The sequence below is a fragment of the Pseudorca crassidens genome, chromosome 1, assembly GCF_039906515.1.
Source record: "Pseudorca crassidens isolate mPseCra1 chromosome 1, mPseCra1.hap1, whole genome shotgun sequence".
Lineage (NCBI taxonomy): Eukaryota > Metazoa > Chordata > Mammalia > Artiodactyla > Delphinidae > Pseudorca > Pseudorca crassidens.
The window spans coordinates 52,862,806-54,016,238 of record NC_090296.1 but is presented as its reverse complement, the minus strand read 5'-3'; the positions used below and the strand labels follow the sequence as shown (position 1 = coordinate 54,016,238).

The 1,153,433-nt window shown below is 35.9% G+C and overlaps 2 protein-coding genes and 2 pseudogenes across 4 annotated transcripts; 1 reads left to right on the top strand and 3 right to left on the bottom strand.

Moving 5' to 3' along the window:
* The first annotated feature begins 28,424 nt into the window (after positions 1 to 28,424).
* On the top strand, positions 28,425 to 29,029 carry LOC137227435 (proteasome subunit beta type-6 pseudogene; annotated as a pseudogene).
* A 105,621-nt stretch (positions 29,030 to 134,650) lies between these two features.
* RPL10L (ribosomal protein L10 like) lies at positions 134,651 to 135,529 on the bottom strand. 2 transcript variants are annotated; one of them, XM_067743188.1, is made up of 2 exons: positions 135,214 to 135,299; positions 134,651 to 135,105 (listed from the first exon to the last, which is right to left on the bottom strand). In XM_067743188.1, exons 1-2 carry the CDS (start codon positions 135,293 to 135,295, stop codon positions 134,651 to 134,653), a joined length of 537 nt encoding a protein of 178 aa, XP_067599289.1. In that variant the 5' UTR covers positions 135,296 to 135,299. The 2 variants fall into 2 exon arrangements, with proteins under 2 accessions (XP_067599289.1, XP_067599195.1); XM_067743094.1 differs by having other exon boundaries at positions 134,651 to 135,529.
* Positions 135,530 to 298,478: 162,949 nt separating this feature from the next.
* MDGA2 (MAM domain containing glycosylphosphatidylinositol anchor 2) lies at positions 298,479 to 1,128,164 on the bottom strand. 2 transcript variants are annotated; one of them, XM_067736879.1, is made up of 18 exons: positions 1,126,638 to 1,128,164; positions 772,150 to 772,289; positions 685,575 to 685,749; positions 609,985 to 610,181; positions 599,059 to 599,191; positions 569,910 to 570,179; positions 532,957 to 533,286; positions 506,510 to 506,656; positions 500,979 to 501,272; positions 415,440 to 415,709; positions 392,687 to 392,835; positions 348,154 to 348,331; positions 344,351 to 344,371; positions 341,007 to 341,162; positions 340,377 to 340,535; positions 318,638 to 318,768; positions 307,254 to 307,359; positions 298,479 to 304,598 (listed from the first exon to the last, which is right to left on the bottom strand). In XM_067736879.1, the coding sequence occupies exons 1-18, from the start codon at positions 1,126,915 to 1,126,917 to the stop codon at positions 304,510 to 304,512; spliced, it is 3,225 nt and encodes a 1,074-aa protein (XP_067592980.1). In that variant the 5' UTR covers positions 1,126,918 to 1,128,164; the 3' UTR covers positions 298,479 to 304,509. The 2 variants fall into 2 exon arrangements, with proteins under 2 accessions (XP_067592980.1, XP_067592990.1); XM_067736889.1 differs by lacking the exon at positions 506,510 to 506,656 and having other exon boundaries at positions 298,480 to 304,598.
* On the bottom strand, positions 517,873 to 521,025 carry LOC137224000 (adenosine 5'-monophosphoramidase HINT1 pseudogene; annotated as a pseudogene).
* Positions 1,128,165 to 1,153,433: the final 25,269 nt, after the last annotated feature.

Here is a 1,153,433-nt window from a genome sequence, read left to right as displayed (position 1 = left end):
TGTCTACAATTTAGTGTTATAAAAAATGCCACAATGGATATATACGAACATTTGCCTAAATAATTAATTTTTTAAGTTGAATTACTGAATCAGAAAGGTATTTTTTAGAAAGAGTATGTGAATTTAATGTCCCACTAAAAGAATGATATCTTCCTAAGTATATAGTATTATTATTTTACATTTTTTATTCAGTAGATAAAAATGACATATTTCTTTGGTTTTCACTTGAATTTCCTTTAGTACAAAAAAAGTGAGCAATTTCATAGGCTTAGTGCAATTTATAATATTTCTTTTTAGTATCAGAGTTTTAAGAGTTTAACCTTTTTCAACAATTGAGGTAAAATTTACATAGAGATATGCACAAAATATTGAGTTTTAATAAATGCACATATTCAAATAAACACGAACACAAGGTATAAAAAATTTCCCTGATGCCAGAAAATTCTCATGTCCCCTTTTCAAAGACCACTATTTTGATTTCTAGCTCAACATATTAGTTTTCCCTGTCCTTGATCTTCATATAAATGAATTCATAATATATCTATTACTTGTGTCTGGCCATTCTAACAAGTGTGAAGTAATATCTCATTGTGGTTTTTTTTTCTTTTTTTTTTTTTTTTTTTTACGGTATGCAGGCCTCTCCCATTGCGGAGCACAGGCTCCGGATGCATAGGCTCAGCGGCCATGGCTCATGGGCCCAGCCACTCCGTGGCATGTGGGATCTTCCCGGACCGGGGCACGAACCCGTGTCCGCTGCATCGGCAGGTGGACTCTCAACCACTGCGCCACCAGGGAAGCCCCTCATTGTAGTTTTGATTTGCATTTCCCTGACGATCAGTGATACTGAGCATCTTTTCATGTACCTATTTGCCATTTATATGTCTTCTTTGAAAAAATGTCTATTCAAATTCTCTGCCCATTTTAAAATTTGTTTTTCTGCTTTTGACTTTTATGAGTTCTTTATATATTTTGGATATTAACCCCTTCTCAGATATATGATTTGCACATATTTTCTCTTATTCCATATGTTGTCTTTTTAAGCCAAAAGTCTTGAAAAAGAAAAGCAAAGCTGGAGGCATCACACTTCCTGATTTCAAACTATATTATAAAGCTAATCCAAGAGTGTGATACTGGCAGAAAAACAGAAACATAGAACAATGGAACAGAATAGCACAGAAATAAAACCACATAGATACAATCAATTAATTTATGACAGTAGGGTCAAGAATATACAATGGAGAAAGGACAGTTTCTTCAATAAATGGTGTTAGGAAAACTGGACAGCCACATGTGCCTATTTAGTATTCCAGACTAATCAATTAAATTTAATATAACAGTCTCACTAGAGAGGGAAATAACATAATCAGAGCTGTAGTTTAGAAAAAGACTCACATTGAGACTGTGCAGAAGATGGACACAAGGGCAGGAGCACAGAGAAGACCAGAAAATGAAGGCGAGGATATTAGACACAAGGTTTTTTAAAAATTGTTATTATATAAAATGCTATAATGAGATTCTGAACTAGAGAAATAGAAATAAGATTAGAAAAGGGATTTCAGAGATATTTGAACAACAGAAGGAATGGGAAATACTGAAAGATAGCAAGGAAAGACTTCTAAAAGTAAAATAAGTCAAAGATGATGTTTCAAATTAGATTGATTGTTCTGATGTTAATGTTTTGACAAACACCAGGAAAACAGGAGATGATAATTTTAAAGTGGGGAGAAGAAAAATGAGATCAAATTTGAACTGAAAGTTGTGTTCATATTGCCTTTGGATGTGGCTGACTGGAAGCATGAAATAGCAGTATATTTTAATTTTGTGCAGCTATTGAAGTAATTTGCCAATCTCCAAAATTATACAATCTCAGTACAGAAATCTCCAAAATAGAAGCAAATTGGACAGCCTAAGAATTTTAAGAATAATGAAATTACATCTCACTGATGTATTCTCTGGTCATTTTCTTATTTGGGAAAAATATTTCTAATCTACTTAGTGCTGACTCCACTATTATTTTTTTCCACTAGCATCTTCTGTTTTCTGTCTTGGCCAGCCCTTTTGCTCACCCCAATTCCCCAGTGCATTCAGTGAATAAGGCTCTCAAGTTAACCTGTCAAATTCAATTAACTGCTGCAAGCTGTCCATGGTGACACTTGCTGTAATTAATTGAGAAAACCAGCATAAAGGCACACTTCAGAGTACTTTGTAATTGACTGTGAAGTCTCATGAGATCTGTTGCTCAATTCCAAGTGTATGGAGTTTTGGGTGGGATTTGGGTTGTGCCATGGAAACCATTTATGAACTTGTAATAGGCTACGTCTAAAATTCTATATACCATAAGATTTGCTCTCAAGAGACATGGTTTGAGAAACCTGATAGTTTTCTGTGTCCATAGGATGTTTTAACTTCTTTCTTTCCTAATTGATCCCAACATATATTTCAGATTTTTCCTTTCTTCTTACTCCCAACTATCTATAAAAGAAAATTATTTCAACCTTCTGTTATGACCAGAAAATTGAACAGTTTTAGTCTAGATGATAATGATATAAAGATTTAATAACAATATATTTTTTAAATACTAAAACCTGTACTGCCAGGGTCCCATGACCCAGGGACAACTTCCCCGGCAGAACACACGGCGCGCCTCAGGCTGGTGCAACATCACGCCGACCTTTGCAGCTGCAGGTTCACCCCTCATCCGTACCCCCCTCCCCCTCCCCCCTACCTGAGTGAGCCAGAACCCCCGAATCAGCTGCTCCTTTAACCCCGTCCTGTCTGAGCAACGAACAGACGCCCTCAGGTGACCTACATGCAGAGGTGGGTCCAAATCCAAAGCAGAACCCCCGGAGCTTAGCGAACAAAGAAGAGACAGGGAAATTTCTCCCAGCAGCCTCAGGAGCAGCAGATTAAATCTCCACAATCAACGTGATGTACCCAACATCTGTGGAATACCTGAATAAACAATGAATCATCCCAAATTGAGGAGGTGGACTTTGAGAGCAACGATATATATATTTTTTTTTTTTTTTTTTGCTTTTTCTCTTTTTGTGAGTGTGTATGTGTATGCTTCTGTGTGTGATTTTGTCTCTATTGCTCTGCTTTTACCATTTGTCCTAGGGTTCTTTCTGTCCTTTTTTTTTTAATTAAAAGACTTTTTTTCATAATACATTTTTAATAACTTTATTTTATTTTCTTTTTTTCTATTTTTTCTCCCTTTTATTCTGAGCTGTGTAGAGGACAGGCTCTTGGTGCTCCAACCAGGCATCAGGGCTGTGCCACTGAGGTGGGAGAGCCAAGTTCAGGACACTGGTACACAAGAGACCTCCCAACTCCACATAATATCAAACGGCGAAAATCTCCCAGAGATCTCCATCTCAATGCCAAAACCCAGTTCCACTCAACGACCAGCAAGCTACAGTGCTGGACACCGTATGCCAAACAACTAGCAAGACAGGAACACAAACCCATCCATTACCACAGAGGCTGCCTAAAATAATAATAAGTCCACAGACACCCCAAAACGCAACACCAGACGTGGACCTGCCCAACAGAAAGACAACATCCAGCCTCATCCACCAGAAGACAGGCACTAGTCCCCTCCAGCAGGAAGCCTACACAACCCACTGAAACAACTTTAGCCACTGGGGACAGACACCAAAAACAACGGGAACCTGCAAAACAGGAAAAAATAACCTGCAGCCTGCGAAGAGGACACCCCAAACAGAGTAAGTTAAGAAAAATTAGAGGACAGAGAAACACACAGCAGATGAAGAGGCAAGGCAAAAACCCACAAGCCTAACAAATGAAGAGGAAATAGGCAGTCTCCCTTAAAAAGAAATCAGAATGATGATTGTAAAGATGACTCAAAATCTTGGAAATAGAATGGAAAAAATACAAGAAACGTTTAACAAGGACCTAGAAGAACTAAAGAGCAAACAAACAGTGATGAACAACACAATAAATGAAATTTAAAATTCTCTAGAAAGGATCAATAGCAGAATAACTGAGGCAGAAGAACGGATAAGTGACCAGAAAAATAAAATAGTGGAAATAAATACTGCAGAGCAGAATACAGAAAAAGCAATGAAAAGAATTGAGGACAGTCTCAGAGACCTCTGGGACAACATTAAATGCACCAACATTCGAATTATAGGGGTCCCAAAAGAAGAAGAGAAAAAGAAAGGGACTGAGAAAATATTTGAAGAGATTACAGTTGAAAACTACCCTAATATGAGGAAGGAAATAGTTAATCAAGTCCAGGAAGCACAGAGAGTCCCATACAGGATAAATCCAAGGAGAAACACGCCATGACACATATTAATCAAACTATCAAAAATTAAATACAAAGAAAACATATTAAGAGCAGTAAGGGAAAAACAACACATAAGGGAATCCACATAAGGTTAGCAGCTGATCTTTCAGCAGAAACTCTGCAAGCCAGAAGGGAGTGGCAGGACATATTTAAAGTGATGAAGGAGAAAAACCTACCACCAAGATTACTCTACCCAGCAAGGATCTCATTCAGATTTGACAGAGAAATTAAGAACTTTACAGACAAGCAAAAGCTATGAGAATTCAGCACCACCAAACCAGCTTTACAACAAATGCTAAAGGAAATTCTCTAGGCAGGAAACACAAGAGAAGGAAAAGACCTACAATAATAAACCCAAAACAATTAAGAAAATGGAAATAGGAATATACATATCGATAATTACCTTAAATGTAAATGGATTAGATGCTCCAACCAAAAGACATAGATTGGCTGAAAAGATACAAAAACAAGACCCGTATATATGCTGTCTGCAAGAGACCCACTTCAGATGTAGGGACACATACAGACTGAAAGGGAGGGGATGGAAAAAGATATTCCATGCACATGGAAATCAAAAGAAAGCTGGAGTAGCAACTCTCATATCAGACAAAATAGACTTTAAACAAAGACTATTACAAGAGACAAAGAAGGACACTACATAATGATCAAGGGATAGATCCAAGAAGAAGATATAACAATTGTAAATATTTATGCACCCAATATAGGAGCACCTCAATACAAAAGGCAAATACTAACAGCCATAAAAGGGGAGATCAACAGTAACACATTCATAGTAGGGGACTTTAACACCCCACTTTCACCAATGGACAGATCATCCAAAATGAAAATGAATAAGGAAACACGAGCTTTAAATGATACATTAAACAAGATGGACTTAATTGATATTTATAGGACATTCCACTCAAAAGCAACAGAATACACATTCTTCTCAAGTGCTTAAGGAACATTCTCCAGGATAGATCATATCTTGGGTCACAAATCAAGCCTCGGTAAATTTAAGAAAATTGAAATTGTATCAAGTATCTTTTCTGACCACAACGCTATGAGACTGGATATCAATTACAGGGAAAAATCTGTAAGAAATACAAACACATGGAGGCTAAACAACACACTACTTAATAACCAAGAGATCACCAAAGAAATAAAAGAGGAAATCAAAAAATACCTAGAAAAAATTACAATGAAAACATGACAACCCAAAACCTATGGGATGCAGCACAAGCAGTTCTAAGAAGGAAGTTTATAGCAATACAATCCTACCTTAAGAAACAAGAAACATCTCAAATAAACAACCTAAACTTATACCTAAAGCAATTAGAGAAAGAAGAACAAAAAAACTCAGATTTACTGGAAGGAAAGAAATCATAAAGATCAGATCAGAAAGAAATGAAGGAAATGATAGCAAAGATCAATAAAACTAAAAGCCAGTTCTCTGAGAAGATAAGCAAAATTGATAAACCATTAGCCAGACTTACCAAGAAAAAAATGAAAAAGGAGAAGTAACGACTGATACTGCAGAAATACAAAGTATCATGAGAGATTACTACAAGCGACTCTATGCCAATAAAATGGACAACCTGGAAGAAATGGACAAATTCTTAGAAATGCACAACCTTCCAAGACTGAACCAGGAAGAAACAGAAAATATGAACAGACCAATCACAAGCACTGAAATTGAAACTGTGATTAAAAATCTTCCAACAAACAAAAGCCCAGGACTAGATGGCTTCACAGGCAAATTCTATCAAACATTTAGAGAAGAGCTAACACCTTTCCTTCTCAAACTTTCCAAAACATAGCAGAGTGAGGAACACTCCCAAACTCATTCTACAAGGCCACCATAACCCTGATACCAAAACCAGAAAAAGATGTCACAAAGAATGAAAACTAGAGGCCGATATCACTGATGACCACAGATGCAAAAATCCTCAACAAAATACTACCAAACAGAATCCAACAGCACATTAAAATGATCATACACCATGATCAAGTGGGGTTTATCCCAGGAATGCAAGGGTTCTTCAATATACACAAATCAATCAACGTGATACACCACAGTAACAAATTGATGGAGAAAAACCATATGATCATCTCAATAGATGCAGAGAAAGCTTTTGACAAAATTCAACACCGATTTATGATAAAAACCCTCCAGTAAGTAGGCATAGAAGGAATTTACTTCAACATAATAAAGGCCATATACAACAAACCCACAGCCAACATCATTCTCAGTGGTGAAAAACTGAAAGCATTTCCTCCAAGATCAGGAACAAGACAAGGTTGTCCACTCTCACCACTATTATTCAACATAGTTTTGGAAGTTTTAGGCACAGCAATCAGAGAAGAAAAAGAAATACAAATCAGAAAAGAAGAAGTAAAACTGGCACTCTTTGCAGATGACATGATACTATACACAGAGAATCCTAAAGATGCTACCAGAAAACTACTAGAGCTAATCAATGAATTTGTTAAATTAGTAGGATACAAAATTAATGCACAGAAATCTCTTTCATTCCTATTCACTAATGATGAAAAATCTGTAAGTGAAATTAAGAAAACACTCCCATTTACCACTGCAACAAAAAGAATAAAATATCCAGGAAAAAACCTACCTAAGGAGACAAAAGACCTATATGCAGAAAATTATAAGACACTGATGAAAGAAATTAAAGATGATACATATAGAGGGAGAGATATACCATGTTCTTGGATTGGAAGAATCAACATTGTGAAAATGACTCTACTACCCAAAGCAATCTATAGATTCAATGCAATCCCTATCAAACTACCACTGGCATTTTTCACAGAGCTAGAACAAAAAATTACACCATTTGTATGGAAACACAAAAGACCCTGAATAGCCAAAGCAATCTTGAGAAAGAAAAACGGAGCTGGAGGAATCAGGCTCCCTGAATTCAGACTATACTACAAAGCTACAGTAATCAAGAAAGTATGGTACTGGCACAGAAACAGTAATAGAGATCAACAGAACAGGATAGAAAGCCCAGAGATAAACCCATGCACATATGGTCACCTTCTCTTTGATAAAGGAGGTAAGAATATACAATGGAGAAAACACAGCCTCTTCAATAAGTGGTGCTAGGAAAACTGGAGAGGTACATGTAAGAGAATGAAATTAGAACACTCCCTAACACCATACACAAAAATAAGGTCAAAATGGATTAAAGACCTAAATGTAAGGCCAGACACCATCAAATTCTTAGAGGAAAACATAGGCAGAACACTCTATGACATAAATCACAGCAATATCCTTTTTGACCCACCTCGTAAAGAAATGGAAATAAAAACAAAAATAAACAAATAGGACCTAATTAAAAGCTTTTGCACAGCAACAGAAACCATATACAAGACGAAAACACAACCCTCAGAATGGGATAAAATATTTGCAAATGAAGCAACCGACAAAGGATTAATCTCCAAAATTTACTAGCAGCTCATGCAGCTCAATATCAAAAAAAAAAAAAAAAAAAAAAAAAACCAGTCCAAAAATGGGCAGAAGAGCTAAAGAGACATTTCTCCAAAGAAGATATACAGATTGCCAACACACACATGAAAGAATGCTCAACATCATTAATCATTAGAGAAATGCAAATCAAAACTACAATGAGGTATCATCTCACACCAGTTAGAATGGCCATCATCAAAAAATCTACAAACAATAAATGCTAGAGAGGGTGTGGAGGAAAGGGAACCCTCTTGCACTATTGGTGGGAATGTAAATTGATACAGCCACTGTGGAGAACAGTATGGAGGTTCCTTAAAAAACTAAAAATAGAACTACCATACAACCTAGCAATCCCACTACTGGGCATATGCCCTGAGAAAACTGTAATTCAAAAAGCGTCATGTACCACAATGTTCATTGCAGCTCTAGTTACACTAGCCAGGTCGTGGAAGCATCCTAAGTGTCCATCAACAGATGAATGGATAAAGAAGATGTGGCACATATATACAATGGAATATTACTCAGCCATAAAATGGAATGAAACTGAGTTATTTGTAGTGAGGTGGATGGACCTAGAGACTGTCATTCAGAGTGAAGTAAGTCAGAAAGAGAAAAACAAATACCATATGCTAACACAAATATATGGAATCTTAAAAAAAAAAAAAAAGTCATGTTGAACCTAGGGGCAAGACGGGAATAAAGATGCAGACCTACTAGAGAATGGACTTGAGGATAAGGGGAGGGAGAAGCATAAGCTGGGACAAAGTGAGAGAGTGGCATAGACATATATACACTACCAAATATAAAATAGATAGCTAGTCGGAAACAGCTGCATAGTACCAGGAGATCAGCTCAGTACTTTGTGACCACGTAGAGGGGTGGGATAGGAAGGGTGGGAGGGAGGGAGGGAGATGCAAGAGGGAAGAGATATGGGGACATATGTATATGTATACCTGTTTCACTTTGTTATAGAGCAGAAACTAACACACCATTTTAAAGCAATTATACTCTAATAAAGATGTTTAAAGAAAATAAAAATAGTAAAACTTGTAAACTACTTTCTTCTGTGCCCACAATATTAGATAATCTTCTGTTTTCATAGTGCTCAGATCCATTAACTCAACCTATCAAAACAGGTTGTATTTGAATATGCAGTAGTAGGCTACAACATCACTAATATAGGATAACATGCTATTTTAAAACTATTCAGCCATCTAGTTTTTGTCCATGTTAATAAAATTCCTTAGCCTTCTTCCCTGGGTGCCAGAATAATTCCAAGGTAACTAAGGCTTAAATTAATCACCACTAGATGGTAGCCTTGTCAGGGATCAGTGATCCATATAGCGATTCCTTGGGTGGTTGTGATAAGAAAATGAGAAAATGCATGTATTATAATTACCACAAATCCAGCACAGAATGAGTGCAGAGTAAATAACAGTCATTATTTTTAATTTTAAATGAATGCTTAATGAACATTTACTGCATATTAGCCATGGCATCAGATGATCTTAAAACTGGTTTAATGGAGAGGACTGGGGTTGGCGGCATGAACACAGCCTGCAGTGGGTTACTGCACCACAGCTGGCCGGGAGGGAGTCCGGGGAAAAGTCTGGACCTGCCGAAGAGGCAAGAGGCTTTTTCTTCCCTCTGTTTCCTGGTGCGCAAGGACAGGGGATTAAGAACGCTGCTTGAAGGAACTCCAGAGACGGGTGCGAGCTGCGGCGAAAAGCACGGACCCCAGAGACAGGCATGAGACGCTAAAGCTGCTGCTGCCCCCACCAAGAAGCCCGTGTGCGAGCACAGGTCACTATCCACACCCCCCTTCCGGGGAGCCTGTGCAGCCCGCCACTGCCAGGGTCCCGAGATCCAGGGACAACTCCCCCAGGAGAACGCACGGCACGCCTCAGGCTGCTGCAACGTCACGCTAGCCTCTGCTGCCGCAGGCTCGCCCCACACTCCTTACCCATCCCTCCCCACGGCCTGAGTGAGCCAGAGCCCCCGAATCAGCGGCTCCTTTAACCGCGTCCTGTCTGAGCGAAGAACAGATGCCCTCCAGCGACCTACACGCAGGGGCGGGGCCAAATCAAAGCTGAGCCCCTGGGAGCTGTGAGAACAAAGAAGAGAAAGGGAAATCTCTCCCAGCAGCCTCAGAAGCAGCGGATTAAAGCTCCACAATCAACTTGATGTACCCTGCATCTGTGGAATACATGAATAGACAATGAATCATCCCAAATTAAGGAGGTGGACTTTGAGAGCAAGATTTATGATTTTTTCCCCTTTTCCTCTTTTTGTGAGTGTGTATGTGTATGCTTCTGTGTGAGATTTTGTCTGTATAGCTTTGCTTCCACCATTTGTCCTAGGGTTCTATCCATCCGGTTTTTTTTTTTTTCTCTTAATAATTATTTTTTATTTTAATAACTTTATTATATTTTATCTTACTTTATTTTACTTTACTTTAACTTCTTTCTTTTTTCCTTCCTTCCCTCCTTCCTTCTTTCCTTCCTCCCTACCTCCCTCCTTTCTTTCTTTCTTTCTTTCTACTTCTACTAATTCTTTCTTTCTACTTTTTCTCCCTTTTATTCTGAGCCATGTGGATGAAAGGCTCTTGGTGCTGCACTCAGGAGTCAGTGCTGTGCCTCTGAGGTGGGAGAGCCAACTTCAGGACACTGGTCCACAAGACACCTCCTGGCTCCACATAATATCAAACGGTGAAAATCTCCCAGAGATCTCCATCTCAACACCAGCACCCAGCTTCACTCAACGACCAGCAAGCTACAGTGCTGGACATCCTATGCCAAACAACTAGCAAGACAAGAACACAACCCCACCCATTATCAGAGAGGCTGCCTAAAATAATAATAAGTCCACAGACACCCCAAAACACACCACCAGACATTGACCTGCGCACCAGAAAGACAAGATCCAGCCTCATCCACCAGAACACAGGTACTAGTCCCCTCCATCAGGAAGCCTACACAACCCACTGAACCAACCTTAGCCACTGGAGACAAACACCAAAAACAACGGGAACTATGAACCTGCAGCCTGCAAAAAGGAGACCCCAAACACAGTAAGATAAGCAAAATGAGAAGACAGAAAAACACACAGCAGATGAAGGAGCAAGATAAAAACCCACCAGACCTAACAAGTGAAGAAGAAATAGGCAGTCTACCTGAAAAAGAATTCAGAATAATGATAGTAAAGATGATCCAAAATCTTGGAAATAGAATAGACAAAAGGCAAGAAACATTTAACAAGGACCTAGAAAGACTAAAGATGAAACAAACAATGATGAACAACACAATAAATGAAATGAAAAATACTCCAGAAGGGATCAATAGCAGAATAACTGAGGCAGAAGAACGGATAAGTGACCTGGAAGATAAAATAGTGGAAATAACTACTGCAGAGCAGAATAAAGAAAAAAGAATGAAAAGAACTGAGGACAGTCTCAGAGACCTCTGGGACAACATTAAACGCACCAACATTCGAATTTTAGGGGTTCCAGAAGAAGAGAAAAAGAAAGGGACTGAGAAAATATTTGAAGAGAGTATAGTTAAAAACTTCCCTAACATGGGAAAGGAAATAGTTAATCAAGTCCAGGAAGCACAGTGAGTCCCATACAAGATAAATTTAAGGAGAAATACACCAAGACACATATTAATCAAACTGTCAAAAATTAAATACAAAGAAAACATATTAAAAGCAGCAAGGGAAAAACAACAAATAACACACAAGGGAATCCCCATAAGGTTAACAGCTGATCTTTCAGCAGAAACTCTGCAAGCCAGAAGGGAGTGGCAGGACATATTTAAAGTGATGAAGGAGAAAAACCTGCAACAAGATTACTCTACCCAGCAATGATCTCATTCAGATTTGATGGAGAAATTAAAACCTTTACAGACAAGCAAAAGCTGAGAGAGTTCAGCACCACCAAACCAGCTCTACAACAACTGCTAAAGGAACTTCTCTAGGCAAGAAACACAAGAGAAGGAAAAGACCTACAATAACAAACCCAAAACAATTAAGAAAATTGGAATAGGAACATACATATCGATAATTACCTTAAATGTAAATGGACTAAATGCTCCCACCAAAAGACACAGATTGGCTGAATGGATACAAAAACAAGACCCATATATTTGCTGTCTACAAGAGACCCACTTCAGACCTAGGGACACATACAGACTGAAAGTAAGGGGATGGAAAAAGATATTTCATGCAAATGGAAACGAAAAGAAAGCTGGAGTAGGCATTCTCATATCAGACAAAATAGAATTTAAAATAAAGACTATTAGAAGAGACAAAGAAGGACACTACATAATGATCAAGGGATCGATCCAAGAAGAAGATATAACAATTGTAAATATTTATGCACCCAACATAGGAGCACCTCAATACAAAAGGCAAATACTAACAGCCATAAAAGGGGAAATCAACAGTAACACATTCATAGTAGGGGACTTTAGCACCCCACTTTCACCAATGGACAGATCATCCAAAATGAAAATAAATAAGGAAACACAAGCTTTAAATGATACATTAAGCAAGATGGACTTAATTGATATTTATAGGACATTCCATCCAAAAACACGATGACCCAAAATCTATGGGATGCAGCAAAAGCAGTTCTAAGAGGGAAGTGTATTGCAATACAATCGTACCTTACAAAACAGGAAACATCTCGAATAAACAACCTAACCTTGCACCTAAAGCAATTAGAGAAAGAAGAACAAAAAAGCCCCAATATAGCAGTAGGAAAGAAATCACAAAAATCCGATAAGAAATAAATGAAAAAGAAATGAAGGAAATGATAGCAAAGATCAATAAAACTAAAAGCTGGTTCTTTGAGAAGATAAACAAAATTGATAAACCATTAGCCAGACTCATCAAGAAAAAAAGGGAGAAGATGAAATCAACAGAACTAGAAATAAAAAAGTAACAACTGACGCTGCAGAAATACAAAAAAAATGAGAGATTACTACAAGTAACTCTATGCCAATAAAATGGACAAGCTGGAAGAAATGGCCAAATTCTTAGAAATGCACAACTGCCAAGACTTAATCAGGAAGAAATAGAAAATATGAACAGACCAATCACAAGCACTGAAATTGAAACTGTGATTAAAAATCTTCCAACAAACAAAAGCCCAGGACCAGATGGCTTCACAGGCGAATTCTGTCAAACATTTAGAGAAGAGCTAACACCTATCCTTCTCAAACTCTTCCAACATATAGCAGAGGGAGGAACACTCCCAAACTCAGTCTATGAGGCCACCATCACCCTGATACCAAAACCAGACAAGGATGTCACAAAGAAAGAAAACTACAGGCCAATATCACTGATGAACACAGATACAAAAATCCTCAACAAAATACTACCAAACAGAATCCAACAGCACATTAAAATGATCATACACCATGATCAAGTGGGGTTTATTCCAGGAATGCAAGGATTCTTCAATATATGCAAATCAGTCAACGTGATACATCATAGTAACAAATTGAAGGATAAAAACCATATGATCATCTCAATAGATGCAGAGAAAGCTTTCGACAAAATTCAAAACTGATTTATGATAAAAACCCTGCAGAAAGTAGGCATAGAAGGAACTTTTCTCAACATAATAAAGGCCATATATGACAAACCAACAGCCAACATCGTCCTCAATGGTGAAAAACTGAAAGCATTTCCAGTGAGATCAGGAACAAGACAAGGTTGCCCACTCTCACCACTCTTATTCAACATAGTTTTGGAAGTTATAGCCACAGCAATCAGAGAAGAAAAGGAACTAAAAGGAATCCAAATCGGAAAAGAAGAAGTAAAAGTGTCACTGTTTGCAGATGACATGATACTATACATAGAGAATCCTAAAGATGCTACCAGAAAACTACTAGAGCTAATCAATGAATCCGGTAAAGTAGCAGGATACAAAATTAATGCACAGAAATCTCTGGCATTCCTGTACACTAATGATGAAAAATCTGAAAGTGAAATCAAGAAAACACCCCCATTTACCATTGCAACAAAAAGAATAAAATATCTAGGAATAAACCTACCTAAGGAGACAAAAGACCTGTATGCAGAAAATAAAACACTGATGAAAGAAATTAAAGATGATACAAATAGATGGAGAGATATACCATGTTCTTGGATTGGAAGCATCAACATTGTGAAAATGACCTACTATCCAAAGCAATCTACAGATTCAATGCAATCCCTATCAAACTACCACTGGCTTTTTTCACAGAACTAGAACAAAAAATTTCACAATTTGTATGGAAACACAAAAGACCCTGAATAGCCAAAGCAATCTTGAGAACGAAAAACAGAGCTGTAGAAATCAGGCTTCCTGACTTCAGACTATACTACAAAGCTACAGTAATCAAGACAGTGTGGTACTGGCACTAAAACAGAAAGATAGATCAATGGAACAGGATAGAAAGCCCAGAGATAAACCCACGCACATATGCTCACCTTATCTTTGATAAAGGAGGCAGGAATGTACAGTGAAGAAAGGACAGCCTCTTCAATAAGTGGTGCTGGGAAAACTGGACAGGTACATGTAAAAGTATGAGATTAGATCACTCCCTAACACCATACAAAATAATAAGCTCAAAATTGATTAAAGATCTAAATGTAAGGCCAGAAACTATCAAACTCTTAGCGGAAAATATAGGCAGGACACTCTATGACATAAATCACAGCAAGATCCTTTTTGACCCACCTCCTAGAGAAATGGAAATAAAAACAGAAATTAACAAATGGAACCTAATGAAACTTCAAAGCTTTTGTGCAGCAAAGGAAACCATAAAGAAGACCAAAAGACAGCCCTCAGAATGGGAGAAAATATTTGCAAATGAAGCAACTGACAAAGGATTAATTCCAAAATGTATAAGCAGCTCATGCAGCTTAATAACAAAAAAACAAACAACCTAATCCAAAAATGGGCAGGAGACCTAAATAGACATTTCTCCAAAGAAGATATACAGACTGCCAACAAACACATGAAAGAATGCTCAACATCAACAATCATTAGAGAAATTCAAATCAAAACTACAATGAGATATCATCTCACACCAGTTAGAATGGCCATCATCAAAGAATCTAGAAACAATAAATGCTGGAGAGGGTGTGGAGATAAGGGAACCCTCTTGCACTGTTGGTAGGAATGTAAATTGATACAGCCACTGTGGAGAACAGTCCCTTAAAAAACTACAAATAGAACTACCATATGACCCAGCAATCCCACTACTGGGCATATACCCTGAGAATACCATAATTCAAAAAGAGAGTCATGTACCAAAATGTTCATTGTGGCTCTATTTACAATAGCCCGCAGATAGAAACAACCTAAGTGTCCATCATCGGATGAATGGGTAAAGAAGATATGGCACGTATATACAATGGAATATTACTCAGCCATAAAAAGAAACGAAATTGAGCTATTTGTAATGAGGTGGATAGACTTAGAGTCTGTCATACAGAGTGAAGTAAGTCAGAAAGAGAGAGACAAATACCGTATGCTAACACATATATATGGAATTTAAGGGGAAAAAAATGTCATGAAGAACCTAGGGGTAAGATAGGAATAAAGACACAGACCTACTAGAGAATGGACTTTAGGATATGGGGAGGGGGAAGGGTAAGCTGTGACAAAGCGAGAGAGAGCCATGGACATATATACACTACCAAACGTAAGGTAGATAGCTAGTGGGAAGCAGCCGCATAGCACAGGGATATCAGCTCGGTGCTTTTTGACCGCCTGGAGGGGTGGGATAGGGAGGGTGGGAGGGAGGGAGACCCAAGAGGGAAAAGATATGGGAACATATGTATATATATAACTGATTCATTTTGTTGTAAAGCAGAAATTAACACATCATTGTAAAGCAATTATACTCCAATAAAGATGTAAAACAAAAAAACTGGTTTAATAATCAACTATTTAAAATTTTTCAATTTTGTATTTTTACTGAACTTTGATTATTTATGTGGTCAATTATATAGCCACACATTTAATGTTATATATTTTAGAAAAATTATTTTAATAATTATTTGGTGTTAGTTATAAGCAGAGACTCTGTTAATGCAATAAATACTCCTTAAGATGTTTAAATGTATTTTTAATTTTTTTTACTTTAACATCTTTCTACCATTTTCTGATTGTCAAAGCTCCACATAAAGCTTTTCTTCAGATTTACTCAGTACATCCATTTCACACTCTCATGGTATCAGTGATCATATTCTCCTATACTGTAATGTTTCATGCAAAGTGAACCAAAAATAAAACAAAGGAAAACAAACAAAAACTCATGGAATACGAACTTTTTTCCACACTCTGCAGAGGATACAAAAATGGATGATACTTTTCTTATACATCAAAATAAGTTTTAAGTATGTCCCTTCCATTTTAATACCCCGACCTTACGAATTCCAAATGTGTAAATGTAGATGTACATCTGTAAAGACATTAAAAATTTATGGCATCCACTAGATATGAAAGATAAGAAATAACAATAGAATGCGAACTATTCTGTTTCTAGTATTTTCACATTAATACTTTATTTTTAAAAATTAAAATTATGTATCTATATTATAAAAATATCAAACACTAAACATTACACACAATAAGAAAATTCTTCATTGCTCATCCCATTGTATACCATAGAGGAAGCCACTCTTTTGTTCTCTCTTTTATTGTTTCCTCTCTTAGTGTATGATCACACACACACAAAAACATATGTCTTTGAAATATTTTGATGTGAATAAATCAAATTCTTTTTAATAGCTTCATAATACATATGTGCCATAATTTATTTTTTCTATTTTCTTAAAATAGATATGTATAATTTTTAATATAGCACATAAATATGTGTATATAAGTGGGTATATTTATGTATACTTCTATATATTTGTGCACATGTTCAAGTATTGATGAAATAGTAACTTTTCAGAAGTGAATTTTGCTAATGCATTTTGCTCAGGTTTTCTGGAAGGTTCTTTTTTTATTTGTTGGTAAGATATATTTATATATTGTTAATATGAATAATTTTTGTAATTGCACATTGCAAATTTTTATGCCAGTTTGCCACTAGGCTTTTTAATTCTGTCATAAGTTCTTTCTTTTTTTTTTTTTTTTACAGTATGTGGGCCTCTCACTGTTGTGGCCTCTCCCGTTGCAGAGCACAGGCTCCGGACGCGCAGGCTCAGCGGCCATGGCTCACGGGCCCAGCCGCTCCGCGGCATGTGGGATCCTCCCAGACCGGGGCACGAACCCGTGTCCCCTGCATTGGCAGGCGGACTCTCAACCACTGCACCACCAGGGAAGCCCCATAAGTTCTTTCTTAAGATGAATAATTTTACGTTATAAAATCTCATATGTATACATACATATAGTGTCTTTTTAGGAAAACTTTCCACATTCCAACATTACAAAATAAAACCATTTGTTTCCTTCTAGCATATTTATGTTCTATTATGTGTACTTCAATTCATCAGAAGCTTGCTGTTATGTAAAGTTTTGAATAGAAGTTTAGCTTTTGTTTTTTTCCAAATACATGATCAAATGTCCAAACTCTCTTTATTATTAAATAGTCCATCTTTCTCCAGCTAAACTTAAAAGCCAAATTTACCTAATAGTAAACTCATTTATATGCCTATGCATGTCTTTCTGACCCAACTTCTCTTCTATTTATTTATGCCTCTAATATTGAACCAATCAATGCTAACTCTTTTTAATAATGTTGTTTAAATTTTTTTTTACGATAGCTATTTAACAGAACAGATTTTTGGATAAAACTGAGAATCAGTTCATCAATTTTCTTAGAATTATTAATCCCTATGATAGTATAATAATTAAAATATTACATATCAGAATCTAATATTTAAATATAAAGCCAATGATCATAGGAAAATGTACAGCCTTAAACACTTAATCATATATATGTACATATTCACATATGTATAGAACAAATTAAATCTTCAAATTAAAAAACTTGGGAAAATTATAAAGAAAATATAATAAATAATAAAGATAAAATCAGAAATTAATGAAGAAAAGAGTAATCAAGTTAGTCAATATTTTTAAAATATACATAAATTAGACAAATGTTCAGCTCAGTTAATAAAAAAGATAAAGCATAAATATACAAAGTGTACAAAATGTATATTTGCTGCAATTTTTTAGTAGAAAAGAAATCTCATATATGCCTGGCTTGCTAAGTTTTTTTAAATCAAGAAGACTTGTTGGATTTTGTAGAATAATTTTTCTGTTTATGAAGTTCATTATACTGATAGATTTATGATGGTGAATTACTTTTTAAAAAAAATAAATTTATTTATTTATATATTTTTGGCTGCATTGGGTTTTCATTGCTGTGCATGGGCCCTCTCCAGCTGTGGCGAGTGGGGACCACTCCTTGCTGCGGTGCACGGGCCTCTCACTGCAGTGGCCTGTCCCGTTGGGGAACACGGGCTCTAGGTGCACAGGCTTCAGCAGTGGTGGCACACAGGCTCAGCAGCTGTGGCCCATGGGCTCCAGAGCGCAGGCTCAGCAGTTGTAGCGCACAAGACTAGCCACTCCACAGCATGTGGGATCTTCGCGGACCAGGGCTCAAACCCGTTTCCGTCGCATTGGCAGGCAGAATCTCAACCACTGCGCCACCAGGGAAGTCCCGTGAATTACTTTTATATTAAAAGGATAAGTACTACTTTATCCTGATATATTATTTTTGGCACTCTACTTGATTTTGTCTGAAAATATTTTATCTGGAGTTTTTAGATTTAAATTTATAAGTTAAAAAAATTACAAATTTTTTGCATACTTTTCCAATTATTGTATAAAAGTTGTACTATTCTTTAAAAACCAGTTGGACATCTTTCCCACTTTATCTTTGAAATATTTTGTGTAAGTTATGAATTAACTGTCCTTGAAGATATGATTAACATGCCAATAAAAAGTCTTTCTGGTGTCCTTTATGAAATTTTTGACTACAAGTTCAGCTTCTTTAATGGTTATATTTCATTTAAGTGTGCTGTATCTTTGTGAGTCAAATTTGGTAATTTAAAATTTCCTGGAAAACTATCAATTACATTTAGCTTTTCTAATTTATTGGCATACAGTTTATTCTAGTTATTGTTTTACATATATTTCCATTTTATCAGTTTTGTTTTCTTTTTCATTCTTAATTTATTTATCTGTGCTTTCCCCTTTTTCATTCCCTGTGACTATTATTGCTAGACATTTGTAATTTATTCTTCAAAAAACAAGCATAAAAATTAATTTCTTTTGTCTTTTTGCATCTGTGTTTTAATATCTGCTTTTATCAACATTATTTGCTTTTTTGAATTTTCTTTTAATCTGCTCTACAGTACTTTAAAAATTTTTGGAGTTGTTTGCTGTTTTCAAAATTCTTTTGTGATATATTTTTTGCAATATATTTACCTATAGTCTTCATGAGTTTGACAAAGTTTTTTCCTAAAAATTACTTTAATTAATTTTAATGTGGTTATACTAGATAGATTTTTATTTATATTTTCCTGACATTGCTTCTTTTCAGACTTCATGGCCTATTTTTATTTATAGGAGTGTCTGTTACAAATATTAATAATTTTGTTAGTATACAGTACAATCAATAAAGTTAGTAAGGTGGAAGATGACTAGTCAAAATTGAGTGATGAACAGGGAAGGGGTAGTATTGTCTTAGTGGAGCAACCTGAGATATTTTTTAGATACTTCATAAAGTTATTGCATAAAAACCATATTTAGAGTTTGATCTTAAAAAATGAAAGACTTCTACAACAAAAAAGAATGTAAAGTCTTAGATGCTCCTGAGACTCCTTACACACTCACAGTTTTCTACGATTCTTTAAATTTTAGAAATCACAGAGTTGAAAGGTATTATGGAATCATAAAAAATTACTGGGCCACTGTCTGACCACTCTCCTAATTTTTATCAAAAGTGTTATATCATAAGGAAGACCACTGTGAAACATATCCAGTGGGAAAACAAAGCCAAGAAGAAAAGTATCACTATTTCCAAGAACAATATAGCTAGAACATGCAATATTCAAACACAAGAAAAAAATTGATTTAACTAAATATCTCATTCATTGCCCAAATGTTTATATACAGTCACTGTAAACACAGGACTAATGTGTTGCTTGATAGCATTCACCAAAGAATTTACGCATATAGCCTAAAGATTAGAGACCAGATATTCTACATTCAGAAAGAAAAAAGAGATGAGTTTTATCTGCAGTAGAAAACATTTATTACATTGTATAAAATATCCTCACTTAGATCATTTTAAGATGTTTAAATGAGTTACAGGGAGAATACATAATAGAAAATTTGAGAAAAATAAAAATTATAGTTTAATATGAAACATCACTGCTTGCATATCTCTTCAGGATAGAATTCAAAATGCTGTGTTTATAGAAACATTCTTTTTTTTTAGTCTTACAAAAGAATTCTAAATACTCAATATAATCCTTTTTCTCAGTATGAATAAAATACAAATATTTTATGAATGAAGGCGCATAAAATTATTTCTCTTTATGCTATTAAAAATCAAGACTCAGGGGCTTCCCTGGTGGCGCAGTGGTTGAGAGTCCACGTGCTGATGCACGGGACACGGGTTCGTGCCCCAGTCCGGGAAGATCCCACATGCTGCAGAGCGTCTGGGTCCGTGAGCCATGGCCACTGAACCTGCGCGTCCGGAGCCTGTGCTCCGCAACGGGAGAGGCCACAACAGTGAGAGGCCCGCGTACCACAAAAAAAAAAAAAAAAAATCAAGACTCTCCCTGTACAATAGTTTTTAGGTGACAAAAGTGGATTTTCTACCTTTGTATTTCTATGATGTATGCATCCATTTCACAGGACTCTTTTTTTATAGAAGCGTTTATTGTGAGGACCGCAGGAGACCAGCACAGTTATTTATAGGGATTTTGAGTATCTATAGTTAAGCTAGTATTAGATGAAATGAACCCATTCTTGAATAAACCACTTTGTTCTTCAGTTAAGGAAAGGAGAATTTAAAGTGAAATCTGTAATATTACAGTTCAAAGATGCTCATAAGTTGTTCTAATTTATGTTTTTGCCATGGTGCTGAACATTATTGTAACCTTATTGTTGAATGTGTTTGCATTACATGCAAGGTCATTCTTGTTAGACAGGTGGATAAGTCATTCTTGCATTGTCATTGTATCAATGTTAGTCATAAGTTTAGTCAGCAATCTGCCATCCACTCTGTCCCAAGCACAATGCTAGGTGTGTGATCATTCCTGCATTCTCTTTCTCTATCTCAAAAATGCATGTGCTTTCCAGTTTTATCATGTTCTATACCTTGTCTTGTTTTGTTGTCAGGTGCTTTGCAAGAAAATTGAAGATTTGGATAGTGTTTGGGCTTCAGATCTGGGAGAGAATCAAAATTATATGTGGAACCTAGAAAAATGGTACAGATGAACTTGTTTGCAGGGCAGAAATAGAGACAGAGGTGTAGAGAACAAACATATGGACACCAAGTGGGGAAAGTGGTGGAGGGGGGTGGTGGTGGGATGAATTGGGAGATTGGGATTGACATGTATACACTAATATGTATAAAATGGATAACTAATAAGAACATGCTGTATAAAAAAATAAATAAAATTCAAAAAAAATTAAATGAGGTTGGGGCTTTGAGTTAAGAAGATTCTGTTTGCTTGATCGAAATCAAGTACTTTCTTTGGCTTTCAATTAATTCCAACAGAAGTAACCTCAAATGTCTCACAGTTGCTTTCCTGTAATCATTCTTTTTTTTTTAATTTAATTAATTAATTTATTTTTGGCTGTGTTGGGTCTTCGTTGCTGCTCGTGGGCTTTCTCTAGTCGCAGTGAGCGGGGGCTACTCTTCCTTGCAGTGCGCAGGCTTTTCATTGCAGTGGCTTCTCTTGTTGCGGAGCACAGGCTCTAGGGGCGCAGGCTCAGTAGTCGTGGAGCACGGGCTTAGTTGCTCCGCGGCATGTGGGATCTTCCTGGACCAGGGCTCGAACCCGTGTCTCCTGCATTGGCAGGCAGATTCTTAACCACTGCGCCACCAGGGAAGCCCTGTAATCATTCTTTTTTTTTTTGCGGTACACGGGCCTCTCACTGTCGTGGCCTCTCCCGTTGTGGAGCACAGGCTCCGGACGCGCAGGCTCAGCGGCCATGGCCCACGGGCCCAGCCACTCCGCGACATGTGGGATCTTCCCGGACCGGGGCACGAACCCATGTCCGCTGCATCGGCAGGCGGACTCTCAACCACTGCGCCACCAGGGAAGCCCCCTGTAATCATTCTTATGTGCTCTTTATTTTTTGTATCAGTAATATTATAATTGGTGGTAAGCTACTGTGATGATTTCCCTAAACATACATCAGATAATACAAAGAATATTAGGAAGTTGACTATTTCTTTGAAGTACAAAATAATTTCATTGAATTATTCACAATAAAGGAGCTAGTCATCAAATATACATCATTCATGGCCAAGCATCGCTCTTAAATAGTAAAGGAGGGAATTAAAATATACTTAATACTTCTGCAAATACTTTTTACATTAAAACGTAAGATAGAAATGAAAATCATTTGTATGGGTATCCTCATTTAACTTCCAAATTAGTGATCAGCCCTTAGCTCTTCAAATAATTTAGGATTGAATTGCAATCGTTACAAAGCCTTTATTTCTTTATATTTTTTACTTGAATTCTACCCTATGAAAGAGTGGTCAGCAGCTTGGATTTTAAAGAAGCCAAAACCATTATGGAAAGAGCAAGCACAGAAGCAAGCACCCTCTTTACTGGGTAAAGAGGGACATTTAGACATGCTGATGTTGGAGAATGTAAACTGAGCAATTTACTGCTTTCAGAAGTTTTCCTTTTATATATGCCTTCACCAGCTTGAAATTTTATATAAAAACAGGATTGTTCTAGACAAGGTTAATTGTGTCTGCATTAAGAAAATAGGAACATTTTTAAATGAGAAGAGATTGACATAAAATACTATAATAAGGATTATAAAATAGAAGGAAAAGCAAGATTTGAAATCAGGTTGACTTACAAAGCAATAACAACGCATACTTATGAAGCTAGAATGATAGCAATTATTTTCAGAGAGAGAATAACCTCTGTTTCTGGAGGTGAAAGTTATTATGTATTTACATATTAGTTTAGTTTGACCTCTAAGAGTCTGTTTTTGTATAGCTGACTTTGTAAATTCACTCAGGTTCATGTATTCTTCATTTACCATATGTTCACAATTATGCTTAAACTTAAGTTAATTGGAACTCCAGGGTCAATACAGGGTCAGATGAAAATCGTGCTAATGAAGATGATTACTTCAGCAGAGCCCAGTTTATAAACTGTTTATTCTTTTCTGAATCAGGAGGTATTATGGCAGAGTTCCAGTCAGCGAAACGAGGGCTTTGTAATAATAAAACATCTTCTTGTATCTTACTATACATTCCAAAGTTTGCCTCTAACGGGGCCAAATTACTTTCTCAGAAGGCAATTTCTACATGCAAGGAGGCAATATGAGTTCAAACTTCAGTCTTTGATCACATTCACCTTGCTTAGAAGAAATCTATTTAAAGGCTATGTTTCCATATGTAGTGGCATAGTAAAATATGTTGACTATTATTTGTAAACCAATCATAATTCATATGATCACATAATCATAGTTAGAAAAGAAAATGAAAGAAGAGCTAAAATAATTTTGTTCAAAAGTCTCAAAGTTTTATTTATTCAAACTCAAATCCTAATATAAGCCCAAACATATGATTATTCATCATGGTAAATTTCACCATGACCACTTCACCTCTATGATTTTTGCTGTACAACATCCAACAGCCATTGAACATAGATGTATGAGAATGTCAGAGTATTTTTGCATTGATTACTTTATCTAACCACTCCATTTTGTAGAGGATGTTTGAATACCAGAAGGACTGATTTTCCTAGTATCACACAAGTAGCTGTGAAAATGTGATTAGAACCTACATCTTTTGATTTCCAGATTAAGATTTATTCCTCTAGATCACACTGCATCTTGCTACTATTTTACTTAGTCTGTTTGTAGATGATTTAACATGTGGATTTTTCTGGAGTAATGCAAATAGGCAATTCTTAAAAAAAAAAAAGAAAAGGAGTTCCCGGTTTGGGGGCTGCTTAAGTCTGTGACAGATAGCTGATAGCATAAAAGGCTTGTATGGGTAACATTGCTCATGATGAAACACTTGGTTGAAAGATCATTTGATTGTGTGTTGTGATTTCAGTTTAGAACTAAAAATGTTGTTTGAAAATAATTCATGATCCACAAAAAATACATAGTGTATAATACACCCAGGATTTATATTTAGTTATATAACTTATGTATAAACACTCACATTCCTAGAAACTTCAAAAGCAAAATTGCAAATAAATGTATAGAATTCCTCTCTGTGCCTGAAAATTTAAAAATATATATTGACCATATATCCAAAAGCTGGCCTGGTAACATTATTCAATTTTCTTTTCAATTAGAAGCACAGCAGCACCAAAAACATAGCAAAGAAAGTACATCCCCACCAAGCCAGCAGATATAACTTTTCCACTAGTTCTGTGATATTTTAGCAATACTTCTCCACATCCAGCTGAATTTTTTTTCCTGTATTTTCATACAGTTGCTATTTGTAGCTAAAATAAGGGCACAAAAGGGCAGATACTACTACTCTATTACCCTATCAAATATGAATTGCCATACTAGTCACATCAGACTAGAAGGAAATGTGAAAATAGAAAGCTGAATATAAATTATCTGGATGAATTTCTAATTTATGAATATATTTCCTTATGACTATACAAAAGGAGAAACTGCAGACAAAAAGCACAATGAAATCTGAAAATTTCCTGGGCTCAGGGATTTAAAAAAAGCTAATATTGATTAAATTGATAGTTTTTCTTATTTGGAAAAGATCAATATATCTGCTATAGTCTGAATATTTATGTCCCCCCTCAGATTCCTATGTTAATCTGATGGTCAGTGTGATGGACTTTGGGAAGTGATTAGGTCATGAGCACAGAGCCCTCATAAATGAGATTAGTGCCCTTATAAAAGAGGCTCCAGAGTGATCCCTAGCCTCTTCCGACTTATTAGGATATAATGAGAAGTCTGCAACTTGGAAGAGAGCCCTCACCTGACCATGCTGGCACCCTAATTTTGGACTTCCAGCCTCTAGAACTGAGAGAAATAAATGTTTGTGGTTTATAAGCCTCCCAGTCTGTGGTATTTTGTTATAGCATTAAATGGATTAAGACAGTCTCTTTAAAGTAGAGATTTCCTGCATGAAAACTGTCCCAATTCTGTTTAGTTAAATGCAGTATTCTTCAGGCCCTAGATGTGGAAAACTATTACTTTTACTACCTATAAAGTCCATTGAGTTCACAGCTCATGGTTTCCCAGGGCTTGTACTACTTCCTTACACAGTACATTTTCAACATCCTCACTCCAAGGTGATCAATCATTGCTTAAAACTTGCGAAGGTAAAAAGGGTGGTTATTATTTTACTATATTCCACTTAGATATCTGTGATTCTTGTAGGATCTATCCATATTCACAGATAGTTTGAAATTCAAAGATATCTGAACAGTGATGCCTAGAGTCAAGTCTTTTTGATAATGATAATTCTTTATAAATTATGTTATTATATATTATGTAATATTATAACATGTATTATAAAATTATATATAAAATTATATCTATTGAACATTTAAAAGTGCAACACTATAAATCAAATGAGATAGAGCAATTGCAGTTGTTAGCAAGGAAAAACACGGTCAAGCACAAATCTATAATTGAAGATGAGCACAATGATTTGAAGCAAATCTATAAAGCATCACATAGTAATATACTGAATCTCTAGGCTAGATATTTATTCTTCCTCTTTTTAATGTCATCTCTCTTTATTCATTTTTCTTTTTATTCTTTCCCATTCACTAGAACAAGTTCCTTATTCTGTTTCTTCAGAATTTCACATTGTGCCTTCAGAATTTCACATTGTGCCTGGTACCTGGTCATAAATCTTTGCTCATGAATAAAAATATCCAGATGAAACTGGATCTAGTGGGCATAAATGAGTAAAGTATAATGAGACACTTCAACGAATGGCCTGGTTATAAGACTATCTCTAATGAATATTTTTGAGAATAACTTTTCTGGATAGCAGCAGTAATAAGTTACAATGAAAAAGTACCCTGTCGATAATCCCCCCATAAAATATAAAATAGTAGGACATTAGGTAGAGCCTGAGTGAGATAAGATTTTATTAATATACAAGCATTGAATCAATGAAGAGACAAATCATACTTGTGAATGGAAGCCCTGAGAGTATAAAGATCTTTGTTCTTCTAATATTTATTTACTTAACTTGATTTCAATAATAATCTCAAAATGTCATTTTTTCTTATTCAAAAGCTAAGGTGCTTCTAAAATTGTTCTTAAATAAGAGAGAGGCAAAAATAGCTACAAATAGTTTGAAACAGAGGAGTAAAAATAAAATTTCCCTACCATATATTAAAACATATTTAACCAATACTGTAGTTAAAAGACAGTTGAACTATAGTATAAGAATAAACAGGAAGATTTAACACAAATAGAAAAAGATAAGCAGAAACAACATTATTATCAGCATTTTGGTGTTAGAGTAAATCATATTTCTAAGAACTTGGAAATTAGCTTACTCTCAAAGAGGTGAATTGTGAAATTAGCACATAACTGTGCATATAAAATCACCATAAAGAAGCCATACAGTTGTGTATATTGTAAAGCATCAGTTGACTAATGACAAAAAAAACAAAAAATAAAGCAGTTTTTTTTTTTTTTTTTTGGCTGTGCCACCGGCTTGTGAGATCTTAGTTCCCCGACCAGGTATTGAACCCAGGCCCCGTCAGTGAAAGTGCTGCCACCGGGCCACCAGGAATTACCAACCCAGCCATTTTCGATTTGTTATTCTGAGCTGTCTGCCTTATTGAAATAAAAGCACTGATCCTGGAGACATGAGTGTGTGGTCATTGTGGCAGTTACACTTTTCGCTGTAAATGAATTCATTGACATCTGGCTTTGTGTATCAGTCTTGTGTAAGTTTGGTTTAGATGTATCACTCCTAGGAGAAAAATCTATTTTTGATGTGTTGACAAATCAGCACTTGGACTACGTCAGGCAGAAAGTCAGACCCTGGAGTACAGTAAATTCATCGTGGAATTGCCTTTCTAATAAAAGCTGTAGGAGGCAGCCTGATGGCTTCCTCTTGATGATCTCTGACTTGAATGCTGGGTGCACATGGTTTTCTTTTGGGCTTTCCCATTTGATATTTAATCAAGTTAGGAAATATCATAATTGGTGAAATTTTGTTTTATTCAATAAAATTACTGAGAAATTAGCAAGAAAGACTCATTTCTCTCGCATTCACAAAACTCAGTTCCAATTGTACAAAAGTACTGTGAAAAAAATGAACAGATTAAAAAGCTAGACAAAAATGTAGGTGAATATTTGCCTTATCTCTGGATAGGAATAACATTCTGTGTATCAAAGTGATAAAATATAGCATAAAAAGCAAGATTAATAGATTTGACCTAAAACATTAAAAATTTTGTGTGAATATAAAAAATTAAAACTGCAAGTTGAAAATAAAATTATTAACTATGGTAATAAATAAAGCAATCAGATAATACCTATAGTCTATGAGGGTACTCTGAAGAAGATGTCAAAGCCCACAAATAATGGAAATGGCATATCTGGAGATAATTCACAAAAGAGGAAATACATATGATTGATAAATTCATGAAAATGTAGTCATTCTGACAGTAAAAGAAATGCAGATTAACACAGAAATGAACAAATTTTTAAACTATCAAATTAGCAATAAACAATATTAATATTTAAAGTTTTAATGAGACAGGTAAACTCTCATACTCCTTGTTGAAAAGTAAAATAATTTAAGCTTTTTGGAAAGCAATTTGTTGATATTTATACAAGTCTACTGATTTATACTGTAAAAGGGAAAGAAAAGTAAATTCCTTGTCCTACAGGGAAGAAAACGTTTCTATCTCAGGCTATCTAGGGTACTCATTCAAGTAGATTCAAATTTTAAAGAGCAATTCTAAATAGGCAAATTGGTACTGCTTATATTTCAGTGGTATTGGGGCCTCTGAAGTTATTTCCAAGCTACTTTCAGAACAGGTTTGAAGACAAATCTTATCTCTTTTTCTTTCTCCCCCCTTCACTCCCCCCCCCCCATAGTGGTGATGGTGAGGAAACAGAGAGATAAGAAACTAGTTCTCTAAGGTGGAACACACACACACACACACACACACACACACACACACACACACACACACTGTAGTTTGGATTCTTTGGTCTGCTGGTCCACTTTTCCTTCCTTCTCTAATGATCAGTTCATTACAGCAGGTGGCACCTTCTCATAGATAAATGTCAGACATGATTTTAAGAAGAGAAATTATTTTTAAATATTTGGAATATTAACATACAGTATTATAATTCTTCCTTGGAGACTTTTTGGAAGTGCTAGAGTTGTGGTGCTTTACGACAGTTGCTTTGTGGCCGTACGGGACGAGAAGATGGCGGACACCTTAGTAGCTGCTCGGGGAGCGCGGCCAGCACCAGCCTAGGGGCCTGAGGCCATTACCCGCAACTGGGAAAACCAGAAAGTCTCAACAGGGACCACTCTCATGGCCGTGCAATTTGATTGGGGCGTGGTTCTAGGAGTCGACTCCAGAACAACCACTGAGTCATACATCGCCAATCGAGTGACTGACAAGCTGACCCCTATTCATGACCGTATTTTTTGCTGCCGCTCAGGCTCAGCAGCTGATAGCCAGGCAGTAGCGCTTGGTTTCCACAGCATTGAGCTGAATGAGCCTCCGCTGGTACACACGTCAGCCAGCCTCTTTAAGGAGATGAGTTACCGATACCCAGAAGACCTGACGGCAGGAATCATCATTACGGGCTGGGACCCCCAAGAAGGGGGGCAGCTCTCGCTTTGGCCATGGAGCGGGACGGCTCCAGCGGAGGGGTGATCCGCCTGGCAGCCATTGTAGAATCAGGGGTAGAGCGGAAGGTACTTTTGGGATACCAGATTCCCAAATTCACCATTGCCACTTTACCACCTCCCTGAATCCTAGGATTCTAAGATACAACAAGAGACACCCCATACTGATGGCAAAATTCAGTAAACAGTTTGTCAGTGAGAAAAAAAAAATGCCTGTGGGGGATGTGAAAGAAGGAAGCAGATTTGACTTCAGTAATTGATGAAGTAATCAGTAGCTTTTGTGCCCCGTGAAACATGTTCATGGTTAAAACAAGCTCTTTCATATCTAGTGTTGTACTTGAGCCTCTCTGTGTGCTCTGTGGTACAGGAAGAACATACATCTGCAGAAGAAACATTCCTGCCAGAATGTGCATTCTTCATTCCTCAAGGATTTCAATGTCTCCCAAAAGATGAAATATTATATTTAAAGGATTAAGATATAATTATTGTATTCTTTTATAAAATAAAAGATTCCTTTTGAATCTAGGTTCTACCACCTAATGAACTGTAAGCTTATGCAAATTAATTTCTCTTGCACATGTTCCTCATCTGTAAAATGATGATAATATTCCATTTGGTTGTAATGACAAGAGATGATGTCCTATGATGTCTAATTTAGATGGTAAATAGATGTTTTATTATTACTGTTATTGTTATTATCATCATTATTACCTGTTTATGAAAGAACAGTGGGAGATTAGAAGATAGAACCCGATGCCTCCCATAAAGTAGCTAATAATCATTGGGGGACCTGATATAGCAAGGAGCATAGACAAGCTGAGGTAACATATAACTATGCATAGACTAAGAAATGAACTAACCAGCCTCAAGTTTCCAAATCATAACATTTTAAATAAAATCATTTCCAACTGTAATATTTCTCTAGAAGGAAGCACTATTTTGTGTTCAAAGGACTATTTGAGTTTGGATTAGACTTTAAGGGTGGATTTTCCTAAAATAGGCAATACATAATATCTTTTAATATGCTTACTGTTTCTAAGTAAATGTCCATAACAGTGAACAATTATAAAACTGCATTAGCCCATTTGGTTATATAGATTTTTTCTGATTATAAAAGCAATATATATTTTTCTTTTTTATTGAACTAGTTGCTTTACAATATTGTATTAGTTTCAGGTGTACAGCATAGTGATTCAGCATTTTTGAAGATTATACTCCATTATAGGTTATTACAAGATAATGGCTATTATTTCCTGTGCTATACAGTGTATCATTGTTGTTTATCTATTTTAAACATAGTTTGTATCTGTTAACCTCATACCCCTAATTTGTCCCTTTCCCCTTCACTCTTCCCTTTGGTAACTACAAGTTTGTTTTCTATGTCTACGAGTCTGTTTCTGTTTTGCATATACATTCATTTCTATTGATCTTTTTAGATTCCATATATGTGATATTATACAGTATTTGTCTTTCTCTGACTTATTTCACTAAGCATAATATTCTCTAGGTCCATCCATGTTGCTTCAAATGGCAGAATTTCAGTCTTTTTAATGGCTAAGTAATATTCTATTGTACATACATATACCACATGTTCTAATCCAATTGCCTTTTGATGGGAACTTGGGCTGCTTCTGTGTCTCAGCTATTGTAAATAAAGCTGCTATGAACATTGGTGTTTTATAGTTTTTTCCAATTAGTGTTTTAGTTTTTTCCAGATATATGCCAGGAGTGGAATTGCCAGATCATAAGCAATATGTATTTCTTGTAAACATTTTTGGAAACACCAAATAATTTCTGTTAAAAAGAATAATAAAGGGAATAAAATGTAATCCAAATTCCATCTTCCAGATATATCATTGTTAATATTTGATATGCTTTCTTCAAATATTTTTCATTAGGCACATACTACAAAAATTTTAATATATAATTACTTTGATAAATATTAGTGTCTACCTTATAATTTTAAAATCTATTGAAATGCACAGAGATATATTGGGTAGGGAGCAATATAAAGATGATGTAAAATATTATACTCATGTATACACCTTGGTAGCCATTAAGATGTAAACATATAATACATAGTTCTAAGGGACAGAAGTGAGTAGTAGAAAATAAATTTATATTGAGTTTGGACAGATGTATCAGGGGTTAATCAACAAAAGAGAATCCACACCAGATAATTTCAAAGATGGGGAGCTAGTTACAAGGTGAAGAAAGACCTGAAAGGGTAAATAGAGGACAGTGATCCAACCCACAAATTAGTCATGGATTAAGCCACTACTTCCCCGGACTGCAAGGAAAATGGGGTAAGCAGAGCCTAGAAATGAACATCACTGGGGAACTAGCTGTAGCAAGGCATGGGCAGCAATGAAAAATATTTTTAAGTTTATTTAATATTTAATTAGTAATTACATCTTTGAGCTCTTACTGTGTGTCAGTTTATTCCAAGAGTTCAACACGTTTTGAATTGTTCCATCCTCGAAATAGCACAAAGATAAAGTTAAATTTATTGTCTCCATTTTAAAGCTAAGAAAATTGAGTTACCAAGAGTTTTTGCTCAAATTTACACAGATCTTAAGTGGCAGAGCTGGGATTCAAATCCAAGCTATCTTGTTTAATGTATTGATTATCTACTTCATTACAATGAAGTTATGGACATTTATCTAACTGCAGTTAATTTAGCATTTGTTTTTGACCAAAACATTTAGTAAACTGTCATCTAGTTGACTGTAGGAGAAACTAGTAAATCACCGTTTTAAAACCTGCATAGATTCACAAAAATAACCTAATATCCTTTAGTTGCTTTATTCTGGACAATTTCTATAAGGCCAAGGGTTACCAGTGCAGAGCCCTCTTCCATGTGGGTGAATGGAAGTGTGCTCAGAGTGAATTTCTGGAATTCTTCCTCACTGAATGCTCCTCATGGTTCATGGAGGAACTGTGACCTGAAGAAGAGGAGTAACTGTGATTGCCAACCACGGATAAATCTTTCCCCTCTGTGGATGGACACAAAGCTGGACCTTGTTTGCCAGCAGATGGTGAGCTAGTAAGTTGGGTAACAAGGGGAAAGACACTTCTCCCCCCGTGAACCTCCAGTATCTCTTCTCTACAATGATGTCATTATACTTGTTCTTAAAATCCTGTCCAGGGCTTCCCTGGTGGCGCTGTGGTTGAAAGTCCGCCTGCCGATGCAGGGGACGTGGGTTCGTGCCCTGGTCTGGGAAGATCCCACATGCCGCGGAGCGGCTGGGCCCGTGAGCCATGGCCGCTGGGCCTGCGCATCCGGAGCCTGTGCTCTGCAACGGGAGAGGCCGCAACAGTGAGAGGTCCGCGTAATGCAAAAAAAAAAAAAAAAAATTCCTGTCCAGTAAGAAAAAATTTGAGCACCTGTTTCTATGAATAGCCTCTGACTGAATCTCTGACTTTCCTAGTCAGAGACTTAAAAGACAATCCCTTTGCACTTTAAGATTATTAAATTCAATAAAATGCTTGCTATGAATTCTGAAAATGTTGTCAGTGTGCTATTCACTTATTTTCAAATTTTTCTCCTGACTCAAATAGAAAATATCACCCTTCTGACTTTTGTCTTTTGCTGTGAGAGGGGGAAAACTAGTAATGGGAATGAAGAAAGAGAGATGAAACATTTTGGGGTGGGGGGGAGAGAGAGAGAGAGAAATTTGTAGCATTACCGAACAAAGGTAAAAGCTAACTATGAGAGAGCAAGGTTGAGATGGATTTCATTTTCCATCCAGATTAGGAATTTCATTTACTCAAAATGTTTTTTGAAGCAATCAGGTATTTAGTCGGGCCAAATAAAGAAAACTCATGTCTTCTTCAAAGAATGAATTAGGTTCTGATTAATGAATAGTAAAGAGCAAGATATTTTATTTTTATACTAAATTTCATGACATTGAAACTCTTGATAGAAAAATCAATCATGTGAAATATCTCCTGTCTTCAGAAATAGAATGATTAAAAGTTCTTCTGAAGAGAAAAACATTAGATTTTTAATAATTGAAAACAATTTTTTAAGACAATTTGTCTTCCTTTACAATTGTTTGCTGAATAAAGGCTTAGAATAAAAATAGCATTGCATATTAAAATTATCTTTCCTGAAAAGAATCTTTTCAGGAAAGGATCAAGGGAAGGGTACAAAAGGGCAGTATATGAGGGATTTGAAAATGGTATATTGACAAATAGCACAGTTGTCTGATAGAGAAAATGTGTAGTCACTGTTTTGTTTTTTACTCTAATTTTTTTGTTGGAAAATATGGAGAGGTAGACATGTCTGAAGTGATTGCAATACAACTTGAAGATAATTTGATAATCTTAAGGAGAAAGCTAAGGCAGTAAAAGTAATAGGCCTGATAAAATGTATAAGAAAAGTTACTGTCCCAGAAAAGGATAGATGACGGAAGATTAAAAAGGTAGGCAGGAAAGCAATTCCAGTGGTTTCAAGATCAATTGTTTTTAAATACATTCATATTTTCAGAAAAGGGAAATGACTTCATAAATCTTTCCGTAACTGTATCTTCTGATGCTTCTGTTAAATAGTAATCAAATTTCGCCATTCCTGCCTAATAGCAATAGAGTGATGCCCAACTACTAAACTGTAACACCAAACTGTAAACTTTAAAATTTCAGAGGATAGGATATTTAATTAAATTACATAATGTCAACATTTAGGAATGATCATTACAAATATTTTGTAAACAGGACCAAATTTTAATTAAAATATCAAATTATGTTTATTATGTTACTTGAATTTGTTGATTTGAAAATATTTTACCCTCTAAAATAATTTTATATCCATAATTAATTATAGAATTAAATTTTATAGTTTCTAAGTTCTAAATGAGATGCAGGTTAGATGTGGCAATATACAAACTTTAGCATTTTAAGAATTTAGTACATCTTCATGAAGTTTTAATTGTGTTGGGCATCTATTCTGGAAGCATTTTCTGTGAAAAACAACATTTTATTTCTCAAAAAACGCTGTTTTAAATATATAGAAAAGACAAGATTACTCAAGTAAAATGATTTTCTTTAAATTCTTGTTGATAGTGGAAATATAAATAATAGTCTTACCCATAAAATGAGCCTAACGATATTTCCTACATCTGTAGAGACTACAAATAAAGTATCTTACATAAAGTACCTGGCATAGTACTTGTTACAGCATAATTTTATGATTGGTTGATGAATATATTGATTAATATTGGTGTGAGGGCTTCCCTGGTGGTGCAGTGGTTGAGAATCTGCCTGCTAATGTAGGGGACACGGGTTCGAGCCCTGGTCTGGAAGGATCCCACATGCCACAGGGCAACTAGGCCCGTGAGCCACAACTACTGAGCCTGCGCGTCTGGAGCCTGTGCTCTGCACCAAGAGAGGCCGCGATAGTGAGAGGCCCGCGCACCGTGATGAAGAGTGGCCCCCACTTCCCACAACTAGAGAAAGCCCTCACACAGAAATGAAGACCGAACACAGCCAAAATAAATTAATTAATTCATAAACTCCTACCCCCCAACATCTCCTTTAAAAAAAAAATATTGGTGTGAGTGTATCTATATCTATCTATCCACACACAGAATTTACTTATATAATGTAAATATACAAATATGTATACATGTACACATATACGTTACTTAAATTTAAACCTGTGAAAGGGCACTGAATATTTGTGTTGCATATATGTTTTCTCTGTAGATTTTCTATGTAGAAAAATATGTAGGTTCTAAATATTAGAGGCTGCACCCAAATATCAGAGGCTGCACCCATTCAACTCTTACTTTCTCTGACCCTAGTGCCTGGCATAGAGTACATGTTCTATCAGTATTTATGGATTAATTTTTTAATGGATGCCATGTTTGAAGAGGCATGCTTCTTTTAGCTATCTCAGTATCCTCCATATACACTTAATGCTAGAGTATCTCATTGTCTTTGCCTCTGTCTTTTCTTTGCCTCCGTCTTTCCTTTGACCCCATCAATATATGTACCATCCATTAAAATCCCACCCATCATCTTTCTGCAGGTGTGACTTCTCTTTCTGAGGTTGTGTTAAGCCTCTTTGTGGCTGTGTCTTCTTTTTCTATAAACATGGCACCTATAAGCTGCCATATTCTTTGTCATTGCTTATTGCATTAGTTCCCCTTTGAATAATTATTTAACCCCTGGCATAATTATCTCTAATTTCTAAATAGAATTTGAAGTTCTTTAAGAGAAAATACCGGGACCTGTATTTCTTTGCCCATTTATTTTAATTCTTCCAATACGTGCTCAATAAATATTTAGTGTCTTGGGAAGTTTCCTAAAAGAAAATTTTTCATCAATAATATCAATTCAGTTTGGTGAAATTTTCACTCATATATTACTTGTGAGAGGTCAGTTTCAAGAATATCCATATTTTAGTTAAGTAAATATGGTTGATAGGTAGGCCTCTCTGAAAACTGCTTCTCTTCATCCAAATATCTCTCAAGAGTCTCTCCATATGTTTCTGTGGAAAAGAATACATAATCCTCGCATTTAACTGTATCCCCCTCTACTCTAAAATTTCTTTGAAAGTAAGAACAGGGGATTTTTTCTTGTTCAGCCAACCCCTCATAGCACTCACTGAATATTTGTTTAATGGACTTTAAATTATATAATTTTGATACTTAGTTTTTAAAATTTTCCTTTATTACATTAAGAACAAGAAATATTTTAAGATCATATGGCATTATTCATGGTGATTATCAAAATAAATAATTATTTTGGATAAACAGACTATTTTGTAACCTCATTATTCCTTATTTCATGTAGTAGAAATCATCTGAATGTATATAATTATTTTTATTTTTAGGGATATATTCTACTCTAAACCCAACTTGCTATGCTTTACTATGATTAATATATGAAAGATGATGAAAATTTTCTCTTAAATAGTAGAAAGGATTTTATGCCAATGTAAAATTTGCACCCACTAAGAGAGGACAAACGGATACCTCGCATGTTGCATCACTTTCTGCCAGCAGAAAGATCAATTTCAACATGTTTATCTAAAGACAGTATCTATGTAACTATTTGAGCATTTTATTGCATATATCTTTAATAAAAGTGAGCAACACTAATGATAAGTAGTACATCTCATAATCTGAATGCAATTTAAGCAAAAATAGAAATCTGTGCTTTTCAAAATCTTTAGCCCCAGTGCTTCAAATTAAATATATGTGTTCATTTGTGAAGGAAAAGAAATGAATTATAGAACATGCGAAATACTAGAAAAATATTAGCAATAATTGGGTATAAAATTAGGTTTAATTGGGAGTTTGTAATATTTTTAAGCTGTCTAGAAATTCTCTTTATAGCTTCCAAATCTGTTGTTCAATGTTAACTCATCTTTCAAGAAAAATTTGAGAATCCATTATTGTTGAAACTGACTATAAAAATTCAGAAAATTCATTATTTCTTTGTCTAGCCTAGAGTTGGGCCTCAGTAAATGTTAGTGGAATAAACAACAGAATAAATGTTTACTATGTAAATAAATTAATGAGAAAATAAAATTAACAAGTGAAAGCAAGTGAAAGGGAGCAGAGTCATTGAAAAGCTATGAGATATAGAGTCAGTATATAACCTCCCCTATGAAGCTGTACTCAATTCTCCTAGAAAACATGAAGAGTTTACTCTTCTTCATATATAGGAACTTACATGCACCCCATTTTAGCATATGTTAGCTTGAATTATAATTGTCTGCATGCCTTTTTTCCTTCGTAAGACTTGGCATATTTTGTGAAAAGAGCCAACACTGTATTCCTGCATGTATCCTTCTTACCTAAAATGGTAGCACATATTTAATAGATGTTAAAAAATTTTATTGAAATAGAGATTGAGAGAGACAGGAGTAAAAGAAATAGGAAGGAAAGATTTGAGAAACTCATAAATGGTAATATTTTCACGTTTGCTGTGAAGTATGAGACAAAGGTTAGAGAATAAAAACAGCTCATATTACATCATAAAAGTATGTCCTATAAGTGTTGCTACTATTTCCTCCACCCTTGTCTGCGTAAATACTGGCTTTGTAAGTAGTTCAATGTGGGAATGCAAGAATAGCTGGCGTGCAGTCAGAATGGCCATCAGCAAAAAATCTAGAAACAATAAATGCTGGAGAGGGTGTGGAGAAAAGGGAACCCTCTTGCACTGTTGGTAGGAATGTAAATTGATACAGCCACTGTGCAGAACAGTATGGAGGTTCCTTAAAAAACTACAAATAGAACTACCATACGACCCAGCAATCCCACTACTGGGCATATACCCTGAGAAAACCATAATTCAAAAAGAGTCATGTACCAGAATGTTCATTGCCACTCTATTTACAATAGCCTGGAGATGGAAACAACCTAAGTGTCCATCATCAGATGAATGGATAAAGAAGATGTGGCACATATATACAATGGAATATTACTCAGCCATAAAAACAAACAAAATTGAGCTATTTGTAATGAGGTGGATAGACCTAGAGTCTGTCATACAGAGTGAAGTAAGTCAGAAAGAAAAAACAAATACCGTATGCTAACACATATATATGGAATTTAAGGGAAAAAAATGTCATGAAGAACCTAGGGGTAAGACAGGAATAAAGACACAGACCTACTATAGAATGGACTTGAGGATATGGGGAGGGGGAAGGGTAAGCTGTGACAAAGTGAGAGAGAGGCATGGACATATGTACACTACCAAACATAAGGTAGATAGCTAGTGGGAAGCAGCTGCATAGCACAGGGAGATCAGCTTGGTGCTTTGTGACCGCCTGGAGGGGTGGGATAGGGAGGGTGGGAGGGAGGGAGACGCAAGAGGGAAGAGATATGGGAACATATGTATATGTATAACTGATTCACTTTGTTATAAAGCAGAAACTAACACACCATTGTAAAGCAATTATACTCCAATAAAGATGTTAAAAACAAAAGAATAGCTGGTGTGGTTTGTGGGCAGAGAAAAATGTTAGGCAATTAATTTGTAGCTTTGACTGGATGAATGATGTACTCTAATCTTGGTAACTGATTACTGCAAAATAATCATTATGCTATGGTGTGCTAAAATATTTTTTTGAAACTAATTGTTGTGAACTTTTTATCTACACCCAATGAGCTTCCTATGAATCATAAAAAGGCTAAGCGGGGGAAATTGTTTAGTTAGCAAATTAATCTATACTGCATAGAATGTAAACTGCTAAAAAGCACAACCTTTCTGCTAAAGATTTTAGGTCACCACATTCCATATTTTGATCTCCATGACATTCAGATAACTGGTTGAAATGTTAAAAATTCAGTCAATGCTGAAGTTGTTTATACCTGTCTTATGCCAAACATCTAGTTTGACATTTTGGACTGAATTGTCTGAATTCATCATTCATCTTGACATCAGGTAGATACACTGATACTGACATACACACACACACACACATACACACACCTACACACATTTAAACAGAGGCAGTTTTTATGCTTTGTAATAGTTTTTACTCATTGTAGGAAAATATAAAACTCCATGTCACTGTGAATATGACTAGTTCATGGCATGAGGTGGTCTCCTTAGGTTGCAGGCAGAAAATAATTTTTTAACTTTCTGTTAATTTCAATTTCTGGACATAGAATGAAATATTAGGTAGATTCCCTGGCTTTTTCATTATTTTTAGAAATTACCAACTCCACTAGTTGCTGTTAGTTGCAGAAACGGCTTCTTTTAGATAATCAAATCCCCATCCACTGCATTAATGAAAATTCCAAATTCACATCTTTTGTGAAATGCCTGCTTGCCTCAGAGTCTGGAGCCTCTCCTGACAAGGGGCACGGCTGCCTCTGTCTGGCTCTGACTTCTCTCCCTCCAACTTGTATTGTTTCTGACCCCTTCAGAGTCAGGGCAGAATAACAGGTGAACAGGTCAAGCTCTTAATTAGCTGGATCAATTGCAATCTGGGATCTGGTTTTGTGTGTTAACAGGTGGACAATTCCTGGCTCTATGTTTCATGGGTGCTCCTGGGATTTCTCAGAGATTATTGTCAGGCGACTAATGTGATCTCTGATGTGGACCTGCCCCCTCTCTGTGTGGCTACTCAGCCCTCTCCTCAGCCCTTCTGGCAGTGCTCCTTTCATCGTGTTCCCTTAGTACCTAGTAGTCTTGTTGGTCATGTCCCTTATAAGGTGACTGAAGACAGACTCACTTAGACAGCGTCCACGTTTGGACCCTGGGGACCATTAGCCTTTGCCTAGTCTTCAGTGGAAGTGCAGCACTCCCTGAGGATAACACTACGCTTTTGTTCCTTACGAGACACGAGAAGCTTCAGCCACATTATCTTGCCTCTTGACTTGCAAAGTGTGTGTCAAATGGCACACACTTTATTTCTCAAATTCTAGGATCGCTCATCTGAGTGGTCCTGTTGAAGTCCCTCTCACTGGACACAATGAGAAGCCATCTCCATGTGCAGAGCACAATAACAAGTCTCTCAAAATATTACCTCTTTCTCCCAGCCTCCTAAACACCAGCCTCTTTCATAAGCCATAGCTGGGTGATAGGCTGGATTTAGCAGAACTGGATTTGGACCACACTCTTTGTGAACCCTGCAAAGGAAGTGCAGCAACTCTTACGGATGCAAGGTATGTAAAAACAATTGAATTTCTCTTTTTAGAATCTGGAGTCTCTTTCAAAATGCTGAACAAAGAGGAAAACTTGCTTTTAATATCCAATTACATAAAGAATAACAAAAAATCACTGCAAATGTTACCTGGTTTTCACTTTCTCCCCATTAATAAACAATAAAATTGAGTTCATACTACAGAGTTATATATCATTAATTGTTACTTAAGAGATCATGATTATCTCCCCATGTTACTAAATATTTATCCAAAATGGAATTGTTTAAAAGTTGAAGAGTATTATTGGATTGGGTGTCTGGAGAAACAGATAACTAGTCTTTCTGTTTTATAGATTTCTGGGCTGTATGGAGCCATGTCTTAACCAGTTAAAGAGGAAACTGAGCCCTCTGGTGACTGAAAGGATCTCTGGATTGGCTCACTTGGAGAGGAAATGAGTGTTTTTTAAGTGTAGATGGATGTGAAGTAATAGAAAAAAAAATGTGTATATGTATTGGTCTCTGTCCCTAATTCCTGGCACAGAGATCCTAAGAACCTTGTAATTTCCTAAGTGATATGAACACTAGGAATATCTCTTATTCTAATATTTGTCCTTGATCCTGTTCCTGACATAGGGATCCTAAAACCCTTTTAAATTCCTAAGTGATAAGAGCACTAGGAACATCTTTGCTGCTAATGAGACAACTCTGGGTGGGCTCGTGGATGGGGGCTGGTCACCAGAAAGACCAAGCAATGATTAGAAGCTTGGAATGTTCAACCCACCACCTGTCCTCCAGAGAGGGGAGAAGGGCTGGAAATAGAGTTAATAATTGATCATGCCTACATGAGGAAGCCTCTGTAAAACCCCAATAATATGGGGTTCAGAGAGCTTCCAGGCTGGCGAACATCCACACTGGGAAAGTCATGCACCCCACCTCCATGGGACTGAAGCTCCTATGCTCAGGACCCTCCCAGACCTTGTACTATGTACCTCTTCATCTGGCTGTTCATCTGTATTCTTTATTAAATCCTTTAATAAACTGGTAAACAAGTGTTTCCTTGAGTTCTGTGAGCAGCTCCAGCAAATTAATCAAACCCAAGAAGGAAGTCATTAGTACCTCCCAGCTATATTAGCCAGTTGGTCAGAAGCCCAGGTGATAATTGGATCTGATGCTATTTCCAGGTAGATAGTGTCAGACTTGAGTTGAATTGTAAGACACCCAACTGGTGTCAGAGGCATGCTTGTTGGTGTGTGGAAAAACCTGGTCACACATTTGGTGACCAGAAGTGAAGTGTTTTGTGTGAGTTGTGAAGGAGACTCAGGAAGAAAGGCAGAGTAGGGAAGTACTGGGGTTTTCTCTATGCAAGTGGAAAACTGGGTAGGTTTTTCCTTTATACTGGGAGAATGAAATGGAAGTGTGGACTGTTTCCCTTTTCTTCTGACAAAAACAAAGTAACATTTTCTAGCCCCTATCTCAGGTAGTATAGCCATGGACTATACCTACCTGAGAAGGGGGCTAGAAAAGGGAGGGCAGGGTGACAGAATGTGAGCAGCCTGTCTTATAAAAACCTCCTGAACAGTGCTATTCTCCATTCCTCCATTCAGAGCCACATTGGAAGCCTTGTGTTGAAGACAGTAGAGCAGCTCTTAGCTCAGGAGTCCATTGCAGATTCCTCTTCCTGTCCCCTATTCTGGCCTTGCCTTACAACTAATTATACTGCTTGTGTGTGAGAAATAAACTTCCACTGTGCTGAGATTAGGGGCATTTCCATCCTATTCCTATTTCTATATGCTGATATTCATGTTATCACTTCGGTCTTAGATGTTAATATTTTATAGTCGAAAATAATCCAACCCTGAATCAACAGACCTCCAAACAAAGAAAACAATACTTTCCCATCAACACTGTTTTGCATTGCTTCTTAGCAACCATTGTTTCCTTCAATTCTTATAAACAAATAGAAGTATATTAGGATATTTTCGCATTTGGGTTACCAGTCACTGCAGTTAAGAGCATATTGTAACAATATGATGCTAAAATAACTGGTCAGGTTAAAAATTTTTAATGTGGGTTTTTTTTTAATCAAAGTAACATAAATAGTGTAAGAGATTTATATGTGTTAAAAACCAAAGATTGTGTAAAATGTAATTTTGGAATAATGATTTTTTTAATTTGGATGAGACACTTAACAATATGTATGTTAGCAAGATTTGAAGATCTCAGACCAATCTCTGATGATTATTTTTGAAAGTAAGTTGGTTTTTAAAACCATAAAATTCACAAAAGAAAGAGAATTTATTTTTTATGTCCAAACTATTAGAAGTTGTATTTGAATCCAAATTTAGTCCAGTAGATTGCTATTCAATTAATTTAACAAATACTTCTCCTGTGAGTGATGGATGATGGATTAACAAAGAGATTCTACACTACCTAGTGACTGACTGCACCAATTAACTTATGTCCCTTGGTAGGGGGTTCATTTTTGACATGCAGAGGTTAAACAAGAAGTGAATTTATTTTTACCAGTAATTCAAAGCTAAATCAAATACCAACAATTGAGGTTTTTTGTTTGTTTGTTTGTTTTTGCAGTACGCGGGCCTCTCACTGTTGTGGCCTCTCCCGTTGTGGAGCACAGGCTCCAGCCACGCAGGCTCAGCGGCCATGGCTCACGGGCCCAGCCGCTCCGCGGCATGTGGGATCCTCCCGGACCGGGACACGAACCCGTGTCCTCTGCATCGGCAGGCGGACTCTCAACCACTGCGACACCAGGGAAGCCCAACAACAATTCAGTTTTTAAAAAATTATTTTTGTCTTACTGATTAAAAAAAACATATCAGGACAAATTTTCCACATAAACCACAAGAATTATCTTCTGGAAGGAGCAAGCAAAACACCTTTTACTATGTAATGCAAGAAAAAAACAGTCTGGGCTTCCCTGGTGGCGCAGTGGTTGAGAGTCTGCCTGCCGATGCAGGGGACACGGGTTCGTGACCCGGTCCGGGAAGATCCCACATACCGCGGAGCGGCTGGGCTCGTGAGCCATGGCCGCTGAGCCTGCGCGTCCGGAGCCTGTGCTCCTCAACGGGAGAGGCCACAACAGTGAGAGGCCCGTGTACCGCAAAAAAAAAAAAAATAAAAAATAAAAAAAATAATAATTAGTTATTATTAAAAAAAAAGAAAAAAAAGTCAGATAAGGGAATTCTCCTTAGAAACTTCGTGATATCTGCCACTCCCACATCGCTTTTTGAAGGATTTCTTAAATATAAAATGCTTTTGTACTTTACACTGTGGCTTTGCCAATGCTCAATGGTCTGGGCAGCCAAGTGCACAATGACAGGTGAACAAAGAGATTCTAAATTACCTAGTGACTGATTGAACTAATTAAATGGGGGCAGGGGTTAAATTTTGACCTTGAGATTTAACAGGAAGTGAATTAATGCAGACTCAAAGAAACATACACAGAAGGGGCAGAAAATCGAAGGTTTGAAACCTCAGAAACCTAGGTAAGCAAAAACCGCAAAGTGGAACAATAGAAGAGAGAGTAGAGGGGCACTGAAAGAAGGAGCAGACATAAATGCAGAAACAGAAGTAATTGAATCACTTGTCTTGGGAACTATAGAGCTCTCGGCATTGGACACCCGCTGGTGAAGTGAGGTATATAATGCAACCTAAATAGAATTATTCAACTTCATTATACATGAAGCTATGCAGCCATTGAGACTTTCTATAGTTCTTTCTTACTCCTCTGAGTGGCTTTAAACCAATCTTCCATTAACTGAAATAACGAGAACATATCTCTTACTGGAAACAGCTGACAATCCTCATGCAAATGGCAAAAATGTTTTTTTGAGTGGTCAGTTTTGATTTCTAAAGGAAGATTTTAATTACATTCTTCAATTCTTGATGATAATAAGTCAGAATATTTTCACTGTTTATTATTATTATTATTACTACTCCATCTTGTGAAAAAATGTATTTTTCTTGCAGATGAGATAAGAGATACAGAGGGGTAGAGTACTTTGCCCAAATCCTCATGACAATTAAGTAGAGAAGAGGGGTGCATGCACGAATATGAGGGCACAGGATTATTTACAAAAATGAGAATATATGCCACAAGTTGTTCTAAACTACTGTTTTTATCAATAATGTTATATGAGTATCCTTCAAGTGAGTACACAGATTTTCTCCTCTATCTTGTTAACTGCTGAAGAGTATTCCATATCATTGAAGCATTAGGATTTATTTAACCATTTTACTGAAGGCATGTTTATTATTTCCAGGTTTTTACTCTTGAAAATGTACTAGGATGTTGAGTGGGACTTTTCTTATTATTTTGATACAAATCTGAAGACAAAGAAGAGCTAAGTAAGTCATACTCTGTAGAAAACTACAAAAATCTGGAACCAGACTCTCTCTTAAGATAATTTAGAACCAGCTCAATCCTTCCTGAGAATGAGTACTAAAAAGAAGAATGAAAGAATCATTGGATTTGTGTGTTGTCAGCTTAAAAAAGATTACTATAGCATCTGGGAGGGACAAAATGCTGGAGTAGAAGGACGCTGAGCTCACCTCCTCTCACAAGCACATCAAAATCACAACTAACTGCTGAATAATCATTGATACAAAAGACTGGAACCTACCATAAAACATATTCTAAGTCCAAAGACACAAAGAAGAAACCACAACAAGATGGGGGGGGCACTTGCAGTATAATCAAATCCCATACCACCCAGGTGGGTGACCCACAGACTGGAGAACAATTATATTGCAGATGCTATCCCACACCAGTGGGAGTTCTGAGCCCCATGTCAGTCTCCCCAGCCTAGGGATCTGGCATCAGGAGGAGGAGCCCCCAGAGTATTTGGCTTTGAAGGCCAGTGGGGCTTGATTGCAGGAGCTCCACAGAACTGGGGGAAACAGAGACTCCACTCTTGGAGGATGCACACAAAGTCTTATGTGCACCAGGACCCAGAGCAAAAGCAGTGACTTCAGAGGAGCCTGGGCCAGACCTACCTGCTGGTCTTGGAGGGTCTCCTCAGGAGACAGGGGGCAGCTGTAGCTCACCCTGGGGATGTGGACACCAGTGGTGGTGGCAGACATATCAGAGTGTCATCTATACTCTGAACTCTCATTGAAGGCATACATCTTGCCTGCACCAAGACCTGGCCCCACCCAACAGCCTGTAGGCTCCAAACAATCAACAGGGTGGGGACACAGCGCCACCCATCAGCAGACAGGCTGCCTAAAGACTTTTTGAGCTCACAGCCACCTCTAGACAGTTCCCTTAAAACACGGTCCTGCCCCCCAGAGGGCCAAGACCCAGTTCCACCCACCAGTGGGTAGGCACTGGCCCCTCCCACCAGGAAGCCTGCACAAGCCTGCAGACCAGCCTCACCCACCAGGGCGCAGACACCAGAAGCAAGAAAACTAGGATCCTGCAGCCTGGGGAACTGAGTCTGTAAACTCAGGTCAGAACCTACCCTGGGAAGAGCTGGCCCCTGGCCCTTGAGTGCAAGAGGGGAGTGCACTGCTGGGACACATAGGACATCCCCTACAGAGGGCCACTTATCCAAGGTTGAGAAATGTAACTAACCTACCACAGATGTAAAAGTACAAATAAAAATTTAAACAAAATGAGGTGGCAAAGGAATATGCTCCAGATGAAGGAGCAAGATAGAACCCCCAAAGAACATCTAAGTGAAGTGGAGATAGGCAATCAACTCAAGAAAGAGTTCAGAGTAATGACTGGAAAGATGATCCAAGAGCTTGGGAAAAGAACAGATGCAGACAGTGAGAAGTTACAAGAAGTTTTTAACAGAGTTAGAAAATATAACAAACCAAACAGAGGTGACGAATACAATAACTGAAATGAAAAATACACTAGAAGGAATCAATAGCAGAATAAATGAGGCAGAAGAATAAATCAGTGAGCTAGAAAACAGAGTAGTGGAAATCACTGCCATAGAACAGAATAAAGAAAAAAGAATGAAATGAGGACAGTTTAAGAGATCTCTGGGACAACATCAAACACACCAACATTCACTTTATAGGGGTCCCAGAAAGAGAAGAGAGAGAGAGAGAGAAAGGGCCTGAGGAAATATTTGAAGAGATAATAGTTGAAAACTTCCCTAATGTTGGAAAGACAGGAAACTGCCACCCAAGTCCAGGAAGTGCAGAGAGTCCCATACAGGATTAACCCAAGGAGGAACATGCTGAGACGCATAGTAATCAAATTGACAAAATTAAAGAGAAAATATTAAAAGCAACAAGGGAAAAGCAACAAATAACATACAAGGGAATACCCATAAGGCTATCAGCAGATTTTTCAGCAGAAACTCTGCAGGCCAGAAGAGAGTGGCACTTGGTATATTTAAAGTCATGAAAGGAAGAAAACCTACAACCAAGATTACTCTACCCAGCAAGGCTCTCATTCACATTTGATGAAGAAATCAAAAGCTTTACAGGTAAGCAAAAGCTAAAAGATACTACTCAGCCATAAAAAAGAATGAAATAATGCCATTTGCAGAAACATGGATGCAACTGGAGATTATCATACTAAGTGAAGTCAGACAGAAAAAAACACCATATGATATCACTTATATGTGGAAACTAAAATGTGACACAAATGAACCTATCTATGAAACAGAAACCGACTCAAGGATATAGAGTACAGACTTAAGTTATGGTTGCCAAGGGGGAGGAAGGGGAGGGGAGGGATTGACTGGGAGTTTGGGGTTAGCAGAGGTAACCTTTTATATACAGAATGGATAAACAACAAGGTCCTACCATACAGCACAGAGAACTATATTCAATATCCTACAATAAAGCATAATGGAAAAGAATATTTAAAAAAAGTATGTATACATATGTATAACTGAATCACTTTGCTGCACAGCAGAAATAAACATAACATTGTAAATCAACTATACTTCAATAAAAAATGATAAAATAAAAAACAATTAAAATGTTAAAAAAAATTTTTAATTAAAAAAAAAGCTAAAAGAATTCAGCACCACCAAACCAGCTTTACAACAAATGCTAAAGGAACTTCTCTAGGCAGAAAAGGCCACAACTAGAAACAAAAAAATTACAAAATGGGAAAGCTCACTGGTAAAGGCAAACAGTAAAGGTAGGAAATCATCCACACACAAATATGATATCAAAACCAGTAATTGTGAGAGGAGAGTACAAATGCAGGATATTTAAAATAAATTTAAAATTAAGAGGTCAACAACTTAAAACAATCACATATATGTATAGACTGCTATACCAAAACCTCATGGTAACCGCAAACCAAAAATCTGTAATAGATATACACACAAAAAGAAAAAGGAATCCAAACACAACGCTAACGACAGTCATCAAATCACAAGAGAACACAAAAGGAAAAAAAAAAGTCCTCCAATATACCTAGCTAAGCACTTGCACTTTAAGCGTGCATGCTTCCTTCTACTCAGATCCTGAACAAGGTATTATGCTAGCTACCCAACCCTCCAACCAATCCGGTCAGAATTCAAAGAACCTGGAGCATCCCTAAGGCCCATAGGCTCACGTAAGAATATGATTCCCTCTATAATAAACATAATAGTAGCTACCAGTTAATTAAGCATCTAGTATTTGAGTCCTTTATTAGACCCTGGACATGCATTTTCATTTGCCAAGGAAGACCATCTAAGGTTAAATTTACTCAAGGTCACAAATCCAGCTTGGATTCTAGAACCCATGTTCATTCTATGGCACTGCTTATGAATACTGTGGCAAGTTTAATGTGGCAATTTCCTCCTTTTGGGGATGTAGCCCTATCCTGAATGTAGGCAGTCTTGACTGAGGCTTTGACACTCTATATATGTCTTATTATCCCCCTCCCTGCAATGGTTGGACCTGACTTGTGGATTCAGTCACTGGCTGGAGTCCTGCTCCTTCAGGGATGGGTTTATGGCAACAAGGCCATTCATTGGTCACTGTCCAGACCAGTACTGCTGGCCCCACCCACCACAGAAGCTCTGGGGTAGAGTTAGTTCACCCAGCCAGTTCTACTTTCAGCATCTTCTCCATAATAAATGTTAATGAAAGATGTTTGGATATCACCTACTGTGGACCAGCATTACATTAAGCACCTAAAATCTATTGTTGAACTTGAGTATACTCATCCACCCTGGGCCCTCAGGCTGCCTGTCATCCGAGGCCACATCAGATCATGGCCAAAAGCATGAAGAAATATTCCCTTGGTATGTTGACACAGTTAAAAAGACCTTGTGCAAAAGATATACCAAGAAATGACAAATGTGAGACGTACATACACAGAGAGGCTCTGTGTTCCTGCAGAATTATGGGTTGTTGGTCATAGTTCAAGTCCTCAGCGGGAACTCACCCAACACATGTTTGTAAAATTACATCAGAGGCGATAGGAAGTTGGAGAAAGTAGTGATGGGTTAGGTTGAGAGTCACAATTAATCTCAGGTGGGAACAATTCATTCTATAGGCACTATACCATACATCAGTTCTTTACAATGTGCATGAAAATCACCTGGGGCTCTTGTTATGCCATGGATTCTAACTCAGTACATCTGAGGTGGGGCCTGAGGCTCTGCACTTCTAACCACCACCCCTAACATAATGAAATCCACTGATCCTCAGACTACACTTTGCATAGCAAGCCCATAGACCTCCTTGACACAGGTTTAAAAGAAAAAAATATAATTGACTTACTTGGACATAAGTCATGCATGTAGGTGGCATTAAAACCTTCCAGCCAAGGTGCATGACCTTACCAGAAAAGTAATTCATAAAGGAAAAAGACCAAGCCAGCACTGAGTCTCTGAGCATGAGGGAGAGGCAGCCTTGGTTTGAGGGGTCTGGAAACACATATAGAAATCAAGAGAGGGAAAGAATGGGCAGCAGTCATAGAAATAGCAATAAGTCGTTCAACTGAATAAATAATCCATGTTTGAAAAGCCGAGAAGAAGGTATCCTGGCTTATTTGAAGTCAGACCTGGGAACAGCAGACCCAGGACACTAGACTCACCGGCACAGAAAAGGCAAATTTCAAAGTCTAAACAACAAGAAATGGAAAGAAATCAGCGCAGGCAAATCAACACCACCAAGGTAAGCATAGGGTCACAAATGTCCAGAAGGCAACCAGGTAGATTCCCAGATGTGGGAAGTGAACTTACGTGCTCATCTCCAGCTTCGAGAAGGAACTGAAGAAGGGAAATCAAAGTGTCCTGGTCCCAGATGTAATAGCACGTCCAACAAGGAATCCAGGAAGGGATGAAGTACGGGAGCTGGAAAACTCAGCAAAGGCTCAGCTCTGCTACCCACGTCAGATCCGCCGTAAAGTTACGTCCTACTGAACCAATGAAAGGTCTGCACTCCTTCCTACCTGGTTGGGCAGAATCAACAAGCGTGAGTTAAGTGGCTCTAGCTGTAAAAATTGGCAAACAGTGTGAGGCGCAAGGCATGATGGTAAAGCTGAGTCTCAAAGTGAGGTCCCAGATCAGCAGTATCAGCATCACCTGGGAACCTGTTAGGAAATGTACATCTTCAGCCCTGCTCCAAACCTACTGATAAGAAACTCTGTGGGTGGCGCCCTGCAGCCTGTGGTCCAGCAAGCCCTCCAGGTGATTCTGATGCAGGCTCACTGCAGCAGAGTCTAGTGAAAGCATGGTGGAGAGAAAAGGCCAGGTGTGGCAAAGGACAGTCATTATAAGTAGGCTTGATAATGGCGCTTTTAAAGAGCTAGTGAAGACTAAAGCTTGTTTACAGGGAGAAGAAAACCCAGTAGAGATAAAATAATAATAAAATATGCTCAGTGATCAACAACAACAGCAACAGAACAAAGTGGATGAATGTAAATAGTAGTAAAAAATACAAGTGAAAGCTTAATAACAGGCATTAACAGTCTGCCTCATAAGCTTTTTCTTTCCCACCCACGTAAATCTGTCTACTGGTAAAGACACCATTAGGAATTTTCAATAACCCATATGTCTCTTTCAAATGTATTTCTCCAGCATGGTAAAGGAGACCACCTTAGGCAGGTAGCTCTTTGGCCAGGGTGGTCATGTAATATAAACATATTTAACAGAGAATCCAGAAAATTTGTTAAAAATCCTGAACCTAAAACATGTCTTCAGAAAGTCACACAGTACAATAAAAACGGAGATAGCAATGTGTTTAAAAAAAAAAGGACTATAACTTTCCCTTCTGTACATACTCCCAAGCTAAATGAGAAAAAGTCTAAGAGAAGATAGATACCTGATGAAGAGGTATCAGATATCTAAAGATACCTGATGAAGAGGTATCAGATATCTAAAGATATCTGATGAAGAGGAATGCAGCATCTAGCTTCCAGCTGTAAATGTTCAGACCCTCGGCCACCAGCAACTCCCCAACCCCTTGTTAACCATGGCAGTGAGAGCAGTTTGCCCTGATTAACTTAGACCTGTCAACAGTGCCTGGATTTAGAGGATGTCAGTGACCATCCAAGAAAAAAAGTAACAGACAAAGAATGGTGATTAAATCCCTAATAAAATAAAAATATTTTGTCCATTTTTCATCTTTCTCAATACCCTGCCCTGCAGAGGGGAGGAGATGCTCTTAAAATCGGATTTGAGACACTGGCATTCAGTGTATGGTATAACCCTTCATTTAGACCAAGCCTCCCACTGATAACAACTATAAACTCTGGAAAAAATACAAAAACAACTACCTGAGTATTCAAATGAGGTTGTTTAGTGGAGTCAAAACTTGGAGAAGTTACAAGAATGGAGCAAGATTCCTATTTTTCTTGTAGTCATCCCCTGCAAGCAGAACATGGAACAGCATGTAAGAGTCAGGTAAAACTCTGCTGGAAACACCACTTACTGTCTGGCTATAGCAGAAGGAAAAGGATGCTGGACAATCATGGCCAGCTGCCAGAAAGTGAGGGGGATTCTCACAGGAGAGAAAGAGAATGAGATGATTCTGTGTATGAACACCATCTCAGTTTTATCCATGACCTGTGCATGTGTGGACTAGCCTCAAAGAACTGCAGCAGGACTTCCCTGGTGGCGCAGTGGTTGAGAGTCCACCTGCAGAGATGGGGGGCGCGGGTTTGTGCCCCGGTCCGGGAGGGTCCCACGTGCCGCGGAGCGTCTGGGCCCGTGGGCCATGGCCAATGAGCCTGTGCGTCCCGAGCCTGTGCTCCGCGACGGGAGGAGCCGCAGCAGTGAGAGGCCCACGTACAGCAAGAAAAAAAAAAAAAAAAAAGAACTGCAGCAAAGGCTTAAATAATACAGTGATGATTTGAGCCACCACCCGAAGAGGTTGAGACCGAGCTAACAGTCTGACTCTAAAGAGAGAAAGTACTAGCTAAAATAAAAGCATCAACATAGAGGCATATAAAAGATCCCAGAGTGAACACAATGTAATAGTCACAATGCCATAATCCAAAATTATCAATATTTTAAAAAAGTAAATTGTGACCGATTCTAGACAGGAAAGAAATGAAAACATACCTCATGACAGAAATTTGAAAACAAGCATTCATAGCCACTTTTTTTTTGTAATAGCAAAAAACTGGAAATAGCTCAAACAATTATCAACAAATGAATGTATACCATAGAATGAAATACTTAAAAATACTAACTATGCCAAGTGTAGGTAAGGATGTAGAGCAACTATAAATCTCATACTACTGATAGGAATGTAAAATGGTACAGCCACCTAGGCAAACAGTTTAAAAGTTACATAAAAATTTAAACGTACGCTTATTCAGTCCAGCCATTCTACTCCCATTTCTACTATCCAGGAGAAATGAAAATATGTTATCTCTACAAATATTTGTAAGCAATTGTTCACAGCCACATCATTTGTAAAAGCTCAAAAAGAAAATAGCCCAAACATGAAACCACAAATAAATGAATTAAAATGTTTTCTATAGACTGAAATATTACTCATCAATTAATAGAAACAAATTACCAACACATGGGACAATGTGGATGAATCACAAAATAGTTATTTTAAATGAAATAAGCCAGGTGAAAAAAAAAGCATATTATATGATTTAATTTACATAAAATTCTAGAAAATGCACATTGATGCATGTGACAGAAAATAAATCAGTAGTTGGCTGGGGACAGGAGTGGTGGGAAGACTGGATTTAAAAGGAGAACAAGGAATGATTTGGGCATGAAGGAAATGTTAAGTATATTGATTGTGGTAATTTCACAAGTGTATTGCATATTCCACAATTTATCAAAGTGTGACTTTTAAGCATATAGTTTATTGTACATAAAATATAGCTCAACAAAGTAACACAAAAATTCAAATTTGAGACCAACTTTAAACTGACATTGAGTTGGAGGCTCTGAACATGTCTTGGTTGTAATGAAAGGAACTGCTACTCAGTTGGGAAAGAAAATTCTGTACAGTGTGGTTGGAAGCAGTAGATAGAGAAAAATAATACTGTATGATGTTTATAGCCCACAAAGTTCAGACTGCTACATGCCATAAATGACTATATAGTGCATTGAAGATCATTACTTATCTTATATATTGATAAATACTGACAAACACTCTGCCCAAACAGTTGAAATAATTTAATAATGCAGTGGAAAATGTATGAGAATGCTCATTTCCCCTTCCATGTCATCACTTGACACTAAATAGTTGTAATCTTTCTAAGGTAGTGAGGTGATCAATAAAAATCTTAAATAAGTTGAAAGGCGGGGGGCCTAAAGGGATGGAGGAATCCAAAATTTGAAAAATAATGAAAGCAAAAAAAATTTTTTTTTTTTTGCGGTACGCGGGCCTCTCACTGTTGTGGCCTCTCCCGTTGTGGAGCACAGGCTCCGGATGCGCAGGCTCAGCGGCCCTGGCTCACGGGCCCAGCCGCTCTGTGGCATGTGGGATCTTCCCGGACCAGGGCACGAACCTGTGTCCCCTGTGTCCGGCAGGCGGACTCTCAACCACTGTGCCACCAGGGAAGCCCCCACCAAAAAAACTTTTTTTAAAGAAAAACCTTTCCAAAGGGGCAATGTAAAAAATGTCAGATGCTGCAAAAAGGTTGAAGTGTCTATTTTATTTAACAATGAAGTAAATTGTTAAAGTTGAAGTGAGAGCAATATCATCTTGTCATGATGAGAGTAGAAAGCCAATCTTCATGGTTGAGGGTTAAATGAAGGAAGAGTGCAGATAGTATGACTAGTTTGTGGGGTTTTTTTAATATTTATTATTTTAAAATTTTATTTTATTTATTTATTTATTTTTGGCTGCACTGGGTTTTTGTTGCTGCGCGCGAGCTTTCTCTAGTTGCAGTGAGCGGGGGTTACTCTTCATTGTGGTGTGCAGACTTCTCATTGCAGTGGTTTCTCTTGTTGTGGAGCACGGGCTCTAGGTGCATGGGCTTCAGTAGTTGTGGCACATGGGCTCAGTAGTTGAGCCTCGCAGGCTCTAGAGCACAGTCTCAGCAGTTGTGGCACATGGAGTTAGTTGCTCCATGGCATGTGGGATCTTCCCGGACCAGGGCTCGAACCCATGTCCCCTGCAGTGGCAGGTGGATTCTTAACCACTGCGCCACCAGGGAAGCCCCTAGTTTGTGTTTTTTTATTTTTTAAGAATTTTTCTGTGAAGAGAGGGCATAGTATAAATGTTACTTTTTGTTTATTTAAGTGTTTTGAAGTTATTCTACTTAGCAAATGAGAGATACTTGAACATTATTGAGAACACCAATAGCAAGATCATTATTATTAGAGGAAATAAGGGAAATTCAATACAGTGAGATTCCAAGTGAATGAGATTTGATATTATTGTTTGTCTAATGTCATGATGGTATCCATCTGCCATTGTAATATGGGAGAAGAAGAAAAGCATGGACGTAGATGTACGAAGTATTTGTAAATCTGGAATTCTGAAGCTCCTAACTAATGAATCTTTTCTCTGAGAATTGTGAGGCCACAGCAGGTGCTGAGAGTGTGTAGAGCTATTGTGGGCTTTGATTTAAGGAAAATGAAGAATGTTTGAAAAAGCCATTGTTGAGAATGGGAGGAAAAAACTATCTGATTTGGGAAGTATGGAAATTCAGCTGGATGTTGCTAGAGGCTTCAATAATCAGATCGGATGTCCCCAGCCCAGATATCTATACAAAGAAATAACCGGAGGGTTTCTTTACTTAGCACGTTTAAGGACAGCATAGGATTTATTTAGTATGTTTGAATCAGCATTAAGCAATACAAAATGTTTAAATGTAATATAATGGCAAATTTACTACATTTATTACTCAGTGTTCATTCATCCCAAAATATTTTCTAATTTTCTATTTTTTATTAATTTCTAACATATTTCTCCTTTCATCCATTGATTATTTCAGAGTGGGCTGTTTAAATTCCATATATTTGTGAATTTCCCAAATTTCCAGCTGATTTGTCTCTGTCTCCCTATTTTTCTAACATTGCTCTGGAGCATAAATTGTTTTACGATCTGACCCCAGATGGCAGTTCTTTGCTATATCATTCCCTGGTAATGGTTCTCTCTTGTAAACTAGCTGGTTACAATTGAGCTTTTTGAGCTCAAGTAGCTACCAGCCTCCTCTTAATAGCTTATCATCTCCATTGTGTGTGAGAGTGCCCTTAGGTTTTAATTTCCCCATGCTCTTCTCTAAATAAAGTCAAATCCTCTGGGGTGAGATTCAGTGCATTCTGTTCCTATGGCATCATTCCCCTTGAGCAAAATTTCTGATTCACTGCCCCGAAGTTAGGGGCAGGACAGTGGCCTGTCTCATGAAGTGACATCCTACATCATGAGCAGGGTGCTGAGTGGGAGCAGTATCCCCTGCCTGGTCTTCCCAGCTTGCCTCTCCTGTGTGGAACCTTCACATTATGAGAAGTTGGGGTGAGGGATATTGAGACCTCATTTTTCTTGGTCTGCGGTGCCTGTGGTAGAGTCTCTGCCTTACGAATGAGCACCGGGTGGGAGAATGGAACCTGAGACATCTTGGCCAAACCCACCTGCAATTGAGCCTCTGAGAAACAGAGCATAGGAAGATGAGAAATTCTGGCAACCAGCTTTTCCTGGTGAGATTCTAGTGTTTGACAGGGACCTGAGGAAAGAAGGAGACTTGTCTTCTTGTCACCTCTCCGAAAATGGAGACTCTATCATGCTGAGCTGGGGAGCAGAGGGAGAAGGTCATGGCTCAAGTCTGATGGACTGGCTGTTTTTACAGAGATTTAGTAGATTTTTGTGATTAAATGTTTTTCATTTGCTCCATTCCTTTGTGACAATTTTCAGAGATTTCTGAATGGTTGTTTCTGTTGTTTTAATTTTTAAGTAATTTTCACCAGTTAATGGTTTCTTCACTGGGAAGAAGATTTGCAAATCTATACTGCTGTCATTCTGAAGTAAACCTTTCTAGAGATATTTGTTTTGAGGGTTAAAACTAGAAAGTACTTTATTTTGTATGATTGGCTTGCCTAAGATAATTAGAATGACATCATCTTTCATTTACATTTCTGCCATGTATGCTTGGAAATATAGTAAATTTAATGTCTAAATATAAAAATATTTCTTGTTCTTATAGTATATTTAATGTGGTTAAATTATCCTTTTATGAGTTAGATTTATTTTCTATTGCTAGTTTGACAATTACTGAAAATCTTTTTTTTTTTAAGGCATGCATCAATTCTAGCTATCTGTGGAAGACTCGTAGGCATGAAAGAAAATATTTTCTGGTATTAATTCCAAAAATATATATGCTTTTTTCTATGATTTAGATTTTCTTTCATGTCTCAGTTTAACAGAACTATTGTGCTAAAGCCTTTCAGAGGCATATCAAAATTATTTTTTATGTATCACATCATTCTAATTCTGAGGAAGGGAAGCTACATTTTTTGGCAGTCAGTTTCCAGAAGAATATAACTCAGTGATTTCTAGGATAAATGTTCATTACTTTATTTCTTTTTCTGTAAAATGGAGAAAATTGTTCAGTGTTGTTTTGAGGATTAAGTTAACACATGCAAAATACATAAGAGGAGTGGCTGGCATATAGTATGCACTCAATAAATGTCACTTTTTGCTGTGATTATTGTTGTTATTGTTACTCTTTGGAACTAAGATAACTTGGCAGTGAAACACAGGTTTTCCAATAAAACATTTTTGTCGGTAGGAATTTTGATTTTAAAACATGAGGAGAACTTCATTTTCTTTTCACTCTAAACATTAGTACGTTTTCTGAGAGAACAGAGATGTAAAATTAACATTGGCTCATATTCATTCCTTCACAAAGAACAGTTTTCGATACCCTTACCCTCTGATTTAAAAGCTCACTTAAATTCAAAGGAACGTAGTTTCTTTTTGAATACCACTTCGTCCATGTTTCTAATCTGTTTTCTATACTGGTCTCTTTGAGATTAAACAATCTTAAATCAAAAGCCTTATTTATTTGAGCTTATAGAATAGGCTGAAATTATTTAAGAATTACAGGCTTCTTTTGTACTTAGCATCTGGAACAAATTTTGAGAAGAAGAACTCATGAGTACAAAGGGACAACACAAACATCAAATATGTTAGTAAATTTTGCTTATACTTAACTTTGATACTGAATTCCCAACAGTTTACCTTATACAGAATATAATATTGGTATTTTTTTGTTTCTAAAGAAATGATATGAGATCAAGATAATTCATTTAAACTGTGAGTATAATCATATTGAAATTATTATTTGCATATCTGACATTAATTGAAATCTTTATTATTCTTTAGGTAGTTTAATGAGATATTGGAAAAGAAATCTTCCACTAAAGTCAAATAAAAATAATAATCCACTTAAATTCTGATTTGTTTTTATTGTGTCACAGTATACTGTAAAGATTCTCCCTGGTCCTAATATTTAAAATCTTTTACTCTTTTCTACTTTTCCTGCCCATTTTCTCATCCAATTCTGAGTTAAGTACAGAAATGTTTGAGTAAAAAAATCACTCCTTCAACCCTGTTCTCACTTTTTATTTTTCATATCTTTTTGTTTCATTTTCTGGGGAATCAAATCAGTTTTCCATTATCCTTTTAAGAAGGTGACATTTAAATTTTTTTTTTCTTGAACATCTAACTCTTTACCAAATCATTTCTGTTCCTTGTAGAATATTGAAGATGCCTGTTCTCAGTGGACTGCAATCTGATCGCTTAAGATTATGGTCTTAAGATACTAGTTTATTTTCAGGGGTAAGTTATTGCATATTTCATTGTACATTTATTATTTTTTTCCAAAAAAGAGAATATATATATTGACCTAAAAGAAATTTTGTCTAAAAGAAAACCTGCCTGTGTCCTAGATTTTAGTATTTCAGAGGAATTACCTTCAAGTTAATTTTTGTAATCCTTTTTAAATAGTAGGCCTCTTCACTAGTTTATGAACTGATTTTTACTGTTCTGGGAGGTACAGAGCTTACAACAAATGTAAATTGGTTATTTCATTAATGTTTTGGGCAGAGAGAGAGAAATTGTCTATGAAGGATACAGTATGTGTAACTCCATTCTGGAATAAGCTATCTATTTCCTCACTCACTAGCACTGGTCTGCAGACCCCATTTTGAGTAGCACTGCTGTCCCTTTAAACCCATGCAATGAAGAAAAAGTTTATATTGGCAATATCTATAGAAGAACAAAATTACTCACTTTCACCAAAGAATGAAGGATGTTTACTTATGGGAAGTTAGAGACATCCAAGTTTCATATGCATGCATTAAATATTGGTCTATTACTTCTTTTCTCAGGCATGTTTTGGCATTCTTAAAATGGTAAAATAGTTTTATTCTATCAGCTATAAATGTTTTGATTATAAACTGTGCTTTTCTTTCAAAGTAAACATGACTTCACGTTTTAGAAATTATATCAGTCAGGGTACTGCTGGGAAATTAGAAATATGCTACCTATTTCAAACAAAGGGGATATGAAACAGGAAATTGGTTACAAAGTGTCTGAAACACACTGGTATAGGGAAAGGGAGATGTGCCAGCAAAATAGAAAGGATTATATATGTTACCCTGAATTCAGAAAGCTGCTAATGTCACAGGACTAGAATCCATGACCCAGCAGGGCTGAAACTGGTAGAGATACCATAGATAGCAGAGCTGGAAACAAGAAGCAAAGTTCAACTACTGATGGGACTCATGGAATTCTCAGTCACAGTGTCTCATCTGTCCTGTAGCAACATCAGCAACTACCAGCGTCTACTGCTACTGTCTGAGCTACAAGCTTCTCCATTCTTCCAGCTTTCAAATTACCTGCCAGGGCCTTACATTGACAGAACATCAGAAAGCAAGCTGAAGGGAGTCTGGGAAATGCAGCTTGCAGACTCCCAGCTGTAACAGTTCAGAGTCAAGTATAAAAGGATGAGTGTAGAACTAGTACAATACATATAACCAGCTCAGTCCACCACTTAGTCTACTTTTATCCATGCATATGCTTCTACACAATTTGAAATCATATAATATATAATCCACGCCTATATTTAACCTTTACATATAATACAAGAATATAAATGTCAATCTCCACCTCACAGGTTACAAACTATTCTTGGTAAAAACAAATATTCTACCTTCCCAAAAGGGAGATAAACTAAGATCCATCATTAATTTTATCCACCTCTTGGTAATCTTATTCCCTCTTACAGTTCTGTCATCAATTCACTGGGGTATTCATTAACATAAATAATAATTATACTGGGTAGTGAAACTTCACCACCACACCAGCTCTTTATAGGAAAGGAAAGGAGAGGAGAAGAGGGGAGGGGAGAGGAAAAATAGTTATATAACAATGAAGAAATCAGATATGCAGATCTATTAAAATCCTTATATCTGTAACTGGTCATAAGACTGCCTCAGTAGTTATACACAATTGTCTTCTTCCACCACTGGTCCTGCATTTATTGATTACTCAGTCTACCATTCTGGACATGGAAGTAAAAGGGTTACCCCAAAGAATCTCCTGAGTTCTCCACATACCTTTGCAATTCAATTTTTCCTGTATAGTGTTTATGAGTCACCCCAGTCAGTATAGTATTCCCAGACTTTGACTGTTAGTTTCAGTGTCAAAAGAATCTCAGATCACCAGATGTCATCTCAACTTACATTTCAGGGGAACCGTTGATTCATCTGCTGGTGGAAGTATTCCTCTCCTAGAAATGAAATATTAAAGCAATAGAGCTCTGTACTGGACAATGGAAATTCTGTAGGATGAAAAGCAAAAATTCTGCAAATGGATTATTATTATTGTAATAGTGAGAGGATTGACTATAAGTTTCCCTGTTGATTCTGGAACATGACATTCTGGCTATTGGAGAAATGACGATAAGTTTCCCTGTTGATTCTTGAATATGATATTCTGGCTATTGGAGAAATTGTTTGACAATTCAAAGCAAATATTGCACCTTCTAAAACTGCATCCCAACTTCACAGGGCCTTGCCTCCTAACTGGCACTTTAACTAAAGCTTCATTAGGTCATTCCATGATTTTATCATGCCAGCTGCTTCTGAGTGATGGGATGCATAGTAAGACCAGTGAATTCAGTGAGTGTGAGTTCCTTGAATGGAAGCAATGTTGTGTGGAATGGTGCTGATAAATAGGGCATTCCTTAACTCCATGGAGAGTGGCCCTAATAGAAGGTTTGTGAGGAGAAAGTGACAAATCCATATGCAAAATACTTTTCTATGAATCCATTCATAATAAAAGTGACAGTGTAACCAAGCAGGTATTGAGTGACTGACTGGTCTGTTCAGGATATAGTGCCATATCAGAGTCTCAGCATTGGCCTTTGATGTTGGCAAGATAGCACTCAGTGATTGTAGAAACAAGATGAATATTGATTAGGGGAAGTAAAGGGCTTTCCTTACACTAATGCATTGAAAAATTCATGGTTGAGAAGTAGCAGCATCCTTGAGAAGCTCTGCTATCCTCTTAGGCAGCAAAAGAAAATGGGAGACGATGCTGCCACTGAAGTTATGGATGCAGGAGTGGCAGAAGCCAAGGTGGGGCGTGGAGGTGGATCTTTACAGGAATAAGCACCAGCTTCTAAGTCAGCTGCCTCAGAAGTGATTCCAGGATGTGGTTCATCATTATCATAATGGTCCCAGTGAAGCATGCCAACCTGTATTCATCATCTCTTGCAATGTGATGCTTGCTAATGCTTCCAACAGGTTTGACAATTTTATTTTTCATCCCCTTAAAATTGGACTGGCATCATGTCTCTTTTTGACAAATATAATGCAGCATATTTGGTCTCGTGTTAGTTCTACATCCTAAGCCTTAAGAAGCCTTTCAACTCTGTTCCAACTTTCCTGGGATACTGAGACCACCATGCTAACCCCATCTAGGATGAGAAACACATGGAGAAGAACCTCAATTCCCTAAATGGCAGCCAGTGTCAACTTCCAGACACGTGAACGAGACAATCTGGATGCTCTAGTTTCGAGTCATCAAATGCTTGCAGCTGCATGAGTGATTCCTGTCAAGACTAATACAGATTGTTATCCCACTAAATCATGACAATAAATAAATCATAGTAATTTTAAATTACTGATTTGAGGGATTGTTTGTTATGTAGCAAAATATAACTGAAGTGCAAGGAAAATCTATTCTCAAGAGAGGCAAGAGTCTGCTTTTGCTGGCAAGAGAGTCATAGGAGGGATTTAGTATTCCAAGATACTCAGTCACCAGAATCCACCCAAATATTTATATTTCTACTTGCAGGGTTCCACTGCTTTCCAGGTAACGCACTAATTTTCACCAAAGACACCTAGCAAGAATGTGTGTTACACAAATGTTTTAATGCTGAAACCTTCAAAATTAACTTTGGTGTTTCATTTTCCAGCTATATTTTAGCCCAATGTCTACATATGATATGAGATTAGAAGCTATTTGGTGTTTCGACTGTGCCTTGAGCTTAACATTAAAGCCCTAAGGTTGATACTACTTTCTGTAAGATTACAATGCAAGTAAAAATGTCCAGCCCACCCCATAGTGTTAAAGCCATTATCGTCCATTTGATTTTCACGTTCAGCAGACACTTGGTCTCCCAAAGCCTTGCATCTGGTGGCAACCAGATATCAGAAACCTACTAACACCTCTAGATTAGGATACAGGAACCTAAACCATCTGTAACACAGCTGGAGCCACTGCCACTGGACGTGCTAGAACTGCTGGAGGACGGCAGCCTTGAGGTCACACTGTACCCCTACTGCTATGGTGAGTCTATACTACAACAGACCAAAAGCAGAATGTGTCTTCCTTTTTCTGACCCTCTCTTCACCCAGAAGTCCTTCCCATTGCTATTAGATAATAAGAAGCCACTTGGCAAGTCTGGAAGTTTTCCAGCCTCAGAAGTGTAGGATCAGAATGTAGAAGTGATCTGAGATAACAAACTACCAGAAGGGAAATATTTTCCACTGAAGAGATTGCTTTGAGTTTCATCAAGATGATTCTTCCTTGGGCTTCCCTGGTGACGCAGTGGTTGAGAGTCTGCCTGCCGATGCACGGGACATGGGTTCGTGCCCCGGTCCGGGAAGATCCCACGTGCCACGGAGTGGCTGGGCCCGTGAGCCATGGCCGCTGAGCCTGCGCGTCCAGAGCCTGTGCTCCGCAACGGGAGAGGCCACAAGAGTGAGAGGCCCATGTACCGCAAAAAAAAAAAAAAAAAGTAAAAACATACAGGTGAAAATTATTTTAATAATATATTTTATTTAATTCAGTATGTCTAAAATACTATCTTTTTAACATGTAATCAATATAAATATGATTAATGGTACCTTTAACAGACCTTTGCCTACCAAGACTTCACAATCCACAGTTTTGGACTAGCCACATTTCAAATGCCCAATAGCTGCTGTAGGTAGTGGCTACCATATTGAAGAGTGCAGATCTAGATAATAGGTTTTTTCTCTAGACTAATGGAGTGATATACTTTCTTACTTTGTTTTCCATTTTCTATCTTCTTATATTATCCTTTATTGCTAATGCCTATAAAGTACTTTTTATTTGTAAAAAAGTTTTTAAGGGCTTCCTTGGTGGCGCAGTGGTTGAGAGTCTGCCTGCCGATGCAGGGGACACGGGTTCATGCCCTGGTCCGGGAAGATCCCACATGCCGCGGAGCAGCTGGGCCTGTGAGCCATGGCCGCTGGGCCTGCGCGTCCGGAGCCTGTGCTCCGCAACGGGAGAGGCCACAGCAGTGAGAGGCCCGCGTACCGCAAAAAAAAAAAAAGAAAAAAAAGTTTTTAACTATAAAAAATACTAGCAAATAAATAGGCTACAAATAATACAAGTACTAAATGTTAAAATTATTATATTGAGAAACATAATAATTAAAAGTACCAAGTTATTAAAACTGTAATAAGGATTTTTAATAAATTAAAAACACGAATTAGAAGTCAAAGCTTTCTAAAACAGTTAAAAATGATGTAGAGCAAGAATTGCAAGATCAAGTATAAGCTTTGAAATCACATACTTGAATCTTAATTTCAACACTTCTAGCTCTGTTACCTTTGAAGAGCTAACTTTTCTTCTTCTCAGATTCCTCATCTGTAATCTGGAAATAAAAGTGCCAGTTTTAACAATGTTGTTATGATGATTGATTGAAATATTGAATGCAAATCATGTAATCATTCTTTACGGAGAATTTCAATTTTTTTGAAAGAATTGAACTTTGAATTAGTAACAGAGAGTAATATATACATGGAAAAACTAAAAACTCATTTTTGCATTCTTGGTAGAGAGATGGACTGGTTAAAATATTATGATATAGAGCTAAATATATGACCCAACATAAAGATTATTGCCACAAACCATCATTTATATATATTTTAATGTATCATATATATATATATAAATGAATGGATATATATAAATATAAAGGATATATATACAAATGAATGCTTATAGCAACAATTTATATATATACATACATATATTTACATATATACACATATGCACACATTTATGTATATATTACACATACACACATGCACACACACACACACACACACACACACCTGTAAATGTATGGCTATCTTATTGGATAGTGCACGTATATACACTCTGATGTGGAATCCTGACTTTGTCCACTTTACTTGCTCTATGCCCTTGGACAAATTTTTTATGTACTTACCAGTTAAAAAAAGAAAAGACAATAGTACCTACTCCACACAGTTGTCATGAAAACTAAATGAATTATGATATTTAAGGAGCTTAGAACAGTGCCTGGCATATGTTAATCATTATATAAGAGTTTGATATTACCAGTGAATAGTTTTTAGCAGGGAAGTGATACATACCATTTTTTTGTTTTTGTTTTTTTGTTTGTTTTGTTTTTTTTGCGGTACACGGGCCTCTCACTGTTGGTGGCCTCTCCCGTTGCGGAGCACAGGCTCCGGGCACGCAGGCTCAGCAGCCATGGCTCACGGGGCTAGCCGCTCCGCGGCATGTGGGATCTTCCCGGACCGGGGCACGAACCCGTGTCCCCTGCATCGGCAGGCGGTCTCTCAACCACTGTGCCACCAGGGAAGCCCTGAGCAAGTGTTTGAGATTTCTGTGGATTGTTAAGTGGAGATGTTTTGAGAGATACGTTTTTAATCCTCTGGCATATCATCGATGATTGAAGTCTTGAGAGTTAATGAAATGACACTGGAAGGGTAAATAAAGAACTTAGAGGAACTAAGAACCCCATAAAATAATAAGATGAACTTATACTGTATAGTTTATAAAACATCTTCATATACTTTATCTCATCGAACTCTTACACTCACCTTGTAAGCACAAGGTTGGATTTCTTGTTGGATTTCTCATTGTTCAAATGAGATAAATGGGACTCAGAGCTTAGGCATCTTGCCAGTAGCAGCTCCAAAATTTCTGCAGAGGAGTGAATTAGGAGAGGAACTCTAGTTAGAAAATGAGAATGGAAGCTGGAGCTAACGGTTATAATGATGAAAATACCAAAGATTGAGAAGTGGTAGAGATCATACAGGATATAATAAGATACCTTCACCACCATCTTCCTTTGCACAGCTACTGGCTATTTATAAATAAGTTATAAACTGAGGGGGTATTTGTTAAAAAAAGTATGATTTCATGAAACAACTTATTTCAATAAGCATTGGCATTCATGCTCCAAGCAATGTATTAAATTTTTCAAGAAGATTAACATAGTGAAGTAATGAATCACTCTGTATAGTTATGAGGAGACAATCTGAAATATATTTTATTATCCAATTATGAACTATGAAGAATGATCACATATTTATACTCATCTTTTAGAAATAAAATGAAGTCCAAACAAAACATTAAAAACTTGTTAAGGGTAGGTTCACCCCCATTTTAAGAAAACCTCAAGACTAAAATCCAACTTACCTCTTATGAAGGAAAATTACAAAAGGGTCACTTTGAATTGTAACATATCACTAACCTTGTCATAAATTTCATGAAGCTCAACTGACAGGAACCATTACAGATTGAAGTTATTTTAGATAAGGTTGCCTGGGAAACAGCCCGTGGCAAACATATATACTAAGGTTTTAGTGGGAGGTACAGTCTAGAGCAGCGAGATCTAGGGGGAAAAGGGAAATCAAGTAGGGAAGGATGGAAAGCAAATACAAGATGGTGTGTTCTCAAGCTGGCCAGAGCTTCACAAAAAATGCAGCTTTTTCCATACAGGTCATATGGAAACCACTGTGCCATAGAACAGTCCATCAGAGAAAGGAAGGAAGAAAAATATATCTGTCAGTTCCTTCTCATCTCCATATTTTACCCCAAGAGGCGTCCATCTTATCCCCCAACTACATTTGCAGTGTGTGTTACCTGGTACTTTTGGGCATCTACTGCAGAAGACAGATTTCATGCCCCATGTTGGGACAATTCATCATAACTCAGAAGTTGTAAGGGAGACCGTTGGCTTCTCTGAGTCCCTTATGGTTAGACTTGCTGCAGATGCCCAGCCATCACTTGAAGTGTGGCTGAGAGCCAGCAGTGATAGGAGCTAAGGCAGTAGGGGCAGTAACCAGCAAGTCTCAGGAAGTTGCCAAGGCCCAGGGAGCTGATGGATTCAGCAAATCTGGAGTAGGTTAACTGGGTCTGATAAATGAAATTAAACAGAAATTAATTTAAATAATTACAGATGTAGCAATTTAACAAATATCTTGCTCACTTGCTATGTGTCACATATGATGTTGGATTCTAGCAAAATCAAAGATTAATAAACCAACTCTTGACCTCAAGACCAGCAATCCCACTACTGGGCATATACCCAGAGTAAACCACAATTCAAAAAGACACATGCACCCCAATGTTCATTGCAGCACTATTTACAATAGCCAGGTCATGGAAGCAACCTAAATGCCCATCAACAGACGAATGGATAAAGAAAATGTGGTACATATATACAATGGAACATTACTCAGCTATAAAAAGGAATTAACTGGGTCATTTGTTGAGACGTGGATGGATCTAGAGACTGTCATACAGAGTGAAGTAAGTCAGAAAGAGAAAAACAAATATCATATATTAATGCATGTATGTGGAACCTAGAAAAATGGTACATATGAACCGGTTTGCAGGGCAGAAATTGAGACACAGATGTAGAGAACAAAGGTATGGACACCAACGAGGGAAAGCCACAGGGTGGTGGTGGTGGTGTGATGAATTGGGCAATTGGGATTGACATTTACACACTGATGTGTGTAAAATGGATGACTAATAAGAACCTGCTGTATAAAAATAAAAAAATAGAGAAAACCTATTTATTAGGTTTATAGACATGTGTGCAATTAAAAAAAAACACTACTGTTACCTTGAAAAAATAAAATTAAATTAAATTTAAAAAACTGACAAGACTAATCTAGTAATTATATTTGAGGAGAGTTAGGTAAAACCAGGGATGTATATAGGCAGAATTTCTCTGGTACAGATAGTGTTCATTCTTAGGTACTGGGTGCACAAATATGTTTGCTTTTTTAAAAATCAGTTTTACAAAATCGTTGAGCTGTACATTTTTCTTTGTGTTTCATACTCCAGGTATTTACTTTAAAAATTATTATATTTGTGTGGTAGTTAGGAATACAGTTTCTGGAATCAAATGTCCCGTTCCACATCATACTTATAAGTTGTGTGATCTTTGGCAAATCATTTATTCTTCTCCTTTTTAGTTCCCCATATTAAATATCACTCACTATTCAGACTTATTGAGAGAAAAAAAATGTACTTTCGTACATGTAAAATACTAAGAACCAGAAAGTACACGAATAAATTTAGATATTGTTATTATAAAATATGCTTATTGTGCAATATGTGCATATTTATATTTTTGATGAATATTATATATATGTGTATATAATCTCCTTGGCAATTTCTCCTTTTTTGTTCATCCTAATAACTTGCAGTCTTATCTTTTAGTACTTTATTTCTCTCACAGTTATGTACATAAAGATATAGTACTAAAATGTAGTTTATGACAGTGCTATGAGGAAGACATTGCAATAGCCCACTTTATTTCCTTTTTCAGGCATAACACTAAATTCTATGTAACAGCCTAAAGGATAATTTGTGTCATTTTTAATTCATGTAACTGGAGGATTAAGCCATATCATCACTGTAAAATCCATCTTTACTACTTGTAAACAATTCACTGGATTGTTATCCTAAGGCAAACCCAAATGCTGTTAGCATATTATATATTATTTATGAGTATTGTGGAAATTGGGTCATTGGCATTAGATTAGAAGAAAATAAAATACCAGTGTCAAGCCTCAGAACAATGAATTGATCCTGGTAGTTGAGGAGCATGGCAGAGCAAAAACAGAGAGTGTGATGATGCATTTTCTCCAGAATCCTGGAGACTACATAATGGGCAGGAATTCAAGTTAATTTTACATAGAGTGGCCATATAATGTTTTTGACTAAACCAAGATTTTCCAGAGTATAAAGTGAGGTGTTATTAATAATTTTGCTGGAACATCCCAGAGTTAGCTAGGATTCCAGTAGGCAAACTGGAAGTAGAGTCATCTTAGTTACAAGGTTTCCTTTGAAGGGAAATTTCGTCATTAAGTGGTGTGTGTGGTGGGAAGGGGTGAGCTGGAGAGTGGATTAGTGGTTGTCTAAACAAAATTGCAAGGTCTAAGCTCTAAAGGGAGTTGAAATCTGAAGGCGCCCCCAGATAAGGCAACACAGATGTTTCCTACAGTTGCTGACTCTCTCAGTTTATACATAGTTGAACTGCAAGTGCCATCTCACTCCATGTAGCCTTTTAATGAGTCCATGAATCTTTTTGCTTTTAAAAAGATAAAATGGAAAGTATAATTGAAGCAACAGGCTCCCATACTCAGGGTTAAGTACATATTGCTATGACATGGAAATATTAAGGTCAGAAATTTTGGTATTGACATACAGTTCTCCTACCCAATTATCTATGACCATAACTCCCAAAGCACCCACTCCTCTCCAAAGAAGCTTTCCCTCACCCCAGGCCCAATGTAGACACTTCTCTGTATCCCAGGGCACCCTTTGCACACTTCTCTCACAACACTTTTCACAAGCTCTCTCAGTTGTTGATTAACTTGTATGTCTCTCTGATTCTTCTTTAAGGCTTTTGATAGTACAGACCATGTCATTTTTACCTCTGTATTCAAACACCCTGTCTACTGCCCAATGGTCAATAGCCACTGAAGCTTTTTAAAATACATGACTAATGTTTGAATAAAACTTTGTATTTTACAAAACACTTTCACACCCATTTATTCTATTCAAGAATTCCTTAAACAGAGTACATGCCTAATGAACATATTCAAGTTGACATTTTTTGTTATCTAGTCATAATAATGCAAAAGCTCTGCTAAGCTTATATTTCAATAAATCTGTACTATGTATTAAAGGGAAATTGTAAATGTTGATTTGTTTACTGGCTATTATTCTATTTTCATTAGTCAGAGGAAGAAGTCATTCAGGCTTCCACATGTCTGGTAGAATGGCCCTCTCAGCAGCAATGATTAATAGATTTCTTCAGCATATTCAAGGAACATTGCAAAGTAACAGTGAAAGAACACCAAAATCTAGGATACTGATTGTTGATCATAATATACATGATGTTTCAGCTTATTCCATAAACATCAAAATTCATTGCTGACCACTGATAAACACGTTTATTCTTGTCTGAGAACTTTACAAGAGTTTCTTTAATTCTATTGTCTTATTTAATGTACTCTTGCCAACATCATCCCAGTGGGAACTGTTGTCTTCATGCTTCCAGTTTTTCCTTTGGAATATTAGTTTCCCTTTGAGCACTCATTTGAAACTAGCCTTTCAAAATTTTAGATTTCTCCCTACACATATTATTCCAATGAACCATTCATGAGGATGATTAGACATACATATTTTAACTCATTTACCCTAGGAATCCTAATTTAGTTATGAAATTTCATTTTCTACTTAATTTCTAGTTTTTTATTTTTACATTACATAGGAAAATCTTAAAAACTATAACAGAGAAGTGATTTATCCATACATAGTTTTAGGATTGTCTTCAATATATGTTGTTTGATGCTCAACTTTTCATTTATAATGTTAATTATATATGCCTCTGTTATAGCCCAGATAAAAACTGATATTTATGATCGATAATAACTGAATACATCTATTTGATTCTGCTTATACTATGACTAAAAGTAGTTGGTGGGTCAGAAACATTAAATTCAATAATTTGTGTGTCAATATAAGAAAATATAGTCAAAGCCAAGTTCTTAAAAATAAAACTTGGAAATTAATACACAATGTCATTTAATTATGGCTTTACTAAATATTGAAGATCACCTTTGAAAAATTGTTCATTGACTTTTACAATATAATTATGAAAATTTAAATGTTATTTTATATGAGCACTGGTTTGCATTCTTTCCTTAATTGTCACAATTTTGTAACATTATACAATATATCTTCACTTTTTCATCTTACTTTTCCAATTAAAAAACTTCTCTTCTGCAGTTGTTCATATATTATCTGGAATACATTTTTATCCACTCCTTGACTTTATGCCAGAACTTTGGTTGATCAGTTGAAGCTGAAGCTATTAAAGAATCCCACAGAGATCAGTGAGTGTGGGTGGCCAGGACATATTGTAGCTTCCCTTTCTGTACTCAAAACTAATGGTTTCTGAATCTTCTAGACATAGTCATCAAGCAGTCTCGTTTTGTGCTTCCTGTTATGGCTCCAGAGCTGTAGGTTTCAGACTAACATGGAGACCTCCTTTGACTCTCCTTCCGTTGAATGGACCATCATATGAACTTCAACATGTTCAATAATATAGCCACTGGATAAAGTAGAAAGTGTTTCCTTGCAGACAAGCTTAGAGTCTAACTATGTATCTAGACCATTGATACCTTTTAATATAAAATATCTAGTGTACTCAAAGTAAATGTTATATATATAAAGCATATTGAAATTATTTCTTCAGTTTGCTTACTATTAGGCTAATTTTACATACAAGAATGAATATATTTTGTTATTTTGTTTTCTAATCAGGCATTTACACAAATATAGTTAAACATGTGGATTTTTCTCTTCAAGCTAGTGAAAACCTAGCAAGATATTTAGAGAAACAAAGCAGTGTAGCAAACATTGACAGAAAATAGACAAGACTAATCAGGCAGCTGTACTAGATATTCTTAAAGCTCACTGAGTTAATCAGTTCCATTTTACAATATCAAGTTGCAAAAGACACACTGGTCCATTGAACTTGCCCTAACTGAAATGATACCCAGGGAGCACTTTAACAGGAATCAGCAAGAGAAACAGCCTTCATCACTGAGCTGCTGAAGTTTCACTCTAAGACCTCTAAGGCAAGGCTTACTTTCACAGAATTAAGATTTTTTTTTAAGTGTGCAGAACTGTGTGAAGAGAATTAGCCTAGGCTCATATGATTCCTATTGATAGCCTTAGATCTAAATGGGATTATTCCAGTTTTAACTTCCTCTAAAAAGGAATTATGTTAATAATTTTTCCTGATATTTCAAGTTATTAGTCATTCAACTTTCTATTTCAGACTTGGGTCACCCAAGTCTGCTGATCTTTGTCATATTTTCTTAATTTTCAGTTATAAGATCTATGTCTTCCATTTTAATTTTTGCTCACAATTAATAAATATTTTTCAATGATGATTATTTTTGATGGGACTTTGTTAGACATTTTTACTTTACATTTAAATATTTCTTTAATATAAAAAACCTGAGGAAGAAAATCTTAAGTGGAAATCTACTGTCCTATGAATGAATCTACTTAGGATGATTGTTTCTTACTAAACTTGTAGAACTAAGCAGAGAATAAGACCAATGACCTATGTCTCTTCACATACATGTGTGGGGCATAAAGAGAAGTAGAAAACAGTTAAGTCGATGGTTAGGTTGATAAGTAAGTAGGTAGTTAGGCAGATATTCTACTAGTTATAGTATCACTTTCTGTAGCAGACTTTTTTTTCTTTTTTTATTGAGGTATAATTGACATACAACATTATATTAGTTTCAGGTGTACAACACAATGATTCGATATTTGTGTATACTGTGAAACGATCACCACAATAAGTCTAGTTAACATCCATCACCAAATATATTTACAGAATGTTTTTTCTGGTGAGGAGAACTTTAAGATTTACTCTGTTAGCAACTTTCAAATATGCAGAATAGCACAGGTATACCTGGGTAATATTGCAGGTTTGATTCCAGACCACCTCAATAAAGCTGATATTGCAATAAAGCGAGTCACACAAGTTTTTTCATTTCCCAGTGCATATAAAATTATGTTTGCATATACTGTAGCCTATTAAGTGGGCAATAGCATTGTGTCTAAAAAATACACACTTTATGTACAAGATACTTTATTGCTAAAAAATGTTAACAATCACCTGAGACTTCAGTGAGTCATAATCTTTGCTGATGGAGGCTTTTGCCTCAACGTTGATGGCTATTACTGATTGTTCCTGAAGTTGGAGTGACGGTGGAAATTTATTAAAATAAGACAGTAACAAAGTTTGCCACATTAATTGACTCTTCCTTTCACAAATAATTTCTTTGTAGCATGCCATGCTGTTTGACAGCATTTTACCCACAAAAGAACATCTTTCAAAAGCTGTAATCAATCTTCTCAAACCCTGCCACTGTTTTATCAACTAAGTTTGTATAATATTCTAAATCCTTTATTGTCATTTCAACAATCTTCACAGCATTTCACCAGGAGTAGATTACATCTCAAGAAACCACTTTCTTTTCTTTTCTATCAGCCGCAATTTCTCATCCATTTAAGTTTTATCATGAGATTGTAGCAATTCAGTCACATCTTCAGGCTCCACTTCTAATTCTATTTCTCTTGCTATTTCCAGCATATCTGCAGTTACTAAATCCACTGAAGCCTTGAACTCCTCAAAGTTACCATGAGGGTTGGAATTAACTCTCTCCAAATTTCCATTAATGTTGATATTTTGACTTGTTCCCATGAATCATGAATGTTCTCAATGACATCTAATAGAGTGACTCCTCTCCAGAAGGTTTTCAATTTACTTTGCCCAGATCCATCAGAGTAATCACTATCTATGGCAACTATAGCCTTACAAAATGTATTTCATAAATAATAAGACTTGAAAGTCAGAATGACTCTTTAATCCATGGGCTGCAGAATGGATATGTTAGCAGGCATCAAAACAACATTAATCTAATACATCTCCGTCAGAGCTCTTGGGTGACCAGGTACATTGCCAATGAGCAGTAATATTTTGAAAAGAATCTTTTTTTTTTTTTTATTCTGAGCAGTAGGTCTCAAGAGTGGGCTTAAAATATTCAGAAAACCTTGTTGAAAACAAATGTGCTGTTATCCAGGATTTGTTGTTCCATTTATATAACACAGAGTAGATGTAGCGTAATTCATAAGGTTCCTAGAATTTGGGGAATGATTAATGAGCATGGACCTCAACTTCAAGTCACCAGCTGCATTAGACAATCAACCTGTTCTTTAAAGCTTTGAAGCCAGGCATTGACTTCTCCTCTTTAACTATATCAGCACTTGCTGCTTCACCTTGCACTTTTATGTTATGGAGGTGGTTTCTTTCCTTAAATCTCATGAGCCAACCTCTGCTAGCTTCAAATTTTTCTTCTGAATCATCACCTCTCTCAGCCTTCCTGGAATTGAAGAGAGTTAGGACCTTGCTCTGGATTAGGTTTTGACTTAAGGTAATGCTGTGGGTGATTTGATCTTCTATCCAGACCACTAAAAGTTTCTCCATATCAGCAATAAGGCAGTTTCACTTTCTGATCATTCTATGTTCACTGGAGTAGCACTTTTGTTTCCTGCAAGAACTTTTCCTTTGCATTCACAGCTTGGCTAACTGTTTGGTGCAAGAGGCTAGCTTTTGGCCTGCCTTAGCTTTCAATATGCCTTCCTCACTATGCGTAATTGTTTCTAGTTTTGATTTAAAGTGAGAGACATGTGACTCTTCTTTTCACATGAACATTTAGAGGCCATTGTAGGCTTATTAATTGGACTAATTTCAATATTGTTGTGCTGTGTCTCAAGGAATAGGACGGCCCAAGGAAAGGGAGAAAGATGAGAGAACCACCGGTTGATAGAGCAGTCAGAACACACAAAACATTTATTGATTAAGTTCTCCATCTTATACAAGCATGGTTTGTGGTGCCCCAAAACAATTACAAAAGTAACATCAAAGTTCACGGATCACAGATCACCATAACAAATATAATAATAATGAACAAGTTTGAAATATTACAAAAATTACCAAAATGTGACACAAAGTGAGCAAACGCTGTTGGAAAAAATGGCACCCATAGACTTGTTTGACACACAGTTGCCACAAATCTTCAATTTGTAAAAAACACGGTATCTGCAAAGTGCAATAAAGTGCAGCACAATAAAATAAGGTATGCCTCTATTATAAACTATAGTTACCATGATGTACATTATATCCCCATGACTTATTTATTTTATGACTGGAGGTTTGTACCTTTTGACATCACTTCACCCCTTATCCCACCCTCCACCCCGCATCTCTGGCAATTCCCAATCTGTTCTCTGTATCTATGAACTTGTTTTTTTCTTTTTCAAGATTACACATACAAGTGATATCATATGATACTTGTCTTCCTCTTTCTGACTTACTTCACTTAGCATATTGCCATCAAGGTCCATCCATTTTGTTGCAAATGGCAAAATTTTGCTCTTTTTTTTTTTTTTTTTTGCAGTACGCAGGCCTCTCACCATTGTGGCCTCTCCCGTTGTGGAGCACAGGCTCCGGACGTGCAGGCTCAGCGGCCATGGCTCACGGTCCCAGCCACTCCGCGGCATGTGGGATCTTCCCGGACCGGGACACGAACCCGTGTCCCCTGCATCGGCAGGCGGACCCTCAGCCACTGCACCACCAGGGAAACCCTTACCTTAATGTTTTAAATAATTAAAAAGTGATTAAAATAATAATAAATATTATAATCTAATTTTTATAGCTCACCAAACTTCCTTGTGATATTGTTTGGATTTTTTTCCCCTTTTAGGAGGAAACTTTGTATTATCGTTTACTATGAATACAAAATAACTATTAAAATAACCCCACAAATCTTATTGTGGAAATATATTTAAGAAGGATTACTACTTTACTATATCCTTCTGTTCAAAAAGAACCCATTTTAACTTCCAAGGAGAGAAAAATAGTTTAAAAAGAGAGGCTCTGTGTATCTTTTCTATACCCTTGCCCCCCCCCACTTATAAAGACCCCAGAGTAAGACACAGCAGTTCAGTGCATTCCCTGTCAAAGCAAGGAATTGCTCAGATTCTCACTCTCATTCCGTTGTAGTGTAATAGTAAAGTGGATTCTAGACTTCCCACCACAATGTCAACATATACTTCTACTAAAGCTTTGTACATCATTTGTTTTGGAGTCAAAGTTCTAATGAAATTGAGAGTTTTTGGTACTCAGCTCTTATTGCCAGTTGCATGAACATGAAGCAAGCAGAACCTAAAAATTCCTAATTCATTTTTCCCTGCCATTAACCACCTCCACCCCTTTTATTTCAAGCTAGTTATTTCCATGTGCAATCATTGTGTTAAACTCAGCTCCATTAGACAAAGTTGTGATGTACATAGACAATGGAGTATTACTCAGCCATGAGAAAGAGGGAAATCCTGCAGTTTGCCACAACTTGAATGAAATTCGGGGGCATTTTGCTAAGTGGAGTAAGTCAGACAGAGAAAGACAAATACTGTATGATTCCACTCATATGTGGGATCTAAAAAGAACAAATTTAGAGAAACAGAGTGATTGCCAGGTGTTGAAAGGTGGGGGAGATGAAGAGAGATTGGACGAAGGGTACACACTTCCAGGAATAAGATTAACAAATTTGGGGATCTATTGTACAATGTGGTCAAAACTAAGCTGGTGATATTGGATTTCCTCAGGTTACACTAAAACTAAAGGGCTGGCGAAAAGTAGGGGACAAACACTCATTCTTTTCAGTGCTAGTTCATTACAGTTTTGTCTTCATTACAATTTTGTCTGTTTTCTCTATGTGTACAAATTTGCTTATAGATTTTTTGATATGTAGCTCCTAGAGCTTTTACCGAAGAAAATTTGCACCAGACAAGTTAAAATGGCAAGGAAGACTTTATTCAACGCTGTTGTAGCAGGAGAGAGAGATTGACCTCAGTTCTGCTGAAACAAAAGGTGTTAAAATTTATTTTTAGGCACTGGGGTGAGCTGGCGGACATTAGGGGGAAGGTTGGTTAAGGCAGTGAGGCCACCTGTGTTTGTTAATTGGTGCTTGTGAGAGTTAGGCCCTTATTCTCCCATAGAAACTGGAAGATAGGAGCATTATCTTAACGGTTAAATTTCAAACCAGTGACTCCCAGGTCCATGAAAAAGACATTCCTGGGTTATAAAACTGGCAGGAGGCTATGAGAAGATTTATTTCTCAAAGGAGCAGAGAAAAAATTTACAATTAAAAGTTTTCTAAAGTAAATGCTCTAAGAAAAGAGAGGTCAGGAGCCTGTAGTCAGGAAGAAGCCTGTCTAATGTTTAGTTAATCTGAGGGCAACATTAAGGCTGTCTATTGGGCACTAAAATATAAAAGTGGTATATTCAGTCTGGAATGGAGGCAATCACCAGCATGTTTTTACATGTAGTCTTGTAATTGTGAAGTCCCTAAATCCATTGGCTGTTTAGGTGACTCATATAAATCTATCAAGTTAAACAGCTTGTATAAATCTCTCATGTAAAATGACTACGGTGATTGGCTTTTAGGACACAAAGGTAAGAAATTTCCTTTGCTTCCACATTTGATCCCTTTAGCTATTTTTTGATACTTCTATTTTTGAGTAAGCTTAATGTTTAATAGTCATATATTTTATATAGTCATCCAAAACTTTGGAAAAATATTGAAATGGGTAAGGCTGAAGTGATAGTGCGTAAGTTATCAATTTAGGCCACAGCTGAGTAACAACTATTTACATAATTATATTAGCATTCAGGCTATAAGTCTCCACTTGTTCATAAGTATTTCATAAATATTTTCCCAAAATCCAGATGTATAATGTTCACACTGTCTCCCAAATCCTAACAAAGAAGGGAATCAGAATGATGTGACTAGTTTCAGAGTGTTTTTCTCCTGTTGTTGATGATTAGTCCAATATTTTCTTAATTTTCTTTATGCATGAAACTTAACCTTTAAAAGTTTCATGTATGTTTTCAGCATATTTTGTGAGCTCCATATGATTTTCTTCATAGTAATGTTTCCTTTATGTTACTCTTTATTTTTATAATTTCATGATTATCCATTTTCCTCTCATCTTTCCAATGAGTTTGTATAGACATTTTTTGGTCAGAATGTAATAATTCTTTTCTAAAAACAATTTTATAAGATAAGGCACTTTTGTTGTTTTATTATCGCAAGATTAAATCCTCCCAAATCCTGGATGCATACATATGTCTCATATTTCTCTTGTATTATAGAGGTGGTCCTAACCCTCAGTAACTTGTAAAATAATTGATTCCTTATATGATGAATTTGCAACATTAATGTCTCTCATGAATACTTTGAAAGAATTATTTAGCTCTTCAGCAATTCTAATGCCCTTGACTTTGTAGGGTACACTTGCCAGTCCTCAGTGGGCCTTTTTCTTTTCTTTTAGAAGAAAGTTATAATATTCTGTTGAGATAATGAACTTAAGTTTTGACTTTTAATAAAAAAAGAAGTAATTTTTTACCATAGGATTAATTTAATGATCACTGTCTCGAGAATTTTTGAAGAAGTTTTTACTTATTAAAAAAAAGATATAACTATTGAGACTGTGTTTGGAGATATTGTTAATGACTGGTTAGATTGATTTTTTAGTTTTAATCTATGAAACGAAATGAAATAAAATTTAAATATTATGCTCCTTTTTCTACAGTTCATGAATCTAAAGCAAGTATGGAATAAATAATTGATCATGCTCTGACCCTTCTTACAAAAATTTAGAAACTTATCAGAAAGAGAAAAATTCAGTGTGAATTTTTATTATTTGTTAATAATAAGAAGAGTTAAAAGGTTCTGTCATTTAACGTATGAGTAATGATCATAATTATGATAAATAACTGATTTATTTTTCATAGTTATTAAAATTCCATTGGTAGTATAGTAATTAATTACATAGCATAATTGGAGAACTTTCAGAACTAAAGGTACATTGAAAATCAAAGATTTAGTCCTTTGTAATTGGGAAAGTCACACAGATTCTTGAGTTATAATAAGGTTATAAGTGTATAGAAAATAATGAGTCCATGTATTTAACATCTGTGCTATGGAATAGTCATTATTAAATTAAAGTTCTAAGATGTGTGGTAAATTATATGCTTGAGGCACAAATTTGGATTTAATTGCTTTGAGCCTAATGTATTGAATCCTTCCTGTCCTTCTCATTGTGAATATGCCTAGGTTACTCGTCAGTATTTGCATCTCAATATGGTTCTGATGCTCTCTGTTGAATATATGATACTCTTGTGACCGTGAAAGAAGAAATCATCTGTATCAGTTTCCTAGGGCTGTCCTAACAAATTGCCACAAACTGGGTAGCTTAAAACAGAAATTTATTCTCTCAACTCCAGAAGATAAGTTTGAAACCGAGGTTTTCTCAGGGCTGGTTCTGTTTGAAGGCTGTAGGTAAGAATATTTTCTTGTATCTTCCTAGCTTCTGGTGATTGCCAACAATCCTTGGCATCCCTTAGCTCTTAGCTGTGTCTCTCCAATCTCTGCCTCCATCTTCACATGGCTGTCTTTCCTCTATGTGTGTCTGAGTCTTTGCATGGACTTGTGATAAGGAAACCTGTCATTGGATATAAGGCCCACCCTAATTCAGTTTGATCTCATCTTAATTTGATTACATCTGCAAAGACCCTATTTCCAAATAAGGTCACATTCATAGGTACTGGAGGGTTAGGACTTCAATATATCTTTTTTGTGGGGGGGTGCATAATTCAACTCACAACAGCATTAAAGTTTGTTCCTATGAAAATTAACCAGCTAAGTAATTCAACTACTGTGATGTGGCTTAAAAAAAAAGTGATGATTCTTAGCCATAAAATGGAGGCTTTGAATAGAGTGTGCAATATGAATCCATCTTTCACCAAAGGAAAGAACAGAATCTTTGTTTTCCAGAGTGCAACAGCTATAATGTCCCCTTTGTGGTCACAGGCCTAAAATTATTTTGCAACCAGACTTTGGTTGCAGTTGTATCACCCTGGTATGTGATGGCAAATATACATTTATATTTATGTGAATTATCTGGCTTGCTTTTCTAGATAATCTCAAATTAATCAGACCATTGTGAAGTTGTCTTGTACTGACTGTCATCCCTTTAAAACTGTCACTCTGGAAATCATTCTTACATTTTATGAATGACAAGTGATTCCAATTATTGCAAAATAGATATGCTAAGAATTGTGCATAATCATTGTCATATTTATTATATATTTTTATACAGCATGCAGCCACTCTCAAATGAAAGATTAGATCAATTACTTTATTGTAATAGTCTTAAGGATCAGGAAGGCTGGATTTTTTAATGTTTTTCTTGATACCTCCTTTGAGATCTAAAAAAGGAATTATGCTGAACAGAAAAACATACTTTGCAAATAAACTACTATTTGATTAATCAGTTTATTGAAAATTCTGTATATAAACTCTGTAACCTCTAGATCAATGTTACTCAAACTGTGTTCCTCAGAACACCTCCATTGGAGTCATTTGGGGTACTTATTAAAAATTCAGATTACCAGACTATATCCCAGCTCTATATAATCAGAATCTAGATGCAATGTCCAAAATTTTTCATTTTAAATAAACTCTTCTGATGTTTTTATGTACCCTTATGTTTTAAAATAACTATTTTAATATAATTTATGCTTGTCTAGGAAGGTGATGTCAAATTTCTAAGTCATTGTTTTTTGGAAGCAGAGGTAATGGAGAAAGCCAGAGCTAATATATCTGGGTTGAAGGAATCTAACCTACCTAGAAACTAGTTCCTCAAAGATAGCCAAACAGTTCAATATAGCACTATTCAACATATACACTGTTCTACAGGCACAGTGGTTTCAGGTATAATTCAGTTCTTACATGTTTCTGTGAGAAGTCTAATCTTCAAAGTCAGACATGGCAGTAGCAGCTTCAATGAAAGATGCTAACATTCTGAGTCAGCCAGGCTTACTCAGGAATGGAATGGAAGATTAATTTATTTACTGTAAGAATCACTTAGTGGTTAGGGAATGTGGGGAGCAGGATCAGATCCTTCTAGATTAAGGATTTTTTCAGAAGTGGGTAGAATCTCAGGACTCTAGGTTCTTTTCTTACTTGGGACTTAGCACACCATATTTGTAAACCATGGCAGAAGTCCTGTTGTTCAAAGTCAAGTGGAAGTCTAGGTCTTAGACATGTAATTCTGTGTTGATTAGAAGCCAGGCATGAGACAGTGAGGTGAAGAAACCTAATGTAGGTCCTGATATTAATCCACTCAGAAATCTTGGCAAGTCTGGTATTTGTGTTCATTGTAGACCAGCCAGATTTTTAAAAAAGAGAGAGAGAAAGATGAAGCAGGGCTTGGCAACATTTTCTAAAATATCTGAAACATGATTCTTTCAAGTAAGTCTTCATTGTGGAACCTAATCCCTTCATCAGAAATTTTAATTAAATTTTGAGCCCACTTGTATGTTTCATAAGATTAAATGAGAACACCCCTGAATTCTTACGGTCCCCACACACAGGTCTATGGAGAAAACCTTTCTTACCTGATGTTCACAGTTTTTCATACATTTTCATTATGACATTTTTCAAGGGCTTTAAATCCAAAGTAAGGGGCTATTTTGACCAGTGATATAGGAAGGAGAACTTATGTGATGTGTTTGGGGAACTCTGAATAGAATAAGTTTGCTAGGTGTATTTGACTATTTGGAGTCTTCTTTGGGTGAAAAGAGGGATGTAGAGAACAAAAGATCTTCAAATTGAAGACCTTGTTTATTTGCCAATTTTACATTATTGTCTATGTTACCTCAAAGAAATCACTTAAACTTTTATTTTCCTCATCTTAATTTCCTTATCTAAATAGGAATAAGTTACCTTACAGCATTATTTTTTTTTCAGAGATGTCTTGCATTTGTTTATTATCTCATACTTTTCAAAGATCATTAACATATCTTATTTAATCTTAAAATATTCTTATGAAGTAATAATACTATCTGAAGTTTAGAGATTAAACAACCAAGATTTAGAGTGCTCTGTGAATAATGAAGTACTAGAGAAATGTTTGGATTCTTTTCAGCCCGTGACAGTGGGGAATAGATGTATACACCTCTCTACAGGAGCACTGCCATTGCCCGTGAGCAGAGTTAATCAAGCAGAAACACGTGGTGGAAAACTGGGCATATTGGACTAGGGTGTAGAACTAGATAGAGATCTGGAAAACATCTGGACTAAAGTAGATTGTACTTTGGTAATTTAATTATAAAATAAAGATTTTGAATTAGCATTAATATGCAAGTGTAAAACACACATCGAATCATATACAACTTTTAAAATATTTGTTACACTTTTTTAAAAGCATCACATGGAGAAAAGGTGATTTTTAATATGGAATCAAAGGTAGTATCTCTGGTCTATATTTTAACCTGGCATAAGGAAAAAAACACAGACACAAAAGTGCAAAATATGGGCATTTTAATTCATAAAATGATAGGACCATCATAGTTTGTAGATTGCATTTGAGGTGAAGAGTCCTGATCATCTGTGCATTTTTGGGAGGCAGGGCATTTCAGAACAAGCTATCTGGGAAAAGAAAGGACAAAAAGAAGTAGGCAGAACATAAGGTGATGGCTGATAAACCATATGGCTCTGATAGTGACTCTACACGTGAATAAATGAATTTCTGCCCACTTGACTTGTGGTCCACATAGGTTGTTTTCATTCAAATGTGCAATCATTCATTCATTCATTTACTCACTTATTCAATTCACCTGTTGAAAGATTACCAAGTATAAGAAATTATGTTAGATGCTGAAGATAAAAGTAAATCAAGCATACCATTTATCTTCAACTTGCTTTAAATTTAGTAGAAAAATAATTTTACAATTTGTATTATTTATTTGTTAATAACGGCTGATATTTGTTGAACATTTACCAGGTTAAAGACTTTACATGAATCATTCAAAAACTCTGGGCTGAAAAATATAAAGTTTTACCTTAATTAATGTCTGCAGTTACTAAGGGCTATAAATGGCAGGAATTCAAAACTAATATTTACTTTTATATAAGTTTATGCATGTAATGAGGAAATCATTATTTCAAATCATAAAATCATAAGTTGAAGTAGAAAAAATGAAAACAGCTGACTTAGAATTGGAAGATTTAAAGATCCTTATTTTAAAGATAGGGAAATAGAAGCTGAGAATTAGCAAATAAGAACTTTGGGTTTAATTACAGTATTTGGGATTAAATGGTGGTTTTTACCTTGAAATTGCTTTATATTACTCTATGATTATTGTCTTTGTACACATTAGGTGGCCAGAGTAATTTTAAAACAAACAAACAAAAAAGCAAATGTTCAAAGCTCTTTTGTTTAAAATCCTTAGGTAGACTTCCGTGGTTCTTAAAAGAATAATCAGCATCTTTAATTGGCCTATACTGCCTGCAAGGCCTTGTCCCCTCTCTAATTACTGGCTTCCTGTGTCTCAGCCACGCTGGCTGCTTCTCATTCTCCCAGAACTGTAATGTTACCTTTGTCCTTAGGGTCTCTGCACATACTGTTCCCTCTGCTTGGATTTCCCCTCAACTTGCCTTGTTATCCTCAATGCCTTCTTCAAATCTCAGCTCAAGCATCATTTCCTCAGATTCCTTCCATGACCCTTTAGACTAGGTGAACTACTTCAGGAGTAATGGCCAATAGCTTTCCAAAATATTCTTTATAATCATATATTTATTTGAGGATTAAACTCTTTACATGTAAATTCTTTCTAATTGCATAGTTATTCAGGGGGTTATTTGGTCTATTTCTCTCCTGTCTTGCCCCAGGTTCCCCCGGAGCAGAACTGAGAGAAAAGCTGTGTACAAGTATTTTAATTGGGAGTGGATCCTAGGGAGTAAGAGTGAGAGACCAAACTGAAGGAAAGAAGGAAGGCAGCCCACTAAAGATTACAGCTGTAAAGATTACACATGCTGAAGGGATCCCCATGGGGTCTCATTCCCTGGGGAGGGAATTTAGGCATGGGAAGTGGAGGCCTGGGCTAGTAGGCCCAAGATGAAGCACGTTCACACCTGTTCAAAGCTGTATCACAGTAATGGTATGTATAAGAGGTGAAGCTGAGGGGATTAGAAGTGAGGTACAGGAGTTATACCCTTCCAGGACATAAGAGCAAGATCTATGACCATCTTCCAGTCATTATGGCTTTTTATATGGGTAAAACAATTGTGAATTATTGGCCTGTTCTGTAAGAGCTGAATTTGACATGGGCAAAATTTCCAAGAGAAACTGATGTTCATATAACCTAATTGTCAGTGGTCTTCTGTCTTGGTACTATTATGTGCAGTCTACAGGTTCTGATTTTTTTCTTTTTTTTAGAAAATACTGAGTTAGTTTTGTAAGAATCAGAAAAAGTATATTGTTTTCCAGATATAGTTTTCAGTTGCTGTGCCTTTCAGAAAACATCATCTGCTTTCTAAGAAATTTCTAGAAGAAAAGTATATTTTATTTATCTTGAATGGAGCAAAATTGAAGTATTCAAAAGGGAGCACTTTCCCAAAAAGGCCTCATCCATATCAGAAAATTCCCTTATTTTTCTTTTTCCCACAAAAAATGGGTGAAAAGGTATGATTTATGGGCTTTTAAAATAATAATCTTGTATACTCCTTATAATTTGCTTTAGAATTAATATCACAAGGTTTTTAATTTTTTTTACTAAATTTTTATTGAATTGATAAAAGTATCTGCTTACATTATAATAGTAAGTGGAAAGTTACCTTAAGTAGAAGCCCTCCTTGCCCTGTATTGAGAAGTCTGAGTGAGCTTTAGTATGTATACCTGGAAAGCAAAGCACTAAGGAAAGTCTTTGTGAGCAGCCAGGGAACTAATTAAATAACAGTTCAAATCAGCTGTAGCCACTGAGAATATTAAACCCAACATAAAAAAAAGTAAAAAGGATATTTTAGCAAAATTAGTCTCCATTAACCAGTATTTGTTGGCATTTTCTTACAAGAACACTGTGAAATATTAGTCAACATCTACTTAGTTGGGTTTGGGATTGATTAAAAACTTCCCTTATTGTTTACTTGGATTCTTATCGTCTGCCTCAATTTTTATTGAGGATAGATTATAAGGATTTCTCTCTCTTTTTAATTTTATCATGGGTGGCACCATTTATGCATCATAAGGTGGCATTTTGCAGTGCTTAACATTTTAAAAAATATCCACAGACCTTATTTCACACACACACACACACACACACACACACACACACACACGTTTTAACCTCAAGAAGAAATTTTTAATGTAATATTTTTGAGTAATATGGTTTTAAAATATACTGGCTCTAATACATGAATTTAAAATAAAATAACTATATCATTTCAGAAAAAGTAGCTCATAGTTAACAAAAACTTACCATTTGAGATGTCTTCATAATACTTTTAACTTAGAACTAAATTATCTGAAGCTTGATAATGGTATTTTGTTTTAAATTTCATCAATAACCAGAGTTCTTATGACCAGACCTGAAAAATGAGACATATTTCTATCTGTGATTTGTGTATGTAGGTATTTATCTGTTTATATAAGAGATGGCCAATACCCCTTGTCTATATGTGCTTAACCTACCAAGACTGGACATTGTGCATACAAGTGTGCATACAACCCAGATAACTTCAGAATAATTCACAAGCACAACAGGACTTGATGCTCACAGACCATTTTAATTTAAAATTGTCTAGAAAATGTTTTTGTAATATATAAGGGATATGTGATATTAATTGATATCATTGGAACTGTGTAGAATTTTAAATTTGGACATGTGTTATCAATCAGGGAAGCAGAAACCACTCAAAGTCTTAAAAAATAGAAGAGTTTTAGTGAAGATAAATGGTGACACTGAAGACGGAAGAACTCAGAGGCCAAACAACTCCAAAATTACAAGCGGTAGGAGCTGCTACCCTTGCCAGTGTTTTAGGGATAAAGAGAGCAGATGGTATTTCTAGAGTTCAGAACTCTGGACCATTTGACAGTTAGGGTCAAAGAAGCGATGCTAGATATGCCGCAGGAAATGGTGGGATACCTTAGTCTCTCCCCTACTCCTTTCCTTCCACTTTCCACTAGAGCCTCCTACCGGTGAAGTTACTCAGAATCCAGAAGGCAGTTCCTTGTGAACAGTGTAGGGTGTTGGTGGAGAACAAATCTGAAAGCAAACGGGTAGTCTATTTAGGCAACATGTACATGAAAATAAAGCTGATGCATATAGCAAAGGCAAAAAATGTAATAAAGATCATAACATTTGGCTCATGTAAATCATATTATGGTATGAATTCTCTAAAGTGTTGTAGAAGCATCATAAGCATGAAAGGGATCAGTGAAGACAAGTTATATTATAAGCTGCTTCTTTTCTCTATAATTGTACTGACATTAGAAAGTAAGCATTACACAATTTCTGGGGTGGACCAAATAATCACAATTAGTCTGTAAAACCATGAAATTTCTCAAATAATGATAAATCATTATTATAACTAATTCTGATATATTCTGAGATGACCTGGCCTTACTTTCTTGAGAGTTGTGATCAAAGTAGGAAGATGTTGCTGTTCTACTAGCCTATCAAACAAACACACTTCAGAGCAATACCCAATTAGTCCAGAAAATATTACTGAGTATCTAATACATGCTTGAAACCATGTTATAATTCAATATAAAGATATGAATAAAAAACAGTTGCTTCCCTTCAGAAGTTCATTATCTAATTGGGGAGATGAATATTAAAAGTAAGTTTCAATATAACAAAATGTTACTGTAATAAAGGTAAGAGATATATAAATACAAAACCTCCCTTCACAAGGTAAAAACTTACTATATACTTCTTTGTTAAGGGCTTTTTCAACACTTACATGCAACTGATAGTAGTTATTAGTACTACCAATTTGATACTTTTGACTCAGTTTACCAGTTAAATTTATTTGCTTGAAGGATATTAAAGACATTTTTCAGTTGTTTGACCAAATCACAAATTCTCTGTGAAATAAAAGAAGATAATTAGTCAATATTAAAAAAAATCTGAATTATTATACTAGCATGAGATCTTTAGAAGTAATAAATAAATAATATATAAGTGAATAAATGCATGCTTGAATGAATGAAAACATCTATCTAAGAAAAGCGGTTTTTTCCTATGTATTAAAATGAGATGAAAGAAATGGAAGAACCATGATAGTGTAAGAGTTGGGATTTGATTTCAGGAAGACGTGGGTGACTAAGTCCACATTCCATTTCCACCTGTAAACCTCCATGCAATCACACACTGTCAGTTTCACTACCTATAAAAAGAAGATAACATTTATAAATTCTGACAATTAATGGAACATCACTCAATTTTTCTCATAGATTCTAAAAGTTTCTGTAGGAATTTAAAGGCTTTTTACTAAACAGTTCAGTTTTAATGATTCTTTCTCAGACTTCCTCAACTGACAATGAACATATACATGATGGCAGTGATCATGACTGCCACGGAGATGATCAGTGGATGTGAGATAAGATCCTAGACTCACTCTTTCTCATTTCTGTACATTATTGCCAGTGTTGCTCACTAACCTGAAAGCATCAGCTGGGATCAAAGAGACAAATTAATTTCCCAGTTTTAATATCTAAGCAATTGTTTAATATTTCATATTTCTTTGGTTGAAAATAAACTTAGTTTATTTTTATTATACATTTTTCCTATTGTCTTAGCTATATTCTTGGAAAAGTGAATATTCTTGTTTAAAATATTGACATATTTGAAGTCTACATCAATAACTTAGAGACACAATTTTAATTTTGATTAAGATTTATAAAATACTTTGAAGTAAAACTACAACTTTTATTTGGGTAAATTCAAGGTTTACAAAAAATTATTTATATTATCCTCTATTAGCTACCTATGTAAAAGCAGCATTTTCACTATGGAATAAATGAAATGACACATCATTCACCTAGTAATTGTAGGGGAATTTTAATGTATACAGAAAGTCCTTTTAAAAAGTCTACACCAGGCTTCCCTGGTGGCGCAGTGGTTGAGAGTCCACCTGCCGATGCAGGGGACGTGGGTTCGTGCCCCGGGCCGCGAAGATCCCACATGTCACGGAGCGGTTGGGCCCATGAGCCAAGGCCGCTGAGCCTGCATGTCCGGAGCCTGTGCTCCACAACGGGAGAGGCCACAACAGTGAGAGGCTCTCGTACCGCAAAAAACAAACAAACAAAAAAACCCGAAAATGTCTACACCATGTGCACCATGCCCATAGACTCATTTTATCTCCTCTATTTATATACATGTAAGAATAGTGCTAATCAACTCTAAAAGATTTTCCAGAAATAATGTAATCTATCATTAAAGATGACTTTTAAGCCAGTTGTAATGATGCTGATTAAGTCTAAAAGAACTTCCAGGAGCAGATCAGGACTTGATTTATCTATAAACTATTGTTTGTGCTATTGTCATTTTTCTTACACTACTTACTCAGTAGTGGGAAATAATTAGCTTTTGACTGAAAACTGTTCTGGCCTCATCTAACAAATCTTAAAAGCAAGAGCCAAAAGAATGAAACTGTTACCAACTAATTGCATCATAGACTAAAGCTCAAGAATATTTATAGGAATATAAAATATCCAGAACCCAACAAGGTAAAACTTTTTATGTCTGACATTCAATCAAAAATTAACAGACATAGAAAAAAGCAGGCACACATGACCTATAAAGAGGAGGCAAAACAATCAACTGAAACTGACCCAGAACAGACATATGTTAAAATTAGCAACCAGGGTATTAAATCAGTTATTCTGTTATCAATATGTTCAAAAAATTAAGTAGAGGCATGGAAGATATAAAAAGACCCAAATTAGACTTCTATAAATGAAAACTGTAATGTCTCAGATAAAAGAAAATACACTAGATGTGATTGACAGTAAATCAGATATTGCAAAGAACTTGAAGGCATAGCAATAGCAACTATCTAAAATGGAAGACAGAGAGAAAAGAAAATCTAAAAAGATACACAGAGCATCAGTGAGCTGTGGAACAACTTCAAGGGGCCTAACATGCTTATATTTGGAGTCCTTTAAGGATAGGAAAGAGATGGAGGAAGAGGGGTATAGAGAAATGTTTGAAGAAATAATGGCTGGCAATTTCCCAAATTTGATAAAAATATATATATATAAACCCACAGATACAAGAAGCTTAACAAACCCCAATTGCAATAAACATGAAGAAAACTACATTAAAGCACTAGTCAAAACCAGAGATAAAGAGTAAATCTTAAAAGCAACTAGGGATTAACAGCATGTTACATCCAGGAACAATAATAAAGAAACAACAAAATTATTGTTACACTATATGGAAGCAAAAACACAAAATCTTTTTTAAGTACTGAAAGGAAAAAATGTCAAGGTAGAATTCTGTACCCAGTACTATGCATTGAGTTGTGCCCCTATCCCCACAAGTTAATCTGTTGAAGCCCTAACCCCCAGTGTGATGGCATTTGGAGATGGGGGCCTTTGGTAGATAATTAGGTTTCAATGAGGTCATGGGGGTGGGGTCCTCATGATGAGATTAGCACCCTTATAAGAAGAAGCACCAGGAATCTCCCCCTCTCTCTCCCTCCCTTCTCTCTCCCTCCCTCCCTCCCTTCTCTCTCTCTCTCTGTCTCTCTCTCTCTCTCGCTCAGCCATATGAAGATATAGCAAAAAGGTAGCAACCCAAGGAGAGAGGCTTCACCAGAAATCAACAATGCTATCCCCTTGGTCTTAGGTTTTCAGTCTCCAGAGCTGTGAGAAAATAAATTTCTGTTGTTAAGCCACCAATCCATGTTATTTTACTATGACAGCACGTGATGACCAAGACAGCCACTGAAAATATGTTTCAAAAATAAATGCAATATAAAGACTTATTTTGATATACGAAAGTAGATAGAACCTATCACCGTCAGATTCCTACTACAAGAAATGTTAAAGGAAATCCTTCAGAGAGATTGAATAAAAAGCAAGACCCGCCTGTATGAGTCTTTGGGAAATGCACTTAAAATATTAAAAAAAAAAAAGATTAAAAGTAAAAGAATAATATATACACTACTATGTATAAAATAGATAACTAATGAGAACCTACTGTATAGCACAGGGAAATCTACTCGATGCTCTCTGATGACCTAAAAGAGAAAGAAATCCAAAAAAGAGGGGATATATGTGTAAGTATGGATGATTTACTTTGGTGTACAGCAGAAACTGACACAGCAGTGTAAAGCAACTATCCTCCAATAAAAAAAGTAAAAGGACAGCAAAGGATATACTGTGCAAATACTAAACAAAATAAAATTGGAGTGGCTATATTAATTTCAAACAAAGTAGTTTTAGGAACAAAAAACCCTAAGATAAATAATGAATTCAATTTCATAATGATAAAGGGATCACTTTAAGAAGATATAATAATCCTAAACAATGATGCACCCCAAAATGCATCAAGCAAGACTTGAGAGATCTGAAAGTAGAACTAGTGAAATCTATACATTTTAGGCAGATTTCGACATTTCTTTTTCAATAACTGACAGAATAGACAGGAAATCATTTAAGTATACCAATTTGATCTAATTGACATTTATAGAAGACTCTGCCCTAAGACAGCAGAACATACATTTCTATAGTGTACATTCCTATGTGCAAATGGGATATTTAGGATATTTACCAAGATAGACAATATTCTGAGACACTAAAAAATATGAAACCTCAACCACAATTACAAAGGGGCACAATGAAATGTGGGGGGATGAGGGATATGTTCATTACCTTGACTGTATGAGGGTATACATATGTCAACATTTATCAGATTGTTTATGTGTGGGTTATTGTCAATTTTTATGTCAATCGTATCTCAATAAATTTGTTTTGCAAAGATGATTTTTAAATCAGTTTTTAATGATGTAAAAAAACTCTCAGGAGTAATGGCAAGACCTAGTTGTTCTACAGTGTTGCGTTACTTGCCATTTTTCTTATACTACTTATAATTTCTTGGACATTTGTTTGCACTATCATCATGCAGGAAGTGTTCTAAAGAATAATTCAAGTTAATTTAGAAAATATATAATAGCATAATTATATGGAATTAAGGTTAACACTGAAACAGAACAATATTGACTTACCATGTTCAAATACCATTCACTGTTTCTCATCCCTTATAACAGATCATATTTTTAACTTCCTTCTCAAGATTGTGATAATAGTTTCTCTCACCAATTTCAACCTTGGTACTTGTCTCTTCCTTCCCTTAGCCACATGTCTTATTTGCAGCCAAGTACTATAGATTCTACAGTGGGACTGTTCATGAGACACATATCCTCCCTTTTTTATTCTTGATGCCATGATCCTGGGAAAATATGCCCATTATTGTAATAGTCTAAGTTGTTTAGATTATTGTAAGAGTCTAAGTTGCCTCCAGGTTACTTTATTACTGAGAGTATTTCACATCATCATCTGTCTTTGTATTGTTAAACTTTACTTCTCCACTGCATCCCAATTTAAGGAAACAGTCTTTAGTCTGACATTCAAAGTCTTCCATAACTCTACCCCCCAACCTATCTTTCAAAACCTCATTCTACTCACATGTGTCTGAGACTCCAGAATAACTGAAGTACTCACAATTTCCTATACATTTTTATATCTGATATTCTCTGCTCATCATTTTTATCCCATATCTCTTTCTGTTGAGATTTTTGTCTCTAATGTGCATTTCATGTTTTCATAATTCCCTCTTCCACTAGTGATATCTCCTTCTTATGAAGGGCCATTAATTTGTCACTAGTGTATTACAGATTATGCTTGCATTATAGTTTATTGCAATTGTTTTATAGCCCTTCTTTTGCATCCTTCAGATCAAGGATTTCTTTCATGTTTATTCCTGTATTCACCAAACTAAATGGCACAGAGCAATGCACAAGAGATAGCTAAAATTATTGTTGAGTTGATTTCAAAGATTGTCATTTGAGTGATTATTAAGCACTGAATGTATGTGTCTCCCTAAAATTCATGTGTTGAGATCCTAGCCCCCAATGTGATGGTATTAGGAGGTGGAGTTCTTTGGGAAGTAATTAGATCATGAGGGAGAACCCTTATGGAGATTAATTCCCTTATCAAAGAGACCCTAGGGAGCTCTCTCACTCTTTCCACCATGTGAGAGTACAGCAAGAAATTAGCAGTTTGCAACATGGAAGAAGGTTCCTACCAGATGTAGACTGGTAGGTAGACTGCTGGTAGACCGATCTCAGGCTTCCAGTCTCCAGAACTGTGAGAAAGAAATTTCTGTTATTTATGAGCCACTCAGTCTATGGTAATTTGTTTTAGCAGCCTGAACTAAGTCAGTGATGAATCAAAAAACGTGCTACCCCAAAATTTTGCTCACATTACCTTTTCTTTAAGTATCTCTTTTATGTAGTAATATCTCATGAATTTTGTAATCAAGCATCTGGCTTAGTGCTCTGGCCCTACACTTACAGGAAGCATAATGTTTCTTAGATAAACTTGACTTCTTTCTACCTCTGTTTACAGATTATGCCTTCAAATAACTCTGCTGAGAAATAGAAGAAAAATAAGATCTTAAGATGTAGTTAGAAGCCAAGGATGCTTGCAATACTGAGTATAGAGATTCTTGGTGTATTTATATGATTATGAGTATCCAAACCACAAAATCTCATTACTTCATGCCAGCACAATATAAAGTTTAAGCATCACACATTTTGAAGAACAGTTTCTGTGTAAATAATAGATCAGTTGATCACAGCATTTTCCAGAGGCAGTGAATCATCAGAGAGAAGTACATAATATATTATTTTTGAAGTTGCTAATATTGTCCATAGAATAACTAAATCCTCCAGAAAAATACCTTCAGCAAACAACTCACTAAATCAATTTGCCATACAAAGAATTGCAGCTGTATACAATATCTATGTTTGGAATCTGTAGAAGAAACCTCTTGCATTAAGTAACATCCACAAAGTCCCAGTTTTACTCTTAGAAGAATTTCCATGTAGAAGAGAGCATTTGATCAAAGAGTTCCTCTCTCTCCATGAGTTTCTCTTTTCCTTTGAAATATCTACCATACAGGTCAAGAACGTTGAATGTTTCTCCTTTAGATTTCTTGTCCATGTGTGAGAACAGATTGTCTTCCCTTAGTATAATTAGCATAATTTAAATTTTAAAAACTGGAAACACTATACTGTTCTTAAGATTAAGAATAAAATAAAAACACTAAAATCCTGAGAAGAAACAACAAAAAGCTATAAAAATGGCCCTTAAACATATGAGGATATTTAAAATTCAATTACAATAAAAGTAATTCAAATGAAAACTATTCTAAGATGTCATTTTTCACATATCAGAAAACTAAAAATTCAAAATCTAGAAAACATACTCTGTTTCTTAAATTGTGGGGAAGCAAGCACTCTTTTACCATTGGACCCCCAGAAAATTCACTGTGATGAAGGACCCTGATTTTTTATTTTTTCTGTGACCATCTAATTTGCCTGTGTTTCACTAAGGCACCTAAAATACTTGTTAGTTGCTTCTCATGAGACTCTATCAAAATAATGTTACCAAGGTAGTGGGCCAGCATAATTTCATATGGAGTGCCAAAACTAGTGATATCACTGTTCTACATATTTTTTTCTAGCCATCATCTAAAAATTATTACCTATTCTAACCCCTTTTTTGCGTATAATTTTGGCCTTTTGAATTCCTTTTTTATTCAATCGCCATCATTAATCTTTCTTGATCCTAGAGTGACGTTTGCCTCATACAGTCACTATTTCCATGATACCTTAGTGTTTTGTTGTGTTTGTTTTATTTGACTTTTCAATTTCTGGTTAGCATCCTCACAGGGTTAATTTTTCTTTATATTAAATTCAAAATATTTGATGTGTTTTTTGACTCCTGTGTAGACACTGAAATAATATAGTCATGAATTATAACACATTAAATTCCTTAAAAAAATCAATCCATAAAGCCAAAGTACTCCTAAGAAAAGGAGGCCTATATATTTCAAAGAAAGTACTTAAAATTACAGGTCTTCTAAAGTAAATGCTCTAAGAGGAGTGGGGTTCAGGGATCAGTCTGTTTTCCTAATTTCAATAAGGAAAATTAAGACTCTTCTTTTTAGTTTTTATTTGTCCTTAAAATAGCTAACAGGTTTTGCTAATAGATTAGATGTAGAAAATGAGAGAAGGGAGACAGGAAAGTTTTAAGCCTGAGCAACTGAAGAAAAGATTTAGTTAGATGGGGAAAACTTCAAGAGAAATAGAGTACAGGAGGGGATGTCAAGATTTGGAGTTTTGGTGTATTATGTTGAAGATAGCTTTTGTACCTCCTAATTGATATGCTCAGCAGGCAGATAGCTATATAAGTTTGGAATTTAAAGGAGAGGTCTGGGTTAGAGGTGTAGTTTTTTTGAGTCTTCACTGTACAGATGGCATTTAAAGCAATGGGACTAGAGCCAATCAAACACTTTATCTGTATTCATTAGAGATCCAAAGAGAAGAGATTCAAAGTCTGAGCCCTGAAACATGACAAAGGAAATGAATGGGGAGGTAAGGAGGAATCAGTAAAGGAGTTTGTGAAGAAGTGGTCACTGAAGTAAAACAAAACCCACATGAAAGTGTGTGTTCTGTATAAGCAGTGAAGGAAATATTTCAGGGAGCAGATTGATCATCTGTGTCAAAGGCTGCTGAAGTCAAGCCAGATGAAGACCAGGAAATACCCACTGGATTTAACAATGGGGAAGACATTGAGACATCCAAAACAACATTTTCTGTGAGTTGTGAGGATGAAAGCCTGGCTGGTATAAGTTTAAGAGCAAAGGGGCAGGAAGGGAATCCTCTATTATGAGCTCCTTCTGGAAAACCAAACGATTAATTCCAACCAGTACTGCTCCCAATTAGACCAACTGAAAGCAGCACTTGACGAAAAGCTTCCAGAATTAGTCAACAGAAAACACACGATCTTCCATCAGGATAATGCGAGACCGCATGTTTCTTTGATGACCGGGCAAAAGCTGTTACAGCCTGGCTGGGAAGTTCTGATTCATCCGCAGTATTCACCAGACATTGCACCTTCGGATTTTGCATTTATTTCGGCCTTTACAAAATTCTCTTAATGCAAAAAATTTCCCTGGAAGGCTGTAAAGGGCACCTGGAACAGTTCTCTGCTCAAAAAGATAAAAAGTTTTGGGAAGATGGAATTATGAAGTTGCCTGAAAAATAGCAGAAGGTAGTGGAACAAAAGGGTGAATACATTGTTCAATAAAGTTCTTGGTGAAAGTGGAAAAAAAAAGAGAAGGGGCAGAAAAGTTTAAGACAGTGAATATAGACCACTCTTTCCAACGGAATTGGTATACATAAGAGCACAGACGTGAAACTGCAGTTGAATAGAAAATAGAATGAAATAGATATTTTTTTAAGATGGAAGAAATTTCAGGATATGTGTATGTTGATGGAAGCAATCCATAAGAAAGAAATTGCTGAACGATGTCCTTGACTATATGAGAGGGTACAAGTAGAGGAGTTGGTCTTCGATAAGGACAACAGTAGTATAGCCATGGTAAAAGAAGGAAAGGACACAGATGCTGGTTATTCAGTAATGATGATGGTGGAAATTTAGAATATCCTCCTCTGATTACCCTATATTCTCACAAAAGTTGGAAGATGATCAGAATGGAGTGGGGGAAGTGTGAGTAGTTTAAAGAGCAGAAGGTGTGGGCTTCCCTGGTGGTGCAGTGGTTGAGAGTCCACCTGCCGATGCAGGGGACACAGGTTCGTGCCCCGGTCCGGGAAGATGCCACATGCTGCGGAGCAGTTAGGCCCGTGAGCCATGGCCACTGAGCCTGCGCGTCTGGAGCCTGTGCTCTACAACGAGAGAGGCCACAACAGTGAGAGGCCCGCGTACCGCAAAAAAAAAAAAAAGTTAGTGAAGAGCAGAAGCTGTGTAGTTGTCTATGAGAATGGAAAAATATTGGACCAGCACAGTAGAGTGTATTTGCTGGGCAGCCTTAAGAACCTCTTTGAGGTTATTGCCCTTGAATTTAAAGTAAAAGCAATAGCCTGGCTATATGTGTGTGTGTGTGTGTGTGTGTAGGTACAAACCAAGGCTTGAGTTTTGCCAAGTAAATGTGGCAAAGTGAGAATAAGACAAGAGACTTAAGAGTATATGTAAGGGAACTATTATAGTAATTGGCCATGGAATTTAAGATGGCTTAGGAGGGTAGTGAAAAGGTGATAAAATCAATGGGTTGTAGTTATTGATGACTGTAACATCAGAGGGTGAAAATTTTAATATAACTATAGACACTTGAGAATGCTTCATTAAGGAACTCAGCAGGATAAACCACATAACTAATATATGTAGTGGGTACATGGAACACCATAGAAGGTCAAGAAATTATTCCATGAACAGTTAACATTTTAATTTTTCTAAATTTCAAGAAAAAAATCACAAAATATACTTACTACAGTTTACCAGTTCATGCTTCAGTGTTTGTAATTGAATAATGCATTCTATGGCCATTAACAGTTAAATCTAATATAATGTATATTATACTGGATAATATATATAACAGTTAATCTAAAACTTATACATGTCAACAGAGACAGTCATAGCAATATTTTATTACAGTATTTAAAATATTCATGTGAATAATTCAGAGAGCTTTTTCATGATAATCTGGTTTATATTTATGTCAATATTATTTTCTGAATCCACAGAGAGCAAAGGCCTTTAAACTTTATAACCAAAGTTACCTTCATGAATTTGTAATTTGCCAAATTTGCTATAGTAACAATCTGTCAGTAAAAAGATTCCCTTCTCTCATATTAAATAAACATAGAAGGAAAAATTCCTCTTTGGAACTAAATTTCTGGCATGCCTAAGAGTGGAATAATAGCATATTGGAAGGCTCCTGTTATTTAGAATACTTGTTTGGGTTTGTAGATCAGAAATGAAAACCATGACTCAAAACAGTAGAGATAAGCTGGTTTAAAATTCTTCATAAATCGTGGTGTACTTCTGTAAACATTAGGGAAACATGTCTCAGGGAAGTGTTGGTATTCTTGCTTAAACAAATGATAAGTCTATGTACTAGAGATTTAATGGGCTTTGACTTTGTCTTGGATATTGACTTTTTTGTTATGAAAGGAAAATAAATCTTTTTCTAAAGATAGTTAAAATTGAAATACTTAAATATGTCATTGTTTTCTGTGGAATAGGATTAATATGTAGACTTGCAAGAGTGTAGTGGAACTATACCAAGAAACTAATCTGATGTCTATAATTTTCAATAACAATAACAGATGAACAACAGTAAAAAAAAAAAAAAAAAACACTTGAAATATGGTGGCAGATTGGCGGGTGATGTCAGAGGGAGATATGGGACAGACTTGCGTTGTTGTCTGGGTGCTGGCCAAATAGAGAATTGAACAGCCTATTGGAAAGGCAGGTTTGGAGTGTCCTTCAAAACCATGAAGGAGGGCTTCCCTGGTGGCGCAGTGGTTGAGAGTCTGCCTGTCAATGCAGGGGACACGGGTTCGTGCCCTGGTCTGGGAAGATCCCACATGCCGCGGAGCGGCTGGGCCCGTGAGCCATGGACGCTGAGCCTGTGCGTCTGGAGCCTGTGCTCCGCAACGGGAGAGGCCACAACAATGAGAGGCCCGCGTACCGCAAAACAAAAACAAAAAACCATGAAGGAGACTACAGACGAACCCACCCAAAGGCTTTGCTCTCAGGAATAGATACTATTGAGTGTAAAGCAGGAAGCTGTCATAACTGTAGTGTTATCACCTGACTGTGTCTTTCAAACATAGATTAAAGTTAAGATTAAAGTTCCCCAATACTTTTTTATTTTATTCAAGTAAAATAAAAAGTATTTGAGTATTCAGATAAGTGTCTAAAATAAAATAATTTGTTGGAAGTTATTTTTGTTAATTGTGTGATGGTAGAGTAATATACTTTCATTTTTCTTTTAACACCTTTATTGGAGTATAATTGCTTTACAATGTTGTGTTAATTTCTGCTATATAACAAAATGAATCAGCTATACATATACTTATATACCAATATCCCCTCCCTCTTGCATCCTCTTGCGTCTCCCTCCCAGCCTCCCTATCCCACCCCTCAAGGTGGTCACAAAGCACCGAGCTGATCTCACTGTGCTATGCGGCTGCTTCCCACTAGCTATCTATTTTACATTTGATAGTGTATATATGTCAGTGCCACTTTCTCACTTCATCCCAGCTTCCCCTTCCCCTCCCCGTGTCCTCAAGTCCATTCTCTACATGTGCATCTTGATTCTTGTCCTGCCCCTCTGTTCTTTTTATGGCTGAGTAATATTCCATTGTATATATGTGCCACATCTTCTTTATCCATTCATCTGTTGATGGACACTTAGGTTGCTTCCATGTCCTGGCTAATGTAAATAGAGCTACAGTGAACATTGTGGTACATGACTCTTTTTGAATAATGGTTTTCTCAAGGTATATGCCCAGTAGTGGGATTGCTGGGCCATATGGTAGTTCTATTTGTAGTTTTTTAAGGAACCTCCATACTGTTCTCCATAGTGGCTGTATCAATTTACATTCCCACCAACGGTGCAAGAGGGTTCCCCTTTCTCCACACCCTCTCCAGCATTTGTTGTTTGTAGATTTTCTGATGAAGACCATTCTGACTGGTGTGAGGTGGTACCTCATTGTAGTTTTGATTTGCATTTCTCTAATGATTAGTGATGTTGAACAGCTTTTCATGTGCTTGTTGGAAATCTGTATATCTTCTTTGGAGAAATGTCTATCTAGAACTTCTGCCCATTTTTGGATTGGGTTGTTTGTTTTTTTGATATTGAGCTGCATGAGCTGCTTGTAAATTTTGGAGATTAATCCTTTGTCAGTTGTTTTGTTTGCAAATATTTTCTCCCATTCTGAGGGCTGTCTTTTCATCCTGTTTATGGTTTCTTTGCTGTGCAAAAGCTTCTAAGTTTCATTAGGTCCCATTTGTTTATTTTTGTTTTTATTTCCATTTCTCTAGGAGGTGGGTCAAAAAAGCATCTTGCTGTGATTTACGTCGTAGAGTGTTCTGCCTATGTTTTCCTCTAAGAGTTTTCTATTATCCAGTCTTACATTTAGGTCTTTAATCCATTTTCAGTTTTTGTGTACGGTGTTAGGTAGTTTTCTAATTTCATTCGTTTACATGTAGATATTCAGTTTTCCCAGCACCACTTATTGAAGAGGCTGTCTTTTCTCCATCGTATATTCTTGCCTCCTTCATCAAAGATAAGGTGACCATATGTGCGTGGTTTTATCGCTAGGCTTTCTATCCTGTTCCATTGATTTATATTTCTGCTTTTGTGCCAGTACCATACTGTCTTGATTACTGTAGCTTTGTAGTGTACTCTGAAATCAGGGAGCCTGATTCCTCCAGCTCCGTTTTTCTTTCTCAATATTGCTTTGGCTATTCGGGGTCTTTTGTGTTTCCATACAAATGGTGAAATTTTTTGTTCTAGTTTTGTGAAAAATGCCATTGGTAGTTTGATAGAGATTGCATTGAATCTGTAGATTGCTTTGGGTAGTAGAGTCATTTTCACAATGTTGATTCTTCCAATCCAAGAACATGGTATATCTCTCCATCTGTTTGTATATCTTTAATTTCTTTCACCAGTGTCTTATAATTTTCTGCATACAGGTCTTTTGTCTCCTTAGGTAGGTTTATTCCTAGGTATTTTATTCTTTTTGTTTCAATGGTAAATGGGAGTGTTTCCTTAATTTCTCTTTCAGATTTTTCATCATTAGTGTATAGGAATGAAAGAGATTTCTGTGCATGAATTTTGTATCCTGCTACTTTACTAAATTCATAGATTAGGTCTAGTAGTTTTCTGGTACAGTCTTTAGGATTCTCTATGTATAGTATCATATCATCTGCAAACAGTGACAGCTATACTTCTTCTTTTCCGACTAGGATTACTTTTATTTGTTTTTCTTTACTGATTGCTGTGGCTAAAACTTCCAAAACTATGTTGAATAATAGTGGTGAGAGGTGGCAACCTTGTCTTGTTCCTGATCTTAGTGGAAATGGTTTCAGTTTTACACCATTGACAACAATGTTGGCTGTGGGTTTGTCATATATGGCCTTTATTATTTTGAGGTAAGTTCCCTCTATGCCTACTTTCTGAAGGGTTTTCATCACAAATGGGTGTTGAATCTTATTGAAAGCTTTTTCTGCATCTATTGAGATTATCATACAGTTTTATTTTCAATTTGTTAATATGGTGTATCGCATTGATTGATTTGCATATATTGAAGAATCCTTGCATTCCTGGGAGAAACCCCACTTGATCATGGTTTATGATCGTTTTAATGTGCTGTTGGATTCTGTTTGCTAGTATTTTGTTGAGGATTTTTGCCTGTATGTTCATCAGTGATATTGGTCTGTAGTTTTCTCTTTTTGTGACACCTTTTCTGGTTTTGGTATCAGGGTAATGGTGGCCTCGTAGAATGAGTTTGGGAGTGTTTCTCCCTCTGCTATATTTTGGAGGAGTTTGGGAAGAACAGGTGTTAGCTCTTCTCTAAATGTTTGATAGAATTCTCCTGTGAAGCCACCTGGTCCTGGGCTTTTGTTTGTTGGAAGATTTTTAATCACAGTTTCAATATCAGTGCTTGTGATTGGTCTGGTTATATTTTCTATTGCTTCCTGGCTCAGTCTTGGAAGGTTGTGCATTTTTATGAAATTGTCCATTTCCTCTCAGTTGTCCATTTTATTGGCATATAGGTGCTTAGAGTAATCTCTTATGGTCTTTATTTTGTGCAGTGTCAGTTGTTACTTCTCTTTTTCATTTCTATTTCTTTTGGTTTGAGTCCTCTCCCTTTTTTTCTTCATGAGTCTGGTCAATGGTTTATCAATTTTGTTTATCTTCTCAAAGAACCAGCTTTCAGTTTTATCGATCTTTGCTATCATTTCCTTCATTTCTTTTTCATTTATTTCTGATCTGATTTTTATGATTTCTTTCCTTCTGCTAACTTTGGGAGGGAGCTGTGAAGGAGGAAGTTTCTGCTGAAAGATCATCTATTAACCTTATGGGGATTCTGTTGTATGTTATTTGTTGTTTTTCCCTTGCTGCTTTTAATACTTTTTCTTTGTATTTAATTTTTGATAGTCTGGTTAATATGTGTCTTGGCTTGTTTCTCCATGGATTTTTCTTGTATGGGACAATCTGTGCTTCCTGGACTTGATTGACTATTTCCTTTCCCATATTAGGGAAGTTTTCAACTATAATCTCTTCAAATATTTTCTCAGTCCCTTTCTTTTTCTCTTCTTCTTCTGGGACCCCTATAATTTGAATGTTGGTGTGTTTAGTTTTGTCCCAGATGTCTCAGACTGTCCTCTATTCTTTTCATTCTTTTTCCTTTTTTCTTCTCTGCAGTAGCTATTTCCACTCTTTTATCTTCCAGGTCACTTCTCCATTCTCCTGCTTCAGTTATTCTGCTATTGATTCTTTCTAGAGAATGTTTAATTTCATTTATTGTACTTTTCATCATTACTTGTTTGCTTTTTAGTTATTCTAGGTCCTTGTTAATCGTTTCTTGTATTTTCTCCATTCTATTTCCAAGATTTTGGATTATCTTTACTATCATTACTCTGAATTCTTTTTCAGGTAGACTGCCCATTTCCTCTTCATTTGTTAGGTCTGGTGGTTTTTTACCTTGTGCCTTCATCTGCTGTGTATTTATCTGTCTTCTCATTTTGCTTAACTTACTGTGTTTGGGGTCTCCTTTCCGCAGGCTACAGGTTCGTAGTTTCTGTTGCTTTTAGTGTCTGCCCCCAGTGGGGAAGGCTGGTTCAGTGGGTTGTGTAGGCTTCCTGGTGGAGGCGACTGGTGCCTGTGTTCTGGTGGATGAGGCTGGATCTTGTCTTTTTGTTGGGCAGGACCACCTCTGGTGGTGTGTTTTGGGGTGTCTGTGAACTTAGTTTGATTTTAGGCAGCCTCTCTGCTAATAGCTGGGTTTATGTTCCTGTCTTGGTAGTTGTTTGGCATGGAGTGTCCAGCACTGGAGCTTGCTGTCCGTTGAGTGGAGCTGGGTCTTAGCGTTGAGACGGAAATCTCTGGGAGATCTCTCACTGATTGATATTACGTGGGGCCAGGAGGTCTCTGGTGGTCCAATGTCCTGAACTCGGCTCTCCCACCTCAGAGGCTCAGCCCTGACACCTGACCAGAACACCAAGACCCTGTCAGCCAAACAGCTCAGAAGAAAAGGGGAAAAAAAAAAGGAAAGGAAGAAAAATAAATAAAATGAAATCAAGTTAGTAAAATAAAAAAATTTAAAAAGTAATTAAAAAAAGGAGAGAGCAACCAAACCAATAAACAAATCCACCAGTGGTAACAAGTGGTAAAAACTAAAGTAAGATAAACATATAAATCAGAAACTTGTAAGTTGCATACAGGAAACTCCGAGTCTACACTTGCTCCCAAATTCCACCACCTTAATCTTGGGATGATTCATTGTCTATTCAGCTATTCCACAGTTGCATGGTACATCAAGTTGATTGTGGAGATTTAATTTGCTGCTTCTGAGGCTGCATGGAGAAATTTCCCTTTATCTTCTTTGTTTGCACAGTTCCTGGGGTTCAGCTTTGGATTTGGCCCCGCCTCTACTTGTAGGTCACCCTCTGGTGTCTGTTCTTCGCCCAGACAGGAGGGGGTTAAAGTAGCAGCTGATTAGGGGGCTCTGGCTCTGGCTGGGGGAGGGGGAGGGGTACGGAATGCGGGGCAAGCCTGCCGTGGCAGAGGCCAATGTAATGTCGCAACAGCCTGAGGCACACTGTGTGATCTCCCGGGGAAGTTGTCCCTGGCTCACAGGACCCTGGCATTGGCAGGCTGCACAGGCTCCTGGGCTGGGTGGTGTGGATAGTGACCCGTGCTTGCACACAGGCTTCTTGGTGGCTGTAGAAGCAACCTTAGCGTCTCATGCCCATCTCTGGTGTCCATGCGGATAGCCGTGGCTCACGCCCATCTCTGAAGCTCATTTAGGCGGTGCTCTGAATCCCCTCTCCTTGCTCACCCCAAAACGATATTCTCTTGCCTCTTAGGCAGTTCCAGACTTTTTCCGGATTCCCTCCTGGTTAGCTGTGGTGCACTATAGCCCCCTTCAGGCTGTGTTCATGCAGCCAACCCCAGTTCTCTCCCTGGGATCTGACCTCTGAAGCCTGAGCCTCAGTTCCCAGCCCCCACCCGTCCCACTGGGTGAGCAGACAAGCCTCTCAGGCTGGTGAGTGCTGGCTGGCCCCAGTCCTCTGTTCAGGAATCTCCGCTTTGCCCTCTGCACCCCTGTTGCTATGCTCTCCTCTGTGGCTCTGAAGCTTCCCCACCCACCCACCCACTCCCTGTCTCTGCCAGTGAAGGGGCTTCCCAGTATGTGGAAACTTTTCCTCCTTCACAGCTCCCTCCCAGAGGTGCAGGTCCTGTCCCTATTCTTTTGTCTCTGTTTTTTCTTTTTTCTTTTGCCCTACCCAGGTACATGGAGAGTTTCTTGCCTTTTGGGAAGGCTGAGGTGTTCTACCAGCGTTCAGTAGCTGTTATGTAAGAGTTGTTCCACATGTTGATGTATTTGTGGGGAGGAAGGTGATCTCTATGTCTTACTCCTCTGCCATCTTGAAGGTCCTCTAGAGTAATATTCTTTTAAAATGTCGTAAGTAGGCTTAAAAAAGTCATTTCTACAAAAATAAAATTAATTTTTTCTCATAAAACAAACATTTATTGTCAGTCCAATATGTATAAGGCAAGATCTGTAAGGCCCAATGATAAAATTCTCAAATCTGGCATATTCATCAAAAATATGCTTTTGTACACACCTATTACCTAAGGAGACTTTCTTAATCATAAAGAAATAAAAGGAATGTGTTAAACATTAGCATAGTGTTTATAGGAATAGGTGTCTATTCCTATGACTTTAGGTGGTGACGGTTCCCAAATTTATATCCACAGGACAGACATTGCCTATGAAACTGAGACAATCTATGTGACATTCCCACTCGAATGTCTAATTAGGATCACAGATTCAATGTTTCCAAAATAAACTGTGGTTTCATTTACCAGAACATGTTATTCTTCCCTGCCTTTATGTTTCAGTGAATGGTCCTAGGTGCTTGTTTCCTCCCTTCCCTCACTTTCTATAACCAACAGATAACCATGACCTCCTCTGACATTCATCTCTAATTCATTCAAATATTTCCCACCCTCCTGCTTCCATATGATCAAAAACATCCATCATCTTTTCTTGGACTATTGGGCATATTTTCACTTTTTCCTCCACCCTTCAACCTTTGAAACCCCATAGGGCAGCCAGACTGACCTTAGTTAAATGTAAATCTAACCCTGTCACTCCTTGCTTAACCCTTCAGTGATCTCCAATTACACATTGAATAAAATCCAACATTTTGCTGTGGCTGCAAGTTTCTGGATTACTTAGTCTCTGCCCATTTATTTCTCTAACTTTAGCTCCTTTTACTCCCCTCTAAAGCACTGATATCCATGCTATTTATTACTAGTGAATTTTCCTTGAATATGTCACCACTTTTACAGCCTCTGAGCCTTTGCATTTGATTCCTCTAAATTCCTGACTCAGCATATATGCCCTATAGTGGCCTTTCTCAGTTATTTGTTATGGAATTTACATCAATATATAATTATCTCCTCCATTTTTTCTTTATCTGTTTATTGTATGTCTCCCTTTTAGATTGCAGGATCCAAGAAGGCAGGAACTTGGCTGTCTTGTTTACTACTACTACCACCAGCAGATGGAAAATAATGTTTTTTATTAGAATAGTACAACATTCCAAATATTCCCATTACTCCTGATTCTCTCTCATTCCCTATTGACTTAACAGAAAATTCATATTTATACCAGCTACATGCTGCTTACAATATTTTTACTGATTGTATTATGTAGGATTTTTTTATTTAACATAACATTTTATATAGTTGTTTCAGTATCAGCTTAGTTCAGTTCCATTTAACCAATGTGTTGCATACCTACCATGTATCAGACTTTGTGTTAGGTCTAGTAACACAGAGATTAATACAATATGGTCCACTGAAATGTTAGTAGTGCTTATATTTTTAGAGGAATCATGAATCATTTTTCTTTTGTTCAACTTTTCTGCATTTATTCTTCATAATTTATGAGGTTTTTTCATTCTAGTTATTTCTTTTTATGATTAAAATATTCATGTGTTTAATGATTATTAAAAATGGTACATGCTTATCACAAAAATTAAAACAATCAGATGTGTATATAAAAGAACATCAAAAGTTCTTCCACGTGTTCTGCATCAACCAGAAATAACATTATTTTGGTTTTATACCTTCAAGTTCAATCATACTATGCCTACTGCTATATAATCAGTATTAAAATCAACAGTATGTCATGGATATCTTTCCATGCCTGTACATGTAGTTATAATATGACCTTAGTAAAAGTTATGTAGTATTCTGTTAGTAATTATTTACTTCATTTACTATTTAATCTATTCACTACTGATAGAATTTTGCAAAAGTAAAAAACAAAAGCAAGTTTGAACACTCATCAAATTATGTTGGATGAATTCATATCTTTAATTATCTCTTTTTAAAAATCTTTTCTTTATGTTTCTCTCTTTATGCAATATGAATCACTTTAAAAAAATATAATTTTAACCTGTGCACATTTGTTGTAATTACATATTTGTTTGGTATTATTTCATATATCATTTCCAATGTTTTGTATTTATTTTGCTTTCTTGCTTCATATTTTCTCCTCTTCTAATTTTTTTCCTGAATTGACAATTTTTTCCTATAACTTTTTCCTATCTCTTTCAGTTTTTCTGTATTGCTCTGGCTTTGAACTATTGTACCAGAGTTTTTCACAATAGCCTGTACTGGATTATTTAAGTTAGTAACATCTTGAGCCACACAAGAATACATAAACTATTAAAATTATCTTCTGCATTCTGTATTGTCTCTCTTTCTCTGGGGACCACAACCTCTATACTAGCTAAGTTTAATTTTTCTCTTTTGAATCTCCATTTTTCTTCATGAGCCTGCTGATTTTTCATTATCTGCTTCTATTTGCAAATGATAATCTATATCAGTAGTTTTCAAAATACACTGTGCTTCATAATCATGTCCTGAGATATTTTTTTCTAAAAATACATATGCCTGGACACAACTGGTATATCTTAAATAAGAATCAGAAAACCCAGAGAGGCCTGTGATCCAGTATATTTTGAGAAAGCTGCTCAGGGCATTATCATGCATACCTCTGACTAAGGAAAACTAGGTCACATTGACTTCCTGATAGCTTCTTTGGACTCTCTCAGCAATTGTATAAATCACTATCTCATTGATTTTCCTTTGTGGGTCTCAAGACTATCTCATCTATCTTCAGGGAGACTTGTTTAGTATTAAAGCTCAATTCTTTCAATGTCTTTTCCTTAAGAAGTGTAACTGGAAATAAAATGCTGCAGCCAGGCTCTCTTGTGGCCAGGTTCTGAGGAATTTCCTAATGTCATTCAGTTTTCTCTCTACTGATTACACCCCCACCTGCTTGCACCTTGTAGCCTCTGCTTTGGTTTCTTAGTGATTGCATTCAGCAAGAGATATAGTTATCAGGGGAAATAGGGCTCTACTAAAAGTGGTCACGTTAGTGGCTTCACTTGTGGGTGTTTTAACAATATGAAATTAGTTAGAGGTTCTATCTCCTCTCATTTTCATACTAACAGTATCAGAATCCTGTAATATCTAATTCCTTTCTTTGTCTTTTGAGTGAATCAGCAAAATCTGAGGATGAGTAGTCCATGAGGTATATTTGCTGAGCTCACCCAATATTCTTCAGTTTGTGCTCTCCCAATTTTCACACAGCTCTCCGCCCAAAACCCTACTCTCAACAACTTCTGCCCTTAGCTTGGGATATACTGGGGAGAAATTATTTACATATTTCTCTGGGAGTCAATCCTTTTCTGCCATGACATCTTTGGTATTTCAGTATTAGTGGTCTTTTCCTTCAACTTGACTCCTTCTGCTTCATATATTACAGAAATTGTACAGAACTTTCTGAAAGCCCTGGTCCTGATTTCAGAAGCAGAACAGAATTTTAAAAGAATTAAAAAAATTTTTTTTCGTCATTTCATGAGACTAGGGGAGCGAAGAGGGTACAAATTGCCATTTTGAATGCCAAAAAAGGAACACGTATTATTTCTATGTCTCAGTTCTAGAATTTTGTATTTGGTTCTGTTGTATAATTTCTATATCTCTGCTATTTCACATGTTGTCATTCTTTGTGAGCATATCTTTCCTTGTTACAAGAACTGCTTTAAAATCCTTATCTGTTAATCCCAACATTTTGCTCCATTGATTGTTTCTCTTCAGAATAGATCATGTTTTCTAGTTCCTTTGTAATTCAAGTAATATTGGATATTATCTTGAACCTTAGTGAGTATTGTGTGCATGTGTTTTCTCTTGTAAGCAGGCAGCTAACTTGGCTGAATTCAGTCTATAAAACTCAGTCTCCCCTGGGGTAGGCAGAAGCTCAAATTCCAGGGTATTTCTTTTAGTCTTAGCTAGGTGTTTGGTATGGTAGGCAGAATAATGGCCTCCCAAAATACCCATGTTTAAATCCTTGGAACCTGTGGATATGACAACTTACATTAAAAAGGAGAAGTTCAAGAGGTGAATTAATTAAGGATCTTGGGATGGGAATCGGTCTGGGGTATCCAGGTGTGCCCAGTCTAATCACCTGCAGCCTTAAAGCAGAGAATCTTTCCCAGCTGAGATCAGAGTCAGAGAGAGATGTGACTATCGAAAAATGGTCAGAGAGATGTGGTATTGCTGACTGTGAAGATGGAGAAAGAGGGCCAAAAGCCAAGGAATGTGCACAGCCTCTAGGAGGTAGAACAGGCAAGAAAGTAGATTCTCCTCCAGAACCTCGCCAACACCTTGATTTTAGCCCAGTGAGACAGACACTTTTCAAACCTGTAACATCTGTGACTGTAAGACAATGTTTGTGCTGTTTTAAACCACTCATCGTGTGGTGATTTGTATAAGAAGGACTTCGAAGCTAATAAATATGGTTAGCCAGATATTGAGGTAGAGTTTATATACAGAATTTGGTGCTCCTCTCTGGCTGTCGCCTTCTGTTTTCTCCCTTACACTCAGTAGATACGTTTTTTTCAAATCCTGTCCTCTGGTTCTTTAAGCCAATAAGACCACAGGTTTTTTCATTGGAGTTTTAGATAATCCATATGGTATAGACTGAGAACTAACCTCAGAATAAAAGTTATAAAACTAGGGTACTCGGTCTTCCCTGGTGGCGCAGTGGTTGAGAGTCCGTCTGCCGATGCAGGGGAGACGGGTTCGTGCCCCGTCCGGGAAGATCCCACATGCCGCGGAGCGGCTGGGCCCGTGAGCCATGGTCGCTGAGCCTGCGCGTCCGGAGCCTGTGCTCCGCAACGGGAGGGGCCACAACAGTGAGAGGCCCGCGTACCGCAAAAATAAAAATAAAAATAAAAAAATAATAAAAATAAAAATAGGGTACTCAATTTCTTTCATACCCTTTATCCAAGAGTAAATTCTTCTCAGTATCTACTTTTTTTGGGTTTTACTTTCTAATGTCTTCAAGTAGTTGCTTTTTAAAATTTATCCAGTGTTTATAGCTGTTATCTAAGGAAGGATTGATCTGTTAGAAGCTTACTAGGCCATACTAGAAGTGAGCCTACCTTGTATTACCCATATAATTGAAAAAAATTAATTGCATATAAAAAAATAACAAATGTATAGTCACTTCTTTTAAAGGGCTTTCATTGTTCACATGGGTATCATTTCATGTTATGTAGAATATAAATAGTTTGCTTAGCCATGTCCTATTATTGGCCATTTGAGTACTTTTTAAAAATTTACAGTGATAAATATCACTTCTAAGAATGTTTCAATAAAACAAGGGACAGAGTAGGAAAATGGGGGATAAATTCCTTGGAGTACACTTCCCAAGTAACACTTTACTGGTGAAATACATGAGTGACTGTATAGTTCACATTACAAATAACAAATTTGCTCTTCTAAAATACTCAGGCAATTTACTATCAACATATAAGTGTATCCATTCTCTCACAACACTGAATTATATATAATTTACTTTTATTATTTTAATTGGTGAGTAATGGTGTCTGTACTTGACCTGTATTGCTTTGAGCTGTCCAGTGTACTCATTGTTCTGGTAATAGTCAGATGTTTTGCAGAATCAATCACCTACTCTAAGTACACGTGGTTTTCCCTAAACATTAAACATTGACCTAAAGACTAAAAGTGACAGCAATTGATTCATCCTGATGGATGCACACTCTGGTAAGATTGTGTTTAATTTGGACATCCAGATCCCCAGAGCAGCATTACACTCTGTCTTTCCTGAGCCTGTGTCAGTAGCTTTTCCTTTGACTATACAAGTATTTCTTTGAATATACAAGTAACAATCCTTTATTTACTTAAATTTGTCAGTAGCTTTCTATTGTTTGAAAGAAAATTACCTAATTTTATAGAGATTTATTTATCTATTTATTTATGATTGCTAATGAGGATAGCAGTTTACTTTATACTTTGAACTTACCATTTTATTTACTCAATTCAACTATTTTGTGCACCTAGTGTGACACAACATTCTGTTAATTCTTTGAGGATGAAGATACCAATATGATATAAATTCTGAGTCAGGAAGCTTACAAAATATTTGTATAATCCGGTATGCAAATATCTAACAATAACCAGTACATTCCAACAGAACATTTCTTTTTCTGATTTTTAAATATAATTTCACAATTACACTAACATATTTGGATACATTTTTTACATTTGGATAATGGCAATTCTCTGTTATGTTTGTAACATATTTTCATTTTCTTGCTTTCCTTTTAACATTTATTTCCATTATGTTTTATTGTATGTCTTTTGTACTAGAATATTATAATGTATAACCATCCTTCTTATGATTTAATAAAATATATGTATCTTCATTTACCTGCTATAAAATTTTTTGATTAAACATAAAAACATTTATTTATTCAATATAGGACATAGGGTATGAGATCTATTCCACATTGTCTTCATTATTATGTTTAATTGTATTAATTAATCTTATTTTCACCTCACAACCCTTATATTCAAAAGTTTTTAATGACTCCTCATTAATTTCTACTTTTGACTTAAGCTCCTCTGCCAAAGGACTCTCAAAACATATCTCCATACACATTTTAGGGTTATCACTTTTTGATTTCTTTGAAAATACCATTGAAATTTTTATAGTGATCACGTTGAATCTATAGATGGTTTTGGGTAGTATGGACATTTTAACAATACCAGTTCTTCTCATCCATGAACATAAGGTATCTTTACATTTGCTTGTGTCTTCTTCCATTTCTTTCATCAGAGTTTGGTAGTTTTTATTGTACAGATTTTTCATTTCTTTGGTTAAATTTATGACTAATTAATTTATTATTTTTGATGCTATTGTATATAGGATCATTTTCTTTATTTCTTTTTCAGATATTTCATTATTAGTGTATAGAAACACAGCTGATTTCTGTATGTTGATTTCATATCCTGCAACTTCACTGAATTCATTGATTAGTTCCAACAGTTTCCTGGTTGAGTCTTTCAGATTTTCTATACATAACATCATATCATCTGCAAATAATGACGATTTTATTTCTTCTTTTCTGACTTGGATGCATTTTATTTCTTTGTCTTGTCTAATTGCTTTAGTTATGTCTTCCAGTATTATGTTAATTAAGAGTTGTGAGAGTGAGCACTCTTGTCTTGTTCCTGATGTTAGAGAAAATGCTTTCAGCTTTTCACTGTTGAGTATAATGTTAGCCGTGGGCTTATGATATACAGCATTCATTATGTTGAGGAATGTTCCCTCTATATTCAGTTTGTTGAGAACTTTTATTGTGAACTGATTTGTATTTTATCAAATGTTCTTTCTGCATCTATTGAGATGATTATATTATTTTTATGATTTATTTATTCTATTAGTTCTATTCATTCATTCTATTAATGTGGTGTATCACACTTATTGATTTGTGTATACTGAACCATCCTTGCATCCCACAGATAAATCCCACTTGGTCACAGTGTATGAATCTTTTAATATGTTCTTGAACTTATTTCAGCTCTAATCTTTGTTATTTCCTTTCTTCTGCTAACTTTGGGCTTAGTTTGTACTTATTTTTCTAGTTCTTTGTGGTATAAGCTTAGGTTGTTTATTTAAGATCTTTCTATTTTCATAATATATGCGTGATAAGGGTACTCTTGTACACCATTGGTAGGAATGTAAGTTGGTTTACCCACTATGAAAACAATGTGGAGGTTCTTTAAAAAATTAAAAAACAATTGCCAGGGCTTCCCTGGTGGCACAGTGGTTGAGAGTCCGCCTGCCGATGCAGGGGACACGGGTTCGTGCCCCGGTCCGGGAAGATCCCACATGCCGCAGAGCGGCTGGGCCCGTGAGCCATGGCTGCTGAGCCTGCACCTCTGGAGCCTATGCTCCGCAGCGGGAGGGACCACAGCAGTGAGAGGCCCGCGTACCGCAAACAAACAAACAAACAAACAAAAAACAATTGCCATACGATCCAGCAATCCCACTTCTGGGTATATATATCCAAAGAAAATGAAACAGAATATTTGAAAGTTATGTGCTTTCTCGTGTTTCCTGCAGCATTATTCACAATATCCAAGATATGGAAAGAACCTAAGTGTCTGTCTAGGGATGAATAGATAAAAATGATGTGGCACATTTATACAATGGAATGTATTCTGCCATGAGAAAGAAGGAAATCCTGCCATTTGCAGCAACATAGGTGGGCCTTGAGGTCATTAGGGTTAGTGAGATAAACTAGAGAGAGAAAGACAAATGTTGTATGATATCACTTACTTATATGTGAAATCTAAAAAAGCTGAACTCGTAAAAACAAAGAGTAGAATGGTGGTTACCAGACCAGGGGAGTGGGGGAATTGGGGCGATGTTAAAGGGCACAAACTTGCAACTGGAAGATGAAAAAGTTCTAGATATTTAATTCACAGCATAATGATTATAATCACTAATACTGTCTTACTTCAGAGTTGCCAAGAGATTAGACCTTAAATGTTCTCACCACAAGAAAGAAATGATAATTAAGTGATGCAATAGAGGTGTTAGCTAAAGCTATAGTGATAATCATACTGCAATATATAAATGTATCAAATCAACATGTTGTACACCTTAAACTTACACAGTGTTACATGTTAATTATATCTCATTAAAAATAAAACAACAACAAAAACCAACGTTTCCCAAGATTATCATTACAACATTTTCTCCTAGTGGTACTATTGCACATATTCTGAACTACGTTAAATTTTACTGATCATTACTCTTTTCTTTTCTAAGGAATTTGAACAAAAGTAGTCTTGAAAGTTCCAGAACTGCTGAAACTTTTTAACCAACATACAGATATTCTTCAAATATTTCTGTGGGTTGCCTTGCAGACTTTGCCATAGTAGATGATCAACAAATGTCAAAGACATTTTTGAAAGACTGAGGAACTGCTCCTTCTTCTTACATTACTTTAAAAAATAGCCCCACCGGGGCTTCCCTGGTGGCGCAGTGGTTGAGAATCTGCCTGCTAATTCAGGGGACACGGGTTCAAGCCCTGGTCTGGGAGAATCCCACATGCCGCGGAGCAACTAGGCCCGTGAGCCACAACTACTGAGCCTGCGCGTCTGGAGCCTGTGCTCCACAACAAGAGAGGCCGCGATAGTAAGAGGCCCAGGCACCGCGATGAAGAGTGGCCCCCGCTTGCTAGAGAAAGCCCTCACACAGAAACGAAGACTCAACACAGCAAAAATAAATAAATTAATATCCTTCTTTAAAAAAAAAAAAATAGCCCCACCATCCCTGGAGTCTGCCCATATTGAGAAAAATGTCATGGAAATGAGCTAATACATGGAATACACAATAGCAATGGAAATATTCCCTCCCTGAGCAGGAGACTGAGGCACTTTTCAAATAAATAAACCCTAATTTATATCAGCATTTCATTGATTCACATCTAGAAGAGCCCAGATTCTCTTTAAAAATGATAAGTATTTATATATAAAGGGGTATCCTAAACAGGAATAGAGAGGTTTACTTCATCTATGTTATACTTAGAACAAGTGTAATCTTCAGTCTGTAAATTCTGCAGAAATAACCTAATTTGATCCCCCCAGAATGGTAGACTATTAGTCAAGACACAGCTTCCCTTTCTCAGGTACATTTCAGTATTGCAAGAAATTGAGGAAGATAATTTTAAACATTCATCAGAAACTCCCAGGTACAAAGTCTGGGGTGTATACAGACTGTAGCAAAGGCATAAGCCACTTCATTTAAACCCTGTTTCTATGCCATGTGTTAGTTGTGGTGTAGGAGCTGGGAGATCGGGTTATTGAATATATCTCCATGTTTTTCTTTCTCTGATCTAGGTTCTGAACAGTGATACGTGAAGTCTGGACATGGGCCAACTTTATTCTCACCAGAGAAGTTGGGAACAAGGGAGATATATAGGAACCTGAGTGAACAATCTCATGGAACAGAGCAGGACCTTGATACAGGGATTCAAATACATCAGAAAACACACAGATAGAGGGATTTACAACCAGCAAACAATCACTCAAGTGAGAGAACAGATTAATCTCATTTTAGAGATATCAACTCTCAAAAGATTTACCACACATACATCTGAGTAAGTTACTGGAAGATATGTAGCATATAATAAGAGTAAATCAAGAGAGAAAAGGATAGAACTTAGGAAATAGTGAATCTTTGCCAGAAATCTAGTGAATAAAAAGTCCCAGAGCCCAGTGTGATATAGAATAATTAAGATGTTCTCGATCACCATTATCATTAGCACATAATGGCAAACACTTATTGTCTACTTACTATATTAAAGACACTGTTTTATATATGTTAACTCATTAAATACACACACATTCCTGTAAAGTGAGTACTGTTGAGGGTAAGGAGCTTGTCCTAAGAAAACAACTAGTAAATTGGGGAGCCAGGCTACCAACCCAGGCAGTCTGATGCCAGAAACCTTACTCTTACCAGCTGTGCTCCAGGGCCCCTACGTCAATATCATCCAGTAGCTGGCATATTATTTAAATTCATCATAAGTCACCTGGGGTAAATAAGTACCCCCAAGTAAAAGAAATAATAAATAAAATTAACTTATCTGAATTAGGATTAAAACTGTATATAATGTAACTCTGATTTGGCTAGTCAGGGAAAAGAATAAATGGTCATTATCTTGAAATAATTTGCTTATCTAACTACACAAACAAATTATCCATGGTGGGCGGGAGGGGGCGGTGCCGGGGAGGGGATTTTTTTTCTCATTGCAGGATCAAGCCTCCTTTGCCATACTTGTTTCTCCAGAATTTAAAGCTTCAATATTATGCAGTTTTCAGGTCCAGTCTGTGGGACTGCATTATAAATTTTTTGAGTTTATTTTTTACTACCCAACCACTAAATTAACTCATTTGTGTGCGTTCAAGAAGACACCTACCTTATGATCTATATAATGATAAATTTATATAATGTCTATAATAAAATATTACCTATAAATGAAACAATTATTTTTTCATAGATTCAGTATAAAGCTATAGCTAATACGACATGTGAGTTTTATATTGTGGTGCTTTATTTTTAAAGTTATTATCATGAAGGAAACAGTTGAGTTTTAATAATTTATTTATAATCTAAATTCTTTAGCAAATAAAGTGGCTTGTGCAAATTCTCAAAATATAAATTAGTACTAAATAAGAATGAGTAGCTAAGGAAATTGGGATAAGGGTAAAAATGAAAGTAGAAAAAAGTTTTAAGTGTAATGCATCACAGAAGTCTTTGTGTAAGAACTCTCTTAATTGTTGATCACAGAAACACAGCTCAAGCTAAGCTGATCATAAATGAAAGTTATTATGAACACTAGAGTATGTCAGAGATTAAAGAAAACCAGCATTATGAGGCATCAGGATAAGGGCAGCTCTGAAATCCTCAGCTAACAGATCATGGGCCAAAAATACTTTAAGGACTACCTTGTCACTCATAGTTGTTTCTTTTATTATTGATATTCTTTTTCTACTGCAATAGTTTTTCTCATATGTTAGCAGAATGGCTTTAGCTGGCCAATGGTCTACATCCTCAAAAATCCACAACCAGAAAGCAAAGGAGATTTCCCTACGAGCTAAATTAAAACAAAATTAGGGAAAGACTCAGATTCAATTTGGGTCATATACCTAATCATAAAGCCATAGCTGTGACTGTGCAGGTAAAATACTCATGTTGGCTACTTTGGGTCAGATGCTTTGGCAATTTCTTTCAGCCATTTCCTATGCCTGTGTCCAATTCCCTTGATTTCATCTGTGATAGCAGTAGACAGTTCCATGCAAGTTTAGACTTATTTTGGAACTATCCCTCCTTGAGTTAAATCCAGATTTTATTTTCTGCTTTCATTCTCAGGACCTTCCATGAAGTCATAGGAGCCATACACATATGCAGCCTCATAAGACAGGAGAGTTAATATCCCAGAGAACAGTCCTCCATCAACAAAGAATGCAAACTGATGAGTAAATGCTCTAGCATTTACTAAGGGAAGGGATTACGAAGGGAAGGGATATTCTGCTTTGTTTATTTCTGTAGCTGGAAGACCTCCAAGGGGGCTTGGCAGGTAGAAGGGTCACAACTTATATTTGTTGAATGAACTAAAGGAGATGGATGAAAGAAGATGACAGTTACAGTTCAGTCTGTATCATTGAATTAGTGAGCTATTAGGGAAGAGATGAGATTCTTCTAAGTGGAATCTGGAACATGAGTGAGTTGGGTAATCAATGGAAAACAATGTGAGCAGAGCAAAGTCCTATCCCCCAGTGGTGTATATTATAAACTTTTATTGTTTCTAGAATAGAGTTATAAATGTGACTAAGTTTTTCAGGGACACAGACACACACAATATACAGTGTTGATGTGAAAAAAAAAATAAGAGCCGTATGAAAAAAGCACAATTAATTTTGGCTTGAAAATGGAGAAAATGTTTTTCTGAGATCAAATAAAAAGAATATTATGTAGTATAATGAAGAACAGCCTCAAAAATATAATTACGGTAAACACAGCAATATTTATTTATTTATGATTTTATGTATATCAAGAATGCAATGTTTCCAAGTGATTTAATTTTTGAAAGTTTTTTGATGAATTTTTAAAAAAACGTGTCCCTTATATTTCATCTGAATTAAAAATTGATCATTGATAGAAAGACTTCAGGGAGAAAACCCAGTGGCTAATGACAATTGAATGTACTGAAGAAACTATTACAACTTTCAAAAATTGTAATTTAAAAATAAATCTTTTATAATATCTTCACATTCCCTACATCAAAATGCTACAATCAACCCATTGGATCATTATGAAAACTGGATTAAAATCCATCCATCTTTTTTATTACAATTCAGCAGTATTTCTCAAATCAAGCAAAATTTAATAAATTTTTGCAGGACTTAATAAAAGAACAGAAGATTTATACATCTAATAAAAAGTTCATTCAATTCCAGTGATTTTATTTAATTTGTCTCCATATGTCTTCTTATCACCTATTAGGTATCACTTTGTTTCTCAAAATACAAAGGATAAAAATCACTCCTAAAATAATTTTTGTAGAAAAAATATACAGATTTCTCAAGTATTCCATATGTCTGTCCTTTTAAAATGTGGTGGGTTCAAGTAGTTGACACAATCAGAAAGCATCAGGCAAAGGTCTTTTTCGCTGCTGAACTTCAGATCAATTTTGTGATTTTAATAGTCTTTTCTTCAAAACTCACAAAGGGTTTTCTCTAAAGGGTTTCAGAGAATGAAGAAATGGTTAAAATTAAACATTTCAAAATGTATTTGAAATTCATTTTTGTAGCTAAACTATGGAATTCAAGCCTTAGTTCTTTTTGTTTTTAGTAGCAAAGAGGCTACTTTACTGATGAACATTTCATAGCATGTCAGATTATGTTGTAATCCTTCTTTTCTTAGGCAGAAATAAGTGTAGTTCTCATTTAAAAGCTCTTTTGAGTATTTATAGCTCATCAATTAAGAAATCCAATTAAAAAAGAATCTGTAGGGCTTCCCTGGTGGCGCAGTGGTTGAGAGTCCGCCTACCGATGCAGGGGACACGGGTTTGTGCCCCGGTCTGGGAGGATCCCTCGTGCCGCGGGGCGGCTGGGCCCGTGAGCCATGGCCACTGAGCCTGCGCGTCCGGAGCCTGTGCTCCGCAACGGGGAAGGCTGCAACAGTGAGAGGCCCGCGTACCGAAAAAAAAAAAAAAAAAAAAAAAAAAAAAAAGAATCTGTAAGTTCAACTATTTGCAGGTATTACTGCAATGTGCCTACTCTGAATATAAGCATCTGGGGATTTGAATAATGGGGATGGCTTTGTTTCATGAAGATAATATTAGATGACAGTGGTAATATGAATTTCTCCCAACAAAGTATGCTCTTCCTTTGAGGACCAGAAGAGAGGTTTTAAAAGTGATAAGGGACACAAAATGAAAAGTCAGTACTTGCATAAGCTTTCTTGAGTCATATGAGTATGTACTCCAGCACTTACTAAGAGCTCACTGCAACAACTACCTCAGCACCATATTGGAAAACCTTTATTCTAGTCCCTTTTCCCATTTAGCTAGTTATGTGACCTTGAGCAAACTATTTGACTTTTGGGAGCCTCACTTTTCTTTCTTATAAAATACCAAGAACTTTCACCAAGAAGATTGTTCACGTTTATTAGTATCATTTGTTTCAAAAGTATAGCTCATGTGATGTTTTCCTACCAGTACTTAATCTCTACAATATATTAAATGTACAGTATTGTTAATATGAATGCTCTCCACATATTCCATGCTCAAATTATCATAGGACAGTTGGAGCTTGTCAAAATATAAATATTTGCAATAAACCCTTGTAACTCATCAATAAAACAATTGGAACATACATACTTTAATAAATTATTGAGTATTTTCATCCTATTTGTTAATATCTACATATTATGATAATACCAACATAGCAAAAGAAAATCTAAGCAAATCTAAATACCAAGATTGCAAAAGAAAATCTAAAATAGTTGGGCCACATGAAACCTTATTTCCTGATAATAATTGAGTTTCCTTTGAATTGAATGTAGCTTATTTGATTTAGATATATTTTTTTCACTTGCTAATAAAAGAATCTTTTGAGGGAATATGTAATTTCTCTAATATTTACAGCTGGCCTTTTCTAAAGACAAGTTTAAGTCAGAGTTTATATATCAATATAAATCATATCATAATATATCATATATTAAATATGTATGTATAAATGAAAAATTGTAATGTTAAAATTATTAAACTACTAGGTGAAAACACAATAGTAGCTACCCTTGAACATTTAATATTCAAAACCCATTATAAGTTTTTACCAAAATTTATAAATCTTACAACAATCCTGACTGTTATTGCTACCCCATTTCACTGATGAGGAAACGGGGGTTCAAAAAGTTTTCTAGCTGAAAGTGTACAGCTGGCAAATATCAAAGACAAAGCCTATTCCATTTCCATTACAAACAATTGGCTATCATAGAATTTTAACGTGCTTTGATTGGAAAGGTCATCTTGTCTAGCTCACCACTCAGAAACATTGTCCAATGTGACTCTCTGTACTGTTTCACCTTGCTCATCTAAAAAACAAAAGTGAAATATTCCACAACATTCACCTTGTTCCTTGTAATGAATTTATGTGTTATAGTTGAGTTGCAGATTAATAACTGGAATGAACCAAAAATGAACAGTTGCTTAACAAGGCTGGGATCTCAGGAGTTCTTGGAGCATGTATTTGTAGCCTATCCTCTCCCATAACTATAAATAAATAAAACCTCTAGGAGAAATATATACCTTATTCTCAGTACTATAATTTCTATGCTTAAGTATTTATCCAAATGTCCTCATAAAGAATGCCACTTTAATTGACCTGAAATCAATGATATTATTAAACTGCTCATCTGACAAATTAACTACTACTAGCATCATTTTCATATTTGCTTCACAAATATACCATATTATTTCTCTTGTTATCTGTGTAGAGATAGAACCTTATTTATAGGTTATCTAAAAAGTCTAGTAATAATTTAATACCAAAGCAAATTATTTAGATGATAGCACTGAATTTAGGGCTTTGATCAATTTTTCAGGGGATTTTTTCAATGACTAAAAGGTTCATCCATTAAAACAAAATCAATGAATGGATAAAGGAGATGTGGCACATATATACAATGGAATATTACTCAACCATAAAAGGAAACAAAATTGAGTTATTCGTAGTGAAGTGGATGGACCTAGACCTCTGTCATACAGAGTGAAGTAAGTCAGAAAGAGAAAAACAAATACCGTGTGCTAACATATATATATAGAATCTAGGGGGAAAAATGGTTCTGAAGAACCTAGGGGCAGGAGAGGAATAAAGATACAGACGTGGAGTATGGACTTGAGGACACAGGGAGGGGGAAGGGTAAGCTGGGACGAAGTGAGAGAGTGACATGGACATATATACACTACCAAATGTAAAATAGATGGCTAGTGGGAAGCAGCCGCATAGCACAGGGAGATCAGCTCAGTGCTTTGTGACCACCTAGAGGGCTGGGATAAGGAGGGTGGGAGGGAGACGCAAGACAGAGGAGATATGGGGATATATGTATATGTATAGCTGATTCATTTTGTTATAAAGCAGAAACTAACACACCATTGTAAAGCAATTATACTCCAATAAAGATGTTAAAAAAATCAAATTCCATATAAATCAGTTTCTTATCTCACATTTCCCTACTTATTATGTTTAATTTCAAAATTACAAGGCAGGAGGAAAATTCTCTAAAATTTTATTAGCACCCAATTGAAAATAATGTACTAGGTAATACCTCATGGCAGTATGCTCAGAAATGTTACATACTCACCCACCATACCCATTGCATCACTTATGTTGGATTACACTTGCATATTTGATAATATGATAACTATTACATATCTGTAATGGTTTTTGTAGTTTCCAGGAGTGATTGATATATGAGGGTACTAAGAGACTTAATATCCCTTCAGAAAATCATGATTTGAACTCACACAGCAATTCACAGTTAGAGGCAAGGAAACCGAAGCTTAGGAAAGATGAACAGTAAGCATTAAGCTAAAGAAAACAAACATTGTGAGATAGTGTGTGGGAGGTGTGTTTAAACATGAGAAATACTTGAGCTTGTTCATATGCCAAAGACAAGTTGGAGTAGAGTTTGAAGACACAGGGAGGAGGAGTGGTAAGAAATTAGACAGACCTGAATATGACTTCTATCCTTACTTATCTAATTTTCCTAAGCATTAGTTTCTTTGTCTCTAAAGTGAGAATATTAACTTCACCATTCAAAATAGGATTCTTTTGAATATTAGTTGAGATATTATATGTAAAGTGTTTAGCACAGTATGTATTCAACAAACTACTAATCCTTTCTATTAATTCCTTTCTTTACTGGCATAGAGGTTAAGAATATAGGCTCTGGATTCAGACTGCCTGGATCAAATTCCTGGTCTTCCATTTAGTAGCTTTATGATCTTTGGGAAAACTACTTAAACTTTCTATGCCTTAATTTCCTCATGTGTAAACAAACTACATCTCTGAGGATTAAATAAATTAAAGCATGTAAATTACTTGAAAGGGTTTGTTATATGTTAACGAATATAATAAAATTTTGTCATCTTTTTCTTCTTCCCTTACTATTACAGTAAGTCCCCTACATATGAACCTTCAAGTTGCGAACTTTCAAAGATGTGAACGTGCATTCGCATGTCCAATCACGTAAGTTAGTTCACGTGTCTGGCATACATTGTCACGTGCGTGCAGCCTCTACAAGTGGTTGTGCTTTTGTGTACTTTACTGTACAGTAATGTATAGAGTACAGTAGTACAGTATCTTTATTTCAAGCCCAGGTTGTCCGGAAGCAAGTGTAAAAGCAGTAGTGATGTAGTTGGTATTGCTACCAGCCCCTGTATGCCAGCTGTTGTACTTTTCAAGGTACTGTACTATAAGATTAAAAATGTTTTCTTTATTTTTTGTGTTTGTTTGTTTTTCATGTATTATTTGTGTGAAACATATTATAAGCCTATTACAGTACAGTACTACCTGTATATAGCTGATTGTGTTAGTCAGGTACCTAGGCTAACTTTGTTGGACTTAGGAACAAATTGGACTTCCGAATGCCCTCTTGGAACATAACTCGTTTGTATGTGGGGGATTTATTTATCTCTGACTGTTCCTCCTACATTATGACATCTTAGTTCTACACTCACTTTCTTTCCTACATGCAATATTGGTATTAGTCAAGGACTCTGTTATTAGCCCTTTCTTTTTCCTCACTCTGAACATTATCACTGAGCAATCCCATCTGTGCTTGAGGCCTCACTTAACACACATAAACACCACTAGTCCACTTTTCTCTCTTTCTGGTCCCACCATAAATGTCAGAGCCTCAGAGATGCCTTTTCATATTTCCCAAATGAAGTGGGCCTCATAATTCTGCCAGAATTTTTACAACTTATAATGATTTTTTAAAATTTGTAGTCCTTTTCTCAAATTATATGGTCACTATCCTGTCTTTATCATTAGCATATAAGCTCTACAGGGTTCCAAGTCTGTTCAAATCACTGGTGTATCACAGTCTTTCAGCATTCCAGGCACACTTCTGACATTCAGTTATGTTTGTTAACTGATCGTTGAACAGAATCTTGAGTTCTATAACTGAATATCTACAACCATTTGCAAATATCAACCTGAATGTACCAGAGACCTAAAAAGCATAAATCCAGAAATCAAGTATTACATACCTTTTTTGATCTTTATATGTACCTACAGACTCATTGCTTGTGCAATTATTTGGGTGCAATAAATTTCTTCTGCAACGTCTCCAAGTAATTCTCTTGAAGGCATAGCCTAAATAATAATTTTAGAGTAAATTCCTCATTGTGCTATTGAATGTGTGATTGCTGCTGGTTATTTTTACTTTATATGTAGCTTGGTGCATTGAAATAATTTCCCTTTGCTTTGCTGTGAATAATTCCTTTATAAACATTAATATATTACTCATAGAAGGCAGGGACAGTATATATTTCGCATATTTTTGAATGTGTACCAAGGAACTATACAAAAGGAGATTCATTTATTTTTGACAAACCTATGACAATAATAAAATTGAAATTTCTGTTTGGAGCAGCGTCATGAGCTCTTGTATCTCCCTGGCTTCTCTGCTAAGATCATGGCTCATTCCCAGGTCATCTGTCTGTAAGGTAAGTCCTCGAGTCATCTATCAATGGAACTGGGGCTTCAACTTCTGAAACATTAGCTATGAGCTGAATGGCTCCCCGTCTTTCTTTACAACCTCGAAATATGCCCGAAATGGAAGTTGAAGAAGAGATTCCATTGTCTCACTTGAAATATCCTTATGCTGTGTCTGCCCTTTGTTGTAGAATTTGCTTTAACATTACTCTTAAGGACATTTATAATTTTACTTAGTCTAACTTTGTAGATTTTATTAAAGACATATCCCTTTCTAAGAGCCCATATGGCTCTTCCAAAGAGAAAATTCATTTTTATTATCATCATTGTCATCTTTGTCAAAAGGTAAAGGAGTTTCCTTCGAATGGTTCCCCGCGCTGCATTCAAAAATATGTAAAATGTATACTTCCCCTGCCATATAAGAGTAATGTGTTATTTTTAATAGAGGAGTTATTCCTAGTACAGCAAGGAATTTCAATACTCCAAGCTACATATGAGGCAAAAATCAGTAATATCAATGATTCATCAGTCACCCAACGGGAAGTTTGTTTCATTAAAATATCTATTATTTATATTGTAATCACAAGAAATTTTCTTCCACCCAAATAATTGAACAAACAAACGTCGAACTGAGGAAAAGTTGTTCAATCATGATGACAGTTACTTTTAGAAACATAAAACAGAAGGAGCATAAAATAAATAAAATCTTCATTTTTTTGGAAGATAAGTTTTTCTCAGAGTCACAAAATTCAAACAACACATTCTCAGCAAAGTGGTGTGACTCTAGAAATTAGACTGTGAGCATCATAGTAGGAAATGACTTTGTATTATTTCCACAGTTTCACAGTTAGTCTTGGATACTTTCACTTAAAAATGTATATATTGATTTGGATGACCATATTTTATTTATTTCTTCATGGTACTCTTTGTACCCAATATTTGTTGTATCACTTCAACGTCTTTTAGTCTGAAACACATTTTAATCTAAGTTAACAAGAAATTCAAGTTAATTCATTTAGTACATATTCTTTCAAATTTTGGAATTAGGAAGAGATAAGCCTTAAAGTTTTCATATTTATGTTGATTGCTTTTAAATTTTCTCACAAAAACCCAGAGCTGTGTTCCTTGACTCAGCCTGGTCTGTCTCAGGACTCTCCTTCCTGCCAAGATCAGCATGTTGTTTGGATGCTAGTAGCTTGCAAAGCTAAGGCATTTGGGATTTACTGGAAAATAAAAATAGATTTGAACTTGTTCATATTCACCTGCTGCTCTCAAGATGAAAACACCCAGGAAAGCAATTTGGAACTGCATAAGACTTTTTTTTAATTTAAGGAAATTATTATATTTAATGAAAGTATGTCAGCTCAGTTTTGCACAAGAGGGGAGAACCACTAAGCTCTAGATGATCATGTCCTGGTAGAAGCCTAAAATCTTTTTTTTCCTATTTTTCACCCACCAATCATGTACAAGCTTAATTAAAAATAAAGCAACAACATGAACAATATGTCATTTTAATTTTTATCTGTCCTGAGACTTTACAAAATATTGGTTGATGGTTCTATCTAGGGAGTACACCCCATTTCTAGTTCTGTGAACACATATCTGCCTCAGAGTGATACGGTATGTGATGTGGGGAGATGAAAATGTATACAGCATGGTTAGAGGGGCACCCCAACACACAATGTGAAAACCAACCACCAGCAGTGTCTAAATCACCGATTATTAGATTTATTCTTAATTGACTTTTATTTTTGATTGACACTGGGAGTTCATGTAAAACATGAACCTTCTATTCAGCAAGTTCTGGGCTCAAGTCCGGGTTCTGCTTCTTCTGCACTGTGTGGCACTAGGCAAGAGACTTCTCTGACATTGGGTGTCTGAATCTGTAAAACGCAGACGATAACACTGGTTCATAGGACTACTGTGAAGATTAGCTGAGATGATTGAGATGAGAAGTATCTGACACATAATAGGTGTAGAATAGATGTTCTTTTCTGTTGCTTTTCTCACCAATGTTTGCAGATTTTTTTAAAAATAATTTATTTTTGGCTGCATTGGGTGTTCATTGCTGCACGCGGGCTTTCTCTAGCTGTGGCGAGCGGGGGCTACTCTTCATTGCGGTGTGCAGGCTTCTCATTGTGGTGGCTTCTCTTGCTGTGGAGCACAGGGTCTAGGCATGTGGGCTTCAGTAGTTGCAGCACGCAGGCTCAGCAGCTGTGGCTCGCAGGCTCTAGAGCACAGGCACAGTAGTTGTGGTGCACGGACTTAGTTGCGCCGTGGCATGTGGGATCCTCCCAGACCAGGGTTCAAACCCGTGTCCCCTGCACCGGCAGGCGGATTCTTAACCACTGCGTCACCAGAGAAGCCCTGCAGATTAAAAAAAAAAAAATTTATTTCTTTAATGTTGTATCTATCTATCTATTTATTTATTTATGGCATTGGGTCTTCATTGCTATGCGTGGGCTTTCTCTAGTTGCGGCGAGCGGGAGCTATTCTTCGTTGCAGTGCACTGGCTTCTCATTGTGGTGGCTTCTCTTGCTGTGGAGCACGGGTTCTAGGCACATGGACTTCAGTAGTTGTGGCGCAAGGGCTCAGTAGTTGTGGCTCACGGGCTCTGGAGTGCAGGCTCAGTAGTTGCGGCGCATGGGCTTAGTTGCTCTGCAGCATGTGGGATCTTCCTGGACCAGGGCTCGAACCCATGCCATGTCCCTTGCATTGGCAGGTGGATTCTTAACCACTGCGCCACCAGGGAAGCCCCCGATGTTTGAATATGCATTCAACAACTACTTTTATTTAGAAAAGGCCCATGATCTCCTCTGTTTTGTATCTTAATAACAATAGTTTTTACCAAACCCAGGAAACTTTAGCAGAAAGATGGGTCTAGGGGGTAGCTATTGAGGCACTGGAGTAGTGGAATTACAACGATTACAACAGAAACCTCATCTACTTGGTGTTTCCCTCTAGGGTTGTTTGTGTCCTCCTTGTGAAACCCCTCTTGCACATGGACTTAGAACAAATGCCTGTCATCCCAAAGACTCCTTCTACGTTTCCACTCTTTCCCCTACATTTAAGATCAAACTACGAGAGTAGCTTTTCCTAGTGAATGAAATGGATAATGGGGAATATATTGTGACATTGTATGTTGTCTAAAAGTTTTATGCTTCATGTTTACAAATTTGTCTTAAATTATTAGTCAATGACACCAAATATTGGGATGGCCAAAAAGATCGTTTGGTTTTAAGTAAAAATAAAAGACACATTCTTCATTTTCACCAAGAACTTATTCATTAACCGAATGAACTTTTTGGCCAAACCAATATTTTTCTGGCTTTATCTTTCCCTGGTACTCTGCCACATATCTGCAGAAGTACGCCTTTGAGAAGAAAGAAAACAAAGCAGGCAAATGAAAAATGTAATTTTTTTTTCACAAGATTGGCTTTAAACCCCATCTGTCTCTCTCTGTCTCTCTGTCCTCCCCTCCCTTCTTCCTTCTCCTTCCCTGCACGCAAATGTCTGTGCCTGTGTGTGTGTTTGTGTCTGTGTGTGCTTGTGTGTGTCTCCATGTAAAAACTGTAACTGACAAAGAGGAGCTGGAAAGTGTTCATGGGGTAAAAACTGACAAGATTCTGCTGCTTACTTTTGAGCAAAGAAACAAATATCGAATGCCTCAAGTATACTTTTGTAATTCTGAATATCATTTTCTACTTTCAGGAGAAAAAACTCTGCAAGTTAAAAACTTTGTCTTCTTTTGTACAAAATTGTAAACATTTAAAAAGCACAATACAGTGCACGGATATCGGGAATGACTCACCCCTTGAGTCTCCTTAATTGGTCTCTCCAAAGAATTCACAATCTCAGTTATGTAAAATGTAGAGGTTAGAAAATATTACCTCTTTACATTTTAACATTTTGATTAGTTTTCCCAGCATTATACTGTCTAAACCAGTGCTCTCAAACAAAACAAAACAACAAGAAAAACTAGCCTCTGAAGACTTTCTTCAAACAAAATCTTTAGAGAAACCAAATACAGAAAAGGCATTAACTGGAGTTTCTCTGATTGAAAAAGGAGAGGGTTTGGTTGAGTTTCACCCCCATGCCCTTGTGCCCGCACCACCTGAAGTCATTTCTGTACACCCAGAAGACCTCCAGGACTTCAAAGCACAGGCCAACATAAAGCAGACTCACTCATAAGTAGGAAGCCTACTTATCTTGATAGTTTTCCACACACAAGAGAGATTTTGTCTTAGTCCTTCTCATATGCCAATGCCAAGACTGGTTTTCAGAGTCTGTGTTCTAACATGGCCAATGATAGCACTCTAGTAAAAGTGTCTTCTGCCTACACTCAGGCTCCACTGGTTTGAAACAGCTCCAGTTCTGGATTTTGTATTCCAGTCATGCATATAACACAGCTGTAACAGAGCTGTTTTTGTTGCTTGGCCTATTGATCTTTGGATCTCTAGTAATCAATATCTATCTGTTGGGAGTTATTCTATTCAAGGCGTTGCCCCCTCTTGTTCTCCCTTTCATGGCTAGATCTTGATGAGATAGATATTTTCCAAACAGTACTATCCTGCTTAACCACAAGAAAGTATTTTGCTCTATGCAGAGGACTGCATAAAAGACATGATATTAAAATATGAGAAAATTCAACCCCAAACCTATTGCAGATGTTTCTTCTCAATCACATACATTCCAAGCAAAAATACATGAGGTCTTTAATTTAAGTATTTCAATTTGCCACATCACTTGGCATGTACAGTTGGGTTGAGAAATGCTCAAAGATTTTTCAGATTTTCTTCTGATCTTTAAGAGAAAATCTCATATCATTTCATAATTTGAAGGGAGTTCCAACACATCTGTGATTTTCTAAGTAAACCTCTATTAAAGTTTAAAATATATTCATCTCCTTTCAAGAAAATTCCTGTACTTACTATCTTACATAAAGTTTATGTAAAGTATACACAAATTATATTAAAATACTATGCAGGGTATTCTCACACAGGAATTTGAAATTACATTATTACTAGGAACCACACAACCATATTTATATACAGGTAATTAAAATATTAAATTGAAACAATCAATGTCTAAGAGTGAGGACTACATCTTTCAGCCATTCAAACTTGGACACGTTGAGTTGATTTCTCTTTCTCTTACTCTTCATGCATACATTCAATTCTCAATCAATTCTGCATTCTTTAAAAGTCAATTCTTTCCTTTTTAAAAATAATATTGTTCCTATTATCTTTTGAACTCTTGTATCAACTTATCATTAATATCCTTCCACATATAATTTATCATCGCCTCTATAGCTAACAATTTTTTAATGCAAAACTATGATCAGTCATACCCTGAGTCAAAGATTTTCTTAGTTTTTTATGGCCAACGGAATAAAATGTGTAACACATAACAGTCTAGTCCCAATCACCTCATCTTATCATATCTGCATAATTATAACTCTTCACTAACATTTACACGCCTAAGCACTGTACTTTATCCACTTAGGTCCTGACAACTTAGGTCCTGGCCATATATCTTTCATTTGGAATGCTCTTCCTTTCATCTCCAACACCAAAATTTAACCCATCCTTTAAGATCTAACTCACATTTAACTTCATGCTTTAAGATTTCCCTCTTTATCTCAGCAAGAAACAACAACAAACTATTCTCTGCACTTTATTTGAAATACAGAATTTGTCAGATTATGTCATGTATTCACTATCTTCATATATGTCTTAATTTGCCATAGTTAGCTATAAATTCCTGAAGCATAGGAAACATGCTTCATTTATGCTTGCATTTTTGCTCAGTACAGTTCCTAATAGGCACCCATGGAATGTTTGTTGAGTTGAATTATTTAATGACACATGAAATGTCCTAAATAACACAGTACCTGTAATAGTTTCTTCTCACCCATGTTAACTTCACTTAAAGGTGAGTTACCTCTCTCATTATACCTTAGAGAATCTTTCTTGGGTCTACTCACTGTTTTCTCCCTGAACTCATTCATTCTATCTAATGAAATCTGCTTCACATCCTTTACTTCAGGTACCCACCCCGAAACCTCTTTGAACTTGTTTGTATTTTCCTTTTATTCCCAAAATTTCCATGGGAGCTTCATCTGTTATTCAAAAAGCTCTCTTTGGTCCTTCTTTGCCATCCCTTTCTCATCCCTTCACACACACACACACACACACACACACACACACACACACACAATAAAACCACACACTACTATAGGACTTGGAAGTTAAGACTAGTCCATTTTATACTTCTGTTATTGTGGTATTGTAAAGCAAAGCCTCTCAGTTTTTCTCCTTCCTACATAGGGAAAAACTTGGTTCTTCCCTACTGCACATTTCTTTATCCTGTGTGTCTTCTTTATCGTCACAGAGAAGAACACTTCACTTCTGACACTTCTAGTCATCAAATGTGTGGAAATTTTCCCCCTTACCAACAAGTAATTCTTGGACACCAGTTGGGTGTGCTACAATTTAACTCAATTCTGATACCCAGAAATAGCATCAGATCCCACGAGTTGAAGGCTCAATCCCATAACACTAAGACTGTCCTTACATCACACTCAGACACACAGACACAGACACAGACACACACACACACACTTCCTTCAAATGCCAGTCGCAAGCCCAAGTTATCATCTGTGTTTTTGACCAGTTGGTTGTAAATCACAGATTCCTTCAACTTTATTCTCAGATTTGATTAACTTGTTAGAGCAGCTCACAGTACTCAAGGGAACACTTACGTTTACCAGTTTTTTAAAGGATATAATTTAGGATACAGATGAACAGCCAGATGAAGAGATACATGGAGCAAAGCCTGGGAGGGTGCTGAGGACAACAATTTCTGTCCCCATGGAGTTGGGGAGGTGTCACTGTCCTAGCATGTGGATGTGTTCAATAATCTGAAAGCCCTCTAAACCCCGTTCTATTGGGATTTTGTGCAGGCTACCTCAAGTGGGCATAATCAGTTATTAATTCCATTTCCAGCCCCACTCCCTTCTTTGGAGGATGGGTGATGGACTGAAAATTCCAAGCTTTAAATCATGGCTTGGTCCTCCTGGCAATCAGCCCCCATCCAGGAGCCATTAAGGAGCTGACCCAAAGTCACCTCATTAGAACAAAACATGCTCCTAGTGCTCTTATCATTTAGAAATTTACAAAGGTTTAAGAACCCTGTGTCAGGGACTGGATCAAAGACCAAATATTAGAAAAAGAGACGCTCCGCTTTTATCAGTTAGGAATGTATAAATGTCCTAGGAGCTCTGTGCCAGGAAAGCCTATTATCTCACAGATACCGACTATCCTATTTTCCTGGCTGGATATTTAACATATAAAACTTAGTGTTCTTAGTAGCTAGTAATAAGATTCAGGAGAAATGTGTACTGATTATTAATTTAACTTAGAAGGAAAGCAAGAAATAAAAATAAATTCCAAGAAAAACAAGCAAGTTTGAGTAGGAGTGTAGTAATCAAAAGAAAGTGTTGTTCCATATTCAATCACCGAGCATTACTCTTTTTTCCGTATTGGAATCTTTATCTATTTTGCTCACGTTTTGCCTCTGTGATCTTTAATATTTCCTTGCTTGGTTACAAGTAGACTTTACTTTTTCTCTTTCTTTTCAGGATGTGAATATTTCTCAAAAAAAAAAGAAAGAAAAAACACACTTAGTCTTGTTCAAGTGAAGGTTTGAGGGATATCAACTCTGCTTAAACTGATGCTTTGCATCCTTCATAGTCTGGTTCTTTCCTAGAAAAAAGAAAAAGAGGGGACTTCCCTAGTGGTGCAGTGGTTAAGACTCTGTGCTCCCAATGCAGGGGGCCTGGGTTCGATCTCTGGCCAGGGAACTAGATCCCACATGCATGCCACAACTAAGGAGCCCACATGCTGCAACTAAGGAGCCCGCCTGCTGCAACTAAGCCCCAGCGCGACTAAATAAAATAAATAAATAAATGTTAAAAAAGAAAAGAAAAGAAAAAGAGGTAGAAGAAACTGTAGGGAGGTTATAAATCAAGTGTACAGCAAAGAAATCAGCAAATTGAAGAACAAATCCCAAGATTATGTACAAAGTGAGTTTCTGAACATTAGATAAAACAATCTTCAAAAGTAATTTTGATAATCTTCACACCAAGAGAAAGGACATTTTGCATTACTTGTTATTTTTATCATTCTTACTTCTACTCCTAGAGTTGACCAGATTAGTAGATGGATATCTTTATTAATGTGTAAGAGGAAATGGCCATATGGTTCCATTGAGCCATGTAAATGACTAGACGACATTTTCAGTAGTAATTATATCCTGACTGAACATTTGTGTCCTAAAGTCAAAAGTACCATCTGAACAAAAGAGGCATAAAAACTGCAGGATAAAATTAGGGTAGTAATTTGTGGAGTCTGAGGTCCGCATGTAAATGAGAAAGCAGAGAAACCAGAAGACATAACTGGTAGGAGACAAGTACAAAGGTCAAGGGGTTGAAGCCAATCATAACTGACCAAGAAACATTCAGAAAAGAGAAGAGATAGAGGTAGAGGTAGAGACAAATACATAGAAAGATCAGTGCTTAATTGAAGCCATGTTCAAAACAGAGGGTAATTAAGGTGGAATGGAGTGAAAAATCAAAGAAGAGACTAAAGCAAAGCCAGGAAGCAATAAATCAAAGCAAAATTTAATTTTATCCTTGAAGTGTGGGGAATAGGAAAAGACAAAAAAGATGGAAGCATAAAGGTGGAGTGGAAAAATGATATCCAGTGGAAGAGGAAAAAAAATACAAATGACAGATTATTTCCACTTGTAGTAAGATGGTAGAGAAAACAAATAAATATAGATTAGTTATGTATCTCACGAAATAAAGTGAGGGATATCATTTCTATTAACCACTTTTTGACATTCAGGAAAATCTGAGAAGGCAAGGTTAAAAGCAACAGATGGTATTAGAATATTAAAGAAACAGAAAGAAAATAAACATAACTCCTGGTTAGCTTTTATTACATGGGAACAAGAGAAATAAAACGAAAACAATTCCACTGAATAAGAGAAAGAGAAAAGTATAATGGAAGAACAAGAAGATGACCAAACTTTGAAACCTCAAGACTAGAAACAGATATTTGGGAAATTGTTGATTTTCAAGAAATATTTGTATAATTTTGTTTTTTTATGAGATATTTAACACATATCACCACAGAGAAGCAAAGCAAAAGCAACAATATCAAGATAGGAAAGGGAATTGTTACCAAAAGAATGGGTAAAGAGGGAAAAGTCCAATGGAATAGTAAATATTTAATACAGAAAACCACCTAAAGAGGAGAATAAAGGACTTAAACAGGTGAAAGAAATAGGCTTAAAAAATGCAACAGGACACAAGTGTATTATGTACTGATTGTGCAGTGCAAAGAAAAAGTATATATAATGTACACATAATTTGGTTACATCTGGTTTACAATGCTCCATCTCAAAAACTCCATGAATGGTAGAAATCTGAAAATGTTCTTCCTTTGGGATATTTTAATGAGGCATAGTAAAGTAAAGAGACTGAGGTTTGCAATCACATCTGATTTGACCCTGCCACACAGATTTGAGCTGAGGGTGGTTGGCACAGCACACATAAATGGAAAGAAAAAAAGAGGATGTGGCAAAGAAAATTAGGTACATGTAAGCTCAGAGAGAAAGACAGAAGATAACACTTCAGTAGTCGGCAATTTTGTATCCCAGCCACTAAGTATTGGCTAGAATCTTCCATTGAAATTCGAACCTGCGTCACTTTCTTCACTGCAAGCAAAGCCATTCATCAGTTCTTTCATGCTGGTTCAATTAAATCCTATAGTGCTCGGAGGCAATGTAGCATCAGCTCTGGTGAAGAATTTCAATTTCCTAAACAGGCCTGTAAATATGCTACTGTGGATAAATTGGCCATCAGGGTGATAGAGAGTAGCAAACGAAAATGTGTGATTACAGCTAGTTCTAGTGTGCTAGAAAGCTGCTGAGCCATTACTGTGAGCAAGACAGTGTTTTTTCCTCCTCTGCTTATCTAGCGGTTTTGCTCTTTCCATATTAACTATCTCTAGGCAAATACTCTTTGTCTGATTGATATTATTGTAATTGACATTATTGTAATCAGTTAGGAGTAAGCTTAACCAGGTCTTCTATAAATAAATTTTAATTCTTTCTTATTATATGGTAACATTTATTGTATTGCAATTCTTATTCTCTTCTCAAGTGTCAAAACATAATGCTTGATTTGTTAAACATTACAAATTTTTAGGCAAATGATTTGCATTTTTGTAAAATTTGCATTTTGTAAAGGCTTTTGTTCCAGAAGAAGTGATTCTTTCTTTTTTCCTCTTTTAGTTGATTGGCATGTGATTAAATTGGATAGAATATGCAACTACTGAATTTGCTAGAGTACTGACTTACTGACAATCTCAAATATACAAGTGTGTTTATGCATATATATCCTCACACACAGAGACAGAGAGAGAGAGGTTTCCAAATCAGAATCTAGCATGAAAACTTATTGTAATTATGTATGAGTTGGTTGCATTGGTGAGGTTAAGTCCAAAATGAAACACAATGTCTAGGCTAGCATTCTTTATGATCTTATGATTGGAGTCTATGCATTTTTATGGCTTTAATTTGTGCAGTCCATTATTACATTTTAATATACCTCTTAAAATGCATGATGATAAATAAAAAAACTTTCTCTAACTTAATCATAACTTTTCATGGTTCATTAAATCTATAATAATATACACCAATATGCTCCTGTAACTTATAAGTTGGAAATAGTAAATTTTTAAATCTTTTACACTGCTTTAAAATAATTACTTTTTAATATTCCATACAAATAATTATTTACATAATTAAAATTATATCTAAATGCTTTGGAAAATATATTAACCAGAAGTAAAAGGTTAAAATAGGGCCAAATTGCACAAGCTGCAATAGTTATTTCACAGAAATTTTATATGTCTTCAGTAGAACAGCAGAATTAACCTACCAGGGAATACTGAGTATGATGGCTATCAAACATTTTCACACTTGTATTCAAATACTTCATCACTGTTGAGCTTACACAGAAAAAATAGATACAATGTATACTTTAAATATGAATTTTTAAAATAACATCAAAAGGTTTTGAGATTCTGCAATTAGAAGTAGATATATTTTAGATTTCACTTCATGGCCAGAGTAATTATATTAATAAGCATAGCTAATACACAGTGAACTCCTTTAAACTTCTAATCATTTAATAATAAATAATGATAATAAGCAACATTCATTTAGGGTATACTATGTACCAGAAACTGTGTTAAATGCATATTCTCATAACTGTCACAATAATCTTCATTTTAATTTTAGACAACTAAGCCTCCGAAAATTTCAATAAATTGCTCAAGGTGAAAGGAAAAGTAGAAAGCAGAGCCAGAATCCAAACAAAAGTCTATGTATTCCAGGGCTTCCCTGGTGGTGCAGTGGTTGAGAGTCCGCCTGCCGATTCAGGGCACACGGGTTCGTGCCCCGGTCCGGGAAGATCCCACATGCTGCGGAGCGGCTGGGCCCGTGAGCCATGGCCGCTGAGCCTGCGCGTCCGGAGCCTGTGCTCCGCAATGGGAGGGGCCACAACAGTGAGAGGCCCGCATACCAAAAAAAATAAAATAAAAAAAGTCTATGTATTCCAAAACATTTTACTTTTTCAATAGCTTCACCAAACTAATTTTCAAAATTTTCCCGATTTTAATGATCATTTCCATATCAGCTAGAGTTTGCTTAGGGTATACTAAGAGTAATATGGAATAAGAAATGTCTTTTGGGAATTAAAATTTGCAGAATAATGAGAAGAGCTGGGAAAATAATTCTGAAGAGGATAGTGGGTGATTAGATAAAAGTCACCAACCAGGGACTGTAAAGAAGTCTACTGGACGCTATTGACTCTCTCCTTGCAATGGGCCTGAAATCCTTACAAATCAGAAAGACAGGCAATTGGGGGAAAAAATATCTAAATGCAAAGTGAAGAGAAATATGGGTAACCTTGATCCCACAGGCAAATGAAGTCCATGAGTACAAACTGAACCCCACAAGGACAATCTGGAATCCAAGTGTGTCAGTGCATCAAACTCCAACAGGGTGACTAAACACAAGTCTGTGCCCTTCAGCACAGCTGCACACATGCTTGGCCTGAGTCTCAAAGAAAATAAAGGGAGAAATCTAGCAGGGGCTATAGGAACTGAATTATGATACTTAAGGAGCTTAGAACAGTGCCTGGCATATGTTAATCACTATATAAGAGTTTGATATTACTAGTGAATAGTTTTTAGCAGGGAAGTGATACATACCATTTTTTTGTTTTTTTTTTTTTGTTTGTTTTGTTTTTTTTTTTGCGGTACGCGGGCCTCTCACTGTTGTGGCCTCTCCCGTTGCGGAGCACAGGCTCCGGACGCGCAGGCTCAGTGGCCATGGCTCACGGGCCCAGCCGCTCCGCGGCATGTGGGATCTTCCTGGACCGGGGCACGAACCCGTGTCCCCTGCATCGGCAGGCTGACTCTCAACCACTACGCCACCAGGGAAGCCCCTGGTGTATATTTTTATAAAAGTTAAGGATTCCAGACTAAATGCGCTTAGAATAATTCCATATTGGGGGGGAGGGTAAGAAATGGTGGATTATGCAATGATGATTGGTGGAATGTGCTTTTCAAAACTAAGCTGATATGGTACATGGTCCATTTTCTAACTGATTCAGTCAGTATTTTCCATAAAACCTGAAGAACTCCATCAGCTAAATCAAAGAGATTTATCTGGCAATATTTGCTTGAATTTAGTTAACTGTAAATGTATTTTTATTTTGAATGAGCAGATAGTTCTGTTTCATTGCAGTAGTGCATGAAATTCTGAATACATATGTTCCCAAATTAAATTTTCCATTTAGAATAGAAATTTAGAAATAATGAAGAGCTCTGCAACATATAATTTAATTATATTTCAGTTCAACTGCCTTATCAATTTTTTAACAACTAGAATGACCAGAAAAAAGGAAAATGCTGAAAAAATGAAATCATGGCTTCAAGGACATGTTAGCAGGACTTTTGTTAAGAAAAACAAGTGAGAGTGTTCTTCTATTAACATTAAAGGAAATAAAATTTATATATAATAGTTTATAATAGAAAACTGTAGGGAAAACTCATAATAAACCTTGATGACAGCTTCCTATTAGCTGTTTAATGTAATAATTTTTAATCTTTCATTTCCTTTTCATCCACCTATCTATATGCATAAACAATCATAGTTACCAATCTCTTAGGGCAAGGACATTCATGGGCTTATGCTTGGCTGCCTCCCTGTATTTAGTGAGTGAGTACAGAGTTCCAAGTTTGAAGGTTAAGATGTTTGAAAAGTTTGAGACCAAAGATAAGGATGAATAACGAAGACGGAAAATATTTTCAAAGCTGCATCACAGTTGTATTAAGACATGACCAAGGAACTGTTTTGTTGTGTTTTGTTTGGCATTTTGATTTTTTTGAAGTTGAGGGTTTTTTTTTGAAAAACGGTTCGGTAAAAAGTAAACAGGATTGGACAGGAGTCAGAAGATCTGGCTCAAGTACACCCTCATTTGCAAATTGCATAGGACTTAATTTCCTAGAAAACTTCAAGAGTTTTAGAGTATCAAGTATAACGTGTCAAAGAAAGTGCTACTGAAATTGAAAAGCCCTTTCTATACATTCATATATTATTTAGTACCTGTTATCCTTCTTGTTTAGATATAATAAATATTATTGCTTAAAACAGCAATTTAGCTTAAAATACACAAGTAGGAGGCATAGTAAGGCCCTGAAAGAAGTATCAAGTCAGATGCAAAATTTTAAGATTGACATAGAAATTTTTTTAAGTAAATGAAAATAATTTTAAAAGCATATGTTTCAATACAGTTTATTTAGTATTCCTTTTGTTCCTTATTTAATATGTTGACTCTGAAAATGAGTAGCTAAAGAAAACTGAGGGCACTGTTTGCAGGATTGAGATTTAGAAGACTAAATAACAAATAACTAAACAACTAAATAACCAGAATTTTAGAATGCAGTAGAGACCCAGAAACTTTAGCTTATGTAATTTCTAAAATAAAACGATGCATAAAAACACCTGTATGATCAACATAACTCTAATGTAGGGCAAACACCTACAACTGCAAACTCTCTCTAGGATTCTTTTAGAGGACAGACAGCAGATTTGGTGTCATTTTCTCTTTTCTGTTGGTTCTACTGGGACTCAGATCAAGAAATATGTACTTGGTTGTCAACCTATGACCTTTCTGTGATGAAGAAAAGATTGGATTGTCGTCTCTTGAGTGTAAGATAATGTAAGGCTTGTCTGGGGAAACCTTTGGCAGTGATCCCCAATTGTCCTAAGGCTGATAATTGGAGGTGACAGGTAATTCTAAAAACAATATGCAGAAATGTATAAGGGAAACATAAGCAACAAGTTTAAGAATAGACTTTTTAGTTTCAAAGAGATTGTAATTGAAATATGACTAATGCCTACCATTATTTTCATCCCAATTGTTTATTTTCTATAAAAAATAAGAATTTTTTCTGTAAATCTCAGATTCTTCTCTATTTTTTATTCAAGGCAATGACAGCTATATAACTTACGACTTCTCTACAAACAAAACTTTTGACATATTTTCCTAGACTCTCTAAGTTAAAAGTGTGGATTAGAATTGCAACAGCTTTCTCTATAAATGGCATACAAATTGTTTCACTCTCACTTGAAATGAAATTATCATTTGTCATTAAAACTCTTTCTGGTAATGTTAACACAAAAAATTATTTCTCTATTAGTCTATATTCTAAAAATTGGATATTTTTAAACTATAAAAAATTAAGAAATAATTCTTTTTTTACCATAAGTAAAATTTATTGGTGAGCAAAAGTCAGACCAGCATGGTCAAAATTGCCAGTGCTGTCAAAAGACCTCACGAGTGCAGAGCTCGCCACTTATCCAGAGGGCCACGGCTGGGGATGTATTTGACTCCACAACCATCCGGGATGAGGCACTTCTTAGCCACTTTGTCTTCAAATTCATCAGCATTAAACTTGGTAAAGCCCCATTTCTTGGAGATATGAATCTTCTGGCGCCCAGGGAACTTGAACTTGGCCCTGCGTAAGGCTTCAATCACATGTTCCTTGTTCTGAAGCTTGGTGCGGATGGACATGATGACTTGACCAACATGGACTCTGGCCACTGTACCCTGGGGTTTTCCAAAGGCACCTCGCATACCTGTCTGGAGTCTGTCAGCCCCAGCACAGGACAACACCTTGTTGATGCGGATAACATGTAATGGATGGAGTCGCACTCGGATGTGAAAGCCATCTTTGCCACAACTTTTCACCATGTACTTGTTGGCACAAATTCGGGCGGCCTCCAGGGATTCAGAAGAGAGCTGCTCATACTCATCAGACACTATGTGTCCACAGAGTGGGAACTCATCCACTTTTGCCTTCTTCCGACCCAGGTCAAAGATACGGATCTTGGCATCAGGGACACCTCGGCAAAAGCGAGACTTTGGATACGGCTTATTCTTGCAATACCGGTAACAACGAGCGGGTCGTCGGCCCATGGCGACACCAGGTATCTCTGAGGCACGCCGAAGAGAAAAGAAGCAGTTGCTTCCACACCTGCGCATGCGCCTCATATACATTGCCCATCTTCCCGCGCAGGAACCATAGAGGACTTGAGGACACTCTTTCACAACGTCCCCACCATAGATGCAGTGACACTCTACGCATGCGTTTGGGGGATTTGGAACATGCGCAGGATGGAAAGGCGGTTGCGTATATTGGCCTGCGGGCATCCAAGTAGAGAATTGGACCTTGCTGCAGCATCGCAGGATCTCGTTTCCTTCCGGCTTTCCCTCTCTGGCATAGAACTTCTGCCCTAAGGTTTGTCTTAACTATAAAAGATGTATTTTCCTAGAATTTGAATGAGTAATGTCTCTCCAGCTAGTCGTACTTTGTGTCTGATTTGTCTAAATAATCCATTTGCCGGAGCTCATATCTCCTGTCAGCATTTGTGGATCAGTTGCTATTTCTCAAAGGGTATGTTGTCATCTTCCATGGGTGAAGTGGTTTCTTGGCTCACTGGTAAGGCTCAGGAAGAAATGAGAGTAGAGGGGAGACGGGGATAGAAGATATCTGTTGTACGTGTTGCTTGATAATTGCTTTAGAAACATGAAACTTTGGTTGTTTTATTTATTCGGCCATATAGAATGATTTTATTGTCAAAATGGCATCCACATAATTGGAATACCAACTGAATTTTTTAACTTTAGGCTATTTGCATTTTCAAATGTTACAGCTTCTGGGAACTGTATAAAAGAGTGACTATTGGGAATTCCCTGGCAGTCTAGTGGTTAGGACTTGTCGCTTTCACTGCGGGGCCTGCCCTCTATCCCTGGTCTGGGAACTAAGATCCCACTAGCCGCGAGGTGGGGAAAAAAAAAAAAAGTAACTATTTATACTTTATTAATCTTTTACACATTACTGAGAATGAGCTTAATAGTTTTTTTCTTCTGATATTAGATTTTGTGAAAATATTATGATCAGGATCAGAGTGTGAGGAAGGAGCGAAATGAAAGAGAGAAAGAGAATTTACAAATAGTATATAATCCCTACTTGGATTTTTCTAGCGTTTTTGATTCCTTGGTGCTGTTTCACAAATCCATGACATAATGGAACAAAATCCTTCCAATGTGAATATATTCTGTTGCTAATGCTTTCTCTTAAACAGGGAAACATAAGTTGTGACAAAATAACTCCTGCTCTTAAAATGAGCGAGGTTTTATAAAATACCCATATTAGAGTAGAATATTAAAACTCCTTGCGTAGTGAACTTTACTACATTATATAGAAGCTTGCTTAATTCCCCTTCCTTCCTTCGTTTCTGCCTTTCTGTTTTCCTCAAATAGTTCCTGTTTACTATATAATCTGTATATGGAGATAAAACAACAAGTAACATTATGCTGCCCTCGCTGAGTTTACAAGTCTAGAGGAGAAGTTATATATTATTCAAATAACATGTCATTGTATTGCAAAGTACAAAATGTGGCAAAAAGGAAAAGCAAGGTGAGGTCTGAAAGCCTGGGATGAAACCCTGATCTAGACTGAGGATTGGACAGGGAAAACTTTATCAGGAAAGAGCTTTCACATAGTGACAGTGGCACATGGGGCCTGGCATATGCAAAGGCCCTGAAGCAGGCAAGAAGATGGACCATTTAAGGAAGGAACCAGAGTAAGGCTAGTGTGCCTATGAGTGGCACAGGGCGTGAGTGGCATAAGGTGAGTCCAGTGGGATTGGGGGCGCTTTTCATATCACAGTGGGCCGTTTTATCAAGTTAGTGGTCCTTCTCTTTTATTTGAACACACTGAAGAGATTTACATAGGTTATATCACTCGATATATACAATATGGTCAGTAGACTGGAAGGGGCCAAAAAATGGATGCAGGGAGGTCAGAAAGGAAGGCTTTGCAACACTGAACAAGAGAAATTAGTGTAACTTGAACATGCTTTTAATATGTTTTACTTTAAAAACATGTTTGTATCTTTTTCTACTACTACATGCCCAGAATATATCATAGTTCTGGGAGAGATGAGTGTGTGAGGTAAAAGGAAGATACCCAATCACAGTTCATGTGCTATCACGCACTCACCACCACCTGTCCAGGCCATGCTTTGTGTTTCCAAAACCCTAGAAATCTCTGACCAGCAGATGTTTTGTTGCTATCTGGACCTCCTTGCATAATCCTCTTTCCTTAATCCAAAAGATGACCTATCACAGTTTGCCTGTGACTGTACCAGTTTTAGCATTGAAGTCCTGCAACCCCCAGAACCCCTCAGTCCCAGACAAAATGAGGGGGTTGATCACCCTACCACACTTAAGCATTGGGCCCCTCACAGTTGTAGGCTAGAGTCAGAGGGTGAGAAGAGAAGGGGAGAGCCAGGCTGGGATTCTCTGTTTATGCTCCTTTCCCTAGTCCTACAAATATTAGAGGGGAGCCTGTGGAAAATGTGTGAGCCCCACCATTCTATTTAAATGTTAAAAGAAAAGCATTCCCCTCAATCAATTCCAAAATTTTGAGTGTTCCCCTATCTCCCAGCTCCTGCCACCCACAATGTGCTTCATGCTAAGCAAACCTTGCAACAAAGTTTAAAACTTGTCTGCTTTGAAGTAACGTGAAATATAGTCAAGAAGATCATACATGGGAAAAAATTTAGATCTTATTTACAAAATGTATTGCTTTGATGATTGCAATAAACGTTTAGCAAAGGGAGACACTAGTGTCATATAAAATAGAGATGGCTTAAGGAATGAGTAGGACATATGAAAGTGAAGGTAAGGAATAAAGTAATAAAGGGGCATGGCAACTACATAAGACTGGTAAGATGTAGGAGAACAAGAACTATGTCTCTTCAGGTCATTGGTTTTGTTTCCTGTTTTTGACCAATTGTGTGACCCATAGCACAATATTTGAATGAGTACACAACACTACTGAGGGGCAATAGTGTGTTGGTAAATGTTTAACAACCTGCTCCTTGGGGAGTGGGGTGGGGGGACCCCCCATTTGTAGTGTTTGTTGACTTCTCTGGTGTAGATACTCCATCATCAATTTCAGCCACTAGTGTGATATTAATGAACATGAAGATGGGGCGAGATGTACACAATCAGCTCTTGTGAGCCAGTGTTAGCTGGCTCTAGCACTTTACCATTTTGCTGTGTATACCCAAGAAAAAATTTAAAAAAAAAATTGACTAAAGCTTATAATCATAACCTAGAATAATACATTTTGGCATGGGTAGGAAGAGATCATTTTTTTGGAGCCCTTAAAAAGCAGTCAGGTGAACATGTTTAGAGTTGATGATTCAGCTTTGACTGTGAAGCACTTTCCTCTGTAGTTTCACACTCTTGTTCCACAACCCGTGTAAGAAGTCTGCACTATTCTGTACTGATTGATTATGTATTCATCAAGGCAGCCTTTAAATACTTAGAATTAGCACGTATAAGAAATACAATCAAATTCCCTGTATCCTCTGCCTTCATGCAAAGCCTGGAAAAGAACAGTTCTGTGTATCAGTTCAATGCAGCACTTTCCTTCCTTCTTTGATATCACATTTCAAACATTTTACGAAGAGCTAAACCTGATTTTGTTCTCAAAGAAAAATATGCACTGGAGTCTAATATATTGACTGATGTGCACCCTGGATGCTCTCTCCTGCTGCTGGGACCACCTGCATTGTTGATCACAGAGTCATTAAGTAGCATTCCGTCACTTGATGCTTGACAATATACTGTGATTCAGAGATCATGTTCCCACTTGGGCTCTCAATGAAGTGTGAAGCCTCCACTAATGATGAACAGTCATTTTCATCTGTGTTTTTTAGTAACTTCACCCTGGGAGCTGTAATCTAAATATTTTTGAGAGGCTAGATGAGCAACTTGACTATATTTTCCTAGAGGTGAGTAGTGAATGTAAAAGAGTGATGGTTATGGCTGGCCTTTTCTTTAAAGTTAGCCAATTTTGTCTATTGTCATGGCTAAGGGGTGGTCCTGCTGCCTGTCTCTCAAGCAGCTGGTTCACAATGGTCCTCTTAACTATTTGACAAATGCACATTTTCCGAATAGAAATATAGCCAGATAATTTTAACTGTTTAGTCCCAGGAGCCTAATGCATTTTATATTTTGACTGATATTTTATACATTTTGATTTTTCTCCTTTTCAGAATCTGTTTTTTATTTTGGATCTAGGAACTGAGTATATATACTTAACCTTTGTGCTTTGGTGGTATAGGATGAGTTCTCCAATGAGTGATTTTTTTTTTACATTGTTCCAGAAAATTGAAAAAAAAATAGGTGAGGATTAAATCAGGAAGAAGTAGTGCCTAAATATGCTCATTAGAATGTGATTGATTTTAGTTTGCTAATTTTTACTTTACTTGTTCATGTTTCATACTTGTACAAAATTTATAAGCCATTAATCAGTTTTATGTGATAAGTAATTAATGTGTAGTTTTATAATTGTAAATAAGTAATGCTATAACAGATATAATTTATAATTATAATAAATAATAAAGATGTTATAGTAAAGCATAATAATAAAAATGCTATACTAAAGATGACTTGAATCAACACAAAGAATCTACTTATATATTTAAAAGTCCTTCTCTTTTAATGCTACCAAAGCAAAACTTGGGTCTGCTTGCCCGTGCACAGTAAAGCCAATCTACTGACACCAGGTTGTGGTGAAGGAAAGTTCAGTGTTTATTGTAAGGCACCATACAAGGAGTCTGGGACTGCTAATGCTCAAAAATCCGAAACTCCCTGATGGGTTTTAGCAAAGCATTTTTAGGGCAAGGTGAGGGAGGGGAGTCCCAGGGCACTGTGACCAGCTTTTACACAGTTCTCTGATTGATTGTTGGTGAGGTAACAGGGTGGTGTCACAAGGGTTAACATTATCAATCCTTAGATTTCAGTAGGCCTAGGGACCTTGTGCTCATGGTCATCAAGTAGTTAATGTCTTTCACTTGGTGGGGGTTTTAGCATCTATAAAACAGCTCAGGAAATGTGCATCAGACACTACTATCTATGTACTTCAGAGAGGAGCTAAAGCAGAGGATATGGGGGAGGGTTCTGTCCTGGGAAGGCCGCACAGGGTCCTGCTCTGTTACATTAAAAGGCCTTAGTTCAGGCTGAAAATTTCAGAAACACTGGTCTGGGGTCAGGATGTTGTGTATGAAGCTTGTCCTCCCACATATTGAGTGCATGTCCTTTAGATCCAAGTCCCTGTTCATTTATTTAAAAGGCAAAATGTTGACAGCAATGTTATTTTTCCCCTGCTGCCCAAGTTGCTTGCCAATAGTATGAAGTTTTGTGTGGTTTACTAGGTTTACAGACATGCATGAAGCAAATATTTAGTTAAGTACTGAGGTTTCATAATCATTTATATCATAACATGAGCCCAGTAGTATTTCAGGTTAAATGAATCTTGTATGTGTGATGGATGACCTCTTCATCCACTGAACAGAACTTTTTCTTTATGAAAGTGAACAAGCATCCTTAGTAATTAGATGTAAGCATTCTCTAATTATAAAATAAGTATTCCAGTTGATAAAGTACTGACTTTGGAAGGCTTTTTAAAAAGCTTTGCCTCACCTGTCAAATATTTTAATCCATTCACATTTTGGGTTTTCCCTATGGCAGCAAACAGTGAGGACTAGATGAGAGATAAGTTACCATGCTGTTTGATACACATGGTAAACCAATACATTATTGAACTGCTTAATCCCTGAGTAAAGAATTTGGCCTTGCCCAAAGCTTTGGGGAGGTAATCGCTAGTGTCTTTTCTTTGCCTAAGGACTTTGGTCATATTCACTAGCCTAACAATATGATTTAGAGTGAGGGCTGACCACACCAGAAAGACCAATAATGTGATGTAGGTATCAGTTGACCTAGAGACTCAACCATATTTGCAATCAGTCAATCAATCATGGCTGCATAATGGAGTCTCAATAAAAACTCTGGGGCTTGGGCAAGTTTTCCCAGTTGGCAAAACTCCATACTTACTGTCACAAATCAGTGCTAGAAGAGTAATGCATCCTGATTCAATAAGGAGAGGAAAATGGAAACTCCACGTTGGGTACTTCTATGGGCCTCTACCCTATGAGCTTCTTCCCTTGGCTGATTTTAGTCTGTCTCCTTCCCAGCAACAAACCATAACCATGAGCATAATTGCCTTCAGTGAGTTCTGTGAATTCTTAGAGTGAACTATCAAATCAGAAGATGATTTGGGAAATTCCCCAAACTTGCAGTTTGTGTCAGAAGTCAGGACAGCCTTGGGGACTGTGAGTTCTAACTTTGTAGTTGGCTCAGGAGCTCTCTTATTTCTGTTCCTCACCCCCACACATCTAATAAACCATGTATAAATGGTGGGGCACTGAAACATAGAGGAGACTGGAAATCTAGTTTATAGTGTCTAGTAGAGTTAAAATATAATAAGCTTAAAAAGTCACGGTTTTTCCTGCTTAAAAATATAATACATATTTATTGAAGAATTAGTATATATGCATGACAAAAATATAAAGACGTAGGCAAGATTTGGGCATGTTTTCTTGCAATAAGTTTATATGTGCCATTTTTATATCCTGATTTTTCTTTTCTTAAGCCTTTTCTGTAAGAATTAATGTTCTTCACATTCTTTTAATAATGGAAAAATACATTTTATCATATGCTTAGTTATAGATCCATATATAGATAGATTTACTTCCTGGTTGTCCATTTCATTGTTCTATTCATATATCCAAGAGCTACCATAGAACTATATAAAAGGCAGCTTCAGCTTACTTACTGATATAACTTGAGGTCAACAAACAGGAGTTAATTAGGCATAGATAAAAGCTTGCTACTTCTGACAAAAATAATCTTTAGAATGAGGCATCTCATCAGTCACTGCTCACAAACAACAAAGCATAGATTAGCCACAAATAATGCTAGTGACCAGCATAAAAAAAAATATGATGCGGGCAACAACATAAATGAAAATGAGCAAAATAAGTCCATGACCGCCTGCCAGTTTTTGGTAAAAGTCTTGATTTCAAAGAAATAAGAACTGTTAATACTTTACTGGACAGTAAGAGGGTTTGTAACATTCTGACTAATCTGGAAGATAGTTGTTTCTTACATCTTTCAGATTGAATAAAATATTTTTAAATTGTTCTAAAGACAATTTAAAGGCATTCAGGAGCAGAGCATATCGTAAAGCTTTATTTTCTAACCATCTTATTTGAAAGCCACCTTATATCCTTTATGGAATGAGGTAGATTATATTTGCATGCATTTTTTTTTAACATCTTTCTTGGAGTATAATTGCTTTACAATGGTGTGTTAGTTTCTGCTGTATAACAAAGTGAATCAGCTATACATATACATATATCTCCATATCTCCTCCCTCTTGCTTCTCCCTCCCACCCTCCCTATCCCACCGCTCTAGGTGGTCACAAAGCACCGAGCTTATCTCCCTGTGCTATGCCACTGCTTCCCAGTAGCTATCTGTTTTACATTTGTTAGTATATATAAGTCCATGCCACTCTCTCACTTCGTCCCAGCTTACCCTTCCCCCTCCCTGTGTCCTCAAGTCCATTCTCCACATCTGCGTCTTTATTCCTGTCCTGCCCCTAGGGTCTTCAGTACCACTTTTTTTATATTCCATATATATATATATATATATATATATATATGTTAGCATAAGGTATTTATTTTTCTCTTTCTGACTTATTACTTCACTCTGTATGACAGTCTCTAGGTCCATCCACCTCACTACAAATAACTCAGTTTCGTTTCCTTTTATGGCTGAGTAATATTCCATTGTATATATGTGCCACATCTTCTTTATCCATTCATTTGTCGATGGACACTTAGGTTGCTTCCACGTCCTGGCTATTGTAAATGGAGCTGCAATGAACAATGTGGTACATGACTATTTTTGAATTATGGTTTTCTCAGGGTGTATGTCCAGTAGTGGGATTGCTGGGTTGTATGGTAGTTCTATTTGTAGTTTTTTAAGGAACCTCCATACTGTTCTCCATAGTGGCTGTATCAATTTCCATTCTCACCAACAGTGCAAGTGGGTTCCCTTTTCTCCGCACCCTCTCCAGCATTTGTTATTTGTAGATTTTTTGATGATGGCCATTCTGAGAGTGTGAGGTGATACCTCATTGTAGTTTTGATTTGCATTTCTCTAATGATTAATGATGTTGAACATTCTTTCATGTGTTTGTTGGCAATCTGTATATCTTCTTTGGAGAAATGTCTGCTTAGGTCTTCTGCCCATTTTTGGACTGGGTTGTTTGTTTTTTTGATACAGAGCTGCATGAGCTGCTTGTATATTGTGGAGATTAATCCTTTGCCAGTTGCTTCATTTGCAGATATTTTCTCCCATTCTGAGGGCTGTCTTTTCATGTTGTTTATGGTTTCCTTTGCTGTGCAAAAGTTTTTACATTTCATTAGGTCCCATTTGTTTATTTTTGTTTTTATTTCCATTTCTCTAAGAGGTAGATCAAAAAGGATCTTGCTGTTTTCCTCTAAGTGTTTTATAGTGTCTGGCCTTACATTTAGGTCTTTAATCCATTTTCAGTTTATTTTTGTGTATGGAGTTAGGGAGTGTTCTAATTTCATTCTTTTACATGTAGCTGTCCAGTTTTCCCAGCACCACTTATTGAAGAGGCTGTCTTTTCTCCATTGTATATTCTTGCCTCCTTTATCAAAAATAAGGTGACCATATGTGTGTGGGTTTATCTCTGGGTTTTCTATCCTGTTCCATTGATTTATATTTCTCTTTTTGTGCCAGTACCATACTATCTTGATTACTGTAGCATTGTAGTGTAGTCTGAAGTCCGGCACCCTGATTCCTCCAGCTCTGTTTTTCTTTCTCAAGATTGCTTTGGCTATTTGGGGTCTTTTGTGTTTCCATACAAATTGTGAAATTTTTTGTTTTAGTTCTGTGAAGCATGCCATTGGTAGTTAGATAGGGATTGTATTGAATCTGTAGATTGCTTTGGGTAATATAGTCATTTTCACAATGTTGATTCTTCCAATCCAAGAACATGGTATATCTCTCCATCTGTTTGTATATCTTTAATTTCTTTCACCAGTGTCTTATACAGGTCTTTTGTCTCCTTAGGTAGGTTTATTCCTGGGTATTTTATTCTTTTTGTTGCAGTGGTGAATGGGAGTGTTTTCTTAATTTCTCTTTCAAGTTTTTCATCATTAGTGTATAGGAATGCAAGAGGTTTCTGTGCATGAATTGTTGTATCCTGCTACCTTACCAAATTCATTGATTAGCTCTACTAGTTTTCTGGTAGCATCTTTAGGATTCTCTATTATAGTATCATGTCATCTGCAAACAGTGACAGCTTTACTTCTTTTCTGATTTGGATTCCTTTTATTTCTTTTTCTTCTCTGATTGCTGTGGGTAAAACTTTCAAAACTGTGTTGAATAATAGTGGTGAGAGGGGACAACCTTGTCTTGTTGAGTTGTTGGTTGTTGAGTGGAGCTGGGTCTTAGCGTTGAGATGGAGATCTCTGGGAGAGCTTTCGCTGTTTGATATTACGTGGAGCCGGGAGGTCTCTGATTGACCAATATCCTGAAATCGGCTTTCCTACCTCAGAGGTACAGGTCTGATACCACACCAGAGCACCAAGACCCTGTCTGCCACACGGCTCAGTTGAAAAGGGAGAAAAGAGAAATAGAGAGAGAGAGTGAGAGAGAGAGAAAGAAAGAAAGAAAGAAAGGAAGGAAGGAAGGAAGGAAGGAAGATAGGAAGGAAGTAAGGAAGGAGAGGAAGGAAGGAAGGATGAAAAAAGAAAATAAAAAGCAATGAAATTATTAAAGTAAAAAATTTTTTAATTAATAAAAATAAAAAAATTTAAAAGTAATTTAAAAAAAGAAAGAAGAGAGCACCCAAACCAAAAAACAAATCCACCAATGATAACAAGCGCTAAAAAGCATACTGAAAAGAAAAAGGACAGACAGAACCCTACAAAAAATGGTAAAAGCTAAGTTATATAGACAAAATCACAGAAAGAAGCATACACATACACACTCACAGAAAAAGAAAAAGGAAAAAATATGTAAATATATATTAAGAAAAAAGGAGGAAGAGAGCAACCAAATCAAGAAACAAATCTACCAATGATAATGAACTCTAAATACTAAGCTAAGATAAACATAAGCCAGGAACAAATTAGATGCAGCAAACAAACCCCAAGTCTATAGTTGCTCCCAAAGTCCACCGCCTCAATTTTGGGATGATTCTTTGTCTATTCAGGTATTCCACAGATGCAGGGTACATCAAGTTGATTCTGGAGATTTAATCTGCTGTTCCTGAGGCTGCTGGGAGAGATTTCCCTTTCTCTTCTTTGTTCGCACAGCTCCAGGGGTCCAGCTTTGGATTGGCCCTGCCTTTGCATGTAGGTCACCTAAGGGCATTTGTTCTTCACTCAAACAGGTTGGGGTTAAAGGAGCAGCTGATTCGGGGGCTCTGGCTCACTCAAGCTGGGGGTAGGGAGCGGTACGGAATTAGGGGAGAGCCTGTGGCAGCAGAGGCCAGCAGGACATTGCACCAGCCTGAGGCGCGCCGTGTATTCTCCCGGGGAAGTTGTCCCTGGATCACGGGACCCTGGCAGTGGCGGGCTGCACAGGCTCCCGGGAGGGGCGGTGTGGATAGTGACCTGTGCTTGCACACAGGTTTCTTGGTGGCTGCAGCAGCAGCCTTAGCGTTTCATGCCCGTCTCTGGGGTCCGCGCTGATAGCTGCGGCTCATGCCCGTCTTTGGAGCTGGTTTAGGTGGTGCTCTAATCCCCTCTCTTCGCGCACCCCGAAACAATGGTCTCTTGCCTCTTAGTCATTTCCACACTTTTCCCCGGACTCCCTCCCGGCTAGCTGTGGCGCACTAGCCCCCTTCAGGCTGTGTTCACGCCGCCAACCCCAGTCCTCTCCCTGGGATCTGACCTCTGAAACCCAAGCCTCAGCTCCCAGCCCCCACCCATCGCGGCGGGTGAGCCGACAAGCCTCTTGGGCTGGTGAGTGCTGGTCGGCACCGATCCTCTGTGGTGGAATCTCTCCGCTTTGCCCTCTGCACCCCTGTTGCTGCTGTCTTCTCCGTGGCTCCGAAGCTTCCCCCTCACTGTCTCTGCCGGTGAAGGGGCTTCCTAGTGTGTGGAAACTTTTCCTCCTGCACAGCTTCCTTCCCGAGGTGCAGGTCCCGTCCCTATTCTTTTGTCTCTGTTTTTTCTTTTTTCTTTTGTTCTACCCAGGTATATGTGGAGTTTCTTGCCTTTTGGGAAGTCTGAGGTCTTCTGCCAATATTTAGTATGTGTTCTATAGGAGTTGTTCCACATGTAGATGTATTTCTGATGTATTTGTGGGGAGGAAGGTGATCTCCGTGTCTTACTCGTCCGCCATCTTGAAGGTCTCCACATGCATTTTAATAATAAAAAACTTATGTTTTAACAAATTCATTTGAATAGGTCATTTTAACATAATTAAATTACCACGTTGTTTCTGGAGAGTTAGTAAGTTTTGAGGATCATTTTGTTGAAATTCACCATCATACCGTAACATAATTTATGTATATAAGAGTAAAGCTAGACTCAGGGATGACATTTCTTTCTTTACTCTATAAAAATATTTTCGCATACATCACTTCCCCAACATAATTATTTTGGAAGGCATAGAAAAACAAGTTAACCTGATTTTCAAAATGAAGAAATGATACTCAGAAACATTAAGTACTCACCAAAAAATAAAATTTGCTAAGTAGGTAGATCTAGAAGAAAACTCAACTCATTTGGGAGCACTTTTTGTGAAATTTTTTCTTCTTTAAAATTTGCCATTGGAGGTCAGCAAAACTGTAGCAGACTATCACTTAGCATCTGAAAGTTAAGCTGGCTTTAGGATGAATTATAAATCAATTGTGGGGCACATCCAGGGTCTGTGGGGTCTGAAACTGATACAATTCTGATCGTCCTCTTTAAGAAAAAGAATGTAAATTACTAATATAAAATTAAAGATAAAGCAGAGATTTAGAATGAGAAAATTAAATTGAAAATTATATATAGCTATTAAACAAAACTTAAAGCACAACATTTTAAAAATAGTATATTTTCATTAATTGCCTGATCCACCTTTAAATCCTTTCTTCCTTATATTTTCTGGCTACGTGCTCTTTGGTCTTTTCTCCATTTGACCATTGTTTTCTAACATTTTTATGAATAATAAAAACTCAATTCATTCTCCTTCAGTAGGATTGTTGACGTTTGTATTGATAACATATAAAAGTTTCTTTCAACCTCATAACTAATATCATTAATGCTATGTACAGCTTTAGAACTGTTGTCAAATTGAGAGAAACCTTTCTCTTTCACATATGAACTGTAATATTTCAAAGAACTTCAGTTTTCTTTGGGTCATGACCACTCTCAAATTTTAATGGACAAACCTGTGAACCAATTTACAGTTGATATATTCCTTGCAATACAGTGTTGGGAAGGCTGGAAACAACTAATCCCATCTCTCCTCCGAAGAGCCGCTTGTGTGCATCTCCTTCCAACTTTGGGCTCAGTGATATCATATTGGTAGGTTTAATTGGCTGTGGTGGGGGTATTTACACTGTTGGCAAAAACTACAAATCAGCCCCTTTGTTTATTTTTTTTTTCCAGAGAGCTAGTTATTAAACAGGTACCAGCACACTATTGTTAATACCTTCTCCCAAGTTATATGTTTCCTTCACTGGGATTAGCACTTCATGTCAGGTCAGTTGGAAATTTAAATCTTTTTCTCATAAGTTCAGACAATTTATTATTCTCCATTGATTGCATTAGGAAACAATCCAAGGGCCTATTTGTAACTTCAATTACAATTTTTTTAAATTAATTAAAGCTATTGATCGGATCTGAAATTTGTTTTGGCAACAGTTTAATTCTTGATTACAGAAATCTTTCTATTGTTATTACTTATCTTTATTACATCTTTTATAGTCCATCAATTTTTACCAATTTTTGTCAGTTATTTAATAAGTAAACTTGAAAGTAATGCAAAATGAGGAGTCTATGGTTTTCACTTGTACCAAGCGAGATGTCCCAAAATGTCTTTCCAAATCGCAGCAAAAATGGTGTATTTTCAGCTGTGTCTGTTGTTTAAATAAATGCCTCTTTGACTATATGTCTTCATATCACAATGCTAGATGAGTCAGCATACAGAGTAATCAGAATACTCTTAGAAGCAATTTCAACACCAGAACCACTAACAACAACTTATCTATATGTTGATGTGACTGCCAACCACATAAATGTACCTATTAAGCCCATACTAAATGCATCCTCTAATAACTTCCTTTTAGCCAGACCCCCAGATTGCAAAAGCCATTCCAATGCTGTTTGACCTCAGGGAAAGTGTGAAGGAAGGGAAGCGGGAGTGCAGATGAGACTGCAATTTTTTTTTCTTTGGTTGTTTCAATGTATTCCTGTTAATGAGAATAGAAATATTAACCAATATTCATTTTAACATCAGGCAAAAGATATGAATGGACATTTCACCAAAGAAGATATATGGGTAGCAAATAAACACATAAAAAATACTCGAAATTATGAGTCATTAGAGAAATTCAAGGTAAAAACGACAATGGGATTCTACTCCTACATTCCTATTAGAATGGCAAACATTAAAAACACTTACCATAGCGGGCTTCCCTGGTGGCGCAGTGGTTGAGAGTCCGCCTGCCGATGCAGGAGACACGGGTTCGTGCCCCGGTCCGGGAAGATCCCACATGCTGCGGAGCAGCTGGGCCCGTGAGCCATGGCTGCTGAGCCTGCGTGTCCGGAGCCTGTGGTCCACAACGGGAGAGGCCACAACAGTGAGAGGCCCGCGTACCGCAAAAAAAAAAAAAAAAAATAGCAGTTGCTGGTGAACACATGGAAGAACTCTTAACTCGTATTCACATGGAACTTTTATTCAGTGCTGGGTGAAACATATAGTAGAGCCACTTTAGAACACAATTTGGCAGTTTGTAAAAATTTTAAGTATTCACCTTCCCTGTGACGAGGCATTGCACTCCTACATATTAACACAAGAGAAATAAAATCATAGACTGAATAGAATTCTAAGTCTGCTTCATGCCTATTGAATTCAGGTGTCTAAAGGCATTTTCATTTTGTACCATCTCTGTCTCCTTGAGTCCAATGTGGTGGTGTTTCTAGTGATATAATTCCTTTAAATATTTTTTAGGGTTCTGTGAAACCTAGGCATAGATAAAGAATTCTACCAAACATTCAAAGAAGACTTATTGTGGACTTCCCTGGTGGTCCAGTGGTTAAGACTCTGCGCTTCCATTGCAGGGGGCACAGGTTTGATCCCTGATCGGGGAACTAAGATACCACGTGCCATGTGGCCAAAAAAATAATAGTGCATTTCCCCAAAGAAGACTTAATGTCAGTTTCTTACACACTATTCCAAAAAGTAGAAGGGGTAGAAATACCAGCTCGTTCTGAGGCCAGTACTAACCTTGATACCAAAATCAGACATAGAAATCACAAGGAATGAAACCTACAGATCAATATTCATTATAAATATAGATGCAAAATCCTCAACAAAACCTTAACAAACTAAATCCAGGAAATATAACAATTATTATATGCTATAACCAAATATATTATTATATGCTATAATCAAATGAGATTTGTCCCAAGAATGCAAAATTGGTTTAATTCAATACAACATATATTAATAAAATATAAAAACCACTTGATGATCCCAATAAACATAGAAAAAACATTTGATGAACTCCAATGCCCTTTCATAACAAAAACATTAAACAAATGAGGAGTCAAAGGGGGACTTCCTCAACCTGAAAAAGGGTGTGTATGAAACTCTGTAGGTAACATCATACCTAACAGAGAAAGAATAAATCATTCCCCCAAAGATTAAGAACAAGACAAAGATGTTTTTCTTTCACACTTCTACTCAACATTGTGGTGGAAATTCTATCCAGAGCAATAGGCAAAAATAAAATAAAACAAAGTCACACATTGGAAAAGAAGAAGGAAAACTATCTTTATTTGCAGATGTTATCTTCTTTATAGAAAATCATCAGGAATTCAAAAGAAGAGAAAATAGTAGAACTAATACATGTATTTAGTAAGTTTGCAAGATACAAGATCAATATATAAAAATTGTTTCTTTACACTAGCATTGAAAACCCCCAAATTAAGAAAAATATTACATTATCATTAAACATTCCATAGCAGTAAAAAGAAAAAAAATAGGAATAAATTTAACAAAAAAAGTTGAAGGCTTGTACACTGAAAATTACAAAACATTTTTGAAAAAATTAAAGATCTAAATAAACAGGAAGACACCCATGTACATGGATTAGAAGACTTAATATTGTTAAGATGGCAGTACTCCCCAAGTTGATCTAAAAAAACAATGCTATTGGGCTTCCCTGGTGGCGCAGTGGTTGAGAGTCCACCTGCCGATGCAGGGGACACGGGTTCGTGCCCCGGTCCGCGAAGATCCCACATGCCGCGGAGCGGCTAGGGCCGTGAGCCATGGCCGCTGAGTCTGCGCGTCCAGAGCCTGTGCTCTGCAACGGGAGAGGCCATAACAGTGAGAGGCCCGCATACTGCAAAAAAAAACAAACAAACAAACAAACAGCAAACAAACAAAAAACTAATGCTATTGCTATCAAAATCCTGGCTGATTTTTTTGCAGAAATTGTTAAGCTTATCCTAAAATTCATATAGAAATGCAAGGGATTCAAACTAGCCATTACAGTCTAGAAAAAGATAAAAGTTGTAGGACTCACATTTCCCAATTTCATAACTTACTGTAAAGCTATAGTAATCAAAATAATGTGGTATAAACATATAGATAAATAGAATATAATTGAGAACCCCCACAAAAGCCCTTATATTTATGGGCTACTGAATTATGACAGAAGTGTCAAGAAAATTTAATGAGGGCATAAACAGTCTTTTCAACAAATGGTTCTAGGACAACATGCAAAAGAATAAAGTTGGACGCCTTCAAACCACATTAAAAAATTAACTCAAAATGGATTATAGACCTAAATGTGAGACCTAAAAATATAAGACACTTAGCAAAGGAGTAAAACATCAGGGTTTTTTAATGTGGTAACAAAAGCGTAAGTGATAAGGAAAAACTGGATACATTGGACTTCATCCATTTTTAAAAGTTTATGCTTCAGGATATCTTCATGAAAGTGAAAAGACAACCTATAGAATGGGAGAAACTATTTTTTAATATATATCGATTCACACTGATTAGCATGTGCTGGCTAATTTTATGTAATATTTAACTATAGTGTGCCCTCAAAAAAATTTTTTAATGACTTAAGCCGAATTGTAGCATAATTGGAATGTGTCAAAATGTACATTGGAACAATTCTAACAATTGCTTTTATGCAGGTTGAAATAATTTATGAGATGTACAGAGTGTCCTCATTGATAACATATTGCAATATGAGCTAGCCTGGATACTTTGCCTCTCCTTTCTGCTTTGATATATTTAATACAAATAAAATACATATATTTAAAAAAAGAAAAAAGCAGTATTTTGAAAAACTCTGTATGATGCATATTGTGTTCAGGCTCAATTCTTCCTAGAAATAAACACTAATAGTAAAATGTGGATAGAATTAAATCTAAGAATAATGTTTTAGAGAAGTATAAAATATTAAGGAAATACACTATTTAGGTTAGTGTGCAGTAATACTCTTAAGCAACTCTTACTAATTTGTTAATGCAGCTCTTACTAACTTTGAAAAAAATCCAACCAAGCATTTCAGGACCTGTTTTGGGGTGTTTTTTTTTGTTTTTTTTTTTTTTTTGGTCTTTGTTTTTAGTTTTTTAGTTTTTTGGGGTTTTTTTGATGTGGACCATTTTTAAATTCTTTATTGAATTTGTTACAATATTGCTTCTGTTTTATGTTTTGGTTTTTCGGCAGTGAGGCGTGTGGGATCTTAGCTCCCCAACCAGGGATCGAACCCTCACCCCCTACATTGGAAGGCGAAGTCCTAACCACTGGACCGCCAGGGAAGTCCCAGGACCTGTTTTGTTTTGTTTTCCACAAAACATCATTATTAGAAGATACAATTCTTGATATTCTAGATGTTGCAGCATTTAGATTTTGTACAAATTCCGTCACTGATGTAATCAACCAACATATTTAATTATTATAAAACAGTTAATTGGTTTCTTCAGATGAACAGCATAAATATTTAGAGTTAAAATCTATATGGGCATAAATATTGTAGGGTAACTTTTCATTCTCATCATTGATCCTATGTTGCAGTCCCAACTTATCTTTACTGTGTGATGGATAGTTTCACCCTCTTAAAAAATAGAAAGAATTTCACTGTCTGGCACACCAAGATTCACACATTCTCTCCTAATTGTAACAGTGGCAGTACCTCACTCAAATTGGTGGCACAGTGAATCAAATTCTTTCTCTTGAATACAGCTGCATGTATCTGGAAGCCCCCAACTTGTTAAATCTCAGTGCTTGGAATGGCATTTCTTTTCTCTATTTCTTAAACAAAGTCTCCAATTTTAATTAAGATTTAAACTAAGGTAAAATGTAGATTGTGAATTGCATGCTTTTTACCTAATTTAGTTAGCCAACAGAATAGTTCTGAAAATTTCTGAAAGAGCAGAAGACCAGTGTTACAAAATTAATACTGTAGATGTGTTCTCACAACAGAAGTATTTTCATAACTTCTGTTTGCAAATACATTTTTTAAATTTCAGTTGACTTTGGATCAAATTAAAATCAGTAAAAGTTTTTTATATAGAATTAAAATGATCCAGTCGGTTAATCAGTAAAGATCTGTTGAGTGCCAAGTGTTCAGTTCTTCTCTACTATGTGCCAGATGTGTGAGAGGACATGATGAGAATAGATGTGGGAAATCTAATTTGGAAGATAAGAAGTGTGCACATGACAGATAACTAAAAACTCAAATCACACCACGATGATTACAATATAGTTGGTACCATGTAGTATGCACAATTAGAGCTATAAAAAATTGGATGGAAGTAATAGTTTCTTAAGATTAGACGATGAAAAGTCTCTTAGAGAAGAGTTTCCTGTCACAAATCCAAATGAGTCCTCCTTTGTTTATTCAAAGAAGACACTTCTGAGTAGTATCTGACAGATAACTTATTTTTAAATCTTCTGTATTTCCAGAGTCTCCTTCCTTTTTTCTTTCCCTACCATTGGCAGTACCCTACAACCTGCTGGAATGAATGAGACCCTCTTTTATGCTAGAAGTGCTTTAGACAAAAGTCTTGATATAATCACCAGTGAGGCACAAAAATTAGATTTGCAGCATCCTGAATACTGAACAATGGTTCAGGCGCACACATGTACTCATTTTTATCCATTTAGTTTTTGGAGCCTTAGGTTGGGGGCATTCAACAAGGCCCAGCTCTGATAGGAAGAAAAGTGGAAGTCAGCTTTTCTTGTAGTTTATTTGCTCTCAGAGAGCAAGTATATGTCTCTTATGACATATATTTTCTATAGTTTCTGGAACTACCTTAGCTAGATAAATACTACTTTCTTTGCTTGACAGGCATGAAGGTCTGCAGCCCATGCTAATATTTTTTCATTTCAGCACATCTCCTCTTGATGGAGGATTGTAAACTTCTTCTACTTGTTGCCCTTGGTCCTGCCCCACATAACTTATGCCTTCAAGAAGTTTGGCATTATGCTCAACTCAGGTCTTTCTGAGGGGGAATAGATTGGATAAATATCACACTAAATTATTATTATTTGTTATTTTGTCACATCAGTGTGTTATTAACAACTCATAGTGATTTTAGTGATCATTATTAATATCTGCTAAATACATCCTGTATACCCTAATCAAGCATAGAAGGAATGATTCGTGTTTTATTTAAGGCTAACAAGGTTCTCTGTGTCATTTAGGCTCATGTCACTCAGATTAGGTGAAAGGGATAAGGGAACAAGGTTGCCTGAACTTAGTGCTGGGCAACTAAGAAATGTATCAGTAAGATGTAAAATCGAATCAGGAGAAAATTCATTTTTAACCTTGTTAGTAGGATAAGTTTTACTGACTGGGGCAATTCAGTTGGGCATTTGGGAAATAGGAGAGGAGCACAAGGCTTGCAACGGGCAAGTGACAAAAGAAAGAAACATATCAGAGTTAAGATGCTGGGTTCTCAAGTAAGTGATAAGGAAGTAGTCAAAATAAGACACAATATAGAGTAAAAGAGACCTTAATCCAGACAAAGGAGGGTGCTATGTAAAAGCAAGAGTAATATTCTGGGCTGAGGAACTTGTTTAAAATCTGTGATATAGTGTGAGTTCAAAATATATTTCATTTTTTAATACTGCTCTTAAAAAGTGTTTTTAATTAATTAGTATATTTTCCATTTAAATTAGGTACAAAAGTAGGCAAGACTAACCCATCAGTTTAGAAGTCAGGGTAACAGTTACCCTTGACAGGGAAAGTTAGTGATTGACAGGCATAAGGGGTACTTCTGGAGGCTGGTAACGTTCTGTTTTCTTGATCTGTGTGTACTTACAGGGCTGTGCTTAGTTGCTATACTTTTATGTGAATATTATATTTCAATAAAAAGGTTTTTTTTTTTCAAATTAAGAAATCAGTAGGTTTAAAAGGAAGGTCACCTCTGTACTGCATCTGCCTTAAGTGAATGGTTTTGTAGGCTGCTCTCAAGCCTGGAGAGATGAGCCAGTGCAGCAGGATGGTTTCTGCCTCTCGGTTCTCGAGCCCCCAACTGTGCTTCATGCACCTGTTCAGCATTAAACACTAATATGGAGAAAGCATCACCATTCTGTGTTGAGGGTGAGGTAGACAAATGAGAAATACAGTAATGACTTTGATGCTTCTCCACTCATAGTACTCAGGTAGGATATCCTTAAATACTAGGTCATTTTTCTCAAAGTAGATCTGGCTAGCAGTGTATATTTGTAACCCCAAATGGACCAGAAGGTGACTGTATTTTGCTTCCAGGTTGTTATCGTTATGGCTGTTGTTTTTAATCATGGACACCCTGAGAGGTCATGTTGGGTCTCAGCAGCTACATTCTGTAACCCAGATCTGAGTTTTGTTAGTGCTCCCTCCTCCCTTTGTCCTCCCTCTGCCCCCCCAACCCCGCCCACCGTGAGCTCTTGACTTTTACATTACAGTGAAGTTGTCATAGACCCTGACTTCCACGTGCTATTATATTGAGAGTAAAGTCTTTATTTTCTGTTGGATTTTTCATTCAGGTCAGATGAGATATGGTGTGATAATTCATTTTATGTATCAACTTGACTGGGGCACAGGGTGCCAAGATATTTGGTCAAACATTATTCTGGGTGTGTCTGTGAGGATGTTTTTGGTTGAGATTAACATTTGAATCAATAGACTGAGTAAAAGCAGGATTGCCCTCCCTAACGTGGGTGACCCTTACCCAATCAGCTGATGGCCTGAATAGAAAAAAAAATAAAAGGCCAAACCTCCTAAGAATAGAAAAAAAGGAGCTCCTCCTCCCTGGTTGTGTGAGCTAGAACACCAGTCTTTCCCTGCCTTCAGAATAGACCTGAAACATTGGCTCTTCTGGTGTCTCAGGACTGCCAGCTTTTAGACTGGAACTTACATCATCAGCTCTTCTGGTTCTCGGGCCTTTGGGCTCAGACTGGAACTACGCCATTAGCCATCCTGGGTCTCCAGCTTGCCAACTTCAGATCTTTGGACTTCTCAGCCTGTGTGTGATAAGTGTGATGTAGAGGGACAAGGTTATGATAGCTAAAAGAAGGCAGAACAAAATCAGAATATTATCCTAGCCAGATTGTGTTAACTAATATTGATTGTTTCTTATGCATAATACGTATTTAGAACACAATTATCTAAGCTGTTTTACAAAGGGAATATAAACAACAATATATTTAATACAGGAAAGATCTCCCACACACAGGTTGACATTTGTGTCAAATTTATGTCTTTTATTTCAAGCCAGTTTAGATAATCATACACAGAATTTTAAGAAAAACATTATTCTCCAGTAGACATGCTAGAGAAGGAGGAGGAATGTGGTATCTCTGGCTAACGGCAGAGGGGTGATAGGTCATCCCCATTAAAGGAAGGTAGAATGACAGGTGGAGTGGCATATTTGAGAAACTTTCCTTTTTAGTTAGAGCCAAGAGCAGGGTCAGGAAAAGGACTCTGCAGGTTATCTAGACCTTACTACTAGGCAGAGTGAGACTTTTTCTTAGTGGTGTTAGTTATCTATTTCTGATAAAGTCAAGTACTTCCACCCTGGAGTGGGCAGTATTTATTCTGTCATTCAGCTGTTGTAGAGTGAGAATGGCTTCAAAGAGTTGTTATTCAGGAGAAAGAGAAGTCTATTAAAAAAATTAACTTACATGCAGAAGCTTCAGATACTGAACTTAGAGAACTAAAATGAAAAAAAAAATTGAAAAGATAGGAGAGGCACCTATTTGAGTTAAGTTATATAATGGAACCCTGACTTTTTAATTTAGGGCTTATTTTGCACAGAAACTGTGTTAGCTGACGGAAATGGATGCATACATATATATATATATGTATATATATATACACACACACATATATATATATATGTGTGTATATATATATATATATATATATATATATATGAAGTGGTATATTACCTTGTTGGATTGTAGAACTTTTAAACTATGTGTTAATTAACTCAGTTGATGCTTTAAGATAACTGCCTGACTACAGTACCTAACCCAGCTACAAAAGCCAGAGAAGAGCCACAAGTAGGAACTAATCTCTCTCTAAGGGCACTTAACCAGGTCTACTTAATTTTAGTGAAAGGGTTAGGGTTAGGGTAAGGGTTAGGGTTACTTAATTTTAGTGATATTAAAGGTCACACCAGTTTAATAGAATTTATGACTTTTTAAATGAATAGTAATCGAGTATTTTGACAGAAAACTTCCTCATTGTCACAGGATATTTTGGATTCTGCAACCCAGATTAATAAAATAGTTCCTAGGGTGTATAGCATAGTTACTAAACATACTTCCAGCTAAATATAGTGTTACAGTGCTTCTTCTTAATTCAGAGGCTTTCTACCTAGACTTGTCAAGAAAACAGATTCTCTTTAAACTAGCTGAATGCTCTTAAAGCTTAGGAGTGTGTTAGAGTTTAAACTTTTTTAAGTGGATAACTATTATTTGGATGCTATTCACAGATATTTCAGTGACCAATGGCCTATTATTACACTTAGAAATTAGAAATGTTTCTGCATCATACCCATGAATAAAATCTGAAAGCAACATTTTGATGAATGACTAGGAAAACACAAACATTCTGCATTGAGTTTTACATTTATAAAAATTTAAAAAGTGTTCTTGTTTAAAAAGCACATGACTGAAAACAACAAATGTATTTTGGGGATCATCGACCTGAGGATGACATGACATCTGTGCTTCAGCAACATGGGAAAGCCTGGGCACTTTGAACTAAAACTTTTGAAGGCATTTCAGGGTTCAGCAAGAGACACCAGCTGGCAAAACCAAACACTAATGTTTTCCTTGGAAAAGTCCATTTAGCGAAAGAATGGCAGTACCTTTTCAAATTATAGTGGAAAACACTGTGCCAGAACTACGGACTTAAGTTCTTTGAATTTTATGGAACTCATCAATGAAGACACCAGAGTTTCTTCAGGGTTTGTACAGAAGGCAAACCTCACATCCTCATAGATAATGTGGTAAAAGAATAAATGGTTGATTGGCTCTTCAACATAATGAATAGTACAGATTTATAAGGGAAAAGCAAGCAAACCTTAGAAAAGTTGATAAAACATAGCAATGGAAAGATGTGTGTAAGCAGGCATTTTAATTGTTCTGTTGGTGGGAGTTTAAAATGGCACACCTTTTAGGATGGATAATCAGGAAATATTAGTCAGTATTTATCATGTGCAAACTCTTACTCCACTATTCTGTTCTACCTTTAAGGGTTTATTCTAAAGAAATAATAAACAAGTTGGTGTATTGGTAAAATAGAAATAAAAATAGAAAATTTAAATGTCCTACAGTAAGAAATAGGAAATAAATAGTATAGTAATATACTGTTATAAAGCTGTTATAGTGAGAAGGGTTAAAGTTATGTTTAAAAGGATAAGATTGCACTGACCCTAAAGCAATTGAATTAGACTGTAAAATAAACAAGAAAGGTAAGAAAACTTTGGATAATTGTATAGGCATAGAATCCCTGGACACTGTCCAACTGATTTCTCCAAGCACCTGAGGGATTGCTCTGGCCTCAGGAATATGCACAGCAAGCCTGAAGTGCCGGGAAGTTCACACCCTTGTGGGCAGCCCACAGCCAATAATGCCTGGGATTTTGTGAATAAATACTCTCAGTTTCTCACTCACTGGGTAGGGCAACTGCATGTCACATTCACTGCAGTTTTCCTGAGGTTCCCAGCAGGATTGAGCCTCTGTCTCCCACAGGGATAACTTATCCATTAATTCCCCCCAGTGGGCTTTCTTCCAGTCTGCATATCCCTTCTCCTCTATGGGTACTCCTGGGTTTACCTCCCAAATAAAACAATTTCTTCTCCAATTTTATTCAGAGTCTGCTTATAGGAGACCCCAACCTAAAGCAATACTTTTGTGTGTATGTGTGTGTGTATGTGTATAAGGCAATAGAAATGGACACCAAAATGTTAACAGTGCTTCTCTGCGCAGTATGGTTAGAAGTGATATTTATACTTGTCTGTGTTATATGATTTATTTTTGAGGATGTGTTATTTGTAGAAGGAAGATTTGTGGACCCAAAAGGCAGTGCACTGGGCCTCCTGGGTACACTGAGTCCTAGGCTGAGGAAAGATACACTTCAGATGGGGAAGAGAGGATGTTTGCAGTTCATATACTGCCTTCTTCCAGAAGCATTGCCCTTTCTATTCTGGAACTTGGCAGGATATAGACTGAAGGTGAATTCCTCAGTGGACCAGCAGTGAGCAACTGGAGCAGGCAAAAAATAAAGGAAATGATGGGGATCTGTTATAAAAGGAAGAGAAACCCAAGCCTCCTGGCTTTCCTATAGCATGTCAGTTTAGTCCACAATGAGAATGATTTATTCATTTCTTTTCTTGCTAGAAGACCCCTTCTGTCATCTTGACTGCTGTTTTTCATAATTGCTTTTAAAAAGAACTAACCCATTTAAAATAACTGAGGTCTATTAAAATAATGTAAAAGAATATGTGTATCAATGTCTTCATACCATGGTGAAGGCATATTCATTAGAGCAGCATAAGGAATGTCAACATTGAATATATATTTTGAAAAGAACACAAATGTTAAAGAATAGAACTACAGATTACTTAGTCCCCATTAATTTTTTTTTATTTTGAAAGACTGATTTATTAACATATTATTTGCTTGTAAAATTCTCTACTTACTCCCTAATAATTAGGAGTAGTTTTTGTTATAAAAATTAGACATCTTGGGCTTCCCTGGTGGCTCAGTGGTTGAGAGTCCGCCTGCCGATGCAGGGCACACAGGTTCGTGCCCCGGTCCGGGAGGATCCCACATGCCGCAGAGCGGCTGGGCCCGTAAGCCATGGCCGCTGAGCCTGCGCGTCCGGAGCCTGTGCCCCGCAACGGGAGAGGCCACAACAGTGAGAGGCCCAAGTGCCACACACACACACACACACACACACACACACACACACACACACACACACAAATTAGACATTTTGCTCAAAATTTGATTTCACTCATTAAATTAATGAACTAAAAGATAAATTAAAAAACATACATTTCAACTGTGTTATTCATTAATGTCATGGATTGGTGATTTTACCTTATTAAGCATTAATATGCTGTTCACTCCATTTAATTCTAAGTTGAACAAAAATTTAGCAGGATTTTTATTTACTAAAATTGTATATAGTTCTACTATTTATTTTATTCTACTCTAAAACTAGGAAATAGCAGGAAAACACAGGTTAGTTGTAAGCCACACTTTCAAATGCATTAAATCTATACTATAAACATACTAGATCAACTAGACAGTTTTTGAACATTTTTGTAGAAAAATATAACTATACATTTTGGTATTTTGATTATGGAACAGAAAAAAAAGATTAACTGCCGAATAAAATTTATCACCTTCGCCACTATGATACTTGCACTATATTCTATTTGGTCAAGTGATATTTAAAGTTGTATCTATAGCACTACTGAATAATTGTATGGGGCAAAATTGTGTTTAAGAAACATAAGTCATAAAATAATGCTTAGGAATTCTCTGTCATGTGTAGATTCATATTATTTGTTGAAAGTCCAAATCGTTATCACAAAGATTTAGTCTAAACTTTAGCATTAAGCACAAACTGATTTTGGAACACTTCCACTTTGTGTATCAAGAAAGTGAAAATATAAAATAGAATCAATGAATTTCCTTGTGCACAATAGAGATTAAGCAGGGTTTATTATTAAGAATAAATTATTATAGTGTAAACATGGGATTTTATGTACTGGTTTATATGTGAAATTTGATCTGGTGTTTCACTAATGGAACTAAAAGGCAAAAAGTCTGAAGCAAATATTTTAAAATATATGCTACAAGACATTTCCTATATAGGGCATTTTTATACAAAGTTTTTTCAAGCTAATATTTGATAAAATTTTAAATATTTTATTTTAGCGGAACTCTCAAAGACAAATGTTCAGAGCAAAGTAAAAAATACACTATTGAATTGACCTACTCAATGTCATTTTTGTCAATAGGTACAAGTTGAAATATTCTTAAAATAAGCATATAGAGCATAAAGGTAAAGCTTAGCTTGGGGAAATATTAACTGCCAATCAAGTCTTTTTATTAAAGTATTCATTGTAGAACAATTTGTAGAATAATGTGGTAAGGTCTACTTTCCGATGTTGTGAATGGAGCTATGCGTTCAATTAAAAGTTAAAATTTCCTATCTGGTACAAAAAAAATCTTCTTTAGTACAAAAATATTCTCAGGACAAAGATAATAAACTGATTTTTTGTGTGTTTTATGAATATCAGTAATATTTTAACAGTCCAGAGCCCTTTCCCTTTTGACATTTCATTATACTTATATGACTGAATTTTAATGTTAAGAGATAAATGATTAAAAATTCAATGAAAGTAGTATATTATTTTAAAACACATTTTTGCCTCATAAATGAACCTCTAATTACTTGCATTTCCATGTCTGACTAAAATGGAACAAATAAAATAACCATCTATTTTATTGTTTGTTATTAATTGTGGTTGTTTTATTTACTTATTATTTGTTGGGTATTTTGCTAAGCACTTAACATACATTAATTCATGCAATCATCAACCATGTTAAAGAGATTAATTTATTGTTCCAATCTAATAGATAAGATTATTGAAGCTAAGTGCTCATCTAAGTTCACGCAGCTTTTAAGTGGCAAACCTGGGATTTCCATAGGTTTAATTCAGAACCTAGGCTTGGATTACTTAGTATAACCATGAAATTCTCCTCTTGCTTCTTTGTAAAGATCATACTACTTTCTCTATTCTTACGTTCAAAACTCTTTACAAGAATTTAATATTTTATAAAAAATTTTGTATTTCTACACTTTTTTCTATATCCTTTGAAAGGCTATCATACAAAAACACCACCCAAAAACTGTCAGTAATGTACATCTTGTACTCATGCTCTCTTCCTCAATTTCTTAGATTAGGAGAGAGTAATTTTAGAATAAGTTTCTATTTTGTATGGGCAGTGATCAGGCCCATCATTGTAGAGTGGTAAAAAACATCTGTCCTGCAATTAGATTGGTGTCACATCCTTGTTCATTTACTGACCATCTGCCATTGGGAGAGTTAATTATCTGCTCTTTGCCTCTGATTCCTTTTTTTTTTTTTATGAATGTATTTATTTTTAGCTGCATTGTGTCTTCGTTGCTGCACACGGGCATTCTCTAGGTGCAGAGAGCGGGGGCTACTCTTTATTGCAGTGCGAGGGCTTCTCATTGTGGTGGCATCTCATTGCGGAGCATGGGCTGTAGGCACACAGGCTCAGTAGTTGTGGCTCACGGGCTCTAGAGCGCAAGCTCAGTAGTTGTGGCACACAGGCTTAGTTGCTCTGTGGCATGTAGGATCTTCCTGGACCAGGGCTCGAACCCATATCCTCTGCATTGGCAGGTGGATTCTTAACCACTGTGCCACCAGTGAAGTCCCTCCTTATTTGTAAAATGCAGTTGTGGTGATGATTAATGTATGTACACTGTTTCAAATGGTAACTAGTAATTTTAGGTATTATAATGAAGGTAGTGATAGGTAATAAAATGTGTAAGGTGCTCATGTCCTTCCTCTATACCATGGGTCCCTATTCCTATTTATTTTTTACTTTATTTCCTCTTCCTTATAAATCTTGGTGACCTTTTTTTGGAAGGATATTTCACTTTTTATTGCATTAAATGTACAAGCTTCCTTGATACAAGGAAAAAAAACTTGGTAACTTGCAGCAAGTTTATATTATTTCTGTTCTTTTGGCCCAGTGCACAAAGTATAAATTCAGTTACTTTCTAATCAATCACTACAAGTATGTGGGTTTGGCTTTGCATACTGGTTGGTTAATAGCTCTAATGGTGTTCCCAGTGGTAGGATGGCTTTTTTAGCGCAAGTTTCAATCTTCACTAATATTCCTGTGCAACATTTTCTTTTATCATTTTGTCATTTTCCTGATGGATTTTCGTACACTGAGGTATTTGTAAAATCTATCAACTGTCAATTTTAGTATTACATTTTCATTACAAAAGGTAAGCTTTCTAAATGTTTCATTTCTAGCTTACAAATGATCACTTCTTTCCCTTTCATGAGAATCATTTCCTTCTCGTTATAAAACGGCTTATAAAAATCCAAATTCATCCTAAATTTCTTCATCTGCAAAGATACACAGTAAGATATATCTCGGGTATTTTCAAGTAACTCTATATTCCTCTATTATTCCAGTGAATTAGTAATAATAAAATCATCTTTTGAGACTTAAAGGAAATGCCTTTAATGTTCCTAGAATCAAACTAAGAGGATACATCTCTAGGAAAATTCTAATTAATCTATTTCTTCCTGTATCGTCGTATTGTAAACATCTAAAATTTCAGAATTAACTTTTTGGGCAATTAATTTAAATAATTAAAGAATAATAGTAATTTTAAAATTCAGATCCATTTTCAGTAAGATATATTTTGGTAGTTTACGATTAAGTATACTCACATAAGTAAACTTATTGTGTGTCCCATTAAATTTAATGTTTCAAAGGAACTTGATTTTTTTCCTCTATCAAGTCTAGTGACATGTTCCTAGAAAAATAAAATTGACTATTGAAGATAAAAGAGCAAGGCAAACATGTTCTGGACCCTGCTCAAAATTATTTTCTGAAGGTTATTATGGAGGACTAATAAGCTAGAGCAGGTAATAAGTAACAGGCAGGAAATTACAGCCCATATATGTAGAAAACACAAAGAATATGGAAATAGCATTTTCATTAAATGTAGATTTATCTAATAATCTAATTTGGCCTTAACATTTTGAGGCTTCCAAAGTCTTTGAAAACCTGATGATAGCTCCCCCCAGAAAAATGTACATCCTAAAGTCTATCCAAGTAAGAACCAAAGGTAAAGAACAATCTTAGTTCTGTCAACACAACAAGTAGTGGTAAAGTTTACCCCCACTATCGTCAGTGGTACATTCCTACTTTTCTTTAGACAAACTGAGATTTTCTTAGATCTGTTACTTTTCTATTTTTTCATGTCCATATTCCAATAACCAACAGCAATCTCCTCTCAGTCCAATTTTCTCATCCCTATCAACTTATTCTAGAGGACCTAAGTCCCTTGATCCCTCCACATTTTCACATTTAGTCCCCTTTTTGAGCAAGCCCCCTTCTGCAGAGCCCAATACTATTAACCACTTAATATTCTCTCTCCACTAACTCTCAGCAAGTCTCTTCTTCTTGATTTCATCATATTTACTTGAAAACAGCTCACTTTAAATCTATCTCAGGATCTGTCCGGATTGCTTCTTCTCCAGGCTGGATAGTGTTGCTAGCAAAAATGTATCTGCAAAATAGGTAGTTTATTGTCACTACAAATTAATGATAGCACCAATTATCCTCTGAAATTCTTTTACTCGCTTTTGATCAATTCACTCTCCTACTCTTGTCACCAGTTCTTTCAAACACAGGCCACTTTCCTTAAGCCTTCTAACCAACTCTTACCCTTATTGATCATTGGCAGGTAACTCTTCTATTTCAAAGAAGAAAGGTCTATCATACTGTAACTACCTAATGATCTAAATTCCAAATTGCCACCAGAATGATCTTTCAAAGAAGGAGAAAAATACAACTGTTTCCATATTCTAAAAGATGGTGGCAGCAAGAAAATGGGGACCACTGTGGTACAATTGCAAGAAATTGAATTCTTCTAACAATTAGAATAAATGATTTAGTAAAAGATATCCAGGTTGAGATATCCAGTAGTAAGTTGGATATTTAGATTCCATAGCCTTTGGTTGTTATCCAGGTTGAAGCTCAACAGAGAAATTTTATTCAATACATGAGTCAGATTACCATAGATTAGAGCTTTAGATCAGAGTTTGATGAGATTGTCAAGAGAGTGGAATATGAAAGATGCTGGAGGACATTCTACTTCTAAGAGATAAAAGGAAGGACGTGGTCCATGAGAGGCTCTGATGGTCAGTATCCTGGTCTAATCCATAGGAAGTGACATTATCAAAGGAAAAAGATTTTGATGGTGTACATTCAACTTACCTTCTGTCCAGTGGGGCAGACTGCAAGATACTCTTAACTCTTGTTTGATCTTTTGTTAGGGTACAGAGTTTGTTTTGACCTAAGTTAAAATTTTAACTGACAGCATAGTGGATATTTGTCATGGTTTTAGTTATCAGGCATCTGAACATCTTCCTTGTTTTGATTAGGTGAATATATAATTTATTATCCAAATTAGGACAATTTTAAGAGAAAAAAATATGAGCTATTGATAATTACACCAGGCCAGGACATAGCTAGTCAAATTGTATTATGCAGTAACTCTAATTTTGAGTGAATTACTATGAAAATAAATAATTTAATGTAAAACAGGTTAGACTGGGACTATTTCTCTTTAAGGTTTTTACATCCTGGAGAAGAACTTAAGATCTCATCTCAGAAATAAAGCTTTAATGAAATCTGCCAACCGTGTCCTTTTTCATGAACTTCCAGGATTCATTTTAGAGTTTTGGCAACTTCTAACAACTCCTGGAAACACAGAGAGTGCATTCTGCCCCTTCATGTTAGGGTTTGAACTCCCACCAGCAAGAAACCTATCTCCTTACTGCAAAACAACAGCAAAACAATAGCAATCACCAAAGAGCTTGTTTAGTTTTTCCAAAGGCCTGGCTACTCTCCTAGAATAATAGTTAATCCATTTATTCCCTCCTTTGCATTCAGTCTCTTCCTCTATCTCTTCAAGTCAGCAATCATGGATAATTTTTTTCCCTACAACAGAAACAAAATAAAACATATATGAAGCCCTCAACTGTCATTGTCTCATTTCTTATAATGAATGCTTTCATCCATTGTGGCAGCCACTCTCGTTGCCCATCCAATAGGCACACCACCTGCTATTATTCTTCCTCACTGGGAAGACATTAATTTCATTTGGGTAATCTTCTGACATGCAGTCAAGGTCTCAGAAGATATGGTTATAGCCCTTACTTACCTTGAGGCCCTGGAGTGAATGATGAATGGTCTAAGCCAATCATAAAAGTCTTATTACTCCAGCTATTGATTGGTTTAAGTACAGATATGTGTCACAATCATAAGCAATGAGATGAGATAGAAATCTTACTTCTTAGAAAGTTTTTCCTTGCTAGACAAAAGACATAGATGAGAAAAGTAAATAAAAAGCCCAGTACAACATCAGATGATGTTGTTTCACATGTGATGCCTGGAATTGTGGAAATCATCATGCATTAGTAAAGTGAGACATCACTGGCATCACTGGCTGAGTATGCAAGAAAGAAAGATGAGAAAGTGCTGGGACACCGTTGAGCCCTGAATTAACTTACCCTGGAATGACCTTTCCTCTGGACTTCATTATGTAAAAACAAAGGGCTATTATTTAACCTACTTTTACTTGGGTCTTCAGTTATGACTGAAAGAAACCTATGTGACACATGCAAATTTCTTATACAGGTAGTTTTGAAAATATATTTGTCTACTTATAATAAATATTACAATGTTGTAAACTTATAGTAAACATTAGAATAAAACAAACCACATCCATTCATCTGATTACTATATGAAATAGGAGTCATCTGTATGTACAGCAAATTATTCAGTTGCTCATTTCCCTTACCAGAAAATCAGATTCTTCTTTGAAAATAATTATAGATCTAGATTTGGTTAATAATTCAAACTATCAAAAATATTGGTCATAGTTGTCTAAGTGTTTACTTTTTCAAGGAAGTTGTGACTACATTGTCAGCTACTTTCCCTGATAATTACTTTCGTTTTCTTTTATACAAAAGTTGCCTTTATTTTTGGCCAAAAGTTTTATCATACACAGAACCAGAGGGCCTCCATCATTATCATTTTCTGTTTATTTATGTCTGGAAGAATCACCTTTTTTTAAAAAATTTTATTTAAGTAAGCATCTATCCCCTAGACAAGGATATTATCTTAGAAACACTCTGAGCAGTGATAGGACATCCTTCTATCTAAACACTGTTCTTATTATACATCTCAGTGCATGCTCTCATTACACATCACAGTTTTCATAAGCAAATGCCAGTGTTACATGCAGCTCAGCTGTCTGGTGAGTCACTTAACCACACAGGAGAGTTATATTCCATTCTCTTGTGAGAACTATCACCAACCCACAGTAACTTAACACTTCACTGAGAGAGTAAACGCTTACGTAGGACTGACAAAACACTACCAAAAAATTTACACTTTGAAATAGTTGAATATTTTACCCTTTGTTTGAACTGGGCATAAACTTCTTGCTGATGTAGCTATTGCTAAGGTTTTGGTGAGGATGTTATTCACTGAAATATAAAGCATTCTTTTTATAGAAAACCATGGGGATAATGTCACTTGGGTTTTGGTATCAGGAATTTTTATGCTTATCTTAAACAGATGATTCACTTTAACCTATAAAAAATTACATGGTTCCTTCTTTGTGTAGTTTGCTAGAAACCTCAGAGGTAATAATATAGCCCAAACCTAGCAAAAGTCATGGACCATGCAATGTATGTGTAATTAATCTCACTCTGTTTCCCATTTTTATTGTTTTTTCTTGTTTTTAACCACACTTCCTTTGCTGAAATTTCCTCACTAATTTATCATGTCTCACACCTCCACCCTACTCTCATATTCAATCTGTCATCAAATTGTGAAGGTTTTTACATTTAAATCTCTCTTAAACTATTTCATTTCCAGTAAATCATCTTAGGACAGGTTCCTAGCATCTCTTTTTAAAGCTGTGAGAGTTATCCATGTTCCCTCTGGGTCCTGTCTAATCCATTCTGCTCACTGCAGGCTAATAATCTTTTCAAAATTAAAATTTAATTGTGTGCTTCTGCACCATAACTTCTGTCAAAGCAAAATGAAACACACAGAAATCTTCAAATTTTTCTAATTGCCCTGTAAAAAAACACCAAATCAGGATTACAAGGCCAAAGGGAAACTATTTCCAGTCTCTCTTCATTACTAGCTAAGATCCTGAAAGAGAAACTTCCAACCTCTTAGAAGATGAGAAGGTGGTTTCTACCCTTCCTTCAATCTCCTTCCCTGCTCTTCACCAAGGACATATTTATCTGGTTGGAGAGATGGGAAAAGAGACTGAGAATACATATTTCATATCTTCTGCACTCTTTCTTCATCCCACAAATAAATGTAAGTCTCCCCTCAAGGGGAATCTGTCGACTGAAAAAAATGAACAACCTAAAAGTTGAGAACTATGTTTTATTCGGCAGACAAAACTGAGGACATAAGCCTGGGACACAGCATCTCAGATAACTCTGAGAGGCTGCTCTGAAGAGGTAAGGGAGGAGCCAGGATATGTAGGAGTTTCTGCAACAAAGAACAGGGAGTCAGACCATCAAAAGATTACTGTCAATTGAAGAAAACCAGATATCTCAAGTTAAGGAATTTAGCACTTTTCTATGTATGGGAAGTTGCAAAAATCAGGGCTTATTGAAATTGTTCCTTTAATATACACCTCAGCTATCTGGGGACAGTAGTATCCTGTGCTTTCTCATCCTGAGTCTCCTCAGGGTGCACCATGGCGGGGGCAGGTGGCTTCAGTGGCTGACTGCTAGATGGTGGGCATCCTGTGTCCATACTGTGTTCCCTCGGGGTGGCTGTCATGTGATGGCTTGATGGCTACAACATCCTTAGTTTACTGAAATGGCAGGCAACATTTTTTTTTCACTGATAAATCCAAAGGTTTTGATAGGCGAGAGTAGTATATTAGTTTCTCAAGGCTGCTGTAACAAAGTACCACAATATGTGTAGCTCAAAACAACAGAAATGTATTGCCTCAAAGTTCTGGAGGTTAGAAGTCTGGAATCAAGGTGTTGGCAAAGCGATGCTCCTGGAGAGGAGAATTTTTCCTTGCTTCTTTCTAACTTCTGTTAATGGTCATTGATCCTTGGAGTTCTGTGGTTTGCAGCTACATCTTTGTCTCTATAGTCACATGATATTATCTCTGTGTCTCTGTTTCTGCATATGGCATTTTCTTCTCTGTGTCTCTGTTTTTTTTTTTTTTTTAATAAGGATTCCAGTCATATTGGATTAGGGCCCACCCTACTCCTGTATGACCTCATTTTAACAAACTCCATCTGCAATAATCCTATTTCCAAATAGATTCATAGTCTGAGGTACCAGGGTTAGGACTTCAGCAGATCTTTTCAGATAGCACAATTTAACTTGTAACAAGTAGAAAGCTGGGTCAAATACAGAGAATACAAGCTGTATTCTCTAATTGCTCATTTAGCAACAAAGTGAAGGTTTAATATACTTGTGTGCACGTTTCTAAATTGTTTTAGCATTTTTGAATAAAGGAGTATGATGAGCATATTGGCAGGAACCTCAAAAGGATCCCAAAAGTTGTGTTTGGTGTTAGCCACTGCAGAAGGGTCCCATAAAATGGTATATCTTTCTCTCTAATCTGCCTGCAGTATTCTTTAATTCCTCAAATGCATTTTGTTTCTCCCTTGCAATCCTTCCCTCAACTCTCTACTCATCTTCTCCAGCAGCACAAGGCCTATATCAGTGATCAGGATACTGTTCCTATCTCTCTTCACCTACTTATTACTTTTTTTTTTTTTTTTTTCCGGTACACGGGCCTCTCACTGTTGTGGCCTCTCCTGTTGCGGGGCACAGGCTCCAGACGCGCAGGCTCAGCGGCCATGGCTCACGGGCCCAGCCGCTCCGTGGCTTGTGGGATATTCCCGGACCGGGGCACAAACCCGTGTCCCCTGCATCGGCAGGCGGACTCTCAACCACTGTGCCACCAGGAAAGCCCCCTCTTCACCTACTTAAATCCTACTCTTTTACAAATCTTCAGCTTAAGTATTTCTTCTGAAATAAAGTCAGTAACCTATGAGTCTGGTCAGATTCCTTTCTTACATACTCTCACACAAAAGTTACCTTGCCTTAAGAACCATTATATCTGTGTGATATTAGACATTAGTTAGAATGATTAACTTTTTTTTTAAACATCTTTATTGGAGTATAATTGCTTTACAATTGTGTGTTAGTTTCTGCTTTATAACAAAGTGAGTCAACTATACATATACATATATCCCTATACCTCCTCCCTCTTGAGTCTCCCTCCCACCCTCCCCATCCCAACCCCTCTAGGTGGTCACAAAGCACTGAGCTGATCTCACTATGAACACTACAGGCTAGAGAGAGAACAAAAGTTAGTTAATCTACCAAATGTAAAATAGATTAACTTTTGTTCTCTCTCTAGCCTGCAGTGTTCATAAGGAATCCATTTGATTCTGTTCACTATATTAGCCCCAATGAACTAGCAAAATACCTAGAATAAGATAGGCCCCAAATAAATATTTGTTGAGTATGTAAATTACTTCTTTTGAAATATTTTAAGTGAATTTTTTAAATCCACCTTAAATGCATTTTGGAATTAGATGGAGAAGAAACAACAAAAGAAAGAGTGAAAGGGTGAGAAAATGAGCAAAAAAAAAGAGAAGAAGAAGATGAAAAGGGAAAGAAGGAAGGGAGGGAGGGAAAGAGGGAGAAAGAAAAGAATAAGGAAAAAAAGGAAAGAGCATTTCCAAGTTGATAGTGAGCCATGGGTCAATTGCTATTTCAAAATAATTTTTTTAAGTTGCTTATGTATGTTGTGTTTTTACACTTTAAATGTTTTTTCATGTGTTTGCTTTTATCGTCTGCATGCAGCTGTGAATTCCAGAATTAACACATAACTCTTGATATTTCTAAAGGTGTCAAATTTGTCCTTGGAAAGTGCTTTCTGAGATTTTTCAGGATGTGGGTATGTGAGTTTTTAAGTGTTCCTAAGCCTCAGTATGTAATTCTGTACATGTAAGAAGAGGACAATTGTTATGGCTGGTATAATTTTAGATATGCTTATTGGATGTGAACATAATATATCAAATTAGAAAGTTACAGAGTTAGATACATGATTCAGTATCCAAGAAGATAAATGTGAGAGTTTTATTGAACAATTTGATTTAAATACGATTCACATTAAAAGTGCATGCATGACAAATAACCACCCAATGCTTTTTGATTATTCAGTATATTTGCAAGTATTATTGTATCCTCCTTGACCACTCTTCAAGCTAAACACCTTGTCATTGTTTGTGATGGAGATGAAGGAAGACTGAGATAATGCATACTCTGTATTTTGCATGTAATTCTATGGAAATATTTTCATTTTATTCTAAATGGAGTTTTATATGTTTATATGATTGTTACTCCTACTTTGGATTTTAAAATATTAGCCAATCATTTTATTCTCCTATACAGATTCTTCAGTGTCTTCCCATTGCATAATCAAATCGAGATTCCCTTCCTAGGGCAGCAAAGAAAGATCTGTATTATCTTGTCTTTTCCTACCTCTTCTGCTCCAACTGGAATCACTTACCCATTTAGTGTGGCTTTTGTTCTGTTCCTCAAACTACCTAGCTCACTTCTGCCACAGGCCCTTGCTATTTCCTTGGATAGTTTCCTCTCCCTGGAAGGTTCTTTCACAGGCTCTTCATATAGCTTCTCTCTCTCCTCAGCTCTTCATCATTCTTAACCTTCACAGAGCAGTCTCCCCTGACTAGTTTTGTTACCAAATGCAAGTTCGTGTGCCTGACCCACGGTGAGGCCAACCAAACTGAAACATCGGAGTTTACAGCAGAGAAAGGTTTATTGCAGGGCCAAGCAGAGGAGAACAGCTGTTGGACAAGAAAGGGAATAACGTTTTTGCTAGAGAGGTTAATCATAAACTCTGCAGAGGAACTTGGCTTTAGGAGGACTTAGGTTCAGTCTGTTTAATACTCTTGGCTCCTAGGTCCCCAATAACATAGACTGCTATTCATTGCTTTCCCAAGACTTAAAACAGTCTGAAATTATCTTGTTTATAGATTTTATGTGTTGATTTTTCACCTTACTGAAGTAGAATATGATCTCTATAAGGGCAAAGCTTTATCTGCTTTGCTCACCATTATAATTCCATGTAGTGATTAAAAATACGCCCACAAAATTGTCACATTGCTTCCAAAAGTGGAGCTAATTCCCTTTTGAGTGTGAACTGGATTTAATAACTTGGTTCTAACAATTTTTTTTAAAGTGGAAATGATTGTGTGTGACGTATTAGGTCAGATCATAAAAGGAACTGAAGCTTCCTGCTTTCTGTCTCTCTGTCTCTGACTGTCTCTCTCATTCTCTCTTTCTGTCTCTCTCATAGCCCACTTTGAGGTAATGAGTTGCCATGTCATGAGACTATTCAGTCTGCCAGTGGAGAGAGGCACCCTCTCTCATTCTCTCTTTCTGTCTCTCTCATAGCCCACTTTGAGGTAATGAGTTGCCATGTCATGAGACTATTCAGTCTGCCTGTGGAGAGAGGCACAGGTGGTGAGGACCTCACATAGGTGAGCCATCTTGGAAATCATTTGTCCAGTCCAAACATGAGGGAGCCTGAGCCAGGATCACTCAGCTAGGCCAGTCCCACTTCCCGACCCCACAGAAACTGTGGAAGATTGAGTGTTTGTTGTTTTAAGGCAACAAGGTTTTGTTTAACATTTATGCAATATATAACTAATATACTCTATAAAATATTTTGTTAACTTGATAAGCTTCATTAACATATTTGAATGAACTGATTATCAAGCATTAATGGAATAAAATATCCAACCATGAAGAATAGTTCTACAGCTAATTGATGTTTCCAACTTGAGTGAAAGATGAGTTTCTGCTCAGCAATTCTCACTTTGCCGTTCATTATTCAACTGCCTCAGCTTCTACCCCTTTTACATTAAGGCAATGAATATGCCTTCTAATTAACAAAAAAGCCGTGTGTGTGTGACACTCTTGGTACTATTTTCTTTCTTATTTAAAATGGATGGTTACCGAATTTTTCAAGCTTGCTTTAGAGAAAGATCTTTCTCTTACAAGTTTACCCTGTGTCTACCCAGGTGACCGCATTTCCCCTCCTTTCTCTAGGGTCTAATATCATTCATTCATTCATCCATTTACACCTAGAAACTGAGTTTCTGCTATACTCAGGCTCTAACTTAGGTGCTTGAGTAATAGAGACAAGTATTACAGTGTGGGGATATACCCAAACACCAGTTACAGCATAGTGTGATAATAGCTGTAATAAGGCCATCAAACAAGTTTTATGATGCAGCTGAAGTCGTGGAGGGTGAGGTAGCAGCACAAGAATGATTTCATAGAGGCAGGCTTTAAAATAGTAGGAGAAAAATGACAGGCAGGTTAGTTGAAGAAAGGCACATCTTGTGCAAAAATACAGAGGCCTGGAGCCAGCCATAGAGGATCTACACTTTGTCATTACAAGATCCTATTTCTTCAATCTAGCAGGCTCTGACTCTCTCCACCTGGCAAATTCCTTTACATCTATCACATCAAATGTTACCTCTTGAGTAAAGGAATCTATGATTCCTCCAGGCAGATCTTGTGCACTTTATTGTTTACTGTTCAAAAAACTTACTTCATTCTCTTGTGACTTATCTGCTAACATGTATGCCTTTTTGACTGGGAGGTAATTCTGAGCAGAGGGCATTTTTTTGCCCACTATAATAGTGCCTATTTCATCCTCTGGCACAGAGCAGGAGATCAATAATTACTTACTGAATGAATGAACATCTACTCACAGGGAACTGTGGAATTGAAGTTCCCAGATTAAGCCTCCAAGAATGAGTCTCTGATACATGAACATAATTGAAAGAAAGTGTCAGGAAGATTTCACGTATTTGGATAATTGTATCCAAAGTTCATTTTGCATACACAGAACTATTAAGAATTTTTAAATAGAGAAATGATATTCAAAATTCAACTCTGTCCAGATACAGAAAATACATGTTTTCTAGATAAAGAAAATAGATGTTATAACCATAATTAAAGTCGATGCAGTTGGCATGAAGTTAGCAAGGAAGTATATTTATTTATTCTATCTTTAAAAATATAGGTGCCATTTGAATTAGTCTTAATGCCTCTCTTGAATAAAAGAAAAATTATAAAACCATTCATCAATATTAACAACTGAATTCTATTTGGCCCTGTTTTAACTGTGTTATCATGCTACTCAAAAATTTTAGAGGCTTTTATGTTCTTCCAAAACATTAGTTAGTGCTTTTGAATGAAGATGTATCATTTTAACCACGAATTTAATGTTTTATGTTTTATCTGAACAGCAAATTACCTGGGAGATCAAGATAGTTTAACCCATTTGATTGTTCTCAGTTATTCAAGGTTCCTCAGTAATGTGGAGAATTTATATTTTGATGGAATTCCCTCTACTTTCAGATCAATTCTGATCTCCTAGGGGTCTATCCAGGGAGGAAATGAAATAACCAAGGACAAAGAGCCACAGGTTGAACAATATATGATCAAAGTTGAAAAAATAAACTTTCAGGACATAGACAACATCTCTTTTTTTAATATCACATTAATTATTTAAATAAAACAGAAAGGAGACCCAGTTCACTCATTTATTTCTAACCTGGATGTTTTGTAGAGACCTCAGTCACAGACGGTACATTTGGATAGCACCAGCCATACATATTCCAATTATGTAATAGGTGCACTTTAGGCCACTTTGCAATCATTTTGTAACTAAAAACATACTCACTGGAATTTAGTCACCCATATAAAATCTAAATAATTATATTTCGTATCTAAAATATGAGTCCCTATCTGTCTTAATTTTTGTCTAACTTATCTATAAAAATTCTCCATAAACCTCACAATTTTTATCTTGAAGCAAAGTCTTGCATCTCAGCCTTTTACTGCTGAGTATTTTTTTCTAAATGTTAATTTACTCACCAAACTAAAAGCAAGTTCCATATCATAATACATTTTCAGTATATTTACTTTAAAGGTACTAGAAAAAAATAATGATTGGGAATTTTAGTAACTTCTCTGGTACTTCAGCAGCAGAGAAACTATTTAACAAAATTTGAATTATGTAGGTTTTTGAAAATAATTTTCTCCTTGAAAATATAAAGACATTTATGCACATCAGAGAGTAATACGTGACTAAAGACAGAAAATTACTTTTGCAAGAAAATTCAACAAGATGGGAGCATGGATTTTTATTAAGAAAATAGTTTTTTACTAAGAAATAGTATATTATATTCTGTATAATAAAACATAATCATCCTCCAAATTTTAAATCTAAAGTGGCAAATTAAATAAAAAAATTGTAATTGAATAGTTAGCCCAAAAAACTCTAATTCAGACAAATTGAGTTTTTAAAGTGGAAATTAAAAGTAGAAAAATGTGTAAGGTTAGTCAGTAAACATAAATTTTGATTAAAAGTCTGAATTAAAATTGCATTTCTCGGACTTCCTTGGTGGCGCAGTGGTTAAGAATCCACCTGCCAGTGCAGGGGACATGGGTTCGAGCCCTGGTCCGGGAAGATCCCACATGCCGTGGAGAAACTAAGCCCGTGGGCCACAACTATTGAGCCTGCGCTTTAGAGCCTGTGAGCCACAACTACTGAGCCTGCGTGCCACAACTACTGAAGCTTGTGCGCCTAGGGCCTGTGCTCTGTAACAAGAGAAGCCACCACGATGAGAAGCCCACGCACCGCGACAGAGTAGCCCCCGCTCACTGCAACTAGAAAAAGCCCGTGTGCAGCAATGAAGACCCAACACAGCCACATAAATAAATAAAATAAATAAATAAATTGATAAAAAAATAAAATTGCATTTCTCCATAGGAACTGTAATGAAACTCGTTGTGAGACAATGATTTTTTTTTGGATTGTTTTATAATGATCAATATAATTGTTCCCTTACAGTAAATGTAATAATAATAAAGTACTGATGACCTAGTGATATTAGAATTTTTGCTTAGAGATATTTTTCAGTTGTTGAATAATATCTTTTGTGATGTATTTTTAATATAGGGATAAAATACAAAGCAATGCAAATTATAATGAGTTTATAAGTATCCATTTATCAGAAATTTCACAGCAAAAATTTCCAAATTAAAAGGATTTCCCCCTTCTTCTGTTGATATTTTAATAAAGTAGAGGTGATGCCATCTGTGTATTGAGGGTACATAGGCATTCAGGAGAGTGATTTCCTAGCTTTTGATTCTATAGGAATTTTGATATATTCTGTACATATTTGGAACTCAATTTTTTAAAGTACCAATCATACACAGGGAATCATAGTAATAATTTATTTTGTACTGGCTTATAACTCAGTAATTTAAACAGAAAAGTAATTAAATTATAATTTTCAATATTCAAATCTATTTATAATATGATGGTCAGATATGCACCTACTCTGAAATTATAACAAGAAAAAATAAGTGCATGTTAAAGTTAAGGGACTTTTGTTAAATATAAAAAAAGGATTTGGGGGGGTTTGTTTGTCTTACAGCATGTCTTATTAAGGATGGGAGTAGATTATCAAATTTTAACAATCACATTTCTAAAGTTAAGTTACTACAGATAGCTACATGGATAAGATATGGTTTATTTAAATATAGATCTATTCTAAAATTAAGGGAGTATAATTCTGCAATGACTCAGGTGATGTTATAAGTGATAGTAATGCTGATATTCATGAAAGAATTTCCATACTATATAAAAACAGTTTAGTTATATTCTGTATAAGTTTTCTCAAATATAAAGTGCATGACTAATCAAAAAAGTTAATCCAAAAATCAGGCTGATACAGAGTTAATTTCAGAACTAGAAAGATGAGAGACCTAGATGTTGGGAGTAGTTTATCAATGATTAGAAAAATTATCCTTCAGTATGATTTAGGATGCTTTCAACTGCAAACAACAGAGATTCATTAAAATCGGCTTAGACACAGGGATTTATTATTTTTCATAACAAGGAATCTGGAAGAAGCTCAGTTAAAGCATTCAGTAGAACAGTGATTTTTGTCAAACCAGGTGATGCCTATCATTTCATCCTACCTGCCACAGTGAATGGACTTTTCCTCTTCAATTGGCCCCTTCATAGACGGCTTCCATAATTCCAAACATCACCTTATCACAATGTCCAGAGTTAGAAAGGAATTGTCTTATATTGAATCCCTTTTAAGTGCAAGGAAAACCTACAAGAAGCTCTCTAACTGTCCTACCTTAATAGCTTGTTGGCCAGAATTATGTGACATAACATAACTAAACCAGTGATTTAACAATGGGAGTGAGACAACCAATGATTTTAAAAATGGACGTGAGATAAGCATGATTAGTGATTAATCAAGGCTCGTTTTCTAAGGCTGAAGAAGAGTTCCTTCCCTGAGCTCATGGCAGAGCAAGGAAGAATGGGCATGGATAAAGTAACTGATAAATTTTAAAGGAATCCTTGAAAGTGCAGGAATCATGGAACAACCATAAGAACAAAAATAATTCAATGTTTGTTTTTTTTTTCCTCCATACATTTCGTTTGAGATTCATAGTAATCCTCTGGGACTAGGAGAAAAAGAAAATATTATGGGCTGTCCACACAGAATAAGTGCTTACATTATAACACTCAATTGTGAACCTCTCTACATGAGCCCAAGTTTTTAAATTTTTTTGTTTCCTTTTCTATTATTCTGATGATGATCATTATTACAATTGTTGAATAATAATTAGTATTGAGGCTGCAAAGAACAAAGAGCTTTATTTGAGGTCCTAGGAATTGCAATTCAGGAAACACAGATTTGGGTAAAACTGAAAGAGTGTTCCAGGGAAGAAAAACAGTCAGGGACTTACTAAGGCAAAAGCAAGAAGGTTGTTAAAGTCGTTTTGCAAGAATAACAATTGACTCTGTTGCAAAAAGGAAATATTTGCCCTTGAGGGAGAGGCTGTCACGATTTATTTAGTGACGAAGGCTCAGATTGCATCTGGACTGAGATGTGCATAAGTCCCACTTCCTTAATGACCTCCAGGCTTCATTTTAGAGAACTCTCTTTTAGCAATACCGACTCCATTGTGATTTTCCTTTCACTCAATCCTAAATGTAGTCAAATAGCAATCAGATGTAATGCTCTGAGTCTTGAAAAAGCACACAAAAAAAGCCTACTTAATTTTGATTTTTTTCTTGATATTTCTAAAGATATATCCTTTATCTCTTTCAGTGGTCCATTGTTTTAAATAAAGTGTAAGTATAATTTTAAAAAGCCTTATTTTAATAGTCTCAATGGAAATCCATTTTATGCTTTAGCTGATTAAACCAGAAAATTAGCTGCATTTTTTGTTTACTGTATTATACCAACGTTATGTTCTCTCAAATTTAAACTCCCATAGAACATGTTTTATTTACTGTTTTATCCCCATCATCAATTTTAGAAGATACTAGTTTACTGAATTAAAGTGAGCTATAAAAACCAGTAATGCACCATTTTCTGGTAGTAGCTATTCCAAAATCCCAATGGAGGTATGTTTGGCCAATTAAACCCCATTTGAGTGAGAGCAAATAGCACATTGTCCAACATCCTTCTAGTTCACACTTAGAAAATCCTCTTAAATGTCTGGGAAAATAGCAGTGATGTGTTTTCAAATATTCTGTATTGACTCAGTGAACAGACTGTGGTAATGTTATCAGTTGCTACCTTGGTTATACCCAATTCGAAAGCCAGTTTTTGGGTCTGTCATGAAGCCTATATTTCATTTGAACATCAGGCTGAAATATACATGCAATAACTTGTTGGGGGGCTGTGTTTTTGGTTTTAAATGCTGCAGAGTGGAAGAGCATATTTGGGTCGATACAGAACCCATAGCTCACTATGGAACAATCACACGTGGCTATACATGATCCAGAAACACAGGAGGTTATTCCCAAGGGAACAGGCAGCCTGGTGGACTGGATGAAAGCCATACAAAGTATGTTTATCCTGAGAAGGGGAACTTCCCAAATCCCCCTATAAATGCCAAATAAAACACCCCAGATGAAGCAGCAGATATGCTTCCTATGCAAGCCAAGTGGGATTGGCTTTATGATGATCGATGACTGGATGTTCACCTGTGAAAATGCCCATTACCCAAGTGTCGGAAGGGAGAAATTTTCCTTTACCCTTCTAGGTTCTTCTGGTTAGTCTAAGAATGAAATTGATGTAAGACAAATCAATAAGAGAAAGTCAAACTAAAGTTTAATAACATGCATACATGGTAGAGACTCAGGAAAACTGAGTAATTCACCAAAATGACTAAAATCTTCACCTTAAATATCATCTTCAGCTGAAGACAAAAGAGGATGTTGAGGGTGGTGTTTGGGACTTGAAAGGAAAGGAAGGCAATTCACACAGTGATGGAAAAGGAAATGTTTGGTAATGGGTTATGAATAGGATCATGAAATTGGGAATGTTTAAGCAGATATGATGTAAAAAAGTTGCATCTCTTCTACCTGATTGTATTTTGGGAATGGACACTGTGTCTGAGTGAGGAACATGTCCCTTACCTAGTACTGTAAAACAGAAGGCATGTAAATCTGCCCTTCAAGCAATATTAATTAGACCTTCTAAATGGGAACCAGTAAGATTGCTTGAGTCTGAACAATGTACAATAGAAGCTGGACTCCTGGTAGAGACAAATACTCTGTGCAATAGCCCTGTGTGGAGCAGAGACAGGCTTATGTTAAGAGCCTGTGAGCACCTCCCAGTGACAACTACTGGTACTTTGAACCAGAGAATTTCCATTTGAGGAGTATTTACTACATTGCTATTGGATATTAATTGAAGCTCCCCCAGTGACTGAAGGGCATAAAGTGATCTTGATGTCAGAATTTCACTCTGCTGCGGATGGCAGTGCTGGAAGAGTTTCATAATAAAATGGAAATGATTTATATAGGATCCTTATGCCTGGAGAATGCAAGGAGAGTACTCACAAGCAGGGAGACTCTTTTCCACTAGGATTGACTTTGGAGCTGCCTGAGGAGCTGCTGGAACTGATGGCCATGTGAACAGTGCCCCGTGAACAGCTCCCGACTGCACATCAATGAGCTGGTTTATGGATGGCTATTCCAAAATGAGTGGACAAGATCCTCTTTGAAAGCCTGCCACTCTGATCAAAGAAGGTAAAAACAGATCAGCAGGGTGTGCTGAACTTCATTCAGTTTTCCTAGCAGTAATGAGAGTTGAACAGGGGTAAAAGCCCCTATGTTTGGGTTTTTACTGACTCATGGGAAGTAGCCAGTAGCCTGGCCATCTACCTGATCAGGCAGAAGGGCAATGGAAACCTGACCTAATAAAGATATTCCCATATGGGGCATGGCCCTGTGGAAATCACTACATAATCTGAGGGGTGCATTAAAGAAGGACATGTAGATACCCATCAGAAGAAATCCCTTCCAGATTTGAAAGGTGACTGGAATTGACAAGAAGATGTCCCCAGGTGCTCCTTTGAGTAAACTGGAAAATTATACATAAACTAATATTTTAATGTAAGTCTTGCTTAGGAGCTTGGATTTAAATTGTACAATGAAACTATAAACAAAGAATAAACAGTTTTATTTAGGAGAAAGGTATAATCAGATTTGTGTTTCAGAAAATCACTCATTCTCAGATGGATCATGGATGGACCAAAAACGGGAAGAACTACAGGAAAATGTATGCTGAGAGAGCAGAAAAGAGACACTAGATAACAGTCTGCAGAGTACTGGGCAACCAAGGTTAGACGAAATATATAGCTGTTATTAAAAGCAAAATCTAGCCCTAAATTTTTATTTCAGTGTATATCTCATGGCTTTCCAGTCAATACTCCATGTTATTTTAACCAATTGGCCTTTCCTATTTGCTTTGCTTACTCTGTTCATTAACCTGAACCGAGCTTCTCCCTCATTTCCATTAGTCCAAATTTTACTCATTCTTCAAGGCCTAGGTCAAAACACCACTCCTCCATGGAGCTTTTATGATTTCCTGAAGTAGAATCACTGCTCCTTTCTCGTCTATCAACTGATTAATTTATCTGTATCAAAAATGAACTTCAAGGAGAGAACAGAAAAAAAAGGTGTTAAATACCTCAGGAAAAGTAGGTGAAATGCCATGGAATTAAAGGAAGGCATAAATTTCTCCTGCCAGATAAGTTCTGGGTCACTGTGGGGACAAGGGGAAAGACAGTAGGAAGCAATAAAGATCATAGGTCTACAATCTTAGGTAGGATCTGAACATACAGCATTGGGAGAAGGCAATTTCTGGCGGCAGAGAGGGCATAAGCAAAGATGCGTGTTTAGAGAATAAAATTAGCTCAGTTGGCTGGAATATAAGTAAAGTAGACAAAGCAAACACTGAAAGGATATGAAAGACCAGGATTACAGGGAACCCTGAATACAGGCTAGGGTAAGGAGATTGGTGTTCAGTTATTGAGCAGTCAAATCTTAGAACTGTTATGTGCCTCAGACATCCTCTTCCCTATTCATATCTAATACCACCTCAGATAACCAGCCTCCCAGATTCCCAAGTCACTGGTTCCCTTGTGTGCCACAGAACCTTAAATTTTGACACACAACCAGGCCTGCCCTTTCCTTTTAGCACCAAGCCTTCCAGAAAGACTACAGTTTTAAATATTGCTGCCAAGCTGCAAACCACGCAGTGGTGGCACAGCCTAAGTCCAGTGCCTCTGAAGCTATTTGTAAAAAGGTTTTGGACATATCAATGTTACATTCAAATGATGGTGTATTGATCAAAGGATTTTTTATTTCCCCATCATGGCATTTCCCCCATCACATACAAATTCTGATAATACCGGATAGTTCCTGCATGTAAAAATGACAAAGTTGGTCAGCTATTTTTATTCTTTCAGTTTGATTTTAGGTTTCTCTTGTGAAAGTTATACCTGAATAAACAGAGAAACAATGGTACTCCTTAAACAAAGGCATAAATTTTAACCTTATTTGCACCTGCCTTCCCAGCCTCAAGATGATTTTCCTTACTGGATGGGTACTTGTATCAATATTATTCTTAATAATAATAATAATATCAAGGACTTATTAAGCACATATGCTGTGCAAAGCTCTCTACATTATCTCACTTAGTCTTCCCAGCAGCAGTTTTCTCATTTGTACATGAGGATATTTATAGATAAATTAATTCCTTAAAGTCACACAGTAGTAAATGAAGGAACTGGTTTTTGAACGTAGGCCCATCTGATACCAAAGCCTGAGCTCCAAACACCGAACTCAGATCGTAGGTTACTGCCTCTCACTAGAACATGTGTCCTCCATTTCTTAAAGCAGATTCTTTTTGATTTCTCATATGATTTTGGAGGAGATGTAGAACAGACATTTAGCTTCTCCAGTAAAAAATGAATAAAATAAAATGCATGCCATTGTTGTCAACATGATGATGTGTTGCCATATCCTTTTCACCTTTTATGTTTGTTTGTTTTCCTGGAAATTATTAAAATATTAGGAATAAAATTGCATGCAGAAAATGACACTTTTCTTCTGGCTGTAAAGGATGCCATAGCTTAGGTTTTATCATTAGCATTTTTGAATAAGCAATTCCATCATATCCAAAGGGAGTTTTTACCTCTTCTAAGGGTACATATCATATGACTGAATCAAACTCTACAGGAAAAAGGAAATAATTTCTATGTTTTAAGTTTTCCTCCTTCTTACTTTAAGCAGTTGTTGTCTTTGGTTGCTTTTATAGGACTCATATAGCAGTTGCATATTAATCTTTCAAGGAATGGTGAAGTCATAAACTCCAAATACTGGAAAATGCACGCCAGTTTGATACTTTCAAAATAATGATTGAAATTATCTCTGTCATTTTACCTTGAGCAATAAAGAAAATATAAAAATTTGTTTTATTTCTTCATTGCCATGTCATTTTAACATTTATCAGATGAAGATTATTCTGCGTTTGTTTAGTTTTCAGAAAACAACTTGTTTTTGTAAAACAATTTAGTTTCTTTAAAGAAGGTAAAATATTTACTTATATGTAAAGATTATGACACAAATGTTGATTTTTCTATTGTAGGTCATTTTTATCATAATACAATTCATTATCTCAGAGGTATCATTTACTGGTACTAACACTTGGGAGAGCATTGATTATTAGAAAAATAAACTGCCTTCTGGAAAGTTATGTTCTTGTGAAGAAAGTGCACAGTGGGCATTTATATAACAGATGCTTTTATTTGTACAGTTTTTTTAAATATGTGCATTGAATTTTAGACTTCCATGTAATTTATGGACTTTTAAATCCATTAAATTCATTTTTCATATGAAAAAAGATGGACTCTTACTAGGTTGTGTTAAGGTCACTCAATTGGCTAATAGCTGAGTAGGAACCAAAAATCCTTATTAGTCTTGCATTTTTCCTGTAATGCTCTGTGCTGTCTAAAAACATTACGGATAAAACTGAAAAATATGTTTTCAAGTGAGTAAATTTTCAAGTAAACAAAAACTTAACTTTGATATTGAGATTCCCAAGGAGGCCAGGTCTAGAACTCTCACCAGCCATTTGTCTTCATTAGTACTTCACTTCTGATTCTAAGGAGCTAAATCATATTGTGCAAGTTTCTCTAGCTAAGTTGTTTCTCATTTTTCTCATCTGTGAATATGTAAGAGGTTGGATAACGTGAACTCCATGGTATCATCTAGTTCTAGAGTAAATCAGTTCTGTGATTAATCAGCCATTCTCTTTATAGTTTGAATTCTCCACTAAATTAAACGTCATATGCCTCACATATCTCTTCCTCTACAATTTTACCATGGCTACCTTAGAGTTAGCCTTTAAAAACTTTTGTATAAATTATCTTCCTGACATTATTCTCCCTATTCCAATCCATATCTTCTGTCTTCATTGTATACCAGCTCTCTTTGATACTGTGAATCAATAAAGTATTTTGAAAGGGGTGAGGATTAAAGTTTTTATAAGATTAACGTTTATATTTTCCTAAAAAGGTTATTAAAAAATTACTATCTATTATCATGGTCTTGTCAATAAATAATAAGGTCAGCAACATAAAGTAGGAAACAACTCGTAAACGAAGGAAGTCTAGTCTTTCACAAGACTTTTTTTTGGTGATTTTTTTTCACATTCCTCTAGAACTGGAAAGCGCCTGGACAACTGCAAATGCGGTCTTATTATTAGTAACAAATAGTGAAAATTAAATCCTACTGCAACAAAGTTTAAGGTTTTAAAAATTTTCTCCTCCTGCTTGCTGTTATGTTCCTTGGAAAGTAGACCATTATTAAGACTTAAAAACATTTTCACCTAGATAGTTTTGGTAGAGTGTTGCTTTTTGAAATAGATTTTGACCTATAATACTTTAAAATGTTGTTAAGAAAAAAATGTGTTAATAAAGCTCTTGAAAATAGTCCTTTCAAGAAAATTATATACCCTATTACATGTGGCATAAAATTACCTGATTTCATCTGGAAAGTGATAAGTGATACTTGAATTAATGTGAAATCCAATTGTAAAGCAAGAGTTGATTCTGGTATCTCTCCTAGTACGTAGAGAGGGTGTGTGTCTATGAATGGCGTCTACTGTGTACAAATTACAGCAATGTTCCAGTACTCTGTGCTTTTCTGATAAGTGAAAACTTTACATGAAATCCTAGTAATAATTTTTCAACTGATCCTGTTCCTTTTCAGTATTGTATTTTTAATTCATCATGAGTTGAGAAGTAAACCTGAATATAGTCATCAGTCTTAGCAAATACATCAGTGGGTTGTCTATGCATTTATCAGGAGCAATAATTATTTAGAAGCAATTATTCCTAAATTTGCATTTATAAAAATGAAGTAACTTAGTAACATTAATGCATGGACATAAGCCAACTGTCAAAACAGCATATATAATTACACTGATACAAGACTACATATGGAAATTATAGTTCACTGTCTAAAAGACCCTTCTTAACAGTGATGGAAATGCTGATATTAAGAAACTAATCCCTTAGATAAGTTCACTGATATCTAGTATATTATTGTAAATAGTAGAACTTGTATGGATTATTAGCTAATTTATACCCATTTCTTCAAATGATAAATGAGTAGCAATACTCTATAGCTATCTGAAGTAAGTATGTTCTACTACCCACAATCCTCATTTTCAATAATGGAAAATCACCTCCATTAAAATTTATTAATTAACTGAAATTAAATTTAAAACATTCAGAACTGAAAAGTCAATATTTTTTAAACGACAGTAGGGAGAATTTTACATTGTTTTTATTTTTTGTTGTTGTTAAGAGAATTTTTTCACATGACTTAAAAATTTTAGCCTTTTTCTCAGAGGAAATTAACGTTTATATGTATTTTCTAATCAGACTTAAATTTGTGACTCTGAAAGATGAAACTCAGGATTCCTATGCCAGAGCCCAGTGTCACCCTATTGATAAGAAAAAAGATTTTGTAAGAACATTATTTTCACACTTAATTATCTTCTGAGACGTGTATCTGGATAAAATCTTATTTTATATTTTATTATAGTATATACCTTAAACATTAAAACTGATTTAATTTGGTTTATTATAACATAAAATATTAAATTTTATAAGAGCCAATTACCAGTTAAAACTGAAATGAGAAAGATAGTTATATGAAGCATTTCTAGCAAATGAACCAACACAAATACTCCTTAAACTTAGGTATAACCATTTAACAAAGTTTCCTGGCCATCATCTCTGTCACGTCTCTGTCTATTTTTATTGGTTGGCTATAGGTCACATTATCTGTTTCTTTTAAAGAGTGTTGAACTTTGTTTTGCAGGTAGTTACTTGTGGATAAGCTTGTTTGGATGGGTCAAAATTGCTTTTACTTTAGGTCTAATTCATGCCTTCTCCTAATGGATGATATACTTGGGTTTTTACAGATTACCCGAAGTATCCAGCGTAACTCTTTTTGGTGAATATCTGAACTGTTCCTAGGCTGTAAGCTCAGACAATTGTTTAATTTATAGCTTCCTGACAATTGTTATTTTCTTGGCCTCGTGGAATTTTCCCCTATTTATGTATGGATTAGTATTTAATGGAAGACTCAAAAGGGGTCTCTTGCAAATTTCTGACGCTTTTTCTCAGTATAGTTCCCTGTCTCATACTCTGCCTTGCAAATTCTGGCTTCCTTTGCCTCCCTAAACTCTGATCTATATCTTCACCTCATCAAGACTTCCAGGCTCTTTGGATCCTCCTTCCCTACCAGAATAAGATATTTCATCTCCCTCCCTATCAGGATAAGATATTTCATCTTGGTAGTATTTCTCTTATGTGTTCCCTTCTCTCATGGATCATAGTTGTACACTGACTGTTGTCCAATATGCAAAACCTGTTTTTTCATGTTTCTTTACTTCTATAATTGTTTGCGGTGAGAGAAAAAGTATAGCCCCCCCCTTGCTCCTTAATAAGTGAAAGCAGGAAACCATTTTTGTAATTGCATATAAGAAATCTAAATTTTTGTCAGGCATATTGGAGATTTGACATCTTTGTTTTGAAAATATGAAATCTTACTCATTTTTTCCTCCACACCTAATACTGTCTGACATCCATACCAGTAAAGGTGTCCTTAATCTTTATTTCAAACACAGGATTATCCTTTCAGATACATGAACTAGTATATGAAATCAGTTGTTTGAATCCCACATTGTGGAACTTATGCGTTGGGGCTTAAGAAATTTTAAGATTTGATTTTACCAAAGTACATGTTGTTCAAAGAAGAAAATCTCTAAGACACTGTTGACTGTTTGAATTTCAATAGAAATGATATTAAAGAGCTTTCAGCATCAATTGGAAATTTTAAGATTTGATTTTACCAAAGTACATGTTGTTCAAAGAAGAAAATCTCTAAGACACTGTTGACTGTTTGAATTTCAATAGAAATGATATTAAAGAGCTTTCAGCATGAATTGGAAATTTTAAGAAATTTTAAGATTTGATTTTACCAAAGTACATGTTGTTCAAAGAAGAAAATCTCTAAGACGCTGTTGACTGTTTGAATTTCAATAGAAATGATATTAAAGAGCTTTCAGCATGAATTGGAACTGGATAACCACACTGTGACATTGCAGAATAAATTGATTTACTGGGTGGCAGGCACACTTTCTATCTGACGTTGGAAAATGTTAGTGTCACTGATGCCAAGGTATTCTTCCTTGCCAAAATTAGCCAACATACCAAATGTTTCATAAAGAAGTGCCTGGATCAATTTAACACAAGTTAAGCCAACAGTACAACAGTGGATACTTTTCTTCTCCTTTACTTTTATAGATTGATATTCATTCAATTACTAGAATAACAGTAATAAATTATTTCAGAGTGAAATTTAAAACAAGGTATGAATATGCTAAATTTTTTCTATTCCATTTGCTGGTTAGGATTTAGAATTGAAATTTTATCACTTAACAGTTTGTCTTTACACTCATAATGGCTGTCTTTTCATTCTACAGACTTAGAAAAGTTGTTTAGACTGAGAGTCCTATGCTCACAACTTATCACAGTGCCCCTTCTTGTCAGACTTTAAATAGCTTAAGTAGTTAAGAAATGCATGTTACATACACACTGTGGTGGCGGAGAATAGCTAATTGTTCATCAATCCAGTTTCTATTTTCTTTTGAACCCACATATGGACAAATAGCCCAGCTTACTTTGCAGTTAGCTGTATCTAGGTGGTCTTTGAACACTGGAATGTGGGAGCAGGTAGTGTATTTCCTGGTTGACTCATGATTACCTCCCTTCTCTCTCCTCCCACCCTTATTTTGCTGGCTCTAGAGAACTTCAAAAATATAAAAGGGGACAGCTTTATAGTAGGAAAGAAGTCTCTGAGTGGAGCACTGCTCACACCCCCTCCTACTGATTAGACTTCATATGATCAAGAAATAAACTTCTGTTGTGTTAAGTCACTGAGATTTTCTAGTTATCTTGTACTACCTTGATTAATACAGATTTATAAATTCAAGCCATAAAGAAACTGCTGTAGGGCTTCCCTGGTGGCACAGTGGTTGAGAATCCGCCTGCCGATGCAGGGGACACGGGTTCGTGCCCTGGTCCGGGAAGATCCCACATGCCGTGGAGCGGCTGGGCCCGTGAGCCATGGCCACTGGGCCTGTGCATCCGGAGCCTGTGCTCCGCAACAGGAGAGGCCACAACAGTGAGAGGCCCGTGTACCGCAAAAAAAAAAAAAAAGAAACTGCTGTAGATTGTAAAGAGGGAGACCCACATTAGGCAGTGCCAGACATTTAGTTGGCTAAACCTAGCATACTGACCCTGTAACTCTAGGGACAGTGGTTGGAAATACTCAAGGAGTATCACGTGTGGCTTTTACTTTCTACTTTTAGCAATACATTTCATGAAAGGGATAAGCTTAGGTAAAAATTGCCTGTTTTCAGAGAACAAAGATATTAGTAAGAGTTGAGAGAACATGGGCCTTGCAGGCTTGGAGAAGCCAGCTGCCACTGGGAACCTAAGTAGTAAAAATATAAGATGAAAAAAGGTTTCAGCCACAATGTTACAGTAAGACTTTTCAACAGAACAAAGAGATTCTGCAACAAAGCAAAGATCAGCTTACGGGTATTACATTTCCCTCAAGTACTACTCCAGATGACCTCAAATTAACTCATTAAGTTGAAAGAGAAGATGTCAAAGTAAGGAATCAAAGAAAGAAAGCAAAGACAATTATGCCAAGGAAAAAGTGGGTGAAAAATACCACAGACTAGGTAGCTTGTAAATGATAAAAATGTATTTCTCATAGTTCAGAAGCCTGGAATTCCAAGATCAGGGTGCCAGCATTTTGTTGGGTGAAGGGCCTTCTGAGTTGCAGAATTCTTGTATTGTAACATGGTGGAAGGGGCTAGGGAGCTCTGTGAGGTCTCTTTTTCCCCCAAATGAACTATTACATTTTATCTTTTTTCTTTTCCATTGTGGTTTATTACAGGATATTGAATATAGTTCCCTGTGCTATGCAATAGTACCTTGTTGTTTATCCATCCTATATATAATAGTTTGCATCTGCTAATCCCAAACTCCCAATCCATCCCTCCCCTGCGTTGCCTTCCCCTTGGCAACCACAAGTCTGTTCTCTATGTCTGTGAGTCTGTTTCTGTTTCATAGTTAAGTTCATTTGTGTCTTATTTTAGATTCCACATATAAGTGATATCATATGGTATTTGTCTTTCTCTTTCTGACTTTGCTTAGGATGATAATCTTTAGGTCCATCCATGTAGCTGCAAATGGCATTACTTCATTCTTTTTATGGCTGAGTAATATCCATTTTGTGTGTGTATATATATACGTACACCGTATCTTCTTTATTGCGGGGTCTCTTTTATAATAGCACTAATCCTATTCATGAGAACTCCACGCTTATGACCTAAGCACCTCCCAAAGGTTCTACCTCCTAGTATCATCACATTGGGCATTAGGACTTCAACATACTAAGTTTAGGGAGACATAATCATTTAGACCATAGTATTCTGCCCTTGGACCCTCAAAATTCATGTACTTCTCACATGCAGAATACATTCATTCCATCCCAACAACCCCAAATGTCTTAATTCATTCCACCACCAACTTAAAAGTCTTAGTCCAAAGTCTCATCTAATCACCTAAATCAAATATGGGTAGATGATTCATCCTGAGGCAAATTGTTCTCCAGCTGTGAATCTGTGAAATCCAACATGTTATGTGCTTCCAAAATACAATGCATAGGATAAACACTGCCATTCCAAAGGGGAGAAATACGAAAGAAGAAAAGGGTAACAGGTCCCAAGCAAGTCCAAAACCTTAAAACCGAGTGGGGTGGGGTATCCCACCTTCCAGACACACTGGGACAGGTATTTGTTAGAGCAGCACTCCCACTTCTCAGTACCAATTATCTATCTTAACCCATTCGGGCTGCTACAACAGAAGTCCACAGAATGGGTAGCTTATAAACAACAGAAATGTATTTCTCATGGCTCTGGAGGCTGGAAGTCTGAGATCAGGGTGAGGGCCCTATTCCAGCTTGCGGACTTCTTATTGTATCTCCACATGGCAGAAGGTGCTAGGGAGTTCTCTGGGGTTTCTTTCACAAGAGCACTAATCTCATCATTAGGACTCTACCCTCATGACTTAAGCACTTTCCAAAGGCTCTACCTCCTAATACCATCACATTGGGTATTAAGATTTCAACATATGGATTAGGGGTAACACAGACATTCGGACCATAGCACACAAACCCAGATAAGACATCTTGGATTGTTTGAAATTCACTATAACTCTCAATCCCCCAAAATCATTTAAATAGGAAACCATCTGTGAATCCTGGGGTACTCTCAGGGAGCTATGTTCCCCAATACTGACTTCTTATATGTCCATGGAAGATAATGGGCCAGGAAGAGCCTCCCGGAGATAGATTTGGAGTATAATCAAGGAACATGCACTAGTCCCAGGGAAGGGGACCTGTCAAATGCCTGCCCAGCAGAATATCAGAATTGATGGGGAACAGTGACTATTTTCCTTTTCCCCTTCATCTTCTTTCCAAGTGCAAGTTTTTATTTCAACTTTCCTATTCCTGTTCCACCATTCCATATCAGGCACTGGGGAGAGGGACAACATATCTTTTAGTTAATCATTAGGCCTTAAAGAAGTACATCCAGATCTCACGACCAGATAGAATAGCATATCTTCCAGGGATAGATCCTGGACTTTTGCTTGATACAGTGACTGGATGGGGCTTGGGATTGTTTTACTTGGGGAAGAAGTGAATTTCGTGTCTGTTTGTATGGGAGGAGAAATGAACAGATAATTGGTGATCCCAAGGGCAGACTGTGATAGAGAACAGCTGGTCATTCAAGTTGTTCACCAAACCTGGCTCCTCTTCCTTCTGGTACAGAGGCATGCTCCTTTTCCTGTCTTCTCTGGGAATTTGATGTCACCATAAACTAAATTATAAACATGGAAAATAGAACTGACATATATCACTGCTCCAACCACTAGGCAAATAGAGAAGACTGTGAGGGTGTGTGAAAGGGCTGACTCACAAGGGGGAAGGAACCTGGGTCCTAGATGACTGTGAAGGACAGCTTTCTTCTACCACCACCCAGACTCCCCCCAGAATCTCCCCCAATACCTCCCCACACACACTCTGATTAGACTTTACGAGAGAACAAATTGAATTTTCATTGTGTTACAACTCTGAGATTTCAGGGTTAACAGATTGCAGCACTTAGTGTTACTTTAATTAATACACATTAGCGTATATACATCCTTATAATCACATGCAAAGCAATATAGGAAATAGGAGCAAATATGGTGATTTAAATGCTTTTGCCTGATATTTGATGCCTCTGATTGCAGAATAAAACTTAACGAAGTAGAGAAGTGAATTTATACACCTAATATTAACATCTACATTTATTGAGTGTTCTATATGCTAGTCACTCATTTATTCAACACTATTAAAATGAGGATTACTATTTGTGCTGTGCTAGGCCCTGTGGTGGAGATATGAACAACATAGACAAAAGCCCTGCTTTTATGAGGTCTATGTTTTATCTAGACATCATACAAGATAAAGTAGTTGTTATTACTCTGTATACTACAAATGATTAAATGATAGCCACGAGGCTAAATAATTTACCCAGACTCACTTACAAAATGGTTAAACCCACATCTCTTTGACTCTGAAGCTCTTGGTAATTTTAGATATCTGAACATTTCAAATTAAATTAAATACTGCTCTTTACTTATCTAAAATTTGCCTTACTTATTATTTGGATGTGATCACATGGTCCATTGTATAGTTCCAGTCTTTAACTTTACTCCACTGTAATATTTGGTACAAATATTTCTCATGTGAACTTGATCCATTTCAGTCACAAAGTATAATTCAGGCCACAGAAATCTTTTAAGAATTGAGAATATGTTTTGACTTACTAATCACCAATACAATTTTATATATTATGGATTATCCAGATAATTTCTTCATTTTCCCTTTCTGCTTAATGTATGATGAAAGTCTAGAACTGATTGCTAAGTTAAAGCACAACGAGGCATAAACATACACATTGATAATCACTGGTAAATTCTTGCCTTTCACTGTTTACATACTACATAATTTGAAATTGATTCTTTGTATTACTATAAAAATCTTTTGTGAATATTGTCTCATAGAGTAAGGAACTGGTTAAATAACATATGGCAAAAAATTCAAACTATAAATTAGAAAATAAAATCTTAATCGATTTTCCATTGTAATTCAAGTATGAATACGAGCAAATTAAAGGAATTTTATAGACTTTGGCTCCATAACAGACTGTTGGCGAATGAAGTTTCCTCTTGCCTTTCAGCTCCTTTCGGAAAGCTGTTAGATTTTGTACCCTTATGTCAGATTTGACAAATGGTGCACTGAATGAAGCACTCAGACTACAAATGAGAAATTATTACTCCAGGAGCAACTTGATGAGTTTTCAGAACATCACACAACACTTTCTGTCTGTCTCTCCAGAGAAAGTAATTAGTGAAAAGCTTGCTGGAATTATAATAATCTGTTATTGTAATTATTTTAAAGATAAAATCTTGGTGATTTTACTTTCAGTTTGATTGCAGTTATTTTTCAATTAACAGATTGGAATGATGAACCCTAGAGTTTCAGTACTACTCTTTATATTTCTTACCACAAATTGAAAATATTCCTGGTAAAATGGTCCTCTAAAAACAGAAAAGAAAATGCCACCTAAGGGGACATTTAAATAATCTTGGTTATTTTAAAAGCTTTGTTTCCAGCTTAATGTTACATAAACAAAATTACATACACAAATAACATGTGTGTATTCTAAAGGTCATCTTAATTTGTATTTTATTAACCCACAGAAGGAATATCTGCTTTCTAAAAATATTATTTTGGAACAATATTCAACTTGGTAGATTTAAGTAAATTATTTATCATCCATTCTGTTTTAGTTTCCTATTGCTATTGTAACAAATTACCACAAATTTAATGCTTAAAACAACACATATTTATAATTTTATAGTTCTGGAGGTCAGAAGTCTGAAATAGGTCACAGGGCTGTGTTTCTTCAGGGGAGAAACCATTTCCTTAGCTTTTCTGGTTTCTAGAGGCTGCCTGCACTTTTTGGCTTGTGGCCCTGAGTAACTCTGGCCTCTGCTTCGATTTTCATACTGCCTTCTCTCTTTTGTCATTATACTGGGCCTGCCCAGATAATCCAAAATAATCTGTTCATTTCAAGATGCTTAACTTACTCGCATCTAAAATGTCCCTTTTGCAAAGGAAGGTAACATTTCATGAGTTCCAAGGATCAGGATGTGAACATCTTTGGGGAATGTTATGCAACCTACCATACCTTTGTTTTCTGACATCTATTAAGCATCAGTTTTTCTAAATGCACTGATGTTTTAGGTGATACAAAGTTGAAAAGGACCTGGATTTTATATTAGGAAGTTTATGGAATAGAAAGGAGAGATAATTCAGACCTTATTAAGCATTATTACAGGTACAGGAGAAATATTATGGAAGTTCAAAAGAATTGCCTTGCACTTGTCATCTCACAACCAGAGTGTTTACACCTTAGTCCTAGGAATCACATTCAGTTATAAAGAGTAGCATATTCAGCTAAAAGAAATTAGAATTCTTATAGAAATAAAAAAAAAATCAAATGAGGCAAAAATGAAAGGAACTAAGAATATTTAATTCATAAAGGGAGCTATGGTAACCATATTTAAACGTTTGAGGAAATGTCATTTGGAAGTTGCAGTAAATTGTTCTCTTTAATTTCAAAGACAATTAGAACCAATACATGTAAATTATAGGAAGTCATACTGTCTTAGTCCATTTAGGCTGCTATAACAAAATACCACAGACTGGGTAGTTTATAAACAACAGAAATCTATTTCTCACAGTGCTGGAGGGTCCAGGTACCAGCATGGTTGGGTGAGGGCCCTCTTCCAGATCACAGACTTCTTGTTGTATCCTCTCATGGTGGAAGGGAGCTCTGTGGGGTTTCTTTGATAAGAACAGTAATCCCATTCAAAAAGGCACATATATACAATGGAATATTACTCAGCCATAAAAAGAAACAAAATTGAGTTATTTGTAGTGAGGTGGATGGACCTAGAGTCTGTCATACAGAGTGAAGTAAGTCAGAAAGAGAAAGACAAATACCGTATGCTAACACATATATATGGAATCTAAGAAAAAAAAAGGTCATGAAGAACCTAGGGGTAAGATGGGAATAAAGACACAGACCTACTAGAGAATGAACTTGAGGATATGGGGAGGGAGAAGGGTAAGCTGTGACAAAGTGAGAGAGTGGCATGGACATATATACACTACCAAACGTAAAATAGATAGCTAGTGGGAAGCAGCCACATAGCACAGGGAGATCAGCTCTGTGCTTTGTGACCACCTAGAGGGGTGGGATAGGGAGGGTGGGAGGGAGGGAGACGCACGAGGGAAGAGATATGGGAACATATGTATATGTATAACTGATTCACTTTGTTATAAAGCAGAAACTAACACACCATTGTAAAGCAATTATACTCCAATAAAGATGTTAAAAAAAAAAGAAAGAAAGAAAGAAAAAGACTCCACCTTCGTGACCTAGACACCTCTCCAAAACTTCACATCCTAATACCATCAAATTGGGCATTAGGATTTCAACATATGACTTTTGGGGGGACACAAACATTCAGATCTCAGCACATACTTTAACTCAAAATAAGAAATTACTTTCTAAAACCATCCAAAAGACAAATGGACTTCTTCAAGAAGAAGGAAATTATTTTGAAAAGAAACAGGATAACTATTTGGTCATATTATCATAAGGAAGCTTTGAACGTCAGAAATTTGTTTGAACTAGATGACCCTGGGTTGTTATTTTGTAAGATCTTCAGCTGTGTGATTTAAAAAAATCTTAGAGGAAGTTAGTTGTGTGATTCATATGGAAGGACAAGTAGGATATAGAAGTCTTTAACTTAGGAGAGGATACATCAAATTGAATGAAAAGCATGAGCCAAAACAGAGCCAGGAAGGTGAGTTTGCTCTATAAATTCTTGTCAGAGCACCCAGCTTGAGGTGAAGGTGCGTGCACTGTAGTGTTCAGGCATGTCCGAGGATGTGTGAAGAATTACTGGGCTAAGTCAGCTAAGCGTCTATTGTTTATTCACCTGAGAGACCAAGAAATCTCCTAGAGAGGGAATAAAAATATGGATTCTCTGAGGTAACTAAGACAATTAGAAAAACAGACATAAATAATTCCTTCAGCTACTCCTCTTAGGTTTGTTTCACAATAATCTAAGGGGCTCTACTGTTCCTATAGAGGTTTGAGGAGGAGAAATTTCCTTTCCCCTTGTTCTACATTTCTGTGTGAGGAACATCAATTAATGACATATTTGGCCTTTCTTTACCTTTCACTTCATCCTGCCTAGGCATTCATAGGATATAGGTGAAGGGGGTGGGGTAGGGGAGTGGAGGAGAATGAATTCTATTAGTGAAGTAGATGAACAGTTAAACAAAGAAAGGAAGCCCAGCCTCTTCTTTCCATCCCCTTCTATTTGTAATCTATCTCCTTTAAAAGTCAGATATTCAGTTCTGTCCTTCACACCAAATGTTTCACAAAGACAGTCCCTATAAGAGGATGCCCATGGTCTACTGGCACTGCTGTTGTCAGGATGAGTAGTTCTTAATTCTGGGGTTCAGTACTAAGAAGCTTCTTGTTTCCATGCGTCTAAAAGCCAGTTTCTTCAGTATCAGCTTTATCAGTAATAAAAATATATTTTGAGCTCCCATACGGCTTCTCAATTGCTTCCACATTTAAGATAGGAAGAAGAGCTATTTATTAGGCCCTTTCAAATACCAGTAGTGATGAGGTTAGAGAAATATTGATTTGTAACTGTTAAATGTAATGCTTTGGGCAACTTGTAAGGTGTTAATAACACTGCTTAGATTATCTTTCTCATTTTGTTCTTATCTGAATCAAAAGGATACAGTTCTTGCTGCCTCCCTCGATGTTTTGGAATTATTGAGACTTTTAAAGTATTTTTAGAGCTTACACATAAAAAATATACACAGAATATTTTACCAAACGTTAATCCAGTAAACAACCCAATGTCTTCAACGGTAGATAAATAGCAGTGGAAAGGAACAAACCATAGTTACATTCAAATAACCTGGATGACTCTCAGAAATGTTACTGAAGCAAGGCACTGAAAATAAACCTAGTATGTTTCAGTTTATAAAAAATATATATACAAAAAGACAAAACTAAACTATATTTTCTAGAGATGTATACAAAGATATTAAAACTACAAAGACAAGCAAGGACATTATAACATTCAGAAAAACAATTCCAGGGGCAAATGAGGACATTGCAACTGAGGAGGGGCACATGGTGGGTATCTGGGGTTCTGGCAATGTTCTATTTCTTGACTTAGGTGGTGGTTACATGAAGGTATGTCTTCTTTCGACACTCTTCTCACAATTCAGACCCGTATATTCTTATTCTCTCCTTCACTTAACTTTTATCCTCCTTAAATTCTACCAGCTTACTATTCAGCTATACCTATTGGAAATTATAATTTTCTCCTTTCTTTTTTGAGGAAGATAAGTTCATATCCACAGCCTCTTCCCCTTTTGCCAACAAACTCCATGTCTTCTTTAGTGATAGAGTACACATTGAGGAGCAGAAACAAAAATGTCTTAACAATTTTAGTTTTATTTTTTTCCCCATCTTTCCCTCCCCCTTTTCCATCCTTTTCTTGCTATCTATCATCCTGTGTGCCTTTCTTTCAACTCTGGTTCATTTATTCCAGGAATTTCCTCCCAGAGTCCTGAGTACCATTTAAAACTAAATCTATATTTTTTAATAATGGAAATAGCTTTTCTTAGGGTTTATGCAGTTTAACTACAAGAAAAAGATAAAATGAATTTATAAGCACATAAGACTAAAATCATATTCTCTGTAACATAAGAAGTAAACAAACCAAAAATCTCAGTACCTAGAAGACAGCTAGGAAAAGCAAAGATGAAAATAAAATCCTACATTTTTTTTTCTTTTTACACAGTTTTAAGAACATGTTAACATGGCATATGCATCTGATTATACTCTTTTGTATTAACATCAATATTAAATGAGTACTTATGGCAAATAGACAAGTTATGCTAGTTTTTATGACTCATCTTCTGGATTTGGATGCCAAGGAGAAAGAAGCTTTAAGAGGTTTTTCTCAATGAGTCTTGACTAGGTGAGTAGGTGAGAAGTCCTAGAGAAGATTGTAGATGTGAGTGAGTGTGTGTGCATGTGTTTGGAAGAGACTGAAAATGAAGGAAGACACAGCCTTCCTTCATTTGCTGACAGTGACCAAATCTCTATATCCAGTCTAGATTTCTCTTCTTAGGTTCATATCTATGTACTCAGTTACTTACTTACTGATTTTCTTCATGTGACTATCTAAGACATTCAAAACCAAAAAATTCAAAATTAAAGTTAGACCTGAAACCTGTTTCTCTTTTATGTTTCCCATCATTTCTCATATGAATGTACAGCAATATTCTCTCTGGTCTGAGTCTCTAATTTTAGTCATTCAATTCATTCCCCATCTTGCCACCAGAATGATCCTCCCTCCACCTTCTTCCTTTCTTCATAGTGAACGTGGAATTTATTACACAGCAGGACTAGCTTCCTGCATACCAGCAAGAATGCTATCTTCAAAGGGTCAGATACAGTGTGGGGTCCTCCCCACATTACCTGTTTATGCAGTTTTGAGAGGCTCCACAGCATCCAGTCTGGGTTCCACACTAAGGAAGAGACCTTCTCCACTGTCACTGATGGCAAGACCAGAGGGTCTCACCAACATCAAGGTCCAATGCACTTCAGCCAGGAGCAGGTCTGACAGATCACATTTGTTTGGTTTTAGAAAATAACTTAGCAACTCGTTTTGTTAACTGTAACCTGCAAGACTTAAGAGTCACCAAACAAACTAGTTCTGGAAATATAAACCAGTAGGTCAATGTCACCATCAAGGAAATACCACACAGAATAGACTTGGGGAGTTCACCCTTGGAGGTACTGGAAAGAACAGGAACCTGAGCAATGAGCTGGTATGTCATTCCTTCACACAACAACCACCTGAGTGTTCTGGCTGACAGTAACAAACATGTCTCCAAATATGGGTCCAAGAAAAACTCCACCATCATATACCACCCAAGTGGTTACATCAGGTTTCACTCCCGATTAGATTTTTATCCCAGATCCTGATGAAATTGGGCAAATCCCCAACCTGGAGAGCGTCCACACATGTTTGTAGACCCTCCATCACAGTGAAGTCACTGACATTGAGGTATCTGGATGTGGAGTCTTAAGCATTTTTCTGTAAGAGCTTGGGAAGATGACTAGCTGAAATGTGCAGAGGAACATTTTTAATCAATATCACTATCTCATAGCAATTAGAGAGAACAGTCATATCAGACAAAACCATCTCAACTGTCAAATCAGAATGTGAAATCTAGACACCCTGGTAATGCTTGAAAGTCTAATTAAATATTGGATTTTCCCTAGAAAAATTCAGCTGGCTCTGTGAAGGGAGAAAAGTTGGCTGCTTTTCCCAGGGATTGGGGAATATGAACCACATATTTAATTATTTAATTTTTCTAAATATTTGACAAGTGACTTACTGCCTTACAAATAAATTTTATCTTTCTTAAAATGTCCAATAAATCCCTAAACATTCTCACTTATGCTTATCACTCCAGGATCATCTACCTCATCCTTCCTACCTCCACCACGCTCTAGCTATACTAACATGTAATTTGTCCAACTCTCCATGATCTCTAGCCTCCAGAATTTTAAAAGTTCCCTCCACCTCCACCTCCTTCATCTGGTCAGTTACTACTCACCCTTAAAATTTCACATGTCATGTCCTCTGAAGAGCTTTTCCTGACTCCTAAATTTAGATTAAATCTATCACTGCATTTGGTATTGTGACATTATGGACAATGTTGAAATTTACATGAACTGTATAATCACAGAATGCAGAGATGGGTGAGAAATCCCCCAGCTCTTTACATTCAGAGAAATGTCTATCTGCAAAGAATACACCCTGCCATATTCTGAGATAAGTCCTACCGCCACCCTTCTTCAATTATTTCCTTGTTTACTTGCCTCTGTTAAAACTTCACACTCTCTTCCTTTTCTTTGTTTCTCATCCATGAACACTCTCCCTACTGCAACAGCCTCAGTAAAGTCATCTTACTTATCTGGTGCATCTTCAATATTAAGTACTTTCTCTATAATATATAGGACTTGATTTTTTACTAGACCAGTATATGAAAAAAGAAACTGTATCTGTCCTTTTCTCTATCTTTTCCTCTGTAGTCTCTCTGGGACCTAGTGCAGTACACATCATCATCATCACTCTTATTTAGTATTCTATGAGCTTTACCTTTATTAACTTATTAAATCTTCACAACCATACCCTGATCTAGATACCAACATAATTCCCACTTTATAGATGGGGAAAATGAGACATGATGGAGGCAGACTGACTCCCACAAGGTCATACAAGTGATAAGTGAAGAGCACCTCTTCAACACTAAGATAACTCGTCTTTCTGAGTTACAATATAGGGTCTTGAATCTTCTCAAGTCTCCACATTAAAAATAACTTTTAAAAGTAGCATCTAGTTAGCAAAACTAAAATTATCTTATATATAAAATAAGATAAAGCAGATAATTAATTATGGGCTATTTTAATTCTACCAAAATCTGTGTCCTTAAGAATTAGAATTCTTGGTATGGAATAAAGGAGGTACAAATATGATGAAGAAGCTAGGTAAAAACCTGTAGCCTTGGATTTGAGTTGGAAATATTAGTATGAATTCACAGGTATTTTATCTTTATACATATATGTTATTCACGCATATATTTCTACACATAACTTAAAGGTCTAGAAACATGACTGGCCCAATATTCCAAGCACCCAGATTGCAGTCTTAAAATATAACTTCCTATAAAAGAAACAAAGGCTTCTTGGGATAATGCTAATATCTGGCCTGGAGCAGGAATTGTATAATAGGGGGTAGGAATTTTACAAGATCTGACAAACAAGATCTCAAGGAAGTTACAGAAGATCACTATGGTTATGTTAATAGGACTCCGAAGCCAACTTGAAGAGGCTCCTAATGGTCAAAGATGGGACAATTTGTAGTTCAGTTGGTATATGAAGTACAATGGATTGATATCTATCAAATATAATTTTCAGTTCATATTGATATTTAAAACCCTCAAATAGGTTAACTTCTGTGGATGACAGAAAACCAATTTACTATCTTAAAAACTGTGTAAATAAAATGAAGGAATCAACCACATTTTAAATCTTTCCTTATAAAATTATTCCAGATAATAAGTGAAAATAATATGAAAGGATTAGAATATCAAAGTCTTACAAGCCCCAGTGAATTAATGGATCTGGGCAGTGAATATTAAAGACTGGTAACATTACAAAAAGAGAGAAGTCAGACATTATGTGTACAATGATAGAAAAGCATAACAGTTTATATTGTTGCAAAAGGGAATGATTATGAGTCTAATGAAGCCTCCAAATCCTGTTGCCAACTTAGGGAAAATACAGAGGACCAACAAACATGCAGAGCTACACCATGAGTATGACATCAGCAAAGCCCAGATTTTGAGAAACTCTATAGGTTAATGTCCTGGGCTCTTTAATAGGTAAAATTAAATGAAAGGGAAAGTTCGTGGGGGCCTACAAAAAGAGATTTAAAGGACATATCAAGTTAAATGGAAAACCATGGGAAAGACTAAACTATAGTGTCTAGAGATACATATTTTTGTGATAGACTATTAAAAAATTCAGAGAAGGGATTGCTGTCGAAGTTCAGAGGGAAACAAGGAGCTGTGTTTGGGACAGGGATCAAGGAGGGAGTTCTGGAGCAGCTGACAACATTCTATTTTATGTTCTCAGTGATGTTTACAAGGATGTTTACCTTATGCTACTTCACAAAGCCATGTGGTTTCTAAGCATGTTTTTTCAATTTGGCTTTATTTTAAAATACACTTTTTAAAAGTATCAAAAATAAGAGCTCCTAATGGTCAAATCAGGAACAAAATAATGGTAGTGTTGAATTATAACCCCAAATATAAAATAAATATCTGTGAGCCCATGCTGACAAAAATCAATGATTGGGCAAATTAATAAGTGAGGGAGACAGGATTATCCATTTTACAGAATTCCAAATAATGTATGTAGATACTATCCCTAATAGAAAGGGTAGCTTAATTCCCCTTTCTTTGATTTTGAGCTGGACTCAATTCTAACCAAAACTTAAGGAAAAGGAAAAGTGGTAACTTTATGTGGAGAAACCTGGCAGACACCACCTTAACCAAGTGACCAAGATTGGCATCATCAGTAATTATGTTTTGTGTTATTTACCCTTTATAGAATGCTTTGATGAGGTCACTTCATCGTTGTGGTATTCATCCCTCAAATTCATAATTTTGGTCTGGTCATTAAAAAATACATTAGACAAACCCACATGGAGGGATAGTCTACAAATCACCTGACCAATAGTATTCAAAATGACAAGTTCATAAAAGACAAAAGAAAAAAAAATGGTAGTGGAAACAGTAAAAATTGGAGTTGCCTAAGGAAACCTATGGCTAAATGCAATGTGGTCTCCTACATTGGATCCTGGAATAAAGGACATTAGTAGGAAAACAGATGAAATCTAAATAAAGACAGAAGTTTAGTTAATAGTATTGTAACAATATTTATTCCTTAGATTTGATAAATATATAATGGTCATGTAAAATAATGTAAGTGAAGCTGGGAGAAGGGTATACAGGACTCTACTATCTTTGTAATTTCTGTAAATTTAAAATTGTTCAAAATAAAATGTTAAATAATGTTTTGATAACCAAAAAAATGAATGAAAAGAGCTTTTGGTTCAAAATAAAAATTCATTAAAAAAATCTTTATCCTTCACTTATGACATCTATTAATTTATTCATTCAACGAAGTTTTAAGATTTTATTATGTACATGTCAAACATATTTCAATTCTTCCTTTTTAATTCCCCCTATGAATTTTTTCACTCAGTTCTTTAAAATCTCCATTTTGTTATTTCTCTCTGTTACTGCTTCTTAATACTTCTTGTATCTATTTCAGCTCAGAAACTTTTCACCACACGTTTAAACTCCTTCAGTAATGTTCTTACTTGTTTAGTCATTAACAAGCTCTCCCCACACACTGATATTATCAAGTCTCAACACTGTTGCTATAATAAATGTTTTGATGAAGTCACTCTCATCCAAATACACACACACACACACATGCACACGCACATGCACACACACGTATATACACAACAAACACAACTGTTTTTAACTCAACCTTTATAGGCTAAATAAAGTATGGGCCCCTCACTGGGGCTTTAAAGACCACAAAATCTGGATCTGAAATACCTTTTAATCTTACGCACTATTATTTAGATTTCCTGGCCTGCACCCAGGGCAGTCCATTCTTCCTATCTTCTGCATATAGCTTATGTTTTTTTAGCAACATTTCACCAACTGCTTAATATTTTTACCTTAAAAATATAAAGTTGCCCACTCTTTTGATACAAAGTTGCATGACTTTAAAAATGTGAACAGTGGAGAAAAGTTTGTAATGTTTGTAAAAGCCTAGAGAAGGAAATAAAATCAAAGCAAGTTAAATACACATATGAATGTATTATATTACTGTTTGAAGTTCCTGAGGTCCCCCAAATATTCATTATTTTGGTAGTTTATTTAATGCTAAAATGTTTTGGGGTCAACAGAGTGGCTTGCAAATAAGTAGTGAGATATATAGTACTTTATAAATTAAAATTATGGAATAACTACCCAATTTGTATATTTCTCGCAATTATGGTGACTTACAGTATTTAATAACACAGCACAATATTACACATTTATTTACAAGATTTCTGTGTGGATATGCAAATTGATGTTTTAAAAAGTCACATTTAAGAGCACTTAATATTTTTTAAATGTCATTTTATAATAGCAAATATATTGATACTAAATTCAGTATAAATCATTATGAGATTAATTAGCTAAAAATATCTATAAAATGATATCAAATTGCTCCTAAAAGTTAAACAAATTTTAGTCCCAATAAGCTATAACAGTGTTCTAAATAACATATGGGGGATTTTAGTATCCCAGAGATGCAGGTTTAATATTTTATTAATGAGTTTGCAGAACACAATTTTATATTCCTAATGTGTATATACTCAAATATAGCTATTTGTTAAACCAGTAGTTTTTTTATAAGTGAAAGAATGCTGAACATACTTAAAAGTATGTTTTGTTTTGTTTTGTTTTATGAAGTTTAGATAAACATTGTAAATATCTTGTACAAGGCATGGCCACAAATGTAAAACTAAATTTTTGCATTGAAAAAAAAATTTTTTTAAGGTACTCGAAAGAAAAGCCATAGTGACCAAAATGATCTTGTTAAAACAGGTCAGCTTGATGCTAGAATGAGTATAACCAAAGTATCATCTAGCAATAACAGAGGCTGACAATGAGATTAAAATTGGAAATATCAAATTTGGCCTCTTGTTTATGATGAATAGTTTTAGAAATTATGTGGAGAATAATTCATCCAAACTCTAGAGAAATTTAGGCAACATCAATTTGATGCCTCAAACAACATCTGCCAATATTTTCACTTTTTCTATTACCACGTGACCAGTTACTGAACATGACAGATTCCTAAAACTGGATGCCTAAGATGAGGCATAGACAATTTCCTACTTCCTGGAATAGTTAATAATATTATTTGTAGTTCACACACATGCACACTGTGTGATACAGCTTACTAAGCATAATAGCTTAGGAAGTAAATGAGAAAAAGGATACCTTGTAGTTCTTTATTTTCTAAAACCATGTATCACACATTCAATTTAAAACCTAGTAGAATATTCCTTACTTCATTTGATATAATCAGACCCTGTACCTGAAAGTCATAAATACTACTAATGCATTGTTAGTATCTGAGATATTACATAATATAAATATTTAATTTATGTATATTCTTGAGTAATACAAGAGAATAACAAATAAGAACTAATATATTTCTAAGTGTAAGATCTCAAAATTATATGAGTGGTTTAAGTTAGTTCATATTAATAAGAGAAATAGAAACAAAGCATTTATAAAAATTTATTTAGATATGAGATGATTGGTTATACAGTTAATTTTTCAGTGGCTTCTATGGCACAAAAAATTAACTGATTTATATTCTTTTGAAATAAATGGTAAGGCACACTGAAAAGGCTATAATCTTACTAAAAGAGACCCGTTGAATATTAAATTCAAACTCTGTGCCAATGTTCCTTGAAGATGAACATCAAACACTTAGAAACATAAATTACATATTATTTATGGTTATAAACAGCATCACTAGTGCCACTTTTCCATCTCTTAAATCATGCTACTTCTGATGATTCTGCTCTCATGATTTAGCATACTCATCTATTTTATGATTTATTCTTTCATGGAGATGTAATGAGAAAAAACTTCTAAAAGATATAGATAGAAGATGGATAGATAGATAGATAGATAGATATTTGATATTTTCTTTATCCATCTATCCTGTGGACACTTAGCTTGTTTCCATACCTTGGCTAATGTGAATAAAGCTGCAGTGAACATGGGGGTGCAGCTATCTCTTAGAGATACTGATTTCATTTCCTTCAAATACATACCCAGTAGTACGATTGTAGCTTCGAACGGTAGTTCTATTTTTAATTTTTTGAAGAAACACCATACTGTTTGCTACACTGTTGGCGGGAGTATAAAATGCCAATTTATCTTGAGTTACATTGTTCATACGTATTCCGGGCTCTCTGTTTCACTGGTTTGCTTCTGCATCAAATCCAGTATTGTTTTTTCTAATGTAGTTCTTCCAATGTGCTCTCATGCAGCATTCTATTCATTCTATCATATTACCTACCCCCACTGCATTGTAACTTTGTATTTTCCTACTCCCTTATAGTCATTTTAGATTTTAAGCTCTATGGGGCTAGGAGCTGTGTCTATAGTGTGTACTCTGCCCATGCTTGAGGCAGATTAGTCATAAAAATGTACTCATCAAACATTGATACCTGAGAGGGAAAGACTCTTTAAGTCTTCCTTTCAAAATTTTATAAGGTATTTTGCATATTTTCCCTCAAATTTCTGAATAATTTGTTAAGCACCCCTCCCAACTCATTGCAATTTTGCCTGGGATGATATTAAATATATGGATTCATTTGAGAAGAATATATGACTTTTGATATTGATTCAATATTGAATTTATGATTTTCCATTTATAAAAGTGGGATGCATTTTTACAAGATTTGTTTTAGGATTCGCACTAAAATTTAGCATTTTTCTTTCTTGTGAAGTATATCATGTGCTACTTATTATTTTATAAATGAAAGAGTTTTTTGTTAAATTTCTCAACTAGTTATTGCTGGTATAATAAATTCTTATTAATTTGAACAGTTTTGTACTTCATTTTCATGGGTTTTACAGGTACATAATTGTATCTTAAGTACATTTTAAGAATTTGGATCATTTTTCTGATCTTGACTACTCTGATTTCTTTTTATTGTGTCACCGATAGGCTAATATTTCCAGAACTATATTAAATACCATCAGTGAGCATTATTTTCTGTTGTCTTAACTTTTACAGAAATGACTCTAAAGTTTTAACATGAAGTTTAAAGTTGACCGTTTGCTTCAGATAACTTTTTTTGTTATGCTAAAACTGTTTTTTATTGTATTCTTAGTTTACAAAGAGATTTTCCTAAATGCTGACAGTTTAAACCGAAGGACTCACTGCTTATTATAGGTATTTGAGGCTACTGTGGAAGTTGACTTAGTCCTTTCAATGAAAATGTCTCTCTATCCTCCTACAGTGAGGAAGGACAAAGTGGAAGGATAGTAGAAGGTCAGTGTTGTGTCTCTTTCTTCAAGGGAAGCAATCAGTGCACTGCCAGAACACTGATGCTCTGGTACATAAAGTTTACAAAGTGGAGTCTATTTTTTTCTCCATTAGAGGAAAACATATATTTGTTAAATCAATCAGTCACTTAATGAATACTTAGTGCCTAGGATGCTTCAAAGACTAGGCAAATGTTAGCTATATACAGATTAGTTATAAAACTAGAGTCACCTCAGAAGCCTGTATTAACCTGCTAGTTTTCTTATTTGTAAAGAAATAATTAAATAACCCTTATTTTCTTAAAGGGACTCATTAAATGTGGCCCTTTAATGACTGTTGTTTGGGCTATAAAGTGTTCTTAAAATAAGTGAATTTCCTGTGGGATGTCCATATTATTACTTATTTATAAAAATTAGAAGACACATAGGATATATGTTCTCACATAGCAACATGTGGCTTTAGTTGCCACAGTCCCCACCACTCCCTATTGTCCTATTCCCATTCTGTTTACCATTCATATCTTTAAAGGCATGTTATGTTGTGAGTTTTATAAGTCCTTATAAAAGTGGATTGTTTACTCAGAATTTTTGAGCCAGGGAGGATGCTACTAGTTATTTGGAGATGATTTTGTCTAGGTAGATAAATACCAATCTTCTTGTACAATGTTTTTAAAACTATAATTACTTTTAAATATACATTCTGAATTCCAGTCTTGTTCCTAATAAATGGTCAGCAAAAACAATTTTTAATATCCCTGGTAAATGACTGCTCAGAGCCAAGTAGAAAATAATTTCTTTCAATTCTACAGAGTTTTGTAGTTAAAAACCATTTTCCTGTACATCTTTCTCTAACTGAACAGACAATGTGTCTGGCCCATTTTTTAATATTTTATAATGCTTGGCATGATGCCTTACACGGAGTAGATATTCAATAAATATTTGTTACGCAGTATATAAAAGAATGACCCATTCCATGGTTTGTAGTAGCAGAAAAAATATTTTGGGGATAGATAGTCAGCTTCAATTATTTCCAAAAGCACTTATCAACATGTGTCACTTTCTCATCATTACCAGAAGAACAAAGTAACTTTTACAAATTGTTGAAAAAAGATTGAATGTACATATATGATTCACTGAAAAATACATATATTTTTCAATTATTGAACTGGGATTTTTCATTGTAAAAATACATTAAGGAAAAAAATACGATGCTAGAAATTGCTTGTAAAAGAGTTATGTAGGCACCTGATACTTAGGACCAGTTGGCCAGTTAAATGTTTTCAAATGTCAGCTTTCAATCACTTGTAAAGCCAATTATATCCAAAATAAAGATACCAACTCCAGGCTGATAGAACTAGATCATTTTATTGAGGGATTAAAAGCTGATTTGAGCAAATACTTCAAGAAAAAGTGAGGGAAGGAATATTTGAATAGAAGTCCCAGAATGAATCATTTTAGCCCTATCTTTAACTTTCCTACTTAAGAATGGATTGCTATATAAATACCTTTGCTTCTTTAAGTTCTTTATTTTACTATGAATATCCCAACTGCTTGAAAGCAAATTCCATGAAAAAATAGACCAGGCAAGTGTTGTTCCTCCCTTTGGCACAGACTAATTTCTGCAAATTCAGTCAGTTATGCTAAGGTTCTCTTCCAGTTGTTCTTAATCTTGGCTGTAAAGTAGAATCACCTGGGGAGATTAATTAAAAAATTACATATCTGGGTCCCATCCATGGAGATTCAGATTTGATTGATCTGAGGTGCATCCTGGGCATTTTCTTTTCCTAACTATTCCTCTTTACTTTAGCCCACAGCAGTTTGAGAACCACTTGTCTAACCGATGATTCATAATATCCCATTAACACCTCAGAATATCTTATCTTCTCTCACTTTCAGGTGAAAAAAAAAGATGTTTTCTTTGCTTCAGATTCCATGGAATAAAATATATAAAAACACAGTTTTACAGAAAGAATGGTCCAGGTAAAGGTTGTTTTAAACCTAATGCAATGTCTGATTCTGTCTATATTTTCTTGACTATTTTTTTCAACCTCTTCTTGAGAGACAGAGGAAGAGAGAGAGAGAGATCTTTGCATCCCGCCATTTCCAAATACCCATGGTTATATATCCTGAATATATCTATAGTCTCCGTTCTCATATATTATTTGAAGCTATAATTTTTTTCCCACTCAAAACAACCACATCAACAAAAGGCAAATGTTCTTTTCTTTCTTGCTCTAAGCATTACACTGCTGAACTTTCAACAGCTTGTGTCACAATTGCCACCATATCTAACCTTGAATATGCTTTTTACAAGCTTCTATTGAATTGAAAAAGCACTTGAATCACTTTGAGACTATTTCTCACTGAGAAACAGGAGTCCCCGAATGATTACAGAGAATAAAAATTCTTCAATATATCAGAGACATTTTATCCTCATAACTAGTATCCCTCATGAGAGCACTGATAGCATGATAGCACCCCCATGACCAATTTTCAGAATTTGAATACGATTGAACACAATGTGAACTATACCTCTGTGTCAAGATAGCAGAGCCCTCTTTTAATTTTGAAACTCACTTTTACCAGGCAGAATGGATTCTGATAATACTATTCAAACCAAAGTGAGACATCGTTCTCTAAGTGAGACCCACAACCAGAAACATAAGCATCATCAGAGAACTTGTTAGAAGCCCAAATTCTCAGGCCCTAACACACACTTACTGAACCAGGATCTCTGGGAGCAGGCCTAGAAATCTGTGTGTTAATAAGCACCCCCAGGTGATTCTGATACATGTTAAAATTTTATTAAGCACTATTCTAAAGGGAAGATGGCCCCCTTATACCTAGAATAAACTAACTTCAACCATATCAGAGTAAGGGAAGAGACAAGCAGATATTCTTTTATACTCTGATACCTTCAGGGAGTTGTGAATTCTAAAAAGGAAACATTTACCCAACATAAAAAATAAATAAATAAATAAGACAGTGATTAAAGGGTCAAATCGCAGGTTGCTACAATTCAAGGGATGTTTAATGGTGTTACATAGAAAATAACATGGCATTCATGCTTGTGTACCATGGGAGGATTCTGTAGAGGTTGGACCCAATGTGGAATTTAATCTTTCTCTCAAAAGGAATTGAGATATAATGCAGCTCCGTCTGAACACACAAGAAGCTGGCCAGGGGCACAAACATGTCTTAGAGAGACAGAGAACAGAACCCCCAAATGCTAGCCTACTACACAACATTTGCAGGAAATAAGTCACTGAGAGAAGCCATTTTCAGAGTGCCTGGGAAGAGAAAGCTACCTCCTGCATGAATTCTGTGAAACTAAAAGCATAATCAAGTGAAGCTCAAGAGATGCAGTCAACAAAGGCCTTGTGTTTATACCCATTCCTCTGCCAAAAGAAAAAAAATCTCTAATGGCTCCTTTTTTGTGTCTGGTTATAGAAAAATCTTATTCTGAAATTTGAGTTTGATAAAAGGACTATTTCCTGCAAACAGGATGGAATGAGATAACATGATTAGTCATGCCTGTCCACTGAAAGGAAGGAACAGAAGACATTGTTCAACGGTGAGTGTAGATCTCCATATGTGGTAGATTACACACGTGCAGTTATTCAAAGGCTTATATGAAGAAGGCTGGTATGGATAGCAGCTGCTTCTACTAGCTGGAGAGATTCAGGGCGGTTTGAGAATACAAAGTTTCCAACCTCATTCATGCCTCCAGAGCATGTTCCCAATCAAACATGTATCATAAGGCCCTGCTCTTTACTTCTAGTTCCCCTACCTTAGCTTAAAATCCTGGGAGAGTTGAGCATTTAATTAGTGCTGCAACTCTGCAGCTCTCACAGTCAAGGCATGGGTGCAATCTTCAGTCATATATGCCCTATTGCAATAGGAGATGGGTACTTCTTTAAAGCTACTTTTCAGTTTTCTGATTTTCCGTTTGTGTTCTGTGTTGGGTATTTAATATCTCTTTCTCCCTCTGTATGTTCTTAGGGCCATCAGAGAAAGATATAATATGTGCAGTCATGTTTGTCACCATAGTGACTAACTGCCATAGCTACTTTATCTCTCAATACTTTTGCCTCTATCTGTATGCCATCTCATGCACCACCAGTGATAATCTGAGTAATAATGAGCTCACAAACAGACCATTACCCATCTGAAAGGAGGCTATCAATGTGCTTCTTAAAGAACCCTCCAAAATCTTCTTCTGTATCAGTCAGGGGCCTGGCAGAAATCCTGTGGACTTGATGCAGTATTAATAAATTTCAAGAACTCACTCTCCTCCTACCGTTCAGTCTTCTGCTGTGCCTCCCAATTGCCAAACCCAAGTGGAAATCAGGTAGTAGAGAGCCAGTTGATGCGGTTCATCAATGCCTCCGAGACACAAAGTGGAGGATAAATCTGGAGAAGAAAGTGGAAGACATCTAGTATACCTACTATCTAAGCACTAAACACAGTATTTGACTTTCAATTTTCTTTCTTGATAAGAAAATCTACCAATATTTCTTATAAAATGTTTAATATGGATGCTGACATCTGCTTTTTTATATTCATCCAAGTGCAGAAAACAATATAGCAAGCCTGAGACTGCTATCCTTAGAAAGGCCTGCTTGTCCGTTTGGCCCTTGCCTGTAGTCCGGAAACTTGGCTGGGAAACATTCTCACAGTGATATAAAACTTTGCTTAATGGTAAGAGTGGTTCATCATGCCTAACCTGTATAACGAGGTTTATGCTGAGGGTCTGCTTTCCTTTGAAAGTGTGGAATTTCAGCGTTTATAGTCAATCATGTGACCAACCCGAATAAAATTCCTGGACTGCTAGGGTCAAAAGAGCTTCCCTTAAAAAAAAAAAAAAAAAGAGCTTCCCTTATAGACCATTTCACATGTGCTGTTACAATTGACTACTGGAGGAATTAAGCTCATCCTGTGTGACTCCACTGGAAAAAGACTCTTATAAGGTTGTGCGTGGTTTCCTCTGGACTTCACCCCATGCACCTTTTCCCTTTGCTGATTTACCTTTGAATGCTTTCACTGTGATAAATCATAGCCATGAGTACCACTCCATGCCAAGTCCTATGAGACTGAACTTGGAGGTGGTCTTGCAGATCCCCAACATAATACCATACACTAGTGTTATAAAATCATAGGTAGAATTTTTACTCATTCATTCAAACATTTTTGACTGCCCTCTGTAACACAGCCATTTGGTGTGTCTAGAAAATAATCTTAAAAATTAAACAATTTTCAAAACCTATAGTTTAGCTGTTATAATGAAGTTAAAAGTTATTTTCAAGTAGACATAAAACTTCCTTGTTTTATTTTGCCATTATCCTACATTGCTGTCCCAAATAATCAAACAACGTAAAACAGAAAATTCAAGTGTTTGAATAAGATGACACTGTCTACCAATAGCATTACTTCTCAGAATGACACAGAGCATGAGATTTGGGGCATAGCATTTATCTTTTATAGAAATTTCTCCAAGTGCTGAAACAAATATTAGGAAACAAGTGTATATGCTTTAGGATCAAAGTAATAACGGTGATCTTTTTGATGCTAAATCTAAACCTACTCAGGCTTATGATTAACAAACTTGAGAGGTAACTTTATGTGTCAATATACATAAGACCTTTGACCAAATGTATACTTACGTTTTAAAAGCTGAACTTGGGCTTCCCTGGTGGCGCAGTGGTTGAGAGTCTGCCTGCCGATGCAGGGGACACGGGTTCGTGCCCCGGCCCGGGAAAATCCCACATGCCACGGAGCAGCTGGGCCCGTGAGCCATGGCCGCTGAGCCTGCGCGTCTGCAGCCTGTGCTCCGCAATGGGAGAGGCCACAACAGTGAGAGGCCTGCATACCACACACACAAAAAAAGTTGAACTCAACTTTTTTTTTCTTATTCATGATTTCCAAATGTTCTACTTAACCTTTTCTTCCTGCACCTTATTTAAAAATCTTTACGGGGGGGGACCTTGAAGATGGCGGAAGAGTAAGACGCGGAGATCACCTTCCTCCCCACAGATACACCAGAAATACATCTACACGTGGAACAACTCCTACAGAACACCTACTGAAGGCTGGCAGAAGACCTCAGACCTCCCAAAAGGCAAGAAACTCCCCACGTACCTGGGTAGGGCAAAAGAAAAAAGAAAAAACAGAGACAAAAGAATAGGGACGGCACCTGCACCAGTGGGAGGGAGCTGTGAAGGAGGAAAAGTTTCCACACACTAGGAAGCCCCTTCGCGGGCGGAGACTGCGGGAGGCGGAGGGGGGAGCTTCGAAGCCGCGGAGGAGTGCACAGCAACGGGTGTGGAGGGCAAGGCGGGGAGATTCCCGCACAGAGGATCGGTGCCGACCGGCACTCACCAGCCCGAGAGGCTTGTCTGCTCACCCACCGGGGCGGGGCTGTGAGCTGAGGCTCTGAGGCTCGGGTTTCGGTTTCGGACGGAGCGCAGGGAGAGGACTGGGGTTGGCGGCTTGAACATAGCCTGAAGGGGTTGGTGCACCACGGCTAGCAGGGAGGGAGTCCGGGGAAAAGTCTGCACCTGCCGAAGAGGCAGGAGACTTTTTCTTCCCTCTTTGTTTCCTGGTGCGTGAGGAGAGGGGTTTAAGAACGCTGCTTAAAGGAACCCCAGAGACGGGCACGAGCCGCGGCTAAAAGCGCGGACCCCAGAGACGGGCGCGAGCCACGGCTAAAAGCGCGGACCCCAGAGACGGGCGGGAGACGCTAAGGCTGCTGCTGCCGCCAACAAGGCGCCTGTGTGCGAGCACAGGTCACTATCCACACCCCTATTCCGCGGAGCCTGTGCAGCCCTCCACTGCCAGGTTCCCGGGATCCAGGGACAGCTTCCCCGGGAGAACGCAAGGCGGACCTCAGGCTGGTGCAAAGTCATGCCGGACTTTGCCGCCGCAGGCCCGCCCCGCACTCCGTTCCCCTCCCTCCCCGCCAGCCTGAGTGCGCCAGAGCCCCCGAATCAGCGGCTCCTTTAACCCCGTCCTGTCTGAGCAAAAAACAGACGCCCTCCAGCGACCTACACGCAGAGGCAGGGCCAAATCCAAAGCTGAGCCCCTGTGAGCTGTGAGAACAAAGAAGAGAAAGGGAAATCTCTCCCAGCAGCCTCAGAAGCAGCGGATTAAAGCTCCACAATCAACTTGATATACCTTGCATCTGTGGAATACATGAATAGACAACCAATCATCCCAAATTAAGGAAGTGGACTTTAGGAGCAAGATCTATGATTTTTTTCCCTATTCCTCTTTTTCTGAGTGTGTATGTGTATGCTTCTGTGTGAGATCTTTTCTGTATAGTCTTGCTTCCACCATTTGTCCTAGGGTTCTATCCGTCCATGGTTTTTTTTTTTTTTAATTTTTTTCTTAATAATCAATTTTAATTTTAATAACGTTATTATACTTTACCTTCGTTCTTTCTTTCTTTCTTTCTTTCCTTCCTTCCTTCCCTCCTTTAGACAACGAATCATCCCAAATTGAGGAGGTGGTCTCTGACAGCAAGATTTATGATTTTTCCCCCCATACCTCTTTTAGTGAGGGTGTATGTGTATGCTTCTGTGTAAGATTTTGTCTGTATAGCTTTGCTTCCAACATTTGTCCTAAGGTTCTATCCGTCCCTTTTTTTTTTTTCTAAATAAGAATTTTTTAATTCAATAACTTTATTATACTTTATTTTATTTTTACTGTATCTTCTTTCCTTCTGTCTTTTTTCCTTCTTTCCCTCCTTCCTTCCTCCCTCCCTCCCTCCCTCCTTTCTTTCCTTCTTGCTTTCTTTCCTTCTTTGCTTCTTTCTTTCTTTCTTCCTTCCTTCCTTCCTTCCTTCCTTCCCTCCTTTCCTTCTTTCTTTCCTCATACTTCTACTAATTCCCTCTACTTTTTCTCCCTTTTATTCTGAGCCGTGTGGATGAAAGGCTCTTGTTGCCCCAGCCAGGAGTCAGGGATCTGCATCTGAGGTAGGAGAGCCAACTTCAGGACACTGGTCAACAAGAGACCTCCCAGCTCCACATAAGATCAAACGGTGAAAATCTCCCAGAGTCCTCCATCTTAACACCAGCACCCAGCTTCACTCAACGACCAGCAAGCCACACTGCTGGACAACCTATGCCAAACAACTAGCAAAACAGGAACACAACCCCACCCATTAGCAGAGAGGCTGCCTAAAATCATAATAAGGCCACGGACACCCCAAAACACACCACCAGACGTGAACCTGCCCACTAGAGAGACAAGATCCAGCCTCATCCACCAGAACACAGGCACTAGTCCCCTCCACCAGGAAGCCTACACAACCCACTGAACCAACCTTAGCCACTGGAGACAGACATCAAAAACAGCGGGAACTACGAACCTGCAGTCTGCAAAAAGGAGACCCCAAACACAGTAAGATAAGCAAAATGAGAAGACAGAAAAACACACAGCAGTTAAAGGAGCAAGATAAAAATGCACCAGACCTACCAAATGAAGAGGAAATAGCCAGTCTACCTGAAAAAGAATTCAGAATAATGATAGTAAGGATGATCCGAAATCTTGGAAAGAGAATGGACAAAATGCAAGAAACAGTTAACAAGGACCTAGAAGAAATAAAGATGAAACAAGCAACGATGAACAACACAATAAATGAAATTAAAAGTACTCTAGATGGGATCAATAGCAGAATAACTGAGGCAGAAGAACGGATAAGTGACCTGGAAGATAAAATAGTGGAAATAACTACTGCAGAGCAGAATAAAGAAAAAAGAATGAAAAGAACTGAGGACAGTCTCAGAGACCTCTGGGACAACATTAAACGCACCAACATTCGAATTATAGGGGTTCCAGAAGAAGAAGAGAAAAAGAATGGGACTGAGAAAATATTTGAAGAGATTGTAGTTGAAAACTTCTCTAATATGGGAAAGGAAATAGTTAATCAAGTCCAGGAAGCACAGAGAGTCCCATACAGGATAAATACAAGGCGAAATATGCCAAGACACATATTAATCAAACTGTCAAAAATTAAATACAAAGAAAGCATGTTAAAAGCAGCAAGGGAAAAACAACAAATAACACATAAGGGAATCCCCATAAGGTTAACAGCTGATATCTCAGCAGAAACCCTACAAGCCAGAAGGGAGGGGCAGGACATACTGAAAGTGATGAAGGAGAAAAACCTGCAGCCAAGACTACTCTACCCAGCAAGGATCTCATTCAGATTTGATGGAGAAATTAAAACCTTTACAGACAAGCAAAAGCTGAGAGAGTTCAGCACCACCAAACCAGCTTTACAACAAATGCTAAAGGATCTTCTCTAGGCAAGAAACACAAGAGAAGGAAAAGACCTATAATAACGAACCCAAAACAATTTAGAAAATGGGAATAGGAACATACATATCGATAATTACCTTAAATGTAAATGGACTAAATGCTCCCACCAAAAGACACAGATTAGCTGAACAGATACAAAAACAAGACCCATATATATGCTGTCTACAAGAGACCCACTTCAGACCTAGAGACACATACAGACTGAAAGTAAGGGGATGGAAACAGATATTCCATGCAAATGGAAAACCAAAAGAAAGCTGGAGTAGCAATTCTCATATCAGACAAAATAGACTTTAAAATAAGGACTATTAAAAGAGACAAAGAAGGACACTACATAATGATCAAGGGATCGATCCAAGAAGAAGATATACCAATTATAAATATTTATGCACCCAACATAGGAGCACCTCAATACATAAGGCAAATACTAGCAGCCATAAAAGGGGAAATCGACAGTAACACATTCATAGTAGGGGACTTTAACACCCCACTTTCACCCATGGACAGATCATCCAAAATGAAAATAAATAAGGAAACACAAGCTTTAAATGATACATTAAACAAGATGGACTTAATTGATATTTATAGGACACTCCATCCAAAAACAACAGAATACACATGTTTCTCAAGTGCTCATGGAACATTCTCCAGGATAGATCATATCTTGGGTCACAAATCAAGCCTTGGTAAATTTAAGAAAATTGAAATTGTATCAAGTATCTTTTCTGACCACAACGCCATGAGACGAGATATCAATTACAGGAAAAGATCTGTAAAAAATACAAACACATGGAGGCTAAACAATACACTACTTAATAATGAAGTGATCACTGAAGAAATCAAAGAGGAAATCAAAAATACCTAGAAACAAATGACAATGGAGACACAACGACCCAAAACCTATGGGATGCAGCAAAAGCAGTTCTAAGGGGGAAGTTTATAGCAATACAAGCCCACCTTAAGAAACAGGAAACATCTCGAATAAACAACCTAACCTTGCACCTCAAGCAATTAGAGAAAGAAGAACAAAAAACCCCCAAAGCTAGCAGAAGGAAAGAAATCATAAAAATCAGATCAGAAATAAATGAAAAAGAAATGAAGGAAACAATAGAAAAGATCAATAAAACTAAAAGCTGGTTCTTTGAGAAGATAAACAAAATAGATAAACCACTAGCCAGACTCTTCAAGAAAAAAAGGGAGAAGACTCAAATCAATAGAATTAGAAATGAAAAAGGAGAAGTAACAACTGCCACTGCAGAAATACAAAAGATCATGAGAGATTACTACAAGCAACTTTATGCCAATAAAATGGACAATTTGGAAGAAATGGACAAATTCTTAGAAATGTACAACCTGCCAAGACTGAGTCAGGAAGAAATAGAAAATATGAACAGACCAATCACAAGCACTGAAATTGAAACTGTGATTAAAAATCTTCCAACAAAGAAAAGCCCAGGACCAGATAGCTTCACAGGCGAATTCTATCAAACATTTAGAGAAGAGCTAACACCTATCCTTCTCAAACTCTTTCAAAATATAGCAGAGGGAGGAACACTCCCAAACTCCTTCTACGAGGCCACCATCACCTTGATACCAAAACCAGACAAGGATGTCATAAAGAAAGAAAACTACAGGCCAATATCACTGATGAACATAGATGCAAAAATCCTCAACAAAATACTACCAAACAGAATCCAACAGCACATTAAAAGGATCATACACCATGATCAAGTGGGGTTTATTCCAGGAATGCAAGGATTCTTCAATATACGCAAATCTATCAATGTGATAAACCATATTAACAAATTGAAGGAGAAAAACCATATGATCATCTCAATAGATGCAGAGAAAGCTTTTGACAAAATTCAACACTCATTTATGATAAAAACCCTGCAGAAAGTAGGCATAGAGGGAACTTTCCTCAACATAATAAAGGCCATATATGACAAGCCCACAGCAAACATCATCCTCAATGGTGAAAAACTGAAAGCATTTCCACTAAGATCAGGAACAAGACAAGGTTGCCCACTCTCACCACTCTTATTCAACATAGTTTTGGAAGTTTTAGCCACAGCGATCAGAGAAGAAAAGGAAATAAAAGGAATCCAAATTGGAAAAGAAGAAGTAAAGCTGTCACTGTTTGCAGATGACATGATACTATACATAGAGAATCCTAAAGATGCTACCAGAAAACTACTAGAGCTAATCAATGAATTTGGTAAAGTTGCAGGATACAAAATTAATGCACAGAAATCTCTGGCATTCCTATATACTAATAATTAAAAATCTGAAAGTGAAATCAAGAAAACACTCCCATTTACCACTGCAAAAAAAAGAATAAAATATCTAGGAATAAACCTACCTAAGGAGACAAAAGACCTGTATGCAGAAAATTATAAGACACTGATGAAAGAAATTAAAGATGATACAAATAGATGGAGAGATATACCATGTTCTTGGATTGGAAGAATCAACATTGTGAAAATGACTCTACTACCCAAAGCAATCTATAGATTCAATGCAATCCCTATCAAACTACCACTGGCATTTTTCACAGAACTAGAACAAAAAATTTTGCAATTTGTATGGAAACACAAAAGACCCCGAATAGCCAAAGCAATCTTGACAACGAAAAGAGGAACTGGAGGAATCAGGCTCCCTGACTTCAGACTATACTACAAAGCTACAGTTATCAAGACGGTATGGTACTGGCACAAAAACAGAAAGATCAATGGAACAGGATAGAAAGCCCAGAGATAAACCCATGCACATATGGACACCTTATCTTTGATAAAGGTGGCAGGAATGTACAGTGGAGAAAGGACGGCCTCTTCAATAAGTGGTGCTGGGAAAACTGGACAGGTACATGTAAAAGTATGATATTAGATCACTCCCTAACACCATACACAAAAATAAGCTCAAAATGGATTAAAGACCTAAATGTAAGGCCAGAAACTATCAAACTCTTAGAGGAAAACATAGGCAGAATACTCTATGACATAAATCACAGCAAGATCCTTTCTGACCCACCTCCTAGAGAAATGAAAACAAAAATAAACAAATGGGACCTAATGAAACTTCAAAGCTTTTGCACAGCAAAGGAAACCATAAACAAGACCAAAAGACAACCCTCAGAATGGGAGAAAATATTTGCAAATGAAGCAACCGACAAAGGATTAATCTCCAAAATTTACAAGCAGCTCATGCAGCTCAATAACAAAAAAACAAACAACCCAATCCAAAAATGGGCAGAAGACCTAAATAGACATTTCTCCAAAGAAGATATACAGACTGCCAACAAACACATGAAAGAATGCTCAACATCATTAATCATTAGAGAAATGCAAATCAAAACTACAATGAGATATCATCTCACACCAGTCAGAATGGCCATCATCAAAAAATCTAGAAACAATAAATGCTGGAGAGGGTGTGGAGAAAAGGGAACACTGTTGCACTGCTGGTGGGAATGTGAATTGGTTCAGCCACTATGGAGAACAGTATGGAGGTTCCTTAAAAAACTACAAATAGAACTACCATATGACCCAGCAATCCCACTACTGGGCATATACCCTGAGAAAACCAAAATTCAAAAAGAGTCATGTACCAAAATGTTCATTGCAGCTCTATTTACAATAGCCCGGAGATGGAAACAACCTAAGTGCCCATCATCGGATGAATGGATAAAGAAGAAGTGGCACATATATACAATGGAATATTACTCAGCCATAAAAAGAAACGAAATTGAGCTATTTGTAATGAGGTGGATAGACCTAGAGTCTGTCATACAGAGTGAAGTAAGTCAGAAAGAGAAAAACAAATACCGTATGCTAACACATATATATGGAATTTAAGAAAAAAAAATGTCATGAAGAACATAGGGGTAAGGCAGGAATAAAGACGCAGACCTCCTAGAGAACGGACTTGAGGTTATGGGGAGGGGGAAGGGTGAGCTGTGACAGGGCGAGAGAGAGTCATGGACATATACACACTAACAAATGTAGTAAGGTAGATAGCTAGTGGGAAGCAGCCGCATGGCACAGGGATATTGGCTCGGTGCTTTGTGACAGCCTGGAGGGGTGGGATAGGGAGGATGGGAGGGAGGGAGACGCAAGAGGGAAGACATATGGGAACATATGTTTATGTATGACTGATTCACTTTGTTATAAAGCAGAAACTAACACACCATTGTAAAGCAATTATACCCTAATAAAGATGTTAAAAAAAAAATCTTTACGCATTAAACACTTTTAAATAACAACTTTAGGTTTGAGGTCTATGCTTTGTTTTAATCTCAGCAACAGCTGTCTAACATAATAGAAATTTGAGAACTCCCAATGCTTTTTAATCAACAACTTCTTGCATATTTTAGAAGTGTATAATTGAGAGTTTTCTACCTCTTGTAACAACAATATGGGCAAAAGGTTTTTAAAGTAGGAGAATAAAAATACAAAAATGAACTAAATTAACTGAGATCTCTTAAAACTAAAAGTAGCCTTACAATTGTTTTTCTGTACTATAAATCTGACCACTAAATAGTTTTATTTATAGAGCAGAGACAGATGTTTAAATACATTAAAAGCTATCTATTTTAACATGGTGTCACATTTGGGGATTGGATATATTTCTTTGAACTGACCAAGAATGTCAGTGGTATATTGTGTTAGATCAGTTGTTGACCTTCAAGAAGATGTGAACTTTATGAAGAAAAAAAGCCCAGGTAGTCATAGTAAAACGTAGTGACTAATGGCCGTTTTCTTTATAAATAGTGATTCTAGAGATGGAAAGAAAAAAATTGGTTTAAAAATATTTGAATCACACACACACACAAAAAACCCAAACACCCAAACTCAGTTTTGGAACCTATATGAGAGAAATGTATATATAATTTTAGAGGTGGAAAATTTTTTCCTCTACCCTTCTGGGTTCTTCTGGGTGATCTAATAATTAAATTGGCATGAGACAGATTAACAGGAGAAAAACACATTTAATTAAGTACATATGGGGGTCCCATAGGATACGAAACACCTAGGCAGTCAGGCAATTGAGACTTACATGTCATTCAGAGCCAAGAAGGGGATAGGGATCTAGTACTGCAAAGGAGAGGAAGATAGAAAGAAAAAATGTTTGGTAAATAAATGATTGCCATGCCATGCAGAGACAATGGAAGACCGAGAGAAATTTGAAACAGGCCTTGCTGAGCTCCCCCACGCCTCCACCTCTGCCCCTCCCCAGTTTACCACATCTAGCCCACACTCTTTGCAGTTCTCTGGTGATAACTCTCTTCCTGGACCAGGTCCTCTATCTAAATCTTTTAGGCAGTTGAGGGGGATGTAAAGGCTCTACCTGAGTCTTTTAGGCCTCGATCATCGTCAGCTCAGAATAGTCTGCATGCCAGTGTGACACATTCTGAGGAGACTTATTCTGAATCCCATCAATATATACATATTTCCACCAATAAGATTACAGAGAGAATCTTTCATCATTTATTCCTTTTATCTTTAAAAATAATACATGTTTGGAAAACAAAAACAATATTTGTGGAAGAAATTACTTTTTCACTGTGGAGTAAGAACAGTGATATTTTAAAATGAAAACATTCGGGGGGAAAAAAGGGATGTTAAGGTTATGGCAGTTGTTCATATACAGTCTACCGTTTTTCAATGCTATCTTTTCTCCTGAAATTTCATTTAAAGCGAAATGGCAGAAACTTGCTTTTTAAAAAAATTCTATTTATTTAGTGTCAGTTAAGAAAAAACAATCTCATATGAGAATAGTAGAGAGTTTTCATGCAGAGGATATCAATAGATATTTCACTTTCCACATGGCGAACAACCCAATGGATTAGGTCTAGCTGTGGCCACAGGACTTTTCTAGCTGGAAGCAGATGGTTAGTTGTAACCAGAACATACATAAAATAGCTGCCCTCTCTAAAACCTCAGCAGTAATCTCATTTTATTTTCAGACTAGTTTTTATAAGTAATGTGTATCTAAAATATAGAGTAACACATATATTATAAAACTAAAAGAAAAATTGCTTCCTTTTTATCTGGGAGAGAAGAGGTCATGTGTTACGCTGTAGCTGTCTTTTGGTGAGAATATCACAACTTAATTTGATGATTTGGCTTATGCATTAAAATATCAAAACAAACCAACAACAACAACATAATTATTCCAACTCAAACATCTGAGGAAGTCTATTGGTAAAATTTATGCTCGAGGCATATTCTTTTGAAATCAGAATGAATATATTCATAAGAAAACAAATGTGAAACTAACTACCTTGGTATAGAAATGGCTATCTGGTTGGTTTTTGGGTAAAAACTGGAATGTATGTAACTAAAGTAGACCAAAAATTTTTTATTATAGTTTACCTAGTGAATCATTTTACTCTTAAAATAGATGCAATCAAATTTTAGATTTATCACAGCTTTTCTTGGATTACTTCTTTCGTAATGTAGAATTCAATGAGTCACTTGCTTAGGTGGAGAGAAAATCAGTACTACAAATACACTTATTTTTTTCCATAGAAATTCCCAATAGAAATTATTCTATGATCCAATACATTTCTTAGTGAAGAAATATATTCTATTAGTGAAATAGAAGTATGTACTCAATATTGCTTAGTCATTTTATACCATAGTACCTAATTACATTGCAACCCGGTTTTAACAGTGTAAATCATTTTCTTTCCTCTTTATATAGCATAATTTTAAGTAATCATGCATTGCAATTCTTAGGTAGACTTCCAACTGGGATTAAAAATATCAAGGTATAGTTTGCCCTCTAAATCTGAAAACTATAAAAATCAACCCATACAGAAGTATACTCAAGATCTGCAGCATTATTATAAGAAACAAACTTGAAATTGATTCTTAATGAGAGTGTTTTGTCACTTCTGTTGAATCTGGGGGTTTCTGAAAACACTGTAACCAATAGAACTGTTGACCACATAAATTAGGTAATTGTTATTTTCACAAAGCAAAGGACTACTAATCTTCATAAGAAAAATCTAGTTAGTTAGAGGTGTTATTATTTCTCCAGCAAAATTCGAGGTAGAAAACACCTTATCCAACTTAGAAAGATTTTTATCCTTTTGGTAAATTTAACCAGAGAGTTTATCAGGCTTCTAATATGATAACCTATCATTAAAACCTTTGTTATAATTCTTCATGATACTCATGCTTGGCAAAAAACTGTGGGTCATAACTTTATCTCCTTTATAAAGACCCATAAGAGTGAAGGAGTAATCTGACAACGTTATTTAAAGTTTTTGTACATTTGACAGTTATACTCACCAGGGTAAACTAACATATTTTTAGAATGAAAATCAGTCTTTCAGGATTTAATTTAGCATGTCTGTTGTCACAAAGCCCAGTTACTTCAAAATGAATTAATAAAATCAATATGAATGTTTAAAGACTAGATATTAGATGTGTAAGGATCGCATGAAAGTACTAAAATCTTGTTATATCATGTCTGAAATACCAAAATGACTTTCTATTTGATAACTTTTGATGCATTCATTCTTTCAGCAACTATAGAGCTATGTTCCACCCGGTAGTCTAGACACTAAAAACACAAAAGCAGACTAGCAGATATGAACACAACCACAGTTAGTGAAGTGTTTGATAATAGGTATTTGTTTTAATTGGGACATAGTTGACATATAACATTATGTAAGTTTACATTGTGTAAGTTTAAGGTGTATAATGTTTTGATTTGATACACTTATATATTGCAAAATGATTACCACCATAGCATTACATAACAGTTCTATCACATCACATAATTATTGTTTCTTTTTTGTGGTGAGAACAATTAAGATCTAGTCTCTTAGCAACTTTGTAGTTTATAATATAGTATTTTTTACTATAATCATTATGCTGTACATTAGATCTCCAGGACTTATTTATCTACTAGATGCGATTTTGTACCCTTGAATTTGTCCCCAATTTTCCCACCCACCAACCCCTGGTAGCCACCATTCTAGTCTCTGTTTCCAGAAGTTTGTTTTTTTAGACTCTACATATAAGTGATATCATACATGTCTTTTTTGTCTCATCTCACTTAGCATAATGCCATCAAGGTCATTTCATGTTGTTGCAAATGGCAGGATTTCTTTCTTTCTCATGGCTGAATAATATTCATATTTATATATCTACCACATCTTTATCCATTCATCTGTTGACAGATACTTAGGTTGTTTCCATATCTTAGCTATTTTGGATAAACATGGGAGTGCAGATATCTCTTTGACATACTTTTTTTTCATTTCCTTTGTACATATACCTAGAAGTGCGATTGCTGGATTATATGGTAGTTCTACTTTTAATTTTTTGAGGAACCTCCATGCTGTTTTCCACAGTGGCTGTACCAATTTATATTTCACCATCAATGAACAGGAGTTCCCTTTTCTACACATCCTTGCCAACACTGGTTATCTCTTGTCTTCTTGATGACAGCCATTTTAACAGGTATGAGGTGATATTATGGTTTTGATTTGCATTCTCTTGATAAGTAATTAATGCATTGAGCATCTCTTCCAGTACCTGTTGGCTATTTCTATGTCTTCTTGGCAAAAATGTCTATTTAGTTCCTCTGCCCATTTTTTAATTGGATTATTTGTATTTTGGTATTGAGTTGTATGAATTCTTTTCTATTTTGGATGTTAACCCTTTATCATATACATGGTTTGCAAATATTTTCTCCCATTCCATAGGTTGTCTTTTCATTTTGTTGATGGTTTCTTTTGCTGTGCAGGAAAGCAAAGCTTTCATTTTATGTAGTCCCACTTGTTGATTTTTGCTTTTGCTGCTTGTGCTCTGTGTCACATCCAAAAAAATTACTGCCAAGACAAATCTTAAGGAGCTTCTTCCTATGTTCACTTCTAAATGTTTTATGATATCAGGTCTTATGTTTAAGTTTTTAATTCATTTCTAGTTAATTTTTGTGAGTAGTGTAAGATAAGGATCCAATTTCATTTTACTACCTGTTGTTATCCAGTTTTCCTAACACCATTTGTTGAAGAGGCTATCCTTTTCCCATTGCGAGTTCTTGACTCCCTTGTCAAAAAAGAATCATAAATAGTATTAACAAAAAACAGTGAAATTAAAAGAAAAAAAGTGATTCATTCTTCCTGAGAGTGAGAAGTTTAGTATATAGGAATCAGAGAAAACTTTTTAGAAAATGTTATATTTTATCTGAGTCTTTAAAGATGAAGAAGGAATTATTGTATAAAATGACACATGTTGCATAATGTTATAATTAAATTTTGGCTAAAGAAAAAATAGGTGGCCAGAAAAGGCCATTAGGTGACTGTAGCTCCATCCAGGGTATGATAAGTCAAAATTAAATGAAAGCTATGGAAGTGAATTCCAGTAAAGTGGGCTGTGAGTCTTACCCTTAACTTCCATGTCTCAAAGAAGAGTGGGTGTTTGTTTGTTTTTTTTGACATCTCTGAAATCAAGAATTATCTTAAAATCAATAGCACATCATACTTTTTTTGCAGCCTGTCTTCATTAGCAGAATGTAAATGACTAGAGAATCTTACAGCTTCTCAGATTCAATGATATATGGTAATGCAGGACTTGTAAAGAGAACAGTTAGGCAGATCTGCCTGGTTGCAACCACCCTACGCCATTCCCTCCACTCCCAGCTACTCAGAGGAGAGTATCAGTTTTCTTTTCACCTCTTTTGAGAGAGGGACTTTATTTATTTATTTGGCCACGTGGCATGTAGGATCTTAGTTCCCTGCTTCCCGACCAGGGATTGGCCCCATACCCCCTGCAGTGGAAGCACTGTGTCTTAACCACTGGACTGCCAGGGAAGTCCTGAGAGAGGGACTTTAAAGAGACCATTGAATAGCCTGCTATGCTTTCTTTGAGCTTAGCAGACTCATAGAACGAAGGTCTGATTCCAACTTAAAGGGAGATAGGCAGACTTTATAGCTGCTTTGAGAACAAACCAAGTGTAGTCTGCATCTCCAGAGTGTTTCCTATGAACACAAATTGTGCCATATGCTAGCACTGGGTCATTTAACAAGTCTCATCAAAGGGGCTGCCGGGGGTGGGCTGGGGGCATGGTGTACTCAGGGAATGACTAGTAATCTAGTGTGCCAGAGTAGAGGCCAAATGAAAGGTGGAAGGAGAAGTTAAATAGGCCGGTTGAACCTAAACTGCAAAAATCCTCAAATTTCACATTTAAGAATTGGGTATGGACTCTTCAGGCATTAGGGAACCAGCCTAGTGAGCAAGAAATAACATGATCTGAACTGTGAAAACAGAGATAGGAGAAATGTGAATTTGAAGGCAGGGAACCAAGCAATAATTATTTTAAAACCATTTGAATATTCAAAGCAAGAAATGATGAGGATCTAGAATACAACTAATGGTATGAGAAGGATCTTATCAACCTATTGGAGGTAGAATCAGATAGGAGTTGGACTTAAGTTCATATATGTTTGGGAATTCTCAGCATACATGGTGTAGTTAAATAAACATAAGTTGATAGGATAAGGAAGAACATGTAGTGTGAGGAAAGGATGTAGGATAGGCTTTGAGAGTTGAGAATAGAAAGAATGGAATAGAATAGAATAGAATAGAGAATATTTATGGTGTTAGAGAAGAAAAGGAATCAAAAGCAACACAAGAGAGAGAAAAATTGGAGGAAATAGTAAGAAAACGAGAGAGAAGGGTTATATTAGTCCTTCTCTTTAGATCCATAATTTGTCTTATTACCCCACCAGTTATTTGTAATTAAGATGACAATAATAATTATAATCACTATACCTTTATGATAACTAGAATTGTACTCAATGAAAATACACACACACACATATATATGTACTGCAAATATGTTATTCATCAATTCTATATAGACAGTCAATTGTATTGACTTTGTATTTAGCATGATATTTCTAGCAGCCTAGGATATGTTAGACTCAGTCTATAGGTAGACTCAGTCTATTTATTTGGCAGTTTCATTCCTAAGGATCTGCACTGGAGGGCTTTTGCTGATTGTTTTCAATCCCTAAAAGTCAGTGTTTTCAATCCCTAAAAGTCAGAAGCAGATATCTTTTGTAAAACGAGACAGTACTTTCCCCCTGCTTTCAGCAATCATCTGTGATTGTCTCTCACTTTTCTCCCATTCCCCTTATTTTGGAAGTACACTCTATCCACCATCCACAGGAGTGAAAAAATAACTTGTTATTCCATTCCTCTGGAGACAGCACAGGGTATTGTCAAAGAATAATCAGAATCTTATCTTGAGATACACCACGCATGTAGACATGAAAACGCATGTGTGTGTACGCATACACACAGAAAAAAAATATTTTCTACGGATATTGACTAATGTTATTTGACAGCAATAATAGCAGTCATTTTCCCTGGCTAAATGAAAGAAAGAATGAGTCTAGAATCCTAGACGACCTTGTATACTTTTGCAGGTTGTGTACTTCACAACTTTAGGGATGAATATTCACATCATAGCCCATGTGAACTGTATCTTCTAGAACTAGGCAGTGCACATCCTAGGGGGCCACATGGACTTGCTAATGTATCCAGGGAAGAAGAACCACAGAGACTGAAAGCAAACTAGATAATCTTGTTTCAACTGGCTCCAACTGTGCTGAAAAGTTGCTCCATCTTCGGACTTCCCAATAATATATATCTTCACATTCCTGTGTCTTATTAGCTTAAGCTAATTTGGGCTAGTGCTACAGCAATGGAAAGAGTTCCAAATCTTTGCTTCATCAGAAAAAAATTCATTCAGAAAATGTATTTACCAAATATTTATTGAATAATTATTATGTGTAAGACTGTGTTCCTCATGCTGGTTATAGAGCAGTAAACAAATATTCAAAACCATTGACCTCACAGAGGTCATTTTAATGGATGTAGTTTTCCCAATGCATCAGAACAAAGAAATAGCAAAAAAGTTTTGGGGATAGCTTCCTAACTGGAGACTAGAAGCTGGGAATTCAAACATTGTCTAGATTGATATTAAACAAATGGAAACATGGTACTGAGTCAAAATATTTTAGATATCAAGAGATAATTTAAAATTATGAAAATAAAATTCTTTGGGAAAAGTTAGGAGATAATCTGTTTTAGACAAGGTTCTACCAGTATGTGCTTTCACTTAAGGTGGGGTTCTTCTTGTCAATCTTAAAATATCCATTTTAAATGGAATGGTTTTGCAAAACTCAGTGACATATATTTTTTGAACTACAATGATATCAAGAATTCTTTCATTTTCCAATTCAAATTTATACCCTTATTTTGCTACAATGCATATTCTTATCATCTTGGTGACACAGAAATATGTGTGTCTATCAGCCATAGGATATGGTTTTAAATAATATTTCAGTGATATCTGAATACCCAAATGTTTAAATTTGAAATAAATAATAAATACTCTAATGAAAAAAGTGTTTTTTTGAGACATGCAGTCCATATGCTTAACACTTGCTGAAATTTTTAACATAGCTGTCACCTTGTCAGAAATATAAAATTGCTTAAGAATGCAGCTCATTGATTATGTATCTTATTGTATAAATGTTTCCACTGTCTCCTGAGAAGTATAACAAAATTTAACTAGTAATAAAAACAGCAATGCATCACCAAGAAAATCTGTGAGTTTTCCTGTTAATTTTCATGTGCTAGTGTGCTGTTAATTTACCATTTCATATCATTTTTTAAACTTCAGATGATTTTATTAAGCAGTAAAAGTACTACTTTTTTCTTTCATTCTTTTTTTTTTTTGGTCAGACACAAAATTTATCATATATATGTGAATATCTAAGAGTCATGCCCATGTCATTAGTATTTTGTTGTAATAATGATTTTAAATACATTATATTATTGTACATGCACTATAGATGAGAATATTTCTAAGTTTCATTCTCTAAGAAACATAGTCAGGTAAGTAGATTTTGTATGAATGAAAGATATCTACCTAGAATTATATAATCATTGAGCTGTAAATTTATACACAGTGCATTTGAGCCACTCATTTTTACAGATGAAGCTACTGTCTTAGCTTGAAATAAACTACTGATAATCTGAACTAAAGCTCAAGTCTCATTCAACCTTAGTAACTTTTATATGACTACAGGTGAGAAATAAATTCTTATCCTAGAAGAAACTGCTATGCATTTGTAGTAGCTGTGGCATTGAAGCGTAGCAGGATGAGGGAAGGAATTCTGGCAAGGGCATAATTCAAATGTGATTGATGACTGCAGAGTTGTTGCCAGTCTTATACTACATCATAATGCTTTTAGGCGAGAAATTTTATCTCTTACCATTGATATATATGAGATATTAACCTATGTTATTTATTCTATGGTCAAGGGTCACTAAGTAATGCTACAAACATTTATCTTATCCTAGAGAAACTGATCAGTTAATCTTGAAGCGTCAACTGGCAGACTTCATTCATTCATTTATTCATTCATTCAGAAACATATCAGGAAACTGGATGCCAGGTATGCAGAAATGACTAAGACATGTCCTTATCTCAAGTAGTTTATTGTCTAGAAGAAAGGATAGATGTAAACAAATAACTGAAAACTAGTACATAGAGTATCATTAAGAAAATTAAGTTGGCACACCTCAAAAGGAGGAGGTCATGTACAAGGCTAGCTGCCAAGGTGACATGCTTTCTTTTATCTTGTCCAGCAGAGGGGGCTGCCAGTAGCAGCAACATTTCTTCGTCCATACTGGTGGAAATGACAGCATTGCTCTTCCTGAAGATAGTGCCTTTGGGAAAAGAAAGACCTTTTCTCCTCACAGAACAAGTGGGAGTCTCTGATCTACTGCTTACTCAGAACTAGGTAATGCATTGTCACCTCAGACAATAGATCTTCAGTATATGAATTGGGGGGGGACACAAACTCAGACCACAGGATTCTGCCCCTGGCCCCCCAAATTCATGTCCTTCTCATGTCATCAACTCAAAAATCTAGGTCAAGGTGGGCAGAGTCAAGATGGTAGACCAGGAGGATGCGGAGTTCGCGTCTCTGCATGACTAGGGCACCTACAAAGTACTGGCGGGGGACCACAGACACCTAAGGGGATGGAAGGAACCCCCAGCAACCGGGTAGGAAGTTCGGGGAATTGAAGGGGGAGGAAAAGTGGAGGCGGGACAGCACCAGAGCCCTGGAGGAGAGGCTGGGGGAGGGGAAGTGTTCCCACGCCCATAGCGGGGAAGGGGGGAATCGTTGGGAGGGCGGAGGACCAGAAGGGAGTGTGGCCAGCATTTCGCCTGCCCATTTGGGCCCCAGGGAGCCTGCTGAAATCCCGGGCTTGATCCTCTGCCCACTGAGGCCCCTTCCAGCTGCATGGGTCCTGAGGGAGTGGGAGGGAGAGGAGGCGGAGCAAAAGTAAAGGCCGGACAGACAGGACAAGTGCCCCTGGGGGGCATCTGGGGGAGGGGAGGAGTTCCCACACCCAGTGGGAGGCCTACCCACGGTTAGGGGTTCAGCAGCAACAGGGGAGATGCTTGGGAGAGTGGAGGAACAGAAGGGAGCATGACCAGCACTTCTCCTGCCCAGTTGGGCACCAGGGAACCTGTTGGGCTCCCGGGCCTAATCCTCCACCCACAGAGGCTCCCTCCGGCCATGCAGAGCCTAAGCCCCACGCATACACCCGCAGCCAGGGCCCTACTTCTACACAGGGCACTCCAAAACAAGACCCCCTCTGAGACCCCCTCCAACCCCACTGGGCATAAACCACACCCACATACCCTCACCCTGGGGCCTTATCTCCAAACTCCAGAACTCTACACTCGGAGGCTCCCCTCAGTCTGTGCTGCCTCTCCCCACCACAGGTCCTAAGCCTAGGCCCTGCCCCATGCTTAAAAGTCACCCAGACCTAGGCCCTGCCTCCGACCCTAAACCCCACCCCAGCCTAAGTTCCACCCCCACCTAACCTCCATCCCACAGAGCTACGACCTTTTCCAGCCTTTTTTTTCTTTTAGGTTGCAGTTCTGTTTTACCTAGTTGTTGTTAATTCATTTATGCTTTTATTTTTTCTAATAAATTTGTTATTATTTTAATTTTATTTTATTCTTTATACTTTGTTATTGTTCTGCTCCTTTTGACTTGTTCCCTTTTTTAAATTCTTTTTTCTGTTGTGTTTCTGTTTTACCTTGTTGTAGTTGTTTCAATTATATTTTTATTTTAACTAATATATTTTTTATCTTTCTACTTGTATTTTATTTTTTATTCTTTGTTATTGTACTGCTCCTTTTTTCTTCTTTTCTTTTGCCACACCATGTGGCTTGTGGAATCTTTGTTCCCAGGCAGGGGGTTGGGCCTGAGCTCCTGTTGTGGGAGTGCCAAGTGCAAACCACTGGACTAACAGAGAACCTCAGACCCCAGGGAATGTTAATTGGAGTGAGGCCTTCTGGAGGTCCTCATCTCAGCACCAAGACCCAGAACTACCAAACTGCCTGCAAACTCCAGTGCTGGACACCTCAGGCCAAACAACCAGTAAGACAGAAATACAGTCCCACCCATCAAAAAAAATGAGATGACAAAAAAGTATGTTACAGAAGAAGGAGCAAGGTAAAAACCTGCAAGACCAAATAAATGAAGAGGAAACAGGCAACCTACCTTAAAAACAATTCAGAGTAATGATAGTAAAGATGATCCAAAATCTCAGAATGGAGGCACTGATAGAGAAAATACAAGAAATGTTTAACAAAGACCTAGAAGACCTAAAGAACAAACAAACAGTGATGAACCACAAATAACTGAAAAGAAAAATACACTAGTAAGAATCAATAGTAGAATAACTGAGGCAGAAGAGTGAATAAGTGAGCTGGAAGATAGAATGATGGAAATAACTGCCGAGGAGCAGAATGAAGAAAAAGAATGAAAAGAATTGAGGACAGTCTCAGAAACCTCTGGGACAACATTAAATGCATCAACATTCTAATTAAAGGGATCCCAGAAAAAGAAGAGAAAGAGAAAAGGTCTGAGAAAATATTTGAAGAGATTATAGTCAAAAACTTCCCTAACATGGGAAAGGAAATAGCCACCCAAGTCCAGGAAGCACAGAGAGTCCCATACAGGATAAACCCTGGGAGAAACACACCAAGATACATATTAATCAAACTAACAAAAATGAAATTCAAAGAAAAATTATAAAAATCAGCAATGGAAAAGCAACAAATAACATACAATGGAATCCCCATAAGGTTATCAGCTGATTTCTCAGCAGAAACTCTGCAAGCCAAAAGGGAGTGGCAGGATATATTTAAACTCATGAAGGGGAAAAACCTACAACCAAGATTACTCTACCCAAAAAGGATCTCATTCAGATTCAATGGAGAAATCAAAACCTTCTCAGACAAGCAAAAGCTAAGAGAATTTAGCACCACAAGACCAGCTTTACAAAAAATGCTAAAGGAACTTCTCTAAGTGGGAAACACAAGAGAAGAAAAAGACCCGCAAAAACAAATCCAAATCAATTAAGAAAATGGTAATAGGAATATGCATATCGATAATCACCTTGAATGTAAGTGAATTAAATGCTCCAACCAAAAGACACAGACTGGCTGAATGGATACAAAAATAAGACCCATATATATGCTGCCTACAAGATACCCATTTCAGACCTAGGGACACATACAGACTGAAAGTGAGGGGATGGAAAATGATATTCTATGCAAATGGAAAACACAAGAAAGCTGGAGTAGCAATACTCATATCAGATAAAATAGACTTTAAAGACTGTTACAAGAGTTAAGGAAGGATACTACATAATGATCAAGGGATCAATCCAAGAAGAAATCATAACAATTGTAAATATTTATGCACCCAACATAGGAGCACCTCAATACATAAGGCAGATGCTAACAGCCATAAAAGGAAAAATAGGCAGTAACACAATAAAAGTGGGGGACTTTAACACTCCACTTACACCAATAGACAGATCATCCAGATAGAAAATAAATAAGGAAACACAAGCTTTAAATGACACAATAGACCAGATAGACTTAATTGATATCTATAGGACTTTCCACCTGAAAGTGGAAGAATACACTTTCTTCTTCAGTGTACACAGAACGTTCTCCAGAATAGGTCACAAATCAAACCTTGGAAAATTTAAGGAAATTGAAATCATATCAAGCATCTTTTCCAACCACAATGCTATGAGATTAGAAATAAATTACAGGAATAAAACTGTAAAAAAGATAAATACATGGAGGCTAAATAGTGCATTGCTAAGTAACCAAGAGATCATTGAAGATACCAAAGAATAAATTTAAAAATACCTAGAAACAAAAGACAATGAAAACACGATGATCCAAAACCTCTGGGACACAGCAAAAGCAGTTCTAAGAGGGAAGTTTATAGCAATTCAAGCTCACATCAAGAAACAAGAAAAATCTCAAACAATCTAACCTTACACCTAAAGCAACTAGAAAAAGAAGAACAAAGAAAACCCAAAGTTAGTAGAAGGAAAGAAATCATAAAGATCAGAGCAGAAATAAATAGAAATAGAATCAAAGAAAACAATAACAAAGATCAATAAAACTAAAAGTTGGTTCTTTGAGAAGATAAACAAAATTGATAAGCCTTTAATCAGACTCATCAAGAAAAAAAGGGAGAGGACTCAAATTAATAAAATTAGAAATAAAAAAGGAGAGATTACAAATGACACCACAGAAATTCAAAGGATCATAAGAGACTACTCCAAGCAACTATATGCCAATAAAATGGACAACCTGGAAGAAATGGACAAATTCATGGAAAGGTACAACTTTCCAAGACTGGAAAAGGAAGAATTAGAAAATATAAACAGACCAATCACAAGTAATGAAATGGAAACTATAATTAAAAATCTTCCAGCAAGTAAAAGTCCAGGATCAGATGGCCTCACAGGCGAATTCTATCAAACATTTAGCAAAGATTTAATACCTACCCTTCTCAAATTCTTCCAAAAGATTACAGAGGAAGGAACACTCCCAAACTCGTTCTACAAGGGCACCATCACACTGATACCAAAACCAGACAAAGATATCACAAGAAAAGAAAATTACAGACCAATATCACTGATGAACATAGACGCAAAAATCCTCAACAAAATACTAGCAAACAGGGCCTTCCCTGTTGGTGCAGTGGTTGAGAGTCTGCCTGCCAATGCAGGGGACACGGGTTCGTGCCCCAGTCCGGAAAGATCCCACATGCCGCGGAGTGGCTGGGCCTGTGAGCCATGACCACTGAGCCTGCATGTCCGGAGCCTGTGCTCTGCAATGGGAGAGGCCACAACAGTGAGAGGCCTGCGTACCACACACACACACACACACAAATACTAGCAAACAGAATCCAACAACACATTGTAAAGATCATACAATGTGATCAGGTGGGATTTATCCCAGAGATGCAAGGATTCTTCAATATACGCAAATCAATGTGATACACCATATTAACAAATTAAAGAATAAAAACAATACGATCATCTCAATAGATGCAGAAAGAGCTTTTGACAAAATTCAACACCATTTATGATAAAAACTCTTCAGAAAGTGGGCATAGAGGGAACCTACCTCAACATAATAAAGGCCATATACAACAAACCCACAGCAAACATCATTCTCAATGGTAAGAAACTGAAAGCATTTCCTGTAAGATCAGGAACAAGACAAGCATGTCCACTCTTGCCACTATTATTCAACATAGTGTTGGAAGTCCTAGCCATGGCAATCAGAGAAGGAAAAGAAATAAAAGGAATAAAATTGGAAAAGAAGACGTAAAAGTGTCACTGTTTGCAGATGACATGATACTATACAGAGAAAATCCTAAAGATGCCACCAGAAAACTACTAAAACTAATCAATGAATTTGGTAAGGTTGCAGATATGAAATTAATGCACAGAAATCTCTTGCATTCCTATACACTAACAACACAAAAACAGGAAGAGAAATTAAGGAAAGACTCCTATTTACCATCACAACAAAAAGAATAAAATACCTAGGAATTAACCTACCTAAGGAGGCAAAAGATCTGTACTCAGAAAACTATAAAACACTGATGAAAGAAATCAGAGATGACACAAACAGATGGAGAAATATACCATGCTCCTTGGAAGAATCAATATTGTGAAAATGACTATACTACCCAAAGCAAACTACAGGTTCAGTGCAACACCTATCAAATTGCCAATGTCATTTTTCACAGAATTAGAACAAAAAATTATACAATTTGTCTGGAAGCACAAAAGACTCCGAATGGCCAAAGCATCTTGAGAAAGAAAAACAGAGCTGGAGGAATCAGGCTCCCCAACTTCAGACTATACTACAAAGCTACAGTAATCAAGACAGTATGATACTGGCACAAAAACAGAAATATAGATCAATGGTACAGGATAGAAAGGCCAGAGGTAAACCCACGTATCTGTGGTCACCTAATCTATGACAAAGGAGGTAAGAATATACAATGGAGACAAGACAGCATCTTCAATAAATGGTCCTGGGAAAACTGGACAACTACATGTAAAAGAATGAAATTAGAACACTACCTAATGCTGTACACAAAAATAAACTCAAAATGGATTAAAGACCTAAATTTAAGACCGGACACTATAAAATTCTTAGAGGAAAACATATGAAAAACACTCTATTACATAAATCACAGCAAGATCTTTTATGACCCACCTCCTAGAGTATTGAAAATAAAAACAAAATAAGAGTATGGGACCTAATTAAACTTAAAAGTTTTGCAAAACAAAGAAAACCATAAACAAGATATAAAAACAACCCACAGAATAGGAGATAATATTTGCAAATGAAGTAATGAACAAAGGATTAATCTCCAAAATATGCAAACAGTTCATGTAGCTCAATATCAAAAACCAAACAACCCAATTAAAAAATGGGCAGAAGGCCTAAATAGACATTTCTCCAAAGAAGATATACAGATTGCCAACAAAAACATGAAAGGATGCTCAACATCACTAAAAAGGAGGCAAGAATATACAATGGGGAAAAGACAGCCTCTTCAATAAGTGGTGCTGGGAAAACTGGACAGCTACATGTAAAAGAATGAAATTAGAACACTCCCTAACACCATACACATAAATAAACTCAAAATGGATTAAATATAAGGCCACACACTATCAAACTCTTAGAAGAAAACATAGGCAGAACACTCTATGACATAAATCACAGCAAGATCCTTTTTGACCCACCTCCTAAAGAAGTGGAAATAAAACCAAAAATAAACAAATGGGACCTAATGAAACTTAAAAGCTTTTGCACAGCAAAGGAAACCATAAACAAGATGAAAAGACAACCCACAGAATGAGAGAAAATATTTGTAAATGAAGCAACTGACAAAGGATTAATCTCCAAATTTACAAGCAGCTCATGCAGCTCAATATCAAAAAAACAAACAACCCAATCCAAAACTGGGCAGAAGACCTAAATAGACATTTCAGCAAGGAAGGCACACAGATGGCCAAGAGGCACATGAAAAGATGATCAACAGCACTAATTATTGGAGAAATTCAAATCAAAACTACAATGAGGTATCACCTCACACTGGTCAGAACAGCCATCATCAGAAACTCTACAAACAATAAATGCTGGAGAGGGTGCAGAGAAAAGGGAACCCTCTTGCACTGTTGGTGGGAATGTAAATTGATGCAGCCACTGTGGAGAACAGTATGGAGGTTCCTTAAAAAACTAAAAATAGGACTACCATATGACCCAGCAATCACACCACAGTGCATATACCCTGAGAAAACCAGAATTCAGAGACACATGTTCCCCAATGTTCATTGCAGCACTATTTACAGTAGCTAGGACATGGAAACAACCAAAATGTCCATCAACAGATGAATGGATAAAGAAGATATGGTACATATATATAATGGAATATTACTCAGTCATAAAAAGAAACAAAATTGAGTTATTTGTAGAGAGGTGGGTGGACTTAGATTCTGTCATACAGAGTGAAGTAAGTCAGAAAGAGAAAAATAAATATCGTTTATTAATGCATATATGTGGAATCTAGAAAAATGGTACAGATGAACCTAATTGCAGGGCAGGAATAGAAAGGCAGATGTAGAGAATGGACATGTGGACAGAGAGGGGGAAAGGGAGAGTAGGATGAATTGGGAGATTAGGTTTGACACAAATATACTACTATGTGTAAAATAGATAGCTAGTGGGAACCTGCTGTATAGCACAGGGAGCTCAGCTCGGTGCTCTGTGATGGCCTAGATGGGTGGGATGGGGCTGGGAGGGAGGTCCAAGAGGGAAGGAATATATGTATACATATAGCTGATTCACTTCACTGTACAGCAGAAACTAACACAACATTGTAAAGCAATTATACTCCAATTAAAAAAAAATCTAGGTTGAATGTCTCATCTAAATATCATCTAAATCAGATACAGATGAGACTCTAGTTGTGAACCTATGAAATAAAACATGTCATGTGCTTCCAAAACATAATGGTGGGACAGGCATAGGATAGATATTTTCATTCCAAAAGGGATAAATAGAAAAGAAAAAAGGAGTAACAGGTCCAAGGTATGTTCAACAACTTATGGGGCAAACAGCACTAAACCCCAAGGGTTGAGAACAGTCTTTATTAGCTGTATGTCCCATCTTCCAGACCCACCCATCTGCATTCACACCTTCTGGACACACTGATGCAAGGGTTGGGCCCCCAAAGCTCTAGGTGCCCCACCTGCATGGCTTTGCTGGGCACAGCCCATGCTTCGTCTTCCCAGCTAGAATTGCATTCTGTTGCATTCAGGTGGGACTACCTGTATGGGTTGCAGGAAAGGCCCCGCTCCCACGGTTCTGCTGGATATTGCCCTGGTGAGAACTCTATGGTGGCCGCCCCTGGAGTGGTCTTCTGCCCAGGTTGCATGCCCATGGCTCCAGGTTGCCCCATCCTTCAAAATCCAGGTGGAGGCAGCTAGGCTGCTGGTGCTTTGCTGGATGCCACAGAAGCTTCACCAGAGCCCACTGGGATGGTCCAGGAGCCCGGCACTGGAATTCGGATTGGAGCCCACAGAGTGAGGTGGCCAGGCTCTGTAGGCCCTTGCACTCTCTGCCTGTGATGGGAAGGGCAGCTCTGAAGGTCTCCAGAATGCCTTTGGGGTCATTTTTCCATTTGCTTGATGAATAGCTCCTAGCTTCTTGTTGAAATGGCTAATCCATACAAATATTCCTATCAGATTTGGCCGCACTCTTCACGTTCTCTCCCAAACAAGCTTTTTCATTTCTTTCAATATGGGTAGTAGGAGAATTTTTCAAAATTTAAAGTTCTGCTTCCTTTTTAATTAATAATTCTGTCTTTATTTCTCTCTTCTCAAATCTTACTATAACATCAGGAGGAAGGAAGGAAGGAGGAAATGGGCTGCCCCTTCAACACTTTGCTTAGATATTTCCTCAGCCAGATATCCAATTTCATTGTTCAGAAGTTCTTTCTACAAAATGCTTGAATGTGAACACAGTGCAGTCAAGCTCTTTGCCACTTTATACCAAGAATCGCCTTTCCTCCCATTTCCAACAATATAATTCCCATTTCTGTCTGAGACTTCATCAGAATGGCCTTTACCCTCCACATTTCTACCAACATTCTGTTCACAACAACTTAGGTATTCTCTAAGATTAAGGCTTTCACTACAGCTCTCCTCTTCTCCTTCTGAGCCTACAACAAAATGCTTTTAATGATCTGTTCACAGCATGTAGGCTGTTTTCTAGCATGCACCGCCAAATTCTTCCAACCTCTACCTATTACCCAGTTCCCAAACTGCTTTCACATTTTTATTTGTTACTGCAGCACCAATTTTCTCTCTTAGTCGATTTGCGCTGCTATACCAAAATACCTCGGACTAGGTGGCGTAAAAACAGAAATTTAGGGCTTCCCTGGTGGCGCAGTGGTTGAGAGTCCGCCTGCCGATGCAGGGGACACAGGTTTGTGCCCCGGTCCGGGAAGATCATATAGGAATGTTAGTATAAGGAAAAGCCAAAAGATGAAAATGGAATCTGATCTTAGTCTCTTTATTATAGTCTGAAAATATAAAACAGTGGTTCTCAAAGTGTGGCCCCAAACCAACATCACACAGGAAGTTGCTAAAAATACAAATTCCTGGGCCACACCCCAGACCCACTATACCAGACTCTGGGGGTCGGTCACAGCAACTGTTTTAACAAGCCCTATGGATGATTCTGATGCTCACTCAAATTTGAGAACCACTGATATAAGACAAAGAAAACTGTGCTGTTTATTAATTGATACAGTACATAAATAGATTATAAATCCATATACAAATTTGTACTCAAACAAGCAACTTGCATGGTGTTAAAGCCTAAAAAAAGAAAATGACTGTTAATCCCAACTCCATTTTTCATTTCAAGGTTTGATCATTTTTTTCCTGAAAAGTAGCTGAAAGAGTGACTATTTTCCGCCTTCCCTGATGATGCAGTGGTTAAGAGTCCGCCTGCCGATGCAGGGTACATGGGTTCGTGCCCCAGTCTGGGAAGATCCCACATGCCGCAGAGCGGCTGGGCCCGTGAGCCATGGCCGCTGAGCCTGCGTGTCCAGAGCCTGTGCTCCGCAACGGGAGAGGCCACAACAGTGAGAGGCCCGCGTACCGCAAAAAAAAACAAAAAAACAAAAAAAAAACACAGAAATTTATTTCTTATAGTCTGGAGGCTGGAAGTCTAAGATCCAGGTGCCAGTATGGTCAGATGACAGCCCTCTTCCCAGCTGCATATTTGTTCGTACCCTCACATGGTAGAAAGGAGGAGCTAGCTCTCTGGGGTCTCTTTTATAAGGGTACAATCCCATTCATTCTGTATGAACTAATGATCTCCCATTGGCCCTACTTCCTAATGCCATCATTAGGTGTTTAGCCTTAAGTTTTCCAAATAATTGTGGGGCACACAAACATTCAGAACAGAGCAGGACTTGTCGTATCTTGCCCTTGAAGAAAATAATACAAGTTTCAAATCAGCCAAAATGGTCACAAATTGATAAAAGCAGATGGTAACATAACCTGGAACATTCTAATATTTTTTAAAAAGTGACCTTACGTAATTCAACCATTCTATATATTATTGTGCATCCACATATACCACCAAAAGGAGGAAAAGAGTGAGTGAAAGCAGAAATGGTACCTGCCCTCACAGGTCATACAACCTGTTCTATGAATGAACCAAAGATGGTCACTGCGTTTTGGCCCTTAATTTGTTTATTTCTTCAAAGCAGGCTGATGCCCATTAGCTCAAAAGTCCACTGACTCCAAATGCATATTTTTACACATTAAAGTAAAACTGTTTCTCTACACACACAACACATCTGGCACCAAATGTGTGTGAGTTTTTTTCATACTAACAACCAATTCTCCAAGTTTCCTGACACCAAATGGGTATCCTACAATTTAATTCTGACAGTAATTACCCAGAGTTAACACCAACCCCACAGGTTAAGGGCTTAGTTGGACAAGCTTGCTCCCACTTCAGATGCAAGTTACAAGTCTCAGGTTGTCATCTGTATTTCTGACCAACCAGTTATGAATTGAGAGTTTCCATATTCCATTCCTCAGGCTCAATAATTTGTTATAACAGCTCACAGAACTCAGGGAAACACATCCCTTTTGTTTACTGGTTTATTGTAGCGGATATTATAAAGAATACAAATTAACAGCTAGGTGAAGAGGTACATAAGGCAAGGTCCAGAAGGGTCTCAATTTCTGTAGCTTCTGTCCCCATGGAGTTTGGGTATGCGCCCTCCTCATATTGTATTTCTGCTGAACATGTGTGTTAGTTTTATAAATGCATTAAAACTTAAAAGTGCCATATTTGCATGGTATGAGAAGTTGTAGTTTAAGAAGTGTCCATGGGGATTGTACACATTTTCTCTTATCACTACAAGTTAACGCCCTATCTGGCATCTACTAAATGATTCTTATTTAGCATAGATCAAATTGAATACAGAATAGAAATTATATTTTCATTCCTTTAGGAAATAAAACCACTTTCAGTTTCAAATGTCACTCTTTTCTAGGATGTCAGCCAAAATCATCAAAAAACACTGTTAGTATTGTATTTATATCCCTTAGGATTTTATTACCATCTATCTAACCAGTGTAGAAAAGACTAATGGATTTTCTGAGATTTATATACAGAGTCAACTACTTTAAGAGCTACAGTACAATTTTAACTATTTTTATGCTACAGTGTCTCTTTTGAATACGTGTCACGTCTCTTGGGGAAAAAAAGACTTCAAATGTAAGTATTCACATAAAATAAGATTATTGATTCATTCAGCAGCCAATGTACTACCTCATAATTGCATTACATGAAAACCATTGTGTTAAATATTTTAACATGTTCATGCTGATCTAAAACTATCAAAATGCACCTTGAAAAAATGACCAATCTGGAATCAATGGCAGGAATTGAAAACTTTGTTATATTTGTAATACTTTTGGAAAGCCCTGATCATTTCAATTGCTACATGAGGATGAAGAGGTTCAATAATTATCTAAATAATCCTACACAATAAAAGTTTGCTCAGGAAAATACAGAAAATTTAGGTGGATTTAAATGTACATGATTTTCCCCTTTAAATTGGAGTTAGGTCCCCCTATTTTGTGTGCAAAGAAACAAAATCATGTCAGATACATATCAGTTATTAATCTGTTAGAAACTCCTGCTTTCAGCATTCCTGCTCTTTGCAAGCCTGTATGGGCCTTTGCAATGAATGAGCTACTTTATCATTCTGATTCCCTACATTTTTAAAAACTGGTAGTAATTATGTTTAAATATAACCACTATCTCAAATATTTTCCTTCATACAACAGAAACAATTCCAGACAGCACCATGTTATTTCAAGTCCCAATGAAAAATTTCCTTCAACTTTGCTATACACCTGGGTTCCAAATCAGTTCTGAAACCAATAGATTAGACTCGGGTACAGATAAGAAAATATAGGGGACAGTGGTGATAACTTACTTACCATTGTGTTATTTCTAGATATTCTTTGGATGACATATTTTTACTAAATAACTTGATGGGTGCTAATTGATAAAAACCATTAAGAATTGGAGATCTACAGGAATAAAGACACAGACCTACTGGAGAACGGACTTGAGGATATGGGGAGGGGGAGGCTGAGCTGTGACAAAGCGAGAGAGAGGCATGGACATATATACACTACCAAACGTAAGGTAGATAGCTAGTGGGAAGCAGCCGCATAGCACAGGGAGATAAGTACGGTGCTTTGTGACCGCCTGAAGGGTTGGGATAGGAAGAGTGGGAGGGAGGAAGATGCAAGAGGGAAGAGATATGGGAACCTATGTATATGTATAACTGATTCACTTTGTTATAAAGCAGAAACTAACACATTATTGTAAAGCAATTATACCCCAATAAAGATGTTAAAAAAAAAAATTGGAGATCTGTCAATGTTATCCACTAATGCATTCATAAATACACAAATAATAAATGAAACAAACATAATTTCTTTTTTAAATAGATCTTTACTGGAGTATAATTGCTTCACAATACTGTGTTAGTTTCTCTTGTACAGCAAAGTGAATCAGCCATATGCATATATATATCCCCATATTCCCTCCCTCTTGAGCTTCCCTCCCACCCTCCCTAGCCCACCTCTCTAGGTCATCGCAAAGCACTGAGCTGATCTCCCTGTGCTATGCTGCTGCTTCCCACTAGCTATTTTACATTCAGTAGTGTATATATGTTGATGCTACTCTCACTTCGCCCCAGCTTCCCCCTCCCCACTCCATGTCTTCAAGTCCATTCTCTATGTCTTTGTCTTTATTCCTATGCTGCCACTAGGTTCATCACTACTTTTTTTAAATTTAGATTTCATATATACGTGCTAGCATATGGTATTTGTTTTTCTCTTTCTGACTTATTTCACTCTGTATGACAGATTCTAGGTCCATCCACTCACTACAAATAACTCAATTTTGTTTCTTTTTATGGCTGAGTAATATTCCATTGTATATATGTGCCACATCTTCTTTATCCATTCACCTGTCGATGGACATTTAGGTCGGTTCCATGTCCTGGCTACTGTAAATAGTGCTGTAATGAACACTGGGGTACATATGTCTTTTTGAATTATGGTTTTCTCAGGGTATATGCTGAGTAGTGGGATTGCTGGGTCATATGGTAGTTATATTTTTAGTTTTTTAAGGAACCTCCATACTGTTCTCCATAGTGGTTGTATCAGTTTACACTCCCACCAACAGTGCAGGAGGGTTCCTTTTCACCACACCCTTTCCAGCATTTGTTGTTTCTAGATTTTTTGATAATGGCCATTCTGACCCGTGTGAGGTGATACCTCATTGTAGTTTTGATTTGCATTTCTCTAATAATTAGTGATGTTGAGCATCTTTTCATGTGCCTCTTGGCCATCTGTATGTCTTCTTTGGTGAAATGTCTTTTTTAATTGAATTTTTGGGTTTTTGATATTGAGCTCCATGAGCTGTTTGTATATTTTGGAGTGGCAGGCTATACTTAAAGTGATGAAAGAGAAAAACCTACAACCAAGATTACTCTACACAGCAAGGATCTCATTCAGATTCAATGGAGAAATCAAAAGCTTTTCAGACAAGCAAAAGGTAAGAGAACTCAGCACCACCAAACCAGCTTTACAACAAATGCTAAAGAAACTTCTCTAGGTGGGAAACACAAGAGAAGAAAAAGACCCACAAAGACAAACCCAAAACAGTTAAGAAAATGGTAATAAGAACATACATATCGATGATCACCTTGAATGTAAATGGATTAAATGCTCCAACCAAAAGACACAGACTGGCCGAATGGATACAAAAACAAAACCCAGATATCTGCTGTCCACAAGAGACCCACTTCAGACCTAGGGACACATACAGACTGGAAGTGAAGGGATGGAAGAAGATATTCCATGCAATTGGAAATCAAAAGAAAGCTGGAGTAGCGATACTCATATCAGGTAAAATAGACTTTAAAATAAAGACTGTTACAAGAAATAAGGAAGGACACTACATAATGATCAAGGGATCAATCCAAGAAGAAAACATAACAATTATAAATATTTATGCACCCAGCATAGGAGGACCTCAGTAGATAAGGCAAATGCTAACAACCATAAAAGGGGAAATTTACAGTAACATAATAATAGTAGGGGACTTTAACACCTCACTTACACTAGTGGACAGATCATCCAAACAGAAAATAAGTAAGGAAACACAAGCTTTAAATGACACAGTAGACCAGATAGATTTAATTGATATTTATAAAACATAATTTCTTAAAACATTTTTTCCTAACATACAAAAATTACTGAAAGAAATATGCTAATATTTTATATATGTGTTACTTATCCAAACTGAATCTACACGTTCACTTCAAAACACTTGGGGGAAAAGAAAGGTCAAGTTATCTGAAGAGTCAGTATCAAGCAACATTAAAACCTATTTATTGGTTTGACCAGTTTTTATACTCAGAGCCAGACTTCCAAATTCTTTAAGAGTTCAAACCAATGAGAAGGTCTTTGAATCACACTGCAATAGCTTTTCAAAACAAAACACAACTAAGTAAATACAGCACCTCATCTTTTTCTCAACTCCCTTAAAAAAAAAATACTTATTCAAACTCCAAAAATATTTCAGTTTCTTTGTATCAAATTCAAACAAGGCTGAAATGCATAAAAAGAAAAATGAAAAAAATGCCACTTAATTCTGCTTTCAGGTGAACCAGTATTACATTATTTGCTAGCGAACTTTTAGGACCTAATCTAAATATTCTAAATTAAGTCCATTGAGATATCTAACTGCAACCTCACAGCCCCAATTTGAGATACTTGGGAGTAGAAATATTAATGGATATTAATCAATGAGATCTGAGTTCTCATAGTAACTTTAAGATTAAAAAGTTGTAAAATATTGTACTTTAATTGTCTTAAGATACTTATGGCCTTGAACCAGGTGATCTTTAAATTCTCCTTCAAATCTAAACTATTGATTCCATAGTAATTCCACAGTAATCCTTATTTCTATAGGGATTACACTGAATCTATAAATCACTTTGGATAATATGGATATTTTAAAATATTTTTTCCAATCTCTGAACACAGAATATCTTTGATTTTTGTGTGTCTTCAATTTCTTTCATCAATATCATATAGTTTTCAGTGTACAGATTTTCCATCTTCTTGGTTAAATTTATTCCTAAGTATTTTATTCTTTTTTTTTTTTTTTTATGGTACGCGGGCCTCTCACTGCTGTGGCCCCTCCCGTTGCGGAGCAACAGGCCCCGGACACACAGGCTCAGCATCCATGGCTCACGGGCCCAGCTGCTCTGCAGCATATGGGATCCTCCCAGACTGGGGCACGAACCCATGTCCTCTGCATCGGCAGGCGGACTCCCAACCACTGCGCCACCAGGGAAGCCCTATTTTATTCTTTTTAATGATATTGTAAATGGGATTGTTCTTTTAATTTCTCTTTCTCATAGTTCATTGTTAGTATATAGAAATGCAACTACATTTTCTACATTGATTTTATATCTTACAACTTTTCTGAATTTGTTGATTAGTTCTAACATTTTTTTGGTGGAGTATTGAGGGTTTTCAATATATAAGATTAGGTCATCTGCAAATAGAGAAAATTTTACTGCCTCCTTTCTGATATGTATGCTTTTTATTTCTTTTTCTTGCCTAATTCTTGCCTAATTTCTTGCTCCTGATCTTAGAAGAAAAGATTCAGCTTTTTGCTTTTAAGTATGATGTTAGCTGTGGGCTTGTCATATATTATCTTTATTATGTTGAGGTACATTCTCTCTATACCTAATTTTCCTAATGAAAGGATGTTGAATTTTGTCAAATGCTTTTTCTGTATTTGCTGAAATGATCATATGATTTTTATATTGATACTTTATTCTGTTAATGTTGTATATCACATTTATTGATTTGCGTATGTTGAACCATTCTTGCTTCTCAACAATAAATCCCACTTGATCATGGTTGTTAGATCCTGTTAATGTATTGAATTCAGTTTGCAAATATTGTGTTGAAATTTGCATCTATTTTCATCAAGCACATTGGTCTATAATTTTCTTTTCTTACAGATGATCATTACTTCATGAATGACACTTTGATTACAATTAGGAAGATAGAAAAGCATTGAGACATTATTCCTTCCCTCTAAGATTTTATAACATGTAGGTAAACCAAAATATGCTATTAGTAAAATATCATTAAAAATTATGTATTCTGATACAATATCACTTTCATAAATAACACAGAGTATTAGCTCAATTAATTCACAAAAAGCACTTGAAAAAATCTCACACCGATTCATGATAAAAATTCTTAGTAAACGAGCCTGCCGCAGGCTCGTCCTGCATTCTGTACCCCTCCCTCCCCCTGGCCTGAGTGAGCCAGAGCCCCCGTATCAGCTGCTACTTTAACCCTGTCTTGTCTGAGCAAAGAACAGTCACCCTCAGGTGACCTACACGCAGAGTCAGGGCCAAATCCAAAGCTGAACCCCAGAAGCTGTACAAACAAAGAAGAGAAAGGAAATTTCTCCCAGCAGCCTCAGGAGCAGCGGATTAAATCTCCACAATCAACTTGATGTACCCTACATCTCTGGAATACCTGAATAGACAACGAATCATCCCAACATTGAGGCAGTGGACTTTGGGAGCAACTGTAGACTTGGGGTTTGCTTTCTGCATCTAATTTGTTTCTGGTTTTATGTTTATCTTAGTTTAGTATTTAGAGTTTAATTGGTAGATTTGTTTATTGATTTGGTTGCTCTCTTTTATTTTTTTTCTCTTTTGTATATATATAGATGTTTTCCTTTTTCTCTTTTTGTGAGTGTGCATGTGTATGCTTCTCTGTGAGACTTTGTCCGTATAGCTTTGCTTTTACCATTTGTCCTAGGGTTGTGTCTGTCCCCTTTTTTTTTGTTAGTATAGTTTTTAGTGCAAATTATCATTGGTGGATATGTTTTATGGTTTGGTTGATCTTTCTTTCTTTCCTTCTTTTTTTATTATTAATTTTTTTATTTTTAATAATTAAAAAAATTATTTTAATAACTTTATTTTTTTTTTCTTTTTTTCTCCCTTTTCTTCTGAGCCATGTGGTTGACATGGTCTTGGTGCTCTGGCCGGGTGTCAGGCTTGTGCCTCTGAGGTGGGAGAGCCAAGCTCAGGACATTGGTCTACAGAGACCTCCTGGCTCCTCATAATGTCAAACGGAAAAAGATCTCTCAGAGAGCTAGATCTCAAGGCTAAGGCACAGCTCCATTCAACAACCACCAAGCTACAGTGCTGGATACCCTAGATCAAACAACTAGAAAGACAGGAAGGCAAACCCACCCATTAGCAGAGAGGCTGCCTAAAATCATAATAAGGTCACAGACACCTAAAAACACACTGGACATGGTCCTGCCCACCAGAAAGACAAGATCCAGCCTCATCCACCAGAACAAAGGAACAAGTCCCCTCCACCAGGAAGCTGACACAACCCACTGCACTAATATTAACCACTGGGAGCAGACACCAGAAACAATGGAAACTACGAACCTGCAACCTGCAAAAAGGGGACCCCCAAACACAGTACGTTAAGCAAAATGAGAAGACAGACAAACACACAGTGGATGAAGGAGCAAGGTAAAAAACCCACCACACCAAACAAGTGAAGAGGAAATAGGTAGTCTACCTGAAAAAGAATTCAGTGTAATGATAGTAAAGGTGTTCCAAAATCTTAGAAATAGAATGAAGAAAATACAAGAAACGTTTAACAAGGACCTAGAAGAACTAAAGAGCAAACAAACAATCATGAACATCAAAATAAATGAAATTAAAAATTCTCTAGAAGGAATCAATAGCAGAATAACTGAGGCAGAAAAATGGATAAGTGACCTGAAAGGTAAAATCATAGAAATAATTACCACAGAGCAGAATAAAGAAAAATGAATGAAAAGAATTGAAGACAGTCTCGGAGATCTCTGGGACCACTTTAAACGCCCCAACATTCGAATTATAGGGGTCCCAGGAGAAGAAGAGAAAAAGAAAGGGACTGAGAAAATATTTGAAGAGATTATAGTTGAAAACTTCCTTAACATGGGAAAGGAAATAGTCAATCAAGTACAGGAAGTACACAGAGTCCCATACAGGATAAATCCAGGGAGAAACACACCAAGACATATTAATCAAAGTATCAAAAATTAAATACAAAGAAAACATATTAAAAGCAGAAAGGGAAAAACAACAAATGACATACAAGGGAATCCCCATAAGGTTAACAGCTGAGAAGGGAAGCCAGAAGGGAGTGGCAGGACTTATTTAAAGTGATGAAAGGGAAAAACCTACAACCAAGATTACTCTACCAAGCAAGGATCTCATTCAGATTGGATGGAGAATTAAAACCTTTACAGACAAGCAAAAGCTAGGAGAATTCAGCACAACCAAGCCAGCTTTACAACAAATTCTAAAGGAACTTATCTAGGCAGGAAACACAAAAGAAGGAAAAGACCTACAATAACAAACTCAAAATAATTAAGAAAATGGTAACAGGAAAATACATATCGATAATTACCTTAAAAGTAAATGGATTAAATGCTCCAACTAAAATACATAGACGGGCTGAATGGATACGGAAAGAAGACCTGTATATAAGCTGTCTACAAGAGACCCACTTCAGACCTAGCTACACATACAGACTGAAAGTGGGGAGAGATGGAAAAAGATATTCCATGCAAATGGAAATCAAAAGAAAGCTGGAGTAGCAATTCTCATATCATACAAAATAGACTTTAAAATAAAGACTATTACAAGAGACAATGAAGGACACTACATAATGATCAAGGGATCTATCCAAGAAGAACATATAACAATTGTAAATATTTACGCACTCAACGTAGGAGCACCTCAATACATAAGGCAAATGCTAACAGCCATAAAAGGGGAAATCGACAGTAACACAATCATAGTAGGGGACGTTATCACCCCACTTTCACTAATGCACAGATCATCCAAAATGAAAATAAATAAGGAAACACGAGCTTTAAATGGTACATTAAACAAGATGGACTTAATTGAAATTTATAAGACACTCCATCCAAAAACAATAGAATACAATTTCTTCTCAAGTGCTCATGGAACATTCTCCAGGATAGAGCATATCTTGGGTCACAAATCAAGCCTTGGTAAGTTTAAGAAAATTGAAATCATATCAAGTATCTTTTTGGACCACAATGCTATGAGACTCGATATCAATTACAAGAAAAAAATCTGTAAAAAATACAAATACATGGATACTAAACAATACACTAAACAATACACTACTTAATAACCAAGAGATCACCGAAGAAATCAAAGAGGAAATCAAAAAATACATAGAAACAAATGACAATGAAACCAGGACGGCCCAAAACCTATGGGATGCAGCAAAAGCAGTTCTATATAGCAATACAATCCTACCTTAAGAAACAAGAAACTTCTCAAACAACCTAACCTGACACTTAAAGCAATTAGAGAACGAAGTATAAAAAAAAACCCTAGAGTTAGGAGAAGGAAAGAAATCATGAAGATCAGATCAGAAATAAATGAAAAACAAATGAAGGAAACAATAGCAAAAGTCAATAAAACTAAAAGCTGGTTCTTTGAGAAGATAAACAAAATTGATAAACCATTCGCCAGACTCATCAAGAAAAAAAGGGAGGAGACTCAATAGAATTAAAAATGAGAAAGGAGAAGTAACAACTGACATTGGAGAAACATAGGGGATCATGAGAGATTACTATAAGCAACTATATGCCAATAAAATGGACAAGCTGGAAGAAATGGACAAATTCTTAGAAAAGCACAACCTTCCAACACTGAACCAGGAAGAAATAGAAAATATTAATAGACCAATCACAAGCACTGAAGTTGAAACTGTGATTAAAAATCTTCCAACAACAATAAAAAAAAAAAAATCTTCCAACAAACAAAAGCCCAGGACCAGATGGCTTCACAGGCGAATTCTATCAAACATTTAGATAAGAGTTAATGCCTATTCTTCTCAAACTCTTCCAAAATATAGCAGAGGGAGGAACACTCCCAAACTCATTCTACAAGGCCATCATCATCCTGATACCAAAACCAGACAAAGATGTCACAAAGAACAAAAACTACAGGCCAATATCACTGATGAACATAGAGGCAAACATCCTCAACAAAATACTAGCCAACAGAATCCAACAGCACATTAAAAGGATCATACACCATGATCAAGTGGGGTTTATCCCAGGAATGCAAGGATTCCTCAATATACGCAAATCAATCAATGTGATACACCATATTAACAAATTGAAGGAGAAAAACCATATGATCATCTCAATAGATGCAGAGAAAGCTTTTGACAAAATTCAACACCGATTTATGATAAAAACCCTCCAGAAAGCAGGCATAGAGGGAACTTACCTCAATATAATAAAGGCCATATATGACAAACCCACAGCCAACACCGTTCTCAGCAGTGAAAACTGAAATCATTTCCTCTAAGATCAGGAACAAGACAAGGTTGTCCTCTCTCACCACCACTATTCAACATAGTTTTGGAAGTTTCAGCCACAGCAATCAGAGAAGAAAAAAAAATAAAAGGAATCCAAATCAGAAAAGAAGAAGTAAAGCTGTCACTGTTTGCAGATGACATGATACTATACATAGAGACTCCTAAAGACTGTTCCAGAAAACTACTAGAGTTAATCAATGAATTTGGTAAAGTAGCAGGATACAAACTTAATGCACAGAACTCTCTTGCATACCTGTACACTAATGATGAAAATTCTGAAAGAGAAATTAAGGAAACACTTCCACTTACCATTGCATCAAAAAGAATAAAATACCTAGGAATGAATCTACTTAAGGAGCAAAAGACCTGTATGCAGAAAGCTATAAGATACTTATGAAAGAAATTAAAGATGACACAAACAGATGGAGAGATATACCATGTTCTTGGATTGGAAGAATCATCATTGTGAAAATGACTATACTACACAAAGCAATGTACTGATTCAGTGCAATCCCTATCAAACTACCAATGGCTTTTTTCTCCAAACTAGAAAAAATTTCACAATTTGTATGGAAACACAAAAGATCCTGAATAGCCAAAGCAATCTTAAGAAAGAAAAATGGAGCTGGAGGAATCAGGCTCCTGGACTTGTACTACAAAGCTACAGCAATCAAGACAGTATGGTACTGGCACAAAAACATAATTATAAATCAATGGAACAGGATAGAAAGCCCAGAGATAAACCCACGCACATATGGTCACCTTATCTTTGATAAAAGAGGCAAGAATATACAATGGAGAAAAGATAGCCTCTTCAATAAGTGGTGCTGGGAAAACTGGACAGCTATATGTAAAAGAATGAAATTAGAACACTCCCTAACACCATACACAAGAATAAACTCAAAATGGATTAAAGACCTAAATGTAAGGCCAGACACTATCAAACTCTTAGAGGAAAACATAGGCAGAACACTCTATGACATAAATCACAGCAAGATCCTTCTTGATCCATCTCCTAGAGAAATGGAAATAAAAACAAAAATAAACAAATGGGAGCTAATGAAACTTAAAAGCTTTTGCACAACAAAGGAAACCATAAAGAAGACCAAAATACAACCCTCAGAATGGGAGAAAATATTTGCAAATGGAGCAACTGACAAAGGATTAATCTCTAAAATATACAAGCAGCTTATGAAGCTCAATATCAAAAAAACAAACAACTCAATCAAAAAATGGTCAGAAGACCTTAATAGATATTTCTCCAAAGAACATATACAGATATCCAACAAACACATGAAAGGATGCTCAATATCACTAATCATTAGAGGAATGCAAGTCAAAACTACAATGAGGTATCATCTCACACCAATCAGAATGGCCATCATCAAAAAATCTACAAACAATAAATGCTGGAGAGGGTGTGGAGAAAAGGGAACCCTCTTTTACTGTTGGTGGGAATGTAAACTGATACAGCCACTATAGAGAACAGTATGGAGGTTCCTTAAAATATCAATAATAGGACTACCATATGACCCAGCAATCCCACTACTGGGCATATACCCTGAGAAAACCGTAATTCAAAAAGAGTCATGTACAACAGTGCTCATTGCAGCTCTATTTACAGTAGCCAGGACATGGAAGCCACCAAAGTGTCCATCAACAGATGAATGGATAAAGAAGATGTGGCACATATATACAATGGAATATTACTCAGCTGTATAAAGTAATGAAATTGAGTTATTTTGTAGTGAGGTGGCTTGACCTCACTATCTATCTATCATTCAGAGTGAAGTAAGTCAGAAACAGAAAATCAAATACCGTATGCTAAAACATATGTATGGAATCTAAAAAAAAAAAAGGTTCTGAAAAACCTAGGGGTAGTACAGGAATAAAGATGCAGACGTAGATAATGGACTGAGGACACAGGGAGGGGGAAGGGTATGCTGGGAGGAGGTGAGAGTGTGGCATGGACATATATACATTACCAATGTAAAATAGATAGCTAGTGTGGAGCAGCCGCATAACACAAGGAGATAAGTTCGGTGCTTTGTGACCACCTAGAGGGGTGAGATAGCAAGGGTGGGAGGGAGACGCAAGAGGGAGGTAATATGGGGATATATGTATAGCTGATTCACTTTGTTAGAAAGCAGAAACTAACACACCAGTGTAAAGCAATTATACTCCAATAAAGATGTTTAAGAAAAAGAATTAAGAAATAATATATATTGTCAAAATAGCAATTCTCCCCCAATTTATCTCTACATTCTTGAAATTCCTATAAAAATTCTAGCAGAAATTAAAAATGGATAATAAGCCCTAAATGCAATAGCTAAAATATAAGATTTCCTGAAGAAAACATAGGAGGAAGTCTCCATTACTTTGGGTTAGGAAAAGAGTTCTTACATACGACAAAAAAAGCACAACCCATAAGAGAGAAAAAATTACAAATTGGACTTCACCAGTTTTCAAATTGCACTTGAAAATTTAAATTGCATTACGAAAATACTTGAGAGAATTTTTTTGCAAATTATGTGAGGACAAACAACCATTAAAATGTAGGCAAATATCAGAAAATATATTCCACCAAAGAAGACGTGTGAATGGCTAATAAGCCTGTATAAAGATACTTAACACTAAGGAAATACAAATTAAAATCTCAATAAGATACCACTATACATCCAGTAAAATTATTATAATCAAAACAGCAGGAATACCAAGTGATGGCAAGAACATGTAGAAACTGGAACTGTCATATGTTGCTGAGGGATGTAAAATGTTACAGCCACTTTAAAATAATTGTCAGATTCTTATGAAGTTAAGCATAAATAGAGCATACAATTCAGCAGTTCCACTCCTGGGAATGTACCTGAGAGAAATAAAAACACATTTCCATACAAAGAGATGTATGTGGATTTCATAGACACATTATTCATAATAGCCAAATGTTCACAACTGGCAAATGGATAAAGAAAATGTGGTATGTCCATAAAATGGAACACTATTCAGCATGGTGTTTCCTTTGTTTCCCACTTCTGGGAACCCTATCATTGGATAGCTGGCCTCCTAGATGGGTCTCTAATTGCCTTTTCTTTTCAATGTTTAATTTTTTGTATTTTTTTTTAAATTTTATTTTGGAAGAAATTTTATTGACTTTCTCTTACCTTTCTATGGTCTGTTTTCTGACTTTTATGCATTTAACTCTCAAAGGCTGATTCCTAGTCTTTGAATGTTTTCTTTTCTCATAGCAGGCATTATTTTATCTCCCTAAAAATACTGATGATAGTATTGAGATTTTTGTCTGCTTCTTTCATTGTTATTTGTCTCTTCTCATTTTCTTTAAGCTGTCTTCTGTATTGGTGCTTTCTTTTAATATCTGTATATTACTTGACTTTCATATTTAGAGTGAGATTCTTAAAAAGATCAAAATAGATGAGTGTGTGTGTGAGAGTGTCTGTGTGTGTGTGTGTGTGTGTGAGAGAGAGAGAGAGAGAGAGAGAGAGAGGATGTCAACATTCAGTATATATTGCCTTTCATTTGCTACAATTATTTGCAGCAAAGTACCTCAACATCTCATGCTGCTGAGTCTCAGCCTCAATTTCTCCTGTAGACGTGGGAGATTGGTGGTTTCCCTCTGCCCAGAGCTGCAGACAAACTGGAAGTTTAACTGTTTCTTATAATGTCTTAAACCATCATCCATTTTTAGGTCCATGCTCACACCCACTTACTTTCACTCCTTATGCAACAATTTCTGAGTCAAAGTTTCTATGGGATGAGGCAGCTGGCTATTCATTGGCTTCTTCTCTGTAAGAGAAGCTGGCTATTCATTGACCCTTCACTGTTCTTTTGCTCTGCTGTGTCAATCGTTATGTCTTCCCGCTGCTTTCCATTTTCCAAAAAATATGTTAAAATCTCTTGTTCTTGTCTACTATTCTGTTCTCTTTGTGGTTGTAGATTAATAACTTTAAAAGAAATTATCCTTTTGCTGTTCCTGTAATGATTTTTAGAAGGAACAGAGATATGCCCGTGGATTTAAATCTATTAAGATAACTGTAACAGAAGACTGCTAGTGAGACCAATGACTAAAATTCAAGGAACATACTCCACAGCTTGTAAGAAGAATTATAATATTAGCATTATCATAAAGACACTAATCTTTCAGTGTTAAATTTGAAAAATACTGCAGCACTTTATTAACTTTAAAAATAAGAAACAAATATCTGGAAATGCAATAAAATGTCCAATGTGATGAACAAGTATCCTGTCCACCAACAGCAATCTCTGTGGTGGTTTTACATGTTCTGTTTGCATCCTTATTTAAAAAAAATAGTGAACCAACATTTGAAAATAATAATATTACAAAGAAATACATTGTTTCTGCTCTCTTGAAATATCAAAAGATCTGGCAAATTCCTGTTAATGGTTAGCTGAGTCTGAGAATTACTTGCCCCTCTTATTTGCTCTTCCATCATAACGCATGTGTTGATACCAGCAAGCTGAAACAGAGCAACCCCAGAGCGTAGGTCAGTGAGGATATAAGGAACAATGTCTTGGCTCACAGGAACATGGTGGAAAATAATGTCCTTGCACTCATGCTTGGATAATAAGAGGGAAAGGGCAAGAAACTTTTAACTGAATATTTAATGAAAATTGACTAAATTATAAACTTCAAATTGCTGAGCTTACTTAAAGTCCAAAATTCAGTTTTCTTTCAATTGGCAGAAATAGGGCCTCATGAGTAAAGGGAGCTCAGTTATAGACAAATTAAGAAAGTTACACCTGCTCTCCTCAGATTTGTATTGTAAACTTTATACTCAATTATATACAATTATATTATACTCATATTTGCTTCACTTATAAAGACTTTTCAAAGTAGCATTGTTTGCTTGCTTTCCTTTTATTTATTTCAGTCTTTATTTTTCAAATTAGTTTGCCCGTATGGGCTCAACTTCATATTCTGAAATCCTGTTTGAAAAAAAGCCAGCTTGGACAATAAGATTTCAGTAAAAATGCTTTTCCCCCATATAACAGTGAATACATTTTAGGACAAAGAGTACTGTGTTAGTGGTTTTGTATCCTAGATCTACTAGGTTACAGATAGATTAGGCAAGTTACTTTAAGTGTGTTGATGCCTCTCTGTCCCCATACATAGATTTTGTAGTGACTATTCCAACTTTTATAAATGTATAGTGATGCACACAGGTTATAATTATGTAAAGTCACTTTAAAATGATAAAGTAACATATAAGATATTATGATACAAATAATTATTGTTATTTTGAAATAATCCCCAAAAGTTTTCAACAAGACTAACTCCTTAAATTCATTCTTTCAAGACTTTGTCATTGAAGATAGTGAGGTTATTTGAAATTAGAATGCAAGATATAACTAGTGCTTATTTTCTTACTATTGAATTAGTCCATAGATATATAGATATAGACATAGACATAGATATTGCTATACATTGTTATATAAATTGGCTTACTCAATATTCCATTCTAGAGTGGAGACCCTGTTAGCTGGATAACTAAAAAATTACATTTCCTCCATGCCCTTTTACAGTTGCGGTCCTAGCCTGAAAATTAGGTGCATCTGTGAGAGATTTTGATATAGAACTGAGTCAGATGGGGGAAAAAAGTAGATTATAGGGCAAATTTCCAAGTGAGGTGGTGATGTTCTGGAACCAGAGGCTATGGCAATGATTTCCTTTTCAGCAATTAGCTTCCCATTCATCAGCTTTTGTAACTTCCTCAATTGTGGCAGAGGCAAAGTGGTTCTTACTGCTGGTAGTGATTCTTGGGGGCTTAGTCTAGAGACTTCTCCAGGTCTTTAAACGATGGTTTAAGCACCTATTTTTCCATACTACATACTTTTTGATAAAACTAGCTAGACTGGATTTGTTGATTTTGTTGACTTGTTAAAAATTCAAAGGTCCTGTTGTATTTTGATATCTTTTTCCCATTGTTTAAGTTTTCAGGAGAGGCCCATGTTATCCCAAATTTCTCTCATAGGAAAATGACTTGAGGCTTTATATCAATGCACAATAGAGTGACATTTTTCATCTCACAAAAAGACAGAAATGAAACATTGGATAGGTTATTTCAGGCCCTCCAAGGAAATTTGACTGTATTTGATGGCTATTCTCTTTTAAATACTATATATGTATTTTTATTTATTTATTTATTTATTTATTTTGCGGTATGCGGGCCTCTCACTGTTGTGGCCTCTCGCGTCGCGGAGCACAGGCTCCGGACACGCAGGCTCAGCGGCCATGGCTCACGGGCCTAGCCGCTTTGCGGCATGTGGGATCCTCCCGGACCGGGGCACGAACCTGCGTCCCCTGCATCGGCAGGCGGACTCCCAACCACTGCGCCACCAGGGAAGCCCTGTTTTAATTTTTTAAAGACTATATGTGTTTTTAAATGCTATATGTGTTTTCCATAGAGCTTTACAACTATTTTTAGATATAGTGAATAAGAATATTAAACATCATCCTTAAAGATCTAGGATTAATACTGAGTAGTATTCTCTGAATATAACTGAGAATTCATGGTCATGATTGCAGGTAGACAAAAAATCTAAATAAAAATTATTTACTTTTAAAAATATAATATTTTGTTGGCAAACAAGAAGCAAGTTATGTAGAAACCATCTCCACTATTAATAAATAAAATCAAAGAGAAAAAGACTAAAGAATGCTCCCCAAAATGTTTGAGTGACATATGAAAATATGAAATTATTTTAAAAATCAGTTTCACATGAAAAGTTTGGGTAACTGAATCTAATAAGAAAAAAAAGAGTTCTATACTCTGATTTTTATATAATAATAAATATTATTTTCTAAATATTACTGATTTTATAAATATTTTATAAATATTACTGATGTTCTATTTTATAAATTGTTCTATTTTATAAATATTACTGATTTGGTTAGTACATGACCCCCATGACCACCACCTCCTGGCATTTACACCCTAGGATAATCCTCTCCTCTTAAGTGTAGGTAGAACTCAAGTCTGACAATTTGCAAGTTACTAAAGACTGCAAATAAACACATGAATAAGGAAACAGATTCTTCTCTAGTCAAGCATCAGATGATACTGTGGCCCAGGCTGACATCTTTGACTTCAATCTTCCAGACAAACCAACTAAACAGGGCCCAGAAATTGTGAACTAACAAATATGTGTTGTTTTAAACCATGACGTTTATGGTTATATTGTTACACATCAACAGATAACTAATCCAGTTATTTTGATATAATTATAATCATACTGTACCCATAGAACTGAACCCTTTTTTGTATTCTGTTAATAATTAGAGAATGAAACATGGCATACAAACCACATAAGTAATGAATAAAAATTGTTTTCATCCTGTAACACTTAACACTATATTGTTGTAAACAACTGCTTCTAACCAATCCAAAATTACATTCAAAAATAATTTGTTAGAAAGTTTATTATACAATAATACTGGTTTCTAAGATGCAGTTTCCTACAGATAATCTCCCGAAGAGAAATTCCATTTGACCAATAATGTTGAATAAGTATATATTAAATATGCATTTACTCCTGAATGACTTTCGTTGTTTGTTTGTTAATGGGATGTATGACACAGAGTCACAATTCTTGTGTGAGTTCATCAAATTTTAACCACATGGTGTTATTTGTTCATATGAAGCCATTAATTAATTCACATTAAAATTATTTTAAAAATTAAACATATAACAAAGAAAAATAATAACAATAAATTCCATGAACAAATCACCTAGCTTCAGCAATTAACTCATGACAGTCTGATTTATTGCATATCCTGATCTATTTCCTCAGACTTCATACCATTGCACCTGTAACTATTTTAATATGTATTTCTAAATTCTAAAAAAATGACATAATTTTAATAACTTTCTCACAGCTGCCAAGGTTAATAATTTCATCAAATATCCTGCTAGTGTTCAAATTTCCAAATATCTCACAAATGTCATCTTATTTACAGTGTGCTCATTTGAATCTTGATCAATATAAAGCACACAGAATCTTTCTTTTATCTATAATTTCCCGCATCTCTTTCTTTTTTTCTTGCAAATTATTTGATAACGAAACCCAGTTTTTGTCCAGGGTCTTTTTCACAGTGTGTATTCTGTTGATTGCATCCCCTGTGGCATTATTCAATAGATTTCCCTGTCTCTATATTTTCTATAAATTGGTGTTTTGGCAAGATTACTTCACAGGCAGTGTTTGTGCTCTTCTATCAAGTAGCACATGATGTCATGTTGAATCAAATTTGTGTTTTTACTTGAATAAAGTGAAAAATGTAATTAATATTCAGTTATTTGAAAGCTTCCTAACTTTGGGGAATGGAGGATGAGTTATTTTCCACATCTTTAATTGTCTAAGAAACCTTGCAAAGGCTACCTTTTCAAAGGAATTGTCATTCCTTTAAGCACAGTGGCATGAGAACAACAAACAGCATGTTGCATTTATGTAAACTAATTTCAATTTGTAGTTTCAAGCAAAATTACAGTCAGTAACTCTCTTTTCAAGTGTACTGAAATTATGTAGTATTTTATTTCAGAATACTCAGTGTATTATAAATGAGCCCATAGAATTTTACAGAGATGCACACATGAGAATAGTGTTTCATTACAACTAGATTTTTAATGCCAATTTTCATTAGCAGAACTCCAAAGGAGTAAAACTTCATGCAAAAATTTGAATGCCTCTTCAAGTTTTATTTTTAATTACCTTTAATAACTAAAACCACAAACACAGAAGGAAAAAAATGCACTATTGTTACAGAGTTTCTAAAATGCTGGACAAATAGTGGAATGTTTTTAATAATATATATTTCCTTTAAAATTACCACTTGAGCTTGCTAAGTAGTTTAATGTATGTAATGGAGCATGATGCATTTGCTAGTAGTACTCCCTATTGCTCAGTTTGAAAAGGGGAATTCATAACAGATTTCTTCGTAGAATGTTACCGTGAACACATTTTAAACGAAAAACAGATTTCCACTGATATTTCTGTAACGGAGTTTCACAGAAAACAAGTTTTCACTGAAACAGGGAAAAAAATACTTGTTCTATAAATTTTGTATCTTAAAATAGATGGGAAAGTTTTGGAGTTTTTATTATAATTACACCATTTTTATAGCATATTATCCATAGTTATATATTTGTTTTGTCCATCTGTAAATCTTAGAGAATTTAAAAGGTATTGCACTGCAGAGTTTGAAAGAAAAAAACAAACTTGATAAGTGTTGTCACATCATACAACGTTTATTAGACAGAAACACATCTGTCTCCCACTTAAACACCAAGAGATAACAAAGACCCAGACAGGTAGATTAACAAACAGAACTGCTACTTGGTAAATGTATCCTATAATGTACTTCCTTCACGTTTTGCTAGAAAATTATTCTTAGTACTTCCCTCACCTTTGCAACTTAAAATTGCAACCCTACCACCGTTCCATCTCCCATCAGAATTCTTTATTCTTCTTATTCTTTTTTTTTTTTTTTTCTGGAGAGCTTATAACCGTATAAGCTACTATATAATTTATTTATTTAACATCTTTAATCTCCATCTTCTCCCACTAAAGTGTCAGCTCCTGTGGACAGGGAATTTTTCCTTTTTTTTTTTTTTTTTTTTTTTTGCGGTACATGGGCCTCTCACTGTTGCGGCCTCTCCCGTTGCGGAGCACAGGCTCCAGACGTGCAGGCTCAGCGGCCATGGCTCACGGGCCTAGCCGCTCCGCGGCATGTGGGATCTTCCCGGACCGGGGCACGAACCCGTGTCCCCTGCATCATCAGGCGGACTCTCAACCACTGTGCTACCAGGGAAGCCCGAAAAGGTACTTTTAATAATTGGAATTTTACATAATTTTCTTTTTGTACTTGAACTTGTATTTCAATTTCATTTCCCCATAGTACTTTACTTAAATATATTTTTATGCCTAAATGTCTTTAACTGTTTATTTTATTACATATCTCTGCCATAAATTTTGAAAAAAATTATTCTTATGACGGTATGGCTCTAGGAGTCACCGATTTTTTTTCTGGATTATTTTAGCATTGCAGTTACATAAATAATGATCCAAATAACATAAGCATATTAAATTGTTTGAAAAATAATTATTAAACATAAAAAAGTACAATGTTACTTGAAATGCATGTTTTAATAAAATGAATTAGACTGTTTTTTTCTCAAATAATTCATTATGTTGACCTAATATTACTTGTTGCTAGTACCATTATTAGAAATTTCTCAAGACTTGTAACTGAGCAAAACAGATTACCAGGTGTAATTTCAGTGGAAATCCACAGATCATCTGATTCTATAGTGGTGGGCAGATTTGCAGAGCTTTCTATTAACTAGGCTATTTTATAACTAACTTGTAGTGTCAAAAGTAAAAATTATAGAAGACATTGCAATCCAAACAATTCCCATTCATAGCAATAAAAAACACTTTTATCTGGTAATGAATGTAAATCTTAAGTCAAATTCTCACATGAACTGTGTTACCGAGGTCCTCATTAATTAGTGAGTTAGAAAAATCCTTGACAGGTCTTCATTTTGTATTTGAGAGTCATGATTTTATGTTTTAAAAATTGTAATTGAGCAAATGAGAAAACATCATCAATTGTATTTATTTTTATAGATGTAAGAACTGAGAAAAACACATTAACAGTAGAAAAAGATTTGTTTTAACAGTTTCTGTTTTTAACTCTTTCAGCGTTGTCAAATATCGCATGTAAACTATTATATCAACCTATTATTATGCTCATAAAATTAATAAATTTCATTTATTATTAAATTATTAATAGTGGTTGATTTGCCAACAATATTGGTTACTCAATATTGCTAAAAGCAAAGATTGAGCAACTACCACACTTGAAAAAAGATCTGTCACCCAATCATTTCGCCACCTCAGAGGTTTCTACACCTGGAGGGAATTTGCCACAGTAAGAATAAGAATAATGTGGGCTATTTCTTCTTTTGCCTTGCCCTTACTTTGTAGACATCTAAATCCAGAAAATGGGACTTATCTAATCTATTTGTAAACTAATTCCCTTTCTCTCATTAAGAAAATCTTCTTACAAATTTAGTTATCAACATGTATCATTTTTTTTTTTTGCAATCTTATGTTCAAGGTATAAGGCCCCTACAAGGACAATTCAAAGATCTACCATTTAACCTTTTTCTTTTGTCTATTTTGTATATTGACTTTTGCTATAGGAAATATACAGTTTACTTTTATGCTTTAGAATTATTTTGAGACAAATAGCATATTTTTAAACATTCATGATTAAACAAAATTCTGCAAATGTTATTGAAACTTGTCCCTAGAATGGCCACAGATAATGTATACATAAAGCATAGTTTTTGTTTTTAGCACTGATTCTGATTTCTAATTTACTCACCCAAAGAAGTATGAGGACAATTAGAGCAAGTACTCAACATGCAGGGTTTTAAATAGAAGCTCTTTTATAGGAACAAAGCTATCCATAACAGGACGTGGTCCTAGTGGTGTTTTGCAGTCAATCTTATAAAAAAAAAAATTGATTTTTAACTCGGACTATTTTGTAAGGAATGGTTTTTATAATATATAGCATTTTTTACTTAATAATTCCATCTTTTATTCAGGATGAATTTAAAAGAGTGACTTTAACAGATGTAGTGTTTTGGGGGAACTGAAAGTTGCTAACACACAGGAGTAGTGAAGTTTCTTTCGTTATGCATGCTTCTATAAGGAAGTGACTTGTGGGGTGACCAAGAATGTCTTAGAATTGCTATAAATGTATATGGGGACCTTTGCAGTAAAACTGCTTATAACTTGAAAAAAAAACATCCATAAGTGCATATATGATTGGAGCACAAAACTGACCCATTTGAAACTGCCCTCATTTCTGATGTCCTGGGCAGAAGAAAGATTGACAATATCTTCCATGTACTTAGTGCTTAATAGATATTTGCTAACTTGAATTGAATTGTATCTAGATGATATCTCAGTATTATTTTCTCATAATAACTTTACTCAAGATAATTAGCCCTTTCTAATTCTAGTTTCAGTTCCTTAGTGTCTATAGACACGTCAGTTATTCCCTGACTGAGCATTCTGTATTGTTTGTTTAGATATTCCTTTAAAGCACTTCAATTGTTCACTATGTATACCTCCTCACTTTGTCTTACATGCTTTCAATGTGTCATATTCTAACTGATTTTCATCACTTTGCTAATGCCTTCCACATTCTGAAAATCGGCTGTTTCATAAATCAAATTTTATGCAGCTTCAGTTCTTGTATTTATTTGTTTCACTGATTATTCTAATTGCTTTACAGCAAAATTTAACATTTAGAAAAAATCATGATTGATATTTTCCTATATTTGCAAGTGAATAAACAAAAGTTCTTTTTTAAAAAAATATTCATGCATTTCCTGTGGGAGTTTTGTTCAACGGCTGAGATTTTTCTGCATTTTTTCTTTAGTTTTTAAAAATATTGTAGGTATTTTCATCAGGGTCCATAAATTTATTTTTCTCACCTTGCTAATGTTAGCTTGCAATTACCTTGCTAATCACTGGAAATTAAATGTAGTAAAACAGTGAGTATCAGTGCTGAGTAATCTACATACATTATTTTATTACAATGTCAAAAGAACTCTATAAAATTGGTATCATGATACCCACCTTTCAGTTGAAACTGAGGATTATATATTTTAATAAATTTCCCAGGCTGGTGTTTTAGCCAATGGAAGACCTTAATTTTAAATCCTGATTCTTTAACTCCATATTTTGTGATCTTCAACCATTCATTCATGCAATTTACATTATCGTTCAATTAATAACTGATGGTATCCATTTTGTTCTGGTACTAATGATGCCTTTTATCAGCTCACCTAAAGGAAGAGTTATCTCATCTAGAGAGCAGACCTGCAGGACAAGTGACATGGCTCTTCAAGTGCTTTCTTTCAGTGCACATTTGTAGAATTATATCTTAACAGGTGTCTTTATTTGAGAAAAAGGCCACAGTTTGTTTGTTCATCTATTTGTTATTTATGTTTTATGACACTTTTATGGGTATTTTAATGAGAAATAGAGAGAAGCAATCACAAGCAGGGGGACTCAGCTAACAACTTGTGGAAGCCCTGGCTTGTGTTCATTGATGTAAACATAATATTTGGACATCAAAGAAACCTTTGTTTTTGTTTTTGTTTTTTTCGGTACGCGGGCCTCTCACTGTTGTGGCCTCTCCCGTTGCGGAGCACAGGCTCCGGATGCGCAGGCCTAGCGGCCATGGCTCACGGGCCCAGCCACTCCGCGGCATGTGGGATCCTCCCGGACCGGTACACAAACCCGTGTCCCCTGCATCGGCAGGCGGACTCTGAACCACTGCGCCACCAGGGAAGCCCCAAAGAAACCTTTAAAGCCAGCATTTTCTCACCCAGATATTAATTTAAGAAATATTTTCTTTTCCTGCCTGTTTCTTGGACTATTTCGTTTCAGGTAAATACATTCTATTACTCTAGATACATGTATACATGTCAAAACATAAGATAAATATACAATATTATTCTGATGTTTCAATGAGAAAGAATCATATACAAACACTTCACAAAGTAAAGAATTTAATAGAAACAATTGCATCAACATGAATAATGCAATTCAATTAAAAAGTAACATGCCACCTTTATAATCATCTTGAATTTTTTTTAAAGAAACTGGATTTAATTTAAACTTGAAAATTTATTCACAGATATTACCATCTCTCTGAATAATAAGTGCTATGAGATTCAAAGCCCTTAGCCCTTAGTTAATGAAATATTATTCCTGTTCTCAAAAGCTCATTCTGTATTTCAAATAATAAGAAAAAAATAACTTCTTGTTCTCAGATCATTTTTAGCAAACTGTTTCTCATTCCCTTCTAACTATGTGTATCAGACATTTTATTTTTCTTCTTTTATCTGTCCTCAGAGATTTTTCACACACACACACAAATCTCTACTTTGTTCCCAACAGGGAACCCTGGGCTTTCTAACTCCTATCCTTCCAGCCGTCAGCCAGGCTGTTTTCCCCACTATCTCTTTTTTCTTCTTGCCTGATACCCACATTCTTAGCTACTTTCCATTTCTTTATACATGCAACTACCTATTTTCAACCCCTCGGGGTTTTTCCTTCATCCCCAAAAGTCTGATAAGAGGGCTTCCCTGGTGGCGCAGTGGTTGGGAGTCCGCCTGCCGATGCGGGGGACGCAGGTTCGTGCCCCGGTCGGGGACGATCCCACGTGCCGCGAAGCAGCTAGGCCCGTGGCCCGTGGCCCATGGCCGCTGGGCCTGCGCGTCCGGAGCCTGTGCTCCGCAGCGGGAGGGGCCACAGCACTGAGAGGCCCGCGAAAAGTCTGATAAGAATACTCAGGTTCTGAGCTTCACCCTCTGCTATTCCAGACCAACTTCATCCTTTGTTGTTGTACCCCTGCTAATGTTTCTTTTCATAAAATGCCACCTCCTGTCTTTTGCCTATCCCATTTTTGTAGATTCAATTAAGCTCTATCTTTTGCATGAAATCGTGCCTGAAAATACAAATGCTGACTATCCTCTGATTTCCAAGCTCCTTATAATTAATGCAAAAGGATAAGTCCTTATATCTTTCTATATTGTTTATGCTGAAATTTCAAAATTTCAGTTGTTCTAACTACAATCTTTGCTCCCACAGAAGTTTTCCATGATGACAGTAGAGTTACATTATGAGAACTCATATTAGAAAAAGTTAAGAGGAAGGTATTTGACCACGCTACTGTTCTCCATCTTGGTTTGGCTCACTCTTCTGGTTTGATTTTGCTACAGAGTAGGTACAGATAAATCACCCTATGAAACTTGCTAGGTCACCAATCAGCCAACATAGCATTCACCTGCAGCCAGCAATTCTGTCAACCATAAACTTGACTAAAAAGAGCAATCACTTTTTCCTGTGAAATATTTTGAGCTTTCCCTTAATAAAATTCACCTTGCTTTTATTTAGAGTTACAACCTTGGAGAAGGATGTCCCCCCTTATGTATATGAGTTGATACAGTATAATTTTCAAAAAGATAAAAGCATGACTCTAAAAATGAATGCATTTCAAATATTTTGTTTCCTTAATTATTGAGGGAACCATATGAATTCAAATTAAAATTTGACATATATATGTCACATATATACCTATATATATGTATTCTCTACTGGACATGATATGTCTGCATTATTATATGCAATAAGCTTTTGCATTGCCGTCACTTTCCTACAACCTAAGTTGTTTTACCCCCCAGAAATGAAATACACTAGTCAAAAATAATGAAAGAATATAATACTGTATGTCAATTACACTTCAATTTTAAAAAGTGAAAGATTCACAGTCTTATTGTCAGATAATCACCAGAAAGGTCTGCAATACAACACCTAACACTCCATTGTCAGAAGACCAGGCCATCGCCTTTGCCCGTTTTCTGACAGAGTAAGTTGAGTCTTCAGCCTTTTAATAGTTTCTGAGCTACTCTTTGATAGTTATTAAGCATGTATCAAGTTCTAGTAGCAACAGGTACTGAAGTTGCAAAGATTTTTTAAAAAGAGAGAGAAGGAGGTAAAGTTCTGGTTCATAAGCAGCTCACAGTCAGATAGAGTAGAATGAGACACAAGGCAGTATGACAAGTAAAAGATAAATGTGTGAGTAAGTAAAAAAAAACTGTTCAACTTTTCATTGGGGGTCTTATTTTAAAATGTTTAAGAAATAGATTCACTGAAGTTAAAAAAAAGAATGAGTCTATTTCAAGAGAAACATCAAGCATCATGTAACAAAAGTAGGGAAGGCAGTACTCAGACAACTGAAATTTCAGAAAACCTGCAAGGAGCAAAAACAAATATGAAATCCATGTTTCAATACACAGCAAGTGACTCTCAGACTTATGATTGCCTTCCTCAAGTCTTCCTGCTTCTAGACTATAAATTCTGTGCCCATTTGAGGTCTCTGGCTTCTGCACCTGTTTTGTACCTTTTACGATCTTTCACTAGAGCATGTTTGTGGGTATCTTAAAGCCTTGGCACCATTTCTTCCTCGGTTTCTTGTGTGTTTCCTGCATCATCCCTTTTCCTTCTTTATTGTTTTTACAAAATTATTATTCTTTAATCTGTGTTTGCTGATCTGTGGGGGAAAAGGTTATGCTTATTCTAGGAATTTGCCCTAATATAAGTAAAATTCTTACATAGGTACTTTTGTTTGTTTTTTAGCTTCAAGAAGAGCAATCAAGCAATTTAAAATATTTTATCTTTTCAGGGCCCAGCATTTTCTCTAGCTTGCTTTCTTCACTTCTTCAAGTCAGAAACAAAACAAAAACAAAAGAAAAGAATAGCTTCAGGTTTTATGTCTTTTGCTCTGTGTAAAATTTATACAAGCCTCTAATATTACCTTTTTCTTCTGTAATATTAATTTACATTATCACAATCACTTGTAGTCATTTTTTCCAGTCTCTTACTCTGTTTTTATTTTCAATATATTTGTTATTAAAACAGGAGATTTAATTTAGAAGAGGATTATAGGAAAGAATGAAGTTTCTTTGCAAGTGCAAAGGCTTAACCTGAACTATCTTTGATGAAAAAACATTAAGGAGATAATTTATTGGTATGCATAAGAGCATTAAGGGAAATACATTGGAGAGCATGACTTCCGATTAAAATGCATTCAGGGATCTCTCTCCAGCTCTTGTTTCTACATTCTCTGTATTCTGGCTCTATTCTCTCTAACTGTATTTCTCAAAATAACTAGCATTTACTTTTCTAACTCTAGGATCATGTACTCACAACTTTATGATCAGTGATAAAAGATCTCTTTTCTCCCAGACACCACTGAACAAAAACCATGGAAATAAGCTTCTTTCTCTGGCTTTAGTTACAAGTTTGTATTCTGGACTACTTTGTTTATTCAAATGATCTTATGAGTTTATTCCTTTATTCTATTAATGTGGTGAATAGAATTAATTGATTTCCAAATGTTAAACCAACATACGTTCCTGGAATAAACCACATTAGGTTAGTTTTCCAGTTATATATTGCATAGCCAACTGTCCTAAACTTAGGGTTGCTGTAATAGCAAAAATTATTTATTTGTATTTGACAGTGCAGGTGGATGTTTTTTGCTCACAGCCTTTCATAGGGTTGCAGTCGAGCTGGAGTCCCCTCAGTCTTCCTCATCAACATGTAATGTGGTTGATGCTAGCTTTAGGGTGTGACTTTACCAGAGGCTGCAAACTGGAATACCTACTGGAAATTTCTGCATGTGGTCTGGGCTTCCCCACTCTAATGACTGGATTCCAAGGACACTAGTCTTGAGAGAACTGGACAGGAGCTGCTTTGCTCTTTATAACCTGGGAGTCTAGAAAAATGGTACAGATGAACCTATTTGCAATGCAGAAATAGAGGCACAGAGGTAGAGAACAGAAGTATGGACACCACGGGGGGAAGAGGGGGTGGGGTGAATTGGGAGATTGGGATTGACATATATCCACTACTATGCATAAAACAGATAACTAATGAGAACCTACTGTATAGCACAGGGAACTCTACGCCGTGCTCTGTGGTGACCTAAATGGGAAGGAAATCCAAAAAAGAGGGGATATGTGTATACATATAGCTAATTCACTTTGATGAACAGCAGAAACTAACACAACATTGTAAAGCAACTCTACCCCAAGGAAAAAAAAAAATCTGGCATGAAGCATCAACTGTACTGCCTGCCTCCTATACATTAAAAGCAAGTAACTAAGTCAGCCCATATTCAAGGGAAAAGTAAGTAGGCTTGTTGTGAGACAGTGAAAATATTTGTGGATATGTTTAAAAACCATCACAGTCATGATTATCCTTTTTATTGAATCTAAAACTAGAGGCAATTTGCTAATATTTTGTTTAGGATTTTTGTATCTGTGGTTGTGAAAAATACTGCTTAGTAATTTTATTTCTTGTAATTTCTTTGTGTGGGGTTGGACAGTGTTCCCTCTTCTTTTATTCTGTGCAAGAGTATGTGTGAGTTTGGTATTATTTCTTGATAATGTTTGGTAAGATTTAGCAATGGAGACTTCTGTGCTTGGGGTTTAGTTTCTGAGAAAGTTTTTAATCATAAAATCCTTTTCTTTTTTCTTTTCGGTACGCTGGCCTCTCACTGTTGTGGCCTCTCCCGTTGCGGAGCACAGGCTCCGGACACACAGGCTCAGCGGCCATGGCTCACGGGCCCAGCCGCTCCGTGGCATGTGGGATCTTCCCGGACCGGGGCACAAACCCATGTCCCCTGCATCGGCAGGCGGACTCTCAACCACTTCGCCACCAGGGGAGCCCCATAAAATCCTTTTTTTAAAACAAAATGCTGTTCAGATTTTTCTACCTTTTGTCTGCTTTGTTATCTTTTTCTTTCTAGATATGTTTACATCTCATATAACTTGTCAAATTTATTGACATAGACTTTCATTGACTTGTTAGTTTTCTAATGTTCATAAAATGTGCAGACGTGTCCTCTCATTTCTGATTTAGTAAGAGTGTTTTCTCTCTTTTTTCCATGATCTGAATTTTTCAATTTTATTTAACTCTTCAAAAATTCAACTTTGTTTCAGTTCTCTAGTTTCTTTTTTCTATTCCTTTGATTTATTCACACATGTATATTATTCTATTCCTTCTACTTATTTTGGGGTGTTTTTTTTCTTCTTTTTCTAGAGTCTTAGGATTTGGTTTATTAGTTATAACTATTTTTTGAAAATATTGTTTTAATAACCACAATATGTATCATTAATATCTCATAACCCCCCTTGAATTAATATAACACTTTAAATATAATGTAAGAACTTTACAGTAATATACTTCCTTTTACCCCCTCTTACACTTTGTGCTATTATTGTAACATTTTTTCTCTGTGTTATAAACTAAATAAGATATTGTTAAGATTTTGCTTTAAACCATCATTTGTAAAAATTATCAAGCAAGAAAAATCCTATTGGCTCTACCTTCAAAATAGAATCTTGAGAGATGGATGTATGGATACCTGTGTGCTTAAGCACATATGATAAAATGTTACTGATAGAATATGGATAGTAAGTATACAGGTGGTTACTGTATAATTCTTTCAATTTTGTCCCACATTTGAAAATTTTTTTAAACAATGTTTTTAAGAAAAGTCTTTTTTATTTAAATTTATTTATTCGTTTATTTTTGGCTTCGTTGGGTCTTTGTTGCTGCGTGTGGGCTTCCTCTACTTGTAGTGAGCGGAGGCTACTCTTTGTTGTGGTGAGCGGGCTTCTCACTGAGGTGGCTTCTCTTGTTGCGGAGCATGGGCTCTAGGCACATGGGCTTCAGTAGTTGTGGCACATCGGCTTAATAGTTGTGGGTCGCGGGCTCTAGAGTGCAGGCTCAGTAGTTGTGGCGCTCGGGCTTAGCTGCTCCGCAGCATGTGGGATCTTCCTGGACCAGGGCTCGAACCCATGTCCCCTGCATTGGCAGGTGGATTCTTAACCACTGCACCACCAGGGAAGCCCAAGAAAAGTCTTTTTAAGTAAACAAATATTGAGAGAATTTACCACAAGTAGATCTACACTATAAGAAAAGTTAAAGGAATTTTCTTGGGTGATGGATTTTGCATGGCCCTAGGATTATGAGTTTTCTGCCTCTCTTCCAGTGGCTTATATTTTGCTTCATGGGAGAGAAGGCTCTGGGAAACCATGTGGAGTCCCTCTTCTGACTCTTGCTTTGCTCCTGGTCTTTCTTAAAAACACCTGGTGATGACCAATGGAAGAGATCTGGACAGTCTATATGAAATACAGTTTCAGGGGACTCACAGTCATCTAAACTGTCTTGCTATCTTCTATTTACTCTTTAAGAATGTTTTAAAATTTTAGCTGGTTTTTTTCTTACCTGCTTTTATGATATCCACTTTTTCTTCTAGTGCTTTGTTCAAAGTAAAACAGTTCCTGTGTTTCATCTCTTCCCAGGGAAACTTGTCACTCTTTGGAATTCAGAATACTTATTGCTGTGTGACCTCATATCTCTAATGAACTTAAAATAGATAACACAATTTTGCATATTGTTCAGCTCTTTTCTCATTGTTAGTGAAGTAATGACATTTTCTTGGGGTTTTCAACATCCTAAACAGAAATGGAATAATCAGCTTCACTACTGATAGATATTTTTGCTGGATACAGAATTTTATGTTGAGAGATCTTTTTGTTTTCTCTTTCAACATCTGACAGATATCTTTTCTTATTTATCTGGATTTTATCATTGCTGATGATTAAAAAAAATTGAGTTTTTGTCCATTTTTATTTATGATGTCTCTTCTTTGGCTGATTTAAAGATTTTTTCCTTTATTTTGATTTTCAACATTTGAGTATTAAGTATCTAGGTGTAATTTTGGGGAGGTTTATCATGTTTGAAGTTTTCTGAGATCCTTGCATTTATGAGTTAAAAGTTTTGTAAAAATTTATATCAGTATATTATTTCTTCAAATATTTTTTCCACCTCAATTTTTATCTTCTTTAATGTTCTTCCCTTCCATTAAAGATCTCTTAGACTCTTTAATATAATCTCTTGTTTCCCTAAGCCTTGGTCCTATACATATTGTCAACTGAAAAAATATTGCACAACCTAAAAGTTGAGAATTATATTTTATCCAGCAGACATTCTGAGGACTTCAAGCTTGGGAGACAACCTCTCAGATAGCTCTAAGGGACTGCTCTGAAGAAGTAAGGGAGGAGCCAGGATATGTAGGAGTTTTTGCAGCAAACATCAGGAAGAACATCAAAAGATTACTGTTAATTAAAGAAAACCAGACATCTCAAGTTAACGAACTTAGCTCTTCTATGTAAGGGAAGATACAAAAATCTGGGCTCATTGAAAACATTCATTTGATATGTACCTCAGCTATCTGGGGCCAGTATTCTGTGTTTTCCCATCCTGAGTCTCCTCAGGGTGCACCTTTGGGGGATGGCTGCAGTGGCTGATGGCTTGATGGCAGGCCTCCTGCTTCCATCCTGAGTTCTCTCATGGCTAACCATTGGGGGTGGGGGGAGGAGCTGTAATGTGATGGTTTGGTGGCTGCAACATCCTTTATTTACTGATATGGCAGGCAACAGTTTTTGTTCTCATTGTATATGAGCAAACAATGAATCATGAAAAAAATAAATTAAACATGAAACCTAAGTAAGTTTAGGATAATTTAACATGACTAAGTAAATATCCACACACAGACTCTCTCTGTTTTAATTATGATATTTTTAACTTATCTTTTCTTCTGCAGTGCCTAATCTGTTTTTAAGCACATTCAATACATTTTTCATTTCATATATAGTATTTTTCATTGAATGATTTTCATTTTCTTCTTTTTTATATTCTTTCATTTTCCATCTTTTTACTTATTATATCCATTGTTTCCTTTATATCACTGACCTCATTTACAGTTGTGGTTTTAAATTCCTTGTCAACTAATTTCAAACTATATTATAACTCTGAATCTATTCTTTTGTTTCTTTTCTTTCTGTTTTCTCTTTTTTTTCTTTTTTGAGGAGGGGTTGGGAGGTTCTCTTGGTTATGGGTCACATTTTCCTGTATCTTCACATTTTCTGTGATTTTTAAATTATATGCTAGACATTGTCAATCCTATGTTGCTTAGGGTGTGGAATTAATTTCTTTCCTTTAAAGGATGCTAACTTTCTTTCTGGAAGGCTGTTAATAAAATGATAATTAGAATGACTGTCTCAAAACTCTGTTTCAGGCTTTCTAGGGACATTCAAGCCATTTTCCAGTGTTATAGTAGCCTTATTTCCAAAGTATAGTTTTAATTTGTAGTTACTTCAAGCTGAATCTTCTTTCAAAAACGCTTTTGTTTTTCTTTCTTTAGCTCTAACTTACTGCTAAGAGAAAAAATATTCCTTCATGGTTTGTTAAGACATGGTTGTCATAGAGTCAGCAGGTTTGGTCTGTGCTGAGTTCCATTTGTCCTATTGTGCATGAATGACAATTTGGATGGAAGGATAGTGAAGAACACTAATGTAGTGCTCACTTTCATCAGCACTTTCTCATGAGCAATACAGAGAGGACCACTTTACAAATCATTATTATTTTTGGAATAGCTCCCAGTATGGAAGAGAATAATTCCATCATTTCATCTTCTGAGAAATCATTGTTTTTTAGGTCATTTTCCTCAATTTTGTATTAAAATTAAATTTTTTACTTTCATAGCATCTAAATTTATGGGCTTCCCTGGTGGTGCAGTGGTTGAGAGTCCGCCTGCCGATGCAGGGGACACGGGTTCGTGCCCCAGTCCAGGAAGATCCCACATGCCGTGGAGCAGCTGGGCCCGTGAGCCATGGCCGCTGAGCCTGCGCATCCGGAGCCTGTGCTCCACAACGGAAGAGGCCACAGCAGTGAGAGGCCCGCGTACCGCAAAAAAAAAAAAAAAAAAAAAAATTATGACTTCAATTTATTCAAACGTGTGAAGTCAGCTAAATAAACCAGTGCTGACAGTTTTAATTCATTTCCACAGCAATCAATATGCTCCGAAAGGAAATAATTTATAAAAACAACTCGGAAAGCAATTCATAGGGATTAGTTAGTACTACATGACTGAAAGATATTTTGAGCTTGTCCTACACAAAGATAAAATCAACTTTGCTACTTGGAATTAATAAAAGAGAAACTAGAGGCTTGATCTTATAAATATAGGGACAGATGCATGTTTTTCTTTCTTTCTTTTTTTTTAAGTGGGGCTGGGCCTTATATTTGATGTGTCTAAAATAAAATATGAAAAAAATGATATTTTTCTTTTAGAATGTATGTTAGCAAATTACTGCTTGATTGAATGTTTTCACTAAAAATTAAAGCTTTGTTTGGTATACTTTACTAAAAATTCCAAATAAAATTATATACATATATCTATATGAGAAGTAAAGAAATATATATCTTATTATGTGACAACAAATTATGTTAATAGGCAAACATATGTTAACCATTTTTTAAATAATTTATTTATTTTTGGCTGTGTTGAGTCTTCGTTGGTGCGCGCAGGCCTTCCCTAGTTGCGGAGAGTGGGGGCTACTCTTTGTTGCAGTGCGCATGCTTATTGTGGTGGCTTCTCTTGTTGCAGAGCACGGGCTCTAGGCTCACGGGCTTCAGTAGTCGTGGCACACTGGCTTAGTTGCTCTGCGGCATGTGGGATCTTCCCGGACCAGGGCTTGAACCCATGTCTCCTGCATTGGCAGGCGGATTCTTAACCACTGCACCACCAGGAAAGCCCATGTTAACCATTTTTATTAGCAATAGGATTTATTTGGCTATTAAGACTGACCCATATATAATTGCTAAAACATTTACAAAATAAAATTTTGAAATTCAAGATACATTCTATGAAATAGTCGTCTGAGGATATCTACTTCTGGCCAACGATGACAGAATTTACCCTTTTTCTTCAAACGAGTGAAACATTGGCAGAATATAGGAAATAATGTTTCGCAAGACATTGGACATCAGGCAACCAAGGACAGTGATTCTTGGGAGATGGGAGTCAAATAAGGTGAACACTAGGGTAACCCTAGCTTACTACCTGTAGAAATATTTCAGGCCAAAGAGCAACTGGTGAGGCCAAGGGAAACATCAACAGACTAAATGAGTTGTCAAGATAGAGCTCTGTGTTCAGGAAGGTAAAGAAAGTAAAGTGCTTAGGGCAGAATAATAGAAAGAAGAGAGCTATTCATGGGATGAGCTCTGGTCATTTGCAGACAGTATCCCTCCAGATTTCAGCTAAGTAATAATTAGCATTTACATGTGAGGGAACTTGAGGCAAGGGAAGGAACTCTTGAAAGAATTAGAGGAACAATCCCCAGTACTCCCACAGGGTGAGTCTAAGTGCCTATTCCCACCAGCCATCATCAGCCCAGGGTGTTGAGTAAAGTGCTCAGAAGTATTTTGTCTCAGGAGTTGTGCAAATTGTCCCCGTAATTCCATTGCTCTGGTCCCATACAATACAGGTTAAAACTTAATCTGCAAGTTTCAAAATGTTTCCAAGTGTCTTAACTAAATCCAGGCAAAGAACAGAGGAAAATTCACAATACCTGGAGTTCAATAAGACATTACTAGGCATGAAAAGAAGCAAGAAAATACTACACATAATTAAGAAAAATATTGATCAAATGTACTGATTCTGAAATGGCAAATGAATAAAATGATGATCAATTGAATAGAAAAAGACACTAGCTTAAAGTCTCTCACTGTATCCCATATATTCAAGAATATAGAGGACGATTGAACATATTAAGTAGAAATATAGAGGAATCAAAAAGACAATTTAATTTCTAGAAATGAAACTACAATGTCTGAGATGAAATTACACTTGATAGGATCAATAGAAGATTAAATATTACAGAAAAAAAGAGTAATGAATTTAAAGGTATAGCGATAGAAGCTATCCAAAATAAAACATACAGAAAAAAAATGATAGGAAAACAAATGAACAAATTATCATTTAGCTAAGGGACAATTTCAAGCGCCAAATATGTATGTAATTGAAGTAATTGAAATTCCCAAAGGAGGAGTGATTTTAAAATATGCCCATAAATTCTTTGCTATTCCTCCTATAAGAGATGTAACCTAATCTCCATCCACTTGAACGTGGGATGGACTTGCTTCTAATGGATAGAATTAAATGGCAACAATGAAATGTCTCTGGAGATCAGTTCACAAAGGTCCTGTAGCTTCCTGTTCAGTCACTCTCTCAGGGAAGTTAACTGCTGCAAGAGAACTGCTGTGGAGAGAAACTAAAGCCTTCTGCCAACAAGAATCAAGAAACTGAGGCCTCCTGTCATCAGTCAGAGGAGTGAGTCATCCTTGAAGCAAATTCTTTAACCCAGCCAAGGTTTCAGGTGACAGCAGCCCTAGCCAGCAAATGACTATAATCACATGAAACATCCTGATTCAAAACAATAAGCATCGTCTGAATTCCTGTCCCACAGAAACTATAATATAATATTTATTGTTTTAAGCTACTTGATTTTAGTAGTAATATGGTATGACTAATACATATTTTGGTACCTGAAAGCGAGGAGCTAGCATAAAATAATCCTATAAGGTAGGAGTGGCTTTAAAACTGGGCAGTGGGAAGAAACTAGGAAAATTTGAGAGTGCTTGGAAAAGCTGGAAAAGCCTAGAAGAAGCTGTTTGTAGACGTACCATTTGAGGAGGCCATGGGTGAAGGCTTAAAGGAAAGAGAAAAATTCTATCGAAAATCAGAGGAAAGTGGATACTTGTAATTTAATGGGAAAGAACAATATGCAAATGGAAAATATACCTAATGATCTAGCTAAGGGTATTTCCAGCCTAAGTGATGCATGCAGCCTGGGTGATACCGTGCTGCTTAGAGTAAAATGTGAGAAGAAAGAGGGAAAATTCTGAAAATTCTGAAAATTCTCAGACTTTCCAAAAGACAATATATATGTATATATATATTTGGTTTTTTCTCATTTGATAAATATATTCCCAGAGAATGTTTTCCATTTTTTACACAGTACTTATATTAAGGCTGGAACATAGTAAATCTTCAATAAACACATTGAATAAAAATTATGATTTGCATTAATAGTAATACAACTATATTTAATGTAATTATATATGATTGACAATAATACAATTATAATAAAATTATTAATTTTTACACCATATTCTGTGGTGTTATGATCTGTTTTTTATCATAACACTTCTGAACCAAATATGTGGACTTCTTCCACACCTACAGCCAACTCTCCAACTCCTAGTCACCAAACTGGGTGTCCTACAATTCAATTCAATTCTGGCACCAACTACAAGAAGTTATTGTCCAGACTCTACAAGTTTAAGGATTCAGTCCCAAAAGACTATCCATAGAATTGAGTTCCAAGGCATATACTCTTTTGTCTAATTTGGCTGCAAGTTCCCACTCACAGTCCCCAACCCTTTTAGATTTGATAATTGGCTAGAATGGCTTCAGAACTCATGGAAACACTTTACTTACTATCACTGGTTTATTATAAAGAGTACAAATGAAGAGGTACATAGAGTGATAACTGGAAGAGTCCCAAACACAGGAGCTTCTGTCTCCATGGAGTTGGGGTGCACTACCCTTCCGGTGTATGGAAGCGTTCACTACCTCTGTAGTGCTCTGAACCCCTTTGGTTAGGGACTTTTTTATGGGGATTGCATTATGTAGGCATGATTGATTAAATCGATGAACACGGGTGATTGCCTCAATCTCTAGCCTTTTCCCCCCCGCCCTGGTGGTTGGGGATGAGACTGAACTTCCAAGCTTTTAATCAAGGCTTGATCTTTCTGATAAACAGGGTCCATCCTGAAACTGTCTAGGAGTTCCCCAGCCAAGAGTCATCTTATTAGCACACCAAAAACACTGTTGTCTTTCAAGAGATTACAGAGGTTTTGTGCCAGGGACAAAGATCAAACATGCATTTTTTATTGTACCTCAGGCATGGATAAAAAAATGTGGTTAAAGTTGTTTATTATATATGATAATTACTAGGAAAGAAGTTTTTATTATATTATAGTGTCATAAATCAGAAAAAGTTTGAATAATTTGCTTGTCTTTACAGATTGAAGTCCTATCAATTTTTGGAGGCAACAAAAAATCCAGTGTTTCCTAAAACAGAGCTGACTCAATTCCTCAAATGTGTGTTGACTATTTTATTCATACATATGGAACAGGTGAACTTCCAAAATTAATCTAAAGTGGTATTTTAAAATACATATGACTTTAGTTTGCTTAGTTTAACTTTTTTTTGCTAGTTTGAGTCTTTTGGAAGAGTTTCTTTTTTTCCATTTTCCAGATAACTAATAATTAATTAGATATTTATTATTAATAATAAAATTACTATTAGTAGTGAGATAATTTACATTTGCATATTGTTGTAAAGTGATAAGTGGTACGGACTGTTGCATACTTTGTTGTGATATTTTAAAGTTGCAAATGCTAGATTGTTAAAATATTCTTACGTGTCCTGTTTTCTCATTGGAAATCTGAAATGTTGAAATGTATCAGATAATTTAAGATTAGATAGTTCTAGCTTGGGAGATGTTAAAGGGACATCAGTTTTCAAGAAAGTTGTCTCATTCTTCAGTCACTGGGGAAAAGATAACAAACAACAAAACAAAACAAAACTTAGGTTCTAACTAGGCATCTGTGAAATTCCATTCTTCTTGTCTGCTATTTCAGAGGATTGAGAAGAAAACAGACAAAAGAAAATGACTTTACAAATGCCTAGTAATGATAGTATTTCTTTCCAAGCAAGGTGTTGAAATGTTAATAGCTTTTAAAAGAAAGGCATATCCAATTGACCCTTGAACATGGGTCTGAACTCTGTGGGTCCACTTATAAGCAGATTTTTTTCAATAAATATACTAGAAAAATTTTTGGAGATTTGTGACAGTTTGAAAAAACTCACAAACAGTGTAGCCTAGGAATATCAAAAAATTAAGAAAAGCCTAAGGATGTCATGAATGCATAAAATATATGTAGATTCTAGTCTATTTTATCATTTCCTACCATAAAATATGCACAAATCTATTATAAAAAGTTAAAATTTATCAAAACTTATGCACACACTTATAGACTGTACATGGCACCATTCACAGCTGTGAGAAATGTAAGCAAATATAGAGATGCTGTATGAAATCATAACTGCATAAAATTAACTGTAATACATACTGTACTACTGTAATAATTTTCAGCCACCTCCTGTTGCTATTGAAGTGAGCTCAAGGTGATACCTGTATCTGCTTAAAACATCATGTGATCATAATCATCTCTGTCTGAGCAGTTGGTCTAAATTGCATATTGCAGTAAAAATGATCTCTCATGGTTCTTGTGTATTGTTCATTGTGTTTAGTGCACACAAACACACATGAATAACACCAGAGGACCCTTACAAAGTGCCACTAGTGATGCTGGAAGTGCTTGCAAGAAGCCAAGTCGTGGCATTACAAGAAGAAGTTGAATTGCTTGATACGTACTGTAGATTGAGGTCTGCATAATATGATTTGAGAAAAAGCAAAGTTGTTATATAACAAATTAAAGCAAAAGGAAGGTGAAGGACCTAAAGCTAGAGAATTTAATGCCAGCAAATGATGGTTTGATAATTTTAGAAAGAGGTTTGGCTTAAAAAATGTCAAGATAACAGGAGAAGCAGCTTCTGCTGACTAAGAGGCAGCAGGTGAGTTCCCAGAGGCCATTAAGAAAATCATTAAGGAGAAAGGATATCTGCCTGAACAGGTTTTTAATGAAGATGAAAGTTCTGGAAGAAAATGCCACAAGGGAAGAGAAGCAAGCACCGGGATTTAAGGCAGGATGGAATACTAACTCTACTCTTTTGTGCAAATGTGGTTGGGTTTGTGATCAGGACTGCCCTTATGTAATATAAAGCTATTAACCCTTGAGACTTGAAAGAAAAAGATAGACACCCGCTGCCAGTCTTTTAGACAACAGAAATGCTTTGTCTGGATTAGTTCCATCAATGCTTTGTCCCTGAAGTCTGGAAGTACCTTGACAGTAAGGGACGGCCTTTTCAAGTTCTTTTGATATTGATGATGCCCCTGGCCACCCAGAACCCCATAAGTTCAATGCCAAAAGCTTTGGAGGGTCTACCTGCACCCAAACACAATGTCTCTAATTCAGCCTCTAGATCAGGGGGTCATGAAGGACCTGTAAGGCCCATTACATGCAGTACTTTATTGAAAGTGTTGTCAACTCTATTGAAGAGAACCCCATTAGAAAGAATATTATGCAAGTCTGGCACCCTTGAAGAAACCATTGTTATAGAAAGCTTCATGAAGCCATCAAGCCCAAAACAATAAATTCCTGCTGGAGAAAACTGTGTTCAGATGTTGTGCATGACTTGATAGGATTTACAACAAATTTAATTCAGGAAATCATGAAAGAGATTGTGAATATTGGCAAAAAAAAAAAAAAAAAGCTTGGGGGATGAAGGGTTTGAAGATATAGATCTTGGAGAAATTCAAGAGCTAATAGACATCACATCAGACGAATGAACAGAAGATGACTTGATGGCGATGAACACTTCCAAACCAGGGCCAGACGATGAGTAGGAAGACATAGATGAAGTAGTGCCAAAAACCGAATTGACTTTCAACAGTCTAGCAGAATAGTTCCCATTATTCAGGAATGCTTTTGACTTCTTTTGCAACGTGGACACTTCTATGATATGGGCACAGAAACTAAAGCAAAAGGTGGGAGGGTTTGTACTCTAGAAATGGTTTTACAAAAATGAAAAAGCAAAACATCAGACAGAAATTACAGTGTATTTCTATAAAGTTACACCAACTGTGCCTGCCTTCTTGCCTTCCACCTCTTCTGCCTCTGCCACCCTTAAAACATCACAGCTATCCCCCCACTTCCTCCTCCTACCCAGCCGACTCAATGTGAAGATGACGAAGGTGAAGACTTTTATGATGATCCACTTCCACTTAATGCATAGTAAATAATCATCATGTTGTACAGTTAATCAGCTTATCTGTTGTGTGTGTCTTGGTGTGAAAAATCTAATAACTACAGTAAGAACTGTATGGTATGAGACGTTTTTGTGTCATCATTATCATTATTACCTAAGCATTCATTGGGTAGAACATCGTATGCAAGACTTGTATAAGTGCATAGCCTATCATTACATAAGCATAAGGTGAGGATATTTAACATAAAATTAATGTGTTGGTTTTCTTACTGCTTTATAACACTGTTAGAAAACATTGAAGAATTACAATACCATACAGTAGGCCTCTCTCAAAATTGAAGAACTGGGGCTTCCCTGGGGCGCAGTGGTTGAGAGTCCGCCTGCCCATGCAAGGGACACGGGTTCGTGACCCGGTCCGGGAAGATTCCACATGCTGCGGAGCGGCTGGGCCCGTGAGCCATGGCCGCTGAGCCTGTGCGTCCGGAGCCTGTGCGTCTGGAGCCTGTGCTCCGCAATGGGAGAGGCCACAGCAGTGAGAGGCCCGTGTACCGCAAAAAAAAATAATAATAATAAACAGACAATGTAAACTTATGGTATTGATACACTGCAGTACTGTAAATGCATTTTCTCTTCCTTGTGATTTTCTTAATAACATTTTCTTTTCTCCAGCTTACCTTAGTGTAAGAATATAGTACATAATAAATATAACATACAAAATATGTGTTAATTATTTATGTTATTGGTAAGGTGGTCAACAGTAGTTACATTTATTACAATTTTTAGTTACATTTTGGGGGAGTCAAAAGTTATACATGGATTTTTGACTGCACAGGCGGTTGGCACCCCTAACCCTTATGTTGTTCAAGGGTCAATTGGGGAGCAGTTTACATTTCCAGTTTTCTATTGTTTAGTACATTCTGTAGTCCTTTCTAAAGAACTTGGTTTGATAACATTATCAAATATAATTTGAGATGGTTCAGAGTAGAAGATAGATTCTACTAGGATATAGTACAGTAGTTAAACATAATTAAAGGGTGTCCCTATCATGTTTAGTGGTCTGGAGGAAACGTCACAGTCACCGCTGTGCAGATAAAAATAGACACACAGAGAACAGTCGAGCCACTGTCATGCACATCTTTGAAGGCCTGCTGCCCAGATGCTTACCAAAGCCTTGGATCCAGAAAGAATTCTAGTCCCCAGCCACATAAAACTCCTCTTACATGGATGTGACATTCAGTGTCTCTCATACCCATGTGTGTCCTTAATAATAGTCTTCATTACCAGAAATATCCTATATGGGTCTTTATTTCCTGTGATCAACTTTATTTAGCAAAAACATAAGGAAGTTTCTTAGACTATGAAATGAAGTATTTATAAAATCTACTTCAAAAGAATTTTGGATCACACTTAATATATGATGAACTTATAAAACTATAACTGAGGAATATTCATGCAAGAGACTTTATTAAGTATATTCATTGATATTCATAAATTATAACCACATTTCAAAATAGATTTGCATAAAATAGCTAGTTGCAAGAATCTGTATCAATAATTCTAAGGATAAACTTATTTTCAGTTAGAAAGGCAAACTCAGTGGAGATTATATGTGGTGTTCTCTTTGAAGCCTGAGTTGAAATACGATATTAAAATAAACCAAGTTAATCCAAATGCTTTTAAATATTCAATGCATATACTATATACTCTTGCATTCTGTGTATCCTTACATAAGTTAACATTAGGTTTATAAGGTCAAATGTATTTTTTGCTTGTTAATTGAATGACCTTGAATGTTTAGCTCTCTATTCATGAGTGGCTTCTTTTTCTTTCTCTGTTTCTTTTGAGGAGCTTCACATTCCACTGTTTATCAATATAGTTCTACCTTGGAATCTTTATTTTTCTAAAAAGCCTGACTTCGTTGACTATAATTTGTCACATCAGACTTAATGAATTTAATATTCTAAAAATATGCCTTTTAAAATCTCTGATTTTTCAAGAAAATGCAATTCCCAAATTGCTTATGTTATATTTTTGTCTTTTTTTGTTTCTCAGCGATCATTTTTAACTCCCCTAATTCTGCTCTTCTTAAATATAAAGATGATCCAAATGGAAATAAAGTGACTGAGCGCATATCTTTGTGGCGTGCATTAGACCTTTCTGGCCACTTGAGTCTATTTAGTAAATTGCTACTCCAGTGCATTAAGTGGAACTCCAATAGCTTAAAATCATTAATGCACTTAATAATTTGGCATTGGTAATTGCCAGTGATGGTGGTACATTTGCTTTCAGATTCTCACAGTAATAATTATGACAAAAGAATTTGTGCCCAAAGTATTACATGGTTAGCTGTTAGAATTATATAGACCCTCTTAAATTTATGATAAACCCCTTTGTCATCCAATACTAAATAAAAGATATTTCACAAGATGTGACCAAAGATTTTGTTTCTTCTCAAAATGCAAAGTTTATTCCTCCCTGCAATAAGAAAAACCACATACATATACTCTAGTATTTCAGTGCTTTACTTTCATTCTCTTCTCATATTTAACCAAATTACCATTTTAAAAACATCCTGTAGTCTCCTCCAGCAATGGCACAGTAAAGAATTTAACAATTTTGGTTGGCAAGGGGCTAATGAGTTATTATTCAATCCACAATGTCCAAGTAGGTATCAAATTTTTTAATAGAAAAACAATAGTTTTTTACCTACACTGAAGGCATAATCACATAATTCTAATTTTCTATGTTGTACTAAATGAGTGCTCTATTATCATAGGCAACCACTGGTGCCAAGTAATTAGTTTCAGTCAATAGACTGGCTTTATGGCTCATTTGAGGCCACCCATTATCTCTCAATACAGTGTGACTCACCTTTGTCAATGTAACAATCCGAGAAAAAGCATCTTTAAGAAACACACTACTGGGCTTCCCTGGTGGCGCAGTGGTTGAGAGTCCGCCTGTCGATGCAGGGGACGCGGGTTCGTGCCCCGGTCTGGGAGGATCCCACATGCCGCGGAGCGGCTGGGCCCGTGAGCCATGGTCGCTGAGCCTGCGCGTCTGGAGCCTGTGCTCCGCAACGGGAGAGGCCACAACAGTGAGAGGCCCGCGTACCGCAAAGAAAAAAAAATCAGTAATACAAAACAGGTGAGAAGAACAAGTTGGTAGAATCTACTGACTGATTAGATTCTAGGAATACAATGAGGCAAAGAGTTGAAATTTATCCAAAATTTTGAATGTTTTACTTGGAGATATAGATTGGAGAAAAGTTTAAATATAAAGGCAAGATATATATATTTAGAAGTCAAATAATCAAAGTTATGACCCTTCTTTCTCACATCCTTGTAACTCTGAGAGAGAGGCAAGATTTAAAAAAAAAAAAAGAAACTGATCAAACTAAATAAATAATATGGTCTAATTTATATTTGAAGATGTCAATAAAATCTTCAAATGATGGCTTTTAAATCACAGTTCACAATCCAAATTTTAATGGAATGCTATTTCTTCTGTATAATAAAAATCAGACTCATGAGAGCAAGGGACTAAGAGAGCTGGAACTTTACACATTTACGAGGACGCAGGTAGAAGCCTTTGTTACCTATCAAATAAATTTGTAAGAATCTGGAATAGCCTTACCTGACTGCTCCAGCTAGGCATCTTTCAGGTATCAACAGAGAAGAGTTATACATTAAGAAATACAAAAGTCTTCAGAAGTTCACCTACGTTCCTAGGATGGACCCTATACATTTAGACCACTGTTTTTCCAGAGTTATTATATGTCATTTACTTTTGTGAACCAGAACTCAGTAAAGTCAAAATCAATAAAAATGATCAGGAAGATGAACTAAGAAGGAGTCTGAGCTGATTGTCAGGTTGTAAGTCTGTGGAAGAGAATGATGGAAAAGTGGAAATAGAGTTATGTGTTGCTGTTCTTTTATTTCTTTACTGCAGTCACACCCTTTGAAGGTAGGAAAGCCTGTCAGTAATGATGAGTCCTTGCTAATGGCTTCTTTTTGTATATGCCCTACCACAAACTAGCACCAAAAATGATATCAAAGAGAAGTAGCAAAAGAAAGTATATATTATACTAATGTCAAGCCAGTTCTAGGACTCAAGGTTCATTTCTAATTTATACAAATGAAAAAATATATAAGACTAATTCAATACATATAGTGCTCTTTTTAATTTGTTAATTTTTTCTATCAAAATATTACATCCTTGGGCTTCCCTGGTGGCGCAGTGGTTGCGAGTCCGCCTGCCGATGCAGGGGACACGGGTTCGTGCCCCAGTCCGGGAAGATCCCACATGCCGCGGAGCGGCTGGGCCCGTGAGCCATGGCCGCTGAGCCTGCGCGTCCGGAGCCTGTGCTCCGCAACGGGAGAGGCCACAACGGTGTGAGGCCTGTGTACGGCAAAAAAAAAAAAAAAAAAAATTACATCCTTAAATCCATTCTCTTAAAGGCATTTGCACAATAATGTAATAAAGGCAGAGATATCTAAAACTGATGAAGTTTCAAATAATCATTTCAAAATTTAAAAATCAAAAGTGAAAAAAATTCAAGTAAAATTACATTTTGAAATAGAGTTTTAACTTAGACAGAGATTCCTGATGATATACCCACACCTATGATTCTTTTTTTTCCTACATCTGAAGAAACTCAACTTTTCAGCCATCCAAGCTGTAATAGGTCACCTAGAATTTTGGAAAGATAGAAGATTTGAAGGTAAGAGACTTGATTTTGTGCTTTTGCTCAACTGATTTGTAGTTACACTATATTAGCTTCTTTAAGCTTTAGATCTTTATCTATGACACTACTACCATCATAGTAGTTAACAAAAACTAGGTGATAAGTATGTGAACACATTGTTCTGAGAAATGTACATGTCTTAATTCATTTAATTCTCATATTAGTCTGTGAGACACATACTATAATTATCCCCATTTTACAGATGGGGGAATTGAGGCATATAAAAGAGTAAATAAATAGAATCAATAGCTAGTAAATAGTGGAGCTAAGACTCATACCCAGGCTATTTGACCTTACTTAACATAACAAATTTATTTTAAATAGTGCATAGTAGTAATACTTAATTCATAGTGTTATCCTGCATATCAAATAAGGTAAAGTATGCAAAATATTCATTGCTTGCAAGATGTTCCTTTAATACATGTTCTTATTTATCAAAAATATTTGTTAAATTACCCTCTGCACAAAAGATTGTCCTGAATGAAGTCTAATTTTAAACATGATTACTATATTTAAAGGTTTATACATATTTGCATACAGATTGTAAAAAGTATCACATACTTAAATATATATTTCATTTCTACCCATATGCCAAATTGTGATATGTGTCCTGCTGAGTATAGGACAGTTTAAGGTCATTAGACACCCAGCTGTAACTTGGTATACAATACGTAGTTAAGGCAAATAATTGAGATATATTTGCAGGTAACCAATGCAGGTTTGTCACGATCCAGACATTCTAAATGTAAGCTAACGATATAAATATTAAATTCAATGTTTAAACTATTTTCATAAGTAAGCAGTAATTTGATTTTTATCTTTCAGATTTTCTTCTTTCTGAATGTATTTGACACATTGGAAGTTTTAGATGGCTTAAATGTAACTCTCAATTTTCTATGGCCAAAAAGCGAGAGTTTATCTAAAAATGGCCATTTTCATCTATCCTCTAAAAAAAAATTTGTGACATGGCAGAAGGAAGATAGGTACAATAATCATGGGTGCACATATGATTTTCAATATCAAGATTTTATATTTGAAATATGAATTTTAATATCAAGATTTTATATTTTCTATTTAATAAAAATACTAGCTTTAATCATTTGAGAGCTTTTTAGTTTCTAATAAGTTCTAGATAATGTGTAGTTCTTGGTTTTCATTATTTTCTGCCTCATCTCCCCATTATGGGTAAAAGAGAAAAGATGAATTTTCAGGTAATTTTTATTGTTTGGTAATTTGATAATGAATGCTTTTTTCTCTTTAGTGCTTTATCATGAATTGTTATCAATTTACTTCCTAAATTATTCTCCAACTTATTAAGGGCAAATAATATCACAACATCATACAATTCCAACACTTCTTTCTCTCATGCTGGTTTTTTTTTTTTCCATAGCACTGTCACTGTTTAACACATAATGCAATTTAATTATTTTATTGTTGTTATGTTCCTTGCTGTTTGTGTTGGCAGTGGTGATGCTTGTATTTCTACTTCCACTAGAATATAAGCTCTATAAGAGTAGGTATTTTTGTTTGTTTACATTGTTGTGTTATTAGTACATGGACCAGTGTCAAGCTCATAGGAATCACTCATTTGTGTTGTTAAGTGAATGGATGGATAGATGGGTAGATGGACAGATGCATGCATGCATCCATCAACTTAAATATGCCTCTCACATTAGTTGTAAATAGAAACATTTTATTACAAGTTAGTAATTGATTAAATAAATGTTAAACAACTTTGACTATAATGTCACTATGAGAGTTGTCACTCACAAAGTTATTGAATCTGACAGCACTTTTTACAGTTTGGGGACAGAATAAAGTTGAAGTAAAATATAGGTTGTCCTCCTAATCCCATGATTTTATTTCTAGGTTACTCTTCCTTTATAGTTACAGCTCAGTTCTGGAAGGTTTGATTGCAATAGCTAATCAGATAGTATCACTTTACTTAAGGATAAGGAAAGTCAGGCTAGTAATAGCTTCTTCAGAAACAGGCATATTTAACCGAAGACTCTTTCAATACAGCTTCTTTCTCAATTGACTGCACAGCATCATAGATTTCATTAAGCTCCTGGTAAGTATATTACTTTTTTCAAAAATAAATTTAAGTTGCAGTTCAGAGCTAACCTCACAAAAAGATAGTTTGCTTATGTTACATCTTCAGAATTTTTAATACATTTGTTTTATAAGTTTTACTAATAAATATGCAAAATATCAGGGCTAAGAGAAGACAGGACTTTTTGAGCAAGTGACCTTCACAGAGCCTCTCAGCATCCTTTCTTTAGATTTGTGATCTGAAGATTCCTTCCTTCCACTTGTGATCACCCCATTTTGGCTACTACAACAGCTTCACATGATAAAGCATGCTGGGTTAATGAGCTAAGTCCTCTGAGACTTTCTAAGAATGATCTGTGGAAATAGAGTGTTACCCTATTTTCAATACGATCCTTATAAGTTTTGTCATGCAAAACAAGAGTGGAATCAACATGAAGAAACACTAGGGTGGGGTATATTTAAAGCATATTTACTGAAGATTGAATAGAGTTTCTGCAAGGCATGCACATAAATCTTTTACTCAAGGTTTATTACTGTCTGTTTTCCACCCAGAAGATTGAGACTAGATTACCTTAAAAATAAAAAAGCAAAAGCCCATTTAAATTGATGATATTAATGAGAATAGGCAGTGTTTTCCATCTTATTCACAATGCATTCCTGGTTCTTAGCACCTTGCCTGGCTCATAATAGCATGTTACATAGATCTGTTAAAATAATGCATACTTGAAGGAATGAATCCAGAAGTGAAAAGGAAGCAGAAGAACAGTTATAAATTCAACGACATTGAGTTATAAAGCTTACACTCTACAATAGGCAATCCACCTGCCTTCCCCTCAACACTATAGACTGAATCAAATCACAATTATAAAGAAAATAAATTCAAAGGTTAAAAAAATTCTTAGACATTTGACAAACCAAATTGTACTATTCAAACTATTTTAAAAGACTGAAATGTTTCCCTTGTCAGCAAACAATTTTTAGAATAGAACTTTCGCTTCTAACTGAAGAGATTACATTTCATATAAAGCACTGATCTTATCCTATCAAGTTTCAAAATCAATACTTTTCTAATCTAAAAGATAGAAAATAAATTCATTTAAAGAAATAGTTGTAGCAATATTAGGAAATCTTTTATAAAGAAGCATGACATTCTTCATAGTCATTATAAATATAAACATTATAAACAATCTCCCCTACCTCATAAAACTTACCTCTATCAATTTCAACACATAATTCACATTGTAGAAATACCTTTTGATATTTATAGCCAGATGGAAGTAGTCATAGTACTTCTCAACAAAATCTTTTTTGGAGAAATTAGAAAAATAAATTTTCTTTCCAGCTAAATCATGCCATTGCTCTGGCAACATCAGTTCACTTGTATGCATTTAAACCTTAGTCACACCAGGCTCTCAGTATGAGTGTGTCAGAAAAAAATCTTTTGTATACTTTTTAGTATCAGAACATTTCATGTTACTGCCATGGCATTTTCAATTCTTCTTTTGAGCTTGCATTCAATGCTAAGGATGAATGAAGATGACTATTGAAGTTTAAACACCATATCTTCCTTGTATAATTTCCAAATGTGACTCTAGGTCCAAATTGCAAAGTGTCACAAAGAATCTGAAACTGGTTTATTCATGTGCAGGCAGCTGTATACAAACAACACTAGAATAATTGAACTGATTGCAGTTATATGAGCCTTATTTTATGCTGATATGCTACAGATAATTTCAAACTAAAATGAACATGATTATAGTTTGATGAGGATGTAAATCTTTCTCCATTTGTCTCCTTTGAGGTACTATATGATATAGGGATTAATGATTTATTATCAAGAGATGAGTATGGCCTCTGAGAGAGTCACTAAAACCCTTCTTCTAAAATCACAAAAAGGTTGAGAAAGATAATTATGTGACTAGAATTTTCAGTCAGATGTTATATATGTATACATGCTGATATACACATATATACACAACCAATTGTGTGTGCATGTATACATAACTGTGAATAACTGATACATTCTAATTATTGGCATTCTCTTTATATTAAAGTTTTTCCAATATTCCTATCATCTTTCAGAATGTCCAGCAGAATATATTCTACATATATTATAAACTTAAATAAAACAGAACTTAAACCATTACATTCCATTTAAATATTAATTCACTTTACTTCTGCAAACAAACCATACTGAGATTAGGAGAGAGTATGTTATGGTGACAAATGTCAAAAGACCCTGATTTTAGTTCTGGCTTTGTTATCAGTCATGCTACCTTAAGTAGATTAGTTATAAAATCCCTGTGCTATGGTTTCCTTGTCTATAGACTGAGCATGCTATTATTTGTTCTATCTCACAGAACGTTTGGGAACATCACATTAATGTTTTGTTAGAAAAATTGAAGACAATTAAATCCTATAAACATAAATAATATTATTAAATTCTGTAATAAAACAAATGATACAGAAGGAACAATAAATTATTATATACATTCTGATGTACAAATTTCAGTCATTTCTTGAATATTTTTTCTCTCTCTCTCTATATATATACATTTTTGTTAGTTTGTTTTCCTACATATTTAGTTTAATTCAACGAATATATATTAATTGAGCACTTAGTATATGCCAATTCGTGAAACTGGCATTGCAGGGAACATAAAATGAATAAAAAATAATTCCTGCTCTTAAGGAGCTTACAGTCTCTATTAAGGAAATAAGACAAGGGCCCAAAAGTTATAATATAAAGCAAAATATCTATTCCATGAAAGAGATGCCAAAAGATGTTATGAATTTCGAGAAGGGTATCAGGTAAAAAAGTAGCATTTGACATGAATGTCCAAGAATGGGTAGGACTTTCCCCTCCCCCCAACTTCCCACTCCCAACTCCCAAGACCATAAGCTAGAAGTCACTTCAGTCAAGTGGAATAGTAAGATAAAACTCAAAGAATTTAGAAAGGGTGAATATGTTCTAGGAAAGGTATGCTTTCTGGAAAAATTTCAGTGTATAGTGATCTGGCAAGATGTATCAGAAACATTGAAGAAAATTTGTGGGTATACACTTAGGCATTTGTACCTTAGTCAGTATATAAAAGGTAGACACTAAGAATTCCTGAGAAGGGGACCAATATGTTGAGACTCCACATTCTTGTAAAGCAGTGGGACTCTATTTAGGAAGACCAATTTGACACAGTTATGATGATGAATTTAGGAACAGGGGACATAAGGGCAATGACGTGAGTTAGGATGCTCTTACACTGTCTGGACAGTCATTTTTGGTGAAAAGCAGAATGGAATTTAAAAAGAGTTAAAGATGACAGAAATGAGGAAGCACTGCTGATTAAATTTAGGATACAAGGGAAATGGAGGCAAAGGTGATTCTACAGGTTTTGAGCATAGTTAAACATAGTTCACTGGAAAATGGTAGCATTTGACCACCAATGGTGGTCAAATTAATGAGACAGAGAATTCAGAAGAAGAATTTGAGAATTCAGGAGAAGAATTTGTTTTTTAGGGATCAAAATGCTTTTAGAGATTACTGATTTGGACTATAGAGAGTAGAATTCAGCATAAATCTTGAATCTATATAAAAGATGCAGGCCTGGAGAGTAAGGTCAATTTGAACATGATCCATTGAAGGGTTTTTCTGGTAGTGGGTGATGTGGGACCAACAAAAACAAATTTAGACCATTGGAAAATATTTACAGTTAAAGATGGAAGAAGGAATATGTGGCATGCAGGCAATAGATAGTATCCAAACCAATCAGGCAAAGCCAGCAAATACTATAACATATACCAATGTTGGTAATTTTAAAAAGTTGGTTATTTCAAAAAAGTGTGATGAACATTTATCAAAAATAATTTATCAAAAAGTAAATAAACAGAATGAATTAAGGGGTAAGTCTTTGGACTTGGCTTCTGGAAGATCAAAGTCACGGTGGGGGGGAAATATAGTCATTCATCATTGCTTTACAAAGTATTTGATATCCTATTCTGAATTTTAAAAAGGTGGTAAGCAAAATAAGCATGTTTCCTCTGGCTTCACAGAGCTCACAGTAAAGTAAGGGAATTCATAATAATACACAAATATTCAATTAAACATTTGAGAAATGTTTTAAGACAAGATAGTGAGAATATATAATAGAAGAAACTGATTTGGTCTAAACGATGAAGAAAGGATTCCCAGAAGAACTCTTGTATAAGCTGAGATGAAGAACAAACTGGGCAAAGGGGAAAGAGGGCTTAGAGTATCTGAAACATAGGAAAAGCAGGAAAAAGGCCCTGAGTATGGAAGCAGCATTGGTGAAACTGAAGAAAATCTGTGTCTTCAGCAACATGAGCAAGCATGAGAATGGTAGGTTAATCACTCATTCCTTCATCTTAATTTGATGAGTGCCAGTGATAGACTGCATAATATGATCGGTACTGGGAAGCACCAGTACCCAGTTTAAGATGAGGTTAGATTGGTGAAAAGAAGCCAGATCATGCAGGTTTTCTTACGCTGCTTTAAGGAATTCAGTTTTTATTTGGCAAAAAATGGGAATCCATTCAAAGGTTTCAAGAAGGAGAGTGAACTTATATTTGTATTATATTTTAAGATGTATATATACCTAAGCTACAAGGTGAAGAATGAGTGAGGGTGCCAGTGTAAGATGCAGAAATCTATGATGAGAGGCTAATGCAGTATCCTAGCGAGAGTTCATAGTAACTTTGTCTGGGGCAGAGACAGCAGAAATGGTGGCAAGAAGACAGATTCAAAATATATTTAGGAGGCAAAATCAAGACATGCTGATGGATTGGATATAGGGATGAAGAATAAGGAGGCATCAAGGATGATTCCCAGGTTTCTGGCTCACATTACAATGACTGTTAGTGCTATACTAGGCATGAGGAATACTGGAGAAGTGGTGGCTATTAATACACCAAGATAAAACAAGGTTTTGAAATTTTTATTCTATTGTGATAATGAAAACCATCAATTTAGCCACACAATCATAGTCCCATTTCTGACCAATAAAAAGTGCTGGTTTGACTGAGACTATCAGCGAGCATCCACAGAGTTCATCTATGCACAGCTAATTAGGATGGGGTTTTTGAATATACAGGACTGGCCTCATTAGCACATGCCCCAAACAACAGAGCTAACCAGGCCAGAAAGGTAAAAAGAAATGCCCTCTTTGTGACGAATATTACTTTCATGTACAGTGTACTATTTTCCAGAACAAATAAATACAGTTGAGAGACTATAACTGAGATCAACAAATAATTAGTGTACAGGAGGGAAGCGATAAAAGTAGAAAAATAGTCTTGAGGAACATGTATATTATATTCTAAAAGAGGAATTTGGCATATTTCTTCTGGCATGCAAACTCTTTATTGTTATTCATAATTAATGCACATTATTGTTTTCATTGACTTACAAACAAGATTTTCACTTTTTTTCAATTAACATTTCCCAATTTAAACTTTGAATTAAGTATGCTGCATTAAGCAGAGCATATTTTGACTCTACAATGTTACCCAATTTCCTCTGCCAGCGTGCAGCAACATTCAATGACATTTTGCCCTCGTAATTATTCTGTTTTCACTATGCCAGCACATCCCTAAGACCTCACTAGGTGGACATGGTGTTTCTCCTTACTGTCTTATGCCTCCATGTAGAATGCCTAAAGCTATATTTTCTAGGCCACCTAAATCTAGAAAAGATCCACTTTTGAACAAGGAAAATAAACCCCAAAATCTTTCCCTACACGGAGCCATTTTCTTCCTTTCCTCTCCCTAGGATTTTTTGTTATGTTTTTTGAGACTATAAAATTAACATACGTTTAATGTCCAAAAAATTAAGAATCCAGGAATGAAATAGAAAATCAAACTTTGCTAAACAAAACCTACCAGACAGGAAGAATGTTACGAGTTTGAGGCATATGTATTTTTATAAATATATCAGACTACACATAATGTTATGTATGTTTTTAACCCAACAATATATAGTAAACATATTTATGTGTTATATGAAGTTCAAGCCCATTTTTAAAAAGAGATGCCTGCTTCTCTCTCCTATAGATAATTGTCTTAGTTTGGTTGTCTCAGCAGCAGTCTTCAAGACAAGGTTTCAGTGCAATATTTTTTCTGGAAGATGATTCAAGGAAATTCTAATAGGGATATGAGGAAGTGATAAAGGGAAGGAAAGGCAACCAAAAAAAAAAATATCTCTTAATCCAAGGACCACCGTGGATAATGAACTTGGTCCCATGGGGAACTCTGGGAGTCTGCAGAATGGGCATTTTGGAGTTATTCTCCCTCAGGGCTAGAAAGCTAGGGCATTATGCATTGCGTGAGGACTGCTGGTGCTGAGTGATGCAAGGGCTGGTTGTGGTGATGTTAATTCCTGGCACTTTTGAACTATAGTGCACGTGTAGGCACTGAAGAAATCTCTCACAAAATTGGCAGTCTTCAGGCTGTACTGCTGTGTGAAAGCTGGAGTCCATATGGGAGTGCACAACCATGCTTTATTTAATCATTCCCTTACTGATGGACATTTATATTGTTTCTAGTTTTCTCACTATTATAAGTGGCCACAATACCTAATACATGATTATTTGCATGGCTGTCTGATTTTCATTACACGGTTTCTATGAGTGAAATTAAGGAAGAATTTGAAAAAAATAAAAGCAGTAATCTTTTGGTATGTTTTGAGATGAAGAGATGCAACTTTCTTCTCTTTATATGGTTGTATTATCATATCATATAACTTTAAATGTAACATTCAAAATTTTGATTTAATATCTAAAATACCTAAATTTGTTAACCTCATTTATTGCTCTGTTTAAACATCTTCCATCATTGCTATGAGAAAATATTATATATTTAAACTAAAATAAATGTAACTAACATTAAAACAGGACTTAAAATTTGTCCAGTTTTCCATCTTGGGATAAAGACACCATTGTTTTTAAAAGAACAACAGAGAGAAAATATTTAGTATCTAGGGCTAGGCAAAGAGTTCTTAGATGACACCACAAGCATAATACAGAAAAGGAAAAAATAAATTAGACCTCATCAAAACTAAAAACTTTTGCTCTGCAAAATACCATGTGAAGAGGATGACAAGACAAGGTATAAATTGGGAGGAACTACTTAAAAACCACATACCCACAAATGACTTACATGTAGAATATAAAAAGAGCTCTCAAAACTCAACAATTAAAATAAAATCTAATTAGAAAAAAGACAAAGGACATAGCTAAACATTTCACAGAAGAGGATATTCAGATGGCAAATGAAACGGTGTTCAACTTCATTAGCTGTTAAGAAAATGCAAAACCTCAATGTGATATCATGACACCCCCATCAGAATATTGAAGTAAAAAATGTGGTGACAACACCAAATTTGGTGAGAATGCATAGAAATCGGATTACTCATACATTACCAGTGGGAATGGAAAATGGTGCACCCACTCTGGAAAACAATTTGGTAGTTTCTTATAAAACTAAACATACAATTACCATACCAGCCAGCAGTTGCACTCCTGAACATTTTTCTTGGGAATGGAAACTTATGTTCACAAAACAATGTGTACATGAATGTTCATAGCAGCTTTATTTGTAATAACTGAACACTGGAAACAACCCAGATGCCCTTCAATGGGTAAATGGTTACACAAACTGGTACATTCATACTATGCAATACTACTCTGCAATATAAAGGCACAAGCTAATGATACATGCCACAACATGGATAATTCTCCAGGGAATTATGCTGAATGCAAAAAGCCAATCCTCCCAATTTATATAGTGTTTGATAGCATTTATATAACATTCTTGAAAGGACAAAATTGTAGAAATGAAGAACAGATTAGTTGTTGCCATGATTATGGGATGGGTTGGAGGAGGGGAGGCAGAAGGGAAGTGGATGTGGTTATAAAATGGCAACACTACAGGGGTTCCTGTGGTGACTGAACTGTGCACCTTGTATGTGGTGGTGAATACATGAACCTACAGATGTGATAAAAATACACAGAACTAGGGACTTCCCTGGTGGCGCAGTGGTTAAGAATCCGCCTGCCAATGCAGGGGACACAGGTTCGAGCCCTGATCCAGGAAGATCCTACATGCCACGGAGCAACTAAACCCATGTGCCACAACTACTGAACCTGAGCTCTAACAGCCCATGAGCCACAACTACTGAGCCCGTGTGCCACAGCTACTGCAGTCCGCGTGCCTACAGCCTGTGCTCCGCAACAAAGAGAAACCACCGCAATGAGAAGCCCGCGCACTGCAACGAAGCGTAGCCCTCGCTCGCCGCAACTAGAGAAAGCCTGCGCACAGCAATGAAGACCCAACACAGCCAAAAAATAAATAAATTAATTTTTAAAAATACACAGAACTAAATACACACACACACACACACACACACATACACATACATGATGTTATCACTCGGGAAACAGGATCTCTCTATATGATCTCTTACAACTACAATGAATCTATAATTATCTCAAAATAAAAGTTTATTTTAAAAATTGAGCAGCATTTCTGTCTAGAACATCAACACATGTAAATATCAATAGTAACTTTTGAAGAATGTCAAACTTGTTCTTATTTACTAACTGTCTACTTTTTCTAACAATTTTTTATATCCTAAAATAAGCATGATTATTCAAAAAACCATTTACATTATAAAGTAATGCCACAGGGCCTATGTCATTTGGAGGGCTAATATACTTCATGCCAGATAAATAAGAACATTCAAATACTATAGAAAATTTTTCCTTGTCTGTCTTCAAGATGTCCATCTTCAAGAAAACAAGGAAAAGGAAATAAGGATTAGCCATGAAAAGAAGTTTTAAAGAATTTATTTTGAAAGATCTTACTTTGTTAAGTCAATATCTAACAAAACAAAACAAAACACTTTTCTCTTTACCAAATACTTGAGATGCATTGCCTCATTTACTCATCATGGCATTGAGGCGAGTACTGTTATTACTATCCCAATTTTGCAGATGAGCAAGATATTATGTGGTGCTTGTTATAGACCAGCAATGTTCTACATGTTTTACACATATTAGCTCATTAATTAGATAACCCCACTCTATAGATAAGGGAACAGAGGGAGATTACATAATGAAGAACCTGGCAGTCTGACTCCAGACCGCTCTATGGTGTCTCCGAGAGCACTAAGGCTCAAGGCTTTTAAAACATCTGCTCAAGGTCACACAGCTACTAGTGGTAAAAATCAGGATTTGAACTTATGTTCTTTCCACTACACCAATCTTTATCAAATTGTGGCTCTTTTAATCACAAATGTCAGAATTATTTAAGTGGCTTGTTAAAAAACCCCTGTCTTCTCCCTCTAGCTCAAAACATCTGGTGCCAAGACTCTGGAATCTGTATTTTCAACAACCATTCTAGAAGCTTTTGATTCGCATTAAAGACAGAGTCCAACTGCATTATAATACACAAAGCAGGTTTCTGTAAGTTTCAAATGAAATATCTAGCACATTAAAAATGATGTCATATTTCATTAATCTTAAGATTCAATTTTTTCAGTTTGACATCTCTGAAATAGGACTGCCTGTTATAACTTATGGTGTCTTACAATCACAGTAAAAATGTGGTTCTTTTTCTTCTTAGTGGTACACAAAATAATGTTGTTTTAGATTTCATATAGTATGGAGGCTCCCTGGATAATAAAAAGCAAAAGACATTGCTTATTAAACACTCTTCTTTTCAGTCCTGGGTCACTGTGAACAGGTGCCCATATACATGCTGTGAGAGGCAAGGTGATGGAAAGAGGACAGGACGACATCCATCATACCTCAATTCACACCCACCACAGGGAAGTCACCAAACATTTTGGGTTAGAACAGATGAAACAATGTGTGTGAAAACACTTGGAAAATGATAAATCATATTAATGACATGTATGTATGAATGTGTGCATATGCATGGGCTCCAAGTAAGATTATTAGAGAGAGTGAAAACAATTTGAAAATGCTCATTTTCAAACTTGGCACATGTGGAAGGTAACAGATGTCATGATTCTCAACTTTCTCTTCTTCCTTCTCTAAGAATAGCATGCATATCAGTAAAAACTGTTCATTAATTCTTACTGTGTTCTAGGAAATTAAGTGTCTTATGTAGTTTATGTCATTTAAGCCTCCTTGCAATCCTATGAAATACTATATATTATTACCGATGATATTATCCCTATTTTACAGGGGAGGAAACCGAGTTGTTAGGGACATTGAATAAGTTAACTAAAACTAAAATTGTATAATGAAAAAGTGGTGCAGAAAGAGTATGAACAGAGGCAGTCTGAAACAGGAACTCGCCTGCTGAAGTACATCTCAGGAAAATTTACAGAGAAGTAACCTACGTACTGTGAGTCCACATAACCAGGAAGGAGAAAGTGGACAGAGAAGCCATGTTGTAACCATAGTCACTGCAAAGGAAAGAAGAGAAAGCAGGAGGAGCATGTGGTGAATATTTGTATATATATTTATTGTAGTTCCTTTTCAAACTTACTTGATCTAAACATTTTATTTTCATTTTTTAGATTATGACCCTCAACAGAATGCATCTAGTTATGTAATTTTCCTTTTCTCTCCTTTCTACTAGTGTGAACAATCTAGTTTGATCAGTTTCATTTTTAAATGCATCATCCACATCTATTCACACTGTCCCCTCTCTGTGACTTCATTGTTTATGTTTCTGTCCTAGAAGCTCTCTCACTCTGTTCTTTGAGCCTTTGCCTCTGTCTGACAGCCTGACATTCCTCTCATTCTATCTCTATTTTATATACTGGATATGTAATCTGGACCTGTCCTCAGGAAAACTGTGAAATGAATGTAGTCTTTGAAATCCTGTACCTCTCGTCTCTGCATGCATCTCCTTCGTGTTCCTTAGCCCCTTCCAGTAGGTCCAGGGTTTACTCAGTCCATTTTGCTAGATATTTGAAGACTGTGAGCTGATAAAATGTTACCCCCAAATATTAGGGACTAATATGTTTTCCTGATGGGAATATTTATAGTTTGAAAGAAGACTAAATGGAGAAAGCAACACCAGGCATGAAGGAATGGACTGCTGAGTGAGGAATCTCACTCCTGGTGTGGGATGTTGATTCAGAATGGATACCCTTCCAGTGCCCTCAGATACTCCTGCACTGTAAAGGCCTTTTGAGCACACATAAAATCCCACTTTTGTATATGATATTGTCAAAAACTAAATGAAAAATAAAAGATGCATGTTTGTTTCATTAAAAAATTATAAGTGTACTACTTATTTTTGTAAATTAATTATTGTCTATTTGCCACATACTAGCACTGTACCATCTTTTATTTTGGGCTCATTAGCCTGCTGAATTGTGTCAATTTTGGAAATTGAGACATATAATTCAAAGCTGAAACAAAATAAAATAATAAAATTATAGTCATCTCTGTTCAACACTGTTACCAATTTTGAAAATAAATTTCTTTCTCATTATTTTGTCCCATGTGTACAAGTCTAGTTTTTGCACCTAAAATATTACCCAGAACTAAATATCTTTTTTTATAATTGTGTTTTATAATTCAAATTATTATACAACCCGTTAAAATATTTGCATATTAAAATATACTTCGTTTCATGTTTAGTGGATGACTGGATCCCAAAACATATACACTACAACAAACTCTACAAAGGAGCTAAGACTGAATTTAGCTCATGTGATCTCCCTAATGTAAAATTAAGCATAATATTCTATAATTAATACATCTTGGTTAAAAGAAGAGATTCTATGTCATATTATTCTCACGTATAAGGATGGCATCTAACACAAAACAGAATGCAGAATTAGCCTCCTTTTCCTTAGTTTAACCATATAATGATTTTGTTTGCAGAAACATTAACAACATTTGCCCTTTTATTAAGAAATACAATCATTTTCTGTTAAACTAAGAAGTGCCAGAAAATTGTGTTGGAAATGCTTAAACTGATGTTTCATTTTCCTCGACTCATTTTTCTCAGCACATAGATGTTTTCTGTCCGTGAAATGTCATTGATTTTATAACTTAAAGGTGATATTACTGCTTATTTCCTACATTCACTGAATAAGTTCCATTCTAAATGCAGGTCTAAATCATGGATTAATTCAGTAATCATTAATTCAATAATCTCTATAGAAACTATGTAAGTTGGAAGCTCTTAAATTTGTGAAAAGACATAGTCCTTGCCATGGAGGAGGTTACAACTTCAGCTGGGAAGCAGATATGCAGACTACTAAATAATAATTTAATGGAATAGAAGTACTATAGGAATCAAATATGGACAAAGTCCTTAATTTGACTATTAAACAAAACAGCTTATGAAGAATAAACAGTACTTTAATATGCACTTAGGGAGCAGTTAGGGAGTTGATTTCTAAAGATGGTTACTAGGTCTGTTAATGTTAATTGCATCTGTATTTCCAAAATTTCATGGATATATTTAGAGATATAATAACAAAGATGAAGAAAAAACTAAGCTAAATAGGCAGTAGGGAAACAATAATAAGCAAGTTTTAGGATTCCATTTATACTTTGGTTCAGTCAAATCGTTGTCAAGCAGTATTATTTATTTCCCTCAGAAGGCCCACATTTAGCCTACAGTGCCGCTGTGAAATATGTGATTAAAACTTTCATCCTGGAAAACAGCAGTACTGTTAATCTGCAGTCAGTTATTCACATACCATACAGAAGCCCACATTACCAAATTGAACCATCATTCTTAAATCACAGTTCATTCAGAAAGATTTTAGTGCCTACTTGTTTAACACAATCTTATAAATGATCCCTCACAAAGGATGTGAAAACCAACACATATCTTTAACGGGCTAATTGTGCTCCACTGCAGTGTTAAGTCTATAAAAGCTTTTTAATAGTGAGAGAAATGATGGCATTTTCATCTTAATTTGAAAATATAATTGCTATTCTAAATATTTTTTTGTTTCTAACTTCAGTGCTTATTGACAGCAGAAATTTCCCCAAAACGCTAACAGAGTATTTAACATTATTTCATTTATTGAAAGAAAATCCAAGGGAAAATAACATACAGCTATCTGCAGAAGGAAAATATCAAAAGGAAAAGTAAGTTAAATCTAAACTTTGAGATCTAAAATGTAACTAATATTCGATATGAATTTAACACAATGTATATTTGATTAAATGTATACATTTAAATATACTGATGTCTCAAGAAATAAAAATGATATCCTGGAAATCCAGGACAACAATTAAAAGCCATACGAAAACAAACTGAAACTAATATGCTAATCCCCATTTCATAAAATTTCCCATAATTTTATTGAAAAATAAGAATACATTTTAGCTCATCTTATGGAAAATTAGTACAATTGAAATTAAATTCAATCAGCTGTAAATATTCCTTTAAGAAAACTATTTCAGTTTCTACCCAGAGTTTAACCCCTGCCCTATTCAAATTTTGAATTCCAATTCCTTAATTCCAATATACTCAGTGTAGGTTCATGGTAATGAAATCACCAATCATAATTTATTAAGCTTTATATTAATAATGTCAATAAAGTAGTCCATATACAAATATATGGAATATTTATCTCTCCCTAACTTTCACTTCTGTTTCCAAACAGACATAAACTTATGATAGATGGATTCTGAACTGGCATATTTCACATTAAAATGTCAAGTTTTTAAGTCTTACTTTTTCTATGTAATAACATATATATTTACTTATAAATATTATGGATACTCAGCAGAGAACTTTTTATACCGGATTTGAAAAGAAGTTCTGATCATTCTGTGGTAGCTTTTCTAAGTAGAAGTAGAAAATGTCAGAGACATTGCTTTTTAAAAATAAGCACTAAGAAAACTAAGTAAGCTAGTTAACCACAAAGGGAACATTGTCGGAAAGGAAATAGCTTGGGATTGAACCCTATGATTTTATTGTTTTCACAGAAAATGCAATAACTCCTCATTGACATCAACTACCCAGTTGCAAGAAGAGTATACCTTCTGCTTTGTTGAGATGCAGACGAAGCAATTAGTAAGAAGTCGTCATCACCCAAGAGGAAAATGAATTCGGAATAAAATTTTTCCAGTTTAAATGTCTGTTGAGAGGCTCTTATCTTTGAAAGGCACATTTAAAAAAAAGTTTTTTGATAAAGAACATGCATTCAATAGAATCCTTTGAAGGCATTCTATCAAACTCAGGTTATGTAGTCTATCAGTATCTCAAATCACTAATCAAAACAAACAAAAATAGATCATGAAAAACACCACAGCCAGTTTCATACAGTCTTAAGGATAGAACTAAATTAATTGTTCTTCAAATTACACATTTTGACAGATACGTTTATTATAAAGTCTTTAAAATAAAAATGCATGTTTGGTGAAAAGTTAGTATAGCTGTCATTCATATTTTGTCATATTTTAAAATATAAAAGTAAAGAATGGCATTATTTTTTACCATTTGTAACATGATGTAACTGACCAGCTGGTTTGTAATTCTCATTATTATAATTATCACAATTCATTGCTATGTCAAAGTTGATGCTGTGATGTAGGTGAAATGAAATACCAGTAGTTTAGCCTATTACATGACATTGTGATGCACCATGCATTTTTCAAATCTCTTAAAGAAAATTTAATGGCAGGCCAAACTTCTAACCAACTAAGTGCTGTGAATCACATAAAACCAGAAAACATTTTAATCCAGGGATACATGGCATACTGTAATTCATAACAGAACTAAAAAATAGGTAGCAGGAAAAAAAGAAAAAGAAAGAAAGCAGGGCTAGGTATGTATATAATGCATGTAAGAGAAGACTCAGATTTTTAAAAAGCACAAAATAAAAGTTATGTTATTTTTAAATAATGTGTATTCAATGGGTATTTAATATAATCCTACAAATACGAAGGGGCTATTATTACTACTGAAAAGTAATAACATTGGGCATGATTTGACACTTCTGGTAACATTGGTGAATTTCAGTACCTAAGATGCCATGTTTTTAGGATGCACTATTATTTTATATATCACTACACAGAAATGCTGCTAATTATAATTAAAATAGCCTGATTGCAGAGATGTTAAAATGTGGAGAAACAATCATCTCTGAACTGATGAAAAAAAGTAATGCTTCTAATTAATTAGGATCAACTACTGGCAGTAGGAGATTACACGATATAATCTTTCTCCCAGGAAATTAAAAGCTCCATTGCCTAATGCCTTCCTACGAAAGAACAACAACAACAAAATATTGCCATCAATTACACTTAAAATATGCTATCAAAAAGGAAAAGGAAGAATACATTGGAGATTTCAACTCATATACAAAAAAGTATTAGGAAATGGAAGGCAGTTGGTAAACATGTAAGCGCTTTAAAGTTGTCATTATTATAACTAATATTAAAGAAGGGAATACTTAATTTACATTTCCCATATGCTGACCGTTAAAAAATTTTTGCATTTTTATCCATTGCCTTTCAATTACAGCAACCAAACATTTGCTCTGGAGTGAAAAACATTGATTCTAAGTTTGTTCGTTTATATAAGTGATCCAGAACCCATTTAAGTTATATATTTTAACTTATTACCATATCAATAAAGTTGATTGCTTTGCAGTTCTTCTGATTTACCCCTTTGTTCTTGGTACTCATCTGCAATTTCTCAAACATTTAATCAAAATTACTTTTTGAAGTACCAGCCGGTTCTCATGAACTTCTGAAGCCTTGTGTATTCTTACTGTGTGAAAGGTTATGGAAAGACTTTAGTATTTTATGAATGTTTAGTAGTAGAACTGAATCTTTTGCTTACAGCAGTTTCTTTGTGCAGGGTTACTTAGGAGAAAAGACTTGATTATTTTCCTGGAAAGGACACATGTATATCCAAATATTCTGAATGTAGATTTTTTTTTTTGTTTTTTGCAAAAGCCTCACTCAAAGATCAGCGAAAGAAGGCGGCAATGAGTTAAGCCTCTCTTTTGATCTAGAACATTTTCATTGATATTATCAGAAATGAGTACGCAGAAAATCAGTTTCAAAATATGATCCGCTAATATGGGATAGTGGAGAGAAGTGGTTAGTTGCCACATAAAATGGAAGTCAAGGTGAAGGGAGATTTAGTAAATATTAAGCTAAGTGCCTTGAATATTTTTACTTTAATCTCTTTGGTTTGATAAAATAGATGGGTGACTATAATTTTGAAATTCTTTCAATATGCCTGATTTGTTCCAGTATGTTATAAAATTCATTTCTTTATTCTGCTTAATTTAAAGAACATGGCTTAGCTCAATTCTACCATTACCTGGATATTCAGACTGGTTCCCTCTTTAACTATGAAAATACACATTAAATTCCAAGTTCATATTTGTTTCATATTTCACTTTCAAAAGTTTGACTTTTTTTTACAACTATTACAAATAAGGGAGAGTGCATCAGAGATTTCCTATCAAAATTTCTTCCTGCAGACATTAAAGTATACGAAACACTGAAGATTTATCCCATGGAGACATAACCAATAAATTGTATAACTAGTCTCATTTTGGTGATAAGTGAACATCGTTCAACAAACACACATACTGCTTTTCATACCTTACCTGGAAAGAGGCTTTATTGAACATAGCTGTAAAATTATCTTTTAAGTTGGATTACTGAATTTGCACAAACATTTCTACAGAATTATTTTTTTAAAAAAATCAAGCTTTGTCATTTTTCCACTACATTTTGTTGTGCTTTTTATATTAATATTTGCAAATGTTATAATTTAATACTTATATCCCAATTACTTGCATAATCAGTTTTTTTTTAATCCTGGGGTGTTGAAAGAACATATAATAATAATAATAATAATATTCTTCTTTAGACAAAAGTCTCTTTAAATGAAGTTAAAAGCTGAGATAATTTAAGGAAAAAGATCTTCAAATTTTCATAACCAACAGGTTTAAGTGAAATTTACAATGCATTGGAAAACTGGCTGGTTAAAGGTATGATTTGTCCTCAGGTAGCTCAAAATCATTTTTACAGGTTTTTGTTTTTTTGTAAAAGTGTTTTTTAATCTTGGTAAAATAATAAAATAATATTTCACAATTTTCACAGAGTCTGACTAAAGGGCAGAGGCATATTACCCTCAGTGTCTAGAATAAAGCCAGATTTTTTCAGGCCCAGTTCCACTGTAGAGTTTGTATGTACTGCAATCACAAACATTTTCTTGTTCCCTCTAAAGCTAGGGCCAATTTCATTTCAAATGGAGGTTAGAGTAAAAAATCACTCCTGTTTTACCACCTTCTACGCTAAGTATTATCTTAACAACCTTTTGCTCTGGTTGACCCATTTAATAACCTGGAAGAAAAAAGTGTTGCTCCCATGTCTGGTCTCAATGGAAGTTATTTTCTAATGGACAATAAGCCGAAAGGCCATGGCTGTCTAGGAGGTCAAACAACAAATATCTTGTCTGCATGGGCTTACGCAGCAGCTTCGGTCCTTTCTTCTTCAGAAGCGGCTTTGTTGTCTTGCCTGTAATTTGCATTTAGGCTCCGTAGTTTGTTTATAAAACAGTTTTACACAAACCACTCTTAGCAGTGCAAACTTCTGAGTTGAAAATTATTCAGGCTTGTTTCATTGAAGGCACTTGGTTTCCATGGCAATTTATAAAAGATGATGGTTTGGTTTCTTCGTTGGAACAGATGACTTAGTTTGGGTGTTCAAGTGGCCGCGAGCAAACTCCGATAAGCCTGTGTAATATGTAAGCCCAGGTTTACCATCCTGGATAGTAGTGCATGCAAAAAGAGACAGCATACAGTTATCTAGCTTAGCCATGGGAGGAAAACAATAATAATAAAGGTGGGATGGGGATAAGGTGGGGAGGAAGAAGAATGTTGTAAATAATTCTGAGTTCAGGTTATTTTCAAGGAATGGTAACAACCAAAGGTAAAAGGGCCTACATTTATTTAATTCTCTATGCAAAACCTTCTCAAAAGGAAAATAAATGCCAGCTCTTCACGTACCCTGTTTACAGTGAGGTTTTTGTTGGCAGGCCATTAGGTTTCCATGGTAACAAGCAAACTATTCATTTGAAACAAAACCAGCCATGACTTTGTGCTTTGACAAGGATTTCTATAGCTTTTTTTTTTTTTTCCGAGTTCAACCAGATGACCAGATGACGCTGTAATCTTTTTAGCCACAAAAGCACCTGAAGGTCTCTTCTCTACTCAGGTCAAGATTTTCTTTTATTTGTAGTGCGGAATAAGTTATATTTCCATGATGTCTTTTTATCCCCAATGCTTAAAAAATTTGTTTTTATTATTTTATTTTGAGTCAGTAGTCAGTGGAGGAATCTTTGGTAGTTTGTTTTTTCAATGTCCATTTACAAAGACTCTTTCTTCATGCCAGTGCCTGGTGAATCTTTTATAGCCTCTGCCAGGGTAAGGTCACCTTCGAGGACTTAAGATAGAGATGAGGACGATAACCGGAAAAAGCCATATATGTACTAAAATTCCAACAGCACCATCAACGGAATCTAAAGACAAGGGAAGTAAATGCCAAGAAATCATTAAAAAGGAGAGTAAGTATTCCATGTAGCTACCAATACAACTTCGGTGAACAAATAAAACAATTTTAGTATATGGAAGATATTTTTGGAAAACACTTGTTTTTTGGTTTGTTTTATTTATCAGCTTCACTTCCAAGACAAGTGAAAAGGAAAATAACTTGAATATATGGTGAGGCATTTGATAAAATTAAAATATTTTCAGATTTTAAATTGATCTGCTATGCTACGAAAACCTGTTCAGAAGATATTTATGTGAGTCTATGGCTGAGCTCAACCTCAGAGTTCTGCTAGCCACATGAAGGCATGCACACATAGAAAATTCTCAAAAATCTAAAAGTTCAGCTTCATTTTTTTTTTCTTTAAGCTTTCAGAAATGTTTAAGCTTAAAGACCACTGAAAGAAAAACTACCCTTTATGAAAACCTGGTAGGGATTGTTATGGGTAGAGAAATTAACTACTGCAAACAGTGGGTTATACATATCAGGATCAGTCTATTATCTATAAATTGGGTAAATAATTTTCTCCTTAGTGTAATTTTTAAAAGTGCTATGAAGTCCATTCTAACTAAAAAATCTCTTTCACCAGTCTGCCTTGAGATTCCTACTGTAGCTGGTATTTCGAGTAAAATTCATGTACAGATGATACCTCTTAGAATGTATAGCTTACCTAGGAGGACTAACCTACCTTAAGTTACAAAATGGCTCTCACCTAGGAGTGAGCTGGGTTTTGAAAATAAGAGACAAACAATCTCAGCTTTTGATAGTGTGGCCATAGTACTACATTTACTACCGGAGAGGGGTTGGAAGCCTGAGCAGTTTAGGAAGAGGCCTTTGGCCTCCAAGCTGGTTTGTACTTAGAATTTAACATTAATTTAATATTCCACAAACACTATTCATCAAAATGAACTTAATAAGTTATAGTTAAAGAGATATAAATGTAGCAGAGTATTTTCTCATACCAAAGAAAATATTTTTGTTCAATTAGAATTGTTTCCTCTGATTTACAGAGGCTAAATAAAAATACCTCCAATAAGTATAGATATATCTTACTTGAAATAGTCACACTTTTTCCTGGATTTAGTAGTTTAAGAGAAGAAAACTGATTATGAAAATGTTCTATTGTATAACAATAAAGTGCCTATGGGTTTTCATAGTCATATTACTGTGGCTACATTTCTGCTTTCTCCTTTTTGGGGAGTAAATTATGTTCTCTTGCTTTCCTCATTTGGAAAGTTTAATTCTATTTATACTAATTTTCAGTGATTTAATTATCAAAATGTAAGATTTCTTTATCAGATGGTAACTATCTTCAGTTAATATAGTGTATGTTACTATCACTGATTCATGTTGTGAAATTCAAAAGAAATCCCTTTTTCCTCTGAGAAGAATGCTTGCTTTTCTGTGCATTTGACAAACCTACTTCATTTGGATATAGCTGCTTGTTTTCTAAAGAAAAATTAGCCAGACACAGGGAGAAACTTTTACTAAAATTGTTACTTGAAATGATAAGTGTAATGACAAGAAGGTGAAAACTATGAGCAAAATGGCTCATTGTTATGTACAATCTTAGTTTTTGTCTCCTAACAATGTTTAAAAATGTCAGTTCGTATGAGCAATCACTGGGTAGTTGTACAAATTTGACTTTCAACATCCAGACTGATATAATTTCTCACTAACTATACTCAATTAACAAAGACCCTGATTTGCTATAGACTTATACAAAGTGGATTTTCATGCTCTTTTTGTAAGTGATAAATAATTGAGTTATTTGTATGTATTTAGTTTGATTGATACCTCTTTAAATGACCACAAAATTAAAGATTCTAGGTGGCCCTATGAAAATCCTTCAACTAAGAGGAATTTTTCATAAGTATAATTTTAGATTTCTCACCTTCACATAAATAATACAATGAGGATTTTAAGAAACAGCCCAACACATAATTCTGATGCTTTTTTGCATTACTTATAATTTTTTATTTATAGCTCTTTTACTGAAAATGGATTTTTGGTGAAAAACATACAATTTGAAGATATCATTATACCATAATATTCAAACCAGAATAAAAAGTGAAACCAAATTACTAAACAAGATTGTGATGCAGGTATAAGGAGATTAATTATAACAGCAAAGAATTAGGCTGCTCCATTACTTAATATATATACTAAGACACTTCACAATATTGAATCTGTTAAAATGGTTGGCAAAAGTTAGACCTACAAAATACATTCATAAACTCGGAGGAATAAAAACAGCCATGGCTATATAAATGTGTGCTGAGTATATAGATTAGCCAAATATTTCAATAAAAGTGAAAAAAACCCTCTGAAATTAATAATATAAATTAAGAATATTTTAAAATCTTAATTAAAAACCAAAGTGTGCTTGCCTTACATAGACCTAAATCAAAATTACTTTTATTTTAGGTCAAATAGCTGAGTTCAAATGCCTACCATCAGATTTAATACTTTGATTTTAAAATATAATTAAAATTTTAGGGTCTCATGCATAGGAAATTTTTAAATAAACTAAAAATAAATTAGTTTTAACAATTAGACCTCATTAGTTTAATTGTCATTACGTTACTTTAACATCACACCAACTGATCCAAGAAGAGACACTTACTCTTAGTCGTTAAGTCTTGTTTTGCACATTCTCCTTCTGCAATTGATACATCATCAATGGCAATGTCACCTTCTATGCCAGGACCTCGAATACCTTCAAAAATGAGCTACAAATATGAATAAAACAAACCTAAATGCAGGGCTTTGATTTGCAGATGAATTTTTATTGAGAAATCGAGGAGACAAACCTAAAATTGACAACAATCCTGGCATCATTTATTATTGATGGTCTTCAGAATTCTTACTTGCAAAAAACATAAACTTTCTCAACAAAACCAATAGGATTTTCCTTGTATAGCATAGTTTTCCATATGACAAGCTCTGTGTCAATTTTAAAACAAAACTAAACTTAATTGAAAAACAGAATAAAAGCAGCTACTATTACAAATCGTATCACTTTTTGTTTTCAGAGGTAAAGAAAAGTTTTTCTCTGAAATATTTCTCTGAAATAGATTCCCTCCAATGTTTTCTAAGCATATCCCATAACACTGGTTTTCTAGAAATATTTTATGGATGAATGAGTTCCGGGTTCACTGCGACAGTATTATGTTTAATGAAGCACAGAGCAAGGGTTTACCATCTCTGTAAAACTGTTTGATCTCTTACAAATACAGTGAATAAATTCATCATATTCCCCATATGCTTTGTTTCTAAACCCTTGAAGATATTTATGGGTTTACTTATGTTGAGTGTTTAGCGGCAGACCTTTGAATTTCCAGTATCTACAACAGTGGTTGGCACTGAGGTAAGACATTAGTGTTGAAAGAATAGATGAATGAAATAAGTCTCCATTTATTACTAAATTCTAGATACAAGGTCAATATAAGGACAATTAGCAAGTTTTTTTTTTTTTTTTTAAAGAAGATGTTGGGGGTAGGAGTTTATTAATTAATTTATTTATTTTTGCTGTGTTGGGTCTTCGTTTCTGTGCGAGGGCTTTCTCTAGTTGTGGCAAGCGGGGGCCACTCTTCATCGCGGTGTGCGTGCCTCTCACTATCGCGGCCTCTCTTGTTGCAGAGCACAGGCTCCAGACGCGCAAGCTCAGTAGTTGTGGCTCACGGGCCTAGTTGCTCCGCGGCATGTGGGATCCTCCCAGACCAGGGCTCGAACCCGTGTCCCCTGCATTATCAGGCAGATTCTCAACCACTGCGCCACCAAGGAAGCCCCAATTAGCAAATTTTTATTTTTATTTCATTTTTATAGAAATAAGAGTCTTCTAAAATTTTGTCTTATCTCACAATTACTCCTTGCTTCCAGTAAAACCTTTTAATTCTTTTGATACTAAAAAATAACCTATGCATGTAGTGATTATATTCCCAGAAAAATTTCTACATACCAAAATGAAATACCTACTTTGTTTTTTCCGAAGAAAAATTAGCCTAATAACTGTTTTCAACATCAAACTAATGTGTGCATTTTAATACAATTTCTAGTCTATTTCATTGCAACAAATTGGAGTAAAAGTCTGTTTTTATCAATGCCAAAATTTTTGTTTTTCAAAGTATCTTAATATGACTCCTTAAAAGCAAATTTGTGATGAATTTAAGAGAACTTACACTACTTTTGTGAAGGCTACCATTGTTCTCTGATATGCTGTCATAATTTTATCAATAGAAATCTCTAAGTAGGAGAGTAGAGGCATTAGTTACCACCTTTTGTATTGAGTCCTTTCCTCCACTTAAATATGGTCTATAAGAATAATTTTCATGATAGGAAAAAATTTGATAAGAGAAAAAGATTTGGGAAGTTTTTATTATTATATTATTATTATATTTAATTTGTGTAGAGAGGGTTTCCTGCTTACCTATGTTGAGATAAGTATGTTAATAAAGAGTGTCCAAAAACATTTCTTTGAAAGGCATCCAATTTGTCTTGTCACTGAAGCCAAAATAAAATGGCAAACCAGAGTTAAAATATTTAGAACTAAATTGGCAGTATATGAATTCTCCATCCTCAGATGGAATCAGGAATGAAGCATTAATTTGGCTGCCTGGAAATGATAACTTGCATTTGACTTAGGGTGGTGTTTTGGAAGGTATCTGGGTAGTGGCTACACAGCCCTCAGAGGACTATTTAAATTGCAAGAGAGAAGATTAAAAAAAAAAAAATGAATGATATAAAAATTCAAGAGCACTGAATTTGGAAAAGAAGTCATTTTAATGGCTGCAGAATAGTCCATGTCATGGATGCAACAAAATTTATTTAACCAGCATGTATTGTTATTGTTAGACATTAAAATTATTTTCAGTTATTCTGAACAAGGCTGAGATGAACAAGGCTGAATTTCATATGATTATTACACACAATTATTATATGGTTCTTTAGGGTCATTATAAATTGCCTCTATCAGCAGTCTATCTGTGAGAAGGCATCGCCTTTTTCCTAACCATGGGTTTTTAAGTATTTGGGTATTATTTTCCTTTTTTTTGACATGTGCTGCTTACCTGGTAGAGAATCAATGTTAAGAGTAAATCAATAGTATTCCCACCCCCTTCTTAGTTTCAGTCATGTGATGCTGAGTCTTCTCCCCTGAAGATAACAACATGAACGGAATGTTATCTTGGAGAAAGTCAGAACTCAAAGATTCATGCTATAAGAGTCTGATTCCACAAAAGCAAATATTTCCCACCATGCCCCCAAGACTAATACTTTACTTAATGAAAGTGGAGGGCTGTCATCACAAATTTTTCTTTTATGCAGTTCTTTTAAAGGACTGAATGGAAGAAAATGTAGATTTCTCCCTCCCAGTCAAGTTTAATTCTGGAGGGAAGCAGGAATAAGAATGTATTAGTCAGAAACATTTGGTATGGTGAAGAGGAAACCTCTTCAAGCACCAAGAGTTTTAATTTTAAGAGGTGGAGTAGAAAGAGAAAGGGAGTAAACACTGCTTGTAGAACAGAATACAGGGTTTGTAATGTGGCCATGGCAAAGATAGAGGATTGCATTCCAGTATGATTTGTGTGCGAAGTGAGACGTTGGTGAAAAGGCTAATACGGGTAGGTTAGAATGTTCTGCACCTGCTCCCACTTGAAATCTAAAGAGATGAAGCTGAAGTCATAGTCCTTGCATTGGGAAGGATGCTGGAGGAACATGCTTGAGAGACATGGATTTTTCCATCTTAGGTATGTAGAGGTGAGTAGACAATAAAATTATCCACAGTTTTTCTTATTTAAGGTACACAATTATTTTCACTTAATAAGTTGCTGTTACCTGGAGATAAGTGTCAATATAAAATAAGGGCATTATTTTAAAAATCAAAATTAAAATGTCTAAATCATCAAAATCATTCCTGAACTTTTCAAAGCTTCTTTCCCTGGAATGATCTTGCTATTGCTCAAAGCATTTCAAAACTTCTGTTACTGACTTTAAAGTATTAAACATTCCTACTTTTCTTATTAATTTTCTTTTTCTTTCCTTCCTTCTGCCTCGCTGTGCAGCTTGATCAAAAACCCAAGGTTGAACCTAGGCTTGTGCTAAAAACAAAAGTCTTGAAGCAGCGAGGTTGTGAAGGATGCTGCCACCCTTCTTTTGTGGTCAGATTGAGAGGGAGTGTTGGGGAGACTTTGGTGGTAAACATCAGAGAGTAGATTGACTGATGGAATTTAATATGTGTGCTGCCTGCCTACTGGCAATATGTTGACCGCAAATGTGTAGTTGGCTGAACAGCAGAAATACAAATCAACAAAAGTTGAATTGTCTTATGTACAGAGGGCTGCCTCTATCTAGAACATTCTTTTATATGAATACTTCATCCCTCAGTGATCCTGATGAAGTGTTACAGTAATAAAAGCTGACTGATTTGTAAATTTATTATTTACACTTATCTGCACAACTATAGATAATACAGTTTGTCTCTGAATAAAGCAATTTGATTACTTTCCAAGCATAGCAGTGTTTTAGTTATTGTGTGGAAATAAATCAGAGAATTAGTAGTAGTTATTACTGGGATGACAAAAATAACTTTTGACAATCAAATTCTTGGCACAGTTATATAATTGGTACTTTTAATATATATTTGAAATCTTGTGATGATAGGGAATCCAATCCAATAGGCTAGAGAAATACCGTAGTCTTCCTCAGGGTCCTATTTGAACATGAAGAAAGAAAAAGGTACTGCGTAGTTGTTGGCTTGTTTCCTTTTAATTTCCACAGAAGCTTTGTTATTGGGAAGATATAGATTGTTTTTTAACTCATTTGACTCTTACAAAGAAATATTTATTGCATTATTCTGTTTATGCTCTGAACTCCAACTAGAATTATTATAACACGATTTTATAGATTCTAATAGACTTATAAACGGCTTTGAGATGAAAACCTAGAGGGATATTTTCTCCTTATATTGTTTTTGACTATGAGATAGATAACAGAAATAAAATGCATAGGTATTAAATTTAAATAATGTACCTTGGCCAAACTTTCAAGTGCTTTTAAAAATAAATCCTTGGTGACAAACATCTTTTTTCTCAAATACAAAGATGAGAAACTATAACAGTCCATTATAATATGAGGTATCTCAACTTGGAAGATGTGATCTGTATGCAATGAAAAAAGTCTGAATTACATTCACTCAGAGAAGAAATGCTCTCTAGTTTAATAGATTAAATATGTCATATTTTAATGAAGTACCATCATGATTCTGACTACTATTACATTACAAGGATAAGACTATGTTCTTTTCCTCTTCAATACTTCTGAAATGCATTTGGCTTAATTGCCTTGAAGACCGAATTAATGTCATCTAGATTCTCAGGGAGAAAATGTTGACGTTTAGGTATCCTAAAGAGTGTTCAAATTGTGCAAAACCTGTTCTTCACACATAATCACACTGATCTTATTTAAAATGGTTTCCCTTAACTAAAACAAGTTTAAAATTGTAACGTTTTCACAGTGTGTGCCTGCAATTCAGCAAATTTAATATGCAAGAAATACTGCATGATCAGAAAAGTAATTCCTGGTGAGTAAAGGCAAGTGGGAGTTTAAAAAATGTATGTGAATTTCTGTATTAGAATTACACTACACAAAATTATTTCATTTCATCAATTGACAGTTTCTTACATTTATTTATAATGCTTTAAAGCATGTAGATATAGACGTCAATATATAGGGAGATACAGATGATGCTGTAAAAGTTTATGTTCAAATATAATTTCTCAGAAAGGGAGGAAGAGCTACATGTAGCACTAATGAGTAAAAGTAAATGGGGAGTCAAAGACTACAACGCACTCCTGATGATGACTCAACATTAATAGTGCCTCTGCAAATGTTTTCTTTCTGACAAGAGACATCGCTTCTGATCATTACTGCTAAGGCAAAGCCAAAGTCTTGGAATGCAGTTTGAAAACTGACAGTGTACATCACTTGGAAAAACTTTAGGATGTGAATAAATTTGAAAATAGCTATTAACATTAATAATTTTACCTTTATTTTATTACTGGTTCAGCAAATAATTAAACTATCCTTTATTTTTATTTTTTCCCTCTTACCTGCAAAGAGCAGAACTATCCTTAACCAGTACAGAAGAGATTTGAAGAGAGGTAACATAATAAACCAGGTGAGTAGCCTAAGCTTTTTCTCTGGAGAAACTATATAAATATTAACACTGAGTTTAACTTCACAAGACTCTGCCAGTCCAACTTGCTGGATAAATGTCAGTTGGTTGTTAAAGCTTCTAATCTGAAATAATAACATGAGATTTTGACTGTTGGCAAAAACAAAAAGAACTAGATCTCATTGTGAATTGCAATTAGAAAATGTTTTCAATAGTTACTTCAGGAGCCATCATCATGTCTATAATTGCTCCGGAATTTGGCTTAGAATGTCAGATATGTATCTATGTGAGCATGTAATGGCTACTAAGGAGGATGATATTTTCTGGATTATTATTATTCATAGAAATATATAAAGGCAGCATGATGTAATGAGAGCATTATAATCTCTTTTCCAATCCATATTTAATGTTAAGGATCTGTGTGATTTAAGATAAATTGTCTCAAAACATACTTTCAAATCTTTAAATGAGGATATAAGAAGATCTCCAGAATTCTTTTCGCCTATACCTAAGAAAATGTAAAGACAGTATTATAATGTCTCTATACTTTTCCCTCACAAAACATTTGGAATGTACTGTGAAAGAAGTAAAGCATTTAAAAGGATAGTTAAATATTTTCCTTGGTGTAGGATATAAAATAAAAGTGACATTCTAAGACTAACACCATATTAATTTTACTTTTTTGGAAATTTTTTCCCTAATCCTTCTGAATCCAGCTAAATATATTTTCCTCACAAGTACCGATCATGCTAAATTAATTCTAGAAAAAGAGCCCCAAAAGAAATTTCAGTAGGAGAAAACTTCTATTTGCCTGAAAAATACTACACAATAATTTGATTTTCAGCTAAGCAAACTAATTGGACGCACTGAGACAAAGAACTTTGCAAGTGGTTGTTTTTTTAAAGTGTTTATGGATCAAACTAATTTGAAGGCATACAACTCCAAACAAAACATAAAATGTGTCAGTGTAACAGAGTCTCAAAATCACTTATATTTCATTTAAAATTCTGAGAGGTAAGAGATAACCTTTCCACTTGAATTAAAGACATCCTAGAATGCCACAAATCTACATTTGAATAACCTTAAAACTTCTCACAACTTAATCTGTACAGTAATATATTCCATACTTTTCTTTGCCATGCTTTTCTGGTAGGCATCATATACCAAAGCAAGATTTTTGAAAAGCTTGATAGTTTATAAATGACTTTTTTGTTTGTTGTTTTTTTTTTTTTTGCGGTACGCGGGCCTCTCACTGTTGTGGCCTCTCCCGTTGCGGAGCACAGGCTCCGGACGCGCAGGCTCAGCGGCCATGGCTCACGGGCCCACCCGCTCCACGGCATGTGGGATCCTCCCGGACCGGGGCACGAACCCGTGTCCCCTGCATCGGCAGGCGGACTCTCAACCACTGCGTCACCAGGGAAGCCCTATAAATGACTTTTGAAGAAAAATATACTTTGTCTGAAAAAAGTTGAAAACAATAAGAAACTTGAAAACAAAATTAAATTTAAAAAATGGGGTAGGATGGTGCAGTTGCATTTCCTTGAACAATCAAGATTTATGAAATGAAAGTCCTTAGCCAATGGACCTAGAACTATCTCAGAGAAATAAGGACCTAGAGATCCAATATAAAAATATGGTTTTATTTATCTTCATTTCCCATTGGTAATTTAAATAGTTTAGAAATTCATTGATTCAAAATCTTCATTTTTGGATTGGCTTCCAGCCAGGATAGAGTAACAGAAACCAGATTTATCTTCCCAACTGAAACAACCAAATAACCGGACAAAGTATATGAAAGAATGGTATTCAGGACACTAGCCATCAGGTAATGAAGAACAGTGAACCCCTGAGTGATAGAAATCAAACAAGGTTTATCTTATGACTGCCCTATACAGAATTTATAGACTATGGTGAAAGCAGAACAAAGGTAGAGCCTGGTAGAAAATCTGGGTTGAGGAGATAGAGCTGAGAGTCCAAGGAATCCAAGGCAGCTAGAGTATGCAGGGTAGAATACAGGCCAAGAAAGAATTGCAGAGAAAGAGACATCTGCAGAGGGTACCCCTCAAGTATTCAGCAAAGTCCTGATCAGGCCTTGAATGTGAGGAAACTGCCTAAGACCTGGGAAAGACCCAGGGGGATGCATTTAATGTAACAGTACCCAGCTAACACAGAACTTGGGAAACCTCGTAATTCATGAGGCATTGGGTAGAGTACTCAGAAGACTTTTGCCTCAGTATTGAGAAATAATCAGCCTGATATCAAACACTGTTCTAGTCTCATGTAACAAATCTTAAAAGCAGGAACAAAAATTATCAAGCTGTTCCCAAGTAACTAAACTACATCACAAATAAGCTCAAGAATAAAGAATCACAAAAATATCCAGCAACTATGAAGGTAAAATTTACAATGTCTGACACCCAGTCAGACTACCAGACATGTAAAGGAGCAGGAAAATAATGACTTGTAAAGATGAGAAAACATCAGTTAATCAAAACCAACCAAGAACTGGCACAGATGATATTGTTAGCAGACAATGACATTAGACAGTTATTATAATTGGATTTAATAGGTTCAAAACATTAACTTAAGACATGAAATGTATTTTTAAAAAAGACTCAAATTGAACTTACAGAGATGGAAAGTATAATGGCTGAGATGAAAAATACACTGAGTAGGACTGAAAGCACATTAGACATTGCAAAGGAAATGATTAGTGAATGTGAAGACAGTAGGTTATTCTATAAATTGTGAATAGTGAAATAATTTTAGATAAGATGGTGGTTTTCCCAATTTCCTTACTACCTTATGCAAATTTCTTAAGAGTGGGCACTCTGTAATGACCAGTCTACTGGACTTGACCTCCTTTCCAATTTGAGAATCACAGTCTTTAAATTCTGCGAGCACCAAACTTTCCTGGATCTCCTTCCTTATAACTCTAAAAAACACTACTTAGGATCAAGCTCCTCTTCCACAGTTCATGTTAATGATTGGTCAGTGTTCTGTGTGGTTCCACTGTCTTTAATCACTGTTCACATGTGTACACTTTCCCTTGGAAATATCAACCACTCCCAGAGTTTTAGGCAGCACATACAGCCTAATGACCTACAAAAATGTTTGTCCCCAAAGCTTCAGAAAAACATATGCCATAACCTTCTGCACACCTTTTTTTTTTTTTTTTTTTTTTGCGGTACGCGGGCCTCTCACCACTGTGGCCTCTCCCGCTGTGGAGCACAGGCCCCGGACGCGCAGGCCCAGCGGCCATGGCTCGCACGCGGGATCCTCCCAGACCGGGGCACAAACCCGCATCCCCTGCACCGGCAGGCGGACCCCCAACCACTGCGCCACCAGGGAGGCCCTACCTTCTGCACATCTTTAAGAGGATATTCCACAGGCATTTTATATTAACATGTCCAAAACAGAAGTAACCATAATCATCCCTGAAGCTTGTCTCTTTTCCTCGTTTTGTTATTTAAGGTAATGGATAAAGTAACAGACATTACTCAAGACACCCCAGTTAGAAGCTTCTTGGTCATTCATGGCTACTTCCCAAATTCCCAACATAAAGATGTTCTGCTAGTTTTTTTTTTTTTTTTTTTTTTTTGCGATACGCGGGCTTCCCACTGTCGTGGCCTCTCCCGTTGCGGAGCACAGGCTCCGGACGCACAGGCCCAGCGGCCATGGCTCACGGGCCCAGCCGCTCCGCGGCACGTGGGATCCTCCCGGACCGGGGCACGAACCCGCGCCCCCCGCATCGGCAGGCGGACTCCCAACCACTGCGCCACCAGGGAAGCCCTCTGCTAGTTTTTATACCTAAGTATATCTTGAAACCATCCTCTTTTCTTCATACCACTTCCCTAGTTTGTCCTTTCAATATCCTTTATGTGGATTTTACGACAGTGTTCTAATTGGTTTGCTGGCCCGATTTTATCTCCTTGAATCATCTTCCATACAACAACCTAAGTGATGCACCATGTCATCCCCTGAGTAAAATCTTTCCATAACTCCCCAGTGTCTATGCTCTTGAGGTTCGTTAACCTCATGTCACATCAGTCTTTGATTTATTTTTGTGTACCAAATTCCAGATAAATGTCTCTCTGTTTCTCTGACAAATCCTGTGATGTATGACCTCCATGTCTTGGTTTACTCTGAACTCTGCTGCAATATTAATATTAGATCTTTTTCTACTTTGCAATCCCTCTCTTCAGGTTTCACCCCATATAACAGGCTTCTCTTGACTCTCCTCCATACTCTTCTCGTTGATTAGGTGTGCTCATAGAAACTTGTGCATATTTCTATTACTGCAATTATTACAGTATGTGATGTATGTGTTTAGATGTGTATTTCCACCAATCTGAGGTAAACAATCACTATGAAATCTTCATGGCTAGCAATGTGCCTGGCACACAGTAGTAGCTCAATAAGTATTTATTGTACTGTTGTCTGTGACAATAAATGATTGTCTTGAAGGTACTCAATAAATATTTACTAAATTGATGTCTATGGCAATAAAGGATTATCCTGAAGGAAACATTAATATAACTAGTCCCTTAAATACTTACTTTACATGTATTTGATTTAATAGTTTTGTGTTGGTAAGGCAGTGACATAGGAAGCAAAAACGTCTAGAAGAACATCATTTTTTTAGAAAGAAAGGTTCTTTGATGCCTATAGAGGTATGTACATTTTAATATTAAGGTTACTTTTATCAGTAATGCTTTGGAGTTCTGTCGTCCCAGTTTAATTTGGTTTAATGATATGTTGCTTTACGTTCAACTTTTTTATTCTCTCTTCTTATTCTTTTTTATTCTCTATTCAACTTATTTTTGTTCATTTTTTACTCAACTATTTTATTCTTCATAGAAACAAAATAATTACTAGGATCTATGAATTGAGTTGCTTTTATGTGTTTGTAGATAATCAGCTAGGATTTACTCCATTATTCTTTACCAGAGTGAAAAACTGAGTGCATTTTTATCATTCTGGTTAGTTTTAGAAGTGTAATTTCTAAATCAGTCATTAGAATTTTATAGATTAAGTTACAAGAAGACAGCATTCCACCAATTGAAAATTGGCATAATTGAAGCTCTCTGAATTTCTATACCCTTACTAAATGCCATGAAATGCAATTAAGAAATCCCCAGTAGAAAAACATACTCAGCCTGAGTATATAAAATACATATATAAAGTTGCTAAAATCACTAAAACTACATTATTTTCTCCACTAAAATAGTTTATGAAAAATTTTTTCTAGCCATGATGACCATTGCTATAATCATTAAAATTTTTATTATATATTTGCAGCTAATTCTCTTAATCCTATCTAAGCCTGTCTTCTTTTCTATATAAAAACAAATAAGAGTAACTTGTTTAAAGTTCTCTAACTTTGATAATCAAAGTAATAAATTACTAAAATGACATTACCTCAAAGAGATTTTGCTAACGTATACAAAATTCCATCAAGTAAAATTCAAACAGATTATTTGAGAATTGATCATCCAGCTTCCTTTATTATAAGAATGTATGTTGTTTGTCTTCAAGGAAAAAAATACACACATATGATTTTATAGAAACAAATTACGTTTTCTCCAGGCAAATCACTTGAATTCGGATAGACAATTATTCAAACATATTACTTGATAGATGTTAATTAATAAGAGAAAAGGACATTTTCTCTTTATAAAACAACTTTTAGAACTAAAGGGAAACTTAATCATGTTATTTTTGTGATGCTCATGTCAGAATTTTTGCATACTCATTCTAATTTTGCTCAAGATCTGCCTTTAACATTATGCTCAAGTGCAAAAATATATCCGCAGACATGATTGTTCTTTTCTTACCTGAAATGAAGTAATTGGATATATATTAACATGTGCCTCATTCCACCGCTGTCCTTTATTCCCACTTGAAGACCACAGTGGATTCTCTATCGTTGTCTGCCCTTTCAAACGTAGATAAACATTTAAAACACCTAAAAATAACAATGAAATTTTATTTTGTATATTTGCTTTGGCTTCATGTTTGTTTCTTCTTGACTGAACACTTGTAAATTATTAAAAATGAAATTTCACAGAACACTCCAGTGTCTCCTCTTCTCTTCCCCTCTCATTTCCAACCTTGTTCTTAGGACGCTTGGCCTATGTGGCAGGTCTCCAGAAATGATCACATCTTAATCCCTAGAACTTGTGAATGTTATCTTATATGGCAAAAGAGACTTAACAGATGTGATTAAATTAAGAATTTTGAGATGGGAAGATTATTCCAAATAACCTGAGTGGGTGCTAAATATTATGGTTATCTCTGGTATATTCCAAGGAGTGGGATTGCTGGGTCATATGGTAGTTCTATTTTTAGATTCTTAAGGAACCTCCATACTGATTTCCATAGTGGCTATATCAAGTTACATTCCCACCAACAGTGCATGAGGGTTCCCTCGGAAGACTGAGGCAAAAGTCTTCTGAGTACTCAACCCTCAGAATGGGAGAAAGTATTTGCAAACGAAGCAACTGACAAAGGATTAATCTCCAAAATTTACAAGCAGCTCATGCAGCTCAATATCAAAAAAACAAACAGCCCAATCCAAAAATGGGCAGAAGATCTCCCATTCTGAGGGTTGTCTTTTCATCTCATTTATGGTTTCCTTTGCTGTGCAAAAGCTTTGAAGTTTCATTAGGTCCCATTTGTTTATTTTTGTTTTTATTTCCATTTCTCTAGGAGGTGAGTCAAAAAGGATCTTGCTGTGATTTATGTCATAGAGCATTCTGCCTATGTTTTCCTCTAAGAGTTTTATAGTGTTTGGCCTTACATTTAGGTCTTTAATCCATTTTGAGTTTATTTTTGTGTATGGTATTAGGGACTGTTCTAATTTCATTCTTTTACATGTAGCTGTCCAGTTTTCCCAGCACCACTTATCGAAGAGGCTGTCTTTTTGTATATTCTTGCCTCCTTTATTAAAAATAAGGTGACCATATGTATGTGGGTTTATCTCTGGGCTTTCTATCCTGTACCATTGATCTATATTTCTGTTTTTGTGCCAATGTCATACTATCTTGATTACTGTAGCTTTGTAGTATAGTATAAGGTCAGGGAGCCTGATTCCTCAAGCTTTATTTTTCTTTCTCAAGACTGCTTTGGCTATTTGGGGTCTTTTGTGTTTCCATACAAATTGTGAAATATTTTGTTCTAGTTCTGTGAAAAATGCCAGTGGTAGTTTGATAGGGATTGCATTGAATCTATAGATTGCTTTGGGTAGTAGAGTCATTTTCACAATATTGATTCTTCCAATCCAAGAACATGGTATATCTCTCCATCTATTTGTATCATCTTTAATTTCTTTCATCAGTATCTTATAGTTTTCTGTGTACAGGTCTTTTATCTCCTCTAGGTAGGTTTATTCCTAGATATTTTATTCGTTTTGTTGCAATGGTAAATGGGACTGTTTCCTTAATTTCTCTTTCTGATCTTTCATTGTTAGTATAGGAATGAAAGAGATTTTTGTGCATTAATTTCATATCCTGCAACCTTACCAAATTCACTGATTAGCTTTAGTAGTTTTCTGGTAGCATCTTTGGGATTCTCTATGTATAGTATCATGTCATCTGCAAACAGTGACAGTTTTACTTCTTCTTTTCCAATTTGGATTCCTTTTATTTCTTTTTCTTCTCTAATTGCCATGCCTAAGACTTCCAAAACTATACTGAATAATAGCGGCGAGAGGTGACACCCTTGTCTTCTTCCTGATCTTAGAGGAAATGCTTTCCGTTTTTCACCATTGAGAACGTTTGCTGTGCATTTGTCATTTATGTTTTTGTTTATGCGAATATTGCACATAAATACTGAAAAGCAGAAAAGACACTATCAAAATCATCATTAAATTGATCAATCAGAGGTAGCCTCCTTAGTATTTTGCTGTATGTTGCTTCAGTTTTTTTTTAAATGTATATCTACATATGTAATATTGTATGGTGTAGTTTATTCTTCAGATTTTTAGAGCAATTTTGTCTAATTCTTTATACATAAGACCACGTGTATTCATATTATACACAAATGTATAAATATGAATATCCAATTTTTAAACAACAAAAAAATCTGCATTCTTCACGTAATAGCTGTCACTTTCTAGCTGGATGACCTTGTCTTGATCTCTTAATCTCTCTGCCTCAATTTCCTCATCAGGTAAGTGATGATGATAATAGTAACTAGCATAAGTTTTTTGGGGAAAATTAAAATGAGTTAATGTATGTAAACCATAAATTATGTCTCAAACATTATCTTCACTATATTTTATTATCTATCAAGATTCAAATAATATTTCTCTATTTCTCTCTCAGTGCAATAGATTACATTAGTACATTTCATGATGTGGAACTATGACTATATTACAGGAATAATTTTACTTGGTATAGGACTATTATTTTCTTATTATGGTTGATTTAATTTGCTAGTATTATATTTAGAAATAATGCATATATATTGTATTTAGAAATAATGCATGTATATATAACTTTATCCTGCTTTGTTTTCTTATCTTTCCACTTTGCAAGATCACTTTTTGCTTCAGAATCTATTATCATCTATCTCTTTCCCCTTCAGTGTAAGACATAAAATCAGTACCTCCTTGGTACTGATTTATTTTCCATAGTGTAGATTCTGTTCTGTTTCTAATGTCATCTTTATCCAGCTGTATTGTTTATGATGTTACATTCTTCTCTGATCTCATCAAGCTCCCCTTTATTTTAGTCTTTTATCCAGTTCCTTCTTTTCTTGGTCCACTGGTTTAACATTCTTAACTTTTTTTGTCTCATAAAGTTCATATTCCAATTTTATTGAAAATCTAAAGCATATACTGTACAAATTTGCCTTCCCCTCAACTGTCAGTAATTCTTCTTCAACAATATGTGCTTTTTTACTGTGTGCATGTTAGCCTCTTTTTATACTGTGGAATCTTTAATCGAGCCTGATTTTCTCTCTCTCTCTCTCTTTTCTTTTCTTTCTCTTTATTCATCTTAAATAGTACTTAGTAATCTTGTGGCATTTTCCCCAAAACTACTAATGGGGCTTCTTTTATATTCACAGGATGGGTGTGGATTTTGTTAGCTCCTCCTCTAAGATCTAAATCTGGAGGCCAGGTGAATGTGAGGTTTCACTACTAGATAAAGATTTAACAATCTGAGAATAGTGGAAAAGTATTTGTACCTTGAGCCTTTTAAGAGTTGAACTTTCTGGGGTTTTGCCTCTGTGCTCAGTGAGCCATTGTGGCAGGGAGTAGCTTTCTGAATCCATCTTTCTATTTTCTATTTTGGACACTCAGAGGGGCTCAGTTTTTCTTGCTTGCTGGTGTTGGTCTCTTGTACTTCAGAAAGGAAATTTTGTGCCAGAAGGAAAAGTCACCACAGCACATATTTCTGTGTGATGTCATTACATTATATTTTAAAACATTAATCCACAGTAGGGAGGGGTCCCAAGGAAATCAAGCTCAAATAAAAATAAATTGTGAAGGCAGGGGGGAAGATGGCGGAAGAGTAAGATGCGCAGATCACCTTCCTCCCCACAGATACATCAGAAATACATCTACACGAGGAACAACTCCTATAGAACACCCACTGAACGCTGGCAGAAGACCTCAGACCTCCCAAAAGGCAAGAAACTCCCCACGTACCTGGGTAGGGCAAAAGAAAAAAGAAAAAACAGACACAAAAGAATAGGGATGGGACCTGCACCAGTGGGAGAGAGCTGTGAAGGAGGAAAGGTTTCCACACACTAGAAGCCCCTTCACGGGCAGAGAGTGCGGGTGGTGGAGGGGGAAGCTTCGGAGCTGCGGAGGAGAGCACAGCAACAGGGGTGCAGAGGGCAAAGCGGAGAGATTCCTGCACAGAGGATCGGTGCCGACCAGCACTCACCAGCCCGAGAGGCTTGTCTGCTCACCCGCTGGGGTAAGGGGGTGCTGGGAGCTGAGGCTCAGGCTTCTGTTGGATCGCAGGGAGAGGACTGGCAGCGTGAACACAGCCTGCAGGGGGTTAGTACACCACGGCTAGCCGGGAGGGAGTCCAGGAAAAGGTCTGGACTTGCCGAAGAGGCAAGAGACTTTTTCTTCCCTCTTTGTTTCCTGGTGTGCGAGGAGAGGGGATTAAGAGCCCTGCTTAAAGGAGCTCCAGAGACGGGCGCGAGGTGCTGCTAAAAGCGCAGACCCCAGAGCAGGGCATGAGACGCTAAGGCTGCTGCTGCCGCCACCAAGAATCCTGTGTGCGAGCACAGGTCACTATCCACATCGCCCCTCCCGGGAGCCCGTGCAGCCCGCCACTGCCAGGGTCCCGGGATACAGGGACAACTTCCCAGGGAGAACGCAAGGCGCGCTTCAGGCTGGTGCAACGCCCTGCTGGCTTCTGCCGCCGCAGGCTTGCCCCGCACTCCATGCCCCTCCCTCCCCCCAGCCTGAGTGAGCCAGAGTCCCTGAAGCAGCTGCTCCTTTAACCCCGTCCTGTCTGAGCGAAGAACAGATGCCCTCCGGCCACCTACACGCAGAGGCGGGGCCAAATCCAAAGCTGAACCCCAGGAGCTGTGCGAACAAAGAAGAGAAAGGGAAATCTCTCCCAGCAGCCTCAGGAGCAGCGGATTAAATCTCCACAATCAACTTGATGTACCCTGCATAGGTGGAATACCTAAATAGACAACGAATCATCCCAAATTGAGGAGGTGGACTTTGAGAGCAAGATATATTATTTTTTCCCCTTTTCCTCTTTTTGTAAGTGTGTATGTGTATGCTTCTGTGTGAGAATTTCTCTGTATAGCTTTGCTTTCACCATTTGTCCTCAGGTTCCGTCTGTCCATTTTTTTTTCTTAATAATTACTTTTTATTTTAATAACTTTATTTTATTTTATCTTACTTTATTTTATCTTCTTCCTTCCTTCCTCCCTCCCTTCCTTCCTTCCTTCCTTCCTCTTTTTTTTCCCTTTTATTCTGAGCCCTGTGTATGAAAGGCTCTTGGTGCTACAGCCAGGAGTCAGTGCTGTGCCTCTGACGTGGGAGAGCCAACTTCAGGACACTGGTCAACAAGAGACCTCCCAGCTCCACATAATAACAAATGGCGAAAATCTCCTAGAGATCTCCATCTGAACACCAACACCCAGCTTCACTCAATGACCTGCAAGCTACAGTGCTGGACACCCTATGGCAAACAACTAGCAAGACAGGAACAAAACCACACCCATTAGCAGAGAGGCTGCCTAAAATCATTATAAGGCCACAGACACCCCAAAACACACCACCAGACGTTGACCTGCCCACCAGAAAGACAAGATCCAACCTCATCCACCAGAACACAGGCACTAGTCCCCTCCACCAGGAAGCCTACACAAGCCGCTGAACCAACTTTAGCCACTGGGAACAGACACCCAAAACAACGGGAACTATGAACCTGCAGCCTGCAAAAAGGAGACCCCAAACACAGTAAGATAAGCAAAATGAGAAGACAGAAAAACACACAGCAGATGAAGGAGCAGAATAAAAACCCACCAGACCTAACAAATGAAGAGGAAATAGGCAGTCTACCTGAAAAAGAATTCAGAAAATGATAGTAAAGATGATCCAAAATCGTGGAAATAGAATAGAGAAAATGCAAGAAACATTTAACAAGGACCTAGAAGAACTAAAGAGGAAACAAGCAATGATGAACAACACAATAAATGAACTTAAAAATATTCTAGAAGGGATCAATAGCAGAATAACTGAGGCAGAAGAACAGATAAGTGACCTGGAAGATAAAATAGTGGAAATAACTACTGCAGAGCAGAATAAAGAAAAAAGAATGAAAAGAACTGAGGACAGTCTCAGAGACCTCTGGGACAACATTAAACATACCAACATTCGAATTATAGGGGTCCCAGAAGAAGAAGAGAAACAGAAAGGCACTGAGAAAATACTTGAAGAGATTATAGTTGAAAATTTCCCTAATATGGGAAAGGAAACACTTAAGCTAGTCCAGGAAGCACAGAGAGTCCCATACAGGATAAATCCAAGGAGAAACATGCCAAGACACATATTAATCAAACTATCAAAAATTAAATACAAAGAAAACATATTAAAAGCAGCAAGGGGAAAACAACAAATAACACACAAGGGAATCCCCATAAGGTTAACAGCTGATCTTTCAGCAGAAACTCTGCAAGCCAGAAGGCAGTGTCAGGACATATTTAAAGTGATGAAGGAGAAAAACCTACAAACAAGATTACTCTACCCAGCAGGGATCTCATTCAGATTTGATGGAGAAATTAAAACCTTTACAAACAAGGAAAAGCTGGGAGTTCAGCACCACCAAACCAGCTTTACAACAAATGCTAAAGGAACTTCTCTAGGCAAGAAACACAAGAGAAGGAAAAGACCTACAATAACAAACCCAAAACAATTAAGAAAATGGGAATAGGAACATACATATCGATAATTACCTTAAATGTAAATGGACTAAATGCTCCCACCAAAAGACACAGATTGGCTGAATGTATACAAAAACAAGACCCATATATATGCTGTTTACAAGAGACCCACTTCAGACCTAGGGACACATACAAACTGAAAGTGAGGGGATGGAAAAAGATATTCCATGCAAATGGAAATCAAAAGAAAGCTGGCATAGCAATTCTCATATCAGACAAAATAGACTTTAAAATAAACACTGTTAGAAGAGACAAAGAAGGACACTACATAATGATCAAGGGATAGATCCAAGAAGAAGATATAACAATTGTAAATATTTATGCACCCAACATAGGAGCACCTCAATACATAAGGCAAATACTAACAGCCATAAAAGGGGAAATCAACAGTAACACATTCATAGTAGGGGACTTTAACACCCCACTTTCACCAATGGACAGATCATCCAAAATGAAAGTAAATAAGGAAACACAAGTTTTAAATGATACATTAAACAAGATGGATTTAATTGATATTTATAGGACATTCCATCCAAAAACAACAGAATACACATATTTCTCAAGTGCTCATGGAACATTCTCCAGGGTAGATCATATCTTGGGTCACAAATCAAGCCTTGGTAAATTTAAGAAAATTGAAATTGTATCAAGTATCATTTCCGACAACAACGCTATGAGACTAGATATCAATTACAGGAAAAGAGCTGTAAAAATACAAACACATGGAGGCTAAACAATACACTACTTAATAACGAAGTGATCACTGAAGAAATCAAAGAGGAAATCAAAAAATACCTAGAAACAAATGACAATGAAAAAACGACAACCCAAAACCTATGGGATACAGCAAAAGCATTCCTAAGAGGGAAGTTTATAGCAATACAATCCTACCTTAAGAAACAGGAAACATCTCGAATAAACAACCTAATCGTGCACCTAAAGCAATTAGAGAAAGAAGAACAAAAACCCCCCAAAGCTAGCAGAAGGAAAGAAACCATAAAGATCAGATCAGAAATAAACGAAAAAGAAATGAAGGAAACGATAGCAAAGATCAATAAAACTAAAAGCTGGTTCTTTGAGAAGATAAACAAAATTGATAAACTATTAGCCAGACTCATCAAGAAAAAAAGGGAGAAGACTCAAATCAATAGAATGAGACATGAAAAAGGAGAAGTAACAACTGACACTGCAGAAATACAAAAGATCATGAGATATTACTACAAGCAACTCTATGCCAATAAAATAGACAACCTGGAAGAAATGGACAAATCCTTAGAAATGCACAACCTGCCAAGACTGAGTCAGGAAGAAATAGAAAATATGAACAGACGAATCACAAGCACTGAAATTGAAACTGTGATTAAAAATCTTCCAACAAACAAAAGCCCAGGACCAGATGGCTTCACAGGCAAATACTATCAAACATTTAGAGAAGAGTTAACACCAATACCTCTAAAACTCTTCCAAAATATAGCAGAGGGAGGAACACTCCCAAACTCATTCTATGAGGCCACCAACACCCTGATACCAAAACCAGACAAAGATACTACAAAAAAAGAAAATTACAGGCCAATATCACTGATGAACATAGATGCAAAAATCCTCAACAAAATACTAGCAAACAAAAACCAACAGCACATTAAAAGCGCCATACACCATGATCAAATGGGGTTTATTCCAGGAATGCAAGGATTCTTCAATATACGCAAATCAATCAACGTGATACACCATATTAACAAATTGAAGGAGAAAAACCATATGATCATCTCAATAGATGCAGAGAAAGCTTACAACAAAATTCACCACCCATTTATGATAAAAACCCTGCAGAAAGTAGGCACAGAGGGAACTTTCCTCAACGTAATAAAGGCCATATATGACAAACACACAGCAACATCATCCTCAATGGTGAAAAACTGAAAGCATTTCCACTAAGATCAGGAACAAGACAAGGTTGCCCACTATCCTCACTGTTATTCAACATAGTTTTGGAAGTTTTAGGCACAGCAATCAGAGAAGAAAAGGAAATAAAAGGAATCGAAATTGGAAAAGAAGAAGTAAAGCTGTCACTGTTTGCAGATGACATGATACTATACATAGAGAATCCTAAAGATGCTACCAGAAAACTACTAGAGCTAATCAATGAATTTGGTAAAGTTGCAGGATACAAAATTAATGCACAGAAATTTCTGGCATTCCTATATACTAATGATGAAAAATCTGAAAGTGAAATCAAGAAAACACTCCCATTTACCACTGCAACAAAAAGAATAAAATATCTAGGCATAAACCTACCTAAGGAGACAAAAGACCTGTATGCAGAAAATTATAAGACACTGATGAAAGAAATTAAAGATGATACAAATAGATGGAGAGATATACCATGTTCTTGGATTGGAAGAATCAACATTGTGAAAATGACTCTACTACCCAAAGCAATCTATAGATTCAATGCAATCCCTATCAAACTACCACTGGCATTTTTCACAGAACTAGAACAAAATATTTCACAATTTGTATGGAAACACAAAAGACCCCAAATAGCCAATGAAATCTTGAGAACAAAAAACGGAGCTGTAGGATCAGGCTCCCTGACTTCAGACTATACTATAAAGCTATAATAATCAAGATAGTATGGTACTGGCACAAAAACAGAAAGACAGATCAATAGAACAGGATAGAAAGCCCAGAGGTAAACCCATGCACATATGGTCACCTTATCTTTGATAAAGGAGGCAGGAATGTACAGTAGAGAAAGGACAGCCTCTTCAATAAGTGGTGCTGGGAAAACTGGACAGGTACACGTAAAAGTATGAGATTAGATCACTCCCTAACATCATACACAAAAAAAAGCTCAAAATGGATTAAAGACCTAAATGTAAGGCCAGAAAGTATCAAACTCTTAGAGGAAAACATAGGCAGAGCACTCTATGACATAAATCACAGCAAGATCCTTTTTGACCCACCTCCTAGAGAAATGGAAATAAAAACAAAAATAAACAAATGGGACCTAATGAAACTTCAAAGCTCTTGCACAGCAAAAGAAACCATAAACAAGACTAAAAGACAACCCTCTGAATGGGAGAAAATATTTTCTAAAGAAGCAACTGACAAAGGATTAATCTCCAAAATTTATAAGCAGCTCATGCAGCTCAATAACAAAAAACCAAACAACCCAATCCAAAAATGGGAAGAAGACCTAAATAGACATTTTTCCAAATAAGATATACAGACTGCCAACAAACACATGAAAGAATGCTCAACATCATTAATCATTAGAGAAATGCAAATCAAAACTACAATGAGATATCACCTCACACCAGTCAGAATGGCCATCATCAAAAAATCTAGAAACAATAAATGCTGGAGAGGGTGTGGAGAAAAGGGAACACTTTTGCACTGCTGGTGGGAATGTGAATTGGTACAGCCATTATGGAGAACAGTATGGAGGTTCCTTAAGAAACTAAAAATAGAACTACCATATGACTCAGCAATCCCACTACTGGGCATATACCCTGAGCAAACCATAATTCACAAAGAGTGATGTACCAAAATATTCATTGGAGCTCTATTTACAATAGCCAGGAGATGGAAGCAACCTAAGTATCCATCATCGGCTGAATGGATAATGAAGATGTGGCACATATATACAATGGAGTATTACTCAGCCATAAAAAGAAACGAAATTGAGTTATTTGTAGCGAGGTGGATGGACCTAGAGTCTCATACAGAGTGAAGTAAGTCAGAAAGAGAAAGACAAATACCATATGCTAACCCATATATATGGAATCTAAGAAAAAAAAAAAGTTATGAACCTAGGGGTAAGACGGGAATAAAGACAGAGATCTACTAGAGAATGGACTTGAGGATATGGGGAGGGGGAAGGGTAAGTGCTAAAGTGAGAGAGTGGCATGGACATATATACACTACAAAACGTAAAATAGATAGCTAGTGGGAAGCAGCCGCATAGTACAGGGAGATCAGCTCGGTGCTTTGTGACCACCTAGAGGGGTGGGACAGGGACGGTGGGAGGGAGGGAGACGCAAGAGGGAAGAGATATGGGAACATATGTATATGTATAACTGATTCACTTTGTTATAAAGCAGAAACTAACACACCATTGTAAAGCAATTATACTCCAATAAAGATGTAAAAAATATAAATAAATAATTAAATTGCATTAAACATTAAATAAAGTGATAGTACTTTTTTGAACCTGTTGTCATTGGATGAATAAAGCATTATGTAGCATATACCTTTCATAAATTATTTGAAGAAATAGCCTGTGTGCGAATTAATTAGGAAAGGACTGCTTGCCTATTCCATGGCCTACCTCTACTATAGCTTCTAGCTGTATCAATGGTAACTGATTGAATTGAGCTGTAATAATTTCTACTGATTTCTATTTAAACTGTATCGCTTTTTCAGAAAGGAAAGTAACAGTTATCTTTTAATTTTTATTTTACTTTATTTTTTGTATTTCTTAAATATATCCCCTTAACTTCTTAACCTAGTAGAAGTCCTTCAATAGCTTGCATGTAAAAAAATGAAGCCTGCTCCCTCTAAGCTACCAATGCAGTTCAAGTTGTTCCATACATTAAAAAATTATCAATGGATACTTAAGTAAATGTGAGGTGCTAATGTAAACAGATGGCAGTGAATGAATTACCATTTTATATGGAAGTCTTATTTCTCTTGGGTAGCATGGCCTGTTATTTTGATTAAAGTGACAGGAATCAATCCTGTCATCAAATCAGTACATGGAAATTTCTTTTAAATGTTAATAAAATGATTATACACTTTTTAGACTTATTCATTTTAATTAGGCTAACAAAGCAGTGTTTACTATATGTCTTTCAGAATTTACTTAAAGTAATAAATGCATACTTTTGAAATAAAACACATATTAATATATATGACTTACCATTACTATATCAATAATGATAGATTACTGTATCTATATTGAATGTATTTTATCTCAGAGAATATGCTTTGCTGTGATCATGTTTACTTTTTCTTAAATAACATTTTCTTTTTACATATATAATTTCAAAGTTGAATTATTACTATTTATATTTATTGAATGTGTACTCTGTGAAAAATATTTTTCTTAGGTCTAAAGAGGCCAGGTCTAAATTATCCCAGATTTTGAATTGGTTTTTGAATAGATTATATAGCTAGATTTTACTTAAAAAGGCAAGTATTACTTTTTTTATAACAAAAAGACACTAGAAATATAACTGAAATAAGTTCTTTCAAATATATTATAATTTAAGTGTCTTATTCTTATGTACATAATATTAATTATATTCCATTTTCCAAATCAATGAATACAAATTATTGATTCACTGGTCTATTTTAGAGCTGATGACAAAAATGCTATTAACAGACAACTGATTTTGGAACATTTTTTAAAGCATGTTTACAGCTTTTAAGGTATAAAAGAGAATTCAGTACCAAAATTTACTTAAACTTATGTCCAGGTCGTCTTGGTCAACAAAATTAGAACTTGCAAAACAGAATAAAGCTATTCAAGAGAAGTTAGATTCAGCAAAGCTGATTCAGCGCATTATTATATATAGTATTACAGTAAGAAAATTCCAAAGTGAATATGATGGATTGTGTTAATACCCTTTAAAAGTAACTTTAAATCCTCAGAGGCAGTGTATTTATGCTTTGGTAAGCACCAGATATCAATAGGTATGAATTTAATCATCCCCAAGGATTTTCAAATGTTATGTAGTGCCATGACACAAGTTTGAAGTTGGTAAGCAAAACTTAACTATCTGTTTCTTCTGGGTTTCCTAATTCTTATCTTTTGGTCACCAGTCTTTAAGAGTTAGGTGCCAGAGTTAGAGATAACTTTGTTCATCTCATGCTTAGGGATTACAGTCAGAAAGGCTAAATGAACTAAATGCCGTATTATCTCATGAGCAGTGACCTAAGGTTTGGGGTTATTCATGGTGTTATTCAATAACACACTTCTTATTTTAATATTATTTCATATAAATTGCAGTATAAAATATAAGTTGCTTAAATATTATTTATAATTACTGTTACCAAGTTCTCTTCTTTCTTTAATTCCTTAGCATAAACTTACTTTTAATTATTTTACTATAAATATGTGTTTTATATGTTTTAGATAAATAATTTAAATATATGTCCTAAAATGTGTATACTTCTTTTTTTAATAGATACTTGAAATTACCAAGTTCATATAAATTAATCTGTAATTTGCTTTACTCCAAAGCCTGGGGAATCACTTGAATATAAATCACATTTTTATTCTAATCATTAATACAGGCTCATTAATTTGAGTTTCAAGATGTGCCAAAATCACCTAGCTCCAGGGAAGAGCTATCTATTGATAGGTAATTGGTAACATCATTTGTATTATACACACAGACAAAATGGGAAATTATAAAATCATTATTTTCTGCTTGAATAGAAACAGCTGCAGCATTCATTGTTATTATTTTTTAAAATATATAATTGCAATGATATCTTAAATAAAAAGTGTCAATTCACTTTCTCCAGTCATTACCATGCCTTCTTGTATCCAGTTGAATCTCTACATTAGTGTCCAATAAATTTACTAAAACATAGCTTTCATCAGGCTTTCTATTTGTCTGATATATGCAGAGACCTTATATAGATCTTGTCATTATTTGTTTCTAAAGCCAAGCAGGACCCTGTGGGGCCCTCCCAGGTACAAATCCTTTCCAAGCCCTCCATTTCTTGTTTATAGGAACAAGGCTTCAGTTTCCTAGACCTTTCAGGACTACCAAAGGGCAAATTCAAACAGTTGCTAACCAGAAAAGTGAAGGAATGCAGAAACAAAGGAGGAACAGTCAAGAAACAATAGTGCAGTGATGGGGCAGGGTCCTGGTTCCTCCTGAAGAAGTATACATAACAACATCTTCGAATTCTTCTGCACGAACTAAGGCCCCCACCTAGGTGGAGGATGGTAACATATGGCTGAGCACAAGATTCCTGGAGCACTGCCCTGTTACCTCAGCACCAACCAATCAGAAGATAGTCTGATACCCTGCATCGCTCACCCCAAAGTTTGCTTATAAAAATGCTTCCCCAAAAACCATCAGGGAGTTTGGGCTTTGTAGCTTGACCTGTGTGTTCTCCTTGCTTGGCTTTTGCAATAAACCTTTCCCTGATACAAACTCTGACACTTGGGTTTGTTTGGCCTCACTGTGCATAGGACACGCTAACTTGCATTCATCAACACTTACCTCTTTTAGAGGATGGTTTACATTTCTTTTCTTCCTTAGAAACTTTATTTTAACTCTGCTGTTCTAGGTGTTCTCTCCTTGTTCACCCATGGCATGGGCCTATCATGCATTTTTGGTGTATATTACTTTTTGGCTTTTATTCAGTAATTTATTACCCTAAATAAATTATAAACTATTTGATGGATAAGAACCTTTTATCTTAATTCTCTTTTATCCTTTATAGTTCCCTAAACACCACTAGGCACATAGCATGTGCAATTCATCCTATTGAACAGAAATGAGTGAATCTAAGACATAAGGGTAAAAGTACTCATCATAATAAACCTACACTTCCAATGAAGTTAGTTTAAAAAGGTTGGTACACTGGATGAGAAACAAAAGCATTTAACTTATTTGCTTACCATTAATTTGATTGATGAAATAATACTGTTTATTAATTACACTGAAAATGAGATGTATATTTGAAACACAAGACTTTCTCAGTCACATTATTAATTTTGTTTAAACATCCTAGCTTCTACTATACCTTGTCTGAGGCAATGTAGGGGATCAGAATTTGCCACCCTAAAATATGTCTCTTTGGCATATTAATTGTTTTAAGCTTGTTATTTTCTGAGAAACAGCAGAAGTGGGAAAGACTCTGAAACCAAGTAGGAGTTGCCCCTTTGTAAGAAACATGTACATTTATAAGGGAAATCTCCATTTGTAAGTGTGTCTCCCTCTTATACCTGGACACATGTATACATGAGGACAACCAGGTCTCTAGAAACTCTTATCAATAGAGAAGACAATGACTTAAATCTGCATCACAATCACCCAGTTACTGCACTTTTCCTGGTAACCTCCCATAGCTGACTCTCCCTACCCTCAACATCCTCTTTTATCTTTAGCTGACGAGGGTAGTCAAGGTGAGGACTTTGGCCATTTTGACGAGTTACTCAGTTTTTCTGGGTCTCTCCCATGTATACACATTACTAAACTTTGTTTGATTTTCTCCTGTTAATTTATCTCATGTCAATTTAATTCTTAGACCACCCAGAACCCAGAAAAGTAGAGGAAAACTTCTTCCTCAACAGGACCATCATCAATGAATAATTAAATAGGAAGAAAATAAATTTAGGGACAGTTGGTGGTTCATAACCAGAGATTTAAAAGGTAAATGTACTACATATTACATATGGTCTTATTAGAGAGTCTGTGACAAGGATCTGTAATAATATTTTGATTATACGTGGTAATAAATCATGGTTGAAGTCTATCTACCACCCCCTTAAAAAATACATCTTAATTTAACAAAGCAGTTTACTGAATGAATGTCTTCTTTCTATTGCATTGTTTTCACACTGATGACATTGGCATTATCAGTATTAACTACAAACAAGACTTCACTGAAAGCATTATATAATTCTTAACAGAAAGAGTGGCTTAATATCAATTATTAACTAACAGCCCACTGTAGGTAGCTATTCTCTAATATTTAAATGTAGAATACTAAATAACTTTATCTATTCTCTCAGCCACCAGGGAATTGTCTTTTACAAGGACCTTAATTCTGAGAAATTATCAAGATGTAAGTATCTCAAAATTACATATTTATTTTGCTGAGATTCTTCTACAGTCAATGCAATTAAGACTCTAAAATAATGGCACCTTAATATTTTTTTTTTCAACTCAAATCGACTCTCACACGGTATTTAACGCCAAGGGGAAAAATATGTGAGTAGATTTTCTGTTTTACAAATATATCTGAGATATAAGCAAAAATGTTGATTTAAAAAAATACTAATCAGAAGAAATATGATCTTTGACTAAAATAAGAATAAAAATCAGACTCCTAAAATCATGCAAAAGATTGTCACCTTTGCTTTCTCTACACCTTGTATAAAAACATTTAAGTCCCCTTTTAAAAATCTTTGAATGTCAGCACTGAGAAAGCTTTAATCCAGCTCTTGCTAAAGGATAACCTGAGATATCTTATTAAGAGAAACTTAATTGAGGTTGATTTCAGATTCATTAAATTTTATTTCTACATTTTGTTAGATCATCATAAGGTAACATGGATCATAATATTTCAGCTGAAAACCCAAATTTTATTCTTTAATGTTATTATGGCCTTTCAGTATATACAATTTTTATTTGTACATGTTTCATGTTTTTTCTAAAAATACTACATGAAGATATTGCTAAGAGTATAGCAATATCTATATAGTATAGCAATATCTATATTGCTTATAGATACTGAGTACTTTTACAAAATACTAAGTACTTTCATAAAGATAAATTTCCCTTTAATTAATTAAGAAATATGTGACACTTTTGTTTTCCTCTACACTTTAGCTGCCAGATAACTTAAATTCAAATTCAAGTTAAGTCAGTGATTAACTTCTATTTTTTTTCCAACCTATCCTATAAGGTCTTGGTGAAACTACCTTCTGGTTTCAATCTAAACTCATACTTTCATTTCCCTCATGTTGTCATTCTTCTAGCACACTCAGAAACTAAAGTATCTATTTTTGGATGATTTTTTAAAAATCTATTGAGCATTTGTTTTTTCAGAGGATCAAATATAAATAAATCATGCTATTGCTCTCAAGGAGCTTACAGTCTAACAGGGGTCAGGGTGACAAACATTATGATAAAGATGTGCACCAGGTGTTAGGAGAACAGAAGGAGCAGGGAGGATGGGGAGGAATTTGAGCAGATGTCTTTGAGTTGGATTTTGAAGGAAGAATATGAGTAACCTAGATGATTAAAGAGGTGAAAAAGTACTACTTCTACCATATGTTTTAAAAAATATTAACAAATATTTATGGATGGTCAAATAAACATTTACATTTGCAGGGTACCATGTGATGAGAAGAATCATTGTTTCTACTCTTCCAAAGTATACAGTTCAAGTAGGACAAAAAACAGAGTCTGTAAAGAAGCCCCAGATACAACATAGATTGATTTGGAGAACTTCAGATATAACTGGAATAAACCACGGAGTTGCCCCAAGGAGATGCCGGAAAAGCATGTATCCTTGAGGTCCTTACGTTACTAGTTTTAGAGAATGATCTTTATACCCAGAAACTAGGGGCCAAAGAGACAGCAAGGAAGGCGGTTAGCAGACTAATTCAGTACAATACACAAGAAGGGATGGAGAGTCGAACTGAGCATTATATCCTAAAATACATTTCAAAACGCTGAGGATTGATGTCCTGATCGCCAACCTCTCCAGCTCTCTCTATATCCCTGATCAGTACCGATTTCCTTTTACCACTTTCCTAAAATGGTTTACTCTTTGAAAATGAAACCTTTGCATTTATTTTAAACAGAAAATAGAAACTGTTAAGAAGACAAATTTCACATCTGTTTGCTGTTCTTGCATCTAAGAATGAATCAAAAGCCACATTCTTAATTGTTTTCATCCCATCTCAGTAGAAGAGACATTAGTATCCTCTTCAAGGCTAATCCCCCACCAGACCTCTAAATTCTCATCTCTTCAAGAAACTTGCTTCCCTCTGATTTGTGTATCTCTAAACTTACCCTTTCTTTTATCTCTTTTTTCTCTTATTTAAGTCCTTTTACAATCCCACATCTCTCTACTTCATCACTTCTTCCTTACCCTCAAGATTCATGACAATAAATGTCATTAATGAACTCCTTTTCCTTGCTTCCCATTTGTTCCACAGTGAAATTAGCTTTCTAGAGGCACAACTGTATTTGAACCATTGTTATCAAGTTCAATGAATGTATTCATAAGTGTCTTTTGTATTTTTATATTTAATTTCCTGGTATGTTATGATGCTTATATTTCAAATTCTCATTTCTAGAAATAAATGAAGTACCTATTTTACTGACTTTTAATAAGCTCTTGTCATATCCAGTGACCTCATATGAGGTTCAATTTCTTTGTAAGAAAATTAGAAATTTAGCTGATTAATCAATCAAAATGCCTCCTAGTGGTCATAGGAGTGCTGAAATAGTCTTATATTATTGTCAATAGCCAGATCATGTACATTGTATTATATCATGTACATATAAATCAACAGTTAAAGGGTGACACATTAGAGCTTTCATTTATTTTTTATTAAGTCAATTTTGATGGAAACTTAACAAGAAATTGTACCACTGTGGCAGATAACCTCTAAGATGCTACCAATGATTTCAACCTCCTAGGATTAACACTCGTGTCATTTCCTCCCCCTGAATGTGAGTCGGAACAATCAATCAGTTATAATAAATAGAATAAGTTATGGGATATCACTCCAGTCATCAAGTTATTAAAAATTCTTGGGCATGTATTTGCTCTCTCTTCATAGATCGCTTGCTCTGGAGGAGGCCTGCTGCCATGAGACAGTCCTATAGAGACATCACATGGCAAAAAACTGAGAAAAGCCTCTGGCCAACAGCCAGCAAGAAATCAGTATCCTTAGTCCAACACCTGTGAGGGAGTGAGACCTGCCAAAAACCTGGTGAGTGCGCTTAGAAGGGTATTGTCCCCAAATGTGGTCTTCAAATTAGACAGCAGTCCTACCTGATAGCTTTTCTGCAACCTCATGAGAGACCTAGAACTACAGACACTCAGATAAGCCATACCCATACTCGTGACCCACAGAAAATATGAGATCATAAATGATTTAAAGTACAAAATGTTTTTAGTTTTAAAGTACAAAATGTGGGAGAAATTTATCATGCAGCAATAGATAAGTAATATATCATATCTGACTTTATTTCAAAGAGGAACCTCTTTTCTAAATAATGAATAACTGATCACCCTTTTTTGTATTATTAAAAAAATTGTGACTCTTCTCAGTGATATATTGTCCGTTAGTCCCAGTTAAAAGAGCAATGATTATTTATGGTTGACCAGGAAGTAATAACTGCAAGTAGGCTATTAGAAATCCAGGACAAATCATTTTTGAATCTGGATTTCCAAAAGAAGGAATAAAACTAAGACTGTAATTTGTAAAAACCAGTGACTATAAATGCATACCAGTTTAACAGATGAATGAGTGTCTTAGAATAATATTTGCAAAGAGGAAGGGTTTTAGATACAGGCAGCAACTCTCTAATGAGGTAGTTCACCTAGCCATCACTAATTAGTCATGTCTGGAACAGATATTCTTGCCTAGATTTTAGTAAGCAGCATGACTGTGCCCTGCTGAGAGGAGACCCAAGTGACAGACCTAATACCTGCAACCTTCAACCATCTGAGGAAGCAGAGAAATGGCACAGGTATCAAAGTGGTAAATATTTGAGAACATGGAAGAAATGGAGAACTGCCTTCTCTTTGAAATAAGCAGAACAAAACTAGCAGAACAAGTAGGCATTCACTGACAATAAAGAGCATAAGAATAACAACTGTGAAGTTAAAAGTATATTGAAATTATCTTGGGATTCAGCATAAATATGCAGAAAGTTTGAGAGGGAGCTCTAAGGTAGGCAGCCTCAAAAATAAGGTAAATACATAGTTTACTCATTAAAGTAATTCAATATATTGATCTTGGAATTATTTATTTAAAAACCATTTTAAATATGCCTGTTCCAAGGTAAATCAGGAGAAAAAAAAGTCCATGAAATATATTCGAAATAGAGAGTAAGTAAAATCATACCTCATCAACTAAAGGGAAGAATTAGAGTTGAGCTAATTCTGTTTGTAATGAGAGTAATCTCATAATAAGTAAGATGGTTTGGCAATTGTGTGGAGATTTATTTCCTTCATAGTTTAGGCCGTAGTGAACCCATGACTATTCTCACAGATATCTAATTGCTTTTCCAGTCCATATTCTGTTTCTCAATAATTTTACCCACACTTATAAGATTTATTTTTCCAAATCATATATCACACTATGCTTGTTGTCTGCACAAAATCCGTAATAATTCCGCCCTGACTACTAAATAGCTAAGCTTTCACAACATTGCAAAGGTCTCCCTGCAGAGTGGCGAAGCAGGCAAACTACGTGTCCAGCTTCCCAGGTTAGTATTTTGGCTTCACTACTTATCAGTTATGATATGATGGGCATGGTAATTAAAATTCTCTATATTTTAGTTTCCTTATCTATAAAAAACAGGATAAAAATTTTAATGAGTGCAAATATTTATTGTGAACATTAAGAGAAATAATCCATCACGTGTTAGGAATCGTGGCCTGGTCCATTATGATTACTTCATAAATATTAGCTATTACTTTATTATTGATAATATTGCTGCTCTTTGAAATTCAAAGTAACCTAAGATTATGCGTGTCTACCATCTGATAGAAGACTTTATATATGTTATCTCATTTAACTTGAACTACATATTTCTGAATTAGGAATTATTATTCCTATTTTACAGATGAGGAGAGCAAGATCTAGACATTTTAAGTGACTTATGTAAATGCTTACAGTGACTGACTGCTACAACCAAATTCCCACCCAGGTTTCCTAACTTCATGTTGAGGGCATTTTTTGCTGCATAAGAGTTTTCCTTTCTGGGCTTGTCACCTACTGCTCCACTGTGAAGAATATGGAGTAATAATGTTGGCTATGAATTTGAACACCAGCATAACCAGTTACTTGTAATTCATACAAACTCACTGAGGTTCAGTTTTCTCGACTGTGAAAGATGGATAATGATGCTCATTTTTATACATTTATTAAAAGGATTACTTCACTTAAATAAGTATAGTAGCTGGTATATATCATGTGCACAATTTTGTTACTTTATATGAAAATATTTACACTTTTATTTTGTTAAATTTATCTTAAGACCATATTATCCTCATATCTTGCATTTTACTTCCTCATTACCAGTGCTTTAATCTTCCCTATGCTTATCTCTGTCTATTGAAAATGTACACTTCTTTCATAGAGAAACGTTTCCCTTTGTCCCAAAGCATTGCCTTATCCTCCAAATAGACAGAGATCCACAATCCCTTGCCAATCTCTGTGGAGCTAGATATGCTTCACCATTCAGAATTTTGTTTTACTTTAGAAAGTTAAAAGAGGGTATGTCTTGTATATTATGTAACATCCCCAGGAAAGAACTGAAACAGAATCCCATAATTAAACATAGTAATATTTTTGCTGTAAATAGTAAATATGTTCACACTCATTTGGATAAATAAAGACTATACATATGTTCATATTAGTTCAGGCCAGATATTCTAACACATGTAGATCAGGTTAGCATGTGTTGGCAGATAATCACGTTTAAAACAATTTTGTGTTCAGTTGTTTTGATTTTAGAATTGCACATAAAGAATTGTAGATCTGCGTGAATTCCTTCCACCCACCGCCCTTACCAGGTTTGTTAGGTTCCTTCTCGAGGTTATGTGGTATTGTCTAGTATGATTGCGTATTTACTCATCTTAGCCTTTGTTATTCTTAAGGTCTCTAAGGGCAGGAAGTATGTCTTCATATTTGTATGTTTTTCAGGATCAAGGATGTTCTTAAATCCTACTAGGTGTGTTAGGCATACTTTATAAACAAGAAACTATCACCAATATTCCAAATGTGTAGATAGTGCTAAAAGCACTTGTCTTCCGAGTATGGCAATGCTTCTTTTCACTGTCATTAATATACACTGAGGCATTATTCAAGCAAATTTCTTTGGAAAGAAACAGAGTAAATTATACTGGTATTAATTTCCAAGAAGATCTCATAAAGAACTTAACCTATTGATGGTCTGCCTGAATTAAGATTCTAGAGGAGGTAGGTAATGCACCCAAATTTCAAATTTTAATATAAATTTGGGAAATTAGGACATGATGGGGGAACATTCTTAGCATCTTATTTTGCAATTTGCTGGTAAGCCGTTTAAAAGTCAATGATGATACTCTTTGACTAAAATTGATTTCATGCTAGGTGTTTGTGAACCTTTTTCTTCTAAGTTACGATTTACTTTTGAATAAACATAGTAATTCTTTCCATCTCACCTATATGTTGTCCATACATGTGATAAAAGAAGCTGAGACAATATGCAGTGTTCGTGGGTCCATAAGGGTTTTTGGGAGCTATGCTGAAAACAGGGCTGAGAAGTCGAGCCTTTTCTCCTTCCAATCTGGGTCTAGATGTCTCAATGTACATATAAAAACCTTAAAAAAGACAAAATAAAATGTTTAAGCAAATTATTATTAGGCAACATGAAATTTAAAATCACTGAGAAGTTTTAGAGTTTTCATACAAAGTAAAGATTGATAGGAGAGTCTGCATCTCATTTATAAAATGTATATATACAAACATAATATAAAGAATAAATAATCTATATAAAGATAAAATTGTTTAAAATGTATAAAAACTTGAGACAAAATTGGAATTTTAGACTTGAATTATCAAAAAAAAATTCCTAAACTCTATATATGTCAGTGAGTTCTGAGTGAAAATTAATGATTACAGACTTTGGAAATATCTGAATTATTTGTATGGTACATAAAAATTTCATGTTTTATTCCAAAATCTTCAAATCTATTGCTAAACATTATCTTGCATTTCATATTAACAGCATTTCTAAAAAGTCCAAGGCTGGAGTATGATTGTTATGAACACAACATTTCATACCCTCATACCTTCTTTGGAGCCACTACGATCAGCGTTAGGTCCAGTGTTTGGAGTATATTTTGTATTTCTTGTTGCAGTACTTTGCTTTGTCCAGTCAAAATTGTCTGTATCATCTTGGGTAAACAAACAAATGTTACCATCTTCAAATCCACAGTGAAATTCTCCTGTTGACAAATTTTAATTAAAATAATTAAGATAAATTAAATGAATACAAATATTGCAATATTCTTATAGGAAAAAATTTAAACATTATACAGCAATAATAATGCAAGATTGCAATAATGGCACCATAGCCAAAATAATGCACGAGATGATGACTAAACTTAAAACTATTTCAATTTTAATGAAAATGAAAAATAATCTTGATATGTAAAGCAGTCTCTTATTTAATAATTTAAACCCAAACCATTTTCCTCTGAAATATCCAGATAATTGAAATTAAAGAATACAATGCCTGCTTGTATTACGGCTGAAGAATTTCCCCAACTTTCATTGTTCAAGTATAGGTACAATCCAAACAAAACTGTCAATTAGAAAAAGATCTTTATTAATTTACCCAACAGCACTTTAAAGCTGTATACCTTGAGGTTACAATTTTTCACTCCATGTCTCGAGATGCTTTCACGTATACCCATTTGCACAAATGGAAGTTTACTTAGGGGAAGATAATGGCAAATTATTTTTAAAAGTAGTTATCTTTCATGCTTTATTTGAATGTAGATTTGCCAGGTGCTTGAAATTCACTAGAAATAAAGTAATGAAGAGAACTTTATGAAGACCCTGTGGAAAGACTGGGATTTCTTGGATGCCAGCCACATGCTGAGTTAAGGCCCAACAAGTTCACTGAGAGCTTTCCTTAAGTGTCCCTGAAATGAGGGTGGTAGTAATATTTCTAGGTATCAAAAGGTTTTCTTACTGGGATGGACCCTGCTTGAAACAGGGGGGTAAATAATGGAGTTTATAATCTCCACCAGATACAAAATTAAAATTATCCTTAACTGAAAAAAAAAACCCACGTAGTTTATATTATTTCATTCAAACTTATAAGAACTCTATGAAAATACAGAAATGCTAACTCATGAGGTTCATGTAGGAGAAAGCTTCGGCTAATTCCAGCTAGTAAATAATGAAGTCAAAACTGAGTACAGATTCCCTGCAATTCATAAAGATATAAACATCTAAATAATAAAAACTCCCATTTTTTTCCCCCTGCAATGGGTTACATTTATCAGATATTCCTGGGAGTGGAGCCCTTGAAGTTGGGATCATGCCTTTGAATTAATCTGTGTGTTTCTACACACTAACAATGAACTATCAGAAAGGGGAATTAAGAAAACGATCTCATTTTCAGTAGCATCAAAAAGAATGAAATACTTAGGAATAAACTTAGCTAAAGAGATGAGAGACTTGTACATTGAAAACTATGAAACATTGATGAAAGAAATTAAAGAAGACAAAAATAAATGGAAAGATGTCTCGTGTTCTTGGATTGGAAGAATTAATATTGTTAAAATTTCTATACTACCCAAAGTGATCTATATATTCAATGCAATCCCTATGACAATGCCAGTGGCGTGTTTTTTTTTTAATAGAAATACAAAATATTCCTAAAATTCTTATTGAGCCACAAAAGACCCCAAATTGCCAACACAATTAGGAGGAGAAGAACAATGCTGGAAACATCACACTTACTGATTTAAAAATATATTGTAAAGCTACAGTAATCAAAAGAGTATAGTAGTTTTATACTATTGGTGGCAATGTAAATTGGTACAGCTGTTATGGAAAACAGTATGAAGGTTCCTAAAAAAACCTAAATACAGAACTACCATATTATCCAGCAATACCTCTTAAGAATATATAACCAAAGGAAATGAAATGAGTACCTCAAAGAGATATGTACATTTACATGTTCACTGCAGTATTATTTGCAATATATGAGAAATAGAAACAACCTAAGTGTCCAATAATGGACTGTATTTACTTTTAATCTTCTCATGACAACTGTTTTTAAACATTTCTACTGGAAGTGCGGTCAGAGTACTTACCTTCAAAAGAATTATAATCAATATAGTAACTAATTAGCAATAGTACCCTGGGTAGAAGCCAGGGAGAACCTGATTTATGCCATTAATTCATCTTGAAACTGTCATGTATTTGTTCTTTTAGCAAATGATCATTGAACACCTGCTAAATATGAGATGCTGTGATAGACACAAAGATAGTGAGATGTAGAGAGAAATTAGAAACAGATTTAGTTCTTAAGTATCTTACAGTCTACTGGAGGATATGAGAAAATCAAAAATAGCTTCCACATAGATGAAGATAAATTGTTATGGAAAATCAAAACGAGGGAATAATTAATGGAGGAAGAAGTATTTGTGCTAAACATTATAAGAAAAATGAACCTCAAAGAGTTGGTAATAATATCCACATTAAAGGGTCATTGTGATGACTAAATGAACTTTTATGCACTGAAACAAGATGTGAACAATAAAGATCTATAAAAATATTCAGTATTAGTATTTTGATATGCAAAAGCGGAGTAAAAGAGGATCTTTGGTAAGAAATACAGCAAGAACAGGGGTTACAGAATTTGGTCTTTGTTATATAATCAGTTAAAGGCCATTGCAGAAAAGAGAATACAGTAAAATGAGAAAAAAGATTTGGACATTTTCTTCACTAAGTATAGGAAATTGAGAATGTTGAATGGATATGTGTAAGAGTATAAAGGTGGCTATTCTCTTTTGTTAGACAAGAACAATATATTGCTAGACACAAAATAGAAGACAAAAAATCAATTCTTAATTTTAAAATGAAATATTATCAAGAGGATGGTGCTCAGATTATCTTCTTCTTCATAGAAGATTGGGATATACAATAATGATCCATGAAAATTCTTGCTTAAACCATTCAAATACTAACTTTCTAAGTAAATATAATATTTCATGAGTGGAATGTAGAAATCAAAGAATGAAAATTAAAGAAACAAATAATAGCAATACAAATAATATGCAATGCCACAAAAGAAACAACAGTTTATTATTTGTAGTTTACACAAATAACATTTGTTAACTGTGTAAACTACAGTTACACAAATAACAAATGTTAAGCATGTTGGGGAAATGGCTCCATATTTAGGAAAAGTCAATTATCAACATTAAATTATTTGTCTTTACACCCATATCTTTTGAAATTTAAAATTTACAATTATGTCAGTTTTACTGTTTCCAAGCCATTCTATTTTAAACCAAATATGAACAGTTGCTAAATAAACTTTGTATGTTTATGCATTTTCTATTTTTCTTAATTGTCAAATACAGTGCCATTTTAAAAGTGAAAATATACTTACTCAAATGAGGATTAACAGGAGCTACAAGAAAAGCAAAAAATAATGTTAGCATGGCTTGAATGTCTTTTATAAATCAAAGTCTAATCAGTGTCTCATAGTGCCTAACCAAAACTTAATGATCTTGCCCACTGTGGCCATGGAGAATTATATCTGCAATCCATTTTGTTCTAGAGGATTGAATAGAATCTACTTTGTAGCTCAGCAGTAACAGCCTCAAAGTACCTAAAAGATCAATGCTAAATAGCTATGGGATTTGTTCATTTTCCAAGGAATGGAGTTGCTGATCTTTTATATCTTAACCAGTGCTAAACAAAACTGAGAAATCAAAACTAAGGCTGACAACCTATAATCTAGATGTTTAACAATGAATGCAATTATCCAACAGAGATTACACTTTAGTTTTTTCTTGCTGTTATCTACTTCTGGTGAAACTAAAGCAATCCTCATATCATGTCATTATGTGTGTCCCAAAACAAATAGCTACTATGATGCTGCTTTAATTACATTTACACACACACACACACACACACACACACACACACACATGCACACAACACACACAGTCTTCAAATGCTAAGCAATGCATTTGTATTTTTGTGTACCAGAATAAATACTTATCTCAAAAAACTAATTGTGTTTGCAATATAAGTGCCAATTGACTTCTACCTGAAGAGGAATGAATACTTTAAATATTACGGAAACAGCAACAAAAATATGTCTAACCTAAGAGACAAAATGGTAGCTGTATATATCGATTAGGCATTTAACACTCTGAGAGAAAATTCCATTCTGGATAAAAGAGAGCATTATTGCAGTCTCCCAAGATTACAATAGACAGTTAATCTAACCTCCAGAAGGTTGTCTACTTTGTTGTTAATTCCTAGTATTTGCCATTAACCACTTTTGTTAAACTTGGACATACTAGTAAAGTATGATAGTCAAAAATACACACACATGCATGAAATAAGTTCATATATAATTGTTAAATTTAGTACACTGAGATCAATTTTAACAAAGTGATTAGTTTCTCAATAAATTACTTTTTACTATTTCTACATTGAGAAGACAGACTATTCCCATTATTTTAGTTGTTCTAATTGTTCATTCCCCATTGTAAATTATGAAATGAATAACACAGAGAACGGACTATACATTTATTAGTTCCAAGGGGAGAAAAAAATTCCCTTTCTTGCAAAGTATCGGTATATTTTAATTTGAAAATTAATTGTTAAAAATTAAAATTATTTCATAATTAGAATAATATGAAGTTACAATTTTTATATATTGTCTTTGAAAGAAGTAAGCATCTTTAAATTATAATTTAGTTCTAAGAAATGTCACAGCTACATGTAACCTGTGACCAGACTGAATTTTGAGACTTCTCCTACAATATTTTAGTCACCAAATTCACTATAAATATCGCAATTAACCTTGTGAAAATTTGCCATTCGAAATTTGAAATATTGCAGTGAGTCTATTTTTCTTTTTTCAAACTAGCATGTCAAATTTCTTATAGACGCCTATATACATTATATGCTTATATACACTAAAGTATACTTTACCCAAGTCCATAGTATATAGAAGTTATTTTTAATTAAAATGTTTAAGATTTTAATAAGCATGCCTAAGATATAAAGATAATTAAAGAAAGTTGGAACTAAACATAATATCTATTTTCCAGATTTATTTTTCATTTCATTTGCTACCTCAGAGTTTTCAATAAGAACTACTGAGTTTATGAAGATTTTTTTCTATATCTCTGTAAGACAAGTTCTAATAATTTCTAAACTTAGCAAATAAGTAAAGATTTCTGTCATGGAGGAGTGAGGCCCAGTTTTAGTCAGAGTTAGTCATTTCATAGTTGTTTAACTCTACAGGACGAACTTTCTGGGTCTTAATATCTTCATCTTTTAAAGGAATGGATAGTAATGCATGGTTTCCAATGCCCCTCCATATTACATAGTTTACAGTTTTACAACTTAGGGGCAGGGAGCATAAATACTAGTTAGGAGGAGATAATTCATATTTTATAAAAACGTATGACACTAAAAATTTAGAAAAATATACTGGGATGTTATCTAGTTGTCTGCTCGATGGAATCATGAAGGTGATTACAGAATAACAATTGCTCTTCTGCAATAATAGTTATATCACTAACAAGAAAATACATTTTTAAAAGAATCATATTCAAGAAAATATACACAGTGATTCTAATGCTTTTACATTCCTTGATCTTGTATGAATATTCCACTATACATTATATATTTCAACTTTTTAATGAAAATTGAATATATAATGCCCAATGTGTACTCTGACTGATGAGAGTGAAGAAAAGTGACTTCACAACTCTAATGAGTTTTTAATAATTTCACTTTATTTTTTTACTTCTGACAGTATTCACTGTACCCTCTTAAGTAGGAAAAAATACTTAATGCTAAACAGAATGGAGAACCCAGCTGCAAAAAACCTTAACAATCAATAATAAAAAGAATAATATTACACTGAAGTAATGAAACACATATGAAATATTTTGCCAGTGACTTATTCAACCTTGAGAAATACATTGATGATTTTAGAGCTAGTCTTTGAATATTATAAATTTCAACCGAAAAGATGTACATAAATTTCAACTGATAAAATATTAATCTGTCAGGTATATGTTAAAAATAATATCATATCTAATCACCATGATTTCTATTTGAACTATTAGAAAGTTTTTGACCAACTTTGTTTCACAGGTTTATACTATTTTCTACTTTTAAGTAGGACATTTAAATAGTAAAGAAACATTAAATGCATATTGTTTATAAATGCAAACTATCACTAACATATACACATTAACATTAGTGATCTAAAAGAAAAAAATGACCAAAAAAAAATCAACTAAGCTGTCATTCAATAGGTGAATGGATAAACGAACTGTGGTACATCTACACAATGGGATATTATTCAACAATAGAAAGAAATGAGCTACCTAGCCACAAAAAGATATGGAAAAACTTTAAATGTGTATTGCTAAGTACAATAAACCAGTTTCTAAAGGTTATATGTTGTATGATTCCAAATACCCAGCGTTCTGGAAAAGGCAAAACTATAGATATAAGATCTGTGGTTGTCAGGGTTGGAGGAGGGATGGAAGGATAAATAGGTGGAGCACAGAGGAATTTTAGAGCAGTGAAAATATTCTGTATGATACTGTAATGGTGGATAAATAACATTACACAGTTGTTAAAATTCATATAAATGTACAACACAAATAATGACCCCAAATGTAAACTACTGACTTTAATAATGTATCAATATTTGTTAATCAGTTGTAAGAAATGTGCCACATTAATGTAGGATGTTAATAATACGGGAAACTGTGACGGGGGATAAGGCATATATGGGAACACCCTGCACTTCCTCCTCAATTTTCTGTAAACTTAAAACTGCTCTAAAAAATGAAAAAAACTTAAAATTCAATCACATTTCCTAATTTCTTAATGATATTAATTTTAAAATCATCAAGAATTTGAAAAAAAAGTATACATACTGCTTCACAACTATGCGATAGAAAATAAAAAGACATTGTGACATTAACAGCTAGGTTCAATGTTAATTAAACATTTTTCTATATCTCTATTTATAACCAAATATTACAATTTATGATGATTAAGTATTGTGGGATTTTTTTTTACTTGGCTAATGACCCAGAAAGTCAATATGTTAAGTTTTATTTTGTGGCTAAATTTGGTAGATAGTTACAACCTTCTAGAGAGTTTAGTATGCAAATAAATACTTTTAAATGAAAAGCTACTTACCACTATATTTGATGACACGAATTGTTGAATCTCCTTCTCCAAATTTGGTGAGAGGAGTCAGTCGGACTTCATAAGCCTCTGGTTTAATTAGCTCAGTCAAGTTATATGTAATTAATTCTCCCTTTTGAATATTCCCATTTATTTTAATCTCCTGTTCCCACCATCGCTGCTGTCCAGCCTGAAATTAAAAGAATTATATAATAATGTTCCTGGTATTTTTAACTGTGTGCTGGTCATGTGGCTAAAAATACTACTGCTGGGGATTCTTTGGGGCCTAGGACAAAGTTATATTCCGTTAGAGATGTACCTTTGTTTCTGATATGCTCCTAGGGGCATCAATAGTATGGTTCACTTTTACTTTGAATATGAAGCCCTTTGGTGTCACAGATTAAAGTGGAGATGATCCCTTGCTTTGGGCAGGCCTTGGGTTTTCAATCCTGTCTGCCTCACCACTGCCAAACTATAAGAAAGTTCAAGTTTGTCTGGGTTGGTTAATAGCTGAGGACAAAAGCAATTTGGGTGGGAAATCCCATTTATTACTTTGATTTTCCATTGTCCCTTAGATTTTTACCTAAGGGATGTGTGTGTGTGTGTGTGTGTGTGTGTGCGCGCGCGCGCCTGCACTATATATATATATATACATACATACATACACACACTATATATGTTAATGTGTATATATATATATATATATATATATACATAGTCATATATTTATATATTTGCTTGTTTTCTGAGGGTGGGTTAATCCTAATTATATAGCTTAGCCTGCCATATTTCTGGAAATGAAAATCTCAAGTATGTGCTATTAGCACAGCATTAGACAAATGACAAATAAAATAATGAAATGGAACAGAAAGCCCATATATAGATTTGTGGGGTTGTTCACATAGAAGACATGAAAATACAAACCACTCAATTGGTTATGTATATTAAAAAAACATAAATGTAATCCCTATCACATATAACGAAAAGAAAAAAAAAGAAAAGGCAGTCTCAGGAGGATCAAATACTTAAATTTAAAAGGCAAAAGTTAAATCATTTAGAAAAAACACACAGAAGAATGTCGTTATGACCTCAGGTAAGGTGTTACTTTCTTAGGATAGAAAAGCACAATTAGTAAAGGAAAAGATTGATAAATTAGCCAATCTTAAATTTGCAATTAATAATAAATTTAAAATTTTAGCATAAAAATTTCTTCTCATCAGTGCTCCTCATTAAACAGGTAAAATAAAGGCAGAGGCTTGAAAAAAGATATTTAGAACAAATACAGTTAATCAGAATATATTAAAAACTCCTATAACTAAATAAGAAAAAGAATTCAATAGCAAAATGAGCCTAATAGGAACAGGTATTTTGTAAATGAGCAAGCCCAAAAAACTAATTAGAGAAAAGTCTCAGCCTCACGGTGAATCAAGGAAGTGAAAATTAAAGCCACAATATTATTTCCCAGATAAAAGCTTATAAAGATAACAACATTAAGGTTTGTTGCAAATATAAAACAATGAGAATCTTTATACCTGTCAAGAACCTGGAGCAGCAGAGGGTGGATGGGTAAGATTTTAGTCTACTTACAAGCTAACAAGTTAGCCTGCAACAGTATCATGGGCACAAGCAGAAGAATCCAGCTACTGAGTCAGAGAAAAGGATTCATGACACAGCAGACAGTACAAGCTTTACTTTCAAACTGGTTCCCTTTGCCTCCCAATTCCCACAGGGTGATGCAGAAGTGTCCAATTGGATTTTGCACATGCCTTCTGTTTGTATCACATCTGTAGGACCCTGAGCTTAAGAGACCTTAGTGTTTTATAACTGACAGTACCCAAGCCTGTCTAACCATTGCCCAAGAAGGAGACATTATATTTATTATACTAGATATTAAATGGGCTTTACCTCTGTTCCAGGGGGAGGTCTCTATATTCTAAGGATGTTTGCTATGCAAATAACCTTGAAAAGATAGGCTGGAGTAAAAAAGACAGTGCCTCTGCACATATGTTATGCAAAAAAGCAAGAGACCTACAGAAAACTGTCTTCTAAAAATATAGTCTTTATGAGTATGTAAATTGGTGTAAGTATAGAGAGCATTTGGCAATAAAAACAATATTACGATGAGAACAGATAAACTCGTGTACACAGGAAACAGGAATATTCATGGCATAGAAAACACAGAAAATGATCTAAACATGAGTAAGAGATAGAATTATCAAATTGTATACTCTTCATAAAATATAATTTAAAATATAGCATAAAAAATGAACCTAAGCCAAAATACATCACCATGGATGGATTTCACAAAATATTGAGCGAAAATTAATTTTAAAGCAGACATATTATAAAATTTAAGTTCAAAATATGCATTTTGATAAGGGATGCATAGATATGTATTAAAGTATAAAGAAATGCAGAAAATAGTAAATGCTATGTTTAACATACTGGTCACATGGATTAGAAGAGCGTCAAGAGGAGAAGATGCAATTGTGAGGAGATAACAAAGGACTTAACTGGTGATTTTTAGTTTTTAGATTGGTAGCAGGTATATAAAAATACTTATATTATTTTTGGCTATGCCTAAAATATTTCTCTTTGTTTTTCAAAGAGAGAATTGAAGAATAAGAGACAGGCAACCGTGAGTTTTCTTAAAACTCGTTCTCCCTTGAATGTTAAGATTGCACTCTTGTATTGATTGCTTCCTCCATCTACATCTGTGGCAACTCATCTGCTTGCTGGGCTGCTTTTCCTTTTCCTGAGTTCTAAGTGTTGATAGTCTCTGGAGTTTTATATTTGGTGTTTTTAATACACTGTGTTAGTGGTTCTCACTTTTAGGCAAGAATGAAAGTCACAGGACAATCTTGTTAAAACCCAAAATTCCAAGTCTTAACCACCAGTATTTCTTCTTCAATGAAGTCTACAGATATAATTTTTCAGTGAGCTTAGAAATACATTTTTTTTTTTAAAAAACCACCTCCTCCTTTACAGGGTAATTTGGAAGCAGGTGACCCAGGGTCTGTATTTGTTGAGGCACAGCTCAACCTTGCTAGTTCCACAGCATTAATACTAGTGGTTTCTTCTATACCTCTACACTGATTACTCCTGCTACATCTATTAGTCCTTACTATGTGCCAGTCAGGCGCCATGTTAACTGTATTATATCTACTATATTTAATCTACCACAACCCTTAGTAGGTAGGAACTAATACTAGCCCTATTATACAAACTGAGGAAACTGAGGAAGAAGCAAGTTACTGTATCTCTCCTAAGGTTGTCTAGAGAGTAGCAGCTGCAAAATTTGGTTACACCCAAAATGACTCTATCTGGCATCATTTCCTCCTTTGCTTCCCCAGAATTAATTGCTCCCTTGTTTTAACCAGTGTCTTTATATATTTAGTTATAATACACTTAAAAGTACTTTTTTGGCACATAGATTATAAATCAGGAACAATTTCTTATTAATTTTTTTACCTATAGTGTCTGATCATTAACTAGGTAAAGATGTGACAAGATTAAATTCCAGCACACAGTGTATATTTAACTGACCCAATGAGTGCAGCAGAAAAATCTAACTTAGTGATAACTGCATACAGTCACTGAATTTACAAACACTAGTGAAAATGGACCTAAAACCTAAATTGACAGAAAGTACTTTACTCATGCATAGCTGATACCAGACACTACAAAGTTTCTATCCGTTTTGGAGACTAAAAATTCTATAAAATAATATAATACAAATGTCAACTCTTTCAATGTCCTTAGATTTTTAAATTATTATATATGAACTAAAGGCAAAGTACTGTTATTTCAGAAGACAAAAGTAGTTTAAACCCACAGGAATATATACATAATAATTTGACATTATACTATTATCTAAAGACATACAAGTTTAATCAAGGTATACTTTTCTGGATGTTAAATATAAGTTTAATACCACTCAATATTTATAGTACATCCCAAGGAGAGACTGGTATTCTGTTGTTATAATGAGATGCTTTACTCAAGTAATTTTAGTTGGCATGTACATTGATGTTGTTACTTATTACAAACTCTGGAGTAGATAACTTCATATGTGTATTAAAAAAGCAATAACTTTGATTCTAAATATTAAATTTAAAGCTATAATGAAAGTATATACTTCAGTAGTTGAGGAATAAGCAATTAAACACTTCATATTATATCTCAGTGAGCTGTGCAAATGTAAAAATGGAAAACTAAATGCAATGTTTGCAAATACACAAAAGAAAATACAATATTAGCCCACTGTTTGGAGGTAATACCACAAAACCCTCAGAGAAAGTGGACCTAAAACATAACTACAGATGATAGTTCCAGAACATACCTGGTAAGCATGGTGATATGAAAACAATGTGCAAAGTATTTCTTATCATCTCTATTTGTAAAAAATTTCCATGTAACTTTTTCTGTTCCTAGGAGATATGTTCCTTTCATATAATTTAGAAGACTATTTTCACTATTTGAAGAAGAAATGAGCCATAATTTTTCTGAATGATAAGATCTGTAACTTGAAACACAGTATCTGGAAATCCTGACTTCTAGAAAGTGAGGCTCAGAACAGTTTTACAGCATGACATGGAGGAGTATTAGAAAGCTATATTCAATAGCAATTGGAGAAAGTATGGATTTTATAAGCACCAATGTGCTTCTCTTAAAAATCGGATATTCTTTATTCTTCTAAAACTGAATTCTACTTACCCCATTTCTGCTGATGAAATACTAATTCTTGCCAATCTAGGTTAAACAGTACGTTTAAGATTTGAACTTGATAAAGTTAACCCAATCACTTTGTGTACTGGGTACCACTTAGGGAAGTACTTAGGTGGGGCAGGGGCAGAGGAAGCCCATTCCCCAGCCTAAGTGCTCCTGGGGATAACTGTTGCTTGGTTTATCCTGTCTCCTACTGATATTCTCTTGGATTTAGTCAACTTCATCGGGTATTTCTTGTCCTGTACTAGCATCTTTTGCATTGTTTTTGGAACTGCCTTGGCCAATGGTCAATATTTCTATTCAATCTGCATCTTTCTCAGGCAAATCACAGGTTCTTTTGGTCTAAAAGCTCCATCTCTGCCCTTTTTTAGAGGTTTGAAGAATCCTGTTTCTCCTGTAACACAGTGAAGCAAGACTTGCCAGGCCCCAGTCCCTGAAAATCAGACTCAATCTATGATATTGTGATACTCAAGGGCCCCCTCAGGCAGGACCCAGAGCTTCAAGGTAAGTTCTGTAGTCTTTCTGATCTACCGGTGGGGAAGTGGGCCATTTCTTTCCTACTCAAGTGGATGGTAGGTACCTTTCTCAAGGAATTTCTAGGACTTACTCTACTGTTCTTCTTTCACTTTTACTAAAATATCCCCTGATACCTGGGGACTCTGTGTATTTGCATTGGAATATCTTTCTATATTTTTATTCTGAAACTCAAAAGCTTTTCTCCCTTAACGACCTCCTGCCCACTTCTATGAACCTTTGTTTGATTTAAAGTCTAGGCTTTCAAGGCTATCGTTTGTCCTTAGGTTTTATAAAGTCTGTTCAAAGCTCATTTGTTATCTTTTTAATTCTGTACCAGTGTGTGTGGGTTTGTATTCATATTCTTGGACCATAAACCTCAGCTTCCTGTGTTGTGATTTTAAATAATGAGAAAGTAGCTGATAAAAGAGAATTACAAGGATAAAAATATGCATTTGTTAATATTTCAAATTCCCAACTGTCCTTTGTAATCAACATTTTAACTTACATAGTATATGAATGTCAATCTGCATTTAGTTTTGAATGTCTTGATTGTCATTCCCTACAGTTTTTCTAATTTATGTTCCTTATCATAATAGTTACCTGATTAAAAAACAAAACAAAAGAATACAACAACCCTCAGGTAAAGACAGCATCGAGTGGGTCCACAGATTCAGTGAATCTCTCAGTCTTTCATGCAGTTTTGATGTTTTCCATCCTTGCCTACCTTGGTGGGCCACTGCTGTCTGGAGGGATGAAAAGTGGATATGCAGGCAGAGTCTCTGGTAAACATCACTGGTATATAAATGAAAGACCTTGCAAATACATTTCAAGGATTTAAAAAGTGAGAACTAAACATTAGGCACATAGAACAGTCTTCAGTGACAACCAAATGAAATATGCTTGCTCAGTGATCACAGAAATGGAAGAAATACAAGAAGTAGAAGAAAATTAAGAGCATAAAACTTCCTAAATATATTGTGTGCGTGGCTTAAAGTTAAAAATGCAGTTCCAGAAAAACGAAGACAAATATTAGAACAGAACTTTGGATGAAACGAGGTCCTTTAGTACCCTAAAAAAATTAATGTTTCTGCAGTAGCTAAACATTTAGTAAAGACTAGCATTTTATATAGTCTTAAGTGTTTAGTTTGTATTTTTTAATGTGACTTAACTTTAAGTTCCCAATGGGATTGTTTAAAATATATTGGAAGAGTTACATGAGAATATTTTAAATAGTTTTATAGTTAATGTTTATTGAGTGACTACTATTGGGTTGACCAAAAAGTGCCTTCAGTTTTTAGTAAAAATAAAAGACACATTTTTCATTTTCACCTAGAACTTTACTGAACTATGCACTCACCCTTTTGTTCCACTACCTTCCTCGATTTTTCAGGCAACTTCATAATTCCATCTTCCTAAAACTTTTTATCTTTTTGAGCAAAGAACTGTTCCAGATGCCTTTTACAGTCTTCCAGGGAATTGAAATTTTTTCCATTAAGAGAATTTTGTAAAGACTGAAATAAATGGAAAGCCGAAGGTGCAATGTCTGGTGAATACAGTGGATGAATCAGAACTTCCCAGCCAAGCTGTAACAGTTTTTGCCTGGCCATCAAAGAAATGTGCGGTTTTGCGTTATCCTGATGGAAGATTATGTGTTTTCTGTTGACTAATTCTGGATACTTTTCGTCAAGTGCTGCTTTCAGTTGGCCTAATTGGGCCAACTGGTTGGAATTAATCATTTGGTTTTCCAGAAGAAGCTCATAATAGAGGTCTCTTCGAATCCCACCATATACTCAGTATCACCTTCTTTGAATGAACACTGGCCTTTGGTGTGGTTGGTGGTGGTTCATTTTGCTTGCCTCACTATCTCTTCCATTCCACATGATTGTACAGTACTCACTTTTCATCGCGATCACAATTTGTTTTAAAAATGGAACGTTTTTATTACATTTAAGTAGAGAATTGCAGGCGGAAATACGGTCAAGAAGGTTTTTTTCGCTTAACTTACGTGGGACCCAAACATCAAAGCAATTAACGTAACCAAGCTGGTGTGAAATGGAGCAGGACCCTATGGTCCTTCCCCACCATGTCCTCTGCCTGCCTTTTTTTTTTTTAACATCTTTATTGGAGTATAATTGCTTTACAGTGTTGTGTTAGTTTCTGCTTTATAACAAAGTGAATCAGTTATACATATACATATGTTCCCATATCTCTTCCCTCTTGCATCTCCCTCCCTCCCACCCTCCCTATCCCACCCATCCAGGTGGTCACAAAGCACCGAGCTGATCTCCCTATGCTATGCGGCTGCTTCCCACTAGCTATCTACCTTACGTTTGGTAGTGTATGTATGTCCATGCCACACTCTCACTTTCTCACAGCTTACCCTTCCCCCTCTCCCTGTCCTCAAGTCCATTCTCTAGTAGGTCTGTGTCTTTATTCCCATCTTGCCCCTAGGTTCTTCATGACCATTTTAAAAAATATATTCCATATATATGTGTTAGCATACAGTATTTGTTTTTCTCTTTCTGACTTACTTCACTCTGTATGACAGACTCTAGGTCCATCCACCTCACTACAAATAACTCAATTTTGTTTCTTTTTATGGCTGAGTAATATTCCATGGTATATATGTGCCACATCTTCTTTATCCATTCAGCTGTCGATGGACACTTAGGTTGCTTCCATGTCCTGGCTATTGTAAATAGAGCTGCAATGAACATTGTGGTACATGACTCTTTTTGAATTATGGTTTTCTCAGGGTATATGCTCAGTAGTGGGATTGCTGGGTCATATGGTAGTTCTATTTTTAGTTTTTTAAGGAACCTCCATACTGTTCTCCATAGTGGCTGTATCAATTTACATTCCCACCAACAGTGCAGGAGGGTTCCCTTTTCTCCACACCCTCTCCAGCATTTGTTTGTAGATTTTTTGATGATGGCCATTCTGACTGGTGTGAGATGATATCTCATTGTAGTTTTGATTTGTATTTCTCTAATGATTAATGACGTTGAGCATTCTTTCATGTGTTTGTTGGCAATCTGTATATCTTCTTTGGAGAAATGTCTATCTAGGTCTTCTGCCCATTTTTGGATTGGGTCGTTTGATTTTTTGATATCAAGCTGCATGAGCTGCTTGTAAATTTTGGAGATTAGTCCTTTGTCAGTTGCTTCATTTGCAAATATTTTCTCCCATTCTGAGGGTTGTATTTTCATCTCTGCCTGCCTTTTGTCTGTGGAAAAACTTTAGCCAAAGAATAAGTTTAATCAGAGAAGTGAGAATATGCAGACAGAAAGGAAAACAGTCAAAGGAGACCAAATAATAATAGTTTAGTCATTAAGCATAATCAAGGACCTTTAGTTCCTCCTCAAGGACTATAGATAATATTCTGAGCCTTATCCTGTGAGCTGTCCTACAGATACTGAAACCCCCACCACGTGGAAGAAGTTAACTACATGATTACCAGACTGTAGCCATGACATAAGCTGCCACAATTCCAAGAATTGGCCTCAAGGAAATGGGAATAAACTGACCCTGGAACTGAAGATTAACTGTACTTAAAACAATCAAGACGATGCTGGTCAGACCACGGATGACCAATTTCAAGATGACTGTCAGAGCTGACTGTGCTGTTTCTGCATGTAGCACCAACCCTCTGTCTATAAAAGCTCTTGCCCACTGACTGTCAGTGGGTGGAGTCAGCCTTTGGACAAGTATCCACCCTCCCCACTGATTGCCAGCATCCAAAATAAAACAAACTTTCCTTTCTACCACCCTGGCCTCTTTATTGGCTCTTGAATGGTGAGCAGCCGGATCCCACTTTTGGTTGCAGGTGCAAATGATTTTCAATGCTTGATTTGGATATTTTGAGTATGTCAGCTATCTCTTGTATGTAGGTATAACAATTGATTGTTCTCAATTAATGTCTTGATTTGATCGTTATCAACTTCAAGTGGTCTTGAAGACAATGCCGTGGAGCATTGTCCAGAGAGAAATCTCCAGCACGAAACTTCGCAAACCATTTTTGACACGTTTGACCAGTCACAGCACCTTCTCCATACACTGCACAAATCTTTTTTTGCGTTTCAGTTGCGTTTTAACCTTTCTTGAAATAATAAGGCATAATATGCTGAAAATGTTGCTTTTATCTTCCATCTTCAATATTAAAATGGCTACACAAAAATTCACCAATTTTTTTTTTTTTTTTGCAGTACGCGGGCCCCTCACTGCTGTGGCCTCTCCCGTTGCGGAGCACAGGCTCCGGACGCGCAGGCTCAGCGGCCATGGCTCACGGGCCCAGCTGCTCCGCGGCATGTGGGATCCTCCTGGACCGGGGCACGAACCCGTGTCCCCTGCATCGGCAGGCGGACCCTCAACCACTGCGCCACCAGGGAAGCCCCTCACCAATTTTTATAAGTCTTTTTTAAAATGCACTCTGATATGACAGCTGTCACAATACAGTCTAACAAAATTGTTAAGAATGAAGTTAAAGACAACTAAGAGCTACTAGAGCCATCTTTTAGAAAAAACTGAAGGACCTTTTTGGCCAATTCAATATATACTAGGATGTTCTAAGTATTTTAGTTATTATTTAATTTAAGCACAAACAATTCAATGTGGTAGAATAGGTGGTATTTCCACCTATTCTATTATAATGTGTACAATTGTTTCCAAAGATAAAAACATCTGATAAAAGTAAAATAATAAAAGTAAAGAGAAAAAGAGTAAATATGGTACCTCAGAAGACATACAGAACAAATTGAGCGTTCAAATGAATCTTGCTAATCTTCTTTTCCTGCCCCTTGCATGAACATTTTAGATCCTTTGTAACATACATGGCATTTGAAAGGTAGCTGCTAACACTTAGCTTACGGAATGCTCCAGGAAACTTTTTTTCTTTTAACTCTGTAGAACACGTTTATCTTGTTATATAAGTATGAGATTAATTTTTTTCCTGTTTTATGAAGTTACTTAATAATAACTTTAATGGTAATTGTAGGCATAATTGTAAACTATATTGAAAAATATAGTTTAAACTCAAAATTTGGTAGAATTTAAAAGATCTAGTATTTAGCAGAGCATAAGGAAATCTTTTGATTTGATACTAAAATGATATTTTGCTCAGTTTATAAAGAATAGTTTATTTTTGTCTAAAGGTTAGAATATAAAATTCTAATAACTACAATTCATCACCCCAAGCACTCTCTGATTATGGACATTTTTGATAACAATTCATTTCATACTATGATTATAATAAAACATTTTAAGATTTAAAAATAAAACAAAATTTGAACATATGAAAAAGCTCCTATCTAAACTTAAACATGTGTTAATGTGTAGTAGAAGTGAATATGGGTGGTTCTAGCTCAGAAAAACTGTCATTTTGGTCATGGTCAGGCTAACATATCTCTCTCTACCTGTGGGGATATGGTCCCATTATGAGAAACATGAATTCTAAAGATACAAATGACAACTCTGTTAAAAATGAAGTATAAGTTTCTTTTAAGGAATATAAAATAACACTCATTTTTAAATATAAAAATGTAGATAGAGTACATTCATATTTCAATACTACATTTAAATTTCTAGGAACAAATTTGACAACTCCAGTGTTCTTTACATAGGAATTAAGAAATTAATCAAAAAGACTGAGCTTACTGAAAGATTCTCTTTAAGTATATATTCTCTTTGAGCATAAATAGTAGTAAATCAGGATCCCTTCAATCCATTGTGACAGCAGGGAACAGGCTGCATAAATGATGACTCCTGTATAGTATGCCTTTTAATTCAACCACCAGACACAAGAAAGGCTGATCCTTGAAAAGTATGTTTGGCTCATCTTCCACAGTTTATGGAACTGCAGTTTGGGATGACAGCTGGTAATACTCAACTAAATTATTTAAGTATTTTTGTCTACTAAGAGAAGTAAAACATAATAGCTACCAACTTTTTGAGGTTGCCAAGCTTTGTACTAAGGATTTTATATACTATTTTTCATTTACTTTTTATAAAACTCCAATGAGGTTAGAATTATTATATTTATTTCCCCAGTCAAGGAACCTGAGACTTAAAGAACTGATAAACTTTTCTAGGTCACATGGTTGATAAGAAGCAAGAGATGATATAGGAACCCAATATTGTCCAATTTCAAGGCTACCCTCTTAATCACTATTATTTCCTATTATTTATATTAAATGTGTTGCCTTCACAAGTTTTTCAAACCTATGTGCACTTTATTCACATCCCCTTAGAAAAGTGATAAAGAATTTTTACACTAGGGAAGGCCTAATTATGTGGAACTGAATTACACAGCAATGGGTGATAGACTAAGCTAATGGATCTATCTTTTGGATGAGGGTCAGTCATACAAAAAGCTTTTGACTCCGTGAGTCCTGACAGTTTAAGAGAATTCAGATTCTGCTTTTGAAGTTTACTCTGGGACTCCAGTGAATGTATGCTCTGGTTGTGTTAAGTTCTGTGCTCATAACTGTTACATAAATCATTAAATGACATGGTATTTTATATTGCCTCAGGAAAGAACTCGCCTGTGTTACTGGTGTATCCCCTCAACCATGTATTTAGTACTCTCATCTGTTAAAACAACAACACTGAAACCATTCAAGAGACCATGTAAAACAGTAAAAATAATCATTCTTTAGCAGGTAGTGATAAATCACTATAGAAGAAAAACTGGTTTCCTATCAATTTTGGAAATAACAGTCTAATTATTTTCTTGCCATGCTTGGATCAGCAGGTGAAAAGACACCTCAGCCTAAAGATTAATTCATTACAGATTTCAACCTTAATAAACTGGAATTAAGCAGTTCAGGCTGCATCATTTTTCATAAGTTAGTTTTTTCAGGATGTTAAACAGATCAGTTTTTAGGGTTTTGATTTTGGCATTTCATCTTGGTATTTCTCTGATATAAAGGGGATCATAATCACATCTTTCCTTTTATGAACAACCCAGTGTACTGCTTTACATCTCTAAGATATTTTACTACAGCTATGTTCTGGATTTATTACTAATAGCTTTGTATTTTTATACTACAAATGCCACCTGACCCCTCCATGTCTCATCAATAACTTCCTCTAATCTTTTTTTTTTTTGTGGTACGCGGGCCTCTCACTGTTGTGGCCTCTCCCGTTGCGGAGCACAGGCTCCGGACGCGCAGGCTCACGGGCCCAGCCGCTCCGCGGCATGTGGGATCTTCCCGGACCGGGGCACGAACCGGTGTCCCCTGCATCGGCAGGTGGACTCTCAACTACTGTGCCACCAGGGAAGCCCTCCTCTAACCTTTTAATTGAACTCTTTACTACTAGTGAATTTTCATTCCTACCCAACTTATATATTGCCACCAAAGTAAGTTAATCTTATTTTCCTGCTCCAATTACCTGAGTGTAATGCTTTTGCAGTATTATTTATAATAATAGCTAACATTACTGAACACTCACTAGGTACTTTGATGAATTATTCAATTAAACTTAGTTGAAATCTACAATATCACCATGAATATTTTCTGTGTTTCATTAGAATATGTTGATACCACTTAAACAGTTATCCATTTGGGCAATCAATTTGACACTCATAGGGAGAAGCCTCAGGTTAATATATTTTCATAAACTTTATATAATAGAAACTAATTATATAACAATTTAAATGTATTGATATACTGATACTATCAATTATTGACAATGATAAAAAGTCTTAATCATCCAACTGCTTTCAAATTATAGGCTTAGAAGAAAAAACAACGCTTACCCAAATGTGTAGAGATTAGAATCTCTTACTGCATTTGGGGAAGAAAATCAACGATATTCTCTTTTCATAATAAACACTGTACAGAAACACTGACTGATACATTTATTCATTTATTGAAAAATCACCTAACTAGATTGGCATTAAAAAACAAAAAAAGGAGAAACCATGCAGAGTAAGCTCTTTTTACATCTGCTAAACTGAAAATGGAAGGGTGAGAGAACAAGATAATGGGAATGTTATATAAAACATATTCAAACACGTTTCAAAGATAATTTCAAGCTCTGTGTACATTTTTTTACAGTCTTAGGAAATTTAGATTTAAGTTTAGATTTAAGTTTCCTGAGACATAAAGCCTTTATTTTTTAGTGAGTTTACGGCCAATAAGATACAATAACTTTTCTTAGTAAATAAATAGAGCACTGCCACTAAAGCTACTGCTTCCTAACTCATTCCCAGTCCCCTTGCTCTTTAGCAAGAAAACCCAATTTTTAGCTGTGCTACATTTCTGAGTCTCCCTTTAAACAAGATGTGGTCATGTGATTTAATTCTGGCCAATGAGAGGTGAGTAGAGTTGCTGCATGGTGATTCTGGGAAGGCTGGGGCAGACAGTCTAATCAGCCAGTAAGGGTTTTTATTCGTTTTTCGTTTTTTAAGGATTTTATTTTTTTAATGCTTTGCCTTTACTTTTGATTCTGGCCTGTGATTAATTTGTGATGGCTCAAGTTCTAGCAGCTATCTTAGATCCTCAGGTAACCTGGGCATGAAAGACATGCCTACCGACAGTGAAAAAGAAAGCTATAACCTTTGGTCTCTGACGATACTATGGAGCACATGTCAACTCTGGATTGCTGATGTCTGAAGTGATTCTATGTGAAAGAGAAATAAATATCTATCTCATTTAAGCCCTTATTATTTTGCTCTTTTCAGTTATATGAAACTATACACAATCTTTTTTTTTTTTTTTTTTTTTTTTTGCGGTACGTGGGCCTCTCACTGCTGTAACCTCTCCCATTGCGGAGCATAGGCTCCGGACGCGCAGGCTCAGCGGCCATGGCTCACGGGCCTAGCCGCTCCGCGGCATGTGGGATCCTCCCGGATTGGGGCATGAACCCGTGTACCCTGCATCGGCAGGCGGACTCTCAACCACTGTGGCACCAGGGAAGCCCCCCACAATCCTAATTATTATAGATACTAATAATTTGTTTCTTTTCCTATATATCTTAAAAAAAACAGACTGTTGAGTTTACTCAATGTAAAATTGTAAAATAAATTTTTCCAGACATTTTTAACAGATCGGATTATGGTTGCATTAATGTTGTCTTCTATCAAAGACTCACTTTGCAAAATTGAAATATAAGATATCAAGGAAAAAATAATAGTATGCTTGTTTCATTTAGCTGTTGCATAACAATGCTGTTTTACAAATAACCAGAAAATCTTAATGGCATAAAACAATAAGCATCTGTTTCTTGCTTGTGCATCTGCAGGTTGGTTCAGTTTTGGCTTATTTAAGCTACACTTGATTCTACTTGTCACTAGTCATGGATCAAATTCAAGTCAATTCTATGTCTCTTATTCTTCTTGGACCACCAAGCTACCATTTGTCTCATTGATGAGGTCAGATGGTCCTTGAGGGTGAGCAGAAATCATGCAAGGCCTCTTAATGCCTAGGCTTACAACTAACATTTGTCTAACATTTCTGTACATACTCCATAATGACAAAAGGAAATCACTTGCCCAAGCTCAATATCTGTGGGTACAGGATACATTCTTTCCATGAAGATCAGAATTGGGGAGAAATAAATTTTAGATGAACAACAATCTAATATTCTATAATGTGGTATTAGAACTTTGAGTGCATCACACATTTCCAACAGCAAAGTTTTCTTATTAAAGGGAAAATTTTAAATATATAAGTTCTTAGAGCTTTAAGCTCCAAGATGTATCATACTGTCATATAATTGCATTTTCATAGTCCTTTTCATATATGACAATTAAAAGCAATATTTTTAGAAGCTAACATTTACCTTATCTAAAAAATGTCATCAACTATAGATGCTTAGCTAGTTATAGCTCTTTTCTATAACACGAAACTAATTCCAGTTTTAGGGAAGATGTAATTACTGAAATCATTCTACAAATTTTCATTAGTAAATACTGAAACAGTTATATATCAACAGGCTTTTGTTTAAAAAAATGATATATGTGAGTCCCTTCCCCCAAAATGGCAAAAAATAAATTGATAATTGAAGCAATCAATGTCTTATTATAGAATAACTAAATGTTTTTCAGAAAACTCATAATGTGATATCTATATATATCCATATGTGAAACCCATATTTAGGTCATTACTCTTTATTAATATATTTACATGTATTATTAAGCATATAATCTAACATCACTCTAATGAAGTATGTCTATGCTTAAATATTATTTTAACTTGATATTATCCTCATACCTATATCCTGTATTCCTGTCATTTTCGAGAAAAATGTCTTAATCATCCAAGTATTCTTAGAATATTGCTTTTGAAAATGATCAGAGAAGCAAGCAACGTTATGCAAAGGTATATACTACAGTCATTTGCATTTTCAATAACAAAAGTCAATTATACCTTATTTTAATGGAAAATGTTGCACAATATCATTGGTTGATTAATTCATTCAAAGCCATATACTGACAGCCTATTACTTAAACAAATTAAACAGAATCTTTGTTCTTCATAGAGCTTAAAAATCTAACCTAGTAACTGCCTCTGAGATACTGTGAGAATTAAAAGACTTAATACATGTAAAACACTCAAAACAATGTGTAACACAAAGCAAGCATTACATAAGTGTTAGCTAATATAACAATAATTACATCTGCTAGTCCTAAGACTAGTATTATTATTTCTGATAGGCAATTAGTATGTAAGTAAAAAGAGTGCAGTTAGAAAGAGATTAACTTAATTATCACTCATATATTATCACTCATATATTATCACTCATATCACTCATATCACTCATATATGATTATCACTCATATATCATATTATCATAAGCTGGGAATTATAACGTGATTAACATGGGGATCTGACCTAGTTTGGGGGATTATAATCATTTTTACCCATTTTCTTTAATTAGAAAATTTAGGACTTCCTTGGTGGTTCAGTGGTTAAGAATCTGCCTGCCAATGCAGGGGACACGGGTTTGAGCCCTGGTCCGGGAAGATGCCACAGAGCGACTAAGCCTGTGTGCCATAACTACTGAGCCTGCGAGCCACAACTACTGAGCCTGCATGCCACAACTACTGAAGCCCAAGTGCCTAGAGCCCATGCTCTGCAACAAAGAGAAGTCACCACAATGAGAAGACCACGCACTGCAATGAAGAGTAGCCCCCGCTCGCCCCAACTAGAAAAAAGCCCGTGCTCAGCAACGAAGGCCCAACGAAGCCAAAAAATAAATTAATTAATTTTTTAAAAAAGGAAAATTTATTGAAATAAATTACAGCTAGATTCTAATTTTAAAGTAAATAAATGAATCCATAAAATTTTTAGAAGTAAACGTTTGTGATTTTGTTTAGATCTTTGAGTGTGCTACGCTTTTCCAAGAAGACTTAAAATTCAGAAACTGTAAGATGGAAAAATTCAATTGTATAAAAATTTTAAAAAATATGCACAATAAAAATAACATAAATGAAGGATAAGTGCATGAAAGAATATTTGCAAACTTTATGACAGAATTCTTAATATATACAGAAGAGCTTGTATAATCAAAAATAAAAATATTAGCAATTAAAAATAAACTGGATAACTATGGAAAACAATTTGAAGGAGGCAAGAATATTCAGCATGAGGCTCTGGTAATTTCTCTGGCAAGAAATTGGATTTGGTGATGGTGGTAGAGATGGATAAATGTGAAAAGATTTGAGGATATTCAAGAAAAAAAACTGGCAGAAATTGGTGATGAACTGGAGAGGAGGAATGAACAGAAGTGTCAAGAATTATTTCCAGTTTATGTCTGGCTTGAACAATGGGATGGATGATAGGACTATTCAGTGTCATGGGGACACTGGAGGAAGACTGGGCTTGAAATAGAATAAGTTAGCAGTTAGACATGTTTACGTTTGAGAGGCAATGAGGCATCCAAGTACAGATTTATCAAGTGGGTAGGTCTAGGGAGGTAGCACTAAAACTTTGAGGACATAATTCATGGACATGGTCTTTGGTACTTGACAAATAATGTAAGTTAATGGCAATCACATATTGTTCAGTGGCTCCTTTAAAGAAAATGAAAGTTTGAAAAGAAAAGTTAAAAGCAAATACTTCAGGAAGGAAATAATATATTAAGGTCAGTCAAGTAATTAAGACAAAGGGTGTCCATCACTTTAATTAGACAGATAACATCAACAAAAATATTGGAAAACAATATAAATTTTAGCACAGATTAAGTGAAGGTAGTATATAATAGTCAGTGAAGTTCTCAATAAAAAGGAAATTAACAGGATTTTTGCTCCTCTCCAGACCTAACCCTGGAGACACCATGAAAGCAACAGGGAGATTAATGAACCTGGGGAGAGGGGTAAATTGCAACCCTAATGGGAAAAGGCCATGTCACAAAGAAGAGACAGGTTGGCACATAATTTTTTTCTCACCCGCCCCACATCATTGTTATGAGTTGATCTTTGCTCAGGCTTTTCCTGCTGAGAAGCCAAAATTTAATCATACCAGATAAAAGGCTGGGAAGTGGATATATTAGTTGTAGGCAGATTAATAACCTGAGTATTTTCTTTCCTCCTCACTCTTCTTTCCTGGAGAAAAGTGGGAGCAAAGAAATTTTTCCTGGAGGAAGTGACTACAAGACACAGCATTTCCAGCACAGGAGAAAAAGAAGTTTCCCTGAGAGGCAAATGAGTGCCTGTACAACTAGAGAATTCTCATTAAACTCTATGGAATATATGAATATCAATTTCTTGCTTTTGATAATATACTCTGTGTGGGATTTTGGCTTGGAAATGGGCTGGAGGAGGGGTTCATGGAACTTCCCTGTACAATTCTTTGTAACCTCTCATGAATCTATAATTATTTCAAAATAAAAGTTTTTAAAAAATTTTAAATGACTTCATAATGAAAAGTCATTTAAAGCACTAAAAGGTATACATAATGGTGAGGAAAAGACATACACACAAACACACTTTAACTTGTTATAGTAAAATTTAAGAATATATAAAAAAGAAAATATTGGAAGCTGGAAAATCAGATTGACAATATGCTTCTCAATAGCATCAGTGCATAAAAAAGACAATGGAGCAATATTTTCAAACTGTAAAGGAAAGAAAATCAAACCTAGTACTAATGTCCAGCTAAATTATCGCATGTATACTCATTCATTTATTCAGCAAATATTTACTGCACTGCAGCTATGTGCCAAACACAATGAATAACACAATGAATTAAACAGACCCAAATATCTTATTCCATGCCTCTATGCCATTGTAGATGTTGTTTCACCAACTTGTGATTGTCTCTAGTTTTCCCAACCAGTTTGGAAAGCCATGCTTACACCTTTCCTTTCCCTACTGTCCTAGGCTCATTGCTAGAGCTTAAAAATGGTGAGCCGAGCAGGTGGCCAAGGCTGGAGCTTTCTCTGGACCATTTTGGCATGGCAATCTTAACTAAAGAACTATGGCTAACCCTGGGAGTAAACCTAAAAAGAGATAACTGTGACTTGTGTTGGGAACTTAATCATTCACCACCATGGACAATGTTGCTTGGGCTTGTGGAGGAGTTTCAGCAGTAACTTCATAAGGCAAATATACAGATGTTACTATGGTCTAAATCCAGAGTCACTGATGAACCTTCTTCTTTCTACTTCCTCTCATTATGGGACACATAAGCACGACTTATTATTTGCTCTCACTTTTCCCTTCCTTGTTTTACAAGAAAGGGTTTTATGTAAACCATATACAAGTGTAGAAATAGTATGTCTTCAGTTAAATAAATATTTCTATTTTTTAAATTAGTTCATTTTTTCAACAGTGTAACCAAGATCTCGATCTTGAAAAAGTTTTAACATTTGAATTGTTCTTACTATTTTTGTACTTCTTATTATCCACATAAATGATAATTAGTAGATTTTTTTAATATACCATCATTAATATACCAAAAAAGATTTAATGAGTGCCTTCTATATGTCAGGCATTTAATCAGACTAAGAGATATACAGTATTCCATTATCTACATACTAGGAATTCATAGTAAAAAAAATTAACAACAATAATGATAATAATCATAATAAAAGAAAAATACCCAGCTTTCTCAAAACTAGCATTTCAGTTGTGGGAAACAACACTAAACAATAATAAAAATTAAATACATAATATGTCAGAGAGTAATAAGTGTGATGAGACAAATCAGGAAGGTTGGATAATGAACAAAGAATCTCACAAAAATTATGGTGAAAAGAAAAATTCCACATTATTAAAATACAATTCCTTAGGCCCTAATCTGGATTTTGCAATATTAGAGTATACTTATGACTCCATATGAACCTTCCCAGACTTGTGGGGCTATGAAGTGCTTTTTTATGGTTATTCTTCTATTTCAACTGGGATTTTATATTGTATTTGTCCTTTTATATCTTTATTTAAAAATGATAGCTATAATGTGGCTTGCGTATTACTAAAATTTTATTATAAAAACACAAGGACACTACCTAACAAGATTCATTAAACAGATTTAGAAGAGAAAAGGCATATAATTGAGTTGAAATGTCTTAAAAGCAAAAGGGTCCAGGATGATTAAGGATGGAATACGTAAGTCTGGTTACTTGGTTTTTATTTCTATTTTCATAACTATTAGCTGTTTATATTTGGGCCCATCAAGAAATCTGAGAGCTGCAGTTTCCTCAGTAGTAATATAAGGTGGTCTTTAAAATCTACTGTAGCACTGAAATTGATGAATATTTGAACATTATGTAATATCCAGTTCTGTAGATGAGATGCACTATTAACACTATATCATAATCCACTATTTTTCCTTTCTACTAATAAATAATAATGAGCTGGCTGATTATTTGCTATAAGTGCTTGAAGATTATTAGACTGTGTGACCAAAAAAACTAACCATCTGAACTATGGAAGCATTTTAATTTTAAAACAATTTTTTTTTTTTTTTGCGGTACGTGGGTCTCTCACTGTTGTGGCCTCTCCCGTTGCGGAGCACAGGCTCTGGACGCGTAGGCTCGGCGGCCATGGCTCACGGGCCCAGCCGCTCTGCCGCATGTGGGATCTTTCCCGGACTGAGGCACGAACCCGTGTCCCCTGCATCGGCAGGTGGACTCTCAACCACTGTGCAACCAGGAAAGCCCTTTAAAACAATTTTGAAGCTATGAAAAAGGTTAAAATGCAGAAACATACAGAGAATATATAAACAATTAACCATGTTGTATTTATTAATAAAATGAGCTCAATATTTTGCTTAGATGTCTTTTAAAAAGAGATAAAATTTTACAGATTAATGGAACCCCACAATCTACCTCTTTCCTGATACATTTCCTTTCCCCTCATCGCAGGGAGGGACTATACATAGGATGTGCTTTTTGATCTTTTCCTAAATATGGTTTCATACTTTTTCAACGAATATTTGAATACATAGAAGTTATGCTGCTTGAAAAAGAAAAAAACTGTCTTCTTCTAAAATACCAACTTTTTTGCTATGTTAAAAATAATTTTTATACAACTGAGTTTTTTTTTTTTTTCTCTAAGCAATTGCACCTAAGTGGGCCTGGCATCGTGTTGATGTAGAATGTGTATAATACAAGAATTACAACAAGAGTTTCTTCCCACTATTTGTCTATCTTTATTGCTTCATACATGGGCATAAATATCCTCATGCTATCATCTAATAATGACTAAGAATCTGCTTTATGTTGAAGGTAGCATTTTAAAGTGGAGAAAACACGCATATTCTGAAGATTTACACTATTATGTATGGCAATACTTCATTTGCTGCGTTCTCTAAGGCACTGAGAATCCACAGATTTAGTTAAATACAGAGATTAATCAGTGCTTCTCTTTTCAGTATAACCTAGTTTCCCATTTTTAATAGATTTCACCAGAAAATAAAATTATGTTTTTTTTTAATGTCAAGAAATATATTCATTTAATGTTAGTGTTAGGGGAGAGTTAGCCTAGTGTAGCATTTATAGATCAAATTGATGGTTCATTATGTGCTTTGACTTTTTACTATCTCAAAACAATAAATTTTATTTTGATGCTTCAAAAGTTTTATTTTCTAATCTTGACCAAAATGTCCAATTCTATAGTTGACTTGGGGGAACTTATATTATGTTTCCAGTCCAAGAAAGTATTTTCCTTCTTTGCTTCCATTATAGAGCCACTGTGTCAGATAGCCAATATAATTTACTTACTTTCCAAGGAGATCTAGTTGAACTTATTGTTAGTCTAATATATGTGCCTGTCACGTTATTTGTACTATATGGCATAATGAAATGCTCTTCCCACTCTACCACTAAAAGTTCCTACTCTATCTTGGGTTGTGGTTTTGCTAATTAAGCATTATTTAATTATTTATTATGATAGCTCGGTTTACAAGGAACAGTTTTTTGAAGTTGAAATGATATTAAATACCTTTGTATATAGCAATTTTTTGACTACTGTTGTTTTGCATTCATCTAATTAGAACTGTCAATCTAGAACACATTATAAAATAATTTTATATTAACTAAAAATAATAAGATTTTAGACGATTTTGAGTCAATTAGAATCACTTTGTAAACAAAGGTGGTTTCAAAATATACAATTGTTAAAAAAAGAAAAACTTATAAAAAGTTTCATAAAAAGAAAAATTTATAAGAGGTTTGAAATTTTCTTTGAAATATTTTGTTACATATCACAGCATTGCTATTATTAACACTGACAATAATAAAATTGATAATTTTAAACATTATAATCCATAAAATAATATACAGACATCCAGAGCATGTCAGTGAGGCAGACTAAGTACTTTTCTGAGCCTAATACAATTCTCAGATGAGCTACCCAAAATAGAATTATTACTTAGTGTTCAAACATATTAAGAATAGTTGAGAAAATTCATACCTGAGCTATTTATTTTTATCAAATCTTTTTTGATGTCTCTAATATGCAAGTTAATATGGTTCAGTGTTCACATTAGCAAGTTTTCTTTTAAAGAATTAGGGGTCCACAAATAATGAATAGCATATATCATTCTTAAAAAATCCATAAACTCATAAGATGAAACTTGACTAAAACCTGCACTCAAGTGAGTTCTCTTTCAATACATCCAACTTCAGGGTCTCAACATCCTTGCTTTTTAGACAATTCACACTTTGTTCTTGGAAGTCTATATCCTAGTCTCTTAAGTGGTACTACCAGGGTAGACTATGTAGGATCACTGCAAGTAAATGTGAATTTCTGCAGCTGCGAGAAGCCATGGAGAAGTCACAGCTCTTAATGGAACATGCGGGGACAACCCTATGCAAAACAGTTAATCAAAAAAATTTCAATCTCCCAGAAGACTCTTCTCTACGCCTAGATGATTATCTTTCATCTCATTTCATTCTCACAAGACCATTATCTATTAAGTTATTCTGCGATAAGTTGCTAACTAGATGAAAAGTCCAGGATTTCATCTTATCTGGAGTACTCACTTCACACAGGAAGACAAATAAAGACAGAAAAGATTTCAGATGTTCAAAGCAATTCCCAGTGGTGCAGTCTCAAGATTGGGAAAGCTATTTTTGAGCATGTGGGACTTCTTGAAATCTCTGTCAAAATACTAAGTAGTAACCTTTGCATGAACACATATAAAACCATGTCTCATTTTCTCACTTGGCAAAAGTACTCATTATCTTTCAAATTCCATTTTACACTTTTATTTATATTCTTTTGAGATTGCATGCAAACTATCTCATATGTAATTACTGATACCAGTTTGCGTCATTATGCATAGTCACACTAAACCACACACAAACTGGAAACAGAAGCAAATGTAAGGAAATCAAAGCAGAGGAGTGCACAATACTTCTGAAACATTAAAATTTATCAAGTTATTATCTGGTTATACAAAATGGTACTAAAATATAGTAAACTACAACTACTTTATTGCCAGTTGTTTTTTTCTAATTTATTTTATCCAAGTATAGTTGATTTACAGTGTTGTGTTAATTCTGCTGTAGAGCAAAGCGATTCAGTTATACATACACACATTATTTTTCATATTCTTTTCCATTATCGTTTATCACAGAATATTCTTTTAATTTTTTTTTAATTTTAAAAATTTTATATTGGAGTATAGTTGATTAACAATGTTGTGTTAATTTCAGGTGTATAGCAAAGCGATTCAGTTATACATATACATGTATCTATTCTTTCTCAAATTCTTTGCCCCTTAGGTTGTTACAGAATATTGAGCAGAGTTCCCTGTGCTACACAGTAGGTCCCTGTTGGTTATCTATTTTAAATATAGCAGCGTGTACATGTCAGCCAGTTGCTTTTAACAGCAATATGACTGATCAGCTAGTGACAGACAAAAATGAAGCACTCATAAGCATGAAGTTTGATTTATTGCTAGAACTCATTGCCCTTTATAACTGTCTGACAATGGGTTAATTTATCCTCTATAATGCAGCTCCACAAAGTGAAGGAATATTTTTTTGGGGGGGGGGGTCACTGTAACGTTCCCACAGTCTAGACTAGTATTTGTTGAATTGATGTATAAGCATTATTGAGTCAGTTACTCAGTAGAAAAATGTATCTTACTTTCAGGATCAGCAAGAAAGGCATTTTGCCCATCCTAACAAAATGTTGTGCCACTACTTACATTTACTGACAGAGAGCTAATAAAAAATCAAGGCCAACACCAAAATTAATTATCAACTGTCTCTCATTGAGCAATCACAATTAAAACAAAGTTTCATTCTTTGCTTGTCTTAATTTCTAGCAAATCAGCTGTGGACTCTGCATTTTCATCTCCCACATAATGAGTGTCCTATCAGTCCTCTCGTCCTAACACTATGAAAACATCTGCTAATCACATTTCTAATTAGCAAAATGCCTTATTCTCTTCTGCTGGCCTTTTTATTATTATAAAAATCAGATTCACACTAAAATTTTTTATTTGGACTTCCAATATTTCTTTCTTTTTTTCTTTAACATCTTTATTGGAGTGTAATTGCTTTACAATGGTGTGTTACTTTCTGCTTTATAACAAAGTGAATCAGATATACATATACATTTATCCCCATACCTCCTCCCTCTTGCATCTCCCTCCCACCTTCCCTATCCCACCCCTCTAGGTGGTCACAAAGCACAGAGCTGATCTCCCTGCGCTATATGGCTGCTTTCCACTAGCTATCTATTTTACATTTGGTAGTATATATAAGTCCATGTCACTCTCTCACTTCATCCCAGCTTACCCTTACCCCTCCCCGTGTCCTCAGGTCCATTGTCTGCATCTGTGTCTTTATTCCTGTCCTGCTCCTAGGTTCTTCAGAACAATGTCTTTTTTTAGATTCCATATATATGTGTTAGCATACGGTATTTGTTTTTCTCTTTCTGACTTACTTCATTCTGTACCAGAGACTCTAGGTCCATCCACCTCACTACAAATAACTCAATTTCATTTCTTTTTATGGCTGAGTAATATTCCATGGTATATATGTGCCACATCTTCTTTATCCATTCAGCTGTCGATGGACACTTAGGTTGCTTCCATGTCCTGGCTATTGTAAATAGAGCTGAAATGAACACTGTGGTACATGACTCTTTTTGAATTATGGTTTTCTCAGGGTATATGCCCAGTAGTGGGATTGCTGGATCGTATGGTAGTTCTGTTTTTAGTTTTTAAGGAACCTCCATACTGTTCTCCATAGTGGCTGTATCAATTTACATTCCCACCAACAGTGCAAGAGGGTTCCCTTTTCTCTACACCCTCTCCAGCATTTATTGCTTGTAGATTTTTTGATGATGGCCATTCTGACTGGTATGAGGTGATACCACATTGTAGTTTTGATTTGCATTTCTCTAATGATTAGTGATGCTGAGCATTCTTTCATGTGTTTGTTGGTTATCTGTATATCTTCTTTGGAAAAATGTCTATTTAGGTTTTCTGCCCATTTTTGGATTGGGTTGTTTGTTTTTTTTGTTATTGAGCTGCATGAGCTGCTTGTAAATTTTGGAGATTAATCCATTGTCAGTTGCTTCATTTGCACATATTTTCTCCCATTCTGAGGGTTGTCTTTTGGTCTTGTTTATGGTTTCCTTTGCTGTGCAAAAGCTTTTAAGTTTCATTAGGTCCCATTTGTTTATTTTTGTTTTTATTTCCATTTCTCTAGGAGATGGGTCAAAAAAGATCTTGCTGTGATTTATGTCAAAGAGTGTTCTTCCTATGTTTTCCTATAAGAGTTTTATAGTGCCTGGCCTTATATTTAAGTCTTTAATCCATTTTGAGTTTATTTTTGTGTATGGTGTTAGGGAGTGTTCTAATTTCATTCTTTTACATGTAGCTGTCCAGTTTCCCCAGCACCACTTATTGAAGAGGTTGTCTTTTCTCCATTCTATATTCTTGCCTCCTTTGTCAAAGATTAGGTGACCATATGTGCCTGGGTTTATCTCTGGGCTTTCTATCCTGTTCCATTGATTTACATTTCTGTTTTTGTGTAAGTACCATACTGCCTGTATTATTGTAGCTTTGTAATATAGTCCGAAGTCCAAAAGCTTGATTCCTCCAGCTCCGTTTTTCTTTCTCAAGATTGCTTTGGCTATTCAGGGTCTTTTGTATTTCCATACAAATTGTGAAATTTTTTGTTCTAGTTCTGTGAAAAATGCCATTGGTACTTTGATAGGGATTGCATTGAATCTGTAGATTGCTTTGAGTAGTATAGTCATTTTCACAGTGTTGATCCTTCCAATCCAAGAACATGGTATATCACTCCATCTGTATCATCTTTAATTTCTTTCATCAGTGTCATAGTTTTCTGCATACAGGTCTTTTGTCTCCTTAAGTAGGTTTATTCCTAGGCATTTTATTCTTTTTGTTGCAATGGTAAATGGGAGTGTTTCCTTAATTTCTCTTTCATATTTTTCATCATTAGTGTATAGGAATGCAAGAGATTTCTGTGCATTAGTTTTGTATCCTGCAACTTTACCAAATTCATTGATTAGCTTTAGTATTTTTCTGGTAGAGTCTTTACAATTCTCTCTGTATAGGATCATGTCATGTGCAAACAGTGACAGCTTTACTTCTTCTTTTCTGATTTGGATTCCTTTTCTTTCTTTTTCTTCTCTGATTGTTGGGGCTAAAACTTCCAAAATATGTTGATTAGTAGTGGTGAGAGTGGGCAACCTTGTCTTGTTCCTGATCTTAGTGGAAATGGTTTCAGTTTTTCACCATTGAGAACGATGGTGGCTGTGGGTTTGCGTATATGGCCTTTATTATGTTGAGGTAAGTTCCCTCTATGCCCACCTTCTGGAGGATTTTTATCATAAATGTGTGTTGAATTTTTTTTTTTTTTTTTTTTTTTTTTTTGTGGTATGTTGGCCTCTCACTGTTGTGGCCTTTCCCGTTGTGGAGCACAGGCTCCGGATGCGCAGGCTCAGTGGCTAAGGGTCATGGGCCCAGCTGCTCCGCGGCATGTGGGATCCTCCCGGACCGGGGCATGAACCCGTGTCCCCTGCATTGGCAGGCGGACTCTCAACCACTGCGCCACCAGGGAAGCCCAGGTGTTGAATTTTGTCAAAAGATTTTTCGGCATCTATTGAGATGATCATACGGTTTTTATCCTTCAGTTTGTTAATATGGTGTATCACATTGATTTATGTATATTGAAGAAACCTTGCAACCCTGGGATAAATCCCACTTGTTCATGGTGTATGATCCTTTTAATGTGCTGTTGGATTCTCTTTGCTAGTATTTTGTTGAGGACTTTTGCATCTATATTCATCAGGGATATTGGCCTGTAGTTTTCTTTCTTTGTGACATCTTTGTCTGGTTTTGGTATCAGGGTGATGATGGCCTTGTAGAATGAGTTTGGGAGTGTTCCTCCCTCTGCTATATTTTGGAAGAGTCTGAGAAGGATCGGTGTTAGCTCTTCTCTAAATGTTTGATAGAATTTGCCTGTGAAGCCATCTGGTTCTGGGCTTTTGTTTTTTGGAATATTTTTAATCACAGTTTCAATTTCAGTGCTTGTGATTGGTCTGTTTATATTTTCTATTTCTTCCTGGGTCAGTCTCGGAAAGTTGTGCTTTTCTAAGAATTTGTCCATTTCTTCCAAGTTGTCCATTTTATTGGCATATAGTTGCTTGTAGTAATCTCTCATGATACTTTGTGTTTCTGCAATGTCAGTTTTTACTTCTCCTTTTTCATTTCTAATTGCATTGATTTGAGTCTTCTCCTTTTCTTGATGAATCTGGCTAATGGTTTACCAATTTTTACCCAATTTTTACCAATTTTATCTTCTCAAAGATAAATCTCAATCTTCTCAAATAAATCTTCATTTTATTGATCTTTGCTGCTGTTTCCTTTCTTTCTTTTTCATTTATTTCTTATCTGGTCTTTATGATTTCTTTCCTTCTGCTAACTTTGGTTTTTTCTTTTTTTCTTTTTTCTCTAATTGCTTTAGCTATAAGGTTAGGTTGTTCATTTGAGATGTTTCATGTTTCTTGAGGTAGGAATGTATTGCTATAAACTTCCCTCTTAGAACTGCTTTTGCTGCATCCTATAGGTTTTGTGTCATCGTGTTTTCATTGTCATTTGTTTCTAGGTATTTTTTGATTTCCTCTTTGATTTCTTCAGTGATATCTTGGTCATTAAGTAGTGTATTGTTTAGCCTCCATGTGTTTGTATTTGTTACAGAATTTTTCCTGTAATTGATATGTAGTCTCAGAGCATTGTGGTTGGAAAGGATACTTGATATTTCAATTTTCTTAAGTTTACCAAAGCTTGATTTGTGACCCAAGATATGATCTATCCTGGAGAATGTTCCATGAGCACTTGAGAAGGAAGTGTATTCTGTTGTTTTTGGATGGAATGTCCTATAAATACCAATTAAGTCCATCTTGTTTAATGTATCATTTAAAGCTTGTGTTTCTTTATTTATGTTCATTTTGGATGATCTCTCCAATGGTGAAAGTGGGGTGTTAAAGTCCCCTACTATGATTGTGTTATTGTTGATTTTCTGTTTTATGGCTGTTAGCATTTGCCTTATGTATTGAGTCCACTATTTCTTGTAATAGAACAACTCTATTTTTCCAATAGACATTTGAATATATAATGCCTGCAAAACTAAATATAAAAAATATACAGTTTACATATGCATTTATTTTCCTCTGATATACATATCTGTTGCTTTTATCCCTATGCTCAATAATTTTCTGGCTCATATTTCTTTTTTTTTAATTAATTAATTAATTAATTAATTATTTTTGGCTGAGTTGGGTCTTTGTTGTGTGTGGGCTTTCTCTAGTTGCAGCAAGCAGGGGCTACTCTTCGTTTTTGTGTACGGGCTTCTAACTGAGGTGGCTCTTCTTGTTGCAGAGCACGGGCTCTAGGTGTGCAGGCTTCAGTAGGTGTGGCACACAGGCTCAGCAATTGTGGCTCGCAGGCTCTAGAGTGCAGGCTCAGTAGTTGTGGTGCATGGGTTTAGTTGCTCCACTGAATGTGGGATCTTCCCAGACCAGGGACTGAACCTGTGTCCCCTGCATTGGAAGATGGATTCTTAACCACTGCACCACCAGGGAAGCCCCTGGCTCATATTTCTTGACTTCATTCATGTTTCTACTCAACATCCACTCCTAAGAAAGGTGTCCCTGACCACACTATTTCATATAGCATCAATTTCATTCTTTACTCCATGATCTTGCTACATTTTATCCCCAAAACATAGTTTTACTATCCAAAATCATAATAGCTGTTTATTTGCAGACAGGATTTCTTCATAAATCAAAAGGAAAGTTTCATAAGGAAAGGAGTTTTTCCTGAGTATATTGTTAGGGATGTTTCTGTCTTCTCATTAGCTCAGAGTGGGAGGCACATCTCTGTCCTCAGCTGTGGTCCCAATTGAAAGGCAACAGGAAGAGCTTCAGACAACATCCTTGATATAATGTCCTACAAACAACCCCCACACATATCATCATACCACTGTTAGCAATAAAACCAGATACTAATAAAGCCACACATATCATCTAACCATTTATTGGTGATAAAACCAAAATGATCCTTGATTTCTATTCCTGGTGCTTATTATAAAATATAAGGTAAAAATTCAGAGTACATAAACCTCATCCAGAATTTCATAAACTAAAGATTACCAAAATATATTCCATTTGCCATGGATAGAGCTGTCTTGGAGGGGGTAATAGCTAAGATTCTAGTTCTTGATTTCTTGGTATCATGTGTGCTGCCTTCGGCAGCTCTTTCCTTCTCAATTTTACCTTTTGTCACCTGTCTCTTAGCATCTTGATACTCTAACCCTGGATCTTTTTTTTTTTTGGTGGCGGAGCTATTTAGGCTCATTTTATACCAATTAAATAACTGTGATTTTTGGAATACCAAATACAAACTAATTATTTAAAGAAGTAAGGAAATACAGTTATGATTAAAGCATTAGGAGTCTCAACCCTTTTGAAAGTAGGACTTCTTGTCCCCACAGTAATGCCTCTTATAACCTCATTATGTTCCTCTTAGTTGTCAATTTGTTCCTATGCAGGTGATCTGTCTTGCAAATTGTCAACGGGTTTTTACACACTGACCAGTCAAAATATGTTCTCTAAATATATAGATTTAAACTGTATTACAACTCAGATTCTCTTATTCCTGAACATAATTAAGGATTATGAATGTAGTCACTGAATTTTTGGGTCATTTACTTTATTTCATTTAGTTTTTAAGAATAACTAAAATGGCAACTGAATGCAGGAGAAGTTTATTATTTTTTTATTTTATTTAATGTACTTGATTATTCAAAATTTTATTCCTTCTTTCCCCCAGACTGAACTATAAGTCCACTTCTTATGAACATGGTTTGATAACTGTCTCAAAATGATGAACATGTGGAAAAAGTAGATAAGCCTCTGTTACTTCTCAAGTTTTCATGAGATTCTCTGAGCACAGAATGAATTTTAAAGATACCAGTTTTCCTTTATCTCTACTTTATGTGCTGCATAGCATTAATCATTTCTGATAATATTCTATTCATTTATTTTATTATTATTTTATCTTATTTTATTTTTATTTTTTGGTCTACTCTCTACCAGAATACAAGGTCCATGAGATCATGGCCTCTTTCTGTCTCGTTTACTTCATATTCCATGTACATATAACAGTATGTAACATTTAATTACAAAATAAGAATTAACATTAAGGCTTTGATGAATTACTTAAAGGAGCATGTGTCAGATTTTAGTGTTCTTTTACATAGATCGTATGTATGCAAGGGCATTTATTTCATTCTTTATTTATTGACTCAGGCACTCAAACCACACAAGCCCCTTTGAGTTCTTTACACTTTCATTGAAATAAATGGCACAACTTCATAAATAAATATTTACTTTTTTTTTTAGTATTTTTATAAGTAAACTTAAGAAGTAGATCTTTCTGAGGTTATATTTTCAGTATAAAATCAAATGGCATTATTAATATATTCAATCAAATACTGCTGGCCAGAAAGGCAGATCTGGGTGGTAATTTGAGCTCTTCATAAATGTTTGGTTCTTTTATTCCTTGCAGTACATAAGGATAACACTTGTTTGCCCTGTTTAACCTGAGATCATGTCATAGGGCTTACTTTGTACAAGGAAATATGAACAGAAGTGACATGTGCTCCTTCCAGGAGGAGGATTTTAAAAGCTGGTGCATGTTTCAACATGGTCCCTTCCAAAAGACAATTGATATTGTAACGATTGTTTTGTATCAATATACAGTAGTACTTAACCTAGTACACCAATATTTGTGGGACACTCGGACACTTAAGGAGAGGATAATACAAAAAATATAGAGGAGACAGTGTAAAGGAAAAAAAATTATATGTTAAGTGAAACTATTCTTACCAAAGATTCTTTTAGAGTTTGTTACATTTAGGACCTTTTATTGCAGCACCTTATAAAAAAATATATGTTCGAATTAGATTCTTAAGAAAAGAAGCTGCTAATTAAATATAAGAAGACTTCCTATGAATTTTTTATTGTGTCATTTTCTTAAGACATGGATCTTTGAGAATAAATTTCAGCTTAGTGTCTTAAGAACATTAAAAACTGTTGCATAGATATATTGATACATTAAAGGTACTTTACATTATAACATGAAGCTTCCTTCACATTTTATGTTTTAAAATTTCATCATTTTAGAAATACAGATAAATGGAACAGGATAGAAAGCCCAGAGATAAACCCACGCACATATGGTCACCTTATGTTTGATAAAGAAGGCAAGAATATACAGTGGAGAAAAGACAGCCTCTTCAATAAGTCGTGCTGGAAAAACTGGACAGGTACATGTAAAAGTATGAGATTACAACATTCCCTAACACCATACACAAAAATAAGCTCAAAATGGATTAAAGACCTAAATGTAAGGCCAGAAACTATCAAACTCTTAGAGGAAAACATAGGCAGAACACTCTATGACATAAATCACAGCAAGATCCTTTTTGACCCACCTCCTAGAGAAATGGAAATAAAAACAAAAATAAACAAATGGGACCTAATGAAACTTAAAAGCTTTTGCACAGCAAAGGAAACCATAAACAAGACCAAAAGACAACCCTCAGAATAGGAGAAAATATTTGCAAATGAAGCAACTGACAAAGGATTAATCTCCAAAATTTACAAGCAGCTCATGCAGCTCAATAACAAAAAAACAAACAACCCAATCCAAAAATGGGCAGAAGACCTAAATAGACATTTCTCCAAAGAAGACATACAGATTGCCAACAAACACATGAAAGAATGCTCAACATCATTAATCATTAGAGAAATGCAAGTCAAAACTACAATGAGATATCATCTCACACCAGTCAGAATGGCCATCATCAAAAAATCTAGAAACAATAAATGCTGGAGAGGGTGTGGAGAAAAGGGAACCCTCCTGCACTGTTGGTGGGAATGTAAATTGATACAGCCACTATGGAGAACAGTATGGAAGTTCCTTAAAAAACTAAAAATAAAACTACGGTATGACCCAGCAATCCCACTACTGGGCATATACCCTGAGAAAACCATAATTCAAAGAGTCATGTACCAAAATGTTCATTTCAGCTCTATTTACAATAGTCAGGACATGGAAGCAACCTAAGTGTCCATCAGCAGATGAATGGGTAAAGAAGATGTGACACATATATACAATGGAATATTACTCAGCCATAAAAAGAAACGAAATTGAGTTATTTGTAGTGAGGTAGATGGACCTAGAGTCTGTCATACAGAGTGAAGTAAGTCAGAAAGAGAAAAACAAATACTGTATGCTAACACATATATATGGAATCTAAGGAAAAAAAAAAAGGTCATGAAGAACCTAGGGGTAAGACGGGAATAAAGACACAGACCTACTAGAGAATGGACTTTAGGATATGGGGAGGGGGAAGGGTAAGCTGTGAGAAAGTGAGAGAGTGGCATGGACATATATACACTCCCAAACGTAAAATACATAGCTAGTGGGAAGCAGCCGCATAGCACAGGGAGATCAGCTCAGTGCTTTGTGACCACCTAGAGGGGTGGGATAGGGAGGGTGGGAGGGAGGGAGACGCAAGAGGGAAGAGATATGGGAACATATGTATATGTATAACTGATTCACTTTGTTATAAAGCAGAAACTAACACAATGTTGTAAAGCAATTATACTCCAATAAAGATGTTTTAAAAAAAAAGGCTGTAACAAGCAATGAACTAAAAAAAAAAAAAATTTCATCATTTTATATTTCTTTGAAAACATTCCATTATATATGTGCCTAATATTCATTTCAGTAACAATTCATTTTTCTCTCAATATAAACAATAACATTCAAGAATATTTTATTAACATAAAAATGAGAAAACCAATATTAACATTTTCGACATAACATCTTGTAAAGCCAACAAGCACTTAAGCAGTGAACAGTTTCTTCATCTCTGCTTTCTTGCTCCCTTTATTCCCCAACCTACACTTATCATCAAATCCTTCTGATTTTGCCACATAAATTTCTCTCCAATTACCAGTGTAGCAGCACTGATTCAGGTCATTATATTTCACTTGAAATAAAACAACAGCTTTTACTCTATGCTGTCCCTTATATTGTACCACGATAGTGATTATTTGACTCCTCTGTTTTGTCTCTTTATGTGTCTTCCCACTTCTCTCAAGGTAAAGTCCAATTTCTTTGGACTAGTTCACATGGCCCTTCATGATCTCAGTCCCTCGCATCTCCACTTTGATCTCTTCCTTCTCTCCTGAACTATGATTCAGGAGAGGTCCAGATATACTGCATTATTTTCAGTTCTCCAAATGTTATCAAGCTGGCTTTGTATCCAGGCACTTGTTAATTTCATCCAAGTCCCTTGATCTGGGTAACTTCTCTTCACCCCTCTGGTATCAGTTTGCTAGTACTTCTTCCATCAGCATTCCTCACTTCCCAAAGTCATCTTAGGTTCCCCTCCAATGTTTTTCCATAATACCTTATATCCACACTTATTATAATACTTATCAAACTATATTGTAGTTTGATATCTGCTTGGTTGCCTATCTCCTTGTTTGTTTTAAACTCTCTGAAGACAAGAACTATCCTCTCACCCTCCCATCCTCACTCCTTTGGCAACTCAAATGCCTGACAGAGCCTTTCATCTTTAATCTGAACTTTGTACATATTTTGTTGATTGCATGAAATAATTCTTCTTTCTTATTAATGACTTATTTATAAATTGACATGAAATATAGAATACAGATTTAAGTATTATTTTAAAATAAAGCCTAATCCCATTTTGTCTCATCTCATTTATTTAAGGCAAAGCAAATCCCTATTCTTGTGTTGGCATTTTTAATTTATAAACTTATTTTATTTGTCTGGAGAGGGAGCAGCAAGAGGTGAGTAGACATTACAGCCCTTCAGGATAGAGCCTTGTGCCGCCTATCCAATCTCATCTCCAAAATAACCCCACCTCTCTTTATATATTCTAATAATTCATAGAATTACATCTAGTTTTATAGCAGTAAAGTATAAAAGTTAAGAAAGGAGCTTTTAGAATTAAACAAAAAAGGTTAATAAGCTAGCTCCCCAGTGACCTCTCTCTGTAGAGCATGGTTATACAGCTTAAATTCTGTAAGATTATTTCTGCATCTAAACAACAGTGATAATACCAATTTTACAGAATTTTTGTTATTTAATATTATACTTGAATATTTTCCTAATTTAATTTTTTTGAAACCAATTATTTTATTTTTTCATTTATCATTAAATTTTTTTAAAGATATTAATATCATATCATAATTGAACAATTTATAAAATTTATAAAATTAAATTTTAAAGTTAAAAGTTTATAGAGATCTAAAATTTTAATTTTAATTTATAAAATTAAAAGTTGAGGAAAAGATATCCAGAAACAGAAAAGCCTTGTATAAAATATATACATGCATTGTTGGTGGAAAAGCAGATATATTCCCAAATATAGAAGAGATTAAAGGAATAAAAATATAATATTCAAATATGTTGACATAAGTTTATAAATATACAAGTGTATAATTTAATTAAATTATGAATGGCAACTGAAGTTAATACAAAAAGAGACAGAAAATTTCAACAGAAAATTACTACAAGAGAAATTAGGAAAAAAGGTAGAGTCTATCAGAAGAAGGAGGAGGAGGAGGAGGGGGAGAAAGAGGAAACAGAAGAAAAATATAAAGGCACATGGCTCAGATGGTATTCAGCTGAATTACACTTGCCAGACTCTAAGCAGGATGACTGAGTTCAAATCCAGCTTAGTCTTTCATTTAATTCTATGATCTTGGATGAGTTACTTAACCCCATGGTTTCTTTAGCCTTAAGATAGAAATAACAATAGTATCTACCTCACTGTGTTGTTTTAAGAGTTAAACATGATGATATATGTTAAGCACCTAGAATAGGGTAAGACTTTATGGTATTGAGATATATATATATACACACACACACACACATCAAGGACAGGTCAGCTATTAAAAATAGCTAACGCCTATGATATTCAAACTATTACCTTCAAATTTCTACTCAACTTCTTGCTTCCATCTTTTCAGAAATGGTTTCTTTAATTTGAAGTACACTAAAGCAACTTAAGCACTTTGTGATATTTCGCATTTCTTGTTTGAACTTTTTAAAACAGAATAGAAACTTGGAAAAGTCAGCAATCTATAATCAAGCTATCATACAGCACTAGTTATTGTATGTAACTTTATTAACATTTTATTGAAATCTGTTATGTTCAACATTTATTATTCAAAGGTATATATTGTTCCAGCTATTTTAGTTAAAATATTTTAACTGCTGAAAAATAGTCAGGTTTTTGGTATAGAAATAGTGTAAAAATAAGTATGACTCCATATTTTAAAACAACTTAAGAAACTTAAAGAAATACAACTGAAAATGATAAAGCTAAACAAATAGTAATTTATATTTAGAAATGAAAAGAAGTAATAGGAAATAGTTATCAATTCAAGACAACTCTGACATTCAGTCTTGAAATCTGAGGGAATGTTCACTGAGGAGTTGTGCTTTAAGGTAGTCATGCTCCTTTGAAAAGCATTGAATTAGCCACCAGAATTACCAAATGCAAGTTTTAGTTTACACATATCACAATTAAGTAACTTTTAATATCTCATTAATAGGTTTCTTATTAAAAAAAAAGCCCTTAGAAATATATACAAATGTAAGCCTAAGGAGCTGTGTATATCTTGCCCAGAAGAACTAAAGAAAATATTTGCAGTTGGGTTATTTCTCAGTCCATGGTATAAATCCTGAAACTCAACAGTGGACTGAGAACAATATTTTAATAATCACTCGTTTTGGAAATGCATCAATCCAGGCATAACTAGAGGATGCACCTCCAGTTGGAACTTAATGGTTACCTATTATAACACATAAATTTCAAATCCATTCATTCCACAAATGGTATTGAGCACCATATGCCAAGCTCTGTTCTTAAATCAGTATTTATAATACTGTTTTTCATATTGAGATCATATAGGAATGTTAGTACAAGGAAAAGCCAAAAGATGAAAATGGAATCTGATCTTAGTCTCTTTATTATAGTCTGAAAATATAAAACAGTGGTTCTCAAAGTGTGGCCCCAAACCAACACCACACAGGAAGTTGTTAAAAATACAAATTCTTGGGCCACACCCCAGACCCACTATACCAGACTCTGGGGGTCGGTCACAGCAACTGTTTTAACAAGCCCTATGGATGATTCTGATGCTCACTCAAATTTGAGAACCACTGATAGAAGACAAAGAAAACTGTGTTGTTTATTAATTGATACAGTACATAAATAGATTATAAATCCATATACAAATTTGTACTCAAACAAGCAACTTGCATGGTGTTAAAGCCTAAAAAAAGAAAATGACTGTTAATCCCAACTCCATTTTTCATTTCAAGCTTTGATCATTTTTTTCCTGAAAAGTAGCTGAAAGAGTGACTATTTTCGGGCTTCCCTGATGATGCAGTGGTTAAGAGTCCGCCTGCCGATGCAGGGGACATGGGTTCGTGCCCCAGTTTGGGAAGATCCCACATGCCGCGGAGCGGCTGGGCCCATGAGCCATGGCCGCTGAGCCTGCGCGTCCGGAGCCTGTGCTCCACAACGGGAGAGGCCACAACAGTGAGAGGCCAGCATACCGCAAAAAAAAACCCCAAAACAAAAAATTTGGGGGACTTCCCTGGTGGTGCAGTGGTTAAGAATCTGCCTGCCAACACAGGGGACACGGGTTCGAGCCCTGGTCTGGGAAGATCCCACATTCCATGGAGCAACTAAGCCTGTGCGCCACAACTACTGAGCCTGCGCTCTAGAGCCCGCGAGCCACAGCTACTGAAGCCTGCGCGCGTAAGGCCTGTGCTCCACATCACGAGAAGCCACTGCAATGAGAAGCCCGTGCACCGCAACGAAGAGTAGACCCCGCTCGCCGCAACTAGAGAAAGCCCACAGCAACGAAGACCCAACGCAGCCAAAAAACAAACAAACAAAATAAGTGACTGTTTGCCATTGAACTCTACACTCCCAGTCATTTAAGACACTGAATATATATATTGGTCTGTTGGGTAGTTTCTTTGACTGGATAAAGTCTTGGAATCCATAATAACCATGTATTTATAGGTTTATAGGTTGTAAAAGAAACAATTTAGACATTTAAAAATTGTTCTTTCATCCAAGGAAATATATCAGTCAGTCTTCTCTTCTTTATAAAATATTGATTCAAGTGGACAGCCAGGATAGGCTTAGGTAAATTTAATTAAATTTGTAATCAGTTGACCTTGGAATAATATTAAACCTATATACAATCTTTTTTTTCTTCCTATTTCCCTCTTAAAAAAGCAACACTGATTTGTCAGTATCTGGTATTTTAAAAATTTAGGGCTTTTTAATCTTTAAAAATTTTGTTTACAAGTACAAAAACCACCACACACACACACACACACACACACACACACTCACATATTCTTCCCTTAGTTTCCATGACATTGGCAGATTTTTCTACCTCTCCTTTCTTTTTCACTGGACCTTCTATCATTACTGTCTTCATACAGTACATTTACATCTACATTTCTGCTAGCTTTGGTTCTCATGTCTAATCCTTCTGACCTATGAATTTACACATTCAAGGGGAAGTGTTCACTCAAATTCTAGTAACATGTTTCTAACTATGGTAACTTTTGCTTGATGTTCCTCTATCAACTCAAATTTAACAAGACCAATTTGAAGACATGAGTATATTTGCAAACTTTGATTCAATATCTTATTTCTGGCAATAATTTAATACTTTTTCACTCCAAAAGTCTCTTTGAGGTTGCTCATTTTCCACTACATTCAGGGTCAATAAAAAGGAAAATTCTAATTAATTTTCCTTAGCAGTATTGCTACACAAAATGAAATCTGTACAAAAGGCCACAGACTCAGAAAAACTCCTCAGAAAGTACTTGGAATTTTCCAAGACAAAATACCCTTATTTCACAAAGCCTTCTATATCAAAGGTCTGTAGGTCATCCAGGTTTTTAAATTTACTGTGCTTATTCCTCCTAGCAGATACATTGTGATGTTAGTATTTATAGGAATAAAGGGAATATGTGCAGTGCCCTTCACTTGGAATATTGAGACAATGTCATTTTTTACCAACTGGCTTATGGCTTATTTCTTTTTTTTTTTTTTTTTGCAATACGCGGGCCTCTCACTGTTGTGGCCTCTCCTGTTGCGGAGCACAGGCTCCGGACGCGCAGGCTCAGCGGCCATGGCTCACGGGCCCAGCCGCTCCGCGGCATGTGGGATCTTCCCGAACCGGGACACGAACCCGTGTCCCCTGCATCGGCAGGCGGACTCTCAACCACTGTGCCACCAGGGAAGCCCCTGGCTTATTTCTTTTCTGGAGCCAAAAAGACCATTTACAAAATGGCTTCTCCACATTTCTCTATATCCCTTACTCTCTTCTTCATCTATATATTTGATAATTTCTTGAGCATTCACTAAAGAAATTGAAGTAAATAGCAAAGAACATAAGGTCACTATACTCTTAAAAACTGTTTCTCAAAATTAAATCAATATTCAAGTTCTGGCCATTTCAAAATTTTCTTAATTCATTTTTTCTTTCTCTCCCCCTTCACTACTCTAATTTAAATATTAAAACTTACTTCAAACATGCCTAACTGTGGCCTTGCCTCTATTGTAATATCATTCAATGTACTATGTATGATATCAGATTAATCTATCTATAGAAGATGTCATTTTACTCATGACTTAAGACTATAAAATGAATTCAGATGATCTGTCAATTCGCCACAGATTTCCCTGGACTTGGCATTAAATGCTCTTTGTCAAATGGTTCCACCAAACACCTCTCTCAATAAAATGTGTCCAATGGCCTTCAGTCAATTACGTACATTATTCTAATGTACATAATTCTAATATTATTGTTATATTCTAATATTATTATATTATCTAATAATATAATTATTATTCATAATAATAGAATATTCTATTCTATTCACTTCTATCTTATTCTACCATTTTCCTTCAGCATCTCTAGACTGTGCCCTAGAAACTAATACTTCATACAAGATGCTAAAGCATAAAAAGCCATCTCTTCAAATTTTTCTGCTTCTTCGATCAATGCATTAAATTAGGTATTAGCTGTATTAATAACCATAGTTACAATGCATATGGTCATCTATGTATACAATAAATTTATAAAATTTTAATTACTATGATCTATTAAAACATTAGCCCTTTAATAAACAATCATAAGCAATGAATTATTTAATAAAATAAAAAGTATGCTTTAAATGGAAGGAGAAATAAACTCTAGCTCAATCATTATAGTAGCACGTATGAAGACCAAAATAAAATTTATAATAAATTCATCCAGTAATCAATTTTACCAAAAAGTATATTTGTGATTAGTGATTTCTTAGTCATTATTAACAATAACTATTTATGAAGATAAACCTATAGAAACTAACAAGTCTCTACTTTGCTTGCTGATCATGTCACTTAACCACTATGTCACAGTACTAACTGCTCCCATTCATGTTACTATGGAATTTTGGACATGCTCCTATTATAGCACTTTTGTTAACAGGACATCGAAGACAATTCTTTTTTAAAATCCTGGTATTCACTAGATGATTAATTTACTAAAAGTTTTGTTGACTGACTGGGTAAGCATGTGGGTATGATAATTCTAAGCATTTTAATATATCAAGATTTAAGAAGACAGGAACACGGTGAATTAAAATATTTTATTCAATAAAATATCCCACTTTCCAAAGATGACAGTCAAAAAGTCACATTCATTGTGCATGTCTTAGGCGGAGTATAAAAAGGAAACTGTATAAAAGTCTAAAATCCTTTATTATCAGAACCTATAGTGTGTATGTTAAATGGAGTCAAATGATGTTTGTGTTGTTTGGTATCTTCAGATAATTTAGAAATAGTTTTGCTTGTTTCTTAATTCCTTAAATACTAAGGAAAGCAGACATTCAAATCACCTTTTTCTCTTTCCTGTTAAGCAACAAATGAAGCAAACAATTGGGAGGCTAGTAGCTGTCTAAGGAGATTAAACAATTGCTTAGCTGAGCCTAAAAAGTACAACTTAAGGACATTAAGATTTTGAGAAAACTTTTTTTCCACACTAATTTTTTAACTTCACATGAAATATTTAAGTTTTTTAAAGCATTGATTCCAGAATTCCAGTGTTTTTATAGATCGACTGCAGCAACTTTTAAGAAAAGTGTATAAGCCAATACTCAAATTCTGAGACAATTTTCCTCATTATATTTAAATAAAGACCCTACAGTTTAACCAAAAGGGTCAGCTAATTTTACCAGAAAGGTGGGGGAATGCTGGGTTCAGTTTACCAACCCCATCCAGCCAGGGATTTAATAATATACTAGTGATTTTATAATCTTACTTAATTTACGAGTAAGTAATAAAGTTTCTAACAGTTTGTGGATTAAAAACAAAGTCTGAGCTTCCCTGGTGGCGCAGTGATTGAGAGTCCGCCTGCCGATGCAGGGGACACGGGTTCGTGCCCCGGTCCGGGAAGATCCCACATGCCGCGGAGTGGCTGGGCCTGTGAGCCATGGCCGCTGAGCCTGCGCGTCCGGTGCCTGTGCTCCGCAACGGGAGAGGCCACAACAGTGAGAGGCCACAACAGTGAGAGGCCCGCGTATCGCAAAAAAACCCCACAAAACACCCCCCCCAAAAAAACACAAAGTGGGACGCTTTACAACTGAATTTGCCATGAGTCTTAAAGGATCAAATTTGCTTCTCAGACTTCATCGAATCAGAAGTGTGTTGTACACTTTAGGTCATGTTTGATATTAAAAGTGGAAGTACTTTTCATTAGATAATCTAGATAATTTATGGATAGAAGAAATTAGATATATAGGCTCAAAATAAAAATACAGGGTAAAATAACGATTTTAAAATCATAGAATATGTAACATAAATGATCATCAGATCAGAATTCAATAGTGATTATTTTAAATGCTGGTGTCTGATTGTGTGTTAAAACAATGTTGATAACCAAATGTACATACCTGAGGAAGAAGTAATCTAAATTTTCTAAGATAATATAACCTTATTTTACTTAATGACTTTGTGTCCTATTATTAAACAGGGGATATTCTTAAAGAATTATATCAATTTCATTGTATCTAAAATGCATCTGCCCTATCATCCTCAGTTTTGGTATGCAAGGGGATCTGCAAAAGAAATGATGTCTATTGAGGCCCTTTTGCATATTAAGATGTTTCATGTAAGGGTTAAGTGTAGAGAATATGGGAGTGGGGAAAAGAGTAGTGTTTATACGTGGTCTTTCTGTTCCTACACCATATCTACGAACATTTCCTTTCCATTCATATTGGCAGAACAGCAGAAGGCCATTACTCTTTATTGAGACACCCACAAAAGATATATTAAAGTTTCTCTTCCATGGCAAGATGTAGTATCTTAGTAAAATTATCAATAAATAGAGTATTACAAAAAAAGCACTCCAGGAAAAAATAATACTTGTTTCTAAATATAAAAGAAAATTCTAGTAAAATAAATAATGCTAAGGCAAGTAAAGAATTAGCTTCAGAAATTGTGTAAGAGAAAGGACTGTTTTCTGGACCATGGTTTATAACACTAGAAATATGTTTTCCTCTAGTGCATAGCATGAATCTCAGAAACTTGGGAAGAATAGTGTTAGCAGCAGACATTGATCTGATCAGGAAGGCTTTAAAATAAGACTCAAAGTGGAAGAGAAAAATGTGAATCAGTAAAATGGATATTATGGAGGACAGCAGGTTTGAAATAAAAATAAGACATAGTGAAAAAAAGTCTAGAAATTATTTTGTGAAAATCATGGCTTGGAATAATACTTAGGCCCAGGTTATACAGTGTACTAAATAAAACTGAAATAAAAATGGTAGATATGTTAAGCTCTTAAGATGCACTTAAAAAAACTGTTACACAACCCAGGCAGATGAGTGCAAGAATTGCCACAAATGTTTGTGCAGAGAGTGCCTTGCACAAGGGAACCTGGGCTGTGGGATAAATGGGGGATGTATTCCACTCCACACTTTGATTGCCTGACAGTTATCATTATCTTCAACTTCCCAAGTAGGAGCCTAGGTTTGGTATGTTCAGAAACCTGTTCAAGGTTATATAGCTAAAAATGATAAGGCTAGATTGGCTAGAATCAGAAGCCAGATGTGTCAGGAATTCATAATTTTCGCAAAACACAGTAAGGGGAAATTTATACACATATATGCATGCATATATAATGTATTGTAAAGTAGCAGAGTAGGGGGAAATTACCTAACTAATTTGTTCACAAGGATGAACACAGACCGGGAAATGTGTGTCACTGCATATCAGGGAGTTATATACTAGTTTTATGATCAGGAAACATAAAGACAGGAATTTAGTGGAGATGTTCATATCAGGAAAGGAAAATCTAAGAAGAGAAACTGTCATTGGAAAATAGCATAGCAATCCTAGCCAAAAAAATTATAGAAGGTAGTGTATTAATAACTAGTACAAGATATGGATGAGAAAGAAGGGCTTTAATTAGGTGGATCCCTCTTAGGAGGAAGTCTAATTCTCCTAAAATCGCTCCAGTTGAGAGGGAGGACAGAGATAGTAATCATTCTGTTAAACTTGACTCATGGAGAAGGTGACTTGCATACATAATGGAGACTTTGTGAACAAAGGTTTAGAAGACTGTTAGCATAAAAGAAAGGAATGATGAGTAGGGTTGGGTAAATTAATTCCGCAGATTAAAACAGGCAGCCCTTCAGCATACAGGAAGCAAAGGGCAGTTACCCAGACACTCCAAAAAAATATAGCTGAGGAAGAAGGTGAGAAACTAAAGATGAAATTCTGACTCTATTGTTGCAAAAAAACCTATAACCAGAAAAAAGGAAAAAACACCTTAATAAAATGACTCAATTTTACAAATAGCAATTTGGTATTAGGTTCTTAGTTTTTTGAAAACATAGGGTAATAAAAGATGAATGTGAATGACCAAATCATGTGGTAAGGACTTGGAAATGAATGTGAGGTGTCTAAAGTCAAGAATGTGCTAAGATGCTCCAAATATAAAAGATCTAAAAATATTAGCTGTGTTGAGAAAAGAAAAAGAAAGGGATAAGCCCATAAACCGAGGGAGACTGCTGCTCTTTCTTTTTTCTATCTTCTCTATCAAGAAAAATTATCATTAAATTAGAATGAGGACAACAAACAATTCTGATATGGATTTGGGATTTACTCAGATTTACTTAGGGACCAAAGTAAATGAGAGTAATAGAGAAAGTTTCCAAATGATCCACTCCTGTCTACCATGTCTGTGAACTGTGAATACTTAGACAAGAAGGATAAGAATGTTCAACTTACAATGTATCTTAATTTTAACGATGTACATAGTCTTTTATTATAACTTTGTTAACAAGATTTAAAAAAACATTGGTTTTATGATAGTAACACTGAGTGGATTGCTGATGGTCGACCAATCTTTCTCCAGGCAAATTCTGTCCTTTCTACTATCCAAACTCAAAATGCTATTGTGTGATTTAGTTAAGGAAGTGGAAAACACATTTTACAAATCTATGATAATACAAAGATGTGAAAGAGAGCTAATAGCTTATGTGGTAATCAAATAAATCTTCAAAAACATTTTGTTATGCTGAAATAGTCACTCCAGATAACCTACTATGTAATAGGAAATAATGTAAAGACCTATATTTAAATTTCAAAAATATCATTTATACCAACGAAGGATAACTGAGTTTAACAGTGGTTCATTTGAAAAAGCTATGATATTTTTACACAATCTATAATCTTCAGTTACCTTAGGAAAACATATTTCATTGTTTCTTCTCATTTTACCAAAACGTTTCTATTCTACAGACACATTAAATTAGCTTTTAAAAATCCTATATATAGTTTGAACCTCTTAGAATAAAAATATGTAGAATTTCTAGCTTAGGAAACAAGACAAAGAATTATGCAGTACAGGTAAGTGTGAGAACATCTTAGTTTCTTTCACAGAAATTATACCACGTAATTTCTATAGCACATGTAATGATGAAGGATTTCAGAAAGCTCACTTTAATATGTCTCCTGTCATAGTGAAAAATGCATAAATTAATTTCAAAGATTTGGAAATAAATAAATAATTTGGAACAGTTCTGGGTAAGGTAATATTATCTTTGATATAGAAAAATATATTCTGGAATTCATGCAAATTGATTAAAACTTTATAGCAACACATCATAGTAACAAGGTCTTCACAGAGGATCACACACACACAAAAGAAGACAATTAAATTCCTCACCTGCCTAATACCCAACCGGTATGCAACGATCCGATCTACTGCATCAGGATTCATTTGAGTCCACTGTAGACTATAGGAGTAAACACGGTGTCTGTTCTGCCACACAGGATTGTAGGTATCGTAATAGAATTCTGGAGCATAGGCCTTTCCTAAAAACAGAAAAAGTCCTTAAATTTAAATGACATGTTACAGTTAAACATACTTACTTATTCTTTATGCCCTTTTATTACTTTCTACTTCGTGTTCCATAAGTAATTCTTGTATTTAAAAAGTCATGTGATTAAAATCTAATCAATTTCTGGAGAATTTGAGAAGAGATGTAAGAAGATTTCCTGGTTGGTTGTATAAGCAGTGTAAGAGGAAGAGAAGAATCAAGGATGACTGCAAGTTTTTTGATCTAAGCAACCAGAAGAATGAAGTTTCCATCAACTGATATGTAAAGTTATGGGAGGATCAAATTTGGGGGGAGAAGATCAGGAAATTATTTTTGAACAATTTGAATGATCTAAATGGAGCCATTAAGTGGGATACACTTGACTAGAATTCAGGAGAGGCCAGGGCTGGAGACATAATCTTGCTAACCACAGGCATATAGATAAGAGTTTAAATTTAAGCCATGAGACTGATGAGATCACCAAGGGAGTGTGTGTAGATAAAGGCTAAGGTCTGACCACTGGGGCAATCCAAGGTTAAGAGATATGGGAGGAGATAACAAACCCCACAAAGGCCTGAGACAGAACAACCAGTGAACAGGAAGAAAATTTAAAATGTGGCATCCTAGAAATCAAAAGAAGTACATCAGTGAGATAGGGGTATGGGATTAAGAGACACAAACTACTATATAAAATAAGCAACAAGGATATACTGTACAGCACAGGGAAATATACCATCATTTTATACTAACTTTAAATGGAATATAATCTATAAAAATATTGAATCATTATGCTGTACACCTGAGGCTAATATAGTATTGTAAATCAACTATACTTCCAGAAAAAATAAATAAATAATAAAAAAGAAGTATGTCAGCAAGTAAATGATCAACTCTGTCAAAAAAAAAATCAGTGAAGATGACAATTTGTGTTTATATTATCCATGTCTTTGGTCACTAAACTGAAATTAACCAAACAAAAACTTAACAACACAAGAACTTTGGTCAATAACGAAAAAGGCTTTTATTTAGATTTTAAGGATATGTGAGGTATACATAGTATATGTAACATACAAAAACCATCTCAGTTTTTGTCTTTTAATTGCCAAATAGAAAAATTCACAGACCATGGGAATTATACGTCCAACTTTTAAAATAATTAATTAATTAATTTATTTATTTTTGGCTGCATTGGGTCTTCATGGTTGTGTGCGGGCTTTCTCTAGTTGAGGTGAGCAGGGGCTACTATTCATGGTGGTGTGGGGGCTTCTCATTGTGGTGGCCTCACTTGTTGCCGATCATAGGCTCTAGATGTGCAGGCTTCAGTAGCTGTGGTGCGTTGGCTCAGCAGTTGTGGCGCACGAGCTTAGTTGCTCCCAAGCATGTGGGATCTTCCTGGACCAGGAAATTGATCCTGTGTCCCCTGCACTGGCAGGCAGATTCTTAACCACTGTGCCACCAGGAAAGTATCCCAACTTTTTGATATTCTGAAATATAGATTTTTTTCACACTATCTACTTTTTACCAATAATACATTTATTTATTAAATCAGTATTTAGTTAGAGCCTATTGAATGCCAAGTAGTGTTCTAGGCAATGAACAAGGAGGTATGGCCTCTGTCTTCCTGGAAATTGCTTACATTTTCTCCAACTTTTCAAATAGCTTTGCAATTTTTACTGGATTATGATTTAATAAGTTGTACATTATTCAACAGATTTTTTTTTTTAAATTAGATTAAATATTAAATGTCCTCCTGGGGTTTTCCTCCTGGGTTCCTGTATGCAGGAATATATCTTACCTGGTTTTTTCTTTTTCTCCATCATTAGTCATCTATCATCTAGGGATTGCAGAAGAGTTGATTCATAAGAATTTATTACATATAAAGTATGAATGTTGAACACTAAGAATGAAAGTGATGGTCTCTATTACCCTGGTGAGGTTCACCAGGAAAAAAAGTCAGATGAACTGAATTTAATTTTTGACAAATTTACTAGTAAAATTAAATACATTGAATTACATATCTGAATTTTAGTAACATTTGGAAAAGTCTCCTATATCAACACTGTGTGCATTAAAAAATGTTCTATGAATATTCATTCAGTTTTATTGAAAATGGATTATCAACTCTATACAAACAATCTTGCATAGAAGGAGGTCTCTGGAAAAGAGTCATCACATTCATTTTATTTCTTCTATATGTTGTATGATATTTTTATTATTAGTAACTAAATGATAGCACAAATTCATGTTCACAACACTTAGCAAAATCTAGATGAGAGGAACACAATATACTGAATGAATGAATAAATATCCAAAACATCACTGACAACCTGTATTTGAGACCAAATTTCCCAAACTGTTATTGAGGAGGTACATTTAGTAGTAGCCTAGATAAAGAGCCAGGGGTTTTGATTAAAAATAAGCATCCAAGGGGTTTCCCTGGTGGCGCAGTGGTTGAGAGTCCGCCTGCCGATGCAGGGGACGCGGGTTCGTGTCCCGGTTCGGGAAGATCCCACATGCCGCGGAGCGGCTGGGCCCATGAGCCATGGCCGCTGAGCCTGCGCGTCTGGAGCCTGTGCTCCGCAACGGGAGAGGCCACAACAGTGAGAGGCCCGCGTACCGCAAAAAAAAAAAAAAAAAAAAAAACATCCAAAACCTATAAATGAAGTAAAGAGCTTTTTAAGTGAGAAATGTCAACTTAGAGTGTTTTCATTAGACATTAGTGTCTAGATTGAATTGAGGAGATAAAGAGTCTCAATGGTTGGTTTTTCATTTTGCTTATTGTTTTTTTTTGAGGGGCACAGGGAGAAGAGGGGCTTGCTTTTGTTTTTTAGCCAAGAGGGAAATACAAGGGGTATTAGATTTAGTTCTAAGTATCACGTTTTTCATAAAATGAATGATACATTCAAAGAGAAATGAGAAGAGAATAAAGTCTATTTAGCATGGAAAAGGAAAAAAAAAATCTCTCAAAAACTGGCAAATGAAGTTTTCTGAGAGTTGAAACTCCATCACAGGCTAAATTTTAACAGATCTATGAAATAAGATGAATGCCAGTGAGTGGGTATTAAAGGATACATATTTTGACTTAGAAATGTTCTAGCAATCCTCTCTGAATACGGATGATTTTCCCTTCACTAGAGGTATTTAGTCAATACCTAACTGCCATTTAGCAGGGTCGATATGGGTGAGTGACTGTCCACAAAATGGCCATTAAGGTAAGGCACAGTCTCAAATCTCTAGGGTGCTATGAAACATTTGCCTACTGTTTCTTGTATTATTTCAATTGTTTTAAGCACATTTATTTATAAATTCCATTTAATGTTTCTATTATCTGTATTCTAATCCTGCTTTTTGTTGACTGCCAGAAGGGTAAACTAGCTGCATGTCATAAATGCAAATTGTCATAATACTAGAACTGATTGTTTATCTAAATAAATACTTTTCAGGTTATTGAAGCAGTTTGACATTGAAGTTAAAAAAAAATTCTCATGACATTGTGAAAACATGAATTTGTTTATCAAAATCTATTTTCAGGGTTGTGAAAAATTAAGCTACAATTTAACCCTCATTTGAATATTCTAAATAGATCCAATTTTACTATAAAATTCTATCTTTATTTTTAATTAGAGATTGTTACGAAGGCTTTTCAATGTATTTCTGAAAATACTTAAGTTTATTTGCATTGACATTCCGCATTACATATGAGTGACATATGTAATATTTTTTCATGAAATATTAGATTGGAAAAGGAAATAGAGATGACCAGTTCCAGTGTCTCATATGACAGATAAATTTTGGGACAGAATAGATATGGTGATGACATATGGATGTTGATATAGTTTTAATTTAGTTGAATAATTGTTACCACCTTAGAATTAAAGATGAGAAAAGCTTTTTTAGCTGGTGCATAAATAATATTGATTAGCAACAAATAATTACTGATAAGAAATGATTTTGTGTAGTTATAGTTAAATATAAATATGCTTGCTACGTCTCAGAGCATACTTTGTACTAAACCTCTTTTGGATAAACTTGATAAAGGAAAAATGCTTTCTGACTTTGTTTGAGAAATCTATCTTAAAAGTAAAAAAAAAGACCCCACAAATTTGTTCTCTGATTTCAGAGCCAATCATATTTAATATTTATACACTTGTTTTGTAAGAAGCACACAGTATACATAGTAATACAAAGGAAATGCCCTTATAATAATCTTAGGCTGTAACAACGAAACATGACATCTGCTGGTTCAACAGGGAAAGAATTCATAATTTTTCTTCTTTTTTATCCTTCAGGCATTTTTTTTGTCCTAGCAAGCACACCAAAAATTTTTTTCATTCTCTTTTATAGTCTACTTTTATTTTTATGCAACATTGTTCGAGTTTAAATCATTTAAAACTAACTGAGCTAGAACTATATTCATTATCTAAATTAGCAGATAATTTTTAGATATGTATGATTATCTACAGATTTTGGATTTTAAAATATTCTTAAAATATATATAGAGAAAAATTTAATTGTTCAAATTTTTAAAAATTTATATAAAAGTATATTTATTCTACTTTGCAAATAGCTTCTCAAAAGTGAGTAAATTGAGTTTTCAAAATATTATTTTTTGCATAAACCTCAAAGTAAAAGATATATTAAGAATATATGACATGTCACTTTCCCAGTCTAAAAATGTTAGATTAAAGTATAACAAAAATCTTTCTTACATGCATTCCTAAGCTTGCAAGCAGAAAAGGAATTGTTTCTTAGGGGTCAAAAAACAAAGAACTGAAAATCAGACACTGAACAGGAGCTTAGGGAGAAAAGGAGTGTTGCTGGTGTTTGTATCCTTGGGAGCTGGAATTTTAAGGCAATAGGAGATGAGGTTAATGGGCCAATTAAGATGAGATGTTAGAAATGAGGTACCACATAACAGCAAGATCAGTAAAAACAGCAATCTCAGTACTGTATAAATGAGTCAGTAAACTTTTCTCTATATTGTGTTTCGCTTGCCTGCATTCTAGTGACTCAGCTTGCCAGTGACTGAAAGTTCCTAAAACTCTAGTTTTATCCTCACACATTTTGACTCCTTAAACTGAAATGCTTTCTTGGTGTAATTTCTACCTGCTTATCAATTCTTACCTTTTGGTACCCAAATCACAACTATCCTTCCTTTAATTACTCTTTCTTCAATGATAGATATTTATACTACCATACTTAACATTTAATTAGGAAAACACATTGTAATACTACACCAATATATAAGTACTCCTGAAAATATTTTCTGTATGATCATTTTTATTTTTCTGATTAGAGGCCCTTTCCCAGATTTAGACATAATGTAATTGGGGCCAATGGAGTGGACTGAACAATGTAAAGCAACTACCACCTTGTTGTTTTAGAATAATATTGATGTTTCAATTTTCACACACATACATTTTTTAAAAAAAATCAGAATTGTGGTATAATAGATAATATCTCTAAATAAAGCTAGTTTTAATTTAATTATAGCCATTAAATAAATTTACTGCTACTGACCAAGAACAACCTTCCCTAGGCATGCCTATGTTTTTAATATTAATCCATCAATATGATATTTAGGGTGATTTTTGCAAAGAGAAAAAAAAATGGGATAATTACTGTAAAATTGATATAGCATTTACATGTTTTTATTTCTGATTGTAGTTTAAAAAATTATTTTGAGAGCTTTGATAATGATATGTTAACATAAATATTGATATGCCAGGGAAGAAAAAGTTAAGAAACTCTGTAATTTGCTCCCTTTCTCCTCAAGGATGCCTAAGGTAATTGTGACTCTACCAGACCACCTTCTAAACCAGGCTTCAGCAAACTTTTTGTGTAAAGGGTCAGATAGTAAGTATTCTAAGGCTTTAAATTGTGATCATAAGATATCTGTCACAACTATTCAACTATGATATTATAGATACTACTAATTCATGTAGTTCAAGATGATATAATTTGAGAGGTAATATAATACAAATTCAAAATTCTTCTACTTATCCAATGAGTTGACATGTTAATAATATTCCAAATTTTATGATTTTCAGAATTGGCCAGGTCTCTCCAATTGTACGTACTCACAGCTGAAAAACTATATCTTTTATAAGTATTCAAACAACCCAAGGAATTAAAAAAAGTGCCCCAAATGAAAAGACTTAGAAGTTCAATATTCTCACATGTAGTAGCTACCTGTTGACAAAGACTTTAATAACTTTTAAGAGAATTTAGTTTATCTCTCACAGACATTTGATTAAAACAACCAATTATAGTTTGCAGATGTATACAAGCAATACTTTAAAAAAATTCTCTAGAGCAAATTGAAATAGATTTACTATATCATTAGTGTATTCACCCCCCAAAATGGTCAACTACTATATCATAGCCTTTTGGTATTCAATGTGTTATTCTCTGATATATCAACATCACTAAACAAAAAAAAATTGTAAATAAAAATATTTAGAGATTTAATGAAGTATTTAAAACATCACAAATTTTAAAACCTTTAAAAGAAAATGTTCACTAAAATGAAGCACTCATTTCTCATACTTAAATTATTCTATATAAGACCCTGTTTAATGACAAATAAAAAATAGGATTCAGAATTATTCATAAAATCCTTATTATTACATCTTGCATCATTTTGATACAGTGGTGGCTGTTAATATGCTGTACTAACTCCATGCACTGCCCAAATTATAATATTTGCCCCCTTTCTATGGTTATGTTAAATTATCTTTTATTTAATAGATTATAAACACTTTGATGGGAGATACCTCATTTTTTATATACTGTCCCCTCAGTTGAGGATATGAAGAAAACCAATTGAACTCAAAAAATATCTCTACTAAAATTTTTCATGTAAATGGTCATTTGCATCTGTATTTTTTGGGGTGGAGTTCCTATTTATATTTTTAAAACTTCAATGAAGCACTATTTCAACACAATTGAGTCACCTCTGACCCCTTTTTGGCATCAGCCTAGAACAAAATATTTATGCAAAGTAGTTGCTGGCTTACGCACCAAATATATATGGTTGTCTTGGGTAATATAAAATAAATGCATGTACTTACCAGATAACATTTTAACTTAAATGAATAACCCTTTTACTCTAAAACCCTGAATGTACTTTGCCAAAAATGATGTTAAATATGAATAATATGAGGTTTTTTTTTTTTCCAAAATAGGCTTAGATTAGGATCTGGTCCCAAAAATTTAAAAGATGATTTGGATTTGATGAAACAATTAGCTTTCACATTAGGCTTGTAAATAGGAAACTGCTAAGGGTTTAGAGAAAGTTTAGAAATAAAAATTATAAATCCATTGATATTTTACTTGGAAATATCTAAGTAAGTGTTGTGTGTATTAAAAACCACATGTTCTAAAGAAAAATAATCTGGAGAGCTCCTCTGGGAATAAAGATGGTTGACTTGAGAGAAAGAAGAAAAGACAGCTCTTAAACTCTGTACTTCAATTATCCCCTTGTACAAAATAGAGTTGGCCCAAGGGCCTTTGCTCACTACTATTCTGTCAAGTATTTGAGACACCTACCAGAATTGTATGTCTAGGATTGCTGTTAAAAGTTATTCTACTATAATTTACCACTACAACCATGGACTCATGAAGCAAGAAAAATCTTGAGAGATGGAAACTGTATCTCAAATTTATATAGGAATTTACAGTTAAAAAGTACTTCCACAAATATTAACTTCTTTTAGTCTTCACAGAAGTTGGAAGGGCAAAAATGCAGAGGGATATTACTTGGCTTGAACTGCAAATCTGGAAAGTTAATGTGAATATCATAATTAATGAAATAATGCAGACTACTATCCTTGTCTGGTCTGCAGATCATCCCTCAAAAAGATCCAAATGAATATTTTGTGAGAAGGAAGAGAGGTTACACCATTTACCTAAATATGCAAAGGAAGTTGGCTTTCAGACTGAGAGCGTCTGACCATCCCTACCTTCCTCAATGTATTTTATTTCAGGAATGTTAGGATAAAATGAAATTATTAGAAATCTCTCTTTTCAGAAATATTGCAGCACATACTCCCAAGGCAGAAGAATACAAAACTATTTTGCTTCATTTTATATTTTAGAAAAACATTTCATTAATACATGGTACAGGTCAATTGTCAGTGGGTGAGGCAAGCACACACCAAACTTTCCTGTCATTGGTGAGGGAAGACAAGGTTGGAGTAGCTATCTGGAGTATCACATTTGGCTATGTCACAATCATGGCTCTAGGCTGATTTTGTGATGCTCTTTTGCTATCCTTTCAAGAGTTATGCCATTTCTTTCATATATCACAACTATGCTTGTTAATGAGCCAACTCTGTAATATGTATGTATGTGCTGGCATGGGAAGCACAAACAATTGAGGTTGCAGAAGAAATTCTATAGATCATTAAATTTCACAAAACAGAAGCAGATTCAGAAAAAGAAAATGATTAGATATACATGGTGTCCAGTTCCTGGGCTAAGCACAAATCTATTTTGTAGCAAGTGCACTGTTTTATAAAAATAGTGAGTACATCCTTGTTCTCTGACCATTTCCCCTCGCCTGTCCTATACATCCCATGCCTAAGAAATGCTGCTAGAAAATCAAATCACTGAAGTAACTAGCAACCATTTATTCATAAACTCAATTGCTAATTCTTATATGGCCCAGAAATGCTATATGCATTCCCCTCAAATATACATGGATACTTATGAGTCAAGATATGGAATAACCAAAATCTCTGCTTATTTACTAGGGCCCACAGTTTTATAAGACTTCAAAACTTTTCCTTTCCTTTTTCTAGGAATCCTCAAAAGACGTCTCACATATAATTCAAAAGCCAGTCATTTTAGGCTTTCCTGCCCTTTCTTTCTTATTCCAGCTTCCATCAAAGAGACAGTCAGAGAAATTCTCCCTTGAGGTTGTGTACAGTGTGGGGAAATTTTATGTAAATCTGAATTATGTAACAGAAACAGTATATGAAAAACATACCAGTGTTCAAATTTGAAATAGAATATGCCCAAACAAGGGAAAAACCCCACAGACAATGCAATATTAGAGTTTCAATTTATTTTTGTTCAATTTGGATTTTTCTTTTCATATAGCATGTATATGTCTATAGATATACAACTTCTCATAAAATTCTCATGAAATGCTTTCCTCTGGGGTCTTCCTCTTCGTAAGCCTGCTTGCAGTGTTTTACCTGTACACAGAAAATATTCTAATTGTGACATTAGGAGAAAGCTTAATCAAGGGAATAAAACAGTTCTTTCTGGCTTAAAGAAGAATTGATGCTTGATCTCTCCTAGACAAAAATAAGATTATTAAAGGCACTTATGTGGTTAATTTTTGTTATTTGCCCGGCACCATGCTAACCACTTGCATACATTGTATTTCTTAATATTCACAATCCCCTGCAGGATGAGAATATTCTTACCATTTTCCTTTTGTGAAAGATGAAAGTGAAGATTAGCGATCTTAAACAAATTGCCCTATAGTAAGCAACTGTGGAGTAACAAAGCTGCATTCTGAATCCACATCGGAAGCCCTTTTTATTCTAACACCCAACGTCTTTGGATAGGGTTGCTCTCTACCGCGCGTGACTGGCTAAAGGGGTGAAAAGGGCTGAAATCCAGGCTCTGTTTCTGTTGCAACCACTTGTGCCCTGGTATGGGAGTTACAACTGCTTGAAGAAAGGGGCACCTTTTTCCTGATTCGCACACAAAGACTGTACAGGCTGGTGGATTTCCTGATTAGATGCTACTCCCAGTAATCTAACAAGGATCCCTACTTCCCTACTCTGCCCATTGTGAGTATGGAAACTTAAACTACAATTTACCCTTGGGACTCAACCAGATTTGCCATATTATATCGTTATCTGAAAGTATTATCAAGTCAGGAATTTATAAAGATAAGGATTGACTAAATCTCTAGAATGAGAACTACATGTACTTGTTAAGCATTTAACTCAGAAATAATGAATATATAATAAGCTGCAAATAATTCAGTCTTTCCTAAAGCTTTACGTTCCCTAAAAACTGAAAAGTTCCAAAGTGTCTAAAAGCCTTGGGTTCCTTTGAAGGACCTCTGGTTGGGGGGTGTGCATGGAGGGGGAATGGCTGGATGAACTGACCCAGCAGCGCTCAGGCCGAGAGGACTGACTGTTCAATGGTGTACTTAGGAAGCACATTAACTTCCTGGCAAGCACCGCTGCCACACATGTGGGTGGTCCACTGCTGAATATGAATGCGTGGAATATCATTGAGGCAGGGAGTAAGAGGTGTTCAAGTGAGTTGGAGAGGAGCCCAGAAGGTATGCTGTTTATCTTCTAGGGACATTTATTTTCTCCAAAACATATAACTTGAATTAATAAAGTGGATTTAGATGTGAATAAAGGAAACCAGTCATTGAAACTGAATAACTGTGACTCTCTAAGAATAACCCAAAGATCTGTGAATATGACTCCTAGAGCAAGAAAAAGATTAAAGCACAAATAACTGTTCTTATAGTATTGCTAAGAAGCACTGGTCTGGATCTGATTGCAAAGCAAGTATCTGCCTGCAGTTAGATGCTGAGGCTACTAGCAACTGTCATTTTGATCAGTGCTTTAGAAATAGACAAAGTTCATTAGAACGATGAAAGAAAGTGATTTCTTAAGTAATGCTTACATAAGTAATGCAAAATTATAAAACTTTGGTTATATCCTCTGGTCTGAAATTCAAAAAGAATTTATAAAAAGAAAACCTCTATCAACTTTCTCAACTTACTGCTATGTCACAAAATATCCCTTGAGAAAAGACAATGTATCAGGTTGTGGGCAATTATCTGTGGAATGTCTCACCTGACCATCTTAAGTCTGGTTTCTGGCATGTCTTTGGAACAAGTTTTGCACTGTTCTCATCCATTAATCATCCCTTCAGGGTGATGGACAAAGGCCAAGTGCTTAAATAGACACTTGGAGGTTTGGGATACAGCTTTGATTCCACTGAACTAAAAAGTCCTTTGATTCTTTCACAGATTGATTTTATTACCACCCAATATCTACTGAAAAAATCCAACTGTACTAAGTGCTAAACAGACTCTTAAGAGTAGAAATACTAAACATATAATATTCACATACATATGTGTGGACTTCTACATTTGGGTTTCTTTGCTTTATTCTTTTCTGATGTCAGAGAATATTATAAAAATTCTTTTCTCTTAGGAGAAACTGTGATTTCGAACCATTTCTTATCCTCTAAAAACTGGATCTAATGCTTGCCCAAAATAATATAAGGAAGCTGTGAGCAATAGTTTTGGAATACTGTGTCCTACCCTGTTATGCTGATATCTCTGTCTTCCCTTTATTCTACCCAGCAGTGATGGTCTTGCTTACAAAATGGTAATTCTCCAAAACCTGATTCATATCCTTCTGATTTCACTTGTATACGTGACCTTTGTTACCAATATATTGGGTCATTCAATATTCTTAATATAACAGTCACTATCTCTTAAAGTAAGAGATACAGCTGGGCAAAGTTGTTATCTTGGGGAGGGGAACTACTGTGAAGATAACCAGTTTACTGTCTCCTCCTAAAGGAAAGTAATTTAGAGGTTAGGGGAGGAAAAAGGAAAAAATGATTCTCGAGGAACAACCAAATGTTTAAAAAATTAACACAATATGGATTAGAAAAAGTATATACATGACAATAGTAAATCGAACAATGCCATTCATATTATGAAACACCTCCTATTCCCAACCCTATCTTATTTGGCAAATATCATCCACTCTTCAATAATACTTGAGGTATAATTTACATACAATAAAATGAACACATTTTAAGTGCAGATTTCACTGAGTCTAGAAAAATATATATTACTATGTAGTCACCAATCAAGATATAGGAGATTTCTATCACTGCAGAAAGTTACCTGCTACTCCTTTGTAATCAATCAACTCCACCTTCAGCCCCAGCCAAAGAATATAATTTCTATTACTAAAGATTAGCTTTGCATGTTCAGGAAATTAATATAAATGGAATCATAAAGTATGCACTTTCTGTGGCTAGTTGTGTTTATTCAATATAATTGTTTTTGAAATCCATCCATTCATGTATTGTATCAGTAGTTCTCTCCACTTCTATGACTGAGTAAAATTCCACTGCATGAGTAGATTAGATCACAAGTTGTTTATTCAGCCACCTGTTGATGAATATTTGGGTTGTTTCTAGTCAGACACTATTACAAATAAAGCTGCCATTAAAGTTTGTGTATAAATCTCTGTATAGACATACACATTTTCATTTCTGTTGAATAATCATCTAGGAGTGGAATTGCTGGATCACTTGGTAAATAAATATTTAAGTTTTTGAGAGACTTACAAGCCATTTTCAAAACAGAAATCCCATTCTACACTCCCAGCAAGAATGTGTGATAATTTCAGTGACTATATATCCTCACCTACATTTGCTGTTGTCAGCCTTTTTAACTTTTGTCATTATAATGTGTGTGTAGTTCTAACTTGTTGTGTTTTAAATTTCATTTCTCTGATAACAAATGATGGCTACCAGTTTTAATACAAATACTGGTCAATTGTATGCTATTTTGTGCAATGTATATTCAAGTCTCTTGCCAATTTTATTTGGACCGTTTGTCTTATTATTGAATTTTAAGGATTATATACTCTGGATACAAACACTTTGTCACAAACATGTATTTCAAATTCTTTTTTCAGCCTGTGGCTTGCTTTCTCCTTTTTCCCTTTTTTTTGTTTCTTTAGACCAATAATTTTTTTAAAAAAAAATTTATTGGAATATAGTTGATTTACAATGTTGTATTAGTTTCAGGTGTACAGCAAAGTGAATCAGTGATACACATACATATATCCACTCTGTTTAAGATTCTTTTCCCACGTAGGTCATTGAAGAGTATTGAGTAGAGTTCCCTGTGCTACACAGTAGTACATATATACAGTAGAATATTACTCAGCCATACAAAAGGACAAAATAATGCTATTTGCAGCAACATGGATGGACCTAGAGATTGTCATACTGAGTGAAGTAAGTCAGACAGAGAAAGACAAATGTCATATGATATTGCTTATATGTGGAAGCTTTTTCCTTTTTTAATGAGGTCTTTTGAGGAGCAGGAAGACTGCAGTTTTAATTATGCTTGTATTATTATTATTTGTATTAGTTTTAAATGACTGGTGATTTTTGGGGTTTACTTTCTATTCCAAATTTGCCTAGATTTTCTCCTGAGTTTTCTCCTAGAATTTTACAGTTTTAATTTTTTATATTTACATCTACAATCAATTTTAAATTAATCTTGTGCGTAATGTGAGGTATTATTTAAGGTTTATTTTTTTAATATGAATATCCAGTTGTTCTAGCACAATTTATTCAGAAGACTATCATTTCTTAATGGATTATGCTGGTGACTTTGGAAAACTCATTTGACCATATGTGTATCATCTCTGTGACCTTAGAGGTCTATTCCTGGATCTTTTATCCTGTTTCAATGAACCATGTGTTTATATTTATACAAAAACCACACTATCTTGATTACTGTGACTTTACAGTAAGACTTGGAACAGGGTAGTGTGAGTCCTCCAACTTTGTTCTTTTTCCCCTTGCACATAGGTCTAGCTATTGTTAAGCCTTAGCTTTCCAAATAAAATCTAGAGTCAGCTCTTCAATTTCTATAGAAACAAAACCAAAAACAACCATGCTGGGTATTTTGTTGGGATTGCAGTGAATCTGTAGATCAATTCGGAGACAATAAGTATGAAACCAATATTAATTCTTCCAAAATATGAACTTGGTATATTTCTCTATTTATTTCGGTTCATATCCCTCAGCAATTTTTTAATATTTTTCAGTGTACGTCTTGTGCATATTTTATTAAATTTATTTACACTTTGATCTGGAAATGGTATTTTTTACCCTTCAGTTTCAAATTTTTGTAGCTATTATACAGAAATATGATTGATTTTACATACTAATTTCATACCCTATGCTATGCTAAATTATCTTAATTCAAGTATATTTTCTCATAGATAATTTAGCATTGTCTTCAAAAACAACGACATAATCTGTGACTAGAAATAACTTTGTTTCTTCCTTTCTGATTTTTATGCATGTTATTTACTTTCCTTGTGTTATTGTAGTGGTAAGGACCTGCAGTACAATATTTGTGACTAATGAGAGTGGGTATTTTTGTTTTGCTCCCAATTTTAGAAGGAAAATGTTTGATCAGCATATTATCTTGGTGAGTATTCCATGTGCACATGTAACAATATGTAGTTTACAACTTTGGGTATGATAATCTACAAATATCAATTAATTTAGTTTGCTTGTAGTATGGTCCAGATTGTCTCAAACATTAGTGATTTTCTGGGTACATATTCTATAAATTATTCATAGATGGATGTTAAAACCTTTAGTGTAATTATGAGTAGATTATTCCTCCTGGCACTTTATTTATGAATTTTGAAGCTCTATTATTAGGTGCACACATATTTATATCTGTATAACCTTTCCTGTAAATTCCTCTTTTACTATTATTAAATGTCCCTCTTTAACTCTTAAAATTTTCTGTCTTGAAGTCTATTTTGTCTAGCAATAATATAGTCATGTCAGCTTTCTTATGTGCTCTTTGCATGTTATGTATTGCTCCATCCTGTCCTTTCAGCTTCTTTGTGTCTTTGTATTTAACATGTGTTTCTTGTAGATAGCAGTGTCTATCTTGTAGATAGCTTGCTTTTTGTTGTTTTTCTAAAATTCCAGTCCAGGGCTTCCCTGGTGGCGCAGTGGTTGAGGGTCTGCCTGCCAATGCAGGGGACACGGGTTCATGCCCCGGTCCAGGAAGAACCCACATGCAGCGGAGCGGCTAGGCCCATGAACCATGGCCGCTGAGCCTGCGCGTCCGGAGCCTGTGCTCCGCAACGGGAGAGGGCCACAACAGCAAGAGGCCCGTGTACCGCAAAAAACAAAACAAAACAAAAATCCAGTCCAGTGATTTCTGACAACTGAAGTGTTAAGTTCATTTACATTTCATGTCATTATTAATAAAATTGGGTTAAAGTCTATCATCTTGCTCATTGTTTTCATTGTCCCTTCAGTGTTTTTGTTGTTGTTGTTCACTTGTTATCTTTTCCTCTGATATTTCGAGTAAATTCAAATGTATTTTAGTTTCTTCAATGCACCACTTTTTTTTTGATATTTATTTAAACATCTTTATTGGAGTATACTTGCTTTACAGTGGTGTGTTAGTTTCTGCTTTATAACAAAGTGAATCAGCTATACAAATATAGATATCCCCAGATCTCTTCCCTCTTGTGTCTTCCTCTCTCCCACCCTCCATATCCCACCCCTCTAGGCGGTCACAAAGCACCGAGCTGATCTCCCTGTGCTATGTGGCTGCTTCCCACTAGCTATCTGTTTTACATTTGGTAGTATATATAAGTCCATGCCACTCTCTCACTTTGTCCCAGCTTACCTTTCCCTCTCCCCATGTCCTCAAGTCCATTCTCCAGTAGGTCTGTGTCATTATTCCCGTCCTGCCCCTAGGTTCTTCATAACCAGTTTTTTTTTTTTTTTTTAGATTCCATATACATGTGTTAGGATACGGTATTTGTTTTTCTCTTTCTGACTTACTTCACTGTGTATGACAGACTCTAGGTCCATCTACCTCACTACAAATAACTCAATTTTGTTTCTTTTTATGGCTGAGTAATATTCCATTGTATATATGTGCCACATCTTCTTTATCCATTCATCTGTCAATGGACACTTAGGTTGTTTCCATGTCCTGGCGATTGTAAATAGTGCTGCCATCATCCAAAAATCCACAAACAATAAATGCTGGAGCGGGTGTGGAGAAGAGGGAACCCTCTTGCACGTTGGTGGGAATGTAAATTGATACAGCCACTATGGAGAACAGTATGGAGGTTCCTTAAAAAACTAAAAATAGAGCTACCATATGACCCAGCAATCCCACTACTGGGCATATACCCTGAGAAAACCATAATTCAAAAAGAGTCATGTACCACAATGTTCACTGCAGCAATGCACCACTTTTTAAAAAAACTTTTTAGAAGTTTCTGTATGGCAAAAACTATGCAACTTTAACTTATTCTATTTAGAGTCAATATTGTATCACTTAATATATCACATTTCACATTTCATGCTTCTCTGAGGTCCCTATTTGCTTCTCAGTTCCTATTTCACAAATGTTATAAATTTAGAAAAATACAACTCAAATTAATCCCATCATTTGTGTTATTGCTGTAACATTTTGGTTCGTGATATGTTATAAACCCTAACTTATAATGTTATTATTTTTGCTTCAAACCAAGGATTGAGAGACTTTTCCTCAAAGGGCTAGATGTAAATATTGCGTTGGCCCAAAAGTTCGTTTGGGTTTTTCAGTAACATCTTATGGAAAAATCTGAATGAACTTTTGGGCCAACCCAATATTTTAGGTTTATGAGCCATATGGTTGCTGTTACAACTACTCACCTCTCCTGTTGTAGCATGAATGGAGCCATAGACAATACATAAGCAAGTGAAGAAAGCTATGTTGCAATTAACCTTTATCTATAAAAACTGTTGGTTGGTGCCCAAGAGGTAATTTGCTGACCATTGTTTGCACAGCTGTTTATTAGGGAAATTATAAAAAAATTTATCTTTACCCACCTATTTACTGGATCTGATCATCTTCATTCCATTTTTTCCCCATGTTTATTGAGGTATAATTGGTATACAAAAAAAGTGAATATAATTAATATAATACAATTTGGTAAATTTAGACATACGTATACCTCCTGTTACTATCACCACAATCTAGGTAATAAATATATCCATCACCTCCAAAAGTTTCCTTGTGTTCATGTGTGGGTGTGTAGGTGTGTATGTTAAGAGCCCAGAAATAAACTCACTCATATATGGTCAACTGATCTTCTTCAAAGGTACCGAGAATATACAACAGAGAAAAGATAGTCTCTTTAAAAAATGATGTTGAAAAAACTAGATATCCACATTTAAGACAATGAAATTCGACACGTGTCTTTTACCATACACAAAATTTAACTCATAATGGGTTAAAGATTTGAATATAAGATCTGAAAACATAAAACTCACAGAAGAAAACATAGGAGAAAAGATTATTTCTTTATGTAGATCCTGGTTTCCACTGAAAACTTTTCCCTTTAATATGAAGAATATGTTTTGGCATATTTTGTAGTACAGTTTTACTGACTACTAATTCTCCAGCTTTCATTTTCCAGAAAAATATATTTGTTTGACCCTATTTTAAAGCACATTTTCACTGGAAATAAAATTATTAACGGACAGTATTTTAAAGATGTTTAAAGATTTAAAGATGTGTCATTGTCTTCTAGCTCACATTGCTTCTAATGAGAAGGTAACTGTCATGCATATCATCACAATATCATTTTTATTCTGGCTGCTTTGAAAACTTTCTGTCTTTGGTTTTCTGCAATTGGATTATGATGTGCCTAGGTGTGGTTTTATTTGTATTTTTTCTTGGTTTGTGTTCCATGATATGATTGGATCTGTGGGTTTGAAAAACTTTTTTTTTCTTTTTTGTCCCATTCTCATTCTTTTCTAGAACGTCTGGAAATTCAATTGCAATTATTTTAGGCCATTTTTCATTATCCTCCAGGTCCTTAGGTCTCTTTTCTTTAGTCTTCAATCTTTTTTCTATCTAGCAGATTGTCTCAGCTCTTTCAATTTGTCTTCAATTTCACTGACCCTTCTACCTTTTCCAATATGTTGTTCATTCCATTTAGGTAATTTTTTCATTCCAGTTATTATACCGTTTTAGTTATAGTTGTTTGCATTTGGTTATTTTTTAAAGGATTTTTTCCCGCTGCTGAAATTTCTTATGCATTTGCTCATAAATACTGCATTTATCTTTAAATCTTTGAACATATTTTCCTTTAATACTTTGAAATTATTATAATAGCTAGGTTGTGCTATATCCAACATCTGGGCCATCTCAGGGTTAGTTTCTAAAAGACCACTGTTACTCTCTCTTTTTTTAAGTTTATTTTTTTAATTTATATTATTTATTTTTGCCTGCATTAGGTAATTTTTGCTGCACATGGGCTTTCTCTAGTTGCAGTGAGCAGGGGCTACTCTTCGTTGCAGTGCATGGGCTTCTCATTTCGGTGGCTTCTCTTGTTGCGGAACATGGGCTCTAGGCTTATGGGCTTCAGTAGTTGTGGCACACGAGCTCAGTAATTGTGGCTCTCGGGCTCTAGAGCGCATGCTCAGTAGTTGCGGCGCATGGGCTTAGCTGCTCTGCAGCACATGGGATCTTCCCAGACCAGGGCTTGAACCCATGTCCCCTGCATTGGCAGGAGGATTCTTAACCACTGCACCATCAGGGAAGTCCCATGACCACTGTTATTCTTGACTAAGGGTAACACTTTCCTATTTTCCTTGCATGTCAGGTAATTTTTATTATTTATTGAGCATTGTTAGTAATTATCACTACATTATTACATTGTAATGTGTAATACATATTGTATAATATATTATAGATAACTGGACTATGCTCTCTTCCTCTAAAGAGTGTCGATGTTTATTCTAGTAGGTAATTCAGCTACCTGCTAATCACTTCAAATTTTTGTATTCTGCCTTTTTACATTTTATCAGGGTGAGATGTATGGAGAACATAGAGACTTGCTCTTACAAATTGGTGGAACTCTACTTCCAAATTCTACCTCTCCATGAATCTTATCGGGGCTTGGTGTTAGCCTTTGTTTGGGAGAATCTAGAATAAGTCTTTATTTTCAAGCAAGGCCCTGACTCCTAAGGCTTAATCATTCTGATATCTCAGCAGGATGTTCGGAATTTTAAGAAGGTATATCCTACTTTGCTAAGTTGAAAATTCTAGCTTTCTCCATCACTGCTTGAACTCTACTGTCACTTTTCTGCTCTGAACCTGATATAGAAGAGTGTGCTAAGCCTCAACAGTTTCACCTTATCTATGCATCCCAATCTTCAGGTAAGGACTAGGATGGAATCAACACAAACTCCTATAAGCCTTCCTCTAATCCGCCCTTTCTGTTCCATCTCTAAAATATTGCATAAATTAGATTCAATATTAAAGTAAATATTTTGGTAAAAGTTTTGCTAAGTGATAGTATTATTTCCTTAATTAATATTTACATTTTTATTTCTACTTTTTTAGGTTCAGCATGGATTCATCTACATTTTATCTAGCTTAATTATCCAAAAATTCCTTTAGAACCACTAATAAAAGAGTTACTGAGGGCTTCCCTGGTGGCGCAGTGGTTGAGAGTCCGCCTGCCAATGCAGGGGACACGGGTTCGTGCCCCGGTCCGGGAAGATCCCACATGCCACGGAGCGGCTGGGCCCGTGAGCCATGGCCGCTGAGCTTGTGCGTCCGGAGCCTGTGCTCCGCAACGGGAGAGGCCACAACAGTGAGAGGCCCGCGTACCGCAAAAAAAAAAAAAAAAAAAAAAAAGAGTTACTGAGGTGTGTCAAAAAGAGCTTCAATTTACAGTCAGAAGATACACATTTTACTTTTGGTTTCCTTAGCCTCTATTAGCTTACCTTTCATACAAGGGTGATACTGCTTCTTTTACACACATAGCAGAATTGTTTGAATGAAAAGAATACAAGTGGAATCACTTCGTACACCATAGAATACATCAAGAGTTCTTAGGACATATAATGCATTTTCTGCTCTATAGTTTTAACATAACTGTAATTCATAATGCTGGCTGAAACACTGGGATCCATTAGTCTACCTGTTATCATCATAAGTAAAATTCTAATAAATGTAACAGAATTTTGGCTCTGAAAAATATTTGACGTTGAAATTTTTTGCCTTTTAGAGTTATCACAGGGAATTTTTTTTTTTTTTTTTTTTTTTTTGCGGTACGCAGGCCTCTCACTGTTGTGGCCTCTCACGTTGCGGAGCACAGGCTCCGGATGCGCAGGCTCAGAGGCCATGGCTCACGGGCCTAGCCACTCCACGGCATGTGGGATCTTCCCAGACTGGGGCACGAACCCGTGTCCCCTGCATCGGCAGGCAGACTCCCAACCACTGTGCCACCAGGGAAGCCCTATCACAGGGAATTTTATTAGATATTTTTCCATTAGTTCATTTGCTCTTACTTCTGATAGTTCTAATGATTTTTCTACAATGTTATGCTGTTCATGTTTAGACATTCATAACAGACAAGTAACCAGCTGAATAGCACAAACGTATGCATTACCAGAGAATAAAATACATTTTCTATCTGGTTACTACATAACTCAATCTGACTTTAGAAAACAAGAATAAAACGTTGTGATTTGGAGTCAAATTTGACTTGGTTGTTATTTCATCCTTTTCATTCTTTAGAACTAAGTAATGTTAGAGTAATCCAACAGCCTGTCTTAAGCATATCACAGTTCTCAGTCATCCTCAATTTCTTTACATTCATTGAGTGATAGCATGTACTCCCTTTCATAAAAATGTCTCACTCTTGCTTAATTTGTTCTCTAGGATCTGTCTAATTTTGGTTATGTGTCTGATCTGCTGGTGCTGAATATGGAGAAAAGAGTAGTTCCAAAATGTCAATCTGAATGTTGTAATATATCAAAAGAAAAGTAGAGGATGGGGCTTCCCTGGTGGCGCAGTGGTTGAGAGTCCGCCTGCCGGTGCAGGGGATGCGGGTTCGTGCCCCGGTCCGGGAGGATCCCACATGCCGCGGAGCGGCTGGGCCAGTGAGCCATGGCCGCTGGGCCTGCGCGTCTGGAGCCTGTTGCTCCGCAACGGGAGAGGCCACGGCAGTGAGAGGCCCGCGTACCGCAAAAAAAAAAAAAAAAAAAAAAAAAAAACCAAAACTTTATTAGATTTTATGTGGAGATCTTGAAACAATGTGGTTGACCTGGAGATCGAAAAATGCACACTGGAAACAAATTAATGCACGGGGATGTTTCCTCTCCCCCTATGGGGCAACCACAACAGGTTTATTCCTTCCTGCAACTACTGAAATCTACTTACTGCACCCCATGGATCTGGAATGGGAGAATGGAGCTAGTGTTTATTCTGGTCTCAGCTTGTCTTCTAGTTCAAAAAATAGGATTTGGATCATATAATAGAGAACAAATGAAAATCTTGCAGAGGCAGCATGGTCTAAACCAGTCAAAGTTAGAAAACAGTGTCACCAGAGAAAATCAGAATGTGTATAAAGCCAAAAAGATTGAAGAAAGGGGTTTAGTTAATTTTATCGAGTATTTTTATTTTGGAGGGTTAATGAAAGAAAGTAAAGTGCTCCATTTGTACCAATATGTGAAAAACAATTGCCTTTGAAGGATTCTTATTGCTTGGGATAATAACATATAAATAAGGAATGAAAGTATATTATGCCATTTAAATTACCCCATAGAGTAATAGAGTACATTCTCTTACCCTTGTAAATATTCCTAGGAAGAAAAATTAAATCACCATGTAAGTAATTGTCCTAGGGATTTTTTATTTCATTTTAATAGTTTATTTTAAGTATCAAAGTAGAAAAACCTTAAGTTCAACTGAATGTTAATAAAAGGGATTGCAAAACCAAGAAGTGGCAAGATCCAGCAGAGAGGATGTCTTCATATTCTTTGGTTAGTCAATTGTATTTTATCCACCTAATATCCCATTTCAGGAAGCAAAAATGTCTCAAGGCAACCCATATTAGAGAGCTCTCTTATGAGTAAGAACTTATTAATAAGAATTTATATTACCAATGAACAAGATTTAATTAATTCTGAAACATTTTAATCATGATTTTTATGATTGCTTTTCAGATAACATACAATGTCCAGTTTCTTCTTTTAGTAGCATAAACACTATAACCGTTTCAACTAATTTTATCTAGAACAAAATAATAATGAAAAGGAGTATATCCTTTTAATGTATGCCTAAACCCTAGCTCAAAAATTACACAGATTTACTTTAGATTACCAAAATAATTTAAATAAACATGTATAATTTAATACAGATTTAATATTTCCTTAAATACATTAAAAGATAATGATACCAAAAATGATAATTCTCTCTAATTCATTATATACCAGATACAACTATATTGATTTCCCTTTGAATATCTGTGGTCCTATGGTAAGCCAGGGACAAAATGAAGATTCACCATACATTAAGAGGTAATAAATAAATAAACAAGAAAAAGAAAGAAATCACTCTCTACTATTAAAACCAGAACAGGTATTGGATTGCAAGGGATTTTAAACTTGCAAAAGAAAACATGTATTAATATTTGCAATTTGATCTAAATAAAGCTAGTTAAGGTTTGTCACTTTATTACTGAAACACTCAACATAACCAACCTCATCACCAACTCTATTTGAATTCACATAAACTTCTAATTTTATAGGCACATTAACTATCTTAACTACTAAAATAGACTTTCCTTGAAAATAAATGAGTAGAAGCTCTAAATATGAACAGTCAAGCTGTTCATGGTATGCTCCATGGATCTGCAAAATGCTTTCATTCTTATACTGACATAAGCCTAAACTCCCAAGATCTAAAAAAAAAAAAAAAAAAAAAAAAATGCAAAATATTCAGCATCTTACCTGTAACAAGAAAGCTGCATCTCCCTGCTCCAGCTTCATTTATGATGCTACAATTATAAACCCCATAGTTTTCGTTGGAAAGACTCTTCACTGGGTACTCTGTGTATTCTTGAGAGTCAAATTGACCCATCCGTAATAATTTGTTTCCCAAGCGCCACTCATAGGTCAGCACCCGTATTGGATAGGCTCTCAGGACCCTGCAGCTCATAGTGACACTGCGGTCTTGTCCTTGCCGGATTTCCAGAAATGCTGGTTCCACAGCAGGAGGATCTGTAGAAAAGAGATATTAAAACAGATAAAATATGTGGTTTGCAATAAGCCAGGGGCTACTCTTACTGTGAGAAGCTATTTTCAAGAATACATCTAGCAACAGGGAAGGAATATTAAGAGGTGGGTGGAGAACATATTTAGACCTGGGAATTTCAGCTTGGGTAGGGAAACGTGATTCCCGAGTGTGGGCAATGAATAAGACTCATTGCTTTAAAAAAGCATTTGCAGGTGAAACTAAGCAGAGTTTATTTTTTCTTTCTAGTTGCTTCCCAGAAAAAAATGTCGTAAGTATGTTTGGTTTATACTGTTAGCAAGCAAATGATGTTCTGGGTATAAAAGCAGAGTATCCACACTAGCATGAAATTCTGAAGCAGACGAAGCCATTGGTTCAAGTCAGTGAATTCTAATTATCCCATATGAGGCTCAGTCCTTGGGCTTCTGGATACCAATTATTTAATAAAATGGGTAACACAAGTATATAAATTTATTTTCTAAATTATTCAGTCAGAAAGAATTTGACTGCAAGTCATAATATTCATGCGTAAACCTTAAACAAACTTTGCAAATTATACCACAGGTGGATATGGATTTCAACCCACTGCAATGGCTCATTTATTTGGCTTAATTGTGAGTTTTTTTCCCCATACAATCAAAACTTGCTACATTAGGTACCTAATCTTTTTGTTTTTGATGGGAAGATTTCCAAAAGGTGTTACACATTTCTCTCATTAGGGTATGCAAAATATAGGTCTTTTCTTAATGATGACTCCCAACTGTCATAATAAATAACAATTATTTCCTGGGCTCTAATGACATGGTTCATGTATGGCACCCTCTTGAGTTGTGCAGTATAAAAGCTGTACAACTCCACCTGGAAGCCCTTCCTTCAGGATGCTAAAAGGTTTTAGGACTACCACACCAAACGTGCCATCTGATATTCTTTACATGTCATTCCATCTACTTTTTATAATATTGCTCTCCTTTCTCATAGCCAACATATTGACTGACCCTTCTTGCTTCTTTCCACAAATATGTTTAAGCTACCGTAAGAATTTTAATTTTATTCATAAATTCAATTTTTGAGCCCTCCTTATATAAGTGCTAAGAATAGAAAAAGAAATGAACAAGAAAAAAATCCTATCAGCATGTAGTTTATGCTCTAACGCAATAGACAGACATTTAAATAGCTAATTTAAAAAACTGAAGTACAAAAAACAATTCTAGGGTAGAAAGTGAAGAAGTGAATAACACTATGAGGATTGACCAGGCAAGGAATGTGATACTTGAATTGTATCTCCCAGGATATATAGGAAATGGTCAGGTGGGTGAATAGTAAGAGAGGACATCCCAGGTAGAGGGGTAAGTAGGTGCAAAGGTAAGGAGGAGACAGGGAGAACAGGGTGTTTAGGGAAGTATAAGTGAATAGCATAACTGATGCATAAAAGGTGCACGAAGGCTTGGGAAGAAATAAAGATGAAAAGAAAAGCAGAGGCTCTATCAAGGATCCTTGAATGTCATGTTATGGAGTTTGAATTTTATCCTGTTGGTACTGAGGGTCTTTAAAAAATTTTTAAATAAAGCCTTTATATGATTAAACCAATCTTTTAGAAGGCATACTGTGGCAGATAGGAGGAGCATGAACCTCAAAGAGAAGAAACTCAAAGAGAAGGCCTGAACTAAGGCAATGTCATGGGACCATAAATGATGCCTTAGACAAGAGGGGGATGAATGATGAAGACAGGGAAGAAAGGAGGGGTAGTTTGGAGTTTGGTGGACATGTTGAATTTGTGCACCCAAGTACTTCTTTATTTCCAAACATATGGTTATGTTTTATTTTTTCTTTGTTCTGATTTTGTGCTTAACTGAATCATATTCAGAGAAAACAATTCATATATATTAAATCAACTGAAATTTGTTAAAACTTGTTTTATCTCCCAGAATATGATCGATTTTTATCCTGTTTGTGCTTTCAAAGGAGTAGTCTGTAGTTTGGGGATGTGATGTGGATCTATTGGGTTAAGTCTGATAACTGTGTTGTCCATATCATTTATATAGTTGTTAGGGTTTTTTTTTTTTTTTTTTGCCCCATTTATTCTACTTGGATTAACGTACAAGAAAGTGTTGAACTCTTCTAAAAGGGTAGTAGCTTTTAAAAATTTTCTTCTTGTAGTCCTGTCTCCTTTTTGCTCTACATAACTTGAGGCAATGCTATTCATTACATACAAATTTAAATCGCCTTTATGTTATTGATGATTTGAAACTTTTATCTTTGTGAGTTATCTCCTTTATCTCTATTAATGTTTTAATATTTAAAACTCTATTTTGTCTCATATTAATATAGTTACCTCGGCTTTCATTTAGTTAATATTTACATGTTATGTCTTTTCCATCCTTTTATACTTTCAGTAACCTTATATTTTACTAGCACCTCTTTTAAACAGCACATTGTTATATTCTATTTTTTCAAAAAAGTCAAACAATCTTTTTCTTCTACCCAGAGTACTTAGCACTTTAATCATTTCAGTTTAATATACTGATATATTTGGGTACAAGTGTTTCCTGTTATTTTATTCTTTCTGTTTGTTTTGTGATCTTTCTTTCCTTGTTTTCTTTGTATTAATGGATTATATCATTATTCTAACCCTTTTCCTGCTACTAGTTGGGAACTTAACTGCTCTGTTTCTATTATTTTATTGATTGTCTTAAAGCATGCAACATGCCTACTTAAGTTATCCCAAAACATCAATTAATACCTTTACCATCCTCTTAGACAAAATAATCTTAGAACACTTTGTTCCTTTTATTCCTGTTCTGACATATGTCATTGAGTCATGAACTTTAATTCCCTCATTTTTAAAAAATTTATTGGACATTATCATACTTTATACTTGCACTATTTTTTAAATTACCCAGATATATGTTAGCTTATTTGCCCTTAATTCCTTCTTTCATCACAGACCTACCAAATCTGTGAACACTTTCCTTTCACCTAAAGTATATCATATTGAATTATATTTAGTACACTTTATGATGTTGATTTTCAAAAAATATACATTTTACCTCATTCTTTTTTTTTTTTTTTAACATCTTCAGTGGAGTATAATTGCTTTACAACGGTGTGTTAGTTTCTGCTTTATAACAAAGTGAATCAGTTACACATATACATATGTCCCCATATCTCTTCCCTCTTGCGTCTCCCTCCCTCCCACCCTCCCTATCCCACCCCTCTAGGTGGGCACAGAGCACCAAACTGATCTCCCTGTGCTATGCGGCTGCTTCCCACTAGCTATCTATTTTACATTTGGTAGTGTATATATGCCCATGACACTAACTTTGTCCCAGCTTACCCTTCCCCCTCCCCGTGTCCTCAAGTCCATTCCCTAGTAGGTCTGTGTGTTACTCCCGTCTTGCCCATAGGTTCTTCATGACTATTTTTTTTTTTTTAGATTCCATATATATGGGTTAGCATACGGTATTTCTTTTTCCCTTTCTGACTGACTTCACCCAGTATGACAGACTCTAGGTCCATCCACCTCACTACAAATAACTCAGCTTCGTTCCTTTTTATGGCTGAGTAATATTCCATTGTATGTATGTGCCACATCTTCTTTATCCATTCATCTGTTGATGGACACTTAGGTTGTTTCCATGTCCTGGCTATTGTAAATAGTGCTGCAATGAACATTGTGGTACATGGCTCTTTTTGAATTATGGTTTTCTCAGGGTATATGCCCAGTAGTGGGATTGCTGGGTTGTATGGTAGTTCTAATTTTAGTTTTTTAAGGAACCTCCATACTGTTCTCCATAGTGGCTGTATCAATTTACATTCCCACCAACAGTGCAAGAGTGTTCCCTTTTCTCCACACCCTCTCCAGCATTTATTGTTTCTAGATTTTTTGATGATGGCCAATCTGACTGGTGTGAGGTGATACCTCATTGTAGTTTGGATTTGCATTTCTCTAATGATTAGTGATGTTGAATATTCTTTCATGTGTTTGTTGGCAATCTGTATGTCTTCTTTGGAGAAATGTCTATTTAGGTCTTCTGCCCATTTTTGGATTGGGTTGTTTGTTTTTTTGTTATTGAGCTGCATGAGCTGCTTGTAAATTTTGGAGATTAATCCTTTGTCAGTTCCTTCATTTGCACATATTTTCTCCCATTCTGAGGGTCCTCTTTTCGTCTTGTTTATGGTTTCCTTTGCTGTGCAGAAGCTTTTGAGTTTAGTTAGGTCCCATTTGTTTATTTTTGTTTTTATTTCCATTTCTCTAGGAGGTGGGTCAAAAAGGATCTTGCTGTGATTTATGTCATAGAGTGTTCTGCCTATGTTTTCCTCTAAGAGTTTTATAGCGTATGGCCTTACATTTAGGTCTTTAATTCATTTTTAGTTTATTCTTGTGTATGGTGTTAGGGAGTGTTCTAATTTCATTCTTTTATATGTAGCTGTGCAGTTTCCCCAGCACCACTTATTGAAGAGGCTGTATTTTCTCCACTGTATATTCTTGCCTCCTTTATCAAAGACAAGGTGACCATATGTGCATGGGTTTCTCTCTGGGCTTTTAACCTCATTCTTAAAAGATATTTTCCTTGTACACAGGATTATAGGTTAGCAGTTATTTTCTTTCAGCACAACAGGATATAATTCCATTGTCTTCAGATGGCCATTATTGCTGTAGAAAAGTAAGCTCAAAGTCTCATACTTTGAAGTGAACATCTTTTTTTCCTCCAGCTACTTTCAGAATTTTTTTGCTCTGATGTTCTACAGCTTCAATATAATGTTTCTAGGTAAAGATTTCTTTTTACTTATAGTTTGGAATTTGCTGGGCTTCTTAAATCTCTTGATTAAACTTTGGTGTCTGTCATCTAGGAAATTTTTGGAAAATTCTCATCATTAGCTCTTCAAATAAACCTGTATTGTTCTCTTTCTGTTCTCAATTGAGAATCCTTTTTATTCTGTTTTCCATGTCTTTTAATCTCTCTTCCAACCATTTCTTGAGGTTTTTGCATGAATAAATTCTCTGAGCTAATTCTTCTTTATCTCTGCTTAATCTGCATTGTGTTATTTACAATAATGTAGTTTTCATTTCTAAATGTGTGTAGTCCTTTGGTATACCTTTTATACCACTGTTTTAATACTTTCCCATTACCTGCAAAGGTAGTAACGCTTGTCTTTAAACAAAGTAATTGTTTTATACCATCTGATATTTCCAATTATAGTATTTTGTTTTTTTTTGGTATGTGGGCCTCTCACTCTTGTGGCCTCTCCCATTGTGGAGCACAGGCTCCAGACGCGCAGGCTCAGCGGCCATGGCTCATGGGCCCAGCTGCTCTGCGGCACGAGGGATCTTCCCGGACCGGGCCACAAACCCGTGTCCCCTGCATTGGCAGGCGGATTCTCAACCACTGTGCCACCAGGGAAGCCCCCAATTATAGTATTGACAGGGCTTTTCTGCTGGTTTTCTCTCAGGGTACCTTGTTCCTGTGTATTCTTGGTTAATTTTAACTCTGTGCTACTCATTGTCCTTTAAAAAATATTTATGAGGATACTTCATGCCTCAGATGATGGCTTCCTCCTCTAGAGATTTGTGTCCATAGGCAACTCTTGGCATCAATGTCTAGGATCACATTAATCCAAGTTCATTGCTTGAGGTTTTATTTTAATCATGTGGGTCACATGAATTTGAGTTCAAAATCCATATATATAAGAGCTGGTTTGTGATTATAACTTCAAGAATGGTTCCTACGTCATCTCCATCCTTCTCACGTCAAAGGCAAGGCTCTTTGCACTCCCTTGAGAGTAGGAATGTGTAGACTGGGTTTACTTCTGCTCTACTCTTACCCTGTGGGTACAGTCCTTTGAGTTCCAACTTCTATTGGTAGACACTTTCCCAGGGAACACCCTAGGTTTGGAGTTCTGCATCCCTTGCCCAGAGATGCCATCAAAAACTGAAGCTCAAATTTGTCCATGTCAGCAAATGCTCCCAAGGGCAAAAGTAGGCTCCCTGTACTATTTTTGTATAAGTTTGGCCTGGAATTTTTAAATAAATATTGTAATGCTTTCATAATATTTTAAGAATATTTTCTAGCATTTTCAGTTGTTTGCATTGAAAGGGTTTTGTGGAATATTTTATCTATTTTATGGCCAGAAATGCATGTCTCTGATTGCCAAGCAGAAATATGGATCTAAAGCTCAGAATGGAAGGCTGACTGCAGGCTATAGTTCTGTTGAGATATCTCAGAGAAAGTATAAACAAAGCCATATAAAATGTCAAATTTGAATTTACTCTTGAATATAATCACTTATGGGGCTGGAGGAAAATAAAAGCTCCTAAAGGAAAATAAACATAAATTAGCAGAGAGATATGTGGATCCAGAAAGTTGTGTTACAAAAATTGAAGGAGTTGTATGCTTCAAAGAACAGGAAGTAATACAATGTGCCAAATGTTAGCAAGGCAGAAGTTAATACTTAAAATATCTACTGTTTTTGACAAGTTTAATATTATTAATGATTATAGTGAAAGCATTTTCTGTGAAGTATTTATAACCTGGGTTACAGATTTTTGGCATATGAAAGATGGTTAAATAGTAGAGATCAGTAATGAAAACTATTTGTTCAACAATATTGTCTGTGATTAGAAAAGATGGTTATTTCTATTGATTCTACCTTCAAAATATATTGGGAGTTTATACATTTCTCTCAGTCTGCACTATCACCACTATTACCTCTCACATGGACTACTACAAATGTCCTGTGATAGCCTTCTAGCAGGCCAACATGCTTCCTCTTTTGACCTTCTCTCAACCTTCTGAGACTGGCCAGACGTCCTTTTACCAGAGAATCAGCCCTTTTATTCTCCTGTTTAGAATATTTTATTGACTCACCCCTGCTTGTTAACCAGGCCTACAAGGTCCTGAAAGTTCTGGCTCTAGTCATATATCTAACTATTCTCATCTTGAACATTATGTTTCAGAAACATAGGTTTTCTTCCAGCTTTTGCATGATAAACCCTTTCCGGACAATGGACCTCTGATTTTGTTTTGTCTTTCCTTTACTTTATCCATGGCTCTGGAACTCTCATCTTTTAGATTTTACCTTCAGAAAGCCCATCCTTGACTACCAGTAAGTGAAGTATCTCTCCTACTATTAATAATATAATGTTAGTTACCATTGTATTTGTCTCCTGTGTAAGTTCCATTATAAAGAAACTTACAACTTCCTAGCCATTGAATCACCCTCTGTATCCATCAAGTACCTAGTATTATAATTAGTGACAAATCATTATTGATTGAATAAATGAATGCTGAAATGAATGAATGAATGATATAAAAGAGCAAAGATGTCCATAGTATCTTCAGTATTCTCCGCATCAAGACCTGGATTCTATGTTCACTTTGTTAAATATGGATGGGCTCTGTGATTACTTTGACCAATAGCATATAGCAGAAATGATGCTGTGCTGATTTCTGGGCCCAGGCCACAGAAGACAGGGAATTTCACTTCCTATTTTTTTAAATACTCACTCTGAGAGTCCTGACCCATGTAATAAGCCCAACTACTTTGCTAAAGAGATGAGGTGAAGGGGCCCTGCGATTACATAAGGGAGAGGGCAGAGTTAAGCCCAGCCTTCCAGCCATCCTCAGGTTTCAGGGGATGCAAAGCTATCTTGGACCTTCCAGACCAGCCCAGCCACCCACAAAGTACCACCAAGTGATCCAGAATACCAGAATCCATATGAAGCAAAAGAATAGCCTCCTCAAGTTATTGATTCACTAGAGATTAGATAACTAGATTTAGTAAGATGTGATATTTTTTGAGCTCCTAGGTAATAGAGCAGTTTTTAACACAGTAACAGATAACTTACACAGATGCTTTTTAGCCTTGAAAATCTAGCAGTTTGATATTCTATGTGAAGACTTAGCAGAGTGAGGCATAAGGACAAGGGGACAGGGTAGTTGAGGAGACACAGTGTAAGCAACAGGCCATGGGATCCAAACTGGCTCTGGAAAGGAATTAGCTCAGAAGGAAACTAACGGAGGAAGATAATCAATGGGTTGGATTACTAGGACAACTAGAAAACTTGAAAAGCAAATACACTGGAAACAACAGAGTCAGGAAGCAAAAACCTTGTAGTCAATAAACAGAATTTTGTCGCAATTTAATACTTCAGTGATAGAGAAATTTAGAGTGATTACAAGATCAGAGATACGGCCATTGAAACAAAATGCTAAAGTGGAGTAGAGATTAATGATACTAGAGTCAAATGAAAATAAATTAAGAGAATATACAATTACATTCAAATTATATTTGCATTTGTCTAGCAAAACAAAGTATTTGCAACTACTTATCTTCCTTCTTATTAATTTCTTTTTAAATGGCAAAGAATATAAATGTAATTAATTATACCTAACAGGGATATATCTTAAAATACATATTTACTTTTTCTATGAATGACTTTCTATGAGAATTCTTTGAATGTATCTCACCTATTACGTTATTTCAAGTAATGGATTTTTTAGACTCTCATTATATATGAATGTGTCATTCACCCAAACCTAGAAGATTTAGCCCTGTAAAGACATCTGACAGTGCTGGGTTAAAACTTTTCAAGCACAGTGTGTTTTCATACATTCAATAGAATCTGAATTGGAAAGCATCCCTAAATGAAGGTAATCGTTACTGCAATTTAAAATACTGCCCAAACTACTTGGATTCCAAGGTGGTTCCTTAACCTCAAAAAAGCAAGAGAATGTAAAACTGAGAATGTTCATTATAGTTCAATCAGGTCTGCCTATGGAAAACTTCTGTGATAATAAGGTTTACTTTAAGCTCACTGGCTATTAATGAGCTCAGCATCTCATTCTTTGGAATATCCAGTGAGGATAACCTGTGCAGTTATGATTAAATGGTGCAGTATGAAGTCTTTGAATATGATGAAAGAAAGCTTCAGGTGTCAAAAGAGTTAAAGTTCACTATTCTGACAGAACCACTTTTTCATGGTGTAAGAGTTAATCAGTATGTTCTATTATGAAATAATCTTAAGAAACTAAAATAAATAAAATATCGTGAGAAAAAAGTCCACTTAGATATGAAATCCTTAAAAGTAGGAGTGCTTAGGAGAATAAATAGGTGCCTGAGTTTTGTTCAATTAAATAAAATGATTCTAAAAATACATCATTACATTTTACTGAATGGATTTACTTACGTTAAAAATCTCTGGTTGAAAAGTTTGTCAAAATATCTCCCTACAAATATACTGGAGGATGATGGCAATAAAAATAATAATTATATTTGTTGATACTGAATATTTACTAAGTGCTAGGTATTGTGTTAAAATCTTCACATAGTTTATCTTTTTTTTTTACATCTTTATTGGAGTATAATTGCTTTACAATGGTGTGTTAGTTTCTGCTTTATAACAAAGTTAATCAGTTATACATATACATATGTTCCCATATCTCTTCCCTCTTGTGTCTCCCTCCCTCCCACCCTCCCTATCCCACCCCTCCAGGCGGTCACAAAGCACTGAGCTTATCTCCTTGTGCTATGCGGCTGCTTCCCACTAGCTATGTACCTTATGTTTGGTAGTGTATATATGTCCATGCCTCTCTCTCGCTTTGTCACAGCTTACCCTTCCCCCTCCCCATATCCTCAAGTCCATTCTCTAGTAGGTCTGTGTCTTTATTCCTGTCTTTATCTTTTTAATAATAAATTAAATAAATAAATAAAAGTTTATCTTTTTATAATAATAAGTCATTTTAAGAAGACACTGAGGCACAAAGCAGTTAAGGAAAGATAAACAGCTAAAAAGTAGCAGAATAAGGATTCAAACAAGGTAATCTGATTCAGAATATACGCTCTTAGCAACAACCTATGCTTCATTCTTTCCAATTACAAATATTACCAATGTTTCATGATTTCACTCTTTTCCTCAGAGGATTTTGAAAATTTTGCCCTATTAAAGTTATCAACTGAAGTAGATGTTGGCCTATTCACACCAGCATTTAGAATTCACAAACTTTCATAAGTCAAAATGGGAAACACGTTTTGTGGAAAGCAAAGAAGTACTGCAACAAAATTGCTATGTTAAAGAAAAATGTTAATGATGGATTTCAAACCAGTCTCAAATTGCAGTTTATATAGCAATGTACTTCATGTAAATGAATTTCTGTATTATCCATGTATTAATATACATGATGAGTGCCTGTAGATTAGCTATCTGGAGGCAAACGTGTAATCTTTTAAAGTTATTAAGGATTTTGATAGGAATTAAGTAAAAAGTGTACAAAATTAATTAAGATTTTAGCATTTTCTGTTCTTGTACCTACTGGTTCCAAGTGTTACAAATGGGAAATGGTTCTAATGTTTAAATTCATATACAAATGTCTAACTTATCTGGAAAGAGTAATGAATGAAAACTCCAGACTATAGAGAAATGTGATTAATGTTTGTTTCTCAATAAGGGGATCAGAGGCAAGTTCATGAGTTCTTTTAACATTGTGTATGAATAAAAATTTGCCTCTATTTCTTAAAAGCAATAGCCAGATTCTAATGACAACCAGGACCGTGAGCAAATCAATACCTCTGATTTTTTAAAAAAAATATATTTGAATAAGTAAAAACCTTCCAAAGCTATCTTAAAGAATATTAATAAAACCCATTTTTAAGTCTTTAAGGGAGTGTGAGACTATAGATGAAAAATTAGTTACAGTTTAAAAGAGGAGAATGCTAACCTGTTTGGAGAATTTCAGGGTAAGAATGATCTTAATTATTGACCCCTTAGAGGGGACTGATAAACATGCACACAATAGGGTCATTTCTTCTCAAGTCAAATGCCTGCCTAATGTGACACTTGTGTATCTGCTCTTTGCTGTGTCTGCTCTTTGCTGTTTTTTTGAGCAGACTTGTGTCTGCTCTTTGCTGTTTTTTTGTTTAAGGAGATCTAGGAAAATTGTGCCCTTAAAAATAAAAAATGTCTAGTACTGAGATGAGAAAGTCGAGGAGTTGGAGTGTTAAGTCAGCAAATTAAATCCTTCATTTGTCCAATAAAAATAGTGAAATTATTACCTTTAGTGTATGACAACCTCTACTCCTCTGTTTCTGTGTGTGTGTGTCTTTCTCTCAGATCTTTTCATGGTCTTATAATTATATCTATCTCAGTGGTAAAGAAACTGAACTTCAAAGAGATGAGTGAGAGTAACCTGTTTATGGTCATCGAGGAACACTAAACATATTTGAACCTAGGCTAATTTATCTTCAAGATGTTAGCCATTTAGATTTGACCATGTGATAGCTTGAAGCATTTTGTTACCATACAGATATACGTTCAAAATATCCCTATTTTATTAGTATCAATCAAGCACATAAATACTCAGAAAATTCTTAGATACTGTTAGGTACATGATGATATATTAAGAGATTAAACAAAAATGAATAAAAAGGCTTCTATTAACATATCATTTACAGTATCAGTGTAAAGAAAACATCTTAACAGATGTGAGTATGCACAATTTAATACAAACAATATATGAATTCTTAGAAGGCAATAATTAATTAATTGCTGTAGTATGATAGGAAATACATATATACATGATCTGTGTTTTTCATTCCTGGAACAGATCTCCTAAAACTCTTGGAACTTTTAGTCCCACCCCCTGACTTTCAGGGAGGAGAGAGAGGCTGGAGGTTGAAAAATGAGTTCAAATGCCAATGCCAGTGATTTAATCAATTTTGCCTATGTAATGAAACCTCCATAAAAACACCTCAGTGATGGGGCTTGGGGAGCTTCCAGGTTGGTGAACACACTGAAGTGCTGGGAGGGTGGTGCACTTGAGGAAGGTATGAAATCTTGACATGGCATCCCTCCACCACCCCATACCTTGCCCTATGCATCTCTTTTATTTAGCTGTTTCTGAGTTGTATCCTTTATAATAAACTGGTAAACTCAAGAAAAAGTGTTTTCCTAAGTTCTATGAGTCATTTTAGCAAATTACCAAACTTGGTAGGGGAGGAACTACCAAGTCATGGGAACCCCCAAATTTATAGTTGGTTTGTTAGAAGTATGCATGGCAACTGGGAGTTGTGACTGATGTCTGAAGTGGAGGTGGTCTCGTGGCACTGAGCTCTTTAACTTGTAGGATCTGCACTGACGCCAGGCAGTTAGTGTCAGAAGTGAATTGAATTTTGGACATCCAGATGATGTCAGAGAATCAGAGAACTGGTGTTGGAAGACACACCACTTACTTGGTGTCAGAACGAACAATATAATTGATAATCAAGTCTTAAAATAAGCCTAATTTATTCAATAGGGAAAGATACGAAAAAGGATGGACTTGGAAAAAGATACTGAGACGTTTGTAGGGTCTGGCTAATGTATCTAGAAGAAACAGGGATTGAAATAGCTAACATTTTTAGGATTAATATACTCTGTATAACTGTGCTAGCACATTTTACATACTTATTACCTCATTCTACAACAACCTTGTAAAGTGTGTATCTCCATTTTACACATAAAGAAACAAAATCTGAGAAGTTACATTCTCAAGCATCCCACACAGCCCAGGTGACAGACTTCAGACCTAAAACAACATGCCTTCAAAGTCCATGTTCCTTCCAGCACAACAGATTGAGGAAGTAGCGCCAAAAGCAAATTGTAAATTAGTCCCTAACATGATGTTAGTCTAACTTAGAAACTGGCAATTTGGGAAATGTAGTTTAAAAATAAAATAGTCTATAGCATTTGTGAATAATTAGCAGGAAAGCAACCCCAAAGATCTGGTGATACACTTTACAAAATTAGTATTCACCTCTCTCCACAAACATTCTGAGATTGTTAATAATTGTTACTTTATATCTCTAATACTATTCTCAACAGGACAAAATTTTGGAGTTACAGTGTAGAATTATTGCTATGTGACTGAAAATATTGGTACATTTGTATTGTTCAAGTTAGGCACATGATGGATAATGTATAGAACCACTGCAATTTCTTCCTCATAACAAAAATGATAGTATTCTCAGTACTCTTAATCTGTTTATAGAAGCTTTGCTTTGTATGATTATTAGATACTATTTATTACTTAGTTATACTGTTCCTAGGTCTAAAAGAAAGTGAAGAATAAAACAACTCTAAATAATTCAAGGTGTTTATAATAAAACAATTGATTTAATTATTTAAATTTTTCTAGGCTATTAATATGAATAAAATTGTTTTAATTAGCACCTCTCCATTATAGGCAGTATCCATAGAGAGAATCTAGATGGAACTTAAAATGTTTTGCTTCTAACTCACTCAACTAGATTCTTGATATATATATAAATAGATCTAGAAACATCATTACTCACTATGATGATAAAGGTATCCTGAAGCAGTACAGAAATATATTTCCATTTTGAGTTTATTTTTATGTATGGTATAAGGTCCCAGTTTCATTGTTTTGCATGGGGCTGTCCAGTTTTCCCAACACCATTATTGAAAAGACTATCCTTTCTCCATTGCATATTCTTGGTGCCCTTATCAAAGATTAGTTGACCATATTAGCTTGGGTTTATTTCTGGACTCTCTATTCTGTTCCACTGGACTACTGAAACTGAGTCCCCTGCCTCTTTTTTGTAGAAAAACTTCAGCCACCTAGGTCTTCCCCAAGTTCCAAAGAGCAAATTCAATCAAAGAAGTCATATTTTAAATCAGAAAAAAAATGGTTTTTAAAAGAAAATACAGAAACAAAGGAAAGCAGTCAAGCAAGACAAAATAATAACAGTTTATCCATAAAACAAAAACATTTAGTTCCTCCTCAAGGGCTATAGATAATATCCTGAGCTGTTTTGAAGATACAAAAACCTCCACCAGGTAAAAAGTTAACTGCATGCTGACCACCAGCAAGTAGACTGCAGACTGGTTGGAGCCAGATAACTGATAACTGAGATTCCTAAAATACCACCCTGTTACCTCACCATCAACCAATTAGAGAATTGTACATGACCTTATCAGGAACCCAGTAACCTTCTCCCTCACACATGTCTTTAAAAACCCTTCCCTAAAAGCTATTGGGGAGTTTGGGTCTTTTGAGCCCTGGCTACCCACTCTCTTTGCTTGGTGCTCTGCAGTAAACACTGTACTTTCCTTCACAACAACCCAGTGTCAGTAGATTGGCTTTGACACATGTCCAGTGAGTAGTCCAGTTTGGTTTGGTAACACTATGTGTCTGTTTTTATGTCAATACCATATCTTTTTGATTACTATAGCTTTGTAATATAGTTTGAAATCAGGAAGCATAATGACCTCAGCTTTGTTCTTCTTTCTCAAGATTACTTTGGCTATTTGGAGTCTTTTTGGTTCCATAAAATTTTAGGACTGTTTTACCTATTTCTGTAAAAAATGCCACTGAAATTTTGATCAGGATTTCATTAAATCTGTAGATTGTTTTGGGCAATACAGATATTTTAACGATATTTGTTCTTCAGATCGATGAGCAAGAAATGTCTTTCTGTTTATTTGTGTCTTCTTTGATTTCTTTCATCAATGTCTCATAGTTTTCAGTATATAGATCTTTCAACTCCTTGGATAAATTTATTCCCAAGTATTTTATTCTTTTTAATGCTATTATAAATTGGATTGTTCTCTTAATTTCTTTTTTTTTTTCTGATAGTTCATCATTAGTGTATAGAAACACAACTATTTTTATATATTGATTTTGTGTCCCACAACTTTACTTGATAGAAGAAAAATCAACTCAAAATGGATTAAAGACTTAAACATAAGATCTGAAACCATAAAACTCTTAGAAGAAAACTTAGGGGGTAAGCTCCTTGACCTGGTTTTGGCAATGCTATTTTTGGATTTGACACAAAAGCAAAGACACCAAAAGCAACAATAAACAAGTGGAATTACATCAAACTAAAAAACTTCTGCACAGCAAAAAAACAATGAATAAAAAACCCCCCAAACAAACAGAAAATACCACCAACAAACTGAAAAGGCAATCCGTGGAATGGGAGAAAATATTCGCAAACCACATATCTGATAAGAGGTTAATATTCAAAACATATGAGCTATATTATTCAGCCATGAGAAAAAAGGGAAATCCTGCCATTTTCAACAACATGGGTGGATCTTGAGGGCATTATGCTAAGGGAAATAAGTCAGAAAGAGAAAGACAAATATTGCATGGAATCACTTATAGATGGAGTATACCTGTATCTATAATTTAAAAGGTCAAACTCATAAAAACAGAGCAGAAAAGTGGTTGCCAGGGCCTGGGGTATAGAGAAAATAAGGAGAAGTTGGTAAAAGCGTACAAACTTTCAGCTATAAGATGAATAAGGTCTGAGGAACTAATATTTAACATCGTGGCTATAGTAGATGATGCTGTACTGTATAATTGAAATTTCCTAAGAAAGAACAACTTAAATGTTTTCACACACACACACACACACACACACACAAAGAAGGCAAATATCTGAAATGTTGGATGTGTTAATTCTCGATGGGGAGAATCTTTTCACAATGTATACATATATCAAATCATCATGTTACACCTTAAATATCATAATTTTATTTGTCAATGATACCCAAATAAAGTTGAAAAAATATATTTCCTATTCTTTGTTCCTGTTCCATCCTCACTGTCTTATTTACATTTTTCTTGTTGTTTAAATGGTTATAATGGTCAACTTTGTGCAAGGTGGTGCAATTAAGTTGTTATATATTATATGCTTGGGAAAAAAGGTTGCTAATAGTTATACAATTTTTTTAAATGTATGAGCAATATGTCTTACTAACAAAAAAATGAGACATTCCAAAAACAAAAAAAACAGTCTCTTGTAGTTATTTAGTTTACATACATGCACATGGGTATGTGTAAGAGATATTTTAGTGGAGTAGTATGACAAAATTGCAAAATATTAAGCTTGTTACACTAATGATCAAGAGTTATGATTATAATCACTGATTTGACTGGAACACCTCTGTTTTGAGCATTCATCACAGCATATCTCTGAAGCTTTCTCCTAAAGATTCATAAATGACAAAAATTTATATCTGTTCATGAGTTTGCAGAGTTTCAGACTTGATCTTTTGTTTAAAAATCTAATGAGGGTGAACAGTATAAATGAATACAATTCATACATAATTAAATCACCCATAGGGTCAGTAGCATCATGATTTCACATTCAGTCATCTGTCTAAAGAATTCGCTAAATCTTTACTAAGTAATGACTTACAGAAACAAACTAAACAACAAAAAAAAATTGAGGAGTTGCATCTTAAGCAGCTCATCTTGTCAAAACCTTATGTTTCTCTTCTAAATTTCCTCAATCTATAAAAACTTCTTTTTCTCTCTTCCATCAATATTTTACACATTAGTTTCTGCTACTCTATTCTCCACATTCTTCTTATTGTGACCAAATGTCCCCAACATATAACATTTTCATTATGTATGGCTTCCCTGGGAAGCAGCATTCTTCACCCTTTCCATTGCTTTGCTCAGGAGCATCAGTGCAACTGCTTCACTGTCCCCAATACTACCTCAAGTTTTAGGTAATAAAATTCTCTTGCTTGTGTGTTCTTTCTTGAACACACAAGAAAAAAATGTTGAGTCAGAAGAGAACACTATATTGGATTGTTTACCTGATTTTTAAATTAAACATACAGCTCTTTTAGTCAAAAAGGCAAATACAAAAAAGAAAATTCTACTGTAATATCACTCTTTAAAAGTGGGCACAAGCCTAACTAGACTACAATAGTGTATCCAAAGAAAGAGTCTTTGTGCTTTTTTCTAATATTAGGCAATGAAACAGGACTGAGTATTTAAAATAGCTATTTCTACTTCAAAATTATTTACATATGTGCCTACATTTGAAATGGTAGATGATTACTTTGAATAGTCTTACTCTTTTATTAAAAAAATTGTAACTATGTGTGGTGATGGATGTTAACTAGACTTATTATGGTGATCATCTCACAATATATACAAATATCTAATCATTATGCTGTATACCTGAAACTAATAAAATGTTATATGTCATTTATATATCAATTAAAAAAATATATAAAATAATGCCAAGGAACTCCTGGCAACATAGATTTTGTAATAATTTCAATGTAAAAGGAATTTTTAATATAAGTAATATAATACCTATTCTTTCTGGGTAACTTTTTATGCTTTAGTTCTTTGTTAATTTTGGGGAAGTGTACATTTAACATGGACATTATAGAAATCTTCAACTAACTAGATCCTTCCTTTGCTTTATGAGAAAAAAGGGCAACACGAAAAGAAAGAAAATGTATTCACAATATTATTATTCAGAAAATATTTTAAGGTCAGTTATCTAGTATTGCACAATTTAATGTATAGTCTAACGTCCAGGTCTGGTTCAAAAACTATTACATGCCTGTGACAAGATGAGGAGGTTGTACCAAAATGTAAACTAATTACATCACAGCACACTATTAAAGTCAGCTGATGATCTGAATGGGAAATTTAGGAGGTTGGTAAGAGCAGTTATGCAATATATTTTTATTGATGAAATCAGCTAAAAAAATCCAGTCCCTTTAAAGCCTCTTAGAGCTTACTTGTGTGTCCATATAACTCAACAAGCTGGTATCAAAGCTAAAATAAAGGCTTAGATGAAAGCTGGAACACTGACTTGTTAGCAACAAAGTCAAACGATATCTGAGATGGAGTCTTTAGTGAAGAAGAAGAAGAACCAGAAGAAACTAAATCTTCAAAACCTCAACCTTTTCTATCCTTTGTATTCATCAATGCAAGGAATATTTCAGAATCATAAGCAGTAAGGATCATTTCAATAAAACTGGCCTTTTACTTAACTGTAAGTCAACCAAGAAGTTCAATTAAGCAAAATAACCTTCTCAGAAAATGAAATTTCAATAGCCTGAATTTGTGCTCATGTTTGAGTTTACAACACAAGTAAATGAAAAACAACATACTAGATTTTACAGTAAATTTTGAATTTGGTCTATAGACTATGATGTCGTGTAATTGTCCTTGAGTGTTGGAAATTGATACATGCTATAAAATTCCAGTTTAAAAATTAGTTCAATTTAAAATAAAACTGAAAATAAATAGAATTGACTCATTAACCTATCACCTTAGAATAGGTTTAGGACTTAAACTGTGGTAATCATCTAGTTCACCCTTTTATATCATGAAAGATGAATCTATAGCACAGAAGAATCTGCATTTAGAAGATGCAGTAGCTTACCAATGATCATAGAACCAATTCTTGAAAATCTGGGACAAGAAATGTTACATTTTATACTGTTTTAAGTTTAGGAAGTGATAACTTAATTGTTTCATGAAAAAGGTTTCCCAAGAAAATTTAGTTTCTGATGGAATTAAAGAGGAATTGAGAGGTCTATAAAAATGTGGTTTTGACATAGAAAATTCAATTTTGAATAAGTTAAAAAAGGATTGTTGAATATTGTGGTTCCAATATGCAAATAAGATATAGGAATAAGAAACATGAATTTATAGGTGTGACTCAGGGATTCCTCTAGCAAATACAATTCCTATTAGAGATGTTTAGAAAAAAAGATGAGACATTGGAAACAGGAATGTGAAGTAAGCAAAAGGCAAAGTAAGAGAACAAGTTTTATGAAAATGTATTTTGGCAAAGATAAAGGTAACAGGAAAATTAAGGTATTCAGTAGAGTAGACATCCTGCATTTTTAAGGAAGGAAAGGTATGTGGCACAGTAAAGAGAGACTAATATTTTCCTTGAGTATGGAAAAAAGAGAATAGGGTCTATTAAGAATACCAATGTACCACCACTGTGGAAATTGAACAAAGATTACATCAAAGTTTTTTTTCACCCACGAATACAGAACAGTCACTTAATTGGCTCCTCTGGAACCAATGGTTCCATTTGGTGTGTCTTTATAATTTGAATCAGAGAGTAAGAAAACCAGCTTAACATTTAGTTAGAGGGCCAGGCAGAAATTTGCTTTATGTATATAATCTGCAATACATGTAAACAAATTTACAAATAATCCTTTGAAAATATAAGCAAGGTTGGTCCCCAAAAGTCTCTACAATGGCAGATGCTGGCAAATAACTTCGCAGTTAGGAAGTAAATACACTTTTCTTACTCATCTGCTCTTTAAGATTATATGCATCATTACTGAAGATAATGTGTAGCTAGTTCGAGATTGATTGTAATTTTAATAAATTTAGGTCTTAGAATATGCACAAACTATTGCTTTATATCTTTCAAACTTCATAATTCCCTTGGAATTTAGGATAGAAGACGAGAGAAATTCAATCCAAATTATGCTACTAAGGACAAGGGGACCAAATTCTCAATTCTGTGTTATATAAGTTATATTTAATAAAGTAGAATATTAGGATTAACATGACCACATGCCATATTTATCATCAAGCTCAAAAAGAGTAAAAATTAACTCTAGAACTTTTATATTAGAAAAGAATGTCAATTTTCAAATTCCATCCTCAGAAATCCTTTTTATGGCTTACTTTTAGTAGTCAGCTTAGAGTCCAAGACCCTCACTTTTTTCTTTAAGGATGATGTAAAGTAGCTTTGAAAACGTTAAATGAAAGTGTTTGAAATGAGAATGAGTTAAATTTTTAATACTTTCTTCCTTTCACATGGATAGACAAATATTAATAATAAAAAACAGAGAGACTGCTCATTTTCTATGTTCAAAGCAAAAAATCATAATTAGAAAATCCATTTATTTTATCTCAGGCCATACTTCTACATCAAAATATGAAATGGTTATTTGATAATAGCCCCAATTAGGTAAAACATGAAACCATGTAGATCTGCCAAAAATATATTTTAAATGTTGCATTTTATATATAGAAGCCTGTTATATATAGCAATGTTTGCTCTAAGTCAAAGGAATATATTTAAGAAAATAGATTCCTACTTTGACAAATGAAACATTAATTCATTCATCTTTTACAAATCGTATATCTAGATACTATGGATCACTGACACAATAGTAAACTTAGTAGGTGTAGAAGTTTTCAGAAGTAAAGAGGGGAACTCAGCAAAAGTATTATCCTTGAAAATCTCACTATGAAATTGTGAAGCCTAATCTTATGTCAATCACAGTAGATGATGTGTTGCTTTAGTCTTGGCAGCAAGCAGCTATAAAAAATGAACTCCGTCACCAAAAATATTACAAAGTAGAAGTTGTATGGTTTTTTAGTTTTTGCTCCTGGCTTATGATTTCCTTCAAAGTATTTTTTTTTTGTATTTAGTGAATGCTTTAGTTATCTTATTTTCTTTAAAAGTTAAAGACTCTTCATGTACTATTTATTTATACATAAGATATTTTCAACAAAAACAACAAATAAAACAAAGCAAGAAAACAAAACCCAAAACCGAAATGATTATAACAGTGGCTGCAAAATTGTATCATCAAATATAGTGATCACATTGTTTTATTTTACTTGTTTGACTTATAACAAAGATAAACAGTCTGATGAAGAGACTGTTAGGAACCACTCATATGGAGAAAATATTTCAATTAACATATTATGCTAATTTAGGTATCAAAAATGGCTTCTCCATTTATCATAATTTAACAAAAACATTTAGCATACATGCTAGTAGTCAAGAAGTACATTAAATACGTTTGTGTAGAAATGAGGGATATAGGTAGTGATTTAGATAGCCACGTGTTATGCTATTTACATTAATTATAGGGCCCTATATTGGAGCTTTCAGGATATACTTCAAAACAGCCAACAACTATGAAAAAAAACCCCACCTATCATTTCACTATGTTTCACTTAGTGGTAATGACAGACGAAGCAAAGTACTTTTTAATCTGCTGTAAATTCTTGTATATCATGTAACTATAAATCTGAAATTGCAGCTTCTGGGAGTCATTGTTGGTAACAGAGGAAGAAATGCTTTCATTACCTCTGCCAAATCATAGTTGCTACATTTGCAAACATTGGGAAAATATTACAGAAGCCCTATTAAAAAGTGCTATATCTTTCCTGAAGAGTGATTCAGAGATGCAAGATGATATTTGTATCTCCATTCACACATTTTAGGATGTATTTTGGAAACTATACATTTATATTAAATACTGAGTTTGCAAAATAGGCCCTTTTCCTAGACTTTCTCTATATAGATGCATTGGCTGAAACACAAACACAGTTGGGTTAGTATTCGGCTTCATAAAAATGTCTATGTTTAAAATTTTGAAGAGTTCTGACCATCCCTGATTTTAAAGTATCTTTATTATCTTTCCTTGGAAAATAGTACACACTTAAGTCAGTAAATAAATATACTGAGATGAGGAATCATGTGAAACACCACGCAAGACATTTTTTCTACCTTTAAGAAACTCTGAGTCTGAACTAGTAGATAAGAAATAAAAATTATAAGTTACATATACTTCATAATACTACCAAATGCAAATCACTTTGTCAAGCACTGTGAGAAATCAATTATATTTCAATAAAAGTTGAAAAAACACAGAGAAGAGTTTTGACTAATTCTCTTCTTCATCCAACAAAATGCGACCTCATAATACCTACTGCGTGCTCAATGAAATTAGTTTGAATATTAATTTATTATTAATGTAGAATTAATAAATCACTAATATTAGTATAAATATGGCTATAAGTATAATACTAACAATATAGATATATTATTCTAATAAGGATACACAAAAATATTTTGCATGGTTCTAATGAACGTCTTAACTTAGATCCTTGACTTCTAAACTTCCAGACATAGCTACTAGCATTTACATCCTGAGCCTTATTTCTTTATTTATCTTACCAAAACAACAAACTATATCCACTACTTAATTTTCCTGGTATTTCAAAAGAGTACCTGACATGCATTTCTGATTCGTCAAACTGTAGTAGGGAAATTAATCAGGAATTGTAGTCTCTAGGGAAGTTAATGATCCTATATCCATTTTTAATGTATAAGTATTTTTTATTTTTAATGAATTTTTATAAATAATTTTATATGGTATCCTTAAGATCCTTTGCTCACCTTTATCTAACTATAATCTTCCAAAAATAACTTTGGCCTGGGTTTTGGATTATCCTACAAGGAAAGGACTCAATGAAGGTTTGTAGATGCAACATAAGATATACCTTCTACTAATTTTTCTCCCTTTTCCACATGCATTCTATTCTTTAAGAATGTTGAGTAAAAGTTTATTTATTATACAAATATGCAAACTATAATCAATAAAATCATAAAATTCCATCATAGAAAATAAATGATTCCTGCTCACACATCTATAATCAGAAGATCAGTGCCACTATGTCCAAATCAGGACAATGATTTCCAGTGGATACTTGTATCCAGTCATCTCCATCACATTTGTCAAGAATATTTACACAGTCCATCCATTCACCAGTTAAAATCTTATATAGCTGATTTACGACACGATGGTTTCTCCTTAACTATTGAACTGGACCTGCTCTGGCAGCCATATCAAAATACTGCAATAGAGAAATGGTTGCAATTGCCTACATGCAAAAGAACTAGAAGTTATTTTCATGTTCTAATTTTCTGTTAACAAAAATCCAACATGTATATACAACTGAAGTTTCTGTTTTGCTCTTTCATCTCCAATATCCAAGTCACCAGGAAAAATTTAGCAATAAACTTAGTAACAGTCATCCTAAATTATAGTTAGTACTGAAATCTCTAAGTAGGCATTTGCTGAATTTCCCTCCCCAATTTTATTTTAAATAGGAATTGTTCTTCAATATTCAGTAGTGTATTTTCTTTCTTTTTTCATTCATTTTCTCCTTTAGGGCCTTCTGAAGGTTATTACAAAGAAATAAGGGAAGAATAAAGTACAAAGAGCTATAGACAAGGAGCCAGAAGTCCCTTCCTGTTACTGAAGCTGATGGTCTAGATGACTGGGACCCAGCCACATACTTTTGATCAGATTCAATGTTCTAGTCTTTATTTTGTGAATTTTAAGTACAGACTCATCTTTGTCGATGAGTTCTCATGAAGACTGAATGAAACAGATGTGAAAGTGGTTAAAAAGAAGTAATAAAAAATAAAAGTATATACATACTCTACAGATGAGCACATATGGGAGATGCATACTCAGAAACATTTTATAGATAGAAACACTCAATGAAAAACTACAGAGATCACTGGTTGGAAGCATTAGAGCCAATATTTAGATATTTTCTGACCTTAGATATTGTTGACATAATAAATGTTCAACAAATGATGACCACTGTTACTGTGCAAAATTAGTATTTACCACATTCTCTTCCTTGTTTAGTAATAGTTATCATTCAATATTAACCCAAAAAGGCTATTACTAGTTTATCTTTAAATTGCAGGGAAACAGAGAAAGACAAATATCATATGGTATCGCTTATATGTGGAATCTAAAAAATAGGGTACAAATGAACTTATCTGCAAAACAGAAACAGGGTTACAGAAGTAGAAAATAAACTTATGGTTATCCATGGGTAAGCAGGAAGGGATAAATTGGAAGATTGGGATTGACATATACACACTACTATATATAAAACAGATAACTAATAAGGACCTACTGCATAGCACAGGGAACTCTACTCCATGCTCCGTAACGGCCTATATGAGAAAATAATCTAAAAAAGAGTGGATATATGTATATTTATAACAGATTCACTTTGCTGTGCATCTGAAACTAACACAACATTGTAAATCAACTATACTCCAATAAAACATTTTAGAAATTTAAAAAATAATAAATAAATTGCAGTGAGCATCTACCTCAGGTCCATGTGTATAGTAGTAGTTCAATAAAAGTTTAATTTTTCCTGTTAATTCAGTTGTATTATTCAAATTTAGCTGTTTTAATAAAGAATAAATTTTTATTTGAAAACTGAAAAAAAGAATAAAAAATGTAACATAATACAGTGGCAGGCAATAATTTATTTATTAACATTATTTTCTACTAATTTATTTGATTTGTTTGAGAAAGCCAGTACAGTTTCTTGAAAACAAGTGTTTCTCCTAGAGAAAACGTTGACAAAAATTGAACTGACCCTAGAGGAGTATGCATTTATATGTAATTATACATGTAAGTATTTAGATGCCACGGGATGCTAAATTGATAAGTCAGTACCTTGCTTTATCCTATTAAAGTTCCTGCTAATGTTTCACTTCTTTGTAATTCTGGTGATTTTAGTATGGTTAGGACAGATAATGTTTTAGAGAAAGGTCAGTTTTCTTGAAGGCACACTTATCCCCTCCCTGATGTTCTGCTACTCAAAATAGCATGCACTGGCAACAACATACTATGCACTTATAAAGAAAATCATACCACAGTGGGAAAATCCACTCTCAATGTCAAGCAGTGAAATATGGCATCTCTTCTACAACTAAGCAAACATTTACTTGAATGTTTTACCCTGGAGCTAACAAAGAGTTGGCCAACAGTGGCCACTGTTGGCCACTGGGGTGGTATCATAGATTGATCATGAAATAACAGAGTCAAGGAACACCTTCATAAATCCTACATTATTTCAATAATCAGGTATTCAAGTGAAAAGGGAGACATTTGACAGAAGAATCACAGATCTCATCAACTTATCCTACAGCATCAACACTGGTGTCATCCACCTTATCAAATCACCATTAGCTATCTGCAACTGAGACATTTTTCCAGGAAAAAAAAGAATTAAGCTTTCTCGGGTTTTACTGATTGCTCCATAAATGTGATTCACCAAAAGGTAACATTCTGAGTAATAACTTTGCCTACTTAAAAGCATCACTGTATTTTATTAGTTTGACAGCCTGAGGAACCCTTCCTGGAATATCAGGTTCCAAGTGAGTATTAGAACACTGCAGTGCTCACAAACCACTGTTTTTACCTTATGGTGCTAGCACTTGGCACAGACACAAGATAACAGATGGCACAGAGATATCAACTGTTTTCCATTCAAGAGTAGTGTCATAGACAGAACTCAATTATGCACAAATGGATACAGAAGCCCTTTGTACAAAAAGTTTTATCAGCTACCTCTACATCTGTGCCTTTATTATTTGTACCAACAAAACCTCTTCAGGGATTCTTTCTGAGGTAAGCTACTCCCTTTAATTATAAAACCCTGGGGTGCTTTGCTCAACACTAATGACCACATAAAATGGAAGAACAATATTGAAGGCTGACAACCTGAGTATCTGCCAACACTGATCCCAGAATATCCCAACCACCTTCCCTGAAAATACTGATGTGAGATTTTCTTTCTGATTCTCATCTACAGGCTGATTAAATTCAGGTTCAACTTTGTGGGATACTATTGAGGAAACAGGCTATTGAGGAAATATCCAAAAGAGAAACTTCCTAAGAAAATTAAAGGTTTAACAGAAATCATCTATCCAAAAGGCACAGCTAACTGTTTACCATGCTTAGTTTTCTTACCAACACACTGGTACATTGTCCCTAAGCATCGGCAGTGAGCTATATTTGATTGCCTAGGACTGACTTAATTATTGAAGTCAGTAGAACTAACTTGTTCTACACTTGTTAGCACAGTCTGTCAAGAGTGTCTGATTTTCTATCAGAAATTACTTAGAAACCTTGGTTAAGAATGCATATTGATTTTCAGGACCATTCTGGGGTAAGAACTTTATGACTCTTAAATGCAACTTCTCCCATTTACCCAAAGTGGCCTTGGTTTGATTTCAAGCTATTACAGTGATGCTTACAACTCTGCCCCAGTCTGTCTGTCATCTATCTATCTATCTACCTACCTATGTATCTACCTATCTATCTACCTACCTATCTACCTATCTATTTATCTAGTCTGTCATCTATCTTTTAGTAATTCATGATAGTAAAACACTAAGATAACTGACAGAATCTGCATTTCCCTCAACTTATTTTAAGAAATTTATTCACAGAAACATTATCTGAACTATAATTCTCAAAATGACAGTTCTCTCAAGTAAATGATTAAAGTACTAATATGATCAAAGTGAATTGTGGATAAAAGCCTGGCTGAGCAAACAGGGCTGAATTTCTCATTGCTAATATGTTAGTCCATGTGATGAGTCACCCTCCTCATTAATACTGAGACAATGTCACAAAATATTTTTGTGATCTGCCCTGCCAAGAGAACTTGACATTAAAATGTCCAAGGAAAAAAATGTCATTATCCACCACTTATTCATAATATCCACAAGACCTATTCTTTCTCAGGAACCATGGAGCAGTTTAAGAGATTCTCTCTTCTATGCAGATGGGCATAAGGCCTATGTTCTGAGTGTTCCAGCGCACAGAAGCAACATGATACTCACCATATTGATAAATTGAGAAGAAACTTACCTTGATGAGTTGAAAACAGAAAATCACCTTAAGGAGCAACACTAGTGTATATAAAAATTTTTGTTTAATTAATCTCCTAAATATGTATAAGATTCACAAAAATACTAGAATACTGCTTTGATAATCAAGGCAAATGAATGCTAGTGACATTTACCAAGTTCCTACTACATGCTAGGCGTTTTAACCTGGATTAAATGAAGTCAAAATATAGTATAGACCATTAGGGCCACAAAAAAGGACTTCTTTACTGATAAATTATTATGTCTTATAAGGTAAGGGAAATATGCATGGAAAAGGATGTTGATATAGAATACTCTGTGTGTGTGTGTGTGTGTGTGTGTGTGTGTGTGTGTGTGTAATAATTTACTGTAGAAGTATGCTACAGTTATTTAGGGTGGAGATTATAGTATGTGATGGTGATAGGAAATATAAATAATAGTGCTGAAATGAATATCATTAACATAATATTATTTTATATATTATTAAAAAGTCATAGAGAGTAGAATACATCATTGAAAAAGAACAAAGTAGAGACCAGAGTAGAGAGAAACTGGAAAGTTTTAATTCTGACGTTATGTGGGAGCTGAGGGTAAGTCATGGAGATGGAGATCGATAAGAGAAGAAGCCTAAGATGAAGGTTTCCACTTTAAAAGTAGAAATCTGACCGAATCTGTTCAATAAACCATTTCATAACATTCCAATCAGCTCTCTGGAAAAGTCTATCCACGAATACATTTCATAGCCCTTCAGAGAAAAGCAAAATATCATCAACACAACATTATAGCCAATAAGAAGATAATTATCAAGAGTTAAAAATACAAAAGTGAAGAGGTTATGATAACCACAAAGACAAATTATATTTGTCCAAAACTAATTTTGAAAGGAAAAATAGAATATTCAAAGTTCTAAAATAGGAATTATAGCATGAATTGGCATCAAAGGGATATAGGCATTCAAAGGATTCAAGCTGAGTATCCCAATACCTCCAATCAATAAGCTCATTCATTTGAACACTCCCATTCTCCTGTCTTTGGCATCACTTACTCTAAACACTGGTTTTCTCTTTCCTCTCCCTTCCTCTGAACATAATCATGAAAACAGAAGGACAGGGAGGAATACGCAGAAGGACCATCTAAAGAGGTCGCTCTCAGTAAGAACTGTGGTCCTAAATGATATTTACTAACTCTCTTCAAGAAAGAGTACATTTCAGATTTTTAGGATATATTCTCACTACTATTATAGTGAAGATAGCTTTTTAAGATGGTACTAGTTAGCAATGCCATATAGGAATACGGGAGAAGGGTTGTCTTTTGTCCTCCTTCCGTAGGGTTGATTATTGTGTCCTCAGATTCACAATGGGAGAATTGTGCTGAGTATTCCATAAATTATAAAGAATAGGAATAAAAAAGTAGGGTCAAATAAAAAAATACAAAGAATAATTGAGGATTTATATATACCTTATGGAGTGTCTAGGAAGGAGGAGTTGATGGAAAAAATCAAGTAAATTAGCATAATTCTGAGTCCACAACTCAGACAGCTTCTGCCACAAAGTCAAATTTGGACATAAACAACTTAATAGAAACTGAGACACCAGGGAAGCAAAGGTTAGATTCTGACTTGTTGGCTGACAGAAAGGCTGCTGATGCTGTGTGTCGTGATAGCAGTGTCTCAGCTCTCAAAAGACCCAGTGTAGCAGTTTGATACCAGGATAAGAATATTATGGACAGGAAGAAGCTGAAGAGTGGCAGAAGCACTCATAGAAAAGTAAATGCTAATAAAGAGAATGAACAGGTACAGCCTTTATATATGCTAGCAAGGATGCCATATGTAAGCTGGAAAGAGGGATGTACAGAGCAGAGCTTTAAGAAAGAAATCTCAGGAAGATCTGATTTACCTGTCTCTTCTCAGTAGAATTTAAATTCATGTTCTATGATTTTGCCAGTGGGAATGAGACGCATTGCAAAACAGATCCCTTTAGAAGAGTGATTTTCAACTGTTTCTCTACCATGACACCTGGATAATGTGTTGTCAGGCACAATACGATCCCATGTATTCTCAGATTAGGGGCAAGGATTGCTAAAACACTAAAATGATATATTCAATTCCTAGAATGCTAGCATTACTTCCACCCTTCATTTTAAAGAAAACATATCCAAGGCATAACCTGAGATTTGCTCTAATTTCTTTTAATTTATATTTAAAAAGCAAGTCACAAATTTTAGTTCCTTATACTAATAGGGAATTACTCATCACATGTACCTATAATTCTCTGCCCAGTTCACTTTTCTTTATATCTGTGCAGTAAATTCTCCAAATTCCAATGTCATTACAAACGTCTGTGTTATGTGTCTTCTGTGTTCTGTTTGCCCTAATTTCACTAGCAGCTCTTAGTGGTCTTTTACATCTGTATGGGTTAGAAATATTTACAGGAAAGTGATGGGGAAATGGAACTTCCCTAAAATACTGGGACAGTGAAATAAAAGCACACATGTAAAGACAATAAAATAGACATGTCTGGAGAAAATTCTTACTGGAAAATGAACTAAAGGTAAATTAAAAACAAGGTGGCAAGCTTATACTTTTTAATCTTGGCAGCTGACAGTACGTGAGTAACCTTTTTCAAAATCGCCTGAATTACATAATATTAGTACTATGAGGGGAGAGACTAAATATAATATCAGCTTAAACAGCCTATTGGCAAGAGCTACACAAAACACATCCAGTTAACTCCTGAGTGACTGTACCAATGGGAGAGCAAAAGATAGAGATAATATAAATAATGGATTGCTTTTTCTTTCAAGATAGGTTCCATTTAGATTGCATTTTATCAGAGACAGAACTACATACAAGCACCTATACATGCTTTATATGATTAGCTATGTAAGACCACACCAGCTGGCAGAGGAGAAAGGTGGCAGGAATCACAAAGAGTGACTCATCACGCGGATTATGAATATTTCATAAAATCACAGAATTCTCAGCATTGGAAGAAACATTAAAAGTCAGAAGTTCAACAGCCCTTTTGTGCCCGAATTCCTGCTACTACTTTCTACCATTCAGTTTATTCATCCTATGAAACTAAAACTACAGCATCAAATTTAATATATATGACAAAATATTTGCCTTGTCATATCTTATGCAGGGCAGACTATTATAAAGGATCAGTCTTTTATATAACATAGGGTAGTTAAGAGCGCTCAGGTTTGAATCCAGACTTTATCACTTGCTAGACATATGACCTTGAAATATGTGAACTAAATCTCTCTTAGGCTTCAGTTTTCACATCTGTAAAATGAGAATGATAATAGTGCTTAACTTACAGGTTTGTTCTGAAGATTAAATAAGATAATATATATGAAGCATTTAATGTAGTTCCTTGCTCCCAGTCTGATAGCTACTGTAAAGGCTCTGTAGTGCACTAGTCCTGTGAGACTAGTTTATTAGAACATAATCTCCATGAGAGTAGGGACTTGTTCAGGTTTGTTTACTATGGTGATTCACATAGTCATCAAACATCTCCTGAATAAATTAAAAGATACAAAGTTTTAAAGTAAAATTAGTTTGGAAAATGCTGCAGGTTCTATTCTTCTCTTGGGAATCCACGATATACTTTAACAAATAAAAGGTGTTGAGAAGTACTATAAACAGGTACAGGTAACAAAACCTGCTGACATTTGTTAAGCAGTTTCCAAAAATGTTAACTACTCCTTTTATTTTTGAGTTTCTGCTAACGTTTAGAGTTGTATGCAATGTACATTGGAAAATGGTGTCTTTGAAATATTGTATTTAAAAAAAAATAAGATCAAAGATTTAAAATAATTTCTAGTAAGGATACTAGATATGGATATGTAATAAAATATAAATTTTATTTGTAAAATATATCAAATTTTACATTGTTATATATAGTAATATGCTTAATAATTTAAGTGCTAGAAAAGGTATAAAAATCAAGCTTCTAGTTATTGACTTCTCTTCATATATGGAATCAATTATGCACATGCATAAGACAGAGCCAGGAAATACAGGAGCAAGCGGTTGTTGATCACTTCCTTAAAGGATTATGGGATAATGGCTGTAAGTGTCAGAGTACACACTGAATTAGGCTTTATGTTCAGTGACTTTTTTCTGGCTACTATCTGGCCCTTCAATATGGAATAAGTAGTGTTAATATATTTAACTTGTCTTATTGGGGTCATATAGCCAGATACTTTTTATTATAATGAATGTACTTCCTGTTCTGTCCTTTAATATTTCTATTTAAAGTTCTGTGGAAATGTCATACACTTAAAAGAAACTTCAGGATACAGAAAAATAAGGAAGACATCCTCTTCTTTAGAAAGGTCATCTCTTGAGGATTATTTAAATCCTTCATGAAATATAAAGAAAATCTTATAGGTTTCAGAAAGAAAAGAAACAGTATCCTCATCTCAGTACTTAGAACACAATTATTTTCTTAAGTATTGAGTTGTCCAGACTATTGATCACACAGAACACTTGTCAAACAGCAATACTAGCCATCACTCAATAATTTACCTTAATAGTTCCTAATGCCTCCTTTCTTTTTTAATTTATGTCCTAAGATTTGAAGCAGGAAAGTTTAGTCATCGATGGCTTTAATACTTAAATTGTTTGGCAATTTTATAACCACTAAATGAAAATACAATACTTTTCATGAAAAAACTAATGATGCCTGTGAGGACATTTCCAAACATATAACTTCTATCAACAGTTAATCAGTTTTTATCCTCTCAGGCTTGAATGTTTCTAAGAGAATATTTATCCACTTAAACTAAAAGGCAGTTATTTCCCCCTATGACTGCAAGAAGAAAGAAATAGTTAATGCAACTCTGTTTCATAATAAATTCCTAAAATTAAAAGTAAACTTTCTAATATCTTTGTTCATTCAAAATCCTGGAACTTTGCTAGATCACGATCCATCATACCATAGAGTTTAGTATAAGACTCTCTTGGATCCCATTCAAAGGTTGAAATACAAAAAGAGCCTTGTTGTATGTTGGCTTTTTGTCATGGACTCAGAAAAACGCATAATTGTGTGATCTCAATAGGAGGAAAATAATTGCTTCAACTCTTATTCCATGGTTTGGTGAGAACAGCTAGTTTTAACTATAATCTTTTTGTCAAAGAGTAGAACTAACAGTTGCTATCAGCAGTTGAGGTATACACCTCGACAACAAAACTACTTCCAGTAACAATGATTAAGAAATTCTTGCACAGTTCAAATCCTTGGTGTGGGCATAAGCAAAGAAAGGAAAGGAGAATAGTTTACTGGTAACTCTAACTTGAAATTTCATATTTGGAAGTAATTCGAGTTAAAATATCTAATGTGAAGCTAAATCCGTACTTTTATTCAAAAGAAATAGATAAATGATAGACAAATTCTACAAAAATTAAGCAATTAGCTTTGAATTTTAAATAATATTTTAAAAATCTTACACTTGTTTTCTTCCTATGAGGGGATAATTGCTTACAATTCCATGTTTGTTATAATTAAGTCCTACAGAACAATTTACTAAAAATTTATATACTACAGTAGCTTGTGACAAAAATTAATGCTCAAATTTATTACACACTACAAATGTTACAGTGTAGTTATTTTCATTTGTACAAGTTTTCACTCTAGAAGAGAATATTCTGGCATATTATTCTTATCATTTACTGATACATTTTTCATAGTAGCTAGACAGACACCTGAGTTTTCCAGCAATCATATACTTATTTGTACTTTGCTAAAAGCTTCTATGTAATAAGCATACCTATGTAAATTGTGCCACTTCTGATGTGTCAGAGGAATTAAATTTTGATCTCAGCTCTAAGAAATGAATTATGAGACAAAAACAGTTTCCAGAATTGTCCCGATGATTCCTGAGCCATGCATGAAGTTGACTAATGACACAGCAATATGCCTTGACTAACCTAATCACTTACATATTTAATAATGACAAGAGAAAATGAGTGATATGAAAATGTTTTCAACCAAATGTCCCAAAATTGTATACCTCTTTCCCCCAAAACTGAATTACTATACCTTCAGCTTTACTTGTCACTTTAGTTATTTAGTGTGGAAATACATATATAATATATGTATCTATCTATACATACACACACACACAATTTCTCATACACTAGGAAAGAGTCACCCCTGATGAAAAAGATGTTAACAGGTTATTAGGAAAAAATAAAAAAATATATTTTCCTGGCAATATGATGATGTGAAGCAGTTTTTAATAAAACAGCAGTTTATTAAGCATATTTTTCAAATTGTATCCCAGTTAACCATAAATTGATATAAATTATTCAAAAAAAACCCCTAAAAACTATTTATTCCCTCTATCAACATTTTATTTCCAGAAGGTTCCTTCACTACCTAGTTAGGTTCTCATCCTAAAATACTTCATACTGAATCATCAATTCCAAATCCTATGCATTTAAATCACTGTTAATAAATAGTATTTATAATGAATTTCACACAATTATCATTTTTTTTCCTATGTTGTTCTTTGATACCAGGGTCCATTTGTCTATCTCTATTTTACTCATTCAAGCTTTTTATCTTTCTGCTTTAAGAAGCTGTGTAGTAAAAGTAAAGAATTTAGCCTTGCCCAAAGAGTGGTCTGACTTTCACTCTCAGTTTCTGGGACATATCTATATCATAACTAACAGAGATGTCTTTGTTCAGGACGGCAGCTGGCCACACCAGACAGTCTTGGGTTTGTCACACCAGAAAGGCCATGTAATTTAGGGTGGGAGCTTTGGATCATGCAGTATTAGGTGACCTGGAGACTGAGTTCAACCACGTGGGCAATCAATCAATCAATCATGCTTGGTACATAAAATCTGTAAACACTGAAGCTTGGATAAATTTCACTGGTTGGCAATACTCCGTGCATACTGTCACGTCAGTGCTGGGAGGGTAACACATACTGGCTTCTTGGGGAAGTCAGAGGAAGCTTCACATTTGGAACCCTCTGTCTTCCTATTTAATCTGTCTCCTTTGCTTGTAATAAACTGTTACTTTGAATACATAAATTTCAATGAATTCTATGAATCCTTCTAGCAAACTATGGAATCTATGGGTGGTTTAGGAGACCACTTGAACTAATCCTTGCAGTCGGTGTCAGAAGTAAGGGCAGTCTGCCGAGAACTGTGTCCTCAAACTTTGCAGTTTGGTTAACTCCCAGGCAGAAGTGTTTAGATGACACCTTAACTAAAAGGCAAACACACACACACACACACACACACACACACACACACACACACACACACACCACTGGAAAACACCACACAGAAACTCAGTCTCAACATAAAAATGAACATCATAACAAACTACAGATCAACAAATATATTTCAGTAACGTACTGTCAGTGCCATGTGTGTTTGATCTCAAGCCTCTTACACTATAAATAGATTTTAATAGCTAATTCAAGTGTTCATGCAAAACAATCTTAAATATAAGAGCAAAACCCTTAAATATAAAGCCTCTATAATGGAAAGTATTAAGGCATCAATTTCATGTCCTGATGCAAAGGAAATAATACATAGCAGGTGTAGAAAATGCAATTAAATGTAACTCCTTATAATCTTTTCATGTTTTTAAAACACAAAGGATAGTTTCTTTAATCAGTTCTCTGAAGACATCATTTTCAGACCTTGCCTCATTACAATATTATTCTTGTAGATGCATCCACATTTGTCAACACCAACATTAAAATGAAGTATTTGTAATTCTTAATTCCAAATTTAGCTCATATAGTGCAGAATAAAACAATATTTCTGAAACCTGATCAGAGTAGAATGATATTTCTCTAATCAGAAAGAGAAAGTATACCATTAAATGGTTATGAATGTCATTTTATGAAAAGTGTGAGACAGCATTAAAACAGATGAATTAAAATTGGAATTTTAAAGTAAAGTAAAACAAAAAAAATTCTATTTACTCTGTTTCCATTGATATTCTCTTGCATTATCATCTACTGCAGTGACTTTGATCAAATCAGTGTCCATTACAACCACTGGTGAGTTTTTGGTTCCCAGATCCTAACCCAAGATATTCTGAATTGGCAGATTGGGTAGGATCCCGAGTTTCTATATTTTAACAAGCTCTATAAATGATTCTCTTGAATATCAAAATTGAAGGACTACTTTACTGATCAACTAAATAAAGTTTCTTGAAGACTGGACCTAGCACATTGCTTTGTACTAAATAAATGTTTATGGAATTTAATTGTATTCTAGGAGTTAAAATTTTCAACATTGTACCATTTAATTAACTATGATTGTTTACATAATTTTTGTGATTTTTGTCAGGTAATATATGTGTTTAAATTATTTCTATGACAATTGCTTTGTTTGACAGTATCTTTTGCTGAATTCATTATCAGAAAAAGCTCTCGCTAGTTGTTCTGAATGCTTTAAAGTTTCTTTTGACAATATTTAAATTAGAGGTTTTTTCAGCAGAAACATCTTTAATATAATTGTATGAGTGTGAAAATTTATTTCTTCAAATATTTTAAAATAATGCAAGGATAACGAAACTGTCATAAAATGGTTTTAATGTAACAATGAGTTTATATTTATTTGATTAATATAAAACTATCCCTTATATTATTCATATGATAGGATAATAAGAATTTGAAATAAGAATTTGAGATTAGAACAAGTTAAAGAGCAATTTTCTTGAATTCTAACACGTTTCTTATAAAAGTAAAGTGTTTAACATGGTTGGAAAAAACTGGAAATGCCATTTCATTTTTTCACATTAAAAGACTGGTCTACAGCCAATATCTATTCACTTTTAAACCAGTGGTCAGTGTCTTAACCATATGCACCATTAGTCATAGGAGTAGGAAAATAGAATATGTGGATAATTTTGTGAAGTATTTAAGTGGTATCCTGAGAGTGAGAGAGAGTAGTATTATTTTTATAGGTTTTAGGAAAAGCTTTTTATTCTCTAAGTTTTGCCATTACTTTCAAAAATCACCAAATTTCTGCTTATAGAAAATTATTTCATTATTGTTTTAAATCTCTGTGGGCTCAACATTATTCAAATTCAAAATGCAAAGGGAATTTAAAATATTTGTTTTGCTCACAAGTATTACTTGTGGAATTCCATAATAATGGGAAGGAATTAGGGTGGAAAAGTTCTACGTGTGACAAGTATCAATATCATAAAAAAATCAATCTTGCTGTGAATACTCCAAATTCAAAGATCTATGAATGCAAATATTTTGTGTATATCTCTTCTTTATCAGGAGAATGATGGTTTTGTTATTTGAAGATTATTAATAATCTATATTAAATATCATCAGAAAAAATAAGAACCAAGAGTGAGAAATTTAGACAAAGAGAAATGAACAGCAAAGAAGGAAAAGGGAGTTGTTTTAAAAGACCTTTTGGGAAATAAAGGGAAATGAAGTGAAGCATCATGAGGCTTAGAAAACAACTTCTCTGTTTCGATGAGAAGTGAGGAAACTAAGCCATTTGTAAGAAGGGTGAAACTCATGAAGCTATCTTGGGAGACCTGGGGTTATATAAACATGTATTGGAGAAAAGTTTACAAATATATTGCTCAACAAGTTTAATAAAGCTGAGTAGGCTAAATAAAGGTTACTTAAACTTTGTTCAATCTTAAAACTGCAAGACCAAGCTCTTCTTCATTTCTGAACCCAATAAGACCATAAGGTGGAAACTATTAACAGCAAGTCATAAAATGAGAAAACCTCATGGAAGATCAGATACTCATTCAAACTTCCTTCAAAAATAGGTATCTTCTGCAAAATAAAAATAATTAAAATAATTTTGCAAAGTTCCCAGAAGAGAGTTTGAAATTTATTTTATCAATTGTGAATAATAAATGGGCACTAATTATACGCTACCCATGACTACTAATTAAATATGTCTGTAATATCATTTATATGATTTTAACTAGTGGATTGATTTTTTATTACTTCTAGGCTTTTAAAACAGAGAAAAGGTTTAATGCCTTCATTCATAACCCTGACCTCCCTTGTCCTATTTTTCCCATGCAATTTTAAGTTTGTTCAACTATAAATTGTTCTACCATGAAAAATTACAGGAATCTAACCCTCCCAGTAGGAAACAGTCTACTGTTTATTAAATTGTCTGTCAGTAAAATAATAAAGTCGAATAGAAATGCAGAATGGATTGTAGAAGATGAAAAATACTATCTCAGGCATAAGCTAATTATCATTACTCTTTTCATTCCCCAACTCAAACTCTTGAAATTTTCGTCAAATTAAAAAAATGGCAACCTGAAATATGATTTAAGTATAAATTGCAGAATCAGAGGGACAAAATCCTATTATTATCTCAGCAAAAATACATATATATATATAGCTGCAAAGCAGTCCAACTATTTTGCACTATAGTGCTAATAAAGGTAATAGCCAATATCTTCAATATAAAAAATTTTTTGATATTTGAAATCATAAGCATTAGTGGAACACCACTACTTACCGGTAGTTATAACAAGTGGTTTGATTTAAAAAAAAAATCGTTAAGGTCAAGTGTTTAAAAGTTTTTTCAGGGCTTCCCTGGTGGCACAGTGGTTGGGGGTCCGCCTGCCAATGCAGGGGATGTGGGTTCGTGCCCCGGTCCGGGAGGATCCCACGTGCCGCGGAGCGGCTGGGCCCGTGAGCCATGGCCGCTCGGCCTGCGCGTCCGCAGCCTATGCTCTGCGACGGGAGAGGCCACAGCAGTGAGAGGCCCGCGTACCGCAAAAAAATAAAATAAAATAAAATAAAATAAAATAAAATAAAAAGGTTTTTCAAAATTATAGATTTGCCATAAATAGCACAAATAGGCGTAAAATTACTTGATTCTAAAGCTGGTGCAACATCTCAAAAAGTATGTTTTTTCAGTATAACTGAAGTCTAAAGAATGTGTTTGTTTGCTTTTACACTTTGTAATCTCTTGATAGACATATTTACAATGAGGTAAACTTGTACTCATAAGAATGACTGAATAACAATAAATCCAACATTAAATATTTAAAATATTGACTATGTAAGAAAGGATAAGGATGTGAAGGAAATAAGAGAAACCATATATTTCCTCTTCTACCAGCTTGGAAACAACAAAAATGGCAATATCTCTCAGTCTCTCTCTCCTTATTCATCTCCTCCTACTTCTGAAATTTTGAATTACCATGACGTACATTTAAATTCATGAAGACACAGCCTCGCAGGGCACAAATACCTAACAAATTAGGACATGCTAGGTCATCTATACTATCTACCTGTACACATTTCTAGGTAGTTGGGTTTCATAAGAATGATACATACTCATCAGATATAATGAATAGGATTTAATTATGGTGACATTTAAAGTGAAACACCTGGGTGGAAACTCTAGCATTGCCCTTTGTTAGCAGCACAAATTTTACAGGTCATTTATTCTTTACAACTTTTAGTTTTACTGCTTAAAAATAACTACAATTATATGTATAAGAATAGAAAATAGGGCTTTCCTGGTGGCGCAGTGGTTGAGAGTCCGCCTGCCGATGCAGGGGACATGGGTTCGTGCCCTGGTCCGGGAAGATCCCACATGCTGCGGAGCAGCTGGGCCTGTGAGCTATGGCCGCTGAGCCTGTGCGTCCAGAGCCTGTGCTCCGCAACGCGAGAGGCCACAACAGTGAGAGGCCCACACAGCGCGCCTCAGGGTGGTGCAATGTCACGCCAGCTACTGCCGCCGCAGGCTCGCCGGACACTCCGTACCCCTCCCTCCTCCCGGCCTGAGTGATCCAGAGCCCCCTAATCAGCTGCTCCTTTAACCCCGTCTTGTATGAGCGAAGAACAGACGCCCTCAGGTGACCTACACGAAGAGGCGGGGCCAAATACAAAGCTGAGCCCCGGGATCTGTGAGAACAAAGAAGAGAAAGGGAAATCTCTTCCAAGCAGCCTCAGAAGCAGCAGCTTAAAGCTCCACAATCAACTTGATGTACCCTGCATCTGTGGAATACATGAATAGACAACGAATCATACCAAATAGAGGAGGTGGACTTTGAGAGCAAGGTTTATGATGTTTTCCCCTTTTCCTCTTTTTGTGAGTGTGTATGTGTATGCTTCTGTGTGAGATTTTGTCTGTATAGCTTTGCTTCCACCGTTTGTCCTAGGGTTCTATCTGTCCGTTTTCTTTTTTGGTTTTATTTCTTTATAATTATTTTGTATTTTAATAACTTTACTTTATCTTACTTTATTTTATCTTTTTCTTTCTTTCATTCCTTCCTTCCCTCCTTCCTTCCTCCCTCCCTCCCTTCTTCCTTCCTTCCTTTCTTTCATTCATTCTACTTTTTCTCCCTTTTATTCTGAGCCGTGTGGATGAAAGGCTCTTGGTGCTGCAGCCAGGAGTCACTGTCATGCCTCTGAGGTGGGAGAGCCAACTTCAGGACACTGGTCCACAAGAGACCTCCCAGCTCCACATAATATCAAACGGTGAAAATCTCCCAGAGATCTCCATCTCAACACCAGCACGCAGCTTCACTCAACGACCAGCAAGCTACAGTGCTGGACACCCTATGCCAAAAAATTAGCAAGACAGGAACACAACCCCACCCATTGGCAGAGAGGCTGCTAAAATCATAATAAGTCCACAGACACCCCAAAACACACCACCAGAAATGGAACTTCCCACCAGAAAGACAAGACCCAGCCTCATCCACCAGAACACAAGCACTAGTCCCATCCAACAGGAAGCCTACACAACCTACTGAGCCAACTTTAGCCACTGGGGACAGACACCAAAAACACTGGGAACTACAAACCTGCAGTCTGCAAAAAGGAGACCCCAAACACAGTAAGATAAGCAAAATGAGAAGACAGAAAAACACAAAGCAGATGAAGGAGCAAGATAAAAACCCACCAGACCTAACAAACGAAGAGGAAATAGCCAGTCTACCTGAAAAAGAATTCAGAATAATGATAGTAAAGATGATCCAAAATCTTGGAAATAGAATAGACAAAATGCAAGAAACATTTAACAAGGACCTAGAAGAACTAAAGAGGAAACAAGCAACGATGAACAACACAATAAATGAAATTAAAAATACTCTGGATAGGATCAATAGCAGAATACCTGAGGCAGAAGAACAGATAAGTGACCTGGAAGATAAAATAGTGGAAATAACTACTGCAGAGCAGAATAAAGAAAAAGAAATGAAAAGAACTGAGGACAGTCTCAGAGACCTCTGGGACAACATTAAACGCACCAACATTTGAATTATAGGGTTTCCAGAAGTAGAAGAGAAAAAGAAATGGACTGAGAAAATATTTGAAGAGATTATAGTTGAAAACTTCCCTAATATGGGAAAGGAAATAGTTAATCAAGTCCAGGAAGCACAGAGAGTCCCATACAGGAAAAATCCAAGGAGAAATATGCCAAGACACATATTAATCAAACTCAAAAATTAAATACAAAGAAAACATATTAAAAGCAGCAAGGGAAAAACAACAAATAACACACAAGGAAATCCCCATAAGGTTAAAAGCTGATCTTTCAGCAGAAACTCTGCAAGCCAGAAGGGAGTGGCAGCACATATTTAAAGTGATGAAGGAGAAAAACCTGCAACCAAGATTACTCTACCCAGCAAGGATCTCATTCAGATTTGATAGAGAAGTTAAAACCTTTACAGAAAAGCAAAAGCTGAGAGAGTTCAGCACCACCAAACCAGCTTTACAACAAATGCGAAAGGAACTTCTCTAGGCAAGAAAAACAAGAGAAGGAAAAGACCTACAATAATGAACCCAAAACAATTAAGAAAATGGGAATAGAAACATACATATCGATAAATACCTTAAATGTAAATGGACTAAATGCTCCCACCAAAATACACAGATTGGCTGAATGGATACAAAAACAAGACCCATATATATGCTGTATACAAGAGACCCACTTCAGACCTAGAGACACATACAGACTGAAAGTAAGGGGATGGAAAAAGATATTCCATGCAAATGGAAACCAAAAGAAAGCTGGAGTAGCAATTCTCATATCAGACAAAATAGACTTTAAAATAAGGACTTTTAAAAGAGACAAAGAAGGACACTACATAATGATCAAGGGATCGATCCAAGAAGAAGATATAACAATTGTAAATAATTATGCACCCAACATAGGAGCACCTCAATACATAAGGCAAATACTAACAGCCATAAAAAGGGAAATTAACAGTAACACATTCATAGTAGGGGACTTTAACACCCCACTTTCACCAATGAACAGATCATCCAAAATGAAAATAAATAAGGAAACACAAGCTTTAAATGATACATTAAACAAGGTGGACTTAATTGATATTTATAGCACATTCCATCCAAAAACAACAGAATACACATTTCTCTCAAGTGCTCATGGAACATTATCCAGGATAGACCATATCTTGGGTCACAAATCAAGCCTTGGTAAATTTAAGAAAATTGAAATTGCATCAAGTATCTTTTCCGACCACAACACCATGAGACGAGATATCAATTACAGGAAAAGATTTGTAAAAAATACAAATACATGGAGGCTAAACAATACACTACTTAATAACGAAGTGATCAGTGCAGAAATCAAAGAGGAAATAAAAAAAATACCTAGAAACAAATGACAATTGAGACATGACGAACCAAAACCTATGGGATGCAGCAAAAGCAGTTCTAAGAGGGAACTTTATAGCAATACGATCCTACCTTAAGAAACAGGATATATCTCGAATAAACAACCTAACCTTGCACCTAAAGCAATTAGAGAAAGAAGAACAAAAAAACCCCAAAGTTAGCAGAGGGAAAGAAACCATAAAAATCAGATCTGAAATAAATGAAAAAGAAATGAAGGAAACCATAGCAAAGATCAATAAAACTAATAGCTGGTTCTTTGAGAAGATAAACAAAATTGATAAACTATTAGCCAGACTCATCAGGAAAAAAAGGGAGAAGACTCAAATCAACAGAATTAGAAATGAAAAAGGAGAAATAACAACTGACACTGCAGAAATACAAAAGATCATGAGATATTACTACAAGCAACTTTATGCCAAAGAAATGGACAACCTGGAGGAAATGGACAAATTCTTAGAAATGCACAACCTGCCAAGACTGAATCAGGAAGAAACAGAAAATATAAACAGACCAATCACAAAACACTGAAATTGAAACTGTGATTAAAAATCTTCCAATAAACAAAAGCCCAGGACCAGATGGCTTCACAGGCGAATTCTATCAAACATTTAGACAAGAGCTAACACCTATCCTTCTGAAACTCTTCCAAAATATAGCAGAGGGAGGAACACTCCCAAACTCATTCTATGAGGCCACCATCACCTTGATACCAAAACCTGACAAGGATGTCACAAAGAAAGAAAACTACAGGGCAATACCACTGATGAACAAAGATGCAAAACTCCTCAACAAAATACTAGCAAACAGAATCCAACAGCACATAAAAAGGATCATACACCATGATCAAGTGGGGTTTATTCCAGGAATGCAAGGATTCCTCAATATATGCAAATCAAGCAACGTGATACACCATAGTAACAAACTGAAGGAGAAAAACCATATGATCATCTCAATAGATGCAGAGAAAGCTTTTGACAAAATTCAACACCCATTCACGATAAAAACCCTGCAGAAAGTAGGCATAGAGGGAACTTTCCTCAACATAAAAAAGGCCATATATGACAAACCCACAGCCAACATCATCCTCAATGATGAAAAACTGAAAGCATTTCCACTAGGATGAGGAACAAGACAAGGTTGCCCACTCTCACCACTCTTATTCAACATAGTTTTGGAAGTTTTAGCCACGGCAATCAGAGAAGAAAAGGAAATAAAAGGAATCCAAATTGGAAAAGAAGAAGTAAAGCTGTCTCTGTTTGCAGATGACATGATACGATACATAGAGAATCCTAAAGATGCTACCAGAAAACTACTATAGCTAATCAATGAATTTGGTAAAGTAGCAGAATACAAAATTAATGCACAGAAATCTCTGGCATTCCTATACACTAATGATGAAAAATCGGAAAGTGAAATTAAGAAAACGCTCCCATTTACCATTGCAACAAAAAAATAAAATATCTAGGAATAAACCTACCTAAGGAGACAAAAGACCTGTATGCAGAAAATTATAAGACACTGATGAAAGAAATTAAAGATGATACAAATAGATGGAGAGATATACCATGTTTTTGGATTGGAAGAAACAACACTGTGAAAATGACTCTACTATCCAAAGCAGTCTACAGATTCAATGCAATCCCTATCAAACTACCAATGGCATTTTACACAGAACTAGAACAAAAAATTTCACAATTTGTATGGAAACACAAAAGACACCGAATAGCTAAAGCCATCTTGAGAAAGAAAAACGGAGCTGGAGGAATCAGGCTTCCTGACTTCAGACTATACTGCAAAGCTACAGTAATCAAGACAGTATGGTACTGGCACAAAACACGAAAGAGAGATCTATGGAACAGGATAGAAAGCCCAGAGATAAACCCACGCACATATGGTCACCTTATCTTTGATAAAGGAGGCAGTAATGTAAAGTGGAGAAAGGACATCCTCTTCAATAAGTGATGCTGGGAAAACTGGACAGGTACATGTAAAAGTATGAGATTAGATCACTCCCTAACACCATACACAAAAATGAGCTCAAAATGGATTAAAGACCTAAATGTAAGGCCAGAAACTATCAAACTCTTAGAGGAAAACATAGGCAGAACACTCTATGACATAAATCACAGCAAGATCCTTTTTGACCCACCTCCTAGAGGAATGGAAATAAAAACAAAAATAAACAAATGGGAGCTAATGAAACTTCAAAGCTTTTGCACAGCAAAGGAAGCCATAAACAAGACCAAAAGTGAACCCTCAGAATGGGAGAAAATACTTGCAAATGAAGCAACTGACAAAGCATTAATCTCCAAAATTTATAAGCAGCTCATGCAGCTCAATAACATAAAATCAAAGAACCCAATCCAAATATGGGCCGAAGACATAAATAGACATTTCTCCAAATAAGATATACAGACTGCCAACAAACACATGAAAGAATGCTCAACATCATTAATCATTAGAGAAATGCAAATCAAAACTACAATGAGATATCATCTCACACCAGTCAGAATGGCCATCATCAGAAAATCTAGAAACAATAAATGCTGGAGAGGGTGTGGAGAAAAGAGAACACTCTTGCACTGCTGGTGGGAATGTGAATTGGTACAGCCACTATGGTGAACAGTATGGAAGTTCCTTAGAAAACTATAAATAGAACTACCATATGACCCAGGAATCCCGCTACTGGGCATATACCCTGAGACAACCATAATTCAAAAATAGTCCTGTACCAAAATGTTCATTGCAGCTCTATTTACAATAGTCCTGAGATGGAAACAACCTAAATGTCCATCATTGGATGAATGGATAAAGAAGATGTGGCACATATATACAATGGAATATTACTCAGCCATAAAAAGAAACGAAACTGAGCTATTTGTAATGAGGTGGATGGACCTAGAGTCTTCATACAGAGTCAAGTAAGTCAGAAAGAGAAAGAGAAATACCATATACTAACACATATATATGGAATCTAAGTAAAAAAAAATGCCATGAAGAACCTAGCGGTAATATGGGAATAAAGACACAGACCTACTAGAGAATGGACTTGAGGATATGGGGAGGGGGAAGGGTAAACTGTGACAAAGCGAGAGAGTGGCATGGACATATATATACTACGAAACGTAAAATAGATAGCTAGTGGGAAGCAGCCGCATAGCACAGGGAGATCAGTACAGTGCTTTGTGACCACCTAGAGGGGTGGGATAGGGAGGGTGGGAGGGAGGGAGACGCAAGAGGGAAGAGATATAGGAACATATGTATATGAATAACTGATTCACTTTGTTATAAAGCAGAAACTAACACACCATTTTAAAGCAATTATACTCTAATAAAGATGTATAAAGAAAAACAAAACTAAAAATAGAACTACCATACGACCCAGCAATCCCACTACTGGGCATATACCCTGAGAAAACCATAATCCAAAAAGAGTCATGTACGAAAATGTTCATTGCAGCTCTATTTACAATAGCCAGGACATGGACACAACCTAAGTGTCCATTATCTGATGAATGGATAAAGAAGATGTGTCACATATATACAATGGAATATTACTCAGCCATAAAAAGAAATGAAATTGAGATATTTGTAGTGAGGTGCATGGACCTAGAGTCTGTCATACAATGTGAAGTAAGTCAGAAAGAGAAAAACAAATACCATATGCTAACACATATATATGGAATCTAAGAAGAAAAAAAAAAAGGTCATGAAGAACCTAGGAATAAGACGGGAATAAAGACAGAGACCTACTAGGGAATGGACTTGAGGGTATGGGGAGGTGGAAGGGTAAGCTGTGACAAAGTGAGAGAGTGGCATGGACATGTATACACTACCAAACGTAAAACAGATGATAGCTAGTGGGAAGCAGCCGCATATCACAGGGAGATCAGCTCGGTGGTTTGTGACCACCTAGGTGGGTGGGATAGGGAGGGTGGAAGGGAGGGAGATGGAAGAGGGAAGAGATATGGGAACATATGTATATGTATAAAGCAGAAACTAAGACACCACTGTAAAGCAATTACACTCCAATAAAGATGTTAAAAAATAATAAGATGCAAGGTCACTACATGAATTATTTGACATCATGCAGTTGGTAGCTGCAGATCAGGGAAGTGAACTGAATTTCTTAGATTCTTAATTTCATGGTTCTTTAACATCCCCAAGAATGCTGCACGTTGGATATCTGACTCTTCATGGATAATCTTCCTTCAAGTATACACAGAGGGAAGAAAATAACAACATTTAAATCCTAAACAATCCTTTTATTATTAAACTAAATATGGTTTGATTCTAAACTAAGCACACTACACTTTATTTCAATGTGACATCTAAAGAAAATAAGTTAGTTTCTCAAAGTAGTTTAAGTGAGAACAAAGTATCATCTTATCAGCCCAGCTGTTCAAGGTGTGGACAGAACATTAAATACTCAGATTTCAAACACTAGCATAGGGGAGGAGACAGTGGATATATACTCTAAACGTCAATGACTCTATATCAGCATAAATTGCTTATTCTGAGCTGTCAAATCCAGAACAAGATGGAAAAAATTTCAAGCCAGTTATGCAACTATAATAGGAGTACAAAATCTCAATCGAACACTTAAAAATGAAAGTAATGTGATATGTAAACATGGACAAAATTCTCAGCTGAGTAAGAAAGCATAATCTCAGGAAGAGTAAAAATTTATATGTGCTCTATGAAATAAGATTGCTTATTAAGAAATTGAATTCTGAAAAATCAGTGTTTTTAGATGAGAAGCTAAACAACAAAACAGGATGAAAAGAGAAACTGTACCTACAGACACAAAATGAGACCCAAAACAACCAGTAAAGAAATTAATAAAATCAGAAACAAGAGGGAACAAAATATATGTGGCTGAAAGTTGAGTTGCTAACATAGTGGAAAGAAATAACTAAGGTACATGTATATAGAAAAAGAAAGAGACTTTACAAATTAGAAAGGAAGTAATAAATAGGGAGGTCAAACACTATCCAATATAAAAATAAAGCATTCCTGAAGTAATAATCTGAACAAATGAAATTGAACATTACCCAAACTAAAAGATTTTTTTTCTTAATGTAAAGCACCCACCATATTCCAAGAAAAAAAAAAGTTATGTAGAATGCTCAATCACCAGTACATGTCCCAGTTAGGTTACTGAACTTCAAGGATAAAGATGTAGTTCTTCAGCAAACCAGGAAGACTGAATACAGCTCCTGAGGGACATGTTGGCGGCAACAGTGCTGGTAAATATATTCCAGACATTTTCACAGTAACAATCAATGGAGTAATATCTATATATGGAGAAATATAGCCAGTCAAAATGTCATTAAACTATAAAAGCAAGAGTAAAAGATTCCCAAATATATATGTTTTAAATTAAGATATATAATACCTGTTATCTCTATATTGTGGGGTGGTGGCAATTGATGAGAAAATTCAGTCAACTTAGGGATCAAAATGAAGACACTGGGAATAGAGAAGCTAAGGAAAAGAGATTGGTGGTGGGCACAGAGTTGATGTGATACAAACATATAAAAATAATGATTATAAATCAGAGTGTAAAATACATAAACTTTCATAATGTAAAAATAATAATGCTGGGCTTCCCTGGTGGCGCAGTGGTTGAGAGTCTGCCTGCCGATGCAGGGGGACATGGGTTTGTGCCCTGGTCCGGGAGGATCCCGCATGCCGTGGAGCGGCTAGGCTCGTGAGCCATGGCGCTGAGCCTGCGTGTCTGGAGCCCGTGCTCCGCAATGGGAGAGGCCACAACAGTGAGAGGCCCGCGTACCGCAAAATAATAATAATAATAATAATGCTTATAAAAATGAAGTTAATGAAAGGAGATTTTAAATTAAGAAGGCTTAAATTCCTGAATATGTCTGAAGTTTTTATATATTGTTAAAAAATACAGGTCTCCAACCTTTTAATTTTTCTTATCATTAATTGCACTAATTAATTTCTTTTCTTTTTTTCTTTTTTTTTTTTGCGGTACGTGGGCCTCTCACTGCTGTGGCCTCTCCTGTTGCAGAGCACAGGCTCTGGATGCGCAGGCTCAGCGGCCGTGGCTCACGGGCCCAGCCGCTCTGCGGCACGTGGGATCTTCCCGGTCCGGGGCACGAACCCGTGTCCCCTGCATCGGCAGGTGGACTCTCAACCACTGCGCCATCAGGGACGCCCAATTTCTTTTTTTTAAAGAGAAATCTTTTATGAGAAAAAAAATCTATTGTGGTCAAGAAAACCAATTCATTAACTTTTATTTTTACATTAAAATTTTTAATTTAATCAAATTTTAATTTAATATATTTGATGTAGCATATTTAATAAGACCTTTTTTGAAATGAATATATGTATTATTTCAGTTAACCTATCTTACCAATTTTTTTGAGGTTTAACTGATAAAATATAAGCTGCACATATTTAAAGTGTATTATTTGATATATGTTAATATATATTGTGACAAACCTGTAAAACCATCACCAGAACCACAACAGAGAACATGTCCATCACCCTATGTTTCTCCACACTGCTTGGTGATTCCTTCCTCCCAATGCTCCTCATCCCCAGGTGATCTGCTCTCTGTCAATATATATTAGTTTGTATTTTCTAGAACTCAGTGTAAATGAAATCAAGCATCATGCATTCTTTTCTCTGTCTGGCTTCTCTCACTAAGGATAATTATTTTGACGTTCAAACATGTTATTGTTAGTCTATAGTTCATTCCTTTTACGGAATACCATAGTGTTTCTCTATTCACCTATTTGTGGACATTTGCCTTGTTTCTAGTTCTGGGCTACAATAACCAAAGGTGCTGCGAATGTGTATATTAGTCTTTGAATAGACTAAACGCTTCATTTCTCATTGGTAAACATCTAGGAGTGGAATGATGGGATCATAATGATATGTGAATTTTAAATGCTTAAAAAATCCACCAAACTGTTAGCCACAGATGTTGTACCCTTTTATATCCCCAATAGCATAGTATGAGAGTTCCGTCTCCTATTTACATTTGCCAGCACTTGGTGTTGTCAGTCATTTTAATAGTAGCCACTGATAACAAGTGTGTAGTGGTATATCATTGTGGTTTTAATTTGTATTTCCCTGGTGAGTAATAATGTTGAGTAAACTTTCATGTGATTATTTGCCACCCATATATCTTCTCTGGTGAAGTGTCTACTCAAATCTTGCTCATATTTTATTAGGTTGTTTTCTCATTGTTGAGTTGAGAATTCTTCACACACCCTGGATTTGCAAATACTTTCTTCCAGTCTGTGGCTTGTCTTTTCATTCTCTTAACAGTGTCTTTTTTTTTTTTTTTTTGCAGTATGCGGGCCTCTCACTGCTGTGGCCTCTCCCCCCCGCGGAGCAAAGGCCCTGGAAGCACAGGCCCAGTGGCCACGGCCCATGGGTCCAGCCGCTCCATGGCACGTGGGATCCCCCCAGACCAGGGCACGAACCCATGTCCCCTGCACCGGCAGGCGGACCCCCAACCACTGCGCCACCAGGGAAGCCCCTTAACAGTGTCTTTTAAAGAAGAGAAGTGTATTTTTTTTAAATATAATGTCCAATTTATCTTTTATTAATGGATTGTGTTTTGGTTGCTGAATCTAATAAATCATAAAAATATAAAACTTGTAGAAGAAAATCTTTGTAACCATTGATTAGGCAAAAATTTCTTAAATATAACACCCAAAACACAACTCATAAAAAAAGAAAGAATAAATAGACATTATCAAAAATTTTTTAAAAATCTGCTGAAAGACATAAAAGAATGACAAGTCAAAGACTGAGACAAAACATTTGCAAGTCATATATTTGATAAAAGATGTGTATCCAGAATATGTAAAGAATTTTCAAAACCCAATAACAAGGGCTTCCCTGGTGGCGCAGTGGTTGAGAGTCAGCCTGTTGAGGCAGGGGACATGGGTTCGTGCCCCGGTCCAGGAATATCCCACATGCCACAGAGCAGCTGGGCCCGTGAGCCAGGGCCGCTGAGCCTGCGCTCCGCAACGGGAGAGGCCACAACAGTGAGAGGCCCGCGTACCGCAAAAACAAAACAAAACAAAACAAAAACCCCAATAATAAGAAAATGACTTAATAAGAACTTCATAAGATTTGAATAAACACTTCACCAAAAAAGATATATGCATAGCAAGCAATCATATGAAATGATACTAAACATTATTACTCATAAGGAAAATAAAAATGCAAATTCATGATAAATTTTGTGTTATTTTTTGTTTGTGGAGCAAAGGATGCATTGAAGTTCATTTCTTAGGTAATGGAAATCCATTTATTATGATACATTTTATTGAAAAAATTATTCTTTCTCCACTAAATTGCCTTTACACATTTGCCAATAATGAGTTGTCCCATATATATGTGGATTTATCTATATTCTTTTCCACTAATCTATTAGTCTATTTTTACATGAATACCTGTCGTTACAATAAGCCTTGAGATCAGGTAGTGTTAAGTCATCCAATTTTGTTCTTCCTTTTCAAAGTTGTTCTGGCTACTATAGTTCCTTCGTATTTCCATATAAACTTTAGAATCAGCTTGTTGTTTACCAAAAATAAATCTAGAATTTCAAATGACCTTACTTGAATCTATAAATCCAATTGGTGACAACTGAAATCTTAGCAATGTTTAATCTCATAATTCATGAACACATTTCTCTTTCCATTTGTTTAGATCTGAATTTCTCTCAGCAATATTTTATACTTTTGCTGTGTAGTTCCTTCTCTTCTTTTGTGAAATTTTCGTCTATATCATACAGTAGCATCACATTTTAAAATGCTATTGTAAATGGGATTCTTTTCTAATTTCATCTTCTGTGTATTTGTTGATCATACATAGAGTTACAATGAATTTTGTATATTGACATTTTATCCTGCAACCTTGCTAAACTCAATTATTCTAGTACAATTAGTAGACTCCGTTAGATTCTTTACATAAACAATCACATCATCTGTGAATAAAGTCGTTAGATTTCTTTCTTTCCAACATAGATGCCATTTACTTCTTTGCCTTGCCTTGTTGTATTAGCTAGAATCACCAGTATGATGATGAACAGACCTGCAAGAAAAGACATCCTTGCCTCTTTCTTAAGAAAGAAATCGCATAGTTTTTTCCAATTAATTATGACATTTTTCCCATTAAGTAGGACATTAACTCAGTTTTATTTTACCAGGATTAGGAAGTTCCCTTCTATTGTTACTTTTTTTTTTTCCAGGAAAAGTTGTTGGATTTCAACAAATACTTTTTCTGCATTTATTGAAAGAAGCGTATGATTTTTCTTCTTTAATTTGTTAAGATGGTAAATATATTGATTGATTTTTGAGTGTGATACTAACTTTGCCTTCTCAGGATAAGCCACACATCATCATAATGTAATATGATTTTTATATATTGCTGGATTCAATTACTAAAATTTGTTTTAGAATTTGTGTTCATGTTCACAAGGGATATCAGCCTGTAGTTTTTATTTTCTTGTACTATTATAGTCTGTTTTTTGTGGGGGTTTTTTGTTTTTACATTTTTTTCCCTCAGTTTTAAATTTTTTTATTGGAGTATAATTGCTTTACAATGTTGTGTAAGTTTCAGCTGTACAATGAAGTGAAACAACTATATGTATACCTATATCCCCTTCCTCTTGGACCTCTCTCCAACCGTCCCCCTATCCCACCCATCTAGGTTGTCACAGAGCACTGAGCTGAGCACCCCAGGTTTCTACTAGCTATCTATTTTACACATGGTAGTGTATTTATGTTAAATCTAATCTCCCAATTCGTCCCACCCTCCTATTCCCCCACTGTGTCCACATGTCTGTTCTCTATGTCTATATCTCTATTCCTGCCCTGCAAATGAGATAGTTGATCTGTACGATTTTTCTAGATTCCACATATGTGCATTAATATATGATATGTTTTTCTCTTTCTGGCTTACTTCACTCTGTATAACAGACTCTAGGTCCATCCACATCTCTACAAATGACCCAATTTTGTTCCTTTTTATGGCTGAGTAATATTCCATTGTATATATGTACCACATCTTCTTTATCCATTCATCAGTTGTTTGACATTTAGGTTGTTTTCATGTCCTGGCTATTCTAAATAGTGTTGCAATGAACACTGGTGTACATGTGTCCTTTTGAATTATGGTTTTCTCAGGGTATATGCGCAGTAGTGGGATTGCTGGGTCATATGGTAGTTCTATTTTTAGCTTTTTAAGGAACCTCCATACTGTTCTCCATAGTGGCTGTATCAATTTACATTCCCACCAACAGTGCAAGAGCGTTCCCTTTTCTCCACACCCTCTCCAGCAAACAAAATCTAACAACATATTAAAAGGATCGTACACCATGATCAAATGGGATTTATCCCAGGAATGCAAGGATTCTTCAATATATGCAAATAAATCAATGTGATACACCATATTAAAAAATTAAGGAATAAAAACCATAAGATCATCTCAATAGATGCAGAAAAAGCTTTTGACAAAATTAAACACTCACTTATGATAAAAACTCTCCAGAAAATGGGTATACAGGGAACCTACCTCAACATAATAAAGGCCATATGTGGCCTTCCTCAATGGTGAAAAACATCACCACAGCAAACATCATTCTCAATGGTGAAAAACTGAAAGCGTTTCCATTAAGATCAGGAAAAAGACAAGGATGTCCACTCTCACCACTCTTATTCAACATAGTTTTGGAAGTCCTAGCCATGGCAATGAGAGAAGAAAAAGAAATAAAAGGAATCCAAATTGAAAAAGAAGATGAAAAACTGTCACTGTTTGCAGATGACATGATACTATACATAGAAAATCCTAAAGATGCTACCAGAAAACTACTAGAGCTCATCAATGAATTCAGTAAGGGTGCAGGATACAAATAAATACACTGAAATCTCTTGCATTCCTATATACTAACAACAAACAATCAGGAAGGGAAATTAAGGAAACAATCTCATTTACCACCACAATAAAAAGAATAAACCTACCTAAGGAGGCAAAAGATTTGTACTCAGTAAACTATAAAAAACTGATGAAAGAAATTAAAGATGACATAAACAGATGGAGAAATATACCATGTTCTTGGACTGGAAGAATCAATATTGTGAAAATGACTACACTACCCAAAGCAATCTACAGATTCAGTGCAATCCCTATCAAACTACCAATGGCATTCTTCACAGAATTAGAACAAGAAATTTCACAATTTTTATGGAAGCACAAAAGACCCTGAATAGCCAAAGCAATCAAAACAGAACTGAAGGAATCAGGCTCCCTGACTTCAAACTATACTACAAAGCTACAGTAATCAAGACAGTATGGTACTGGCACAAAAACAGAAATATAGATCAATGAGACAGGATAGAAAGCCCAGAGATAAACCCATGCACATATGGTCACCTAATTTATGACAAAGGAGGCAAGAACATACAATGGAGAAAACACAGCCTCTTCAGTAAGTGGTGTTGGGAAAACCTGACAGCTACATGTAAAAGAATGAAATTAGAACACTACCTAACATCATACACAAAAATAAACTCAAAATGGATTAAAGACCTAAATGTAAGACCAGACACTATAAAACTCTTAGAGGAAAACAGGAAAAACACTCTTTGACATAACCATAGCAAGATCTTTTTTGACCCACCTCCTAGAGTAATGAAAAGAAAAAGAAAAAGGCAAACGGGACCTAATGAAACTTAAAAGTTTTTGTACAGCAAAGGAAACCATAAACAAGATAAAGACAACCCTCAGAGTGGGAGAAAATATTTGCAAATGAAGCAATGGACAAAGGATTAATCTCAAAAATATATAAACAGCTCATGGAGCTCAATATCAAAAACAAAAAACAACCTAGTTAAAAAATGGGCAGAAGACCTAAATAGACATTTCAAAGAAGACATACAGATAGCTAAGGGCACATGAAAAGGTGCTCAACGTCACTACTTATTAGAGAAATGCAAATCAAAACTACAGTGAGGTATCACCTCACACCGGTCAGAATGTCCGTCATCAAAAACTCTACAAACAGGGGTTCCCTGGTGGCGCAGTGGTTGGGAGTCCACCTGCCGATGCAGGGGGCACGGGTTCATGCCCCGGTCCGGGAGGATCCCGTGTGCCATGGAGTGGCTGGGCCTGTGGGCCGTGGCCGCTGGGCCTGCGCGTCCAGAGCCTGTGCTCTGCGGCAGGTGAGGACACACCGGTGAGAGGCCCGCGTACCACAAAAAAAAAAAAAAAAAAACTACAAACAATAAATATAGTCTGTTTTCTGTATCAGAGTAATACTGGTATTGTACACTGACTTGGAAATAATTCCCTTACTTTTAAGTTTTCTGAAAGAACTTGTGTATAACATGATCTAATTTTTTACTGAGGTTTAGTTGATTTACAATATTATATTAGTTTCAGATGTACAAGTTAGTGATTCAAAATTTTTATAGATTATACTCCATTTAAAGTTCTATAAAATATTGGCTATATTCCCTGTGCTGTACAATGTATCCTTGTAGCTTATTTAATTTATACATAGTAGTTTGTACCTCTTAATTATCTACCCCTATCATGTCCCTCCCCACTTCCCTCTCCCACTGATAACCACTAGTTGGTTCTCTATATCTGTTTCTGTTTTTGTTTTGTTATATTCATTTGTTTGTTTTATATCTTAGATTCCATATATAACTGAAAACATACAGCATTTGTCTTTGTCTTACTTATTTAACCAAGCATAATACCCTCCAGGTCTTTCCATGTTGTTGCAAATGGCAAAATTTTATCCTTTTTATGACTGAGTAGTATTCCATTGTGTATGTGTGTGTGTATATGTGTGTGTATATATACAATATATGTATGTGTGTGTGTATATATATATATGTCTATACACACACACACACACACACACACACAGACATATATACACCACATCTTCTTTATCCATTCATCAGTGGATAGATACAGGTTGCTTTCATATCTTGACAATTGTAAATAATGCTGCTATGAACACTAGGGTGCGTTTATCTTTTCTAATTAGTATTTTTGTTTTCTTTGGATATATATCCACAAGTGGACTTGCTGGACTATATGGTAGTATAGTTCTATTTTTAGTTTTTTGAGAAACCTTCATACTGTTTTCCACAGTGGTTGCACCAATTTAGATTCCCACCAACAGTCTACAAAGGTTCCTTGTTCTCCACATCCTCACCAGTATTTGTTTTTTGTGGTCTTTTTGTTGATAGCCATTCTGACAGATGTGAGGTGAAAGTTCATTGTGGTTTTGATCTGCATATCTCTGATGATTAGAAATACTGAGCAACTTTTCATGTGCCTGTTGGCCATCTGTATGTCTTTTTTGGAAAAATGTCTATTCAGGTCTTCTGCCCATTTTTTAATTGGGTTGTTTAAGTTATATGAGCTGTTTATATATTTTGGATATTATCCCTTATGTGTCTTACAGAAATCTGTTGCATTTCTATATATTAACAACAAATTAACAGAAAGAGAAATTAAAATAATATTTACCATCACATCAAAAATAATAAAACACCTAGGAATAAATCTAACTAAGGAAATAAAAGACCTGTACTAGGAAAACTATTAGACAGTGATGAAAGAAATTGAAAACAACACAAACAAATGGAAAGATACATCATGTTTATGGATTGGAAGAATTAATATTGTTAAAATAATCACAGTACCCAAAGCATCCCACAGATTCAATGCAATCCCTATCAAAATATCAATGGCATTTTTCACAGAACTAGAACAAATATCTCTAAAATTAGTATGGAAACACAAAAGACCCTGAATTGTCAAAGCAATCTTGAGAAAAAAGAACAAAGCTGGAGGTAACATGCTCCCTGACTTAAGAATATACTACAAAGCTAAGTAATCAAAACAGGATGGTACTGGCACAAAAACAGACACATAGATCAATGGAACAGAATAGAGAGCCCAGAAATATACCCACACCTTATGGTCAATTAATCTATGACAAAGGAGGCAAGAATACTCAATGGGGAAAAGACAGTCTCTTCAGTAAGGGGTTCTGGGAAAACTGGAGAGCTACAGGTAAAAGAATGAAATTCTCTAAAACCATATACAAAAATAAACTCAATGTGGATTAGAAACCTAAATATAAGACCAAAAACCATAAAACTCCTAGAAGAGAACATAGGCAGAACACTGTTTGACAAATCTAGCAACATTTTTTTGGACTCATCTCCTAAGGCAAAGGAAACAAAACCAAAAATAAACAAGTGGGACTTAATTAAACTTAAAAGTTTTTGTGGGGCTTCCCTGGTGGCCCAGTGGTTGAGAGTCCGCCTGCCGATGCAGGGGACACGGGTTTGTGCCCTGGTCCAGGAAGATCCCACATGCCGCGAAGCGGCTAGGCCCATGAGCCATGGCGGCTGAGCCTGCGCGTCCGGAGCCTGTGCTCCGCAACGGGAGAGGCCACAACAGTGAGAGGCCCACGTACCGCAAAAAAAAAAAAAGTTTTTGCACAGGAAAAACCACAAAAGAAACCACTGAAAAAACAAAAAGACTACCTACTGAAAGGGAGAAAATATTTGCAAATATGCTCTAATTTTGATTTAAATATTTATGAACATATATTTATCTCTTTTCATCTCTCAATACAAATCAATCTAAAAATATTGATACTAATTGATGGGTATTAGGAATTCAGGTGATTTGTTTCTATTTTTCATATGTTTATGCATTGATTGTGTTTTATAAACGCTATGAGGGACTTAAAAAATCTATAAAATTATATTTTGTAATTAAATAAATGGATATTGTCAGCACTTTACATTGATTACTAGGGAACCATGTTTTTCAACATGTTTTCTGAGAATCACCGAATTATTCTGAGTCCTTTAAAATGGTCATCAGTAAGTATGATTGTTTCTGGGGATTAACAGTAAATTCAAAATTTTCACTTATGTTTACCAAGTTGAAATGTAGATTAGTAACTGTTTTCAAAAAATATTATTTTATTAATAACCATTATATTCCTAAGGGTTGAGCATGCAATGCAAGGACTATTCTGGTCAGTAAACCTCAGGTTTGTTTCAGCTATCAGGAGACAATTCATTCCAAGCCAAGTTATTTTCAAGATTTTTAATAAATTTACAATAACTAAACATGAAATAATCTCCAATCCCCATTTTACAAAAAATAGAATGATAGTGTAAGAATGGTTTATTATAATATTGATATATAAAAGATAATGATATATGTGCTTAAAATATAGAATATCATTAAATACACAGAGTGACCATCACTTCAGTTTGAATATAAAGTGTGAATTTGTGAGTACTCAATCAACTGTTTATCATATGAGAAAATTTAAATAATATTTTCTAAAAACATACTTTTTCCTTTAGAAAAGGAAAAGGAAATATTTTTATTATTCCATTGTCAGGGAAGCTGATGATGTCTAATATTTTGCTCCTTCCCAGAAATGACTTGCTTGGGGTATCACCTAATGATGTCCTGGGAATGGAACTTTTTATTTTCTGTTATTTTTTTTTATTTTATATTTTTGCGGTACGCGGGCCTCTCACTGTTGTGGCCTCTCCCGTTGCGGAGCACAGGCTCCGGACGCGCAGGCTCCGCGGCATGTGGGATCTTCCCGGACCGGGGAAGGAACCCGTGTCCCCTGCATCGGCAGGCGGACTCTCAACCACTGCACCACCAGGGAAGCCCTTTCTGTTATTTTTTTAAGCTAGAAGACTGCCATTTAAAATTTGCCATTTTTTTTCTTTCTTTAAAAAGGGAGATGCAAACTCATCTTTAAGCAGAGTTCCTATGTCTGAAAATAATCACCTGGGTGGCTCCTTTCAGCTATGTAGATGTAAAGGAGGAAAGTATGCATTATTCTGGAAGAATAGCCTAACAGACTGTTATTTGGCCTGGAGCAGGCTGGAGACTTAGATAAGCTTTCTGGGGGGTAATTTAGGCAATGTTCTTTCTCAATGCAACCATTTTTCTTCAGATTTATATAGATACAAGAAGTTTTCAGGAAGGAACATTTTCTATACAAAGTTCAGCATTTTGGATAACTGATAGTTTATTAAAGAAAACAGGTTGAAAGACCAGTGAGGAGTTCCTATAGGATTTTGTATCATATGAAAGTAGAAATTCTGGTCTTATGAGTGAAACTCAACTCCTGAGTCAAGACATTTATAAAGAGGATGGAGTAATGCACAGAGGTGTCTGATGATGCAGAGCAACATATATTCATCAAGCAGAATTATACACATCTAACACAGATGCCTTAGGAAAAAATTCCAGTCAAAATTATTGCTGCCCTATAATTTTTCTGATGAACTGTAATTAATTAATCAAAGGTTGAGATTTTATGTTGTATTTCCTCTATGTTATGATGTATTTACTATAGGATTTGATGAGTCTGGTGAGTGAAGGTGAGAGAAATTAATTTGGAAAGAGCTTACCATATACTTACACATAAACATAAAGGCTATTTTAGTCAACATTAGAATTACATGGTATCCTGTTAGTTGTGAGGGCACTATGGACCACTTACTAGAGATATTTACAGTGAACAACACAGCTACTCTGAGAATTAAGGAACTTTACATAGACTATTCAGAATGTTACCATCTTGACGGCAGAAAGTCTGTTTCTCCTCTATGATTAGAAAATGAAAGAAGACAAGTAGGGAAATGTAACACAGTTTAAAAGCACTGATATTTTTCAATGATCTCTAGATCTTTACTCTTGCTCCCCAATCATGCTGATTGGGTAGAACTTTTACTGATATATATATATATATATATATATACACATAAAAGTACTAGATTGTTTTGTCTATTGTGTAAATCATGCTCACTTTCATGCTGTGGGTTGCTTTCTCTGCTGGAATTAAGTTTAGGTGAAGGAAATTTTTAAAATATTCAATTATATTCATTTCCAGTTATGATTTAGGGAAATAAAATAAGCACAGGGTGAATTTTACCATGATGAAAATTATTTTGGAAAACATCCAATTTCCAAATGTGTTTTATTTGGGACCTTTATTTGTGTCTACAATTCAAATTTCAAGTTTATTTATTATAAAATGGCAAATGTGAAACAAGTACTGGATAATCACACCTTTAAATATTCCATAATGTATATATGTACTGAAGTATCATTCTATATGTACTTTATTAGGGCAGGATGTAAGTTTTGGACATATGTGCATTAGAGGAACAAAAACAATTCAGAGGTCCTCTGGATAAAAATGAAGAAGGATTACGAAAAGAACAAAAACATAAAGCTTAAATAAAAATTTCAAAGCTAAAGGTAGATCAAAAGATTCCTAACAGACAGTGTTGGAGAAATTAGCTAATGTCTAATTGTTATTGTTCTTGTAGTTGGCTCATGCAAGCAGCTAAACAGTGATAACTACCATCTGTATCTGGAATGTGGAAGTAAGTCTTTGAATACAAATATTCCCTGGGCCACCTTGCTAATCAGTCTCCAATTCCTAGGACTGATCTGAGTGTACTATTTCTATCATATCCTTTGAGCTCTACAGTTAAAAAGCATGGTGTATTTTATGTTTCTGCCCAGCACAGACTTAAATATTTAAATATTTTACAGAATCTGGCAGTAATGAAGTGAAAAATAACACTGGACTACAGATCTGGCCCCAGATCTGCCACTAATCCAGTGTATGAGTTAGGTAAGTCACTTAACCTCTTAAGTTACAATGTCATTATCTATAAAATATCTTCTCTGGAAGTAAAGATGAAATAAAATGTTTTAAAGGAGTTTTTAAACATTAAAACATTGCATAATTATAATTGTACAGCATTCTATCAGATCTCACAGTCCCTTCAATAAAGTGTCTCTATTCTTTTTGTAATAATATTCCTGTTATTTAAAAATATCTAAGATCCTTATTAAGAATTCATTCAAATGTTTATTTCTCCCTGAGCACATCTTAGCAGTTTAATCATTAAATGTTATTCAGCAAATGAAGCTAATGTCTATTTCTTTCTATTTTTAACCTAATAACATGGAACTACATGAAAGTATTTCCATTACCCAACACAAAATTAAACTTCCTAGCAAATATCACCAGGTTAACTGTGTTTAATCAGGCAATACAATTTAATGCAATATTTATTTCATAGAACAATAAAATAGTAGAGTATGGCACTCAAATAGTCCTACAAATTAGTTTGCATTACCCACATTAATCAAGTTGACACATAACAATTTTTTTTACTTATGTATAAGAATATTCTTTTTCTGGAATAAGCACGGGGGAATATTGTACTATGGAAATATTCAAATAAAATGATTAGATGTCCTAATGAAGCTGGCTATTTTAATGTACTGTGGTTTTTCTTAAGGTCACTATCTGAGGGAAAAAAATCGTAAATACAGGTGACTTCAATTTGACTACTCTTTAAACGTGTGCCTTATGGATCAGATCACCTGACCCTTTTCTACCTCCTTTGATAATTATGGGATCTTGACATGTTAACTGGCCTCTCTGGCCCTCTGCTTCCCAATCTTTAAAACCTGATCAATATCCACTTTTCTTTAGCACATAGCAAATGTTTTAAGTTCTGTCAGAAATACAAAGTTAAAGAAAAAAAAATCAGACTTACAGTGACTAGGACTTCAGAATTATTTTGCTATGATCAATGTGATATAATGAGTGAGCATTATTTGTACATTAAATTGTGATTCCATCTTTCCTGGTAAGATAGTGCATTTAATTTCCCCTGTTGGTCATACTTACTAAATCCTATTAAGTGTAGGTAAGAATTTTGAACTCAGTTTCTCAGGGAAAGAGGACAGCAGTAGTAAGAGACAGTCAACTCTGCCAGCCACGAGAGGGAGCATACCATGACTCCATCCCCTCACACCTCTCTAGCCAAAGCTGTGCCTTTTTTTGTCTTCAATTTTCACTCTAGCAATACTGACTTCCTCTTGTCACCCATAAACAACATGCTATTTCTAGCCCTCTGAGCCTTTGTTCATGCTGGTTTCTGTGCTCCGTACACTCTTCCCAACCAACTAAGTCCTGATCATCCTTCAAATCCTAGCTTAGACATCACCGTAAGAAAGATTTCTGATTCCCCCTGCTACTAGACAACACTGAATCTCCATTTATTGATGTTCTCCATTGACTATCAAGTCCCTGAAGAATCTTTCCCTTTATGACTAGCACAGAAATGATCCATGGCTATTCTGACTAGTCAGCCACACTGGAAATTCTTAAGGATAGGAATTAGACCTTAATAACCCTTGTACTCTCAGTACTTAGTCCAATTGCTGACATGCAGATGCTCAATATATGCTCTTTGAACTTATCTGAAAAAATAGTTTAGAGATAATCAGAGAAGCTTTTGAGATCTTCTTAAAAAGAAATGTAAATTAGATATAAAAAAATCAAAATTTCCAGGACATTAAAGCTGAATGTATACACTCTGAGGTTGAATATCGAGGCACCTACTTGTTTAAAATAAGGGTAGAATTCACCTTTCTGACATATCTCAATAAATAAATCAATTTTTTAAAAATCTGCATATTATGGAACTGATTACCTCAATTCATACCTTCAAAACCCCGTTTTGCCTCCTACAGTACTTGTAATATTAGCTGGGGATGAGCAGTCAATGATTCTAGTCATTTAATATAAAGACTGCATAGAAATGTCTTCACTTAATTCACTCAGTGCTTAGAATGTCCAACTTCCTTTTGTTAACCAACTAAATATTGTGTTAATTAAGCGTGGTGTCTTGAAATGAACATTACATGTATCTGTGGTCTGCCTTAAGAATGTACATACCACTTCTAGGGGAGTGAAATTTACCACCACAAAATATCTCTTTTTGACATGAGGATTAATACAGGCTGATTATTTTTTTTGGAAAAAGAAGGTTCAGGAAGTTTTTCTTGTTACCTCTCCCTTAACTGTTTAAAAGAATTTAGATAAAAGGCCTGTTCTGGGAATAGAGCTATCAGATGGAAGAGATGTATAGGACAATGTATGGTATGGTGAAAGGGCAGGGAGCTGCCATGCCCCTTCCAGGTGAGCCATTCTCCCAGCACCTCCACAGATTCACCAACATGAAAGTGCTCTGAACCCCATCCTTTTGGGTTTTTGTGGAAGCTTCATTATATGGGTATGATTGATTAAATCATTGACCATTGGTGACTAAACCTCCATCTCCAGCTTCTCTCCCCTCCCCAGAGGTCTGTGGTGGGACTGAAAGTTCTAATACTGTATAACAATTATAACAACCTACATTGTGAGCTCTGAAGAAGAGTAAGGAGTATAAACATGTATATAACTCTTATTTTTGTTAAGGAAAACAAGAAAAAAATAAAACCAAACATAGATAATAACAATTACTAGTTTTAATTATGACAATTCAATCCGGTGAGTAATTACAATTAATTATTTATACAATCCAAAGTATATTATTAATAATACCTAAAATATTATTTTCTCAAATAATCATCATTCTATAACTTCCTTACATCTGTTAGATTTTCAAGGTTTACATAGCACACTAGGCTAGATAATTTCTCTGTTATTCAAAATTTATTCTTTACATTTCACTTTGCATAGTGAACATAGATTTATCAGTTTACATGAAATTAGAAAATAAACATACTGGAGATGTCAGTATATATATTTCAATGACTACCCTGAATATATTTTAAAATTTCCATTGGGAAAAGGAAAAGAGCCTGAAACTCTCATTACTACTCCATTAATTTGGAATCTGCAATGATGCACCTTGGAGCTGGGAAAACTGTCTTACCAAACAAATTCATAGTGAATATAGCTAACATGAGTACTTTTTAATGTAGCTTTATCATTTTTTTTGTAAATATGAACGTATGAATCTAAATTTCTGATATATTTGTTAATGCATCTAGGATAAGTTCAAAATTAATAGGAAATTATTTAAATTTTACATAACTCACAGACAAATGCTTCTAAAACACTTGCTTAAAATATTTTCATATCTCTCATTCTTGGTAGTTTTTATTATTTTCTTCCATATTCTAACCTTTTTTCTATTTTCTTTTTTTACAAAATGTTTCCATGTTGCAAAGTACCAGCATTTTATGTCTTACCACCTTTCTTATTTAGGAAAACGAGATATTATGTACCTATTTATGTCTCTATTTCTCCTGGTTTCCATTTGTGTTTATCTAGTCTGATTCACTTTTATCAAGGTACTTTATCCTTGAAATTGACTTTTCAAGCTTATCAAGGAAAACATTTTCCTGATTTCATGTTCCCTTGCTGCCCATAGAGACAGGTTTTATTTTAGACTGCATTAGGAAAACCTAGTTCCATTAAAAGCCACCACCCAAAGGGTCAAAAAGAATTAATCTAGGCTCATATAAAGAAAAGAAATAAAATTCAAATCTAGTTTTTATTTTTTGCAAAGTTTTTGAGTGATAAATATAAAATACTCCATTAATCAATATTTTAAATCAAGTAGGAAAATATATAATAAGAAGTAAAGTGCATTCTAATTCTATATTATGTCCAGCTGTGAAAGAGATACAAACACGAAAAGAGAGAACTGAAAAGACCAGAGAAAGAAATGTGACAGAGTCTCAGGATTTAACCAAACCCTAAATTGAGAGCTCTAGCATACATGCATTCAACATTTAGGGGGAAAAAAGTGTAAAAGGATTTCAATCTAAAATGGAATCAGAGGATATGAAATGGTGAATCTTGACAAAAGAAGGGACAAGAAAACCCTAACATGATTTCTTAAGAAAATAGTTTTAAAATTCCACATAAAGCTGAAAAATATAATTATTAATTTTTTTTCTTTTATTTTCACTTATTAGAGAGACAAACCCTACTTTCATGTTCTGATATGTGGGAAATACATGTTCTCAAATTTTAAGGGAAAGATTCTACATAAATGGATTAACACTATCATCTTGTGTTCCTTTAAATTTCAATATTTATTGTTCATAATGATTTTTAAGACAAAATGCATGAAGTAGGACGTATATTCTGTCAAGCTGTTAGAGAGGACCCCCAAGCAAAATGTGGACATTTGCTTTGGTATTATCCCTTTTTGTCACTTCGTTGAATTTTCATTTCAATTCTTGTGGTATTTATTACTCTCTGTTCTTTTCCCAGTGTACACTACCTGCTCTATCTTTGATATGTGCTCTGCAGATACAGACTCACACTCACACACACACACACACACATGCACACACATATGCAAACACACCAGTACACACAGAAACATATAGTCACACACCACACAGAGAAGGAAAGTAAAAAATGTACTGCTTTAAAGCCCCAAACGACTATACTCTGTGGAAATGTCTTTTTTTTTTTTTTTCTGGGTAATTGGCTCTCTTTTCTTTTTTAAAGAAGTATCTTTACTAGTCTAAACAGAACAGTCTAAATAGGAGGGCACCACCATGAAAAAAACTAAATTTCTATACATTATAAGTAAGATATATATGAATTATGCCTTTTATTAGTGGCTCACAGGTAGGAAGTAAAGATGTCACCTAGGAGGGAATTAAGGAAACACCAACCAGAGAGCGACTGCTTACAGAGGGAAATGCTGATGATGATTATCTGGGAACTCTGATAATTCATTCTACTCTGTCCCCCAGTCCTGGAAAGCTTCAGTAATCTGTTCTGCCTCTCAACGTTAGATTAATACTGTTTGAGGGAAATTAGGAAGAGGGATTATGTCCAATAAATTAAATTATGTGAGGGGAAAATTATGATTTGCTAAGGGAGGGATGATGGTGAGGGGAATGCTGAGAACACAGGAGGAATTCAGAGTGAGAGATTCACAGAATTAAGAACCCCCAAAATTCTTAGAAATATTAGGGAGGCAGGCTAGGAAACATCTCATAATTAATTGTAGGGCTCAAATCATTTTATAAAGTTTATGTTGAGAGAATAAAAATGAAGTGAGAGAATTGAAATAAAACTTTTATACATTCATGTTTATATCTATCAATATTGGTGAATTCAAATGTAAAAATATATACTGAACATACAGCTGTCAGGACAAAGCATAATTAGCTAAAACCACCCCCTCTTCTGTGCTCATATGGTACCTGTTATATAACTTACATTAAACGTTTTTGTCTGGTTCTACATTACATTATTATCTTAGTTGGCACACAGACTACTTTTCTTTCTTATTTGAAAACTTCCCTTAGTCTAGCACAAAAATTCATAGGTTATCAGTAAATATTTATTGACTGAATTGGATTAAAGCTTCCCCATTTGAATACTGATTAAAGTGAAAACAAGGAAAAGAGAAACAGTTTCATTACCTTGGAAAAGAATGAAGCATTTAGTAATAAACATATATAAGCCAGGGGTCAAAATAATGCCAATGTTTGAGTTTATAATGTAGGAAGAACAGTCATTGTTTTGAGCAAAACACAGGAAAAAGGAAGTATACAAAACAGTCATGGTGAGGCATAAAAGATACACTACAAGTAAATGTTCTTCTGTAATTTGGCTTAATTTTTTTATGTGAGTTTATTGTTTGTTATTGTTATCTTTTAATTTTTGCTTTAACAATGTATAAAGGGATTTGGAACAATGAATATTTTATATGGAGAAATAAAGTCAAATTATTTATTTGGCAAAAGAGATGAAACACTTCCAAAAACTAGCATCTTATCTACACTGAATTTATGTAGCATTACTATTGCTAAAAGGGAGAGAACATACACTTCTATTCCTATTAGTTTTAGTATATTCAGGTGAATACAGAATCTTTATTTGAATTTTATAGACATATTAACCCCAACTTTTCGGGCCCACATTCAACATTAAAGCTGAAAATTCAAGGCACTGATATTTTGATATCAAGTATCAACAAACAGTATGCTTATTCAGATAATCAAATCTATTTTTTTTTCATTTAGGAGAATCTATCTAACAATCACATGAATAAACACATCAGTTTTAAGTAATTCTGTAGATGAACTAATTAAAATATGAAACATTAAATTACTGGAGCCTATAGTTGAGGGTTATAAGATCAAATATGATTCTTAAGAAACACTGGTTTATTTAGTCATCAATGTGAAAACCCAAGAATTATGGCCAAGCTACAAATTGGGACCATGTGTATTCCATAACATGGGATGGCTTGGTGCTCATCTTTAGGAGTATGAAGAAAGGAAAAGATCAAGAATTTTTCATGTAGAATTCTAGAGAAAACCAGTCTGATTATTTAAAACAGAGAGTGGCAAGATATGTTCCATCTTCAAACAAGGAGCAATAGGCTCAAATTATAATCACCTAAAAGTAAATATGTATGTATGTATGTGTGTGTATATACATATGGGGAGGGGAGAGAAGATGACAAGGGGTGGGGGAGGAAAAGACAGACAAACAGACAGACTTTCTGAAGGTAAGACTCTTCCAAAGCTACCTAAGAAAATAATCATGTTTTCCCAAGACTATTGGAGGAAACTTAACATGCCTCTTGTAGTGTTGTCACATGATTTATTACATGCTACTTTGGGTGTAGCCCAAGGTCAAAATGACTATTTCAATTAAAATATTTTTCAAATACAGACAAATACAATGTGTATGCTGAAGAAATTTGTTTTTTCTTTTTCTTAACCCAAATGAAGTCATATATTTAAAATACTGGAAGCAGAACTTCTTGTTAACAGATTGTTCTATTAAAAAAGACTTGGGAACTTCTTAAAAAAAATACACTTGCTAAAGCCAACAGGTAATCTAATTTTAAAATCAGGCACTTGACATAAAATCACTTTTGAGAGAGAAGTACTAATTTTCAAGCTACCATACCTTTTCATTGCTTTGTAAAATTTACCTTCTTTACAGATAAGCGGCAAAGGATATCTACATAGAAACAGACATACACACAAAAATAAAATGATTTAATTTGATTTACCAAGTATTCTGGTGTTATTTTTTTCAAGAAGGAACCAGACAGTAGATCCAAAGTCTGTAAACATAAGTAATTGTAAAATAACACATATTTGTATGCATGATGTTTCGACTAGTATATGCATCCAGTACTGTACCTAGTGACCATTGTTATTATAAAATGAAGTTAATCATAATTTATAAAAAAAAAGGGGAAAGGTTCAGGTAAAATTCACAAGGCAACTTCTTTAATAAACTTTTTAAATTTTAGTTTATCAGACACTGAAATCTTGTAATTATATGTACCAAGAATGCTTTTTAAGTAAGATTTCAAACACACTGTACTCTCTAGATGCAAGAGATGCAAAACGGCCAAGCACATATAATTATAGGTGCCTCTAGTCTCCAAGTTATCTTTTTTTTAAATTTTTTACTCTTGTTTTTCACTTAGAATAGACATCCGAATTATTTTAACCCTGGGTATTTATGTGATGAAATGTTTTAATCCAGGTATCTTTTTAATTCACGTATGTAGTTTCTAGGAGATTCCTGAAATGGTTACTAGAATATGTGTTTTCTGTGATATATGCATTAACTGTAATGGTTTGTTGGTAACAATTTGAAACTTCAAGAATACTACTGTAATGGTTTGTTGGTAACAATTTGAAACTTCAAGAATACTAAGAGATCATCTTACTAAGTTCTTCATTTGCATAAAGAAACTGGTGGTAGAGACTGAGACAATTAAAAGTCACACAATTAAAAATGTCACTGCAAAAAAAAAAAAAAAAAAGTCACTGCTAGAATTAGAACCCAGTGCCAGATTTAGAATCTATGCTACAATTTATAGTCTCCTATTTCTCCCCTATTCCAGAGTGTATATTCATAGTTATGGTAAAAACTATGTGTAGTGTTATATTTTCATTAACAAAACTGTAACTGAAAAACATGGCCAAAGTCAGGAGTACGTATTTCAAATATTCATTAACTAATGCATTTACTGATCTAGGCTCTTTTGGAAGAAGTAATTACGATTCATAAAGGGAAGAGCTTATACTCTAATGAGAAAGAGACAGAAAAAAAGGGAGAGAGATCAGAGACATGCATGTATAGATATGATAGATACAGATAAAATCTATATCTATATCTATATCTTTACCTGTATCAATTAGTAGTTGGAAGGTTGACATTACTAAGAACAGAAAAAGGGTCAGATTTACAGGATAAAAAGATTACACATAGCTGGAGGTTTTGGAGGATACCATTAGAGAAAAGTCATTTGACTGTTGCTTTGAAGGTGGTAAAGAGTGAGCTCATAGAGGTGACTAAGGATATTTATGACAGAGGAAATGAAATTACAAAAAGCACCAAGTTTAAAAGTGCACAGGATAATGAACTGTTCACCTTGACTGGAATATGGTATATGATCTCAGAGAAGGGTGAAGGATCTTGTTCTCCAGTTTAGGAGTCTGAACATTGAATCACAGGTAGTGAGTAGTCATATAGAGTCTGAACAGAGAGAGAACAATCAATGCTTGCATTCATGCCTTTTCATGAATTTGGCTTGGTTATCCAAGCCAAGTAAATCATGTCCCATTGGAGTTAATCCTTGATGAGAGGTAAAAGAGGGCAAGTTTGTTTGTTTGTTTGTTTGTTTGTTTCAGGTGTAGCTGGAAATAATGAGAACCACTAAATAAAGCAAACAGAGAATGGAGCTAATGGTTGAGAAGAAGGCAACATTTAAGCTCCTGAAACCCACTATACTTTCTTGCCCATAAAAGACAAGAATTTTCAGTCACTTTCATCTGACAGTGTTCCTGCTCAGAAAGAAACATTCATCCAACATCAATGTTCTGAGAGGAAAGGGAAGATCAGAGGTGGGGAAAAATAGTAGGAATTTCTTGCAGGAGATAAAAGGGCCTCCCTTTGAAAATGACAGTTCGACTAGAGAGGCAGGAATGAATTCAGAGAATGTTTTGAGAAATAACAGCTAATATTTAGGAAGTACTATCTATGTGTCAAACACTGGGCTAAAGACGTCTCAGGCATCATCTAATTTAATCCTCGGATAAATCTATGATACAATGAAAATAAATCTCCATTATGACAGATATAAAAAACAAACATTGAGAGAAATTATGGTTAAAGCAGCCAAGCTGGAATTTAAACCACATGTCTAATTTCAGAATCCAATATTCTAATTTTTAAATGCATATGAGGAAAAAGGGAAGATAGAATAGTGACTCTAATATTGGTAACAGAGAGGAGAGAGATCCTTTAAGGTGGCACCGGGAATTCAAGAGGAGAAAAATAATTAAGGGGAATAATTATAAAGTTTAATTTCAGTCACATTAGATTTTAGAATTCATCAGGAAACTAAGTGGGAATTTCACAGAAGCTGGCTGAATGTCTCATATAAATGTGGGGAAGATCTGCACAATAGATGTCTTAAGTGATGGCTTAAGTCATTATATTGCCAAGTGAGAAAGTGCAGAGTAAGAGAACAATAGGAACAAAGCCTGATTTGGAGAAAGGAAGGATAAACAGCAATAAAGACACGACTGGAAGGTAAAAACAAAACTAGCACGTACGGCATCATAAAAGACAAAGAAGAAGAATGCATTAACAGTAATGAGTGTTCACTCCATAAACATGCCCTCTTCATGGAGCCAACATTGAGTTAGATAGATATGCATCATATGTATTTATCTCTCTCTACATATTTGCATAATATGCATCTATATCTATTTATACGTGTGATTGATTGATACATTTGTACCTTAGGGTTTGAAGTCAGCACTTAAAGCAAAAACTTCATATACTCAGATTACTTATGTTTTTAACTGAATAAAAAAGTACTATATTTATCATCTTATATTGTACACAAAGCAGTTAGTTTATGTTTAAGAACATATATTTTGAACACTAGGATCACCAGGGAAAATACTGACACTGACAAGCAGAAAGAAACTAAGAACAATTGAAGAAATGTCAGATTACTTCTGCCATTTCATCCATACATTTCAATGCAAATAATTTAAATGCTAAGAAATTGTGTCTCATTTTTCTTAAATATTTTTCAACTTCCTGCTTAATTTTGAACATTTTCTTCCCCTTATTAATTTTGTATGTTTAAATCCCTCTTAAATTTAAGAAAGGTACTCAAGCTACCTAATTTTCTTCTCAAGAAAAACAATAATTTTAATTCACTGAGAAACAATATTAAGAACAAAGTCCATGTATCTTGAAAATGTAATTTTCAAGAACATTATTTGACGTTTTTCTCTTTGGAAATAGTCTGTAATTAAGAAGAAAGTAATTTCCACATTTAAAATAAGTCTAATAAGTGTGAAATCAATGGAGAATTTTTTTCAAATTCACAGTGCATGGTCAGCCTAAGTTTCAAAGTTTCCTTTTGAAGAACTTTTGCTTTTGCCTACTAGAATCTTTAGGGCTTCAAGGAAATACGCATTTGCCAGAAGAAAGGAATTCAAAAGATGATCAAAATGATCCATGAATAAAATACAGCTACTTCCTCCCAAACCCAGATACAAAGCTGTAAGACCAGCAAAGAGAGAACATAAGCACAGCAGTACACAGAAAATGAGTCAAAAAGCAAGTTAAGAGAAAAAAAGTAAGGTATATTAGAAACATACTTGCGTAATATACATAACTGTAATTATTACAACCAAATGGAGAAAAATACTAGAGCGAAAGAATTACTAAGAAAATTTAACATGGCAGATGAAGAGAGTAGATGAATTTGAAAAAATGAAAAAAGAAATTCCCTCCTGCATGAGAATCTGACCTTTTAAAGTTCTAGCTGTGCTCTACGTGAAAAGGGAAGAATGTCAGCTATGATTTTAGGCAACATTTCTGTATTAAATTGATTCTGGATCGAGAGGAATGTTAATATTGGATAGGAAGACATTAACTTCAAGCTTAGTGTAGTTAGTGACTCATGTAGCTTCAGGGACTCTGGAAGTTATACCTATAGGTTTGTTACAAGAGACATAGAGACGTTGGTTCCTGTGGGGAAGAGGATTTTGCCAGAGTTCCAATCCCCAAATTACATAGATCTCGTCTCCTTATATATGAGCCATCATCTAGGCAGGGGTTCCCAACTTGGGATAATTTTGCCCATCAGAAACTCTTAGCAACGCCTGGAGATATTTTTTATTGTCATGACATGAGGGAGGGGCGTGCTACTGGCATCTCAAGATTAGAGGCCAGGGACACCTCCAAAGATCCTAACATTAACAAGATAGCCCCCACACACAACAGAAAATTCCATTTTGGGCAGAATAATTCCCTGTTGGGAGTTCTATGCGTTTGAGACATTTAGCAGTGGTATCCCTCCTTCCCCAATTATGACAATCGAAAATGTTTTCAGAATTTTCAAGTGTCCCCAGAAGTAGGGATGGGAGGACATGCTGGCAAGCTGTGGTTCTTGTCTTATATCTGCAAAATGAATTTGATTCCATATGTGTCTACAGTAACCCCATGAGTTTGAACCAAGAAGACCCTCTGGTAGGTTATATAATAGAGGAGTTCACTACTAGGTTAAAAGTTATTAACATAATATAATATAACCCCAAATAATATAATATATGCAAAAATCTTTGGCTGGTATTAAATATTAAAATATGATATTGCATCAAACAATTGATAATAAATAAAGATAAAATTGCTAACAACAACATGTAAGCTAAAATTCTATATGAACAATGTTTGTAAATGGATTAAACTTTGGTAACTGTGTCTCTCTTGCTGGAGAGACAGGAAGTCATGTCTTCCTTTCACAATATTGACCTTTGATTTCTCACTTCCCGATGATTTTATCATGCACTGACTGACTGCCTTTTTGCCATTCAATTTCTTACATTGTTACCTAACTTCTGAAGTGCTTGTGCTTTTTTTCCTAACCGGAGAGTCATGTCTTTTGCATACCTTATGTTTTCCTCTGCACTAAACATTTCATAGGGGGGTATATTTATAAAATAAATTGATCAAGTCATAAGCACATTCATGGGATTTATTATTGTAAACCTCTGTGTGTGATTTATTTTAATGGTTTATTATTATTACCTTTTTATTTTCATGGGAGAAAAGCAGTGTTTAGACAATTTATAGACAATAAATTCTGTATTGGGGAAGAATACATTTATTTTCGGATGAGAGATAAATTCTTTTATAACTAAGAAAGATTAAAAAGGCACAGGTTTTTGTAGTTACACATATATATTTACAAACGTGTTCATGTTCACCTCTCTTAGAGAATATATTTCCATAAAGTGAGGAAGGGGGAAGGAGAGGAGACCCAGGGAAAGAGGCAATGTAAACCTTCTTCATTCAAAATACGTTTAATCTAATCACATATCTGAAGGCTTTCAAGGGAGAAAATGATCTTTTCAGTATCATGGAAATACTACAATCATCTTAAATTCATTTCTGCACAACAGGGGTGGTCAGAAGTACTTAGCTGACAACCTCAATAAACAAAAACTTGTCTGAGTTAAGTTGTCAATACTTTTAATCATTCTGTTTAAGCTGGCTGGTCCCTATCTCACTTCTTTGCATAGATGCTGAAAATGAAACTATTAATGAAAGGGTTTTTTTCTAAATATTAAACTATGGTTGTGTCTACATTAAGATAGAAGCAGAGATGGAACCAGGGGAAAAATTATGCATGTATTTTCTTTAAAAGATGCATATACTTAACTGATCCTCTTTCCAGGTAATCTGTGATCCATGGTTCAGTAAAGACATCTTGTCTGTGCTCTACATTGAGAAGCTCTTTAGAATGGGAGAGTTTCTATTGTCTTCGACAATTTCCTTAGATTAAATACCCTGCTGTATTCTCTGAAAGACTGAGAAACAGGGAGAAAGGGGATAGCCCAGGAAGGCAGGAGCAGTTCAGCTAAAGTATATTCATCATAAAGACTCTGCAAAATATCATGTTCACTTGGGAAGTTCAAATTTCAAATATTCAAGAGGAACATAAAAATAAAAAGTTTAAACAAATCTGTTTTCAATGCAGCTCCATTATAATTTCTCATTAAATCTGCTGGGAAATGAGGTGAAGTATATTTATATGACATATTGACTTGAAATAAAAATTTTAGAGTTTATTTTATACAGTTTAAATTATACACCATCGTATACAGCTATTGTTTCTTCTTTTTAAAGAAAAGATCTTAACTACCTTGGGGTGGGGAAGGTAGGATGGGAGAAAATAGCACAGATATTAATGTTTTCAAAATATTAACACTGCCTCAAGGTTCAGTTGATTAATGTTTCTAATAACTGCTGCAAACATCAGAAGAACAAATATGACCACTTAATTCAAATAAAGGAACAGTGTGTAATAAATGCTGAATTCTATTTAATAATCATTAATGTTAAAATATGAAAAATGAATGCTTAAAATATTAAGTATTTTCTTAGTAAATGTAAAAGCTTTCCCCAACCTACATTCAGTTGAGAAGATAAAATTTTAAATTTCTTATTAGCAGAGGTTTAGCTTTAAACTTTTCCCAAGTACAGAGGCCCTGGAAATGGATCAGTTAATCAAGAATCTACCAATTTTACAACTGCTATGGTGCTAGAAATGTAAGAGTTTCTTAGGCCCACAAAGTGTTTAAGTTATAGTAGGAATGGATCAACAGTCTTTAGAAAAAGAAAAAAAAAAGAAAATAGTAAACAGTAAAATGGGTATAGGAGCAATAATTTACAAGAAAATGGATTCTTTACATTAAAATATACCAGAAATGATATATTAAAATGATAATCATAATTTCCACTTTGTGCTGCATGGTGAGCAATGTTCTAGTTGCTTTGCAAAATTATTTCAAATAAATGTTAATTGAAAATGGAAAACATTTTTCTTTTCTTGGAAATAGAAAACTAAAGCTCAGAGAAATTAAGATATTGGATAAGGGCCACATATATAGGATTAAATTAACAAACTAATTCTATAAGCAATAGTAAAGAGAGTTTTGATGAAGGCCAACAGTGAATAATAACCAATGATTTTGAAAGAAGTTTATCATCTAATATGTATGTTCAAAATGAAGTTTTGCTTTGAAGTTCTAACTTGTGCAGACTAAATGCCAGTGTCCACAGGGCTATCAAGGAGGGCCCTCTTCTCAGTCACCAAGGGGCTTCCTAAAGAGGGAGGACCGAGGCAAGACTTAAATGGTGAAAAAGAATTGAAGAGTTGGTGGGAACAGGAGAAGGGAGGAATAGGAATCTACTACAGAGGCAACACCAAATTACCATGTCTATGAGGCTAAGAAGAGATGGGCTGAATTAATACAAAAAAAAAAAGGAACACATCTGAATAAGTAGAGCATTCTAGGCTATGCTAGAAGGCATTTTATTGTTCTTTTAAGTTAAAATTCTTATCCATTCACTTATAAATTCCTTTGGATAGCCTTTAACATCTTCCTGTGTGAATATGGCAAACTGCTTCCTTGTTTCCTCTTTAATCAATATTTACCTCTTATATTATTAGCTTATATTAGTCTCTTATATTAGCTTTAGATCAATCTCTAGTCAATAGTTGTAGAGCAATTTTTCTTTTGAAAAAATCCAAAAAGTAGTTATACTTGCTCAACACAGTCATTCTGTATATCTCAACACTACAGAAAATTACTCAGTAATTCATCTAACAATAGTAAGCATATCTGTTACATTACATTCCAATCTATCTTTCATTTTCTTTTTCTTTATAAGGTCCATGGTGTTCTGCTTTGGTTGAATATTCATTTTGACTGAAAGTAATAATCATACACACTTCACTAAATTACTTGAGAAAAACAATAAGCGATAAAGCTCTGATCTCCGGCTCCCTCCTCTTTACAAAATTCGGTCTTGCTTTGGAAATAGGTGAGGAACATGGGGTCTTTCAATAGCTCTGATTATTTTCTTTCATAATTTTTCTTCATTTGGTAAATAGAAATTGCAAGTAAAGGGTGCATGAAATCTCATTTGAAGGCAGCTGAAAGATGGTTACTTAATACATTTTAACAATATGGTCAGATTTTGGTTTTTAGTGGGTATTTTATAACAGAAATATCTTATCTTTACTTGTAGGTACAATAAATGTGTCTATAGATAATAAAGCTTTTAATATAAAACTAACATCCAATACAGTATTTATCTTCTTCACCTGATTTTCAAGGAAATGTAATTTCAAAACACACTCACTTCTCTAAAAGATTTTACTAGTGCTTTGAGATAAAATCATTTAAAGTATAGCTTTTATTAAAAATAAAACGTTACAGTTTATGAAATTAAAATCACAGTATGTAATATGTATACATCTATAACACAAATATAAGAGCAATAATTTCTTTTAGGAAGACAATAGACATATCTTAGTTTCTTCATTTAATATTTGAATATATTCTTCCAATGGCATTTTTACTTAATCAGTATTCAAATGATCAGTACTCTACTGATGAATTTAAAAATAACTTTTACTACTGCTATTTTGTTTAGGAAATTGTTCTAGTTTTGTTCAATAAGCTCTATACATACTATAATTTTTAAATGATATTAATCAATTAACCTATCCAACATTTTTATTTTCAATGATTCTATCCTAATACTGCTTCACATAAATATAAGCAAGAAAGTTAAAAGAACTGTTATACATTTTCAAAAACATGTAAATGAAATGAAATTAAATAGTGGCTGAATATTTAAAGGTCTGTTAAAAACTCTACAATATACATTGCAATTTCATCTAGCATTTAAAAAAATTTAGATGAATTTTAAACCACTATTTTTCAAAATCTTATATTTGCAACTTCCTATTCTGGTCTATATCATTTGTAGTAATTGGCAATCGTAGAAATTAAAAATATTATAAAATAAACCTTTAGCTTTCAAGGAACGAGCAATGTGCACAAAAATTTAATAATTTAAACCATTTCATTATGGTGATTAAGCTACCCTTAATAAGATATAAAATTCTGTAAAATACCTCTAGGCTTCTGTCACTTGTTAAATCTTTATCCACACATTTTAAGAAGAAAATTAATTGGAGATAGTAAATAATTGAAAAAGTTTTAATAAAAGAATTGCTCTATTATTTTAACACATGGGCTAAGAATAAATCTCATTTGAAGATTCAGAACATTAAATTAAATGTACTGTTCAACCTTTTTATGTAATATGAAAGCATTTATACTATTTATATTTAGGTCCTTAAACCTATGCTCATCAAAGGCCTAATACAATTTCTTCTTTGGTCCTTTAATCCTTTTGATTGGTTATTGTTTAATTGGACACAACTAAAACTTAATGAGAAAAAAAATGCCTTAGAGACACATTTGTTTTTGTTTCTTATTTATTATGACCATCTCTGTTTCATTCTTTTATATTTCAAAATTGATTAATTATATATAAATATATATCTGTTTATGTATACATATTATGTGTGCATATATATACATATTTTGTCCTAGAATAGACTGTCCTACAATTTACCAGTGTAATAACCATTTTAAGAAAGGAGACCTTAATAAACTAAAGTGTAGAGTTCAAGTGCTGAAAAGTGTCTTGTAAGGGTTAGAATAACTGACATCTTCTCCCTTCATACACTTGGATGTTTTCAGCTATCAAACTATTATGTGAGAGACCTTCAAGATGGCAGAAGAGTAAGACGTGGAGATCACCTTCCTCCCCACAAATACATCAGAAATACATCTACATGTGGGACAACTCCTACAGAACACCTACTGAACGCTGGCAGAAGACCTCAGACTTTCCAAAAGGCAAGAAACTCCTCACGAATCTGGGTAGGGCAAAAGAAAAAGACAAAAGAATAGGGACGAGACCTGCACCACTGGGAGGGAGCTGTGAAGGAGGAAAAGATTCCACACACTAGAAAGCCCCTTCACTGGTGGAGACAGTGGGTGGTGGGGGGTAAGCTTCAGAGCCACAGAGGACAGTGCAGCAACAGGGGTGCAGAGGGTAAAGCGGAGAGATTCCTGCACAGAAGATCGGTGCCGACCAGCATTTATCAGCCCGAGAGGCTTGTCTGCTCACCCCGGCCAGGACAGGTGGGGGCTGGGAGCTGAGGCTCGGGCTTCGGAGGTCAGATCCCATGGAGAGGACTGGGTTTGGCTGCGTGAACACAGCCTGAAGGGGGCTAATGTGCCACAACTAGCCGGGAGGCAGTCCAGGAAAAGGTCTGGAACTGCCTAAGAGGCAAGAGAACATTGTTTCAGGGTGCGCTAGGACAGGGGATTCAGAGCGCCACCTAAACCAGCTCCAGAGATAGGCAAAAGCCGCGGCTATCAGCGTGGACCCCAGAGACAGGCATGAAACGCTAAGGTTGCTGCTGCCGCCACCAAGAAGCCCGTGTGCAAGCACAGGTCACTATCCACATCTCCCCTCCCGGGAGCCTGTGCAGCCTGCCACTGCCAGGGTACCGTGATCCAGGGACAACTTCCCTGGGAGAACACCCCAGGCCTCAGGCTATTGCAACATCATGCTGGCCTCTGCCACTGCAGGTTCACCCCACATTCCTCAAAGCTCCCTACCCCCCAACCTGAGTGGGCTGGAGCTCCCTAATCAGCTGCTCCTTTAACCCTGTCCTGTCTGGGTGCGGAACAGATGCCCTCAGGCGACCTACACGCAGAGGTGTGGCAAATCCAAAGCTGAACCCCAGGAGCTGTGCAAACAAAGAAGATAATGGAAATCTCTCCCAGCAGCCTCAGGAGCAGCAGATTAAATCTCCACAATCAACTTGATGTACCCTGTATCTATTGAATACCTGAATAGAAAACGAATCATCCCAAAATTGAGGCGTTGGACTCTGGGAGCAACGATATATGTATTTTTTTACTTTTTCTCTTTTTGTGAGCATGTATGTGTATACTTCTGTGTGTGATTTTGTCTGTATAGCTTTGCTTTTACCATTTATCCTAGGGTTCTGTCCATTATTTTTATTTTATTATTATTTTTTTAAGTATAGTTTTTAGCGCTTGTTACCCTTGGTGGATTTGTTTTTTGGTTTGGTTGCTCTCTTCTTCCTTTCTTTCTCTTTCTCACTTTTCTTCAAAGCCATGTGGCTGACAGGGTATTATTGTTGCTTTGGCCAGGTGTCAGGTCTGTGCCTCCGTGGTGGGAGATCTGAGTTCAGGACATTGGTCCACCAGAGACCTCCCAGCTCCACGTAATATCAAAAAGCAAAAGCTCTCAAAGAGATCTCCATCTCAATGCTAAGACCCAGCTCCACTCAATGACCAGCAAGCTACAGTGCTGGACACTCCATGTCAAACAACTAGCAAGACAGAAACACAACCCCACCCATTAGCAGAGAGGCTGCCTAAAATCATAATAAGGTCACAGAAACACCAAAAAACACAACACCGGATGTGGTCCTTCACACCAGAAAGAAAAGATCCAACCTCATCATCCAGAAAACAGGCAACCTCCACCAGTAAGCCTACACAACCCACTGAACCAAGCTTAGCGACTGGGGGCAGACACCAAAAACAATGGGAGCTACGAACCTGCAGCCTGCAAAAAGGAGACCCCAAACACAGTAAGTTAAGCAAAATGAGAAGACAGAGAAACACACGGCAGATGAAGGAGCAAGGTAAAAACACACCAGACCAAACAAAAGAAGAGGAAATAAGCAATCTATCTATCTGAAAAAGAATTCAGACTAATGATAGTAAAGATGATCCAAAATCTTGGAAATAGAATGGAGAATATACAAGAAACATTTAACAGGGATCTAGAAGAACTGAAGAGCAAACAAACAATGATGAACAGCACAATAAATGAAATTAAAACTTTTCTGGAAGAAATCAACAGCAGAAAAACTGAAGCAAAAGAACGGATAAGTGACCTGGAAGATAAAATAGTGGAAATAACTACTGCAGAGCAGAATAAAAAGAATGAAAAGAATTGAGGACAGTCTCAAAGGCATCTGGGGCAATATTAAACACACCAACATTCAAATTATAGGGGCCCCAGAAGAAGAAGAGAAAAAGAAAGGGACTGAGAAAATATTTGAAGAGATTATAGTTGAAAACTTCCCTAATATGGGAAAGGAAACAGTTAATCAAGTCCAGGAAGCACAGAGAGTCCCATACAGGATAAATCCAAGGAAAACATGACAAGACACATATTAATCAAACTATCAAAAATTAAACACAAAGAAAAAATATTAAAAGCAGCAAGGGAAAAATAACAAATAACATACATACGAATCCCCGTAAAGTTAACAGCTGTTCGTTCAGCACAAACTCTGCAAGCCAGAAGGGAGTGGCAGGACATATTTAAAGTGATGAAAGGGAAAAACCTACAACCAAGATTACTCTACCCAGCAAGGATCTCATTCAGATTTGACACAGAAATTAAAACCTTTACAGACAAGCAAAAGCTAAGAGAATTCAGCACCATAAAACCAGCTTTACAACAAATGCTAAAGAAACTTCTCTAGGCAGGAAACACAAGAGAAGGAAAAGACCTACAATAGCAAACCCAAAACAATTAAGAAAATGGTAATAGGAACATACATATTGATAATTACCTTAAATGTGAATGGATTAAATGCTCCAACCAAATACACAGACTGGCTGAATGGATACAAAAACAAGACCTATATATATGCTGTCTGCAAGAGACCCACCTCAGACCTAGGGACACATACAGACTGAAAGTGAGGGGATGGAAAAAGATATTCCATGCAAATGGATATCAAAGGAGAGCTGGAGTAGCAATTCTCATATCAGACAAAACAGACTTTAAAATAAAGACTATTACAAAGAGACAAAGAAGGAAAGTACCTAATGATCAAGGGATCAATCCAAGAAGAAGATATAAGAATTGTAAATATTTATGCACCCACATAGGAGCACCTCAATACATAAGGCAAATGCTAAAAGCCATAAAAGGGGAAATCGACAGTAACACAATCATATTAGGGGATGTTAACACCCCACTTTCACCATGGACAGCTCATCCAAAATGAAAATAAATAAGGAAACACAAGCTTTAAATGATACATTAAACAAGATGGACTTGATTGATATTTATAGGACATTCCATCCAGAAACAACAGAATACATTTTCTTCTCAAGTGCTCATGGTACATTCTCCAAGATAGATCCTATCTTGGGTCACAGATCAAGCTTTGTTAAATTTAAGAAAATTGAAATCATATCAAGTATCTTTTCTGACCACCATGCTATGACATTAGATAACAATTACAAGAAAAAAACTGTAAAAAAGACAAACACATGGAGGCTAAACAATACATTACTTAATAACCAAGAGATCACTGAAGAAATCAAAGAGGAAATCAAAAACTACTTAGAAACAAATGACAATAAAAAAAATGACAACCCAAAACCTATGGGATGCAGCAAAAGCAGTTCTAAGAGGGAAGTTTATAGCAATACAATCCTACCTTAAGAAACAAGAAACATCTCAAATAAACAACCTAACCTTACACCTAAAGCAATTAGAGAAAGAAGAACAAAAAAACCCCAAAGTTAGCAGAAGGAAGGAAATCATGATGATCAGATCAGAAATAAATGAAAAAGAAATGAAGGAAACAATTGCAAAGATCAATAAAACCAAAGGCTGGTCCTTTGATAAGATAAAGAAAATTGATAAACCATTAGCCAGACTCATCAAGAAAAAAAGGGAGAAGACTCAAATCAACAATTAGAAATGAAAAAAGGGAAGTAACAACTGACACTGCAGAAATACAAAGGATCATGAGAGATTACTACAAGCAAGTCTATGCCAATAAAATAGACAACCTGGAAGAAATGGACAAATTCTTAGAAAACCACAACCTTCCAAGACTGAACCAGGAAGAAATAGAAAATATAAACAGATCAATCACAAGCACTGAAATTGAAACTGTGATTAAAAATCTTCCAACAAACAAAAGCCCAGGACCAGATGGCTTCACAGGCGAATTCTGTCAAACATTTAGAGAAGAGCTAAAACCTATCCTTCTCAAACTCTTCCAAAAAATTGCAGAGGAAGGAACACTCCCAATCTCATTCTATGAGACCACCAACACCCTGATACCAAAACCAGACAAAGATACTACAAAAAAAGAAAATTACAGACCAATATCACTGATGAATATAGATGCAAGAATCCTCAACAAAATACTAGCAAACAAAATCCAACAACATATTAAAAGGATCATACACCATGATCAAGTGGGATTTATCCCAGGGATGCAAGGATTCTTCAATATACGCAAATCAATGTGATACACCATATTAACAAATTGAAGAATAAAAACCATATGATCATCTCAATAGATGCAGAAAAAGCTTTTGACAAAATTCAACACCCATTTATGATAAAAACTCTCCAGAAAGTGGGCATAGAGGGAACCTACCTCAACATAATAAAGGCCATACACAGCAAACCCACAGCAAATATCATTCTTAATGGTGAAAAACAGAAAGCACTGCCTCTATGATCAGGAACAAGAAAAGGATGTCCACTGTCACCGCTGTTTTTCAACACAGCTTTGGAAATCCTAGTCATGGCAATCAGAGAAGAAAAAGAAATAAAAGGAATACAAATTAGAAAAGAAGAAGTAAAACTGTCACTGTCTGCAGATGACGTGATACTATACATAGAGAATCCTAAAGATGCCACCAGAAAACTACTAGAGCTAATCAATGAATTTGGTAAAGTTGCAGGACACAAAATTAATGCACAGAAATCTCTTGCATTCCTATACATTAATGATGAAAAAATCTGAAAGAGAAATTAAGGAAACACTCCCATTTACCATAGCAACAAAAAGAATAAAATACCTAGGAATAAACCTTCCTAGGGAGACAAAAGAACTGTATGCAGAAAACTATAAGACACTGATGAAAAAAATTAAAGATGATACAAACAGATGGAGAGATATGATATGTTCTTGGATTGGAAGAATCAACATTGTGAAAATGACTATACTACCCAAACCAATCTACACATTCAATGCAATCCCTATCAAAGTACCAATGGCATTTTTCATAGAAGTAGAACAAAAATTTCACAATTTGTATGGAAACACATAAGGCCCCGAATAGGCAAAGCAATCTTGAGAAAGAAAAACGGAGCTGGAGGAATCAGGCTCCCTGACTTCAGACTATACTACAAAGCTACAGTAATCAAGACAGTATGGTACTGGCACAAAAACAGAAAGATAGATCAATGGAACAGGATAGAAAGCCCAGAGATAAACCCACAGACATATGGTCACCTTATTTTTGATAAAGGAGGCGAGAATATACAATGGAGAAAAGATAGCCTCTTCAATAAGTGGTGCTGGGGAAATTGCACAGCTACATGTAAAGAATGAAATTAGAACACTCCCTAACACCATACACAAAAATAAACTCAAAATGGATTAAAGAGCTAAATATAAGGCCAGATGCTATAAAACTCTTAGAGGAAAACATAGGCAGAACACTCTATGACATAAATCACAGCAAGATCCTTTTTGACCCACCTCCTAGAGTAATGGAAATAAAAACAAAAATAAACAAATGGGACCTAATGAAACTTAAAAGCTTTTGCACAGCAACAAGATGCACATAACAAGATGAAAAGACAACCCTCAGAATGGGAGAAAATATTTGCAAATGAAGCAACTTTGACAAAGGTTTAATCTCCAAAACTTATAAGCAGCTCATGCAACACAATATCAAAAAAAAAAAAAAGTATCCAAAAATGGGCAGAAGACCTACATGTACATTTCTCTAAAGAAGATATACAGATTGCCCACAAACAGGTGAAAGAATGCTCAGCATCACTAATCATTAGAGAAATGCAAATCAAAATACAATGAGATATCATCTCACACCAGTCAGAAGAGCCATCATCAAAAAAATCTAGAAACAATAAATGCTGGAGAGTGTGTGTTGAAAAGGGAACGCTCTTTCACTGTTGGTGGGAATGTAAATTGATACAGCCACTATAGAGAACAGTATGGAGTTTCCTTAAAAAACTAAGAATAGAAAAATCTTGCAACCCAGCAATCCCACTACTGTGCATATACCCTGGGAAAATTATAATTCAAAAAGAGTCGTGTACCACAATGTTCATTGCAGCTCTATTTACAATAGCCAGGACATGGAAGCAACCTAAGTGTCCATCGACAGATGAATGGGTAAAGAAGATGTGGCACATATATACAATGGAATATTACTCAGCCATAAAATGAAACAAAATTGAGTTATATGTAATGAGGTGGATGGACCTAGAGTCTGTCATACAGAGGGAAGTAAGTTAGAAAGAGAAAAACAAATACTGTATACTAACACATATATGTGGAATCTAAAAAAAAAAAAAAAAGGTTCTGAAGAATCTAGGGGCTGGACTGGAATAAAGACGCAGACGTAAAGAATGGACTTGAAGACATGGGGAGGGGGAAGGGTAAGCTGCGACGAAGTGAGAGTGTGGCATGGACTTTATTATATACTACCAAATATAAAATAGATAGCTAGTGGGAAGCAGCCTCATAGTATAGGGAGATCAGCTCAGTGCTTTGCGACCACTTAGAGGGGTGGGATAGGGAGGGTGGGAGGGAGACTCAAGAGGGAGGAGATCTGGGTGTATATGTATATGTATAGCTGACACTTTGTTATAAAGCAGAAACTAACACACCATTTTAAAGTGATTATACTCCAGGAAAGATTTAAAAAAAAAGAAAAACAACTGTTATGCAACAAGTCCTCAGATACTCCTGAAACCTAAATAATAAGAACTAGTTATGCAAGAAGCAAAATGTATGTGTGTGTGTGTATATATATATGCTTATTACATTTGTTATCATAACATATTTACTCAACACATTTTCTGAATAGCTATAATGTAAAATATATTATGCTGGGAATACAAAATATATAAAGCATAGCTTGTTATGCAACGATGTAACTAATTGCTGAGGATGACATAAACACGTGCACATATATATGTATATTTTGTGTGCATGTGTGTATGAAAATAAGTTAATATTTTATATTCTATATGAATCCTCACTTGTAGCATGGCTACCCCAGTTAAGCACAAATACCATATTATTTTCATACTTTTAAGAAGTCACCATAAAAGTTAAAATATTTATGATTTTAAAAATGTATCAGGATTCCTACATGGCTAGTTTTGCAGGAATAAGGCTTAGGTAGGCTTGCAAGCTGGACCTGCTAGCAGGGATTATGTGCCTGGAAAATGAATGCTTGACTCAGAAATATTCTGGAGTTCTTATCAGTTTTTGTACCTGGCAAATGCTCAGACACATAACTAGATTCTTCAGAAGAGTTGGGAATACATGAAATTAAGCTTTTTGAAAGACATGATGGCATCCTTATCTGAAACTGTCAAGACTGATGGCATCCAGCCACCTTTCTGGGTAGGCCAGGGAAGTTGCCTCTGAGACGAAGTGCTGTTAGATTATACCCCCTGCTCTGCAAAGTCACCTTGGGATGCAGATCTTTTTCTCTACATTAAATGAACTCGGCTTTGCCTATGTCTGTTGATGGCTTTCAGTCAATTACATCCTTGTGACACTAGAGACAACTGTGTCTATTTATCTTCATGTGCTATTATAGGATTGAATTTTAAGATCTTGTGCTGAACTTATTATCTATGAAATTTATTAGGAAGAAAAAAAAAGGAAATTTAGGTTGTCAATAGAATCCTGGAAGTTAGTATATTCTATGGAGATAAGAGATCCTGGTTCTTGAACCTTCAATTTAAAATTCCCTAGAGCCAGTGGGTTTCACAGCTTCCCCAGAGAGTGTGAGCAGGGTGAAAACGAATTGCCCTGTGGCTTTAGGAACACTGAAGCTTGGTGCATAACTCTGGAGGAAGCACACAATCCTGTGATTACCAATACGAATGAGGTGCTCCAAACTGTATCAATTTCCTCTGTGGTTACCTGAGTGTGTCTCTTATTTTCTGGAGAATTAAGGAGAGGTTTCGTTAAAAAAAAATTGTTTTTTTCTTTCTGAAACCTGTTTTCACGTGAACCTCCTACCCATGAGCTTATTATCATGAGTATAAAGGCCAGTGAGGAAAAAATGTAATGTTAAACTGTGGAATGGAACTTGCCACCTAAAAGCTGCATTCTTTAGAGATAAAACTAGTAATCAGTTGGAAATCAGCCAAGATATTTGACAAATAGAAGTTTGCATATTTATAGGATAAACAGCAGACTGAAATCTGAGTTTCTAAAGAACAGGGACAGGGAATGGTTAAGCAGCACCCAGAACACTGCTCCTCTCACCACTCATACTCCTCATACATAAGCCCATGTGTTGTTACCTGCCCCAAACATAATCCTTCCATATCTCAATTATCCTTCCAAATTTAAAGTCAGATCATCTAATCTGCCAGCATCCTTAAGTCTTATATAAAAATAGACATTTTGGACTAATTGCTATTTTCCAAGTTACAGAAGAACAACAGAAAGAAAACAACATCATTGTTTATTGAAGTGTATAGTTTCATCTACTTCATTCTTTTTCTTGAAGGCTTTGCCACCATGTAGTTAACAAATAATACATCAACTAAACTGTTCAGCAACACTCCTGGAGTTTGAACAGATTGTGTTTAGTTTGCTTCTTCTCTTTAACAATATCCACACTACCTGCTATCCAAAATACCAGGGCATCATCCTCTAATAACCCAACACCAGTGACATTGTTAAACTTCTTAATATCATGAATTTAGGTATTTTTAATACTAAAAGCAAATACAAAGTGCAGTATGTCTGCATTTTTTTTTGTTAGAACTCTAACAGTGATTTCATTGAAAATAGTTAAAAATCTATCATATTCAGCTCTCACAGTTAAACAATTATCTGTGGAGAAAGTCAAGCAAAACTTTAGCTCCTAATATCTGCCTGAATTATCTATATATTACTAGATAATTATGTAATCTACTCTTACAACTTCAGATTGCACACAGCATTGCAATGATTATGTCTCCACAATTTAAGCAAAGGGATGCCTTGAAATAGGTGGATAATTTGGGCAAAGGGCACGCAATTGCTGAAGCAGAAACATAAACTATGAAAACAAAAGAGTATTATAATCTGAATTAGCAATTACTTCCAATCTCCATTTTGCTTCATTGCACATGGCCAGTATTTAACCATTAGGCTTGTTGATTCTTTGGCATTAACCAATGACATAACACCATCATAATCATCACACACATACTAATACAATTCTTTTCCATTAGTGTGTATTAGTTCAAATAATAGGCAGATTTAGGGAAATTATAGTTTAAATTGGGTAGCAATAATGTAGAAATATTGTTTACTAATCCAACTCCAAAAATCACCTCATTTTCTTCCCTTGTCCCCCCCAATCTCGAAATACATAGAAAAAAATGTACTTACACTGCACGATGAGCTGCACCAAGGCTTCTCTTGGTTTCACATTAAATCCATTGTACTGGCTGGTCTGACATCGGTACATTCCTGACATTTCCCTAGATACATTCACAATCCTCAGTGTTCCATCATAACTCTCCATTTGCATTGACCCATCAGGCATTGCAACTTCTTTATCCGCTCTAGACCAAAGGATGATGGGTTTAGGTTTTCCAGTTACTTGACACTGCAGTTCTATTGTGTCTCCTTCTCTGGTGACCAAAGGTGATTTTTCCTGTGGAACAGTCAGATTGGGTGGAACTTGAAATGGGAAAAAGAAAATTTTTCAAGGTTAGTATGTACCGGTAAAGCATATTCAAACACAGAAAATCATAAGGAAACAACTTCTGCTGGTTGAAGATGTGTGACAATTCAGATGACAAAAATTACAGAGACCTTGGGGATGGGTGGCACTTACCCTCACTTAAAATAATTCTAAATTGTTTTCGTAGAACTTTCTCAAATGAGGTCTTCAAACATTAGCAAAATAAAGCATTACATTGGAACTCGAATGGTCAACATAAGAACAATCTACTCAATGACTTGTCATTATCAGCCATTAACTGGGTCTTTAAGATCTGCATTTCACAGAAGAGTGATCCTACTTGCTGAGGTAAGATTTAGCTTTTCAGTCTTCTGCTTCCTATGCTGTTATCTCTTATCCAAGGATGGTATAAGAAAGGGATAAGAGACATTATAGACTTAGCAGGCACAGTGAATGCAACAGGAAAGAGAAAAAGAAGAACCTCTGATATAAAACCAGAAGTTCTAAATTTGGTTTAGAAACTGTTGCCAAACTGCTAAGGTTTAGGATTCGTTCTCTCCCTCGAGGAAATGAAATGGAACAACTGACTACAATGCCACACTCTGACAATCCAGTGTATTGTTCTTTTTGACTTTTAATATTTTTTGACATTTTAATTTCAAATGACTTCACTTTAAGATTTTGAGATCACTGTACATAGTCTGTCATGATGCTGCCACTATTTCTGTAAAATTAATTTTAAGTGAGTTTTCAAAAATATATTTCAATAATCTAAGAATTTAATTTTCTCAAGTAAAGCTAATTTCTGAAGATATTTATGAGAAAATTAGATTGATTTTAAAGGAACTTACCTTACTGTGCTGGAATATATTTATGTTAGGGTTTGGTGAAAAATGAATAAGAGGCAAGTACTACTCAATGAGTTTTCCTACAAACCGTATCACCTGTTCCACTGGAAGACTTTTACTTCTCATACAAATGTGTATGAATTCAAAAGTATTTATGCAATAGGACATCTATCAAAAAAGCACGGGCTAAACTAGAAGGGCAGAATAAGAATAACCAGAAATATATGAATAATTCTATCATTGTGATAAATGTCATATGCTTCCCCTCTTTGGAGTTAATACAGAATATGGACAAAAAAGGCAAAGGTTTTATTCTCCCTTCTAGCATTACTGTGCTCCAGTGCCCAGGAACAAAAACAAATATAATTAATTTTTAAAGTACTTTTCAACTAATATTGAAATGTTGTTTCTCTTTATTACACATAGAGAAAAATAAATTTAAGTACAAAGTGATATGAGAATTAGTTATCTTGCTATTTAAATATCTTCATGTCTTTTTCATTTAATTCCTTCATTTACTTCTAATTAAAAAAAACAAAGTAAATAATTTTAGCATCTTAGAAATCAGAAAATATGAAACACTAACCACTACCTTCTTGAAGTAGATATATATATATTCTAGGAACTGGCATTAACAAAAAACATGTTTAAAAATGGCTGCATTTTTAAAATCTCCATGATTAGATAATTTACTCTTGTAAATATAAACAACTAAATAATTTAGTTAAATAATTTGTTCTTTTTGAAGTGAACCACCAGGGAATGATGCAATTCTAAATAAGCATCATCTAGTAACAATAGGATTGAAAGAAGCTGCAATATTTATTCACCCTCCATTAGAAAGGACACAGAATAACAGCAATAACCTCAGCATTTAACATTAATTATGCTCCTACTGTGTGCCAGGCATAGTTAGGGATTTTACATTTTCATTAATTCTCATGACAATCCTAGGATCAAATATTTAATATTAAAATTTAACAAATGAGAACACTGAGAATGAGAGGATAAATACTTTGAACAGAACTCAAATTGAGGCCAATTTATAGCAGGTGGCCAATGCAGAGATATGAACCCTGAAGCAGGCTCCAGTAAAGTATGGTGTCTGGAATGAATAACTTGAGTTAGTACTGGACTCTTGCTCATAATTAGTCTGTTCTTATGGACAAACTGGACCAGTTTTACCTGCCCATCTCTTGGTTACTGTTTCAGGGACAATAAAAAAGAGTCAAGGTAGAAATGCGAGGGAGTAAATAACACATATGTTGCAAATTACCTTATCTATCTGTCTTACATCTTATATGTCTATTTTAAATATCTGTATCTACCTGTATGAGAATAATTCCCGTATACAAGTCAAAACTTCTTATAAGATATACCACTCCAAATAAATATCCAAATTATGATACATTTATGTGAAATAAATGAAAAGAAATTATACATTAAAAGATTATTTAATGGAATGTTATTATTTGAAATCGGAAGATTTCATCTCTTCCAAAAACAAACCACATGACCTTGGCCAAGCTTAAGCACTCTGAGTATAAATTTCTTCACTTTTGAAACTAAGAATTTATACTTTACCAGCTCCAAGGTTATTAATGTTCTGACTATAGGAACAGTAAAAAGTTAAAGATAGGAGTGGGGCTAATAATAAGTATCTATTTTCTAACTTAATAAGATGAATATTCAAAGATCTTATTACATTAGGCCAGTCTAACAAAAACAGATCCTTGACTAGCTATATTTTTTTAAGTTTATCATGCTAGATAGTTCAAAAACTCCCTTGTTAATGTATGTTATTCATTTGTTAGATAAACTTTTGTCCCGATGTAATCAAAATTATAGAAATGTAAACCTCAGTTTCAATCTAGGTAAGTTACAAGTTGATTTTTTAATAAATTTGCTCATTTTAAAATAAACACTGAAGCCTAATTAAAATAAAGTTTATTTTCCATCTCTTCCATGAGGCTTTTTAAATCTTGATTTCAGAGTTAACCCTTTCTTTGCAACTTTCTTGGACAAGAAGGTCTTAAAACTTGTCATAGTTTTTATAGACTTCTCTCTCTCTCCACATTAAATTTTCCATTCTCTAGAATGCTCTAAATTATTATCATAATTTTTCTGTCAGGAGATTTTGTTTGTTCTCATGAATATCTCTCTGTTTTGCATGTTTATAATGTGAACTGTAACTTTACCCCAAGGTTCTTCCAGTCGATGATTGCAGCCTACTACTATTTTCCAAAAGTCTTGCAAATCCCCAAACCTAAGCACTATTTATTTCTTGACTTAGTTGTTAGTTAATTATCAGGACACTTGATCTGCTAATTAAAAACAATAGACTTTTCTTTGTTTCACCATCTTCTAACTCACCACTTCCAATCAGCAGCTTTGGTTTCTCTATCAAAAATATCTCTCATAACAGCCTATTTCTTCTTATGGCTACAGGTAGCTTTCTTAGTATAAGTCATCCTTATCTCTTCTTGTGACAGTGTCCTAAGTGGTCTTTCTGCTGCCAGTTTAATTCTTCCAGGCCTCCTGCTTCTGTGTCATAAACTTTATCAACATAAATAAAATCATGTTCCTGTAACTATGAAAAACTTCAATCCTCAATGAGTGTGCTCATCATAATACTGCTTTAATTAAAAAAAATAATAATTGAAAACAGCCTGACAGATTAACTAAAAAAAATCGTGGTACAGTCACATAATAGATTATGATGCAGCCTTTTAAAATGATGATGTAATAGACCCACATTTATTGACAAAGATATTTATATTGTTAAGCAAGAAAAACATGCTAGTGAATAGCTACAACTACTATTAAAAAGTGAGTAAAGCATGTTACTGAGAAGTATGTACAGTATCACATTTTTATATAAAAAAAGACATATGCTAATAACTGATAACAGAGAGTTTCTTAAACGGAGAATATACATGATTCATCTTTATACTTGCAGCATCCCACACTCTATTTTACACATGATAGGAACTCAGTAAAAATGTTTATACCAAATGTACAAATTAAGACAGTGAGGCAGTTGAGCACTGATTTATGGAAGAGAACAAGATTTACATGGGGAAAAATGTAGAGGAAAAGAAAGCCCAGAAGGAACTATACCAAAACACTAACAGTGGTTCTCCCTGAGTGTGGGATTATTGGTAATTTTTTTTTGGTATATTGTTCATTTTTCATTCTTCTATAATATGTGCTATGCATATTAGCATATTATAGTCTTCAAGAAGCCCAGAGAAAATTAAAATGTTAATGCAATCTATTATCCAAAGCTCATTTGATGAAAACTCCACTTTTTAATAACAACAAGTATATCACTCTAGACATGGTATTCTAGAAACATAGTCTTAGAAGTGCTCCTCTAGAATCACTCACTCCTACAACACTCATCACTTACAATTTCACTGACTAGTGTGAACCTCAGTGCCCTTGCAGTTCTTTCCTGTATTTGGCAAGTCAGGCCCTTGTCTTCTAGCACCCCCTACCTGCCCCGTGTGTTGAGATTCAGTTCAAAGTTACCACTTATGTGATGATACTTTGCCTACCCCTAGGCTGAGTTTGTTGCTCACTCTTCTTGACCACATATTATGTTGTATACCCATTTAACCTGTACTCGAAGCTTCACCCTGTATCTTCTTCCATGTCTATATCCCTGACCAGATAGCTCCTTGAAGGCACAGAGTGTCTAACTCTATCTCTAAAGCCTAATGCCCTGCTTTCCTGGATGGCACAGACCAGGAAGTCATGAAATAATTGAGGAAGGAAGAGGGGGAGAGAGGGCAAGAGGGTAAGAAGGGAAAAAGATATAAATCTGTGAATATAAAAGAAATAAATGTAATAGATAAAAATCATGAACATTTTAAAAAAGTAATAAATAACAATGTAAAGTAATAATTCTATATAATTAGTAATCCATACAGCTAGCAGAATCTCCTCTAAAATATATTGTTAGTATAGATTTCAGATGCAATAGATCTTCAAATCTGTGAAGGCGTGTGAGAGATAAGAGAGTAAAAAAAGGATTCGTATAGTTTTCCTTTTCTTTCTCCTTTCATTTAAGATTTGGATAGGTAAGTTGTAAATTTAAAAAACAAACGAACAGAAAACAAACAAAAGAGCCAATTTGAGGACATGACATTTAATTTTGTCATGATGTTTTTATGCTCTTTCTCTAATCAACTAAATTATTTTTTCTTAAAATATTGTCTCACAATGAAAATGTTAAATTAAGTAGAAAAATTTGAAATGTCTGCAACTTGTGAGATTTACTCATAATGCATTTGCTAGAAAAAAGTCCCTCCTAATAAAAACACAAAGATACATTCTTTGACATATAGTCTATACACTGTCCTTGCTTTGATTTTTCTTACCTGAAATGCTACTGTAGGAGATGCTATAATCGGAGAAACTTAAAAAACATGGTATGGCACCAAAACTTCTCATTCCAAACATAAAAAAAAATAGACAAGTAATATGAACAAACTGGTTCTCTGTCAACTTTTCCACTGTATCACAGACTGTAAAATAAAGTAAGTATAGAAAATAAAAATGCTTCCATTTCTTCATTGGGAAGGAAGGTGAGGAAATTTAATCTTCAGTTTTTACTCAGAAAATGGCTGGCTTATTTTTCCTACTCAAAAGAATACAGGGGAAGGTTAGTTCATCTCAACTACATGAGAAAATATCATGCTGTTTGAAACAAACACATAAGAATATGCTTATTATGAACTTACTGGTTTAAATATGTAAATATGCATAGTTCACTTTAATAGTAGATGTTTAAACAAAAGATATACTTCTTTTAATACATTATAATTTTTTATAATAAACTAAGTAATAAGTAGAATTGTCTCCAGAAGGACAACCAGACTCATATTTTCAAGAATCTTAAAATAAGTATGGCACTAATTCAATCATATTTGAATTTAGGGGGAGAAGTAGTTTATAGCACATATGTAGTTCTAGAGTAGAATATATAATCTACATTTAAAGCATAAGTAAATAAGACCAAAAATATTGTTTATGAAAGTGAACCCCAGAAGTCAGAATTCAAGAATTCTCATGCTGACTATGTATATATACACACATGTAAAAAAGTTAAGACTCAAGTAAATAGTGAATTTGTAGACTCAACTAATCCAAATGAACCAAATTTATTGTATTATTTAGCCTTCAAAAACAACAGGTGAGGTAAAAAAATTTATTATAGACTTGATGTGAGTTTCATCCTTGGTGATCTACTGATTGAAACTCCAAGCTTAGCTATATCCTTATTGCACACCACATAGTTTTAAAGGAAAGATACCTCTATCACACTTGAGTGCTTTCTCAGTGTCCGAGTCAGCAGTTCTCAATTGTTTTTTCCAACACATTACAGATTAGCTTTGTAAGCATGAGACTTGTACATGGATATAGTCAGATTTCGAGGTTTTGAAAAATCACAAAATAATTTTACATGGAAGCAAAGAACTGAATAGTTTGCAACTGCAACCACTATCAATGGCACATCAGTAATACCTTCTCATAATGGACTATGGGATAAGTAAGATAAGCCTTTGGTTAAGTGAAATTGTCAGCATCTTGTAACTCCACTCAATTCTCTTCCATTCAATTAAGTATCTTCAATGTAAGTGAGAATAATATCAATACTGTAATCTGTATTTTAAAACCTCCATACACTAATAGTGGAACTATTCTAATTCTCATGCACCTCATAGCTGATTTGATGAGCACACACTAAGATTTGGAATAACTGCCTTAATACATGGAATTTTTAAGAATAAGTGGTCATTGAGAAATATTCATATGATGATATAAGGTAAATCTGAGAATTCCCTTCAACTTAAAAATAATTCTAATCCAAATCCCCAAAATACTTTTTAAACTAATAAGCTTGACCCATTTTCTTAATAATTATATGTCAATTAAAATGTATAGTAAGATGTGCTTGAAAAATATTCAAGGTGACAAAAGAAATCCAACATGCTAAAGACTCCTCATTTACTAATGGATTTGCTCATATTTGCTTTCTTTTAGAGACCATGACGGGTAACAATATTTGATGAAAGACAGAGACACTCTAGAGCTCATTTCTCATGAAAGAAATAAAGGTTGCCAATGGATACTTCCTGTTTTGTAAAAACAGAGACAATACGGTGATTTATATGATATGCAGCACATAGAGTATTTCTGCAATTGTTGTCGTTTTAAAATATGCAGAACTTCCCTGAGCCAAAGGTTAATATAATAATATATTGCATTGCTGCACTTCCTTCTGAATTATCTTCCCCCATATAAATGGATCACTAAAATCTAATTGACAAATGCTTCTTCCTCGTCCTAAAAAAATCTTACCATTTCTGAATTAATCTCTCTTAAAAATCCTATTATTCTACCAATCAAATAGCTTTAGTAGCTCCCCATTTTCTAGAACGTCTAAATCCCATTGTTTATTTTCCATTTTACCTGCCAACCCTTATTAAGCCATAGTGCTTCTGTGAAAAGCTCGCTATTCAATTTTGATAGGTCTCTTGGTCTGTTTAACACTTGGCTCATTTCCTACGCCTTGCCTTCCTTCCTTCACTCCAGGAATGACTTTCCCGTCATAATACCCATCCAATGATTTCCCATTCTTCTAAGACCCAACTGAAACTTCCTGTTCTCTTAAGTCTCCTGATTTCTGTATCTTTTATTCATCCTCCATGTCTCTGAATTATAGTGTATCTGATTTATTCTATCTATGTCACGACAAAATGTCTACTCTTTTACATAAGTAGCCAAAACATTCTGAGGTCAGTGCTAGGCTTTATCTAGTTCCTCAGAAAATAGCTCCCACACCATGTGATATTTTAAAGTATTTCAGAGGTGCTTAATAAATTCATGATTAATTGATGGAGCACCAATCAAGGTTACTAAGCAACCAAAGTAAGAAAACTATTGATGAATAATCACCTCTTGATTATCAAAGGCTTAATTATAAAGTATATAAATTTCAAGATCATTTTCACATATCAACTCTATTTTTAGTTTAAAAAAACACAAAAACCATAGGTTTCCATAAAGTTAGCACATATACTAGATTTTAATTTGGGCATAATAATGAAACAGAGAGGTAAAATATTGGAAGTATTTGGTAGTATTGAGTAATTTGTCCATGCTATGGCTTTCCTCTATCATCAATTTTAAAGAAAGGCTAGTTAGCTCTACAACAGAATGTCCATTTGGACCCATATTCTAAGACTTGTATTACTCACAGTCTTGTGGGTAAATCATGTATGAAATAGGCACTTATTTTTCAACATGCCATCATACCATATGGTAAGCTTACTGTTTTTGTCCATAATATGAATAAGCATAAATACATCTCTTATCATACTCTGTAAATAAAAACTGCCTTTTCTGCACTGACATACACACTTTTTTTTACTGACTCACCTATAATAAATGAGGAGATGCTAATAAAACAGGATTGACAATGTTTTACAAATCTAGCTATAAAGAAGAAAGCATGTATTAAAAACAAACATGAGGTTAAAATAGCACGGTGTTTGCATTTTGAAATTCTTAGGGGACATGTGCATGCACACACACACCCATACATACACACATGCACAACGCTTATTTTTAAAGAGTTATAGAAAATCTTATTACAATGGTATTGTTAGTCATTTGAAACATATGGGGAGATGCAGAATCCTGAAGCGAAGCAACTCTGGAGAGTTTAGTATTAGAAGATGGAGGACATGCAGTGCCATTCAATCAGGAAAACAGGTTTGGCAGGCAACAGTTATGGCTGTTCCAACTTCCCTCTCCCAGCAGGTGTTGCTATGGCACAAGAATAGCCTCCGAGGGATTCAGTGGAACACAAAGTGTAAGATGAAAGAGCGAAAGAGAAAATCATTCTTTGAGTGGCATTCATATTTTCTCTGCTACACAAGCTACAAGGCCAGTTGCAAATAAATACTTGCCGCCTCATAAACAGATAAGTGAAGGGGACCTTAAGCTGGGGTTGCTTAAGGGGTTATGTAGCATTCGCTTAAGTTTAGTTTTCAGGTATCTTGAATTGCTATGATCTTCACATAATTTGGTTTGCTAACTTGAGCTGACAGTAAAATATTTTCTAGAATCATTAATATAAATCTATAGCAACAAGACAATTTTTTACTGACATTTTTGGGAAAAGGTGTGAAAGCATATCTTTTTTCTGAGTTTAACCTCCCTTTCCTGACTTATTGTATGTGTTTCTCACGTACTGCAATACAGAAATGAACGACGGTCACTGACTAATTACGTAAAGTCTCGCAAGTGAAAAACTTGTTTTCTTTGAGACAACTAAATAAGAAAACAGGACCAAGATAATTCTGCTTGCTAGTGACTCGAATTATGTTAACATTTTAGCAAGCTAGGAATCTGAAGTAGACTGAGAAGAACTTGCTTTTTTCTGTAATAAGAAAGGAGATATTATAATAGTCAAAACCTCAAATAAAGTGCTAAGATCTTTAATTACTAAGATATGACCAGGTCATTTGATGAAAAGCTAATCAATCTATAATCATTTCTGGGAAATAGGGGACCAATTCCTCAACTTAACTCTCTACTGTTAATCAAGTTCCATTTCATGTTTGGTATATATTTTTTTCAATAATGCAGAGTAAAGGTGGAAAACTATAGTCAATTGGGTATAAACAATTGATTAAGATTTTAAACTTGAAAAGTTGAATACCACATTCTATACATGTATTATACAAACTGAAGGTAACAAACAGGAAAGAGTCCTATAGCTTAAAAGTTAGCCCAGAGATTCCCAAATTCCTGGAATTCTGATATTCCATTACACATTTGTGTTCTTGCCTACTCACTCTTGAAAATGGTGCCATGATTTATCCAAATATATTTAAATGCGTGTATAAATGCACTATCCCTTAAATTAACATTATGGGAGTAACAAAAGCAGAACTACAGGTATGAAAACTTATGCCCTAGGCTGGAGCTATTACCGATTCATCTTAATACACATTTTTGAGCCCCTCAAATAGGTAAATATGCTTAAGACTGGGGGCAAGAGAGATAAATTAGACCTTTAACTACATTTAATACTTTCAGTATGCATTATGGAAGCTGATAAATAGGGAGAATTCTCAGTAACTGATAACTGCTCACAATCATTTTTAAATCAGAAGGCCTTTTTTAATTGACATGTATAGTCTGGAAGAGTTGTAAGTGTACAAGATTAGAAATTGGACTTGGACACAGGGCCTAACCACTTACTAGCTGTGCAATCTTGGATTGTCTTAATCTGTTTTCTCATCAGCAAATAAGGCTGAGGAAAAGGAGAATTTAAAGATAAAATGGCATAATGCACATTAGAGCATCCTCTGAAGTGTAAAGTATTTCAAGTTGTGTAATATACTTGTAAAGAGCGAGGCTCAGGTCTGGCAGCCTAGATTCAGATCTTAGCTCTACCACCTATTAGCTGCATGACCTCAGGAAAGTTATCTAACCAGTATCTCTCAGTTTAAGTAAAGTGAACATAATATTACCTACTTAAATTTTCTTTTTTTAGAATTAAGCCATATAATACACATAAAATCTTGAACACAAGGTCTCTCATACAGTAAACACTCAATATATGTTAGTTATTATATTTTCTCAATGCCTTTTATTATGGTGATATCAATGACTGTATTTTATTGTTCTGCATATATTTCTATATTGAGGGCAAATATTTTGTTTTATTCATACCTGTGATGTCTCAAGTACTGAACATGGGTACACATAGGGTCAACGAAGTATTTTATAAATTTTATATATATATCATTACCATTGTCAGCTGTCTTGAAAATATGCATTCATTTCAGATGAGGACACTATTTGAAGAAGATAATATTTTGGAGAGGACAGGAGTGAACCTTTTTAATCTGAGTAGTCAGAGGCAACCCCCAAAGCCATCCAAGGAAAGAAGGTGCAGATTTCTGCCATTAGATATAATAATTTGAACTGTGTGTTTGGACTGTATTATAAAATGGCACATAATACAGACATCCTTTGTCAGTTGCTTCATTTGCAAATATTTTCTCCCATTCTGAGGGTTGTCTTTTGGTCTTGTTTATGGTTTCCTTTGCTGTGCAAAAGCTTTGAGGTTTCATTAGGTCCCATTTGCTTATTTTTGTTTTTATTTCCATTTCTCTGGGAGGTGGGTCAAAAAGGATCTTGCTGTGATTTATGTCATAGAGTGTTCTGCCTATGTTTTCCTCTAAGAGTTTGATAGTGTCTGGTCTTCCTTTAGGTCTTTAATTCATTTTGACCTTATTTTTGTGTATGGTATTAGGGAGTGTTGTAATCTCATACTTTTACATGTACCTGTCCAGTTTTCCCAGCACCACTTATTGAAGAGGCTGTCCTTGCAACTGTATTTACAATAGCCAGGAGATGGAAGCAACCTAAGTGTCCATCATCAGATGAATGGATAAAGAAGATGTGGCACATATATACAATGGAATATTACTCAGCCACAAAAAGAAAAGAAATTGAGTTATTTGTAGTGAGGTGGATGGACCTAGAGTCTGTCATACAGAGTGAAGTAAGTCAGAAAGAGAAAGACAAATACCGTATGCTAACACATATATATGGAATCTAAGAAAAAAAAATGTCATGAAGAACCTAGGGGTAAGACGGGAATAAAGACACAGACCTACTGGAGAATGGACTTGAGGATATGGGGAGGGGGAAGGGTAAGCTGTGACAAAGCGAGAGAGTGGCATGGACATATATACACTACAAAACGTAAAATAGATAGCTAGTGGGAAGCAGCCGCATAGCACAGGGAGATCAGCTCGGTGCTTTGTGACCACCTAGAGGGGTGGGATAGGGAGGGTGGGAGGGAGGGAGACGCAAGAGGGAAGAGATATGGGAACATATGTATATGTATAACTGATTCACTTTGTTATAAAGCAGAAACTAACACACCATTGTAAAGCAATTATACTCCAATAAAGATGTTAAAAAAAAAATACAGATATCTTAGCGCCCATTCTGTTCCTATGAAGTAATGAGGTTTGGACATTCCTCCATATATATCTCTCTCTCTTATGAAGAAGACAAAATGTCATTGTTGTACATTTTCACAAAGGTCAGGGTCTTGCCATGAAAACTGGGAACCAATAAGTAAAAAGGAACTATCTGATCATGTTAATTATGTGATTGCTTTCCTGTGGGTGAAGGAATTCTAAATTAAAAGAATAAGCTATAAATTATATATCAAAAGTGCAATGAAAGCACAGCAAAAGAAAGATGCTTTAAAGAAATCCACAATTTATTTTATTTTCTAGAGCAGGGGTCCCCAATCCCTGAGTCGTGGACCGGTATTGGTCCGTGGCCTGTTGGGGAACCGGGCTGCACAGCAGGAGGTGAGCGGTGGGCGGGCCAGCGAAGCTTCATCTGCTGCCCCCCATCGCTCACATTACCACCTGAACCATCTGGCCCCCTCCTCCACACACCATGCCCAGTCTGTGGAGTAACTGTCTTCCACGAAACCTGTCCCTGGTGCCAACAATGTTGGGGACCACTATTCTAGAGCAACTGTTGCTCACAGTGATAAACTCTTCAGTGCCTAATGGCTAGAAAAATCAATTTACTTCTATAATAAAAAGGCCATTTGTCTCCTTGTAGAATCCATCTGACATTGTTTGGCCTTTTATACATGATCACTCTGAACAATGCCTGTGGTTTACAAATTCCCTAATTATATCACTGATTATGTACTACTGAATATGCCTTATCCTGTGGAAATAGACACTATCACCATTTTAATAAACATTTTGACATAAAATGAAGCTGGCTCTTTCATGCTTTGTCAAGAGCAAAGTGAAACAACCAGTGAGCACAATGTTCCATCAACAGATTAGGACCACATGTTCTTTAGAGCAAATGAGGTTTAATTAACAGATCCATTAGCAGAGAACTGGTCAGTTAAAACATAGGAGAAGCGTTTTCTTATAACACATGGACACTTTATTAACAAATATTCTACAAATGCATGATTGTATTTTATGATTCATTCTGCCAGTCTGTAGAAGTATAGAATGCTACAGTAAAAATATGGGCCTAATTTTAAAATCACATAAAAACTCATATAACATCATTGATTGAAATGATATATAACTCATTCTAAGCTAATAAGTGTGTGAATAGAGTTTAGTACCATTTTATTAATATAGTTTTACATTCCATTTTATTCCTAAGCAAGGATATTTCCGTTTAAATGTCAACTAAATACATTTTGTTTACAAGTATTATTTAGATAGTCTTGGTGAAAGGGGATTACTTATGTTTCATTCATACTAAGTGCATTTTGGAGTGCAGACATTTGAACTCCTTGTCATTTTATTATTTCTACTTCGTGTATTTAAATTACCAATATATTTCATACTGTGCATAGAACCTTTTTTTAAAGTGCAATGATATGCTTTTAATTTCACATCTTTTTTAATCTCATCATTATTATGGTAGAACATCCCTAAGATTTGGGAAATTCTGATGTATTTACCTGATTTATTTATGTACTCAGAGGAATCTGGCGTCCTCAGTTCTTCCCTTCCCCTGCAAACTATTGTCTTGTCTCCTTATCTAAAGCTTTCAGTTCTGAGCCTAGGCTGTCTCTTAGGCTGACTTTCACCCAACAGGACCACCCAGGCTCCAATTCCTTAGTCAGAGAGGTAAGAAGGCAGACATGCCATGATTTGGGTTTTCTGAAATGGATTCACTCAACAAAAATATTTACATTTCTCAAAGTTTATCCCTGGAGTCTGAAATCTCATTATGTGTGCTTGTTCCATTGAGAAGCTGTGTGTTTTGTGTAAAGAACCTGGGTTTTGCAGTCAGAATTGACCTATGTTTAACACTTTGAAATGCTTCAGCATATGATAATGCTTTGCTTCTTAAACTGGGTGTGGATATATACGTGTGTAAACTATTTAAGCTTTATGCTTACAATTCATGCATTTTTCTATGTTTTTGTTACGTTGCTATAAAAGTTAACAAAAATACTTCACCATAGACAATGTGATCTGCACTTGCGTGCTGCAAGTTTTAATGTATAGACTAGGGTTACTTTAATATGTAATTCATGCCACTCAGGAGTACACAGCCCTAGATGTGGTTAGGCAGCATTTTAAAGACACAAACTCTGGGTCCACTCTTCTCAGGAAGCTAGAACAAGACAAGTATCATGTTGAGTTGCCCTAGAGAATTTTTAACCTAGCATAACGCTGAAAGTGGTCTCCTTTGTTGAAATGAATATTGCTCAATCTATGCACCTAGGTTAGAACAGGGTAAGGCCATGCCCCATTTTAGTGAGAGGAATATGAGATGAGCAAATGGGACCTGACATCCTAACACTCTCTGAAGCGGTGTTCTCAGAGTAGGGAAGTGTTGTGCCCCACTATCAACCCAACACATAGTCACAGGAACGAACTAGAATATTACCTGAATTCCTTTTAGAATATTTTAATACCTGCCTACAGTGATCTTTTGATGCAAGGCCCTTGTCAAAGGCCATAACCGAATATCAGAATCACCTGCGATAGTAAAGGGACATACCCACTTAATGTAAGATGCTGCAAGCTTATACTGAATTTGGAATCTGAGATTGTAAACTTGAATCAGGTTATGGCTATAGGAAGTGAACAAGTACCTAAGCTTTGGGATCCCATTTTCCTCTCTATAAATGGAAGGCACTAGGTAATCTATAAACGTCCTCAGTATTTAAAAACGATGCCAATAACTGAGACATTTAGAAATCTTTTTAAAATGTTTTACAAAATAGGTATATGGGAACCTGCCCCAATAATCTTTTGTTTTTATTTAAAAATAAATATTCAGAATTCATAAATATCCTCAAATTGTGCCATCAAAATCCTAATTGTAATGATTTTCTAAATTTATTTAATCTCTTTGCTAAGCTCACTGATATCACACAATGAAGGATGAAAAATTAAGACTGTAAAAACTAATGAGGCTCTTTTTATATATTAAAATGAATTCATTTGTAAGCAGATTTTCAGGGGAAAGTCCTTTGCACTAATGGTAGTTCTAACTTCTATTTTGGAGCTATTGTAAGAAATAGCTTTAAGACATTCCAAACTGTAAAATGAAACCTAGTCACTACAAACAAATTATATCACTATAATAACTGTTCTATCTAATGCCAGAAATCTAGGATTCTAGATCTTTTGCTATCACATAGACCAAAACGGTGATCAAACTGTTAGTCTATGGATCTAGTCTCTATGGCTACTTCTGTTTATTTCTCTGTTCTTCAATTGATAATGGTAGCTTGGTAGTATCATCTAAAAATGACATAAAAATTCCAAGTGTTATCATAATCATATCAGTAGTGAATCTAATACCACTCCCCACATCTCTATCTTCTCCTCTAGTCAAGAGACACAGAGTCAGTCCTGGTATTGTAGCTTTAAATAATATACCCTGATTTACATCCATTCTCAACTATGAGTTTGATGGAGACATTTATTCTTCATCAGTTAATGAATATAATTTTCATAATTCTTTCTTTAACTTGTGTAAGTTATTGCTAGTTATTATAATATTAAGTGCAAATTATGGAACTAACTAATTGTGTTCAGTCCTCTGGATTAGAAGAATCTCTATTCAGTCATTTAAAATTCATATAGTTTCCATGTCCCCATTGCTTGCATTTATAAGTGGATGAAGGGTATAGGAAACACAAATTGGGCATTCTTTCCTATTTCTCATTGACCTGCTCTTATCTCAATGTAATCTGGGAATTTCAAAAAGTGTTTAATTTTGCCAAGTGAAGGAAATCCTCAACACATGACACAGTAATTAGACAACAGCTAATTAACCACTGTTAAACTATGGCTTGTAAGGTAAAATCTTGGTTCTGATATTTGGGGAAGAAAGTGCTGGATATTTTAAGATGATAATTTGAGGAAAATCATAAATCCGATGTTATTTTCATAATTAGATAGATTCAGTTTTATGAGAAAATGCAATATAAAAACATGATTAATGTTTATTCAACTACTACAGAAAACAGAGAATTTAATGCAGGCAATCTTTGCATTTATGCTCTCCCCAAAAATAAGCAGTAGAAATATTGATATAATTTATGCTTCTCAAAACAACTTATAACTTCCTGACAAGGCCAACTAAAAATGTTTCCAATATTCTTCTCACTTCTGTAAATGATCTAATTGAAAAGAGAATTAGTGTAATTGTTACTGTCTGTAAATCTCTTTCTCTCATTCTCTCTCTCTTATTTTCTCTCTCCTTCCCACCCACCTTCCCTCCTTCAATTTCCAATCTTTTCACTTGAAGAAATATAAGCGCTCACTTCCACTATCAAATCCCATGCATCAATATTAAAGTACTTGAAACAAATATAATCTTCACATGCTGATAAAAAGGTATTGAAGGCTCTAAAGATGCTGTAAATACAGGAAGTTTTCCACTGGATATTCCCCTCTTTCATTTGGTTTCCACTGACCACTTTTTTTCCATTTTCTTCATGGTTTCTGCTTTTTCCACCATGTCCTTGGACATTTTGTTTGTTTTTGCTTCATACTCTCTTCTTGGATAAGCTCATCCACTTCTAATTAAGGCAACTACCTGTGAAGTCCATGTTCTACTTCTGACCTTTCTCTCAATTATTAAACCCTACTTTTTTGGGGAGAGGGGGACCATACAACAATCTTTTATTATGTATGGGTTTTTTAAATTATTTCTGCAATCTCTCCATACACAGGCAAAAAAATAAAAGTATTGTTTAGCATATTGGAACTTGCAAACTTGATCACTGAATAGAGAAGGGAAAATTATCCCTACAACATGCTTTACCAGGAGGCCAATTCATCTGCCGACCTCCAAGAACATGGAGATGAACACGGTAGACAGACTGTCCCCAATCTGAACCTTCATTCACCACCATTTGATAACCCTTCTTCAGGCCTAGATCAGCAGCACATTTCTTGCCAACAATCATTAAATGTCCAAGAAGACTTTCACCATTATCTTCTGCTGCAGAAATCTGGGATATATGTTTCTTGGGTATCACCAGAAAATGTGTTGGTGCTTGAGGGGAAATGTCATGGAAAGCGAGACACTGGTCATCCACATAAATGATTCTGGCTGGAATTTCCTTGTGAATGATCTTCCTAAAAATCGTGTCATCACCAGGCCAGGAAGTCTGAGCCTTAGCCCAAACCCTACTTTCTAATTGGTCACCAGAAACTTGAGAATGTCTTACCAACCTTTCAAGTACACCTAATCCCAAACCAATCTGTCCTCTCAAACCTTTCCTTAAGTCCCTCATTCAGACTTAACATTCCTCAGAATGTGGCATTACCATATTCTGAACTGAAGTATAACATTTTAGAATCATAGAAGTGTAACATACTTTGGGAGGACTGGAAGAACTCATCTAAGCAAATGGCTTTCAACTACATGTTTTTAATACTGTATGCACATGTATGTGTTTGTGAACTTAAGTCAGAATCCCCTGTCCAAATTTAATCGTAGATAGAAGTTCTATATATAAAAGAGAGATATATTTTGTTCTATGTGAAATGGTAAGGGAAATAAAAAAGGGTAAAATTCTCATCTGGTTACTTCCCTTCCCCGCACAGTTCAGTAGACCCTGAGAATAGTTTTTAAAAATCTCTAGGTGCGATTGGAACACCATTTAGAAATCAGTTACCCAGCTGATCCCTTTATTCTACAGACGGAAAGTTTTGGGGTCCAGCCAGACATAAGGTTGCAATGCTATTAAGTGGTAAATTTGGGCCTGGACCCAAGTCCAGGGCTCTGCACACACTAAGCTGCCTGATGTCAATCACGCACTCTCCCAATTGACTTGAGAGCACTGGTCACTGACTTAACTGCCCCTTAACAGAGGTTGTGAGTGTCCCTCAGCACTTCATCTGATTCCTATCAACCTCTTCAGCTGAATAAATAGTCTGCCCCCCAACCTGACCACCACACACACACTCTAATGGGCAAACTCTTTTTTTCTTATATTCCTTTTTTTCCACTCTATATCCTCAAACTCTTTCTTAAAAGTAACCTAAAGCCGTGGTGGAGAGAAAAGGAACTAAGATGTAAAGAGGTTACCTGACTTCTCAGATGTAGTTTATGAGCGAGTCTCATGCTTCTTCTACCAGCTAAGCCTTCTGTATCTTTCCCTCTCTAACCTGACACATCCATAAAGTAATACATATCTCCATGGCCTTAATTTATTCCTAATAAAAATTTTCTGCCTCCTCTCTCACATTATCACTAACGGACTCACTGAACACCTCCTCACAATGCAAAGGTAGTCTACAATGTTGGGAAAACAGAGGAAAAGTTTTCTTTGCCCAACTGATTGATTGCGAAGCTTCTGAAATGTCTTCTGAAACTCTCTTCTATTTCTCCACGGTCTTTCCTCTGTCTCTTTTTGGAACACTGCAGATTCACCCAATGAATAGGCCCTCCTGACACCAATCTGATTATGCTGCTACCTTGATAAAATTCCGTGGTCGTTCTTGACTGTGTGAAGGAGATCTAATTAATTCATTTCCTCCTAAGATCTAGTGCCAAATAATCCCCATTCTTAATCCAGCTCAGATGCCGCCTGCTCTATGGAACTCTTGCTGAATAGATTCAATAATTTCATCTTGTATGCTTCTATATCACTCTGATAGTTTATAAAGCAAATACTTGACTTTATCTGTTAATAAAAATTTTCAAGTGTATGGGATATAAAATCCATGAACTAGACCCTATACATTTTTATTTCTTCCTATAGTCCCTTTCCTATAGTGGTTGTTTAATAAATATTTTGGGAGGTTGAACGTGCACTACGTTTCATGAGTTAATCCCAGAATTGTGGAAGACAGCTCTACCTAATTTCTCTTTACCATATTGGAACACTTGGCATTATTCCGACTTGAATTGTCAGTTAACCCTTGCCTCTCAAATTTAAATTTTCAACCGCAATCTTCCTCCGCTAAGAACAGATTATTTAAGGCTGAGGGCTTGTGAAATAAAGGTCAGATATACCAAATGGAAGGAAAAAAATACCAGTGACGTAAGCTGTAAATACTGTGTTCATCTCTTGTGGTAGGTTTCCTTTTTTTTTTTTTTTGCGTTACGCGGGCCTCTCACTGCTATGGCCTCTCCCATTGCGGAGCACAGGCTCCGGACGCGCAGGCCCAGCGGCCACGGCCCACGGGCCCAGCCGCTCCGCGGCACGTGTAATCCTCCCGGACCGGGGCACGAACCCGCGTCCCCTGCATCGGCAGGCGGACTCAACCACTGTGCCACCAGGGAAGCCCGGTTTCCTATTTTTATTAAGAAAACCTTAGACGTTTTAGGAAGTCTCTGTAAACTGCTCTCATTTGATTTAACATACCTTTATTTTGTGTAATTTTAGCAATTTCTCTCCAAGGTCATTTAGCATATTCTAATGGAGCATTTGGTAAGCCTTCTGGAGGTATCTTTATTCTGAAAATATTCAAGCATGGATTTTTGACTGTTTGAATGATTGATATCAATAGGACACTAGACTTTAGCTCCAAACAGTCTTCATCAATGCTACCTGAGGCTAAATGATAAAAACAATAATAATACAAACAATAATATCTGATGTGGACAACTGACATTTTCTCAAACTTAATTTAGTGTGAGTATAACCATTTTTAGAAAACTCTGCTACTTTTCGTTCATAATATATATTTTTTGGCCTTTCATTTGTTCTTTTTTTTTTTGAATTTTATTTTTTAATACAGCACGTTCTAATTAGTGATCAATTTTATACACATCAGTGTATACATGTCAATCCCAATCGCCCAATTCATCACACCACCACCCCTCGTCCCCCCGCGGCTTCCCCCCCTTGGTGTCCATACATTTGTTCTCTACATCTGTGTCTCAATTTCTGCCCTGCAAACCGGTTCATCTGTACCATTTTTCTAGGTTCCACATATATGCATTAATACACGATATTTGTTTTTCTTTTTCTGACTTACTTCACTCTGTATGACAGGCTACAGATCCATCCCCCTCTCAACAAATGACCCAATTTCGTTCCTTTTTATGGCTGAGTAATATTCCATTGTATATATGTACCACAACTTCTTTATCCATTCGTCTGTCGATGGGCATTTAGGTTGCTTCCATGACCTGGCTGTTGTAAAGAGTGCTGCAATGAACATTGGAGTGCATGTGTCTTTTTGAATTGTGGTTTTCTCTGGGTATATGCCCAGTAGTGGGACTGCTGGATCATATGGTAATTCTATTTTTATTTTTTAAGGAACCTCCATACTGTTCTCCAAAGTGGCTGTATCAGTTTACATTCCCACCAACAGTGCAAGAGGGCTCCCTTTCCTCCACACCCTCTCCAGCATTTGTTGTTTGCAGATTTTCTGATGAAGACCATTCTAACTGGTGTGAGGTAATACCTCATTGTAGTTTTGATTTACATTTCTCTAATAATTAGCGATGTTGAGCAGCTTTTCATGTGCTTCTTGGCCATCTGTATGTCTTCTTTGGAGAAATGTCTATTTAGGTCTTCTGCCCAGTTTTGGATTGGGTTGTTTTTTTGATATTGAGCTGCATGAGCTGCTTGTAAATTTTGGAGATTAAATCTTTGTCACTTGCTTCATTTGCAAATATCTTCTCCCATCCTGAGGGTTGTCTTTTGGTCTTATTTATGGTTTCCTTTGCTGTGCAAAAGCTTTTAAGTTTCATTAGGTCCCATTTGTTTATTTTTGTTTTTATTTCCATTACTCTATGAGGTGGATTGAAAAAGATCTTGCTGTGATTTATGTCAAAGAGTGTTCTGCCTATGTTTTCCTCTAAGAGTTTTATAGTGTCCGGTCTTACATTTAGGTCTCTAATCCATTTTGAGTTTATTTTTGTGTATGGTGTTAGGGAGTGTTCTAATTTCATTCTTTTACATGTAGCTGTCCAGTTTTCCCAGCACCACTTGTTGAAGAGATTGTCTTTTCCCCAGTGTATACCCTTGTCTCCTTGGTCATAGATTAGTTGACCATAGGTGTGTGGGTTTACCTCTGGGCTTTCTATCTCGTTCCATTGATCTAGGTTTCTGTTTTTGTGCCAGTACCATATTGTGTTGATTACTGCAGCTTTGTAGTATAGTCTGAAGTCAGGGAGTCTGATTCCTGCAGCTCTGTTTTTTTCCCTCAAGACTGCTTTGGCTATTCGGGGTCTTTTGTGTTGCCATACAAATTTTAAGATTTTTTGTTCTAGTTCTGTAAAAAATGCCACGGTAATTTGATAGGGATTGCACTGAATCTGTAGATTGCTTTGGGTAGTATAGTCATTTTCACAATATTGATTTCCAATACAAGAACATGGTATATCTCTCCATCTATTTGTATCATCTTTAATTTCTTTCATCGGTGTCTTATAGTTTTTTGCATACAGGTCTTTTGTCTCCCTAGGAAGGTTTATTCCTAGGTATTTTATTCTTTTTGTTGCCATGGTAAATGGGAGTGTTTCCTTAATTTCTCTTTCAGATTTTTCATCATTAGTGTATAGGAATGCAAGAGATTTCTGTGCATTAATTTTGTATCCTTCTACTTCACCAAATTTACTGATTAGCTCTAGTAGTTTTCTGGTGGCATCTTTAGGATCTCTATGTATAGTATCATGTCATCTGCAAACAGTGACAGTTTTACTTCTTCTTTTCCAATTTGTGCTCCTTTTATTTCTTTTTCTTCTCTGATTGCCGTGGCTAGGACTTCCAAAACTACGTTGAATAACAGCGGTGAGAGTGGACATTCTTGTCTTGTTCCAGATCTTAGAGGAAATGCTTTCCATTTTTCACCATTGAGAATGATGTTTGCTGTGGGTTTGTTGTATATGGCCTTTATTATGTTGAGGTAGGTTCCCTCTATGCCCACTTTCTGGAGAGTTTTTATCATAAATGGGTGTTGAATTTTGTCAAAAGATTTTTCTGAATCTATTGAGATGATCATATGGTTTTTATTCTTCAATTTGTTAATATGGTGTATCACATTGATTGATTTGCATATACTGAAGAATCCTTGCATCCCTGGGATAAATCCCACTTGATCATGGTGTATGATCCTTTTAATATGTTATTGAATTATGTTTGCTAGTATTTTGTTGAAGATTTTTGCATCTATATTCATCAATGATATTGGTCTGTAATTTTCTTTTTTTGTAGTATCTTTGTCTGGTCTTGGTATCAGGGTGATGGTGGCCTCACAGAATGAGTTTTGGAGTGTTCCTTCATCCGCAATTTTTTTTTTTTTTCGGTACGCGGGCCTCTCACTGTTGTGGCCTCTCCCGTTGCAGAGCACAGGCTCCAGATGCACAGGCTCAGCAGCCATGGCTCACGGGCCTAGCCACTCCGCGGCATGTGGGATCTTCCTGGAACAGAACACGAACCCGTGTCCCCTGCATTGGCAGGCAGACTCTCAACCACTGAGCCACCAGGGAAGCCCCCTCCACAATTTTTTGGAAGAGTTTGAGAAAGATGGGTGTTAGCTCTTCTCTAAATGTTTGATAGGATTCGCCAGTGAAGATATCTGGTCCTGGACTTTTGTTTGTTGGAAGATTTTTTTTTTTTTTTTTTTTTTTTTGCGGTACGTGGGCCTCTCACTGCTGCCGCCTCTCCCGCCGCAGAGCACAGGCTCTGGTCGCGCAGGCCCAGCGGCCACGACTCACGGGCCCAGCTGCTCCGCGGCATGCGGGATCTTCCCAGACCGGGGCACGAACCCATGCCCCCCACATCGGCAGGCAGACTCCCAACCACTGTGCCACCAGGGAAGCCCTGTTGGAAGATTTTTAAGCACAGTTCCAATTTCATTACTTGTGATTGGTCTGTTCATATTTTCTATTTCTTCCTGGTTCAGTCTTGGAAGGTTACACCTTTCTCAGAATTTGTCCATGTCTTCCAGGTTGTCCATTTTTGGCATAGAGTTGCTGGTAGTAGTTTATTAGGATGCTTTGTATTTCTGCTGTGTCTGTTGTAACTTCTTTTTTCATTTCTAATTTTATTGATTTGAGTCCTCTCCCTCTTTTTCTTGATGAGACTTGCCAATGGTTTATCAATTTTGTTTATCTTCTCAAAGAACCAGCTTTTAGTTTTATTGATCTCTGCTACTATTTTCTTTGTTTCTATTTCATTTATTTCTGCCCTGATCTTTATGATTTCTTTCCTTCTGCTAACTTTGGGTTTTGTTTGTTCTTGTTTCTCTAGTTCCTTCAGGTGTAAGGTTAGAGTGTTTATTTGAGATTTTTCTTGTTTCTTGAGGTAGGCTTGTATAGCTATAAAGTTCCCTCTTAGAATTGCTTTTGCTGCATCCCATAGGTTTTGGATTGTCATGTTTGCATTGTCATTTGTTTCTAGGTATATTTTGATTTCCTCTTTGATTTCTTCAGTGATCTCTTGGTTATTTAGTAACGTAGTGTTTAGCCTCCATGTGTTTGTGATTTTTATGTTTTTTCCCCTGTATTTCACTTCTAATCTCATAGCGTTGTGTTCAGAAAAGATGCTTGATATGATTTCAATTTCCTTAAATTTATTGAGGCTTGATTTGTGAGCCAAGATGTGATCTATCCTGGAGAATGTTCTGTGCACACTTGAGAAGAAAGTGTAATCTGCTGTTTTTGGATGGAATGTCCTATAAATATCAATGAAATCTATCTGGTCTATTGTGGCATTTAAAGCTTGTGTTTCCCTATTTTCATTTTGGATGATCTGTCCGTTGGTGTAAGTGAGGTGTTAAAGTCCCCCATTATTATTGTGTTACTGTCAATTTCCTCTTTTACAGCTGTTAGCAGTTGCCTTATGTATTGAGGTACTCCTATGTTGCATGCATATATAATTGTTATGTCTTCTTCTTGGATTGATCCCTTGTTCATTATGTAGTGTCCTTCCTTGTCTCTTGTAACATTCTTTATTTTAAAGTCTATTTTATCTGATATGAGTATAGCTACTCCAGCTTTCTTTTGATTTCCATTTACATGGAATATCATTTTCCATCCCCTCACTTTCAGTCTGTATGTGTCCCTAGGTCTGAAATGGATCTCTTGTAGACAGCATATGTATGGGTCTTGTTTTTGTATCCATTCAGCAAGCCTGTGTCTTTTGGTTGGATCATTTAATCCATTCACGTTTAAGGTAATTATCGATATGTATGTTCCTATGACCATTTTCTTATTTGTTTTGGGTTTGTTTTTGTAGGTCCTTTTCTTCTCTTGTGTTTCCCACTTAGAGAAGTTCCTTGAGCGTTTGTTGTAGAGCTGGTTTGGTGGTGCTGAATTCTCTTAGCTTTCGCCTGTTTGTAAAGCTTTTGATTTCTCCATCGAATCTGAATGAGATCCTTGCCGGGTAGAGTAATCTTGGTTGTAAGTTCTTCCTTTTCATCACTTTAAGTATATCATGCCACTCCCTTCTGGCTTGTAGAGTTTCTGCTGAGAAATCAGCTGTTAACCTTATGGGAGTTCCCATGTATGTTATTTGTCATTTTTCCCTTGCTGCTTTCAATGATTTTTCTTTGTCTTTGATTTTTGCCAATTTGATTACTATGTGTCTTGGCATGTTTCTCCTTGGGTTTATCCTGTATGGGACTTGCTGCGCTTCCTGGACTTGGGTGGCTATTTCCTTTCCCATGTCAGGGAAGTTTTTGACTATAATCTCTGCAAATATTTTCTCTGGTCCTTTCTCTCTCTCTTCTCCTTCTGGCACTCCTATAATGAGAATGTTGTTGTGCTTAATGTTGTCCCAGAGGTCTTGTAAGCTGTCTTCATTTCTTTTCATTTTTTTTCTTTATTCTGTTCTGCAGCAGTGAATTCCACCATTCTGTCTTCCAGGTTACTTATCCGTTCTTCTGCCTCAGTTATTCTGCTATTGGTTCCTTCTAGTGTAGTTTTCATTTCAGTTATTGTATTGTTCATCTCTGTTTGTTTGTTCTTTAATTCTTCTAGGTCTTTGTTAAACATTTCTTTCATCTTCTCGATCTTTGACTCCATTCTTTTTCCGAGGTCCTGGATCATCTTCACTATCATTATTCTGAATTATTTTACTGGAAGGTTGCCTATCTGCACTTCATTTCGATTTTTTTCTGGGGTTTTATCTTGTTACTTCATCTGGTACATAGCCCTCTGCCTTTTCATCTGGTCTACCTTTCTGTGAATGTGGTTTTTGTTCCACAGGCTGCAGGAATGTAGTTCTTCTTGCTTCTGCTGTCTGCCCTCCTTCTTTCATTATTTTCAATATATAATCTGAATAAAAACTGTAAAAAAAAATGGTTCTGAAGAACCTAGGGGCAGGACACGAATAAAGACGCTGATGTAGAGAATGGACTTGAGGACATGGCGGGTGGGAAGGATAAGCTGGGATGAAGTGGGAGAGTGTCACGGACATATATACACTACCAAATGTAAAATGGATAGCTAGTGGGAAGCAGCCACATAGCACAGAGAGATCAGCTTGGTGCTTTGTGACCACCTAGAGGGGTGGGATAGGGAAGGTGGGAGGGAGACATAAGAGGGAGGAGTTATGGGGATATATGTATATGTATAGCTGATTTACTTTGTTATAAAGCAGAAACTAACACACCACTGTAATGCAATTATACTCCAATAAAGATGTTAAAAAAAACAACAACTGTATTACTCATTCAAACAGTTTCCAGACAAGCCCCCTAATCACTCCCAAGACTTCCAGATTGTTGTGTTTACATGTCTCCTATATAGAAAACCTGCATTAGCCACAGAACAATGTTAAGGCTAACATAAATGAGCAGAAGAAACAATTCCAAATTATTAAATTTTTATAAACATTTAATATAATGAGTAAAACCTATTTTCTAATAGGCAATGTTAAGCATAAAATATTCTTCTTGGTAAATTCTATATACCTAAATATGAATTTTATAACTACGCCTGCCATGTAGGCTGACATTAATACCATCCTTTACTGAAAAAGTACAAATAAATGGAATTAGGTATCTCTACAAGTATGCTGTAAGCCCAATATTTCCTGAGGAATGTTCTGTATACATGGTCAATAAAAACAATATTATGCAGTTCCTTTTTCTTTGGTAAGTTCATTAAACACAATAGCAATTTAAGGGTCTAAGAGCCACAGTAAAGATATCAGCTAGCCACGTTTAGTTCCAGTTCCAATGCTATATAGGTGAAGAGGCATTTTCAATGCCTAGGAAAAGAAAGTGGGAAAGGCTGTAGAAGAGATAATTCTATTTTTTTTAGTGGGATAAGTTTCCCTAGTGACACGCTGATTAAAACACTATTCTTTCTGGCCCTTATCAGGGACAGTTATAATACCCCTTCCAATAAACACAAGAGTCAACTGAGAGAGAGGAATTTTCAACACCTAAAGAGTAAATTCAATCTGTATGAAATTAGTCCTGCCTAAGGCCAGTGTGAAAGTCAGCCATCCATTCTGAAATAAGGAAACTGTCTCCATATCCAGGAAGACTCTAAAGTTCGGAGTAAATCTCACTGTTTTAAAATTGTGGTTTTTTTCATTGTTTCCTCAGCCATTCAAAATTTAAATATATGTATATAGAAACAGATAAAAAAATAGGTGAAAGAGTTCACAAACAGAATAGAGACAGTAGCAGAAAATCTTATATGCTAGGAATGAGACGAGCAATTGCAAAGTAATCTCAGGAATCCTTGCAGCATAATTCTAGAACATGGGCACCCTAGCAGAGAACAATATGTTTAACAAGGAGCCCAGTAAAATATAGTTGACCCTAAAACCACATGGGTTTGAACTGTGTGGATTTTCAATAAACATGTACTATAGCACTACAAGATCCCAGGCTGGTTGAATATGAGGATGTGGAACCTCGAATATGGAGGGTCTGACTATAATATACTCGGATTTTTCACAGCTCAGGTGTCAGTGCCCCTAATCCCCACACTGTTCAAGGGTCAACTGTATACACATAAATGAGAAATAAGGAATAACTGAGATTTTTGCCTCAATCATTAGAAAATATATTGATGTTTGTACAAACAAATAAGTTATACATGGATTTAACTTAATTTCCTAGTAAGTTCACAGAGTTCAGCTTTGTTATGATTCTATTTCTTAATTACCAGGGTTTCAGAAGTCTAGGTTAGAGGTTAGCACACTATGGCCTATGGGAAGATATGGTCCACCACTTGTTTTTGTAAATAAAGTTTCACTGGAACAAAGCGGTACCCATTCATTTTATTGTCTGTGGCAGCTTTCCTACTATATTAGCAGAGCAGAACAGTTGCAACAGAAACCATATAGCCTGAAAAACTAAAATATTTACTATCAGACTCTTTACAGAAAAAAATTGCTGACCTCTGTTCTCCATCATTAATTTGGATGTGATGGTTGAACCTCACAATTTTGGAGTCAAGAAAGAAAATGAATTTTTCTTTGTCCAGTAACTCAGGAACCAATTACATAACTTTTGACTACATGGAAGCTTCCTCTGAAGTTTCATTGTCAGTTCTTACATGTGTTAGTCTTACTTATGACTTCCTCTTACATAAAACAACCTGTCACCCACTATAGTCATTCTATAAAACTTCAGTTCTGATCAGCAAAATTTCATGAGTTTCTACTCCTCCTTAACTTGAAAAGGGCAAAGAAGCAAATCCAATTAAGAAGACAATCATTTGTCTTTTGCACTCATGCTCATCAACTATTCTTATTAGTTGTGTACCATAGTCCTCTATTATCAAGAACTTTTATTTCACAGGTGTGAATACTTGTACAGACAATTAACTATCATAATTATAGTAACTAGCCAGGTAGTCAGCAGCAAAGATAAAAAAAAAGATAAAATTTCCAACTTCCTGTGCTCACATTGACAAAAACATTCACGAGTCCTACAGAAGTCTGATAAAACTTTAAGTACAGCATCCATTCCACTATACATCGTGCCTTATTTTTAAATCATCTGACAACTAAGTAATTTGACAACTTAGATTGTAAGCTCCCTAAGGGCAAGGCCCACTGTCTGTCACCATGAGACATACAGCTAGATACAGAGCAGTAACACAGTAAAAGAACCTGCAAGGGACATGATTTTAACTTGACAGAACAACAAATACTCACAATAAAACAGTTTGCATGTTTGCAGAACCAGGAGGAAAAAAAATGTTTCTAATGTTGAATTAATGTGAAAAGAAGACATAATCTATTATCACATATATCATAGTTTTTATTATTCAGTCAGATGCATGAGGAAAACTCCAAAATGCATGTAGTCTCTCTCTTCAAAGTTTTTTTTTTAAATCAAATCACTGCCTTTTAAAAATATGAATAATTCTGTAAACCAGGATTTACCTTCCTGAGATATTTTATATTTCAATTTTAAAGTACTCAAAAACGTATCTAGAGATGCAGTTCTGTCATTTAAAGAAACAGTTTTCAAACTTAGGCAGAAGTGCCTTATGGTACCTCATTCTCATCTTAGTAAGTTTCATATATGTCTCTTAAAACACAGTAACAACTAAGATTCAATGTAAGATTTTGTATGAAAAACAAAAGGTTCAGATTTTTTTTTAAGTTTAAAATGTCGTCCTAAAATTGCTTACATTTAACATAATCACAATGCTTAACACATAAGAAAACCACTGACCACTTGGTCAATTCTAAATTCCCTAAAATAGTACTAACTAGCAAAACCCAAAATCTAAAAGGGCCCCACATATTTACTTATGTCTTAACAGTAGCTTCCTTCTTTTTGACTTTGCTGAATTTGTGGGAATTTCCTCTGAATCCTATATGGTTCATAGAATTAATATAGTTTAAGATTTTCCTCCATGCTATAGCTTGTTCAAACTCTATCCCCAGTAATATCTCTATATTTCAGATTAAAGCACTGCTTTAAGTGTAGTCTTCTACTCTGTGGGGATAAAAATAATTTTTATTGATACCAACTGAATCACACAATCTCTGATCTACAGATCTTTATATTGCACTCTGGTATTCAACTCTACTGTAAGCAAAATGAAACATCAAACCCAGTTTCAGCATGAAAATAGAATATGTAATCACATTCATGACTTATCCTTTGGGTTAAACACCATCTTCTGCAGACCCCTCTATCAAAATACAATCCCGTGCACAGGCCAGTCCTGCAAGCATGTCACCTGTGCAGCCATGCTTAGAAGGGTCCCACACTTGGTTTAATGCTCTGATATTGCCATCATGGAATCCTTATCAAGTTCTGAACTAGGGACACATTCTTAAAAATTTTCAAAGTATGCCACAAATTATGGAGCCAGTCCTGCCCCTGAGAGTGATAACATATTAAATAATAGTATAAATTGGTCTATGAATGATTTTCTTAAAGTCTGCAGGGAATTACAAGATCAAGAAGAGAGACACCAAATGTCTACCTTGCAGAGGTAATAATAGGAGGAGGAAAGAAACCTAAAAGGAAAGCTACATGCACAAATTAGCTCATTTTTTTGATTTAATTATAATATATTGAGTATCTTCTAAGTGCCATGTATTGTTCCAGATGCTGATATTACAACAATGAACAATACAGAGAAAGTCCCAGCCTTCATGGAGCTTCCACTCTAGGGAGGAGACAGACCACAACCAGGTCTGTCTGTGGTGGATAGGGAACAAAAAAGGGGAGTGTTTTGGATTTAATATATCTCCTTCATCTCGAGCACTGTCACCTTTGGTAACCAGACAAATAATAATGGTTAAAAAACCTTAATTATTACAACTAAACTTTTATTAATAAGAGGCATTTCTTAAGGATTTTGTGCTTTTCTGATCATCTTCTGGAATTTTCCTTTTAAGATTTTTGGAAATTTCATGAATCAATGCTGGTCATTTACAATACAGTTTCAAACAGGTAACTAACTAGTGTATATAAAAATGAATGTTAGGACTCATTTTATGAATAATTATATAATGCTCCTTTCTCCTCTCCATTCTCTGCTCCCTCTTTTGTCTAAGTTTAATGGTATATGAACTGCACTCCCATCAGACAAGTCTGTTTAGATAGGAGCACTGATTCTTTACATATAAGTTTTTGTCATCGGTTTCAAAAACGAAACAAGCAAACAAAACCAAGCAAACAACGAAACAAACAAAGCAATGGTCATAATTCAGTGTAGACCATCTGGAAAATTGTCTCTCATAAATAAGGAAAAATGATCATGGATTTACAAAATTGTTCTTACTCTTACGGGAAACATCATATATGGGTGTCCCTAGCATGTTGATGGAGGCATTCAATGGACATCTGTTGATTGAATAAATACATAAATGAATGATGACTGACTGAGCATATCAACAGCTTTCCTTAGATATCCTCAAATGAGTCCATCTAGGGATAGCACTAATTTTTAACACAAGTTAGATAAAAAATAGTTATTGTGGTTTTGTTTGTTTGTTACCTAGAAAAGGACATATTTCCAAACACAAGTACCTTTCATCACCCTAGAATGGAATATCCTTTAGAAATAATGCAGAACGGTGAAAAGTAAGCACATTTGGTCAGCCTGAGGTATGGACCATATCCCTTAAGGAGTAAAATCAATCCAGCATGCATTGCAATTTGGAATCATGAAAAGACACAAAATCTCAGGTCAATCTGTTAACATACAAGAGTCAAAATACTGCCTGACTGGAAAGGAGAAGCCAACCATTTAAATTCCCTCAAAGCTCTGTGATGACTTAGATGGGTGGGATGGGGGTGGGAGGAAAGTCCAAGAGGGAGGGGATATATGTATACATAGAGCTGATTCACTTCATTGTACAGCAGAAACTAACACAACATTGTAAAGCAAATATACTCCAATTAAAAATAGCAAACAAACAGAGTATGTCTGCTATCTACATTTGTGCTCTATGTTTTCAACACATGTTATTCGCCCTAGGATTATATAAAAATCCTAAATTAAAATTCAATCTAGTAACAAGCTGGCAAAACAAATAAAGCAACGTTGGAGTTCTCCAGATGCATACTGATTGCAGTTCATAGAATCACAGGGCTTTAAAACATCCTAAGAATTAAGCTAATATGTCCTCCCATACCAAAATTACCCTGTAATTTTCCTTATCCGTAGACATTCATTTAATTGAGAGAAAATTGATAACATATTTTTGGTTTTAACCTTAATAGAAGAAATTTCACTCCAATCTACTTTTATATTTAGCCATTCTCATTGTGAAGAGATTCTATCATAAGGTTCTTGAAAGAGTCACACCTGATTACAATTTTAACATGTTTATCATTGGTTTTTGTTGGTGGAAAATACATTTCTTATATTCCTTATATTTGAATACTCAAATTATCTCTCGGTATTTTCTTCTATGGACTAAATAGCTTCTGCTTGCTTCACAATTCTGAAAATTGTCCTAATTCTTTAGCCATTTGGTGTTTAACATTATTAATTAACATAATTTTAGGCTTTACAGAGAATTACTAGTTAATAATTTAAAAACTGGTACCATTTAACCCAGAAGCCTATACCTATCATAGACAACACTATTAAGTTTATTTGCACTATTTCTGTAAAACCTCATGTAAATCTAAGTCAAATCTAAGTCTAAATCAAAACCTAATGTAATTCTAAATCTAATCAAAATCAAAGTCCCTTAACATATTTATTGGGCATTCGGAATGTTAGGACTTTGGTTTCAGGAAGCTTTTTGAAAATTAGAATGTTCTTAGCTTGGCTGAAGACTATTTTGTTTTACGTAAAAAAAGAAAATTATTCTCAATGTGAACATCTTTTGAATCATAAATATGCTTCTTACCTGTGCTGCTGGATATATTAACATCAATACTGATATCAGATATTCCTCCTCCCTTCAGAGATGCTACACATGTGTATGTCCCAAAATCCGTGAATTTTAAATCAATGATGTCCAAGTTTGTTGTTCCCGGGGAGACATCTGGATCAGTCTGCGTAATAACCATCCGTTCAGAACTTCTTAATGGACGACCATTTTTAAACCAACTAAATGTTAACTCCTCAGAAGGAACAGCTTCTACTTGGCAAGATATTTTCACCTCACGCCCAATCTGGATGTTGTCATCTTTGTGATAAGGATCTGGTGTGATCCAAAATCGTCCTTTTTTTAATGCTAAAACATAAAAATTTCGTAAGTTATTAGTGTTATTTTCATAATGTTAGGGATGCATTCACTCTAGGTAGTCATCTCTGGGCTGAAATAAAGTAAAACAAAATAAAGTAAAATGTACATATGTTTCTTCAGTTTCCAAGTAGTGTGCATATTAATAAACCTCATTTAGGTAATTTAGAAATAATCTAAAGACCTAAGTCACTTAGACACTCTAAAACTGATTTTTATAAATTGGTTAATATTTTCCAATAATATAAAAAATGCTTTAAATCTATATATGATACTTAAACATTGTTGCCATTGAATTTTGAACAAATGATGAAACGTGTTTATATAAAGTCATTAGGTATTAGAGTTAAAAATAATTATATGGATCATTAAGTCCAATTCCTTACCCATGTCATACTTTAATTATGGCACAATTTCCCAAATAACTCAAATATTGCACAAATTTCATATTAAAGAAAATTCTTCTAAGATTGTATCTACATGCTGACCAAAACTAGTTTGGTAAAAATTCAGTCAGTTCATATTCATGAGGTATTTTCAATAGTAGTGAAATAACCTGAATTGAAAGAAATACTTTTTTCAAAAAATTTGCTATGATGGCTCTATTCCACCATTCATAGATGTCTCCAGTAGAAACTGTTTGCTGGCTATTTCATGCAGATGGCCAAAAGAACCTCTTGGCAGATGGCTTGGAAAACATGCTGTGTTTGTATCCTAACAGCAGTGCTTTCTGAGTCTAAGGTCAGTGCTGTTCTCACAACCTGTGTCAGTGATGATAACTACCAGAAACTGCTGGGGGAGCATCTATTGGCTTCTTAAGGGCTCCAGTTCTGAACTCTGAATGATACCATGTACTCAATTTGGAATAGAGTTTGTTCCTTTTTATGGCAGTTATACTCATATACCCATCTTTCTCTTTTCCAACATCCTACTCATGCCCCTCTCCTTTAACATCACCATCCCTATATGATGAAACGTAGCATATGCAGTGAAACATAATTATCATTCACTTTTACAATTAAACCTAGATATATGATGACACTGGCAAAAGTGATGTGAATTTAGAAGACCTGAAGATATTGGAGGCCTTCTAACTGCATTCTGGGTAAAATTTCCTCAATTTAACTTGATTTTCCTCAGTCCAATAAAGGCCAGGAAATACCATGGAAATCTGTAGAACTATTTAAGAATGCACTAGAGATTAATACATTTTTAAATCTTAAAAAAATTATTTTAATTTTCTTTACTTTTCAGTCTCAAATATTTTCATCTGCTTTCTTGTTTGCATCTTAATAAGGAGAGAGAAATGAGTATCAAAAGCAACGTTTATATCATTCTTTTTATTCAAGAAATATTTATAGGGCTCCTGTTCAGGACTAGGCACTAGGCAAGGACCTTATAACATGAGATGAACAAAACAGACATAAACTTGACCCTCATGTATGCCAAATTGTGTACTCATAACTTATAGTCCAGTTTATCTACCCAATGCATATGACACCTATGTCTAAAAAAAGATATGAAATGTTTTATAAGTTTGAAGAATTCTGAATCTCAGAGGAGAATCCTCCAAAATATTGTTTAGAAAATGCACAAAGCTTCAGTCTTAATGAAAATACCGAAAGACAAATATCACATTCTTATATTGTTGTTTGTTACATCTTCCAAATGCAACTTATGAAACTTATTTATTCCCAACCATAACTTTATCAGTATATGACTTTAGGATGAAATCAGGAGAAATTATGGCATTCTATTATGTACAGTCATATATTTATATTTTAATAGGGTGCTGAAATATATGACTTTATATCTAGAAAAGGAAATGTGCTGAAAATGTCCATATCTGGCTACTATATTTAGTATAATATACTGTGCACATATAATTCAAATGCAATTAAATTTCTGTAGCACATAGCAAATTATAAGATCATAGAATGTCCTTTACTTTTTTTTAACAGACCTAAAAAAACAGTATGTCAAGGAACATTTACTTTTGTTAGCATTCATAACATTTAAATGAAAGTTTCCTTTCATTTGGTAAGAATTTTCCTTATCCTGTTTCTATAGAGAAATAATAAAGCTAAAAAAAGTTAAACAGACGATTCATATTTTTCAAAGATAAAAATTTTGTATGTATATGTGTAATAGTTTCGTATGGGGGTACATTTAGGATAAATTCCACTCCTAAGTTATATGTTGGTTGTCATATACAAATATGACAAAAAACTCTGATGTTTCAGTGATTGAAATTTATTGACTAGGCAGCTTTTGTTTTCTAGCTTTGTTCTCTATACAGTGACATATTAAAGTGATACTGATGTTGAGAGAACTGCAAATTCATCAGACAAATTAGATTTAAACTACGAAACAATTCAAAAGCCACTGATAAAAAAACAAGAGATCGATATCTATGTTACATATCATGGACTGTTTTATTCATGAGAAATAACTTTTAAAATCCAAAGTAAAAATATTTTAAATATTATAAATCTAATAATCAATTCAGAAATAAAATTAAATATGATATGTAACTATATTTTTGATAGAAAGCAATATAAGCAAGTGGGCTTTTAAGAACGAACTCATTGCCACAAATATTTGTTGATCTCAGTATCAGACAATTCTATGATTTGGCCAAAGTCAATCATATTAGTCTTTCAAATGACATATTCTGAAAAGGAAAAGAGGGACAAGTCAGTCTAGCAAGTGAGCTAAAGATAGGGAATATCAGAATAAGTAGCATGGATCAATTGGAGAGCCATCTCTTTGAGTTTGTTTTATGTTACTCCATAACAAAATACCTGGTTTTACATACTGAACAGAAATGCTCTAAGGAAAAAAAAAAAAGTGTGTGTGTGTGTAGCCATCTGACAGTTAAATTTATTTAATTTTCTAATTTATTTTGGCTGCTCAGAAAACTAAGAGCATAGCTCTGCTAACTAGGCACAGGTACATTAAGAACTTGAAAGCCAATTCTAGTTTTTCATTTCTATGTGGTCCGATATGGGCAATCTAATTTTTATGGGTCAAGTGCATCATTTATAAAAATAGGAGGTGATTGTATTATGCTCCCTCTGAGACCCACTGTGAGAAATAGCTTATTAACAATAGTGTAGCGGTTTGAAAATATGAAGTGTTTAATATAATCAACGGGGAAGCAGGTTTCTTCGTTTATAATTAAACACTCTTTTCAGTGAACAATTTATCGTACTTCATGCAATGTTAAAATCATTTCCTCCTACCAGTTGATTTCAAATACTTAAAATCAATCTGCGATTACTACCAGAGTATAACAGGGGTCCAACAGGCATAACAAGACTCTTACAGAACTAAAGAAATTCTATGGAAAAAGAGAGGAGAAATCCCTTTCCCCAAATGCCATTTCTTAGCCTGAATATAGAAAATCCTGTAACACCAGCCTGAGATAACATTAGATTTAGCTTAATGTATCTTAAATTGTGATGGATGAACCTCAGAAGGTACTTGTTTAGTCTGGCAATGCATGTAAAGAACTGGCATCAAGCTGAGCCTCTGTTCTGGATAATCAGCTTAGAAACACTGCAATATAACCCATAGCCTCCTTTCATAATATTGTGAGAACTGAATGCAATTGGCTCACGTTCACTTTTGAGAGGTTACTTGCCAGGACATTCTAATTGCACTCACTAAAGTCCCTCTACTTTGAGATTTACAAAGGTGTTCTGCGAATAGAATGAAACTAGTGTATAAATGTAAGGCCACTGCAAAGATCTGGGTAGGGCTTGCTGCGGACCTTTCCCTAGAGAGAAAAGTGGATTTTTGCCTATGAATGACCAAAGTTCTAAGCATAGTTCAATTATTTAAAATTAGATTACTTCTTGAGTTTATCCTTGAGCTAAAGACCACTGGCTTTGGAGAAGTCTAGGCTCATGGCTTCCAGGAATACAATATGCAGATAAAGACAAAGAGGAGGCTGTGAGATTGTGTCTTTCCTATAGCTATAGATTTAAAATGATAAAATGCACTGATTGTTTGTCAGATGTTCCATGAATTATACAACACATAATAGTCTGTATTAAAATAAAATTTGTAGATGGAACAAAAATAACATTAAATTAAATGACATTTTTTAAATGTTTTAAATTTTAATGACAAAGCATCTCTTTGGAGAGAAGAAATATCAGGTGTCAGCTTCTGAAACTCTGTTAAGAATGTATTTCAGAAGGATGATGAGACACAAACTGACCACTGACCACCATTCCAAGTAGATAAATTAGTTAAAAATCTCCAAATATATCACTTCTTACAATCTCGGTAGGATTCTGGTCAACATGAAACACTGGCAAAATGTTGCTAAGAATGAATCTAGAAATAATTAATAGTGTAATCAGACAAATAAAAATTGATTTGCTATTCATGTATTCTCTGTTAAAGACAATAAAAATATCTGAGTGAAAAAAGTATTTGGTAGTCGTACTGGATGCCAACTGAATAAAGAGCTGGAAATATATTACATCAGCAAAGCAACTTGAGATAGTAAATGATAGTATATAGATATAACCTGTCCTATTATAATTAGATGCTTATCTTACTCCTCAAGGGGACTGTGAATACCTGGGAGTGGGCCCATGACTTACTCTCTTTTTTGTCCCTAATCCTGAACCTGGTTCCTTGTTATAGTTGGTATTCAATGGTTTTCTTTAAAATCAATTAAACTTGACAAAGCACTAACTTTACAGATTCTAATTGTTTCCATTCAGTCTGATATGTCTATGTTAACTCTGTTTCTGTTTGGTAGTCTTATGTTCTGAGATGCATGGGGGGGAAACAGGATAGAGAAAAAAGAAAAAAAAATGATGTCTTCAAGGATTTAAGGGTTTTGTTTTGGGAGCAAAATATATTTGATGAACTAACAGTATTAACATTGGGATATATGTGAGGAAGGGAATTCTGTACAGAAAAACTCAGAAGACATCATTCCATCATACCTACTGACTAGCTAGCTTTGTGTCCCAGTTATATAATGTGCCAGGGACATCAGCTATCAAACAAGATATCAGTTACTCATCCCTGCTTTGTAAAGGAGACTGAATTTCATGCAAAAGGGCTTGTTCGCATGCTTTAGAGCTGTTGATAATTATTTCTAAGGAAATATGGAAGAAGGAAGAAAACTGATATCTAAACATAGTTATATTATCTAAAATAGCATTTGCTAAAACCTGTTTCAGAAAAATGTTAATAGGAATCATATTAAAAGAAAGCAGAACAAACAGAGTTTGAGGATTGACTATGTAAGTAAAAGTTCGTTTTTCTGCAGAACTTTTCAGAGCTTTGAACGTGCTCATATGCGCATTGTAACATTCCTAGAGGGGCCAATAATACTTAACAAAAAACTCTTTATTTGTGGAATATCTTTCAGGACTAGTATCTCACAGAATAAAGTAAGAGAATTTATTAGTTGATGAAAATCATTGAAATGACTTTAAAATTAGACTCCATTCTTTTTTTTTTGAAAGTTGTTTTTTTTTTAATCAGCCCTATTCAAGTCACTGAACATTATGCTATTTTTTTAATTAATTAATTTATTTTTATATTTATTTTTGGCTGCGTTGGGTTTCTATGCGAGGGCTTTCTCTAGTTGCCGCAAGCGTGGGCCACTCTTCATCGCAGCCTCTCTTGTCGTGGAGCACAGGCTCCAGACACGCAGGCTCAGTAGTTGTGGCTCACGGGCCCAGTTGCTCCACGGCATGTGACATCTTCCCAGACCAGGGCTCGAACCCGTGTCCCCTGCATTGGCAGGCAGATTCTCAACCACTGTGCCACCAGGGAAGCCCCTAGACTCCATTCTTGATGTTTTAGTCATTTCCATTATGAGCATCACAAAATGATAGACAAGATACAACTCTCTTGTGAAAATAAAATTTATAATTAAAAAAACTAAAGGACGGGGAAATGCCTAATGGCACAATGAATTTATAGAATATACTTCAGAGCCATCTAATAAAGCTATCTGCACTAACAGCAGTGTGGCTCCTTCCTTTCCCAAACAACCAGGATTTCTTAAAACTGAATTAACAGTTTGTTCCTATCTTGGAAATGCACATTTTGAAATATGCAAATAGCATGAAAAAGGAATTAAATGTATTAGCATCTGTATAATTTGCAATTATTGATATAAGCTAGAAAGACTTTAGCTCAGTTGCTTGAGGAAATAATAATAATATTTATTTATATTTTATGTTGTTATAAAAACGTATTTAAAGTATTATTATGGAAAGTATTAAAACTTCTAGAAGATGGATATGAGGAGGAAGTTCTTGTTTTTTCTTATATACTGTTCAGCATTCTTATATTCACTTCCCTTTATCTAACAACACCAATTGCCAACCTATAGTCTGAATAAAAGTTCATTAATAATGCAAGAACCAAAAACTCATTACACCCATTTCCTAAAAGTAGTTTAAAATAGCACCCCTGATAATTTGAATGCAGAATTAAATGCTTAAAGGCAGTTGGGGTTCTGTTTAATTGTGAAGTATCAAGGCTCTATTTATTGTGAATTTACGCAAAGCTAATTACTGCAGTTAATCATTCAAAATGTTCAAGCAAAGTATGGTTGAATTTTTGTCTTTTAATGTCCTTGCTCAATAGAATAACCGCAGGTAAGTATTTTGAGTAGAAATGAAAGGAAGAAAAAATCTTTTAGGGGGGCATAAATTTTGCTTTTTGATGTAAGACCTTCTTTGAGAGGTGAAAAAGAAGTAGACTAAATTCATATTATTACTACCATCATTATTATTTTGCCATTCTTATTTCAGCCCTATCTTAAGTAAGGAGTAAATATATATTAGTATAAATTATCGAAGTGTCCATATAATGTCATAAATAGAAACAAACATTTTCATAGTATGGCTACTATGTTAATGGTATCTGACATAGTATGTCTTAGCACTAGTTACCTGAATAGGAGAATATTAATCAGTAAATTTACGTATCCTATGTCATTAAAAATCAGTAGGTATTTTGAGCTCACCTTTTCTATCAAATTAAATATATCCCTTCACTATGAGAAGAAGAACGAGTCCAGGATGAGTTATATTTTTTATTTGTTTTTAGACTTAGGACTAGAAACAGCTATAACATGAACTGCAGCTTAGAAAAGCCTGTACTAAACATAGTTCTTCTGAAGTCTTTTTGAAAATAGTACATCCTTAATATTTATGGAATTGATCATGTAGTAGTGAAAACTGGATGAAAATAATGAGACTAACAAACTAAAAATCATTCTTTACTTTTTTTGCTTTCCTTATTTTCTGTCTCAAAAGCTGTGGACTTTCTCCTTTCCAAAATGATCCTGCCCATCTGGCAACCTCTCTCCCTGTACCCTGATGACATGCATTCTTTTGGTTATCCACTTTCTTTTGAAGTTTCAATATTTTCTCTTTCATATGCTATTTAATTTCAGAGTAGAAAGTTGTTTAGGTCACATCTAAACTTAGAAGACATTCCTTAACCCTAATAATCCTACAAATTATTTGCAGCATTTTTCTTAAAAAAAATAGTGAAACACCAATTGCCTCCTTGTGTCATTATGCACTCATTCAATTTGACAGTTCACACCTTGGTTTTCACCGGTGCTATTCTGACACTGAAGTCTCAAAGGTTAGCAATAACCTCTTACTCAGTTAACACAAAGATATTTTCCAGTTCTTCTCCATGTTTATATCACGTGTATTTTGCACTTCATATCACTTTCCATTACTGATTCTTTCTTCCTTCTTGAAAATTCTTTCTACAGACTTCTATGACTAGGAAAATGTAATATTTAAGGAAATAAATTAGTTTGACTTTGCACATTTGCATCACAATTGTCATGACACACTTCCTAGTTCCTTACTTCATTTGAATTTCATCATTCAAACAGTAGTTGTAAAGTCAGTCTTTGTTGAGAAAGAAAGGATTTTTATAAATTATTTTGTCATAATTGCAGATCACAGAGTTTTTACTTAACCTTCTACCTTCCAATTTGCTGCGCATGTTTGGGGACATGTGATCATTGTTTGTTTTGTTTCTTGACACACAAAAGATTGCAACATATTCAATTTAAATTAAAATAATTATTTAATCATTTGATTATATTATTTCATTTTTAATATTAAAAAGCAAGGAAAATAACCTAGGTATGTTGAAAAACCAAATGAAAAATATCTGTACTCACTAGGAATTTATAAAAATGATCTTAACTATCTTATCATATTTTGAGAGGAGCTCAAGTGTCAATACCAATGACAAAAACCAGCTAAACATTCCCATCAGTTGTAGATTCAATTGTAGATTCCTTCTCTGCCCCTTTGAGATGTAAATCTTCTACAAGTCAGAACTAGTTTTCTTAAGGACCCAGGAGCCATCCGTCTAAAATGTACTGGCATACCTCAGAGATACTGCAGGTTCAGTTTCACATCACCACAATAAAGCAAATAGTCAAATAAACTGACACAAATTTTTTAGTTTCTCAGTGCATATAAAAGTTATGTTTACACTATACTGTAGTCTATTAAGTGCGCAATTTAGCATTATGTCTAAAAAAAGCAACGTACATACCTTAATTAAAGAATACTTTATTGCTAAAAAATGCTAATCATCATCCCAGCCTTCAGCAAGTCCTAACATTCAGCAAGTCCATGCAATGGTAATGTCACGGATAACCATAACAAATACAACAATAATGAAAAAGTTTGAAATATTATGAGAATTACAAAAATGTGATACAGAGACACAAAGTGAGCAAATGCTGTTGAAAAAATGGCCCCAATAGACTCGTTTAATGCGGCATTGCCGCAAATCTTCAATTTGTAAAAAAAACCACACAATATCTGTGAAGCAAAATAGAGTGAAGTGCAATAAAATGAGGTATGCCTGTAATCATCAGAAGAGATAGTACTTCTAATCCCAGTTTCTATAGGAGGGTAGGAACCTAAGTTTGAAAAGACCACTTAGCAAGCAAAGATGGCTTAATCACATTCACCAACCTCCCCTAATGTCTTCCAGTACTTTTCCATTAGCTCATTCTAGTATTTAAAAATCCTCCGTCTTTTGTTTCAGCAGAGTTACATTTAATCTCTCTCCTCTAGTGCAAGAGTCGTGACTCCTTTTGCAACAGTCTTGAATACAGTCTTCTTTGCTGTTTTATAAAGTGTCTGATATAATTTTTCTTTTACATCATTATGGTCTTTTACATTATAGAATGTGCATTACTGAAACAGATGAAAACTGAATAACTCTAGGAAATTCACTGCTACAAAGTTTCAAATACTAAAGAAAATAACGCTTACGGTCACAACATACACACACATTGTAGTATGTTGTTCAAAGATGAAATGTTGCATGAGTACAAGCGTATTTGAGAGTTAAGGAGGTTAATTTAATCCCTTTATAAAGCTATGTTTCCTCCAATGTGGTAAGCCCTATTTAATCTTTAATGTCCTGCGGGTCTAGAATTTCTGATAATAGGCCACAGGACAAGACTCTGGGTTTGTGGGTTAACCAAAAGATGACAGTACTGCTAAAATGCAGTGTGAAGAGACTGACTCTAAAACTAAATACCTTTAATATGTATATTATAAAGAGAAATGTGTAATATTTCCCTTTTAAAAAGTACACCCTACCCTTGCTCTAGAAGTCTTTAAAGCAGATTTTAGAAATATATGTTATAGTTTTCCTTTTCTCTTTTTAATGAGAAAATCCTGGCAAATAAGCAGATGAGATAAGGTCAAAATGATGGTGGTATAGAAATGTTTTTATATCCTGTAAAATTGGTAGCTGGGCCATAAATTGGCTCTGATCTTTATAGGAATAAAAAAGAGGGAAATACTAATTTCATGTTTCATAGTATCTGTGAGTTCAAAATATCCCAACTCCTAACAAACAAACAACAGACAAAAAATATTCTTGGTCCAGAGATCTGAGTAGAATTTATCTCCTAAACCTGCATAAATGAGACACACAACAAGCAGCATTTTAACCACATCCTTATGATGATCATAACAATGTAATTTACAGAACTAGTTGTCAATCTGTCCCTCAATTACAGGACTGTTAATTACATCAATTTATACTGGAACAAAGGAGTATGGTGCAGGTGCACAGGTGTTCAGGCTCAATTCAAAGATAAATCGAAAGACAGTGTTTCAGTGAGTATTAAGCAATAGCGAATACAGGTTTATAGTCTATGAGAATGACCCAGGGAGGTTATCATTGGTGGTCATGGTGGGAGGGTGGTATTGCAGATATTACATATTGAGGGTTATATGGAAATATCTGCTTTAAGTATTAACTGACATAGATGTAAGATTCACATACTCTTAGAAAGGAGAAAAGCCAAACTAGGATGCAAGTTCTGTAAAGAGATGGATAGTGGGATACCTACGGACAGGAACAAGACAAAGGTCCACATGGTACTGAAATCCAATGAAAATACAACTTTAAGACGTAAAACATGCTGAGTACTTTAAGAAAAAAATGGTTTCACAATATATCTCCCAGATCAAATCAACTGTTTGCATTACTTAGAGAATTGTTGGATATAAGCCAGTTCAGTGTTAGGACACATTTACCCAGAAACAATGACTTCTGTGTTGGAAGAATTGCTCTTAACTCATTCTTCAAGGAAATGATTAGATAGATAATAAGGCTAGTAATATATTAAAGGTAAGCCTACTATTTGAAACTAAAATTATGACATCTGTAGTTTAGAGCATTAGTATTTGAAGTGTGGATCCTAGACCAATAGCAACAGCTGGTCTGTTGGGTGCCCCTCCACAGCAAAACTATACTTCTTGGGGTAGGACCCAGCCATCCATATCTAAAAGGTTCACTGGGTGATTCCGATGTACTCTCAAGTTTGAGGACCACTGTCTTAGAAAACAATTATCCTTGGGTGTTCCCGACAGTCCAGTGGTTAGGACTCGGCACTTTCACTGCCAGGGCCCTGGGTTCAATCTCTGGTCGGAGAACTAAGATACTGCAAGACACGTGGTGCGCCCAAAGAAAACAACTGTCCATCCATCCTCCAGAAATGCAGAGCCAGAAGAGAAGGAGACAGGCCATCAGCTCATCCAGAGGATTACTGAGTTATTAAAGAGCATGCTAAAAGTGGCCACAGCATATCATTTTTCTTTATAAGGCCCTCAAGAAATTGTTTACCCTGATTATAACATGTGAAATATTATTAAGGAACAGCTCCTGCAAGTATCAATAACAACAGGGTCTAAATTGACCTCACACAGCTTAACATGTAACTACGCCCTTTCCACATAGCCAAAGCCTGAGGAAAGGTTCACAAAAGCACTTATTATTTTTAGGTTTCTTCACAAAATGACAAAGATGTTAACAGTGGCCAATATAAAGTACCTTCCTCTTCTTTACCTAAGAAATTGTAACTCTTGAATTGTAACCAAGTATCATGTAGGAATATCTAAAAAATGATTATGTTCATAATTTGTGACTGAGAGATTGATAGCCCACCAACTTTCTTCTGAGAGTCAATGGCTTCAAAGAGAGTCAATGTAGCTAACAGTGAAGAGTAAGTATTCTGAGGTCAGACTGTCTAGGTTTCAAAATGATTTCATCTTTTATTAGCTGTGTGACCTTGTGTAATTTACGCAGTCTCCCAAATCTGTAAAATGGAGATGATAATAAAATTAATCCAGGAAGCTCTGAGTATGCTGATACCGCCACTGAGTAAGCAAATGGTAGATGTCAGCTGCTTTCTATTCAGTGTCACCTGAGCACTCACAACACATCTATTGCTCTGCTTGCTGCCCAAAAAAGTGCAAAGATGAAGAGGCTAGTGGTGGAGAAAAGCATAGAAATAAATAATATTATATACAGAGCAATAAAAGACAAAGATTCATTGTACTAGGTATTATGGAAGGGAACACTTAAAAAAAAAAAGCTAGTTACCATGAAGGAGGCAGGGAAAGCCTGAGAATTAGGGAGGAAAGGGAATACAGGGGATTGAAGATGCTGAGAGGTGATTTCAGAAAGATTTTTACTGTACCAATAATTGGGTCTAGTTCAGCTTTCTCAAACTCTAGCAAATCCCCTCATGATTCCACAAATTGTATTTCTCTGATTTCAACCATTCACATCCATTCTCCTCCAGTCTCTGAGGATACAAGTTTGGTCCTCCTTTCAGGGCTAATGTCTTAAATTGTGCTCCTGATCTCAGCCCCAGCTCTATATGGAATATCGCACACCTTCAATTTTCTGCTCTCTTTTTCTCTTAAATTCTCCCTCACCTGAGGCCCTTCCCTTATATCTATAAACATGATCAGAATCTCCTCATTAATTACAACAAAACAAAGCGACAACTAAATAATGCAGAGAACCTGTCTTCAACTTCTTTATCTCATGGGAGTTACTTCTTATTCACTCTCTTTTGTTTTCTCACTGTCAAAACATTAAGATAGAAACCACTCACCTTTAATCTCTTCCAATTAGATTTGATTCCCACCAGTAGCACAACTTTTAACGGTTGACCGTTTGTTTCTAGCTATCAGACGGACTCTATTTCCACTTCCTTTGTCCTGAACCTGTGCTCCTCTTTTCTCTTCTCTGTCTACACCATCACTTCACAACTTGCTTTTCCACTCACAGTTTCTGTCTCAGCACAGATGCCACCTTAGTAAAACCCTCTGCACCCACCTCACTAAGTTATACTTGCTTATTTCCAAACACCTGCTAGCTTTCTATGTGATGCAGCACTTCAGAGTCCATGGGCCTCAATTAAAACGTCTTTTGTCACCACTTTAAGGAATATCTGTGTGACTCTCCTTTTTAACACTATTTGCTTTCTGTAAATATAGTCTATTAAAAGAAATACATATTTGAGATCATACTATATGGACCAGGCACCTTTATTTGGAGGTCCACATGAAATTTGGGAACAAATCAATGAGAATTTTATGAAGCTGTAACTCTAAAGATCCTCTCAAAATTTATTCTCCTGAATCCACTCCTTTGACCTAGGTGATGGAGCAATACATTAGCCTCATATGTTTTGTTTCATTACAAAATAAAGGATTAATTTGAATTTAGCTGATCTGGAAAATATTTCCTTACCTGAACATCTGGCACAATTCTACTTTCTTTTTTCTTTCCTTTTTTAAAAATAAACATTTTCTTACAGCAAATTTAAAACTCATTCAGTTGGAAACTCAGAGAAAACATTTTTGATTTACAAAAAGGTTTTTCTGATGAAAATATATCGTCTTAGGGCCACAACTTTAAAAGATTAAGCTTTTTAAAAGCATTTACTCTAAAATATATTACATATGTCCCTGCTTTTTTTAGGAGAGGAGTTGAAACATAGTTTTGCATTTTCTTGAAAATTTGAGGGCTACCATCACCAATTTACTTAACTCATAGTTAGACACTAAGTACTACTAATTATGACAGAATTACTTTTTTCTTTACTAAAGGCTACAGACAGGTATGTATTTTTAGTCTGTGTCAGTTTCTTTTTGGTCTCTGTTATCTTCTTTATTGATGACTATCAACTCTTATTTCCACTATCAGCATAGAGTTAGTGCAACAACTTTTATTCCTGTCCTAATTTGTTACTTCATCTCTTTTCCCAAAGATATACATGAGGTTTATCGCATGCAGTTGTGCTCTTTCTTTCCATAGTTACATTTTCTGTTATTTTGGGGTTTTCTTTTGTTGTATCTCAATTCTTAGTTGTGTTCTTTTGAGTTGGTATGGTTGCTGTATATATGTAATTATCACTTTGCACTCTCTACATAGTGGGACTTAACATAATTTAGAGGTTGCTGCTTACTTATTTATACCTTGCCATACTCTAAGAAAGATCTAAGGGACTTACAATATTTATTGTTAATATACTGCATCTTGCAGTAAAAACAACAAGAAACAAGGAAGCAATGATTAAATCAAGTTAGGAAAATGAGACAGAGCCAGAGTGAAGTTGATATGAAAAATAAATACAATAAACCTCTATGTAGTTATTCAATCGCGGCAAGACAGAGATTATATACTAAACATTATAGCAGCCAAAGTGATGAGGAAAACATAGCCAATTATAAAGCTGACAGTATCTTTAGAATAAAAACAAAACAGCTGTACAAGAGAAGTACAACCATTCCTATGCTCCTCAGAAAAAGAGTACAGGATAGAGTAATGAACGATATCTTTGAACAGTTTCTTACGACAAATAGGGAACAAATTTGGAAGGCTATTTCTTTTTAAAAGATTGCTCAGTATAGGCTTAAAACATCAAACCAAGGGGAATTCAGCAAGGAGGATTCTAATACGTGTGGGTTGAGGCAATACTCTATGATATGTCAATTTAGGGACTGATTTTAGAGCACTGAGCCAGTGGGTTCTTAACTAAAAGTAAGCAGCAGAATCACAATGTCTGAGTCACATACCCCAGTGATTCCAAGTAAGCTACGTTAGGGTAGAGTTTGGGGATCTGCATTTGTAGGCTACACCACGGATTCTGATTCATGCATCGAGATGAAAACTACTGACCTAAAGGAGGAGCTGAAAAACAGCCTACCTGAACTCCTCCATGTATTTGATATTCTTAATCAAGATTCTGAAAGACACTGAGCAGCAATAAATTTGTGGTCATAATCCCTGACAAGTAACCACAGGGCAACCAGTCTATACTGACAGTCAACTACAGAGCCAGATGTTTCAACAATCAGCTAAGCCAAGACAGCCTCCCATAAAAACTGTGGAGCTTAAAACTCACTGCTAGGTAGAAGCTTACCCTAAACTAGCTCAGAGTCTTGATGACATAAACTCCTTAGAATAACAACATATAAAATAAAACATCTGTATCAAATGTTTAAAATATAAATCCAATTTAGATGTTAGTACAGCCCAACCTATATAACTCTTTATTCCTTCACAAATTTGAGGGGAAATTATTAAGAGAAAACCTTAGATGACTTCTCTCACATATTTTTCATGATGGAAATAATCTTTTAAAAGTAAATATTTGAAAAAAATTATGTTGACTACTCAGCATGTCAAATATGTGACATTTGCTTTCCTACTTCTTCATAGGTCTATAGCCATTATCATACATTAATCCTTCCTATCATACATTAGTCCTTCCTATCCAGGCTGCATAACATATCAAAATCATTCAGGACATTGTACTATGGGCAGTCACTAATATTTGATCAGCATTTGGCACGCATAAAGAGACCTTTCCGAACTTCAACACAGTAACTTAATCTTGACTTGACATAAATCTTCCTTAATGAAGGACTCTCTATAACTTGTACATTGTTTGGGTGATTTTTTTAGCCATTGAAGGAGGGTACTAATTAGGATAATACGTGACGGAAAAATTGTGTTGATAATGTGTCACTAATAGATTGAGAGATGCACAAACTACTAATTGCTCCAAAGAACTAAGCCACATTTAATTCTCACCTTGATTATAATGTTTCTGTTTGCTAAATAGAGAAATATTTAAGCAATAATGAAATTTCATTACCTCAACCTTTTAGAAAGCAGAGAAGCTCAGCATGGAATTATGTTTTTATTAAGTATACCTTTATTCTGAACATTACTTGAGGTAGAAACTGGCACAAAATAATATTAGAATGCAGGCAAATCAAATATGAAAAATATAGATAATTTATGGTAGCAGTATTTTAAATTTGATAATAAAGCTTAGTGATAAGGACAGCCAAATTATCTGTCCCTTAGTTTTACTATAGAAAATATTTACTGAATTCAAATGTCAGTATTAATGCTGATAATAAGTAGTTTTAGGCAGTGTTGACAAAAAAATGCTACCAATATATTACATTATTTGGGTCAGTTGTGGTTTTTCTCCTAATTTCTATTTGCAACCCACCTGACTGAATAAAATAGAAAGAAGGAGCTATAGGTAGGTGAAGGTTAACACTCTGTATAATTAAATTAAACAGATACTTACTGCATATCAGTTACATAAGTCAGGCATTGGAGGGACCTGTTATGATTCTAAAACAAAGCTGAATGTGCTAGAAACTAAGAGTAGTAAAAATAATTTATATTGCACTTATGTTTAATTCAGTGATTTCTGATTGAAGAGATGTCTGTTCTATTTACATAGTTACCAGTTTATTTGGGACACAGGATCAGATTAATTTCCTTCCACAAAGGCTTTGAATGAGTTTTACTTCAATGAGAAAACAATTTTTGACTATTGGTTTAAAAATAATTTTTCTACAAATCTTGAGAGATATATGGCTTACTTTTATATTATTTATTTTCTCCCAGCCTTACTGAATATATATCTTTACTTCTCGAACCCCAGTTGCTCCCATACTCTGCTGATATCTGGCTTCTGATCCACCTTTCTAGTGTCACAGTACTCCAGTGGCATCATTTTCAAGTTTCAGTCCTTGTCTATCTTAACTCTTTTGGGCATTTTACACCTAGATGCTGTTGACCCTACCTTCATTTGTGAAATTTGCTTTTCTTTTTTTGCCTCTGGAACAGCGTTAAGTCTCTGCTTCTCATTTTACCTTGCAAACAACTCTTTCTCAATTTTTAAAAATCGTTGTATCCCTTAAATGTAAACATTTCCAAAGGTTCATGTCTAGGTCATGTGTACTATATTGCCTTTAATCTATAGATACTGAAAAAGAAGAATAGAACTTACTGAAAAGATGTAAGTATCAAAACTATAAAAATGAAATATTTCTAAGTCAAGTAATATTTTAAATATTATTTAACAAAAACAAGTTTACTTTTGTTAACAAAAGAATATATTACTCATACATTAATGCAATCTCTAAGCTTACGTATCATTAGTGTATTTGGGCTTTTTCTATATGGTCAGGAAAATCAGGCAGGAAATTTGGATGCAAAGTGTTTTTGAAGAAAAGACACTAGAGTTTATTTGGCAAGGGAATATCATAGCAAGCTTATTTTTGGAAATGATATGTTCCTTAAATAAAATGGTTGAATTAGACAAATTGCTATATCGTATTGACTAGTAACTATGAACAGTTCCTAAATTATCACTGGAAAAATACATATCCATTAACATATTATTTTCATTGCACAGTGCCTACAATTAAGACATTTCCAATTAGGGAAGAAAGAACTGTGAATTTATTGCTCAATTTAAATTTTTCATTATTTGCTGATTAAGCCATTTGCCAATTATTGTTTCTGTGCTGATGATCATTATATTGTGAAATTATGCTACTGTTAGAACCTTTACCATGTAAATACATCAAATTGCAAATCCTATCATATTCTACTACATTTTTTGCTCCTCAAAAATGAAGAGGTAACAAAAGCTTCAATTAACTGTAGGAACTTAAAAAGCATCACATTTACGGTGGAAAAATGAACAAACCTAAACTACTTGGTTATTTTCTATTTTACTTGCTCTTGATGTTTGAGTTTTCTGTGTTCTATCATCATTGCTCTTCAAATACAAATTTAGTCTCTATTGCTACAAATATGTTACTGTTAAAAGTATACTGAATCAGATTTCTATTTCTGATTTTACTAGGGTCACTTGCAGCCGACAGTCACTCCAATGGAGAAAAATTAGAAAAGCCAATAAAAATTCTTAAAAGTCCTTTTTGAAAGCATCAAACATCAGTTCAGGCAACCTGAATTTGAGGGGTCAAAATCCCAGAGAAGGGAAAAACAAAAAGGTGAGCTAACATACTGCAGCCACTTTTCTTTCAAGTCATTTGCCTGTAACAGGAGGCTGAAGATCCAAGCCAAAATCTCCAGTGAATAGCCCAGGATACTCAGCTGGAAGTTGTGAACAGCCATGCCCTAGGAGTGGGGCAAATAGGAGACATAGCATTATCAACCCAGCCTTGAATCTGCTCAATCTCTGACTGAACTGAGACAATAAAACTACACTCTCTATGCCTAGAAAAAAATTGAAAAGAAAAGAAAGAAATATTCTGAAGAAACATAACATAATCCTGAGCCAATGTTTAATATAGAATAATATGCATTCAATAAGAAAATAAGGCTTGTCAAGAGACAGGACAAGGTAAAACAGAAGAATAACAACAAATCACAGGTGATCAAGACACTGGAGTTCTCAGATAAAAACACTAGAATAGTTATGATTGAAACATTCAACAAAGTAAGATAAAACACTGGGGAAAGTGAAATGAAAAGATGGCAAGTTTCACCAAATAACTGGAATCCATAAATCAAGCATAAATTTTACAATGGAAAAATACAATAAATGAAATTGAGAATTCAGTAAGAGTGTTTTACTATAGACTAGAAAAAATAAAATACAGCATTGGTGAACTAGAAGATGGGACAATAAGAAATACTGAAGCACAGATGGAGGAGAAAAAGGAGGAAAAGATAGGAAAGAGCATAAAAGACACATGAAACAGTGAAAAGTCTAACATAAGTATAAATGAAATCAATGAAGAAGAGGAAAAAGAAGTGGAACAAAGAAAACAGACTAAAATCCATAGGTTTAAAAATCTCAGAAAAACTCAAATAGGATAAACACAAAGAAAATCCCATCAAAGCACATATTAGGAAAACTATTAAAATATCTAAAATTAAAAAAAAAAAAGACTGTTAGAAAGCAGCCATGGGGTGGGTCTGAGGAACTACATAAAGAGACATACTCAAAAACACTACAGATAAATCAAAATGGAAACTTTTAAAATTTAGTTGTATTTAGTGGGACAAAGAGGGAAAAGTACATCTACTCCATATTCCAGGACATAGAAGTTCCTCATGTTCAAATAATCCACAGGAAGACAGATGAAAGAAAACAGAAAAATAAAAAAACAGAGAACAAACAGAAAACAGAAGATAAGTGGCATACTTAATCTCTAACATTTCAATCACTGCATTCAGTGTAAATGGTATAAAAATACATCAACTAAAACATCAACTAAAACAGAGTGAAATTAAAAAAGAAACCATGACTTAACTATACACTGTCTACAAGAAACTCACTTCAAATATAATGATATAGGTAGATTAAAAGTAAAAAAAAAAAAAAAAAAACCTTATCATGTAAACTTCAATCAAAGGTAAGAAAGAGGAGCTATATTAATATCAGATAAAATAGATTTCACAGCAAAGAAACTGAAAACTGCCAGATTCAGAGAGGGACATTATATATTGACAATGGGTCAAGACACCAAAAAGACATTGCAGTTCTAAATGTGTATACACTAAAAACAAACAAAAAACAAGCAGCAAGATATGTGAAGCAACCACATCTATCTACCTATCTTAAAGGTGATGGGACTGCTTCCATGTTTTGGCTAATATGAAAAAGATGTTATACAGGATTATACAAGGATTTTTACGTATATAATTTAAATTTCTCTTTGAAAAATACCTAGGAAAAGAATTCCTTGGTCATAAGGTAAATTATGTTTAACTTGTGAAAAACTGCTAGACAGTATTCAAGAAGGATTGACTCCTTTATGCTCCCACCGGCAGTTTATGAGTGCTGGGTGCCCCACATCCCCTACAACTTTTGGTGAAGTAAATCATTTTCATGAATCCATTCTAGTGGGGGTCTTGTGGTACTTAATTGTGGTTTTAATTTGCATTTCCCTGATGAACAATGATGTTGAGCATTCTTCTGTGTGCTTATTAGCCATTCATTTATCAGTGTCTGTATAAATCTTTTCCCTATTTTAAAAAATTGGTTTGTTTATTGTTTTATTACTGAGTTGCAAGAGTTACAGATATAATCAGGATATAAGCTATTTATCATATATATATGTGATGAGGGTATTTTCTTCCCATCTCTGGCCTATTTTCTTAATAGTTTCTTTTGATGGACAAAAGTTTTTAATTTTTATAAAATTCAATTTATCCATATTTTATGGCAAGTTTTGTTTTTCATAGATTCATTAAGAATATGTCATCAGAGAATAATTAGAGTTTTATTTCTTCCTTTATAATCCACAGGGTTTTCTTTTTCCTGTCTTATTTCACTGGTGGAAATTGCAGGTGGTATAATGCTGAATAGATGTGGTGAGAAAGGACATCATTCTCTTATTGCCAGTCTTGGGAAGGAAAGCATTCAGTATTTTACTATTATTATCTTAGCTGTAGGTCTTTTGTAGTTGTGTTTTATCAGACTGACTATCCCCTTCTATTTCTAAAAGTGATGCTAAATTTTAACTATTTTTTTCTCTGTATTAATTGAAATATTAATATTATTTTTCTTTTAATCTGGTAATGCAGTGATTACATTAATTGCTATTTGAGTGTTAAACCAACACATTTTTTGGATACAGTCCACTTGATAATTTTATATTATCCTCTTTAAATAATAGTGGAATTGATCTGATAGCATTTGTTAGGATTTTTGTGTCTAAGATTATGAAGGATATTGGTATTAAATTTTCATTTCTTGTAATATATTACCATATTCTTTTACTACTAAGGTTATGGTGACTTTGTAATATGAATTGGAGTTTCTGCTTCTCTTTGATTTTATGAATTTTGCTTGTGTGTGTAGGATTGTCACTGTTTATTCCTATAGGTTTGACAGAGTTCAATAGTGAAGTCATCTGAACATGTCTCTTTTGGAAATTTTGAAATGATGAATTCAATTTCTTTAATGAATATTAAGGTATTCATCTTTAAATTTTTTTCTTATGTTAGTTTTGATGAATTGTGTTTTTCAATAAATGTGTCCATTTTACTTATTAAATATATTTGCATGATGTTGCTCATAAAACCTCTTCACTGTCCTTTTAAGTTTGTAAATTCTGTAGTAATGATAGTTCTTTCATTCCTGATGTTAGTATTTTGTATTTTATCTATTGCTTTTTTTAATCAGTCCTTTTAGGAATTTATCAACTTTGCTAACGTTATCAAAGAACGCATTTTTGGCTTAAGTATCTCTGTTGTTTTTGTATATTTCATTGACCTATGTCTCTTTTATTATTTTCTTTCTCCTGCTTAAGGTCTAATTTCTGTATGTTCCACATGTCCTTGTTCCCCTATTCTTCTTTTCTTGCATTTTTAATCATAATTCCATATGTTACGGCATTTAGCACTCATTAACAGTTCTTAGCTAGTTATGAAAGAAGAGTATCATTAAAATGCCAGCAGTAAGCATTGTATTTAATGGTATAATACTTAAAACTTTCCCTTTGGAATTGGAAAAAGGAGAAGGATACATGATATTCTACATCTATTAAACATGTAATTTGGACATCTTTGACAATAAAACAAATCAAGAAGCAGATATAAAATATGTAAAAAAAAAAGAAGTATATCTTTCATTATTTGAAGCCAACATGATTGTGTACATAGAAAATTCAAAAGACTCTAAGACAAATTATTATAATCAATAAGTGAATTTAGCAAGGTTAAGTAATACAAGGTTGGTATACAAAATCATTTGCATTGCCATACATCAGTACAAAATAAATAGGAAATAAAACTTTAAAAATGATACTATTCACAATGCCAAGAAAAAGAACAACAAAATTCTCAACTACTCAGAATGAATCTAACAAAAGATGTTTAAGATCACTCCTTTGAAAAACACAAACTGTAGTGAAAGAAATTAAAGAAGACAAATAAATGGAGGGATAAAAAATGTCAATAATTGGAAGATTTGCAGATTCAATTCAGTCCAAATAAAAATTTCAGTTTTTTTTTTTTTTTTTTTTATAGGGTAAAGGGGTGAAGTAGAAATTGATAAACTGCTTATAAAATATATATAGAGGGCTTCCCTGGTGGCGCAGTGGTTGAGAGTCCGCCTGCCGATGCAGGGGACACGGGTTCATGCCCCGGTCTGGGAAGATCCCACATGCCGCGGAGCGGCTGGGCCCATGAGCCATGGCCGCTGAGCCTGCGCGTCCGGAGCCTGTGCTCCACAACGGGAGAGGCCACAACAGTGAGAGGCCCGCGTAATGCAAAAAAAAAAAAAATATATATATATATATATATATATATATATATATATATAGAAACACATGGGGCCAAGACTAACCAATGCAATCTTGAAAAAGAAAAGAGCCAGAATCCTTGCATTACCAGATTTAATACAATTTTATAGTAATTAAGACATAGTAATATTAGCATAGGGATAAACAAAGACAAATAGAAAAGAAATGGGTTGAAAAACAGACCCACATGTATTTGATCCTTTGATTTATGACAAAGGTGACAAGGCAGTATAATGAGAAATAATGGTCAATTCTATAGGTATTAATGATTTAACCAGATATTCAAATTAAAAAAAAATACCTTTAGTCCTACCTCAAGCCACATACAAAAGTCAATTCCAAATGAATTCCCATCAGATATTTAGGTAACACAATGAAACTTTAGCAGAAAACATAAGAGTATATTTTTTATTATCTAGGGTTAGGAAAATTTTTCTTAAATAGAAAAAGAAATATTCAATTTCTTAAATAGAATAAAAAATATTTCTTAAATTCCTTAAAAAATTTTTGATAGTTCAGACTGGATCAAAATGGAGGACTTTTATTCATTATAGTACGGCATTAAGATTGTGAGAAGGCAAGCCACAAAGCAGAAGAAAATATTTTTAATAAATATATTCAATAAGTGACATATCAAATATATAAGGAACTCTACGCATAAAGAAGAAAAGATACAACCCAAAAAGGGGGAAACAGGCCAAAGACTTGAAGAGGTGACTGCCAAAACTAATCTAGGATGTTTAAAGTCAGAATAGAGGTCACATTTTAGTGAGGCTGTGAAAGAAGGGCAGAGAGAAGCTTCCTGAGAGCTCTTAATTCTCTGCTTCTCAATCTGGGTGCTGCTGACACAGATGTGTCCACTCTGTAAAAGTTCATTAAGGTATATACTTATAAGGTCTACAATTTCTGTTACACTTTAGTAAGTTAAAATAAAGTCATATCTTACATTATATTTTTTAAGATAGTGCTTTAATATACCCAGATTATATAATCAGCAAGCAGAAGGGTACTGTATGACAATAATGTATGAAAACTAATAATAAATGCACAGGGTCACCAAGTCTAGACTTCATTATTGTGAGAGGAAAAAATGACTGAACCAGAAACTTTGTATCCTAGTGAACATCATTTATTTCTCGGAGCTCTCACACCAAATAAACTTCTAAATTAATAGGCCAACTGCAATCAGTTACATGCCTCCCTTTTTAGGCTTTCCTATTTCTCTCAGAATAAATTAATAGTCAGTATGAAATGAAATGAAATGTGCCATGCTAGAAACAGTCCTTCAAAATAAGTTTCTATAAAGAAAGTCAGCATTTAATCCATAGTGCAAGAAGAAGCTATAATATGACATTTTATGAGCTCTGTAGACCACACACACACACCCACACCCACACCCACACACAGGATAATGAGGAGGAAGTTTAGGAAGACTGATAACAGCAACATAAATATCCATTTTTTCATTCTCCATCATCTTGGTTTCATGTCTTGGACAACCTGACAGGGTATCTTCTAGAGCTACTGGAAACATGGAGATTGAATAGGAACCAAGAGGGCCATACATGACAAAATTGTGTTCATTGACTCCATAGGCTCAGTCGATGACCTGGGGGAGGGAGCACATCTTGGAAGCCTAAAAAAGAGCTCTTACTATTGGAGTAAATATTACATTTCAAAATTAGGAAGCATGAAAAACTTTAATAAACAAAGTGAGCTTTGTTAGCAAAATGAGTACGGGAGGTTCACAGGAATGAGTCTAAGATATTGACTAGGTGAACAATTGAGATTCAGAGAGAGAGATCATTACAACCCAGGAGACAAGAGCTCATAAATATGGACCACAAAAAAGAGGCATTGCTCTAAGTTTCTAATAAGTACTTCCCAAGAAGGGCCAGATGATAGACTTTTCCCAAGATACAGAGAAAGATGCATGTCAGGTTAAGAACTACTGACATTTTAAACTCTAAGAAATATGTCAAGAATGATTATAATCTAACATCAATATTGTATCAAAATGTACAGTGTTTTTTGGAATTGTGTGTGTGTGTGTGCGTGTGTGCGCGTGCATGAGTGTGTAGTTTTATCCATCTTTCAATTTGGCTATAAGGGAAACCTTTACCTAGGCCAGAGTTTCTCAACAGCAGCACTATTTACATTTTGGACCAGGTTATTTTTTGTGTGCAGTCTGTTCAGTGTATCATAGGGTGTTTAGCAGCATCCTTGGCCTCTATCCTTTAGATGCCAGTGACACACCAGCACCCCCAGTCGTGACAGTCAAAAATGTCTCAATACACTGCCAAATGTCCTCTAAAAGGAAACATTGCCCCCAACTGAGGACCACTGACCTAAGCAGATAAATAAAATGCCACCTCTCTCTTCTATCTCTTTTGTTTGCAATGGGTTCCCATCATCTACTCAATGATGGCTGACACTTGAATGTGAATTTTATTATCCCTGTGCATGTTAACTAAATAAGGTTATGTGGGGCATAAATCATAGAAAGAACCATGGAAAGACCAATCCTAATGTTTGCATGACTAAAAAAAAACTTCTCTAATTAGAAAAAAGTAACTGATTTTTTTTAGTAAGTTTAAAAAGTATTTTCCTAATTTTTGGATTTTGGAAATTAATTAGTTTTGGAATGAATTTATGGACTTTCCATGGATAAATTTTCTCTTACCAGTCATTCATACTTGATTGATTTTAACAGGTACATTTTCATTAAGATGGATTTGAATGACTGGGTTGATGATTTCTATGCACACACAATTTTCAGATAAATATATTTGCTGAGACAATAAGGTTAAAAAAAAGAGAAAAAGAGAAAAGATTCTTTGAATGCTAAAATTAAGAAATCATCTTACAGAGTCTAGATGAGGAATAATTTAAGAATTAGGTTGATGGTCTCTAGAAATTTCCTGAAGCATTTAGAAAAAGCACTGATGTTGGAAGAATACTGGACAGAATTCAAAGGGAAACAGAAAACGCAGTAAACAGAAAATTTGGCAGGCTGACTAATTCAATTAAAAATTTTATATAAAATCTTATGCAACTCAAGACTGCAAAATATTAACCTTTAAGCATTATTTCAAAATCACAAAATAAAATGTGTAAATTACTTAGTTTCTGAAAATATTTACTATAAAATATGGAAGTTGAACATAGGTTTTTCTTTTAAAGGCTATCAATAGTTTCTAATATTTCAATAAATAAGAAAACGGAGAAAGTTCAAAAAGCTAGTTAATGCCACCATTCTGGACAGCACAGGAAAGAGACACTTCATTTCTAAATATATAAGGACTCTCATTTTTCAAAGACCATCTCAAATGCCACCTTCTTTGGAATTTTCCTCTATCTCCCTAATCAGAATTAATTGTTTCTTCATCTGACCTTCCAGCACACTGTCTGTGCTTCTATTGTGAAGTTATGACCTTTCTTACGATCTACGGAGGGAGTTGCCCTGATGATTTTCTCCCTGTAAGTGTAAGAACTCCATGGGCTCAGGGATTGTACTCATTCCTTTTCTGTCCCTTACAGCAACTGACACAGATCTAGTGTGGAAGAGAAATTTTCTAAATACCTATTGAAAGTACCATTTACATTTACTTTCCTGGTTTAATATCCTAAGGTAAGTAAACAATAATTTTTTAAAAAAAGAATTTTGTTTGGAAGTTCAGTGTTTTTTAGTAATCATATCTATACTGCCATGTATTTGTACTCATGTATTTGTGTGAGTAAATGTGTAAGCAAAAATACAGAGTGATTAAGTCCAGAAAGGAGCATAGGTCAAGGTACGTTTTGATAGTATAGAATCATAGATGGTTAGAGCAAAAGTATCTTAGAAATTATGCACTCCAATTTCTTCGTGTAGAGTAAAGTAAGCAGGGGCCTCTTTACATACTTGTGATCTGGTAGCTAATTTAAAGGAAGCCAGAACCATATCATAGATCTCTTTCCCTATACCTTACTGCCTACAGACTGTTTAACCCACACAAACTAAGTGTGGTGAGCCAGTAGGCTTGGGAAATAGGTACCTGCCATAACAGGATAAAAAATCTGAATCAGGAGTTTTCAAAGTAGTATCATTGTTTTGGCCCTGTTTTACAACTGTAGGGTATCTAAAAACCAAACAACACCCCCGCCCCCCACCAAAAAACCTATAAAATGCCTTCAAAGAAACTGACAAAAGAAATTTAAAAATAATGTTACTGAATAAGATTCTTCTTTTCTGGATGTTAACAGGTATTGACTTTTAAAGCACTACCACCAAATGGTACATCTCCTTTAGACTAGAGTAAATATGACAGAAATTCCAACTACCAAGCAGGACAACCTAAGTTTTAATAAAATAAAATGTATGACTAAGCTGTATGTATATAGTTATATAAAAGTAATTATAAGATTATACAATATCTAGATAAACTTTTTTACTTGAAATTGTATCTTAAAATTCCTCATATGTTATTTCACTGAACAAAGATGTTAGATTTATCTCATTTGAAAGAGAAAAGTGAGTTATCTATATTCAGATGAGAACTACCGAATTGGTAATTTTTATATTTTGTACAGCCCTAATTTTTTTGTTTGTTTTTTTGGTGGTACACGGGCCTCTCACTGTTTTTGGCCTCTCCCGTTGCGGAGCACAGGCTCCGGATGCGCAGGCTCAGCGGCCATGGCTCACGGGCCTAGCCGTTCCGCGGCATGTGGGATCTTCCCGGACTGGGGCACGAACCCATGTCCCCTGCATCGGCAGGCGGACTCTCAACCACTGCGCCACCAGGGAAGCCCGCTCTGATTAATTTTTAAAAAGATAATAATGAAACAATTTCAGAGCTAAAAAACATAATATACTAAAATTCTCTCTGGTGTTTTGGGGAGATGTAATTACTACAGAATATTAAATTGGGAAAACAGAAATAGAGCACTTAATCTACATGTGTAATTGGGACACCTGCACACAGCAGACAGTTTTGCTCTTGGAGAATGTTAAAGGATTAGTTTTCTACAATTTCAGCTATTATCATTATAGTTTTTACTAATGAAAGGTCATGGAAGAAAACTATTGATGACTGGAAATTTAATTTGATTAATCTAAATGCTTGGGAGGAACTACACCAACCCTGTAGTTGGAAATTCACAAATAATTTACATTTAGAAACTCATTGTAAGCTAAATATGATCAATTCTTCCTGGAAAATTGACAATTAACTCTGACTGACTTTCTGACCAATAGCTTGAAGGTATGTACCTTTCAGCAAAAACGATGAACACACTTTATAGGTCTTGTTTTGTTCCTTGTTTATACTAGTTGTCTTATTTGTGCAGTTATTTTGTATCTTTGTCGTTTGTTATTCAATTGATCTCTTTTTTAAAAAAAGTTTTTTTGATGTGGACCATTGTTAAAGTCTTTATTGAATTTGTTACAATATTACTTCTGTTTTCTGTCTTGGTTTTTTTCTTTTTGGCTGAGAGGCACATGGGATCTTAGCTCCCCAACCAGGGATTGAACCTGCACCCCCTGCATTGGAATCCAAAGTTCCAACCACTGGACCGCCAGGGAAGTCCCTGATCTCTTATGATTAACAGAAATTCTTTAAAATTTTTGTCCAATAATCTGTAAGACTACCAGTAAAAGTAACAGAGTCATGCTCAATCCTTCAAATGTAATATTATTTAGAAAATCATAAACTACAAAGAGTATGTTGGTTAGAACTTGAAATTAAAGTATGCCCACCATTACTGGAGAAAAAAGTACTGATTAGCAAAAATACAGAATTTCCTCCAATCAAAAATGATTGTATACTTGGGAGGGAAATGGTGTAATTGGGAAGGACTGTATAGTGTTGGGGATTTTTCTTTTAATAAACATAAAAATGTATTCAATTTACAACCCAGAAAGAATCCTTAGTAAGTTTTTGGCAAGGCAAGGGTAGAGGAAATAGAAAAGGACATTAGTCAGTTCAATTTGGAGAGGAGGAGGAGTTATACATTTTTAAAAACTTGGCTAAATTTTGAAAGGCACTATGGTAGCTTGATTAAGACAGTGGCCCTGGAACCATAGTGTGTGGGTTTCGAATCCCAGCTTTGCTGCTTAAATAAAGCTTATATTTGGGGGAAGTTACTTAACTTGCTCCCTCTTCAGTTTTACTATTTTTAAAATAGGAACAATAATATTTTTTACCTTATAAATATCTGGGAATGATTAAAAAGTTCATGTATATGGTGTGCCAGGTAGCCCAGTACATGGTAAGTGCTCAAATCAATAATAACTATCACTATTACCTAAACAGAACTGGCATACTCAAAGGTTCGAAATTTTTTTCATAGAATTTTTGAATTACAAGATTTTTTTTGGTAATAAGTCTAAAGATCATTTTGAAATGCTAGCAGTGCTAATATTTGATATATTTCCATTAAATGAGTTCTGAACAAATATGTTTAATATAAAAATTCAGGTTTTTAAAGATCTCAGTCCTTTCATGTGGATATACTAGAGTTAGGCAAATCAACACTTTTCAGAACAGAGGGTTATGATATTCCTGGAGGTTACAGAATATATATTTTTGTACAGTTAGGAAAGTGTAAATTCATGGCTCACTGAATACATATTGACTTCTTCCATAAAGGTTAAATCTATTTCAATATTGACAAGTGATTTTTCTCCATATTAGTATTCTGAGATCATAGCCAACAAAGATATGCTGGAGAAAATCTAGAATTCAAAGAGGAAGTATGTTTAGAACATCACTTTTGCAGAGGCTATGTGTTCAAGATAGGGGCTGATGAAATTAAGGAGGAAAGGGGAAAAAACAGGGGCACAAATGAGCCTTGAGGCAGCATGGGAGTATGATGTGAAGAATATGGCTTGTGGAGTACACTGCGTATTGTGGTGGCTTTAAAACACATCTGCAGATTATCTGACCCTCATCCCTTCAAAAGGTGAAGATACTTGATCTCCTCTTGGAACCAGGCCAATCTTTGGCACTGCTTTGATGAATAGACAATAGCAGTAATGACACTGCATGACTTCAAAGGCTAGAACTCATGCAGCTCTTGGGACCCTGGTTCTGGGAGCCTGTAACAAGTCTGGCTACCTTGAGGCTGCCATGCAGAGAAACCATATAAAGAGGCTATTGAGAATGAATGAGAGAATGAGAAGCAGATAGACAGAGACAGAGAGAGACTAACCTAAGGAGCCCAGCTGTCTGAACTTTTTAGTCCAGGAACCAGAAATTTGATTGGAAAAGCTTTGAAGATGATTCCAGCCCTTCCATCTTCTGAGTGCAATTATATGAGACCCTGGATTTTTTAGCTGAGTCTCTCAACCCCCAGATTTGTGAGTAAAATAAATAAATGCTGGGTTTCCCTGGTGGCGCAGTGGTTGAGAGTCCGCCTGCTGATGCAGAGGACACGGGTTCGTGCCCCAGTCCAGGAAGATCCCACATGCCATGGAGCGGCTGGGCCCGTGAGCCATGGCCGCTGAGCCTGCGCGTCTGGAGCCTGTGCTCTGCAACGGGAGAGGGCACAACAGTGAGAGGCCCGCGTGCTGCAAATAAATAAATAAATAAATAAATAAATGCTATCATGTTAAGCTACTGTTTTGGGGTGGCTTGTTACACAGCAATGAATGATTAGAACAATGTGCCCTTTCACATGAGCTAGTCACATCACACAAATGTTTAATATGATTTAACATGTATATAGAATTTCCATATTTTGCTTGATATCATTTATTATACACAGGGTATCAAAGGATGATAGATGTCCAAAAGAAATATCTAATGTAAGCCAGTAAACTTTTATAAAAAGTGATTCATTCACTCAACATATATTTATTGAGAATCTACTATATGCTGAGTAATTTTTTAAGACTCCAGGGATGTCACTGAGAAACACAACAAACTGATAAATTCTTTGTCACTATATACAGTGTCATGAAAGAGACAGGCAATACATTTTTAAAATGTATAAAATAACTCCAGGTAGTTATGTGATAAGAAGAAACAACAGATCAACAGATCGTTCAAGGGATTAGGGGTTGATTATCTAAGATAGGGTAGTCAGGGAAGATATTTCCCAGAAGACGGTTTTTGAAAATTAACACCCCAGGCTGAAAGAACAGCAAATATTTAAGTCCTGAGTTGTGAAAAAGAACAAGAAGAATAATGTGTCTAAAGCAGAGTGAGTAAAGAAGAAAGTGACATGAGATGACAATGAGAAATGTGAATTCCATTTTAGGTGAGATGGTAAGCCATGGGAGGAATCTGATCAGGGGAATGAGATGATTTCAATCACTCTGGCTCTTGTATGAATGTAACAGAGGTGGCTAGCTGTTGACCAAAATCCATGCTCTCTTATACCTGGCACACAGTGGTGTGATTATGTGCCTAAGGTCTAGCCAACAGAATGTGATTGGAACTAACACACTTCTGGCCCATAAAAAGTCTCCCATGTGTGATCATTCAAGCTCTTTCCCACTTCCAGCTGACAGGGATGGAGGTAATACTCAGAACAACCTTAGCAGCCACAGTTTGAAGACGGCAGAAACATCATCACCCTAGGTGCATAATGACTGCACGGAATAGACTCTCTTACTCCTACACCCGCTCCCGCCCCGCCCCCCGCCCCAACACCAATCATATACAACACCACTGCCAGCATCATCAACTAGGAAACACCCTAACTTTTTCATGAAAAAAAGCTAAAGTAATTTTGTTTTGAGTAATTACATGTATGGGTCTATTTGTTAACTCAGTCAAGTCTACCTTACCTAATACAGTGGCTAAGCAGCCCCTTCTAAAAGAGGGGCTGGACTGGAAAGAAGATTAATGAAAAGACTATTTTAATCAACTAGGGGAAATATACTGATAGTTGACACAAGGGTGGTAACAGTGAACTTGGCAAGATATGGTCAGATTCAGAGTATAGTTTGAAGATAGAACCAAAAGAACTTACTGATGATCACATTTAAGAATATCAGCTAGAAATTTTGAAAATTCTTATACTCCTTCAATACTCTTGTGAAACCAGATAACAGAATAGACTCTTCCTGATTCACTTTTGACTGAGAACAAAATCCACAGAATTCCACAATGAGTGTAAGACAAATCTCCTTCTTATGCAGAATTTTCAAAGAAACTCCATTCTTTGATTCTTGGACTTTATAGAAATTAAGCACATAAAAAGTGGCAGAGACCAAATTTGTTTGGAAGGATATCTTTGGATAAAACTGTGAGATGAAGCTTCTTCCAGGCCCAAGGCAGCAAGAGAGCCTGTCTATTTCATCTCAGTCCCAGTGAGGGGCTTTTCATGGGACCAGCCAAACCTCTAAAATATTTTCCCTGAAATGATGCCTGACATATTTGAGAAGACCAAAACCTGTGTGACAACAGGATAGAGGTGGCTACATTGGAATCTGTGTGCTCTCACAGAATTTATTGGTAAGAGCTTCTGCTTACAGCTGTGAGTCACACACGGAAGGAGAGGTAGTATGGGCTTCTTGTCTTGGGCTCTGTTGAGTTGGCTACCTGGAGGAGACAGAGAAGCTCTCAGCAGAAAGGCGGTAGAGGTAGGGCATGAGATGCTCAGGGAATGTGACACATCAGTGGTCTTGGGAGAATCCATGACTAGAGAGTTCTCCTTGGTGCACACAGATGTGCATCTCTTCTAGGTAGAGGAATCTCTCAACAGTCCATTAATGTGCCAAGGAAGAAAAAAATATGTTTTATATAGAGAAGACCTTCCTACCCCACCCCAAGCCAGGAAGGTCAGAATCTGGCTATCAGGTCAGGGATGGGGTGGTGGAGAGGAGGGTAGAGAATAGACAAACGAACAGGAAGAAGCCAACCACACCAGCCCCTGTCCCCTTTCCCACTGCAAGTCTCCAGCCCAAAGTGGACCCAAGCGGGGCAGGGGAGAAAATTTTACATTAAATCAGGTTTGGAGTTTCATTACTATTTTGGAACGTGTATCCAAAACACTGAACTAAATGCATGATTGTGACCTGAATGCACTGTAGGACTCTATTTCTAATAATGAACAAAAGAGTTATGCAGTTTGCCGACTTTTCTTCTGAAGCAGGGGAAGATTAAGCCACTGAATAAAATTTTAAAAGACCACAGGACACTAAGATAAATGTCTTGGTCATGTTATGAACCATGACTGCTCAAGACAGTGGCTCATTCAATTCATGATGGAAGAGAAATGTGGGCATTTCTAATTACAGTGACTCACAACAACAGAGAACTTTCGGTGGGAAAGTTTGGAAAGCCCTGACCTCAGGCCACCCCACATGTACCTAGGAAATCAACACAGTTTTCTTATCAAATGTATTAAGCAACTGCTTCTCTCCTGACTTGAGAGAAATGTGGCTCAATCACAGCAACTTCTTAAAGGATCATAAGAAAAGGCACTGCTGCTATATTTATGAATGCCTAACAAAATTTTAAAACATATGAGATTCTTCTTCAGTTTTGGAGCTTGTTATCTACATGGAGGATTATCTACATTATTTAAAGTGTTCTCTTTTTTTTTTTTTTTTAAAGTCAAATGACACTTCAGAAGTGTTTCTAGAGTTTTATTCCTGTCTGCATCCTACAATCTTATTTTGTTCATGGATATTCTCAAATGGCAGTGGGAATTCTATGCACAGGATATTGTCATGCTTGTTCAGAAAACCTGGTCTGTGGATCTTGATCTAATTACAGAAAGGAATGGGGGGAAAATGAACCTAGAGCTCTGTTTTTGCTTTATCCATGACACAGTTAATCTAAGACACTGCAGAGGTCTACAAATTCAGAAGACTTGAAAATAATTTCTTTGATATAATAAGAAGAAAACCATTTTTCTTTAACTGAATTTCTTGGCCTTTGTGGCAGAAATCAAATGCCACATATTATTGTAGTAGTTTTTCTCCCCACAGTTTAACCTAGGACCCGTTAACCAAGGCTACTTCTATATTCAGTAAGATTACATGCAAACTCAATTTCATGAATTATGTAAATGCCACTGCTGAGAGGTTCTACTGGTAATATAATATGACTATGCAAATGTACACTTCAGATACATTTAAGGCATAAAAAAATTACAAATTGGAGAAGTACATTTTTAAGGCTCTGTTTATTTTAGGCCATTCATGTCAAAACTGAAAACTGCCTTTTGTAAGAACACAGATGAAAAGTTCTAGATGAAATGGGGAGGAGCAAATCATTTTGGGAGCATCTATTGCTGTGAACTGAGTTAATTCCTTATGGAGGGTACCTAAGCAACACCAACATTTTATGCTAGACATTTTGCCAGTTATACCGGGATTCAATATAGTTTCAGATGATCCTACGATCAAACTAGATTTAGAAAACCATAGTCATCAAAGACTGAGATGAAAACTGATTTAGAAGTTGGGTTGGTTCTGATTGTGAAGTTTTAGGAATAATTTAATCAATGGATTTTTATTTTATTTTCCTTTTTATGTATGCTAATGGGTGATATACAGTTTAAAAGAAAACCTAAGTATAACAAATCTGAAAGACTTCTTTCAATAACATTTGATCTCATAGGAAAACACTGTAGTAGCTCAAGTGGCATGATGTTTTATTTTATAATGATACGTAAAATAATGGTATATCTTGCAATTACTAAATATTGTATGGCTTACAATTTTGTAGCAGATAGTGCAGTATCCACAGAGTCTTTTTTTTTTTTAATTTTTATAAACAACAGCAATTTATTTATCACAATTCTAGAGGCTGGGAAGTCCAAGATCAAGGTGCCAGCAGGTTCAGTGTCTGGTGAAAACCCACTTCCTTGTTCATAGACTTTTTTTTGGCTATAATTTCAAATGGTGAAGGAAAAAGGGAGATTTCTTGGGCTTCTTTTTTTTTTTTTTTAAATCCATGTGGCTTGTGGGATTTTAGTTCCCTGGATTGAACCTGGTTTGGGCCTGTTTTATAAGGATACTAATTCCATTCATGACGGCTCTACCCTCACAACCTAATCACCTCTCAAAGGTCCAACCTCCTAATACTATCACCTTGGGGATTAGGATATAAACATATGAACTTTGCGGCAGGGGACAGGAACATTCAATCTATAGCAAGGTGCTATTGGAATGTGGTGGGTAGAGGCCAGGGATGCATCTAAACATCCTACAAATGCACAGAGCAGTTCCCACAAGAAAGAATTACCATCCTAAAATGTCAGCAGTGCCAAGGTTGAGAAACCCTGGTTCAGATTTATCTGATTGTTTACTTATGATTAGGTTCACGTTTGACATTTTTTTGGTGAAAACCTACATAGGTGATATTGTGGCTTTTTAGAAAATCTCATCAGGAGGCTCTTCCTGTCAAATTGTCCCTTTTGGTGGTCCCTAAGTCTGATCATTTGGTTAGAGTAGAGACTGCTGAATCTCTCAACTGAAATGCTACCTTTCCTGCTTTGTTGTTAGTAAAAACTACAAAGGGGTAGCTTGTAGTTTGGGGAGATACTTGGAGATCTTGTGAATATTTTATTGCCTCCAAATATTTTACCCAATAATTCAGCATCCATTGATAATCCTTGCTAGAACCAACTATTACACCGGGGATTGCAGAATGGTTGTTTTCTTTTATTCTACCATTCCTTCTAGGATTTTTAGCTGGGATCCTTCTGTAAAGAACAGCTTTTCATTTCTATTTTTCTTTTTCATTTTACTATTACTATGGACTAATGAAATTTTAATTTAACATATTATAAACCATTATCATCGTTAACGCATTTCAATGCTCAAATTGCCACTAATTTGGCCAACGGGAGTCACTTTAAGCTGTCTCCTATGTCCTTTTGACATTTCCCTTAGTCTTTGAGCTTTCCAAGATGCTTTATTATTTTTATTTTTACTTTTCATAGTTATTGACCACATTCCCCACACTGTACATCTCGTACCCATGACTCATTTACTTTGCAACTGGAAGTTTGTACTTCTTAGCCTCTCTCACTTATTTCTTTCCTCCCCCACACTTTTTTTAGCCTTCTTAGTCTTCTTTGCTTTCTGGCACAAAATACGTCCCAGGCTCACCTTCTACTTTCCCAGCCCCTGCCCTGGAATCATCTATTTCTCCAAATGTTCCTTTTTTTTTTTTTTCCAAGGGGGCATAGTGTTTAGAACCAAGAACTGGGTGTCAGATATGTTCATTGCTACTAGAGTATCATATCACTAGATCTCTGTCCTTCTATATTTGTATCTTCCTTCTCCCACAGTGAGAACCCTGGTTCTCAATAAAAGCAATATATATTTGTGCATTTGTTCTACCCTATAATATATATCCAAAATGGTTTGTGGATTACTCCCCAATAATGTTTTTATTAGCCCGTGGTTTATCCCTTCCTTTTGTGAAAAAATGAATACAGACAGAAGCACTTCCAGAATGGCATAATAAAGGTCTCTGAAAATCTGGTCCTCCATAAAAGCAACAAAAACACAGGCAAAAATGTCAAAAATCAACTTTTTCAGAATTCTGGAAATTAACCAAAGCCTTGATAAAATTCGAGAAGGATTTATTCAAGAAAAACAGCTAAAACTAGGTAAGAACAGAAAGCTTTCTGGCATTTTAACTTACTCTAATCTCCTCCCCTTCTCCTTAGCTTTGCAGTAGACATGAAATCAGTAGCTATGAAATCCACAGTGTCTTGATTTACACTGTAACATCTTACAATATTTTGACTAGAGTATATTTTTGGCCAAGTAGCATATTTCTGATTGTTTGGGTGGTAACAGATAACTGTGGTCACTAAAACCACCACAGTCTATGTTCACAAAATCACAAGTGTTTATCTCAATATACTCAATTATGTTTTGCTTCCATTATAATCCTTCATTAATGATAAATTTTCATTTGTCTACTGGAAGAGTCCTCTTGGGCATATGGATGTCTATTTTAACTTTAGAGGCCTTGGTGACCATCCTCCATCCCCAGCCCAGGACCACACCAGGTAAAGTGAGACATGAAGATGCATATGCTTTCCTTGCACAGTGACTTCACCTTCTCCGAAATGGAAGGTTAGCATCTCTTCCACAGGCAGCACCAGCACACTAGCTAGGACATCACTGCTGTTGACTTAGTGAACCACCTTTTATATAAATTCCTCAAATAAACTTTACCTTTTACTAACTCTAACTTTTCCATGACCTTAGCTAATCTCAGTCTGTTAAAACTCTACCCAGCCTACAAGACCTGATGCAAATGTCATTAGATATTCCCTAATAACCTCAGCCAGAAACTACTATAATTTTTATGTTTATAGCTTTTATTCATGCTTGCCAAACACTGCATCATATGGCTATAAATTGATATATATATTTTTTCACTATCTGAGAGTAGAATCCTTGAGTACAAGATAATGTTTTATAGATTTCTATGTAATCCCACAATTTAAAGCTCTGCATGTAATAGGGATTCAATAAATGTTTATTAAACATTAAATTGCTGCATTTGTTAAATCCTTAAACTAATACACAATCTATATAACAATGCATAATGCCCTATGCCACATTTGGATTTTAATCATTTTTTTTACTAAGAACATATTATAAAACTATTCCATAGTATCGCTAAAAATATGTTATGAAAACTATTCAATGAAAATATAGAAATTTATGCTGTAACATTCTCTATGCAAACTTACCTCTCACAATGATGTTGGTAGACTTTTTTGCAGGGTTTCCCACATTATTATTGGCAATGCAGCTGTAAGTACCAGCATCTTCTGAGGTGATGGCAGGTATGGTTAAAGTTCCTCCAGTCAAAACAGTCTTTTCAGGCAGAGTCCCAAAGGACCTGACCCAAGTGAGAGAGGGTACAGGCTCTCCTCCTGTCGTAACACATACTAATGTTATGGCCTCTCCAGGATTTACAACTATAGGGTCATCCACCAAGAGTTTAATTGAAGGAGATGCTAAAAGACATAAACAAAAGAACATGCACCTATTTAGATCTACTACAACTAGAGTAACAGTATGCTTTATATTTCCTCAAACAATTAAAATGAAACATTGTTCTCTTGTGTCAAAATCTTACTGTACTAATCAAATTTAAATCATGTAGAATGGTTACTCATTTTAATTACATGTTATAAACCCATGGAATTGTTTTAAGATCTTACACATGGAGAAGGGAATTAAAAAGTTTATGTATTCTTGGATTATTCTTCCAAAATTAGAATGACAAGACAGATTAAAGTTTTAAGACAAAAATCCCTTTCTCTTTTAATGCTGACAATCTCTTTTGTCCCTCCAGGTATAAATATTGCAGCTGTTTAGTCCTTGTATTTTCATGGTGAAGAGTGTCATTTATTTAATTTTTGGATCATTCTGAGGTGAAATGATACATATTTTGTAACCTGAACACAACCAAGTAAGATAAAAGATCACTGCAGGTTTTTACTAAGCAGTGGGCCTGTTTTTTCATCTTGAAAGGAATAACAAAATCATGTAATTTAAAGCAGCCCCCATATTTCCTCTCTAACCTCTCTATTCAGAAAGTTTAGGCAATGAGTTTTCATAACCACTGCTTTAAAACTTAGAAACAAATAAACCACTGTTCAAACACAGTCACCGAACTATGACGGCCACCACTCCAATGTTTGGGTTATAATAATCTCCCCAGTGAAAATAAGTTGTTTGCAACTTTTCAGGTAAAAAAAAAAATTGTAGATAAATATCCATTCAATAAAAAATGCTGTATTACAGACTTTTCATCAAACACTCAAAGTAGAAACTGCACAAAAACTCTGTTCACATACAGAACTTTTTTTTCTGCTTATACCACAGTGCCAGCCTATATAATGCATTCCTAAATAAAAACAGAGGGAATGCATTAGGCCAATGTTTGAGTTCACACATTCAGAAATATTTGATGCAAAAGTTAAAACTGAAATCTATCCATATTGGGAACACAAAGTGTTCAATTGTACTGTGCAATTTTTTTAGATATTAATTTCAGCTTAGAGTTGGAGAGTGCTTTTCTCAGAATAGAAGGTAAACTCCTTGTGTGATTCAATATTGTCTGCCTTGTTTGGATACAATGGAATACTACTCAACCATAAAAAGATGAAAACTTGCCTTTTGGGACATGGATGGACCTTGAGAGTATTATGTAAGTGATGCTAAGTGAGATAAGTCAGAAAGACAAATACCATATGATCTCACTCATACTTGGAATATAAAAAACAAACAAAACCCCAAAATATATGTACAAACCAAATGAAACAAAAACAAACATGTAGATACAGAGAACAGAGTAGTGGTTACCAGAGGGAAAGGAGCAGGGGGAGGGTGAAATGAGTAAAGGGGATCAACTTTATGGTAACTGATGAAAACTAAATTTTTGACGGTGACCATGCTGTAGGGTACAAAGAAGTAGAAATATAATGTTGTACACATGAAACTTATATAATATTATTAGTCAATGTTGCCTCAATAAAAAATAAATTTGAAAAGACACCAGAGGAGAGCAAGAAGACAACTCCATATTATAATTATGGTTCTGTGGAATAGGTATGGAATGCCTGGAGGACCTTTTTAAACATCATTGTTGCATGCTGGCCCTTCTAACGTCATCTTAAGAGACACAGAAGTTTCCAAAGTATCTTAATTGCCCTTGTGAGATGTTGACTTGAAATTATAAATATCTATGATAAACCTGCTGGGGAATTCACAAAATGAAAATAAGAGGCAAAAGGCATTGCAATTTGGTAGAAAAGAAAGCATCTCAAAGAGTTATTTAATATTGTTAAACTGATAAAAAAGAAACTACTAATTAAATATTTTTAAAAGATATTATACTTAATTATTGACATAGCATTATGAAAAAGTAAAAGAAATCTCTATAGCTTAGTGTGAGGTAAATAATATAATCTTACAAAGCTATTTAGTTAAAATACAATTGTAGACAGTCCAACAGTTATATTAGTAAAACTCATTTGTTTTACATCGTGTTTTAGTAAAATTAAAAGTCCCAAGGCCTAAGGGCCATTAATAGTATATGTTTAGATTATGGAAACACACAATGGTGACATTAAGAAATATTTGTCCCTGAAATTGACTTGTATAAGGATGAGTTGTTTTTCTATTAGATAGACAATATAAAGAAAAAGGTTCAAGAGAATTTCAAAGCTCATAAAATAATATATAAATAACAAGAGACCACTGTTTTACCTATAGTGCATTGCAGAAGTGTATTCACAATCTTATTAAAAATTCTCTTTTCCAAATCTAAATTGAAAACAGCGTACTGTCCAACTTAGTTTTATTAAAGATGGCATTATTTCTCTGACAATCCCTGATGTTAAAAATATCCCACAAAGACCCCCAAAATGGGCTAATGCTTTCAAGACTTTAAGAATGCTCATACATATTTTAGTAACAAAATTTTACAGCTTTAAATTCTAAAGAGATAAAGGTGAAATTGTCATTTTGTTCTAGCATCTTACGTTTGATTCTGTAAATATCAGCTTTTTTAAACTATGAGGCTACGTTTAAGAACCACAGGGTCATTGGATTCATCAAGCTTAAGTGTAAATCATGCCATAGAGAAAAAAAATTAAAGTAGGAAAAACATAAAAAAATTTTTTTGTGTACTATTAAAAATATTTTAAGACATTTCATCCTGGGCTAGTTAAGTCCCTTGCTATAAGCTTCCATAGCCCCCTTATTTTCCCTTTCATATCACATCTTATAACATTAGCCAGGCTTCCACTATGGCTCTTCAGACAGAAGCATCATGACTGCGTTCACTGAAATATGGCCTGATAGTTGAATGGTAAGAGCACAAATTCTGGAGAACAATACCTGGGTTCTTGATTCTGCTATTATTTAATAACTGTGTGCACTTGGGCTAGTTCTTCTACTCCTGAGTGCCTCAGTTTTCCACTGTTGAAATGGAGGAAAATAATTACCTGTCTTACAGAGGTGAGACGATTTAACACGTGTTAAGTGCTTACAATAGTACCTAGTACAAAACATGCACAGAAAAAGCATTTTATTTTGTCATTATTTTCATTACCACCCCTATAGCCTCGTCCTGTGCTTGTACAGTTACTGTGCTTAATAAATATTGGTAAGGCAAATCAATAAGTGGGCAAATGAATAAATGAATGACTAGTGTAAAAAATGTAGTCACTAAACGATGTAATTTTTATATTTCACTCTGATGCATTTGACAGAGATATTTTAAAACCATTTTGACTTTTGGAGGTCCTACGCCATATCACAAAAAACATATTTAAATATACCCATACATTTTGAGGACACATAAAAAAATTTATTAATTTTGTTTTATTGATATATTTTAATTTATAAGTTGAAACTATTGTTTTTCAAGATTAATTTTAGTAGTGCCTTTAAAATCTTATAGGCAGGGAAACCTTCAAGATGGCACAAGAGTAAGACGTGGAGATCATCTTCTTCCCCACAAATACATCAGAAATACATCTACATGGGGAACAACTCCTACAGAACACCTACTGAATGCTGGCAAAAGACCTCAGATCTCCCAAAAGGGACGAAGCTCCCCACATACCTGGGTAGGGCAAAAGAAAAAAGAGACAAAAGAAGAGGGATGGGACCTGCACCAGTGGGAGGGAGCTGTGAAGGAGGAAAAGTTTCCACACAGTACGAAGCCCCTCCACTGGCAGAGACGGTGGGTGGTTGGGGGGAAGCTTTGGAGCCACGGAGGAGAGCACAGCAACAGGGGTGCAAAGGGCAAAGTGGAGAGATGCTTGCACAGAGGATCAGTGCCGACCAGCACTCACCAGCCCGAGAGGTTGTCTGCTCATCCCGGCCAGGACAGGTGGGGGCTGGGAGCTGAGGCTCGGGTTCTGGAGGTCAGATCCCAGGGAGAGGACTGGGGCTGGCTGCGTGAACACAGCCTGAACGGGACTAGTGCGCCACAGCTAGCCGGGAGGGAGTTCGGGAAAACATCTGGACCTGCCTAAGAGGCAAGGGACCATTGTTTCCGGGTACGCGAGAAGAGGGGATTCAGAGCACAGCCTAAATGAGGTCCAGAGACGGGCGCGAGCACAGCTATCAGTGCAGACAGCAGAGACAGGCATGAAACGCTAAGGCTGCTGCTGCAGCCACCAAGAAGCCCGTGTGCGAGCACAGGTCACTATCCACACCTCCCCTCCCGGGAGACTGTGCAGCCCGCCACTGCCAGGGTCCCGTGATCCAGGGACAACTTTCCCGGGAGAACACATGGCACACCTCAGGTTGTTGCCACATCACGCCGGCCTGCTGCAGGCTCAACCCGCACTCCGTGCCCCTCCCTCCCCCCGGCCTGAGTGAGCCAGAGCCCCCGAATCAGCTGCTCCTTTAACCCCCTCCTGTCTGGGCGGGAAACAGACGCCCTCAGGAGACCTACGCGCAGAGACGGGTCCAAATCCAAAGCTGAATCCCAGGAGCTGTGCCAACAAAGAAGAGAAAGGGAAATTTCTACCAGCAGCCTCAGGAGCAGGGGATTAAATCTCCACAATCAACTTCATGTACCCTGCATCGGTGGAACACGTGAATAGACAACGAATTATCCCAAATTGAGGCAGTGACATTGGGAGCAACAATATATATATTTTCCTTTGTTTCTTTTTGTGAGTGTGTATGTGTATGCTTCTGTGTGTGATTTTGTCTGTATAGCTTTGCTGTTACCATTTGTCCTAGGGTTCTGACTGACCTTTTTTTTTTTTTAAGTATAGTTTTTAGCGATTGTTATCACTGGTGGATTTGATTTTTGGTTTGGTTGCTCTCTTCTTTCTTTCTTTTTTTAAAATTACTTTTTAGTTTTTAATAATTATTTTTTATTTTAATAACTTTATTTTATTTATTTATTTATTTTTTTGTTTCTGTTTCTTTTTTTCTCCCTTTTATTCTGAGCCGTGTGGATGACAGAGTCTTGGTGCTCTGGCCGGGTGTCAGTCCTGTGCCTCTGAGGTGGGACAGCCGAGTTCAGGACATCGGTCCACCAGAGACCTCCCAGCTCCACATAATATCAAACAGCAAAAATCTCCCAGAGATCTCCATCTCAACACCAGCACCCAGCTTCACTCAACGACCAGCAGGCTACAGTGCTGGACACCGTATGCCAAACAACTAGCAAGACAGGAACACAAACCCACCCATTAGCAGAGAGGCTGCCTAAAATCATAATAAAGTCACAGACACAAGAAAACAAACCATTGGACATGGACCTGCCCACCAGAAAGAAAAGATCCAGCCTCATCCACCAGAACACAGGCGCTAGTCCCCTCCATCAGGAAACCTACACAACGAAATGAACCAACCTTAGCCACTAGGGGCAGACATCAAAAACAACAGGAACTATGAAACCACAGCCTGCAAAAAGAAGACCCAAACACAGTAAGTTAAGCAGAATGAGAAGACAGAGAAGCACACAGCACATGAAGGAGCAAGGTAAAAACCCACCAGACCAAACAACTGAAGGGGAACTAGGCAGTCTACCTGAAAAAGAATTCAGAGTAATGATAGTAAAGATGATCCAAAATTGTGGAAATAGAATGGAGAAAAAACAAGAAACGTTTAACAAGGACCTAGAAGAACTAAAGGGCAAACAAACAATGATGAACAACACAATAAGCTAAATTAAAAATTCTCTAGAAGAAATCAATAGCAGAATACCTGAGGCAGAAGAACGGATAAGTGACCTGGAAGATAAAATAGTGGAAATAACTACTGCAGAGAGAATAAAGAAAAAAGAATGAAAAGAATTGAGGACAGTCTCAGAGACCCCTGGGGTAACATTAAATGCACCAACATTCGAATTATAGGGGTCCCAGAAGAAGAAGAGAAAAAGAAAGGGACTGAGAAAATATTTGAAGAGATTATAGTTGAAAACTTCCCTAATATGGGAAAGGAAATAGTTAATCAAGTCCAGGAAGCGCAGAGAGTCACATACAGGATAAATTCAAGGAGAAACACACCAAGACTCATATTAATCAAACTATCAAAAATTAAATACAAAGAAAAAAATATTAAAAGCAGAAAGGGAAAAACAACAAATAACATATTAGGGATTCCCCATAAGTTTAACAGCTGATCTTTCAGTAGAAACTCTGCAAGCCAGAAGGGAGTGGTAGGACATAATTAAAGTGATGAAGGAGAAAAATCTACAACCAAGATTACTCTACCCAGCAAGGATCTCAGCCAGATTTGATGGAGAAATTAAAACCTTTACAGACAAGCAAAACCTAAGAGAATTCAGCACCACCAAACCAGCTTTACAACAAATGCTAAAGGAACTTCTCTAGGCAGGAAACACAAGAGAAGGAAAACATCTACAATAACAAACCCAAAACAATTAAGAAAATGGGAATAGGAACATACATATCAATAACTACCTTAAACGTAAATGGATTAAATGCTCCAACCAAAAGACACAGACTGGCTGAATGGATCCAAACACAAGACCTGTATATATGCTGTCTACAAGAGACCACTTCAGACCTAGGGACACATACAGACTGAAAGTGAGGGGATGGAAAAAGATATTCCATGCAAATGCAAATCAAAAGAAAGCTGGAGTAGCAATTCTCGTATCAGACAAAATAGACTTTAAAACAAAGACTATTACAGGAGACAAAGAAGGACACTACATAATGATCAAGGGATCAATCCAAGGAGAAGATATAACAATTGTAAGTATTTATGCACCCAACTTAGAGTACCTCAGTACATAAGGCAAATGCTAACAGCCATAAAAGGGGAAATTGACAGGAACACAATCATAGTAGGGGATGGTAACACCCCACTTTCACCATGGAAAGATCATCCAACTGAAAATAAATAAGGAAACACAAGTTTTAAATGATATATTAAACAAGATGGACTTAAGTGATATTTATAGGACAGTCCATCCACAAACAACAGAATACATTTTCTTCTCAAGTGCCCATGGAACATTCTCCAGGATAGATCGTATCTTGGGCCACAAATCAAGCCTTGGTAAATTTAAGAAAATTGAAATCATATCAAGTATCTTTTCTGATCACAATGCTTTGAGACTAGATATCAATTACAGGAAAAAAACCTATAAAAAATACAAACACAGAGGGGCTAAACAATACACTAATTAATAACCAGGAGATCAGGGAAGAAATCAATGAGGAAATCAAAAAATACCTAGAAACAAATGACAATGAAAACATGATAACCCAAAACCTATGGGATGCAGCAAAAGCAGTTCCAAGAGGGAAGTTTATAGCAATACAATCTTACCTCAAGAAACAAGAAACATATCAAATAAACAACCTAACCATACACCTAAAGCAATTAGAAAAAGAAGAACAAAAAACCCCCAAGTTAGCAGAAGGAATGAAATCATAAAGATCAGATCAGAAAGAAATGAAGGAAACAATAGCAAAGATCAATAAAACTAAAAGCTGGTTCTTTGCGAAGATAAACAAAATTGATAATACATTAGCCAGACTCATCAACAAAAAAAAAGGAGGAAGACTCAAATCAATAGAATTAGAAATCAAAAAGGAGAGTTGACAACTGACACTGCAGAAATACAAAGGATCATGAGAGATTACTACAGCAACTGTATGCCAGTAAAATGGACAACTTGGAAGAAATGGACTAATTCTTAGAAAAGCACAAAGTTCCAATACTGAACCAGGAAGAAACAGAAAATACAAACAGACCAATCACAAGCACTGAAATTGAGACTGTGATTAAAAATCTCCCAACAAACAAAAGCCCAGGACCAGATGGCTTCACAGGCAAACTCTATCAAACATTTATAGAATAGCTAACACCTATCCTTCTGAAACTCTTCCAAAATATATCAGAGGGAGGAACACCTCCAAACTCATTCTATGAGACCAGTATCACCCTGTTACCAAAACCAGACAAAGATGTCACAAAGAACGAAAACTACAGGCCAATATCATGATGAACATAGAGGCAAAATCCTCAACAAAATACTAGCAAACAGAATCCAACAGCACATTAAAAGGATTATACATCATGATCAAGTGGGGTTTATTCCAGGAATGCAAAGTTTCTTCAGTATATGCAAATTTATCAATGTGATACAGCATATTAACAAATTGAAGGAGAAAAACCATATAATCATCTCAATAGATGCAGAAAAAGCTTTCAACAAAATTCAACACTGATTTATGACAAAAACCCTCCAGAAAGTAGGCACAGAGGGAACTTACCTCAACACAGTAAAGGCCATATATGACAAACCCACAGCCAACATCATCCTCAATGTGAAAAACTGAAACCATTTCCACTAAGATCAGGAACAAGACAAGGTTGCCCACTCTAACCACTATTATTCAACATTGTTTTGGAAGTTTTAGCCACAGAAATCAGAGAAGAAAGAGAAATAAAAGGAATCCAAACTGGAAGAGAAGAAGTAAAGCTGTCACTGTTTGCACATGACATGATCCTATATATAGAGAATCCCAAAGATGGTACCAGAAAACTACTAGAGCTAATCAGTGAATTTCATAAAGTGGCAGCATACAAAATTAATGCGCAGAAATCTCTTGCATTCCTATACACTAAAGATGAAAAATCTGAAAGAGAAATTAAGGAAACACTCCCATTTACCATTACAACAAAAAGAATAAAATACCTTGGAATAAACCTACCTAAGGAGACAAAAGAGCTGTATGCAGAAAACTATAAGACACTGATGAAAGAAATTAAAGATGATACAAATAGATGGAGAGATATACCATGTTCTTGGATTGGAAGAATCAACATGGTGAAAATGACTATGCTACTCATAGGAATCTACAGATTCAAAGTAATCCCTATCAAAGTATCACGGACATTTTTCACAGAACTAGAACAAAAAATTTCACAATTTGTATGGAAACACAAAAGACCCCGAATAGGCAAAGCAATCTTGAGAACGAAACACGGAGCTGGAGGAATCGGGCTCCCTGACTTCAGACTATACTATAAAACTACAGTAATTAACACAGTATGGTACTGGCACAAAAATAGAAATATAGATCAGTGGAACAGGATAGAATTCCTAGAGATAAACCCACGCACATATCGTCACCTTATTTTTTATAAAGGAGGCAAGAATAAACAATGGAGAAAAGACAATCTCTTCAATAAGTGGTGCTGGGAAAACTGCACAGCTAAATGTAAAAGAATGAAATTAGAACACTCCTGAACTCTATACACAAAAATAAACTCAAAATCGATTAAAGACCTAAATGTAATGCCAGACACTCTAAAACTCTTAGAGGAAAACATGAGCAGAACACTCTATGACATAAATCACAGCAAGATCCTTTTTGACCCACCTCCTAGAGAAATGGAAATAAAAACAAAAATAAACAAATGGGACCCAACTAAACTCAAAAGCTTCTGTACAGCAAAGGAAACCATAAACAAGATGAAAAGACAACCCTCAGAATGGGAGAAAATATGTGCAAATGAAGCAACTGACGAAGGATTAATCTCCAAAATTTACAAGCAGCTAGTGCAGCTCAGTATCAAAAAAACAAACGACCCAATCCAAAAATGGGCAGAAGACCTAAATAAACATTTCTCCAATGAAGATATACAGATTGCCAACAAACACATGAAGGAATGCTAAACATCATTTATCATTAGAGAAATGCAAATCAAAACTACAATGAGGTATCACCTCACACCAGTTAGAATGGCCATCATCAAAAAATCTCCAAACAATAAATGCTGGAGAGGGTGTGGGAAAAGGGAACCCTTTTGCACTGTTGGTGGGAATGTAAATTGATTAAAAACCTAAAAGTAGAACTACCATATGACCCAGCAATCCCACCCTTGGGCATATACCCTGAGAAAACCATAATTCAAAAAGAGTCATGTACCACAATGTTCATTGCAGCTCTATTTATTATAGCCAGGACATGGAAACAACCTAAGTGGCCATCAGTAGATGAATGGGTAAAGAAGATGTGGCACATATATACAATGGGATATTACTCAGCCATAAAAAGAAAGGAAATGGAGTTATTTGTAGTGAGGTGGTTGGACCTAGAGTTTGTCATAGAGAGTGAAGTAAATCAGAAAGAGAAAAGCAAAAACTGTATGCTAACAAATATATATGGTATCTTAAAAAAAAAAAAAAGGTCATGAGGAACCTAGGGGCAGGACAGAACCTACTAGAGAATGGACTTGAGGACACACGGAAGATGAAGTTTAAGCTGGGACAAAGCGAGAGAGTGGCATGGACATCTATACACTACCAAATGTAAAACAGATAGCTAGTGAAAAGCAGCCACATAGCACAGGGAGATCAGCTCGGTGCTTTGTGACCACCTAGAGGGGTGGGATAGGGAGGATGGGAGGGAGGGAGACGCAAGAGGGAAGAGATATGGGGATATATGTATATGTATAGCTGACTCACTTTGTTATAAAGCAGAAACTAACACATCATTGTAAAGCAATTATACTCAAATAAAGGTGTTAAAAAAATAGAGCGAGACAAAAAAAAAAGCTCATAGGCAAAAGTGAAGTGCAAGTGAATGCTAGTTTTTTATAGTGCTCTTAAACTCTCCAACACCACCCTGAGTCCATGCATTATGTTTCTTTTCCTGCACTTATATAGGTAATTAGGAAATTAAGAAAGATTAATCTCATTGCAGTAAATCATGTATGTGGTTGAGTGTTTATTAAATATCTATTGCATGTTTTGGTTCAATTATCCCATCACTACGTAAGAATAAACATGTAAAGCCATCGGGATCATCAGCTTCCTTATAACCATGAGACAAGAGCATTGTTCTAAAACATACTGCAGGATCTAGATAGCCAGTCATTCTTCACAGCAACACATCAGAGACAGATTACTATTTGAAGCTCATTTTAAGTAATAAAGAAATAAAACAGAGAAGTTGAAAAGGGACAAGAGAAACAGTGAGTGGACAGTATGTTAATTTTTATTTGGGATGTTCATCGAACCAAAGTAAAAAGTAGAAAAAGGTGAAATACATAAAGTAAAAAAGTAAATCTATCAAGTGAAGCATCTATAGTATATTTTATTTATTTATTCATTTATTTTTGCGGTACGCGGGCCTCTCACTGTTGTGGCCTCTCCCGTTGGGGAGCACAGGCTCCGGATGTGCAGGCTCAGTGACCATGGCTCACGGGCCCAGCCGCTCCGCGGCATGTGGGATCTTCCCAGACTGGAGCACGAACCCGTGTCCCCTGCATCGGCAGGCGGACTCTCAACCACTGCGCCACCAGGGAAGCCCTACAGTATATTTTAAAAATCATAGATTATTGTAAACATGTTTTATAGTTATTGCCAAAACATGGCTCAAATTACATAAAAATTATTCCAACTAAGTCTGCTTTTAATATGACACATGCACAGACATACACCACCAGCTATAAACATTCTCTGTGTATACAGTGCTCATAAAAAAAGTGCCCATCAGACTATCCGAATGAGAATCTTGCCAGCACTCAATGATGGAAGGCATGCGTCACCACAGCGGTTGTCTTGGAGACTTGGCTCCTTTAAGATTGGTATGTCAACATTCTAGCATGCTTGATGTTCTCTGTGGTGGAAATACGAGAGATAGATAGATAGGTCTATAAATTATTCATCCTGGGAGGGATGTAATGAAGTAGAATGACAGAAAAAGAAAGAGAAAGAAAGGGAAAAGAAGGGAAGGGAAATGAAAGAGAGGAGAGACGAAATAGTCTGTGGTTTTTATTTTCCAAAATCCTAAACCTTCAATAACTACAACACGGAAAGTATATTTTAGGAAATATCTCTGAGGAAGAGAATTCTTCCCATGTTCCCTTCAGTTCCTCCCCTCCTGGCCAACAAAAAGAAAGTTTTCTTGGGCTAAGCAACAGTTACTTCAGTTGGTCTGAGACAGAGAGGACTGGCTTCTTGACTCCCACACCAAATCCTGAACATCTGCATATTCAAGAGCAGAGGGGATGCGTGTGTCCCTTTCTGCTTTGAGGTCACTAAGTATGACTGGCTACACAGACAGGCCATAGTGAGTCTCATGGGAAAGGCTCCATGCCTCAGGGGAACAGCCCCAGCCCCACACAATGGAATGGAAGAAGCAGAGAGATGGGCCAGAACTGAATGTGGCAAGACAATACGAATGAGGGAGATCTTAGATGATACGTGCCTGTCAGAAGATCCAGATCTCATGCCCCACACCTTGGTATAATATAGCACCCCCTAGAATTTAAATAAAATCTGGTGGAAATGGGAACTCCACATTGACTGAGATACAATTTCTGAAATTATAGCAGAATAGGTAGTTGAAATAAAAATGAAGTTGAATTATAGAATAATAAAGATATATTTCTTTCAAACCTGAGTTTGTAGACTGGGATTCATGACCATTAATTTTAGAGTCAGTTCCTCGTGAGGTCTTCTGGGTGTGTAATACAAAGATTTAGTTTGGGGTTAATTAAGAATACATTCTGTAGGAAGAAAATACTATTGTATTGGTGGGTTTGTTTTGGCTACTACCTAACATAACAGCTAGCTGAAGATAAATATGGTTTAAAAAAATTGAAAAAAATGTAGTGCTAATCATCTTTATATTTTTAGAGATTTGGCTCTCCATGGATCTGGGCCTTTTAATTTTTAAAAAGGAACTTAGTTTTTCACCCCTGACGCTTCGATTAAATTGATATGAAATAGTTAGCTATGGTAAAAGCTGCCCGTTGCCTTGAGTTAGAGATAATCTGAGACATATGATTATTTGATTGGAAGGAACTTGAATACTGAGTCACAGAGAAAAATCACAAGGAAGAAAGAACATGAAAAAACAAACAAAACCCCGCCCCAAACCAATAAAGCAACAATAAAAAAAACCCCACCAGAATGAACTCCAATAAAAAATCCTCAGCTAGGATGGTATTTGTCTTATTCTGAATCCTCCCAAAAGCAGGTCCTAATATAAGAAAATAGTTCATTTGGGTGGAGATCGCAGGAAGAATACTGAAGGAGAAGGGAAGAGACAAAGAAAGGGAGAAAACCCAGTAATGGAGCACTAAGGAGCGGTTGTCACTGTGAGAAACCTGACTCCCTGCTGCTGGGGACCCTTTGGAAAACTAGATAGAACACATCTCAGGACTCTCCCTCTGAAAAGTGAGGAGGCTGGCTGGGGTATTTACCTACCAACTCCTGTCCTTCATTAGTTAAGGATCATTCTATGGGTCTTAACTTACCAGCCTTCTGCATTGGCTGAACACATTGTTGAGTCCAGCGAAAGTTTTCAAACAGAAGGATAGTGAATCGAATCTGTCAAAAGAAACTACAATAACCTCCAGAACAGGCTAAGAGGAGAAAACAGGGCACTCACAGTGTCTGCTAGGACACCCTTTCCATGTAAATTCAATGATCAGTAGTTGGCCACATGGAGATAAGGTGAAAAGGCTAAAGAAAGAATAAGGAAGAAATCAGTGGTGAGTAGGGGCACCTTTACCCATCAGGATATAAACACAAAATAAAATAAGTAAGAGCACACCATGAATAAAAGGAAGAGGAAGTAAAAATATATACAATTAACTTTCTGCTTCTTTTCCATGGCCATACATTTTTTAAACTAAAATATACACGATAGACAAACCAAGTCCAGCTTCTATATGGAGCAACATGCTATGTTTACAGATTCAAAGAATAGAAAAAAGTTTCTCTTGCAAAAAGAAGTCATTTCACTAAGATATAAGAATCACTGTATTTTCATGCATTTCATTGGAATTCATTTTCAACAGATGTTTCATTGAAATACAGGTAGCAATGGACATTTCACATGATAAAAATGAGAGAATATATTAGAAGTTGATTTGAAAATTCAAAATAATCCACGCATATAGTTGAAGTTATTATTCAAATATTATCATTATTGACAAATGGATTCTCATGAAGCCCAGGAATGATATAATATTAGGAAATTCTATTTAAAACAATGTTCCTGGATATGGCAATATTTGAAATAGTATTCATAAATAGTCTCTAATGCAAGAGAGAGCCTTTGCTATAGATACTGAAGCTAACAAGCATTTTTCATTTTTTTAATGTTCAAAGGACAGATAGTTCTGCAAATGATTGAGGAGGCAGAGCAAATATTTTCCTTCATGGAAAATTACATAAAAGTTTTCTAGAAGAGACCTACTGCTTAATGCCATGAGTTCCAAAAATGGCTTCCCTAGATGGGTTTTGTTTGATTGGCACAATATTATTTATTGTTTGTTGTTGTTATCATTATTAGGAATAAATGTCTTTAGGTATTGTTTGGTCTCCCCAGTATAACACATTTCAACATATTCATTTAATAAGTATATATTGAGCACCTACTATGTATCAAGGCCTGTGATAGGCACTTGGGATATAATGGTGAACAAAACAGCCCAAGAATTCCTGCACTCAGAATCCTACATCCTAATAGGATGAGAACCAGCCTTCTCCCCATGACTCCCATTGTCTTGGGTGACTTCACATATTTACATCACCTCCCTGGTCTCTGAAGTCATGTGCATTTATGATCCCTGACCAGAATATTTATGCCATCACAGCATAATGAGTAAAGAAATCTGGGGACTTCCCTGGTGGCCCAGTAGCTAAGATTCCATGCTCCCAGTGCAGGGGGCCCAGGTTTGATCCCCGGTCACACCCAGTGCAGCCAAATAAATAAATAAATATTAAAAAAAAATTTGCCAAAAGATATTCTTCAATGAAATCAGAATTTACAAATTATAATTAGTGTTATTTACATTTGAATCTAGTCATTAAACAAGATAAACAGAAAAACTAGAACTGTAACTTGTGTTCCAAGGTGAGCAAAAGATAAAGTCAAAAGCTTATTTCAGTCGATAAGTTATGCCAATAGTTGGGGTACTAGTACTTAATGGCCTAAAAACTCTTCATAAATATTGTTAAAACATGATGAAGAAGAACTTTATTACCACTTACATCTCCCTCCCCTGGCCAACAATCCCTTAATGTTCCTTCCAACAGGTGAAATCATGGCAAAGCAAGGTCTCATTCAAGTTCACCAGAAACTGAGCATTATCTGCAGCTGCAGCAGAATACCAGAGGGTCATCACTCATGGAGAGAAAATCCAAGCTAAGTACTTCCAACCAAGAAACTTGCTGTCCGTGGAATTTTCCTGTTCTTCATGGAAGATACCAGGTTTTTAGGAATAGTGCCAGTTTGCAAAGATGTCCTCCTCACAAAATCAACAAGGCATGAACTTGCTATTCCTGCTGCCTGGGATTCTCTTCCAGTGCTTATTCACCTGGTAAACCACTTTACCACGGTCAAGTGTCAATATCAGTTTTTTACCAAATTCTTAGTTTTTGTACAAGGCAATTGAATTCCTTCCTCTTTTGTATAAGCATAGTGGCTTATTATAGCTTCACACACACACCCCTCCCCACATACCTTAGCCACCATTAGAACATTTACCTTCGCCTTTCACTGTGCGATATTTAAGAATTGAATTATCTGTGAAAAGGGTGGTGTTTTTCATATTCGTACCAACAGCACGCATAAAAGGATTTGGCAAAGAATTATGTGCTTAATAAAGTCTTATTGAATAAAAGAATGTTGAATTTAAAGACTAGAGAACAGAAACTCCACATAAGACCTATTTGTCATAAACTTAACCAAAAAAAAAAAAAAACATAAAAACTCAGGATTTCATGAACCATTCATTGAAAAATACTAGCTATGAAGACCTTTCTGTTCTCTCACTGTTCAACCCATCTAAACTTAATCATGCTTTATATCACTAACAAGGTGATAGCAAAGAATTTCTCTTTCAAAATTTAGTGCACCACTCACATAAAATAATTACAGCATATTATTTACACTTCTTTGTACTTAATTCTTTGCTCAGTTATAGCACATACATTACTATCAGTAAACCATTTGATTAAACCAAATTATGTCCCCGAAACCAAAACTAAAGGCATATGGCCTTTGTCATAAGAGGACCAGTATGTGGGTAATTCAATATAGAATTAAAAAGATCAGTTAAGATTTAAGGCTCTTCTGTAAGAGTGACACAGCAGTAGGAGAACAGATAAAGACATCACCTCCAAGACCATCTGGTGTTGATCTCCCAGCTATACTTCTTGAGGCCTCACTAGAGTAGCAAAGAAAACAAAACAATAATTCTGCTCTGGCCATCAGAGCTGCTGAAATGGAGGCAGCTGGTATTTCTAAAACCAGTATTTGTAACATAGAGGGATGGTGCAAAAAGGTACTCTCTTATTAGTTACTCTCTTACTCTTGTCTTATTGGTCTGATAAAAACTAGGTGTTTTTCTTTTTTTCTTTTTATTACCCATCCTGGTGACACTGTATTATAATGTTATATTTTGAAACTTTTTATGATTCTACAATTTCATTTTATAGTAATATTGCTAAGGTGGTTCATAGCTAATCTTAAAGAGTAATGTTGAACAGATTTAACTCTGCTGGGCCTCTGTTTGCCTCTCCAAGGGAATTCCATTAGTTTCCAAAGGACTGCTCAGGCCAAATGTCTACCTTGATTAGGAAAACACCTTGGCATATAGTCTCCTAATCTTGTCACGTATCTATACTCAGGTTACTCAAATATCTAAATTGGTTCCAAGATACAGCAAAGATTAGAAATCAGATCAGGAGCTTAATTAGCCAGGTCATTGATAGCAACAAAATAAACTGACAGCAAACAAAGGAATAACCTATGTTTTATTTAAAGAAAAACTGTTAATTCAACATATATTTATTAAGTGCCAACTGTGTGTCAGACTCTGTTCTAGGCATTGGAGACAATAGAACAAAACAGACAAAAATCCTGCCCTCGAGGTGTTTGTAATTAGATGGAGACAACTATAGCCCTTAATATGTTCCAGGCACACTTCAGAAAGCTTTTCATATATTTCTCATGTAATTTTATGAGATAGCTACTATTATTACCAATCTGAGAAACAGTTTAGATAACTTTTACTTATTACCAATCTGACAGACTTTAGATAACTTTCCCAAGGTCACGTACATAGTGAATGGTGGAGCTGAGATTCTAATCTAGGCAGTCTGACTTGAGATGGATTTAAAACATTGTAGATAAACTCCAGAGTGAAATAAAGTTGATAATTTTCAAATAAACATGATTTGCTAGTCAGGCTTCGAGAAATCTCTACCACTTAGAATAGAAGGCAAAAAGGACTTGTGAACCCCCTAAGGCATAATTTAAAAGCCTAAATTCTGAAGTGACTGTGGAAAAGGCTCTTAGGCTATTGCTCACAGTGTTTTCACTCCTAACTCATACAAAACTATAATGGGCTCAGTTACTTAAGTTCTCAGACTTCACAAGGTAAGGAGGAAAAATTTAAACAAGGAAAGACTTCCTGAGACAGAACAATGGAGAACAACAGTGGCAGCTGACAATATGCCACTAAGAAAAGAGTAAGAAAAACAAGTGTATTATTACATGGAACAGTAAGCATGGTCATAAACTATTAACCAAGTCTTCATTTATTGACATTTCAACTGCCAACCCCAAAATATCAGATTAGGCAGATACAATTTTAAAAAGCAAGAAAAGAAGTAATATATCCATATATTTAGGTATTTATCATGGGATGGGGGGAAAAGAGAGAGAGACTTTTGCTGGTGCTTCTAAAGTTTGCTATAAAATACTACTTTGCAAAGGACAAAAGTAGTCATATTTTGCTAAATACAATACTGGACCAAAGGTCAAATTAAAGAAATCAAAGCATACAAATCATACATACATTCATACTTAACACATTTAAGCATTATAATGGTTATTTACATTGGACTCTACAAGTAGTTTCATAAAATTAAGAATATCATACCTTGATTGCTGAACTGGGTCACAACCCAGACAAGTGCGGTGTCATGAGTACCTCAGCCCTTGCCAAGTATCTGTTACCAAACTCCTAACTGGGATTTCTGCACTAGCCTCCAACTGACATGTGCATCTGAAAACACTGGAATGGGGAGTCTAATTCTAGGAGTTGAGGGGTGCCTCAACAAATTAAGGCCTGCCCTGGGAAATCCGAGAAATGTGTAGACTTTGTTTTATAAAGGGCTAAATATGTTTTCAGGAGGTGTTCTCCTTTCAAGTACAGATATATTAACTATTATTTACTTTTAGGCTTACATCGATATTCCTTCCCCATGGCTAATGAAATGAAAAAGAAAGAAAAAGAGAGGCAGAATCAGAGCATAATTTGTGAAAAATAAATATGCCAAAGCAGAGGGATTTGATTCCAAGTTTTGTGTGTGGTTAGGAGCCAATATATTGGACTAAATTACAAAACAATAAAATTGTGGTTTGCACCGGAGAAAACGACAGTTTTAAACTATAGACCTTGTAGTAGGTTTCAATACAGTATCAGGTTGACATACTGTAAATACTAACTGCTGTTTAAGAATGTTATTACAGATCTAATTCTAACACAAGTCAATTCAAGCCTAACTATTAAACTAGCTACATTTCTTATCTTGGGATTTCAGACATTCAGAGTACATTTAAATGTACTGTTGCCATATTCTAGGACAATGCTGCTATATGATAAGGGAGGTGTTTCTTTTTTGAGTAAGATAATACTGTAGTGTAACATATGTGAAGGAACTAAAAAGCTGCACAAAATGGAATGTTGCTTAAGGAAAGATTAAAAGTCAATAAAACCTTTTTAATACTATTTTAATATGAAAGATAAAACCCTGACTGAATCACCTCCAAATTCAATTCCTCTCTACACATGAGAAACTGCATGCACAAAAAATGTCCTGCCAATATTTTATTTCACAAAGCTACTGAAAATATAACTTTCCTACTCTAGTTCTGATGTTTTCCATATAGATTTTGTTAAACCCACATTTCCCATTCTACATGATTAATATGAACTGATGAAATATCTTTACAGAGGAAACAAATACCATTTGTTTGAAATGTCAAATTATTTTTTGTTTTTCTTCAAGTTTTTAATATTGGTATGTATTGAATTGCCTATTTAACTCTCCGGTGACTTAAGAGTTAAATCCATATTACATATTCTTTGACTGTAGATCTGTATACATATAGTAATGCTTTTCTAAACCTGTATTCATATTTAACATTTTACTTAAACACACAAAACAATGTTTAGTATGCAAACCATTGCATATTCACTGAATTTTCAGGGTCTTTGAAATGTAGTATCATATTTTTGTATAGTCCATAGTGTCCTAAGTCTATATGGACATCACATCTGATTGATTTTTGCTTATGGCTCCAAAATGAGAAAGACATAAACATTACAATTTTTTCAGATTGAGCTAATTTTAAAGCTGAAAGACAAAATGTAATGAGGCAGGACTTTAGTTATTAAGTATTCATGATCAAAACCAAGAGAATTAGAAAGATATGGTAAGAATAGAAGGAGTTTTGCTTCTTTTCCCCTATTTTGTTCCTCCCAGGCAATTGTCTTAGTGGATTCAATCCCAGGAAATTTATAAGAACCCATATTATACGGCTTGTTTTTCCAATAGCTTTGTTCATTTATTTCCTGTTGTGTCTTTTTCTCTCTTCACTTTGAAAATATATATTTTAATTTGCACTCAATACATAATAATCATTTTGAAGAAATTTCTTATCTACTGTTACCTGTTAAGTCAAACTATATGAAATTGCCAATATTTTACCATTTTAGAACTATAAACTCTTTTCAGTAAAACAAAGCAAACTGGCGTTGCCAGATGCTGCTAGAGGCAGAACACCACGTGGTAATGTTTTATACTTGACTGACTAAAAATTCTGCCTCTTGCTTGGCTGTGCACAGGGTTGCAGTGCCAAATCCAAGTGAAACTTAAAGAGTAGCTTCGTACAACTGTCACATCTATTTATGCCAAAAATTTTATACCTGGTTTCTTGATAATTTCCATTTTTGTCAAAGCAGGGAAATAGGTACCATTAATAGAACAAAAGGACAAGGTTGCCATCAATAAATTTCTATTACACAGTATGTCTATCAGAAATCAATACTGTTGACTTTACAGCACATTCACTGGATGGTATGTGATTGAAGGATGTAGTCAATAAAATGCTCAAGTAGTACAATATAGCAACTAAAGCAGAGTGACTAAAAGGAGCTGACAGAAAGAAATGCTGTTCAAAACATAAACTAAAAAAAAAAAAAAAACTAAAACGTATTACTAAACAATTGGGCAAATCTATTTTCTATAGCAACAGAACAGTAGCAAGTAAATCAAGAAGAATATGCTGTTATCAGAAAAAAAATGTCTCAGAACAGATGTTGCAGAAAATGAAAATTGAGGGAAAAGCCAAAATCTTTGTGATGCTTTGGAAATAACTGCCACAACAGCAAACCAAAAGTACATGCTGCATCTGGACTTATAGTCAAAAGGTTGATGTTAATGCATTTCTGATACTCTGCCTGTCCATTATGATCCAGTCTACCTCTCACCGCTCTCCTTTTAGTCCCTGTAATAATACATGAGATACTCTACTCCCACTATATGGACTACTACAAGGACTTTCTTAATATATATATATATATTTTTTTTTCCGGTACGCGGGCCTCTCACTGTTGCGGCCTCTCCCATTGCGGAGCACAGGCTCCGGACGCGCAGGCTCAGCGGCCATGGCTCACGGGCCCAGCCGCTCTGTGGCATGTGGGATCTTCCCGGACCGGGGCATGAACTCGTGTCCTCTGCATCGGCAGGCGGACTCTCAACCACTGCGCCACTAGGGAAGCCCATGGACTTTCTTAATTTTTAAATTTAATTCGAAGCCATCATGAACCAATGTGGATCTTTTAAATTATGTCTAGTTGTGACTCAAATAACTCTATGAATCTATATTAACAGTGACCACAGGGCTAATCTTAGCCACAACACAGGATGTTAAATCCTATGAGTAGTGTGGCTAAGGTCAGAGGACTCCCTGAAAGCACAAATATTTTAGCATGAAGTTTTAACAATAATACGTGCATTTCATCATATTAGAATGTCAGAGATAAAAGCAGATATTTATGGCTCACCCCTCCCCCCAAAAAAACTGTCTGCATTTTTCCTGTTCTTTAAACTAGAAAATGTATTCTATAAGTGTTCTCTGATGAGATAATAATCAATTTCTATTTTCCTAAAAATTATTTTAAATGTACATTTACCTGGTACTGTTTAGTATACTTGATTTAAAGAAAGGGTAAGAACATAAATTGTATCTATTTCTTCATTATGGAAGTAAGTATATTACAAAAAGGCTTTATAAAAATCTTGCAGACCTAATGTAAACATCTACTCATTACTAATGTACACACTAGTAATATGATCATTTACATTTAATGACACAATATTTGATATTCACTTATTTCTGTAACCATTGAAACAAATTGGAATTTAACTGTGATTTAATATTTCTGCTGAAAAGTACAGAGTAGTATATTGTATCACTGATACTTTCAATAAATAAAAAAGGACAATCAAAGGGTTAAATGAGATTTTGGAAATCCTCATTAGTTTCTTCACAAAGGTAATTTTTTTTTAATCTAACAATCACAATACCATAAAACTAAGAGCCCAACATTTGCCAAGCAATTTAAATACAATCTCATTTAATCTTCACAGTATGTGTAATGAGGTAAGGTTCTGTGGGGAAATTTGTACTCTTAAATGTCTTACAGCTGGAGGCAGTACAGTGGCCAGTGATGAATCTTCTCTTGAATGAGATGAAAGCCTCCCTGACAGTGACTTTTTGTAAAAGAAATATTGAGAGCCCAAGATGTGCAAAGATTTCTTCAAATGGGTACATCAGGTCCAGAGGTTTTTGTTTGCTAAATCTTTTTCTTGAATAGATAGTAATGTAAGGCTTACGTATAAAAGGACAACAGCACAATGAGGTATTAATCTTGTCAAATTCTGCAAGCCTGAAACTTGCTTGCATGAATCCTGGGGCTCAAGAGTAGTTGTGTACATAGAGGCTGCATCTACTTCTTTGCAGCCATCTCATTTAATCTAAGTTTTTGTTGTTGTTAATGTTAACTTGGTAAATAAAAATGAAATCTGAGAGTAAATATTCTCTTTCTATCAATCGGTGGCCCACCTAGAGCCCATCATCAACATGAATTAGCAAAAAAAGCAGGTTCAAAGAGTTGAAAGACTTGGTCACACCACTGGGGAGAGTCAGGATCTACACCCTGGTTTTTCTTACAAATGCTTCTTTATGTAGAGCTGCTTAAGCCTGCGCATGTACCAGCATTAACAACTGACATTAAGACTATTCTATATGAGGGTAGGCTGCATGGTGGATTAGATCATTAAGTGATCAATTATACTGGATTGCCTGAGATTACAGGATGTGAGACTTTCACTGAGTCCAGGACACACTGGGATGGTTGGGAACCCTAAACACCATCCCTTGATATAATCTATTCTAGGAGTTTGGGTAAGTAAATTATGGGATTAGCTACATGCACTTATGGATGTTATTGTATCTTCATCATGAGACCCAGTAATGTATAAAATCAAATTTGTCAGTGAATGATCATAAAGATATTCTAAACTACAAGTTCTAAGTGCAAGCTCAAAAAGCATACAAGAAGTCTAAAATGCATTTCTAGTAACTGAATTGTCTATAATAACAGAATTCTCAGCAGCTTCACTAGAACAATAGAACCTTATCAAGTACTAAGCCAAGGTCTACAAATCTGCGATCAGAAGCAGTTTAAAATTAAAACTTAAGTGTTCTAAGGTGTATAAAAATTCTATTGCTTTATTTTAACATATTCTCACTCAACTCACTGAAAGGAATATCACATGATTTGAACTTCTTTATTCTTACGAATAACTTTTAAATTGTCTAATTATAATTATAGCCTAATAGTGTTTGAAGAATAACTACGTAAAGCTGGGAAAATCTGATCAATAAATTATTCTAGATGTTTGCTAAAACATCGACTATTTGACATGCTCCAAAGTATTTGGTTAAGTTGTGAGACAGCATTTCAATAATTTACACCCTTTTTAATAAATATGATAGCACTGCCTTTCATTTGTTTAACAGATTTTTTAATCTTCTTTGCTTAGCTATCTGCTGTATCTGGGTTATGATGTCTTCTGGGCAAGTTAATAGTTTATGAGGGATATTTTATATAAGAGCTCATAGCCTAAGAATAAACTTGGATATAGTGAACCTGAAAAATTCATTGCTAGGACAATGAAATGCACAGGCCTAGAGAGATCCCAGAAACATGCATACTTCCTGTTACTATGGTAATAGAATTTTGAAAAATCTGGGCTAACTTGTTTCTCTGAAAATAGTATCAGGAAGACCAAAGCTGAAGCCCCATAATAACCATTGCTTCTGTCACCAGATTCACTGTGTATTCATCACCTATATTTTCACATTTATGAAACTACATTAGTGAGGATAGAGCATATATACGTTCAATTACTGTAGGAAATGACAGAGCACTCAGATGAAGAATCTATTACATATCAACAAAATTGCAAATTTCTTTAATTTTCCTTATGTACCCTTATTAATTTCACAGAATAATATTTTATATTTATGTAAACATTTCTGCCAATCATAGTTTAAACAGACATATGCCAGAATATGTATTCATTTCTATATATTTTGCTGGAAAATATTAATATTTAATTTACCCACTGATGAAAATAATTAAAAAATGATGGAGAACTCATTTTAAGATTAGTCATCAATGGTTGAAGCTATACACCATATCCTAGCAAAAGTCTAAGGTTCTTGTCATCATTTCTCCATGATTACTGATGATACCAATTTTATTCTTTCTTTCCATTATCAAGGTTAACAACCCAGTGATGACTACTATTTATTGTATTTGTTATGTGTTGGAATCTCTTTTAAAAGTTTTCCATTTAATAGCATTTACAGCCTATAAAACCAAATAATATGGATCTCTGTGCTAAGCCTATTTTGGGGAGGGGAAAAGTAAGTTTAGAGAAGCTAAATTACATCTCCAATTTGAGAAAAACAAAATTTGAACCTTAGGTTTTTGAATGTCAAAATTCTTGCAAGAGAGTTATAGGAAACATCTCATTCTCTAATGATATGGCCTATCAACAATATTCTAATACTATTTTTTGTATTCTGTTGGTATCTGTAGTTATAAATACTATTGTTTAGAAAATCTGCATTACCTACGATAAAAAAAATCTACTAAGGCATTCATATTCCCAATATTTTAGTACATGAAAAGATAAAACATTTTTTCTGCTTCTTTTCCCTTTTCTTCCTCCTGTTTCTTCTGTTTCACATACTAACTTCTCCATCATAAAAAGGAAAATCAGAAAAAAAAATGTGCAGACTCACTGACACATCATTTGTATCCATATTTTGATACTTTGTCCAGTCTTTCAAAATTTTATTATACTATTACAAAAGTGATCTTTGTCCCTCACTAAAGTTTCATTTTACCTTCTTCCTTTACAATTTATTCCTTCCTATTTCCCCAAAGCTAAGAATACAGGACCACACATACTCTCAGTAGAGTTCCCTCTTTAGGTTGAGATTCTACTGAAGAGTAGACTCTTCTCTTTAAATGGCTGATTCATTTTCTTCCTTTGATGTAACATATATTATGAACTTATATCTGAAATTTTAAAAGAAAAGGAATCCTAAATGCAGAGGCCATTTTTAGTCATTTTAAAGTGCTATGAACTGAATTGTGGCCCCCCTCAAATTTGTATGTTGAAGCCCTAACCTTCAATGTGACTGTATTTGAAGACAGGGCCTTTAGGGTGGTTAAGTAAATTTAAGTGAGGTGATAAGGGTGGAACTTTAATCTGCTAGGGCTGGTGTCCTTGTTAGAGTCAGAAGAAACATCAGAGCTCATTACTCTCTCTGTCCAAGAACCACAGAGGAAAGGCCACAATCAGAAGGTGACAGCTACAGGCCAGGAAAGGGAGGCCTCATCAAAAATCAACCCTGACTGCACCTTAATCATGAACTTCTATCTTCCAGACTGTGAGAAAATACATTTCTGTTGTTTAAGCCACTCAGTCTGTGGTATTGTTATGGCAGCCAAGCAGACTAATACAGGAAGTCATTGTATTTATACTAAGTATCTCTCACAAACATAGTCTTTCGTTAAAGCTATGATTGTTGGTGAAAAAATTACACCTAGAGTCTAATAAATGGTGCTACTGTTTGTCTAGATGCTGTGGAGCTTGCCTAAAGGAAAGAAGTTCAAATATCCACATGGCTAAGAAAGATGTGTGAAGTTAGTACTCAGGTATAATGACAGCAAAGTTTCTACCGCTGTTTCCATTTGCCCTTAAATTGGCTATCTATGACAATGGACATACTATTTTACAAGAGGAGGTGTTTATGTCCATACTATTCTTATTACAGAGAATTATTTCTATGAAATTCCTATAACTGAAACATTATTTTATTTTTCATAACACATATAATTTAAATACCTCTAAACATAGAAGAGAACTACCATGAATAGATCACAGCATACAAAAAGTTTTATATTGAGTCTCACAGCAATTGCTGAACATTTACATTAACAACTTCCCTATAGGTTATATAAAATAATAAGAACAGATAATAGTTGTCTAACAAAGGGAACAGAGATGTTTCCTAACCTCTATCTTTTTCCGCGGTAAAATTTATTGAGACAGATTGGAGGGGAAAAAAGAGAGAAAGAAAGAAAGAAAGGAGAGCAGGAGGAGAAGAAGGAAGAGAGTATCAAGTATCAAAGTATCAAAATATGGAAGAGCAGGAGGAAAAGAAGTGTAGGTTTTCGTATTTCTATAGCCAGTAATACTTTTCAATGACTTGGTTCCTAGATGTAATGCACATTTATGGAAAGCATCCTAACTGGATAATTTTATAAATGCTAAATTTCAGCAGACTGAATCAAAGGACCTATATAATTAAATAAAATTAGCCCCACCTGCCCTATTTCTTTATCGAATTCATCATAACCTCTCAAGCAGGTACAAAGTTTGTATTTCATCCTAATGTAAATAACATACTTAATTCTTATTTGCCTTTGAAATCATGAGTCATCAACATATAACTGCTTGAAATATATTAAAATAAATTAATTTTTTAAATCATAATTTGTAGGTACCCTCATGTTAGAAATACACATAATCTGAGAAATTTCAAATAGTTTACAGTTACCATAATTATAATTTAAAATATACCTTTATTTTTAAATTTTCTAAATTTACTAATTTTAATAGGTTTATTTTAATAATCTATGAAAAATACAACTATATTAAGAATTTACCAATTAAGAGCAATTATTCATTTTCTTCCAAATGGGAGTAGAAAAACAATCAAAACAACTTTTAGACCCTGCTACAAAATTATGCCAATTGGTCAGGGGGTGTGCATGACAATAAATAAAAATAATATTTTATGTTTTATAAAATTCTGTGAATTGTTCTTGATAAGGTCTAAGATCATTAGATTAGTATGATAAATAATGACATTCATGTAACAAGATTTTTCATAGCATGGCAAGTAATCAACAGGGGCCAACAAATGATTGGACACTCCATGACAGATATACAGTTATAAGCTCTACTATAATGTCAATTAAGAGTAAGAAAGTTAAGAAAACATATTATTGGTAAATCTATAGATGACACTAACTTTTAAAATGACACCTAGACATTGTTTTTTTAAGCAGTTCTAGGAAATTGATTTTTATTAACAAAAATTCCTATTCACAAAATATAATGGGGTCATGGAAAACATGATTGATAACAAAGACATTTGTTTTCCAAAGCAATTATTTACACTTGTTTAAACATGCATTGTATGTCTGCTTTAACCACTAAAGAAAAGAATGAATTAAAAAATCAAAATGGAGTAACTGTGGTTCAGGCATGCAGCCAGCTGCAACCTTATGGTCTCAAGGTCTTCCCTTATAACTGTGCAACCATTTCAGACCCCAGCCAATACTTGCTTAACAAGCACCCTTACTTCTTGCCTGCTCCAATTCTAATTCTTGACAAACAACTTACGTAATTTTGCCTTTATAAGCATCCCCCATTTTGCAGCCTGGTGGAACACAATTCAGGTGCTTCCTGAATCTGTGTCTCCCGGGCTATAGTCCACATTTTGGTTCAGATAAAACTCTTTTATAGTCCTATTATAGATTGTTTATGGATTATCTCCATTGACACACTGCAATGCCTTTATCCATCCCATAGGACCTACTTCCATTTAATTTTTAATTTTTCTCTCTGAATCATGTGTAGTCTAAAAATACATTAAAGAAACTAAGAAAAACAAAATCAGTTATAATAATTCACAAAATAGTTCATGCCAAGAAGAATAATGTAATCACACCAAGTTCTTATATTAATATCTGATTTTTGTTTCTCAATATCCTATTTGTTCTTTTAAGTGAAATGAAATTATTAACTTTTATAAGTCTTAGGGCCAACAAGATTTTATAATTCTGTTTTTTCCTGCAACACAGTTTTCATCAAGTCCTTCTCATCTTTCTTGATAAAGTTTCTTTTTGTCTGCCACATTCTTCTTTTAATTTCCTCTAATGACTTTTATCCAGTGCTTAATAGAGGATTTCTCTAGTTTAAGGCAATTTACATCTTAGCCAATAGCCCTATGCCTATCATTGCTGACCCATAATAGGAACACAATGAGTTTCTGATGAATAAATGCATGAATAAATGAATGAATAAATAAAAGAATGACCTTTCAAAATTTGAACAACTCAGTGGAACACATGTTGATGAATCAACGTATGAGCACACAAGTTTTCATCTTTGCAGAAAGTCCTAGGTTTAATCTTTCCACCAAATGAGCTGGATGGGGTTGCTAACTACTAGCTCATTATCAGAAGAATGAATAAAGTATGTTCTACATGCTTTATATACATCAACTCATTAATTCCTTCCTATAAGTTTATGAGTTTATGAGGAAACTGAGGCAAAGAAGAGTGAAGTGACTTGCTCAACAAGATCCAAGAGCTAATAAGTGACAGAACTGGGACCCAAGCCAAGGAACACCAAAGCCCACACTTCTCAAGGTTTTTGTTAATGGGAAAAATACCTTTAAAACTCTATATTTTAATATAATGATTTAAGAGTAAAAATTCATATTAATTGCCAATGAAAATTTCTCAAAACCTGTTCAAATTCTAAGTTTTAATTGTTTCTTTATATACAACCTTACAAAAGATAGTTCATTCACATGCTCTCTTTGCTCTTTCATTTAGACATTTCTTCTTAATATGTTTGCAATTTATCTGAGGTCTATATTACTAAACACAGGCTAATATAAGTTGCAGTCTTGCTAATGTTTTGACATTTTCTACAAAAATACTTTGTAGAAAAGCACCTACCTGAAATTACCAATTAGCTTTCTTGACATGAAACAGAGTTAAAAAAAAAAGGTTCTTTTACTCAGTTTTGGAATCACAAAACACTTTTAGCAATTTAGAGCACAAATTTTCGTATGAAAAATCTAATACTTCTCAGCAATTTCTTTGAACAGAATATAGGCTGGCTTGTGACATTTATGAATACATTATTTAAGGAACTATAATTTTGCTTGCTGTATAAACAAACATATTACATGGGAGCATATTGCAATTAAATTTTATACTGTCCACTTAAAAGTTTTTTAGATACTACAGAATTTTCTGGAAAGAAAACATGCCTTGTTCCTTACATATATTATAGAAATCATTTGGTGTATAAAAAAGTTAAAGAGACTTTTTAAACATTTGTTGTGGATAACAGACATAAAACATTCAGAGGTAGTTACGTACCTGTTTTATTGGAAAGTCTAAATGACACCATCTTATCAGGAATATTACATACATTCCTCACTGAAGCAATGCAGCTATAATTAGCATAGTCCTGAGGTCGAAGATTCTTTAGTTTTAATATCTTTGTTTCACCCTGAAAATGTAGAAAAAGTCATTAGAAAAAGTCAATGGTAACCAAAATTAATAAATGGATGAATCATGGCATTGTATTTAAAATTATATTATCAAAATATGGCAGATTGTCATTTTTTAAGGAAAATGCCCTAAATTAAAACAAAAAACGACCAAAAAAAACTATTGCATTTAAAAATCAAACTGTAATGTGCTTGGAGATAAAAACTGACTACAATGAAAATTCATAGTTTTTTTTTTTTTTTTTGCAAACTAACTTCCTAAGGGGGGAAATCTATTTCTGGTGGTAGTTATGCAAATTATTATGCAAAGATCAGAACAGTGTACTTAATAATGGAGTTTATTCAACAAACACTGTAACCTATGCAGACTTCAACATGAAATGTTATGGAAAAAAAGGATTCTGAAGAGTCAATAAATGAAACACTGTTGGTAAAACAAAGCTAATGAGGTCAATCTAATGATAGATAATTAAATGTATATACATAAATATTTTGTGTATATGGAGCAATGACATGATAAATCTTAAACTGTATTTAAAAAGTATTCATGAGTGTTTCTATATTATTATTATTCGTGTTACTTTATGTTCAGGAATTCAAGGTTTAAGTCTCCTGGGTAAATCTGCAAAATTGAAGATAGACTCAAATCAGGCAAGTGGTCAAAAATGTCTTACACACTCTTGATGAGCCAAAAAAGACCATGCAAAAACACTGCAATTGTTCAAAAGATAAAAAGAACAAACAACAACAATAAGAAGAGGAAAAAACCTGCCCAATTCAAATAAGGTCTCCTGGAATTTCTTTACCATCTAAAGTTGTTAATGCACCTCTCAAAATAGTTCCTTTCACAAGTAACTTAATTATGGAGATGGTAAAAAGTCTCCCACTGACATCATATTTGGTAGAGCCATTTTTAAAGTGTTAATTTTTTCCAGATAACATCTGTACAGAACCATGTGTTTCTTTTATTTTACTTAAGTAACATCATTCAAGTCCTAAAAATTGCAATACTTTGATACGCTATTCAGAAGAATCAGAATATTTAGTGATTTAATACATAAAGACATTGCCTGTTCAGTTGCAGAAAAAAAAGCTTGCCACACATATGCAGGCACACAGAGTTTTCCAAATGTCAAATGAGTCTCTCCTTCAGTGTGTATGGGTATTTGGCCATAATTCCTTTCATTCATTGTCAAAATTCAGTCTTAAAACAGTCACACCTTTAGCATTTTCCCCAGTGGGATAAATAATAATCTTCTATCTTTTAATTTTTCTTTAGGAAAGACATTGCCTTTTTTATGTATAAACAGATGCAAATACACCCCACAGGAATATACACAGAGTCAGAGTGTATGGTTCTAGAATTTATATTGGGTTGGCCAAAAAGTTCGTTCGAGTTTTTCCATAACATCTTATGGAAAAATCTGAATGAACTTTTTGGCCAACCCCAAATTTTAAAACATGCTCTCCAAGTATTACAGAGTTCTCATTTATATTAACTATATACAATGCATATAAAAGTGTGCTTAGTTACAAAGCATAGTTGAAAGAATGTTATACTAGAACCTGTTGACTCAGATAATTTTTTGAATGAGATAATACATCTTACTCCTCCTACCTCTGTGACTCCTCCTACCTCTGTGACTGTTGTTGCTTAGATTTCTTCACTTTTCTTTCTCCTCTCAACACTTAATTAACTGTTGGTATTCTCTGGAATTCTATTTGTTCTACAGTTAATCACACTTTATAAAATTCCCTTAAATGATTTTACCCTTGCTGATGAATTTATACTACAAGCCTGATGAATTTATTTCTGGCCCCCCTCAAGACTTTATCCCTATTCCAAAATTCTCCCTCAAGTTTTAGATGTATATGCCAATTTTTTACCTCAATATGTCCATTCTAATGTCTCATAGGTACCTAAAACTCAACATATGCAAAAATGGACTTCAAGTCTATTCCTCTAAATCTATGCTTTCTTCTTTAGTAACAGGAATATTTGTTGGTTGACAGGATATACTTAAAATTGGTCTTCCCACCCATAATATTCTATAAGAAGTAATGAAGTTATAATATATAATCATAATGACTTTTAAAAATAAAAGGTACAAAAATATAAAATCTATAAAAATTAGACTTCATTTTTCCCACTATGCATTCTGTCCTTTGTGTATGATGCTATATTTCTTGTATCATTCTTATTACTTTGTAATTTCTCTGCCCTTTCTATAGTACTTGCCACATTAATAATCAATTGGAAACTGATGCTTTCTCTGTAATTTTTCTACAATTAAATATTTTTACTTGTACTACTAGAATACACCGTCAACTCTCTTGCTTCTCCCTATTCTTTGTAAAAAAAATAAAAATTGTATCACAGAAAGTCAATCCTTTCAAATTCTTTCAAATGTTATGCCACACTTCCTGTCTATCAAATTTTACGAGATAGTCGGTTTCTTGACTTAAATTAACTACAACCATAGAGGAGGTGCTCGAAAGTTCTGTTTCTTGATCTTCATGCTACGAAGCGAAATCTGATCTCTGTGAAAAAACGCATCATGCTATACACTTATGTTTCAGGTACTTTTCTATATATGTGAATGAAAAAATGTTTAGACAAAATTAACTATAGCCTTACTCTAAGTACTTCCCAAATGCTAGGAACACAGTGAAAAATACATTGAACTTTACATATTTGAAACAATAAATATCTAAACAAAGACGGAGAATGATTTTTACAAGTATTAAATGCTGTCAAGTAAATCAAACAAGGTATGTGATAGAGACATGGAGATGTGGTGAGCTATTCTGGATAGGACATTCTGAGAGGTATCTCTAAGGCTTTTGAACTGAAACTTGAATGACTAGAAGGATGTTTGAAATATGAGTTATCACAATAGTACGATAAAGGTAGTAGGAACCAAAACTGAGGAGACCTAACACAGTAGTAAGGTTGCCCTGTTGGAGGGTTAGATAGAAAATCAGTGTGGCTGGAATGTAGAGAAATGAAGACAATTGACTGACATTAAATTTCAGAGCCTGGAAGAGGCCAGACTAGATGGGCTGTGAGAGTAGGTTTTAATTTATTCTAATACTACTTATCTTGTGTTGAATGCCACTTGTCTACCTGATTATTATTTTTTTTCAAAACCTGCCCTCTCCTGTTGGAAAATATCTTAAACATGATTTCCACCCACCATAGCTGTCTACCCATTAAACAACAAATGCCCCTACAGTTATTTTGAATATTTTCATACAGCCATTATTTCAAGAAAGAGTTTTCAAACTAAAAGCTCTTACCCTTGAGACAGTCTCTAAATGTATTTTTCCTACATTCTTTCTATTTTCTGAGTTAATATGTTTTGTCTATACCAGTTGTATCTGTTTATATGTTTATATATGTTTTTTGTCATTTACATTATATATTTATATTAATACTGCCTTTTCCATTATATAAGATAAGGCCACTTTAAATTCCATTCCTACCATTTGTGCTGTGCTTTGCATGCTATCAACTCAGTCAAGATTGCTGACAAGAAAAGAATAGAGCCAACTCACTGTCCTGCACATAATGTTTTCAGTAAACCTTTTTGAGCCACATTGACTCTAACAGTAGTAATAACAATTTAAAAAATCTTTATATTAGGGTAAGCTGAAAGACAGATTTAAGAAGCTGAGCTAGGGCCACCCACAGAAGAAATGAACAGTCAATTATTAGCAAGAGCATGTAAATGGAAAGTAAGCCCCAAGGGACTGATAAAACAATCAAGTATATTTGAACCAACAGCAATGAAGCTATGGCCATTAAAATACAGAGATCATTTTTGTAGTAGATGCATTCTGGAAATATTTTATATACCTAAGTTCTTATGATTAGGAATGCTGCTAGTGTTTATGTTATCCAAAGGTAAAGACTACAAATTGGGCAGTAATTGAGATTTTAAGGCTTAAACAGCCTTACTTTTTTTGTGTTGTTTTTTTTACATCTTTATTGGAGTATAATTGCTTTACAATGGTGTGTTAGTTTCTGCTTTATAACAAAGTGAATCAGTTATACATATACATATGTTCCCATATCTCTTCCCTCTTGCGTCTCCCTCCCTCCCACCCTCCCTATCCCACCCCTCCAGGCAGTCACAGAGCACCGAGCTGATCTCCCTGTGCTATGTGGCTGCTTCCCACTAGCTATCTACCTTACGTTTGGTAGTGTATATATGTCCATGCCTCTCTCTCGCTTTGTCACAGCTTACCCTTCCCCCTTCCCATATCCTCAAGTCCATTCTCTAGTAGGTCTGTGTCTTTATTCCTGTCTTACCCCTAGGTTCTTCATGACATTTTTTTTTCTTAAATTCCATAAATATGTGTTAGCATACGGTATTTGTCTTTCTCTTTCTGACTTACTTCACTCTGTATGACAGACTCTAGGTCCATCCACCTCATTACAAATAGCTCAATTTCGTTTCTTTTTATGGCTGAGTAATATTCCATTGTATATATGTGCCACATCTTTATTCATTCATCCGATGATGGACACTTAGGTTGTTTCCATCTCCGGGCTATTGTAAATAGAGCTGCAATGAACATTTTGGTACATGACTCTTTTTGAATTATGGTTTTCTCAGGGTATATGCCCAGTAGTGGGATTGCTGGGTCATATGGTAGTTCTATGTGTAGTTTTTTAAGGAACCTCCATACTGTTCTCCATAGTGGCTTAAACAGCCTTACTTTTGAGATGATTCCCACTCTTTAAAAGACCAAAAAATATAGTCCAATAAATATAACGGTTTGTGCACAGCATATCCTAGTTAATTCTTATGCAGATCAGAGCAGCAAAGTAGACACATGAGAAGGACAGACAAAATGGAGGAATAACTTTTACTGTGAATTCTAGGTCCACAATTGCCCAAAGTTCAGCTCTCATTTGACTGGAGAATCGTTTTGGGTGAACTAAGATGATTTACATCTTGCAGTCAGGAAACAAGTTACCAAGGTGTCTGAACTTACGAGACAGTCATCTAGGTTAATATGTAAGATTACTACTCTGTGTAGTATGTCAAAGAGGGAGAGGGGCTAATACAGACAAAATCTGTAAAAGGAAGGTAGAAAATAACAGGCAGAGTTAAGGAAGAATTTGAACCCCACTCAATTAATTCACCACATTCAGGAAATGAGGAAAGCGTTCAGGCTGACTCTCTTCCTCTCAATAAACAACTCCCAAAGCTCAGAGTATTTTTAAAAAATATATCATAATGTATACATAACAAAATAGAGAATATATAATACATGTGTGTGCATATATATATGCTATCAAATGGCATGTACATATACATATGAGTATATTTATAATGATTTAGACTTTACTACTTATAACTGTTTTATTGCATAGGATTAATTTATTTTGTTGAACATATAAATTTAATATTCTGTGATACTGGAAGTCTTTTTTCATGTGAATTTCCATGATTTGTAAAAAGGAATTTTCAGTTGATTATTGTCTAATTGTATAATTAGTCTAATTAGCCTAATTATAACTAATTACATAATTGATGTAAATATGTTCAGTTTTATAATTAGATGGTGTAATTACAATATACAAGATGATGTCATGAACATCTTTATAAAAGTTCTTGAGAAATAGCAAGAGTACATATAGTTTGTAAAATTTAAGTACACATTTCTTTAACATTCACAAAATTATTTGAAAATCCTGTATTTAAATTTTTAAAACTACTTTTTAAATAAAATCAATAAAGGGAAGGCATTCTATTCATTAGTCAGTGGCCCTTACCAATGGTGACATTGTCTAGTGAAATAATGCCCATAGCCTGAAGCAGTATTTCTATTTTACTTAGAAAAGGAATTGAAACTTTCTTTTAATATTTACTTTCAGATATCGGTAAAAAGAAAAAAAAAACAAACATTCCAATTTACACTCATTTTTTGTAGCTCTAATGACTAATTTATAATAAACTTCTAAATAAATAACAGTATACGCTAGCTGACATCTTCCATATTAAATGAGTGGAAGTATGAAAAGGATAGTTATTCCTCTTAGACATATATGCTTTTTAATTCATATCAGCCTCAGGAACACATACCAATTTCATTCTGGAAACATGATCTATAAAAAGGCATAATCAAGATTTTGTATTTCTACAGGATGGTGAAATAAATATTCACTTCAAATTGATATAGATATTAACTTAGTATGAATATGCATGTGGGGTAGATATATCTCATTATCTTTGAAATTCTGTTTTATTTAAAACAAGACATTGTTATTGATTAGCAAAACATAATATCTTTAAAAGAAATTTAATTTTCTAATATTAAAAATAAGCAGATTTATGATCTGTCATTTGAATCCTTCAATGATATAGTCCCAGTATGCCTTCCCAGATTTACAGTCCACTGTTCCCTACATATACCAATTATCATTCCAGCCATCCAGAGACATGGCCAGTCCCTGAAGATTTTGTCTTCCTTCTGTATGTTACACATGCTATTGCTTTCCATCCTGAATGTTCTCTCCATAGAGCTATTGTGTGCCACTATTTTGACAATAATTTTAACTTTGTATCATAATCACTATTTATTTTGACTTCTACCCATGTTTATCAAAGTTAGAGGAGGAGCCTTACCTAGCAGCCTCTATATCTCTAATAGAGAGTTGCCCATATCTTGCACAAAACAGATCTCAGCCATTTTAACTGGACCTTATTTACACTATGAAGCCACAGAGGCGACAGATCTATGAAAATAAATTAAAATATTATTGAAGTACTCCAATACAAACAAAGCTAAAATGGAAAGCTTTTTCTTCATAAAGTACACATGACAATTGATGGGAAACTAGTCCAAGAAATCAATAACACCTAAGAATACATATACATACACACTAACCTGATAAGCAAAAGGAAAAGTAAACACCATTCCTATCTCATTATAAATGGCAAAGCCATTACGAAGGCAAAACAAAACAAAACAAAATCTATCTTGGGGAGCATTTCAAGGATACAAAACAAAGTTAATTTTAAATCTAAAGCAAATATGGTATGCAGATTTAAGGCAAGAAACAGTGCCAGTGGTATAGAAGGATATTTCTGAATGATAACTTACCAGGAAGATAATACACTCAAGATAATCCACTAGGAAGATATAAAAATCCTAATTCTGTATGTGCTAATAATATACCTTCAAAATATATAAAGCAAAAATTTATAAAAATAAAGAAGAAAGGGACAAATCCACAGCCATAGTCATAGACATTAACTAACTCCTCTCAATAGCTTTAAGGACAGCAGACACAAAAATCAGGAAATACATAGAATATCTGAACAACAAAATTAACAAATGTGACCTATCTGAAACCCAACAATTTTGGAATGCACACTTTGTGGGTGCACATGGATCATTCATGGAGGTACATCACAGGCAAGTACACCATGCAAGTCTCAATTTCTAAAGACTGAAATTGTTGAGAGTATGCTTTCTGACCCAGTGAAATTAGACTAGAAATCAATTAAAAATTATAACAAGAAAATCATCAACAGTTTGGAAATTAAATACTTTAAAATTGATTTAACTATAATATCATTCTCATTCACATTTCACTAAGCTTTCTTTAGTGGGTAAAGAGGAATGGAGTTACAGAGAGTGATTCAGGAGTTACTAATAATTTTAACTATTCCTTAGTTACAAATCCAGACATCTCCATGGGAATATTGGCTCAATATATTTATTGAGAATCTTCCATGTGTCAGGCACCATTTGAGCTGTTGAAAAGACAAAGTCACTATAATCATTGAGTTTATGTCCAAATACACAAATAAGATAATTTGATAATTTCAGTGCTGTAGGGAAAAACAAAACAAATAACAACAACAAAAAACTGGGTATTAGAAAAGAGTAACTGTGGAAGGGAAAAGATGTTACCTCAGATAGATCTGTCAGGGAAAGCCTTTCTCAGGTGATGAGTGCTTGGTGTTAAGTAGATCCCTGCCATATTATCTGGTAAATAACATTCTACTTGGAGGAATCGAGAACATTCATACCCTAGACATGTCTAGGGCAGGTGTGACCAGAACAGTGAATAAGGTACAGAAGGTAAGAGAGAACAAGACAGAGCAAGGTCAAACATGGCCTTGTAGGTCACGAAACGTATATTGGATCTATTGTAAACATTGGGAAGCCACTGGAGAGATTAAAGCAGGAAAAATATTTACATTTTAAAATGATCACTCAGATGATTAGAGGTTTCTGTAATAAAACATGACAGCCAGTTAGGAACCTATTGCTATATTCCATGGAGAGATAATAGAAGTCATGTGATATGGTTGGACTTGTGTATATCAGGCCCATGTTCAGTATGTCAACACACGTGGTATGAAGAAAAACCACTGACAACATTTTGTCTGTGAGAAATCCAACATTCTCTGTGGTTATAAGAACTAAAATTTCCATGTGCTGCTGTTTGAGAGTTTTATCAATCCAGCCTACAAAATATGTTTAATGTTAACAAATTAAGTACATATATAACATAAAAGTTTTAAAGTATTGTTTCTACATAATTTTTAGGACAGATATAAATATATAACCATTAGGGAGTGTGGGATTGACATGTACACACTGCTATATTTAAACTGGACAAGCAACAAGGACCTACTGTATGAGAACTCTGCTCAATCTTATGTAACAACCTAAATGGGAAAAGATTTTGAAAAAGAATAGATACATGTATATGTATAAATGAATCATTTTCTTGCACACCTGAAACTATCACAACATTGTTAATCAACTATACTCCAGTATAAAATAAAAAGTTAAAAATAAATAAATAAATATAGAAAACAAAAAACACAAAAAAACCCCCCAAATACATAGCCATTTCAGAAGGAAAGATAAACAACATAATCAAGTAACCAAAGGCAGGAAAGACATTTTTAAATAGGAGCTATAACTACATGTTATTGGCAATTATCAGCTACAGCAGGTGAATCCAGAGCACAGAATTTCAAAAAAAGTTTGTTTCTTAAATACTTTTTAGGAGAATTAATTCAGAGGGTACAAGCAGCAGAGTTTCGAGTATAGCAAAAGAAAAAGTGTGTGTTATGCAGCATAGTATAAGCTAATATTCATAACAAAGGAAGTATCAGTATTGAAATGTTCAAATTAAAAAGTTGTTTTTCTCACAAAAGAATGGGGGAAGCAAAAGAAGGAAGAGAAAATAAAAGTTATCTTTAAAAGGTAGAATCAATAGCTACTAGTTTAGAGTTCTTGTAAGACAGATTTTTTAAGAGTTGCTAACACAGAAACGGCAACAAATTCAAAATGAATGAAAAATTTGACTGTGCTTATTTAATAACTTTAAAACAAATTCTTAATTATTTGGAAGTATAGAAGTTTTTCCCCAATTTGGACAAGGGCCATGTGCTCATTTCTAAGTGATAAGACCCTTCAGCAGGTAAGAAACTGCCTACAGTGATTATGTACCTAGTGAATATGTGTCTAGAACTGCCTTGGTATGGTAAACATCATGTGAAACAGTAAATTATGTTTTCTAAATTTTAACAATGTCTATATTTTAAAAGAAATTGACAATAGAAGAATCAAATAAATGATAGGTGATCATTTATTTGGATTTCTAAACGTTAGAGACATCCAAGCAACTAAGTACTGTTGACAAATTTTTTAAGTTATTTTGCTAAATTAAAAAAAATGGATTTCAGTAAAAATTAAAGAATGAATTGCCATATTTATTTAATGCCGTATTTAATGACAAAATATGGGATGCTGGGAAATTTACAAACTCAGGATAATCTTATATTATTAGAGAGTTGAGATGTGAAACTTTTAATAATCTTTAACATTCTGAAGTAGAATATTTACAACATTTTAAATTTGGTTATATACTTCCCTAGTTATGGATATATGATGTTCCAAACTTTAACAATGTAGTCAAATTCCTGTTTACCTTATTACCCATATAATTTTTAAAAAAAAATTCATGGTCACAATTATTTTGAAAATTTTTCCAAGTACATTTTTTTATTTAAAACTTTTTCTTTGTTAGTTAGGTTTGTGTTCCTTTCTGGTCATCAAAAAATCTTTATAATAACAGTATTTAAATATTCCTACAACTTCAATGTCCTCCTCAAGAATTATTAATTCATTAACTATACTTCAATAAAATTTAAAAAATACATTACAGAAGAATGTTCCATATTACATTCACTCTATATAAAATTAATTCAAATTTTCTTTTTATTAAATACGTTTTTAATGACTCAGATATTTTAGCTTTTACATAATTACGGTTCTATACTTAAATTAAGTCAAAACTGAACAAGGAAAATAGACAGACTTTTCCCCTAAAACCAAAACCAAATAAATTTCAAGTAGATTTCTTCATTCTTTTAAAATGTATTTACCATTGCAAATGGGGAAATCAAAATCTCTTCTTTAAGAAATATTTCCCACAAAAAAACAAAGCAGGCAGCAAATGTATAATTACGTACTTTAGAGTGAAACCTAGGCAAACCTATAGACAAAGAAATATGTTAGGATACATTAAATTGTTTTCAAGAGTTAACATTATCAATTTAACTACCACATGAAAAATAAACAAATTGTTCTTCATTATTTGAGTCCTCTGATCTTTCAAGCACATGTTATTTTTTCAAAGGTCAGACTGGGAGAAATTATCTTTTCAAATTGATATAGTATTGCATGCTGCCTGAATTAGAAAGGTATCCAGCAGAGTGGGGTGGAAATACTGTACCTCAATTCCTACCTGGGTAAAGAAGGGTTCATAAATCTCAACTCCTTTATCAGATCCTTGTAGTAACACCTCCTGGCCACGTCTCCAGCTGTACCGAACAGGTGGATTGGAATTGGCAACACACCGGAGGAACACTGTTCTCTCATAGTAAAACTGTTCTTTAGCTTCACCTATACTTTGATGAACAGTTACTACTGGATCATCCAAATCTATAAAACATAAAAACAGTGTTATGAGTTACATGGGTTTTAAAGTACTATACATATAAAACCTAACCAAAGATGAATTTTCCTAATTGAATGTATTATTTTATTTTTATTTATATATTTTTTTTGCGGTATGCGGGCCTCTCACTGTTGTGGCCTCTCCCGTTGCGGAGCACAGGCTCCAGACGCGCAGGCTCAGCAGCCATGGCTCACGGGCCCAGCCGCTCCGCGGCATGTGGGATCTTCCCGGACTGGGGCACGAACCCGTGTCCCCTGCATCGGCAGGTGAACTCTCAACCACTGCGCCACCAGGGAACCCCCTGAATGTATTATTTTTAACTAGACTCTTTTTCATTGAGTTTATTGAACTCATTTGCAGAGAAATTTCCAGTGATAGAAGGTAAAGCCAAATAATAGTTACTTCTTAAGATCTCTATTTGCTGAAATAGTACAAATGACTACATATTTCCAACACATCATCAACAGCCACATAAAACAGAGGTCCATGAGAGAGATCAGAAAACTTAAGAGGTTAGCCAAAACGAAGAACCAGTCATAGAAAAAAAAATCAAGTAGCTCAACTAGCTCTTAACTTTAACATACTTCTTTTTCCAATTATTTATAACATGTATTTTTAAAATAACTTATGTTTACAAATTATTATAATCTTTGTAGTAAGAAAATATGATCTTGTACTGGGTTAAATTTTTCTTTCATCTCATACTTTATATCCCAGATCATATTTGCTAGTCAAAAATGTGCTAACAGAAGGTACTATTAAAAGGCATTAATATTTCTATTACTGAATATTGGAACTAAATTTTTGCCATTTTACATACATTCTAAAGAAGGGATATTTACTACAGGGTTTAACAAACATTTTCTGGAAAGAAACAATTCATGAATATCTTGGGCTTTGTGGTTCACACAGTCTTTGTCTCAACTACTCAACTCTACCATTGTAGTGTGAAAGCATCCAAAGACAATAGGTAAATGAATGAAGGATGAGGGTTGCTGAGTTCCAATTAAACTTTATTTACAAATGCAGGTGCCCCAGCCAGATTTGGCTCATGGGCCATACATTGTCTGCCATAGATTGCCAACCCCTATATACCATATCCCAGGTTCTTCTCTTAAGAGAAAAAGAAATTAAGGAGCGTATTTGCTTTAAAACAACTGTTTTGTGTATTTGAAACTTTCTAAAAGAGTAAATCTTAAAAGTTCTTATTACAAGAAAAACAAATTTGTAGGTTTGTATGGTGACTGATGGCAACTAGAGTTATTATGGCGATCATTTTGCAATGTATACAAGTATTGAATCATTATGTTGTATACCTAAAACTAATATACTGTTATATGTCAATTATACCTCAATAAAAAAATAAATACAAATAAATATTTTATAAAGATGTGTTAAAATAATAAAAAGGCAACTAAATTAGTGAAGTAATAGCTTCCCTAAGGAATCAAAGTAAAGAACAGAATCCCAAATTTCCCCAGTTTTAAAAAAGCTTTTTTCCAATGTGAATTGCTTGACAGTCCTACTTAGATGTCTAGCTTTGCAACATTCTGAGTTTTCTTTTTTTCCCCCAACATTAGAATCTTTTCACAGCTATCTCAATGGCCTCTAATTTTAGTAGTGACAATTTACAGAACAACTGCTGCTTTTTTGGTAAAGTTGTAGGAATTTTCAGTTTAAATTCATTCTATTAGCTGTGCAGGGATATATGCCTGGTTTTAATAAGTTGGAGTACTTAGGGATACCAGCATTATTACCATGAAATGTTTAAAGGTCTTTAAAATCCATCAAATAGTCTCTTATTTGATGATTAGGCTTTTACATATAAATCAAATCCTACAGGAGATTGATCAGCTGAACTCCATCTTAGTGGCTTGAAAAAAAGGTACTGTGAGTCAGTTGTAAACAACTTATTTTCTCTTGTTCAAAACATATTTTCTTTTAGTCACAGTTTCCTTTTTAGAAATATGAGCTGTGTTATATTGTAAAAACAAAATTCTCAAGCTGGAAACTTTCAGAAGAAAACAGATTTGGATGGGAAACATTGTAACAATGGTGACATTCTTTGGGTTCCAAATAGTTATTAATATGATATTTTTCAAACCCATTTATTGATGTATCCCTAGCTCTTTTCATGTTAGGTGGTGGTGTTGATAGGCGCAGTCAGGAATAGACCAAACCCAAACAATCCTTTATACAAGCTCTTCCCTGACTTAGGTGAGTTTCGGGTCACTGGCCTTCTGAGGATCTAATCCTGTGACAATGGCTTACTGAACATTGTATTGGCAGAATTATCTGTTAGACTCACCCATGTTTTGGAATTTCCATTTCATAAAACTCCCAAATGATTTTTTTTCACACTTAAAAACAAATATGCCATTAGTGGTTACCTTTCTGTACAGCATAAAATATTTCTGCCTTTTTATTACTGTTTTAAAAGATTAAAAACACATTTAAAAGTGAAACAAAAAAACAAGCCAAAAACAAGACTTCTTTTAGACAAGTCAAATAATGGCATGGCTAAAAAATATATTTTAAGTGAGATTATATGTTTGTGTGTGTATGTACACATACATATATACATACATGATATACAGTTTAAGTGATATATAGAAATATATCATTTAAAAGATATGTTTAATATATACTCTATATATTACTGAATATATGCCTTAGGTCAGGTTTCTCGGAAAAGAGGCTGTAAGACAGATGTGTGCAGGAAGTGTACTGGAAAGTACCTTCAAGACTCGTGGGGGAGTGAAGGAAATAGATTTGTTAAGGAGGACAGCTGAACTACAGTGCAATTGCAACTGAGGTCTCTAACTCTAGAGAAGTTTTGGAGTCCTGAGGTCCCCTCAAAACTGTACTGCCTTAAGACAAGGAAGCTAAGCCTTTATACTACAACCCTCTCTCCCATCAACCAGTCCTGGCAAGTGTGCTGCTCCCCACCAGGAGCCTTGACCTTGGGAGGGGCAGCTCTCTTTGGCATATGGCAATTTCTAGAGAAGGAATTAGCTGATAGCCATCAGCTGCTAAAAGTTTCAATGGCTGGAGGAATAAGTGCTTCAGCCCTGAGGAAGGGATCTGGGGGTGTGTATTACAGCATCCACTCAGATCCACCTGTGAGGTATGAAAATTCACTCTAACTCAGAAAAGTTATTCCAGGATTTTGGGTAATCACCTTTCCTAGGAAATCTTTCAAAAGAAACTGTGGTGGGATGATAGTTATCATGTCCTTCTACTATTACCATTCTAGATTGCTCTCATCCTGGGCTAGTACATCTTTTGGTATAAGTAGTTTACCTAGTGAGGCTACCAGATCTTTGTCACTGAGGATTTTGAGCCCCTGGTAACCGCGCTCTTCTCAAGCTATTACTGATGCATTTGTCTGTTTACCACCAAAACTGAACAACAGAATAGCAAGAAATGACTCAGTGGATCAACTGGGTATAGAATATATTCTTGCTGCCTCACTATGTAACAACAATCCTACCTTAAAGCTGACTATATGGGCCAGTTACTCCTGCTAGGATGGTGACTCCTCTTTTCTGCTATTTTCTGACACAGGAAGCCTAAGGTAACAGAGTAGCAACCATGTCTTGAAGATTAATGGGACTCTTGCTGTGTCACTTAATAAAAGGTTTTCCCTTTCTGAGAACTAGAACTTCTAAACTGGCAGAGAGACCTGAGTTGTGGGGAGGGAAACACAGATTCCCCAAGTGGATCACTGAATGTGATGGTAGTAAGTAGGGTCTCTACTTGATTCTTGAACCTATGTATTCTCCAAAAAAAAGAAAAGAAAAGAAAAAAAGAAGAAAGAAAAAGGAAAAGAAAGAAGGAAAGAAAAGAACAAAAGCATCATATAATAATGGTCATTGATTTAGGATGTATCCTGCATCACAGAAGATGGCACTCCCTCCTTACTGGATATTATCTCTCCAAGACTCAGCTGCCTCCTCCAAAGGCCATTCTATCACTCTAGTAAGTTAATTTTTTTAGGTGGTATAGAATATGATATGACTAGAGATTACCATGGCAATGCTCCTACTGCTATATCTTCACTGCTATAAAATGTGCTCTGGTCCCATGAATGATTAGGTAGGATCATGTATTAAGAATAAAACACTCTAAAAGCCTTTGGATAGGGCTGATGCTAGCTGAGGTCAGCAGAAAAGTCCATATTCAGAATACATGTCAAATTTAATCAAAATGATGCACTGTCACTTTCAGGGTAAAAAAGTTCTAATATGATTAACTTGCTACCAAGGGACTGGTTGGTATTCTTGAAGGATAATGCTTTATAAAGAGGCAACTGTTGGTGTCTGTTGCTGCCAGGTTAGATATTCAGTAGTGGCAGTACACAGACCAACCTTCATGAATATAACCCATATTTCAAACTTATGCATAGCCTCTATCCCTACCATTATAGCTATTCTTTTCACGAGCCTGTTATCCCAGCTATGGGTGGTCAGTGACAGAAGTTGGTTGATATCAACTGTCTGCATTACTCTGTCTATTTTGTGTTTTGTGCTGCTTCTGTGGTAGATACTTATTGGTGCTCATTAACATGCAATACAAATATTATCACACTTCATGCCACGCCCATAGGTCCATCCAAATACTTGAACAGATCTCCCCTTTCCACACAAAGTAGTTGGCCAGGTACACCACCCAAGTCGAAGTTCTGTTCACTGGGAAGATTTTCCCCTTATTCCTGTCTATCAAGAACATCACAGAGTGGGGTTTTAGTGAAGCAGCAGTCCAATTTTGGCCTTGCATACATGTACTGGGCTGACTCATTATTAAAGCAGCTTAGCCTTTTTTCTCCACCATTAGCTCAAAAGAGACCCTCTATGTGGCCAGGTATGAACTCAGATAGAGACACTGGTAAAACACTGATAGATGCCGTGGGGGTCTGGGCACTTGCTTGTACATTTTACTTAGGTGCTTTGGCCCTGGTCATGCCTCATCTTAGATGTACCACTTCCATCTTATGATGGACTCCTGATAGGTCTGCCCTATTTTATGACAGAGTGTTCGTAGATATGACAAAACCCAATGCATGATTGGCACTTCAGGTCACACGGTCTGAAAATTACCAGGTTCAACAATTTAACAAGGAGTCCTGACTTTTTATTATATGACCATATTCAGCCTCCTGATCATCCATCTGACTTCTTTTTTTTTAATTAATTAATTTTTATTGTAGTTGCTTTACAATGTTGTGTTAGTTTCTACTGTACAGCAAAGTGAATCAGCTGTACATATACATATATCCCCTCTTTTTTTGGATTTCCTTCCCATTTAGGTCACCACAGAGCATTGAGTAGAGTTCCCTAAGCTATACAGTAGGTTCTCATTAGTTATCTATTTTATACATAGTATCAATAGTGTATATATGTCAGTCCCAATCTCCCAGTTCATCCCACCCCACTCCCTTTCGCCCCTTCATGTCCATACGTTTGTTCTCTATATCTGTGTCTCTATTTCTGCTTTGCAAATAAGATCATCTATGCCATGATTTCTTTAATTGTGTATATGGGGCAATACACCTGTTGACTGTCCTTTTATTTTGCCTCAAGGGATGCTGTGTTCTATTAACCATCTCCATAGCTCTCTGTGAGTCTAGAGCACTGGATACATTTGAACTAGCTGCTCATTAAGAGAGCTGTGTCCATCTTGCTTGTGACAACTACATACTGCCACCTAGCCTCTATTACTTTGAGATCCTACCATCCCATCGTTATCAGGAAGACCAATTCTGCAATAGCATCTCCTGCTATGAACATCTGCCTACAGAGAACAGTCACCTCTGAGAATCAACAATGCCTGTATCTCAGTCGTCAGCACATTCCTATTGCTTTAATAAATGTGGTGTCTTCTAAGCCTTTACACAGAATATACTGAGTTGCTGACTTTTGTGGCTCTAACTGGTAAATTCACTCTAGCATGCTTACATATCTGAGACTTTTGATCCCTTTTTCTACTATCTGCACAGCAGTTGTGGCATGTATACTTCTTTTTATGGGGACCACTGCTTTCCTCAAGCTTCTGAGAACCATCCTAACAGCAGCAACTATGTCCTGCTATCCTGGCCAGGGTCTGGATCGTACATCATGGGAGAATGCTCCCATATCAATAAACTCTTATTCTTTTTTTTTTTTTTTGGTACGCGGGCCTCTCACTGCCGTGGCCTCTCCCGTTGCAAAGCACAGGCTCTGGACGCGCAGGCCCAGCGGCCATGGCTGACGGGCCTAGCCGCTCCGCAGCATGTGGGATCTTCCCGGACCGGGGCACGAACCCGTGTCCCTTGCATCGGCAGGCGGACTCTCAACCACTGCGCCACCAGGGAAGCCCCTAAACTCTTATTCTTTATCTCCATTTGATCTTATTCTCCATCTCCAATCTTACTCAATCTTACTGTCAATCCCACTTGGTCCAGCAGCCTCAGGATCCTACTCCCTACATACTCTCCTGACTCCTACCCATAAGTATTGGCTAGGGTCTGCAGCTCATTTGAAGCATAGCATAGGATATTTCCTCCCTTAGAGACAAAGCATTTCTACGGTCAAATCATGTCATCTATTGACCCTATATACTAATCTGGTGGCAAGGAATGGAGGTGAGGGTATATCTTAAAAGGAGTATGTACTACCACAAAAGGAAGAAGATTCTGCATCATATTTAAGAAAGATAGAAGTGATAGCCCCTAATTGGAAGAAATGGTCCACTTCTGTAGGCCCAGAAGGTTTAGGAATATATAGGTTTTCAAGGTTTTTAAGATCACAAACCCAGATATACCCCACCTCCCCAAGTCAGGGTTCTACTTGTTCCTAGCTGGGGTTCAGATCTTGGCTTGGCTGGTACGCTGGGACTGAGGAGTCAAGAGTCTCTGGAACTCTGCTATACTTTTAAATAAATTCTAAGCCTTATTATCAGCTTTTATAACCTCTGGCTAAAGAAGATAAGACTTTCTTTATATTCTGCTACAGAGGCTTTCTTATCCTCACACATCACCTTAAACTCATGATTAATCACACTCAGTCTTTTCTTCTTTCTCTACACTGTATAAATAGCACTCAGCAGAAACTGATTCCATTGTTCTTATAATTATTACTTTCCACTGAATTCCTCAAAAGCCTGAGATATTGAATTCACAGAGTGTTACCTTCCATTGGTACCTATCCTTGTTCACCATCTGTGAAGGTTTTAACAATTTTACCACTATAGCATTCAAGGACTATCCATAGTCCACCTACCACCAGCAATGGGGTCCTCATTGTCAGCCAGTTAGTGCACTGATGGGTGTGATCTAACATTCTATTTTAGACTCTACTTCCTCAGACCATCTAGAATGTTTCCTTGAAAATATGATTCTCTCATGAAGAGATGCATTCAGGAAATTTACTGGGGAGTGCTCGCAGGATCAATTCTTGTGATGGTGTGCAGACAAAAAAAAAAAAGAAAAAAGGAGGCAGGATTAGGTAGTGAGGGGAATTAAACTGTAATGCATCACTACAAAGTCTCCATGTGATCCAGAAGGAGATCTAGAGTGGAGATCGTCTTTCAGAGTTGTCCTACGAAAGACAATGATCAGTCACTAGATTAGGCCTGGTGAGGAGGAGGCTTGAACTTGGGTTAGGCGGCTCCTTCCAGCTGAAGGTAATTTCATGAGAGGGATTCACTTGAGAGTCAACATCTTCCAAAACTCCCAGGATATAGACAGAATACTTGCTATGCTGTTCCATCTGAGGGCTTTGAAGTTCATTTCTAATTTTCTTCAGTCTTTATTTACAGTTCAGGGACCATAAGATAATTTCCTATATTTATTCAATCATCAATTTTCACACTAAGTGGCTTAGATACTATTACAAAACAACACTGGGATATTTTATGTTATTGCTGACATTTTATCTGCATTTATTTCTTCTTTTAAAATAAATTTCTTTCAGTTTTACAGGCTAAGTATGTAAAATTCAAACACCTAGAGATGATATTCATTGGCAAATGCAAAATGTTATTTGAAACAAAGACTGATTTTTATAATTTAATGGAGGCCAAAACTCCTATTTATACGATAATGTAAATCATTGAATATATTATTTGATACCTGAATATCTGCTTTATATATTTTTAAATAACAAAACTAAAATGATTTTCTATAAAATATACCCCTATGTGGATAAGATCTATACCTTAGGCTTGTTGTATTCCTAGAACCTGACATAAAGGGCAAAAGTAGTCAATAATGATCTAATAAATTAATATAAAGGAAGATTAATCTGTAACTAATATGTTCAATGGCAATTTTCAACAAGGCTATCTATACATACTACAATAATAAGATTAAGGAAAATTCATTTTTTCCCCATAAATGCAATAGCTACCTACCCCTTTCTAACTGAAATAATTTTCTGTGAACTTTTTCTTTGGCTGATTAAATATGCCATAAACTGACAAATTAAAGTCATTTATATATATAAAATGATGTAAGCGATCTTTCTTAACCCTAGAAACTTACATGAACTGAACTGGATAACTGATTAGATATAGGGCTGAGGAAAAGGTGGGAGTTTAGGAAGGACCTGGTTTGGCAGTCAGGTAGACAATGCACTAACTGAAATAGGAAATGTAGAGTGAGATCTATACCTGGCCATGGGCGTGGGTGAAGGAAAATGTGAAAGGGAAAGGAGTTGTTTTTATTTGGACCATGCTCAATGTCAAGCACCTGTTGCTCTCTTAATTACAATATTTATAAGCTGGAGCCAGAATGAGAAGTCTGGGCTACAGATGTGGATCAGGAGACATGAGTGTTCTCTGAGGGAATGAAACCACTCAAGAGGAGGGCAGAATGAAAAGAGGAAAGGACCAAGGAGAGAGCCCTGGTCAACATCAAGTGGAGGCAAAAAAGAAGGGAAATACCTGAAAAAGACTGAGGGAAAAGTGATGAGAGAAGTGGAGACAAAACAAATTAGTGGGAAACAAAATGAATTTTAAAAGTAATTCCACGCCTTTGGAGGGGTTGGAGAGCAGAATAAATGGTGAAAAGAAATCAAGGTAAAAACAGAACTGGAAAAGGACTTTACATTTGGCAAGAAATATGTTACTGGTGAGCTTCATCAGAGCTGTGCCAGTGGAGTCATGGAACAAGTAGTCATTTTTCTGCACCTTAAGAGGTAAAAGATGAAAACACAGAATAATGAATGGATATAATCCTTTCAAGAGACTTACTTCTGACAAGAAAGAGTTAGGGAAGTAGCTGGAGGACAACATGTGATCATAGGGGTCTTGCTTTGTTTTCACTGTTTTCTTTTCCTCTAACTTGAGAGATACATATTTAAATCCAAATAGGGAAGACCAAGGAGTTTATAAGGAAAAAAAAATAAAATAATAGGGAGCTCTAGGAGAATAGCAGATGCTTGAACTAGCCAATTTTTTTAACATCTTTATGGAAGTACAATTGCTTTACAATGGTGTGTTAATTTCTGCTTTATAACAAAGTGAATCAGCTATATATATACATATATCCCCATATCTGCTCCCTCTTGCATCTGCCTCCCACCCTCCACATCCCACCCCTCTAGGTGGTCACAAAGCAACGAGATGATATCCCTATGCTATGTGGCTGCTTCCCACTGGCTATCTATTTTACACTTGGTAGTATATATGTCCATGCCACTCTCTCACTTTGTCCCAGCTTACCCTTCCCCCTCCCCGTGTCCTCAAGTCCATTCTCTACATCTGCGTCTTTATTCCTGTCCTGCCCCTAGGTTCTTCATAATTTTTTTTTTTTTTTTTTAGATTCCACATATACGACTTCGCATACAGTATTTGTTTTTCTCTTTCTGACTTACTTCACTCTGTATGACAGACTCTAGGTCCATCCACCTCACTACAAATAACTCAATTTTGTTTCTTTTTATGGCTGAGTAATATTCCATTGTATATATGTGCCACATCTTGTTTATCCATTCACCTGTCGATGGACACCTAGGTTGCTTCCATTTCCTGGCTATTGTAGAGAGAGCTGCAATGTACATTGTGGTAAATGAATGACTTTTTTGAATTATGGTTTTCTCAGGGTATACACCCAGTAGTGAGATTACTGGGTTGTATGGTAGTTCTAATTTTAGGGTTTTTTTTTTCTTTTTTTTTTTGCACTATGCGGGCCTCTCACTGTTGTGGCCTCTCCCATTGTGGAGCACAAGCTCTGGATGCGCAGACTCAGTGGCCATGGCTCACAGGCCTAGCCACTCTGTGGCGTGAGGGATCTTCCCAAACCGGGTCACGAACCCGTGTCCCCTGCATCGGCAGGCGGACTCAACCACAGCGCCACCAGGGAAGCCATATTTTTAGTTTTGTAAGGAAGCTCCATTCTGTTCTCCATAGTGGCTGTATCAATATACATTCCCACCAACAGTGCAAGAGGGTTCACTTTTCTCCACACCCTCTCCAGCATTTACTGTTTGGAGATTTTTTGATGATGGCCATTCTGACTGGTGTGAGGTGATACCTCATTGTAGTTTTGATTTGCATTTCTCTAATGATTAGTGATGTTGAGCATTCTTTAATGTATTTGTTGGCTGTCTGTATATCTTGTTGGAAAAATGTCTATTTAGGTCTTCTGTCCATTTTTGGACTGAGTCATTTGTTTTTCTGATATTGAGCTGCATGAGCTTCTTGTAAATTTTGGAGATTAATCCTTCGTCAGTTGCTTCATTTGCACATATTTTCTCCCATTTTGAGGGTTGTCTTCTCATCTTGTTTATGGTTTCCTTTGCTGTACAAAAGTTTTTAAGTTTCATTAGGTCCCATTTGTTTATTTTTGTTTTTATTTCCATTTCTCTAGGAGGTGGGTCAAAAAGGATCTTACTGTGATTTATGTCATAGAATGTTCTGCCTATGTTTTCTTCTAAGACTTTTATAGTGTCTGGTCTTACATTTAGGTCTTTATTCTATTTTGAGTTTATTTTTGTGTATGGTGTTAGGGAGTGTTCTAATTTCATTCTCCTACATGTAGCTGTGCAGTTTTCCCAGCACCACTTATTGAAGAGGCTGCCTTTTCTCCATTGTATATTCTTGCCTCCTTTATCAATGAGAAGGTGACTATATTTGTGTAGGTTTATCTCTGGGCTTTCTATCCTGTTCCATTGATATATATTTCTGTTTTTGTGCCAGTACCATACTGTCTTCCTTACTGTAGCTTTGTAGCAGAGTCTGAAGTCAGGGAGCGTAATTCATCCAGCTCTGCTTTTCTTTCTCAAGATTGCTTTCGCTATTCGGGGTCTTTTGAGTTTCCATACAAATTGTGAAATTGTTTGTTCTAGTTCTGTGAAAAATGCCATTAGTAGTCTGATAGGGATTGCACTGAATCTGTAGATTGCTTTGGGTAATATAGTCATTTTTCACAATGTTGATTCTTCCAATCCAAGAACATGGTATATCTCTCCATCTGTTGGTATCATCTTTAATTTCTTTCATCAGTGTCTTATAATCTTCTGTATACAGGTCTTTTGTCTCCTTAGGTAGGTTTATTCCTAGATATTTTATTCTTTTTATTGCAATGGTAAATGGGAGTGTTTCATTAATTTCTCTTTCCAATTGTTCGTCATTAGTGTATAGGAATGCAAGAGATTTCTGTGCATTAATTTTGTATCCTGCTACTTCACCAAATTCATTGATTAGCTCTAGTACTTTTCTGGTAGTGTCTTTAGAATTCTCTATATATAGTATCATGTCATCTGCAAACAGTCACAGCTTTACTTCTTCTATTCCGATTTGGATTCCTTTTATTCCTTTTTCTTCTCTGATTGCTGTGGCTAAAACTTCCAAAACAATGTTGAATAACAGTGGGGATAGTGGGCAACCTTGTCTTATTCCTTATTGTAGTGGAAATGGTTTCAGTTTTTCACCATTAAGGACGATGTTGGCTGTGGGTTTGTCATATACGGCCTTTATTATGTTGAGGAAAGTTCTCTCTCTGCCTACTTTCTGGAGGTTTTCTATCATAAAGCAGTGTTGGATTTTGTCAAAATCTTTTTCTGCATCTATTGAGATGATCATATGCTTTTTAACCTTCAGTTTTTTAATATGGTGTATCACATAGATTTATTTTCCTGTATTGAAGAATCCTTGCATTCCTGAGATAAACCCCACTTGATCATGGTGTATGATCATTTTAATGTGCTGTTGGATTCTGTTTGCTAGTATTTTGTTGAGGATTTTTGCATCTAAGTTCATCAGTGATATTGGCCTGTAGTTTTCTTTCTTTGTGACATCTTTGTCTGGTTTTGGTATCAGGGTGATGGTGGCCTCGTAGAATGAGTTTGGGAGTGTTCCACCCTCTGCTATATTTCGGAAGAGTTTGAGAAGGACAGTTGTTAGCTCTTCTCTAAATGTTTGATAGAATTCACCTGTGAAGCCATCTGTTCCTGGGCTTTTGTTTGTTGGAAGATTTTTAATCACAGTCTCAATTTCAGTGCTTGTGATTGGTCTGTTTATATTTTCTATTTCTTCCTTGTTCAGTCTGGGAAGGTTGTGGTTTTCTAAGAATGTGTCAATTTCTTCCAGGTTGTCCATTTTATTTGATTATAGTTACTTGTAGTAATCTCTCATGATCCTTTGTATTTCTGCAGTGTCAGTTGTTACTTCTCCTTTTTCATTTCTAATTCTATTGATTTGATTCTTCTCCCTTTTTTTCTTGATGAGTCAGGCTAATGGTTTATCAATTTTATTTATCTTCTCAAGGAACAGCTTTTAGTTTTATTCATCTTTGCTCCCATTTCCTTCATTTCTTTTTCGTTTATTTCTGATCTGATCTTCATGATTTCTTTCCTTCTGCTAAATTTAGGGGTTTTTTTATTCTTCGTTCTCTAATTGCTTTAGGTGTCAGGTTAGGTTGTTTGAGATGTTTCTTGTTTCTTGAGGTAGGATTGTATTGCTATAAACTTCCCTCTTAGAACTGCTTTTGCTGCATCCCATAGGCTTTGGGTTGTCATTTTTTCATTGTCATTTGTTTCTAGGTATTTTTTGATTTCCCTTTGATTTCTTCAGTGATCTCGTGGTTATTAAGTAGTGTATTGTTTAGTCTCCACATATTTGTATTTTTTACAGATATTTTTCTTGTAATTGATACCTACTCTCATAGTGTTGTGGTCGGAAAAGATACTTGATATGATTTCAATTTCTTAAGTTTACCAGGGCTGATTTGTGACCCAAGATATGATCTACCCTGGAGAATGTTCCATGAACACTTGAGAAGAAAGTGTATTCTGTTGTTTTTGGATGGAATGTCCTATAAATATCGAATAAGTGCATATTGTTTAATGTATCATTTAAAGCTTCTGTTTCCTTATTTATTTTCATTTTGGATGATCTATGCATTAGTGAAAGTGGGGTGTTAAAGTCTCCTACTATGATTGTGTTACTGTCAATTTCCCCTTTTATGGCTGTTAGCATCTGCCTTATGTATTGAAGTGCTCCTATGTTGGGTGCATAAATACATACAATTGTTATATCTTCTTCTTGCATTGATCCCTTGATCATTATGTAGTGTCCTTCTTTGTGTCTTGTAATAGTCTTTATTTTAAAGTCTCTTTTGTCTGATATGAGAATTGCTACTCCAGCTTTCTTTTGATTTCTATTTGCATGGAATATCTTTTTCCATCCCCTCACTTTTAGTCTGTATGTGTCCCTAGGTCTGAAGTGGGTCTCTTGTATACAGCATATATATGAGTCTTGTTTTTGTACCCATAGAGCCAGTCTATGTCTTTGGTTGGAGCATTTAATCCATTTACATTTAAGGTAGTTATTGATATGTATGTTCTTATTACCATTTTTTAAATTGTGTTGGGTTTGTTATTGTAGGTCTTTTCCTTCTCTTTTGTTTCCTGGCTAGAAAAGTGCATTTAGCATTTGTTGTAAAGATGGTTTGGTGGTGCTGAATTCTCTTAGATTTTGCTTGTCTGTAAAGGTTTTAACTTCTCCGTCGAATGTCAATGAGATCCTTGCTGGGTAGAGCAATCTTGGTTGTAGGTTTTTCCTTTTCATCACTTTAAATATGTGTTGCCACTCTATTCTGTCTTGCAAAGTTTCAGCTGTTTACCTTACGGGAATTCCCTCGTACGTTATTTGTTGTTTTTCCCTTGCTGCTTTTAATATTTTTCTTTGTATTTAATTTTTGATAGTTTGATTAATATGTGTCTTGGTGTGTTTCTACTTGGATTTATCCTGTATAGGACTCTCTGCAGTTCTTGGATTTGACTATTTCCTTTCCCATATTAGGGAAGTTTTCAACTATAATCTCTTCAAATGTTTTCTCAGTCCCTTTCTTTTTCTCTTCTTCTTCTAGGAGCCCTATAATTCGAATGTTGGTGCATTTAATGTTTTCCCAAGATCTCTGAGACTGTCCTCAATTCTTTTCATTCTTTTTTCTTTATTCCGCTCTGTGTTAGTTATTTCCACTATTTCATCTTCTAGGTCACTTATCTGTACTTCTGCCCCTGTTATTTTGCTATTGATTCCTTCTAGAGAATGTATAATTTCATTTATTTTGTTGTTTATCAGTTTGTTTGCTCTTTAGTTCTTCTAGGTGCTTGTTAAACGTTTCTTGTATTTTCTCCATTCTATTTCCCAAGATTTTGGATTCTCTTTACTATCATTACTGTGAATTCATTTTTCAGCTAGACTGCCTATTTCCTCTTCATTTGTTTGGTCTGGTTGGTTTTTACCTTGCTACTTCATGTGCTGTGTATTTCTCTGTCTTCTCATTTTGCTTAACTTACTGTGTTTGGGTCTCCTTTTTTGCAGGCTGCAGGTTCATAGTTCCCATTGTTTCTGGTGTCTCCCCCAGTGGCTAATGTTGGTTCAGTGGTTGTACAGGCTTCCTGCTGGAGGGGACTAGTGCCTGTGTTCTGGTGGATAAGCCTGGATCTTCTCTTTCTGGTGGGCAGGACCACCTCCAGTGGTGTGTTTTGGGGTGTCTGTGACCTATTTTAAGTAGTCTCTCTGCTATTTGGTGGGTTTGTGTTCCTGTCTTGCCAGTTGTTTGGCCTAGGGTGTCCAGCTCTGTAGCTTGCTGGTCGTTGAGTGGAGCTGCGTCTTAGCATTGAGATGGAGATCTCTGGGAGAGATTTCGCCATTTGATATTATGTGGAGCTGGGAGGTCTCTGTTGGACCAATGTCCTGAACCCACCTCTCCCACCTCAGAGGCACAGGCCTGATACCTGGCTGGATTACCAAGACTCTTTTGGGAAGTTTGAGGTCTTCTGCCAGTGTTTCAGTAGGTGTTCTGTAGGAGCTGTTCCACATGTAGATGTATTTCTGATGTATCTGTGGGAAGGAAGGCGATCTCCACATCTCACTCCTCTGCCATCTTGAAGCTCCTCCTGAACTAGCTACTTTAATAAATAATCATTTTAATGGTATAATTATGGTATGAATTTTTACAACTCAACATTATTTAAGATTTCCTTTATCAGTAGTATGGCCCTATTTTAGGGGTTTTCTTCCAAGCTTCCAGTCTTTTAGGCTAGAAAACTTTGAATTATTTTAGTCCTTCCCTATCTTTTTATCTAGGCAAGACAGTTCACCTTAAAAAAAAAAAAAATCCAACATCAGTTCTTATACATTAGATACCTGTTTGAGTAAAGGTTCACTAAGTCATGGAAGCAGTTGTTTAGTCTACTCTGCACTTAAACTGGGATACTCTAGTGACATGAAGAGCTAACTCATCTCCCAGCATGCACTGGCACAATTAATCTATGTGCTTATGGTTAATCAGTTATTAACTTCAGCTGAAGTCGTGGGTGTAGTTACAAGTTAACGAATCAATTAGTCTCAAAAATAACCACAGCAGAAGCATGTTTTCCACAGGGGTTATTCCACCATTTGGTCCAATGTTTCTTTCTTTAATCTTTGAATTAAACCAAATGAATCTAAAAACCCAGATGGCAAAGACACACTAAATACTATACTGGATGTAGTCTTTCCCTCTGGGAAGTTCCAGAAATCTTAAAAATCCTATGCAAAAGAAATCCAAATGTGTTTTCTTAAGGAAAATAACCACTCTATATACTTGGAGGCACTAAATTAGCAAAGTATACTACTTTTTCATTTTATGGGTAAAAATTTATGTTACTATTTTAACTATGGGATGGATTACATAACAATAGATAATGCTGAGTAACTAACTTGAATAAAATTAAGTTGCCTTGAAGTTATACAAGAGAAACTAATTAAATCATTGTTAGACATATCAGTAACCAAGAATAAGGTACTTTATTGTAAACAAAGCTTCTGTGTCAATGATGTGTAGTACTTTCTGCAGATACCAATACAAAAGCACTGTTCTTTTAGATAAATCAATGAGAAATTTTGTGCAAGTTTGAAAACAAGAAATGTTTCATGTATTTTCCTGCATAGTGATTTTTAAACAATGACTAATTTTATTTGATAACCCACAAAAGAAAACAGACACAGTGAGTACTTACAGCCAAATTCTTAACATGGGACATTTATAAGAGTGAAGCTATGTGTAAGATTTAGACTCATTCTTATTTGAAATTTTGTCCTTACTCATGTACTTACACTGGGTAGAATACACCGTATCTTTGATAATTAAGAAAATGTAACCCCATGTTTTAAATGGTGCCAAATTAAACTTAAAAGCTTTTGAACAGCAAAGGAAGTTATTGACAAGACAAAAAGATAACCTGCTAAATGGGAGAAAATATGTGCAAATGCTATGTCCAATATGGGGTTAATATCCAAAATATATTAACAGCTCACATAACAATATCAAAAACCAAACAACCCTATTAAAAAATTGGCAGAAGACCTGAATAGACATTTTTCCAAAGAAGGCATACAGATGGCCAATAGGCACATGAAAAGTTGCTCAACATCGCTAATTATCAGGGGAAATGCAAATCAAAACCACAATGAGATATCACCTCACACATGTCAGAATGGCTATCATCTAAAAGACCACAAACAAATGTTGATGAGGATATGGAGAAAAGGGAGTCCTTATACACTGTAGGTGAGAATGTAAATTGGTACAGCAATTGTGGAAAACAGTATGGAAGTTCCTCAAAAAACTAAAATTAGAGCTACCATGTTATCCAGCAATTCCACTCCTGGGTTTATATCCAAAGAAAAGGAAAGCATTAATTTGGAAAGATACATACGCCCCACTGTATAGCAGCATTATTTACAACAGCCAAGATATGGAAGCAACTTAAGTGTTCATCAACAGAGGAATGTAATGAAGTACACTTATCTTTTTTGTATAGCTTTGGTTGGTAATGTATGGTAAAGTATGCCTCATTTTCTCCTCGATTGCACATGAAGTCTTTACTCCATCAAGGAATGAATTTTGAATATCATGCAATTTAGAGGTCTAGCTTTATTTTCTTTCTGATGTAGGTACGGTATCAGCAGCACCATTTAATATTTTATTACCTCACAATGAACTGAACATCAGCTTTATCATATATTAAATTCCCATGTGTAACAGGATCTATGACTTTGTCTGTTCCTGTGCAAAATCATACTAGCATGATACAGTAGTTTTTATCTTCTGAATTCTATTAAGACAACTTTATTCTGTCCCAGCCCCTCACTGCTATTCTATTTCACCTTTCTAGGTTATTCCTAGGCTTCTGTCTTCTAATTAATGTCTATATTATTTTATTTCACTCAAATTTAAAAATTATATAAACACAAAACTCTGGGAATAATTTGGATTTTCATTAAATTCATTTATTAATTTGGAATATTTTATGTCTTATGTTAGCTGTACTCACTCAAAAACATGGTATGTCTTCTCAGTAATTCAGAACATATATTACGTTCTTAGATATGAAGTAACAATTTCTTCATTTAGGTTCTATGTCAGTTTTGAAAAATTTTTCTAAATATTTCATAATTTTTGAAATAATGAGTGAAATATTTTTATTGCCATTATTCATTACTAAAATAGGACTATTAATTTTTGTATATTTAACTCATATTCGATTACTTTCATAGTCTTTCAAACATCCAAGAACTTTTTGTTAGTCTTTTGTGTTTTTATACATAAATATGTATTTTATATTGATGTTATATATATATATTTAAAATATATATATAAAATTGTTCTTATAATTTATCAGTAAAATTTAATTTTAAAAAAATTTACATCAATAATTTTATTTTCCTTTCTTAGAACATTTGCTAGAAACCTAAGGCAATATAAAAACTAATAGTGCAAACAAGCATTCATATCTGGATCCTCATCTTACCTGAAATTATTTTAGTTTTCTCTTTTTGTCATTTAGGATTTCTAAATTGAATATTCTTGATTTAAGTACTTTTTCTTTCCTACTTCTAATTTATTTACAGATTTAAAATTAAGATGGCTGCAAAATTGTATTAAATGCTTTTTAAACACCTATTGGTGATGGGTGTATACATTTTCATATAGTGGGAAATCTATTGTATTCCTTGAGTAGGGTTTTTTTGGTAATATTTATTGCACGTTTATTCTATTGGTTAATTAATTTGCTAAATTTTACTTAAATTTTTTGTATTCGTTGCCATAAAAATTCATGTATAATTCTCCCTTGTGTTCATCATTCTTACATCTGTAGTGAATATCGAATTTAATTTCATGAACATAAGAAAATACCTCTACTTAATAAATATGGCTTTGTGTTCTAAGCATGCTTTTCAACAAGGTGTATTATCTATGCTAACAAAATCATTATTCCTAATATAAGCCTAATGTCTACAGAAAACAAAATTACAATGTATAGCATTATGTAACTCTTTTCTTTTTCTCCATTATTTAGTTACTTTAAGAATTGAGTTTGAAAATATACATTTCAATAATGAATTAAAATTTTAATTATAATTTAGTGAACTATGTAGTAAAAGCTTCATAAAAGTACCTTCTATATGACCATACACATTGCATAAATTAACAAAATAGAGGGCAGATAGCATTCTTGTTCCCAGAGATATATATTTATAAGCAGTATCAATGAAGAAATTTCTCAATTTACCCATTGTAGATAAAGGGGGCAATGTATCCAAGTCAAAATTGTGTACTTTTTGGTAAAAAAATTATTTTCAAGTAATAATGAACACCGATGAGATATTATGAACTATTCCCTTAAACATGTTTTTTGTTCCTTAACAGCTATCTAGCAAAATAATAGGAAAACAGGGGAAAGTACAGGGAAGGATGTTAAAAACAAACAACAACCCATAATCCAGATGAAAATTTAATTTGGGTGTATGTCTCTCAGTCCCCAAACCAGATTGAATATCATTTTAAATATATTTCTTCCTTATATCATGTGTATTATGACATTATATATTTTTCATAAACATTCACTGTATCCCTCCTACTCTCATTTTCCATACAGTAGTCTACGTACTGAGTTTTCAATAGGAGAGAGAGAGAAAGAAAGAAAGACAGAGAGAGGGAGGGAGGGAGGGAGGGAAAGAAAGAAAGAAAGAAAAGAAAGGAAGGAAGGAAGGAAGAAAGAAAGAAAGAAAGAAAAAAGAAAGAAGTAAAGAAAGGAAGGAAGGAAGGAATAGGGAGAGAGAGAGGGAGGGAGGGAGAGAGGGAGGGAGGAAAGAAGAAAGGAAGGAAGGGAGAGAAAGAGAGAGAGAGAGAGAGAAAGGAGGAAGGGAGAGAGGGAGGAAAGGAAAGGAAGTCCAAAGCACTAAATAATTACTTAAATAAATAATTTGTAAAAATCACTGAATTATAAATTATGATAAGGGCTAGGAGGAAGGTATAGGATGCTATGAGAACATGTAAAAGGGGAATACATAAGTCTGTAGCATCAGGGGAGGATTTGGTAAGAGCTGGTTGAGAAGAATTTCAGGCAAAGGGTGGATTATTCAGAGCCCCTGGAATGGGCAGCTTTGTGAATTCCAGGAACTGAAACAAAAGTGGCATGGCTGAAGCAAAGGCAGAGAAATGGAAGGAAACCTGGGGTGAAGCTTGAGAGGTAGGCAGGGCTCAGTGGAACCAGGTCATATAGTATATTAGGCAGTGGAAGCTTTTGAAGAGTTTTAAGAAAGGTGTTACAGAAGCAAATTTGACTTATAAAAGTTGGGAGATGCGTGATGTATTTTATACTACTATGTATAAAATAGGTAACTAATGAGAACCTACCGTATAGCACAGGGAACTCTACTCAATGCTCTGTGGTGACCTAAATGGGAAGGAAATCCAAAAAAGCGGGGATATATGTATACGTATGGCTGATTCACTGTGCTGTACAGCAGAAATTAACACAACATTGTAAAGCAACTATACTCCAATAAAAATTAAAAAAAAAAAATTTGCTCAAGCTGCAGTGCCAAGAAGATACTGAAAAGCAAGCGACAACCATGAATATGAGGAGACCAGTTCATATGACTGTTACAAGTGTCCAAGAGACTAGAGTGGTGCTAATAGAAATGGACTAGTTGTTTTCAAATGGTTATATAATAACCCACAGTATTATTGTAAACACAATGAAATTGTAAAATAAGTCACAAATTTTGCGGAAGCAATTACATTGAGTTCACCATGCACAAAGAACATTCTGAAGTTAATTTCATAATATAAATCATCAAATCAAGAGACAGTTGTTTTAACTATATGGTCTAATACAGTTTGACTTTATTCGTTGTGGTGATCAATATAAAAGAAAGGCTCTACAAATGACAAATATGTAAATCCTGACAGTCAAGAGGGCTGAGATGAGGCTAACTAGAAGAGTACACAATTTGAAGGAGTCAAAGAATGTCTTGGAAACTGGACTTCTTATATTACGGTTCTCATATTTGGGATCTGTAAAGATTTGGGGAAAAAATAGGTAAATGTCTGGCTCTCATCAAGTACGAGGACTAACATTTGAACTCCATCCCTATATTTTGAGTATTACCCACCTCCCACCAAAAAAGATGAAGATGATAAATACTTTCTTTCCCAGCCTCCTTTTGTAGCCAGAGTGTGGGCACATGACACAAGCTCATCCAACTGGATGCATCCACCATAAACTTTGAATAAGGAGCTATTGACAGAATGGAAGAATCCATTCCAGTGGCATGTGGTGGAGGCAGCAGCAATAATATTGAGTTTTCTGGGAAGCAGGGAGAACTGTGCTAGTGACAGCAGCCAGCATTTAATACATGCCACAGCAGGGCACTTTGGGAAATTCAGGGTACTGTGCCTGCAGAAGTGGTAGCCCTGACCTCACTGGTTTGTGGAGGGATTGGGTGTGTGCTCCCCCATGCTGTTTAGCCTCATTTATCCCTGATTGTTTTCTAAACTTCATTCTGAAGCCTGAAATCCAGTCTACAAAATTTAAGTTCATTCATTCAGTTAGTTTAAATCTGCCAGAGTTGAAGTCTCCTGCTTGTATGCAATGGTTTATTGAATTAGCAGTAAGTACTAATAAATATTAGCATTAGTGGCAGAAGGAATAAATTAACTTTATTCCTTCTGTCACTTGTCATTGGATAGGCTATTTCTTTTCCTGCTATTGGTTAAATTTGGGGCATATTTCACAGCTTTCCCAGTTCCCTGTAGTCAGTCACAGGCACAGTCCCCTTTTTGTAATTAAAATGTCCAGTTCAATAATTCAAAAAAAAAAAAAACACTTGTAAACCTTCTAATTTAGACTTTCTCCATTGCCTCCAGCTGTATACTAATGTAAGCTTGATATCCTGAAAGTCTGAGGGGAACAAATGGAGAGTGAGGGGGCTTTACTTAGTGTCTTTTTCTCCCTTTGCCTATTTTTGTTCTTTGACTCTTCGTTCCTACTCTCACTAGCCGTAGGGGTTAGGCCCTTCAGGACTGTAGAGATGATGACTGAGGAAGGAGAGGTAGGAACTATGGAGCCCTGTCTTTTGTAGATGAAAAAGTCTGCAGATCTTAAGGTAGAACTCTTGAAATCCCTCTCACTTGGCTGGAGGAAGTATTACCATCTTAATCCACCTGACAGTGTTCAATGAAGCACTCTCAACAAAGAATTCCTTGTCTTCTAGCCCCAGGCCCCAATCTAAATTGTTTATAAAACTGAAGCGGTGTGTCTCCAATGGCAGCATAGATGGTCTAGCAGCTCGCTCTGCAAGAGGTATTTGGCAACTTCTAAATTGATCTCAGCCTTCCAGTCTCTACCAAAACTGATATACAAAGAGACTCAAGGCAAAGTATTCTGCTACTCTTGCAACTATGAGCCCTGACACAAAGAGCTTTTTTGCCTTCTGATAAGCCTTTTTCCTAAACCTAATCCCTTATTTATTGATAGGTAAGATAAAGACACACTTTTGTCCTACTTCCTACTTTATTTCATACCTAAGAGTAGCACTGGTGGCTAATTATTAAGACAGTTCAATTTTTGTAGGTCAATATATACTTTCTGAAGTTTTGATTTCTTCAGTTTTATAAGTAGCCCCGTTCACTACTTTAATCTTTAATTCATCCTTAGAAACTTTTAAAAAAGATATAATAGCTAATACATATATACTATTTCATCAGTCCAAAAATATGTATTTCTATATAATTATTTTTTCTACCTTCTCAAAAGAAATGCAAGATGTATCTTCCTGCTTTTAACAACATTGGTTATCTCATCCATAATACATGCTTCAGCATCTTTCTGGTATTTGGCAAGGTATTTTTCATAGCACATTGTGTAAGAATGGGTCTTTAGAATAGAATAAAGATACCTCAAAATGAGACACAACCTTAGGTCTAGACTACAAGGCCTGAAGGAACAAAACTGGAAACCGATGATTATTAAAATAAAAAATTAAAATTAAAAAAAAGCAAAAATGTGTATCAGCTCAACAAAAACCTCACCTGAGATAAAGAGTGTTTTACATACGACTCCAGTGCTGGCCTGATGGTACAAAGAAAATAACTGACTTTGCACCTCCTACTGATTACCAAATGCTCCTCATTCTAATTTAAAAACTAATCAACAGGGACTCCACACACGCAGACAAGACAATTTGTGTCAGCTAGAATATACCAGGCAGTCTAGCCCAGTATGCAGAACACAGGATTCTGCTTTCAGCTGCCATCTCCTAATGGTCTGGATTTAGCTCTCTGAAAATTGGAGGAAATTAGCAGTATTGCCAATGTAGACTCTGACTAGTCACCACTGGCATGCTCCACTTGTGAGAATCCACCCACCCTTATTACTGAAGTTGATACCTATTTAAAAAGTAACTACATGAAACTAATTCTAATTAAAGTTGAATAGGAATGAATTTAACTTTCTGGTTACAAGGAGAACTGGGTAATCTCCAAGATCTCTGCTCTAGTCTTTACTCATATTGCAATCTAAGGCAATTTACTTAATCTCTCTCTGCTCCCATGTCTTCTCTTTATATAGGCTCTGCCAAGGGAAGCACCTCTGAGCCAGCTGATGGTGAAAAGCAAAAAGGACTTTCTGATTGAGTAGAGAGGGAAGAGAGCACTGGAGATTAACCAAGAGGAGAAAATCAGCACTGGTGAGCATTCTCCTCACAAGACAAAGTAGCAAAGGCCAAAGGAGCAGAAAGGAGGCAAGAGTAGCAGAACTGATTTACAATGCCTCACACCATTCCCTTCTTTTATCTGTGAAAATATAAGAAAAGGAAGTCAGGGACTAGTGTTCTGCTGTTGAGAATGATAAAAGAATCTCAGATTTGTGACCACAAGGAATCAAATAATTGATTTTGGTCAGATTTATTGTTTCTGCAGAACTAGAGGCTGTCAATCAAAATGATCGATAAATTAGTAAATTGGGCTGGGATCTCTCCATACTAAATATTAATTGAAACTATACAAAAAAGTATTTTTAAAGTAACATATTACATAGTTCAGAATATAATGCTACTAAACAGCATGAACTGAGTTCTATAAAAGGAGAAAAGTTTAATAAATGTATGTGAATTTTATAGTCTGATATTAAGCTATCAACCAAGTTCAATTTTAAGGAACTGCCTCAAACTCTAACTAATTCACCTTAAGTTATATTTATACATTAAATCTAAGAAGGTGGAATTTCACAGCAAAGTAATAAAATGCTAATAAAGCTAATGGAAGAAATTCTGCCTTCAAGACACTAATTCAATGAAAGTTACATGTACCTCAGCACAGTTCCCCTTTGATTGAGAACTGATTCACCTGGAGTATATAATTTGTTAAACCTTAGCAACATTTAGACCTGACTGATGTTTATGGATATAAGTTCTATGAGACTTAAACACTAGTCTTTTATTGTCTCATTAGTTATAAAACTAATTGGTCTAATTTTGGCTCATTCAAAGTCACATTAAAGGAAGATTAATTAATTCATGTTATGTGTTTATTTACTCAGTCTTTCCTGGGCATTAAAATTCCCCTTCCAGGGAATTCCCTGGTGGTCCAGTGGTTAGGACTCAGTTCGCTCAATGCCGAGGGTCTGGGTTAAAAAAAAGAAAAACATTCCCCTTCCAAATGGGCAGAGTAGGGTGATAAAAAACAACTCAAATGCTACTTTATTTGCATATTTCAAAACAGGCATGCTGAGCATATTGACATTCAAGCTAATGTGTTCAACAATATGACCAAGAATAACATATGACAACTAGTTTCTTTTCAGAATATTTTCTTCCATTGTTTGCTCTTAAAATGCCCACAGATATTTATATAGCTACAATCAAAATGTATCTACAGTTTTTAAAATTTATTCTGCTGCCTTCAACTACCTATAAATACAAATAAAAAGATTCAAATTTATTGGTAACCAACAATTTTTGCTAAGACTTTCCAAATAATAAGCTATTACTTAAATATATGAACAAAAAGTTTGTTACTAAGATATAAACCTATGGATCTAATTAGAAAAAACAGCAAACATAATTTTTAAAAATACTGACATATTTTATATTTACTGATAAAACATAATGTCTTTCTACTTGACAGTTATGATAAAATGGTATTAATTATAATAGTCAAGGTTTTCTATAGTTTATTAAAACCAAAAATTTCCATAGTTTTGCCCTTCAACTTTAAGTAGATTCTCTCTTGATTATACAACTTATGAATGATGATTTTTCAGAAAATATTAATCATTATAATGCAAATACATTAAATAAGTCATCCAGAAATTGAAAAATTAAATGTATTGTTACAGAACCTCCCTCCACCCTTTTCCACATTCACACTGCTCCAGTCAGGCCAAAGCAGTACAGTGTATTATTAAATAAATATCAAATGGTAGATAAATAGAATAATAGTTCTATTATCCTGACTTAATTTATGTATATCAGCAACCACCAGAACCAATCCTAGCACTTACACATAAACACAAAGGGCTTCTGAAGGAACAAAAAGATGTCCACGCCCTTTACTGATAGGGCCCAGCACTTTTCTTTGGCCTCCAATCCAAGCTTTTAGATACAATAATAAATTGCTTCCGGGTTTAATTACTAAATTCTCAGTTAACCAAAAGTAAAATAGAAGAAAAATGACAGCAACAGCAATAAGAAATGGTATTTGAAAAGGCTGACAGTTTTCTTTACTTTAATAATACTATGGCCCAAAGCTTAATGAATGTCATGAATCCTTTTAATTTCATATACTAGGGAAAAAATGAAAATAATAAAATATATCAAATAACATAATATTATTTTCATTGAAATAACTGAGGAATTCCTTATGTTTAACTGGAAGAAAACTTAAGCATTTCTCTTATGTTCTTGGCCTGAGGCAAAGGTCAGATTACATGCAAAATGGTACTACTTTTCTAGAATTTTCCTCTATTGTTTCTAATTGACAAATGATACTAAGCAAAGTAGGTGATTTCTTACTGGTCAAAGGGAGATAATTTCATCACTGACAATATCCATTTTAGACAGGTGCTGTAATCATTTCAGAATCTATGTCAAATTTTATGTCAATTTATGATATATATGCATATGTTTTTAAAACATTCTTTACTAATTTTCCATTTGTGAATTGTTTAAGGACAAAGGTTAATAGAAATGCTTAGCAGATTAACTATAACTACACATACTAAAATTTCATCATAACCAATTCTGCTCTATGTCTAACAGTGTAAAAAAAAGATTCTGCTTTGAATGCATCCCAGAGATACATGACTTATAAAACACACGTTGAGGGGAGTAGGTGTTGAAGACTCTGTAATCCAAAAACATAGTCCAGAATAGCTCCATTTTCCTTAACAGAAACTTTTAAAAAGGCATTAAATACTATTAAAATTCATTACAAAACCACTATGGCATTTCAAAGTAACTGCCATATTGTCATTTTATGCTTCAACAAAGAAAAGGCACATGTGGCAAGTCTTTGAATTCCAGGCCTTCTTTAGAGCTATTATTTCCTTTCATAAGTAAAGAGCATTCAAAAGCATCTCTGCTTGGTCAAAAGCCACCAGGCTGACTTCGACTTTTTTTCACTGCACATAGTGGATATTTAAACCTGGTACTATGCTAGTAAACCTCTGACTATTCTTTTATTTGTTTCTAACTTTGGTATCTTAGAGATACTTAAAATATCTTCTTCCTAGTCTATTCTTTAAGAAAATTTTACAAAATGCATTGGTCAGTGAATTCATTTACTCTATAAAATTGTTCCATGTCTACCATTTGTGTACCAGGCGTTAAGCTAGTACAGAAGTATAAAAATAACTAAGAAAATTTATACCTGGGAAGATCTCTCAACTCAGTGAGGCAGAAAATACAGAAAAATAAACATACTCATGTGGAAGGTATATGGGAATGATTGGAGACAGCTATATTATAGATATGTGATTAAACAACCTAGCCAAATTTATATAGGGATCCAGGCAGAAATAGCAAAACATTCTGCCAGAAGAGGGAATATAGAGAAGGACACTTGAGCTGAGGTTGAAAAAGTGAATAGAGGCTAACCTTCTCCTGGAAAAGGAATGAGCAAGCACTTGGAGGTATAAGATAGCATGGTATACTCCAGAAACTGCAAGTTGTTAGAGCAGTACATATGAGTATTCTTTTAAGCAATGAAGGTCTTCAGACACTTTTGGTAGATGATGAAAACAAGTCTATATATTAGAATGTTAAGTTGCTTGATAAGCAATTTTAATTGAGAATCTACTGTGGCTTTTTGCTAGGTCATAGAGAAATAATTGTGACCATAGAACAGTGACTGTCCTCGTGAAGATGAATATTAAACGAATAATTATAAGTAAGCAATGATTACAAGTATACAATGTTATGTGGAGGAACCAAATCAACAAGACTCATAAAATTTAAATGTCTAATTTTAAAAATCAATATTTTCATTTATGGTTTCATTTTTTGGCTTATATAGTCACTTAAAACTTTTATTATTCCGAACAAATTATTGGACCATCTCCATACTATTCAGACTCCTAAACCATGTTTATAATACAGATCCACATCAATTCAAGTCCATTTACATATCATTAAAGGCTTGGAGTTTTCTTTATAAAATCAGACATTTTTTATTATATATTCTAATAGACTATTGTTTATATACAGAATTTTTAATATAAAAAGCAAATAAAGCACAGCACTGTAGGTTCTATGGGAACACAAAGGGAGGGGAAGCATTTTAAATTTACAGTTATGAAAAATATTTAATTGTTAAACATCAATATTTTAAACTCATAAATTCTTCCTATCAAAATATTCTAGTAGCTACACACAAATTCAAGGTAATGAATTATTCGATTTTTATTCTATCTTAACCAGAAGAGCATCTTTTTTAATAATTTAATTTGGATATTTCCTAAATTTGGCAATATCTTCTTACTGACTACCTTGGGAATAAGAGACACACCTTAATCAGTTAAATTAATGTTTTACTATATTCTAATGAATTAGTCCTCTGTTTTTATCCATAATGTGACTGTATTACTCTGTTCTTCATTATTTTAATTTATTTATTTTGCTTTCTATTTAATCATAAATGTATTAAGATAATCTTGACTGGTGAGCTTAATAAGATAACTGTAGCTTACTGCTTATCATTTTTTTTTCTTTTTTCTTTTTTTTTTTTTTGCAGTACACGGGCTTCTCACTGTTGTGGCCTCTCCCGTTGCGGAGCACAGGTTCTGGACGCGCAGGCTCAGCGGCCATGGCTCACAAGCCTAGCCGCTCCACAGCATGTGGGATCTTCCCAGACCGGGGCACGAACCCATGTCCCCTGCACTGGCAGGCGGACTCTCAACCACTGCACCACTAGGAAAGCCCTGCTTATCATTTTAGATTAATAAGTAGCAGTCCATTTTAGTTGAGACAATTTAAATTTTCTGTTTTCAATGATTTAATTTTCTTTCCTATTTAATAAGTGAATATCATTTGCCTTTTCTTCCTTTTTCTCTTCCTTTTCTCTCTTATTTTCTATTTTTATACTTTGCTTTGCAAATGACATTACATCCATCATCATATATCATTAAATAGTGTGGATGAAATAAAATCAGGACTAATTCCAGACCCACTTTTTCTATTAATTAAGTGTGACATTGTAAAAGGCATTTAGCCTGTCTCAATTTTAATTTCATCATATTTATACTAAGAAGTTGAAAGTAACTGATTTTTCAGTTCCCTAATATAAACCTCTAATTGTCTACATTTATTTTTTGTTGAACCAATCAGCCACTTTTTCATTCAACATTAATTCAAAACTTAATAATTCAACATCTTATTCTATGCCAGGAATTGTACCTAGTACATTTTGGGGCCAGGGTGGGGGGCACTCCCCATAATATTTTGATTCTTGTTTAACTGTGACATGAGGATAGTATTGCAGATTATTTTCTCTGTTCAAATAGAGCGCTCTTAAAGGATATTTTCTTATGATTAATTTTTTTTGATTGAGGCAGTTTTCATCACATAACTTATCAGAATTTTTACCTCATTTTGATACTGTAATTATTATGGACTAAATTTAGTTTGCCAGAAAACATGTATGTTGAAGTCCTAATTCTCCAATGTGACTATATTTGGAGACAGGACCTTTAAGGAGTTAACTAAGGTTAAATGAAGTCATAAGAGTGGGGCCCTAATCCAAATGGACTGGTGTCCTTATAAAAAGAGGAAGAGACATCATGAGTGCGTGTGTAGAGGAGAGGCTGTGTTGAGAACAAAGTGAGAAGGCAACCATCTGCAAGCCAAGAAGAGAAGCCTCACCAGAAACCAACAACTTGGTTTAGAATTCCAGCCTCCAGAACTGTGAGATAACAAATTTCTGTTCTTGGAGAGCTGGGAGGAGGCGGCACATAGTGGGGCACTCCGGACAACTGTAGTGAATGAAGTTTCTACTCTCATAAAGCTTACTTTCTAGTGCAGAAAGATGGACAATGAATAATATTTTATACACACACACAATGAAAAAAAGTAAAACAAATTAATGAGCACAGAAAGTGACTGGCAGATTAGTTCGAGATGGTGGAGTAAAACGATGTGCACTCACTCTCTCTTGCTAGAGCACCAGAATCACAACTAACTGCTGAACAATCATCAACAGGAAGACACTGGAACTCACCAAAAACTTTGTCCAAAGACAAAGGAGAAGCTGCAATGAGATGGTAGGAGGGGCGCAATCACAAAAAAACAAATTCCATAATGCCTGGGGGGGGGTGACTCACAAACTGGAGAACACTTATACCACAGAAGTCCACGCACTGGAGTGAAGGTTCTGGGCCCCACATCAGGCTTTCCAACTTGGGGGTCCGGCAATGAGAGGAGGAATTCCTAGAGAATCAGACGTTGAAGGATAGCGGGATTTGATTGCAGGACATTGACAGGACTGGGGAAAATAGAGACTCCACTCTTGGAGGGCACAAAGTAGCATGCGCATCGGGACCCAGAGCAAGGAGCAGTGACCCCATAGGAGATTGAACCAGACCTACCTGCTAGTGTTGGAAGGTCTCCTGCAGAGGTGGGGGGTGGTTATGGCTCACCGTGGGGACAATGACACTGGCAGCACAAGTTCTGGGAAGTACTCCTTGGTGTGAACCCTCTTAGAGTATACCATAAGCCCCACCAAACAGCCAGGTAGGCTCCAGTGCTGGGTCACCTCAGGCCAAACCAACCAACAGGGAGGTAACCCAGACCCACCCATCAGCAGACAAACAGATTAAAGTTTAACTGAGCTCTGCCCACCAGAGCAACACCCAGCTCTAGCCACCACCAGTCCCTCCCATAAGGAAGCTTGCACAAGCCTCTTAAATAGCCTCATCCACCAGAGGACAGACAGCAGAAGCAAGAAGAACTACAATTCTGCAGCTTGTGGAAGGAAAACCACATTCACAGAAAGATAGACAAGATAAAAAGGCAGAGGATTTTGTCCCAGAAGAAGGATAAAGATAAAACCCCAGAAAAACAACTAAATGAAGTGGAGATAGGCAACCTTGCAGAAAAAGAATTCAGAATAATGATAGTGAAGATGATCCAGGACCTCAGAAAAAGAATCGAGAAGATGCAAAAAATGTTTAACAAACACCTAGAAGAATTAAAGAACAAACAAACAGAGGTGAACAATACAATAACTGCAACGAAAAATACACTAGAAGGAATCAACAGCAGAATAACTGAGGCAAAAGAACAGGTATGTGACCATGAAGAGAGAATGGTGGAATTCATTGCCACAGAACAGAATAAAGAAAAAAGAATGAAAAGAAATGAAGACAGACTAAGAGACCTCTGGGACAACATTAAACACAACAACATTCGCATTACAGGGGTCCCAGAAGGAGAAGAGAGAGAGAAAGGACCCAAGAAAATATCTGAAGAGATTATAGTCGAAAATTTCCCTAACATGGGAAAGGAAATAGCCACCTAAGTCCAGGAAGTGCAGAGAGTCCCAGGCAGGATAAACCCAAGGATAAACACACTGAGACATACAGTAATAAAATAGACAAAAATGAAAGAAAAAGAAAAATTATGGAAAGCAACAAGGGAAAAATGACAAATAACATACAAGGGAACTCCCAAAGGGTTAACAGCTGATTTCTCAGCAGAAACTCTACAAGCCAGAAGGCAGTGGCACGTTATATTTAAAGTGATGAAAGGGAGGAAACTACAACCAAGATTACTCTACCCAGCAAGGATCTCATTCAGATTTCACAGAGAAATCAAAAGCTTTACAGTCAAGCAAGAGCTAAGAGAATTCAGCATCACCAAACCAGTTCTGCAACAAATGTTAAAGGAAATTCTCTAAGTGGGAAACACAACAGAAGAAAAGGACCTACAAAAAAAAACCAATAACAATTAAGCAAATGGTAATAGGAACATACATATTGATAATTACCTTAAACGTGAATGGATTAAATGCTCCAACAAAAAGACACAGAATCGCGGAATGGATACAAAAACAAGACCCAAATATAGGCTGTCAACAAGAGACCCACTTCAGACCTAGGGACACACACACACTGAAAATGAGGGGATGGAAATATATATTCCATTCAAATGGAAATCAAAAGAAAGCTGGAGTAGCAATTCTCATATTAGATAAAATAGACCTTAAAATAAAGAATGCTACAAGAGACAAGGAAGGACACTACATAATGATCAAGGGATCAATCCAAGAAGAAAATATAACGATTATAAACATATATGCCCAACATAGGAGCGATTATAAATATATACTATTTTTAATATATATTTATATATACTATATATATACAATATATAATATATATATTATATATAATATATAATTATATATACACATATATAACTATATACATATATAATTATATACATATAAAATCATATATATAATTATACATATATACAATCATATATATAATAATATATATTTATATATACATATATACGTATATAATTACATATATATAAATTATATAAATATATATATTATATACATATATATAATTGTATATATTATATAACTATATATAATTATATATGTATATATTATACATATTTTATATATATATTATATATGTGTATATATATAATATATATATAACGATTATAAATATATATACCCAACATAGGAGCACCTAAATACATAAGGCAAGTGCTAACATCTATTAAAGAGGAAATTGACAGTAATACAATTAGAGTGGGGGATTTTATTGCCTCTCTTACACCAATGGACAGATCATCCAGACAGAAAATTAATAAGGAAACATAAGCTTTAAATGACACAATAGATGAGATATATTTAATTGATATTTACAGGACATTCCAACCTAAAAGAGCAGATTACACTTTCTTCTCAAGTGCACATGGAACATTCTCCAGGACAGATCACATCTTGGATCTCAAATCAAGGCTCAGTAAAGTTAAGGAAACTGAAACCATATCAAGCATCTTTTCTGACCACAACGTTGTGAGATTAGAAATCAATTACAGGGAAAAAACATAAAAAACAAAAACACTTGGAGGCTAATCAATACATTACTAAATAACCAACATATCACTGAAGAAATCAAAGAGGAAATCAAAAAATACCTAGAGAGAAATTACAATGAAAACACGATGATCCAAAACCTATGGGATGCAGCATAAGCAGTTCTAAAAGGGAAGTTTATAGCAATACAAGCCTATCGCAAATAAACAATCTACCCTTACATCTAAAGGAACCAGAGAAAGAAGAAGAAGAAAAACCAAAGTTAGTAGAAGGAAAGAAATCATAAAGATCAGAGCAGATATAAATGAAATAGAAACAAAGAAAACAATAGCAAAGATCAATAAAACTAAAATCTGGTTCTTTAAGAAGATAAACAAAATTGATAAACCTCTAGCCAGACTCATCAAGAAAAAGGAGAGGACTCAAGGCAATAAAAGTAGAAATGAAAAAGGAGAAGTTACAAGAGACACCGCAGAAATACAAAGCATCCTAAGAGACTACTACAAGCAACTCTATGCCAAAAATGGACAACCTGGAAGAAATGGACAAATTCTTAGAAAGGTATAAACTTCAAAGACTGAACCAGGAAGAAATAGAAAATATGAACAGACCAATCACAAGTAATGAAATTGAAACTGCGATTAAAAACCTTCCAACAAACAAAAGTCCAACACCAGATGGCTTCACAGGTGAATTCAAACATTTACAGAAGAGCTAACGCCCATCCTTCTCAAGCTCTTCCAAAAAATTGGAGAGGAAGGAACACTCACAAATTTGGTGGCCTCAAATTCTATGAGGCCACCCTCACCCTGATACCAAAACCAGACAAAGATACTACAAAAAAGAAAATTACAGGCCAATATCACTGATGAATAGAGATGCAAAAAATCTTCAACAAAATACTAGCAAACAGAATCCAAGAACACATTAAAAGGATCATACACCATGATCACGTGGGATTCATTTCAGGGATGCAAGGATTCTTCAATATATGCAAATCAATCAATGTGATACACCATACTAACAAATTGAAGGATAAAAACCACATGATCATCTCAACAGATGCAGAAAAAGCTTTTGACAAAATTCAACACCGTTTATGATAAAAACTCTCCAGAAAGTGGGCATAGAGGGAACCTACCTCAACATAATAAAGGCTATATATGACAAACCCACAGAAAACATCATTCTCAGTGGTGAAAACTGAAATTATTTCCTCTAAGATCAGGAACAAGACAAGGGTGTCCACTCTCGCCACTCTTATTCAACATAGTTTTGGAAATCCTAGCCATGGCTATCAAAGAAGTAAAAGAAATAAAAGGAATCCAAATTGGAAAAGAAGAAGTAAAACTGTCAGTGTTTGCAGATGACATGATACTATACATAAAGAATCCTAAAGATGTCACCAGAAAACTACTAGAGCTAAGCAATGAATCCGGTAAAGCTGCAGGATACAAAATTAATGCCCGGCAATCTCTTGTATTCCTATACACTAACAATGAAAGATCAGAAAGAGAAATTAAGGAAACAATCCCATTCACCACTGCAACAAAAAGAATAAAATACCTAGGAATAAAGCTACCTAAAAAGGTCAAAGACCTGTACTCAGAAAACTATAAGACACTGAGGAAAGAAATCAAAGATGACACAGATGGAGAGATATACCATGTTCTTGGATTAGAAGAATCAATATTGTGAAAATGACTATATTAACCAAAGCAATCTACAGGTTCAGTGCAATCCCTATCAAATTATCAGAGGCATTTTTCACAGAACTAGAACAAAAAAATCTTAAAATTTGTATGGAGACACAAAAGACCCCAAATAGCCGAAGCAATGTTGAGAAAGAAAAACGGAGTTGGAGGAATCAGGCTTCCTGACTTCAGACTGTGTAACAAAGCCAGAGTAATCAAGAAAGTATGGTACTGGCACAAAGACAGAAATATAGATCAATGGAACAGGATAGAAAGCACAGAGATAAACCCAGGCACTTATGGTCACCTTATTTTTGATCAAGGAGGCAAGAATATACAATGGAGAGAAGATAGCCTCTTCCATAAGTGGTGCTGGGAAAACTGGACAGCTACATGTAAAAGAATGAAATTAGAACACACCCAAACACTATACACAAAAATAAAGTCAAAATGGATTAAACACCTAAATGTAAGGCCAGACACTATAAAACCCTTAGAGGAAAAAACATAGGCAGAACACTCTATGATATAAATCACAGCAAGATTCTTTTTGACCTACCTCCTAGAGAAATGGAAATAAAAACAAAAGTAAACAAATGGGACCTAATGAAACTTCAAAGCTTTTGCACAGCAAAGGAAACCATAAACAAGATGAAAAGACAACTCTCAGAATGGGAGAAAATATTTGCAAATGAAGGAACTGACAAAGGATTAATCTCCAAAATATACAAGCAGCTCATGCAGCTCAATATCAAAAAACAAACAACCTAATCCAAAAATGGGCAGAAGATCTAAATAGACATTTCTCCAAAGAAAACATACAGATGGACAAGAAGCACATGAAAACGTGCTCAACGTCAGTAATTATTATAGAAATGCAAATCAAAACTACACTGAGGTATCACCTCACACCAGTTAGAATGGGTATCTTCAGAAAATCTACAAAGAACAATGATGGAGAGGGTGTGGAGAAAAAGGAACCCTCTTGCACTGTTGGTGGGAATGGAAATTGATACAGCCACTATGGAGAAGAGTATGGAGTGTCCTTAAAAAAGTAAAAATAGAATTACTATATAACCCAGCAATGCCACTGCTGGGCATATACCCAGAGAAAACCATAATTCAAAAAGACACATGCACCCCAATGTTCACTGCAGCTCTATTTACAATAGCCAGGTCATGAAAGCAACCTAAATGCCCATTGACAGATGAATGGATAAAGAAGATGTGGTACATATAGACCATGGAATATTACTCAGCCATAAAAAGGAACAGAATTGGGTCATTTGTAGAGACGTGGATGGATCTAGAGACTGTCATACAGAGTGAAGTAAGTCAGAAAGAGAAAAACAAACATCGTATATTAATGCATATATGTGGAACTTAGAAAAATGGTACAGATGAACTGGTTTGCAGTGCAGAAAAAGAGACACAGATGTAGAGAACAAACGTATGGACACCAAGGGGGGAAAGTGGCAGGGTGGGTGGTGTTGGTGGGATGAATTGGGAGATTGGGATTGACATATATACACTAATATGTATAAAATAGATAACTAATAAGAATCTGCTGTATAAAAAATAAATAAAATTCAAAAATTCAAAAAAAATTTTTTCTGTTGTTTAAGCCACCCAGTCTGTGGTATTGTGCTATGGCCGCCCAAGTATGACTTAATTTTAATCTAAATGTTGATAATGTCTAATTCTTTATCTTCAGCTGACATATCTCCTGAACTAAAATCCAGTTTAGCAAAACACTTGCTAGACATATACTTTTTGTTGTTCTCTAAACATTTGTTATCTATACATGTGTAAAATTGGACTCATCATCTTCCCTTTACATCCTTTTGTGTTTATCCTTCCAGGGAATAGAGTCATCATATACCTAATTTACCCTGGTCAAGATATCTTCATCAACCTTGATTCAACTGCTGAATTTAATAAATCTCTAAGCCAGTAAGGTCCATCCCCAAAGTACATCTTAAATTCTATCATGTCAATCTCTACTGCATCTACCACAGTTTAGGCACACACCATCTCTAGCTTACATTATGAGTATTTCTCCCTCCAGTTTCCCTCCTCCTGCTCCTACATCCATTCTTCACAGTATAGTGAAAGAGAGCTTTCTATATTCCAAACTAGACACCTACTTCAATAACTACCAAATGCCACAAAATAATGTTCATAGGTTTTGGTGAGGATTATAAAGTGGGTCATAATTTGCCCTAGATGACCTCTTTCTGCTACCCTAACTCTTGCTACTCAATTTTTAGATGTGCTTAAGTTATGCTGAAATAACTACAGAGTCTTAACTGGGCAACAATGATTACAACAAAGATAATAATAATAATAGAGCATATTTATCAATCACTTACTTTGGGCTAATAACTACACAAAACACATATACACATAAACATATCAAACCTCCGAAACCTAATTTTGATATAAATAACATTATCATTGAAATTCACCAGAATTTTAGAAATTAAATGACCTCTACAAAATACCTCAGCATCAGAATTCAAATCCAAGTCTTCCAGAAACCAAAACGTATGAGGCTATGCTGACTCCCATGCATTCTTTTGCCTCTGTGCCTTATATGGTTCCCTCTACCTGGAAATCTCCATCCTCCCCTTTTATAAAAAATTTCTTTTTTTTACATCTTTATTGGAGTCTAATTGCTTTACAGTGTTGTGTTAGTTTCTGCTGTACAACAATGCAAATCAGCTATATGTATACATATATCCCCATATCCCCTCCCTCTTGAGCCTCCCTCCCACCCTCTCTATCCCACCCCTCTAGATGGTCACAAAGCATTGAGCTGATCTCCCTGTACTATGCAGCAGCTTCCCACTAGCCATCCATTTTACATTTGGTAGTGTATATATGTCAACACTACTCTTGCACTTTGTCCCAACTTCTCTTTCCCCACCTGTGTCCTGAAGTCTGTTTTCTATGTCTGCGTCTTTATTCCCGCCCTCCCACTAGGTTCATCAGTATCATTTTCTTAGATTCCATATATATGCATTAGCATATGGTATTTGTTTTTCTCCTTCTGACTTACTTCACTCTGTATGACAGACCCTAGGTCCATCCACCTCATTACAAATAACTGAATTTTGTTCCTTTTTTATGGCTGAGTAATATTCCGTTGTCTGGATGTGTCACATCTTTATCCATTCATCTGTTGATAGACATTTAGGGTGCTTCCATGTCCTGGCTATTGTCAACAGTGCTTCAATGAACACTGTGGTACATGTATATTTTTCAATTATGGTTTTCTCAGGGTATCCATCCCCTTTTTGGATCTCTAGTTCTTATTTAAGGTGTCAGATATCAATTCTATGAACACACCTACTATGTAATGACCCTTCTCCTCAAATAATGGCTTAAATCTCCCTATTTGATTTAGGGCAAAGACACTATATTTCTCATACATTCATTATATATAAATTAATTTTAAATGATATGCATATACATACATGTGCATGTATATATGTGTGTGTATCTAAATAAATAGATGGTCTATGTATATACTTATTTTGAATGTGAAACAGAAACATTTATTCGTAGGTATTAAAATTGCTTACTGTTGAAGTTTCACCCACATTTAACATTGTTTATTTTGTTGATTTAAATTCTCTACTTCAATATTCCTTAATTAAAATGTATTAGCGGTCAATATTTCCTTGAAAGCTAGTCAAGCAGTCTTTATTCATGCATAATTGCTTTGCAGATAATAGTAGGGAAAAAATCAAACCGCTGCAAATTAGACCTCTATTGAGATATTTTAGAACATTTTTTGTCCATGTAGTTAATGAGAAATCAACCCATATAATGACAAATTTTACAAATTGATACTGGTACAAGTTTGGATTACTTTATTAAATAGCCATGTGGTCCAGATGCAGCTCTCTATTCAGTCTCTCTCTCAGTTTCTCTATCATTTCCTCTTTTCCTCCTTCCAAAGTTGCTGCAATATTTTCAAACAGATAAAACTAGCAAAATTTGCATTTTCTAAGGAAGTTTAGCTAATTAATATCAATTTGAGCATTGTAGAATAAATGTCATTCTATCCTCCCCCTCCTTTGAAAATACCATTAATTAGATAATACTCGAGGTAAAAAACATGTTTTATGAAAACTAGAATACATTATTCATTGTTTAATTCTCAGCACTAACAACACTATATATGTAGTTTTAAAAACTACATCCTGTACAGTTTAAATTGTGAGCTGTAGCATAAAGAAGACTGAGCTGCAGAGTTAAAGACACCTAAAACACATGCATTATGAAAGGAACAGAGATATCGATTAATGTTTAACTTAGAAGGTTGAAAATGCATACCAAAAGTTAGGTTTATCTATTAAAATATAAAAATAGAATGTGCAATTTTAAAATACATTAAAAGAATAAGTAAAACTTGAACAGTCAAATAAAATGTATAAAGGAAATAAAATAAAGCAAAAAACCCTATAAAATGAAATTAATGAATAACATCCTAGAAATATGCCAAATATGTTAATAATACTAATGTAAGTTGATAACAAAAGACAAGAATTTGCTTTTAAAAAATCTAATGATATGCTCTTTACAGTAAGACATACCTAAACACAATGTTAACATAATGTTATAAAATATTTTAATAATAAAGAGTGTATGGGAAAAGACAAATACTAACCAGAATAATATTATGGCAGCATTACTAATATGAATAAAGTAAGGAAAAATCATTGATAGTGATAAAGTGTGCTATTATTTTATAATTATGAATAATTTTTCAGCGAAACAATAAAGATTTATATGCTAGATAGTGTTCTTAAACATTTTACATGTATTATCCTAATCCACAAAACACCCTCTCTCAGGTGTGAAGAAAGGGAATCCTCCTACACCATTAGTGGGAATGTAAATTGGTACAGCCACTATGGAGAACAGTATGGAAGTTCCTTAAAAAACTAAAAATAGAGTTACCATATATGATCCAGCAATCCCACTCTTGGGCATATAACCAAAAAAGATGAAAACTCTAATTTGAAAAGATACATGCATCCAAATGTGCATAGCAGTACTATTTATAATAGCCAAGATATGGAAGCAACCTAAGTGTCCCTTAACAGATGAACAGATAAAGAAGATGTGAGATAGATATATATATATATATATAGATATATATATATATATATATATAATGGAATATTACTTAGCCATAAAAATGAATGAAATAATGCCATTTGCAGCAACATAGATGGACCTAGAGATTATCATACTAAGTGATGTCAGACAGAGAAAGACAAATATCATATGATATCACTTATATGTGGAATCTAAAAAAATGATACAAATGAATTTATTTACAAAACAGAAATGGACTCATAGAAAACAAACTTATGGTTACCAAAGGGGAAGGGGTGGGGGATAAATTGGGAAGTTGGGATTAACAGATACATGCTACTATATATAAAACAGATAAACAAGGAACCTACTGTAGAACAAGGAACTACCGTATAGCACAAGGAACTATGTTCAATATCTTGTAATAATCTATAATGGAAAAGAATCTGAAAAAGAATATATATATGTATATATATGTGTGTGTGTATATATGTACATATATACACACATATATATATATATGACTGAATCACTTTGCTGTATACCTGAAACACTGGAAATCAACTCTAGTTCAATTTAAAAAATCTCTCTCTCTCTCTCTCTATATATATATTAAAAACCCACAGCTAACATCATACGCAATGGTCAAAAACTGAAGCTTTTCCTCTAAGATCAGGAACAAGGCAAGGATGCATTCTCTCAAAACTTTTATTCAGCATAGTACTGGAAGTCCCAGGCAGAGCAATTAGGCAAGGAAAAGAAATAAAAGATATACAATTCAGAAAGAAAGTAAAACTGTTCCTCTTTACAGATTACATGATCATAATATATAGAAAACTCTAAAGACTTATTGAAAAAACTTTTAGAACCAATAACAGAATTCAATGAAGCTACAGGAAACAAAATCAACATACAAAAATCAGTTGCATTTCTATACACTAAAAACAAGCTATCTGAAAAGGAAATTAAGAAAACATTCTCATTCACAGTAGTACCAAGAAGAATAAAATACTTAGAAATAAACTAAGTAGATGAAAGACTGTACACTGAAAACTACAAAATATTACTGGAAGAAATTTTAAAAGACACAAAAATATGGAAAAATATCCAATGTTCACAGATTGGAATAATTAATATTGTTAAATATCTATACAACCCCAAATGATATACACATTCAATACAACTCCTATCAATATCTCAATGGCACTTTTTTACAGAAACAGAAAAATAATTCTAAAATTAATATGGAATCATAAAAGACTATGAATAGCCAAAACAATCTTTAGAAAGAAAAACAAAGCTGGCAGCAACACATTCCTGATTTCAAAAATATATTTCAAAGCTATAGTAATTAAAACAGTATTTTACTGCCATAAAGGCAGACAAATAGATGGATGAAACAAAATAGAGGGACCAGAAATCAATCCATGAACACACAATCAATTGATCAACAAGGGTACCAAGAATACACAACAAGGAAGGGATAGTCTCTTAAACAAATGGTGCTGAGAAAACTGTATAGCCACATGCAAATAAATGAAATTGGATCCTGAACTTAAACCATACAGAAAAATCAATTAAAAATGGATCAAAGCCTTCAAGATAAAACCTGAAACTATAAAGATCCTGGAAGAAAACATGGGGGAAATGCTTCTGGATATTGGTCTTGGCAATTATTCCATTGATATGACTCAAAAGCACAGGCAACAAAAGGAAAAATAAATGAGTGTGACTATAACAAACTAAAAATCTGCACTACAGGAAACAAAGAACAAAGTGAAAAAGCAACCTATGAAATGGGAGAAAATATTTGCAAACTACATATTAGATAAGGAGTGAATTTCCAACATATGTAAGGAACTCATACAACTCAATAGCAAAGATACTAAACTCTATTAAAAAATGAACTAACAAGTTGAATAGACTTTTGTCCAAAGAAGACATAAAAATGGCCAACAGCTGTAAGCAACTCATACAACTCAATAGCAAAGAAACTAAACTCTATTAAGAAATGGACTAACAAGTTGAATAGACTTTTGTCCAAAGAATACATACAAATAGCCAACAGGTATATGACAAGATGCTCAATAAAACTAATCATCAGGGAAATGCAAATCACAATGAGGTATTGCCTCACACATGTTAGGATGGTTATTATCAAACAACAAAGGAAAACAGTATTCCTGAGGATATAGAGAAATGGAAACCCTTGTAAACTATCGGTGGAAATACCAAATAGTGCAACCACTATGGGAAACAGTATGAAGACTCCTCAAAATATTAAATATAGAACTATCATATGATCCAGCAATCCAACTTCTGGATATTTATCTAAAAGAATTGGAATCAGTATATCAAAGAGATATCAGTCCTCCAAAGTCACTGCAGCCTTATTCACAGCAGCCAACATTATGGATACAAATTTTTACAATTCTGAGTAAAGTTGAAGATGCACTCTCAGACCAAGTAATTCCACTTCTTGATATATACACTGAAAAAATATTACAGATGTGCACACAGAGACATTTACACATATATTCAATTAGTTCCTAGCAGAAACTTAGAGAAAAGTTTTAGTATCACTATCCACTCAGAATATTGTACTATAGTTTAACAAGTGAGCTAAATCTTCATGTATTAACTTAGATAACTCCAAAATAATTCATGTGGAATAAAAAATTAAGTTGCAAAAGAATGCATATCATTTCACAATATTTCTGTAACTACTAAACACAAAAAAATACTACATATGATTTATGCATACAAAAACATGTAACAAATGCAAACAGTCAAAACTTGGATAAGAATGACAAATTTTTGTTTCATATCCTATGCAGTGCTGTGAGTCCAATGCAATACATTTTGATGAAACTCTTTAGTAATTATAGTTAATTAGAAAGTTAATTCTAATATTACTAGATATTATAGATATATAGATAACCAATATGGGTAGAGCATAGAGTATTACAGAAATATAATTATTTTCATTAAAAGTAATATATTAACCATTTTCAAATAATTGGAAAATCACACAATCTGTATATCTAACTATAATAAAAGCTAACATTTATATAATGCTTATAGATTACTTTCTGTTCTACAAGCTTTATAAATACTAACCCACTTAATACTAACAGAAATCCTATAGGGTTATGAGGATTACAACTAAGGTAACAGTCCTGGAGCATTTAGGAAACTTCTCATGATTGCATAACTTTTAAGTGACTGAGATGATTTTCAAATCCAGACATGGATTTGAATAGTATGGTCTAACTCATGCTATTAACCAAATACTCTACTGAATCTCGATGTGCCTTAAACACAAGGTGACTTTTGATTGTTATTGAGACCAACAGTCACTCAATCCTTCTCAAATTACTTAGAATTTGTAAATCAACAGATGGAGCTCAATTTTCTCTAAAGAAATATATTTACTGGATCTCTTTGATTCTTCTGGGATGATCATGTATCGTTGATTACATCATTACCACCTTCTTTTGTTAATTTGTTCTCTTGTTTTTCTCAGAGTTTATAATCATTTGTTTTATCTCATTCTGGATGTGGCTCTGTTTCTATGATGAGACAAGGCCAATATTCCCACTTATTTCTGCTGCCAGTAATGAAGAGTTAGAAAGATCCTATTTACGCATGTTATTATTTTCAATGTAAATAGTTAGCCACAGCTGCTGCAATTTTCCCAACTATTAGAGAGAAAAATGAGGTGAGGAGATGAGGGCACAAATACATCATCTATCAACTGTCGAAGCATTCAGAATAATATATGAAAAAAGACCAAGAAAGAATGATTTGTTTCCAGGGCAACCAACTTCAAACCGAATGTACCCATATAGATCCTATCAACACCTAACATATACAATGAGCATAACCATAAGACAGGTTTGAAATTAGTCATTTAAAGTTTACACTTGCCTGGGATTTTCAGAAATATTCTGTTTGATTACCTCACATAACCAGTTGGTGACCTGAAGAACAACAGAGTATTAGATAACATAATGCCTTTAGTTATTTAATAAAAAAGTTCTTTATATACATTTTAAACAAGTAACTAAGAATAACATTAAATCACTTAAAAATTAGTTGAGTGAAAATATGTATTTAAGATATTCTATATTTGACTAAAGTCTTGTGAGATGAATTCATGTTAATATGTGATTCCAGTTTATTCATTTTCACTGTGTATAATATTTAGTTTTATAAATATACCACAGTTTTCACCCCCATTCTACTGTTAATGAATATGTAGTCTCCCTTTTTTTTTCCTTGTTCTGCTGTTATGATTAATGCTGTTTCCAGCAACCTTTAACATATATTCTTGGGAGCATATGAATAGATAAAATAAGGGGAGCATTTATATGAGGATTTTAAACAAGTGAAACAATAATATATTGTTAAATAATGCATATATATTATAAAATTATAAAAATGTATATTGAAAAGAACACTGAAGGCAGGCCAGCAATTATCCTTAAGAAAGCAGGGGTACATAGGGGATTTTAGCTACATTGGCCTTGCTGTTACTAAAGTAGGATGTAGATACGTAGTTGTTTGTTCTATTATCTCTACATTTTTTATGTTCCCAAATACTCTATCAAATTACAAAAAGTTAATCCCTTTAGGTGAAAATATAAAGGTAAAATATATTTCCCATTTAAGATTTTGTAAAAATGACTAAGTAAACTGTCATTTTTTTCACTAAAGCCTCTGGTTACTAGTTACCATTTGTGGTAAGCAGCTCCTAAAATGAACCCCGAAGACCCCTCTTTTTGGTATGTATGACCTGTGTAAGCTTCTCCCTTTGAGTGTGGGTCACTTCTAATAAACAGAATATAGCAAAGGTAACAGGATTTTACCTCAAAGATTAAATTACAAGGACAGCGGTTTTCTTCTTGGGTGTCCACTCCTGCTCTTTTTCTTGCTTGGTCTATGGGAAACTGGTTATCATGTTGTGAGCTGCCATGTGGCAAGGGACTTTTATCTCTGGGGAAAAGCTGGTGGGGACATGAAGCCTGCCAACTATCATATGATTTCAGCTTGAAAGTGAATCTTTCCCCAGTCAAACCTTGAGATGGCTACAGTCCTCCTGGCTGACAACCTGATTACAGCCTTGTGACAGATTCTGAGCCCAAAGACCTACCTAAGCCATGATCAAATTCCTGACATACATAAGCTGTGAGATAATAAATGTTTGTTACTTTAAGCCACTAAGTTTGGAGTAATTTATTATGCAATAATAAATAAACACTCTATTCTTAGGAAAGGAAAATAAACTGGACCATGGGAATGTAAAAATATTTCTAGCAGTAAAGTTAAAAAGAATAAAAATGAAGTATTCTTGATATATTCTAAAAGATAATTAGATTAATTTCTAGCATGACAGAGCAAGGAGAGCAACAAATCCTCTCCCAAAGAAGGCAACAAACATTCCAACACTCTGGAAATTGACTTAGGACATACAACCTACTGAGAAACATTTACTCACAAAATTACTGAACTTCAGGTAAGAATAGCACAAATCTGAGGTACCTATGCTTGTGGCTACTCCTCTACCCCAACCAGGCTCTGTCTTCATCGTAGTCTAAGCAAGCCTTAGAAATGAGAAGTTCTGCTGCTGCTGCCGCCAAAGACAGCTCACTTGACTGAGATGTTTTCACTTATAGGCAAGTGAACAGGAGAGCCGACAGCTCTGATATCCTGAGTTTGTAACCCTATCCTCCTGTGGCATGCATATTTTCTGTTTGTCTCTGTCTCTGTCTCTCTCTCTGTCTCTCTCACACACACACATTCACAAATACACACTAAAGCTTAGCAATAAGTGATTGTCAGTTGCTGCTACTGTCACTCCCCAAGGTGCAAGAGCAGTTTGAAGCCATCTTGTTGCTCCTTTGTGAAAAATGTTCTTGCCAGAGTGACTTGACAAGAAAGTATGGGAATTATTGCCTCAGAGCCATGGAATATAGTTGACTCAACTACCTCTTTTTAAGACTCACCAAAATCACTAGATATAGGTAAAAAACATTATTCCTGGCAACCACAGCTGCTGATGAGTCAGCTGTCATTTCTATTCTTCCTAGTATAACATGGAGATAGTCTGAACTCATCCACTTTTCCTCTTCCCCATCACCTCTTAAACAAAAATGTCATCATTGATTTGCAAGTGTAATGATGACTGAAAACACGCCTGTGCCATTAGGCAAACAAGCATCATTTAATTTTAAGCCCAAATTTGTTTCCTAAATCATAAAAATAGCTACTGAATTTCAGTTTATATTTAAACCCTGATTCTGAAAGGCACAGCTCAGATACATTGTTTTCAAAGACGACGGATTTAAACCTTCAATCACCAAGTCAGATAGGAGATGGATTTAATAGGTTTGAAATCATATTTGGTGCTCTTTCTCATTGATATGGTGATAATTAACACCTAAAAAGCACCTCAGTGTAGCAATAAAAAGAAATAACGAGGTTGTGCTCTAACACCCTAGTAAAATGTCACTCTTTCGATTACTTCTCCAGAGTTTCACTTGTCTAGCAAGTCCAACTCTTTCTCTCATTTATCTGTAGCTTTCACTATACGGTAGTGGCAACATCTTACAGAACTGCTCAGGCTTCTGGCTTTACTAAACAAACAGGCCACGATAAATTCAAATCAGTTTGACCTGCCATAACATCCAAAATGAGGCTAGAGTTGATCCCGAGCAAACTGAAATGCACAGCATCTTTTTTCTGTTTCCATGTAGCGCCTGGAAATGGCTACTTTGCTGATCTAGGAGTTGGAACCTAATGACCCTTTGCAATGCTGCTGTGGTAAAATAGCATGAATGTGTAACAAGTCTCACTGACTGCAATATACACAGCTTCCCAGGACAGCAAGCAAGGTCAAAATCAATTATGTGGGTGGGAAGTCCTGCCTGTCCTCTGGGCTGAAATATTAGGCAGTCAAGACATGTACTATATTAACACATCTGCTTTCAAGGCGGATGTCCTTTGGAATTTTTCTCATAATCTCTGGTGGAAATATATAAACATCAGCAAATTCAATAAACTGCTTCACAGATCAACTTGAATGTAAGGTCAAAGTTCTCAGACATGACACAATCCTTAAAATATTATCTTTGGTTGTGAAAGAAAAATAAATGCATCTCTACAAGACTGCCATATCTGTATGACATTATGTAACATTTAGTCTCATAATGTTCAGAAGATCATGATGGCATATAAACCATGGAGTATTTTTCTTTGCTTTTCCCCCTTAAACAAATGAAATTTATCAACAGAAATCTTTCCAGTGGTGGAAAAAAATGGCTCAGTACAGAACTATCTAAATCAATTTTCTCTTCACATCCACAGTAGAATACAGCTTATGACTTGCTGGAGTAATATAGCAGAAAATCCAATGTAGGAGACTTCTATGTACACTGGAGTTTTCAATCTTACTACACTACCTTGTTTGAAACAATATAGTTAGGGGTGAGTTAGTGTAGTTTTTTCCCCAGTTTTTCAGGAGGCACTCATTCAGGTAACTGTTTCAAAATGCATCAGGTTGAGATCTGCCCTACAATCTGTGATATTAGATTTAGGGAAGGTGGATAGTTTTTCAGCTGAAATGTTAAAAAATGATTTTCAAAAGTTAAAAAAATATTCCTAGTATGAATTTAGCTAGTGTCACATATATATTTATATATACACATGCATTTTATATTTCATATATATTATATATACATTATATATGTGTATGTATTTATATATATACACACACACATATCTATCTGTGTGTGTGTTTATATTTCCCAAGGACTAGAAATCTATTTATATTAAGCCTTCAGAAATTAGAAAATAATATGAAAACCCAAGAAACCTGCCCTAATATTCTTCCTTTTATGAAAATATTTAAAAGCATCCTTTACAGACCTCCCCTTAAATAAACTAGTACCACTTATTTCATTTCAAGAATGAAATAAAACCATTGATTTGTGATCCCTAAAAAGAACCGAGAAAATGCTAGAAACTTTACCATCAATTCTTAATTATGGTATCCATTATTAGAAAAGGCTATCTTATGGCCATTTTATCTTTTCAAAAGTTTGGATTCTCACATCTATAGTTAACATCTTCATTTGATTAAGGTGTCAATTAACTGCTTCAATTGCATCCAAAACTCTTTACTAGAAAATGACTCTATGTGCATGAAAACACGAGGTTACCAAACTAAGAATAATACTGCTTTCCAAATTTTCCCACTAATGATTTGTTGGTAATTGTCTACTTGTTTTTGCCTCTGCTGCTCAATCTTTGTAATTAATGAACACACCATGGTTAAATGGTAAATCTAATGCACTGCAGCCAGAAAATACTTAATAATGTCACATACCCATTTTAGCTTTCCTTCTCAAAGCCAAAACACAGTAAAATGGACCCACCTGTGGAGAACACAGTGAGTGTGTAGGAGGCAGAGAAACACAGATGTTAATCAAAGGAGCAGAGTGCCACAGTTTATGTAAATGAAAAGCCATCTCAGATAATGAGTAACTGCCTGTATCTTACTGAGCATATTGGAGAAAGCAACCACCTTAGCTGTGCAATAAATGAGGTCTCTTCATTTAAAATCTGAACTGTGCAAGAAGGCAGACATTGAGAACTTTTTGCAATTAGTAGTTAATAATAATGGGAGGCAGTGACTAATCCAGTGCATAGTGTGAGATAGACTAAGAGAAAATTGTGCCTGTCTTTCTTTGAGTGCATTCTTGGTGGCTCCTGCCCTGAAAATGGCATTGTAGTATCTTGTCACTTGTTATTTTTTTAAAAATCACTTTTTTATTCAGGTACCATTGACATATAACATTATAATAGTTTCAGATATACAACATTATTCATTACTTGTGTACACTGTGAAATGATCACCACAGTAAGTCTATTTACCATCTGTCACCATACGAAATTACAATTTTTTTCTTGTGATTAGAACTTTTAAGATTTCTTAGCAACTTTTAAAAATGCAATACAATATTTTTAAATTAATTTTTATTGGAGTATAGTTGCTTTACAATGTTGTGTTAGTTTCTACTGTACAGCAAAATGAATCAGCTAAACATATACATATATCCCCTCTTTTTTGGATTTCCTTCCCATTTAGGTCACCACAGTGCATTAAGTAGAGTTCCCTGCGCTATACAGTATATTCTCATTAGTCATCTTTTTTCTTTTTTTTTTTTTGTGGTACGCGGGCCTCTCACTGTCGCGGACTCTCCCATTGCAGAGCACAGGCTCCGGACACGCAGGCTCAGCGGCCATGGCTCATGGGCCCAGCCACTCCGCAGCATGTGGGATCCTCCTGGACCAGGGCACGAACCCGTGTCCCCTGCATCGGCAGGTGGACTCTCAACCACTGTGCCACCAAGGAAGCCCCCTTGCTGCTTTTAATCATTTTTCTTTGTATTTAATTTTTGTTAGTTTGATTAATATGTGTCTCTGTATGTTTCTCCTTGGCTTTAGCCTGCATGGGACTCTCTGTGCTTCCTGCACTTGATTGACTATTTCCTTTACCATGTTAGGGAAGTTTTCAACTATAATCTTTTCAAATATTTTCTCAGGCCCTTTCTCTTTCTCTTCTTCTTCTAGGACCCCTATAATTCAAATGTTGGTGTGTTTAATATTGTCCCAGAGGTCTATCTGACTGTCCTCATTTATTTTCATTCTTTTTTCTTTATTCTGGTCCTCGGCAGTTATTTCCACCATTCTGTCTTCCAGCTCACTTATCTGTTGTTTTGCCTCAGTTATTCTGCTATCGATTCTGTCTAGTGTATTTTTTATTTCAGTTATTGTGTTGTTCATCACTGATTGTTCATTCTTTAGTTCTTCTAGGTCCTTGTTAAACACTTCTTGTATCTTCTCGATCTGTGCCTCCATTCTATTTCCAAGATCTTGGATCATCTTTACTATCATTACTCTGAATTCTTTTTCAGGTAGATTGACTATTTCCTCTTCATTTATTTTGTCTTGTGGGATTTTACCTCATTCCTTCATCTGCAACATATTTCTCTGGTCTCTCATTCTGTCTAACCCACTGCGTTTATGGTCTCCTTTTCACAGGCTGCAGGGTCGTAGTCCCTCTTGATTCTGTTGTCTGCTTCCTGGTGAGTAAGGTTGGTCTAGGGTCTTGTGTAGGTTTCCTGGTGTGAGGGACTGGTGCATGTTTGCTGGTGGGTGGAGCTGAGTCTTTTCCCTCTGAATGGCAGGGATGCATCAGGTGGTGTGTTTTGGGGTGTCTGTGAGCTTAGTATGACTTTAGGCAGCCTGTCTGCTGATGGGTTGGACTGTGTTCCTCTCTTTTTCTGGTTGTTTGGCGTGAGGTGTCCAGCACTGGAGCCTGCAGGCAGTTTTGTGGGGCCAGGTCCTGGTGTTGATATGCTATGCATACCTCCATGAGCACACACACCAATTAATATTCCCTGGGACTGGGAAGTCTCTGGAGATCCAGCATCATGGACTTGGTGCTCCCACTTCAGAAGCCCTGGCCTGACCTATGGCCATGGAACCATGAGCCCACAAGCCACACAGTGTGTCCAGAGAAAAAAGAAAGAAAAGAAAGGAAAAGAAATAAAGAAAGAAAACAAACAAAACCCAAGACAAATAGCAAAAACAACAACAAACAGCAGCAACAACAACACAATACATAGAAGAAGAGAAAAAAAACAAGAGAACAAAGAATTAAAAAATGAGAACAGTCAATAAGGAATAAACTAACAAAAAACAAAAATAAAAAGCAAATGAACAAAAAAAGTGAAGAAAATATAAAATATACACATAAAAGCAATCAAAAAAAGAAAAAACAAAAACAAGAAAAACCCACAAAATAACAAAAACTAAACATAGAAATATAAAAATATATATATTTTTTAAAATTTTTAAATTAAAATTAAAAATAGAAGATAAAAAATAGTAAAAGCAACAACACCAACAACTGAACAAAATGAAAGAAACAAAAAAATAATGATGGTAATAAGAATATTTTCCTGGGGCCTCCACTGTCAGTGTCCTTGCTCATCTAATGAGTGGAGCCAATCTCTGCCTCCCCAGGAAGCCTTCCAATACCTCTAAGTAGATCTCTGGACCTGCTGTGGGCACTGTGGGCCCAGCTCAGACTCTGACCTATCCTGACTCCCCTGTGTACTTGCCCCCAAAGTCCACTGCTGTGAAGGGTAGACCAGTCTCAATTGTGGGAATACTCATTGTCTATTCAGGTATTCCACAGATGCAGGATTTACCAAACTGATTTTGGGGATTTAATGTGAGGCTTGTGTAGCTGCATGGAAAGATTTCCATTCTTCTTCCCTATCTGCACCACCCCTGGGGCTCAGCGTTGGCTCTGACCTCATCTCTTCGTGTGCACCACCCTCAGGCATTTGTTCCTTGCCCAGGCAAGAGGGAGAGAAAGCAGTGGCTGCTTGGGGCACACTTACTCAGGCTGGGGAGGGGTATGGTGGCCACAAATGGGGGTGTGTGCAAGTTGCCTGCAGTGGTGGGGACCTGCAGGCAGTCGCAACAGACTGGCACGCTTGCTCTGGTGGAAGTCCCTCCAACTGCCCGCAGAGGGAGGAACTGGCGTGTGGGGGCGGTGGTAGCCCTGCCCCCACGTGCCTCTCAACAATGGCACCTTGCTTTCCAGGGAGACCACACTTCCTCTAGGGCATTCCTGGCCATGCATCCCCTCAATCCTGCCCCCTTTGCTGTATCCAGGCAGCCAACAGTGCTCCTCTCCCTGGATATGTTCTCCCATCCCCACGCGTTAGCACTCAGCCCCAGCCAGCATCAGCGGACTCTCATCCCAGGCAGGGCCACCCAGGGTTGATTCCCAAGTAGGCTTTGGGATGGGTAGCGCTCAGACCTCTGGAGCCCACGAGGGCTGAGGAGACCCTGGCCCGAAGGGCAGGTGGGTCCACTCCAATGGGAGCCTCTCCCAGTGCCCGTGGAGGTTGAAGAAGCCGATGGGTGGGAAAGGGGTTTAATGGTGGCTCCGCCCCTTGCATACCACTCAACAATGATGCCTTGCTTCTATGGTGTCCCAGGCTTTTTCCACAGACTTTCCCGGTTGTGGAGCTCCTTACTCCTGTCCCTTCAGGCTGTATTTTCACAGCCAACAGCTGTCCCCTCCCTGGGTCCGTGCTCCAAACCCCACTTTCTGGCACACAGCCCCCCTTTGCAACAGATGACTCAGGACCTAGGCTGGAATGTGCAGAGCTGCGGTGTAGACCATGCGTGCAGTTTTTACTTTGTCTTGCCTTCCACAGACCATCCGCTGCATTTTCCTTTGATCACAAGAAGGTCCTTTTCTGTCCCAGCCTGATTTCCCCACTGTGAGGGAGTTTTTCTGAGTGCAGGGACTTTCCTCACCTTCAGCTTCCCGCTAGGGTTGCTGGCCCCTTTTTTGATTCCTGTGTTCTTTTTTTATTCTTTCTTTCATCCTACCCAGTTGTGAGGGGATTTTTCTTGTCCTTTTAGGTGTTGAAAGTCTTCTGCTAATGTTCAGCAGGTGCTCTATGAGAACTGTTCCATTTGTAGATGTATTCTTGATGTACTCGTGAGGAGCGACAAATTCCACGTCCTCCTAGTCTGCCATCTTGACTCCTCTCCCACAATACAATATTATTGACTGTAGTCACCATGTTGTACATTATATCCCCACGACTTATTTATTTTACAAGTGGAACTTTGTACCTCTTTACCCCCTTCAGCCTAAAATTACTTTAAACATACTATAAAAATAGAAGACAATAGTAAAAAGATGAACTTCTAAATAGTAGACTTCCATTAATTTAGTCTTAGAGTATATTTATCATTTGGTCATTTTAATTAGACTTAGATGCAATAGTTTGCTCATTAACCACTAACAAAAAGAGCAGAATATATTTTTTTAACCCATATCATATTCGTATTTGCATTATACTATACTGTATCCTGGACAACAAAATTATATTTTGTTAATAGAGTTGAAAGAATTGAAAGAATCTCTACACATAACAATGTTTTTAAATATTTGACGTGAAATGATAATTTAATAGAATAACAACAGATTCAGAAGATCCAGGCTCAAGTTTATTCAGGAGAATGTAGATCATTAATATTCTGTTTTTTTGCTGAATAACCAATAATTTTACAAAATGTGTTCAAAGTAGCTTTACTTTCTATGTATTATTGCATCATCAGTTTAATCATCAAAAATTTAACCATCAGCTGGTTCTTGATATGAAATTTCAGTTAATTTGTCCGTTTTGATGTATTTTTACCCTTTTATAGTATTCAGACACAGAAGTTCTTGTTCCTTTTAAAAATACTTATCTTGAGATCATTCCTTTGTCTAAGAGGGATTATTAAAGAATTCTTGTTCAACTAGGTCAACTGGCCCCTTGGCCTTCTCCAGGAAGCACAGTTTCAAAATAACACTTGGGTCTGATGAAGTAAAGCAATCAGCTCATAAGAAACCAGAAAACCACAACAAAACTATATTATTGAACTGAAGATTCAGATAAAGGGATAGCACACGGGTAAAGATGGTTTAAGTTACCCTAGTATTGCAATCAGGTAATTAGATGAATCAATCAATCTCTCTCCTTCTCCCCCCGCCTTTCAAAACAGCTTTGCAAAGGTTATTACCACTGTTCCTTTTCTAGCATCAGAAAACCTGACTTTAAAGACAATTTATTACCTTCCCATAGCCATTTACTATTAAAATAGAGACAGGACCAAATGCATTGCTCATGTTTCCTTTATATCGTATCACTTTCTTATTTATTTTATGTATTCTGGAATGATTGTGACATGAATGTGTTTGATATAAGACACAAACTCTCATATTTTCTCTCCTGTGCATTAAAGTACAATCCCTGTATTTTAGCACAAACCTTAGTATAATGGTTAAATAAAGGTAGTACATATTATATTTAAAACCAGTGGGGTGGGGCTTCCCTGGTGGTGCAGTGGTTGAGAGTCCACCTGCCGATGCAGGGGACACGGGTTCGTGCCCCGGTCCAGGAATATCCCACATGCCGCAGAGCGGTGGGGCCCGTGAGCCATGGCCGCTCAGCCTGCGAGTTCGGAGCCTGTGCTCCGCAACGGGACAGGCCACAGCAGTGAGAGGCCTGCGTACCGCAAAAAAAAAAACAAAAAAAAAACAACCAACCAAACAAAAAAAACCCAGTGGGGTGAAAATTGTCATTCTTTCAACTTCAAATTGTATTCTTTCCATGTACACATTACTTATATTTTGAGATTAGATGACTGTATTTAATTCTTCAAATTTCCATCCATGTTGGCAATAGTTTTTACATTTATTGAACCACCACAAAAAGCATCCTCTTTTCAACAAAATTGTGGCTTAACAGTCCAAGGATAATAATACTGCAATTTAACCAGGGAACAGAGGAAACATTCTTATGTCCCCTAGAAGCACTTATAATCCTTACATTAATTTAAAATTTCAGTCTCTGAAAACACCTATTATCAAAATGTGAAGACATTAAGGACCAGAATTTGTACTATATCTCACTGTGGGGTGTGTTTAATGAACTGGTTTTATTGGGCCACGTGAAAATGATTAATACAGACATATCTACAAAGTTTTCCAAAGTTCTTGGATAGAACCTTAAAATATTATTGTAACAATGATTCAAAGTTTGCTTCAGTCCATAACCAACAGTTGGAAGTTAGGAAGACAGCTAAGGAACTTATAAGTAAATTGTATATTCTCTTCAATTTGTGGATATCTAAAATGCCAGAGACCTATAGCAAATAGCTATAGACAGTCATCCAGAAACTATGCCTAGTACAGGAATATAATGAATTAAAAACTGCATTTAAAATAAAGTTAAAATCTACACAAATAGAAAAATCAGGGAGGGTCGGGGAGGGAGGGATTGGGAGTTTGGGAGTAGCAGATGTAAACTGTTATATATACAATGGTTAAACAACAAGGTTCTACTGTGTAGCACAGGGAACTATATATATGCAGCTTCTCTTTTCCTATTCATATTGCATCATCTGCTAACCTATCCATTCCATCAACTTCTTAAGGAACTCTTTTATACCTAGTTTACAACCTCTTCCTCCACCATGTTTCCTGCCATCAAACTCAGTGATTTCAATATCCACATCAGTGCTGCATGAGTCCTCACTAACTCTAAATTCCTTATCTACTCTCTACCAAAAGGATGGTAACTTTCATTCCACCGTAGCCACCCTCTAACAAGATTATTACCTGGACTTTGAGATATACAAAAAGGCAGTCTATCCCTGCAATTGTAAACCCAGATTGTTCCTTTTCCTACATGGGGCCCCTATTCTTTCCCTCTGTCTTGCCTGGTGTACCTACAGGCCAAACTAACTGAGCCTTTCATGATGTTTCACAAGCCACCCTCCTCGAAATAAATGGCATTTCCATGCCTCACAAATGCTCCAAATATGTAGAATTTTCTTCAGACCTCTAACGCAGCCTCTGCCCACATTCTCATCAAATGACTTACCTTTTATTTTAGTAGACCAAAACTTCATCTTCCCAGCCACTACCAGCCTACTTTATCTGTATCTTTTTCTATTTCCTTCTTGCCTGCCTTGTTATTACAAAGCAAGAAAGTTAGACTTTCTTCAAGTTACCTATCTGAGTTTTTTATTCTATTCCCTCCAGAATCTCACTCCCATCAAATACCCCTGCTGTCTTATATCATTTATCTTTCTTTACACTCAATTTCATTATCTATGAAATGAAAAGTGTGTATATTTAATGAATTGACACGTGATGAACTTGACAGAGTGTATATTCATACTAAATGCTATGAAATGTTATCTTTGTTATTATTGAGTAGTAATAGTATTAACAGTGATATAACAATTTTATATGCTTAATTCTCTTGTACCTATGCATAAACAAATAAAATCAATATGATACATCCCACTGCCTCTTCTTTTTTTGGGGGGGGTGGTGTGGTTTTCTGCGGTACGCAGGCCTCTCACTGTTGTGGCCTCTCCCGTTGCGGAGCACAGGCTCCGAACTCGCAGGCTGAGCGGCCATGGCTCACGGGCCCCGCTGCTCTGTGGCATGTGGGATCTTCCCGGACCGGGGCACAAACCTGTGTCCCCTGCATCAGCAGGCGGACTCTCAACCACTGCGCCACCAGGGAAGCCCTCTTCTTTTCATTCCTACAATTTTTCTTCTAGATATCCCTTAATGAGTTCTTACCATGTCAGTCACCATACTAAACCATTATAGTTGTATGAATTAAATGGCAAAATCCTTAAAATGAGCTCAGCACTTTGCCAAGCAAATAGTAGGCACTTGATTAATGTTAGTAAATGCAGTTGTAATAATTAGGTAATAACAGCTATATGGACTAGATATCATTATTGCCCTTTAATAAGGGGTTAAGCAATTTGTCCAAGGTCATAAAGCTAGTAATGGTGGAGATGGTCTCTTGTGATTAGATTAACTCACTGAACGATTCCTACCCTTGGAAGTGGTCCACTAATTTACTGAAGTGCCTCTTTAGAAGCATCAATTCATATTAAGTTTAAAATGGAGACAGTGATGACCACCCTTCTTGAAACTACTCTGTAGTCTTCTATACTGCTAGCATGTCACTTGTTAATCGCAACTAAGAGATGACCTTCCTGAGCTTTGACTTTGTGTCAGCCATGGATCTAGGAACTTTAAATGTCCTACATCATTTTCTCCTTACAACAACCATATATATCTGGTATAATAATAATGAGCAGAATTAGTAGCATGATGTTCAGAGAGTGAAAGTATATGGATTATATGGTTACACAAATTACAGAATTGACAATGGTAGATCCAGGATTGGAACCCAGCAGCTTTGTTCAATGTCTGTACTCATAAGAATGACACTCTACTGGGCTTCCCTGGTGGCACAGTGGTTGAGAGTCTGCCTGCCAATGCAGGGGACACGGGTTCGTGACCCGGTCCGGGAGGATCCCACATGCCGCAGAGCGGCTGGGCCTGTGAGCCATGGCTGAGTCTGCGCGTCTGGAGCCCGTGCTCCGCAATGGGAGAGGCCACAACAGTGAGAGGCCCGCATACCGCAAAAAAAAAAAAAAAAAAAAGAATGACACTCTACTGACCGTGGTGCCCAGATTAGTGGCACATAATTGATTCTCAGTGCATTGTTGAACAAATGCTTGCTACAAAATTATTATAACAATAATCAACTAAATACAATGTTAAGAGAAATCTTAACTCTTTTCTTTCTAGTTCTGGTGCTTAAAACACTTGAAAAGAGTTATCAATTGTCATGTTTGACTTGAAGGTAAAGGTTTGCCTTTATGGCCTTAACATATACCTATACATATTAATAAAAAGTATAAGCAAGTAGAGTCAATCATAGATATTGCCTAGGCACTGTGCAGTTACAGAGTTCTAGGTACTCTTTATGTAACTCTAATGAGGTGGAGGAATTTTATAATCTACTATCTCACACTAATTCCCCCAAGGAGATCATCCTTTTGAAAATACAATTATAAGTGTTCAAGATGAAAGTGAAACTGGAAGGACTGGAGGGACAGCCTATTACGCTTCAGAAGAAGGCTATATTGTTTTTCATGAGGGAGGAGTTGGTGGCAGATGGGGGTAAGATTATTGTACTGTTCTTGAAAGAAAGAGAAAGGCACCAGGAGAAAGGCACCAGGAAGACATAGAGCATCTGAACACACCAAGAGAACACAAGAAGATCAATAATTCCACCAGGTCCAGGTAAAGTTGTTTGTATTGCTGGGATGCAAATCTGCCTCCATCATAGCTTGCAAGTTTTAATAAAGTTTACTGTGTTCATTGGAGGCTTGGTGGTTGTGGAGTTTTGTGTGAAATCAAATGGACCATGCTTCCTGTTTGGGCAAAATAGGACTGCATGGTGACAGAGACAGAGAAGGAGAAGCCCAGAAGGCAGAAAGCTCTACAAACTAGGGCAATTTTCAAAAACCTTTAGGGAGAGCTTTGGATTTTGACAGAGTGTGAAAAGGGCATAACTTTGAGGCAGATACCTACTTTTGAAACCGGAGATTGACTAAGGATCTGTAATTTTTTCAAAGGTTCACAAGAGATCAAGATATATAACCCGAGATAAGAAGCACAAAGTGGTTTCAGGGCTGTGAGAAAGAAAGAAGCATCTCCAACAACACTTCCTGAGGACACGGTCTAGTTGCAAGGAAGCAGATGAATACACGTGGGGGCATTTTGGCAAGGTTAGAAGGATGGTGAGTTCTGAGAGGTGTCAACAGGAAAAATTAGAGTTGGCACAGTATAATATTTGGAAAAGAAAAGTATGAAGATATACTAAAAAAAACCCCACAATTAGAAATGAACTCATACCTAGTGAACATTTTGAAAAGGCTATACAATCTTTACTGAAAGGCTTACTAATTAATAACTTTTTATGCATATTGAATGGATTCATTCCACTTCATTTTTTTCTATCAAGTGTAGTGAAAATGACCAATTATAGTGATTCATTCCTGTTTTAGCACAACATTGCATGTTTACCTTGCAAGAAGAGACTATATGAAAGACAGAACTGAATGGTTATAAACTTACTATGGTGAGTGAGAAAATTCAGTAGCAACAATCCATTAAAAATGACCTTATAAAATTATTAAATTATGTGGAGGATATGTGTTCTGTGCCTACATGTGCTTCAAATAAAATAAAACAAATTCAGTGGGAAAGGAAATCACGAAATACAAAAGAAAAAATAAATCTTCTAATGTACTAATTGACAAACCATATAATAATCTGTTACCTCATTTCAGGCAGATTTTCCATTCTCTTCCAAACTAGAGCACAGAGACTATATTTTCAGTTCTTCAAAAAAATACACTCTCTCATTCTTTTTTAAGTTCCTATTAGTTGTAACACCTTCTCCACACTTAGTATTGTTTTATAAAGAGTAGAAACTCAAAAATGTGTGCTCACTAAATAAATTAGCTTATTGATAATAGTTTAAAACAGCTCAAGCTCACAGCGTTTTGCTGAGTTGGTGAAAAATAACATGATAAAGAGGAAAACTTACCAGAGTTTCTTTATTACCGATATTATTTCATTCTAAGACAATTTCACCATGATACCAATCACATAGTGAAAAGATTTACTTTCTAATTCCTGCCACCAACATGCTGTGAAGACTCGAACAAGCTATTTAAATTGAGTGACCCAAGTCACAGGTGTAGGAAATGAGGCTTTTCTTGCTTTCTCTCTTCATCCTTCATACTTCTACCAGCAATTCTTTTTTCACATTACAAACTATACACATGGCCTTGCTCAGCAATTCATATATGGCTCCTCACTCCCCACAAGATGATAAACGAACTATTTAAGTTTACATTCCAGGCCACTGCCTAAATATTCAGAAAATATTTGGCCTGTAATCTTTACCCAAATCATTCTCTCCCACCAATGTAATACAGTCAAGCTCTCCTAAGAATGCCATACATAATTTCATATCCACCCTTGGCCAGTCCCATTCTCCCAATCAGAAATATTCTCCCTTCTCCATCTCAACTGATCTAAGTCTTATCTTTCTTTGTAACTTTCTTTCAAGCCTTTCCTTTAATCATGCCAATATTTAGTGACTATTTCTTTCCCTGACTTCTGTAATGCATCTTTGTGTTTATGAGCTTACATCTATTCATACTTTCAAAAGAGGCTGTAACTTATTAGTGGGCAGATAGTATGCTTTATACATTTTAATATCCCCAAGGCTAATGGGTACCTAAAAAAATGTTTACTGAAGTATCATTATAATTATTCAGAACTGTTCTTAGGAAAAAAAAAGTAAATTTTTGTTTATTGGAGCTTTAATCTCTTCCATGCCCCAGCACACACTCAAAATCTTCATTCTAGATATGTTGTTTAATTTGAAGCATCTTTTCTATAAAAAATTCAGAATGAAGGAATTTAAAATTTTCGTGGCGATTAAAGATATTTTAGTCCAATCTGTTCATTTAGAAAGAAAAAAAACCATGAAACCCAGGAAAGTTGTCTCTTTATTGAATTCATAATTTACCAAGTCTCATGGCCAGCATTAAGAAAACATGGAACCATGATTTCTCAATCTTAGCTCAGCATTTCAGCTACTACAGCAAGTATCTTAACTATCTCTTCTGGATCATATTCTCTCTGACGATATGAACTGTGTTGACTTTGTAAAACACCAACACAGAGTCATACAGAATCTGCCACACAGACATCATTTAAGAATTGTTTGTTGAATGAATACTGAATGGGCCACTATATATAATACCACATGAAGTAGGATTTCACTCTCACAAAGCACACTATTCAAAGGCATTTTTTTCCAGATGTCACCCTCTCATTGGAAACGTTGTTTCATACTCACAGAGAAAATAAAGGAAAGAAACTGAGTTTTCCAACTACAGCATACTGTCTTCTCTCAGTGAATTGCCATTAAAATCACAAGCCATTTGCTATCTGTTCCCGATGGACATACGAACGGACACATGCCATCATTTCTTTGCCTGGATCTTGACTCAGGAAATTTATCAGAACCCAATTTTTAAGCAGTAGAAAACCATAAAGAGTTTAAATATTATTACTATTATTTGGCAATGTTATTTATGGCAGAAAATGGGGAATCACAGAATTTAAGTTATATAGGCTATTTCTAAGAATTTGGAGGTCATAAAAGAGGGGCCACATGTCTAAAGACAGATAAACATTCAGATACACATTCTGAAAGAGATCAGGTCAAGTAGTTTGATTTTACTTCTAGGTGCATCTCCGAAATTAATCTATCCCTCCACAAACACCCGTTTCTTATACCCTACTGCAAGTTCAGCATTGAGCTGGTCATTTGGACAGGAGTATACTAAATAATGACATAAGGTGATCCTTGCTCTCTAGGAGTTTGCAAGGCCTTTAGAAAAACAAAATATAGGCATGAATCATTATATAATACCTGTCAACATACAAAATAACTATTGATACAGATTGACCTTGTGCCTTATGTACAATTAAACAAATTCTTCCACACAATTCTAAAGAACAGAAGCTCTCAAAAAGGAAAGATTTTCCATAACCCATTTGAAAACAAAATCTGACATGGCCTGAGCTCTTTTGATGACAAAAATTGCCTTCAAATGATTTGAGGTTATTTAATAAAGTTCATTTCTCCCACTTTATGTTTGATATAACTCAGGGTATAGAGAGGGCTGGAGAATATTAATATTCTTCATCATGGAGTCACTGGTGATGTTATAAAAAATACTGTATGTTCACCATAACCTTTCTAAAAATCTTAAAAACTGAATCTTAAAATGGCCTGGAGGATTCACAAAGCATATTGTACATGTAACATAAAGAGGCAGGTAATTCCATGAAATATTTGAGGTATAAAGTTAAAAAAACAAAGTTATAATTCCCAGGAGAAGAGATGAAGAAAGAATTCAAGAAGTCAGCAAGGAAGCTTGAAGGGTAGGCAAGGTTGGGAAATTGGTCAAAACAGAGGAGATGAGGATGCAGAAGACACAACAGGAACACTGTGTGTAGACAGCAGTAAGCCCAGGCCCTTCAGCAGCAGGAGAGGGCCAAGGTCAGCTAGAATACAGAGAGCAAGAGAAAGAGGAGAGGCGAGGTGAGGAGGACATCGGTTTGGGAGGATGAAGGATTACACGTCAAATGTAGGGAAAAAAAAAAAGCACAAGGAATTTGGAGTTTTATTAGTAAAAAAGTACAGAATGAATGTAGAATTTTTAGTGACAAGTATTATGATGAGCCCTGAATTAAGAGAAATGGATCTGGCAATGATATGCAGATAAATTCAAGAGGAGTACTACAGTTGTAGGAGAGGTCTGCAGGAAGCAGGTGTGGGGTTCCGCTGAGGGACTGGAATAAAACAGTTGGAGGTGGGATTACAAAACGGCATCTGTTACCCTTTCTCTAATTTAGCTCATTCTGAACATTGGAAAAGATTTCTAAAAGCCTTTCTTTATGTGTTCACTCCACATTTTGAATATAACTCTTAGGGCTGGACACTTGAAAATGGCTGAAATTGACTTCATTCACAGCCATCTGGATGTGTTGAATACATATATGCCTCATAGTTACCTCATAAAAAAACATGAATTTTTATATTCTAAGCCTAGTGTCAAACCCAAGTGACCATGAATTAAAAACAAAAACCAAACAAAACAAACAAAACTGCTGCACTCTAGCAGAGTTTAAATGCTTTCATTTCATTTTCAATTTAAGAGCTTGAAAGTAGGCGTACTTTTCAGATACTTTAATATGTGGTTTCAGCCATACCAGTATGGGACAGATGCTAAAAACTGTTAATTTCTCCCTGTATCAAGAGAAGAGAGCTAAGTTTTTCAAAATATGAAGTATCAAAACAAGGTCACATGTCATATCCTTGGCCAGGCTGACAAGAACCATTTTCTTTAATTGTCAAAGGAAAAAAAATTTTTTTTAAATCTTGCCTTAATTTAAATTTGGAGGTAGAAGTCATTTTAATTTTAAAGAGCTTCTTATCTTGTATAAATCTAATTGCTTTTTTTACCCTCTATAAGTATCTTTCCACCTTGTCTTATAAAGCTGGCCAAGAATTAATATTCCAAATTATTTCATCTGACTCATGGTATAGACAGAGCTGCAGAGCAAAGCTTACTAGGTTTTCTTGGGACTGTTATAAATTTGAGACTGTAATACATTCTGAATAAATTCAGAGAAAGTATTAGTCACATAATAGCCTCAACTGTAATACTTTACTACTCAAACTTTTACTTTAACCTCTCAGTGAGACTCAGAATTTGCTAGATTTAAAAACATGTGAAATAAATCTAATTAAACATCCTCATACATGTTTTTCAGATTCAAATCATTTTATTTGCTACTTTATTTGTACAAATTATATTGCTTCTAACTTTTTAAAATGAAATATGTATGCAATATAGATTTGATAGTAGTAGACTTTATCTCAGGGAGAAAATTAGACTCAGAGGGTCCATGAACTGGAAATCAGAACACTGAATACCAATCTTGAGTCTGGTTGACTCAGCAGGAACATCTGCCTGTCATTTAACTTTAGGCTAAGGAATCTCACATAGCCAATGGTCTGTTTTCTAAAGGTCCTTTTACTTGGTTTAATCAATGAATTTACCATTTTAAAATGACAGATAAAACTTTTAAATGATTTTTTAGATACGAGAAAGAACCTTTACTGAATTTAGACACAAACATTTTGTTTCAACTTGTTGGTAAAAATAAACATAAAAATATCAACATAGCTGCCCATTAGAATAGTCACCAACTTTTGTAAAAAACATTGCTCCTTTTCAGTAAATAAGTTTGTTCAAGAATTGATAGTTTTTACCTAACAACCTAGCAATTAAGTGCACGTTGATGTAATAATTATACCTATTTTCTTGAATTCTTTAATATACCTAGTGGAAAGACTTTCTAATTGATGTCATATTTCATATCACTTTTCCCTTAGTACTTTTAATACACATATACATTTTACTCACCAGTTTATTTTTCAAACACGTTCCCTTCCATGTCTATTTTTCAAATCTCCAACTAATTATAAACTTCTGTAGGGTAAAGGCCTTGTGTTTTTGTTTTATCTCTCACCATATCTTCTAGTTAGAATGTTTTACACATAGTGGGTCCTCAAATAACATTGCAAACTGACTGACTATAACTGGAAGTAGCCTTTGGGGACCTCCAGTCCAGAAGGCTCTGAATGCTTGGGATTTTCACAATCAGGTTGAATGAGCACAAGGACCTAAAGGCAGTAGGAACAGGTGCAGAGCAACTGAGAGAAAGCTGTTAGTAGCTACTCTGGTTCTGTGACTGTGGAATCAGGAAAGGATTCCAGTCTGTGCTCTGTGAATAGCTCTTAGGAGGGTGTGTTTGATCAGTAATGAATGAGAAACAATCAGCTTGAGAAAGACAGGGCTAAACTGGTTTCAAAGAAACTCTTCCATTACGTTCTCTGAATAAGAAGCAGTGAACAGGTATGAAACAGGCAATGTTTATGGGGAATTAAGAAGTGCTAAGTCTTCTATAGACCCAGCGATATGCTTCAGAATCTGTTCCACTAAATTTGACAACTGTAAATGAAACTCACCAATAGAAGAGAATAAAAGAGTATTCAAGATTTCTTCTTCTCTAGAGATGAAATAAAAAAATTATACCTTGAAATTGATGCTGGACAAAATCCTGAACTTATTATTAAAAAAGATACCGGGTAATTACATGAAAATTATATTGCAAATTAGATGAGTCAAAATACGTGCTAATCAATATTTTAACACTATGTACAAAATAACTTTTGATAAAGGTTATGAAAATACAAATGAGTCAGATGTGTAGCTGGCTCCTGAAGCTAAAATCAAACTGTTAATATTCTAGAATAATTTATCATCATACTTCCCTTTATCAACATGTGTCTTTTTGAGTTCCCCCAGAAGCAGTCTCTATGATGAAGACTCAAATGCAAAATGGGCATTTGAAAAGTGTTCCCAGAAACACCCATAAGGTATTGGGAAAGTGTGTGTGGGGGAAAAAAAAAAAAAATATATATATATATATATATATATATATATATATAAATGATGCATTATTAAACTGGTGACAATTGTGAAGAATTAGAATTTAATTTTCCCAAGGAACTCTGGGAAACAGTGAAACAGTCTCTCTGAGTCATCCCATCCAAGGACCATGGTAGCTGAGGTATTTGTACACCAACTCCCACTAATAATTTTTTCAAAGATATGGGGGTGAGCATTAATTTCTCAAAACTTCTACCTGCTGAGAATATGGGCAGAGTAGACTCTGGAAACCAAAAAAATCTCCAGGAAAAGAATTTTCAGGTACATGCATTTGGACATCACTCCAGTGTACCCAGAAATAAAGAATGAGAAGAAGGTATCAGAGGTCACCAATACATTTTCTATTGCAATAGTTGATCAGGGAAATTCTGTATTTTTGGTACACCATGACTGAGAGAAATCTTTTTTTTTTTTAACATTCTCCACTTTTACACATGCAGGAACTCTTTATAAATATTATCTCTGTGATTAATCATAGGAGGTTAGAATAAAAATGATAATCAGATTTCAGTTTTGCTATAGGAACCATCCTTCACAGATGAATATTCTTTTCCTGTTAAAAAATCTATACTAATATTTAGGTTTAGAAACTAAATCTTGTTCGTCTAAAACATACTGCAGGTCAAAATGTAAAACTGGATTAACCCAATTTATTAAACTGGTCTGCTTAAGTAAATAGCAACTACTTCATACTTCAGTTGTTGCAACTTTAGACAAAAATTGGATTCTTTTCTGATGAATAGAATTTGACACATTATAAAAACTAAAAATAAGTCATAGAATGAAGTTGACATATTGGCATTATATTCTTCCATTGAGACACAGTCCTACCCTTGTTTCATGAAAGAATGGGAAAAATGACAAACTAGAAAATGGTTCAGCTGCAGAAGATATTAACGTAGAGTTCCAAGGGAGAGAAGTCTTAGACCAGGAGTATTTCCTACACTGTGGGCAGGGATTGTAAAATTGGAGTCTGAGAAATTAGTAATTTTCCTACTTTATCCATTTAGTACACATAATCAATAAATGGATTTCTTTTCTTTCATGTGGTTGTTTTTGCTAAAGTGTATTTACTTCTGACCCTTAAAATGTGCTAAAAAGAACAAAATGACCAATACTTTTTTGAAGACTCTCTATAATTTCATAAATACACTGTAGAAATGGAGAATAGATGGAAGTAGTAATCAAGAAAATAGTGATTAGAATAAGTATAACAGATATCCCTAAAACCTCAGTGGCTTAAAAAACAACAAAAAATCTTCCTTTCATGAAAATTGCAATGCAATTTCTCCTACTCTTATAGGTCTCCTGGGTAGCTTTCCTCTACATGGTGACTCTGGGGAATTCACTGAAGGTCCAGTAGTTAGGAGTCCACGCTTCCACTGCAGGGGGCATGGGTTCGATCCCTGGTCAGGGAACTAAGATCTCACATGCTCCATGGCATGGCCAAAAATAAATAAATAAATGATGATTTTTGTTATTCACAATCTTTCCATTGTGTGGCTCCAAAAAACAATGGGTCGTCAGACACTTTACAGGAGCCTCTGTATGGAGAGACAGATATATCAAGACACTCTGTACAGAACTGTGTGAGATGTTTCAGACACTCAACCTGAGTATGGCACATGTCACTTCCTCTCACATTCCACTTGCCAAACTTGTCTCATGACCCCACTAGACAAACAGACTGGGAAATAGAGTTCATCTGTGTATTAAGGAAATTAACACTGGTTTGGTAAACATCTGGAAAGTGTCTATCACAGGTCATAACTGATAGCCTAAAACTGGAGGTGTGTTTAGTACAGCATATTAAAGTGGGTTGATCTTGGTCTTGCCCCTAGGATATATTTTAGCAATGAATTTGATGAAATTTAGGAAACAAATAATATTTTAAACAAAATAGAAAAATATAAAATGAATAAATAGGAAATATAATTCTACAATAAAAATATTTTAAAATCTTAAAATACTTACGCACAGATAAAAATAAAACAAAATTAAACAGGAATAAATATAAGATTCTGCCTTCAGGTTATAATATAATCAACTGTACAAAAAATGTTAACAGAATGTAAATTTTCAAATGTCTAGGTGAAAAACATTCTTACCACAAGCCAATTCAAATCAACACAGTAAAAATATTATTGCTTTAATTTTTAAAGAATCAAAAATAAATAATTTTATTAGCAAGAATACAAATTTCTTGATTATAAGGATAATACTTCCAGTTTAGACTGTGTGGATCACCTGATATCTATACTAAATTTTTTTGGGGAAATACTGACAAACTTAAGCAGTTTGTCAAACTCTCCCTAATGGAGAGTCCCTTAGAAGGTAAAATGTTTGGAAACTGTCTCATACAAACAACAATAAATTACATAAGAGTAATGAATCAGTAAAAAAAGGTTCAGGGTGTCAGATTGCCTTTGTTCATATATACAAAATGGTCACGTGAAAGAAAGAGTAGACATATGTTTGCATACTTAAAGTCCTAGGAAAGGCAACATAATTTTAAAAACTCTACAAATGTTGCACAAAATATTGAACAAGAACTTAAAGAATAGTAAAGAACTTGTAAGCTGAAAATATATTACAGAAGCTAAGTACACTTTAAGACTCTGAGGAGAAGAAATTAGATGGGTTTAAAAGGAATGTAATATACATCTTTATCTGCCTATTCATGTCTAAGATTACAGGAACTTAAGCATTCTTAACATGATGCTAACATGGTCTTTGACCTGGTGGGAGTCTCTATACACTCACTGTAGTTTTCACTAAAGGGTTTTTTTGTGTGTTACTAAGTTCTTTTATTAGTAATGCTAACACTATTCGGGAATTAGATTGGTCATGTGTCCCGTGAGTAAATAACTCTGATAAGCAAGCATTCTTCATCTGCAGATACACAAAATTGCAAAATTCTGTCTTGAAATTTATTAACAGGATAATTACCATGACAGCAACCCATTTTTAATAAACATTGTAATTACCATATCAAGCATCATTAAGACCTTCCAACCCAAGGGAGGAGGGGTGGTGGTGAGAAAATTATGTTTCATGAGATTGATTTAATGCAGTAGTCTTGCTACCAGAATTTCCATTAGTCGTTGTAGACATTTTTCCTAAACTTTGTTGTCCAGAAGTCATGTTGATGGGTCTAATAAAAATAAACTCAAACAACTCACTGCCAATATTTTTTAACTGTGACGTTTATAATTCTAACACAGGTAAATTGCATCTGAAGAATAAATTGATAACATGTCATCCTAATCTCCCATTAATTTCTCAGGTGAAGATGTAATAAAAAATCTAACAGACAAGGACAAAAAATTTCACCGCTTGTTCTGGATATAATGAAATGCAACAATCTACCTAAGTGAAATTAAAGTGGGGAGTATGTTTCAGAAATAAGAAGGCTTACAAAATGTTTAATGGATATTGGAAAAGATTTGTCTCATGTGTGAACAGTGTCTGCACAGATGAAAACTTATTAAGCTAACATCTCTGAATCTAATTTCTTTTTGAATTAAGAATAAGTTTTAATCAAACCCTAACCTTTAAAGTTGTATGACCTCTATTACCCTGTGAGCAATACAGTCATGGCTGAGAATAAGTGAAAGAATTATGGAAACACATTCTCAAAAAATTGTTTATACGCCCTCAAGAATCTCAAGGTAACAAATATATTTTAGTACGAGGACTTCAAAATTCTATGAACCTACTTTTTTTTTTTTACATATTGTAGAATATACTCTCTTCCTCCAAAGACAGATATTGGAGTTCCTTATGAGTGGCCATTGTTTCGTAGGTCAAATGAAGCAGTATTAGTATTAGGAGAATGCTGATTCTCATCAGTAATTCTGAAGTCCTAAAATTATAATTTCTTCATTTTATATTTCACATAAATAGCAGATAATCATTCATATGGTCTGAAAACATTAGCAGTAAAATCTCAACACAATATGACAGCCCACTTTTCAAATTAAGCTTTCATTCTTCCTCTAAACCCACCATTTGAGTCACTATTCCCCAAACACAGTTCACTTAATCTCTCTTCTGTGTCTTCAAACTACTCACTCATTATGGAATACATTTGGCTTTCCCTTCTGTTTATTTAAACCTACTGTGTAAGAACTCTGAAGAGTCAGGTATTTTCCCTATTTACTAGCTAACAAGTTAGCTTGCCACAGCTTCATGGAAGCTCACAGAAGACATGAGCCTCCTGGGTCAGAAGCAAAGGACTTTATCACCCAAATCTCAGATGAGCCTCATGTCGTCATAGGTTCTCCTCCTTCAATTTCCATAGGAGCAATGTGGGAGCAGTCCAGGTGAATGCTGTACATAGTTTGCGACACAGCTAAGGAATCTGGAGTTTAAGAAACTTCTGATCTTAAAAGGTCCTACTAGCAAACCTACCTAATCTTTGTCCCTGAGGGAGACATTACCTTTATTATCCTGGTCAGGAAGCAAATCTTTCTTCTGCTCTGGAGGCAGATACTGACTCTAATTATCTAAGGCTGTTTGCTATACAAACATCCTGGAAAAAGAGAGTTCAGGACAAAAAACTACCAAAAGTTTTCAGATGCATGTCAAATCTCATCCTTCAAACTACAATGTCAATCCTACTTCTTTAATGATAAGAGGCCACAGTACCATCTCACTCTTCCATTTTCTGTGCCATCTGACACATCATTCATATTGTGTGGCATCATTTATGTTATTTACTTTCTTGCTTAACATTTGTGTCCCATTTAAATAAATTATATATTTCATGTTGTCTCTTTAAGTAGTTCAAACTCAATGAAGGTACAAATTATGTAATAAATTCCTTTTTAGCCTCACAAAATTTAATGCAACTATATTTTGAATAGCCTCTCAAATATTTGTGGCATGAAAAAGGGTAAAAATTTACTTTGTAAATGTCTCATCTAAACCACCAGTAAACAAATGGTAGTGAAAGAGTTTTATTCTATCTGTTGGGGGGAAAATTAGTTAGAGTGTGGCAACAATGTTCCCTATGCTATTGTCTGTCCTTTTCTTTTAAGATACTTTTTCAGTCAACTTTATTTGGTGATTTGGTGTCAAATATCAAAGAACATCAATTCTTATGGAGAATTAAAGAAAAGTGTAAATATAATTAGAATTGACAACAATCTTCTGATAAAATCTGGAATGGGATTAGTTTTCACTTCTAGGAGCTTAATAACAAGGACCTCCAAGGCAAAATCTTCAAATCTATATTTTATGAATTAAAAATTATCAAATTATAGATGCACATAGTTTAGAAAGCCAATGATTATACAAAACACAACCTCAAGTATTTCTAATACCCAGAGGCAACCTTTCAAATTCATCTCTTAACCATTCTTGGTTTTGCTTTCATATTTCTAAATGTTTAACTGCTCTTTATAGATTTTTTTTTCCATTTTCACGTTGTCTTACTGATTTCTTCCTGTTGAAGAGAAGCCTTTAGTTCTCTTGTACTAACTCTCCGCCTTCCCCATATTCCTTATATTTATATACTTATGGTTAAGTCAACCACTATTGTTATCATTATCCAAGTATCTCTTCAGAGTTGAACCTTGTAATATATTCCAATTAATTTCATTTCATACAACTCTTTCTTTGTGTTCTGTTATTAACACTCACATTTTGTTTCCTCAATCATGTATACACCCATCATTACCATATTATTAAGCTTTCCATGAGAAGTGTAAAATCCTTCTCTAAACCATCAGATAGCCCACTAGTTGCATCTCTCTCCTGAAGGCATCCTTCATGAAGCCTCTTCTCCCAGACTCAGTCTGTCTTGGTTGCTCTTGACTTCCGAGGCACAGCTATCATCATGGTATTTTGCTTGGTATCATCTTGGGATTCCCTTCTATATTCTCCTATATACAATCTCCTATTTTTTAAATCAGTTTTGGTGGAACATATATAAAAGTAGTGTCCTGAGAAAGGGAACGTGGCAGAAATAATTTGGAAATCTTATAGGTCTAAAAATGTCTTCTTTCTTCTTCAATACCTGAAAAAAATATGTCTGGTTATGTAGAAAAATTCTAGTTTGAAAATAGTTTTCCTTCAGAATTTCAAAAGCTTTACTCAATTGTCTTCTAGCTTTCCAATTTCTATTATGCCATTTTGATTCCTAATTCTTTGTATGTGATCATTTTGGAAAAAATGAAAATCTCACTGGAAACATTTAAGATCTTCATTTTTATCCTAGTGTTTGAATTGCATGTGGATGTGTTTTGGTGTGGATCTTGCTTACTCTATGTGCTAGACACCTAGTGGGTGCTTTTTAATTAGAAACGTATGTCTAAATATGATAGAAATTTTTATTAATTTTTTTGAAAATAATTTCTTCATCTCTATTTCTCTTTTTGGAATTCTATTCAAATGTTAGATTAGCTGGACCATTTCTCTAATCTTCTTATCTTCTCCTTCTTCTTCCATCCCTTTGATTATTAAATTTTGTTTTATTCTCTGTAAGATTTCATCAACTTTATCTCCATCCCTTTTATTGATTTTTATGTTAACATTTTTAATATTCTAAGAGTTCACTGATGTTCTCTGAAAATTCCTTGTTTCTCTTTTCCTATTCTTGTTATGTGAATGCAACATTTCCCTTTTTTTCTGAGAATACTAATTAAAAATATCAATAATTGTGTTTTATTTTGTAGTTGGGCTCCCTGAAGTATCCTTGTTTCCTGAATTCTTTTCCCCATTTATTTTTCTTGGTTTCTTTTATTTTTTAGAAGATTGTCTCAAACGTTTGGTTATCTGGTATACTCACATCTAAGACTCAGTTATAAAAGAGCTTATTGGTAGCTCTGTTGATCAACAGTAGGCTTCACTGTGAGTGTATTAGTGAGGTTGTTTTGACAAGGACCCTTTTGTCAGGATCTATAGCCTTTTCTCCAGAGATCATCAATTTTCCTAGATAGGAATTCTCCAATATTCCACCAGAAAGGAATTCTCACAACCAAGTGTCAAAAGGGATTGTGATGAGTATGTAAACTTTCACTTAATAACCCTGATTTAAGACTATGTTGCCTTTTGTTTTCAATGATTCCATGTTTCTTAGTTCAAAGTTTCTCAGGCTCAACATCTCACAAAAATAGATTTCTAGCCTTCTGCAGGGATTTGACTAGGAAGTTGGTGGGAGAAAGGAGGTAGCTGGGCACTGAATTGTGTGAAATGTGAAAGGAGATCTGAGTATTTAACTCTTCTTATATAGACCTTCAACCACTTCTTCTGTTTTTAGACTGAATTATACTCTAAGAGCTAAATGGTGTCTCCAATTCCTGAGTTATTAAGAATTCTATAACATTTCAGTATGCCTAGTTCTGTCCTCCTACATACTGACAGCTTTGATTCAATTTTTCTTTAGGATGCTGAGCAGTGGCCATTCCCTGATCTGATTCTTTTCCTTCAAAATTGTTTTCCTGTCATCTCCTCTCCCATTCCCTCTATCACTGTTGATATGTGTTTTGCTGTTGTTACTGTTGTTTTATTCCTTTATTATTGTTTTAGCATAGTTTTAGGGAGAAGATGTGAAGAATGAATATGTTTGAAAACAGCAGGTTTAAGTAGAACTAATCCTACATGTTTTTCTTAAACATATAGCTGTTAGTTTTCAGACCCTCAGAAGCTATTTCCCAGAAAAAGAAGAATTGTAATTGATGAGCTTTTGATCAGAAATATTTGTATAAACGACTAGGTCAGATTTTACAAAAAAATAAATTATGTGGTTATGAAATCTGCTTGTTTATAAATATACTTTTAAAGGAATTATACTTCATTTTGGAATGCTTTTAGAATTCTTAGGAAACAAAATGATAGGTCATGATAAACTGAAAAACATAGCTATACCTTCTCAAAATTGTAACACAGAGAAAACCAAAAAAATACATTTGGGTAGTTGCTTTATAAAACCTACATGGCCCAATTATTCTACTATAATAAATTTTAGAAAATTATGTGGGAAGAAATTGTTAATTTAAATTAATAAATCTTCCCAAATTGATCAAAATATTAATATAGTGTCACAAATATTTCAAAATATCTATCTAATAAAATCACCTCATTTTATATCAATCAGCATTGCAGCAGGTTCCTCTTCTGAAAATAAATATCCTTATCAAAATAATGAGGAGTTAGCACTAAATTTTATTTTAGGTAGGTATTAGCTCTAAAGTCTAGAAACTTATGATCAGAACATGGGGTTTAATGAGCGATACACATTTTTACTATTATGAAATCTCTCCAGGATGGCTATAAACTTCATATTTTATGGAAGATTTTAAAAAGACAACCTATAACAAGGGATTCAAGGATAAATTCTAATATCATTTATTAGAATTTTTGTTAAATCTAAGCCATAGTTTGCCTCAGCTTGTTGTTGCAAATATAATCCTTACCTGCAGATTATTTTGTATTCTATGCCTATACTCTGCTCCAAGTTCTACCAATGTTGACAAATTAGTTTAGAAAAAGAAATAGTAATCTACAGTATAGTTGATGATTCTAAAACCATGACTTCAAGCATAAAAAAAATAATAATAATTAATCCTATTGTTTTAGCATTTCAAAAAGTAGTTACGGCAACAGCACCTGAAATAAAGTTGCTCACTTGTTTATGGTTTATAAAAATGAATTTCTATTCAATCGACCAGTCCAACATCAAATCAAAATCCAAGTAGCAGATGAATCTTAAGACTATAATCCAATTCTAGATGTCAAGGTTGCCAAGTTTAAACTCAGCACTGATATGCTAGTCATGTTGCTACTGACAATGATAGGACAGGTTTTAAAGTATAAATATTCATGTAGAGAAAACATACTTGAGCCTATAAACTGTGTTGCTTAAAAACTGTGTTTTTCAATCAAGGTTATATTTGGACAACATGGATTCCCAAAAAGGCCTAATTGTCTCAATTGTAAAGTATTCTTATCAGTCAAAACATGTTTGAAAACTTACTATGTGAAGGAATTTATTTATTTAAAATTTCAAAATAGGCATAACTACTTAAAACGCATGTCTAGATCCCCATAAGAAAGATCTTCTCTGGGACTTCCCTGGTGGTCCAGTGGTTAAGACTCCACACTTCAACTTCAGGGGGCGTGGGTTCTATCTCTGGTCAGGGAACTAAGATGCCACATGCTGCACAGCCATGGCCAAAAAAAAAAAAATCTTCTCTGGAGCTGAAGGTAAGGTATTCCCAGGAAAATTTATATTATTGAGATGTCACATTTGTTTATACAGTCCATAATTGAATACATGTTATTCTCTCAAATAATATAATTTTAGACAGCTTTCTAATAAATCCTTGTCACCAGAAACTTACTGAAAGTAGTACTTCACTATGGTATGCATCACCATGACATTTAACTTAAACTACATAGAACAAGATGTTTGTCAAGTTTGGGTTGTGTGGGAAAAATCCCAAAGGAGGCGTAGAAGAAGGGAATAGAGCTAGTGCCTTCAAGCATGGCTGCTTGGAAGGTAACACAGGCCTTAAAAGACTAACAGGGCTTGGGAAAACTGGAGGGAGTCGTGCTGTCAGTTCCACCCAAGTGTGCAATGTGAACTAAGATCCTGAGGCACAACTGAGTCTGGACAGCAAGGGATATGAACAAACAGAAAAGAGTGGGTATAATGCAGAATAGTACTGAAAAGGCTTTGCAGTAAGAAGAGAAGCCTCTTTTTAAAAGTCTTTAAAAATGTCATTTCCCTCTTGTATTAGATTTTTAACACAGCAATACCATTTTATTGTTTTTATCAAACTTATTGGAGTGGCAATGCAAGTCACAATCTCTTATTCAAAGCCTTAGGGGAATGTTTTTCAGAATATTTCAGATTTTAGGAAGATAATAAAGTACATATACCATGTATAATATAACACAGCCAGCAGGCTCTGTGGCAACACTGTGTAATCAAATACATTATTTCCAGAGCAAAACATATGATTATTCAGACAAAGTAGGGTAAATAAAGACCAGAAAAAGTCTTTTCTATTTTTGTATTCAAGTCATTTCAGGTTAGATGTTGCCACCAATAAAATTAAACAAAACACACCCATTCAATCTGCAGAATGTTTTAGATTTTAGAATTGTGTCTAAGGTATTGAAGTTGTGTATTTTAAAACTTCATGACCAAAACTATAATAAAAAACACAGATGCGTACTTTAAAAAGTTATATTATAGAAGTGTTTAATTCATTTAAATTAAACTTAGTGTCATTTAAAATTATATGTGAAAAACACTAAACATAGTATTTTTTTAAAGTATATGTTACTATAAATATTTGATCAGGGGAGGGGTGTCCAGAGGCTATACTGTTGGGAAGCATAGGGGTAAGGCTAACCTGAAGGCCTGTAAGGACAGGGAGAGAGCAGCACATAGGCTACAGACGCCCTAGTTATGCCAGGGGATGCCTAAGGGACTAGGAAATGCTAGAAAGATTGGATATGGGCTTCTTCTCTCTCATCCTTTACAGGAATGGTGCAAGCACCTGAATGTGGAAGATGAATCATAAATGCAGCCTTGTCACCCACTTCTCAGTCACCTGAATAATTACATGAGATACAGAACAGGATCTGATAAATCACATATAATTCCCATCACTTTCCCAACTATGCAACACTTACCCTGATTGAAAGAAAAGAAAAAAGGAAAGAATGAAAGATGGGTAGAAAAACAGGAACTCCTCACTTGTTACTTATGTCTGAATCACTAAAAAAATCCTTTTATTCTAACACTAGAGAGTTAACCAAAAAAATGCAAGTTCTTGTAAAACGACAATGGAACGATAGAAACCTATGCAAAAGACCAAACTGAATGTAGGTCCTTAATTTGTCTTAGTGGGGAAGAAAGTAAGGAGACCAAGAGGACTTTAAGTATATTTGCTAACAGCAAAAAGTAGAAAACTGAGACCAAGAACAAAAATAAATCAACAAACAATTCCAGGTGGCACAGCATTGCCCTACGTACTGATTACTTTCAACAGAATTGGATCAAAAACAGACTCTACACTGAGATTTTGGTCTTTCACAAGTCAATTCAAATAGCTTTGCTCATGATGTGCATTTTAAAAAATAAGAATAACAGAAATTACATATAGGTAAAGTTAACAAAACCAATTACAGTATGTACAGCATGATTTTTTAATACAAATATAAATATGCATTTACATATTTATATATAAGAAGTATATACATTCAACACTAACAGTCATTGGCTGGATTTTCAGTGATATTTATTGTCTTATTAATCTGGTTCTTAAATGTTCTATAATGAATATGTATCATTTAATTATAAAAACTATGAAAATTTCTAATGGAGATTCTTTCTTCTGGAAATATGTTAAATGAGCTATCACAACCATATACACTTGTCATTCTCAACTAAATAGAACTCTGTTTTTTTGAACAAACCCTAGTTTTTCTCAATAGATGTAACAATAATAATAAAAAAAAAAAAAGACCTTAAGTTGTAAGACAGAAGAAACCTGTAGTAGACTTAATTATAGATTTCTGGGAAATTTACTTACAGTACACATCCACTCTGATTGACTTTATCGCTGGGGACCCCAGGCCATTCTCTGCTTTACAGTAATACCGGCCTCCTTGGTGTCGCTGAATATTTGTAATCCTCAAAGTCTCGTTGAAGACACTTGAGTCTTGGAATCTGTCAGAAGCACTTCCTGCTGTTTTGGTCCACCTGATCTGAGCAAGCATCAACAAAGATTGTTACTTTAGGTTGGTTTTCGCACTGAAAAATTAAATAGTAATTATTCATTTGAAGAGTTGGCTTTCAGAACTGCTACAGTGCCATTTTTGGCAAGTTATTGGAAATTAAGAAGAAAAGTTTATACACGTAATTCAACTATAAAAGTTTAAAATGCAATGTCATCATTGTATAGTGTGTATAATTCTAATTCAGTTGCATAGAGTGCATCCAAGTTTAACCAGTGTGAAAGGCAATATAAATATAATACAAAGGAAGTTAAATATAAGTAGTACACTGAAAATATGGATTAGTTTCTTTTTGCTGAGACTCTAAAATTCTCACTCATATTTTCGAAACCCTGTAAGGCACTTTTTATTTACTTAGTAAAGGTACTACAGGTAGGTTCTCACTTTCTTTCTGGACATGCTTCAGTATTTTAGTCAAAATTTTCTATTTGATTTGGATAATTTAAGCATATTACCATAATAGCTTATTGAAATTATGTGTAATTTTATACACCTGGTTGTTAAAAATGGTTTTATTTTTTTATGTTTTTGCTTTAATAAGCCCACAAATGACTTGTCTGTTTTGATAATTAGAATTCACTTTACATCAATAATTATTTTCAAAAAATGTGTAAACTTTTCCAAAGAGAACATTTCTATTAAACTGCCAAGCACTTTGAATATCTAAAACATTCCATTATAAACAATACCATTCTTTTAAACACAGCTGTGCACAACAGTTTTAGATTTTACCAGAAATAAAGACTGGCATTCAACTCAAATTTTGTGTATTTTAGCTTATAAAACATGGATAAAAGTCACATGATAGTACTGTAAAGTGATATAAAACAGGATGTAAAAATGATTCAGTTTATTTCTCTCCTTGTCCCTGATGTATAACATATATTTTATTATTACTATGTTTAGGTTGAAAAACTGCTGATAGAAATCCTCTGGTCAAACACAAATGAAGAAACATAGAAAAATGCAACTAAGGAGTGGGCCATCAAAATTTAAATCGTTGGGCTTCCCTGGTGTTGCAATGGTTGAGAGTCCGCCTGCCGATGCAGGGGACACGGGTTCGTGCCCCCATCTGGGAAGACCCCACACCCCACATTAAATCCTTTAATACTGCCATTATTTATGCTATTTTCTTACAATGTTAATTAAAATTTATGATCTAATTACATTAAGTATCTTTAAAAAGTTCTCCAAATCATTACAATATCAGTATAAATATATTCATGCTTGCCCTTAATTGTGAATGAAACGAAAATGTTACCTAGAGATTAATAAAAACTGAGTAATTCATAAAAATAAATTTCAAATGTTTATCCAACACTTTGTGCAGAAAATATACACAAAAATAAATGGAATGGGCTTCCCTGGTGGCGCAGTGGTTGAGAATCTGCCTGCCAATGCAGGGGACACGGGTTAAAGCCCTGGTTTGGGAAGATTCCACATGCCGTGGAGGAACTAGGCCCATGAGCCACAACTACTGAGCCTGCACCTCTGGAGCCTGTGCTCCACAACAAGAGAGGCCACGATAGTGAGAGGCCCGCGCACCGCGATGAAGTGTGGCCCCCCACTTGCCACAACTAGAGAAAGCCCTCGCACAGAAACGAAGACCCAACACGGCCAAAAATAAATAAATGGAATGATTCCTGATTTCAAGCAGTTTATAAGCTGACTATTAATATGCTCATAAAAAGATGAAGGGTAACATGGGCACTGGTTTGATAAGTACTATTTCCATGGGGAAATCTAGGATTCTATTTTAACTTAAATTTTAAATTTTATAGGTAACCAAATAAAGAAAATTGAAATAAATAAGCAAATTACATAATTTTGTCCTTGTATAGAGATATGTTCTCTCTAAAGTAATAGATATTTCTAAGATATAACCTAAGATATAATAAATACCAATTACCAATTAAAATATGAAGTTTTCTTTGAGTATCACAATATGGTACCAAAATTGATTTTTAAAAATAAATATTTCAGAACATAAAAAGTTCAGGATAAAAAGAGTTATGGAAATGGCCTAGCAGTTTCAGATATTAAAAATATAATATTACGGCTTCCCTGGTGGCGCAGTGGTTGGGGGTCCGCCTGCCGATGTGGGGGACGCGGGTTCGTGCCCTGGTCCGGGAGGATCCCACGTGCCACGGAGCAGCTGGGCCCGTGAGCCATGGCCGCTGGGCCTGCACGTCCGGAGCCTGTGCTCCGCAGTGGGAGGGGCCACTGCGGTGGGAGGCCCGCGTACCGCAAAAAAAATAAAAAATTAAAAAAAATAATATTAATACAATAATTTAGTTATAGAATACTGTTACAGTATTGGGAATTGTCCAGGAATTGGAGGTGGGGGGAAAGAACAAGAGTGAGTGTGTGTGTGTGTGTGTGAGAAAGAGAAAAGTAAGTTTGAGAGAAGAAATTATGATATAGACTAGCAGTTATCAAACTTTTTGGTCTTAGAACACCTTTACACTATTAAAAATTATTAAGGACCCCAAATAGCTTTTGTTTATTGGAATTATATCTTTTCATAATCATTGTAGTACAAATTAAAACTGAGACAATGTTAAATTATGTATTAACTCATTTTAAATCATATTAATAAACTGAAGACATTAACATAAGGAACATTTTTAATCACAAAATTATATTTTTCAAAACAAAAATAATTGAGTAAAATGAATGGAATTGCTTTATAGCTTTGCAAATCTCTTTAATATCTGCTTTAGTGGAAAAGAGCTGTCTCGATAATTATATCACCTTCTGCATGCAATCTGTGGCAACATATTGCTTTGTTTGAAATATGTGAAGAAAATCTTGCCTCACACTGATATCTGGTAATAAAGGCAGGAGTGTTTCAATAGCCTTTTCAAATAACTGTGGATAGCCTTCCTTAATACTAAACTAAAACCCCACAAGTGTTAGTTTCCCAACATTTGATGGCAAAGTAGAAGCAAAAACCATATAAATGCCCTTTTGGCACTCTGTGAGACTAAAATCCATTGGTCTATCTTGCACTTTTAATGGATTGTTTACTCATACATGATTTTGTAGCATCATACATTAGTCATCTGGAAAATATGAATTCACTGAGTTATGCAGATCTTCCAGATGTTGTCATATTTCATTATATAATACAAGTCACATATATTAATATCATCAAACAGAAGAGTCTTTAAGTGCTGGGAAGCAGCGATACTTATGCTGGTAGATTTTCCAAACTTCTAATTTTTCTCTTGAAAAGGTAAAATTTATCATTAGTAATAAATATAACTAAGGTATCTTATTTGGGATGGCAAATTCACTTCAATCATTTTTGAGAAAATATTTGCCAAATACCCAAGTCTGAATAACCATTATTTGTATAACAATCATCCTTTTAAGTAAAAACATTATTCTATGAAAATAAGTGATGGAGACCTTCAAGAGGGTGAACAAGTAAGACGTGGAGATCACCTTCCACCCCACAAATACAACAGAAATACATCTACATATGGAACAGCCGCTACAGAACAGCTACTGAATGCTGGCAGAAGACCTCAGACTTCCCAAAAGGCAAGAAACTCCCCATGTACCTGGGTAGGGCAAAAGAAAAAAGAATAAACAGAGACAAAAGAATAGGGACGGGACCTGCACCACTGGGAAGGAGCTGTGAAGGAGGAAAGGTTTCCACACACTAGGAAGCCCCTTCACTGGCGGAGACAGGGGGTGGCGGAGGGGGTAAGCTTTGGAGCCACAGAGGAGAGCAGCAACAGGGGTGCGGAGGGCAAAGCAGAGAGATTACCGCACAGAGGATCAGTGCCGACTGGCACTCACCAGCCCAAGAGGCTTTCTGCTCACCTGCTGGGACAGGTTGGGCCTGGGAGCTGAGGTTCGGGCTTCAGAGGTCAGATCCCAGGGAGAGGACTGGGATTGGCTGTGTGAACACAGCCTGCAGGGGGCTAGCTAGTGCGCTACAGCTATTTGGGAGGGAGTCCGGGAAAAACTCTGGAACTGCCTGAGGCAAGAGACCATTGTTTCTGCATGTGCGAGAAGAGGTGATTTCTGCTCCGTGTACCAACAGAAGGCAGAGCACTGCCTAAGCGAGCTCCAGAGACAGGCACAAGCTGCAGCAGTCAGCTTGGACCCCAGAGTTGGGCATGAAACACTAACAGTGCCACTGCTGCCACCAAGAATCCTGTGTACAAGCACAGGTCACTACCCACACCCCCTCAGGAGCCTGTTCAGCACGCCACTGCCAGGGTCCTGAGATCTAGAGACAACTTCCTTGGGAGAACACACAGCGTGCCTCAGGCTGCTACAATGTCATGCTGGCCTCTGCCACTACAGGCTCACCCTGCATTCCAATTATGACTACCATACCCCTCACTATCCCTGGCCTGAGTTAGCAAGGGAGCCCTAACTGGTCGCTGTTTTAATCCCCTCCTGTCTGGGCAGGGAAGAGATGCCTGAGGGCAGCCTACATGCAGAGGCAGGGCCAAAACCAAAGCGGAACCCCAGGAGCTGTGCAAACAAAGAAGAGAAAGGGAAATTTCTCCATGCAAACTCAGGGGCAGTGGATTAAATCCCCACAATCAACTTGATGAACCCTGCATCTGTGGAATACCTGAATAGACAACGAATATTCCCAAAATTGAGGCAGTGGACTTTGTGAGCAACTGTAGACTTGGGGTTCGCTTTCCACACCTGATTTGTTTCTGCTTTTCACATTTAGCTTAGTTTAGTTTTTAGTGCTTGTTATGATTGGTGGATTTCCTTATTGGTTTCATTGCTCTCTCTTTTTTTTTTTACTTTTTATTTTATTTTTTATTTTTTTAATTAAAATTTTTTTTTCCTTTTTTCTCTTTTTGTGAGTGTGTATGTGTATGTTTCTTTGTATGATTTTGACTGTTTAGGTTTACTTTTACTATTTGTCCTAAGGTTCTGACTGTTCATTTACTTGTTTGTTTTTGTTATTTGTTCATTTTCCATTTATGAGTGTGTGTATGTTTCTTTGTGTGATTTTCCCTGTTTATTTTTACTTTTACAATTTGTCCTACGGCTCTGACTGTTCATTATTTTGTTTTTTTTTTTCCTTTTTTTTCTTCCTTTTCTTCCAAGCCATGAGGCTGGCAGGGTCTTGATGCTCTGGCCAGGTGTCAGGCCTGAGCCTCTGAGGTGGGAGAGCCAAGTCCAGGTCACTGGACCACAAGAGATTTCCTGGCCCCACGTAATATCAATCAGCAAGAGCTCTCCCAGAGATCTCCGTATCAACACTAAGAATTAATTCCACCTAATGGCCAGCAAACTCCAGTGATGGACACCCCATGCCAAACAACTAGCAAGACAGGAACACAACCCCCGCCCCCCCGCATTAGCAGAGAGGCTGCCTAATCTCATACTAAGTTCACAGACACACCAAAATACACCACCGGACGTGGCCCTGCCCACCGGAAGGACAAGATCCAGCCCCACCCACGAAAACACAGGTACCAGTCTCCTCCATCAAGAAGGCTACAAAAGCCACTGAACTAACCTCACCCACTGAGGGCAGAGACCAAAAACAATGGGAACTACAAAACTGCAGGCTGAGAAAAGGAGACCCCAAGCACAGTAAGTTAAACAAAATGAGAAGACAGAGAAATATGCAGCAGATGAAGGAGAAAGGTAAAAACCCACCACACCAAACAAATGAAGAGGAAATAGGCAGTCTACCTGAAAAAGAATTCAGAGTAATGATGGTAAAGATGATCCAAAATCTTGGAAATAGAATGGAGAAAATATAAGAAAGGTTTAACAAGGACCTAGAAGAATTAAACAGCAAACAAACAATGAAGAACACCACAATAAATGAAATTAAAAATTCTCTAGAAGGAATCAATAGCAGAATAACTGAGGTAGAAGAATGGATTACTGATCTGGAAGATAAAGAGTGGAAATAACTAACACAGAGCGGAATAAAGAAAAAAGAATGAAAAGAATTGAGGACAGTCTGAGAGCTCTGGGACAACATTAAACATACCAACGTTTGAATTATAGGGGTCCCAGAAAAACAACAGAAAAAGAAAGGGTCTGAGGAAATACTGAAGAGATTATAGTTGAAAACTTCCCTAACATGGGAAAGGAAATAGTCAATCAAGTCCAAGAGGCACAGAGAGCCCCATACAGGATAAACCCAAAGAGAAACATGTCAAGACACATAATAATCAAACTAGCAAAAATTAAATACAAACAAAAAATATTAAAAGCAGCAAGGGAAAAGCAACAAATAACATACAAGGGAATCCCCATAAGGTTAACAGCTGATCTGTCAGGAGAAACACTGCAAGCCAGAAGAGAGTGGCAGGACATATTTAAAGTGATGAAAGTGAAAAACCTACAATCGAGATTACTCTGGCCAGCAAGGATCTATTCAGATTTGATAGAGAAATAAAAAGACTTACAAGCAAAAGCTAAGAGAATTCAGCACCACCAAACCAGATTTACAATAAATGCTAAAGGAAATTCTCTAGGCAGCAACCACAAAAGAAGAAAAAGACCTAAAAAACAAACCCAAACAATTAAGAAAATGGTAATAGGAACATATTTATTGATAATTACCTTAAATGTAAATGGATTAAATGCTCCAATCAAAAGACACAGACTAGTTGAATGGATACAAAAATGACCTATATATATGCTGTCTACAAGAGACCCACTTCAGACTTAGGGACGCATACAGACTGAAAGTAAGGGGATGGAAAAAAATATTCCACGCAAATGGAAATCAAAAGAAAGCAGGAGTAGCAATACTCATGTCAGACAAAATAGACTTTAAAATAAAGACTGTTACAAGAGACAAAGAAGGACAGTACATAATGATCAAGGGATCAATCCAAGAAGAAAATATAACAATTATAAATATTTATGCATCCAACATAGGAGCACCTCAATACCCAAGGCAAATTCTAACAACCATAAAAGGGAAAATCGAGTAACACAATAATAGTAGGGGACTTTAACACCCCAATTTCACCACTGGACAGATCATCCAAAATGAAAATAAATAAAGAAACACAAACTTTGAATGACACATTACTCCGGATGGACTTAATTGATATTTATAGGATGCCCCATCCAAAAACAACAGAATACACTTTCTTCTCAAGTGCTCATGGAGTATTTTCCAGGATATATCATACCTTGGGTCACTAATCAAACCTCGGTAAATCTAAGAAAATTGAAGTCGCATCACGTATCTTTTCTGACCACAACGCTATGAGACTTGATATCAATTAAAGGAAAAAAAGCTGTATAAAATACAAAAACATGGAGGCTAAACAATACGTTACTAAAGAACCAAGAGCTCAATGAAGAAATCAAAGAGGAAATCAAAAAATACCTAGAAACAAAGGACAATGAAAACACAACAATCCAAAATATGGGAGTCAGCAAAAGCAGTTCTAAAAGGGAAATTTATACCAATGCAAGGCTACCTCAAGAAACAATAAAAACCTCAAATAAACAACCTAATCTTACACATAAAGCAATTAGACAAAGAAGAACAAAAAAACCCATAGCGAGCAGAAGGAAAGAAATCATAAAGATGAGGTCAGAAATAAACGAAAAAAAATATGAAGAAAACAATAGCAAACAATAATAAAAGTAAAAGCTGGTTCTTTGATAAGACAAAAAAAATTGATAAACCATTTGTCAGACTCATCAAGAAAAAAAGGGAGAAGACTCAAATCAATAGAATTAGAAGTAACAACTGACATTGAAGAAATACAAAGGATCATGAGAGATTACAATAAGCAACTATATGCCAGTAAAATGGACAACCTGGAGGAAATGGACAAATTCTTAGAAAAGTACAACCTTCCAAGACCCAGCCAGAAAGCAATAGAAAATATGAACAGAACAATCACAAGCACTGAAATTGAAACTGTGATTAAAAATCTTCCAACACAAAAAAGCCCAGGGCCAGATGGCTTCACAGGTGAAATCTATTACACACTTAGAGAAGTGCTAACACCTATCCTTCTCAAACACTTCTAAAATATAGCAGAGGGAGGAAAACTCCCAAACTCATTCTATGAGGCCACTACCACCCTGATACTAAAACCAGACAAAGATGTCACAAAAAAAAGATAACTACAGGACATATCACTGATCAACACAAATACAAAAATCCTAAACAAAATACTAGCAAACAGAATCCAACAGCACATTAAAAGGATCATACATACACCATGATCAAGTGGGTTTTTTCCCACGAATGCAAGGATTCTTCAATATATGCAAATCCATCAATGTGATACACCATATTAACAAACTGAAGGATAAAAGCCATATGATAATCTCAACAGATGCAGAAAAATCTTTCTACAAAATTAAGCACCCATTTATGATAAAAACTCTCCAGAAAGTAGGCATAGAGGGAACCTACCTCAACATAATAAAGGCCATATATGACAAACCCACAGCCAACATCTTTCTCAACGGTGGAAAACTGAAACCATTTCTTCTAAGATCAGGAACATCACACGGTTGCCCATTCTCAACACAATTATTCAACATAGTTTTGGACGTTTCAGCCACGGAAATCAGAGAAGAAAAAGAAATAAAAGGAATCCAAATTGGAAAAGAAGAAGTTAAACTGTCACTGTTTGCAGATGACATGATACAATAGAGATGCTACCAGAAAACTACTAGAGCTAATCAATGAATTTGGTAAAGTAGCAGGATACAAAATTAATGCACAGAAATCTCTTGCATTCCTAAACACTAACAGTGAAATATCTGAAAAAGAAATTAAGGAAAAATTTTCATTTACCAATGAAACTAAAAGAATAAATTACATAGGACTAAACCTACCAAAGGAGACAAAAGACCTGTATGCAGAAAACTATAAGACACTGCTGAAAGAAATTAAAGATGATATAAACACACAGAGAGATATACCATGTTCTTGGATTGGAAGAATCAACATTGTGAAAATGATTATACTATGCAAAGTAATCTACAGATTCAGTGCAAGCCCTATCAAACTACCAATGGCATTTTTCACAGAACTAGAACAAAAATTTTCACAATTTGTATGGAAACACAGAAGACCTTGAATACCCAGAGCAATCTTGAGAAAGAAAAACAGAGCTGGAGGAATCAGGCTCCCTGACTTCAGAGTATACTACAAAACTACAGTAATCAAGGCAGAATGGTACTGGCACTAAAACAGAAATATAGGACAATGGTACAGGATACAAAGGCCAGAAATAAACCCATGCACATATGGTCACCTTATCTTTGATAAAGGAGGCAAGAATATACAATGGAGAGAAGACAGCCTCTTCAATAAGTGGTACTGGGAAAACTGGACAGCTATGTGTAAAAGAATGAAAGTAGAACAGTTTCTAACACCATACACAAAAATAAACTCATAATGGATTATAAACCTAAATGTAAGATTGGACACTATAAAACTCTTAAAGGAACACATAGGCACAACACTCTATGACATAAATCACAGCAAGATCCTTTTTGAGCCCCTACGAGAAATGGAAATAAAAACAAAAATAAACAAATGGGACCAAATGGAACTTAAAAGCTTTTGCAAAGCAAAGGAAACCATAAATAAGATGAAAAGACAACCCTCAGAATGGGAGAAAATATTTGCAAATGAAGCAACTGACAAAGGATTAATCTCCAAAATTTACAAGCAGCTCATGCAGCTCAATATCAAAAAAACAAACTACCCAAACCAAAAATGGACAGAAGACCTAAAGAGACATTTCTCCAAAGATATACAGATTGCCAACAAACGCAAGAAAGGATGTTCACCATCACTAAACATAGAGAAATGCAAATCAAAACTACAGTGAGGTATCACCTCACACCAGTCAAAATGGCCATTATTAAAAACTCTCCAAACAATAAATGCTGGAGAGGGTGTGGAGAAAAGGGAACCTTCTTGCACTGCTGGTGGGAATGTAAATTGATACAGCCACTATGGAGAAGAGTATGGAGGTTCCTCAAAACTACAAACAGAACTACCATATGACCCAGCAATCCCACTACTGGGCATATACCCTGAGAAAACCATAATTCAAAAAGAGTCATGTACCACAATGTTCACTGCAGCTCTATTTACAATAGCCAGGACATAGAATCAACCTAAGTGTCCATCGACAGATGAATGTATAAAGAAGATGTGGCATATATATACAATGGAATATTACTGAGCCATAAAAAGAAACGCAATTGAGTTATTTGTAGTGAAGTGGATGGACCTAGAGTCTGTCATACAGAGCTAAGTCAGAAAGAGAAAAACAAATACCGTATGCTAACACATATATATGGAACCTGAAAAGAAAAATGGTTCTGATGAACCTAGGAGCAGGACAGGAATAAAGACCCAGACCTAGAGAATGGACTTGAGGCCACAGGGAGGGGGGAAGGGTAAGCTGGGACAAAGTGCAAGAGTGGCATGGACTTATATACACCACCAAATGTAAAACAGATTGCTAATGGGAACAGCCGAATAGCACAGGGAGATCAGCTTGGTGTTTTCTGACCACCTAGAGGAGTGGGATAGGGAGGATTGGAGGGAGACACAGGAGGGAGGAGATATGGGGATATATGTATACGTATAGCTGATTCACTTTATTACAGAGCAGAAACTAGCACACCATTGTAAAGCAATTATACTCTAAAATGGTGTTAAAAAAAAAAAATTGGAACAAGACCTAAATAGACATTTCTCCAAAGAAGACATAGAGATGGCCAAGAGGCCTATGAAAAGATGGTCAACATCACTAATTATTATAGATATGCAAATCAAAACCGCAGTTTGGTATCACTTCACACCAGTCAGAATGGCCATCATCAAAAAATCTATAAATAATAAATGCCTGAGAGGGTGTGGAGAAAAGGGAACCCTCTTGCAGTGTTGGTGGGAGTGTAAATTGATACAGCCACTATGAAGAGCAGTATGGAGGTTCCTTAAGAATCTAAAAGTAGAACTACCATATGATCCAGCAATCCCACTAATGGGCATATTCCTTGAGAAAACCATAATTCAAAAAGAGACATGTACCACCATATTCACTGCAGCACTATTTACAATAGCCAGGACATGGAAGCTACCTACGTCTCCATTGACAGATGAATGGATAAAGAAGATGTGGCACATATATACAATGGAATATTACTGAGCCATAAAAAGAAACGAAATTGAGTTATTTGTAGTGAGGTGGATGGACCTAGTGTCTGTCACACAGAGTGAAGTAAGTCAGAAACAGAAAAACAAATACCATATACTAACACATATATATGGAATCTAAAGAAAAAAAAACTGGTTCTGATGAACCTAGGGGCAGGACAGGAATAAAGACAGAGACCTAGAGAATGGACTTGAGGACATGGGAGGGGGAAGGGTAAGCTGGGATGAAGTGAGAGAGTAGCACTGACATATATACACTACCAAATGTAAAACAGATAGCTAGTGGGAAGCAGCTTCATAGCACAGGGAGATAAGCTCTATGCTTTGTGACCACCTAGAGGGGTGGGACAGGGAGGGTGGGAGGGAGGCTCAAGACAGAAGGGATATGGGGATATATGTATACATATAACTGATTTACTTTGTTATACAGCAGCAACTAACACAACATTGTAAAGCAATTATACTCCAATAAAGATGTTATAAAAAAAAGTGGCTAATACACCACAAAACTCAACCATACAAGTCCTTTACCTTGAGACAACCACTGTTCTTTCATAAGCATCAGAAATGTTTTATAGGAATTTTCCATTTTGTCACTTAAAATATTAAAAATAGACTAATTTTCAAGATGTTAAAAATTAGTATTGATTTTTACTGATTTATCAAAAATGTTCTCAGTGACATCGATTTTTTTTTTTTTTTTTTTTTTTTTTGCTGTGAGTACATGGAAGTGAATTAGTGAAGAATACAAAGACTGCTGATACAATCTGATGCCTCAGCTTTGTTCTGCGCTATGGTACCTCCTATTTTATTTTCCACTGCGTTACACCATCTCAATAAATGCAGCACAGTGAGAAACCACATTTTTCTTCATAAATTCCCTGTAAAGACCACAGGGTCCCCATAGAGATCTACGCACCACACAAGAGAATACTGTTAAGAGTACAAAAACATATATATATATATATTAGTATATATATATGTGTGTATATAAATATATATAGTGTATATATAAATATATATAGTGTATATATATAAATATATATAGTGTATATATATAAATATATATATATACACACTACATATATATATATATATATAAAATTTAGGATTTCATCCAGGAGGTATTTTAAATGAATGAAAAAGGGAAAGGAAAATTGTGCAGTAAGTGGTGTTGGGGCAACTGACTATATATCCATAATGAAAAAAAAAAGCTGCCTTTTTTTAAAATTTTCTTTTATTTATTTTTTTATACAGCAGGTTCTTATTAGTTATCCTTTTTATACACATCAGTGTATACATGTCAATCGCAATCTCCCATCACACCCCCACCCCCACTCCCCACTGCTTTCCCCCCTTGGTGTCCATACGTTTGTTCTCTACATCTGTGTCTCAATTTCTGCCATGCAAACCGGTTCATATGTACCATTTTTCTAGGTTCCACATATATGCGTTAATATGCGATATATGTTTTTCTCTTTCTGACTTCACTGTGCATGACAGTCTCTAGATTCATCTACGTCTCTATAAATGACCCAATTTCGTTCCTTTTTATGGCTGAGTAATATTCCATTGTATATATGTACCACATCTTCTTTATCCATTCATCTGTCAATGGGCATTTAGTTTTCTTCCATGACCTGGCTATTGTAAATAGTGCTGCAATAAACACTGGGGTGCATGTGTCTTTTTGAATTATGGTTTTCTCTGGGTATATGCCCAGCAGTGGGACTGCTGGGTCATATGGTAATTCTATTTTTAGTTTTTTAAGGAACCTCCATACTGTTCTCCATAGTGGCTGTATTATCTAGTTAATATAACTAACATCTGCACAAGAATGCAGAAGAATGTATGTATAATAGTACAACACTGGAAACAATACAATGTCAAATGATAGGGAAATGGCGATAAACTGATTGACTCTAAAGTTGAATTGAATGCAGTCACTGAAAGAATTAAAATACAAAGTGTATTATTCAGTTAAAAAAAAGAAACCGAAGAGAATATTCTCATCTGTGTAAAAAGAGTATATGTTTGTGTTCATGTGTGTATTCTTATATGTTAATATGTTTATACATGGAATACACACGAAATTTAACATTGATTAATTCTATGAGTGGGACTGGCAAAAGAATAGTGAAAACATTCTTTTTAAAAACTTCTTATTTAGGGCTTCCCTGGCGGTGCAGCGGTTTGGAGTCCACCTGCCGATGCAGGGGACACGGGTTCGTGCCCCAGTCCGGGAGGATCCCACATGCTGCGAAGCGGCTGAGCCCGTGAGCCATGGCCGCTGAGCCTGCGCGTCTGGAGCCTGTGCTCCACAACGGGAGAGGCCACAGTGGTGAGGGGCCTGCGGACTGCAAAAAAAAAAAAAACCCAAAAACTTCTTATTTAAAATTCTTATTTACAGTTTATTTTACTATGAGCAAATATTGTATTTATTATAAATAAACTTAAAAGAAAAAATACAATTCAGTAGTGAAACATTAAGAAATAGAAGAACTAGAATAGAAAGAAGCAAAAATAATCACTTATGGAAAGGGTTTTTGCCCTCTACTTTTAAAAAATAAATACTAAAAAAAAAGAAAAACAAAGATAAGCTGAAATATCAAGACTACTTTGGCCATTGAGGTATAAAAATAAATTTAAAAAATGAAATAAAATTTAAAAATAAATAATAAATACTGAAAGGAAATATTCCTGAGCTTTGGAAAGACGTAAGTTTACTCACTGAGGGAGCTTATCAAATTATATGTCTAATTGATGAGAAAAGAAACCCCAGACATACTCTGATAGAAGTTGTGACCTCAAAGTCTACAAAGAAAACTGTATTAGGCTTCCAGGCAGAAGGAACAAACTGTTACAACGTGTCAGAACCTGCTCATTCCCTGATGTTGACTCTCTCCTTCTTCCACAGCAACTGAATCCCACATTATTCATCAGGCACAAGCCTGCCCAAAACAGGCTATCCATTCAGCTATGTTCTTGCAAGTGTGTTTCAAGTAGAAATGTCCTTATAGGGAAGCAGCACTCCGTATTTCAGTCATTTCAGCACATTTCTTCTGGCTCTTGTCTTGGACCATGAGCTGATATGGAGTGAAAGTCAAGCACAGAGAAGCAATAAAACAGAAGAATCTAAATCTCTGACACTGAGTTGTACCTCCCTAACCTGAACTGTTTATAGCTTCTGGGCTTCTTTACGGGAGAAAAATAAAATTCTATCTTATGTCATACTTTTGCAAGGGGTATTCTATGACTAACAGCCAAATTTAACTCTAATTGATAAGCCTGGGGTGGTATGGAAGGACAGCTTGTCTTCAGGATGCTCATCTCCAACCCTGAAAGTTTGAAAACAGTAGAACAGCATCTGCATTTACTGAAAAAGGTGGGAGGAGGGCCTATATCCCAATACCCAACAGCCAAGATCTGATTCATCTTAGTGTGAAAAAATATATAAAGTGATACGTAAAACTTCAGTAACCTCAGGGTTCAAGTAACATAACCCTACCTGACAAAAATACTTGAGATAGGGGACTTCCCTGGTGGTGCAGTGGATAAGACCGCATGCTCCCAATGCAGGGGGCCTGGGTTCAATCCTTGGTCAGGGAAGTAGATCCCACATGCACGCTATAACTAAGAGTTCACATGCCACAACTAAGGAGCCAAAACTAAGGAGCTGGCAAGCCGCAACTAAGGAGCCCTGGAGCCTCAACTAAGGAGCCCGCCTGCCACAACTAAGGAGCCCACGTGCTACAACTAAGGAGCCCGCCTGCTGCAACTAAGACCCCATGCAACCAAATAAATAAATAAATATAAAAAAAAAATACTTGAGATAATACTCCAACTACCCAACAAATAAACTAGATCTAAGGCCTTGGATTTGGAGAAGATACAGAAAACCAGGTGGTGGTGAGCAGTGAATATTAATATACTTGCATTTAAGGGTAAGTATGGTTCCCCTGGGTAAAACAGAATTTAATCACTAAATAAAGTTATTAAAACTTAAAGGACATAGAATAAGGCAATTTGTAATATCATTGCAAAACCTAGGAGTTTGGAGGAGGGGTAGGACACAAAGAGGAGGTAAAACTCTTAATGGCTCAGTAAAGGAAAGGGAAGGAAAGAAGTAAGTTATCTAAAATCTTCAACTTTGGCACCTTGGAAGGGTGAAGAGTATGTCTCTATGGGAGAAACAATAGGTATTTTATTTATCAATAACAATAGTATAAAAGTCCGCTTAAAATAACAGAAAAATGGGAGGGAAAATGAGATAAAGGGTAAAGAGTGGAAAGAATAGAAATTTGATAAAATTAGCAAAAATAGAGCAAAGGGAAAAGAGAAATATATAATTTTAAATAAATAAAATTATACGGAGTAAGATGGAAACAGTTGTATCAGTCATAGACTAAATGGGAATAGATTGAATTTGCCCATTTCAAGAGTCTGTTAGACTGGATTTAAAAGTAACAACAAGTTTACATGCTGTTTACCAAATATATATACATATATATAGTTATATAATAATATAACTTACATAGTTATAAAGATATAGAATTTATGTTATAGAATTTATATATTATATAGTATATGGGTACAGTAACCACATTTAAAAGTAACAAGTTTATATGCTGTTTATCAAATATATATAACTTATTACATATTATATATATACACACACATATATATAGTACATCATGTATATTAAAACAAGGTGTCAATAAGATTGTAAGCTAAGATTGGAAAAGAGGCATGGACAGAGTGATAACAGGAATATGTAAATGATCAGAAGTGAAAATACAATACAATTAAATTATTCAGAAGAAATTTACCATTTACAACACCAAGAGGGAAAGAAGGTCATTAATTTATGTAATGTTAAAAGTTACAACTGATAGCAAAAGTATATTGTTATGAATTGGTATACAGTAAAGTACAGAGCAGCTAAAATTATAAAACAAAAAAAATTAGGAACAGAATTTGAGAAACATGCAGCAGTTGCAGTGGGAAATTCCAATACATCTCTGAGAACTAGGCAGTTTTAGACAGTTTTTTTCTATTAAGTTAAAAAGTAAGACAAGGAGGAATCAAAAAATATAACTAATTTCTATGACTAACAAAAATAAAGAAAATCTTCCATCCACAGAATACTGGATATTTTTATGTCCATTTAAACATTTACGAAAATGATCATGTAGTTAGAAGCAAAAAACAACAACCACCACCCTTAAACCCTCAATTAACTAAAAAAGCAAAGATAGTACAGGCTATCTCTGGCCTTTAATTCAATATATAGTTATAAATAAATAATCAAAAGATGAAAAATACATTGTTCAAAAAGAAAATTAAGAGGACAATTTGCTAACTATCTAAAAGTCAATGAATAGAAAACCATTTCATATATAATCTATGCATACAGTGAAAGGAGTATAAAGAGGAAAATATAAACCCTAAGCATCAATACCTTCTATATTAAGGAATGAATACCTTCTATATTAAGGAATGAATGAATAAATAAATAAATAAAGCACTTATTTAATTCATTTTAATTAAATGTAGGTTGCTGGTCTCTACCCTAAACTATAATCATACAAGTAGAACCAATTCATCTTCATTTTTAATTTTTTCTGGAGACTACCCTGGGCTAGCCTGGCATATGTATGAAGAATGTCATAGGGAAACAATAAAATAGACAAGAAGTACCATAGGAAGACTTTATGGATAATTCAACTCTGGAACCTAGCAATTAGTTCAGTAGACAATTTACATGTATCTATTGAATGAAAATATAGGTCTTGAGTTGAAACTTGAGGTGTTGGCAGATATAATGGTGAGGATTAGACTCAGCTGTAAGATAGACATATTAACAGTGATTTATAGCATATAAAAGTTAGATTCTCTCATGTCAAAAAAAAAAAAAAAATCTGGAGTAAGGCAGACCAGTGCGAATTTAATGGCACTGCTCAGGGACTCAGGCTCTTTGGAGGTGCCTTCCCTACCATGTGCTGCTTGAGCTCCAGGTCCAAAATAGCAGCTACAAATCTAGTTTTCCCATCCCATTCCTAGCAGAAGGAAAGAAGAAAAGACAAAAAGTGCCCACTAGTTATGTTTTACAGAAGGCTCTAGGATACTGCCTTGGGACATTGGTTCACCTCATATAGTTACAGTCCCACCCCTAGCTACAAGAAAGGCTGGGAAATCTACTCTTTACCATAAACAGCTCCTCCCTCCCAGGAAAAAGAGAAGAGGGGATATTTAGGACAACTGCTAGTCCCACAGTGGGAATAAAATATATCGAATATTCAGATATGCTGCATTATTAAATATGATTGTGTTTAAATCCTGTTACAATATTAAACAACAATTTCCATAAAAAATAACATGAACAAAAAAAGAAAGATACTAGACTTTAGGAGATACTTTTTTTTATTGTAACTATATAATCTAAAAAAACAACTTTGGAGATACTCCTAGGTTGCAGATCATAACACTTAGCTTAGAGTGACCCAACTCCCAACAGAAAATTTTCTACTTTGCTTTTTACAAATAATGATATTTCGGAAACATCATTGCTTTTATGTAGTCAAATAAAATCAGTGTTGACTGAGATAACTTAAGAAAATGTTAAAAACCTCAAGTGCAAACCACAGATGGACCTAGCTGAATCCAAAACAGTATGTTGCATAGATGTTACAAACTCAATAAGTATAAGCCCTTGACAATGCTCAGACTTCTAGGTTCTCCCCTTTAATTAATGTCTAGTTAATGAGGATTTGTGAATTAAAGATACTTTCTATCACTTGCCAAGGAGTTAGGCTTTATATACTCAGGTCAATCTGTGGAGACAAATCTGAGCTTTGTCCCAGCCTTGTTCATATTCTAAAAGAAGATCCCTTATCTGTAAAAGCCAGAGAAAAAGAAAGATAAACATCATCTGATCTGCTATAATTATTGGGGTGATTTGCCACCAGAGCCTTTGGGAGCTAAACAAAGCCAGTCACAGCTCTTGTCGCCTTTGGAGTGACAGCCTGAAAAGGCATAAAGGCATGATAATGAGTAAACAGTGCTCTTTACAGTTTTGAAAATAAAGGTTATCCTCTTATCCTGCACTAATATCAGGGAAAATTACAGAGAAAATATGTTTTCTTTGAGTTACTTAATACAAAAAATAGAATTGAGTGGCACAGGACTTCAGATCACACAGGTTCCAATTTTTAATAAACTGTGTCAGTCTACCATAAATTACAGCAAAATGTCACACTTGCTTCTAAATATAGTTTTATTAAAAAAATTGTCTGACAAAGCAACAAATTTTTAACCTGAAACTTCTATACTCTATGCATGAAACATATTTTTCTAGTATGCCCCCAATATTGGAGACCGCTACTACTACTATTACTAATATGACTACTACTACTACTAATATAATTTACAGCTTTAAAAGATTTCTACAAGTTAGAGTTACTATCTGTTAATATGTCCACAGTGTGATAAGGAAGAATTTCTTAGAGTATGCAGTGCAAATAAGAAGCTCAGGGAAGCAATAAAGAAAAGAGAGTCTGAACATCAACCAGGGGTCTTCTCACCAGCCAGAAAACAGAACGGTGAAGGAGAGGGAATCATCATGGTAATTGCATTGGAAACAAAGGGAAAATCGTGAGGTGAGGACCTGGGTATTTCTGAACATGACATATGCCTTAAAGCAGAGAAGACTTTAGGTTTTCTCATCTTTGTTTTGGCTGTGGCTTTTTTCTTTTCTTTTCTTTTCTTTTTTTTTTTTTTTTGCGGAGCACAGGATCCGGACGCGCAGGCTCAGCGGCCATGGCTCACGGGCCCAGCCGCTCCGCGGCATGTGGGATCTTCCCGGACCGGGGCACGAACCCGTGTGCCCTGCGTCGGCAGGCGGACTCTCAACCACTGTGCCACCAGGGAAGCCCTGTGGCTTTTCTTTTGAACTTAAACTTTGAAGACTTTATTCATCTCTTATGAGAATAAGCAGTGAAAGAATCTAAATAAATTTTGTGCTTATCTTTAAGAACGTCAGGCTTCCTACATGTATATGGAGAACTACAATAGGGCCTGCTAGCATTATTTCAAACCAAAGGTGACAGCAGAGGGTACATCTTGGTGCAAATGCTTATAAATACAAAATGTTGGGGGTTACTGTAGGTTGCCTTGTTGAAGGGTTTTCTTTTGTAGCATAACCAAGATATTTATTAATCAAGGACTCCAAACAACCAGTAACAGGATTTTACTTCTTTAAAAGTTCACAAAAAGCTTTTTTATTTTATTGGCTGATTTTAATCCCAAGACAGGCTTGAAAGGTAGGAATTTTTTTCTCCCCATTTTACAGCTCCAGTTCTTCCATGACCATGTGACTCTGCCTTTGTACACTGGGCTCCTTCTGACCTGAAAGTTCTCCTTTTTTCCTTCACTTATTACCTAGTTAACTCCCTCTGATCCTCCAGAAGTATACGAGAAAGGCTTCCCTCTCTCATAAAGCTCTATCTCACCCCGTCCTCTTTGTTGCCACAGCACCTTGCAATTCCCTCTGCGAGAGTACTCATCACATGCTATATAAATTAGCTATTTATTCCACCTGATTCTCTCAGAGTCCCTTTGTGCTTCTCATGTGTACCTCTCTAGGATGCCCTCTTTCTCTTGGAAAAAGGTCTCGGGGCTGTGGAGCCACTTTGCTCTCAGAGGCAGAGTCTGGGAAATGCTTGAAAGTTTCCTCTCTACCCAGCAGCTTTTTAGTGGATATGAAAGCCCAGCTCCCTTGCCACCCTTAGCACGGATTCTGAAGCATAATTTATACGCCAGAGCTCCTTTGCAGAATAATGTGGAGGCTAATCTCCTAAAATCACTCTTGCCTGGCTTCTTCCGTTTCCTGTTCTGCTTTCTTACTCCATTAGCTGTTTCTCCTAAGAGCATTTCCCTGACAAATGACTTAGATTTGAATTCTCAAGTTCTGCTTCTAAAGAACCAGACCTAAGACATAACTTTTTTGCCTTTTAATAAACTATAAGTCACTACAGCAAGGACTGTTCTTGATCTTGGTGTCTCCAGTCCAAAGCACTGAGCCTAGGATACAGTAGCAATTAACAAAATCACTGTTGCTTGAATGGATTCCTAGCAGTATAATTCTGATGACAATGAAACATAAATTACAGAAAAATCCACTCTACAAGGCACCCACAGTATAATGAGTTTCAGTTAACTGAGGTGTTGATCTTTTAATAAATTATTTCCTCAAATGAAAGCTGAGTCTACTCATCTGCTTTCATTCTGGAATGTACACAGAGGGATTTTTATTTAAATTCTATAATTTTTTATAAATTTATATTAATATATCTAAATATTTTCCCATTCATTTTTTTAAGCATAGGATTATACTTTGAATATGGATGGCTGAAGTTAGAGGAAAGTATCAAATGATACTTCTCTACTGTCACATTTTAAATTGTTATTGAATTAGCAATTAGAAGTATTACACAGGACAAGAATAAAATTTGATAAATGGAAAAGTAAATTTATAAAGATAAATTCATTCAAGAGAGCTAGTAATATTGGAGAAAAATAATATAAAAATAAAAACAGAAGGATACGTGATGTGAGTTATCAATTAGTTTATCAGAAAACCAACCAAGTTTTAGAATATAGGCTGCTAAATGAATCAACATTGCAATACAGCTGGTATAAAAATATCAAACACTGTGCTAAATATATTCAAATTTGACTGATATGTAAAGATTTGACTTCATTTTTTATCATAACTGAAATGTTTAAGGATTATAACATTCCATATAGGCTAAAGAAAAATAGGAAAAAATGTAAAAGATGTTCTCCAAGTTTTCCACAAGGTGACTGGAAAGAGATTTGTTTAGCTGCTTCCTCACTGTCCAGTCCTTCCTGGTCTTCGGTGGTTCCTACTCATCTCCCTGACCCCTGAATGACTGAGTGCCTTAAAGTTTGGTCCTTTCTATCTACACTCATTTCCTTGGTCATCCCCTCAAGTACTTTAAATACCATTTACATGATGATAACTCCTAATTTAGTATTTGTAGTTAAGGCCTCTCCCCTAGCCCCAGTCTTCTGGTACCACCATCTACCCTCCATCTCCAATGTAACACATCCAAAATTGATTAAGATATGAACTCTTGATCTCCCCTCCAAACCAGCTCTCACCATCTTTTCCATTTCCATTTCCAACTTCACCCTTTCACTCATTCAGACCCAAAACTTTGCAGTCACTTTGGTGAAAAGGGAAGGCCAATAAAATACAAAATCATATTATTAACATTAGTGCCCAAAAATACCACATCTGTGCTAGACCTTAAAATGTGTTTTATAACTTGAGAAGTAGTAACACAGTCATCTACTGAATTTTCGTGTTTTTGGGGGGTGGTCCCCTAGACCACATCTAGGTTTGATGACTCACAGAAGACTTACAGGACTCATGATAATAGTCATACTCATGACTATGATATATTACAGTGAAAGGATACAAAGCAAGATTAACAAAAGGGAAAGATGTTTGAAGGAAAACAGGAACAAGCTTCCAAGAATCCCCTCCCCATTTTGTCACAAAGGAGGCACTTAATTCCCCCAGCATTAAATTATGAAAACACTTATGAAATGTTGTATCAGGGAAGCTTACTAGAGATTCCACTTTTACTGGGGTCTGGTCACATAGGCACCACCTGCCTTGGATATACCAAAATTCATTCTGCAAAAGTAAAGCAAGTGTTCCATGTCAATCATATGGTATGCAGAAACAATTTAGGCAAAATAAACCAATCTATTCAGAGGGAGTGGAGTGACCCTTCCTGAAATCCAAATTTCCAGATGCCAATCAAGCAGGCCTTTCTAAGCATGGTATTCTCAGACCTGCTAGGTTTACTCTTTCTGCACATACGTATACCTTGTAGCAGAAGTGTTGTGTGGGCCCTCTGAAGAAGCTCCTTAAAAGAGAAGGGCATGGGGGCTTCCCTGGTGGCGCAGTGGTTGAGAGTCCGCCTGCCAATGCAGGGGACATGGGTTCGTGCCCCAGTCCGGGAAGATCCCACATGCTACGGAGCAGCTGGGCCCGTGAGCCATGGCCACTGAGCCTGCCTGTCCGGAGCCTGTGCTCCGCAACAGGAGAGGTCACAACAGAGAGAGGCCCATGTACCGCAAAAAAAAAAAAAAAAAAAAAAGAGAGAGAGAAGGGCATGGACCCATTTATTTTTTTCCCTTTTCTTCCTTGCCGCCTGAAATTCAACTGTGATAGCTGGGGCTCCAGGACTCATCTTATATTGTGGGTCAACTCCAAGGCAGAAGTCATGTGCTAAGATTGGATCCCTCATGACACTGTGAAGGGATCATACTACTTCAATATTTTTGACATCTAGATTTATTTTCTAGACAGAATCGATATTTGTCTTGTTTAAGCTACTATTATTTCTGCATTTGGTAATTAGCAGCCAAACACAACTTGTGAAAAAATTAAATAAAAATAAGAAATACATTTTTAACATTTGCAGACCCTACAAACAAAAGATCTGCTCTGTTTTTCCAAATGTAAAATGATCAAAATAATACCCTTGAAGAAGCAACTAGAAGTACTCAAAGAAATAAAGTGTATGCATTGGAAATGGTATATTTAAAGCATCTAAAAGAGCTGAGTGCCAGCTCATGAGGGAAAGAATAAACCATTGGTTAAAAAATAAATAAATCATTAAACTGAGCTTTTACAACTTAATCATTGGTATGTCATTTTTGTGAAAGGGGAAGGTTCTGTAATGGCATACGATCTATTCCAAACACATTTTTTTTGACAACTTGAGAATAAATACAGGAGGGTAGTCAAATTTCACTATAGTGTTTCTTCCAGAACTTTAATAAAAGTTTTCCCTGATTTAAATTTAGCACTTTTATACTTAACAATCAATATTTATTTAACCACAAATTTTAACAATTAAGGATATTTAAGTGTTGCTACTGAACAGTGAGCTTTCCATCTTCTTCCCTATGGGTTTCTTTTTTTTAAAAAATAAACTTATTTATTTATTTTATTATTTATTTTTGCCTCCATTGGGTCTTTGTTGCTCTGCGCGGGCTTTCCCTAGTTGCGGCAAGCAGGAGCTACTCTTCTTTGCAGTGCACGAGCTTCTCATTGCAGTGGCTTCTCTTGTTGCGGAGCATGGGCTCTAGGCAAGGGGCTTCAGTAGTTGTGGCACGAGGGCTCAGTAGTTGTGGCTCGCAGGCTCTAGAGAGCAGGCTCAGTAGTTGTGGCGTACGGGCTTAGCTGCTCTGAGGCATGTGGGATCTTCCCACATCAGGGCTCGAACCCGTGTCCCCTGCATTGGCAGGCGGATCCCTAACCACTGTGACACCAGGGAAGTCCCCTATGGATTTCTTATGGGACTTTTTTCACCATCATTCTTAATTTTGTTGAAAGCAAAGCAGTAATTTCTTTAATGATTTTTATAATAGAATATAATCTAAATTAACAGCATTTCAGACACTGCAGAGTATTAGAAATGTAATAAAAAATAACTTGCTCTGCTTCACTCACTCCAAGATAGCATTCTACTAAAGCCGTATTTAAATTTATTCATAAGATAACCAAATGAACTTTTGCCATTTGAGATACTGAAAAAAACACCAGCACACTTACAGAAAAATGAGAATGTCTTTTGGTATGTAGGCTTGATAGAGATGTTTGTAATTATGGTATTCTAATCTTCTCCTAATAAATAAATTTAGCCAGATTGTGCCAAATAAATAATAAAGTACAATTCTATTCCATGTTTTCTAATAATTCATCTGAAATACCAAAAGAAAGTTATATTAAATTGGCCTAAGAAAATATCTGAGAGTAAATTATCTGTCCCTCTGTACTTTTCTGGGCACCTGAAACTAGACAGAGAAATTAACATCTCCAATTCCTATGGGTACATTTTCAATCTATGGAAAAATCTTTATCACATACTTTTCCCCTAAATATTTGATCAACTTTTAGAAAAACAAGAATAAGAACAATAAGACATTTTATGGGCACCTTGCAACACTCAGAGGTGCAAATGATCTTTACTCACAGCTGTTTACTTGGAAGTTAAACTCGACGCAACACCCAGGTGACTGAAAGCTATCGCAAGAAGACATACAAAACTAAACAGGCATCAAAAATAATATAAATGAAAGAGGACCATTTTAAATGTTCATGCAAATGGCCCAATTTCAGGAGTTACAAATCAGAGAGTATTAATGGTATGTTCATCTCGAACATATTTGAAACACTTCAGCCCACTAGATTAGTGTTGTGGTAAAATATTGCAAGAATTTATATTTAACTTGTTTCAGTTTTGGATAAAGCTTAGAAAGGGAAGATATGGGAACTAATATTGTGTTAGATTCTATATTATGCACTTTTGCATAATAGTCTTCATACAAATCCTACAAGTAAATGTTATTATTCTTAATTTGCAGATGACTAAATTGAGATTCAGAAAGGTTAACTAACTTTTTCAAGACCATACAATCCCATACAATGACCATACAATCAGTAACTAGTGGTTCCAGGATTTTAACAAGCATCTGTATGACTCTGAATTTCTACTAAAAAAAAAAAATCAATAATTTATTAAAGGTTTACTCTGGTAAATGCTTTATTATGATGTCATTTAATCCTCACAATCATATCAATTAGGTACTATAGCCCCATTTTACATATGAGAAACTGATGCTGAAGACAGCAAAATGAATTGTCCAAGGTCCTACAATGAGTAGATGGGGAAGCTAGGATGGTTCCACTCTATCTGAAATCAGTCTGGTTTTAGTCTTGCTCTGGTTTTCCTAACAGGAAACTCATTCTAGTGGCTTTAATGCAAGTAGATCAAAGAACCTTTCTCTAAGAACAGATGAAAATGGATGGCACCTTACCTCTTAGTAAAGAGAGAACACATCATTCACCTTTACTGACCCACTCTAACATTTCTTGCACATATTTATATTTCTACCAGACTGTTTTTTTCCAATTGAAATGGAAATGAAGAGTAAAGCACAAAATTATGCTGTGATTCTCGGGACTGAATATTCCTGGGACAGGAAAGAAATAAGAAAAGGAACTTGAATCTGTATGTTGGGCAACAAAAAAGAGAGAAAAATGAGGAATTTTAAAGTTAAAAGAGAAAGGTCTATAGAAAAGCCTGTCCTAAGACAGAGTGGTTTCCACAAACAACAGGAAATTGATAGAATATAATCTTCAACATGTTGGTAACTTCAAGAATTAAGGATTTAATAGCAAGTTAGAGATTTTGACTTTTGTCCAAAGATAGTGAAGACCAAATTGTTTATGGGGATAGGTGAATGAGAAATAATCCAATATAATTCTTCCCTAGGACCACAAGATACAGCTCACTGGTTGCTTACCATCTCTTCCAACTTTTGACTAGGATGCCTTCTTATAATTCAGAAGCCAGAAAGCTGAAAACTACATTTACCAGACTCCTTTACACTAAGGTTGCAGACAGAATTTCAGATTTATCAATGACAATTCAGAAATAAATTAAGTGGGAAGAGAGGTATTTTGTGAGGAATCAATCATAACTAAGGTACATTTTTTTTTTTTTTTCATCTACTGGCTAGGAGAGTTACTTTGTGATTCTAATAGAGAAAACAGTTCGATGGTAGGCAAATGTTGGGGTCTTATTCTAAAGTCATTCCTGTAGAACCAGCCTTAGGGCCTCTTGCAGCCCTTAAAATTCGTTTTTGTAAGGAATTAATTACCTCAATTAATCCATTTATGCTTAAACTAGCTAGAATAGATTCTCTTATCTTCAGCTGAACCTTGACTGATACACCCTTTTTCTCCTCACTCTCACCTGCCCTCAATCAGGTTCACCTTCAAAGCCAGGCCTAGCAGAGTCATGTCAGCACTACTGTGTCACCTCAGGGGCCTCCATCCTCCAAAAGCATGCTCATCTCCTTGGAATTACCTATGTTAGTATTTTCTGGAGACTACAATATTTATTCCACAAATATAAATGAGCACCATGAAATCCAACTGCCCAGTGGGATTACTATATTGACAGAAACTCTTGGCTGCCTAAGTATTATCAACATGCAAGTTTAAATGATGTTTTTCAATCTTATAATTTTAATGAGAGGAAAAGGAATGATGGAGAACAGGTCAGCACTGGTAACTAAAGAGAGAAGTGGCACCTTCAACAGAGTGTGAACAATCAGGAGTCATATTCTGCTAAACAGAAACATTATTAGGAGCTGCATGAAATATGCACAAGCTACTCTGCATGATTCATAAAGACTTTAGTGTGCCTTCAACTGAAGGTAAGCACTGTTATAAAAGAGCTACATCATCAGTATTTAGAATATCAATGTATTTACATTTCAATAAATTATTTTATGAAGTTTTAAAATAAATGCTTGCTGTTTGATAGTAAATTATGTTACAAGTTCATTTATCCATGTAAAGTTAACACCAATATCCACACAAAAAGTCATGAATATTTAGTTTCATCCTGACCTATGTGAAGATTTATTTCACAATATTTAGAATCAACTGCATATGAAAAACTAAACTATATTTCAGGTAAAAAAATAAATGAAATACTTATTACAAAATGGATATATCACAATGTATGTCAAAGATACAATTATTACAGTAAGTTTGTTCGCCCCCTCCCAACTTAGTTTTCAAGCCAGAAAATGTAAGGAAATATATTTAATTTGTATCAGTGTATTGTCATTAATTTTAAAGAAAAAAGTGAGACTTCGCAGTTTTAGTTCTCAATTTGTTAAGTTTATCTCACAGTTTCAATACTCTTCATGTGATATGAGTTCATCTGAGGTGTAGGATATGAGGTGGGGCATTAAAGCAAGGATGGCAGACAGAGAAAACAAAGGAGGGCCTGTTGGCCACATGGTACAAACAGTGAGAGGCTGCTCTAGAAAATCTTATACGAACCACAGGAAAAGTACATTTTTTTAAAGCACATTAAAAGAGCCATATAATGTTCCTTATCTAAAAGTCAGACTACTGACTTATCAGAATACATGACTTTCAGTTGAGACACACATTAAGAAACTTCTGAGAACATTTCACTCTCACCCCTAGAGTTGAAGGGAATTTAAACCTTTTTAAAATCATGAAGTAGGGCCCCTACCAATGGATTTCACCAACAGCCCCATACTTTGAAGTCAGGTCCTTTAGGAAAATAAGTGAAACAGATGTAACTAGTTCAGCTTATTGCCCCCTGAGCTAATAAAGAGTAACCCCTAAAATGTTTTTTATCTACCTGGTTGGTTCATAATAAAACCAGTATACACAGCACTATAAAATATCTTATATAAATATCTTGGTTTCTTTTTACTAACTTTATTGCATACATTTAGATACCCAAACCAAAATCACATAGCAAGTGACAGAGATACAATAACTCACCTCTCATAATTCTGGCTAATGCCCCAATAATATATATGTGTATAAATACTTATATATGATATAAGTATATATTCAATTTATAAATGTTTATATTTTATATAAATTCACATTTACATTTATGTTATATATAGGCAATTATACGATTACAATCATAAGTCATCTAGTATAACAGTGAAAAGATACAGAATAACATGAGGTGTAGATACCATTTCTCAACTATTAATTAAGGTTTGGACACATTAGTTTTATCATCAGCGGTTTTCATATACGTATTCCTTAAGTAAAGAAAATTATAAGTATCTAAGATCTCATTATTCCAAATGTACATCTACCAATGCTACTTCTATTCCTGATACCAAGAAGCCCCAAGATTTCAAATATATTCAAATAGTCAATACTTTTTAGCAATGGCACATGTTGAGCATACAAAACCAAAAGTAGATAAATGTATGTTGAACTTATCAGATGACAGGAGACAACATACATCCTAAGATGCTATCATAACACTTCCTGGAAAGGATATTTGCCTCCTCTAATGAATTTATACATTCACTACTTCAGGTAAGATGCAATCTTGTTATGTCTCACTGTAAAATTAATACAGTTCACATAAAACTTCCAACAAACAGAAAATGCTAGAGTCCATTGAAAGATATTTTCAATAAATATGTATTTTTATTTTACACTGACTTTTTTTGATGAAAGTACTTATTTCATTTTTGTCACTTCAGTAAATTACTGTATATTTACATAGTTAACATAATTGTCTATAATTAAGAAATTAGTGTTCACATGTATAATCATTTGAACATGTAATTATGATATCTAATTATACAATTACAGGATATACTGAAATGATCAAAATCTTCATTATCTTATTGGTTTTAAAAGAGTGAATGATATTTATTAAGTACCTGAAAGAGAAAAGTTTCAAGCATCACTTAACGATACTGTCTTTCAAATTGCTTACTTTCCAAAGTTAACTATTTTTAGATATTAGAGGGAAATAAAGAGAAGACAGTGGCATAAATCTTACGTATCCATATCAGGCCACAGAATATTTTTTTGCATTATTACATAATGCATGTGCCATTATTACATGTGCCAAAATGCCTAACAGTGACATCTCACCATTCCTTGATTCACTCATTCAATGTATTCATTTATGATGCATTTATTACTTGGAAGTTTTGACCAGGGATAAATTTTTTTTTAATTCCTGGAATGATCACAGAAAAAGAGGTTTTATGTCTTCTGAAAGATGAGTTTTTGTTTTGTTTTGTTTCAGAACTAATAATAGAAAGAATAATATGAACAACTGATAGTAACTCAGTGTAGGCAGAAGAGGATTTTATAAACCTTTCTATTTTCCACAATCTTTGCTAAATGAATAGAATAATAATAGCATCTAACTTAATCCAGATCTTTTAAAAAGAGCAGGGCCCAAAGCAAGAATTAGAGTGCTGACAGTTTCTTTGGGAAATGCAAGTCTAGGGATATGAAGAAGGAAAAAAAGTGAGAGGTGTGACTGAGGCAAAGAAAGAGGTAGGGCAATGCAAAGGATATGTTGCTCCTGATGTGCCTGTTTCTGCATGCAGGATTATTCAGAAGATTTTCAAATGGGAAACATACTTTCATTGCAGTTCTATGAGGGATGAAAGAGAATTTATCAGTCTTATCTCCCCCTGTCTCCTGCTTCCTATTTGTCTAGTTTCATGCCAAGAAATGACTCTCCCACATGGTCCCAGTGGCTACTCAAGAAGCTAGATCTGAACACCCAGAAATGGTCCTGGGAATCAAGGACTTTACCAATGCCAAAGCCTGGGTTCAAGAGTCAAGAAAAAAGAGAGTGAATCAACGTCAGAGAAAATGGGGTTACAGGAGAAGACTCCACTGTGGGAAGACAACAATTTTATTACAAGGTAAGCGTTCCAAAGAACAAAGCTGAAGGATACAATTAACTTTAGTAGGAAATGTTTAGGAGCAGATAGTGGTTGAGGAAAGTCATAAATGGATAATACTGATGGAAGTAGATTGAGTCACATACTATTTCTGGGATGAAGGAATGTTAAGTAGGCAAGATGTTCTTTCCCACAGGTTTATAAAAACACAATGAATACTAACTTGGATAATGATGTTTTCCCAAATGCTTCCCTAGATGCTGGGTAAGGATTGATGATGCAATGATTATTGGCGCCTTACAGGACACGATCAATGATGGTTAAATAAATGAATAACCTCTTCAATGCCTTCAGGGAGGAGAAAAAGTTTATGGTGACTTTTTCTACATTAGCAAAGTGTTAAAATGCCCAATAATCAACTTGTTTGAAATATTTAAAACAAGATCACAGGCAATATCAACTTTAAGAAAAAAAAAAAATTCAAGAAGCTTTTTCCTTTTTTCCTGAGCCAGACCATAAAATATAAAGGAGAGTCCCCATGAAAATTCACTCTTTAACTTTGCTTGCAAAATAAGCCAGGTTGTTAGAAAAACTTACAAGGTACCAACTTAATATTTCTCTTTGACCCACTTCTTAGAAATTTGTTATCGAGTTACCTCTTAATATAACTTACTAGTGCAAACACCCTGAATATGCAGTACATACAATATTCAGGTTCCTATAAAAATAGCTATTGAGTAGGGCAAGTAGGGCAAGTTTTCCTTTTCCTACAACCTAAATCTAATTTAGACAGACTTATTATTAATTCAGAATGCCAGAGAATCTGGTGCATAAAAAGGAGAGCTTTGCAAAAAAAAAGAAAAAAAAGTCACTTATTTCTTGAGCCTGAAAGTAAGGTTGTGCTACCTAAAACACCTTAGTTCCCTGATAAAAATTAAAATCAAATTAAGCAAAATGAATACTAATTTATGACATAATCAACGGACTTGCAACACTTACTACCTACATTTTACACCCAGGTCTCCCAGATCTTTGCCTTAAACTCCAAACTCACATGAAACGATGTAGTAGAAATGACTCTGGATGAAGAGTAGGGTTTGCACACATGATTTTATAGGTAAAAATGATGTTTGTCCTTGTTCATTAAAATTTGGGATGAAATGGAAACAAGAATCCAGATAATCTTTCTGGAATGAGTCACAGATTATCACTCTGTAGCACAAAAATATTAGAAACAAAAGGTTCATTATGCAAATATTTCTGTTGATAAAGGCTGCAGGTGTCCTTGAAGTTTACTGTTAAAAAATTAGTATATCAAAACTCCTTATCAGTGTATATGGCACCCACCATTCTCCCAGTTCCTCAGATCCAAAATTCTTGAATCATCCTTGACTACTTTCCTTCTCTCACCCTCATATAAAAATCCATCAACAAAAGCTTCACCCAAAATATATCTGATCTACTCTTTTTCACCACCTCCAAACATTAACCCCCTTGCCAATGTCACCATCATCTCTCCCTGAACAAAGCACCAGCTTCCTCTCTCAAACCTTCTAATTTATTCCCCAAGTTGTAGCCAAAGCCATCCTGTTAAAACACAAGTCACATTGTATCATCTTTTACTTAAACCCTCCTTTGGCTTCTCCTTTTAAGTAGGATAGAATCCAACTCCTTTTCATCAGGCCCTCTATCCTTCTTCATCTCTATGAATTATCCCTCAGTCAGTGGCCTCCAGCCATACTGACCTCCCTCCTAATACACCAATATTCTTCCTGCTTCAGGGCCTGTGACTTTGTTGTCCTCCTTTCTCTTAACTTCACTTGAGGCTCTGCTTAAATGTCATTTCACCATTGTAGCTTTCCCTGAGCATCCTATATAAAATAGTGGTTTCTGTTATTCTCAATCACCTTTTCTAGTTTAGTTTTCTTCAGGACACTTAATATCAGAAATCAGAATATATGCTTATTTGTTTATGACCTGTTTACCCCTAAAAATATAAGTTCCATGAGGGCTGGGATTTGGGGGGTCTGTATCCCACCACCAAAAGAGTGCCTCACACTTTGTAGGTGCTTATTGCTCACTTCCTAACATATGGCATCCAGCTGCCTTCTTTACAACTCCTTGGGTAGTCATTAGAAAATATTAAGGACCTCATTAACACCCCATGTAATTCTGAGGGAAAACTGAACTCTACTTAAGAGACTCAATTTCTTATACGCTCACAAAACACAGGTTACCCATTCAGCAATAATAAAAACATCAACATTATTAATTAAAATGTTTGTGCTTTAAGTTAACTATAGACCTCTCCAAATAAATGTGAAAACACTGTGTTCCCAGAAGGACATTTTATTCACAGAATTTTTATGAAAAGACTTTAAAGCTCAGCAGTTTTAGGAAGAAAAAAAGTGAAAACTCAGTAACAGAAAAGGAAATATATTTCAGAAACTTCTCTACACCTAACGATGTAAAAACAAAATAAACCTTAACAAAAACAAAAACCCTGATTTTTTTAGTAAAATATGGCTAATCCAGAGGACTCCAAATAATACAGAGGAATACAGAGGAATATTTTTCAATTAATGGAAAGTAAAATTGAGCTAAGAGGTAGAAAACCCAAAATAGGAAAGAATTTTTAAATTGATGTAAGTAATCTGTGCTCAGCTCTTCAATTATCTGTTTATTCTTCACTGAAGATTCCCATAATCAGCATTTATACAGCAGGGTTGGACTATTCCTGGAATACTATCAAAGAATTATCTTCCACAAATTTGAGTGCTATTGACTATTGCCATCACTTGAAGTTTTATTGAAGGTCTAATATGAGATTTACACTGACCTGGGGAAACAAAGCATATTCTGTGTGATCCTGAAGACCACAATCTATGAGGAAAACCAAATTTATAAGAAAATTGCTGTAAGTGCTCAATTAAGTTACAGACAAATTCTGCCATATAGCATTATTTTCATGGACTAGTATCACTGAGTTGAGGAAAAGTATCATTATTTTAATCATAAATACTTCAGTATAAGCTTCTACCTTAACATGTCTAACGTAAATTACTATACATTATATAAAATGATTTATAAACTTTCTTACAGATAAGCAAATCAGTCTCCTCAAAAAGATGTTTTTACATAGAAAAAGGCAAACAATATGCTTTGATCAATTTAATATGAAACATAAAAGGCTTCTCCCATATAAAAAAGATTCGAGGGGCTTCCCTGGTGGCGCAGTGGTTGGGGGTCCGCCTGCCGATGCAGGGGACACGGGTTCGTGCCCCGGTCCGGGAGGATCCCGCATGCCACGGAGCGGTTGGGCCCGTGAGCCATGGCCGCTGAGCCCGCGCGTCCGGATCCTGTGCTCCGCAACGGGAGAGGCCACAACAGTGAGAGGCCCGCGTACCGCAAAAAAAAAAAAAAAAAAAAAAGAAAAAGATTTGAGACATTCAATTTTAATTGAGGAGGATTTTTGTTAATTTTTAACATTTCAAGGGAACATGTACCAAAAGGAGCTGTAAGTCAAATGGTTATTTTATTATTATCTTTGCAATAAAATAATAATGTATCTTCCTTAGAAACAATGTCTTCAATGCTTGACAAATGAGATCACTATAAATTCAATTACCTGTTTAAAAAGTCACTATTTTAATTAACATTTTATTAGGGGTTTTTTTGTCCTCTGTTTACACATTTGCTATGGCATTCTCACTTTTTGAAACAATAAACTTTATATCAAAATTTTATATCACCTTTTCTATGGCATATGTATATGTTTTACTGAAGTATAGCGGCAATCTTTCTCTCTAAACATTTCACTCCTTGAAACATCTTGGGTACATTCAGTTATTCTAACCTCGTCACTCAAGTATCTGATAAAACAAGGTGATTTTATCAAAAATAATGAGGATAGACACTCTTCTTGGTAAGAAACATTTTTCAAGAGGAATAATATTGTGCTGGCAATGTTCTGTTTCTTGAATTGGGTTGTAGGAGTGATTTCAGTTTTACATATATATATATATATATATAATAACCATTATAATAATAAAGGGTAACTAGATAATTAGAAGGATTTAAGAAGTACAGTGCATCATCAATGTCAAGGAAGGGACCATCAAATGTGCCTGTCTCTATGGATATCCCACACGTGAGAAGGTACAAATTGAAAATGAAAAGGACCACAGTGTGGTAGTAGAGAGAAAAAAAAAATTATTTATAAAGAAATTATGGAAATAATGGACAGAAGTGAATTAATGATTATTGCTATAGAGGTAGCAGATGTTTCAGAATATACACAACTGAGAGGTTTTAGATAAAAATACATTACCCAGAAAGGAAGGTGTGGAGGGGGAACAGCAATCTACATTGCTGCTGCTCTCCCAATCTAACAGTTAGCGAGCACTTAGCCTATCCTCTTGAAAGCACCTCTAGGGAGGGTGGTCTCAGTTAATTATTCATACTTACTGCAATTACTTTAATCAGATGCTTTTTTCATAACATTCAGCTAATTCAGCTGAATTTAGGAAATGTTATACATATAGAGAGTATGAAAGGGCTATGTGTGTATGATTTTGGAAAATGGGTTATGTGGAAGAAGCCTGGCATAGATATATTTGCTGAAATTATTGGGTTTTCAAATTCTACTCACCTAACTCTTATGATTAGATGCCCAAACCAGGAGATGGGGATTCAGATTCACTTGATGCTTCAAGGTTGAGCATTTAAAAAGCTACTTTAATGCTTCCCTAAAACAGGTGTAACTCAACTTGTAGGAATCTTACCATAACTTGAGGGAGGAATAATGTATTAAGTAATTATAACAAAAGTCAAGTGTTTGCTTTAAAGCTGGACTTACAACAGGCAAAATGTTGAAACCACTAGTAGTCTCACTTAGGTTCCTATCTCTTTTTGATACACATCCACACACCCTCATATTGCCTCAGTCTGTCTTCACAGGGACACTCCCACCCAGCTCCAGAAACATCTTCTCCATTAAAATGTCAATTCCTTTCGGAGTCAAACGGAAAAAAAAAGTTTCTTTTTTTAAAGTATTAATACTGATAAACGATGTAGAAGGTCTTAGTTGTTTGTCTTAGCAAGGGGGTTTCCTTTAATTAAACATCATCCTTGAACCAAACCCCTGTGAATTACTTGTGGCCTAAAATATTTGTATGAATTCCTATGGGGAAAGAGTATAACGGATTCCCGTAACTCCTGCATTCTCCAATCTTTTTATCTGATTAATTGTCCTGCTTTCCAGAATATTTCATTGTATCATAAAACTCTAGTATATTACATTCTAAAATTTTTCCATTGGGGTAAAAATAATGCTTAATATCCAAATGAACAAAGTGATGTTTACCTACCAAGAATTTTTTTAGGCAAGGGAACAGTAAAACGTTGCTTATCTAGCATGCTAGATTGAGATCCCTTTTATACCCCAAAATTGCTTTGTGATCTTGGTGTAAAAACTAATAAACAGAAATTAAAAGAGGCAGGAGGCCAGAAAAGAGAGCTCTCACTCCCTAGGAAGTTAGTCCAGCTCAACAGGAAGAAGAAGGACTTCCCCTTCTTGCCTGGAGAGAGCTCAGCCAATGAGAGGCTGTTACAACTCAGCCAATGAAAAGTCACTATACTTCAAACTCTCAATTCCTCCAATGGACTCTTTATTTACTATAGCCCTCCCAACTTCCTTTTCCCCACAGTAAAGGAGTTTTCCTCTCCTTTTTGCACGTGGCTCACCATGATTGCAGACCCTGGATTGCAATTCTTTGCTGATCCCAAATAAACCCATTTTTGCTGGAGAAATAACTGGCAGTCACATTCCTCTCCAGTATATTAGAAACAATTATACTCAACTCATAGGTCCATTGTGAAGAAAAAATGAGATAGGTTATGAAAAATGAGGACAGAGAATGTTTTTATTCACTTTAGTATCTTTACTGCTTCCCTGGCAGTAAACCCAGTAAAACCTACTCCAATGTTTTACTCCAGTAACCTATAACAATTGCTAATATGTCATTTAGAATAATTTTTAATTTAAACTATACCCCCTCTACCACATACACTTGCAATTTTCTATTTTTCAATAATTACATAATTATTGAATAGCTTGATGAAATATTGCCTTGCATAGAGGATATTAAATCCTTGTGGAGCCAAACACTCCAACCATTTCAAGTGGTAACTGGAAGCCATGTCCCAGTGGCATCAGAACATGCATATGTTTTGCCTCTGTCTCTTGTTACACTGTTATTTTTACTCAGTTTCAATTTACTGGTCTATAGAAAATTAGATGACCAAGCAGTTCTTTCTACTTTTATAATTTTATAATTCTACTCATTCCTGTCCTGCTGACTTTCCCTTGATGGCATTTACCACACTTTGATAGTTGCTTCTATCTGAATTTCCCCTAACATCCTGCCTTTGAGGGCAAAAATTTAGCTCTCTCTTTAATTATTTTATCCTCATCAGCTAGCAGAATGCCTGACACATAGCAGGCTTTTAAAAACTACCCGTGGAATTACAGTGAATTAATTTAATGAATGAGCAAATGCCTAACGTATTGAAGTAGAAAAGATAATACAAGCTTAATTTTAATGTGATATATCTTCTATTTGCCCTAAAGCAATGTACTTTCAGTAGAAGTCATGCACCCTACAGAATTAAATAAGACTCTTTGTATGCAATTTTATACTCTTGCAATTTTTTTATTTGTATATCAATCTTTTCTGCTACACTTTCTTAGCTCTTTGAAGGCCTCTCCCTGGCCTCCAGTGTCTACATATTTTTTTGTCACATATATTCTGATACTCAATAAATGTTCATTAAAGGAATAATATTTACACCTTTATAAATATAATTGTCTTAATTCCTTAAAATCATCTTCCTTCTATCCTTTCAATGTGATTCTTGCACCTATGTCAACACTGCTTTTCAAAGCTTCTGTAAAATAGAGTCAAGCCTTCATGGAAAACGTGTTGTCTAGTTTGTAGCACACAGACCAGGGGGCATTTTTCAGTGGCACAACATCTTGATTAAAGGGACAGAAGATGCTATCTAGTGAAAAGGCAATTGAAATGTGGGGTTTGTGTCTGTATATTTTTATATACACTACCCAAAATAGTCTCTGGTTCCCTTAGTCTCTTGTAAGAAATATTGTATAATGATAAAAACAGAATAAGCATGGTTTCCTCATCACTGAGGTAAGGATAGGGAACGGAGAAAAAAATGACTGCAAGATATGGATAGGTATTTTGCAGCTAACTTTTACATGGAGATTTGCGGTTGGCAGTCTCAAATTTAAAGATATGCTGACAGGTAAACTACTCCCACACTGGTGCCAGGTCGTCTCCTACTCATTATAAAACGATATTTGAATTTCTCACCCGCACTTCCTAAAGAAATTAGTTCTGGGACAAACAGTGGTAAAGGAGATAATACAGAATTCTTATAACTTTTCTTGTGACATTTCTTCAAATTCCTGAATAAAACAGCAGAAAACAAAGGCCCTTTTTTTCACAAGTAAAAGGGATTTTTGAAGGATTTTCTTCCTATTATTTTGTTCTTAAAATCTAGTTATGAGGAATCTGCAAGTATTATAAAGGTGTAGAAAATCATCTGATTTCCCCCTATCATTTTACTTAACAAAATTCTATATATAATTTAGCAGCAAATGATTTTAAGAAATTCGTCTTTAAAATACAAATGCTACCCAAAACCCTGTGAACTCATTTCCTGCTCACCAGAGGGGATAATTTTCAACTCTTCTAGCATATTTTATGGTATTTACTTCCACATATCTAAAAAACATATTTATATTGTTTCTTCTCTCTTTCTGATTAGAGCACTCTGTATTGGCTTTCCATTGTAGAAAATGGGGATTTAGTTCTCCTTCATTGCCCACCTCACCTACCCCCACCACAAAGACACACAGATGCACAGACACACAACACACTTCTTATCCCCCTATATTCCCAAATATAGTTATACCATTAGTTTTATTTATTTATTTATTTAAAATATCTTTATTGGAGTATAACTGCTTTACAATGGTGTGTTAGTTTCAGCTGTATAACAAAGTGAATCAGCTATACATATACATATATCCCCATATCTCTTCCCTCTTGCATCTCCCTCCCACCCTTTCTATCCCACTCCTCTAGGTGGTCACAAAGCACCGAGCTGATCTCCCTGTGCTATGTGGCTGCTTCCCACTAGCTATCTATTTTACATTTGTTAGTGTATATATGTCCATGCCACTCTCTCACTTCGCCCCAGCTTACCCTTCCCCCTCCCCATGTCCTCAAGTCCATTCTCTACATCTGCGTCTTTATTCCTGTCCTGCCCCTAGGTTCTTCAGAACCACTTTTTTTTTTTTTCTTAATGTTAGCATACGGTGTTTGTTTTTCTCTTTCTGACTTGCTTCACTCTGTATGATAGAGTCTACTATTAGTTTTAGTTTAATCATTCCTCAATGTATATAGTACCATGACTGTATGAATGTTATTCACTGCTGAACCACAGAGGATACTATGTAATTTTTCCTTTCTTACACCACTTTTGGTTTTCCTTGAAGTAAATAATTGTCTCATCCCTTTTTAATACAGTTATTATTAATTCACTCTCAACTCTCAATGAAGTGCTTATCTATCTCAGTATATACAAATACATTAACTATTTCATTCACTTTCTCTTTTAAAGAAGTCCCTGCCAAGAGCTTCTACCTTTCCAGTTTGGATAGGTTGCCATCTCAATTTCTCCAGCAGCTCTAATCTATTCAAATGATGGACCTCCTGGAATAATTCTCTCTCTCTTTTTTTTTTTTTGTCTCATAATTTCAACTTCATTGTGTTTTACTTTCTGATATTTCTTAATTTCCAAACCTCTTATTGAGATTTCCCTCACAACTCTCTGATCTTTAATTTCCAATAGCTCATTTATGTTTGATAACTATTTTAAATAACAAGCTATTCTTGTTTCATGGATGTAATAATATGTTGTATCACTCTAAGATTACTAATAAATAATTCTGAAGATACTCTCACTCCCTGGTTAGCATGTTTCTTTCCATATGGTTTTCCTTTTTTTTTTTTTTTTAACCTCTATCTTTTGTCTCATGTGTCTTCCATAAATACATAGTGGTCCATAGCTCTCTGCTCACATTAAGAGTAGAATATTAAAAAGTTGATTGGAAATTCCATGCCCATGGGTGGGTTTTGTTAACTGTTGTCTTCTTAATATGATGATCTTCTGGGCCATTTGCTTGGGGACCTGTGATATCAGTCGGTATTTTCAGGATTCTCTGACCACCCACGTCAGATTACCTGTACAAGTAGCTTCCATTTGCATACCTGCAGGATGTACACCATGCTTCCAGAGTCCTGGGTGTGAGGTGACAGGAAGCTAGGGCCTGGGCATCTCAACTTTATCACTCAATGCTCATTTGCTCACCCTGTTATAATTTAGTGCCCCTCTCATTTCCCCAAGCAGAGATCCTCTCACTTGCCCTTTCCAGTATATAAAACCTTCATCTTTTGTCAGCATGTGAGAGGAAGGACCATTCAACCATGCAGAGTCGAGGAGAGAGGATCAGGGTTTAACTGCTTTTCAAACAGATTTTCAGCCAATTCCCCCAATTTTTCAGTCTTGCCATCTCCTCCACTTCTACAGGTACCTGATACTACAAGTTTATAAGGCTTTGATGTTGGAAAGGAAGGATTCTGTGATGTAAATTACATTTTTTCTCTGTTTTAACAATGCTGGCTTAGGATTCAGCTTTATTTTCCCTTTTCTGCTGACCAGCTGCTGTTTTTATTCCAAGGATTTTTTGCTAAAATCTCCTTCTCCATTCTAATTGTCATTTTTACAACTTTAAAACAAAACAGTCCTAAAGCATGTGTTCAATCCATTATTTTTAACTAGGTTTTAAAAGATTATGTTACTCTATATTTACTTTTGCCACTGCTCTGTGTGCAATATTTCAGGTGATTACACAGGTTTACACTTTGTCCACTATAAAGAACTCAAGGTTTTACTAATAGCAAGAGCTATTTTCTCTTTGTGGGGGGTGAGGGAGAAGTCACTCTAAACAACAACAACAAAAGAACCAAATACTAAATATGACACATTGTACAGAATTGCAAACTGCATATTGTAAGAAGGAATCTGAAAAACTGCAGTTCTCCCAAAAAGTACAATCTATCCATAATATAGAAGGAGAAGGGTGGAATAAATGATTTCAAAGTTCCTTCCTAACTCTAAACAACTATGAAAGCAGAGAAAATTTTATATATATCCTGACATGGAAAAATGTCCAAAATATATTTTAAGTGAAAAAAGCAAGTTGTAAAACTTTAGGTACAGAGTGGTCATATTTTTTGTAAATATATAAAATTTTAAATTTATTCTTATTTCCAATATAAAAGAAAATACTTCTATAAAACATTAAAATAGTTCATTACCTAGTTAAAAGTTTATCAAATATTTTAACATCCTGTCCTTATTTGCAACCATTTGCTTAAAGAGAATAATAATAGCAATCATTTATATTGCCTAACTCCAAGAGTGTTTTTTAAAGAGCTTTATAAACATTAACTCATTTAATACTCATAAAAACACTACGAAGTAGCTGCCATTATTACTCCTGTTTTGCAGATGATAAAACTGAGGTAAGGAGAGATCAAGTGCCTTGCTCAAGGTCATACAGAGCTAGTGATCAGTGGAGTGGGGCTTAAACCCGGGGCACTTCGGTTCACAGGCCAGGTCTATCCAGGCCCACCTACTACACTGCGCTGCTCCATGCTCTTACCTCCACAGCCCATTCAAAACCCTAACGTGATGATCATGCTCACTGGCAATACCATTTTATATTTACCTTGTGCCCATTTACTTTACAAATATACAATGAGCACCAATTATGTGCAAAGCACTGCTTGATAATCTCTGCTTCCAGTTATTGATGAGTCCAGTTTTTCAGTCCACTCCTCTTAACAGCTAGCCCCAAATTTATCAGTCCTCCTCAAGGTCCTGATCCAGTCATTTCACACCTATTTCTAACACCATCATCATTAGCAGAAAAATAGAGGAATTCAAAGGCCACTCAGAAATATAGAGACAACCTATCTCAACACATTCCAGGAGGCCACCATTTCCCATAATTCCTTCATGCAACTCAAGATGCTCACATGTTAGAACAGAAACAGTACATATACCTACATATCAGGAACTGCTGACAGGTATGGAAAGTTGAGCTAGATAACTCCTAAATAATTGTAGAATGAGTCACTTACTCAATATCTGTGGCCCTAGAAAGAACAACACTTTCTCCAGGAATGAGGTCTAATAATATGGTTAGCAAAATGCACAAACAGGACATCTCCCTTTTCTTTTATTTTTTAAATTTCAAGGTGTAGCAGGGTTTCTAAGAGAAACAAAAAGAAAGTCAACAGGAAATAATCAGAAACTCGTGAATTCTGGGGGTAGATGATAAAGAAAAAAAACACTTGAATATACCAAAAAAAAAAGCCAAAGGATCCCTGATAGTGTAATACTTGGCAGAGGGCAGGGCCTCAGTCCTGGGTTTGGAGCCAGGACTTCTATCCGATGCCAGACAGCAATACTAGCAGAGGTTACTGCTACTTTGTGGGATCCTTAGTTAACGGATACACAGTACGGATGTTTTGTTGATGCATTTCCTATTAACTAAAAGTACTTTGTATTTCTCATGTTGAGACTGTTCTTCAGGCTATATCTTAACTGGTTTGTTGGTGCCAGGACCATCTTGGTCACAAAGAAAACGAAAGCCTTGTAGGACAAGAGGCTCTCAGTCCCTATACCTTAGACCTGAAGGACAAGGGTAGCTTTTAATCAAAGGAGCCAGATGTAGAGCTCCTCAGGAAGGGAGGGGGGACAGAATTAAACACGTGTATATTCCATAGTGCCTAGTATAGTGTCATATTGATAGAGTCAATATAATTTGTTAAATACAAGAAAGTATAAATAAGTACATGAAAGAATAAATATGTACTATGAAAAGAGTAGGAGAGAAGATACTGATGAATCCTTCTTAAAAAACATGAGAAACATAAGATGGATAATAGCAATAATGAAACGTAATATAAAGAGCATACCCCTTTCCATATCTTACGTAATTTTCACAGAAGTGATAGAGGAAATTTCATGTTAAAAAAAGCTTAGGAAGATAATGAGAGAAGATAATTTGCTCCATGAATGTGCAGAAAAGCATAGCTAGACAGTAGCCACAAGAAAGTGATTCAGACGATAGTATTCAGAGCCAAAAGGAAAATTATATTCAAAAATATATATGACAAATTCCTAATGTCTTGTTAAAGTTATACAGTTTTATAGAAATAAAATGAGCCTTAAAATTGGCAGATGGTTGGCATCAGGCAAACTATAGTGTTTGGTTTTGTTATTTTTGTTGTGCTTTCCTTTTTGGAAAAATATATAATTCCTGAGCCTCAGAATAATTATAAATCTTATTAGTGGCTCTAAAACAAAATAGTTTGTATAAGAGCAACACAGTATTAGGCTTGTCAAAGTAAATAATTTCAATTAACGCTAGTAAAACCATTTCAACACTGCTATGAGAACTTAGGAAAAAATTAGTGTATTTGATGTTAATACCATTGTCTAAAACGCAGAAGTTAAATTTATGTTTCAATTCATCTTTTCTACCAAAATCCTTATGGTCAATCTACCTTCTTCAGAATTTGTTGTTAAGATAAGACAGAGATTAATCATAGGCTACCTTTTTTTTTAAGAGAAACAGATTTAGATACTCCTATAAAAAGTAGGACAGAAATGAGCTCAAGAGCTGAAAAAGCTTTTAAAAGTCTGTTCTTTGTATCTTCCTTTATGTAACAAATCTTATTCCTGAAAAATTGATAACGAGAGAACATAATGGGAAGCCTTGCACCTGTAACCTGGTACTTCTATGGCAAGGAAATGGACCTTCACACTGTAGAAGAAGCTCTCAGAGAACACCCACAGTGTATTACGGTCATATCCAGAGGAACTAAGGAATGCTTTAAAAAGTCTTCAGGAAGCAGTTTTAGAGACACAGGGCTATGAAGGAAAATTCTGGGGTAGAAGGGAAATGTCTCCATTACAGTTTTATCTGTTGTATCACAATGCTTTACGTTAGATTAAACACTGAGTCAATGTATTCCTACCCTTAGACCGTGGCAAAGAATACAACACTAACATGGATCTTTTCATGGGAATGCTTAATTGCTGAAGCCAGAACAATTCTCTGGACTTTTAGGGAGCAGAATACTCAAAGTCTGCAACAGGTGATGTGGGGCAGGCCATGCTGAATTCTGGGAGCAGGATTGCCATTGGTGAATTCTAGATAGCACTGTATTTTTAAGTTTTGTTACTTATTTGTCTTCTTATCTATCATTTATTAAATTAATACACCCTTCACACCATATATGTATATTGCACAAAATAGAATTTAAGATATTGTGGTAATTGTAAAACACAGCCATAAATTCCTTGGTCCTCCTCCCATTGAAAGTTGGGATCTACGTCCTTATCATTTGAACGTGGACAGACTTGTGATTGCTTTGAATAATAGCAAAAGGGCAAAAGTGATGACATGTGACTTCAAGGCGAGGTCATAAAAGGCCATCAGCTCCTACCTTATCTTCTGAAACACCATTCTTGGAGCCCAAGCCACCCTGTAGGATGTACAACTCCCCTGTGGCCATCACACTGTGAGTCCATATGTAGGGACTGTGGTTTTCCTTACCAGCTGTGCTCAGTCTTTCAGCCATTTCTGACAATGCAACACACATATCAGTGAAGCCTTACTGAATCATCTCGAACAGCCTAACTGCTAACTAAATGCCACCAAGTAACTTTGGTCAAAAATCACACATATACACACGCCAAAAAAAACCCTAAAAAAACCAGAAGAATCATTCACCTGAGCCCTAACAAAATTCCTGACTCACAAAAAAATAAGTTATAATAAAATGATTATGTTAAGCTACTAATTTTGAGGTTGTTTGTTGTATGATAAATAATAGGAACACACAAAAGATACATTAAATGTAGACACATAAAATATTATAGGATAGGACTTCCTTGGTGGTGCAGCGGTTAAGAATTCACCTGCCAATGCAGGGGACACGTTTCGAGCCCTGGTCCGGGAAGATTCCACATGCTGCGGAGCAACTAAGCCCGTGCACCACAACTACTGAGCCTGTGCTCTAGAGCCCACGAGCCACAACTACTGAGCCTGTGAGCCACAGCTACTGAAACTTGCACGCCTACAGCCCTTGCTCCGCAACAAGAGAAGCCACCACAATGAGAAGCCCATGCACTGCAACAAAGAGTAGCCCCCGTTCACCACAACTAGAGAAAGGCTGAGCGCAGCAACGAAGACCCAATGCAGCCAAAAATAAATAAATAAATTTATAAAAATATATATTATAGGATAAAATAACATAACTTAGAAGTAAGACAGGAAAAACGAATGGTCCAGAATATGTCCTACTGAATGCTTTCAGGTCCTCTGTTATGCCGAGCTTGCTCTCTGTACTCTATGCTGTCCCATGAGCTCTTTATTCTGCCTGAAACCACTATGCCACCAAGATCCTTTTGGTAAAATCATTCTTATAATCCTCATCCTTTATGTCTCAGTTTGAATACTGTCTCTCAAGAGTGCCTTTCCTAAACTAAGTTTCCTTACTCTCTTTTGTAGAGAAAACTTTTCAATATTATTAATGGCTGTCAAGATCGCAGAAGGGGCTGTGATTGTTACCCTACTTGTAAACTAACAAGCTTTAGTAGCCTGCCACAGGTAAAAGAATGCTGGCAGAAGACAAGAGCCTCCTGGGTTAGAAACGACTATTCCTGGGTGAGAGACAAAGTAATTTCTTTTACAATATTGCTATTACAGCATTAGCAGTCACCAGAGTGCCAGCACTGGCCCCAGTTCCCTGAGTCTCTATTCAAATAGGGCCCAGGTGAACCCTGCATGTGTGTCACAGGAAGGGAAACTTGAGCTTAGGGAACCCAGATTTTTTATTCTGGATAGTAAGCATGCCTTCCTGTTATTCCAGATGGAGACACTATTTCCGTCTTTCAGAAGAGTTCATATATTTGTATAGTTAACTATAAATATATATATTTATACACCTGGAAAGTTTCCCCTCAGTCTCTTGCCTCATATACCCACTGAGATTATCACATACTTTGCTCTTTCTCATCATTTTGACCTCAGCTAGATATTGCTATCCCTGAAAGCCTTCTTTGACCAGCCCTTCTAGAGCAGTACTGCTGTCCCCTACTCAGTCTCTCTCTATCTCATTGGCCCTGCTTTTTTACTCCACCACACTGGCCACCAATAGAAGTTATGCCATTGTTTGTATTTGTTCATTATTCATTGTCTCCTCCACTAAGATATAAGCTTCTGTCTTGTTCACTTTTGCATTCCCAAAGGTTAGAACACTCCCATCACATATGTAGGTACTCAATAATATTTATTACATGAGTGAAAGGAATATAGGACTTTGCCAACTCTGACTCACTAGCCCTGAAACGCATATGCCATATCTTGGGCATCGTTCTACTGAAGATGAATAAACTATCACATGAGTCTTACATTGCTATTTTCCGTCAGAAAATTTAGTATGGTTACTACAAGTAAACATCACTTGTTCATTGTTGCACACCAAGACAGAAAGCACACCAAGATGTCTAGGTTCCTCATGAACCTCTAAGACTTCCACAATTGCGCAGAAATCAGTTTGAAGATGTTTGGAAGGAAAACAATATCACTCAAGACAAAAGGACATCTACTTATTAAGGAAAAAAAAAAAAAAAAACTTCAGGCTAAAAACTACAATCAGCATAAAGAAAAAACTACATGGGTTTACTTTTAGCTCTCTTCATTTGTTAGTAGAGGTGCTTGACCAAGCACCTTAACCTCTCTTTGAGTTAGTTCCACCTAAAAAATAGGGAAAATAACAGTACCTGACTCCTAGAGCAGAGTGGTTTCCTTTGTTGCTGTTGTTGTTGTTATTATTATTATTTTATTCCATGTTGGTTGAGAGTGAGGGGGCTACTGGAAATAAGAGAAACACCTATAGCCCCCCATCCAGAGCCACGCCTTAGCCCTGTCTCCGTTCCCTTCCTTAGGTATTCACCACCATGACTCACATGACCTCATTCTTAATCTAAATAAGTAAGACGGGAAGACGGTGGCATTTTTTACACACTAAGAGGCCCTTTTACATGTAAAGAGGAGAGGGAACATACTTTGATGAAAAGGAGAGACAAAGTTTAGAAAATCTAGATTTTTAAATATACGAATCTCGTGAAGCATAGAAACGTTGTGAAAAATAAGCTATTCTTATAATAAACAACAAATAAATTGTCAAGCTTATTCAGGCAGGCCACTTTCAGAACAGAATAGGGTTGTGATACATTTAACAATGGAAGGCATCTATGTTTCCACATAAATTACAACGATAATACACATACACGGATCCCATCTCAAAAAATAACAAGAAAAATATTTAATCACAATTTGTACATTTCTATTAATATGGGTTAGCTAGTTATCATTCATAATCTAGTGGGCTAGTGATAGCACTAAAGATTTAAAATTATTTATGGAAGAAATATGTAGAATTAAGAAAATTTATTCTGTTAACATATTGTGTTTTTCCTGCAAATTGAGACATAACACTATTATTCCATTTTGGTGATAAAACATGAGTGTTAACAGGAGCACTGTTTGGAAGTCACAACCTGAATTCAAAGCTCAATACATATGGAAATGCTAAACATATCTGCATGTTAAAATATAGACAGAGATAGCAAAAAGGTGAGGAGAAGGACAAGGTGAGAGTGATGTCTCAAAGGAAGAAAATAACATTTATGTGTGACACGTTACATACTTTAAGTTTGCAAGAAAGCCAAAAAAAAAAAAAACTTTTCTAACAGTAATATCTTATGAAAAACAGAAATGCCTGAAATAGGAAAAATCTAACATATGGTCAATATCTCAGTCAATACTTCTTTGGCAGCTTTCTTTACTTTTTGAAATTGAGAAAATAACTTGCTATTCAAGCTCAGCCAACTGCTAGTAATGTTCGTGAAAATTAAAGTCTCTCCCATTTACAAACAATTAATGGATGGAAAACTCACTTTGGCAATGGTAGGGCTCTGCTGTCCAATGAATATGATGTCTGAGTATCTCGAGGTGGTTTGATTGTGGTGCGTCTTGTTCCCCATTTAGCTCGCTCTTTCTTTTTCTTTTTCCTTTCTTTCTTTTTTTTTTTTTTTTTTTTAGGCTGGGTTGAAATTGCTGGGTGATATAGGAAATGCTCGATGCTTTTATTCTTAATTCACTCACACAGTCAGCAACATGTGTTAGACATGTGTTACGGGTCATTCATTACCAAGCTATGGAGATGCAAGGGAGACTAGGACCTGGATTCTGCCTTCATGGAGCATACATTCTCTCAGGAAAGACAAACAGGTGCAGAGGCAATTAATATTATTATTATACAATGGTGCAACTGCTAATAGAGATTGGGAGGAATTAGCAAAGGGGTAAGGTGAAAGAAAAGTGAGAGTAATGTCTCAATAAAAGAAGAAAACAACTGTTTTTTTCTATGGCTTTTTTTAAACCATCTCGACCATTTTTAATTGTACAGTTCAGTAGTGTTAAGCATATTCACATTGCTGTACAAGAGATTTCCAGAACTTTTCCCCTTGCAAAATTGAAACTCCATACCCATTAAGCAGCTTCTAAAAATCTTTCAGCCACTTTCCCTCAGTTCCAATCAGGAGTTTATCAGCAGCTGACACTTACCAAAAGCACAATAATTAGTGAGCTTGTCTCTGTTTTCTCTCTCCTTCTGTCTCACCACCTGACTCCCCTGCTACCTTTCTCTGGCTCCCCTTACCATCTAATTTCAGCACGTTTCTCTACTAGAACAGTTCATCTATTTGCTCCCTTCTTTCCAACCAAACCACACACTCAAGTGCTCACCTTACATATCTTAAAAAAGATATGCCAAACAAAAGGTCATTTCTCTGGAAAAAAATATTCTAGAACTTCATTAGTGGATGAAATGATTTTACTTATTTGTGATTTTAAATAGAATATTTTCTTTTCCTCACTAATAATTAGTGTGATCTTACCTCAGGGATCTTGTGCTTGCTGTTTCCTCTTCTGGAAATGTTTGCTTCACTCCTGTACTTCCCTTCAGATATTTGCTCAGATATCAGCTTCTCATTGAGGCTTTCTCAAACAATTTACTGAAACTCGAAATTGTCCCTGACTACCTCCTTCCAGCTCTCCTCATATGCTACTCATATTTTAGTTATATATTTGTCCACTGCCTGTGTCCCCTTATTAGAATATCCATGAGGACAGGGATTTGTGTCATTTCATTCACTGCTGGTTTGTCTGGTGCCTAGAACTGTGTCTGGCACATATGTTGCTCACTAAAATTTTTGAAATGGTTGAACCCTAAAGATATTACCAATTATCTAAACTAACTGCATAATTAATCAAACATATAGTGCTTCAAGGGCTCTACCAAGATAGAGCCACTTAGCCTGAGAAGAAGGGAAGGACATGGGAACCTGGGAACCAGAACAAGAACCTTACGTCTTAGAACAATGCTTCCCAAAAAGTGTTAGGTAGAATTGTGGCTTTCACACATTTTTTTGGCCCACATTCCTCCTAAAAGACCTTTGAAAAACCAGGTACTCCTCACATATTTTTAGGTTAATGTTTAAAATTATTCTCATTGGGGCTTCCCTGGTGGCGCGGTGGTTGAGAGTCCGCCTGCACATGCAGGGGATGCGGGTTCAAGCCCCGGTCCGGGAAGATCCCACATGCCACGGAGCAGCTAAGCCCGTGAGTCATGACCGCTGAGCCTGCGCATCCGGAGCCTGTGCTCTGCAACGGGGGAGGCCACAACAGTGAGAGGCCCGCGTACCGGAAAAAAAAAAAAAATTATTCTCATATTTTTAATTAGTTGCACAGATGCATTGTAGCTACTGAGATTTGAAAATAAAATGATTACATCAGTCTTTTAAATGGATCCATAGGTTATACAACAATTTCATACTCCATATCATCTGTTGAAAAAATATGAAAACATGGTCTTTTTTAATAGTCAGAAATTTTATAGCATTTCTTTTTCTCCCTGAATCACTTTTCATTCCACTTTTTCTACACAGAATTTTACCTTGAGGATATACATTTATGTACTTGAAAGTCACTTACTGATCAATTTTTTATATTATCTGTGGGGGAAATGTAAGTATATTTTTTGAGGCTGAGATTGAAGTTCTTCTTTGAGTCATCACTAAAATTCTATCAGTACATAATTGACCTAAACAATATAAACACGTTACTTTTTTGAAAAATATTCATTGGAAATGCATCTCTTAATCAGATGGGTGGGTCTATTTTTTCCCCAATTAATTCATATATATTGGATGATCACCATTTATTGCTAGAATGAGGCTATGCATCATTCTTATTTCTCCTTTTCATTTTCCTAAAACTGAGAAACTTGTTCATATAAATAAGAAGATGAGAATTTTGATTCTTTGGAATTCTTCCAAGCTTTGGGAAGAATATCATTAGTTCTTTGCTACATCATCGAAAATTACTTCCAGTAACTTGTCAGCCGATAACTCCATTAGGTCCATCTTCAGTTTTCTTGAAACCACCGTAGTTGCAGAAGAATCTCTTACCCAAACATAGTTACTCACTTTTTCAACGCCAAGACTTATTTCTATTTGTTTGGTGCCCTGAAGGTTTTTTTCACCCTCCAGAGGTAATGTACCAATAATAAGATCAAGCTTGTGAACTATATATATTTTTTATTTGTAGAAAGGGATAAGAGAGATTATCATGGGTGGGGAAAAGGAATTTAAATCCCACCAACTTTTTATTAAGCACATCAATTTTGGGAAAGTGAACACATGGAGGTTGAAAATATTAAGGTAATCCCCTTAACACTCTCCCTCTACCCACTGACCCTTGTTTGAAAGTTGTTGCTTAAATTTTTAAAAAAATAAGTCCCCATAAATGAGGGTCTTAACACATTTACAAGGTAAACCTGTTTCAGAAATGCTGCCTTTGTTTTTCCCCTTTGAAGAGATTCACAATATTCATTGTTCTCTGGGGAGGAAACCTGTTTTGCTTATTTAACTCATACTTTCTAAATCATATTTGAAGACAGAACCTTTTTCCCTTGTAACAATCATTATTTGGCAACCCACAAAACTAATATTCCATTGGTACATGTTTAACACTAAAACCAGATGCTGCCACTGAGAGGCATGGAGAGATTATCTAACTATCTTTCTTTTTTTTTTTGCGGTGCACTGGCCTCTCACCGTTGTGGCCTCTCCCGTTGTGGAGCATAGGCTCCGGACGTGCAGGCTCAGCAGCCATGGCTCACGGGCCCAGGCGCTCCGTGGCATGTGGGATCTTCCCGGACCGGGACACGAACTCGTGTGCCCTGCATCGGCAGGCGGACTCTCAACCACTGCGCCAACGGGAAGCCCCTCTTTCTTTCTTTTAATAGAAAACTGGCTTTAGAAAATAAGGGCTTGATGTCACAGGAAAGTGAATTCTGATAACAAAGGAATCTGAGAGCGTAGAGAGGGATCCAGGAGCTGAGCAGGATACTGCATATTCAAAACAGAAAAGGGACTAGTTCAAGAAATATGGGGGAAGGGAGAGGACACAGTGTCACCACCAAATTATTATATAAGAGATTGACAAGACTGTTCAACATCTAGGATACTTCATACATATTCAACAGATAAGCTGCTGCTGCTAATAGACTTCTTTCTTCTGGAAGCTGGGGGTGGGAGCCTAGAAAGAAAATAACTTTCCATCTCCAGAGATCAAGGGAGAAAATTCATTCAGCTTTAAATTGGTGCTATGTGGAAAAATGGAGATTTAAGGGGGAAAAAGGATAAAAAGGATAGCATGTCCAAAATATAATGCTATGTGGAAAACTGAACTACCTGGAGAGAAAGATTAAAAACTCCAGGTGAGAGTTCTTTAAATTAGTGTTACATGAATTAATATCTGACATAAGGAAGAATTTATATATACATATATGAGAGAGAGAGAGAGATTTATTCTGTTTTCTCTTGGAGACTGTCTAGAACTATAATTAAAATTTTTGCATGCTCAATGCAGTGCACATATTTTGGAAAAGAGTGACAAAAGAGAAATGAAAGGGGACAGTCAGGCTTTAAGCAAGAGGTGAAATCTTTGCTGAGCCCCTAGAGAGGAGAAACAGAAGTCACCCAAGACAGACAACAGAAAGAATGTATCTAGGAGTCTTCTCTTAGAGAGCTTCCTTGAATGCACCTTCTCTCATTTCAGTCCTCAGAATGTAATTTTAAAAACAGTTTAGAAGCATTAGAGGAATCATTGCAAAGATAAATAAAAGAGAAAAGCAGCACAGAAGATACCCACAGTGAATAAACACAATTTTTAAAAGTAAAACTTTGTCCATATAACCCCTGTAATATTTAGATGGGCATCCTTCTTGGGTTCTCTGAACATACATTTAATGGAATTGGACTGAGTCTGAACAAATCATAACCTTGGGCTAAAAACAGATGCCACTGAATCAACTCCTCAATCAACCTAAATTCTCAAGGTCCCTTTTTATACAAAGTCCATTGTCAGCCCTAGAGTTCCTAAAGAATGCAAATACCAGCAATGATTTAAATGTGAAATCCAAGAGAGAAACTTATATTTAGCTTTAATATCAGTTACTATGACAACCAATGGGCTATTTAAAGTTATTAGCATTCTAGCCCACTGAGTTAATAATACAGATAAAAATGGTATAAAGTTGAGAAAAAGCAAATTACTTCAATGTCATATCACATAGCAATGACAGTGAAAGCCATGTAGGCTTAAGAGAGGGTTCAGAGGGTTCGGAGAAACATAGTTTAAAAGACAAATCAATCAGTAACTGTTAGAATTTGTAGCACATTATCGATGCCTGCTCCCTATCATGTTCTTCAAGATTTTTAAAATTCCAAGTTCAGGATTTAAACAAGACAAAAAAGTTAAATTGGAATGGAGAAATTCCAATTTAGCCAAAATCTTTTACAACTACATGGCCTTGATCTTACTGTTCCCTGTTTCATCTCAAGTACATGGTGAAGAGTAGAATGTAAAGTTAGCTCTGAGATATCCAGACAGTTTTAAGAGAGAAAAAGGTGATGCAATAAAGAAGAAAGGATCAAGTTTCATGAACTTCCCTTTGAAAGATTCATCGCTAAAAACAGCAAAGAGCAATATATCATACGATGTTAAAACAGATGGCCTAAGTCACAGTGCTATATCACAGAAGTACGGGTACTAGAACTAAAATAGCCAAAGTAATACTTTTATTTACAAGATGCTAAGTACAGCAGCAAAAATACCTTGAGGAAGAATCTCACTGTGAAAAAAGGTTTTTCCTCCTTACACTTGATGATATTTTCTGAATTACTCTTGGTCTGTTGCATATGTTTAAGCATCTGGGTGCTTGCCATGCTCAGATGAAAGAAACTAACCTCTCTCCTTGAATGAGGTGCCCTTGTCTTACAAGCCTACCTGTGTGATATAGACAAATGAGAGTAAACTAAACAGGCAACCTAGGAGGAATGTGCTACACTGCACACTCTTGCAGGGAACTTTTTGTGACAAGCAGAGTGAAAAATTCTCTGCTCTTTGAATTAGTTATTAAGAAAAGAATACTCATTAACTCATGACAGTAAATTTTGCTGGAGTGACCTTGAGATTATTAAAGGTGGTGCCAGGAAATGACTTCAAAAATGTGACCATACATGGTAGTGGGTATAAACAGTTACCCACAGACACTTCAACTACAAAAGCACGCAACAAGCAGTATGGTATAGTCAAAGACATGTGAAAGTCTCTCCCAAATCAGAAAGAACAGGATGAGATTTATAGATGGATTCACTTGCATGGCCCTATCAATAAATATTGTTCATTAATGTATGTAGATTCATTCATCTATTAATTATACTGAGAAATTACCTTGGGGAAGTGGCATGATGTAATGGGTAAGAGAATAGACTCTGGCGCCAGACAATCTGGTGTGAATCTCAGGTCCTTTATTCTGGACAAATATGTGATTAATCTGGGCTTCACCTGTATTTTTCTCACAAGGCTATTTTAAACATCAAATGAGCTAATGCATTTAAAGCTCTTAGAACAGTAAGCAACACACAATCTGCACTATATACTGTTTAATATTCTCATTATATATTATGTACAATATAAAATATATATAAAATAGAAAATAATGAAAATATGCACAAATAAAAATGATATTTTCCTTCCTTGCCCCATGAATTTGCTTGCATAACCCCACCTAGCCCATCAATCTGAAAGACAGAAGTTTTGAATAAAGTGGAGTCAAAAGACAAAGATAGGGACTTTTCTGGCGGTCCAGTGGTTAAGACTCCACGCTTCTAACGCAGGGGTTGTGGGTTCCATCTCTGGTTGGGGAACTAAGATCCCACATGCTGTGCAGCACGGCCAAAAATAAAAAAATAAAGTGTGGCTCCTGAAGGCCCAGCACACACACACAAAGAAAGACAAAGATGTGGAAGTTTTGAATAAAGCAGAGTCAAAAGACAAAGATGGCAGTCCCTGTTCAAGTACTGACCAGGAAAAATAAGACACAAAGGTTTTAATATTTGCCCTGACAGGACTTGGGATCTTGGACTTCACCTCATGGAGACAAACAGAACAGATTTTTGAAACCTAATGTTATTTTATGTTGAACCATAAGCCTAACCCTCTTGATTAAAATTTGGCTTTCCTTACAGCTTTCTAACAAGAAAAGAATATTCTAGTCAAAGAATGAAACCCTTACCAGTTGAATTTCTCCAAATGAATGCATAAATAAATAAATAATCATTCTGCTTGTAAACTTAAAATCATTGTGGGTTTTGTCATCGTGAGTCAGCCTCCCATGTTCACTGAAAAGTTTGAGCTGTAGGGCCTACCACGCTGTGGGGCAGACCTTGGATAAAGGCATAGTTAAGCATAGTTGCCAGGATAATTCCTCCCTGTATGGCCTTTGCCTGCCTGCCAGCCTGGCTGCATCTTCCTAGTGACATCCCAGCTACTCAGATACTAAGGCTTTAAATTTCTCTAAGTTGAATCATAGAGAACTGGCACTAGATTTTTTAATCTATAGAACCTAGATTTATTTAGGTATGTGGATTGAAATTACAAGCTGTTTTTGTTTTTGTTTTCCCTACAGTTTTATGATCTCATCGAGGTAACTGCTAGAAAAAAAGTACTCAGGCACAGTTAAACAGTGGTATAAAGCAATATTTTTCAAGCCTCTCTCCCCAAATAATTGATTTCTATTTTCTTGCTAAGAAGTCATCATTCGTATTAGAAAGATATCTGATCTACTACTGGTTTTTAGTATTTCAGTGAGGTCCTCATTAAAAAACTTCTATAGGATGGAATAACTGATGATGCTCTTTATTTTGGAATTATCATGTGGTTATCTTTACAGACAAAGGAGCTAGAAAGCTCCAACAGATTCACAGTACCCATTAAACTCTCTTAGGTCAACTCTCAGACTTCATGTCATTGTAAGTGATCACATCTGCAGAGCAAAAACATTCACATTTGCTTTACAGTTGTCTGAAGGTGATTGCCTTGGCAAATATTATCACAAGCCAATGTTCTGAGTCATTCCTTACAACAATGAATTCATTCACTTTATTCTAATTTTTATGATTTCTCATGTCCAAAATGTGTGTGTTTGTTTTTTTTTTCTCTTTCCTAAAGAAAATAACAATTCAACCCTGAGTTCAAAAACCCTGACAAGCACTAACTTGTGACAAAGCCAGCCCGTCTCTGTGGAGTAGCGTGAGTTCTCAAAGCCATATTCCATTTTGTAACAGATTTATCTAAAGTGATGATACTCAAACCACTCTCTATTTCACAAAATTTACTATATTATTACTATTCCTTGAACCCATGAAGAAAAGCAAGAAGCAAGCTCTGTAAGTCAAAATGTCCCTGGGGAATAATTTAATAACTTGAGTTGTTTTCAAGGAGCAGAGAGGTCCTATTTCTGAATATCTCTCTTAAATTCATACCTCTGGGCTTCATTTCTATCGTACTCACTAAAAACTCATATGTCTTGCTGGAAATTTCTTCACCAGTTTTTCTGCTCTCAAATCTTTGGCAAATTAATGTCTTTACAGATAACACCATTAAAAGGTAGTGAACAAAAACCAATGAAATAGCCATTGCTAAAATTCATACTTCTTTCCTCCAAGTAGGCAAAAAAAAAAAAAAAAAAAGAAAAATTGGGGTAAACTACAGCTTTCAACGTTTTTAAAGCATGTTTTTGAACACAGTAAAAATTTGCCTTCTGTGGCAATGCTGAAAGAGAGTACCTTTAAAAATAATACGTCCAATACATTCTCAGCCTTACCAACAATACAGGGCTTAACTAAACTAAGTTTTCTATATTCCAAGTTTTACTGGCTATGGAAGCTCCAAAGAACTTTTAAAAATTTCTTAGTGATTAGTGCTTTTCCTTGTCCTGCCCGTAGTCAATATCTTTCAAGCTAGCTTTAAAAATACTTTAGACCTTCCCTTTAAATTTTTATAATTTTTTTCTTTCTAAAATTGCTGCAAGAGTTTGATCCCTAATGCACACCTTTGTTCAGTGGGGTGCTAGTAAATGTTTAATAACCAACTCACCGAACAAAAACAAACAAAATTACAATACAAAAAGTATCAATACAAAAAGTATTGATTTGTAACATGTGCCAATTACTGTGGCATAAATACTTCCAATGGGGCTGATTTCAAATTACCAGTATAGTGACATTGACTGTAGAGTTAAGAGATGCACAATACAGCATTATATAACACTTCAAACATTTAGATACAAAAGACATAAACAACTTCAAGATCATCAATAATAAGATGCAGTAAAATAATTAGAAAGTGATTAGTTTTGATGATTTACTACCTTTAGTTTTAATGTAATTTATTTAATGGTAAGATCATATCATTTAATTTTTAATAATCTCCATGTTTAATGATTATTTTTCACAAATCTTTAAGAGCTGGTTCCAGCACACCACTGCCTGCGTTATAACAGTTGATCAAGATTTAAATTTATATGTATCTTCATGATAGCAAAATCCATATTCTATTTAAATACATTCCACATTTTTTTTTTTAAATCGGTTGCTAACTTCTCTACTCATGGTAGTTGGAGTATACTACTATCTTCTTTGCTTTTAAGTTCATGGAGGAAAGACTAAACGTAGTGGCATAAACTTGACATTGCTGTGGAAGGCACTGTTTCATCTTGTTTTATAAATTACATTCTTTTTAAACTTGCTGATTTATGATGTGACAATTTTTTTAACTGGCTGGGCAAATCTCTGAAAACTAGAGAGATCACAAGTCTACTGCGAGGACCAGTGACATTAGTATAATTTTTTCTCACCTCAGAGGTCTTCATGTTAATACTGACCAAACTAATGAGACCAAATTCTTTTTTTTTTTTTTTTTGCGGTACGCGGGCCTCTCACTGCTGTGGCCTCTCCTGTTGCGGAGCACAGGCTCCGGACGCGCAAGCTCAGCGGCCATGGCTCACGGGACCAGCTGCTCCGCGGCACGCGGGATCCTCCCGGACCGGGGTACAAACCCGCATCCCCTGCATTGGCAGGCAGACCCTCAACCACTGTGCCACCAAGGAAGCCCCCAAATTCTTGATAACACAGAAGTGCAGTGTTTCGAGCATCTTCCAGGATTTTCAAAAGAAAAAATCACAAATTGCAATGCCTTCTGCACAAGTTATACAGAAATCATAATCTCCACCCTCCAAAGATCTTTACTAATATTTTTACAACTAATGCTATTAATGGCAAACACTATTGCCAGACACTGGTCTAAGCTGTTACATTTATTACCTCATTTAATCCTTATAATCACATGCAGGAGGTACCTCTGCTATCCCCATTTTATAAGTGAGCAAACAGATAAGGTTTAACTAGACTAAGTAATTAGCCCCAATAATACTAGGGATAAAGCTGGAACATAAACCCAATTCTGGCTAACTCCCAAGACCTTTCTTTACTATGTTTACTAAACCTATGATAACTAGTTCACTTGTACACCATGCACCCAGTGTTCAAACTAGAAACTCTAGACTTTTTTAATGTTGTGTTATCCTTCACCCTTTACACTTACTCAATGACTAAATACTATTGGTTATACTTCTAAAATAGGTCCAAAATTCGTTTATCTCCACTGCCACTACCCCAGTACAGGTCACCATCATCTCTGGCCTGGATATCTATATGAATCTTCTACTTATTCTCCTTTCCTTCCATTTTACCACTACACTCTGCATCCCCATGCTCCATCATTTCTTAGTGTGTAGCTACAATAGTCTCTAAAACTAAAGTCTGGTTGTATCAATATCGTGATTAAAATATTTCAGTGAGGGCTGAAGTTAAGCACAAAGTCCTTAAAAGGACTTCCCGAAGCTCTTTGCAATTTGCTCCCTGTAATCTCTTCAGGCTCTGGCATTGCAGCTTCCCCTTTTAGAGTGACTGACTTCTGATTCTCTGAAAGTGCCAAGCTCTCACCAACTGGCTTTTGAACAAGTGCTTTCTTCTGTCTGAAGTGCTAATCTTTTGTTCCTACCCTTCTCCAATGCTCCTGGTTGGCTCTGGTTATGTAACTCTCTTAAAAGTCACCTTCTCTGGAAAACTTTTTAGACTCTCAAAGTCTAGGTGAGATATCCTGCCTTCCTGCTATCCACAACTTCTCCATTTAAAGCACTTACCTCACCGCACTGTACTGTAATTGTCCTGTTAATTCTGTGAGCTCAGGAACTATGTCTGTCTTATTTATCTCTGTATGCCCAACCCTGAAAATGGTGGCTTAAACAGTAAAGGCGATCAATAAATATTTGTTGAATGAATTGATGAGTTTATTCTGAGGATTAAAAGGGAATAACGATATAAAGTACTTGGTCACATTGTCCTTTGCAAGAACCTAAATATGCAACTATAAATGTAAATGGAGGGAAAATGACTCCTCCACTTTCAGCCCCAAAGGTGATCCTTTTTGATGAATACTTATCTTTTAATTATAATAATAGCAACATGAATATATATATATATATATATATATTTTTTTTTTTTTTTTAACAAATTACTTCCCAAACCTAGCATTTTTTTTTTTTTTTTTTTGGCGGTATGCAGGCCTCTCACTCTTGCGGCCTCTCCCGTTGCGGAGCACAGGCTCCGGATGTGCAGGCTCAGCAGCCATGGCTCACGGGCCTAGCCGCTCCGTGGCATGTGGGATCTTCCCGGACCAGGGCATGAACCCGTGTCCCCTGCATCGGCAGGAGGACTCTCAACCACTGCGCCACCAGGGAAGCCCCACAACATGAATATATTTTAAGTGAGAAAATATACCTTAAAATTAAGATCACAAAGGGAACTTAATTCTTTGAAAAGGAAATTAAATGATTTACATTCACTTGGTTGAATATTTTCATCTCAGTCCATCATTTCTAATATTACATAAAAATAATTTGATTCACCCATTTGATTTTGTCCATATGAAAATTTAACTGTGATTTTTGTCACTGATTGTTTTTTGTATTCATTGTGCCTACTGATTCCAAATATCTCAGGTTAAATTTGGCAATCAGAAATTTTGTCAGGATAATTTTATTTTCCACTATTTTCTACAGATAATGTTTTTAAGTTATGCATATCTAAACAATATTAGTGTTTTATAGATTATATGCAAAACATGCACACACAATTTTGAAAATCACATAGAAAACAATCTTCCCTCAGTTATGCTTTCTTTTACAAAGTTTATGCTTTTTACAGTTTTTTTTTTCTTGTAGTTGATTTCTAATCTTGTAGCGTTGTGGCTGGAAAAGATGCTTGATATGATTTCAATTTTCTTAAATTTACTGAGGCTCACTTTGTGGCCCAGAATGTGATCAATCCTGGAAAATGTTCCATGTACACCTGAGAAGAATGTGTATTCTGCTGCTTTTGGATGGAATGCTTTATAAATATCAATTTAGTCCATCTGATCTAATGTGTCATTTAAGTCCTGTGTTCTCTTATTGATTTTCTGCCTGGATGATTTGTCCATTGATTAAAGTGGGGTGTTAAAGTCCCCCACTATTATTGTGTTACTGTCGGTTTCCCCTTTTATGGCTGTTAGTATTTGCCTTATACATTGAGGTGCTCCTATGTTGGGTGCATATGTTTACAATTGTTATATCTTCTTCTTGGATTGATCTCTTGATCATTATATAGTGTCCTTCTTTGTCTCCTGTAACAGTCTATTTTTAAGTCTATTTTGTCTGATATGAGTATTGCTACTCCAGCTTTCTTTTGATTTCCATTTGCATGGAATACCTTTTTCTATCCCTTCACTTTCATTCTGTATGTATCCCTAGAGCTGAAGTGGATCTCTTGTAGACAGCATATATACACGTCTTATTTTTGTATCCATTCAGCCAGTCTATGTCTTTTGGTTGGAGCACTTAATCCATTTATGTTTAATTATTGATATGTATGGTCTTATTGCCAGTTTTTAAATTGTTTTGGATTTATTTTTGTAGGTCATTTTTCTTCCCTTCCTCTTTTGTGCTCTTCTCTTGTGGTTTGATTACTAACTTTAATGTTGTGCTTGGATTCCTTTTTTCTTTTTTGTGTATGCATCTATTGTAGATTTTCAGTTTGAGGTTACCATGAGGTTTTGATACAGCAGTCTATATATACACAAGATTGTTTTAAATTGCTGGTCTTTTAATTTCAGAAGCATGTCCAATATCCTGCTTTTGTGCTCTCTTCTCACAATTACTGGTTTTGATATCATATTTGTGTGCAGATGATTTCCTACCTTTAATGTATGTTTGCCTTTACTGGTGAGCTTTTCAATTCATAATTTTCTTGTTTCTAGTTGTGGCCATTTCTTTTCCTCCTAGAGAAATTCCTTTAGCATTTGTTGCAAAGCTGGTCTGGTGGTGGTGAATTCTCTTAGCTTTTGCTTGTCTTTAAAGCTTTTGATTTCTCTGTTGAATCTGAATGACAGTCTTGCTGGGTAGAGTATTCTTTTCCCTTTTATGACATGAAATACATCGTGTTACTCCCTTGTGGCCTGCAGAGTTTCTGCTGAGAAATCAGCTGATAACCTTATGGGAGTTCCCTTGTATGTTATTTGTTGCTTTTCCCCTGTTGCTTTTAACATCTTTTGTCTTTAATTTTTGTCAGTTTGATTACTATGTGTTTCAGCATGTTCCTCCTTGGGTTTATCCTGCCTGGTACTCTCTGCACTTCCTGGACTTGTGTGACTGTTTCCGTTCGCATGTTAGAGAAGTTTTCAGCTATTATCTCTTCAAATATTTTCTCAGGTCCTTTCTCTCTTCTTCTGGGACCCCTATAATGCAAATGTTGGTGTGTTTAATGTTGTCCAGAGGTCTCTTAGACTGTCTTCATTTCTTTTCATATTTTTTCCTTTATTCTTTTCCACAGCAGTGATTTCCACCATTCTGTTTTCCAGCTCACTTATCCGTTCTTCTGCCTCAGTTATCCTGCTATTGATTCCTTCCAGTGTATTTTTCATTTCAATTATTGTATTGTTCATCTCTGTTTGTTCTTTAGTTCTTCTAGGTCTTTGTTAAACATTTCTCGACCTGTGCCTCCATTCTTTTTCCAAGATTTTGGATCATCTTTACTATCACTACTCTGAATTCTTTGTCAGGTAGATTGCCTATGTTCACTTCACTTGGTTGTTCTTCTGGGGTTTTATCTTGTCCCTTCATCTGGGATATATTCCTCTGCTCTCATTTTGACTAACTTTCTGTGATTGCAGTTTCTGTTCTGCAGGCTGAAGGGTTGTAGTTCTTCTTGCTTCTGCTGTCTGCCCTCTGATGGATGAGGCTGTCTACGAGGCTTATGCAGGCTTCCCAGTGGGAGGAAGGAAGCTGCCCACTGGTAGGTGGAGCTGGTCTTATCTCTCTGGTGGGCAGGGCCTTGTCAGGGGTTGTGTTTATTGGGCAGCTGTGTACAGAGGAAGACTTTAAGCAGCCTATCTACTGATGGGTGGGGCTGTGTTCCCACCCTGTTGGTTGTTTGGCCGAGGCGTCCCTGCAGGCTGTTGTGTGGGGCCAGGTTTTGGTGGGAAAATGGCGGCCTGCAAGAGAGCTCATGCCAATGAGTACTCTCCTTTCAATTTTCCTTAAACATTATTGTTTAAGGAAAAACATTATTGTTTTTGTGCTTAAGTACTTCCTATAGTATGACCAAGGCTTCCCTTATTCATGTGTCCTCAAAAACATTTTATTTTCTCTTTATATATAGGAAGGGAATTTTCATCACAGAAGGAATTTTAGAAAATTTAGTAAAAAAGAACAATACTACAAGAATATCTGGAATATCTCAGATATTTAAGTAAGGCACGACTGCAGAAGTAGAATTCAGAGACATTTCATCCTTAAACATGGGAATGAATGAGAAGGCAAGATGGCAAATGCTTCCAGATCTTCCATCTCTTAAAACATGAACTATTTTTTGTCAAAAGTCTAGACACAATCCTGATCTCTTTGGTGTCAAAACATTAAACGGTTATTTATTCCTTAGAAACAGGGATGCAATTCGGGTTACACAGTTATCTCCACCCTGTGATGATCTGAGAATACTACCATAACTCTACTTCAAACCATACCCAAAACATTCTCAGCACTCATGAAACATGAACTTTAGGAGTAAATGAGCTATGGCAGGGTTGGCAGGAATCAGTGTTTAGGGATAAAAACTGCATAGGCAAAGGCAATAATAGCAAAATCTTATTTAAATTAGTAAGTTCTAATTTAAAAAAATGTTAACACTGTTGTGATTACAGGTTTCCCCTGCTTTCCCTGCTTTTTTTTTTTCTTTTTTTTTCATAAAATCCATTTCGCTTTTATGAAAGACCTACATTGGTAAGGTAACTATTTTCTTTGTAAAAGTGAAAATCCTCTTTGGATTTCTTTCAATTAATGTAAAACAGGTATGAATATAAGTCTTTCATAAAAGCAAAATGGCATAAGGTGAACTTTCAGAGAGCAAGGGGGTACCTGTATATGGTTTTCACAGAGGACTTTGAAGCAAGGCTCACCCCTGTGAGCAAAAACCTCTTCCTCAATACCTGAGGAGGAGAGAAGTCCTTATAGATCAAGGAAACATCCAATGGGAGGAAAACTTCATGCAATTAAGTAGATGGAATTGGCTGAATGATATATTTAAGGAAAATATGCTCTAACCTTTAAGATCACTGCCTGGTACTGTATAATTGTATTTCATGGGCCCTTGCACAAACATTTTCTTCAGCTAGGCTATTTCATATATTTGTTTTTGTAAGAGAGAAGCTATAGGCCATTTTAAATGATCCGTTATCATCATTAACTGTATTCATTCACACCACTCTTTCAAGCATCAACAGAGAAAGTTAACTTCCCAGAGACCAGTTTCCCTATAGAAAAAAATGAAAAGAGTAGACCAGATGGTTTTTACACAATGATTATATAATTTAATTTCTAAATTAGAGGACTCTGTACCTTAATTGAGACAGTTTTGGGGATCATAAAATAAGAAGCAGTAGAAATAGCTTTTTCTAAGCAGCAAGTAGCTTTTGTTATGAAAATTCCTGAGACATTATAAATAATCAGTTTTTGAAAGAAATCAGATAGTTGCACAATACAGAATATAAATGTTTTATTGATATATGCTTCATTAAAATATCAGTTACATATGTGAGGGACTTTAGAATTAAGAATGAAATGCTCTGGGCTCTTGCTCAGAGCACACTGCTTTTTCATATTTTAACATAAAATTCTCAAATTTGTGGCTCTTTGTGAGTACCCAGATGAGAAAAATTCAGTACAAGTAAGCAAGTGATATGGTCTTATCTGTATAGGCACTTTTGAGGGGCGGTTTTCACCTATAAGCCTAGATTCTTTCAACACACAACAAAAAGACTGATGAAATGAAGTCTGGAAAAACACCAATATGTTTTCCCCTTGCAACCTATTACAACAGCCAGCGTTTCCCTGTACCTGTGATTATTACATTACGACTTGATTACTAACTATTACTGCCACAGTTGGAAAAGGGAAAGCACAGCATGGAGCCATTTCCATTAAAGGAATATGAAATTCCATAACAAGCTCTGAGGCTGCATGGCTGCTGTGGGTTGAACTCAGAAGTGCATAAGTATCTACTTAAGATGCTGCTTGAAGAAGCACCCTAACTTACATCATTATTTCATTTAGTTTGAACTGTACAATGGATTATTCCATTAAACAATATTAGACACTTAAACACTATATCGAGGTTATTTGTTCTCTAAAAAAAGGCAATGTAATTTTCCTTCTACTCTTTTCAAAGTACCAGAATTTTCTATCCCATGTGTATGCAATCTGGATTTTGCCTAATAGAACAGACTAAGTGGTTACATAAACTAGAGAACTCCAGTCATGTTGAAGTGGTATAACTAAGAAGAGAAGCATTCATATTCATGTTGGTAATATGGGCATATGTCATTTAGGAAATCAGAGAGAAAAGGGTTTCAGCTGCTGTAATTTAACAGGCCTAGAAAATGCAAAATAGTCAAATATATTTAGAGAATATAAATTAATGTTAATGGGGAAAAGGAATCATAGTGTTTTACATCTATTCTTGGTTTATGCGTCACTCAAAAGACATGGTGGCCTGGAATGAGACGTGGAATATGATGAAGTCTTTCACAGTGTTTTTAGGACAAAATCTAGGGGTGGAAAAACACTAAACTATTTAAATAGTTCATACAGGGATGATCATCACTTCAAGACAACTACAAATTATTATATATTTATTTTTGCTTGGGACAGACTGCACGTATATGTGTATGTGAATGTGTGTGTCTCTGTGTGTGTGTGAATATATACCGAATGTAATAGAAATAGCTGGAAGTATATATTACTTAATTTGATTTGCAAAACCATAAAGATTTGTTTATTCATGTGATTTCTTCTAGCATAATCTTATGGAGAAAATCTGTATTTGGCAGGATTAAAGCTGTCTCTAGAAGCTTCCTGGAGGTACAGAGAAATTTACTCTTTCTCTTCTGTCTCACTTGGCTGTTTTCTTTCCTGTGTGGGATTCCTCACTTTAGGCATGAAGGAACATCCTCTGACAGTAGCCAGTGCAAGTTTTGGGATCCTCACTATGAGGGAGAGGAACCTAAAATGGCTCCAAACCTCAGTATCTGCACCACTTACTCTCTCCTTCCCCCAAAGCCTTGACCACTCCCCTTTCAATCATCACTCCACTAATAATTAGCAATAACTTTACCTCTGAATGCCTGCTTTCATTTTATTTTTAACCTTTAAGCACACTTAAAATCACTAATATAATTCTGCCCTCCTCCTACCAATGTTAAAAAGAAAGTACCTACAAAAGTGCAGGAAATTATGTGAGCAAGTTTGCTGGCTTGCTATCCAAAGGCGTGTGTAGTTTTTTTTGTTTTTTTTAAAGATGGAAATACAGATGAAATTTAAAAGTCTAAACTGTGATTCTAGGCCCTTTTGCAAAGGATCACTCTATAGAACAGGATGAGAAATGAGTATAAGTGGAACCCGGGAAAATACAGAGACTGATTGAAAAAGACCCTGGAAGCCTAGAAAGAGGTATCAAAGAGTAGCAGGAATGATAACATCAGAGTTCCCATCCCAAGTCCTGTGGCTGGCTGTGCACCTCTTGATTTTGAATAAATCACTTAAGCTGATGAGACTATTACTCTCTTTATATACAGCAACACCAATAATGTTAGAAAATAATTCTTAAAAAGTTATTAAAATTAGAAATAACTTTTAATAATTAATAAAATTATGCTTATAAGTGATTTCCCCAAAGCAAATATTAGCTCCTTATTTCCCCTGGATTTCTAAAATAATTTTCCTTCTCCATTAAGGGTGATCAACTCATACAAAAACTGTTTAATCTAACAATATACGGAAAATCATTGTTTGTTAATTTAAGTGTTGATATTTCTCTATTTTGTGCACCCCAGTTTTTATAAGCTAGATAGTCATGAGTAACAATGCTTTGTTTTCCCCTTTTAAACTACTATTCCGTTAAAGCACACCCAAACTAAAGCCTTGAGAAATCAAACAAGAATGCTCAGCACTTTTCTTCAGTAGGTATAAATAAGAAATACAGTAAATGTTAAAAAGAAATTTAAGGAAGGGAGAAAAAAGGGAAAGGAAACAGCTAATTAAAAGGTCAATCATTAATATTCATTGAACACTAATTACAAGCCAGACATTCTGCTAAGTGCTTTACATGGACGCTATCATTTAGGTACCACAAAACCCCATGAGGAAGGCAGCACAATTATCCTTATTGCTTAGATGAGGAAACTGAAATGAAAGTTAAAGGTCTATTTGAAGATTTCACTGTGGGTGAACAGCAGAGCTGAGACAGATACCCAGGTATGTGATCCAGAAGAAAAAAGAGAGAGATTGAGATCGAGATGAAGATAAGGAGTGGATGGATACTGTTCACTCTTCACTCACTCCCAAAGTCACATTCAGGTTATAAGCAATCCCCATGCCAACTGTTACTCCACTCTTTTCTCTGTTCTCCAATTAGTGCTTTTAATGAAGAAAAAAAAGGAATAAAACAATTTTACTATAAAATTAACCCTGAATTTTCTGTCTTTTCAAGTGAACTATTTGCAAAAATTGGCAATTTAAATATTTCTAGTAACAAATTACATGCAATCCATTTCATAGCTGCATTCATCACCCCAGGGTATTATCACTGAGTTAACCTATTAATGCCTTTTTATAAAAGACAGCCTATATAAAACAATATGCATATGAGGTAGCTTCCAGTGTTTGCTAATCAGTTAGCAAAATGCCATTAACTTAGCTTACTTCAAGGTAATTGGTTACTAAAAAAAATGTAATTCCCCAGGTGCAGGAAGATGCATAGACCTACTTTCCACCTAACTAAGGCAGTGTTTTTTGCTCTAAGGAGCCTTAAGCAACCTTTGGAGGTAGCCCAGAAGACTACTGTGGCTAGAATATGGGTCTCTTGACCCTCGTTTTAAATTCCCAATGAGCAGACGAACTTTGTTCTTATATGATTTATATACTGGATTTTGAGTGAGATTTTGGTTGGGAAAAAGAGTTCATTTCACAAAATCTTGAAAATCACTGAGGTAAGGGACTTTCTACTTTCTTCAAGAATAACTTTTAATGTAAAACCAATTTATAATAGTTACATAAAGCTGTCTTCAAAAATCATATCTAATTATATTTGTGTTATTAATGAAATTAAGATGACAATGAAATCTTTTAGTAAAACCATAAAATAATATTTGAGTAACAAGGTTTTTGGTGGTTCAATCCATCTTTCACTCAAGTATACTGAGGCAAGGAGAAGTCAGAGCAAATTAACAATGTTTGTGCTGCTTTTAAAAAGATAAAATAATCATAAGGTTTTTTAAATTGATAAAGTCAATATTATGAAAAAAAGTAAAATGAGTCTGATCTGTCTTTCATAAAGTCATGACATTAATGGCCCAGTACATTCTGTCACTTTTTGCATGCAAATTTTGATTATCTGCTCTTGAAACTTGTCTTTATCATCTCCAGTTTCAAAGCAAAACCTGTCCTCCATTAAAAAAAGAGTACAGGGAGATCAGCTCCGTGTTTTGTGACCACCTAGAGGGGTGGGATAGGGAGGGTGGGAGGGAGATACAAGAGGGAGGAGATATAGGGATATATGTATACGTATAGCTGATTCACTTTGTTATACAGCAGAAGCTAACACACCACTGTAAAGCAATTATACTCCAATAAAGGTGTTAAAAAAAAAAAAGTATTGCACATGGCATTTTCTAACATTTAGGGAAGGATTACTTACTGTCCATAAGCATTTCAACATTGGTTTCAATATTATAAAATTTCTAAACAGGCTCAAAAGGTTGTATGAATGTAAGCGATAATATAGTTAAGTTTGTTTGGTTTCTTCCTATACACCTATGCTAGACTCTGGCAAAATAGTAATAGTAATAGTGATGAGGGGGAGAAAGAGGAAGGTGGGAGAAGGAGCGGGAGGAGAGGGAGGAGAAGAAGGAGAAGGAGAATTATTTTCTTTATCTCTGATCTTGAGGAACTTTTAGTTTAGTGGTAAAGACATCCACATGAAGAATTTTAATGCAATTATGTCTGATTATAAAAATATATACACCAACAACACAAAGAAAGGGAAATGAGTTCCAACTGAAGTTTCAGGAAAATTTTTCTAGAAGCCACATTTAAACTCAGGGCTTTAAAAAAAAAAGTTTTATTGAGATATTATTGAGGCATAATTCACATACCATACTATCCATTCATTTAAAGTTTACAATTCAACGATTAATATATTTGCATGGTTGTACAACCATCACCAATATCAAATTTTAGATCATTTTGCTCCCCTCTAAAAGAAACTCGGTAGCTATTAGCTGTCACTCATCATCTCCCTCCACCACCTCTACTCTCACTCCCACAAGCCCTAAGCACCCACTTATCTACATGACGTCTCTATGGATTTGCCTATTCTGGACTTTCCATGTAAATAGAAGTATATACTATGTGACCTTTTGTGACTGACTTTTTTACTTAGTATAGTGTTTTCAAAGTTCATCCTGTTGTAGCATGTGCTATTATTTCATTTATTTTTATTGCTGAATAACTTTCCATTGTATGAATGTGCTATATTCTATTAATTCATTCATCAATTAATGGATATTTGGGTTGTTTCCACTTTGAGTCTATTATAAGTAATGCTTTAAGAACATTTGTGTGTACAAGTTTTCTGTGAAATTTTTTCTTTTTTTATAAATTTATTTTTATTATTTATTTTTGGTTGCATTGGGTCTTTGTTGCTGCACGGGCTTTCTCTAGTTGCGGCGAGCGGGGGCTACTCTTCATTGGGGTGCACAGGCTTCTCATTGCAGTGGCTTCTCTTGGTGCGGAGCATGGGCTCTAGGTGCACAGGCTTCAGCAGTTGTGGCACATGGGCTTTAGTGGCATGTGGGATCCTCCCGGACCAGGGATCGAACGTGTGTCTACTGCACTGGCAGGCGGATTCTTAACCACTGCACCACCAGGGAAGTCCCTGTGAACTGGTTTTTATTTCTCAAGTATATACCTAAGAGTGAAATTGCTGGCTCATATGGTAATTCTATGTTGAATTTTTTGAAAAATTGCCAAACCATTTTCCAAGGTGGCTACGCCATTTTACATTCCCACCAGCAATGTAAGAGGGTTCCAATTTTTCCACATCCTCACCAACACTCATTATTATCCTTCTTTTTGTTTATAGCCAATTTAGTGGTTATAATGTGTTATATTGCTGAGGTTTTGATTTGCATTTCCTTAATGACTAAAGATTTGAGCATCTATATCATGTACTTATTGGCCATTTGTATATCTTCTTTGGCGAAATGTCTATTCAGATTCTTTGCCCATCTTTTAATTGTTTTTTTCATCTTTTTATAATTGAGTCATAAGAGTTACTTATATACTCTGTATACAAGTTCCTTATCAGATATATTATTTGCAAATAGTTTCTCCCTTTCTGTGGGTTGTCACTTCACTTTCTTGGTCTTATTTGCAGCGCATATGTTTCTAATTTTGATGTAGTCTAATTTATCCGTTTTATTGTTGTTGTTGCTATTGCTTGTGCTTTTGGTGTCGTATCTAAGAAAACATCTGAGCTTAGGCCTTGAATGAAGAGTAAGAAAGAACCAAATTAAGAGCGAGAAAAACAAATACCATATGCTAACACATATATATGGAATCTAAAAAAAAAAAAAATGGTTCTGAAGAACGTAGGGGCAGAACAGGAATAAAGATGCAGATGTAGACTGCATGGACTTGAGGACACGGGGAGGGGGAAGGGTAAGCTGGGACGAAGTGAGAGAGTGGCATGAACATATATACACTACCAGATGTAAAATAGATAGCTAGTGGGAAGCAGCCACATAGCACAGGGAGATCAGCTCGGTGCTTTGTGACCACCTAGAGGGGTAGGATAGGGAGGGTGGGAGGGAGATGCAAGAGGGAGGAGATATGGGGATATATGTATATGTATAGCTGATTCACTTTGTTATACAGCAAAAACTAACACACCATTGTAAAGCAATTATACTCCAATAAAGATGTTTAAAATAAATAAATAAATAAATAGCCTCATGTGACTAGTGGCACAGGAAAAAAAAAAAAAAGAACAGCGGAAGCTCATTCTAGGCAAAGGTAATAGAACAAGCAATGGCATGGAAGCATGATGCAGTGTGAAATCCTCCTCTGTTTGTTTAGAACAGGGGAGATTCCCACAGAGCCATACCTAGTAACTTTGGCACACCATCATACCAGTTTTATAATGTACAATGTAGTTCTCAAAAGGGTATTAGTAACGCTATTCTAGGTTAAGCTCAGTTAAAGGAGTGTATGTTCTAAAAGAAGGTCCACATAATGCAAACATTTAAAAAATATCTATATTCTTTTAACTAATTAAATATTTGTATCCTTTAATTTGAAGGCCCTGAGGAAAAGTTCAGTTTACATATCCTAGTTATTATTCTGGATTCTAAACTATATCTAGGAGATTGTCAAGTATACCTTAAGATTTTTTTCAAATATTACAATTCTATGAAAAGGTGGTAGAAAAGAAAAAAAATTTTGTTCTTCCTCTAAACCCAATAGCGATTTATTTTTACTGCTCTTACAGATTTGATTAACTCCTCTGTGTCTTAACCTATGATTAGAGTCTAAGCTTCTTGATATTCCTGACCATGTCTAGCTTTTATTTATTGTATCTAACCAATATATATTTATCAGGTCTAGGTCACTGTGTATAGGGTAGAAGGTCCAACTGAAAGCTACGAGGGCTAGGAAAACTCTGAGTTATAACTTACACTGCAGACCTTCCCTTCAGGATCAGGCTGAAGCCACCCTCTAAGGGCCTTTGCCAGATATCACATCATCTTGTGGCATCCTTCTGTTCTGCCCTGCTTCTCCCACTCCTTTACCAGTCTCCCCTATGAACAATTCCTTAACAAATCACTTATACACCAATCCTCATCTCAGGAACTGCTTCCAGGAAACTTGATCTAAGATACTATGACAGAAGATAAACAATGAAAAGGTATGCAGTGAGGATAAATAATTAACAAGATGGATTTATATTTTTCAAGGAAGCCAGACTTAAATACATTTAGACCATTATCACCTTGCTTTGACTAGCACTGCACTAGTAGGTGCTTCATAAATATGTGTTGGGTGAACAATTATGAATAATTAATTTAACCAACAAGTATAGAACACATATACCCATTAACTAACTCCTATGCATTTGATTGGGCAATATTGACCAGAGGCAGATTTCAGAGAAGAAATCTATTTAATTGCAGATAATGGGCTTAATATTAATTAGTGGAAATTGAATATATCAACTAAGGAAAAGTATATGTCACTTGGACCTAATTTGCCAGAACTATGAAATGTGTCTGTGTAATTATTAGTAATAAAAAGGACTAGAGAATAATTATTTATAAATCCAATACCCTTTTCTTAAAAGAATATTTTCAGACATTTATCTATCTAGTTACCAAAATAAAAATGCAAGTTAATTCTCATGTATAATTTATTAAATATTATATAATCCATTTTATGATGGATGTAAGAGGAAGTTATTATATTTAAGGTTAAAATTTTTATGAATGTTTTTACTAAGATTTAAAATAACATTTTTACAACAGGACCTAAAGATATCTTTACTCCCATTTTTATTACAGTTTTATTCACAATAGCCAAGACATGGAAAAACCTAAGTGTCTTGTCAATGGATGAATAGATATAGAAGATGTGGCATATATGTGAAATGGAATATTATTCATCCATGAGAAAGAAGGAAATCCTGCTATTTGCTATATCATGGATGAACCTTGAGGGCAATACACTAAGTGAGATAAGCCAGAAAGAAAAAGACAAAAACTGTATGATATCACTAATATGTGGAATCTCAAAAGCCTGAACTGATAGAAACAGAGAGAATGGCAGTTACCAGAAACTGGGGGTGGCAGAACTGCGGAGATGTTAAAGTGTACAAATACGGAACTAGATGATGAATAAGTTCTGGAGATGTAATGCAAAGCTTAGTGATTATAGTCAACAATACTGTATTATATACTTCAAAGTTGCTAAGAGACTAAATCTTGAGTATTCTCACCACAAAAAAGAAATGAGAATTATGTGACATAATAAAGGTGCTAGCTAACACTATAAATGTAATCATATTGCAATATATAAACTGGTCAAATCAACATGCTATAGATCTTAAACTGACACAATGTTATATATCAATTATATCACAATTAAACGATTTTTCTAGGTATTTAGATATTTGGCTTTTCTGCTTTAAAACGTTTTCCAGGCTAAAACTCTCACTGTCCAGCTCTGAGTTACAGGACTCTGCAGACTTAATTATTTGTCATCTATGTGCTAGAGCCAATCCAATGTTAATTTTGTTTGTTTGTTTTGGCCTCAGCAGGCAGCATGTGGGATCTTAGTTCCCAGTCCAGGGATCAAACCCGTGCCGCTTGCATTGGAAGAAGCATGGAGTCTTAACCACTGGACCACCAGGGAAATCCCAATCCAATGTTACTTTTGATGTTTATCACAATGTTCTGGAAAATTTTAAACCTATACAAAAGTAAATAGAATTGCTTAATTAGCCCATATATACCCTTCACAAGCTTCAACAAACAATGATTTATCATTCATAGTTCCCCTATCCTTCCTCTCATCTTTTTAAAACAATCACTTATTTTAGTTTTCTTGAAGTATCTTAAGCAAATTACAGACATTGTGTCATATCTTCTGTAAATACTTCATATTATCTCTATCGAATAGTCCATTTAAAATACTTAACCATAATACTATTCATTACATCTTGTACTACGAACAAGAATTCCTTAATATAATATAAACCAGGCTGTGTTCAATTGTCCTCGATTGTCCTTAAAGTCCTTTTAAATATTTACTTTCAGTCAGAATCTGGAAAAATCTTATCCATTAGAATGATATGACACTTAGATATTTAAATCTATAACATTTTTTCCCCACCCATATTATGTACTAGATGATCTGTCCTATACATTTTCCTACAATCCATATTTAGGTGATTGCATCCTGGTGCTATTTAACATTGCTAACTCCATATTTTCTAGAAATTGCTAGTTAATTCTATAGGCTTCATTATATTTAGGTTCACTTTTAAATTTATTTGGGAACAGAGCAAGAATAATTCATGGGTAGCACTGTGTACTTCCTAGTGCTTATCATCAAGAGGCATAGCATACCTGGTTGTCCCATTGTCAGTTATGTTAATACTGATCAGAGGGTCCAGGTGTTCTTACACTGATCCATCCACTTTAAATTTCCTCAACATATTTCACCTAATAATTTTAGCAGTCATTGATGATCCCTGCCTAGATCCATTAATTTGAGGGGGAGGTTGAAAAATGGTGATTGTTTAAATTCTGTATTTTTTCAGCATGTATTAGCTGAAGTTCATCTCTAAAGAAGACATTTTCTTACTTACTTTTCTTACTTACTTACTTGTTTGCTTACTCTGAAATACAGCTGTATAGAAAAGCAAGGAATTTTCAAAAAAATGAGTATGTGTCAGAAAATTCTAAATGTGACCATTAAATTTTTGTTGGTTTACTTTTTAATGTTGTGGTTTTGGTTTTGGTTTTGGCTTTCTGGTATCATTATATACTCAGATTTTGATGTCTTTGATGTTAATACAGTCATTTTGAGATTCAAATTGTTTCTTCTTTGACCAGTGGAAACCCTTTCCAGTTGGCTTTTGTGTCCTTTGGAAATGACCCTAAGTCATCTTTGATCCTTTCTTTGTTTTATGGCTGGAATAAAAATCTAGGCTCACCTTGTGTATTTCCTGCCCCTGGACAGGAATCAGCCATCCTTCCAAGGAGACCTAGTCCCATTTACTGCGAAATTTTACTGAGAGATCAAAATCCAGGTGCTATGCGTGCTCTTTGCTATACTGTCTCTAGAAATTTTCATTAGACTGAGCTAGGAAATGCATATATTTTTGAAAAAGAAAATTACAAGTTCATATGGATTTTTCCAACTAAAATTAAAATTACAAAGTTTTCATTTAAATTGAGTGTATACTTACATTTTTCTATTATTATATTCTTTAACCTATTGTATTAGTTTCCTATTGCTGCTACGATAAAATTACACAAGCTTAGAGGCTAAAAACCACATGAATTTATTATCTTAAGAGCTTTGGTGGAAAAAAGTTTAAAAATGGGTCCCAAACCTGCATCTTTTGGGGTTTCAAGGAGAGAAACTGTTTTTTTTGTTTTTTTATTGTTTTTTTTGTTTTGGTTTGTTTTTGCTTTTTCCAACTTCCTGCAACTGCCTACATCCTTTGGATTATTGCTACTTTCTTCCATCTTCAAAGCCAGCAGCATATCATCTTCTCTCTTTTACATGGAGCCCCAGGGTAATCTCTCAGCTCAAGATCCTTAACTTAATCACACCTGCAAAGTTCATGTGCCATATCATTCACAGGTTCCAGCGATTAGGATGAGGTCATCTTTAGGGGCCATTATTCGGCCTCAAAGCAACAACAACAGAAATAACAACAATAATGTCAAAACTACAAAAAAAAAAAAACTACTAAAAGCAATTTAGTCTTTCTTTGCAGTTCTCCCTCCCTGCCCCCATTGAGGATATATCCCACTAACATATAACCAAAAGACTATGGTTTAAAATCACTTGAGATCATTCTTCCTTGTATGCTGATTCTATCACACTGATATTGACTTTAGTTAATTTGCCTTATCTTCAATTTTTAGGAATTTAAAAATAATTTATAATTTTTGGAACTATATAAAAATACATGGTTTCAACATCAAAAATATAGAATAAAATACATTCAAAGATATCTAGTTTAATCTCTGTCCCTTAATCCTTGTTCCTTTCACTCCCTAATGGTAACTGTTTTCATTAGTTTTTTTCTGCCATTATTTATTTCTAAAAATATCAAAATATTTGTATAGAGACAGAGATGATAGATAGGTAGACAGATGATAGATCTCAACCATAGAGATCATTCCTCTGTAGTGTATGAAGAGCTTCCTCATCTCTTTCACAGACACCTAGAGATCCATTGAATAGATGTACCATGTCTTTTTTAACAGTGTGAAATGTGAGGTAAAGATTTAAATGTATTTTCTTTTAGAAAGACAAGATTTTGTGCCAAAATGACCTATTAAATGATATATGTTTTTCCTAATGATTTGAAATACTGTCTTTATTTTACATTGTTTGTTTGTATATATGGTTCTTTTCTAGGGCTTTATAAATTGTTTGTTGGCCTGTCTATTCATGCAACAATACCATGCTATTTTAATTATTTTTTATAATATGTTTTAAAATATGGTAGAGTAAATCCTCCTAAGTTAATCCACTCTTTTAAAAATGTTTAGATATTTTTGATTTCTTATTTGTTTCCATAAATTTTAGAATAAGCCTGCCTAATTTTAAAATAGCCTGTTGATTTTTTAAAAAAATTTTATTGGAGTATAGTTGTTTTATCAAAACAATGTTGTGTTAGTTTCAGATGTACAGCAAAGTGAATCAGTTATACATATATCCACTTCTTTTTTCTTAAGATTCTTTTCCCATATAGGCCATTATAGATTATTGAGTAGAGTTCCCCGTGCTATACAGCAGGTCCTTATTAGTTATCTATTTTATATACAGTAGAGTGCATATGTCAGTCCCAATCTCCCAATTTATCCCTCCCCCACCCCTTACCCCCTGGTAACCATAAGTTACATAACCATCTGTAACTCTATTTCTGTTCTGTAAAAAAGTTCATTTGTACCCTGTTTTTAGATTCCACATATAAGCAATATCATATATTTGTCTTTCAATGTCTGACTTACTTCACTCAATATGACAATCTCTAGGTCCATCCATGTTGCTGCAAATGGCATTATTTTGTTCTTTTTTTTAATATTCCATTGTATATATGTACCACTTCTTCTTTATCCATCCCTCTGTTGATGGACATTTAGGTTGCTACGATGTCCTGGCTATTGTAAATAGTGCTGCAATGAACATTGGGGTGCATGTCTGTTTTTGAATTATGGTTTTCTCCAGGTATATACCCAGGAGTGGGATTGCTGGGTCATACGGTAGTTTTATTTCTAGTCTTATAAGGAACCTCCATACTGTTGATGTTTTTATTGAGATCATAATACAAGAGAATAGGTTCTTGAGAGTGCATAAATAAAGTGTGAAATAAAGGGGCCATGAGAAACAAAGAAATGAGCTCTGTGATTCAAAGAAAAGCAGACATGGTGTCAAAGACAGCAGTAGTTTTAGGTAGCAGTATGTGCTCTGTGTAGTATTAGTAATACTGGCAGTAGTGACTTAGCACCTACCTTAGTGCCTAACATTTGTCAGGCACTGTGCTCAAATTCCTTACATACTTTATGAAATTTAATCCTCACAAAAAACTTTTAAGGGACAAAGTCAAAAATGGAACCTAAATCTCTTTCCCTAAAGCTTGTAGTGAACCACTATGGTCCACTATGTCTAAGGAAGTAAGTCCAAAACAATCTACTAGTATTACCCTATATTAACTATACTCTGAAAGAGAACTGCCTCCAAAGAATCAGTAAGTGTAATCAGTAGGGGGACCTCAGTGACAATAAAAGAATTGTCCCTGCCTGCTAGAGAATGGAAAGTCTGTGGAAATGAAAAACATACATGCAGTACCTCTTACAAGGTAAGTAAATATCTAGGACCCACATATGCCTGGGGTTACATATAAGCATCTTGGGGATTTTCTGGAATGCATCACTATATAAATCCATGAAATGAATGAATGTCAAACTCTAAAATGCATCAGAATCATCCAGAAGCCTTATTAAGACATATGTTGCTGTACCCCACCCCTAGAGTTTCTGATTCAGCAAGCCTGGATTGGGACCCAAGAATTTGTGTTTCTGATGATGTTGATCCTGTTGTTTCAGGGACCACAATTTAAATCAAATGGGCTATTCCTATAATTGGTAATAATAATAAAAGCCGATCAAAGTAGTGATCAAGTAAAATCATTTTCAGGTTACAAAATGTTGGTAGAGTAGGAGTATGAGGTCAGCAGTCTGGCAGCCACCATCTAGTCTCTATGGCTTAACAATGTGAGTAGCCTTGATTTAGTCACTTAACTTGTCCAGGCTCAGTCTGCACATGTATGAATTGCAGAAGAAAGGATAATATATATTCAAAGTTTCATCAGAGTATTGGAATTCTAATAAAAAATAATAAGGTTCACCTATCCTAAAGAAATTAGAAATATAGGAACTACAACTGTCCTCAGAGAGGGCAGTTATAATTAATTAGGCACAACAATTCAGAATAGAGAGAATGCAAAGTCAGCACCATATTAACACATCTCTGGGACTTGACTATAATGTGATTGAATGTATTAATGGTAATATATCTAAAGAAAGAATGAGCCAATCAAAACAGAAATTGGTCTGCCTTGGGAACAGAAAAATAAGCTTTTAGGAGGACAAATTGGCAAGTAGTAACTATTTGGGAAACTGTCCAAGAGAGAGAAAATCTTTACTATTGGACTCAAGCCTTAAGGTCTCCTATCTCATAATAGATTAGACAGCCTTCAGCTATCCCAATTAAAATTCCTTGCTAACCAACATAATTTTTGCTTGGCTTCTCAACTGGTTTGCCTGTTGAGAGAGTGATCCTGCTATACAAGAGCAATATTCAATTTGCCATTGCATATTAAAATTTTGGCATTTTGATCAAAATTTTGCTTTATCTGCAGCTTACCTACACTGATTTACAGGTGGAACAATCTGCTGTAATCTGCAATTGCATTTCTCATTATAAATGCCTAACCTGATTTCTGCATTGTTTGTATGTGTATCTGTCTTTATGAGTTTGGAAAGTGCCAACTCATCCCTAATCTGCTTTCACTATACTAACAAAACCAGGCTTATGAACCTGCAAAATGAGTATCAGAACCTGAAGTGGCCTTATTTACCAAGGTAAAAGTCCCTCTGAGGATGACTGCCTAGAAAGCCAGCCAGCATTCTCCAGGTGGTACCTCTCTCCACTGCTGTGAGGGATGGTTTTGGTCAGTTTGCTCATGAATCCATTTTTAAACCTTCCTCTACTCTGCTCTGTATCATTGAGCAGAGGCTAAACACTTGTATGTTATACCTACTTCCCAGACTCTCAATGGTTTCAAACAATGGATTGGTACTGCCATAAGACTGAAGGACAGAAGAAAAGGAAAAGCCATGTATTTCTCCCTCTTCTCAGCCACTTCCATTCCCAGCAATTCATTTCCTTCATTAAATTTTCTCAGTTCTAAACTCAGAGGATTTTTTTTTTAAATTTAAGTACTGTTTTTAGTTTCAGGTGTACAGCATGGTGATCCATTGTTTTGTTTTTCAGATTATATTCCATTATAACAAGATACTAGGTATAATTCCCTATGCTTTACAGTAAATCTTTGTTGTTTTTCTAAACTTAAAGTTTCAACTAATCAGAATGGTTTCTGTTTTCCTTGTCCAACCCTAACTGATGACCATGTGACATAAGAGCTCACTAGTAACTGCCACCATCTGTTCAAGAAGTATTAAGTATGTGCCCATGGATACACACACACACACACCCCCCACACACAGACTCATAATAAAATTATATAAACCAATAAAAATTTTGGTTTGTATTTTTTTGGTAAATTATACTAAGCAGCTATGTTAAATAGTCACAAGCCAAGTGTGTGACTTATTGTGATTATCAAAGAGCAGAGGGAATCAAAATCTCAAGTAGACAAGTGGTTGTGAGGGCACCTGTAGAGTTAGATTATGCACACATCTAATAAGAAAGTAAATGTAGTTTTCAATTTAATCTATGAACAAATCAAACCAATGGCAATATTCAGACTGATAAACATAATGTTACAGATGTCATCACAATATTGGAGCATTTACAAGTTTTGTTAACTAAATTATTGGCCAAGGGAGTACACTGGTCTGCAAGCAGGGGCTCCAAACATATGTGAGAAAAAGTACCTATGGATCATCCATCCTATATCATGCATCCAAATTCCCTGTGCTTATGAAGGAACGGGCTTTCTGTTTTGCACCATATGAACAATGTTAAGGCTATACTCCCTCAAAGGCTTCCAGCAAAATTAGCTGGGGCCAGTTGACAATATGAAGTCAAACATGTCTTAGCATACACTTTTTCAAACTCTGTTCTACTTTCTGTTGATGTCAATTTTTTCCCTTTTCTGATGAAAGCCAGGCTTCCATCATTTCTAAATTATTTAGATAGACATAGGGTTAGGACTTTGTAGTTTGGTTTTAAGCAACAAATTCCAAGCAATGAATTACCAGGTTTTTGTCTGATACTTAAGAATATGTTTCCGTCACTGAGATCCCAAGGTTGCCCTGTTATATCTGTAATGAAAAATGTGTACCATTGTCAAAAGTGGCATGGAAGGTTTAAAGTTAGACTCTTCTCCGACCGCAGGGCTTTAATAGCTTCATATTATTGAGCCCCATTTCCCAAGTGTCTTTAAATCCTTGCTGGATAATAAAATAAGAAGACATATTAAGTCCTCTTGGAGACCACCAAGGGAGCAGTTAATGCATCCCTGCAGGCATTGAGGTATGCGGCTTCCACCAGTGCCTACACAGGTGAATCTAAGGTTTCCTTAAATGCTTAATTCTAAGAGGTAAATGACATAGGCACAGGCAAACACAATTTAGTACTTTTAAAAAGGAACAGAATTAATTAAAATATTCAACAGTTAACCCCAAGTGATAATGCCTGCCACATTTACTCCTTTAATAAATGAGATCCTCTATGTGAAAGCTTTTATGTTTATGGTCTCATATAGTTTATCCTCCAAAGCAGGATACTTGTGGGGACTGAGAGACAACGACATCAACAAGTGTACCAGAACAATAGCTATAAACCAGGACTGTCCCAGGCAAATCATGACATATGTTCACTCTGTGATAGAAAATGGGAATGCAAGACCCAGTCCTTTGCTTTCTAGTTTACAGCTCAGTGACAGAGACAGGAAATGGAAAAACAATACGATTATTCTATTTTATTATTTCTATCATCCTTATCATCGTTATTCAAGATTTTTGTCCTCCCTTGTATGATTTTATTTGATCCTTGAAGAACCTATATTTACTACTACATTGTCATTTTGTACATGAGGAAAACAACTGAAAGGAAGGTTAAATATATTACCCACATTCACAGGGCTGAAAAAGTAGAGAAGGTGAAATGTGAAACTATGTAGTTTGTCTGCAGAGTCTAAATTCTCACTCACTCCCCAAAGCAGGACCCTATGATGTATTATGGTAAGAAATGGCCTGATATTCTGGGATCACATAGAAGGGACATTTAAGCAAGCCTCTTTGACCAAGCAAGACTTTATGAAAGAGGTGATTAATAAGCCACTGACTCAGCTGGCCAAGGGAAAGGAGTGCAGACAAGTGGAAGAGACAACAAATATAGTAAATCAGTAGGCAAAGCACCGTAAATTCCTTCAAGATTAATGAGGCACAGCAGTCATTACATGTCTAATGTGCTCTTTAAAAGCAGCCCAGAATATGCCCAGCAAAGGTATAAACTATCTAATTTAAAAGAACAAATAATATACGTTATGAGTTGAACTGTGTGCCCCCAAAGGTATGTTAAAGTCCTAATTCCCAGTACCTCAGAATGTGACCTTATTTGTAAATGGGGCTGTTGCAGCTGTAATTAGCTAAAATGAGGTCATACTGGAGTATGCGGGCCTATAACCCAATATGACTGGTGTCCTTACAGGAAGAAGAAAAAGCCATTCAAAAGACACACACACACACACACACACACACACACACACACACACACATGTGACGAAAGAGGCACAGATTGGAATGATGTGGCTGAAAGCCAAGGAAAACCAGGGACTGATGGCTACCACCAAAAGCTGGGAAAAGGCAAGGAAGGATTCTACGCAGAATCTCAGAGGGAGTATTATGGCCCTGCTAACACCATGATTTCAGAATTCTAGACTTCCAAACTGTGAGAGAATAATTTCTGTTGTTTAAGCCACCTAGTCTATAGCACTTTATTACAGCAGCCCTAGAAAACTAATACAATGTAAAACTATGCAATTCAGGCACTTGTACGATTTTGGAATTAGGGAACTCTTTAGGCTAATATGAGACATTACCTGATGTAGAATTTATATATCTCATGAAATGTGTTTCCATGTATTTTATATAACACACGTAATGCTTTTGCGTTATTTTAGAAAACTCTTTCCAAAATGATTGCTTACAGTCCATCTTCTTGATGGCACTGTGAAGAGTTATTCAAAATGGTAAATTGTTCTGATTATAAATGCAATGCAAAAGATCGCTTAGGGCTTCCCTGGTGGCGCAGTGGTTGAGAGTCCGCCTGCCGAGGCAGGGGACACCGGTTCATGCCCCGGTCCGGGAAGATCCCACATGCTGCAGAGCAGCTGGGCCCGTGAGCCATGGCCGCTGAGCCTGCATGTCCTGAGCCTGTGCTCCGCAACGGGAGAGGCCCGTGTACTGAAAAGAAAAAAAAAAAAAAAACCTAAGGGAAAAAAACTATATTGTAGGATATCTACCACTTAAAAATCTCCTCATATGTCAAATAATACATATCTGAAAATATGTCAATGGGAGTATTCTTCTAATAATAAAAATACAAAACCAAATCATCAATGTCTATGTAGTTATTCAGAACTTCTACATTAAAAGAATTGCAACTATTTACCATAAAATGATCCATTTTAACTATGTACAATACAACTAATAGATTCTCAATTATATATTGATAGGCAATATTGATTTCCTTCCATCTTCTGGAAATGCCCTGATAATTTTAAAAAGCTTATTTCATGTCAACTGCTGTAATAAAATAATGGTTATGGTCTCATCACTTATATATTTTTCATTGAAATATGTAGATTTCAAAAGGAGACATCTAATTTCTAACTTTCATGTGATCTGTATATTCAATTATTTTGACTCTGTTTTGATATGCATTTTCTGATCACTCTCAAGATCCAATTTTGACCATGAGAGGCAAAGCTGTCAAAACCAAACAAATCCTCAGTCTGTATTTATATTGTAAATCTCCATCACATGACATTCCTTGCAAATGAACTTGCAAACTTTCAATGCTTAGATTTAATTCGAGTAGAAGACATATTTTTCAAGAGATGAGGAGAATAAATGAGGACAATATACTCCACACCCATGCTAATTTAATTAAATTTAATTAAACATCCTACCTTGGCTAGTTTCTTGTGGTTTACCTTTACAAGTCTTCAGGAAAAGTAGAAGTACAATAATTCTGAATCAGAATTAAGCAACATAAGGTCAGCAGAAAGGGAGCAGAAACTAGGATTGATTAGGTGTATAAACACACTCCTCATTAGGTTTGAGTCCAGGAGATATGTACTGTCATATGCTGGAGTTGCCTCAGGAAAGAAAATCTGAGACAAGAGATTACAAGTAGATAGTTTATTTTCAGAATTAATCCCAGGGAAGCCAAGTAGGGGGCTGTGTAAAGTGACATAGAGAAGGAGAAAAACCGATACAACAAAGTGTTATTATGCTAGTCACTGCTGAGAGTGACTGGGGCTCCATTCTACTGGGACCCTCTAAGGAGCCATGTAGAATATGTTACAGAATTGCCTGACCAAGGGGGCATGTATCGACTGGATCCTACTCCCTATTGACCAAAGAGCTGCTTTTCAAACAGCAATTAGTACTCTGCTGTAGAAAGTTTAGTTTTGTTCTAGAATCTAAAGTTTTGTGCTGTGACTCTATTCTTAGGACCTAATAAAAGATCCACACAGCATCTGTGTCCAACACCTTGCCTGAGTAGCAAGGCAGTTTGCACTAAAACCTGGACTTGCTGCAGAGCCCTCTCTTCCTCTGAGTCCTACTTGAAAATCATAGCCTTTAAAGTTGCCTGATAAAGTGACTTGTAGTATTTCCAAATGTAGTAATATGCAGCTCCTAAAGTTCAAAAAAGTTTACCATATGCTGGACCTCCTTCTTAGTGGTGGGCCTGTGAGGAGCAACAACTTTTTTATAACCTTAGATGGAATGTCCTAGCATGCCCCAGACCATCAGACTCCAAAAATCTTCTCCAATTTGACAGACTACTAATATTCTGGTACTGTATTTCTCATCCTCTGGCATGTGTCTGTCTTATATGGCATCCAAAGTACTTGCTACATCCTGTTCAAAAGGTCAAAATGAAATGATATAATGAACATAATGGACTAGTATAATGTTATGTAGATTATGAAGATAATCAAATTCCTTGTGCACTATAATGTTACAGAGAGTGACAGAGTTCATCCTGACCCAGGGCAGAGCACAGCTTCTTCTTGAGAACTGAAAAGCATTCATTTATCAGATGACTAGCTATACACCAGCTAGTATCAGAGGTGTATCAATTTGTTCCAGTGCAGACAATACATCTGGTCCAGATTACAGCTAGCTCAAAATACATTAGTTAAAGCCAGGCATATGATCAAAACCAACTTCAAGGGGAGAGTAAGAAATACTCCACCTACTCTACTGGGTTACCTGCAATTGTGTAGTGATGAGAGTAATAGCTGAGAATTATTAACTTTATAGAATTATTATGTTGTATCAATAATGGAATCACAAATATGGTGATGATTGACTAAGTATTTACTTTTTGCTAGGTACTCCACTAAATGATCAACATGTATTATCTCATTAAGTACACGGACTAACGTTTTTGCAAGTATCTGGAACTGTATGATAAATGTTTCTTCTAACATCAGGACTGTCCATGGAATTAAACAAATGATAAACTCTGAAATAACTGCAAATGGATTCAGATCTCCTGAGGAACAAAAATGACCCTTTATATTCATGAGGATTTTTATTAAATTAAAAAAAAACCTTTGGTTAATGCTGATATACTGGGAATAAAATGTATCAGTAGTTTTGGAGTAAAGTGTTGAACCAAAAGAGGCTTTCCATATTCTATATTAAAAGTAATGGTAACAAAACTATTTGAAGGTGTGACATCAATGATCAGAAAGGCTATAAGAGCTTTCTCCTAAACAGCTATGGTGAGTATATTTCCTCTTGTAACCATGACCTTAATAAAGATGTATGTCACCAGGGGATGAGACTGTGTGTGTGTGGCGGGGTGGGGGGGGACTGTGAAGTTACTCACTGATATAAAATTTGTGATTAATAAATTTTTGCATACTTCTCCTAAACCCTTTGTCATATTCTATCCAAAGATACATTGAAAAAATATTAGTTGTTTCAGTTGGAGAGTCTCTCACATGATGCAGAAAACAGGTCCAGTATGTCAAATATCCTATTGTTTAAATCATTTACAAGAGGACTATATTCATAATTCATTTGTTATTGGTGTGGTAATATTGAGGGAGAAAGAACAGAGGAAGGAGGGAAGAAGGGAGAGAAGGAATGAAAGAAGGAAAGAAGGAGAAAAGAAAAGAAGGAAAATTAAGAGAGTAGGTAGCAAAATCCTGAAATTATGGATATCCAGAAGTAATATTAGGTTGGTAGATTTACTGACAAACCCTTGTCTTTCTTTCTTACCTTCCCACATACTTTTATAATAAGCCCTCCTTAAATGAGGTAGTCTGAACACAGTTCTAGTCCTTGCAAGCTAAAAAAAGCTAATTAACAGAGATGCAAAAGCTCTGCAGTGCATTACAACACAAAAATATTGAAATTTATTGAAATGCATTTAATTTAGACTATAGAAATGCTAAGAACCTTTTTTAAAATTTACTTATTTCAAATATGTTCGACGTTGGAGTCTAAATATAAATTACTTAAAAATAATATAAAGCCAATATATATTTTATTATGTACCAATATAATGCTTACTATGTACCATATATATATGTATATACAAAATATACGTACATATATATTTACACATACATTTAACTTTTGAAAGGAGTCTATGATATAAATAAGATGGTTAGCATCATCGCTATTATATAGATAAGAAAACTGAGGCACAGAGAACAGAGAGGTTAAGGAACTTTCCCAAGGTCACACTAGTAGTCATGATGGATCCTGGATTATATCCAGGCAGTCCCAGTACCATGCTCTTAACCACTGCTATGTACTGACCTTCTTCACTTATTTTATTTTAAAGAAAATTTTAAAGAATCTAGAAAAAAATGCTGCCTTAGAACACTTGTAGAAATGGAAATTTTTATGACTCTCGCCACAGGAATAGGCAACAGATTAAGAAATCTTCTGAAGAGTGAATGAGGAACTTCTCTCTTTCACTGCATTATCATATTTAGATTAGACATAGGAGCAAGAAAGTCATTCCAGCTTCATGGTATCAGCCAAGAAAAATTATCCTCAGGACCAGATGCCAACAGCATGCCCTTTAGTATTTGGACAGGATACAAAGGCCCAGCTGTTCTGTCAGCCTTCCTTATACAGTTTGTTGACAAAGAAGAGGCCCAGTTAATTTTCCAAATATGCAATATAAACTGAAACTGATTCACCTGCAAACACCTGAATTACTTCTAGGAATGAAGAAATAATAATACTGAAATAATAAATTTTTCATAGGCTCATAACACACTGAAACGTTTCCAAAAATGGAATTTCTCAGGAAAAATAAGTAAGACAATAACCTACTCCTGTTTTTCAGAACTACTTTTGGATTGGCCAGAGCTCAAAGATTGCATCCAGATTGCTGAATCACGAAAGGGAAGATGTATGGAGAAAATAAGAAACGGCTAATATTAAGGGAATGTAAGGATGAAGATAGAGGGAGAGGAACAGCTGGGATGACTTAAAAACAAAGATAAGTTGCATTTTTAAGTAAAATTTGAAGTTCAGAAGCTGCAGAACTTGGTACATTCATTGTGGGAATAATGGGAGCATCAATGAGTCTTCTCTTGTGGCCTCTTTTAGGTTTACTCGGACCTTCCTACTTTGATCCCAACTTTTTTACTCTGGAATTTTTATTCTATGTATATAAATTAAGAAAATCAAATTATAACAACACTAAACTTTCTTTGGGATAATATTCTTGAGTTAGTGTTATCATTTTTTAATTTTAGTAAAATTATTTTCATTGGACTATACTGTTTTCTGCATAAATCTGAAAATAAAAATGCTTTACATATCAGCTTCATCTACATCACATTTTAACAATTATTGCTTCTGTGCTTATATATTTAATTTTGCAATCATTTTTTCTACTAAGTCTAATTATATTGGGTCAAATTTTCTGCAGCTCAATTTTATTGAGACAATTTTATTCTTTAATAAATTTTCAGTTCTTAGCAAGTGTCATAATTTGCAATTTTAGCCACTATGTATTTTAATATTTTTCAATATTTTAAAATAATTTTTCCTAGATTACTTTTACTGTTTTCCATTTTATCAGCAGCATAAGTTTTATAAAACATATTTCACCATTTCAGTTTATTTATGGTCTTATCAATCTACTGCTTCGTTCTGTGAAGTTCATATGCTTATTTTTATTTGTTCCTCAGGGTCAAAATTGTACAGTCAAAACATCCTTGAGGATTAAAGAGTTAAGGATGACAGGACCAAAAGACAAGATAGAAATGATGGGAGACTTTATAATCTCCACATTGTTCTTTACTTTCCCGTATATAGTCGTGTTAGCTGGATTTTTTTTTTTCTGTAATACAAATACTTAAAATATGTAACTTTATCTACCAAATGAGACTTCTTTTCCATCACAGTGTTTGTATTTAATACCAATCCATATTTTGAACCAGTCAGGTTAAATATATGACAATAAGAATTGGCAATTAATGAATAAAAACATCGTGAATATTCTGTATCTGAATTAAATTTTTACATCATAGATACATAGCCTAACTATACTATCTTATATCTAACTCCTTTTTTCACTCCTACAAGCTTTTTCTTTGCTCATTGTTTGTAATTTTAGTGACCTTTGAAAGTCTCAATTTCTGTTCCTGCTACTAAATTAGCTATGAAAGCTGTAGCTGCTGACTCTTGAGAACCTGAATTCATACAGCACCTACAAACATTTGTTTTTTCGAGGTTTTCTATGGATATAATGACTAGGAGTAAGGAAAGTACATGTGACCTCATTCATCACATTCTTCGAACAAATGCTTCCTCCACTGCAATTATGTCATCGTGAAATCATGTTCCACATTCTAAAATAAACTCTTTGCCATATGAATTGTTATCTGACTGAGATATTTTTGTAGTTGTCTTTTTTAACAGCCTCCTTAGAAATGTCTTTTAAATTTCTCACAATACCAAAACAAAAATTTCTTTTTTTTGTCTTATCCACGTGAATACTTCAAGCTTGAATGTTCAGCAGTCACTACTCTTATCCTGCATTGCACACATACTTGAATTTCACACACACACATACACACACAAACACATTTTTAGCTAAATCATCTAAAATGTACACTTTTTGACTTCCAAGAAAAGTGAAAGAGAGTTTTCCACAATATCACGGTTCGGGACTCACCTGTGGACGTGGATGTCCTGTGACCAGACAGGTCAATTCCAGGGTTTCTCCTTCCCGTATAGTGTAGACCCTTTCCGAGTAGCGCTCCTCCTCAATGTTACAGGCCAAGCCTGAATGCACAATACGAACCGTGGGGGGAGCTGTCGAATCAGGAAGAAGAGAGACAAGATACATAAAAAGATAAGCAAACTGTCTTCCCCTGATCATCATGGTTGTTATGGCAATTCTTATTAGACTTTACCACTGTCAGATCCATCAGTCTTAACACTTTGAACATCCCCAAGGGATTAAAGATTTTGCCGGACAGAAAAGTTCAAGTTTACCTTGCAGTCACCAACACAGTCTGAAAATGGCAAAGGGGAATAGGGTAATGGGGAAAAATTGGTGATTCAGTAAATCACCATCATTACAAGACCAATGATAAAACTTGATTGTTAAAATGTGACAGTTCCCTTCCTCTCTGAAATCTAAAATTTAATATAGTAAGGGATGTTGTCCAAAAACTAGGTAGTGCAAAAGAAAGACCATCAGAAAGGAAAAAGGAATGTGAATTAAAGACATTGCCATTTTTCTATTAATTTTATAAGTCGTGTGGTGTAACTAAGGAGCTAAAGAATAGGAAGATTTGGTTATCTGGAATTGAACACCAACTTAGTTTTCAATATTTATAGACTCCTGTATTAATATGAGCAAAAAACAATCACTGAATTAAGCCACTGATGAAGGCCATAAATCACTGATGTCTAAGTATAAAATTCTGATTCAAGATAGACTTCTCATGAAACTGTCCAAATTCCATAATATAATTTTCTCCGACTTCAGTGTCACAGGGGCCTATAAAACTTGACTAGCATTCATTGACTTACATATCATTGGAAACCCACTGTATGCAAAAATTCTTTTGGTAATGAGAAATACTTAGATAATAAGATATGCTTCTTGTCATCAAGGAGATTACTGTGACTAGCTTCAAACTGGAGATCATCCCCATTTGTGAATTCAGCACTTTTGTTTGTAATACATTTGGAGTGGAGGCAAAAAGTTTAAAAGAGTAGTTCTTACATTCAGTATGCATAATAAACTCCCCAGGAACTTGTTTAAAACATAGATGTCAGAGGTATACACAGAGACTGCTATATGTCTGCAGAAAACCCCTGGAATCTGCCTTTTTACAGAACATCCCAGGTGATGACAATAGTGCTACTCAGACCAGATCATTAGAAATAATTTTCTAATGGCTCTTATAAATATTTGTTTATTAAAGAAAATACACCATGGGATAAAATGTCCTTTTCTTTTAATTTTTTTCAAGTAACTAAACATCATGCTATGCAACCTTTCACTGGTTTAAAAAATTAAATAAACCAATTTTTTAAGTTTGTTTAAAAACTTAAACAAACCAAATAATTTTTTGGTCTTATAAAACCAATTTATCAAAAATTTTCTACCATGTCTTCAGACTCTGTCTAGACACTGTAATAATTTGCCTAGTTTTAAGACATTAGAAATCATCTGTAGTGTTTATCTGGGTATTCTGATATATTTCACACAAGGTTTCCTACAAATCATTTCCTATGGTGATCAAATTTAAACTTCAATTTAGACAAGTAATACTAGAAAGCTACTTATTTTAAAACATCTGTCATACAACTGTATACGTATTATGGAGGTGAACAAACTAATGACAATCAATAAACACTTGCAAAATATAAATAAAAAATTGTTAAGTAAAAAAATAGAGATTCATTACCTTGAAATATATTTCTTTGCCAAATTTAGCCTAACAAGTGATAGCCTACATGTTTATTAGTACATCTAATTATATAGTAACATGACATCTTTTCCAGATTTACACTTATTTTTGTTTTAATTTCAAATCAATGAATAGTATTGTTATTTTTAAGACATACTTATTATGCAAATAAGTAACTTCATTTAAAACATTTAAATTATACAGTAAGCACACTGTGTTCATCTACAAGGGTAAATTTTCTGCTATTTTCTTCTGTATTTTAACACATTCTTGGAAAAGGTAATTGCCTATATACTGTAGTCATTATGAACCTACCACCTATCTTATAAGAGGGTGGAATATTCTACCAAATTATAAATGTTAAAGATGTATTTTTCCTAGTATGCATTAAAATATGTGATCAGTACTTTAGAATCTCAATGATAAGATGAAAATTTTGGAAGCTTCCTTTAACTCTTTTGGTCTGCAGAAAGTCCAACTGAAAAGGTCTTAAAATTCATCCAGGTGAATTCTCTTATTTCCAAATTAGGGAAGGAAAGCCCAATGACATCAGATGACCTGGCTACAGGCTTGCAGCTAGTTGTGGCCTAAATGAGACCAGGACCACTGTTCCTAGGCTCCTTTTACTACCTCATGCTATTAAAACTATGCCTGGCACAGTTAAAGTAGGGTTAAATAACTCCTAAACTAGACCTAGACTACACTAGGGGAATAAAAAAGATTGAGAAACAGTTCATGAAGTTAAAGCACCATAACTAGATCAGCAATATAAACACTATAATTGTTCCAAACGTAACCAGTGTAACATTGTCCCAATTCACCATCCTGTCTCCAGTCCCTATCAAATCCATGAAATCTTACAATTTCCCAAATAATATATTGTAACTTCTTTTTTCATCATGCTGTATTCCTGCCTAAGAATCTATAATGTCTCCCTATGACATTTCACAGAGTCCAAATCACCCCACATGGCATTTAGGTGCCCTGTAAATGGTCCTCATACTGATTATCCAACCCAAAATCCCACTTCTCTGTAACAGCAGCCCAACATCAGTGGGAAGATAAAGAGCACTGAGAATTCAAGTGTCTTTGATCACGATGTTTCCCCATCTAGAATTCCCACCCTGATCTTTGGACCAATGTTGCTGAAACCTTCTTGGATTACTTAGCAATGATTCTCTTCTCTTTTTTCCAGAAAATCTGTATTGCCCAGAGATTCTCCTTTTTCTTAACATTCTAACTTGATAGGAAGCACCTTATTACAAGGATGAACATAATTTTCAGCATCTATTCCACATCACATAATTCATAGCACAAAGTAGGTATTTAATAATTAATTTATAATTTTAAGCATATACCACTATAAGGACTTTAACCTATTTTAGCAAAAATATTAACCATTATGGCACTGAATTTGCCTACTTTAAATATATATGCAATTTTCAGTACTATATCTGAAACAAAACATGTTTTATCCTCTGCCTTGTTAGAGAAAACGTCAATTCATCATCCTGAAATTGGACTAAGGGTTATGATCCCCATTGCCCTGTAGAGTCAGCAATGAATTAAAATGTTAAAATATTACAAGAGACTAACATTCATCCAAATTTGCTTGCAGTAAGCCAAATTCCATTATATAAAATCTTTCTAACACTAATCATATCAACTCCCTTAATTTGAATAAACTGGCTTTGGGTTCAAGAGGTCAGCCTAAAAGGGCAAAAGAGAGACATTCTTTTATCTTGTTAGAGTATATCCAAAGTCAAACCAAATTCTCACTGTATTCTGTTGGAGAAAGAACACAAATTCTTTCTTATTCTCCAATGGCAACAGCAAGAGCACTTTTAAGCCTTTTATATCATATACAGATATTCAAACATATATTTATTGAGCAACTGCTATAGATCAGGCACGAGGCTATGAGCTGAGGATATGAAGATTAATGCTATGAGCTGTGCCCTCTATGGGTTTATAGCCTATTGGGTCTGTCCAATTTATATATATTATATATAAAATACAAAAATAATAAAACAATTACAGTTGAGCAGAATAGATATTCTAACAGAAGGAAGTGAAAAGACCATAACAGGACAAAGCAGAAGCTGACTAAATCTGCCTGGTGGATTCCAACAGGTTTCATGAAGCCAGTGACATTTAACTTAGGTTTGGAAAAATGCATGTGGTGAAACGAATTCCAGAGAAAGGAAATAGTGTGTTCAAAGGTATGTCTATAAGAGACTGCCTGCAGTGTTTAGGAAATAACTACATGAACATGTGGTCCACATAGTTTATAATATACTCCAAACCTTGACACCAGCGCCACTCTCTCAATTTGCCATGATGTCATGATGTCTCCAGACATAAGAGACTGTATAGCCCTGCGAATGGAAATGATGGGAGAAACCTACTTGAGAGTTCTTGTTAGACAGGACTTGAGGATTGACTGATGAGGGAGCGAGGGGGCAGGAGTTAAGATGACAGTGAAGTTTATATTTTGGTTAAATAGGTGAAAGATACATTTTTAAATAGAAAATACTCTCTTGATCACTATGGACTCCCCATTATTCACAGTTGGGAGAGACTTAAGATGAGGGGCTCTGAGCCCAAATCACGGAGGGCTTTGTTAGAGTGAGGACTTAGATGGGAAGTGTTTTTGAAGGAGAAGCTTTTTCCATGTTTTCTGAAGGACATGCTGTTATTAGCCAGTAATAAGTTTGGTATTAGGAGTTTTCTCTCTTCTAAGAACCCCAAGCAAGAGTATTGTACTTTGGTAAATCCTTCAAATCCCTGGTCCAACTATTCTTTGGGAATTCAAGTTGCCAGTAAAATCTCACCACTATGCTACACTACGTCAAGGTAACTTATGTTCTTGGAGCAGGTCACAGATCCCCTGGGATAGCTAGTGTGGAGAGAGGGAGCTCACGGAACCTCTGTTAGAAGCTCCAGTGGAGACATCAGTGAGCCACCCTGCACCATCATCTCTCACACACTCTAGATTCTGTTCAGAGACAGAGACTCAGAGACAGATAGATAGAATGTCTCACACCTTTCTACTCTCAGGTGGCCAGAGATAACAGAACTAACACTACTGCTTACACCATTCTCTTAGCAGGACCAGTTTTGCTTGTAAAGCAAACAAAACAATAATCAAATTTCCTTCTATTTTTCTACTGGTCTAAGTAATTACTTGATTTGATAAAACATTTATCAGTTTTCTATGACATCTTACATTTATCTAATTAACATTGCCAATAATTGGTCTCTTCTGCTTATTTCACAATTCCAATGTAGCACATGTGAATAGTACTTCTAAAGCATGGTGTCTTCCATTCTTCTTATTTTCTCTCTTTCCTACCTGAGTTACTAGTTTAAAATACTACATGAGTTGTCTCCTCCCCGCCTTTTCACAATAATCTCCCAATGTGACTTTTAAATTAAGTATTGTGTATACAGGTATAGTCTATAATTATCCCTCTTCTTGTTGACAACTCTTTTGCCTAATGTCTTTTGCCTTAGGCTCATTATATTACATATTTTAATATCAAAAACTCAGATAGGGAAGGGGAGAATATGAACACTTGGGAGAGTAGGTAAAATTTTAGATTTAGATGCTGATGTTGAGCTGTCCAACAACTGAAAAGTTGTTGCTGCACATAAAATTTAGAGCTTTTAAATGGTAGTCGATGGCTGACAGCAATAGAATAGACAAAATCTCTAAAACAGAGCATGTAGAGGGAGAAATTAAGAGGATAATGATAGAACCGCAAGGAATGTGAATTCTTGATAGAGAATTGGTGTCCATAAGATTATGAATACAGAGAGGCCAAGAAAAGAGACTCAGAGGTAGAAGGAAAACAAAGAAAATGCAGTGCTTTAAAAGTTACACAAAGAGATGCTCAAGAATGGTGAACTGTCCAAAACTGTCACTTACAACAGAGCTGTCAATTAGGAGGAGCATAGACAAAAGGTCATTCCCAATGATAGTTAGGAGGGCATTGGTGAATTTCAAGTGAGATCTGGCTGTAGAACAATAGCGGCAAAAGATGAAGGAGGTGAGTTTTGAGAAAGAGAAAAGTCTTAGCAGGTCAAACCAAGCTTCAGGCAAAAAGTAAAACTGCTCCTGAGGTTTACCCACACGTAAAAGAAATGATAAGTATAAAACAGTAAGTATAAAACAGAATATTTTAACAATATTTATACCACCATCTCAGGATTGCAAAGACTAATTATTTACATTATAAGAAACAAACCATAATGTTTGTATTTCCAACATAAACTGTAACTTTTACCAATACTACACTATTTTTCTACTATCCTTCAACATTCTTTTAAAATTAATTTTCCCTAAAACCCGACTTCCTTTCTTTTTTCTTATCTTTTTGTTCTTTTACTCTTTTACAAGTTTAACTCTGATAACTTCTGTACCAAATATGCAGAAATCTCTCAAAATGGTCTAATCTCTTCTGTAAAAATAAAAATCAAGGTTAATCCTCACAGAACATAAATATGCTTAATCTCTCCCATATTAAAGAATGGAGACAAAACAACATTTATCCTCCCATCACCAGGCCTCCTCTTGCCTTTCCTTCACAGCCAATGAATAGAAATAACGGTACCCACTCTATGTCATACTTCCACAGCTGCTTTGCAATCCTCAGGCCACAGCAGTCTGGCATCTGCCCTATCATTTGTATTTATAAAAGAATAAGGCAGGAATATAGAAGACCACTTTGCTTAACTGCTAATTATTTGTCATTATTTTGATCTCGCACATCTCCTTCAGTCTTCGTTTACCAGACTTCATTTCTATGCAACTATGAGGATCTTTTAAAATTATACACTTGTTCTACACTTCAAAACAATAAAAAAATATTACTACCTCCCACTATTATTCTTACAACCATGAATATAATCATATATCGAAACATGCAGATAGCAGAATGTTCAATTTATATGTCCATTCCAACAATTTCCTCAAAAAATAGTTAAAATCCATCTGTCATTGTCATTTAAATAATCCCAAATAGGACAATATCTTGATACACAAACAATTTACAGATTATTTTTCATCAGCTTTTAGCTCATTTGAGTTGTTTGATTCCATTGGTTATTTTGAATTAACTACAATTTCAGCATCAATGTGAATTTATTTCCCTACCTCTTTCCCCTCATCCCTCATACTTGGTTAATACTGTACTCCTGTCCACTGGAGGGAAATACATTTTTATCTTTAATTTGATGAGTTATAATATGAAAGTACTAAGATCATATTGATATTCTGGATTTAATCAAAAGAAGATCATATCTACTTCAGTATGACTTTGGTGAAAGGCTCTAAATATGAAAGATTTTGGATATTTTGTATTATTTCCTCAGCACACGTTGAGCAGCACTGTTATAAATTAATTGAACTGCCCTGAGAGACTCTGCAAAGCCCAAAGTAAGGTAAGAAAATTAAACCCTGAAGCCCCTGGTTCTAGAAAGCAGCTATTAATTTTTCCTAAATAACAGAGGTTGATATGATTTTTTAGGTTAGTGTTAGCCAAGAATTTAAAGCAAAGAGCTTAAATTGCTTAAATTTTTAATTTAAACGTAAGTTATCTGTTATATACAATAGATACTATTTAAGATGGAAGAACGTTCGTCACTGAAGAAAATGACATTAAATAACAATGTAATTGTGTTCATGAAATTTTAAAGTTAAACAAAAAAAGCCATAATGCAATTTAAATTTTAAAGTTAAAAACAATGATAAAAGCAATAATGTTTTTGTGTAAAAGAATTACCTTGTAATGTCATCTTTTAACATTCTCGAGTCAAGGTACTAACTTTACAAAAAACTGAATACATAACGGTAAAATATTAATCCGAATTATCTTCCACAAAATGACATATGTGTCCTATGCTTCTTAAATGAAACAATATAAAATTTTTAAATATTACTAAATTAAGGTTTTTACATTAACTTCAGATTTCATCAGAAATATGGTTTTTTTGGTTTTCATCTCAAAACATCACCTATTAATTCCTAAGGCTAAAACTTCAAAGACCCTAGTATGTTTTATAGATTTAAAAATATATAAATTTCACTGAATCTAAGGTTCTTAACATTCTTTTCAAATTCAGCATTTGAACAACCTCTGACACGCGTGCTGGAGAGGAACCATGTGCCCCAAAGTCTGACATAGACATCTGCATCTCTACGTGGATATTCCTACCCCAAGCCCTTCACTATGTTCTTTCCAGTATTTTCCAGGAGAAACGTATGAAAGCAATATTTGAAAGGTTATCAAATATTTCATTAATCTCATATTTTGCTCACAAAGGACTTGACTGAACTAAGCTGTGTGCTATCACTTAAAGGTAAATATTGTGGTGAACTGTGCTTTCCCCATGTAGGTAGAAATGTGAGATTCTATACACAAGTTCCTTTTTCTATATTGGATCCAATGCCACATCCTGAATTGTCTCCATCTAAAGGTTGAATCATGTTTCTATCTAATCAGTAAATTTTAGGAGGAAAACCCCCAAAAAAACTACTCCAGAAATTTTGGCAGCTAGGCCATAGACTGTCATTACAAAAAAAAAAAAAAAAAACTGACATAAACACAAGGGAGTCGCCTCTTTTATGGTACCATTCTTTATGTGCTTTGAGTCATGATGGAAGCAGAGTAAAGGATGCAGAAAAACTATTATAATGCTACAAGAGGGGGCAGCCTTTAATCCTTAAAACCTTGATTAGGTTTTCCCCCTCTAAATCAAACTTGTGAAATGGTTTCCTCTTACTAATGTCTGAAGCTATATATCATGTGGTCAGTGAACCTTCCAAAGTTCTTGGAACCAAATCTTCCTGACTCTCATGAATTATCAGAGCATCTTATGAGATCAGGACTCCTGAACCCACAGGTACTAATTACATCATTTTTAAACTCTCTGGACTGAAATGTATACCTAAATGTACTCACCCTTCTCTAGAATTAAGAGCTTCTCAGCTTTCTTGGAAAGAACTACAAAGCCCCAGCAAATACTAACTAAAATGTAATTAGTGTCATCATTGTGCTCCAACCTTAATCACAAATTGGGTATTTAGAGACAGCTATTATTTCTTCCAGTCTAGCTAACCAACAAAACAAATGAGATTTCCTACAGAATATGCCAAAAATGAAAACTTCAATTTGCTTCTCCAAGAGTGGCAATGGCAGGCAGAGGATTTTGAGGATCTGGCCTGACAATTTCTCCATTGTTTCTCTCCATTGAGAAATCACTGCTGCTGCTTGTGACTAGCCCCAAGAAGGACAAGATCCTCAGCATGTCACAAAAATGCCTTTCAAACCCCAGAATAGAGGAATCAGTGTGATAATGACACACACCCAGAGTCCCCTTCAGAACTGGGCAGAAGAGCAATTATCACAAAGCAAGAATGATTCGGACTCCACCAGGCAACACTCATAGATTAAGAACTTAGCAAACACCGGGAACCTGTGCAAAGCTTGTTATTTATGACAATCTCTAGCTCTATCTAAAACCATAAAAAGTATATTTTTAATTTCCACTTGAAAAAATAAGACATCCCCAGTGAAGGTTAGTGAATATTCAAAGTTTAGTTTCATCTACAGTTCTGTCTTATTCTAGAAAAAAATTGTGTTATATATATGTTTTTTTTCATTTTGCCATGCTGCATCCTCATTTTAAAAACAACAGACATTCCTTTGTCTTTAGAATTTAGGGGGAAAGAACAGAATACAAAAAAAGGATTATCAATCATTTATAGTCCCATAGACAAAGAATATTTTTATTAAATTACTTAGTACCATAAGAGTTCAAAGTAAAAACATTTTTCTAAACCACGAAATGTGAAACAGAAGCACTTATTGGTAAATATCATCACTCAACCTCTAATTTTTTATTTAGGCTTGACAATTTCAAAGAAATATACTCAGGAGCTGAGGAACTACCCAAAATTTCTGTTCAAACATTAATTTCCATCTGTCTGAGGATGAAGTTTTGAAATTGTCCCTGTAAGTATCTCTGTGGTTCACCTCTGTGGCAATGTGACACGGCATTCCCCAGGAAGGCTCTTAGACCTGCCATCTCCCAGATCCCCTACCATCAGGTCACAGGGGCTGGACCTCCCACTCTCCTGCTCAATCACCTGTGCTCCTTCAGTCTGCCATCGAGCAAGACTCTGTGCTCAACTTTAAATAATTTCCACATTCTCCTAAATGAACTCATAAATACCCTTTCTAAGAATTGTCATAATTGTTATTAATGTTAGGATTTGTTAATAAAACAAACAATATAAGAAATCTGCAGTGTCACAAAATCTTAAAATCTTCAGAGTAGTAGCAAAACAAATGGGTGATCCATAATGCTTAACAAAGTATACAGGATTTTTAAATTTTTTACCATTAACCTTTTTCTATTACAAACTTCTAATTAGTAGTATTTCTTTGATTTTTTTGAGGAAACAAGGAATACATAAAAATATTTAACTGTAGCCATAGCCCGTTACATTAAATACAAAATTGTTATGCTTAAATTCTCACAGCACAATTCACCTAACTTCAAATGTTATGCTTGAAATTCTTCTAGTGTTCTCTGCAGAACTGATGAGATCATATCTATTAGAGGTTAGATCAAATAAGTTATTCAGATTTTAAGGTGTCCGGGTTGTAACACAGCTGAGTCTGTGCCTTTCAAAATATACTTCCAGAGACAAGTGGCCTATAAACATGTTCAATGTTGTTCAATCTACCTAATTTTTAAAGAAATTTAAACGAAGAGGAGCATCAAGATGGCTGAAGAGTAAGATGGGGAGATCACCTTCCTCCCCACAGATACATCAGAAATACATCTACACGTGGACAACTCACAGAACACCCACTGAACGCTGGCAGAAGACCTCAGACCTCCCCAAAGGCAAGAAACTCCCCAAGTACCTGGGTAGGGCAAAAGAAAAAAAGAGAAAACAGACAAAGAATAGGGACGAGACCTGCACCAGTGGGAGGGAGCTGTGAAGAAGGAAAGCTTTCCAGTTTCCACACACTAGGAAGCCCCTTCGCAGGAGGAGACTGCGGGTGGCGGAGTGGGGAAGCTTGGGAGCCACGGGGACAGCGCAGCAACAGGGGTGCGGAGGGCAAAGCGGAGAGATTCCCGCACAGAGGATCGGTGCCGACCTGTACTCACCAGCCCGAGAGGCTTGTCTGCTCACCCGCCGGGGTGGGCAGGGGCTAGGAGCTGTGCCTCCATCTTCGGTCGGAGCGCAGGGAGAGGACTGGGGTTGGCGGCGTGAACACAGCCTGAAGGGGGGCTAGTGCACCACGGCTAGCCGGGAGTGTGTCCAGGAAAAGGTGTGGAACTGCCAAAGAGGCAAGAGACTTTTTCTTCCCTCTTTGCTTCCTGGTGCACGAGGAGAGGGGATTAAGAGCACCGCTTAAAGGAGCTCCAGAGACGGGCGTGAGCCGCGGCTATCAGCGCAGACCCCAGAGACAGGCATGAGACGCTAAGGCTGCTACTGCCGCCACCAAGAAGCCTGTGTGCGAGCACAGGTCACTATCCACACCCCCCTTCCAGGAGTTTGTGCAGCCCACCACTGCCAGGGTCCCGTGATCCAGGGACAACCTCCCCGGGAGAACGCACAGCACGCCTCAGGCTGATGCAACATCCCACCAGCTTCTGCCACCGCAGGTTCGCCCCACGTCCGTACCCTTCCCTCCCCCCGGCCTGAGTGAGCCAGAGCACCTGAATCAGCTGCTCCTTTAACCCCGTCCTGGCTGAGCCAAGAACAGACGCCCTCAGGCGACCTACACACAGAGGCGGGTCAAAATCCAAAGCTGAACCATGGGAGCTGTGCGAACAAAGAAGAGAAAGGAAAATTCTCCCAGCAGCGTCAGGAGCAGCAGATTAAACCTCCACAAACAACTCGATGTACTCTGCATCTGTGGAATACCTGAATAGACAATGAATCATCCCAAATTGAGGAGGTGGACTTTGGGAGCAAAGATATATTATTTTTTCCCCTTCTGCTCTTTTTGTGAGTGTGTATGTGTATGCTTCTGTGTGTGATATGGTCTGTATACCTTTGCTTTCACGATTTGTCCTAGGATACTTTCTGTCCTTTTTTTTTTTTTTTTTTTTACTTTTTAAATTTTTTCCTTAATAATTATTTTTTATTTTAATAACTTGATTTTATTTTACTTTATTTTATTTTATCCTCTTTCTTTCTTTCTATTTTTAATCCCTTTCATTCTGAGCCATGTGGATGAAAGGCTCTTGGTCCTCCAACCAGGAGTCAGTGCTGTGCCTCTGAGGTGGGAGAGCCAACTTCAGGACACTGGTCCACAAGAGAACTCCCAGCTCCACGTAATATCAAACAGTGAAAATCTCCAAGACATCTCCATCTCAATGCCAAGACCCAGCTTCACTCAATGACCAGCAAGCTACAGTGCTGAACACCCTATGCCAAACAACTAGCAAGACAGGAACACAGCCCCATCCATTAGCAGAGAGGCTGCCTAAAGTCATAATAAGGCCACAGAAACCCCAAAACACACCACCAGCCATGGACCTGCCCACCAGAAAGACAAGATCCAGCCTCATACACCAGAACACAGGCACTAGACCCCTCCACCAGGAAGCCTACACAACCCACTGAACCAACCTTAGCCACTAGGGACAGACATCTGAAACAATGGGAACTACGAACCTGCAGCCGGCAAACAGGAGACCGCAAAGACAGTAAGTTAAGCAAAATGAGAAGACAGAAGAACACACAGCAGATGAAGGAGCAAGGTAAAAACCCACCAGACCTAATAAATGAAGAGGAAATAGACAGTCTACCTGAAAAAGAATTCAGAATAGTGATAGTAAAGATGATCCGAAATCTTGGAAATAGAGAAAATACAAGAAACATTTAACAAGGACCTAGAAGCACTAAAGAGCAAACAATGATAAACAACACAATAAATGAAATTAAAAATTCTCTAGAAGAAACAATAGCAGAATAACTGAGGCAGAAGAATGGATAGGTGACCTGACGATACAATAGTGGAAATAACTACTGCAGAGCACAATAAAGAAAAAAGAATGAAAAGAATTGAGGATAGTCTCAGAGACCTCTGGGACAATATTAAACATGCCAACATTCGAATTTTAAGGGTCCCAGAAGAAGAAGAGAAAAAGAAAGGGACTGAGAAAATATTTGAGGAGATTATACTTGAAAACTTCCCTAATATGGGAAACGAAATAGTTAATCAAGTCCAGGAAGCACAGAGAGTCCCATACAGAATAAATACAAAGATAAACACACCAAGACACATATTAATCAAACTATCAAAAATTAAATACAAAGAAAACATATTAAAAGTAGTAAGGGGGGGCTTCCCTGGTGACGCAGTGGTTGAGAGTCTGCCTGCCGATGCAGGGGATGTGGGTTCGTGCCCCGGTCCAGGAAGATCCCGCATGCCGCGAAGCAGCTGGGCCCATGAGCCATGGCCGCTGAGCCTGCGCGTCCAGAGCCTGTGCTCCGCAACAGGAGAGGCCACAACAGTGAGAGGCCAGCGTACCGCAAAAAAAAAAAAACAGTAAGGGAAAAACAACAAATAACACAAAATGGAATCCCCATAAGGTTAACAGCTGATCTTTCAGCAGAAACTCTGCAAGCCAGAACGGAGTGGCAGGACATATTTAAAGTGATGAAGGAGAAAAACCTACAACCAACATTACTCTACCCAGCAAGGATCTCACTCAGATTTGATGGAGAAATTAAAACCTTTACAAACAAGCAAAAGCTGAGAGAGTTCAGCACCACCAAACCAGCTTTACAACAAATGCTAAAGGAACTTCTCTAGCCAGGAAACACAAGAGAAGGAAAAGACCTAAAATAGCAAACCAAAACAATTAAGAAAATGGTAATAGGAACATACATATTGAAAATTACCTTAAATGTAAATGGATTAAATGCTGCCACCAAAAGACACAGACTCGCTGAATGGATAGAAAAACAAGACCTGCATATATGCTGTCTACAAGAGACCCACTTCAGACCCAGGGACACATACAGACTGAAAGTGAGGGGATGGAAAAGGATATCCCATGCAAATGGAAATCAAAAGAAAGCTGGCATAGCAATTCTCATATCAGACAAAATAGATTTTAAAATAAAGACTATTATATGAGACAAAGAAGGACACTACATAATGATCAAGGGATCAATCCAAGAAGAAGTTATAACAATTGTAAATATTTATACATCCAACATAGGAGCACCTCAATACATAAGGCTAATACTAACAGCCATAAAAAGGGAAATCAACAGTAACATAATCATAGTAGGGGACTTTAACACCCCATTTTCACCAATGGACAGATCACCCAAAATGAATATAAATAAGGAAACACAAGCTTTAAATGATACATTAAACAACATGGACTTAATTGATATTTATAGGACATTCCATCGAAAAACAACAGAATACACATTCTTCTCAAGTGCTCACGGAACATTCTCCTGGATAGATCATATCTTGGGTCACATGTCAAGCCTTGGTAAATTTAAGAAAATTGAAATCGTATCAAGTATCTTTTACTACCACAACACTATAAGAATAGATATCAATTACAGGAAAAGGTCTGTAAAAAATACAAAAACATGGAGGTTAAACACTACAATACTTAATAACCAAGTGATCACTGAAGAAATCAAAGAGAAAATCAAAAAACACCTAGAAACAAATGACAATGGAGACACGATGACCCAAAACCTATGGGATGCAGCAAAAGCAGTTCTAAGAGGGAAGTTGATAGCAATACAATCCTATCTTAAGAAACAGGAAACATCTCAAATAAACAACCTAACCTTGCACCTAAAGCAATTAGAGAAAGAAGAACAATAAGACCCCAAAGTTAACAGAAGGAAAGAAATCATAAAGATCAGATCAGAAATAAATGAAAGAGAAATGAATGGAACGACAGCAAAGATCAATACAACTAAAAGCTGGTTATTTGAGGAGATAAACAATATTGATAAACCATTAGCCAGACTCATGAAGAAAAAAAGGGAAAGACTCAAATCAATAGAAACAGAAATGAAGAAGGAGAAGTAACAACTGACAAAGCAGAAATACAAAGGATCATGAGAGATTACTACGAACAACTCTATGCCAATAAAATGGACAACCTGGAAGGAACTGACAAATTCTTAGAAATGCGCAACCTGCCAAGACTGAACCAGGAAAAAATATAAAATATGAACAGACCAATCACAAGCACTGAAATTGAAACTGTGATTAAAAATTTTCCAACAAACAAAAGCCCAGGACCAGATGGCTTCACAGGCGAATTCTATCAAACATTTAGAGAAGAGCTAACACCTATTCTTCTCAAACTCATCGAAAATACAGCAGAGGGAGGAACACTCCCAAACTCATTCTACGAGGCCACCATCACCCTGATACCAAAACCAGAGAAAGATGTCACAAAGAAAGAAAACTACAGGCCAACATCACTGATGAACATAGATGCAAGATTCCTCAACAAAATACTAGCAAACAGAATCCAACAGCACATTAAAAGGATCATACACCATGATCAAGTGGGGTTTATCCCAGGAATGCAAGGATTCTTCAATATACGCAAATCAATCAATGTGGTACACCATATTAACAAACTGAAGGAGAAAAATCATATGATCTTCTCAATCAATGCAGAGAAAGCTTTCAACAAAATTCAACACCCATTTACGATGAAAACCCTGCAGAAAGTAGGCATAGAGGGAACTTTCCTCAGCATAATAAAGGCCAAATATGACAAACCCACAGCCAACATCGTCCTCAATGTGAAAAACTGAAACTATTTCCATTACGATCAGGAACAAGACAAGGTTGCCCACTCTCACCACTATTATTCAACATAGTTTGGAAGTTTTAGCCACAGCAGTCAGAGGAGAAAAAGAAATAAAAGGAATCCAAATTGGAAAAAAAGAAGTAAAGCTGTGACTGTTTGCAGATGACATGATACTATACATAGAGAATCCTAAAGATGCTACCAAAAAACTACTAGAGCTAATCAATGAATTTGGTAAAGTAGCAGGATACAAAATTAATGTACAGAAATCTCTGGCATTCCTATACACTAATGATGAAAAATCTGAAAGAGAAATTAACGAAATACTCCCATTTACCATTGCAACAAAAAGAATAAAATATCTAGGAATAAACCTACCTAAGGACCTGTATGCAGAAAATTATAAGACACTAATGAAAGAAATTAAAGATGATACAAACAGGTGGAGAGATATACCATGTCCTTGGACTGGAAGAATCAACATTGTGAAAATGACTCTACTACCCAAAGCAATCTACAGATTTAATGTAATCCCTATCAAACTACCACTGGCATTTTTCACAGAACTAGAACAAAAAATTTCACAATTTGTAGGGAAACACAAAAGACCCCGAATAGCCAAAGCAATCTTGAGAACAAGAAATGGAGCTGTAGGAATCAGGCTCCCTGACTTCAGACTATACTACAAAGCTACCGTAATCAAGACAGTATGGTACTGGCACAAAAACAGAAATATAGATCAATGGAACAGGATAGAAAGCCCAGAGATAAACCCACGCACATATGGTCACCTTATCTTTGATAAAGGAGGCAAGAATATACAGTGGAGAAAAGACAGTCTCTTCAATAAGTGGTGCTGGGAAAACTGGACAGGTACATGTAAAAGTATGGAATTAGAACACTCCTTAACACCATACACAAAAATAAACTCAAAATGGATTAAAGATCTAAATGTAAAGCCAGACACTATCAAACTCTTAGAGGAAAACATAGGCAGAACACTCTATGACATAAATCACAGCAAGATCCTTTTTGACCCACCTCCTAGAGAAATGGAAATAAAAACAAAAATAAACAAATGGGACCTAATGAAACTTAAAAGCTTTTGCACAGCAAAGGAAACCATAAACAAAACCAAAAGACAACCCTCAGAATGGGAGAAAACACGTGCAAATGAAGCAACTGACAAAGGATTAATCTCCAAAATTTACAAGCAGCTCATGCAGCTCAATATCAAAAATACAACCCCATTCAAAAATGGGCAGAAGACCTAAACAGACATTTCTCCAAAGAAGATATACAGATTGCCAACAAACACATGAGAGAATGCTCAACATCATTAATCATTAGAGAAATGCAAATCCAAACTACAATGAGATATCATCTCACACCAGTCAGAATGGCCATCATCAAAAAATCTACAAACAGTAAATGCTGGAGCAGGTGTGGAGAAAAGGGAACACTCTTGCACTGTTGGTGGGAATGTAAATTGATACAGCCACTATGGAGAACAGAATGGAGGTTCGTTAAAAAACTAAAAATAGAACTACCATAGGACCCAGCAATCCCACTACTGGGCATATACCCTGAGAAAACCATAATTCAAAAAGAGTCATGTACCAAAATGTTCACTGCAGCTCTATTTACAATAGCCAGGACATGGAAGCAACCTAAGTGTCCATCAACAGATGAATGGATAAAGAAGATGTGGCACATATATACAATGGTATTACTCAGCCATAAAAAGAAACGAAATTGAATTATTTGTAGTGAGGTGGATGGACCTAGAGTCTGTCATACAGAGTGAAGTCAGAAGAGAAAAACAAATACCGTATGCTAACACATATATATGGAATCTAAGAAAAAAAAAGAAAAGGTCATGAAGAATCTAGGGGCAAGACGGTAATAAAGACACAGACTTACTAGAGAATGGACTTGAGGATATGGGGAGGTGGAAGAGTAAGCTGTGACAAAGTGAGAGAGTGGCATGGACATATATACACTACCAAACGTAAAACAGATAGCTAGTGGGAAGCAGCCGCATAGCACAGGGAGATCAGCTCGGTGCTCTGTGGCCACCGAGAGGGGTGGGATACGGAGGGTGGGAGGGAGAGACGCAAGAGGGAAGAGATATGGGGACATATGTATATGTATAACTGATTCACTTTGTTATAAAGCAGAAACTAACACACCATTGTAAAGCCATTATACTCCAATAAAGATGTTAAAAAAAAGAAATTTAAACCATTAAAGTATTTGTTTTTGCCAAAGATATTGATAAGAATAAAAAATAAATAAATGAAACCTAATTTTGAAGTAAGCTTGAGGCAATATATACCTCTATATTTGGTAGATGGGAATCAGCACACTTCTTGCCGTAAGTAGTTTGCCAGTTTAGATTCCAAATGTAAAATACATATAACATTTGGGCTATCTCTTAAAAAAACTGACTGAGACAAATTGCCAAAAGCTACAGAAGCAAATATTTCCACTACAATACTTATAAGAGAAAACCTGGAAACAATAGCATATATGGAAAACTAATAAGCTATTAAACATGGGTATGTAGCTATAAATGTATTTACATTCAAAAATGTTGATGTCATTGATTTTTAAAAATAAATTTTGAGAAGAACGTGGATCACATAAAGTGCTGTGGTTATAAGCAAGGTCTCTGAATTGAGGTGCCCAGGTTCAAATTCCCACTCTGACATTTACTGTGTGACACTGAGCAAATGATCTTTTTGTGCCTCTGTTTTGGTATCTGTAAAACTGATTAAAAATCAAAGCTCTCTCAAAGAATCTAGTGACAGTGTGATAAATAATGCTTATTAGAAGAATGTTCACCTCATCAAAAGCTGGCAGCAAGTGTAAGCCATTAATATTTTCAAATTCAAATGTAAGGTTTTTACATGTACAAATCAGACATACATATAAGGAGATCTCTATAAAGATGTTCTCTGAAATTTTTTCTAAAAGATAATTTAGAGATAATCACACAAGAGGGAAAACATATGATCATGTATAACCATTGAAGTAATCTTAATTTTTTTTAATGATTGATAAAAGTATAGAACCAGGGCTTCCCTGGTGGCACAGTGGTTGAGGGTCCGCCTGCCGATGCAGGGGACACGGGTTCGTGCCCCGGTCTGGGAGGATCCCACATGCGGTGGAGCGGTTGGGCCCGTGAGCCATGGCCGCTGAGCCTGCGTGTCCGGAGCCTGTGCTCCGCAACGGGAGAGGCCACAACAGTGAGAGGCCCACGTACCGGGAAAAAAAAAATATATATATATAGAACCAACATAAGTATCAAACAATAAAGTACCAGATTAATAACAGATTCTCCTACAACCAGTATAAAATGATGGAATCTATGCTTATTGACATGGAAAGAAATCCATAATTATTGCTAACGTGTGTTATGACCCTGTTCATGTACTATGTGCAACTATGTGTCTAGAGACATGTCTAGAAGGATGCTAACAATCATGGTTCTTGGGGCAGTAAGTTTTCTGATATCTTTGTTTTTTCTTAATGTTATCTGTATTTCCAAATCTTTACAGTAAGCACTTTTTCCCCCCAGCACTACTAAAATTATCTTGTAGTTCATCTCTAAGATTTGGAGCCAAACTCTACCTCTCTGACTGTAATATTTTCTCTACTTCCACTTCACAGTTGCACAATTCTCTTAATCTCAATGGATAAAGGAAACACTTGTCTATCTGGACCCATCAGGTTTTTCCCCATAAACTTCAGGCCATTTTTTTTTTTAATTGATTTAGAATCCTCTGAATTTTCTTAAATTATGTCTCTGGACTTCAACAATTCTACCCTCTTCTTTGCTGTGCCAGTTTTGTCTGCAGTATAACCACCACCTCTGTTTGCAACTCTGAAGAAGGTTGACTTTTTCACATATTGTATAAGTCTAAGTAACTGTCTTAGCAAAGTCTCAGTAAGCATCCTTGGTATTGAAATCCAGTATCATCACTGAAGTATGACAAGTATTTCTTTTCATCTTCCAAAATGCTAATGTAGACTTCTGCTCTTCCCGCTCCCAAGTTCCTTAGTGAAACTCTTAATAACTTCTTACATTCTCCCAATTTCATTTTAACTTTTTTCAATTTATTTGTATGGGAAATAAGACAATACATGAATATCCAATGAATGATCAAGCTCATTACTGTTCAGGTCACCAGCTTTGTCCAGTTTGCCAGGTCCCCTGCAACAAGTCATCACTCATGTATCATCTTACCAACCCCCACTTTTACTGGCCCACACTCCTAGGGGATCTATCTCCCAAAAACCAACATTACAATTTTACAATATCAACATAATTTAAAGCAATAACTAAAACAGTCAAAATTTCAAGCAAAGGAAAATGAATTTTTTTCTTTTAATAGTAATTTTCTCCCACACCTGTTTAATGCTTTTGGTAAATAATGAACAAATGTGTACATATACATGTCTGTATATATACATGTGTGTATATATATATACACACACATACATGCATATATACGTGTGTGTACATACATATATTTTTTCCTCTAATTAAAAAGTCTCTAACAACAAGAGCTGAATCTTTCTAATGTTGCTAATTTAAAGTACTGGGTTTGGAGTTGGATTTCCTGGGTTGGAAACACTAGAATATAATCTACAGTAATCTCAATTTCCTCATGTATAAAGTAGGGATTTAATGACTTTCTACTTCACACTGTTGTAGCGATCATATTAGATAATCATATCTAGGATTTACCATAGTGCCTGGATCATAGCACTGAGCATTCAGTTTTTGCTGGCAGTCTGAAATCTCCATGTAAGGAAGAAACAATGGAGGAATAATATTATTGCTGATTAGTAAAATCATTACAAACTTTCATCCCAATAACTTACATGAAACAAAAAAACTAGAAATGAAAAACATTTGTAAAAAATGACACTATAAACTTTATGTAAACTGCCCACATAATAAAATGATCAAATTTGTCAGCAAATCTAAACTTATCTTTTTAAGGCCAGTTGATTAAGTAAATTAATAAAAGTCATTGTTGGGGGCTTCCCTGGTGGCGCAGTGGTTAAGATTCCGCCTGCCAGTGCACGGGACACAGGTTCGAGCCCTGGTCCGGGAAGATCCCACATGCCACGGAGCAACTAAGCCCGTGTGCCACAACTACTGAGCCTGCGCTCTAGAGCCCGCGAGTCACAACTACTGAGCCCGCATGCCACAACTACTGAAGCCCATGTGCCTAGAGCCCATGCTCTGCAACAAGAGAAGCCACTGCAATAAGAAGCCTGCACACCGCAACGAAGAGTAGCCCCCGCTCGCCGCAACTAGAGAAAGCCCGCACGCAGCAACAAAGACCCAACACTGCCAAAAACAAATAAATAAATTTTAAAAATCATTGCGGGGCTTCCCTGGTGGCGCAGTGGTTGCGAGTCCACCTGCCGATGCAGGGGACGCGGGTTCGTGCCCCGGTCCGGGAGGGTCCCACGTGCCGTGGAGCGGCTGGGCCCGTGAGCCACGGCCGCTGAGCCTGCGCATCCGGAGCCTCTGCTCCGCAGCGGGAGAGGCCACAATAGTGAGAGGCCCGCATACCACCAAAAAAAAAAAAAGAAAAGAAAAAATCATTGCTGAAAATATCAACTGAAGCTGGTGCTTTTCAAAAATAAACATGGAAAAATAACTTCTTAACAAGGTAAATACTATTTTATTTACTTAATATCACAAACCACTTTTAAATAAATAAAAATAAGGAAACACCTAATGAATAACAAGTATATTTATCAACAGAGAAGCATTTCAGATAGGCTTTTGTCTAATTAATCATTATATTCAGCATTCTTAGAAATAATATTTTAATACTCAGGGCACAAATCATGTAGTATTTGCTTCCCTTCCATAAACTAAAAGGAGACCAACATTTGTAGAAATTTCAAAGATATATCCAAACGAACAATTATTAAGTGACATTTTCAATACTGAAGTTTCAATACCTAAAGTGAATAACGGAGGAATGACATAAGCCAAAAACGTCATTATGCAGATGAAGCCTCCGTTTTAATTAAGGGCTGAGAACGAGAGACCTGAGGGTCTAATTCCAGAGCTATTTTGACATATATCAAATGTTCCTTAATCTCCAATGAAAGGCCTTTCTGACAAGTTCTCACGTCAGTATGTTCCTATTAGCTACCAGTACCTTTAAGCGGTGTTTTGTCACTGACCTACATTAGTATATCTAATTATGACAGGCAATTAATGGCGTCACACAATAATAATTCAGATTACAGTCTCTAGCCAAAAACTCAGAAGAGCACCAAAATAACAATGAAACATGAATATCTCTGTTTCTACTTTATTTGATAAAAAATTTTTTTTAAAAGAATATAATGGTAAATAGCTATACAGGTTCTCAAAATCTTTTTTACTTAGGATTTTGTACAGAGGTTACATAATTCAATTCTGAAAATAAATAAATTTATTTATTTATAAATAAATAAATAAATTTCTCTTTAAATAACTAGAACAAGAAATTACTAATTCTGAGAAATATAAGGACAAAGACTTTGACATGATATATTTATGCATATATTCATGAAAACCTCAAATCAAAAACATTTGACTTAATGACATGACATTTGTCTCTAATTTTTTTCTTCATATAATGTATCAGGTTAAAATATGTGACTTTTTATCATTCCTGAGATAGAGACAACTAACAGTGTGCTGTGGAGATAAGGGCTTTTATACTTTTTGGAAGAGTTTGCCTAAAGCTCTCAATGGTACTTCTCAAGAAAAGTTTCCCATCGTGCTTACCAAAACTGAGGAAATCCTCTCCTAGAATGATCCCATTTTCCCATTAGTCATTTATATTGGGAGGTGGGGCCTTTGGCCCATATCAATTTGGTTATCTTTAAAAAAAGAGTCAAACATGGCAAGACTATTTCCTGTGCTACTCAGGCCTTTTCTCATTCATTTTTATTCTATAGGACACGTACATTAAGTTGTGGCTTGGCCCATCTACCATCTCTTTCATTGCTCACAAATTCATATTGCCAACACAGACCTTGGACAAGCTCTCCAGGCCCATATATCCAGCTATCTACTTGACAGTTTGTCTTGAATATCTTTATATTCCAATATATCCAAAATTGAACTCATGACTCAACACTCTCCTCTCAAAAAAAAAAAAAAAAAAGTCTTATTTGAGCATTTCCTATGTCATTGAAATGGCAATACTATCAAAAAAGTTTCTTACGGGCTTCCCTGGTGGCGCAGTGGTTGAGAGCCCGCCTGTCGATGCAGGGGACATGGGTTCATGCCCCGGTCCGGGAAGATCCCACATGCCGCGGAGTGGCGGGGCCCGTGAGCCATGGCCGCTGAGCCTGCGTGTCCGGAGTCTGTGCTCCGCAACGGGAGAGGCCACAACAGTGAGCAGCCCGTGTACCGACCAAAAAAAAAAAAGTTGCTTATACTAGACACCTAGAACTCACCTCTGCCCTAATTATCAAGTGCTGTTGATTTTACCCTCTTAATCGGCACCCTCCCTCCATTTTCACCACACACACCCCCACCCCAAGCCACTACCATCTCTCCCTGACTACTGCAAAAGCAGCCTGATGGCCCCTTTCCAATTGCATCTCCAGACGGCACACTAGTGATATTTCAAAATGACCATATCGACCTCTTACTTAAGAACCTTCAGTGGCTCCCTAATGCTTTTAAAATAAAATTGCTATTAACAGGACTCTGAAAACCCTGAAAGCTTTCCCACGTGGACATGAAGGAGGAGCTGAGGGATGAGATAGCCAGCCAAACCACAAAACACCAAAGCTTGCCAGCAAACCAGCAGAAGCTAGGGGAGAACCACAGAACTGACTCTTCCTCAGAGCCCTCCGAAGTGAACCTGCGCCACACAGTGTCAACAGAAGCCAATTAACTAACAGAAATTCTTGAGTTCCTCTTACAGACCAACAAATAAGGGAACAGCCTGTTAAAACCCCTCCACAGGGCTTCCCTGGTGGCGCAGTGGTTGAGGGTCCGCCTGCCGATGCAGGGGAAGCGGGTTTGTGCCCCGGTCTGGGAAGATCCCACGTGCCGCGGAGCGGCTGGGCCCGTGAGCCATGGCCGCTGAGCCTGCGCGTCCGGAGCCTGTGCTCCGCAACGGGAAAGGCCGCAACAGTGAGAGGCCCGCGTACGGCAAAAAAGAAAAACCAAAACAAAACCCTCCACTTGTAAACTACCTTCACTGATTAAGTTCGCTGTAGCTTTTCTGTTTGTTGTTTTCTCTTTAATTGTATACCTTCCCAGCTTCACACAGCCAGTCGGTCCTCAGGACTGGAGTCAGCTCTCATCCGGCGCGAGTCAGCTGCGGCTGGCTGCAACAACTGCCCCCAAAACTGGGCCTGCGCAGGCGTCCTCACACGGCCTGGTGACGTCAGAAGCCGGAAAACTCCACCCTCCAATCTCGCTCAGCGCCTCCATGTTGAATATGCAGAATCTCCTAACGAGATGTGCCGGAGCAGAACACCGATTATTACCCATTACCTCACCTTCTTCCCTGCTTCCAATCACCTTTCCCCAACCCCTAAGACCACCCTGCTTATTCCATAAATATCCCAACCCCCTCACCTTTGGGAAGGCAATTCTGAAACTTGTTCTCCAGTCCCCTTGCTTGGCTGGCTTGTAAACCGTGAACCTGTGCAACTCAGGGTTTGGCTTGCTGTGCATCGGGAAAACGGACCTGGTTCAGTAACAAAAGGAACCAATCCTGCCAATACCTTGATCTCAAACTTCTAACCATTTATGTTCTTTAAAGCAACCAGTTTGTGGCACTTTGTTACAGCAGCCCTAGGAAACGAACACACTATTGAACAATTAGTGAGAAGGATGGGATGTTTACAGTTTGGCATTTTCCTGTGATAGTATAATGATAGTCACCAAAACAGATATGAGTAGGAATGATAGCATTACATCTACCTATCTTTCCTTCCTTCCTGCCCCCTTCTATTTTCCTCTCTCTCTCTTCTACTCTCCCTTCCTTCCTTTGTTATTTTTTCTCTTCCCTCCCTCCCTCCCTTCCTTCCTTCCTTTGGATAACATGATGAATAAGTATGGTCCCTACCTCCAAGAATACCATTAAAAAGAGAGTTTTCTGAGCAAAGAAGTCTATTATTTTGTACTTAAATTCAGTAAGAGAAAAAGGAAATTCAATAAGAGAAAAATCCCCCTCTATTTTTCCTGGAAGGGAATAGCCTGGACTAAAGAGATTTAAGACTGTCTTGAGAATCTGTATTTGCACTGAAGTTAGGAGAAAGCTATCTATCTCTACCATTTACCACGGGCCACTGTAATCCATATAAAGATGAACCAAACTTTATGAGGTAGTGGTCGAAGGGGACACACGCAAGGACTTCATTGACTGAGGAATGTCAAGGACACCCTATGGAATACTATGGTAAGTGTGGGACCTTCTCAGAAAACATAACATATATGTGACTAGAATGATACATTTGAAAGTGAAAGAAGGCAGAGTAGATTGTGGCTGCTGAGTGATTAGTTGGCTACCCTTTCTTAGCTTGAGAGTGAACACACACACACACACACACACAGACCAAAGTGACATTCCAGTTAGTTCTGGGTAACCTTATACATTTGCTTTTGAGGTTCCCTCTTGTGTGGCAGGCCTAAGCAAGGTAACTGCAGTAAGGGTAGAGTCTGTTGGTACTTTTACTTATCTTTCAATGAATTGCTTTTTGACACAGCCAGTATTCAATAGAGCATTATTAACATCACATATAATAATTCCTGAAATTTTACTTATCAAATGGAATGTCTTGACCAAAGGGTATATCCCACTGCTAGCTGCTATATATCGGTAGCCCTAAAGGTTGGTAATTGAATCCCAGCCTCCAGCTGCTAGGCTTGTAAGTGTTCAATGCCAGTTGTCTCCACCTAGGAATGAGGTTACCTTTTCCTATTCTGTGGTTTCTTCTGTGCTACAAACAGATCTAGTAAGAACTATTAAGCTCATTAACAGTCAACCATTACTCTGTGGCACTCAACTTACTGTGGTTTTATCTTAACCAGAGAAAAAAGAAAAATTACAACACTTCATAAGTGACAGTTTCAGCTGTACAAGTCAAAGATGCTTACAAAATGAGATACAATGATATTTATAAGGATGTAATCATATTGCATTACCAAAACAAACTTTCACCATCTTTTTGTCTGAAAAATTGACACACCCTTACTTTCATCTCTCCCATTAATAACTATTGATCACATATATTGAGAAAGAAACAGCAATTATTTAATAATGCATTCTGCAATAATTTATTTTAATTAGGCCCCTATTAGTTCTGGAAGTGATAGCTTTACAAATGCATACAGCATTCTACTTAGGCAGAAATATCTAGGCTACTTGTTATTAAAATGCTAAAAATGGCTTTTATCCCAAAATATCGAACTTCAAAGGTAATAGTAAACTGCATGAAGGGAGAGTGACAGAGAGAGAGAGAGAGACAGATTCCAAGATATTCTATATAAAGGAAAGCATTTTCCATTCACAGTGTTCTATTTGGATTGATTCCCTGTCACTGGGGACACTGGTGGACCAGACATGACCCATATGTCACAGAGCACTGATTTCTAAAACTTACGCAGCTGGAATTGCCATAAACAGCAGAGTAACCAGTTGTAAGGGGAGGGAAGCTAAGGTTTCCCACATGTAACATAATGCTTCCTCTTCCTCAGGTATTTTGCTGACAGGTTTTGAAATGTCAAAATTGAGTTACCCTCTGACAGCAGTTTTGGGAAGTCGGTTTGCAATGTAATTTGTTTAGCCCTTTATTATGTATTATTATTATTATTATTTTAATATTAGTGCCCTGTATCAAGAAAATAAGAAACTAAAAAATGAAACTTACTGCTAAAAATTTGATGAAATCAAGCAACCTGATAAGGAGATACAGCTTCTGAAGAAACAGAATTCAATCTGATTTTATCCTTCAGGAACAGTGCTAGAATAGAGGCAGGACTTCTAATGAGACAACACCCAGAAAACATGATCTGCATATAAAGAAAGTAACTTCTATGCCATATTCACATCTCAGATTGTATTTATCATCTGTGGGTACTCAGTTTCTCCATTTGGGTTGAGATAGCACAATAATTCTAGGTTCTATGAATCATAGAGTCGAGTGTTATTATTTTTTAAAGTCTGTTTATTTACCTAAAGCATGAATATTTTTTCAGCACCATGAGCCATGATGCAAATACAGGGAACATTTATTAGCACTGGATTAACTCCGGGAATGTATAATCGCCCACCATGATTTCCACACCACCACCCACTCTTCACAAGTATATACATCTTCCTCCCTCTGCAAGCTGATTAGTATTAACAGAAAGCTTGCAGTTGCCACAAATAATAAAGGAGAAAGGGGTCCTAAGTCTGTGACATAGAAGCAGAGGGACAAATTTGGGGGTGGTAAAAGATTTTTCCCCTCCTTTAGAGACTAACTTCATCTACTGTCTCCTGGGGTGAACTTTGTGAGGTGTTAGATAACTCTAGCCCCAGGGGAAAAAAGTCATGCATATACACTGTATATAGTGCCAGATGACAATCTTGACTGACTACATGTAAGGGTTCAAAATAAAGGGCTTGACCACAGTTATTCACTAAATGACTTGTGGCTAGACTTGATTAATAGATGTGATAAAATAAATGGTTCATTTTCTCACATAGGAGACAAAGAAAAAAGAGAAAACAAAGCTGTCTATAACTATAAAAGACTTACTAAACATTCTCAACTGGAATGACATCCTCAAACAGAATTAATTTGCAATGCAGCTTCGAAAGTGGAGGCTGGCAAAATCTAAAGAGGGAAGAAATTAAACTAAAAAGGAATGTGATAAGAATGAAAGCATGAAGTAGCCTGAAAAAAAAGAGATATAGGAAAAACCTAATCTCAAATAATTCCATACAATTCAATTTAGGAAATGTTTAATTGAGTAGATACTCTATACAAATGTTGTATTAAGATTGGTGAGTGATACAAAAGTATATAAAACATTCTCTTTCTCCCAAAAGCCCAAAGTACAATCAGGAGAGTCAGATACTTTAATGTTGCCCATGGACCAGCTATAACAGAATCACTGGGGATGTATGTTAAAAATGCACATTCCATTAATCACTTAGAAAATATCAAAGTTACCTTCCATCTAGAGAAGGTCAGAATATTTTCTTTCTTCAGTTCAAATTAGTCCAGAATCTGGAATTCTCTGTGGACCTTTCTAACCCAGAACTATTGAGTCAAATCATTACTGTATCAAATTGTCATGAGAATTTCTTTTCATTTTTTTCTTTTTCATTTGCTTGAAAAATATGATGGAAATACACAGGAAACAAATTCATTCATATTTTCTTTTCAGCCATGAACCTTTGTCTTCATATTTCAGATTCTAATATAGGATGTTTAAATTGTCTTTTGTAAATTGTTTGAAAATTTAAAGATGTGATGGTTTTTTTCTTGATTTCTGTCAATGGTTATCTTAACTTGGTAAAAGAGGAAAGGATGATAAGTGCTGTAAATGTTGTTGCTCAGTATTTTATGAGAGAGAGGGAGAAAGTGAGCAATTAGGCAGCCTTGGGAGTAATTAAATTTAAAACATGTAGGCTACATATATGACAGAGCAAACTTGGCAAAGATGGATGAAGGAAACACAGGCACATGTATCTGGACATAAAGCAGAAGAACAGTGCTCTAATAAAAGTCAGTAACAGGACATGATTACTGTGTTGCAGCACAATTTCGGAAGTAAATGTTGGCAAAAGCAGGAGAGGAAGTAAGAAAGAACTGAAAACTAGAATGTGATAAACGAAACCAGGAAATAGCATAGAAGGTATGTGTATGAGAGGTGACATATTCTAATTTTTTGGTTGGCCATTCAAGATCTGACTTGATTTCTCAACTTATCCTTAACTAAGAAACTGAAATTGAGAATTCAGCAATGTTCAAGTCATGAATCTAGTGTAGTTGGGATGATTGCATCCATCCACTCATCCCAGGGGCAGATATCTCAGTCATGAGAAAGTCATGGCTTCATACCAAGAGAAGGGGTTGGGTGACGGGCAATGTCAATCCTTTTCTTTTGACGATTTATTATCATAAAATAAGCATCTGCATTGAAACATGCAGACCTCATGAATCAGAAACTTTTGGATCAGGTGACCCAAGAAGCTGTATTAATGACATTCACTATAAAATCTGAGAACTTATTTTCTAATATAAAAACGCTTTGAAAAATACTGTAATAGATCTTCACTTAGCATAACATGGGAAAGTGAGGGAGGGAGAGAGCTTAACTAAAATGGGAGAAGGGAATATGAAGAGTATCTCTTTGAGAAACTGGGATTGATTGAGCTTTGCAGGATGATTGGTACTTTATTGGGTACATATAGGAAAGGAGGATATATATCAGTCATAGGGAATAGTTACAACAAAGGCTCAGAGGCAAAATAAATCAAAACACTCAAGGGTCTTTAAATATCTGATAATGGAGTACAATGAGAAAATAAAGCAATATAACAGATGAGCTAAACTAATAAGGGCATTGAATTCTAGATTAAGGAGTTAAGACCATATACTTGAAAAAATAAAGAACCACAGATTTCTGAGGATACATAAGACTAAATCAGATAAAGTTATAGAAAGGCCAATTTAGGAGAAAAGAACTGAAAGAAATATCCACTAGGCCAATATGGAGGACTTACTGGATATAAAGAGATCAATGTAAGACATAGTCATAGTGGAAGATACCCAGAATACACCTGGAATTCAAAGGAATTTGGGTTTTATTTTGCCATATTTTGAGCATAGTAATGACAGCATCTGACATTAAGATGGCAGCAGTGCAAATCTGAAAAAATAATTAATAGAAATTAATAGGAATTAATAGAAAAATTTGAAGATCTGAACTTTCTGCTAAATTATCTACTTCAGTACTAAAAATCACACACTCCACCAACTCATATGTCTGCAAGTCATCCCATACACATTCTCTCTACCATATATGTTCCTTCCACATCCATAAAGATACTACTAATAATATTTAAAGTGTATGTTATATAATGCTTACTATGTGCCAGGAGCTCTACTACGTACTTTACATGTATTAATTTAATCCTTACAACAACTCTGAGATAGGTACTATTGTCCTCATTTTGCAGATGAAGAAATTGACTCAGAAAAGTGAAATAATTTGCCTAGGGTCACAGAGCCAGTAAGAAGCTAACCATTGTGCTCTAATACCCCCTAGATAACTTCTAAATTATTCCTCTCCAGTACATTTTCCTCTCACTTATCTGGTCAAAGTTACTCTCATCTGTTACCTCAGCTAAATGACAGTCTCTCAGTGAATGTTTCTACCTTTAGTATTATCCCTTCTCAAGTCACTTTCCATGATGCTGTCACACCCATTGTCTAAAATGCAAGCCACAGCATTACTCTGCCTTTAGGCGAATAAGATAGTATATACATACATACAGTTGTAGAAACTCTTAATTCCAGAGAGAGAAAAATTCAGGCAAATTGGTTATGGTCGTCTTGGCTTTATAACTAGAGATATTAAGTGCTATTGATCCCTGAAGTAGAATTATCTATTATTCCTTCCTCTCTACAGAGAAATCATTAATTGTATTTCATTGAAGACATTTGTATCAGTCAAGGTCTTGTCAGGAATCAGAGGCCACACTCAAAAAGCATGCCAGGAGAGATATTAATGAAGAGACTGTTTACCAAGGAGTGGGTGGAGTTAAGGAAAACAGCAAGGAAATACACCAGGACCAGTGAGAGAGGGGAGCCATGCCCCCACCTGGGCCCAAAGAGACCAGAAGCCTGAATCTGTCCAGATTTATGGACAGGAAGGGCCACCCACAGAGCCACTGCTTAAGCAGAGAACAGAGCCACTGACAAACTGTGGCCCCCTAAGACAGAAAGCTAGTGAAATAACCTCCCCCCGTCAACCTCTTCTATGAACCAGTCAGTCTCCTGTGGTCCCACTGTCCTAATCAAATCAGAACCTGGATGGCTAGGGAGCCCAGCTGAGGCAGCCCACACAGTCACCCTGTCAAGGAACACAGCAAGGTACACAAGGGTAGAGAGTGAATAAGGAAGCATTAATAGGGGAATATCCAGCACATTTGTCTGTCTTTATATATAACAGTGTTGTTCTTGACATGGAATTCTATAAATTAAGGCTTATCTGAATGTATGAAACAAGCATATCATCTGACATTCAGCAACAGGGAGGCTTTCTGGGCTTCCATTTTCTACTGCCTTATTGCTGGAATTGTCTTGCCTCTCATCTACTACAAAATCAAGGATTTTGGCAGGTAGAGACATGTATAAACCCTTACTGCCAACAAATAAATCCTAATGCAGAGCAAGACCAGATTAGTGTACTCATCTTCCAGAAATATGTTTCTTTACTCCTCATGGCTCTTAGAATTGCTTACCATCATAGTTTATTTAAAATGTAAAATGTAAATTACTACACAAAACATAAATATAGCATACACACATATATGCACATACATATATGTGTGGGTGAATATTTTAATGTTTTTTAATATACCTGGCTCTGTGTTATGTATTTCACATAACATTACTCACTTAACATTTACTAACCTTACATAGTGTGTATCATTCTCATTTAGCATAGAAGAGTCCTGAAGCTAGAAAAGGGTAAGTCAACAACAAAAGTTCACATATTAAGGAAAAGGTGGAAGCTAGGGTTCAAACCACAGGAATCTAGTGCCACGTTACACTCTTAATCACAAAGTTTTACTGTCTGCAAATGCTGATTCACATAGAGTAATGTACTATCATACATTTGTTTCTGGAAAACAAATAAAAATACTGCTTACCCCATAATAACATTAACAAATTCAGTCTAGAAACTCTTTCATGATAAAGGAATTGAGGTGATTACTTAAGCATCACTTTAAATATATATAAATTTTTGGTCTGAGCACTCCACAGTAGCAGAGAGGGGCAAATGAAAGCACTGTCTAAAAGACAATGGATTTAGACATAAATTCCTGAAGAAATATAAAGGGAAAGATTTTCTCCACACACTGTTCATCACCCACTGTGAAATCTTCTATTTCCACCAACCCAGGGAAACTTTAATGATAAGCTGAGGGCAGTACAAAACAGAAATGTGCAGAGAAGAACACTACATATTAGAGGATCTATTGTTTGTCTTTCAGAACATACAACCAAAATTTATGCTAATATCATGCTGAATTTTAAAGATTTTAAGTAATACAAGCCTAATTTTACAATGTATACATTTTAAGCACTATTGGAAGAGCCCTCCTTATTCACACTATACATCCCCACTGCCTATACTTCTGGAACAAATTGGCAGGCATGAATTCATAGGTCTGTCTGAAAGAACTGTGTCCCTGATGTGTATGTATCCAGGTGTTTTTGATTTTTATTTATTTTTGTTTTTATTCTTCCAGGTATGGGATGTGATAGGTAACAATCATCAAAGAAGAAGGCTTGCCCAAAATATTTTACTGAAGTTAGTTCATGTTATAAATATGAGACAAAAAATAATAAAAACAAATAATTCCAGTGTTTTTGAAATATAAGTAGTGGCTTCTTTTTAGAACCTGCTGCCCATCTGGCCAACTAGGATTGTGGAGAATTCAAGTGTTTTGGAGGGTGCTGCATCCCCAAAGAAATGAGATGAGAATTATGGCAACATTTGTTAACTCTCACATTTTGGATAACCTGAACAGAGCAGGTGTGACAAAATTCTTAATTGAGATTTGGTTTTGATCTTAACTGCTTACTTGATAAACACCATGTATGTGTTATCCTATTAAAACAATCCATATTTTAAAATGGCATGTATGTTATAAACTAGGGGAACATTTTTCACATGCTTAAGGGGACACATCAGATATCATCTGGAACAGACCACAAGTTAGAAACAGTAGGGAGAGAGAGGTGGGTTCTGCTGAGAACCAGAAAGAATTGGCCCAGTGAAGTATGAAATACGGTGGGAGAAGGGCCAGCTCTTACTCCATTCCAGTTGATAGCTGCCAGGTGTGAATGTGGTCTCATTGTTCATAAATCTCCTTTGTTTTAAAGACAAAAGGAAAATGTATACATTTGTGTGTGTGTGTGTGTGTGTGTGTGTGAAACCTCCCCATTTTAGTGTTGGCAACTGATACAAAAATCTTTGAGACACTGTGCTGGCAGGCATTCTGTACTCCAAGCCACACACATGTGCAGGTGGGCAACAGCCCACAGGCCAACTACTGTGCCCTCAATTATAGATAAAGGGCATCATTCTTGTGTATGCAACTGTTTTCTCTATCAGTTGTTCTGACAGGATTTTGTTTGCTTTGTTGATTTTTTAAAGTAACTTTCTAGGTTTCAAATTATCATCCAGCAGCAAGCTCCCAAAATGTTTCTGTTTTGTTTTGTTTTCACTCTGAATTGTCAAAGTATTTAACTGGATCAACTCATTTTTCACATATATTTATAGCATAAACAAGGCAAGATTTTGTTGTTGTCATTGGATTCAAGTAGTCTTGGTTTAAGAACTACGTAAAGCCAAAGCAGTACTTGTATGCCACAGGGATTTATTTTCTTAAATATGTCAAGAAAGGAAAAAAAAAGAGGGAAAGGGAGGGAGGGAGGAAAGAAGGAAGGAAGGAGGGAGGGAAGGAAGGAAGGAAGGAAGGGAGGAAGGGAAGGAGGAGAATAGAAAATAAAGAAAAGAAAAAGAACATGGGAGAGGGTGTCAGTCGGCTAGGGGAGGCTCAAGTGAACCTTACTAATTCCTGAAACAGAAAAATACCTGCTTCTGTCTGAGTTTTCCAAGGTTGATAGTCTTCAAAAGTTCTCACTTCCCACTAATGAACACAGTACTCTTCTATACGATTCAAGTGTGTTTTATTTTCTTATAGAAACAAAAGTAGAGGTGTTTATGATCACTTAATAAGTTCTTTTTCCTGTATCTTCTGACCTCGAAGAAATTTTGAAAACTCTAAGTAACAAATACTGGGTCAGAAAGCCTCAAAACCTCATAGTAAAAATGCCAAGTGTTGACTATTATAGATTAATTGTTTTTAGTGAATATGTAAAATCTGATACCAAGGGATAGTCAGAAACAAATATAAAATCAAGAATCTCAGAACTCCAGGTAATCTAGCAATCATTTTATAATAATAACACTGAAGCAAAGGAAAATTAAATGATTTACCCAAAGTCACTTCTTTGGAAGTCAGAGTGAGACTTTAAAATTTAGTTCAAAACACTAAATAAGAAGTGAAAAAAAAATCCTCTATATTTATAAAGAAAGAAAAAGAATCAAAGATATGAGATACTGAGATGCAAAAAATTTCATGAACAAATGCTTCAATAATATTCAAACTGACATTGTTCTATTTTATTTTCTTTAAATAGCTGCTGGGAAACCACTTGGGCTAGAAATATTAAGGCACAGCAATTTAAAAGGAAGAATATTAAAATAAATGTACCCGTATCTACATGTATATTTCATGAATAGCGATTTTAAATGGGTTCCATTTCTGTCATTTTAATGAGTGAGTTACAGGTCACCTAATAAAAATTTTAATTTATATTAAGTATTTTATAAGTCAATTTGATTTATTTTTACATACCTAGACCTAAAATTGATATACACGGAATTCTTCTTCTTCTATACATTTGTGGTACATTAGTCTATAATACAATTTCTACTTGAGACATTAGCTGCCATAGTTTGTGCTTTGAATAACTGGGATATACAAAGAAATTCAGAGAAAGGAGGACATATTTTCAAACAGTATTTACATGACATATGTCATAATTCAATACAACATCAAAAGGAATAATCTATAAACATTTGGTAAACTTTAAGTTGGAAAAGCAGAACTCTGATAGTAAAATTAAGTTATGCCTGTGAAAAGAGAGGCTTAAATGTACAGTATGTATTTCTTCATCTATCGCAATGTATAACCAGAATAACTCAATTTCAGTCATAGCATAAGGTAACAGACCACAGTAAACATTGTTATATCATAATGATTCACACTTCTTTGTAGGCACCAGCAAAAATGAAAAATCAAATATTTTATACTTACACCCCAAAATCTATGTAAGTGATTTCTCAAAGAACCGCAGAGTATATTTCCTTTCTGACATTTCAAATATGTATGAGTGAAATGAGGAAGCATTTAAACAGTTTTACTGGATATATTTGCCCATCTAAATCCATATACCTTCAAAAAGTAAAGAAAGATAGAAGGGCAGTTTCTATGAGCGATTACATATTTCTGGACTATGTAATTTCTCTGTATTTTTACGAAGTTTAGAGCTGTAGGATTTACCACTATTAATGGACTTCAGACTGGGCTGATTTTAGTTTAGCTTTGTTTTGTTTCAGTTTATTTATTTTTAATAGCTTTATTGAGGTATAACAGCTCAATGAGTTTGGACATATGCAAACATCCATGTTACCATCACCACAATCTGGGGAATAAACACATCCAACATCTCCCAGAGATTCCTTGGTTCATTTGTTTCTTTTGTGTATGTAGTAAAACCACTTAACATTTGATCTCCCCTTGTAAAAAATTATGAAGTGTGCAATACAGCATTGTTAACTATAGTCACTACCTGTAAGGTAGAACTCTGGGCACGTAGTAATAACTGACACTTTATGCACACTGAATAACAACTCTCCATTTCCCGCACACTGCCACATGATCCAGCATTCTCACTTCTGGATATATATCCAAAAGAATTGAGATCAAGGTCTCAAAGAAATATTTGTACTCTCGTTTTCATTGCAGCATTATTCTTAATAGCCGAGACATGGAAACAACCCATGAATGGGTATAGAAAATGTGGTATATATTGATACATACGGTGGAATATTATTCAACCTTAAAAAAGGTAATCCTGCCATTTGCATCAACATGGATAAATGTGAAGGACATTATGCTAAGTAAAATAAACCAATCATAGAAGGATAAAACATTGTATGATTCTACTTATAGGAGTTATCTAAAATAGTCAAATTCACAGAAGCCGAGAATACAATAGTAGTTGCCAGGGGCTGGGGATGTGGGGGAAATGAGCCAACTTTGTTTTTTATCAGTATTTAAAAATTCAGTTCCTCTTAACACAAAATAGGTTTACTAATCAGAAAGTTTTTTACGATGAAAGTTTTGTGAATTGCAGTACTAATCCATGAAGAATTTCATTAAATATCAATGAAAAAATGTTATGTTAATCTTAAAGATGAACATATATAGCTGCATAAGCATATATAAATTCAAGAAAAGCAACACTGCTTTTAAGATCAGAGAACATATTTTCATGAAAAAATACTCTTCTTGTAAGATGACATAATTCCTCAATCAAATGCTCAGATTAAAACATGCTTTTCTGTATTTAGCCCTGAGCAGTTTGGTGTGAAGCATGAAAGGAAAAGCAACAGAAAAATTACTCTACATGTCATTATGCCAAGTAATAAAAATGTGCTAAAATAAAATTTATACTGTAGTAACTAGTATTCTAATCTATCCATATTCAGTTTAGTTTACAAACATAGACATCTGAAAAAAGCTCTATTTCACATAAATGCTCCTCTTGACACAAATGCCTTACAAACTCTCCCACTTTCTCCCACCATACCTCATACAAACATATTTCCTCTCACTCAAATCACTTGATATTATTCTGAGTTATTTTAATATTTGAGTGGAAAGCTACTGACACTGCTTGATTTTTGTTAATAAATTAGCCTATTGGGACTATTGGAAGGATAAGATTATTAGATTATTTGAATAGGATTAACAGAACAGCTGCCTTATTTTGTATATGCTTCGTATTTAACTAGACCAGTGACACCTTTGCCATTAATGACTGGTAAACTTTCAATTTCTATTGGTGAACTTTCTTTTTTTTAAAATTTTTATTAGAGTATAGTTGCTTTACAGTGTTGTGTTAGTTTCTGCTGTACAGCAAAGTGAATCAGCTATACATATACATATATCCCCTCTTTTTTGGCTTTCCTTCCCTTTTAGGTCACCACAGAGCACTGAGTAGAGTTCCCTGTGCTATACAGTAGGATCTCATTAGTTATCTATTTTATACATAGTACTGTATACATGTCAATCCCAATCTCCCAATTTGAACTTTCATTTCTAAATCTCAAACATTTCAAAAGAAGTTCTTTCTTTTTTATAATAACTGACCACAGAGATTTGTTTCTAAAAGAAAAATAAACCAATTTTCATTTAGTACCATAGGGATATTTCAGCATAAAGAAATCAAACAATCTGAGGAGACACAAATAATAGAATTACAGGAAATAAAATCCAGGTTTTCTCATGTCTGGCCATAATAAAAATCTTTAAAATGACTTGGACCATGTCTACAGACATAAAATAACAATATTAAGTTTGACTACAAGACCATTTTGTTCATCCCATAGCTGGCATCAAGTCCCAACTCCTCCACTAACTGTGTGATCCTGCACAAGTTGGCCATCTTCATTAAGCCTCAGTTTTCTCTCTGTAAAACCGAAGCATAGACAATTCTGAAATCTCCTGTAAGCTCTCAAATTCAGATAATTAGTGATTAGTTTGCATTCAGAAATTGGCCAAGTGACCACACTGGCTTTACTCCAATCAGTGTCAGCAACAGCATGTCAGCATTCCCATTAGCAAAACTCTTATATGCTGTTGAGTCCAAACAATATTAAAACAATGATAACAAAAAGAATTTAAATAGCCAATTTGAGTTAATACAAAAAACTATAAGACTGTCAGGAAAAATAACAGCACATGCCTTCCTATGCAGCTGAGAGGGAAGTTTGGTTATCACCAAGTCCTAAGAAAAAGGTGTAAAGTCCTTTAAAAGAATTCAAGACTTAGCGCAAAGCCAGCTCAATATTAGTGTAAAATATCTTTCAAAAAACATTGCTAGTCTTAGATTTAAAAATCAAAATTAAATGAATAAGTAACTTAAGTAAATAAGGTTTCACAAAGTATCACAACAGTAAAGACTTCATTTTTGTCTAACTATTTTGAATTCAGTTACATGATAATATGTAGTCACAGTACATAACTTTATCCCAAATTACAGCAAATATCAAAAGTCTTCACTTTCATTATCACTTCGTCAAAACTATAAACCAGTGATCTAAGAATTTTTGCCTTAACAATATGAATTTTAGTTTTGGTAACATAACACTTATGGAATTAATTTTTGAAACTTACTGAATTTAATTGTAGTTCTTCTACCAATGCTAGGCCCGAAAACAAAAATAAGTGTTCCTCTCTCATTCCTCCCAGTCTCCACCCTCAACCTTGATGCTCACACATGCACAAATGGAGCAAGTCATTTATTTAACAAAACAAGAATATGATTTCACAAAGTCATTCTAAATCTATTTTAATAAGTAAGCTGGTTAATATTAAATCCTATTTTGACCTGACAAATGAGTAAGAAACAAGAGTATCCTGAGCCAACATTTAAAAATATACTTAAGGGAGTTCCCTGGTGGTCCAGTGGTTAGGACTCGGCGCTTTCACTGCCAAGGGCCTGGGTTCAATCCTTGCTTTGGGAACTAAGATCCCACAAGCCGTGCCATGTGGCCAAAAATAAATAAATAAATAAATATATATATATATATATAAAAAATATATGTATACACTTTATATTATTAGTTGTAGTAATTTGTATTTCAAGTGACTTCTCAGTTCCAGGTGACAAACAAGTAATATTCCTGGATCCCTATGTATTTTAAGTTATGGTTAAGATATTCCCTTCAGCAAAATGTTGATGCTCAGACGTTGGGGGAATCACAGCTCTCAACTGAGATGATAATAACAAACTAAAAATAAGTCTAGAGTGGAGCTGTGACTCATCACACTCATCACACTCAAAAGCTGATAGCTAGAAAGGTTTGAAATCCTCCAATGACACATTAAAAAAGAAGCAAAAAACTTCCTGGTTTTTTGAGGGAGATCTCTACAGCACAGACTCACTGGAGAAAAGTTTTTAAAAAATTGTCTAGATTTGAGATAGAGTAGACCTGTTTTCCAATCTTAGGTTACATGAATTTAACTCATTTTCATGATGAAACACACATTATACATACATGCATTAAAAAAATCCTTTTTTAAAAAATATTAATTTATTTATTTATCTTTATTTTTTAAACATCTTTATTAGAGTATAATTACTTTACAATGGTGTGTTAGTTTCTGCTTTATAACAAAGTGAATCAGCTATACATATACATATATCCCCATATCTCCTCCCTCTTACGTCTCCCTCCGACCCTCCCTATCCCACCCCTTTAGGTGGTCACAAAGCACCGAGATGATCTCCCTGTGCTATGCAACTGCTTCCCACTAGCTATCTATTTTACATTTGGTAGTATATATTGGTCCATGCCACTCTCTCACTTCGTTCCAGCTTACCCTTCCCCCTCCCCGTGTCCTCAAGTCTATTCTCTACATCTGTGTCATTATTCCTGTCCTGCCCTTAGGTTCTTCATAACCATTTTTTTTGATTCCATATATATGTGTTAGCATACGGTATTTGTTTTTCTCTTTCTGACTTGCTTCACTCTGTATGACAGACTCTAGATCCATCCACCTCACTACAAATAACTCAATTTCGTTTCTTTTTATGGCTGAGTAATATTCCATTGTAGATATGTGCCACATCTTCTTTATCCATTCATCTGTCGATGGACAGGTTGCTTAGGTTGCTTCCATGTCCTGGCTATTGTAAATAGAGCTGCAATGAACACTGTGGTACATGAGTCTTTTAGTAGGAAATCTGTATGTTTAAGTGAAGCAAATCTATTTTGTATATTGTCATTTTTAAAACGCAAGGTTCTAGAGTAAAGGAGCATAATTTTAAGTTCAGATTTTATTTACCACTTGTATAATCACAGGAAAGTTACTGTACCTCCCTAAGTGTTAGTTTCCTCACCTGTAGTCGAGGCATAGTGATACCTCATAGGGCTGTTAAGAGGATTAATGAGATAATTACTTCAAATAACATAAAAGAAATGGTGGCTATATTTAAAAATTATTTAAATACATTCAATATCTTTCATCATTTCAAGGTTAAAGACAAATGAGCATTAAGTTATCTGAATTATTTATACTTTGCTGATAATTCTGCAAGCAAAATGCACATCTTACTGGTGCCGCCACATTTTAAGTGTCAGAAGGACTCGGGCTATAACATGATTGATAATTCAAGTAGAATCAAATGCAAGAGCCTGTGAGTGCTCAGAAAGTTAGTCTGATGTGGTGGAAGGATCCCTCAGGTGGAGGTCAAGACCAGATGTGTCTTTACATTGATTGGGCAATATCTGTTGAGTAAGCACTTAAAATCTTTGAGACTTGGTTTTCCCACCTAAAATGTTTAGGAGCTGGACTGCATAATTGCTAAGATAGATCTCATCTAGCTTTAAAATAAGTGTTTTTTTTTTTTTAACATTTAGTAGTAAATTATTATTTTGGGGGAGCTTACTATAAAGCAAACAGCATGCCCTTTATGTATTGCCTCATTTAATGTCATTTATTCAAGGCTATTATGAATATCTACTATGTGTTAGCCCCTTACTCTTTACAATGTGGGGTGCAGCAATGACAAAGAAGAAAAAAAAAATCCCACTTTCATATCTCTTAATTGTAGTAGCACAGACAGAGATAACAAATAAATAATCATGCTATGTTATTTGGTGGTCAATATTATGGAGAAAAAATATATAAGGTTATAAGGTGAAAAAAGGATTTCTGAGATTGAGGATCTGCAGTTTTCAATAGAGTGGTCGTGGAAAACTGCCCCAAAGAGAAGACATGTGAGCCAAGTCTTGATGTAGATAAGAGAGAAAGCCATTGGGATAAGTAGGGGAAGAGCCTTCCAGGCTACGGAAACAGCAAAGCAAAGACCCGAGGTGAAGACTGTTCATAGCATGGGGCAGACTGAGGGGAGAGGAATGGCAAATGAGGGCAACCATTACAGGGGATCAGATTGTGGAGGACCTTTTTGATAACTGTATTTATGCTGAACAAGGTGGGATGCCATCAGAGTCATTAGATGATTTTCAACTGTGGAGGAATATAATCTGACATATAATACATAGACACACACACACACACACACACACACACACACACGATCACTATGGCTGCTGTATTGAAACTAGACTAAAGGGAGACAAAATTTGAGGCAGGAAGACTAGTTAGGATGCTGTCCATTTAACTCAATCAAGGGACGACAGTGGATGTATGGACAGTTGAATATAGAGTGTAAGAGAGGAGCAGGACAGTAACAACATTTGCAGGGCTCAGTGAAAAATGAAAAGGCGTGGTTCTTGTTGGAAAATTTTAAGAACTTTAATACAGGGAGAGCAAAACACTAAACCAAGCACAGAGCCTTTCTGAGTGTGAAGCCCTATGTGACTGCATAGAGGGTTACATTCTCATGAAGCTGGTCCTGGAGAGAATTCAAGGATAACTACAAGGTTTTTACCTGAGCAATGAAGTGATGAAGCTTTCACTAATACTAATACATAAGAAAAAAAATGTACGGGAGAGGAAGGTTGGGGACCAGGGAAAAGGTCAGTGATTGTACATATCAACATTCATGAGATGTCTCTTGCATCTCACATAGAGATGCCAAGTAAGTAGCTGGATCTATGGTTTGGGGGTTCAGGGAGAAGTTTGGGCTGAAGATATATATTTAGGTGTAATTCCTGTGTCAACTCACATTAGGCCTAGAGTAAACACAGACATTAGAGGGAAGAGGTCAAGGACTGAGTCCTGAGAAAATGAGGAACTACTAAAGAAGGCTGAGAAAGAGCGGCAATGAAGAAATACAGACTTATGGGCTCTGGAGGCAAGTGGACCGAGCCAAAGGGAGAAGGGAAAGATTGACTCTATGATATTAAGTGGTTCTCATGGATTGATAAAGTGATGACTAAGAACTTACTTTTACGTTTAACAACACAGAAGTCATCATTGACCTCAGTAGCACAATTTGGTGGAGAGAGTAGTTTTGAGAAAGATTGAAAGGAGAGAAATTAGCATCAGCATGTACACAGCCACCACAAATTTAGCTGAGAAGGGAAGTAGAAAGTGGAGAATGGCAGTAAGGAGAACATGGCAAAAAAGGATATATTTGAGAGGAAGAAATAATTGCACACTCAGAATAATCCTTTCAAGTTGGCATTATTTTTTCTATTTTATAAAGTTTAAGTGACTTGCCCTAGACCACAAGACTAGTAAGTTACAATAGTATATAACCACAAATTATTTTATTTAAATAAGTGTGCCACTTTGAATCACTGCCTTAGATCAATTACTTAGGGTCTTAGCATCTTAGGGTTTAAGAAGAGAGACTTTATATATACGCACTGGCTTAAAAATGGTAGGGGCTTAAGAGCTCAGCTTAAATGTCACCTCCTCAAAGAAGAGTAGGCCCCCTCAAGATCTCCACCACATCGTATAGTACATTTCTTTCATAGTACTCAACACAATGTGTAGTTATTTCATTTATTTCTTTATTTTTTGCTTATTTACTCATTTCTTTTTTGTTTCCCAATTGTAAATGAATTCAGGAATTTTTTCAGAATTGCTCTGAATTTTTTCCACAGTACCAAGCACATTGCTCACACTAGTATATGCTCAATAAATATTCGTTAAATAAATAACTACCTTTACTTCATCCACCCCTTTCATAATCATGCCAATACAGAGAAAAGAAATATACATCTATCTTCTTGGATATTCTTCTCTTTTACAGAAGCAAAGTACAAATGTTCATTCTCTTCTAAAATCTGATTCCATTTACAATTCAAACTCTAATACTGGTTATGAATGTGACATTACATTAAATTATGGTGATAATGTTTTCATATAAATTATATTATTCTTTCAGCTTCTCATAAAAAATAACCAATGAAATAAAGTAGAAAAATAAAGGTAAAATATGTGAAATGTCAATAGAGAATATGTTAAATTAGGAAATCTAGTTGTTCAAACTAGTTCGTTTTTCTAGACCTTCAATAATGATAATACTTTAATATATTTCACACATATAGCCACAAAAAGTATTATTCACAGATATTACTCTTGAAGCATCTGCTTGAAGAATCGTATTAATTCCAAACAATTCATTTGCTATTCAGCATTCTCTTGCCTGCATTCTCTACCTACAATATTTTCAATTTAAAGAGTCTTCAGTTACAACATGGAGCTAAGATTTAATCCTGACTTTAAATCTAGTAGTTTGGGTGCCACTAACAGATTAAAAAAAAAAAAAAAAGTAGGCTTACTTCAGGAGAAAAGAGAAAAGTAAGCACTAGTTTGTCTTTTTGGCCACTTTGGGATCAATGCTGTCACAAATCTGCTTATACATTAAAGCTCCCATCTATCTAATTTGTCAAAAAAACAAAACAAACAAACAAAAATCCGAGCTCTCATGCCAATAAAATGAAAAGAGAAAAGAGATAAGAAAGAAAGAAAGAAAGGAAGGAAGGAAGGAAGGAAGGAAGGAAGGAAAGAAGGAAAGGAAGAAGGTAAAGGATGAGAAAGAGCAGAGGTACTTTTAAATTTCTCAAGGTATGAATACTGGCAACTGATAACCCAGTAGTGTTTATTGGGAAAGAAGCTGCAAAAATAAAATTGAGAGAAACTGGAAATAGCTTTGGTGAAGTAGGAGAAAAAGATCATAAAAAGAAGGGAGGGGGAATAAGTTGTTCAGATGATGGCCAGTGTCTAGGTGCCATTAATAACTTTTCCCCTTAAGTTCATTATTTATATTAAATACTCTAGATTTAGGATTAGACAGTATTCAATTGCACATGATCAAATTTTGTATATTATTGTATGATTATATTATAGGGAATATCAAGAAAAAAACTACATGTCACCACATTCCGCACTTTGTTTGGAATAAGCTACTCTATAAATAATTGTTTTTACAATGCTTCAGTCTCCATGATACGATTTTTTTTATTATTATTACACGTACACTAGAACACTACACTGTAGTTTCTATTACAGTCTGATTTTTCCTTTGAGAGTTGGGTAAATAATTGTATGGTGCAACAGAACAATTTTGTTCTGAAAGTATCTTAAAATAATCTGTATGTTTACTCTTTAAAATAATCTAGCAGGGCTTCCCTGGTGGCGCAGTGGTTGAGGGTCCGCCTGCCGATGCAGGGGACACAGGTTCATGCCCCGATCCGGGAAGATCCCACATGCCGCGGAGCGGCTGGGCCCGTGAGCCGTGGCCGCTGAGCCTGCGCATCCGGAGCCTGTGCTCCACAACAGGAGAGGCCACAACAGTGAGAGGCCCACGTACAGCAAAAACAAACAAACAAACAAACAAACAAATAAATAAATAAAATAAAATAATCTAGGGGAGACAAGCGTGGTTTTCAATAGCTGTTTTATCCTGATTGTGTATTTGTTCTTTTTAATTAGCATTTCATCAAACTATATCATGAGGATTAGAGTGAGTGAGATTTCATTGCATTTGATATGGTCTGCTTTAAATAGACAGTTTGGATAGGTTTATGGAAATAATTTTACTGTCTAGATAGGATATATTAAATATGTAGCTTCTGAAGAACTCTATTAGGAGTTAGATGGCATCATATAAGGGAACACATTGCTAAAATGACAAAAGGTGCGTCTGAACAGACTATATATCTCACTAGTAACATACATGTAAGTGGGCTATAATATCACCCTACGTGTGTGTGTGTGTTCCTGATATTCAATCTTAAGCATAAAAGAATGATCACATCCTCACTGATTTATGCAAATTTACAGTGAAATTAAATAAGCATACAATTTGGTAAGTGCTTCATAACTTATAAAGCTTTCAAGCACGGCAAGAGAGATAGATTTGACATAGTTATTAGACTTGGTTTTAAAAGACAATAGTAAAAATCTTGATTATATCCTAAATGGCTTATGCAAATCAATAGGCTCTGATACTAGCACTAGCTATTGTTCAAAAGTCCACTGACTCATTGCTCAGAGAACCAAAATGTGTCCTCTTAGCATTACCAGATTAGTTTTGTTCTACAGTAATGTGGTATACCAAAGCCCCAGTTCTTTGTTTTCTGAAAGCCATAAATATTAGTCTCTGCCTTAAGAAGGCATATTAATAACTTATATTTGTAATTATAACCTAAGGCAGTGTCTGCATAATACCTAAACAAACAACCACTTCTAGGAAAACGTTGTTCAAACCAGTTGATGAACAGAAGTGGCCGTTTTAGTCAATCTGTCAAGTCTAGAATCCTGTGGAGGTGTAGCTGTAGGTTCATACATCCCTCAAAATTCTACCTCAAAATTCTGAGTTTCTTTGCTTAGAAATAAGAGGTATTTATTGACTCCAATAAGGATATTTCACAGAAGCATTATAATTCAGAAGACACCAGGTTTTTGATCTATAAGATACTATGATTTATTTCCTCAACTCTGAAACATTTACAAATATATAAAGCCCAACAGTCAATATTTCCATTCCTGAAACTTGGTGTGAAGCTACATTAAGGGCATGTATTGTTGTTCATATGATGTACAGTCCTTTCTCACTGGCTCACAAACTTCTAATTTAATTAACAGAGCGCCATTAGCCACTAGCTTTACTAGGAGTTGCACATTTTGAGAATTTCTATAAGCCTATTAAGTATTCAGGGAGGAAAAAAATCATGTCTACTTTATTCTGGTTTAAATTAATCAGTAGTAATAAACTTGTAACTTTTACAAGGACAGTCCTTTAAAATGGGCTATACAGTAACGTCTTGTCATCATTCAGTCTTCAAAGTGCACCAGTACATAGTCATCTTTAGGGAGTGTAACAGAATGAGGAAACAGGCATAAGTAGTTAAAAAATGAAACACTATTTTTTGTTTAGTTTTATTTAATTTTAGTAATTTTTTACTAGATATTAAATAAAACTATTGAAAGAGATTTCATGTTTCTCATGAAGAGGGAACATGTTATAAAAGTTTGAAAATAGTATACTTTATAGTACATATTAAAATTTTTATAACTGAGAAATGAAAATTTCTAAGACTAATTTACATTTATGTAAGCATATGTGTGTGCGTGTGTGTGTGTATATATATATATATATATAAAGTTTGTATACACATAGGCGTTTCCCCTACTAATGCCAGTATTCTGAATTCGCAACAAATACCATAACTTATATAGTCTCAAAAAATAACAGAATTTATCAAATACGTGTCTTCTAAAAATAAATATACAGGTAACACATTGCTTTGGATTTTAGAATTTTATTAGGAGGAAATAAAGATGTAATAGCAGTGAGGCTAGCTGGCCACTTGGCGATGCCTTGATTTTGACTGGACATTCTTAGTTTACGGTCTTCAGTTTCACAGGCAATCACTTAATTTTGCACAACCAGAGATCACAGCAGGTTATACTCAATTGGAAGGATTCTGGTTCACCAAACTCTAAAGACATCAGTGCCTAAGTCAATTTATAAATAGATTTCCTACTTGTTAATTTATAATGAGAAATATGAGTACTAAACAAACTAAATACTTATATATACTTGATCAGTATGGTCTTTCCCATCAAGCAAATGACTATGAGGAATAAAAAGTACCCAGAATACTGATTTTAATCATGATTTCAGGACCCAAGGTAATTAGGCAGATGACATCAATAGCTAGTACCATCTAGTTATGCCTCCTTATAGAATCCATCTCAATCACAGGGATATACCTTCCAGACGGGTTTCTAATAGTGATGGCACTCTCACTTTTTAGCACTAGAACCAAACCAACAATTCATTTCTAATTGCCTTAAAAAAAAAAAACTTTCTTGATCTCCTAGACTTTATGAACGTAGCCTTTACAAGGAAGAATACCAAGAGGATCAGCAAATCATTTGCTGCCATTCCTTGATGCTATAGCATGGGAGATATCAATTATGGCCCTCTTCTCTGATAAATCTGGACTGAGTCTTACACTCTTTCTCAGAGCAGCAAGCAGCCCACCCAGTCACCATCAGTTGATTATAATTGTCATTTTAAATGAAATTCATTTGCCATCCCAGAGTTAGAATTAACTTTCAGACATGTTATATGTTCAAACATTCAAGATTCAATGCCATGGAATTCTCCCTGCTTGTGATAATGTTGTTTCTGTGATTTCAGACCCATCAGTTACAAAATATTGGTTCAGGTGGGTTGCTTATACAGATGTTTGTTTGATCTCCCTTCTATATTTAATACTCTATAACTTCATTTTCAATGAATTTCTTATCTTCAAATTTTGGAAGCAACTTACTGTTGCTTTCCACATACTAACCACACTTAGTTCCATCTGCTATCATATAATCTTGCACTTTCCCCCACACCGATCTTATTCTAAATTTTCCTCTTAAGATACACTGCAGTTTAGTGATATGCAAAGGAACAAGAGAATTCCACATAATAGGATGGATTGGGGAACTATTTTTTAGGAAATACAAGTGACATTAATAGTACTTTCCATAATAAAAATTCTGGGCTTATTGATACAATGTTATATGACCAAATAAACCTTTGTGATAGATGTCCTAGAGTGAAGTGACTAAAGCTGATTTTTTTTTCAACACTGATAATCATAAAATGGAAAAGAAATCATATTAAAAGTATAAGAATATCTGCCCCTTGGTACGTAATTTCTTACTTTGGGGTAAATTTTAAGTCATTTTGTTGTTGTTGTTATCGTTGTTGTTGTTTTAATGAAAAGAAAACTAATACACTCAGTTCTTCAAGAAAGTTTGAAAATAGGGAAGTTACCCCAATGCAAATAAGGTTAGGTTTGATAATACACTAACATTATCATTATCTAAGGATATACCTGACAATTAGCCTCCTCTTAAGAATCTTAAAAGTTCCTCTTGGTAAACATTGATGTTTCTTTGGGGAAAAGTGTTACTCGCTTCCCTTTCCCTAGAAGTAACTGGCTGTTCTTGAGTAGTTACCTGTGTTATTCTTTGGGCAGCTATTTGAAGATGAACAGCTGAGGTGGAGAGAAGGCAGCAAGACCCTGTGGGAGAGACCGTGACTAGGATCTGGACTGGTTTATTTAGAGATTCATAAACTGGTCTGTGAGTTCCCACATAGAGATTATATATATATATATATATATATTTTTTTTTTTTTTTTTTTTCTTTTTCCCCCGGTACACGGGCCTCTCACTGTTGTGGCCTCTCCCATTACGGAGCACAGGCTCTGGACACGCAGGCTCAGCGGCCATGGCTCACAGACCCAGCTGCTCCACGGCATGTGGGATCTTCCCGGACCGGGGCACGAACCCGTGTCCCCTGCATCGGCAGGTGGACTCTCAAGCACTGCGCCACCAGGGAAGCCCTATTTATATTTTTTAATAGTTAAATGTATGCCCAGCTCAGATGAAATGTACATAAATATATAAAGTATCTTATTCAATTCCTATATGAAATGAATAATAAGTATTCCCATTCTACAGATGAGGAAACAGATGCTCATAGCTAGTGAACAGTGAAGCTGAGATTCAAATCTTGGTATCTCTTACTTCACAGCCCAAGTTCATATTCCCTACTGCCTCACGTTGAATAATCCAGAAGTAGAGAAATGTATTCCTTTCAGATTATTGTTTTCTTAAACCCGTGGATGAAGTTGGTGGTGGGCTTTCTCTAAGCAGAGAATGCAGTGATCTATTATACTAGGAAGAACACCATCCTGAGACAGAATATGTGGAGTCTTGTGAAGGTGTCACGAGGGGAAAGGAAGAAATGTTTTTCTCAGGGAGGCCCACAGTTTGAAGACTGAACACTTGACTGAGGGGGTTCTCCTTGGAGGAGGTAACCTGTCCCAGACCTAGGCATGAAATGGCCTATGAGTGGGGTAACCAGAAGCCTATGAGAGACTTCATGAAAAGGGGTCTGGATTTGGGTGGCCTGAGAGGAGTCACAATGGTAGTAATAGGTTCTTCTCCATATTGAACTTCTCTTCTGTTACCCATGGAAAGCTTCCTTAAGGACTTAAAGGTTAGGTTCTACTTTGAAGAAAACCAGAAGGGCTCATTTCATACTTGGGATAGATGAATGAAAACCATGTCTCTTCCTCTGAAGTCAGTGTAGCAGGAGCAAGAGAAAGGCAGCTTTGGTAGAGCCCTGCCTGGAGGAAGCCAGCGCCAGAGCGGGGAAGCAGATAGCATGACTAGGAGGCCGGGCACAGTCCCTAAGGGACTCACACCTGAACAGGGAGGTGACACCCCGGGGAACAGATGCTCAAGACACTGTTGATGGAGCCATGAAATAGCCAAGGTTACTGTGAGAAGGACTAATTCCTGATGACCTTTCTGATAAGGTCTCAAGCCATTAAAATAAGGAACATGGTCTGATTTTTGAGACATATTACTGAATCCTGGGCATTACATCAGGAAGGCAATGTCACCTAAATTATAAGCAGTAATGAGATATGGTGAATCTGTGATGAATTGAGTGTTCCCATAGCTTAAAGGAGGGCACAGCTCAGAGTGAAAAGACTAACTTTGAACCTAAATTAAATACAACCATTCTTTCCATCAACATCACTAAATTTCACTTATCTGTTTCATCTTGGTACTGCCATTCCCTTTCTTTCCTTCTTTCTATCATTTTCACCCAAATATTTTCACGATGGCTTTCTTTTAGCTTTATCTTGAATTGATACGGCATAATTAACTGCCAAAGAGCGAAAATGTTTTCTCTAACAAAGAAGGCAGATCTCAAGGAACAAAAATGCCATTTTCACTCATTATCTAAATATAATGACATACACGCACAACAGGAAAGTTGTTTCTCTTCCTAAAAAAAGTTTTGCATTTAGGTTATGATAATTTCAAATTGTTTTGCTAATTGATTTGTTACAGGTTTCCCTAGTGCTTTGTGCCTTTTTTTTCCTCCTATGTATTCAAGCATTGCACAATTACATGGCCTGTGTGCATTTTAAAATGCATTAAAAAAGAAAACAGTTAAGGTAATATGCAATAATTCAGAATAAAGTAGCCCTATGTATCTAAAAATGCAACAAAGTTATTCAGTATTCAATTCAGTAATGAAATTCACCATTTTACAGCTTATTCATTTACCCTAACTCTCAAAAAAATAAGGAAAGAGAGTACACTTCTGCACATCTAGAATTAACTCAACTGTCATTGTCACCCCTCCCGAGTGCAAATAGCTGATCATTGTTTACCACACAATCATGCTCAACTATAGTTGTTTCCCTCATTTTCTTTCCAATTTCCTTCTGCCTTCTTTATCCCTGGCATTTAGCAAAAACATGTCTTCAGAGGGATAAGAGATTTCTTTATTTCATAAAGAGGAAAGCATTTTTAGTTTTGGCATGTGTATAAGCCAAATATTGTTCACTATGCCATGTTGTCAGGACAAATGTTTTGCCTCTCATTCTATTGTTAAAGACTGGCCAGGGTGGGGCTTATTGATATTCTTTTGTGTGAAGAACCTTCCCTCAACAATACAAGAACAGTCTTGATGCAATATTTTGCCAGGCAAAACCACAGCCATTTATGAAACTAGTTTATTCCTTCTTTAAACACTAGTTTGCTGTCCCAGAAAGATGACTGAAGAAAGTGAGCTGCTCTCTCTCTCTTCCAATTTTGTGTCTTCAAAGCCTTAGTCAGTATCAGGGAATTTTTTACAAGGTGTATGTTGGTTAATAACAATAAACTATATATACTCTGGTATTTGGGCAGATTCTAAAAAAGGAAATCTGTTGTGATTCTTTACCATGTTTTACAAACTGGCCCTGCGGCTCCTTGAGAGCAGATAATTTCTATGAAACTTCTTAACATTTTCTTCATCATATAAAACATAGAGAATGATTTAATTAATATTTATTAACCTATATAAAAATGTCTTAATTCAGTTTGTCTCTTTTTTTATGTAACTTCAAATCTGGTGGGACACTTTTATTAATAGAGCACTATTTAATGTTTGAGGGGGTCTGTTTAAGCTAGATGACAGGTAAGACACTGCACCAATGATCATAAGTTAAATACAAAAAATACTTTACGAAGAGCCAGCAAAATAGTATAATTTGAAATTTTTATTACCTTACCATAAATTTACAGCTTAATATACCACTTTGGAAAAGTGTGTGTGTGTGTGTGTGTGTGTGTGTGTGTGTGTGTGTGTGGTAATCATTATGTCTTAACAATTTATAAAAAAAAGGCGAGACAAAGAAATGAAAGCAGAAAAGTCTTGGCATATTTGATCTTAAAATTGAACCTACTATTCTGTGAATGAAAAAGAAAACTAAATGCCTACATTTCTTTTTCCTATATTTCTTTCCCTTGGGAATTTACAACATCTTCTAGGAGAGTTCGAAACCAATGAAAAAAGAAGCAAGTTCCATTTAATATTTATTTTTAGCTAGGACTTGGCAAAACCAGATGCCAGGAGTAGTTCTACCGTTCTGAATACTAAATATTCAACAGATGGCTCTTAGATTTCATCCAATCTGGAAATGCCCCAACAGGAAACAAAGATGGTCTTCAGATTGTCCCTTTTCTAATAAAATATACTTCCCACACAAGCTATGAATAGGAAGGTAAGAATTACAAGCTCATTCTATAAAACAATGAGTTTAAGGACTGTACCAATATTCATTATGTAAACAAATATCTCCCCAGAGAGTAGTTTATATATCCGTTTTTAAGTGAAGTACTGAGAGAATAAAAGATGAAAAAAAATCTCAAAGAAGGTTTGGAATTCCTACTTTTAGTAATTTCTGGGTGACAACTCTTAACTACATAGTGCCTTTACAATTTGAAAATGTATATGCCCCCCCTCCCAAATTCTCAAATGAAATTTGGTTAAACAATAAAACCATTGAGATCTGGCAATTTCCACAGCATGAGGATTCTTCCACTGTAAGACTACAGATGAATTACAATGAGGCTCAAAGAATAGTCATAAATTAGCTAACCCAAATACTAGATGTTTTATATTCCGTAGAAGTGAAGCATGTGCTGTTTTCTTCTCATTATAAAGACAAATACATTTGCGTATGGTAGCTTAGTGAGTTAAGTCAAAGTAACTTTGTTCAAATAGCCAAGCTAACATCAATTAAAGGACAACTAGTAAGTAACATAGCGAACATTCAGTAAATGGTAACTATTATTCTTGTTTTATTGTTAGTACTAATCAGTTAGCCATACTAGCTTGTGCATTATATCAAACTGTCTAATAGAACAAAGTATGTAAATTTTGTACTTTTAACACTTCCAGATTTCAGCCAGTGAGATACAGCAAAAGCAATGTTGAACCAGAAGTCAGGGGCTCTAATTCTATTTTTTTAAAAAACATCCCTTTATTTTTTTATTTTAGGCAAGGCATTGTATTTTTTTTTTTTTTTTGGCATCTCAATACTCATGTATGAAACAACAGTCCCTCTATTCAGAGAATTGTCTTTAGGATTGCATGCTACAGTGTATATAAACACTTTACAAATTGTATATTAATCCTCCAACTAAAGTAAATGTTCCTTTTAATTGTAGTTTTATTATGGAATGTCACTTATTTTTAGTAATTCATTCAAGAAATATTTAGTAATCATTTATTGTGCCTGGCACCGTTCTAAGTGCTGGGGATTTAATGATGAACAGTATTGATATACTTACCACCCTCACGAAGCTTATAATCCTTAAAGAATATAATTCATAAAAGACAGAAAAACAGGCAATTAATAAAACTGAAAGAGTTTATATGGTGAACTATACAAAGTAGCAGTTCAACATATCTTGGAATTCAAGAAAGGCTGAGAAGTTGGTGGCTAATCTGAGAACAGAAAGATGAGCCAGTGTAGGGAGAACTGGGTTGAGGAAATGCACCACAAGCAGAGAGAGCAATCCATGAAAAGGCACAGAGTTAGAGCAAGGTTGTATACTTGAAGAACTGAAAGGCTGGTTCTAAAGTATGTAGAGAAAGCAATGAGAAGTGATCAGACGTAAGTAGGAAACCATGTAAACAGAGCTCAGTAGCCACATTAAGCAATTTGGACTTTAAGAGCAACGGATTTTAAGCCTATAAGTGACACAGTCAGATGTTCAGTTTTAAAAAGGTATTCTGGGAGCAATTGTGGGTAATGAGTTAAGCAGTAAGAGTAGAGATCAGAACACTTTTTAGGAGACTGTGGCAATAATTCCAGTAAGTAATAAGGGTAGGATATATTAGAGAAAAAGGGAGAAAAAGTGGTAATGAGAATGGATAAAAGTGATAAATGGAATAGATGTTTAGATGGTAGAATTAAAGACTTTACATTTTATTGACTTGTGACGGGCACAGGCATTAGGAAATGGGGAAATTGGTTGAGTCAAATGGACAAATGATTCCAAGGTGTCTGGCTTAGACTTCTAGGTGGCTGGTGTTGTCAGTCACTGAAATAGAGAACACAAGAGGAAATATGGGTTTTTGGAAGATTGTGTGTTCAGATTTCAACATTTTGAAATTAAGATGCTTACAGTACCTCAACATGAAGCACAGGACAGAGATCTGGACAGAAATAAAGATTTGGGAATCATCAGCATACAGTGGAAATGAGTCATGGGAGTCTGATAGTTCATTGAAAGAATATGAAGCAGAGGAGAGAGTGTTAAGGACATCCTTATAACATTGAGATGCAAAGAATGGACAGAGTAAAGAGCCCACAAAAATGATTGAGAACGAATGGTCTGACATATAGGTATATAATTGGGAAAGTGTAATATTATATAATCTAATATATTAGGAAATGTTCAACAGCACCAAATCCTAGGAAGAGGTCAAGGAAAGAAACTTTTCCTATTTCCTCTAAGTGTTGGTTTCTTCTTATGTAAAGTAGAGACAAGAAGTTATAAGGATTAATTGAGAGAACATTTATAAAATGCCTACCATAATGCCTGACACATAGTGGTTCAAAAAATAAATGTTACATGTTCTTACATTTATTATAACTTACCTTACCTATCCCACAGGATTATTGTGAGGAATATATGAGATAGTATATGTAAAGGCTCTTTGTAAATTATAAATTACTAAACAGATATTAATGAGCATTTTTAGTAAAGTAACTATGTTACTCCCTACATTTTAACATCACTATTTCATCATTAAACTTTAATACATTGTGGTGAATAGTTCCAAGCCCTTTTCAGAAAATGCTTTCTTTTACAATGCTTAATGCTTTAGCAAAAAGTCATATACACCATGTGTGATGGGCTCTATTGTTTTCCTGCCAAATTCTTATGTTGAAGTTCTAGCCCAAGTACTTTAAAATGTAATCGTAATTGGAGATAAGGTCTTTAAAGAGGTAATTAAGATAAAATGAAGCCATGGTGGTCGGTCTTAGTCCAATCTGACTGGTACCCTTATAAGAAGAGGAAATTAGGACACAGAAAGAGATACAAGGGACTTGTGCACACACAGAGACAACCATGTGAAGAGGCAGCAAAAGGGTGGCCACCTGCAAGCCAAAAAGAGAGGCCTCGGAAGAAACCAACCCTGCCAACATCTTGATGGTGGACTTACAGTCTTCAGAACTCTAAGAAAATAAGTTTCTGTTATGTCCTCTGGCCTGTGGTATTTTGTTATGGCAGCCCTAGCAAACTAACCCACCATGCCTAAATGCAGAGGAAGTTGCAGGGTCATTTAAAACTCTTATTGTTGCCTCTGATTTTAGGTAAGAAAAGGTACATTGTAATTCTGTTGTCCCTCATAAATCTGATTCATCATATTCAGATAAGCATAACTGTTATCCAAAGCCTTCTAATACACTTCAGAATATGGTTTCCTCACTTTTAAAAATAAAAGATTGGACCAATTGAGACTCTTAGACTGTTTATACAGGCCTCCATTCTTGAATTCTTTGATTTTTTTTTTTTTTTTTTTTTGTGGTACGCGGGCCTCTCACTGTTGTGGCCTCTCCCGTTGCGGAGCACAGGCTCCGGACGTGCAGGCTCAGCGGCCATGTCTCACGGGCCTAGCCGCTCCGCGGCATGTGGGATCTTCCCGGACTGGGGCACAAACCCGAGTCCCCTGCATCGGCAGGCGGACTCTCAACCACTGCGCCGCCAGGGAAGCCCGAATTCTTTGATTTTGAACTAGAAAATTAGGAGTTTGGCTGAATCACTCATCTGCATATCTAGTCAATCTATGAGAAGTCTTTCACCAGAATACAGGAAATTAGGGGGGAAACAAAAAGGATATTGGAATGTGTTTTTCAAGCTCTCTTCTTATTCTGAGTTACTACACTTCCTTTTATTTTTAATTTTTTTTTGTTGTTGATAAAATGTGTCCTTTTTTTGAAAGGAGACAGTTGTAGAGTTTCGTGTTTTGAGGTAGAATTTCCAACCTCAGATCAGACAGGATACATATATCTGCATATATTTCATTCTACCATTAAAGTCAACAGTCCTTAAACTTGAACCAGAGCCTGGCTTGGCCTTCTGTCCCAAATGGCCTTAGATTTATGCATTCTTATTCAAACACATTTGCATCACTAACTGAATCTCATAAAGGGAGTATTGACACCTCCATGGATTTTGAAGTACCCTTAGTTTATTTTCCCTTTCCTTCAAGCAGGACTCCTTTCCACATATGTATCATAGTAAAGTTATAAATCTTTAAAAATAATGAAAATCAAATAATTTTGATGATTTTGAGTGTTGTATATATATATATATAGTAACACATTAATTCATTCCACTTTTAATTAATATAGTGATTATTTAGTGTTTTTTGTCTTTACAAGGTATGGATCAACTATATTTAAGTATACTATAAAAATGAAAATTTAATTATTGATATTCTTGGTTGCACATACTTTTTACTTTTGTTTCTTGTTCTACCTTACATAGATTTCCCCCTCCATTTTATTTTATTTTATAAATGATTTCTCTGAATGTACAATATAAGGTTATAAAATTATTAGGTAAAACTAAATGTCATCAGATTCTAGGTCTTCCCAAATTTTTTGAAGGAATATGTCATCATGTTTAATAAAACTCTTTTCATATTTTGCTATCTCCTATCAGTCTGTTATTTTTCTAGTTATTATGATACTCAAAACTGAAGCTTTCTCAATGGTTTTGACACTAGGTATTATTTTATTTTACTTATCCTGAATGACTTCAAAATAAATACATCAAAGACTATAGTATTGATGGACTGAACACTGTCAGTAAAATCTCATTCTATAGGAGCACTTAGGACTAATATTGCTTGATAATTTTTATTTTAAATTTATATATTCATTCCTGATGCAAAAGCAATTAGTAAACTTTTAAAATTAGTTAATAGCTTGTTCACAGTAGCACAATTTTATATGCTTATAAAACAGTATCTTTTTCTTTCCCTTAGGAAAAGTTCTGTGGAAGGTAAAGATATTAGAATCCGTGTTTATCATCTTGGTAATATGACAAGCTATGCAGAATGTCTTCCTCTACTTGTACATACCTTATTTTCATATCTTTTATATACACTTTCAGATTTTCAAGTTTATTAAAAATGCTTGAATATCTGGGCTATATCAAATTTGTATGCTTATACCAAATATTGACGACATCCAAGTATCCAAGTTTCAAACAGCTCCTATTCATTGAATTATAACCTAAAGTCACAAGGCATGGTAAATGAATTGGTAAACATTGAAATTATTTCATAAACAAGGGCTAGAAGAAGAGACAAAGAAGGAGAAGGAAGAGGAAGAGGAGAAGGAAGGAAGGAAGGGAAGGAAGAGGGAAAGAGATCTGAAGCCAAAACATATGTGCTATAGGAGTACTTCTGGAGAACAACTAATCCAATTTAGTATGTGAGTATACATTTTAATACTCAATGCATATCTAACATGTATATTTTATTTGCTTTGCACCTCTTAAATTTAGACCATATACCTAAAAGTGTTAATATATTTCAAAGCAGTAGGTGCCTGAATAAAAATGAATTTCTTAGAAATTTTGAGTTAAGGGAAAAATATGATAGATCACCTATACCAAATCACATGACTATAGATGAAACTCAGCATCTGGGCATTCCCAAATGTTTGATGTTGTCATCTTTATTTCGGATAACCATTGTGGTGATTTTCTTTGAATTTTATTAATTCTAATTCAACAATACATATATATGCTATCTCTAAATAATAGGCAAATATGTAATTCTTTAACATTGAATCCACTAATCTGCTAAACATGAATCATATTAGATGACAGAGTATAGTTCTTCTGTTGAGTGACAACCAAATGAGGTCCTTCCGTAAAGCAAATGTGACTGATGCTAAGCTGTGTTGCACAAATTTTCACTGGGGAACTGACCCTCCAGAGAAACGTCCTCCTGGTATTCTAAGTTGGATCTTAGAGTTCATTTCTTATATAAACAGTGTGAGGAGACTTGCCTAGTAAAATCAAAATGGAATTATTAGTAGTTTATAGGTAAAACAGAATTTCATGGTCTCACCTATAATTGAATCACCAAGTATAATACTGCTTTCGTAATATAATGTTTATGAATTCTAAGAAGCAACTAAGAAAATTTGAATAAAACCCATCTGTAAGCAGAATAAAGTTCCTTTTGGGAAACTGTAGTTTGATATCTACACTATATAATGGGATCTCAACTAAACAGGTGCTCAAGCTATTATCATAGAAATCAAATAAAATTCAATTCCATCACTTCCATCCATTTCTCAATCGTATAATCTGAAAGAGTTATGATAGAGTTCATTTTTTTCCTCTGGATTAGAAGGAAGACATGCCTTTCTGAGTACAGCTGGAAAATGTGCCTTTTGGTGTCCCACCCCTATCTCTCCTGTCTGTCCAGGTTTACCCACAGAAGCTGCAGCCAGCAGTATGCACAGCTGTTGAGGCGGAGATAACTTTGCCCATAATTAATGAGTGATGCTCTTTACCCCATGGAACATAAAGAACTTATTGTGTTGGAATGGGCAGAATCACAATAGCTTTGCTGCTGACAGCACAGCCCCCTGCCATTCCTCAGCTGCTTGGTGCCATGACCAGTAAGTACCAGGGGCAGAAACTTGGGAAAGGCCAAGAAAGCCCAGGGACACTGCACAGCATTTTTGTTCAAAAAATGATGTCCTCACTTTGATTCTCCTTTTTTCTCCCACATTAAGCAGTATAAGGCAGTTGTTTCAGACAGTGAATGGTAACTCACTCTGTTTCAAAGTACAGATATAGCCAGAATACCTACAGAGCAGACCCAGAGTGAAGGACATTAAATACGGACTTAACCTTCTCTTTCTTGCATAACATATTGCTTCACTGGACCATTGTAAAGATTTTTCCTTCTCCCTCTGTCTACAAATATTTATAGCTACAGTATGCCACCACATCCTAATTTGATGCCAAGCCAAAGCATATCCATTCTTTTCATCTTTCTTCATAAATCAATACTTCCAACTCTTTCATCATTTTTGTGGTTTTTCTCGGAAGCTCTTTAATTTATCTAAATCTTTCTTAGAATCGAGGTGCCGAGAACTCAATCACAAAGGCAACCTCAATAACCATGCATGAAGGGGAAAAGAAAAGGAGAGGACAAAATCCCCAGCTCCAAACCACTCTTATAAGTCATACTTTCAGTGACTGCAATTCTCACAACAGGACCTATTTGCCCTACACCACTAGAAGCGTTCAAGGGTTCGTTCATGTAGCTCAAACTTCCCCCATTGAGGGCTTTAGGGCTTTGGGTATTGAAGAGAAGTCAGGAAAACTATTAGAAGAATACTGGATTGGAGAGTTCCAAGCACCAATCCCTCTTACATAAGAGTATATTTTCTGCAGGAAGGGGAGAAAGAACTTTAAAATGTGAATGCCCAAGGATATCTGGTTCTGATTTCATTAGTCTGCAAAACATTGAGGAACAAAGGAGTCTGTTCTAGAGTTTCTCTGAAGAGAGTGATTCCTTCTAACCCTTCTGGGATCAGCTGGGATGTACCCATTCCCCATGGTCTCTTTTAGTGAAGGCTAAAATAACAGCAAAATAGGGGTTCCTTCCTAATTTTTCTCGTCATCCTAGTTACTTTTACCAGGAAGTTATGTTATAGTAAGTGTTGTATTTATCAGCCAATAAAATGGTCAGTATAACATGTTGATCTGTTACAAAGACTATATATTTTTTAAGTACGTATTACTTAAATTTTGCCTTCTAGTTCATTTATCATTAATCAGTATAGGTTGAGTTCTTCAATTTTATCATCATCATCATCATTATTATTATTTATTTGCCTTTGCTCAAGTGACTATGTTACTTCATCAGAAGCTTTTAAAAATGTTATATATACTTAATTTCATTTACATCTAAGCACATTTGAATACCTTAAACATTATATGTGATACTGTGTTTTTACCAACATTTAAACAAAATGCATTCATTTCAGTTTGACTTTGGTTCATTAGTTTTACTTCTAACAGAAGAAAAAAAAAAGAAAGAAAAGCTGATTTGTCTGTAAAAGTAAGAACTAATGAACAGAAACTTTATACAGTTAGAACTGTTATAAATAGATGTGTTCCAAAGCCTAATCATCTGTCATCAAATGAAAGACTGACAGTTGTGAATAAGAACTGAGTTGGAGTTTATTAGCTAATTATTGTTAACATGCACAGAGGAATACAAATAAAACTGAGCTATCTAAATTCTTCTTTACTTTATAGTAAGCAGTTAAAACACAGTGGTATTAATTCACCCATTAACTCTTATGAGTAATTTCACAGTGTTTTGTGTCTTTGCAATAACACCCATCTATCTTTGTTTCAGAGTAAGATAAAACCCTAGAGTTTTCAAAATCATTTAAATCTTTCCTGGTGATACATATCTCTAAGAATGTCTGTCTTAAAGCCAGTATTATTGTATTCAGTATTACCCAATTTGCAACCCATTTAATCTAAATAATAAATCACCTGCATTTTACTCCCATTTAATTTAGGTACACAAATGTCAATTACTGAAGCAATTTTTTTTTTCTTTCTTTTTTTTTTGCGGTACGCGGGCCTCTCACCGCTGGGGCCCCTCCCGTTGCGGAGCACAGGCTCCGGACGCGCAGGCTCAGCGGCCATGGCTCACAGGCCCAGCCGCTCTGCGGCACGTGGGATCCTCCCGGACCGGGCACGAACCCGCGTCCCCTGCATCGGCAGGCAGACTCCCAACCACTGTGCCACCAGGGAAGCCCTGAAGCACTTATTTTTATCTTACTTTTCTGAATAGCAGCAGTTACTACCCAACATACAGTCCTAAAATATCTTAAATCTTATCAACATTCAGAAGGGGCATAAAAGTGTTCTAAGTTTCTCACTTTGAAAAAACAGACTTGTTTTCTGAATTAAGTTTAAGACACAAAACAAAATAAAAAATCTTCATGAAATCCACCATTTTCTAGTAAATAACAGAAGACAGATACTAGATATATTTTAATGTAATATGGTTTCTGACCTGATAATTCTGAGTGCTGATAAGGTTGATTGTATTTGATGCTTCTCTTTGGCTGTACCATAAAAAAGTTAAGAAATCAATTAAGAGGTCAGGTAACCAAGATGCTCATAAAGGAATAAAGTGTAGTAAACTCTTCTTTTCACCATCTAGGAAATACTTTTAAATTAAAGCTATAATTACTTTCTATTTTCATATGGAATTAATTTGATTCTAGTACTACCAAAAATACTCTTTCCCAGGTAACCAAATGTCAGTTGTCTAGTTGTCGGCCAATATGTTCCCAAAGTAAAACTACAGAATGGTAGACCATTAGCTACCAGACTATTATGGGGAAACTATTTTAAAAATTGTTACTGTTTTTCTTCCACAGTTTGCTAAAAACAAATCTAATTGAAACAAGAGCAACAATTACAAGCATATGCATCCTAATCTTCTAATCCCTTTTTGAAATTCAGTTTTCTCAGCTTTAGTTAATTCTCTTACTTGGCCAATTTTCCTTTGGGCATTTCTCCAAACTTGACTTAGGTGACTCTAAATAAGTCTGTCAATTACTGAGGCAATGTTCTTATTATCTGGGAAAGTAAATATGTATCTTTGCAAAGGCAAACTGTTCTTGAAACATAAAATTTATTATTTTTCCCCTAAAAGTACCAAAGTAAATTACCCTATGTTATCCACACTCCTTAAAAAAAAGGAAGATATGCCACAGTAATCTGGAACTGAAATGAATAAATGATGCTATAGACAGAGTAAACACTAACTTTAACAAGATCCATTCGCAAATTAAATATTTCTTCAATCGAGGTTAGACAGTGATACAAAGGAAAATAGAATTGAATAATCATGCAGTTTAATACAATTGGATCTTTGTTTTGTAAGTGCATGGCTGAAAGACAAAGAAAGAGATTTAAAATTTTCTTCATTAGATCTGTGTTCTCAATGATATACTTGTGGAAAGAAACATAAAATACCGCTGGTCAATGGCAATTTCATGTCACTTTCTATTTAGTATCTAAAATATATAACTCCAGCTATTTTATCTCATTTTCATAAATAGTAACTATAATAACACCATCTATTCTAAAGAATACCATTATATTTTTTATTTATTCAAGGTTTACACTGTCCTTAATGTAAAACATTAAGTTCAGACTTAAGCGAATTAAAGTTTTATTATAAAGTGCATAGAGAGTTCATATAATAATACACTTTAAAAAAAGTCATTATCCTGCCTGCTAACTTTAATAAATTAAGGCTAAATTTATATCTCAAAAAGTTGGCAAGTGATTCCCACCATTTTATGCCATACATGCACTCAAATATATTATTTGAATTTTATATAATGTTTATTCCCTTTTTTCTAGGTTATAAACATAGTATGTACCCAATGTAAGACAATTCTGAACAAATGAACAAAAATTATAAAAATGAAAGCAAAAATCAACCCATAATAACATTATTCAGAGATAATAACTACTATACAATTCAGTGTTTTATGTTAAGATATGTGATAGATAGATAGATAGATAAACATGCTGGGCATGTAGTTTTTCATTATAGTTTTTTTCTCAGGTACCATTATACATAAAATATTTCCAATGATAGCAAAAGTTCTCTGATAACTTCATTTTAAACAACTGCATACTTACTTATTATATCAATTATTTAATTTTTCTCCCAATTTTGCACATATTTGTAATCTTACAATCAAAAACTAGTGCTGCGTTGTAAATCTTTGTATATAAGTTTTAATCCACCTCTCTGAAAATTCCCTTAAATAGATTCTGGAGGGGGAAGTACACGGTCAAAGGTAAGAATGTTTTTAAGATTGAAACAATTTCTGAATTGCTTCCTACAACCGGCAGTAACTTGTCTCATTCGATCTTTTTTTTCTTTTTTAAATAAATTTATTTATTTATTTATTCAGTATTGGCTGCGTTGGGTCTTCGTTGCTGCATGCGGGCTTTCTCTAGTTGCGGTGAGCAGGGGCTGCTCTTCGTTGCGGTGCGCAGGCTTATTGTGGTGGCTTCTCTTGTTGCAGAGCAAAGGCTCTAGGCACGCGGGCTTCAGTAGCTGTGGCATGTGGACTCAGTAGTTGTGGCTCATGGGTTCTAGAGCACAGGCTCAGTAGTTGTGGCACACGGGCTTAGTTGCTCCGTGGAATGTGGGATCTTCCCGGACCAGGGCTCGAACCTGGGTCCCCTGCACCAGCAGGTGGGTTCTTAACCACTGTGCCACCAGGGAAGTCCTCATTCCCTCTTTATACTAATGTTTGAGAACTCAGGATTTTCACTTCCCTCCCCACAAAAAAGGTGTCACAGGATGGATAAAAAATGGTTCTCACTAGGGTTTTATTTTGACTTTCATAGGGTATTTTTTTCATAAATATAGTTGTCATTTGTATTTCTTTTAAATATTTTAATCATTTTGCCTAGCTTTTAGATGAATCATTTAGAAAGGCTGAATATTTTCATCATGATTTGTACACTCATTTTATATTAAAAATATTATCTCATTTATATATTAGTAGGAAATATTTCAACCAACTAGCCACTTAGTTTTTAATTGGTTTACGATAATTTTATGTATACAGGCTTCTAGACATTTAGGTAATCATATAAGTAAAATTTTTCCTGTATGTTGTTTCTAGTTTTAATGCTTAAAAGATTATTTCTCATTCCATTTTGTGGTCATTTTAAAAAAAGAAAAACTCTAATCATTCTGACATTTTATTTTGAAAAAAGAAGTAATGTATAAGGCTTATTCCTTTTCTGTTGTTTTTTTCCCTAAATGGTAATCTTTTTCTCAACATCATTCAAGGAATAATGAATTCAATCATTCAATAATGGACTCAACAGTTATTTACAAAGATACCATGAGTTTAGTATTGTTGTGGGTGATGGGATCCAGGGGTGAAACAGAGCCTTTGCTCTCATGGAATTTACATTCCCGGGAAAGAGAAAATAACAAATAATTATATAATATAATGGCATGTGTTGACAAATGTTTGAAGATAAAATCAAAAGCATAGGGCTTCCCTGGTGGCGCAGTGGTTGAGAGTCCACCTACCAATGCAGGGGACACGGGTTTGTGCCCCGGTCCAGGAAGATCCCAAATGCCACAGAGCGGCTGGGACCGTGAGCCATGGCCGCTGAGCCTGCGCGTCTGGAGCCTGTGCTCCGCAACGGGAGAGGCCACAACAGTGAGAGGCCCGCGTACCGCAAAAAAATAAAAAATAAAATCAAAAGCAGAGTTAGAACATAGAGAAGGCTGAATATGTGTGCATGGAGGGGAGATATTTAAGATAGGTGACAAAACGCTTCTCCTAGGAAAAGGGAGTTGATCAGTGATCTGATTTTGAATGAATATTTTGTAGGTCTGTTTATTGTTTGTGTATGTATAAATGAGAGTAAAGTTTTGTGTTTGGACATCTAGAAAGAAATTGATGCACAAGTTATAATATTCTATGTTAAATATTCTCCTCAAGGGACTTCCCTGGTGGCGCAGTGGTTGGGAATCCGCCTGCCAATGCATGGGACATGGGTTCAAGCCCTGGTCCAGGAGGATCCTACATGCCGCGGAGCAACTAAGCCCATGTACCACAACTGCTGAGGCTGCGCTCTAGAGCCCATGAGCCACAACTACTGAGCCCATGTGCCACAACTACTGAAGCCTGCACACCTGGAGCCCGTGCTCTGCAACAAGGGGGGGCCACCACAATGAGAGGCCCGTGCACTGCAATGGAGAGTGGCCCCCCCTTGCCGCAACTAGAGGAAGCCCGCACGCAGCAATGAAGGCCCAATGCAGCCAAAAATAAATAAATAAATCTATTTTAAAAAATATATTCTCCTCAAATTAATTGAAAGATTACGCTATTCACCTAAATAGTTTTGTTTATATCATATGTTATTCAAACTGATTAGCCATTGAAATACTCACTGTGTTGCTAAATTCATAAAAGTCCATCAATAATTTTGTAAATTATTAGTGTCACATATCCTACCCCAACATCTTCCAAGCATATAGCACCTACTCATTTCTGCTTTTTCCCTTTTGCTCAGGTAATACCCACTTTTAAACACAAATCAAACACTTGCTTTAAGTTTCTAATGACTTTCAAACCTCAAGTGGTACATTCTTTTCTGTATTTCTGCTTTACTAAGTTGATCTTACACTACCTAATAAACATTTATAAAAATTTGTCTCCTCTTTCTCTAGTTAATACCTTCTTGAGTGTACATTTTATATCTCCAACTTTATAAAAAAATCATCAAGAGTTGCATATATATCTCACATCTAGTAGACAGCACAAAAGGAATTGTAAAATACCTCGAATTGAAAAAGTCTGTAAAAGAAACCAGAATAAAATAGAGGATGAAAAAGGAGTCACATAAAATGATTTTACAATTTGAAATAAACTTGAAAAGTAGGAGATACTTTTATTCTTCTCTCAAACTAAATTATAAGCCAAAATTCAGTGGTATGATATGGGATTTTTTTTTTCATAGGCAGTCTAGTTTAAAAGATTTTATTATTAGAGTAACAATTATGACCCTTTAAAAACTATGTATGAGCCATTTTCAAATACTGAACTTTCTAATTCAATGAAAGAAAGAGCTACTAAATTTTAGTATAAAATTGTAAAACCTAAAGTCACTGCATAAAGTCTCAAATATACACCCAAGTTACCTACTGGAAGTATCAATCTCTCTTAGTCCTGTAAATTAATGTACTGACTCTCTCCAGCCATAAATTGTATTCAAGATAGGATTTAATATATTTTCTCATAAAATATTAACATTATAGATAGTAATTAATCATCTTTATCCCCAGGAACATTTTAATATTCTGAATAGAACCAAGAGAAGCACAGAATCAGATAAATAGCTCGAGGATAATAATGCAAAAAAGTTGTTTCCTAGATGATAATATTCCTCCAATTCCCTCATCCCAAAAATACTAATCAAGAGGTTTCATATAAATTAAATATTTTCCATAGCCTAATTGTTTTCCAACTGTAAGAATAATGGATTCTCATTTTCATTGAAAGGGTACCAGAAAATAATATACACCAAGATAATTTCTAGTTCTACAACTTGATATTTTATATTACGGCATCATATAAATCAGTATTTCTCCTTTTTGGATAAAAATATCTATTAGTATTATTTTACATTGTATATCTGATAGCATTTTAAGTAGCCTGTGTTTTTTGAATTAAACATTTATAATATATACTGCCATTTTTCATTATTCATTTTGAAACATAATATAAAGACAAAATATATATAATTTCATTTTGTAAAATATTCTGAGATTTTATAAAGCATTCAATATTTAGAAAGGAACTGTGAAGAAAATGTTGGATATTATATATTAACTGCAGTTAATTACTGAATACCTTAAAAACATTATGTTCTTTTGTTTGAACATAATACCAGTTGAAATAAATTTAATAAAAAAGAAGAAACTTTCCTAAGCAACTAAAATGACTGAAAGAAAAAAAGAATAGACATATATGAATACATTAAAAAAATTTATATGGTAAAAGACAACAAAAACAAATTCAAAAAACAAATGATAAAATATTTGCAACACAAATGATAAGCAGATATTAATATCCCTAACATAGAGAGCTCCAATAAGTTGTAAGAAGAAAGCAAACAAACTTGATGGAAAAAGGGCAAAGGAAAATAATTAGCAGTTCACAGAAGAGGAAATTTAAATTGCTAATCAACATATGAAAAGATGTCCCCTCTTATGTGCAGTCAGAGAAATTCAAATTGTATCAACAACGAAATAGACACATAAAATTGGCAAATTTAAAAAGATTGACTATATCCAGTGTTGGTGGAGAGTCTGTGAAACAGTTACTCTCACGAACTGTTACTTTGGAGTGTGAATTGCTATATATGTTTTTGAAAATAAATTTAACAATATATATTAAAATTAAGGATGACTATTGACTTAGCAACTCTGTTTTATGGAAGCAAGCCTATAGAAGTTAACATATTATTTATAAAAAGCATATGTACAAGAATGATTACTGTAGCTTTCTTTAGAGCTGTGACAAATTAAGAGGCAAAGCAACTAAATTTGAATACTCAATGAGGGAAATGTTTATATAAATACTGTTATACCAGTTTTGTGGAACATTGTGTCATCATTTAGAAGAATGAGTTAGAGCTACATCTTCTGGCCTAGAAGAATACTCATGGTATATTTTTAAATGAGAAAAACAATTTGCATTGCAGAGAAATGCAAACACCAGTATTATTCCATTTTAAAAAGTCATACAACAAACCCTCATATGTGTGCATATATAATTTTGTATTTGTATAAGTTTGTATGTAGATTTTATGTTTGTTAGCATGTGAGAACAGTAATGGGATATGGAATGACATACATTAGGCTATTACCTTTGGTTATTTGGAGGGTTTGATGAAAAGAAGAAAGGATGGGGGAGATTATTAATTGCTTTTTCTTTTTATATATATCAGCACTAATTCATTTCATTAATTTGGAAAAATATTGTGACATTTAAAATGATTAATACTGGTAAGAGATAAAGTGTACAAATCAAGTCCTAGGATATCAGTTCAAAAATATCTGTGATCCTAGGTAATATATTCAAGAGAATATGTAAACAAACATTTATGGCATCATTATTTATAACACCCAAAATGTAGAAACAATCAGATATCCATCAACTTGATGACTGGATAAATAAAATGGAACATATCCATACAATGGAATATTAATTAATAGTAAAAAGAAATTAAGTATTGATACATGCTACACCATGGCTGAACCTTAAAAACATGATGCTAAGTAAAAGAAGCTAGTCACGGGCTTCCCTGGTGGCGCAGTGGTTAAGAGTCTGCCTGCCAATGCAGGGGACACGGGCTCGTGCCCTGGTACGTGAAGATCCCACATGCCGCGGAGCGGCTAGGCCCGTGAGCCATGGACGCTGAGCCTGCGCGTCCGGAGCCTGCGCTCCACCACGGGAGAGGCCACAACAGTGAGAGGCCCGCGTACCGCAAAAAAAAAAGCTAGTCACAAAAAAAACATAGTGTACCATACCTATATATGAGGTGTCTAGAAGAGGCATCTATAGAGACAGGAAGTAGATTTGTGGTTGGCTAGGGCTGAGGGGACTGACAAGAGGAGGCTGATGAATGTCTGATAGCAGGTAGAGGGTTTCTTTTGATGGGGACAAAAATATTCTAAAATTAGATTGTGCTGATGGTTGCACAACCCTGTGAATATACTGAAAAACATTCAACTGCATACTTTAAGTGGATGAGTTGTATGGTATCTGAATGATAGCTCAAAAAGCCTGAAAAAAAAAAAGCTAGGATGACATTTTCTGGAGCATGCAAAATGTCTCCTAAAAAATTAATTTATGTGTTATGCTCATTAAATTAAATACTTTATAATCTAGCATCAAACAAGAATAAGGTATTCCATATCAGTGAAACTTTCTGTTGGTTGAAAATTTCCACTTAAAATGTCAACACTATCTTTTCAACTTTAGATATTTTGGTTAGAAAAAAATTCTAAACTTTGTTATAAACCTACTTGACTTTTTCAGCAGTGTCCAATAAAAATATGGCATACCTTTCTTGCAAATTGTATATCAATAATATGAATGTCATATTTAATATTATGATATAATATAGTTTAAATATCATATTAACATAAATAAGGATTAAAACAGAAGTTCCCGTAAGATTTCTCACTGATTTTCTTTGACAGTAAATCTCATTAAATATACAACTAAATAAGAGTAAAAGAATAAATCTCATTTAAGAGAAAGCATGAATTCCCATGAATAATGTACCTGACCTAAAATGCTTACATATTGTGAGATCAGTTTTGACTCTTCAGATGTCTTTTTCCTCAATTTTTAGTTCTCCTCTCTGTTCTGTATAAATGTTTGTCAGACATAAGGAAAATGTGATATAATACTCTAATTTTCAGTCTGGGCAGGGCTCCTGATCGTCTCTGATAAATGTTTAAGATTTTCAAACCTATTCTTACTCCATGGGGAATTACAATTACTTCATGAATATCTATTTTCAGATTACGGTTTTCCAAACATGGTTTTTTGGCAATGAATTCAGCCACTTACATTTTCAAATTAAACATCAAAATAGTTTCTAAGTCGGTGACAGATCAATTTAGGGGTGTTATATAAGAGCAAGGAAAAGTTGCAGGTGCTGGAAAAAACACAGACTGGATTTGCTTCTATGGTTTTCTGCACATTTCCTCCTCAACCTGGTGAAAGTTATTATTTAGAATTAGAAATATGTGATCCCAGGGAGATCAGCTTGGTGCTTTGTGACCACCTAGAGGGGTGGGATAGGGAGGGTGGGAGGGAAACGCAAGAGGGAGGGGATATGGGGGTATATGTGTATATATATATATATATATATATATATATGTATATATCATATAGCTGATTCAGTTTGTTATGCAGCAGAAACTAACACAACACTGTAAAGCAATTATACTCCAATAAAGATGTTAAAAAAAAAAAAGAAATATGTGAACCTTTCTGTTCCAGTCTGGTATTTGTAATGGTATGTCTTCCAAAATGTATACCCATATCTATATATTATTAGATGTCAAGTGGATTAAATATAAAACTTATTACCCACCCAAGTGTTCCCCCTCCCAGTCATAGTCATCTTCAAGTCAGTTTTCTTTTAACCTGACCTCATCCTCATAACTAATCATTTATCAACATTACAAAGTTTTTTTGTTTGTTTGTTTTCCAGTGTTTTAATGCTAAGAGCTTGAATTTTGAAGTCAAACAGAGTTTATCTTGAATTTTGGCTTAACTGTTTTCTAAGATTTTACTTGATCACTTTCTTAACATTTCTAAATCTATTTCCTCACTGACAAAGTGGAGAAGATAGTATCTATTTTGTAGTTCTGCAAGGGGGTTAAACTAGTCATCATTAATAAAAAAAAAAAGTCTAATATAGTGCCTTCTTTTTAAAAAATGAGTCAATAATAGTCAATTCTTTTTAAAATTTCTCTAGTCCTGCAATTTCCATCTTAATCACACCCCTTATCACTTCAATTGATCTTTTTACCACATACTACAGCCTGTTTTACCTTTCTAAAATATACTTCAGGTCTTCAATGCCAGATTATGGTATTCATTTGCCAAATAAACTCGAAATGCTTTAACTTGACCTTTAAGAGCCTTCTTAATCTGGCTTCATCTTCCTTCTATTTCAGTAAAACTGATGTATATTTGAAATAACATGTTTTCCCTAAATCTGCCTTTTTCCTAATGTCAGTCTTTTTTTTAAGAAAAAACAAGATTACCTTTTAATTTATTTTTCTCTGCTTCCCTGATTATACACATTTTATAATTTTCCTTTCCATTAAACGATATAATGACATTTTACTTGTCCCAATCCTCACAATTATCCAGATCTAAATTTTTACCTACTTTGTAAAACTTTTCCTAATTATTCTAACTAGAAGTCATGTCTCTCCTCTTCTTTAACCTCTAAAATGACAGTTTTTAGAGTTGAGGAGGTAATTAATTTTGTATATTTATTAAATGTTCTGATGTTATTTCCTAGGGTTGCTCTTCATTTTTGTGTGTCTTATGTGTGCTTTTCAGGAAAAAGCACAACACACAGACACAAAAAGTACCTGGTGCTCAGTGGGTAGTCTATGACCATTTGGAAAACTTGGCTTGCTCCTATTTAGTCAGTTTCCTTTCAGGTCAATCAGCCAACTGAGTTCTATCCATCTTTACAAAAACACATGTTTCTGAATCATCAGGAAAATAAAATTCCATTGTATTCACTTTATAAAACAGAAGAGATTTCTGTCAAATATTTTCAAAACAATGAAAAGGCATTTTGCAGAATTTCACTTAAACAGAAAATGCTATTTATTCCAATGCTTCAATCTCAAAGCATGTTCATCAATTTTATTTCATGCTAATTGAATTTGAATTAGTTTGGGGGTTTTGATCATTTATTTTTGAAAACCTACATGCATAGTGTCGAGTTACTGCAAAAAAGAAAAAAGTGCAACTGATGCTGGAGCTCACCTCCTATAAATGAGCCAAATGTTTTACACATACTCGTTCCACACTTGTTTTCCTGGTAAATATCATCATCATCTGTACTGACTGTACATAAAGGTCCATATATCTAACAAAAAGGAAAAATAAAAATTACAGCTGTGTAACCCAACTATTGTTGGTCAAACTCAGACCTAGATTTGTTCTTTTTCAATTAAAAAAAATTATAAACACAGATTTCTCACAAGCACAAACTTGTTTTCTACAATTTCCATTTACTGCTAATTTCCAAAATACTATCTTCTCTGACTTTATTTATTTATTTTCTCCTCAATAGGGAATATTAAAATTTGGGAAATACTTGCTGATTTCCTTTGACCCCTTTGTTTTTGTGCAATTGCTCTTGCATGAGATGTCTATGTTGGCATGTCATACATATCACAGCTTTCCAGCAAAACCATGTTACGAGTTCCAGAGCAAGAGTTTATTGAGCAGTCACTTTGCACGGGGACTGACTTAGGCACTATAGAAGGGTGCAGAAAATATAAAAATGCATAGTCTTGAGGCACTTTCCAATTCAGTTAGAGAGAGCAAATAAACAAACATGAACCTTCCTAAAGATTAATTTTAATCAGTTAAAAAAAAATCATCATGTTACAAGTATAGAGTACCAATAAGAATTGATCAAAAAAAAAATCTCTCCTTGACCAAACTTTAGTCAGGTTCCTCTGAATTCTCCTTTCAACTAGACCCTGACTTTTGAGCTTTCATGTTCTTCTCTGCATTGTCCAATATTAGCAAGAATCCTGCTAAGTCAGTCCGACCACAATCCCCCACCTTGGTATCTGCTCATTCTAGATATCTGATCAAGTCCCTCATCCCTCACAGTCCCCCAGGTGATGTTTATCCCTCTGGCCTCCTTTCAGCAAGAATCCTGTTAGGTCATTTAGTCAGAATTCCCCCTTACCAGTGATATGATATATCCTCTTAGCAATTTTCCATCCACTGACTCCCACTTTGCAACTTGGCTATCAATTCTGACCTTTCCTCATTGTGTCTTGAGTTGAGTCCAATCTCTGTCCTCACAAAACCCCATGTAGTAGGCCCCTGAATAAAGTCTGCCTTACTGTCTTCAATAAGTGTCATGAATAATTTTTCTTTAAGAGTATTGGTGAAATACAAAATAAAGAAATGGATAATTTAAAGAAAAGGTTAATTTATTTGGATTTAATGAGGCAAATGTTAGAGTCGTGAGCCTTGGAAGTAATAAAATGAGTTAACTTGACCAAAAAAAAGCTATGGTTTTCTGTGGAGGGAAGAGAGGCATGGCTATTTATTCTCTATAAAAAGGCACAGAGGAGAAATATGGAAACTGAAATTCAGGGCATCACACACTGGTAGAGTTGAAGCAGAGGTTTCAGAAGCTGAATAAATAGATACTACATTAATTGATGGTGCATACTGAATGCTTGTCTAATAAGGTCCATGTATTAACTCATCACTGTATGCAATCTGTGATTACTAAAGGAAACAGTAAAGTTCTAAGCGGAAAGTGATTGAAGCAAATCACATTGTTCTGAACACAGATTCATAAGAATTTCTCATGCATATAAGCCACTCTAATTAGGAATATTTCATCAGCTGATTGTGATCATGCCTGAGACAAAATGTTGCTATCTATGGACGGTCCAGTCCTTAGAGGCAGCCTGGCATAAAGCCTCTATGTACGGTGTTCCATGGACAGACACATGCAGCATAATGGTGTTCTATATTGCTTAGTGACTAGTTAATCCTATCAAATATTCTCTCAGACATTTGAATATTAGATACATATCCAGTGATTTACAAAGTACTCTAAAATAGAAGCTTATAATCATATAGATATAACAGAAAAGTCCAGGAGGCAGTGAAGAAAGTAGAGATTTCATACTTGGCAGCACTGATAGAGGTAGAGGGACTGAGTCAAGAAAATGGAACACTATGAGAGCTGCCGCTGAGCCGTGAGAGGGACTCCAGAACCCAGACAACTCCAAAGTTCAACTCTGAAGTTCTCCAAAGTTAGGCTGTACCAAGGCTGAGAAAGTTCCCTAAACTTGCTTAATTAATTTAATGTAAGCTCATCATGATCTTAAACTTAATAATCTTAAAACCTGGAAAAAATCAAATGTACAAACTCTGTTTTTCTTCAAAATAAACTTTCTAGGATCATTTCTCATAGAATTATTACACTGTATTATTCTTCCTTTCCTTCTCTGTTCTGTGGTACATGACTTTCCTTGGTACATGAACTACTACTAGGTTTACATTATTTAGATCCCCTCCTCACTAAGCTAGAATATTTCATATTTTTGTGTTCTGCAGTAATGGCTGAAAGGGCAACTTTACCACATACTGCCATCAAAATCACTGCTCCTGATTGCTGGGGTGGATGCCACAGTGCTTTCACACAGCTCTCAGTGGCTGCATCCCACCTGATATACCCACTTACAGACTCTCCAGTAGAGAAGAAAATATTGCAAAACAAATTGAAAGTCACTGAACAAATGGGGGTGTTAAGCCCAGTGGAGTGACCCAGATGAACAGAACACTGCAGAGGTAATCAGGAAACTATGCAACCTGGGATCACAAGAAGAGCTGAGCCCATAACAAGGGAGGAACCGTACAATGAGTACTTCTGATGCTTTCAGCTATTTCAAATGTGTCTTGCTAGGGTTTCCTAAAAGAGAGCAAACACTGCTCTTGATGTGAACAGACATGATTTAAAGCGCCAGCTGTGCCATTAGCTGCTTGCCTGATCTTGGGCAAAGCAACTGAACATTCTGTAGAGCCCTGGTGGGAGAGAATACTGACCCACCTCATGTATATAATGCACATGTAATAATATGTGTGAAACAATTCGAAGTATAAAATTATACTTTTTATTTCTAAGAATTTTTTTAATAAACTGCATGTTAAAGCCTAAAGATTTTAACTATATAGATGTAAATATCTCTGATGCCCCTGGTAGTTTCTGGATCCAAACAAAATTAATTAAGAATGGTCACATTTATCAAGATTAAGAATTGACATTCATTCCCTTAAGACACAGTAAAATATTTTAGTAAAAATTAAAAAGGAATTTCTAAATAAGTGATGTATAATTTATTACTGAGAGATGTTAGCTCACGTGCATTTTGTGTGTGAAAGTACTTATTAGATGAAAAATTCAAATACAATCAGAAATATTTTTAAGAATGGTGCATATATAGGCCATTGTTTCAAAGATGGAGTCATAATATGGTTATTTAAGAGATGGGCACTGATCATTAAAAAGCTAATTTTGCCTTCTAGTGGTTTATATAGTTCAAAAGCAAGGCAAGTGACCATCAGAGACTCCTTCTTCTACCCTCCCTCCTCACTCACCCAATAGCAATGCCCTCACTGTCTCTCTCTATGCGCCCTGAGCAGAGAAGTTACATATTTGCTCTCTGTTGAAGAAGGGGTGGATAGCTTTTATGTGACCACAATGAACAAATTATCCCTTAAGGTGTCCAAAAGAGTCAGTGATGATAGCAACTGAGGCAGCTGCTTACTCATCCCCAAGGCTGGAAGCATTAAATGCATGAAAGAGGAAAAAATAATAAATGCAGATTATCATTCAGAACAGTATAATGAAATAAAGGTATCCATATCATATCCATCAGAGTCATTTCTTTTTTAATTTTAAAAGTACAGAATTCATTTTTAATCTTCTCAATGATTCTGATTTCACAGGAACTGATTATGGTGGATTCTAGCAAAGGAAAAAAATGCAACCATTGATTGATAATTCGTAGTTAACAAAGTGATAATCATCACCATTAGTTTCACAGTAAAATGGCCACCATTCCTCAAAGATGTGAACGTGGCAATCATTTCAGAAAAAACAGCAACAAAGGTGACAATTACAAGGTGAAAGAGTCCTTAGGAAATGACAATATAAAATGCTAGCCTTGCTGAAAAGTACTGATTAGCTACAGAAGCAGAGTGAAAACACAAAGAGAAAAGAGACAAATGGAAGGACAAGTACCAAACTATCAATACCTGTTGAGGTTAGCTTTTGATAATTTGTCAAACCAAATAAAAAAATAAGCCACTTCCACAACTATGCATCTGTTTCATTCAGAAATTACATATGAGCTGTGGAATGACTCCTTGTAAAGGAGTGGTTGTGAGCATGGATTCACAAGGAAGACTGCCTGGCTTTAAATCCTGTTCCACCATTTACTAGCTGTATGATCTTGGAAGCTTACTTTCCTCATCTGAAAAATGGGGGCATTAATACCTACTTCACTGGATTTTTAATGAGGAGTAAATGAAAGACAGTACATATGGCATGTGCACTGTGTGCAACAACAAAACAAATATGACCAGACTCTACTCATCCCCAAGAGTGAGTGCTGTTCTTCAAAGTCATCTTCAAAGGGCATGACTATGGCACCTGTAATGACAGTAGTTTCTGATATTATTCTCAGAATACATTTTTAGGAGTTGGTTACTCTACAAACTCAGGAAATATAAGGGCTTCTCTAACAGTTACTTCAAAATTTTGTAAGCAGAACTGATTCTGCAGTCGGCTTCCTTTTTTCAATTCATGAACAGATACTTTGAGACAAGGACAAGCAGAGTAAAGTGGGTTGCTTCAGTCTTGCCGTTGTTTTCCCTGCCCCCTGCTACACGTGGAGGGAAGATCGGAGGCTGGAGATGGAAGCTACAGATGTTTGACTCTATTGTGCGTGGATCTTTATGGTCAATACATCAGAATAGCTCCTGTTTCTATCTCTCATCACTGTCTGCTAGTACCTCTTATTCTCACCAACCTTTCTCTCTGTTACTTTCTCCTACTCTTGACGTAAATAATTTCAGCCAGAGAAAATTTTAGAAGTTGCTCTAAATTGTGCATTTTAGTAAATCAATCAAAGTGTTCAATTGTTTCAAACACTTTTGCAACAGAGAACACTTCTTGGTTCAAATGTCATCGTGTGGGCATAATTTTGTTTAACATATTTTCACTTTAAATATCTTTGTGTCAGGATAAACACATCCTGTACTCTTATCTGGTATACTCTAGGCCCTCTGTAGAATGGATGTGAAAACTTGAAAAGTCATAGATTTCACTGCCTTTCTAGATTCAGGGTATGTTTACATGTAAGCAGATCCCTTGTCTTTTTCCAAACCAGTCTTTATTTAGGGCTGGCTCAGACACAGTACAGGCTCCAATATCAGGGAAAATGATAATATGTGGATAGAAATGCCTTTTAGTCAGTGAATCACAGTTTTGAACATTCACCGAATTCACTCTGCTTATTTCCCCTATTCTCAATGTCTGGTTATTAAGAGACCACAAACTTGAGAATAAGTGACAGCAAACCCTCTTTCCATATTTTCCTATCTCTCATCCTGAGAACTCATCACTAGATGCTTTGAGGAGTCTATTGTTGTTGTTCTTACTTGTTTTGGGTTTTTGTTACCTTTCTTATGTTAGGTATTCCCAGAATGCTAGCTGAAATTATACTGGACATGGAGGTATAAGTAATAAGAAGTAGTGGTGCAAATGATTCCTTAGAATTTCTTTCCCTTAATCTAGTCTGAAATTAAATACTGTCCACCATTTTCCATGCTAAGGGTAGCAAATTAAATTGAATCCTCAAATAATTTCTTACTGGCACTAAATCAAGTGTTTCAACTGTGTTCCAAATCCTCCTAAAAATGTGTAAAATGTATAGGTTTGTAATTTGACTTCTCTCTTTGAAGTTTTATCAGTAATGAAAAAATTGAGGTTATACAGACCAGCAGATAAGTAAGCATTACGAAAGGGGTGGGGAACCCAACAGACTAACAATTTATTGGAGAACTCCAGGATACATGAGAATGAAGACTTATGGAAAGTGAAGGTAAGTAGACAACTTTCAAACATGTGTCTCCTGTAACAAAAAAAAAAATCCCATTACTCCCTGTTGCTTTCCTTTCACAGACAAGCATCTGAAACCACTGATCTCTACTTGCTGCCTTCATTTTTCACATCCATTCAATATTTTGAACCCCTTGAAACCGGGTTTCTGACCAAATCAATCTCCTGATTCTACTCTCTCAAAGGTCACTAACAGCCTTTTCATTGCCACGTGCAATGGCCCTTTTCTCCAATCTCATTTTTCTTCATCTTTCTGTTGCATTTAACACATATTCCCCACTTCCTTGAAATGTTTTTCCCCCTCTCTTTTTTTGTGGCCTTACAAATCTTGATTCTCTATTGACTTTTTGACAAATCTTCTTTTTTAGTTGTAAGATTTGTGTCCTCTTTTCCCTATAACTATTCACGTTTCTCAAGGCCAGTCCTAGATCCTTTATCCTCTGGCTCTGTATGCCCTCATTCTTATTGCATATTTTGTTTCTCTGCATGATGTCAACCCTTTTCTCTATGCTCCTGACTCTTAAATCTATTGAATGGTCAGGCTTTATCAAATCACAGGAAGTATCCTGCTCTTCATCCTTTTACCCCTTCTCTAGCCCAGAAAACCATGAGCCTATGATTCATTCTTGCCAAAGATCGTCTCCTGCTCTTGACAGAGACCACTTAAGAGGCTGCTTAATCCTGACCTGGATTTTCTCCTTTAGGGACAAAACTCTGTATATGGGTTACTGATCCTAGTAGCCTGAAATCCATTATTTTCACACACTGACTGACCTGATTCATTGAGTCCAATTATATCTTCGAGGCTTTTTTTGTCTGCTTGGAACCCTGACTTAGACCCTGTTTTGTTTTGACACTCAGAAGAGCCCTAATTCCTGTTATTGGACAGGACTTGGGCACAGTGTTAAGAGGCCCTCCACAGAGAGGAGATAAAGGAAGGATTTGTACCACCTTGTTCCTTAACGATCTTTGTTACTTGTCTCTCCCATGTGAGACATTGTCAGTTTCAACAGCCTTTCAATAAGATCATCTTCTGTAAATGAAACTCACCCTTCTTAGAAGGACCCACCCCATTTAACACACTATTTTCGTTCTCATCTACCAACACTCCCTCCTGTTTGTTTGCATTCCCACCACTTCCATCTCCACCTGAACAATGTCTCCTGCCTACCTTACTTCTTTTCTAAGAGATGCTTAGTGGCAGCCATCCAACCTGGTTGCCCTATGACCTTGCTTGACCAAGTCAAACTCTTTTTCTTAGGCTACTGAAATCAGGAGTCTGAGATGCCAGTCAGCATTTGCTAGGCACTTAAACTGAGGATACAAAAGCTTAGGATTTTGGAGTGTGAGTTGTAATCTTCCCTTATGTGCAGAAAAGTAAACAAAGCTGATTCCAGGAATAAAGGGAGTGATGCAGGTGTTCATAGAAAAACCCAAGTGAGGGGAATAGTTGAGCCCAGATTAAAAGGCAGAGACAGAACAAGACCATTGTGGTTCTCATCTCTTAAGACCTAAGAGTAACTCCTGATCATACCACGACCAAGTCTGCTCCTCTCAGTACAGGCTGCTTTCTGTCTAAGCTGGCTGAGTGGATTTCGATTAGTTACAACCATGGGTCTCAACCAAGACACTGACTATTATTCAAACTAAAGGTCACATTTCACCTTCTGTGTGAAGTCTTCTAAGATTATTCCTTATTGATTTCTAAGTCTCAGAAATCCCATTGAAAAAGAGGCTTTGAGTCACAAAAGCCTGTACTAATGATGCATTGTCTTTGTCTGTTAGTCACATTTCACTGACAAGATCGTAAGTGCTTTAGTTTTTATTTCCCAATACATATGACATGCTACTAGCAAATAGTTGTGTTTCATAATACCTTTTACTAGCACTGTATACATATTGATCTATGAAGTGGAAACATAAATGTCATATAAATTTTGCATAGAGAAAACATATGTGTAAACATATAAGCATGCTGACTCCTAAAATAGAGTAGGCATTATGCAAATAAATTTTTTAAAGTTCCCAAACTAACATATAATGACTAGAAAATTATCAGTAATAGCATTGTTTATGTTTTGTAGGCTGAACTTACTAATTTTTGTTATTTAAAATGGTATATGGAAATACTTATGTCAACCAATAGAGATTCTTTTTTTCTTTTTTTTTTTGGTCATGCTGTAATGCAGTCTTTAAAAGACTGCTGTCTTGAAAGGTTATAGAAATATTGAATCACTATGTTGTGCACCAGGAACTAACACAGTGTTGTAGGTCAATTATACTTCAAAAGCAAACCAATGAAGTCATGGAAAAAGAGATCAAATTTGTGGTTACCATAAGTTAGGGTTGGGGGAAAGGAGAACTGGATGAAGGCAGTCAAAAGGTACCAATTTCCATTTATAAGATAAACAGTACTAGGGGTGTAATGTACAACATGACAAACATAAGTAATACTGCTGTATGTTATATATAAAAGTTGAGAGAGTAAATCCTAAAAGTTCTCATCACAAGGAAAAAAAATTGTTTTTCCTTTTTCTTTTGTATCTATATGAAATGATGGATTTTCACTAAACTTATTGTGGTAATAATTTCATGATGTATGTGTTGACTGAAAAAAATGCACAACATAAAAGTTGAGAGTTATGTTTTATTTGGTGGACAAAACTGAGGTCCTAAGCCCGGGACACTGCATCTCAGATAACTCTGAAAGACTGCTCTGAGGAGGCAAGAAGCGGGGAGCCAGAATGTATAGGAGTTTTTGCAACAAAAACCAGGTAGTTGAAACACCAAAAGATTACTGATCATTAAAGAAAACCAGATATCTCAAGTTAAGGAATTTAGTGCTTTTCTATGTATGGGAAGATGCAAGAGTCTAAGCTCACTGATACCATTCCTTTGTTATGCACCTCAGCTATCTGGGGTCAGTATCCTGTGCTTCTCATCCTGAGTTCCCTTAGGGTGCACCATCTGGTTGACTGTAACGTGATGGCTTGATGGCTGCAACCTCCTTCATTTACTGATACAGCAGGCAATATTTTTCATTCACATATGTAAGTCAAATCAGTATGCTGCACACCTTAAATTTACATAGTGCTGTATGTCAATTGTAGCTCAATAAAACTGGAAGGGGGAAATAAAGAAATGTAAAACTATTTAAAAGTAAAATATAAAGGTTAAAAAAATTGTTATCTAGGAATGTGTTCAGACAATGGGATAAAATGAAAAATAAAATGCCATGTGAACTATTACAAAGGACTTGACAATTTTCCTTTAGAGGGGGAAAAAAAAAAGACTTAAGAGAGCAAAGCAGTCTTACTCACCCCCTGCAGCTGTAGAAATGAACAGGCCAAGCTCTGCCCTACTTTACAGTCCTTGGGCCTCAGGATAAAAAAAGAGGGAATTTCTCAGAGAGCTGTGAATAAAACTGTTGCCACAGTCAAGTACTTCAAAATGCCTAAGGATAGAGAATTCCAACATAATTGTCTCAAATGCAAACAACTTTTAAGAATTAAGCCAACTGACTTTAAAAGGATACTAAGAGAGCTGCCATTTAACCATTAAGTAATCAATTTCCTGACTCTTACAGAGAAAACAATGTAGGCTGGCTCCTTCAGTGTGCTCCTCCAAAAATGAGGACACTCTGAGACTGGAAGACTGGTCTCTTTGAGCTGGAAATAGTATTGAGTTGGCCAAAAAGTTCATTTGGGTTTTTCCATAAGATGTTATTGAAAAACCTGAACGAACTTTTTGGCCAGACCAATATTTTCTCTAGACCCTCTCCATTGGCCCTCCTCTTTTTGAAAAATCCTTGAATTTCAGTGTTTCAGGTAGTTGATCAACTAACTACTCTCAGTCTAAAACTTACTAAAGGCACATACAAGTTAAAAATGAGAAGCTTAATTCTGTTGAAAATAAGGGAGAGACTTCTCCCCGCTCTTTTTTCTTAGAGCAATTTCTTGAGAAAACTTGTATTTTAAGTTCTTTCCCTCTCTTTGAAATGTATGTAATTCTTTTTTTTTAATTGAAGTATAGTTGATTTACAATGTTGTATAACTGAATCACTTTGCTGAATATAACTATTTTTGAAAGCTAGATAAGCTTTTGCCATCTTCACAATACAGCCACGTCTCTCAAGGACCAGAGAATCAACCCTTTGACATGTGATTATCAAGGAAATGGGACTCTATCTCCTAGTCTCTGTGGGTGGGTATGTGGGTAAGAGTTTAACTTTGGTGGGTGCCTGGCACCAAAGCTACCTTCTGTCAGAAAAATAAATGTATTTTTCCTTTGGATAAAGCCAACTAGCTAACACAGAAGGTCACCCCAATTACCGAGTGAATTTAGGATGAACTATGTGCAGCAAATCGTGTTGTCAAGTCCTCTTACCTGAGGACTAATTATCGTTTATCTTGAGAACATGTATGTGATGGCTATATGAAAGGATGAGATGTCTTTCTGTCTTTGCAATCTCTTAGCAGGTTACCTGTGATGCACATCATTTTCTGGTATAACCCTTATTCAATACTAAAACTGTTTTCTTACCCTTCTACCTTTGTGATGTTACAGTAATTAATCAAAGAGGCCATTAGATTGAGGTGTCTTTAATGCCTTGGTAGCAACAAAACCAAAGCCAGAGTCAAAGCACTGGAGTCCAGGAAAATGAAACTTAAGAACTACCAATCCCAAACAGCCAAGGAGGCTTTTCCAAGTAAAGCAAGAGCTTAAATTGCACTTGTTCTAGCCACAAGTTTGCATATAAATATAATCTACTAATCAAGACAAGTCATTTTTCTGATCTTGGTTTTGTCAATTATAAAATGTCAGGTTGACCTTGGTTATTTCTAAAAGTCCTACAGTAAAGTACATGAATCTGAAAATGTTTTCCTAATCTGCAGTGTCAATATCAGAAAATGCTAGGAACCCTCAAGTATCTATAATTAGTGTCAGACATTCAATTTTCTCCTTGGTGGGCTGTTGTAGTCTATAAACCCCATCAACAAAGCATCTCAAAAGTCTCATATAAGCAGCTGAGAAGTGTTAAATAAAAGTTATTTTTCCATTAAATTTTTTTCCAAGAAAAGTTTCTGCATCTGTTTTCATCATTAAAAAATTAAAGTTTATTTCCTTATTTTTTATTAATACTTCTCTTTTTGTTACTTATTTTCATGTGCATCACCTAAAAGGCTAGAAGGTTTAACAAGATAGCTTGGGGGATGTTTGTGTGCAAATTGCCAATAAGAAAATAACCTGAAACTAAGTTCCCTTTGATCTTATCAGATTAGCAGAATGCCAGTCTTTTAACCCTGGGATCTCCTGAGGAGAGCACCAAATAGAAGGTATGTGAAAATGAGTGAATGAATGATGGATAAGTAAATAAGTAAGTAAAGAAACAAATACATACATACATACATAATTAGTTGAGGGTAAGGTTGAAGAGAGGAAAAGACTATTAATTATTAAAGTCAAAGGCAAAGGAAAAGTGAAGCTTAGAAATCATTAAATGTTATCATTTGATTAGGCAAATGTTCCAACATTAAAGTGATGGGAAATTATAGTCATAGTACTTTATAATGCAAGACCTAATTTTTGCTGATAGCTCACGCTGACCCACATCAGCATTATAATACAGATTCATGCAAAAAGGCCTTTGAGTACAGGCCAAATTTCAGCAAAAATTTTGTTCATTCCACAAATATCTTTGAGTGGAAGATATAATGATGAACAAAATAAATATAGACCCAGATTTCAAGAAGCAAGTGGATTTATAGGCAAAAAGTCCAGAGTGGCCTTACTGCGCTTCACAAAACCAAGCAACGCCTCTTGGCAGGCAGGAAGGGCCAGAGAAAATGTCTGTGAGCATCACCTGGGAACAGAGGAGGAGAAGCTGAGCATGGTGACTTGGCTCAGCCTATATTTCCACTTCAACTTGCTGTGCAGAGGTAGATTTACTTCTTGACAAACAAAAAAATATGCATATTTAAGAAAAAATATCTGATGAATAAGATTTCTGAATTTGAACAAAAAGCACACAAGTCTGTTACTGCCTGAATGAAATAAAGATCACATTTAGGGAAATGAAAAAGGAGGAGGGTGGGAATAATATGAGTTTAGGGGTCTCATTACTCTTATTTCTTCATCAGCCAAGGAAATTCTGTTGGGGAATATCAGATCAGCCCAGTGTTTTCTCAGAAGCCTTTATGGCTAACAGAGAAGTTAGTCTTCCAAAGTCTTAAAAACTAAAGTGTTTGCTAGATGAACCTTAAATTGCTGCAAGCTAAATAGACCAGATAATAAAAAAAGAATTGCAGCAGGATGTACAAATAGCTAGCTGTGTCAAAATCGTTGTTCTCAAAGATTGACAGGCTTGAGAAAAAAAGCAACTTTAGAGTTGCTTCAATTGCAAAATCTAAAGCATTCACTCCTTTTATATCCTTGAGAATCTGTGTAATGTGTTACAGCAATGTAACGTCAAATTAATACTGTTGAAAACTCCAGACCAGGTCCCTACTTATTTTATTTTTTCAGAATTTACTTTGTTTTTTTTTAAGTTTTAATAAATTGTTTCTTTGATTTTTTAAATGAAACATAATTACATATTTAATGCATGAGTGTATTTGCTATTTAAAATTTAAAACTCATCAGCTAAAAGCTATTTCTTTTAAACTGTGGATGAATGAGGAGGAAGAAAAAGGTGGATTTATAATCAGCAGAAGCAAATTTCCCATGAAGCTTAATCTTAAGGCCCGTTATTCGTACAAGGCCATATCTCTAGTTTTTGATTTGTTATTTTATATGCTATTTCCATGGGAACTTTTCCCCCTCCACCTCAAAATTGTACAAGCTTTGGGAGCCAATATAATCTGAGTGTGATATCCATAATTAACATTCTACCTCTGTAAGATCCTCAGCTACTTGTAGTGAGAATATCCTGTGATTTATGCTTGAACAGGAAGTGAGAAAATGTGTTTGCAAACTGACTACGTAGTCATACCCATTTACCAAGGTCTGAAGTTTTTCTTGGGAAATGAGACATTCAGTGCTAAAACCAGGCCAGCTGGTCACTAGAACTTTGGGTTGGACAGTGGTTTAGGAAACAGAAGGAGAAAAATGAAGCCTGCTTAATCATGTTCCCCAAAGACAACATTGCTGCTAACCTACCTTTTTCTGGCCTTCTCTTTCCCCATTAAAATGAAAATGCAAACTCATAACTTTCACCATAAAGATAACTAACATCACAAGAAAACTAAAACTTTATATGTAGCAAACACACTATATATTTGGAAGCATGTGACATTACTTTTTCTGATTGCTTTTGTACCTATTCATTCATTTGAACTTTTAAATAATCCATCAAGGTAGAAACAATATATTTTACTTGTTTTTAAAATTAAGGAAACTAGGCTACTAAGGTTTTGAGTCATCAACTGAAGGAAAATAGTTAGAGACTGAACCAGAATCAAAGCTTCTTGAATTAGCACAACGGATCAGCAATGGGTCATCTGAAACACCCTGGAAAATGTCCCAGACACCAAATATTTACCAACCAAAACCCATCTTAATCTAAACTGTGCTAGCAATTTAACCAAATCAGAAAGCATATCATATAGAAGCAGTTATTTGACTATAATTTAAAAACACTGTCTTAATCCCAAACCAGAGAAGCTACTACATTGCCATTTGAGTGTATACATCTGGCATAGAATGTAAAGAGTACACAATATTTCCCTTCATATATTCCAACATGCATGCTTTTCTATTTGTAGTTAGTGGTTCTCTTTAAAATTATAACAGTTTAATTTGAGAATTTCACAACCACATAACTATTTTCTTCACATGATGAAAATGTAAAATGGCCAATTAGAACAAAAATATATTAAGATCATGAATTATGCTCAACACCACAATTGATAAAAAGTTTTTAAATGAAACATTACTAATTATAAATGCAAAGTTATGTAGGAATGACTTTAAAAATAACACTTAACTTTGAGCTACAGGCAACTGAGACCCTGTGGTTTCAAGAGAAACTACTGCTCCTCCCTTAACTCCCTAGAAAGAATTTAAATTGGGGATTCTTCCCAGCAAAAGAGATGTTACCAGAGATAAATTTTATCTGAGGGGCCCCATCTAAATGGCAAGGCAAATGTCTAAACATCAAACATGTGCTCTTCCTATGGACCTGTCCTGGAATGACCCTCTTCTCCTTGGAAACGCCAACCCCCTATCCCATTTCTTAACTCAGGATGACATAGATACCTCATTCTATCTTTCTGTCTTTGCACTTCTCACATATGTAGGGTCTCTGACCTCTCACGTATGTGGGATTCTGGTACATACAAAATTAAATTTTATTTTCTCCTGTTAATCTGTCTCATGTCAATTTAATTCTTAGATCAGCCAGAAAAACCTAGAAGGGCAGAGGGAAATTTTCTTCCTCCCCAACCTATCAGAATGTTTAAACGTATATAAAGTTAGAAAATAAATAAGAGACTTCTTCTTTTAACTAGGAGGTAACTAGCAATATCTGCCACTAGTTGCCATATTTACTTTTGTGTGTAGTAAGCGGGGAGAAGAAAACTAAACAAAAAGTCTGAGTACTTTCTGACTAGTAAGGTAATTTACATATTTCATAAGTGTTGGGCTGGGTGAAATGGAGGTGAAGTAGTAAGCTGTGTGTTAATATTCATAAGGGAATACACAAATCAATTTCCAATAACACACATGGCCTATAACTTTAAGTGAATAAACACATTTTCCTAACAAGCATATTTTCAAAGTTAAGGAACTATTAAGGGTTTCTTTTTTTCTGTTAGTATTTTATTTAATGCAGATGGCTTTCACTATTGTAGTCACACTTGTACTCATAGAAACATATAGGTACTCTGAGACCAAACTAAGACCTAAAGAATTATAATGGGAGAATCTCCTGGATGATTTTCAAGACTCAAAATAAAATAGAATGTAGGTAAATCTACAGGATTTCTTTTCTCTATAGAACTATAGATAGATATCTCTATAAATAGATAGATACTCTCTCCATATAAATATGCATCATATAGGTACATATATATAAATACAAACATAGACAGATACTTTTATATAAATTCATGAAAAAATACACATGTATAACTGAGTACTAAATGCAACAAAATAGCACTGGGGGCTGGTTGAAGAGACCCAGATTAAGAGAGCTGCAGTATAGAAAATGTAGAGTTCCTATTGTCAATTATGCATATCTGTCTCAATTATGTACACGCTTCAACAATTAGCAATATCTAGTAACTAACACTAATATAGCACTTACTATATACCAGGCATTGTTCTAAGCACTTTTATATATTCTCATTTTACCCTTACAGCACGCCTTTGACAACAGGACTATTATTATCCTCATACAGAAGAGCACCTGAGGCACCATAAATTTTAATGACATGACTGAGGTCGTTTGTAACTGTCTGATCCAGGAATCAAAGCCATTAGTCGTTTTGCTCCAGAGTCCATGACCTCCACCATAATGCCCTTTAATTAACTGTCTAGGTCCAAATTTTCCATGATAAAAACCTATGGCTTACTATTTACAATAGCCAGGACATGGAACCAACCTAAATGTCCATCGACAGATGAATGGATAAAGAAGATGTGGCACATATATACAATGGAATATTACTCAGCTATAAAAAGAAACGAAATTGAGTTATTTGTAGTGAGGTGGATGGACCTAGAGTCTGTCATACAGAGTGAAGTAAGTCATAAAGAGAAAAACAAATGCCGTATGCTAACGCATATATATGGAATCTAAAAAAAAAAAAAAGATACCGATGAACCTAGTTGCAGGGCAGGAATAAAGAGGTAGACATAGAGAATGGACTTGAGGACTTGAGGTGGAGGGGGAAGCTGGGGCAAAGTGATAGGAGCGTTGACATTTATACACTACTGAATGTAAATAGTTGGCTGGTGGGAAGCAGCAGCATAGCACAGGGAGATTGGCTCTGTGCTTTGTGATAACCTAGAGGGGTGGGATAGGGAGGGTGGGAGGGAGGCTCAGGAGGGAGGGGATATGGGGACATGTGTATGTATATGGCTGATTTGCTTTGTTGTGCAACAGAAACTAACACAGTATTGTGAAGCAATTATACTCCGATAAAGATCTATTTTAAAAAACCTATGGCTTAAATATAGTCTATCCACTTTACTTATAACTCAGAAACTCTTGAAATTTAGAAATCAAGATTATTTTTAGAGGTACAATTTCACATGCATTAGTTCTCTCAACAGTCTTGTAAGAGGCAGCATCGAGTCAGGCAGACCTGACTCCAAGTCCAACTCTACTAACTCTTGCCTGTGAAAGTTAGGAAAATGGCTTAACCTTCTCCAGCTTCATTTTACTATATTATGCTATACAGGAAAAGTGCATTCTTTATAAGGCTGCTATCAAGGTAGTAGCAACTGTATATACATTTTATGGCACATTAACAAGTACTTTATCAATGATAACTATTATTAAACTATCATTATTATTCCCATTAAAGTTGAGAAAATTGATGTTCAAAGACTGTAAAATGGAGCTGGAGGAATCAGACTCCCTGACTTCAGACTATACCACAAAGCTATAGTAATCAAGACAATATGGTACTGGCACAAAACAGAAATATAGATCAATGGAACAGGATAGACAGCCCAGAGATAAACCCACACACCTATGGTCAACTAGTCTGTGACAAAGGAGGCAAAAATATACAATGGAGAAAAGGTCATCTCTTCAATAAGTGGTGCTGGGAAAACTGGACAGCTACACGTAAAAGAATGAAATTAGAACACTCTCTAACACCATACAAAAAATAAACTCAAAATGGATTAAAGATCTAAATGTAACGCCAGACACTATAAAACTCATAGAGGAAAACATAGGAAGAACACTCTTTGACATAAATCACAGCAAGATCTTTTTTTGACCCATCTCCTAGAGTAATGGAAATAAAAACAAAAATAAACAAATGGGACTTAATGAAACTTAAAAGCTTTTGCACAGCAAAGGAAACTATAAACAAGATGAAAAGACAACCCTCAGAATGGGAGAAAATATTTGCAAACGAATCAACAAAGGACTAATCTCAAAAATCTATAAACAGCTCATGCAGCTCAATATTAAAAAAACAAACAACCCAATCAAAAAATGGGCAGAAGACCTAAATAGAGATTTCTCCAAAGAAAACATACAGATGGCCAAGAGGCACGTGAAAAGCTGCTCAACATCATTAATTATTAGAGAAATGCAAATCAAAACTACAATGAGGTATCACCTCACACCCGTTAGAATGGGCATCATCAGAAAATCTACAAACAGCAAATGCTGTAAAGGGTGTGGAGAAAAGGGAACACTCTTGCACTGTTGGTGGGAATGTAAATTGATACAGCCACTATGGAGAACAGTATGCAGGTTCCTTAAAAAACTACAAATAGAATTTGCCATATGACCCAGCAATCCCACTACTGGGCATATACCCAGAGAAAACCATAATTCAAAAAGATACATGCACCCCAATGTTCATTGCAGCACTACTTACAAGAGCCAGGTCATGGAAGCAACCTAAATGCCCATTGACAGATAAATGGATAAGGAAGTTGTGGTACATATATACAATGGAATATTACTCAACCATAAAAAGGAACAAAATTGGGTCATTTGTAGAGATGTGGATGGACCTAGAGACTGTCATACAGAGTGAAGTAAGTCAGAAAGAGAAAAACAAATATCGTATGCTAACATATATATGGAATCTAAAAAAAAAAAAAAGGTTCTGATGAACCTAGGGGCAGGACAGGAATAAAGACACAGGCCTAGAGAATGGACTTGAGGACACGGGGAGGGGGAAGGGTAAGCTGGGACAAAGTGAGAGAGTGGCATGGACATATATACACTACCAAACGTAAAATAGATAGCTAGTGGGAAGCAGCCACATAGCACAGGGAGATCAGCTCGGTGCTTTGTGACCACCTAGATGGGTGGGATACGGAGGGTGGGAGGGAGGGAGACGCAAGAGGGAAGAGATATGTGAACATATGTATATGTATAACTGATTCACTTTGTTATACAGCAGAAATGAATACAACACTGTAAAGCAATTATACTCCAATAAAGACGTTTAAAAAAAAAAAGGACACGACAAAGGAAGGAGGAGGAGGACAGGAAGAGGAGCGGATCTAACATAGAGTTTATCGTACACAGTCGCATGGGGATAAGAATAAAAAGCACCAACAGAAGATTGCAAAGTGGGGAAAGCAGGTAAAGAAACTTGGGGTTGGGAATATCTATTTGCATAGTAGGAAGAGGGAGAATAAGGAATAATAACTAGTCCAATATTTGCTACTTTTTTCTCAAAATAAGTAGCCACTTCTCCATTATCTTAGAAGTAGAGATTTATTTCCATCTGTTTCTTTTCTTTTTTTCTTTTTTTCCCCCGCTGTGCTGTACAGCATGTGGGATCTTAGTTCCCCAACCAGGGATCAAACCCCTGCTCCCAGCAGTGGAAGTACAGAGTCCTAACCACTGGACCACCAGGGAATTCCCTACTTCCATCTGTTTTGAGACCTCAGAAAACTGTTCATATGATTGGACAAGATTCTTTGACTCTTTGAATATCATGGTTGATTAGGGTGTCCAGCTGTAGGGAAAATGCCTTTCTCTCCCACAGGGCACACCTAACACATTAACAGGTGCCAGAGCAGATTGATGAAGCATGTAACATATAGAGAAATGCCCAGCAAAGACAGGATGTTCAGTAACTGTTTCTTTACTTCCACGAAGAGTTTATAAAAAGTTCAGGAAACAAAAAAACCCTGATTTAAAAGGAAAACAATACTACATAACAATATATGGTAACTGTCAAATCTGGGATATAAAAATAGCAAGCTTGGGCCACCCTGGTGGCACAGTGGTTCAGAATCCACCTGCCAATGCAGGGGAACGGGTTCGAGCCCTGGTCCGGGAAGATCCCACGGAGCATCCTTAGTTGCAGAGCAACTAAGCCCACGTGCCACAACTACTGAGCCTGCGCTCTAGAGCCCGCAAGCCACAACTACTGAAGCCCATGCGCCTAGAGCCCATGCTCTGCAACAAGAAAAGCCACCGCAATGAGAAGCCCACGCACACACTGAAGAGTAGCCCCCGCTCACTGCAACTAGAGAAAGCCCGCATGTAGCAACAAAGACCCAACGCAGCCAAAAATAAATAAATAAAATAAATTTTTTAAAAAATAGCAAGCTTTAGGATTTCAGAGGAAAGGAAAATCACCATGGGTCAGCTGATGTGGTCAAAGAAGGCATCTGTAAAGAGGTGGGTCTGGTCATCAGCCAAGTCTCTTACTGTGGTACTGAGAATATATAATTAAGCAGCGACACCTAAAATGCTGACCAATGGCACAAGAATAGCATGTATCTCCAATTTCCTTCCTTTTTTTCCTGACAGTGTTTTGCCAATTCAGATGCATAATGTTCTGGTAAAAATAATCTTGTTGACAGAACAATCATATACAGAAAAAATATTCAAAGTCTAGAGCAGTTGAAATGCATGCTTATCATGAAAAATCTTGTGAAACACTCATATTCCTATACTATATTTTGTTTCTGTTTCCTTCATAATTTAATGTTAAAATCTTTATTTTCCAACATAGCTTGCGGTCCCAAGATACCAGAGGCATATCATTTAATGTGAATTCTCCTGCAAACTCACCCAACTTTATACTCAACTACTCAATGTTCTCTTCTTGTCATGACTATAATTTTTAAAAATTATTTTCTGGAACTTATCTTTCCTATCTCCCTATATCTGTACATTTATATCTGGCTCTGATTGAAAATCTACCAGTGACATTTAGCAAATGATAATATGAAGCGCTTTGTAGAAATTATATTGGTAACACCTACAATGAACAAAACATTGGAAGAAAAACAACACATCATTTTTAAAATCGTGGATAGCAAGGCAAATATTTTTCCCTCCATGTTTCCAGTACTGTTCTAGGTGTTTTCCTTGCCTAATAGTAGAACCTCAATAAAAACATGTTAAATAAATGAAGTACTGAATACAATAACAAAAGAACTGCTCATTTTTTTGTTTCATCTATTTAGTTAATCATTAATTCTTATATACATTTATTCCAGTAGGCACTACTGGATAAAAAGACAGAATGGAAGCCTTTGAAACAGTAAAAGGGGGAATGGAAGATGACACGAATATGTATAATTAAAACAGACATTGAAAGCTTAGGGTGCTGTAAGATAAGATTCAGAGCCATAAGATGTATGGGAGTTAAAAGGAGGGAGAGAGCAAAGTAAGTTTTCTTCTGCTTGCCGGAGAAAAGCACTAATGCAGCCTAATAATTATATACAACTGGTCTGACTAGGTTAGTCGCCAACATGCTTGAATTTTTACCAATAAATTCCTCTACAATTTGGCTATGTTTACATGTCAACATTGAATGATTAAATGTAATCAAGCTGTGAATTTGGGTCCTGATCATGTTTGGTACCAGGCAACCTGTCAGCACATGACAGGCCAGGCCATAACCCACAGCTGTTATGTGGCCAGCGCCATGCACTCAATCAGATCAATTCACTCAGAAGTCGTGTCCGTCTTCCCTAGCCACGTCTCCAGCACAATCACCTGAGAGCCCTTTTTCTGGAAACCCGTGACAGCCAGCGTCAGGTCTGGCTGGGCCACTGATTGCATATCTTTCGCTGATTTAATTAAGTGATAAATTATGATGTCTGCTGAGAGGTAAAGTTCCTTTATTGTGAAGCCAACTTAATGCAGTAGATCTCCAAGGAGTAAGAGGTGAGAGACAGTAAGTAAGCAAAATTCGAATACCTCGTAACAAGTGAAGACCTGACTTTAGGACATGGCCTAAAGGTATGAAAAATCAGTGGCCATCAAATTCCATTTTGTGGTCCAAAGTTATCACAAACAGGTAGAGTTTATCGTATCTATTTCATATGGGCTAGGAGACGTACTTAAGACTTTTTCATAGTTTGTTTCTCATTCAGCAAATAACATTGTACTTCTGTGCCCATATTCATAGATCTGCCATAGGTAGTCAATGCATCTTTAAAAGGCATTAAAGACAGTGTTCCAGACTTCAGGTAGCTTCCAGGATATTTGGAAGGATAGAAGAAAGTTAAATCCAAACTAAGGGTATTGTTGTCACTATGTTTCCACAAATCTGATTTAGGTTTTCACAAACCCAAAAATAAATGACTGATTTATGCTAGAACAAAACCCTACAGACAAAAAAAAAAAAAAAAAAAAAAAGCCACCTTAACAGACTCTTTTTATTTGCTACAAACAGAGGAGTAAACCTGTCCTCGGGTGCCACATTTCCATCTCACCAAGGAGTACATTATCCCTCTAATACAATTCTATAAATGATACAGAAGTTTTCTTTCTAGCCTACAAAGCATGTTTATTCTGTAATGTTGCTGGAACAATACAGGAACAGGAAGTGGCAGAAGAGAATGTGAAAAAAGGAAAAACAAACAGAAGGATAAGAAAGAATATGAATTTACTTCAGCAATAGTATTTTGCATTTGTATAACATTACATAGTTTACAAAATATGTGCACACATTTCATGTTTCTTAAAAACAGTGTGTCATAGGGAAATTACAAATTAGTAGATTGGAATACAAATAACGTTTCAAAAGTGTCCATTAAGAATGATAGCTAGGGGCTTCCCTGGTGGTGCAGTGGTTGAGAGTCCGCCTGCCGATGCAGGGGACACGGGTTTGTGCCCCGGTCAGGGAAGATCCCACATGCCGCGGAGCGGCTGGGCCCGTGAGCCATGGCCGCTGAGCCTACGCGTCCGGAGCCTGCGCTCCGTAACGGGAGAGGCCACAACAGTGAGAGGCCAGCGTACTGCAAAAAAAAACAAAAACAAAAACAAAAAACAAATGATGGTTAATTTTGAAATTCTCTTCTGTCTCATTAACACAGAATTTCTATTCCTGTGGGTGAACATTCTTCACCTTTTCATCTAGTTAGCTATTGGGCACCATTACTTAACTCCTTTCCCTATATAACTTTTCCCTCTTGACCTGCTTTTTCTCTCTCAACATAAAATCCTTCTTGAACTTTTTCTCAGGTTAAAAACGACAGCTGTTCTCTCAACACTGTCTCTCCCCAGATACTATGCCAGGCTCCCTTCTTAGCTTTTTGAGATTCATCTCCAGTCACCGTCCTCCATCTCCAACACATTCAACTTCATTCCATCCTTCTCAGTTCTACAAGAGCACTCTTTCTAAGTCCAAAGACGCCCTAACTGCAAATTCAACTGGGCATTTTCATTTCTTATCCAAGTTGGTATCTCTGCTACATTTAACACCGGCTTCCTCCTCCCTAAAGCTCTTTCTCATTTGCTGTTACAGAACCTGGAAACCACTCTCTTCACCTTTCCCCTCTGGGCATTCCTTATCAGTCTCTTTTGCAAACTCTCTTTTCTCTGCTGTCTAGACGAATGTTAGCTGATCACATTCACGGTCAATATTGCAGTCTTCCCGGAGTTTTCCCTCTCCCTTTCGCTACTGCAATGAACTGAACACCAAGGACTACCCGTTCGACCAACGAACCTCTCGAATTTCCAATCTGCCCTCTCCATTTCCACTGCCAACGCCTTAACTCAGCTCCTTGCTCTCTATCACGTGGACCACTATACATTTGCTAACAGTACATTCTACTTTCTCTCAACCATCTCTACCACTATGAACACCACCCCCGACAGCAACCACTCATTCATTCTCTATGCAGATCCAAATAAAATGATTACTTTCCAACTTCATTTGGCAATCGAGATGCAACTTTTCAAAATAGCAAGCACATTTTTAAGCTATTATGGAATTGTTGGCTTATTTAACTTTCTTATAAATTTTTATGAAAATGATTATGACATATATCTTTTAAGAATTTTAAGCAAACTTTATTTTACTCCACAATGAGTCTTAGATTATCTGTTTGTATAATAAAGCCTCTACCCAAGACAGCAATAATGAAAAAAACTGCAGCCCAGTTTCTGTACACATTATTCCTAATTTTGAAATCTGAAGCAATGAATGGTGTTTATAGTGATCATTAATCAGTGCTTTCTAAGCAATATCTCACAAAACATTTTTTTCTTATATATTTCTTCTCTGATCCATACATGTATTCTTATATTTATATAAAAATGATTAATAACAAGTGTACCTCAATGCAGCTTTATCAAAATACAAAGTAATTAATTAAACTGCCTTTTAAATCAAGGAAATGTAATGTGTCCTTCATCTTACAGTTCTTAACTGAATTCCTAAATAAAATTTAAGTCATAGCCTCATCTTGTGTTTTCCACTTGGCTCTCTCCTGATGAATATGAACGCTGATGCATTACTGCTAGAGTGTAATATTCCATCTTATCTATAAATTCCACAAAGTCTTAAGCCATAAAAAAGATGATTACATGCTGTTTTTTTTTTATGTCTGAGAATTAATCATTTATTTCCCTTGCCTGACATGTCTTTTATGCTTTGCATGTTTTTCAAAGATAAGGGGAGTAGTAATGTTAAGCAGTATTACTATCCTCACCAGTGGAGAAAATGAAACTATCAATCCCCAAACAAAGCTGCACACTTGACTTTGAAGGTGCAACAGTTTGTCCAGTATCAGAGTCTTTCCCAAACACCTTTTCTTGAATTATGAACAGCAAAATCACTTTGACAGTTACAGATTCTATTTTTAGAGTCTGTGCCTTTTGTCACATAATTTTGCATTAACTTCCAAGCACTTGGAGCATGAAGACAATAAGAGGGAGATTTAAAGTGCTCGAATTGCTAGAGTATAAATGACATATGAGGCAATCACATAATTCAATCAACAGATTTAACTCCACTAAGAATCTTTCCAAAAAGTTATCTATGTTCATGCATGACTCAGCATTATTAATAGCACCTGTAGAGACAATGTTTGAATAAAAGAGAAACAATTAAGAACGTGAAACTTCAAAATGTACAACTAACATTTTTCTATAAAGTATAAATTTCCAAGCCTGGGTAATGGTCCATAGAAACTGAAATTCATTGAGTTGATCCTCATTGTGAGAATTAACGTATATAAAAAAGTTATATTCTCACACTGCAAGTTTGTGATTCATTATGGAGAAATATGAAAATAATTTTCAATAAACCTAATACATTTTACACTATTAAGTCAGACATCTGTTCTTGGGAAATAATCAGAAACTCATATATAAATTAAGTAGTTCATTGCTGCATCTTTAAAAAGAGCAAAGCAGTGCTTCCAGGAAGATGGCGGAAGAGTAAGACGCGGAGATCACCCTTCCTCCCCACAGATACACCAGAAATACATCTATACGTGGAACAACTCCTACACAGCAGCTACTGAACGCTGGCAGAAGACCTCAGACCTCCCAAAAAGGCAAGAAACCCCCCACGTACCTGGGTAGGGCAAAAGAAAAAAGAATAAACAGAGACAAAAGAATAGGGATGGCACCTGCACCAGTGGGAAGGAGCTGTGAAGGAGGAAAGGTTTCCACACACTAGTAAGCCCCTTCGTGGGCAGAGACTGCGGGTGGCGGAGGGGGAAGGCTTCAGAGCCGCGGAGGAGAGCACAGCAACAGGGGTGCGGAGGGCAAAACGGAGAGATTCCCGCACAGAGAATCAGGGCCGACCAGCACTCACCAGCACGAGAGGATTGTCTACTCACCCGCCGGGGCAGATGGGGGCTGGGAGCTGAGGCTCGGGCTTCGGTTGGAGCGCAGGGAGAGGACTGCGGTTGGCGGCGTGAACACAGCCTGCAGGGGGTTAGCGCACCACAGCTAGCCTGGAGGGAGTCCAGGGAAAAGACTGGACCTGCCGAAGAGGCAAGAGACTTTTTCTTCCCTCTTTGTTTCCTGGTGCACGAGGAGAGGGGATTAAGAGCGCTGCTTAAAGGAGCTCCAGAGATGGGCGCGAGCCGCGGCTAAAAGCGCAGACCCCAGAGATGGGCATGAGATGCTAAGCCTGCTGCTGCCGCCACCAAGAAGCCTGTGTGTGAGCACAGGTTACTATCCACACCCCTCATCCGGGGAGCCTGTCCTGCCCGCCACTGCCAGGGTCCCAGGATCCAGGGACAACTACCCCGGGAGAACGCACGGAGTGCCTCAGGCTGGTGCAACGTCACGCTGGCCTCTGGTGCCGCAGGCTCCCCCCGCACTCCGTGCCCCTCCCTCCCCCCGGCCTGAGTGAGCCAGAGCCCCCGAATCAGCGGCACCTTTAACCCCGTCCTGTCTCAGCGAAGAACGGACGGTCTCCGGCGACCTACACACAGAGGCAGGGCCAAATCCAAAGCTGAGCCCCTGGGAGCTGTGAGAACAAAGAAGAGAAAGGGAAATCTCTCCCAGCAGCCTCAGAAGCAGTAGATTAAAGCTCCACAATCAACTTGATGTCTGTGGAATACATGAAAGACAAAGAATCATCCCAAATTGAGGAGGTGGACTTTGAGCGCAAGATTTATGCTGTATAGCTTTGCTTCCCCATTTGTTCTAGGGTTCTATCCGTCCTTTTTTTTTTCTTTTTTTCTTAATAATAATTTTTTTATTTTAATAACTTTATTATATTTTATCTTACTTTATCTTCTTTCTTTTTATCCTTCCTTCCCTCCTTCCTTTCTTTCATTCTTTCTTTCTTTCTACTTCTACTAATTCTTTCCTTCTACTTTTTCTCCCTTTTATTCTAAGCCGTGCCATGTAAGGCTTTTGGTGCTGCAGCCAGGAGTCAGTGCTGTGCCTCTGAGGTGGGAGAGCCAACTTCAGGACACTGGTCCACAAGAGAACTCCCAGCTCCACATAATATCAAACGGTGAAAATCTCGCAGAGATCTCCATCTCAACACCAGCACCCAGCTTCACTCAACGACCAGCAAGCTACAGTGCTGGATATCCTATGTGAAACAACTAGCAAGACAGGAACACAACCCCACCCATTAGCAGACAGGCTGCCTAAAATCATAGTAAGTCCACAGACACCCCAAAACACACCACCAGACGTGGACTTGCCCACCAGAAAGACAAGATCCAGCCTCATCCACCAGAACACAGGCACTAGTCCCCTCCATCAGGAAGCCTACACAACCCACTGAACCAACCTTAGCCACTGGGGACAGACACCAAAAACAACAGGAACTACGAGCCTGCAGCCTGCATAAAGGAGACCCCAAACACAGTAAGATAAGCAAAATGAGAAGACAGAAAAACACACAGCAGATGAAGGAGCAAGATAAAAACCCACCAGACCTAACAAATGAAGAGGAAATAGGCAGTCTACCTGAAAAAGAATTCAGAATAATGATAGTAAAGATGATCCAAAATCTTGGAAATAGACAAAATGCAAGAAACATTTAACAAGGACCTAGAAGAACTAAAGATGAAACAAACAACGATGAACAACACAATAAATGAAATTAAAAATACTCTAGATGGGATCAACAGCAGAATAACTGAGGCAGAAGAACGGATAAGTGACCTGGAAGATAAAATAGTGGAAATAACTACTGCAGAGCAGAATAAAGAAAAAAGAATGAAAAGAACTGAGGACAGTCTCAGAGACCTCTGGGACTATATTAAACGCACCAGCATTCGAATTATAGGGGTTACAGAAGAAGAAGAGAAAAAGAAAGGGACTGAGAAGATATTTGAAGAGATTATACTTGAAAACTTCCCTAATATTGAAAAGGAAACAGTTAATCAAGTCCAGGAAGCACAGAGAGTCCCATACAGGATAAATCCAAGGAGAAATACGCCACGACACATATTAATCAAACTGTCAAAAATTAAATAAAAAGAAAACATATTAAAAGCAGCAAGGGAAAAATAACACACAAGGGAATCCCCATAAGGTTAACAGCTGATCTTTCAGCAGAAACTCTGCAAGCCAGAAGGGTGTGGCAGGACATATTTAAAGTGATGAAGGAGAAAAACCTGCAACCAAGATTACTCTACCCAGCAAGGATCTCATTCAGATTTGATGAAGAAATTAAAACCTTTACAGACAAGCAAAAGCTGAGAGAGTTCAGCACCACCAAACCAGCTTTACAACAACTGCTAAAGGAACTTCTCTAGGCAAGAAGCACAAGAGAAGGAAAAGACCTACAATAACAAACCCAAAACAATTAAGAAAATGGGAATAGGAACATACATATCGATAATTACGTTAAATGTAAATGGACTAAATGCTCCCACCAAAACACACAGATTGGCTGAATGGATACAAAAACAAGATCTGTATATTTTCTGTCTACAAGAGACACACTTCAGACCTTCAGAGACACATACAGACCTTCAGAGACACATACAGACTGAAAGTAAGGGGATAGAAAAAGATATTTCATGCAAATGGAAACCAAAAGAAAGCTGGAGTAGCAATTCTCATATCAGACAAAATAGACTTTAAAATAGACTATTAGAGGAGACAAAGAAGGACACTACATAATGATCAAGGGATCGATCCAAGAAAAAGATATAACAATTGTAAATATTTATGCACCCAACATAGGAGCACCTTAATATATAAAGCAAATACTAACAGCCATAAAAGGGGAAATCGACAGTAACACATTCATAGTAGGGGACTTTAACACCCCACTTTCATCAATGGACAGATCATCCAAAATGAAAATAAATAAAGAAACACAAGCTTTAAATGATACATTAAACAAGATGGACTTAATTGATATTTATAGGACATTCCATCCAAAAACAACAGAATACACATTCTTCTCAAGTGCTCATGGAACAGTCTCCACAATAGATCATATCTTGGGTCACAAGTCAAGTCTTGGTAAATTTAAGAAAATTGAAATTGTTTCAAGTATGTATTCCTACCACAACGCTATGAGACTAGATATCAATTACAGGAAAAGATCTGTAAGAAATACAAACACATGGAGGCTAAACAATACATTACTTAATAACGAAGTGATCACTGAAGAAATCAAAGAGAAAATTTAAAAATACGTAGAAACAAATGACAATGGAGACAGGACGACCCAAAACCTATGGGATGCAGCAAAAGTAGTTCTAAGAGGGTAGTTTATAGCAGTACAATCGTACCTTAAGAAACAGAAAACATCTCGAATAAACAACCTAACCTTGCACCTAAAGCAATTAGAGAAAGAAGAACAAAAAAACCCCAAAGTTAGCAGAAGGAAAGAAATCAGAAAAATCAAATCAGAAATAAATGAAAGAGAAATGAAGGAAATGATAGCAAAGATCAATAAAACTAAAAGCTGGTTCTTTGAGAAGATAAACAAAATTGATAAACCATTAGCCAGACTCATCAAGAAAAAAAGGGAGAAAACTCAAATCAATAGAATTAGAAAGGAAAAAGGAGAAGTAACAAATGAAACTGCAGAAATAGAAAAGATCATGAGAGATTACTACACGCAACTATATGCCAATAAAATGGACAACCTGGAAGAAATGGACAATTTCTTAGAAATGCACAACCTGCCAAGACTGAATCAGGAAGAAATAGAAAATATGAACAGACCTATCACAAGCACTGAAATTCCAACTGTGATTAAAAATCTTCCAACAAACAAAAGCCCAGGACCAGATGGCTTCACAGGTGAATTCTATCAAACATTTAGAGAAGAGCTAACACCTATCCTTCTCAAACTCTTCCAAAATATAGCAGAGGGAGTAACACTCCCAAACTCATTCTACGAGGCCACCATCACCTTGATACCAAAACCATACAAGGATGTCACAAAGAAAGAAAACTACAGGCCAATATCACTGATGAACATAGATGCAAAAATCCTCAACAAAATACTAGCAAACAGAATCCAACAGCACATTAAAAGGATCATACACCATGATCAAGTGGGGTTTATTCCAGGAATGCAAGGATTCTTCAATGTATGCAAAACAATCAATGTGATAAACCATATTAACAAATTGAAGGAGAAAAACTATTTGATCATCTCAATAGATGCAGAGAAAGCATTTGAGAAAATTCCACACCAATTTATGATAAAAACCCTGCAGAAAGTAGGCATAGAGGGAACTTTCATCAACATAATAAAGGCCATATATGACAAACCCACAGCCAACATCATCCTCAATGGTGACAAACTAAAAGCATTTCAACTAAGATCAGGAACAAGACAAGGTTGCGCCCTCTCACCACTCGTATTCAACATAGTTTTGGAAGTTTTAACCACAGCAATCAGAGAAGAAAAGGAAATAAAAGAATCCAAATCAGAAAAGAAGCAGTAAAGTTGTCACTGTTTGCAGATCACATGATAATATACATAGATAATCCTAAAGATGCTACAAGAAAGCTACTACAGCTAATCAATGAATTTGGTAAAGTAGCAGGATACAAAATTAATGCAAAGAAATATCTGGTATTCCTATACACTAATGATGAAAAATCTGAAAGTGAAATCAAGAAAACTCTCCCATTTACCACTGCAACAAAAAGAATAACATATCTAGGAATAAACCTACCTAAGGAGACAAAAGACCTGTATGCAGAAAATTATAAGACACTGATGAAAGAAATTAAAGATGATACAAATAGATGGAGAGATATACCATGTTCTTGGATTGGAAGAATCAACATTGGGAAAATGACTCTACTACCCAAAGCAATCTACAGATTCAATGCAATCCCTATGAAACTACCACTGGCATTTTTCACAGAACTAGAACAAAAAAATTCGCAATTTGTATGGAAACACAAAAGACCCCGAATAGCCAAAGCAATCTTGAGAACGAAAAAAGGAGCTGGAGGAATCAGGCTCCCTGACTTCAGACTATACTACAAAGCTACAGTAATCAAGACAGTATGGTACTGGCACAAAAACAGAAAGATAGATCAATGGAACAGGATAGAAAGCCCAGAGATAAACCCACACACATATGTACACCTTATCTTTGATAAAGGTGGCAGGAATGTACAATGGAGAAAGGACAGCCTCTTCAATAAGTGGTTCTGGGAAAACTGAACAGGTACATGTAGAAGTATGAGATTAGATCACTCCCTAACACCATACACAAAAATAAGCTCAAAATGGATTAAAGACCTAAATGTAAGGCCAGAAACTATCAAACTCTTAGAGGAAAACATAGGCAGAACACTCTATGACATAAATCACAGCAAGATCCTTTCTGACCCACCTCCTAGAGTAATGGAAATAAAAACAAAAATAAACAAATGGGACCTAATGAAACTTCAAAGCTTTTGCACAGCAAAGGAAACCATAAACAAGACCAAAAGACAACCCTCAGAATGGGAGAAAATATTTGCAAATGAAGCAACTGACAAAGGATTCATCTCCAAAATTTACAAGCAGCTCATGCAGCTCAATAACAAAAAAACAAACAACCCAATACAAAAATAGGCAGAAGATCTAAATAGACATTTCTCCAAAGAAGATATACAGACTGCCAACAAACACATTAAAGAATGCTCAACTTCATTAATCATTAGAGAAATGCAAATCAAAACTACAATGAGATATCACCTCACACCAGTCAGAATGGCCATCATCAAAAAATCTAGAAACAATAAATGCTGGAGAGGGTGTGGATAAAAGGGAACACTCTTGCACTGCTGGTGGGAATGTGAATTGGTTCAGCCACTATGGAGAACAGTATGGAGGTTCCTTAAAAAACTACAAGAACTACCATATGACCCAGCAATCCCACTACTGGGCATATACCCTGAGAAAACCAAAATTCAAAAAGAGGCATGTACCAAAATGTTCACTGCAGCTCTATTTACAGTAGCCCGGAGATGGAAACAACCTAAGTGCCCATCATCGGATGAATGGATAAAGAAGATGTGGCACATATATACAATGGAATATTACTCAGCCATAAAAACAAACAAAATTGAGCTATTTGTAATGAGGTGGATAGACCTAGAGTCTGTCATACAGAGTGAAGTAAGTCAGAAAGAAAAAGACAAATACCGTATGCTAACACATATATATGGAATTTAAGAAAAAAAAATGTCATGAAGAACCTAGGGGTAAGCAGGAATAAAGACGCAGACCTACTGGACAATGGACTAGAGGATATGGGGAGGGGGAAGGGTGAGCTGTGACAGAGCGAGAGAGAGTCATGGACATATACACTCTAACAAACGTAGTAAGGTAGATAGCTAGTGGGAAGCAGCCGCATGGCACAGGGATATTGGCTCGGTGCTTTGTGACAGCCTGGAGGGGTGGGATAGGGAGAGTGGGAGGGAGAGAGACGCAAGAGGGAAGACATATGGGAACATATGTATATGTATAACTGATTCACTTTGTTATAAAGCAGAAACTAACACACCATTGTAAAGCAATTATACCCCAATAAAGATGTTAAAAAAAAAAAAGAAATATCTGGTATTTCTATACACTAATGATGAAAAATCTGAAAGTGAAATCAAGAAAACTCTCCCATTTACCACTGCAACAAAAAGAATAACATATCTAGGAATAAACCTACCTAAGGAGACAAAAGACCTGTATGCAGAAAATTATAAGACACTGATGAAATAAATTAAAGATGATACAAATAGATGGAGAGATATATCATGTTCTTGGATTGGAAGAATCAACATTGGGAAAATGACTCTACTACCCAAAGCAATCTACAGATTCAATGCAATCCCTATCAAACTACCACTGATATTTTTCACTGAACTAGAACAAAAAATTTCACAATTTGTATGTAAACACAAAAGACCCCGAATAGCCAAAGCAATCTTGAGAATGAAAAACGGAGCTGAAGGAATCAGGCTCCCTGACTTCAGACTATACTACAAAGCTACAGTAATCAAGACAGTATGGTACTGGCACAAAAACAGAAAGATAGATCAATGGAACAGGATAGAAAGCCCAGAGATAAACCCAGGCACATATGGTCACCTTATCTTTGATAAAGGAGGCAGGAATGTACAGTGGAGAAAGGACAGCCTCTTCAATAAGTGTTGCTGGGAAAACTGGACAGGTACATGTAAAAGTATGAGATTAGATCTCTCCCTAACACCATACACAAAAATAAGCTCAAAATGGATTAAAGACCTAAATGTAAGGCCAGAAACTATCAAACTCTTAGAGGAAAACATAGGCAGAACACTCTATGACATAAATCACAGCAAGATCCTTTCTGACCCACCTCCTAGAGTAATGGAAATAAAAACAAAAATAAACAAATGGGACCTAATGAAACTTCAAAGCTTTTGCACAGCAAAGGAAACCATAAACAAGACCAAAAGACAACCCTCAGAATGGGAGAAAATATTTGCAAATGAAGCAACTGACAAAGGATTCATCTCCAAGATTTATAAGCAGCTCATGCAGCTCAATAACAAAAAAACAAACAACCCAATACAAAAATGGGCAGAAGACCTAAATAGACATTTCTCTAAAGAACATATACAGACTGCCAACGAACACATGAAAGAATGCTCAACTTCATTAATCATTAGAGAAATGCAAATCAAAACTACAATGTGATATCATCTCACACCAGTCAGAATGGCCATCATCAAAAAATCTAGAAACAATAAATGCTGGAGGGGGTGTGTAGAAAAGGGAACACTCTTGCACTGTTGGTGGGAATGTAAATTGATACAGCCACTGTGGACAACAGTATGGAGGTTCCTTAAAAAACTACAAGTAGAACTACCATATGACCCAGCAATCCCACTACTGGGCATATACCCTGAGAAAACCATAATTCAAAAAGAGGCATGTACCAAAATGTTCATTGTAGTTCTATTTACAATAGCCTGGAGATGGAAACAACCTAAGTGTCCATCATCAGATGAATGGATAAAGAAGTTGTGGCACATATATACAATGGAATATTACTCAGCCATAAAAAGAAATGAAATTGAACTATTTGTAATGAGGTGGATAGACCTAGAGTCTGTCATACAGAGTGAAGTAAGTCAGAAAGAGAAAGACAAATACCGTATGCTAAGACATACATATGGAATTTAAGAAAAAAAAATGTCATGAAGAACCTAGGTGTAAGACAGGAATAAAGACACAGACCTACTAGAGAATGGACTTGAGGACATGGGAAGGGGGAAGGGTAAGCTGTGACAAAGCGAGAGAGAGGCATGGACATATATACACTACCAAACGTAAGGTAGATAGCTAGTGGGAAGCAGCCGCATAGCACAGGGAGATCAGCTTGGTGCTTTGTGACCACCTGGATGCGTGGGATAGGGAGGGTGGGAGGGAGGGAGACGCAAGAGGGAAGAGATATGGGAACATATGTATATGTATAACTGATTCACGTTGTTATAAAGCAGAAACTAACACACCATTGTAAAGCAATTATACTCCAATAAAGATGTAAAAAAAAAAAGCAAAGCAATGAAAACAATACAAAATTTTGAAAATACAGTGCAAATAATTGACAATATGGTAACTGTGTACTTAATTGTGGTACTGATTAAGGATGGCTTATTAGGTGACCACTAAAAGAGCAGTAAGTATGGAAACAAAAAAAATAAAAGTCTGAGGAGCAGAATTTACCTGGGAAAATTTGGAACAAAGAGAAAACATGACATATTCTAGTCTTCATGTCCAGTTACATTTATATTTTCTCTTCTTCCATGCATCAAAGAAAACAGATAAGATGTAGCTATGAAAGATTTCTCATAATAACTGGGGTGTTTCTTCTTCATTTCTGTCTATTCTTTGCACTTAGTGAACATTAACAAAACAGGTTGTGTTTATTGTGTGATTGTTTATTCATATGTGTTGCCTTTTTCTTCAACTGGAATTTTTGTGAGTTCTTCATAGATTACCATGAAATCTTTAAATGTTATCCCCCAAAAGCAGTTTTCACCCCCGAAAATATGGTTTACAGCTGGTCCTTTGGCTTTTAGTAGATTTTCATATATTGTATATTCTTAGAAATAGTTATGGGAATGCATTTATGTAATCAGATTCTAACAAAATATGTATACAAAGTAGGGTTAGATTCTCAGATTCTAACTTAAAATATGTATACAAAGTAGGGTTAGATTCTCTGTATGCTAATTAAAATTTGCTTTTCACCATTAATCTGATTCACTACTAATCAACTGCACAATTATTTAGTATCATGGTGAAAATGAGATCATGCATTCAATAATATTTACTGAGCAGGTATGAGCAGAAAGGCCTCCTTCCAGGCATTTTGAATGCATCAGTAAACAAAATAGATGGGGATTCTTATCTGCATGAGTTTTTGCTTAATTCTAGTAAGGAGAGACAGACAATAAACAACATGTGTGAGGCAGAACAGTGGCTCCTCAGAGATGTCCGTACCCTAATCCCTAGAACCTGCAAATAAGTTACTCTACATGGCAAAAAGGACTTTGCAGATAAAATTAGGGTTGTGGGCCTTATAATAGGGAGTTTATCTTGATTTATCTGGAGAACCCATCTAATTAAATAAGCCTGTAAAAAAGAACTGTTTCTGGTTGTAAGTGGAAGAGAGATGACGCAGAAAGGGAAGTCAGAGATATTCCACATCTTAGAAGTATTTTATGAGCAATCGCTGGCTCTGAGACGTAGGGAACCACATGTAAGAACTGGAGAAAGGATTCTAGGATCTAAGGGTGGCCCCAGTTGACAGCCAGCAAGGTCAATGAGACCTCAGTTCCATCAGCACACGGAATTGAATTGTGCCAAGACCCTGAATGAGCTTGGAAGTCTATTCTTCCCAAAGCCTCCTGAGAAAAGCCCAGGTGATGAACACTTTGATTTCAGCCTTATGAAATCCAGAGCAGAGAAACCAGCAAGTCAATCTGGACTTTTGACATACAAAATGGTGCGATAATAAATTTGTCTTGTATGAAGCCAGCCGCTACGTCTGTGGTAATCTGTCCTGACAACAATAGAAAGCTAATACAAAATTCATAATAAATAAATAAGTAAATTAGATAATCTATTAGAAGGTATTAAATGATCTAGGAAAAATTAAAATTAATGCAAGGTCAGAGAAATCAGGAATGCTTGTATGAGGAGACTGGACAGATGGAGCATTAAATAGGTGGCCGGGTTGGTCCTCATCAAGAAGGTGAGATTTGAACAAAGGAGGTAAGAATGTTGGCCAAGTTGATGTAATGAGAGAAGTCTCTTCTGACAGAGGTAACTGCTGGTGGACTCTAATGCAGACCTGGTGTCTCTGAGGAACAGCAAGGAGCCTTGTGTAGCTGGAGCGGAGTGAGTTGGGGCTGGACAGGGTAGGTGGAGACGAGGTCAGAACATTTGCCATCTCAGCCCTTGGAAACTTGAGCTTGTACTCTGAGCAAAATAGAAATCCACTGAAAGGTTTTGAGTGGATGAGTGATATGATCTAATTTAAAAATTTCTAGACCAATCTCGCTGCTGTATTGGGAAAAGGCTGTTAGGGGAGCAGGAAAAGAAGCCAAGAAATTTGTTCAGAGGTCCAAAATTTGTTCATTTATCCACACAAACGATTGTAATTGTTTAAATTAAGATAGAGAAAATAAAGATGATGAGAAGGGATCCTTTTCTGGAAACATTTTTTTTTAATTTACATATAAGAGTTAAGGGGTTCTTTTTCTAGGAAGCTTCTGTGACACACCTAGATAGCTTTACTTAATTATCATAACACTTCATGCTATTTTCATAGCACTTATCACACTACACTGATCTGAAATGAGCTGTTTACTCTTTCTCTCCTGCTAGACTTCAAGCTGGACCCTTAGAAAGGCAACTGCATATTTTCAGGTGAGCCTAATAACAAGCTATATGCTGCCAGCCCTATTTCTAACCTGTACTGCAGGTACAATCCAGGCTTCTAAGAAGAGTTATCTTTTATGACATACTAGAAGTACTCCAGGCCACTTCTCTCAGAAGCTATATATCATTTCAAACAACTTAGATGACACCTAGATGTGAAAATCAGATTCATATTATTTTAATTTGTTTTTCAGTAAAAAGAAAAACCACAGGAATAGTATAATCACCACTAGAAAGACAATCCAAATGGAATATTGTTTCCTGGATTTTAATTCACTCTTTTTCCATCCTTGGATTGGAGCATTCTAAAGAAAAAGCCTAGAACAATCCAATAAAAGTTGGCAGTGGCAGAATATTTACATATCACTGAGGAGTAAGCTGCAAAAAACTTCCAAAGCCATGAAGTATGTGTAACAACTGATTTCTGGTCAATAATAAGCAGCATAGTCATTACAGACTATAAGTTTGATTCTGTTTAATAAACTACCTTTTTTTTCCTGCCCTGCCCATATTCTAACAAGAACAAAAGCCAACTAATATTTGCTGTCTTCAAACAGGAGACTTGTCAGGATGTGAGCAAGGACCATTTTGCACTCTAACCACTGGTTAGAAGATATACCTATAAATTAATCTCCAGCACTAACAGCTTTAACAATTTAGTACCCAGAGAAGCATAATTAATCCAGAGTAAGCCTTGGTTTGCTATAGGTTACTTAAGAGGAAGATGAAAGATTTAAAAAAAGAAAGAAAAATGGTGAGAAAGTTATCACTACTTTCCAGTCTTCGCAAATTTTATGAGCAGAAGTGTTAAAGGTCATTCAAAGAAACCAAGAGATTATTTGTCCTTCTCTTTCAATTCTATTGTAGTAATTTGATAATGGAATTTACCGGTTTTCCTTTTGTTTTTATATATTTGAGGTTCACTTCCTCACTCTTTTAAACATTTATCTTTGTAACAACCTTATAAGAAGCGATTTCAGACAGCAAATGATGTACCAACTATAATTATTTGCACAAGAGATATTTGATCACAGTTTATGTGGGAGGAAAGACAAATCTCTTCTGGGAGTGGGAGTAATCAGAAAAGGGACATTTGTGAGTTGCAAAGAGAAAGATAAGATAATATTAATTAATCTCCATATAATTATGATAGAAATACATAGAAGTTTCTTTCCTCCCCCCATGAGAGAGGAGTTCACAATTAGACAGAAAAAGTTAAAAATACCTGCAAGCCTTGAAAGTGCACTACAGAATACAATGCTGTTGGGAAAAAGGAAATTATGGCATGCAAAAGAGTGGTTTGTGTAGTTGGATTGGAACATTCTAGAATGTTTTGGAACTAAGGCCATTTTCTTCTAAGTCCAGGTAGGGAGATTGTAGTCAAATCTCATATGCCTTAAAATGATTAAGTACAAGTTTATCCAAACTTTTGATCTCCATCACTTAAATTTCATTACATCTCTGGAACCTTAACAGTCAGTATTGGGAAAAAAAAAAAAAAAAAAAAACTTAAACTGAAAAACTCATATAAGGCCAGAGGATAGGAAACTAAAGCATGAGGAAATGAAAAATGTTAATTGGTAGTAGGCTCATGAAGGATTAGGTAAAAAAAATGTCAGCAGTAATCTATGTGGAAAGCAGGAAGATCACAGCCATCTGCTCTATTGGTTTGTCAAATTCATGCATTCTGCCTATAGGTTGCCTATGCAGTGCTACGTTCCAGGCACTGTTACATGTATTAACTCCTCCTCACAATGACCCTAAGAAGTAGGTACTCTTATTAGGGATATTACCATTTTACAGATTATAGAAACTCAAAGCTAAGTTAAGAAGCTTACCTAAAGGCCCAATGCAGTCCAGTTCCCATTTTGTTTGGTAATATTTTCTGGAGGGAAGAAGGAAAATGCAACCATCAAAGTGCTCACAACTGTTTTCAGTTTGTTTGATATAAAGTGTCTGTGAGTCTCCATGGGAAAGAAGGATGAATAATGTGAGGCAGTGAAAAGCATGAGACAGAAAGTTCTACAGACAACTACTTAGAAGAAAAACAAAATAGAAATGAAAATATTTCAAGTGGCAAAAATACTTTTAAAATGTTGTAGATGGCTGATAATGTCTAATGCAGTAAAATAAATTATTTTGACAGTAGATTTGCTGAGAAAGAGACAGGCTGGAATGAAAAGGGTCCTCTAGGCTGTCACCAATTCCAGACTCCTGAATTTCCCTGGGAAAGAGGCCCTGAGGTTTACAGATACTACTGATGTACACACACAAACCAAACCACACGTTGCTCATACAATTTCAAGGTGAGCTTTGGGGAAAAGGCCTTTTGAGATAAACAGTTTTGCATTCATCTGTTGGAGTAGGTAATCGAGAGGACTTGACCACTGGTTGACCTGTGAACTGGACCAGGGAAATCAGAGGCTCCTCAGCCCCTCCCCTGCCCTTGGAATGCACACTCTATTGTTCCCACAGTGGGAGCTGTTGCAAGGACACAGCCTTGAGAGAGTAATGTGTTCCTGAGACCATCTAGGCTGTGTACAGTGACTAAACACATTAAAGCCTCTATATAAACTTTTAAGATTCTGCAGGACAGGTGTGGGTATCTACCGGTCTTGTGGCTGCCAAAGACAAGCTTGTAAGTAAGTTTCCTGGCTCATTAAACCTGCAACCTACCAACCTGGAGTGCTCTGCCTCTTCCTTCAGTCTATCCTTACCCTCTGAATATGGGAGCCAGTTTGCAAACCAACCTCATCCTTTATCACAAGACATGTGGTCTTTGAAAGCTGAATATATTACAAATAACGGACTCTCTCAGAGATTCATTAATGTGCTTTTTAAAACTATCAACATCTCATCAAAATTTCTTTTGATTTTCTTCAAAACCGTTTGTTAGCCCAGAAAATTGTATAGTGTCAAAACCTTTTTATTTCATGTGAATAATAGTATTCTACGAGGCTGATTGAGCCTTTGAACTATATTTCAGTGTTTCAGGCCGATATTAAACTTGGCCTATCAATATTAAACATCTATCCAATGGCAAAAGTTTTCACTAGACTGCAAAATATTTGACTGGAAGTGAACATTAGACATCAAGAAAAGCACATTCTTAAATTCCTGGTACGCAGGCTAGAACCTATGCCTGCCTAATTTTTGAGGTTGTGAGCATGTCCTTTAACAAAATTAAGCTCATAAAATGTTTATTAAGCCCCTACTTTGTTTTATGTATTGCATTAAATGACTGTCTAAGGATGGAAAAGACTTCATTTCTGCTTCTAAGGGGAAGGGTAGTGGTAACAATGGAAGTTACATGAAAAAGGGAAATGAAAAAATAACTAAAGGCATTGCCTATGTTCTCAATGATTCTATGAGAGAAGGATTACAAAATGTCTACAAAATAATTGGAGGGAGTAAACCACTTACAAGGAAAACACAAACACAAGGTAATAGATTGGCCAGCCTGCTTGATGATCTATTCATCACAAGCAATAATAAACCAAAATGCCCTGTTCTACATGTAAAGAAACAAAAGTTGCAAAAGGACATTAAGCAAGCAAGAGAATAGAGTGGAGAGTTAGTGAAACAGTTGTGACAATGGCAAGTTTAGATATGTGTTGGGAACAGAGAGAAGGGAAGCTTTAGTTCTGTCATCAATGTCATCCACAATAAACAGTGCTACGTCACAGACTTTTTTAAGTTCCAAGGAAGGAGAGAAAAGGAATAGATGCATGCTCTCTAGGACCTGAAAGTCTTTTCAGAAGATGACATTTATAAAATGATAAGTAGTATTTCTTAAGGCCAAAAGAAAATGATAAATTTTCCTACAGGAATTAAGAGAAGTGTGAAATTTCAATGGAATAAGGTAGTGTGGAAAGACTTTGCATGCCATGGAGTTACAGACCTTGGGTACTATTAATCTCCTTATCCTTAATCAAATTTCTTCACTTCCATAAGTTCCATGTACATGGTAGTCAAGACCACTGACTAGAAACAAACAGCATCCGTTACAAGTTTTGTGTCCTTGGCCGTATAGCATCATTTCTAAGACTAAGTATCCTCAACATAGTATGAGAATGATAAAATGCACACTTCACTAGTTTTCATAGATTAGTTTTTAGATTAGTTTTTAGAATTAAATTATAATTCATTAAAAAACCCTAGTATATATCAATGTGTTTAATAAACGTTAGCTACTAATGGCAAGAATTAATACTCTTTGCTAAATTACAAATCAGTGCTTAGAAATAAATTTCTTTATATATATATATATACATACATATATATATATATACATATATACACACAGACATAAGAAAATGGAAATAAATAGATCCAGATTAAACACTTGCTTATTCATTAATTCAAGTAAAAAATAAACAAAAGCATTGCTAGAACTCTACAAAAATGCTAACGCACACTGTACCTGTGGATATAAAACCTGCGTAGCTTGGGGTTTTCAAAATTACTTTCTTTGATTCATATTTCATTGTATACATCAGTACTATGTTGAACATTTGACCATTATTAAGATTTATGAAGTTCTGTCCTGATTTAAATTCATACCATGTAACCAAGAGCCCAACAAAAATTTAGATGCAACAAAACAGATATTGAAAAAGAGATGAAAGCAAGTCAAAAGAGCAATAATTAAGATTAATGCAATCGTCATTTTTACTAACATTGTAAAGATTCAAATTTAATTCTATGACAAATAAAAAAACATAAAAGAAGAATCCATTTTTGTTCAGAGAACCTTTAGTTAAAATGTAAATGTTTGTGTATATTTACCTATAAATTTGGGTATTTTTATTAGGGTCACTTGTTTAGTTCACTCAATCCCTTTAAAACAAATGAACTAATGTCACTATTCTGACATGACGAAACCCATTTTGAAAAGTCTTTATTTAATAAACCCAAGTGGATCCAAGAGCAGAGCAATCTTCACACCAATAACTCTTTAAGTGTATGGATGATTTTGGTTGTTAACAAACAAAGAAGAAGCCTGGATTAATCAATAGAGTTGTTTTCTGAGTAACAAACTCAAAGATCTATCATTGCCTCATAATCATGGAGAGCAAACACCCTCATACATATGATAATTTAACCAATTTTAGGCATTCTACCTTGTTGAAAATGTGTTCTATATACATATTTTATAGAATTTAGGTATCAACATTTATATATATGTTCATACTCAACATAGAGTAAATTACAGTATTTTATTCTTCAAGATTTATTTTCCAGTTTTATTCTAATATAGAAAGGCTCTTCTTTCATTGCAAATGTGCCAATCCTACTAACCCCATAAGAATTACTGTATAAATCTTAACAGAATACACTCAAGGCATTGTACAAAATGGACTTTCCTTCACAAATTGTAAAGTCCCAAAAGTACTGTGCACAAATAAAGTAAGCAGTCACCACCATGGTTGAATTTGAAGGAAATAAGAGGATTTCCAGGTTGAAAGGTTCATTTAGTCAAAATATCTTCATAGCCAGTTTATCAGACTACCTAAAATTTCACCAGTAGAGATTTACTCCCTTGTAATTATGTAACCCAGCTTCTGACTCATTAAAAGTAAAACAAACATGGCTTTAGTAAGAAAAACATATGCAGACATCACTTATTAACATCTTACTGCAATTTGCTTTCTCACCTCACTTTCCAAGCATTATATCTAACTGGTATGAAGGAATAGAACCTAGGTCTGAGAGAACAGGAAGAATATTAGATCTGAAATGCTGTCAAGGAAATCAGCTCATTGGGGAGGGTTTATTTGTCCAAAAAACATTATGCTACTATAATCTAAGTACTCAGTGAATTCTGGGGACAGAAACTGGAATAATATTCAGTTCCTGCCCTATAGAGAGATTGTAGATTAAAGAAGGATTAAAGAGATGTTAAAGGAAAATTAAATTAAAGAGGGATTCAGACACATAGGTAAATAGTTCCAGTTTATTTTTAAGAAGTGCCACTGTGAGCAAGTCATTCACTTATATATTAGGTACATCAGTTATTCATCTGCCAGTGTTGGAATTGGTTTTTATGCTGATACTTAGATGTTAAGAAAAACTATTGGGATTGACAAAGGGATATCAGCAAGGGAAAGAGTATTCCTGGCTTAAGAGGTATTAAATGCAAAGGTACAGGGAAATAAATACACTACCCCCATGTTATCAATATTGCTCACGTGAGAGAATAATTTAGCAAAAGGGGGCTTTCTCTTGGTCCTATGAAGGATTTAGATATTGAAAGGCCAAATAAGAAGTCAAAGGCCATGCCTCAAAAAAAGTAAGATAGTCAAGATCCTTAAACATGTTTCTAGTAATCATAAGAAAAAAATGTATAAAATATTTCTTAAAGTAATCTTCTTTTAAATAACATACCTGAGCACAGAAGAATGAATTTGATTAACTGGACTTAGGACTCTTGTATTCTTATTCCTATAAGTCAAGACCCTTCCTGACATATTCCTTACACAGGTTCACTGCTCATTTCTATATACTTAGTATAATTTTAGCATCAAGTAAATTTAGTTAATTTTTTAAAAATCATGTAAATAAAATATACCATATCTCTCAATATATACAAGAAAGATCAAGACTATTATTCAGTAAAATGCACTGAATATTCAAATTTAAATTGATAGTTATAGAATTGGTTTGATAATTGAATAAGGGATAAGAAATATTTTTCTGTAAGGATCATTTTTGAGGGACAAAGAGGACCTTTCTCTGGGATTAGGCATACTTACTAAAAGCTGAGACATTTTTAAGGCTATACATGCAGCATTCATATATGAAGAAGGATAATCCAAAGTTATACAAAGGTAATAAGACATAAGTGAATAAACACTAGAAATAAGAAATTATTAAAAGGGTGATGGGCTCGGAATATAAGAAAGATTACTGGGCAAATTATATGAGTGGGGTTTGAATGGAAGAAAGAACAAAACAGATACTGGATATATGATCAAATAATCCAAACTCTGCCCATATATATGCATATACTTGTATATAACATACATAGTAACAATTTATAACCAATTTTTAAAAATTACTTTCAGAATAATTATTTTAAATTGAAAGTCACATGAGCAATTCAAGTTTGATAATTGACAAGGCATCAATTCACATGAATCTTTTCAGAAATAAATCTGGTAATGTAACATGGCCATGTAACCAGATAAAGATGGATGATAAAGAGTTCAAATGTAAAGGAAAGAAACAGACTGGGTCTAAAAAAGTTCCTAGTATTCTACGTTATTTTAAGCATGACAGTATCTATTGTGATTCCAATAAATTCTACATTTGGGAAAAATTACACAATGAATTAATATGAAGGGTGATTTAGATCTTTAACCTTCAGGATAGTAAAAGAAAAAAGCAGGGGAGGAGAGGAGATAGGAAAGAAGGGAATCAGAAAGGAGTCATCCAAATATATGTAGGCATTTTCTTCTTGGTGTTGTAAAACACAGGCACTAAAATTGAAAGCAGATGAGAAGGTAAACATTTGGCCAGATGGGCTCAGTGGTATGCAAGTCTCTGACCATTTTAAGAATCCTATTTTCATTGTAATTCTTTCTTCATGAAGCCATAAGTACTACAGATTTTGAGAAATGAAAAGACCCTTATTTTTTATATCAGGCACTAATTTTATAAGGACTTCTATTTTCCTTAGATATAAAAGCAAAGTCTGTATATATGTAAACATATACATATATATTTTATAGCCATGATAGCACAAGCTCTATTTCTTCCACGAGGAAGAAGAAACATGTATGGTGCATCTTCTCTGGAGACTATTTTGATTACTGTTGTTTTACATCCACTTATGTGCAAGGAAAACATAGCCACTAAAAAAATAAAACTAACTGAGAAGTGTGGTAAAGCAAATAGACTGCAGAGTGGAGAACAAGATAGGAAGGGAGCCCCTATGTTTTTCCTAGAGAGAACTCACATTATAGCAAAATGTTACATTTTACATGGACATTCAATAACCCTTAATTCAATCTGTTAAAAAAAGAAAGGACAGATCCAAAATGGAGTCACCTGTGCTAAGCCCTACATAAGCAAATTAAGACTTAATACCCAACCTAATTTCAATTACAACCTCCCCCAGGAATACAGTCTTAACCAGTCAGTCTAAAATTTTCTGGTCAGCACAAGTGAGGTAATCTGCTACATAGATTGCCTAAACCTAAAAAAATCTGCTCTTTTCCCCTTTTGCCTATAAAAGCCTTCCATGTTGTACAGCTCCTTGGAGCTCCTCTCTACTTGCTAGATAGGATGCTGCCCCATTCATGACTTGCTCAAAAGCCAATCATATCTTCAAATTTACTTGGTTGAAATTTTGTTACTTAACAAATCTGAGCATCTATCTTTGAAACTGTATACAAGCTCCCGTGACCCTGTCTTTTGAAATAAAAGGCTTTTGCTTTAGTCTTCTAGACCTCCCCCAAGTCTCAAAAGGCTGGCTCAAGAGTTAATGATAAGGAAATGTGAAGATGGAGAAACAAAGAATAGCTGTTGTATTGGGAAACTGGTAACAATTTATACTATAAATCAGCCACATAGTAGAGTCACTGAACTCCCAGTTCCCTGAATGGTATAGATAAAGATTTGACACATATTTCTAAATCGTTTTTACAGGAAGCAGATCCCCATCAGATTAAAACTGCTGACCACAAGCACATAAAACCCAGGCCAGTTGAAACCAAAAGGTTAATGATGCCTGAAAGTTCACCTTGATGCCAATCAATCTGAGAACTGAGCACAAGCTGATCAGGCACGCTGCGGCCCCCTCCCTCAAACTGCCTTTAAAATCCTTTCCCTGAAAGCCATCGGGGAGTTCAGTTCTTTTGAGCATGAGCTGCCCATTCTCCTTGCTTGGTGCCCTGCGGTAAACCCTGTACTTTTCTTCACCACAACCTGGTGTCAGGAGATTGGCTTTACTATGTGCAGGTGAGTGGACCCAAGTCCAGAGTTCAGTAACACCTTCTGTGTCAGTTTGATGCATTGTAATAGATCTGGAGAACTTCATTCTGGGTCTTCCCCTCTGTAATATTTACATTTTAAAATTCTGTTATTCAAAAAATATGAAGAAATTAAAAGCTGTGACTTCTGAGTTTAAAGAGTCTGAAACAAAACAAAACAGAACTTCAAACTGTGGAGAAAAAGTCTGCCTTCCCTGGTTAATGGATAGTCAAACAAAATAATTTTGAACACTATGGTTCATGTTTTCAGCAAAAGATGGACAGTAGCACATATTTCATTAACTTCTATCCCTTAATATGTGGTCAAGCTGAACAATAAGAAAATAAAAGCACAACTGGGCAGCAAACTCCTTGGGTTTCTTGTTTTTCAGCACAGAAGGGGTACAGTCATATTTTACTGACATTTACAGAAAATATTTGCTTTATATAATGGTACATTAGTAGAGTTGTAAGTATCCCTGATATTTTATTGAACTACTAGTGTATATCAAATATATATTAATTTATATTTGTGAGGAAAAATGCCAAATTTTAAGAGAAATATCTCTCTCATGATGTCTAAAATGGTTTACTTACTATTAACAGAAAAGTCTTAATAGAATGAGACAAGTCTTCCATTGTAAAACCAGATTATATTCCCTAAATGTCTTTAAGTTTTTCAAATATTTAAGAGTGTGCCTTTTGTTTTGGTGTTAAATTGCCAATTGTGTCAACTTTTAAATTCATTTTTCCAAGTTAAAAGAAATCATGTACTTGATAATTTTGGAGGTGTGGTGACTGTAATAAAAAATATTTGTATTTGACAACTTTAACAATGTTCTCTGAAGTTGTAGTGTCACTAAACAGAATATTAATCTCTTCCTAAAACCTAAAATTTGCCCTCTATGTGCACAGACATTCACCCTCTCTCTTCTGTTTACTAACTTGCCAGACTTGCATTTTCTGATTTTTATCTCTAAACTCATAAATTTTCTGCTCTCTCCTTCAGTAAAGCATTCTCAGCACTCTACGATAGCAATAAATTATCTGAGTTCATTTGTGAGCAAAATCTCTATAGACTAAAAGGGAAATCTGAGTACTTACACTGACCTTCCAGTTACCTTTCTTCCTGGTGATGCCTGGGTTTTCTTTTGGTTTTGATTAGCAAGGCCAATCTGGCAGACTTTTCTTGTTTCCTAGCCACCCCCACTTCCCACTTCCAGATTCCAGGTTAACAAAAGTAAAATGAAGTGAACCAACCTGTCTCCCAAAGAATGAGAGAACTGCCAGGATACTTCTGAAGTTCATATTAAGAATTTTTAAAAACAAGGGTCAAGTGGAAAAGAAGCTTAAATTAAAGACATAATTTATTCAATACATTGAGTGGAGTTTTGTTTCCCTCATTCAAATATTAGGTCTGAAATTTTCTAACTTTTTACATTATAATTTCTATAATGTGTTCTTTATTTTATTATTATTTTTTTTTCTGTCCCTCTCTCTCTACTCCATTCGTTTTCCTAGGTCTCCAGTCAGTTGGCTACAACACAAAGTTAAAAAAGAAACCACATTTGGCTAAAGTTTTGCATGAAAAATAAATTTGATCCTTTTTATCAAACATCAACAACAGGAAAACCAAAATGCATGTCTCTTCTATACATCAGGCCGTTTATAAGGACTATGTTAGAATTGACACGAGGAAAGGAACTAGAAGGCTGAAATAGCATCAGCCCATTCAACATACATATGGTGATATATCCATTCCCCATATACCTTTGTGCTATAAACCATATGTTAAACTTCTAACTGAAAAATCAATTGATAAGCTATGAACTCAAAAAGGACAGAGTTTCATGGAGCTACAAATAATCCCAGTTCTATAAATTGCAGCGTTCATAATCTGTTTTTGAAACAAATTAAAGGGCGATGCTGATAGTTCCAATAGCGTAAAACATCTACAAATGACAAATTATTGGACAGTATTTAAGCAACTGTTTCAAGACAGTCTGTACCTGAGTGCTATTGTGACAGGTGAACTCTAGTTAAAATTGAAAATATCAGAGAAAAATGGAGTCTTTGGCAGGAATAACAAAGGTCATCTATTTGATAACTGATAGGCTGTTCTTCAATGATTACTTCCTAAACTACAGAATCTTAACAGTAATATCCTAAGTAAAGGACTAGATTTTTGCCAGTGAAGTGGCTTTTTATGCCATGATTCCTCTTCAGATACCAAGGGCATTCTGTTTCTTTTAAGAAATATGTTTGCCTTACATTGTCTTTATTTAGTAATGGTACAAAATTAATTTGAAACTAATAATTATGGATATGTATGCTAATTTCAGGTATGCCCACCATGATTATCAAACACATGCAAAACTTCAGCAATGCCTGATAATTGTTTCATTGACTGTATCTCAGGCTATGCTCTGTGAAGCTTCAACACATTCCTGAATTAGCACATGAATTTGTTTCCTGCACAACTAGATGAGATACTTAAATACCAGAGAATGTTCGGTCTGCCTTGAATAACAAAAAGATGATTTCATTTTTCTCAGTGTGCTTACAATTGACGTCTACAGCTTTATTCCATTTTCGTGGAATAACAATGTAAATGGCAGCATCAGCCCCACAGCACTTCAGTTCCCTGACATCCTGAATCCAGAATTTCTAATTTCCTTTAGTGAGGAGCTTTCCAAATGTCTCTTCAGTCCTGAGTTAGGTTTTATAAAGCTTTAGGGAATATCTCCATTAAGATATCAAGCTACTTACTTCAAAACTGGCAATAGACATGTGGATTATTTTACAGGGTATAAACATTTTTCAAAGTGATTCTAAATTATTTTAGTTTTCTTGTCTACTCTATTTTCCTATGAGTTTAGTTTGGGGAATCAAAGAATAATCTCTTCAAAAAATGTAATCAGGTGGAATGTCACTCGCTTTCTTAATCAGTGTTTAGTGTTTCCAGAAGACAGTCCTGACCAAGAAACCAAGTAGCACGAAAAGGGGCCTCTGTTTCCCAGAAGGGCAACTCTGCTTGTTCTAAGGTTCTTATGGCTAATAGTGTCAAAATGGTTTTAAACAAAAACTTTGTATTGTGGTTGTGACCACTTTATAATTACCTGAATTAAAATTTCTCCTCAGGGACTTCCCTGGTGGTCCAGTGGGAAAGAATCCGCCTTCCAATGCATGGGACGCGGGTTCGATCCCTGGTCAGGGAACTAAGATCCCACATGTCGTGGGGCAACTAAGCCCACGTGCCACAACTCGTGAGCCCGAGTGCCACAAACTACAGAACCCACACACCACAACTACGGAGTCCACACACCACAACTATGGAAGAAAACCCACATGCCACAACTAGAGAGAAGCCCACGCGCTTCAGTGAAGAACCCACACGCTGCAACTAAAACATCCCGCCCTGCGTGCTGCAACGAAGACCCGATGCAGCCAAAACTAAAAATAAATACATAAAATAAATATTAAAAAAAAATTTCTCCTCAAACACTTTTGATCTACAACTTCTTATGCTCTGTTTACACCCTACATTTTTTCTTTTGAAAAGACATTATATCTATAATTACTGGTTTACAGAAGGAAGTACACGTCTTCCTCACGTGACCATGAGGGCAGCTCCCTGAGAGCAGGAAGAACAGGCCATTCCTCTTCATCTCTGTGTCCCAGTGTCTGGCACAGCTTCTGGTACATGGTAGGTACTCAATAAATATTGAGGAAATGGATGAATGAAATTATATTAATACCTGGGTCCTGACCTGCAAACAACCTCTGTGATAATCATTTATCTTCAAAAATTTTATCTGCATTTACCTAGTTCATCAAAAAATAAAATAGGTGTAATAGTTTTAAACTAGAGCTTCTAAAATGTCTTCCTTCAAAATCCGTTACTGAGAATGTGATTTATTTAAACTACGTTGCATGTATTAGTGATATCAAGACTGAGAGGGCTTTTTTTTTTAAAATATTTATTTATTTATTTTTGGCTGTGTTGGGTCTTCGCTTCTGTGCGAGGGCTTTCTCTAGTTGTGGCGAGCGGGGGCCACTCTTCATCATGGTGCGCGGGCCTCTCACTGTCACGGCCTCCCTTGTTGCCGGAGCACAAGCTCCAGACGTGCAGGCTCAGTAGTTGGGCTCTCGGGCCCAGTTGCTCTGCGGCATGTGGGATCCTCCCAGATCAGGGCTTGACCCCGTGTCTCCTGCATTGGCAGGCAGATTCTCAACCACTGCGCCACCAGGGAAGCCCCTGAGAGGGCAGTTTTCAAAGTATTAACATTTAGCATTTTCTTACTCTTCAAGTTCCTTATCTGATACAGCACTTCTTGCTTCAAAAGGACATAGAGAGTAGTAGGAGTTTGTAAGGGCTTTTGTTCATATAAGTGAGAATAGAAATGTATTTAGACTGAGATCCTATCATTCTTTTGGCATACATTTTCAGCTAAAAACACCATGGAGAAATCCCTTCCACCTATAATGGCATTAGGAGAGGAGCCAGAAAGTACATATAAAATAACATGAATAGGGCTTCCCTGGTGGCGCAGTGGTTGAGAGTCCGCCTGCCGATGTGGGGGACACGGGTTCGTGCCCCAGTCCGGGAAGATCCCACATGCCACGGAGCGGCTAGGCCCGTGAGCCATGGCCACTGAGCCTGCGCGTCCGGAGCCTGCGCTCCGCAACGGGAGAGGCCACAACAGTGAGAGGCCGGCGTACCACAAAAATAAATAAATAAATAAATAACATGAATATACAGATTCTTATTCCAGGGACTTATTAATCTAATTTGGCAGATACATGTGAGACAACATAATATGAGACATTTCAACTGCTGGACGAAATTTGAGCAGAACTGTGACCTCACATAAAAGCATGAGATTTCCTCAATCATCACAAATGGAAGTTAATTCAAGAATATCTAACTCTGAAGATGAAATAGACTTTTATATTGTCATAGAATTTTAAATAATTTTTTAAACCACAAAACCATGAAGTAAAAATGTCTATATGAAACCCAATTATCCTGCAAAATCTTTTTTAAAAAGTCAGAGATAGGCATGTGCACAAACACCCATAGACTGGCCAAATTATTCAGTGTATATAGACTTAATGGACATTCTCTTTCAAAAGCTTATTGTTTTCACTGAATAAAAAAGTTGATACAAATAATGTACCACCTACATTCATATCTCCCTTAATTTGTTCCTTGAAGTAGTAATTAATGCCTCAGGGCGTTAACAAGGGTATTTGAAATAGAGTTTAGTCAGCACATGTTGTAGAAAGCTGCATTAGGCAAATTTAAAGAGGTTTCTTTACTGCAGGACTTTTCAGAGGCTTTAGTTTGCTGATGTGTATCATAAACTGCCATTTTTAAAACAATCGAATGTAGACAAATCCAATTTTTCAGTAACAAATTCTCTGCCTATTTTTAACTTCCCTAGTTTCATTGTTCACCATAAAGCTTCAAAAATGTAGGCAGTAAAGTATAACTTATTTCTGTAATAAAATGATATTATTACTCCAGAAATCCTCAACTGTGCAGAGAAAAAATTGCACCCCAAGCAACATTTGAAAAATGATCAAATTTCTTCAGGAGATAATTAGTGGTAAAGCCACGACGTGAACCTACCTCCAGTGTTATGCATTTCTCATTATAACACTATCAAAAACATAATATTTAATGAGTTTTTTCTACGTGCTAGGCACCAAGATTAACATTTTATATATACCACCACATAAAATTCTCATAATACTCATGTGATATGGGTATCATAACTCCACGTTTACTCAGGACCTTTGACTGAGAAGATAAATGTAAATGCCCTTAAGCAATTTTTATCATCAAATTTATACAACTGTACCTGACACTTCCCTCCTACTCTTTAAACCAGATGATGAAAATTTACATTTTGTACTTTCTGCTCAATTTTGCTGTGAACCTAAAATTTACTCTAAAAAAATAAAGTCTGTTAACAACAACTTACATTGTGAATCAGTACCCAAGGCTGAGCGAGTTGCCACTGCCTACAGTGGAATTTTTAATCTCTGATTAACTGTTTAATGATTATCTAGTCCCACCAGACATTCTTAGCGTGTGTGTGTGTGTGTGTGTGTGTATACGTATGTATATATATATATACGTATATATACACACACATATATTTACAGTTACATATCAAAACAAATAACATAAAAACAATAGCAGAAAATGCTTGATGAGTTCCTACTCTATGAATAATTTTAAGTCCTCCACATGTGTGTACTCATTCAACCTTCAAAACAACTGTATGAGATAAATAACCCTTTACAGCTGATGAAAGTGAAACAGAATTAACTTGTCCAAGGTCAAACAGCTAGAATAGTGGTGCCAGGACTTGAATTTAGATAATCTCACACTTGATCATTTTGTTTGCTGTCAACATTTGAATAAATGGGATGGCATCATTTGAAAAAGTAAGACTTTAAACTTCAATGAAGAAGTGCTTATTTAATATAGCATCTTATATGTTTAAACAGAAGTGACTTTTGAATTCCTCTAGTATGGGTAGGTTGGAGAAGGAGTTTTTAATTGTGATTCCATCTAATAATGATACTCCTGTTTCTTTTTTCCCCATGGAGAATAAAATTTCCTTATTTAGATATTTAAAATTTCTAACCCCAATAAAAATGTTTCTTCTCACTCTAATTACTTAAATATGCACTTTCTTTGATCTAACATAAGGAACACAGATCATGGCAAAGGGATCATATGCAAGATGAAGACAACTCTGGTCATAGAAAGCTACCTGGCTAAGGACAGGGATGTAAGTTGAATCACCTGTCTTCACCATCTCAGTAAGTGGCAATGTTATCTACTCATTTGCTCAGGTTAAAAAAAAAAAAATTATCTTCAATTCCTTTCTTAGTTTATGATTGCTGATCAGTTAATCACCATGTTTTAATGACTTTTCTTCCAAATATATTCTGAGTCACACCTCTATCTCTGAATTATCTCCTAAATTACTACAACAATCTCCTAACTACTTCAGTGTACAATGGTCTTTTATATCAAATATGATATATTTATATTTATATTTATTTATATCAAATATATCAAATATGCAAAATATATTTATTTTACAAATAGATCATGTCATTGCCTTGCCTAAAACTATTCTCAATACTTCTAGAATCAAATACGAACGCTTTAGCAGAGTCAACAAGACACTAGAGGATCTGTACCCTCCCTACCTCTCTGACTTCAACTTTACTCTCCTACTTATTCCCTACATTCTAGATACACTGTCCTTCTCACTTTTCCACCTCAAGGACTTTGCACTTGCTTTTCCCTCTAGAATGCTCTTTACTGTCATTATTATCCAATCCTCATTTTTTCAATCAATCTTCAGACCTCAAACTATCTAATGCTGTGATATTACTGTTTTCATTTCTCCCTTATCTGGTCATTGTAGGACATTATTTTATTTTCTTCCTAGAATGCACTGCTATGTGAAATTACTTGTTAATGCTCCATCTTTCCAACCATATATAAATATTATTTCTCTTGTTCACTGATCTATCTTCAATACAAAGAATGGTTCCTAGGACACTGATGATCTCAAAAATTCTTACAATGAATGAATACATCATATTATGGATAATAAATGAAGCTGGCATTAATCACATTGCAAGGAAGAGCAAGTCTGCATAAACTAACTTATAAAGACTGTACCTAAAGTGAATTTTGAGCATTTGATAATTCACAGTGCAGAGATGCAGATGATGATGTACGCTTTATAATGGGTATGACTATCCCAGAACAGAATGAGATAAGAATGCCATAGGAGAGACTTGCTGAACATGAATAAAATAAAGAAGAAACCCAGAGAATGCAAGACATATATTTGCAAAGAATGATTATAATTTCCTTAGTGAGGAAGAATTGGGACTGAATGTCAAAACTCTCTATATTATTTTTATGTTATGTATATACGTGTATATATAGGGATATATATATATATATATGTATATGCATATATCTATCCTTATATTTTATGGTTACTTGATTTCCTCAATTTTATTGTAAAAAAACATATGGATGGTCCTATTCTCAGTCTGTGGTTTGAATTATGCTGAACAAAGCCTTTATTCTTTTGTATAAATCATCATTCTATGTAGCATTTTATAAAAATGTTATCAAGAATTTAGCATATATATTATATATGTATATATGTTGTGTGTTTATACACACACACATATAGTGAGCATGAGAGAGAGAGAACAATAGGGAAAATCTCCATTTATAATATATATAGAACAGCTCCACATATATAAAGCTCTCTATATAGAACAGGGGAAGGCTAGGCTTAGTGAAGGCTGTCCCAGCAGGGTCTATTATTTGGGTTTGACTGATGATACTTAAGTATCGGAATATAAAACATGTATGTATGAGAGTTTTGGAAGCAGATTCTTGAAAACTATATTCTTTTTAAGGTGACATTTTTTCATTTTGCAATAGCAGTACCCTCTCACTATTAAGAATCAAATATAAACTTGATTCGTAAAATTAGTCTTTTATATAGGCTCACGAGGATTTCCTCATTTTGTAGTAAGACTGAATAACTTATTATGAAAACTTCTGTATTTCTCTAATGTAAGGAGAAATTAACTTCATTGAAACCTTGAAACAATTCATAACAACATTTTCAGTGAAACACAATCAAACTTTAGGATTTCACATTCATCTTTTTAACTGTGAGAAGGACTGAATGATACTGATATGGTATTCTCCAGATTAATTATCCTTCCTCATAAGTAATACAGACAACAAAGTGAGAGAACAAATGCTCTTTAATTTTTTTCCCCTCCGTTTCCAATTATGTACTGAGTTTGAAGTGGCACACAGAATAGAATGATATATTTTCAGTGCAGTTCATCCCCAGAAAAGTTACTCTGTGAACTTAACATCAAATTAAAATAGCGATTCAAAAAAAGGAAAGAAAAATCTCGCAAGATCAATAAATGTGCTTTAGTGAAATCAAGGAATAATTTATCTTTCTTAGGAGTTTGGCTCCAGTTTATTTCTTTCTTAGGTGCAGCTAATCCATAGATCTAGACTCACATCATGATAAATTTTAATCTTGGCATGTTCCAGCAATAGATCTCTTAATAATGAGAAGCACATCTCTCACAGAGCCTGCCCTGAATCAAATGTTTAGCAGAACCGTGTGAAGCTTCCCCTAACTCACCGCTCACTGGCACTTTCTGAGAGAGAAAGAATTGCTAGACAATTGAAACAAATTCACCACTTGAGGAAGTAGATGACATCACATTAAGTCCCAGGAAAGAGAAAAATGGTTCTGCTTTTCTAACTCCATCTCTTGGCTCCAAGCACCTAGCTTAGTGACAAATACTCAATTGCAATTAAGTCTTGCTTCCCCTAAGAATGTTGCAAAAAAAGGAGAGGACATCAGAGAGTGAGGAGACTTCTTGTGTTTGTAACTTACGTTTAGATGAATAATAACCAAATGACATAGAGAACGTGATCCAAAGACTTCTTTTTCCTTATTACCTTGATGAAATTGGTGAGTGCTAAAAGAGTATTTAATGTTGAAAACATAGTATCTACAAACCCTAACATCTAAAAAATCGTAATAATCCTTCCTCTCCCTTTACCTACCACCCCTCAGGTCTCTCTTGCTGCTCCATAACCAAAAATTCTATTTTCCTTAAATCTTTCTCTGTATTCCCATCAATTTCAGGCTTTTTTGGAGGGAGGGGAGGTGTAATAGGTTTTGTTTATTTGTTTTTGTTTTTTCGCCTTCAGAGAACACATTGGAAACATTTTTTAAAATCAAAAAAACAGGCAATGATTTTTTTGACCATTTTATTATATTGACAATGGTGGCATGACAGCAGCTTATGGGAAGTTTATATCTATTAAAACTAAGCTGAGTTACTTTCAATACTGCCATCAAAAAGTAATCAAATTCAGCAACATTTTTATTTAAATTATTACACAATGTTAAGAGCACTTGACGTTCACCAGTCATAGCCTTTTATCACTTCGGTGTATTTACTTCCAGACATTATTTCTATGGTTACAAAAATAACTCACAAAACTCAAAAGAGGTGGAGAATTACAAAGCCTGCTATTCATCTCCGAGCAGTATATTATGAATGTCCTTCCTCCTCTGTAAATATGAATCTTTATCATTCTTTAAAAGTTACATGAATCAAATACTATAATTTAGTCAATCCCCTATTGTTGGACATCTAGATTGTTCACATTATTTTGTTTTAGTAGATAGATAGATAGGTAGATACACATACTTACATAGGGCTCAGAATAGTATAACAAACTTGCGCTAAAATGAACTTTTTACCCCTTAAACTCTCTGGGAAAGTGGGCTTTTAAATTACACTTCAGTGAAAGATATTTTAAAATCCTTCAACATCCCTGTACAGAAAATAATTTTACTTCCTGTTCCTGCAAGCGTCTAGCCTCTATGGTCTGCCTGTGTGTGTGTTTAGTATTTCCTTTAATCCTAGACATTTGTTTTTAACATCTTTATTGGAGTAAAATTGCATTACAATGCTGTTTGTTTCTGCTTTATAACAAAGTTAATCAGTTATACATATACATATATCCCCACATCTCTTCCCTCTCGCGTCTCCTGCCCTCCCATCCTCCCTATCCCATCCTTCCATGTGGTCACAAAGCACCAAGCTGATCTCCCTGTGCTATGTGGCTGCTTCCTACTAGCTGTCTATTTTACATTTGGTAGTGTATATATGTCCATGCCACTCTCTCACTTTGTCCCAGCTTACCCTTGCCCCTCCATGTATCCTCAACTCCATTCTCTAGTAGGTCTGTGTCTTTATTCCTGTCTGGCTCCTAGGTGCTTCATGACCATATTTTTTCTTTGATTTTTAGATTCCATATATATATGTTAGCATATGGTATTTGTTTTTCTCTTTCTGACGTACTTCATTCTGTATGACAGACTCTAGGTCCATCTACCTCACTACAAATAACTCAATTTCGTTTCTTTTTATGGCTGAGTAATATTCCATTGTATATATGTGCCATATCTTCTTTATCCATTCATCTGTTGATGGACACTTAGGTTGCTTCTATGCCCTGGCCATTTTAAATAGAGATGCAATGAACATTGTGCTACATGACTCTTTTTGAATTATGGTTTTCTCAGTGTATATGCCCAGTAGTGGGATTGCTGGGTCATATGGTAGTTCTATGTTTAGTTTTTAAAGGAACCTCCATACTGTTCTCCATAGTGGCTGTATCAATTTACATTCCCACCAGCAAGAGGGTTCCCTTTTCTCCAAACCATCTCCAGCACTTATTGTTTGTAGATTTTTTGATGATGGCCATTCTGACTGGTGTGAGATGATATCTCATTGTAGTTTTGATTTGCATTTCTCTAATGATTAATGAAGTTGAGCATTCTTTAATGTGTTTGTTGGCAGTCTGTATATCTTCTTTGGAGAAATGTATATTTAGGTCTTCTGCCCATTTTTGGATTGGGTTGTTTGTTTGTTTGATATTGAGCTGCATGAGCTGCTTATAAATTTTGGGGATTAATCCTTTGACAGTTGCTTCATTTGCACATATTTTCTCCCATTCTGACGGTTGTCTTTTCGTCTTGTTTATGGTTTCCTTTGCTGTGCAAAAGCTTTGAAGTTTCATTAGGACCCATTTGTTTATTTTTGTTTTTATTTCCATTTCTCTAGGAGGTGGGTCAAAAAGGATCTTGCTGTGATTTATGTCACATAGTGTTCTGCCTATGTTTTTCTCTAAGAGTTTGATAGTGTCTGGGCTTACATTTAGGTCTTTGATCCATTTTGAGTTTATTTTTGTGTATGGTGTTAGGGAGGGATCTAATTTCATTCGTTTAATGTAGCTGTCCAGTTTTCCCAGAACCACTTATTGAAGAGGCTGTCTTTTCTCCACTGTATATTCTTGCCTCCTTTATCAAAGATAAGGTAACCATATGTGGGTGGGTTTATCTCTGGGCTTTCTATCCTGTTCCATTCATCTATATTTCTGTTTCTGTGGTAGTACCATACTGTCTTGATTATTGTAGTTTTGTAGTATAGTCTGAAGTCTGGGACCCTGATTCCTCCAGCTCCGTTTTTCTTTCTCAAGATTGCTTTGGCTATTCGGGGTCTTCTGTATTTCCATACAAATTGTGAAATTATTGTTTGAGTTCTGTGAAAAATGCCAGTGGTAGTTTGATAGGGATTGCACTGAATCTGTAGATTGCTTCATGTAGTACAGTCATTTTCACTATGTTGATTCTTCCAATCCAAGGAAATGGTCTATCTCTCCATCTGTTTGTATTATCTTTAATTTCTTTCATCAGTGTCTTATAATTTTCTGCATACAGGTCTTTTGTCTCCTTAGGTAGGTTTATTCCTAGATATTTTACTCTTTTTGTTGCAATGGTAAATGGGAGTGTTTTCTTAATTTCACTTTCCGATTTTCATCATCAGTGTATAGGAATGCAAGAGATTTCTGTGCATTATTTTTGTATCCTGCTACTTTACCAAATTCATTGATTAGCTCTAGTAGTTTTCTGGTAGCATCTTTAGGATTATTTATGTATAGTATCATGCCATCTGCAAACAGTGACAGCTTTACTTCTTTTCTGATTTGGATTCCTTTTATTTCTTTTTCTTCTCTGTTTGTTTTGGCTAAAACTTCCAAAACTATGTTGAATAATAGTGGTGAGAGGGGGCAACCTTGTCTTGTTCCTGATCTTAGTGGAAATGGTTTCAGTTTTTCACCATTAAGGATGATGTTGGCTGTGGGTTTGTCATCTATGGCCTTTAATATGTTGAGGTCAGTTCCCTCTATGCCTACTTTCTGGAGGGTTTTCATCATAATTACATATCAACTTTTGTCAAAAGCTTTCTCTGTATCTGTTGAGATGATCATATGGTTTCTCTCCTTCAATTTGTTAATATGCTGTATCACATTGATTGATTTGTGTATATTGAAGAATCCTTGCATTCCTGGGATAAAACTCACCTGATCATGGTTTACGATCCTTTTAATGTGCTGTCGGATTCTTTTTGCTAGTATTTTGTTGAGGATTTTTGCATCTATGTTCACCAGTGATATTGGTCAGTGGTTTTCTTTCTTTGTGACATCTTTCTCTGCTTTTGGTATCAGCGTGATGGTAGCCTCATAAAATGAGTTTGGGAGTGCTCCTCCCTCTGCTATATTTTGGAAGAGTTTGAGAAGGACAGGTGTTAGCTCTTCTCTAAATGTTTGATGGAATTTGCCTCTGAAGCCATCTGGTCCTAGGCTTTTGTTTGTTGGAAGACTTTTAATCACAGTTTCAATTTCACCACGTGTGATTGGTCTGTTCACATTTTCTATTTCTTCCTGATTCAGTCTCGGAAGGTTGTGCTTTTCTAAGAATGTGTCCACTTCTTCCAGGTTGTCCATTTTATTGGCATATAGTTGCTTGTAGTAATCTCTCATGATCCTTTGTATTTCTGCAGTGTCAGTTGTTACTTCTCCTTTTTCATTTCTAATTCTATTGATTTGAGTTTTCTTTTTTTCTTGATGAGTCTGGCTAATGGTTTATCAATTTTGTTTATCTTCTCAAAGATCCGGCTTTTAGTTTTATTGATCTTTGCTATCATTTCCTTCATTTCTTTTTCATTTATTTCTGATCTGATTTTTATGATTTCTTCCTTCTGCTAACTTTGGGGGTTTTTTGTTCTTTTTTCTCTAATTGCTTTAGGTGCAAGGTTAGGTTGTTTATTTGAGATGTTTCTTGTTTCTTGAGGTAGGATTGTATTGCTGTAAACTTCACTCTCACAACTGCTTTTGCTGCATCCCATAGGTTTTGGGTCGTCGTGTTTTCATCGTCGTATGTTTCTAGGTATTTTTTGGTTTCCTATTTGATTTCTTCAGTGATCTCTTGGTTATTTAGTTGTGTATGGTTTAGCCTCCATGTGTTTGTGTTTTTTTACAGATATTTTCCTGTAATTGATATCTAGTCTCGTGGCATTGTGGTTGGAAAAGATATTTGATACAATTTCAATTTTCTTAAATTTACCAAGGCTTGATTTGAGACCCAAGATATGATCTATCCTGGAGAATGTTCCATGAGAACTTGAGAAGAAAATGTATTCTGTTGTTTTTGGATAGAATGTTTAATGTATCATTTAAAGCTTGTGTTTCCTTATTTATTTTCATTTTGGATGATCTGTCCATTGGTGAAAGTGGGGTGTTAAAGTCCCCTACTATGATTGTGTTACTGTCGATTTCTCCTTTTATGGCTGTTAGTATTTGCCTTATGTATTGAGGTGCTCCTATGTTGGATGCATAAATATTTACAATTGTTATATCTTCTTCTTGGATTGATCCCTTGATCATTATGTAGTGTCCTTCTTTGTCTCATGTAATAGTCTTTGTTTTAAAGTCTATTTTGTCTGATATCAGAATTGCTATTCCAGCTTTCTTTTGATTTCCATTTGCATGGAAAATCTTTTCCATCCCCTCACTTTCAGTCTGTATGTGTCCCTAGGTCTGAAGTGGGTCTCTTGTAGACAGCATATCTACAGGTCTTGTTTTTGTATCCATTCAGCCAGTCTATATCTTTTGATTGGAACATTTAATCCATTTGCATTTAAGGTAATTATTGATATGTATGTCACTATGATCATTTTCTTAATTGTTTTGTGTTTGTTATTGTAGGTCTTTTCCTTCTCTTGTGTTTCCTGCCTAGAGAAGTTCCTTTAGCATTTGTTGTAAAGCTGGTTTGGTGGTGCTGAATTCTCTTAGCTTTTGCTTCTCTGTACAGATTTTAATTTCTCCGTCAAATCTGAATGAGATCCTTGCTGGGTAGAGGAATCTGGGTTGTAGGTTTTTCCTCTTCATCACTTTAAATATGTCCTGCCACACCCTTCTGGCTTGCAGAGTTTCTGCTGAAAGATCAGCTGTTAACCTTATGGGGACTCCCTTTTGTGTTATTTGTTGTTTTTCCCTTGCTGCTTTCAATATTTTTCTTTTTATTTAATTTTTGATAGTTTGATTAATATGTGTCTTGGCGTGTTTCTCTGTGAATTTATCCTGTATGTGCCTCTCTGCACTTCCTGGACTTGATTAACTATCTCCTTTCCCATATTAGGGAAGTTTTCAACTATAATGTCTTCAAATATTTTCTCAGTCCCTTTCTTTTTCTCTTCTTCTTCTGGGACCCCTATAAGTTGAATGTTGGTGCATTTCATGTTGTCCCAGAGGTGTCTGAGACTGTCCTCAATTCTTTTCATTCTTTTTTCTTTATTCTTCTCTGCCGTAGTTATTTCCACTATTTTATCTTCCAGGTCACTTATCCGTTTTCTGCCTCAGTTATTCTGCTATTGATCCCTTCTAGAGAAGTTTTAATTTCATTTATTGTGTTGTTCATCACTGTTTTCTCTTTATTTTTTCTAGGTCCTTGTTAAACGTTTCTTGTATTTTCTCCATTCTATTTCCATGATTTTGGATCATCTTTACTATCATTCTGAATTCTTTTTCAGGTAGACTGCCTATTTCCTCTTCATCTGTTAGGTCTGGTGGCTTTTTACCTAGCTCCTTCATGTGCTGTGTGTTTCTGTGTCTTCTCATTTTGCTGACCTTACTGTGTTTGGGGTCTTTTCACAGCCTGCAGTTTCGTAGTTCCCACTGTTTTCGGTGTTTGCCCCCAGTTGCTAAGGTTGGTTCAGTGGGTTGTGTAGGCTTCCTGGTGGAGGGGATGAATGCCTGTGTTCTGGTGGATCAGGCTGGATCTTGTCTTTTTGGCAGGCAGGTCCACGGCTGGTGGTGTGTTTTGGGGTGTCTGCAGCCTTGTTATGATTTTAGATACCCTCTCTGCTAATGGGTGGGGTTGTGTTCCTGTCCTGCTAGTTGTTTGGCATAGGGTGTCCAGCATTGTAGCGTGCGGGTCATTGAGTGGATCTGGGTCTTGGTGTTGAGATGGAGATCTCTGGGAGATTTTCGCCATTTGGCATTACATGGAGCTGGGAGGTCTCTTGTGGACCAGTGTCCTGAAGTTGGCTCTCCCACCTCAGAGGCACAGCCCTGATGCCTGGCTGGATCACCAAGAGCCTGTAATCCACACGGCTCAGAATAAAAGGGAGATAAAAAAGAAAGAAAGAAAGAAGAAGATAAAATAATATTATTAAAATAAAAAGTAATTATTAAAAAAATTTTTTTAAGTAATTAAAGAAAGAAAGAAGAGAGCAACCAAACCAAAAGAGAAATTCACCAATGATAACAAGCGCTATAAACTATACTAAAAACACCCTCAAAAACAAAAATTGGACAGACAGAACCCTAGGACAAATGGTAAAAGCATAGTTATACAGACAAAATCACACACAGATGTGTACACATACACAGTCACAAAAGAGAAAAAGGGGAAAAAAAAATATATCGTTGCTTCCAAGTCCACCTCCTCAATTTGGGATGATTCGATGTCTATTCAGGTATTCCACAGATGCAGGGTACATCAAGTTGATTGTGGAGATTTAATCCACTGCTTCTTTGGCTGCTGGGAGAGATTTCCCTTTCTCTTCTTTATTCACACAGCTCCTGCTTTCACCTTTGGATTTGGCCCCACCTCTGTGTGTAGGTCACCTGAGGGCGTCTGTTCTTCGCCCAGACAGGATGGGGTTAAAGGAGCAGCTGATTCGGGGGCTCTGGCTCACTCAGGCTGGGGGGAGGGAGGGGTACGGAATGCGGGGCAAGCCTGCGGTGGCAGAGGCCGGTATGACATTGCACCAGCCTCAGGTGTGCCGTGCGTTCTCCTAGGGAAGTTGTCCCTAGATCCCGGGACTCTGGCAGTGGCGGGATGCAAAGGCTCCCAGGAGTGGAGGTGTGGAGACTGACTTGTGCTCGCACACAGGCTTCTTGGTGGCGGCAGCAGCGGCCTTAGTGTCTCATGTCCGTCTCTGTGGTCCGCGCTGATAGCCTCAGCTCGCGCCCATCTCTGTAGCTCCTTTAAACCGCACTCTTAATCCCCTCTCCTCGCGCACCAGGAAACAAAGAGGGAAGAAAAAGTCTCTTGCCTCTTCTGCAGCTCCAGACTTTTTCGCGGACTCCCTCCCGGCTAGCTGTGGCTTGCTAGTCCCCTTCAGGCTGTGTTCATGCAGCCAACCCCAGTCCTCTCCCTGGGATCCGACCTCCTAAGTCCGAGCCTCAGCTCCCAGCCCCGCCCGCCCCGGCGGGGGAGCAGACAAGCTTTTCGGGCTGGTGAGTGCTGGTCGGCACCGATTCTCTGTGCAGGAGTCTCTCTGTTTTGACCTCCGCACCCCTGTTGCTGCAATCTCCTCCATGGCTTTGAAGCTTCCCCCCTGCCCACCCCCGTCTCTGCCAGTGAAGGGGCTTCCTAGTGTGTGGAAACCTTTCCTCCTTCACGGCTCCCTCGCACTGGTGCAGGTCCTGTCCGTATTCTTTTGTCTCTGTTTATTCTTTTTTCTTTTGCCCTACCCAGGTACGTGGGGGAGTTTCTTGCCTTTTGGGATGTCTGAGGCCTTCTGCCAGCGTTCAGTAGGTGTTCTATAGGAGCAGTTCCACATGTAGATGTATTTCTGATATAGTTGTGGGGAGGAAGGTGATCTCCACGTCTTAGTCTTCTGCCATCTTGAAGCTCCTCCACTCCTAGACATTTTAATGACATGATATTGACTATTCTTAATGGTTTCCATTAGTACATGTTCTCAGGATTTGGTGGTGATGGATACTATTATTTTGTACTTTTAGGTGACTTTTTCCTACATTTATTTCCTACTGATATTAAGTGCAGGCTTATTTATCTGGTTTCATTTTATTGTCTAGATGGATATGTACATTATTACTAAAATCCAGTTTTGCCAGGTCATACTAAAAATTGATATCCCCAAGTCTGAAGTTTGTAATGCAAACTTCCCAGTAGGGCATTAACATTGAACCATATTTTTCAAGGACAAGGATTTTGCAAATTTATGGAAATACACAAGGGATTAAGAGATTTATCAGATAAGCTAAATCTAAATTGCCTAATAACTTTAAATGAGAATTTCTGTTTGAAGATCTACCTTGGGAGCTGCTGCAATTCCCATCACACTTGGGCTACTTCTTTGCCAGATTCTCCTAACTATCTTTATTCTCATACCCTACCTCTCTCTCCACACTCTAGGTTGTTTTCTCCTGCAACTTTCCAACACAAGATATCTTTTCATCATGTTTCCTTTAAAATTACAAAAATTAAAACTATGAGATTATTAGTTGTTGTTTGCTTTGGATTATTGATAACTAGATGATGGGAAGACAGGTGGAGGATGTGAGCTTTCGTATTAGTCTGTAAAATCATAAAGTTAATGAAATTAACTTATGGAAACAGAAACATGAAGAGACCAGTTACCCAAGTCACAAGGATACGTACTGCTCCTCTAAGAACCTCTAGCTGTAAGACCCTCTAGCTCTACACCGCATTGACTATACAATTTTATAAAGTCCGTGTAACATTTAGAGTTTCACCATTTGCTAGAGTAATAATCGGAATCACCTCCATCATAATCATACATGTTTAGGAGTGATGTACTTCTAATGTACATATTAGATTAAGTGGTAATAAAGTCCTGACACACATGGGAAGATGTAGAGTATTAGAAAGAGCACTGAACTCAAGAGACTTTTGTTCAAATGCCCACCTATGTCCTTTACTTACTCGGTCATCTTTGGAGTAGTGAATAATCTCTCTGAACTTCAGTTATACTCTCTCAAAAATTAAATAAGAATTTAAATAATTGATTAAAGGAGATAAAGTGTGTGTTAGTTCTTGTATGTACACACACATATACACACATATCTTTTGGTTTAACAATCTCTGTCATCGGAAAAATTCAGTAGGGAATAAGGTATTGAGTTCTACCACATGATTCTTTAAAAACTAAGTAAGTAAGAAAATAAAGCATCTTAATGCATAAGAAAACATTCTTAACTTTCGGTTTCCATCTCATCACCATACTGAAGTCAAACAACAGAGAGAGAGAGAGAGAGATACACACACATACAAACACACACACACACACAAACACACATGGAGATTGAGAAAAAGAGAGAGAAAGCAAGCACTGAGTGTGTGAGCTCTGACAATTAATCAGTAGCTCTGTGATCCTGGGTAAATCACTTAAAATTTTTGAGCTTCATTTTCCTCACCTGTCAAATAAGTTGCTCTGGACTAAATGAAATCAACAATGCATGTAAAGGACCTAGAAGAGTATATTTTACATGTATACAAGTACTCAGCAAACATTAGTTTCCCAGTCATTACTGATAGGTATTGGGTGTACATAAATTAGTGTGGAAAAGGGAGAAAAATGACTCACAGAAACAAATTACTTAGGGATTTAAAGACTCTTGATTTTTTCCTATATTTTTCTAATCAATAATAAGTAGAAAAATGATTAATTTCAAATTTAGTTCATGGTTCTATGGATGGGGGTAAAATTTATTTAATACATAAAGACAGACAAATTATGTGTTATATATGTAGGAATAATTTGAAAGAAAAAAGTAGATAAAACAAGGATTTAGTGTCTAAACACTGGAAAAGAAACTGCCTAGTCGTAAAAATATCCTCTCCACACCTGAAAGAGGGAACAACTAGCTATTTATGGGTGGTAAGGAGAAGACAAGATAATCCCAAATTATAGGTAAAATAAATCTGTATGTGTAATTTGTCTATCAATGGCAGACACACAGATAAGTATCTGAAGAGTAACATCTGAGTGTGGGTTACATAAATTCTGATTTGGTCACTCTGGGCCCCAATACTTCAAGACCCAGTAAGGGAGAGAATACAATACTTTTATTGAAATTCATCCTGCAATATAAAATTTTATTTTATGTGGACAATGCAGTGAGTTACTATACTTAGCTCTAGTGGGAGTGTCACTCATGAGGAAGAGCGGCTGCACATTCCTAAAAATATGAGTCCCTTAATTTTTAGCTAAGCCAAGATTTCCTTTGTGTTTTACCAGACATTTCTTGAACGCATTTCTGAGATGCAAGTATTTCTGTCTGCTGTGCATTTTTTCCAAATTTCCCTTCATCTTTTGAATGTGGAATTATGCACACTTCATCTCATTAGACCCACATATTAGTAAGAGTTTGGGCTCTGAAATGTGGACCAGGGCAGCATGATTTAGCACAACCTGGGAATCAGCTGTCTTGAACGTCAGTTGTTTTCACTCACAACACCCTTTACTCACAGTTTAATAACTGGGCTTGCATTTTCTATGACCTGTGAAGTATAGCTATGGTTGCCTTCAAAATAACTAACTTGTTTTGTAAAACTTTCTAAGGTCACCATAAATTGCCATTTGCATTCATGGTAATGCTGGGAAATATTTAAAGGCTTATTAAAAAATAGTTGTCCTGAACACAGGAGATAGGAACAAGTCTTAGGGGCTTGAGAGTGGGCTTGGAGTAGAGAAGCCCATCCTGGTCCTCAGACCAAGGCTTTCTTGCACTGAGAAGCACACGGCTTTATGACCCTGTTGCCAATGCAGTGATGGAGGACCACATTCCCTCATGACCAAGTCACCGAAAAAGCCTCCCTGGACTTCCTGATTTTGGACTCACCCCTCTCAAATTCATGCCTTATGAATGTGGCAGAACATGACCTATCGAACAGTATTTACATAATTCAGTTTCTTCCAGAAAATCTACAGTGTTCCCGCCTGACCTCTCTGAATCCTTCATCCTTATTCTCGGGCTCTTTTCCTTCTTCTCTCTCTTCCTAAAGCTGGTCGCTTCTTGTCACAGAGCCTATCCTTGCCAGATAAGGCCTTCTCAAGCTCCACTCTGCATTCTGTGCACCCAGGATTTCAGTAGTTAAGGCCAGAGATCATCGTTTTCTTCAAACTGGGCCAGCTCACAGAAAACTCATCCATGAATACATCTCTAATACCCCAAGCCTTTTATTTTCACTACTTGAGAGGTTGCTCTTCTCACAGAGATAAATGGAAACTGATACGAGATTCAGGTTTCAAAAAACTGCTGAAGTTTTTAGTCCTGGATGAATACTTCAGGCATTCTAATGAAATGGGGATTAGAAATAGGTTTAACATTAAGGGATATATGTTTCATGCTTGTGTATAAACTGAATTTCATACATGTTACATTTATAGTAGTCCAGAAAGCAAAGCAAATGGCATTTCCTTCTAAATATAGTATATATAATGTTATTTATATTACTTATTACTATATAATACTATATAGTATGTATAATACTGCACATCATTTATACATAAAATATATATCGAATTATGTAAATGTATATATAATATCTATACAGAGGGGACCCCAAGTGGAGTTCATAGAGTGGAAAAAAGAAAGAAAGGAAAATGGACACATTCACCTACTACAGTGTTCCATACTTTCCAGGTCAACCCAACATATTTCCCTATAATGCCCCAGGTTTCCAGGGAAACCATAGAAAGTGTCCTCTAGCCAGTTGGTTTCATGGGGAAAGCACTAGCTCAGATCCGAGTTCTTGACACAAGCTCACTGCATCTGCACCTGCAGGAAGGAGAATGGGATCTACTCTGGGTTTTGTGTGCTCCTCTGTGTTCATCAGAGTCGCACACAGACCCCCACCAGGCACTTCTTCTGCATAATGTTGATTATAGAATGTAATATTGCTTGATTTGTGTCTTTACCACTCCCATGGAAAGCTGCTTAAGATTGGGCAGATTACTTAGTCATTTTTCTATCTTCAGGGCCTAGAAGTGTGCCTTTTTCAGTTCTTCTAAACTTACCTCTATGAGAAATAACCTCAGATGAATTACTCTTCATTCCAAAGCAGTTATATAGAAACATGACCATACTGAATAATGGTAACTATATGGGCTATTGGCCCTGGAATCTTAAAGCAAGATATTTAACCCCATTGGGCTTCAAATATCTCAATTGGGGTGAGAGGATTAAATGTGATAAGGTATCTAACCTTAGCCTATTCCAGAGCATATGGCAAATCTCAATAAACATTAGATGTTGTCTGTATTCTATTTCATAGCTTTGACAGGCTTCCAGTTGTTCAAACCGTATATAGTGTATGTTGCCACTCCAGAAAAATGGCAAGTTGCTAGAAGACAATGATTATGCCTCCATTTCTTTAGCAATTACAGTATTTCCTTATGACTTGTACTCAAATCCACCCACAGTTTGCACATAGAATGGGTTCTCCAAATTTCAAATGGCATACTGGGTAAAGTAGAGGCAACAAGTGACAGGAAGTTACTGTGTGAAACAAATCAGTCTTCAAATGCGATGAGGAAACTGGGGCCATTCTTGTACTTTACGAATAAGATCAGAATTTCTTTTGCAGCTGATCTTTTAAATTAAACAAACAAGCACAGCTGGAAAAACACATGCAAATTTTCGTATTTCAGTCCAGCAATATGCAAGCACATCCACAGTAGGAGTAATTTGCTGAAGAAGCCTCATTAATGAGTTCTAGCACTGGTTTATTCTGAGAAGTCATGCTATACTCTAATAAAGGCAACGTCTTCCTGAGTGCTACATAAGGTCGTGTCTATGTGCAGTCTCCCCATAAAATACCAGTCCTTTTAGTCAAGAACCTTCTCCCATTACAAACAGCTTGTCAGATACACGTGGGGGCTCTGTATTTCTCAGCACCTCATTCCGAAGTATCTCTAGACTGAATTATTACATTCTGTTCGACATTAGGATGTGATTCAGCAACACCAGTGGACAGACTGGATATAACTAATCCATTTACTAATTGTACTCTGTTGTTAGCTATTTGTGCATTGATTTAACTTCTTACTACATTTGCAAACTTAAAGTCTAAAAGTAGAATAATCTAAAGGGAAAACATTTTAGCTCATCTCCAAGACACAAGGAAGCTAACATTTTTCAGTGATGCAACTGGAGGATAGCCAAGAGTATACTAAGAGCAAATGTCTCTCTCCAGAAAGAATGGTTGGTACAAATGTCCAGCAAGCTTTAGATTCACCTTGCAACTCTGAAAGAAATATCACTGAATATACCTGATAGGGGATACTGTTCCAACCTCATAGCCCAACACATTACATTTCTACAAAGGATTTCAAATATTCCTACTCAGGCTCTAAATACCTTCCACTCCTCATATATGTAAGCCAGTACAGCACTTCACTTCTCTAGCTCCATTGCCATTTTCAAGAGACAAGAGCCAAAAATATGCTACAGCTCTAGCCCTGCAGCTGCAACTCCCAAGCTGGAAGGAGGAAATGTTAGCAATGCAAAAAGCAAAAGAAGAACCAGACCAATTGGTACTGCTATTGCCTGATTCATTAGCATGGGCCAGGGGTTATTTTCCAGTGTAGAAAAAAGCTGGCACAAATGCTTGGCAATGTGCTCCAAGCTCTATCAGGGAAAGGAATTGATCATTTGGATAAGTAAAAAAGAAAAAAACGTCTCTCGCTGCCTCACTGTGTCTCTTATGTGTGGTGCTACTGTACTGCTTCAGGAACAAGCATAGTGTGTCTATTTTTAGGGGCAAATGTGCCTACTCTATCCTCGCCAACTAAAGCTTTCTACATGACTAATTTGCAAGTTGAATTATCTTGGTAAACAGGCTGACTCACTAGCAAATAATCTGTAGAATTTAACTATGCATTAGGCTTCTGTAGTGAATTAGGTCTTTCTGTCTTGCTCAGGATACTGAAATGAACTGCAGTAGTGCTCTGGTTAATAAGGAAGGAAGAAAAGTTATTCCAAAGGCAAGACATGTCTCTCTTTAGAAGAGTTTGGTATAATGGAGATAAATATAGCAGGCTATATTGAGAGACACGGCAGTGACTTAAGTCAAATAAGGAAAGGAACCACAGTTCAGAGAGATAGGTACATAGCTGCTGTGCGTATACATAAGATATATTTTATGTATGCGTGTGTATCCTCTACATATTTATACAATAATTATACTTACATAATCATTTATTACAAGATGTGCACAGCAATCAGCACCCAGCACCCAGCAGTTGTTCAAGAAACGTTTGTGAAATGGATGAATTAAAATGCTGGGTTAACATCCCCGCACTGTCAAATGGTCCTGCCCCTCTGCTGCTCCACCCACTCTATGCCTGTGATGATTCAGCTTTAGAAAGACATATCTGTGCCTCATAGGTACAGAAAATTTTTTTCTTGTTTTTTTGTTTTGTTTTCACGTGGTTTAAAATGATCAACAGGGCTTCCCTGGTGGCGCAGTGGTTAAGAGTCCGCCTGCCGATGCAGGGGACGTGGGTTCGTGCCCCAGGAAGATCCCACATGCCACGGAGCGGCTGGGCCCGTGAGCCATGGCCGCTGAGCCTGCGCGTCCGGAGCCTGTGCTCCGCAACGGGAGAGGCCACAACAGTGAGAGGCCCGCGTACCGTAAAAAAAAAAAAAAAAAGAAAAAGATCACCAAATCATTTGTAATTATAGGGATAAGGACTGACATTTAGAAAAAAATACATATCTTGTCCAAGTATTATTTTTTAGGCATGGTAGGGATTAAAATTTTATATATTTAAGTACCTAAGAGTGGGCCAGGATGGCAGCACACCAAGATAATGTACACGGGATGAGGGAAAGGGGGTTGGAAGCATTTTATCGGTGACATTATTCAGAATTGCTGGTGATAATAAAAAGCAGACTGACTTGTAGCCAGTTTTATTTTACTTTTGTTTGTAAACCCTCAACAGACATTGCACCGTCTTATTGCCTGCACTTGGAGTGCACTGCCCCTATCAGCTCTGCCTCTTGGGCCAGGATTCTCAGCAGAAACCAATGTGGAGTGCAGGCTGGGATTGCAGCTATGCCACTGCTCCCCCGACACCCATGCTGATGTACCGATCCCTTCACCAGCATGTGCACTGGCTCTGAAGTGCCCTCACTCCCAGCAGCAAGCACCTGTGGATGCCTAGAGGAGGGCTGCCCCCGAGCCTCTGGACTCGGCTTTGCCTGCATCCAGGAAGAGATGAACCCTTGGGGGCAGATCTTAATGAGGACATGTAGATATCATGCCCGGAGAGGACAGCTTGAAGTGTGATCTTCATCATCACCAGAGCCCCCTGCGAGACTGAATCCAATGTACTTTCCACGACACGTTGTTTTATCTCCATCCTTACTTGTCCTGTCCTGTGCCATTTCCTCACTCCTGGGAGTACCTTCTAATAAACCATTGTCTCATGAAACCTTGTCTTGGGGTCCGCTCTGGGGAGAGAGAGGGCAACCTTAGGCCCCAGTGACTGGTTAACCTAGGACTGGCAGAATTGTGAATCACTGGACAATTTTATATACCCTCTCTTTAGAGAAGAGTGAAAAAAAAACCTCTATTCTAGTTTGTATCTTGGTAGCTCCAATTTCATAAAAGAAAAGCTAATATAAACCCCATGCTTACTTACTCAGCATGATTTTACCCTTTCTGTAGGCTTCAAGAGGTTCCCTGGGAAGAGAAGGGTCAAAAAATAAAAAATAAAATGACCTTCGTCTCAATCTAAGGGTGCCCTTTGCCTTCCTCATTATGCATACATGAGGGAAAAATGTGGTTGTTTTCTTTGGAATCCAAGGCATTATTACATAGAAATTTTTTCACTTCTCCTATCTCACTCCATTATCCCTTCCCAAAGTAGAATTAAATGCAAGGTCACAGCTAAGGACTGAATACATGGCAAGCTCTGATTCCATCTGGGGACTGCATATTCACAATCTAAAACATTCTCTACCTTTGGTATCACGGTGTAATTGGAAAGACAGATCTGTGCACAGAGACTGTAGAGCAGGGAAGAAAACACTTGCCTCAAAGAGAACTATAAATAAAGGTTTATGGGAGCTGAAAGGTAAAGCGAATGAACTTTGAACTGGGTGGCCAGGCAAAGCAGCATGGCCAAGATGTCTCTTGAGGAGATCCTTAATATGAGAGATTTGGTCAAGTAGAGTCCAGGAGAAGACCTTCCAAGGTGACAACAACATGAGAGGTTATGATGTGCAGAGACTAGGGCAGCAGGTTCGGAAGGCAAATATGGAGAGCAGAGAAATAATGAGCACGTGATGCAGGTAGCACTGTTTAAAATATTTAAGCAAGATTGGAATAGGACTAGGGGGTGTAGCAGGGATGCACTGAAGACCCAATGGCTATTTCATTATGACTGAAATTCCACTGACCTTAGGTCATTAAAAATTCAAATTTGCAAAGAAGTGTAATTTTAGGCTAGCTGTCATTTTCTGCCGTGGCCTCTCCCATTGCGGAGCACAGGCTCCGGACGCACAGGCTCAGCCCAGCCGCGCCGTGGCATGTGGGATCCTCCCGGATCGGGGCACGAACCCGCGTCCCCTGCATCGGCAGGCGGACTCTCAATCACTGCGCCACCAGGGAAGCCCCTAGCTGTCATTTTTATATTGAAGTGAATGATTTCTAAAATAATTTGATTCACAGCTGGCTTTGATAGAGGAGAGGTAAGATGAAGTGACTACTTCCTTAGGGGAGGACGAGGAGAACCTAAAGCACACTTTGCCCACTTAACACATTGCAAGTTTCACCCAGGCTTTTGCAATAGCCACAAACTAACTGGATAACAAAACAAAACACATGACTAAAGCACTGTTTCTCACAAAGAAGGAAAGAGGAATAGTAAACATCAGTACTTTACATTAACAATTTTTTTGGACTGAAAACTCTTGGATATAACAGATTAATTAATCAGATATAAATTATGGCAATTTTAATTTTGAGATCTGATGAGAAATCATAACTAGAAACAATACCACAGTAGTTGGGGAGCGAATCCAGACTCAAGGAACATAAAGTTGCATAAACCCCACAAAATCACTCGATAATGTAAATTTCTTAAAAAGCCAAATAAGTGATTGAAGCAAGGCATTTTTTGGCCATATTGAAGGACTTGTTGGGAAAATTAAGGGGTAATCTAATTTCAACTACCAAGATGAGTTCATAAATAAATATTTTGTTAACAAACATATATTGAACACCTATAATATAAGTACTAGGAATGCCCAGAAACACTCCCTTTTCTCATGGAACTTACAGTTTTGTGAAAATCAGGTTAATGATAGGTACAACAAATGACAACTAGCAGAGCAGCAAAATAAATAATTGGTAGGTAAACTATATAGATGTATATAGGTTATAATGCCAATAGATAGAATAGTGTTAGAAGAAACACAAACCAGTACCTAAAGTTTGAATGAAACTTATCAATCAGACACAACATCATGAGTACAAAGCTGAGAATGACTAGAAAACAGCTGCTACAATATATCCTGGAAAAGAATCACTGTGTCAGGGCTTCCCTGGTGGTGCAGTGGTTGAGAGTCCGCCTGCTGATGCAGGGGACACGGGTTCATGCCCCGGTCCGAGAAGATCCCACATGCCTCGGAGCGGCTGGGCCTGTGAGCCATGGCCGCTGAGCCTGCGCATCCGGAGCCTGTGCTCCACAACGGGAGAGGCCACAACAGTGAGAGGCCCGCATACCGCAAAAAAGAAAAAAAAAAAAAAAAAAGAATCACTGTGTCAGATGCACACATTCTGTGCAACAAAACAAATATTTTCCTATTTGATTTCAGAAAATAGATAAACCAGTCAAATATATTGATTCAAGGTTTTACTTAGGAGGAAAAACTCAGAATAGTGCAGAAAAGATAAACAGAACTGTGGTGTAGAAATTGTTCCACACTCACTATTCATTGTGTGATTTATCATAGGTTGGCATCAATCTGTAATAATCATATTGATAATGAAGGTAATGGATAACATAATTTGAGTTCTTACTATGTGACAAGCAGGCTGTTAAGAGATTCATAAGCATTTTTTCACTTTCGCCTATATTCATTGAAATTATGCTTATTCTGGTTCTATTTCATGCCAGGCACTGTCCCAGATACTACAGACATACCGTGAATAAACAGCAAAAGTTCCTGTCCTTCTGGGGCTTACTTTCTAGTGGTGGAGACACAGCAATAAATACATACAGAGGAAGAATGTAATCTAATTCCAGCACTAAAGTGAAATCAACAGGATAAGAGGATAATGAGTCCATTGTTAGCTAAGCTGGCCTCTCTGATGACTTGGAGAGAGACCTAAATGAGTCAGGCAGGTGGCTGTCTGGAGGCTCAGCTTCCCTGGCAGGGGGAATGGGCAGGGTACAGCCAGAAGTGAGAGGCACACTTGACCTGGCGGCCAGTGCACAGGGGTGCTGTGAGCAAAAACAGTGGCCAGTTTTTTAAGGAACCTCCATACTGCTCTTCATAGTGGCTGTATCCATTTACATTCCCACCAACAGTGCAAGAGGGTTTCCTTTTCTCCACACCCTCTCCAGCATTTACTGTTTGTAGATTTTTTCTTTCTTTTTTTTTTTTTTGCAGTACGCGGGCCTCTCACTGTTGTGGCCTCTCCTGTGTGGAGCACAGGCTCTGGACGCACAGGCTCAGCGGCAATGGCTCACAGGCCCAGCCGCTCCAAGGCATGTGGCATCTTCCCGGACCAGGGCACGAACCCGTGTCCCTTGCATCGGCAGGCGGACTCTCAACCACTGCACCACCAGGGAAGCCCTGTTTGTAGATTTTTTAATGATGGCCATTCTGACTGGTGTGAGGTAATACCTCATTGCAGTTTTGATTTGCATTTCTCTAATGATTAATGTTGTTGAGCATTCTTTCATGTGTTTGTTAGCAATCTGTGTATCTTCTTTGGAGAAGTGTCTATTTAGGTCTTCTGCCTATTTTTGGATTGGGTTGAGTCATGTACTACAAGGTTCACTGAAGCTCTATTTACAATAGCCAGGATGTGGAAACAACCTAAGTGTCCATCAACAGATGAATGGATAAAGAAGATGTGGCACGTATATACAATGGAATATTACTCAGCCATAAAAAGAAACGAAATTGAGTTATTTGTAGTGAGGTAGATGGACCTAGAGTCTGTCATACAGAGTGAAGTAAGTCAGACAGAAATAGAAAAACAAATACCGTATGCTAACACATATATATGGAATCTGAAAAAAAAAAAAGGTTCTGAAGAACCTAGGGGCAGGACAGGAATAAAGACACAGATGTAGAGAATGGACTTGAGGACATGGGGAGCGAGAAGGGTAAGCTGGGAGGAAGTGAGAGAGTGGCATGGACTTACATACACTACCAAATGTAAAATTGATAGCTAGTGGGAAGCAGCCACATAGCACAGGGAGATCAGCTCGGTGCTTTGTGACCACCTAGAGGGTGGGATAGGGAGGGAGGGACAGAGGGAGATGCAAGAGGGAGGAGATATTGGGATATATGTATATGTATAACTGATTCACTTTGTTATAAAACAGAAACTAAGACACCATTGTAAAGCAATTATACTCCAATAAAGATGTTAAAAAAAAAAAAAAAAAGAGTGTCCAGGAGATCAGTGGTGAAGGCAAGAGCTGCACATTAACATATTTATCCTCACAATGATTCTACACAGGAGGTATTATCATATCCCTCATTTTCCACTAGGGCAAACAAAAGTTTAAAGACACTAAAAAAGTGGGGCCTAGTGACTGCCACGCAGAACATGTGTCCTAACCCTCCTCTCACCACTTCCCAGCAGAGACCATGTTTGTGTATAAAATACTAGGAGATGTCTATCCTCAAAATGGATTAAGAAATGATCATTATGTTAACAGGCTAATAAAATGAAAATAATTACATTTCTGTATATCTGGTTGTCTCTCTATATATGTAAGCTACATAAATATTCCTTGTTCTGAATTTCACTATTTCGTGGTTTGGTAATTCTACAGAAATCATCAACTGTACAATGAGGTTTCAATGAAGAATAAATCCAAGGTCAAAACTGAGATGCCAGTAAGGTACCCGCAGCAAGGGAAGACACCTTTCACATACTGGGGCTGCCCCTAAAGAGGGGATCTTTAAGGCAGGAACGAGACCCTGAGGGTTGGAATGCAGGCATCCACATGGTGAGAGAGAGAAACCAAACCAAACCAAACCAAACTTTAATTTCTCAGTTTGCATTCTTACCCATTCTTTCTCAACCACTGAGATGACAAGAAATAATAAGACAAAAAAAAAAAAAATCCAGAGGGGACGGCCATAAGAAAGAGAGAAATTAAGAAAGTGAAGAAGATATTGGGGAGTCAGGAATAGGGGAGGGGAGAGAGAGCAAAATCACTGCACACCAACTTCATTGGCTGCCACGTGGTTCCTTTGTAAATGGTCTGGGGCAATGATAAGTGCGAAAAGAAAAAGCAAATCAATGAGTCAGAAATGGAATTCAATTTCTTGATACCATAGTAGTAAAGGGTATGATGGCTGACAAAGAAAGGAACACAACAGAGCAAAATATAATTTATTTCCATAACTCTTTTAAGGACACAGAAAGCAATCTGGGTCAATACTTTGTTCATGTGAAGTGCATAGCTTTGTATTTTTAGGCTACAAAGTCACTGTTATTTTTTTCAAGAAACTCTCACAAGCCTACCCCCTCAACCTCTTAGAGCTTGTCTCTATGCGCCAACAGAAGGGGAAGGGATTATTTATGGCTTAAAAAATCTTCTTTAGCAGTAATAAATAAAAATAATTGTCCACAATTTTATACTCGCTGCCTTAAAAAAAAAAAAAAAATTTGTACCAAAGAGTTAGCCCAGTGTGGAATTTTTAAGAAAAATGGCTTGCCAACAGAGGAATTTTACACAAAGATATATATGAGCACTTCGTTTGCTGTAACAAAGCAAAAACACCTTAGTAATCATGTGTGAGCAGATTATACAAGAAATCTGAGTGGAAGTTTATGCAGTCAGTGGCTATTAGCAAAAACATAATGTGTTTGTGATCCAGAATTTACACTGGTTCCCCAAGGCTTAAACCATGAAAAGAAAGCTGCTTAAATGGACATATTACTGGCTTCCTCTCCTTTTGTGGGGTGGCTTATTGTGAAAGAAGAAGAAACAGAAACATTTTGGTTGGTGTTTCTTCTAAATGATAATTATTTGTAAAAGGAAAAGTAGGGAGTATAGTTGGGTGATGGGGAAAAAAAGAGAAAGGTAACATTTTCACTTCATAAAGACTTGAAGGACTGAGGTGAAGTTTATATAACGTTCAAAAAGATAGTTTCTCCCCACTTGTCAATGAGATCATCCATTCTCCTCTTTTGCATCTCCTTAGCTTTGTCCCAGTGTTAAGTTAAATTAAAAAGCCTGAGCCAGGGTATGCAGGTGTACAAAAGAAAAAGTAGAGAAATCAGTGGTGGGAGGTCAGATTGAAGGGCAGCCACTTTCCAAAGTCAAATTTGAATACATCATGCTAATATCCATCATGTTCACTTTATGCCCCTCTACTGTATACCTAAGTGGGGCAGACTGGAATTCTGTTCTCATACTGTGAATGAATTTCATGCATCTTTGTAGTGACTTTCATCTTTATATTGAATGGGCTGAACTCCATAGCATGTAATCAGAAAACAATTTATTTTTTTCCCACACTGTTCTCTTAAACTTGATCTATGGACTCATTCTTCTCTAACTCATGGATGAAATATTCTCCGATTACTTCCAAATAATAAAATATTTTATGTTGCGCTCACATACTAAATATTTCCATTTTAGAAATAAGAACGTCCAGTCCAGGGAACTCCTAATTTCATAGAATTTAATGCTTTTCTCCATTCCCTACCTCAGCTAACCTTGGTATGGCTCAGCCTGGGAAATTTTTTGGTGAAGACAAGAGGAAAGGTCAGAATCTTTTCTCATTCCTATTCCCATTGCCTGTCTCTATCCCCTGGCCCTAATTTTGGAATCCATTTAAGAGAATTAGATCAGGGAAGGAAGACCAAGGGAAGGGAAAGGAAAGGCCTACCTTGATTGCCTCAGATGCCATCTGGCTGTAGGTCTCCCTCATCTGGTAGTTTCTCAGTATAAATCCTTTTTCTTTTGGGATGCTTCTGTGGGTTACATGGGAATTCCTCAAATGCCTGGAGCTGTGGCAATGCTCTTCTCCAGCTGGCCATTTCTGAGGTCAGTCCTCAGCACTCTACCAGGGCATACGGCAGTCCACTGCACAGAGACTGTGCTTCTAGCAGCACTCCTAGAAAAAGTCCCTTTAAATTCACTCTGGGCTGGCTCCCCTCCCTTGTAATTCATTATGGTTCATGGGAAATGAGGCGTTTTGTTCCCACCATCAGTAGAAGTGATTTTGTTCCCAACATGTAACCTCTTTGTTGACAGTCAAGCCAGCAGCTCCAGCCAAAGCCTACTGCCTCTAAATTGCTCCGAGAGAAACAAATATCAGAGCTTTGAACTCTTCTCAACTCCAGGTGACCTATGACAAAATCTATGAATGACATCTTAAAAATTCTCTCGTTTGACTTGAGGTGAGAAGGAAGCATTTCCCCAATTCTTTCCAGAGGAGTCTTAAGTCTATTTGATTCTTGAACTTCTTAACGTACCCTGGAAGTAGATGAACAGCTAAGACTCACTAAACTGGTATCTTGCCACTGCATTTGCGAGTCCTAAGACCGTGGTCCACCACCCTTCTTTATAATGTGGACGGTACTGAGCACTTACTTTGTTCTTTGCATTTGGAACCCCAGCCCTGTATGTGTCTGAAAGAGTTTATTTCCATTTAAACACTCTATTACACTCATAAAAGTATATTTCATATTTTAAATTCAGTTTGTATACGGTCTTAAGCAGGAATAAATGAGGGCTTTGTTACAGAAACACAGTCAGACTCATCCCTATTATAAATTAATTTACGACAGGCTTTTAACTTCTTTTTGTACCTCACAGTCTTTTCATATAGTAGGGATCAATGAGAACTGGCCATGGTGGGGGTGTTTTTTTAAAGGAGCATAACTTTTGTTTAGAAATAGAAGTGAATTTAGAAGTCATCTTTCCAAATAGAAATAGAAGTGAATTTTTGTTTAGAAATAGAAGTGAATTTAGAAGCTTACTTCTTCAATAATATAGATTTAGCTTAGAAAGTTAAACACGGTTGAAAGGTCACTAACATTATTTTGTAATTAACAATCACAAAAGATAACAAGGAAGATGGAAAAAAAATTAAGTTTCAGGATTTCTAAATATACACAACTCTGAAAAGCAAAAATAAAACTACCTAGGCGGACACTGACAAATTCCATAAGAATGTGTCTCTAAGCATGAGTTTTCTTATGCAAAAAAAAAAAAAAGAAAGAAAGAAGAAAATTGGTGGCTTAAAAATAATTTTTAAAAAGTATTTACTTAGTCTAAATAGGACTTCTGAAATTCAAATCGTTTTGTATTTTTTTTTTACAGTCCTTATTGACAGACAACTTATGTGTTCTTAATTCATATCTTCTTGTGAAGATTTTCTGAGAATAAACAGCTCTTTGTACTTTTGAAGTTCACTCCCACCTTACTAAGATATAAGCTTTCTAATATTTGGCAGCAAACATTAGATCCCCAACGTGTTTAAACACAGCTGTATGGATCTGTCACTTTTCTGGTTTTACTTTCTCTGAGCAAAGTCCTTTGAAACACACGTTAACTTCCCCTAAGCCAAGGCAGTCGGAGAAAAGGTGCATCTTACAGATCACTTAAAGGAGCATCATGTCTTTCCAGCATGAAGTAAGTTGCGGAGGTGAGCTGCTGGGTCAGAAACTGGGAAATATTTTCCAGCAGTGCTATATTCATGTTGCCATTAAAGCAACTGAAGAGAACCTCCAGAACAAATGTAAAGGTAAAATTTTTTAAAAATCAATGTCAAATAATGCTATCTGGTTTTTTATCACCTGTCATTTGAGATTATTCTTATTTCATCTACCAGAATTTATTAACACAGTTTTGTCTTAGAATTAAGACACTGTAATCTTAACCTAAACTAAAGGAGCAGTTACTTATAGCCTTTATGACAATGGAAGAAATGTTGCATGAGTGAATATGAATAAGGACTGCTTATTTTCAAGCTGAAGGGAAGCACAACGGTTGCAAAAACATTGTAAATAATTTAAATTTTTTCAGGTAGTTGCTATTGGAATTCATGATAAAGGTTAATGGAATAGAGAACGGAAAGTATTGCTTTTCAAATGAACTTACAAATTCAAATTCAAAATTCTTAGTTAGTTGGGGCACTACTGAATTAACATTTGGATATGGCAGGTACTCTCAAGTTCTTTTGCTCTCCAACTCATCAGAGGGATGTGAGAGAGACACATGTCTGTTAGTAACTACAGCTTACCACAATGGGATGCTAAAATGGCAGCCACTCTAGAAAAAGTACCTCGGGAGACTCTTCACCACATCTCTCCACTGTGACACCCCTCCAAATCCCCCTCCATAATCACTGGAATAAGGCTTACTATCTGTAAATTCTAAAGACTTACTAAAACAGCATACTTTGTAACCTTTCGCTTAAATTCACCAACCCAGGGAGGAAGATCTCTGATTTGGACAAGTCCATCAGGAATCTTTTAAAATATCCAAAGGGGGTCATTGTGATAAAGAGAGAAAGTTTAGTTGTTTTGTGGGAGGAATATAGTGATCATATGAATCTGAACTGGGGCAAATATTGCTTTTTGGTTTTTTTATTTTCTGGTCACCTGTTCATTTCCGTCATATGTACCTGGCATTAAAATAGAGTCTGAGAACATGTCCACATGGATTTCCCTTATTAGAAGGCTAGAGAGATAGCAAGGTATAGTTCAGGGACAAGGCAAAATGGAACTTCCTGTCAAACCTCCTTCTAATCTTAACCTAAACTAAAGGAACCTTTGAAGTTAACATATATGTCAACCAGTGTACCAGGATGGAGAAATGGATGCAGATAATGGACCAAAAATCTAGAGTAATAAAGACAATTTTAGTCACAGATTTCTCTGTGCATCTATCTTTTGTTAACTACATAGAATTGACTGTGGCTACATTACATGGCTAGCTGTTCCATGTAATGAGATTTTGGTCCTGGCCAATAGATTTTATTTATCCTACCCTATGTAACTGAAAACTCAGTGACATATATCACAATAAAATATTTGCCATTTTCACACCAACATGAAACTAGACAAATGGAAATATACAGAGATAGCAGAAGACCTTGGAAAGACTCATCAATGTTTGGAGAATGATGAGACACGTCAAGGGGTATATTATGTATAAGTTTCACAATACATGGAGATACAATTTCTTTGTGATTGAAGAATATTTGAAGAATTCCGATGCAGAAAAATATTAGATTTGCTCAATAACGTATGCATTTGGGAACCAAGGGCTTCAAGAAGACATGTTTTTTAGTTGCTAAAAAAAAAAAAGAAAACTTTCTGATAGGATTCTTTACAAATAGGAAAAGCAGTCTTGAGTGGTAATAAGTATGCTATCATGTGTGGTATTCGTGCATAGAAAGGTTAAAAGTTTCTCAGTGTTTCTCCACACACACACATACACACACACACCCCACAGATGGAAGATACCTGTATAGATTAGACAGCTCGTAAATTATGTAGAATTTCCACCATACTATCTGTGCTCTTCTTCCAAAAAAAGATAATTGTTGCTACAAAGCACCAGCCCAGCCAAGGGTGTTTTTCCCAGGCCCACTGCATCTAGATGGGGCCACATAACTAATTCTCTCTAATGGAATGTTTGCAGAAGTGACATATGTCAGTTGTAAGATGAAATGGCAAAGAAATCAGTATATCTTCACCATGCTCTTATTTCTTGTCTTCTGGCTAAAAGGCAAAAATGTGGTAAAAACATCAATGTTGTAGGGGATGGCAGGGACATAAGATTAAAGGCATCTAAGTCCATGAATCACAGTGTGGAAGGCCACCAACTTTACAAACACATTATAGTAACTGTTACATTAGTGAGAAATATAGTTCTATTACGTTATGTCACTAACATTCTAGGGTTAATTTGTTCTAACAGTTAGTCTACTTCGAGTAATAAAAATTATGATAATGTCCCTTTCTCTAATAAAGTTTAAAGCATTTCACACATTCTTGCTCTATAATAATATTATAATATTATTACAATTTATTGGGCATTCTATTACTAGGTACATTAATGGTAATGGAAGAAATGTCAAAAGAGTAATTTTAAGTAAAGGCTACCTATGCCCTTCAAGTATGATCAACTGTTGACTGGGCCTGAGTTTAGCTTTTAATTATTCCAATAATTAATGTCTTAAATCCCCTTGTTTTTGTCCTCTCATTTTAAAATATAAAAATCGTCCTTACAAAGGGATGCCATAGAGTTTCAACTTATTCTGAGGTCTTTTGTCTCTGACAAATTCAAGACCTGAGTTACAGAATTCTGAAAAAGAATAAATTTGTATAAGGTACAAAATTTGGGGGTAGTTTTGTTACTGAGCAAAAGATAACTCCCTCACATGGTAAATACTAAGTAAATCTTGAGTTTTCTAGATGTCTTTTACTAATTTCTCACTATGCTTACTATTCTCTTCCCTCCTAATTGGGACTCGCTCTAATTCTAACCCTCATCTATGGGTCAATCTGAAAAGCACAAGGTTTGATATCCCAAAAGAGTAAAGATCTTCAGAATATTGGCTAACTAAATTTTAGAACAGTCGTTTTGATAAAAGTTGCTTTAGTCATAGACCGACAGTATATTTTCAATACTCTGGTAACCACTAAATAACTGACTAATACCTAGCCAATTTATGAAAGGCGCTAAAGAGCTGGAAAGAGTTGGAAATGTCTGACAAGATCCGCCTTTGGGTGAGCGTTGACACCCATCAGGTGCAGTGAATTCCATGAATTGGTGTTATTAGCTAATGGTTCAATAAAGGCTATCTCTGCTTCTGCAAGTCTTTTCATCTCACAGAAAATTCCAGCCACATAGATGAACACTTAAAAAGATAAGGTAACAGATGTTCAATGCCATGCTAAAATGACTGCATACAGTACTTGAAAATCTTTGATTTGTCATAGGGTAGCCTACATACTCCCTCTGCTACTAGAATTGTGAAATAGGCCCCGATAGGGAGGTTTAGCTTAATAAATGTAGCTGCTTTGTTCTTCAGATGGCTGATCCACATGATTGATCGAAGCTTCTATTTCATCCAGGGAGGTGGGAGAGTGTGGTAGGCAGCAGACTCTGTAATTTCTGATGTCTGACAGAGCAAATGAAATTCATGTGAGACTTCCTTTCCCCTCCAAACTGCATCAACATTTATTTATGATGAAGGGGAAGGTGGGTGAAAAAAAGCAATATTGTTTACCATAAATCATGAAGTTTTACATTCTGCTTTTTAGAAAGAGGAATGACTGGTCTGTGGTATATTTACAACCTCAAAATTTCTTTAATACTTTAAATATATAAAATGTAGAATCAAAACTATCTAAAAGCTAACTCTATAATAACTTAATGTCCTTAAAGGATCAATGAAAATTATTATTCATTCTTCCATTGTAGTTGTTTTCAACTCTGTGTATAGATTTCACACCCAGTAAGAACAAGCTTTTACATATGTACCGGATTCTCTGAGCTATGTAATCATTTCTCAATTTCAGTAGTGGTATCTACATGAAAAGACTCCAACTGAGAGGCTCACTACTAGGCATCTATTATGATGCTTGAAATTAAAGGACCTGAAAGTGTGCTGAATGACTGCCTGAAGTAGCAAATGATAAAAAATATCTTTCAGGATCTTCTCAGATTTGGAATTCAGTCTTCTGAGTAAGATAATTTCAAACTCCTCCAAGCAAAGATGACTTCAAAAGATAAAATGTGAAGAATCAGGAGACATCAACACCTGGCAATGGAGAATGTTGGGAAGATAGTACTGACAAATGAACACTAATAAGGACAATGGAAAAGAGGACATAATAATGTGTCTCAAAAAGCATACATACATCTTTTCTTTCAGCTTTGTTTAGTAGTCTAAAAAGATGAGGAAAACACTATCATGTAACAACTTTTAAAAATATGAACATTAGGTTATACAGAGCATGGACATTATGTTAAAACAAGAATGATGAAGCAAGTTATAACACTCCTGTGTATAAAATAATGAACCAAAAAATGAATATAAGGTGTTTATGAATATATACTCTCTATCACTTGAGAATGCATAGAAGTAGAAGTACCCTAAAGAGGGATACATTATACAGATTAATCAAAAGGATGTGAGGAAATATTGAATAATATGGGTTACTAAAGAACTTTGATGCACAAAGTTAGAATCCCGAATATAAGCCACAGAAACATAGCAGTTAAATATTAGAATATGAGTGAGAATGGGCTGTGGAAAATAAAATGCGAAATTGCTTAAATGAATTTGGATCAAATGTTGTTAACTAAAAGGAAGATGAGGGGAGAAGGAGAAGTCTTTTATAAGGTTTTAGAGGGGAGGACATTTTAGAGTATTAAGAGATCATGGAAAAATCTTTAAGGGCAGATTATAACATTTATACTAAAATAGATAATCGAGTCAGTGTTAGCAAGAAAGTTGTGTAAATTTTTAAAGAGTTAGAGAGATGTAAAACCATAGGGTGAGGGATGAATCAGAAAACAAATGGAAAGTTAGAATGCCTCTATGTGAAAGATAAACACAAATGATTAAAGGCAGTAACCTCTTTTAAAAAAGAAATATGATGTCTGAAAATTTCAAGGGCATTCTTTCCCTAATGTTTTACAGCAGAGCAATAGAAATATGGTGACTCTCAGTTTGTGAATGTGTTCTGGTTAAAAACAGCACTAGGCCTTACTGAGCAAGTATACTTACACAAAGCACTTAAAACATACTAAAAAATGTCAAGCTATCTGTAGACTCTGGATAAAAATAAGTTCTAGATTACTGAGTATAATGAGATATTTAGAACCAAAGCTGACATACTGCAACAATTGGCTGAATCCAACAGTTGGAGTGTTGAATGAAGGAATATTCTAATAAAGCACATGTGAATTAACAGTGAGGTGTACAGTCAAAAGGACTGGATTACTTAGTGGAGTTAGGTAAATCTTACTAACAGTAACTGTCTTAACATGATATTATCAGTCTGGAGTAGAAAGATATAGTATTTCTTGTTCGTATGTGATTTCCCAGAGGAGGAAATATTAATCATATATTAGCAATCAGTGTGTATTTTAGAAGGCATGCTTTCTGCAAATATTTGATGAAATGCAGTAAGGACTACACTAATGCAAACTCATTCCCTTCCATATTAAAATACAATTGAGAATTAATACATGAAGACAAGTAATTCCAATTCAAGGTGCTATGTGATAAATGGTTTTGGAACGGTGTAAACAATAATTTAGGGAAAAAAAATGGAGAGGGAGGAGATAATATATGCTTTCCAAAGAAGACTGAGATAGCTTCTTACAGTATTCCTTGGTATTATTTATTTGATTTTCTGCACTGTTAACTCTACAGTTCATTGCCTCACATTTGCCGTTAGTTATGCTGCTTTATTTTTGTTTTATTGCTACTTAAAAAATTTAGCTTACTTCCTTATTTTATATTAGCTTGAATCAGTCTATATTTTTAAAATATACTTTTGATCTTTTATTATGGCTTCCTAGTCTCAGGTTGTATGGTCATTTTTTGCTTTATTTTGTTTTTTATTTAATTTTTACTGCTTTTTTTTAAGGACAATAGTAGATATTTTCTAAAATCATTCACTGTTATTACAGTAAATTATTTTCACAAGTGCATTCTTCTTCCAAGTGGTTAAGAAGATGTTACCTATTTTTATGCAGCTAATTTTTAAAATTTTCTATCTTTCCCATAAGACCCTTCCCCCCTCCAATTTTGCTACCTTGCTCTGATATCCTGAGTTAATGACATATTCAGAAAAGCCTTCTGACAGAAGAAGGGTATGTGTGAATTAATCTTTGCATTCCCACTGTCCTCTGGAACTGAAAGAATATTCCACTTTTTGGCAGAGCTGATATGCAGAGCTTCCAGTTCAATTTTCAACAATGGCCAGAAATGTATCTAGTATGGTTTTGTGGGATGAGGTTTATTTTCTTCTACCCTCCAACTGTTCTTTAACCAGGAGAAGTGTTTATGTCCTAATAAATCTGAGGCAGTCTATATTCTTTGACCAGAAAAATCTCTAAATTGTCATGGCTTAGCCTCTTTCTACTGTTATGCAGAACATTACGTGCTGGAAAATTACTTCAACAAGGCTATGCGATGCCATCAATCCCTCTTCTATATTCTCTTCTTGATATCTTTGAATTGTTGACTTACTGATGAGGGGTAAAAGGGAAATGACTCTGACTTTCCCAAGAAGAAAACCTACAGAAAGCTGGCAGAGGGTGGGAGTTAGGAATGCAAGACAATGGCCTGGTTTTCTCCACAGTATAGGTCATGTATCTCCAAGAATAAATGTGATTGGGCTGTGCCATTTTACAGGGTAAAGAATTCCTCCTAGATTGTGGCATTGTTTCATGGTTAGTTTCATTTTTTTCTTCAGAATTTTGTTATACATCTATCTAACTATCTATCTATAATATCTACCTAACCTGTCTATCTTCCTCTCCTTTTTTCCCATATTTTTTTCTTTTCTGCTTTCTGTGTTTTTTGTGTGTGTGTGTGTTTCAATAGTAGGAAGTTGTTAGAAAGGGTATATCAAACCCTTAAAGTGAAATGATGTACTGAAAAAAAAAATTCCAAGAAATCTAAATGTATATTATTTCATAATTTTGTAAGTCTCAAATGTTATTGCTCTTTTCAAAAATTTTATGAGAATTAATTAATACCAAAAGGAACTAATATAACTCTTATGGTAACTATTTCTGCCAAGGTGTGTTAAAGATGCTAAGAAGCAGAAATATTTTCAGAGTGGTAGGAAGGTAGGAAAAGGAGAAAAGTATGTTCATAATTTCCAAGCCAGGTAATTTATTATTGTATGATCTAGAATAGATATTTAAATATAGAAGTAGCTATGTTCATTAATTTGAATCTCTTATTTTAAACTTCAAAATTACAAAATAAAATATTTTCACTTGATTTCATTCTGATCTTTTATGGAAAAAAAAGGTAATACCATTTTCTTCATTCTCACCCATAGTCAGTATTAAAATTGACTCCTAAGAGATATTTAATACTCTGTTTTAGATATGCCTAACACAGAACATGTTTTGAGGGCATCTCGTTTCTGTTTTGGGTGTTATAACCTTTGATTCCGTAAGTGATCCTAAGTCATATGCAATAAATACCGTTTCTGCTCTGCCTGAAAATATGAATACAATAGAAAGAAAAAGAACAATTTGGAGCTATGAAATGATTTTGAAATAGTTTGAAAATAAAATAGGAACAATGGAACTGTGTTAAAACTAAAAGGAGATATGTAAAAAAACAAGCACTGTACTGCAACTTTTACAATTTGTTGTATTTTTGTCTATTTCTAGGAGACTAATACATTAGAGTTGTTCACTGAGATAAAAGACAAAGAGAGGAGAGAGGAAAGAATTACTCTAAAAGAGGAGAGAGTTATAAATTCATGCCACATTCATAATGAAAGACAAAAAAGAAAGTTGTGCTTCGGTAGTGGAAGACAGTAAACAAAATTTTATCCAGCAGTCATATTTGGGTAATCTAGGACTCACAGTGCAGTTCATCCAAGGGTGTGTCCTCTTTGGAAGAGGAGGTATTACCTAATGGCATTCCACAGTGCTTTGAAAACAGAACCCAGGAGGCCTGTGGTCCTATGTAGGGACAGTCAAATAGACTAGGACAAAGGATGAAATAAGTATTCCTGATCCATATCTGCTCACCTCGGAACATGTCCCAAGCTAACTACAGAGGTCCACAAGTCCCATTAACATTAATGATAACATTAATTATCAATATTTAAGTAAGAAAGATGTACTATGTTCACTCCACACAGCTTCACATTTTACAAAGGAAATGCCTCTGAGTTGATTTAAAAAACAAACAAAAAAGGAAAACCCTGCAATCTCGCTTTCCAAATCTGAGGGAATATACTTTGGTCATGCAAGTGTAAAGCTGCTTATCAGTTATGACTCTGTGTTTTAAGAACTCTCCCCGCTCAGATGGCTACAGTGCCCCACCTACCAACTAAGAGGATGGTAGGAGGAGGCTAACTATGGAGTCTAAGCAGAATAACCACAGAGTTTCTTAATTATTCCATGAAAGAGTCAAAATTAAGTAGTTTCATAGTTGCCAGCAGCTCAAGTTAAAAAATATACACCCTGTGAGATGGAAGCACAAAACCAGCAGGGTCCAAGGCAGTTGCACCAGGAAGAACATTTGGTCAAACTTCTGACTCAAAGTAGAAATAAGAAAGAGAATTGTAAAGATCTTAGAACAGAGGGAATTCAGACCTGGAAATAACAACAAAGAGCGTGTCTTAGTTTTATAAACAGAATAGCACTGTCCAAAAAAGTAGAAGCAATTTAAATTTTCTGTGGTACATTTATTTCTCAGGAAAGTGGCTTCCAACTGTGAGCATTCGCTCCTTCACAGACTCTGTGCTCAGCAGCTCAAATGTATTCCATCACACAAATACCTGTAATGATTGCAGACTACAGACTGAACCACAATAAGGCATCAAAAAAGAGAAGAAAGAAAAGACCAAAGATAGATACTCAATGAAAAAGATTTGAGCAACACATGATTTTGGTTTTCTTATTTTCATGTGAAGTGAACGATACTAGTGAAGTTCAAAGCTGTTCGCTTTTCCCAGAAACCCAATTTCAAATTATTTCAAAGAGGAACACTTTGAAAGGACCGAAACAAAAAGAATAAAAGAAACTCATAGTTGAGGAATGTGCTTTCAGTAACAGTTCCTAAACTGAAATCTGTGGAAGCCCTACGTATTTAATTGAGGACAGTAAATTGTTCTAATTAGAAATATCTTGTAAGCAATGAAGACAGTTCACCAGCTAACAGCCCTCTTAGGTCTTTGCCATTATAAGGAACTTAATAAACTCTAATCATTTTGCCACCTTTAAATCCAGCTCACAAGAGATGTTCCCAATAAAACTAGTGACTGTGGTAGGTGATGGCCACAGGGATTGGTAACTAGTAATAAAGGGAGCAGACAAGAAGGATAACTATGAAGATTCAGATGTTTTCCAGACTTCCTGGATGTTAAGAATTGCCTGAGGTAATTTAAAAAATATACAATAAAATTCTGCCAGAATACAAGTTATGGTTAAAAATACAAATTCCTGTTAAAATTACAACTTCAATCTGAGAGCCACTGGCTCCTAATCCCCCAAGAAGGAACAAGAAGCTGTATGCTCAGGGCCCCAAGGGATTATTATTAACATGGTAATTTTGGAAATAAGTCATACCAATAATGGAGCATTTTTTAAATAGAAATAAAGGACTAAAGTAAGTTAATTATGCCTAGATAATTTCAATACTAAACAATTATTTTGGCTTCTTCCCTTCCCACCTCTCATATTAAAATGATTGAATATATTAGCAACATATCAACATCAGATGCTCAGAGAACATAGAGCAAGGTTTTAAAACTGGACTTTACCAGCAAAATTGAAGCATTTATGTATAGTTGTGGTTTACTAACATAAACTTTGAAGAAGTTCATGAGTTTAGAAAAGAAATCTTGTGTGTGTGTGTGTGTGTGTGTGTGTGTATCAAAGAAGTTAAACTCTAAGTCATGGAAAAGAACAGGAATATTCAGTTCAGAACAGAATATTCAGGAATCCTACAATTTCTGAAAAGGTAAATATAGAACTGAAAAAAACTAAATATTATGTCATAGATAATAATTTTCAGCAAATTTGAATCTGAAACTGAATTTCTATTAAAATTGCTTTCATAATTCCTTATCCCATTTCACTGAAAAAAAAAAAATCCTTTGAGAATTATCTATGTACAAACTCCTGAAAAAAAATCACATGAATTCTTGCCTCCCAAGCATGTGACATAATAGTACATACTGTATGGACTATAAGTCTTAGCTCCTGTTTGTAGGATGTTTATAACTTAGGTGGAAAAAGATGGGGCACAGCTAACCCAAAACTAAAATTACAGTAACAGTCCATAACATATAGGAGTCCAAATACCTGTATGTGATACAATTTATAAATATTATATATTTATAAACTGAGCCTAACTAATCAGCTAAATCTTCACATAGAGATTGAGGTGAACTTCGAAATATAGGGAAATTCATTTTAGCAAGAAGACAAAAAGGGGATACTCTGGAAGTAAGAGCTCTTAATCTCCAACCAACTTCTGGAGACATATGAATAGTATTGTTAAATAACAGCTATACTTTTACGATCACCCGTTATACGCAACGCATTGTGCAAAGTACTTTTCATCTCATTTAATCCTCATATTATTGTTTTGACTCATTTCTGTAAGGCCAACTGGCCCGAGGCAGGGGAACACAATCAGATTCACAGGTTGCATCAGACCGAAACTCTCCGGACCACCCAGTTCCAGGAACTGACCTGGGGACTTTGCACCCGGCCCAGCCTTCCCGCCTTTCGAGGGGCGGGACTAACGGTCCCCCAGGATACCCGAAAAGACCACCAAATAAGGAATACCCTGCGCCCTCCCAGATTCACCACACCCCTTTCCCTTCTTCCCCTATAAAATCTTGCCCAACCCTCGCCCGGGTGCGACTTCTCTGGCCCTTTCTCTCGGACCAGTGAACCTCGCCTGGGAGCGCTCCCTAATAAGGCTCACTTGAAGCTTTCCTCTGTTTTGCGGTGCCGTTTGTTAAGATCCGACCTTACAATTTCCTGTAATAGAACGGAAATTATAGGGTTTTTCTGATCATTCTTTATTTAATGGCATCCCTTTAGTCTATCATGATTATAACTTAAAGTATAATGCTGTACTTGATAGTTCAATTTAATGGCCAAACATTTGTTGAGAGGACTGCTTAGGACAGATCACCAATGTATGTACGTAACCTAAGAATTTTATAACATTAGTCACAAGTTCTCCCTAGAACAATTACTGCAAGATAAACTGGGTAGTTTAGTTTTAAAGGTCATTTCTAATTTACTATGAACATACACGCACACACAGCCTTTGTTGCTTTGCCTGTGCCATCAGACAGGAACCACAGCTGACCAGACCACAGATGGACCAGAGGTGGATATGAGATCCAAGAGAAAACAACTCATAGGCTAGGAAAAACATCAATCCAATTCTCTTTCTTGCAAGTATTTGAACTAAGTGCTATAGTAAGTCTTGTTAGATAACTCAGACTGAGATTTACATAGTCATTTGGGACTAGCAGAGATAGAAGGATGGAGAGAGATGGGACACAGATAAGCAGATGAAAGAGAGAGAGAGAGAGAACTGGTATTATCCTTGAGAGGTAGAGAGAGAAGTCTGCTTTTTTTGCTTTTCCAATTTCAGTTTCAGTCTCTGCAACAAGGCTGTGCCTCATTTACAGGACTTGGATGTCAACGAGATGTCACCTTTCAACTAACGTTAGAACAGGTATGTTCCTGTTATATGAATAACAAGGGTATCTTTCAAGAGAAATGATATTTCAAAGTGAAGTCTTCAAACTCTTCCTTTGAAATATGTGTGTGTATACATACACATACACATGATACATTTGATATATTAATGATATATTTCTAATACCATATATTAACACCATATTATAACATAAAATTATATATATACAATATACATTCTTTCATTCAATAGATATCTTTAACTTCACTTCCTGAAGCTTGTGCTTTCCTGTGCAGAACATAAGTAATAGAGGGAACTGCAGAAAAGGGAAAGGGGCAGTTGAATCACTTCTAGAAGGAACAAGGCCAAGTGTTTGGAACAAACCACCAACTCAGAGACTGTGAACTGCAGCAATTATGACTGAAGAGGGATAGTGAAGGTGTCACTAAGGAGGTAACTCTATTCTTCAAAATGGCACCAAGATCGTAAATTACTACTTTCTCAACAAAAAGCCACAAAGATTTATGATAAATGCCTGCCAAAACGGTTAAAAGGAGAAGCCAAAACAAGGCTGGCAGTTAGAGAGGGGAAAAAACAAAACGGCAGAGTTTACAGAAAGGTTTCCTTTATCCTCCTCAAAGACTAAGCATTATTATGTATCCATGGCTGACTATATGGGTAGCTGAGTGATCAAAATAATGGCATACAAAGTACATGTGCTGCAGGAATACAAAAGAAACACAATCAAATTTCATGCAGTAGGAAATCTGGGAGTGGAGAGACATGAATCTTGCAGCATGACATGCAATAAAGGTTCGGGATAAGGGCTCTGGGGAAAGAGACTGTCACCTTTCGTCCTCCTCCCTCCATTAATATGCCCTACAATGGCATGAATGAGGGCATCATTTAAAGGTTTTGATAGCTTGGCATAATTTTTAATATTCTGAAGCAGCTGAAGAGGCAGCATAATGTAGTGGGTAAATGGACAGCCCCTCAGAGCCACACTGCTTGGGGATGCCTTCTCACCCTCCCATTTACCAGCTCTTTGACCTTGAGGAAGGCATTTAGATCCTTGTGCCTCAGTTTTCTTATCTGTAAAATGAGGGATAAGTGAGGTTGTGCTGATGACTAAATGAGTGTTTGTGTATGTGTATGTATTTAGAACAGAGCCTAACTCATATTAAACACCATATATATAATTTAATATTATTTAATATTTTAACCTTGTTAACTGGTTATAACAACTCATATAGAATAAACTTTAACTCCATACTTAAAACATGGCTAAAGTAAAAACTCTATTAATAAAGTGTCTGTCATATAATAAAATGTTTATATTAAGATGGAGCAGAAAGTGAGAAGCACTGGAAATCAGGCTAAGGAAACTGGACCTGATCCTGTAATAACGGAGAGCCACGGAAGGTAGAAGCTTACAGAGGTGGCGGAGTGAAAGCAACGTTGGTTTTGCATTGCTATCAGGTTGGCACAGGAGAAAAGAGCTGAGGGGTGAGGCCAATCAGAACAGTGTTGCAAAAGCCCAATAATCCAAGCATTTCTGCGTGGGTGACAGTGACAAAAGCAGTCTTGGGATGGCTTCAAACCAACTTCATGAGACGTTTAAATTTTCTGAGGTCTTGCCTATCCATAATCTTCAAAAGATGTCTCAAAGAAAGAAAAGAGATGAGTAGATTTATTCTTTATGGGAATTACAAACTGAATATATCAATAATTATGGCAGCTCCAAAGCTGATGGACGCTCGTGTTGATTTTGTTGACCTTCATCTTATTTCTAAGTTGAAAAGCTGGATGACAATTATTGGCCCCCATACAATAGAAAACTCTTAATCACAGCTGAGTGGAGTAAGTAGTTTTTCTTTCTAAAGCCTCTTCAAGGAAAGAGTTGTGTGGATAGTAACTCTGATTGTGATGAGGGTGGGCAGCTGAAGCCAAAATTAATCCAATTCTAAATGATTAATAAATCAGCTGAAACAAAAGTGGACTGGAGTCCTTATCCATGCCCAGTAGAGCTTCACCTGACCTCATAAATTGAACTTCTCATGGTGTTTTTCCTTTAACTAAGGAGTTAAAGTAGCATTGAAATTTAGCTTAAACCAACAGGGAAATTTTTTTAAAGTATATTTTAGTTAAATTTGGCACCTCTTTTGGATATAAATGCCAGGTGCATTGCTTTTCAAATGACTTTAGCTCACTGCAAAGTGTCTAAGCATATAGGGAATCTTGACAATTTACTATGCAAATAATAATCACTTAAAATTGCCTTTGAAATGTCAAATCTGCTCCACACTGAGGACTGGAAATTTGAAAAAAGATTTTCTTTCATGTTTTACATCCAGAGGAAGGCTCTGGAAACAAATATGATTCTATTTTATTTGATTGCTATATATATAATATACTCCAGAGAAATATAAAAGTCACATAACAACGACCTACATGATGTCATGATATACTCAAAAATTGCTATCTCAACAGACTTATTTAACATTAATTTGGATTAGAATTGGAAAGAAATTAATATCTTCTTTTTATATTAGAAGGGCAACCTAAAGTTAATGTCTATAAAGGTAGATAGGGTTTTCCCTCCTACTCTCCTTGTCTCCCTTCTGTATGAAAGAAATTAAAACAGCCAGTGACACTACACCCAGGCTCACTAAGGTTCAGCTCTATCACAGTGTCAGCTAGCAGATTTTATGAAGCTTCCCATGGGATTGGTTTCTCTAGTTTAATGGGATTTCCACTGAATGGTTACCCACCAGGTCTATCAAGATTAAGAGCGAAAAATTCTCCCAGGAGTAGCTATTTCCAGTGCCAAATTGGCAGCAATTAATGAAAGCATGGAATCAAGGTTGATTTTATACTCAGCTGAGAAGACAGCATTTTCCCCTAAAATTTGTAACAGAAAGTTTTAGGAAGTAAATTTCTATGTTATGATTTACCATCAATGGTGGATTTGTTTACACGTCTCATCTCAAGGTTGTGGGGGAGTGGTAAGGGAAAATTATTGTTCTTCTCCACTTGGGGTGGTACTGGGGAGGAGGTTCTAAATCACTCTTACCACTGTTTTAGTATCCCAAAATATTATGGATTGATAGTGCAAAAAATTGGTAAGTTTTTTTTTTTCTTTTTTATCTTGCCAGGTAAAAGCTAGATGGCTCTCAGAATAGAAACCAAAAGGGAAGGGGAGAGATTCTTGAGCATTCTTCTATTTCCTGTGACTAATGGCATTAATGGAAGGTTTTTTGTTTTGGTTTGGTTTTGTTCTTTTAGTAACAGACTCTGGTTGTTGTCACATTATCATTTTAACACAGTCTGTGCTCAATCACTTAGTAGTGAGAACGTTATAAAATTATCTTGACATTTAAAAATATATCCCCTTATTTCTACTCTACATTAAACTAGTTAAACATATTTTAAAATCAACTAAAGCAAAATGAAAAGGAAAATTATTGTATGAACAAGTCTAAGAAATATAATTCAGCAAAATGCTTATTTATTTAAAAGACAATCATGGCAGCCTTTTTCCCATTTTTAGAACTAAACTTCTCTAGCAAAATGCTTTCTCCTTTTCATTTAGAAACACTTAATCTTGGTTAAATTGATTTATTCAAATAAAATAACTAACATTAGATAATTTGCTCAGTTAATGTTCACATAATTCCAAATTTTAAAATTGCCTCAATCTTTTTAGTGGCCTATTTACTCTTTGGGAATTAACTTAGTAATAAACTCTATGAATGCAGAAAATATTAAAGGCTTGACAAGTACAATAATTCTTGGATTCCATGAGAGTTCCAATTCTGTATTAGAATAATAGTTTACTAAATTAGAAGATGATAGCTGAAAAATTATTTACATCTCTTTCCAAGTAACTTTTAGTCTGTTACAAGACCAGGCTTCCACAAATAAAATGTTTATGGTGTTATTATATTTCCAGTGAATAGTGAATGAAATGCTTTTTATTCAAGGTAATGTAGTAAGTTATATTGGGGAACAGGAAATAAAAAACGCTATTGTTTTTCCTTTAAGTTTGTAAAAGTAACATATCAAAACTAATGATAATCCAGAAAAGGAAAAAATATATAGTCCCATTATTCTAACACAATGATTCTATTATAGTTTATTCAGCTTTGAGCTATGCCTATATGTATACTTTAGCTGTAAAATATGTAGCCATAGTAATAGCATATGTATAATTTTAGTTTTCAGTTTTTTTCACTTAACATTTATCTCATATGCTTTTCCATATTTTAATGCCATTAGTAATGGTTGCACATTATTCCATCAAACAGCTACCCTATAACTTTTAAACTAAAATATCTAAGATTTTTAAAAAGTGGAATGATGACTTAAAGCAACTGAAATTCCTTGATAATTTGTAACTCTATGTAACAATATCATTCACATTTTTGTGTCTGTCAGTTGCTCAGATTTTCATCCTTTTTTCTTTCTTTCTTTCTTTCTTTTTTTTTTTTTTTTGTGCAGTACGCGGGCCTCTCACTGTTGTGGCCTCTCCCGTTGCGGAGCACAGGCTCCGCAGGCGCAGGCCCAGCAGCCATGGCTCACGGGCCCAGCCGCTCCGTGGCATGTGGGATCTTCCCAGACCGGGGAACGAACCCGTGTCCCCTGCATCGGCAGGCGGACTCTCAACCACTGCACCACCAGGGAAGCCCCATCCTTTTTTCTTGATGCTTATACTATGGCCTGCTTAATTTTAGGGATACTAAAATCATAAAGCTTAAACGAATCATGTCTGCCAGAAAATATAAGGTACAGCTAAATTTTAGAACATAGAACACTTAATTCTTATGGTATATGTGTCATTTCTGCCATACAGTTATCAAGTGCTTACTTTGTGAGACTTACTATACTAGTCACTGGATGACAAAATACTTTGTAAGACAAAACCCTTCTCAATACACATAAGTAATTTATTCCCCCAAAGTAAGGCAGTGGACTGTTAGTTCTGCAGGTATGACGAGGCAGGCTAGGTTCAGTTAATGCCAGTGGTTGTTCAGGACGGGACAGTTACAGCGGCTTTAGTACATTAGCAGGTCATGGCCTAGAAATGGTGGCAGGAAAGGGTCAGGCAAGGTTTGAGGAACCTGATCATCCGGGAGGAGTATAGAGAGAAGAGCTGGAGGGAGGTTCTCCTTATCTCATCAGCTGGGCAACTTTGAAAGCCTGTGTCTCCATTTCCTCAGCTAGAAATAATTTTAATAATACCTAATTTTTTGAATGGTTATGAGATTCAGTGAAGTTGCACCTGAGGGGTGCTTACTGGCATCTCTGTGCTAGATTTAAAGGAAAAAAAACCTCAAAACTGTTCATTTTTGTTGTTGATAGTATTCTTCAGTCAATTTATGAGCCAAGTCTAGGGTAACCAAACATGAGAAGCTGGCAGGTTCATTAAGGGAAGTGTGAGGAGAAGCATATGCACAGCCCAAGGGAAGAAAGGCCACTTGTAACAAAGGACACCTGGAAGCAAGGTGTAATGACAAAGCAGTTAGAAATAAGGAAAGTCACTGATCAGAACAAGTAACAAATCACAGGGCAAAGGCCCAATCAGCCCTGCCAGTTGGCAGCCCTGTGCTTCCAATTCCCTTCATTTTGAGTTAAGGCACCAGAGGTCTCTCTCCACCAAGTCATGGAGGAAGACAGGTTCCAACCATCAGCCATGGATATAACAACTCTCTCTTGTTTTATAAACAATATTTTGTTTTAATGTCGGATTTAGGCCTTACAAATGCCCAAAGAAAACATCAATGTACTCCAAAACAATTTTTGAGAGAGCAAGGACTTTAATATTTTAAAATAAAGTTCTCTGAAGCCAAAGGTAGAAATCAAAAAGAAAAGCACCAACAGACTTGACTACATTGATATTAACCTCTTTTAAATGTGAAAAAGCATCATGAAGAAAGTTAAAAGGCAAAGGACAAACTGCAGGGGGATTTGTAATATAGGGTCAGAGGGTTAATATCATTATATGTAAAAAGACTTGCAAAGCAAATTTCTAAAATGAATACTCCATGATGGGGTTGGATATGTGTTTCAGGAAGCTCATTTTGAGAAGAGTGTGAATAAGGGGAGAAGGAAGGCAAGGCTGGAGGCATGAAAGCTACTGTGATAGTCCACAGGAGAAAGGAATGAGGACCTGAAATAAAAGAAGTGGCCTCAGGGTAGAAAAGAGAGGAAGGCAGAGCTTCAGGAGCCATTGGGGAGATCAAATTTACAGTGACTAATTAAACATATGAGGAAACTTTCCAACTGGGGCAGGAATGAGGGCAAAGGATGAACCTAGAACAGGTATGTTATCAGAAAATTTAAATTTTATTCCCTGCTTATGGAGGCTTTGTATACTTGCTCTCTACCTGAAATGTCTTTTCTTCCATTAACAAGAAAAAGCTCATCATTAAAATTCAGTCCAACATCAAAAAATAAAATAAAATAAAATAAAAATTCCAATAGAAAAATGGACAAGCTTCAAGGACAAAATTAATTTTTTAAAACTTTGGCTAAAAAGCATAGACATAGTGTTTAATCTGAGTAATGAATGTCCATGAATATAAAAACATGCAAATTGTCAAAAGTATAAAAATATGCACATGTATGTAAAATCTAGTGTTGGACATGGGGAAAGAGGTAATCATACTTGCTAGGAGTATAAAATGTTAAAAAATTACCTGGAGCACAATTTGTCAAAATATAACAAAGCTCTTGAAAATAACTATAAAACTTAATCTTGAATATCCTAAACAATAAAATAAAGATATTCATGAAGGTTTAAATATAAAGGTAATATACTTAGAACATTTTGTACTAGAAAAATTTTAAGATATTATTAATGATTACTGATAAGGGATTACTTAATAAAACAGCATATATATTAACTGAATCTAATCTTATAAACAGTTATTGATTTATAAAGATATAAACATATTCTCAGGTGAAGAAAAGAAATTAGAAAACATACACAGTAGGACTTGATTTTTTTATGGGTAAATTCTATATCGTGCCTAGAAGAGATCTGAAGGACATAGAGTTTATCATTTAACATGAGACTATATATTTTAAAATTACCTTCTTTTCCCTAATTAATGTTTTATAAATTTTCAATAACAAATGTGGACATCTGCATATAGTTTTGTAATGGGGAAAATCTGATAGAAGGTGTAATAACATGACCTTTGGACACAGTCGAATCAGATATGGAGAGCCAGTTCTGCCAACAATCAGTCTTTTTAACACTCTGTTTTTTAAGTCTAATAATGGCATCCACATTACCAAGTCACACATATTAAATTAAATAATACATGTAAAGTGCTTGATACAATGACTGCCATGAGGTGAGTACTCAAATATTTGTTCAGTCTTTTGACATTTGATTTGAAAGCACTTTAAGCTTCTGCATGTTAGGAAACATGTTTTTAATTTGAATACCCCTGGAACCTATAATATTATCAAGTACAAAATGAAATTTTGTGAAAATTGTGCAATGGAAGGAAGAATGAAGGCATAATATGGAAAGCGTGCTCCTACTATGATTAATATCTCAACCAGAGTTCATACCTGATTCTTTTGATTTTTCAGGTCCTTAACCAAGTTTTCATTTATGACCCTAACTCTGACTTTTTGTTCCACAGGGCTTTTGTCTTTACCTGATTTAAATAATTATTGGCTCTCAACTTTGATTTCTACCTTGGACTTTATTTTTGTACACCGAATTTTATATGATAGTTGACTAATGTTCTTCCACTATAGCAACTTTTGTTTTTCTGTACAAATCCTTTGTCTGAGATATGAGAATGATATTCATTCATTTATAAGTAAAGAGAGAGCAATCCTCATAGATTCTATGTGTAAGAGGATCTTGCCTGGTTCTATCAAAAACCATCCATGGTTATTCATTTCAAATATAGAGTATGTACATGTCAGTCCCAAACTCCCTAACTATCCCTCCCCATCACCCGTCCCCCTTGGTAACCATAAGTTTGTTCCCTGTATGGCACAGGGAACTCTGCTCAATATTCTGTAACAACATAATTGGGGAAAGAACTTGAAAAAGAATAGATACATGTATATGTATAACTGAATCACTTTGTTGTACACCTGAAGCTAATACAACATTGTTAATCAATTGTACTCCACTATAAAATAAAAAGTTAAAAAAAAAGAAACCATCCATGATATTCCACAGATACTCACACATACATGTAGTACCAAGAACCCTGACAGATCATCCAGACAATCTCTTTCTTTTAAACAGGACAAAACTTTGTCCCTGAAGGTCAAGGCATTATCTGTCCATGGTTAAATAGCTAAACAGTAAGAGGACTGAGTTCAGGCCTCCGTATTCCCAGGCCACTGCCCTTCCCACGACATCCTGTGGCTTTTAAGTTACTTAAAAATAAACCCAATGCTGCTGAAACAGATTGCTTTTGTTTTTAAAAAGGACAACATTTCTGGTATTTTAGTTCACGATGCCTAAGGCAAAACTCAACCCTACATATTTTTTCTGAAGAAAATATAACTCAGTTCAGCTTAAATAGTTGCAGTTGACTGGGTAGAAATTTTGTTTTCCATCTGCTAAATCAACCAAACTTCAGGGCTGAACTTTCTATCTTTCAAAACACAGACATATTGCATGTATTCTAGATGGACACATTGGTGGCCAAAACAAAGATAGTTATGCAGTATCAAATAATGCTTTCAGTGGTACTTTTGCTGAAATGCAATTATATTTACAAATATCATTTTACATATGTTTTCATATCCAAGGACAGTACCTCTCTAGCAGCAATGAATTCAAATGACCCTTCTCTGATAGAGAATGCATTGAGAAAAATCTCTCGTGAGTTAGGAATTCAGTGGAGGATATTCTACCAGTGGATGACAGAGCATGCTAAATGGATGAGGAAAAGACACGGCTTTGAATTGGAGATATTTTGACATCTTAAAGCATTTGAAATGGCAGCTAATTTCCAGAGAACGTCACCTTTGGCTCTTTATAGGCAAGTCAGATTTGGCTGTAGTTCCCTGTACTCGGCGGCTCCATCAAAAGGAAATATCCATCATGCTCACTTTAAAACAATTATTTTTTAGAGTAACAGTCATAGCCTCTTTATTGTAACGATCTGATAAACATGATAATTTTTTCTCAATTAAACTGAATTTGCAAGGTGCACTGCATATAGGCATAATAATTATACTAATTATGAGTCAAATAGATGAATATTAGATGTTGATATAAACTCAGAAATACTTCAAAATCGATTAACAGTTTCCCTATTGAGATATAGAGTAGAATGACGATTCAAACGATAACACACAATGCTAAACATAATTCTTTATTTTTCAAATGAGGTTTGCATCGATTCAAAATCTAGGTCCTACAGTAAGATAAGGTACACATTGACAACACTTTTCAGGCTGTTGTCTACAGACTCAAAGCTGCAAACCGTGCAATCTATTGAAGGATCTCCTGCCTCCTCTTGGCATCTAATTTTCATTACAGGCTTATTCCCTACAAGCAATTACTGTCCTGTACATAGGACATAAAAAGTTAATGATGTAAACATTACCTTTGGTGAAATGTGCTTCTAAATAACTGCCAGTAAACATTCACTCAATCTCACAAGGAAAAATATTCACATGGTACAAGAAACAAGTGATTCCAGATAGTAATTATTCATAACATGTCCTATATTCCTTCTCCCAGTGATGTACCACACCCCCAGCTAACCACACAAAAATCTGAGTCATCTTTTCACCATTAGTTTATAGCTTCCAGTTCCTACAATCTCTCTCAAATCAAATCACATCTGCTCCATCTGTACTTGCCAATTGTTCAGGTTCACATCTTATCTTCCAAAGGTTATGCAATAACATCCTTTCTGTTCTCTCTCCCTCCAGGTTCATCTCTTTCAAATTGCTTATGCTAAACTAGGCATAAATATTTTTAAAACATGGCTCCTTTACATAAAAAAGCATAAAATTTTAATCATTTAGAAATTATCTCATACCTAATGCCCTTCCCTCCTTAATATTTACTTAAAAGCTTCTAATGGACAGCTCTTTAAAACTCAGCCATACTTTAGCACATATAAAATTAATGCATAAATACACATACAAAATAAAACATTTCCAAAGAGAAGGACCTAACATATTAGGGTTTACAGTTGAGCTAAGAACTGCACGAATTGAACTAAAATTGTTTCTAGTGGTACTTAAGCTTAAATATTGCGTGACTATTTTAATATGTCAAATGAATTTTTCCCATCACACATCTTTTAAGTCTAAGAAACAATATTTCTAAGAAAATGATGCCTTTAATTTATCTATGATAAAATGATATTTGACAATAGCACTAACATTTAGTTCCTAATTTCTTTTATTACTTGGTAAGAATGGTTATAAGAATTAACATTTCAAGTAACAAGTAATAATAATCCAAGATTTTTATCAGAAGAATATAGTTTGGATGGTTAGTATGACATTCATATTATGAAAAAGAAAAAATACTGTTTTCTCACCTTTTTTTCAAAATGATAAAGATGCAGTTAAGGTTTTAACTATCATTCACAGAACAGGAAGGAATAGATAAACTTAGTCCACAAGCGCTAAACCTTAACGACCACTGTGGCTTCTGAAACCTAGTATAGAAGACAAACTAGGAAAGGGAAGACTGTGGGGTTTTTTTGCTCAAATAGGAATCTTTAAGAAGAATGAGATGTTGTAAATTCTCCTGTAGTAATTAGGACAACATGGTATTGTAAAAATTCTCATACTATAGGATGATTATATGATTCATTTTTACACTGATAGGGAGAAGCACCCTAGAGAATTATTCCAACAGTAATAATTATCTCGCTATTATCATGGTAATCTCATATTGTTTGAGAAAACAAATGGATAAAGAAGGGGGGAAAAACACTGAGATATTAGAAGTCTTTATATAAGAACATTCTAACACTTGAGAACTACTAATATCCCTAAAAGGTACATAAGTAGTGGCACTGCCATTGCAAATATAAGTTAAGGAGGTCCAATTCTTTGCTTAAGCTAATGTGATACTAGGAAAAGATATTAGCCTTATTCCTCCCACTCTTTTACTCCCTTTGCCACATAGAAAGTGGTAAGTGTAGGAGGAGATCTGTCTTGGCAAAGAGCCAGTACGATTTCCAGTGTGCAGAAAACAGTTTCCACTTAGAAACTTTAAAATCAACATGTAACTGAATAGACTATCAGATTTTTTTGGACAACATTTACATGATGCACCAGTTTACAGGATATGGTTGCCCATGATGCAAAATAAGGTTTATAGATGCAAGGTATTTTGTCCACCCTATTAATAGCCAATAGGAAGGAGTTCTAACAGACACTAATATCCTGAACTTTGAGGGTAATGTTTCCTCTGTGCCTTGAGTGTAAAATATCTCTGTTTCAAAAATACCCAGTCTTTACCCACAGAGAAAAATAATCAAATTATTCCAATGTCATATAATCACTTAAGTCCATTTTATTATCAGATAAAGCACATAAAAGAGAAGTGATGTTTTGCTTAGTTTCTCCATCTTAGGTAGAAGGCCTTCAAAGACAGAGAAACATTTATGGCTTTGAAATTATATTTGACTTAGTAATTTCTCAATAAAAATATCATATCAGGGTCCTTTCTCCAATGCTGAAAATTAAAACACCACAGAGAAAAAAATTCAGAGCTTTCACTTGAATTAGCATGGATTATTTCTGAAAAACAAAGAGAATATATATAATGTGTACTGTGTATGAGGAACTATATATACTGTTAGAAATGAATGGTTAAAAACATATAAGGATGTTGTTACCCCACATTTTCATAATGCTAAAGATATACAAGGACTATAATACAGGAGTAGGCCTTATTTGACATATTTTTAGTAACATATTGCAGTGAATTAACAGACTCTGTAGGTTGAACTTAGATTTTCCAGTTAGAATTTATCATGGGGTTACAATAGTAAGTGTAGTGTAGCTCCATGGGTAGCTCTTAGAGGCATTATAATTTCTAGGTGAAGAGCAAAAAAGGGAAGCTGTAGCTCTGGAAGATTTGACTCCAGGTATGGAAGAAAATTATACTGTCTCAGGAATAACACTCGTCTAAGAAGAGGGGAACAGAGGGAAGTTTCCCTAAGATAAAAAAGGCTCTGAAGAATTACAGTTTCTGCTATAGGACTTTTACAAAACAGCATTTTGAATGATACAGGACACCAAACAATTCCTTACCAATACTTTTCATTTTCGTATTGGGAGTGGTATGGTATATTGGAAGGAAGACTGGACTGGAAATTAGTCCCAGGTCTTAATAAAAGTATAACATGGAACATACTGGCTATCTCTTTCACTGGACCTCAGCTTCCTCATTTGGCACAGAGAGCACTGGACTACAGTTCACTCCAACTCTGAAAAATTTAAACATCTCTAATTTTTAAATGTAAAATAATGCTAATTTGTTTTATAAAACTTAATTTGAATCTAAGTTTCTAGATTGTGAAACAAGAAAAATATATCATATCATGATATCCTCTTCATTCTCCTTTTATTCATTCATTCTTTCACTCAGCAGGTATTGACTACCTGCTAATGATCATTCTAACTTCTATATTGATAGGCTATAGGAAGCGAAGTGGTATTGGGAGACCGATTAGGAGGCTATAGTAATACTCTGGGATGTTATTAGCAGAGGTCGTGAGAAAGCAGTCAGACTTTAGATATATTCTGAAGATACAGCCAAGAAGGTTTGCTGAAGAATGGGATGTGGGATAATGAAAAAAAGAGAGTATTACTGCAATTTCACTTTCTGCAATCCCAACTCTTCCTATTTTAAAGACACTTATTTTTCCTTTCGAAATTTACAATACAATGACTATTATTTTACAATATTGAACTGGTACTTCATGGAATACTTTCAAGTTTTCAAAACTAAAAAATATTCACATTTTATAAAGTGTTTCATTTATATTTCTTTCAGATCATGGCAATTATAACTATGGGAACACCATTTTGAGTGCTTTTATTGACCCCATCTTTCCCTTTCCACAATTCTAAAACGCCTCTCAAGTGTTTTTTTTTAAACGTACTAACATATTACTGCTATTCCCTATTACATTTACTTTCAATGACCACATATTCTATATGTTCCATGTTGTTCTCCCTCCTCCCTTATACCTATTGGCCTGCCTTTGTCAATCTTTTAATCAGAAACACTGATGAGCAAGAGTCTTCCTCAAACAGACACACACAATCACCATAATTATGATCACTGCAGCTGCTTTTTCCATTTCTTGTCACTCTTCCTGCCCCGTCATTCTCATGTCCAAAGCTGACCTCTAATGTTGAGAGGTTCCAATTTTAAGAATCACTCTCATTATCTGAGGGCTCACATTTCAAACATTTACCCCAGAGAACTGCTCTAAATCTTGTCTCACACAGCATAGAGGTCCACCATGTATGTACAGAGAAGTACAGATGGTTATAGACAAAGCTGAGAGCTCATGAGTGCATCACAGCCGTCAAAATAACAGTGGCTTTCCATCTGTTAACATATTCACATTTACCTCATTTTCTCACAAGTACTTCTCTTTACTTTCCACTCATACTGGCAAATCTCAGCAGGCCGTGAGTGGTTGGCATCTATTTTCATGCTTTAGTAGTTCTTGAGTCTCCGTTTTCTAAACAGTGTGATATTATAAAGACAAGTGCCAAAAGCATATTCTAGCCCCCTAGATGCATTTGAGTATTCCCACTCCTCAGCAATGTTTAGTTTCACTGCTCAGTATTGGTGACAAAGGTACCTTTCCTGTCCACTGGTGTCATAGCCCTTGAGATATAAATTTTCTCTAACCAGCAGTTTTCAAAACAAATTTTGTCTACTTATTATTATTATTATTATTTGCGGTACGTGGGCCTCTCACTGCTGTGGCCTCTCCCGTTGCGGAGCACAGGCTCCGGACGTGCAGGCTCAGCAGCCATGGCTCACGGGCCCAACCGCTCCGCGGCATGTGGGATCTTCCCGGACCGGGGCACGAACCTATGTCCCCTGCATCGGCAGGCGGACTCTCAACCACTGCGCCACCAGGGAAGCCCAAGTCTAATTATTTTAATAAAAGAAATTCAAGGAGAAATGAGAGGGAGAAAACTCCAAATAAAGACTATATGGCTACATAGATTTACTGCTTTACAATAGTTTTTGAGTCATCTATTGCTTTTAACAAAATGTCAGCTTTGCTAAAAAACAAGCTGAAATATCAAGCCATATCATAATTATTATACAGAAATTATGGACCAGGAATTATAAATAAATAAATATTTATATATTTCCAAAGAATTTATTTTCAAAAACACAATGAATGTTGGTTTTAAGTTTTCATATTTCATACAATTTATACAGTTTCATACAATTATAGGGGAATATTTCATATGGTTGCAAAGTAAAGTACAACATTTAAGTCTATCAAATAGAGCAGCTTCCCCCCCTCCCAGCTGCACCGCTTAGCAGGTGGGATCTTAGTTCCCCGATCAGGGATTGAACCCGTGTGCCCTGCAGTGGAAGTGCAGAGTCTTAACTACTGGACCACCAGGGAATTCCCAAACAGAGCAGCTTTTAATGGTACCTGGTTAATTAGAAAAAAACATAATTCATATATTAATGCTTTATGACAGATTTGTCCAAAACTTGCAGAGATGTTTGTTCATTTTAAGGAGGGTTTGATAACAAAGTTTTCTTCAAATTGCCAATAGATGCAACACTAACCGTTAATTTTGTTCTCCTGCTTGTTGTTAACATTATGGAGCTTTCCACAGTCCAAAATAGCTCTTCAAATTGACATGTGGATGTCAAATTAGCACTGAATTTTTTTTTCCTTTATTACTCTTATGTGTAAATGTGTTTGAGAAGGTTTATGCATTCATCATTAATTCACAACATTAGAAACACAAAAGTCTTTACACTTACAATATGCTATGAAAAATAACTGCTCAGTTTGAATGATTGCTAATTTCTTCTCACTCATCTCTTCCTAAGCCAAACCTTGAGAAAGCTAACAGTACCACAGACCCTATTCAAAATAAAGAATGTAAGTGCCTTATGCAACACTGCCTTATTCAGTCTCCCTGACAGATGTTCATGTACAGCAACAGATCCCAAAACAAATACAGTAGATCACATTCAGTCAGATACAAGGCAAGACCATCTAGGTCTCACTTTAAGGCGATTTAGCATTTTTCCATAACAAGGAATATGGGCAGTACATTATCAAAACTTACACCTTCAGTAGGTTACTAAATATTTCTGAGCCTTAGTTTCTTCATCCATGAAACAAAATTATAAAACATAATCGACAGAGTTGTATGGGTTTACAATGAATGAAATAAGATAAGTGAAAGAGTGTAGTACGGAGAAGGCTCACAGTAAATGAGAACTTTTATTATCCCTTCATGGCTGTTCATATTCACGTGTTTCTAGCACTTTGGCTCCATTATTATGTCTTCTAAATGCCCTCTTCACAGAATAGAAGAATGGAAAAGAATATCAGATAATTATTTGAGCCCAATATTGCTTACTGTCACTTTTAAAATTTATTTGGTAGCTTACTTCTAAATTTGGAAGCTGTACCATAAACAGAAAATGTAACCCTTCACTTTCTGTTTCATAAATCTGGATTGATTGATAATTAACCTTTCTTCCTAGCATTTCCAAGATTTCCTCTTTCACTCAGTTTTGGCAATACCTCAAAAATGTCCATTATAAAAGTCTAATTTGCACTATATTTTGAAAACTGAATTAGATTTTAAATGATCACGTATTTTCATATATCACGCAAGGACTTTCTTATCCATGGAGCATTGTTACAACAAGAAAGTAAAATTATTGGTGAGTTAGGAATGTCTGTTTGAATCAGGCTGTCTTCTATCACCTTGTAGGAATAATTTAATTCTATAGAGCCCTGGGGGCTCTCTGGGCTGTCTCCCTGCTCCAGGCCACTCATTCTCCACCCTGGTTACATCTTTGTGCATTCTAAGTATAAATGGATATTTTAGAGAATCCAGTCACCCTATGAGCTGTCTCGTCAGTCAGGTGTATGGGCTGACATGTGAGATTTCAAACCAAGACAGAGTGTACTTAGGCCAGAGAAGGAATAGAACCCTTTAAACTTCAAAACTTCAGTAAGTAAATCTCTCTACAAAGCCAACTTTTGCAAAGCAAGAGAAATAAGCTGACTAGTTCCCCCTCCCAGTGAAGCAGCTGGCCTGTGCATTTTGTTCATAGATCAAATTCAAGGAAATCATTATGCTCTTAATATTTTGCCTCCTATAGTTCTACTACTTTACATGTGTGCTTTGTGACTGATTTAAAGACTTTCTAACAATGCATCATGAAAAAGCATGCCACTCCTTTTATAAGGTTAAAGCAATTAACATAAAAGAGTTTTAAGGCATATATATTAGTGAATTAAAACTATGTGAAAAAGAATGAGAAAAATGAACACAGAAAAGGAATGAGATGAGGGAGAAGCACATAACTAAAAGTAGGTCATGGTCAAGGTGCCAGTTTTCATTTTCAGTATGGTTAGTGAGTGATTATTAGAGATTTATAAGCAAATAAGAAAGTTAGTAAACAATAAATAAATAAATGCATGGAACAGTACTGAAAGTACATAATTAATAAAGGATGATTATGAATCCACTTCTGCACAACACAAGTTGACTAGGAAAACTAAAGAAAAAAATTGCCATGAGAAAGACACATCATAATCAGCTGAAATGGACAACTGACTGTAGTATCTCCTCTTAGCTAATAAGAGGTGTCCCTCATATAAAGCATAGGACAAAGTTATGATCTGGTAAGTGACCACACAATCTAATTAGGAAATGCGGTTCTTGGTAATTATTCTGATGTAGGTTTAGCTAAAATTATATCTAGAGATACAGACTATTGAAGTTCCTTGTTATGCTATAATGATTTTGAGGACGGATGGGATTTAAAACTACAAATGGTTAAAGAGAAACTAGCATTTCCGTGACAGCTAAAAAAATTTAGGACTATAACCTTAACAAGAACTAGCATTTAGAAAACTAAATCACATTTTTAAATGTTTTTCTTTCCAAATTTATAAATGGAGTTCATTAAATAATGTTTTAATATTGAATTCATGATAATTTTTTCTTGGTGTATCTTTAAGGATTCATCTATTTACTAAATTGAACAAGCCTTTCAGTTTATGCTTCATCCTTGAACATCTTACCCAAAGAACTGACAGCTAATTAACTGTTGACAAGAACAGACAAGACATTTCCTAAATGCTACCTTTTTGGTTAACATTTTAACTCTGCTCCCATCTATTTGGTGAAGGTAACAGTGGTCTATGAAATGCCTAAACCATCAGAACAAAAGAGGTAAACAACACTGATAATCCAAACAGCATTTTACATATCTAAAATTTGCATAAGATAATTGTTAAATTTTCAAGTTTTTTAATGCCATTTATACACTAAAAATTCTGTAAGCATTCAGAACAGCTACCATCTCCTCCTTATAAAGGGAAAACTGAGGCAGCAAATGGAATACTGCCGAAGTCATATAAATGCTCAATGAAAGAGCTGGGTAGCACTTGGTACTCTCCACATCTTATCAAGTTTCAATGTCTCCAGCTCTCTTTTTCTCCATGGGATAGGTTTTTCTTTCTTACATAGCTCAAGCTAATCCTCAGCATTCCTTTACAACTCAGTGGGTTACTTTCTGAAAACTATGCAACTTTCAAGATCAGAAATTACTCAGCAGTTTTCACACTCTTACACTCTTTTGTGGCAGGCTGTTTTCTAAAGGGATTCTAACAAAGAATGACTATGTGCACCTACTTTTAATTTGGAAAATGAAAATGTGACAGTGATGGCTGCTTTAATGAGAGATGATATTGTCAACACCAGGATAAAATCTATTCCCCAAACAAAGGCCTACAACAATGAGACTAGTGAGCCTTTTTGCTCATAAACTGTGTAGAAATTGCCACTCTTGGGGTTAGCTCATATGAAATGTTTTTGAATTTTAGTTTTCTGTTGGTTGCTGTTATTTAAACAAAATCACTTTCCCACTTGGAGAAAAGTTGAACCCTACTGACTACCCTAACGATAGTGAGCATATATAGAGGAATCATCTTCAGTAATTTGAAAACATTTCATTTAAAGCAAATACTATTAGAAGCTTAAGAAATGAAAAAGTTGTGAAAAATAATTTTATTCTGAATACATTTCAAGAAAATAAGCTGTTCTCCGATAACTGGTGATGGACAGCATCATATAATACATCTTTTTTTAATTTTTTAAAATTATTTTTATTTTTTTATTTTTTTTTGCGGTACGTGGGCCTCTCACTGTTGTGGCCTCTCCCTTTGCGGAGCACAGGCTCCGGACACGCAGGCTCAGCGGCCATGGCTCACGGGCCCAGCCGTTCCGCACCATGTGGGATCTTCCCGGACCGGGGCATGAACCCGCGTCCCCTGCATCGGCAGGCGGACTCGCAACCACTGCGCCACCAGGGAAGCCCCATATAATACATCTTTGAGGACTAAATGAAGACTCATTTTGAAACCAAATCAGATAGTGTAGTTTGTCTCCTCTACGCAGATCACATTAACTTAACAATTGCCGAATCTCACTTTCACAATGTTATACATATTTGTGGGAATGAAAAAGAGATGCTAAAAAAGCTATATTAGAAGCAACACTGAAAGTATTAAATTGTAGAATTTTAAGCAAAGGGAAATATGGAATAAGAATTTACAAAGGAGAAAACCTTGAAAATCTAAAAACATGAATGAAGTGATAAGGAAGAATATTAGATTAGATGTAATAAGCAAAATGATCACTTTGTTATGGTGGGCTCAGGAGAATCCCCTCCAAGGGTCCTATGATCAGGCCCTGTTCTGACAGAATGGTTCCCCTTCTTATAGGAATTAGATGGTTAGGACCAGTGCAGGTATCACTTCTAGAGACAAGCTGTATATATGCACTGTGTGAGAAAAATGTTTCACAGGATCTGTGACAAGAATCCTGTTAAAAGTCCTTTCGTTTCAGAAACTATTCATTACCTGTGTTTTATTTGTCTGTTGAAGAAGTAGGAGAACTGGCCCTTGGTATTCTGACAATAGGTAGATTTATAGATACATGGGTAGCTAAACAAATGTAATCACTTTCTAAAGATAAATTGATCTTTAGAAAATAATTATAGCAGGATGTTGAGTGGAATTCTTTCTGTTATCTGAGAACTATAGCTAAGGTCCTTTGCTGAAAATGAAATTCATTAACTAGCCTGCATTCTAAAGAGATGTGCAAGAACTCAAAGAGTCAGGACCAAATGCCACACAGAGTTTACTGAGTAAGGCACAGCCGGCCCTACTACCACCAAACACCAACCCATCAACTGCTCCCCAGAGTTTCTTTGAAGGTCTTGTGAGGAATGCAGAATTCACAGTGAGAAAGATGCCCTTTCCCCTCTGGCAAGAAAGGTAGAGAGGAACTCTCCCCTACATGAAGCTAAGTGCAAAAGGGCACAAATGTATCAATCATGAAGAATAAGGATGCTTACAGGATGGAGAGACTAGCACTTCATCTCCCAGGATCTCTGCATAAGCAAGAGACTTGCTGATTAGCCTAAATAAGCAGACCTAATGATGACTAATAGGGTGACCAGAATGGGGGTCTAAGAAGCTGTAGTTGTTTTTGTTTTAAGTTGATCTGGTAACCTGGATGTATAGACATGGTTAACAGTGATTCCTGGGAGAACCCCAGGAATACTACCAGGATGATAAATATCTGTTGGACAATTATTATTTTATGTGTATACGTTAGTTGCTATGTAGCAAGTCTGATTTAAAGAGAATGATATTAAAGTTATTATTAATTTTCAAAGTATACAGTAGTCTCTCTTAAAAAAATTCTCTAACAAAAGTTACCACATCTGACCAGAGAATCATGGTAGTATTTTCAAACATTCCTGGTAATATCCATTTTTCAATAAACAAATAAATTGTTCTTCTATTTATGGCAATGACATCGTTTAGAAGCTGGGTTTGACCAGCAAGTATGTATGTTTGTCTACAAAGTCTCCAGCAATCTGTGATCATTCAGGAACATTTGTTCTCTTTGAACCAGGAACCACAAATATAAATTCCTCTTTCCTTCCAATGCTTCCTCATGCCAAGAACCCCCAAGTGAGTCCAAGTAATTGCATGCTTATTTCTTTCATTTAATCTTTAATTTCCCAGTATTAATATATGAATAATGTTGATTTTATTGTAATGAACCCAAGATGCCAATCAAATTTGCTACGGTTTCTGGTCTCAAAGCCAGAACAGAGATGACCAGAAGGAGATCATATCTTCATTCACTCATCTATTTAAAAGATTGTATAAAATCTCTATCTATGCAATATTGTTATTTGTAAGAAATATATATTTGGTCTTTGTCCATGGTTCCTGGCTCACAATTTCTAAAACCCTTGGAATTTCCTGAGCAATAAGAACAATGAGAACTTTTTTTCTTAGAATATTTGGTCTCTGGTCTTAAGTTCTTGAAATAGCTTCAGAGTCATAAAGATGAAGTGGGTGTCTTGTTATTCATAACAAGACCTTTTCCATCATAACCAGGTTTATATTAATGAGGTAACTTTAGGAAAGCATCTAAGGATGGGTGTTGGTTGCCAGGGGAACAAAACATGAACAGAAGGGTGAGACTGAGAGTGCCTGATTTCCAGGTAGGAGAGAGGGGCTGGAGATTGAATCAATCACCAATGGGCAATGATTTAATCAATTATGCCTATGTAATAAAACCTCCATAAAACCCCAAAGGGACATGGTTTGGAGAGCTTCCAGGTTGGTGAACACATGGAGATTCAGAGAGAATGGCACACCCAGAGGGAGCATGGAAACTCTGCATCCCACCCCCCCCCCACGTCCTTTTCCCTTATGCATATCTTCCATCTTGCTGTTCCTGAGTTACACCCTTTTATGATAAACCAGTAATCCAATAAGAGAATGTTCCTTTGAGTTCTGTGAGCCACTCTATCAAATTAATTGAACTCAAGGAGGTCATGGGAATCTCTGATTTATAGCCAGTAGGTCAGAAGTACAGGTAACAACCTGGACTTTCAAATGGCATCTGACATGAGTGGCAGTCTTGTAGGACTGACACATTAACTTCTGGGTTCAAGCTTGGTTCTTCAGACAATATAAACATTAATCAGACAGAGATATGCTCTCAATGAGCTTACAATATGAGTAGTCATGATAGGTATGTCCAAAATTATGATTCAGGACATAAATGGTAAAAGAGATTCAGAGAAAATTTTTGGTACTTCGATGGAAGGAAAGATCATTTATGGCTGGCTGGGTTCAGTCATTCAAAAAAGGTTAGCTTCTAAGTGATTTGTCATCCCTATAGTTAAGTTAAAATACGGTCAATTTCAGACCATGTTGTCTGAGCTTATTTTTAATAAGAATTGAGTATAACTTTTTCTATAAGTAAATTTATTGAAAACATACAGGAAACTTAAAAAAAAAATTCTGAACCACATCCAAGACCCTACTGAATCATATTAGCAATAATAAAATTATTATCTTCATGATACTAGACTTAAGCAATGCAAACAGTCTTTTAGTTCATGATTCAAGGTGAGTCAGCTATATCTTACAAGAATCAAACCCAAAACTTGAATACTTACTTTACAAGAATCTAGAGAAACTGTGTTTCACTTTCTCATGTTCTCCAAAACTGCAGACATTTACCTTTTAATTGCTTTTTATATTCTTCATGCAAATTTTGAAACTACTGTATCACTTTTAATATTTTATCACCAGAATCAAGGTAATATAGTGATAGTTCTCATAAATGTGACTTAGTTACATTTGTTAATTTGACATTTTAAACTATCTATGAAATATTTAATATAAATACCTCCATGTTTTCAGGTAATGGGAAACCAAATATAGAAGACTTATGACATTCAATTATTTCTCCATCTCAGAAAGATTTTAATAGATATATAAAATATTTTTACATTAAAATGTGTCTGGAACTCTGATATATGAAAATCATCTAAAATCGATTTTAAATATCTGCTTATTTAATTATATATCTCAAAAAGTAACTCTCAAATATTTTTAACATGCCACCTTGGAATATTTTCCTATCCTATAGATTATTAATAATAACACTTAAATTATTGGTTCTTTTTGTTATTACCAATACATATGATATATCCAATGGAACTCATAATTTAAAAATTTTAAATATAATCTGCAAGGCTCTGGAAAGAAGGCACCAAGTAGCCATTCAAGAGAAAGGTATAGATACAGATCACTGTGTACCATACGTAATTGAGTTTTATATAAATCTGTGAAATGGGTGTTACATAAACTTAGTTTTCCTGAAACTCACTCCATAATGACCATAGTCTGGTGACTATCTTACTGTTTTGAAACTGTAGCTGATGGCCAAAGCTACATTCCTTCAGAGGATCTAGAACAAAACCTTTAGAAAAACATTTGGCAATATTGCTATGTTAAACTAGATACCATGTTGTTTTGCCTTTATCTATAAATCCTCCACAGATAATTGCCTGGCAAATCAAATCAACCAAGTCTGGAGTCAGACAATCCTATTTTCAAATTATGTATCCCCTATTTACCATCTTCATGGTTTTGAGAAATTTTATCTACTTCTCATAGTCTCATTGTTTAAATCTCCAAAATGGAAAAAGAACTACTATTCCTACTATCATGGAATGGCATTTGTGATGATTAAATGATTAATGTAGTTTTTTTTTTTTGCGGTACGCGGTCCTCTCACTGTTGTGGCCTCTCCCCTTGCGGAGCACAGGCTCCGGACGCGCAGGCTCAACGGCCATGGCTCATGGGCCCAGCCACTCCGCGGCATGTGGGATCTTCCCGGACTAGGGCACGAACCCGTGTCTCCTGCATCGGCAGGCGGACTCTCAACCACTGCGCCACCAGGGAAGACCCTAACATAGATTTTTAATAGTCTTACAGTACATGTAAGGAGGATGGTGATCATTCAATAGAAAGACACAGAAAATATCATTGTTTCAGATCCCCATTTCTGGATGCTTTACAAAGAGGGTAGAAAAATTTTCATTCTCAGCGGCAGTGTATGTAAATGTCTATTTTGTTGTCCTTGCATAATCACTGGGTTACTTCATTTTTTAAGCATTTGTTAATTTGGTGATTGAAAACTTACTTTACTATAATTTTACCTTTATTCTCTTTGAAAATCAGTGCTTACATATTTTTTCAAAGTTTATTTGATATTTGCATTTTTTGTAAATCGTCTCTTCACATACTTGGTACATTTACTAATTAGGATTCTTTTTGTATTTATTTACTAAATGTGTTCATAATTTGTTTGCCATTATTTTATAACTCGACCAAAAATTTTTTAACCAAATGAATAAATGAATGAATGGCTGAGAGGAATTTTTAGTATCACAAATAGAACAAATATATCCTTAGAACTTATTTAGTTTTTACATAACTTTAACTTTAATTTTGGAAAAATGGAGATAGAAAATTTATGTAAGTAATTTTAAAAGGAAGACTGGGGCTTCCCTGGTGGCGCAGTGGTTGAGAGTCCGCCTGCCGATGCAGGGGACCGGGAGGTTCGTGCTCCGGTCGGGGAGGATCCCACATGCCGCGGAGCGGCTGGGCCCGTGAGCCATGGCCGCTGATCCTGCGCATCTGGAGCCTGTGCTCCGCAACGGGAGAGGCCACAACAGTGAGAGGCCCGCGTACCGCAAAAAAAAAAAAAAAAAAAAGGAAGACTGATTTGCATTTTAGTTAGAAATTAAATACACTGGCATATCGTCTTTAATTAATTATATAATCTCTGTAACATGGAAGGCTTGAAATTTGCATCATCTTTTTCACAGGTCACTTTTGTCTCATAAATTTAACAACCCTAAAAATTGTTCATTAAAAACAAGATTTGACTAATCTTGAGATTCTCAATATCAAGTCTTTCAATACAGAGATTCAGTTAAACAAGTCACTCACTATTATTCATTGACTTGGCGAGGGATTTTGGATAATTCATTGCATTTACCTGTGCTTCAATTTAATAACGGGTTTAAAAATGACTTTATATTCCATGAATAGGGTATACTCCAATTAAAACAACAGGATATTAAAATTCTAATTTCAAAATAAAGATATTAGTGTAAAATTACTAGTGTTGTTAGAATATTTTTCCTTTTATAATTACTTAATCAGAACATTCTCTTCAAATTGTGATTATCTAAGAAGTATCTGTTACCATTAATTTCTGATGTAAGCAAATTTGGAAGTGCTATAAAAAGTTACAAGGTCAGAGTGTACTGAAACAAGATAAATCACAACTGCTGACAAATATGTCTGGAGTTGGTGTAAATTAATAGAAAAATACAATGTAATTCACAGTAATTCATTTGGTATATTACTGTTCTGGTAAATATTACTTTAATTAAGAATCAGTTATAATGTTCTCTTTTGGGTGCTCTTTCCAAAATTTAAGTAATTATTCAACAAGCTTCACTTGGGAGAAACAAAACAGCAGAAGGAGCACAGAGGAAAACAGGACCACTGACCAGGAAACCTGATTAAAGTAGTTGACCCTTGAACAATGCAGGTTTGAACTGCTCAGGTCGATTTATACGTGGGTATTTTTCAATAGCAAATACTACAGTGCTACAGGGTCCATGGTTGGTTGAATGCAAGGATGCAAAGGAACCACGGATATGGAGGGCTGACTATAAATTATATTCAGATTAATTCTCTGAGTTGTTTAAGAGTCAACTATAACTGTAAATCTCTGACTTTTCTATCAATATCCAGATACCAGCATCTCCTATATGTACCTCGCTTTGCTACATGTAATTCTCTTCATTTCCATGCAGTATTCTGAAGCGGTTACTCCCTCTTATCACGCTAATTATATGTGCTGCTAACTTGTTAACTGAGATAATATTCCTACAATAAAATGCTGAGCAAAGGACAAATTCTTTTTACCATGAAGCTGTTACTGGAGCAATATAGACATAGAAAACCTTGATTTCCAAAGTTACACTGGTGCTATTATGAAGGAATGCTCATCCTTATACTCTAGTGTTAGTAAACATGTGTGCTCACAATGCCTTTCCCACCATGGTAGGTACAAGAGAAACGGGACTTCACAAAAGGAACATAACAAAAGTTCTCTTCAGGAATTCACTCACAAAAGATCTATTTAAGATACACCCTTAAGTCAGGATAAAACAATGGCATTATTTAAATTATTATTAAATACACTGGAATTAGTATTTCCACAGTAGCAAAGCATATGAAATAAAGACACCCAATGCTTGGCAATATAAAAATATCAAGAAACAAACATGTCAAGACTTGAATTGAAAGATGGGAAAATGTAGTCATAACAGGAAGGATTTCAGCAGTTTTTGGCATACAAACATCCTGTGTATCAGTACTTATTTTGGTCTGAAAACTTAAAAAAAAGAAGAAAGTTTTCTTAATCATTGTCAGGGCACAAGCATTCTTAGTTTATGAAACAGTTTATGAATCATGTAGCAGGGAAGTAGTCGTCCATGATTTTAATACTCAACAATTTGGCACATTTCCTCTTCTGTAGGACTCCTTTTCATTGTATCATGTGCTAATTGTTCATATTTCTCCAGCACAGCTAATAACTAGTCCATTTGTAAAACCAAAGGTGTGTGTTCATTATTTAGGCATATTTTTTCCTTATCTTTCCAGCTGGAGCTGATCCATAATATAATGGAACAAAGTTGCATAAAATGAACCTGGCTCTCTTCCCACTGATTGGTCTTTGCTAGATTGAGATATCTTAGGTCCACTGCAAATGTGAGAGTACTGGAAGTATCAAGGGGAGCTTTGCCTGTTATATGTAGGTCTTGCATATCTATTTCTTACTGTTGGAAAAATCACTGAAAAATTATTTTCATTACATTGGCAAATATAGTCTTCCCTTCTCCTACTTACACAGAATTATAACTGTTCAATCAGATTAATGCCCTTCTACCTATAGCCACAATATACATAAACTCTATTCTTCTAGAACAAGAGAGTGTTTTACAAATTATAAGCAGTAATTAATCTATTTTAATGTGAACTGCTAGAATCTTAACAGTGCAGTTCTTCTACAGCTCACTACCACCATCAGCATATATATCTATAGCTTCCAGCAGCAGAGATGACTGTAAACTGGCTATTCCAAAAATAATGAGACGAATAAAAGGTACAACAGGAGCAGAACCTACACTTATCTTTTGATGAGTTTTTCTACTTACTAAATCAGGACAAACCAGGCTCTGCCTTCGGAGAAAAGACAGTTCATAGGCACTGCAAATTCCATGCTGGAGGATTTACAAATAGATTTTCTTTTTCAATCAGATCTAATTTAGTCTAGTAAAACTGTGCATTCTCTAGTTTTGTGTCCTAGCATTTATCTTCGCCCAGATAACCCCTGGGAAATATGTGCCTATATTTAACTTGAAGATGAAAGAAAATATGAAATTTAGTGGTAGACATTGTTGGAAACTATATCAACACTAAAAGTGTTTAAGGTTTTTTTTTTTTTTTCTTATCTGCCTGTCTACTTCTACCGAAAAATCATCTGCAGATCTTCAGAAAATACACACGAAAACATGTGCAATCCCCACACATGAGTCTGAGACTCATACCATTTTGAATTTAGGGCAAAACTATGTTGCACAAATTCCTCATATATTCTTAGTGACTGAACTCCTTGGTTTTTCTAAAAGTTTTCACAAAAGTTAAATTAATCCTGTGACTGAAGGAACATTTAAAGGCCTAAATCAGGAGATCGGGGAAGATGGCAGAAGAGTAAGACACGGAGATCACCTTCCTCCCCAAAGATACACCAGAAATACATCTACCCGTGGAACAACTCCTAAAGAACACCTACTGAATGCAGGCAGAAGACCTCAGACCTCCTAAAAGGCAAGAAAGTCCCCACGTACCTGGGTAGGGCAAAAGAAAAAAAGAATAAACAGAGACAAAAGGATAGGGACGGGACCTGCACCAGTGGGAGGGAGCTGTGAAGGAGGAAAGGTTTCCACACACTAGGAAGCCCCTCCACTGGTGGAGACTGTGGGTGGCAGAGGAGGAAAGCTTCGGAGCCGCGGAGGAGAGCACAGCAACAGGGGTGCAGAGGGCAAAGCGCAGATATTCCCGCACAGAGGATCGGTGCCGACCTGCACTCGCCAGCTGGAGAGGCTTGTCTGCTCACCCACCAAGGCGGGCGGGGATGGGAGCTGAGGCTCGGGCTTCCGTTGGAGCGCAGGGAGAGGACTGGGGTTGGCGGCGTGAACACAGCCTGCAGGGAGTTAGTGCACCATATCTAGCCGGGAGAGAGTCTGGAGAAAAGTCTGGACCTGCTGAAGAGGCGAGAGACTTTTTCTTCCCTCTTTGTTTCCTGGTGCGCGAGGAGAGGGGATTAAGAGCGCTGCTTAAAGGAGCTCCAGAGATGGGCGCGAGCCGCGGCTAACAGCGCGGACCCCAGAGACGGGCATGAGATGCTAAGGCTGCTGCTGCTGCCACCAAGAAGCCTGTGTGCGAGCACAGGTCACTATCCACACCCCCCTTCCGGGGAGCCTGTGCAGCCCGCCACTGCCAAGGACCCAGGATCCAGGGACAACTTCCCAGGGAGAATGCACGGCGCGCCTCAGGCTGGTGCAACGTCACACTGGCCTCTGCCACCGCAGGCTCGCCCCGCACTCCGTACCCCTCCCTCCCCTTGGCCTGAGTGAGCCAGAGTCCCCGAAGCAGCTGCTCCTTTAAAGAGACCCCAAACACAGTAAGATAAGCAAAATGAGAAGACAGAAAAACACACAGCACATGAAGGAGCAAGATAAAAACCCACCAGACCTAACAAATGAAGAGGAAATAGGCAGTCTACCTGAAAAAGAATTCAGAATAATGATAGTAAAGATGATCCAAAATCTTGGAAACAGAATAGACAAAATTCAAGAAACATTTAACAAGGACCTAGAAGAACTAAAGATGAAACAAGCAACGATGAACAACACAATAAATGAAATTAAAAATACTCTAGATGGGATCAATAGCAGAATAACTGAGGCAGAAGAACAGATAAGTGACCTGGAAGATAAAATAGTGGAAATAACTACTGCAGAGCAAAATAAAGAAAAAATAATGAAAAGAACTGAGGACAGTCTCAGAGACCTCTGGGACAACATTAAACGCACCAACATTCGAATTATAGGGGTTCCAGAAGAAGAAGAGAGAAAGAAAGGGACTGAGGAAATATTTGAAGAGATTATACTTGAAAACTTCCCTAATATGGGAAAGGAAATAGTTAATCAAGTCCAGGAAGCACAGAGAGTCCCATACAGGATAAATCCAAGGAGAAACATGCAAAGACACATATTAATCAAACTGTCAGAAATTAAATACAAAGAAAACATATTAAAAGCAGCAAGGGAAAAACAACAAATAACACACAAGGGAATCCCCATAAGGTTAACAGCTGATCTTTCAGCAGAAACTCTGCAAGCCAGAAGGGTGTGGCAGGCCATATTTAAAGTGATGAAGGAGAAAAACCTGCAACCAAGATTACTCTACACAGCAAGGATCTCATTCAGATTTGATGGAGAAATTAAAACCTTTACAGACAAGCAAAAGCTGAGAGAGTTCAGCACCACCAAACCAGCTTTACAACAACTGCTAAAGGAACTTCTCTAGGCAAGAAGCACAAGAGAAGGAAAAGACCTACAATAACAAACCCAAAACAATTAAGAAAATGGGAATAGGAACATACATATCGATAATTACCTTAAATGTAAATGGATTAAATGCTCCCACCAAAACACACAGATTGGCTGAAAGGATACAAAAACAAGACCCATATATATGCTGTTTACAAGAGACCCACTCCTGACCTAGAGACACATACAGACTGAAAGTAAGGGGATAGAAAAAGATATTCCATGCAAATGGAAACCAAAAGAAAGCTGGAGTAGCAATTCTCATATCAGACAAAATAGACTTTAAAATAGACTATTAGAAGAGACAAAGAAGGACACTACATAATGATCAAGGGATCGATCCAAGAAGAAGATATAACAATTGTAAATATTTATGCACCGAACATAGGAGCATCTCAATACATAAGGCAAATACTAAAGCCATAAAAGGGGAAATCGACAGTAACACATTCATAGTAGGGGACTTTAACACCCCACTTTCTCCAATGGACAGATCATCCAAAATGAAAATAAACAAGGAAACACAAGCTTTAAATGATACATTAAACAAGATGGACTTAATTGATATTTATAGGACATTCCATCCAAAAACAACAGAATACACATTTTTCTCTGGTGCTCATGGAACATTCTCCACGATAGATCATATCTTGGGTCACAAATCAAGCCTTGGTAAATTTAAGAAAATTAAAATTGTATCAAGTATCTTTTCTGACCACAACGTTATGAGACTAGATATCAATTACAGGAAAAGTTCTGTAAAAAATACAAACACATGGAGGCTAAACAATACACTACTTAATAACGAAGTGATCACTGAAGAAATCAAAGAGGAAATAAAAAAATACCTAGAAACAAATGACAATGGAGACACGACAACCCAAAACCTATGGGATGCAGCAAAAGCAGTTCTAAGAGGGAAGTTTATAGCAATAAAATCCTACCTTAAGAAACAGGATACATCTCGAATAAACAACCTAACCTTGCACCTAAAGCAATTAGAGAAAGAAGAACAAAAAAACCCCAAAGTTAGCAGAAGGAAAGAAATCATAAAAATCAGATCAGAAATAAATGAAAAAGAAATGAAGGAAACGATAGCAAAGATCAATAAAACTAAAAGTTGGATCTTTGAGAAGATAAACAAAATTGATAAACCATTAGCCAGACTCATCAAGAAGAAAAGGGAGAAGACTCAATTCAATAGAATTAGAAATGAAAAAGGAGAAGTAACAACTGACATTGCAGAAATACAAAAGATCATGAGAGATTACTACAAGCAACTCTATGCCAATACAATGGACAACCTGGAAGAAATGGACAAATTCTTAAAAAAGCACAACCTTCTGAGACCGACCAGGGAGAAATAGAAAATATAAACAGACCAATCACAAGCACTGAAATTGAAACTGTGATTAAAAGTCTTCCATCAAACAAAAGCCCAGAACCAGATGGCTTCACAGGCGAATTCTATCAAACTTTTAGAGAAGAGCTAACACCTATCCTCCTGAAACTCTTCCAAAATATAGCAGAGGGAGGAACATTCTCAAACTCATTCTACGAGGCCACCATCACCTTGATACCAAAACCATATAAGGATGTCACAAAGAAAGAAAACTACAGGCCAATATCACTGATGAACATAGATGCAAAAATCTTCAACAAAATACTAGCAAACAGAATCAAACAGCACATTAAAAGGATCATACACCATGATCAAGTGGGGTTTATTCCAAGAATGCAAGGATTCTTCAATAAACGCTAATCAAGCAACGTGATACACCATATTACCAAATTGAAGGAGAAAAACCATATGATCATCTCAATAGATGCAGAGAAAGCTTTTGACAAAATTCAACACTCATTTATGATAAAAACCCTGCAGAAAGTAGGCATAGAAGGAAATTTCCTCAACATAATAAAGGCCATATATGACAAACCCACAGCCAACATCGTCCTCAATGGTGAAAAACTGAAAGCATTTCCACTAAGATCAGGAATAAGACAAGGTTGCCCACTCTCACCACTCTTATTCAACATAGTTTTGGAAATTTTATCCACAGCAATCAGAGAAGAAAAGGAAATAAAAGGAATCCAAGTCGGAAAAGAAGAAGTAAAGCTTTCACTGTTTGCAGATGACATGACACTATACATAGAGAATCGTAAAGATGCTACTAGAAAACTACTAGAGCTAATCAATGAATTTGGTAAAGTAGCAGGATACAAAATTAATGCACAGAAATTTCTGGCATTCCTATACACTAATGATGAAAAATCTGAAAGTGAAATCAAGAAAACACTCCCATTTACCATTGCAACAAAAAGAATAGAATATCTAGGAATAAACCTACCTAGGGAGACAAAAGAACTGTATGCAGAAAATTATAAGACACTGATGAAAGAAATTAAAGATGATACAAATAGATGGAGAGATATACCATGTTCTTGGATTGGAAGAATCAACATTGTGAAAATGACTCTACTACCCAAAGCAATCTACAGATTCAGTGCAATCCCTATCAAACAACCAATGGCATTTTTCACAGAACTAGATCAAAAATTTTCACAATTTGTATGGAAACACAAAAGATCCCAAATAGCCAAAGCAATCCTGAGAAGGAAAAACGGAGCTGGAGGAATCAGGCTCCCTGATTTCAGACTATACTACAAAGCTACAGTAATCAAGACAGTATGGTACTGGCACAAAAACAGAAAGACAGATCAATGGAACAGGATAGAAAGCCCTGAGATAAACTCACGCACATATGGTCATCTCATCTTTGATAAAGGAGGCAGGAATGTACAGTGGAGAAAGGAAAGCCTTTTCAATAAGTGGTGCTGGGAAAACTGGACAGGTACATGTAAAAGTATGAGATTGGATCACTCCCTAACTCCATACGCAAAAATGAGCTCAAAATGGATTAAAGACCTAAATGTAAGGCCAGAAACTATCAAACTCTTAGAGGAAAACATAGGCAGAACACTCTATGACATAAATCACAGCAAGATCCTTTTTGACCCACCTCCTAGAGAAATGGAAATAAAAACAAAAATAAACAAATGGGACCTAATGAAACTTCAAAGCTTTTGCACAGCAAAGGAAACCATAAACGAGACCAAAAGACAACCCTCACAATGGGAGAAAATATTTGCAAATGAAGCAACTGACAAAGGATTAATCTCTAAAATTTATAAGCTGCTCATGCAGCTCAATAACAACAACAACAGAAACTCCCAAAAATGGGCAGAAGACCTAAATAGACATTTCTCCAAAGAAGATATACAGACTGCCAACATGAAAGAATGGTCAACATCATTAATCATTAGAGAAATGCAAATCAAAACTACAATGAGATATCATCTCACACCAGTCAGAATGGCCATCATCAAAAAATCGAGAAACAATAAATGCTGGAGAGGGTGTGGAGAAAAGGGAACACTCTTGCACTACTGGTGGGAATGTGAATTGGTACAGCCACTATGGAGAACAGTATGGAGGTTCCTTAAAAAACTACAAATAGAACTACCATATGACCCAGCAATCCCACTACTGGGCATATACCCTGAGAAAACCATAATTCAAAAAGAGTCATGTACCAAAATGTTCATTGCAGCCCGGAGATGGAAACAACCTAAGTGTCCATCAGCAGATGAATGGATTAAGAAGTTATGGCACATATATACAAGGGAATATTACTCAGCCATAGAAAGAAATGAAATTGAGCTACTTGTAATGAGGTGGATGGACCTAGAGTCTGTCATACAGAGTGAAGTAATCAGAAAGAGTAAGACAAATACCGTATGCTAACACATATATATGGAATTTAAGAAAAAAATAAAAATGTCATGAAGAACCTAGGGGTAAGACAGGAATAAAGACACAGACCTACTAGAGAATGGACTTGAGGATATGGGGAGCGGGAAGGGTAAGCTGTGACAAAGTGAGAGAGTGGCATGGACATATATACACTACCAAATGTAAAATGGATGGCTAGTGAGAAGCAGCCGCATAGCACAGGGAGATCGGCTCGGTGCTTTGTGACCACCTAGAGGGGTGGGATAGGGAGGGTGGGAGAGAGGGAGACGCAAGAGGGAAGAGATATCGGAACATATGTATATGTATAACTGATTCACTTTGTTATAAAACAGAAACTAACACACCATTGTAAACCAATTATACTCCAATAAATATGTTAAAAAAAAAGAGGCCTAAATCAGTAACAGGAACTTCTTCCCAACTGAGATTATTTTGTATACATAATATATATGTAATACATATAAGTATATGTATCTATATATAGTATTACAATTGTAACTAGGTGTCTTTGCTACTCTATTGTTGAGGCAAGAAAATTAAGACTAAAAGAGATCAGAACGGGTAGCTGAGAATATATACTGACTTAGACATTTGATCCAGAATATATGAAATAAGACTTCATTAAAAATCAAAATTCAACATCTGCTACCAAGTTTGTGTTATCCAAATACTAGTTCCCATTAAAGGAACCACACCTTCTTGGAGAAATAGCTGATTTCCAGATGAGGGGAGGATATATAAAAGATGAGCCAGGGACATGTGCTGAGAAGGATGGAAGTTGCCAGAGTCAAGCCAGAGGGATTCTACTGGTCAAAGATAGACTAATTTCATCATCAAAAGGAATCATAACTACAACTGATCAAAACACATCAAATATTTAAAACTCCATATATTCAAACGACACTAATAAACGTTACTAGAACCAACGAAGTGTACTCAAGTTTATTAGAACCAGCTTATTATAATGAAAGTTGGTAAATAAAAGGAAAATATCAAGAATTTATCATGTTTTCCTGCATAATAGAGAATTCTTTATTGAAGATTCCAGCTAAAAATATGAAAGGTGTACTTAGAATTAGAAAATTGCTATTTTGTAATCCTAATAAATAACAGATCTAGGTAATGACCATCAGTGCATTTTTCTAAATTAAATATTGATGGGGAATTTATAATGCAGAAATAAAGATAACAACCCCTGAAACCACTGATGAATTTTAGCATCACTAAAAGTGGGCTTTATGATATAATATCAAAAAATCTGAACTTGAACATGATAGATCCTCTGGATATAACTACCAGTTTACATGTAATAGGTGATAGCAGAATAAGTTACAGACACCATGAGAAATGAGTCAATCAAATCCAAAATGGGTAACATTCTACTGGACAAATGAATCACTTTCTTGGTAAATCAATGACATTTACAAAAAAAGAGCACAGATAGCGTCCATTATAATATTAAAAATACATCACAAATAAGTGTAATGTTTGGACATTGTTTGGCTCTTGATTTGAACAGATCAACTCTACAAAGATATTTTAGAGTTAATGATGGGAAACCTGAATAGGAACTGGGTATTAGATACTATTAAGGATTTTGCTAGTATAAATTACCATTGCTAGTATAAATTACCATGGTTGAATTTTGTCCCCCAAAAATGACATGTTAGGGCCCTAATCCCCAATACAGCAGAATGTGAACTTAGTTGGAGAAAGTCTTTACAGAGGTAATCAAGTTAAAATTAGGTCACTAGTGTGGGCCCTAATCCAATATGACTGACTGTCATAAAGGGGAAAATTTGGACACTGAGACTCACACACATAGAATGTGATGTAAAGAGACACAGGGAGAGGATGACCATCTCCAAGCCAGAAGAGATTTCAGACTTCTAGTTTCCAGAACTGTGAGACAATACATTTCTGTTTTCTTAAGTCACCCAGTCTGTGGTTCTCTGTTACGGCAGCCCTAGCAAATTAATACACCATATACATTTTTTTATTAGTTGGAAATACATTGTGAAGTATTTGCACGTGAAATGGCATGATGTGTGAGATTTCCACTAAAATTATCTAGCAAAACTGTATGTTGAGAGAAGACATGAAATAAGATTAGAAAATTATTCATAATTATTAAAGATGAGTTATGGGTACATAGGGTTAATCATATTATATTGCTTTATTTGGTGTGATTAAAAAGGTCCATAAGAAAGATTTTCTTAGAATAAAATAAAAGTATAAAATCAATGTTTGAGATTAAACATGAACATACAGGTGAAATTAAAGCTGGCTTCCAGAACTACATTTGGACTTGTGTATAGAACCAAAGTGCAAAACCAAGAAATCTAGCTGGAGAAATGCCATTCATTAGTTTGATGATGATGATTTATACCCAGATTCATGCCTTTTATAGTATTGATAAGCTCACTCTAACAACTCACTTTTTAAAAAGGTTTTTACAAATGTTGTGCAAAAATTTTACTATTTTATAAATCCAGTATAAAATATTAAATATCAAAGACACTCTTCTAAATATACGCTATTATATTAAGAACATTCCTGGGTGCTTCAGGGGGGAAAAAACAAAAAACATAAGCCCCTTTTAAAGTACAGAGATTCAAATTCATCCTGCAAAGTGACACTTAGCCGCCTGACATTCCTCCACATTTTAGCATGGGCTACAGTGAGAAGAGGTTGACTGTTTACTTCTTTTTAAATATATGAAATATAAAGCTGTTTTAAAATTTACTGATAATCAATATAGTAGACAGGTGGGTTCTATGTCTAAAATTAGTTTCAGGAAAAACTAATGGGTCAAAGAGAAAAATATGCTTTAGATACTTTTTTTTTTTTTTTTGCAGTATGCGGGCCTCTCACTGTTGTGACCTCTCCTGCTGTGGAGCACAGGCTCCAGACGCGCAGGCTCAGCGGCCATGGCTCACGGGCCCAGCCGCTCAGCGGCATGTGGGATCTTCCCGGACCGGGGCACGAACCCGTGTCCCCTGCATTGGCAGGCGGACTCTCAACCACTGCGCCACCAGGGAAGCCCTAGATACATTTTTTTAAAGCCACATTTATGCAGCTTAGTAAAAAGCAGCCCTAGTTAAGAAATATGATTAGCAAAATTAATTGTCACCACTCTCCCACTACACTATGCTCTACTATCTCAAACCTATCCTAGATTCTTATACCTTTATTTTGTTCCTCTCTGGCTGCTAATACCAATACACACTTTCCAGAAAATGGCTGAGTGGTGCTGACATTTAATGCCCTATTTACCTTCTTCTTTTTCACTACCTGTGACACTCTTTTGGAATGTGGTTGGCCTGCATCCAGTTTTTGAATATTTAGTTCTAGGTTTTGTTTCCAAATAAGGGTTTTCATCCTTTAGAGAGCCTAGCACCAAAAAAAAAAAAAAAAAAAAGATGTTAAAATGTGTAACCCTAATATCTTCATAATAACTTAGTGTACAAGGCAACTTTATGATGCTCTTTCATACAGCTGAGTGACATAATATCTAATGATTACTCTATAATAAAATTAATATCAAATACATCTGAGGTTAAAAGTTAAGGAAGGCTAAGGATCAAATTACTCTTTAAAAAAATGTAAACAAACTCTTGTAAGACTGGTGTTTTAACTGGCTAATGATTCATTTTTTCACATTTTCATTTTGAAAATTCTTTTTTTAATAGTTCCTAAATTACTCTTTGGACATGGAAATTATTTTTGAGTACTGAATTATAGGCTAGGAAACTGCTACTGCTCACTGGTTCTGATAATATTCACAACAAAAACGGGGATATACATATAAATATCTCCAGTGCCCCTCTCCTCTCTCCTCCATCATATTGTATCATATCATATCACATTATATTTCATATCATGTTATAATATGATGAGGTGGAGAGTAAGGATAGCATCTGTTTTCTTCATGGTTTATCTACAGACCTAGAATAATGCCTGTTGTGTCATTAAGCACACAATAAGTGTGTGTTGAATGAATAAACTCATATATAAGTGAATTATCTAGGTTATTATAATCCATATTAGTAAAAAAAAAAAGTGCTAGGAATTTTTGCCAGGAATTTTTGCCATTATTTGCAAAGTGCAGACTAATCCTGCCCTTATCTTCAATTAAACTCCAAATTTCAAATTGCATTGCAGTCTCTTGTGATATTAATACAAAATTAATAAAGGAATATAATTCAAATTCAGAGTCATTTATCCATTGAGTAATTCTTAATCCCTGCCAAGACCTTCATTTATTCTATATACTTCCACTATGTGTCTTGTTTACTTATTTTTCATTCTTTTGAACCCAAGTTTAGAAAAACAATAACCACATTACTCATGCACTCATTGAATGAATATTGAGTAGAAATGATACACAAAGCACTCTCTTCTCAGTGAAGTGAGAGAAAATTATTAATAGGTCAAAGGTACTATTATCTTTGAACAAGTAGCTTTCAGGAGAGATAGGCACGTGCATGAATAACTAATAAAATAAGAGAGTACAGACAGATGTACCACAATGTTCATTGCAGCACTATTTACAATAGCCAGGACATGGAAACAACCTAAATGTCCAATGACAGATGAATGGCACATATATACAATGGAATATTACTCAGCCATAAAAAGAAACGAAATTGAGTTATTTGTAGTGAGGTGGATGGACCTAGAGTCTGTCATACAGAGTGAAGTAAGTCAGAAAGAGAAAAACAAATATCATATGCTAACGCATATATATGGAAACTAAAAAAAACCAAAATGGTACTGATGAACCTAGTGGCTGGGCAGGAATAAAGACGTAGACATAGAGAATGGACTTGAGGACACATAACAGGGGGAAGGGGAAAGCTGGGGTGAAGTGAGAGTAGCATCGACATATATACACTACCAAATGTAAAATAGATAGCTAATGGAAGCAGCAGCACAGCACAGGGAGATCAGCTTGGTGCTTTGTGACAACCTAGAGGGGTGGGATAAGAAGGGTGGGAGGGAGGCTCAAGAGGGAGGGGATATGGGAATATATGTATGCATATGGCTGATTCACTTTGTTGTACAACAGAAACTAACACAGTATTGTGAAGCAATTACACTCCAATAAAGATCTATTAAAAAAAAAAAGAGGCAAGGTTGGTAAAAAAAAAAAGAGAGAGTACATACAAAAAACTATTGGAGTTCAGTAGACTGACTACCTTTGGCTGGAGTGATCAACATATTCTCTATGGGGGAAAGTAGTATTTCAACATAAGGTGTTTGGGAAAATGGAGTCTGGATGTCAGAAAAGACATCCAAATAGACTGACCAGGAAGAGCAAAGGCACAGAATGGGAGCTGATGCATAAGATATAGAATAAAGACATATGAAAAATAGAACTGATGAAGGACACAGCTAATTGTCCTCTCAAAAATCTATTTTTCCCTTGGCCACCCATCTAGAAACTATATTTCTCAACCTTGCTTACAGCCAGATGTATCCATGTGACCAACTTCTTGTCTTGGCATACGAATGCAAATCCCTTTTCTCTGCTTTAGATGAAATCGCTTGCCCTGAATTTTCTTTGTTTCTCTCACTTTCCCATTCTCATGGGCTAAATGTTTCTGGCATTTGAATAGGGTTCAAGAACACTTGTGAAGAAAATACTCTAAAATATGGGGCCATGAGAAGAATGGTTGGTCCCTAGATGATTTCCTGGAGCAGAGCCAGTCTAGACGTTTAACATTCAGACTTTATGTTATGTCTTTGAACGCCAGGATGAGTTTAAACTTTTTTCTGTTTTTATGGTCTTTATTAGGTGAAGGAAGAAGAGAAAAGAAGATAGCTAACTTTATTTTTTTCACACTTACCATGGTGCTTTTCCAAGTTATTTCATTATAATTTGATGAGAAGAATTTATTGGAAGTGGTGCATTGAATGGATTGAAGTAAGAATAGATGACAAGATCAAATCAGTTAATATCATATATGAGAATGTAAAAGAGGGAACAGAAAGGTAAATTGTAGAAAATATAGAACTGCAGTTGTAATAGAAGATTATCTAGCTGTGATATTAGCCTAGGAGACAATGGAGATTGGGCTTCTTTCAAATTAGGTAACACAGAATAAGGAAAAGGATTTTTTTTTCTTTTTTTCTTTTTTTTTTTGCGGTACGCGGGCCTCTCACTGTTGTGGCCTCTCCCGTTGCGGAACACAGGCTCCGGACACGCAGGCTCAGCGGCCATGGCTCACGGGCCCAGCCGCTCCGCGGCATGTGGGATCTTCCCGGACCGGGGCACGAACCCGCGTCCCCTGCATCGGCAGGCGGACTCTCAACCACTGCGCCACCAAGGAAGCCCTAAATGAGGGAATTATGAATACAGTTTATGAAAAAATATATATTCAATGATGAGTTAAAAATTTAGAAGAAGAACTAACAAGAAAGCAGGACTGAAACGTCAGTTTAGAAACCATTTGCTCAAAGATAAGTTGAGAAAATAAGCTCAGTATAACACCAAATGTAAAGAGTGTACAAAACAGGCCAGATCTGAAAAGGGAAGAGGACAGGATTTCACAGATCCATATTTGATCCTAAGTAAGACAGAGCTGATAAACCTTTCATTTTAAGTTCCTTTCAAGTAGATATAACATGTTAGCTATAGATTATCGGACAGAAGAAGAAAGGTTTTGAACAGTGATTTCAACTTTTCCCTAGTGATAAAGGTAATGCATTATTCTCTTAATGTTTTTCTTTATACCTAAAGGATTCTTTCCAGATAATACTCGCATTTTCAGAACTGTCTAAATAATTCATACAAAATTTTTCTTGCTGCCGAGATTATGTCAGTAACTAAATAAAATTAAATTTTGGCTTAAGATCTCTAAGTTTATTGCCTAGGTTGCTCTTTACTCCACTCCAATAGAGAATCTGAGAACTGAAGCAGTGACTGAAACAGTGATTGCAAGTCCAGTGCAGCCCAACTCATCCCCATGCTTGAATCTCTCTACACTTCTCTTGACAAGTCCTACGTCTATCTAAATATCACCACATACTTCCTGACATCAGTGAAAGAGAATCCAAGTTTTCAATGGCTCTATTTGTTCAGAAGTCTTCCTGATATAGTAGTATAATCATTTCAACCCTCTATAGAAGATTTCCAATATAAAGATAATTCCTTTTCAACATGACTACAATTCAAATATTCAAAAACTGTTATGTCTCCTGTAAGTCTTCTTTCCAAACTAACCACTTCCAGTTCCATAAGTCATCTCTGATATAGCTGTTTGCACTACCTTTACCATACTGATCATTTACCATTCTGGGAATTCATATGCCCATATTCTGCAGATAATTAGAAGGGATCACAAAATTAAAGAGAATTTGATCAGTGCAGAATAGTCAGGAACTGCAGTCTTATCTATAATGATAAAACCATTATGCTAAAACTAGTTCAATGTTTTGCTATCTTCAAAACTTATTATGGGCCCTTCTTGTACAACTGTAAGTAATAGCAACACAACAAAGTTAGTCATTTAAAATTATCATGTCTTTAAAAAATATGCTATTAGTCTGTATGTGTGCAGCTAAATTTTTATTTAAGTAAAAGATTTTATATTAATTCTTATTCAATTTCACCTTGAATGATTCATTCTATTCTTCTAACCTGCTGAGAAAATAAGTACATCCCAATCCTATACCCAGGTTATTTATCACTGCTTTGTGTTTGGGTTTTATCATTATGCTATGCATCTCCCTTTCAAAGTAATACACAAAAATTTTTAAAAGGACAAAATTGAAAACTGAACCCAGTAGAATGCTACTAGAGGCCTCCTTCTAGGGTGATGTATTGATACATTCATTAATAAGATTTCATGTATAGTCATACAACCCATTTATGAGATTAACTTAATGTATTTTATCATCTAGACATTATTTCTCCAAATTAGTCAAAATTATTTAAAAAGTCATTTTTTTATGTAACCTGTCTAAATATAAATAATATATCATATGTACTATTATTGAAAAAAGGACTTCAGCTTTTCTGGTCTAGTTAGAACAGAAATACAAAGAAACAGACAAAACAATGACAACAACATAAGAAACTGAGGTCCTGTTGCATTTCTTATTCCTAGAGCCTATATGCTGCTCCAGGTGTTGAATTTCTTTGTAAGTACTATTAATCATCCAATTAATAAGTCATAGTAATCAATGCTGGTATCTAACGTAAGTATTATTATTGTTGGACTATACTTTTTGTTCTTTTTAAATATAAATACATTGTAGGCATTTGCAATGGTTTACTAATGCCCCTAAAAATACCTGAGTAATGTAGAGTTAACTAGTACCAACCAAGTATTTTCTAATTTGTCAATTGCCTCAATTCTCTTCCCACCAGTAATTTTTCACATTTTTTTATTATTCATGAGAAATAGAATTTTCTAAAAAAGGATGATATTGATCTTCCCCATATTTCCATTCATTGTTGGTATAAAAACTAAGTCTCTAAGCAAGAGTGAGGCAAGGAAGTTTATTTTGTTGTTGTTTCATTGTTTGTTTTGGGTGGTTATTTATATATGGATTTGAGATCTGGTGGATGGTTTAGAGACTGTGACTTGCACAATATAGGTGGGAATAAGACAAACGCACACACATACAAGTAATAGTCTGGGCAAAATGTGACACAGCTTCCTACAAGCCTACAGGGGAGGAGTTGAGATGGTTGCAGATATATATAGGTTTCTATGAGAAAGGTTGAGTTATTGAGGGCTAGACAAAAAAAATGAGAAAGTAAAAAAGTAGTTGCCATTTGTACAGGAGGGCTGAGAAAAATAGAAATGTCTAGATGAGACAGAATTTAGTCGACATTGAATAACTGGGTAGACTGTCATACAAAAAAGACAGAATGTTAGAAGAGACTTCGCTGGGATGGGGTGGGGTGGGGCTGGGTTTGAATATACACAGTAAAACCCTTGGAATATTTATTCTGGTACTAAAAAGAACGAGTTAAAGATATCAGTTTAGGAATTATAAATACAGTGGTGATCCACAAGAGTGAATCAGCTCATTCAAGGAGAGTAGTGTGAAAGCACAGGAGAGGGAAGTTCCGGGAGCCCCTTTATGTCAAGAGTGGGCGAGGCAATAAATTATGGGAGAGAGGGTACACAGAGAGAGAGACACAGAGGAAGAGCTCCCCTTGTTTAACTTGTTGCTCTAAATAAGACCCCCCCCAAAAGTCCTTTTTGTTAGCAATTTTATAAACCTCATCTTAGTTTTGGTCTTCAGCCTTCCTGATATTAGCTTGAGATTTCTGTGCCATTTCATTTATTTTCACTTTCTAATTCAATGTCTCTTTTAAAAATATGACATAATCAGCACAGCCTCAAATAACCATGTTTCCTTAAGTTATTCCTCCTCCCCCTTTTCTTTGTGAGATAAAAGACTGATGTCACCAAGGAATGTAAGGACAAATGGGAAGCCTTCCAATGACTTCCCCTTGGTACTGCAGTAAAATCTAAACTCCTTGTGGTTGTCCCATAAGTCCTTACAGGAGCTGGCTCGTGCCTCTCTGGCTTCATCACATTTAACCTTCCATCAAATATGCCTTCTTTCTGTCCTGGCATCCTCCAATATACTCCTGCCTGAGGGACGTTGCACTTGCCATTTACTCAGTCTGGAACGTGAGTTCTTTTTTCCCATAGTTTGAATCTCAGCTCACATGTTACCTTCTTGGCACAGACTTTCCTAACTAGCTTAGCTAAAGCGGATGTCTCTATTCCACTGCCCAGTCTTAATTCTTTTATACAGATATCATTATCTACACTTCTCTAATTTTTATTGGTTTGATTTGCGTCTACCAATCCACCTACATACATTAACTCCATGAAGGTAAGGGCTATGTTTCATTTACTAGTGTGTCTTCAGATTTTGGAGTAATACCAAGCAAAAAGAAGGTCCTCAGTACACAAATCTCATTAAAATGAATTAGTGACTGAATGAAGACAATTTATACTGTGCCCAAAGGAAATCTCACTACTGGTAGAAAAAGAATTGAATTTTGAAAGACTTTACCATAAAGTGAACATTAATTATGTTTACAGAAAAATATAACCATTTACAATATAGAAATCATCTATTAAATGGCTAAATATTTTTAAAATTTCTTTAATGTACAAATAATTAACATGTAAGAGTGTTGGTTTTTTTTTGCCCTTTTTTGATGGTTTCAACTCTAATGGGCCTAAACATGCCACATATTTTCCTGAGAATAAAAATGTTCCCGCCAACTTATTTCTTAAAATTGTTGGGTATTGCACACATGGAAAAGAAAGAGGAAAGGTAGGAAATTACACAGACCACAAACACACTTTTAAACCAGAAATAAAATGCAACTGATGGAGCAGCCAGTTCAAGCTGGAAGTCTATCTTCATTGTACTGAGTATACAGGAAGAGCATGAAGAGAGTGAAAAAGGAATGATGACCAAGTCTGCAGAAATAGACATAATCAGGTCTCTCCTCAAAGAAATAGATTATTTTTAGGATGAAAACCTGCAGGTCTACATACCCCAAATGTTCTAGCCATGTTGAACACATAAGCACAACAACCCACAAATAATAAAACTGGCTCAGTTAAGTGAAGTCCTTGCCAAGGGTCATAGGGCTGGTATGCGATACTGTTTCATGGAACATCATGAGCTACTGAAAACTGCCCAGGGAACACAGCATATCAATTGTTTTAACACTTTATTTTCTTGCTAAATTCAGTAACACACTTGGACACATAAAAATATTAAAGTATAAAAAATATTTTCTGTTTAATCTGATTTTGACCAACAATGAGTCAAAATTGAATGTCAGATAAAAAAAAAAAAAAGGCTGACTTGTAAATTTACCCACTGTAAAATTGGTCTTCTGATTTTTCTGCATTAGAAAAGTCATTAAAATGTTTGGCTCATTAAAATATATAGTATTTAAAATATATAGTCATTAAAATATATAGTAATTCACTGGATATAAACATTTAATATGATCTCAATCTAACTATAGCTCAAAATTGCTCATAAAGATTCAAAGAGATACTAAAATTATAGGACTATAAAACCATAAATCAGATTCTCCACTTTACTTACTGAAATGGTATCAGCCTTTCAAGTGCCAAAGATTTGAATGACTTATGAAGAGATGCCTTGTTCTATTGACATCATAAATCTATCATAGTCCGTGCCAAGGTCCGTACTTAACAGTACTTCAACTGTGAAATGCTCATTTAAATCCACAGTTCAATGATTTTCTTAAGAGATGACAGCATAATGTTGAAATTATTGATGTCAGTCTCTAATACAGCAGATTCCCTATAGAGCCACTCAAAATACATAGCTTTCTCTCACTGTGAGGGTATCAGCCATCTTTGAGTTGGATGAAAGAATGCGAAGAAAATATGTCCCATGTTATCATAGTTATGTAACATATCCTTTTTTCTAAATTGCACAATTCAGAGCTGAACTTTGAAATTCTGCTATGCTTCTACACAATGCCATAAAAATTTGACTAAATGGCATTCAAGAAAAATTTTAATAATATTATATATTCCCAAAGTTAATTATTATATAATTTATTTCATGTACATTTTAGTAAGAACTGTTCTATCTTGTTCTATTGTATCCAGTCAATGTTTATAATATATGAATTTCCTTCAAACAAATCTAAAACAATGCAAGAATTTTACAAAAACAATATTTCTTAGAAAGCTGTGTTACTTAAGATTGCGATGAGAGAATGTGCTGGCTAATTGAAAATAGGAAATTTAACAAATTATATAAGAGAAGTATTCACTTAAATTCTTCAGATACATTTGAGGACTTTCTACATGCCCGTTCAGCAATGAACAAAACAGTATTATTACAGTTTATGTGCTTACAATGAAAGGTATTTTCTAAAACAATTACTATAATAAACTCATGGGATAATTTAATATTTTTGTTCTAGGGTTCCTTATATAAAAAATGTTAGACCATTAAATCCATTCCTACTTAGTATATTTAGTGATCTTTCTTCTACCCACATAGAGAAATACAGCGATAATTTGGGGGTCTAAAAAAATGAATGGGTAAATAAGCATTTCATTCAGTAATCAAAAGCAGAATCAATTGCAACATAAACACTGCCTAGCATGGGAGTTCTAATGCATATTGTGCCTAAGGCTAGTAACCATACATAAGTAAGTGATTGCTACAGAATGTCTGAAATTCAAAGAACTGAAAAGCACATTAGGTTAGCATCCCATATGTCCTGAGTTACAAACTCATTGACCTCCATTTCTAATGCTGTAAAAATTAATATGAAATGATTTGTCCAAATTAAGACAGTCACTAACTCATAAACCAACTAACATTCATTTATTTTGTACCTTCCCTCTTTGTTAAGCACCTTTGGATTATACTGGATTATATTGAGATAATGTGTAATATGTGAAATACAGTAAATACTCAACAAATCTTGTTGATTTCTAGGAATAGTCTATTAGGCTAAAACACCATGAAGAATGTAGTGACACTGAAGAAGAAGGTACAACTCAGAAGCTAACAGCAAAGCAACCACCAGCCCACTTAACAGGGAGCTCTGATTTTTAGCTAGGGCACCTTAACAGACTTTTTACTAAATTCCACATTGTTTGTTCTGTTTTTCAGAAAGGTGGAGTAGTACTTTAATTATTTGCCCCAGGTTAAGAGAAAACTGCACCTAACACATGTTTTTTTTCCCTTCAGACAATGTTCCTCTTTCTTCAAAGTCTAAAAAGAGAGATTGGTAATGCTTCCAAGTTCCTGAGAAGCGTGATATGTACAAGCCATCCTTCATTTGTGAGCTCCTCATGGGCTTAGGAGGCAAGTAAAATTAGATCAAGAAGTCCTCCTAGGCTAAAATTAACTTCTGAAATTCTTTCTTTCTTCTGAGTCTTCCAGGATGATTGGAGAAGGAGGAATCTATAGGTGCCTCTAATCTTTGTTTTACAGATGAGAACACTGGAAACTCTTGAGATTTTTCCAGAAGACCACAAACCTATTAACATCATTCCTGGGTCCTGAAGAATACCTTGTAATTTTATCATCAGTATACTTCTGTCAGATCCCATGCCTTGCACTACATTTTATACAGGTGGTACTTAATTTATACTTGTATAAGGTAAATTCTGCCTTATAATTGAATGACCACCTATGAATAACAGTCCCGACTAAAAGATCCTTTCCTCCCTCCTCTTATGTCATCTTTCCTCTTCATTTCTTTTTCTGCTACTTTCAGATACCCCTTAGCAGCCAAAACTCTTGATTACAAGGGGGTCACAACAATGTTAAAAATTCTCCCCAAGTTATTTCTTTTTTCTCACCTCTCTAGTTATTATGATACCGGCAAGAGACCAGCAGTCCATTTCATCTCCTGTGATGAATTCCTCTAGATAATCTAAGCATAGCTGTCTCTGAAATAAAGATTAACTATACTTTATCTCTTCATATATGCAAAGTTCTACCTTTGTATCTGTGCCCATTTTGTATTTTCCTATAAAGTCGACTGAATAAACAGAAGGTTAGTTGAAGAACAGAGAGCAGAAAAAGTGGTTCTGCCAGTCAGAATTAGAAAGTGATTGTGAATTAGCTTGAGCAGGAAAGGAATTTATTTCAGGATTTAGGGTGGCTCATAACTTGTATAGAAAAAGAGAATTAGACCTGGATGAGGGGCTAGGCCATTGATTATACAGAACGGTGATGCCACAGGCATGGATATTTAGGATGCCGGCCCTGGCATCATCCCAGTAATTTTCAGCAGTGCTGTCGAAATCTCAATTTGGTTACCACCACGGTGAATAACCTGTGAACACCCTGCACACACAAAGATGTAAAGTTCACATCTGATGGGCCAAGTTTGGGTCACGTGATGACATATCTGCAGGCCAAGAACAGGGAGATGAAATATCTTCTGTTTATATATGCATAGGGATCAGTGGGGCGTTGCTTCCTGACTCTTGGAATCCCCCCCAACACTGATAACAGAATGAATATTCAGTGGTTGAATGCCAAACATCAACAAGTACTTGAGACAGAGACCAGAGAGGAATCTCTCATTTGAAGGGGTTAATTTCAAGCTTTAGATTATTATGCTTCAGCTGCATGAAGAAATAAATAAGCCATGGTGGGCAAGTCTGGAAACATGAGTGAATCATCAAGTTCCACAATATTTTTTAGGAGAAAAGTATACAAAGTCTGAAAGGCAGTGTATGCAGTGATTAACAGCACAGACTGCACAGGTATAAATACTGTTTCAGCCACTTATTAACTGTGTGACCCTGGACAAATCTGCCCAATTTTCTGTACCTCAGTCTTCTCATCTTGAAAACAGTACAGAATCAATATCTACATGTTCATTCTGAGTTCTGAACCACCAATTAAATTTTAGAACCACAACCCGTTACTAAGCTGATTTGCCTGAATTCCACTGTTAGGAACCTAAATCAAAGAGAATTTTCTGAAATGCAGATAGAGACCCTTCATTCCTAGAGATAATGGAAAATAAGCACAGCTCAATCATTAACCCCAATTCAAAAGACTCAGTACCTTTTTCTATGCATCGACTGCATTAATGCAAAGCTTTTTTATAGGTGATGCTTATGGCCACAGTGGACCCCCATTTGCATTTTCAATTCTTCATATCTATTACTAATCCTCCCTCTGCATTACACTTTGCCAAGTAAAACCATTAGTGCATAGGACATTAAAAACAAATCAATGCTTCTTTTTATAAAGGAAGTGGTCTTTTATGCATAGACCTGGAGCAGACATTTGTTGATTGCCTCCTCAATATCTAATCTCTACTAATCTCTCTTCAACAGCACCCAGACTTTCTTCCAGCTAATCCACATCACTTCATTCCCTGCCTCTTGAGCCTCAGGTACAGAAAGCCACATTGCTTAAACCAGATAGCAAATTCCATACTCTGGGCTGCAGACTTTGGTTCAGGGATGATCAAGCCAATGAACCATAAGGAGGTATTTACTGGGACTGCCAGGAGAGCAGTTCCCCCTCTTTTTTAGGGGAGCTACCAGAACAGATGCCTTCTCTTTCTCCAGATTTCATGCTGTGAAGTTATGAGGCTTGACCCCTCTGTGGCCATCATGTGGAAAGCCGACCTAAATATTATGCCTACACACAGCGTGTGCACAGCTAGAGAATTACAGAGAAAAAAGCCAAAATCTGGATGACATCATGAACATTTAGTTCAAACTGTGCCTCAAGTCAGTAAAATCTCTTATTTTGTAGATATATAAGTCAAATTATTTTTTATGCCAGTTTGGGTTAGGTTTTCTACCGTGTGCAAGTGAAAGATTCCTAATTCAGAAGCAAACTAGAAAATGATCAGAAAATATATTCTTACATGTAAGAACAAAAATAATGGATATTATATTTACCAAAAAATTGCCTACTGCAATACATTCAGCAGAGAAACAATCAGAAGTTGTTTCAGAAGGAATCACAGATTGAGACTCAGAGTAGTTGTGATAGTAACAAATCGTTTACAAACATCAACAAATGTTTTCATATATGACTATTTATCCTCCTTTTGGACTGAAAGTATCAGTCAGATAAAAGGCATCTTAGGTTGAATTTTTTTTCACAAGTACATGAGAAAAAAAAAATCATGCCTGCCAAAAATGCTTCCACCTGACTTTTACAGTTTAACTCTGACTGCAGGTGGGAGTCGTTCAATGACTAAAATGGAGAGAAGTCTAGTTTAAAACACCCTAGAGCTCTGAAGGGAAATTATGATGTCAAAATACATCCTCCAGCAAAAGTTAATGCAGAGACACTAGTGTGCCATTGTACACTCCTCCCAAGGGTATAAAAAGAGAGAAGAAAACAGGATATTTAGAGCAAAATACATACAAAGTAGGTTATACCTTTCAAAAATATTAACTTTTCTTAACTCTTTCATTTTAAACAAGCAATATGCAAATCAGAGAGAATCAAAAACTCACATTATGTTAAATTTATATTATATGCACTACATTAGATGATTCAGTATAAAATTAGCCCATTCCAGAAAGATAGAGGTAATGAACTCTAATTTAGATTCTGCTGTGGAATCAGCTCAATGAACTTGAGCAGTACATAGACACCTTTTGACTGTCAGTTATTTCACACATTTGTACATAAGGGTATTGAAGACATTATATCACTCAGACATGAAGAATAACACACTTGAATGCATGAAAATTACAAAAATGCCTAATAACCTGATTATGTGAGTTCATTGATCCCTATTTGCTAAACTATTAGCCCTCAACCAGAAAACTGGAAATTTTTGGTATAAAGAAAAGATGTCCTCAACGTATTGCATGTCTTAGTTTCCTCACTTTTTTCTTTTCAGTTATTATTATTTTTTAAATCCAACAGTATAAAAAATTAAGGTGATGAATGCCCATGATGAGGAGATAGAACGTGTGTGTGTGTGTGTGTGTGTGTGTGTGTGTGTGTGTGTGTGTGTGTGTGGCGGGGGGGTGTTTGGTGGGTGTCAGGGGGCGTTACATAGTTGAACTAAGGAGATACTTTGGAAGTGGCTGGACCAGTAAAGAGTAAGGAGATACTGTATCTGATATAAGTGAGTATGCACATGCATATTATCAAGGTGGGTTAAGAAATAATTCTTCCACAGCAACTGACTAAATGATGCTTCAGAATTCTAGAGGCAGAAAATTCTACCCATGAAAACATACTAAATTTTTTGGGGTAGGGGGTGAGCAGGCAGTGGTGAGGTCAATAGACTTCACAGATATCAAGGTAGAAGAGATTTGATAAATTTCCCTTGAATAAAAAGAAAACAATCATATAATTTTTAACATATTTACATATAATAATACATAATTTTTGGAGGAAATATATGCTAAAATTATATATATGCATAGATATATGTTTATATATATATATAAAAATTGGCGCAAACTATTATAGGACACTAAGTGTTTAGCACAAAACAAAACGCTATTTAGGCTTTCTATTACTGATGGACACATCACACACTATAATGGATAATTTGCAGCAGTGTACTTGCCAAGAAAATGTACTGTTATTTTACACCTGCTTCATGCTTTAATTTTCTATTTGATATTCTGTTACATTAGGTATCCCTATAGAGAAGCTTTTTAAAAAAAAAAAGGAAAGCTGAGGACTAACATGTGAAACTCACTTACAGGAATTTGACAAATGCCTACCCAAGAGCCCTAAGCCATCTATGGCGGCAGTCTGCTTTATATAAGGTCCGGTGACACTGGGAGCTGCCACACATATATTCAGGAGACGCACAGAACCAGGTAAGTGCTAGGTCATCATCATATTTACAGCTTTCACTTTCTAACTGTTGCCTATTTTGGCAGCCACATGTCCTCTTTTTATTAAAAACAAAAAGCTATTAAACCTAAATGTTTTAGTGCTATTTTGCTTCCTATTTTAGCAATACTAGTGAGTATCTTTATGAAATATTCATCTTTATGTAGAATACTTGAAAACATAGAAAATAAGAAGCAGTATTGTTGTTTTGAGATCCCTATCGATTAAAAATATTTTGTTCAATTTTATCTTTAGTTCTTAACCTACTTTATATATATATATATATATATATATATATATATATTTTTTTTTTTTTTTTTTTTTTTTTTTTTTTTTTGCGGTACGCGGGCCTCTCACTGTTGTGGCCTCTCCCGTTGCGGAGCACAGGCTCCGGACGCGCCGGCTCAGCGGCCATGGCTCACGGGCCCAGCCGCTGCGCGGCATGTGGGATCTTCCCAGACCGGGGCACAAACCCATGTCCCCTGCATCGGCAGGAGGACTCTCAACCACTGCACCACCAGGGAAGCCCCCCTACTTTATATTTTACTCACAGCTATATTCTTATTTAAGAAGCTGATTTAATTTTTTGATTCAGTCTTCGCAGGTTTTCTTCAGATGGAAGGTCGAAATACTTTTGGCCACCTGGTTTTGAGGTTTCATTTTTTTTCTTTTCTCATGAATTTTTTTTAAAAATTGCAACTTTATGTACAATGTGTGACTTTAAAAATACTCCTCATTTGGGCAATTAAATTGCAACTCCATTTTAAGGGAAAGAATTTGAACTTACATGTAATGCTTAATCGAAATGGTTGATTGTTTTCTTTGAAAAATGAGCTATAAAAGAAAGCACAAAAATGGCAAAAAAGTTCTCCCAAGATTTTATTTTATTTTATTTTGTCAGAAGAGAAATGGAAGTATTCTATCCCCCATTACTCTTCCTGATTACTTTCCAAGTCCTTTTGTCTCAATGTTTTTCTAAGTCATCCTGTCAGCTGGAAACAAATCATGAGTTTATACTGTACACAGCCATTCTTACCTTTGAGTATCCAAGCAAGTACAGTTTATGAGACAGTGATTTCCAACTCAGTAAGAACTTTCCCCCCTCTTTTCTGGAATTAAAAGAGAAACAAGAGTCTAACAAACTTTCCTCCTCTCTCCAATATTTATCTCAGGTAAATTAGTGCACTGAGTTGAAGGCCATTACTCTTCTTGAGACTCTTCTCCTCTCTCTCCATGAAGCCAGATACTAACTCAGCTGAACTCACTGCTTGAGAACAAGGAGAACCATACTGGAACTAACTCAAATTTTTAAAAATTCACTTCTGATTTGGCAAAGGCTAGCTCCATGCCTATGCATTTGGTTTGTTAGATAGGCTACTTCCAGATCTCAGGTACTCTGAAGTGTAGAACTCTAAGCCATGTTCTCTGTGAAGCACCACACCATTAAGTCACCCTACTTCACTTATTCTTGGTAGTAACTAAGAGCTTTCTAAGGATTTGCATTCATCGCGGACTATTCTCTTTTTAATGGTATTTTCCTATCCTTTTTTTAAGCCACCATACGTTTTGAACTCAATGAATTTGCTCTTTCAGAAACTAGCTAAACACAATGCACTCAAGGGTATCTGAAAATAGGAATAACAACAACAAAAACACTGTCTAAAATCTTAAAACACTGAAAATGATTGTCCAAATCACAGTGGCTGTTATTAGCACACTAGAAGCAACTCACGGGATTAATTTCCCAGAAGAGGCTGATATCAGTGCTAAGTAAAGCTACATATTATGAACCCATGTGAACTTTCTAATGCAAAAACCTATAATATGGACATTGAAGTGTAAGTAGTTTGCTAGCAGTGAGAAATTATATTAGCCATTTTGTTGTCTATGGCAGATCACAAGTAAGTCTAGTCAGAAAATAGATACGAACACAGAACAGGAGAAAACTGACATTTTATTAACAACTCCATTAGAATACATGAGCTCACAGCCAAGCAAAAATCAAGAATCAGTAAGTGTTTTAAATTAAGCACCTGACATGTTGGAAATGAATGTACACTTCAGAACACTGCAGGAATCAATGACCACTCCTTGAAATATGATTCCCAACTATTGGATTCATTACTTGAAAGTCTCAAATAAATTTCTCTCAAGTTAAAAGATGAATCCAAATTACAACTAATTATTGACCATTCCTAAAGTATAGGAATTGTGTCATCCAAAATTAAGGGAAAATAATTTGTAAAATAATTTTAATACAGAATGAATTTCAACTCACATCAGGGTTTTATTTCTTTTCTAATGCTTATTGAAGAGCATTGACACTTTGTCATTGATTTAAACTCAAGGGTGGCAAAACCTGTCATGGATATAGCAATTAACAAAGATAACTTCCACTTTGTAGACGCACACATACACAGAAACTAAAATTGATCTTCCACCTCCCTCAAATCCAGTCTCAATCTTTTCATGAAAACACTTGCTCCCTCCTTCCAGGGTTATCTTAATCATCGGTTCAATGACTGTCATTCTTTTTTTTTTTTTTTTTTTGCGGTACGCAGGCCTCTCACTGTTGTGGCCTCTCCCTTTGCGGAGCACAGGCTCCGGACACGCAGGCTCAGCGGCCATGGCTCACGGGCCCAGCCGCTCCGCGGCATGTGGGATCTTCCCGAACCGGGGCACGAACCCGTGTCCCCTGCATCGGCAGGCGGACTCACAACCACTGTGCCACCAGGGAAGCCCGACTGTCATTCTTAATATTCAGTTATTGAATAAGGCAATAAAAACTGAATTTGTAGAATTTTTTCTTGATGCTCTTACATGTTTTCTTTTCAGCCTTACTCAGTGTACTCTGTAAAGTTCCCTGACTCATAATTCATGCATTTAAGGGCAGGTATAACAAGAGCATCCACCAGGTACAGTGCTAAGTTCTTTACATCTTGATCTTTCCACTACCCTTTATCTTACAAAAAGAAAAAAAGAACCCCCCCCTCCAAAAAAAGAGAAAACTATACAGCAACTGTAATTAGTCTCACTTTATAGATGAAAAAACTAAAGCTCAGAGAGTTTAATAATTTAACTAAAGGACCAAGGACAGTAATGAAGGGAGCTCAAGTTTGAAATGGGATTTTGCAACCTCCAAAATGCTAGAACCACTCTTCAGAATGCCTTCATGTTTTAAAAGATTAGGACTTTATCTCTCTATGCGTGTTTACACTTCCTTTTTGGATAAATAAACCTCTCCTCCTACTTCTTAATATCTTAGCCCCTCAATGAATCTTCAATGGGAACATACTTTCCCTTTCTATTCCCCTCTTATTTTAAATACTCCATTGAACTAAAACACATGAACTAATATAAACCCGTGGTCAGAAGCCTTTGCATTTCAGTTTCTTTCTATAGGCAAGCCAATTATTTTCTCTTGAAGTATAAATGTCTGCCTTTAATGTGTTACATAGGTTAATAAAAACAATGTAATGTTGTATTCCAATATTTGAATATCCAAAATACATTAATATATTTGTGTGTATATATATACACTTAATTAAATATAATTAGAAATGCTATATTCAATTGGGTATGTTCACTAAAGAAATTATCTTCTATTTCTGCTTTAAATAACTTTATAGATGCAGTTTTGAGCAGTGTCATTGCCATTGGATCAGGGAGAATATTTAAAATTGTAATGTTTGAACAGTCCAGAAGAAATGAATGAGGTAATAAATAACTAATGAGACAGTATTTTTAAATTTCAAATTTATCAACTGGAAGGAATGAGATCTACAATAATACCACAGGTTATTTCCTCCAATTGGAATGAAATTGATTAAATAATTCTAGTGCTAAATTAATTTAAAAGTAACTATTATGTTCAGAAATTTAACCCCAGCTTATATTTCCCAAACCCATTATTCTTATATAGTACTTCCATAATGAGGTTATATTCATTAAGATGCCAGAATTTCAATTTCTCAAAGAGACTGACACTTTCAGGCAATCTTCATAATTTCAGAGGCAATTCTATCTATTTTGATTTAATATTGATTAGCATCTTTGGAAATAATGTGTAGTGAATTGCTGAGCTAATCAAGGTAAATGGAGCCCTGCATTAAACATTCAAGAATGTTATTCAATCACAAAATAACCCACATTTTCAAGCTCCAGATCAACAAATTAAAGCTGCCCTTTGAAATCATTGGCTCATCGGTATTGTTGTATGCATTCATAGAGTTATCAAACACTAACGACATGCTCCTGATATAAGAAACAGCCTGTCCGCCCTATTAAGCAAAGGCCAAAGAGGACCAAAAATATAATGAAAATACAATCAAGTCCATTTATCTTGCTCATTCAGTTTTGAATGACAAAGCACTCCCTTGTATACAATTTTATTAATGGGAAACCTACACTAATCAGAACCAACAAAATAATTTGGGATGTTCAGATTCTCTGGACCTAATTCACATGAAACTTGAAGGGATGACTACAGGGAAGGACCATTCAGGGAGATGGAAAGGCAAGTGCACCTGCGCTCTGCTCTGACCTCCAGACACCCTGCCCCACAGAGATTCCAGGCTTCTGTGCCTGCCTGTACGTGGGCTTACAGCTCGACTATGCATAGGTTCATTAAGCCTTCAGCACAAGATCCCAATGAAAGGGCATCTCCATTTTTTTTTTTTTCCCCCGGTACGCGGGCCTCTCACTGTTGTGGCCTCTCCTGTTGCGGAGCACAGGCTCCGGACACGCAGGCTCAGCGGCCATGGCTCACAGGCGCAGCCGCTCCGCGGCATGTGGGATCTTCCCGGACAGGGGCACGAACCCGCGTCCCCTGCATCGGCAGGCGGACTCTCAACCACTGCGCCACCAGGGAAGCCCTCCATTTTTATTTTGCTACCCATCATATGAGAAGCTGCTTTTGCCTTAGTTTGTGACTGTAACAAAATATCCCTATTTCTTTCTTCAGCAGCTTACAAGTTGAAAGGTGTATCAAATGGGAACACAATGTCACAGTTGAAACATTTATTTTCCCCAGAAAACAACCTTCTGGCAGTGGAACTGACAATATTTTTCTGTGATGCTTGAGGGCAAATCAAGGACAGATTAAAAAAAGACCTGAGATATGTGGTATTTCCTTCCTTTTTTCCCTCCAGTTAAAAAGGTGCTTTTAAAATGTAAAACCTCTTTTATACTATGAATATAGTTTTAAAAATAGAATTTGGTATGAAAAGTATGTTTTTGAAGATATGTGTCATTATCATTATAGACTACAGTGTAAGCCAACCCCTCAGCCTGGGTTATTAAAATGATGGGATCAAAGATTCTCAATCCCTTTAGATTTAAGTAGGAGAAAATGTTTGAGGTAGAAAATAATTGCAGAGGATTTTGACTTAATGGCACAGAAAATGCATTTAAAAATTACTATTAATAACATCTTTCTCCTACCACCACAAAAAGACTTATTTGATCACTTCATGATAGAGAATTGGAATCATTACATTAACAACCAATACAGAAATTAGGGTTCGTTGAAGAAATACAAGATTGTTTAACAATACTGAGGTACTAAGCATGCCTTCTAGAGCCTTGAAGCAACAGTATGCTAAGATCACCTGGTTGTCCTGAAAAGGGTTATATTTATAGCAGTTGTGTTCAGTTTGACAAACTGTGTGTAATCCCCTCTGTAAAAAGGAATAAAATACCCATCTAGTGGAGATGAATTATTCTTTTATACTATTCAGCTCCATTTTAATAATATATGTCCTATCTTCCCTTGTATTAAGTTATAGTGACCTGAATAAGATATAAACTCTCCAGAATAGGCTTTTCTCAAGTACACGATCCAGATGATGCCAGAAACTGTGTCTTATGTCTCCTGGTAGCTCCTCTGCCTGTGATGGGGCCTTACATGAAGTGGGTACTCATTAACATTTGCTGAGTTAAGGATTAAATGGACAGCTTCTTAAATCAGTGGTGGTCATGAAAATACAACAATCATTCACTGGAATGCACATTATAGAATCATTTAATCTTGGAGTTGCAAGGAGTCTTACAGCAGAGCTCATTAAACTCACATTCAGTTTAAAAATAACTTTCTACCTCTTGGAAACCTGGTCATCGAAATCTCAGTTTTTTAAAATTCCCAATGTTCCGGAGTTCACTGTGTCATTTTCATTCAGGCATATTTATTAAACTTTCCTATGCTGAGTCACAAATTGCTTCCTTTCAACTTGTATCTTAGCTCTGTCCCCTGGATAACACAGAACAAGTAAGTTGCCTTTTTATACTGACAACACTTCAAAATTTTTAAGACTACCATAATTGTCTCACTCACTCTTTTCTGGTTCAACATTCCCACTTCTTTTACCTTTTTATTATTTCCTGGTCTCCAGGTCCAGTCTCTAGGTGTTTTATGATCTCTGGACACTTGCCACTGGATATGTTCTAGTTCATCAGTCACCTTCTATACATGTGGAACTCAAAAATGAACAAAATTAAAATGTAGTTTCACTGCTTTTAAGATTTTCTCTTCCTCTTTTGTTTGCAGTAGTTTGCAAGGCACCTAGGTGTGGTTTGTCATTGTATTTTCCTCCTTGGAGTATGAAGATTTTGGGATCTGTGGCTTAATTGCCAGTTTTTGAAAATTTTCACTGATTCTGTCCCATTCTCTTGCACCTCGCTTTCTAGAACTCTAAATTATATATATATGTTAGGCATATGTCACTTTTTTTATACTCTTCCTCATTTTCCAGGCTTCTCCCTCTCTGAGCTTTAATCTAGATATTTTTAAGTCATTTTATCTCCCAGTTCACTAATCCTCTCTTGCAACATGTCAAATCTGTGATTAACCCATCCACTGGATCCTTAATTTTCAGTCACTGCATTTTTTCAGATTCCAGTTCTCTGGGAAAATTCTCCATTTTTTCTTCTATTTTCTTGAAAATATTAATCATAGTTATTTAGAGGTTCCTATCTGATAACTCCAATATCTAAAACATCCCCTGGGTCTCTGTCTATAAAATTTTGTTTTTATTTTTAGTTATCTGAACTTGCTTTTGTGCATGCTAGGTAATTTTAAATGACTACTAGACATAATATATAAAATATTGTTGCAAAGGCTCTGGTTGATGTTATTCCAAACCAAATTCGGGAAGGCAGGTAGAATATTGGCATATTCAGTTAAGTGTGGGTTTTGGATTTTGTTAGGGCTGGTCTTTTTTCCAGTTTGCCCTTATTCCTAGGTTATAGTACCTCTGGGATCAAGACTGAAAGCCTGTGAAATTGACAAGGGCCACTCCACTTTGCTGCGCCCTGAACTCTAACTTCTCTCTCACTAGGACCACCAGGCTGTTGATATCTTTGCTAAGCTCTTTGGTCTCCTGGGAACAGGTTTCTACTTGATTTCTAGGAGTTTCACCCTGCACATGTATAGTTTTAGAACTGGAAAATGCTTTCAGAGGAAATCACATATATTATTTCTGGTTCAGTTCTTAGAGGTTTCTTCCTCATGTCTTGATCTACTCGGTAGCCCTGAATACTAAATTTTCTCCCTCCAGCCCAGCAAGTCTGTTGCAAGCTCCTGGCTGACACTTTCCCTTGGTCTCTCTTCCCTCTGCTGAAAATTGACAGGTTCTGTAACAGAAAACTAGAATAATTTGTTGAGACCACCATGGTGGTCCCTTTTCTCCAGGGCGTTGGCCCAAGTCCTGTCTGCTTTGGATTTTCACCCGTCATCAAGATTTGAATATGTGATTTTAATTGTGCAGGGTGCAGTGAGGTTATCATAGTTCAAAAATGTTTGTTGAATATTTACTAAATCCTAAGCACAGTGCTAAACAATCTACAAAGATAATTAAGATATGATCCCCACCCTTAACTTCACTTAACACAGAGAGTAAAGTTAAGTGTGTAAGGTAATAGTGGGTGTGTTGAAGAAAGCATTTATTCTTGAGCAAATTCACTGTTCATTTGTTTGTTTCTAATAAGAAATAATTTTTTTTACTTCTGATTAAAACAGTAATTCTCATTCACTGTAAAAAAAAATCAGAAAAGGAATAAAACTATGAATAAACTGGAAACTACCTCTTGATTCCCATCAGCAGACAGTCACTGTTTTATTCTCTATCCATCATGACTTTTACAGATAGATGCATAGAAAGAAAACAAGGAGGGATGGAAGGAAGAGAGAAAGGAAAGGTAGGAGGTAGGTGAAAACGAAAATATTGCCAGCCATACTAGTAAACAAAGGACGTTGCAGCCATCAAGCCATCACATTACAGCCACCCAGATGGTGACCCCTGAGGGAACTCAGGATGGAGACAAATGGGCTGCCCACTGCCAAGTCCATCTACCAGGCAGCCGCTGCAGCCACCCCCAACGGTGCACCCTTAGGAAACTCAGGATGAGAAGACAGGATACTGGCCCCAGATAGCTGAGGTACATATCAAAGGTATGATTTCAGTGAGCCCAGACTCTTGCATCTTCCCATACATACGGAAGTGCTAAATTCCTTAACTTGAGATATCTGTTTTTCTTTTAACAGTAATCTTTTGATGTTCCGACTATGTGGTCTTTTACTGCAAAAACTCCTATGTATCCTAGCTCCCCTTTCTCCCACCGTGCCTCTTTGGAGCAGTTTCTCGGTGTTATCTGAGATGCTGTGTCCAGGCTTGAAATCCTCAGAAAAGTCTGCCGAATAAAACATAACTCTCAACTTTTAGGGTGTGCATTTTTTTCAGTTGACATAGGAAAGAAAGAAAAAGGCAGCCATCAGCATATAGGATGTGTAAAAAATACTAACAGTGGAAAGGATTATCCTTGAAGCCTTTGCCCATGAAACACTCAGTGGACTGAAAACTGAGGTAAGAACCTTGGAAAGAGCTAAAGTATAAAAGCTGGAGAGAAGTGAGATTGGGGTAGTTAGAAAAGAGGAAACTGTGAAGACTCTCCATGAGCAAGAGAACAGTTTCAAAAAAGAGGACGTGAGCAGAAGGTTCAAATGTACCAAAGATTCTTACAAACACCCTCTTCATTGGACCCTCATAATACCAGCATGGGTGGCTTAAATGGAAATACTTTGAGTAAAGCAGTCGTGGCAAAGCCAGGTTTCACAGAGGTAAGAGGAAGTGAGAATGGAGAAATGGAAGACATCAGTGACCAATTATTCTCCTTGATCTTTGCTGAGGACAGAAAGAAAAGTGATACAGCAGTGGGTAAGTTATTTAGTTTTAACTCAAGAGATAAAGATGTGGCACATATATACAATGGAATATTACTCAGCCATAAAAAGTAACAAAATTGAGTTATTTGTAATAAGGTGGATGGACCTAGAGTCTGTCATACAGAGTGAAGTAAGTCAGAAAGAGAAAAACAAATACCATATGCTAACACATATATATGGAATCTAAGAAAAAAAAAAAAGGTAATGAAGAACCTAGGGGCGAGACGGTAATAAAGACACAGACCTACTAGAGAATGGACTTGAGGATATGGGGAGGGGGAAGGGTAAGCTGGGACAAAGTGAGAGAGTGACATGGACATATATACACTACCAAATGGAAAATAGATAGCTAGTGGGAAGCAGCCACATAGCACAGGGAGATCAGCTCAGTGCTTTGTGACCACCTAGAGGGGTGGGATAGGGAGGGTGGGAGGGAGGGAGATGCAAGAGGGAAGAGATATGGGAACATATGTATGTGTATAACTGATTCACTTTGTTATAAAGCAGAAACTAACACACCATTGTAAAGCAATTATACTCCAATAAAGATGTTAAAAAAAAAAAAAAAAGAGACTTAGGTATGTTTAGCCACTAAAGGCAAGAAACAATCAGAAGGCAGAAACTGAAAATGCAGGTAGGAGAACATGAAGTTAACAAAATAAGATCCCTTCCTTGGATGTTATGATATATAGCATATGATTACCCCGGACATTTTTTTGTACCCACGTTTCAGAGCAGGTGCACATTAAACTCAAGGCCAAATAGAACCAACACATCTTTTTTACAAGAACTGCTGCCAAGCCAGGCCTTTTCTTATCTGTTTGTGTCCAAGTGGGCTAGTGTTCCTTCTCCTGTGCCCAGACACAGCACTGCTAAATTCCATCTCTGCCCTCCAAAGCTTTCATTCAATAAATATTTAATCAGTGCTCACTGTGGGCACAGCAGGAAGCTTAGCAAGCCGAATATTGCAGTGAACAAAACAGACACTGTTCCTGCCCACTAGAACTTATACTCTAGCTGTTTACAGAACAATATATGCTCCCATCAAACAACCATATTGTTACGGGTCTCAAATATGGAAGTTCTTCAGTCAGTGTCCGTGGAAACTTGTGGCAACTTTCCATCTTCCAACTGAAGACAGAGATCATGGTCTCTTCTATAATTGTCTGAGAGTAGGTTTCCAGCGGATTTTCAGGTAATAAGACTAGAAAATAAGCATTCACTGAAATTATAGATACATTATGCCAACAAAATTCGGTATAACAAATGTTTAAAAGTTACATTTAACCAGGTTATTTTTTTAATGATCTGTGTAATAGAAATGACGGTTAAGACTGATTTTCTTTCAGATGGATTAGCTTTTAGACTGAATTGACTAAATCAAATAATTTTTTATAATTTTACTTAGCCTAAAATAAATGGTCTTTTTGCATCGAATTGGGAAGTTCATGAATAAGGATTATCAATAGATTTTATTTTGTAAGACAATCCATCTACTATACAGAGAAAATTATCTATCTGAACATCCACTCTTGGGTAGAGACTATCTGTATTCCATGAAACAGTTTCATAAAGCTTTCTGGACAAGGCGCAGACATCATTACCTCCTAGAGTATCAGTGAGAAAGATTTTAAGGACTTTTTCATAACAAACTACATCTGCAATACAGCTCTTTACCGTATTAGCGAGCCCCTTTTCGTATAAGCATCCTGAAAAAACTACAAATCAGAGATGCACATTAGCTCCATTGTTTCTTGGAGTATCTACCATGAACATTTATTATTTGCATATTTATAGAGAATATTTCACTAAGTAATAAAAAAGAAAAAAAGCTGTATTTTTGTAAAGGAAAAATGGAGAATTCTTCTCCCGTTTTTCATCATTTCCACACTCTTAGTGACCTTTTACAGAGAGCTCTGTTCCAGCATTCTGAACTCCTGACCTGAATTTCTGAATTCTTTTCTTTCACGAAAAACACTGAGAATGGTCAGCTAGAACTCTACTTGGGTAGAGAATCTTTTTCGGTAGGTAAGTCTACGTGTTTGACTAAATGTTGTTTTGCGTGTCACAGCTGGAGACTTTTCTATTTTGGAAATCCTGTCATTCAAAGCAATTGTACAGATGCACAGAAGGAGTTGCAGGCTGTGTACGGCTATGACATTTACACAACTGCAAGCATTCTCCACACAGGAATCATATTTTCTTTAGTTTGAATTTTTGCTACTTGGAAACATGAGGGAGCAGCACTCAAAAGGATAGGTAGGGCTTCCCTGGTGGCGCAGTGGTTGAGAGTCCGCCTGCCGATGCAGGGGACACGGGTTCATGCCCCGGTCCGGGAAGATCCCACATGCCGCGGAGCGGCTGGGCCCGTGAGCCATGGCCGCTAAGCCTGCGTGTCCGGAGCCTGTGCTCCGCAACGGGAGAGGCCACAACAGTGAGAGGCCCACATGCCGCAAAAAAAAAAAAAAAAAAAAAGGATAGGTAAAATAAAACAAAGAATAATTTTCTTCTAGCATTCACCTTAAAGGTTTCCTTATCTGAATTATAAGTTAATTAAACCCATGTAATCTACATTCCATTAGGTTTCCAGGCTAAAGTTAATTTTCCAAAGGAGGTTAAAATTTGCCTAGAAAATTAACACTGAGTTCCAGGGTAGAAGATGTAACATTGGGAGTTTGGTACCTCTATTTCAGCAGAACTTCAAATATGATCACTCTCAAAATGAGGATACAAGGTGTATGATCACAAAATGTGCACATGTCACATTGTCCTGCAAAAGCCAGTACTAACAAAGTCCCATATTAAAAGGGAAAGGAAAGTGTTTGAACTATTTTAGACAGCCATCAGATAAATACAATATTATTAGGTGTGCAACAACTTATCTGAGCCTCAGTCCCTTGCTTATAAAATGTGGATAATAATAACACCAACTTCACAGAAAGTCTTTACAGCAGTGCTGCAGATTTCAGTGTGCTTCCCTCTTCTACCTTCTACAGGAGGAGTTACATCTTAGCCTTCATACCGTGGCCACTAAAGCAGCATCATGTCCTTCCCTCATGGTAGCAGCATGGCTGCATCAGCTCCAGTTCTCCAATCCTCACAACACACTCTCCAGGGCAGAAGACAACATCTTGTCTGACAGCTTCCACACAAATACTGGGGTTACTTCTCTCTTGGTCTGATTTAGGTCAGATGTACACCCCTAAACGAATCACTGAGATCAGAGACGGCTCTACTGAGTCAGAGGAAGCTTCAAGTCTTCCCATAACACAAGGCTTACAATGGGGGCAGATGAATCCTTCAAAGGAAAATCAGGGTACCGGGTGGAGAGATGGGGAAATAGATGCTGGGAAGAAAAGTAAAAACATCCGAAACTAGGCCCATCAGGTGACAAACTCTAAGGACAGATCGTCTTGCTTCCTGTCCTTTCTCCTCAGTCCCACAATATCCAGCACTGCAGAAAATCCAAAAGTTGATTATTAATACATGTGTTGGGATTTATTGATTGATCAATAATAATTCCAACCTGACATACATGTTTGGATCAAATGGTTTAATGCATCTATCTAAGGCCCGGTTAAATGCTCGGAGGAATAAAGTAATCGAAGGGTATGTGTCCGTCCATCCATTTTTTTCCACCTCTACAAACACAGGGAGGATGGTCAAAACACAACTGCATATCTAGAATATAATTTTAAAAAGCATATACTACCATACCTATGTTCTAATTTGCATATCTGAGAATTATGACCTCATTATGCTGCCTATGCCCTGATATCCTCTACCTATCACCTGAATGTATTATTAATGAATATATATGTCCTTAGTAGACTGTACACTTATTTAGAAGAATAACTCACTTGTTGTTTTATTCACTCCAGAATTCAGCAAAAGACATGATACATAGTAGGTCCCAAATATCTATTTGTTAAATAGCATTAATTATTATTCTATTCCTTGATTAATAAAGACAGAAAGCAAATAAGTACAATTTGACATTCCTTTAGTCATGGTAAATACAACTGAATGGTCAAATTCATCACTGGGAGAAATTCCTTATATTTCATAGGAAGTCCTAGTTTAAGCAGCCTAAACCTTTTCACCATAGTATTCAAATGGGTCTGGATATGCCTAGGGAGCTTCATGTTAGATAAAACTTCTGGGAAAAAAAATCTTATGGATGAGATGTGAGGCTCAATAGACATTCAAGGGCAGTGAGCTAGTACTACTGAGGTAAGAGTGCTTTAAGGTGAGGGAGACATCTGTCACTCTGATTGATCTGTGGTCCAGTCTTCAGGTCCTCATACATAAATCCCAGGGTGGAGGTGCAGTGAGTGGGAGGCTGGTGGCTTCAATAAAAAAGCAAGTAGCAAGGAAAAGTGCTGGCTTTGAATCTGACAGCTTTGGCACCAGCAAATATAGTAGCTTCATGGGCACAGGTTGTTTTGATAAGAACACTGAACCAGGTCTGAGGACTCTGGGAGAATATATTAGGCACCAATAGCAGGAAAGGTCGAAAAAGTCAGACAGCAGGTGATAGATGAGAGGACCACAGTGAAGCATATAATGTAGAGCTTCCCCAGGAACTCCCCAACTACCTGGAGAGAAACTAAAGGGCCTGAATGTCTCACAGATCTGTTTGGACAGAACTCAAAGAACACAATACTACTGTGCTTCTTGCAGCCTTTTGTGAAAGCCACTCAGGTAGAGCCTAAGGAAACATAAACTGTGTCTCAAAATTAGAAACTGAATTGTGAAAAGTTATGTGCCAGATAACCACATTCATATGATAACACGTTTTCATTTTTGTTTCTTCACAATCTATCTGTCATCATTAGGACTGCCAGGTGTTGAACATTGATTCACGCCATATTTTTGTTCCTATCTAGCAAAATGAAAAAATTAAAAAGCAGTAATATAAAGTCCATTTATGTCACTTACACAATTTCTTTCAGGTAATAGGATGCACTGCCACTGGACCTTCTTATTCCTGAAGACTTGACAACTAGTGTATTGTTGAGTGTATGTGTGTGTATTTTTAAAATTTTTCTGTATCATATGAAGTTGATTTTTTGAAATCTTTCTGCCTGGGAGAGACTGTCCCTCCTTTTTTTTTTTTTTTTTTTTTTGCGGTACGCGGACCTCTCACTGTTGTGGCCTCTCCCCTTGCAGAGCACAGGCTCTGGACGCGCAGGCTCAGCGGCATGGCTCACGGGCCTAGCCGCTCCGCGGCATGTGGGATCCTCCCAGACCGGGGAACTAACCGGTGTCCCCTGCATTGGCAGGCGGACTCTCAACCACTGCACCACCTGGGAAGCCCTGCCCCTCCTTTGGTGGATATTTCTTAGAGACAGCAAAGGGCCCAGCCAAGAGCAGACCTTTGATATGCAAACACATCTCCTCTATGGGGCCTGTTCTCTCCAGGAGGCAGTATTCCTTTGTCTTAATCACCCCAGGGCCAGTACCAACAACCAGAGAACAGCTGTAGAGCCCAAAGCCCACCAAAATTATTCAAACTAGCCAATCCTAAACTGTGTACCCTGCCCTGACTTGCCTTTCCTAGGGAAACCCCAAACAAGGCCATTGGCCTAAGCACTCCCCTGCTCCCATCTTCTGACTCCTGACCATCCTGGTGTTCTTCCACATGGCCTTGAACTATGTGTTCTTCCTCCCATATCTAAGACCTGTGAGTATAACACACTTAGATTTTTCCTGAGTCTCTCCTCAGTCTCCTCTTGTAGCCACACCTGACTGACCAACTCAATAAAAGAGTACACAAAAACTAATAATAAAGATAAAACTTCTATATCTAAAACGGACGGTATTTGCTTCTAGTGTTTCTAATAATAGAAACAGAAAATCCTATTTATGGCAGATTCTTTGTTCTGGTAGGAGCCATTTTGTTTTCCTCTCTTGGGCATGCAGATGTAAGTCAGGAACTTATTAGTTTCTAAAGGTTAACTCCTGACTTTGGAAAGTTAAGTCAAGTGCAAACAGTTTAACTGGAATGGAAGTAATGTCCTGTCTTACATTAGCAGGCAGGGGAAAGGGCTGTTTTGAAAGATTTTGTAAGGGAGTTGGCGGTCATTGTGAGGAGTTTGCAGTTATCACCCAGACAATAGGAAAGGGTTTAGTCAGCTCTGGGTTACAAAGGAGGTAGAAGCAGTGGCTCTGAGTTGAGGAGTGGATTTCAGTAAAATAGTGACAGACAAAATAATAGAGGGAGGGGCTTCCCTGGTGGCGCAGTGGTCGAGAGTCCGCCTGCCGATGCAGGGGACACGGGTTCGTGCCCTGGTCCGGGAAGATCCCACAGGCCGCCGAGAGGCTGGGCCCGTGAGCCATGGCCGCTGAGCCTGCGCGTCTGGAGCCTGTGCTCCGCAACGGCAGAGGCCACAGAAATGAAAGCCCGTGTACTGCAAAAAAAATAAAAAAATAATAATAATAATAGAGGGAGATTATGGGTCTTAGGAATGGTTATGTCCTATATAAATAACTCACAGACAAAAAAAGAGGACAAGTAAACATGAAATAGATGTCGACTGAAATTTTTCGTATTCTTTAACTTCCAAAACAATAGTTCTAAAGTCAATGCATATACACAATAAAAGCTACGGTGTCAGTCAAAATTTTAGCCACAAAAATAATGCATAACAAACCACTCCCAAGCTCTGTTAACATCCCATTGATCCAAGCATATAACTTGGCTAAACCCAAATCAGGAAATGGATTTCTAACTCTAGTTGGAAGAACTACAAAGACACAAGACAAAGGGCGAGGGCTTGGACATAGGGCACGGTGGAGAATTAGGGGCCATACTTTAACCTACCACAAAAACAGTTAAGCAAATAAAAATTACCAAATAAAATACATACAAATGCATTATTAAAACAAATTTAAATGTCTCCATAGACTGTAGCCTTGGGCATTGTGTGTACAGATGTGATGTCAACATTAGCACACACGAAAAAGTAATAATTGTCTTATGTCTATTGGGAAGTATGAAAGTTCTTGTGAGCTTTATATTGCTAAAGCAGATGGGAGTTTCCAAGTGTTCTATTACTCAGACTGAGAATTCACAAGTACTCCATTAACTAGTTGATCACACTAGTCAATAATCATACCAGTTGAAACAGTGGTGAAGAATAAACACCAGAATATATCCATACCATTGTGAGACATAACTGAGAGTACGTAATAATGTGAAAAATTTCCAGCAAGACAATCTAGAATTACTAATAACTTCTTTGTAAGAAGTAAAAGGCTTTTATTTACACCACCAACAATATTGACAGCTCAGCATGAATATTCTGTATAGCTTGGCCATCAAGGCATTTCAGTGATCTAATTCCCCTAAATATATGATCTTGCCCCAAAGTTAGTCATATAACAAAAGAAGCAGACACCTTCTGTGTCTATTCGAAAGTTAAGTATGGCACTAACTCTAAGCACGTAGTTAAAGCTTATAGACCACTCCAAGGAAGAATGGCAGACTGAATTGGTCAACCCACAAAGAAAAGACTTTGAAAAGAGGTCAAGTGACTGTAGAAGAATTTAAGGAAAAATTTAAGAACTGTAGAATCTAGAAATGAAAGTTCCTTCAAATGTGCAGCTGTAACAAATTGCAACAGCTGTTGATATGGAAGAGGGATGCTACAGTGCAATTCAAGAATTCCTCTGAAGAGGAAACCTGGAGCCTACTATTATCCACTGATACCTTCTCACTGTAAAAACTTAAAAATAAGCAAAAGCTTGTTACAGTACTAAAATGTGTCACATTACTGTTTAAATTCATCAGAGACAGATGGCTAATTTGACTGAACCAACATTTGTTTACAGTGGAACAGATCCATTGATCCTGTGCCAAAGAAGTGTGGTTTAAACTTTCCCCTATTTCAGCTACCATATTAATTCCAGGGTTCACTGAGTCTCAAAAGAACAGGATTAAGATTTCAACGTACTCCTGAAGGATAAAACAATTTGATGAGTTCATACCAATAAATATTTCGGAACCAAACAAGAAAACATAATGAATAATAAACATGTACAGCACAGGTGGGTAGTTTTATATCCTAATGTATTATTTATCTGATAGGAAAAAAATACTGTTAAATGAAAAGCACTGTTACCAGCACTGATGTTTAAGACCATACAGATTCAGATAAATAGATCCTCTGTGTTTTTCTATTTGCAATTTAAATTACAATGTTGGTGGGTTTAAGTCCTAATTATTTAAAAGAGGCAGTACTTAAACAAAGGTATGCTGTTTTGAATCTGTGCTAACACATTTTAACCATATGTAAATGTATGCCCTGGATATACATGGCTTATTGATGAAATAAAATTATTGGGTGCTTTTCCTGCCCTAATGTTTTATTAAAGTTTGACTGTTTGTGATTAGCATGGTATTTCCAATTTGTAAATTAATTATTTTCCTCTAATTAGCAGAATCTGGCCAGCAAATTATTCCATGAGTGTTGAGTAGCATCTAAGAAGTTGACTTCATTATTCGACTACCAGGTGATTCAGTAAATTATTGTTCAAGAACAGTAAGTGGTAGGTCAAACTGTCTAAGTCTTGTAATGAGACTAAGTGGTCTCAGAAATTAACTTATGGAGATTTAGTGTTATACATAAAGATAACAATGCAATATCTATAGACTGGAGTCCTTAACTGAAAGGTTGCTCACACTGAAAACATCTCTACCTCTCCATGACTGATATACTTGACCCTTCTATTACTTCTCTATTACCCCCATCACAAGTCTTATCACATCATGATGTGACTCTGTGTGTGTGAGTGTGTGTTTCTTCCCCACCCCTCTCCACCCATGTTCTCTCCCTCCCTCCCTCCCTGTCTCCCCCGACCCCTCCCTCCACATAGGACTCTAAGTTACTCGAAAGGTAGAAATTCCCTGTCTATTCTATGTGGTTATCCTAGGAACTACCCAGAAGTTATCTGGTGCCAGCACTTAACTGTTGCTCAACAAATATATATAGTGAATAAAATCACTGTAAGGGGCTTCCCTGGTGGCGCAGTGGTTGAGAGTCCGCCTGCCGATGCAGGGGACACAGGTTCGTGCTCCAGTCCGGGAGGATCCCACATGCCGAGGAGCGGCTGGGCCCGTGAGCCATGGCCGCTGAGCCTGTGCATCCGGAGCCTGTGCTCCGCAAGGGGAGAGGCCACAACAGTGAGAGGCCCGCGTACCCCCCCCCCAAAAAAAGAAGAACAAAAGAACAAAATCACTGTAAGTTTTAGAGCAAGTGACACAGTTGCTTTGCGTGTAAAAACTGCTCAATAAATATGCATGTCCCTGAATTAAGCCATATCTTTCTATTCCTTATTAAGTTCACTTTGCTAGTCAAAAGTGCTTCACACCTCTGTCAGTTGCCTCTCTTACCCCACCTGTCATGCTAGTCTCACTCTTGAGTTCTCTGATAACTGCAAGTCAAGTAATGCTTTGGTTGACTTTTTCAACTTGATGCGTCCCTGAGAATACTGAAAAAATAAACATGCGTCTGTAAGTTTCAGAATTAATATTTTGCTCTACCACCTGTATCATTCAGGGTCCAATCAGGTCAGAAACCATACTATGATTTGAACAGGCAAAAGTTAATACCAAGAATTATGATATAGAGTAAATACAAATTAAATGATATTTAAATTATTAAATAACAAGGAGTTATTAAGTATAAGTTCAATATAAAGATGTAATGAGAGCTCAAGAGAAAACTCTAGAGCTGAGGGAGAGTACCTGAGGAAGGTACAGCTTGGACAGGTGAGGAGACCTCTCTAAGTCTAGAATTAGGTCTAATTGGAGAAGTTCGCTGAGTTGTCCAGGCCAGAGCTGGTCTACCTATTTCCTGCTAGGCAAGCAGGAAATATCTTTTGGGGTGCAGGCTGGTCAAGGCTGGCAGGTGGGCATACTGAAGGAGTCAGGGTATTAGAGCCTGCTCACCAGCAGAGCAGCAAGAGAACTACTATATACAGTATCCCACTGGGAGAGCTACAGCAAGCTGGTGCGTCAAACTGCATGCTCTGGGTGTAGGGTTGAAGCAGGGTACCACTGTTATGTTCCTACACCAGCATTCTTGCACTGAAAGCAAGAAGCAAAACAGATTCACACCAGAACCAGTAAGGGAAACACTCTTCCTTCTGCTATGTTGCTTTAGCACCCTCTACTGACAAAGCTTAATTTTGCGTTTACTGCAAAGGAAAAATGCTTAAAGGATCTAACTCCACTATAGCTGAGCAGGTAATGAAGGGTGGATTTGAAGCTGAGAGGCAATGAATGAATAACTGGAACATTACTCAACAATCAAAAGAGGCTCAGGATTAGCATCTAACCACTCTGATTCTCTTATCTATTGTTCCAACCTGCATCCTTTCTTCCAAGGAATCTATTGCAATGGAGTATCTAGGTAAAGAGCACCGGGTACCATTACTTTTATTTCAGAGAATTGGGGAATATTTGTAGCTCAGAGCAAGTTTGGCATAAACGCAACTCCTTTAGGGCCTAATATTTATGGACATACAGTTCATATTCAGATGAAAGTTGGACTGCTAACAATTTATAAGGCATTTCAGATCCAAACCCTTGTTACTGCTCTTATTGGTTCACTCAGTGCAACCCCCCCCTCGCCCTGCCCCCCACTGGCCTCTTTAATGTTCCTTTAACACTAGCAAATCCATTCTGGCATCTGTCCTTGATTTCTTTTCTCTGCCTGGAACACTCTTCCCTCAGAGTCACAGCGATTGTTTTCTTTAGGCTCTTACACAAATGTCACCTTCTCAATAAGACTTTCCCTAACTACTCTGTCTAAAATAGTAACCCAGTGATACTTCCTGTCCCCTTTCCAGCTTTATTTTCTCCTTAGCACTTATCACCAACACACTATATATTTTAGCTGATTATACTAGCTATTGCTGCCATCTACGTTAGAATAGAATCTCCATGGAGGAACTTTTGTGGTTTCTTCACTGCACTATATTTTAGGTCCTAGATCAGCACCCGACGCATGCCTGGTAATTAATAAATACATGTGGAATGACTTTTATTCTATAACGTAAGATCAGATCATTACTCACTCTTTCAAAATTTAAAAATTCAAATGCCTACATATGCCAAGCAAGGAATGTAAGTGTCTGAAGCAGGCTGCGGTGAGTCCCTGGATGAAGGGAAGAATGCATGTCCTGTCTGAAGGGAGTTAGCTGTTCATCATCTCTACTGAAAATTGTGGCCACACAGGAATAAGACTAAGCCTTGCCAATTTAAGACTTTTCAAAAGTGGCAGGAAATAAAGACTTTTGGGTATAATCTCCTAGTTTGTAAATGTAGGTAATGATTCAATTTAAGAACAAAAAGAAACCAACAATAAAACCAAAACACTTTTGCTAAACAAACAAAATATGTCTGGAGGCAGAAGGCAGCCACGGTAGCCAGGAATCACATGATTTTCCCTCACTGCTATACTATGGAAATTCCATGTTTAATTTCTAAATTCATGTTTCTGGTACTTATGCTCAGCCCTAATGTTTCAGTCATCTCTCTTATCAAGTAAACTTTGCCCCCATAAAGACATCTCTTCCCTCTGTCCTCTTTATTTCCTTTATTCTTTCAGTCTTTTCTGCCTACACATAGTAAATTTTCAGAAGGACCATCTATTTTGGAATTTAAAAAAAAAAGAATTGAATTTATAGCTCTAGCTCTTGATATTTATGAGAACTTGGATCAATTTCTACAACTCCAACCCCTAATTTTCTCATAGTATTTGAGTTTCCTTTGAAAACACACCACTTTTTCTGAAATTATTCTATCACTTTCCAATACCCCAGGCCTCTGGCTGCGCTTCCCCTGAGCAGCCTGAATCCATCTCTGCTTAACAGGGAGACTCACACAAGGCTTGTCTTCTAAAAGAAGCCAAATTCCAGCACTATAACCTCCTTTCAGCATAGAATATTTTTATTTACTGAGCTATTCTCTCAATGTGTTATTATCTACTTTCCTTGGTCAAGCGAGAGAGAGAGAGAGAGAGAGAGAGAGGAGGGGAGGAGAAGGAGGAAAAGAAAGAGGAAGACTAAGAAAGGAATAATTATTTTGTTACCAAGTATCTCTCGGAGGCAAAAGAATGGATTCCATAGTCTTAAAGCACTACTTGTGTGTTCCATGGTTCTGTGACTACATGGTCATAGTAAATAATTGAGAGGACAGCGTATTTTATAGACAAAATATTTATTTCCAACAAAGTACTTATTTCCCCCGATAGTTCATGAAAAGGATAATCTCTTTTTATGATGCCCTTAACAGACATTTAAAAACTCATGTTTATTTCTGAAAAGATGTGTGGGTAGCAAACTCTCCATTGGTTTTGTAAAAACCTCTAGGAAGCACATTTGATTAGTCTTCTAGCACACAAGGGAAGTCAGAGATTGACTACAGCTAGCCTAGCTGATGTTCTTTCAACTTTCCTTTAACCTTGGCAATATTTCATGTTCTTACCGGTAAATTCAGAGTCAACACTTACTTTAGCCTTTAGACTACAGTATAGTTTAAAGAGGGATAGCGTTTAAAAATCATTCCTAGGTCAAGGACATAATACCATCATTTAGGTAAAACAGTAAATTTGTATTGGTAAAAAAATTTAAGAAAAACTATCTATCCACAAGTCAACTGTAATAAAAACAAATCAATTCGATTAAAAATTTTTGACACTAAATTTCTAAAATGTTGTAAAAATTCTAATTTATTTCTCTTCTATTTTGTATTATCAACTAATTTCTAAATATCGATAACTGGTTAATGCAAAGATGTGGTAGACTTTGTGTTGAATTAGAAAATAGATCTATGAATGTGTTTCATTTCTCAGGTTATACAAAGTAATGCATACACACTTTTAACAAGAATAGAGAGTAGAAAAACATAAGACGTAGAAAATAATATAATTAATAATTTCAATTATGAAAGTGTAACAAATCACCTCAGGCACACATCTCACGGTGTCGTGGGTAATTATTATTAACCCTTAATGCCTAAAGACGGTCAAGCAGAGAGTAAGCAGGAACCCTGAAACAAGGGGAAGTTGGTTAAATTGTTAATACTCTAATTTAAAGGAGTTAAGGACATAGGCATGGTCCAAAACAGTGAATGGAATATAACTTCTGAGCAGGTGACATTATCAGTTTTCCAGCTTTTCCCCACGGTTAATAAGTTAATGACCCTTATTCTTGCCACTTCAAATGAATTTACTCATATGATTCAAAAATATCTTGAGTTTTCTCATGCATACTCCTAGAGTTACTGTCATAAATCAACTAATCTAGCCATCAGACTCCAAAAAACTCTATAACTCATCAAGGGAGATGTGTTTGAAAGATGCTGTGTAAGATATCAAGCACTAAAATATAATTCAGCAAAGTGAATACAGCCCAGCACTAGTCCAGTGAGATTTTCTAAGGAAAAAAAGGGGGAGGGTAGCCTATGAACCCTCTCTGCATGTATCTCAAAGTACATTAACATATAAAGGCTCTGAGGACACTTGTGGTAAACAAACCTGATTAATTTCCTTTAACCCAGTATCTTTTCATTATATTTACCAGTGAAACATTTGGCCAAACTTCTCTACTACTCCACACTAATATCTTGAAGGTTTGTGATTAGTTCATATAAAGTTCTAATAGCAAACATATTCAAAAGAACTAAAGATAATGTCCAGATATTTGAAATATAAAGATTAGAAAGTATGTCATAGACTAAATGCTAGGGTTAATATCACCAGTGAGAAAATAACAGTTATCAAAAATTTAATTGTGTTCAGGATTAAACAGTTATAAGACTAAGTGTTTAAACACTTTTGATTTTTACAAAACCATTAGCAGGTTAGAGAGGCCTTTAACTTGCTTTCCAGATATAAAATGTACAATTTGTATATTTCAAACTTGTAGTCATGGACTAACAACTGTGATAAAATACCTGCTTCCTAACCTGCTCATGCTTTTTAATTGCCCAAAAGAACAATGTGAAACAATTACATTGATTCTAATTAGCAAAGCTAATCAGACCAGTTCTCACAGCCAATCTGACTGGAGAATACAAAGATTATCTAAGGGGATCAAATCTGTAGAGGGAAATAAAGATACCATGAGAGTCACAACACAGGACCAGTATGAAAGAACTGGTCTTATAACTACTTTGTGTTACCAGAGATATGCAGGTTAAGGCTGGATTTATTTTTAAAGGTAAACCAACCTTTTCTAAATTTGATCTAATTCACCAAAAGAACAGTGCTAAGAAAAGTGGGTATAAAATAATGATCTATATGATCTGTACCAACTAAAATTGATTTTTTTTTCAGAAAAGAATCATTTTTACTATTCATCTATGCAACACCAGGTTCAGTATTGAAATGAAAACTCCTAGCCTCATATTGGTATTGTAAAAATCTGTCAAATTCTGTGACAAATGAGTTTCATATCAATGAATTAATTCTGTCACTGTTGGCTGTGTTTAATAATATTTGTGCAAATAAAAGGACAAAATAGAAAGTCTGATGCCACTAAAAGCTGATGGCTAAGCCCGAAATGTGTTTAAATGTCCATATTTAATGGCTGGAAAGCAGTTTAAACTGCGTACCATAAAACCCATCAACACACACTTTCATTTAAAAAAGAAATCTCCATTTTGTGGTCAGATAGACTCAATATTTGGTTTGAAAACATCTCATGTTTTTATAGATTAGAAAAGATTAGAACAGGGGCAGGGATCATGTGCTAGATACACTTTATTTTTCAAAAAGGAGTATGTTCATGATTTGATATACATTGTAAACAAGAATGAAAACCATAGATTAAAGGTCTATCCATACACACCAAAAGCCAAGGAAAACTATGCAGGGTGCTACTTATGATGTATTATTTACACAGGTGAATTTCTGCCAACAAAGCTTTCTACCTTTAAATACATTTCAAATCTGCAGTGTCAATCAATGACATTTAACAACTCTGTCACGGTCACAGTCAAAGGGAAAAAGACAACCTGCTTGGATCCTTACACTGATTATTTAATAATGATAATATGAAAACCCAGCAGCAGTCTCAAATACAGCAGTGTGCTACAAACAGAAATAAAGAAGATAGTGGGAAGGATTCGAAAGCCATGTCCATCAAGCGCATTGTGAACAATTTAAGAATCATGTGTTTACTGAGATGTTTGAGAATAAGGTAGCCCAGTTTATGAACCAGCTGTGTTCACCGAAGTATGTGATCTGTGCTAGGTACTTTGAAGGAATATTCAGATATTTAAAACTCAATCCTTGCCTTTAAATAACTGGTATGATGGTGAAATGGAGAGCATTCTGGATTTAAAAGAATAACAAAACTATTACCCCAAATGGTATATTTGTACCATGAAATAAATGCAAACAGAATTTTATGATTATTCACAAGAGGGGAGGTTACAGATAGTGGGGGGAAATATTTTACGTAGGAGGTTCTTTTTAATATGAACTTGGAAAACATGGTTCAGGCAAAATGATAGAGCTTTAACAGGGACGACAATCTGGCAAAGACAAGAAATGCAAACTAACAAGGCACAGTCTGAGAGCACCATGTAACTGGGTATGATGGGAAGAGTCCTGGCAGAAAGCACTCGAGGTCAGCTGGTCACAATCAGGAAGCATAGAACATGCAATTATTCATCAATTAATAACGTGGACCAATTTTATGTAATATTTGCTTCTGAATATATGTTTCCAAGAGTAATAGGAATATATCTGCACTCATTTATGTGAGATTGTGTCTTTGTGTGTGTAGGTTTATATATAAACCTACACACATCTCAGTTGACTCACAGAATCTACTTAAGTCATAATATTATTGGAGCAGGCGGCAATGTCCATTGACTATGAAGAGAACCGTCGCATTTCTATGGGAAGACAAATTCAAAGCCCTTAGTTGGGATGTCAAGCATTTATTCCACACATGTGAAGAACTTTTCCTCTGTCTCAATTAGAAATGGAAACTCATAAAGCCACAAAGGGAAGCCCCTTTGGTTTTGACAAGCGGTCTGGATATCCCAGAAGAGTAGCGGGGGAGGAGATCTCCAGAACTGGGGCTGTGTGTCTGGGGCTTCAGATTACTTTAAAACCTCAAAAGTGTTTCTTGGTTCCTCCAGTTCCTGGGTTAGCCTCTTTCTTTTCTTCAGTGAACCTCCATAAAGCCAAGGCCTTTAACGTCGTTCACTTTGAGACCTAGTGCCTAAAACAGTATCTGGTTCATTTTAGGCTCACAGTAAACTGAATGAATTAATGTTAAATTCTCACTTTCATTTCGAAAAAGATTACCCTCTGTAACTCACAAAGGAACTGCACCACTTATTTCCACAAATTCTCCTCAAGGTATATTTTCCTGAAGCATATACTTAGGCCCTAGAGTTTTTAATGAAGGGGTCGCACACAAATTACTTAAAGGGATTCTAGAAGAAAACAGCTCCATTTTAGTCCTAACCTATTTTTTCTTTATAAGATAGTGAAAGCTAAATAATAGATAAATTTTGTAGTGGGCTTTTGTACATTAGAGAATGAATTAAGACTCAGCTACATCTTAGAGAAGAACGGGGTTCAGTATATTTTAGGCATTTCAGTATAGAAGACGGGCAGGACTGCAATAAAAGACAGTAGTTAACATGGACAGAACTGCAGTCAGCAACTGCTGCATTAATTACAGGTTGTGAAACCTCTGAACACTGGCCCTTTGCCTTTTCATCCTTGTACCTACACTTTGTATCACTTTGTTGATGCCCCAAAGAAGCAAAGACTGAATGAGGAGACTCTAGGAATTTGCTCTCCTCTACTACCTCATCTTTCCTCTTTTCTTTTCCCAGGTGCTCTCCAGGCCAAATTCTCCAGGATTTGGCCTGGAGAGAATACAAAGAGGAGAGAGTAGGAGTTGGGAATCAGCGATGCCAAGGAAGTGGGATGGTAGGAGATGAACTGGCTGTAGCTGATACAGAAATAGTATTTTCACAACTACTTGACATTCCCAGGTTTATCCACGTAAAAGCATGAAAGCTGGTTATTGCTTTATGAAATTCTTTCAAAGTTCAAAATAGGTTAAATACAGAGGTTCTACAGAGGCTAAATACAGAGGTTAAATCGAAGAAGTCTTCGATTTAAAATCTGGCCCTGTGCTTCCTCCTGGTATGCCCGTGAGCAAGTTAGTTAAATTCTGTAAGTATCAGTTGAGTATTTGTAAATGGATATAAATTATATCCCTTACTTTACCTATGGTTATTATTAAATATGATAAATCCAAAATATTTAGCACTGAAGAGAGAAGGCAATAACCACCGAGTATCACATGCTGTTGCTATTACTGCCCATTAATACAAATATACAATCACACTACGGTTTAAAATGAGAAAACACATTAACTTAGTGCTTTTTAAATGAAGATTTACGTCTGAGAATTAAGTTACCTTACATGTTATAATATCTTGCATATGGCATATTTTAAATAAAAACATGTTTATATATTCATTTAAGAATGATGATAAGGGAAGCTGGTGGCGCAGTGGTTGAGAATCTGCCTGCTAATGCAAGTGACACGGGTTCGAGCCCTGGTCTGGGAGGATCCCACGTGCCGCGGAGCAACTAGGCCCGTGAGCCACAACTACTGAGCCTGCGCGTCTGGAGCCTGTGCTCCACAACAAGAGAGGTCGCCATGGTGAGAGGCCCGCGCACCGCGATGAAGAGTGGCCCCCACTTGCCACAACTAGAGAAAGCCCTTGCACAGAAACGAAGACCCAACACAGCCAAAAATAAATAAATTAATTAATAAACTCCTACCCCCAACATCTTCTTAAAAAAAAAAAAAAGAATGATGGTAAGAAAACTAGTCAAATAATCAGATGGACCAGTAATCTTTGTTCAAGTTTGGTTATAAACCACATCTTTAGTTCCAAGTTCAGAAATTTTTATTTGTCATAGAGCAAATGTGAGCAGAGCAAAAGCACTGGGATTAAAAACAAACAAGCAAACAAAACAAACCCTCAATTCAATTTATTTGTGGTACATATGTGGATGGTATCAGTAGCTCTAAAGATCTAAAAAATGGTTATTCTTTGTAGAAAATTGTTTCATCACCATTCTGAATACATACAATAAAAACTGTTAATAGTAGTATATATTTTCTAAGGCTAAATTTCATGTTCATAATCTTAGTAGTAATACAAAAAGAATTTATACCTTACTGTTAACCATAATTGCCAAATAAATTTATTTAAATTAAGTACACACACACATTCATAGTCCTTTAAATGGGATAATAACATATTGCAAACAATGTAACCTCATTTCCATGGATAATGTCTTCAGTCTCAAAGAAGCAAGGTGATTTTTAAACAATTTTTTTTTAAATTAATTAATTTATTTATTATTTATTTTTGGCTGAATTGGGTCTTTGTTGCTACAGGCAGGCTTTCGCTAGTTGCGGGGAGCAGGGGCCACTCTTCGCTGCAGTGCGTGGGCTTCTCATTGAGGTGGCTTCTCTGTGTGGAACACGGGCCCCAGGCATGCGGGCTTCAGTAGTTGAAGCACACAGGCTCAGTAGTTGTGGCTCATGGGCTCTAGAGTGCAGGCTCAGTAGTTGTGGTGCATGGGCTTAGTTTCTCTGGAGCATGTGGGATCCTCCTGGGCGAGGGATCGAATCCGTGTCCCCTGCATTGGCTAACCACCTAACCACAGTGCCACCAGGGAAGTCCCTAAACAAGTTTTAAACAAGATTATTTTATACTTTAAAACTGTGTCAAACGTAATTCTTTGCAGAAGCTAAATGTAAAGATACTGCTATAATCAGTGGTGTCCTTTAAAAATCTACTATTGCTACAGCCATGGTAATAATGAGATTAATTTTCATGTGCAGAACGAGAGATCAGTCTTGCTACATTTGAGTCCAACTTTCCATAATATTTCTTAAAAAAATGTCTGAACTTGCTCATCTATCTGAGTAATGTAAGCATTAACTATGTGTCTGTTATACCACACAGGGAAAAAATGGAAGCACGTGAATAACCTCCAACAATTTTAATGCCATAAAATCTAGATATACTTTTCCTAAAAGAATACATTTTTAACCTATTTTTAATGCATTTACTTTGGGGATGTTGGTAAAGTTGAGAGGAAAGAGGAATGAGAGATGTTTTGTCTAAATGAAAGAAAAGAAAAAATTGCAGTGTACTATAATGATTATGAATGAAGGCCTGCTTGTCTGGATTCAAATCTCAGTTCAGCCACTTACTAGCTGCACGCCTCTGCATGCTCCTTTACCTCTCTGGTCCTTCCCATCTCATTTGATAATAGAGTGGCTGTAATGACTTCCTGAGTTCACAAGGAAAGAAAAACGCTTAGAATATTTTCTAGCATTAACTCTCATCACCTATTTTTGGGTGATGTTTTTATTTTAACTTATGATGATGTTTTTATTTTAAACTTATCTTTCTAGATTTGGGGAACCATTTTTGATAATTATTCATTACCATTGGACACAGGCAAACAAAAACTACACCACACCTGGAAATCTCTACATGCAAACAAAAGATACTAGTTGAGATGTACTATTTATAAGTTTGCCATGACAATCTAAAATTAATTAATAAACTCATAATGCTGAATATTTGTCAATTTTTAAAGTAGATGCTAATCATTCCTTTAAACATAAAATTTGATTTACATATTGATATATTTTTCCACATCTTCTCCAACCTAAGGAGGTAGGCATTGCACTATCTGAAGCCTTTTGTTTACGACTTCTATATTGCCTTTTAAGACAGATTTTTCTTAAAGAGATTTTTTTTTTTTTACCAACTTATTTGATTTTGAAACAACATTAGCTTTCCAGTTTTAACATATAAATAGATAGAAAGACAGGCAGACATACAGTCAGGGCTTCTATTCAGCAGGATCTAACTATAGCATTGTATTTCCACGTTGCATGAATATATTTTTAAACAAATGATCTTGATTCCTTAGGTATTCTTTGTAGCCTTATGATAGGTAAATGTAGGCTTTTATTAGTACTTTTGATACACTGAAAAGAAGGCTAAGAACCTTTCAATAATATTTTCTTGAATTTCTAGGAGCTTAAGGTTTCTAGATACTAGGGAACAAAACCTATAAAAGTCAAATTCTCTAATAAGATAAAAATATTCAAAACATTTTATGCTAGAACTGACAAAAAAATAACAGCTTCGGATATGAGTTTTAGAGGCAACAATCAAATTGTTAAAGCAGATGCATCAAGTTCACATATTTTAAATATTGTGACAATTTTTTAACCATTCAACAAAGGCTGAAAAACTACTATGGGGCTGAACAAATGAGAAAACCATGAACACTTTAGCCAGGCACAGGCCAACTCGCATGATTGAGAGGGTCAAGGCTGAAAATATGCAGTTTTGATATTTTCTAATCACAGAATCAGCACAGACCTAACTCAGATCTGGCTTGGGTTAGAATGTCATGCAAACTTTGGAGGAGGAAAAGCACTTATGTACATAAATTGGATAATTATATAGTTTTAATTTGATAATACCAGCAATCAATCAATTCGAAGCAATGTATCTGTATTTAAAGAAAGTTGTATTTTTTCACATGAAATAAAATGATCAAACTATGCTCCCTCACTTATATTTTTTCTCTCTCAGTTTCTTCCCTTCATTCCAGTTCTCACAGGACTTATCTATGATTCTTTTAGTCCTTTAAAGTTTACTGCCCTCTCTCTCCTTCTGTTTACCTGAATTTTAAAACGTTATGGATTTTGTCAAATACTTTCATGTATTTATTGAAATGATCATGTAATTTTTTGTTGTTTACTAATATTGATTGATTTTCAGATGTTGAATCAACCTTAAACTCCTGTGATAAATCCCATTTGTCATGCTGTATAATCTTTCATAAATGCTTCTTGATTTGGTTTGCCAGCATTTTGTTGATTTTTTTCATCTATACTCATAAGAGATATTGGCCTTTAATTTTATTGTGATGTCTATCCAGTTTTGGCTTCAGGTAACACTGACCTCAGAAAATAAGTTGGAAAGTATTTCCTACTCTTTTTGTGTGTGTGTGTGTGTGGTGGGGGGGATAGGGAAAGAATTTGTGAAGGAATATTATTAATTCTCATTTAGAAGTTTGGTAGATCACCAATGAAGCTATGTGTACCTAGGCTTTCTTTTGTTGGAATTTTAAAAATTCTTACCAAAAGTAAAAATCTATTTACTTGTTATATATAATATATATATATATATATTCAGGTTTTTCTATTTCTTCTAAAGTCAGTTTCAGTAGTTTGTATCTTTATAGGGATTTTTTCGATTTCATCTAGGTTATCTACTTCATTGGGCATCTAGTTTTATCATTTTCGTAGGCAGAATAACAGCCCTCCAAAGATGCCCACGAACCTGTGAACCTGTGAATATCTTACCTTGAATGGCAAAGGGAAATTAAGGTAGCAGAAGAAATAAAAGTTGCTAACCAGCTGACCTTAAAATAGGGAGAGTATTCTGGATTATCCAGGAGGGCCCCATGTAATCACTAGGGTCCTTAAGCATGGAATTGGAAGGCAAAAGAAGAGGTCAGACTGATGTGAAATGAGAATATGTCCATCACAGGAAGAGGAGAAGGAAGAGGGCCACAAAGAGATGTGGGCACCCTATAGAAGCTAGAAAGAGCAAGGAAACCGGTACTCCCCTAAAGCCTCCAGAAAGGAATGCAGCCTGGCTGATACCTTGCTTTTAACCCAGTGAGAGTCATTTCAGACTTTGGAACTAAAGAACTATAAAATAATAAGTTTGTGTTGTTTTGGGCACTATATTTGTGATAAAGACAGTAGCCAAAGATATATGATGCAATAGTATTTCCTGATAAACCTTTTAATTTCTACAAAGTCAATAGTGATGTCCGTTGTTTCATTCCTTGCTTTAGTAATTTGAGTCTCCTCTTGTTTTCCTTGGTCATTCTAGCTATAGGTTTGGCAATTTTGGATCTTTTAAAAGAAGCAATTTTTAGTTTTGTTGATGTTCTCTAGTGTTTTTCCATTCCCTGATTCATTTGTTTCCATTCTAACCTTTATTTTTTCCTTCCTTCTGATTGCTCTCCATTTAGTTTGCCCTTTTTTTTTTTCTGGTTTCTTAGGTAAAAGGTTATTGATTTAAGGATATCTTCTTTTTTTTTTTTTTTTTTTTTTTTGCGGTACGCGGGCCTCTCACTGTTGTGGCCTCTCCCGTTGGCGGAGCACAGGCTCCGGACGCGCAGGCTCAGCAGCCATGGCTCACGGGCCCAGCCGCTCCGCGGCATGTGGGATCTTCCCGGACCGGGGCACGAACCCGTGTCCCCTGCATCAGCAGGTGGACTCTCAACCACTGCGCCACCAGGGAAGCCCCCCTCTTCTTTTTTAATATAGTTATTTACAGCTATAAGTACTGTTTTAGCAGCATCAAGTACATTTTGGTATGTGGTGTCTTCATTTCATTCATCTCAGTATTTTCCAATTTCCTTTGTGGTTTATTTTTTGATTTTTAATTTTGATTGAGATCTGTAATCAATTTACATTCAATGTAATTAACAATAAGATTGAGCTTATATCATTATACTTTTTGTTTTTATACACCTTATGTCATTTTCTTCCTCAATTCTTCCATTATTCTCTACTTTTGTGCTAACTAGATATTATCTAGTGTACAATTTTAATTCCTTTGATATTCTTTATATTTTTTGAATGATTTTCTCAGTAGTTGCCTTGGGGTATGTAATTAACATCTTAATCTAAAACCATCTAGTTAGGACTAATACCAACTCAATTTCAAAGTATGAAAAAATTTTGCTCCAATATAGCTGTTTGCCCCTCCCCTGCTTTGTGCTAAAACTGTCATACAAGTTACAACTTCATATATTATAAACCCATCAACAAAGTTTTAAAACTATTGCTTTACACTTTTGTCTTTTAAATCAAATAGGAGAATAGTTATAAACAAAAACATGTTCTTCCTGTCTTTTTTATGCATGTATGCAGTTATTGTTTTTCTGTGCTCTTTATTTCTACATGTGGATTTGGGTTAGGACTTTGTACTTTATTTTGCAGAGCATGTCTACTGTTGACAAATTCTCTCAGTTTGTTTTTCTGGGGATATCTTAATTTCTCCTTAATTTTAAAGGATAGTTTGGCTGGATATAGAATTCTTGGTTGACAATTTTTTTCTTTCAGTACTTTGAATATGTCATTCCACTCTCTTCTGGCCTCCATGCTTCCTAATCAAGGCAGCTGAAAGTCTTACTGGGAATCCCTTGCATGTATTATGAGGTGCTTTCTCTTGGTATATTTAAGATTCCCTCTTTGTCTTTGGCTTTTGACAGTATAACTATAATGTGTGTTGGTATGGAATTCTTTGAGTTTATCCTACTTGGAATTGGTATGTAGATTAACATTTTTCATCAAATTTGGGGAGTTTTAGCCATCACTTCTTCAAACATTCTTCCTGGCCCTTTCTCCTCTCCTTATAGGATTCCTATTATGTACATCTTAGAACACTTGATGGTGTCTCACAGGTTTCTGAGGCTCTGCTCATTTTTCTTTCTTCTTTCTATTCTTCAGACTGGATAATCTCAATTTATCTATCTTTGAATTTACACTTCTTCTGCCAGCTCAAATCTGCTGTTGAGCCCCACTAGTGAGTTTTTTTAAAATAAATTTATTTATTTATTGGCTGCATTCAGTCTTCATTGCTGCATGTGGGCTTTCTCTAGTTGTGGTGAGCAGGGGCTACTCTTTGTTGCGGTGCACGGGCTTCTCATTGCAGTGGCTTCTCTTGTTGTGGAGCACAGGCCTTAGAGCATGCAGGCTCAGTAGTTGTGGCTCACGGGCTCTAGAGTGTAGGCTCAGTAGTTGTGGTGCATTGGCTTATTTGCTCTGCAGCATGTGGGATCTCCCCAGACCAGGGATCAAACCCTTGTCCCCTGCATTGGCAGGCGGATTCTTAACCACTGCGCCACCAGGGAAGCCCCCCACTAGTGAATTTTTCATTTTAGTTTTTATATAATAGTTCTAGCTTGGTGAATATATTATTAATAGCTGGTTTAAAGGGTTTTTATTGGGGGGGTGGGGAGGGGGGAGTTCATCATCTGAGCTTCCTCAGGGATGGTTTCTTTTGAATTTTTTAAACCTGTATATGGGCCATACTTTTTGTTGTTGATACTACAATTTAATAAATAAGATCCCCATCCTGACAGTTTTTTTGTTGCTGCTGTTTAATGAATCTTCTAGAATACTTCTAGAAAGTCTGTACTCTTTGTCATGTGTAGTCATTGAAGTTTCTGCTTAGTTTAGTGAGTAGCCAATGATTGGACAGAGATTTGCTTAAGTGCATTGAACCAGTAAGTTTATAAACATTTGAAAAGGAGCTCTGTGTGTGTGTGTATGTTTGGAGACATGGCTGTAAAACCCCAGCATTTTTTTTTTATACATCTTTATTGGAGTATAATTGCTTCACAATGCTGTGTTAGTTTCTGTTGTACAACAAAGTGAATTAGCCATATGCACTCTGTCTGAGCCTCACTTCCTGTTTGTGCAAAGCTTTCAGCCAGAGGTAAGAAAATAAAACCTTCTGAATTACTTCCTGGGCATGCACACAGCTGTGCTTATGGCTGTGGGCTTCTGGATCTCCAGGAATATGGCAGAGAGTTTCACATCCCCCATGGACTTCTTATTTCTCAGGTTTTCTTTTTAAGATTTGGTCAGCCTCTTGTTTTTCCCAACTGGTATCACCATTTCAATTGTTAACAACTGCAGCTGAATTTTTTCAACCAAGTCCTTGGTCCTCACTAAATGACCTCTTGACTCAGGTCAAATTAAGATAGGCCCTACTAATAGGCTTTTCCAGAGATCTGCCAGACAGGTCAAATAGTGACAATTCAGTGGGGATGAAACTTTTTTTAAGTTTTTTTCTTTTTTTCTTTTTGAGCAGTTTTAGGTTCACAGTAAAATGGAGATGAAGGTACAGAGATTTCTCCTCTACTCCTTGTCCCTGCATATGCATAGCCTCCCATATTATCAACATCCCCCACAAAAGTAGTACATTTGTTAACATTAGTGATCCAACATTGATACATATAATCACAAAAAATCTGAAGTTTACCTTAGGATTCATTCTTGGTGTTGTACATCCTATGGGTTTAGACAAATGTATGATGAGAAGTATCCATAATTATAGTATAATAAAGAGTATTTTCACTGTCCTAAAAATCTTCTGTGTTCCATCAATTCATCCCTCTCCTTATCCCAAAGCCTAGAAAACACTGATATTTTTAATGTCTCCATAGTTTTGCCTTTTCCAGAATGTTATTTGGTTGGAATCATAAATTATGTATCCTTTTCAGATTGGCTTTCCATGGCTTGATAATTGATTTCTTTTTATAATTGAATAATATTCCACTGTCTTGGAAAATGTACTACTGTTTATTTATCCATACACCTACTGAAGGACATCTTAGTGCTTTCATATCTTGGCAATTATGAATGAAGCTGCTATAAACATCCATGTACAGTTTTTTCTGTGGACATATTTCTTCAACTCCTTTGAGTAAATACCAAGGAGGATGACTGCTGGATCACATGGTAAGAGTATGTTTACTTTTGTAGGAAACCACCAAACTATCTTCCAAAATGGCTGTACCATTTTTCATTCCCACCAGTAATATATGAGAGTTTCCATTGCACCACATCCCAACAGTATGTGGTGTTGTCAGTCTTCTAGATTTTGGTCATTCTATTAAGTATGTAGATTGTTTAAGGGATGAAGCTTTTCAAGGGGCTCTAAAACTGTCTTACCCTTCCAGTGGTTGATAGGCTATGGGTTCTTATAGATACCATGTTTGGCTGATGATTTTCGTAGGTACTGTGAAGGTAGGGAAAGGGAGATAAATATAGAGAAGGTAAAAAACAAAGTGCCACTAAGCTCTTTGTTCTTATGATATTCAAAGGTCTTTCTTGAATAAATACTCCTCGGATTGCTGCAACTCTGAATGATTTCCAGAGTTCTGAAAAAGTTCAGCTTGACAGGTCTTACCAGTATCCCCTCTGCTCCCCCCCACCACCCCGCAACCGTCTCTCTCTCTTTCTCTAATGGAACAGCTAACTTTGTGGAAGTCCTTATTTGTTCTTCCAGAAGTGCTTTTCTCATTATGACATCTTAATATCTACAGTCAATGGTTTTCTTTAGTCCTCATCACTCTTGACTGCCAGACTTTTCCTTTCGGTCTCATTTCTTTATACTTAAAGCATCAGTGATTCCACCTCTTCCCTGCCTTTGGCTACTGTTACGGACTGAATTGTCTCCTCCCATCAAATTTATATGTTGAATCCCTAACTCCCAATGTGGCTGGAGAGAGGGCCTGTAAGGGTATAATCACGGTTAAATGAGTATTTAAGAGTGGGGCTCTGATCCAATAGGATTAGTGTCCTTATAAGAAGGAACACCAGAGAGCTCTCTCTCTCCACCCATACGTACTGAGGAAAGGCCATGTGAGCACGTGGTGAGAAGGCAGCCATCTACAAGCTAGGAAGAGAGCTCTCACCAGAAACTGACAGTACTGGCACCCTGATCTCAGACTTCCATCCTCCAGAACTGTGAGAAAATAAGCCACCATGTCCGTGGTATGTTTTTATGGCAACCCAAACTGATGAATTTATATTCATAGTCTATCCCCCAAATCTATTTCTCAACTCTTAAACCCACTTGTAAATTATCAGCATGTATTTTTAACTTATTGCTTGGTATCACTTTCTTGATGCCCTTCTGGCCTCATAATCTCGACATATTCCAACTAGAACTCATAACTGTAAATCAGCAACTCTCCCTGCCTTTCTAAATTTTATTGATTCCCACTTCCAGCTACCCATACCCATACCCTAGCAGAGTTGCCTGTATAAAATGTTTTCTAAAGCTATTTAGTGATCATTTCTAAACAAGGGATTAAAAGCCAGATAGCATTTTCTTTTCTTTACTTGTGACTTCTTAGTGAATATAAAAAGTCCCATGTTAATGGATGTGGCTATAAGATACAGTATCGTGTGTTTGGCAAGCCAGCTCGATATGTTAATACTTCCATCACCTTCTTCAGAATCAATAACATCAAGCATATAAAGGCTATGCTCTATAAATAGAAAATTGCTATCACAGCCACCGATACTGTAAGACATTAAACCTCTATCCATAGTACCTGCAAACAACCCACCAGTAAAACTGAAAATTTGGTGAAGAAAAAGCAAAATTACAGTAATCCTTAGATGTTACATAAGTCAAAACATGATTCATTGACTGATTTTTTTTCACTTTTTAATTCACTATTTAATTCACAAATAAATATGACCAAATTTCTCCCTCACCATAGTCTTCATGAGACTGTGTCTTTGTAAACAGTCATTGTCCTCGCATTTAGCAGCAAGGCAGAATTCCTGGAATTATGTGAGCATTGCCAGAAGGGACAATGGTTTGTTTTTTTTGTTTTTTTGTTGTTTTTTTTTTTGTACGCGGGCCTCTCACTGCTGTGGCCTCTCCCGTTGGCGGAGCACAGGCTCCGGACGCGCAGGCTCAGCAGCCATGGCTCACGGGCCCAGCCGCTCCGCAGCATGTGGGATCCTCCCGGACCGGGGCACGAACCCATGTCCCCTGCATCGGCAGGCGGACTCTCAACCACCACGCCACCAGGGAAGCCCCGGGACAATGGTTTTTCTCTGTTACAAGTTATATCCAATTCTGCCTAGGGTGATCTCATTTTTGATAACCGGATAACATATCAAGAAAACACTCCCTCATTGAATTTAAAGTCCAGAGATTGGCCCAAGGTGCACACTGAGAGAATGGGAGAGTGTCTCTCAGAACCCTTACCCTTTCCAAGCCCACTCTTGGCCATCCAGCTACATGGGTCCCTATGCAGCACAAGGAGGAAAACCAACCCAGTCTTTTCAAAGCACAGAGTCTCACCCATTTTTGCTTTTGGAGTGCTTTCATCATCTAAAGTATTTGTTGAAATGAGAAACATGTATGTTTAATATTAATTTATTAAATATATTTTAAATTTTAAGTAAAGATGCAAATCAAAAGAAGTTTATGAAGAAATTAAGCACAATATCACATTTTCCAAACTAAACTAAAACTATAATTATTAGTTATTTAATATAATTCAGAGGAGACCATTTGTTTTTGGTTCAAAAATATTTCAAAATATACATACCTTTAAATTCTGCCTGCAGACAGCTTAGGTGGTGGTTTTCCTTTTGCCTTTTATCACAGACCAGCCTTTAACCTATTAGAATGATGTCTGATTACCAGCTCAGAAATCACTGAGCCTGCTCTTTGCCTGGGGATAAACATTTTTGCTTTCTATGCTTTTCTGTTTATCAAAACATCTCTACTGCATGCAGCTGCAGTTCAGGATAAATACTGTGATGTTCTCAATTCTTCACAACCCACCTAAGTATGTACATATTGCTCCTCTGAGTCTCCATGCAATACTTTAATGGCATTTTAGTTAAATAAAGGGTGTCTTTGGCATCTTACTGTAATGATCCCAACACTTCCTCCAAATCTGATCTCGCATTAATCTCCAGTGAAGGGTTTCTGCATGATTAGATGTTTTCTATATTTTACAATCTAGTGTCTCCCAAGAATTAAGACACAAAATAGAAAGCAATAGAAATAGACTCAAAGCCAAGTATCCCAAGACCTTAGTATTACAACATGTTCATAACTATTTCTTGACAGACTGGAAAGCAAAACAAACAAGATCAAAAGAAGTTGTAAGCATATTTCTAAAAATGTCTACTAATGTCTTCTTTTTTATGAAATACTCATGAGGTAAAAAATCAATTCCCGTACACGTATAGCTGATCCACTTTGTTATACAGCAGAAACTAACATAGCAATGTAAAGCAATTATACTCCAATAAAGATGTTAAAAAAATGAAATTTAAAAAAAATCAATTCCCATTTGATTTTCCCAATATACTCTATCTTTATTGAAGAAATTATTGTATGTGTAAGAGGAAAGGGAGAAGCAGCAGTAGAAATAACAACAACAACAGTAATTACAAAAGGACTGAAGTTATTTTTCTGTTTTCCGATAGGAAGGTATACTTCATTTTTGAAAGAGTTATTGTCATTTGGAGTTTATTTTTAAATTAGTGTAAAAATAATATTTCGAGACTTCAACTCTCCTAGTTCTCTTTCCTCCTCCCTCACCATTCCAACTTAGTGCTTTTGTCTCATTTCAGTGACCCTATATATTACAGTGCTTCTGTGATCCTACTGGATAAGCACTCACTCCACCAGAGATCTTATCTAAATCCAGATTCTTAAATACCATCCCAACTGACTACTCCCCAAAGTATTTCTCCAGCTGGGTCCTCTCCCCTGAAATTCGGACTTGACTATCCAACTGTCTACTCATCCATTCAACCTGGATATTAAGCAGGCACTTCCAAATCAATGTCTAAAACTGGGTTCATGATATATCTCAACCAGAAAAACTTCCCCACAGTCTCACCAGCCTCAGTAAATTGCAACTACATCCCTCCTATTGTTCAGACCAAATACAACAAATTTATTGGAGTAAACCCTGATTCCTTTCTTTGTCTCATACCACAGTATCCATTCCTTCAGCAACTCCTATATGTTATGTCAAAATATATGCAGAATCTGATCACATCTCATAATTTCTAACCCTTCTACACTGGTCCATGCCACCATCACTCCCCACCACAAAACCATGCTATTGCAATAGCCTTATAATTGGTCTTTATCTTTATATCCTTTTAAAAAATAAGAGAAAGAAAAATAAATCAGATCATATCCACCAATGGCTTATTTTTTTTACTCAGAGTAACAGTCAAATTCTTTACAATGGCTTACAAAACATGATACAATCTCTTACCACTTCAACCTTGCCATTTTCTCCTTTCTGTACCTCAAACACACTAAGCAAGCTCTTGCCTCAGGATCTTTGCATTTACTTTCCTTCCATTCGTGGATTTCTCCTCCCTCAGATATCTGCTGGCAGGCTGCTGGCTGGCTAGCTCCCTCAAACAATTCAGATCTTTGCTCAAATACTACCCTCTCAGTGAGACCTTGCCTTACACCTTATTTTAAAATGCAGCCCTAACCTCTCCCCCAGCACTCTTCATGCCACTTCGTTGCTTTATTTTGTCTATACATTTAACATTTGATATACTACACTTTTTTTCTGTTTTCATTATCATTACCTAACTCTCCCCACTAGAATGTAATCTCCATGATGGCAAAGGATTTTGTCTATTTTTTTCACCGCTTCCTAGTAACAAGAAACGTAGTGACACAGAGTAAATGCCTAATAAATATTTTTAAACTATGGTGATGAGGCATGCATGGGATGTCTGAAAGTCAACTAGTGTATTACCGTCAGCCACTTGGAACCCTGCTAGGTATTCAATAATTTGTATCATTATGTGATATAAATAAATAACATGTAAAATGTTTGATACCTTTATTATTTTTTAAATTTTTAAATAGCTCCTTTTTTGAAATAATTATGTGATCACTACAAAAGTTTTGGAAAATACCAAAAGGTAAAAAGAAACTGTCACCTCTGTCTCAATATTATCAATATTTTGGAATATTTCTGATTTTTTCCTATGCATACACATATACATACAAGTAGCTATATACATATACATGTATATATACATATGCATATACACATATAGCAATACTATAAGATGTAATTTATAATAAAGAAAAATATAGTTAATTTTAAATACTTTATCAAGTCATTAACCATTTGTCAAAAACATTTTAATAGTGTCATTATAGTCCATTGAATGCACATGAATTAATTTATTTAGGCAATCCCATATTATTGAAATTTAAGTTATCTGAAGGACCAGTTCAAGTCCAATATCTCCCACACAATTTTGCTGTCTCATTCCACATTGATCTGCACTCACCCAGAATCATTCATCAAAGACTTCACAGAATTGTAACTTACTTGTTTATAATATATAAGGATATATGTTTTCTTATACTTTATTGCATCTCTAGAACTTCCTGTTGTTTTCTATATATTAAGTGTTCAATAAATATTTGTTTACTAATCATGAAGAAAATATGCAAATACCCTATACTTTCCTAATAGCAAAGTCACAGATAAAATGAAGTCAAGCATTCTATTTATTTTCAGATGTGGGGTATGGCAATTCTATGCACTTTAGTCCAAACTTGCTGTTTTAACACTTCCCCTATTTTTTTTCTTCTGTTATCATTTAAGAAATCCATTTTCTTTCAATGAGTGTTCAGTTGCTGAAATCACTCTCCATTATGAAGGGTATTTGATTCCCTGGATGCCTGTGTCCTGAGTTTCAGAGTGGGAGTTCCATTACAGGTGTTATTGATTTGGGCTGATTTTCTTTCTCTGAGCTACACTACATTTGCCATCTGACTGCCTGATAATGAATCTATTGCACACCCAGTAGTTTATTTTATTTTACAGGAAAACAGAGATATGGATGGAAATTTTGTTGCTAGGAAAAAATAATTTTGAAGACTATTTTTTGAAATGTATGTTGTTTGTTTTTGAGTATGTTTATATATAAGAACAGAAACAGAAGCTCAGAGGAATGCAAAAGACAAAAACCATGAAAAATCATCTTGTCTTCATAAACCACCCCAGCAGCATTAGAACTAAACTATCCCAGACAGATGAAGATGTGCACATACAGGTACACTGGATGGCTGAAAAATTAATAATGATTCTTTCGGAAAGTTTCCAAGGAGCAGGCCAAATTTACTATCAGCACTTTTTAATAAATCTCTGTTCCCCGACGTACTCATGATAAATAATTTTTAAGATAATAAGTGCTTTAACATGAGCTGATCCAATCTTCTGATTTTTAAAGATGAAGATATTAGTTTCCCTTTTCACCTAAGAGTCAGTGGTTGAAACTGGACTCTTTCTATCCAAACCCACTACCTCAGCATACTTTGGTTATATTCAAATGCAGAATCTTAGAAGTTCATATTTGTAAGCGGTCTTAGCAATCACTTCCTTTAGTTCCTTTCTTTCACTGATGTGGAAACTGAGGGCAAAAGTTATTTGCCACAAGCTGCTATGGCACTATCTATTTCACCTCTCCTCTTTTTTTTCATATTTCTCTTTTCTAATTTTCCCTGGTAGAATTGCAGAATAAGGCCAAATCTATACAAATAAATAAGTTCAACTCAGCCAAAAACAACACTCTGAATGCTGAGTTACATCCTATAAATGTTACAGAAAGCAGATTATTAGAACAGGGCTGTTGCCTCTGTCAGAGTACAGGGTGGTAACAAGAGATAGGCTTAATACTTTGTACGTTCTCACTGACTGACTGAGAAAAAAAAAAAAAGGGATCGCCAATGCTTTCTCTGGCTTCAACTGGCAAACTGAAGGTAAATCTCTCTCTAATATTTTAAACCAAAGTCATACAGCTAGCTGGCACTAGCACTAGAATTAGAACCCAGAAACCCTGACTTTCCATTGTTTTTCATTCCTCAGCACTGCAACATTATTAGTCATTGGGATCGCATGCTCATGAAAACTGGGGTGTGGGATTGTGAAGAGTTTGTGAGTTGTGTGTAAGAGAGACTAACAAAATCAGGCACAAAATGGAACTAAGAATATATACTCCTAAATCTAGGAAGGACACAGCATCTTTATTCTGACCAATATATGTGCTAGGGCCACTTGACATTTTATTCTCCAGAGGAAGACTCATAAGTAGGAGTATAAGTAAGAATCCATCATAGTGATGTTTAAGAGGTTTTGTAAAATTACTATTTCTACATTTCAAGAGACATTTTTTCTATAAAAGAAAACAGAGCAATAGTGGGCCTGTGAAAATGAGAATCACTGAGAATGCAAGTAAAATTCACAAAAATTTGAGGATGGACAAATTTTAGTATTTAACTGATTATAAACATCCTAATAAGATTAGGGACATTTCAGATATTGGTTTGTCACCTTATCTCTGGGGAAAATTTACACTAAATGTGTAATTCGTTTTAAAAAAAAAAGGCCAATTGATTTGGTTTTAACATCCCTCGTTTGAAGAGTTAGGTAGGTCTATAAAACTTCCTGATAGTCCAGGCTCACAAATCAATTGTGAGAAAAACCCCCTACACACAGGCCTTAAGGACTAGAGAACAACAACAAAAAAGAACCAGAGAAGGAGAGATGACATTTCCAGTACCTGGGCAGGCTGAGGTGGGACAGGGAGGGAGGGAGGGCAGATACAATGCTAGGAAGCTTGGAGTCATTGTTCAAAATTTCAAAATTCTTCACCAATCTTACATTGTGTCCAACTAAATCCATCTATTAATTTATTCATTCATTCAACAAACTTTTACTACATACCTATCATGTGCCATGTTCTATGTTAGGCACTATGGCTATAATGTTGAACAAATGATCTGTTTGTTAGGAAGCAGTATAATTACCCTGGGTCAGTTCTATAACTGGAGTGTGTGTGTGTGTGTGTGTGCGTGCGTGCGTGCGTGTACTTGTGAGTAATTGATTTGCACTTGTGAGTAATTGATTTGTAATTTTTAACACATTTTGATTTGGCTTCCCATTGTTAGCTTGTATATGCAAAACTCACCTGTCCATGTTGTCATATACAAAAGTTGCAAACAAAGCTGTAAGTCAGATAAATTGATTTTTGGGTTTCCCACATTTTTCATTAAAATTTTTTCACTTATATAATTCAGATATGTCTGAATGATCACATTTCTAAAAAAGATGAGCTGTCATGAATTTTTAAAAAATAGAATCCTGTGGGATAGTTGACAGTGAAGATGAAGGCAAGTGGGGAGCAATGTCAGAAAGAAGGCTGATAATATATAAGACCATGATTCCAGCACCCTTAGAAAACAAGATTTATCACTGGATGAAGACTCTGACTATTCCCATCTATGCCTATAGATAAAAGTATAATGCTTTCTAAAAAATAATATTATTTCTCAAAGAACTTCCAATCCTGATTTTAAAAAAAATCTGTGGTAGGGGTGGGCAGGGGTAAGAAAAAGTATAAATCCATTTTGATATCCTCAAATTTTAGGTGTAGACTGGTATAATGCCAATTTTGATGTTAACCCAGCATCTGGAGGAAGTTATATTTTCAGTAGAAAAGTAATGTTTACTGAAAATGACTGACTCACCATGCAGTTTTCTGGGGGAGTACATTATTTATACCTAAACAAAATGAAGAACAACTGTCAAGATTCCAAAAATAATGAGTAAACATCTCTGGATCTCAGGAATAAATGATGTGAATTGACAAAAGAAAGCAGCCCCTTAAGTAGTGAATTTTATAAATAGCCTCTGCCTTCAGGGAGAACATATATAGGCACATTTTCTTTGTCCGTTTTACTGAGTTTTCTGACTCTATTATAATAAGTGTTGCCTGCCGGGCAATGATAATATGCTTGCACTTTTAAAAGTGTATATAAATTTAACTCTTTCCCTTAGGGCAGGTAGGGAATATACATTATATAAAGACTGTTGTAATAAAACCTAGGGGTGAATTTGTGCTGATAAATGATCCTTTTTAATAACAGAACTTCTCAAAGAATCCTGATTAAAGATTTTCCTGCATGGAGATATTTTATCCTTCTTAAGGGAGTAAAATAGACAGCTATAATCTATAAATTTTACTTCATTTTCTTAAAAATTATATATACCAAGGACTTCCCTGGCAGTCCAGTGGTTAAACCTTTGCCTTCCAATGCAGGGGGTGCAGGTTCGATCCCTGGTCAGGGAGCTAAGATCCCACATGCCTCATGGCCAAAAAAACACCAAAAACACAAAACAGAAGCAATATTGTAACAAATTCAATAAAGACTTTAAAAATGGTCCACATCAAAAAAAAATTATATATACCTATATAGATATATATGTTTATATATGTGTGAGTGTGTATGTGTGTGTGTGTGTGTATAGGTATATTATATATATGGTCTTGCAAAAGAGTTTTGCATGAAGTTGTTCAAGTTTTTATGCAGATGTCTCAAATTAAGCACTTGAAAAATATTAATGAATAAAATAATAGACAAAAGGTTAAAAAAGTATTATTTTAAAATATTTAAAAACATAATTCAAACATCCATCATATACAAGTATTTGCAATGTATTCTTATTATAGAACCTGTCCCAAACAAGATCTATAATAGAATGAGATGGTGAGATTTACCTATAACTAGCTAAAATGAGGTCCTTATCAACTAAGGGACAAACACATCATACATTATTATGGAGATGCCAAATGGTGAGATATAAACTCTAGCAACCACTCAACATTTGCTTGCCCAAGCAGCAGGACTCTTCATCTAGAAGCTAAATCTCATCCACTCTCTGAGCCCATTCCACCCACTACAGGGAGTGTCCTCTATGGACAAAACACCGATGAGTAAGGTGAAATTAAGTCTTGTTCTATAAGATCCAGTGCTCACACGGTACTAGCATCAATGGGAGGGTTGAGTGTCTCATACCATTTTGAGGCCATTTGCCTACGGCTTCTGAGTCCACTTCCCTAATGCAAGAGCAGCTCACTTAACTTGACATTATGTCTGGTTGGCTTTTTTACTTTGGTTTGGCTTTTGTGTATGCATATGCAGATACATAGATATAGATTATGAATATATTTAATATATATTATATATGTTTTTTATATATATATATATATATATATAGTAAACAAACAAAATCTTGTCCTTTGTGTTGGTAAGGTATATTTTATTTGTTTTACTCCTAGGCCTGGCTGGAATGCTGCTTTTAATTGTCAGATTCTCTAAAACCTCCTGTCCCTCTGCTTGTTGGCATGCTCCCAGCAACTGGATACTATTTGTGGACTTTCCTGGCTACTCCCATACCAGTGCCCCCAAACAATGAGCCAGCCTTACAGTTCTCCTCAGCTCACTCCCATGTTTCCACAGGATCCTAGTGTCCTTGCTTTCTTCACTGGCTGGTACTGCTGGGGCCCTAACAGGATGGATTATGCTCCAGCCTGCCTGAGTTATGACATGGAAAGGTCATTAAAGTTAGAAGTTTTAAAATCACATGTGGATTTTATGGACCTCATGCTGTCTATATAGACTAAAGTCATCAACCAACTGCTGTTCCAGGGAATTCTGTTCCTGTATTACAAGTCAGAGTGTTAGGGCTGCTCAGCTTCCCTTACTGCCGTCCACTTAAAGCATTCACCATCAGTCATTTTTTTTAAATTTTAAAATAAAATATAAAACTGAATGAATCATTCCAATTTAACAAAATGCAGTTATTTGTGAATTCCTTTTTGTGACAACCACATCTAAATATAAATATGACAGTAGGGGATATGGATTAATAACCAATTTTTAGCCAGAGAAGTCACCACCAAAAAAAAGAACATTTTCTCTGCATGGTAAAGAAAGACTTCAAAATATGTCTTTAGAAAAGGTAGCTAGGTGATTCAGACCACTCAAAGTCTATTTATATGGTCATTTATTCCAATTCCCATATCACAGAAATTGTCCCCAAAATGATTCAAATTCTTTTCTCTGGGGAGAATAAAAATGAAGCAGGTTTAGATAATTGCTGTTAAGAAGTCTTTGTAGACTGGTAAAATTATCTTTCTATCAATGGTATAGTGTATAATAGGGGAAGCCTGGCATATTTGAAATCATTGCTGGAGTTAAAAATTTTTTTAATGCAGAATTTTCATGTGATCAATTTTAGATGGCATTTCCTTTGCTGGTTATAAAATTATACTTTTTTTTAACTTAGTGCTTATGAACTAAGCCACTATTTGGAGATTATTACTTCCTTTTGGTATGTAAGTTTCTTCTATCACATTTACTAAGCATGAAACTTCGGCCATTCTAGTTATAAACTTGGCTGATTACTGAAATAAATAATAAAATCCAATTTTGCGTTCCTTTTGTCGTTGATGCCTTTATTTGCTTTACAAAATAACTCTTTCTCATAATTAGACATCCTATAGAAAAACTAGGATTGATATCAGAGTAACACTGATACTGGATTTTTTTTAAAATGCACACATACAGAGTTTAGGACCAAAATCTAATCATTGTTTTCTTCCTTTCAATCCACAGTTTTGTTCAGATATCTACCCCATCACTGCCTCTACAGGATGGATCTTGATTACTCTGAGCTATCCAGTGGATTGGCATTAATGTGGCAACTGCTGTTAGTCTGGCCCGGTCAGATAAACGAGATGATGTATCCATAGTTGGGGGATAAGTTCTCTGTCTCTCACTAAATATGAACCAAAAAACACACAGTCCTAGGTCACGATTTCAGCCATCTTGCAATCACCATGAAAAAGGGCCTGAGGAAAAGACATACACCAAAGATGGCAGAGCAAAGAAGTAGAAAGGCCCCCGCGATATGGTTCAATCAACAATTCTTGAGCACTGACAAATTCTGGAGATAAGAAATACCCTATTGCTTAGGCTACCTTTGTCAGAATTTCCATTACTTACAGTTCATAGCATCCTAACTGATTAAATATAGTTTAAGAAAAATCCAGTTGAAATTCAAACTTAAGTACATTTCAGATATTGATCCCTCTCTTGAGGTCCAGTATCCACTGAGGTGCAAGTAATAACGTCTAATGTTTTATTTTCAAAAGATCAGTTCTAAGAAAAGATTCATCTTAAGCATGGGAAACTCAAAGTGCTTTTAAAGATTTTTGGTTATACTCACAAAGCAAGAACTTTAATGAAGTGCTGAATAAACTGTTTAGGCAAAACAAACCACATTACTGATGATGACGGAAAACTGTTTAAAATGAAATTAAGTTTAACTCTGTACATGATCCAACTTAATGAAAAAAGGAACAGTTTTATCCACATATATTATTAGAAAGTATCCAGTTGTAAGTTGCTTTAAAAAATTAATCCTAAAAAACCTATCTTCTTTCTCAAGTATGCCCCAGAATTAATGGCAAAATTAAAATGAGGAAGCTTTTTTTATGTGAAGGAAATGATAGATACCAACACATACAACACAACAACACAGATTTGGGAGTTAGACACATTTTCACATTAGGAAAGTTCCTTAACCTCTCATACTTAGCATACTTGAGTGTAAAACAGAGATAATAAAATCCCTTTAATGGAGCTGTTAGAAGATTAAATGACGTCTCACACTGTAAGGGACAAAAATGTCTTTTTCTGTATTTCCATTTCAAATTCTCAACTGAAGTCATATCTTCTCTTAAAAATGTACAGCACACATCAACACACACACACACATACTTGCACAGTACATTCTTATGCACACACATATGTACTTTTCTTATGTGTCCAATTTAGAAAAGCAAATGGAGGGGCTTCCCTGGTGGCACAGTGGTTGAGGGTCCGCCTGCCGATGCAGGGGACACGGGTTCATGACCCGGTCCGGGAGGATCCCACATGCCGCGGAGCGGCTGGGTCCGTGAGCCATGGCCGCTGAGCCTGCGTGTCCGGAGCCTGTGCTCTGCAACGGGAGAGGCCACAGCAGTGAGAGGCTCGCGTACCGCAAAAAAATAAATAAAAAAGCAAATGGAGCAATAATACAGGATTTGGTTTTTGGCCTCCAGTATTTATTCTCATTATTCCCTCTGAATAGCACATCTCTTGTCCTACTTTAGGAATAAGTTTCAAAAAGAATCCTAGGCTACCCCATCCCATCCCTTGCTTCTCCAAATTCCTGCACCGCCTCTGATACTCAAGATTCATTGCTTTGCTAGTTTTCTTCTCTGCAAAATACAAGGTACGTGTATAGACAATGACCATTAACAATAATTCTGACCTCTATATGTCATTTGTATTACTTTACAAAAATCACTCATATATTTCTAACATCCTCATATAAACTTTAGGCTATATAAATCATGAGCCACATTTTGTGCGTTGAAATCCTCATAATTCCTAGCCATATAATACCTTACTTGATTTAGAAATATTTGTGATCATGTTATTAACTATAACAATCCCTTAAATATGGTTCAAGTTTTGACTGGACAATTTTTTTAAATTCTGACCTGGTTAAAACATTAGACTTAGTCACTAAAGAGGTTCACCAGATGAACTGGTAGCATTCCTCAGTTAATACTCAGTTTTTTGGTGAGTTGCCTTAGAAAGGACCAAATCACAAGTCAATCCTTCAGATGGAAATTCCACAGAAACCTAGAAGAGGCAGCATAGAATCTCTTTAAGTCTCTTGGTTGGGAGATCTTACCACCTCCACACTCAAGATAGCCAGCCCAACTCCTGGGAAAATGACAAGCTGGGGTTGGGGATACAAACTACAGAAGCAGAAAAGTTGTGTTTTTTTTCTCTCAGTGTAAATTAACCAGCCAATATATAAATAGAACTAAAAATTCTGGCCTTGGTAGCATCATTCAGCAATATAAACCAACCAGACCAGCAAACTCATTTAAATTTCATATAAGAAATAAATTTCCTCAACTTTGATTAGCATTTTGATACAAATGCTCTTTACCTCCTGATTCTTTTCTTCAGTCCAAATCAATAAAGGCAGAAATTATCCTAAGAATCAATTTAATTAATTTGCCATGGTCTTGTGTTTCCTTGAACAGATCCCTTAAAACAATCACCAATCCCTCTGCAACTGATTATTTCTCTAATTTAGCACTTAATTCTGTAACTGAATATATCCATTAAGGAATTTGCTTCTCTGCCTACTTTATATCTCTGGAAACATTAATAGACATCAATTCCATCAAATTATGAATGAAAATATGAAATAATATGAGATTTGATTAAGATAACAACACTGAAGAAATAAGTATTATTCTTTCGGGGAGTGTTTTCCAAGCAGTTAAGCATGAACTGTTGGATAGAGAATCCAGCATAATAGATATAGACTATTTCTAGCCCTGGAAAAGTAGCATGTTATTAATCACATTATAATCCTTGGATAATGCAGGCAGATATATTATTATACTTCTCATTGCTAGAGCCCCGAGGGCTTGCCACCTTACCGGATAGCACATTTTTTAACAAACCCAACATTCGGCTTACATGTGTCTTCATTTAACCATTAGAATATAGTAGAAAACACAACTTTCTCATGCTCAGTTTCTTTATCTGTGAAATGGGGGGAAAGTAATAATTACCTAATGTTCTTGGGTATTCTGTGGTTTAACTAATTAGAGGTTGTACAGCCTGATAAAGCACTAAGTGGTATTAAATATCTATATAGCATGCATTTACTGGCCAACTTGTGTGCCAGCTGCTTAAACACAGCTGCTCTTAATAAGCAGTAGAAAATCAGCTAAAATCAGCTAAAAGCAATCAGAAGAGCTGATTGGAGGAAATGACATGGAAGGAGTGTTTTACAAGTCATGAATTTGTTAACATTGTTTTTAAAATTAAAAATTGATTTCATTGTAGAATGTTGCTGTCTTTAAAAATCCCAGAAAGGTAAAACTGTATAGGGCAAAGCTTTGAAACTGATGGGAAGAAAATACCCTGAATTCCGTGGACTGTACCAAAAGGGCTCTTGAACCCAAACTGACATTGTTTGCCTTTATTTTCACTGTTCTCCCTTCTCTTTGTTCTGCTGCTGATAAAACTCATATGATGTATACATGTACAAGCATAGACACTAGCTTATCAATGGCAAGTTCTTATGGAGGAGAATATGGGTTCTGTGTACTGTGTATCTTTAGCAAGCTAGAGTCAGACCAAGGAGAGTGGATTAAACACAAGCAGATATTAGGGGACTCATGGACAGTTGTTCTCACTGAAGACTGGCATCTGTGGCCTTACCCACATCATAAGCCTAAATTATGATGCTTCTCTTCCCTAACCCTTTATATTCTCACTCCCAGGTTCCTTGCTAAGATCCCCATGTTCAAATCCTATGCATAAGCCAGCAGTGTCAGTGCCTCTCTGCTCCCCTGGGCTCTTGTCCTTGGCTCAGCAACAGACTTTGCTTTGTCTCTGACCTTTTGGCCTACTTCATCCACCCCAAAGCCCAACTCTGTATTTCTGACTCCATTTTGATGACCAGATTACAATTTACAATTATTCTTTTTATTAAACAATTTACTCTGATTTTCTTAAGCATGAATTATAACCCAATTCTAGTTACTCTAGCCATGACAGCTCAACTGTAATATCTAAATTCTCCCCTTAAAATAAGGAAAGTTCTTTGCCTTCATTTCTAGTACTGCTACTATTACTCCTACTCCTAACATAAATAATTGCTAACATTTATTGAGTGCTTACTATGGATCAAATACTTTTAAATAGTTTACATATACAAAATACATTACATCAAAATACATCATTTACAAAATACATCAAATACATTTACAAAATACATCAAATTTACCTCAAAATACATTACAAAATACATCAATTCCCTAAGGTAGTTGCTATTGATAGCTCCTTTTACAGATGAAGAAACTGAGACACTGAAGAGTAAACAGCCTGCCCACAGTCATGCAGCCAGTAAGTGGAGCTGAAATTGAACCCAGCAAGTCTGGCCGCAGCGTCTGTGCATTTCACCACTCCATTCCTGCTGCTATGTGGTACTGGGCTACCCACAGCCTCTTTCCTAGAATGGCAGCTGGGACTGGAGGGTAGTGCAGCTGGAAGTAGATGTATGCCATGCCACTGTAGGACAGAGGTGAGTGAGTGTATGTGTGTCTTTATGCATAAGACTAACAGTATTCTATTGTTAGAACACCCATAGCTATTTATTTCAGTAAGAGTGGCTTCTGAGTTTACCATTCCAAGTTATTTTTGAAGTAAACAGATTAAGATCATTTCTAATCATTGTGTCCACTGTACCAAATGCAGTCAATATACTAACTTTGCACCATGAAAAGCAATACCCTTTTGACATGATTTTAATCATCATAATGGATTGCTTTCGAATAAGATAGCAAAAAACAATATCCTGGTCCTAATATCTAAATATCCAAAGGAATGAGAGCTCAACACTAATTTTATCAAAAGCAAAAGCATTATTTTTGGCAAGTAACTAAAGCCATTTGGTCTGTATTAAACACTACATAGACTCACAGAGAAAGTATACCATGCCACTTGGAACTACTGATCAACTGGCTGAACATGGAGACCATCAGTACAGGGCTTAAAATAGTTCCAGGCAAAAATGAGTTCTATCATGCCAACATCACAGGTCATCATCAGAAAATAAAACCTTGGAGGGAATTCCCTGGCAGTCCTGTGGTTAGGAGTCGGCACTTTCACTGCTGGGGCCCAGGTTCAATCCTGGTCGGGGAACTAAGATACCCACAAGCCATGCAGCACGGCCAAAGATGAAAAAAGAAAGAAAAGAAAACTTTGGGTGTTCTGCCCTCCATTACCAGTCAAGGACAAGAAGTGATGTTTAGAGAAAATACGTATATCTCATCCTTTCCTCAGTATTTTACATTTTATTAGAGATCAAAATCAGCTACTATACAAGGATATGCTTTTGAATTACATTAGTTTTAACATTCACAGAATCAACTTTACTGAAAGACATTTTAATATTGTGCCCCCTACAGTTTTTCTGAGGGTGATAAAATATATATGAAATTTAATGTAGAATATTATGTAAACTATAATTTAGGGCTCTTTCTATTATATAAATTCATATCCAGCACATAAAAACCAACATGATACATTTTGGGATTCAATGCTAAAAAAAAATCTGTGTTTCCTCTGAAGAACTGGTATATATATTCTGGTTCAGTATTATAAGCTACATAATTACACCATGTTTTTTCCTGAACCTCAACTCTGGCTTTCTGGAAGCTGAGAGCCAAATTTGAGTGTCAATCACAGAGAGATTTTCTGTACCCTTATAATATAGAATATTTATATTTGAAACAGATTTTCTAATTCAATTTCTATTTTACTATTTCATTACCGATTCCTATTTTTTGACCAGTCTCAAAGCTTTCATGAAACAAGTGTACTGTAAACATAAATAAATAAGTGTAAAAATCAGCTTACCCTAAAAATAATTTATCTCTCTAGAGTACAGATCAATATTTTCAAAACTGCTGTTACAATGCATCCTTAATGTGGATAACTGGTATGATGTTAAGAATAGCTAAAAATAAAGGAATTCCTTCTTCTTTGTAACTTTGGCTCTTCATCTCCCTATTTATGTCTTACCACAAAATCAAGTTATGCTTGGTGGTACAAATATTATTTCAATCAGTATAAAAATCAAACAGCCATATTTCCCATGTGTCAATCACCAGAGTAAACGTGGCAATATTGGAAAACAATAAGGAGGAGCAAATGTGAGAACAGAGCCTTGCATAAATATACTAGTTGGATATTGTGGGGGAAACTAAAATGTTAGTATTGACAACAACAAGAGTATTAATAACTTACTCTGAACCAAATACTCATTTAACTTTAAATAACCTCTTATAGCCAACTCCAAAAAATGCAAGATATGTTTGCTAGCTCTGGTCTCTCCATCAGTATGTTTCCACTTTTATTTCAGCTTTGTAGTCTTAAAAAAAAGGGTTATTCGTGTCACAGAGATTCTGTCCCACAGGAGCTCCATCCATGGCAAGTCTATGGAGGTTGGGAAACATTATTAAATTCAGTGGGAAAAGGGAAATAAGATTTAATAAGGTCAGGAAGAAATCCCAGCACACTAACTTAACTTGAGGATGATATTTCCCAGTCTTCAGTTGTTTCAAATCATAATTGTTTTTCCTTTCCTTATAAATTAAATTCCACAAATGCACTCCCAAATGCCACTGCAAGGTCAGTGTTTTTGTAAACTTGTGATTAGCTTCTCTGGAGTACACACCATAAAAATGCCAACACAAACCCATGACCTGCTATTTCTTTTCCAAATAAAAATAGAAGGAAAAAAAGCCCTGAAACATTTGTAGTAGTAACCTAGTTATAGCTCTATTTTCATTCCCACTTATTTGAACTTTATCTCAGAGTAACATATGCCCATAGAGCTGCTACATCCAGCCAAGCAGCTTCAAGTAACAACAAGATGGTTCACTGTAAAGACATCATACTAGAAAGTGTATGTGCGTGTTTAAAAAGACCAAAAAGACTATCTTATAGGATACAAAACTGAGAATCAAAACCTGATCAAAGCTCATTTCTCTTTACCAAGTGGACCGTTGTACAACCTTGGACTAGTCAAATAATTACTTACACATTTTCTCATTTTCTCTGTTTAGTCATTAGTAAAAGATGGCAGACAACTTAACATAATTTTCTGTGTTCCCCAATTTCAGAGATTAACCTATGCAGTAAGCAATATATTTCTGTTTCTCTACTTTTTCACACTATGGAGTAGTGTATAGTATGCCCACTATGTGTGGAGCATGTAGAACAGTATTGGAATTTTGGCTCAGAAACTTACCAGCACCGCAATCTTGAACATATAACATTTTTGAGCCTAAATTTCATGAACTATTAAAAAATGGATAACAATATGTATTTTACAAATTTTAGTGAAAATTATCATAAGAACAGATGTAGAATCTTCATCTACATGCCTGGCATGTTATAGTTCCTTAAGAAAACTCAGTTTTCTTCAATCACTTCCCCTTATCTCAAGATGCACTGTTCTCATCGCACCAGGTTTATTCTCACAGATGCATTTAAGTTCAAACTATGAAATATTTTTTGTGTTTTTACCACAGGTCCTATGTGAACTGGGAAACAATCCCAGCCTTCAGAAAGCTTACAACCTAATTACAAAGAAGAAAAATAGGCCAGAACATATAATCAAGCATCAAATGAAATTTGGGGGATTCTCAAATGTAGAACAAATGTCTTGGTCTTTGAAATTCTACTTCTCACCTAACCAGAGTATTATTGAAGAAAAATTGGAAAGTTACTCATGCTATTGTGACTATTTCTGGGAAGGAATAAGTTAAATGAGACAAGAGATGGGAAGTGTAGAGTAGAAATAACCCATTTTAGCAAAATGGCTTCATAATGTCCCCAAAGCATGGTGAATTTCCACCTTACTCTGGAAATTATCAAAATCTGAGTTCAGATCCCCAACCAAGCAATGATAGTAATATATGACCAAGGTAGGGCAGAATTAAGCTTAGCTAATTTTGATAATTTACTTTCTTTTTTATAATTGAAGGACAGCATAATGATTTTCCTTTTAATCCATCTATAATCATTATTTATCAATTAATATGCTGTTGTTTTCACTCAGCATCATAAATAGTTTTCTAAATTTCCATGGTGTTCACAATTATCCTTGTTAGGGGACACACTTGAACTTATTAGAGCATTTTATATGTTATGCATTTAGCTTGTTTCCATTTTTGGGCTACAATGAACTTCTTCCTTGGGTTGAAATATTTTCTTAGGACAAATTTCTGGAAGTACAATATTAGGTCAAAGTATATGAATAGTTTACCCTCAACACAACAGGAAAAATAATCATCACCATTTTCCATCTTCATCCAATTTTTAAAATACAAATATATTTTTATATATATTTTAAGCTTTGTAAATAATTTACAGATGTGTAAAGCGATAGTGAAAAATTTTATTATAATTTGTCATAAGATTTTGAACATATTCTCTTTTTTTAAAGAGAATTTTAGTATACAAATATTATAAAAGATAAACTTTTATCAAAATGGGATGCATCAGGTTTTTGTAGTAAAGTATTACATGATTAAGTCCTTCCACTTGAATGACTAATGAAGTGAAATGCTATATTTATTTTCATCCATAAAAATGTATTATTCATCCACTTATTCTTGATTTTGGGAAAATTCATCTAGAATATCATAATCTGAAGACTCATGGTCTGAGATTTCATTTACATAATAAATTTCATCAACATCATGAAAGTCTAGAATGCTACTGTCTCTTTTTATTCATCTTCTGATTCATTTAATAATTGTGAAACATCTTCTTTTATTTTATTTCTTTTTTAAGTCTTTTTTAGAATAGTTAGGAATAAAAGATGAAAAATGAACTAATTCATATGATAATAAAATAGCAAAATGTTTTAAGATATGGGAAAAATAATATCACTAAAATCCCATATGACAGATTTATAAAGGGGCCCAATGGACCCTTATGATAATTAGAAGATAGGGTGAGTTTTATTCTAATTAAATAAACAAGTAAATGTTCTCTTTGTCCTTTGGAAGACCTCTAAGAAACAAAAGTCATGATATATCAATCTTTACAAAGACTTAGAATTGCTCTCAGAAAACACGAAAATCTGAAATTGGATCCAATGGGCCCTGATGGTACATAATGGGTAGACAGTTTTTTCTGCATGTCCATTTTCTAGTTAAAACAGTTTTTAGAAAAAGAGACAGAAATCACTAAAAACTATGAGGGACCTATTACTATATACAAGGCATTATACTATTATTTAACTGACCAAGTAGGTCCAAGAGGGAGGAATTATAATTCCCATATTACAGATGAGGAAGCAGATCCAGAGAGACTGCTTTTCTCTGTTAAATTCACATCACAATTAAATGGCAGAGTAAGTATTTGAACGCAGCTATATTTATATTTATTCTATTTATGTTTATTTTACTCTCCAAAGCTCAAGCTTTTACATGTGAATTAGTTTTCATAAAATGTAATCATATAAATATGCTTCCACTCAACCCACTGTTATAAACCATATGAGGAGACAATATGAGATTATAGAAGAGGAATGTAGAGAAGAACCATTCACCCGCAATAATCTCTGAAAGAGTAGAATATATGTGGTTTCTACATATTTGAGAACACAAAGAAACAAATGCTAGCATATCCCTTGAAAGTCATTTTTTTTTCTTTGAAACAATATGGATTGGTATTTTCCTGAGGTTTTAAATCAGAACAAGGCACTAGTTTTCTTACCTCACAGTTTGCAATTATGAGAAATAATGCTACTGCTATATAACATGCTGCCTATTGCCTCTTAGTCAACTTGGTGACAGTGCCACTCTCCACAGGCCACACATCAAAGGGGCACATCAACAGTGGTTGCCTGACTTCGCAGATATCCCCGACTCATATTGTTTTAGAATAGAAAAATGATTGCTAATAAATGTAAAGCCATGAGGACTCAATCACTGAGCAAAGCAAGATTTTAATCATCTGAAATCAAGAAGCACATACAAGTTATCACAGTGCCTTACATTTCTTCAGCAATTTTCTTTTAAAAGTCTTTATCCCTTAATTCATCCTTCCAGCTAATGAAAGCCCTAAACCTTTATCTTCACAGACATATAGGAAAAAAAATTCTCTCTACAGCCTATCCTATGTTACTCTCTTCATTGGGGCCTACTTCCTGACTGGAGGAAAGCAACATTTTTAGGAAAGCAGTTCTCAACAGGATGAGGTGGTGGTGGTGCGGGGGGAGTGTACGATGTGGAGGTGGTATTTCCACACCACCTCTGCCCGCTAATTTCCCTCTGCCCTAAAGTTTCCAATAACTCAGCCCCTGGTTGAAGACTACTGTTTTGATTATTTGAGGATATGAGAATTGGGGATTGTGAACAATCAGGTTTTTATGGTAATATGTTCAAATACAGTCTCTTAAAAAGAAATCAGAAAATCTATGGGATGCACTTAGCTGATAAACATGGGAAGAACACAGAACATTCCACCATATGAAATACATACAGGACACAGTCCCACTCACGATTCTCACTCTGTGGGGGAAGATCACTTTCTCACCTCACTGAGTTTGGGCTCGTTCACATGACTTGTGTTGATCATTGGAATCTGAGCAGAAGTGACAGTTTGCCTATTCAAAACATAGGTTACAGTTAGTATAAAATTTGTCTGCTCTTTTGTTCCTCCATGGGAAAAGTATTCCCAGCAGTTGCTGGCCCCAAAATGAAAACAGGTGGAGTGACTTGAACCTAAGACGGAAAATAAATGTTTGCTATTAAAAATCTCTGAACATTGTTAGTTAGGGCTGATTATTGTATAAACCTGACTAATGTACATTGTGTTTTAATAATTCCTTTCCATATTCATTCCCCTCATTCTGCCTAGAGCTGCATTCATTACTCTAGGCAAAACAATGGCAGTTAAGCACACAAGCTCTGAAATACCATAGACCTTCAGTAAGCTAACTTCTGCAAACACAGTCAATTGTGAAACTGGCATAACAACAGTATCTAGTTCATAATGTTACTGTGAAGATTAAATAAGATAAGAGACTTAAAGTCCATAGTACTATGCTGGGGATAGAGCAATCATCCACTAAATGTTAGCTATGGTTTTACTATTTTTTTTATTACTTATATCTTAATTATTGACACAGTATCATGCCACAAGCTGCCATCGAAGGTCTAGGTAGGAAATGGGAAGTGAAAGTAGAAGGAAGGAAGGGATGGGGGCATCCTTCCAAAGGCCACTCTTCGATGTGAGTGTAGTGAAAATGGACCTCAACACTCCAAGATTTTTCATAAAAAATACAACAACAAAATGGGAATCATAATAAATTCATGTTTTAAAAATGTGATGCTGAGAATAAATGACTTTTACATGTGGCTGAATAGGAACTCTTTCACACTAAAATTATTTTAAATCATTTTGATGGAAATATTTCTAAATTACATGCTAAACCTCCTTTCCTCTGTATATGCATTTCAAGTTTTAAGCATTTTCCATAACTCTATATTTGTTTTCTTTTTTTTTAAATAAATTTATTCATTTATTTATTTTTGGCTGTGTTGGGTCTTTGTTGCTGCACGCAGGCTTTCTCTAGTTGCGGAGGGAGGGCTACTCTTCATTATGGTGTGCGGGCTTCTCATTGAGGTTCTTTTCTTGTTGCGCAGGTTTCAGTAGTTGTGGCACATGGTCTCAGTAGTTGTGGCTCACGGGCTCTAGAGCGCAGGCTCAGTAGTTGTGGCACACGGGCCTAGCTGTTCCGCGGCATGTGGGACCTTCCCGGACCAGGGCTCGAACCTGTGTCCCCTGCATTGGCAGGCAGATTCTTAACCACTGAGCCGCCAGGGAAGTCCCCCTATTTTTGTTTTCTTATTTATTTTTTGTAATTATCACACTGTATTTTTAATATAAATTTGAGGTACCAGTACTGATTATAGGATAAACACTACAACTTACATTCCTAAATACAATATACATAGCATCTTCTCCTTTACTTAGTTTAAATAAAAGTAGAGTGCAGCAAGGATAGTTGCTTGGCTTTTGCTAGATGACCATTGTTCTGCCCCAAACAGATTAGCAAATCAAAGGATGAACCAGTTTTCTTTGAAGTTATTTTATGCTCTTAATAAAATCATATTTTGTTTATCAGTAACCTTTGATATTATAGCATTATTCAAAACATTTTCTCTTAATTCAGAATTAGTCACCACTTCAACTGCTTTGTCATGTTCAATTCAGTCTCTCACTTTCACAAACTTCTAACTATGGCAAGTGAGCAAATATGCATGTGATTGCATGCCAGAGCACTCTATTTAATGGGAAAATAACACCATCTTGTGAAAACTTCGGATATTCATCCTCAAGACTATCCATCCAAGTTGTGGTTTTTATTCATTACCCATTAACGCACTAAACCTTTATCAAGAACCCACAATGCATTGTTTCGGGCACCAGAGTGAAAGAAGTAATAAGCAAGATAGCCTCACAGAGCTTAAGGGGAAACAGATAATGTGCAAGTAAATAAATGAATAAATGTAGTGTGATGCAGAGACTTAAGACAGAATGATGTGAGACCGGGCAGCCAGATTAAGTTGGATGGCTGGGGAAAACATCTCTCTTAGGAGGTCGGATTTATGGTGAGCTCCAAATGACAAGAAGCAGCTATCCAGTGAAACTAGAGAGAGTTTTACAATTCTTGGCTTAAATGTGAATTAGAGTCTTTGATCCATCTTGACAATCCTCTTTAAAACTATATAATTGATTCTTAATTTATTTTCAGAGACTTTAGGGTACCAGACTTTGGGGTCTTGAATAACCAAGATTTTATTGAAATATACATATATACATACATGTGTAAATATATATACATACCTGTGTAAATATATACATATATATGTATATCAAATACGTGTATTGAGCTCTCTCTACCTTGAAAAATTGATGAAAATTTTAGGTCTCAGCAACAAAATCATCTGCCTCTAACTCTCAGGGGGATGGAGAAATGATGGAGATTTAAAATATACCTATTTATTAATCACTACCTCTTCTTTATTTAAATCCCTGTATTTGGATCTTGGATTAAAATAATATAAAACTGCATCTATCTTCAAGCCAAAGTATAATCCCCAGGTAATATGTGATTACTTTCTAAGATAAATTCCTTATTAGCTGTCTTTAGAAGTTGAAATGATTACCTTATGTATAAACAGCCCTTTCTCTAAAGAGCTTAGTTGTCCATTCAGACTTCTTTTTTAATTACTTTAAACCCACATAATCCTCAACACATCTTATTGATGTAGAGGGAAGATAACCTTATCCCTACTATGCTAATGAGTATACTGAGGCACTGGGCAATTAAATGACTAATTTTTGATTACCCTGTAGTCTGCATTTTCATGGTTTCAAAGTGTCTGGATAAAACGTAATCATCTTAGCTAGTTATCTTCCTGATGACAAGAGGCTGGCTATTTGAGAAACATATAGGTGTTTATTTTAAAAATAAATTCATCCATTTATTAAAATAAAACTTTTCACTTTTTATTAATACACCGATTCCATGATATTTGCTCATCTCTCATTCACTGAAGAAGCATTTATTGTGCCCCTTCTATTTTTCAGAGACAGTGCTATGCATGTGCTATGCATTGAGCACACAAATGTAAAGCAATCAAATGTGGCCTCTTCTGGCAATGATATTTTAATGTCATTTTATAAAATATAAAACCTGATCACACCTGTGAATAATCATCTAATTATTATAGCTTAACCTTTAATCTGGGCACATGAGGATTCTTCAATCAATACTTGTTAACTGCGTTGCTTGGCATGAGGCAACCCAGCACTGGAGGCTACAGGCTCCCCGGTGGGGCTAATGGAGGACTCTGTGAGGGTTCATGCCAACGAGCGCTTCCCAAAACTTCTGCTGCCAGTGCCCTTGTCCCCATGGTCAGCCACAGCTGTCCCCCATCTCTGCAGGAGACCCTCCAACACTAGCAGCCGTGTGGATGACAAGCTCTTGGTGCTCTGGCCGGGTGTCAGGCCTGTGCCTCGGAGGTGGGAGAGCCAAGTTCAGGACACTGGTCCACAAGAGAACTCCCAGCTCCACATAATATCAAACGGCGAAAATCTCTCAGAGATTTCCATCTCAACACCAGCACCCAGCTCCACTCAATGACCAGCAAGCTACAGTGCTACACGTCCTAGGCCAAACAACTAGCAAAACAGGAACACAACCCCACCCACTAGCAGAAAGGCCACCTAAAATCATAATAAGGTGACAGATACCCCAAAACACACCAACGGACGCGGACCTGCCCACCAGAAAGACAAGATCCAGCCTCATCCACCATAACACAGGCACTATTCCCCTCCACCAGGAAGCCTACACAACCCACTGAACCAACCTTAGCCACTGGGGACAGACACAAAAAACACCAGGAACTACGAACCTTCAGCCTGCAAAAAGGAGACCCCAAACACAGTAAGATAAACAAAATGAAAAGACAGAAAAACACACAGCAGATGAACGACCAAGGTAAACACCCACCAGACCTAACAAAGGAAGAGGAAATAGACAGTCTACCGGAAAAAGAATTCAGAGTAATGATAGTAAAGATGATCCAAAATCTTGGAAATTGAATGGAGAAAATATAGGAAACGTTTAACAAGAAACTAGAAGAACTAAAGAGCAAACAAACACTGATGAATAACACAATAAATGAATTTAAAAATTCTTTAGAAGGAATCAACAGCAGAATAACTGAGGCAGAAGAACGGATAAGTAACGTGGAAGATAAAATAGTGGAAATAACGAAGGCAGAGCAGAATAAAGAAGAAAGAATGAAAATAACTGAGGACAGTCTCAGAGACTTCTGGGACAACATTAAATGCACCAACATTTGGATTATAGGGGTCCCAGAAGAAGAAGAGAGAAAGAAAGGGACTGAGAAAATATTTGAAGAGATTATAGTTGAAAACTTCCCTAATATGGAAAAGGGAATAGTTAATTAAGTCCAGGAAGCACAGAAGAGTCCTATACAGCATAAATCCAAGAATAAAAACGCCAAGATACATATTAATCAAACTGTCAAAAATTAAATACAAAGAAAAAATATTAAAAGCAGCAAGGGAAAAACAACAAATAACATACAAGGGAATCCCCATAAGGTAAACAGGTGAACTTTCAGCAGAAACTCTGCAAGCCAGAAGGGAGTGGCAGGACATACTTAAAGTGATGTAAGGGAAAAACCTACAACCAAGATTACTCTACACAGCAAGGATCTCATTCAGATTCAACAGAGAAATTAAAACCTTTACAGACAAGCAAAAGCTAAGAGAATTCAGCACCACCAAACCAGCTTTACAACAAATGCTAAAGGAACTTCTCTAGGCAGGAAATATAAGAGAAGGAAAAGACCTACAATAACGAACCCAAAACAATTAAGAAAATGGCAATAGGAATATACATATTGATAATTACCTTAAATGTAAGTGGATTAAATGCTCCAACCAAAAACATAGACTGGATGAATGGATACAAAAACAAGACCCGCATATATGCTGTCTACAAGAGACCCACTTCAGACCTAGGGACACACACAGACGAAAAGTGAGGGGATTGAAAAAGATATTCCATGCAAATGGAAATCAAAAGAAAGCCAGAGTAGCAATTCTAATATCAGACAAAATGGACTTTAAAATAAATACTATTAGAAGAGACAAAGAAGGACACTACATAATGATCAAGGGATCAATCCAAGAAGAAGATATAACAATTGTAAATATTTATGGACCCAACACAGGAGCATGTCAATACATAAGGCAAATGCTAACAGGCATAAAAGGGGAAATCGATAGTAACCCAAGCATAGTAGGGAACTTTAACACCCCACTTTCACCAATGAACAGATCGTCCAAAATGAAAATAATTAAGGAAACACAAGCTTTAAATTATACATTAAACAAGATGGACTTAATTGATATTTATAGGACATTCCATCCAAAAACAACAGAATACACTTTCTTCTCAAGTGCTCATGCAACAGTCTCCAGGATAGATCATATCTTGGGTCACAAATCAAGCCTTGGTAAATTTAAGAAAATTGAAATTGTATCAAGTACCTTTTCCGACCACAACGCTATGAGAATAGTTATCAATTACAGGAAAAAAATCTATAAAAAATACAAACACATGGAGGCTAAACAATACACTGCTTAATAACCAAGAGATCACTGAAGAAATCAAAGAGGAAATCAAAAAATACCTAGAAAGAAATGACAATGAAAACACAATGGCCCAAAACCTATGGGATGCAGCAAAAGCAATTCTAAGAGGGAAGTTTATAGCAATACAATCCTACCATAAGAAACAAGAAACATCTCAAATAAACGACCTAACCTTACACCTAAAGCAATTAGAGAAAGAAGAACAAAAACAAAAACAAAGTTAACAGAAGGAAAGAAATCATAAAGATCAGACTAGAAATAAATGAAAAAGAAATGAAGGAAATGATAGCAAAAATCAATAAAACTAAAAGCTGTTTCTTTGAGAGGATAAACAAAATTGATAAACTATTGGCCAGATTCATCAAGAAAAAAAGGGAGAAGACTCAAATCAATAGAATTAGAAATGAAAAAGGAGAAGTAACAACTGACACTGCAGAAATACAAAGGATCATGAGAGATTACTACAAGCAACTCTATGCCAATAAAATGGAAAACCTGGAAGAAATGGACAAATTCTTAAAAAAGCACAACCTTCTGAGACTGAACCAGGAAGAAATAGAAAATATAAACAGACTAATCACAAGCACTGAAATTGAAACTGTGATTAAAAATCTTCCAAAATACAAAAGCCCAGGACCAGATGGCTTCAGAGGTAAATTCTATCAAACATTTAGAGAAGAGCTAACACCTATCCTTCTCAAACTCTTCCAAAATACAGCAGAGGGAGGAACACTCCCAAACTCATTCTACGAGGCCACCATCACCCTGATACCAAAACCAGACAATGATATCACAAAGAAAGAAAACTACAGGCCAATATCACTGATGAACATAGATGCAAAAATCCTCAACAAAATACTAGCAAACAGAATCCAAAAGCACATTAAAAGGATCATGCACCATGATCAAGTGGGGTTTATCCCAAGAATGCAAGGATTCTACAATATACGTTAATCAATCATTGTGATACACCATATTAACAAATTGAAGAATAAAAGCCATATGATCATCTCAGTAGAAGCAGAAAAAGCTTTCGACAAAATTCAACACCTATTTATAATAAAAACCCTCCAGAAAGTAGGCATAGAGGGAACTTACCTCAACATAATAAAGGCCATATATGACAAACCCACAGCCAACATTGTTCTCAATGGTGAAAAACTGAAACCATTTCCACTAAGATCAGGAACAAGGCAAGGTTGCCCACTGTCACCACTATTATTCAACATTGTTTTGGAAGTTTTAGCCAAAGCAAGCAGAGAAGAAAAAAATAAAAGGAAGCCAAATCGGAAAAGAGGAAGTAAAGCTGTCACTGTTTGCAGATGACATGATACTATACATAGAGAATCCTAAAGACACTACCAGAAAACTAATAGAGCTAATCAATGAATTTGATAAAGTAGCAGGATACAAAATTAATGCACAGAAATCTCTTGCATTCCTATACACTAATGATGAAAAATCTGAACGAGAAATGAAGGAAACACTCCCATTTACCATTGCAACAAAAAGATAAAATATGTAGGAATAAACCTACCTAAGGAGACAAAAGAACTGTATGCAGAAAACTATAAGACACTGATGAAAGAAATTAAAGATGATACAAACCGATGGAGAGATATACCAAGTTCCAGGATTGGAAGAATCAACATTGTAAAAATGACTCTACTACCCAAAGCAATCTACATATTCAATGCAATCCCTATCAAACTACCAAAGGCATTTTTCACAGAACTCAAACAAAAATTTCACAATTTTTATGGAAACACAAAAGACCCTGAATAGCCAAAGCAATCTTGAGAAAGAAACATGGAGCTGGAGGAATCAGGCTCCCGGACTTCAGACTATACTACAAAGCTACAGTAATCCAGACAGTACGGTACGCGCACAAAAACAGAAATATAGATCAAAGGAACCTGTTCCAGAGATCCAGAGATAAACCCACGCATATATGGTCACCTTATTTTTGATAAAGGAGGCAAGAATATACAATGGAGAAAAGACAGCCTCTTCAATAAGTATAAGTAATGCTGGGAAAACTGGATAGCCACATGTAAAAAAAGGAAATTAGAACACTCCTAGCACCATACAGAAAAATATACTCAAAATTGATTAAAGACCTAAATGTAAGACCAGACACTATAAAATTCTTAGAGAAAAATATAGGCAGAACAGTCTATGACATAAATCATAGCAAGATCCTTTTTGACCCACCCCTTAGAGAAATGGAAATAAAAACAAAAATAAACAAATGGGACCTAATGAAACTTAAAAGCTTTTGCACAGCAAAGGAAACCATAAACAAGACAAAAAGACAACCCTCAGAATGGGAGAAAATATTTGCAAATGAAGCAACTGTCAAAGGATTAATCTCCAAAATATACTAGCAGCTCATGTAGCTCAATATCAAAAGAACAAACAACCCAATCCAAAAATGGGCAGAAGACCTAAATAGATATTTCTCCAAAGAAGATATACAGATTGCCAACAAACACATGGAATAATGCTCAACATCATTAATCATTAGAGAAATGCAAATCAAAACTACAATGAGGTATCACCTCACACCAGTCAGAATGGCCATCATCAAAAAATCTACAAACAATAAATGCTGGAGAGGGTGTGGACAAAAGGGAACCCTCTTGCACTGTTGGTGGGAATGTAAATTGTTACAGCCACTATGGAGAACAGTATGGAGGTTCTTTAAAAAACTAAAAATAGAATTACCATATGACACAGCAATCCCACTACTGGGCATATACCCTGAGAAAACCAAAATTCAAAGAGTCATGTAACACAATGTTCACTGCAGCACTCTTTACAATAGCCAGGACATGGAAGCAACCTAAGTGTCTATCGACAGTTGAATGGATCAAGATGTGGCACATATATACAATGGAATATTACTCAGCCATAAAAAGAAATGAAATTGAGTAGTGAGGTGGATGGACCTAGAGTTTGTCATACAGAGTGAAGTAAATCAGAAAGAGCAAAACAAATAACGTATGCTAACACATATATATGGAATCTAAAAAAAAATTGGTCATGAAGAAACTAGGGGCAGGACGGGAATAAAGACGCAGACCTACTAGAGAATGGACTTGAGGACACGCGGAGGGGGAAGGGTAAGCTGGGACGAAGTGAGAGAGTGGCATGGATATATATACACTACCAAATGTAAAATCGATAGCTAGTGGGAAGCAGCCACATAGCACAGGGAGATCAGCTCCGTGCTTTGTGACCACCTAGAGGGTTGGGATAGGGAGGGTGGGAGGCAGGGAGATGCAAGAGGGAAGATATATGGGGATATATGTATATGTTTAGCTGATTCACTTTGTTATAAAGCAGAAACTAACACACCATTGTAAATCAATTATACTCCAATAAAGATGTTTAAGAAAAAAATACCTGCTAACTGATATTTTGCTATGTAGATATAATCTTAACATCAAAACCATAAATAAGATATAGCTTTACTTACAAGTGTTATGTGGAGGAAAGCATTGTTCTATCGTTACAGTCCAAACAACTAAAAATCACATTTACGAAACAGAAGTATGCATTTAAATGTCTTAACATGTCTCTTACCATCCATCCCCTCCTCTCCATCCCCTCTGCTACAACCTTGGTTTAGAAACTTAGTGACTCCTGTCTGGATTATCATGAAGTCTCCTAAAGGCCTTCCTGATCGCTCTTCTTGCCTATGTTAAAGTCACTTTTTATTTTTAAGTCTATCTTCTTATGAAAGTCTATCTTTCATCTTTAAGTCTATCTTTGTGAATCCAATTTTTAAATGGTTCCTTCTTTTCTACTGGATAGAGTTCAGATGAGAATCCCATAGAAGTTCTTCCATGAAATTAATCATTGCCTACATCCCATCAATATCTCACAACTCAGCCAAGCTGACTCCTCACAATTCCCGCAACCTGCATTCTGTTTCATGGTTTGAAGTCTTTCCCTCGTGCTCCCTCTCCTTGGAATGCCTTCCTCTTCACCCCGAATAGCACTCATGTATCCATTCTACAAAGCTTTTTCTGAATCTTATCTCCCTACTCTTGTAAAAACATATTTATTCCTTCATGCCCCCTTATAACAGTTCATTAAGACTTAAATCATAATGCCCAGATTCCAATATACTTGCAAAAATGTATATGTACATAAGGGCATCTCTTCTTGGTTAACATAATCTATTGAAGTTTAGAATCTTTTTTTCCAAATGGGTAATTTGGCGTTCAATGAAAATTGAGGAATAAATGACTATTTGAAAGACAGCATATAGGTACTGTAGGAAACAAAACTACGTATGGCATGTGGTAGCTGCCTTTTCTCCAAGTCTCCAGATGTAGGTCAGCCAACATTCTCTCTAAAACATTAGCACCACTCAGCTTCCAGAACAATGTTAAGTTATGAAAGAACTTATTCTTCCCTTTTAAGATCCTGCTTCCACCACCACTAACAACTATCTGAACCTGAGCAAATTACCTATCTCTAAACCTCAGACTTTTTATCAATAAAATGGAGACGATAACAATACACATCTCATAAAGCTACTGTAAGGATTAAATGAGAATATATACAGAGTGCGTAGAACAGAGTCTGACACACAGTAAGTGCTCAGGAAAGATAGCTATTTGATAGGACTTTTTACAGCTGATAGAGCCAAGATAAGCCAACTGACACCAAAGAAAGGTGACTGATCGTTTCCCATAACTAGGAAGTATAGAGTGCCTAATAGGTTGCTGTAAATCATTAATTCCCTTTCACTTTCAGAATCAATTTCTCTCTGCCAAATTCTCTTTCCTCCTTCCCACTTTATTACATCCCTATGTACATTGTTTCAATTCTTTTCCACTGTATATGGCCAACATCAGTCCCACAGCTCCAGGCTTGCATCATTCAACTTTGGCAAACCACTTAGCAAAACAAGAGACAAGAAACATTCTCTCTTAGCCTCAGTTTGTACACTCTCTGGGAGGTTTCACTGGTCAGTGTTATAGACTGTGTCCCACCAAAACTCATATATTGAAACCTAATCCCCAATACGATGGTGTTTGGAGATGGAGCTTTTGGGATGTGGTAAGTCATGAGAGTGGGATCCTCATGAATGAGATTAGCACCCTTAATAAAAGAGACCCCAGAAAGCTCCTTTGCCCTTTCTGCCATGTTAGGACACAGCAAAAAGATGGCCATTTATGAATCAGGAAGCAAGCTCTCATCAGATACCAAATCTGCAGGTTCTCATCACCTTGGACATTCCAGCCTCTCAACGATGTGAAATAAACTTTAGTTTCTTATAAGCCAGCCCGGTTTATGGTATTATATTATAGCAGGCTGAAGGGACTATGACAGTCAGCCTAGAACCAACTGCTGTAGGTGGGAAGAGAGGCTACTTGGACTGGTAGAACCTAGGTCACATGTTCACTCCCGAGTTCTGGAGGGTGAGGTCTGTTACTGGACAGATGAAAACCATAGCTATAATATTATCCATCTTAATATTTCCATCTTCTACTTGATCTTGGCTAAATTTAAACTTGTTTTGATTTTTCCTTTTAACTGACTGCTACCTAAAGAAGTCGTGAGCAGCATTAACCACTGGCGTCGGACTGTACTTAGTACTACGTACTTTTGCTACAACCCCGACCAAGGACACAATGTCTTCCCGCTCTACCCCGACCACCTATGTTACTCCATGAGATTTAGTTTATTATTCTTATTGCTCCCTAATATCTTAGCTCATAGTCCCGGTTTCAGTGGTGTCTAAAATGTTTTTCCAGGTACCCACCCAAATATAAGGATTTGAGTATAACAATTTTTTGTAAGATAATCCTCAGAAGCATCAGTATGAAATAGGAAAGCAAGGCAAGGGATGGAAGCAAACCAGTATGGCATGCATTAAAAAAAAACAAGTTATTTCTGCAGGCATCAGGGACTTAACTCCACTGGGCACCTCTGGAAGATCATCTGAGACACTTCTCAGAATTGTGCCTCCCAAGGAATGAGGAATTTGGAATATTTATCCTCCAATGTCCATTTGTTAGTGGCTGAGGACAGCTCCAGGGTATATCCTTCCTCAAGCGCTTCCTGACATCCCCTATGAGGGCTGAAAGAAAGCTCTTCAAGGCGAAAGTCACAGAGGTTTTCTGGAGTACATCAATGTAGGAATGGTGAATGCTGAAGGGACTTGGGCTGGGCATCGCACAGTCTTCTATAAGTGGCCTCCCATGTACTTTCTAGGATTGAGGCCTGCTTTGTCCTTTCTTTTTTTAATTAAACTATAGCCGATTTACAATATTGTGTTAGTTTCAGATATACAGCAAAGTGATTCATATATATGTATATTTTTTTCAGATCCTTTCCCATTATAATCCAATAACCCTTTCTTAATGAATGTCCTTTCCCTAATGCCTATTCACATTCCAACTTCCTGGACAGTCATTGTCAACACTACACTGTCTTTCTTTTGGAGTTCAGTACCTGAATCCTGACTATAAATAGCTATAATTCTTGGATTCGTTACTTTTGGCCACAGAGCTGAATCTAGGCTATACATTGCTATAGTAGTAATGGCATCTAGCTAACTCTGCTGGCTTGACTGTGTGTCATTCTATTCTCTTCAACTGCCTATCCTATCTGATACTGCACCTCACAAAAATATAGTCCTTTTTTTCAGGGAGTTCACAGACTACAAGAGAATATAAGAGGAGGAAGCAAATTACTTTATGTCCCAATTTAGATATCTTCTATAAAGAAGCCTTCCATAACACTCCGAGTCATGCCAGGGTGGCCTTCCTAGGTTCTCGCAGCACCTTGCACTTTTCCTTTCAAAGCACTTACTGCCTTTTCTAATTTTATTTTTCAAATTTTTAATAACAGTTGTATTGAGATATAATTCACACACCATAAACCTCACCTTTTATTGTTTACAATTCAGTAGTTTTCAGTATATTCACAGAGTTCTGTGTCCATCACCATTAACTGTATAACATTTTCATCATTTCCAAAAAAAACCCCATATGCAGTAACAGTCACTTTCTATTTCCCCAGAACACTCCTCCCACCTGGCACCACTAATCTACTTTCTCTTTCTATGGATTTGTCTATTTTGGACTGTCTTATAAATGGAATCATAAAATATGTGTCCTTTTGTGTCTGGCTTCTTTCATTTAGAAGGTTTGAAAGGTTCATCTATGTTGAGCACGTATCATTACTTCATTTCTTTTTATTACTGAATAATATTCCATTGTATACATATGCCACATCTTATTTATTCTTTCACAAGTTGGTAGGCATTTGAGTTGTTTCTATTTTTAGAGTATTATAAATAATGCTACTGTGAACATTAATATACAAGCTTTTGTGTAAAAGTATGCTCCAAATTCTCTTGGGGATATATCAAAAATGGAATTGGTGGATCATAAGATAATTCTGTGCTTAACATTTTGAGGAACGAACAACTATTTTCCAAAATAGCTGACTCATTTTACATTTCCACCAACAATGTATGAGGGTCCCAATATCTTGCATCCTTGCCAACACTTGTTATTGTCCATCTTTTTTATTACAGCCATCATAGTGGTTGTGAAGTGTTATCTCCTTGTGGTTTTCCTTTGCATTTCCTTAATGACTAACTATGTTGTGAATCTTATCATATGCTTGTTGACCATCTTTATACATTCTCTGGAGAAATGTTTATTCAAATCCTTTGCTCATTTTGTAATTGGGTTATTTGTCTTTTTTTGTTGTTGAATGTAAGAGTTCTTCATATTTTCTGGATACAACTCACCAGATATGTGATTTGCAAATATTTTCTCCCATTTGGAAGTTGTCTTTTCACTTATTTGGTGTTGTCCTTTAAAGCACAAAAGATTTAATTTTAATAAAGTCCAATTTATCTTTGTACTAGGTTTCTACTGCTGCTGTAACAACCACAAACTTAATGGCCTAAACCAACACAAAGTTATTATATTGCAGTTCTGGGCAATATAATAGTCTAAAATGGGTATCACTGGGTGAAAATCAAAATGCTGGCCAGCTGCACTACTTCTGGAGGTTCTAGGGGAGAATCTGTTTGCTTGCCTATTCCAGCTTCTTAAAACTGCATACTCGTGGTCTTGCATCACTCCAAACTCTGCTTCTGTCTTCACATTTCCTCCTCTGATTTCCTGTGTCCTTTTTCCCCTTAAAAAACCCTTGTGATTATATTGGACCCACCCAGATAACCCAGGATAATCTCTCCAGGTTGAGATCCTTAACTTATCACATCCACAAAATCCCTTTTGCCAGATAAGGTAACCACAAGTTTGGGGGATTTGAATGCAGACATCTTTCTGGAGATGTTATTCTACCTACCACAATTTATTTTTATTTTTTTGCCACTTGTGCTTTTGGTGTCATTTGTAAGAAATCATTGCCTAACCCAAGATCACAAAGATTTAGGCCTATGTTCTTTTAAAGAGTTTTATAGTTATAGCTCTTACATTTAAGCCTATAATTCATTTGGCATTAATTTTTGTATATGGTATGAAAAAAGGTTCAACATCATTCTTTCACATATGGATATCCAGTTGTACAAATACCATAAGTTCAAAAGACTATTCTTTTCCCACAGAATTGTCTTAGCATCTTTGTCAAAAATCAATTTAACAAAATACAAGTGTTTATTACCAGACTCTATTACACTGATTTATGCCAATAGGTCATACCACATTGCCTTGATTACTGTAGTTTTGTAGTGAGTTTTGATAGCAGTTGGTTTGAGTCCTCCAACTTTGTTCAAAGATTGTTTTGGCTATTCTGAGTCTTTTGAATTTCCATATGAGTTTTTGAATCAGCTTGTCTATTTCTGCAAAGAGGTGGTGTGGATTTTGATACGGATTTTATTGAATCTGTAGATCAATTTGGGGAATATTATCATGATAACAATAGTAAATCTTCTAATCCATGGACATAAGACATTTTCCCATCTATTTAGGTCTTTAATTTATTTCAGTAATGCTTTATAGTTTTCAGTCTACAAGTCTTGCACTTCTTTTGTTATATTTATTCCTAAGTACTTTATTCTTCTTGATGGTATTCTAAGTGGTACTGCTTTCTTATTTTCATTTTCAAATTGTTCGTTGACAATGTATAGAAATGCAATTACTTTTCGAATGTTGATCTTGTATCTTACAACCTTGCTGAATTCATTTATTAGTTCTAACAGTTTTTATATATGGATTCCTTAGGGGTTTCTATAAAAAAAATTATGTCATTTGCAAATAGAAATTGTTTTATTTATTCACGTCCAATCTGGATGCCTTTTATTTATTTTTCTTGCATAATTGCTCTGTCTAGACCCTAATGTTGAATAGAGAGGTAAGAGAAGATATCATTCTTTATTTTAATACTATCTTAAATTATCTGTCTTCCTCATTACAATATAAGCTCGGCAGCGGCTTAGTTCATGGTACAGTAAATAGCTGATGTTTAGTATAAATATTTTAAATGAAAAGCAGAATATGAAAAATGTCCAAAGAAAGATGCAAATAACTAAAGTTTCAGGAGATGTAGTTATCATTTTTTAGTAGGTATAAAAGAATACAAACTGGATCTTAAAGGATGAGTTGGATTTTGACAAGGTAAGATACCTTCTAGGCAGAAGGAAAGTGTAAGCAAAGGCATTTAGGGAGAAAGACATAGGGTATGATTATGAACACTAGGTATAACTGAATATTTTACAGAGAAAATGATGGTATGTCCTCATTATTGTGAATTTAGTTATTAAAATGCCAAGAAGATAATACGGACCAGTTAAACCAAGAAATTTTCATATGCAGTATGTATCTTAGGATAATTATAGTAATAATGCACCAAACGGTATTTTGTAATATGTTCACTGACCACCCATAAGACAAGGAAATATTTCTATTAGTTTAACCAAGTAATATTTTTGAAATCTGATGATTAATCAACAAATAATGATGAAATGTTAGGAAAAAGTATCAATTACAGGCTAATTTTGGAACAGGAGAGGCCATTTCATCTTTATATTAGAACTCTGATATGTCATAAGAAATGACTCTCCCCTGTGGAATCTTATTAAATTTAGTACCAGTTTTACAAAAGAAAATTTTTGTCTCTGCTGCCTCATGGCAAAGGAAAATTGCTAATCTCTGATGTGAAGATTCCCAGGTTTGACTGCTGAGATTGGACATCTGCCATTCATGCTCTCACACTTACTTGTTAAGGTTTGGCACCAATTCAAACAATATGAAAACTCAGTGTCATGTAAAGACAGCAGTTTAGTTAAGACCCTGCTTGATTATTTGTGTTTTGCTACTCCAAATAGTTTCTTGTGGGGAGATTTTATCAGTGACATGCATGTTTTAAATGATATTTAAAATGTAATTAAACTAAAAACACTAGTGAAATTACAGAAGTGCCAAAGTTTTTTAGAATGAAACTTATACATGTTTCAAAATAAAAAAGTATGAAATAAAACTTTATTTTTCAAAATAAAAACTATAAAATAAAATAATTTGAAAAGTAAATTATTCAAAAATCAATCAGTTTCCCTCTTTCCCTCAGTAAGGAATTCAGATTCATTGTGGCTTGAGAAATACAGTCCTTGTACAAAGTAAAATTAACTCCTAAATTAAGGCTTGCTCCCTTTCAGGGAATTCATGGTTTTGTCTAGGATAAACATTAGAATAAGTGGTCATACTTTTAAAGAGCTAGTTTGTTGGGACTTTGGTAAGGACGTGGATATGGATGTCCTTCTCTATCTTACTTTATTCTCTCCCATACCTCTATAATAATTTATTGGCTTTGATGACTGATTTACTCTAATTTTTATCTTAAAGTGTTAGAAAGTAAAATGTCTTGAGAGCTTGTAAATAAATTCAACATTCCAATAAGAGGATAGGTTCTTCTACAGATTCCTCTGAAGGACCCATAAAGTTGTTTCAATCAAAAAACATAAATTAATGGAAACATTAAGGTTCAGGTTGAGTAAAAGTAGGTTTCTGTCATTGTTTTGAAATAGACTTTTAGGTTCAGTGTCCCTCAGGGCTTAAGGGGGAAGTGAAGCCTCCTAAGTGGTCTTTGTATTCTCAGGAGTCAGATGCAGTTGTGCTCCTTACTTAAACAAGGACTTGGTCCTGGTCTTAACTGCAAGTGTAGTAGAGACAGAGCCACTCCCCACTAGGCTCTGTGCTCGCCGTGAAGTTCCATGTATGCTTTTTATTTTTTCAACCAATCTTTACTGAATACTACTGTGTACCTAGCACTGTGCTAGATGCTGAGAATACAGTGGGGCAAGGAAGGCTCTCTGTTCTCAAGTCGCTTCTAGCACAATGGATAAGAGAGATTATATGGTGTACATCACATTTACCTGTCTTGACAATTTCCTCCATATCCTCCAACCTTTTGGCCTTTGTTGGTGCTCTCCCCCTTCATCTGAGAATGCCTCCTCTCTCCTCACAATTAAAACATTACCCAAATTCAAGGTCTAGCTAAATACCTAGTCTCTTTCACAAATCCCACTCCCACACATATACATGCTCTTCTAGAGCAAGGCCCTTCAGCTTCTCTCACACCCTGAAAGTGCCTAACAATAAATTATGCATACTGTAGAGCCCTGATGATTTTGCACATAACCAACAAGAAGAAATAACTGGGACGTTCAAAAGAAGATCCTTTAGACATTTTCAACCATGTTTCTTTGCCAATCCCTAGCACTGAAGGAACACATAAAAACTAATGTACTCGAAGAAATTTTAAAAAAAGAGCAACCCACACAAACTCATCCTACTATGTTTTCACTTGAATCCAAGTGAAGAATTCACTCAAGGGCATGACAGCCTAATAGAGTGAGAGGCATTAATTATACTCTCTGAAGGAGCCATCCTCAGCCATGCATCTCAAATGTTCACCACCTGAAGTGAGTCACCAAGGCAGTGCCAACACTAGGCAGAAGCATGTAGGCATATAGTGATCTCTGTCCCTTAACTCAGTTTTTCCTCTATGATTTGGTAGTTTTCAAATCCCTAACAAGGAAATTGACAGTCTGCATGAGGTATAATGCCTTTTCTATAAGAACAAGTCTGACTTTTAAGACTCCCCTGCTGAACAAAATAATTCAAATATTAAAAAGTATATCCTATATGATTCCATTTATAGGAAATTCTAAAACAACAACAAAAATCCAACCTAACCAGTTGTTGCCCAAGGCTAAGGTGGGGGAACTGGCTGCAAAGGAAAACCAGACAATTTGGGAAGGTAGGTAATTAAAGTATTCTATATGTTGATTATAGGAGTATTTACAAAAGTGCACATACTTTGTCAATACTCATTGACCTGTACACTTCAGATGGGTGAATTTTATTGTATGTTAATTGTAACTCAATAAAATTTGTTTAAAAGTTAAAAAAAGAAACAAACACAAAAGGTCTCCAGTGTTGTACTAATAATTCTGGAGTCAAGAAGTAGAACTTGATGAGAATTTTTTTAAATTATGCAATTGATTCATTCTAAGAACTGAAACCTAAAAACATGTGGACTTAGCTCTTCATCACCTTTCAAAAGCACTTCTGACTCATTCTTCAAAGTCATTTTTTTGTGGCTTATTTTCTTATTTATATTTTTCTTTGATGTTTCATATGTTCAGGTCCATGGTAAAATTATTAAGCAGTTTGCTTCTGACCACCCAACCAGCTCCACTTTCAGCATCACTTTACCTACTCTGTCTCCTCTCAGGAAACACATTCTGTCCTCTGGTTTCTCTTTGCCTCATATCCCTACCAAAAATTATTACCAATATCATCAACAGCTAATGCTTCCTGAACACAGTATTTCCCAGACATTCTGCTACTTGGATTCATTTATTTAACCTTCAAAATATCCCTCTGAAGTCAGTATTTTGTTATAGCCATTTTCACAGATAAAGAAACTAGTCCTGTAGAGATGAGGCAATTTTCCCAACTTCTAAAAATTAGTAGGTTACAGAGTCTTGATTCAACTCTCAATCAAGAGCCTGCATCCATAACCAATATGCTTTGGTGCCTAAGGCCATTCTATAAAAGCCCCACTCTGCATTAATTGGTAGCTACATCAAATAAAGCATTCCTGCTAATGTGTTAGTGAGTCACTGTCTTACCACACTGAGGCCACACAGCCAAAATCCCATCAAGGTCTTCTTCCCATAGAAGACTGAAATATTCTGTGAGAGATGGGTGTGCTGGAGTAATCAAGAGACTTTTCATTGAGAATCTGAGGTCATGAAAATTTTCCCTTCAAGGTTAAATTTAATAGGTATTCATTTAAGAAAAAGCTAAAGGAATCATCAAAATAAACAAATTCTCTATGACTATTTCTTACAGATTGACTAAAATTGTCTGTTTCCACAATCAAGAAATGACATCTCTGTAGCAGTCTGTCCATTTTTTAAAGAAAATATTTTAATTTTTTGCAGTAAAATTCAATAGGGAAAATATCCTAGAGGAAACTTTCTCTCTTTTTCCTAGCAAATTCACCAACACTCTTTTCCAACGATGAACTAGAAATAATAATGTCAGTAAAATATTCCAACTATAATATGACTAGCCCATGGGAGATCTTGGAATTTATTATGATCCTTCACCTTGTATTTTTACATCTCAGAAATTGAAAATTTTGAAAAATAACTTTATGTTTCCCTTTCAAAGAGATATTTTATAAATGTAAAAGTGACAAGTTAATAGTCACTTGAATCAAAATGACCTTTGCTCAACACCCTTCTTCCTAATCATAATTACTATAACAACTTTAAAGCACTTTCACGTATCTTTGTTTGGGTTCAACAGCTGCTACAATGGCTTCCTCTTTAAAAATATAGTAGATTACAGTCAAAAAGAAAGTTACATATATGGAAGATTTATTTAAAAGAAAAAAAACACAGAGTCTGGACTTGCCACCTCCAGATATAATACTTCAAGCCCTGGGAAAAGACAGATATTGATTTATTAGGACATCAAAGGTATAAAGCTTATCAAGTAATGTATCTATAAGATATAGATGCAAAGTATGCTTTAGCATATATTTTGTAAAAGAAAGCTTTGATAAGCACATGAAAAGGCATTCAACATCATTAGTCATTAGGGAAATGTGAATCAAAACTATAATGAGATATCACTTCACATCTACTAGGAAACCTACAATAAAATAAATAAATAGTGCTGACAAGGATGTTGAGAAATTGCAATTCTCATACATTGTTGGTAGGAACGTAAAATGGTGCAGCCCCTGTGGAAAACAGTTTATGGTTTCTCACAAGGTTAAACATAGAAACACTATATGATCCAGAAATTCCACCCCTAGGTATACATCCGAAATAACTGAAAGTAGGAACTCAAACAGATACTTGTACACCAAATTTCATAGCAGAGTTATTCACAATAGCCAAAAGGTGGTAACAACCTGTGTCAATCAACAGATGAATGGATAAACCAAATGTGATACATACATACAGCAGAATATTTTTCAGCCACAAAAAGGAATGAAATTTTGATACATGCTATAGTATAGATGGATCTTGAAAACATGCTTAGTAAAATAAGCCAGACACAGAAGTGCAAATATTGTATGAGTCCACTTATAAGAAGCACCTAGAATAGACAAATTCATAGAAGACAAAAAGTAGAAACAGAAAGGGGAGTTATTATTTAATGGGTACAGAATTTAAGTTGGACATGATAATTTTTGAGTATACGTGGTGGTGATGGTCACAAAACATTATGAATGGATGTAATGCCATTGAATTTGTACACTTACAAATGGTTAAAATGATAAATAGTATGCTATGTATATTTTACCACCATAACAATAATTTAAAAGAAAGTTGCAATTATCTCTAGACTCTTCCCCCACAAATGTAGTTCAGCGCATTTCTCCACAGAAACAATTAACTAGGAGAATTAACTGCTGCTAGATAAAGTATAAGAAGGGGTTATATTTAATATCTAGACAGAATATAGTTTAGTCGAAGGAATCATGAAACTGGGATGCGACACCAATAGTGTGCCATCCTCTATTTGTTTCCCATCAGTTTATTTCACCTCCTAAACTAGATAATAAGATCACTTGGGGAAGACCTCATGTCTGTCCTCCTCTAGTATGTTTCACAATATCATTACGCACAAGAAGGATATTCCATAATTGAGTCAATGACTTTTAACTTAAAAGGAATCTGTCAAGTCAATTCCATCTGAAACATAAAGAGACAAAAATCTGTTAGCAGGAAAGACTGAAGTCAGTTGGAAACTAAGAAGTGCTGGTGTTTTCCGTTTCATTCAAATGGCAGCAAATCAAATTACAATAATTACTGATGTCTACTTAGGCACACAAAGAAAAGGCAATACACGGAACTCAAATCGCTGACACACAGCTGAGTATTTTGCTGCACTCAATATTTCTTTCAAGAAGTAGCAGAAGGTGGCATGTGCTTAGCGTAGGAGTCATGAGTTTTCCATTTAACTCCATCAATCAGTTTAACCCCATACAAAAGACTAGGCTTTGAAGAAGTAACTGATCTTGTTTGCCTCAATTTCCCCATCTGGAAAGCACAATGCCTCCTTCATATACTTTACAAGCTTATGTTCTAAAATTACATTAATTTACAACTGAAACTAAATTTTAAAAATAAGTTGGCTCCCACCCTCTTTCTTCACAGATAAATCAGGTGAGGAGAGGGTTAATCATATTCTCAAAATCACCTAGTTGGTTAAGGATAGAGTCAGTGCTGGGCATCAGGTCTGCCGAAGAGTTATTCTGTGTCATTATTACCTCACCCCACTGTGTTTTGAAATGAATCATAAATCTGTTTGAAATGTAAAAAATATACATAAGTGAAAGTAAAGATTTAATACAGATTTAGGTGGATAACCTATTTATGTTCTGGATATCCTCAGTAATAGCTCTATCAAAGAAGGAAAATAAGAAATGATTTAGTTTCTAGTTTATACCATACAGAGTAAAGAACTGTAATTCAAATTTACGAGGACATGAGATATATCTGATTTGCAGCTGTATAGGCTACATGGCTATGGTTAAGTTTTCTCCTCTCTGTTACTCTACATGGTTGTCCCAGGAGGACAGTTTAACACTTTACCTAAATCTTATTGAATTAATGACTACATGGCTGCTTTTGGATGTAACAGAATTGTGTGCATACCTTCTCAAGGGCTCTCAGTAGTCTTGATTCCTTAAAGTGTCAGGCTTTGGGGACAAAAGAAATGCATCAAAACCCACCGGTGGGGATGCTTATGGTCCATAGTCACAGCCTCAGTCACCCTTGTCCTAGTAAACTACATCAAAGATGTGTGTCTGCATGTCAGATCATGAAGAAAAGCTGGAAAGAGCTCACTTTAATTGGTGTAAATTCATCACTGTTGCTAAAAGGCAGCTTTAGGTGTCTTTTGTACAGCTGAATAAAAGCCATTTTCAAACACTGAAAAGTCATGTTAGCCGGTAAGTTTTCCCTGACTAAAGGGACAACTTTAACAAGAAATTTTAATTTGGTGACGCCAGAATTATACGCTCTTATTACTAGCACCTTGTTACAACATGCAGAGAGATGTGTCCCAAAATGTCTACCATCTATAATATTGTATGGCTATAAAGAGTAATAATACCAAGTCTGTTGTCACAAGATTTCCAAAGACAGTACAAGCTGACAGAATATTTGCTATCAACACAAACAGAAATACTAGGCATTTAATTGAACAAATATTTTTGAGCACCAACTAGGTTGTAGGTTGAGGAACTCCTTTTACTCTGCAGAATAAATGCTAGTTGATACCATCAGCTAGATCTGAGCAGTCAGACAGAGGGCATGAAGAAAAACTGAAGGTCTGTAAGAGCTGCAGAGAGTAACTAGGAGAAACTGTTTGGAACAGCCTTGGTTACAGAGCAAGATCCAGGACCCATCTGAGGTGAAAGGCCATGTGTCTATTGTGATAGAAATCAACACTTGTGACTTTCTCCAACAGTCCTCTGCATCCTGGATATAGAATCAAAAAAAAAAAAGCGTATTGATCCAAATCAGTTATTTTTTTTTTTGGAAGATTATAAAAGGTTAGGGAGCAAGAATTTTAAGGTATGGCCCTTAAATTACAAAGGATGATCACATATAAACCTATATTCTATTACTAGTCTACTAGTCTGGGACAAAACTACTCTATTCATTTTCTTTTCCACTATTTAATACTGAAACTAAATGGTTTTATAAAAAATTCTTCCTTCTAAATAAAAAAGACAGGACTCTGTCCGAATTACATGCATAGTTGAGATGAAATTCAAATTTTGCTCTTAAAAATATGGGTAAAAGAGTTTTTGTTCCAGTTTCAGTGGCATCTGAGACAAGCCCAAGGGTCATGTTCCAGCTACATCAGTGAATAGCACTTGGATGTGTTAGTCCACTGTATATGTAGCTCTGGGAATGAAAGCATGCTTGTGTGTATCTGGGCCGGTACTAATAGATATTCTTCAATAAAACTTGAACTCGCTTTAACTGCAAAGAAGTCTCATGAATCCATACAGATACAAAACTTATATTCTCTCTTTTAGCTTTGGAGTTCTGGTTTAGGCTTATTTTCCTGGAGTCACTATCCACTGTTTTAGATACGACCACTGTAGGAAATTCACTCATTTAGAAAGAACAGAAATGCCACAATTGATGCTGCATATTTAATCTAAAAAAAGTTCCTGTCAGGACTGTGGAAACCTATTACTGTTTTAAATCTAAACAGAAATTATTTTTTAAATAAGCAGCACGTGTTTTGCTTCTATCTTGTACCAGCAACTTCATGTGTTTATGAAATGACCATATTAAACAACTAACCAACTACCCGACGGGCACAATCACAAAGGTATACTGTGAGTGCCAGTTATTCTAAATCCAAAGAGACAGCGGAGACCAAGAGGCCCAGCACAGAGTGAGCGCGGAAAAGCACTAATTAGCGCCTGATTTTAGATCAGACAGTGCCAAGAGGGATGAGCAGCATGAACTTTGATCAGATGAATCACTCATTAAACAAGCAGAATAATTCCACTTTATTTTTCAAGGGTGTTTACGGAGCTCGGAAGCTCTGTAAAATACAAACAATTACAACCTCTAAAAGCAGCAGGAAAAAGAGACCACCTATATTTCCTCTCTTACTAGGTTGAAATTTGCATATGTTTAGTTTCCCACTAGGTCTCTATGGAAAACTATTTCCAGTAAAGAAGATTTTAAACAGGAATTTCTTTGGGGAGGGGCGGGGAGTGACAAAGCACCTGAATTTTTTGCTTGAGGCTTCCAAAAGCAGGAAAATTTAACTATCAGTTTGTCCGCAGTATGCAAACTTCATGCAAGATAGAGCTTGGGGAAAAAACTAGCTCAACACCCATGCTTCCCTTATATAGGGCTCAGGGGCTGTGAAACATGTTGTACGAGATAGAAGTGGCCCCAGAACTCAGAAGGTTAGGTTCAATGCTGCATATTTTTGAACTTTGTTCTGATATATATCACTGGAGTCCAAGTGAGGTATTTAGTCTGAAAGTTTAAGGTTATCAATTAAAAAGGAAACAACATGGGCCATAAGTCATACGTTAAATAGTGCCTACCCAGGACTTTCATTCATTTATTGCCCACACAAAGCCACAGGAGCCTGCTTATCCTTACAAGTTCATCTGGTCAATTTAGGGGTTTAGATTAATGAGTCTATATAAAATCTACCCCAACAAGAATTAGGATCATAGCTCTCTAAGCAACAACACAGTCTGTCTGCCAAAACACGGAGACATGCAATATTTTTACTTTTTCCATCTGCAATGATTTAAATAAAGGGATTCTAATTTTTTTTGTCTCACCGCTAATTGATTTTGCTTTTACAGTCCTTTCCCAGCCATTAATGAAACTAACCAATTTCACTGGAATGCTTTATTAAACTAATATATCACTGTGTACTAGTTCCACATAGTGATGTATTAGTCCAAAGCATGAGTACATCCTCAAATTATATACAGTAGACATGAAATCACCACTGCTCAAAGAAGCACTTCTTCAAAAAGGGGTGTTATTTGATATCACACTGAAAATGCTCCTGCGTCAGGTTGCTCCTCTGAAGGAACAAGAGATCTATATTCTGCAAGATGCTGATTAGCAAATGCTTTGATTTTGTCCGAAGACTAAGCTAAAATTAGATGTGGATTTATCTCCTGTTCTCCCACTCATCTCTCACAGTCTCTCTCTGCCCACTTCCTTTCTCTTTCCCTTCTCTGCTCCATGCCCATTGTCTCCAAACCTTTGGAAAACTTTGCTGAACATATATGTAATTGATTGATAGTCCTTGAGCCAAACTGGAGTAAAATGTGAAAGGAATACTTGTACTTTGATACTTCAGATGTCACTTTTCTCACTTCCTTTGTACCTCATTTGTCCCTTTTTTCTCCCTACCCACCACCACTCTCACCTCTGCTCCTCCTTCCTCCTGAATCTGGATCTCACTCTAGCTCTCTCAGATTAAAAATAGCCATACTTTCGGGCTTCCCTGGTGGCGCAGTGGTTGAGAGTCCGTCTGCCGATGCAGGGGACACGGGTTCGTGCCCCGGTCCGGGAGGATCCCACATGCCGCGGAGCGGCTGGGCCCGTGAGCCATGGCCGCTGAGCCTGCGCGTCCGGAGCCTGTGCTCCGCAACAGGAGAGGCCACAGCAGTGAGAGGCCCGCGTACCGAAAAAAAAAAAAAAAAAAAAAGCCACACTTTCTTTGCAGCTCCTTCCATCAGGAAGGGGGCCTATTTCTCCACCCTTTGAATCTGGGTGGGCTTTGTGAATTTCATGGAAATGCTATCCTACAATTTCCAAGAAGGCCTCATTCTCACCCTCTTACAACACTGAGATCATCATACTCTGGAAAAGCCTGGTCTGGCTTCCTCGAGGCTGAAAGGCCACATGAAGAGAGAGGTGCAGCTGTCCCAGGTGACCCACCTGCTGAAGCATCTCCATGACAGTGTACAGGCAAGACCAGCAGAAGAAAAAGCCACAAAATCACTAGGAATAATAAATTGTGTTTAAGCTACCAAATTGGGGAGTGGTTTGTTATGGAGGAATACACAACAAATACATTATGCTTTCAGTTCCTCTTTTTTTCCTATTTTCTTCTGTACAATTTAAGATATCTTGTGCTACCAATGCTATTGACATTTGTCTAGTAACAAGCGTTTCCTTGGGTTCATATTTTTGTATTTGGTAAAGAATTTTTTAGTAAGTAACAGCAGTTAGCTATAAACCCATCAATTCATTTAACCTCAAGGAGAGAGAATGAAGGCAATCATTACTTTCCTACTTACAGATTAGAAGCAAAATAGTTAAGTGGCAATACATACGTGTTTGTGTCTGTGCGCATGTGCACACACACAAACATTTTTTGATTACAGCTATAAGGAAGTCCTAACTACAAGAGGAGCGTATGGACCCACAGGGATGGATGAGTCAGCTGGGGGATGGATGAGTCAGCTGGTAGATGGAAGGAAATTAGAAACTGCTGTATATCATATTTTTCTATAAGACATTATAGATGGAACAACATCATTTACAAGAACAGAGAAAATCACATCAAATCAGCCCAGCAAATATTCAAGGGAACAAAATTATGGTAATATCCAATGTTCCCACAGTCCTATACATAAGCTTTACAATGGTTACAATGAGAGAAATGAAACTCAGAATTCCCCAAAATAACTTTAATATGAATTCTGAGGCAGGCTTGTGAAATTCCTTCTCACAAGTTGAAGTATTCCGCACAAAAACAAAAACAGATTTTAGAGTAGTTTCCCACAATTGCTATTGCTATTTGATTACACGGTACAAGTGTATTTCATAATGTAATACCCTAAGTAATCTAGCTCCTTCCCTATCTCTCCTCATTTCCTTCAATTCTCCTCTTTATTGTGGTCTTGGTTTTTCTCAAGTATGCTCAGCCCATGCACACGGCTGTCTCCTGACCAACATCCAAGTCTCTTCCTTCGTGTTGCTGTCTCAGTGAGGTTGTCTCCAATCACTATACCATATGGTCCTCCCCGCCAGGTAATGTTTTACATATAATCGGGTTATAGAATTTTACATATCACACATCACTAACTGAAATTATTTTATGTTTCTGTTATTTTATTTTATTTTCTTCAACTAAAGTATACAGTCTGTGAGTTTAGTTACCTTCCTTTTCTTGCTCACGACTACGTCCTTAGCACCTAGAATATGTGAACATAATGTGTGAGTGGGCAAATGAACTACACAGATAGGAAGTACAGAGCTGACTGCCTCGCCAGGCGAAAAGTCATCCCATGTAACTTCTTCCCACCACATCACACAATTTGGAATCACTTCCCTTTTCTATCAAAACCAGGACTCAGAAAAGAAAGGTAAATTTTGATACGGCCATGAAACTCTTTTTAAATGGTATCTACTGAAAGGAACCTAATTTAATCCAAGAGCTAAATATATATTCTATATGTTCAAAAATGTACTTTGGTCATCACCATGTCAGGGCATGAGACACCCGCCACTCTCCATTAGTAGAGGTAATTGAGACCTAACTGTGTAGAGCTAGCCCGGAATCACGGCCTCCAGCTCCGACCTTACATCTGAGGCTAAATACTAAAGGTACAAGTTTGCCTTGTGTCAGCAGATCCACCCACACCACTTTGAAAAGGCACCACCATTTCCTACAGCACACAGTACGCTTATAAAGATGTATGATATGATTCGTTTCCCACTGGGAAGAAACGGTTTGTAGGACAAAAAGAGCTGCTGTGAGTGAGTCAGAAAGCATGCATCTTGTGCAAAGCTGAAATGCCTCGCTCCATGAACCACAAAGAATTGGTTTTGGGTTTTTTTGTGTTTTTTTTTTTTAAATAATTCACCAGTTTTCCTTACCACTTAAACTTTAGAGTTTTATCAATAGTTTAATGAATATTAAGGAAGAATGTCATGTGTTAGAAAAGGTTATAACACTAGGAAGCTTGAGTTAAAAAAAAAAAAAAACGCATACACTAGTATAACCAAATTGTCCTAAATTTTAATTGGCCCGGTATTTGTAGAATAATTGAATTTCCAAATTTTTTGTTATTGTTTGCTAAAGATTATTTGGGTAATAGCAAGAGTCAAATTATTTTTAAAGTTAAGATTTCCTGTAAGAAATACATGCCCAAGAAAATAAACACGTATTTCTATATTATAATGCATATTTCAGTAGAAAACAAATTGCCTGACATTCGTCTCCAGATATATGTTGCCTCTGAATTTGTGTAGATTTACTCTCCTATAGTAGAGATTAGAGCAGGAAAATGGAGAAAATAAAGCACATGAAAGTAGGTATTTTATCTTCATCTTTATCTTTAAAAGATAGGTATTTCAGTGTCGCTTATGGAACAAGGGGACGTCACAACTAATGATATACGAACTTTGTTCACCATTTATTTTTTACTGTCAGTTTTACTGCAGCTAAGTGGGAAAAGCATAAGTTATTTTACTTGCTGTATATCAATGGAACTACTTAGCTCAGGCAAAATGAAAATTTTAACATACTCTTCTGTGCCCTTAATTTTAAGTCTAACATTTTTAGCCAGGAAATGGTTCAGATCATTGTATGGTGGGGCAGCGAGGGTCAGTGGTGGCAGTGTTGGTCAATAACAAGTAATCAAGGACCCAAATGGAGATGGCCTAAAGGGCAAGGATCCTTGCAAGTGACAGCCTGGGGAGGATGTAAACACACACAGACACAGAAGGAAGGGCCTTACATTCAGACTAAGTGGTCTTGACTGCACCACGTAGGCCAGAAGGGATATGGGATTTGTATTTTAGAAAACTGGTTAATAAGCAAACTTAATTCAGTACCTTCAAATAAGTAGTCAATAGCTATTCAATTACTTAAAACAGGTTAATGTTCTTGTATATATAGGAAACAGCCTAATCCAGCCCCATGGGAAAATTGCGTTTATAATGTGATTAGATCAAGTACTAAAGAGAGACTCTGTACTGCAACACTGCCATGTGGTTGTCGTTGTTGTTGTTGTTGTTTTCCTGATGTACTTACTGCGCTGACTGCTTTTCTCCAATGGGGGAAAAATATTAAAAACTTGCCAAAAATCACCATGAGTTTCTTTTGCAATCCTATGACCACACAACTGGTAATGGTTTGATATATTCAATGTAAGCCCAATAAAATAAATATTTTAATGTCCATTTAGTAATATCTATACCCCATGGCGGGGAAAGCATCACTAAACCGAGCACAGCCGTATCACCTCTCATGGACACTGGCTCAGGAATAGGTGATAGGTGCTAGCAGTTCCTAGTGAGTTGGGGTATATTATAGCTCATTCCTGAAGACCTCCCCACTTTCTTCTGACTAGAACTGTGAGAAATTAATCAGCTTAATTATATAGTATGATCCTCCGGCAGCAGTAAGACAAGTGATACAACAACTTTTGTTTAGATCCCACCAAACCATACATTCTTACCAAAAGTATTCACTGAGAGCATATAATATTCCAGAGGAAAGTCTAGGCACTGTAGATAGTGAATAGAACATACAAAAAATATGGGCTCTCACGGAGCTGAGATGAGTGGGGCAGGGGTGGTGGAGAGAGAAACAAATAAATAGGCTAATGTATAATATATCCGATGTTGATAAATAAAACAAGGTAAGAAGTATAGGGAATGTTACATTGCTGGGAGTGGACGAGCTTGCACTTTTATAGAGGGGTCAGGAAAGACCCTGGCATGCAGACTTGAAGAGATGAATAAGTAAGCAATGGGGCTACTAAGAAAAAAATTCCAAAGGGAAGAGCAAATACAAAGGCTGTGAAGTGGGTGAAAGAATGTCCATATATGAAGAACGATGGTCAGGAAGTCCTGTGACTAGAGCAGTGGGGGACCAGGGTTGTGAGAGGTAAGTTCAGAGAGGCAACAGAGCCCTGATCAGTTAGCATCTGGTAGGCCACTGTAAGGATGTCGGGCTTTCCTCCTGAGTGAGGTGGGAAGTCATAGAAAGTTCTCAGCAGGAGAAAGATGTCAAACATAATTTCTAAAAGAATAACTCTGGTAGCTGTATTGAAAGTAGGCCAAGGCGCACAAGGGCAGAGGCGGGAGACTGCTAGTCTGTGACCCGGTTGATAGGTGATGACGTTATGACTCGGATGAGGGAGGGCAGTAGCAGTGAAAGCGGCTGAATTCTGAATATACATCAATGTAGAGCTATGCTGACAGTTTGGAGATTGGTTTGGGAAGAGAGAGAAAAGTCCAGGTTTCTACTTTGAGCAACTGGAAGCCATTTACCAAGAAGGAAAGGAATCCTAGAAGAAGAGGTCCAATCAGGAAAAATCAGGCATTCAGTTCTGATGTTAATTTTGAGATGTCCCAAATCTCAGGTGCTTGGAAAGCCAATTGCCAGACAAACCAAGCACAGCAGAACCGAGAGACATAGCAAGATATTGGAGGTATAGTGCACAATGATCAAGCATATTATTGCCCAGCAACCCCACACAGCACATAAAAAGGCTAGCTCTCAGCAATTCTGGGGAGCAAAGCAGGGACTCACCTGTGTGAGCAGTACTTGTGCAGTAAGGAGAGGTGCACTATAGCCCATTACTTCCCAAGAGTGGAGGGATGTGTTTAGCAAGACACAGATAGCACAGAACTATAATATAAACAATTATTTGGGGATTCTGAGTGTAGCATTTAGCGGGGAAAACTCTGGCTATCTTATTTGGAAATATTTTCCAAGTTTCCAAATAAATACTTTATCCAAGAAATATGTTTCCCCTAATCTGTATCCCAATACTATTTTTCTACTGCACTCACCACATTCTCTTTTATATTTAAAATATATGTTTATGTACCTGTTTCCTGTGTTTTATCAAATGCCAGTCTCTGGAATGGAGTGCAACATCTAGTAGGTGCAGGACAAAGACTTACTGCGTAGAATTCATTTAAGTAATTTAGGAGGTTACACACCCTTATTGGAAAGGCCAGCAATGTAAGAGAACTATTTGTTATATTACTATACTTTAAAATGAAAACATTTATAAATATAAGCTTTAAAACAATAACAACAAAATAGGCTCTATAAATTTCTTAAGCTGCTCAAAGTTCTAGATGCCTAAGGTTATAACTACTGGCATGTGAATTTTAACTTTCATTAACACTGAAAGTGAATTGGCTTTAAGTCTTATACAGCACTTATCGTCTAATATTTTTCACTGTTGGCTATGCAAAGCTACTTGGATGTGCTCCTATTTGAAAACCCTTAAAACTTCTCCAAGTAATTTGCCACTGTTTGTGCTCTTTAAGTACTAGCTGTATTGGGGTTTTTTTCCTCCCCAAATAAAGTGCTGAAATAGCATTTCTAGCTCAGGAAACACGTTATACACATAAAGTGAACATACTCGATTTCCACAGGTAAACAAGTACAAAGTAAAATTCATACCCAGTTTAAAATAAGCGGCTGGTTCACGACTTGTTAGGCAAGTATGTTCTTGAAATCTAAGTCTGACCATACTAAAAGTGGACCAAGTTTGTCTGTAGGATTTCCCCTTCCTGGGCCTCACTGACACCCCTCTCTCAGCGTCCTTTGGAGACCTACTGACACCATGTTTTCTTTCCCCTATTACTTAGTTTTGAAAACTGAAGTTGGGGAAGAATTTCAGACAACAGTTCACATAGAGTTTTACGCATCTTCCATATGCCAGTTACTGTGATAATTGTTATAGTTTTCTCATTTCTTTTTCACACCAACTCTGAAGTAACTACTGTTACCTTATTTTCCTGAAGAGAAAATTGAGGAACTTAGCCTATGGCCACTCAGCCAACTACCAGCAAGGTTTAGTCCCGGCTTTGTCTGACCCTAATAGCCCTGTTTTTCATTAGATGGCAAACTGCCCAGAGCATCTCCCAAGAAAATAATTTTTGCATGTTAACCCATTAGTGAAGTCTTAAACCAAAGAAATATGCAAGCTGCATGGTGTAATTTCAGACATTCACCAGGAGATGGGAACGCATATTTTGAGGGAGAGGTTCTGAATTCACACTCTGCAGACGTTACCTAATTTGTTATATCTGCATGTATAACATACACACACACACACACACACACCAAAAAACAAACTGTGAACTTGCTACAATATTATTTATCATGAAAGAGGGATTCACTTTATACCGTGAGGGTCAATGTAAACCAAACAGCTTAGGATATGGACTTATATGCTTTCTGCACATACGTTTATATATAGCTCTCCTGATTTCCTCTGTGAATAATACACATCTGTCATGTCAACATTCACCACACAAGATGACCATATCATTTCCTTTACTATGAAAAAATCTCAATCTCACATAATAGTTAATTTCCCACATCACACTAAAAATGAAACTTCATGTACTTATTGGGATATTTTACTTGTACTTTTATATGAAATATTTTTAATTTCTTTCATCAGATATGAACACATTTAAAACATATATATTAGAATTATATATATATATATATTTGGAGCTATATTTGGAGTTGTGTTAAATATAGCTTCTATAACCCTATTTGAGGAATTGAGAACAGAATTTGTGCCATTCTGAAAGAAATTCATATACATTATTTTAAAGTATATAAACTTGCTTATATAGTATAAAGTATGTAATGAGGTATCACCTCACACCAGTCAGAATGGCCATCATTAAAAAGTCTACAAATAAAATGCTGGAGAGGGTGTGGAGAAAAAGGAACCCTCCTACACTGTTGGCAGGAATGTAAATTGGTACAGCTACTATGGAGAACAGTATGGATTTTCCTTAAAAAACTAAAAATAAAGTTATCATATGATCCTGCAATCCCACTCCTGTGCATATATCTGGAGAAAACTCTAATTCAAAAAGGTACATCCACCCCAATGTTCATAGCACCACTATCTACAATAGCCAAGACATGGAAACAACCTAATTGTCCATCAACAGATGAATGGATAAAGAAGATGTGGTATATATATACAATGGAATATTACTCAGCCATAAAAAAGAATGAAATAATGCCATTTGCAGAAACATGGATGGACCTAGAGATTACCATATTAAGTGAAGTCAGAGAAAGACAAATATCATATAATATCACTTACATGTGCAATCTAAAAAAATGACACAAATGAACTTATTTACAAAACAGAAATAGACTCACAGACATAAAAAACAAACTTATGGTTACCAAAGGGAATAGAGGGGTGGGAGGAGAGATAAATTAGGAGTTTGGGGTTAACATATATACACTAGTATATGTAAAATAGGTAAAATACAAGGACCTACTGTATAACACAAGGAACTACACTCGAAATCTTGTAATAACCTATAATGGAAAAAAATCTGGAAAAGAAAAAATATATATATGTGTATGTATAAGCAAATCACTTTGCTGTACACTTGAAACTAACACAACTTTGTAAATTAACTATATTTCAATTTAAAATGTATATAAAGTTGTTTATATACTATAAAGTATGCAAGGTTTATAAAGTATATAAACAAAGTTGATAAACTCTGACCTATAAAAACCTCTTTTCCCCGTAAGAAACCTTGGTTAAATTTGTCCAGAAGCAAGTTATTCACTTTTTAAACCAATGTTTTCCCTCAGATACATTCCACTCAATTTTATAGAGCAGAAAGCCTACTTAAGGCAACTACTGGCCTTGTTGTATGTATTCATGTTATTTATGTTCATATCCATTATGCTAACCAATGGAGCAATTACAGATTAATTCTAATATAACATTTTTAATGAATCCATATTAATTAGAAGGTTCACCATTAAGTGATTCTCAGAAATGGCTACAGGTGAAAAACTGTCAAGTTTCCTAGTTTAGAACCCTCCAGTAGAGCAAGGTCTAAAATGGTACCCGATCAGATTAAATCTCTAGTGGTTCATCATTTTAACTGTGTAAAGTAAGAAGGGGTAAATAAGAAGGGTAGTATTTTTTTAATGTATCTCAAACATCAACTAGTTCATTCAGAACATTCAAAAGGTAAGACCCATGTCTCTAAGGCTTAATAGTGACATAGTTCTTCTGTGTCCCTCCTTCTATAAAATGGTGTCAATAATAGTACTTGCTGTAAGTGGAGTTTAGATTTTTTTAACAGATTCTATCTATTAAGGATTTAGCTCTACATCTGATATGCAGTAGGTATTCCATAAGTTTTTTTGTTGTCATTATTATTATTATTTGGCAGCTATAAAGTGGATTCTCCAGTTGGTGGGCTGATTAAAAATGTATTTATTAAACACTCATTTGGAAAAATGATTATTTAAGCTAAAAAAATCTTATAGCAAGGTTAATTCTGTCTTCCTGGTTTGCTGTTGTTTTGTTTTATTTTTTCGATTCTCTTTCATAAATCTATGGCCATCAGAAAGATACGGGCATGTATTTTATTTCTCTTGACCTCCTCAGGAATAGATGCTGAATTAATATAAAATGATACTATTCAGAATATAAAAATAACATTTGATTTAGTGGTGCTTTTAATTCCCACCAAAATAACTACTTCAACCATTCTATAATAATGTATGTTTATTAAAAATTAATGGAGCATTTGAAATTCATGAACGTTTTAAGGATAATTCCAGTTATCCAGATCCATGGCTATACTGAGCATTAAGGGACTGCCCAAGATAACCCTAAAGTGTATGACTCTAGCCTGAGCCAACAGACAGGACATTCATAGCATAGTAGCCTGGAGTAGTCAGAGGATGAAATGTGGGTTGTGTGCAAAACTACGCTAAGCAAAATCATAACTGGGTCTTCCAATATCCAGGCCAGTTCTCAGTGGGGGATATTTATAGGGGTTGACGTGGAGTGAGGTCAGTTGGAGAGAGGAAAGAAGGAGAAGGAGAAATGCACTTTGAAAAAGCTATTCTAGGGATTCTAGTGGACAATCTCAAACCCTCAGCCACCTTCCTCCCAGTGCAGGTGAGAACTATTAGATTTTCAAAGGAGTCTAATCAATATCACCCTCCTCCCCAACCTGAGTTCTGAACTAGGAAATAAAACCAAATCTCACCTTGACAATTGACAAAACTGAAACTGTAAAATGTGGCTGATATCTGTGAGCAAACGGGCATCCTGATACTGACCCCAGAACTGAGTGGACTAATAACCAGCTCCACAGTGACTGCACTCAACCATCTGAGCCTCAGCCTCTTGTTCAGGGTTCCTGGCACTACCCCAAGTGGGACCGAAAACGTTGAAGAACAGACCTTGTTTCTCCTTCCAATCTCACCAAGCAGAAAAGTCACTGCACCTCCCCTGCGAGGAGTGACAGAGAGTGAGGAGGCGGACTCAAGATCACTAAAACCTCAGCATAAGATCAATAAGCACTATAAGGTTATATCTTATAACTAAAATATATTTGACTCCAGTTTTGAAGCAGACAGTAAAATATGATGGAGGATTACTGTCAAATTTGACAGAAGAATCAAAGTGAGTATCTGTACACTGTCTGATCGGCTGCTAAAATTCCCAGATTACTTTGTTTCTGGCAGTAAACTCTGAATTAGCCAGTTAGAGAGTTTATTTTAATAGTGTCTGTTTATGCCATTTATGCTACTCTTGTATAATTTATGAGATAAGAGGTGATTTATTGTTGTTCTAGATATTGGACTAACATGAAAAAAAACCTAGATTTTATAATGCTGTTAAACTCTTGCTTCCTCTTTCTACACCTGCCAGTGCAGTTTTGAGGGAAGCACTTCTTTAGCGCAGAAGTCTTTTGCTTGAGGCATGTTTGAGTTTCCAAACACCATCTCTATGCTTCTCCTGCTAATTACTGGGTCTGCTTTAAGTATAACATAACAGGCCAAGCAGTGACTTGTTACTTTGGAGGTTGTCACATAAACAGGATAACTGAAACCCTGCTGTGATTTCTAAAATTTTCACCTAAGTCACCATAATATAAAACACAGCAATTTTTAAGATAATGGACTGCCAATGTAAGTTTATTTCCACATTTGTATGAGCATATATATGGAATGTTCACAAGACATATTTGTCCAGAAACATTAATAATGTGACCTGATCTGTCATCTAAAGCTACACTATCCACTAGGTAGCCACTAATTACATGCAACTATTAACATTAAAATTAAACAAAATTAAGACGTCACTTCATCAGTTGCACTAGCCTCATTTCAAGTGCCCAAAAGCCAAATGTTGTTAGCAACTACCCCATTGGACAGCACAAATAAAGAACATATCCATCATCGGAGTCAGTTCTATTGGACAGCACTAATTTTAGAGCATCACTGTTGGAATAACCTCATTGTTAAATGACAGACTTTGAGTTAAATTCATATGCCTCCAAATGATCTATTCTTTTTATATAGTGAAGAGTAGATATAATCTGGTAAGCCAGGTGAATAATAAAGTATTTCTAAGATTATTTAAGTTTTATCAGTTCTTTTTAAATAAGGTAATGGTGAACTTGCATGCTACTATTAATAATCACTACAATCTTAAAAAATTATTTATGCACTAAATCTACCAGCTCACTGCAGTTCTTAGACTTCATAAAACATCAAGACTACATATATATATATTATATTTTGTTTATAAGTATATACTGAAGTTATAAATATATATTTATATAAATATTTAGTGTCTTTTGACACTCTCCAAGACAGTTTCTTTTTGGCTGATTTGTAAACATGTAAATGTTACTGGGTTGCTTGGTGCAAGGTAACTTGTAGTTATTGTTTGTTTCTTAGGTTAGATGTATATTATTTATATATTTGCATACAACATACTACATGAACACCAAATATTATGCAGAGACAAAAGGTGAGATAGACACAGCTTGAAGAAGCGCAATGCAATTGGAGGGTGCAGGTAATTTCATATTCATTGTACGCCAATGAGTGGATTAGTACAAGATTTTTATCAAAACAATGCCAGCATCTGGAAAGAGCCCAAAGAACATTAAATGTAAAAAGTTTCTAATATAGGCTGAATCTTACATTTGAATTTAACTAAGAATTCAGAAGTTTTTAATTTCTTACTAAACCTGATCGGTCCTCAATAGGGATGAAAATGGCTAAACCCAGAGCAATTATGACAAAACATAACAAAACATACTAATTATTATTGTTACAGCCAAAAGGAAGACAAGGACAAACATATAGGTAAACACACATAACTGTACTAGGTGGAGATGTTTCTTCCAATCAGTGAAAATGCTCCACTCATAAATATTATCACAGTAATTCTTAAATATCATTCTGATGCCTGGAAAGCAGTGGGGACCATTTTTGTTTCCTTTTGCAGATGCAAACTTCAAAATGCAAGGTAAGTAAATTCCACAAAAGTCAGTAGTATTCCCAGCTCAGGACCTCTATTTGTGCTGTTCTATTCCTTTTTGCCAAATGTCCATCAGAATCCTGCTCTCTATCAAACCGCCTACCCATCCACCCATGGATACATGGATATCTATCAGGATGTTTTCACCAATCATTCCCTCCCTGAAAGTGACACATCCTTTCTTAAGACTCTCTAAAACTCTCCATCTGTACCTTTCTTGCTGCACTACATACTATGTTAAAAGTTCTAAGTCTGTTGAAAGTAAGCCCTCTAGCTAGGACAATATCCTATTTTAACTACTTTGGATTTCTTCTTTTCATTTGCTTTGCTACAATTACTATTCCAGTACTTTTACACCGCCACAGAATTAAAAAGAGGCCTTAAACTCAGATCATGAACAAAGTTAGCTTAAGTTTAAAAACAAAAGTCACGCAAAAAAAGGCAAAATAATACAGCTTTGAATTCGGTAGGCTTGGGTTGAAACTGCAGTACCACAACTTAGTAGGCTGTAGAGCTTTCCAAACTTACTACTGATGGCACTCATAAAAAGGACCACATCTGTAAGGTACACTAAAAGGAACAAAAAAATCCTTTCGTGGTGGTCAGGTGGGACCCATTCACAGGCTCTAGCTTCCCTAGGCCCCTCTTTGCAGGTCCAAAGGCTCAAAGAATCAAGATCTTGGCACACAGCCCTGGAATGGAAATCTCTGGGTTATACTGCTTTTGATACATTAACATAATAGTATTTCTGAGCCTCAGTTTCTTAATTTTAAATATATGTAGCAATACTTTCGCTGATGGGAAACAATGTAAGTAAAACATCTAGCATTATGTTAGCCACTAAGAAGACACTCATAAATAGTACCTAATAACTTTAGTGCCTAATAATGATATTCAAAATATAAGTCACATGAATGAAAACAGTACCCTTCATGGAATAGTGTCAGGTGCATTGTCAATACCACGAAGTAGGCTGCTAATAGAGGACTAACTGATTGCTTTTTTTTAATGAGTAAGCAGAGCTTTAAGTACATTAAAGCTGGTATCAATAATTTCATAGGTAAATCAAAGGCTTCTCTAAAACCACACATCAAATAAAGGGTGGAAGTCGCCATGAATCAGGACTGTGTATTCAGTCAGAACAGGTAGGCGGAGGTGGATAAAGAGAGCAGTGAAACACCACTCTAGCTTTCTGTTGGCAGAGATGTAATCTCAGAACGAAAGAGCCCAGAAGGCTCTCAAGAGACCACGCAGCACAACTCACCGATGAACAGGTACTTCCCTGTACTCACAGGTTGAGCATAACGAGCTCCAGTGCCCTTTTCAAGCCTGGTACTGACATTTAAAACGGCTGTTGATTTTATGTTTTGTTTCCTTTGACAAATACAGTCATCTGATTGGACACTTTCCCCCACACAGTCAATATTTGAACAGGTTTTCAACACTGATCTTAAACGCGATTGCAATTTAACTTATTATTTTGTTAGCCACAGCTGCTCCACTCTCAACAGTGGGGCATGATTGACCCACACATTGATCCGCTGCTGTCCTCATCACAGCACACAGCCATCTACTTGATTCTGCTGGCCCAGACCTGCCTTCCTATCTTAGCTACACAAGAGACCCCGAGAAAAGGTTCACAGGAAGCTCCAGACTGGATACACATACAATCCTTGGCATAATGCTGATATTTCAGATCTAGTTAAATGCTGAAGAATGAGATGAATTTAGATCTAATAGGGCATATATCAAGAAAACCAAGGCACCAAATAAATGCCAACTTCTAGAAATAAATGAATCAAGAAGCTAAAATCAATATAATGGTTTATCAAGCCATTAATCACTGTTTCTGATACAAGGGATAAATACTAATAACTGAGTTTTTGAATCAGAACAATAAGTAGCACTTAAGATACTGCAGCCTATTCGAGGACATGTGGAATAAAATGATACATAGTGGACTACACAGTGATTTTGTTAACATATATAAAGGTACCATAAGAACACTGTTTACTTTGGGAAATCTTTGGCAAATGCAAATTAAATTATCCTATAAAGTTAAAGTCTCTAAATTTTAAAGATAGCCCATATAGTTCTTAGTTTCCCAGTATATCATACCAAATCAACACAGTGTATACTTCTTCCCTAAAAGAAATAGAAAGCATTACTGATTCTACATGAGTAATATTTTTTTTAATTTCTTCAATCTGACTTCTAAATTCTTAAATCATAAAGATCCAATTACGTGTAAGTACATTTCATTTAATTGTAGGTATATGTTATACGCTTAAAATGCTTTTCCTCCTTCTTCAATTAATGAGAGGGCAGAAGAACCTAATTACTTGTTGCCTAATTGTGCCATAAACTTTGTCCCAAAAATTTTGCACATTTTTATTTCTAAATGATAAGATTAGCATACACACTCGACTCTTCTAAGTGTCCAAAACAATCTTATAAGAAAAAAAGAATCTGGTTGCCATGTTATGGCTTGCATGCAGGATAAGGCTTTGAGGAGAGAATGGAACAATTAAAGGCAATGTCTTTCAGTCTTTTGGAACAGCAAATGTGAACTTCCCCTGGCAGTACATGATTGGATATTTGTGTTCACTCTGACTGAGTTAGGCTGGCTGAGGCACTATCATTCTAATCAAGACAATGTGAAGCACATACAGGCAGAATTGCCCACTATTTGTCACCTGAAGCCTAATTACAAATGTAATCACTGAGCATTCCCAATGCTGAAAATTAGTTTCAGTCATTTACCTCTGAAATACTTTAATGTAACAAATAGTTGAAGATTACTTAAATAGAGCCAATCCTTTGCAATTCCAGTCACCCTCCTACTACTTGACCAATGCAATGATCTTTATATCTGAATACATACATTTTGCATCACTGACCACTCTCATTAACTCCCAACCCCTTTTCCCATTACTCATACCCCTGCATTATTAGAACTTTATTTTCCTTTTTTTCCCCAAAGTATTAGAACTTTATTTTCCTTTCTTTTCAAAGTCCCTACTCCTTTCACAAATCCCTAAACTCTTCACTGAATGCATTAAAGATCTAGTTCTTAGGGATTTTTATTCTCTCTTCTTCCTTCCATCTTACATTTCAGAATACTCACCCAACCAAACGAACTCCTGCCCACTCATTAGTCACAAATTCTTGCCTCTTTTTTTTTTTTCTTTTTTCAGTACGTAGTCCTCTCACTGTTGTGGCCTCTCCCGTTGCGGAGCACAGGCTCCGGACGCGCAGGCTCAGCGGCCATGGCTCACGGGCCCAGCCGCTCCGCGGCATGTGGGATCTTCCCGGACCGGGGCACAAACCCGTGTCCCCTGCATCGGCAGGCAGACTCTCAACCACTGCGCCACCAGGGGAGCCCTTCTTGCCTCATAATACAACACGACATAGGTTTATAGTGATAACTAAATGAGAGAATGTGAATGGCGCTGGTGACACAGGAGATATTCAATACATGTGAGCTACTGTCAAGTCAGCATCATTCCACAAGTATCTACTTCATTTTCTCACATTTTTCAAAGAACAGAACTATGTGTTTTCTAAATAGTAATTCTTGATATGCCTACAAGAGTAACAGGTACCTAATAAGTATTAAATAAAGTCAAAGGAAAAAGTAACAAACAGGTAACCTAAAGAAAGCCATAGTAGGGCCAAGAATAAGATTTGGAGGGAGGAGGGGAGAAAGAATGATGTCATCACTCTTTTCATTCAATAAATATTTATTGAAGAATTAACTGTGAGTCAGACACAGTGATACACATTAAGGAGGCAACTGTGAATGAGGCCATTTTGCCTTCACTGAGATGGGGAAATAATGAAAAGTAAGTAGCAATTATATGTCCTCCCATTTGGAAAAGCACAGTGACTTTGAAACACATAGAAGGGGTCAAGGAAGTTTTCTTCAGGCGAAAACAGAAAAATCTATGTGTTGTCACTGAAACGGGTGCAGGGAGTAAAGCTGATCTTTAGGAAGTTATATAAGGACCGATGTTGCCATTACAGACAATGAGTGAGGAAGCTGACCAGAGATTGGGATAGTTTTCTAGGCACTATTGCTGGCTTACTGGAAAGCATAGCAGTAGAGTGGCACTGATCATCAGAGTGGGGTGATTTTTTACAGTGGCACTCAGACTGGTTATGCTCACAGGGAAGTAGGCAGGTGGTTTGTGTCAGAGTAGCTTCTGACGCCAGATGGTTGCACTGAAGCCAACAAGGAACTGGAATTGTGAATACTGGCAAGGATGTGGCTGCTGCTATGGAATATGATGTCTAAGTCAGGAAAATAAAGGATGGTGGGTGCTTCCACTGATAGATGTGGCAAAAGCAGAGGTTTTCAAAGGACTGGAGGTCTCAATGAAGCCAAAGCATGGATTTTTTTAAAAAAAAATTTAGGCTCCATACAGTATCTGATGGAGTTGCTGTCTACAAGTATCATCAGGATATAGTAAACACTTCTCTCTGTAAACCACCCAACACAGGCATAACTTATGTGATCTAAGACTCTGTTATTACTTGATTTTCAAGCACTTCCCTTAAGTTCAAATGTTTCCCATTCATTGAAAACACCACATTTGATTGACATTACAACGTATGGTAATGGGAAACCAGTATTAATATCTTCGTTTTATAACTGGAAAAAATTGAGGTTTGGGCAAATTTTAAAACTTGCCTAAGGTTCCAAGGTGAGTTTCTGATGGATTATAATAAAACCCAGCTTATTACTCCTTTGATATGTGTCTCTTAAGAAATTTATGGAGAAAACTCAGAAGCAGAAGTAGACTACCCATATGGCAAACTCCCAGTATATACTGAAATCACCCATCATCTCAGACAAGTTCTTTTGTGTGATTCCCAAACCACAGGCCAATGGCTGGCTCCTTCTGGTCATTCTGGGAGAATTATCTTTAGGAAGTTATTAATCAGCCTTATCCTCCTCCTTTTTGAGGCACTGCTTTTGCTTTAATGTCTACCTTTATGACATAAATATTGTTTTTATCTGATCACTGTAAACTTTAAAGGATGTGTCTTCAACCAAGTAAGGTTGAAGTCCTTATTCCTTTAGTTTGGGGATCTTTTTATTCACCCTTGAGGAAACAAAAAACAAAAAACATTATACATCTTATTCAATTATAAGGATCTAAATAGAACCAAAGGGTTGGTTCCAGGACCTGAAAAATAAATGAATATTCTTATATCCAATCAGCTGAAAACAGCTCCAGGCTATGAAATAGATGGTAAACAATTTTCCTATGTGCTTCTAATTTTAAATTAAAATCGAGGTCACATTGAACTGGTGGAAGTCAAAACCGATTCAGTTCCTTTGATTTCAAACTAGGAAATATACACTTCTGCTTATCTTCTTTATACCAAATAAATGCTTTTCAGATGAAACAAAGACTGTATCACATAAAAATAAGGGGAGAGTATGTTTGGCACCATATAAAACTATTTTCAAATGCAGGATAAGTCGATTCTGTACAGATTGGTTTTACCTTTGCCTGTATAGACATTTCTGTTAGAATCACAATTAAATGGAACCCTCATTTATTTCTGGTTTGACTGTGACCTTGACATGTGAAATTAAACAAATCACGCAAATTCTCATTTTCTTAGGTTTCCTTGTCTATGGAGTGAGTGAATTTATTTGCCTTGACCAACGCCTAGGTCCTAAAAATTAGATGATTTGCTCAAGATTTTGTTGCAAGTGACAGCTAAAAACTTCAAGCCACATCTCCTGAAATCTATGGCTCCTTTTTCAACAACAGGTTATAGTATAGTTGTTTCTGCATAGTTTTTTATTCATCTTGGAATGGTTTATTTTAGAGCACTACAGTAGTCTCTGTTAAAATCTGGTCAAACTTCTTATATCTGCAGCAAGAGTAGAGACAAAAAACACAGATGCTCCTAAATAATGTATAAGCAAAAAAAATAAAATTCATTTAACTTCAGAATGCAAGATTCTCTGTTGCACTAAATGACTTGTATAACAGTGTTTTACGTAGTCTCATATTAAAACTTAGATTGTACCTCCTAATCACATACCAGTGCTAATATTTATAATATTCCCCTAAGAGCAATGTTACACAAAATTTATATTGTGTTTTCAGGTCTTAAACAGAATAACTGTGGTTTGCAACTATCAAAACTGCAATGACTTTTGGCTATTAAATAAAATTGGTCATGAAAAGAGACATAAATACACTCATGCTTAATATTTCTAGGTTCTGTTCCTTCCTCTTCAGTTTCAATATCTTAAAATAAGCCACCTTCGCTTATTATCTGGATTACTGAAATGTCTCTCTAACCTTTTCCCTAGTTCTAACCCTATCACTCTCCAATCTTTACTCCACATGACCATCAGAGTTATCTTTCTAATATGCTCATTAGACTGTCATTTTTCTGCTTTATAGCTTTCACTAGTTCTTCACAGTTTTCAGAATAAAAGGAAAATTCCTACCTTAACCTCTAAGTTCATAAGACTTAGCTTCTGCCTTTTCTTTAACCCCAGGCTCCTCTGCTATCTTTATCAAGCTAATTACAGGGACTCAGGACTGGAGACAAGAGTTTCAAATCTCTGTAAATTCCAATATCCTGTTCCCTTACCTAGGATCCTTTCCTGCCCTTCACTGGTACAGCTGACCTCACTGAGACTTAAAGCTTCACTCAAGCATTACTTTACCCTTGAATCTGATTAGATGCTCTCCTGTGTGTCCTCACCACATCCTCTGAACTGTCACATCCTATCAGTCAGTAATCCATGTTTAAATCTATTTTCTGCATAGCAGCTAGGGTGTTACTTTAAAAAAAAATGTAAACCTAATCTTATTATTTAAAAACAGTCCAGACTTGCCCCCTAAATTCTGGACAACAGCCTCCAACGGTGCTACCTGACTTGCCCAGCCCAAGCCTAAATCCTTACCTACCTGGCAACGTTTTTCTTCCTGCCCATTATGCCCCCTGCCATAGTTTGGGGGCAGGGGGAGAAAACCTGAACTCCTTCCCTGTTTTAGTATCTACTCTTCCCTTGTCTCAAGTGCCTCTCTCCCCGCTTGTGCCCTTGCTCATCTCCAGGTCTCATCTTATATGACACTTCCTCAGAGAGTCATCCCCCCACCCATTTTCAGGAAAACTCACATCTCATCCCCTCTCATAGCACATTTTACTTTTCTTTCACAGCATTTATCAAAACGTATAATTATGTACTTATTTACATGACCATTTGTTTAAGGTCTGTCTCTACATCCTCTGTAGGTTCCATGAGGTCTGACACTATTTGGGGTTTGTTCATCACTCCAGACTCAGTGCCTGGCCCAGTGACTGGTGCAGAGTAGGGCTCAGGAATATCTGTTGAATGAGTTCAAAGCCTCTTTTACTAAGCATGCTTGTTCTTGAGGAATGATTTTATTTGACTTTGTAACACCAAATAATTGTATAGTGCAGAACTGACCATAGTGGGTTCTCACTAAATATTAGATCAATGAATGGGCAGTTTTCAAAGATGAATCAAAAATTATGCTGAACAGCATTAACCTTTCTTTGATTATCCAGACATACTGAAGGATCCCCTTTGAGAAGTGAAGACATCCCCCCAGATGGTAGGAGTGTTGCAGGAAGATTACCGTCCCTAGTAATCTAGTCACTAGTCACTAGTGAGTGACCCTAGTCAGCTCACTTTGGGGACTGCCTCAGTTGAAGAAAACCAATATGTTTCAGGTCTCACCTACTTGCAGAGGCATTCTCCATCTGGGTGTCCAAAGGTCCAGCCCCTTCACGCCAACCTGGCTGCTGAAGAGCCATCCCACTTCCAGAGCTCTCCTTGGGGTCCACAGAGGCTGGCCAGGGACTGGATCATTTTCAACTTCTCCCTTTACCCACTCCTGCTTTTGTCCCTTCACTTCTATAGACGTTGATCCCAAGAGCCATCCCTAATGAACATTCTGACTGCCATATTCCATCTCAGGGTCTGCTTCACAGCAAACCCTTTCTGTGACAAGAAGAAAAATTAGTGTTTTATGTGGATAAAAATGATAGATAAAGAACTTATGACACATTGGTGTTGTGGAGATGTATATATTATTATTAAAGGGTTTTTTTAAGCTATTAGAAGGATACCATATGTTTCTTTCAATAGCATTTATATAATAGCAATTCTAGTTAATTTGAGCTGAGTGGCTATTTATAGATATATTGGTATTATTGTCCAGCTTTCTTTTTTTTAATATTAAGCATTATGGTCTGTACTTGCTTGAAGAGAACAAGTACATTGTTGAAGATATTTCTGTGTTAAGGGAGGAAATGATGGAGGGTAAATATGCCATATTTTGTGAAACACCACAATGATCTGTTTATCTTTCCAGAAAATGAGAGCCCATCCTTATAAGCATTGGTTCAGACAGTAAATGCTGTAGGATAAAGATATAACTAGTTTCAGCGTAAGAAGGGAGGCCTTATACAGAAGGATAAATATATAAATGTTTGTTATTAGAATAAAGGAATTATCCAGCTGACTTTGGCAGGTGTTTTTCAGCATACTAGCTAAAATTTAACACTTATTACCTTCTCTCTTGTACCTTAACTATGCATATTGTGTAGCTAAGTGTTCTCAATTAAACACCTACCCTTTTCTAAAGGCATATACATTCTCCTACCTCTGTAGCTCATTAGAAAATGTCTACTAGGAAAGAACAGGTTTCTTTTGAGGCATCTGAGCCTCTCAAACTTTATTATGAACACAAATCACCCAAAGAATCTTATTAAAATGTACATTCAAATTTAGGGGTCTGGGATGAGACCTGAGAGTCTGCATTTCTAACAAGCACCCAGGTGATGCTGATGCTTCCGATCTATGGACCATACTCTGAGGAACAAGGGTATAAAAACAACAAAAGAACATGTAACTAGGGCTTATAGACTATGATCTAGATTTAAGCCAATATCTCTGATATATTGCTCAGTGGGGGGGAAAAAAGGATATATGCCACTTTTGAAGGAAAAAAAATTACACACACACAAGTATATATGAAAAAAAGTCACTTAGCCACTTCATTGTACTTTATAAAATGAGTACACCAAAAGCCTAGTCGACCTTAATGAGTAGCTGTGGGGAGCAAGTGAAAATCATTTCTGTAATGTAAACCTCAAAGTGTTATATGTTTTGTAATTATGAATTATGAATTGCAATTATGTAATTCAACATGGTATATAATAAATAGTTTCAGTAGGTTATTTTCATACTGCAAAAACCACATTTTCAGAATGGAAATTTCTATACATATCTATGCTGTGTGTGTATATCATACACACACAAATGAAAGCTTTTATGTCAAATTTTATGTGATACAATGCTTGATAATATAAGCTGATTCACATACTATTCTTGTTTCATGTCTCTTTAATAAAAATCTTACGTTTTCTGTGCTTACGGAATTATCTAAACAACACAGAGACTTTCTTTCTGTAAGGAGATTTATACTTTCAGGTGTCTGAATATTAAAAACAAAGCCAAACATTAAAACAACCCACAAGTGCATTGTACAAGTCTGAAAATGAATTATCGCGATAATGCTGAAGGAAAAAGGGACGTCCAGAACATCTATTCCCTCCATTCCAATGAAGTCAGTACAACTACCCTAATGTCCTGAGTCCGCAGCACAGCCAGATATTAGAAATGAAACACATTTCTAAGATTCTTTATATTGGGGTACAAGGAAGAACAGAACTGATATTTACTGAGAATTTACCATGTTCCAGGGACTTTGCTAGTTGCTTTATCTGTTTTCTTATCTATTTCTAAAGGAAAACTAGATCAGGTAGGTCCTATTATCCCCATTCTACAAATGAAACAAATGTTCCTGGTCACAGAGCAAGGCAGCTCCTATCTTCCTTTGTAAAGATATGTAAATCCTTTTAATAGCTGTCAACCACATTTACACAATGGAAACATCTGAAGAGCTTTTAAAAAGACTAATTCTTGGATCCTACCCTTAGAGATTCTAACTTAAAAAGCCAGATGTTTGGTCTTCATATACAGAGTGTAGAAGTTCCTTAGGTGATTCTAATGTGCACCAAAGCTGAGAGCCACCGTTCTGGAGCATCTGAATACGTCTGTCCTCATCTACTCCCCCTCAGTCTAAACAGATGACCTCATTTCTTATTTCACAAGGAAAGTAGAAGCTGTCAAATAGGCACTTCCTCAACTTGTCACCACCATAACCTAGATACTTAGCTCTAACAAATATTCTCTTTTCTCCCAATTTTCACTTTTCCCCCAATTTACACCAGAGATTATTCATTCTAATTCCTCCCCCCCACGCACACCCTTAATGCCAATTCTTTCCCCCTAAGTGCTGGACAGCACCTTCTTCTCCCACCCCCACCTCCAACTCCTTTCCTGGAACCTTCTTGAATATATAGTCATTTCAGCTTGTCCCTCCTTGTCAACTCATTCCTAACTTAAAATGCTCATGGTTCTCCTTTTATTTATTTTTTTATTTTATTTAATTTATTTATTTATTTTTGCTGTACACGGGCCTCTCACTGCTGTGGCCTCTCCCGTTGCAGAGCACAGGCTCCGGACGTGCAGGCTCAGCGGCCATGGCTCACAGGTCCAGCCGCTCCGCGGCATGTGGGATCTTCCCGGACCGGGGCACGAACCCGTGTCCCCTGCATCGGCAGGCAAACTCTCAACCACTGCGCCACCAGGGAAGCCCTGGTTCTCCTATCTTTTAAAACAAAGCCCCCAAACCCTCTTTGTCATCACAAACCATTTTAGCCTGTTCTGTCTATACCCATCACAGCCAAATTTCTTCACCAAGTTAACCGTAAGGGACGGTGACATTTTCTCCCCTTCCTGTCCCGTCTTATTTCTACCCCAACATTCAATAAGATCCATTCTACCCAAATCACAAATGTCACTTTTCATCCAATACCTCACAACTCTTGCCAGCATTTGACCCTTTATTTTTTCCTTTTTCAACTGATTTCTTTTCTTCTCTGCAACACTGCACTTTTCTGGGCTTTCCTCCTATGATATGGAAGGTCCTTCTCAGTCACTCTGCAGGCTTCTTGTCTCATATATTTATGTTCCTTCTTGTATTCAATACTTCTCGCACCCTGTATAGTACATAGACAAGAATCCCACTTGAACACCATTAGGGAAGTAAATCACCAATCTTGATGCCCTGTTTTAATCTCTCTTGAACTGTGGATTTATATACCCTATTATAAATTAGACATCTCCAAGCTATGGAAACTTAGTATGTCTAAAAATGAACTCAGAGGGACTTCCCTGGTGGTGCAGTGGTTGGGAGTCCACCTGCCAATGCAGGGGACACAGGTTTGATCCCTGGTCCAGGAAGATCCCACATGCTGCGGAGCAACTAAGCCCGTGTGCCACAACAATTAAGCCCACGCTCTAGAGTCCGCAAGCCACAACTACTGAGCCCACGTGCCACAACTACTGAAGCACACGTGTCTAGAGCCTGTGCTTCGCAACAAGAGAAGCCACTGCAATGAGAAGCCCGCGTGCCACAACAAAGAGTAGCCCACGCTCGCCCCAACTAGAGAAAGCCCGCAGGTAGCAACAAAGACCCAATGTGGCCAAAAATAAATTAATAAATACATTTATTTAAAAAAAAAATGAACTCAGAATCTTCCACACAAACTTTCTTATCATGCTTTCTTTCCCTTGGCAATGAAGGGTGCCATGATTCAGCCCCATCCCAGACACATAAATGCATTCCTGAAGCCTCTCTTCCCCTACATAAATATTAAACCAATCATTAAGTCCTCTTAATTCTCAAAGATATCATCTTGACATCAACCTCTATTGCCACTTCCCTAGTCTGGCGACCATGCTCTACTACCTAGATGACTACTCCTAAGTGTCCCCTCTGTTTCTAATTTTGTTCCCTCTACTATATCATCTGCACATGGCCATTATGGGCATCACTGTAAAAGGCAAATTGGATCATGTCACTTTCCTGGAGGAAACTCTTCAATGGCCCCATATTTCCCTCAAAATAAAATTTAAACTTACAGATTTAGCTTAAAAGGTCCTTCATAGGGGCTTCCCTGGTAGCGCAGTGGTTGAGGGTCCACCTGCTGATGCAGGAGACACGGGTTCGTGCCCCGGTCCGGGAGGATCCCACATGCCGCGGAGCGGCTGGGCCCGTGAGCCATGGCCACTGAGCCTGCGCGTCCGGAGCCTGTGCTCCGCAACGGGAGACCACACCAGTGAGAGGCCCGCGTACCGCAAAAAAAAAAAAAAAAAAGGTCCTTCATAAACTGATCACTTCTTTCCTTGTTAGCTTCATCTCATGTGATTTTTCTCCTTCACCTTCGAAGAACCGCCTATAATGAACTTCTTAAAGTCCCTCCAATTTGTCATGTGCCTTTTCTGGCTTCCACAGCTTGGCACAGGCTCTTTGCTCTGCTTAGAACTGTTTTCTCCTTCTTCCCTGCCCCAGACTTCCTCCCCTTCTGGATAACACTTCACTCATCTTTCAGGTGTTAGTTCAACAGTAGGTGCTCATACCTCAGGCTCAGGCTGTGTTTGAATAGGGACTCTAGCATTTCTTAATGGGTGAACCTAAGACAGTTGTTTAACCTCCCTAATTCACAGTCAACTCATCTTTAAAATAAGGATAATAGAAATATTCATGTCATAGAATACATAAAATATACATGAAATAATGCTTGTAAAGTGGTTGGCACACTACCTGGCACATATTAATTGTCAATAAATATTATTATTCACATGCTCCTGGGAAGGCTCCACTGACCCCAGAAATGTTTTTGGTCAGTATCCTAAGTGCTCTCACCATGCCCTCTACCGCTCCTGTCATTGTCCCCATTATATAGAATGACCAAGTGTTTTACCTTTTTCTTTAGCTCCCACTATACAGAAGCTCTTTAAGGGTCAGGACCACATCCATTTTATTTAATATTGAACTCCTGATATCTGGCACAGAGACAAGCCTATAATAGCACCAGTTAAATATTAGTTCCGTAAATGAGCAGGGGCTTCAGAATTAAAAAGAAACCATTCCAATTGCATAGGCTGTGCACTTCTCAAAGCATCATGCTGCTTCCTGAAGCAATGAAGCAGTGTGTGTATGTGTATATGTGTGTGTGTGCGTGTGTGTATTAATTAAACCATTCAGGAATAATCTTTAAATTTTATGTTAAATTTGAGATGCTAGTTTATGCTGTACATATTTTAGTAAGTGTAAAGTATAAATAATTATATAAATTTTGACAAAATGTTAAATGGGCATATAAAAGAAACATCAAAATTTTAATTTGAAGAATTATGATATATTCTGAAAAACAGGTGTCATATCAATAATTTCAACAGTAAAGTATACAGCGTACTTTGCTTCTTTTACAAATGCCATGTGAAAGATGCAGAATTCTACTGATGCTGCTATAAAGACACTATAAATTTCAGTTTGTAATCCACCTTAAACATAAGGCAGATCTTTGTCCCTGGATTTATTTCTTACCCAAATCACCTTCAAAAGTATATCCTGTAGGTTAGATATAAGATGCCTGAGCTAGGGGCTTCCCTGGTGGCACAGTGGTTCAGAGTCCACCTGCCGATGCAGAGGACACAGGTTCGTGCCCCGGTCCGGGAGGATCCCACATGTCGCAGAGCGGCTGGGCCCATGAGCCATGGCCGCTGAGCCTGCGCATCTGGAGCCTGTGCTCCACAACAGGAGAGGCCACAATAGTCAGAGGCCCGCGTACCACAAAAAAAAAAAAAAAAATTAAAACTATGACCATATCATAAGCATTTTTATGTTGCTACATAATATCAAATAAAACCATATTTTATATATACTGACTTCAATTACATGGAAGTGATACAGGCATACCTTACTTTATCGCTCTTCACAGGTATTGTGTTTTTTGCAAATTGAAGGTCTGGGGCAACCCTGTGTTGTCAGATGATGGTCAGTAATTTTTAGCAATAAAGTATTTTTTAATTAAGTCACGCACATTGTTTTTTTTAAGACATAATGCTACTGCATGCTTAATATAGACTACAGTATAGTGTAGGCATAACTTTTATATGCACTGGGAAACCAAAAAATTTGTGTGGCTCGCTTTATTGCCATATTTGCTTTATTGCAGTGGTCTGGGAGTGAACCCACTACATCTCCAAGGTTTGCCTGCATATTCATGTTGAGGAATAGATGTGAATATGGCTAAGCAATAATTTATAAGTGTTGTATAATTGTGAAGTCACTTTTTAATAAATTCTGTGAAATATGTATATTTGTTATAATATCTGTCCATTTTTAGAGTTCCTCAAAAGTAAAAAATCAATCCTATAAGTTTATTAGTATTATCATTCTGGAAAAAAAATTCGCTTGTGAGTCTGGTCTTCAATAGAAAAGAAGGGCTTTTATAAACCATGCTTTGGACTATACTCTGTAAAATAAAATGATTACTTCTGTGTCTCATGTCCATACCACAGGACTTGAATTAGAAAGACAGATTTCAATACCAGTTAATTTGACTTTGTGAGTTACTCAGCCACAGTTTACACAGCATGGAAACCATTTTTATTTTTTGATTTGTAACAAATGAAGAATATGCAGGATGCTAGTTAAAAGGCACAATGTTCTTAGATTCTCTCATGTAAATCATTATTATGTATCAGTCCTTTAACTGAATCCTTTTAAAAGAGACCATTAATGTGAAAGAACTGAATTTAAGAACAGGCTCTGAAACCATATCATAGCGCCTCACATACTAAGCTGTGTGACTTCAGGCAAGTTGTTTAACATCTCTGTGCTTCAAACTTCTTATCTAATTATTATGGGTAATAATTAAGTATGCCTACTTAATAGAGTGGTTGTGAGCATTAAATATATTTACAGATGGAAAGTACTTAAAATAGGAAGAGACACATAGAAAACAGCATATAAATGTTAGTATAATCATCACTCAACTTTAATCAGAGCTAGGTTTTACACATTTTTTTTTCTTATTAAAAGCTCTCTTCAAAGTACATTGAAAGAAATAAGCTTCATTTTGCTTTCCTAGAGAAAGTCCTAAAATTCTTTATCTTAAAGTTGACCTTAGGTAGGTCACTTATTTCTCTGAGCATTAGGCTCCCACTAACAAAATGGGATGAATACCTACATTATACGTTCTAGACAGGATTACGTGAGACATATAACAGGAATCAGTGTGATACAATCAATGTGTTCTCTCCTAAATTTTATATGGACTGGCACAGTATCTGACACAGAACAGATGGGTTACAAATAATAATAATTTTTTAAAGTAGGTATACTTGTGCAAAAAATAGTTTCTCAAGGGGACATGAATTTAAAAAATAACCTCAACAGGTCAAATGTCATGAGATGTCATTATTCCTTACTTATCAAATGTATTATAATGCCAGAGTGCAAACACCTTCCTACAAGAATATAAAAATTATCAATGTGTGGATAGACTGGACTATGGTCATTATCTTAATTAAATCTATCTTCACAGAAAACAATTAATCCCCAAACTTCAACGGTCCTTGAAATCAGAAGTGTTAATTTTGCTAATCTTGCAACTCAAACTTTCAGGAACAATAAGGCCCTTGAGTGCTGATTTTCTGTCAAGAAAAACAACCATGCCTGGTTGTTACCTTCCAGAGAGCATAGGTTTCATCCAAAGCAGTGTATGAGGTATCCAAGAAAATGGTTGTAAGGTATTAATTTAGAAATGGTAAAAACAGACACACTTTATGCAAGACATAATCTAAGGGAATGAAGGAAAGACACTGAACCCACTGACAAAAAATATAGACCCTAGCAAATCTCCATTCAAAAAGTCACCTACTTTAAAATTCTCAGAGAGCAACTAAGAGGAAGTAGGATAAATGGGAACATTTTTCAAAAAGCTGCTGAAGGAACAAGGCTTGTCACTAAAGGACAATAATTTCTTACAACAGGGATATCCTATTATTACATCTGATCTTTTCATGGTAACACAGTACTTTCAAGCACTTTGTTCCCCCCAGACTCAAAAATTCCTTAAACAAAGATATCCTCCTAAAAGCATAACTTGAATTTAAGCAAAAAGATAACATGGAATATTAATCTTACCATTAAAAGCAACAACTTCTAAGAATAACTGGAAAGAAAACATGAAACCACAACACGGTCTAATCTGCCTTCACTGAATACAAAGGAAGGAGAAAGCTTCTGTTGGTTTTTAGGTTTGAATCAATCATTAGAGGAAAATCTACTAAAATTATTGCAGGGCTAGAGATAGCTACATCAATTGAAGATAGCTAGTATCCAGAAACGAGCATTAGTAAATAAATGTATACATGTGTAAACCCAACAACTTCCAGGAATTAAAAAGTGTTTAACTATTGCTAAGCCTCGTGAGATGTATTGTACATGCATTTTTCTCATTTTAATGTACAAGTTTATGAAATCCAGTATTATATCATCATTTTACACATGAAGAAGCAAGATCTCATAAAACATCCATATGGATGTGTGTACAGAGTTGAATGCCTTGACCAAGATCACTCAGCTGGCTAGGGATACAAACAAGATTCAAATCCAAGTAGAATAAATCCAGAACTTCTAACTCTATCCACTATGAGAATATGTCTGTGTTTAAGATGCCCATAGTTAAAAATTTGGTATCAAAATTTTTAATTTTATGGATAAACCATTTAGCATTGGGCAGTAAATTATTTAAAGTAACTAACTGGCATAAATGTCAATAAAAGAAAGTGAATTTGAGGGAAAGACCAAAATATTCTGAGAAAATTAACTCTTTTTGATGGTTTAGTCCCCTCTAGAATAACATAGCCAAATGGCCACTTAAAACAACTAATACAAGTTATAATTTTAAATTATTTTCTAAGAATAATAACCCTATAAAGACTTTAAGGAAAGAATTTTCAAGGTTAAAAAATTCCCAAGAAAGGTCACATCACTCCTACCTCTAAGAAATAAAAATTCTGTAGATTATAAATATGTATAGCGCTGCACAAAAATGTCCTCATGTAGTATATTATATGAAATATATACCAGTATGAAGTCACCATAGAAAATGCTATCCAAATTTTCACTGCAAGATAGTTTTAAATAGGGCAAAATGTCAGATTTCAGATGGGATATATGTAATCCTAAACTCTAGCTGGTCTCGTATCTTTGTTCTTCCTGAATGAACTATCATGCTAATTGCATAGTTCTGTTCCCACACTGCCCTTGGCGAGGCAAACAGCAACAAGCTTAGATTAAATGTCTTTGCGGTTACCCAAGGAGATGAAATGACACAACTCTGATTCTTTTGCTTACTGTCTCCTTTGTCATTGTCATTCTCAATCAAATCCTGCCAGACTTTGAGCATGTGATTATGGTCTTCAAAGCTACAACAGAGTCAAAGAAGCTGGGCTAATGATGCCTAACACAAAGAATTTAGATGAAGCAACTGACATCCAGAGGCAGAAATACTCAATAGTGAAGAAATTAGTGCCAATAAATCTAGGCACCTCCACAAAATATGCCCGAGTGTATGGATGTGTGTGCAGACACATAATTTCTAGATAGGAATGTAAAATCCATTTTGTAGTTAAAATCATTCAAAATAAATTTGAGTGATAGGAGTGAGGGGCTGAGAAGGTTCACAGGAAAATGATAAATTAGAAATCCGGTTCTGCTATGAAAGAAATTAGCAAAAAACAGTAGCTAGAGTGATTCTTAGCACCTCAAACAAAACTTTCCCTCTGTGCTTCCTTGAAGATGAAATTGAGACTGAGGGAAACATTCATCAAATGCCTACCTACAATCCCCAATACTAGGTAAAGGAGTAGGAACTGCAGAACTCCCAAGTTTTACCCTCAGATTTAGTCAGTCTAATTCTGCACAATTACTCAAGCTGAAATTCCCAAGGAGGTTCTGATCTCCACTTTCTCCTACCCACAGCCAGTTCAGTAGCCAATCCTGTTAGCCCCTGCTTTCAAAACAGAAAGTCAAATCATGAATCTTCACACCATCTCCTATTCTGGTCCAAACCATGTCATCTTTCTCCTCAGCTATGGAAAATGCCTTCTAATGGGCCTCTCTCAGACGACTTCAAACCTCTCTAGTCTATCATACACCCAGCAACCAGAGTGATCCCTTTAAAAACTATAATAGATAATCTCACGTCTCTATTGAGGCCCCATGGTTTCCACTGCATTCAGTCAGAATATATTCTAATGTATTTAATAGTCTTTGTTACGTTTAATGCATTTAATGATGTTCAGGGCTTACATGATTGGTCCCTGGTTATCCCTCTGGTCTTACCTTTTATTATTGATACTTTCTCTAGTTCTGTGCAGTTCCATGGTAGTCCATGAACACATGAGGCACACTCCTATATCAGGGTCTTGGCACTCGGAGTTCCCTCAGCCTGGAATGCTCTGTCCTAGCTTCCCCATGTAATTTAGGCTTCTGATGAAATGTCACCACCTGAAGTCTTCCCTAGTTACTGTACTTTAAATAGGAACCTCCTGCCATTGTTCCCTACCTTCTCATCTTAATTTATAATCTTTGTAGCACTGTTACCAGCTGATATAATCTATATATGTAAATGTATGTGTATAGATAGACACATACAGATACAAATTTGTTGTCTATTTTGCTCCACTGGACTGTAGGCACCATGAGAACTATTCATGTCTTTTGAGGATGTCACCCAATTAAAAATTTGATGAACAAGCATATTATTAAGCACTACTGCTGCCATCTCCATGCATCATCCCCTCAATGTATTTTATTATCTGATATACTCTGGCCAAGACATGGATAAATCCCTTCTCTCACATCCACCTCCTTTCCCTTTGAATACAACTAAGATAGTAATACATTTGTTTAAAGATTTTATCTAAATAATTAACCCTCTCTCCTTTTACGATCATTCATGGGCTCCAGTCTACTTTGTATTTTCATCCTGAACCACTGCAAAGTTGAATTCTACTCAACTATATTGTGACTCTTCTCATTAGGGTCATATATAACACCTCTTTAATTCTGAATAAAAATGTCATTTTGTTTTATCTTCCATTTAAAACTTTTATTATAGTTCACATTGTATACTGTTTTATTTTTCCATGCCTTTCCTGGTTCAATACCTACCATCCTACCATTGCTGCTTCTCGGTCTCATTCAAGGACCTCTCCACCACCAGCAATCTATTAAGATATTAGTGTTCCCTAAGACTCCATGGTGTGTCTTTTCTCAGTAGAAACACTTCCTGGATGACCTCAGATATCTACACAGCTTTGACTCCCAAACACCCTTATTGGCTCTTGCATTCTGAGTTCCTTGAGAAAAAGGACCATATCCTACTCATTACTGAATCACTAGCTTTAAGCACAGTATGTGGCACAGAATGGATGGTAAGTAAATATATGCTAAATGAATGATGACCCCAAGTCAATGCACAACGCTAAGCCAGACCTCTCCCCAGATTTCCAGAGCCAATGCTCTACCTACTAACAGGGTATGTTCACTTGACTCTGAGGTTCTTCGAATATGTAAGACAAAACATGTTCAAAAATAAGTCAAATATTTCCCCACTTCTTCTTCCCTCTTCCTTAAGTTTAACTTTAAATTGTTCCCTTTTTCTATATTCTACATCTTGAGAAATGAAATTCACACAAGCCAAGGATTTGAGACTCACTTCTCCATGTATATCCAGCTTTTAGCTTCTATTGGCTCCTTCTTTTAATTGCCTCTTCAGTAAATCCTCCCTCATTTAACACTGACACAAATATGTCAGTGCATGTCATTCCTTAACAGGTTTGCTGCAATGACTAAGTGTCCTCCTTGCCTCCAGTTATATCCTAGTAGCCTTCCACATGGCTGCCTTTATGTCGCTGTGGTTGCTATTGCTTTTTAAGGTAAAACTATCTCATATTACTTGCTGAAAGTCTGTGGAGGGATTCCTATATCCTTCTAGAGTACTTAAAAATCCATATTTTTTTAGCATATCATATAAAGCCCCAAACGATATGGGCTCCACCTCTTCTTTAGCCTCTTCCATGTCTATTTCTTGCTCTCATCCACCCGCATCCATCTATTTTCCGGTAGTTTTCCCACTCATAGTCTCTAAGGGCTGACTTATTGCACATGCCAGTCTTTCCACCTGAAATACACTCTCCCTCACTCAATGCTACTGATAGCTTTATGAAGACTCCCTCACACATCATTTCTTCTAAGAAGTCTTCCTGTCTTGAGCTATCATCAAGTTCTCTGTGCATTTCTCTTATTGTACCTATCACATAAGATCACAGCCTGCCCAGCAGAGGCCGGAGCACTACCTCTCTGGTTTACAACTACATGTAGAGAGCTTAGTATGATCCGCACCTAGAAAGTACATGTCAAACACTTCTTGAAGAAACAAGTGTGCAATTACTTCTTTACTCTTCTTTCTCTCCTACTCAAGTAACTCCTCAATGGCAAGAAGAAATATTCATCTCATTATTCCCGGTGAATTAAACATAGCAGATAGGTATTCAACTTTTTTGTTTTATTCATTCAACTGAGAAACTGCAAAAATATATGCATGCACCTACACATATGTATCCATCCAATGCAAATTAAATATATCAAATATTGATATACCTGGAGTCAAGCCAAGAAGTTCATATTATAATCAGGGATACAGATCCCTACCTTGATGCCTATATTACCATGCCTGGTCTAAAGAATAAAACATGCCCCTTTGCCAAGTATATGCAAGTCTGATTCCAAAGCAAAATCAATTGTTTTCTCACTTACATTATCAACTCTGCTCACGCTGGGGAGCTGTAATCCCTGATTCAATGAATGCTTCTAGAAATGGCTCACCATTCTACTTACTGGATTCTAAATGCAAATGTAACTGTAAAAGTTAGACTAATGAAAACACTAGAACGAGGGGCCAAGTACCAGAGAAAAAGGGAAGTGAGAGAGAAACTCCAGCAGAGGAAAGTGATACCAAAAAGAAGTAGTATTCGAATAGAGAGTTGAATGATGACTAAGAGTTCAAAAGTCCAGACCACGATCAATAAGAAATCAACAGACAGATTGATAAGCAGTGGCAATCCTCTAACAAGCTACTTGTCATTGGAAGGATTTAATCCTCTTACAAAACAATTTTGGCTGAATACTGTGATAACCCTCCAAGCTAAAATGCAATAATCAGAAAGTTTTACTGTAATACTTCATTCCTAGGTAACAACTTAAGCTAAGGTTCTCAGGTACTTTACACAAAATGCCACTTTAGATGTATATAAATTCACTTACCAGTCCATTAGTCTATACAACTTATTTGAGAGAGAGAAGGAGAGGCAACAACAGGAGAGGAGAGGAGAGAACAGAACAGAATTAATATGATCTGTAGATGAGAACTCAAGGGTTAAGGAGTGGGGGTAGGGTGCCATAATATTTCGTTACCTCATTCCAGTTGTGACAGGAAAGTAGGAAAAAGTGTGCACTGGGCTAAAATTAGGAGAGAGGAGGCTCCTCTCCCAAGAGAAACTTGTTCTCACAGATTTGGACTACTTTATGAACAGAGAATGGACTCTGGAGACTGACTGCCCAGATTCGAATTCTGGGTCTGCCACTTATTATCTCAGTGACCTTGGGCAGTTTGTTAATTTCTCCCTACTCAGTCCCCTCACCAGTAAAGTGGGGATTATTGTGGTACTTATCTCATTGGATTGTTACAAGAATTAAATAAATCGATATTCTCAAGGCACTTAGAACAGAGTCTGGTACATAATAAGCACTATATAACTGTGTGTGCTAAATAAACATGTACGCATTTTAACATAACAAAATGAGCTCAAAAACATGACTTTGCAACAGATGAAAACAGACAAGGACCTATATCCAGCAGCCATTCCAAAGGAGGACTTGGACAGAGCTTTAGCTCTCACTCATTCTCCATCAGACATATATGAATCAAAAATTAACATTTTCTCAACCTCACACACATTGCTAGGCAAACACAGCTTCACCTCCTTCTTCTCAAACAAACCGTGTCCCTAAACCCACTCGTATAGAAACCCTAGAGCCCTTAAGGCCACAACTCCTAAATATCTACATTAAAATATAAACATTGTGAATTCTGTACTCCAACCTCTGTTAACTAAAAAAAAGTTAACTTTGAAAATCTAACTTCCGGAAGATTTCTATGTGGGGTGAATTATATGCATAATCTTCAGGATTACTGCTTAACAACATTTTAAAAATACAATAATGATTTGTTTTGTTGTGAGTTCAGACTGTTGAGACAGATTGACTGGGTTCAAACCCCAGCTGATATTTACTAGTTATGGAACTCAGATTTAACCTGTTTTTGAGTCATTTCCTCATATATAAAATGAGGATAACAACAATGCATGTATGTGCATATATACATACATACACACACACACACGTATATATGCAAAGCACCTGGACTATTACCTGGCAAATAGTAAGCACTATCTATGTAAGCTTTTGCTTTATCATTATTATTGTTATTCTGGATAAAGCACAATGACTATACTCTTTCCCTATGTTGATGAGAAATCAAATTCTACTCTTAAAGAAATAGCCAAATAAATAATGGATTCTGTGAATGTTCATTTATTTTAAATTATGTTCATGAAGGAAAGGAAAAAAAGGAAAATATTTTAAAGTACTACATTATGCAATTTTAATAAAATGTATATCAAAAATTAGGGCTTCCCTGGTGGCGCAGTGGTTGAGAGTCTGCCTGCCGATGCAGGGGACACGGGTTCGTGCCCCGGTCCGGGAAGATCCCACATGCCGCGGAGCGGCTGGGCCCGTGAGTCATGGCCGCTGAGCCTGCGCGTCCGGAGCCTGTGCTCCGCAACGGGAGAGGCCACAACAGTGAGAGGCCTGCGTACCGCAAAAAAAAAAAAAAAAAAAGTCTGTCAAAAGTTGAAAAGATATTTAATGAGCAGAATGTTTTAGCATCTCTGGTACTTCTTGTCAATCATTATAAAAATGATGTAGAAATCACTAACACTCACCATTTTTGGAGATGCATATGCAAATCACTGGTTTCTCTAAGCCCATCAGGTTTGCTGTAGGGAGGTTAATGATGTTAAATATGAAATGGCAATTTCTTCCCAATAATTCCTCAAAACTCATCTCTCAGAAGTAGTTTAACATGCAAGGAAATAGCATCCTAGTTACTGAAATAAAACCTTGCATCTTTTTATCACCAATCATTCAAAATATGGGAAAGCAAGCAGGTACCAACTGTTAACATACCTGGTGGAACCTCTTAATCTCTCCTTAAAAGCTTTGTTGTGTTCATAAAAATATCAAGAAGTCATAATTTGACTGGCAGTTTCTTTATATAATAAGAATCTTTTTTCACTAGAATAACAAAAATGTTCTTACTTTTCCATTTTCTCTGCAAAGATAAACTTGGGGATAACCAGTGCTAAAATAAAAATACAATGGTTTAGATTATTCTCCACTCTTCTTTAAATAGAAAAAATGTTTTGTGAGGGAAACTGATTAAATAAGTCTTTTTTTTTAAATGCAGTTACTGCTAAAAGCTCATTACCAAGCACTCTCCTTGTTGCGTATAATTTACATAGTTAAAAGGAGGAAATGAGCCATTAAAGGTTCATTCAGTGGATCAGAGTGTAAAGCAGGTGAGCTTTCTCATGGCTAATTTTAAATTACTTTATTAGAGCATATATACACATGCAGCAAGAATTACAAAGGTATGTTTTTTATATGAAAACAATAATTTCATCTATATTGTAGAATCTGACTGTGGTAGGCAGAATAACAGGCCCCCAAAGATGTCCACATCCTAACCCTTGATACCTGTGATTAAGTTACCTTACATAGCAAATGGCACTTTGCATATGTGATTACTTTAAAGATCTTGAGATGTGAAGATTATCCTGGATTACCTTCTGATGGAAGGGTCCAATGGAATCACAAGGGTTCTCATAAGATTTAGGTAGGACTGCCAGACTAGGAGAGAGATTTGAAAATGCTACTAAGCTTGCTTTGAAAATGGAGGAAGGGCCATGGGCCAAAGAACGTAGGCAGCCTCCTGAAGCTGGAAAAAGCAAGGGAAGAGATACTCCTCTAGAACCTCCAGAATGAATGCTGCCCTGCAGAAACATTGATTTTAGCCCCGTTAAGACCCATTTCACATTTCTGGCCTCCAGAACTGTAGGATAACAAATTTGAGCTGCTTTAAGCCACTAAGTTTATAGTAATTTGTTATAGCAGTAATACGAAATAAACGCACTGCTTTTACAAAACTAATGTAGCCTCTCCTATATCACTCTTGAAGGGAACTATCTTTTGCCTCTTTTCTATCTGCAAGAGTTTCTGAATGATCATCTTTATTTTTCTCCTGCAAGTGAAAATTCTAAACAGAAAAAAATTGCTTTCAAGGACTTAATTCAAGTTAGACATGTCTGTTTTATTATTACACAATTTTTAAGTTCTCATAAACCTAGTACCAGAACTAATAACAGGTCTATAACTGATCAAAAGAAGATCTAATCAAAATGCAACCATTAATTGTTTCAAGACAGATTAATATTCAACATAAAAGAAGAAAACTTTCCTCAGTTTTATCACCTTCAACACAAAAACTTCTATTTCTGAAATATGCCCAATGCAAATATCAAGATATAAATACACAAAATATAACAATAGTTGTTTTTTTTCCCCACATGCTAAAGATGTGTCTAGAATAGATTACCAAACTAGTTTTCTTAAAACATGTGTTCACTTCTTTCTAGATTTTCAGTTTAAATTTTTACTCTGAGCCTGGAAGGAGTAGCAAAGTGATTGACAATGATGCTTCAGAGTCATTCTGCTTGGGTTTGAGTCCTTGGTCTGCCACCTACTAGCTAGGTGAACTTAATATGTTATTTAACCCTCCAAGCTTGGTATTCTAGTCAGTAAATGAGAATAACAATAATGCATTCTTTGTCATGGTGTGAAAATGACAATACCTATAAGTACCTGCCCTACCATGGGTGCAATTTCAATTATTATGTTATTATTAGGCATTGTTTTATGCCATTCCAACCTTAGCACAAAATCTGCCACATGCTCAACAAACATTAGGTGATAGTTTGGTTTTAGGGGTGAATTTGCATCACAGAGAAGTTTTACATAAGATAAAATTGCTCATGAATCTGAAATTTGAAGCTTACATTTAGTAGGTCCTTAAATACACATTTTCTAGCATGTATACAGCTGACAAACAATGATTGAATTCTCTGCTTCCATTGTACCAAGTTTAACACAACTATTTAGGCATACTCCACCACTACACTGATATACAGGAATATCTATGAGATGGTTTACTAATAAAACATACTGCCCTCTCACAGGAAGTCTGGCTGTCTATAGCAAATATTGCTTGGATTAATCACTAGCTCTAGTATCACATATGGTGTTCTAATATCTCAAATGAATTTATGTACATTTTATCCATTTGCCAAAATGCATGCCATTCATAAGTTGGAAAGATTTAAAATACTCTAAAATTTTAATTGTTCAAGTATTTTGAATCCGTACATACACTCTGAAGCCTCACCTTATGAAATATGCTTCAAAGTTTTCTTATTATTTTCAGTGTATTATATTAGAGCAGTAACATATACAGCCTGTTTCAACTGAATTATTTATTGCACTGTATGCATCTCTGTAATGTCACCTTTGGGAAGACTTTTCTCTATAACACTATATAATAACATCAGGTACAAGCTAATATGGTAAAAGAAAAATCACAGTTCCTTTAAAATGTAATTCAACTTCCACCATTTGGCTTAGAGACTGATAATCATAAGATTTCTTATCCTGAATGAGTAAAACCTAATTGGAAAAACAAATCTTAACCTTTTAGAAAGATGGCACAAAATATGATCTCCTTTTGTGGACAAGAGTAGTCATATTACTTACTTTGACACTTAGTTTATACTATTCCATGCAGTAGGGTAATATTGAGGTGGAACCACAAAATAACACAGATATTTGGTGTCCCAAACATATATGTTGTATAACTGTTTTAAAAGCTCTAGAACATTAAAAATGAAATATAATAAAACATGAAGTCAGCTATATGCATTATAGTGCCTTTGTTATCATTTTATTTTCTCTTCAACTATAAAGTAATCATGATTAAAACACATTTTTAAAAGCTCACAAAACAACAATAAACTATGCCTACCACTTAAATTGTGTTCTCAAATATCCATTCAAATACACACAACTTCAAACTATGTTTCATGCAAAACCTCCAATTCTCTGCCCATGTCATGATGTGCTATTTTATATTGTTAAGAAACATGCATACAGATTGTGGGGTTAGACACTTCTGGCTTCTAATCTGGGCTTTGGCGCTTATTAGCTACATAACTTTTCACAAATTATACAATCTGTCTGAGACTCAGCTTCTTCCACTGAATTCAGACACTATTAAAGGAGTATTTTGAGACTTTATGAAATAAAGTTTCTAACACAAGGTTCATTCTCAGTAAATGATGGTATCATGGGTATGATTATGAATTTCCTTGTCTTGTCAGTGGGAGTATATGTTATCTGAGGATAAAGACCATTCTCAAAATTGTTTGAATGTTTTCCTGAACGTCTAGAAAGTACCATGCTATGTACATAATGTCTAATAATGATTTGCTCAATGAACAATTGTAACCAAAGATAAATAAAGAGCAATTAAGTACTAAACCAGAAGGCATTGAAATACAAGTGCAAGAAAACCTCAGCTTCACAGAATGTGATGTGACTGCGCTGGTGTAGTCAGGGAAGGATCAATGGCAGACAAGGCACCAGAAATGAGAAGTGAAAGCATTTCTAGATAGAACAAGACTAAATAAATAAAATCACACAATGTTCTACTTCTATGACAAACTTAAAGAGCTCATTTATGAATATATCCATTCATGCCCCAGCCCCAATAAAATAACTGTTGTGTCAGGCAAACTGCAAAGTGCTCCATGTATAAATGGTGAATAAGTTAGAGCAGTCCTTGCTCTTCCGGGTCATCCAATTTAGTGGGGAAGATACGTGTCAAACAAATTATTTCACAGGTAAATACAGAATAATAAATCATGATAAGCACTCAAAGATAAAATGTATGAAGCTATGAGAGGTTTAACAGTGGACTTAAAGTTAGGTCAACGGAGTGATCATGGTGGGCTGCTCTATTTTTAATCTGTGAATTGAAAAATCTTAGGCAGAAATGACTGGTAAAGGGTAAGGGGAATGTGACAGTTAATTTTACATGTAAACGTGACTGGGTCACAGGGTGCCCAGACATTTGGTCAAACAGTATTCTATGTGGTTTTATGAGGATGTTTTTGGATGAATTTATAACATTTAAATAGATAAACTGAGTAAAGCTGATGGCCCTCCCTAATGTTGGTGGGCCTTGTCTGATCAGTTGAAGGCCTAAATAAAACAAAAGGCTGACCTTCCCCAAATAAGAAGGAACTCCTCCTGCTTCGCTGCCTTTGAAGTGGGACACAGGGTTTTTCCCCCCGCTTTCAAACTCAAAATGAAACACTGGCTGTTCCTGGGTTGAGGGTCTCAAACCTGATGGCCTTTTGATTAGAACTATAAAGCATCTGTCCTCCTATGACTCCAGCTTGCTGACTACGGATCTTGGAACTTGTCGGCCTCCATAATCATATGAGCCAATTTCTTTTTTTTTTTTTTTTTTTTTTTTTTTGTGGTATGCAGGCCTCTCACTGTCGTGGCCTCTCCTGTTGCAGAGCACAGGCTCCGGACGCGCAGGCTCAGTGGCCATGGCTCACGGGCCCAGCCGCTCCGCGGCATGTGGGATCCTCCCGGACCGGGGCACGAACCCGTGTCCCCTGCATCGGCAGGCGGACTCTCAACCACTGCGCCACCAGGGAAGCCCCGAGCCAATTTCTTATAATAAATCTCTGACCATATATATCTATATCGATAGATAATAGATAATCTCCTGTTGGTTCTGTTTCTCCAGAGAACTCTGACTAATACTAGGGAGAAAATTTCAGAGCAAGGGATAAGCCATGTACAATGACTCTAAAGCAGGAAAGAGCTTAGCAGGTTTATGGGATGAAATAAAAACAACTGTGTCTCCACCACCATGTTTAAAGAAAGCAGCAATTCAAAATGAAGCTACAGAGGTGGGCAGGGACCACATCTTAGATTTGTAAGCATGGCATGAGAGTTCAAATTTATCTTCAGAGGAATGGGAACAATTCCTGAATGACTTTTAAAGTAGAGGAGTGACATAATCTGACTTTTTTCAAAAATCACGCAGGCTTGACGTATGGATGTCTGTACAGAGGTGTATGAAGTAGGTTGTTCAAAAAGGTTGGGGGAAGAACAGTTAAGAACCAACTGCATCTATAGAGACAAACTATAAAAATGACCAGGGTGGTGGTAGCAGTACATTTGAGACCTGTTTGGGGCCTGGTTAAGTGGCAAAAAGGAGATGGTGGTGTTAAGTATGACTTCCAGGAGGATGATATGAATAATTGTGTAGACCAGAGTGACCTTTAACGAAAAGGGGAAAGCTGAGGAGAAAGATTTAGGCAAAGATCAAGAGTCCAGCTTTTGACATATTAATTTTGATGCTTTTGAGGAATCAAAGTAGAAATGTGAAAGAGGCAGTTACCTGTGTTGCTCTGGAGCTCAGAACAAAGATCTGGTATGGAGTATAAGTCCGCAAGTCATCAGAGGGAGATGGTTTGGAAAACGTCTTAAGGCAAGAAGGTGCAAAGTGAGGAGAAAAAGAGCGACAAGAACAGAATTCTGAGACTCTCTAATATCTCATAACTAAGAGGAGGAGGAATTAGCAAAGGATACAGGTAAGCATTATCTATGAAACAGATTTCTTTGTTAGAAAATATTATTATTTTCCTTTACTATGAAGTACTATTGGAACATCTCAAATTGTTTGGAATAAGGAAGGTTATTTACAGCAAACTTAAATATGGCCAATATTCCTGTCATCTATTATTTCTGAGAATAAAAGTTCTATATAGACATAATAAATTATTCACAGAGAAACCTGAACTTTCATTATATATACATAACAACCAATAGAAGTATCAAATGATACACATATGTTCTTAAATTCTGCATAAACAAGACTAACTCCAATGATGGAAAACTCACAAGGTAATTTTCCTTTATCTGAAAAGATCAATTTATTCAACATCTATAATAGGTATACATTTTAAAATAGAATTAGGCTGTAATTTACAAATGTAAAACTTATGAAGATGCCATTAAAATTGCTTCAGGTTTATATAATTACTTCTTGAGGGAAAATGAGTCCTGTAAAATATCGGCAAAACAGGAAAATGGAGGTTGGGTAAGAAAACAGTATCTTATAATTCTTTAATAGTTTTTAAAATTGCAAAGATCTTTTCAATATCATACACATACATACACACACACACATATTTCTCCAACAACTGATAATTGATAGTGGAACAAAATATATATCACTTTTAATTTTTTCAAAAAAGTAAAAATGAGTAAGGACTATAACTCACACTCTGAAATCAGGATCTCAAAATCCCTAAAGAGTTGGCACATACGGCCAAAATACCACAGAGGTAGTTGGAATTCTGAGCCAGATACGGCTTTCTGACACACCACCTAATCTCCATTTTCATTCCCCTAACTTCCAACAACCAATTCACGGCACACTGGTAGGTATGGCAGACCCTTATTATCCAGTGAGAATCTAAGATGGACAAGAAAAAACTTTCAACATAAGAAAAACTGAAATTGCTACAGTTAAGTCCTTTAAAATAAAAGATTCATTTTCTATAGAACACAAGTAACAGAAAAAACACAAGACAGTGGTAACAAATTTCCCCAGAGAAAAGAATTCATTCATCAAAGAAATGTTGTGGAAGCAACAGTTCTTTGCTGAGATTTGCTGAGATCTGTGACGAGGATTGCTTGAGCTTTTCATAATTTTACCTCTAGCTTACCTAGGTGAACTGAAATGATGCTATACTAGAGGAAGGTGTATGCAATGCCTCAGGTATTAAGAGGTTGGGGTAAGTAGCAACTACGAGGAGTGCAGAATTATATGGTTATTGCTGGGGACTACCCATGCACTTGAGGAAAAACAGTGGAAGGCTGGCATCAATTTATTACTGTGGTTGGCAGAATACTGCCCCCTCGTCAAAGATTTCCACATAGGTTGCAAGGCAAAAAGGAATGAAGGCTGCAAATGAAATTAAGGTTGCTATCAGCTACCTTAAAATAGAAAGAACATCCTGGATTTTCAGGGGGCGTCCAATGTAATCAGAGGTAGATGTGACTATGGAAAAAGGGCACAGAGAGATGCAACACTGCCAGCTTTGCAGATGGAAAAATGGGCTATGGGCCAAGATATATGGGCAGCTTGTAGAAGCCAGGAAGGAACAGGAAATGGATTCTCCCTTAGAGCCTCTAGAAATTAACACAGCCCTGCTGACCCCTTGATTTTACCCCACTGAGACCCATGTCAGGCTTCTGACCTACAGATCTGTAAGAGAACTTTTATTGCTTTAAACCACCAAGTTTATGGTAATTTGTTAAAACAGCAATAGAAAACTAATACAATTATCAATTTAAGATCAAGTGTGAAAGCCAGAGAGTTTTCTTGTCGGTAAATGGAAACAATCTCATCTCCTTACAAATAGAAGGTAAAAAAAATTCTTGAGGGTCAGGTCCAGAATTTAATTATGTTAGGGGCTCTAGATACAGATGAATTCAACTAAAAAGTCAGCTACTTCAAAATAAAGGGCCGAGTTGGGAAGCTGTGGACCCTGGAGATTTAGGAAATGAACATCGGGTTTGACACATGCAACAATCTTGATATCAGGTTCCCTGGACTATGTATGTCTCGAGAAGTGGCACGTTCCTCCCCATTAGAGACTAGTGCTTCCTACTTCTTCCTTGATTGAAGACAAGTCAAATGACAGTTCTCCGCAAGAGGACATGAGCCTCACTGAGGATTTGCCACCGTGTCCTCTCCTGCCTAGGTCCACAACTAGGAATAAGTCACAGCTGGCTGGGGAAGCGCTGAGCCTGCAGAGGGATGAAAGGGACAATGGCCCACAAGAGCCACAGGACCTCGCCAACATTGCCAGCAGAGCTGTAGAGTAACTTAGGGGCTGAGTATGAAGATGCTTGAGTCTACAGGGAATGGGACATAAAGTTGGATCACTGAGAGTTCATTGATGCAGAGACCTCTGTCCAGCAAGACAAAACTTTTCTCCCTTAGAAACTAACCCTAAAGCCCACACTGGTAGCCAATCCAATAGCCAGGGTTAAATTAAAACATAACCCAGCCATGGAGGTATTAGAATTGCCAAGGAAGAAAGAACACTATGCCCTGAAGGAAGTGGATTTAGCCAATAAGTACTAGCAGGAGCTGGAAGAATATGCAGGGAAACAGATTTTGAAGGTGCTGGATTAAGATGGGAAAGAATAGAAAGCTGGATAAGGGAGAGTTTTTTGACATGGGAGTACCTTCCTGTGATAAAGGATTTATTAACACCCTAGTGAGGACCCCAGGAAATAGTGCAATAATACTAGTAAAACAGGCTTGCAAACCTGGCTTGCAAGTGACATCCCTTACTAGGTGAAATAGAAATACCGGAAACAGAAACATGGCATGTAATGGAAAAGTAGATCAAAAGACAGAGTGTGTTTTATTCCTAGTAAGGGGGATAGATATGTGCTATTGTAGTCAGTTTATTTATTGATCCCTGAATTAGTTGGCAAGAGCTGCCATAACAAAAGAGCTGCCATAACCACAGATCGGGTGGCTTAAACAACAAAAAGTTATTTTCTCACAGTTCTGGAGGCTGGAGGTCCAAGTTCAAGGTGCTGACAGGACTGTTCTCTCCAGAGGCCTCTCTCCTTGGCTTGCAGGTGTCAACCTTCTTGCTGTGTTCATACCTCTGTGTGAGTGTTTTCTTGGTATCTCTTCCTTTTCTTACAAGGACAGTAGTCCTCTTGGAGTCCCACTCTTACGACCTCATTTGTCTTTAATTACCTTTTTAAAGCCCTAATCTCCAAATACAGTAACATTGAAGGTTAGGGCTTTAACATAGGAATTTGGGGGACATAATTTAGTCCATAACAATCCTCTTGGAAACCAAATGTATAATTGGTCAGACGTAGAAATACAATGCATGACAATGGAGTATTTTTAAATGTTACCAAGACTACTAGTTATTTGGGGAAAGGGGTTTCATTATCTCTGGGCTGTCCAAAAAATTGGGCTAACCAGACCAAACACTATACTCTTATCACAGAGTGACTAAACAAAGAATATTTCTAAAAGGTTAAGAAAGTGGGAAAGCTTGAGTACATATACTATTTAAAGCCAGAGAAATCAGCAACTGACTATGTCTGCACCAGTGAGAGGGGTCTTGACATTGCTGAGGTCAGGACTGACAGTAGGAGATGTCATTACAGACTTGGATTCCCTGACAGCAGTGGGAATGATAGGACCTCTAAATAATACAGGCCAGTTTGAAGCACTTAAGTCTCAGTAGCAATGTTGGCACAATTAATCATAAAAGCAGCAGAGTGGCATCCAGGGTGAGGGGAGTCACTAAAATGTCTATTATCCCAACCCTAAACCAAGATAGCAAATCACAAACAATATTGTTTATCGGTAGGAATGGAAGATACTAGTGCCACTCGTAAAACCCTGAAGGAGACATCATGTCCTAATTTTATTCACTAGTCTGCTCAATACAACAACCAAATGGATGATGGAAGATGAGAGTGGACTACCAGATATTCAACCAAGTAGAAGCATCAATCACAGGTGTGTGGCTAGTTGTGGTATCTTTGCTAGAGCAGATTGATACAACTTTAAGTAACAGTAATTGATAACTGGTCTAGCAAATGCATTCTTGTCCATCTCTATCAAGAAGAACCAGAAGCAGTTCTCACTCACATGGGGCAAACAGCCGTATACATCTACCATCCTGACCCAAGATTATAAGTTTTTCATCCTTTGCCATGATATAGTCCATAAGGATATGAACTTACTGGACATTACGTGAAACATTACATTGGTCTATTATATCAATCACATCCTATTAAGTGGGCCAGATAAGCAAAAATTGGCAAGTACTTTAGAAGCCTTGGAAAAACACATGTGCTCAGAGAATGCAAAATTAACATATTAACCAATGAAAGTTTTAGGGCTCTAAGACCTGAGTAATGCGAGGACAACTCTTCATAAGGAAAGGACAAAATATTGCATCTCACATCGTTCATCAATAAGAAGGAAGCAAAATCTCTAACAGGCCTCTTTAAATTCAGGAGGGAACACATCCTATGCTAGGAATACTGATCTGGTCCATTTACCATGTGTGACAGAAGGATGCTGGGTTGGAATGGGGCAAAGGGAAGTCAAAGGCTTTGCAGAAGGTACAGGTTTCACTGAAGAAATCCTGAAGCTTGGGCCATATGATCCCACAAACTCCACGATATTAGAAGTATCTCTGGTGGGAGAAAATACCATATAGAATTTATGGCAAGCCACAGTAAGAGAATTACAGCATAAACACCTAAGGATTTTAAGAAAGCCCATGTCATTTGCAAGAGAGAATTAAAAATCATTTGAAAATAGATTATAAGGTACTACTGAGCCTTGTTGAGGCAGAGTGCCTGACCACAGGCTATCAAGAGACCATGTAGCCAAATATGTCCATTATAAGCTGGATTCTGTCAGCCAAGTCATGCAAGGTCAAGCAGGCCCAGAACTAATCCATTATTAGATAAAAATGGTATATTTGGGACTGAGCACAAGTAGACAGAGAACGCACAAGTGAGCTACATGCAGAGGAGGTGGTCCGGACCCCTACATCTACCCTGAATAATGAGCACTGGCTCCCTATCATCAACTCCCACCTGTGACTGCGTGGGAAGTCCCTTATAATCACCAAGTCCAATAATGGTCTAGAGATTGGTTTGGCTTGATATGTGGTACATACTAAAAAGGAACTGCACCCCACTAGGGGGTGTCTTCAAAGTCAGTGGTGAGGGGAAATCTACCCTCAGAACACGGACAGAACTTCAGGGATCATACACTCTGTGTGGAAAGAGAAGTAGATGAGGTAAGAATATATACTTACTTACTTGTTTATTTATTGGCAGTGAATAGCTTGGCTGGTTGGTTGGCTGGATGCCTGGAGTGGGCACAAAGTAGACAGATCTTTGTCTACCATGTTACTGCCCCCAAGAGAGCATCCACCATGAAAGAGTCAGGTTGCAGACTGTACTTTCTAAAGAAGCTGCAAAAATTTCTCTAATCACACAAATCCTTCCTCCAATGTGAACTTGGCACTATTCCCATCAACTAGTGGGATCTATAGTCCCTTCCTTTCAACCTGGGTGAACATTTGTCTCTGCCTCAAACAAGAGTATATAGAATTGATGCACGTGGCTGCCCAAGCAAGATCCCAGGAGACTACTTCTATCCTCTTGGGATACATGCTCTTAGAATCCAGCCACCATGCTGTGATGAAGCCCAAATGATGCGACAGCCCACATGGAGACACCCCATATAGGCATTCTACCTGCCAACCAGATGAGGTCTCAGCTGTCAGCCAGAATAAAGATGCCTCCAGATGATTCTAGTTCCTAGATGTCAAGTCACCCTCTGCCTTCAAGTTTTCCCAGGTAAGGGTCCAGAAACTATGGGGCAAAAATAAGCCATTCTGACTGTCCCTTGTATGAATTCCTGGCCCACAGACTCCATGAACATAATAAAGTGGCTGTTCTCTACCACTAAGTTTGGATGGCTTTTCACAGAGCAATAGTAATCAGAGTAAAGCAATAAACAGCCAGATAGACAAAAAGACTTGACCAGCTGACATCAGTCAGCTTGCCATCAGTCACCTCAGTGTTGTTCACTAGGTGCAAGAAGAAAGCAGCCACAGTGAAAAGTATGGACACTATGCATATATTGAGTAGCAAAGGCTCCCATTCACAGAGGCTTATCAGCTACCACTGATGCTAAATGTCCAACCTACCAGTAAGAGAGACCCTGACATACACCATGCCTCAAGGAAACTAGCCAGCTGTTCAGTGGTAATCGACTACATTGGACTCCGTTCAGATGTGAAGGAGCAGAGAGTCATCTTGACTAGAATTGACACCTATTCTGGATATGGGTTTATATTTACTGCCTACAAGGCCTCAGCAAGCACCTCAATCCAAGGGCTTTCAGAATATGTAATCCACCCCAACAGGATCCCTCATAACACTGCACTGAACACAGGGATCCTCTGAAGAGAAAAGAAAGTACAGCGATGACTATGTGATCATACAATCCACTGGTTATATCACATCATGTGCCACTCAAAAGCTGCTGATCTGATAGGATGATAGAAGAAAGAGCATCTAATAGAGCAACTTGGGGAGAACACCCTGAGTGGATCAGGTACCCACCCCCAGGATGTAGTATAACCCTAAATGAATGATCATCATGTGGACCTGTGTCCCTAGCAAGTAGAACACACAGGTCCAAGAGTCCCTTTACCTTCACTCCTAGTAACCCACATGGAGTATCTGTGCTTCCAATCCCCATCATTATAGACCCTGTGTGGCTAAGATTCCCGGTTTCCAGAGAGGTAACACATCCCCCAGGGAAAAGAGCAAGAGTCTCAAACTCCTGTGACAGTTGCCACCTAGCCACTGTGGGCTCCTTGTGCAAAAGACAAGCAGGCAAGAAAAAGTCACCTCTCAGGCAGGGACAATTAACCCTGATTGTTAAGAGAAGGCAAGACTGCTATGAACTCAATGTGAGGAGGGAAGAAGACATCAGGCACCCAGGTGACCCACGTAAGTATCTGCTGGTGCTCCCTCCTGATTCTGGAAGCAAACTGACAAATGCAGCAGCTGTGGAAGCAGCCTGAAAAGGGCATAGAGACCAGGATCCCAAGCCCTTCAGCGTCGCTTACACCAATCAGCCCATTAGAGTTGCTAGCTGGGGGTAAGGGAGATCTAGAAAAGGTGGTTAAAAAAGGGATGATGGGGCTTCCCTGGTGGCGCAGTGGTTGAGAGTCCGCCTGCCGATGCAGGGGACACGGGTTCGTGCCCCGGTCCGGGAAGATCCCACATGCCGCGGAGCGGCTGGGCCCGTGAGCCATGGCCACTGGGCCTGCGCGTCCGGAGCCTGTGCTCCGCAAAGGGAGAGGCCACAAAAGTGAGAGGCCTGCGTACCGCAAAAAAAAAAATTAAAAAAAGGGATGATGAGTATCAGAGTTCAGGAGCAGCAGCAGGGGCTGAAGTTTATCCCGCAGACTTTCTTCTTGTTTGTATCCCTAAGACAAGAGGCCTGCTCTCAGAGGACCAGTTCCCAGAAGGGATGAACTTTCATAAGCAAGCCAATATGAACACCACAGGGGTGATGTCTAGAAGATGTGATGCAGTGTCCAGAAGCCCTTCTGCATGAAGGCATTCATTCCCCCAACGCCCAAGAGTGTTACCTTCTGACTGCTCACAGTTGAGTTTTCTCCTAGGATTTGCCTTCAACCCAAGAGAAGCTGAGATACGTTGCCCCCTCCCCAGGGGCAGCCCACACCCAGTGACTGGTGGAAAAGGGGATGAAAAGGATCTTTATCTGGGACATCTCTGAAGGTCTACCCCAACTTCACAGTACCCCATTTGCTCAGCTTAGGACTCTCCTGTAACTGAATCGCAGCTCAACTTCTCCCCCTGCTGAATTCTGGCTCCCTCCCTCTCTTCCAAGAGCACTCCCTCCAAAACCACCTGCATGTTAATCTGCCTCTCAGTCTCTGACAAGCAGACACCTCATCCTGCCTTGATCCATCCTACTAATTCCCATGACCTGGGCCCAACTATTTTCCTGTAATAGCAATAAATTGATTCCAGCTGATTCTGCCTATTTGGGGGCCAATACTCTGACCAGACTAACTCACCTGTTCCTCCACATGCAACTTCAAATCCAATCCCCCCAGAACAGTACACAATAGTATACTGGAAGTTTGCTTTACTGGTTTTCATTTACTTGCTTTATCAAACACTTTCAATTTGTAGAAATGCTGAGTTTTTCATTAATAATGAGAAAACCTCTGCAATGTCATAATGATTGTTGGGAGGATGACAGCTATGTACAATGAATGAGAAGCAGTCAATAGTTAAGCCACCAGGAAAGATTCTTAGAACAATTTTTAAATAATCTTTAAAAATATCTAGACTTTACCTTTTGTCACAACTAAAGATATTTAAATAGCATTTTCAAGTTCATAAGAATCTCTGTTCCAGCTTTTTTTAGACATTTAATTGAATTAATATTAATTGTTAATATTTATAATATCCAATTAAATGATAAACCATAACATAGATGCATCTTAGGTATCTAATTTTATACCTAATCATTAAGACACTATCCACCTTCATCCAAAATAGATCATTGCATCCAAGGTATCATAAAATACAAAAATTAGGAGTAAAGAAAGACATAAAAACAGGGTGCACTATTTTTTGTAAGTATTCCCAGATATATCATTAAATATGTGAGGTAGGAAAAACATACAATCTATGATTAAACTCTTTTGAACTTTGATTTGACTCATCTCTTACTCTATTCCTTTACAAAGGCTTGCAATTTAATTTGAGATTCTTAGGTTGCAAAATACATGATGGCCCACTCCATTTAACAACATTATCACAATTTTCAGTGTGCAGAAAGTCACAGACCACTAGTTTCAACTATCTGGCTTGAATATGAAGAAGCACTCTTCAGAGAAAAATTCACAAAATCGATGTTTCTCCATAGTCTTAAAGAGGTCTGACTTTAAAACACAACAATCACAGCACCCAGTTATACTAAGAATTAATGAATTCCACATTGTGAATTGTGAATGTATAGTGAATTTCAGGGCACTGCTCTTGCAGCCAGACTGAATTAAGAGTTAAAGTTCTAAAGGCTCAACTGCCTCTGAAAATTTGGGGGGTGGTTATCAGTTAAAGAAAACATCAGCTGTTTAGAAATGCATGGCATCACAGCTGAATATAATACCTTTCCTGTTCTCGCTTGAAATGGTTTCCTATCGAAGCAGTTTCTGTATCAATCACACAATAACCAGAATGGTACAGGGTTATACTATATGACACAATAACTACATTCAAAAAGCATAGGAAAAAAATTACTTTTATAGCCGCAAATGCTGTAGCTAAAAGCCTAAAACAAATCACTAAACTGCACTAATTTGTAAGCTTTGAGGTTTGAGGAACTCCCTGGCAGCTAAGAGAAGGGGCAGAGCTTGCAATCAACTCTCCTCTTGAGCACAACAAGATTTTCAAGAATAGAAACCCACTGATACGCTGATATAGTCTCCTCAATTAACTCTGCAAAAAGTGCCCAAGCCATACCCAGAGGGAACTCAAGGCAAAAATCAGGCCACATATCACACTTAACTATCAATCTTACCAAGGCCAGTGATTGTTAATCAGCCTGGGGGAAAATAAAGTAGTACAGTTGACAGTTTATTTTTTTTATGAGCACATGCTTCCTATTTTACATGGAGGAATGTAACTACTTCTGCAGAATATTTAGTAGAGCCATGTCTTCATTTTTACAGGTCACTAATTATGAATATGCTTAAAATTTCCTACTAGTCCAAAAATAAATTATACCAGAGAGAGTCCTCAGTATGGGCATTTTGCTTCTAAAAAGAAAAAAAAAAACAATGAAAATTATAAATCATATCTTCTTTTTCCAAGTAAGAAAATTATGATACAAAGTGCTGACATTAGCTACCTATTTCTATTTCTCAGTCAAAAAGCTAGAATTTATCACCTAATCTGCATTTCAAGTATAGACTGAGACGTCACATACATGGTACAAGATGATCCAGGTAACTTGCACGGCTTCATCATAGTGGGTATAAACACACATATATGAACATAATTTAATAATACATATAAGAATATATACAAATATTTATTTTCATATACACTTCATATGTGATTTCAAATTCAGCCACTGGTAACTATATGTTAGTTATTTAAACTGTACGAGTTTCAGATTTCTCATCTACCTCATTCAAAGATTAGAGTATGACATAATGTATAAAAAACTCCTACTAGAAGGTGTGACATATAGGAGGCACTTGAAAAACGGCAATTATTCTATGAAAAAACTACGATATCCTATGTTTATTTTTCAATGACAGATAGAAAAAGAGAGCAGATAACCCAAGTTAATTGAATTTGGTTTACAGATATATTTTAGAATCCATACTTGAAGACAGATATGCCTTATGCTCTAAATTCCCACTTAAAAAAGAGGAAAGACCAGTATAAAGACCTGACTAATAGAGCAGGAGGGATGGTCTTTTGAGTATGCAAGTGACACTGGGCTTCAAGTGTATACATCACTATAGTTCAGGTAAAATAAACTTCACATGTATTGCTCTTATGCAGCTAAGAAACATTTCTGTCAATTGCAAAGATATAGAAGGAAAAAAGTAATGTGAGTTTCTGAAGGTAATGTTGGAAATTGGTGAACAATACAAACATGAATTATCACAAAAGATATCTAAAAACAAAATGAATGTTAGATGAGAGACTGCATGGCCTGCTGTCAACACTGAATCAGAGTCAGCTTTGCAAGGGAAGCAAGAAAGCCATCCAATTCCTCGTCTAAAGTTCAGCCATGAGACCCACTCCATGAATACACAGATACACCCACATACCCACACACTCATAGACAGTTAATATATATGAATATATATTTTAGAGTATATACATATATACTATATATACAAATATATATGTGTAGTTTATGTGTAGAAAGATACACTTTCTCTGAAACTGGAGAGGTGATTAAACTTAAAAGGTTTCAAAGTACTTCTTCGCATCAGTAAGCTTAGAGAATTAAGGCATTAATGAGTGAGTTGTCAATGACGACAGAAAAGTTAAAACTTAAATGCTTTTTGAAATATCAACTAAAATCATACAATGATAATAGAGTTCAACAGTAAATTATAAAATCACAGGAAGCAGGAAGAAGGCCACTTTTAACCCCAGCTGCTGCAACTAGAGGAATGTTTGTTAATGAGATACAGAAAATCATCAGAGGATAAGTAGCCTCTGAGTAAAAAGGCTGTGGCCCACTGAGAATTATTCTTGTCTTAGGTAAAGAGGGGGAAGTTTCTAAACCCCAATCTTAGCAATATTACAGGGTCAGAATAGAAGAGAGCTGCACCTCCTTAGGCAATTACACTTAGATGAAGCTACACATGACAAAGTAAGAACAAAATTAGCCCAAGATTGAGGTTTGATTAATTGTGAACTTAGACTGAAAACTTTAATATTAATACAGCAGCTCTGTACAAAGAAAGGGTACAGGTAATATAGTCCAGTGTGAAACATGAACCAAATGAAAAATGTAAGTAAATAAAAGAATGAGGCGAGAATCACAATAATGGTGTAGAATAAGCCATGAAAAAGAATGAACAAGTTCAGAACCAGGATAAAAACAATAACTATACAACTTCTTGATAACGACTTCACTAATTCTGAAATACTACCAGGATAAGACTGACAACTCAAAAACTACACGTCAGTTAAATCTGTGCATGTCACAGAGTCTACTGTGTGTATATGCTTAAGGTGACATGCTTAGCAAAGCCAATATTTTTCATCCCTCGTAGTGGGGAAAATTATTCTCAACTAATAATTTTGTTGCCTGTTTAAAGTCTCAAGTAAAGATGACCTTTTGGTTTGGTTACAGAAGTACCTGACCAATATTCCCAACCAATAACTAGCTAATATTCTGACACTCAGAAAACTAGCCTAATGAATTTCTTTCATGTAGTTAGTTATATGAATGGGTATTATTGAAGTGAATTACCTTTCACCCTCAAAAAATAGAAAATAAGTGTTTACCAAGGATAATTAAAAGCCATTATATATAAAAATGCTTTCTTATGTATGTAGCTGTTACAGTGTAATGGTGAATAAGGTCCCAGCCTTTTCAGTTAATTCTATAGAGTTTTTAAAATAATTAGGCGACTAGGTGGGAAATAGTCATTTTGGTCACTTTGGGACCAAATACACAATAAACTTGTGATAGCCCCACTTAATTTATTCTCATTTTCTCTGGTTTCTCTGGTTTTATTTTTAAATTATCAATGACTTGTAGTCTCTTACAAATATATCCCTATTTGTATCATTTTTAGATTAGTCTCGAAATGGCAGGACATTGAGACTATTCTCACTCCTTGATACAAAAGCAAGATTTATACATATATTTGAACACACACATATATAAATATACTCATGGTCATAAGGTTTAGGTGACACTAATTGTCTCTAGAGCTCTTAAATGAGTGGGGATACCAGCTCCCCACCCCCACCATTAAGGAGCAAAAGGAAAAACTCCAGGGTTATATGGATTGAGAGGAGACTAGCCTGAGGAGCAATACCAACCACATGTGCATACAAGATGCAATATCAAATGGCATTTTCATGCACATATTAATATTACATATACTGTTTAAAAATATACCACTTGAGTTATTTTCTGATAGACTGACAGATGGGAATTATTTTTTCCAGAAAAAAATTACTTTCTCCCTGTCACTTCCAAGCCCCTTAACTCTGTTCTGAGAACCAAATGGCACTCCTACTAGGAGGTCCAATTGTTGGACCACCTGAGTATACTTTTTTAAGAGGATAAAGGACACTTGCTATGCATTCTCCCTCTACTCCCGATATAAAAATGCAAACAGACTTTTTTATTCTTGCTGTTATTTACATTTTCTCTGGATAACAGCCCACTTTCCTAAGAGTTTATTAGATATGGAAACTGAGGGATAAAGAGATTAAGATTCTTTTTTTGCTGCCTTGCACAAGAATAAAAATAAATAAATAATGAAACCACATACCTCTTTTCATAAAGGTAACGCATTCATCTCAGTGGCTGTACATTTGTAAAGAACAACATGATTCTAGACCCACAGTCCACTGCTTCTAAGTAGCAGGCACTCTTAAAAAGCCTTTGAAAAGTCTTTGACCTGAACTCCAAAAGGCGCTACTATGTAAGTTCAAAGCTTCCCAAGTTTGCGTAGAATTGGGGAGGGCTCAGTATCCTACAGGAACTTTAGAGACAACCGTCTTAACTCCTGATCAGCAGGTCAGGTGGCTCCACATTGCACACACACAAACCTAGGAACTTGGTAGACATAAATATCTGAGCAAGTTCCAGAGTATCACACAGTCAAATTTATTTCACAGACTTACAGACTTTGGGGGAGAGGGAGTTACCACAGGTTAAGGATGGATACATCTTTCTAGTTGGGACAAACTTTGGAGAAATTGCTTAGGTTTAATACTAGACACGTACTGCAGGGTTATTTTCCTTTCTGCCCTATTATTCCTGCAGCTGGGATCTGTGCTTTAGCACTGGCCTATCCTCCCTCTTTATCTATATTACATCAACCTACTTTCAAGTCTCAAACCATGACGTCAGCTTTTTCAAGTTTCCTCCAACCATGGCAGCTATCAATGCTCTCTCATCTTGCACAAATATTTGTATATTTCTCATAGCCTTATTTTGTTTGTTTTTCCATTTGGCTTTATCTTCTTAATTAACTAGTAAACTCTTTTTGAGTTCACAGCTCTTACTACTTAGTTACATGTTTAATCCATAGAAGTTATACCTTAATTTGCTGACTGAAGTTACCAGAACTTACCCACCATCTGACCAGAAACTGTGTACAATTCCTACTGAAAATTTCTGAAAAGTTGCATATCTTCCTCAGAGTTTTATATCCTTCTCAGGAGACTCGTGGGAGCCTCCCCCTCTTCAGTAGGAAGTGGACCCAAGGCAAGGCCTGGACCAAATTCATAGCTCCACTGAGAAATAACAAAGAGAATGCCTCAATGTTTAACCTGTGCCTATCTCTCCTTAAGTACAATCAATTGGCAGGTAGGATAATCTGGTCCACTGGGACCATAGGCTCTGTTTAAGAATTCCTCGTCTATCTTTCCCTTTCAGGAGAACAGAAAAATCTCCCTGAAGTTGTCATTCAGTCAAATGGCAGACATTGTTTTTTCTTCCTCTGTTTGACACACATGAACAAGGTTCTATTTATTTCAGAAATAAAATAGTTTGCTGTTTTGCTATTACTTAAAGGACAGATATATTCTTCGAATGGCCTTTCCAGGCCAGCATTTGATTTCCTACTCACCTCACTGAGATTTCACTGCCCCTTGTGCTGTCCTTTAAGACTGTGGGAGGTCTAGCTATGAACCAACTCTTCCTCTTTCAGACATATATGATTCCCTTTCTACAGAATCATTCCATTATTTTTATCCCTCCCATTCTTATTCCAACAAAACAGGACAAGAAATATGCTGCTTGCGGATATGGTAACATGTCACATATTTGACCCCATCTGCCAACCACACAATAGTCCTTGGTATAGTTTTGACGGGGAATAGCAAGAAACTGATGTCTCCTATTTTTATGTAAAGTTATAGAGGTAGCATACTAAAAGACAGAAAGAAAAGTTATGTCATAATTCCTAATACCTTTGCTCCTACCATAATATGTCTTTAATTGGTAAATTTATAGTAAATGTGTGATAGCCAAAAAAAATGTTCCTAACATTTGAAATCCTTTTCTATGACTGTGAACTCCTGGGGAAAGTATGATTTAGATTATGAAATGGAAATCATCTTTCTTACTGAATTCAATCAATTACATCAACAGGAAAGGAAATAAGTGTTTTAAAACACAAGACAGAAATAGTATCTTGGAAATAGTATCTTGGCATTAGTATCTTGGAAAAGTAGTAAGAAACCAATATAAGAGAGCTTAATTGGGATCAGTTCAAGGTCATATAAGTTAAGTAAAAAATGGAATTGTACTGGTATAAAATGGGAAATAACTAAGTGCACGATCCAATAATGGAGATGAGGGATTTTAGCAAGGTGACAAAAAAATATCCATCCAGTGAATAAGTCTGGATTGTGGAAAAAAGAGTTGTGAAAGAAATCTCACGAATAGGATAGGACCACCATCAGAGTAGCATAATATAAAGCCATTGTGTCATAAATTAGTGAGATGATTTAATGCCATCGTAAAGTCTCTTCTGACTTTATGATTTTACAGGGCCAAAAGTTTATTAATTGGATTTGAAAATAAAAATAGGATACAGTGGCCTATAAATGAAATCATTTATTCATTTTGCTCTAAGTAATATTTTTACATTGACAGTCACTGAAGCAAAGAAATGAAATTTCATTTTGAGGGACTATTCAGTTAACGGCAATTACAGTGAAGCTAAAAACGTTCACCCTATTCATACTTGAAATGAATTCAATATAATACTTTGCTTGTCCTTCCAAAATAGCCAAAAGGGAAAGTAAGATCTTCCCCCAATTCAACTGGGAGCTGATAGCACATTCCTTTAGTTCACTGCAGCTGCCAAGAGCTCAGTTCCAGGACTAGGCGGGTATAACTGACTGTTTGCCTTTGACTTTGTGGGTTTCGAGTCTTGGGCCCAACTCTTCCCAAAGCATGAGGACCAGGCCAGAGAACATGAGTGATGAATTACCTCAATAGGTGGAAAGCAACCCAAGATCACGGTTCCTAACACTGTGTTAAGACATAAACTGAACCCACAGGCTCATGCTATTAGTTGCATCCCATGAGCCCTACCCCAATCACATTACAACAGTACATTTTAAAAGAATACAGAGCACATTTTTTCCGGAAAACCTGTTTCTCAAAATAGGTTTAAGGTGGTTTGCCTTACAAAACAAACACTAAAATAATTTTACAATATCAATAAGAAGAGCTGGTATCAGAGAAAATAAAATTAAGCCAAGATAATGAAGATCATGAAAAATGCCTTTCTTGAATTTCTTTTATGATATCTATTCACCCTCACTGATTTGTTCTCTAGAAAATGATTCCTTAGGCTTAATGTTCAACCTGCTCAATCTAAAGTACTTAATAGCCCACTTAGGGACTTCCCAGGGACAAACAGGACATGAGCAAGTAACACCGTATAAAATAATCTGCTCATTTGTCATGCAAATTCTCAGTAACACAACCAGTAAGGACAACCTTGAATGTGCAAAAATAATCTCAAGATACAAAGGACAGCCCACTTTTCCTGTGATGGTGACCAAAGTGGTGATGATCCAGGGTACGCGTGTGTGTGTGCGTGTTCTCGTGTGCACATAGGGACAGTGGGGTAAGGAGTGGGAAGAGAGAATGTTAAAGCTAATTGCATATGACAGAGCTTCAGATTTACCTTTTTTTAGCAACACTCATTAAAGTCATCTCCCACAGGCTGACACCCTAAATATGTGTTCAGTCAAAAGCAGAATCTGATCACAGGGTTTCTCCAAACTCAAACAGGACAAAAATCACAATTCAATGCACCTTGGGATAATTTTGCTGTGAGGATGGAAACATCCTGGGACTGGATGTAATGGTCAACTGACCTCCCAGAGCACTCTGATCCCTTAGGGTCAATCTGTACATTTAGATTCAACCCACTGACAGTCTGAAAGATCTTCCAGATCCTTCCTGTCTACCTTATCCCCTGGTTCTCAATTCCACCAAGTCTTTTCTGTCATCTACTGCCTGGGGTGTCATTCTTAAAATTTATGAGACTAATTGATATCACCTGAATTGAGAGGATACAGCTTGCTAATTTGTCATACAGATGTGTTGATAAACTTATTCTATTTATTGCTTCTAGCACATCCTGCAAGCTATTTATGGGCAGTTCATTAATTATTTTAGGACACCAAGTCATTGGTAGATTTGGCTCCCATTACAAACTATTTAGACATAGACTTTTATTTTGTTTTTCAGTTGCAGTGGGGATTTGTCCTGTGCTAATGCAGTTATAATCTTTTATTAGCCTCCTTGGAAATTAAGGGTATAATAGGTCAGAAGTGAAAATACAGTGTGTGTCAATGGAGCAGTTTTTTCCTTTTTAAGCAAGACAGCTGTGAAGTTTACAGGAGATATGATTCTCAAAATTATGTAATTATCAACAGGTTCTCTAAAAAACACAGTTAAACATCCACAGAATAACTTACAAAGAAAACTTTCAAAACTAGGAAAATACTTTGGATCACTCAGCTCTAAGTATTGCAGTCATATACACCTAGCTGGGGTTTACGTTGTGACCCTTGATGCTATGTTTAATCAGTTATCCTAAATGTAATGCAATGGGTTTAGTGCAACAAAATTAACAATGCCAAAAATGGATACCAGTTCACTGTTCTTTAATGACTTCTTGGTTTTCAGTGATGTTTTATAGTAAAAAGAAAATTAAAATAAAACTTTAAACTTCCAAGATTATTTTGAGGAAAAAGCTTGAATACCAAAAATTTTTTTAAATTCAAAACGGGAGAATATAAAAACTTAAGAAAATTGATTTTAAAAACTACACAGGGAATTCCCTGGTGGTCCAGTGGTTAGGACTCCACACTTTCACTGCCATGGCCCCGGGTTCAATCCCTGGTTGGGGAACTAAGATCCCACAAGCCTCATGGCATGGCCAAAAAAAAAATTATTAAAAAAATTAAAAAATAAAAACCACACAAATATAGATATCTACAGGGAAAAATGCTATTTTTAAAAAGTGTTTTTTAATGACATCAGAATCATTGGTGGAGGGTAGACAGGCAGATATAAATCAAAAGATAATCTCCCTTACCCAAATGCCACATATACACAAATCTCAGCTACTGTGCAGTAAGTCTGCTAAGCAGTATTCCCAGATAAATGACAGTAAGTCCCTAGGTCTATAGCAGAAACTTTTATACTTAAGTAGTGCACACGGTACCAAGCTGGTCAAACACAATAGGAAGAAGACTACAGTAACTCAAGACAATATAATCTATATATTAAAACAAATAGTCTCAATTACTTAAAAACATCTGAATTTCATGCTCAGAATTTTCCAGGCTAGCAGTAGAAGAATGAAGGGCTGACTAGCTATTTCAAGGAAGAAAGGTTACAATGATATATTTCTAAATCATGTAATTAGTTTTAGGCTACAGTGAAGTGATTTTGCCTGAATTACCGATAAAATAATGTTATTTTCTCTTGAACTTACCTACTAGAAAACAATATTAAGAAATAATACTTTGTGTGTAGCACGAATGGTTTTACATCTGGCAAACACAGGCAACTAAAGGGTGACAGGGATACAGACTTATGCTAGCAAAGTTCCTATCTAGGTCTTTGAAGTCTCTGTTTATAATTGCACTGCTTTTTTAAAATTAATCATCTTCCAGACTCCTCATGTAAAATGTTCAAAACACACTCTATAATCTTACACTAACTCTTATGTCTACGTCCTTCTTACAGTTAATCAATATTTTATAGCTAAATAAAAATAAAATCTTCTCTTCCCCATAAATGCTTCCACACACACACAAAAAATAAAACTACTTCAGGTTAAGAAAGGTCATGGTTTACAAAGTCAAAGCAATGAAATGTGAAGTTTTATCAGTGGTTCTCAGACTTTAGCATGCATCCTAATCATCACCTGAGGTGAAAAACACAGAATGTGGATCCCAAACTCTGAATTTCTGATTTAGAAATCCTGGGAGGGGTCAGAGAATTTGCATTCCTAACAAGTTCCCAGGTGATGCTCATACTGAAGGTTGCGGATTCCCACTTTGAGAATCTAACTTCTGTGATTTGTAAGACATATTTGAAAAGTAACATATAAATATATTTTTTCACTCACCTGATAGCTATGACATTTATAACGACTAGAGATGCTGACTAATTTTCAAACAAAGCCAATTCTACTCCTAGCTAAGTGACTAATAACCACATCAATAGTAAAAGAAAAAAAAAAACACCACCACCTTCACAAGGATCAGCTCAGTAGCAGAAATGCCTTCCCCCTTATTGTTAAGCAGCAAGGCCCAGGACTGTTTTGATGCAATTGTTCTCTACTTGTCTCCACTCCTAAATCTTACACTTTCCCACCGCCCAGCATGAGACTTACCAGGACAAACAATCTGAATGACAAACAGTGACAGAAAAATGGAACCCTTTCTAATCCAGACAGTTCCAGAACATCCCCTACCCACCATCCCGATTTTTCTCACTTCTCATTATCTCCTACACACACACATTTTAAAAACAAAACAAAAACAAAATTCTTTTTATTTGAGCTAATCTGAACCAATGGGAGAGAAATAAAGACTTGGACAAGCAGAGTTCAGACTCACAAGAGAAGGTTCCATCTTATCTGCAGCACTCCTCCATCCCTAGAATCCCAGCCACTCTCAGCTGCGGGACACCAGACTCCAGCAGAAGTCAAAAGAGCACTAAATGAATTCCTGCTCTGCTCAAGGCCTCACCTCCTGCCATCAGCCAAGCGGTTTAAGCCAAGAGGTTCAAGACCTCAGCATCTCTCCTACACACACCAGCAGTAGCGGTACCAGCACCACCACCACCATCAAGAAAGCTCGCTCTCATTTGGGAAAGAGGAAGTGAGGAGACAGGGGAAATTAAGATGCTTAGAGGTGGGAGAAAGTGAAGATCTCTTGGCCAGAGCCAAGGAGGGAAGTAGGAAGACAGGCAAGGGGAGTGGCCGATGAGGCGAAGCAGAGCCCAGTGCTCGCCGCTCCTGACACTCTCCCCACCCCCACCCCCCCAGCACCGCTCAGCCCTGGACAAGACACCGCGGAGAGAGTAAAGGCAGACCTCTCGCCTCGGTTCCCAAACACCTGCCCACTGCGCACTCCACGTTCCCAGAGAGTTTGAGGACTCAAGGTCCCCCTGCATCCGCGCCCACTCCCAAGTCACTTCTAGGGTCTGCGCTTCCACGAACACTCATGCTCTTTGCCCGGGGCAGCCGGTGCCTAGCACTGCAGCGCTGGGGTCCCAACCCCGAGGGAGACCAAAGGCGGGCTGCCAAATTTCCAGCACACAGTTTCTCCGGATGTCGGCCCTAGCCTGGGAGCTGTGGGTGAGTCTCGGCTTGCTGTCCCCTCAAGGGCTGTTCTCTTAACCTTCCTACCATACCTCGAGAACACAAAAGTTATTTTTCCTTTGTAGCACCGCCTGCTTATCCCAGGAGAAGACTCACATTTGAGCCAGAGGGTGTGTGTGTGTGTGTGTGTATCTTTCAGTCCCGAAAACCAAGGGTGCCAACTGCTGACAGGCGAAGGAACCTGGATTGGCTCTTGAGGACTTAAAAACATCCGAATTAACACGTTCACCCTTCTCTCCGTCCTAACCCTCCCAGCCCTGCGTTTTCCGGAGAACTGAGATTATGTTCCTGTTGCAGCGAGCTAGTGTCCTGCCCCGGAGCCGAGACGCGCAGACTTGGCCGTCCGTTCATTCATGCATTTGCTCATCCATTCACATAAACATGTCCCTTAATTGTGTCTGGCACCGAGAATCTTGCCTGCTATTTTCCCCTCCCCAAGTCAGTGCTTATGGCAGCGGTTGGTGCAGAACGCAACTCGACTGTCAACCCACTTCCTGAGCTGGAAAGTCAAGTCAAGCAGGCATTCAACTCTCCCCACGCCCCCCCCCCAAAAAAAAGGAAAAGGAAAAGAGAAGGCTGAGACACGGGGCGGAGAGGAATGGGGAGCTCACTGGGGTCACATTCGAAGCTTCCCTTTGGAGGAAACCGCGGCACCGACACCAAGGCATGCAAGGAGCCAAATCATTATTAAATCAAAGACTGCTAGAGCTCGGGCCCCCAGAGAGGATAAATCAAGTGCAAAGCCACTTATTCGCACGAGTGCTGGGCTGCCGGCTCGACCCAACTCCGAGCCCGAGCCGAGGCGCTGGGAGAGCGGCTCGCAGCCCGATTCGCAGCGCGCTCTCCGCTTCCTTATCGCTCCCAATAACGTGATGAAGTGGAAATCAAAAGCCACGCCGGGAGGGGCCCCGGAACGGCGCGAGTCGTGCATTTTCGCTCACCAGCCTATCTTCCCTAAGAATGCAAGGTCACAATAGCGTCGCGATTCCACTCACCGTACACTCCTTGGCCAGAGATCCCCTCCAGGAAGACTGTCAGCAGCCACACGAGACCGTACACTAAATCCATCTTCACGTGAACATGAACATATCCAGCCCAGGGGGGACGCAGCGGGACCTTCTGGAGGCCGGCGGCCAGCCGGGCGCGCCCCGCTCGCTCCCCAGCCGAGCCGAGGTGCCCGGGAACCGCTCGCGGAAGGGGGAAGCGCAGTCCGTCTGTCTTTCCCCGGCGGCGGCCGTGAGCGGAGCGCAGGAGCCCCGCACACCCCACACTCATACACACACACACACACACACACACACACTCCCACAACACAATACCCTGACACAGACTCACACGCACGCCTCACTCACACTGGGCGCCTGGGAAAATCGCAGACGCCGGGGAGGAGCAGGGGGCGTGATGGGAAGCGGAGCCGTGAGGCGAAGTGTTCTTCAGGGGAGCGGACTGGAGTCTTCGCAGCTGCTGCTGCGGCGGCGGCGGCGGCGGCGGCGCGCTGGGCCGGCGGCGGGTGCTGGCGAGGGGCCGGGTGTGCCGAGCGGTGCGAGCCTGACGCGGGCAGCCAGGGAGCAGGAAGTGGCCTCTGACTCGGGGCACCGAGCAGGGGCTTCCTCGCTTGGGTTCGCCTTTACAAAGTAACTCGCGAAGGTCCCCGGAGGAGCGTCAAGCGGCGGCAGCGGCCCGCCCGCCCGCAGTCCGGAGCCCCCAGCCCTGCTGTCTTGCCTTCCCCCATTCCATCAGTTGCCATTGCAACGCCAATCCTGTTACACGATACAGGCTCGCATCGCCGAGCGGGGAGAGGAGGAAGAGGAGGAGGAGGAAGAGGAGGAGTGGGGCGAGGGGGACGGGGGTGGGGAGGAAGGGAAGGGAGGAGGGGTAAGAAGGAGGAGAGGGACGGACAGGGCGCAGAGTGTGAGTCTGGAGCTTTCTCGGGCACCAGCCTCAGCCGCCGCCGCCGCCGCGGCCACCTCCACCGTTCTCCAAAATAGCCTTTAGCGCCACGCCAGCGAAGAGGGGGCTCAGGCTGGCCGCACCAATTCCGGGAGCCGAAAGCAGAGTCCAGGCACCGTCACTTGCAGGAGACGGAGAATGCCAAGCAGAGAGCGGATCGCACACACGTCTACGCGCGCCCACCGGCACCGCGCGCGTCCTCTTCGCTTCCGCGCTGCCCCCGCCAGGTGGAGGGGTGGGGGCGGCCGGGACAGGCGGGAGTTTAGAGGAGGGCGCCGCAGAAGGGGTTCCCCGCCTGGGCTAACGTAGTGCTGGCATCCGGAGATGAACGCGGGAGCGGCCGCCTGAGAAGGACACCGGCTGCGTGGCCGCCGTTCGGACCCCAGCTGCGGCGGAGGTGCCCGGGCCGGGCGGCGAAGCGCTAAGGGCTAGACGCCGGCCGGAATCCCTGGGTGTGCGCGGGGGTGCGCGCTGCGGAGGCGGAAAGGAGGAGGAGGGCGAAGCCGAGAGTGGGGCTGCGGGGCTGCCGAGCTGCCGGGCTGCCGGGCTGCCGGAGAGGAAGGCTGTGTGTGGTCACGTTGTGCGCTACGTGCTGAGAGCGCGAGCTTCTAGCCGCAGCCGGGCGACGTCAAAGCCGGGTGCGCGGCTCAGTCGCCTGCCTCCGCGCCTCCTCCTCACTCTGCCTTCCTGTGTCAGACGTGGAACCCATCAGTGTGGACAGTGCAGAGGGGCTCCGCGAGGCCGACGGCATCCGGCCTCCAGCCTTCAGCCTTCCCCGCGAGCCCCCCGTCCCCCCAACCTCCCGGAGCTGCGCGTCCTCGGACACCGGTTATCGTTTCCGATGCCTATGTTGGCGTTTGCACGCGGAAGGGCCAGCTACCACCTTAGATCCCGGGTAATTACAGGACACACCATCCCCTCCCCGCCGCCCAGGGTCTCCCAGGATCCGTTCCGCTTGACTAGAGGGCAGAACCGGCCACAGCACTTGGAAACAGCATCGTTTCTTCCCCATTTCTGTCCTTTTAAATGGAAATATGGTCATCACAGCAGTGAAGGCTCTAGGGGCAAAACACTAAGAGTTCAGAGCTTAGTATATTTAATATGCAATGTCTCCTACTAAAGTTAACCGCTTTGAAAATCTTTTCTCTTTTGTGACAGAGGCTCTCGAGGAGCTTAAGAAATTCATAGTTACAAAAGGATTAGAAAATGCAAAGCATCTATAATTTACATTGGAACTAGTGTAGAAATAGTCCTCCGAAGATTTATAGGAGAAAACTGGTAATATAAGTAGCGGTTTCTGATTTGTCTCTGTAGCCACAAAAATTAGTGCTTCCTGCGCTCAATCCACTTTGTCGAATATGTTCTTCACTCTTCAAACAACATATGGATAGGGAAGTGATTAAAATAGCTAAAAAACGTGCATTTATACATGTGTTAAAAAAAGTAATTGCTATGGAAAATCTGGAACATAGTATTCATTTATCTGCTCCTATAATAGACTGGTATAACACACTGCAGGTCCCTTTCTCTCTGCTACGGCTAGGAGGGGCAGGAGGGGGTGGTGTTACCTCCGAGCACTAGGAAATGAATAGCCCCCATTGTTTCCACCAAGGTCCTTTTCCTCACTTAAGTGAATTATGCATATTATTTTTACAGGGTGTGATCTACTGCTTACGCTCTGGGTTTACAAGGTAAGAGGACCAATGTTGAGAAGGTTGCCTCAGGGCAAAGGATGCCTCAGCGTTGAGGACCGCTTCTTTATGAAATGCCACTTTCACATAGTAGATGGAATTAAGTATCACTGTAGAAGCAAAACTCAATGTGTGGCATTTCTGAAGGAGAATGAGTGAAGTTCACTCACTGGTCAGCTGTGAGGGGAATTGCGTTATGTTTCAGGAAATTAGTCTTTTAAAAGGAGATAATTCCTGCATACAGCAGCACAGCAGCTTCAAGGAGCAGTAAAGTGCAACTCCTCTCTCAGATGGCAGCTCAGAATGTGTCTTGTCCATGAGGCACTTCCAGATTTTGGCCACTCATGTTCTGAGATACTACTTCACCTGTATATTTGTACTGTCCTTTTTTTGACTTTTATTTATGGAAGCATAGGCTCTTTGAGTGATTTCAGGACTCTACACTGAAATATTTTATTATCCTAAAAAGTCAGTGTATCACTTTAACAAAGTAACCCAGACTAAGTCAGTATCTCTAAGAGGGATTACTGTGCTTAACCTGCCACATTAGGACTTAAGCTTCAGGAGCTCAGGGCCTTTCTTTTCCATGTAGTGCACACCTCTGCCTAGGTAAGGACCAAACACCCATGGAGCCCTCAGCATTCCTGAATAAAATATTTGGAGCTTGTAGAGAACTTAGAGAACCCAGTCATTTTACAATTTACTTCAGTTGAGGAAACCACCAGGTATATCAGCTCTGGGCCAGGTCTTGTCCTGGATATTGAACATTCAAAGATATACAGGACAGAATCCCTTCCTTTAAGAAAGACACAGTCTAGTGGACAGGGTGTGTTGGTCAACACATGCACCACTACTTCTATTGACACTATAAGTGCTATATAAGGAAAGTCCCATGGTGGCAGATTTTACATGGAACCATTAATTAGGTTATATGACAGTAAGAATAAAAATTGCACTGGATTTCATATGTTTTTTCCTTCCAATGAAAATGATAGATTACTTCTACAAACAATTGGCCAATTCAGTCAACCAAGGTTTTTTATTTTGTTTGTTTGTTTTCTTAAAATTCAACATTTTTTAGGCTGCCCTGACCACATAGGCATGATGTATCCAGCCACACCTTAGCACTCACTATTGAAGGCCTGCAGGTGGTGAGCCTGAGCTGAGTCTTAAGGACAGGCAGGGAGGTGGTTTATCAGAGAGAAGGGGAGATGCTCCAGAAGGCAGGTCCAAAGGCTGTAATAAAATCAGGACCAGGATGATCTGTGTGGCCCAATTAGTGCACTTTCTTAAGGGGGAAGGGTAAGTAACTTTAAGGATTGCCAGCTTCTTGGATTTTGCATAGTGAATATGGAAATTGTACAGAACTCAAAGGAATCCTCCATTGCATTACTGCCAGGGCCCGCTCAAGAGTATTACTCTGTCGCTAACAGAAGCATCAATGCACACTTTATCATTTGTGATGACAAGGCCAGGAAAATTTAGGGGCTCTCCTCTGACAGCCTTAATTACCTTAATAACCCCTTAGAGTTTTATTGACTGTAGTTTCATTTTAAATTTCTATCTCTGTCCTGCAGTGTAAGCAGGATGTTCCAACCTAGGTAGCATGAGAGAGGCAATGTCATGGAGAGCGTCACAGCTTGGCACAAAATCCACCCAACGTAGTGGGACAGAAGTGAGAAAAACTAGTAACTCTGGAGATACAGCTGAGTAGGCAAAATCAGACTATCAGTGGCAAATGCATCCTTTCTTTCAGAGCTGGCCTACTCCCCCAGAGCAAATACCAGGTCTTCTATGCTATTTACTACGGCTCCTCCCTTATGGCCCTTTAAATCACACTGACTCCCATATATACTCTTCCCTTTCTGGTTTATACAACCAAACAAGAATGTAAAAATCATCAGTGGTTTATAGTAATCTCTGGGGAATTGTGCACCCTGACCTGTTGATCCATACTTCCTTGTGCTTGCTCTGTTCTTCATGGTCACAGGTTCCTGGCTCATATCACAGCTTACTAGGAATATAACCCACCCTGAATCATACCGCAGTTGGCTACAGGTCTGTATCCCTGGCCTACCCCTTTAATCTTGAGACTAAATATACTTCTGATATTTCAAAATCAGTTAAGGCAAGCTCATTGTTCTATGACCCAGACATGTACCTGAGACCACGAACCATCACCCCCTCGACCTCTGACCAGATCTCTTTAAAGCTAACCTAGATTACAATAAAGTTTGACTAACCTAAATTGGAACCACTTCTGTAGGGCACAGAATCTTCTATCCTGGTAAATTTTCTCTAACCAAATGCCTGTTCACCTGGTTTTATTTCCTCCCACTTAGTAATAGCTTCCAGCATGCAAGCTTGGAAGTCTAAGCAGCATCACATAGAATTGGCTGTTTCACATGACAGATATGATTTCCTATCAGAGACACAGAGCATAGCATTGGAGGTTCCAGGTGCTGGTGATTTCCAGGAGGTAGGGTGGGAGCAATTGTTTATAAGAAGCAAAACCCAGACACTGGTGTTAAATATGAGACAAGGATTTCATTTGGGGAAACAATGTTGTCCCTTGACAGGGCTTTGGTGAGAACAAAAAGGGCAATGAGAATGGTAACTGCTAATATTAGAAATAAGGAAGCACATCAAATCCCCTTTGTAAGGACTGAGAGGAGTCAAGGAGAGATGTATAGCTTGAGGAAGCAACAAAGTACCCAAAGAATAATCCCTGGAAGTAGCAAATACAGGGTCCAAATAAAAAAGGAGGTGTCCAGGAGATGCTGAATATATGGATACTCTTTTGAGAGGATGCCAAGGTAATTTGTTACCAGATGATGGGGCTAAGGTCTCAGATATATTGTGGCTGCCAATGAAGAGTATCTGACAAACAGAGGAAAGTAGAGGCAGAAAATATGAGCCAAGGGCCTTGATATTCTTGATACTCTACCATCAGCTAAAAATAGCAAATTTGTGAGAGTTTTTACTCATTTGGTAAAGAGCATTCCCTCTCATAGGCCCTCCTTTCAAGACAGACATGCTAGTTTCTAGTTCCAGACTTTTGGGATTTTGTGAACCATTCATGTTTTCTATACAGTTTGTATGTTGAACCCATAATTATTTTTAAAAGTCTACCCTCATATACCCTCATATCACCTTTTGGTGATTTTAGTAGCCCTGCCCTAGATTTATTCTTATTCTGACATGTCTCCTTTCCACTATTATTAAAATTCTGATACTATTTTGGGAACAAACCTAATGCTGATTTGTTCCAGAGCAGATGTTCAGTGCAGGGCTGTGTAATGTAGTAGGTAAATGTCTGAGCTTTAACATCAAATTGCCTTGAGCTTGAATTTCTGACGTCATTGTGACCTTGACATTTCCTGTATCCCATAAAATGAAAAGAGCAAGAGGTTACTAAGAGTTTTGTATAAAGTAATACATGAACGTTACATAGCTCAGCACTTGACTTAAGCAATACATTGTTATCATTGTTATTATTACTGTTAATATTTTCCTTAATATTTGTTGGTTGTTGGAGAGCATTAATATATGGGCCTAATAACTGGAATGAGCTCCATCTGAGGTTAGCTGACAGCTTGGAACCTTTCGTTTTATAAGGATGATGAAGTGTTTTTCTCTAAAAGCATTACTTCACTTGCTTTTATTCAAAGTTCACCTGTCCCATTTCTGTCCAGTCACACTGAACTCTGAAGTCCTTCCACAGTTTATCTGTAACGGTTTGGCATTTAAGTACTTAGGTATAGCTGAAAAGTTGAAATTTTGAGAGTACAATTCTGCTTCAAGATTATTTTTGAAACTGCTGCGTCCCTGGATGAATCCTTGGAGAACTCAACAGCTTAAATATTAATGCAGAGAAGTTTCTACTTATCACTATGCTGGTTTACTATCTTTCAAAAACAGATTAGTGTGCAGCAATGCTTACACATCTAGGTCACCAGTAGACCAGATTAAAGATCGACATCAGTGTTGGATTAGAAAATTTGTGGTGGAAATATAAGGAAACCCACTGTTTCTGACAAAGAAGTGATTTGATTAAGCCACAGATAAGATATCAAGGACTATGAGAGAGTTGAACAAAAATTTCCCCCAAGATTCTATGTTTGGAGCAATTTACAGATATGCATGTTATAGGAAATAAAGGAAAGGAAATCTGAGTTACAATCAGGTGGTAGTTTCAAAATGTGTCATCACAACACTAAAATATATAATCTAATATACAATACAATACAATATAACATAATATAATATAGTACAATATCAACATTCTCTGTAATTAAACTCAATCTGCAAACAAGCTAATCATATCAGCTAGCTATTGGAAAAATTCAAGGAAGCAGAATCTCTTCTCAGTTTAAAACTTTGTCTCCCATGTAATTACTTCATTTTCTAGGGTTTCACTCATTTGCTCTTCTTGTCCTTATCTGGCTACTGGTTGTTTCATGTTTTGTCCCGCTAATAGGGAGAGGTATCTTCTTTCATTCAGCTTTGCTGTCCTCCACTTGATTATTGGGTGTCTGCCACTTACCCTGCTGCACTCAGTGCTCTCATCTTCCCCATTGGCTTTGAATCATAAGGACTCAGCTCCCACCTCATTCCAAGCTCAGGTTTCTCCCAGACCTCTAGCCATGGAAGCACCTTCCCATGCTCCTCCGGAGCCACTGGGAGAGTCTGGATCTCCTACACATGACTCACATTAGGAAAACAAATGGCACTATTCTTCATTCTCCGTTTACCTGAATATACCGTGTTGACATTTCTACTCATTTGTAGAAATTCTGATTTTCATTCTATGAGGCATTTTCATCCAAGAATTAAGGAAAGATTCAAAAAACAAGCTTTCTATACCATGGAATTGTTAAGGTATAAGAAGGTCATTAATCCCTGTGCAACCACAAGAGGACAGGGAAGTCCTCAGGGACATGCATATCCCTATTCTCCAACTCTACCTCTCTTTTTCCTTCCTCTCTCTCAGTCTCTCTCTGGGGTCCTCCACTCTCCCCCACTACAAGCTTCACACCAGGGCAGAGGGGGTACTCACCTTCCTTCTAAAGGGAAAAATGGACTTCATTTCAACCTTGCATTCTCCCTACTCTCTGGTTTGTAGAAAATCTGCTGTGGTCTGAATCCTCCAAGCTAGAGCTTAATAATTTAGATCCTGGGTCTAGGAGTTCCCCAAAATCCTTTTTTCTCTCAAATGTCTGACACTTCTTTTTTCCCTGGCTTCTGCCCTTTCCCTGAAGAGATGCCCAACTTCAATAAATATATTACCCTAGAGCAGCAAGAATTACAGGGAGTCAGAAACAAATTGAATATAGGATAATATTTCAAAACATTAGTTATAGCTGCATGGCCTGGTCCCCTATAAATAAGTTACTAAGGGGGTAGGACCAGGTCTTGCCTACTTGGGGTGACCCAGGAAGGCAAAATATCACATGGAAGTTCAAAGTTCAGGGGCAGATCCAAAGGAATGCAGGGCTGGGTGGGCCAGAGAGGTTCCAGAGGGAAGTTCCTTGAAGAAGGGAGAAGAAAGCTGTAGGTAGGAAATTGTTTATTAGGAGGTTGGAGAGACAAATATCCTGACGTGCCACCAAACTGGCAAAGAAAATAAGAACAGCCAAGAAAAAAATGTGGCTGAGTCCTCTGATGAGGGTTAATAAGAGAGAAATAAAATAGACAACAGAAGAGAAGAGGCACAGGGAGCTGTACTGGGTTGGTAGTGTCCCTCTAAAGCCTGTCCTCAGAATCTCAGAACATGACTTAATTTGTAAATAGGGTTGTAGCAGATGTTATTAGTTAAGGTGAGGTCATAGTGGAGTAGGGTGGGCTCTTAATCCAATAAAACTGATGTCCTTAGAAAAGAGAAGGCACAGAAGTTGACATGCACAGGGGAGAATACCAGGTGACAACAGAGGCAGAGGCTGGAGTGATGCATGTACAAGTTAAGGAATGCCAAAGGGCTAAGGGAAAGGCAAGGAGCAAATTCTCCCCCAGCATCACAGAGAGCGTGGCCCTGCTGACACCTTGATGTTACACTTCTAGCCTCCAAAAGTATAAGAGAATACATTTCTCTTGTTATGAACCACCCAGTTTGTGGTACTTGTCACAGCAGCCCTGGAAAACTAATAGTGGAGCCACACTTGTCTCTTGGGCAACAGTCTACACAAAGACTATTTGGCTGAAACCTCTGGAGCTTCTATCTTAAATCCTTGCCTGTAGGAAGTTTTCTTCTAAATCACTGTGGAATCGCACTTTCCTAGCTTGGACAAATCCAATAACCTCAGTAACACATGACTTTCCATATCTGTAAACTATACTACTCACTCAGGAAAATGTTGTGAAAGTTAAATGGAATGATGTTTATTAAAACATAGGTGATCATGCCCTTTTTCAGGGAACCAGAGAGGACCAGGGAAACTAGGCTTGAAGGACTCCTATTCCCAAGTTAACTTTGCTGCAGCACTCCCCAGAAATAGGTGGGGAGCCTGGGATGCCCAAGAGACTAATCAAAGTACAAGTCTCTGTCCTCAGTGTTCCCCTGCAACTCTCTGATGAGTACCCTCTATTCAACAAAAGCCGGGAAAGAGGAAATCTCTCCTTTCTGTTTCCTCTCTTTTTCTTACTTTCCTGTGACAAGAAGAGGGGAATTTGCCTCTTCTTCCTGTCTACTTCCCTTAAATAAAACTCACTTAGAGCAGCAGTTTTCAAACTTTCTTTTCTTGCCATCTTTTTAAACCTCAACCCACAGCAATTTATTTAACATCATGACTTAGTGTAGAGGCACACATAAACACACACAAAATACATTTTTTTTCTCATAAAGTGATTACCTTTACCGCACGTATTTTTCTCTTTTTTTGCGGTACGTGGGCCTCTCACTGTTGTGGCCTCTCCCGTTGCGGAGCACAGGCTCTGGACGCGCAGGCTTAGCGGCCATGGCTCACGGGCCCAGCCGCTCCACGACATGTGGGATCTTCTGGGACCGGGGCACGAACCCGTGTCCCCTGCATCGGCAGGCGGACTCTCAACCACTGCGCCACCAGGGAAGCCCCTACTGCATGTATTTTGATGTGTTCCTTTCTATTCCATTCCATTTCATTCTCTTCCATGTTATTTTACTTTTAAAAAGTATGGTCTGACTATATTAAATTTTTGGCATAACCCCTTAATGTGTCAAGCATCATATCGGGTGCAAATGCCTGGCTTTTGACATGCCGTAGTGTTACTTAAAAAAAAAGCAAGTTCTCTATCTTAAGATAAAGAGCATGTACTCTCTTGCCCTGAGACAATAAATCTCTTGGTCAGGCTTGGAGGAGAGATAATTGTTAAAGATGTATTTTGAGTGACATACTTCTTTACCTATTTTGTATCCCATTTTTTTCCATTCAGTATAGAGTGACATCTTGCCATGGCAGTAAGTGATCATCTTCAGCAACAGTTTTAATGATTGACTATCATCCCAATGCGTGAATGCAATATAATCATTTAACTAAACTCCCTATGTTGGGCATTTGATTTGTTTCAACGCTTACATTCTAATGGGAGGAGACAGATATTGAACAATAAACAACCAAACGAACAACAAGGATAATTTCAGATTGCAATAAGTACTTTAAAAAAAACAACAACAGTGTTGTGTTAGACTCTGAAAGGGTTGGGGAGTAGATTAGATAGTATCATTAGGAAAGTGATTATGATTTAGACCTCAGGAATAAAAGGCCCACCATATAAAGAGGTGAGATCTACAGACAAAAGGAAAAACAAGGGCTTTTGGAGATTAATGCCTTGAAGGAAGAGAAAGAAGGCTTTCTGAGAAGTAGTTAGGGACCAACTCATGAAGAACCCTATGGGTCAGTGTAAAGAGAAGATTGTATTCTCAGTGTAAGTAGAAGCCTGTAGACAACTCAGAGAGAAATAGAAATAGGCAGAGAGATGAGAGAGAGACAGAGAAATACAGAGACAGAGACTATCCCAAGAGAGAAAAGAGCCTATAGTCAGCAGATATATTGGTTATGGTTATGAATGAATCTATCTGGGTACTGACCATATAAAACTTACAGTCAGTTTCAGAGTTCAGAAACAATTTACATACACCCAGGAACATGGACTGTTTCTTAATTCATTTAAACTTTTTCAAGTTCGTAATCATATTTTGTAGTTTTGTTTGTGTATGCCTTGTACACTTTTGAAAAATTATACATCATTACCATGAATGAGAAATTTTAAAACTTACATTTTCTAATTGGTTATTGTTGGTATGTAGGAGAGTTATTTAATTTTTGTATACTCATTTGATAACCAGCTGAAATTGCTTTTTAGGTCTACTTTTCTTTCTTCTTTGATTTCTTGAGTTATCAGTTAGGAAGACAATCATAAAATCTGCTAATAATGATGATTTTGATTGTTTCTTTCCAGTAGTAATGAGTCTTTACTTCTCCCGATTTGTGAGATTCGATCGGCAGGAACTTCTGTTACACAACTGACAAATGTTAGTGATAACATGTTTCAGATTTTAATTAGAACGCCTCTAGTGTTTCACAGTTCAGAATGCCATTGAGTATCTATTTCAAATGGATATATAATTGCTATTTTAATGAAAGGTTTGTCTGTGTTGTTATTTCTGGTTGTTGATGTTGTTTTTCTCTCACCTACTCACCCAATCTGCATGGCTGATGAATTTAACCAAATGCCTTTTTGGCATAAATTATAATCATTTTGTGATTATTTTAAACCTAGGTTTATTGTAATGATATATTAGGGTTCTCTAGAGAAGGAATCAATAAGATATATATAGATGTACACAGGAAGGAATTTATTATAGGAATTGGCTCGTGAGATTATGGAGGGCAACAACTCCCACGATCTGCTGTCTACAAGCTGGAAAACAAGAAAGCCAGTGGTGTAATTCAGTCCAAGTCTGAACACCTGAGAACCAGGGGAGTTGATGGTATAAATCCCAGTCCCAGTCCTAAGGTCCTAGAACCAGTAAAGCTGATATCTGAGGGCAGGAGAAGATAGATGTCCCAGCTTAATCAAAGAGAGCAAATTTGCCCTTTCTCTGCATTTTAATTCTTTTCAGGCCCTCAGTGGATTGGATGATGTCCACCTGCCCTGGGGAGGGCAATCTTTTTTTTTTTTTTTTCAAGTCTATCCATTCAAGTGCTAATCTCATCCAGAAACATCCTAAGAGACACACCCAGAAGTAAAGTTTTACCAGCTATCTAGGTAAATACCAGAGATTTAGCTAAGTATTTTAGCCCAGTCAAATGACACATAAAATTAACCATCACAAATGGCAATGACAGCTACCATGAAAATTTATAATGTACTAGGCAACATGCTAAGTATTATATCATTGAATCATCATAATAAAGCTAGAAGAAAGCTATCATTGTGCATATGCACCTGAGGAAAGCTGAGATGTTAGAGAGGGTTAAGTTCACTGGTAGACACAGACTTTTAAATACAAATTTATCTGATCCAAAACTACTTTGATGGGTTTTGATGTATTTAATCAATTTTAATTGCTGTTAATATTACAATGGCTGTTGATATTTGTTGAGAAATTATATAACAAAATATCTAAGCCATTTAAGCTTATTAATATAGTCAATCTTTGAAATCACCATATGAAGTAGAACTTATCATTATTCAGTTTATAGATGAGGGAACTGAGGCACAGAGGGCTTATTATGTTGAAATATCTTTGTGTATGTTTCTGTAAGAATGTATTATGGCTTTAATAAAGTTCTGAATTTACAATAATTTTATTTAGTATTTTCTTATATTTATACTCTTATTTGAAACTGGTCTGAAATTTCTTTTTTTGTGCTCTAATCATTAGGTTAACTGGGAAGCTTGTAATTTTTATGAGCTCTAGAATATCATAAAAATTATTACAGAAAGGTCCATGATAGTCATCTGGACCTGCACGTTTTTGAAGGGCATTCCTGTTCAATTTATGGTATCAGAGTAATTCATGCATTTCTTAACGTTTACGAAATACTGTTTTATGGGTAGTGTAGTCTTAAAATTTAATAAACATCTTCTCTAGATCTGTGATTACATCACTTTTTTCATTCTCAGAATTTAGTACTTTTAATTTCTTTGTGTGTATGTATCAGTGTATAAGTTTTGTGAGTTTTCAAGTTTCATCTTTTTTTGTCTCTTCAATCAACCAGCTTTCAAATTTACTTGTCAGTTATACTATTTCATGTTTCCTAATTAAGTTTTGTATTAGTTTTCATCTCTATTACTATCTTAGTTTCCTTGGGATAATTTTGGCGTTCCAGTTATAGCTTCTTAGATTCATTCATTTATTTATTTTTATTCTTACCTAGTTACTGATAAAAGTATTTAGATTTATGCCTATTGTCCTGAGTGTAGAATTTGCTTTTTCATTGTATTTTTGACATACGTTGTCTTTCTTGTTAGTTTGGATATAGACTATGATAACTGTAGTTTTTAATTATTGGTTAACCCCTCAGCTGCCAAGGAGATTTTAAAAAATATTTGCTGTGATTAGTTACCTTCCATGTCAATTATTGCATAATGAGAAAATGTAGACCATACAATTTCTAGTTTTTTATATTTGTTGAAATGTTCCCTGTGGTCTTTTAGATGTTTTTTTCTGGGAAAATATTTCATGGATTCTGAAAATACAGTGTAATCTTAAACGTAAGATACAGAGTTGTATATGTAAATATAAATATATAAAAGCAACCTTCTTGATTAGATTATTTACCTTCATTATATCCTAATGATATTTTGATGCCTGTTGCACCAATGTACCTTGTCAATATTCTAACGGAGGAGAGGTCTGACGCCAGCTTGACTTTTCATGCACTATAGATATTTGCTTTTTCTCCCTAGGTGTGTTCAATGTTTTTACTTCATGTCTGTGATTCACATATTTTATCAGGATGTATCCAGATAAGGATTTTCCCCAGCAATTGCACCTTAAATGTCAGTAATTCCTTTCTTACCTTTGAAATGTTTTCTCTTACTTATGTCTTCTCTGTTTATTCTGGCTATACTCTTTCAGGAACAACTACTCTTTGCTCTATCTTTACTCTTTGCTCTCTCTCGATATATATAAATATATTCACTTCATATATCCAAAATATATAGTATGTGTGTGCGTTCATTTTCTCTTATTAGTTCAAATTTGTCATTTTCCTTTACGTTTTTGGAAAGCTTCCCATGCTTCTGGTCCATATCACTGCTTTGATTGCCTACAGCGGTGGATATCCACACCAGAGTCAAATGGAAATGTTAACTTTATCACTAATTTATAATCATCATTGAAGCCCTTTGATAATTCATTCACTGCTTTCTTTACCTCATCCTGTTTCTTCTTATGTCTTCCCCGACACTCAGGGCCACAAGACGTGTCAAATAATTAATTGTAATTTCTTCTAGATATTGCAATAAATTATTGTCAAAGATGTCCTCTCTCCATGCCATTCCCTTCCTCTGTTGCTGCAGTAATTTTTTATTAGCCCAATGCTGATTATTTTTCTTTTCGAAGAGAGTTTAGATTTATCAGGATTTAATTTTTGTTAACGAAAAATATGGATTGTCTTAAGTCCTGCTTTCTCTCCACCTAAGTAATGGTGAAATTCTCTTCTGAGAGTCACAGTAGAGGGTAGACTGATGTAGCCTTAACAAGGAACAGACTATGAAATTCTCTATTACTTCAAGATATTTTTCCACTACTTGCACAATCTGATTTTCTGGTTCCAAACCAAGAGAGTAGGTAAAGATTATAGTTCCCAGCATGCTGCAACAGGATTTGTTATATCTGTCCTCTCTCCAGTGCTCAGTTGTAGTAGTTATACTTTCCAGAATGTGTGTATTGTGGTGCTTTCTCTGCAAATGGCACCTGATATGCGCCATTTAGTTGGGGGATATACGAAGCATATTCCTTAATTTTTTTCTTAGCTAATCTCTTGACTTTAGTCAAGGACTAAATCCAGAGTAAATTTCTTCCTTTCTTTTTTTCCTCCCTCAAACTACTTCTCTTTATATTATGTCAATTACTCCCAGATTCTAGCCTAAGGTTATGTGTCTGTTTTACTTACCTTTTAGTTTTTGTCTTTTTCCACATTCTTTTCCATATAGAGCGGGCTGCATTAGTGGTCTATTAGCCACATATCATTCAAATGGGTGTTATCACATTTAATTTTCTAGACCTATTTTACATTAAGATATTCTCTTTACTTCCATTCTGTAGGCAACCCAGAATAAGTGGTATCATTCTTCATATTGTTACTTGGTAACTATGAAGAATTTGCCTTGGTTTTTATTGTTTAAGTTATTTTGAATTTTGTTAAGCCGTCCTTATTGTTTACAAGAGACCTGTAAAGAGAATGATGGAATCACAGATAAAATCTTTTATAATACAAATCTCACTCTAGAGCAACAGAAATGAAACTGAGATGGTTTCAACACACGTCATCAGTGTTGAAAGTAAGAGAATTCTTGTTTCAAAATCTTGGAGAAAATACTCAGAAAATACTCAGGCGTACAAAATCCTTGTACCCTATATATCGTGCATTCCTATTTTGTTTATAATCAACTTCATATGAAAGGAAAGGAATCAAAAGCACAAACTATTAATTACAAGTTATTAGATGGGTAGTAATATTAGTTCATTTTAAGCATTTGTTCATTTTAAATACTTGTTAAATCCATATATAGGAAAGTGTAGCATTTGTATAAGGCTCTGGCCTTACTCTTTTGGTCCCCCTGGAGGTCACCTGTGTCTTTAATGAAGAATTCATGGAATAAATGAATGGCTTCCCACCTCAAGCACTTCAGCGTGAGGGTATTCTCAAGGTGTAGAAAAATAGTAAGTCAAGGAGCAGGCCAGAGCTGTGCCCACAGAAGCAACCTTACAACAATAAGGGACACTTATTGGGAGATAAACGCCTCGGCTTCCTCATTCCTTGGTGGGAAAGTTCTCTCAGCAAATAGTCAGCAAGTCTGAGCCCCAGTTGCCCACAGAAGTTTCCATTCAATAATGCATCGTTTATTGACTTTCTGCTTTTGGGGGAACCTCATTCGAAGACAGGAGGAAAGTCCCAGAGGGTATACATGATAGCAAATATTAGGGGGAGGAATCAATCAATGCAAATAGTGCAAGTGGTAATTTTTAGAAAATGATTCTATTCAATCAAACATTTCATCGAAATATTTATTCCAAGCCACTGTTTTACTCAATAACAATAGTGCTAGCTTTCTATGTAAAAGTTTCACGTCAGGAGGTCAACAATCGTTGCTGAATCAGCTATCTGCCTTGTATCATTTTACTTCATTTAAAAAATCTTTGTATTTTGAAAATTTTAAAATATTTCAGAATTCTAAATGTAGAATATAAAAACCCACAGATCCTGTCATCCAACTTCTTTTTTTAGTCTCTTTTCTTTTAACATTTAAAAATAATAATTGCTTATATTTAACATGTACAACATGATTATTTGATATACATATACATAGTGAAATGATTACTACAGTCAAACTAACATCTCACCTCCTCACATAGTTACCAATTTTTTGTGTGATGAGAGCACGTAAAATCTACTTTTTAAGCAAACTTCCAGTATTTGATACAGTATTATTGACTATAGTCATCATGCTGAAACGTTAGAGCTCTAGACTTATTCATCCTACATAACTACAACGTTGTACTCTTTGACAAGCATCTCTTTGTTTCCCCAGCCTGTGCTCCCAGCCTCTGCTAACCATAGTTCCACTCTCTGCTTCTATGGATTTGACGTTTTTAGATTCCACATAAGTCATGCAGATTATTTCTTTCTGTGTCTGGCTTATTTCACTTAGTGGAATGTCCTCTGGGGTCTATCCAGGTTGTTGTAAATGGCAGGATCTGCTTCTTTTTTAAGACGGAATAATATTCTACTATATAGGGCTTCCCTGGTGGCGCAGTGGTTGAGAGTCTGCCTGCCGATGCAGGGGACACGGGTTCATACCCCAGTCCGGGAAGATCCCATATGCCGCGGGGTGGCAGGGCCCGTGAGCCATGGCCGCTGAGCCTGCGCGTCCGGAGCCTGTGCTCTGCAACAGGAGAGGCCACAACAGTGAGAGGCCCGTGTACAGAAAAAAAAAAAAAATTCTATTATATATATCCAGTCATCTCTTGATGGACATTTAGGTTGTTTCCATATCTTGGCTATTGTGAATAATCCTGCAACTGCCATCGAATTTCAATAAATATCCATATTTACTATACTTTTACATATCCTATCTTATTCATTTTTTGTTTTTTAAGATCTTTGTGGAATTATAATATACACACAAAAAATGCACATTGTAAATATATATAGCAAAATGAATTTTCTAAAACTGAACATACTCATGTAACTGGCATCCAGATAAAATAAATAAAATATTTAATACCAGCACCCCCAAATTCCCTCCCTGCCACACATACATTGTTTTCAATTACTGCTCACACTAACAAAATTAAATACCATTCTAAATTCTAGCTTGCATGAGTCTTTTAGGCAAATAACAGACATCCTGTCATTTTATCTCTACATCTACCCTGCTTTATATTGTATATTTTTAAGTCTAATCTAAAGGCAAAACTGTTTGCTCCCTAACTCTACCATACTTTACATACAAACACGCATATAATTTTTCCAAAATTTTTTGGAAAATGTTCTCCTCAAGTAGAAATAAACTAAAACCTGGATTTAGTGAATCAAAGAGATATGTATAGTAAGGAAGTAAAAGGCATATTTTCACTATATGGGCTTGGACTTAGTGGGAAAGTAATGTCCTATGTTCAAAGATCATGTAAGAAACACACTGACTTTTTGTGAATTGCTACCCTTTCCCCACTTGAACTGGATTATTTTGCTAAGAAACCCTACAATTACATTAATAATATCCCTTTATTATAGCATTATATTCTAACTTTAATCCAGTTTGCAAGTAATTGTTTTATTTGGATTTAAGTCATAATCTATGTTGAAAGTTTTATTTTAGGATGACTAGAGGCATTTTGGAATAATAATTTTATTTATTAAGATACATCTGTTGATTAAAAAACTATTTTTGAATTTATAAAGTGCTCCAAGTAATTAATTTTAACAGTGACATAATGTAATGTATGTCTGGAACAGCCTTTCCCTACAGTGCAGAGTAATTCCATATTCATTAGATACTTCCTTATTTGACAGACAAATGCCCGAAGGAGACAATTATTGCAGTGTCTGCTTCAGTGTATTATTTTTTCAGCTAAAATGTAGTCCTCTTCTTGTTAGCACAGAAATAAAGAGCTGATAGTGAACTTCGTCAAGCTACTTATTTGAATTTCAGAATAATGCCTGGGTTTTATGTTCATTTTCCATCTTGAATTTATAATTTTTAAAAAAGAAAAATTGAATCGTAAGTAGGAAATTGATAAAACATATCTGGTTAATCATCACTCTTTGAGAAATTCTAGGCATATAATAAAATTTTAATGTTTTTCCCCCTTTAATGATATGGAGCAAATATATATTCTCACAATTCAAATACTAACATAATCATATTTAGTTAATAAAACATTAAGGTAAACACAAATATTGATTTCTTATCAATTGTTAAAAAATTAAGTACAAAGTAATATTACATACAAGAATCTTAAAGTTGTGACAAATTATTGAAAATTAATTTATTGTTTCTGTTCTTTTGACCTCAATTTTCAAATTACCTAAAGACTCTACTCTCAGAAACAGTGACTTCCAGCAGGCAGAGTTGAAAATTTTTTTGTCCACATTGTTTATTCTGCAGATAGTATATACTTGCCATTTGTTTTTCTAATTCATCAAGCATTTAAAATATATTCATGTCCTTACCAAATTCATTCCTCAAAGTTGTCCAATCTATCCATCTAAATCAATCTTTGAAGAAAATATTTAGAAGCATAACCCTTGTGTTCATATCAGCACTATTTACAACAGCTTAGACATGGAAACAACCTTAATGTCCATCAACAAATGAATGGATAAAAAAGATGTGGTATATATATATATATATATATATATATATATTTTTTTTTTTTTTTTTTTTTTGATGAAGAGAGAATTTTGAACTGGATTAAAAGTCAGGGGCTTCCTTGGTGGCGCAGTGGTTGAGAGTCCGCCTGCCGATGCAGGAGACACGGGTTCGTGCCCCGGTCCGGGAAGATCCCACAGGCCACGGAGCGGCTGGGCCCGTGAGCCATGGTCACTGAGCCTGCGCGTCCGGAGCCTGTGCTCCACAACGGGAGAGGCCACAATGGTGAGAGGCCAGCGTACCGCCAAAAAAAAAAAAAAAAGTCAGAAGAAAATTTCAAAAATGTATGTGAATATTTAAAAGAGTAGAAAAATACAGAACAGAGCATATGAGATAAGAGAGTAAGAAAAAAACAAAGGTCTATGCAAATATGATTGAATTCCAAAGAGGAAAAAAGAAGAATATTAAAGATTTAAAGATATAATAGCTCAGAATTTAAATAGCTGGTGATGACATAAAGCCTCAGATTAAGAAGCAAATGAAGAAAAATATACCTATACATAACAAGGTAAATGTGCTAAAAATAACAAAAAAGACACAGAGAAATGACAAAATCATCTGGGGAAAAAGAGATGAATCACCTGCACAGAAATCATGATAGGACTGAAGCCAGTTTCCTCAAACAGAAAAACAAAATTGAAGCCATATGACAATGTAATACTATCTTCAGAGTATTAAAAGAAGTTAAACATTCTATACCCAGAAAGTAGTCTTCAAAAATGAAATGAAGAGGTAAAAAATTAGGAAAAACTGTTTTCTCTTACAATAATAAAAAATGCAAAATAAAATTGTGCTAAAATGCCATTTCTCATCTATCAGAGTGCCAAACATTGAATTTTGAAAATGCTGTCTTAGCAAGACTTGGGGAACAGGCATTCTCATATAGTACAAAAATCACTCAAGCTAAAGAGAGAAATTAGGTAATCTGGAAAATTACATGTACATTTTTCCCTTTTATCCAGCAGTTCTTCTTTAGTACTATTTCAAATACATACTGACAGAACATATAAAAAGCCATATGTACAAGAAAATCTATTGTAGTACTATTTGTAATAGTAGAAGAACAGAATACAACCCAATATCCATTAATAAGAACTGATTAAATATATATGGTCTGGTATTTAGCTGAGTAGATTTCCTAGCTTAGTGTTGAAGATGTGGCCTGGTTTATTCTTGCTGCTTATAGTAAAATTTGAGAGGAGAGAGATGAATTGAGGGAAAAATTATTAAAGTAAAAAGAACCAGAACTGATGATTTGGGAAACTGTCAGTCCACCCAGATGGCAAATATGCTGAAATTCAGAAATTCACTATCAGGAAAATACTCTAGAGAAAATGCTGAAGGTGTGACCATAAAATCCTCCCTTAGAACCTCATAAGATCTCTTTGAGAGATTAAGGATATGACTCAAAAGACCCCTCAATTAAACTAAGTAGCCTCTAGGAAACTAGAGGGCAAAGTCCTTCAGGTGTATCAGCAGAAGCAAAAATTAAGAAGGGATTATTTAGGTAAGATTTCCAGGGGGAATCCTTTCACAATGTATATGTATATCAAATCATCACGTTGTACACTTTAAATATATTACAATTTTATTTGTCGGTTATAAATAATAAAGCTGAGAAAAAAAGTCTCTTGATGAGCCTCTTGTTAATAGAGTGAATTCCTGTGACATACACAGTGACAGTAAGTTCTTGAAATTTTTATATAGCAGAAATTCTTCCACTCTAATCATGAGAAAAACATCAACAAATTCTAATAGAGAAGCATCCTACCACATACTTGACTAGTACTCCTCAAAACTGTCAAGGTCATCAAAAACAAGAAAAATCTGTGAAACTGTTACATCCAAGAGAAACCTAAGGAAGCATGACAGCTAAATCTAATGTGGTATCCTGAATGGGCTCCTAAAATAGAAAAAAAAGACATTAGGTAAAAACTACAGAAATCTGAATAAAGTATGGACTTAATAATAATGTATTAATCTCATTTTTAGTTGTAACAAATGTATTATACTAATATAGAGTGTTCATACTAGGAGAAACTAGGTTTGGGCATATGGGCACTCTTTATAAGTAGCTTCTTAATTTTCCTGTAAATATAAAACTGTTTTTAAAAATTAAGTATTTATAAAGATATAAACATATATGAAGAAGAACATTTCTTCATTAAGTTGGTATAATTGTGTATATAGCAAAAACTATCTTCATCAGTTTTTAAACTTTTAAAAATTGAGATAAAATTGACAAAACTTAAATTCACCATACAATTCAGTGTTTTTTAGTATGTTCACAGTGTTGTACAACCATCATCACTATCTAATTTCAGAATGTTTTCATCACCCCAAACAGAAATCTCATACATATTAAGCAGTCACTCCCCATTTGCTTCTTCTTCCCAGTTGCTGGAAATCACTAATACGTTTTGTCTCTACTAATTTGCCTATTCTGGACATTTCATATAAATTGCTTCATATGATATATGGCCTTTTGTGTCTCACTTTCAGTTAGCATAATGTTTTCAAAGCTTATCCATGTGGTAGCATGCATCAGTACATCATTTTTAATGGCTGAATAATATTCCACTATACAGATATATCATATTTTTAATATACATTTATCAACTGATGGACATTTGGGTTGTTCCCACTTCGGGGCTATTTTCAGTGATGCTTTATGTACATCCATGTACATGTTTTTGTGCGTAGATTTATGTTTCTAGTTCTCTTAGGTATATACCTTGGTGTGGAATTTCTCTGTCCTTTTGTGACTCTATGTTTAACTCTTTGAAGAGCTGCCAAAACTCTTCCAACTGTTTTCCACAGAAACCGAACCATTTTACACTCCAGTCATCAATGTTTGGGGGTTTCAATTTCTCCACATCTTGACCAACACTTGTTTTCCTTAAAAAAAAAAAAAAAGCTATCCTACTAATGGTAAATTGACATCTCATTATGGTTTTGATTTGCTCTATTTGGTTTTAATGATGATTTTTGCACTTATCATAAGAGTTATTTATCTGTGGACTTTTTTCTTTTATTGTCTGTCTGGTTTTGATATCAGGGTAATGCTGGCCTCATTGGATTAGTTAGAAAGAGTTCATGTCTCTTCTTTTTTGGGGGAAGAATTTGATAAAGATTGATGTTCTTTAATCTTTATTATTTTCTTCTTTCTGCTTATTTTGGGTTTGGTTTGCTCTTTCTTAAATTTTAGCTTTTCAAGTTGAAAATTTAGGTTATTGACTTGAAATCTTCTTTTTCAGTGAAAGTATTTACTGCTGTGAATTTCCCTTTGAGCATTTTCATTGCATCCCATAAGTTCTGGTTTGTTGTGTTTTGTTTTCAAGCATATAAAAATATTTTCTAGTGTCACTTTTGATTCATTCTTTGACTCATTGGTTTTTAGGAGTTTGTTGTTTGACTTCCACATATTTGTGAGTTTAAAAAATTTCCTTCTGTCATAAATTTTTTATTGAAGTATATAGTTGACTTACAATATTATATTAGTTTCAGGTGTACAACATAGTAATTAGATATTTTTATAGTTTACCCTCCCTACAGAGTTATTATAAAATATTAACTACATTCCTTGTGCTGTACCTTACATCCTTGTAACTTATTTATTTTATACCTACTAGTTTGTACTTCTTAATCCCATTCACCTGTTTTGCCCCTACCTCCCAACCCACTCCTCTCTGGTAACCCTGTTATAAATAGTAATTGTAATCCTCAGGAAAACACCTAAGAAAATAACTAAAAAATAAATAGTAAGAGAAGTGACAAGGGAATTAAAATAATACACCAGAAGATATCAATTTAGTCAAAAGAAAGCTTAAAAGAGGAACTGAAAAAAACAAAAAATATAAGGCTTATAGAAAACAAGTAGCAAAATGGCAGGGTTAAGTGTTTCTTATCAGTAATAATAGTAAATATCTATGAGTTAAATGCTCCAAATTAAATGCAGAGATGGATTAAAAAACCATCCAACTATAAATTGTCTAAAAGTGACTCACTTTACATACAAAGACATACATTGGTTAAAAGTTAAAGGGTTGAAAAAGATATTCCATTTGAATATGTCACACAAAAAGAACTTAAAGTTTCATAAAATATCATACTGGCAGGGGAGAGAGGTCAAATGACATCCACAGAGAAGTCTGCTTTCTATACTTGATTATTAATGCAAGGGAGACTTTTGGTTATTTCTTACAAAGGATATAACTGTTCTTACCCTCTATAATCTATCATGAGAGATCTACTCACTCATCTCTCACTTAGTTAATCTTGTTACCTGTGTTAGTTATTTATTTATTACTTCTGAGCTCCAAATCCATCTTGCCATGCCTTGCCTTGCCTGGCTTTGTGATCCTGGACTTCCTGGACTTTTCTCCTTTGCCAGGTAACTTGATGTTAGACTTTACCAATAGAGGGCACTGAAAGGCCATTGCAAGATCAGAGCAGGAGGAAGGGACTTCTTTTCCTTTAAGGGTGTTCTGGGTTCAACATTGTGGTCAGTGGATTGGTATGCAAGAGGCCTGGTACTCTTCACCACAGTACCAAGTTTCATAGGTTAGAAGTCCATGCTTGCTGAAATATTTCTCCATCCCATAGCAGCAGCCCTGGCGGCTCTCTTGAAGCCAGCATACTCCAGGTAATTTCTTTTCCACCTAAAGTACCACTATGGTTCACCAGTCAAAGCAGAAGCTAATGGTAGTTAGGGGAAAGCCAGAGTCTCAGCCCAAGTTTAACTCACAGCAGTTCTTGAATACGTAATTGAAATAGATATACTTGGAAACTGGCAGAATCCCTACATTAACTTTGTGACCCATGGGTAAAGACCATGTGAAAGTCCCTGGGCTTCTCCCTTTCTATTCAGATATTAAGCCAGAAACAATATTACATCCTTGAAGGAATTGCAAAGATTTGTACTGTTATCAAAGATTGTGAAGATGCAGAGAAGCTATACTTATCACATCCTCATTTAACTTGACTATTTGGTCTGTGCAAAAGTTGGATGGATCTTGGAGAATAACTTTGGTGGCTCTGTTTGCAGCCAATAAAACAGGTACAGAGCAAATCAAAACAGCCCTTGGGACTTGGTTTGCAAATACTGATCTGGCCTTTCCATTTTTCTCCATAAAAAAAAATTGCAGGGACCACCAGAAAGTTTGCCTTTTCTAGCAGGCAATAGTACATCCTCATGGTTATACTTTAGAGCTATTTCTTCTCTCCTACTCTCTGCCATAACATAGTCTGCAAATATCTTAATTATCCACACTGTTTCCATAAATTGATATTATTCTGATTAGATAGGATGAGATGGAGGTAGTAGATAATTTAAATGCCTTAGTAAGGCATATGCGAACCAGAGAGTAACAGATAAACTGCACAAAATTTCAAGACTTTCTTACCTCAATGAAATTTCTAGGGGTTCAATAATCTGGAGCACAAGATATATTCATCAGGATGAAACACAAGCTACTGTATTTCACACCACCTACCACACACAAACACAATGAGGCATGATGTTTGGAATTTAAAAGCAACATATACTACATTTGTGTGTTCTATTTTAACCTATATACCAAATTACCTAAAAGTTTTTATTCCCCGAGCAAAAGAATACTCTGAAGCAAGTTCAGGCTCCAGTGCAACCAGCTTTTCTCCTTGGGCCTCATAATCCAGGAAATCCAATGATATTCAAATTATCTGTGGCAAATAAGAATGCTGTATGGAGAATCTGGCAAGAACATATAGGAGAATTGCAGTACAAACCTCAAAAATTTTGTAGAAAACCCATACCTTCTTCAGCCGGTAACTATTATTATTTTGAGAAACAGCTTCTGACTTTTACTACTTGTCATTAGGAAAGACAATGCACCATGGGATATCAGGTGACCATGAAGTCTGGGCTCTCAGTCATGTTGTTTTTTGATCAAACTGAAGGTTGGGCATGAGCAAAATTAATATGTCATCAAGTGGAAACAGTATGTAAGAGGCTGGGCTCAGGCAGATCTCAAAGGTGCAATTTTTACTTTAAAGTAAATCCAGTGGGACTGTGAATGAATTTGAGAATCTTGTAATATAAACCTCTTAGGGGGAAAGGCCTGTCTTTTTGGCTTCTGAATGTTTTCTCTTGTTCTTTTTATTGCCCTTAAAAGGAATTTCAGTGATGGTACAGATGACTGGAGGCCATAGTGTTGAGTGATTCTGTGATGATAACTTGAAGAGCTCAGAAAGTATTTCAGGGATAGTAAGTACCAGGGAGAGTGTCAGCAACAGCATTACATACAGTTCACATGAATCAAGTCTCCAAATTTTGAAAAGTTTGCACTAAGAATATATCATGTAACAATTTTTGCAGGAAGACAGAATGAATTCTTTATTATTGATGATGAAGCAGTACAGACAAAATGTACTTCATTCAAAATGAATTTCTTTTTAGCCAAACTAGCATTTAGAGTTATGGCAAGAGACATTCTTTATTTATTTTTTATTTTTTGGCATGGTATTGATTTGAATATAGAAAAGAACAATTGCTTTATGGGCAATATAATCATAATTAGAGCTGTATGGAAAATTTTCACATCATCTGTGAAATTATTTTTGCTAGATATTTCATTTTTTGCCCAGGGCATTTATGTTAATTTAACCACACATAAAAATAGTTTTTCTGTAAGAACAACTTTCCATATTCTCTATTCTAAAATTATAATCTATTTTTCCCCAGGAAGGAATATAGTAAGCTTTATGTGAACTAAAGAGAAAATTGATGAATATAAAGAGTTATCACAGTTAATTCACATTTGACTATTCAGTATTTTTGCACAGTGAAGCAAACTTAGGTCATTCAGGGAGACATTCAGCTCTCCATATGAGAAAGCTCAGTTAAACATGGCTTAAACATAAGGACAATTAATTCAAGAATTATAGCAAGAAGTCCTAATATCTGTTGTTCCAGAATTGTTGAATCCAACATCTCTGAGAGGCTCTTGGCTTTACTGTCATGGTCATAAGATCATTTATGCTGCTTCAAGCATCCTGTCTTTCCACATCAGTGATCAAGGCAGGCAAGAAGAAAGGGTGTGGGTTCCCTTCAATTAACTACCTCTTTATCTGTGCAAAGGTTCTCTTCAAAGTGAATAGCTAAGGTAGTTCCTCTGGGAGGATCAACCCATGGCCCACACCAATTAAGTCAAAGAGCCTGTAGATTAGTTACCTTCTTAAGTATATGTCCAAAAACAACTTGTCTACTTGGCAGTTATATCCTTTTTACATTGTAAAATAGGACACAGAGAAAACATTTGACTTTTTTGTTTGTTCAGATTTCCAATAAATAGATAACCTTAATATATATTTAACCCTGAAAGTTTTGAATAATCTCATTAACATACTTCTGCAGTTGGCTTCTCTGGATTCAATCCGAATATTATTAGCAATTGACAGTAACTATGCTACACCAAAGTTCAGTCTGGAATCATAAAGGCCTAAGTACAGGTAAGTATATGATGGGGAAATTGCTTTCCTTCATTTGTAAAATGTAGCTAATGTTAGTACCTACCCCATAAAGTGTGCCTGTGTGTGTGTGTGTGTGTGTGTGTGTGTGTGTGTGTGTGTGTGTGTGTGTAGAGGGAACATTAAATGAGATCATGAACATAAAACTTAAAGCATATTTTGTCTCACAGAGTAAATCTTTAATAAATATAAATTCTAAAATGTTGATAATGATGATGAAGAAGAAGATGATGATTTGATCTCTTATATCTCTTGCTCTGAGCTGGAAACTAAATATGTGCCAAATGAACCACATATCCATAATCATAGGTTAACGTGAGATAATCAAATGTTTAGCATTCAGTTTAAAGTTTAATTTATATCCTTCTTTTTTCTCTCATTTATTGAATATTTAGTGTTCTCTATCCACTGTGCAAAGCTCTTTACTTACTTTATTTCTTTTAATCTCCAATTATGACTTGTTTTACAGAAGAGAAAAGAGCTTTGGAAAGGTGAAATAACTTGTCCAAATCACAACCAGGCTGTGGCGGGACAGGGATTCAGGCACAGTTCGGCTTT

Coding starts and splice junctions, on each gene's coding strand:
- MDGA2 (XM_067736879.1), bottom strand. CDS start 1,126,917: ATGAGTGTGGGGTGTGCGGGGCTCCTGCGCTCCGCTCACGGCCGCCGC. Junction 685,750..772,149: donor CAGGACATCCACGTCCACAG/GTGAGTCCCGAA, acceptor ATGCTTGCTCAG/ATCAGGTGGACCAAAACAGC. Junction 501,273..506,509: donor CTCCTACAGTAGCATTTCAG/GTAAGAAAAATC, acceptor TCCCATTTCAAG/TTCCACCCAATCTGACTGTT.
- RPL10L (XM_067743094.1), bottom strand. CDS start 135,529: ATGCCCGCAGGCCAATATACGCAACCGCCTTTCCATCCTGCGCATGTT.